The 1,089,596-nt window shown below is 42.6% G+C and overlaps 5 protein-coding genes, 1 long non-coding RNA gene and 1 pseudogene across 13 annotated transcripts; 5 read left to right on the top strand and 2 right to left on the bottom strand.

The window, feature by feature from the left end:
- Window positions 1-4,558: 4,558 nt before the first annotated feature.
- On the bottom strand, window positions 4,559-4,951 carry LOC121277737 (putative histone H2B type 2-D). The gene has a single exon (XM_041187373.1). It carries the CDS (start codon window positions 4,949-4,951, stop codon window positions 4,559-4,561), a length of 393 nt encoding a protein of 130 aa, XP_041043307.1.
- Window positions 4,952-46,478: 41,527 nt separating this feature from the next.
- disc1 (DISC1 scaffold protein) lies at window positions 46,479-238,793 on the top strand. Of its 4 annotated transcripts, none has more exons than XR_005943131.1 (14): window positions 46,479-46,741; window positions 80,028-81,085; window positions 88,194-88,263; window positions 98,611-98,749; window positions 100,754-100,871; window positions 113,917-114,149; window positions 115,590-115,644; window positions 125,706-125,808; window positions 138,931-139,119; window positions 175,972-176,032; window positions 182,182-182,440; window positions 190,211-190,255; window positions 216,534-216,664; window positions 231,448-231,528. XR_005943131.1 is itself a non-coding variant. In XM_041188755.1 (14 exons), exons 1-14 carry the CDS (start codon window positions 46,633-46,635, stop codon window positions 234,645-234,647), a joined length of 2,682 nt encoding a protein of 893 aa, XP_041044689.1. In that variant the 5' UTR covers window positions 46,479-46,632; the 3' UTR covers window positions 234,648-238,793. The 4 variants fall into 4 exon arrangements, 3 of the variants coding, with proteins under 3 accessions (XP_041044689.1, XP_041044691.1, XP_041044690.1); XM_041188755.1 differs by lacking the exon at window positions 216,534-216,664 and adding an exon at window positions 234,526-238,793 and having other exon boundaries at window positions 231,448-231,568; XM_041188757.1 differs by lacking the exons at window positions 138,931-139,119; window positions 216,534-216,664 and adding an exon at window positions 234,526-238,793 and having other exon boundaries at window positions 231,448-231,568.
- Window positions 238,794-318,546: 79,753 nt separating this feature from the next.
- LOC121277854 (signal-induced proliferation-associated 1-like protein 2) lies at window positions 318,547-966,126 on the bottom strand. Of its 2 annotated transcripts, none has more exons than XM_041187562.1 (23): window positions 965,925-966,126; window positions 868,654-868,815; window positions 773,723-775,625; window positions 744,096-744,229; window positions 729,917-730,105; window positions 691,146-691,320; window positions 689,245-689,348; window positions 657,863-658,020; window positions 637,771-638,347; window positions 571,645-571,919; window positions 519,558-519,815; window positions 489,730-489,882; window positions 481,785-481,891; window positions 459,549-459,646; window positions 457,029-457,426; window positions 450,217-450,441; window positions 429,526-429,688; window positions 401,197-401,416; window positions 382,526-382,657; window positions 366,049-366,172; window positions 330,561-330,620; window positions 321,016-321,097; window positions 318,547-319,600 (listed from the first exon to the last, which is right to left on the bottom strand). In XM_041187562.1, the coding sequence occupies exons 3-23, from the start codon at window positions 775,230-775,232 to the stop codon at window positions 319,454-319,456; spliced, it is 5,289 nt and encodes a 1,762-aa protein (XP_041043496.1). In that variant the 5' UTR covers window positions 775,233-775,625; window positions 868,654-868,815; window positions 965,925-966,126; the 3' UTR covers window positions 318,547-319,453. The 2 variants fall into 2 exon arrangements, with proteins under 2 accessions (XP_041043496.1, XP_041043497.1); XM_041187563.1 differs by having other exon boundaries at window positions 868,664-868,815.
- Window positions 903,155-927,613, top strand: LOC121277856. 2 transcript variants are annotated; one of them, XR_005942988.1, is made up of 3 exons: window positions 903,155-903,210; window positions 917,752-917,886; window positions 927,201-927,613. It is a non-coding gene; the product is annotated as an uncharacterized LOC121277856 (long non-coding RNA). The 2 variants fall into 2 exon arrangements; XR_005942989.1 differs by lacking the exon at window positions 927,201-927,613 and adding an exon at window positions 924,826-924,957.
- LOC121277855 lies at window positions 905,146-905,722 on the top strand (annotated as a pseudogene).
- A 315-nt stretch (window positions 966,127-966,441) lies between the features above and the next one.
- Window positions 966,442-971,462, top strand: map10 (microtubule associated protein 10). Its single transcript, XM_041188583.1, has one exon. It carries the CDS (start codon window positions 966,603-966,605, stop codon window positions 969,348-969,350), a length of 2,748 nt encoding a protein of 915 aa, XP_041044517.1. The 5' UTR covers window positions 966,442-966,602; the 3' UTR covers window positions 969,351-971,462.
- Window positions 971,463-1,059,514: 88,052 nt separating this feature from the next.
- Window positions 1,059,515-1,066,802, top strand: ntpcr (nucleoside-triphosphatase, cancer-related). Of its 3 annotated transcripts, none has more exons than XM_041188739.1 (5): window positions 1,059,515-1,059,631; window positions 1,062,090-1,062,252; window positions 1,062,346-1,062,451; window positions 1,063,646-1,063,855; window positions 1,064,095-1,066,802. In XM_041188739.1, exons 1-5 carry the CDS (start codon window positions 1,059,598-1,059,600, stop codon window positions 1,064,173-1,064,175), a joined length of 594 nt encoding a protein of 197 aa, XP_041044673.1. In that variant the 5' UTR covers window positions 1,059,515-1,059,597; the 3' UTR covers window positions 1,064,176-1,066,802. The 3 variants fall into 3 exon arrangements, with proteins under 3 accessions (XP_041044673.1, XP_041044675.1, XP_041044674.1); XM_041188740.1 differs by lacking the exon at window positions 1,059,515-1,059,631 and adding an exon at window positions 1,060,954-1,061,164; XM_041188741.1 differs by lacking the exon at window positions 1,063,646-1,063,855.
- Window positions 1,066,803-1,089,596: the final 22,794 nt, after the last annotated feature.

Below are 1,089,596 nucleotides of genomic sequence, written 5' to 3'. Positions count from 1 at the left end.
TCCACAGATGCTGTCAGACTTGCTGAGTTTTTCAGCACTTTTTCTTCTTTCTACAATGTAGATTGCGATGAGGCAATAAGGGACTAGCTGGCAGTCAACAACCTAACAAGCACAAATTTCCACATAGCCATCTTAACATCTCACAAAGCTCTGTACTTTCAGATAATGGACAGATGCTACCAGTATGTGCAGAGCTGTCAATTCAGTAGAGAGGTTGGGGGTTAAATAAAATGTGATTTTACCAAAAAACGTTTCTAAAAAAAAAATTTTATTGCAGATGTTAAACTCCACAGTATCAATGGGTACTGTTCCTTATGTGCCATGCAGCAGCTGTAAGTAGGCCGAAAATGTTCTTTCAACATTAGCAGTTAATACTGGAAGCTAAACATTTTTTTAGCAGTGCAGAGAGACCGTTTTACCTATGCCTCCCATCCAGTTAGGTATTAAAATCCTCTGAATGGCAGTGGTCATGGTGCCACTTGAAATCTCTCACCCTCAGTAGTTTAGGGATTATAATCATAGTATATAGATTTGTTTGAAGTACAGTGTACATATTTTTTTTATTATTGGCAATCCCTCACTAACGAGTATGATTATCTTCCATGGGTCTGAAGATGGCTGAGGCTGATTCGGGATCTACAAACTTTATAGCATGTTGGGCAATTGTTGTCATGTGGAATGTCTGGTTGTGTATTATCATTTTGGGTGATAGCATGATCTATTTACCACTTTGCTTTTCCTCTTCACTTTGTTGTCGCTCGGTCTCAAAGTGCTAGGATCCTTCCAGCAGACTCTGCCGCCATCTGGTTCAATCCAAGGTGATGGTCTCCCAGCGATTGTTTTAGATAAAGTCTGGGAAAATGACTACACAATCAGTTCTGAAACTTTAACACTGCTGTAGTTTCTGAACTGCCTTGTCTTTAAGATTGCTACAAAGCAGCCAGCACAAGAAACTGCAGAAGCAGGTTTAAGATCCTGTAAGACTTTTTCAAAGTCTTTATCAGCTTCTCAAAGTAAACCAGTTTTATTGTGTGCCCAGATTCAAATATAGCCTTCTGTCCAGCAGAGACAGCAGGAGGATAATCTGGGTAATTTGCATTTATCAGAAATTCAGTGTAATTTGTGCAGTACAGATTGGCACAAGAATGACTCCTTGGTCTGTGAACTCAAGCAGTGGCACCGCAAAAACTTTGTCAATATTTTTATTAATGCTACACCAAAACCATTGGACCATATGCATGCAAGGTGCTAAAGGCTTAAACATGCAAGTGTTTGCCAAGTGCTGTGTGCAATTTCTACCTACACCTATGGGCTATTAACAGAAGAATTGTATTCAACCACAATCTGTAACCTCATGACCCAGCATATCCCTCACTCTATCATTACCATCAAGACTAATTTAATGAAGAAGGATATGCCTAGTGTTACTCCTGGCATGCAGGAGCAACACCAAGCATACCTAAAAATGTGTCAACCTGGTGAAGCAAAAAACAGGGCAACTTCCATGCCAAACAGTGGAAGCAGCATGTGATAAACAGACCTAAGCAATCCCACAACCGATGGATCAGAGCTCTGCAATCGTATCACATCCGGTTGTGAATGGTGGTGGACAATTAAATAACCGCTGGGAGGAGCAGTCCCCATAAATATCTCCATCCTCAATGATGGGGGAGCCCATCACATCAGTGCAAAAGACAAAGCTGAAGCATTTGCAACCATCTTAAGCCAGAAGTGCTGAGTGGATGATTAATCTCAGCTTCCTTCTGGGGACCCAGCATCACAGATGCCAGTCTTCAGCTAATTTGATTCATTGATTCACCCCACGTAATATCAAGAAATGGCTGAAGGCACCAGATACAGTAAAGGCCATGGACTATGATAATATCCTGGCAGTAATACCGAAGTCTTGTGCTCCAGAACTAGCTGTGCCCATAGCTAAGCTTTTCCAGTACAACTACAACACTGGCATTCACCCAAAAATGTGGAACATTGCCTAGGTATGTCCAGTCTACAAAAAGCTGGACAAATCCATTACCACCCCATCAGTCTACTCTTTGTATTGTGTGTTTGTTTGATGTCTCAATGATAACATCTTGAGGCTTGTATGTTTAAACATGAACCATTTATTGTTAATCTCTATGTATGTACAGATCGCAGTTAATGGCATGCATAGTGCTGCTACCAACTGTTAGCAATTGTCACCAGCTGCTTCTAAAATGTTCTGAGTCATACCTTGTGACTCTATACATCATGCAGTGGGTGGTGCTGTTCTCCAGTCACACATTAACCCTTGCTTTGCCGTGCACCTTAACATCACAACGGCATGCAGGCACATACAGTATCATAAATCATCTCCCTTCTCAAAAGAAAACTTTCCTCCCTTCCAACAGGGTGTAACTATTTACAGTACAATCTTTACTTGCTATCCCTTCTCCCCTGCCTCAAGTCTGACTTTATAAATCCAAATGGTTGAGGCTTCACAGTTCTTTCACATCTTTTTCACGTTTGGAGGAATGGTAGTAGTACTTGTTTTCTGATGCTTGTTATCTCTATTTGATTCACTTTTTGCGCTTTGAGTTGCGTTTCTCTTTATTAACAAACCATCTGCTTTTCTCGGACACCGTGGGTTTGTCCTGCTCCTTCCAAACAGAACTCCATTCATTTCTAGAATGGACTCGAGTTTTCTTTTCAGAACTGCAGCAGTTCAAGGAGGCAGCTCAAGGGCAATTAGGGATGGGCAATAAATACTGGCCTAGTCAGTGACGACTACACCCCATGAATGAATTTTTTAAAAATTCCATTTACTTGAATATCGTCTCCCTCGCTCAGGGGTCTTGAGAGCAGAGGTGCAGGGTAGTGAAGAGGTGAACGATAATCAAAGTGTGACAGGAAGGGGCAGAAAATATAAGCAGAAGAGTGCAGCAGAAATAGAAAATAGGAGCAGGAGTAGGCCATTCGGCCCTTTGAGCCTGCTGCACCATTCATCATGATCATGGCTGATCATTCTAACTCAATACCCTGCTCCTGCTTTCTCCCCATATCCTTTGATCCCTTTCACCTCAAGAGCTATATCTAACTCCTTGAAAACATACAATGTTTTGGCCTCAACTACTTTCTGTGGTAGCGAATTCCACAGGCTCACCAATCTCTGGGTGAAGATATTTTTCCTCACCTCAGTCCTAAATGGTCTACCCCGTATCCTCAGATTGTGACCCCTGGTTCTGGATTCCCCCACTATCGGGAACATCCTTCCTGCATCTACCCTCTCTAGCCCTGTTAGAATTTTATAGGTTTCTATGAGATTCCCCCTCATTCTTCTGAACTCCAGCAAATATAATTCTAAACGACTCAATCTCTCCTCGTATGTCAGTCCAGCCATCCCAGGAATCAGTCTGGTAAACCTTCGTTGCACTCCCTCTATAGCAAGAACATCCTTCCTCAGATAAGGAGACCAAAACTGCATGCAATAATCCAAGTCTGGTCTCACCAAGGCCCTGTATGATTGCAGCAAGACATCCCTGCTCCTGTACTCGATTAGAACCAGAATGAGTAATAATGGTAAAAAGTCAAAGCTTAAGGCTCTTTATCTGAATGCACACAGCATTTGTAACCATAGAAAAGTTACAGCACAGAAGGAGGCCATTTGGCCCATCTTGTCCATGCCAGCCTGAGGACACCCAGGTGCCCTTTCTCATCCCACCTTCCTGCACCCAGCCCATAGCCCTGCAGCTTGCAGCACTTAAGGTGTAGATCCAGGTACTTTTTAAAAGAGTTTAGAGTTTCTGCCTCTACCACCAACTTGGGCAGCAAATTCCAGACACCCACTACCCTCTGTAAAAAACAGTTCTTCCTCATGTCCCCCCTACATCTTCTGCCACTTATCTTGAATCTATGTCCCCTGGTTCTAGAATTCTCCACCAAGGGAAACAATTTTATCCTGTCCACTATACCTATTCCCCTCATAGTCACCTCTCACCCTTCTTTGTTCTAAGGAAAATAACCCCAACCTATCCAACCTTGCCACCCTTTGTTAGATAATATCACCACCTTCAACACCTCTTTGTCCTTTTGTCTGTGACATCTTTTGGTTATCTCCACCTATCACTGGCCCTCTATCCAGCTCTTCTTGTCCCACCCACCCCTTAAACCAGCTTATATTTCACCCCTTTTCTATTTTTCCTTAGTTCTGTTGAAGAGTCATGCGGACTCAAAACGTTAACTGTGCTCCTCTCCACAGATGCTGCCAGACCTGCTGAGTAGATTTCCAGCATCCACAGTTTTTTGCTTTTAACCCAACCTATCCAATTTCTCCTCGTAGCTACAATTTTCTAACCCTGGCAACATTCTTGTAAACCTCCTCTGCACTCTCTCCAGAGCTATTACGTCTTTCCTGTAATGTGGTGACTAGAACTGCACACAATATTCCAGTTGTGGTCTCACCAGTGTTTTATACAATTCCAACATTATATCCTTACTTTTATATTCTATACCTATGCCAATGAAGGAGTAACAAGATAGATGAGTTAACGGCACAAATAGAAATAAATGAATTTGTTTTTCAGTCCATTGTGGGGTTTTTACTTGGAGCTGGTTTACTTGGTAACCACCTTTGTCCCTTCTGACACGGCATGCTTGGCCAGTTCCCCAGGCAGCAGCAGGCACATGGCAGTCTGGAGCTCCCAGGAGCTGATGGTGCTGCACTTGTTGTAATGGGCCAGGCAGGAAGCCTCACCCACAAGTGCTTGAAAATATTGTTCATGAATGAGTTCATGATGCTCATGGCCTTAGAGGAGATGCCAGTGTCATGGTGAACCTGCTTCATCACTTTGTAGATGTAAAAGGAGTAACTCTCTTTCCTCAATCTTCGCCGCTTCTTGCCGCCCTTTGCTGACAGTTTCTTTAAGGCTTTCTTGGCTCCCTTCTTGGGAACTGGTTTCTTCTCATCAACCATCTTCAGTTTCAGACACAGAAACTTGATAGCTATTACAGAGATGTGGTTGCAGGGTGACCAAGACTGGGAACTCAACATTCAAGTCTCTTCAACATTCCAGAAAAATAGGCAAAAAGGAAAAGGAGGTGACGTAGCTTTTTTAATAAAGGAAAAGTATCAGTGCAGTGGTGAGTAATGAAAAAGGTGCAATAGATTATGAAGTGGAATTGGTTTGGGTGGAAATAAGGAATAGCAAGGGGAAGAGGTCACCGTTGGGAGTTGTCTATAGGCCTCCAAAGAGTTGCCTCACTACAGGACAAAGTATAAATCGGAAAATAATGGAGGCATGCAAGAAGGGTGCTACAATGGTCACAGGTGATTTTAATTTGCATGTTGACTGGACAAATCAGATTGGCAGGGGTAACATAGAAAATGAATTTGTAGGGTGCATCAAGGATTGTTTCTTAGAGCAATACGTTGCAGAAACTATCCGATGACAGGCTACTTGAGATCTAGAAATGTGTATTGAGATGGGATTAATAAGAGATATTGTAGTTAAGGATCCTCTTGGGGGTAGCAATTCCAACATGGTAGAATTTCAAATTCAGTTCGAGGGCAAGCAATTAGGGTCTCAAGTCAGTGTCCATGGTTAACAAAGATGGTCAAGGAGAGTATCCAATCAAAAACTAAGGCATACGAAGCGGCGAAAACTTGTGGTAGGCCAGAGGATTTGGAATTTTTTTTTTTTTAGGAACCAGCAGTGGATGACTAAGAAGCTAATAAAGAGAGAGAAAGTTGATTACGAAAGCAAATTGGCAAGATATAAAAAAACAAAAAGCAAGAGATTCTAAAGGTATATAAAAAGAGTGGCTAAGGTGAGCATGGGACCTTTGGAGGATGCAACTGGAGGACTGATAACAGAGAACAGATAATTTAAACCAGTATTTTGCATTGGTCTTCACCATAGAGGACAATATATAAACATCCCAACGATATCAGATAAGCAAAGAGCTAATGGGAGGAAAGATCTTGTAACAGTCTCTATCACGCGGGACAAAGCATTTGACAAACTAATAGGACCAAAGGCAGATAAGTCGCCAGGACCTGATGGCCTGCATCCAAGGGGTTTGAAGGAATGGCCGCAGAGATAGTGGAGACATTGGTCGAAATATTCCAGAACTCACTGGATTCCAGAAAGGTCCCAGCGGATTGGAAAACCACTAATGTGATACCCCTTTTCAAGAAGGGAGGGAGACAAAAAGCTGGAAACTACAGGCTAGTCAGCCTAACATCTGTTGTTAAGAAAATGCTAGAGTCCATTATTAAGGAAGAAATAGCAGGACTTTTAGAAAAATTTTAGTGCAATCAAACAGAATCAACATGGTTTTGTAAAAGTAAAATCATGTTTGACAAATTTGCTAGAATTCTTTGAGAATATAGCAAGCTGAGTTGATAAAAGGGAACTGGTAGATGTAGTGTATTTAGATTTCCAGAAGGCATTCGATAAGGTGCCACATAAAAGTTTTTGCACAAGAGCTCATGGTATTCGGGGTAATGTATTAGCCTGGATTGAGGATTAGTTAACACACAGAAGACAGAGTCGGGATTAATGGGTCTTTTTCAGGTTGGAAAGACGTAACTAGTGAAATGTCACAAGGATCAGTTCTAGGGCCTCAATTGTTTATTTTCTATACTAATGACTTGGATGAGGGGGCAGAGTGTAATGTATCCAAATTTGCTGATGATACAAAAATAGGTGGGATGGCATGTAGTGATGAGGACATAAAGAATCTGAGAGGGTATATAGATAGGTTGAGTGAGTGGGCAAAAAACTTGGCAGATGGAGTTTAATATAGGAAAGTGAGAGTTCATGCACTTTGGTAGGAAGAATCAAAATGCAGACTATTAATTAAACGGAGAGACTCCAAAAAAGTGCAGCACAGAGGGATCTGGATGTTCTTGTGCATGAAACACAAAAAATTAGCATGCAGGTGCAGCAAGTAATTAAGAAGGCAAATGGAATTTTGGCCTGTATTGCTAGGGGGTTGGAGTTTAAAAATAGGGAAGTCTTGTTACAACTGTACAGGGTGTAGGTGATGCTGCACCTGGAGTACTGTGTACAGTTTGGGGTCCCTGTTTTGAAGAAAGAATATACTGGTATTGAAGGCAGTTCAAAAGAGATTCACTAGGCTGATTCCTGGGATGAAGGAGTTGACTTATCAAGAATGGCTAAACAGATTAGGCCTTTAAGAATGAAGGGTGATCTAATTAAAACATACAATATTCTGAGGATGCTTGATGGGGTAGATGTTGAGAAGATGTTTCCACTAGTGGGGGAATCTAGAACTAGGGGACATGTTACAGAATAAGAGGATGCTCATGTAAAACTGAGATGCGAAGGAATTTCTTCTCTCAGAGGGTAGTAAATGTCTGGAATTCTCTACCCCAGAGAGTTGTGGAGGCTAGGTCACAAAGTTTTTAAAGAGGAGGTAGATAGATTTTTGAAATATTGAGGAGTTGAGGGCTATGAGGAGCTGGCACATAAGAGGAGTTGAGGCCTCAGTCAGATCAGCCATGTTCTTATTGAATGGTGGTGCAGGCTTGAGGGGCCGAACAGCCTACTCCTGGTCCTATTTCTTATGGTCTTTTGGTGACCTTGCTCTGCAGTCTCTGTTGTCCTCAGCATTTTATTAGGGATGCGCTAGTCTTTCTTCTAGGGTCTGCACTCTCTACAATTTGGGAGTTTAAAATATCTGTCAATGCCTTTTAATATCTCACCAAATGTTGTTGAGTATTGATCTATACGTTGGGTGTGGAGTACTTCACCAGCAAATGAACCAAAGATGAACAAAAACTTATCAACTTGTACTTCTTCTGATCCCCAATTTAATGCTATATGTCTCCTGTAAACTAAAAATTGTCTTCTCCAAGACTCCTACTTCCAAGTCTGGTTTAGCCTTTTCCTTAGTAAAAATACATCTGACTCTTCTAATTTGCTGTTCATGCCCTTTTTTTCTCCTTGTAGTTTACCACTTTAAACAAAGTTGTCCCTTCAAGGCAGTCTGTGCAGTAACCATTTTTAAACTCAGGCTGTCTCTGCAGTTGCCTTTTTTTGTTGTTAGGTTCCTGCACTTTTCCGGTTTTGGCAGGTATCTTGGCAATCATGGGCCTTCTTTTTTAAAAAACTTTTTAATCTGAGGCATTTCTTTTCTGTGCAATTGTTTCCCTTGTTTTTTTTTACCTCTGCAGGTCCTTTCCCCTTTGAATGTCCTGCGCTTCAAGAGTTTCAGCAGGCGCGTGCATTTTATTTTAATGCCACGAGCTGTCAACACTGCAGGGTTTTTTTTTAAAACTCCTGAATGACAGCAATTCTTCTTTCTTTAGTGAAAACCTTTACTTTTCCTGACAAAAAGGGTTCCCTGTCTCAAACTCTGCAGGCTTTTTACTGTGCCCTGCAGGTTTCTCTCTTGACTCTGCCAGCCGATATTTTCTTTTTAAACAGGTCTTTTTTTAAACTTGCAGCTGTCTTCCAGCTTCTCTATGGATATGCTGAGCCATGGGACTATTCTATAATGTAAGTACAGCTTTTTCGTATTTATGCTCACCGTCTTGTGAACGAACTAGGTCCTTTGACGTTGCATCAATCAGGGTCTTGCAAATTTTTAGTTTACAGGAGACATATAGCATTAAATTGGGGATCAGAAGAAGTACAAGTTGATAAGTTTTTGTTCATCTTTGGTTCATTTGCTGGTGAAGTACTCCACACCCAATGTATAGCAACACCCAACGTATCATCTGGTGGTATAACTAAGTGTCTTAGCTCAGCATCCCTCAGAGTCTTGCAAGAGTTTTATGGTATTGCTCACCTGTCTTGTGATCAGACCAGTTTTTTCCCCGCACCACTCAAGAGGTCTCGCAATGGACTCTGTTGGGTTCCCCAACTTAAGTCTGTAGAGAAGCTTCTTCAACTGTTGCTTTAATTTTTCTCTTTAAGCACATTTCTTAGGCTTCAGCTGTTTTTAGTTTTTCATATCTTGGAATACTGTTCTGTGTTCATCGTTTAAAACACCACTTTATCACCGCTGATCACCATGTTGTATTATTGGCTCATTTGATGTCTCAATGATCAGATCTTGAGACTTGTATGTTTAAACATGAACCATTTATTGTTAATCTTTAACTACGTACAGATCCCAGTTAATGGCATGCATGGTGCTGCTACCAACTGCCACCAGAATGTTCTGAGTCTAATACCATGTAACTCTATACATCATACAGTGGGTGGTGCTATTTTTCAGTCATACGTTAACCCTTGCTCTGCCGAGGACCTTTATATCACAATGGCATGCAGGCACAAACAACATCATACAACACTCTCGATCAGCAGCAAAACGATGGAAGGTGTTGTTGACAGTGCTATAAAGTGGCACTGACTTAGCAATAACCTGCTCACTGATGCTCAGTTTGGATTCCGCCAGGACCACTCAGGTCATTACAGCCTTAGTCCAAGCATGGACAAAGGCCAAATTCAAGAGGTGAGGCGAGTGACTTCCCTTAACATCAAGGCAACATTTGACCAAATGTGGCATCGAGGATCCTTAACAAAATTGAAGACAATGGGGATCAGGAGGAAATGCCTCCAGTGGTTGGAGTAATACATAGCATAAAAGATGATGGTTGTTGGGGGCCAATCATCCTGCCGAAGTGTCCTCAGCTCAACCATCTTCAACTGCTTTATCAGCGACCTTCCCTACATCGGAACTTTAGAAGTGGGGATGTTCTCTGATGATTGGTACCATTTGTGACACCTCAGATACTGAAGTAGAAAGTATCCATATGCAGCAAGACCTGAATAACATCCATGGTGGAGTTGATAAGTGGCAAGTAACATTCATGTCACACAAGTGCTGGGCAATGACCTTCTCCAAGACAGAATCTAACCATCTCCCCATGACATTCAATGGCACTACCATCACCTGAACTCCCAACCATCAGCATCTTTACCTTTGACCAGAAGCTGAACTGGACCAGCCATTTAAATATGGCTACAAGAGCACGTCAGAGGCTGGGAATTCTGCAGCGAGTAACTCACCTCCTGACTCCCCAAAGCCAGTCCGCCATTTACAAAGGCAAATCAGGAGCCTGGATGAGTGTAGCTCCAACAACACTCAAGGAGCTTGACACCATCCAGGATAAGCCAGCCCACTTAATTGGCACCCCATCCATCACCTTAAACATTCACTGCCTCTACCACCAACACAGTGGCAGCAGTATACACCATATATAAGATGCAATGCAGCAACTCACCAAGCCTCCTTGGAAAGATCCTTCTAAACCTGCGACCACTACCTCTTAGAAGAGCAAGAGCAGCAGATGCATGGAACACCACCACCTGCAGTCCCCCTCCAAGCCACACGCCATTCCGACTTGGAACTATATCACCATTCATTCACTGTCACTGGATGAAAATCCTGGAACGCCTTCATAACAGCACTGTGGATACACCTGTGCCACATGACTGCAATGGTTCAAGGCAGCAGCTCACCAACGCCATAAGGGCAATTAGGGAAAGGCAATAAATGCTGCACTTTCAAAGCAATTTGTATAGCACCTTTAACATAATGAAACGTCTCAAAGAACATCGTAAAACAAAATATTGCACCCAGCCACATAAGGAGATTAGGACAAATAGCCAAAAACCTGGTCAAAGAGGTAGGATTTAAGTGTCCTAAAGGAGGAAAGTGAGGTAGAGAGGAGGAGAGATATAGGAAGCGAAATCCAGAGCTTGGGGCATAGGCAACTGAAGGCACAGCCAAAAGGTACAAAGGTGGAGCAATTATGATTGGCAATGCACAAGAAGCCAGAATAAAGCAGCACAGCTATCTTGAAGGGTTTTGGAGTTGGAAGAGGTTACAGAGATAGGGATGCTCACATCACAAGAAAAATTAAAAAATGTTCACTATTTTGGTTTAATTTCTCTTCTGCAGCTGGAAGGAAAAAAGTTTTCAGTATCTTAAGATTGCAAGTAAAAGCCTGGGATTGCTAACCCGGATGCCAATGAGGGGATTCTCATGACCCTGAGCTACTACAGGCCATGGCCCAATATGCAGCTGTCCAAAAGGAAATGGATTTACAAACACAAGTGATAGATGTTGTCCCTATGTTCTATGGGTGCCCTCTTGTGGTAGATTGACACTAAACTTTTCAGTATAAGAAATAAGTCAGAGTTTCACATTTGCTTACCATTAATAGAAACAGTCACGGCTTTAGGTTTTTATGTTTGGTATTTACTTAAGTGCAGTGTCGCCAACTACTTCATAGGTCTGAGGCTGGGAATTCTGCAGCAAATAACTCACCTCCCGACTCCCCAAAGCCTCTCCACCGTCTAACAAAACACAAGTCAGGAATGTCATGGAATACTCTCTCTACTTGTCTGGATAAGTGGGACCCCAACAACACTCTCAAAGTTTGGTACAATCCAGGATAAAGCAGCCTGACTGATTGGCACTCCACCCACAAACATTCACTCCCTCCACCACTGGCACACAATGGTAGCAGGATGCACCATATAAAGTCACCAAGCCTCCTTCGACAGCACCTTCCAAACCTGCAACCACAACCACCTAGAATGACAAGGTTAGCCAACATATTGGAATACCACCTCCAAGTTCCCCTCCAAGCCACATATCATCTTGACTTGGAACTTTTTATTTTAATATTCATTTATGAGATGTGGGCATCACTGGCTAGGCCAGCATTTATTGCCCATCCCCAACTGCCCTTAGGAAGGTGGTGGTGAGCTGCTTTCTTGAACCACTGCAGTCAATGTGGTGTAGGTATCCCACATTGCTGTTAGGAAGGGAGTTTCAGGATTTTCACCCAGCGATATAATTCCAAGTCAGGATGGTGAATGGCTTTGGAGGGGAACTTCCAGGTGGTAGTATTCCCATGTGCCTGCTGTCTTTGTCCTCCTTGATGGTGGTGGTCCTGGGTTTGGATGGTGCTATCCAAGGGGCCTTGGTGAGTTATTGTTGTTCCTTCACTGTTACTGGATCAATGAAACCTGGAACTCTCTTTTAAGAGCACTGTAGGTGTACCTAGACCACATGGATGCAGCAGTTTAAGAAAGCAGCTCACTACCACCTACTCAAGGGCAAATAGTGATGGGCAACAAATTCTGATCTTGCCAGTGATATTCATATCCCAGGAAAGAATTTTTTTAAAAACTAAGTTGACTCCGTGATCCCTATGATCTGGAGCATTCTGTATCCCTCCCAATATAAAGATAAACAATAGCGAGAGCAAGAACCCTGACTGTAAACACCAGCTACTGGAATCTGTTGTATGCCGCGATACAACTTCTCGCTCTTCAAAGGTAGACCGACTACAGACTCTCTTTGGCTGAGACTTAGGCTCTAAAACAACAGACTAAAAATGTTAGGACACATGTAGTCCTAAAAGTTGAAGGCTGGGTAAGATATGTACATGTTAATCAGACTCCTTAAACATGCTGGAATTGTGAACAGTGAACCAAAGTTTGTGCTATAGGCAGAATATGCTCCATAAAGTTGGAATGTACTGTGGTTGGGGGAGGTGATGGCATAATGGTATTGTCACTGCTCTAGCATTCCAGAGATGAACAATAATGCTCTGGGGGCCTGGGTTTAAATCCCACAGCAAATAGTGAAATTTGAATTCAATAAAAAGCTGGAATTAAAAATCTAATGATGACCATAATACCATTGCCGATTGTCATGAAAACCCATCTGGTTCACTAATGTCCCTTTCGGAAGGGATATCTGCCGTCCTTTCCTGATCTGGCCTACACGTGACTCCAGACCCCCAGCAATGTGGTTGACTCTTAAATTTGGCAATTCGGAATGTGCTCTTAGTTCCTGGCCAGCAACACCAACATCTCATGAACAAATAAATAATATTTAACGCATTAGGTTATAAACCCAATGTCGTCACATTACAAAGCTGTTACGTACTCAGAGTACGGTATCCACCCAGTTGTGATAAAGGAGGGTGTGGATCTTAAGGTTCAGGTATTTTTCAGATGTAGTGACACCAGAAGATTTTGTCCTGGAATCTGCTCTCCCTTTAAAGCATTCCACATCCTTCCCTTTTAAAATCCCCAGAAAATGCTGGCAAGTGCCATAAATATCCTACAACAGTATTGAAACTCTTAACTGAAGGCAGCTCTGCATTTATTTGAAGATACCTAGGCTTGCCTGCCCTCCCATTTATGAAGCAGCCATGAATTCCTAGAGCGCCTGATATATCATTAGTGTTTACTGCACAACGATTAGAGTTCCATTTCACACTGCTACATTTTCTGCTGACTCTAAATCTGCATAGAAAACAATGGTGGATAATGTGGATCTTGTACAAGGTCTTGGTTAGGCTGCAGTCAGTGTTGTATACAATTTTGGGCACAATATGGGAAAGGTGTAAGCAATGAGAAAGATGCAGTTAAGATTCATTAGAATGACTTCCTCTTATTGTGAAGTCAATGACAGGGAGTCATCAAATTAAACTTTTTAAGGAGGACAAAGAAGATTGTAGGAACATGGAACACTTTGCCACAGCAAAACAGAGACAATTACATCTTTTCAAGGAAAATTGCATGAATAATTGAAACAGAGGAAAATACAGGATTATGGAGGGAGTAGGGCAGTGGAAATTGGATTGGATTGCTCTAGCAAAGGAATGGTAGAGAAATGATGAGTGGAATAGATTAAATCATAGGTGATAAATACAATTCTATAGACATTACTCAGAATGAAAGCTTACAATCATGAAGGGAATCTTGAGAAGTTAAGGCTTTTTCACCAGAACTGAGGTTAAAAGGTGACCTAATAAGAGGTCTTCAGGATGTTGAAAGATTATATTAAAGATTATATGGTGATAGATATTTTCTCTTGGTCAGCAAGATAGTAGCAAGGGCACATTTATTTAACAGAATCAAAGTTTAGAAAAAAATTAAACAGGAATCAGTTCTGGGACCTCAACTGTTTACAATTCATATAAATGACCTGGATGAAGGGATTGAAGGGATGGTTGCCAAATTTGCTGATGACATAAAGATAGGTAGAAAAGTAAGTTGTGTAGAGGAAATAAGGAGGCGACAAACAGATATAGATAGGTTAAGTGAGTTGGCAAAGATCTGACAAAGATGGAGTATAATGTGGGAAAAGAGAAGCATATTATCTAAATGGTGAGAGATTGAAGAACTGTAAGGTGTAGAGGGATCTGGGTGTCCTAGTGCATGAATTACAAAAGGCTAGTATGCAAGTAAGCAAGTAACTAGGACAGCTAATAGAATGTTATCATTCATTGCAAGGGGAATAGAATACAAAAGTAACAAGGTTATGCTTCAGTTGTACAGGACACTACTGAGACCACATTTGGAGTACTGTGTACAATACTGGTCACCTTATTTAAGGAAAGATGTAAATGCATTGGAAGCAGTTCAGAGATTTACCAGACTCATACCTGGAATGGGTGGGTTCTCTTATGAGGAAAGGTTGGGCAGGCTAAGCTTGTATCTGCTGGAGTTTAGAAGAGTAAGAGGCAACTTGATTGAACCATATAAGATCCTGAGGGGTCATGACAGGGTGGATGTGGAAGAATCTAGAACTAGGCGTCACTGTTTAAAAATAAGGAGCCACCCATTTAAAACAGAGATAAGGCAAATTTTTTTTTAGAGGGTCATGAGTCTTCGGAACTCTCTTCCTGAAAAGGCAGTGGAAGTAGAGTCTTTGAATATTTTTGAGACAGAGGTGGATAGATTCTTGGTAAGCAAGGGAGTGATAGGTTATCGGCGGTAGATGGGATGCAGATTTCAGGTTACCATCATATCAGCCATGATCTTATTAAAGGCAGAGCAGGCTTGAGGGGCTGAATGGCCTACTCCTGCTCCTTGTTCATATATTCATATTTATACAGTGCATTTCAGAAGAACATCTCAAAACAGTTCAATGAGCTAGTCAATCGAATGGCCTCCTTCTGAACTGTAGCAATCCTACTATGGTAAAATGCAGCAGTGAAGAATGGTTAGTATGTGGAATTTTCTTTTATAAACTGTTACTGATTTAGAGTCTATAGATGCTCAAGCAGCAGAATATTAAAAAGGGTCAACAGTGGTTCACGTGGAAACAAAAACACATATAGCCTGTATATTATAAACTCTTGATTCTAACTAGCAGTAAAAATTAAGACTCAAATTGAAGTGCTAATTAACAATTCATTTTGAGGAAATATGCTTAGATTCTTTTTTTGAGCACTTTATTCCTTTTTTACTGCCTAGTGCTGCTTTCAAGGCTATTTATACCAACTGCTAGGATGTAACTGAGAGGGGCATGGGTGATCACTCTTCCTCTTCCCATTGAGGAAGCAGCTGACTTCCTCCCAGTAACACAGCTGTGAGAAAGAATTCAACAGCATGAGAAATTGAGGACAGGAAACCGACATGATACTGGCACCATATCTGATTTTGTACATGCACTGTCACCATACCACTTTGATGATTAAACAAAATATATCTGTAGCTGGACACATTAAAAATGAGGACTGTGGTAAAAATTTAGCACCAGAATTTAAAGTAAAAAGTACAGTTCTTTTCAATTAATTACCAGATGTACACATCTTATGTAAAAAAAAAGTATACTTTTTGGAAAGACGACAATATACTGTATATACTTGTGTAAAAGTTGAATTTGAGACCAACATTTAAGGTCAAAAGTTATGGGGTTGACTTTTACTTGAGGGGTGTTATGGCACAGCCGATGGTAAATGCTGAGTTGTTCAAATCCCAGAGGGAAACTTGAAACAACTAATTCTGCAATGTGTATAAATTTTGGGATGAGTTCCTTGAATTCCGTAGTAACAAGACACCAAGTCTTACAGGTTTCTTACCAAGTTAAATTAAACCTTTATTAACAGAAAAAATGATATTAAATACATACATAGATCTACAAATTACTACGATAATTTCTAAATCCTCTAATTAATCTAACTCCCAGTTACTATTGCCTTAACAAAAGTGTAAGACACAGTTTTTTAAGAGACCCAGGCAAAGAAACATGATACCCTGAACAATCTAATTCAAAGTGAGCGTTCTTAACTTCAGTTCATTGTAGACAGCAGCTGGAGGCGTAGATGATGAAGGCTTTTCACACTTGTTAGATCTTAAAATGCCTACCCTTACACACAGCCTTTGCACCTTCATACATATTTTCACCTTTGAATGCAAATTATCATTGTTTCACTATGTCTTTGGACTTTATCTCTTTAATAATAAAATCCATCATAGTACTAATTTTACCAGTAATCTTTGGGAAAAATAAACACAGTTTCTGAACTTCACCTGGCTGGGTGACCATTTCACTCCCTCCTTTGGAAACAATCTAGTCTGGTTTATTTAAAAATACAAATACAAGTGCTATTACGCCTTACATTCTAAACTTCCCTCAAGTTTACGTACTTAGCGTTCCAAACCTGGCTCGTCTTCAGAAACATTAAAGACTTCAGCTGCCTTTAATCCAATTAAGTCCCTCACACACATACAGACACAGATACCACTATGTTACAATAAATTCCATAACATTATTATATCTTCCTGACAGGGGTTGGCATGGGTGCTTTATTTGGACCTCACTGAAATCCAAAAAACACCATTGCAATGGAATAAAGTACAAAACCAACAGTAAATAATTCATATGAACTAACTTTTTTTTTAAAAAAGGTCTTTCACAGCATGTGGGCAATGTTGGCTAGGCCAGAATTTTTATTGTCCATCCTGAATTGCCCTCGAGGAGGTGGTGGTGAACAACCTTCTTGAACCCTGCAGTCCATGTGGTGAAGGTACACCCACAGTGCTGTTAGAGAAGGAGTTCCAGGATTTTGACCCAGCAGCAGTGAAGGAACAGTGATATAGTTCAAAGTCAGGATGGTAAGCGGTTCTGAGGGGAACTGCAGGTGGTGATGTTTACACACATCTGCTGACCTTGTCCTTCTAACTGATAGAGGTGGCAGGTTTGGAAAGTGCTGGTCAAAGGAGCCTTGGTGAGTTGCTGCAGTGCATCTTGTAGATGGTATACACTGCTGCCACAGTGCATTGGCGGTGGGAGTGGGTTTGGAAGTGGTGACAATCAAGCAGGCTGCTTTGTCCTGGATGGTGTTGAGCTTCTTGAGTGTTGTTGGAGCTGCACTCATCCAGGCAAGTGGAGAGTATTCCATAATACTCCTAACCTGTGCCTTGTTAACGGTGGCCAGGCTTTAGGGAATCAGGAGGGGAGTTGCTCGCCACAGAATTCCCAGTCTCTGACTAGAAATTGAACTGGCCCAGCTATATAAATACTGTGACTACAAGAGCAGGTCAATGGTAACCCCCAGGATGTTGACAGCAGGGAATTCAGCAATGGTAATGCCATTGAATGTCGAGGGGAGATGGTTGGATTCTCTCTATTTGGGGATGGTCATTGCCTGGCACTTCCGTGGCGTAAATGATACTTGCCACTTAGCAGCCCAAGCCTGAACGTGGTCCAGGTTTTGCTGTATATAGGCACGGACTGCTTCAGTATCAGAGGAGCTGTGAATGGTGCTATCAGTGAACATCCTCACTTCTGACCTTATGATGGTGGGAATGTCATTGACAAAGCAGCTGAAGGTGATTGGGCCTAGTACACGAGGCCATTTTATAACATTACAAACTATATGCATTTCATCCAACACAATATAAATATAACAAACTAACTACAACACTTTGCTTTGAAAGCCTTCAAAATCACTCTCAACACCATCAAATCACTGAGCAATTAATCCCAATTGACTGGCTGTATAACATTGTATGAATCTTCTTTGTCTTCATCATCATCAGTAGTTACTTCAGCATTTTCATTGCACAAAGTAATCATCCAGCACATTCTATATTCCACATTTTAGAAAATGAATTTTTGACAATATTGAGATCAAGTTCATTCAACGCATCTACATCGACACAATATTGCTAGTGAGGGCGCGCAAATATTTCCTCCCTTAGTGAATGTCTTTTCCCTTCCAAAACCCAATTGTTCCACATCACTCAGATATAGTTTTTGAGAGGATTATCTATACACACATTCAAGGGCTGAACAAACACTAAAACCGCTGAGAATAGCTGCCAAGTCAATGTTGATTGATCTCACATCACTGGTTACATCATCAACAAGGTGGGATTACAACATGTCGCAGACAAGCAAACTTTTTTTCTTTGCATAGTCTTCCTGGTCTCAAACTCCACACTTCTTGGATCCACTTCTTGCAACTGCCTTCCTCCATCCAGCCTTTCTTGCAAACATGGATGACAATGCCTTTCTGAAATTTCTCTTTGGGAAGAGTTTTTCTACTTGAATATCACTGTTGGCTATAAGTTTGTGCCATCACTGTGAATTGGGTCTTCTCATGGCCAGCCATCTATACAAGAAAAGTTTTTTCACCAGTCTTCATAATGGTCTTATTTGCAAACACATTGAAGTTCATCGGTGTTTTGTTCATTCCATGCGGCCAACTGATACGCATTCTTCTCTTGATGTTGGATGACAAAATTGATGGAATTTGGTGAGTTTGTCAAGCTCAGGTGGCGGATGCTCTGAAATTTTCATTTTCTGATGGAGTACTAAATTGTGCCTTTTCATGAATTTTATGGCCACTTGTCATTGGCCTTGACTTCTTTCTTTACTTCTCTGAGGGTGTAAAGGTAGATGGCTCTACGGGTGACAATACAATATGACCATTTTGCCAGTGCTCATTCTGCCATTTTTTTCTCCAGTTTAAAATCAAGCTGCGTACTTGCTATTCTTTTTCAAAGGCATCTTAACAGATCATATGATTTACGTTAGTCAGGTTGATTGGCTCGGAGATTGCACTAGAACAGACAAGGGAAAATCTAAAAGTTCCCTTCCGTGCTTTTAAGTAACAAAATTAATAATTAGTGGTAAGTAATTAATAATCACGACGTGATTTCAATACAAGAGCAAAAGAACTAAGAATAGGAATAGACCATATGATCCATTGAGCCTACTCTGCCATTCAATACAATCATGGCTGATCTCAAGCTTTAATTCCACTTTTCCACCTATCCCTCAATTCCCTGAGGGACCAAAAATCTGCCCATCCACTTTGGCAGGAAAAATAGAAAAGCAGTATTGTACTTAAATGGAGAGAGATTGCAGAACTTGAGGTACAGAGGGATCTGGATTCCCTGGTACATGGATCACAAAAAGTTAGTATGCAGGTGCAGCAAGTGATTAGGGAGGCAAATTGAAAGTTGGCATTTATTGCAAGGGGAATGGAATATAAAAGTAGAAATGTTTTGCTACAGTTGTACAGGGCTTTGGTGAGATCACATTTGGAACACTGTGTACAGTTTTGGTCTCATTATTTGAAAAGTGATACAATGATGTTAGAACCAGTTCAGAGAAGGGTTCACTCAATTTATTTCTTGGACGAAGGACATATCTTATGGAGAAAGATTGAACAGGTTGGACCTATACCCATTAGAGTTGAGAAGAATGAGAAGCATATTGAAGCTTATAAGATGCTGAGGGGGCTTGATAGGGTTATCCAGTCCAAAGATAAAGAAGAAAGTCCCCAAGAATCCAGGGGAGTGGATCAAGAGAAAGTCCCAAGTAGAACAGGAACCTGGAAAAGGTCCTGTTAGGTGAAGTTAAGAGTGAGGAGCAGAGAAAGGCTTCAAGCTGCTGGAAGCAGAGTCAAAGCGATATAAAGGCTATTGAGAAGGCAGAAGATCCAAAGAGGCAATTGAAGGTCTGTAACTCTTTGCTATGGGCATGTGAAGTAGTGGTGTACAGTTGACAGCTGAGTCAGTGAGAGGGAGTGCGTGGAAGAAAGTTTGAAAGCATGTCGTGACCCGGGGTAGAGGAAATTCGGAAGGAGAGTGAGAAACCCTTGTGAACCCTTGCAGAAGGCATCTGAGATAAAGCATCTGTTTTGGAGAAGATTCCAAGGCGAGTTCTTAGAAAGTGGAGATTGGAAACCCTTGTGTGAAAGACTTCAGTGAGACTGGTTGGCTTACGGTCTAACAAGCATTTGGAGGGGGGGGGGGGGGAAGGTGGTGTGTGCAGAGGAGGAGTTGAGGAGAGATCTATAGCATTTGTCTGGGGCGGCATCTGTCACTTGGTTTCAGAGTGTAGTGTGTCTGACCACAGGTTGCCAATTGGTTTCCAAAACAAAAACAGAATTACCTGGAAAAACTCAGCAGGTCTGGCAGCATCGGCGGAGAAGAACAAAGTTGACGTTTCGAGTCCTCATGACCCTTCTTTGCCAATTGGTTTACATGGACTGTGCTTACTGTGAACATTAGAGTGTAAGATAGCTTTTGTAACTTGTGTTATGCTTACAAATCTGTATATATCTGTAAAGGTATAGTTGTGGGTGAAGGAGTATTGCAACATAGTTTATCTTTTCTTGCTGATTAAATGTTTAATTCTTTCATTATAAGTTCATCAGCTGACTCCTGTGACTGTTCAGTAGCTACTCTCCACGTATCTAAACAAACAAGTTAGGATCTATCAAGCCAGGTTCGTTGAGATCAGGCTTGTCCAGTTGTAACATCAGCTGGGATCGTTATAGGAGGATGTCTCCTCTTGTGGGAGAAACTAAAACTAAGGACACAATTTAAAGCATAAGAGTTCTCAATTTCAAGAGGGAGATGAGAAGAACTTTTTCCTCGAGTGTCATTATTCTGTGGGGTTTTTTCCCCCAGAAAACAGTGGAGGCTGGGCCATTGAATTTATTCAAGGAAGAGTTAGACAGATTTTTGATAGACAAGGGAGTCAAGGGTAATGGGGCGGGCAGACAGGAAAGTGGAGTTGCGACCACCACCAGATCAACCATAATCTTATCGAATGGTGCAGCAGGTTTGGAGGCCGATTGGCCTTCTCCTGCTCCTAAGTACTATTTGCCCAGCTTTAAATGTATCCAATGATGGAGCAACAGAATCTCAAAAATTCATAACGCTTTCAGTGAAGTAATTGCTACTTATCTTAGCCCTAAACGATCGGCCCCTTCTTCTGAGACTCCACCCTGATGTTTTAGATTACCTGACCAGCGGAAACAATTTCTCAGCATCTACCCTATCAAGTCCTTTCAGAATTTTGTAGATTTAAATGAGATCGCCTCTTATTCTTCTAAACTCCAGAGAATATAGACCCAATTTACTCAGCCTCATCATAAGACAACCCTCATCCCAAGGAATAATCTAGTGAACATTTGCTGTACTGCCTCCAATACAAGTTTTTGTTATGATCCTGGACCAAATCCCCCAAAGTTTCAGTTAGAGACCAGTAACCTTTTGTTTAAAGTAGACAAAATTTGAGGTTCAAGACACTTGCTAAGAGCTACAAGATTCCATGGTTTTTGAACAAACAAAATAAACTTTACAACTGAAGGTCAGAAAGATAAAACAATTTACTATATCTATCTTATATTCTAATATTCATGGTGAATAGGAGGTACATGTGAATTAACAGGCAAACTGTGGTCGAACACACTACATTCACAATAAATGCCAAACGCGACCAAGGCAGATCTCACAGATTTTTCAGCAAACCATGCATATGTCAGTAACACTGAACCAAATCTTATTGAAACTCTGTCTCTCTCACAAGGGATTCCAGTCTTCACCTTCAAATATCTAGCCTTGGAATTAACTCCAAAACCCAGATTGCCTCAATGACGACTCACCTTGTAGGGTTTCAATCTCATCTCCTGAAACTCTGTTCCCCTGGATTCCCGAGTCTGCACTCCAGCACCAACTCAACTGCAACTTTTTAAAAAAATATTCATTCATGGGATGTGGGTATCAACGGCTAGGCCAGAATTTGTTGCCCATCCCCAATTGCCCTTGAGAAGGTGATGGTGAGCCTCTTTCTTGAACCGTTGCAGTCCATGTGGTGTAGGTACACCCAGTGCTGTTAGGGAGGGAGTTCCAGGATTTTGACCCAGTGACAGTGAAGGAACGGTGATACATTTCCAAGTCAGGTTGGCAAGTGGCTTGGAGGGGAACTTCCAGGTGGTAGTATTCCCATGTGGCTGCTGCCCTTGACCTTCTAGATGGTGGTAGTCGTGGGTTTGGAAGGTGCTATCTATGTGGCCTTGGCAAGTTCCAGCACTGCATCTTGTAGATGGTACACATTGCTGCCTCTGTGCGTCAGTGGTGGAGGGAGTGAAAGTTTATTGATGGGATTCCAATCAATTGGGCTGTTTTGTCCTGGATGGTGTCAAGCTTCTTGAGTGTTGTTGGAGCTGCAGTCATCCAGGCAAGTGGAGAGTACTCATTTACACTCCTGACTTATGCCTTATAGATGGTGGACAGGCTTTGGGGAGTAGGGAGGTGAGTTACTCACCACAACATTCCAAGCCTCTAACCTGTTCTTGTAGCCACAGTATTTATATGGTTAGTCCAGTCTAGTTCCTGGTCATTAGTAACCCCCAGGATATTGATAGTGGAGCACTCAGCAATGGTAATGCCAGTGAACGTCAAGGGTGATGGTTAGATTTTCTCTTGTTGGAGCACTTGTATGGCACGAATGTTGTCAGCCCAAGCCTGGATATTGTCCACTGGATACTGACTACTTCAGTATCTGAGGAGTAACAAATGGTGCTGAACATTGTGCAATCATCAGCAAACATCCCACCTCTGACATTATAATGGAAGGAAGGTCATTGATGAATCAGCTGAAGATGGTTGGGCCTAGGACACTACCCTAAGGAGCTCCTGCACTGATGTCCTGTGTTAGGGACTAAAGATAGTTTAAATAAGTTATGTTTGTGCTTTGGGTGTTTAGAATGAGTTTTAGCTTTAAGTTTAATTTGTATTTCTGTACTTGTGTGTTAAGAAAGGGAGAACTTGAGTTTGAGTTTCACTTTAAAAGGTGCCTGCATTTCAGTGAGGTTTATGACTCTTGAAGGGGAGTTAAAACAAACACAAGGTAGAAAAAATCTGCTGTTGCTTAGCAACAGAGGTCCAGAGAGAGGGACCCCACACAGACACAAAGAAGCAATTTGAGTTCAGTTGTCATTCTGCTCTCAGTTGAAGGAGGCAGTTTAAGTCTCTCTCTAGCTGACATACTAGCAGACTCCTGGGAAAATAAGTCTAAGAATCTTAGATGAATTGCTCTAAAGTTAAAGTAACAGTGAATGTCAATTGAGTTCTGGATCTCAAGGGAGGTATGAAATTGTCAGCAATCTATCGGGAGAGTGAACTGCAGGGAGCAGGTCCTAAAAAGAGAAAGGCCCAAGAAGCCCTTTAAGTTAAGTCCAAGGACAAGGACCAGAATCTGGAAAAGGTCCTGTTAAGTGAAGTTAAGAATGAGGGGCAGAAAAAGGCTCCAAGCCGAAAGAGAAGAAAGCTGCAGGGCGAAGACAAAGCAAAATAGGCTTGTGAGAAGCCAGAAGATCCAAGGAGACAGCTGAAGGTTGTAACTCTTTATCATGGGCATGTGAAGCAGTGGTGTTCTATTGGCACAGTGAGCATTTGAGAGACACTGTGTGGAAGAAAGCTTGAATGCATGTGGCGATCCAGGGGACAGGAACATCGGAAGGAGAGTTCAAAACCCTGGAGGTGGGCCCTTGTGGAAGTCATCGAGAGAAAGCGTCGCATGGGAGAAGATTCCAAAGCGAGCTCTTCGAGTGTGGAAATTAGAAACCCTCATGTGAAAGACAGAGTTCAATGAGACTGGTTGGTAGGGGGAGTTAATGAGGGCCCATAGCATCTGTTTGGGGTGGCATCTGTCACTTGGTTTCAGAGTGTGGTGTGTCTGACCACAGGTTGCCTATTGGTTTCCATGGACTGTGACCTTACTGTGAGCGTTAGAGTATAAAATAGCTTTTGTAACTTGTGTTATCCTTACGAATCTGTATATGTCTGTAAAGGGTTATGGGTGAAGGAGTATTGTAATATAGTTAATTTTTCTTGTTTAATAAATATCCTATTCTTTTGTTAAAAGTTCATCAGCTGACTCCTGTGACTCTGTTCAATAGCCGCCCTCCATGTTTCTAAACAAAAAAAAAGGTTGGTATCTGTCAAGCTGGTTCCACCATGGGATTTCACTTGTCCATTAGTAACATCAGCTGGGATAATAACATCTGGAACTGAGATGATTAGCCTCCAACAACCACAACCATCTTCCTTTATGCTACATATGACTCCAACCAGTGGAGAGCTTCCCCCCGATTCCCATCGACTCCAGTTTCACTAGGGCACCTTGATGCCACACTTGGTCAAATGCTGCCTTGATGTCAAGGGCAGTCACTCTCATCTCACTTCAGGAATTCAGCTCTTTTGTCCATGTTTGAATCAAGGCTATAATGAGGTCAGGAGCTGATTGGCCCTGGCAGAACCCAAACTGAGCATTAGTGAGCAGGGTATTGCTAAACAAATGTCGTTTGATAGCACTGTTGATGACCCCTTCCATTGCATTACTGATTATCGAGAGTAGGCTGATGGGGTGGTAATTGGTCGGGTTAGATTTGTCCTGCTTTTCACGTATAGGACTTACCTGGGCAATTTTCCACATTGCTGGATAGATGCCAGTGTTGCAGTTTGGCTAGGGGTGCAGCAAATTCTGGGGCACAAGTCTTCAGTACTATTGTCAGAATATTGTCAGGGCCCATAGCCTTTGCAGTATCCAATGCCTTCAACCATTTCTTGATATCACATGGAATGAATTGAATTGGCATCTGTGATGCTGGGGACCTCCGGAGGAGGCAGAGATGGATCATCCACTCCGCACTTCTGGTTGAAAGTTGTTGCAAATGCTTCTGCCTTATCTCTTGCAATGATGTGCTTGGGCTCCCCCAACATTGAGGATGGGAATATTTTTGGAGCCTCCTCCTCCAGTTAATTATTTAAATGTCCACCACCATTCACAACTGGATGTGGCAGGACTACAGAGGTTAGATCTGATCCATTGTTGTAGAATTGTTTAGCTTTATCTATCACTTACTGCTTATACTGTTTGGCATGCAAGTAGTCCTGTGTTGTAACTTCACCAGGTTGACACCTCATTTTTAGGTATGTCTGGTGCTGCTTCTGACGTGCCCTCCTGCACTCTTCATTGAACGAGGGTTGATTCCCTGGCTTGTGGTCATGATAGAGTGGGGGATTAGCCAGGCCATGAGGTTACATATTCTGGTTAAGTACAATTCTGCTGCTGCTGCTGATAGCCCACAGCACCTCTTGGATGCCCAGTCTTGAGCTGCTAGATCCGTTCAAAATCTATCCCATTTAGCACGATGGAAGGTATCCTCAATATGAAGCCGGGACTTCGTCTCCATAAGGACTGTGCGGTGGTCACTCCTACCGATACTGTCATGGGCAGATGCATCTGCAGCAGGCAGGTTGACGAGGATGAGGTCAAGCATGTTTTTCCCTCGTTGGTTCCCTCAGCACCTGCACAAACCCAGTTTAGCAGCTATGTCCTTTAGGACTTGATCAGTTCGGTCTGTATTGGTGGTGCTGAGTCACTCTTGATGATAGACATTGAAGTCCCCCAACCTTGCCACCCTCAGTGCTTCTTCCAAGTAATGTTCAACATGCTGATTCATCAGCTGGTAGTGGGGGGTATTTGCGGTACGTGGTAATCAGCAGGAGGTATCCTTGTCCATGTTTAACCTAATGCCATGAGACTTCAAGGGGTCCGGATTCAATGTTGAGGACACCCAGGGCAATTCCCACCTGACTGTATTCCACTGTGCCACCGTCTCTGTTGGGTCTGCCCTGGTGGTGGGACAGGACATGCCCAGGGATGGTGGTGGTGGTGTCTGGGAAATTGTCTGTAAGGTAAGTTTCTGTGAGTCTGACTTTGTCAGGCTGTTGCTCAACTAGTCTGAGCGACAGCTCTCCCATTTTTGGCACTAGCCCCCACATGGTAGTAAGGAGGACTTTGCAAGGTTGACAGAGCTGAATCTGTTGTTGTCGATGCCAGGAAGTCTGTTTGGTTCCATTTCTTTTAGACTTTTTAGCAGATTGATACAATTGAGTGGCTTGCTAGGCCATTTCAGAGGGCAGGTAAGAGTCAACCACATTGCTGTGGGTCTGGCATCACATATAGGCCAGACTAATTAAAGACAGCAGATTTCCTTCCCTAAAGGATATTAGTGAACCAGATGGGTTTTCTTTTAATGACAATCGACAACAGTTTCATGTTCATCATTAGACTTCTAATTTCAGATTTTTATTGAATTTAAATTTCACCATCTGCCATGGTGGGATTTGAATCCAGGTCCCCAGAGCATTACCCTGGGTTTCTGGATTACTAGTCCAGTACCAAATCACCACACCACAGCCTCCCCTGCTCTTCTGCCACGCTGACCAGAACACCACTGCTCCAAAAGATTACCTTTGCCCTAAAGGACCACAGCACAGAGTCACCAACCTTTTGCTGTCTTCACCAAACTCTAGGGCTTCTCCCAAACGTGCACTACTTAAGCCTGCCAACCATAGCACTTTCACTACTTCAATCCTCTTTCCTTGCTCCTCCTTCCAGTGGCTCCTTTCCTGGTTTTCATCCTCTCTTTCTCTCTGGGACTTTTCCCTGTCCTCTTTCCTTGGGTTCCCTCTTTGGGACTTCTCCCTGTCCCAGGAGTCCCCTCTCTGAATAAAACTGACTGACCTTTGAACTGATAGGGTGACCAATCAAAACACTCCAACTGCTCTTGTTACATTTGATCCTGCCCTAAGGTTACAATCTCAAGGTGTTAGCTTACAAAACACACAGGGACCAAAAAAAAAAATTGATTTCATGACAATATCCTTCTTTAAATATGGAGACCAAAACTGCACGCGTTATTCAAGATGCAGTCTCAAAGCCCTGTACAATTGTGGCAAGTCTTTATTCCTGTACTCCAATCCCCTTGTAATAAAGGCCAACTGCCATTTGCCTTCCTAATTGCTTGCTGTACCTGCATGCTAAATTTCTGCATTCTTTATATAAACACATCTAAGTTTCTCTGAACACCAACAATTACAAGTTTCACATCATTCAAAAAACATACTGCTTTTCTAATCTCATGCGCAAAGTGAATAATTTTGCACTTCCCTACATTATACTTCTTCTGCCACTTTGTCACCCACTTGCTTTGCAGACCCGGTGTCCTACTCACAGCTTACATTTCAACATAGCTTTGCATCATCAGCAAACTTAGAGACATTACTCTGTTTCTTCGTCTAAGTCATCAACATAGATTGTAAATAGCTGAGGCCCCAAAACTGAAAATTGCGGCACTCCATGAGTCACAGCCTGGCAACTTGGAAATACACAGTCTATGCCTACTATTTGCTCCCTGTTCATTAACCAATTCTCTATCCATGCTAATATCTTAACTCACCCTACAACTCCATGAGCCCTTGCCTTGCCTATTAACCTTTTGTGTGGCTTTTTATGGAACACTTTTTGGAAATCCATGGTATTTGGTATGCATATCATTTGGTATGCATATACTGGTTCCTCTTTATCTACCTTACCAGTTACATCCTCAGAAACGTAATAATTTTGTCAAATAAGACTTCCCTTTTGTAAAACCATGTTGACTTGTCCTAATCATGCTTTGCTTTTCTAAATGCATTGTTAAGTGTTCATTAATAATAGTCCAGAATGTCAGGCTAACTGGCCTGTAGCTCCCTATCTCTCTCCCTCCTTTCTTGAAAAGAAGTGTTACATTTACCAACTTCCAAGCTAATGGTGCTTGAATCTAAGGAATTTTGTGAAATCATAGCTAGCACATCCACTATCTCTGCAGTTATTTCTTTTCGAATCCTAGGATGTTGGCCATCAGGTCCTTGGAATTTGTTGGATTTTAGTCCCTTGAGTTTCTCCAGTGCATTTTCTCTGCTTATATTGATTACCTTAATTTCCTCACTCTTCTTAGCACTTAGGTTATCCTTTATTTCTGGTATGTAACTTATATCTTCTACTGTGAAGACAAACACAAGTATTTGTTCAATGACTGTCATTTCTTTATCCCCTTGATAATTTCTTCAGTTTCTGCTTCCAAGGGACAAACATTTACCTAGCTACTCTTCTTTTATATACATGTAAAAGCTCTTACAATCTGTTTTATATTCCTGTATAGTTAACTATCATTCTATTTTTTCTCTTTTTTTTTCAAACCTTTTGTTGGTTTCTAAAACACTCCCAATCCTCAGACTAGCTACTGTTCTTTGCAACATAAGCCCCTTCTTTTAATCTAATACTATCCTTAACTTCTTGAGTGGGCTGTGGATGGGTCTTTTTGCTGAGTTTTTGTTTTTTAATGAAATGTACCTTTGTTGAACATTTTGAATTGTTTCCTTAAATATTACCCAGTGTTTATTTACTGTCATGCCTTTTAGTCTATTTACCCAATCAATCTTAGCCAGTTCTCCCCTCACACCTATGTAATTAGCTTTTTTTCCATTTAAGCAGCTGCAGACAGCTGCAGCTACAGAGGTAGGGACAATTCAAAAACCCAAAGAGAAAAGTCAAGGTAACGGAACAGTGTAATGATACGGGGGTGGGAGATAGAGTTTAACAATAATTGTGCAAAATCAAGTAAGGTCCATGCAGGGAATAGCAGTAAAAAAAATTAATTTAAAGATTCTTGATCTGAATGTGTGAAGCATCCACAATAAGGTAGGTGAGTTAGTGGCACAAATAGAGGTAAATAGTTTAGATTTAATCACCATTACAGAGACATGGTTACAGGGTGATTAAGGTTTGGAAATAAATTTTCTGGGGTATGCATATTTCAGAAACACAGACAGAATGTAAAGGAGGAGGGGTAGCCCTGTAGTAAAGGATGACACAAGGACATTAATGAGAAAGGATCTGACCTCAGAAGATCACCAAGTCCCATCAATACGGGTGGAATTTAGGAATAGCAAATGTCAAAAATTGCTGCTGGAAGTAACTTATAGGCCCCCTATGTAGATATACCTTTACACGGAGCATTAAACAAGAAATTATTGGAGCTTGTAACAAAGGCAATATAATAGTTGTGGGGGACTTTAATCTTCACGTAGACTGAGGGAAGAAGCAAATTGGCAAACATGGTCTGGAAGATATATTTGTAGAATGTTTTTTTGACAGTTTCCTAGAGCAATACATAGTGAAAATGACTAGGGATGAATCTATTTTCATATTGTGTAATGAGGTAGGGTTAATTAGTAATGACATAGTAAAAGACCAACTAGGAAATAGTGATCATAATACAATTGAATTCCATGTTCAGTTTGAAAGTGAAATACTCCAATCACAGTGCCCCTGCAATTGAGGCCAGCCAGAAACATCGCAGCTTGCTCTGTACTCCATCCATTGTGACAAAGAAAGGCTTCCTGTTCCAGAAATTGAAGGCAATGCTGATGAGAGGAAGGTTATCCCTCCCAACAAGTGGAGAAGGATGGGTAGGGAGAACAGGATGCAGAACAAATCAGCCAGAAGAAAGAGGAAACGTATGCTGCCAGTGAATAAAAATTAATCTCCCAAATAAAGTCCTAGTTACACGATTGGCCAGGCCACTGGTCCCAGCCTGATTTAAGGAACCCATCCAACAGAATAGCTCCCTCTCCCCTGAATACTGATGTCAGTGCTCAATGAATCAAAACCCCTCCCTTCCCACACCACTCTCTAATCTGCTTGACCCTACACCAATTGGTGTGTGGCTCAGGTAACAATCCAGAGACGATTATTTTTGATGTTCTGCATTTTAATTTGGACCCTAGCCCCTCAAACTCTCTCAGCAAAAAATAGTTCCTGGTTCTCAGTCAGGGATTGAGGCTCACTAAATGCTTGTTTTCCATACCTGCCTGACTCGCAGTCATACCCTCCTATCCCTGACCATTGACCAACTCTAAAGTTCTGCCTAACCTAAGGAGGTGAGGCTGCCTCCTGGAACAAAGAGTCCAGGTAACTCTCCCCCTCCCTGATGCCCTGCAATGTCTGCAACTCAAACTCCAGCTCAGCAACCCTGAACTGAAATTGCTTAAGATACAGACCTTACTGTTTATGGTTGTCCAGTGCTGCAGTGCATTCCACAGATTCCCACATGTTGCAATCATGGCACACTACCATCCCTGCCATGTCTGTCTAACTTTATTTAATTAGTCAATTAGTTATGACTTTACACAGATAATGGAATAGAAGGTTACAATTTCCTAGCTTGGGAGACAAACAAAGACTCACCTGCTGCCGGAGGCTGAAAAAAAGTAGAAAAAGGAGCAAATTTTTCCCCCTCTGCACTGAATTCCCATATGTACCAAATTCCCATTTTATCAGTCTACTTCGCATTGAGGTGTCACCTCCATCTATGCAGACCCTTACTCCCTGAAGAACTAGGGTCAACCTATACATGAAAAATTATGAAAGTATGAAAAATCATTTTTAAGCTAGGCATCATGGGTTGACTTTTACTCCAGTATATATAGTAATTCAGCATACAATGGATACTAATACTGTAAATACAGCTACAACTTTTGGACCACGAGAAAACAAATTTGTATTTATATACAGTAGCACTATGCCACATTGACAGGATGTTCCAAAGCATTTCATAAATAATGAATTTCTTTAAAACATAGCTACTGTCCTTACGCAGATAAATGTGGCAGACAATGTGTGACCAGCAGAATTCCAAAAAGCAGCAATGAAATAAATCACAAGTTAATCTGTTTCAGTGATGCTTGAGTTAGGAAATATTGCGAGAACTTCTTGGGATATTTTACATTCACTGGAATAGGCAGATTGGGTCTTAGTTTAACATCTCATCTGAAAGACAGCATTTCTGATAATGCAATACTCCCACCAATACAGCAGGAGTACACCATTAATGGGGATAGCCTAAAAGATGTGGGTGAGGGACTGGGATTTCAATGGAAAATGGCCGTAAACCATCAGTACTTTGTATATCAGTGATGAAAAAGGGAAACTAAACCTTGTGATGTATAGCTCAAGAAATAACACATTAGTCCCAATACACAATATGTAGGTGGCTAAACAAAGTACTAGTTTTCCTTTTTCCTGAGTGTTATGTACAATTCTAGGCACCATACCAAAGAGGCAACATCCTGGCCTTCATGGGGAAACATTGTTGAGAAATAGGATTGGACACCTGAGCTATGAAGAAAGTTCAAAGGTATTGGGAATGGTTTACATTGGTTAATGGATGCTGAAGATCCTTAAGGTAATAAATAATGACCAAAAGAGTTGTTTAATACTAGCCCAAACTCCAGGACACATGGGCATGGATTCAATTTTAGATGAAAAAGCATGAATAAATAGTTAAGGTCTAGCTACACATAGAGAATGGTGAATATGCGGAATAGACTATACAGAGAGACAAGGCCAAGTAGAGGATGTTATCAGTTGTTCCATTCCTATAAGTTTTTTTATTTATGCTGAAAATGTCAACAAAATCCTTATGTTACCAGTAGTGGATTGTGGTACTGTTCTATTGCTAGCTGTGATGACAATTTTTGCCCATTGGTAGTCACCAGTTCTCAATTTTATCATTACATTGCCTTTCCATGTATGCATCAAGATCTCAGCTATTTATGCTGCAAATTCTAACTTACTTTGCTTCTTCATTTACAAACATTCAACTCTCACTTTAAATAGTACATTCTTATGACATCTTTGCTTTTTTTGCCCTTGAATATAAATTTGTCAGCTGTGTCAAAAGTATTCTAACCCTAATGACTGAACAAAATAAGATGTTATACAGTGCAGAGCACAAGTTCTAGTGCAATTACTTACCTTGGTGACTGTCTTGGTGTCACTGAATTTCTTCTGCACCTCTGGTGCTTCTCCTAGGTTCTGGCCTTCTCCCGTGCCAAGCCGCTGAAGTTGCTGGCCTGAGTAATTGGTCTTGGCAAATCAACAGTCCATCTACAAATCAGGGAGGCGGTGGCGTATGACATTGTCACTGAACTGGTAATCCAAAAACCCAGGGTAATGCTCTGGGGATCCAGGTTCAACAAAAAACTGGAATTAAAAGTCTAATGGTAAGTGTGAAACCACTGTCTTGTCACAAAAACCCATCTGGTTCACTAATACACTACATGTGACTCCAAATTCACAGTAATGTGGTTGACTCTTAAATACCCTCTGAAATGGCCTAGCAAGCCGCTCAGTTGTGTCAAACCACTAAAAAGTCAATAAAAAGGAACGAAGCCAGACGGACCACTGGCATCAACCTAGGCACTGGTAAACCCAGCCCTGCAAAGTTTTCCTTACTAACATCTTTGGACATGTGCCAAAATTGGGAGAACTGTCTCACGTGCAAGTCATACTCAAGGAATCATACCTTACAGATCATGTTCCAGACACCACCTACATCGCCATCACCATCCCTAGGTACGTCCTGTCCCACCGCCAGAAAAGAGGTAGCAGCACAGTGATATATGATTGGGAGGGAATTGCCCTGGGAGTCCTCAACATCGACTCTGGTCCCCATGAAGTCTCATAGCATCAGTTCATCATTGGCAGGGAAACCTCCTGATTACCATGAACTACTCCCGACACCCTCCATCCCCCCTCAGATGATAAGAACTCCTCCATATTGAACACCACTTGGAGGAAGCACTGAGGGTGGCAAGGGCACAGAACGTACTCTGGGTGGGGGACTTCAATGTCCAGGGTGGTTCAGTAGCACCATCACACCGAACTTACCGAATCCTAAAGGACATAGCTGCTAGACTGGGTCTGTGGCAAGTGGTGAGGGAACCAACAAGAAGGAAAAACAGACTTGACCTCATCCTCACCAACCTGCCTGCCACAGATGCATCTGTCCATGACAGTATCGGAGGAGTGACCACTGCGCAGTCCTTCACACAAAGGATGCCTTCCATCATGTTATGTGGCACTACCACCGTGCTAAATGAGATAGATTTCGAACAGATCTAGCAACTCGAAACTGGGCATCTGTGAAGCGTTATGGGCCATCAGCAGCAGAATTGTACTCAACCATAATATGTAACCTCATGGCATAGCCAGCCTGGCATATCCCCCACTCTACCATTACCACCAAGCCAGGGGATCATCCCTGGTTCAGTGAAGAGTGCAGGAGGGCATGCCAGGAGCAGCACCAGGCATACCTAAAAATAAGATATCAACCTGGTGAAGCAACAACACAGGACTACTTGCGTGTCAAACAGCGTAAGCAGCAAGTGATAGACAGAGTTAAACAATTCCACAACCAACAGATCTGATCTAAGCTCTGTAGTCCTGCCACATCCAGTTGTGAATGGTGGTGGACAATTAAACAACTCACTGGAGGAGGAGGCTCCACAAATATCCCCATCCTCAATGATGGGGGAGCCCAGCACATCAATGCAAAAGATAAGGCTGAAGCATTCACAACAACATTCAGCCAGAAGTGCCGAGTGGATGATCCATCTTGGCCTCCTCCAGAGGTCCCCATGTCATGGAGGTATAATAGTTTTCATACTTTTGGGGTTTATTGTAAAGTAGGTTTATGGGGGTAAATAGCTCTGCCTGTATGTGATTTAATTACATTTGGAGTCAAGTAGACCGCAAGTTTTGCCCCATCAAAAGAAGCTAGGTGCTTGATATGCTAATAAGTAGGTGTGAAGGGAATTTGTATTTTTAGATAGATGAAGGGAGATTTGGATTTTAAAGGGATCCCAGTCTTTTTACAAATAGCCAGATATGCAAGGCTAAGGAATGTGTTTATTTTTCCCAAGGATTACTGATAATATATAGTGGCAACATGAACGTTTTGTTATGAGGGAGGTACAGTTTCAAAGATGTACAAAACAATAGAATTTACATATTAAGAAGAGAGAAACATATATAAAAGAAGAATAAGGCTGTGTGTCACGGGAAGGCATTGTGAGATTTAACAGAAGTTTGTGAAATAACCTTCAGTATTTGTGCATAAGTCTGCTGTCCACTGAAACTGAAGCTGGAGAAAACCCATTTGAAATTCCATTGTCAAAGGTATTGTGCTAATTTGCTGGATCTGTTTAAAATCTAAAATCTATTTTTGGACCATTGCCTTAAAGGGGGTTTAACAGGGAGTCAGGTGAATTAGGAATTTTAGGAGTTATTGTAGTAGTAGTTTATAGTCCTAAGTGTGCAAAATCTTTTCTTTCATTAATAAATATTTTAATTTAGTTTTTAAAAAAAATCTCTAAAAGTCTTAGTAGACTTATTACTTCTGAATTCTGACACGCATCTCAAAATAAATACAAATTGCAAAGCTGCTGTGATAGCTCAATCAAGTTTCCTCATGGATTTGGTCCACCTAGCACATATCATCTGCTGTGTGATAACACCCCATCACAGATGTCAGGCATCAGCCAATTAGATTCACTCCACATGATATCAAGCAATGGCTGAAGGCCATGGATACGGAAAGGCTATGGGCCCTGACAATATTCTGGCAATAGTACTGAAGACTTGTACTCCAGAACTTTACACACCCCTAGGCAAGCTGTCCAGTACAGCTACAACACTGGCATCTACCTGGCAATGTGGAAATTTGCCCAGGTATGTCCAGTACACAAAAAGCAGGACAAATCCAACCTAGCCAATTACCGCCTCATCAGTCTACTCTCAACCATAAGTAAAGTGATGGAAGGGGTCATCAACAGTGCTATCAAGTGGCACTTGCTTAGAAATAATCTGCTCACTGATGCACAGTTTGGGTTTCACCAGAGTCACTCAGCTTCTAACATCATTACATCCTTGGTTCAAACATGGACAAAAGAGCTGAACTCCTGAGGTGAGGTGAGAGTGACTGCCCTTGACATCAAGGCAGCATTTGACTAAGTGTGGCATCATGAAGCCCTAACAAAACTGGAGTCAATGGGACTCAGGAGGAAAACTCTGCTAGTTGGAGTCATAACTAGCACAAAGGAAGATGGTTGTGGTTGTTGGAGGTCAATCATCTCAGTTCCAGGACATCACTGCAGGTGTTCCTCAGGGTAGTGTCCTAGGCTCAAAAACCTTCAGCTGCTTCATCCTTCCATTCCATCATAAGGTCAGAAGTGGGGATGTTCACTGATGATTTCACAATGTTCAGCACCATTTGCGACGCTGCAGATACTGAAGCAGTCCATGTCCAAATGCAGCAAGACCTGGATAATATCCAGGCTTGGGGTGACAACTGGCCAATAACAATCATACCACACAAGTGCCAGGCTTTGACCATCTCCAACAAGAGAGAACATCACCATCGCTCTTTGACATTCAATGGCAATAACATCACTGAATCCCTCACCATCAACATCCTGGGGATTACCATTGGCCACAAACTGAACTCGACTAGCCACATAAATACTGTGACTACAAGAGCAGGTCAGAGGTTAGGAATTCTGTAATGAGTAGCTCACCTCCTGACTCCCCAAATCAGGAGTGTGATTGAATACGCTCCACTTACCTGGATGAGTGCGGCTCCAACAACACTCAAGGAGCTTGACATCATCCAAGACAAAGCAGTCCACATCATTGGCACCCCTTCTACAAACGTTCACCCCCTCTACCACCAACGAACAGTGGCATTATCTACAAGATGCACTGCAGGAACTCACCAAGACTCCTTAGGCAGCACATTCCAAACACATGACTGCTACCATCTAGAAGAACAAGGGCAGCAGATGCATGGGAACACCTGTAAGTTCCCCTCCAAACCACTCATCGTCCTGACTTGAAAATATATCGTCACTCCTTCACCGTTGCTGGGTCAAAATCATAGAACTCCCTCCCTAACAAGCATTGTGGATGCATCTACACCACAGGGACTGCAGCAGTGCAAGAAGGCAGCTCACCACAATCATCTCAGGGGCAATTAGGGATGGGCAATAAATGCTGGTCTAGCCAGTGACACCAACATCCCGTAAATGAATTTTAAAAAGAGCAGATGAAGTGTGACCTTTAAATTTTGCATTTTTCGTGCAAAGTAAGAGCCATGATATCTCCTGTTCCTCTCTAACTATTTCAGCAGCTACAGCAGTTTTTAATCAGAATTAAGAAAGAACTTGCCTTAATATATAGTGGAATCAAAGCACATCAAAATCAATGTGACTTTTGATGTAGTCACTACAGTTATTTAGGATGAAAGATGGAAAACATTACATTGTCAGATAATAACCTGCATTTATACAGAGGCTTTAACATAGAAAAACATCCAAAGCAACTCTGAAGAATGTCACTGAGCCAAAAGCAGCACACTTCAGGACAGGTGACCAAAATCTTGGTAAATGAGGTAGGTTTTAAAGAATATCTTAAAGGACGAGATAATTCAGAGCTTTAGAGCTTATATGGCTGAAGTGTTGGCTATCAATAGTGGAGCAAAGGAAGTAAACTATGTATAAGAGGCAAGAACAGAGATCTTGGGAGTGTCGTAAGAAGCTACAGAGATAGAGAGAGGGCGAAGCCATGTAAATACTTGAACATGAGGATGAGTATTGTAAAATTGAGATGTTCAGGGACCACGATCCTTTATATGTCAGCGAGAACAAGGATGATGGATGAATAGAGCTTGGTGGAAGTTGAGCATTGGAGCAGAGTTCATGGTGGGTGGCCAATGGGAGACTAGCCAGGAGAGCATTGGAATGGTTGAGTCATGAGCTAACAAAAACATTAATGAAGGTTCCATTAATGGAGAGATGGTGTGAGGAGGAGGGTTTCAGATTTCTGGGACATTGGGGCTGGTTCTGGGGGAGGTGGGACCAGTACAAACTGGATGGGTTACACCTGGGCAGGACCGGGACTGGTGTCCTGGGGGAATATTTGCTAGAACGGTTGGGGAGGGTTTAAACTAAAATGGCTGGGGATGGGAACCTATGCAATGAGTCAGAGGAGGGGGAAATCAAGGACAAGAACAAAAGACAGAAAGGGGAATAAGAAAAGTGATAGGCAGAGAAATCAAGGGCAAGAATCAAACAGGGCCTCGGTGAAAAATAGTGGGAACAGGACAAGTAATGTTAAAAAGACAAGCCTTAAGGCTTTGTGCCTTAATGCGAGCAGCATTCGCAATAAGGTGGATGAATTAACCTCACAAATAGATATAGATGGGTATGATATATGGGATTATGGAGACATGGCTGCAGGGTGACCAGGGATGGGAACTGAATATCCAGGGGTATTCAGTTTTTAGGAAGGACAGACAAAAAGGAAAAGGTGGAGTTGCATTGCTGGTTAAAAAGGAAATTAATGCAATAATGAGGGAAGATATTAGCTCCGACGATGTGGAATCTGTATGGGTAGAGCTGAGAAACACTAAGGAGCAAAAAACATTACTGGGGGTTGTATATAGACCCCCAAACTGTGGTGGTGATGTTGGGAATGGCATTAAACGGGAAATTAGAGACACATGCAATAAAGGAACATCTGTATTTATGGGTGAGTTTAATCTGCATATAGCTTGGGCAAATCAAATTAGTAACAATATCATAGAGGAGGAATTCCTGGAGTGTATACGGGATGGTTTTCTGGACCAATACGTTGAGGAACCAACTAGAGAGCAGGCCACCCGGGACTGGGTATTGTGGAATGAGAAAGGAATAATTGGCAATCTAGTTGTGCGAGGCCCCTTGGGGATGAGCAACCATGATATGATAGAATTCTTCATCAAGATGGAGAGTGACATAGTTGATTCTGAGACTAGGGTCCTAAATCTTAATAAAGGAAACTACGATGGTATGAAGCGCGAGTTGGCTGCAATGGATTGGGAAACGTTACTTAAAGGGATGACAGTGGATAGGCAATGGCAAACGTTCAAAGAGCAAATGGGTGAACTGCAACAATTGTTTATTCCAAAACAAAAACAGAATTACCTGGAAAAACTCAGCAGGTCTGGCAGCATCGGCGGAGAAGAAAAGAGTTGACGTTTCGAGTCCTCATGACCCTTCGACAGAACTTGAGTTCAAGTCCAAGAAAGAGTTGAAATATAAGCTGGTTTAAGGTGTGTGTGTGGGGGGCGGAGAGATAGAGAGACAGAGAGGTGGAGGGGGGTGCGGCGGTGTGGTTGTAGGGACAAACAAGCAGTGATAGAAGCAGATCATCAAAAGATGTCAACGACAATAGTACAATAGAACACAAAGGTGTTAAAGCTGGTGATATTATCTAAACGAATGTGCTAATTAAAAATGGATGGTAGGGCACTCAAGGTATAGCTCTAGTGGGGGTTTTTTTTTTATAATGGAAATAGGTGGGAAAAGGAAAATCTTTATAATTTATTGGAAAAAAAAAGGAAGGGGGAAACAGAAAGGGGGTGGGGATGGGGGAGGGAGCTCACGACCTAAAGTTGTTGAATTCAATATTCAGTCCGGAAGGCTGTAAAGTCCCTAGTCGGAAGATGAGGTGTTGTTCCTCCAGTTTGCGTTGGGCTTCACTGGAACAATGCAGCAAGCCAAGGACAGACATGTGGGCAAGAGAGCAGGGTGGAGTGTTAAAATGGCAAGCGACAGGGAGGTTTGGGTCATTCTTGCGGACAGACCGCAGGTGTTCTGCAAAGCGGTCGCCCAGTTTACGTTTGGTCTCTCCAATGTAGGAGACCACATTGGGAGCAACGAATGCAGTAGACTAAGTTGGGGGAAATGCAAGTGAAATGCTGCTTCACTTGAAAGGAGTGTTTGGGTCCTTGGACAGTGAGGAGAGAGGAAGTGAAGGGGCAGGTGTTGCATCTTTTGCATGGGCATGGGGTGGTGCCATAGGAGGGGGTTGAGGTGTAGGGGGTGATGGAGGAGTGGACCAGGGTGTCCCGGAGGGAGCGATCCCTACGGAATGCCGATAAGGGGGGTGAAGGGAAGTTGTGTTTGGTGGTGGCATCATGCTGGAGTTGGCGGAAATGGTGGAGGATGATCCTTTGAATGCGGAGGCTGGTGGGGTGATGTGAGGACAAGGGGGACCCTATCATGTTTCTGGGAGGGAGGAGAAGGCGTGAGGGCGGATGCGCGGGAGATGGGCCGGACACGGTTGAGGGCCCTGTCAACGACCGTGGGTGGAAAACCTCGGTTAAGGAAGAAGGAGGACATGTCAGAGGAACTGTTTTTGAATGTAGCATCATTGGAACAGATGCGACGGAGGCGAAGGAACTGAGAGAATGGGATGGAGTCCTTACAGGAAGTGGGGTGTGAGGAGCTGTAGTCGAGATAGCTGTGGGAGTCGGTGGGTTTGTAATGGATATTGGTGGACAGTCTATCACCGGAGATTGAGACAGAGAGGTCAAGGAAGGGAAGGGAAGTGTCAGAGATGGACCACGTGAAAATGATGGAGGGGTGGAGATTGGAAGCAAAATTAATAAATTTTTCCAAGTCCCGATGAGAGCATGAAGCGGCACCGAAGTAATCATCGATGTACCGGAGAAAGAGTTGTGGAAGGGGGCCGGAGTAGGACTGCAACAAGGAATGTTCCACATACCCCATAAAGAGACAGGCATAGCTGGGGCTCATGCGGGTACCCGTAGCCACACCTTTTATTTGGAGGAAGTGAGAGGAGTTGAAGGAGAAATTGTTCAGCGTGAGAACAAGTTCAGCCAGACGGAGGAGAGTAGTGGTGGATGGGGATTGTTCGGGCCTCTGTTCGAGGAAGAAGCTAAGGGCCCTCAGACCATCCTGGTGGGGGATGGAGGTGTAGAGGGATTGGACGTCCATGGTGAAGAGGAAGCGGTTGGGGCCAGGGAACTGGAAATTGTTGATGTGACATAAGGTGTCAGAGGAATCACGGATGTAGGTGGGAAGGGACTGGACAAGGGGAGAGAGAAGGGAGTCAAGATAACGAGAAATGAGTTCTGTGGGGCAGGAGCAAGCTGAGACGATCGGTCTACCGGGGCAGTTCTGTTTGTGGATCTTGGGTAGGAGATAGAAGCGGGCCGTCCGAGGTTGGGCGACTATCAGGTTGGAAGCTGTGGGAGGGAGATCCCCAGAGGAGATGAGGTCAGTGACAGTCCTGGAAACAATGGCTTGATTTCAGTGGTGGGGTCATGGTCCAGGGAGAGGTAGGAGGAAGTGTCTGCGAGTTGACGCTCAGCCTCCGCGAGGTAGAGGTCAGTGCACCAGACAACAACAGCACCACCCTTGTCAGCGGGTTTGATGACAATGTCAGGGTTGGACCTGAGAGAATGGAGTGCAGTAAGTTCAGAGAGAGACAGGTTAGAATGGGTGAGAGGAGCAGAGAAATTGAGACGACTAATGTCGCGCCGACAGTTCTCAATGAAAAGATCGAGAGAAGGTAAGAATCCAGAGGGAGGGGTCCAGGTGGAGGGAGAATATTGGAGATGGGTAAAAGGATCCATTGAACTGGGAGAGGACTCCTGCCCAAAGAAGTGAGCCCGGAGACGAAGACGGCGGAAGAAGAGTTCAGTATCATGCCGAGCCCGAAATTCATTGAGGTGAGGGCGTAAGGGTATGGAACTAAGTCCTTTGCTGAGCACTGAACGTTCAGCATCGGAGAGGGGAAGGTCAGGGGGTATAGTGAATACACGGCTGGGGTTGGGATTGGAAGAAAGGGTGGGGACGGAGGGACAGGCAGGGGTGGAGGGTCCTAGATGGGTGTTGGTGTCGATGAGTTGTTGGAGCTTGCGTTCCTTAGCACTTGAGAGAAAGAGAAAAAGTTTCTTGTTGAGGCGTCGGATGAGCTGAAGGATAAAATGAAACTGGGGGCATGAGCAGCTTTGAAAAAGGGTACGGCGGTGCTGCTGGAGGGAGTGGTCGAGTGTGTTCATATGGCGGCGCATGGCACTGAGTGTGGATTTCAGAATGTGACGGGAACAGAAGTCCGAGAAACGTTTTATGTCCCGGAGATACCTGTAATCCTGGGTGGGTTCGAAACATGAGGGGTGGAATTTCAGTTGAAATCCACGTGGGGTAAGTCGGAGATGGAGACAGTCACTGAGAAAGGAGATATGGCTGTGAAAGCGGGTTTTAGTAAACACCTTGTCAAACACTAGGAGGGAAATGGAAAGGAAGGAAGGTGAGCAAGACAACAGAGAGATACGGAAATCTTGTCGCAGAGAGGAACAGAACTTCTTCAAGGAGGTAGGCATTTCTTGAAGAGCAGTGGCAGTCAATTAAACACAGAGATAAAAACAAAAAACGAAAAAACTGCGGATGCTGGAAATCCAAAACAAAAACAGAATTACCTGGAAAAACTCAGCAGGTCTGGCAGCATCGGCGGAGAAGAAAAGAGTTGACGTTTCGAGTCCTCATGACCCTTCGACAGAATTTGAGTTCGAGTCCAAGAAAGAGTTGAAATATAAGCTGGTTTAAGGTGTGTGTGGGGGACGGAGAGATAGAGAGACAGAGAGGTGGAGGGGGGGGGTGTGGTTGTAGGGACAAACAAGCAGTGATAGAAGCAGATCATCAAAAGATGTCAACGACAATAGTACAATAGAACACATAGGTGTTAAAGCTGGTGATATTATCTAAACGAATGTGCTAATTAAAAATGGATGGTAGGGCACTCAAGGTATAGCTCTAGTGGGGTTTTTTTTTATAATGGAAATAGGTGGGAAAAGGAAAATCTTTATAATTTATTGGAAAAAAAAGGAAGGGGGAAACAGAAAGGGGGTGGGGATGGGGGAGGGAGCTCAAGACCTAAAGTTGTTGAATTCAATATTCAGTCCGGAAGGCTGTAAAGTCCCTAGTCGGAAGATGAGGTGTTGTTCCTCCAGTTTGCGTTGGGCTTCACTGGAACAATGCAGCAAGCCAAGGACAGACATGTGGGCAAGAGAGCAGGGTGGAGTGTTAAAATGGCAAGCGACAGGGAAGTTTGGGTCATTCTTGCGGACAGACCGCAGGTGTTCTGCAAAGCGGTCGCCCAGTTTACGTTTGGTCTCTCCAATGTAGAGGAGACCACATTGGGAGCAACGAATGCAGTAGACTAAGTTGGGGGAAATGCAAGTGAAATGCTGCTTCACTTGAAAGGAGTGTTTGGGTCCTTGGACGGTGAGGAGAGAGGAAGTGAAGGGGCAGGTGTTGCATCTTTTGCGTGGGCATGGGGTGGTGACATAGGAGGGGATTATAAAAAAAAAACCCACTAGAGCTATACCTTGAGTGCCCTACCATCCATTTTTAATTAGCACATTCGTTTAGATAATATCACCAACTTTAACACCTATGTGTTCTATTGTACTATTGTCGTTGACATCTTTTGATGATCTGCTTCTATCACTGCTTGTTTGTCCCTACAACCACACCGCCCCCCCCTCCACCTCTCTGTCTCTCTATCTCTCCGCCCCCCACACACACCTTAAACCAGCTTATATTTCAACTCTTTCTTGGACTCAAACTCAAGTTCTGTCGAAGGGTCATGAGGACTCGAAACGTCAACTCTTTTCTTCTCCGCCGATGCTGCCAGACCTGCTGAGTTTTTCCAGGTAATTCTGTTTTTGTTTTGGATTTCCAGCATCCGCAGTTTTTTCGTTTTTTGTTTTTATCTCAATTGTTTATTCCTGTCTGGCACAAAAGTAAAATAGGAAAGATGGCCAAGCCATGGCTTACAAGGGAAATTAGAGATAGTAAAAAGATAAATACAAAAAAATGCAGATGCTGGAAATCCAAAACAAAAACAGAATTACCTGGAAAAACTCAGCAGGTCTGGCAGCATCGGCGGAGAAGAAAAGAGTTGACATTTCGAGTCCTCATGAGCCTTCAACAGAACTGAGAACCAGTTCTGCTGAAGGGTCATGAGGACTCGAAACGTCAACTCTTTTCTTCTCCGCCGATGCTGCCAGACCTGCTGAGTTTTTCCAGGTAATTCTGTTTAAATTAGAGATAGTATTTGATCCGAATAAGAGGCATACAAATTGGCCAGCAAAAACAACAGACCTGAGGATTGGGAGCACTTTCGAATTCAGCAAAGGAGCACCAAGGGATTTATTAAGAAGGAGAATATAGAGTACGAGTGTAAGCTTGCAGGGAACATATAAACTGACTGTAAAAGGTTCTAGAGGTATGTGAAGAGAAAAAGATTGGTGAAGACAAATGTAGGTCCCTTACAGTCAGAAACAGGGGAATTTACAATGGGGAACAAAGAAGTGGCTGACCAACTAAATACATACTTTGGTTCTGTCTTCACAAAGGAGGACACAAATAACATACCAGAAATGTTGGGGAAGACAAGGTTTAGTGAGAGGGAGGAACTGAAAGAAATCAGTATAAGTAGGGAAATGGTGTTGGAGAAATTGATGGGATTGAAGGCCAATAAATCTCCCCAGGGCCTGATAATCCACATCCCAGAGTACTTCAGGAAGTGGCCCTAGAAACAGTGGATGCATTAGTGTCATCTTCCAAGATTCTATAGACCCTGGAGCAGTTCCTACAGATTGGAGGGTAGCTAATGTAACCGCACTATTTAAAAAAGGAGGTAGAGAGAAACCAGGGAATTATAGACCAGTCAGCCTGACGTTGGTAGTGGGGAAAATTCTAGAGTCCATTATAAAAGATTTAATAGCTGAGCACTTGGAAAACAGTGGCAGAATCAGAAAGTCAGCATGGATTTATGAAAGAGAAATCATGCTTGACAAATCTACTGGAATTTTTCGAGAATGTAGCTAGTAAAGTTGATGAGGGGGAGCCAGTGGATGTGGTTTATTGGGACTTTCAGAAGGCTTTTGACAAAGTCCCAAATAAGAGATTAGTGTGTAAAATTAAAGTGTATTGAGATGGATAGAAAACTGGTTGGCAGACAGGAAACAAAGAGTAGGAATAAACCTGTCTTTTTCCAAATGGCAGGCAGTGACAAGTGGGGTACCGCAGGGATCGGTGCTGGGACCCCAGCTATTCACAATATAAATTAATGATTTAGATGAGGGAACTAAATGTAATATCTCCAAATTTGCAAATGACACAAAGCTGGGTGGGAGGGCGAGCTATGAGGAGGATGCAGAGATGCTTCAGTGTGATTTGGACAAGCTGAGTGAGTGGGCAAATGCATTGCAGATGCAGTATAGTGTGGATAAATGTGAGGTTATCCACTTTGGTAGCAAAAACAGGAAGGCAGATTAACTGAATGGCTATAAATTGAGAGAGGGAAATGTGCAAAGAGATCTGGGTGTCCTCGTACACCAGTCACTGAAGGTGAGCATGCAGGTGCAGCAGGTGGTAAAGAAGGCAAATGGTATGTTGGCCTTCATAGAGAAAGGATTCGAGTACAGGAGCAGGGTTGTCTTGCTGCAATTATACAGGGCCTTGGTGAGACCACACCTGGAATATTGTGTGCAGTTTTGGTCTCCTTATCTTAGGATGTTCTTGCTATAGAGGGAGTGCAGCAAAGGTTTACCAGACTGATTCCTGGGGTGGCAGCACTGACATATGAGGAGAGATTGAGTTGGTTAGGATTATATTCGCTGGAGTTCAAAAGACTAAGGGGGGATCTCATAGAAACCTATAAAATTCTAACAGGACTAGACAGGGTAGATGCAGGAAGGATGTTCCTGATGGTGGGGGAGTCCAGGACCAGGGGTCACAGTCTGAGGATACGGGGTAGACCATTTAGGACTGAAATGAGGAGAAATTTCTTCACTCAGAGAGTGGTGAGCCTGTGGAATTCGCTACCACAGAAAGTAGTTGAGGCCAAAACATTGTATGTTTTCAAGGAGTTAGATATAGCTCTTGGGGTGAAAGGGATCAAAGGATATCGGGAGAAAACGGGAGCAGGCTATTGAGTTGGATGATCAGCCGTGATCATAATGAATGGCGGAGCAGGCTCAAAGGGCCAAATGGCCTACTCCTGCTCCTATTTTCTATGTTTCAGCAGTAAACAAACTTGGGCAAGAGCGCAATGGGTGGTCTTAGTGTTAGAGGGGATATGGGGTCAGAAGCCCAGCTGAAGTTCAAGAAGCTTGCCAGAGTTGTACAAGATCTTGTTCAGCCTGAAGCATTAGCCAGGGAGGGGAATTGAACCAATGGCGAGGGAACAGAATGGGAAAGTGTTCCACCAGGCTAACGCTTGAGCTCCCAATTATAGTATAGGGCACTGGAAATCAGTTGGATGGCCAATGGATTAAAGGATCATGGAATCTTAGAGCAACAGAAAAAAAAGAGGACATTCAGATAACCGTGTCTATGTGTTGCTTAATGAAATATCCATCCAATTAGTTCCACTCCCCTATTCTTTCCTGAAAGCCTTGTAAATATCAGTTAGTCATACAGGACTTGAACATTGCTGGGAAAAAAGAGACATGTTGTTGAAGCTTTTCATCTTGCACTCATCAGAGCAATTGCAAGAATGCCAAATTTGAAAGGGAACAATTTATGCAGCATGAGATAAGGGGCACTGACTGATTGGCAAGTCAGCTCTGACTGATTGCGATGTTGCCATGGCAAATGCACCAGAGAGCTTTGCCCCCCTCCCCGCCCCTGTCGCTGTTTTTGTTTATTCAAAAAAGGTGCAATGTCTGGACATACTCCTTTTGCCTGCAGAGGACAGGTCCCTGCATATGAATATATCGAGCTTCTCGCAAGCGCAAGTGAGCTACATTGCAAGTGGACTGATATTTTAAATTGGTTATTAGTGTAATTCTTAGCAGACTCAGGATTGTTCAGTAAATTCTGTCCAATTGTGGAATCACATCTAACATTCAACATTACGTTCCAAGTTTTGCAAAGTTGGGCTGGTTGAGTAGGGCGAGTACTCTGTCTATTGTGAACAGTCAAAGGAACATGCTGTTTGACAGGATCTGCCGTCGTTGGGACATATGGCCTATGTACCTGGCATCGCACTGGCACATAAATTCATATACATTACTGATTTGTCAGGTAGGTAGAATGCCATTTTAGCTTGATAGCATCAGGTTAGTGGAAAACACCACTTGTGTTGACAATACATAGTATCAGCATGAAACAGCTAACTTCACCTGTTGCTCAAATTGTTTGTAAACTTGTTCAAATTTTTAAATTCGTTATTTTAGTATTTATTCAATTCCCATTTGAGAGATAGTATCGAACCTACCTACACCATCCTTTCAGAGACTCACTAAGCAAAAACCACATTGTTCAATCAATATATTCAGGTTAAAGTAATGATGAGATTTATTTGTCAATAGGGTAATATATAATCCAATTGCTATTTGAAGGGTGAATAATGAATAAAAACGGAGCAGTACAAAATGCTCAAAATTATTCAGAACAAATAAAAACAAAAAATGTTGGAAACATTCAACACGAGAAGCAGCACTTGTGAAGAGAGAGAAAGAATTAATGCTTCAGGTTGATGACCTTTCATCAAAAGTGTTATAGAAAACAAATCTGGCGTATTTAAATCTAAAAGTTAATAACTGGTTTTCTGAAGCTTTAACAATAAAGCCGTGATTACATTTTTTTTTAAAAAAAGCTCAGACTGATTCCCTCACTTCCCTAAACCTCTGGAAGGAACGGACTCCTTGGTGCAGGAGGCTGAGAGGACTCCATATCGCTGTCTCCGTTCGTCAGTGCAGCGCTCGAGGGTTTCGGCAGTCGGTAGAGTCACGCGGCGGGCGAGGGTCGGGCGGGCACAACGCGCAACAATCAAATCTAACGAACAGCATCGCGCGGACAGAGCGCGCGACCGTCAAATCGAATGGACAACAGTGCGCGGGGGAAACCGTTAGAGTGGAACGGACAGAACGCGCACGAATTGGAATTGAACGAAACTGCGGCGCGCGGGAGCGAGGTTACCGGATGCTCTTAGTCCGCGGCTTGGCCGTTTCAATTGAGGATGTTCGCTGGGATGGACGTTATCCCCAAATCGTCGGCCTTCGCCTATCGGCCGAGATCCGCCTCCAGCAGCGATCCTGGGCCTCGGGAGCAACACCCGCAGAAAAGAGGTATAGTTGATAATAGAGACCGGGCTCTGATGCTGTCGGTCGTTTTTTTTAATGTACTTAAGAACGCGCTTAACGTTGGATATCCGTGTGTGTGGCCCGGTAACGCTCTTTTCTCCCCTTTAACCACACCCAATTCTTGTCCAGTCTCTGCATCAGGCTCCCGAGGACGAGATGCGTTAGGACCTGGTCTTTATCCACATCAAATAGGTGATTTCCCCCACCCTTACCCTGCGGGTGCAGACTAATTGCAAACGACCGTCTCAAAAATTTGTTTAAAATGAGCCGGCTTGGTCCAACCCACGGCTTCAACTGGGACCTTCTGGTCTTTACAATTCAGCTACTTGCTACATAAATTCACTACGCCATCGGGGGATGGGGGAAACCATTCCGTATTTTAGCAGAGATCAGTGCTTAACTTTTCAAGAAGATAATTTTCTCTATTAATATAAACGCGCACGTACTCGGGGCTGTATTTTCTTACTTTTGCTATTATGATTCCCATTTACCTTTTACACCTGCCACTTCTTTTATTGCTTCTATATTTCATTAATTTTTGAAATAACAGAATTGTATAATTTCCTTAACTTTCACGTATTATGTAGTTGGTAGTATGATGAACCAGGTTAGTCTAGTATGGTAGTTGGTGGCAATACTTATGGAATTGGTTAGTTATATGGGTGTTAATATTTCCACCTGTAATATTTTTATTGTAGTGCCATTAAACAATATTTCATTAACTATTATGTAATTATTTGCATTATGACACTCATTGCAGAACTTGTTTCAAAGTGAACTGTGTTATGACACAGCGGTTGGTCAAGACCGAGTTGTTTAAATCTGAGAGAGAAAATTGAACTGTCATAAACTTTATTTTCAATTGGTATGTTTGAGATAGTCTGAATTCCAGAATAAGACCACCAGGCCTTGAGGGTTTTTATATAAAACTAAATTAACCATTTATTAATTTAGCAACAAATTAAACACATACACCTGTCTACAAATTATTATGATAACTTTTAAACAACTCCTCAAATTAATCACTCCCAGGTAAATCTTTACCAAGGCAACAGTGACTTATAGACTTTAAACAGACACCAGGCAAAGCACTTTTGATCTTACGAATTCAAAATGAGGTTCCTTACAATTTGATTCCTTTGCAGACACAGCTGTTGGTTTATAGGCTGGTTAAGATCTTAAATGCCTCTGTCTTGCACACACAAACTCCTTTCTGTTTATACCTAGCTTCCCCTTTGAATGTAAATTTTCTTTAGTATCCTAGGCTTTTAATGTCACATTTCCTAACAATAACATTTTCATCCCACTAACTTTATTAGTAATATAAACACATTATTTGGCATCTCCCAGCTAGGAACAAGATTTCACCCATTCATGAATGTTTTTTCAACAAATGCAAATGTGCACTTAACCTTTTATCCTCCTTACTGTTTACCCAATTAACATCTCAAACTATTACACATCAAAACACCCAGCTGGCTTTATTCCAGTTAAGACACACACACACATAGACACATAGACCACTAAACTCTATTTAAAAAAATAATTTCCAATAACATTATAGACATTAATCTCTTCATGACAACTGTAATAAATAGATCATATTGTCGCTGATAAGTTGCCACAATGCCAAAAAATACATGAAAGGTCATAGATGGTGCAGTTTTATATTCCGCATGATAATTGAACCATCTGTGATTAGTGTTTTACAGTTAATGGATTTAAGTAGTTTAAGCACTTATGCAAACAAAGAAATATAGCATCTGTAGTCTCCTGTACCTGCCACATGACCTCATTTCCAAAGTAATTTGGTGCATTGATTGACTTGATAACTGAAATAGCACTTTTTAGAAGTTTGCCTTCCATTGAATGCTCTCACTCGTTTTGTATGAATTACTTTGTAGAATGCTGACTGTGATAACTACAGATGGTCATATAAGAATCATCTTAAAACCATGGTCTTTTCAGTAACTTCTTCTCCATGTATCCTTAAAGCCAACTGAACCAGTTATTATTTTGGCATGATGCATGATTGGCAAGTTCCCAATCTTGAAACAGCTGCTAACTTTTACCACTTCCTCCAAGAAATTACTGGAACTAAAACTGGAAGCCATCCCTGCTGACTGGAAGTAGCTTTAGGAATTGGATTTTTCTTTGACTCAGCCTAAAGCCTGCTTTTTTGGTCCCTTCCTACTTGTCATCCACATGCTTCCCTTTGGCGACATCGTCCAAGAACCACAACGTCAGTTTCACATGTAAGCTGATGACACAAAGAAACAAAAACATCCAGCTCTACCTCACCACCACTTCTTTCGATGCCTCAATGTCTCTAAGTTGTTGAACTGATTGTCCAACATCCAGTACTAGATGAACAGAAATTTCCTCCAACAAATATTGGGAAGACCAAAGCCATTGCCTTTGGATCCCAGCGCCAAAGACACCGAACCCAACCCTCTCCCTAGCAACTGCCTGAGGGAGGCTGAACCAAGGTTCATAATCTTAGCGTCATATCTGACCCTGAGATGAGCTTCAAACATATAGCCGTACCATCACTAAGACAACCTATTTTCACCTCCATAACATCACCCAACTCCACCCCTGCCTCAGCTTATTTGCTGCTGAAACCGTCATTCATGCCTTTGTTACCTCTAGATTTGACTATTCTAACATACTCCTGGTCAACTTCCCATGTACTATTCTCCATAAATTTCAGGTCTACCAAACACTGCAGCCCATGGTCAGACTTGCACCAAGTGCTTTCCACCCTTCATTTCTGTTCGTGCTGACCTAATTGAATCTCATTTAAGCAACACCTCAATTTCAAAATGCTTATCTTGGCTTTCAAATCTCTCCACAGCACCTCCCATCCCTACTTCTGTAATCTCCTCCAGTCCCACAGCCCTCCATGATATCTATGCTTCTTTTGTTCTGGCCTCACGAGCAACTCCGATTTTAATCATTCGGTCATTGGTGGCCATGCTGTTACAAATACGAGGTTTTATGGGATTGTTATGTTTTAGGACTGTGTAGGGTAATTTAGGGAAAAATGGAGAACTGAAGAGGGTCATGTCCATTTCCTATGTTCCTATATCATGTGACCTCTTCTGAATTCTGCTAACAGCAAGACTGGGTGCTTGGCTGTGAAATGTTAAAGAGGGGCCCAAATTGTTTTACTGGGAAGAAGGTGCAAGGTGGTCATGGCTGTGAACAATGACCAAAGCATCTGTGCCGATGGCGGATTGACTGTTAATCTCCAATGTCCTATGAAGGTGCTTTGTAAACAGTTATATTTGAAACTATCTATTTAGTTTCAAGATAGAATTTATTTGGGAGTCTAAAGGATAGCTAATTAGCATTTCTATATGAATACAAGGCCAGTGTGATCCACATTGTTATGGCGATGGGCTTTGAGCGGGCAAGAGTCCATGGAAAGCCATTGCAGGGATGGGTTACAGGCTTTCCTAAAAATATCACTGAACCTCACAGACAGGTTCAAACTCCAAGAATCCAAGAGAGAAAGAGCCAAGAGATGGGGGAAGCAACTCTCTTTGTTCACAATGTGGGATGGATCGTGCTCAGATTGAAAAGACCAAAGTAGTGAGGGTTTAAACAAAGCTGGAAGATTTTCCTAGCTTTGGCTAAAGGGAAGGATCTCGGGGTAACCCGCATTGTGAAAGTCAGTTCAAGAAATAGAGGTTACCTGGCTGGAAGAGGGAAAAGGAGCTAAGAATCATTTTGCACTGCTTCCTGGAGAATGAATTGTCCACTTAAGGGCCAGAGTAAGGAATAACCATCGAGGGAGATTTTTGGTAGATTTAAATGTTAAATGGGATCTTTTCTGTAGTTTAGGATAGAAGTTGCCTATTGAAATAAGGCGGGATTTTCTGGTCCCACTGAAAGTCGATGGACTTTTGGCTGGGCTGCTGCATCCACCAGGCCGAGGCTGGAAAATCCTGGCAATAGTGTTTAATGAATGTTGCCTTTAGTTTGTGTGTTACAGCAAAAGTTTTAACCCCTGAAACTTTGTCATGAAGTTCTAATAAGTTGCCCACTGGGAATTTAAATTTCTTTTTAAAAGTTATCAGTCTCTGTGGGAATGTGAAAGTTCCTTCAGCTGCCTAGGCTCTCAGCTCTGGAATTCCCTCCTTAAATCCCCCTCTCTGCCTCTCTTCCTTTCGTCAGCTCTTTTTTTTCTTTAAGACACTCCTTAAAACCTCTGTCTTTGACCAAGCTTTTGGTCCCCTGTCTTGATATCTCCTCATGTGGCTCGTTGTCAAATTTTACTTTTAAAATGCCCTGTGAAATACTTTGGGGCATTTTATTATCTTAAAGGTGCTATAAAAATACAAATTGTTGATGGATGTATGAAAGGAGGGAAATTAAAAGGGATGGTTATCTCATAGTTCTTGTTATGCAACTTCAAGCATAGAATGGCGTTGACTGAGATTTGGCTGCAGGCCAGCTGACATTAGTACTTGATGAGAAAACTATGATTTTATCCTCTTAACAGATCTCTCAAATTTCAAATAACCATTAATAAATTGTTCATGGCATGTGAAGGAATGGTTTGTATACAAGTTACTGCAACTAGATGGGACAGCTCTTTCAAAGAGCCAACAGGCACTAAGGGCTGACTGTGCCTGTGCTCTAAGACTACTTTTCTTGCCACTTCTTTTATACCTATTTTTTCCTTTTTGCATCCCTCGTTCCTGTGATAATTGTTCCATAAATGCTGGTTGTCCTTTAGGTTCCTTGTTCAAAAGGATGTCGTTCATATGTGACCCTGTACTGAGACAGTCAATATCAGCAGGTAGGTTTATTGTGGGGCCTTGCCCAACATGTACACATGCATTTTCAACAGGGGTTGCTGTATAATGATCAGGGACTGGAACTGAGTTTATTTGCATGGAGACCATTTGCAGTATTTCTTTCATTACTTAAGTAAGGTTAGCTAACTGAGTGTAGTCTGGGGTTTGAACTCAAGACATTCATTGGCTTACGCTTAGGTACTGTTGATAAATGTCAGTTTTTTTGAAAAATTGAAATTGCAAAAAAAACTGCACAGAGCATTTTGAGCGCAATATGCCTTAAACACCCATATAAATCTAGAAGATACTTTTGCTTTTTTAAAGTTTAAGTGTAATCAGAAAGCAAAATAGATTTCTGTGATTGGGCCGGTAAAAGGAAACTGGTTTTCCCATAAGCTGACAGCAATGAGAATGAAAATATCCTTTCAAATATTGTATGTTTGAGAACAGCAGTCTTATTTAGAATGAATAATCATTGGATTCTAAATTATGCATTGTAGTTTAAGAATAGAATTACAATTTGAAATTCAAAATCATACTGAGAGTTTAAGGCACTTACTATGATAGCGATACAGTGGTGCTCTGAAAATTAGAACTTAGAATTGCCTACTGCTATTGACCCAGTTGAAGCACAAAAATTATGAGAGAATCAAATCTTTTTCTTTAGAAAAATGTAAGGGAAGTAATCTGTACTCTTGGAAAATCATATATATGATATAGGATTAGTGTTAGTATAACTGAGATGTTTTCACAAGAAAGTGCTGCTTTGCTACTTAAAAATTAGTGCTTTAGATTTGTAAGTGTGTTATTTACATTTTCTTATAAGTATCCATTTTTGAACAGGGCAGTTACTTTTGACCTGTTAATCTCTGGACAAGTACATTCATTTTCGAATTTAAATATTGTATAATCTTTCCAAAGACTGTAATTGTAGATTAAAGAGATGCATCATTGTGTTGTGATTTTCAGTTTCCTGTGGAGCAGCAATTCCCAACAGTAAACTTTGACACAATAGCAAAACATTTACAAATAATTAAAGTGTGAGCACCAAAAGAAGCATCAAAAACAAAAAGATTATATTTTTTCAGTTTTATACTGATAAAATCATTAAACTAAAAACTCTGAACTAAAAACATGTTTATATAGGTGGCCACCAGCAGCATCGTTTATGATGGTGGGAAAGAGCACCAAGCAGGGGCACTGATCGGCCCTCTGGGCCCCCCCTGCAGGAGCAATGTCTTTGACAAACTGAGGGGTGGACCCAGATGCCATGAGGTGAGGGAGGAAGCAGCAAGGACAAGTTCAGGACTTGAGTAGCAGTGTGCCAGAAGCTAAGGCCATGAGTAGAGAAGCTTGAAGCCCCTGAGGGTGGCTAAAGAGCCAGGAAGGGGAATTGGAGACCTAGTCAGTCTGACTAGCAGCACCCTTAAGTCTGAGAAGCGTCAGAGAGAGAGAGAGAGAGAGAGACAGAGTGCGAAGGACTGCAGCCAGGAGCTAGAGCAGCAGATCAAGCCTGGCGAGTCATTGCATTGAGGAGCAGAGGCCGCGAATAGGGCAGAGATCTGGAGATTTGGCCGTGAATAATCTCTGTACATAGTTTGTTCCTCGAGATTAAGCTTTCCCTTGAGTTTATACAGTTCTGATGTCAGTGGAATAAAGGAGCCTTATTTTTTAATCTTTGTGCAGTCCATGTGTTTAAATCACACACAATGTAATTTAGGATGAGGTTTCTTTTGTATCATTGAGGGATCTGCTATTTTTGCTACAACCAGATGAGGATGTAGAATGGTTACAACGTAGGCAATTTGACCTGTTCTTCTGTGCCAGCTCTCTGCAAAAGCAACTCAGCTAATCCCGCTCCCCTGACATTTCCCCAAAGCTCTGCAATTTTTTTCTCTTCAGATAATTATCCAGTTCCCTTTTGAAAACTATGATTGTATCATACTTCCAGGTAATGCATTCCAGATTCTAACCCCTCACTGCGTAAAAAGGTTTTTCCTCAAGTCACCTTTGATTTAATGTGAATGGCAAAAGAATCAGTGTCCTCTGGTTTTCAACCCTTCCACCAATGCAAACAGTTTCTCCTTATTTACTCTGTACAGATCTTTAATGATTTTAAACACCCCTATCAAATCTCCTGTCAACCTTCTCTTCACTAAGGAGAGCATATCCGGCTTCACCAATCTATCCACCTAATTGATGTGTCTCATTCCTGGAACTATTCTCATAATGCTGGTACATCGTTCTTAAACTGTTGTGCCAGAATTGTACTCAATACTCAAGTTGAAACCAAAACAGTATTTTATAAGATTCACCATAACTTCCTTGCTTTTGTACTCTATCCCTCTATTTATAAAGCTCAGGATCCTGTATGCCTCTATTTATAAAGCTCAGAATCCTGTGTGCCTTATTAACTGCTTTCTTAACCTAATATGTTACCTTCAATGATTTGTGTACATATACCCCCAGGTCCATCTGCTCCTGCACATACTTTAGAATTGTATACTTTATCATATATGATCGCTTCTCATTCTTCTGACCAAAATGTACCGCTTCACACTTCCTTGCATTAAATTTCATCTGCCATTTGTCTGCCTGTTCCACCAGGCTATCTATATCCTTTTGAAGTCCATCACTTTTCTCCTCATAGTTCCAATACTTCCAAGTTTGTCATCTGCAAATTTTGAAACTGTGCCCTGTGTACCTAAGTCTAAGTCAGGAAAAGTAGTGGTCCTAGTAACTGATTCTGGGGAACCCCACTGAAAACCTTTCCCCAGTCCAAAATGCAATCATTCACCACTGCTGTCTGTCCCTGTCACTCAGCCAACTCCATATCCATGTTGCTACTTTCCCTTTTATTCCAAGGGCTTCAACTCTTCTGGCAAGTTTATTATGTGGCACTTTGTCAAGTGCCTTTTGGAAGTCCATGTACTTCATACTAACTGCTTTACCCTCCTCTATCCTCTCTGTTACGTCTTCAACATCTCTTCTTCATTAATTTTTAGCCCATCCAGTATCTCAATGACCTCCTCTTTCACTGTGATCTTTTTTCAGCATCATCTTCCTTGATAAAGACAAATACAAAGTTTCCTTTTAGTACTTCAACTATGCCCTCTGTCTCTAGATGTAGATCCCCATTTTTGATCCCTAATCAGCCCCACCCCTCCTTACTTGCCTTTTACAATTAAATGCTTATGGAAAACTTTTGGATTCTCTCATATGTTAGCTGCCAATCTCCATACTCTTTTTGCCTCTCTGATTACCCATTTCACTTCGCCTCTAAAATTTTTATATTCAATCTGGTTCTCATCTATATTATCAACCTGATATGACATATGCTCCTCTTTTTCTGTTTCACCTTGCTCTTGATATCTCTTGTCACCCAGGGACCTCTGGCTTTGTTTGCCCTATCTATCCCCCTTGTGGAAATGTACCTTGACTGTACCTGAATCATCTCCTCTTTAAAGGTAGCCCATTGTTCCATTACAATTTTGCCTGCCAATCTTTGATTCCAACTTACAAGGGTTGGATCTTTTCTCACCCCACTGAAATTGGTCCCCCTCTAATATTTTTACCTTAGGGGGTGCGCCTTGTCTTTATCCATGGCTAACCTAAACCATATGATACAAATACATTCAGTGCTTCACCCCTCCAGGACATTATCTCTCTCCAGCACTTAATATTCTTCTTACTCATTAGAGCAAGCCCTCCTCCATTCTTCCTTTCCTCATTTTTCCTGAACACCTTGGGCCAGATTTTTGCAGAGTTGAACTGATTCCTGAGGCCCATAAAAATGGTAGACTGAACCTAATTCGAAATTCCCAACCTCAATCCTGGCGCAAGCAGTTCGAGGAGCGAGTAAACTCCCTGCATTTCTGACCTGTTCGGTTCCATTGTGTGGTTAGACATCTCAGACCACCCTATAATTTTCGTGGAGTCTGGTCAGCTTCTTGAGGACTTGTGGTTTTCGGCCCCTCAGAGGGGTTGTGAACCATAGTCTGGATTCGGGAACCTTTTGAAAGATATGTTTAAAAGGTTTTACTCATGCCTCCCATGCCCTCTCTATGCCCACTCACCCAGTATGCAGCAGCCTCAGTTTTAGGTGTTATTGAAAAATCAGTACCCTGATAGTGCAGCTATCCCTTAGCACTGCATACTTGGAAGATGTGTTCAAGTTTCTGGAGTGGAGCTTGCACCTGTGGTCTTGTGGCTCAGATAGAGAAAGCTACACGTGAGCCAAACTAAAGCACTCCAGGCCTGGATTATGTGCTCACATTTTTGGAGTGGAGCTTGAACCCATTGTCTTGTGACTCAAAATTGAGAATGCTATGACTGAACCAAAGTTGAAATTGAAACTGAGTTATACCATTTTTATGCAAAATTCCAACAATGCTATAACAGCACTGCTACTGCAGGACCAGAAGAGCCAGCTGAGGATTTAAAAGGGAGAGAAGAGCCCAAAGAGGATTGCAAAAATTTTTTTGGCCTCAGCGACTTTTCTTTCAACGGTTTCAGGAAATAGCAGGGAGAGAGGTGGAGAGCAGCAAAATTGTCTAGAAAGCCAGGTTCCATCCCTGCAGCAATTTGTTTGCATTGGCAAGGAAGATGAGGCTGGTGGTACTCCTGGCACAGTAGGGAGAAAGCAATGGTGCTTGGGGAAAGAAAGTTGTAGTCTAGTTGACAACTTGATTTTACCCTTTTTTCCGTTATTATCTAATACATGGCTTTCTGATGGTGATTCCTAAAATTCGCTTTTTTGATCACTGCACTCCTTTAGCACCTTCCCCACTGATTCTTTAAAATCTTGCTTGTTTATCTTCTGTCTAAACCCTTCTGTCCATTTTCTGCCTCTGCACTGAGTAAATGCTTACTGTTAGCATTGAATAATTCAAAATTTCCTCCAGCTGAACGTAGGGAAAACTTTAGTTTGATGCTTTGGTTTCTGTCAACTCCTCCATGCCTCTGTCTGTAGCTCCGTCAACCATCTCTCACTGCCATTTCAGGCTAAGCCTGCAATATGGAAACTCATTGTGTAGCTGGATGTGACGATGTTGCTATGTTCCTTCCTCACATCTGTTCCACCACCAGGATGACTGCTTCCCATGTGTCCAAGATTGCTGACTTCTTTATCTACCTCTCCTCCATCACCCCCAGTGGAGTAGCCTTACTCCATGCTTCTATCACCCGGAAGTCTGATGTCCCTAATGCTTGTCTAGCCAGACTTGGCACTTCCACCCTACGCAAATATTAATTAATTTAAGAAAGCTGATGTCTCTGTCCTAAGCCACTGAAAGCCATAAACTTAAAACAGCAACAAGTTGAATTAATGTAGCAGTGTTAAGGTCGTAAAACACATAGGTATTAACAAGCATCTTAAAAGAGCAGAGAAATGTTGAGAGGCTTGGGAAAGGAATTCCAAAATCTGGGGCCCAGACATCTGAAGGCATGATCACTAATAGTGGAGTAATTAAAATTGGGGTGTGTAAGAGACCAGAATTAGAGGAACACAGAGATCTCAGATAGATGTAGGGCTGAGGGAGGCTATGGAGGGATTTGAAAACAAGGATGAGAATTTTAAAATCAAGGCACTACTGACTAGAAGCTAATGCAGAATGGAACTTGGTGTGAGTTAGGATATGAGCATCAGAATTTTGAATGACGTTACGCTTATACAGAGCGAAAGATGAGAGACTGGCCAAGAGAGCATTAAAACAGTCAAGCTTAGAGGTAACAAAGCAGTAGATTAGGGCTTCAGGAGCAGATGACCTGAGGAAAGGGTGGACACAGGCATTGTTACATAGGTGGATGTAGGCAGTCTAAGTGATGGAGTGAATATGTGGTCAAAAGTTCAGCTCCAGGTCAAATGGTATGCCATGGTTGCGAACAACCTGGTTCAACCTCAGACAGCTGGTTGGAGAGGGATGAAGTCAGTAGCTAAAGAATGGAGTTTGTGGCAGAGCCCGAAGACAAGCCTTCAGCCTTCCTAACATTTAGTTAGGGAAAATTAATGCTCATCTAGGACCAGATGTTGAACAAGCAGTGTGAAAGGTCAAAGACAGTGGAGGGACTTCAAGAGAGTTGATGGTGACGTAGATCTGTGTTTTGTTTACATATGGAACATGACATTGTGCTTGCGATGATGTCGCTAAGAGACAGCAGGTGGCTGAGAAATAGAAGGGGACTAAGGATAGATCCTTGGGGGTCTTCACAGGTAATAATGAAGCGAGAAGAGAAGCATTTGCAGGTGATTCTCTGGTGTCCACTGGAAACAGGCAAGGACAGTCCCACCCTGTTGGACAGTGGGGGAGAGGAGAAGTATTGGAGGAAGATGATCTGGTCAACCGTGTCAGAGACTGCAGACAGGTCGATTAAGATGAGAAAGGATAGTTTACCATAGTCACTGTCATATTGGGCATCAACCTTGACTTTGATAAGGGCTATTTCAGTATAGTGGCAGAAATGGAAGCCTGATTTGGAGGGGTTCAAGCATTGAGTTTCAAAAAAGGAAGGTGGAAATTTGGGGAGGGACAACACATTCAAGGGCTTTCGAGAGGAAAGGGAGGTTGGAGATAGTTCGCAAGGATGTGGGGTCAAGGGTGTGTTTTCTGAGGTGGTGGTAATTTGAGAGGTTTTGAAGAAAGGGATGGTGCAATTGATTTGAAAGGGATGGGGCAATACCTGAGAAGATGGAACCATTAACATAATCAGCTGGGTGGTCATTAGTTTGGTGGGAAGAGAGATGGGGGAGGAGGATGTGGATTTCATGAGGGGATGAGGGAGATGGAGAGGAACTAGAAAAAGATGTGTTCAGTGCTAGGACATGGAGGTACCTCAGGGAAAGTTTTGCTTGGTTGGCTGGGGGAGGGAGAGAAGCCACAGAGGCAGCTGAATGAATGTTTGAATTTTAGCAACAAAGTCCAGGAACAACTTGCACTCGTTGAAAGTGAAATTGGAGGAAGTAGGAGAGAGAAGTTTAAGAAAATGGTTTGTAATGGAGAAGAGAAGCCGGGTTATCTTTGCATTCAGGATGATTCTAGAATTGTCTTGGCAGGAGAAAGCAGGACCAAATAGTGCTTTATGTTCCAGCCAGCTCATGAAATAATAGCTAAACTAGTTGTCTACTGTAAATGCTGAAGTCTACATCCCTTGGACTTAAGGGGATGAGGACCTTACCAAGGAATGGGCACCAGTGTGAAAGAGTAATCTCTTTGGGGACAAACACATCAGAAATAGAAATAAAGGTGTGATTGAGCATATCAGTAGTGACAGAAATGTCATGGAGGGTCTAAGGCTAGACAGTTGAAAATGCCCTTGTGGGACCTGGGGAGAGCTTTTTCCAAGGGTGGACACAAGGATGTGGGATTGGTAGGGGGAAGGGGACTGCGAGTGGAGAGGGATACAAGACAGCGATCAGAGAATCGGAAACTGACTTACCTCATACACAGTGAGATTACTGGAGAAGCTGTATGAGACGGTAAGATGAGGGGGTGACTGTGAATATGTTGTGAAGTTTATAAGGACAGAGATAAAGCGAGGATAGAAGGGCTGTAAGTTGGGGGATAGAGCATGATGAGTTGAGATTGAGGTTGAAATCACATGATGAGGAATCACTCAGTGCAGAGGCTGGGACAGAAGCAATGAGGATATGTCAGTCAGAAACTTGGGTGTGTTAGATGAGTGGGTTTAAAGGAGAGATAATTGGTGAGAACCAGCTGAGGTGCTCAAAGGAGGAGAAGGTGCCAGAGCAGTAGGGGGACAAGACCAAGGTTTGATTTGGTGATAAGGACCATACCACCACCATAGCAATTTAGATGGGAAAAGTGGAGGAAGGTATAGCAAGTCGTGAAACCTTCCCCTTTAATGAAGTTATCATCACCTGTTAACCAGGTTTCCATTAAGGCTGTGATGTTGATGCAGTCATCCACAATAAGCTGCTGGGTAGCAAGATCTTTTTCACAAATGGTCATAGTGGAGGACGGTGCGAGAGCGACAGTGATAACGGATCCACTGGCAGTGTCCACAAGCTAAGAACTGGGAGGAGTGAGTGGGATGGGAAGTTGATTGGCAAGATTAGCTCCCAGTGGGCTGTCATGAAAATATAACAATTCTCATAATATTATTGTGTTTTATTGTAAAGGTAGGTTAATAGTGGGGTTTGAATTAGTTTGTGTGTGTGTGTTTGTGGGGGGGGGGGATTTAATTGAATTGGAAACAGCTGGTCAGGATGCTTTGAGTCATCAACAAGAAGCTTGATTTGAAATGCTAAATACGTAAACATGGCTAAAGTTTTAGAATGTGAGGTGTAAGGAAAATGTGCATTTTCAGATAAATTAGGGAAGTTTGAATTTCAAAGAGATGGTAGGATGTTACAACTAGCTAGAAGAAGCTAAGCCAAACAGTGTGTTTATTTTTTCTAAAGGTTACTGATTATGTGAACACTATGCAAAGATTTATATTATGAGAAAGGTAAAGTTCCAAAGACATATTGGAACAATGAAATTTTTATTAAAAAGGGCGAAACATATATAAAGGAGATGAGGCTATGTGTCAGAGGAGAAGGCACTCTGAGATCTAACAAGTGTAAAAAGCCTCCAGCCTCTGTGCATCAAGTTGCTGTTTACAGGAACCGAAGCTGAGAAAACTCACTTTGAATTCTCCTATCCAGAGTATTGTGTTACTTTGCCTGGGTCTGTTTAAATCTGTGGTCTGTAAGCTCTGCGCTCCCCAGTGCCGGATTTGGGGGGGTACCCCAAAGGTGCGCTGGGGAACCCCTCTGGCAAGTTCCCAGGCAAGGATTTGCATGGCAATTGCCCAGAAGTGCTAACTTCCTCTGGACAATTGCGCTGCACTAGGAACCTTCCAAAAATGCGATTTAAATTGCAAACTTCAATGGTTCTGCCAGGGTTATACCAATAGTTACCTAGAAGAATTAAAACCTCTTCTAACTTCTGGGTAACGATTATAAAGACCCAGACCGACCCCATAGGACTCACCCATCCTGCACCCCCCCCCCCCCCCCCCCCCCCCCCCCCCCCAAGCCTCTGACAACCCCACCTACAACACACTCCACCTCGGACCCTGACCTCTGGACCTGAGGTCTGGGCCCCCCACCCTGAGGTTCGGGACACCCGCCCCTCCCTGAATATGGGACATGACCTCCTCCTCACCCCCCCCCAACCCACCCCCAATCTCAGGACACCCCCAACACCCAAATCTTATCTACTTACCTTAGACACTTACCTTTCCCTGGCCTGTCAATTTCCCTGACCCTGTAAACTTACCTGCTTTATGGCAGCAAGTGCTGTAAAAAAGGGGGCGAGGCCTCCTTGAATATGCCGGATCTAGACTTCTCTGGGGCTTGCGAGGATCCTTTTGTTGCAAGTGGCTCCAGCGAACAGAAGTGGCCACACAATTTTCAACACCAGGTGAGTGTGCATTTATTTCTTCTAATTTCTGTGGGCCATCACTTTCCGATGCGAGTCGGAAGTTACGGCCCTATTTGTTTTTACTGTTGCCTTAACGGAGGTGTAACTGGGAGCCAGATTAATTGGGTGTTTTAGGAGTTAATATAGTAGTTATTTTAGTAGTATGTGCTTGAAATCTTTTCCTTTGTTAATAAACGTTTAACTTCATTTTCTAAAAAGCTTTGAAGTAATGGTAGTCTTATTACTTCTGAATTCAGGGCACACGTCTCGAAATACAATACAAATTGCAAAACAGTTGTGACCACGTGATCAGGTTTTCCTCATGGACTTGATCCCCTGGCACATAAATTGGGGGCTCCTTGTGGGATATATTTGAAATTCCTTGATTGGTTTAGAGTTGGTGAATATTAAGGTTACGAGTACAAGAAGCACTTTGAACTCAGGTGTTGGTGTAATAAATTTTTAAAGTGGTGCGACTACAAAATATGGCTGTAATCATGCCTAAACCTTTTTTGGAAGTAGATAATATAAATCTAATTAGGTTACAAAAAGTATGTAAGGGTAAATTAACAGAGTTGGTGGATAAGTTGCAGTTGAGGTTACCTGTAGTGGCAAAGAAAACAGACATAGTTGGAGTACTAGCACAGCATTTGAAGTTGGAAGTGATACCAGCCACTAGAGAGTCACAGCTGGAGGTAATGAGACTTCAGTTAGAAATGAAGAGGCTTGAATTTGAACAAGCCAAGGAACTGAAAAAAAACTTGAATTGGAGGCAAACAAAAAGGAAAAAGAACTGGAAATGAAAAATAACTGGAACTAGAGACAGCAGAAAAAAAGAAGGAAAGAGAAAGGGCGTTCCAGAGGGAACTGGCAAAAAAGGCAGGAGAAAAAAAAAGACGAGAAAGAATTTGAGATGGTGAAGTTAGAAAAGGAAGGAGAATGGAGGAAAGAGACAGAGTACCTGCTTAAAAAAAGCTGGATTTTAAAAAAGGGACATCAGATGCTGAGGAAAGTTCTGATGATGAGAAAACCTTCAACCTAAAACCTAGCGGGGCAATGTTTAAATTTGTGCAAGCTCTTCCGAAGCTTGAGGCAAGAGATGTGGAGGTGTTCTTTATTTCATTTGAGAAGATAGCTAAAAAGATGAAATGGCCACAGAAAAACTGGACATTGTTGCTACAATCTAGGTTGGTGAGTAGAACACATGAGGTTTATGCTTCACTGTCAGAATGATATGTCAGTGGACTATGATGTGGTAAAAAGACTATTTTGAGTGCATATGAATTGGATACAACAGAGGGCGGTAGTGAGAAGTGACTGAGAAGTATTCTGGGAGAAGTCAGCGCAGTTACCGCAACTCAGAAGGGGATCGAGGAGAAGGGCCCTTGCACTCAACAGGAGGAAGAGCATCCAACATAGGGCGGTAGTGAGAAGTGACTGAGAAGTATTCTGGGACATATCACCGCAATTCAGAAGGGGATCAAGGAGGACCCACTGTCAAAGAACGGAATAGCCCCAAATATTACATTGCTGTAGTGTTTCCATCCCTCCCTCCCTCCTCAAACCAATAAAAGAGAGAGAGAGGCAGTACCTTCAGGAGTGCACCAAACCTGCGAGGGACACTCTTCTGAAAGTGGATTTTTAAAAAAGCAGCTGATTAGCGAGTAAATCTGGGTGAGTTTTTTTTCAAATCTATTAAAGTAATTCATTGCTTAATACTGAGGTAAGAGCTAAAAAAAAAAGAGTAGTACTGTACAAGTATAATTAGTCAAGAAACGAGGTTCCTAGCTAACATAAATAAGGCCCCGAGCTAGTGTATTTTTTAAGGGCGTAACTAGCTTAATCGAGGGATGTCATGGCAGGAGAACTCAGACCTGTGATATGCTCCTCCTGCAGGATGTGGGAAATGAAGCACCCATGGTGACCATGTGTGCGGAAGGTGTGTCCAAATGCAGCTTCCAGCTAACCGGATTTCGGAGCTGGAGCTGTGGGTGGACTCATTGTGGAGCATCTGTGATGCTGAGCAAGTCGTGGATAGCATGTTTAGCGAGGTGCTCACATTGCAGGTGAAGATTACACAGGCAGAAAGGGAATGGCTGCCCATCAGGAATAGTAAAAGACTCAGGAAGGTCGTGCAGGAGTCCCCTGTGGTCATCCTCCTCTCTAACAGATTTGGATTCTGTTGGGAGGGATGGCCTCTCAGGAGAAAGCAGCAACAGCCAAGTTCATGACACCGTGGGTGGCTCTGCTGCTCAGAGGGGCGGGAGGAAAACAAGTGGCAGAGCTATAGTGATGGGGGAACAGACAGATGCTTCTGTGGCCGCAAACGTGAATCAAGGATGGTATGTTGCCTCCCTGGTGCCAAGGTCCAGGATGTCACGGAGCGGCTGCTGGAAATTCTGGGGAGGGAAGGTAAGCAACCAGTGGTCGTGGTACACATTGGTACCAACGACATAGGTAAACTAAGGGATGAGGACCTGCAAGCTCAGTACAGGAAGTTAGGAGATAAATTAAAATGCAGGACCTCAAATATAGTAATCTCAGGATTACTCTCAGTTCCACGTGCTAGCGAGAGCAGGAATAAGAGGATAGATCAAATGAACACGTGGCTGGAGAGATGGTGTAGCCGGGAGGGATTCAGATTCTTGAGGCACTGGGACTGGTTCTGGGGAAGATGGGACCTGTACAAACCAGACAGGCTGCACCCAGCCAGAGCTGGGACCAGTGTCCTTGCGGGGGCTTTTGCTAGTTTTGTTGGGGAGTATTTAAACTAGTGTGGCAGGTGGATAGGATCCCAGGAGTAGGATCAGATCGGTCAGATTCAGATCAGAAAAATGGAGGTAGAACATTAGCTAGGGACGTTGTGATAGACATGGAATTACAGGAGAAGCAAAGTTCACAAAGTGTCAGCAAGGGAAATTGACGGTTAAACTGTTTATACTTCAATGCAAGGAATATTACAAACAAGGTAGATGAGTTAAGGGTACAGGTAGACACGTGGCAGCAGGATGTCAATGCTATAGCAGAGACCTGGCCAAAGGAGGGACAAAACTGGTGACTTAATATCCCTGGTTATAGAGTCTTCAGACACAATAGAGTAGGAGATAAAAAAGAAGAGGGTCAGCACTAATGGTTAAAGAATCAATTCTAGTTGTGAGAAGGGATGATATACTAAATGGGTCAACAAACAAGGCTTTATGGATTGAGCTTAGAAATAAAAAAGGAGCAGTCACACTACTGGGAGCATACTACAGACCCCCAAATAGTGAAAGGGAGATAGAAAAACAAACATGTAGGCAAATTTCTCCTTGTAAGAGCAAGAGGGCAATAATAGGAGACTTCAACTATCCTAATATCGACTGGGATTCAAACAATATAAGGGGCACTGAGGGAGAAAAATTCATGCAGTGTGTCCAGGAAAGTTTTTTCAACCAATTAGTGACAAACCCAACGAGAGGAAATGCAATTCTAGACCTGGTCTTGGGGAAAAAAGAAGGGCAAGTGGGTGAAGTGACAGTTGGTGACCATATCGGGGACAGTGATCACAATTCAGTTGGATTTAGCATTACCATGGAAAAGGACAGAGATAAGGTAGAAGTAAAAGTCTTGAACTGGGGAAGGCAAATTTTGCAGAAATGAGAAGGGACTTGGCTGAGGTGGACTGAACAGCACTGCTAGAGGATAAAACAGTGGAAAACCAGTGGGAAGCACTAAAAAATGAAATCCTAATTGTACAAAGTAGACATGTTCCCTACAAAAATAAGAGTGGTACTGCCAAATCGAGACCCCCCTGGTTGTCTAGAGGAATACAGTGGAAGATCAAACAGAAAAAGAAAGCGTACAATAAGCACAAAGAACTAAGCCCTGCAGATAGCCTAGATGAATATAGGAAGTGCAGGGACGAAGTAATAAAGGAAAAAAGGAAACCAAAGAGAGGGCGTGAAAAAAGAATACCAAGTAAAGTTAAAGATAAACCAAAGATGTTTTACCAATACATTAATGCTAAAAGGTTAGTTAAGGAAAAAGTGGGACCTATCAGAGATGAAGATGGAAACTTGTGTGTAGATGCAGAGGCTGTGGGAAGGGTTTTGAATGAATATTTTGTCTCCACGTTTACAAAGGAAAGGGAGGATGTAGATATAGTAGTCCAGGAGGAATACTGTGAGATATTGGACAGGATAGTCATAAAGAGAGAGGAAGTACTCAAAGGGTTGAAATCCTTATGTTGATAAGTCACCAGGGCCAGATGGATTGTTTCCGAGGCTGCTAAAGGAAGTCGGGACGGAGATAGCAGATGGTCTGAGGATGATTTTCCAATCTTCACTAGATACGGGTAGGTACTGGAGAAATGCAAACATAGTTCCATTGTTTAAAAAGGGATCAAAGGAAATGCCAGACAATTATAGGCCAGTTAGTCTTACATCGGTGGTGAGCAAATTAATAGAATCAATTCTGAGAGATAGGATTAACTGTCGTGTGAAAAGGCATGGGCTAGTCAGGGATGGTCAGCATGGATTTGTTAAAGGAAGGCCTTGCCTCACAAATTAGATTGAATTCTTTGAGGAAGTGACAAGATGGGTTGATGAAGTTAGTGCAGTGGATGTTGTGTACATGGATTTTAGCAAGGCATTTGAGAAGGTCCCACATGGCAGATTGGTCAGGAAAGTAAAAGCCCATGGGATTCAGGGTAATGTGGCAAACTGGATAAAAGGTTGGCTTTGCAACAGGAAACAAAGGGTAATGGTCGATGGATGCCCTTGCAAATGGAAAGTTGTCTCAAGTGGTGCTCCACAGGGCTCGGTGTTGGGACCCTTACTGTTTGTGTTATATATCAAAGATTTGGACGTGAACATGGGTGGCACGATTGGGAAATTTGCAGATGACACAAAGGTTAGTCAAGTAATGGATAGTGTAGAGGATAGCCATAATCTCCAAAACCATATGGATGAGTTGGTGAAGTGGGCGGTAAAGTGGCAGGTGGATTTTAACATAGGGAAGTGTGAGGTCATACATTTAGGGAGGTCAGTTACAGGGATTATACAATAAATTGGAATATTCTAAGAGGGGAAGATGAAGTGAGAGATCTTGGCGTACAAGTACACAGGTCCATGAAGGCAGCAGTTCAAGTAGACAAGATTGTAAAGAAGGCATATGGAATGCTGTCCTTCATTGGCAGAGGTATAGAATATAAAAGTAAGGATATAATGTTGGAATTGTATAAAACAAACACTTGTGAGTCCATAACTGGAATATTGTGTGCAGTTCTGGTCACCACATTACAGGAAAGACGAAAAAGCTCTGGAGAGAGTGCAGAAGGGGTTTATTAGAATGTTGCCAGGGTTAGAAAAAAGTAGCTACGAGGAGAGATTGGATAGGTTGGGGTTATTTTCCTTAGAACAAAGAAGGCTGAGATGTGACTTGATTGAGGTGTACAACATTATGAGGGGAATGGATAGAGTGGACAGGATAAAATTGTTTCCCTTGGTGGGGAATTCTAGAACCAGGGGACATAGAATCTAGATAAGTGGTAGAAGGTGTAGGGGGGACATGAGGAAGAACTTTTTTATGCAGAGAGTAGTGGGTGTCTGGAATTCGCTGCCCAAGTTGGTGGTGGAGGCAGAAGCTCTAAACTCTTTTATAAAAGTACCTGGATCTGCACCTTAAGTGCTATAAGCTGCAGGGCTATGGGCCGGGTGCAGGAAGGTGGGATTGGAAAGGGCACCTGGGTGTCCTCGGGCTGGCATGGACGAGATGGACCAAATAGCCTCCTGTGCTGTAACTTTTCTATGGTTCTATGGCTCCTGAGGCATACAGGCAGAAATTTAGGAATACGAGAAAACAGCCTGGTTTAAGGGGGGCTGGGACAAGTAGAGCTGGATAAAGGACCATTGATAGCTGGAGATAGACAAAAGGACAAAGAGGTGTTGAAGGTGGTGATATTATCTAAGGAATGTGCTACTAGCTGACATTGGTAGAAAGCAGGACTAGCAAGGTACAGATAGCCCTAGTGGGGGTGGGGTGGGGGGAAGGGATCGAAATAGGCTAAAAGGTAGAGATAAAACAATGGATGGAAGTACATTTAAAAATAATGGAAATAGGTGGGAAAAGAAAAATCTATATAAATTATTGGAAAAAAAGTGGGGGGGAGAATCAGAAAGGGGGTGGGGATGGAGGAGAGAGTTCATGATCTAAAATTGTTGAACTCAACATTCAGTCCGGAAGGCTGTAAAGTGCCTAGTCGGAAGATGAGGTGCTGTTCCTCCAGTTTGCATTGAGCTTCACTAGAACATTGCAGCAGGCCAAGGACGGACATGTGGGCATGAGAGCAGGGTGGAGTGTTGAAATGGCAAGCGACAGGGAGGTCTGGGTAAAGCTTGCGGACAGACCGAAACTGTTCCGCAAAGCGGTCACCCAGTCTGCGTTTGGTGTCTCCAATGTAGGGGAAACCGCATTGGAAGCAGCGAATGCAGTAGACTAAATTGAGGGAAGTGCAAGTGAAATGCTGCTTCACTTCAAAGGAGTGTTTGGGCCCTTGGATGGTGAGGAGAAGGGCAGTAAAGGAGCAGGTTGCATGGGAAGGTGCCGTGGGAGGGGGTTGAGGTGTAGGGGGTGATGAGGAGTGGACCAGGGCGTCCTGGAGGGAATGATCTGTTTTTTTTTATAAGATTCACAAGAAAGAATGCAGGTGAGGTATTTAGCTCAAGGAAGTTCATAGAGTTACAGAAAAAGGATTCACAAATAAGACAGTACATCAAACAGCTTACTCGGTAACAGAGGCAGAATGTATTCCAGATGTTATTACCTTAAGGTCAATGTGTTAATGAGAAAGTGGTGGCCGTATTATGTTTCAGCAGATGAAAGCTGGAGGGAAGTACATCCGTTTGTTATACCATTTGGATATAGAAGTTAGATCTTGAGAGTAGTTTCTGAATTTTGATTTACCAATTTCTGATGAGTCAATTTCAGTGGTCCCCTCACCTCATGACCATAAACTAGTTCAAAAGGACTAAAAGCATTTGGTGCATTAGGAGCACCACTCATAGCAAATAACAAGAATTGAATTCCCCCATCTCAATCCTGTGGATAATCCTGACTGTACGCCCTTATCATAGGGCGGGATTTTCCACACCCGCCCACCTCCGGGATCTTCCAGTCCTTCCCGGGATGGGGTCGGAAAATTCCGGCCATGGTTTTTAAAGTTTGATGCCAACTTTCCAAAGCCCCTTGTGACTCAGGATGGTAAGCTGTTGACTTCAACTGTTTTATTCCCAAACTCTTCATTACTCCCTTAAACCGCTGTGACATGAAATTTGAACCCTGATCTGCTTGTATTTCTTTAGATAAACCATATCCTGTTTAAAAAAATAATAATTTAGTCAACTCTTCCACAATTTTCTTTGTTGTAATATTTCTCAAAGGTATTGTTTCAGGAAACCTGGTAGACACATCCATTATTGTCAATAAGTACTGATTTCCCCTTTGAGTCTTAGGGAAGGGTCCCTCACAACCAATTATGACCCTATTAAAAGGTTCTTCAAATGCTGAAATGGGAATTAAAGGCTGAATCACTGCTTGTGATTTCCTTATCACCTGACATGTGTGTTATGTTTTACAGAATTTGACTACAACACTATGCAATCCAGGCCAATAAAAATGTTTTTGTATTTTCGCCCGTGCTTTTGTAATTCGTAAATGTCCCCTCATTGGAATTTCATGAGCTATCCTCAGAATCTCATTTCTATATCCAAATGGTATTCTAATCTGATGCACCTCCCTCCAGCTTTCATTTGCTGAAGCATGATAAGGCCTCCATTTTCACATTAGAACATTACCATTAACATTCTGGGATACATTTTGTCTCTGTTTCTGAGTAAGCTGTCTGATATAACTGTTTTATTTGTGAATCTTTTTTCTGTAAATCTAACAACTGCCTTGAGTTAACACCTTAGTGGCATTGTCTTCCAGTATTTCTTCCTGAACAACCTTATCAAACACAGTGCCCAGCTAATTGACTTCCACACCATTTCACTGCCATTGAACTTCCAGTTCTTCTTGTTTCAACCTATGAGTCTGTGATCTTGTTATCACACAATTTGGAAACAATCTAGAATGCTCTCTCTGCGACACTTCTTCTGTTGAAAACACTTCTACAGGCTTCTGAACTACCATATGCATCAAATGCATCTGTGATCTAGCTATATCATTTCCCAAAATAAATTAAGCCTCTGCAATGGTCAATTTTTCCACTACTCCAACAATCGCCGCACCTGTTTTCCACTTACTCTTCAAATTTACCTTCCACAATGAAATAGGTTTGGCATCTCCTGTTGTCACCTGTCCCTGCAATACTTCCTCTGAATAACAAATATCACTATCCCTCAACATTAAGGATTGACTAGCCTCTATGTGTCTTAAAATTTTAACATACTTACCTACTCCACCCTGTACACATGCAAAAACTTTCGCTTCACACACGAATCTTAAAACATTTCTGCAACCTGCTCCTCAGAATTCTCTTGGATAAATTGTGAACACGTTCCCACTTCTTTACCTATCACCGATTCGTCCTGTTTTAACTGTAAATAAACCACCGGTTTTTCCTGTACCTGAACCTCAGAACCACGGTACTTTTACTTCCAGTACTTTTCTACACCCCAAAATTCCAACAGATTTTCCCTGCAGTTTCCAACACACTGACTTCGCGTATCCAACTTTATTACAATGAAGACACCTCGATTTTTGAGTGTCACTTCTACCTTCCGCAACTTCCTTTTTATTTTGAGAAAAAACTCCCTGGGAATTTCCATCCACTCCTCTTCCCTGACTACCCACCTTACTTTCACCTTCCCGCTTTCTATCCTTCTCTGATTTAAAAGGGTGATGAGAAAAAGGTTTAGATCTGTGAAATAACTCATAATCATAAGCTATCTCTGTTGCTTGTCTTCCCGTTTGAACCATATGTTCCTCCACATGAGTTCTCACTACTGAAGGAAGAGAATCTTTAAATTCTTCCAAAAGTATTATCTCCCTAAGAGCTGCATATGTCATCTCCATCTTTAATGCCCATATCCACTGGTCAAAATTACTTTGTTTTACTCCCTCAAACTCAACATAAGTTTGCCTAGGCTGTTTTCTGATATTCCTAAATTTCTGCCTGTATGCCTCAGGAACTAACTCATAAGCACTCTTTTTTACCACATAATTTACTGACGTTTCTTCTGACAGTGAGGCATAAACCTCATGTGCTCCAGCCACCAACCCAGGTTGTAACAATAATGTGGCCATTTCATCTGTTTAGCTATTCTCTCAAATGAAATAAAGAATGCTTCAACATCCCTTTCCTCCAACTTTGGAAGAGTACAAATCTAAACATCTCCCCACTGGGTTTTAAGTTAAAGATATTTTCATCATCAAAACTTTCTTCAGAATTTGAGATCTCTTTTTAACTTCCAGCCTTTTAAACTGGTATTCCCTTTCTCATTCATGCTCTCTTTTCCTTGCCTCTCTTTCCTTATCCTTCTCTCTTGTCTGGAATTCCAGTTTTCTTTCTTTCTCCTGCCTTTCCGCTTGCTCTCTTTGAAATGTCCTTTTCCCTTTCTTGTCCTTTCTCTTTTCCTGCTCTTCCTTTTTCTGCTGCCTCTTCCAATTTTTTCATTTCCTCTGTTTTTTCAAGTTCAAGCTTATTTATTTCTCACTGAAGTCACACTATCTCCAGCTGTGACTCACTAGTGTCAGGTAGCACTTCCAACTTTAAATGCTGTGCTATACCTTCAATTATGTCTGCTTTCTTTGCTGCTGCAGGTGATCCCAATTGTAACTTATCCGCCAATTCCATTAACTTAACTTTAATTACCTTTTGTAAACCAGGCAAAGCTATAACTTGTCTTGACTTGACAAGTCTTACTAACTGCCAGAGCCATATTGCAGTGTCACCACTTCAATAAAAAAAACTCTCACCAATTCCTGAATTCAAAGTGCTTCTCATATTCATAACCTTAAGATTCACCAACTCCAAAACAATCAAGGAACCTCAAATATATCCTGCAAAGAGCCCCCAATTTCTGTTACGGCAGGCAGATGGTAAATGCCAAGCTGCCCAAATCCCAGAAAGAAACTTGAAGCAGCTGCCACAACTATTTGCAATTTATACTTATTTCCAGGTGCTGGCTTTGAATTCAGTAAAAAGAAGGCCACTAAGTCTTATAAGTTTCTTACAAAACTAAATTAAACCTTTATTAATAGAAGAAATTATTTTAAGCACATACACAGATCTACAAATTACTGCTGATAACTTCTAAATCCCCTAATTACTCTAAACCCCAGTTACACCTCCATTATGGCAACAGTGACACAGATTTTAAAAGACCCAGGCAGAGTAACACACAATACCCTGAACAGTCAAATTCAAACTGAGTTTTTCTCAGCTTCAATTCCTTGTAGACAGCAGCTTGAGGCTTTTCACACTTGTGTTCGATCTTAGAATTCCTGCCCTTACACACAGCCTTCTTTTCTTTATACATATTTTCCCTTCTGAATGCAAATTCCCATTGTTTCACTGTCTTTGGACTTTACCTCTCTAATAATAAAATCTATCATAGTACTAATTTTACCAGTAATCATTGGGAAAAATAAACACACTGGCCAGAATTTTCCGGCTGACATGTGGGTGGTGGAGCCCACACGTCAGCACTTAAAATGTCGTGTGAGCGTGCCGACATCAGCGTGCGGCATCGCAATATTTCGGTCGGCAGGCACGCTCAGCAGCCGGGTGCCTGCCGTTAATTGAAGGCCTCATTAAGGCCCTTAACTTGCCTATTGTCCTGGATTTTGAAAGGCCCGTGCGAACTTCGGGTTGGAGCATGGGCCCAATGGGCAGGCGGGTAGGAGATTTTTTAAGAAACCTCATGCAATGTCGGGATATGTGGACTCAGAGGGGTTGTTCATGCTTTACACAAAGTTTTAATTGCTGAAAGTGTTTAAAAGTTGCCTGTGAGATTGTTAGCAGTTCTCATCAATTTCCAAGAGCCTCTTGTGTACTTTGAAACCAGTCTGCAGACAGTAATTTTTCTCGGGCCTGCAGCTTTCCAGAGGCCTCCATTTAGCCTGGGGGTATGGGTTCTGACCTCTCCACTGGAGGCAGCTCCCCTGAGGAGGAAGGGAGGGATAGAATAAGGAGGCGGCCAGAACTGGACAATCAGCCTCCAGGGGAGCCAGCTTTGGGAGGCCAGGCACAGGCACAAGGGGCGCAGGGTCAAGAGGTTGTGCAAGGGGCTGCAGAAGACCCAACTATCCTGCTGCCAGGGTGTACAGGCGGCGAAGCAGCTACCTCAGTATGACTGAGGTGCAGTGCCGAAGGAGGCTCCGACTCTCAAGGGAGACAGTCATCTATACCTGTCAGATGATTGGCCCTGAGATCTCCCCTAACTGTGTGGGTGGACACCCCATGCCAGCGGCTCTGAAGCTCACATTTGCCCTCCACTTCTATGCCTTTGGCTCCATCCAGGGCTTGTTGGGTGATCTTTGCGGTGTTTCCCAATCAGCTGTCCACACTTGTGTCAAGCAGGTTACAGACGCTCTGTTCAGACGGGTATCCACCTTCATCCACTTCCGCTGTGACCAGGCAAGGCAGGCACAGTGAACCAGAGGCTTCGCAGCCATTGCTGGCTTCCCCTGCATCCAGGGTGCTATAGATTGCACACGTGGCCACCAATGTGCCAGCAGGTGAGCCCGCTGTCTTTGTCAACAGGAAGGGCTTCCACTCCATGAACGTGCAGATAGTGTGTGATCACAGGATGCAGATTTTACAAGTCTGTGCAAGGTTCCTAGGCAGCACCCGTGACGCCTACATCCTCGGACACTCCCAGGTGCCGGGGCTTTTCAGTACTCCAGCTTGGCTGGATGGTTGGCTGGTGAGTGACAAGGCCTATCCCCTGCGAAGGTGGCTCATGACGCCATCCAAGAACAGAAGCTGAGCAGTGGTACAATAGGAGCCAGGGCACCACTAGGACTGTGGTGGAGAGAGCAATCGATCTTCTCAAGATGCGCTTCCGTTGCGTGGACTGCTCAGGGGGTGCACTCCAGTACCCCCCAGATCGTGTCTCTCTCATAGTGGTAGTCTGCTGCGCCCTGCACAGTCTTGCGCTGGAAAGGGAGGATGCAGTTGATGATGAAGACCTTGATGCCCTGGATGTGGCTGCACATGATGAATCCAGCAGTGCCTCAGAGGATGAGGAAACTCAGGGTGATGATGAGGGGCAGAACAATGACCCGCAATTACACCAAGGAGGCAGGGACACCTGGGACAATTTAATTCAAAGAACCTTCAGCTATCTCCACACAGACGGATCAGCAGGAACAGCATTGCCTGGCACTTCCACACATGGCACTTAGGTGCCACATCTTCCACCTGTTCAGCTGCAACTAACGGCTTAGTACAGAAACAACAATGTCCACTCAAACACTCATGATAAATATGTAAAAAATAAAATTCACCACAAACAAAAGACCCTCAGCCATGGTAACAAAGGTGGACTTTATTCTGTCCAAAAGAAAAGCAAACAACACTCCATTGCAATAAGAAAAATTTGGGTCCCTATTCTAAGGGCAACACAAAATCACCAGTGACATACCCGTGGAGTGCCTAAGGTGCCTTATGCTTACATTCTCAGGTGCTACGTCTAGGTGCCGCCCCATCACTCAGAGTGGCTTGAGAGACACCTGACTCTGCTGTCCTATTGGCCTTGATGACCTTGGCGGGCGTTCTCTGGCCTGTGGAGCCTGTGATGGCTCCGCCTGGGAGGGAGTGGCCAGTTCCTGAACTGGCACCTCCCCAGTTGTCACAGCCTCAACGGAAGAAATGTTGACTGGCAGAGGGGTGGAGGAGCTGCTGCCCTCATCTGGAGCGCCCTGAGAGGAGCTTGCAGCGATGACAGGCAGCTGCTGTGCTGACGTGAGGTTCCTTTCGATTTCCCTGCTCACCGCAGATGCATGGGTACTGAGTGCCGAGGCTTGGTGCCCACAACATCTCCCATATTGGGAATGACCACCCGTGGCCAGTACCACTGTGAGGGCTTGCAGGTCAGAGCATATCCCAATCATAAAGTGTTCCATTCAATTGAAGCCCCTCTCTGAGAGTTGCCAATCTCTCATTGGAGGAAGCCTAAAGCTCTTCCCTGAGGGTCAAACCTTCACTCTGCCTGGACTCCTCCGTCGCAGAGACCAACTGAAGCATTCCCTCAAGCAACCATGCCAGATGCAAACTCACTTCCTGCCACCTGTCCTGCAGCTGCTGCATTGGGGCCAATTGCAGAGGCACGTCGTCAGTGCCGGACTCAGCATGTGCCTCGTCCCTTGCATCCCTCCGGCTGCTGGCGCCATCAGCACTCTCTGCCCCTACCATCTCCTCCAGCAATTGTGATGTGCCCTCTCCACTGTGACCCGGGACACTAGCCGACGGTAAAGTCTCCACCGAGGTCTGCACTGGTGCCTGGCTGAAATGATGTGCCGCAAGTATCACATGTTGGCCTTCAGATGTGGAGGGGGGACTGCAGTGCCGAGGTGCGGCTTGCTTTAGTGGTGATGCTAAAATTAACAACAAGGACACTGTATCAGTTAGCGTACATTCAGTTCAACCTTTCATCCCTTTCCCCCCCAGCCATATAAGTCGCTCACCCTTCAAGACCCTAAGGAGACGATCATTGGTGAGGTGGGAAAGAGTCAAGAGGAGCCCCAACCATTAAACACACATGCAGACAGGCTGGTCAGGTGGCCTCAGGAATGCCACATGGCATGTTATGTACCATAGGAGTGGGGAGAGTGCAGTGGTACCTGACCTGGATGCATTCTGGCCTGGATAGTTGCGGAGCTGAGGAAACATCACAAATAGTTGTGACATTTGCCGTGGATCACAGGAGATTAAAAGGTCACATTATTGGCCTTCATTCCGTTAGGAGGGGCGTAGACCGGGTGGGCAGAAGGCAACATTTCCCCTTGGCGCAGGGATGAGTAATGTGGTGGTATTTATTTAAGTTGAGTGCCATGAGGTTCACAGCTGAGGTGCTGAGGACCTTTTGGACAAAGTAATGTGGGGTGCACTGGCTGAAAGGGGTGCTGGAGGTCCCAAACCCCCTAAGATGCAGTAACTCTTTGGCTGTGCAGCAGTGATCCAATTGCATGTTAGCCCATGGTGATAGTGGTCACAAATGGGATAAGGTGACTTTGGAAGGTGGTGGAGATACGAATCCTCAAGGGGACGAGGGTCCCTTCTTTATGACCCACACGTCAGAATGTCTCAGTCTTTGAATGAGCATTGTTTCAGCATTAACGATTGCAGCAACCATCAATGGTTTGATGGTGGGCAGACAGAGTGGATGGGACTATGGCCCTCAAATACCTGGCCGCTGGACTCCAGCCTCACCGCCCTGGCCTCCTGCCTCCTGCCCAGCTTCACGGCCTGTTCTTCAACAGTTGTGAGGCGCTGGAGGAGAGCGCGCCCACCTCCAGTCCTCCGGTGCTCCCAGGCATTGTGGTGACTTTTTGCCTGCAAAACAGAGAAGAGGATTTATTGGGGCTGTTCGCTCATATACTCTGCATGCCACACTCCAACCACAGTGGCCCATCTGAGGCCTCCAGCAGCTCCTGTCCACACTACTGGTGATTAGTCCTCAGAAGATAGTATGGCTGGTCCCAACCTCCTCCCCCAGCGGCCACCTTGGACACATTCGGTATCTATCACTTTGAATAGCACACGGGTCTTAGTGCCCATGGCAAGGAGGCGCAACTAGGTGCAATGCTGATGCCACTTGGCCAGAAGACCTTGAGGCACCCCTTGCACCGCCTCATTACCATCAATATGACATGTATTGGAGTTCTGATTATGTCTAGCGGCCTCCCCTACAGGTTTCCCTCAGACTACTCAAATGCCACAAACACCAACATATGCTGCAGGGAGAACCCTTCTTTACCTCAACCACTAAGGCTGATGTAAGCATGGTCAGTAACCATTTGCCCACCCAGCGTCTGCCAAATGCCCTATGCAGTAATGACAGCAAGACGTGGGGGGGCTCAAAGGCTAAGGCTGCCTTCTGGGTCAAATGGCCAAGACCGACGTGGTACTCACCAGTCCAGAGTGCAGCAAATCATTGAATCTTTTTCTGCACTGGGTGCCAGTGCACCGCACATCATCATGGGCATTGACAGCATCACCCACTCCTCCCACGCCTGGCTGGTGACATGGGGGGCCTCCCTCCTCCCATCCTCCGGATACAGCATGGATAGACACCTCTTGGACAGCAAGGTATACATCTGAAAATCGGGGGGGGCACAGTGGCCCCTTGCTGGCCTCTCCCACAGCCTGCCCCCCCCTCCTCCTGCTCCTGTCCGATCAGTCCTGCCTCACTCTCTCCATGAGTGGCCATAGTGCACTGTCCCAAGCAGGCTTCCTGGCCGCTTTTTATACAGGCTGCCGGTTCCCCATTGGAACCAGCAGTCTGAGGCCAGCCCCCCGCCCCGGCGACTATTTTCCCGTTCTCCACGGGAGTCGCTTACCCACTGGGCGGGCCTTAATTGGCCCGCTCACGGAAAATGGCGGTGCAGCCCGTTTCTCCAGCGGCAATCGACCGCCTCCGCCCGACCGACAAATGGAAAATTCTGCCCACTGTTTTTTAACTTCTCCTGGCTAGGTATAACATTCCACTTCCTCTTTTGAATTCAAATTGGTCTGGTTTATTTAAAAATGCAAATGTTCCCTTTACACCTTACATTCTAAAACATCTCCCATGTTTACCTACTTAACATTTCAAACCTAATTTATCTTCTGATACAGGCAGCTGGTCTGAAGGCTTTGGTGTGATTCAGTTAAGTCGCGCGCGCACACATTTATATAGACACATACCCCAATATTACTCTACAATAAATTCCAATAACATTATGAAAATTGTTTTATCTTCCTGACAGAGAGTAGGATGGGATAGTTATGTTTGCTACTTGTAAGGAGGTAGCATGAATATATTGATAGGCCCTTCAGAGGATGCTAAGAGAGGCACTGAAGGAAGCTGCAGGCTTACCTAAGAGGGAGTCAAGTCTTGGCTAGCGGCAGAAGAGTAGCAAGGTTAAATAGCGCTGAAGGGCTGGGTAGGGATATGTGAGAGCAGAGTGTCTTAGAGAAGAGAAATGAAAGGAGGCATAATAGGAAAGAGAAACCCAGGGGGGATGAAGGAAAAAAAAATGGGCTGGCTGCGGTGGTGGTGAAGGGAAATAGAAGTGATGGGCTCAGATCTGGAGCAGCAGCCAGAACCCATATGCAACTGGACACGAAACTGAAGTTACATAGGTTATGTAGCTAGTCCAAAAGATAGTTCTGATGAAAAATTATTGACTTGAAATGCTCACTTTGTTCCTCTTTCCACAGATGCTGCCTGACCTGCTGAATATTGCAAGGGCAGAATTTTCCGACAGCGGGATTTTACTTTCACGCTGTCGTTAAATGGAATTTATAACAGCCCGCCACATTTTACGGCCCCGTCCCCGCCAAAATGGGGCCGTAAAATTCTGCCCCAAGTATTTGCTGTTTTTTATTTCAAATTTCCAGAATCTGCAATATTTAGCTTTTATAAGAATAGAATAGATATGTCATGGTTATAAATAGAAAGTAGAGTGAAAACTATAGGAGGAAAAATCCAAAGTTAAAGTCAGAGGCATCATGGTGGAATAAAGTTCATGGAGGTAGGGTGGAATCAGTTTTGAGTATCAAAGAACTGATGTCCAGGTCAGAGATAGGTATGGAGGACAAATAAATCCAGAAGTTAGTTGAAGGGTAGATTATCAGATGACACATTTCTGTAGGTATTTCCCTAGAGCAGTTTGTGGGTCAGATAAATGATGATGCAATTGGAGGTCACTAAAATTCAGAAGCGGCGAGTAAATAGGCTTTGGCCCAAGAGTAAATTTCTACACACTGTAGCAATGTAAAGCTGATAAGTCAGCAGGATAATCATATGCTCAGCAGGCACAATATCACTGTGGGATGAGCTGTAGGCTAGGAAAGATTAGCTTCAAATTTAAACATCTGAATACAACATCAGTCACATCAGTTAAGTCGTCCAGTGGAGCAGTGTAGCCTTGAGATCTAGGGAAATCCTGAAATGTGAAAGTCAAATTTGAGAAAAGATCCAATGATCACTGATGAAAACAAAGATCAGGCATAGTGAGGGGTGGGCAGTGGGCTCAGTAAATTTAAATTTGCAACTTGAACTTGTGGTTATGCCTAAACACACTCACTATTAGTGCTAGGGAAGCTTAAAAAGCAGAAGAGAGGTGATTGGGGAAGTAAGGGCAAAGGATGGTAATGGATAGCCAAATTGCATAGTAGAGGAGCTCCTGACGGTACTGCCAGCCCAGGAGCCATCTTGAAATGGCAAATTATGAGGAGCCATTCTTCCACTTATGAACTGTGGCACTCTGTGTTGCAGAGTAAAGCCCTTCATACCTATGGGACAAAGTGTGAAAGTGGGAGAATGGCACGTGAAGGTCACTTTTTGAGACAAGAATTATAAAATCTAAGAAAAGTAAAATTAAACATGAAGGACAGAAGTAATCCAAATGTGATCAATGTAACTTGATAAGGTGCCACGTCAAAGGTTATTGTGGAAAATAAAAGCTTATGGTGTAGGGGGTAATATATTAGCATGGATAGAAGATTGGCTGGCTGCAGAAAACAGAATATGCATAAATGGGTCTTTTTCTGTTTGGCAGAACGTGACAAGTGGAATCCTACAGAGGTCTGTGCAGGGGCCTCAACTTTTTACATTGTATATCAATGACTTAGATGCAGGAAAGAAGGTATGGTAGCTAAATTTGCAGATGACACCAAGATAGGTAGCAAAATATGTTGTGAAGGGGACATAGGATGGATATGAATAGGTTGAGTGGGCAAAAATCTAGCAGATGGAGTATAATGTGGGAAAATGTGAAGTTGTTCACTTTGGCAGGAAGAATAAAAATACAGAATATTACTTAAATGAAGAACAGCTGCAGAATTCCGAGGTACAGAGGGATCCATGTGTTCTATTGCATGAGTCACGATAAGTTAGTATGCAGGTACAGCAAGAATTGAGAAGGCTAATGGAATGCTATAATTTATTACGAGAGGAATTGAACTTAAAAGTAAGGATGTTATGCTTCAGTTGTATAGGGCATTGGTGAGACCGCATCTCAAACATTGTGTGCAGTTTTGGTCTCCTTATTTAAGGAAGGATGTAAACACGTTGGAGGTGGTTCAGAGGAGGATTACTTGATTCAGAGGAGGATTATTAGATTGATACCTGGAATGAGCGGATTGTTTTATGAGGAAAGGTTGGATGGTCTAGGCTTGTTTCCACTGGAGTTTAGAAGAGTGAGGGGTGACTTGATTGAAGTATATAAGATCCTGAATAGTATTGACAAGTAGATGTGGAAAGGATGTTTCCTCTTCTGAGTGAATCCAGAACTGGGGGCACTGTTTTAAAATTCGGGGTTGCCCTTTTAGGACCGAGATGAGGAGAAATTTTTTCTGAGGGCTATGCGACTTTGGAACTCTCTGCTTTAGAAGGTGGTGGAGTTGGGGTTATTGAATATTTGTAAGGTGGAGGTAGATAGATTGTTGTTAGGCAAGGGAAATAAAGGTTATCGAGGGTAGGTGGGAATATGGAATTCAAAACACAAACAGATCAGCCATGATCTTATTGAATGGTGGAGCAGGCTGAAGGGGTCGAATGACCTACTTCTGCTATTTTGTATGTTCATAACTTGTATCAGTAATGTTTGTGATTTACACAATCTGTGACACATGGGTTATTTTCTGTAATTTACGTATACTTGTGTGCAAATATTGTTAGAGCACTTGCCTACCAATCAAAATAAACCACAATCCGTAGAGATTGTGTTCTTTATCTTGTTGTTTGTGGTCAATATTAATTGAAGAACCAAATTTGAGAGCAATTATTCAACTAGGGATCTGAATTACTTTTTTTTAAAAATTGTATTCATTTCTATTTTTTTCAGATCATTGTATTTCAATATTGACTGGAGTCAGTTCTTGCAAAAAGAAACTTTCAAAGAGACCAGGGTACATGAGGAAAGATGTTGAACAAACGTTACATCACCCTCCTCTTGTCGGTGTCCACTTTGTATCACAACATGTCGAAAATGAAAGAAAGACTTGTACCGACTTGTCTTTTAATAATAATAAACTGGAGGGATACTGTTTAAATAATCGTAAGCATCTAAGGGAAGACAAATTTGCAGAACAGCAAATTACAGTTTCAAATCACTTAACTGCTGGAAGTCCTGTAGTTGCAGCTTTTCAGCCAGCTATGACCATGTCAGAAAGCATTCGGTGTTCTGATTCTAACTGTCAGGGGACTGACGGTTGTGATGGCTCCTGTCACACTGGAATTAATACTTGCTCCAAGCATTTGCCAATAGGCTGTCTACAGAAGCAGGATGCTTGCCTCACACAGTGTGAAAAGGACAAGGATAATGATGTAAGCAAGCCACAAGCTGTTACCAGTCCAAATAAACGAGTGGATTGTGAAAATTTGCAAAAACTGCAGCCTTGGGACAAAGATGAAGAAATAAATTCAGCTAATGCCTTCATTTCCAGCTTCAGTTTCATACAAATGTCATTAAATTGTCACAGTATTAATTCTGACAGTAAAGAACTACAGCAGAATGGATTTGTTTCAACTTTACAGCTTCCCCAAACTGAACTACATTTGAAACAGTATCATGTTAATACTTTAGCAACAAATCAGTTCTGTCCCAAACCTTTAAGGGACAATGTTGAGATTCCTTGTTTGCACGTGTGTCAAAGTGTTGACATTAAATGTGGCACAAACACAGAATCGAAGGACAGGCCTCAGGTTTATGACTCACTCTCACTAGATGCAGAGTTTCCATTTCTGTGTTCAACTGATTCTTCTGATTACTCTTCTGGTTCATCTGTAACTTCAGGGTATGAGAGTAGCATCACGGCTTTTGACCAGAAATGTAATTCCTTATTGAGGAGGTATGAATTGATTCTTCAAGATTGCCTGCTTGAAAACAGAATGACATTAAAGGCTAGTATTATCACAGTATTCTAAATAGTTAATGTTCATCTTGCATGCTTCATTATGTCTTAAATGCAGTGGTAAGCTCTGAAACAAAATTTATGTAGACTGAATTATGAATTCAACAATGTCCTTCCCTTAAAGCAAGAACATCTTTTACAACTCTCATGCCATTTTAAATGGTAACTTACTAGAATTTTCTAAAACTTCTGAAACTGTTTGCAAAGTTTCAGCTGAAATAAAATTTTCCATATTTTTAAAGAAAAGATTAAAATATGGCCAGGCATTATTAATGTTAATAAGTAGATGTAAAAATATTGTTTCAACTTGTGAAATCAATATTCAAAAATTGAGTGACTGCCATTTACCTGCAACCTCAGAGTTGAAGCAATCCAGTGACTATCTGAAAAAAATGTTACTCTAGGGCTGTAGGTTCTTAATGATCTTTGTTATGAGATAGCTGATTGTTTTGTTGCTTGTTAAATGAATTTTGTCTTACATTTTGAGATCCTTATTTTGGTACACAGTTTGTCATGTCCTACAAAATGAAAGTGAGTATCACTTATTATTACTTAGTCTGAAACACTAAAGGAGGCTGTCAGATGTTATCATTACTTCCCACTTGAGTCACCTGTGATTAATAGTTTTTAGGGAATCTGTTCTGTAACAACCCTGTATAAAACTTGTGAAATATTTCCTGTGGTTTTTCTTTTATTAGTTCATGGGATGTGGTCTGGAGTCACATGTAGGTCAGACCAGGTAAGGACGGCAGATTTCTTTCCCTAAAGGACATTAGTGAACCATATGGTTCGTGGTCATCGTTAGACATTTAATTACAGGTTTTTATTGAATTCAAATTTCACTGTCTGCCGTGGTGGAATTCGAACCCCAGTCTCTGCCATCGCTAGGAAACATGCTGTCCCCAAATTTAGCAATGCCTCCTTCGAGCACCTACTGGACACAGTGGAGGCCTGCCATGATGTCTTCTATCCCTGCTCTGGAGGAAGATCAAACAAGGTCACCGATCCAGCATGGGAGGCAGTGGTAGTCAGTGCCAATGCACTCCAAAAGAGGACAGCCACCTAGTGCTGAACGAGGATGAATGATCTTCTTTGTTCCACCAAAGTAAGTCACTCTTCTCATCACCCTCAACTCTCACACTCACAAACCCATCACACATCCACAAGGATCTCACTCACTGCCAGCTCAAGGGTCATCACCACTCTCTCTCTCACACATACCTTCATCTGCCCTGCAGATCGTGTCTTCACCCCATCCATGGCACCACTCAGCACCCACACATGCCAGGCATCCTTCTCATCTGGCCTCGCAGATGTCCTGCTTACACTCTTCATCTGACTTCATACAGGACAAGCTGGCACACAACGAAAGGAAGAGGTCCCAGGCTGCTGGGGAAATGCCTGACATCAAGGCCTTGAAAGACTTTGAAAATAGAGCAGCTCAGCTGGCTGTCAAGGATGTGGACCATTCATGTGCTGGCGGTGAGGTCAGCCATGCTTGACCAAGTGTGGACCCAGCATTGTAACATCCATCAGACGACCATGCTGTGAATGATGTTTCCTGTTTCACAGGCCCCTGCCATACACTAACTATTTCTCCTTTCTTTCGCAGGCAATATGGTAAGCAGGCGAGAGGGCCTATGAGCCAGATTTTCGACTCTAGCTCTGAGGACACCACGGAAGAGGAATCTGCAGGCATCAAGATTGAAGTCCCATCACAGTGCTCATCCACACCCTCCACCAGCGCAGAGACACACCTTGGTTGGACCTAGTTCTAGAGTAGCCTCAGGGCCACAATCTGGTGGGGGCATCCCACTGTCTGACCTGTAGCAGATGGAGGCAGGGACATCCCAGGGTCTTGGAGGAGTACTGGAGATCAGGAATTTGCCGAGTCCGACTCAGATGAAGAGCCTCTGAACACGGTCTTATCTCAGTTGCTGGGGCTGCAACGACAAGCCCAGGAACATTGAGAAGGGATGTCTGCTGTATTCCTCAGATTGCAAGGCATGATGAAGGATTCCATCCGCCTTCAGGCTGAGGTGATAGCACCAGCATGTCAACACACCGAGGTCAACACTGGTAGGGTTGTGGCCACTGGACATTAGTTCTGCACTACTGCAGGAGCTGCACTCCATCGCTGAGGCACTTGCTGACATCCATCAGCGTCAATGCGAGAGGTGGTGTCGGGCATCTTGAGTTCGTTCCAGTTGCCCCTTCCTCTCAAGGAGTCAGCCAGGAGCCCTCAGGCACCCATAAGGAGGAGGATCAGCAGGTGCACAGTCCAGGGCCATCCACCCAGGCGACTGCAGTGTGTCTGGACCATCTGAATCCCCTTTTCCTCATGGCTCCAGCTTCACAGGCAGAGGAGGGCAGCACTGCCACACAGCAGGACCCCAAAAGCACGTGGGCGCTCTCCAGGTCTTGACCCTCCAGAGGACGCCCACCAAGGTCATCACAGACAACAGGGTGTAGCAGTCAGCAGGCCGCCTCCACCACTGTGGATGTTGGGAATGGACCAAGCGGCAGGGTTAGAAAGGTCAAGAAGATGTAACTCTTTTGAGTCAACACTCCCACGAATGTCTCCTTGACTATGGCTCCTTATGATGATGAGCAGTGTTTGTGTCAATCAGATGTGAAATCTTGATTCCTGCATAAAATGAAGGCAAGTGTCACAGCCCAGGGCCTCTTCCCAGAGCAGTGTGTAAACTTCTGAGCATAGTGATTGTCCAGTTTCAAAATCACTCTCTAGATCAGTGATCCCTGCACCTCGATGTGGCTTGTATTTGCTGCAAGAATCATGTACCCAAGCGTCACAGAGCTCTGTGATGTTTTCTGTGTGCTCTCAGCACCTTAGAAGCAGGACTGCCCCTCCATCTCATCAGCATTGCTGACAGGTGAAGGTGTAATGCTGAAGGGAACAGGTGATGAAGCTTGCCAAAGGATCAAGTGCCGTTAAAGTCCATCTGCCCGCTTTATCTCAGCAGCGTCTCCATGACATGACCCTCTTCATGCCCTCAGCCAGACAGGTGTCAGATGTTCCCAGATGCAATGTGAAGATCTCAGGACTGTTCACACTGCATCCCCCTGGAATCTTGTGGCAAAGAGGGCCTCGCGACCACGCCTGCCTCGTCTGGCCAATGCAATGGCCTCATTGCATGAATCCTCGCCTTTCAGGGTCTCCTTACCCTCACCCCCTTTGACTTCTTCCTCATTGGAGGAGATGTGCAACTCTTCCATCTCATCGTCCAGGTCCCCCCCCCCCACCCCCCTTTGTGTCGCCAGATTGTGTAGCAGGTAGCAAGTCATGAAAATGCGTGACATACTCTGGGGAGCATCCTGGAGTGCTCCACCAGATCTTTCAAGGCACCGGAACCTCATTTTCAGGATCTGGGTTGTGGCATGAGCCTCGTTACACCTTCTCTCAGCAGGAGTCTGAGGCTGCCTCATTGGCGTCATCAGTCATGTTCTTTGCAAGTAGCCCTCATCCCCAAGGAGCCAGCCCTGCAGCTTGTGTTGTCCCTGGAAGATTTTTTTATTCATTCATGGGATGTAGGCATCACTAGCTAGACCAGCATTTATTGCCCATACCTAATTGCCCTTGTAAAGGTGGTGGTGAGCTGCCTTCTTGAAACGCTGCAGTCCATGTGCTGAAGGTACACCCACACTGCTGTTAGGAAGTGAGTTCCATGATTTTGACCCAGCCACACTAAAGGAGCATCGATATATTTCCAAGTCAGGGTGGTGAGTGGCTTGGAGGGGAACTTCCAGGTGGTGGTGCTCCCATATGTCTGCTACCCTTGTCAACCCAGATGGTAGCAGCCATATATCCTGCAAAGAGCCCCCAATTTCTGTTATGGCAGGCAGATGGTAAATGCCAAGCTGCCCAAATCCTGGAGAGAAACTTGATGCAGCTGTCACAACTATTTGCAATTTGTACTTATTTTGAGATGATGATAGTGGAGGATTCAGCAATGATAATGCCATTGAATGTCAAGGAGCGACAGTTAGATTCTCTCTTGTTGGAGATGGTCATTGCCGGGCACTTGTGTGGCACGAATGTTACTTGTCACTTGTCGGCTCAAGCCTGGATTTTGTCCAGGTCTTGCTGCATTTGGACATGGACTGCTTCAGTTTCTGAGGAGTTGCAAATGGTGCTGAACATTGTGCAATCATCAGCGAACATCCCACTTCTGAGCTTATGATGGAAGGAAGGGCATTGATGAAGCAGCTGAAGATGGTTGAGCCTAGGGCACCACCCTGAGGAACACCTGCAGTGATGTCTCAGAACTGAGATGACTGACCTTCAATAGCCACAAACATCTTCCTTTGTGCTAGGTATGACTCCAACCAACAGAGTTTTCCCCGATTCCCATTGACTTCTGTTTTGCCAGGGCTCCGTGATGCCACAAATGCTGCCTTGATGTCAAGGACAGTCACTCTCATGTCACCTCGGGAGTTCTGCTCTTTAGTCCATGTTTGAACCAAGGCTGTAATGAGGTCAGGAGCTGAGTGACCCTGCAGAGCCCAAACTGAACGTCAGTGAGCCTGGAAGGAGCCACTGCAGTAGAAATTGAATGCGGCAGTCACTTTCACTGCCACTGGCAGTGTATGCCCTCGAAGTCCCCGTGGTGCCAAATCCTGCAGAATGTGGCATTTGTGAATGACCAACTTCCTTGAATGTGAGCAGTCGTCGGAGACACTGGTTCTCACTCATCTGCAGCTGTCTATAGACCCTGAGTCTATAGACTGGAGTTGATCCTCTGTGAGCAGAGGAGGCCCGACACCCCCCCCGGTCTTGAGGGTTCTGCTGCTCCATTTGGTGAGCCAGGTGCCTTTGTTGTAGTCTTCTCCCCCTTCTCTCATGTCTATAAGCAATGAGGCAGACAGCGCCATCACCAGGCTCTATCTTCCTGATGGTTTCCTTACTGCAGTATCAAAGAGAGATGCGAGGGTCAGCAATTGTCTTCTAAGGACCACTGTTGGTCAAGGCCTCGCCTGCGGTTGCGTCTCAAGGCCTCTTTACGCATGCCAGAGTGTCCGGGCCACCATGTGACTGTCCAGTGTTTAATGCGCATGATGATTGACCAAAACACCACCACCCCACACGACCATGTGGCGACAGCTTCGGCCACTCGACTGCATCCTGAACTCTCATGCCAGGCTCAGGTATTGTCTTAACCTGCACTCCCAAGGCTTTGCGCTTTGCTTGGACCATGAGAGTGACTTTTCAATGTCTACTTAAATATAATGCAAGGGTTTAGGAGCGCATCCCTCCTTTCCCAAGGACATCCTTAAGCTTGCCCAGTGGTTATGCAGCAGCATAGCACTTATTCGATTTTGAAGTCTGCACATGAGGGGTTAAAAGCAGAGGAGCAATCATTGGCACTGTGAGGAATTAGTGCTACTTGAGTGGACACATTTGCTTGACTAGCCTGACTCCAAGCATGTCAATTGATCTAAAGCTAAAGGGTCTTAGCTGTGGAAGAGTGCTCGTCTTTGACATGTTTTTCCATTTGCCTGGCTATTTTCTTAAATGCCCCCCCCCCCCCCCCCCCCCCGCATGTGTTCGTGTGCAACCTTCAGTCCGTGCTCCATTACCCCTGCCCGCATGTAGCCCTTGCCCCAAGCTTCTAATCTCTCTGGCACTGTAGCCCTTGCCCCGAGGTTCCCTTCTCTCCCTTCTTTCCGGCACTGTTGCCCTTGCCACAGCACCACAAAGAAGCCGCTGTGGAGACTTGCCTATGAACCCCCTCTGAATCTGTGGAGCTGCTTCTGTGCATTGGGATCCTCGCAAGTGCTGCACTAAGTTGTGTGCACTCACCTCTGAGTTCCCCTCGAAGTTCAGGTCTCCAGGTGCATGCCTTTTAAAGGCAGTTGTAAATCATGCTGTTCTAAAATCACACCAATGTGGCATTTAAGTTTGATGTGGCGGGGTGATTCTGATGTGTGGTCACAATGAGATGCAAGTGTATTCATATTAAGTTCCAGACTTTCAACAGCAGTATATGTGGCCCACCATGGATAGGGGGAGGGGACAATCCCTTCCTGGATTTATGTCGCTGGGGGAACGCAGCTAGGGCCTTCTCTCAAGATTTTCTGATCTCACCACCGAAAACCCCCATCCCAATTGGGCATGGAAATTTCCAGCCAATGTTGTCTTAATATCAATCTACTGAAGCACATTCAATGGATAAATATTTAGGTTTAAGTTGACTTCTTCAGTCAATGGCAGCTCTCCATTCCTAAATACACATTGAAAATTATGCATCCTTTCCGGTTTCTGATATTTGGTTACACTGTCTACTGCTCTTTTAAAAAGGGATCACCTCATTTGCTAGAATCATATTGCTCCTGTTATTATATCTAATTTTGATTGTTTCAGAGAGATCTCCAGGTTATAGGTCTGCAAAAAGCAGAAACCAGCTCAAGTCAGGTAGAAAATTAAACATTAACATGGAGGTGTGATGGGGAATACTCCAGTAAAGAAGTAGTGGTTGAACAATGCTTTGTGCTGGCTCACATCACTCAGACAGTGATGCTATCCAATTTCTTGGAGGCATGATGAGGGCACTTTACATACCAGTGTGCTGCCCTCACATACATTGGGTAAAATCTGTGCAGAACCAAATTATCTGAATTGACTCAGCTACTTTTCTACTTCATCCATAAGTAGATCTGACACTGATGTCATGGAAATCTTGTTGAACTTTCTGCATGACACCTTTTTGAGGAGCAAAGTTGATTGTGACTAGCTGGCATAGTCAACAACTGGCACTAAAGGAAGGAATATTTTGTGTATGTGCAATGTGTAAGAAATAATAAATATGTTTACAAAGTTGTGTGTTTACGCTTATTTCTTATCCATCTATGTGTGTATTATATGTCATCCGGTGTCAGGAAGCAGATCCTGCACAAACCATACCTTTTTGTTATAAAAGATCTGCAGAATTCCGTACAGGTTGAATATTGGTTATAGTGAAATTCACCATTTTCAAAGAATTCATTTTGGAAATGTTCAAATGTGTCTGTATGTTCCATTTTAAATATGTTTCTGTTCTAGTTTTTACCTTTTAGACTTTTTCTGTTTTAATCTGTAGCTTCAATCTTTGATCTTAAAACTGAAGAATCTTCAGAAGAAGGCTATACAGGACGATGATTATGAGAAAGGTGAGCACTGTTGGATTTTGCTATGATTGTTAATTGCATTATTCTAAAATATTATATTAGCCAGGGAATTATGTTCCTTTTGAGAACATGAGCTGAATTTCCTCATAATGCATAGGACTGAAAAGTTATATGTCCCATTGTGTTGATGTGTAAATGGGCTGTGAATATGATAGTGAAATGGGATATGTGCCTTTTTATTTACTCATGGGGTTGGGCATTGTTGGCAAGGCCAACATTTGTTGCCAATCTCTTAAGAACAGTTGAAAGTTAACCACATTGCTGTGGACCTGGAGTCACATAGAGGCCAGATCTGGTAGGAACAGCAGATTTCCTTCCCTAAAGAACATTAGTGAACCAGATTTTTTTTTTCTGACAATTCATAATAGTTCATGGTCACTATTACTGAGACTAGCTTTCAGTACCAGAATTTTTAAAATTAATTGTATTTATTAATTGAAGTTAAATTCCACCAGCTGCCATTTGAAACCATGCCCGCAGAGCATCAGCCTGGGCCTCTGGATTATTAGCCCAGTGACATTACCACTACACCACCATCTTCCTGGATGCTCCACAAGGCAAATTGCTGATTTTAACCTCCAGTGAGTGGAAGTTGGGGCTTTCTGTTTGTCTTTAATTACATTTTAGTTTCTCCCTCATTTTATTGTCGGTTGCTTTCTTGAAATTATATGTTTTGGTTCTGGCCTTAACTATCTCTGTTTGTCAGATTTCACATTTGACTTTTTTAATTTATTCATGGGCTTTGCTAGCTGGGCCAGCATTTATTGCCCATCCCTAGTTGCCCTTGAGAAAGTGGTGCAGAGTTGCTGCTTTGAACCGCTGAAGTCCCTGTGGTGTAGGTACACCCACAGTGCTATAAGGGAGGGAGTTCTAGGATTTTGTCCCAACAACAGTGAAGTAATGGCAATATATTTCCAAATCAGGATGGTGTGTGGTTTGGAGGGGAACTTCCAGGTGATGGCATTCCCATTTATCTACTGCCCTTGTTTTTCTAGATGGTAGTGGTTGTGGGTTTGGAAGGTGCAGCCTAAGGAGCCTTGGTGAATTCCTGCAATGTATCTTGTAGATGGTGCACACTGCTGCTACTGTGTGTCGTTGGTGGAGGGAGTGAATGTTTGTGGGTGTGGTGCCTATCAAGTGGGCTGGATGGTGTCAAGCTTCTTGAGCGTTGTGGGAGCTGCACTCATCCAGGCAAGTGGAGAGTATTCTATCACATTCCTGCCTTGCATGTTGTAGATGGTGGACAGGCTTTGGGGAGTCAGGAAGTGAGTTACTTGTCGCATGATTCCTATCCTCTGACCTGTTCTTGTAGCCATAGTATTTATATGGCTAACCCAGTTCTGGTCAATGGTAACCTCAGGATGTTGATAGTGTAGGATTCAGTGACAGTAGTGCCACTGAACCTCAGTGGATGATGGTTGGATTCTCTCTTGTTGGAGATGGTCGTTGTCTGGCACTTGTGTGGTGTGAATGTTACTTGCCACTTGTCAGCCCAAGCCTGGATATTGTCCAGGTCTTGCTACATTTAGACATGGACTGCTTCAGTATCTGAGGAGTCACAAATGGTGCTGAACATTGTGCAATCATGGAGCTGAGATGACTGGCCTCCAGCAACCACAACCATCTTATTTTGTGCTAGGTGTGACTCCAACCAGTGGAGAGTTTTCCCCCTGATTCCCATTAACTCCAGCTTTTCTAGGGTTCCTTGATGCCACACTTGGTCAAGTGCTGCTGATGTCAAGGCCAGTTACTCACCTCACCTGGGGAGTTCAGCTCTTTTGTCCATTTTAGCTCCTGACTCATTACAGCCTTGCTTCTGAGTGGCCCTCATGGAACGCAAACTGGGTGTTAGTGAGCAGGTTATTGTTAAGCAAGTGCTGCTTGATAGCACTGTTGATGACCCTTTTCATTACTTTACTGATGATCAAGAGTAGATGTGGGGCAGTAATTGGCCAGGTTGGATTTGTCCTGCTTTTTGTATCCAGGATATACCTGGGCAATTCTTCACGTTGCCAGGTAGATGCCAATGTTGTAGCTGTACTGGAACAGCTTGGCTGGGGGCATGGCAAGTTCTGGAGCACAAGTCTTCAGTACTATTGCCAGGACCCCATAGCCTTTGCAGTATCCAGTGCATTCAGCTGTTTCTTGATATCACGTGGAGTGAAGCGAATTGGATGATGATTACCCATCTTAATAAATTCTGTTATGCTGAGTTGTGAGTATCTTCCTGATTGCTGCTGGAACTCATTCTAGATGTGAACTTTCCCAACGGAGTCCATTATATTGCATCTGGAAGCAGTTTTATGCCAAATTTACTAGTTCAATTTATGTCTCAACACTTCCATTTGCCATTCCACTTAATATTGAATTGTTTGAGGTCACCTATTGTTACAAAGTTATTAGCTGTACATTCTCTTGTAACCTGTAAAATACTGTTGGCTTGCTTCATTTGTCCTGGATGCATGTAGCAAAATCCAATTGTTAACTTAGTCCTGTGACAATTTCTTTTAGATCCAGATGAACTATTTAATTTGTTTTTCTTCCCCTAAAATATTTTCAGTTTTCATGATATCGAGATTATCTTGCGTAATCTTGAATGTTATGTCTTATTTTTCCTGTCATTTGCATCCTTCAGAACAACCTATATTCATGAAAATTCCTGACTCCAATCTTCTGAGTTAAACCACGTTTGAATAATCATTTGCAATGTATGCTTTCGGTTCCAACATTTTATTTCTAAGACATTTAATTGTTGATTAAAGATATTAATTTATATCTTGGGATTTTTCTCTTGGATCCCCAGTTTTTGCCTCTTCCCACCCACTGACTGGTTTCCACATCATTCCTGCCAGGTTCAGCACGGAGTCAGCATCCCCACATATAAATGAGGTCCAGGAGTTAAAATTGCCTGAGCCTCACAGAATCTCTCAGTGCAGAAGAGGCCCTTCGGCCCATCGGGTCTGCACCAACATATGAGAAACACCTGACCTACCTACCTCATCCCATTTACCAGCACTTGGCCCATAGCCTTGAATCTTATGACGTGCCAAGTGAACATCTAGGTACTTTTTAAAGGATGTGAGGCAACCCGCCTCCACCACCCTCCCAGGCAGCGCATTCCAGACCGTCACCACCCTCTGGGTAAAAAAGTTTTTTCTCACATCCTCCCCAAACCTCCTGCCCCTCACTTTAAATTCATGTCCCCTCCTGACTGACCCTTCAACTAACGGGAACAGCTGCTCCCTAGCCACCCTGTCCATGCCCCTCATAATCTTTTACACCGCGATCAGGTCACCCCTCAGTCTTCTCTGTTCCAATGAAAACAACCAAGTCTATCCAACCTCTCTTCATAACTTAAATGTTTCATCCTAGGCAACACCCTGGTGAATCTCCTCAGCACCCCCTCCAGTGCAATCACATCCTTCCTATAATGTGGCGACCAGAACTGCACACAGTACTCCAGCTGTGGCCTCACCAAGGTTCTATACAACTCCAACATGACCTCCCTACTTTTGTAATCTATGCCTCAATTGATAAAGGCAAGTGTCCCATATGCCTTTTTCACCACCCCACTAATATGCCCCTTTGCCTTCAGAGATCAATGGACACACACGCCAAGGTCCTTTTGTTCCTCAGAACTACCTAGTGTCATGCCGTTCATTGAATACTTCCTTGTCAAATTACTCCTTTCAAAGTGTATCACCTCACACTTTTCAGGGTTAAATTTCATCTGCCACTTATCTGCCCATTTGACCATCCCGTCTATATCTTCCTGTAGCCCAAGGCACTCAACCTCACTGTTAACCACCCGGCCAATCTTTGTGTCATCCACAAACTTACTAATCTTACCCCCCACATAGTCATCTATGCTATTTATATAAATGACGAGTAATAGGGGACCCAGCACAGATCCCTGTGGTATGCCACAGGACACTGGCTTCCAGTCACTAAAACATCCTTCTGTCATCACCTTCTGTCTCCTACAACAAAGCCAATTTTGAATCCAAGTTACCCTGTATCCCATGTGCATTTGCCTTCTTTATAAGTCTCCCATGTGGGACCTTGTCAAAGGCGTTGCTGAAATCCATATAAATTACATCAAATGCACTCCATCATCTACACACCTGGTCACCTCTTCAAATGCCCACATGTCCGTCCTTGGCCTGCTGCATTGTTCCAGGGAAGCTCAGTGCAAACTGGAGGAACAGCACCTCATCTTCCAACTAGGCACTTTCCAGCCTTCCGGACTGAATATTGAGTTCAACAATTTTAAATCATGAACCATCTCCTCCATCCCCACCCCCTTTCCGATTTTCCTCCCCTTTTTTTCCAATATTTTATATAGATTTTTCTTTTCCCACCTATTTCCATTATTTTTAAATGTATTTCCATCCATTGTTTTACCTCTACCTTTTAGTCTTTTGCGAATCCTTCACCCCACCGCACCCCCACCTATTTGTACCTTGCTCGTCCTGCTTTCTACCCTTAATTAGCACATTCCTTAGATAATATCACCACCTTCAACACCTCTTTGTCCTTTTGACTGTGACATCTTTTGGTTATCTCCATCTATCACTGGCCCTCTATCCAGCTCTACTTGCCCCCCCCCCCGCAAAACCAGCTTACATTTCACCTTGCTTCTATTTTTACTTAGGTCTGTTGAAGGGTCATTCGGACTCAAAACGTTAACTTCTCTGCAGAAGCTGCCAGACCTGCTGAGTTTTTCCAGGTGTTTTTGTTTTTGTTTTGGATTTCCACAGTTTTTTGCTTTTATCCATGCTGACTATCCCTGATCAAAGCTTGCCTCTCCAAGTGGATATAGATTGTCTTTCAGAATTTTCTCCAATAGTTTCCTTACCACTGACGTGAGACTCACTGACCTGTAGTTCCCTGGCATTTCTGTACAACCCTTGTTAAATAATGGAACCACGTTATTCGAGTCTGAATGACCCTTCAACAGAACTAAGTAAAAATAGAATAATGGTGAAATATAAGCTGGTTGGGGGGGGGGGGGGGCGGCACGGGTGGAAACAAGAAGAACTGGATAGAGGGCCAGTGATAGGTGGAGATAACCAAAAGATGTCACAGATAAAAGGACAAAGAGCTGTTGAAGGTGGTGGTATTATCTAAAGGAAAGTGCTAATTAAGGGTAGAAAGCAGGACGAACAAGGTACAGATAGCTCTAGTGGGGGTGGGGTGGGGGGAAGGGATCGAAATAGGCTAAATTCCAGCATCCACAGATTTTTTCTTTTAACCACATTAGCTGTTCTCCAGTCCTCTGGCACCTCCCCTGTGGCCAGAGAGGAATTAAAAATTTGGGTCAGAGCCCCTGCAATCTGCTCCCTTGTCTCCCTCAGCAGTCTGGGACACAAATGATCTGGACCTGGAGATTTGTCCACTTTTAACCCTGCCAACACCTCCAATACCTTGTCACTCCCTATATCAATTTGCTCAAGAACCTCGCAGACTCTCTCCCAGAGTTCGATACCTTCATCCTCATTCTCTTGGGTGAAGGCGGATGTGAAGTATTCATTCAACACTCTAGCGATGTCATCTGGCTCCACCCATAGATTTGCTCCATGGTCCCTTATGGGCCCTTCTGTTTTCCTGGTTATCCTCTTCCCATTGGTATACTTATAGAATATCTTGGGATTTTCCCTACTTTTACCAGCCAGAGCTTTCTCATATCCCCTCTTTGCTCTCCTAATTGCTTTCTTAAGCTCCACCCTGCACTTTCTGTACTCCACTAATGCCTCCGTTGATTTGCTTCCCTTGTACCTGCTAAAAGCCTCTCTTTTCCTTCTCATCGTAACCTGAATATCTCTGGTCATCCATGGTTCTCTGGGCTTGTTACTCCTTCCTATCACCCTAAAGGGAACATGTTGAGCCTGTACCCTCCCCATTTCCTTTTTGAATGCTCCCTCACTGCTCCTCTGTATATTTCCCCACAAGTAGCTGTTCCAAGTCTACCTTGGCCAGATCCTGCCTTATTTTACTAAACTCCACTCTCCCCCAATCCAAATCATTTTCTTGCAACTTGTCTATTTCTTTGTCCATAACAAACTTAAACTGTACGCGACATTAGTCGTCTTAATTTCTCTGCTCCTCTCACCCATTCTAATCTCTCTCTCTCTGAACTTGCTGCACTCCATTCTCTCAGGTCCAACCCTGACATTGTCATCAAACCTGCTGACAAGGGTGGTGCTGTTGTCATCTGGTGCGCTGACCTCTACCTCACGGAGGCTGAGCGTCAACTTGCAGACACTTCCTCCTACCTCTCCCTGGACCATGACCCCACCACTGAACATCAAGCCATTGTTTCCAGGACTGTCACTGATCTCATCTCCTCAGGGGATCTTCCTCCCACAGCTTCCAACCTGATAGTCGCCCAACCTCGGACGGCCCGCTTCTATCTCCTACCCAAAATCCACAAACAGAACTGCCCCGGTAGACCGATCGTCTCAGCTTGCTCCTGCCCCACAGAACTCATTTCTCGTTATCTTGACTCCCTTCTCTCTCCCCTTGTCCAGTCCCTTCCCACCTACATCCGTGATTCCTCTGACACCTTACGTCACATCAACAATTTCCAGTTCCCTGGCCCCAACCGCTTCCTCTTCACCATGGACGTCCAATCCCTCTACACCTCCATCCCCCACCAGGATGGTCTGAGGGCCCTTAGCTTCTTCCTCGAACAAAGGCCCGAACAATCCCCATCCACCACTACTCTCCTCCGTCTGGCTGAACTTGTTCTCACACTGAACAATTTCTCCTTCAACTCCTCTCACTTCCTTCAAATAAAAGGTGTAGCTATGGGTACCCGCATGGGCCCCAGCTATGCCTGTCTCTTTATGGGGTATGTGGAACATTCCTTGTTGCAGTCCTACTCTGGCCCCCTTCCACAACTCTTTCTCAGGTACATCGATGATTACTTCGGTGGTGCTTCAGGCTCTCGTCGGGACTTGGAAAAATTTATTAATTTTGCTTCCAATCTCCACCCCTCCATCATTTTCACGTGGTCCATCTCTGACACTTCCCTTCCCTTCCTTGACCTCTCTGGTGATAGACTGTCCACCAATATCCATTACAAACCCGACTCCCACAGCTACCTCGACTACAGCTCCTCACACCCCGCTTCCTGTAAGGACTCCATCCCATTCTCTCAATTCCTTCGCCTCCGTCGCATCTGTTCCGATGATGCTACCTTCAAAAACAGTTCCTCTGACATGTCCTCCTTCTTCCTTAACCGAGGTTTTCCACCTACGGTCGTTGACAGAGCCCTCAACCGTGTCCGGCCCATCTCCCACGCATCCGCCCTCACGCCTTCTCCTCCCTCCCAGAAACATGATAGGGTCCCCCTTGTCCTCACTTATCACCTCACCAGCCTCCGCATTCAAAGGATCATCCTCCGCCATTTCCGCCAACTCCAGCATGATGCCACCACCAAACGCATTTTCCCTTCACCCCCCCCTATCGGCATTCCGTAGGGATCGCTCCCTCCGGGACACCCTGGTCCACTCCTCCATCACCCCCTACTCCTCAACCCCCTCCTATGGCACCACCCCTTGCCCACGCAAAAGATGCAACACCTGCCCCTTCACTTCCTCTCTCCTCACTGTCCAAGGGCCCAAACACTCTTTTCAAGTGAAGCAGCATTTCACTTGCATCTCCCCCAACTTAGTCTACTGCATTCGTTGCTCCCAATGTGGTCTCCTCTACATTGGAGAGACCAAACGTAAACTGGGCGACCGATTTGCAGAACACCTGCGGTCTGTCCGCAAGAATGACCCAAACCTCCCTGTCGCTTGCCATTTTAACACTCCACCCTGCTCTCTTGCCCACATGTCTGTCCTTGGCTTGCTGCATTGTTCCAGTGAAGCCCAACGCAAACCGGAGAAACAACACCTCATCTTCCGACTAGGCACTTTACAGCCTTCCAGACTGAATATTGAATTCAACAACTTTAGGTCTTGAGCTCCCCCCTCCATCCCCACCCCCCTTTCTGTTTCCCCCTTCCTTTTGTCTTTTTCCAATAAATTATATAGATTTTTCTTTTCCCACCTATTTCCATTATTTTTAAATATTTTAAATCTTTTATGCTCCCCCCACCCCCACTAGAGCTATACCTTGAGTGCCCTACCATCCATTCTTAATTAGCACATTCGTTTAGATAATATCACCAACTTTAACACCTATGTGTTCTTTTGTTCTATTGTGGGTGACATCTTTTGATGATCTGCTTCTATCACTGCTTTTGCCTACAACCACACCACCCCCCTCCACTTCTCTCTCTCTCTCTGTTTTCCACCCCCCCCCCCCCCTCCCCGCCAACACCTTAAACCAGCTTATATTTCAACTCTTTCTTGGACTCGAACTCAAGTTCTGTCGAAGGGTCATGAGGACTCGAAACGTCAACTCTTTTCTTCTCTGCTGATGCTGCCAGACCTGCTGAGTTTTTCCAGGTAATTCTGTTTTTGTTTTGGATTTCCAGCATCCGCAGTTTTTTTGTTTTTGTTTTAAACTGTACCATGTTGTGGTCACTATCACTAAAATGCTCCCCTACCACCACCTCAGCCTCCTGTACAGCTTCATTCCCCAGAATTAGGTCCAGCACTGCGCCGTTCCCTTGTTGGACCCTCTACATATTGACTGAAAAAGTTCTCCTGTACACATTTCAGGAAATCCACTCCATCCATGCCCTTAATACTATTTCTATCCCAATTAATGTTGGGGGTTGAAATCACCTAATATAATTACCCTATTGTTATTGTTTTTACACACCTCTGCAAATTGTGTACATATTTGCTCTTGAATTTCCTGCTGACTATCTGGGGGTCTATAATAAACACTTAACAATGTGGCTGCACCTGTTTTATTCCTAAGCTCTACCCACAAAGCATCATTCGATGCCCCTTCCAAGATATCATCTCTTCTTAGTGCAGTAACTGACTCTTTAAATAATAATCAATGCCTCCTCTTTTACCCCCTCCCCTGTCTCGCCTGAAGATTCTATACCCTGGAATGTTGAGCTGCCAATCCTGCCCTCCCCCCTCAACCACATCTCAGTGATGACTACTTTATCACAATTCCACGTATCAATCCTCACCCTTAACTCATCCATTTTACCTGTAATACTCCTGGCTTTAAAGTAGAGGCCATCCAGCTTTTGCCTTACTCTCTTGAACCTTAATGCAGCTGTACTCCCTCTGACTTGATTGTTTTATTGTATTATGATGTGTCCCTATTCTGCTAATATTCTGTGTCCCCTCCTCCTGCCGAATTAGTTTAACCTCCTCCCAACAGCACTAGCAAACCCCACCCCAAGGATGTTAGTCCCACTCTGGTTCAGATGTCGACCGTCCTGCTTGTACAAGTCCCACCTTCCCCAGAAACCTTCCAAGTGATCCAGGAATCTAAAATGCTCCCTCCTGCACCAACTCTTAAGCCACATATTAATTTGCGTTATTCTCCTATTTCTGAGCTCGCTAGCACGTGGCACTGGGAGTATTCTAGAGATTATACCCTGAGAGGTCTTACTTTTTAGTCTACTACCTAACTCTCTGAATTTGTGATGCAAGACCTCATCCCTCTTTCTACCTATGTCATTGGTACCAACATGACCTCTGCCTTATCACCCTCCCCCTTCAGGATGCCCTGCAGCTGTTCTGTGACATCATGACGATGTAGTCATGTAAATTTGTCTCTCATGTAGCACAAACCCTCTTCAGTTAAAATGAGGCTTCTGAGTGGACACATCCTAGTTCATTCACATTCTCACTTGGATCACCTGGTGACTTATGCAGTTGGGGAAATATCATACTCAACTAAAAATGCTGTGATCATATAATGCACACCAATTAAAGTTATCAACAAAGGGCACACAAATGGCACAGAAAGCAACTGTTAATTTGACCTGCCGTGACAATCACTTTGCCGGCTTCATTCTATTTCTCTGTTTTGTTTTGAGATCTCTCTAATTTTTGGTTGAAGACTCTGCACTACAGTTGGTTATGGCACTGGAATCCTGCATCTCCAATACTGCACTGAATTATCTGTGCTTAGCTTTAGATAGTTTTTCTGCTAAATTTGCTTTTCCACTGCTATTCTATATATAGTTAATTATTTTTAGCCTAAACTAAAACTTCTTCGGAACTATGCTGTGCAAGTATGTCTTATTTGCTTTTGATAATTTGCAATCTGACAAACAATTGTGCTGTGGATCAATTTTAAACCTTAAGTCTCATTCTCATGTTGTAAATAAACTTAGTTTTCATTTTTGAAGTATAGCAATTGTGTCAACAGTTTTTAAATTATAATTTGTTTTTGTTGTAGCTGACAAGTTCAACAAGAAATTAGCAGAATTGAAAAGGGAGAAGAGTTCCTTAAAGTTCCAGCTGCCTTCCTACCATCCTTGTATTGCAAGATTTCTGCAAGAAGTTAAACTTCAAGCACAAGTTGTTGAGCACCATAAGTATGCACGTTATTTTAATAATCTGAATATAAATAAAACTGAAAAGAAAAGCCAGTGTATGTAAAGAAAGAAGGAAATGTTGACAGATTTAGATATGAACATAAATTTAAAGAAGAAATTAATTATACATAGCATATATATATGCTGTGATCATATAATGCACACTGATTAAAGTTAGCAACAAAGGGCACACAAAGTATATAGATATATATAGATATACATATATAGCCACTATTGGGATCTAAAGGTGGGAACTCCCTCTCCTCTGGATTTCACTAGTGACAGCAATTATAGTGTCTCTGAATCCCAGAGCAGTTCCATTGTAAGCTGTAGGGTATTCTGACCTTTGCCATTTCTAGCCAGTAGCTGGGGTCTGGAACGGCCACACTGATGTCCTTTCATGTCCTGAGGTTCGAAAGTACATAAATCAAGTTAGCACCACTTCTATACTATAAGTGATGGGAACTATATATGCATCCCAACCGGCACATAGGTTTAAACTTTGTGTGGCCTCTGAGGCTCTTTAATATGCACCAAAGCAGCTCATAAAAACAAAAAACTTAGAGACCCATGGTTTAACTAAAGATCGCCAGGTTCTGAGAGAGAGTTGAATAATAAGAATTTTATGTTGTGCCTTTCATGAGCTCAGGTTATCTTAAAGTACTAAACAATGAAGTACTTTTGAAGTAAAAACAGGAAATGCTACAAATACTCAGCAGGTCTGGCTATATCTGTGGAGAGAGAAACAAAGTTAACCTTTCAGATTTGTGACCTTTCATCAGAACACTTTTGTGTATTTCTCAAATGCAGCCACTAGCATAATGCAGGAAGCACAGTAGCCAGTAAGGTTCCACAATTTGGTATAATTACCAGATAATTTGTTTTAAATTGTCGGCTGAGGGATAAATATTGGCCCAGACACTGGGGTTAACCCCCCTGCTTTTCAAAATGATGGAATGGGATCTTTTGTATCTACCTGAAAGGTTATACTCATTAGAATTACTTGAATTTTTTTAATCGCAATGCATGTGTCTTGATGGAATCCTAGCTGTAGATACATGAAAATTGTACATTTAGATTTTAATCGTTTCCCTGTGCTATGATTTCAGTTTCCCCTCTAATTTCCCAGTGGATCTTGTTCAGCCCACAAATTTTGGCAATCCAACCGACAAAGTTTTGGCAACAGACTTCTATTTTTACTACTCTCTGATTTTTCTTGTTTGAATTTTGTGAATCAAGATGTTTATAAAGAGCTATTCTTAATGCTGTTGTCCCTTTTTTGGGTAAAATCCTAAAAATGATCTGGTAACAGCACCTTACAATATAAGTAAATTAATATAGATGGTAAATTTATAATTTACATATGATCCACTGATCCAAGTTACATTCACTCACTCACTTTTCCAGAACCACTTCATCCAATTCAGGATCGTGGGGAGTCGGAGCTGGGCACTAGGTGAGGTACACCCAGAACGGGACACCAGTCCTTCAAGGGCACACGCTCACATGCACACACACTGACACACAATTTACCGTAGCCAATCCACCTAAACAGCATGCCTTTGGAGGGTGGGAGGAAACCGGAGCACCCGGAGGAAACCCACACAGACACAGGGAGAATGTGCAAACTCCATACAGACAGACTTCTGAGGTCAGGATCGAATCCGGGTCCCTGGCAGCAGCACTAAACACTGCGCCACCCTGCTGCTCCCAAGTTACACGTTAGACATGAAAATAAAAAGCTTGGACTCTCTCGCTTTAGTTTAACTTATCCTTATCTTATTAAAGTTTTTCTAATGTCCTGAAAACCTTCATGGGTGAAATCTGTTGAAACTGTATCAAAGGCAAAAACGAAAGAAATTAGGCAATAGCTAACAGCATTGGTTCTTGAATAGAAATCCTGTTTTCTAATATAAAAGCTTTTGGATTTTGGACATGCTAGTGTTTCATGTACGAAGAATATACATTTCAATACTTTGTAACTTTTTGTAAACGTCTGTTTAGCAATGCAGGTAGTTTACTGCAAAGTGTAGAAGATAAATATTCAGATTCAAATCCTGATAATCTACAGATATCATGGTCAAGGAGAAAACAGCTTATCCTAGACAAACAACAATTACAGGTATGTGATGAGTTGTACACACTTATACAGTCAATATCCTTTTTAATTTTAATATTATCATTGAAGTAAATTATATGGTTAATTCATTGGTTCCTGTAGAACATCTTTGAAACTTAAATTTATGAAAAGGTTATATACACATTCGTGAAAATATAATTTATCAAATTGAAATAATTTGTGAAAATGGAGCTCTCTGTATGTGCGGTTGAGAGCCAACCACCTGAACTTCTTGTTGCTCTTGCCTAAGTATTCACTAAATGACTCCACATTTGAATTACACTGTAAAGTTTCTATCTGTGCGAAATAAAAGCAACAACTTGCATTTATATAGCACCTTTAACCTAGTTAAATGATCTAAGGCACTTCATAGGAGCTAGTGTAGGTCGGTGACCTCAGGGTTGCTGGGTGAATTGAATTTAGTGTGAGTTAAGATACAGGTAGTTAAAGGCATAAAGGTCTCAGCAGAAGATGGGTTGAAGCAGGGGCAGAGTTGGGCAATGTTACAGAGTTGATAGTTTTGGTCATGGAATGGATATGTGGAGCTCAGAAGCTCATCTCGGTCAGAAACAACACCAACATTGTGAAAGGTCTGATCCAGCTTCAGACAGTTGCCTAGGTGAGGGATGGAGCTGGTGGCTAAGGAATAGAATTTTTGGCAGGAACCTAAGGGAATTGCTTCAGCCTGCTCAGTATTTAGTCTGAGGAAATTCCTGCTCAATCAGTATTATGTTGAACAAACAGTATGAAGAATTCAACATAATGGAGGAGTCAAGAGAGATGGTGCTGAGGTACAGCTGGGTGTCATCAGTATACATGCAGAATATGACATTGCAAAGGAGCAAAATGTAGATTAGTAATAGGAGGGTCCAAGGATCGGTTCTTGGGGGAATCAGAGGTAACACTGTAGGAGAGGGAAGGAAGGCTGTTGCAAGTGCCTCCGATTGGATAGGTAAGCATGGAACTGGGCTAATGGAGTGCCACCCAGCTGGACAAGGGAGGAGCAGCACTGGAGGAAGATGGTATGGTCAACCGTGTCTCAGGCAGAGAGGGAAGGGGATGTTACTTTTAACATTCTTAACCTCCAGTGGCAGTTGAGTGTTTTTCTTTGGTCGCTAAGCTAGGAAACTGTAACTTGCTTTATTATTACTTTATTTATTTACTGAATTTGTAATTAATTAACTAATCAAATAAATAAGGTTAGATGGACATGGCAGGGCAGGCTGTGTGTCATAACTACGGCATTTGGGAGCTGGGGAGAACATTGCAATCCCAGCCAACTATATCTGTGGTGTTTGCATTTGAGAAACTTTGGCAAAGAGTGGTTGAGTTGGAGTCTGAGCGGCAGACATTACAGGGCATCAGGGAGAGTTACATAAACCCTTTGTTCCAGGAGGCAGTCACAATCCCTCGTTAAGTAGGACTTTAGAAGTGGTCAATGTGATCAAGGACAGGAGGATGTGACTACAAGTTAGGCAGATTTGGGGATGTAGGGATGGAGGAGTGTCAGCCCTTGACTTTGGCTGACAGTTATCAGGTAATTCCTTTCTGTATGGATGAGAACAAGGGCTGCTGGATGGATGGACAAACTGGCCAAAGCACAATCATTCAGGAAGCAATTCAAGTGAGGGGAGTGGAAAAAAATATACTGGTGATAGGAGTCTGTGCAGTCGGGAATAGATACTATTCTCTGCAACCAGGACTGGGAGTTCATGGGCAAATTGACTTAAGGTAAGTAAGATCAGAGTTGAATGCATGACTCAGACTGGTTTGGGAGAAATGGGTTTTGATTCATGGGACACTGGCACCAGTACTGGGAAAAGTGGAAGCTGTACCATTGGGATGGACTCTACTTGAACCACACTGGGACCAGTGTCCTGGAAAATCATATAACTGGGGCTGCAGAGAGAGATTTAAATTACATAGTTGGGGGAAGGGTTCATGTGAGGGGAGATTTGGAAAGTTCATGAGAAAGGACAAGTTAATAGTGCAGGTTAGCGATACAGGTAACAATAACCAGAGAGTGATGAGAAGAGACTGAGCATACAAGAATAAGAGTTCACCAGCAATGGGATCAGAGTCCAAAAAAAGTAAAAAGACAGAATTAAAGACTCTTTGTCTGAGTGCATGCAGCATTCTAAACAAGATGGATGAATTGATAGCACACATATACATAATGGGTATGATATGATGATGAGTTTGCAAAGTAACCAAAGCTAGGAACTGAATGTTCAAAGATATTTGACATTTTGGAAGGATAGGAAGAAAGGATAAGGAAGTAGGATAGCTCTGTTAAAGGATGAGATCAGTAAAGCAGTGAGAAATGATCTTGACTCAGAAGATCAAGATGTAGAATCATTTTGGGTGGAGATAAATAACAAGGGGAAAAAGTCACCAGTGGAGTAGTTGAGAGGCCCCCTAATAGTAGTTGCACAATAGGACATATTATAAATCAAGAAATAATGGAGGCTTATAAGAAAGGTACTGCAATAATCATGGGCGATTTTAACCTTCATGCAGATTGGATGAATTAAATGTGCAAAGTTAGCTTGGTGGATGAGTTCATAGTGTATTTAGGAGTTTCTCAGAACAATACACTCTGGAACCAAGCAAGGAACAGACCATTTTAGACCTGGTCATTTGTAATCAGCCAAGATTAATTAATAATTTCATAGTAAAGGATCCTTGAGGAAAGAATAATTTATAACATGTTAGAATTTTATATTCCGTTTGTTATGAAGTTGTAGGTGATATGTGCCAGGCGGACCAAATCCACAAGGAAAACTTGGCCATGCTATCACAACAGCTTTTCAATTTGTGTTTATTATGAGAAGATTTGTGCACCGAATTCAGAGGTAATGAGTCCACTAACACCTTTAGAGATTTTAAAAACTAAAACAAAACATTTATTAACAAAAGAAAAGATTTCAAGCACATATATAAGGTATCAGTTACTTAATACTATAACAAATTCCAAAATTCCTAATTAACCTGACTTCCAGCTACACACCCCCTTTAAGGTAACAGTCCAAAATAGATTTTAAATTTAAAGAGCAAGCCAACAAGTTTACTACAGCACCCACTTGACAGTGGAATTCCAAAGGCTTTCCTCCACCTTTGGTTACAGAACACAGCAGATTTCTGCAAAAGTGGCTGGAGGCTTCCCCAGGGCTGTTTTACATGGTCCTCTTAGATTTTACATGGCCCCTCACATAACCTTCCATTCCTCCCTGTATGTGTTTCGCTCTCTTTAATCTGTATATTCCACTGTTCTATATGTCTTTGGAACTTTACTTTTCCCATAATATAAAAATCTTTCATGGTGCTAATATGGTCAATACCTATGAGAAAAATAAATATACTGCTTGGCCTTGCTTATCTTGTTAGTTGTAAACATCCTATCATCCCTTTGAAACCTAAACAACCCCGTCACTTATCTAAAAATGCAACTTTCTTTCACACCCTACATGCTAGGCCCTCACCCATTTTTACTCACCAGCATTCCAAATGCCTTTTACCCCTAACTTCTTTTGATAATTTCAAACTTGCAATCTACCTGACTCTAATTCAATTAAATCAGCTACACAGACAACCCTCCATGCTTACACCCATAAACCTATTTGCAATAAACTACAATAATATAATGAAAAAAAATGTTAGTTTCATGACAAGTTTGAGGGTACGACACTTGGATCTTAAACTTAAACAAAAGGCAACCACAAAGGTATGAAGACAGAGTTAGCTAGACTGGGAAAATAGCTTAAAAAGGAAGATGGTAGATACCTATCTCAAATGTCTGCCATTATTTCGTAACTCTCAACAAAAGTTATATTCTATTGAGAAAGAATCTTCAAGAAGGCTTCACCATCTGTGGCTAACTAAGGAAGTTAAGGATGGTATCAGATTGAAAGAAAAGGGGTACAATTCTGCAAAGATGGGTGGTAGGTCAGAAGATTAGGAACATTTTAGAAACCAGCAAAGAATGACATAAAAATGATAGAGGGAGAAATTAGAATGAGAGTAACTAGCAAGAGAAAAAAAGGCAGTAAAAGCTTCTACAAGTTTATAAAAAGGAAGAGACTGGGACATTCATAATGGGAAACAATGAAATGGCAGAAACTTTGAACAAGTATTTTGAATCTGTCCCCTCAGTATAAGACACAAAAGGCCTCCCAATAATAATAGAAAATCAAGCTGGCAAAAGGGAGGCAGGAACATAAAACAGTCACAATCCCTAGAGAAAAAGTACTAGGAAAACTAATGGGACTGAAGGCTGACAAGTCCCTTGGACCTGATGGCCTGCATTCTAGGGTCCTAAAAGAAGTGGATGCAAAGATAGTAGATGCATTGGTTGTGATCTTCCAAAATTCCTTAGATTCTGGAGAGGTCCAAGAGGATTGGAAAACTTCAAGAAAGGAGGGAGACAGAAGCAGGAAACTGTGGCCAGTTAACCTAAAATCTGTCATTGGAAAAATGATAGAATCTATTATTAAGGAAATAGTAACAGCACATTTGGAAAATCATAATACAATCAAGAAGAGTCAGCATGGTTTTATGAAAAGGAAATTTTGTTTGATATATTTATTAGTACACTTTGAGGATGTAACAACAGGATGGATAAAGAGGAACCAGTAGATATATCGTATTTGGATTTCCCAAATGGCACTCGATAAGATGCCACATAAAAGATTACTGCACAAAATAAGAGCTCATGATGTTGGGGTGATATATTAGCATGGATGGAGGATTGACTAACAAGAAAGACAGGAATCAAGATAAATGGGTCATTTTTCAGGTTGGCAAACTGTTAACTAGTGGGGCACCACAGGAATCAATGCTGGGGCCTCAACTATTTACAATCTATACTAATGACTTGAATGAAGAGACAGAGGGCGGAATCATCCCAGATTTACACTAAGTGAGGTAGTGGGCAGTAAAAGGACGTTTTACCCCCAGTCCGCAATGGTGGCTTTTTGCTCTGTGTTGTCCCATTCCCGCCTTATTAATTGTGCAGCCACAGGAAACATGCCGTCTTGCTGGCGGGCGTCCTCCAAGTTGCCTGCTACACCTTTACCTTGCTGCTTCCTCACGCAGGGTGCCATATTTAAACAGCAGCTGCGCGAACACTTCTCAATGCTTGCAGCCCAGGAGGGCACTGGTGAAGACATGGACTCAAAATCCAAGAAGAGTGCAGCCCCCTGATTCAGTGACGCATCCTTGGGACACTTTGTGGACACTGTGGAGGCCCGCCATGATGTCCTCTAGGCCCTGCTCTGGCTGCAGGAGGCCAATCAGTCTCACCACTCTGGCTTGGGAGGCGGTGACAGAGGTGGTCGGTGCCAATGCTGCACAGAAGAGGTTGGCCATCCAGCAAAGAAAATGGATGAATGACCTCATCTGTGCCACCAGGGTAAGGCAATCATCTCATCACTCTAAACTCTCACATTCACAAGGCCATCACACATTCACTGGCATTGCACTCCCAGCTCAACAACATCACCACTCACTCTCTCACATCACCATCTGGCCTCAAGTCCTCTAGAGACTGCTTCCTCAGCCCTCACCATCTTGAGGCCACTTGCACGGATCAACATGTGCTCCCCTTTCCCCAGTACAGCCCTCACCCTGCAGCCTCTTCCTTTGCCTGAGGCCACTTCACCTAGTGGGTGTAGTGCTGCCTGTGAAGTCCGACGCTAATGACTGAGTGCTGCCTGAAGAAAGGTAGGTAAACAAACCTCCAAGTCCCAAGTGAAACATGTCAGTGTGCAATCATGCTGACATGCCTGGATGATTCTGGCAAGTGGGGATTATAATTAGATGCAAATGTATTAAAATGATGTTCCTGACATCCAGTGGTGGGAAACACAGCCTGCCATTGACTGGCAGAGCGGACAATTGCAAACTGGTTTCACGATGATGTAAAACCAATTTTTGGCCTTCTTGCCATATTGTCCACTCATGCCTGTCATGATGCCCGATGCCAATGGGGGTGGAAAATTCCAGAGTGAGTCTGTAGTAGCCACATTTGCTGACTAAACAAAGATAGGAAGGAAAGCTAATTGTGAAGAAGATGCAAAGAGTCTGATAAGGGAAATAGACTAGTTAAGTGAGTGGAATAGAAATGGAGGGCAATTGCAGAATGTTGCGGTACAGGGAAATCTGGGTGTGCTCATACATGAATCACAAACAAGTTAGCATGCAGATACAGCAAGTAATTAAGAATGCTGGCCTTTATTGCAAGGGGGATGGAGTATAAAAGTTGGTAAGTCTTGCTACAGCTGTATAAGATATTAACAAGACCACACCTAGAGCACTGACTACATCATTACTTGCATTGGAGGCAGCTCGGAGAAGGTTCACTTGGTTGATTCCTGGGACAATGGAGTGGTCTTATGAGGAACAATTGAGCAGGTTGGGCCTTTTTCATTGGAGTTCAGAAGAATGAGAGGGTTCTTACTGAAACATAAAAGATTCTGAGGAGGCTTGACAGAGTAGATCCTGAGAGGATGTTTCCCCTCGTGGGGGAATCTGGAACTAGGAGACACGGTTTCAAAATTAAAGGTCTCCCATTTAAGATGGAGTTGAGGAGAATTTTCTTTGAGGGGGTCATGAATCTTTTGAAAGGGTCATTAACCTTTTGAATCCTCTTCCCCAGAGAGCAGTGGAGACTAGGTAATAAATTGAAGGCTGTGTTAGACAGATTTTTGATCTATGAGCGGGTCCAGGGTTAGTGGGGTCAGGCAGGCAAGTGGAGTTCAGGCCACAATCAGATCAGCCATAATCTTATTGAATGGCAAGGCAGGCTTGAGGACCAAATGGCCTACTGCTCCTATTTGTAATGATCTTTATGCTCCAAATGTTGTGTTGCTTGCCCAGTGCCAGAGTTAAAGACACCTTCTGATGAACTTGGAGTGGGAGGGGGGAGGATCCAGTTGTTGTAGCCCAAGTAGGATCCAATGACATATATGACCAATTACGAATGATGTTTTGCTGAGAGATTTTTAAGAGTTTGGGGCTAAATTAAAAAGCAGAATCCCCAAGTGGGTAATCTTTGAATTGTTACAAGACTTAGGTGCCAGTTGGCATGGGGATAAAAAGGTTAGAAGGTTAATTGTGTGGCTGAAGGAATGGTGTGAGAGGCATGGATTTTGCTTCATGGGTTATTGGTATCACTACTGGGAAAAGAAGGAACTGTTCCACTGGGACAATCACCACTGAGCATGATTGAGTATCCACAGCTGTCTGTGGTAGAGACTTCCAAAGCTTCACAATTATTCGAATGAAGAAGTTTCTCCTCATTTCAGTCCTAAATAGCCAGATCCTTATTCTGATGCTGTGACCCCATGTTCAAGATTCCCTTTAAGAATTGTATATGGTTCAATTAGATCATTTCTCATTCTAAACTACTAGAAATATAGGCCTGGTCTACTCAATCTCTCCTCATAGGACAATTCCCTTAGCTCAGGAACCAGTCTAGTGAGCCTTATTTGCAATTCCTCTAGGCCATGTATGTCCTTTCTTGGGTAGACAGACTAAAGCTGCACATAGTACTACAAGTGACCTCAGCAATGCCCTGTATGATTGTAGTAAGACTTCTTTACTCTCACACTCTATATTCCCTTTGTAACAAAAGATAACCTACCATTTGCCTTTCTAATTGTTTGGTGAATCTGCATATTTACTCTGTGCTTTGTGTACAAAGACAGCCAGGTCTCTCTGAATGCAAATACTTTCCAAAGTTACTGGTTAAAAATATTCTTTTATATTTTTCCTACCAAAGTGGAGGTAACTTCACTCTTTGTCACATTGTATTCTATCTGCCATTTTCTTGCCTACTCACATAATTTGTCTATTATCACTCTGCAACCTCTTTGTGTTTACCTCATTGCTTACTTTCCCACCTAACTTTGTATCGTCAGCAAAACTTGGATATGTTATATTCTGTCCCCTCATCTAAATCATTAATATAGATTGTAAATAGCTGATGCCCAAGTACTGATCCTTGAGGTACCCTGCCAGTTACACAGTAATATGATTTAGCAGAGTCAACATAGATATATGAAAGGGAAATGGTGTTTGACAAATCTGTTAAGTTGTGAGGATGTGACTAGGAGAATGGATAAGGGGGAACCATTGGGTTTAGCGTATTTGGATTTTCAAAAAAATATTCGATAAGGTGCCACACAAGAGGTTATTTCACAAAATTAGGGCTCATGGGATGGGTGTAATATATTAGCATAGATGGAGGGTTAGTTATTGGACAAAAGTCAAAGTAGGAATAAACAAGACACTTTCAGGTTGGCAGGCTATAGCTAGTGGGGTATCTTAAGGATCAGTACTTGGGCCTCAGCTATTTACAAGCACTATAAATGACTTAGGTGATGGGACTAAGTGTAATGTATCCAATTTTACTGATGATCCAAAGTAAGGTGGGAAAGTAAGCATTAAGGAGGATGCAAAGAGGCCTTAGAGGGATAAAGACAGGTCGGCTCGGCAGGCACATTTGGCAGATGGAATACAATGTGGCAAAGAGTGAAGTAATCCACATGGTAGGAAAAATATAAAAGGAGAATATTTTTAAATGGTGAGAGACTGGAAAGCGTTTGCATTCAGAGGGACTTGGGTGTCCTTGGACATGAATCACATAATGTTAAATTGCAGATTCAGCAAGCAATTAGGAAAGCTAAATGATATGTTAGCTTTTGATACAAAGGAGTTAGAGTAAAGGAGTAAAGAAGTCTTACAATAATTATACAGGGTATTGGTGAGGCCACATCTGGAATACTGTGTGCTGTTTTGGTTTTATTACCTACAGAAGGATATACATGCCGTATAGGGAGTGCAGGAGGTTCATGACTGCTTCTGAAGGGATTGTCCTATGAGGAGAGATTGAGTAGACTAGGCCTTTATCCTCAGGAGTTTAGAAGAATGAGAGATGATCTAATTGAAAATTCTTAAGGTGCTTGACAGGGTGGATGCTGAGAAAATGTTTACCCTGGCTAGGGAATCTTGAACACAAGGTCTCAGTCTCAGAATTGGGAGTCAGCCATTCATCACTGAGATGAGGACAAACTTGTTCACTCAGAAGGGTTGTGAATCCTTGAATTTTTTATCCTAGAGAGCCATGAATGCTCAAGCATTGAGTTTATTCACGATAGATTTTTGAATACTAAGGGAATGAAGGGATATGAGGAGAGTGTGGGAAGGTGGAGTTGAGGCAGATGATCAACTATGATCTTGTTGAATGACAAAGCCAGCTCAAAGGGCTAATGGCTTACTCTAGCTCCTATTCTGTTATTGTGATGGATTGAGAAGGATGAGGAGGAATAGTTTACTGTGGCCATTCACATAGGATGTCATTTATGATTTTGATATAGCTAGGTTAACTGAGTGGGTAAAAAGGTGACAGATGGAGTATAAAGTAAGGACATGTGAAGTCATTCCCTTTGGCAATAAGAATTTTAAAAAGCAGAATATTTTTTAAAAAGGATGAAACTTTTTAATGTTCACGTTCAGAGAGACTTGAGTGTACTCGTGCAAGGACACAAGTTAGCAAGTAGGTACAGCAAGCAAGGCAAGTGGTATGTTGGCGTTTATTGCAAGGGGATTAGAGTTCAACAATAAGGAAGGCTTGCTACAATTGTCCAACACTTTAGTGAGATCACACCTGGAGTATTGTGTGCAGTTTTGGTCTCTGTATCTAAGGAAGGATATACTTGCTTTGGAGGTGGTACAGCAAAAGTTCTCAAGATTCTGAAGGGGCCTGAAAAGGTAGATACAGAGGTTGGCATGCATTTTCACAAGAGTTGGGCCAACTTTGGAAGCATTTAAAAAATGGCAGGTGGGACATGGATGCAGAATTTCCACCCCTATTTCTGGCAATTCTATTTTTACCGATGGGGATGGTGGGTGAATCACAAGGCAGGAAACCCAGACTCAGCAAGGCCATTTGAAATTCAAACAGATCCCCTTTTGTTTTGCTGTGCCAAGGGCATTAACGTGCAGTATGGGAACCACGATTTTTATGGAGGAGTCATGCTTGTGAAGGGTGGATTTAAAAACAAAAAAAACACAGGCTGCAGCAAAGTAAAAAAAACTGCTTCAGTGCATTGATTGAAAAGCCATCTGGTGTAGCTTAGAAGAAAACCACAAACCACCTGTTCCTGCCATTTCAATAGATTTCATTGTTGACAAGAGTTGTTAATAGAGTAGAATCTGTTATGAATGCTTGGCTGAGTTTCAAAATCACCAAAACCACAACTGCCCCCCCCAGACTCTTGCTGAGATGACATCACGTTTTGATTAACATTTTTAAGAGGTTATTAAAGGATTAGTTGTTTTTGATGTGATTACTGAATAGAAATTTGTTTTTACAACAGATTGACCACTTGAGGGGATTTAAATTCTTTGATTGGTTTAATGAGTGAGAGATGTTTTTCCCATGTCAAGTGTGTGAGAGTGAAGCTCCCTTAGATTGTTAGTTGAATTTCCTTTTCATCTCCACATGCTCCAGAGCTCTGTCCATTGTGAATGCTGGTTGAGTGGCTATGGAGGGGATATGAGGGAGCAAATGGGTGGCATGGGGGTAGATGGAGGGACAATGGCTAGAGGGCCTAAACAGCCTTTTACACAACTAGGCTGAAGTCTCGGAGCACAAGTTGGGTCTTCTAAGCAGCCTGCCTTGGCACTCGCCTGTGGCAGGCTCGACTCTGTTCTGCCCCACCTCCCTGGAATGAAAATATGGCGGGCAGGGGCACATTTAAAAGAGACTGGTCTGCTGAGTCAGGAAATTTCCCAACTCGAGCTTTCTGCCTCGATGGCGAAAATCTGGCCTGTTGGTTTAGATTAAGGGGGTACAGCTTATGATTGTTTAGAATTCTCTCTGTGAAGCTTGTGGATACTCTAATGTTTAATATGTTTAAGGCTTAAGCCAGACAGATCTTTTGCCTCTTGGGGAATCAACGGGTATGGGAAGCAGGCAGCAAAGTGGAGTAGAGGGAGAAGATCAACTATGCATATTTTGAATGGTGGAGTAGGCTTGAGGGGCTGTTTGGTCTGTTCTTGCTCCTATTATGTTTCAATGCTGTGACTGGAGCAGAAGCCTGATTGAAAGTTTTGAAGCATGGGGCAGGATCTTCCCCCCCCCACCTTTTGGGGGGGTTTTGCGGGAGGTTCCTGATCGGCGCTCCCAATTGGGGGTGCGCCACCATTTTACATGGGTGGGCCAATTAAGGCCCGCCCAGCATGACATCTGCCAGGAAGTGCTGTGCACTCCCTGTGCGGGGAGGTGGGGGGGGCGGGGGTGGGGGGGGATTCTCTAGCCGGGAGTGTGCTGTTTTGCACATGTGTGCGAAAGAGCACACAGATTTATCTGAGGCAAAGTGCTACCTCAGGGAGCTCAGCTCAGGTTTGAAACCTTAACTAAAGATGAGAAAAAAAATTACTGACATGTCCCCTCATGTGCCACTGTCACATGATGTGGGACATGTCAATTTCTTTTATTTAGAAATTGCATACAAATTTTAATAACCTCATGAAATCTCATTCCACCCGTGCATGAGGTTTCATGTTTTTTCAGAAGCCTGGGCTCCCGGCCTACCCGCCAACCTTAAGGTTGGACGGGCAGGTCCATTAATCCCTTTAGTTACTTTTTTAATGGCTTTAATAGGCCTTTGACAGTTCGGGCGTGCAGCCAGTTTAGCGGGCGCGCAGCCAATTCGGCTGTGCACCTGCCGAGCTGAAAATCTAAATGATGCGGGGTGACGTCGGGACACACGCCCGATGTCACCCCATGTCATTTTACACATTGGCAAGTGGGCCCCACCCTCCATTTGCTGACTGGAAGATGCAGCCCATGGTGTTCTAGGATTGCTGTGTTGAAATTGGGAACAACCACATATTCGAGGAGTTTGGAGAGAAAAGGGAGATTGGAGAGGGGGACTGTAGTTTGCAAGGAGAGAAGGGTCAAGGATGGATATTTTGAGAAGAGAGGTGATGACAGCAGATTTGAAGGAGGAAGAGAATGGGAGGGGAAGTGATAAAGATTGCTGTGCTTAGACTTAGTGAAGAAGAAGCCCGTAAGCTCCATATAGTCATTGTTGCTGTTGAGTATGAAGGAACCAGGGGAGAGGGATTTATAAGATGGTTTGTAGTGGAGAAGAAAAGTCAGGGGTTATCTTTGCTGTTAAGGATGATTCTGGAATGGCAACTGGTATTGGCAGGATAGGGCAGGACCTGATAGTGCTTGATGTGGTTCAGTCAGATTTGGTGGCAAATGGCTGAACCAGTTGTCTGCTACAAATGTTCTAGTCTGCATCCCTTGGAGGATCAACCAGGGTTGAGAGTATTGGTTTTAATGGGGACGAGGGCATTAGGTTGATAGCTACAAAAATGTTCTGAATGAAGGGCCAATGGCTGGAATAGTTGGGAATTTGAGAGTGCAGTTTTAATGACTTGGGGAGAGATTTTTCCCAGAAGAAGGAAGGAGTTTGGAACGGGAGAGGGGAATATTGGTGGCGAGGGATACAAGAAAGTAATCAGAAATGGCCTTAGCTGTGATTGACACAATGGGGATAGCAAGGCACATGACTGCTTTACATGGACAAAACTTTGCAGTGTAATTGGACTATAATTCTGTCAGGATGTACTTTTATGGAGCGATTATATTATGCACTTTGTATCAATGCAAAATTTGGTTTTGCCTCAATGTTAATATACATCCTGAATAATTTCTTGTTCGGTTTTCAAACTATTTTAAACTTAGTTCTGCTTAGCTCAACATAGTAGTTGCTCCACTAATCAAGCAATCAATGTGTTTTGATTTTTCTTCCATAATATTTCCCTTCCTCTTCTTACAGTAATAGTTCCAGTCACACTCTAGCACATGAAAAGATGAAATTACTGTGAACAAATTGTGTTCTAATTTTCAGGTAGTCTAATGGAGCAATACTTATTAAGTTCTGCCATACTTATAAGGATGCAGCTTTGTAATGAAGTTTGTATTTGAGTTACTTAATTAATTAAATAATGTATTTAATTACAAAAATAGGAAGAAATCACTGATCTTAAGGAACGACTGGCAGTATTGGAAGCTAAAGACCATCAGCTGAGTATAGAAATAGAAGAAGAAAGCAGACTCATACACTCATATGATTGTGAGCTTCCTTCTTTATCAACTCTATCGGCTATTGAGTTACAAGATCTGAGTAAGATATTGGAGGATGTTATGCCATTACGAAATAAAATCTTCTTCAATGCAGAGCTTCCTGAAGATATAAAGAGGTAAAAGAATATTTAGATATTACTTGACAGTCAAACTGGCCTTGTAATACAATAGATGATTTAAAGAAAATCTTATATAAGTAGTGTAATGACTCAGGAATATCCCAAAACACTTCTCATACAATTAATTATTTTGAATTGCTAATTTATATATGGCAACCAGTTTGTGCACAGCAAAGATCCACACACAACAGAGGTAAACATCCTAATTAATCTACCTTTGGTGATATTAGTTGATGGAGAATTGTTGCTTAGGACCCTGGGGGAATTTCCTTCCAACTGAACCATTGAACATGCATACAGGGCCTGATCTTAACACCTCATTTGAAAGAAGCATTTCTTCACATAAAGGGTAATGAAAAGCAGGAACTCTTTGTTGCAAAAAGCTGTTGAGGTTAAGTGAATTGAAAATTTCAAAACTGGTAGTTGAAGGGTGATTGACTTCCAATAAAGTGTTTTTCTTGTCCCGCGGAGTCATTAAATGGAATCTCATTATGTTGGTTGGATGATCTCACCTGGTTTTGGATAAGTAAATGTATGAAAAGGCATATGCAGTTATAGACCAGATTTTCATGTATAGATTGAAGTTTATTTTGACTAGTAATATAATGAGCTTAGTCGCAATTGTAAAGAATTCATGGAACAGAACATTGTCTCTTCCACCATCATCTGGTGCACTACTATTTCATGATGTTTGTTATTTCCAGACCATGTTGTTAATTGTATTCCCCTGCAACTTTTGTCACTACCTCCCTTTGGGATGGACTTCGTCTTGCTGCGCAACTAAATTTTTAAAAACAAGTGGCAAAGTATTTGGGGTAGACCAAATGGAGATCAATTTCTATTTCAACTGTTAAGCTTAGAGGTATGTGCAAAATGAAAGGAATATACATAAAGTTGGTTTTTGAAAAATAGCTTTGTTGCCAGGATTCATTTATGTTTTTTTCTCGGGGCCACATTAGTTTTAAGGTAGTTTGTTGCTCTTAGCAATGCTAACCAATATATGTTTTTGTGATAAGACGTGACTATCATATTTCCCTTGCAGATGTATGTGCAAAGTCGGGTGTTGCTGGTCTAATTTTGCATACATACATAAAAACAGGATTTTTCTGACTCTGAGAGCAAATGAGCTACTACTGATTAGATATTAGTTTACTTCTGACATAGCACTACCCATTTTTCTAAAGAGGAATGGCTTCCCTTATTAAATTTCATACAAAAGGTTTAAGATCTTAAACCTGTGCACATGACTATATCTTCCTTCTCTCTTTACACCTCTCCCCAAAAAAATTAGGATTTTTTGGTTGTAATTGTATTTTTTTCTAATGACAAATAGTGTTGGTTCAGGAAGCACTGGGATCAAGGAGCATGTTACAGGTTCACATGGCTGAAAAATGATTGAAATACTGTAAATTGTAATTGCAAAAACATGTTTTTTAGGCTTCAAAAGAAAGAACAATCACTAAATATGGCTATTAAGACAGCTACTACCAAGGTAAGCCCAATATTTAAAAAAAAAACTCTCAGCATATAATTTTAGTGCCCGCCCCTCACTAATCACTATTGAATACCAAGTTATAAAACTGTCCTTTTTGCAAGTTTTTCCTTGTTTGCATTATTTCGTATTATTTAACACGTGCATCCACAAGAATGATGTTGAAGAAAAATGGGAAATAAATTACGTATTTGGATAAATAGTATAGAGAAATATAATTGTTGCACCTGCTGGCAAGGCCAGCATTTGTTGCCTATCCCTAATTACCCTTGAATTATCTGGCTTGCTAGGCCACTTCAAAGGGCAGTTGTTGTAGGTCTGGAGCATATGTAGGCCAGACCAGGTAAAGATAGCAGATTTTCTTTCCTAAAGGACATTAGTGAACCAGATGGGTTTTTACAACAATCGATGGAAGTTGTCATGGTCACCATCACAGATTAGCTTTCAGTTCCAGATTTTATTAATTGAATTTAAATTCCACCAGCTGCTGTGGTGGGATTTGAACCCATGCCCTGAGAACATTAGCCTGGTTCTCTGAATTTCTAGCCCAGTGATGTTACCACTGGGACTTGAAATTCTAAGTTATAGGAGAAATTTGCAGAATTGAATATTTTCTCATTGGAGAAAGGATAGTGAAAGGGGAATTGATGATAAATGTCAGATGCGCCTGTGGGGACCAGGCCGGAGAATGTGGAGTTGGGGAAAGTGCCTCATCTCTCCCGGTACCATTTTAAATTGTCCGTTGACCTTCTTTGTTAGAAGGCTGAGAAAGAAAAAGCCTTTAAATAAAACTTCAGGAATCCAAGCCAAGTTTAAGTGTGGACCAAACCCATCCTCCAAATGGGCCCCTCCAGATCAGGCAAATTGATATACCTTTTGTTGACCGCTTGCTTTCCAAAAATTAACATGTTTGTTCCCAGTAAGCATTTTCTGTAGAGATTCCCTTTGTGTCCACACGTGTTACATTTATGATTACCTGTAGGCGCTGTAACAAAGTTTTGTCCATTTCAAGCATATTTTTCTATCACAGGAAATTGTAACTCTGTAATTACATATTTAAAAGCTTGGTTTAATTCTCTCTGATGGCCTTCAATAGAGTACTGAGGAGATTTACCAGAATGGTATCAGGGATGAGGATCTCCAGTTATATGAGGGAATAGAGAGGCAGGAATTTTACTCCTTACAGCAGAGAAGGTAAAGGGGAGAGTTATTAAACATTTCAGAATCATGGAGGGCTTTGATAGAGAAAATGTTTCCACTGGCAGGAAGATCGATAGCCAAAGGGAACAGATTTAATGTAATTCTCAAAGTAATGAGAGAGGCTCTGAGGAAAATAGTATTTGCTCAGCAGCACATTGTTATGATCTGGATTGTACTGCCTGAAAAAACTGAAGAAATTCAATAACAACTTTTAAAAGTTTGGATATAGGCTTGAAAAGGAAACAAATTGCAGGGCTTTGGGAAATGAGCAGGGGAGTGAGACTAATTATGTAACTCTTTCAAAGAATTAGCACAGGCTGAATAATTTACTTTCTCAAGTCTCAATGTGACAGCCATTTTGGTAAAGGTATGCAGAAAGTACTAAATTTTCTATTTTTGTTCTGATCTCAAGTTGCTTCATTTAATTACTTTCAACCAGAACTTCTAACAGTTGTTAAAACTGCTATCAAATATGATTTTGAAAAGCAAAAAACTATGGATGGTAGAAATTGGAAATAAAAATATAAAATGTTGGGTACTCGGGTTTGGCAGCATCTGTGGAAAGAGAAACAGAGTTAATGTTTCAGGTCGATAACATTTAATCAGAACTGGGAAAAGTTAGAAATGTAATAGGTTTTAAGCACGTGATAAATGGGAAAAGGAAGACAAGGGAGGTCTGTTGTAGAGTGGAAGACAGGAGAAATTTAATGTCTGAATGGGCCAGCCTATCCAGCATGGCCCACATCCCATTAACAAATTAAAAAAGAGTTAGTCTTACAGGGCCAAAGGGAATGGTGATGGGGCAAGAAAAGAAACAGAAGACGTGCCAGGGCAGGTGTGCTGCTGTCTGAAAACAAAAATGAGAGAAAAACTGAAATGTGCAAAGAAAAGGAAACAGAATTGGGGAGTGGTGGGGAGCAAGGGGCAGAGATTACAGTCTGAAATTGTTGAACTCAGAGTTGAGTCTGGAAGGCTGTAAAGTGCCCATTCGAAAATGAGGAGCTGTTCTGGAGTTTACATTGAGCTGCACTGGAAGAATGCAGTAGGTCAAGGACTGAGATGTCGGCTTAAGAACAAGGTGGAGAATTAAAATGGCAAGCCACCAGAAGCTCAGGTTCATGCTTGCACACTGAACGGAGGTGTTCTGTGAAACATTCACCCAATCTATGTTTGCTCCGCCCCATTGTAGAGGAGACAACATTGTGAGCAGTGCATACAAAATTCTAAGTTGAAAGAAGTACAGGTAAATCACTGGTTCACCTGGTGTGTGTGTTTGGGACCTTAGATGGTGAGGAGAGAGAGGGTAAACGAACAGATGTTACATCTGCACTTGCTTAGAAAGGTGCTGTGGGAAGAGGACAGAATGTCGGGTGATAGAGAAGTGGACCAGCGTATCACAGAGGGAACGGTCCCTTCGGAATGCTGAGAGGGGAGCGGGAGATGTCTGGTGGTAGCAATATTTTTTAAAAATTCATTTATTGGATGTAGGCTTCTCTGGCTAGGTCAGCATTTATTGCCCATCCCTAATTGCCCTTGAGAAGGTGCTGGTAAGCTGCCTTCTTGAACCACAGCAGTCCCTGTGGTGTAGGTGCACCCACAGTGGTGTTAGGGAGGGAGTTCCAGGATTTTGACCCAGCGACAGCGAAGGAACCGCAATATATTTCCAAGTCAGGATGGTGAGTAGCTTGGAGGAGAACTTCCAGGTGGTGTGTTCCCTTGTACCTGCTGCCCATGTCCTTCTAGATGGTGGTGGTTGTGGGTTTGGAAGGTGCTGCCTAAGGAGCCTTGGTGAGTTTCTACAGTGCATCTTGTATATGGTACACTGCTGTCACTGTTCATCAGTAATGGAAGGAGTGAATGTTTGTGGAAGGGGTGCCAATCAAGTGGGTTGCTTTGTCCTGGATAATGTCAAACTTCTTGAGTGCTGTTGGAGCTGCACTCATCCAGACTAGTGGAGAGTATTCCATCACACTCCTGATTTATGCCTTGTAGATGGTGGGGCTTTGGGGAGTCCAGGAGGTGAGTTACTCACCACAGGATTCCTAGCCTTTGACCTGCTGCTGTAGCCACAGTATTTATATGGCTAGTCCAGTTCAGTTTCTGGGTTGATGGTAACCCACCCAGGATGTTGATAGTGGGGGATTCAGTGATGGTAACGCCATTGAATGTCAAGGGGCAATGGTTAGATTCTCTCGTTGGAGATGGTCATTGCTTGGCATTTTTGTGGCACGAATGTTACTTGCCACTTGTCAGCCCAAGCCTGTATATTTTCAAAGTCTTGCTGCATTTGGATATGGACTGCTTCAGTATCTGAAGAGTCACAAATGCTGCTGAACATTGTGCAGTCATTAGCAAACATCTCCACTTCTGACCTTGTGATGGCAGGAAGATCATTGTTGAAGCAGCTGAAGATGGTTGGGCCTAGGACACTACCCTGAGGAGCTCCTGCAAGATGTCCTAGAACTGAGATGATTGATCTCCAACAACCACAACCATCTTCCTTTGTGCTAGGTTTGACTCCAACCAGCGGAGAGTACCCCCGCCCTCACCACCACAGATTCCCATTGACAGCAGTTTTGCTAGGGCTCCTTGATGCCACACTCAGTCAAATGTTGCCTTGATGTTGGAGGTGGCGGAAATGGCAGAAGATGATCTTTTGGTGGGATGGAAGGTGAGGACAAGGAGAACCCTACTGCAGCTCTGAGGGGGAGGAGAAGAGAGTAGAAATGCAGGAAATGGGTCAGACAGGGTTGAAGGCCCTGTAAACTATGATAGGAGGAATCCTTGGTTGAGGAAAAAAGACTTATTAGAGGTGCTGGTATGGAGGGTGGCATCATTTGAACAGATGTGATGGAGATGGAGAAATTTGGAGAATGAAGTGGAATCCTTGCAAGGATGTAGGGTGTGAGGAACTGTAGTCGAAGTAGCTATGGGAGTTAGGAGTTAGAATGAATATTTGTAGATAGCCTATCCCAAGAAATGGAGACAGTGAAGTCAAGGGAGGAAAGAGTTGGAGATGTGAAGGTGAGAGATGGGTGAAATTGGAAGCAAAGATGAAGAAGCTTTCCAGTTCAGGGTGATAGCAGGAACTGGCACCAATATAGTCATCAATGTACAGGAAAAAGAATTGGGTGATAGAGCTCGAGTAGGGCTGGAATAAGGGATGTTCCATATATCTCAAAGACAAGCATAGCTAGGACCTACAGCAACACTCTCTATTTGGAGGGAGTGAGATAAGTTAAGAGAAGTTGGTCAGTTAGAGAACATGAGTATTTCTGAAAGAAGAGACATGTCTCAGCTTTTCGTCTTGCACTGTTCAGGACGCTTCACAAGATTACCAATATAAGGGGAAACAACAATTTATACTGTATGTGAAGGTAGTGCTGATTGCTTGGCAAGTGAACTCTGGTAGAGGCATTGCCATGGAGAAGGCACCAGCATTGTTTGACTATGCAGGAAATGGGTCAGAATGTTGCAGTAGCAACGTGTGTGGTGTTCGCCACTAATAGGATGCTGCCGTCAAGCCAAAAAGACCTTCTGCCTATCTCACAAATGAGTAACATGGTATATGAATTTCAATGCCAGTGTGATGCTAGGTATGTGGGCAATATGTTCCAAAGACTGGCAGACTGTATCAAACAGCATGTCCCAACTGCTGTTCGCAACGGGCAAGGTACAGACCATACCCAACCAGCCCATGCTTGCAAAACTCAAAACGCAGTGTCCAACATTAGATGTGATTACACAGTTAGATAACATTTGTTAAATAATCCTCAGTGTTCTAAGAATTACACTGACAACCAATTTAAGATGGTCAGTCAGACTCCCTATGTGGTGTATTTGTGTGTACTGAAAGCTACATATATTAATACACAGGGCCCTGTTCTATGCAGACAGAAAGAACGTATGCACATATTGTGCTTGTTTCAGCTGAACAAAATAAGTAACAACCATTCATTGACTCATTCCTCAGGGCAATACCTTGACCAATCAGGGACAAGCTGCCTGGTTTAAATTTCAAACAATGCTTGGCATTGTCAGTCGCCATCACTGGTGCATTCTCCATGGCAACGTCCTTACTAATCAGAGTCCACTTGCCAACCAATCAGCACTCTCTTCACATACAGTATTGTTTCCCCTTTATATTGGTAATCTTGCAAAGTGTCCTGATTTGTGCAAGACATAAAGCTTAGACTTGTCTCTTCTTTCAGCAGTACTCAAGTTCTGTACTATCAAACGATCAAATGAGAGAACAAGTTCAGCCAGTTGGAGGAGGGCAGTAGTTGGTGGAAACTGGTTGAGCCTCAGTCGAAGGAATAAGTGGAGAGCCATCAAACTGTCTTGGGGAGGGATGGAGGTGTAGAGAGATCGGACATCCATAATGAAGAGAAGATGGTCAGTGTCAGGAATTTGGAAATTGTCAGAAGTCAAGAGGGTGTCAGAAAAGTCACAAATATAGGTGAGGGAGAGACTGGACAAGGGAAGAAAAAATAGTCAAGACAGGAAGAAATCAGTTCAATGGGGCGGGAACACACCGAGATGATAGATCTACTAGGACAGTCCACTTTGTGGATTTTGGGAAGAAGGTAGAAGCGGGCTGTTTGGGGTTGGGTGGCTGAGATAGGAAGCCATGGAGGGAAGATTTCCAGAGGAGATAAAGTCAGTGAATGTCCTACAAACAATGGCTTGTTGTTTGGTGGAGGGGTCATGGTCAAGAGGGAGGTAGGAGGAAGCGTCAGAGTGTTGGCATTCGGCCTCTGCTAGGTAGAGGTCGATACGCCAGGCAACAACAGCACCCCCTTTGTCAGCAGATTTGATAATGATGTTAGCGTTAGATCTGAGTGGCAAGTTCAGAGGACTCCAGGTTGGAGTGAACGAGGGAAGCAGAGAAATTGAGATGGCCAATGTCACACTGGCAGTTCTCGATGAAAAGATCAAGACGATAAGAGGCCAGAGGAAGGGGTCCAGGTGAAGAGAGAATACTGGAGACATGAGAAAGGGTCCACTGAGCATGGAGAAGACTCCTGGCCAAAGGAGTAGGCGAGAAGGTGAAAGTGACAAGAACTCAACACGAGGGAGGGACAGGATTGGCAGCTCAACGTTCCAGGATATAGAATCTTCAGGCAAGACGGGAGTGGCTAAAAGAGGAGAAGGCATTGCATTATTAGTTAAGGAGTCAGCTACTGCAGTAAGGAGAGATGATATCTTGGAGGGAGCAACGAATGAAGCTTTGTGGGTAGAGCCTAGGAATAAAAAAGGGGCAGCCACATTGTTAGGTGTTTATTATAGACCCCCAGATAGTCAGCGGGAAATTGAGGGGCAAATATGTGCACAATTTGCGGAGGTGTGTAAAAACAATAACAAAAGGGTAATTATATTAGGTGATTTCAACTTTCCCAACATTAATTGGGATAGACATAGTGTTAAGGGCTTTGATGGAGTGGACTTCTTGAAATGTGTACTGGAGAACTTTTTAGGTCAATATGCAAAGGGTCCAACAAGGGACGGCGCAGTGCTGGACCTAATTCTGGTGAATGAAGCCGGACAGGTGGCTGAGGTGGTGGTGGGGGAGAATTTGAGTGATAGCGACCACAACATGGCACAGTTTAAATTTGTTATGGACAAAGAAATAGACAAGTTGCAAAAAAATGTTTTGGATTGGGGGAGAGTGGTTTTTACTAAAATAAAGCAGGATCTGGCCAAGGTAGACTGGCCAGCTACTTGTGGGGAAACATACAGAAGAGCAGTGGGGGAGCATTCAGAAAGAAAATGGGGAGGGTACAGTCTCCACATGTTCCCTTTAGGGTGATAGGAAGGAGTAACAAGCCCAGAGAACCATGGATGACCAGAGATATTCAGGTAATGATGAGAAGGAAAAGAGAGGCTTTTAGCAAGTACAAGGGAAGCAAATCAGTGGAGGCATTAGTGGAGTACAGAAAGTGCAGGGTGGAGCTTAAGAAAGCAATTATGAGAGCAAAGAGGGGAAATGAGAAAGCTCTGGCTGGTAAAAGTAGGGAAAATCCCAAGATATTCTATTAGTATATCAATAGGAAGAGGATAACCAGGGAAAGAGTAGGGCCCATAAGGGACCAAGGGGGCAATCTATGGGTGGAGCCAGAGGACATCGCTAGAGTGTTGAACCAATACTTCACATCCATCTTCACCCAAGAGAATGAGGATGAAGGTATCGAACCTGGGGAGTGACAAAGTATTGGAGGTGTTGGCAGGCTTAAAAGCAGACAACACTCCAGATCCTGATCCAAATTTTTAATGCTCTCTGGCCACGGGGGAGGTGCCAGAGGACTGGAGAACAGCTAATGTGGTTCCGCTATTTAAGAAAGGTTGTAGAGATACAGGCCAGTGAGTCTCATGTCAGTGGTAGGGAAACTATTGGAGAAAATTCTGAAGGAGAGAATCTATCTCCACTTGGAGAGGCAAGGTTTGATCAGGGATAGTCAGCATCGCTTTGTCAGAGGGAGATTAGGCCTAACAAATTTGATTGAATTTTTTGAGGAGGTGACCAGGTGTCTAGGCGAGTGTAGTGCAGTTGATGTAGTATATATGGATTTCAGCAAAGCCTTTGACAAGGTCCCACATGGGAAACTTATAAAGAAGGCAAATGCACATGGGATACAGGGTAATTTGATAAGGTGGATTCAAAATTGGCTTAGTTGTAGGAGACAGAAGGTGATGACAGAAGGCTGCTTTAGTGACTGGAAGCCAGTGTCCAGTGGCATACCACAGGGATCTGTGCTGGGTCCCCTATTATTTGTCATTTATATAAACGACATAGATGACTATGTGGGGGGTAGGATTAGTAAGTTTGCAGATGACACAAAGATTGGCCGGGTGGTTCATAGTGAGATTGAGTGTCTTGGGCTACAGGAAGATATAGACGGGATGGTCAAATGGGCAGATAAGTGGCAGATGAAATTTAACCCTGAAAAGGGTAAAGCGATACACTTTGGAAGGAGTAATTTGACAAGGAAGTATTCAATGAACGGCATGACACTAGGGAGTTCTGAGGAGCAAAGGGACCTTGGCTTGTGGTCCATAGATCTCTGAAGGCAGAGGGGCATGTTAGTGGGGTGGTGAAAAAGGCATATGGGACACTTGCCTTTATCAATTGAGGCATAGATTACAAAAGTAGGGAGGTCATGTTGGAGTTGTATAGAACCTTGGTGAGGCCACAGCTGGAGTACTGTGTGCAGTTCTGGTCGCCACATTATAGGAAGGATGTGATTGCACTGGAGGGGATGCAGAGCAGATTCACCAGGATGTTGCCTAGGATGAAACATTTACGTTATGAAGAGAGGTTGGCTAGACTTGGGTTGTTTTCTTTGGAGCAGAGAAGACTGTGGGGGCGATCTGATTGAGGTGTACAAGATTGAGGGGCATGGACAGGCTGGATAGGGAACAGCTGTTCCCGTTAGTTGAAGGGTCAGTCAGGAGGGGACCCAAGTTCAAGATGAGGGGCAGGAGGTTTAGGGGGGGGGGGATGTGAGGAAAAACTTTTTTACCCAGAGGTTGGTGACGGTCTGGAATGCACTGCCTGGGAAGGTGGTGGAGGTGGGTTGCCTCACATCCTTTAAAAAGTGCCTGGATGAGCACTTTGCGCGTCATCACATTCAAGGCTGTTGGCCAAGTGCTGGTAAATGGGATTAGGTAGGTCAGGTGTTTCTCACATGTTGGTGCAGACTCGATGGGCCAAAGGGCCTCTTCTGCACTGTGTGATTCTGTGATCATGCAGAACTCAGAATTCATTAAGGTGTGGTGGAAGGGGATAAAGCTGAGTCCTTTGCTAAGAATAGATAATTTAGCATCAGAAAGAGGTTAGAGGGTGCTGTGAATACATGGCGAGAGGTGAGATTAGAAAAAGGGATGGGGTCAGAGGGAAGTGAAGGGGAAGAAAGATCTGGAGGGGAGTTGGTATCCATGAGTTGTTAGAACTTGCAATCCTTAACACCTGAAAGGAAAATATGGTTGTTCTGCCCCACCCCTACTACCCCAAATTTAATACCAGTTTGATTCAAACCTGGTGATATATCCAGCTACAATGGCATAAAATGAAGGTATAAATGCTCCTAACCTTTAAGAATCTGTAATGGCACTTATTAACATATTTAAATCAAATTTCTGCAGTATAATTGGAAACCTCATTTAAATTTAACAGTTACTGACCAGGTTTCCCACAGCTTGGACCCAGCAATAAAAGTGAGATGGAGGTGACAGGCTTAAGGCAGCAAATGCCTTTTATAACATTCTTTGTGGGCCAAAGAGGAGCAGGAGTACTCTCCCTACCTCTTACAGGAAGCCTTTAGACTTGCCTTTGCTGGTTGCAGCGCCTCTCTCCCTGTCACGTTCAATAAGCTCCCCTGTCTGTTCCCCCACTAACCAAAAGCCTTTGTCTCTCCCTCCCCAATTGCCACTCTCTTCCAGCCCTACCCCACCAAGCCCTGATCTCTCACTCACTCCCTCCTGACTTTCTTTTTAATTAGATTTTGGTGTAGGCATTGCTGCTAAGGCTAGTGTTTATTACCCTTGGAAAAGTGGTGAGCTACCTTCCAGAATACAATTGAGTGTCTTGCTAGGCTATTTCAGAGGACAGTTATGAAACAACCACGTTATGTTGGTATCGAGTCACATATAGGCCAAACTGGGTATGGATGGCAGATTTCTTTCCTTAAAGTATAATAGTAAACCAGATAATGTTTTACAACAATCTGGTAGTTTCATGGTCACCATTACTTTTAATAGGTTTTTATTCTGAACTTTACAGTTTGCAGATCATATTTTGTACTTTCTACAACCTTCTAACTGCATATTAGTTTTAATAAACAGTTATATTTTTATACATTTAGGTATTCAGCAGCCAAAAATTATGCAGCAATCTGAGAAAGAAAGTGAGCAACATTGAAACACAACTTCCAACTCTATTAGAAGCCAAAATGTTAGCAATATCAGGTAAGTTGTGTGTAACGTAATCAAAGTAATGGGGATTAAATTTCCTCAAAGCAGCCTAAGCAATGTGGTGGAAGATCCATATTAAAGCTAGGCAGACATGAATTAATGCTCTACCTGATTACCACTTCTACTTGAGATAAAAAATCATTAAGTCATTAAGATAGCGGAATGGATAATTATTCTTTGGTTGAAATGGTTGGAAAGCCAACGAATGGCTGCTAGGGACCTGCACTCAATGGACTCCTCACTGGTTTAACTGATGTACTTAATGGCTAGTCCTTGGACTGGAAATAAGTCAGACTTTAGGTAAAAGCAAAATACTGCGGATGCTGGAGATCTGAAATAAAAACTAAAGAACTGGAAAAACTCAGCTGGTCTGGCAGCATCTTCGGACTTGAGGTTGATGATTTTCTAGGTAATTAAGAAAGCAAAAAACACAAAACTGTTTCAGAGAGATAGTGAGGAAAAATAATACAAGAGGAACAAAGGTCTATTCTGGAAGAAGAGCGCTAATCAGTCTCTGAAAAGTAACTGATTCAAAAACTGTGTTGTGGCATGTTAAAAGTGATGGTATTGTATGCTTTGATTTTTTACATGCTATGGCAAGGATTGTGGAATAAATTAAAAATTTGGATTTACTACTCTATTCTTTCATGCAATCCATCAAATAAACAAGTCTTTTCATGTGCTGTGCAATTTATTAATTTAACATGAGACTGTTATGGCCCTGGGCCCACACCATTGTGTGGCTGGATGTTGGGCTGTAAAGATAAGTTTCTGATCATAAGGGAAGCAAGTTTCAATTAAAGCAGAAAAAGATGATGCTGAACTTAAAAGAATACATAGATCAGACTGGAAAAGTGCAACAGTGGATCATCCATCCAATTGGAAAAACTTGCAAGTGACTGGCACTTTAAAACACTTTTGAAATGGTGTTGTGTGTCATTCTCCTTTCTCATTCTTGGTATTCTTCGCACTGTTTATAAGTACCGGTATGTCAAATCAGCACTATCTTTCACCAAGGGATCATTTTTTTTTCATTCAATCAGGGCATTGTTGACTAGGCCAGCATTTATTGCCCATCCCTAATTGCCTTTGAGAAGGTAGTGATGAGCTGCTGCCTTGAACCGTTGCAGTCCATATGGTGTAGGTACACCCATACTGCTGATAGGGAGTGAGTTCCAGGATTTTGACCCAGTGACAGAAGCAACAGTGATACGTTTCCAATTCTGGATGGTGAGTGGCTTGGAGGGGAATGACTAGATGGTGGTGTTCCCATGTATCTGCTGCCCTTGTTCTTCTAGATGGTAGCAATTGTGGGTTTGGAAGGTGCTGTCTAAGGAGCCTTGGTGAGTTCCTGCAGTGCAACTTGTAGATGGTACACACTGCTGCTACTGTGCGTCAGTGGTGGAGGGAGTGAATGTTGTAGATGGGATGCCAATCAAGCGGGCTGCTTTGTCCTGGATGGTATGAAGCTTCTTGAGTGTTGTTGGAGCTGCACTCATCCAGGCAAGTGGAGGGTATTCCATCACAGTCCTGACTTCTGCTTTGTAGTTGGTGGACAGGCTTTGGGGAGTCAGGGGATCAGTCACTTGCCTTGGATTCTGAGCCTCTGACCTGCTTTTGTAGCCACAGTATTTATATGGCTAGTCCAGTTCAGTTTCTGGTCAATGGTAACCCCCAGGATGTTGATAGTGGGGGGATTCAGCGATGGTAATGTCATTGAATGTCAAGGGATGATGGTTAGTTTCTCTCATTAGAGATGGTCCTTGCCTAGCACTCGTGTGGCATGAATGTTACTTGCCACTTGTCAGCCCAAGTTTGGATATTGTCTAGGTCTTGCTGCATCTGGATATGCTTCAGTATCTGAGGAGTCATGAATGGTGCTGAACATTGTGCAATCATCAGCAAACATCCCCACTTCTGACCTTATGATGGAAGGAAGGTTATTGATGAAGCAGCTGAAGATGGTTGGACCCAGGAAACTACCCTGACGAACACCTGCAGTGATGTCTTGGAACTGAGATGATTGGCCTGCAAAAACCACAACTGTCTTCCTTTTGTGCTAGGTGTGACTCCAACCAGCGGAGAGTTTTCCCCCCGATTCCCATTGACTCCAGTTTTGTTAGGGCTCCTTGATGCCACACACTGTCAAATGCTGCCTTGATGTCAAGGGAAGTCACTCTCACTTCACCTCTGGAGTTAGCTCTTTTGTCCATGGTTGAACCAAGGCTGTAATGAGGTCAGGCTGTAAGTGGTCATTGTGGAACCCAAAGTGAATGTCAGTGAACAGGTTATTGTTAAGCAAGTGCTGCTTGACAGCACTGTAGTTGACCTCTCCCATCACTTTACTGATGATCGAGAGTAGACTGATGGGGCGGTAATTGGCCAGGTTGGATTTATCCTGCTTTTTGTGTACAGGCATATCTGGGCAATTTTCCACATTGCTGGGTAGGTGCCAGTGTAGTAGCTGTGATGCTGGGACATCTGGAGGAGGCCAAAATGGATCGTGCACTCAGCACTTCTGGCTGGAGTTTTCTGCAAATGCTTCAGCCTTACCTTTTGCATTGATGTTTTGGGCTCCTCCATTGTTAAGGATGGGGACATTTGTGGAGTTTCCTCCTCCAGTGAGTTGTTTAATTGTTCACCACCATTCACGACTGGATGCGGCAGGACTGCAGAGCTTAGACCTGATCCATTGCATGTGGAATCATTTAGCTCTGTTGGGAGGACATTTTGTTTATGAAATTACACTAATAGAACAAGAAAATAAAGCTTTTACAACATATTAAACATTGGCTATTTTAATCTATAACATTTTATCTACGATCTATTGTCACTTTCTCTATATTATGGTCCAGGATAATATCATAAATTCACCTCCTGACAGGATACCATCAATGTATGCTGTATTTGTTTTTAAACAAATGATTTATAATGCCATTTTTACAACTTTGCCTATGGAACTTACTGTTCTTTTGTTTGGTTTCTTCATTGTTAGTTAGCTTGTTTCATTTTTAAAAAAAGTTTGTTGTGACGTGGCAGATAATGTGTGGAAGATGGGCCAAATTCACGAGGGAAACTTGATCGCGCTATCACAACAGTTTTGTAATTTGTATTTATTACGAGATGTGTGTACTGAATTCAGAAGTAATAAGTCCACCAGGACCTCGAGATTTTATTAACAAAAATAAAAGATGTCAAGCATATACGTAAGACTACAATTACTACTATAATAACTTGTAACATTTCTAATTAACCTGAATCCCAGTTACATTCCCTTTTAAGGCACCGGTCCAAAAATAGATTTAAAACAAACTCAGCAAGTTAACACGGTACCCTGGACAGTCAAATTCCAAATGGCTTTTTTCCAACTTCAGCTTCATAAGACAGCAGACTTATGCATAATTGCTGGAGGCTTCATTAAGGCTATTTTACACTCCTGTTAAATCTTACATGGCCTTCTGCCTCATAGCCTTTCATTCTCCTTTATTTATATATATATATATATATATATATATATCAATTATGTAAATTCTATTGTTCAATATGTCTTTGAAACTGCATCTTCCTCATAATATTGGCAACATTAAAGTTTTTATATTATCAGTAACCTTTGGGGAAAAAATAAACACATTCCTTAGCCTTGCTTATCTGGCTAGTTGTAAAGAGACTGAGGTCCCTTTGAAATCCAAATCTCCCTTCATTTATCTAAAAATGCAAATTCCCTTCACCTTACATGCTAAGCCAGCATCCATGTTTACTCATTAGCATGTCAAGCACCTAGCTTCTTTTGATGATTTAAAGCTTGCAGCCTGCTTGACTACAAAACGTAATTAAACCACACACCAATCCAACTCTACTTACCCCCATAAACCTACTTAACAATAAACCAGAGAAATATCATGAAAATTAAGTTCGTTTCATGACATTCTTAAAAATAAGTTGGATAATACAATTTGCCATGTCGATGTCACACGGTAACAAAAGCTTTATCTATTTTATTAATTTCATTCAAAGTTTCATTGTATTAAATGGTGTAAAGGGCAAGAATAGAAAGAGCTCCTCTGTGTGATTCCCACCTCAACTGCAACAACCTTCGCTTGGGGGATATGGTGGAGTAGTGGTAATGTCACTGGACTAGTAATCCAGAGGCCCAGGTTAATGTTCTGGGGACATGCATCCACCTGGTGGAATTTAAATTCAATTAATAAAATCTGGAATTGAAAGCTAGTCTCATTGATGACTATGAAACTATCATCAAATTGTTGTAAAAACCCATCTGGTTCACTGAAGTCCTTTAGGGGAGGAAATTTGCCAACCTTACCTGTTCTGGCCTACATGTGACTCTAGCTCCACAGCAATGTGGCTAATTCTTAACTGCCGTCTGAAATGGCAGTTCAAAGGCAATTCGGGACAGGAAACAAATGCCAGCAATCCCTTGAAAGAATGAAAAAAAAATTGCTTCGTACTAACCAAATATAGCAACCCTTTAAAGCCACCTGTTTAAGAAGTACTGTTTGAGGAAACTTTGAATTCAAAATGGATGTTGACACAAATGGATTTGAAAACTGCTCCCATCCTCATCACATCAGAGGAGACAATTGGTGTGACCCAATTCACATTGAAATTGCTAAACAATGATGGTCATCGATACATCAGTGGTATGGATCAAGGAGAATTACCTGAGACTCGCCTTTTGTCCACTCATGTCCAGATTGGGCTGTCTCTTGTTCATGGTTTGTCCACGTTGTGTGCCCCTAGATGTTCACCAGTTTGTTTGTGGCCTTCCAACCATTGGACACTGGAGTGCATAGTTGACAGTGGAGTAATGTTACTTAATTTGATAAATTTCCTTCCTCTTGTGTGATTTGGATGTTTATTAATTGTGCCACTGTAAAAGGGGACAGATTTGTTGGATCTTTTTGTTTAATGACACTGGGATGCCACTATGTATCTGAGGGATCAATTAAAAGAGTTAGTGAGAAGCCCTCAATTAATGTCAGGCAGGGCCAGTTGAAGTGACAGTGTCCAGCCCCAAAGCACTTGTTTGTTTAGAGAGATAAGGGCTAAATTAAACCCATTTAATCACTTTGGTGCCTTATTTGAGGGAATCTTGTTAACTCCAACAGTTGTATATAGGGGAAGAATGAGTCTGAAGCTGGTCTTTTACCTCAGGCTGTTTTATTCTTCAGCCAGCTCAGAGTGATGGACTCCCAGTTCCTTTTGCCCCTGGAATGTTACAGCTGCACCCATTTATGGGCAGGCCAATGCCCATCACCTGTTTTAACAATGCAGTTGCCATACAATGTAATTGCCGATTAACAAGATGGTTGTTACTGGACCTTGACAATGTAATTGAAGATACATTGACAGATACCCCCTCTTTTTCTTTTGAATTTTTCAAAATCTTTAACATTTTTTCAAATCAAACAGTAGGAAATAAAGTCATGTATTTTCACATTATCATAGAATCACAGTGCAGAAGAGGCCCTTTGGCTCATCAAGTCTGCACTGACATAGATCCTACATTTCCTTTAACATATATATAAACAATTACAAAGCACTAAAAAACATCGGTTTTCTATTTTGTCATTGTAGCATTAGACACCTCTCTTCCAATACATTTAGTAGTTTCTTGGAGCAGGCATTTCTTTTCATAAAACAGACTGATCATCGGTGACTTGTGTCAACCCATTGTACTTGGAGACCCCCTTCTCTCAAAATTTCTTTTATGCTAGTTAGGTTTATTCTTAGCTTTTTTTTAGTGATACTTTTTGTTGAATGAACTTTATCCCAAAGAGACTGGTTACCAACACAGCATTCTATAGGCTAACTTTTTTCATATTGCCCCTTTTACAGTATTTCTCTCAGTATATTGGAAAAGTAGACCCTCATGTCTATCGCTTCTAATGCCAGTGTTTCAGCAGTTAAGGTGTCTTTCACTACCCTTTATATTTTCTTGGCTTTCCAAGCCTGCGGGCAACATTTATCATTCTTTCCCACCAAGAATATGATAAACTCTGCTGTGCTAGAATATCAATCTGGAAGATTGGCATGTGAAGCATTGCTAAAAATGACAAACCTCATATCTTCCGGTTCACCCAAGTGAAGTTTGAGTGTGCATCTCTCTGAATTTAATTTCTTTAATGTTTTAACTTCCTCAGCTGTAGCATGTTTCATCATTGTACTCAGCTCCAACGCATCATAATTTGTGTCAAGTCTAGTCTGAGTGCATAGTCAGTTCAACTGCTCAACCAAACTCCTCACTTGGTCTGTTTCTTCCTTGGATGCAAGATCTTCTTTTTGGGAGGATGTGACCTAATTTTTTGTGATGCGATTGACATTAACCAAATAAGATTGTTGATTCAATGGCACTCCTGACTTATTCTGCTTAATATCTAAACCTATGTATTTAAAGGCTCCTTAACTATGACTTCCAATCTTGAACTCCTTTATTTTTTTGATTAACCATTGCTCAAATTCTGCAAAACTGCCCCACAGACAATCAACATGCATGATAATGATTCCTGCTAGTTTCTCCTTGTGATGCCAGTAGAACATCGCAGGGTCTGCCCTTAAAATGAATGCACCCGTTTTCAACAAGACAGACCTCACGGAAAAATACCACACCCTTAACACATCATTCAACCCATAAATACACTTATTCAATTTTCACAGTTTTCCTTCGATATAGTCAGCTTCTTTTCCTTCTTTCCTTTGAAATTTTCACCCTATGAAAACGGAGCCTTTATATCAATCGATTTGCACTCCTAGGAACAAGACACTAAAACAGCTTAAAAAAAAACTTCAAGCTCACACCTTTCAGTAGGGGAGTCCACCCTTATACCCTGATCCCCAAGTCTTCCTTCAAAACTTTGGACTACTAGTCTCGCTTTAGTCTCTTGTTATGATCCCCAGCTGAATTTACCACTGGACAAGCCTGGTCCCAGGGTGGAACTCAGCTTGATAGATCCTAACTTTTATTTGTTTGTTTAGATATGTGGAGAGGGGCAAATGAACAGAGTCACAAACATTCATTCCCTCCACCACCAACGCACAGTAGCAGCAGTGTGTACCATCTACAAAATGCACTGCAGGAATTCACCAAGGCTGCTTAGACAGCACCTTCCAAACCCACAACCACTACCATCTAGAAGGACAAGGGCAGCAGATGGATGGAAACACCACCACCTAAAAGTTCCCCCCAAGTCACTCTCCACCCTGACTTGGAAATATATCTCCATTCCTTCACTGTTGCTGGGTGAAAATTTTGGAACTCCCTAACAGAACCGTGGGTGTACCCACACCACATGGACTGCAGTGGCTCAAGAAGGCAGCTCACCACCACCTTCTCAAGGGTAGCTAGGGTTGGGCAATAAATGCTGGCCCAGCCAGCAAAGCCCACATCCCATGAATTTTTTTTTTAATTCTGTTTTTGTTCAACTTTCCAAGAGCTCACCTTAGAATCTTCTCCCAAACTGATGCTTTCTCTCAGAAGCCTTCTGCAAGAGTTCATCTCCAGAGTTTCGAACTCTCCTTCCGATGTTCCTCTTCCGTGGGTCACCACATGCATTCAAACTTTCTTCCACACATGCACTCTCACCGATGCAGCTGTCAACAGTTCAACACTGCTTCACATGCCCATAACAAAGAGTTATAGACCTTCAGTTGCCTCTTTGAACCTTTTGACTTCAAGCTTTTATATCACTTTGACTTTGCTTCCTGCAGCTTGGAGCTTTAAGCTTGAAGCCTTTCTCTGCCCTTCACTTTTCACTTAATAGGTCCTTTTCCAGGTTCCTGTCCTTCCTTGGACTAGAAGGTCTGCTTGACACATACTCCTGTTCCACTCCCCTGGATTCTTGGGGACTTTCTTTAGCTTGGGACTGGTTATGTGACCCTTTGCTCCCATCTCTCCCCGGCAGCTACTTTCAACCAACTTTAGCTTGGAACTGGCCACTTGAGCCTTCTAGGCTGCTTCTGCCTGGCAGCTATCTTCAAAACTGAACTCAAAAACTGCTGTTTATAGTTTCTTCTGTGTGTCTCTGTGGGAGGGAGCTGCCTCTCTCTACCCCTGTTGCTAGGCTTTGCTTAACTTCTCTTAGTTGTAAACTCTCATTAGAAATACAGGCACCTTTTGGTAAAACTAAAACTCAACTTAACCTTTTCTTAACACAGATACAGAAATACAAATCAAACTTAAGCTTAAACTCATTCCTTACACCCACAAATACCAATATAGCTTACTTAAACTATTTCTATTTCCTAACACTTGTATGTGTCATCAGGAAGTACCTTTTCCATATATATCTACCTGTCCAATGAGGTTGGCTGTCCCATGTCAAGTACTTCAGTCTATACCCCAAATTCTTTTCAACTTTCCAACTCTTTGGTTTTTTTTTTTATCAGCTTGTTTTCCAATTTATTAGCAGCTACTAAAACCTCTCAATCATAAGGGCTTCTACTTCTATTGACATTCCTAGCTTGTTCTGTGGTCCTTGTTCTTATCAAGCTACGACCTCTACTTGCATTCCTCTCTCTGGACTATTGTTATATGATCTTTCCTGCATGCAAGCGGAATCCCTTTCGCAAGTCCGTGATCTTTTCCTGGGCCAATTTCTGCTCTGCTGTCAGAACTCATACTGCGCTTTTTGGGCTTCCACATCTTTACCTCAGTTTTCCAATCCATGATCTTATCTCCTATCTTTCATCCTGCACGCTTCACCAATATTTGTATTTACCAGTGGCCTTTCCTGCTCTCCCTAGGATGGTAGCATCCCTCCGCACACTGGACCATTCTGGCATGTATGTTAACTTTGTTCCTACTTTGGGTAGTTGCCCTTTTCGACGAATACCCTTACCCTGTGCTTTGTTACTTTGGTCATAGTCAATCGACCCTCTATCTGCTGTAGTCTGCCCCTCATAACTGCCCAAAGTGTGAATTGAAGTGCACAGTGCCTCCTCACTTTCTATTTCCTGTTCAGAACCTGTAAAAGGTATAGTCAGCGCCAATTAACCTCGAAGAATGTACCATAACCATTTGATTCCCCTGTTGTACAATCACTACTTTCCTATCACTGCCTATCACTTTACCAGGGCCTTTTCACTTTTTCTGCCCTTCTCTTTCATAATATACCATGTCTCCTTGTCTAAACTGTATTCCCGATGGTCTTGTGCGGTGCTGTAAAGCTTGCCAGATTTTTTCTGAAAGCTCAGTTTTAACGAAAGCTTTTCTGTCTGCATGTAAAGCATTCAGATGAACAGAGAAAGTAGAGCTAATGCTAGTCCCTTCTAAAGCAGGAGGAGCATCTGATAGCACCAAAGGCAATGTCAGACCCCTTCCATACACCAACTGGTATGGACTGCACCCCCCCCCCCCAGCGCCTTTTGCAATCTGGATGATTGGCCAATATTTTATGCAACATGTCACCTATCACTGCATGATTTCTCTCGCATGGACCAGTACTGCCACAATGTGCATAACTATGATATTCAAATTTTCACACATCTCAAAATTCCTCATTTGCAAATTCCCCACCATTATGTGTCAGGAATTTCATTGGTATTCCTAATCCTGTTCCCACCTATTTCGACAATGGTTCTTTTGTCCTTACCATGTATTACAGTGGATAGGCTAAATCTGCTTGCCATATCTATGAAGTGTAGCAAAAATATACCCTATCCTTGTCCCATTGCCACTGCATCATTAAATTCCCTGGCTAGTGGCAAGCTCACAACAGGACGTGGCGGTATCTTTCGATGTTTAATACAAATTTCACATTGAGCCGTGATTAGCTCAATCCTTTATCAACTAATCTAGCATCTTGCAGTTTTTGTGGCGCCAGATGTGCAAACTATCTGTGCAACTTCCAAATAATCTTTTTGTCCACCAAAGTCTTATTCCCAGAAGTTAACAAAACATCATTTAAAATTTTGATGAGAAATATCTGGCTTCCTCAGTGGTAGGCAGTAATGGCCTGACCAAGTAAAACGTAGATCCACGTTTTTCCCAAACTCAACCGCTCTATCATTCTTCATGTCTAGCGTCATCCGAGCCTTTTTCATCGCATAGTGATTTAAGAATAAAGGTATCTTGCTGGAGAACACATCAGTAGTGATGAACAGACTGATCCCTGCTATCCTGCAATGGAGGACTACCCTTTTGGAAGACGTTAGTGTATCGTCTCCAAACCTGAAGCAGGTAAAGCTTTCATATTCCCTGACCTTCCGCCAGTCTGCCTCATCAAGAGACTCCAGGTAGCAGTTAAGCCAATCCATCTCACACACCGTGGAATGCAACCTCAGTCCAGAATTTCACAGTTGAATGAATCAAACATAAAGATACTCATCACTGGATTAAAATTCCTAGGGACCAATACAAATTCCATCATGGCAGTCACCATCATTTCAGCCTCAGAAGAGTTCGTCTCATGGCTTACTTCAAAAACACTTCTTTCGCTGTGGGCGATTCATCGCGATAACTATGGAATCAACCGATAACACCAATTACCATTCCCCGTGTATTTTTCAGGTTCAAATGCCTGTGATCACTGTCTCAGATCCACTTTTTGTCTCGACTCTCAAATTGGCTAACAGTACGACTATTTTCAGATCGCCTGTCCGTAATCCTGTCTTTGCACTGGAATCTTTGGCTAATATTTGGTCGATCCTGAAATTTGGCCACCATCTTTCGTTTCACGGCATAGTTGTTTGTTTGTATTTGCTAAGAAAGTGGCCGGGAACAACTGTTTACCCAGATATATTTTTAGATCAGCAGCCGTTTGGTCTAGGAGAGAGTCTTTCCCAAGAAATTGAACCCCTGTCAATACTAAAAGTCTATCGACATGAGAGATGATTAACTTAAATGCCAATACAGACTCTGGGATTTCAAGTTCACGTCTCTTCAATTTTGTATACCATTTATCAAGCTCCATAATATATTCCTCCATGGACTGATTATCTGTTTTCTTAAATTTATCAAAGGTTGACCATGTTTCACATGCTTCCAATATGTCATCCTTTTTGTAAAACTTATCCAAAAACTGTAACAGAAGGTCCAATCCCTCTTCGTGATCCAAATCATCCACGTTCCATTCTGAAAATACTTTACTCCTAAGCCATACCTTGCTTCTTTCGGGCTAATGAAGTAACCCATGTCCACATCTCAAACTTCAGTATTCCATTGCTGATATGGTTCTGTCTCTGAAAAAATTGTTGGATAGTCAATGCCTGAAATTTTGCATCGTCCTTCTGCCATTCTGTAACTTAAGTTGTCAGTAGCAGTATGCTTTTTCCTGCAGAGGATGAAGACAAAAAAACTTATTTTACAGCAACCAGTCACCAAAGCATAATGCTCATCCTCTACTACCATGTTAACTCCAAAAATTGTTTACAAGGGAAAAATGAATCTGAAGCTGGCCTTTTACTTCAAGTAAGTTTATTCTTCAGCCAACTCAACAGAATGAAGATCCTTTTCCCCCTGGAATGTTACAGCTGTACCCATTTATGGATGAGCCAATGCCCATTACTTGTTTTAACAATACAATTGTCTTAACAATGTAATTGCTATACAGTGTCATTGCCTGTCAACAAGATGGTTGTTATTGGACCTTGACAATGTAATTGCTGATACATTAACAAATTTCCCTCTAAAAGTTTGACCCCGCCCCCTCTCTACCAGCCTAGTGATGTCTATTCCCAAGATGATACCTGTGGATGTAGGCGGTCTCAGATTCCCACTGTGTAATACGGTAGTGGATCTCCACATCTCAGGATTGTCATCCCAGACCTTCAACTCTTGTGGAATGTCTGGTTACTAAGTGTGTTAACCTCAAAGGATTTCCGTGAAGTATCTACTCAGCAGAAGGTTATGAGTAAAGAGGTTAACTGCTTCAGTGTCTTGATTTGAAACCTCCTAACCAGAATAACCGCAATTGTCCTCTCTACTGGAGTTGGTATGCTCCCTTGTTGGTAACACCTCAGGTGACCACCCCTGAGATAGTTGTGCTGCAATAAAGTGAGTAAGAGTAAGGGACTGCAGTGGTTCAAGAAGGTAACTCACTACCACCTTCTCAAGAGCAATTAGGAATGCACAATAAATGCTGGTCTAGCCAGTGATGTGCACATCCCGTAAATGAATTTTAAAAAAGGAGACTTCTGGAATAAGTGGAGATGGAGGAGAAAAAAACCTTATATTTTTATCTAGCATTTTCTTAGGACCTCAAAGTACTTTACAGCCAATGAAGTACTTTTGAAGTGTAGTCATTGTTGTCATGTAGGAAACATGGCAGCCAATTTGTACACAGCAAGCTCTGATGAACAACTGTGTGATAATAGCCGGAGAGTCTGTTTTAATGATGATGAGGGATAAATATTGGCCATGATACAGGGGAGAACCCTGCTGCTTATCTTAAAAATAGTGTCACGGCATCTTTTGCATACGCCTGAGAGCACGGACAGGACTTTGGTTTAACACCCCATTGGAAAGATGGCATCTCTGACAGCGCAGAATTCCCTCATCACTGCAGTAGAGTCTCTGCCTAGAATTTAGTGCTCAAGTCTCTGGAGTGTGACTTGAACTCATCATCCTCTGACTTTGGGGTGAGAGTGTTACCAGCTAAGCCACTTTGATACCTCTGATGATCAGATCATGATATCAACCTGTTATGATGTGGCAGGTGATATGTGATAGGCAGACCAAATCCATAAGGGAAACTTGGCTACGCTATCACGATGGTTTTGTAATTTGTAGTTATTACGAGAAGATATGTGCACTGAATTCAGAAGTAATGAGTCCACTAACAACATTAGAGATTTTTAAAATTGAACTAAAACATTTATTAACATTTTAGTCACTCCACTATTAGCGCTATATTCCTTCAGCTGCCTAGGTCCTAAGCCTTGGAATTCCCTCTCTAAACCTCTCCACCTATACTTGTTATTTTTATCTTTTAAGGTACACTTTAAAACCTACCTCTTTGACAAAGCTTTTTGTCACCTGCCCTAATAACACCTTAAGTAGCTTAAGGTCAAAATTTTGTTGATAATACTCCTGGGAAATTCTGATACATTAAAGTTGCAATATAATACAATTTGCAATACAAGTTGTTGGTGTTTCTGCAGGGCACGAATTCTCCACGGCTAAGGACCTTGCTGAGGAGATCAAATCTTTGACTTCTGAGAAAACTAGGTTTGAAGAACTTATCAGTGACCTGCAGGATTTAAGTATTAAGAATTCTCAGCAAGTTGAAGCTATCAGGGAACATTATAGCAGTCTGAGGACTGAAGTGGAGCAGGAAGAAGATTTATTTGGTAAGTTCCCATTGCTTGCTGATGGGTACATTAATATGCTGCATAACTTGCCAAACTCTTGTAATTGTAATATTTAGCCAAGTGGACATAAAATGTAATAATTTTTTTTAAGATGGGCTAAATATTACTCATGCAGTTGATTTTATTTTACAATAATAACTTATTTTTGTAACATTCATAGCAAAAAAACAAGATAGTCAACAAGTTAGTAGGCTAAATACTCTCTTAGGTGCAAAAGATGTTTTTGAAATTGGGCAGCCCCTTATTAAAAGAGAATTTTCTTTCTTTAAATCTGCCAATATCACAGACTGAGCTTTGCCATATGTTTCTTGACCTCTGGCTTTTTCTCTATTAAGGGATTGGCCATATGAGGGACTGACTACTGCCCTCCTAGGTTGTTCATTGGCAGCTATCCCATGCTGCCTTCAATTGAATGCGCTACCCTAACGTAATAGGTGTGAATATTTGCTGAAACATTAAACTAAATTCCATTGCCTCTGCCAATCAACAAAGAAGTCAAGAACTCCAAACTACTTCCTGGTTTGGGCCACAGTAACTGGCAGAGGCTTTCACTTCCCTTTGAGGATCACCCATTGGGCCTGTCAGTGCCTGGAGAAATGGAACTGGCATTCACCGTGCATGCTCCATCTTTTTGAATTTGTAATTGGGATCCTAACACAGGTGTAGTAGGATCTTGATTTCCCAAACAGTCTGCTGCCAGTTTTGCAAATGACTGTGGGCAATCATTTAAAGGCCTGCCTAAAACTTGATTCAGGTTGATAGGTATGTGACATTCCCAGCAAACTTTCAGCTGCAAGTCCCTCGTTTGTAGCCGCTAAACAATTGAGCAGAGTTTCTCAGTGAGAGAAGAGGACAGAAATAAATAAGAAGAATTATGGGGAGAAGGGGATTTGAGGGTCAGGAACAGAAGAGAGATGATGAGAACATAAAAGAATCAGAAAGCAATGAGAATAACTGTTCTCCAGCTTAGTCCATACTCGGTCTTGGAAGATCCACTGTGTAGGATAACATCAATCATTTAGGGCTTTCATACAATGGTTATAGAATTCAATTACTGAAGCACCAGTAAAAATCCCAGAAAAGCCATCTAATAAAAATGGATTTGCTTTGATTCACAAATCAGTGGCCTTCGTGTTATCTTCTGTGAGGCATAAGCACCCCTATTATAAAATAGTCTAATTCATAGACATTTGCTGGTGTAAAAGCAAATTCCTTAGATCAGTTTAGTACAAAAATTGATTTAATTCCCCCACTGCAATTTTTAGCACACCATTTTAAATGTTAATGTAAATTTCTGTCTGCATTATTATAGTGCAGATGCTATCCCATTTATGTTAAATGAATAAACTGTTAAAATAGCCTCTATAGGATTGTACTGAAACATTAAATGTTGGCTAAAAATAATGCAGAGAAGGAATTAAACTTCAAATTCAGAGACGTAGCATTATGACAGAATTTTCAAAATGTTACATAGGCTGTTGGGTTGACATTAAGACTCTTAACAGATGATCTAATATAAATTAAAAGCAAAATAGTAGAAAGAGCAACCAGCCCAGGTAATCAGAAATAGTATAGAGATTTCAATATTGTAAGAAATCGCTCGAAATTCCAGCAGCACAAAGATGCTATCAGAAGGCCAGTGAGGAAAACAAATCTTTGGTTTGGGTTATTTAAATATCTGGAACAGGTGCCTATGTGAGTTATGACACTATAAACCACTTGCCCTTGGAACTAGAAGAATACGGAGGCATTTGGCTTCTTTGTAGCAGGAGGAGTCTAGCACAGGCTGAAAGGATTGGATGACACAATTGCTTCCTTGATGGTAATAGGCCCGCAGTTCAAATGGTAGTCTCTCTAGGAGTGATTGCAATTTGAATTTGTAATTGTCAGGCCTAAGTATGGTCCAGAATGGCAAGTGCACTGGCCTTTACAGAGGTGAATGTAGTGAGATTTTTAGGAACTCCCAGATGCCTCCAAAAAAAGAATTCTGAATGGGTAGCGCTGGAAGAAGCATCTGCCCCTCTCAATCTGATATTAATGTGGCTCTGAGGACGGGCTGGAAACATAATGGAAATAGATTCTGCTTCAATTTCTAGTCCATCTACTCTTAAGTCATCTTTCAGCTCCAGAATGAACAGAAGTTCTAGGTTAGTGTACTTTCTTTATAAACTAATGTGAATAAACCAGTTCCCATCCACCACCACCCTTTTCTGGCTGGCTGAGCTTGATCTCACTCTGCACAGCTTCTCTTTCAACTCTACTCACTTCCTCAAAATAAAAGGTGTTGCTATGGGTATTTACATGGGTCCTAGCTATGTCTCCCTTTCTGTGGGAAATGTGGAACATTTATTATTCAGTCCTACTTGAGGCCCTGTCCCATATCTCTTTTTCTGGTTCATTGATGACTGTATAAGTGCCGCCTCCTGTTCTCGCCATGAACTGGAAAATTTCATTGACTTTGTTTTCAATTTCCACACTTCTCTCACCCTCACCTGATCCGTCTCTTCATTCCTCACTTCCCTTTCTCGACTTCTCAGTCTCCATTTCAGGAGATTGACGTTTTAACTAGTATTCATTACAAAACAAAAATAAAAATACCTGGAAAAACTCAGCAGGTCTGACAGCATCTGCGGAGAGGAACACAGTTTAATGTTTTGAGTCTGTATGACTCTTCAATAGAACTAATGAAAAATAGAAGAGAGGTGAAATATAAGCTGGTTTAAGAGCGGGGGTGGGACAGGTAGAGCTGGATAGAGGGCTAGTGATAGGTGGAGATAACCAAAAGATGTCATAGACAAAAGGACAAAGAGGTGGTGATATTATCTAAGGAATGTGATAATAGGTGACATTAAGGGTAGAAAGCAGGACAAGCAAGGTAAAGATAGCCCTAGAGGGGGTGGGTGGGGTGGAAGGGGATCGAAATAGGCTAAAAGGTAGAGATAAAACAATGGATGGAAATGCATTTAAAAATAATGGAAATAGGTGGGAAAAGAAAAATCTATATAAATTATTGGAAAAAAGGAGGATCGGAAAGGGGGTGGAGATGGAAGAGAGTGTTCATGATCTAAAGTTGTAGAACTCAATATTCAGTCCGGAAGGCTATAAAGTGCCTAGTCGGAAGATGAGGTGCTGTTCCTCCAGTTTGCATTGAGCTTCACTCTACATTGGAGAGACCAAACACAGACTGGGTGACCGCTTTGCGGGGAATACCTTCGGTCTGTCTGCAAGCATGACCCAGACCTCCCTGTCGCTTGCCATTTCAACACTCTACCCTGCTCTCATGCCCACATGTCCATCCTTGGCCTGCTGCATTGTTCCAGTGAAGCTCAATGCAAACTGGAGGAACAGCACCTTATCTTCTGACTAGGCACTTTACAGCCTTCCGGACTGAATACTGAGTTCAACAATTTTAGATCATGAGATCTCTCCTCCATCCCCACCCCCTTTCCGATCCTCCTTTTTTCCAATAATTTATATAGATTTTTCTTTTCCCACCTATTTCCATTATTTTTAAATGTATTTCCATCCATTGTTTTATCTCTATCTTTTAGCCTATTTTGATCCCTTCCCCCCACCCCACCCCCTCTAGGGCTATCTTTACCTTGCTTGTCCTTGCTTTCTACCCTTAATGTCACCTATTATCACATTCCTTAGATAATATCACCACCTTCAACACCTCTTTGTCCTTTTGTCTATGACATCTTTTGGTTATCTCCACCTATCACTGGCCCTCTATCCAGCTCTACCTATCCCACCCCCCCTTAAACCAGCTTATATTTCACCTCTTTTCTATTTTTCCTTGGTTCTGTTGAAGAGTCATATGGACTCGAAACATTAACTGTGTTCCTCTCCGCAGATGCTGTCAGACCTGCTGAGTTTTCCTAGGTATTTTTGCTTTTGTTTTGGATTTCCAGCATCCGCAGTTTTTTGCTTTTATCTTAGTATTCATTACAACTCTGCTTCCTGTAATCCAGCCCATACTCCCAGTTTCTCCATTTCTGTTGCATCTGTTCTGATGATGTAACATTCCACAATAGTGCTTCTACTGTCATCCTTTTTCCTCAACTGACGATCCCCACTTAGCATGTTTGAGGCGGCCTTCCACTGTGTTCAATCCATTTCTGCTCTCACCCCTTCCCTTCCCTCGTCCATAGACATGATAGGGTTCCCCTCGTCCTCACATTTGATCCCACCAGCCTTCACATTCAACGGATCATCCTCTGCCATTTTCACCAGCTCTAGCATGATGCCACAACCAAACACCACCTTCCCCTACTTTCCTCTTTCAGCATTCCGAAATGACCAGTCCCTGTGAGGCACCCTGATCCACACCTAGGTCACCCCTATCACCCCTCCCTTATGGCACTTTTCTGTGCAAGTGCAGGAGATGCAACACCTGTCCTATCACCTCCGCCCAACTCCACATTCAAGGCCCCAAAGACTCCTTCCAAGTGAATCAGCCATTTACTTGTACTTTTTTCAATTTAGTATACAATATTCTCTGTTTGCGATGTTGCCTCCCCTACAGTGGGGAGATCAAATGGGCTTTGGGGAACACCTCCGTTCAGTCAAAAAGCATGACCCCAAGCTTCCTGTCGCTTGTCATTTTAATTCTCCAACCCCAGTCTGACTTTTCTGTTCATGGCCTGCTAACAGTGTTCAGTGAAGCTCAACAAAAGCTTGAGGAACAGCACATCAGCACTCTATAGCCTTCTGGACTCACAACTTTATATCGTAACCTCTGCCTCTATCTTGTTTGATGTGCTTTTTGAGTTTTTTTTGTTAGCTTGTTTCTTTCTATATCTCCACATTGTATTCGGGTGGATGCTATATAACCATTCACACCTCACCTTTGTTTCTTTACTATACCCATTACCACTCTCTTTGGCTTTTGCATCATGAATTCTTTTGTTAGTTAATCTCTCCTACCTTCCATCCTATCACAGACCGTCCCTTTTGTTTTCCTTTCCCCTGCCCCCTTCTACTGACATAAAAACTCGTGCGTTTCTCTCTTTCTTCAGTTCTGATGAAAGGTCCTTGACCTGAAACAGTGCCTCTATTTCTCTCCGCAAGTGCTGCCTGACCTGCTGAGTATTTCCAGCATTTTTGTTTTTATTTCAGATTTCCAGCATCTGCAGCATTTTGCTTTTGTATTTATGAATAAATTTCTGTCTGTATAATAACAACATTTTAGTCATGTGTTCTTAATAAAGATTGTGAAAGTGAAAATTTCCTAGTATTTTTATAGACTTAAAAATGTGTGTGTGCATGTGTTTACTGAGGGATACCCTTGCTATACCATCAAATATTGTGTTACCAATTTGTTTTTGGAATTGTATGGTCATAGATTTCAGCAAAGTTGAGATCAGAAGAAGCCATATTGGACTTGAAACATTAACTCTGTTTCTCTCTCCACAGATGCTGCCAGACCTCCTAAGTTTTTCCAGCATTTTTAATTTTTATTTAAGCAAAGTTATACTTGGATAGATCAATATTCTTGCTTTCTGTCAGCCTTAATCTTGGGGATAATTACCGTATCATGAAATTAATTAATGTTTAATTATAAAATTCACAAGATCAGTTTTTGACCGAGCATTAATCACAAGAGGGTGCTATTGAAGAATTATACAATCCTAACAGAGTTCTGTTAGTAGCACTGAAAACACCTGCTCATACCAAAGCTTTGATAGCCTGATCTCTAGTCACCTTGTTCAATAGCAACCACCCCCCCCCCCCCCCCCCCCCCCCCCCCCCCCCGCCACCCCCCCAGCACTCCCCAACCCCTTCTGCTCTCTGCCACCTTGATCAATATCCTGCCCTTACTGCTCTCTGGTTATCCTTTTCAGTGGCTGGCCCCTCCTGCTACCTAGCCACCTTGTCCAGTGACTTGCCACTTTTGCTCTCTGAGCACCATGTTTTGATCAGTGGCCTGCCACCTCTGTTGCTTGGGCACCTTGTTCAGTGGTCTGTTCACCTTGGCTCTCTGGCATCTTGCTCAGTATCCTGTTTTTTACTCCTCCCATCATTTCCTTGAATCCCCATCCCAGGCTTCTGGCTGAGAAGTTTATAATGCTCGATAGTCTAGAAAATGGAGTATGGGAAGAAATAAAGTAGTGCAGGAATAAGCCAGGGGGACTGAGATAAAGATGGAAGGAAGAGGAAGGAGAGAAATGACAGAGAAATGATGGAGGAAATAGAAAAATAAGTGGAGACGAGGCAAAACAGAAGCAGGACAAACAAAAACAGTGGAGTGAAGAAAAGAAAGAATTATTTGCATTTTATATAACTCTTTTCATGACCACCAAAGCTCTCAAGGCACTTTACAGCCAATTAAGTACTTTTGAAGTGTAATCACTATTGTGTGCAGGAGAGAGAAACAGAAGTAAAGGTTAATATAGAGTAAAAAAAGTGACAGTGGGGACAGAAAGAGACTCTTTCTATTGGTGAAGCCCAGCCCCAGAAATTTAGAATTGGTAGTGCTTGGCCCAAAAAAGCCTACAGAACTATTTTTTTTACAGTATTCATGGTCAAGGATGAACACATTCATATGAGCTGTGTGCAAAGGGTGAACTTAAAAATACATGTATCGGACCCCTTATCTAGTGTCCCAAAATCCCTAAGGACCCCAAAACCAGCTACCTTCGAAGTTGGCGCCCTAGGTAGCAATTTGAATAAAACCTTTTTATTCTCTATATTTCATACTTTATGTATTATAAGTACATGCTAGGTCCAAGACCCAAAATCCGTAAAACCCCCAAATCTGGTACATGTTCAGTCCAGAGCTTCCCGGATACGAGTTCTGGTACCTATATTATCATAAAAAGCACTTTGCTTCAGTATTGTGTTCCAACCATATACTGAGTAAAAATCCTGGAACTCTTACCAGACAACACAGGGGAATGCCAATGTTCAAAAAGAAGGCTCATCTCTACCTTCTTGAGCAGCTAGGGATGGGCAATAAATGCCAGCCTTGCCAGTGGTGCCCACATCCTGAGAAAGAATAAAACAAGTACCCATTTCAGTATGCTCACGGTTGGCACAAAAATGCAATGTTTATTGCTCAGTTGGCTTCATGTTGCCCACCCCCTTTCATTGTTTTCCTAAATTAGAATGTTTCTTTTTATAATAAGATAGGCCTTTGAGCCTTATCCTGAGCATTCATTTACATACTCCAGTGCACCAAACTACAAACCAAGGCAAAAGCATTTATGTCTAGATTTCTTGACTGGAGTGCCAGTATCTATAGGGATATCACTCTCTATAGTTAAGTTTTCTGAAAATTCATTTGAAAACTGCTTCCTTTAAAAAGTTATGTATATTGATACCAACTTTCAATCCCACTTAGGCGAGATCATCTTATCTGTACATGGACAGGCAATAGGCGCCTAAGATGTTACCCTGTAAGATTTTAATCACAGAATTGTTACAGCACAGAAGGAGGCCATTCAGCCCACTTTGTCTGCATCACTCTCCTAATGAGCAATTCCCGAAGTGCCATTCTCCCACCTTCTCCCTGTTACCCTGTACAGTCTTTCTTTTCAGTTAACAGTCTAATTCCTTTTTGTTACAACTGCAGCCGATGTTATTCACTCAGCAAGCCAAATCCCAGAGGGAAACTTGTCTTGCAGATCATAACATTTTTTTGTTTTGTATTTTGAAAACGAGGGGAAAATTACTGATCCCAGAAGCATAGAATACCAGTAACACTTATAGGATGTTAAAATTAAAAGATTTATTAACAAGAAGAAAAAAAACTTAAACACGAGTAAAACTGCACAGTTGAAACAGTGTTACAAAACATTCCCCAAAAAACCCATTTGGTCAGAACACAATTTAACTATTTGGCATTACTCCATTATAGATTTTTAACCATAAAAATCCAGTAATATTACCCAAGGTAAAAACTGCTGCTTTAATAAAGTATACCACACGACTTCTCACTTTCTTTCACTCTGCTGTAGAAATATGAAGAAACAGACTGCTTTCTGAAAACAAAGATTTCTCTGCCTTGAAATTAGATGGCTGCTTCAAATTCACAACTTCTCTTGGCACAGAACTGGTCTCAGGATATTTCCCCCACAGAGCCACTTCAACAAAATTAAACATCTCCCTTAAATATCTTTCTTTCCCTTTCATCCTCGGCTCCATGGTCCTAAGCACCTCTTTTCTTTCATGTCTTCCTATTGCCTCCACTTTTGAGTCAAAGTCAAGTCAAATAAAATTTAACAAGCTTCCCTTGTTTACTCCTGAAACCTTTGTAAGTTTGCGCTCGCTCCAATGCCTTCACATTCTTTCTAAAATGCAGTGGCCAGAACTGGACCCAGACTCCAGCTGAGGCCGAGCTAGTGTCTAATACAAGTTCAACGTAACCTTCCTTGCTCTTGTACTGTACGTCCCTATTGAGTTCCTTAAACTCCCTTTGAAATTTAGCAGCTAAAAAGCCCTTAACTATCACTTATTGCAAATCTTAAAACCCAACCTATTTACTTGGAATTTCAACTTCACCATAGCTTCTCATTACAAATGCATGCATCTAGCACCTTTACCTTTCATCTCTTAGTTCCCACAGACAAGCTGCCTTTATAAATGTTTTCCCCCAATTAAATTATCCATGGAGACAGATGGAGACGCACACACAGCCTTCTTTGCAGAATACCACCATATTCTGCAAAGATATTAAAATAACAACATCTATCTTCACACTTTTGAATGCTTCGATTGAACCTGCCTCCGCCAGATTCTCAGGCAGTGAGTTCCAGACCTTAACCAGTCACTGCATGAAAAAGTTTTTTCTCATATTGCTTTTGCTTCTCTTGCCAATTACTTAAACCTGTGTCCTCTCATTCTTGATCCTTTGATGACTGTGAGCAGTTCCATCTATCTACTCTGTCCAGATCCCTCATGATTTTAAATATCTCTATAAACGCTCCTCTCAACCTTATTTTCTATGAGGTAAACAGTCCTTACTTCTCCAATCTATCTTCATTACTGAAGTTGCTCATCTCTGGAACCATTCTCATGAATCTTTTTTGCACTCGCTCCAATGCCTTCACGCTCTTTCTAAAGTGCAGCGCCCAGAACTGGACCCATACTTCAGCTGAGGCCAAACTAGTGTCTTATACAAAGAGATAAAAACAAAAAAACTGCGGATGCTGGAAATCCAAAACAAAAACAGAATTACCTGGAAAAACTCAGCAGGTCTGGCAGGTCATGAGGACTCGAAACGTCAACTCTTTTCTTCTCCGCCGATGCTGCCAGACCTGCTGAGTTTTTCCAGGTAATTCTGTTTTTGTTTTAGTGTCTTATACAAGTTCAACAAGTCCCTTGCTCTTGTACTTTATGTCCCAATTAATAAAGCCTAGAATGCTGTATGCTTTATTATCTGCTCTCTCAACCTGTCCTGTCACGTGCAATGACTTATGCACATATATACCCAGGTCCCTCTACTCCTGCACCCCCTTTAGAATTATGCCCTTTATTTTATATTGTCTCTCCATGTTTTCCTACCAAAATGAATCACTTCACATTTCTTCACTTTGAATTTCATCTGCCACCTGTCTACCCATTCTACCAACTTGGCTATATCGTTTTGAAGTTCTACACTATCCTCCTCATAGTTCACAATGCTTCCAAGTTTCATATCGTTCACAAGCTTTGAAATTTTGCCCTGTACAACAAGGTCTAGGTCATTAGTATATATGAGGAAAAGCAAGGATCCCTGGGGAACTCCACTACAAACTTTCTTCCAGCCTGAAAAACATCACTTAACTACTATTCTCTGTTTCCTGTCACTCAGCCAATTTTGTATCCATATTGCTACTGCCCTTTTTATTCCATGAGCTATAACTTTGCTCACGCGTCTGTTGTGTGGCACTGTGTCAAATGCCTTTTGGAAGTCCATGTACACTGCATCAACAGCATTGCCCTCATTAAAAGACTCCAGCAAATTAGTTAAACACTATTTTCCCTTCGGAAATCCATGCTGGCTTTCCTTAATTAATCCACATTTGCCCATGCGACTATTAATTTTGTCCCAAATTATTGCAGGGCTTGTCTTTACATCCTTTTTTCAACAAGAATGTAATGGTTGCAATTCTCCAGTCCCCTGGCACCACCTCTGAGTCTAAGGAAGACTGAAAAATTATGGTCAGTGCCTCCGCAATTTCCACTGTCACTTCCCTCAGTACCCTTGTTTGCATCTCATCCTGTCCTGCTGCCTCAGCAATTTTAAGTATGTACAGTCTATCCAATACCTCTTCCTTATCAATTTTAAACTCTTCTGGTGCCTGAATTACCTCCTCTTTCACCATGGCTTGAATGGCATCTTCTTCCTTGGTAAAGACAGATGCAAAGTATTAATTTAATACCTCAGCTATGCTTTCTGCCTACATGCATAAATCCCCTTTTTGGTCCCTAATCAGCCCTCAGCCTCCTTTTGCTGCCCTTTTACCATCCATATGCCTGCACAAGACTTTGGGATTCCCTTTTATGTTGGTTGCCAGTCTCTTCTTATTTACTTTTTTACCTCCCCTCTGAACCTTCTGTATTCAGCCTGGTTCTCAATTGTGTTTCCTTTCTTACATCTGTCATAAGCACACTTTTTCTTCTTTATCTTAATTTCTATCTCTTTTGTCATCCAGGAAGCTCTGGTTTTGTTGCCCTGTCTTTGTCCTTCCCTTTCCCTTGACTGTGCCTGAACTGTCTCTCTATTGTTCAGCTACGGTTTTTCTGCCAACCTTTGACTCCAATTAATTCGGCCCAGATCTGTTCTTAACACATTGAAGTTGGCTTTGCCCCAGTAAATTAGTTGTACTTTGGATTCTTCTTTGTCCTTTTCCATAGTCAGCCGAATCCTTATTATACAATGATCACTGTCCCCTAAATGTTCTACTGACACTTGTTTCACTTGGCCCACCTCATTCCCAAGAACCAGGTCCAGCAGTGTCTCCTTTCTCATTAGACAGGAAACACACAGCTGTTGAAAATTTTCCTAAACATTCTCTCGGAACTCTTTCCTCTCTCTTTCCCCCTACAATACCACTAACCCAGTCTATATTCGGGTAATTAAAGCCGCCCATTATAACTACACTATAATTTTTGCACCTCTTTGTAATTTCCTTGCAAATTCGTTCCTCTACTTCCCACTTGATGGTGGCCTATAGATTACACTGAGTAATGTAATTGCACTTTTTTTTGTTCCTTAGCTGTAGCCAAATCAATTCTGTGCTTGACCCCTCTGAGACATCTTGTTTCTCCAGCATTGCAATGCTGTTCTTAATCAATACCGCTACCTTGTCCCTTTTCTTCCCTCCCTTTCTTTCCTGGATACCTTGTATCCAGGAGTATTTAACTCCCAGTTCTACCATTCTTTGAGCCAGATCCCTGTTATAGCCACAACATTGTATTTCTATAACGTTTTTATAATACTTAGCTCCATATCCAGTTATCTATTTACTAGAGAATTGTCTTACCCTCTTTATCCAATCAAAACTTTATAACTTTAAAAGTCTCTATTAATTCTTTTACCTTCCAGTGCAAATAGTTCCAGTGTCTCAGGTCTCTCCTCATAGATATGGTTCATCATCCTGGCTAATCTACAATGTATACTTTTCATGGCTTTGATGCCCTTTATCCAATGGGATGGCTAAAAATGTACAAATTACTGTAGCATAGCAAATTGCTTTGTACAAATTTATGATAATACCACTTTGCCTCTTTACTCTGTGTCCCTGTTATTTTAAATTTGTTCATGGGATGTGGCGTTGATGGCTAGGCCAGCATTTATTGCCCATCCCTAACTGCCCTTGAGAAGGTGATGGTGAACCACCTTCTTGAACTGCTGCAGGCCGTGTGGTGGAGGTACACCCTGTTAGGATGGGAGTTCCAAGATTTTGATCCAGCGACGATGAAGGAATAGCGACGTAGTTCCAAGTTAGGATCATGTGCGACTTGGAGGGGAACTTGTAGGTGGTGGTGTTCCTGTGCATTTTCTGCCCTTGCTCTTCGAGGTGGTAGAGGTCGCAGGTTTGGAAGATCCTGTCAAAAGAGCCTTGATAATTTGCTGCAGTGCATCTTATAGATGGCACACACTGCTGCTACAGTGTGACGTTGGTGAAGCAAATGAATGTTTAAGGTGGTGGGTGGGATGCCAATCAAGCGGACTGCTTGGTCCGAAATAGTGTCAAGCTTCTTGCGTGTTGTGGGAGCTGCACTCGTCCAGGCCGTGGAGAGTATTCCATCACACCTAATTTGAGCCTTGTAGCTGGTGGACCCAAGATGGTGATGGAGGAGACTGGGACATTAACTGAAGTTTAGGATCTGCTGAGTACGACTATGGCTATTGCAGGACTACTAGAATCAAGCAAGGGAGTGGGACTGACTGGATTGCTCTGTGGGGAGCCGGCATAAATACAATGGGCTGACTGGCCTTCACCTGTGCAGTAATCACCTGGACCACAGTGGTTCAAGAAGGCAGCTCACCACCACCTTCTCAAGGGCAATTAGGGATGGACAATAAATGCTGGCCTAGCCAACAACACCCACGTCCCATCAATAAATTTCGAAAAAATGACTCTAGTCAGGCTGTTGCTGAGTGTGGCAGACAGCTCTCCCAATTTTTGCACATGGCCCCAGATGTTATTGAGAGGGACATTGCAGGGTTGATGAGCAGTGTGTGCCTTTGTCATTTCAGTGCCTAGGTCGATGCCAATGGTCTGTCCGGTTTTGTTCTTAGTTGACCTTTCTATATTGGTTAGATACAACTAAGATGCATGCTATGGTATTTCAGAGGGCAGTTGAGAATTGACCACATTACTGTGGGTCCAGAGTCACAAGTAAGCCAGACCAAGTAAGAATGTCGAATTTCCTTTCTGGCAGGACATTAGGGAGCCATATAGAGTTTTCCGAGAACTGGTTGGTTCATGATCGTTACTACAGAGAGTAGCTTTTGATTCCAGATTTATTAATTAATTGTATTTAAATTCCCCCAGCTGCTGTGGTGGGATTTGAATTTGTGTCTATGTTACTTGTCCAGTAACATTACTGTTATTCTACCATTCCCCACAAATCTGAAATCTCTAATGCTAATGGCCTTTTCTATGGTTTGATTTACATTTCCTCACTAGCACTGTGCCAGCAGGTTAAACACCTTCTAGAGCAGAGGTTCTCAACTGGTTATTGCTGAAAACAAAAGCTCATGGTATAAGGGTAACATATTGGCATGGTTAGAAGTTTGGCTGGCTAACAGGAAACAGAGAGTTGGCATAAATGGATTCTTTTCAGGTTGGCAAGATGTAACGAGTGATGTGCCACAGGAATCAGTGCTGGGACCTCAAATGTTTACAATTTATATAAAACTCTTGGATGAAGGGATCGTTGCCAAATTTGCTGATGACACAAAGATAGATAGGAAAGTAAGTTGTGAAGAGGACATTAGGAGGTTACACAAAGATATAGATAGGTTAAGTGAGTGGGCAAAGATTTGGCAAATGGAGTATAATGTGGGAAAATGTGAAATTGTCCATTTTGGCAGGAAGAATAAAAGAGAAATATATTATCTAAATGGTGAGAGATTGCAGAGCTCTGAGGTGCAGAGTGATCTGGGTGTCCTAATGCATGAATCACAAAAGGTTAGAATGCAAAAACAGCAAGTAATTAGGAAAGCTAATAGAATGTTATCATTTATTGTTAGGGAAATTGAATACAAAAGTAGGGTGGTTATGCTTCAGTTGTACAGGGCACTAGTGAGAGCACATTTGGAGTACTGCATACAATATTGGTCACCTTACTTTTTAATTTTTATTTTATTCAGCGTATGTGGGCTTCACTGGCTGGGCCAGCATGTATTGCCCATCCCTAGTTGCCATTGAGAAGGTGGTGGTGACTGCCTTCTTGAACTGCTGCAGTCCATGTGGTGTAGGTATACCCATAGTGCTGCTAAGAAGGGAGTTCCATGATTTTGATTCCCAAGTCAAGATGGTGAGTGACTTGGACGGGAACTTCTAGACGATGGTGTTCCATCTATCTGCTGCCCTTGTCCACCTAGATGTACAGGTTGTGGGTGTGGAAGGTGCTGTCTAAGGAGTTTTGGTGAATTCCTGCATGCATCTTTTACACAGTACACACTGCTGCTACTGTGCATTAGTGATGGAGGGAGTGAATGTTTGTGGAGGTGGTGCCAATTAAGGACGGATGTAAATGCATTGGAAGCAGTTCAGAGGAGGTTTACCGGACTAATACCTGAAATGGTTGGGTTGTCTTATGAGGAAAAGTTGGGCAGATTAGGTTTGTATCTGCTGAAGTTTAGAAGAGTGAAAGGCGACTTGATTGAAACATATAAGATCCTGAGGGGCCTTAACAGGGTGGATGTGGAGAGGATGTTTCCTCTTGTGGAAGAATCTAGAACTAGGGGTCATTGTTCAAACATAAGGAGTCGCCCATTTAAAACGGATGAGGCAAAATGTTTTCATTGAAGGTCGTGAGACTTTGAAACTCTCTTCCTGAAAAGACGGTGGAAGCAAAACCTTTGAATGTTTTTAAGGTAGAGCTGGATAGATTCTTGGTAAGCAAGGTTATCAGGGGTAGGTGGGAGGCAGATTTCTGTTTACTATCAGATCAGCCACAATCTTATTAAATTAGCAGGCTCGAGGGGCTGAATGGCCTACTCTTGCTCTTTATTTGTATGTTCATAACTGGTGGCCCACAAGGTTTCAAGGAGTCCGCTAAATCATATTTTTTTGAAAATGTGTCAGGTTGACCTGCTATTGCTTTATATTCATACAAACATACCAAATAGGAGCAGAAATACGCCATTCGGCCCCTTGAGCCTGCTGCGCCATTCAGTAAAGTCATGGCTGATCTGTTTGTTTTGAGTTCCACATTCTCATCTACCCCTGATAACCTTAAATTCTTGTTTGGCAAGGGAATCTATCTATCTCTGTCTTAAAAATATTCAGTGACCCCGCCTCCACCACCTTCTGAGACAGAGTTCCAAAGTCACACAATCCTCTGAGGGAAAAAAATTCTCCTCACATCTGTCCTATAAGATGTCCCCTACTTTTAAAACAGTACCTCCTAGTTCTGCACTCACCATGTCCATTCTGTCAAGACCATTCAGGATCTTATATACTTCAATCAAGTCACTCTTCTAAACTCCAGTGGAAACAAGCCCAGCCTGCCCAACCTGTCCTCATAAGACAACCCACTCATTCCAGGCATCAGTCTAGTAAAACTCCTCCAATGCATTTACATCCTTCTTTAAATAAGGGGACCAAAACTGTGTACAGTATTCTGGATGTAGTCTCACCAATGCCCTGTTTAACTGAAGCATACCATCCTTACTTTTATGTTCAATTCCTCTTGTAATAAAGGATAGCGTTCCATTAGTCATCTTGATTACATGCTGTACCTGCATACTAACTTTTTGTGACTCATGCACGAGAACACCTAGATCCCTTTGCACCTCAGAATTCTGCAGTCGTTCTCCGTTTAAGTAATATTGTGTTTTTATTCTTCCTACCAAAGTGAACAACTTCACATTTTCCCACAATATACTCCATCTACCAGATTTTTGACAACTCATTCAACTTATCTATTTCAGCCTGCATGCTCCATATGTCGCCTTCACATCATATTTTCCTACCTATCTATGTTGTCTGCAAATTTAGCTACCATGCCTTCACTCCCCTCATCTAAGTCACTGATGTAAATTGTAAAATGGTGAGGCCCAGCACAGACTGCTGTGGGACTCCACTCGTTACATCCTGCCAATCAGACAAAGACCTGAAAAAAAGTATTGCGGACTCGAAACGTTAACTCTGTTTTTCTCTCCACAGATGCTGTTGGACCTGCTGAGTTTTTCCAGCATTTTCTGTTTTTGTTTCAGATTTCTAGCATCCGCAGTACTTTGCTTTTATCTTAGCCAAAGACCCATTTATGCTTACCCTTTGTTTTCTGCCAGTGAGCCAGTCTTCTATCCAGGACAATATGTTACCCCCTACACTATAAACTTTTATTTTCTCCAATAACCTTTGATGTGGCACCTTATCAAATGCTTTCTGGAAATCCAAGTACAGTTCATCTACAGGCTCTCCTCTATCTACTGCACATGTTACTCCTTCAAAAAGCTAATAAATTGGTTAAAGATGATTTCCCTTTCATAAAATTATGCTGACTTTTCCTGATTACCTGGAGCTTTTCTAAGTGCCCAGCTATAACCTCTTTAATGATTGACTCTAACACCTTCCCCGTGACAGACATCAAACTAATGATGATGACCGGGGGCTATTACTGTTCATGACGCAGTTTCCTAGAACCAATTATCTTTCTGTGGTTTAAAGGAATGACAATCCACCTGTCAAGGGTGAAGGTCTTAGACAGATTGTGTGAGTGTGATATATGTATATGTAACATATAAATAAAATATATTTTTATATATAATGTGTTAAAAGAGACAAGGAGCTCCTTTCATGCTGGGGCAGCCTTCTGCTCGTGTGACTCAATGTTGCTGGGCCAGCTGCGCCTTTGCCGTTCAGCACCCTGTGACCCTGAGAGAGACTTCAGGGAGTAGTGAATGTTATTCTTGTAACTAGACTATTAAATGAAATGATTCATTTCTGAATGTGTCAGAGTGCTGCAAAGGGAATCACTGAACACTACTCTTGACACATGCCAAAATGATCGTTTTTGCAACATTTTTCATTTTAATCCTACACATGAAATGATTTGCCAGTCAGCCGGTGTAATGTGGTAGTGAGTTGTTTGCCTTTAACTAGGATTGCAATGCTAGGGGTATTGATTTTGTGGGGACAGTATGACAGAGATTGGAGTGTGACTTGTGATCTCTCTGGATTTGCAACTAATGTAAAAATACCTGAAAGTGTGGCATCATGTTTCTTGATATAATCAGGATTGATTCTTGGTTAAATAAACAACAAGATAAAAATACTAAACTATAATTTTCTGTCCACTCAAATGGTCAATCTTACTTTTGTATTGTCCCATTTAATTCGCAAGTATTAACATTGGCTTGGTTTTTGTGATAGTAATGATAATGCAACTATTAACTATCCTCTGAAACTGTTAAAAACTTCTGCACTCCACACATGTGGAGTTAACTGCAAAATCCTGAAGTTGCTGTCAGTGATTCTATGCCTCTCCATAGAGTGCTCTGTTGTGAAGTACCCACAGACTGCAATCAAGTAGAAATTATTGAACTTCAGAGATCTTGCCCTGCCACTTTATTTATCTCACTGTAAAAACCCTTGAAAAAGTTACATCGTGTTGAATCATGTGTAGCTGTTTTTTAAAAGCACACTAAGTTCAAAGTTATTGCTGAACAACTTCTGAAAAACTCATTTTATATTTCTGGAATGCCAAATTTCTCATGATAAAATGCCTTTTTTAAAGTTTGTTTGTGATATTTCAGCTTCTTCCTTAATTTCCAACTATGTTCCCAATTTATTTTACTCTGTGTAAAAATTTTAATTTAAATGAACAATAATCAGTGCGTTCTATTTCCAGGTTTGCTATCTGTAAGATTTCTTCTTCGGCTGCTTACATAGAAACATAGGGGAGAATTTTCTCCCCGTCGGGTGGGCCAATGAAGGCCCGCCCAGCGTGATGTGCGCCCGGTAGCGCTCAGCACTACCTGTGCGGGCGGGGAGAGGAGGGAGAGTCGGGGCCTGTGCTCTTTCAGGACGATGCACAGAGCTGCCTCAGGGAGATTAAGTTCAGTTTCAAAGTTCAAAATAAAGTGAAAAATCATTTACACGTCCCCTCATGTGACAGCATCATATGAACTGGGACATATTCATCAAATTTTTGAAAAATATTTATTAATTTAATAAACCCTTCATGAAACCTCATCCCGCCCGTGGATGAGGTTTCATGAAAAATGCGAAGGCCGCCTGGGCTCATCACCTGCCCATCAATCTTAAGGTTGGATGGATAACTCTGTCAATTGGCTAAATTAGTTAATTAATGGCCTTAACAGGCCTTTCACAGTTCAGCGGGCGCGCAGCTGACTCCGGTGCGTGTCCGCCAAATAGAACATCGGGGTGACATCAGGACACACGTTCAACATCACTGTACATCATTTTACACTTTAGTGTGTCAGCCCATAGAAACTAAAAGCAGGAGTAGGCCATTCAGCCCTTCGAGCCTGCTCAGCCATTCAATATGATCATGGCTGATCCTCTATCTCAACGCCATATTCTAGCTTTCTCTCCATACCCCTCGATGCCCCGTATATTCAAAAATTTATCGATTTCTTTCTTGAATATACTCAGTGACCCAGCCTCCACAGCCTTCTGTGGCAGAGAACTTCACAGGTTGACCACCCTCTGAGTGAAGAAATTTTCCTCATCTCAGTCCTAAATGGCCTGCCCCATATCCTGAGACTTTGGCCTCTGGTTCTAGACTCCCCAACCAGGGGAAACATATCTCCCTGCATCCAGTCTGTCTAGCCCTGTTAGAATTTTATACATTTCAATCAGATCCCCTCTCTTTCTTCTAAACTCAGGCCCAGTTGAACCAATCTCTCCTCATACGACAGTCCTGACGTCCCCGGTATCAGCCTAGTGAACATTCGCTGTGCTCCCTCTATGGCAAGTATATCCTTTCTTAGGTAGGGAGACCAAAACTGCACACAATATTCCAGGTGTGTCTCACTAAAGCCCAGTATAACTGCAGTAAGACATCCCTACTTCTGAACTCAAATCCTCTTGCAATGAAGGCCAACATACCATTTGCTTTCCTAATTGCTTGCTGCATCTGCCTATTTACTTTCATTGACTGGTGTACAAGGACAACCAGATACCTTTATACATCCACGTTTCCCAATATATCACCATTTAAATAATACTCTGCCTTTCTGTTTTTCACACCAAAGCGTTTAACTTCACCTTTATGCACTGCATCTGTCTTTTGTTTGCCCACACACACAACTTGTCTAAATTGCCCTGAAGCCTACTCACAACTTACAACTCTTCTGCCATTCCTTTGTTCCGCATTATAATTTCCCCCATTTATGACTGTAAGAGACCTACATTGGTCTTCACTAACCTTTTTCTCTTCACATATTTATAGAAGCTTTTACAGTCAGTTTTTATGTTCCTTGCAAGTTTAGTCTCATACTCCATTTTTTCCCTTCTTGATCAATCTTTTTGTCCACTTTTGCTGAATTCTAAACTGCTCCGAATCCTCAGGCTTGCTGCTTTTTCTGGCAATTTTATGTGTCTCCTCTTTGGATATAATACTAACCCTAATTTCTTTTGTAAGCCATGGTTGAGCCACCTTTCCTGTTTTATTTTTGCGCCAGGCAGGAATGAATAATTGTTGTAATTCATGCACACATTCTTTAAATATTAGCCATTGCCTATCCACAGTCAGCCCTTAAAGTAAGGGTACCCAATCCATCATTGCCAACTCATGCCTCATACCCTCATAGTTCCCTTTGTTTAGATTCAGGACCCTAGTTTCGGATTCAACTTCTTCACTTTCCATCCTAATGAACAATTCTGTCATTTTATGGTCACTCTTCCCCAAGGGACCCTGCACAACAAGATTGTTAATTAACCCTTTCTCATTGCACAATACCTTGTCTAGAATAGCCTGCTGTTTAGTTGATTCCTCAGCATATTAGTCTAAAAAACCATCACGTACGCACTTCAGCAACTCCTCCTCTCCAGTATTCTTGCTAGTATCAGAGATTAATCACACCAAGGCATCATTAATACGTAGAAACCCCATTTATTACTTGTGCACAAGGGAGAACAATACATTGAGAGCTATTGTACCATCTCATAGCAGAATACACACCGACTTGTTAAAAGCATTTTTACCGCCAATCGGTAAATTTTGCACAAACCTATCTGCTTATTTGCGTAAGTTAACTGATCGATCCATATAGTAGTAAATATTTGTTCCCAGCTCACCAGATGTTGTGCTTACGTAAATGCTTATCACGATTCCGATTACATTCGGCCTGAGAAAGAACAAAATGGAATGTCTCAGGGCTCATCCTACAACTGTGGTCAGACAAGATGGTATTGTTTCTCAAGGTTGCAGTATTTTTCTCTTACGCCTAGGCATATAATTCAACTTCTAACTTCTCCATGAACCCTTTTAGCACTAAATGGTTTCCTTATAGTTGTCTAGGCCACCACACTTGTTTGGTTTGACTAATCTATATGTAGATTAAAGTCACCAATGATTATAGTTGTACCCTTATTGCATGTGTCTCTAATTTCCTGCTTAATGCCTTCCCATACATCTCCATTACTATTTGGTGGCCGAAAGACAACCCCCACCAACTTTTTCTGCCCTTTGGTGTTTCCTGTCTCCACCCAAACAAATTCCACATCATGATTTTCTGAGCCAGTATCCTTCCTCACTATTACATTGATTTCCTCCTTTACTAACAATGCTACCCCACCTCCTTTCCCTATTTACCTGCCCTTCCTAAATATTGAATACCCCTGGATGTTCCCATCCTTGGTCACCCTGCAGCCGCGTCTCTGTAATTGCAACTATATCATAACCGTTTATATCTATTTGTGCTGTTTATTCATCTACCTTATTGTGAATGCTCTGTGTATTAAGAGACAATGCCTTTAGACTTGTCTTTTTAACCTTGTTAGTCTTCTTAGCTTTATTTCGCACTAAGACCCCATTTGTTTTTCACCTTTGTTTTTTCTGCCTTCCGCTTTTGCTTCTTACTTTTCTGTCTTTTGTTTCTATCCTTGTTTCCCCCTCCTCTGTCTCCCAGCTCAGGTTCCCATGCCCCTGCCATTCTAGTTTAAACCCTCTCTGACCGCACTAGCAAATACCCCCTTGAGGACATTGGTCCCGGTCCTACCCAGATGCAACCCATCCTTTTTGCACTGGTCCCACCTTCCCCAGAACCAGTCCCAATATCCCAGAAATCTGAATCCCTACCCCCCTACACCATTTCTTCAGCCACATATTCATCTGATATACTCTGTTATTTCTACTCTCACTAGCACGTGGCATTGGTAGTAATCCTGAGATTAGTACCTTTGAGGTCCTACTTTTTAAATTTATGCTCTAACACCCTATATTCAGTTTGTAGGACTTATCCCTTTTTTTACCCATGTGGTTGGTACCAACATGTACTATGACCACTGGATGTTCACCCTCCTCCTTCAGAATAGCTTGGCCTAAATAGCCAAGTGGTTATGGTACTGGGTTTGTAACCCCAAGATCAAGAGTTCAAATCTCACAATGGCAAACTATGAAACAATGTAACTTCATCTGTATAAACAGATGGAAACGGGTTTGTACTCGAAAGAGTTATAAAGAAAGGCTCCTCCTTCAGAATGCCTTGCAGCCTCTCCGATATGTCCTTGACCCTGGTACCAGGGAGGCAACATACCATCATGGAGTCTCTTTTGCGGCTGCAGAAACACCTGTCTGTTGCTTTTACTATGAAATCCCCTATCATTATAGCCCCGCCGCTCTTCTTTCTCCCCTCTTGTGCAGCAGAGCCACCCGTGTGCCATAGACTTAGCTCCTGCTGCTTTCCCCTGAGAAGTCGTCTCCCCCAGCAGCATCCAGAATGGTATATCTGTTAGAGCGTGGGACAGCCACAGGGGACTCCTGTACTAACTGCTTTCCTCTACTCTGCCTGGTGGTCACCCATTCCCTTTCTGCCTGTTCAGTCTTTACCTGCAGTGTGGCCATCTCACTGAATGTGCTCTCCACGATAATCTCAGCATCGCAGATGCTGCACATTGAATCCACCCGCAGCTCCAGCTCTGAAATGCAGATAGCCAGTAGCTGCAGCTGGACGCACTTCCTGCACACATGGTCACCAGGGAAACCGGAAGTGTCCATGACTTCCCACATAGCACAGGAGCATATCATGGGTGCGAGCTCTGCTGCCATGACTTCCCTTTGGATTAAGCTCGTTAGTTACTCCCTTTAGAGAATGCTAATTATGCTAAGAGCCTTACTCTACTCCAAACACTCCCACTGCAGTCCAAAGTCCTCACCTTATTTTGTTTAAGCTAATGGACTGCAGCAGTTTAATTAATAGAATAAGTAGAAGCACTCACCTGACCCTACTTACCAATCAGCTGCCTCCCCTGTGTCACCTAACATTTTGAATCGTGATGTCCTCTTGCCATTTTCAGCCCCGAGTCTCCCTGGAACTCTCACTCTGTCCTCATGCCACTTTCAGCCCCGGGTCCAGCTCCCGCTCTTTTTAAATCCCTGCTCTGACTCCCAGCTCCCGCTCTTTTTATATTTTACCTTGATGTCATTACAATTGCTGGTACCTGGAGATCTCCTTTCCATATTCCCTCACCACATTCAAACTGATGTTGAGAAAGGGGAAATCCCCACTACAGAGCTTTCTAGACGTTTGTGGGCATTTTTCTTCAAGTTCAGCGGCATGTGCTCTCGCTGACCTAAAAATCCGGGCTGTTGAAAGTGGAGATGTTTGGTTTCATGGGTTTAGTGATTCAGCTAGTTTTCAAACATGGGAACTGGAATCCCAATTCATTATTGTGAGACTACCACAAAGTGTGGATATGTAAATATTTATTTCATTGGGAAAGAAGTTTCAATAGTCTTATGGTAATTGATGACCATTTTAAAGGTGAAGTTTAGAACATGCATAAAGTACCGGGTTTATCTTAACAAAACTGATGCAGTTAAGTTTACAAAGACTAGTAAATTTACTAAACATTAGTTGCTTCCTTGTCATATTTCCAGTGAATAAACATGACCACCAAGAACTTTGTCAAACATTTTAACACAGCTTCTTGCTTCTGAAACAGATTTGTAGGTAAAACTTGTAAATTTTAGGTATTTGTAACCATATGGATGATAAATATAGTTAAAATGACTGTGCTGCAAGTTAATTACTCCTCTCCAACATGTATAACTTGGCCTTAACATGCTAGAATTCATCAAATCTTTACATAAAAATATATTATTTGGAAATAAACTCTATTTAAAAATAAAGCCAGGTATTTAGATATAATGTTGCTGGAGATTTAGGTGTCTGGCATTAGGAATGTCTGGAACTATCAATAAATAATGCCACTATTTTGGTGTTTCTAAGTTATAACATTTGTATTTTATTGAGCTATTTGGTGGGCTAGGTTTCTGGAAATTTGTACCAAAATCATATTATAAATCCCTTTATAAATGCATTCATGATATTGATATATGCAACACAGAGGGTCTCTTTCTTACAGGTGATCATGTTTAAAGGATGATACTATTTGTACTCAGGCTGTACGTAAAATCATTGAGCACAGAAGGAAGTCAATTGGCCCATCATGTCTGCATCGGCTCTCTGTTTAATTGTATAACTAATTTTTAAACTGATAAATGACTTATTTTTTGCCATAGTGGAATTTTTATAACATGGGAGGGGAGCCTCAGAATTCCTTAAAACTTTTGTGTATGACAAAATTTAGAGAGCTGCTCGACATGTTTAAAGCTCTGAGCTCAAGCACTCAGAGATATCTTCCCTAAATATGGTAATTGTGGATACATAAAGCATCCAGACGATCCCATATCACAACGACCACACATTGCAGGTTTCAGCTGTCCCCCCCAAAAGAACGGAACTGTTTTTCTTTAAAAGTCTAATAGTGTCAAAAATGAGTGATTTAACCCCTCAAATATAATTTTAGACTAACTACACTTAAAATCTAAACTGTTTTTTCTGATTTTTTGCACCTCACTGGGCTCTCGCCAGTATGCACAAATTTATTTTGTTTCAATTCATACAACAGGCAGACTGCCACAAGAAAAAGCAACTAATTACACCACTTATGTAATCAGCTAAATAATCTCAAAGGAATGGCTGAACAATATGCTGTGACAAGTCTATATCATTCACACAGTTGATTAAAAACTAAGGATTTGACAATGGATACAGTGTGTGGTCGCGCTGCCCAGGTTTTTAACTGACAACTTTATACTGCAATGGGGTTATCCGTGCAGGAATAGGCTTAATTTCCTGTTGAAGCAATCAGGTGTTTGTTCAGTGGAAGTCATCCAGACAGAACATGTTTTATAATATCTCCTCAACTCTGAAATAGTTTCAGCAGCTATAATAACAAAAAACTGCAGATGCTGGAAATCCAAAACCAGAACAGAAATAGCTGGAAAAACTCAGCAGGTCTGGCAGCATCGGCAGAGAAGAACTTCTGTTGAAGGGTCATGAGGACTCGAAACGTCAACTTTGTTCTTTTCTGCCGATGCTGCCAGACCTGCTGAGTTTTCCCAGGTATTTCTGTTTCTGTTTTAATTTCAGCAACTCCTCCTTGTTTTGAAATTCAACTCAGTTTGAATCAACACAGTGATTTTGTGTGATCTTTTCTCTCCAGGTTTTATTGGGTATCGTCACCTGATAAGTGGCTCCATGCAAAGTGTTTGACAACACAATCTATCCACTTATTTGTAGCCCCTTCTTCCGATCCTAATTTGGTTCTGCATAAATTAATTTACCTTTACTTTCCATCTCTGTTCTTGTAATTTAGCATTTTCTTTGTAGAAAGCTGCACTGCTGATGGTTCTATTTTTGCTAAGTAACTTAGAAAATTTCCAAAGTTTGTCCTCAGATTTTGTTCTAAGTTTCTGTCCAAAGCAGTTTCTTAATTCCTGCTTCCATTGAATATTGTAATTCATTGTTTTATCTGCATAATTCCTGAGTTAGCTGCAGTTTTCTCACTGCTTTGATGGTTATAAAACCTTGCCATTCTGTATAAATTATAGCAGTTCTTCCAGCACTAAAATACAAGAAGACATGAGCAGGTTTGTAGAGTGCGTGGATAAATGGCAAATGACATTCAGTATAACGAAATGTAAAGGTGGTTCATTTTGGTCGGAAAAATAAGGAAGCCACTTATTTCTTGGAGGTAAGAACTAAATGGGATAGAACAGCAAAGAGACCTGGTAAGAGAATTATGTAAATCATTTAAAGTAGGAACACAAGCTGGTAAGGCTATAAATTTTGCCAAATATTGGGCTTCATTTCTAGAGGAATAAAATACAAAAGCTGAGGATAACGTTAACGTTTATATAGATCCATAACTAGAGAATACTTGGAGTAGTTCTAATCTCTGCACTACAAAAGGGATATTGAAGCACGGGAGAAAATTCAGAAAAGATTTATATAATGTCAGCAGAATTGGGAGGATGCATATGTTAAGAAGGATTGGTAAGGCTTGGGTACTTTACTCTCAAAGGGAAAACTAAGAGAAGACCTGGCAAAGATCTTTAAAATTATAATGGAGTTTGATGGCATTAATGAAGAAACTATTTCCACTTGTAGATGAGACCAGAACAAGGGGGCATAAATATAGAATAGACATCAACAGAGGAAATAAATAACTTAGGACTTTATTTACATAGAGTGGTAAGAATATGGAATACACTGCCACATGGAATGGCTGGGACCAAATAGCATTCCTTTATTTAAAGGGAGGCTTGATACACACATATGGGAGAAAGAAATAGCCCCTCTGGGTGATAGTATCATAGGACGAGGTAATTAGAGTTGGTTGATTGGGGAGTGGCAGTAATGTGGATTACATGCATCAACATGGACTATTTGGACCACATGGGTTGACTCTATTGTAGATTCTATGTAATTTTACCCTCGCCTCTGACCTAGAGAAATCGTTGACTAGCCACAGGTTCAACCATGGTGACACTATTTTACATGCACACACTCAATACAGATAAATGTACTGCACTTATAGATGCTTGTTAATTAAATGTACATTACAACAATGACTACACTTCAAAAGTACTTTTGGACATCGTGAAGTTGAGAGGTGCTTTATAAGTCCAAGACTTTTTCTTTTAACTATCACCACTCAGTAACCGAGGAAGTGAAACACTCGATGATTAATAAAACACTCGCACAATCTGTGCCTCATCCGATTTGCCAACAGATACTAAGGCAGGTTAAAATACACTACAAAAACCATGTGAATATGAATTGAAATCACGCCCAATGATGGTAGTATCTATTGCATTTTTAATTAATAACCAGAAATGCAATTAGCCACATGTGGCTGGTGGATAATATATTGGGCAGTGCTGGTCTTGTTAACTGTATGTGGCTCATTACCAATGTCTTGAGTCAGGCCATTTCCAAGCACAAACTGCCTTAATATACAAGGGATTGTATTTCCATGCTGCCACTTGGGATATTCTGCAAGACTTATTGCTGCTTTTAGGGACTAATATTTGACAGCATCTGTAAAACTACTGCATGTAATTGACACTTTTTTTTTCAAAACACTATTGCTTAAATTTAAGCAATGGTATGAAACAATAATATTTTTGGCAAATTTAGCTGCCGAAGTAAGACTCACTCTTGGTCCTTTGTAATGGTACTGCTTGGTCTGTGTTCTGGGGTGGCTGGAGGGTACCAGGTATGAAGGGAACATTAATAATATGAAATGACTGTCTCGATTCTTCTGTGTGAGGTGTTCTCTACGTATCAAATTGTTCTAAAATGGCTTGGTCCATTTTTGAGAGAGTATGCTTATTGGTGGTGCACCCCTACTGACCATCCAACCTTCCTTCCTGGTTGCCCCCTATTGCACATGGTAGTTAATATTGTTAATGGTTCTTTCTCCTCAGGTACTGTCCTTCCCTCTTCAAATCTGCCATTGTGATCCTTCCTCAAAAAACAGACCTATGACCTATGACCCTGCCCTCCAACTATCCTTGCAAACCACCATCTCACCTCCAACCTCGCTCTTCTTTCCAGGGTCTTTAAACATACTATCACCTCCCAAATCTGGTCCCATCTACCCCAGAACTCCATGTTTGTATCCATCCAACGAGGTTTCTGCCCTGTTATGCCGCTGAATGAAACTGCCCTTATCAAAGTCACAAATGACACCATTTGTGACCTGTGACCATGGTAAACTATCCTTCCTTATCCTTCTCAATCTCACTGCAGCTTTTGACATGATTAACCACACTATCCTCCTTCAATGCCTATCCTCCAATATCCAGCCTGGTGGGACTTGCCTTGCCTGGTTCCATTCTTATCTATCCAATCATAGCCAGAGAAGCATGTGCAGTGGCTTTACTTCCCAGTCCCATGCCATTACCTCTGGAGTCCCCAAAATTCTATCATTGGCCCCATCCTATTTTTCACCTACAGGCTGCTCATTGGCGAGATCATTTATAAAAACATTGGGTTTTATAAGTAGGCTGGTAACATCTAGCTCATCTAACCACCAGCTCTCCTGAGCTCTCATCCATCCTTGTTATTTAAAGACCTGGCTATTCCAATTCTCACCTAGCCAGCCTCCGATCTTCCACAACCATAAATGTGAACTTCTTGCATTCTAATTCGTGGCAATTCCTTTTCACCCATCATCCCAATGCTCACTGATCTACATTGTCCCCTGGTCCAGCAACATCTCAATATTAAAATTTTCATCTTTGTTTTCAAATCCCTCCATAGCCTCAACCCTCCCTACCTTTGTACATCCTAAAACCCTATAAGCCTGCACACCACCAATTATGGCCCCTTGCATTATTCTGATTTTAACTACTTCAACATTGGCGAATATACCTTCAGCTACTTGAAACCAAAGCTCTGGGATTCCCTCCCATAAACCTCCCTGTGAATTGCATATTGGTTGGGTATTACTGTAATTGTGTTCAGATTGTGATGAATCCGTGGTTTCAGAGCTTGTACTTTTTGAGATGGACCCTAATTGAAAGGGGAAAATGAAAAGGAAACAAAGAAAGTAAACTGATCCTCCCAGGTTCTAAAAACATGAAAACAAACTGAGATTAGAAACCAAAACTTCTGGGAAAACTGTTTCAAACATATAAAAGGACAAAAATCAATCAAAGCTCAGTAGATGATAAGGAGTCCACTGATGCAGTACAGGCAGAATGAAGAAGACAGGGACTAGATCCGGAGCTGAGAATAAGGAGATAGAGTTGCTGCAAATGTTTACATTACTTGGAGAAAATATTGGTGGATCTACACCATCCAATTTGCCGTAAGCAGAGTGGAGGAGGTTCCGCAGGCATGTGCCATTTTTTTGGTGAAGGCCATGCCCATGGAACTCGGGTTGGTTGTGAGCTGCTGTCAGCTGGAGTTCAGGCTACATCCTGGAAGAAGAGGAGCTGAAATCCTTGGTAAGAAAGACAAGAGTTTTGAAGAACTTTGTGACTGAGTTTGATGACCTATAGTCATTAGAGTAAACTGCTGAGCCAGTTCGTAAGATCTGTCTTTGTTGTATCTGCCATATAATGTGTAATTTATTGCATATAATTGACAGCAATTTGCCTGTTAATTTACATTTAACTTATGTTGATTCTGGGTTTTAGAGTATAGGAGGGCACCTAAGATAGTATTTGGTGTCACTGGTCTTTAACTGGGGATTTGATTGGAGTTTTGTGATATGCAATGCGCACTTCTAAGTATAAGTATGTAAGTGTACAAAGAATAGGCTCTAGTGTTCTATCCTTCATCGCCTGGATATCCGAGTTCTAACACACTGAACTGCGGTAGTCCGTGTGGTGTAGCAACACATGCAGTGCTGTAAGGGAGGGAATTTCAGAATTTTGATCCAATGATGATGTAGGAACGGCAATATATTTTCAAGTCAGGATGGTGTGTGATTCTGAGGGGAACTTGCAGGTGGTGGTATGTCTCCTGCCCTTGTTCTTCTAGGTGGTAGAGGTTGTGGGTTTGGAAGGTGCTGCCAAAGGAGCTGTACACTTTGTAGATGGTACACAGCTGTCATTTTGCCTCAGTGATGGAAGGAGTGAATGTTTAAGGTGGTGGATGGGTTGATGATCAAGATGGCTGTTTTGTCTTGGATGTGTTGAGCTTCTTGAGTGTTGTTGGAGCTGCACTCCTTCAGAGAAGCAGACAATATTCCATCACACTCCTGACTTGTGCCTTGTAGATGGTGGAAAGGCTTTAGGGAGTCAGGAGGTGATTTACTTACTGCAGAAAACATAGCCTTCGACCTGCTTTTGTTGTAGCCACAGTATTTCTGTTGCTGGTCAATAGTGATGCCAGGATGTTGATGGTGACTCAGTGATGGTAATGCCATTGAATGTCAAGGGGGGGGATGGTTAGATTCTCTCTTGTTGGAGATGGTCATTGCCTGACACTCATGTGGTGTGAATGTTAATTGCCACTTATCAGCTCAAGCCTGAATGTTATCCAGATCTTGCTGCATTGTGCAAGGACTACTTCATTATCCGAGGGGATATTAATATCTCCTTATGATAAATGGCCGTGACCTGAAACGTTAACTCTGTTTCTCTCTCCACAGATGCTGCCAGACCTGCTGTGTAGTTCTAAAATTTTCTGCATTTATTTAATATCTCCTTCTATGGCTGTGTCAAATTTTTGTTTGGTAGCATTTCTATGGAATGCTTTGGGCACATCCTGCTGTATTAAAGATGCTGTATAAATATAAGTTGTTGTAGACTAAATGTTTGGTGAATGAGTCAATAGGGATATACTTAATTGTGTTGCTGTGTAATTGATATGCGCTATGGATCAGTGTGCTGAAATATATTCTGCTTACTTATAATATCGACCATTCTATTAATTAGACACACCACTGTACAATTACAACAAGCCTTTTTATTTATTCTCTTTCACAGAGCTTTGCATCATCTCGTTTGTTCTCATTATCTCTTTCTCCAAAACCTTGAAAGGTGTGGTCAATGCTTGTTCCATTGTCTCTTAAATGCAATTTGAAATGTTTTAGGAACAACTCCCAAGATATTACTAACAATATAGTTATGAGCATCTATTCTTGAGCATTGCTAAAATAACAAAAACTAAGAGTATGGGCTAACTGCTCCTACTTAACTATAAATTAACTTAGAAATTTCAAGATAATTTGCTTTAAGCTACAATAAAATCAATAAATCCCAGTTTCACTCTTTGCGCATCCTTACTAACTCACAGAATTAACAATTTTCAGCCTATGAAGTTCAGGGGAAAGACTAAACTGACACCTTGGGTGGAACTTAATGCCCTCCCTGTGGGAGGTTTGGTGGGGGGGGGAGGCATTTAATCAGGCAGGTGGGTGGTGGTGGGAACTCCGCCACCTCCCTGCCTCCACCCCGATTAACTCTGTGGCGGGAAGGCTCGTGGACAGCTTTCCCATCATGCACCAACTGAGACCCTTAAGTGGGAAATTAAAACTCACTGAATGGCCTCATCCTGCTGCCGCTGATATTAACCCAGTGGCGGATGAGGTCTCCCTATTTGGGGAGCATGACAAGCAAACTCACAAGGTTGCTTGTAGCCTGGGGCAGGGGGCATTGGTGGTGGGTGGAGGCACCCTTGTTCAAAGGGACTGGGTGCCTGATTGAGGAACCCACCATCGGGAAGGGAGTCCCACTAAAAGCTACTCCCTGTCCTTGCTGCTGAACCTCTTCCACCATCTCCCGTTTGTGGAGTGAGATCCAGCGATAGCACTAGGCCTCAGGTTAGTGTCGTACCGTCAACAGCCACTACCTGTTCAGTTGCGCTGCCGTTCAATAGAGCTACTGGCCTTTGATTGGTCAGCAGCTCTTGGTGGGTGGGACCTGCACCCCCAGGCTTCTTGATCCCGGAGAAGGCCTGCTGCTATTCAGTTAAGTGCCTGAGGGGCACTTAATTCGGTATGCCTTCCCTAAAAGAGATGACATGGGGCTCCCGCTAGCTCTTCAGTTGGCAGGTGAGATCCCTGTCTCCTCCACTAAATACTGCCCCTTAAGTCCAATTTTTTTGCTGTATTTCCACTTATACATTTTGAACATTTGGTTTTGGTTACCTTTTAAGTGCCCTACCAGATGTAGCTGGCACCATGCCTTTAGCTCTTTAGCTTTTGGGCATCAGAAGGTGAGTTACTCGCTGCAGAATAACCACCTCTGATCTGCTCTTGTAGCTACAGAATTTATGTGGCTGGGTCCAGTTAAGTTCCTGGTCAATATTGATGATGGGATTTCATTGATAATGTCATTTAATGTCAAGGATAGATGGTTAGATTCTCTCATGCTAGAGATGGTCATTACCTATTTTTTGTGTGCCACAACTTGCTACTTAACAGCCCAAATTTGAATGTTGTCTAGGTCTTCCTGCATAATTTGTAACAAAGATAACAACTTGACAGTTAAAGTCAACTAAATTGTAATATGTCTTCTTGTGAAATGGTTTATATCTTTAACCTTATTAGTTTATTTGTAGGATTTCTAACTGAGCTACATTTCATTAATTTTAAAGTAAATTATGCAACGTGTTTGTTCCATCATTACAGTATCTGAACTAAGTCATACATAACTAGTCAGCTCAGAGTGACAGGAATCCTGTGGGTTAAAAATTAACTCCATTGTGTTTGTAACCTCATTATCCTGTTTGATCCTGAGCTAAGTTTCCAACCTCATATTCTCTTCATCAAGAAGTCCACCTATGCCCAAATGCATAAAACACCTGTCTCCACCCATCTATCATTGAAACCCGTAACAATGCAATTGTCACCACCAAACACAACTATTACAATGAAGTTCTGGACATTCTCCCATCCTCTATCATCCATAAATGTCAGTTCTAAAACTGTACTTCCTATGTCTTATTTCACACCATATCCCACTCACCCATCACTCCTGTCCTCACTGGACCTACACTGGCTCCTGTTTCCCCACATCTCCAATTTAAAATCCTCATCTTCGTATAATTTATCTGTCCCTCATAGAGAGGCCATGGTTTCAGAACTTTTAATTCACTAGGAAGGCAATGATATAGCTTTGCAACATGCTGCAGGAGGGCCTGTAGCCATGCTTTTAAGCATGGCACTAATGGTAGCAGTCAAACTAGCAATGGTCTTGCATGTTTTTGTCTTGGATTCTTTCCCGAGGATCAGTGAGAATATCAGTCAGTCTGAAGTGCATTGCATAAAAAAGATGACTGATGCCTTAAGAAACAACTTACTACAGTTTTCAAGAGAATATAGACCACGAGCTAAATTTCTATTGAATGACAACATTCTTAAAATACGTTGGGTTAATTGATGGCACAATTAATGGCCTTCTTGGACATGCTATATACATGAACTGCAACTTACTCATGAATGGTCCTTCTGGGCATCTTTCTATGCAAATGTGTTGTGTAGATGTAAGTGGCCTTTTTGATGGGGAAGATATTGGATTGGAAGCTCAGGGTCAAATAGGATAACAGCATTGCAAGTATGGAGTTAAGTTTTAACTCCTAGGATTCGAATCTCTCTGACTTGGCCAATTTTACATATTTTCATTCACACACTAACCATGGGATAATAGTTTTATTTACTTTAATATAAACAAATTAGATGTTTGTTTTCCAAGTAATCCTTGTGGAAAGAGCCTGTGGTGTGGCCAGTAGCAGAATTTCTCTGAGGTGGTTCTGTCTGCGAAGGAAGCTACATATGTTAATACATAGGGCCGTGTTCTTTGCAGACAGAAAGAACATGTACATAAACTACGCCTGCTTCAGCTAAACCAAATAAGTGAGTTATTTGCTGACTCATTCCTCAGGGAAATGCCTTGACCAATCCTGGTCAAACTGCCTGCTTTAAATTTCAAGCAATTGGCAGTTAACTGTCAATCACCATCAGTGGTGCATTCTCCATGGCAACACCACTTGCCAACCAATCAGCCCTCTCTCCACATACAGTTTAATTGTTGTTTTCTTTGCAAGTGTCTTGTTGAGCGCAAGACAAAAAGCTTTAGACATGTCTCTTTTTTCAGCAATATTCAAGTTCTGTACAGCCAAATGACTATTTGCATTATGAATATGTAAAAATTAGAAACCGGAAGAGATTTACAGGTTCATCCAGTTTCTTCCCATATAGTTTTGATGCCTCATGCTTTACAACACTGGGACTCCCACCCAGAGACATGTAACCTCTTGGGAGAGGCAAAGAACAGTTAAAACCCAGGCCAATTAGGGGAACAAAACCTGTAAAAATTCTCTTTAATTAGTACCAATAAGTGCTGAAACCGCTGAGTTACGTTCCCTAGTGACTCCAGTTATCTTGTGTACACAAAGTATCCTTCTGTTAAAAATCTGAGTTCTGGCAATGAACTTGACCTCATACAGTTTGGATGGAGGCGATTATGCTTTCCAATCACATGCTTCCAGTTCTCCCTGAACTAACTCCACTTATTCCTGCACGCTTGTGCTCTGTGCATTACCTATTATGCTCACAAGCTGGCGGTCCAAATCAGACAGATGTCTGCTGGTGCTGGTAGAGTGAAATTGAGTGATAAAATATTGGGAGAATCAGTTTCTGAGGCCTTGCTACAACTTCTGCAATAATGTAAGGACACAAAATGCAGTGTTAGGAGCATGCCATTACTCCAGCACATAGGGGTCCCCTATGTTACTGCCAAATTCATCTTTCCCTCACCTTTAACATTTTGACGGGAACGTTTCCTCTGCAAAACCCTGGTCCACTTTTCAGTCACCCTCATCACCCTGTCGCCTTCCCACAGAACATTCCCATTGAAATGCAAGAGATGCAACACCTGCCCTTTACTTCCCTTTCTCCCACCGTCAAGGGCCCCAAACTCCTTCCAAATAAAACAACAAATTATTTGTTGTTCCTTCAATTTAGATCGCTATATTTATTGCTCACAAAGTTGTCTCTTGTACTGGGGACACAAACACTAATTGGGTGATCGGTTTGCTGAACACCTCCATTCAGACCACAACTGTAACCTTGAGCTTCAAGTCTCTTTCCATTTCACAGAATCAGAGTGCAGAAGAGGCCCTTCGGCCCATCGAGTCTGCGCCGACACTTGAGAAACACCTGACCTACCTACCTAATCCCATTTACCTGCACTTGGCCCATAGCCTTGAATGTTATGACATGCCAAGTGCTCATCCAGGTACTTCGTTTAAAGGATGTGAGGCAACCTGCCTCCCCCACCCTCCCAGGCAGTGCATTCTTGACCGTCACCACCCTCTGGGTAAAAAAGTTTTTCCTCACAACCTCCCTAAACCTCCTGCTCCTCACCTTGAACTTATGTCCCCTTGTGACTGACCCTACAACTAAGGGGAACAGCTGCTCCCTATCCACCCTGTCCATGCCCCTCATAATCTTGTACACCTCGATCAGGTCGCCCCTCAGTCTTCTCTGCTCCAATGAAAACAACCCAAGTCTTTCCAACCTCTCTTCATAACTTAAATGTTTCATGCCAGGCAACATCCTGGTGAATCTCCTCTGCACCCCCTCCGGTGCAATCACATCCTTCCTATAATGTGGCAACCAGAACTGCACACAGTACTCCAGCTGTGGCCTCCCAAGGTTTTATACAACTCCAACATGATATCCCTACTTTTGTAATCTGTGCCTCAATTGATAAAGGCAAGTGTTCCATATGCCTTTTTCACCACCCCACTAACATGCCCCTCCACCTTCAGAGATCTATGGACACACACGCCAAGGTCCCATTGTTCCTCAGAACTTCCTAGTGTCGTGCTGTTCATTGAATACTTCCTTGTCAAATTACTCCTTCCAAAGTGTATCACCTCACTTTTCGGGGCTAAATTCCATCTGCCACTTATCTGCCCATTTGACCATCCCATCTATATCTTCCTGTAGCCCAAGACACTCAATCTCACTGTGAACCACCCAGCCAATCTTTGTCTCATCCGCAAACTTACTAATCCTACCCCCCACACCTATGTCATTTATATAAATGACAAATAATAGGGGACCCAGCACAGATCCCTGTGGTATGCCAATGGACACTGACTTCCAGTCACTAAAGCATCCTTCTGTCATCACCCTCTGTCTCCTACAGTTATGCCAATTTTGAATCCACATTATCAAATTACCCTGTATCCCATGTGCATTTGCCTTCTTTATAAGTCTCCCATGTTTTACTTGCTCTCTGGCTTCTCTGTTCTTAATCTCTTGGTCTGTTCCAATGAAGCTCAATGGAAGCTTGAAAAACATCTTTCGATTAGGCACCGTACAATCTTCAGACTCAGCATTAAGTTTAACAATTTTAGATTATAACCATCTCTCCACTTTCAGATACCAGGCAGAAGTAATAGTTCTGATGCTGCTATTTACAGCTCCTCTAGCTATCTTTTGTTTCTTTACTCGTCCCATTACCATATTCTTTTGCATTGTACCATCACTCCTGCCCTCCGCCCTATTACAGACCTTCCCTTTTGCTCTTTGTTCCCCTCCTCCCTTTTCTCTGCCTCTATACTTGCTTAAAAACTGTCACACTCCTTAACTTTTTCTGGTTCTGTTGAAAGAATCACAGAATAGTAATAGTACAGAATGAAGCCATTCGACCCACCGGGTAGGACTTTGAGTTCGGCATGCGGGCGCAGTGGGGCCCGGGAGCAGCCAGGAAATGGACCACCGCCTGCAGTCACCCTGACTGCGATTTCACGCTGGCTGGCCAATTAACGGCCAGCCAGTGTGAAAGGCACACTGAAATGCTCAGCGTTGCCGGGGTGGGGCGGGAGGAGGACGACTGCTGATGTCAGTGCGGGCGCGGGGGAGCATTCTCAGAAAGCTCCCTGAAGACAGAGAGCTGCATCAGGGAGCTGAAGAATTCTAAACCCATGAATAAAGATTTTCAAATGCTGATAAAAATGTCCACGCATCAGGATCAGACACCTGAACGTAAATGATGTAAATTCTGTCCATATTTTTATCTCTTTTTAATTAATACCGGAAACCTCAGCCCACCCTTGGATGAGGTTTCCTCAAAAAAGCAAAGGCCGCCTGGCCGATTCGCACGCCCACCAGCCGTAATGTTGTACAGGCAAAGAAAATCACTGTTGATAACTACGTTAATGAACTTAATAAGCCTCTTAATTATCAGCGGATGCGCTGCCATCTCTCATCGACCGCACTATCGTATGAGTGCGTGATGACATCATCATGCGCTATTTCAAACTCAAGCGGGTCGAGTGCGCACCCGCATGCCGAGCAAAAAATTCTGCCCATTGTGTCTGTGCCTGCTCAATGCAAGAGCAACTCACCTATTGACCTGAAATGTTAACTTCTTTTCTCTTTCCACAGATGCTGCCTGACCTGCTGAGTCTTTCCAGCATTTGCTGTCCTTAACTTTATTGGCAAGCAGTCTTTGCCAAACAGCCATAATGGAGCCGCTGGTGTATGCAAGGTTGTGTGTCAGTGATGGTGTGACTAAATAGAATGCAGTCTATGGGGGCGGTTAAGTGCTGTATCAATTTTGAGCTGCTGTCATTCTGCTTGCTTCTCCATTTCCTGCTTTCTTTCCGAAAGTCCCAGTCCTGAATTTAGCCAATTCACTTCTTGAATGTGGTCCTTCGGTTGTAAACATCTACCTGTGGGATCTTCATTGATTCATTTTTCTATAGAACCAAGATGAGCAGGAGTCCTGGTGATCCTGTTTGTGGAGTCACAAGAAGCATCAACAGCTTGTCCCAAATATATAGATGAAACCGAGGCTAGATTTCAAACTTGCCTCAGGCCTCAGTCTATATGGATGTAGCTGCTCTTGCAATGCAAAGTTTGGGTCCAGAAGCAGACCCCCTCTAATTTCTACCCCTACATAATCAATAATTGTATACAATTACAAAATATGCAAGAAGTGCAATTATTTTTCTGGCTGAGAGTCACAGATTGCCAAAAAGAGTACAGCCTTTAACTTTTTATTTATAATTATCTTGCAGTTGAAAAGTGATTCATAAAATTACTACTGAATGTAGAAAATGGCCAACATTTACAAATGTTTTATATTATTATGTTCACCCAGACAACTATTAAATATTGATGGTTCATATTTTGCTTTCATTTACAGAGAATAACCTAAAGGAAAATGTTTTTAAATATATGGAAGTCCTAGAAGACAAATTACGTAGGTAAGGCTTTTTGTTGGATATTTAAATAACAGGCTGCAGAATTTGGGATTTTGATTTATGCACATCTTTATTCTTCTAATCTACAATTGTGCATTTATTACATCTTTACAATACAATTGCAATTACCAGTAATTGTAATTTCTATTAATGCATGGTTGATTTGAGAAAACTGAAGTTTTTAAAGCAGAATTGTAAAAGAATATAGTTCCACTACAAGATTGTAAATATTGAATTCTAGTTTCAATATTTCATAATGCTAGTACATTTTTCACTCGCGAAATGCCTGTATCATACAAGAACATAAAAGTTAGGAGCAGGAGGAGACCATTCAGCCCCTGGTGCCTGCTCTACCATTCAATAAGATCTTGGCTGATCTGATTGTGGCCTCAGCTCTGCTTTCCTGTCTGTCTCCTCATAACCATTGATTCCTTTGTTGATCAAAAATCTATTTAATTCTGTCTTGAATATATTCAATGACCTAGCCTCCACTGCCCTCTGGGGAAGATAATTCCAGTCTAATGACTATTTGAGAAAAAAACTGTCTCCTTATCTCCGTTTTAAATGCGAGTGTGTCCCCCAGTTGTAGACATCCCCACCCAGCAGCCCCCATCTTCTCCCTCTGCCCCCAACAAGGGGAAGCATTTTCTCAACATCTTCTCTGTCAAGTTCCCTCAGGATCTTGTAAGTTTCAATAAAATCACCTCTCATTCTTTAAACTCCAATGGGCATAAGCCTCACCTGCTCAACTTTTCCTTATAAGATGACCCCTTCAACATTAGTCAAGTGAACCTCCTTTGAAATGCCTCAAATGCAGTTGTATCCTTTCTCAAGTAAGGAGACCAAAACTGTATACAGTAATCCAGATGCAGCCTAACCCTGTTCAGCTGCAGTAAATCTTCTCTACATTTATACTCAACTCCCCTTACAATTAATGGGAACATTAATTTGCCTCCCTAATCACCTGCTGTACCTGCATACTTTTTAATTCATTTATGGGATGTGGGCATAGCTGACCAGGCCAGCATTTATTGCCCATCCCTAATTGCCCTTGAAAAGGTGATGGTGAGCTGCCTTCTTGAACTGCTGCAGTCCACACCCACAGTGCTGTTAGTTCCAGGATTTTGACCCAGAAACAGTGACGGAACGGTGATATATTTCCAAGTCAGGATGGTGAGTGGCTTGGTGGGGACCTTCCAGGTGGTGTTGTTCCCATGTATCTGCTGCCCTTGTCCTTCTAGATGATAGTGGTCATGGATTTGGAAGGTGCTGTCTAAGGAGCCTTGGTGAGTTTCTGCAGTGCATCTTGTAGATGGTACACACTGCTGCCCCTGTGTGTCAGTGGTGAAGGGAGTGGATGTTTCTGGAAGGGGTACCAATCAAGCGGGCTGCTTTGTTCTGGATGATGTCAAGCTTCTTGAGTGTTGTTGGAGCTGCACTCATCCAGGCAAGTAGAGAGTATCCCATCACACCCCTGACTTGTGTCTTGTAGATGGTGAAACTGCTTTGGAGAGTCAGGAGGTGAGGTACTCATCGCAGGATTCCTAGCCTCTGACCTGCTCTTGTAACCACAGTCTTTAAATGCCTAGTCCTGTTCAGTTTCTTATCAATGGTAACCCCCAGGTTGATAGTGGGGGGACTCAGCGATGGTAATGCTACTGAATGTCATGGGGAGATGGTCATTGCCTGGCACTTGCGTGGTGCGAATGTTAGTTGCCACTTGTCAACTCAAGCCTGGATATTGTCCAGGTCTTCCTGCATTTGGACATGGACTGTTCCTACTAACTGATACTAACATATTTTGATTCATCTAGCAGGACACCAAGATCCCTCTGCACTGTCAAGTTCTGCAGTCTTCTACAGTGAAGACAAACATAAATTGCCTGTTCAATGCTTCTGCCCTTTCCTTGTTTCCCATTATTAATTCCCCAGTCTTGCCCTCTAAGGGACTAACATTCATTTTAATTACCCTTTGCCTTTCTAGAAACTCTTAGTATCTGTTTTTATATTTGAGCTAGCTTTCTCTCAGACACATTTTTCTCTCATTATTAGTCATTCTTTGGTTTCTAAAATCTGTCCAACGTTTAGACCTACCACTAATCTTCTCAATTTTGTATGCTTTTTCTTTCAATTTGATACTATCCATAACTCCCTTAGTTAGCCACAGATGGTGCATCCTTCTCATGAGTCTTTCTTTCTCAATGGGATATATCTGCGGACAGTTATGAAATATCTCCTTCAATATCTACCACATAGTTTCTCTACTATCCTACCTTTTAACATATTTTCCCAGTTCACTTTAGCCAACTCTGTCCTCATATCTTTGTAATTGCCTTTATTTAAGCTTAAAACACTAGTCTTAGACCCACCCTTCTTGCCCTCAAACTTAATGTGAAATTCTATCATGTTATATATGAGGCTTCTTTACTATGAAGTCGTTACTTAATGCTGTCTCATTGCACATTAGCAGGTCTAAAATAGCCTGTCCCCGGTTGACACTAGAATGCCCTGCTCGTAAGAAATTGTCCCAAATACACTCTATGGGGAGAATTTTCTCCCTGTCGGGGGCCAGAGTGGGCACAGGCAGATGCGCAGCCGATCACCGCCTGCGATTAGCTACACGCTGCCAATTTACATGGCGGGCCAATTAAGGCCCACCTAGTGTGATGTGCACCCAGAAGCACTGAGTGCTCCATGTGCGGGCGGGGCGGGGGGGGTGGTAGGCTGAGTCGGGGCCTGCGCCCTTTCACGCATGCACGCGAAAGAGCGCAGAAATCTCCCTGAGACACAGAGCTGCCTCAGGAAGTTTAATTTCATTTTGAAAAATTTAAATAAAGAGAAAAAAAAAATTTCAGACATGTCCCCTCATGTGACAGTGTCACATGAGCTGGGACATGTCAGTGACTTTTAATTAAAAAATTTATTTGATTTATAAATCCTTTATGAAACCTCATCCCACCCGTGGATTAGGTTTCATGATAAATGCGAAGGCCGCCTGGGCTCTTCGCTTGCCCGCCAACCTTAAGGTTGGATGGGCAGCTCCATTAATTATTTTAATTAGTTTTTAAATGGTCTTAATAGGCCTTTGACAGTTCGGCGGGTGTGCAGCCGACTCTGGTGCATGCCTGCCAAACTGAAGATTGGAATGACGCGTGGTGACATCAAGAGATACGCCCACTGTCACCGCGCGTCATTTTATACGTTGGCAAGCGGGGCCCACTCCCGCTCGCCGACAAGAAGATTCAAGCCTATGAACTAATCTTCCAGGCTACTTTTGCCAAACATGATTTGCCCAATCTAAATGAAGATTAAAATCATCCATGATTATTGGAATACCTTTCTTACAAGCCCTCATTATTTCTTCCTGTATACACCATCCTACAGCATAGCTGCTGTTAGGGGGCCTATAAACTACTCCCACAAGTGACTTCTTATGTTTGATGCTACTTATCTCCACCCAAACTGATATCACATCTTGATCTTCTGAACCAAGGTCATCTCTCACTACTGTCCTAATGGTATGCTTAATTAAAAGAGTCATCCCACCACCCTTTCCTAGCTTCCTGTCCTTCCAAAATGTCAAATATCCTTGAACATTTAGGTCCCAGCCCTGGTCACCTTGCAACTATGTCTCTGAAATGGCTATCAGGTCATACATGTTTATTTCTATTTATGTTATCAATTCATCTGTTTTGTTATGAATTCAGCGCCCATTCAGATACTGAATTCTGTCTTTAATTCTATCTTTTTACCATGCTTGCAAACTCTGGCTTATCTGCTGATGAACTCATAAATTTATATGCTCTGTCCTTTCCTGTCATAATCTGATTAGCATTACCCATATCGCTCCCCTGGAGTACCTCTTTTCCCCTCTGTACCAGGAATTCCCACATCAGCCAAATTCCTGACTTCGCACTCAGTTTACATCGCATTCCGATGTCGTCTCCTCCCCGTGCAGTTTGCAAATTATTTGCTTTTATAGAGTACTGATGACTCACTTCAAATTATAATGCTAGCTTCAGCTTCCTGTTACAATAACTAACACCTATTAAGGGCAACCACTTTCAGCTGATTGATGGATAACTCCCCCTGCCAGGCTGCTCGCTATTAACTAGGCTACTTAACTAACTTTGCAGTTTGAAACTTCTATGTCAAAATCTGACTCTTAATCTAAATTTAAACTTGAGAAAAACTTAACCAGAAATTCCCACGTGAACGAAATTCATTGCTCACAGGAAGTGAGATGATATATGAAAGTAAAAGCAAAATATTGTGAATGCTGGAAATCTGAAATAAAAACAGAAAATGCTGGACACACTCAGGTCAGTCAATACTTTTGGAGAGAGAAACAAGAGTTCAGGTTTTAGGTTGATGATCATTCATCAGGACAATTTCAGATGATGCACTGTTTCAGATGTTCTAGTACGGCATCCTTGGACTGGGGAAAAAATAAGTGGTATCTCTTAGCAACAGAATATTTTGCACAGTGTTATTTTGCAGCTAAACTCAATTTCTGTTTATGATTAACTCTCCTTTGAAGGATAAAAAGTCTCTCTGACTGCTGGAAATAAAGACAGCTTGAGGAGATCCGTGTTTAATTGTTTTTTGATGAAGGAAGTTTCTAGATTGGAAGCTGCATGTATGTTTCTTCCCAAAGAGAGGAAAAACACAGCATGAAATGACTGCCTCTTTTTCTCTTTTTAAAATACTTCTGATAATTGATACCTTGTTTTCGTGCACATTGACTTTTTCAAAACATTTGACTTCTCACATTTAAATATAACTTGTCATTGAACTGTTTCTACTATGATTTATTTCTCCACTTTGAAATGTAAGTCAAAACATGCGTTTTTTTTCTCTGAACTATAAATATTTCAGGAGTTATATTTAGTGCTGTTGGCTGTCTGCTCACAAATCACAGTAAACATTTGATGTGACAATATAATATGAAAATACTGGATTTGGATTACAATAGGAGATATCACATTGATTATATAAAAAGGAAATACAAAAATGTTTCATTAGCCAAATAAAATGTGTATGACAGATCACTATTTCATATTATAGTTTCTTTAACCAGGGATTAGAGCCAGACCTTTCAGGAGTGACGTTGGGTAACACTTCTACAAGCAAAGGATGAAATAAGTTTGGGAATGCAGTTGATGTCAGTCATTAATTTTAATTCTGAGATTAATTGATTTTTGTTAACCAAAGGGTATTAAGGTATATGGGGCAAAGGCAGGAGTTTGGTCACAGATCAGCCATGGTCTCATTGAATGATGGAATAGGCTGGAGGAGTTCTTATGTTTGTGTTTAAAAATGCAAATAATACTGATGTGTTATTTGATTAACATTCTTAAAATGCATGATTCAGTGCAAAACTACTGGATCATTTAAGCTAAGCAAACTAACTGAATAGCAGAACATTTTTTTATATCTTGAGGTATATCATTATATAGCAAAAAACCAGTATGGGACCTCTCAGCTCTTCGTGTAACAACCGTAAACTTAGAAATGTTTTGCATTAACTTGATTTTTAACACATTTCCTAATCTCAGCAAGTTTTGTCTGATTCCATTGAAGCTCTAGAGGGTATTTTGTGACAAGCATTCATCAAATTAAGACAGAACATTTTAAGAATGTTTAAAATGAAATAAAACAATTGTAGACCACATTGAAGAAAGTTAGTGGAACACATATTTGCTTTCACATCAAAATTACTTTTACACTAAGATTATCTAGTCATTTCGCTCATTGCTGATTGCAGGATATTGTTGAATAGAAAATGGATACCTTCTTTGCCTACATAACTGCACTCATAGGGATGCATTTCATATGAAGCACCTTGTCTTGATTGTGAGAGATTTAATTAGATGCAAGTCAAAATAGTTGTTATAACCTTATACCAGGGTATAAGCATTTCCAATTGCAGTTATTTGGATACTTCATTTTGTGATGCAATATTTTAAAATGGCTTAATGGTAGATTTTTAAAAATGCAATTGTATTAATTTTTTAAACTGATTAAATGTACACGAATATACTTTGAATAACAGTTTAAACAATATCATCTGAACTTCAACAGTAGATCACTTGTGATGTAAATGGCAGCTTTTACAGGACACCTGTAACTTTCCTTGGCTCTTGTTTCAGTTATGGAAGCCAGCTGCTTGAGAAAGTGTGGGAAGCAGACTTAGAGGCCTGTCAACTCTTTGTCAGAGGTTTACAGCTTAAAGAGGGGAGTTATCGTGCCTCTAAAAAGGAAGAGTTTCAAGCAGATGAAGAGAATGAGGCCATAGAAGTTACATGTGCAGAGGTTAAGGACACAAAGGACCATGCCTTTCCAAGTAAACAAGATTGGTGTGCAATACGGTGTTCTGTTATGGACCAAAAAGAAACTGATCCATCTGAGGTAACCATTACATTCTGTATTCCACATATAGTGTTTTGACAATGGTTACCAGTGCAATGCTGTTAGAATATTTTTTATCTGTCACTTAATCTACTTGTGAGATTTGCATTTTTAAGTAGATAAATTAATTGAATGATTTTTAAAACAAAAGAAACCCAATGACATTTGTGGTGTAATTTGATGGAAGCAGCAGGATAATCTTCCATGTGAGTACTATATTGGTACACTTGCTTTCTGTTAGTTACATTTATTCCAATTCTAGCTATCATTAAACTGCCTTTTTTAGGTGTAGTTTTGATATTTCAGTAGTTTTTCCATTAAGGAGGACCATCAAATTTTTAAGTGGAAAAGAAGAAGACATGTTCAGGTAAAGAATCCACATAGAAAGGGGTCTATCGATTTGCACATTGAAACAAGACATTTCACCACTAGCTTGTTATTGACATTCTGAACAAACTTTTGATTTCATCTAGCTGAAAGATAAGCATCTGTACTGTATATGTGCAGACAGGATCGAAGGCACAAGTGATGAAAAGATGTGGGAGTTAAGTTTGTGTACATGTACTGTCGGAAAGTTGAATGGAAATAGCTCAGTAATTGGCCAATGAAAAATGTAAATCTATATCTGAGGCAAAGGAAAATAATCTGAAAATTAAATAGCTCAAATCAAAAAACAGAAGCAGAAAATGTTGGTGATATGTGATCAGTAACATCTGGAAATGGAAGATGCCTGGGTGTATTATTATTCATATATGTGAGTTTTGGGAAGCAGAAATTTAGGAAAACATCATGGAGAGTAAAATGGGGAAGACCAGAAAACGTTAGAGATACATAGTACATGCATGTATAAATGGAAACTGTTTGGGTACATAACTTTCAACAGAACCCAGAGGAAAATTATGTCATGGGGAGCTGGTAGTATTGGTATAGTCACTGAACTAGTAATCCAGAGATCCTGGGGACTGGGGTTCAAATCCCACCACAGCATATGGTGGAATTTAAATTCAATAAAAATCTGGAATTAGAAGTATAATGATGACCATGAAACCATCGTCGATTGTCATAAAAACCCACCTGGTTCACAAATGTCCTTTAGGGAAGGAAATCTGCTCTCCCTACCGTCTGGCGTATATGTGATTAGCAAGCCACTCGGTTGTATCAACCCACTAAAAAGCCAATAAGGCAATGAAACCGGATAGATCAACCGGCATCAACCCAGGCAACAGAAACAACAACAAACTCAGCCCTGTTGACCTTACAAAGCCCTCCTTACTAACATGTGGGGACTTGTTCCAAAATTGGGAGAGCTGTCTCACAAACTAGTCAAGCAATACCCTGACTTAGTCATACTCATGAACTCCCACCTTAGAGATAATGTCCCAGACACCACCAGCACCATACCTGGGCATGTTCTGTCCCATCAGCAGGCAAGACCCAGCAGAGGTGGTGGCACAGTGGTACACAGTTGGGAGGAGTTGCCCTGGGAGTCCTCAGCATCAAACCCGGACCAGATGAAGTCTCGCGGCATCAGGTCAAACATGGACAAGGAAATCTCCTGCTGATTACCATGTGCCACCCCTCAGCTGATGAATCGGTAGTCCTCCATGGTTGAACACCGCTTGGAGGAAATACTGAGAGTGGCAAGGGTGCAGAATGTACTCTGGGTGGGGTATTTCAATGCCCTTCATCAAGAATGGTTCAGTAACACCAGTACAGACCAAGCTGGCCAAGTCCTAAAGGATTTAGCTGCTAGATTGGGTCTCCAGCAGGTGGTGAGGGAACCAACAAGAGGGAAAATCATACTTGACCTCATCCTCACCAACCTGCCTGCCGCAGATACATCTGTCCATGACAGTATCAGTAGGAGTGACCACCGCACAATCCTTGTGGAGATGAATTCCGTCTTCACATTGAGGATATCCTCCATTGTATTGTGTGGCACTACCACTGCGCTAAATGGGACAAGTTTCAAACAGATCTAGCAACTCAAGACTGCACATCCATGAGGCACTGTGGGCCATCAGCAGCAGCAGAATTGTACTCAACCACAATCTGTAACCTCATGATATGGCATATCCCTCACTCTACAATTACCACCAAACCAAAGGATAAAACCTGGCTCAATAAAGAGTGCAGGAGGGCATACTGACAGCAGCACCAGGCATACCTAAAAATGAGGTGTCAACCTGGTGAAGCTACAACACAGGACTACTTGCATTCCAAACAGCATAAACAGCAAGTGATAGACAGAACTAAGCGACTCCACAACCAACGGATCAGATCTAAGCTCTGCGGTCATGCCACATCCAGTCGTGAATGGTGGTGGACAATTAAATAATTCACTGAAGGAGGAGGCTCCACAAATAACCCCCGTCTTCAATGATGGAGGAGCCCAGCACATCAGTGCAAAAGATAACGCTGAAACATTTGCAACAATCTTCAGACAGAAGTGCTGAGTGGATGATCCATCTCAGCCTCTTCTGGAGGTCCCCAGCATCACAGATGCCAGTCTTCAGCCAATTCGATTCATTCCATATGATACCAAGAAACAGCTGAAGCTGGATACTACAACGGCTATGGGTTCTGACAACATTCAGGCAGTAGTACTGAAGACTTGAGCTCTAGAACTTGCCACGCCCCTAGTCAAGCTGTGCCCATACAGCTACAATATGGGCATCCACCCAGCAATGTAGCAATTTGCCCAGATATGTCATGTACACAGAAAACAGGACAAGTCCAACCCGGCAATTACTGTCCCATGAGTCTACTCTCGATCATCAGTAAAGTGATGTAAGTAGTCATCAAAAGTGCTATCAAGCAGCACTTGCTTAGCAATAAGCTGCTTTCTGAAGCTCACTTTGGGTTCCACATGGACCACTCAGCCTCTGACCTCATTACAGCCTTGGTTCAAACATGGGCGAAACGGCTGAACTCCAGAGGTGAGAATGACTGTCCTTGATGTCAAAGGCAGCATTTGATCGAGTGTGGCATCAGGGAAACTAGCAAAACTGGAGCCAATGGGAATCCAGGGAAAACTCTCCATTAGTTGGAGTCATACCTAGCACAAAGGAAGATAGTTGTGGTTGTTGGAGGTCAATCATCTCAGTTCCAGGACATCACTGCAGGAGTTCCTCAGGGTAGTGTCCTAGGCCCATCCATCTTCTGCAGCTTCATCAATGACCTTTTTTCCATCATAAGATCAGAAGTGGGGATGTTCACTGATGATTGCACAATGTTCAGCACCATTCACAACTCCTCAAATACTGATGTCCAAATGCTGCAGGACCTTGACAATATCCAGGCTTGGGCTGATAAGTGGCAAGTAACATTCATGCTGCTCAAGTGCCAGGCAATGACCATCTCCAACAAGAGAGAATCTAATCCTTGGCCTTTGTCATTCAATGGCTTTACCATATCACTGAATCTCCCACTATCCTGGGGGTTAGCATTTACCAGGAGCCGAGCTGGACTAGCCATGAAAATACTGTGGCAATGAGATCAGGTCAGAGGCTAGGAATCCTGTGGGGAGTAACACACCACCTGACTCCCCAAAGCCCATCCACCATCTACAAAGCACAAGTCAGGAATGTGATGGAATACCCTCCACTTGCCTAGATGAATGCAGATCCAACAGCATTCAAGAAGCTTGACACCATCCAGGACAAAGTAGCCCGCTTGCTTGGCACCCCATCCACAAACATTCACTACCAATGCACAGTGGCAGCAGTGTATACCTTCTCCAAATGATGCATTGCAAGAACTCACTAAGCCTCCTTAGACAGCACCTTCCAAACCCAAAATCACTACCATCTAGAAGACAAGGGCAGCAGACACATGTGAACATCATTACCTGGAGGTTCTCCTTCAAGCCACTCATCATCCTGACTTGGAAGTACATCACAGCTCCTTCACTGTCACTGGGCCAAAACCCTAGAGCTCCCTCCCAAACAGCACTATAGATGTACCTATACCACGTGGACTGCAGTGGTTCAAGAAGGCAGCTCACCACCACCTCCTCAAGGACAGTTAGGGATGGGCAATAAATGCTGGCCTAACCTGCGACGTCCACACTCCATGAATGAATAAAAACAGATTAGTAGAATTTAAATGAGGAAAAAAGAATAATTGCACTTACTCCCAGGTTTCATTATTCATGTGTGAATTTTGGGAAGTGGTAATTTAGGAAAACATCATGAGTAAATGGGGAAGACCAAAAAAAGTAGCAATGTAGAATTCACTATTATTCTTTTCTTAGTCTACATCTTTATAGTAATAGAGTTACGCATATTTTATAAAGAGGAATAAGGTGCAACAGCTGACTTGATGTTCTAAAACCAGTATCTAAAAACATCTCTTCCCATAATGATTTGCATATGCTCTATCCCCTTAACTTATTTTCTTTATTTGCTCATGGGATGTGGGTGTCACTGGCTAGGCCAGCATTTTTTGCCCATCCCTAGTTGCCCTTGTTCAGAGGGCATTTAAGAATCATTCACTCATATAAAGTCATTGAACATGATTACAGTACATTTCAGGCAAAGCCATATAGAATATTAATTTTTATCAAGATACACTGAACACTTTGGGTTCAAATGGAGTTTTGGAAAAACAGAACTTATCATTGCTGTTGTTGTGTTAAGATAGGTTGTGTGCTATGTTTGACAACAGTTCTTTCTCTTCCTTCTGCTGACTTAACTAATAGCCTGCCTCATATTACATACTATTGCATGCCAGTTTTCAATGTATATTCTGCATGGAGATCAGCAGCTTTGTAACTGAACCTTATTTTGACTCTTCTTTCCAACATATTTAGTCGTTTGTGGTAAATACCTGAAGCTTACTTTTTAATTTCCATACCTCTTTCTATGCCCTGCATGGTGTGCAGTGCTCCCTTTATGTCCCTATGAAGGAGAGGCTGACCTTCCCAGTCACCTACTAGATTCCAAGTCAGTGAAGGTGAGAAACTGCAAAAGGTAACTCTACTGCCACCTAGTATTTCTGTAGTAACCAGTTGGGTGCTGTATCAATCTTTAACAGACATTGAATGTAATATTTCTCATACGTGTATATATATTTTTGTTACTTTATTCCTTATTCTCAGGAATAAATCTGCGATCCGGCACTTCCAGTGGAGAAACCATGCTTGAAGGGAGCATGGATTGGATATGGGTCTAGGATAGCATAGCCTTGATTCCCGAACTTATGCTTGCTCTTGGTGTGATTCCCCGCTGGCGGCACGAGATCATAGAATTACGCCTCATAGGAAATAGCACATGCAATGCATGCTAACACTCTTTTGTGTGTTGTTATGTACGTATAATTTATAACTGTGTAGTTGCAGTATGTGTTCTAACAACTGTTACAAGGTACAGGTACTCATTTAATTGAATAATAAATCTTTGGATTGACAGCCTAAATAATTTTTATATACTTTATAGCTCAATCTGTTTTTGTCAGTTATTATGGAAATTTCTGAGGTTATAAGGCAGTAAGAATATATATTAAAAAGGATATAAACTAAGTATGAGCAACAGTATTTATTAACTAGCTAGGTTTACCTGATGTGAACTATATTGTTCAAAGTAATACAAAAGAATCTTGCTGAAAAGAGAGATGTTGCTGAAGCTTTTCATCTTGCACTCATCAAAACAAATGCAAGAATGCCACATTTCAAATGATCAGACCGATTTATACTTGAAGAGAAAAAAGTGCTGATTGGCTATCAAGCCAACTCTGATTGGCGGAGGTGCTGCCTTGGAGGAAGCAGCTGGAAAATATAGGCTCTCCAAGCTCCTGAGTAATTCAAAAAAGGTGCAAGGCTGGAACAGATCCCTTTTGTTTGCAGAGAACAGGTCCTTGTATCTGACTGTATGTCAGTTCTAGCAAGCGTAAATGAGCCATGTTAAGAGCTTGACTATTTATCTTAAATTGATTGTTAGTGCAGCTATTGGTGCACTCAGGTTTGTTTAACAAGTGCTGCCTAATCACAGAATCACATCTAACAATGGATATTTTGTTTTGGGCTTTCAAAGCATGAACTGATTGAGTACAGGTCTGTACTCTGCTTATCATGCAAAACCAAAGGAACAAGTTTGATCAGTCAGTCAACAGTTGGGACATATGGCCTACGTTCTTGGCGTCAGCGCCATGGCAACGCCTCATCCAAGCAGAGTTAACTTGGCAACCAATCAGCACCCTTTTCTCCTGTAGTATAAATTGCTGTGATCTTTTGAAATTTGGCATTCTTATGTTTGTCCTGATGAGTGCAAGAGAAATAACTTTGTCAACATATCTCTTTTCAGCAATATTCAAGTTCTGTACTACCAAGTGACAAAAGAATCTCTAGTTAATCAAGTCAAGAAATAGATGGCTGATCGTAGCCATGACACATTGTTATTACAATTAAGACACATTTCTTTCTTGGAAAAATTATAAAATATGGATACTTTATTGTTTTTTAATAAATATATTAGATAATTATAAAATGGAAAGCCACACCCTTCAAGAACAAACTAATGTGCATATTGTTATGCCTAAAATTTAGAACCATTTAGGGAGTGAAATTGGCCTTGATAACACAAAATGTGTGAAAATGAAGTAGCAGTTTGTTTTACGCCATGCCTGCTTTTTAAAAAAGTCGGGAAATAAAATGGATTGCTAATACACTATTGGCCATTTTGTGCTTCTGTCCAAAACCACCTTAGTGTTAACTAGTGAACTAGTTTAACATATTTAGCAAACAAATTGTAGTCTCAGAACCCTGCATAATTCAAAGAAAAGTAAATGGTTAATCCTGAAACTAGGAAAGTGTCATAAAATAGTGGGTGACAAATTGAAGGGTGGTTTTATGGAGGTCTTATACCATAATTCTGAATAATTCTTATTGCAAGTTATTTGTCTGTTTGATTTGCTGCATACAGTTTTTTGTGTAACGTCTCCAGTATGCATTTACTGTTGCTGCAGTATTGTAAAGTACACATTTATGTTTGCCATTATCTCCACCCTTCATAAAAGCTTAGCTTTCTTTCATTTGGGGACAGGAGACAGAAAAATGATGTTGATTTTTATCATGATGACATTGAATGTAAGTAACACTGATGCAACTAATGTAATTCTATTCTGTCCAAGCAACAAAACAAGGTCTATTAAACTTACTTTTAGGAGAGTGGCCCTTTTAAATAAATGCTCATTCAATGCTTCTGAAATAAGGAGTTTTGAAGCCCACAGTGCCCATATCTACCTTTTGCTGTCCTCCATAATTCTCCAATGGGACAACATGCTCTTGGAACACCCTTCCACCTGTATATTGCCATACTTAACTGTCTTGTGTTCAGTAACTTTCATTACATTGTTATCCCATTATAGTGAAAGAAAAGATAGTAGAAAAACTTTTGTGTTGTCCTAATGCCTTCTAGAAAGCATTATTAGTAGTTACATTTATCATTAAATCACATTGGTAGTTTTCTCTGTGGTACATAGAATGGGGTTTAGTAGGATCCTGAGTCTTATATTCATGCCTGAAACCTTCCCAACCAACAATTTTGTAACTTGACATTGAGACATTTCTTTGTGATATTCACTGTTGAAGTTATATCTCTTACGTAGTTACATAGATAAACTTAAAATTTCCTTTGCAAATTACTTTCACTTAGATTTGGTACCCTTGTTTCTTATTTATTAATACTACTGGTGTGTGCTTTTTAGATTATAATTGATGTAAACTTCTTGCACCATCTACATATTTAACTGGCATTTATATTCATTTCTTAGGTATCAATTAAGTGTTCTTTTAACATCAAGGATACACAGTCAGAGGTGAGTGTTTACAAGTTCATTCTGTAGCTTGTGGTGTGGCACAAATAGAAGAGGAAAAGGCCCATTTTCTAATGTGCATTCTGAAGGCATAGAATGCAATATTTAAAGAGCTGCGCTATGCTGTTTTCCTAACAATCCCAAAGTTCTATTCTTGTTGATTACACGTAAATTTTGGTGTTAGGTTTATGCTTCTTTGTGATGATTTGAAGTTATTGTCAGTGATTATCCAAATGGAATCCCTTGTCTGTCATGGTCCTAGGAATAATTCCTGCCTGGACACAGCATCAGTGATACATAGGGCTCAAGGATAGGAATCTAGAGACTGCTGCTAAAGAAACCTTCCCCCGCAGTCAGGTATCTGATTAAGAAGTAGGCAATCAGGGCAAGAAAGACTTCCTACCCTGCCTTGCCTATCTTTTTTAAGAAAAAATTTAAATCATTTACCTTTTGTCTCTTCTGGGCCTGTTTTGCTTCCTTAGCGAGGCCACCAGCATGCACTGACATTGCAGCATAAAAATTAAAATAGCATTGTGGTCTGAGGTCATCAGGGCTCAACCATTGCATTTTAATGAAGTGTTTGCTTGGCTGCGGTAAAGGGCTACCTGCCTCCTAAAAGCCGAGAGTTAAAGTACTGCCTACTGTGATTCTTGTGTCAAAGCTTTAGGGCAAGAGTCGGCCTCTATTTTAACCTATGCACACCTCATTCTCATAAGGAATGGGAGAGTTAAAATCAGCCCTTGAGTATTTTCTATATGTTATTTTAAACATTAAATATTGCTGTTGACCATTATTTTTGCCCTCCTTAAAGAAAACATTTAAGACATTGAATGCTGAAGTTGGCTCACTCTGGCTTTCGGGTGCAGCAACCATGATTCATGGCCTGTCCATGCTGGTTCCATTGCAGGTGGTCAGCATATAAAGTTCCTGCTGGCACCTTGTCACCATGATTGAAGTGCAAAGCTGAGCATCTGTCATGCTGCTAACTGGCTGGCTGTGTAATGCAGTTGGGGGGGTACAAAAGAATGTGCAAAGCTAGTACATGTACCAGCTAACCTTCAGCTTTTAAAGTCTGTCTGCCCCTCTTAAAGGAAAGCTGCATAATTGAACTGAAGGCTGACAAGAAAGAACTTTGAAACATTGAAGGTCAAGACAATAGCCACATCAGGCAAGCAAGAGGCCTTCAAGATTTAATGACGCTACAATGAAGGCACTCGTGACCTAGAAGAGTCCAGAAGAAAGGCCGTGTATCTGGGAGGAGCAAGGGGATCCTCACATAGCAGCTTCTGAAGCGAGTGGGAGCACTTGACAAAGGCAGTGAATGTCTTGGCTTAGTTTTGAGGACCTGGCAGCAGTGCTGCAAGCGGTATAATGATATTGGATACAATGGTCAAGGCTAGTGAATGTATCCTGAAATGACATCACATATGCACCACGCCACCAACCTCTGCAATTACTCAGTGCACCACATTCCATCTCTCATGCAGCAGTACTCACTAACACTCAGAATTCATGCCTTACTTTCACATACTCTGCTTCATCCACACACACCTTCCAGCTATGCCTGCTTCACACACATCTCTCATTGTCTCACATATTTAGATTTGGCAGGAATATTATCCAAAGTGCAGCACAAGAACCAACATTCTGCCCCCTCTCGCAGGAGAAGGTAGCCTATTACATCACTGAGACTCAAAAGCAGGAGAGCAGGCACCACTCCATCCCCTGAATCTCCTCAAGGAGATGGTCCTTAGAATCATGGTACTGGCATCAACAAGCCATGGCATCAGTGCTGCTGAGTCCAACCAAGCTGATGGCAAGTGACTGCCTTATGCCCATTTCAACTTGCTCCTCACTCTCATCCTGAGATGTGGAATGAAGTGAGAACTGCAGGCTGTGACCATCAACCTTCTTCCCTCCCCACCCCATTCTCCTCACCTCTTCCTCTTCTGCTATGCTTTCAAGTATCTTAGAACTTCCAATTAGACAGCCTCAGTGTAGGAAGGAAGAAAAGGAAGATCAACCCCATGACAATTATGAAGAGGCACTGTCACTTAATATCACAATCCCAGCTCAGATACTAGCACTATGTCTACCTGATAGGTTAGACTGGTGTCAGGATTTTCGCATGGTGAGTAACCAGGCACAAGTGGTCTGCAGCCAGGCCAGGGGGAAAGGGTAACTTGTATGCCAGCTCCCCAGCAGTTGCTGACGGGTCCTACTACAGGGTCTCAAATGAGGATTTCATTGGGATAGCCTATAGAAGAAGGGTGCTTGGTGCATTGCCAGGCCTGTCAGATGGCCTTCTGTCATTGTCAAGGAACATGGAAGATTCCGGCTCCAGTATGGCAGAGAGCATCACGCAGAGCTTGGAGTTTATTTTTTCCACCATGGAAGTGGTGTCCAATTCATGATTACACGAGTAGAGCCAGCTTTGATAGAGTGTCTGGTGACCACTGATCAGTGCCCCCTGCAGCACAGGGGGAAGCCATGCAAGCTCAGGCTGAAGTCATGAGATCCATTCTTGGTGCCATGCCAGCTCAGTTTGCTGCTATGCAGGCTTAGCCTTCTGCCATCATTGTTGCAGATCTCAGTGTTCAAATGGACAAGAAGACTCTCAACAGTCCAGCAATCTGCCGTCCTTGCTAGGATTGTGGAGGTGCCTTCTTTAGGAGTAGAGCAATGAAGTCATGAAGGATGAATGTGCTAACCTGTCTCAGGATGACAGCTTTTGTGCTCTCACTACCACCACTCTGCTAGTGCCTTGTTGTTGCTCCTAAGCCAGCTAGTCGAGAAGATGCTGTTAAAGGAGGGCACTCAAGGGCATCATGCAAGGTCATCTGCAGTATCTCCCACTAAAAGGGATTGCTCAAAGGTGAATAGTTAATTTTTGTTTGTATAATTAGCTGTGGTGATGGATAAAGATATGTGAAGTCTTTTGTTATGGGCTTTTATTGTTGGATGGTGGCCAGGGGAATGCTGTGATGAGGTTTGGGAAGTTGTCTCAGTGAATGCAGAGCCTCAAAATCTGCTCCCTCTCAACCCATTCAGTTAGTCAGGTCCAGTATACTTACATCCTCCTCTTCCTCCTCTCAAGATGGCCTCCAGATCCCAGAGGTAATGGTTGTGCCCGCCTAATGATGATGTGGAGGACGCTGACCATCACAAAATTCAAGGCCCTTACTAGCTATACTGCAGTACTTCTCCCTAGCAGTCAAGGCAGTGGAACCCTTGATGGATGGAGCCTTTTATCGAGAACCTTCATCCTCCGCACTCCCCAAAGCTTGCCCTTCTTCCTCCTCCACTCCATGTACTAGTCGCGTTGCAGACCAGGAGGCACTTCAACTGCCCCATACTTCCTTTGCCCTCCCTGACTGTAAGCACCAACTGCCGAACTCCAACAATCAAGCACATTGCTTCCACAAATTTAGCCTTAGCAAAGGTAAGTTAACAGCACCTCACCTATAACTTGTTGAGTGTCCCTTTAAACCTCACTGATGCAGAGCACATCTTGCAGCTTAGAGTTCTTTGTTTGCAAAGTCACACACAAACTCATGGCCTGGACCTGTATGATTGAAATTAAGTACTTTGGTATTGCATTAGCCAAGTATGGCTGTGTGACGTCAGAATAGCACTCCTTCACAGACTTCCAATACATAGTGGATACGCCCACCGTGGTTGTCCTTCTCGAGAGATGGGCCATGCACGAAGCAGCTCGCCATGCTGTGGGCCCCAGCAAAATACTGCTAGGCCTCTGTCAGAGATAAGAGTTACATTTCATGGGACACTGGCACCAGTATTGGAAAAAAAAACTGTACTGTTGGGATGAACTCCACCTGAAACAGGCTTGAACCAGGCCCTAGCTGAAAGGATAAATAGGACAGTAACAAGGATTTAAACTAGTAAATATGGAGGGACAGGGGGGATCAGATGGAAAAAGTAGTATGAATAATAGTTTAAAACAAAACAAAAGGGAAGAGAGTAGATTAACAGTCAGAAATTGTGCTTCAGACAATATAGTTTAAGGGGAAACTAAAAGATGTGAAATGATTAAACCAGGGGAGAGAAATAAAAAACATGTATGTAAAACATTAGAGCCAGTGGACAGATTAGGGTGCATGACCCAAGCAACTGTTCTTTATATAAACACAAATTCAACTTGGAGGGTATAACATGGTAGCCATTATTGTTATGACACAGCCGTTGGTAAAGGCTGAGAAGGAAACTTGAACAACTGTCATAACCTATATCTTCAATTGGTATGTTTGAGATGCAGCTCTGAATTCAGGAATAAGACCACCGAGCCTCACGAAGTTTTTTTTACATAAAACTAGATTAAACATTTATTAATTCAACAACAAATTAAACACATACACATGCCGACAAATTACTACCATAATAACTTTTAAACAAATGCCCAAATTAATCACTCCCAGGTATATCTTTACCAGGGCAACAATAACCCATAAACTTTAAACAGACACCAGGCAAAGCACATTTGACCTTACAAACTCAAAATAAAGTTCCTTGCAATTTGGTTCCTTTGCAGACACAGTTGTAGGCTTACACGCTGGTTAGATCTTAAATGCCTCTGACTTGCACTCACAAACTCCTTTCTGTTTATACCTAGCTTTCCCTTTGAATGTAAATTTTCCATTGTTTCATTAGGCTTTTAATGTCATGTTGTCTAACAATAACATTTTTATCCCACTAATTTTATTAGTAATATAAACACATTGCTTGGTGTATCCCAACCAGATGCAAGATTTTATCCATTCTTTTGAACTTGTTTGTTCAATAAATGCAAATTTACACTTTATCTTCTCCTCCTTAGGTTTATCTAAGTAACATCTCAAAACCACTATGCATCAAAGCACGCAGACTAGCTAGCTTTAATCCAATTAAGACACACACACAGACACTACTAAACTTTTTTTTTAAAAATAATTTCCAGTAACATTATAGACATTAATATTTCTTCATGACAATTACTGAGATATGGCTGCAAGATGGGCAGAACTGAGAACTAAGCATACCAGGTTATCACAGAATCAAAGAATTGTTACAGAACAGAAGAGGCCACTTGGCTTGTCCTGTCTGCACCAATGCCATTCCCCTGCCTTCTCCCTGTAACCCTGCACATTCTTCCTTTTCAGATAATAATCTCACTCCCTCTTAAATGCCTCAATTGAACCTGCCTTTATCACACTCACAGGCAGCGCATTCCAGATCTTGACCACTCGCTGCATGAAAAAGCTTCTCCTCATAGCTCCATTGCTTCTTTTGCCCATTACCTTAAATCAGTGCTCTCTCATTCTCGATCCTTCCAGTGGGAATTTTTTCCTAAATACTCTGTCCATGCAGACCACTCATGTTTTTGAATACATCAGCAAATCTCTTCTCAACCATCTCTTCTCTAAGGAAAACAAACCCAACTTTTCCAATCTATCAACGTAACTGAAGTTACTCATCCCTGGGACCAATCTCGTGAATCGTTTCTGCTAATGCCTTCACATTTTTCCTAAAGTGTTGTGCCCAGAACTGGATGCAATATTTTAGTTGAGACCAAAGCAATGTTTTATACAAGTTTAACATAGCCACCTTGCTCTGGTGCTCTATGCCCCTATTAATAAAACCCAGGATACTGTATGCTTTATTAACCTCACTCTCAACTTGTCCTGCCCCTTCAATGACTTACGCATATGTACACCAGGTCCCTCATCTGATCCTGCACCCCCTTTAGAATATCTTTCTCTTTGCTCTTCCTACCAAAATGAATCACTTAACAGTTGAATATCATCTGCCACTTGTCTGCCCATTCCACCAATTTTTCTGTGTCCTTTTGAAGTTGTAGACTATCATGGTTCACAATGCTTCCAAGTTTTGCAACATCAGAAAATTTTGAAATTGTGTGCTCTACACCAAGGTCTAGGACATCAATATATGTCAGGCAGAGCAAGGGTCCCAACGCTGATCCTGGGGAGCTCTATTACAACCTTTCCTCCAGGTTGATAAACATCCATTAACCACTACTCTGTTTCCTGTCACTCAGCCAATTTCCTATCCATGGTGCCACTGTCCCTTTTATTCCATGAGCTATAACTTTACTCACAAGTATATTGTGCGGCACTTTACTAAATGCCTTCTGCAATTCCATGAACACCACATCAACAGCATTACCCTCATCAACCCTCATCAAAAAACTCCAAGTTAGTTAAACACTATTTTCCCTTAAGAAATCCATGCTGGCTTTCTTTAATTAACCCACATTTACCCATATGATAATTAATTTTGTCCCAAGTTATTGTTTCTAGAGGTTTCCCAACCACCGAAGTTAAACTGACTTGCTAGGCTTGTCTTCACATATTTTCTGAACAAGTGTGTAACGTTTGCAATTCTCCAGTTCTCTGGCACCACCCCTGAATCTAAGGAAGGCTGGAAAGTCATGGCCAGTGCCTCCGCAATTTCCGCTGTCACTTTCCTCAGTATTCTGGGATACATGTCATTCGGTCCTGGTGCCTTATCAATTTTCAGTATGGAAAGTCTATCCAGTACTCCCTTAAAGGTATTTTAAACCTTTCAAGTGTCAGAATTATCTCCTCTTTCCTCATGACCTGCCCAGCATCTTGTTCCTTGCTATAAATAGATAGCCAAGGAAACCTCCTGCTGATTACCAGGTACTGTTCCCCCCCTCAGCTGATGAATCAGTACTCCTCCATGTTGAACACCACTTGGAGGAAGCACTGAGGGTGGCAAGGGTGCAGGATCTACCCTGGGTGGGACATTTCAATGTTCATCACCAAGAGTAGCACGGCACAGACCTAGTTGGCCGAGTCCTACAGGACATAACTGCTAGGATGGGTCTGCAGCAGGTGGTGAGGGAACCAAGAGGAGGGAAAAACAGTCTTGACCTCTCATCCTAACCAACTTGCCTGTAGCAGATGCATCTATTCATGACAATATCGGTAGGAGTGACCACCGCACAGTCCTTGTGGAGACTAAGTCCCGCCTTCACATTGAGGAACACCTTCCGTCGTGTTGTGTGGCCACGCTAAATGGGATAGATTTCGAACAGATCGAGCAACTCAAGGCTGGGTATCCATGAGGCGCTGTGAGCCATCAGCAGCAGCAGAATTGTAATCTGTAATCTCATGGCCCAGCATATCCCCCACTCTATCATTACCACCAAGCCAGGGAATCAGCCCTGGTTCAATGAAGAGTGCAGGAAGGCATGCCAAGGGCAGCACCAGGCATACCTAAAAATGAGTGTTAGTCCTACAACACAAGAGTACTTGCATGCCAAACAGCATAAGCAGCAAGTGATAGACAGAGCTAAGCAATTCCACAACCAACGGATCGGATCTAAGCTCTGCAGTTGTGCTATATCCAGGTGTGAATGGTGGTGGACAATTAAATAATTCAGTGGAGGAGGAGGCTCCACAAGTATCCCCATCCTCAATGATGGAGGAGCCCAGCACTTCAGTGCATAAGGTAAGGCTGAAGCATTTGCAACAATCTTCAGTCAGAAGTGCTGAGTGGATGATTCATGTCGGCCTCCTCTGGAGGTCCCTAGCATCACAGATGCCAGTCTTCAGCCAATTTGATTCACTCCACATGATATCAAGAAATGGCTGAAGGCACTGTGTACTGCAAAGGCTATGGGCCCTGACAATATTCCAGCAATAGTACTGAAAACTTATGCTCCAGAACTTGCCGTGCCCCTGGCCAAGCTATTCCATTACAGCTACAACACTGGCATCTACCAGGCAATGTGGAAAATTGCCCAGGTATGTCCTATTCACATGAAGGAGGACCAGTCCAACCCAGCCAATTACCACCTCATCAGCCTACTCTCGATTATCAGTAAAGTGATGGAAGGGGTCATCGTCAGTGCTATCAAGTGGCACTTTCTTAGCAATAACATGCTCACTGACACTCAATTTGGGTACTGCCAGGGCCACTCAATTCCTGACTTCATTACAGCCTTGGTTCAAACATGGACAAAACAGCTGAACTCCAGAGGTGAGGTGAGAATCACTGCCCTTTACATCAAGGAGGCATTTGACTCAGTGTGGCATGAAGGAGCCCTAGCAAAACTGGAGTCATTGGGAATCAGGGGAAACTCCACTGGCTGGAGTCATACCTAGCACAAAGGAAGATGGTTGTGGTTGTTGGAGGTCAAACATTTCAGTTCCAGGACATCACTGCAGGAGTTCCTTAGGGTAGTGTCCTAGGCCCAACCATCTTCAGCTGTTTCATCAATAACCTTCCATCATAAGATCAAAAGTGGGGATGTTTGCTGATGATTGCACAATGATCAGCATTATTCATCATTCCCCAAATACTGAAGCAGTCCATGTCCAAATGCAGCAAGACCTGGACAATATCCAGGCTTGGGCTGACGAGTGGCAAGTAACATTTGTGCCACAGAAGTGCCAGGTAATGACCATCTCCAACAAGAGAGAATCTAATCATCGCCCCTTGACATTCAGTGGCATTACCATCACTGAATTCCCCCAGTATCAGCATCCTGGGGGTTACCATCGGCCAGAAACTGAATTGGACTAGCCTTATAAATACTGTGTCTACAAGAGCAGGGCAGAGGCTAGGAATCCTGCGGCAGGTAACTCACCTCTCAACTCCCCATAGTCCACCATCTACAAAGCACAAGTCAAGAGTGTGATGGAATACTTTCCACTTACCTCGATGAGTGCAGCTCCAACAACACTCAAGCTTGACACCATCCAGGACAAAGCAGCATGCTTGATTGGCAATCCTCCCACAAACATGCATTCCCTCCACTAGCGGCGAACAAGATGCACTGCAGAAACTCACAGGGCTCCTAAGGCAGCACCTTCCAAACCCACAAACCCTATCATTTAGAAGGACAAGGGCAGCAGATAGATGGGAATACCACCACCTGGAAGTTCCCCTCCAAGCCACTCACCATCCTGACTTGGAAATATATCACTGTTCCTTCACTATTGCTGAGTCAAAATCCTGTAACTCCCTCCCTAATAGCACTGTGGGTGTACCACAGGGACTCTAGCGGTTCAAGAAGACAGCCCACCAGCACCTTCTCAACGGCAGTTAGGGATGGGCAATAAGTGCTAGCCTAGCCAGTGATGATCACATCCCAGAAATGAATAATAGAAAAAAAATTATATCTCTGCCTTGCCTCTACGCCGAAATCCCCTTTATTGGTCCCTAATTGCTCCACTCCTTCTTGTACCACTGTTTTACTATTTATATGCCTATCAAAGACTTTAGAATTCCCTTTTATGTTAGCTGCTGGTCTCTTTACTTCTCTTTGCCTTTATACTTCCTCTCTGAAACTTCTGTGTTTGGCCTGGTTCCTGGTTGTATTGTCCACCTGACATCTGTTATAAGCACAATTTTTCTTCTTTGTCTTAATCTCTATTTCTCTTGTCATCCAGTGAGCTCTATATTTGTTTGCCCTACCTTTCTCGTTTGTGGGAATATACCTTGCCTGTGCTCAAACTATCTCCTTTACAGGCAGCCCATTGACCAGATGCTGTTTTGTCTGCCAGCATTTGATTCTGATTTCCACAGCGTTATCACAGCACAGAAGGAGGCCATTGCCCCTATCAAGTCCATGCTAGCTCTCTGTAGAGCAATCCAGTATCCAGTCACTCTCATCCCCCCCCACCACCCCGATTCCTGTAGCCTTCAGATGCCTATTCACCTTCCTTTTGAAGTTACCAATTGTCTCCTTCTCAGCCAGCAACTTCCAAGTCTGTTATATGTTGGGAATAACTTATAAAGAGAGACAGACACCTAGATGGCTAGCTTACATGTTTGATCTGGGCCAGACACATTGTCACCCCAATGAAATTGGCTTTCGCCCAGTTAATTATACTTACTCTGGATTGTTCCTTGTTCTTTTCCAGAGCCAACCTAAATCTTATGATACAATGATCACTGTCCCCTTATAAGGTTTACAGAAAAGATAGGGAAAGTGGTAGAGGGGAGGAGTAGCTTTAGTGATTAAGGATGAAATAACTTCCATGGTAAAAGGATATAATAAGAAATGAGCAGTAGAGAGTTTGAGTAGAATTAAGCATTTATTATCAGTTCAATGTATTGTTTGAAAGGGAGAAATTCAAAACAGCTGCTGAGGTTCTAGATTTAGATATGGCTAATTTCAGACATGGAATGAGAGAAACTGTCCACAGTCAACTGGGAAAAGCTGTTTATGGGTAAAATGACAGAAGATCAATGGGAGGTGTTCAAAAAGAGTTTGATATGATAGAAGTTTATGCCCCAAAGGGGCAAGGGACAGGTTGAGGTATTAAATGAATACTTTGCCAAAGAAACAGCTATTGATGACTCAAGAGGTAAAGAAAATCTGTAACTAGGTACATTTCAACAAGAGGGAAAAGTCGAGGAATCAAAGCCAGGGCACCTTGGATTACAAGGGAGATAGGAAAAAAGAGGATGTATGATGCATGACTGATGAATTCTTCAAGTGAGAACCAGAATACAATAAGTTGAGAGAGGAAGTGTAGAGGAAAATAAGACTGGCAAAGAGAGAATATGAGAATAAAATTGTCATTAACATAAAAAGGAACCCAAAACTCATCCATTGGGATCTAAATGGAAAGCAGGCAGTAAGAGGCAGGGTGGATCCTGTTAGAGACAAAGAGGATGATATATGCTTAGAAACACAGAGTAAGGCTGGAATTGTTAATAAGCACTCTCTATCAGTGTTTATTAAGTAAGAAGATGCTGACAAAATATCAGTAGAAACGGAAATGTTAGAGGTAATGAATGGAGTAAAAACTGATATGCAGGATGTACTGGAACGGTTGGTTATACTTAGAGTTGATAATTATTCTGGTCCAGGTGGCTTGCATCCTCAGTAGCTAAAGGAAAAGGGAATGGAGATAATGGAAGGGATTGCCATTATTTTCCAATCTTCCTTAGATATAAGGGAGATGCCAGAGGATTGGAAAGTGGCAAATGTGACACCTGTTCAAGAAAAAATGTAAGGGCATTCCTCGTAGCAACAGGCTGGTCAGTTTAACATCTGTGGTTCAGTAAGGTTTTATAAACAATAATTAGGGTAAAGCTGACCAGGCACTTGAAGAGGTTTGCATTAATTAAAGAGAGCCAGGATGGATTTGTAAAAGATAGATCATTTTTCACAAATTTAATTGAATTTATTTATAAAGGACAGAGAATGTTGATGAAGGGAATGCAGTGGATGTTGTCTGTATGGATTTTAAGAAAGCATTTGACAAAGTACTACACTCTAGACTGGTTACCAAAACTGATGCTCATTGGATAGGATGGTGTCAACTTGGATAAAATATTGGCTTGAGGACAGAAAACAGCAAGTCATGGTAAATGGTTATTTTTCAGAGCAGAGAATGGTAGACCATGTTGTTCTTCAAGGTTCACTGTTATGACCACTGTTTTTTGATATATGTAAATTACTTGGATATTGGAATACTTAATAAAATTTCAAAATTTACCAATGATACCAAACTTGGAGGTATGACAGATAGTGAGGATGGTACCAAATCACCTGCAATAGGAGGACATTGATGGCAAGGGAATAAGTAGAGTTATAGAATGAGGACCTAAAAAAAGTGGTTAAACATAAAATGAGAGAAAATCATATTAAAAATAAGTTAAAATATCTGTATAGTAACGCACACACAGGCCCAAAATTTTGCAAAGCCACAAGGGCTCTGAGCCTTATCCAAAATGGTGTCAGAGCCCAAAAAAGAAGTCCCGCCCTTTCCAGCACCCACCATATTCACCGGGGAAGGTGGAGGAGTGGACAGGGTTGGGACGTATTTCGTACACCTGATGTTCAGAGGCAGTGGCACATTTATAAGTGCAACTGCCTTCAAACAGGAGTAATTTTGGTCACCTAGTTTTCTGAAACACAACTCGAGGGCTTTACAAATTTGATTGAAAGTTATGTGGAGAGGTCAGGTACCCTTTGGGAGAGGTCATGTATTCCTTTAGGATTGTTAAGAGTAGACATGAATATGCATAAAAAGTGGGTGAGGTCTGTAGAACTGTCAAGTCGTCATTTAAATCTCCTGCCCTTTAAATTTAGAAAAACACAGCTAGCCTGCATTTGGAGAAAAAAAACCAATGCTTGCATTTTCAATAGATGTTTGATGACATAAACCTGAGTGCTATTATTATATTATTTCTGCTTGACTGCTTCCACAACCTATCATTATCAAAGTGGGGAACCTGTAAGTTCACAGTTTGATTGACAGCTCCAAGTGGTATAGAGAGATTAGATATCTTTGATGTTGGACTATGAATACAAATGTTTATTTTTAATAAGTGATTTAAGTGCTTGAGGAAATTAAATGTATTGAATGGGCTTTTATCAATGAGTTTTTTTAAATATAACGCCTGTGATAGATACTTAGAACTATTTTATTTCATCTTACCATGGCTCCTGAGGTCTGACCATGGTGGATACTGGGTGAGTTGGCATGGAGAGTGTAGGGCATAGGGTGGGGGGCATGGATAGGCATGAGTTGATACTGAATTGGTATAGGGGCTATAAAGGGCCATGGGGATGGGTAGAGAGGCATAGGTTGGCATGGAGGGTATGGGGTGGGTATGGGGCATAGGTTAGCATGGAGGGTGTGAGAGGCCATGGGGATGGGTGGGGGAGCATAAAGTGGCAAGAGTTGGCATGGATGGGGTATGAGGAGTTGGGTGTGAGAGCTATAGGCTGTTTTTTATTATACTGTTATTATTACAATTTGGACAAAGTCCCAGAGCACCAAGGTGTGTCTTTTAAACAGCCTGCTTCTGCACACAGCAGCCCTTGTGGCTGCCTCCAAACTGTTTCCAGGGGCGTTGGCCTGACTTCAGTTAGCTAGCGTCCCCCCAGAATGAAAATCTGGTGGCTGGGGGCAGTTTATCCAAAGTTGGGTTTGTGGAATGGGAAAATTTCCCAACTCTGTGCACCTGACTTGGGAGAAAAAATTAGGGCCACAGTGTCTAAATAAAACAGGGGAGCTGGAGGCAATCATGCATTGGGAGGAACCAAACATTGTAGTGATTACTGGGAGAGACTACAGAAAAATCAGGACTGGAAGTTCAACATTGCAGGATATAACATATTTAGAAAAGATAGGGAAGGTGGAGTAGCAATATTATTCAGGGTAACATAATAGTAGTAGAAAAAATAAATGCAGCTATCAGCAAGACAGGAATGGAATCCATATGGATAAAAATGAAAGACAATAAAGTATCCATCGCACTAATAGGTGTAGTCTACAGATTACCTAATAGTGGAAGGGCAGTGGAGGAAGAAATATGCAGAGAAATTAAGAAGTTGAATAAAAAACATGGAATAATAATCATGGGGGATTTCAACTGCCCTGATACTAATTGGACAAAATAATTAGGTAAAGTGGATAAGGGAATTGAGTTCCTACAGGTTCCTTTCTAACCCAATATGTAAAAAGCTCAACAAGCGAAGATTTGTATTTGAATCTAGCAACAGGGAATGAATCAGAGCAGATAAAAAAGGGGAATACCTAGGAAACAGGGGCCATATATAATTTGCTTTAAGATGATAATAGAGAAGGACATAAGTATGACAAAAATCTAGTTACTAGATAGGAGAAAAGCTGATTTTTGAGCCTGTGAATAGAATTTCGGAAAATAAAATGGGCAACTATATTGGCAAATAAGTAAAATAACAATGTGAAACATTTAAAATTCTGTTCAACAGAGTGCTGGAAAAATAAATTCTGCCATAAGGAAAGACTAAACTAAACACTAGGGGAACTCCATGGATGAATAAGGACATCAGGGAACAGCTGAAGGTTAGGTTCAATACATAGATTAAGTACATAGCCAGCAGAGAAGTACAGGATAAGAGAGAATACAAAGAGATTAGGAGAGAAGTAAAAAAAGGTAGATGGACAAGTATGAAATTAATTTATCAAGGAAAGTAAAACAAAATAGTAATATATTCCACAGGTATATGATGAGAATTGGATCATTAAGGGATAGCCAGGATAATACTGCAGATAATGATAGAAAGATGCAGAAGTAGTAATTATTTTGCTTTGCTATTTACAAGCGAGATGGAACATGTAGACATGACATTGAAGGATGAGATGAGCAATGAGATAAGTTCATTTAAAATTATAAAATAATAAAGAACAAACTAAAACTCAATGAGGATAAAACCCCTGGTCCAGATGGATTTTAAAAGAATCGAGGAAAGAGATAGCAGAGGCATCACTACTCATATTTAATAATTTGTTAGAAAAAATTTTTGGTGGCAGAGTACTGGTGGATAGCTAGTGTAATTCCTGTATTTCAGAAGAGGGACAGAACATGTCCAGGGAATTATAGACCAGTCAATTTAACATTAGCGGTCAGAAAAATAATGGAATCCTTATTAAAGGAGAGAGTAGAAGAACATCTAGAAATGAGGATTATAGTAATAAATAGTCAGCATGGATTTCAAAAGGGGAGATCTTGCTGCTTCAACCTTATTGAATTTTTTGAAGAGCTAACAAGGAGAGCAGACAATGGTAATGTAATTTATCTGGACTTTCAAAAGGCTTTTGATATGGTGCCCCACAATAGACTAATGAATGAGGTCAGAGAATGTGGAGTCAGGGACGTGTGGAAGAAAGGATTGCTAACTGGCTTCAAGACAGAAAGCAGAGAGTGGGAGTAAAGGGTAGTTATTCAGAGTGGCAGAAGGTGGGAAATGGTGTTCACAATTTACATTAACAATGTGGACTTTGGAATCAAAACACAATTTCTAAATTTATGGATTGCACCAAATTGGGTTGGGAGAATTGTCAATACTCGGAGGATTGCAACAGATTGCAGGAGGTCATTACTTAATTGCAGAATGGACAAATAATTGGCAAATGAAGTTCAATACAGATAAATGTGAGGTACAATTTGGTATAAAGAATAGGGAGGTCTCTTATTACTTGTCATATAGAGGTTTTAACTAATTTTTAGAAGGATTTGCTCTTTTTAGACTCCAATTCTTTAACTCCATTTATTCCCTTGCCATCCGTGTCCTCCCTTATTTCATTTCCTATGTTCGCCTGCCCTGTTCTGTTTACATTTAGGCTGCCTACATTTTTTGTACATCCCTCCCTTCCTCTTACTGGCTTAAAGCCTTTTGCCACCTCCCTACGAATCCTTTTCGGCAGGACACTCATCACATCCTGGTTCAGATGGAGCCCATCCCATTGGTGCAACTCCTCCCTGTCCCAAAACTGTTGCCAGTGTCCCATCAAAAAGAACCCTCTTTCCCACCCCAGATGCCACATCTTAATTCTCCTGATCTGTCTGCGCCTATGTCAATCTGCTTGAGCAATAATCCAGAAATTGTTACCTTCGAAGTCTTGCTTTTTAATTTAGAGCCTAACTCCTGATACTCTTTCAGTAGGTCCTCTTCCTATGTTGTTTGTCCCATCATGGACCATGACAACTGGGTTTACCCTCTCCCTTTCCAGGTTCCTCTCCAGCCATTGTGAGATATCCCTTACCCTGGCACCTGGTAGGCAACGCTGCCTTCGGGATTCTCGTTCTTGGCTGCAGTGGACACTATCTGTCCCCTTAATTAAAGAGTCTTCTTAGATCATGGAATAGAAAGACACATATCCAGATTTGTCAATGATGCAAAGATAGGCAGGATTATGGAGTGCTGAAGGAAGTATAAAATTACAAAAGAGTTATCAAAAGATTAAGTGAATGGGAAAATCCGTGGCAAATGCATTTCAATGTAGCCAAACTTGAGGTCATCCACTTCGGACCTAAACCTAATAGAAAGGGGTTATTTCTGAATGGTGCAAAACGAGTAACAGTGAAGATCCAAAAAGACTTGGGTGTTCAGATACATAGATCATTAACATGTCATGAACAGGTACAGAAAATAATCAAAATAATCTAATGGTATGCTGGTTTTTATATCTAGAGGACTGGAATACAAGGTGATGGAAATCAAGTTTCAGCTATACAAAGCTGTGGTTAAATTACTCCTGGAGTACTGAGCACTGTTTTGGGCAACACATCTTGGGAAAAGATGTATTGATCTTGAAAGGGAGTGTATCATAGGTTTACTAGAATGATACCTGGAGTCTAAGGGTTAAATTACAAGGAGAGAGGGGGGAACAGAAAGGATTTTGTTTTATTCATTCATGGGATGTGGGCATTTTTGGCTAGGCCACCATTTATTGCCCATCCATAATTGCCCTTGAGAAGGTGGCTGTGAGCTGTCTTCATAAACTGCTGCAGTCTATGTGGTGTAGGTACACCCACAGTGCTGTTAGGGAGGGAGTTCAAGGATTTTGACTCAGCAACAGTGAAGGAACAGCAACATATTTGCAAGTCGGGATGGTGAGTGGCTTGAAGGGCAACTTCCAGGTGGTGGTCCCATCTGTCTGCTGCCCTTGTCCTTGTAGATGATAGTGATTGTGGATTTAGAAGGTTGTGTCAAAGGAGGCTTTGTGAGTTCCTGCAGTTCATCTTGTAGATGGTACACACTACTGCCATTGTGTTGGTAGTGGAGGGAATGCATGTTTGTGGAAGGCTGCCAATCAGCAGGCTGCTTTTTCCTGGATGCTGTCAAGCTAAGATAGATAACTAATTCTCCTGGTTGTGGAGTTTAGGACAAAGGGGCATAGTTTTAATTTGAGCCAGACCTTTCAGAAGTGAAATTAGGAAAAACTTCTACACGCAAAGGGTGCTGGAAATTTAGAACCCCTTTTATAGACTCCTGCTATACCTGCACCATTCTAAAGGTAAGCATGCCTCATCTCACCAGACAAATTGGCTTTCACTGTTTCAGTCAGTATAAAGTCCCTGCCTCAGCCCCTGATCCCAGTGCATCAAGGTTTTGTTCTTTTTCCAACTTATTTTGCTGAACTCCTTCTTGGGTTCTGTTTAGCCTCTGACAGAATGGCCTAGGGAATTCAGCCCCATGCTTCTCGTAGCTTACACTGTCTTTCTTAGTGTGATATTAGACCACATTTTAATTTTACAGATATTTTCTGGCCTGTTGATCGCTCTAAGCTGTGCGATTGCATAGCAACCCATAATTCCCTACGCAGGCCATGCACAAATGGCCCCCTTTAAATTACTGCATGTGAGCACCTTTGCAAAACATGAAAAGGGGCCAGGCACTTAAACAAATTGCCTCTGCGCTCCACAAAAATATTAGAGAAAGCAATGCTTTTGATCCTTTGATTGTAGTAGAAGTCTCATTCTAGTCAAAGCCAAAAAAACTAGGAAGTAGAACTTAAGTTGTAGTTTATGGAACCTCAAACTAATAAAAATAAGAGTTAATTAGCCTGTTAGTTATGGGAATATGTTTGGCAGTTGTACCATACCAGCATCTTCAGGAAATTATATAGCTTCTAACAATCCTAAATGAAAAGTTATAACATCATAGGAGAAATTTTATCCTGAAGGAGTGTGAGTATTTGTGTGTGAGGTTAAAAATGGCAAAAATGCAAGTGCGTCTAGAAATTGGCTCCAACCCATCAACTTCCAAGTTTAACTCAAGTGTGTTAAGTTGCTTGCATGCACTTAAATTTAATATGACATGCACAGACTTCCAGGGCTTCCTGAAACTCTCCAGTGAAAGCAAGGTAAGAACTGAACAGCAATAGAGAGATTGATCAAAATTCAAGGAAATGCTGCAATAAATGTTCAATACTCACAGCTGCTTTCTTACCTACCCGTGGGCAAGATATTGTTCAAAATTCCTCTGCTGACAGTTCATTTTCTTGCAGGTTTTCTGAACTACATCAGATAGAGGGGCACCTTGGCTGCCTTAAATTGGACCTCAGACGAGGAGCAATATGACTAAGCATCAATGTCAGCTTACTGTTGATTGACCAGCAGTAAACATTACAAGGGGCCAACAGCAGCCTGTTGTTGGGAGTCTGCAGCTGAGCAGTACCCACAACATAGGCAGAGGCTGTGTCAGAACAGTGATACTTTAGGAGGCTCAGGTTGTCACGTTAGTTGGTAGCAGGGATCTGCAACATTTTGGAAGAAGACCTGCTCGCTGCTGGACTTGGTGACCAGGCATTACCAGTGCCTGTCAAAGTGACCAAAGTTCCCTTTAAGGTGCACGCAACCTGGTCTCACAGCAATCTTAAAGGGACTATACAATGTAACAAATGAGCTACACACAGCAAAGAAAAATTAGAGGGAACATTGGCACCTTTTTGCCTCCAGATCCTTCCAAGGCTCTGCTGGAGACATAATCAGGATCTCACAGTCAGCGACCCACAAATGCATTATGACAGATGACCGATGAGTTGTTTGCCAGGGCTGGCCATATATGAACTTTGCTTGCAAAGACACCAGTCAGTATGCGTGGACGCTTGGGTTTGTGACTCTGGCTGGCATCCCTCATGTGCAAGACATAATTATTGCACACACATGGCTCCCTGAGCACTCCATATCAACCAGAAGTATTTTGTAAACCACAAGGACTTACACTCCATCAGTGTGCAGCTGATGAGCAACCACAAAAATATATTTCTGAAGTTGTGTGCAAGCTTCTAAAGGAGCTGCCGTGATCCTGTGGCAGCCGAAGCTCCCTGTTGACTTTGGATTTGGGGGGGCATGCACACTTCATGGTAGACTCATTCGAATATATCCAAGCTGTAAGTGGTTTCATCGTCTTCTGTGGTCCTCTCATGACTGAAGAGTCTGATGCAGGATCAGGATGGACGTCTACGGAACTGGAAGTTTATATTCTCATTATTGTGCTTCAGGACTCCTGCTGCTGCACCATCTCTGGCCTTCCGCTGGACATATCGGATTTTGCAGGTTTGGTGTAGATGGTTCTCCAAACTTGCTGAGCCAAATTTCAGTGCTTGCCTCCATGTGTGCTAGCTGGCTAAAGTGTTTTCCAGGAGAGATGGTGTACAATCAGAAGTTTGCAAGGTTCTTTTTAGGGTATCCTTAGATTATTTGTATAAAATCAAACAGAATGATACAATGAGCAATACCATTGCATTCTTGTCTGAGACAATTTGTGCAGGTGACCGAAATCCAATTGAATTCATTCAGTAAAATTGACCAATTATAAGTTACAACCAGCTTAATTCAAGATGAAGTAATGGTCATTGAAGGGTTAAAAGTCTAAGGCTTTGAGGGGCTTGTCACTAGCCAAGTAGCGGAAACTCCCAAGGCAGAATTTGTCAAAAGCACTGTCGAAGAAGTGATGCAAGAGGGTTACAGTTCTTCGAACTGATTACCTGGTTGAAGGCCTATCTAGTATTGATAAGTATACCTTTTCCGTTTCAATAAGCTTCTTTTAATTTAACATCTGAGAATTCTGTCTTGCCTTTTGTCTAAAGTCTTGTTCAAACTAAAACAATTTATTAAGTCATTTGTAAATCGCTGGTAAATTGGGTTGATTGCAATTAAGTTGCTGGTAACAAAATTAAGTGTTTTTAAATTTAAAATAATACTTTTTTAACGTGCCCTTATATTGTTTGTACTGACACCTTGGTGTCGTCTGCCCTGAGACTGTTCCCCATAGATGACCTGCTTGGGGATTTTGTAATCGTTCATGTGAGAGAGATGGCTTGCCCGTCTTAAGCTGGATTTTCTGGAGGGTGTGATGTTGAGCCCAGCATGATAGAGGACCTCGCTGTTTGTGATTTTGCCCTGCCATCAAATGATCATGATGGACCTTGGATGTCTTTGGTGGAAGCATTCCAGTGCTTTAATATGGCACCTATAGCAGACCCCAGATTCTGTGCCATACAACAGAGTGGTAAAGGCAAAAGCTTGGTAGAATTTGCATTTAGTCTTCAGCTTACTGTCATGCTGTTTCCAGACACAAACATGGAGTCAGCCACAGGCGGAGCTTCCTTTCTGGATGCATGCAGTGATATCTTCTTCAATAGTGGCAGCCCTAGCGAGAACACTACCAAGATATGATGATTTCTTGAAACTGATGCCACCTACGATTATATAAATCTGCTGCTTCATTATGTGTGCCTGGTGCTGGCAGATTCATAACCTTGGTCTTGGTGATGCCCACTTGAAACTTAGCTGTTGACACTGTCAGAAACCCAACCAGCGAATGCTGTTTGACCAAATTTGTGACTAAATAAGCCATCAGCATGCTGAAGATGTGCTTCAGTTGCTTAGAGACATCTGGAGGCCCCCTTCATTACGAACCCCTTATGGTGTCCAGGATGGCCCTGGTAAGCTGCACTGCACAACATTGGGCAACAGCAATTTTCGGACCTGGAAAAGGAACAAGATGTAGAGTGCAGACAACTAAGAGGAAAGTTATGAGGGCAATGCAGCTTAGTTATTTGCATTGTTACCAGGAATGTCCTTACTAATGCAAGGTTCACTTGGTTGCACCAGTGGACTGATGTCAGAACCTATTTTTCTGCCCTCTTTCCCCCATGCAACAAACAAAACTGAGTGCAAGCAACCAATCACCCGTTGCACACACTCCCCCTTTGGTCCCTGTCAACTAATGCCTTCCCATTCATCAAACAAGTTAAAAAAACAACTTGCCACCCAGTAACTAAGAGCGGAATCGACCATGCCCATGGCTTCAGGCATACTCAGCTACGTGAACAGACAATATGGCGAGAAGGCCAAAAATCTGTTTCATGACATCGTGAAACCAGCTTGTGATTGTCCACTCGTCTCATTGATGGGCTGTGATTCCCACCTTCCGATGTCAGGAACCTCATTGTAATACATTTGTATATCACTAGAAGGCTAGCCTGCCAGAATCATGCTCCCATGCTAGATCGTTCACGTTGACGTGATGGCACGCCGGTGCAGAACGTCTTAACAAATGTGACATGCAGAAGTCGGGACTTACTGCCAGGGCCTCGAACACCCAGCAGAAGATATGCTGGAGCCTGACAGCAATGACACACTGCAGGAATGTACATGGTATGCTGGGTGTATTCTCATGGACATGGTTCTGCTGCGAATTGGCCATGGAAGTTGAAAAGTCACCAGAAGCATGGTATAATGCTCACCCAGCTAACTTTCTGTGTCACCTCCAGCCATGCCGCCTTTGTGGCAACAGCCGGCCCCTTCCTTTGTGGAGGAACAGTATCCCTCTCTGGATCCTCACTGCACCGAACAGTACACCCTCATACTAAACTGAGGCTGAACACTTGACTCCTGTATCCATCATGAAACTTCTGTCCCTCTGCCAATTTCTTTAAAGTACGTCTTTGATTTGGCCCTTTAAATACTGAAGTTGAGATTGTGTCATGTGGATCCTTATCATGCCAACAATTGGGCAATCGATGCTATACTTGGAAGTAAAATGAGGATGAACTGCTTGCTTTAAAATGCATAAACCAACATATTGAATTTACTTTGGGGCTTTCCATGTGATCTTCAAATCCTCCCACCCCACCTGGCTGCTTCCAAACTGCCTCCAAATTAATAATGAGACCATTAGACTTGATTTCCTTTCACCTGCTTTACCTTTCCTAGGGTACAATCATCCCAGATTTGCATTAAGTGAGGTACTAGGTGGAAATAGGATGTTTTATCCACTGACTGCAATGGCAGATTTTCGCACCATATCATCCCATTCCATCACCATTCATTATGCATTCCTGGGAAACATACCAGGTTGCTGGCGAGACATTCTCTTATTCGCCTGTCCAGCCATAACCTCAGGAATTCAGTAAACTGGGCGCCATATTTAAAGGCCACCTCTGCAAAGAGCTAGCACTCTTCAAGGGATAGGAAGCTGCTGGGAACTGGTGGCTGCCAAAGGGAGGAGACATGCTGCCCCCAGATTTAGCGATGCCTCCCTCGAATACCTACTGGACGCAGTGGAAGCCCGCTGCAATGTCCTCCATCCCTGCTCTGGGCGAAGGCCAGCAAACAAGGTCACCAATCCTGCATGGGAGGCAGTGGCAGTGGTGGTCAGTGCCAACGCCCTGTGAAAGAGGATAACCACCCAGTGCCAGAAGAGGATGCATGACCTCCTCCATTCCACCAGCATAGGTCACTCTTCTCACCACTCTCAACTCACACATTCACAAACCCATCACATGTCCACAGGGATCCCACTTACTGCCAGTTCAAGGGACATCACCATTCACACATCCTCACACACCTTCATCTGCCCTGTGGATTGTGTCCTCATCCTGTCCATGGCACCACTCAGCACCCACACATGCCAGGCATTCTTCTCATCGGGCCTGACAGGCATCCTGCTTACACTCGCTCCATCTGTCTTCATGCAGGACAAGGTGGCACACAACAAAAGGGAGAGGTTGCAGACTGGTGGAGGAACGCCTGAAATCAAGGTCCTCACGGACTTTGAAAATAGTCATAAAGCTGGCCGGCGACAATCTGGACCTAGTTGGCAGTGCTCAAACAAGTGAAGATCCAGCAGGGCAATACCCATCTGTGAGCGACTTCCCCTGTTCCACAGTCCCCTGCCATGCACTAATTATTTCTCCTTGCTTTCACAGGCACATCTGGGAAACAGCCAAGGGGGTCCATGATCCAGTTCCTCGACTCAAGCAATGAAGAAACCTCAGACGAAGAATCTGATGATACTCTAATTGAAGACCCGTCACAGCGCTCACCCACACCCTGCACCAGCGCAGAGACATGCACTTCAGTGGAACCGAGCTTTAGAGAAGTGTCAGGGTCACAATCTGATGAATGCACTGCACTGACCCACAGCAGGCGGCGGCAGGGACTTCCCAGGTTTCTGGCATTCGGAGCATTGCTGATGACCAGTAATCTCCTGAGTCCGAGTCAGATGATGAGCCTCTGGACTCGGTCATACCTCAGTTGCTGGAGCTGTAAAGGCAAGCTCAGGAACATCAGGAAGGGATGTCTGTTGCACTCCTCAGATTGCAAGGCACGATGAATGATCCGTCTACCTTCAGTCTGAGTTGATAGCGCTGCCATGCCAATGTACCGAGGTTAGCTCTGGTAGAATGGCGGCTGCTATGGAGAACTTGGTCGAGGACATTGGTCCTGCACTGCTTTATGGGCTGACCTCCATCACAGATGCCATAGTTGGCCTCTAACAATGTCAGTGCGAGAGGGGAGTGGGGCAGCTCGATCTCAGTCCAGCTTCCACCTCCTTAAGGAGTTAGCCAGGGGCCCTTGGACACCCATAGGCAGGGGGATCAATAGCTGCACGCCCCAGGGCCATCCACCCAGGTGACTCTGGGAGTTTCCAGCCCATCTGAATCCCCTCTTTCTGTGACCCCAGCAGCTCCAGCTCCAAAGGTTGGGCAGGGTACCGCTGCCACACAGCAGGACCCCGAAAGAAGACCAGGTCCTTCCAGGTCTCGGCTCTTCAGAGGACACCTGTCAAGGTCATCACAGACAAGGTATTGCAGTTAGCTGGTTGCCTCCACCTCCGCTGTGGATGTCAGGGATAGCACCAAGATGTAGCGGCAGGGTTAGGCAGGTTAAGAAGATGTAGTTCCACAGCCTGGGCATGAGTGTTAATAATTTGTATATAATGTTCACAATTGTAAATAAACTGCCAAGAATGTCTCCATGCCAATGGCTCCTTGTTCTGATGAGCAGTGCTCGTGTCATTCAGATGTGAAACCTCGGCCCTGCAAAAGATAGAGGCAGCTGTCTCAGTCCAGGGCCTCTTCCCTGTGCTTTGTACAACCTTTGCAGCACACTGATGATGTGCCTGCACAGTCACTAGATACATAAGTCATGCCTGCACCTTGATGGGGCTTATCATTGCTGCCAGAATGTCCTGGGCTGGCAGTACAGAGTTCCGTCATTCTCTCTGTGTGCTCTCAGCACCTTTGATGTGCAGCTTGCCCCCTAATTCATCAGCATCTGTGTCCAGTGACAATGTGGTCCTGAAGGGTTCAGTTCATGAAGGATGCCATAGGATGAGGAGAAGTTAAAGTTCCGCCACTGCATCTCTGTGACATAGCACTGTTCACAGAGTGCAAGTGATCTACCATCAGCCAGACAGGAGCCAAACATTCACAGATGCAGTGTGAAGATCTATGGTGTCTCCTCGCTGCATGTCGTCACCTTCTTCCACAAATCTGGCAGCTATGAGGGCCTACCGAGTGCACCTGCCTCATTGCCATCATCCTCACCCTTGAGGACCTCCTCACCTTTATCTACGTTGACGTAATCCTCATCAGAGGAGACTTGCAGCTCCTCAGCCAGCTCCTGTCCCCATTACAACACCAAGTTGTGAAGGACATAGCAGGTGACGACAATGTGTGACACCCCCTCTGTGGACTGTATTGCAGGGCTTCACCAGACCGGTCCAGGCACTGGAACCTCATTATCAATATTCCAAAGGTTTGCTCCACCAAAGTGCAAGTTGCGGCATGAGCCTCATTGTACCTTCTCTGTGCTGCAGTCTGAGGCCGCCACCTCCTCTGCGAGTAGCCCTTGTCTCTGAGAAGCCAACCCTGCAGCTTTTCTGGACCATGGAAGACGTCAGGGATCTGAGACCTACTAAGCATGTAGAAGTCGTGAACACTCCTTGGGAATCGAGTGCAGACCTGCAGGATGCATTTGTGGTGGTTGCACACCAGCTGAACATTCAGCTAGTGGAAGCCCTTGCAGTTGACGTAGTTGACCACTTGTTGCCACAGAGATCTGAGCACCACATGATGGCACCCTGTACCTGTGGGAAACCTGAGATCTGGGCAAATCCCAGCGCCCTTGCTTCCTGACGAAATGCACAAAGTTGTATATCTTCGCAAACATGGCATCCGTGACCTCCTGGATGCATTTGTGTATGGAGGCTTGCAATATCCCACAGAGGTCACCTGTGGACCCTGAAAGGAGCCACTGGTGTAAAAATTGAGCGCCATGGTCACTTTCACGGTCACTGGCAATGGATGCCGTCCATGTCCCCGTGATGCCAAATCCTGCAGCAGATGGCAGATGTGACTGACCAGTTCCCTGGACATGCGCAGTTTTTGGCGACACTGGTTCTTAGTCATTTGCAGGGATGACGAGTGCCGTCTATAGACCCTGGGTCTAACTAGGTGCCGATCAGTGACATATTGCCATGGCTCTTCAGTGACGTATGCAGGAGTTCCAGCCACCTCATTTCTTGAGGGTGCTGCTCCTCCCTCCAGCCAGGTGGCTCCATCACTCTTCTCTTTTGTATCTGCTCCCTGGAAGCCTTGAATTACAGCTAGGTCATCAGGCCCCATACTTCTGATGTTGTACTCCTGCAGGATGAAAGAGAGAGACAAGTGGGTTAGCATGGGTATACTAAGAACCCATCTTGGTTAAGTCTGAAGGGCCCTTAGTGCATCCCGGAGAGTGCTGGCCACCACTTGGATGGCTGGAGTTTAGTGCGCTGCACGGTTGCTCAAAATCCCACCCACCTCTGCCCCAATCCATCTGACCGATTGGCGGCAGCTTCACTCATTAGACTGCATGATGTGCTCTCACCTCAGGCGCAGGCATTCTCTTAACCCACACTGCAAGGCTGCACTGTTAGCTTGAACCATGGGAGAGACTGGCCCAAACCTGAATGATGACATTGCAAGGGGCTGAGAGAACCTCCATCAGTGACTGCTCCATGGCCAACTTTCGCAAAGAGATTGTACAACTTGCCCAGCCGTCCAATTGTTCTGCATTCCTCTAAAACGCTCATTAGTTGGCAGCGTGTGTTGCTTGAGTGGGCAGATAAACTAGAGGCCCAACTGCAAGCATGTCAATGTGGCTGGACCTGAACTGTCTCAGCTGTGGAGAAATGGTCACCTTATACAAGGTTTCCCTAATGCATGGCCGCTTCCCTCCCCACCACACCCATACGTGCTCATGCATTATCATCAGAATGGGCTTCCTTGCCGCCCCCCCCCAACTTGCTTCAGACTTTGTGGAGCCCTTGCACCCCCAACTCACCTCACAGCATGCTGCCTTGCATTCCCCCCCCTCCTCCACACCTTCCCCAACTCACCCCAACCGCAGTGCAGCCCTTGCCCCAGCACCACACTGTCAGCCAGCTGGGAAAAAGCAACTTGCCTGTGCCCTCAATTGAATGCATGGCACCTCAACCTTGAAGTTCAACGGGCAACCTTCGTGAACACTGTACAATGTTAGTGTGCACTCACCTCCAAGTTCCCCTCAAAGTTTAGCTCGCCAGGTGCACGTCTTTTAAATGCTGTTGTGATGCATGTTGGCATGCAGTTATGCCTAGATGATCCAGCATGGGGGGATGATTCCAGCAAGCAGGGCTTGTAATGATATGCAGATGTATTAAAATAAAGTTCCTGACGTCTGGCAGTAGGAAACGTGGCCCACCATTGAGGGGCAGAGTGATCGATCGCAAACTGGTGTCACCATGATGTGAAACTGATTTTTGGCCTTCCCACAATATTGTCTGCTCGTGCCCGCCATGATGCCCGATGCCAACAGGTATGGAAAATTCCAGCCCTAATCTTTGTTCTACATGCTTTATCTTATACTAGTTGATCTCCCTGTCTGTCATTAGTCTTTCTCAGCTAGACTGACTTTCTCAGGTTTAAAATAAAGTTGATAGCTTTAAAATGGAACTCAAGTTTAAAAACTTATATTTACCTTGTCTTGGTATAATTTATAGAAGCAATGGGTATAAACTGCAAAAAGACACAAACACAAATTGACATTTTTAATGAAAAATATAAATACATTTTGTTTCAAGAATAATTATTTACAATTTCTAGATATAAGCAGAAAACGAAGATGGTGCAGTCACTTTTTTTAATTCCTTACTAAAGAAAGTTTTAAAAATTCATTTTACAGCTTGTTTCTGGTATACCTTATATGCCAGCTTTGCAAATTGTAGAATTTTTGACAGATAAAAGCCCAAAAGTTAATGGCTTATAAAAAGCAAATCCATTAAAAGACACTTTTGCTATGCTGTTAAGGGAATATTGTAGCTTACAAACAAGCTCTATTAAGCATTCAGTTTTGGAAGTAAAAATGAGCATTTGAATGTGAAATTTTGCCTGAATAAAGCTGTTGACATCCATTTGTCGGCTGCTTGTTAAATGTTTAGGATAAAACAGAAAAACTCAGGAGCCTTTTCCATAATAAGGAAAGAAAGTGTGCAGCTTATACAGTGTGAGAATTATCCTGATACATGCTCTAAAATCCTGTGCTCTGAACATACCAAGACTGCAAAATTAAAAGAATTGCAGGAGAGTGATAGCTGTGGGAACTGTCAACTGGAAGCCTAACTTTATGAGAAATTTGAGTCCTTGAAATAAAAATTTTAGTAAAAGTTTTATAAGTCACAAATTACAATTCTGTATTGTGAAAACAATTTTTTTTCTTAATTATTTTGGAAATTAGAAATTTTAGTTGCTTAGAGAATAATGATGAAGGAAAGGAATTGGGAATTGTTTTGAATGGTTCAATTGATTTTTCTTCTATTATTGTAATTTTTCCTGACTACCTGAGATCTAGTATCGTGCAATAGGGCAGGTATAATTAGTAATCTCTTCGTAAAAGATCCTTTGGGGCAAAGGTGATCATCATACAGTTTAATTCCATTTTAAGTTTGAAAATGATGTATTCCAGTTCCAAACAAAAATCTTAAACTTAGACAAAGCTAATTACATATTCCATTTTGGAGGTTGATGAGGGCGCTGGTTCCTCCAGGGAGTGCGGACAGAGCCAAGCTCCTGGCACCACAAGCAGCAATAGTAATAGGGGATTCTATAGTCAGGGGGACAGATAGGTGCTACTGTGGCCATCAACATGACTCCAGGATAGTGTGTTGCCTTCCTGGTGTCAGGATCCAGGATGTCACTGAACGGCTGCAGGGCATCCTGAAGGGGGAGGGTGATAAGACAGAGGTCATGGTACTTCTTGGTACCAATGACATAGGTAGAAAGAGGGATGAGGTCTTGCATCAAGAATTCAGGGAGTTAGGCAGTAGACTAAAAAGCAAGACCTCTCGGGTTGTAATCTCTGGATTACTCCCAGTGCCACGTGCTAGCGAGCTCAGAAATAGAAGAATAGGGCAGATTAATACGTGGTTTAAGAGTTGGTGCAGAAGGGAGGGTTTTAGATTCCTGGATCACTGGACTGTTTCTGGGGAAAGTGGGACCTGTACAAGCGGAACGGTCTACATCTGAACCAGAACAGGACTAAGATCCTTGCGGGTGGGTTTGCTAGTGCTGTTGGGAGGAGTTTAAACTAATTCGGCAGGGGGAGGGGACACAGAATGTTAGCAGAATAGGGACACATTATAATACAATAAAACAATCAAGTCAGAGGGAGTACAGCTGCATTAAGTTTCAAGGGAGTAAGGCAAGGCTGGGTGACCTCTACTTTAATGCCAGGAGTATTACAGATAAAACGGATAAGTTAAAGGTGAGGATTGACACGTGGAATTGTGATATAGTAGCCATCACTGAGACATGGTTGAGGGAGGGGCAGGATAGGAAGCTCAACATTCCAGGATATAGAATCTTCAGGCGAGGCAGGGGAGGGGGTAGAAGAGGAGGAGGCATTGCATTATTATTTAAGGAGTCAGCTACTGCAGTAAGGAGAGATGATATCTTGGAGGGGGCATCGAATGAAGCTTTCTGGGTAGAGCTTAGGAATAAAAAAGGGGCAGCCACATTGTTAGGTGTTTATTGTAGACCCCCAGATAGTCAGCGGGAAATTGGGGAGCAAATATGTGCACAATTTGAGGAGATGTGTAAAAACAATAACAATAGGGTAAGCATATTAGGTGATTTCAACTTTCCCAACATTAATTGGGATAGACATAGTGTTAAGGGCTTGGATGGAGTGGATTTCTTGAAATGTGTACAGAAGAACTTTTTAGGTCAATATGCAGAGGGTACAACAAGGGACGGCACAGTGCTGGACCCAATCCTGGGGAAGGAAGCCGGACAGGTGGCTGAGGTGGTGGTGGGGGAGCATTTTAGTGATAGCGACCACAACATGGTACAATTTAAAAACAAAAAAACTGCGGATGCTGGAAATCCAAAACAAAAACAGAATTACCTGGAAAAACTCAGCAGGTCTGGCAGCATCGGCGGAGAAGAAAAGAGTTGACGTTTCGAGTCCTCATGACCCTTCAACAGAACTGTTGAAGGATCATGAGGACTCGAAACGTCAAATCTTTTCTTCTCCGCCGATGCTGCCAGACCTGCTGAGTTTTTCCAGGTAATGGTACAATTTAAGATTGTTATGGACAAAGAAATAGACAAGTTGCAATAAAATGTTTTGGATTGGGGGAGAGTGGATTTTAGTAAAATAAGGCAGGATCTGGCCAAGGTAGACTTGGAACAGCTACTTGTGGGAAAATCTACAGAGGAGCAGTGGATGGCATTCAAAAAGGAAATGGGGAGGGTACAGGCTCAACATGTTCCCTTTAGGGTGATAGAAAAGAGTAACAAGCCCAGAGAACCATGGATGACCAGAGATATTCAGGTTACGATGAGAAGGAAAAGAGAAGCTTTTAGCAGGTGCAAGGGAAGCAAATCAGCAGAGGTATTAATGGAGTCTAGAAAGTGCAGGGTGGAGCTTAAGAAAGCAATTAGGAGAGCAAGGAGGGGATATGAGAAAGCTCTGGCTGGTAAAAGTGGGGAAAATCCCAAGATATTCTATAAGTATATCAATGGGAAGAGGATAACCAGGGAAACAGTAGGATCCACAAGGGACCAAGGGGGCAACTATGGGTGGAGCCAGAGCACATCGCTAGAGTGTTGAACCAATACTTCACATCCATCTTCACCCAAGAGAATGAGGATGAAGGTGTCGAACCTGGGAAGAGAGACTGCGAGGTTCTTGAGCAAATTGATATAGGGAGTGACAAGGTATTGGAGGTGTTGGCAGGCTTAAAAGTGGACAACTCTCCAGGTCCAGATCATTTGTGTCCCAGACTGCTGAGGGAGGCAAGGGAGGAGATTGCAGGGGCTCTGACCCAAATTTTTAGTTCCTCTCTGGCCACGGGGGAGGTGCCAGAGGACTGGAGAACAGCTAATGTGGTTCTGTTATTTAAGGAAGGTTGTAGAGATAAGCCAGGGAGCTACAGGCCAGTGAGTTACACGTCAATGGTAGGGAAACTATTGGAGAAAATTCTGAAGGAGAGAATCTATCTCCACTTGGAGAGGCAAGGTTTGATCAGGGATAGCCAGCATAGCTTTGTCAGAGGGAGGTCATGTCTAACAAATTTGATTGAATTTTTTGAGGAGGTGACCAGGTGTGTAGATGAGTGTAGTGCAGTTAATATAGTTTATATGGATTTCAGCAAAGCCTTTGACAAGGTCCCACATGGGAGACTTATAAAGAAGGCAAATGCACATAGGATGCAGGGTAATTTGATGAGGTAGATTCAAAATTGGCTTAGTTATAGAAGACAGAGGGTGATGACAGAACGATGCTTTAGTGACTGGAAGCCATGTCCAGTGGCGTACCACGGAGATCTGTGCTGGGTCCCCTATTATTTGTCATTTATATAAACGACGTAGATAACTATGTAAGGGGTAGGATTAGTAAGTTTGCAGATGACACAAAGATTGGCTGGGTGGTTCACAGTGAGGTTGAGTGTCTTGGGCTACAGGAAGATATAGATGGGATGGTCAAATGGGCAGGTAAGTGGCAGATGAAATTTAACCCTGAAAAGTGTAAAGTGATTCACTTTGGAAGGAGTAATTTGACAAGGAAGTATTCAATTAACGGCATGACACTAGGAAGTTCTGAGGAACAAAGGGACCTTGGCGTGTGTGTCCATAGATCTCTGAAGGTGGAGGGCCATGTTAGTGGGGTGGTGAAAAAAGCATGTGGGACTTTTGCCTCTATCAATCGAGGCATAGATTACAAAAGTATGGAGGTCACGTTGGAGATGTATAGAACCTTGATGAGGCCACGGCTGGAGTACTGTGTGCAGTTCTGGTCACCACATTATAGGAAGGATGTGATTGCACTGGAGGGGATACAGAGGAGATTCACCAGGACATTGCCTGGGATGAAACATTTAAGTTATGAAGAGAGGTTGGAAAGAGTTGGGTTGTTTTCATTGGAGCAGAGAAGACTGAGGGGAGACCTGATCGAGGTGTACAAGATTATGAGGGGCATGGACAGGGTGGATAGGGAGCAGCTGTTCCCTTTGATTGAAGGGTCAGTCACGAGGGGAAATAAGTTCAAAGTGAGGGGCAGGAGGTTTAGGGGGGATGTGAGGAAAAATCTTTTTACCCAGAGGGTGGTGACGGTCTGGAATGCACTGCCTGGGGTGGGTGGTGGAGGCGGGTTGCTTCGCATCCTTTAAAAAGTACCTGGATGAGCACTTGGCACATCATAACATTCAAGGCTATGGGCCAATAACTGATAAATGGGATTAGGTAGGTCAGGTGTTTCTCAGATGTCGGTGCAGACTCAATGGGCCAAAGGGCTTCTTCTGCACTGTGTGATTGTGTGATTTTGTGATGAGAGGAGATATGGTTAAGGCTGTTGGGGTAAATATTTACCACCATACCTTTCAGTCTAAATAGTGGGAAACATTTTTAAAAAATTAAAATGCTCAACAAAAAAAATTCAATTAAAAAACAAAAGCTGAGCAAGAAAGATCTATCCATCTTACTAGAAAAGTTAATGATTCTATTAGATTAAAAAAGGAGACTTATAATATTGCAAAGAATAGTAATAAGCCTGAGAATTGAGAGTGTTTTAGAAGCCAGCAAAAGGTGACAAAAAATTGATAAAAAGCTTTAAAAAAAATGAGAGTAAACTAGCTAGGAATATAAAAATAGATTGTAAAAGTTTTACAAGTATGTGAAAAGACTAGCTAAAGTGATTGTTGGTCTGTTAGAGGCAGAGACAAGAGCAATAATCATGGGAAATGAGGAAATTAGAGACGTTAAGCAAATATTTTGTGTCTGTCATCACAGTGGAAGACATAAATTACATACCAGAAATAGATGGTAATTAAGGAGCTAGTCAGAGTGAGAAGCGTAATGTAGAGGAAGAGGAAAAAGTATTGTAGAAACTTAAGGGACTAAAGCCAACAATTAAATCCCCAGGGCCTAATGGTGCCATCCAAGGATCCTAAAAGAGATAAGCTGCAGAGATAGCGGATGCACTGGTTATGTTTTTCCAAAATTCTGCAGATTCTAGAAAATTGGAAGTTAGAAAATGTAACTCAGCTATTCAAGACAGGTGGGAGGAAGGAAATGGAACTACAGGCTCCATTAGCCACTTAGCCTGTTATCAATCATTGGGAAAATGCTGGAATTAAGGATATCTTTAACAACACATTTGGAAAATTCACAGTAAGATCAGACAAAGTCAACATATCGTAGATGTCAGTGTTTAATTCAACCTTTGAAGCCTTCAAAAAACTTTCCAAACCTGGGGTTAACTTGTACATCAAGTATAAAATGTGAACCTACTCTTCCTAATTTGTATGTTCGTACGAACTGTGCATGTGGTTGATCGTCATTTTGAAATGTAAGAAAAAAACACTTAATATAGCACAGTTTATTGAATAAATAAGTACAAAGATACCTTTAACTACAGTGAAAGCATTTTAAAACCCATAAAATTCACTGCCTTTGGCATCTGACGCAGAGTTCATCAAATGCATTCTGAGTCACTTTGGCTATGGCATCATCGTATGGATCAGATGTGGCGCTTTCGCTTTCAGAATAATTCCTTCACAATAAATCATCTTTTCTCTTTCCATGGATATTCCACATTTTTTGAACAATCTGATGAGAGCTTGTGCATTAATAATTTCCTACGAGTTGATGACAAAACCAAACAAAACATCAAGCGGGTCAATGTGCATATTTCCACTCTTTGTGAAGGTTTATTTCTCCATCGCCTATCCAGCTATTCCATTCAGCGCGACATAATCCTTCAATGACTTTTGAGGCATACATCCAAAGGTTGAAGTACGGATGTTAGACCCCCATTATAACTGCAATGTGGAAGTTATTTCTTTGCAGGCACCTCTTATCTCATCAGTTACGTGGAATCTGAACAGTAATAAATTGCATTCTTTACATAGGCCACCAGGGCACATATTTTATACATTATCAGTCGATAACTTCACTCCATCCTCATCCACTCATGGTCATGCACAAAGCTCCTGTGGGGAACTTGATTTTTTTGGCATGCTTTTATGAAAATTACCATTCATTTTGTTCATCGACCATGTGGGCTAGTACCACTGTGAATCTTGTCTTTTCATGTCCTGTGGTTTTCACGACAACTATTTTCAAACCTTTCCACTCCACAGTTCGGTTGCTGGGCACATTGAAATTCATGGGTGTTTCATCCATGTTGCCAATGTGGTATAATGGCTACTCGTGTTTTTGCCGCTGGCTGATGATAAATTGCTGCAAACTGATTATCTTTGCTGGACTCGGGGTTTGATTTGGTCCACTTAAGTGTGTATATATGTGTTACATTCCTGGTGATGATAAAATCATTCTAACGATTTTTGAGGACCAATTCCAATGCATGCTTCTCAAGATAAGGCCAATGGCTGGTCCCTGTTCTCATGATGCATCTGGTCTTGGTCATCTTCTTCAGGGCAGATTCTTAAATCTTCCATTTTTGCACCAACTTTTCACTAACACCGAATTGCCTTGCTGCAGCACAATTATTTGACGAGTTAGCAAGTGTTACGACTTTTAGTTTGAAAACAGCTTCATATTTTATTTTTTTCATCATTCACTACCGAGGGTCTGCTCTGAGTGGACGTGTCTTAAACTCCTGCACATCTTTACAACTATTGCCTGTTTGATCCCTTATAAGGTAAGTAAAACATGCATTTGCAGAGCAAAAAATTGAGGCTGACTACTAATGCGAGTAAAGCATGTGGCTGAGAAGGCGGGTGGGGGTGGGGTCAACTTTTTGACCAAGGCCCGAATTTTCCATCCCCGTTGGTGTCTGGTCCCATGGCAGGCTTGAGCGGACCATGTGGTGGAAAGGCCAAAAATCAGTTTCACAGTGTCGTGAAACCAGTTTGCACTCATCCACTCCACCCGTCAATGGCGGGCCATGTTTCCCGCTGCCTGGCATCGGGAATGTCATTTAATAGATCTGTATATATTTATAATCCCTGCCTGCTGGAAACATTCCCCCACGTTAGATCATCTGGACACGCGTTTCACAACTGTACCTAAGCGAGATGCACCTGGCAAGCTGCACTTCACTCAGAACTTCAAGGTTTGTTTGCCTACCTTGCTTCAGGCAGCACTCCTGGTCATCTGTGCCAGGCTTTGTAGGCAGCGCCACATCACCTTTAGGGGGGCTCACAGGCAGGTCTCCACCTACCACACTAGCCATAATGCGGGGGTGGCTTTTCAACGGCTGCAAGGCTAGGGCTTGTTTGGGGAAGGGGGAGAAGCAGCCTCAGGCAAGGGAAGAGGTTGCAGGGCGAAGGCTGTACGAGGTGAAGGGAGGGGCGTGAGAGTCTCGCTTAGGTTCGGAGCCATACTCTGGGCATAACAGGAGAACTATGATAAGTAACGTGTCAAAACAACAATTTTATTGAATATTGAATAATAATTGTATAGTATGACAACTATAATTTTTTTTAAAGTTAGAAGAAAGATAACTTTATTGAAAGGGAAAAGCACTTTATTTATATATATATATATATATATATATATATATAATCTCTCTCAAAAGCAAAGAAGAAAGATAGATTTTTCTAAAGCACAAAGAATAACCCCAATTTGGTCTGTTCCACAACAGCTTCCTAAAATGGATAACCCCAACTTAGTCTGTTCCATGACAGCACCCTAAATTGGCACATGCATTACCATTTCCTTGGTACATACATTACCAAGTTGCTGAGTAACCTATGGGTGGCTACTACGGTCAGTCACTCTGTTCCTGGTCCTTCCTCCCATCTTCAGTGGTGACCATTCCACTAAGGCTGCAGTAGCAAATCGTTAAAGCAGTGTCCCTCTAAGATAAATTTCTGGCTGCATTCCAGCCTTCTGAGGCCTGGTTCAGATATTCTCAAAACAAGTCTCAGTTCTTATCAATTCTCCTCACAGGCACTGCAAGGCCATGCAGATCGCAATATCCAAGTTGTTGACGCAACTTTTGATGGTGTCTTCTCATTCTGTCATCCTTCAAGTGTTGTGTTCATCAATCAGACTTCACCTGATGACCATGCTAGGTGACCACCCCATATAAGGTTAATCATCCAGGCCTGTAGTCCAAGGGTCACTGAATGTAGTAAGGAAAAGGACTTCTGATAAACAAAAGACAACTTATTTTAATATTCCAGCTTGAAAAATGGAAAACAAAGATGTGGTCTAAATACCAGTTGTGCATAGCCAGTATGAAAAAAATACGAGGTCTGGGAAAACAGGTCACTACTGATTATTATTGATTAACCAAAGTAGAGTCATAGCTGGATTAAGATCAATACCTACCAAGTAAGATTTAATACAAAGTAACTTTAAGTACTCATAAGCTTAAAATCGAGAGCAAAGCAGAAATACAAATCAAAAATACAAATTTGCAAAAATTAGTGGCTGCAGGCCTATGGGATATATGTGGGGACACATGTTGATCTATGCAAGTTGCCTCAAGATGGAGTGGGCTGAGGAAGCAGTCTCCAGAGGAGCTGAGGCCAGATAGAGAAGTGAGGGTGAGTGGTGAGTGAGCTTGAGCTGGCAGTGAGTGAGATGCCAGTGAATGTGCGATGGCCTTGTAAGCATGTGAGTTTAGAATGGTGAGATGGTTGCCTTACCCTGTCAATATGGATGAGATCATTCATCCTCTTTCTGCACTGGTTGGCCAACCTCTTCTGTGCGCTGTTGGCATTGACCACCACTGCCACCGCTTCCCAAGCCAGAGTGCTGAGATTGCTGGACCTCCTGCGGCCAGAGCCGCATCATGATGCAGACGCATCATGAGGACATCATGATGGTCCTCCAAAAGGCATTCCAGTGACAGGTCACTGAACTCTTCCTGACTTTCAGTGCCATGTCTTCACTGCAGCAATCCTGGGCTGCAAGCATTGAGAACTGTGCACACAGTTAAATTTTAAATATGGCACCCGGCGTGAGGAAATTATGTGGTAACAGTATGGCGGGTGATTCAGAGGCCGCCTGCCAGCAGGATAGCATGTTTCCTGTGACTGCATAATTAATGAGGTGGGAAGAGGACAATATGGTGTGAAAAGCTGTCATTGTGGCCAACAGGTAAAACGTCATTTTTTCCGCCTGCTACTGCATTGGGGCGAAATCGTCCTTGATTTGCACTAAGTATATGATTTTCAAGGCCAGAAAAATGGAGTTGTCTTGTATGTTGGGTTGACTTTACCTGTTTTGGCCTACACATGACTCCAGACCCACAGCAATGTGATTGATTCTTAAATGCCCTCTGAAATGGGCTAGCAAGCACTCAGTTGTAACAAACCGCTACAAAGTTACAAAGAAGGAATGAAACCGGATGGACCACCCCGTATCGACCTATGCATCAGAAACAACAATGGCAATCTCAGTCCTATCAACCCTGCAAAGTCATCCTTACTATCATCTGGGGGCTAGTGCCAAAATTGGGAGAGCTGTCTCACAGGTCAAGCAACAGCCTGACATCGTCATCCTCACAGAATCATACGTTACAGATAATGTCCCAGGCACCACAATCACCATCCCTGGGTATGACCTGTCCCATCGGCAGGACATACCCAGCAGAGGTGGTGGCACAGTGGTATACAGTTGGGAGGGAGTTGCCCTGGGAGTCCCCAAAATCTACTCTAGACCCCATGAAGTCTCATGGCATCAGGTCAAACATGGGAAAGGAAACCTGCTGATTACCACGTACCGCCCTCCCTCAGCTGATGAATCAGTACTCCTCCATGTTGAGCACCACTTGGAGGAAGCACTGTGGGTGGCAAGGGCGCAGGTTGTACTCCGGGTGGGGAACTTCAATGTCCATCACCAAGAGTTGCTCAGTAGCACCACTACTGACTGAGCTGGCTGTGTCCTAATGGACATAGCTGCTAGACTGGGTCAGCGGCAGGTGGTGAGGGAACCAAAAAGAGGGAAAATCATACTTGACCGCATCCTCACCAACCTACCTGCCACAGATGCATCTATCCATGACAGTATCAGTAGGAGTAATGATCTCCACAGTTATTGTGAGACAAAGTGCTGGCTTCACATTGAGGATACCCTCCATCATGTGTGGCAGTACCACTATGCTAATTGGGATAGAACAGATCTAGCAACTCGACTGGGCATCCGTGAGGTGCTGTGGGCCATCAGCAGCATCAGAGTTGTACTCAAACATAATCTACAACCTCATGGCCCGGCATATCCCCCACTCTACCATTACTATCAAGCCAGGGGATCAATGCTAGTTCAATGAAGAGTGCAGGAGAGCATGCCAGGAGCAGCACCAGGCATACCTAAAAATGAGGTGTCAACTTGGTGAAGCTATAACACAGGACTACTTGCATGCCAAACAGCATAAACAGCAAGTGACAGACAGGGCTAAGCGATCCCACAACCAACGGATCAGATCTAAGCTCTGTAGAGCTGCCACATGCAGTTGTGAATGGTGGTGGACAATTAAACAACTCATTGGAGGAGGAGGCTCCACAAATGTTTCCAACCTCAATGATGGAGGAGCCCAGCACATCAGTGCAAGAGATAAAGCTGAAGCATTTGCTGCAACCTTCAGCCAGAAGTGCTCAGTGGATGATCCATCTCAGCGTCCTCCGGAGGTCCCCAGCATCACAGATGCCAGTCTTCAGTCAATTCGATTCACTCCACATGATATCAGAAACGGCTGAAGGCTATGACCATGACAATATTCCAGAATAGTACTGAAGACTTGTGCACCAGAACTTGTGCCTCTAGCCAAGCTGTTCCAGTACAGCTACAACACTGGCATTTATTGCCTAGAAAAATTGCCCAGATATGTCGTGTACACAAAAAGCAGGACAAATCCAACCAGGCCAATTACTGCCCCATCAGTCTACTTTCCATCATCAGTAATGAAAGGGGTCATCAACAATACTATCAAGCGGCACTTGCTTAGCAATGACCTGCTCACTGACGCCCAGTTTGGAACCTGCCAGGGCCACTCAGCTCCTGACTTCATTACAGCCTTGGTTCAAAACGTGGACAAAAAAACTGAACTCCAGAGGTGAGTTGAGAGTGACTGACCTTGACATCAAGGGAGCATTTGACAGAGTGTGGCATCAAGGAGCCCCAGCAAAACTGGAATCAGTGGGAATCGGGGGAAACTCTCCACTGGTTGGAGTCATACCTAGCACAAAGGAAGATGGTTGTGGTTGTTGGAGATCAGTCATCTCAGCTCCAGGACATCACTGCAGGAGTTCCTCGGTAATGTCCTCAGCCCAACCATCTTCAGCTGCTTTATCAATGACCTTCCTTTCATCATAAGGTCAGAAGTGGGAATGTTTGCTATTGATTGCACAATGTTCAGCACCATTCGCAACTCTTCAGATACTGAAGCAGTCCATGTCCAAATGCAGCAAGACCTGGACAATGTCCAGGCTTGGGCTGACAAGTAACATACGCGCCACACAAGTGTCAGGCAATGACCATTTCCAACAGAGAGAACCCAACCATCGCTCCTTGATGTTCAATGGCATTACCATCATTGGATCCCCCACTGTTAACATCCTGAGGGTTACCATTGACCAGAAACTGAATCGTACTAGCCATATAAATACTGTGGCTACAAGAGGAGGTCAGAGGCTAGGAATAGTGCGAAGAGTAACCCACTTTCTGACTCCCCAAAGCCTATCCACCATCTACAAGGCACAAGTCAGGAGTGTGATGGAATACTCCCCACTTGCCTGGATGAGTGTAGCTCCCACAACACTCAAGAAGCTTGACCCCATCCAGCTCAAAGCAGCCCACTCAATTGGCACCACATCCACAAACATTCACTCCCTCCACCACCAGCGCACATTAGCAGTAGTGTGTACCATCTACAAGGTGTACTGCAGGAATTCACCAAGGCTCCTTTGACCTTCCAAACTTCCGACCACTACCATCTAGAAGGACAAGGGCAGCAGATAGATGGGAAAGCCACCACCTAGAAGTTCCCCTCCAAGTCACTTACTATCCTGAGTTGGAAATATATTGCTGTTCCATCACTGTCGCTGGGTCAAAATCCTGGAACTCTCTACCAGCACTGTAGGTGTACCCACACCACGGACTGCAGCGGTTCAAGAAGGCAGCTCACCACCGCCTTCTCAAGGGAAATTAGAGATGGGCAATAAATGCTCGCACAGCCAGCAAAGTCCATATCCCATGAATGAATTTAAAAAAAAACTTTTTAATCCGATCTACAGGGTTAGCTGCTGAAGCCATGTCTGGATGTTTGGGAGACTGCTATTTTCAGTGCCTCTATTCTGGTGTGTACTCTTTGGTGTGCAATGAGAAGACAGCAATGAAAAACAGTCAGGCATGCAGTTGGGCATTGTGCTTCCCCAGGCAGGAGTCCAAGAAGCATGCAAAAAGATAGTTCTCATGAATCTATCCATCGGCAGTGAAAGCATTTTAAAGAGGGTGTGCAAGGGTATGAATCTATTCCACTTGAGTGTGCAGTTGATTAGGGCGAAGGTGGATGTGTGCACTCCAGACGTGGCATTGTGAACCACTGAAATAGGTAGGGAGAGAACTCAATTATCTTGGCAAACATCTTAAGAATACCAATTTATTTCATTTTAGGAAGGCTGTCGTCTTAATTTGAGAAACTGGTTTCACCTCTCTGCCACAAATTTAAATGCTGTCCTGAGCATAGTGCCCCTCACAGTCGGGAATGGAATGCTTTTTTGCCCGCGCTTCCTTCAATGTTACTTCCAGACTTGTTTCACTAAAGGGAGATCTCCTGCCTCCAAACTGAACTGTCTGTCTTGAGATTAATTTTAAGCACTTGCTGCATTTTGTACTACAGTAACAAAACTTTTTGAAACACAAGAGGGGGTGAGTGTACATATTTAAGGATCTGCATTAATGCTTTTGACCCTCTTAGAGGAAATCCAAATACCCACCAACCTCTACATTATGCCAATAACCATACCTCATAAAACCCAGCGGAGCAAACTGTGGTGTATAGAATGCCTTCTGCTGATGGTGTGCTGCAAGTGCATTTCCACAGCCTTTAAGTACATGCAAGATGTTATGAAAACTGAACAACTATCAAGGTTTCCCAGAATATGAACTTCTAGCATGGCCTGTCCTATAAGAGCAATGACTAACCCAAGCCAGATAAATATGTAGCCTGAGCCAGTCCTGTAGAACTAACTCGTGGCTACACAATGAGAGGTTCTGGCTGAGCACTGGGGCTCAGGTTGTCTGCCTGTCCTGTTTATTGAATTCTTAGTCTAGACTGATGAGAATATTACTTCAGAGGCAGCCAAACATAGGGGGAATGAAAATTTAATGCATTAAAATGGAGAAAAAATAATACAATCAATAGTTATATTACTAATTCTATTTGGTTTTAAATTTTGGACTTTGTTCAATGCAACAATTTGTAGAACTAAAAATTGCTTGTAATATTATGACAAGCTCTTTAATTATTATGCCGTAATCCGTCAATATATTGACAGTACTTTCAAGACTGAAATTAACATTTAGCGTAAAGGTATCAATGGATGTGGATCAAAGGCAGGTAGATGGAGTTGATGGGGGGTCTGTGCTCGAGCTGAATGGCCTCCTATTCCTATGTTCCTATATTCATGTAATATAAAATTGAAATAATATGAAAAACCATGGAATTCTTCTAAAGTTAAAGGACATCTTATAAGTATAAGGGCCTGATTTCTAGCTAATGAAGCTGTTTAAGAACAACCATTGAAAAATAAATAATTTTCCTGTCCAACTTTGCATCATCATTTGCTAAATCATACATATGCTTTGGGCTGTAAATGCACATAACTACCTTGAATTCACTATCTAAAATACATTCATGGTTACGTACAGGACAATCTAATCCCAAATCTTAACTGATGTTAATCTTGATCCTTCATGCTGTCAGCCTGAATTACTTATGTAAGGGGACTATCCATGGAATCAAATAGTAGTCGTTTAAACAAAATGCTACAGAACATTAGAAATCATTTTGTTCAAATTACATGGAGTTATGTAACTAGGATATTTTTGATACTGTACAAGATAAAAATGCAATACTACTTTGAATGTAATACAATTGACAAGACTATGGCTTTTGTGTTTTTGTAGGTTGCCTATAAGGGTTCTGCTGTGGACATAGGAGAACAGTGTGAAATAATTAGTGACAGGCTGCTATGTTTGGAAGGCCAGCTGCAAATGGCAATAAACAATCATGACGACAGTCTTTCTCATATCCTTTAACTTTGGAATCATAGAATTTGAAGTTGGTTTTGCTGCAAGTATTTATCAGCCTTTATGGGGAAACATATGTGTAAGATTACAAAATCTTTTACTATGATAATTAGCCCTAAAATGATCCTTCATAGATTCATGGAAATTTGTTCAAATAGAATTTATTCTATTGCAGACTACTTTTCATGTGATTGAAAGTTAGTAATTGTGAAAGCAACCTAAAAATCAATTATATGAATGTTTTAATTAATCACAAGTAGCTTAAAATATTTTAATTACTATCAAAACTACTGCAACGTTTCAATCAAATGATCACTTAGAACAACGTAGTGTGCTAGATAACAAGTCTTCTTTCTAAGCTAACACACTAATTTTCAACATCCCTCCTCTGGCACTCCACACAATACCAACTAAGCAGCTCCCTCACTTCTGACTTTGGCAACCTCCAAGCGACTGACATTTCAACATCTGAAGGTCTGAGGTCTGCAAACTAGGGTGCACCTGAGACATTGCTGGTTTTGTCTTTCATCACAAAATCTAGCTTAACCATATTGAGCAATACTGCACCTCTCTCTCCACAGCCAAATAGTTTTAATATTGGCTGCATTTGTTGCCATTGCTTTGCATGCGCAGTTGTAGTGTTTTACTCCGTTACATCATTGCAAGTGACAGATTAGGCAGCAGTTAGGAGCAAAGATGGCGCTGCTTAAATCATCATGGCTGTGGTTTAGATGGTGTCATTTAATAATCCCTTGGAGAGTCATGCACAGAAGAACCTTACACGCTGACATTCTCAGCAATGGATTCAATTGATCACTCTCTGGATCACTCTCTGCAATAACAGCACATTGCAACTATTAAGAATAGTTAGTAGTAATTTTCAATGAGATGCTTCGAATGACGTTTGGCATCCTGTGTCTGTGCGTTTAAAAAATAGGCTTTGTTTATTTAGTGGTGTTTTGTTACTTCCACGCTTATTCAATTGCTAGAATCATATATCATGGGCAGCATGGTGTAAAAGAAAATATTTGATTTTTGATTGCAGAATTTACTAACACTCACATAATCTGTTTGTTTCTTGACAAATAATAGTAGTCTAAGATTGGGGGTACTGGCAAGCTGGGTGCAGAGTGACATTACTGGAATTCTGTGCTTCTGCAGACCAGTGTGCATGCACAGATGGGTTTTGACAACCATCTTCCATTGGCAGGAGATGGTATTTAATATTGTAGGGTCACCCTGAAAGCTCAGAAGAATCACAACTTTTTTTCCCACAGCAAAATAGTTCCTCAAATCCCCTCACATGGTCTCACTCTCCATGCAACAACAACTACAAGGATTTCATCAACCATCTCAAAAATTGTGAATATCAGTTCCGCTGTGTCAGCTACCACCATTTCTCACATAGTTGACCATACAATCTTGCTCTTGCCTCTTCATCATGGTCCCTCCACTGTGGGACTGGCCTAGCATGGACTGCTGTACAAAGAAGCCAGCACATTCCTCCTCCTCCCCCAGTCGTGATCCCATCTAGATTCACCATTGGCCAGTGTTTTCTTATTTACATGTTGCTTTGATGACATCATCCACAAGCATCAATTAGCTTCCAAACAAACTCTTCATAATGCCCAGCCTTTGTTCTCCACCACCTCCTTCGACCCCACAATTGCACCAGTTCTGGCAGCCTGTGTCTAAAATTAAGTTTTGAAGGAATGGTAGAAAGATCTAGCCATCACTTTCAACTTCCTTGCCACTGGATGTAACTAATGGGGTGCTGCAAGGATCAGTGCTCAGGCCTAAATCCATATTAATGACTTCGAAGAAGAGACTGAGGGTAATGTATCCAAATTTGTTGAACAAAGGAAAATGGAAATGTAAGCTGTGGGGAGAACACAAAGAGGCTGAAAAGACACAGAACCAGGTTAAGTGAATGGACAACAAGGAAGTATAATGTGGGGGAATGTGAAATTAATCACTTTGGGAGTAATAATTGAAAAGCAGAATATTTTTTAAGAGGCATGAAACTTTTAAATGTTGATGTGCAGAGACTGAAGTAGGCTCAAAGGGTCAAATAGCCTACTTCTGCTCCCATTTTTTATGCTCTTAACTTATTATCCAAGACTCTGCCATCCATATCCTATCCCACACCATGTTCTGCTTACCCAATCACTTCAGTGCTCACCAACCTGGTTCCTGTTCCTCGAACACTTCATATAAAAATTCTCATCTTCATGACCACACTCCTTTTTCTACAGCATCTGCCCCGACCCAGAAAAATCTTTCCATTTCCCTGATTCTAGTTTCCCTTCACCTTATTATTGCAGGCTTTGCTTTCAGCCACTTCAGCCCTACATTCTGAAATTTCCTCCCTAAACCTTTCAACTTCTCCACCTTCCTCTCCTTTTTGAAACCTACCTTTTTTGAGCAAACCTTTGGTCACCTCTCCTAATATCACCTTCACCTATATCAAAATTTTCCTTGTGTTTTGGTGAAGCAGCTTGGAAGTTCCTTTTACACTATGCAAGTTCTTAATTTTTATATCACTTTCTGGGACAGTATTATTTACCTAATCCTCAACAATGTAGAACTCCTTTAGGGTAGCAAGCTAGAGAAGATTTTTTCCTGACATTTTTTGTATGCTGTTAATTACACAATTACTAAACAACGGAGGTGTTTAAAAGATGTTGCTGACATGAAGTGAGTTTGGCTGATTGGTGAGTTTCTCTATGATGTTAACCAATTTGATAAAGTAGAATGAGCCAATATTAAGATTAAAAGTATTTGAGAGTTTAGGGTGGGAATTATTTAATCACAAAATATTTAGAATTAATTTGAAAATGCAGTCATTTTGGCTGTCTCCAGCTGGCACTTTTGTAGTCATTTCAGTTCAGTTAATAACTCCAGTGGAAAATAACTGCTAATCATCTCCGTGTTTCATCCTTAATAACAGCCCACAGTATCTACAGAGAGAAATCCAGATGGTGAAAGAAACACTGCAGGCAATGTTGAAACAGCTTTTGCCCTTAGGAAAGGAAGAAAAAGAAGAGTTAGGAGATTTTGTATTCAACAGCTGGTGACTGAAAAAGCAATTACTTCAAGGCTTAATACATCTGATGTTGGCTTATAATATTCCACATGAAGACACTTTTGTTAACTCTGTAATGTCTTAGCAAACCCCAAATTCAATAATTACAGTTATAAAAATACAATATTTAGTTATTATAAAGCACTTAATTTAGTTTTCAAAAATTCAAGGGCCAGAATTTGAATTTAATGCCTTACATCAATAATTGTTTCTAGTATCAGCTTTAACCAAGTAAGATCTTTCTAATTGGCATTCTCAAATACTACAGACAATGTTTAGAAAATTCAAGTCTAATGTACAACTTTCGATGTTTTATATAACAAACAATTGGAGCAGTTTCAAAAATTTCTGCTGTTCTAAAAGGTAAACCTGCAATATTTTACTTTACTAAATTATTCTTAATATTTTCTGAATGCCTGTTTTCATCAAAACAATTAAAGAAGAATTAGGCATTTTTTACTGAGCGCAGCTACATCATCACTTAGTTCAACATAAACAAGTTTCCTCAATCAGCTTTCTTATTCATACAGCACCATTTTAAATTTCGTTTATTACATTCAAGACTACACACAAAAAACATAAACAAAACATCTTAGCTTTCTTCTTGCAAGATCGCAAGAGATAGCTCCCTAGTTTTGCAGTAGAAGGTAGGAGGTGGTCCAGCTGGTGCCGTAAAAATGCTTCATGATACATATATTCATAATATCTACTAAAGTAGCCCCAGGATTCATACCCCTTTTTCCTTACAGTACTGTTGGACACAACTTAACATGAATACTCTCATAATTGAGCCCAACATTGGGACCATATTATAATGCCTACATATATCAAGGAGACACCGGTTGGACTTTTACAACAGCCTGAGGAAAAAAAAAAATTCAAGATAAGTTTGTTTCATAAAGGCTAACAGTTCAAGTTCTGATGCACACTTATTGGCCACAAAGGGTACTTCCACCTGCTGCACAAAGGACAGACTCCATTCCCATTATTTTATAAGGATGATTCACTTTTAATCTGGATTTAAGGAAAATTTGCTATTTCTGATAGAAGCAAAAGTTAAGAGTACCTCAAGTAGTCCAGGCAGTGTCCAGAATACTGGCTGTTGTCGAAGCTTCATATTCTCTACATCAACTTTGGATGGTATTTCCCAAGTTCATTGTTAAAGCAAAAATTAACAGAGAAAGCTGCTGTTCTTGGGGCTACCAGCTGTAACAAAATGCCTCTGGGTAATACCAGTTGTGTGTTTGATACATACATAGATGACTGATTCATTCAAGCTGCCTCATAAATCACCAGATAGCAATTCAACATATCCGGACTACGTTTAGGAGGTGGAAGTCTTAGATTGAGTCAGCTCAGGATCTAATTTTCTTGGGTGCATTTTTCTAAATATTCTCCCTTCGTCTGAATTGTTTTTAGACCCTTTGCTAAAAGATAATTGTCCAGAATTTCCCTGGAATATCTGCCAAGCTCTCACCTTAACTCAGGCAAAAGACCAGTGGAACTCACCAGAAAATGGCAGGGCATCTAGTTGCGCTGGGTCCCTCTCATTTCCAGACTTTACTGAACGGCATTGGAAAGGACAGAAACACCTTTTACCCCTAACAAAGCCAATAATGTTGAGGGCAACCCTGGGCATTGGAACTCCCTATGCCAGAAATTAGCAAGTCATTGTTCAGTCTGGGCTCATTATGGGACTACAAGGCAATTCACTGAAGGATTTGAAGTGTCTCAGGCTCCTGATGAGGGGTATATGGGCCCTAGCAGGGAAATCAAGCTAAACGGATGCTGAATGAGAAACTTCAAAACCTGGGCAAAATGTCCCATCCCCCCACCCAACCTCGTCAAATTTTCTTAACTGCATGGGGCAGACAGGCACTATTAGAAATGTACCAGCTAGCCTCATGCAAATTAGATGCCCTCCCACTGACGCTGCAAACGCTAGTTGGATTAGAGTTGGAAGGAACTGATGAGCGTAATTCCAACATGTAAGGTGGGATAATGGCCTGTGGATTTTGGGGGCTAATATCTTCAACAGTGACTTCATTGTCAGTGCCTGAGATTGCTACAGTTGGTAGCAGCTATCGTTGTCTACATAAGACAGCAATTTTTGAACATCCTTGCGTAGTGATTATCCATGCCGTAGAGAATAATGGTCAATGAACATCCAGCAGAAGATTGAACTGGTAATTCCAAGATCAGAAAGAAGTTTCTATACTATTTACAGTTGTCAGATTCCACTGATTCTGCCCAGGTACTTGGAGGTCGAATGTAGTAGTTCTGGCAGGCACTTTTCTCCTCATGGTCATGGGGAATGGAAATTAATTGTGATGTTCTGCTTTTGTTCACTTATTCAGAACTGACAGAAGGTGCCTTACTATAAGAAATCTTTATTGACATTATGTATCTAAAATGTTGTTTATTTCAGTAGCACTTCCAGTAAATATTATATAGACCTTTGCAGATGAAACAGACATAAGTACTTTGTTCACTTTGCGTCAGTTCAGACTTTTACACATGACATGATGACGACGCTAATAAAGGAACACGAGCTGATCGGAAGACATACAGAAGAGACAAGGCACAGAAAAGATTTACAGAAATCATTTCAAAGTATCAGAAGAAGTCACATCTTTTGTTGCAGATGCCACATGAAGAAAAGTTAAAGCCATGCAGTGGAGAAAATGAGTTAAGTACAGTATGGGAGAGAAGTAGTTTTAGGAATGGGCTAAACTTTCCTCCCATTGGTGGATTAGTAGTGTAGTGGGAACACTGTCCATCCATGTAAATCCTTCGCTCACCTATTGCACCTTATTTGCTAGGCATAGTGGGTTTAGAGCATCAGTGCCATTCCCATTAGGTTTACTGCTGCTCAGTGGAAAGGAAATGCAGTTCTGCTGTAGCCCGTTAAACTGCAGCAGCATTTGATAAAGGACGAGAGCTGTTTACAACTTCAGATGATCCAGGTACGAAGTAATTTTGAAGTGTAGGCACTGTTGTAATATAGGAAATGCAGCAGTCAATTTATACACCCATAAACAGCAATGAAATAATGACCAGGTAATCTGTTTTAGTATTGGTTGAGGAATAAAATATTGGGCAGGACACCAAAAAGAGAACTCCCCTGCTTTGCTTTAGATGGTCCTCCAGGATCTTTTGGGTTCGCCTAAGAGGCATCTCAGTTTAACATCTCATCTGAAAGAAGACACCAACAGTGCAGCACTCCCTCAGTACTCCACTGGAGTGTCAGCCTAAATTTTGTGCTCAAGCCCTTGAAGTGATTCTTGAACCCACTACCTTCTGATTCGAGCGAGAGCGCTACCCACTGAACCACAGCTTACGCTTGAGGGCTTCCAGGTTTCTGAACATATCCATGATGGTTCATTCTACCAGAAGTGATAACCATAAAAGCAAGACTATGGTCACTCACAGTTGGAGGCAGATCGTGCAGTCAGTGTGAAGGGAGCTGGTAGAAACAGCTCAGCCTGCACCATCCAAAGAACTGCTACATAGTGCCAGAAGAGGGTAATGACCTCACATGGTGGGGAAAGGGGGGTGGGGGGAACATTTGTGCCAATACAGACTTTCTACTAAAATAGCCTTCACTCACTTGCTCAGGGAGATTAGGGATAGACAATAAATGCTGCCTTTGCCAGCCTTGTCTACATCCATGAATGTATAGAAATTATTAAACCGTGATTGTTTCTTGGTCCACTATAAATGCCAGAAATGTTAAATACTTTGTCAGTAAAATCAAATATATGCATATTTTAATCTTTACTTTATAATAAACTATAAGAATGACATAATGTCATAACTGCTAATAAATGCAAATATAAAAGTTACTACCACTATCTGTCACATTTATAATCCATTGAAAATGTGTTTTCTAACCCTTAATGATAGGTAGGCAGCTCAAGAATAAACACAAATTAATACTTGTTTTTTGTACTTGGGGTGGGCAGTTTTTTAACGTTTTGGATAAATGGTTAAATTTATATATTATAATACATATTTACAACTCTTACTATGCAATTAATTAATTAAACACAAGGAATTCCTGGACTACAGGAAGTTGTTCTCTATATGTAAGTGTTTTTATATACCATTAAGAACATAAAATAAACTGCAAGAACTGCAAGAAGAGTTTGAGTAATTTATTATTAAATATGGATCTTAAAATATCTGCTTAAGTTCCTGGTTGATTAGAAATCTTGTGTTGCTTAATTTGCCATTAAAGCTTTGAAGTCAGGTTTTGTCCTCTGAATTTGGCTGCTTCGCTTTGTGCACAAGAATCTGATTGTTATGGGATGGTACAAGGCACCACAGAGAGAAGAGGGTGGTATTTTGGAAAAAAAAGGAACATAAAAAAAACAGGAAGAACAGACTTTTTTTAAAATAACTTTATAACAACTTTAGACTCAAACCCTAATTCCACCCAAGATAGAAAATTGTTATTAATTTTACTCACCTCATGCTTTGGAAATATAATTCAGATTGTTCACATTCAACTTCTGCATATAGTAAGATATTCCCTGTCAGCCATGAAGAAAATTACCAGGAACCTTCCCTCATGTTTTTTTTAGACAGATGTAGTGATTTAATTTGCTTTTTTATAATCTAGATATAGATTTACTGAGATTATTTTTCAATTCTCTTCTCTAATCAATAGTAACACCCTGCTGTTCTCAAGGCATAACTCTGACTCTGACACTTACTGCCCTTCCTCCCCCAAAATTGCAGTCTCACTTTCAGCCATTTTGATGTTTCTATTACAAGTTGACACTCCCGGTTGTGACTGAAATCCCCATACCTAAGATTTGTTCATCGTTAACAACTTGATTTGCTCCATTATGAACAACTTGATTTGCTCCATTATGAACATTAATATAAGACAGATTTAGGCAACTTGAGGCCTGTTAGTTTTAAATAAGTAATAGGAGAGATATTTGGAGTCATTAATGATGCAATATATGCTGGTTAGACAAAGGTGGTCATATCAGGAACTCCTAAAATGGCTTAAAAAAAAAAGTCCTGTCTTACTAACTTGACTGTATTGTTAGACAAAGTCACCAAGATAGTGGATCAGGGAAACCCAGTAGACATTGGGAATCAGGGAGACCCACTAGACTTCTAAAAAGCTTTTGAAAAGAGGCTTGTCCACAAGATCAAAGCCTTTGTATTAATGACAATATACTGTGCTGGATTGGGAACTGGCTGGAAGGTTGTAGGAGAGAAGTGAATGCAAATGGATTTGGATCTGCTTGGAGATCAATCACCAGTGGTCTCCCTAAAGAATTGATGCCAGTTCATTCCGCTTTACTATTTTTATTAACGATCTAGATGAAGGTGTTGAAGGAATGATCTGAAAATTTGCAGATGATACTGATACATGTGCCAGAACATGCATTGTAGACTTCCAAGGTTGATCTGGATGTGCTGTGGCATTGGGCTTCTGATTGGCAATTTATGTTGAATTAAGTGCAGTGTTATGCACATGTACAGGGCAAATGTTGATAAAACATATTCCCTTCAGGGAAAATACTAAAGGAAAAGAAAAGAGATATGGGTGTTTTAGTGTCTAGTTCTCTAAAGGTTCATCACCAATACAATGAAGCAATAACTAGAACAAATAGGGTGCTAGGATGTATTTATAAAATGATTGTTTATAAGACATAACATGCTATTTTTGTAGTATAAGGGTCTGGCATATATAGGGTTGATGTGGAACTGAGTACAGTAGCACCAACAGTGATGTAAGAGAACTCATGACATGCACCTAGAGGGCAGTTTAGTGTTGGACAGAGCCACACGTACAGGCAAGCATGGAGACAGCTCCTAGCTTTAACCTTTTACTGTGTATTTGCATATAGTTCTTGTAGTTAATAAATACAAACAGTGAATCTACATATAGTTAACCTACTTAAGACTACAAGAACTTCATTAAGACCTAATGAGCAGTATCCAACACCCTACAACGTAGTGGCAGTGAATGGAACAACTCAAAACCTCATAGAGACTTAAGAAAATTTAAATCCCCAAAAATTGAAGGAAAAAAAAATCAAAGAAACATTCTGACCTGAAGAAAAGCTCAAGAACCGAAAGTGCAGAAGGAAATCGCCAGAGAAAATCTCTAAAGAAAGGCTTCGAAGCTGAAGGCAGAAATTAAATTCCTCACTGCAGCAGAAGACTCTACTTGGCTGCGTGGAACACCAGCTTCAATACCTAGAGTGTGCAGAGTCAGCAAACCTAGCAGGCGTAATCTAAAACTTTTAAATTCCGGGATACAGCAAGCCCTGAGAAACTTTTAAACAGTTCAATGGTCAGAAATTGCCATTTATAAACTCAGTCAGCAAAACCAGATTCCCGAGTTGGCATCAGAACACTTGGCATCCAAGTGCACTCCAAAGGAGGATTAATTCAGAAGAATCACGACTAAAGAGTCAGCTTTAAAAACCAGCAAAGGCTAGGATTCGACACTTTCGTGACCCTAAAGCGTAGCGCTGAAATGGAGAAGATTGCAGCTTGTTGATCCAGGTAGCCATTATTTGAAATTTTTTCAAAGCTAAGCACAAGTGCCATTGCAGCAGGAGCCCACCAAAACTGGAAAGCATGGGAAAACCCTTTGGGCGGAATCATCCCAGATTTGCATAAGTGGGTAGTGGGCGGGAAAAAGAATGTTTTACCCACCAGCTGCATTGGCAGCTTTTCACACTGTATCGGCCCAATCCCACCTCATTAATCATGCATTCCCAGGTAACACATGGTTTCCCTAGCGGGCAGCCTCTGATGCACCTGCCACACCGTCACCTTGCTGCTTCCTCATGCTGGGTGCCATATTTAAAGTGCAGCCACACATACACCTCTCAGCCCAGGACTCCCACACAGAAAACATGGCCCTCAAAGGCAAGAAGACTGCAGCCGCTTAATTCAGTGAAGCATCTCTGGAATGCCTTTTTAATGCTGTGAAGGCCCACCGTAATGTCCTCTACCCCCACTCTGGCCGTAGGAGGGGCAGCAACATCACCAATCCGGCTTGAGACGTGGTGGCAGTGATGGTCAGTGTAAACTCCCTGCAAAAGAGGACAGTTACCCAGTGCCGAAAGAGGATGAATGATCTCCTCCATTCTGCTAGGATAAGTCACCCTTCCCATCACTCACAACTCACAAATCCATCACACATCCACAGGCATCTCGATCACTGCCAGTTCAAGGGACATCACCATTCATTCTCTCACACACACATCTTCATTGTCCTCATCCCATCCATCGCACCACTCACCACCAAAACATGCCAGGCATCCTTCTCATCTGACCTGGCAGGTGTCCTGCTTATACTCTTTCCATCTGATTTCATGCAGGACAAGCTGACACACAATAAAAAGGGGAGAGGTCACAGACTGGTGGAGGAATGCCTATAATCAAACTCCTTACAGATTTTGGGGAAAAAAAAGTCTTACAGCTGGTCAACGAAGGCCTGGTCCATTCCTGTGCTGATGGTGAGATTGGCAGTGGTCAAGGATCCAGCATTGCAACATCCATCAGACAACCATCCTGTGAGCAATGTGTCCTGTTTCTCAGGCCATTGCCATGCATTAATTATCTTTCCTTGCTTTTGCAGGCACTTCTGGAAAACAGCCGAGGGAGTCCACAACCCAGGTCCTTGCCTCAAGCCCTGAAGACACTTCAGAAGAGGAATCTGCTGAAATGCTTATTGAAGGCCCGTCACAGCGTTCACCCACACCCTCCATCAGCGGAGCAACACACATCTCGGTGGGACCAAGCTTTAGAGTAGTCTTGGGGTCACATGCTGGTGAGCAAATCACACTCTGATCCACAGCAGGCAGAGGCAGGGACTTCCCAGGTTTGCGGCACTCAGAGGCCTGCTGGAGACAAGAAATCTGCTGAGTCCAAGTCAGATGACGAACCTCTGGACTCGGTCATACCTCAGTTGCTGGAGCTGCAAAGGCAAGCTCAAGAACATCAGGAAGGGATGTCTGCTGCACTCTTCAGGCTGCAAGGCATGATGGAGGAGTCCTTCAGTCTGAGGTGATAGCGCCAGAATGTCAACATACCAAGGTCAACACTGATAGGATGGCCTGGACCATGGAAACCTTGGTCCAGAACGTCACTCCTGCACTGTGGGCTGAAATCCATCACTGACGCTATAGTTGGCCTTCAATAGTGTCAACGCTTGAGGGGTGCGGGCCAGCTCGATCTCACTCCAGCTTCCCCTTCTCCTCAAGGTGTCAGCCAGGGGCCCTCAGGTAGCTATAGGGAGGGGGACCAGCAAGTGCACATCCCAGGGCCATCCACCCAGGTGACTCTGGAAGTGTCCAACCCAGCCGAATCCCCTCTGTGACCCTAGCAGCTCCAGCTCCACAGGCCTAGGAGTGTGCCACTGCCACACAGGACCCTGGGAGCAGGCCGGGCCTTCCAGGTCTCAGCCCTCCAGAGGATACCCATCAAGGTCATCACAGAGAACATGGCAGGGAGCAGGCTGCCTCCACCTCTGCTGTGGATGTCAGGGGAGCACCAAGATGTAGTGGCAGGGTTAGGAAGGTTAAGAAGATGTAACTATTTTGTCACAAACCAACTAAACTAAATTAATAAAATCAGGGACAAAGTAAAAGGCAGTGTCAAGAAGATATAATAGTGTCTATAATGCTATTGGAAGTTATTTTAAAATAGAGTTCTAGTTGTGTGCACACGCATGTGTGCACACGTGTCTGTCTGTGTCTTATCTGGATTAAAGCCAGCTGGCCTAGAGGCTTTGATGTATAGAAGAGAAGTAGGTTTGAAATGGTAATTAGGTAAACATAGGGAAGTTACAAGGTGAAGTATAAAAGGGGACAATTTGCATTTTTAAATAAACCATTCAAAAGAATGGGTGAAATATTACAAAAAAAGGAAAAAGCTGGAAAATCTCAGCAGGTCATACAGCATCTGTGGAAAGAAAAACAGAGTTAACATTGAGTCCGTATGACTGTTCTTCAGAGCAGTTACACCTAGCCAGAAGAAGCCAAACAATGTGTTTACTTTTCCAAAGCTTACTAATAAAATTGGTGCTATGAAAGGGGTTTTATTGTCAGAAGAGGTAATGTTCAAAAAACCTAGTGATACAATAAGAATTTGCATTCAAAGAGGAAAATTATGTATAAAGGAAGAGAAGGCTGTTGGTAAAAAGGGAGTGGGATTCTAAGATTTAATGCCTCCAACCTGTAAACCTTAAGCCACTATCTGCAAGGACCCAGAGCTGAAAAAAAACTCATTTTGAATGCGACTGTCCAAAGTGTGCTTTGCCAGGTGTCTGTTTAAATCTATACGTTTTATTGTTGCCTTAATGGAGGTGTAAGTGAGAGTCAGATTAATTAGGGGATTTTTTTTTTTTTACAAGTTATTGTCGTAGTAATTTGTAGACATATGTATGTGCTTACAATCTTTTAATTAATAAATGTTTAATTTAGAATTATAAAAACCTCTCGAGACTCAATGGTTTTCTTACAACTGAATTCAAACCCTGCACCTCAAAACATACAAATTGCTAAAATTGGTTATGACAGTTAGAACATAAGAACTAGGAGCAGGAGTAGGCAATTCAGTCCCTTGAGCCTGCCTCGCCGTTCAATACGATCATGGCTGATCTCATTTCAGCCTCAGCTTCAATTTCCCATCCTCTCTCTATAACCTTTCAACCTGGTACTAATTAAAAATGTGTCTATCTCCTCTTTAAATATATTCAGCATCCCAGCATCCACTGCACTCTGAGGTAGCGAATTCCACAGATTCACGATCCTTTGAGAAAAAAAATTCCTACTCATCTGATTTAAATGTACCACCCCTTAGCCTAAAACTGTGGCTTCATGTTTCCCCCCTGGGCTTTGAACAACTCAGCATTCACCATTGGCTGTGTCATAATTGCAGCCCCTTAAAGGGATACCGCAAAAACAAAAGACAAAATTTCAAGGAACCTTACAACATCAAACCAAAATGTGATTAAAAAGGTGTCTATAAAGCACCTAAGTCTCCACAGTACCCACCAAGTGCAGAAGGCCTTGACGGTGCCGGTGGACACCATATGCTCCCTTTCCAGGGACACCCGGCTGCGAAAGTAGCTGCGGAAGAGGGTCAGACAGTCAGACGGACAAGCCCCCTCAATCGCCTGCTGCTTGGACCCCCTTGCACAGCCTGGACATGGGTGTTAATCACTTGTAAATAACATCAACTTTGTTAATAAACTCCCAAGAATGTCTCCTTGTTCTGATGAGCAGTGTTTATGTTGCTCAGATGTGAAAGCTTGGTCCTTGCACAAGATAAAGGCAGGTGTCTCAGTCCAGGGCCTCCTCCCTGTGCTTTGTGCAACCTTCCCAGCACACTAATGGAGCACCTTCACTGTCACTGCTCACATCAGTCATGCACCTCGATGGGGCTTATCATTGCTGACAGAATGTCCTTGGCCAGCAGCACAGAGTCCATCATTCCCTGTGTGCTGCCAGCACCTTTGAGGTGCAACTGGCCCCCCCATCTCATCAGCACTTGTGTCCGGTGACAGTGTGGTCCTGATGGGTTCAGCTCACAAAGGATTCCATAGGATCAGGACAAGTTAAAGTTTTCCCATTGCATTTCCATGACATGACACTGTTCACGGAGCATAAGCAAGGTGCCATCAGCCAGGCAGGAGTCAAACATTCACATAAGCTATGTGAGGATCCATGGAGTGTCCCCACTGCATGTCATCATCATTCTCCTGGAATGTAGGGAGTATGGGCATCTGGTCCATTTCCATGACAGGAGCCTTAGCACAGAGGTTATTTGCGCTGCCATCAGCCAAACAGGAGTCAAATGTTCACAGATGCAATGTGAGGCTCCAAGATATCTCCTCACTGCACTTCTTCATCCTCCACAAATCTAGCAGCCTCCGGAGCACTCCTGCCTCGTTTAACCAGTGTGATGACCTCATCGCCATTATCCTCACCTTTTAGAACTTCCTCACTCTCATCCCCGTCGACATTCTCCTCTTCAGAGGAGACATGCAACTCCTCCAGCTCCTCTCCCCCTTGCAACACCAGGTTGTGAAGGGTGCATCAGGTGACGATGATACATGAGACCCTCTGTGTGCAGGGCTCCATCAGAACAGTCCAGGCACCGGAACCTCATTTTCAACATTGCAATAGTTTGCTCCAAGCTGCGAGTTGCAGCATGAGCCTTGTTGTACCTTCTCTCTGCTGCACTTTGAGGCTGCTGCACAGGTGTCATCAACCACATCCTCTGCGGGTAGTCCTTGTACCCGAGGAGCCAACCCTGCAGTCTCTGTGGACCCTGGAAAATGCCAAGGGTCTGAGACATACTGAGAATGTAGGAGTATTGGACAATCCCTGGGCAGGATGTGCAGACCTGCAGAATGTGTTTGTGGTGGTCACACACCAGCTCAACATTCAGCAAGTGGAAACCCTTGCAGCTGACATGGTTGACCACTTGTTGCCAGGGAGATCTGAGCACCACGAGTACAGGCACCCTGCACCTGTGGGAAACCTGAGATCTGGACAAATCACAGCGCTCTTACATCCTGCCTTTCCTGATCTTGTGCAAATTAGCTGTGTGCCTTCGCAAAGATGGTGTCCTTGACCTCATGGATGCATTTGTACGTGGAGGCTTGCAATATCCCACAAAGATCACCTGTGGAGCCCTGAAAGGAGCCACTGGTGTAAAAATTGAGTGCCATGGTCACTTTCACAGCCACTGTCAGTGGATGCCCTCCATGTCCTCGTGGCACCAAATCCTGCAATGGGTGGCAGGTGTGACCGACCAGTTCCTTGGGCAAGCATAGTCTTCAGCGACAACAGTTTCTGGTCACCTGCAGGAATGACAAGCAACATCTATAGACCTTGGGTCTAGCAAGGCGCCAACCAACAACAGCTTGCTGTGGCTCTTCAGCGGCATGTGCAAAGCCCCAGCTGCCCTTTCCTCCTGAGGGTGCTGCTTCTCCCTCTGCATAGCCAGTCGTCTCCCCTCTCTGTAAGCCATGAGGCATACAGCTAGATCACCAGGCTTCATGCACCTTATGTCCTCTTCCTGCAGGATGAAAGAGAGAAACGCATAGGTTAGCATGGGTGTACTAAGAACCTCTCTTGGTTAAGTCTGATGGCCCCTCAACACATCCCAGATAGTGCTGGCTTGGATGGCCAGAGTTTAGTGTGCTGCATGGCTGCCCAAAACCCCTTTGACCTGCTCTCGTAGCCACAGTATTTATATGGCTAGTTCAGTTCAGTTTCTGGTCAATGGTAACCCCAAGGCTGTTGATACCAGGGGATTCAGCAATGGTGATACCATTGTACAGTTTTGGTCCCCGTATTTAAGAAAGGATGTACTGGCATTGGAGGCAGTTCAAAAGAGATTCACTAGGCTGATTCCTGGGATGAAGGGGTTGACTTATCAAGAAAGACTAAACAGGTTAGGCCTTTATTCATTAGACTTTAGAAGTATGAGGGGTGATCATATTGAAATGTACAAGATTCTGAGGGGGCTTGACAGGTTGGATGTCGAGATGATGTTTCTGCTAGTGGGGAAATCTCAAACTAGGGGATATAGTTACAGAATAAAGGGACACTCATTTAAAACTGAGATGTGAAGGAATTTCTTCTCTGAAGGTAGTGAATGTCTGGAATTCTCTACCTCAGATAGTTGTGGAGGCTAGATCACTGGAAGTATTTAAAAGAGGAGGTAGAAAGATTTTTGAAATATCAGGGAGTTGAGGGCTATGAGGAGCCGGCATGAAAGAGGGGTTGAGGCTTGGGGCAGGTCAGCCATGATCTTATTGAATGGGGCAGGGCAGGCTTGAGGGGCCGAATGGCTTACTCCTGCCCCTATTTCTTTTGTTCTTATTGAATGTCAAGGAGCGATGGCTAGACTCCCTGTTCACCAGAGATGGTCATTGCCTGGCACTTGTGTGGCATGAATGTTACTTGCCACTCATCAACCCAAGCCCGGATATTGTCCAGGCCCTGCTGCATTTGGACACAGATTGCCTCAGTATCTGAGCAGTCACGAATGGTGCTCCACACTGTGCAATTATCAGCAAACATCCCCGTTTCTGACCTTATGATGGAAGGAAGGTCATTGATGAAGCAACTGAAGATGGGTGGGCCTAGGGCACTATCCTGAGGAACTCTTGCTGTGATGTCCTGGAACTGAGATGGTTGACTTCCAACAACCACAACCATCTTCCTTTGTGCTAGGTATGACTCCAACCAGCAGAGAGTTTCCCCCTGATTCCCATCGACTCCAGTTTTTCTACGGCTCCCTGATGCTACACTTGGTTAACTGCTGCCCATGTCAAGGGCAGTCATTCTCACCTCACCTCTGGAGTTCAGCTTTTTGCCCATGTTTGAACCAAGGCTGCAATGAGAAGAACCCAAACTGGGCTGCAGTGAGCAGATTATTGCTAAAAGCACTGTTGATGACCTATTCCATCACTTTACTGATGATCGAGAGTAGACTGATGGGGCGATAACTGGCCAGGTTGGATTTATCCTGCTTTGTGTGTACATGACATACCTGGACAATTTGACATTGCCCAGTAGATACCAATGTTGTAGCTGTACTAGAACAGCTTGGCTATGGCCATGGCAAGTTCTGGAGACAGCACCTAGCTTGAACCATTTACTGTATATTTGCACATAGTTCTTGTAGTTAATAAATACATACAGTTAACCTACTTAAGACTATGAGGGCTTTATTAAGACCTCCCAAACAGTATCCTACACCTTACAACAATTTTGTCCTTGTATTGACTTTGGTTAGTCTTTAGAGTACCACGTTCAGTTTTGGTCTCCATATATTGGATAAGATTAAGATTTTGGAAAGGGTTCAGAAGAGTAATGCAAGGTCAGTGACTAGTTTAAAACATCTTAGTTATCAAGATAGGCTCAAAGAGGTGGACTTTACACTTTCAGGAAGCTTAGACTTAGGGGAATTTGACAGAGGTTTATAAAATGGTGAAGGGAATAGATTGTGTGTGTGACAGTTTTAACTCAATAGTTTAGGGAAGACTAGAGCTCATAACCTCAAATTATGTAAGGTTGCAACGAAGTTACATGTTAGGAGGTGGTTCTTTTCTCAGAGAACAGAGGACCTAATGAAATAGGCTGCTGGCTCATACAGCAGATGATTTGCTGAATTCCTTCAAATGATAGCAGGAGTGGTTTATGGCTAGAGTAGAGATCACCTCATACAAAAGGTTGGCACTGCATAGACTTATCAGGGCCAAAGCGATCTGGACTAGTTTTAATTATCTAAAGTATCACAGAGGAATTTTTCAAATTTTTCTTCCCCAATTGGCTTAGGTTTTTATTTGATTTTATATTTCTCCCAGGAATTTACATGGCTTCAGGTGGGGTGTATATGTTGTTGTGCTCAAGGCATTGCAGCTCTGTAGTACCGGCTGGATTTCAAGTGGATCATTTTCTGCCCACCATTGTGCATATATTTGTCTGTTTATTTTTTCTCTCGCTACTTGTTCCTAGACAGTCCACCACATTTATATGGCAACGTATGACTAAAGGCTAAACATTCATCCATGTATTACATTTATCCTCCGGACAAAGTCATTGCTGGTACGTGGCATAAATTAACATGAGAATTTTTTCAGCCGCAAGTGCATTCCATGACTTCCTTTCTTCTATTCAGCTTTCCCACTCTGTAAATTCTAAATTAATTTTCACAAATCACAACAGGGTTTTTAAAATTTACCATTTCTCTTTTTTTAAAAAAATGTTTCTTGCTCAAAATTACTTGTTCCTGTTGTCAAAAGGTCTTTTAGTTGACTCATTGCATCATACCATACTTAAGTTAAAAAAGGTTTAGGCATCCTCAAATAATTTAAACAGCTTTAATTTAGCTTAATTAACCTTATAGATAACATTGAAATAAAGCTTGGAGCACATCATCTGACGTGTTTGGGTGCTTCTTCCTGTAGAGGCATCTACGACATAACATGCACCAAACCAACCACATTTTTGCTCATTAGTATTAAAATGCAGTTGCAAACTACTCTTGATAATATAATTATCAAGATATAATTTTTAATAAGGTCCAATATAGAAGGGAAGATAAAAAAGGATTAGAAAGGCTATGAAGAACTATGAAGGAAGGCTGTAAAGGAACAGAAGTAAATTGTAAGGGATTATGTAAGCACATTTAGAGTAAAAACATAGTTAAAGAAAGGATAGGGCTGATTCAAGATCAATAATTTGGATATGGGTTAGAGCATGGTGTGTCCAAATTTACAGATGCTACTATTGTAGGAGACAAATTCTAAAAACTAAAAAGGAGGTTGTAAGAGGATTCAATAAGATGATGTAATGAACAGAACAGTAGCAAATAGATTCCAATGTCTGTAAATGTGGTGTGTTTTGGTAAAAAATAAAAGTAATAATTATATTTTGGCTTTGTCAAAACAGCAGAAAAAATTGCAGCTTCAGGTTCACAAGACAAAGTAGCATCCCAAGTGAACAGAATTACCTGGAAAAACTCAGCAGGTCTGGCAGCATCGGCAGAGAAGAAAAGAGTTGACGTTTCGAGTCCTCATGACCCTTCGACAGTTCTGTCGAAGCGTCATGAGGACTCGAAACATCAACTCTTTTCTTCTCTGCCGATGCTGCCAGACCTGCTGAGTTTTTCCAGGTAATTCTGTTTTTGTTTTGGATTTCCAGCATCCGCAGTTTTTTTTGTTTTTAGCATCCCAAGTGGATCAGGCCATACAAAAAGCTGATCAAATACTGGGCTTTATGGCAGGAGTTATAGACTGTTAAAGATGTAATGTTGAATCTATATAAAACCTTAAGATAATTACCACTATATACAGTACTGCATGCATTTTTGATCTGCACGCTGCAGAAAGGGTGTTGAGGCAGTAGAGAGTTTACAACACAGATTTATTCGGATCCTGCCGAGCATGATAGAATACAAATATTGAAGAAGGGCTTGAGATATTTTTGTTGTTGAAATATTTTTATTAAGATGTGATTTGATAATGTTTAAAATTATAATAGGATGGAATAGAGTAGATAGACACAGACTGTTTCCAATGATTAAGGAGTCTAGAAAAGGGAATAATAGATTTAAGATTAAGTGTATGAAATTTAGAACTGAGAGCAGGACAGACTATTTACACAGAAGGTTGTGATGCTGAGGAATGAACAATAGACCTTTGGATCAATTTTAACTCCCAGCATATTTCTAGATGAGAGACAGTTTCCTGCTAACACACAGCAACACAAGGCCACATCAATTTTAAGCCTGGGCCTCATTATCATGCCACTGGTCCACTTCCTGGCTGGAAAGGGTTGAGGTCATGCAGTTTCAGCACTTTCAGGAGCTCGGGAGAAAGTCAAAGCCTAGGACTTCGAAGGTAGTAATGTCTGGCTTACTCCCAGTGTCACACTTTAGTGAGTTCAGGAACAATAGGATAAGACAGGTTAATGTGTGGCTGGACAAATGGTGCAGGAGGGAAGACTTCAAATTCTTGGGGTTTGAAGACCAGTATTTGGGCAAGAAAGACTTGTACAAGCTGGATGGGTAGCATTTCAACACAACAGGCACCAATGCCCTAATGAGAAAATTAACAAGTGGAAAAAATTAATTAGTGCTCTGGCAGAGGGTTTCAACTAATTTGGTAGTGGGACATGCACCATGATGAAATAGCACAGAGGAGACATAAGTGCACAGAGGACTGAGAGAGATGAACAGGGTACGGTCACCTAGTTATTATGTTACTGAACCAGTAATCTAGAGGCCTAGCCTAATGATAGGGAGACCTGAGTCCAAATACCACTAAGCAGCTGGGGAATTTAATTTTGTTAATTAAGTAAAGCTGGAATAAAAATCTAATACCAGTAATGATAACCATGAAAGTATTAGTTTGTCATAAAAATGCACCTAGTTCACTAATACTGGTCTTCAGGGAAGGAAACCTTAAACAAGCATTTCTGCAACCACTGACATGAGTCCTGCATGGTATGTTGCCTCCTTTGTGCCAGGGTAATGGACATCACTGAGAAGGTGCAGATCATTTTTGAGGAGAGGAATAGCTAGAAGTCATGGTCAATATGGGAACCAATGATGTAGGAAGGGAAAGGGTTGAGGTTCTGCAGTCTGATTTTCACCCCAGCTCCTGAAACTTGAAAAGCAGGAACTCAAAGTTAGTAGTATCTGGATTACTCCCAGAGCCACATTCTAGAGAGCACCTTACCCAGTCTAGCCTATACATGACTAGGCCCACAGCAATGTGGTCAACTCTCAAGTGCACTCTGAAATGGCCTAGCAAACCAGACATAGAAAATACAAAAAATGAACAGGAGTAGATCATTCGGCCCCTTGAGTCTGCTCCGCCATTCAATAAGATCATGGCTGATGATCTTGTGTTTCTACTTCCACATTCCTATCTAACCCTGATAACCTTTGATTCCTTTGCCTAACAAGAATCCATCTACCTCTGCCTTAAAAATATTCAACGGCGCCCCCCCTCCATCACCTTCTGAGGTTGTACAACCCCGAGAGAAAAAAAATTCTCCTCATCTGTGTCCTAAAAAGGCGATCCCTCATTTTAAAACAGTGCCCCCTAGTTCTGGACTCACCCACAAGAGGAAACATCCTTTTGAAGTCCACCTTGCCAAGGCTGTTCAGGATCTTGTGTACTTCAATCAAATCACCCCTAACTCTTCTAAACTGCAGTGGAAACAAGCCCAGTCTGTCTAATTTTTCCTCATAAGACAGCCCACTCATTCCATGTGTCATTTTAGTAAACCTCCTTTGAACCACCTCCAATGCATTTACAATGTTCCTTAAACAAGGAGATCAAAGCTTCACACAGTATTTGAGATGTGGTCTCACCAATGCCCTGTATATCTTAAGCATAATATCCTTACTTTTATGTTCAATCCCTCTCGTAATAAGGATAGCATTCCATTAACCTTAATTACTTGCTGTACCTGCATACTAACGTTTTGTGACTCATGTACGAGAACACATAGACCCCTCTGCACCTCAGAACTGTGCAGCCGTTCTCCATTTAAGTAATATTCTGCTTTTTTGTTCTTCCTGCCAAAGTGAACAACTTCACATTTTCCCACATTAAACTCCATTTGCCAAATCTTTGCTCACTCAACCTATCTATATCCATCTGCAATCTCCTCATGTCCTCTCCACAACATACTTGCCTATCTTTGTGTCATCTGCACTTGTAATCATTTCGCTACCATGGCTTCATCTCCTCATCTAAGTCATTGATGTAAATCATAAAAAGTTGAGGCACCTGTACAGACCCCTGTGGGATGCCACTTGTCACATCCTGCTAATCAGAAAAAGACCTATTTATGCATACTCCCTGCTTTCTGCCAGCCAGCTAATCTTCTTTCCATGCTAATATGTTCCCCACTACACATGCACTTTTATTTTCTGTAATAATCTTTGATGTGGCACCTTATCAAATGTCTTCTGGAAATCCAAGTACAGTACATCTACAGGCTCCCCATTATCTACTGTGCATGTTAGTCCTTCAAAAAAAAACTCCAATAAATTGGTTAAACATGATTTTCCTTTCATAAAACCATGCTGACTCTTCCCAATTGCCTTGAGTTCATTTGTAACAAACCATTTTTATATATTTTTTAAAATCCAGTAAGAATAAACCCAGACATCAACTTAGGCACCAGACATTCAAAAGCACGCCCAGCCTAGTCAACCCTGCAAAGTCCTCCTCACTGGGTACTTGTGCCAAAATTGGAAGAACTGTCCCACAGGCTAGTCAAGCAACAGCCATCATCATACTCGCAGGATCATATATTTCAGCCATCGTCACAAACTACATCCTCACCATTCCTGGATATGTTTTGACCCACTGGCAGAACAGACCCACCAGAGGTGGTGGTACTGTGGTATACAGTCAAGAATGAGCAGCCTGGGTGTCCTCAACAATTGACTGTGACCCCTAAGAACATCAAGTCAAACATGAGCAAGGAAACCTTCTGCTGATTACCACTTACCACTCTATATTGATAATCAGTAGTTCCCCAGGTTGAACACGACTTGGAAAAAGCATGGAGGATAGCAAGGACACAGAATGTACTCTGAATAACATCAGTGTCCATCACCTAGAGTGTCTCAATGTCACACCGCTGACAGAGTTAGCAAAGCCCGAAGGACATATCTGCCAGACTGGCCATGTGGCAGATGGTGAGAGAACCAACCTGAGGTAGAACCTACTTGATCGCACCCTCATCAATCTACCTGTCACAATGCATCTATCCACATCTATCCATGACAGTACTGGTAAGTGATACCTTCACACCCTGAGAACACCTTCCAACACTTTGTGTGGCATCATCCTAAATGTCACAATTTTAGCAAGCTAGCAGCTCAAAACTGTGCATCCACAAGGTGCAGTGTGCCATCAGCAGGCAGAATTGTATTTACCACAAACCTCTTAGCTCAGCATATCCTGCACTCCACTTTACAATAAAGCCAGGAGACCAAACCTGCTTCAATGAGAAGTATAGGAGCCATGCCACAAGCAGCACCAGGCCTACCTAAAAATGAGATGCAAACCTAATGAAGTTAAGAATACATAACTAAACACATGCCAAAGAGCACAAGTGGCATACTATAAACAGAGCCAAGTGATCCCAAAACCAACGGATCAGGTCAAAGCTCTACAAACCTGCCAAAGCCAGTTGTGAATGGGTGGCAGACAATTAAACTACTAATGGGAGGAGGAGGCCACATAAAGATGCCCATCTTCAATGATGGCAGAGCCCAGCAATTAAGTGTAAAAGGAGAGGCTGAAATGTTTGTAACCATCCAGAAGTCCAGAATGGATGATCCATCTCAACCTCCTCCTGAGGTCCACACCATCTAGGTGCCAGTCTTCAGGCGATTTGATTCACTTCATGTAATATCAAGAAACTGTTGAGGCCACTGTATACAGTCTGAACGTAATGCTGAAGACTTAAACACCAAAATTGACCATGCCTCAGCCAGGCTGTCCCAGTACAGCTACAAAAAGGCATCTACCCTACAAAGAGAAAATTTCCCAGATATATCCTGTCCAGAAAAAGCAGGACAAATGCAATGTGGCAAACTTCTGTCCCATCAGTCTGCTCTCAATAACCTGCATAGTGATGGAAGAAGTCAAGCAGCACTTACTCACCAATAATCTGCTCACCAATGCTAAGTTTTGGTTCTGTAATGACCACTCAGCTCTACACCCCATTACAGCCTTGGTCCAAATGTGGGAAAAGGAGCTGAACTCCAGAGGTGAGGAGAGAGCAACTGTCCTTGACATCAAGGCAGTATTTAACTGAGTGTGGAATTAAAAAGTGCTAGTAAAATTGAAGTCAATGTAAGCCGGTGTGAAAACCTTACACTGATTAGGATCATACCTAGCACAAAGGAAGATAGTTAGAGGCCAATCATCTCAACTGCAGGATATTGTCCTGAGGAACTCCTGCAGCAGTGTGGTAGTCTTTATCTGCTTCTTCACAGACCTTTCCTCCAATGTAAGATCAGAAGTGAGGATGTTTACTGATGATTGTACAAAATTCAGTCTGCTTAACTCCTCAGATAATGAAACAGTCTATGCTCACAGGCAGCAAGACCTGGACAACTTTCAGCATAGGGATGTTAAATGGTGATTAATAAGTATGCCACACAAGTACCAGACAATGACCATTTCCAACAAGAGAAAGTCTAACCACTGCCCCTTGACATTCCACAGCATTACCATCACCAAATCCCCTACCATCAACATCCTGGAGGTCACCATTGACTAGAAACCTAACTGGACCAGTCATATAAATACTGTAGCTACAAGAACAGCTCCGAGGCTAGGTATTTTACAATGAGCAATTGACTCCCTGACTTCTTAATCCTTTCCACTATCTAGTCAGGAGTGGAATGGAATGTTAATTGTTTATTAATTATATGTTTAATTGTAAACAGGTGAAGGAGTTTCACTTGTGCACTTATATAAAAAAATAAATAGGAATGAACTCTAATCTGTGGTGGTTAGATTAGTGGGTGTATATTTGTAATGTGTACCTCTGTAAATAAAAAGATCATAAAAATGTATAACGATTAGGCTCTTGGTTTGTCCTTTATTGCTAGGCTTCACGGATGAAAACATGGTAGTACAGAATGGTGAAAGATTGGAAACTTGAAACAAGTTTCAGACATAAGACTAAAATCCCGGTGGCCATTGTGGAAAATGGCAGAAAGCAAGTTTAAATTCTCAGTCTATGATTATGTTCTGATGTTCTCAGAGTCTGAACCATATGACTAGTAGAAGAATAAAGTATATATGTGTATGTGAGCTATGAATCGATGAAATAGGAAACATGACATGGCCTTGGCATTGCTGCTTCCTACAAGAAGTAAGGTATTTTGAGTTGGATGCTCATAAGTCAGATAGTGTTGAAGGTTTGATCTTCTATTAGGGTTCCTGGATGAAATCTAAAAGAAAGACAATCTGTTAAATGCCTATGAGGCACCGTCAAAATTTGATACATCTTTGGATAACAGATGGTTATTTAATGGAAGAATATATCATGGACCTTAACAGATTGTATTAGTATGATCATTTCAATTACTGCATTGTGCCAAGGTATCTTGCCTGGTCAGGCAACTGATTCTAACTGGTGTTCATCTGTTAGAGATGGAGACCCTGTTGGATCAAATGTCTGCTGCCTTAAAAAAAGTCCTGGGGAAACAGTCATTTCCTTCAGCCTTCATGAACAAATGAGACATTCTGCAGTGACACAAAGAATAAAAGGCTTGTGATTACCAATTTTGAAATAGTCTAGATACTGGGTGTGGGTGTCAATACAATGGAAGATTTAAAGACATACAGAATGAGAATGAAGGCACCTTTAGTAAATAAAAACAAAAAAACTGTGGATGCTGGAAATCCAAAGTAAAAACAGAATTACCTGGAAAAACTAGCAGGTCTGGCAGCATCGGCGGAGAAGAAAAGAGTTGACATTTCGAGTCCTCATGACCCTTCGACAGAACTTGAGTTCGAATCCAAGAAAGAGTTGAAATATAAGTTGGTTTAAGGTGTATGTGTGTGGGTCGGGGGGGAGGGGGGTGGTGGGTGGGTGCGGGGGGTGGGGGGGCGGGGAGCGGAGAGAGAGAGAGAAGTGGAGGGGGGTGGTGTGGTTGTAGGCAAAAGCAGTGATAGAAGCAGATCATCAAAAGATGTCACAAACAACAGGACAAAAGAACACATAGGTGTTAAAGTTGGTGATATTATCTAAACGAATGTGCTAATTAAGAATGGATGGTAGGGCACTCAAGGTATAGCTCTAGTTGGGGTGGAGGGAGCATAAAAGATTTTAAAATATTTAAAAATAATGGAAATAGGTGGGAAAAGAAAAATCTATATAATTTATTGGAAAAAAAAAAGGAAGGGGGAAACAGAAAGGGGGTGGGGATGGAGGAGGGAGCTCAAGACCTAAAGTTGTTGAATTCAATATTCAGTCCAGAAGGTTGTAAAGTGCCTAGTCGGAAGATGAGGTGTTGTTCCTCCAGTTTGCGTTGGGCTTCACTGGAACAATGCAGCAAGCCAAGGACAGACATGTGGGCAAGAGAGCAGGGTGGAGTGTTAAAATGGCAAGCGACAGGGAGGTTTGGGTCATTCTTGCGGACAGACCGCAGGTGTTCTGCAAAGCGGTCGCCCAGTTTACGTTTGGTCTCTCCAATGTAGAGGAAACCACATTGGGAGCAACGAATGCAGTAGACTAAGTTGGGGGAAATGCAAGTGAAATGCTGCTTCTCTTGAAAAGAGTGTTAGGGCCCTTGGACAGTGAGGAGAGAGGAAGTGAAGGGGCAGGTGTTGCATCTTTTGCATGGGCATGGGGTGGTGCCATAGGAGGGGGTTGAGGAGTAGGGGGTGATGGAGGAGTGGACCAGGGTGTCCCGGAGGGAGCGATCCCTACGGAATGCCGATAGGGACGGTGAAGGGAAGATGTGTTTGGTGGTGGCATCACGCTGGAGTTGGCGGAAATGGCGGAGGATGATCCTTTGAATGCGGAGGCTGGTGGGGTGATAAGTGAGGACAAGGGGGACCCTATCATGTTTTTGGGAGGGAGGAGAAGGCGTGAGGGCGGATGCGCGGGAGATGGGCCGGACACGGTTGAGGGCCCTGTCAAAGACCGTGGGTGGAAAACCTCGGTTAAGGAAGAAGACGTCACATGAGGGGGACATGTTAAGGATTTTTTTTTTATTTTTAACATTTTTAAAAGTGTCAGCGATCTCCCTGAGGCAGCACTTAGCCTCAGGGAGATGTACGCATGCGCGAAAGAGCAAATAAGGAGAAACTGTTTCCGGTCTTAATTGGCCCACGTAAAATGGTGGCGGGGCCCACTTATCCAGCGGGGATCGGCTCCCCACCCACCAGAGATTGGGTCGGGCCCACCCACCCACCTGCCCGGCAGGCAGAAAATTCTGCCCAGTATGTTCAGTTCTGGGCTCCACACTTCAGAATAGATGTCATGGTCTTTGAGACAGTACAGAAAGGATTTATTGAATGGTACCAGGGATGAGACACTTCAGTTATGTGGTGAGATGGGAGTAGTTTAGCCTGTTCTCAGAATAGAGAAGCTTAAGAGGAGATTTGATACAAGTATTCAAAATAAAGAAGACTTTTAATAGAGCAAATAAGGAGAAACTGTTTCCGGTGGCAGACAGATCAGTGATCAGAGCACAAATATTTCAAGTGATTTGTAAAAGAATCAGAAGCAACATGAGGAAACTTTTTTTTTGACACTGTGTTATTGTGACCAGTAGAGCACTGCCTCATAGGGTGGTGAAATGAGATTCAATAGTAACATTCAAAAGGGTATTGGATAAGTACTTGAAGAGGGAAAATTACAGGGCTGTGGGGGAAAAGCATGGGTGGTGGGACTAATTGGGTAACTCTTTCAAAAGGCTAGCATAGGCACAACAGGCCGAATTACCACCTTCCGTGCTGGATGTTCAATGATTCTCTAACATGGCAAGATTGGCAATTTAGTAGAATCATGGAGCATGAGAAGTAGTTTACATCCTATCTGTAGCAGGGCATTGGCAGCGGGTGGTGATGTTGGGGGAGAGCACCATGCAGGGGAACTGGCTGGCCCCTTTGGACCCCTCCTTGCAAGGAGCAGGGTCTTTAACAAGCTGAGGGCTGGAACCAGCTATGAGGAGAAGGAGAAAACAGCAAGGCCTAATATAGAGCTGTGTGGCAGGTGCCTAGGGTTGCTTGCAGCCCCTGAGGATGGCTAAAGAACCAGGAAAAGAATTGGAAATCTAGTTAGACTGACTGGCAGCACCCCTGAATCTGAGAAGCCTCATGTGAGAGGCAGAGCAGGACTGCAGCCAGGAGTTGGGGGGCAGAACAAGCCTGGTGATGGCTGCGTTGAGGAGCCAAGTTCCCTACTAGGACAGAGATCTGAAGCTTTGGCAGCGAATCTTCTCTGTAAATAGTTTGTTTCTTGGAGTTACACTTTCCCTTGAAAGTTTAAACAGTGTTGATGCTAGTGGAATAAACAAAATTTGTTTTATAACCTTCGTGTAGTCAGCATGCTTAAATCCCACGTTATGTCTTGATGCCAGAAGTGGGATTCCACAGTACAAGTATCAGGTCATAGTGGTTAAAATGGAAAGGCGTCTGGCTGAGATCAAGTGATGGTGAAAGAATTGAAACTGGCCCTGTCAGTGAGGGAGGCTGAAGTAGCTGCAGCTCTAACAGAGGTGCAGGTTTTGCAATATGAAGCTGAAAGTTGAAATAATGACCATAAAGTGGATTCTAGTATGTCCTCCTTTAACATAGCAGGCGAAGGACAGAATGTCCCATCACAGATCACAGATTCTACCTGCTGACAGGTAGGAAGCTGGTCAGATTTGGGGGAAGATCAGAGATGTCCAACAACCTGCCAGCCCAGGACTGGATCGAAGATTCACAGCTAGTATGGCATCCAGGAGCCTCAACATGAGGGAGTAGGCAGGGTTTGTGATGGAAAATATCTGTAAAAAAAGCTCTCTGGAAAATACTGGGGAGAGGTGCAGATGTTAAAAGAAGTCCACGGTGGATCTATGGTCCTGCCACAGGTTTTTGGGAACAACGGTAGCCTGTCACAGCTGCACCAGAAGTTTTGCATACGAGTAAGCCAAAGGAGAGGAGTTGGTCTCTGTATCCCTGAAGCTGGAGAAGTTGTTTGACTGCATCATTCTCCTGGATCCCTCCTTCAGATTGACCAGGGATGTTCAGCTGAAATGTCAACTAACTGAAGTGGTGAGGGATGAGGATGTACAGAGGGAGTTGAGGACAGTGACAAACACCAACTGTCCTCTTTTGACACCCGAGTTCACATAAACTAGATTGTGGGGAAGACTGGACTCCTAAGGCTAAGAAAGAAGCCACCATCAGGGAGGTGACTGACAGAAGGGCGGGGATTTAGACCTCTTGTCATTGGGAAAATGCTAGAGGCCATTATTAAGGAAGAAATAGCAGGACATTTAGAAAAGCTTAACACAATTAAACAGTCAACATGGTTTTGTGAAAGGGAAATCATGTTTGACAAATTTGCTAGAGTTCTTTGAGGATATAGCGAGCAGAGTTGAAAAAAGGGAACCAGGAGATGTAGTGTATTTGGATTTCCAGAAGGCATTCGATAAGGTGCCACATAAAAGGTGATTGCACAAGATAAGAGCTCATGGTATTGGGGTAATGTATTAGCATGGATTGAGGATTGGTTAACAAGCAGAAGACAGAGAGTTTGGATTAATAGGACTTTTTCAAGTTGGAAAGACGTAATTAGTGGAGTGCCACAAGGATCAGTCCTAGGGCATCAATTATTTATTTTCTATACTAATGACTTGGAGGAGGGGGCAGAGTGTAATGTATCCAAATTTGCTGATGATACAAAAATAGGTGGGAGAGTGTGTTGTGATGAGGACATAAGGAATCTGCAAGGGGATATTGTCAGATCGAGTGAGTGGGCAAAAACTTGGCTGATGGAGTTTAATGTAGGAATTTGTGAGGTCATGCACTCTGGTAGGAAAAACCAAAAGGAAGATTATTATTTAAATGGAGAGAGACTCCAAAAAGTGCAGCACAGAGGGATCTGGGTGTTCTTGTGCATGAAGGTGCAGCAAGTAATTAAGAAGGCAAATGGAATTTTGGCCTGTATTGCTAGGGGGTTAGAGTTTAAAAATAGGGAAGTCTTGTTACAATTATATAGGGTGTTGGTGTGGCTGCACCTGGAGCACTGTGTACAGTTTGGTCCCCGTATTTAAGAAAGGATATACTGGCATTGGCGGCAGTTCAAAAGAGATTCACTAGGTTGATTCCTGGGATGAAGGGATTGACTTATCAAGAATGGCTAAACAGGTTACACCTTTATTCATTAGACTTTAGAAGAATGAGGGGTGATCTTATTGAAACGTACAAGATTCTGAGGGGGCTTGACAGGTTAGATATTGAGAAGATGTTTCCACTAGTGGTGGAATCTTGAACTAGGGCACATAGTTAAGGAATAAGGGGACACTCATTTAAAACTGAGATGTGAAGGAATTTCTTCTCTCAGAGGGTAGTGAATGTCTGGAATTCTCTACCCCAGAGAGTTGCAGAGGCTAGATCACTGAAAATATTTAAAGAGGAGGTAGAAAGATTTTTGAAATATCGGGGCGTTGAGGGCTTTAAGGGGCTGGCATGAAATAGGAGTTGAGGCCTGGGGCAGATCAGCCATTATCTTATTGAATGGCAGTGAAGTCTTGATGGGCCAAATGGCCCACTGCTGCTCCTATTTCTTATGTTCTTCTGCTGAAGAGGCAGGCGGAACAGATTGCATAGCAAGCACAAATCCAATCTTTGCTGTCCTATCTCTACAACAAGCCTTGCATCTGAGCACATCCAAGGGATACTCCAAAGAGGTGCTGGAATTATAACAGGGCTGTGCACTTCCAACGATACTGCCCTCAACAACCACAAACACCAGACGTCAGGCATGGCGACCTCATCCAGCACAATTCCATTCCTTGTCACTCACCAGAGAAGACACAGGTCTGGCAAAGGAAATAGAAATGCTGAGGCCCTAAGCAGGAAGATTGAACATGAAAAGCAGTCAGTTTAGAGAGGATTATGGTTGATGTCATGCACATGCCTCAAGCAAATGGCAGCCTTCACATCCTAATCATCTGTGGAATCAAGGCAGGGAATCATCAAAGTATCACTGAGATCCAAATCCGATCCAGAAAGGTAGAGCCACGTTCAGTTTTACCTTTGCCATCCATCTCTAAAGAGGACCTCAAGCAGCTTCAACTGGTCGATGAAGACATCGGTAGATTTCGCTTCTACTGGAAGACTAAACATCCACTGACCCAACGCTGCATAATGAAGGAGCCCAAACAGACACGTAAACTACTGAGGTGCTGGAAGAGGATCAGGGAGGAGGGTGGAGTTCTCTATCGGCTGGTTCATGACAATGGGCGAGGGGTGAAACAACTTAATCTGCCCGGCAGTCTCCAGCACCAAGTGTTGACCATGTTTCATGATCAGGCAGGACACTGAGTGTCAGAAGAAGGCAGCTGCACTGATAAGAAAGTAATGTTACTAGCCAGGGATAGCTGCTGTTTATTGCCGAGTACTGCCAGAACTGAGAGGTACTTTGGCTATAATAGGGAAGCAGCTTGAAACCAGTGGTCACACCCATGATGTTAGACCTGTAGCTAGAGGGCAGCCTCCAGAAGATCGTTTCCAGAGGGGAGCTGCTCGATACCAAAAGTCTGGTTGATGATATGGGGGCAAGCAGTCCACTTAACAGTGTAGTGGAACTTGAAGCACCAGCCATTGGTGACATGAGTGAAGACGAGTTAGACAGTGATGGTGAATCCCGGAATGTGTGTGTTAGGGATTTCTGGGGGTGCATCCAATGTGAAGAGGCCAGTGCTGGAAGGAGATGTTAGGGAGGGAGGCTGCAACTGGGGTAATCAGTGCTGCTGATCATATGGTCCCTGGAGATGTGACTGATCTAGCTTCCTATGTGACTGAACCATCACAGAGCCTGGATAATATTGGAAGTGCCAGATCAGAGGAGGGGCTGCGAAGGATATCATCCCAACCCGTACCATTTGCTCAGACTGGTGATGCACGAAGGGAATGTTGCCATTAATGTGGCCTTGAATATGCTAGCTGTTGTAGCTCAATCAAACCTGTTGATCACACAATTGTTCAGTAGACACTCACCATGTGATATGTCCAGTTGCCGAATTGGCAACTCTCAAGCAGAGAGAAGTGTAGCAGGGCCTTCAGTGGATGTTGGAGAAGATACCTAGCAGGAGAACTGGTCAGCGCCTTGCAGGGAGCAGGGTCTTTGACATACCTGAGGGGTGAAGCCCGAAGCCATGAGATGAGGGAGAACGCAGAAAGGACTAATCCAGGGCAATGTGGCAGGATCCTAGGGCAGCTTGCACCCATTGAGTGTGGCTAAGGAGCCAGGTAGTGAATTGGAAACCTAGTCAGACAAACTGGCAGTTTCCTGGGACGTTTAAATATTGTTTTATGACCTTCATGCAGCCTTTATGCTTAATTCCCATATTACATATCAGCCTGTAGTACCAGGCTAACAGGATTTATCTTCATCATCACCAGTAAGCTTTGGGTGGTTTTGTGTCTGTAAACTTCAGAGACCCTAGTTGAAATCTATCTTTTATCTATGTGCCCTATCTTAGAACACAACAGTTCATTTAAAACTTGGTTGGAAGTGGTGGGCCTACCAGTAATCCTGAGACCAGCTATTGCCCTTAGTGGTCATCTGACTTCAGGTATTGCTCCAACGCCCATTAAATTCTCATGACAAAGCATCTATCTCCAAGCTATGCAATAATAATTATGTTGTGGTGAGTAACGCATGTTGCACATTTCCTGAAAAAACAAATCTGTATTTCCAATAAATGGAATTCAACCATTAGGTAAATGTACATTACTCTCATGAAACTGTAGCAGCTCTTGGGATCATGATGTGACTTTTTTGGGCCAGTGATGAAAACAAAAATGAAGGTGGCAGATATTTTAATTCAGTAAAGTATTGAAATAAATACAAAAATAATGGGCCAAATCTTCCAGTCTCCAGATTGTCGGAGACCGGACTTACAACTGAAGATGCGCATCGGGACCTGTGGAAGTTCTGATGTGCAGACCTCTGTGGGAATTCCCTGGGAAGTTTAACCTTCCAATGGGCAATTTCCCCTGCTCCCCATGACCCTCCACAAATGTCTCCAACTTTGTCCGAAGTCTCTGACTCTCAGTTCCAGTGTACCTTACGTGGATAGTCACTCAGGGAATGTTAGACAGGTTAAAACTTAGTCTAACATCTGGGTAACTACAAAGTGTGACATCACAGACAAACAGATAAGTGATTGGTTGGTGAATACTCTGCTCATTTATCTTCAAAACTTGTATAATTTATTAGTAATTGTAAGGTTTTATTAGTTGTAGTAAGGTTTACTAGCAATAGTAAAGGTATTGGAAGTAGCAGTGTATATTAATTAGAAATAAATTCAAAATAAATGAATTTACACTTAATAAAGATGGCAGGGGAGGTTGTGTATTGTGGCCACAGAATATGGGTGCTCCTGAATGCCAGTTTGATTCAGGGCAAACACATCTGCAGTAAGTGTCTGTGGCTTGAGGAGTTTCAGCTTAGTCATTGAGCTGGAGGCCAAGCTACAGACACTACAATGCATCATGGAGGAGGAAAGTTACCTGGACACTTTGTACAATGAGGCAGTGACACCCTTTAGGATAGGGTCTTCTGATCTGGTCAGTGGTCTGGGCCAGAAGGGCGCGACTGTAAGTGAGGTAGGTATGGGAACCCAGAATGGGGAGGTGGAGGAGCCTCAGCCTTTGCATTGTCCAACAGGTTTTAGGTTCGTGCAACTTGTAAGGATGAAAGCGAAAGCTGCAATGTGGAGGAGCAAATTGACCACGGCACCATGGTATAGGAACCATTCAAATGGTGGTAGGGGAATGTAGTAGGAGTAGGGGACAATATAATCAGGGCAATAGACACAGTTCTCTGTAGCCAAGAGCAGGAATCCAGATGGCTGTGTTGCTCGCCTGCTTCCAGTGTTTGGGACATCTTCTCCGGGCTGGAGAGGAACTTGTAGTAGGAGGGGGAGGATCCAATGGTTGTGGTCCAGTAGGTACCAACAATATGGGTAGAACTAGGAAAGAAGTTCTGCTGAGGTAGTATGAGCAGCTAGGGGCTAAATTAAATTAAAAAACAAAACCTCAAAATCTCTCTGGATTATTACCTGAACCACAAGCAAATTGGCATAGGGTAAATCAGATTAGAATGTTAAATGCGTAGCTCAAAGATTGATGTGGGAAAAAATGGTTTTTGATTTTTAATTCATAGGGCACTGGGGAAAGTGGGAGCTGTACTGTTGAGATGGTCCTCACCTGAACCATGTTGAGACGAGTGTTCTGGCAAGTCATATAACTAGGGCAGTAGAGAGGGCTTTAAACTAAATAGTGTGGGTGAGGAATTAAGTTTAGGAAGATGTGATAAATAGAGATGACAAGGCAAAAGAGCAAGGTAGAAATAAAGGAAATGATCAGTGTGGCAGGAAGTAACAAAAGTGTACAAACCTAAGAGTGCACCAGTAGATAAGGCTAGAAGTTACAAAAATAATAAAAAGACAGACTAGAAGTGTTGTGTCTGAATGCACGTAGCAATCGTAACAAAATGGGTGAATTGACAGTGCGAATAGTAATAAGAATGTATGATCTGATAGCCAATATAGAAATATGGCTGTAGGATGACAAAGCCTGGGGTCTGAATATTCAAGGGTACATGACATTTAAGAAGGACAGAAAGTTAGGCAAAGGTGGAGGAGTAGCTCTGTGAATTAAAGATGACATTGGTACAATAAAGAGTGAAGACCATAGTTCTAAAGATCAAGATGTAGAATCAGTTTGGGTAGAGGTGAGAAATAGTAAAGGTAAGAAGTCACTTGTGGGAGTGGTTTATAGGCCCCCTAAATGTAACCACATTGTAGGACAGGGTATACAGGAAGAAATAATGGGGGCATATGAGATAGGTACAGTGATAATTATGGGTGATTACAATGTAGATATAGATTGGACGAATCAGATAGGCAATGGTACCCTGGATGTGAGTTCATAGTGTTTTTGGGACAGTTTCTTCAAGCAGCACCTTTTAGCATCAACAAGAGAGCAGGCTATACTAGATTTGGTAATATGTAATGAAACAGAATTATTTAATGGCCTCATCGTGAAGGCAGTGGTAGGTAGCAATGATCATAAAATGATTTAATTTCACATTCAGTTTGAGGGGGAGAGGACTGGATCTAAGACTAGTGTTTTAAACTTAAATAAGGGCAGCTATGAGGGCATGAAGACGGAGCTGGCTAAAGTGAACTGGGAAATTAGGTTAAGGGTCAATGGAGATGCAATGGCAAACATTTAAGGAGATATTTCAGAATACTCAGAAAAGATACATTCCACTGAGAAAGAAAGATGCTAAGGGAAGGATGCATCATCTGCGCTAAGTAAGCAAGTTAAAGATAGGATCAAATCGAAAGAAAAAGTGTGTAATTCCACAAAGATGAGTGGAAAGTCAGAAGATTGGGCAGAATATAAAGAACAGCAAAGAATGACTAAAAGATTAATAAGGGGGGGGGTGGAATTAGAATGCAAGAGAAAACTAGCGAGAAATATAAAAACAGATAGTAAGAGTTTGAACAGGTATTTGAATGGCAAAAAAGTAAGTGAAGTGAGCATTGATCCTCTAGAGAGAGAGTCTGGAGAATTCATAATTGAAAATAAGGAAATGGTGGATGAATTGAATGGATATTTTGCATCTGTCTTCACTGTAGAGGATACAAATAACGTTCTAAAATTAATTGTGAATCAGGAGGTGAAAGGGAGGGAGGAAGTTAAAACAATTACAATCACCAGGGAAAGAGTACTAAGAAAATTATTAGAACTAAAAGCTCATAAATCCCCAGGTCCTGATGGGCTTCATAGATCCTAACTTTTATTTTTTATTAAGATATGTGGAGAGTGGCTACTGAACACAGTCACAGGAGTCATAGAGTCAGAGAGGTCTACATCACAGAAAAAGGCCCTTTGGCCCATCAAGTCTGGGCTGGTCAAACAAGTACCTAACTATTCTAATCCCATTTTCCAGCACTAGACAATAGCCTTGTATGCCATGGCATCCCAAGTGCACATCCAAATACTTCTTAAATGTTATAAGGGTTTCGGCCTCTATCACCCTTTCAGGCAGTGAGTTCCAGATTCCCACCACCCTCTGGGTGAAAAAATTCTTCCTCACATTCCCTCTAAACCTCCTGCCCCTTACCTTAAATCTGTGCCCTCTGGTTATTGATCCCGCCATCAAGGGGAAAAGTTCCTTCCTGTCTACCCTATCTGTACCCCTCATAATGTCAGCTGATGAACTTTCAACAAAAGAATAAAACATATATTAAATGAGAAAAATGAACTATATTATAATACTCCTTCACTATATGTTTGTAGATGTATCAGATTTGTAAGGATAGCACAAGCTACAAAAGCTATCCTATACTCTAATATTCATAGTAAGTAAACCTGCAAACCTATAAGCAATCTGTGGTCAGACACAGCACACTCTGAAACAAAGTGCCAGATACTACCCCAAACAAATGCTATGGATTCCTCATCAACTCCCCCCAGACACTTGTGACACCGCCGGCCAACTGGTCTCACTGTACTCCATCTTTCACACGAGGGCTTCCAGTCTCCAATCTCGAAGAACTCACTCTGGAATCTTCTCCCAAATAATGCTTTCTCTCAAATGCCTTCCACAAGGGTCAACCTCCAGTGTTTCAAACTCTCCTTCCGATGTTCCTCTGTTCTGGGTCGTCACATCATTCAAACTTCCTTCTACACACTTTCTCTCTCAAATGCTCAACCATGCCAACAGAACACCACTGCTTCACATGCCCATAGTAAAGAGTTACAGACCTTCAGCTCTCTCCTTAGATCTTCTAGCTTCTTGCTTTAAATCTGCTTCCTGCAGCTTTCTTCTCTTTAAGCCTGAAGCTTGGAATTTTCTCTCTGCTCCTTACTTTCACTTCCACAAATCAGAACTTCTTCCAGATTTCTGTCCTTGTCCTTTGTCTAGACTGGCCTCTTGGGACGTGTCCAATTCCATTCTTTGGCTTGGGACCTTTCGATTCTTTGGAAAATCTACTCTATCTGCAGTTCTTTCTCCTAATATCCAGTCTCTCTGGAATCCTGGCTTCAACTTCAGTTTGGGACTTGCCATCTGTCCCTCTGCTGTCCAGTCTCTCTGGCAGCTGCTTCCAATTGAAATCAAGATGCTTCTTCTGTTTGTGTGGGTGGGGCCTCCCTCTCTGGATCCCTGTTGCTAGGCAAGTTCCTTTTGTACTCTTGTGTTTGTTTTACTCCCGTTCAAGAGTAATAAAACTCATTAGAAATGCAGATCGCCAAACAGAGCTTTAGACCTCACGCCTCCACTCAAAAATGAAACTAGATCCCAGGTTTCAACTTTTAACCCACAAATAGAAAAAAATATATAAATTGAACTTAAACTTAAAGTTGTATCTTATTAACACACACAAGTACAAATATCGCTTACTTAAACTATCTCTATTCCCTAACAACAGTTAACACTTTAATTCCTATAGTTAAAAGTTATATTCTAAAACATGTGAAAAGAAACTAGATATTTGCAATGTGTTAGTTTCCATTTTTAATTTTAAGAACAATAGCTTCAATTGCCATGGAGACCAATTTTCCACAGGGTGAGTTCTCATAATATGATATTGTTGTCCCAAGAACAAGAAACTTGGCCATTCAAATTCATAACAACTAAGTTTACCTCTCTCAAATGGCTAAACACCCAGTTAACCATTAAAGTCAAGACCATTAATTTAGCTGTGACATATTGGGAACTGATATTGAGAAGAGTAACAAATCTCCAAAGGCCTAAGTGTAATTCAAACTGTTTTTGATATGCAGTCTATTCCTGAGCTTCAGAGTTTTTTGTGCACTGAAGAAATTAAATCATCCAAAAATTTCAGTTAAGCAATGTGAATAGCACAGATAAGTGGAAAAATAATGCTGAAATATTGAATGAACAGATAATTTGAATTAAGTAACTTAGAATTGAAGAATAGACTGAATTTACACCTCTGTGTTTGAACATCCATTAACTGATATGTAACTTGGCAATTGAGTGGAACCTACATGGGAATTGCCAGGGAAGTGTCAACTTCCGATGAGGAATTCCCCTGCTCACTGGGACCCTCCACAAATGTCTTTGACTCTAAGTTAGAGTTGGAGACTTTGGATGCACCTGATGTTCTTACCCAGGTGGTTACACAATGTCCAGGGTCACAGGGAAAACGCAGGCGATTGGCACTAAATTAAAATGCTCAGAGAGCAGGTGCAGACACGATGGGCCGAATGGCCTCCTTCTACACCATAACAATCCTGTGGTTCTGTGATTTTGTTATCCAGAAAATGTTTGACAAATTAAAACCTAGTCTAATCCCTGGGTAACTATACAATTAACACCCCCAACCACTCACAAGAACACCCCGATTGCTCTCCTGACCCAACCCGACTAGCCCTCTGACCAGCCAACCACCACCTGACCCCCCCTACCACCATTCTGACCACATGACTACCCACCCCCCCCCCGACCACTGAACTGCCTCCTTGACCAGACCTGATCTGACCAACCCAGACCACCCGACTAACCCCCGACTACCTGACTAGCCTCCTGACCAGACCTGACTAACCCCCAACCATCCAACTGTTCCCCCGACCACTCGATTACTCCCCTGACTACCTCTTCCACTGGACCCCATTACCCCCCTGACCCATCTCGACTACCCTCCCAACCTGACTGTAATACGTGTCCTATAATATGTGCAAAGTCATGGATGTTACTGGTGTCCTAGTTGACCACAGGTGCAAGAAGTGCTGCCAGCCACAGAAACTTGCACTCCGCTCCGGGTTTCAGAGCTTGAGCAGCAGCTGCAGTCACTGTGGTGCATCCGCGAAGCTGTGAGCTACATGGATAACATGTTCAGAGAGGTGGCTTAAGGGGCTGGAGACAGAGAGGAAATGGGTGACCACCAAGCTGTCCAAGAAAAGTAGGCAGGTAGTGTGGGAGTCCCCTGGGGCCCCGCTCACAAATCGGTTTTCCATTTTGGAAGCTGATGAGGAAGCCCGTTCCTCAGAAGGGAGCAGTCAGAGCCAAGTTTGTAGCACCATGAGTGGCTCCGTTGTACAAGAGGGCAGAAAGAAGAAAGGAAGAGCTATAGTGAAAGGGGATTCATTGGTTAGGGGAACAGACAGAATTTTTGTGGCTACAGACGTGTCTCCAGGATGGTATGTTGCCTGGTGCCAGGGTTAAGGATGTCACAGAGCAGCTGCAGGACATTCTTCTGAGGGAGGGTGATCAGCCAAAGGTTGCGGTCCACATTGGTACCAATGACTTAGGTTGGAAGGGGGATGTAGTCCTTCAATCAGAATTTAGGGAGCTAGGTAGAAAATTAACAAGCAAGACCTCAAATGTAATCATCTCTGGATTATCCCCAATGCCACATGCCAGAGAGTACAGAAATAGGAGGATAAGGCAGATGAATACATGGCTAGAAAGATGGTGTAGGAGGGAGGGCTTTAGATTCCTTGGACATTGGGACTGGCTCTGGGGGAGATGGCACCTGAACAAACTGGACGGGTTGCACCTGAACAGAACTGGGACTGATTTCCTCATGGAATGTTTTGCTAGTGCAGTTGAGAGGGCTTTAAACTAACTCAGCGGGGGAGTGGGAACCAAGAGAAAATATCAGGAATACCAGGGTGCACAAAATACTGGGAGGGATAGATAGCACTAGTATAGAGAATTGTAAGTTAATAGGTAAACTCAGGACAAGAAAGAAAGTAACAAAATCTAAATCAAGGTTACTATGCATATATGTGAATGCATGGAGTATAGTAAATAAGATTGGGGAGTTACAGGTGCAAATTGTCACATGGAAATATGATGTTGTGCTGATAACAGAGACCTGGCTTAAGGAAGGGCAGGACTGGGTATTAAATATTTCCGGGTACAAGGTTTTCAGAAGAGATAGGAAAGGGGGAGGGTGGTGGTATTGGTTAAGGACAGTATTGTAGTGCTGGAGAAATAGGATATCCCAGAAGGGTCAAGGACAGAATCAATTTGGCTAGAGCTAAGGAACAAAAAAGGTGCAATTACATTGTTTGGTGTAATCTACAGACTGACAAATAATGAGAAAGACGTAGAAGAACAAATCTACAGGGAAATTACAGACAGATGCAAGCATTATAGAGTAGTTATAATGAGAGACTTTAATTACCCAAATGTAGACTGGGACAGTGGTGGTGTAAAGGGTGAGAGGGGTAAAAATTCCTAGGTTGTATTCAGGAGAATTTTCTATAGCAGTTTGTGTCCAATCCAACAAGAAAAGACACACTGTTGGACCTGGTTCTTGGAAATGAGGTGGGCCAGGTAGACCAAGTGTCAGTGGGGGTACATTTAGGAGACGGTAATCATTGTACTGTACATTTTAGGATGATGATAGAAAAGGACGATAGGCAATCCAGAGTAAAAATAATTAACTTGTCAAGAAACGACTTTGATGGGGCAAGAACAGAGCTGGGCCAGGTAGACTGGAAATAAAGATTGGCAGGAAAAACTGTAGCTGAACAAAAGAATTGATTCGGATAGAGTCAAGGTATATTCCATCGAAAGGGAAAGGTAAGGCAAACAAATCCAGAGCTCCCTGGATGAAAAAGGAGAATGAAATTAAGATAAAGAAGAAAAAGCATGCTTATGACAGATGTCAGGTAGAAAATACAATTGAGAACCAAGAGGAATACAGGAGGTTCAGAGGGGAGGTGCAAAAGCACATTAGAGAAGTGAAGAGGAATTATGAGAAAAGACTGGCAGCCAACATATAGGGGAATCCCAAAGTCTTCTATAGGCATATAAAGAGTAAAAGGGTGGTAAAAGGAGGAGTAGGGCCGATTAGGGACCTAAAAGGGAATTTACACATGGATGCAGGAGCCAAGGCTGAGGTATCAAATGAATAATTTGCATCTTTCTTTACCAAGGAGGTAGATGCTAACCAGGCAATGGTGACAGACGAGGAAACCCTGCCACTAGAAGGGTTCAAAATTGACAAGGAGGAAGTGTTGAATAGACTGTCAGTACTTAAAGTTGACAAGGTACCGAGACTGGGTGAGATGCATCCAAGGCTCTTGAAGGAAATAAGAGTAGAAATTGCAAGGGTACTGGCCATAATCTTTCAGTCTTCCCTGGACTCAGGGGTGATGCCAGAGGACTGGATAATTGCAAACATTACGCCCATGTTCAAAAAGGGTTGTAAGGATAGGGCCAGCAATTACAGACCAGTCAGTTTAACTTCAGTGGAGGGCAAGATTCTAGAAACAATTATTCAGGATAGAATTAATAGTCACATGGAAAAATATGGGTTGATAAGGAAGAGCCAGCATGGATTTCTAAAGAGGAAATCATGTTTAACTAACTTGCTGGACTTTTTTGAAGAGGTAACAGAAAAGGTCGATGAGAGAAATGCTATTGATGTAATTATAGATGGACATTCAAAAAGCATTTGACACAGTGCCACAAAACAGACTTGTGAGGAAAGCTATCGGCCATACTGAGGAAATATGTGTCCAGGTCCATTCCTCATCCAAAGGAAGCTGCACCCAGACCAATTTCATTTATGGAAGAGGTGAAGCAAAATCCATGGGCATTGTAGCACAATGATCATTAAATGTAAGTGTATCTCATTACGTGCAGATGGGAAGCATTAGGCCATGACAATCTTAACCTTCACCTTTCAGGAAAAAGGAGCACACAATTCCCACAAGAGGGGTCCATGTCCAAATGCAGCAAGACCTGGACAATATCCAAGCTTCGGCTGGCAAGTGGCAAGTGGCAAGTAACATATGCGCCCACAAGTGCCAGGCAATGACCATGCCCTACAAGAGAGAATCTAACCATTGCCCCTTGACATTCAATGGCATTACCATCACTGACTCCCCCACTATCAATATCCTGAGGGTTACTATTGACCAGAAATTGAACTAGAATAGCCATATAAATACAATGGCTACAAGAGCAGGTCAAAAGCTAGGAATTCTGCAGCAAGTAACTCACCTCCTGACACCCTAAAGCCTGTCCACCATGTACAAGGCACAAGTCAGGAGTGTGATGGTATACTCTCCACTTGCCTGGAAGAGTATAGCTCCAATACTCAAGATATTTGACACTCAAGACACTAGGACAAAGTAGTCCGCTTGATTGGCACCCCATCCACAAACATTCATTCCCTCCACAACTGACGCACAGTAGCAGCATCTACAGATGTGTACCATCTACAAGATGCACTGCAGGAATTCACCAAGACTCCTTCGACAGCACCTTTCAAACCCAGGACCGCTACCATGTAGAAGAAGGGCAGCAGGTAGATGGGAACACCACCACCTGGAAGTTCCCCTCCAAGCCACACACCATTCTGACTTGGAAATATATCGTCGTTCCTTCAGTTGCTGGGTCAAAATCCTAGAACTCCCTCCCTAACAGCACTGTGGGTGTACCTACATCACATGGACTGCAGCAGTTCAAGAAGGCAGCTCACCAACACCTTCTCAAGGGCAATTAGGGATGAGCAATAAATGCTGGGCTAGCCAGCGAAGCCTACATTCTGTGAGTGAATTTTTAAAAACGCCGGTCTCCGGGGGGTGCTCCCTGAAGGCTGCAGAAGGGCTTCTCACACTCACCTTGGTGTTTTCTTTTCTAGGTCAGAGGGGTGGGGGGCCCTCTCCTATATAGCTCATCCTTCTTAACTTTCCAATGCATATAGGAATGATTTGGAAAGGGTGTGCCTGCATTTCCAGGCCGATGGGTGAGATCGTAGCTGCCTGCTGTGACAGTTACACCCTGGTCTGTGAGGATTCTCTGCTCGTCCAAGTGCATGAGCTGGCTGGAGAGTAAGCAGTTTTTAAATTCTTGTAACAATACCAATTCATAAAACTCCTCTTATTTACATAAGATTCTTAGGGACCTTACCCATCAGTTGAATGTGATTTACTTCAGCTATCTGAACTCAATGTAGGTTTGTGTGGGCTTCTTACAAGCATTCCGGAATAGCTAACGATATGTTTCCAGGATTAAGTAACAGGGACTAAGGATGGCAGCCTTGGTCTGCTCATAATTCATGGACACATCAGGAGGCAGCATGAAGTAGACCTCTTGGGCTCTCCCTGACAGCTGCCCTTGAATTAAATATGTCCAGATATCCGATGGCCATTTTAGCTGTCCTGCTACTTTCCCAAAAGTGGCAAAAAAATGACTCCACATCATTCTCTTCAAATTTGGGAATGAATCGACATACTGGGGGACTTCAGAGTGGTTCTGGGTTAGAGAGATAGGGGGTGCTACTGGGTAGAGAGAGATTTTCCTTTGCAGCTTCCAGCTGTCTGGTCCCTCTCTCCCTCTAAGATGCTAGCTCCATTTCACATTTTCAGAGCTGGAAATCTTCTCTCTCCCTTTCCCATTCACTTTCCTTCTCCTGAAACTCCAGCTGCACTTTGAGCTTTCTCAGCCCGAATTTGGCCAGGCGAGGGGATTTGGAGTCATGGTTGAGCTTTCCTCTAAATGATCTATCGGTGACGTGAGATGCAAGTGTTCTACCAACAACTCGATCAGTTCACTTCTCTTCACTTTACTGGGCAATTTTAACTGTACCCTCCCCTAGCCACAGTTTTCGGTTGCTCTGTGCTAAGGGATACTAATGTTTCATCATTCAAATTTCCTTGTTTGACCCACATCTGGCCATCAAACATTGCCATTTTGTTAGTGTTAGGGAAAGCGAATTTGCTGTGGTAACTTACTTGTGTTTTAAAATTTGTTCCAGCCATCAAGGTTTCCTCTTTGTTTTCAGTTGGCTCTTTTATATCAGATTTAGCTTATGTCTTACTAGGTTTCTGGTCAAATTCAATTGGGTGATTCCGGACAGGCCCCCAATTTCTGTTACCAGCAGGAAGGGGGGTTAAGTCGAACAGCACTAATTGCTCCTCTAACCACCCACCATATACAGGAAGATGTTTTTGATTTGCTTCCCCCTTTATAAGTGGCAAAGTATATGCCAACCCCTCGGTTTTGGTGTGATCCAATTTTCTATTAATAATCCAACAGCAAACCCGGGGTAGGATGAACTCAAAGGATTGGTTTATTTTCACGCGCTCAAAACACAGGAGGAAGGTCTTAACGTTGCCTCCTTTGAATTCATACAGTAAAAGAGGGGTAGAGAAAAGAAAGAATTACAGTGCAGCGACCACAGAGAAAAGAAATATTGTTTCATATGGGTTCCAGAGTCCAGAATCAAAATCCAATGGTGTATTCCTTCACAGAGGTTGGTGAGCTGTAACTGATTCACTTCAGCAGTGGTATTAACTTCACATGATGAGATGGGCATGCAGAGATGAATCAGCCTTGAAGGCAATGGTATAGACATCCAGCAGAAGCAGTGCACTTGGGGGCAGGTGTCCAACTTGGGCCAGAGCTCCTTGTCTGTGAGGCTGCTAGTCAGATGGTAAAAAGGCAGACTGAAACTTTGCAGTTCATCAAGGCAATATCACTGGTTCCGCAAGTCAGAGATCCATGTCACGTGACTCCCGCCTTTCCACACTCTCTTTAACACGGCATGTGTATCCCTCATCAGGGTCCCCAAAATTGTTGAATGTCTCAATCATTTGGAATTGAAAGGAATGTTGAGGGAACCTTTGTCTTAGCAGATGAGCAGACTGCTGTTGGCTATCCTCAGTTATGAAAATGCAGATGGCCTTCATATAGCTCTCTTTGAATTTGGTCTGTGCAACCCACAAGGATGGGGGGAGGGTCATCACTGGCTCTTCAGAGATAACGAGGTACGACTTTCTCTGATACTGTCAGGTAGCTTCTTTTGTTCGGGATCACAGACAGACATAGATTCAGCCATTTTAGGTCTTTGTTCAGTTAGAAATTTTTAGAGATAGCAATAAGCATATCTCTATATTCTATTTTTTAAAATGCAACATGAGGCCTTAGTCCCTCACAGTGCACTAGATGGCAGCCAAGTCTATCAATTGAATGCTGTATGCTGGGTGGAGCTATTTGTCATTTTGTTTAGCTGCACTTTTTTGAGCTTATAATCATCTCTGGTTCTATCTAGATTTTTCACAAAATACATTTCTAATTGAACCTGCTCAATTCATTTCATTTTTGAAAAATCAGCTGGGAAAAATGGAGTGCTAGCATAACTCAAAAATTATATATCATCTTGGAAATTGTAATGTCTAGCATTTGCAACAGAAGAGGATATTGCACCCATAATGATCACATCAATGTGTGTCTCAAAATCTTGCACACATTTTAAGAGGCTTTTATTAACATTGCTATTTAATGTTTACTTTTGGATTAATGTAACCACTAGCTAAACCCACTTTATTGACTTACAGTACAGCATCTTGCATGTTTTTAATGTGAAGATTCCAATAACTGTTCTATTTATAATCTAAAACAATATTTAGATTTTTTTGTTTTCTTTTAACACTATTTCAGGTTCCTTAAAGCGCTTCCTTGCCTCAACAAACATTTACAGTGAATAGAAGTTGAACAAAAATAACGAAGGATGACTCTTCCCTGTTTTATTTCTTCTTGTGGAGAGCAACTCATTACCTAGTCACTCAAGTGAAGACCAGTAATCCACATTCTAATTCAAAACTGCACACTCCCACCTGAGTAACAGGAATTCCCCCCCCACCCCACCACCCATCACACCCATTGTCCACTCCCACCTTGGTGCCTTTGCCTCCTCACTCCCACTGTTAATTCCCACCTCAGTGACATCCTCCCTCAAATACCCTCACTTTCACTGTTTCCTTGCCTGAAAGCCTGGAACTCCCTTCTGGACAGCACTGTAGATGTACCTGCACCAGAGGGACTGCAGCAATTCAGGAAAATGCCTCACCACCACATTCTCAAGGGCAATTAGGGACGGGAAACAAATGCAGGCCTTGCCAGCGACACCCACTTCCCATGAAGGAATAACAATAATTTTTTTTAGTGGACAGTGCTCAGAACTCTGTTTTTTTTCCTTATTTACTTATATTATCACTTAAACACACCAGCTACTTATTTTAGAAATTACAAACAATGAATTCTTACCTACTGTGCCTGCCAAATTCTGAGACTAACTGATATTTTGTTATTCTTGCCTGCACTCTTTTTAGTGAGAATATATTACTGTTCCCATGCCTGATACCTCATCAGAATAATTCTACATTTTCTTCTCCCATAGACTTACTATTCAAAGCAGTGGTTAACTCCTGTTGTTATAGAAATCTCACCTCAATTTCAGTCAGTAGAATGAGATTGCAAAACAATTGCAGATGAGGAAGGCCATTCAACCCATTTAAAGTCTTCCATACAGAGAGATCCTCACATTCCCCATTTTAGCATCTAGTTGTTTCTTAAATGACTTCAAGAATTTTTACCTCCACTGCTCTATCTGAGTTTGTTGCACACACTGATCGTTGGGTGAAGAAGCATTTCATGATATCAGTCCTAAAATTACCTTTTTCTCGCTTGAACCTGTGTGCCTTTTTTGCTTCCTATTCCTGCATTTTAAAGTCATATTCTGAACAAAAATTTTTATACCTTAAACAATCCTGTATTCTGTATAAGATCACCACTCAAGTACCCCCTTTCTATGCTGGAAACCTTAGTTGCTCCGATCTATCCTCATAACTCAAACTCCTAACATTGGAGCATCAGCCTTGTGGCTTTCTCCCTGTACTGCCTCCAGCCACAAAATTCATAGGCTTATAAATACCCAACAAGCAACTGTAAGCTCTGCATCTATTTTGGTGACAACACCAGCTGAACATGGATGCTCTATAATGATCTGCAAGAGGGTGTGGTAATGGTGATTTTCACTGTCTGTGTGGTGGACTTGCCCTGCACCAGATCCTGAAAGTTAAACTGTGCTGTTGACATAACACTGGTGACACAGGCATCAACACTAGGGGAAGTAAGTAGTTTGCTCATGAATGACCTAGACCTTGGAATTCTACCTCCAGACCTGGAACCTCTGCACTAACCCAGAGAAGAGAATTGTGTCAGTGTTCCATCTGAACAACAACAAAGCTGACAGGAAAGAACTCAACTTTTCCTTCTATGGAAGGCAACTTACCCATTACCCTGACCCACCTGAATTGAATCCTTACCTATCAAACTTTGCCTTGTCAACACAAACCAAATGGCAGATCACCCTCCGACATTCCAGCCATCCCAGCTTCATGCCACCACCAAACATATCTTCCCCTCCCCTAGCTGTCAGCATTCCAAAGAGACTGTTTCCTCCGCAATATCCTGATCAATTCCTCTATCACCCCAACATCCCGTACCCTTCCCATGGCACCTACCTATGCAAACGCAGGAGATGTAACTCCTGACCTTTTAGCTCCTCTCTCCTCACAGTCCAAGGCTGCGAATATTCTTTCCAAGTGATACAGTGGTTTCCATGTACTTCTTTGAATATAGTACATTGTATTTGCTGCTCACAATCCTGTCCCCTCTACACAGGGGAAACCAAACACAGATTGGGCAACCGCTTTGTGGGACACCTCCATTTAGCCCATAAACATGACCCTAATCTTGCTGTGGCTTGTCATTTTAATTCTCCTCCTTGCTGTCGCACAGACATCTCCAACCTCAGCCTGCTGTACTGTTCCAGTGACGTTCTACGCAAGCTTGAGGAACAGCACCTCATCTTTCAAATAGGCATTTTACAACCTTCTGGACTTAGCATTGTGTTCAACAATTTCAGACTGTGAGCTCTCTCCCAATTTTATTTCTGTTTTTTTTCTTCCCATGTGCTGGTCTTAATCTTGTTTTTCATATTTTTGCTTTTGGACACAGCTGTTCATTACTCTGCCAGTCCTACCCACTTTGGACAAATCTTGTGTTTCTTTTACCACAACCATTACCACACCCTTTGCCTTTTGTACGATGAAATCTTTTGTCAATTAATCTCTCCCACCCTCCAACCTATCACAGCTTTCCCTTTTGTTCTTCCTCCTCCACTGCTCCTATTCATTTGCTTAAAACCTGTTACATTCCTACATCACCCTGCAGTCCTGAAGAAAGATCCTTGACCTGAAATGTTTAATCTGTTTCTATCTCCACAGATGCTGCAAGTCCTGCTGAGTATTTCCAGTATGTTCTGTTTCTTTCAGATTTCCAGCATCGGCAATATTTTATTTTTGCATTAAGTATGTGTGTTGCCTATTTTTCTTAGCCAGGTGCAGCACTTTACACCGTCTGCATTAATTTCAGCCCTCATTGTTCTGTGCACTCACATATTTTGTAATTTCTGAGCTTCACCTTTCCATCCTGTTGTTCTTCCTACTTTGGTATTGTCTGCAGATGTGACCAGATTGCATTGAGTTTCTCAATCCAAGTCAGTGATATTAATTCAAAACAGTAGTGGTCCCAACTGAGGACTGAGGAACCCCACTTACTGGGCATAATTTAATGGAACCCACTAGAGTGGGCATGATGGCAGGGGTACTGGGAGGATTGGGCGAGTGAACCCTCATCCAATTCCTGGTGCTGGGAAAACTGTACCTAATTTAGTGGAGGGATCAGGAAGGGCCTGACACACGAATCCATGCACTGGCAGCGGGATATCAATTAGGCTCATTAATGAGCCACTTAAAGCCAATTATCCCTGAGCCCATGAGGATTTAATAATGGCTCACACAGGTATTCTGTGCCTCTCAAAGGCCCCCAGCAGACCTTGTCAGGTTCGCCAGTGGCCTACCAGGACGATCCTTCATTGACAGGCTCTTAGCTTCCGACATGGATTGGGAGGGGGGAACTACTGAAAGCCAATCCCTGCCCTTGCATCTGACTCCTTTGCCCTCTCCCTGCAATCTCAATCCTGCCCCACTCACCTGCCTCCAGGAACCCTGCATTGATCCCTGATGAAGGTCTCAGAGAATAACTGGCAGCAACCACTGCTCCCGGTGAAACTGCAGGCAATGGAGAATTGCCAGCCTCTGATTGGTTAGTAGCTATTGGGGTGGGATTTTCTGGGGCTTTGACTGTGTGTCAGGCCCAATACTGGCTAGTTAAGTGCCTGGTTCTGTCTGGGCCTCCAAGACTTAATTGATGTGGGGCCACCACCGATTCCCCAACCATGTTGGGGGCAGTGGGGGGTGGTGGTCACAGGAACTAAATTCCATCCAATGTTTCCTCCCCACCACCACTCAGTACTTCCCTCACACCCAGTGCTCCCCTTACTTAGTACTTCACCCCAGCACCCCCCAGTACTTTCCCTCCACTCACTACTCACCCACTACTTTGCCCAGCTCACTACTTAACTCCCACACGCCATTTCCTCCCCAGTCAATGCATTCCCTCCCTCGCTCACTACTTTCTCTCCCACTTATAACTTCCTCTCTCCACTCTCTCCTTTTTCTCCTACTTGATACTTGCCCCAACTCAGTACTTTCCCCCCCACCCACTATTTGGCTCCCCATCCAGTCAGCACTCCTCCCTCCTAATCAGTATTCCCCTGACTCAGTACATCCCACCTCCAATCAACTTCTCCTGCACTATTTCATTCCCCTCTCACCTTACCCCAATCACTCCATTTCCCACAATCACTACTTCCCCACTTAGTACTTTTCCGCCACTCAGCACTCCTTCCAACACTCATTACTAAGTCTCCAGATGGGTAACTTGGATCTAACACAGAGGCCAATCTCCAGTTAAGGATGTTAACAGATTACCACACCTGAACCAGAGTAGATTCTTAACAGTTTCAGGTTGATTTGCTTATTATAATATTGTACTTCATCCATGACAGTCACATCTTAACACTGTATTTTATTCAGTTTACAAAATTCGAATCACTTTAGCAGTGACTCCTTATGTCAGCTTAGTGAGCCGGTATGCCACTTGTTTGGTCCCTGGCCTGTGCTGAGTTAACAGGCCTGTCTATTAGCCTCAATGATCTTGGATTAGGCAGAAGGGGTGGCTGCTGAAATGTGTATGGAGATTGGTTTCAGTTGTTGCACCTTACAGCTTATTAACCAAAAGGAGAAACTGACTTTTAAAAAGGCCACCCTGCAGGCGGCTTAGACAAGCAGAGGATGGGAATCCATCCCTCAGTGGGAGGAAGTCCTGCCCTCGAGAGCTGCCAGCCAATCTGATTGCCCAGCAGCTCCAGCAGTGCCAACAGCACCAGAACTCAGTAGTGAGTTCCCACGTTGAAGAGAGCAATGGATCCTGGAATTAGGTAAATCTCGGATTTTTGGGAGGGGCATGGTGGGGGGAATTGGGCACCCTGGGGAGGGAGGTGGGGAAAATGGAGGGCAAAAACTCTGAAATGCACAGAAGGCCCAAAGATTATCCACGAGGTCAAGACTGGAAGCCCAAGGGACACACGGCCATGCTTCCTGGGTGAAGTCAAAGATCTTGGTTTCTCATTTTGGGGTGTGGACATTTCAGTCAATGGCCGTTTAACAAATTTTAAATTTGACACAGGAGCCATCGTAACAGTCCTGTTGGGCAAAGACCCAGAAGCTGATGTCATCCACAACACCCTGATACAGGGTAGGAGGCTTAAATCTCGCAGTGAAAAGCCACCCTGTAGATGACACTGAGATACTTTGCTGATCTGCAAAGCCTGTGTTGAACTTAATCTGCTACAGAGGATTGACGAGGTCAGCCAGCAAGAGCTTAGCTCCAACTACAAAAATGAGTTCCCTAAACTTTTCACAGGACTGGGGTGACAGAAAAACACATGGAGCATGCTAAGAGAGGATGCCAAATCAGTGTGCCTATTCACACCCTATAAGATCCCTCACTTACTCGTGAAGCAGGTACAAACATGGGAGTCATCTCCCCAGTCACACAACCAACTGCATAGTGCTCCGGGATGGTCCCACTCCCAAAACCAAACAGGCCCATCCATATCTGTGTCAACAGCTCAATAAAGCCATAGGCAGTGAAATACATCCAATGTCCTCAGTGGGCAAAAGCCTGACTAAACTTCCAAAGTACATGGCATTTTCAAAATTGGATGCAAAAAGCAGTTTTGGCAAACCCCTCTTGACGAAGAGTCCAGTCTGCTAACAATACTTATTACCCATGTCAGCCGATTCTGTTTTAACTGCCTGCCATTTGGAATCACGTCGGTGCCAGAAATATTCAAACATACAATGTCAGCTATTTTGCAGGGCCTTCAGGAGGTCATTTGCCACATGGACGATATTTTGGCTCACAGTGCAATGTTGGATGAGCATGATAAGAGGCTCACAGCAGTCTTAGACTGCCTGCAGGAAGCAGGGCTGACACTGAATGACTAAATGTTAATTATCGAAAACATCAATTTGGTTCCTGGGTCATATTGTCAGCAATAAAGACATCACAGCAGACCCGCAAAAACCCAAGGCTATCAGCAAATTCCCAACCCCATCCTCATTTCCAGACCTCCAGTGATTCTTGGGGATGGTAAACCAGCTGGCAATATTTTTACTGGATTTGGCACTGATCACAGCACACTTGAGGCATTTGCATAAGAAAGACCATGTGTGGTGCTGGGACTCACATCAAAAGCAGGCATTCACTCGCATCAAGGCAATGCTGCTCTCCATGGATATTCTGGCCCACTACCACTCAGCTCTGCCCACCACCACAGCAATGGATGCTTCGCCCACAGACCTGGGAGTGGTCCTGTTCCAGGAACAGCTGGATGGAAGTTGCTGACTTGTGTACTACACGTTCAGAGGGCTGTCGAGCATGGAGACAACGTATGCCATTATAGGAAAGGAGTCATGTGGGCATGCGAGAAGTTTTCAGACTATATCAATGGCCTCAATGTTCCAATCAAAATGGACCACAAGCCACTAGTCTCCCTACTGGATGAGCAGGAGCTAGCAAAGGTGCCTCCCAGAATCCAGAGGGTTTGCCTGCGCATCAAGGGGTTCGCCAATGAGATGGTATATGCCCAAGGTAAAAACCAGACATCAGCAGACATGCTTGCAAGGGCCACAGTGGACCTCATGAAAAAACAGGATGTCAATCTCATCAAATAACTGGAAGTGTACTCCCAATTGACAAGGAGACACCTGCCAGAGATCACAAGTCAACTCCAATCCGACAGGAGGATAATGCACCATGAGTAGTAAGCCCACATCCATAGATACTGCCAACAAGGATGGGGGGCTCAGCAGAGACCAAATAGAAGGACCATGAAAACCTGATTGGAACAATAAAAACACTTTATGATTATAGATGGCCCCCTGGTTTACAATAAACAGCAGTCATCCCACTCTCCCTGCATCAGAGCATGGGCCTAATCTCCTGTCTGGTGGCCAGACATTTCCAATGTGATTGAAAACACTGTTGCAAATTGCCAGGTATGTGCATTGCACAGGCAGGACCAAAGAGAGTCCGTCATCCCCACACAATTCTCTACCAGGCCATGGGAGAGGCTGAGCGTTGACCTGTTAGGTTTCAACAGCAAATCATTCCTTATAGTGGTGGGTTACTTCTCCAGATGGGTTGAGGTGAAGCAACTATATATGACTACTACTGCAGCAGTAATTAAGGCACTAAGAGAGATGTTTGTGAGCCATGGCATCCTGGACGAGATTATGTCCAATAATGGCCCACAAATTTCAAATGGGTACTTTGCGTACCTTCGCTACCACATCCGGCTTCCACCACTGATCCATGCAGTCAAAGGTCTCCTACAAAAAAGAACTGGGACTTCCCCACAACACTGCTCACATACCTTTACAATGCAGCCTGTCCCTATCCGAACTCATCTTGGGCAGGAAACTCCACATATGACTCCCAATCCTGCCAAAAAAACTCATACCAGGGTTGGTAACCAAGGATTACCAGGACATCCAAGCAAGACAGCAGTCTTAACAGCAGAAACAAGCTTCTGCCTACAACAGAATGTACTGCACCAGACACTTGCCACAATTACAGAGAGATGATAAAGTCTGGATTAAAAAGCTCGAGAGAGAAGGTACGGGCATTAGAAAGGATGAGGATCAACCCCACTCCTCTTTGCTTGGTACCACAGAGGGCACAGTCAGGAGAAACAGGAGGAGTCCCCTCCTCATCCCTAGACTGCCCGTCCCCGATGTGCAATGGGTAGATATCGAGGAATGTACCCAGATGCCAGAACAATCTCCAAACCTACAGGAAGAACCAGCAGTGACAGAGCCTACCACTCCTCCGACAGTAGAGTGAATGAGATATGAAAGGGTTATAATGTCTCCAGACTGCCTGAACCTTTGAATTCAAGGACTTGAAGGGGGGAGATGGGGTACTGATAATCTAGTAATGACAATATAAAAGAATGATTGTAATAATAATGTAAGACATAAGGTAAATTATATTCACTGAACATGCATTGGATAAAGACTTGGCGGAGATGTAGTATCAAGGTCTGGCACTTATAGGGTTAATGTGGGACTGAGTACAGTACCCCCCCACACATTGATGTAAGAGAACACATGACAACCCCCCCACATGTTGATGTAAGAGAACATATGACCCACACCCAGGGTCAGTTGACTGTTGGACAGAGCCGTGTGTACCGGCAAGCATGGAGACCTTGTACTCTTTACTGTATATGTGTAAATATTCTAAGAGTCATAAAGATGTACAGTTAACCTACATATAACTACGAAGACTTCAGACCTACTAAACTCTAACCAACACCCTACAACATAGTTGAGAGTGCTCTCCTTTTTGGGTGTCTCTCCAGGTACTGTTATCATAGGAAAGTGGATGCTTTAAGGGTACAGAGATTATTGAACCAGGCAGGATGGGTAGTTGATAAGCAGATCTTTCTTGATCCCGAAATCTGCTCACGAAGAATTTTGTTGAAAGTTGAATGTCTGAAGACCCTTGTCTCAGCAGTACTGCTGATTGTGTTCAGGGAAAAGGCTACAATCCCTCAGATGCAGGACAAATCAGTCCCTGAACTTGTTTGTGCCCTTCTCTGTAAGAACTTTTAACAAATATATGGATGAGGGTATGCACTCATGGTGGGATCCACTGACTGATTTATTTTAATGCATTGGAATAGTTTTTAAATACACATTTAATCAAGGTTAGTCCTCCGTGATAGAATAATTTTCTTTCTTTTTATTGTTATTGTTCATTTATATGTAATTTTTTAATGATCGAACCATGTACCCGAAATGAATTTCTTTATGGACAATAAAGTGAAATTGAATTGTCCCATTTCAAAATAGTGCCATGAAATCATTTACATTCATCTCTGAGAGTCACAGGGCCTTGGACTCATCTAAAATACAGTGCCTCGGACAGTGCGGAGTTCCTTCGCTACTACATTGGAGTGTTAGCCTGGATTGCTGTGCTCAAATCTTTGAACCCATACCTTCTGACTGAGACATAAGTGTGCTACCCACTGAACTACAGACAACCTATGCATTTATGTCTAAACTCACAAATGAACAAAGGCACTTGGATGAGATTACTACTGGCCATAGATGTGTTCCTGCAATATGAATCACAAAGTGGCAGGTGGACAGAAAAAAAATCCCTCTAATTTCTTCACTTTTTTAACATTAAATTTCAAATCCAATTGCTGTTCATTATAACTGTGTCACTCACCAGAGCCCAAAGTGACCAACTCTGGTATGGGGTCCATTAGAGTGGGGAATGGGGGTACTGCCAAGGCTTCGAGAGTGGGTGGGGAGGTTGTGCCAGCGTTGTGAGAGGGCAAAAATGCTCATGATTTAAAGCTCTGAACTAGGGCATGTGAGTGTGGGCTCAAATGCAGGACAATCCCATGAAATAAGGGATGGTTGGTCATCCTGCCAGGGCCTCTGAGATAATACACCAGTGTTTTCCCTCAAATCTAAAAAACCCTAAACCTTTTTAAAAAATCACAGCCTTCAATGCAACACATTATTTGTGTGGCACCCAAGTAAGTAATATCTGGATATAGTATATTCTGTACAAAGGGTAAAGCCTGTGCCAGTAAGTACAAATTGTCCCTAAACAATTAATACTTCCTATTATTGTGCCCAGAGGTTTTATCATGTGTGTTGCTGTTTATACCTGCTCTGGTCTCCAAGCATTCCAGTATCCCTTGTTGCTTCTAGGATGAGGCATGATTGAGGAATAAGGGTAAGATGGACAAAACTCCACCTCAGCTACTAGCTTCAAGAAGTCAACATGCAGTTCAGTAAATAGGTTGTAGTGGCAGGCAGTGTGAGACCTAGAACTCATTAACACTGAGGGATTTAAGTACCAAGAGGCTTCTTAGAATGCCAAGATTGACTTACTCTTCAAATATTACTCTGTATAAGAACGCAGAGGAACACGAGAAGTACACAATAAAATCCAAAACAAAGTAAGATATCTTTATTAATATCTTCCTAATAGCTTCATTGATTTGAAAGAGCAAGAAGTGCCTTAAATATTTTACTTGCTGTCTTTGGGCTTGCATTTATCTTGGTCTGATGTACCCCAAATGTTGCACAGCACTGAATCATGGCTTGATAGGATTAAGACTTAGGGCACAGCATAACATGAAACAGCAGGAACAGGAATCTGAACAATACAAGGCAATATATTTCTGCTCCTTTATCAGGCTATGCACTGTGTCAGACTATCCTTATCAGCAGTTTTGGACTAGCCATTTTTCTTCCCACACTCCGTTAGTCCTGAGGACAGGGTCAAGGACTGCAGTTTATCATGACTGCATGTGCTTTTTAAAGAACTGATGCCCTGAAGCGCATATATTTTAATAGGTGCAACACAGGATGCGATTCAGCGTTTTCACAAAATCCTACAATAATTTTCCTTATACATGCTCAGTGGGTTGAGGGACAGCTGTGTTGGAGATTGCAGTCAATTAATCTTTTTTGCAATTAAATGTAATGATTTAAAATGTATACCTTGCTGTGGAGGACTCTAATCTGTAAAACAATTCGGAATAACTAAGGTGACAATTGGAGAAAATTAAAAGGGAAAAATGATGCACTGAGTAAAGTGCATTATAATTAAAGTGGCAAGATTTGTAATTATCCTATTGGGCAGCATTGCAGAACTATCTATTGTATGTACCCAGCAGGAAAAGTCAGTAGAGTTGGTGGTAAACAAGCACAGTACACTGCAGCCTTCAGACCATTCATGTCTGTCATCAAAGAACATTGCAGAATTTATTCTGCCAAAAGTAGATATTTGTGTGTGTATATAATACATGTAGAATAACTTCACGATCCAGGATTGAAGTAAAGCTGTTCCCAGTGAAAATAATTCATTGAGTGAGGAGGAGCAAAACTGAACTTAAAGATCATTCCTACATGATCATTAATTTAAAGAGACTAAGTCAAAACTAAGAGCTAGTACTCAGCACACTGAAACACAGTGTCAAAAATTCTCACAGAAAGCTGCAAATGTTCTAAATATAGAAAGATTCTCAAATTTTTCACTTACTTGCAATTTCCCCTGCTGGAAATATATTTTGTTTCATTTCTTATGTTGCAAAACATACATCTAATCTCAAGTTCCCATTGACCCACTCCTCATCATGAACTATAATTAGGACAAGGGCTGTTGTCCTCGCAATGTGTCAACTACAACCCTATGAATTTTCTACACTATTGAACATGAGCAAGTACAAAACCAGAAAGGACTCCGTCATCCAACTGTCTGGTCCCAAAAGTGAACTCCTAATGAATACTCTACTATATCTTTACCTTTTGATTTGGTATCCATTTAGAAACACTTCTTTGTTTGGTTCTACATAGTCTGCTTTCCATGTATGTTTTGCACTGATGTAATTAAATTATTTTCCCCTTTCTGTTTCTTTGTTTATTTTTTCTACCCTCTCTATCCCATTCTTTGCCTTTCTGTTTCCATGCTACTGTGCAAATTACAAGAAAAAGCAATTTCATCCAGCTCGCTCCACCATCTTGTGGGGACGCAGATGTAGAGTTATTGGATGTCCATAATGAAAAGGAGATGGGTAGGACAAGGAGTCATGTGAAGTGGGAAGAGACTTCCCACTTCAAGTGGGAAGAGGAGAAAAAAAGCCAAGATAGGAAGAAATCAGTTCTGTGAGGCAAGAACAGGCTGAAACAATAGGCCTACTAAGGCATTCCTGCTTGTGGATGTTGGAAAGGATGCCACCAACAAACATGTCTTCTCCTCACACCCTCCCCTTTCAGCCTTCCAAAGGAACCGTTTCCTCTGCAACAACCTGGTCCACTCCTCAGTCATCTCTCACAGTCCTTCCCCTTCCCAAGGCCACATTCCATACAAGTGCAGGGGGTGCAGCACCTGCTTTTTAACCTCTTCCCTTCTCATTGTTCAGGGCCCCACCACTCTTTCTAGGTGAAATGCTGATTTACTTGTACTTCTTTCAATTTAATATACTATATTCTATATTAGAGAGACGAAACACAAGTTGGGTGACTACTTTGTGAAACACCTCAGTTCAGTGCGTAAGTATGACCCTGAGCTTCCAGTTGTCTGTCATTTTACTTCTACCTGACTCTCACGCTTATGTTTTTATCCTCGACCTCCTCCACCATTTGAATGAAGTACAACAGAAATTTGAGAAGCAGCATCTCATCTTTTCAATTAGGCACGTTACAGCCTTCTGGACTCAACATTGAGTTCAACAATTTCAGATCATAACCTCTGCTCCCATTTTTTTCAGTCGGCAGCTGTTGGCGATGATTCTGCTATTCCCATTTACACCTCCTCCACAACCATCTTTTGATTCTTTAATTGTCACATTAACATCTCCTTATGCCTTTCATCAGTTAATCCGTTCTGCTTTACACCCCATCGCAGACCTTCTCTTTTGTTCTTCCCTACTCCCCCACTTTCCCTACAGCCATACTTAAAATCTGCTATGTCTCTGAGGTCATTGATCTGGAACCTTGGGTCCGATTTTAATTCTGTGAAAGTGGATGGGTTTTGAATGACCTAAAATATTGCCCTTAATCCTGTTTCTCTCTTCACAAATGTTGCCTAACCTGCTGAGTGTTTCCACCATTTCATGTTTATAATGCAGGTATTGGTCTCAAACAGGTGACACTAAGGGTTCCAGCTTAGCAGTATCCACTTATATTGTAGATATTGGTCTCAGATGGATACACTAGGGGTTCCAGCCCATCAGTAGCCCTCTATACAGCTGATATTGGTCTCAGACAATTAACAATAAGGGTTCCAGCCCATCTGTACCTGTTTATAAAACAAAAACAAAAATACCTGGAAAAACTCAACAAGTCTGGCAGCATCTGCAGTCCGAATGACCCTTCAACAAAACTAAGTAAAAATAGAAGAGAGGTGAAATATAAGCTAGTTTAAGGGAGGGGGGGATAAGTAGAGCTGGATAGAGGGCCAATGATAGGTGGAGATGACCAAAAGATGTCACAGACAAAAGGACAAAGAGATGTTGAAGGTGGTGATATTATCCAAGGAATGTGCTAATTAAGGGTAGAAAGCTGGACGAGCAGATAGTCCTAGTGGGGGTGGGGTGGGGTGGGGTGAAGGAATCAAAAAAGGCTAAAAGGTAGAGATAAAACAATATCTGGAAATACATTTAAAAATAAAGGAAGTAGGTGGGAAAAGAAAAATCTATATAAATTATTGGAAAAAAGGTGGGGGGGGGGGGGGGGGAATCGGAAAGGGGGTGGGGATGGAAGAGAGAGTTCATGATCTAAAATTGTTGAACTCAATATTAAGTCCGGAAGGCTGTAAAGCGCCTAGTCGGAAGATGAGGTGCTGTTCCTCCAGTTTGCGTTGAGCTTCATTGGAACAATGCAGTAAGCCGAGGACGGACATGTGGGCATGAGAGAAGGGTGGAGTGTTGAAATGGCAAACGAAAGGGAGATCTGGGTAATGCTTGCGGACAGACCGAAGGTGTTCTGCAAGGCGGTCACTCAGTCTACATTTGGTCTCTCCAATGTAGAGGAAACTGCATTGGGAGTAAATTGAGGGAAGTGCAAGTGAAATGCTGCTTCACTTGAAAGGAGTGTTTGGGCCCTTGGACGGTGAGGAGAGGGGAAGTAAAGGGGCATGTGTTGCACCTTCTGCAGTTGCATAGGAAGGTGCCATGAGAGGGGGTTGAGGTGTAAGGGGTGATGGAGGAATGGACCAGGGTGTCCCAGAGGGAATGATCCCTGCGGAATGCCGCGGGGGGTGAAGGGAAGTTGTGTTTGGTGGTGGCATCATGCTGGAGTTGGCAGAAATGGTGGAGGATGATCTTTTGAATGCGGAGGATGGTGGGGTGATAAGTGAAGACAAGGGGGACCCTATCATGTTTCTGGGAGGGAGAAGAAGGTGTGAGGGCAGATGTGCGAGAGATGGGCCGGACACGGTTGACACATTGGAGAGACCAAACGCAGACTGGGTGACCACTTTGCAGAACACCTTCGGTCTGTCTGCAAGCATTACCCAGACCTCCCTGTCGCTTGCCATTTCAACACTCCACCCTGCTCTCATGCCCACATGTCTGTCCTTGGCTTGCTGCATTGTTCCAGTGAAGCTCAATGCAAGCTGGAGGAACAGCACCTCATCTTCCAAGTAGGCACTTTATAGCCTTCTGGACTGAATATTGAATTCAACAATTTTAGATCATGAACTCTCTCCACCATCCCCATTTCCTTTCCAATTCCACCCCCTTTTTTTCCATTAATTTATATAGAATTTTCTTTTCCCATCTACTTCCTTTATTATTAAATGTATTTCCATCCATTGTTTTACCTCTACCTTTTAGCCTTTTTTGATTCCTTCACCCCATCCCAGCCCCACTAGGGCTATCTGTACCTTGCTCATCCTGCTTTCTAGCCTTAATTAGCACATTCCTTAGATAATATCACCACCTTCAACACCTCTTTGTCCTTTTGTCTGTGACATCTTTTGGTTATCTCCACCTATCACTGGCCCTCTATCCAGCTCTACTTGTCCCACCACCACCCACCACCGCCCCCCGCCCCCCCTCTTTAAACCAGCTTATATTTCACCTCTCTTCTATTTTTACTTAGTTTTGTTGAAGGGTCATTCGGACTCGAAATGTTAACTGTGCTCCTCTCCGCAAATGCTGCCAGACCTGCTGAGTTTTTCCAGGTATTTTTGTTTTTGTTTTGGATTTCCAGCATCCCCAGTTTTTTTCTTTTATCACTTGTACCTGTTTATACATTGTTCCCATTTCACTGCCCAGGAGAGTTCTATGTCTATGTATATAACTGAAAACACACAGCTCCTGTCACAGGGGCCAGAGAACTTGGCCTCTCGCTCTAAGCATTTAAATCAGCCTTGGGTAGTTTAAATTTTATGCTTTCATCCCACACCTTGCAGCACGGGACTGACTTCTCTGTGATGTCTCACAGAACTTGGGCTGGGCTCCAGCATTATATTAGGTTTGACCATTGTAGTTGGGTGAAACAGGATCAGAGTGTTGAAGATAATTGGACCAGGATATACGGTGTAATTCACTCTCCATTCTGACATTATTATCTCATTATAAACCCCTATGTCCACATTTATAATGGTCTGTACGTTACAAGGTCTCACTGCTTAGCATCCAAAGTGCTCTTATAAACACACCCTTAATCAGTTGACCACTGTTTTCTTTACAGGCTTTGAAACATCATCCATCAATTGACTTATCTACTGCTGACAACTGCGGGGGCACGTGCTGTTGTGAAAAGATAGTATTCTCATTCCCACTGAGTTGGTGCATCCTTTGCTTATCAATAATGTATAAAAACTCTTAGCTCTCAAATTCCTTCTGGCCTCCTGACATAACTTTGGCAGGAGACTAGTGGAAACCCCAGGGAATTCGTGCAAAGCCCATTTTTAGCTGTTTTCATGATGTTCTGCTGATCTCACACTGCAGTAATGTCAGGCGACCAAGAGATTTCCATTTTGTCTGCACTCACTTCCTATTAACTTTTCCCATTATAAATTCCTGTGTCCAGTTTTACGATGGAAATTGTGCGTGCAAACTTATCACACTGTCATTATGTACTCCCTCCCTCACCTCCAGGGGAGACACTGCAAACCCGGTACTGGAAGGAAGGTCAAAAGGACAACTTTATAGAGACAGTTACTAATATAGCTATAGGCTTAGGGATATATAAAGAATATATAACAACAATAATAGGACAGAATGGGGGCTAAATTAAATCTGTTTACATCATCCTATTATCCCCCATCTTCCAACCTTACACTGAGCACAATTTATTTCAATAACATTTATTTTCCAATTTTCCTACCCACTTTGCTCCCTTAAATCATTTCAAATACTATTTCCTTTCCTTTATACTGATATCCTTTCATTGTAATGGTCACAGTGCACACATTTGAAGGGAGATACTGGGCCTGGTACAAGTGCAAGTAATATAGGGAACTACAGCTAAGAGCTGTGAAAGATCTGTAAAAGTGTGGCCCTGCATAAAATATCTAAGAGAGGAAATGAGAAACAGCATGATAAACAAGGACACTTCTTTATTTCACAATCGACATACAAATGCCATATTTTAGCTCAAACATGGTGCAAAATTTAGCCATTGGGCAGTAATAATCTTCTGAAGCATGTTAGAGCAAAGTGACATACAATATGCCTGCAAGCAGCTTCTACTAAAATATAATGATAGCAGTGTCACCACCATCACCGACAAATCCAAATTTCAGGACACAAAGAATCTGCAGCGTGCCAGTTCACATATCAGTAAAGAACGTATCATGTCCACTCTCAATGCACTGAATACCTGCGCTCAATTCCACAGAAATAAAAAATGTAATATAAAGATGAAATGAAAATAATAAACCAAGTATATGGCACTGTCTGTTCCAGTTCCAGTACTGTCCATTAAAACTGTCCTATCAGAAGAAAAGTAAATAGAGATGGATACAGACCCTGAAATTAGATCAGTAGCATTAAAACACTTTAATGGGTTTGTCTGAAATTCCTCCCTGCACTATTTATTTGAGGAACTAACCCATTTGAAACAATTCTGATGGGTTAAAAACTTCCATTAAAATAACAAAGCAGAAAATATTGTGTTCATACACTAGTATTTCACTGTGTAGTTTGTTTAGAAAGGGGAAATTCAAGAAGCAGAAATTGTCAAAAAAAAAAACTAGATTGGTTCCAGGGATAAGGATTACAGTAATACAGAAAAATTTAAGAAGCTGGGGTTGATCTTCTTAGAGCGGAGAAGGCTAAGAGGAGGCTTGATAGAGATGTTTAAGATCATGAAGTGTTTAGATAGAGTAAATAAAGAGAAACTATTTCCAATGGTTGATAGTTGATAATCAGAAGGCACAGATTTAAAGCCATTGGCAAAGAACCAGAGGCAACAAGAAGAAAAATATTTTTATGCAGTGAGTGGTTAGGATATGGAATGCATTACCTGAATTATTTTTTGTTCATGGGATGTGGGCATCACTGGCTAGGCCAGCGTTTGTAGCCCATCTGTAATTGCCCTTGTTCAGAGGGCATTTACAAACCAACCATATTGCTGTGGGTCAGGAGTCACATATAGGCCAGACCAGGTAAGGATATAGATGAAGAACATTAGTGAACCAGATGGGCTTTTACAACAATTTCACAGTCATCATCAGACTTTTAGCCAATTCAAATTTCATCATTTTTCATGGTGGGGTTTGAACCTGGGCCTCTAGAATACTAATCGAGTGACAATGCCACTATGCCTTTTTCATTATAACCTACAAAAGAGGATGTTCCAAAGTGTTTTATGCCCAATGCAGCACTTTTGAAATTGTTACTCTTGTAATGCAGGGAACATGGTAATCTATTTGCTCATAGCAAGCTTTCATAAACAAAATGTGATAAATGACCAAATAACCTGTTTAGGTGTTGATTGAGCAAGAATTATTGGCCAGGACACTTGAACTCCCCTGCTCTTCCAATAGTGCCATGGGATCTTTTATACCTACCTGAGAGGGCTGTCAGGACCTTGGTTTAACAACTTATCTGAAAGGTGGCACCTCCAATCTCCAGCTCTCCAGCTCTCCCTCAGTTCTGCACTGGCACTGCCATGTCAGCCTAGATTTGGTGCCTCAAGCTTTGGGACTTGAACCTGCAAAGATGTGATTTTAAAACTTACGTATAATTATCTTCCAGGATATTGAGCCAACAAAATACCCCCAACCATCAACATGAAGATGATGCCACTGATAAAGACTTGGAATAATCAAAACAAGCTTTTGCTTCACAATGGCTAATAAATAGATATCACATCTCGGCAATTTTTAAAAATTCCTTACGTTTTGAAAACAACTTACTAATAAACTCCACCAAAAGTCACATTGCTCTTAATTACTCAGAGACACTAAGTTGACATCCTAAAGTGGATAAATGAAGAGTCTGAAAATTTAAACTGTACTGATCTTGTTCTAGTTAAAGTGAGGCAGACCCAAAAAGCAATCGAAGAAGTAAAGAACTGCTAGGAAGAACAGCTGACCGCTGACCTATTTCTTAGGAAAAGACCCTTTAATGACATTGATTTCACTCTTGAATGGTGAATGAAGGTATGAGGCCCAATGCAGTGTCCTTATAAGCTCCTATAAGCTTTATATCATGCTGCTGATGGTGATGATAATGTGGGGCTCTGACACTGACCAGTCTATAAGAAGCCAGAGATGGGACATGGGCGCTTGCTGCTGTAAAATAAACAATTTTAAACAATTGGTAAAAGCTCACTCAATTCATTGGACTGCATCTGGTTGCTGAAGTTCCAATTAATGTACTTAATTCAAATTAATTTTCTACAGATTTTTTTTTCTTACCCAAACAGTAGTCTATTCATTCCATGTTTAAAGTAGATTGAATCTGCAGTGCAGTAAAAAAAAACAGAAAGGGAGATTGTAACTCCCTCTGCCTGGAAGAAATGGGACATAGCAGCATTAAAATTTAGGTCACTGATTTAGTTAGCAAAGCATATATGGAATCTTGGCTTCATAAATAGCAGTATTGAGTGCAAAAGCAGGGAAGTTATGCTGAACATTTATAAAGCTCTGGTTAGACCACAGCTAGTATATTGCTTCCAGTTCTGGTCACCACATTTTAGGAAGAGTGTGAGGGTCCTTGAGAGGGTATTAGAATTGTTCCAGGGATGGGGGATTTTAGCTATAAGGCTAGATTGGAGAAGCTGGGGTTGTTCCCCTTGGAGCAAAGGAGGTTGAGGGGAGATTTCTTAGAGATGTACAAGATTATAACAGACCTAGATAAGGTGGACAAGGAAAAGCTGCTGGGAGAACATTTTTACACAGTGAGCAATAATGACCTGGAACTCACTGCCTATGTAGTTGGTGGAAGCTGAGATGATGAATGATTTCAAAAGGAAATTGGATGGGTACTTGAGGGAAATAAACTTGCAGAGGTAGAGGGGGGAGGAATGCAACTAACTGGATTGCTCTACAGAGAGCCAGCATGGACTAGATGGAGTAAATGGCATTCCTCTGTGCCATAATGATTCTATAGCCCATTTGTTCCTGTTCCATTTTCATTTTATCCCAGGCATTCCACTGGTCAGCCCAAACACCAGTTTGGATCAAGTGGGAGCCTCAGTAACCTATGCAAATCAAGTTTTTATAGCATACCAAGGATCTCAATGCAATTATCACAGTCTGCTAGGAAGAATGTGCACTGTGAACATTCCATTCAGGGAAACCTGGTGTGGAGGAGGAAGAGATCCCATGAAGATAAATCTAAGATCACTGGGAATAGATTTCCTCCCCCAGCATCTCAATTCAAATACATGATGGCATCCATCCATCCTGGGAGATGATGGACTATGCCCAGGGTGTATGTCACTCGGCTGTTGAGGTGGATTTGTGAGTGGCAGTCCCTTCTGCAGTTGGCACAGATGAATAGCATTGGCCAGTGGTCGCCTGATGTTTCTTCCTTCTAATGGGCTCTCTTTTCTGCCACCTGGTCATTCATTTTCTCCTCTGCTTTTTCTGCACCCTTCCTGACTACTTGTCTTCAGGCACTGTGGTCAGTAGCGAGGACTTCCCATGCATTGATTCCAATCCTAGTCAACTTGATGTCCCATTTGCAGACATCCTTGTATCGCAGACGTGGATGATCTGTTGGTCTTGTGCCAATAGCAAGCTTGCCATACAGCATGTCTTTGAGGATGTGGCCATCAACAACTTGGCTCATGTGGCCCTGCCAATGGAATAACTCACGAGCACAAACATGCTGGGGATCCCTGCATGCTGGTGTACTTCTGTATTCAGCCCTCTGTCTTGCCAGGAGATGCCCAATATTCATCTGAGGCAGCAGAGGTGGAAGCTGTTCAGCATCTTGTCCCTGCCTCACTACTGTAAAGGAGGGTGCTAAGAACACAAACCTGGTACACACGAGGTTATTTTTGGTTAGTTTGCTGTTGGTCCTTGCTCCACTTCTCAGCTTTGACATGATAGCTGTGGCCTTGGTATTCCTGGTAATGATTTTAGCATCAAAGGACTGGTTGCTGGTAATTGTTGATCCAAGGTATGCAGAGCTGTTGATGATCCCCAGAGTGAGGTTGTCAATGTTGCTGGAAGATGGAGTCTGTAAATCCTGCCCCATAACTTTGGTCTTCCTAATGCTGGGTATCAGTCCAAACTCCTTGTAGGCCCAGGATCTACAAGCTGTTGCAAGTCAATGTCAGTCCAGGATACCAGTGTGGTGTCATTAGCAAACAGCATTTCACAGACTGGGACATTAAACACTTTGGTCTTGGCACACATCTTGCCAAGTTGAGCAGCTTACCATCAGCTCTGGCATGCACATAGACAGTCTCATTTGAAACGGTGAAAGTGTATAATAGCCGCATAGAGAAAAATATGCCAAAGACAGTTGGCATCAGGATGCAGCCCTGCTTTACCACGCTACTGATCTTGAAAGCATCTGATGTTGCTCTAATGTAAGTGTCAAAAGTTCATGTTTCCCTTGGAAAGAAGAAATTATGTCCTGGAGTTCAGGTGGCAGCCTATTTGCTGCAGCCATTTTATGAGTCGTCTCTGCTGACAAGATCAAAGGCCTTGGTGATGTCAATGAGGGCAATGCAGAGTGGTCTGTGCTGTTTACAGCACTTCACCTGTAACTGTCAAAGTGAGAAAATCATGTCAACTATTGATCTGCCACCTCACTGAAACTCTGGGTCAATGTGAGACATCAGAGTCTGCAATCTGGTCAGAGCAACACAAGAAAAAGACTTCCCATGATACTTAATAAGGAGATAACTGCTAATTGTTGCAGTCACTGTGATCCCCGTTGTTTTTGCACAGGGCCATTCATCTCCTGACCTCATTACAGCCTTGGTTCAAACATGGACAAAAAAGCTGAACTCCCAAGGTGAGGTGAGAGTGACTGCCCTTGACATTAAGGCAGCATTTGACCAAGTATGGCATCAAGGAGCCCTACCAAAACTGGAATCAATGGGATTCAGGGGAAAAATTCTCCGCTGGTTGGAGTAATACCTAGCACAAAGGAAGATGGTTACGATTGTTGGAGGTCAGTCATCTCAGCTCCAGGACATCACTGCAGGAGTTCCTCAGGGTAGTGTCCTAGGCCTAATCATCTTCAGTTGCTTCATCAATGACCTTCTTTCCATCATAAGGTCAGAAGTGAGGATGTTCACTAATGATTGCACAATGTTCAGCACCATTCACGACTCCTCAGATACTGAAGCATGTCCAAATGCAGCAGACCTGGACAGTATCCAGGCTTGGGCTGACAAGTGGCAAGTAACATTCACATCACACAAGTGCCAGGCAATGGCCATCTCCAACAAGAGAGAATGTAACCATCACCCCTTGACATTCAATGGCATTACCATCACTGAATCCCCGACTATCAACATCCTGGGGTTACCATTGAGCAGAAACTGAACTGGACTAGCCATATAAATACTGTGGCTACAAGAGCTGGTCAGAGGCTAAGAATCCTGTGGTGAGTAACTCACCTCCTGACTCCCCAAAGCCTGTCCACCATCTACAAAGCACAAGTCAGGAGTGTGATTGAATAATCTCGCTTGCCTGGATGAATTCAGCGCTAACAACATTCAGAAAGCTTGATACCGTCCAGGACAAAGCAGCTGCTTGATTGGCATCACATCCACAAACATTCACTCCCTCCACCATCAACTCACAGTAGCAGCAGTGTGTACCATCTACAAGTTGCACTGCAGGAACTCACCAAGACTCCTTGGACAGCACTTTTCAAAGCCACGACTGCTACCATCTAGAAGGACAAGGGCAGCAGACACATGGGAACACCACCAGCTGGAAATTCCCCTCCAAATCACTCATCATCCTGACTTGGAAATATATCACCGTTCCTTCACTGCCACTGGGTCAAAATCCTGGAACTCCCTCCCTTATAGCACTGTGGGTGTACCTACACCACATGGACAGCAGTGGTTCAAGAAGGCAGCTCACCACCACCTTCTCAAGGGCAACTAGAGATGCTTGCCTAGCTAGCGAAGCCCACATCCTGTAAAAATGAAATATTCAACAATACTTTTGTTGTGGCTCCTGAAGCTGTTGATTTTTAGGACCCTAAACCCTTTGCCTGACGTTCTTTATGTGCTTCCCTGGCTGGCTTCCCACCTTGCACCCTGCATAAACTTCAGCTCATCCAAAACTCCACTGCATGTATCGTGATTTGCACCAGGTCTCATTCACCCATTACCCTGTACTCACTCCTGCATTAGCTTCAGGTCTGACAACACCATAATTTTAATGTTCTGCTCCTTATTTCAAATCCCTCCATAGCTCTGAAATTCCCTCCTTATATGTCTATGTGTCTCTGCTTCTCTTTCCACCTTTATTAAAATCTCAATAAAATTTCCTTGGCCAAGCTTTTTTGTCACTGTGCTCATATTTCTTTATGTGATTTGGTATTAGATTTTGTCTGATAATGCTGCTGTGAAGTGTCTTGGTTAAAGGTGCTGTAAAAATGCAAGCTATTGTTGTTATTTCTCTCGATGAAAGGCATTCAGACATATTATAATCTGTAGTTTAATTGTTGGATTGGTTTGGATCCCCTCTGTAGATGTGAACATGAATCATTCTAAGTACGTGGACCACAGAATGGATGCTACAGTGAAAGTGCCTCATAAAACATCTCTCCAACACTTGCCTGTTGGCTTACCTGAGGCCCCTCCCCGTGGCTTTTCTTGGAGCCTATGGCTTTACCCATGGCTTGTGACATTTCCAGGGGCTTGTTAGTTTACTGGGGCCTGTTGGTTTACCTAGGCAACAGATTCTATTCTGTTATAGAATCAGAGCATGGTTTCAGTTGGCTGGATGACTAGAGTGTGGTGCAGAATGACTCAAGCCACCTGGGTTCAATCCCTGTACAGGCTGTGGTAGTTCATGGAGGCCAGTCTTCTTGCCTTTCCTCATGCTTGATGTGGAGATGTGCCTACCATAAAACCACTTGTCTCTCTCTAATGGAGGATTCCGTGGATTCTGGATAACGACCAGAATGCTTACAGCACAGGAGGCCATTTGTCCCATTGTGTCTGTGCTGGCTCTCTAAGAGCAATTCACCTTGTGTCACTTCCCTGTGGCCCTGTAAATTTTTCCTCTTCAGACAATTCTCTTTTGAAAGCCACAGTTGAATTTGCCTCCAGCAAACTCTCAGGCAGTTTCCAGATCCTAATCATTCGCTGTGTAAAAACATTTTTCCTCATATTGTTATTGCTTCTTTTGCCATTAAATCAGTGTTCTCTGGTTCTTGATCCTTCCACCAATGGGAACAGTTTCTCCCTGTCTACTCTGTTCAGAGCCCACATGATTTTGAATATCTCTTTCAAACATCTCAGCCTTCCCTTCTCCAAGGACAACAGTCCCAGCTTCTTTCCAATATATCTATGTACCTGAAGTTCCTCATCTCTGGAACCATTCTTGCAAATATTTTCTGCACCATCTCCAATGCCTTCATATCTTCCCTAAAGTGTGGTACCCAGAACTGGATCTAATACTTCAGTTGAGGCCGAACCTGTGTTTCATACAGGTTTATCATACCTTCCTTTCTTTTGCACTCCATGCCCCTATTTATAAACCCCAGGATCTCATCTGCTTTTTTAACTACACCCTCAAGCTTCCCTGCCTCCTTCAATGATTTGTGCACAAATACCCTCAGGTTCTTCTGCTCCTGCACCCCATTTAGAATTGTACCCCTTATTTAACATTGTTTCCTCCTGTTCTTCCTACCAAAATTAATCACTTCACACTTCTGTTTTAAGTAATTTCATAAATGATTTATCTGCTCATTCCATCAGCTTGTTTATTTCCTTTTAAAGCTTAACAGCTCAGCAGCAAAGTCCTTTTCACAGCTGACAATTCTCCCAAGTTTTGTGTCATCTGCAAATTTTGAAATTGTGTGTTGAAATTTAAATTTTGAAATTGAGTATTTAATGAATTGTGTTCAGGTGGTGGGCATTAACTGGGTATTCACTTGTGCTCCTATATACAGGGGCAGACTGAAACTGAGGTTGTATCTCTATAAATAAAGCTTATAAAATGTTTAAAGATTGGTACCAGTTCTTTCCTTCACTGCCAGCCTTTCCAGAGGAGAACGGGCCTGTTGGTAGGGTGACCATTTGTCTTAAACCAGTCCAGTTTTTAGCCGATCTGTCCAGCATCACCAGATGCCTTTCTTTCCGGTATACCAGGGTTAGGGTCATTCATAGAGGCATATAAACATTTCATTTTGCAAAATAAAATGTGTGTAAACGACAATGACTAGTCAGGAATAGACTGCAATTCAGTTATTCTCATCAATGCTTTTCACTTGGAATTAAGCCATTATATTCACAAACAGAAGTGGTTCTGGTGCATTTTTTAGTTTCAAGCTTGTGAATGCAAGCCCCTGATGATGGCATCTCTGTGCACGATGATGTCATCTCCACGTACAGTGATATCATCTCTGTGCACGATGATGTCATTCCCATGTACAGTGATTTCACCTTCATGTACGATGATGTCACCTCAATGTACAGTGATGCCATCTCCATGCACAATGATGTCATCTCCATGTACAGTGATGTCATCTCCGTGCATGATGATGTCATCTACGTGATGTCTTTTGCCCTGTGCTGAAGCACTGCTCGTCTGCCGGATGTGATGTCCAGTATTCTTGACCTCTGACGGTGGTCAGTCTGCATGTTACAGGATGTTATTGAGTTGATTTTCCAGGCAACTTTTCCTGATGGACACATTTAACTTTATTTACAGGACAGCAGCAGCAACTAATATGTGCATCAAACTCTATAACTAAAGAACTCCTCCCACTCTGCTAACCCATTGGTTTAAATAGATCATGTGATCTTACTGCACAGGATTATTCTTAAAGCTACCATCCTATGTTTATCAAAACTATAATTACTACATTCTTCCACCTTTAACTTTTCTGTACATTTTGTATTTATAAGGATTTTTATCTCATGACATTAATTTATTGACATAGGTCATGAAATTACAAGTTTAGTCTTTCAAGTGGTGTCCTGATCCGTGTGGAATGTCGCAGCTCCACAACTTCAGATTCTTTTACAGGAACCGTATTCTCTGGAACTGCATTAACATCAGGTACCTCATTAGTTACATGCAGTTCAGTGTCTTCCACTCTGACAGAGACATCGGGCATGTCAATCCTTGGTTGAGTAATTTCAACAGGAACAACAGGTTCTGCAATGTTTACAGGTGGAACATCATTTTGTTGGGATATCTCTCTTCTTCTTAAATGATCCACATGCTTATGGGTGATCCGGCCCTCCACTTTCATGTAGTATGACAATGGTCTGGTCGCAGAGCTTACTTTACCAGGTAACCACTTCGGTCCTCCAACAAAATTCTTTCCATATATTGCTTCTCCAACAGTAAATTGTAGCTCACGACTATGCAAACTATGAGTCGTTTTTTGACTCCCTTGACCATTCTCCACCTTCCCCTCCAATTGGGGAATAACAGGCTTGGTCATGTTCGAAGCTGGTGTCTCATCAGTAATTCCATAGGTGTTGCTCCTGTCATAGTGTGGAGTAGGGGCAGTTGTTCTGTAGTGAAATAGGAAATGAACAAGTTTAGTTTCCAATGATTCACCTGTTAACTTTTTCATTCCAGCCTTAAAAGTTTGTACTACTCGTTCTGCCAGACCATTAGATGGCGGATGGTACGGTGCAGTCTTCATGTGTTTGATGCTATTGAGGCTGACAAATTGTTGAAACTCAGCACTCGTAAATGTAGTACGATTATCTGAGATGATTATCTCTGGCAATCCATGGATGGCGAAGCTTTGGAGTAGTTTTTCTATAGTAGTGCCTGTTGTTGGCGACTTTAGCTCATAAATATCTAACCATTTGGAATGAGCATCTATAATCAGTAGAAATATGGTTCCAAGGAAAGGACCAATGTAATCTTTGTGCAATCTCACCCAGGGTCTACCAGGCCACTCCCAACTTTTGTAGCTGTTGACATTACACATACCGTTTTACCACCTTTTCAATGTCGCCGTCCATCCCGGCCACCAAAGATAATTTCGTCTTCTATGAAGCTATCGTCTTCATTCCTGAGATTCCTGGATGGGCACTGTGTTGCTCTACTAAGAGTGGTTCCCTTCCTTGTGAAGGAACTACTACTCGTTCACCGCATAATGGAATACCATCTTGACTGCTCACCTTGTCTTTGGTTGAAAAATGGCTTCAATTCATCAGAGACTAGTTCCTGGGACCAACCATGTAACACTCGAGATAGGACTGGATCACAATTCATCCAGTTCCTTATCTACCTGGCACAGACTGATAAGAAATCTAGGAAATTCATCATTAATATGAGTTGTTGGGGAATTGGGACGTGGCCATTGTTCTCTTGCAAAGGAAGGCAACTTAGGGCATTGACATTGGCTATCTGAATCCCTGGCCTATGTACAAAGGTGTATTCATATGCTGCCAAAATTAGAGGCCATCTTTGTTTTCATGCAGAAGCTAAGGGAGGGATAGCCTTTTCCTCGCTAAACAGACCCAAAAGTGATTTAAGTTCAGAGACGTTTCTTAGGTGCAGGTGCCTCCCTGGTTGCTTTAACCTTTTCTACAACAGGGTGTAACCCTTGGGCATCTATCCAGTGGCCCAAATATATGACTTAATTTCCCTGAAAAGTGCATTTTTCCTTCTTTAGGCGCACTCCAACTTCTAAAATTCATTTCAGGACTTCCTCTAGGTTAGTCAAGTGTTCCTTTCCTGTGAATCCCATTATCAGTACATCGTCCAGGTAGACCACAAATTGAGGCAGTCCTTGGAGCAAGCTCTACATCGTCCTCTGAAGAATGGCACACTCTGAGGAAACACCGAAGCACAGGCATGTGTACCGATATAACCCTTTGTGGGTATTTATGATCACAAATTCTCGGGAGGCATCATCCAGTTCCAGCTGCTGATGTGCATGACTCATGTCAAGCTTTGTACACATTGTCCCTCCTGCTAGTTTGACATAGAGGTCTTCAATCTTGGGAATAGGGTACCTGTCCAATTTGGCTGCTTTGTTGACCATTAGTTTATAGTACCCACAGATCTGGATTGGCTGATCTAGTTTAAGGACAGAGATTATGGGTCCTGCCAATCTGAGAACTGAACTGCTTTTATGACATCCAGCCTCTCTAATCAGTTCAGCTCAGCGTCAACCTTCTCTCTCAGGGCGTATGGCATCAGCCTTGCTTTCAAGAAGCAAGGAGTTGCTTCTGGACCCATGTAAATCTTGGCTTGTAGGCCTTAGATTTTTCCCAGTTCATCCTTGAAGATGGTGTCATTTTTTTTAGCAGCTCTGCTCACAACTGGAAGATTTTGGACCAGTTTAATTTAATTTCTTTCAACCAATCATGACCAAGAAGGCTTGGTCCTTCACCTTCAACCACCATCACTGGTAGCTGTGCTGACTGGTGTCCATAATGAACAGTTGCTCTGGTGATATTTTTTAATCTGGATTTCTTCGCCTGTGTACATTTTCAACTTGGCAGATGTTTGTTCCAAATTTAATTGTTGAGCACCTTTATTTGAATATCCAAAAGTGTGCTCTCCTATTACAGTGGTAGAAGCACTTTTACCTACTTCCATTTTTAAGGCTTTACCATTCACTTGCACTGTGACAATAATTGGCTCTGTCTTCCCAACTTTCATGTTGAATAATGAATAAATGTCAGAATTGGTTGTTTCTGACTCTTCCACATTATATACTTCATTGGACTTCGATTGTTGCCTGCAAGCTTGTTTGAATCTCACTTTGCAATATTTCAACCTGTGTCCACTTCTGTGACAAAAATAACACTCTGCCTTTTTAAATTGCCAATTGTTAGGAGTATGAATGTTTCTACGTTGATAAAAATTAGATTTTGACTTTGCTGCTAAGCTGTTTCTTCTAAATGTACTTGCTTCGTGGCGGAGTCCAGGTTTATCGTGCCATTTCCAGCTGACTGTTCCCGCCCAACTAGGAGAATGGTGCCATTTTGTACTCCTTAAATCACTTGTGAATCCTTTATAGTGCTTTCCATCATGAGCTCTATTTCTAACACTTTCTTACAATTAAGATCCACTTCAGCCAGCAATCTTCGCTGAATAGCATCCTCCTGCATGTCACATACTAAACAATCCCTGAGCATGTCATTCAGGGTTTCACCGAAATCACAATATTCCATTAGTTGCTTTAATTTCACCATGTAGGTAGCAATGGTCTCCCCTGGGACTCTATTCTGTGATTTGAACCTGAACCTCTGCATTGTGACTGAGGGCTTGGGTTGAAAATGTCCCTTAATGAGCTCTACCAATTTACTGAACGTCTTTGAATCTGGGGTACTGGGGCCGTCAAGCTTCGAATTAAACTGTAGGTCTTGCTCCCACAAATACCCAGGAGAATCACTCTCCTCTTTTCCTCCCCCATGATTTTGTTGGTTTGAAAGTAGAACGCCAGACATTCTATATATTGAGACCAGTTGTCTATGGCTGGCTCAAAGGGATTGATTGTGCCAAACCGTGGCATCTCAGATGAGTATATCTTCCTTTTGTTTTTAATGAACTTAGATACTCACAATCGCTGGGTGAGCGTCAGTACCAGATCTGATTTATCCCCAAGGCTAGTTTGTTATAGAATTGATTTTCCAGGCAACTTTTCTTGGTGGACAGATTTAACTTTATTTACAAGACAGCAGCAGCGACTACATATGTGCATCAAACTCTATTGGCAGAATTTTCTGCCTGTCAGGCAGGCGGGCCAGATCCAATCTCCGGCAGGTGGAGAGCCGATCCCCGCTGGAGAAGTGGGCCACGCTGCCATGTTATGTGGACGGGCCAATTAAGGCCTGGCCAGTGTGACGTCCAGCGGGAAGCGCTATGCGCTCCCTGTGTGGGCAGGGGGGGGGGGGGGTTTCCCCAAAAGCGAGAGTGCGCTCTTTCGCGCATGCGGACGAAAGAACACACATCTCCCTGAGGCTAAGTGCTGCCTCAGGGAGATCGCTTCCACATTGAAAAAGATTAAAAATAGAAAAAAATTCCCTAGCGTGTCCCCCTCATGACATGAGATGGGACATGTTCATAATTTACACTATAAATTTATTAAACATTTTAAAACCCTGCATGAAACCTCATCCCACCGGTGGATGAAGTTTCACGTTTTTTCTATTCCCCGCCGGGGCTCCTGGCCCACCCGCCAACCTTAAGACTGGACAGGCAGGTCCTTCAATTGTTTAAATGATCCTGTCAATGGCCTCAATTGGCCATTGACAGTTCGGCGGGCCCGCAGCTGATTTTGCTGCGCCCCCACCTTCCTGAAAATTTAAATGGGCCAGGATGACATCAAGGGTTCCACCTGATGTCATCCCACGTCATTTTACACGTCGGAGAGCGGGCCCCGCCCCTTCTCGCCGATGGAAAAATTCTGCGCTATAACTAAAGAAGATCTCCTCCTAGAGGTTCCCTGTGCTGCAACCCATTAGTTTACACAGGTCATGTGATCCTATAACAGGATTATTCTGAAAGCTACAGACGTACATTTATCAAAATTATAATAACTACACGGGGCTTCTGGCTTTTCCCATGCCCTAAGTCCTTAACCGGGCCTTGTTGGTTTACTTGGGGTCTGTTGATTTACCTGGGGCCTGTGGCTTTGCTCAATGCCTACGGGTTTACCTAGGTGTTCTGAGTTTACCTGGAGCTTGATGGTCTACCCTGGATCTGTGGCTTTATTCAGGGTCTGTGGTTTATTTAAGGTTAACAAAAACAAAAATAGCTGGAAAAACTCAGCAGGTCTGACAGCATCTGCGGAGAGGAACACAGTTAACGATTTGAGTCTGTATGACTCTTCATCAGAACCTTCTCTTCATGAGGTTGTTGCTTTACTTGTTGCTTTACACAGGGACTGTGACTTTACTCTGGCCCATGGGTTTAACTAGGGCCTGTTTTTACCCTGTACCTTTTGTTGGTTCCTGTTGTCTTTGCCTGTGTTATTACTATTACCTTTGTTAATGTTCGTATGGTTTCATGTCTGGATTAAAATTTGATAGTCAAGTGAAGCATTTCAAGCATTTCTATGAAACTGTCTAAGATTTTGTGCCAATCTGCAAACAGTGAGTCACAAAATACATTGCTTTTAATATTTATGAAGGACTACATGAGTAGATTTGAAAGGTTGTAAAGGGATCAGGAGGTGTTGGATCAGAGGCTGTGCTGATTTATTGGCTGTGATGTTCGAAATGTGGAGCTGAAATAGAAAAATATTTAGGATGTGCAATTTTAGTGTATGCACGAAATGCAGTTAAAGAGCAAATGTCTCCCTAATGTTTGCCTTTGGGTGTTTTGGCAGAAAGATTGTTTACAATCTCTGAATTTTTTGTACGGTGTTAGTTCCGTTGGAGATCAGGGCACATCACACAGGGTCTTCCCTCCTCTCAAAGACAGAACTCTGATGGTGGGGTGGTGGGATGGTGGAGAGAGTTGTCAGGGGAGGGGTCGAGTGGCTACTGTACAGTGTCCCGCAGTCTCGCCCTTCCCTTCTCCTTCCCCAGTATCAGGAACTCTGGCACAAGTGCATTTTCATAAAATTACTCATGGAATATTTTAAAAATGATCAGATGAAAGTGGACTCAGACACTCAATTTTAAATTTAAAAATGAATAAAGCTTGCCTTTTTGCCCACCTGTGCACATGGCCTCATACAGTTTTAGCCCTTAGTCTATGCTGAGTTAGCCATTCTGACCGACAGAAACACTACTATTAACCTCAGGGACCCTGGGCTAGGAGCAGTGAAATCACTCTGAAGTCCTGTTCTTGATTGTAAAATGATTGGTACTAGCAAATGCATATGTGATAGGGTGGGGATTGGACTTAGCTGTGATGCCCCCAGCAGTTAGGTAGCCTACCAATGAATGAAAGAATGAGTGCCCAGATAGAGGCTCTGAAACTATTCACCTGGAGAGGATGAGGTGGAACAGTCTTGTGGGTCTAAATAGCCTAACCTTGTTGCTATGTTTTTAATATTAATTTCTGCACAGTCCTGTGAGCAACTGAACAACAACAGCTTATATTTATATAGCACATTAAATGAGACATCCCAATGTGCTTCACGAGAACATTATAAAACAAAATATTACATGGAAGGCACATAAGACAATATTAGGTCAGACGACCAAATGCTTGGTCAAAGAGATAGGTTTTAAGGAACGTCTGAAAGGAAGAAAGCGAGTTAGACAGGCAGAGAGTGGTAGGAAGGAAATGCAAAGGCCTGGGGCCTAGGCAACTGAAGGCATGGCTGCCAATGGTGGCGCAATTATAAATTGAAAATGCGCAAGAGGTCAGAATTAGAGGCGTGCAGATATCTTGGAGGGTTGTGGGGCTGGAGGAAATTTCAAAGATACGGAAGGGCAAGGCTGTGGGGGGGGTTTTGAAAACAAGAATCATAATTTTAAAGTCAAGATATTGCTGAACCGTGTAAGTCAGGAAGCATAGGGGGTGATAAGGGAATGGGACTTGTTGTAAGTTAAGACACGTGCAGCAGAGGTTTGGATGACCTTAAGTTTATGGAGAGTAGAACTTGGGAGACCACCAGGAGTGTATTGGACTAGATGAGTATAGAGGTAACGTAAGCATGAATGAACTGAGACAGGAGCAAAGTCAGGCATTACAGAGGCAGTCCTGTGATGGCATGAATATGAGGTCCGAAGCTCATCTTGGGATCAAATATGACATCAAATTGAAGAAAAAAGATCATAGGGGAATTTTTTTCTCAATGCTGAATGCCGTGCTGACATAGGATGCAATGCAACACCAACCCGCGTGCTCTAAACTGTCAAACCACGTGATGGGGAGCAGTTACTTGGTTGTTAAGTCCTGGGTAATGAAGCTTCCATTATTGACTGATTGTTCTCCCTCCTCTTTCTCATCTAGATGTTGCTCCTCGGTGACATGATCTGAAAACGCAGTGCCAGTCTCTAGATATATGCTGACAACACCGAGCTCTACCTCACTGACACCCTTCATAACTCCTCCAATGTCTATAAATTGTCAGACTGCTTGTCTGACATCCAGTGTAGGAGGAACAGAATTTCCTCCAACAAAATGTTGGGAAAGCCAAAACCATTAGCTTTAGTCCCCACCATAAATTCCATTCCCTAGCCACTGGCTCTATCCCCTTTCCTGGCAGCTGTTTGAGGCTTAACCAGACTGTTCACAACCTGGTGTCATATTTGATCTCAAGATGAGCTTCCGACCATATATTTGTGTCATCATTAAGACCATTTATTTCTACCTCTGCAAGATTGGGAAATCCAGACTTGCTGCAACTGATCTGCTGCTGAAACCCTCTTTCAAGCCTTTGTTACCTCCAGGCTATCCAATACAATTCTGACTGGCTGCTTATGTTCTACCCTCCTTAAACTTGAAGTCATCCAAAATTCTGCTACCCATGTCCTAACTCACACCACGTCCTGCTCACCCATCACTCCAGTGCTCCTTGTTAAGCAATGCCTTGATTTTAAAATTCTCATCCTTGTTTTCAAATCCCTCCATAGCCTTGCACCTCCCTATATGTGTAATCTGTTCCACCCTCCCCAACAACCCTCCAAGATATCTGCGCTCCACTAATTCTGGCCTCTTGAGCATCCCTGGTTTTAATCGCCCCACAACTAGTGGCCATGCTTTTAGTTCTGAAGGCACTAAGCTCTGGAATTTCCTCCCTAAACCTCACTGTCTCTCTACTTCTCCTTCCTCCTTTTGGATGCTCCTTTATTTCTACCACTTTGAACAAGCTTTAGGTCACTTTCCTTAATATCACTTTATGTGGCTTGGGGTCAAATTTTGTTTGATAACACTTTATTACTTTAAAGGAGCTATATAAATGCAAGTTATTTTGATTACCTCAAGAATTGACATGTCATGTGATCAATGGCAAGGCAGTTCGGGTGAGAGCTCAAAGGATAAAACCTCCTGGAATATGGTCCAACTCTGGCAACTCCAGAATAGAGGGAGCTTTACCCTGCAATAACTGAACAATGCTTGATCTGGGAGTGCTTGATGCCAACTCTTGAGTGTCCAAAACAATGGCACAAACACCCACTTATCCTTGAAAAGCAAAATTTCACAAAAGAAGGAAGCTCAACCAAAGAAGTCAGTTGTCACCAAGTGAGTCTGAGACACCCCAAAGACTGTTCGGTTCCACTTCTTCCACTATGCACCTGTTGAAACAATAGAGCTGGTCAGAAGCTATATTTGGAGCTTCCTATAAGTGGATTCCTCAGGTGGTCATATTCAAGAATTGGTTATGGGCAAGAGGTAAACCAGTAATATAAAGTTATTAGGTTGTCTGGGAACTGGTTAGGCTGTGTCATTACCATTAAATGTACTTTCAGGCTCGTATCATGTTATTGGGGAAAGGGCATTTAGTTGATATTAACCATCGATCCCAAACAGAGCAGATTTGTTTTACCAGTAAATAAAGTTGTTCCAATCTAAAGTTACACTCTCACGACATCACTCTTCTAGTTAGCCCTTTAGGTAACACACGGGTTGAGGTGTAGCGAGTAAAGAATTGGAGTAAAAATAAAAATAGAATGGCGTTGATAAGGAGCAATTATGTGTGTCGGACTACAGAAACTGGTTAAATGCCACCGATTCTGAGCTTTTAATTGTATTATTAATGATCTGAATGAGGGGATTAACATCACTGGTGGGTCTAAATTCTGGAGGAATGAGCTAAGATCCAGATAGGAGCTTTCCTCCTCCTGCAAGTTCATTCATCGTAAATTCCCTTCTGAACTCGAACTGAGGTAAGCAAAGTTACAATACATTAAATTTCTCATCCTTAAATTTAAATCCCTTCCTAGTCTTTCCCTTCCTTATCTCTGTAACCTCCTCCGTAATCTGGCAACCGCCCAGTCCACCTCCCTAAGCACTGTTTCTTTAAGTTTAACCTCTTGAGCATTCATCCTCCCTTTGTACTACCATTGGTGGCTATGCCTTCATCTCCTGACCCATTACCTCTGGAATCTCCTCCCTAAAACCTTCATTTCCCCAGCTCTCCTTTAAAACCCTCCTTAACACCCTCACTTTGGCAAAGCCCATAGTCACTCTTCCTAATATCTCCTATGTTGGCTTGGTGTTCATTTCTATTTACAGTTTTGTGAAGCACCTTGGAATGTATGGTTAACATTAAAACTGCTAAACTGAAAGCAAGTTGTTGTAACCGATGAATCTTTGATAGTAACACTGCCAAGTGATCAGGCAGGTGATTTAGTGTGTGACGCAGAGGAAGGAATCCCAAAGATACAGGTCAAACTTAGAAACTTAGGAACAGGAATTAGCCACAACATCTTGACCCTCTCCCATCATTCAATGAGTTTATGGATGATCTATATCGCAACTCCTTTTACCCTCTTTTGCTCCATATCACTTGATAGCCTTTATCTAACAAAAATCCACCAATCTGGCTCTTGAAATTTTCAATTGACCCCAGCATTCACAGCTTTCTGTGAGAAGAGACTTCCAGATTTCCAGTACCCCTTGTATGAAAAAGTGCTTCTTGATTTCACTCCTAAAAGGCCTGGCTCTAATTTTAAGATTAAGCCCACTTGTTCCGGATTTCCCCACAGAGGAAATAGCTTGTAAGTATCTATCAGATTTAAAAATAAGCCAAGGAAAGAAATACAATGGATGGGTGACTCTTATTCAATGTTCTGAACAATGTGCCATAGGAGCACCAGGATATGGAGTTGGCCCTGTCACACCTCTTATGGTGAGTTTCTTTGTCTCAGAGAATTATGAACGATGTTTATGTTGATCCTCCATTGCTCCTTTTTGTCTCTCCATATGGGTTTCTCTAGGTCTCACCCCATCTGCTATTGATCACACTGCTATACCAATAGCAACATTGCCACACAGTAGCTGCATGTAGAAACAGACATCTATCACAAATGGCATCAATGCCCCTTCCAGCTTTCCCACATACCACTCCTTATTTTTATCCAGATTAATCCGAGGATCCAGCTGGAACCCAAATCTTAAGCAAATGTTGGGCCAGTGGTACTTAGTTCCACCCCACTCCTTTAGGGAACTTGCAGTTTGAACCTCTGTGTTATGGGCCGAGAAAGATGGCTGCACCCGAAATAGATACACAGATTGTCCAGACACAGCACTATGTGTCAGAGGGTTGGGCAACTCCGGACACAAATATTGACTTTGAGCTGTACTTGTCCCAAAGTATCGCAGCGTAAATATTCACTATAGGAAAGTTGTTCAGAAATAAGGGTTGTGCTGTTCTCAAAATCATTGCTGTAGCCCCAAGTGGAATTTTGACGAGCAAAGGATAAACTAAAGAATGTATTCATGCTTAACAAAGTAAAAGAATCAAGTCCTAGCCCTGATAATTCTGCTCATCACTTCCAGCTTGTGTTCCAACTTGCGGTTCAAGATATATTTGTTCCTACAATCTGCTCCCCACCCTAACCACACCCTCCCCCCATCTCCCTTTTCAAATTCTCAACTTTATTTTCAATTTCCTCTATGGCCTTGTCCCTCCCTTTCTCAGAGGGTCATCGACCTGAAACATTAACTCAGTTTCTCTCCACAGATGCTGCCTGACCTGCTGAGCATTTCCAGCATTTTCTGGTTTAATTTCTAATATCTCCTTCTTTGGCCCAGTGTCTGTTTTTTTCTTGGCAACTTTGCGAAGCCCATTAGGTTTTCCCCATGTTGAAAGTGCTATATAAATTGAAGGGACTGATTTGGATGGATGAGAAATTTCCATCTTTTGGCAGAATTCTGACTTCTTAAATTCTGGAATTCCCTCTTTTGTAATATTTTTCTGACATCCGTGTCCGTATTTAAGCAGAGATTGTATTTGAAATATATTGCGCTTTAAACATATTAAAAAGAACACAATATGATTCTGAGTTTCTGAATGTAACAACAGAAAGGGAATAAATAGATTTGCTACTGATTCTGGCAGAACCAGTGGTGTAGTGCTGTCGGAGCTGTGCCCTGGCACCTCCACTTGGCAGCTCTAGGAAGCCGTCACTCTCCCCAAAGAGCTCTGCGAGGCTGCAACTTCCAACTAGAACAAACCCATGACTGAGTCCTCCCAAAGCCCCGGTTCTCAGTTTCCCCCCACATCGAACATCCCGCCGCCCCCCCCCGTCCCCCCACTCACCCCCAATCCCCTTGAACAGGTCCCTCTGACTCCCCTCAAGCAGCCCCAATTCCCTCCAAGCCAGTGGAACTTGTCACCACTGTCCCAGCAAGCTACAGCCTTTCTGAGGGCGCTTATGCATGTAAATGCAGGGAACCAGCTGGCACATGCTCAGTTTATCTTTAGTGTTCCTTCCATTGGAGAACAGTCCTGCACGGACGTGCATAAGAAAATGCCTTAAAGGGGCCAAATGGTGCAAAACTAGAAGTCAGGTGACCTGAGCAGGAACACCATTATGGAGGAGGTGGCCCACGTAGTAAGGGGGGGGCAGGAGAAAAGGTCCCAAAACTTCAAATAAAGTTAATGAAAGCTCAAAGTGAAAGAAAGAGCTGCAAAGGGAGCAGACTTGAAGCAAAGTGAGCTTGAACGAAGCCGTGAAGATCAGAGGAGGGTGACTACTTACTGCGGGCCTTTGGAGCAGTGGTGTTCTGCCTGACAGCTGAAGGTCTGAAAGTGTGCTTGGAAGGTGAAGTTTGAGTGTGTGTGCAGATGCAGAGGCAATTGATGAGACTGAACAATATGTCAAAACTACTTTCCGTTTCAGGTGCTGCTGCATTGCCTGCCAGTCGTTGCCTCATTAGCGTCGGTGTACTTTTTCTCCCCCTGACACCTGATTCTCGATGCCTTGGTTAACAACTTGTAAAATAAAACAGCCTAAAATCCACTGACCTCTCAGTACTCACTGCCATCCTGAGGGGAGAAAGGCCTCAGTTAGAATTGCTAACAGCTGCCCACAGGAAACAAGACAATTTCTAAAACCTCCAAGCCCAAGAGCCTGCTGTACACGTAATTGGGGAATAAACAAACAAACCTTCAAAACCACCTGATAGCAAAACAATGACTACGAAACAAAGAAAGCATAAGCTCCTTTTGTAAAGAAAGTGAAGAAAGTAAAGGACACTCAAACACTGTCCCACCAAGTGACGATGGAGGGGAGAGCTCCAGTGCTGTAGCTGCCTGAGAGTCAAAATTGAACATCTGAAACTGAGCTTGATATAGTGGCAGGTCTGTGTCCCTGTGCAGATGTGTGGACAGAGGAAATGTGGAAGAGGAAAGAAGAGACATATCCTTGGTTAGACTATAAGGATGAAAAACTTGGGTGTATAGTGTTTGTGAATATTAGTAGCTTATCACTTTTCATATCTAAGGGATTGAGGCTTTTGAATGAATGGCGTTTGCACCAACTGACATACAATAGACCCAGCCAGAGTGCATGTTTAAAATCTCTCAGAAAAAAAATTGTGGAACACAAACTATTGAAGGCTCACATCACTGCGCAACAAATCACTGAAAAAGCAGAGGAAGAAATTCTTGGGAAAAATTGTGGCAACCTTAATGCATCTCATCTAAAGGTGACTTGTGCAGTTTTCTGCTCTGCATACTGCGTGACTCAAAACAATAGACCTTACTCTGACCACTTTGGTTTGCTGGAACTTCAAAGTGCAAATGGTATTGACACAGGAATTAGGTTAGGAAATTATTGACCACACAGCTACCCAAATGAGGAAGAAAATTTGCCAGCATAACAAAATAATCAAGAGTAAAATTTTGATTCTTATTGATGAATCTAAAAGCCTAAGGACCAAAACCGCTCTAGTAGTTTACCTGAAATGTGAAAGTGATAAGAAGGATGATCCATCCTTCATGTTTTAAGATCTGATTGAACTTACAGATCAAAAAGCTGGTACAATAGTTAAGCATCTTTTTGAATGTCTTGCAAAACATGGTTTTGAAGACCTCTACCTGAAGCAGCATCTTGTAGCGCTTATTAGTGATGGAGCAAGTGTTATGCTGGGCACCAAATCAGGTGTAGCTCACAGGCTTATGGAGCAATATCATATGTCATTATTTGACATTGCCTGAACCATAGATTAGAACTTGCAGTGGGTGATTCAGTGACAGAACTGAGTGGCGTGAACCATTCCCACACCTTTATGGACAAATTATAGTCTGTGTATAACAGATCACCTCTCAATTAGAGGTAACTGGTCGAATGTGCTGTTGATATAGAACAACAAATTTCCAAAATAGGCTGCATTTTAAGCAGTTCAGCCTCGGCAGCCCAACTCAGTTAAGCATCTCGATCAACCAATTACATGCTCTTGATAAAGACTACTGGTCAGCTGAAATTCCACCAGGTTGTGGAGAATTGGCAATAGCTTCGCTCTGCAAGTGTTTTAAGTTGTCATCTACTTCTGTGATCAATGCATTTAGAGGTTATGTGGAGCAAGCTGGACAATGCTTTTCCCCAGTGTTTGCGACCGTTACTAAATTCCAAGCAGCGCTGCAGAATATGAGTGAGGATTCGATCAAATGAACTTAATTATAACACTCAAGAATTCTCATAAGCCGGGTATCAGCACTCATGTTTGTCAGACAGCATGGACCACTCCCTCCTGATACATTGGGATCCAACACCATACGTCACAACCTGGCTGCGATGACACCGATCAGCAGAGAACTTGAAGACAAGACCAGCCTCTCCCTCTGGCACAAGTGTGGAAACAGACTTGTGGGAATTATTGTGAAGTGTTGGTTGCTGAAATTCAAGAAGTGTCATGGTATCAAGTTTTTGAAAGTTTGTGGTGATAAAGCCATGACGTACTAGAAAATCTATTGGTGAGTTTGCTATGCTAGCTTCAGACGAAAGCCTCTTGCCTGAAAAAATTTACAATGCTGATGAAATGATTGTGTTCTGGCAATACGCCCCTAGGAAAACACTAGCAATGGCTGAGGAGAGTGCACCAATGGGTGTTAAGGATGCTAAAGATAGGTTGAAATAAGAAATAGAAAATGCTGCAAAACCTCAGCAGGTTTGGTAGCGCCTGTGGAGAGAGAAACAGAGTTAATGTTTTGAGTCTGTATGACATTTTTTCAGAGTTATAGTCACACAGACTTGAAATGTTAACTCTGTTTCTCTCTCCACAGGTGCTACCAAACCTGCTGAGTTTTTCCAGCATTTTCTGTTTTTAATTTCAGATTTCCAGCATCCAAATTATTTTGCTTTTATCTAAGGATAGGTTGACTGTCCTTGGTTGTGCCAATGAGGCTGCCACACACAAATGTAAGTTGGCTGTAATCGGGAGAAGCAAATGCCCCAGGAGCTTCAAGTGTATTCAGACATTACCTGTTCACTATTATGCCAATAAGAGCAATAGGAGAGCCTGGGTAACCAGAAATATGTTTTCTGATTGGTTTCATAACCACTTTGTACCAGAGGTATGTGTGCATTGTCAGGTAGCAGGATCTGAAGAGAACTGTAAAATCATGTTGTTCCTGGACAATTTTTAAGTAATCCCCCTGCCAATTCTTGGTGAAGAACAATGTTTTCGCTGTTTACTCCCCCACTGGAAGAACTATTCAAGAGTGCCTCCCAGCAGAGTACTTCGACACTGAACCTTCTCCAACAATCAGAATCGCAGGTGGTGCCACAGGTTGCAACTTATTATAGATACTCTGCATTTATTATTCAGTGATACATCTTACTTGTCCACCATTTTATTAACTTGACTATAGCTAGCCTGGGCTTAGGCTATTGAAATGTAAGTGGGCTTAGTCCTATACATGGTACCTGAAAACCAAAACTATCTGAAATCCAAAACCTGATTTGCCCTGAGGATTTTAGATAATGGATACTTGACCTGTAAAATGCTGCACAATGAAATTCTAGCTACTCTAAAGGCTAATGTTTCAAAATAAAATGCCTACTGGCATTAACATTTTGCACGTAAAAACATAGTTCACTGATCTTTGGGGACTCAAAAAATTAATACATAGGAAAATAATGTAATAATAGATTTAGAAATGATATGGCAACACATTTTCTTAGAGCTCCGGAACCTCAAAATTTCCCACTACACCACTGGGCAGAAGGGAATATGTGTGTGTGTGTGCGTGAGAGGTGTGCCTGCCCCTGGCTACCTGTGTAATATAGTAATGGTTCTGGAACTATGTTTGTGTTTCTCCCACTTGAAACACTGAACTGCAGATGCCCCATAATTATAGGACCTTTACAATGAGAGAAGTGAGACTTGCTTTCATGCTTGCTTTAGGCAGCCTGTTCTCAGGAGTGTGTATGTGGTAGTGATTACATCGCAATGGAATGCACAGAGGCACAATTCTGCTTCCTCAGGAATTTTTATAATTGCTCTTTTGGTCCAAAATTTTCTACTGACATTGAAAATCTAATCTCCTTCAAAATCCCAATTTAGCTAAACTGGTGTCTAGGGGATACAGAGCAAGAAAAGAAAATCATTTCATCTCCATTTAGTTTGTGATAAAAGTGCAATTAAATCATTGGTTGATTGCCTTGACTGCAGTGTTGGGTTGTCTATTTAGCTTGGAGCATGAGTAAGGGAAATTAAATCGTAATGTTGAGGTATTTTGGGTTCTAGCAATGTGAATGGCAATTACATAGCTAATGTATATACTAGTTTTATAGCATTGGCACTGTACAGAACCAAGCTAGGTATAAGGCAGTGTAATGATCATCCACAATCCAATTGAATGACAGAATATGGATAAGAGACTGGCCTCCTCCCCTTCTAATGTTCATTGGAAGAGTTTGGAGTATGAATGAACCTGTTGTGGTATTTGATGATGTAGGGAAAGTCAGCACAGATTTTAAAGCCAGTATCAGTTTTTGATTAACCAGCAAGAAAAGCCCCTGTTCTATATTTGTTCCTGTTTAGCTTTAGAAGCCTCCTCCACAAGGCAACCTAATGTGTTGGTGTGGGAGCTCATTTAACTGCTGAAGTTGGCAACTTAGATCACTAGCACTGTCAGGGAAGTGTATCATATCTATTCACCGTTTGCAAGATGGGAAAACTATTTAATGAACACTTTCTGCTTCAGAAAGGTTTTGTCAATCATTCTGTATGGCATGGGACACACATGTTCAGTGTGTAAGTATGACCATAAGCTTCCGGTTGCTTGTCATTTTCATTGTGTGCCCTACTTCCATTCTGATCTCTGTCTTCAGCTTCCTACACTTCTTCTTAAGCTCAGTATAATGACTAGGAACAATGCCTCATCTTTCAATTAAGCACTTTAAAATCTTCCAGCTTCAAAATTAAGTTCAATTACTTCAGATCATAAACACTGCTTCCATCTTTTCCAGATAGCAGGTTCTGATGATTCTGCTGTTGCCATTTTCAGCACCTCTAGACCCATCTTTTGTTTCTTCATTACCATTCCTTTTGCCTTGCACCATCATCCCTTTTTGTCATTTAATTACTCCTGCTTTCCACCCTATCATAGACCTTCCTTTTGATCTTTTTCCTCATTGGTTGAAGTGCATCCCATCTCCCTGGTCCCAATCCTTTTTATTTCAAAGGGATTCCCATTTTTCTCACACAATGCTGCCAGCCATGGTTCACATGGTTCCTTCATTCCTCTGCTAAACTTTCCACATTCCTAAATACTGGGAGTTTATTCTGCATATTTTAACTACCAGTTTTCAGCCAATCCTCACACATGTGACTCTGAAGGCCCCTATACTATTTCTCTTTATGTCACACACCTCGATTAACAAAGGGGATTAAAACTGAATCCTTTGCTGTTGTTACAGCTCTCAGTCTGGTCTTTGTGCTCTGGGAAAATAAGCAAGCTTACCCGGATCTAAGGCCAACAGTGTTCTTGAACTAGCTGAGAGTAACTTTGCTGTTGTTTGTCTATCTGGCATCTATTCTAGTTACATAGCTTAAGAGAACAGCTCCCTCTCACTAACTCATTTGATAGCACAATCGATGACTTACTGTTTGGAAGATCAGAAGTCTCATCCTACACTCTGCACGCATTGGTGTATTATTGCACAGTATCATATTAATAAAGTGATTATATAACCCTAGAAATGAGACATAAGATGAACAGAGACAAAAGGTACTCCTTCCAGGTCATGACCTCTTACTGGAAATATAAAAATACTGGAAAAATAAAAGATTGAGCAACTAGCTTTATGTCCTACATTTATTAAAAAAGCAACTGTATGTCACATTTCAAATGAAGTAGTTTAAAAAGAACACATTTCTCAAAGCATACAAACCAAGGAATATTATATATATATATACTAGCAGCATCCAAATGTTAGATTTACTACAAACCATGACAGTCTTTGTACTGACAAACTACAGACAACACAATTTACAGCAAATTCTGTTTTTCATAGTGCAGATAAACAAAAATGAATAAATTTAACAATTTAAGGTTAAATAATTTTAAATAACTGTTAAATACAAGACACTTTTCATTAAGAGCTTCTGTACAAAGATAAACAAATTTGGCATTGTACAAATGGCTTGCCGGCTCACTGTGTGCACACACTATTAACAAAGGTGCACCATTGATCCTACAGCCTTAAATGAACTATACAAAAATCAGTGAAATCGTAGATTAATTAGTGAGCCATTCAAAAGGCAAGTGTAGCATTAAACATCAGAACACTGCTTGTTTTAGGCACCAATGTTTATTCCTGCAAATGAACATTCCCCTAAAGTAATTGTATCTAAACCTGCTCCATCATACTAGTGCTAAATTCCAAACAAAGCCCTGCGGGTATCACTAAAGTCTTATTGCTATGACACTGCGACAATGAAAAGAAACTAATTACAAAAAGTAGAGCACCTTTTACATTGAACTTACTGTCTCATGATTCTATTTTACAATACAAGAGGCTACGAGGCTCTGAGCAAGTTCAGCCGCTGGGTTTAACTGTATTCTTGTCACTGGTGTGTTCCAGTGAACAGAATCAGACACATAAATATAGCTACAACACCTATACCTATTTCTGAACAGATTAGTATAACATTCTAGGAATTAATTAATTTTTCAGCTAGTGTTTTTATCATGGTCCTCAGTGTCTGTATATCAGGATTTCTTGTCGATGGTATTGAAAAACCATTCAGTAAATTTCCTTAACTGTGCAGCAGCAGTCTGGGACTCCACTTGAAGCCGCAAGTTATCGTGTCGCAGGTGGTGAACCTCAGCCTGGAGCATCGCCTTGTCTTCCTTTTCCTACTCAGAAAAGTATTACATGAAAGAAAACAAACTGTACTGTTAGCTTTGCTGCATCCAATGGGACTTTGCCATCTTAGGTCTTATCCAATGTGATTTGGTAACATGGGGCAGGATTTATAGGATGGCCCGAAGATTTGGTGGACATCGCAACTGATACTGGCGGCCGTGCAGCCATATAATGCTCCAAGGAGAGTTAATTGGCTGGAGGCAGGACTTCTGCCCCTCAGTCAGGTGGAAGTCCTGCCTCAGAGAGCTGCTGGCCAATCTTATTGGTCGGCAGCTGTCTAGTCCCAGCAGCACCAGAAGCTGCAGTGGACAGGACTGTGTCCACAAGCAATTCCCAGAGTCTAAGCCCTGGGAGTCCAGACCAGGTAAGTGTGGGGGTCCCAGTGCGGAGTGGGGAGGTGAGGCCTGGGCGGGTGGGCAGAGACTGGGGGTGTTGGGGGAGAAGCCAGGAGGGGGCAGACCTTATGGGGTTGGGGGAGTCTGATGTTGATAAGAGGCCATTGATGTACAAGCTTCCCTCCACCAATTCCCTTTTAGTTAAGGTTTAATCTTGCTGGTGCTGGTTGACATCTTACGAATTGATAACTGTATTTTCAATTTTGCAAAACCTTTCCTTCCCAAATACTTGATACACCATATGTGTATAAGTAGCAGACTATGTGTACAGGGAGAGAGAAGGGGGGAGGGATGAGGAGGGTGTGGAGGGCAAAAGGAGGGAGGGTCAGAGAGGATCAAGGGGGTACAGAGAAATAGAGGGCTCAGGGCTACAGAGTGAGGAAGGTTCAAGGGGCTACAGAGGGAGGGACAGTTGAAGAGGGAGAATGAAGGGATGGAGGGACAAGAGAGGTGCAGAGGGAGAGAGGAACACGGGGTGCGAAGGGAGAGAATGAGTGGGTACAGAGGGAGGGGGGATAGACAGATGGTGAGGATAGGGAGGGATAGAGGGGATACAAAGGGAAGGACGGTGGGGCGAATGAAGGGAGGAAGGGATGGAGAGGAGTGCAGAAGAAGGAACGGGCAAAAGGGTATGGAGGGAGGGAAGTATGAATGGGTGCGGAGGGAAGGATGGACTAGGGGGTAAGGAGGGAGCGAGGGACTAGTGGGTTACGGAGGAAGGGAAGGACAAAGGGGTTGTGGAGGGAGAAAAGAGGTTGTGGATGGGGGTTGAGACAAAGGGAGCACAGACGCAGGGAGGGGTAATGGGGTATAGAGAAAGAGACAGAGTGAGGTACGGAGGGAGGGAGGGTTGAGGGTTAATGGGGGAAGAGATGGAGTGATGTATGGAGGGAGGGAGGGACGAGTGGGTATGGGTGGGGGAGGAGATGTATAAAGGAAGGGTGGATTTATAGTGCAAAGGGGCTATAGTTTTAATACTATTATATCATTTTGCATGTTGAAAACAATACCTTTCGTAGGTCATCCTGAAGCTGAATGAGAATAGTCTCCAGCTGATTCACTTTTCCAGTGATTGTGTTCGCACTATTTCCCCTAAATGAAATAACCAGAGGCAAAAAAAATCAGTGTTGGGCACTTCACAAACATTAGCTGATCATTTCATCAACTGTATCTTATATTTATATGTTGCCTTTAATATACCGAAATGTCCCTAGGCACTTTACAGGAACACGGTAAAACAAAAGGATGATATTCGAGCCACACAAGGAGATAGTAGGTCACCAGATTGAAAGCATAGTCAAAGAGGTGTGTTTTAAGGAGCAAAGCGAGGTAGATAAGGCAGAGAAGTGTAGAGAGTGAATTCTGGAGCTTGGGGCTTTGGCAACTGAAGGCATGGCCGCAAAGGGTGGAGCAATTAGAACTGGGGATGCTTAAGAGGCCAGAATTAGAGGAGCAAAGGTATCTCAGAGGATTTTTAAAATTATTCATCTATGGGGTATGGGTGTCACTGGCATTTATTGCCCAGCCTAGTTGTCCTTGAGAAGGTGGTGGTGAGCTGTCTTCTTGAACTGCTGCAGTCCATGTGATGTAGGTACGCCCACAGTGCTGTTAGGGAGGGAGTTCCAGGATTTTGACCCAGCGACAGTGAAAGAGTGGCGATATATTTCCAAGTCAGGATGGTGAGTGGCTTGGAGGGGAATTTCCAGGTGGTGGTGTTCCCATCTATCTGCTGGCCTTGTTCGGCTAGATGGTAGCGGTCGTGGGTTTGGAAGATGCCGTCGTGAGGCCGGAGGAGATTATTGAGACATGGAGATACAAGGTCATGGAGGGATTTGAAAACAAGGATGAGAACTTTAAAATCAAGACATTGCATGACCGAAAGCCAATATAGGCCGTTGAGCCCAGGGGTGATAGGGGAATGGGACTTGCTGGAAATTAAGATATGGGCAACAGATTTTATGGAGAATAGAATGTAGGAGAGCAGCCAGGAGTCCATTGGAATAGTTGAGTCTAGAGGTAGCGAAGGCACGAATGAGGGTTTCAGTAGCAGATGAGCAGAGACAGGAGTGAAGTCGGGTGACATTACGGAGGTTGAAACAGGAAGTCTTTATGATGGTGCAAATATGAGGTCATCTCAGGATCTCAGTGACACCAAGATTACAAAGAGACTGGCTTAATCCCAGACTGTTGCCAGGGAGAGGGATGGAATTGGTAGCTAGGGAATGGAGTTTGGAGCTGGGACCGAAAACAATGGCTTCAGTCTTCCAAATATTTAATTGGAGGAAATTTCTTCTCATCCAGCACTGGATGTCAGATAAGCAATAAGATAATTTAGTCCCAGCTATGCCTGTTTCTTTATGGGGTATGTGGAACATTCCTTGTTCCAGTCCTACTCCGGCCCCCTTCCACAACTCTTTCTCCGGTACATTGATGATTACTTCGGTGCTGCTTCATGCTCTCGTCGGGACTTGGAAAAATTTATTAATTTTGCTTCCAATCTCCACCCCTCCATCATTTTCAATGGTCCATATCTGACACTTCCTTTCCCTTCCTTGACCTCTCTGTCTCAATCTCTGGTGATAGACTGTCCACCAATATTCATTACAAGCCCACCGACTCTCATAGCTACCTCGACTACAGCTCCTCACACCCCGCTTCCTGTAAGGACTCCATTCCATTCTCTCAGTTCATTCGCCTCTGTCGCATCTGTTCTGATGATGCTACCTTCAAAAACAGTTCCTCTGACATGTCCTCCTTCTTCCTTAACCGAGGTTTTCCACCCATGGTCATTGACAGGGCCCTCAACCGTGTCTGGCCCATCTCCTGCGCATCCGCCCTCATGCCTTCTCCTCCCTCCCCTGGTCCTCACTTATCACCCCACCAACCTCCGCATTCAAAGGATCATCCTCCGCCATTTCCGCCAACTCCAGCATGATGCCACCACCAAACACACCTTCCCTTCACCACCTCCCGGCGGCATTCCGCAAGGGATCGTTCCTTCCGGGACACCCTGGTCCACTCCTCCATTACCCCCTACTCCTCAACCCCCACCTATGGCACCTCCCCATGCCCACGCAAAAGATGTAACACCTGCCCCTTCACTTCCTCTCTCCTCACCGTCCAAGGGCCCAAACACTCCTTTCAAATGAAGCAGCATTTCACTAGCATTTCCCCCAACTTAGTCTACTGCATTCGTTGCTCCCAATGCAGTCTCCCCTACATTGGAGAGACCAAACGTAAACTGGGCGACCGCTTGACAGAACACCTGCGGTCTGTCCGCAAGAATGACCCAAACCTCCCTGTCGCTTGCCATTTTAACACTCCATCCTGCTCTCTTGCCCATATGTCTGTCCTTGGCTTGCTGCATTGTTCCAGTGAAGCCCAACGCAAACTAGAGGAACAGCACCTCACCTTCCGACTAGGCACTTTACAGCCTTCCAGACTGAATATTGAATTCAACAACTTTAGATCTTGAACTCCCTCCTCCATCCCCATCCCCTTTCTGTTTCTTCCCCCTCCCTTTTGTTTTTTCCAATAATTTATATAGATTTTTCTTTTCCCACCTATTTCCATTATTTTTAAATCTTTTATGCCCTGCTAGCCTTTCCACCCCACCCCCACTAGAGCTATACCTTGAGTGCCCTACCATCCATTCTTAATTAGCACATTCATTTAGATAATATCACTACCTTCAACACCTCTGTGTTCTTTTGTTCTTTTGTCTGTGACATCTTTTGATTATCTGCTTCTATCACTGCTTGCTTGTCCCTACAACCACACCACCATCCCCCCACTTCTCCCCCAACTGCCCCCCCCTCCCCCCTCACCTTAAACCAGCTTATATTTCACCCCTTTCCTAAGATTCACTCAGTTTTGTTGAAGGGTCATGAGGACTCGAAAGGTCAACTCTTTTCTTCTCCACTGATGCTGCCAGACCTGCTGAGCTTTTCCAGGTAATTCTGTTTTTGTTTAAGATAATTTAGTAACTATCGAAGAGCCGAGAGAGGAGGTAGTGAGATAAAGCAGGTGTCATCAGCGAACAATGTGAAAACTAACACTGCTTTCAGAAGTTCTAGCCTAGAGACAGCATGTAGATGAGAAATAGAAGGAGGCCAAGGGTAGATCCTTGGGGGACATCAGAGGTAATGGTGTGGGGGCAGGAAGATAAGCTATTGCAAGTGATTCTCTGGCTCTGATTAGATAGATAAGAATGGAAGCAGGTGAGGGCAGTCCCACCCAGCTGGACGATAGTGGAGGGACTTTGGAGGAGGATGGTGTGTTTACCCATGTCAAAGGCTGCAGACAGGTCAAAAAAGGATGGAATGTTTTCTTTTTCTACACTCACATAGAATGTCATTTGTGGCTTTGATAAGAACTATTTTGGTACTGTGGGTGGTGAGGTGGGGGCGGAAATTTTATTGGAGGAATTTAAACATGGAGTCGCAGAAAGATGGGAGCGGATTTGGGAGGCGAAAACACATTCGAGGACTTTGGAGAGGAAAAGGAGGAGGATTGAAATGAATGGTATTTTGCATGGATGGAGGGAGTCAAAGCTTGTTTTTTTGAGGATGATAGATTTAAAGGAGAGAGGAACAGCAACTGAAGAGAGAGAACCATTTACATTATCAGCTAACATGGGGACCAGAAGGGGTGGTTGGGTGATCAGCAGTTTAGTGGGAATAGGATAGAGGGAACAGGACGTGGGGTCTCATAGACAAGATGAGCTCAGATGTAGCATAGGGAGGAGGAGTTTTAAAGGAAGTTTGGCTAGGTGGGCTAGTGGAAAGGAGTGACACCACAGAGGCAGCTGATTGAATTGTCTCAATCTTAGTGACAAAGAAGTCCATGAGCTCCTCGTGCTTGTTGTTTGAGGTGAGGGTGGAGCTGACAGGGGAGATGGATTTAAGAAGACAATTTGCTGCAGATAAAGGAAGATGGGGATTATCTTTGCATTCCAGGATGATCCGGTACAGTTTTAACTGGTCCAGCTAGATCTGGTGGTGGATGGCTAAGCCAGTTGTCTGCCATATCTTTCAAGTCTGCATTGCTTAGGAAGAAGAGAAGAGGGAACGTTTAGGGTAAGAGAGAGTAATGGTTTTATTGGTGACTACGACATCAAGGTTGGGGGAGAAAGGGCGCTGTTGATTAAATCAGTAGCTGTAGAAATGTTGTGGTGAATGGAGGGCAAAAAGATAACTGGAATTTTGAAAGAGTGGGGAGGCAGCGATGTAGCGGTATTGGCACTGGACTGGTAATCCAGAGACCCAGGGGAATGCTCTGGGGACCAGGGTTCAAATCCCACCACAGCAGATATCAATAATAATTAAAAGTCTAATGATGACCACAAAACCATTGTCGATTATCATAAAAACCCATCTGGTTCACTAATGTCCTTTAGGGAAGGAAATTTGCTGTCCTTACCTGGTCTGACCTACATGTGACTCCAGATCCACAGTAACGTGGTTGACTCTTAAATGACTCTTAAATCTGAAGCGGCCTTGCAAGCCACTCAGTTGTATAAAACCACTAAAAAGTCAATAAAAAGGAATGAAACCGGACAGACCACCCAGCATCAGCACCAGAAACAACGGCAAACCCAGCCTTGTCGACCCTGCAAAGTCCTCCTTACTAACATCTGGTGGCTTGTGGAAAAATTGGGAGATCTGTCTCAGCTAGATAAGCAACAGCCTGACATAGTCATACTCATGGAATCATACCTTGTAGATCATGTCCCAGACATCATCATTACTATCCCTGTCCTACCGCAGGACAGACCCAGCAGGATGGTATATAGTCGGGAGGGAGTTGCCCTGGGAGTCCTAACATTGACCCGGCCCTCAAGAAGTCTCATGGCATCAAACATGGGCAAGGAAATCTCCTGCTGATTACCTCCCTTAGCTGATAAATCAGTGCTCCTCCACGCTGAACACCAGTTTTAGGTTGGCAAGGACGCAGAATGTACTCTGGGTGGGGGCTTCAATGTCCATCACCAAGAGTGGCTCAGTAACACCACCACAGACCACGCTGGCCGAGTCTTAAAGGACATGGCTCTAGACTGGGTCTGCAGCAGGTGGTGAGGGAACCAAGAAGGAAAAACCTCATTTAACCTCATCCTCACCAACTTGCCTACCGCAAAAGGATATGTCCATGACAGTATCGGTAGGAGTGACCACCGCACAGTTGTTGTGGAGATGAAGTCCCATCTTCACATTGAAGATACCCTCCATCGTGTTGTGTGGCACTACCAGTGTGCTAAATGCGATAGATTTCAAACAGATCTAGCAACTACACTGTTCCCATCTTCACATTGAGGATACCTTCCATCATGTTGTGTGGCACTACCACCATGCTAAATGGGATAGATTTCGAACAGATCTAGCAATGATGCCGAGGGCCATCAGCAGCAGCAGAATCGTATTCAACTATAATCTGTAACCTCATAGTCCGGCATATCCCTCACTCTACCCGTACCATCAACCCTGGTTCAATGAAGAGTGCAGGAAGGTATGCCAGGAGCAGTATCAGGCATACCCAAAAATGATGTGTCAACCTGGTGCAGCTACAACAAGGACTACTTGCATGTCAAGCAGCAGAAGCAGTAAGTAATAGACAGAGCTAAGCGATTTCACAACTAACAGATCAGATCTAAGCTCTACATTCCTGCCACATCCAGTCATGAATGGTGGTGAATAATTAAACAACTCACTGGAGGACGAGGCTCCACAAATATCCTGATCCTCAATGATCAGTACAAAAGATAAGGCTGAAACACTCGCAACAATCTTCAGCCAGGAGTGCCGAGTGGATGATCCATCTCAGCCTCCTCCTGAGGTCCCCAGAATCAGAGCTCTCAATAAAATAATAAAAAATTTTCCAGGCACAAGAGGTTGTGGTTTGGCTAAGTGGGTGCTTAGGGTTCTGTGATTGGGTTAAGAGGGAAGACTCATGGGAACCAAGGTTGTTTGAGAACAGAGGTCCTATTGAGGGAATATGGAGAGGTAAGGAGATGAGTGATGCCTGTGTGAACATTTGGAGACAAACAGATTAGGTGGATTAATGTTTAGCTCAATACATGGGGTAGCAGTTCTTCTTCCACTGAGACCCCTCTGGGGATGGGGTACAGGAAGAGAGAAGGCTGCACCATCAAGATGGCCTTCAGCTTGGCTGAAATAACAGTCAAGCAAATGGGAGAGAAAACAGGATTGTGGAGCCATTACTAGGCATCAGTTAGGGTTATACAGCAAGACAAATTGCTCAAAGATCATAGAAAGGTTACAGCATAGAAGGCCATCCAGCCCATCATGTCCATGCTGGCGCTCTGCAAGAGCAACTTAACTAGTCCCACTCCCTCATCTTTTCCCTGTAGCCTTGCAAACTTTTTATCTTCAAATAATTATCCAATTCTCCTTCAACTTCCTTGACTGAATCTGCCTCCACTACGTTCTCAGGCAGTGCATTCCAGATCTTAGCCATTCTCTGTGTAAAAATGCTTTTCTGCCATTGCTTCTTTTGCTAAACACCTTAAATTGGTGTCCTCTGATTCTCGATCCTTTCGCTAAGCTTCTCCTTATCCACTCTGTCTGGACCCCTTACGATTTTGAGTATCTCTTCAAATCCCCTCTTAATTTTCCCTTCTTTAAAGACAGCAGACCCGGCTTCACCAATCTATCTATGTAATTTTGAATTTTTTCTGCACTCTCTAATGCCTTCACTTCTTTTCCAAAGTAAGGTATCCAGAACTGGATGCAATACTCCAGTTAAGTCCGAGCCAATGTTTTATAGGAGTTTGCTGCTTTTGTACACTCAGCCCCTATTTATAAAGCCCGGGATCATGTGTGCTTTATTAAGAGCTTTCTCAGCTGTCCTGTCAGCTTCAATGATTTGTGCCATCTCCCTTTGTTCCTGTACCGTCTTTAGAATTGTACGCTTTACTTTACGTCTCTCCTCTTTCTTCCTACCAAAATAAATCACTTCACTCTTCATTGCATCAAATTTCATTTGCCACTTGTCCACCCATTCCACCAGCCTGTCTTTGTCCTCTTGAAGTTTATCGCTATCCTCCTCAGTTCACAACAATTCCAATTTTTTGTCATTTGCAAGTTTTGAAATTGTGCTCTGTACACCGAAGTCTAGGTCATTAATTTTTTTTCTTAATTCTTTCTTGAGATGTGGGCATCGCTGGCAAGGCCAGCGTTTGCTGCCCAACCCCAGTTGTCCTTGAACTGAGTCGCTCACTGGCCATTTCAGAGGGCAGTTAATTGCTGTGGATCTGGAGTCATATGTAGTCCATACTGGCTCAGGACAGCAGATTTCCTTTTCTAAAGGACATTAGTGAACCAGATGGTTTTTACAACAATTGATGATAGTTGTCATGGTCACCATTAATGAAGCTAGCTTTATATTCCAGATTTATTCATTGAATTTAAATTCCACCAGCTGCCGTGGTGGGATTAAACCAACGTCCTGAGCCTCTGGATTGCTGTGGCATTACCACCACACCACCATCTCCTCAAGAAAAGCAGGGTTCCTAACACCAATCCCTGGGGAGCCCCAGTACACACCTTTCCCCCATCTGATGCATGTATAAGAATGATAGGAACAAAGAAATAAAGTGGATTAGCCAGATCCGATGGTGAATAGGAGCAAGTATAATGGGAGTTTCTGAACTTACTAAAAAGATAATGATGAACAGGGAACAGAGTGGAGGCTGTGTGTGTTTCATGAAAGAGAGAAGAAAAAGCAGGAAAGGTGTTGTTGCAGTCTATTGAGGGAATAAGACGACAAGTTTAAGTGTGTTGTTACTTTCAATGGTAGTGTGGGTGGTTTTTTTAAAAATTCTTTCACAGCATGTGGGCATCACTAGCTATTCAGCATTTGTTGCCCATCCCTAAGTGCCCTTGAGAAGGTGGTGGTAAGCAGCCTTCTTAAACCGCTGCAATCCATCTGGTATAGGTACACCCACAATGCTGATCGGAAGGGAGTTCCAGGATTTTGACTCAGGGGCAGTGATGGAACAGTGATATATTTCCAAGTCAGGATGGTGTGTGGCTTGGAGGGGAACCTGCAGGTGGTGGTGTTCCCATGCACCTGCTGCCCTTGTCTTTCTAGGTGGTAAAGATCACAGTGCATCCTATAGATGGTACGTACTGCTGCCACTGTGCATCAGTGGTGGAGGGAGTGAATGTTGAAGTTGGTGGATGGGGTGCCAATCAATTGGGCTGCTTTGCCCTGGATGGTGTCAAGCTTTGAGTGTTGCTGCAGCTGCACTAATCAAGGCAAGTAGACAGTATTCCATCACACTCCTCCTGACTTGTGCCTTGTAGATGGTGGACAGGCTTTGAGGAGTCAGGAGGTGAATTACTCACCACAGAATTCCCAGCCTCTGATCTGCTCTTGTAGCCAGAGTATTTATATGGCTGATTCAGTTCAGTTTAAGGTCAATAGCCCTCAGGATATTGATAGTGGGAAATTCAGCAATAATATTGAATGGGCACCTGTGTGATGTGAATGTTACTTGTAGTTATCAGATTAATCCTGAATGCTGTCCAGGCCTTGCTGCATATTGACACGAACTGCTTCAGTATCTAGGTCAGAAGAAAGTGAAGAGGTAGAATTGCCTAGTCATTATTTTGTGAGGGGTGCAATGTCTGAACAAAAGGAGCAGCATAATGGAGAAGGAATAGCTTGGAAATCCAATATCACAAAAGAAAGAAATGCTCAAACATGGCCACCTGACATCTTAAACTGCTTTACTTCCATTGAAATATTTTTGAATTGAAGTCACTGTTGTGATGTAGGAAATCCAGCAGTATGTGCACAGCAAGCTCCCACAAACAGCAATGAGATAATGACCAGATAATGTTTTGTTATGTTTTTTGAGGGATAAATATTGGCCAGGACATTGGAGATGACTCGCCTGCTCCTCATTGTAATAGTACCATATGATGTTTTACATCCAGCTTAGAGAGCAGAAGGGGCCTCCATCCAACATGTCATCCAAAAGACGGCACCTCCAATAGTATTCCCTCGGTAGTGCACTGGACTGTCAGCTTAGAATTTTGTGCTCAAGACTCTGGGTGGGACCTGAACCTACGATCTTTTGACTTAGAAAAGTGCTGCCAACTGAGCATGGCTGGCACAAGGGAGACATAATAGGAAGGTTTCGGAAACTGAAGATAAACAAGGCTGTAGGCTCTGGCAGTTTCCATCTCAAGGAATTAACTGAGCAATCTGCAAATCCCCTCACCAATTTCTTTGAAAGCTCACTGGGATCCCGTAACATCCCAAAGGATTGGAAATTAGTAAATGTGTTGCATTTAAAAAGAGCAAGCGGGAAATCTCAAAGTAAGGATCTGTGAGCATTACTTTGATTGTAGAAAGCATTTTGAAACGTTAATGAAGGGATAGTACAAGAATTTATCTGGAATGATAAGGTTTGACTAAAGAGATTTTGTATGGATTCAGACAGAGCAGGTGACTCATTTGAGCTGATTCATTTACTGGATTTATTTCAAAGGTTTTCAGATCGGAAGGTGATGTACAGGGTGTTGTCTACCTGGATTTCAGGAAAGAATCTGATATGATCTCATGTAACATTGATCCCCAAGGTGTGTGCCTGTTGGGAAAGATAGCAAAATATTAGACTGGATTGATATAGTGTTAGAATAATATCTCTCAAGACTGAAGTTTTCTTTTACAACATGGAAGGATTTGGCATGATCTGGCCATGCAGATGCTAACCTGGGATTTTTTTTAAAGAACGTCATAAGTTCACCTTGGAACTGTAGCTAGAAATGGTACTTGAGAAGGAGTTGTTTTGTTTGTGTTGAGATGCAAAGTATTTTAATGAATGAAGCCAGGAGACAAAAAAGGCATTCACATGGAAGAGAGAAAAAAAAGACTTAAGTTGTGAACCTGCTTGTTTTGATGGCAGTTTAGTTGGAGACAAGCTGAGGAAAGAAGGCTCCCTCTCTCTACCTTGCTTAAAATTGTGTGTGGCTATCAACCTGTAGCCAGAGAACCCTCATCTGAGTGTAACCAGTCTGCATTTGAACCTGCACAGCTGAACCAGTTGGTGGGAACTTCCAGGCATCTACCGGGTCTTCACACGGGAGAACTCCAGGTCGAGACCCTGCAGACTTTATCCTTTATTTTATAATACCCATCCTCCAAAGCCAATCTCTGCAGAGAGAGACTCTATTTGTTTGTCCTTTGTTTGTCTGTGTGCGCTGGGGAATTCTTTAGGAAGAGGTAGATAGTCGTACTTCCCGATTACAATAGTGTGATAACCAGTACTTGCAACTTGTTAAAAGAAGTTTTGTTTTAAAATAAATTAATCATTCTGAGTTTTTGAAAGAAGCCTGGTCAGAGTCTCTTTTCTTCCAGGTACTAGAGGTAAAGGTAAATAAATGGCCGTTTTGGTGAGAAAATTAAATATTTAAATTAATGGTATGGCCTGCAGAGTAGAGGGGCTTGATAATTCGTGCTCTCCTCCCATCCTGGTGTAACAACAGCAACTGAAAGCTGCATAACCACAGATGAAGGTGATTGGAAAATGGTTGCCAGTGGATTCCCAGGGATTGATGTTCAGGCCTCTGTTTACATTTATAACCGGCTTGAAGGATGAAATATTATCTAAAATGTTGTGGATGAAATAAGTTTGGGTGCAGCAGACCAACATGTGATAATCCTTGAGAGGGATCTGAACAGACAAAGTCAATGGGTAGAGAGATTCTGGAGGGTGTAGAAAGTGAAGGAAGTGAGAATGTGGAATACCAATAAAATGGTAACATGATCAAGGTGAAGCAGGAAAGAGCACTAAGGAGTTCGGTCCATTAATATTCACTAATGTCCTTGAGGGAAGGAAATCTGCCGTCTTTACCTGGTCTGACCTACACGTGACTCCAGGCCCACATCAACGTGGTTGACTCTTAACTGCCTCTGAAATGGCCTAGTAAGCAACTCAGTTGTATCAAATCACTACAGAAAAGTCAAAAAGGAATAAAGCTGGATGGACAACTCGGCATCAACCTCAGCACCAACAGCAGACCATATCCAGTCGACCTTGCAATGTCCTCCTTCCTAAAGTCTGGAGGCTCGTGCCAAAGTTGGGAGAACTGTCCCACAGACAATTCAAGTTACAGCCTGACATAGTCACATTCACCAAATCATATCTTATAGCCAATGTCCTGACACTTCCATCACCATTCCTGGGTGTGTTCTGTCCCACAGCGGGACAGACCCAGTAGGGGCGGTGGGAGCACAGTACCATACAGTTGGGAAGGAGTTGCCCTGGGAATCTTCTGTATTGACTCTGGGCCCTATGAAGTTGGACCCCATGAAGTCTGATGGCATCAAGTCATGGAATCATATAAAATTTAGGGCACAGGAGGCAGCCATTTGGCCTATCGTGTCTGTGCTGGTTGAAATAAATGAGCCATCCAGCCAAATTTCTTTCCAGCATTTGGTTTGTACCTTGCAGGTTACAGGTTAAAATGTTAAATGTTACAGGTCAAACATGGGCAAGGAAACCTACTATTAATTAACATCTACTGTCCCCCCCCCCCAGATGATGAATTGGTACTCCTCCATGTTGAACACCACTTGGAAGAAGCACTGAGGATAGCAAGGGCACAGAATATACTCTGAGTGGGGACTTCAATGCCCATTACCAAGAGTGGTTCAGTAGCGCCACCAGTGACAAAGCTGACTGAGTCATGAAGGAAGTATCTGCCACTCTGGACTTGTGGCAGGTGATGTAGAAACCAATAAGAGGGAAAAACCTACTTGACCTCGCCTTGACCAATCTACCTGTCGCAGATGCACGTCCCATTTTATACTGAGGATACCATCCATCGTGTTGTATGGCAATATCATCGTGCTAAATGGGTTAGATTCAGAACAGATCTAGCAGCTAAAATCTGGGAATCCATGAGGCACTGTGGGCCATCATCAGCAGCAGAATTGTATTCAATCACTATCTGTAACCACATGGCCTGGCATATCCCACAGTACCTCAATCCAGGATATTAACCCTGGTTCAAAAAGGAGTGCAGAAGGCCTGGAGCAGCAACAGGCATACCTAAAAATCAGGTGCCAGCCTGGTGAAGCTATAAGACGGGATTACTTGCATGCCAAACAATGGAAGCAACTTGCAATAAAATGAGCTAAGCGATCCCATAACCAGCAGAACAGATCAGAGCTCCGCAGTCCTGCCACATCCAGTCATGAATGTGGCGGACAATTAAGCAACAAACAGGAGGAGGCGACTCTACAAATGACCATATCTTCAATGATGGGGGAGCCGAGTACATCAGTGCAAAAGACAAGGCTGAAGCGCTTGCAACCATCTTCGGCTAGAAGTGCCAAGTGCATGACCATCTCAGCCTCCTCCTCAGTTCCCCATCATCATAGAGGTCAGTTTTCAGCCAATTCAACTCACTGCACATGATATAAAGAAAAGGCTGAAGGCACAGGATACTGCAAAGGTTATGGGCCCTGTCAACATCCTGGCTGTAACACTGAAGACTTGTGCTCCAGAACTAGCCATGGGCTTAGCCAAGTAGAGCTACAACACTGGCATCTACCTGGCAATGTGAAAATTGCCCAGTTCTATCAATTACCGCTCTATAGGTTTACTTTTGATCATCAGCAAAGCGATGGAAGATGTTGTCAACATTGCTACCAAGTGGCACTTGCACAGCAATAAGTTGTTCACTAATGCTCAGTTTGGGTTCTGCCAGGGGCACTTGGCTGCTGATCTTATTACAGCCTTGGTCTAAACATGGACAAAAGAGCTGAACTCCAGAGGTGAAGTGAGAGTGACTGCCCTTGACATCAAGGCAGCATTTGACCAAATGTAGCATCAAGAATCCCTTGCAAAACAGTAGTCAGTGGGAACCAGAGGAAAACTCAACACTGGAGTCATACCTTGCACAAAGGAAGATGGTTGTGGTTATTCGAGGCCAATCATTTCAGCACTGGACAATGCTGCAGGAGTTCCTTGGGGCAGTATACTCGGCACGATCATCTTCAGCTGCTTTATCAATGACCTTCCTTCCATCATAAGGTCAGAAGTGGGGATGTACACTGATAATTGTAGTGTTCAGTACCATTCACAACGCCTCAGATACTGAAGCTGTCATTGCCCATATGCAGCAAGACCTGGACAACATTCAGGCTTAAGCTGAGAAGCGGCAAGTAACATTCCTGCCATACAAGTGCCAAGAAATAACTGTCTCCAACAAGAGAGAATCTAACTCTCTCCCCTTGACATTCAATGAATTTATCATTGCTGAATTCCCCACCATCAACATCCTGTCTACCATTAACCAGAAACTTTTTTGGACTAGCTATATAAATACTCTGGCTACAAGAGCAGATCAGAGGTTGGGAATCCTGCATCTCCTGACTTGCCAAAGCCTGTCCACCATCTACAAGACACAAATCAAGAATGTGCTGGAATATTTTCCAATTGTTTGGATGAGTGCAGCTCCAACAGTACTCATAAATCTCAATACCATCCAGGACAAAGCAGCCTGCCTGATCGGCACCCTGTCTACTACCTTAAACATTCACTGTCTCTACTACCGATGCAAAGTGGCAGCTGAGATTACCATATACAAGATTCACTGCAGCAACTTACCAAGTTGCTCCTTCAACAGCACCTTCCAAACTCGTGACTTCTATCACCTCGAAGAACAAGTGCAGTAGACACATGGGAACACCACCACCTGCAAGTTCCCCTCCAAGCCACACACCACCCTGACTTTGAAATATATCATTGTTCCTTCATTGTTGCTGGATCAAAATCCTGGAACCCCCTTCCTAATAGTACTGTAGGTATACCTACACCAGATGGACAGCAGGGGTTCAAGACAGTGGCTCACCAGCACCTTCTCAAGGGCAATTGGGGATGAGCAACAAATGTTGGTCTTGCAAGCAACACTCACATCCCATGTAAGAATGGAAGAAAGCCTTCGGCTTGGTGTGGGCAAGAAAGTGTTTGGATATAAAGCTCGGGTATGACAAGTCAAAGCAAGTGTTCATTTCTGGTTTCTGTATATCATAAAGGGTTCAAGTTATTAGGAGAGTCGGGTAGTATGGATTTAAAAGGTTAAAATGTAGAGTGCTGACTCCGGTGAAATAATAAACAGGCTCAAAAGGGGCCAGAAATTTCTGTCTGCATCATCATGCTGACAAGGCAGATTCTAACTGTATTCTATGAATATATGCTACTGCCTGCTGCTAAACGTAATTAAAAAGATCCGGAGACCTGGGAATGTAAAGATAAGGGGAACCTGCTTGCTTCAGTTTAATGAGCATAGATAACAGAATGATAGAATGTTGACTCAGTTTCACCCATATCAAAAGATATTGAATCATGCACACTGTAGCTCAGAAATATAAAGGTATATGTGAACCAGAGGTGATTAGGTCATGCTGCCAGGCTGGATGTGTCATAAAAGGGCATTTTGATAAGAAACCAAGGTATATAAATCAAACATTCTGTATCGAGGATTTGGATTTGACCTGCAAGATTGAGATCAAGAACCATAATTCAAATAACATTTTATGTTATGAATATTTATGAAGTTATGAATATTTAACTTTATTTGTGATCATACCTTCATCAATTGAACTCACACAATCTAGTCAGCTAATTAAAAGGGGAAAGGATATGGTGTTATTACTGGAAAATGTTTAAAGATAGAGGAAAAAGGAAATGGAGTTACTGCAGAAGAATGGATAAAATCATAAGAGGGTAATGGGTTATAGAAGGGAGTAAAAGACAATGAACCGGTTGGATTTTTAATTAAACCCCAGAAGCTTCTATGGAAGTCTTGATGCACAGGCATAGGCTGTAATTGCCCAGGAAGTTAAAGCTTCTGATGGGCTGATTTCTGCTGCCTGGGACCCTATGTGAAAGTCTGCACGTCTGAGCTTAGGGCAGAGACTTGGGCCAGATATGAAGGACTTACCTGCATACTTACCCTGTAAATATTAGATAGTTTAATACCTGGTTTAATTCAATGATCAGCCAGCATAACTTCACTGAGCACCACAACCAACCCCCCAAAATCACCCCTCTGAGCCGACCCAACTACCACCCCCTGACCATCCGACTACTCCCTGGCCAGCTGACTACCAGCCTGACCACCTGATTAACCCCCACACGACAAAACCACCCCCCCTCCGACTTACCTATCAAATCACCTTACTCACTTACCCACCTGCCCACTCACTCATTCATTCACTTACTCACCCACCCATTCACTAACATTCACTTACTGAAAGACTTGAGCCGGGATTTTTCATGCCTGCCGGCATTGGGTGTGTTCGGTGGCATTAGTGGACAATATGGTGAGAAGGCCAAAAAACGGTTTCACAACGTCGTGAAACCAGTCTGCCACCGCCCACTCTGCCCGCCAATGACCACGTTCTCCACCATCAGGAAACTCATTGTAATACATCAGCATATCATTATGAAACTAGCCCACCAGACTCATCCCCAACTGGATCGTCCGCCCTGTTGACGTGTTTCACAACAGCATATATAAGGCATGTACCTGGCAGACTGCACTTTGCTCAGGACTTTGAGGTTTGTTTGCCTACCTTGCTTCAGTCAGCACTCGCAGTCATCAGTGCCAGGCTTCACAGACAGCGCCACATCACTTTTAGTGGGGCTCACTGGCAGGTCTCTATCTACCAGATCATCCATATGTGGGTGGTTTTTCGATGGCTGTGGGGCAAGGTCTTGATTGGGCAAGGGGGTGAAGTGGCCTCAGGCAAGGAAAGAGGCTGCAGGACAAGGGCTGTACTGGGGAAGGAGGGTATGTCCCAGGGTATGTGTGGGGGCACATGTTGATTTGTGCAAGTGGCCTCAAGATGGTGAGGGCTGAGGAGGCAGTCTGCAGACGAGATGAGGTCAGATGGACATGTGAGGGTGTGTGTGTGTGAGAATGGGTGGTGATGTCCCTTGGGCTGGCAGTGAGTGAGATGCCAGTGAATGTGTGATGGGTTTGAGTGCGTGAGTTTAGAGTGATGAGATGGTTGCTATACCCTGGCTGCACAGATGAGATCATTCATCCTCTGTCTGCATCGGATGGCCAACCTCTTCTGTGCAGCATTGGCACTGATCACCACTACCAAGCCAGCGTGGTAATGTAGCTGCCCTCCTGTGGCCAGATTGGGGGTAGAGGACATCACAGCAGCCTCCACGGCGTCCAAAAGGCGCTTGAGGGCTGCAGTCTTTTTGTCTTTCGGGGCCACTTCCCCTTTGCTGCAGTCCTGGTCTGGAAGCACTGAGTGTGGCTGTACTTTAAATATGGCGACTGGCGTGATGAAGTGGTGGTGATGGCGTGGTGGGCAAATGAGAGCCCGTCTGCCATGGAAACGGCCTGTTTCCCAGGAATGCATAAGTAATGCAGTGGGTTTGGGATGATGTGGTGTGAAAACCCACCATCACGACCAGCAGGTAAAACGTCATTTTATTCGCCTGTCACCACACTTAGTGCAAACCTAGAATGATTCCACCCTTGGACTTTAAAAACTCAACCTGAATACAGCAGGTATTGTCGTGAAAAGGGGGTATGTCCCTCCCTTCTTCCATCTCTTCTTGCGTACGACAATATTCTTCCGAGGATGGCTGCGCTGACCCTTTGATGTTTCAACCGGGATCTGAAGATATGGCTGAAAAATCGTAAAAGGGTCAGTTCGCAGAAATCTTCGTGGGCAATGTGCCCAGCATCAACGCTGACTGGAAAATCTGGGCCTATTTTTTAATACCTCTTTGCAGAATTTAATCAAAATTGTCATGAATTATCAGTTAAGATTCCCATATGTAAGGCAGTAACCCCGAGTTTTTATTAAATAAAATCAATTCAGATAAATTTTAGGAGTAAAAAATAATTTGGCAATGGAACATTCTGCTTTTATGTAAAGAAACTTTTAACATATTGTTGCTATTTGGAGCAAACTTATCTTAAATGAGCTGCTAATGAGAACAGATGGCAATACTTTTGCCTCACTTGGGAGTTTAAGAGGAATCACATTACCCAAAACAAACGTAAAGTCATCAATTTCACAGCTCCTGCTGGCAGAATGCAGAATTTAAGAGATTCCAATCAATCCTGTTTAATCTATATTTATTTATAGTGACTGGAACCTAATACTATGCACTGCTGTGTCAGCAAGACCAATGCAAGAGGTACACACATTCCCAGAGACACAGTCAAAGTCACACACATACAGACATGCAGACAATAGTTCAGAATAATGTGATCTTGACTATTCTGAAGACTATAAATCCCTTTTGGGTTAATACAATTACATTTGACAAGGCTTGTAGCTAGTTGGCTGCCTGTGATGTAGAAAAATGCAGAGTGCTTCCAGTCAAAGGGAACACAACTCAGTTCCTTTACTGGGAACAATAAAAAAAATGTACTGCTGTAACAAAACCAGGTTCAGCCAGGCATCCAAGGTCAACCGTTACACATTACACCATCTGCTCTTACTCTTAAGTCTCCTGATTTGTTTGAAAAGCCTATCTGTGCGGCTGCTGCTGTAACCATGGCTGCCCATATTACGAGTCACACTCAAGACACTCCTATTGATTTTTCAAGTCTCAAAGCATCTTGCAATAGTTTGATCATTTCATCTCATGCTGCCAAAGCTGGGCCAATTGATCAGGAGGAACAGGATTTCTTTTTCAAAAAAACATTTTAAACAGAAATAGTGGAAATCAAAACTGTTGCAGGAATTTAAATGCATGTGTATGAGTGCAATGATGCTGAAGCTTTTATTTAAGGAACATCAGACTGAAAATATCCCAAGATACGCAACCATTCACAGCCACATGGAATCCAAAATCCTAGCTAATGTCTCAGCAAATGAGCCTACGCACAGCAGAGGGAGGAATAGTAAACCGAGCAAATAAACCACATCGCAATTGGCCAGTGCTTAAACAACAAAATATTTTACATTTTTTAGAATGCTCCCCATTTGAACTCGCGAGGCAGTGGAAGTGAATTATTGCATTTGTATTTAGTCTGCCTTGGGAACTGCTCATCAAAACTGGTTTTAATTGGTACAGAGTGGGGCGCATAGGGAGGACCCCGCTACACCAGGTAAGTAGCAATTAAAATGCATACATTATTTTATGAAACAAATCTAATTTATCTTACTGATTTGACGAATTCCCATGTTGAATGACCCATATTTTCAGTATTAAGCTGTTTACAGTTGTCTAGTTTTGAAAAGACTGAAGATAGATCTTTCTTACAGCAGTTCTAGTTAATCTTTTTAATATCGTGATTTCAGCCCCATTGTCACTACAGAGCTGACACATTGAAATTTAGTATTACTCTTATTTCCATAACACAACGTATTTTACTATTACAGTTATCTGAAGGAGTCCTCGAGTTTTGCCAAAGCGGATCAAGGGGGACAACCTCCAGTGGCTGGTGTAGCACCTGACATCAAGGTTGGTGAGCAAAATCACTGCAGCCCTAGGACATGACTGTAGGAGTTCCTCAGAGGGTAGTATCTTTGGCCAAACCATAGTCAATTTCTTTATTAATGATCTTCCTTCTCTTTGTAGAAAGTCAGGACCGAGGTTTCCTGATGATTCTACAGTAACTTTCCAATAAATTAAGCAGGATCTGCATAACAACCAGATTGGGGCTGACAAGTGTCAAATAATATTCACATTATATAAATGCCAGGTCATGATCATCAAAAATAAGAGGCTCAACTACTTCCTCCTGTCAATTGCAGTACCATCATCGGGGGTTCCCATCAACATTGTGAAGACCATTGGTCCAATGATACTGGTCATTCATATCAACCAAGAGTGGGCATGTATTAATTATGGTTTTGTTATATGTTAGACTGTAACTTAAACAATAGTCTTGTGATGTAAGGTCACATGATCTGCATAAACCAATGTGTTAGCAGTGCGGGCTACCTCTACAGTCAGTGTTGAGATGGAGTTGAAAGCACATGTGTAGTTGTTGCTGGTTGTATTGTAAATAAACCTAATGTTTGCACTTAGAAAGTTGTCTGCAGATCAAATAGGCGACTTGGCCACACTACAACAGGGCAGAGGCTGGGTATCCTGGTGGCTTATCTCACCCTCAAAGTCTTTCCATTCTCTATTAGGTTCAAGTTGGAGGTGTGATGAAATACTCACCGCTATCCTGGGTGGGTGCAGCTACAACTATACTTGAATATTACACCACCACCCAGGACAGAGCTGTTCACTTCAAGTTGCCCCTGCTGTTGAACTTAATATTCACCCACACTGGAACACTGTGGCTGCAGTGTGTACTGTCTATAGGATTCACTGTAGCATCTTGCCAAGATTATATCCACACCACCTACCTTACCTCACTTGTGACCTCTACCAGCATAAGAGCAAAAAATCCAAGTTCTGTCCAAGTGACACATCATCTTGACTTGCACATAGCGCTACTCCTTCATTTGAGTTGAGTTAAAATCTTGGAATTCCCTGCGTAACTTTACAGTAGTGCAATTAGCATGTAGACTGGAGCAGTTCACTTGAAGGCCCACCACCAACTTCGCAGGTTAACAAGGATGGACAATAATACATCATGGTAGCATCACCCGCATCTCAATAATAAATAAAAATCAAGCGTCTTAATGTTTATTTTTGATGAAAAGCATCAATAGTTTCCAAATAACAGATTTGATTAGTTCATTCTTTTCCACTGTCTAGATAGGGACTTTAGTAGCTTTTGACCCTTGGCTATTCAAATAGTCTAATATTTAAGTGAACAACAGTTTATTCTCATTTTTATTTACTTTGCGGAAACACATAGGATTTTAAACCATGTTGTTATGTCAGCTGGAAGTTTTCTTCCTTATTGTCTACAAGAAGATGCTGGTGTCAGACTATCTGTAGGATAATGGCTGTGCAGGATTTAGCCCAGGTGCTTTGCTTGGCAGGTTAACCAGCAATATCCTAAACTGATCTGTTTATATCAAGGTATTAATTGGATATCTAAATAAACTGGTGATTGGTATCCAATTCACTTGGTGCCATAGCATAGGTGTCTTTGCTACTGGTTTTGATTGACAGTCAGAGGCTGCCTTGATATCTATGAACACCATTTTTGATTGGTAGTGTTATATAATTGTGAAGGACAGCTTTTGATCTTTGTACTAGATTGGATATTAAAAGGAAAGAGATGTATATTCAGACTGGAGGCCCAATAATCTTATTTTTCTGGATCCCTAGGTGGATTAGGGGCTTGATGAGACATTCCTCATATTCATTTCTCACAGAGCATTTTCAGCACATACTTATGATTAAAAATAACACACTCACTGGCAGTGGTGGTGACTTGGCTGGATACTGAGCCAGTAAGGAGTTAAAGTGAGGAAGAGAGAGGCAGCACAGAGACTCACCAGCAACAGTATATCTAGGTATATAGTGAACACAGTGACTGATGAGTTAAATAGGGGTTGAAGTTGGAACAGAGGCAACCCAAAAACTCTCAGGCAGTAGTGGACCTGGTGGAGACTACGTGCAGGAGTTAAAACAGGGCTGAGAACCTCCAGTGAAATCACCAGCAGCAAAAGCAACATTTGAAAAACAGCTATAGTGATGCCACAACCAGGGAAGGAGCTGATGCGTGAATGGCTGCTAAGTGTTTCCAGTTAATAGCCTAGAAAGTAGAGGCAAGGCAGGGAGTCTTAGCCCCTCGGAATGCATATCCTATGCCACGTGGGAAATCTTGGGACAGTGACACATATGCAGGAAGTTAGAACTGTTCGAGATCTGGATTTCGGAACTTGAGTAGCGGCTAGAGCTACCGCAGAGCATCCCCGAGGCTGAGAAATTCATGGTTTCATGTTTCTGGAGGTTGTCACACTGCAGCTTAAAAATTTCTTAGAGTCATATCTGGCACAGAATTGGGCAATTCAGCCCTTTGTGTCAATGCTGGATATCCATTGTGCAGTCCAGTCAGTCCCTTGCTCTAATTCTATAGCCTGCAAATTTATTTCAGTCAAGTTCCCATCCAATTTCCTTTTGAAGTCATTGATCATCTCCACTACCTTTGAGGGCAGTGAGTTTCAGGTCATTACCACACGCTGCATTAAAAAAGGTCTTCTTCACATTCTTCCTATACCTCTTGCCCAAGACCTTAAATCTGTGTCTCACAATTCTTATATCATCAGCTGATGGGAACAGCTTTTCCTTGCCTACTTTATCTAAATCTGTCATAATTTTGGTACACTTCTATAAAATCTCCCCTCAATCTTTTTTGCTTTAAGGAGAACAACCTCAGCTTCTCAGACCTAACCTTGTAGCTAAAATCCCGTGTCCCTGGAATATTCTGGTAAATCTCCTCTGCACCCTTTCAAAGATACTTCCTAACGTGTGGGAGCCAAAACTGGATGCAATACTCTAACTGTGGCCTAACCAGAGCTTTATAAATGTTCAGCATAATTTTCCCACTTTTGTGCTAAATGCCTCTGCTTATGAAGCCCACGATATGCTTTGCTAATCACTCAATATGTCCTGCCACCTTCAAAGATCGATGCACATGCACCCCAGGCCCCAGGTCCTCTGTTCCTGCACACTCTTTAGAACTGTGTCAGTGACTCTATATTGCTTCTCCCTACCCCTTCTGCCAAAATGCATCACCTTACACTTATAAATGTTGAATTCTATCAGCCACTTGCCTGCCCATACTGCTAGACTATCTACATTCTGTTGCATTTGATTAGCATCATCCTCACTGTTTGCCACTCCCCCAAATTTGGTATCACTAACAAATTTCAAAATTCTACTCTATTCCAATATCCAAGTCATTTATTGATAGTAAAAAAAGTAGTGGTCCTAGCACTAACCCACAGGGAGCATCACTGTCTACCATCTACTAGTCTGAATTTACCATGACTTGCTGTTTTCTGTCCTTAAGCCAATTTTAAAATCTCAGCTGACAATGACCCTCCTATTCCAGAAGCCTCTATTTTGTTTATCAGCCTTTTATGTGGCACTTTATCAAATGTTTTCTTAATATCCACACAGACAATATCCACTGCATTCCCTTCATCAACGTTCTCAAGTACTTAAACAAAAAATTCCATTAGTCAAACACGATCTGCTTTTTATAAATCCATGCTTAATTAACTTCAACCTCTCTAAGTGCCAGTTAATTTTTTCCCGATTATTGTTTCTAAAACCTTACTGACCACTGATGTTAAATTAACTGAGCTACAGTTGCTGGGACAACCTTTCTTGAATAAGGGTGTCACATTTGCCTCTCCAATCCTCTGGCACCTCCCCCATATCCAGGAAAGGTTAGAAGATTATGGTAAGTCCTTCAGCTATCTTCACCCCTATTTCCTTTAGCCACCTGGGACGCAAGCCATCCAGACCAGGTCTACTCCAAGCATAGCCAGCCTTTCCAGTACCTCCTCCATTTCGATTTTCACACTATCCATTGCCTCCCCTATCTCCAGTTCTACCAATATTGTGTCAAATTCCTCTTCCTTAGTAAACACGATACAAAGAACTCAATTATTCTAACCTTGCCCTGCGCCTTTAAGCATATATAGTTACTCTTTGTCCCGAATAGCAGCCATTCCACCTTTTACTATCCACTTACGATTTACATGCTGGTAGAAGATTTTTGAGTTCACTTTTATGTTGACTGCCGTTCCATCTCATACTCTCTCTTTGTTAGTTTTATTTTCTTGTTCACCTCCCCTCTCACCCTATTGTACTAGATCTGATTCTCGCTTGAAGAATTTGCCTGACATGCATCATTTTCTCTATTTCCCTTGTGATCCAAGGAGCCCAGGTTTTGGTATCCCTATCTTTTGTCCTTGACGGAATGTACCTAGCTTGTACCTGAAGCATCTCTTCCTTAAAGGTCATCCATTGTTCTGTTAAGTTTATCCCGTCAGTTTTCGGTTCCATTTTACCCAGGTTAGATTTCTTCTCATCCCTTAGCAATTCACCCTTTTCCAGTTTAGATTTTCTACTTTAGATTGTTCCTTGCTCTTCTATCTACTAATCTAAACCTTATGATACGATGATCACTGTTATCCAAGTGTTCCCCCAGAGACAGTTAGTCTACTTGGCCCATCTCATTCCCCTGTATGACATGCAGCAATGCCTCCCTTCTAGCTGATCCAAGAACATACTGATCAAGGAAGCTCTCCTGAATACATTTTAGAAATTCCTCCCCATCCTTACCCTTTACTCTAACACCATCCCAGTAGATATTTGGGCATTAAAGTCCCTCAATATCACCACTTGTTCTTGCACATCTTTGTGATTTCCTTGCACTATTCAGAGACCAGTAGCATGATCATAACTGTTTTGCTTCTCAACTCTAATCAAATGGATTCTGCCCTTGCCCATTCAAGGACATCCCCTCTTTCCAACACTGCAGTGCCTTCCCTAATAAGTACTGCCACCTCACGTCCACTTTTTCCTTCCTTATCTTTTCTTTATATCTGAATACTTTATATCCTTGAACATTAAGCAGCCATTCCACACCATTTTTAAGCCACATTTCCATTATTACCACAAGATATTTCCACACAGCTGTTTGTGCTTGTAGCTCACCGACCATACACTATTTGTTTACACATATGCGCATGAATCCTGTCTTTGCATTTCTCTCAGTCTACTCCTACCTAATATGGAAATACTTGCTTCTCTAGCACTGTTTTAAAACTCTCACTTTATACATCTTATTCCTCCTTTTTACTTTTCTTTCATTCTTTAATGGGGTATAGGATGTTGCTGGCTAGGCCAGATATATTGACCATCCCTAATTGCCCTTGAGAAGGTGGTGGTGAGTTACCTTCTTGAACCGCTGCAGTCTATGTGATGTAGGTACTCCCACAGTGCTGTTAAGAACGGAGTTCCAGGATATTAATCCAGCCATAGTGAAGGAGTGGTGATACAGTTCCAAGTCAGGATGGTGCATGGCGTGGAGGGAACTTGCAGGTGGTGGTGTTCCCATGTACCTGCTGCCCTTGTCCTTTGAGGTGGTAGAGGTCATGGGTTTGGAAGATGCTGTTGAAGGAGCCTCGGTGAGTTGTTGCAGTGAATCTTGTAGATGATACAAACCACTGCCACTGTTAGTGAGTGGTGGAAGGAGTGCAAATCAAGCGGGCTGCTTTGGCTTGGATTGTACTGAGCTTCATGCGTACTATTGGAGCTGCACTCATCCAGCCAAGTGGAGGGTATTCCATCATACACCTGACTTGAACCTTGTAGATGGTGGTCAGGCTTTGGGAAATCAGGAGGTGAATTACTCTCCACAGAATTCCCAGCCTCTAACCTGCTCTTGTGGCCACAGTATTAATGTGACTGGTCCAGTTCAGTTTCTGGCTAATGGTGACCCCCAGGATATTGATAGAGGGGGATTCAGTGATGGCAATGCCATTGAATGTCAAGGGGAGATGGTTAGATTCTCTCTTGTTGGAGATGGTCATTGCCTGGCACTTGTATAAAGCGAATATTACTTGTTGCTTATCAGCCCTAGCATCTGAAGAGTTGTGAATGCTGCTGAACATTGTGCAATTATCAGCGAACATCCCCACTCTGACTTTATGATGGAGGGAAGGTCATTGATGAAGCAGCTGAAGATGGTTAGGCCTAGGACACTACCCTGAGGAACACCTGCAGCAACGTCATGAAATTGAGATAATTGGCCTTCAACAACCACAACCATTTTACTTTGTGCTAGGTATGACTCCAACCAGTGAAGAGTTTTCCTGCTGATTCCCATTGACTCCAGTTTTTCTAGGGCTCCTTGGTGCCACACTTGGCCAAATGCTGCCATGATGTCAAGGGCAGTCATTCTCACCTTACCCCTTGAGTTCAGCTCTTTCATGCATGTTTGAACCAAACCTGTAATGAGGTCAGGAGCTGAGCGGCCTGGCGGAATCCTAACTGAGCATCAGTGAGCAGGTTATTGCTGAGTGAGTGCTGTTTGATAGCACCGTCGATGACTCCTTCCATCACTTTGCTGATGATTGAGAGTAGACTTCTGCATTTCCTGCTTCTGTTTACTCTTCCCTTGGCCATCCATCTACTATCCTGAACACTTACTGCCACCTCCTGGAATGTATGTTGTAGGAAACAATGATCCTTCCTCGATGCTCCGCAGTGACTCCAGTTGCCCCTCAAGCTTGGAAATCCTGAGTTTGAGCTGAAGCAGCTGGATGCTCTTCCTACACATATGGTCTTCCAAGACAGAGAAGTCCCACGTGGCATAAGAATTGCCAGCAACAAGTCTCAGATTCCGATCCGTAATGTGAAAAAAAGCTCTTTTATCACATTTTTAACTATCTAGTTAGTGCCTTGTTTAAACTTTTATTTTGAATTAATGCCTGTAGACCTGCTTTGTGCTTACACTCTTATTTGCTGACTTACTGTTACAATTACCCTGATTGAAATCTTTAATTTCCCAGCTCCTTAGACTAACTTCTTAACTACGCAGAAAGGGAAACAAAGCTACAATACTCACCAGCCAACCAACTCACGGCCTTCCTGTGGTGTCACAGATTTTTTTTATTTCTCGCTTTTTCAAACTCGAATGTGTCCTGGTTCACTACTGCATCTGACTCTTTTTCTTGTTAAGTGCAGGCAGAGAGTAAATGAAGGACCAGGCAGACAGGACAGTGAACACATCTCACTCTTCCATTGGTATTCAGTTTTGCATACTGATGAAAGTGATGGTGCTGCAGGGGAATGCAGGCAGAGCCAAGTCCATGGGACCATGGCTCAGCTGAATGGGTGCAGGGCTGGGGATGGAGTGGGGGAAGAGGAAGGAGAGAAAACCACCTAACGGTAGGGAATTTGATAGTAAGGAGAACAGACAGACTCTTCTGTGGCTGTAGATATGATCCAAGGACTGTCTGACGGAGCAGGGTGAACAGCCAGAGATCGTGGTCTATATCGGCACCAATGACACAGGTAGAAAGAGGGATGAGGTTCTGCAGGTGGCGTTTAGGAAGCTTGGAGAGAGATTGAAAAGTAGGTCCTCAAAGGTAGTAACCTCCAGATTACTCCTGGTGCAATATGCTAGTGAGTACAGAAATGGGAAGATAGGGCTGATGATGAATACGTGACTGCAGAGATGGTGCAGGAGGGAGGGCTTTAGATTTCTGAGGGATTGGGACCGCTTCTGGGGGAGATGAGACTTGTAGAAGCTGGATGGGTTTCACCTCAAAAGAGCTAGGACCAATATCCTCACAGGGAGTTTTGTCAGTGCTGTTGAGGAGGGCATAAATTGGTTTTGCAAGGGAATGGGAACCTGAAAGTAAATTCAAAAAGGAGAGAAGAAAAGTTGGAAATTGAAGGCAGAAAATTAGCTAAGCGTGTTTGGGAGGCAGAGGAAGCAAAGGCTAGGAAATAAACAACAAGGAAGTTCGGCAGTGCTAAATGGTATATGCAAGAACTCTGTGGAATAAGGGAGATGAGCTGAGAGCACAGGTTAACTTGTGAGAGTATGGTATTTTAGCTATTACTGAGACATGGCTGAAAGGAGGGCAGGAACAGCAGCTCAACATTTCTGGTTACAGGATTTTCAGATGAGATAGACAGGGGGATAAAAAAGGAGGTGGGATCGCAACATTGATTAGATAAACAATTATAGCTGTGAGGAGGTTGATATGGTAGAAGAACACAAAAGGGGCAATCACACTGTTGGGAGTTTACTACAGGCCCCAAACTATCAGAGGGAGATAGGAAATATGTAGGCAAATCTCTGAGAAGTTCAAAAACCACTGGGCAGTAATAGTGGGAGATTTCAGCTAGAATTAGTATCAAGGGGCAGAAGGAGTAAAATTCTTCAAAGTGTAAGGGGAACTTTTTTAGTCAATAAGTAGCAAGCCCAACATGAGATAGGACAGTTCTGGACTTAGTTCCAAAGTGAGCTGGGCGGGAAGGAGGGGCAGCCGATCGGGAAACTTTTGGTGGAAATGATCATATTCCAGTTAGATTTAGGGTAGTTATGGAAAAGGACAAAGATAGACCAGGAATAGAAATTCTCAATTGGGGAAAAGCTAACTTTACGAAGCTGAGATGTGATTTAGCTAAAGTGGACTGGAAACAGATGCTTGAAGCTAAAGCAGTGCCAGATCAGTCAGTAGGAGGCATTCAAGGAAGAGATGGTGAGGGTTCAGAGCAAGTGTTTTCCCTTAAAAAAAAGGGTGGGACTAACAAGTCCAGAGCCCCCTGGATTTCAAGGGTCTTAAAGAAGAGGATAAAGAAAAATAAAGGGAAGTTTATGACAGATACCAAGGGCTCAGTAGTGCAGAAAACCTAGTGGGGGGGGGGGGGGATAAAAAGTGGAAGGGTGAAATTAAAAAGGAAATTAGGAAAGTAAAAAGAGGGCATGAAAAACATCAACAAGTAAAATCAAGGAAAACCTAAAGTTTTTTTTTAATAAATTCATAAATAGAAAGAGAATAACTAAAGAAAGAGTAGGGCCTATTAGGGACCATAAGATCTGTGTGCAGGTGGAGGACACTGGTATGGTTTTTAATGAATACATTAAGTCTGTTTTCACAAAAGGGAGGGTTGATATACACATTGCAATCAGGGAGGAATATACTTGATGGGTGTTTTTGTGACTGGAAGGCTGTTTCCATTGGGCTTCCGCAGGACTCAGTGCTAGGTCCCATGCTTTTTGTGGCATCTATCAATGTTGAATGTTGGGGGTATGATTAAGAAGTTTGCAGATGATTCAAAAATTGGCCATATGGTTGATAATGAAGAAGAAAGCTGCAGACTGAAGGAACATATCAATGGGCTTGTCAGGTGGGCAGTGGTAAATGGAGGTCAATCTAGAGAAGTGTGAGCTTATGCATTTGGGGAAGGCTAACCATGGGAATACACGCTCAATGGTAGGATACTGAGAACAGAGGGCCCTTGAACTGCATTTCCACAGATCTCTGAAGGTGGCTGGACAGATAGATAAGGTGGGCAAGAAGGCATATGGGATGCTTGCCTTTATTAGCTGAGGCATAGAATACGTGAGTTGGGAGATTATGCTGGAACTGTATAAAACACTATTTAGGCTACTGCTGGAGTAGTGTATGGAGTCCTGGTCACCACACAATAGGAAAAATGTGATTGCACCAGAGTAGGTACAGAGAAGATTTATGAGGATGTTGCCTGGACTGGAAAATTTTAGTTGTGAAGAAAAATTGGATAACCTAGAATATTTTTTCTTTGGAAAAGAGGAGACTGAGGAGAGAAGTGTTTGAAGTATATGAAATTATGAGGGGTCCAGATAGAATGGACGGAGAGATCCTATTCCCCTTGGTTAAGGGGTCCGTAGCCAAGGGGCATAGATTTAGGGTAAGAGGCAGGAAACTTGTGGGGATTTGAGGGCAAATTTTTTCATCCAGAGGTATTTGGGGATCCGGAACTCTCTATCTGAAAGAGTAGGGGAGGCAGAAACCTTCATTACTACAAAAAGTAATTGGATATGCACTTGAAGTGCTGCAACCTACAAGATTACAGACCAAGAGCTGGAAATTGGAATTAGGCTAGATGGCTATTTGTCAGCTGGCATGGGCACAATGGGCCAAATGGCCTTCTTCCATGCTGTAACTTTCTATGATTCTATGAAAACAATTACCAAGACAATATGATCAAGAAAGGAACATGAAATTAGTGATTGCAAACTTGTGCCCTACCAGTTTTGATCTTCCTGTTCCAGGGACCAAAGCAGTTGAGCTGCTCTGTCCTGTATTTAGAATCATTTGCAAGGCATAAGAATCAACAGCAAACCCAATAACTGCATTATGGCCGAGGCAAACGTGGATCTCAGATCTACTGAATATTGAGCATCGACCAAACCAAATGCAACGAGTTTTTTCATCGCAGGTGAACTTGTTTTTTAATCAAACAAATTGTGCTCAAGAGCGTTCATCTGATATCTCTAGTCATCAGGGGACAATCCTCCACGTCAAGTATCATACAGCAAGATTCAGAATAAAGCTTGCTCTACTCTGACTTTAGAAAAGCAGACCCTACAGCACCAGTCTGTCATCCACCTCCCTTCCCTGCCTAAATAAGCTCCAAAAATGATGAATGCAGGCAAGCTAAATCCAGTGTGAAGGACACGGTCTAAAGGGTAACTAAGTTATTTCTGTTAAAACAGATCATATGAAATATCTTTTTTACAAGTACAGTTAGTGAGAGAGTAGCTGATATCTTATGTAACTTTTTATGGCAAGTCAGATGATTCACTGCTCTGTAACTTCACAATTGTGCCAAATAATGAACGATTTTCTACGCTGCTGTTAAGCTGCATTTTTAAAAAAACTTGCATAAAGTCTCTTTATGACTGCATTTCTGATAATAAAGACATTATGAGGTCAATTGGATATTCAAAGTTTTGGTTTGCAAATTGTCAGGTGTTTTTGTTTCTGCCTCCGGTTAGAATAACCAACATCAAACTTCTGTTAAAATATATTTTTGACATTTTGAAGCATGATGTGTGACATGTGACAGACTCAAAACGTTGTGGGCGTTTTTAAAATTCATTTTATGCAATGTGGGCATCGCTGGTTAGTCCAGCATTTATTGCCCATCCCTAATTGCCCTTGCAAAGGTGACAGTGAGCTGCCTTCTTGAACCGCTGCAGTCCATGTGGTGTAGGTACAGGGAGGGAGTTCCAGGATTTTGACCCAGCAACAGTGAAGGAACGGTGATATATTTCCAAGTCAGGATGGTGAGTGGCTTGGAGGGGAACTTCCAGGTGGTGGTGTTCCCATGTATCTGCTGTTCTTGTCATTCTAGATGGTGGTGGTCATGGGTTTGGAAGGTGCTGTCTAAGGAGCCATGGTGAGCTCCTGCAGTACATCTTGTAGATGGTACACAATGCTGCTACTATGTGTTGGTGGTAGAGGGAATGAATGTTTGTGGATGGAGTGCCAATCAAGCAGGTTGCTTTGTTCTGGATGGTGTCGAGCTTCTTGAGTGTTGTTGGAGCTGCATTCATCCAGGCAAGTGGAGAGTATTCCAACACGCTCTTGACTTGTGCCTTGTAGATGGTGGACAGGCTTTGGGGATCAGGTGGTGAGTTACTCGCTGCAGAATTCCTAACCTCTGACCTACTCTTTCAGCCACAGTATTTATATGGCTAGTCCAGTTCAGTTTCTGGTCAATGGTATCCCCCAGGATGTTGATATTGGGGGATTCAGTGATGGTAATGCCATTGAATGTCAAGGGGCGAGGGTTACGTTCTCTCTTGTTGGAGATCGCCATTGCCTGGCACGTGTGGGCGTGAATGTTACTTGCCACTTGTCAGCCCAAGCCTGGATATTGTCCAGGTCTTGCTGCATTTGGACATGGACTACATCAGTATCTGAGGGGTCGTGAATGGCTCTGAACATTGTGTAATCATCAGCAAATATCTCTACTTCTGACCTTATGATGGAAGGAAGGTCATCGATGAAGCAGCTGAAGATGGTTGGGCCTAGGACACTACTCTGAGGAGCTCATGCAAACTTTGAGGAACTCTTGCTCTCAACAAGAGCAAGAGAGAGGAATGAGCATAGAATTATAAAAAAATTACATTGGAATGCATCATTATCAACTGCTTCCACAGTCTCCCTAGGATCCTAATCTAGGGTGACTACTCACTCACAGTATAAGAAATTGGGGCAGGAGTAGGCCATTCAGCCCCTCAAACTTGCTCTGTTATTTAATAAGATCTTGCTGATCTGACTATGGCCTTAACTCCACTTTCCTGTCTATTCTCCATTGCCCTTGACTCCCCTGCCAACCAAAATTCTGTTTAACTCAGTCTTGAATATCTCTGCTGGTTGGAGTCACAACTAGCCCACAGGAAGATGGTTGTGATTGTTGGAGATCAATCAAATCAGTCCCAATACATCACTGCAGGAGTTCCTCAGGGTACTATCTGAAGCCCAACTATCTTCAGATACTTCATCAATCACCTTCCCTCCATCATAACGTCAGAAGTGGGGATGTTCATTGATGATTGCACAGTGTTCAGCACCACTTGCGACTCTTCAGGTACTGAAGCAGTCTGTGCCCATATGCAGCAAGACCTGGATAACATTTAGCCTTGGGCTGATAGGTGTCAAGTAACATTCCTGCCACACAAGTGCCAGGCAATGATCATCTCCGACAAGAGAGAATCTACTCTTGACATTCAATGACATTACCATCTCTGAATCCCCCAATATCAACATCCTGGGGGTTACCGTTGGCCAGAAACTGAACTGGACCAGCCATATAAATACTGGGGCTACACAAGCAAGTCAGAGGCTGGGAATTCTGCAGTGAATAACTTATTTCCCGACTCCCCAAAGCCTGTCCACCATCTACAAAGCACAAGCTAGGAGTGTAATGGAATACTCAACACTGCAACAACTCACCAAGGCTCCTTCAACAGCACCTTCCAATCCCGGAACGTCTAGGACAAGGACAGCAGATGCATGGCAACACTTGGAAGTTCCCCTCCGAGCCACACACCATCCTGACTTGGAACGATACAGCTGTCCCTTCACTGTCTCTGGAGTCAAAATTCTGGAATTCTCTTCCTAACCACGTGGTATCTATACCACATGGACTGTAGAGGTTCAAGAAGGTGGCTCAAAACTACCTTCTCAAGGACAATTAGGGGTGGGCAATAAATGCTAGCTAATGACACCCATATCCTGCGGACAAATAAAAAAAAACTCAATGATCCAGCCTCCACTGCTCGCTGGGGAAGAGAATTCCAAACAATAATGACTACTTAACCCATTTATATCCCTTTGCAGACTCTTTGTATCTTCCTCACAATTTGCTTTCCTACCTACCTTCATGCCATCAGCAAATTTAGCTACAATAGTCGCCCTCTTCACCCAAATCATTAATATAGATCATAAATAGTTGAGGCCCCACCAACGATCCCTATGGCACTCCACTAGTTACAGTTTGCCATCCTAAAACGGCCCCATTTATCTTGACTCTCTGTTTCCTGTTAGTTAAGCAGTCTTCTATCCATGTTAGTATATCATAACCAACATCATAACCTCCTATTTTGTGTAGTAACCTTTTATGTTGCACCTTACCAAATGCCTTTTGGAAATCCAAATAAATGATATCTACTGGTTTTCCTTTATCCAACCTGCTTGTTACATCCTTACAGAACCCTAATAAATCCACCAAAATATTGTTTCCTCAAATTAATTTTGAATTTCAAGTGCAGGGCATGTCCTCTGATCCCACTGTTCTGGACAACAGTGAAAGAGCTTATCATTTTTAAAATTAATTTACGGGATGTGATCTACATTATCTAGTCCCTCTAGACTTCTAAAAACAAAAACCATATCACCTATCAACCTTCTCTTTTCCAGTGAGACTCTACTCATTTTACATCATTGCTCCTCATAATTCAATCACTTCAGCACCTCAACAGAATAGATATATTGTGAAGATTCCAAGGGTCCAGTTCTAACATAGGCTTCAGATGACATCTACACATTGTTCAAGCTGAGGTCCCTATTGAAATGAAATGTGTGATTCGCTGAAAGGACAATAGAGCAGCATTCGCCAGAATGCAAACCTGAAATATATCTTGATGAAGTCCACTATAGATTTCACATTAAATCTATATGTATAAGCTATTTACTGAATTAAGGCTGAAAGAAATTAGATCAAAAGCTATGCGAGTTACTTAGGGCAGAATTTTCTGTGCCTGTTGCTGGTGGGCATGATAGGTGGCACAAGTGGACAATATGGCACAATCAGTTTCACGATGGCGGGAAGGCAGGTCATGATTGTCTGCTCAGCCAGCCAACAGCAAGCCATGTTTCCCGCCATCGTTCGTCGAGAACCTCATTGTAATACATCAGCATATCATGATCAGGCCATCCTGCCAGGCTCCTGCACCTCCACTGGATCATCTGTCCATGTCGTCGGGAAAGCACGCCGATGTGTTTCACACCATGACGTGCACTTGGCGGCCTTCACTTTGAGTGAACTGGAGGTGAGCGCACAGCAACGTTCTGCAGAGCTTGCCAGGGTCGCCTGTTGCTTTGCAGACTTCAGGGTGCTGGGGGGGTTGGAGTTAAGTGCCACCCTGCCCAACTGGTGGTGGGGGGATAAGGGGGCAAGTGCAGCCCTGCCTCTGAGGTGACTTTTGTGGGTGAGGGGAGCATGGGGCAAGCGCAGCCTTGCTGTTGAGGCGACTTGTGGGGTGGGGTGGGGGTGGGGGCAAGTGCAGCCTTGCTGTTGAGGAGACTGGTGACGGGGGGGGGGGGCATGGTGGGCAAGGGCAGCCCTGCCGTTGAATATAGCGCACAAGCATTCGGGATGGGGGTAGGGTGGGCAAGGGAAGTGGCCGCATATTCGGGAAATCTGTAGAAAGTGACCTTAACTGAGACAGTTCAGGTGCAGCCACATTGATATGATTGGATCTGACAGCATCTATAGAGAGAAAAACAAGTTGATGTTTTGAGCCTGTATGACCATTCTTCAGAGCTACAGAGAAGTAGAAATGTGATGACATTTATACTGTTTAAGGTGGGTGGAGCAGGTGAAGCTGGATGGAAGGCCAGTGCTAGGTGGGGGCAAAGGGGAGATTGACAAAGATGTCATGAACAAATGGGCAAAGGGAGTGTTAATTGTAGCGGTAAGAGCTAAAGAAGGAGCTGACAGTGGCAAAGGTAAGAAAGCAGAATGTGACAATAGCAGAACAGGGGTAAGCACTCCGAAAAGAATAACATGAACAAATAACAGATGGCCCTTGTGGGGGTAGCGGGCGGTGGTGGTAAAAAGAAAAGGGACTGAAAATGAGATAAAAAGGGGGACAAAAAGGGGGATAAAACAGTGAATAAATAAATAAAAATGACTAAAAATAAAAATGACTAAAAAGAAAAATAAGTAGATAAAAAATAAAAATGAATTTTGAAAAAAAAAGGAATAAAAAAGGGGTGCGGATAGAAGAGAGTTCACGGTCTGAAGTTTTTGAACTCAATATTAAGTCTGGAAGGCTGTAAAGTGCCTAATCGGAAGATGTGGTGCTGTTCCTCCAATTTGTGTTAAAGATGAGTCATACGGACTCGAAACATTAACTCTGTAACTCTCTTCACAGATGCTGTCGGACCTGCTTGGTTTTTCCAGCATTTTCTGTTTTTATTTCAGATTTCCAACGTCCGCAGTATTTTGCTTTTATCTTGATATGATTGAGGTTGTGCTCCTAGCTTATCTGCCCACTCAAGCAATGCAGAGGCATCAAAGTGCCACCAAGTTTTGCAGAACTCCCCCACCCCCCAGCATTGACTGTAGATTCAAGAGCACTTTAGTGGACTGCAGAGCAGTTGGACTGTACATGTTGTACAATCTCCTCACTAAAGCTGGCCATGTAGCAGTCACTGCTGGAGGCGCCCACAGCCTCTTGCAAGTCAGCATCCCGGCTTGGACCAGTCTCCCCCATGGTTCACGCTAAAAGGGCAGCCATGCAGCGCCATTAATCTCTGGCCATCCACGTGGTGGCCAGCACTCTCCGGGAAGTGTTAAGGGGCCATGACACTTAACCAGGCAGGTTCTTAGCACACCCATGCTAACCACGTGTCTCTCTCTTTCATCCTGCAGGAGGAGCATGGAGCCTGGTGAACTAGCTTGTATTCCTGATGGCCTACAGAGCGAAGAAGACGGAGGGGAGAGCAACTGAGGTTCCTGGCTGTGCAGAGGTGGACCAGCAACCTCAGGAAAAAGGGGCAGCTGGGGCTTACACTGCCCAAGTGCCACAGCAAGCTGTCACTGGTCGGCGCCTTGTGACACAAAGAGTCTATAGATGCCGCCTTTCAATCTTGCAGATTACCGAGAATCAATGTCGCTGAAGACTGCGCATGTCTAAGGAACTGATCATTCACGTCTGCCATTTACTGTAGCATCTAGCGCCATGGGGGACATCCGCTGCCAGTGGCTGTGAAAGTGACCATGATGCTCAATTTCTATGCCAGTGGCTCCTTTCAGGGCTCCACAGGTGACCTCTATGGGATCTCTCAAGCCTCTACCCACAAATGCATCCATGAGGTCAAAGATGCCATCTTCACGAGGGCATACAACTTTGTGCATTTTGCCCGGGACCAGGACAGGATGTAAGAGCACCTGAGTTCGCCCAGATCTTGGGTTTCCCACAGGTGCAGGGTGCGACTGACTGCACTCATGTGGTGCTCAGATCTCCGTCACAACACATGGACTTCAGCAAGGCTGAATGTGCAGCTGGTGTGCGACAACTAGAAACGCATCCTGCAGGTGTGCGCACAGTTTCCAGGGAGTGTGCATGATGCTTATATCCTCAGTCGGTCACAGATCCCTGGAGTCTCCCAGGATCCACAGAGGCTGCAAGGATGGCTCCTCAAGGACAAGGGCTACCCGCAGAGGCTGTGGCTGATGACACCTACACGACAGCCTCAGAATGCAGCAGAGCAATAATGAGGTTCATGCTGCAGCTCGCAACTTGGTGGAGCAGACCAGCTGGATGCTGAAGATGAGGTTCCAGTGCCTGGATCGGTCTGGTGGAGCCCTGCAATACAGTCCACAGAGGCTGTCACGCGTCGTCATTGTCTGCTGCGCCCTTTACAACCTGGCGCTCCAACGGGGAGATGAGCTGGCTGAGGTGGAGATGGAGGAGCTGCATGTCTCCTCTGATGAGGAGGACGCCGACAGGGATGAGGCTGAGGAGGTCCTCGGAGGCGACGATGATGGGGATGAGGCCCTTGCACTGGCTAGACGAGGCCCTCAGAGCTGCTAGATTTGTGAAGGATGATGCAGTGAGGTGACCCCATAGATCCTCACATCGCATTTGTGAACATTTGACTCCAGTCTGATTTATGGCAGCACATATACCCTCTGTGAGAATGCTCCTGTCATGGACACTCAGTGAAGGCCCTAATAGTCACTCGATTGCAGGAGGATGATGACGACATTTATTGAGGACACTCCATAAATCTTCACACAGCCTCTGAGAATGTCTGACTCTTGTCTGGCCAAAGGCAGCTCACTTGCGCTCTGTGATCAGGGTCATATCATAGAGACGCTGCCACGAAACTTTAGAAGCATCTGATGCTTTGTCCACCTCTAGCACTTGAGCCTTTCAGGAGATGGAGCACAACACAGCATCAGTAGCTACAGGTGCTGTAGAGATGGGGGCCAGCCCCTCCATAAAGGTGCTGAGAGCACACAGAGAGAATGAGAGAACTCAGTGGCACCTGCCCACTACATTCTAGCAGCCATGACAAGCACCACCAAGGTGCAGGCATCAGTAATGTCTCCAGAGAGTGTGAGACATTACATTCCCATCACTTTGTTCTGAAGGCTGCACAGAGCACAGGGAAGAGGCCCTTGACTGAGACACCTGTCTTTATCTTGTGCAGGAATGTTTCACATCTGAGTGACTAGAACACTACTCATCAGAAAATCAAGCCATAGGCAGGGAGACATTTTTGGGAGTTTATTGACAATAGTGAACAGTACATACAAGTGATTAACACCCGAGCAACTAATTCTTCACAAGGAGGACTTCCTCATGAACCTGCTCCTGGGCCTGGCCAAGTTGGCCATTAACGGGTCCAGGCAGCGGGCGATCGAGGGGGTCGTCCAACCTGACTGTCTGCCCCTCTTCCGCGGCTACGTTCACGGCCGAGTGTCCCTGGAGAGGGAGCACACGGTGTCTGCTGGCACCATCGAGGCCTTCCGTGCCCGGTGGGCACAGCGGGAACTGGGGTGTTTTATTGACCCCTTTAAACACATTTTGATTTGATGTGTGTAAGTTTCCTTTGAATTTTGTCTTTAGATTTGCTGTTCCTTAATTTTGTCCCTCGTTTTGTTAATTTAGTTTAATTGTTTGACTCCGAAAGAGTTAATTCTCTTTAACTATCCTAACCCTGGAACTACGTCTTGGTGCTCGCCGGACAACCACAGCAGAGGGGGAGGCAGCCTGCTGACTGCGATGCCCTGTGTGTGATGACTTTGGCGGGTGTCCTCTGGAGGAACAAGACTTGGATGGCCCTGGCCTGCTTTCAGGGTACTGCTATGTGGCAGTGGCACCTTCCTCAGCCTGTGGAGCTGGAGCCATTGAGGTCACAGGGAGAGGGGAGTCAGATGGGCTGGATGCTCTCGGAGTCACCTGGGTGGGTCACCCCAAAGTGTGCACCTACAGATCCTCTTCCCTATGGGTGCCCGGGAGCCCCAGTCTGACTCCTTGAGGAGCATGGGTAGCTGGAGTGAGATCGAGCTGCCCGGCACCCCTCTCGTATACACACTGTTGGAAGCCAACTATGACATCAGCGATGGAGTTGGGTCCACACAGCAGTGCAGGAGCGAAGTCCTGGACCAAGGTCTCCACAATGGCCGCTTTCCTACCAATGTTGACTTCGGTATGCCAGCACTATCACCTCAGAGTGAAGGTGGCGGACTCCTCCATCGTGCCTTGCAATCTGAAGAGTGCAGCGGATGTTCCCGAGCTTGCCTTTGCAGCTCCAGCAATGACTGAGTCCAGGGCTCATCATCTGACTCGGACACAGCAAATTTCTGGCCTCCAGCAGTTCTCCGAGTGCCGGACACCTGGGAAGTGCCTGCTGCAGCTTGCAGTGGATCAGACAGTACGATGTGCTCACCAGATTGTGATCATAGGGCTACTCTAAAGCTAGGGCCCACCGAATTATGTGTCTCTGTGCTGGTGGCGGGTGTGGGTGAGCGCTGTGACGGGACGTCAGGGAGGTGCCTTCAGATTCCTCTTCAGAGGTTTCTTCGGAGCTTGATTGGAGGCCCTGGGTCATGGACTGTATCGGCTGTTAGGCAGATGTGCCTGTGAAAGCAAAGAGAGATAATTAGTACATGGCAGTGGCCTGTGAAAGAGGACACATCACTTGCGGCATGATTGTCTGATGGATGTTGCACTGCTGGATCCTCACTTGGTAGAGTATCGCCGACCTCACCGTCAGCACAGGACCGGTCAGGATCCTCACCAGCCAGCTGGATGGCTCTGTTTTTAAAGTCCGTGACGACCTTGATGTCAGGCATTCTCCACCAGTCTGAGATCTCTCAGCCTTGTTGTGTGCCAGCTTGTCCTGCATGGATAGAGATGGAGGATGTGTAAGCAAGATGCCTGCCAGGCCAGATGACAAGTATGCCTGACATGTGTGGGTGTTGAGTGGTCCCACGAACAGGATGAGGACAATGATGGTGAGTGTGAGAGAGTGAATGGTAATGTCCCTTGAACCGACAGTGAGTAAGGGCCCTGTGGAAGTGTGATGGATTTGTCAGTGTGTGAGTTGAGTGATAAGATGAGTGACTTACCCTGGCGGAACAGAGGAGATCATTCATCCTCCTGTGGCACTGGGTGACTGTCCTCTTGCAGGGCATTGGCACTGACCACTGCTGCTACCACCTCCCAAGCCGGGTTAGTGCTGTTGCTGTCCACCCTGCAGCAAAAGTGGTGATAGAGGACATTCCGGTGGGCCTCCGCAGCATCCAAAAGTTGCTCGAGAGACATGTTGCTGAACCTGGGGGCTGCAATCTTCTTCAGTTTCAGGGCCATGTCTTCCAGGCAGCAGTGGTGAGCTGGAAGCTCTGAGATGTGTGCTTGTGGCTGGACATGGCACCTGGCGTGAAGAAGCGGCGGGGTGATGGTGGGCAGGCGAATGACAGCCCGCCTGCCATGGAAACGGTATGTTTCCCAGGAGTGCATAAATAATGAGGCAGATTCAGGATGATACAGCATGAAAACCCACTATCACAGCTGGCGGGTAAAATGTTTTAGTGCACTTTTAGTGCAAATTTGGGAAATTCCGCTCTGAATGGTAACTGTAAACTCAGCCGTAAACTTACCATGACCTATTCAACTACTGCACAAAGACATCTGTCGATACATTTCAATGTTAAAAGCACAACTGTCTGATACTATCGTGAGATGTATTATTGAGATCACAAAACCAACATAGCAGCCAAAGATCAGTAAGATTTGGCATAATGCCTCCCTCATTTCTGACTTCTAATGAATCCCTCTGTGTTGGGTTAATGCCAAGCAGCAGTCAGGTCACTGAAGACTATGAGTTTGGGTATATGATAGAGACTGTAGACATCATTAAACAGGAGAGAACTGCATAGATGACAACCTGGAAAGCTTGCAAATGCCAACCAACAGTTTCAAACACAGCCTTATAAATAGAATAATACATGCCGTCAGGTTGAAAGTGCAGTGGCGCATGGGCTTGTTACAGGTGACACTTCTAGTATACCCCCTGCATTTCCCCACTTGTACAGCACAAAATTGTGGAAAATTTGCATGGATTTTTTTCTTGTTATTTTTTAAACAGAGGAATTGCAGAATATTTTACATCTGTTGCTATGTCTGATTGTTAAACAGTTTTAAAACTGTTTATATAGTTGTCACATTGACACAAGGCACACCTCCCCTCAATTTATAGAATTACACATCAGATATTTCACAACTCCAACCCACAACATGGAACAGCTTTCCAATCCCTTGCAATAGAAATTGGAAGGAGGGCCAGGAGCAGGGCCGCAGGAGAGGGGTCAGGAACTGCAGCATTACCAGTCTATGAATGCAGAGAAGTGGACACTACTCTGAAAATCTCACTGTATGAAATGCAGATGGTTGTCAGATATGAAACTGTTCATGATAATGGATGTTATGAATACTGATGCTTATAATTAAAGTGATGTACCTTATATTTTAAGCTTGGTCAGATTTGTAAAGGTCATATTTATCTCCACAAGCCATGCTTTGCCATTGAGAACGTCCATGAGGGGACAGGGCATTTAACCAGTGGTAATCAGCACCATTACAAAGTGCACTTTCTGGTAGGATGGCCAAAAATTAACAAAATACATTCTGACAGTGGCTGCTGTATCTGAGCAATAGGCATGTGTCAGATTGAGATCCACAAACAGAAGAACAGAGATATGCCATTCAGTCTCTTCAGCCTGCTCTGCCATTCAATTAGTTCATTACTGATCTGTTCCTCCATTTGCTTACATTTGACCTGGTGATGTCCTTACCTAGCAAAAATCTCAGTCTTGAAAATTCCAACTGATCCCTAGCATCACAACCTTTTTTGGGAGAATATTTCAGATTTCCACCATTATTTGTGTGAAAAAGTGCATTCTGATTTCACTCCTGAATGACCTAGCTTTAATTTTTTTGCTCTCATGTTCTGGATTCCCCTATCAGAGGAAATGGCTTCCCTGTAACCAAATACCCTGATTCAATCACCCCTCAACTATCTAAACTTAAGGGAATATAAACCAAGTTTATGCAACTTGTCCTCATAATTAAATTACTTACTATGCTTTCCAGCTGAAAATCTGGATATACAACTCTCGATTCCTTCATCCCAGTCATAAATGGAAAACTGAGGTTACAGTATAGATCCTTGGTGAACACCATCTGTCACTTCTCGCCAACGTTTCTCTTATGCCTAATGCAAAAGTAAAATACTGTGGATGTTGGAAATTCTAATGAAAGGGTATCAATCTAAAATATCAACTCCTTTTCCCTCTCTGCAGATGCTACTAAATCTAAGTATTTACAGTACTTTCTGTTTTTATTTTTATTATGCATGCTGTCAACCATATACCAACCCAAAAGGTTGCCTCAATTCCCCACACTTTTATTTTGGCAAATATTCTTTTGTTCAGAACCTCAGGCATCAACCCTGCTCAGTGGTACCATACAAACCTAAGCTAGAAAGACTGACTGTTCAGTGCAGCACTGAGGGAGCGCTGCACTGTTGAAGGTGTCATCTTTTGGATGTGACATTAAACCTCTCGGGTGACATAAAAGATCCCCTGACACTATTTCAAAGAGCAGGACAGTTCTCCTTGGTGTCCTGGCCAGTATTTATCCCACAACATCACTAAAAACAGATTATCCATTCATTATCTCATTGCTGTTTGCGGGAATTTGCTCTCTGCAGATTGACTGTCTCATAACTCCACATTACAACAGTGACTATAATTTATTGGCTACAAAGTGCTTTAGGATGTCCCGAGATTTTGAAAAGCATCATACAAGAGGTCTTTCTTCGATGTAGGTGATGTTCTATAATAAGCAGATGGTACAGTAATCAATGTTACACATTGTTTAAATCTATTTTCTTGCTGTGATTTGCTATGTGTAATTTTTCTAAAGTCTTGAAGTAATATTTGTATCACCTATTACCAGGTTTTCAAATTTACACCAACAGACATGAGCTGTAATCTCAGATAAATATTATTCCAATATGCAAGCCCCTTGTGGCTCTTGAGAATCATAAAGTAACATTTCAGTTGTTCTACAGCAGCAAAAATAAAAGCAAGCATTACTGGGAAAAATACACTCTTGGGGCTGAATTTTTCGCTGAGTGCGCAGGCATGTGCCCGACCCGCTCGAGTGTAAAATGATGCACGAGTGTCCTGACGTCATCACGCACTCATGTGGTTTCAGTTGGCTGGCGCGTGTGGGAGTCAATAGTGCGCCTGCTGACAATTAACAGGCCTATTAAGGCCATTAAAGTATTAATTAAATTAAATTTTTTGCTGCCTGTCCAACCTTATGGTTGGCGGGCAGGCAAATTAGCCAGGCGGCCTTTGGATTTTTTATGAAACCTCATCCATGGAAGGGTTGAGGTTTCCAACAAGAATTAAAAATTTAAAAACGTTGAAACGTCATTTATAACATGTCCCTGCTCATGTGACAGAGTCACATGAGGGGACGTACTTTTAACATTTGTAAGTTTTTTATTTTTGATTTTAAAATTCTTCAGCTCCCTGAAGCAGCTCTGTGCCTCAGGGAGCTTTCATTGCGAGCACGTGTGCAAACTTCTGCACTCGCCCTCTTCCCGCCCTGGCAGCGCTCAGCGTTGTAGTGTGCGTTTCACTATGGCTAGCCGTTAATAGGCCAGCGAGCGTGAAATCGATATCGGGATCCGATCGCGGGCAGTGGTTGGCTTTGTGACCGCCCCCATGCCTGCCTGCCCATCGAGATAAAAATCTTGCCCTTAACATGTGTTTAACATGAATGATGAGATCCAGGACACTGAATGACGCCCAACACCGCAGTCCAAGGCCATTAACTGCTAAATAAATCCAATGTGATGTTGAGATAAAACGTTACATTACTTACTGGAGCTATGACATTTCTCATTTGAGAAAGTTGACTCATAAGTAAGATAATTCCCATATGGTGCAAAAACAGGGGGGGAGGGGCACTGATTTAGGGAAACTGCAATAAAACAGATCAGATGACTTCTCTCCTTGCACGAGCCCACATCTCCCCCACCCTGCACCCACCTCACCAAAATAAAACAAATTCTCTTCCCCAAAAGGAAATGGATGCTGAGTTAATCCAAGACTGAGGGGGATAGATTTTTTTAGGTAGGTAAATGGAGTTGAGGTACAAGTCAGACACGATCTAGTTTAATGACAGAACAGCTCAAAGGCCTGAATGGCCTCCCCCTTTTCCTGTATAGGTCAGATCAGGTCAAAGGCAAAGAAGTTATGTTGGTGGAAATTGATTTCTTTCTAGGGATGAGCAACACACAAGCACAGGTATTAAATGTTGCCCCTCATTTGTTCAATCTCCTTGTAAAAGCAGAAGTTTACCAAAGCAGTACTGTGGCAGCATTCTAACAGCCCACATCTTGTAATTGATTTGGAGCACAGCAATCCACAGCAAATGGAATCTGTGCTGCCAAGTCAAGATGATGATGCTCGGTAAAAGCATACATACTGGCGCAGATTTTAGATGGGCTTGAGAAGGACTCGCTGCATATCACCACAACAGATCCCTTACTGCGAGTAATACAAGGAGCTACGATTGACAAATCATTTTGCATTGCATTGACTTTGCTAATTACCTAGATTGGCAACACCCTTGTGTTCTGTCTACAAAAGAGGCTTGTATAATATTCACATTATTTAAGTGACCCTTCCTTCTGATGGGAAAAGTGAAATGGCAGTAAAATGTTGACACTATACTCAGGCTACAGACACAGCAGACAAAGCACTTCCATTTGGTATTACCAGACTTCAAAATGGATACTGTCTAGGTGGCAGGAATGTTCCTGATGAAGGGCCTTATCAAATTTTGCACTTGAGACAACTGGTGAGTCAGTAGGAGGCCAGGTGAACAGAAGTGCCTGATTTGATTTTGGGCGTGAGAATGGATAATGGCAGAGTCAATCATGCCAGAATGCTTTAGTGATCTGAAATAAGCTTTCTTAAATTATCTTTGCATGATCCATATTAATGGAGGATGTTGGAAGGGAATTCCAATGGCACAATACAGTTACGTTGCATTTTTTGCATTAACCCTTGTTGTTAAATGGCTAGCGAAAAAAATGTCCACCAGGTTATGATTGTTCTAGGTCATTATTGGATACCCAACTGAGAATGAGTTCTTGCATTGTACATATTGAATGATTCATGCACTGGCTGAGCAAGCACCATTTCCAATCCATGGTGGGTTGGTGGGGGGGGGGAAGAGAGTCTTGGAAACACTTTAAATCAGAGTGCTTGTTATCATCATCCTGCTCTTCTGCCTCAAATGCATGAGTTAGAGCAGGAATTACATATAAACAAGGCATACAATAAATACAGCAAAATTATACCGTAGGAAACTATGCAAAATCTAAAAAGTATATAAATGGGAGTGATTCTTTGGTGTAAGGCAGAATATGAAAGACGACTGATGGTCACAATAAGGATTAATAGGTTAAATATATTAGTAATAAAATGAGTGGAATCATTCAGAGATGATTAAGTAAATTTAAAATGAATGGTTGGGAATAGCAAGATGTGAATAAGTATATTGCCTCAGTCTTTATGGAGGAGGAATGGAGTGAGAAGAGAGGAAGGCATGGAAGTGATGCAGCTGCACATAAACATTTAAAAGAATTTTACTTAATTCATTATCTTTGTCATGTCAATTTTCCTGATAATACATTGTCCCTCATACAGTGCAACGCACCACTGCCATAAAACAATAAATTCTGTAACTTATTGTGAGCAACCATGTGCAATCTGCTAACGTTATACATACTTCATGTCACATTTTAGACATCACATGCTATCTAATGTGAATATCTATACTGAACTTATAAAAAAGTAGCATAAAAGGAACAATGTCAGTCATTTTCAAAGTGCAGAAGAATTCTTTAGGATATGGGGATATCCAGAGCCATAACATCTGCATATGCTTCTGGCAAAAAGATCCAGGATCTGTCTCCAAACTGAAGAACAATTAACCTTTGAATGATGGCATCCAATGCTAATTTAGGAATTAAACCTTATTAGTTTTAATAAGACAGGCAGACCAGCTCTGCCCTGATGACTTAACATCACCATGGTGCCCCTGACCACCAACGAAGAATGAAAGGATCAGTTAGTGATTGTTTAGACATCAGTCTATGCTTTAATACACAAAATGCTTAGGTATAAAGAGGAAGTGTTGTACAAATCATTGTTGCACTTCCTAACCCAAAGATACACTTGTTCACCAGTTAATGTAAATCAGTGCAATGTAGTCAGGGGAGAAAAGTGCAATTGAACTGTGGCTGTAACTTAGAATCAAGGCAGGGAGGTACTGCTGAGCCAGTGCTGCATCAGAGAGGTACACCGATGGTCACTGTCAGGTTGATGCATGGACTGAACTACATTTTTAACAAGAGGAAGAATTATAATAGCTGAAGACAATGAGCTATCGGATGGAGGTGCCCAATGTCATATATAAAAAAAAATCAGGATACAGAGCACAATTAATGTCAACACTCAAATCATAGACACACATGCCAGACAAATAAATTGTGAACAACAAAGGTTAAAAGGCTGCAACTCCTTGCCCTTTCAACGTACCAGTTTGTACTTCATGAACTGTTATAACCATTTCTTTGCTCCATTACACTGCACACTTGGTAATTTAACTTGAACCATCCTGAGCTTTGTGTGCACTTTACAGTAAGGTCACTGTGATAGCCTATGAAAGGAAACCTCGAGTTATACCTACCCTGTATCATCAGAGTGATCTTTCCTGTCTGCTTGGCCAATGTGCAGAGATAATTCCTCAGCACCATCCATGCTCTGCCCTGACCGCATGTCGTTCAGTGTGCAAAAGGAGGTCACTCTCTGATCTGTGGGTACAGAAATGAAGATGGTTACCATGCAGTGCAGGACATCACATTCAAAGAGTGACAAAAGGCTGTGGTGCTACAGCAGTTCAGTCAGGGTCACCAGAAAACCTCACATTCAGCATTATCTCCCCTCATTTGGTTAATGCCAAAGGCAGGTTTGTGACATTCATAAAGTATTCAATTCAAATCACTCCCAGGACTGAGATTTTTGCAACACCGCTACAAGGGAAAGCAGTAGACATCAAACCCTCAAAAGCTTACTTGCTTTTTGACAGTTACATCCAGAGGCTAGCCACATGTCTATACATATCAAAGATAACAGATAAATTCATTTTGATTAGCTGTTTCTAATTGGAGTGGTAGGATGTTCTTACCTAGGCCTCCAAAAACCAGCAGAATCCAAAGAGACATTTTAAGCACACTGTCCTTTTACTTCATCTTAGCTACATCATGCAAATATGCAAAGGATCACAAAACGAGTACCACTTTCACATCACTGCAACTATAAAACCACAACAGTCACCTTGGTGGCAAGTGTGATGGTGAACAGACCCAAGATCTTCAACAGAGTCAAAGCCTGATATTAAAATTGAAACAGCCTTTTAACCTTTCCCATGGTATCCACAGGCTTCTGATTACACTCTGGAGCATTCCAGCATATAGAAATCAAAGTACAACAGCATTCCCAATAAAGAGCTCAACAACTTTGCAATAAGCAGCCCTGAAGATCACTCAATTACTCCTAGATCAGCAGGTCTCAGAAACAGCAAATGGGGTTGCAAGCTTTGAGACTAAACTCTGCACTAGCACTGAGGTCCAGGTGGGGTCCGGTCCTGCTCTTGCCCTGCTTGTCTTTCAGTCTCCCTCTCTGGCTTCACTGAGTCTTGAAGCCTGACCCCAATCATGAATCCGGCAACTTTGCCTCTGCTGCTGAGCTGCAGCCTGCTTGGGCCCAACCCCATCACCCTGGTGCCACGGAACAATCTGGGCTCCAATATCAGCCACCTCAAGCCTGATTTATCCCAATTTTGTTGATTTAGTTTAATTGGTTTCATTTAAAAGATTATCAGCCACCTCAAGACCCTCAACCCTTGCTTCTACTGCTCCCTGGCCAAGGTCCTTGAGCTGGAGCGGTTCAGATGAGGTAATAATTGGTGAGTACACAAAGTAATATTTTTACAAAGTACTTTAAAAACACAGATTTTCAAATTTATGTATTATACATTGATCTATGATACGTGAACTTTAATAATTATATATTGAATGTTATTATGCTGCTTTATTGCTGTTTTGTTTTTGTTGACGTCTGGGGTCATCTTAATTTTCAAGAATTAAAATGATCTCAAATTGGAAAATAGTTTGGAAGAGCTGACCTAGAGGCCGATAGACCTGAACTAACTAACAAATTATCAGCGAGTTGGAAAGTGTAAACAGGTGAAAGTATTATCGCACAGCCCACTGAAATCATACATTCAACAACTCTGTCTAAAGAAAAATGACAGGACTCACTTAAAAAAAAATTACACAAAAATGGTTACAGTATTGCTGAAAAAAAAACCATGTGGTCTAAGCTTTTCGTCTTGTACTCATTGGGCAGAATTTTCCCATTGGCGATTTGGGGGCGGGGCCCGCTCGCCGACGGGAAAATGACATGGGATGACGTCAGGAGAACCCCTGCGAAATCAGCTGTCCGCTTGCCGACCTGTCAATGGCCAATTAAGGCCATTGTCAGCATAATTAAGCTTGTTAAATGCCCTGCCCGTCCAACCTTGAGGTTGGCGGGCAGGCCAGGAGCCCCAGCGGGCTTCTGATAATACATGAAACCTCATCCACTGGCAGGATGAGGTTTCATGTCCGTTTTTAAAAACTTCAATAAAGTTTATGTGCTTCTTATTAACATGTCCCATCTCGTGTGACATTGTCACATGAGGGGGACATGTTAATAATTTTAATATTTTTCTATTTTTAAAGATTTTTATACTGTCAGTAATCTCCCTGAGACAGCACTTAGTCTCAGGGAGATGTGCGCACTTTGACAGATTGGGAATCCCTCCACCCCCTGCACAGGAAGCAGTTTAACTGTTTCCTGGTGCATTCTCCATGGCAATACTTCTACCAGAATGCCCTTCCCAACCAATCAGCACCCTCTTCTCATGCAGTATAAATTGCTGTTCCCTTTAGATTTTGTACTCTTGCTACTCTGTCCTGATGAGTGCAAGATGAAAAGCTTCAATGCATGTCTCTTTTTTCAGCAATACTCAAGTTGTGTACTACCTAGCAATTTAAAATGATTCTACTTTGGAAACTTCCTTCTGTCTGTTAGAAACTTCTAATGGTTAGTATGTACAGTTCAAAAAATCTCTGGGAAATCTAGCCACGTTACATTTGACCTCAAGTGCCTAACTTTACTAACATTCTCTCCACTGACCTCCTGAGCTCCTGCCTACATCCCACTGACCTCCTGGGTTCCCTCCTTTAGTCTCCCAACTGACCTGTCAATCACCCTCTTACAGTCTCCCCACTGACCTCCTGAGCTGTACCCTCCATTTCATCATCACTTTGGCTCTCTTTTCCTCTCCAATGTATGAAATTTAGAATCATGGTCCTCATTTACAAACCACCTTGCTCCACCCTGCCTCTATAACATCCTCCCAGTAGAGCCCTCAAACCCACCCATAGTCTTGCTCCACCTTGCCTTTACAAGATCCTCTTACCACAGCCCTTAAATTCATCCATGGCCTTGCTCCACACCGCTTCTACAACTTTTTCCTTCCCTAGCCCTCAAACCCACCCACAATCTTGCTCCATCCTGTCTTTGTCACTTCTAGTCCTTTATCCCTGTCTTTTCAACTCCTTACTCCAACCTCCCATGCATCACCCCCTCCACCCCTCAGTAGCAGAGTTGTTGGTGATCTGTACTGTTGCTTCTCAAGGCTCTCCGCATGCTTCTTTTAAAAAGCCTACTCTGTCTATCCTTTCGACCATGTTTCAGTCATTACTTAACAACCATACCACTACTCAGAATTCATTTCTTTGCAATGGTATTTATTCCGGAAAAAAGTTGTATAAATGTAAGCAATGTTGTTGTACTTAGCATAGGAACTGGAGTAGGCCATCTGGCCTCTCAAACCTGTTCTATTGCCATTCATTAAGATCATGGCTGATCTGCAACCTAACTCCATAAACCCATCTTTGCCCCATATCTTTCAATACCTATGGATGACAAAAATCTATCAATCACAGCTTTAAAATTAACAATTAATCTTGCATTAATTGTTGTTTACAGAAGAGAATTCCAAACATCTACTCCCCTTTGTGTGTAGAAGTGTTTCCTAATTTCACTACTGAAAGGTCTGACCACTACTTTTAGACTATGCCCCCTAATTCTAGACTCCTCCAAACAACAGAAATAGTTTAACTCTATCTACCCTATATTATTGCTGAAAAAAGAGACAATGCTGTCAAAGCTTTTTGTTTTGCACTCATCAGGGCAGATTAGCAAGAATATCAAATATAAACGGAACAACAATTTTATACTGCATGAGAAGAGGGTGCTGACTGGTTGGCAAGAGGACTGATTGGTAGAGGCATTGCCATGGAGAATGTACTAGGTAACAGTTAACTGCCAAGCTTTTATTCAAATTCAAACCAGACAGGTCAACTCTGATTGGTCAAGGCATTCCCATGGGGAATGAATCAGGGAATGGCTGTACCCTAAGCTTTTGTTTAGTTGAGAAAGGTGCAATGCGTGGACGTGCTCTTTCTGTTTGCAAAGGATAGGATGTCTATGAATATATGTAGCTTCTAGTGTTTGTAAGTGAGCCTCACTGTGTGCCTGACTGATGATCTTAAATTTGTTGCCTGTATAATTCTTAGCACAATCAGGAATAGTTTAGCAAATGCTGTCCAATTGCAAAATCACATCTAATGTTGGACACCATGATCTGAGTTTTGCAAGCATGGACTGGTTGAGTACAGCCAGTACTTTGCTTGTTGTGAACAGCTGAAGGGATGTACCCATTTCATTTGTTCTATTCAATAAGTTTAAAACTTGGATCAAATCACTAAATCCCTAGTTTGTTTAATATTTCCTTGTAATTTAACCCTTGGTTTAACCCAGGTAAACTATACTGCAAGGCCAATGTATCCTTCCTAAGATGTGGTGCTCAGAACTGTTCACAGTATTCCAGGTGTGGTCTAACCAGAGCTTTGTATAACTCTATCCCCTTGTATTCTATTGCTCTAGATATAAAGATAAGCATTACCATTAGCTAGCTGATTGTTTACTGTACCTCTTCATGTCATTTTAATGATCCAAGTACTTGTATCCCCTAGTAGTTTTGGACCTCCACTGTTTCTAGTTTTTGAGCAGTTAGAAAGCACTTTGTTCTATCCTTTTTAGATCCAAAGTGGACGACCTTCAAGAAATTAATTGAGGAGTTGTATTCAACGACAGTGAATAGGATGTGGTTTTAGCTTGCTGGAGTTCTATGCTTTGATCTGAATTACCTAGGAGTTTATCTAGAGTCTCTTTATGTAGCAGAATGCACGAGGATTTTATATTCAAAATCAGATGTGTTTATATGGATTGCAAATATAAACTCCACTGTCCTGACACATTCCAACAGGCACAAATGCATTTTAATATTTGCAGCCAAAAATAATTACCAGAATGATTAATCAGAATATATTAATACAGAAAATTTTCTAAAATTAAAAGCTTTTATGGTATGAAACACAGTGATAAGAAGAGGAATTTAGGACCAACACGCAATAAAAATGCTTCAACCAGCTGGAAACGGGCTAAATTAATCTAGATTTCTTTTTTCAAAAACAGAAGGATTTCTCTTCACCCCATCTTTGATGTGGTAACAGAAGTAGAATGTATAGCAAAATGTTTAACAGTAAAATAAAACTGCAGCTTAATGCACAGAATGGCAAAGAAGGGGTCAGATGTCACATTCCGCAAGGCTATGCCTGCGAGAGAGGATGATAGAATAACTATAAGATACACAAAATAAAGTAGGGAATAGGAGAAATTATTTTTGGCACAACATGCAATAGCCTCGATAGGACTAAATAGTGAAATAATAAACCGCCAAACCTACAAAAAGCAGCCATCACCACATCAAATAGTCCAGTTCCTTGTCAGACACTTGCATCTCTTCAGAAAGAAGACAATAGTTTGATATTTTGCGCTGATTTGAATAAACTAGTTTAAAGGTTGCATTTGTTAGCCAGAGGCTATTTACAATGCCAGTGTTAAGTGTATTGTTTCAAACAGAATTAAATTCCTTTTAATATTCATTGAAAGAAGGCAATCCAACTTTGGTACACAGTTAATATACTTCTCAGCGATCTGAAGTGAATTGATGCTTTCTCTGGGCAAAATTAATGGAACAAATATTATTTCCTAAATTGTCAAATGGAATCAGTGTTTAGTTTTAAAATTAATTATAGTCAGGAATATTTTGAAAATAAAATTGGCCCCAAGCAAGCAAAAACAAACCAGTTGCGCATTCCTGATCACTATCCAGTTGGAAGTGCATTATCTGATGCCATTGAGAGCAGAATCAGGTTTGGTTTTGCTGCCTCTCACGGTCAAACAGCCTCTAGACAATCACCATAAATAAAGAATACCATCTGGGCAAGTACCAGAGAACTGCCAGTAACAGTAGAACTGTAGTAAATGTACCCACTATCAGCAGAGAATGGGAGAAAGTCGATATTTAAAAAAGGTACCCATGATTTTCAAGGCCTTCAAAGTTTTGTTGCAGCTACAGCTTATGTGGTTAGTGATTGTTTATCAATTCCCAACATCAAGAGACTAAAAGGACAGTATCCATATCATCTGGGAGCTCTGAACTGAGTTTATGTTTCAGCAAATGAAATCTAGCAGAAAATTTCACACCACATTAGAGAGGAATTCCATTTTTTGTTACCTTCAAGACCTATCAAGAAAGAGATGTAAACAAAATTTGTGCACATACTACACAAAAGAGCAACACACAAAGAGCAACAGAATGAACCACTGAGCAGCTTGAAGTACAGTCTATTATTCGTTCTTAATCTGTTCTTCAAGTTTCTTTTCAGGCCTCGCAAGAAAAAAAATTCGATAATGGGAATGTGGGCGTCGCATAATCAGTATTTATTGCCCATCCTTAGTTGTAAAAGAGCCAGAGATGATGAGCTGCCTTTTTGAAACACTGCATTTCATGTGGTGAAGGTACTCCTACAGTACCATTACATAAGGAGGTCAAGGATTTTGACCCAACCCAATGATGAAGAGTGAATGGTAAGTTATTTCCAAGTCAGGAAGTGTGTGACTTGGGAGGACCATTTGGAATTGGTGGTGTTCCTATGCACCTGTTGCCCATGTCCTTCTAAGTGGTAGAGGTCATGGGTCGCAGTGCAGCCATAGTGCACAAGTAGTGGAGTGAATGTTTAAGGTGGTGGATGGGGTGCCAATCAAGTGCGCTGCTTTGTCCTGGATAGTGTCATGCTTTTTGAGTTATAGAGTTATTCAGCCTCCTGAGTCCCATGCCAGCTCTCTGTAGAGCAATCCAGTCAGTCTCATTCTTCCTCTTCATCCATCTAACTCTTCAAGTTTATTTCCCTCAAATGCCCATCCAATTTTCTTTTGAAATCATTGATCATCTCCACTTCCATATCCTTGTAGGCAGCCAGTTTCAGGTCATTACCACTTGCTGCATGTACCCCATGTATCTCCTGTCCAAAATCTTTGTACCATCAGCTAATGCGAACAGCTTTTGCTTATGTTCCTTAACTAAACCTGTCATAATCTTGAAGATCTCCATCAAATCTTCCATCAAACTCCTTTGTTCTAAGAAGAACAACTCCAGCTTCTACACCCTAACCTTGTAGCTGGTCAATGGAATCAAGCATTTTGTTCTCCCTGGGCAACTCTTCATGTCAAATAGCGATATACAAGGTATCTCATCAATGGGACAAAGATACGAATGCTGCTTTTCCACAGCAAACACAGCTGACTCCTCAAAAAAAACACAAAGACTTCATACGCTTTGGCAGTAAATTCTAATAGTGTACCAATTTCCCAGACCTCATCTTCCAATGGATTACTTGGTGCTAGAATGGCTTCTTTCTCATAAGCTGAGCCAATCCAGGTCCAGAAGGTCTTTTTGCATCTGCTGCAATGCCTTCTGGGTCCACATCCTCCAGCCTAGCTTCAAAAAGAATTGAGAGATCCACAGTCTCAAATTCCGCCCAGGGTCTAGTGGATGGTGTCTCTGTGATGGAGAGTGAACCACCGCTCAATGAATAACCTCACCAGCTGCTGTAGGATGAATATCCAATGGTTTTACACATGACTTTGGAAATTCTTCCATGAAAGGTATCCAGTTGTCCTATAGTAGGTCATCATCTGCTTTTTCCAGAGTGTCCAGTTGTATACAGACATCTCCATTCATTAAAAATATGTTTTGATTGTAGACAACATAGAGGGTCTCAACACACTGTCACCCTTTGTAGTGAAGGGTGGTGGTTATCTGACCTCTTACTGGACACTTCATGCTAACTGGACCTTGTAATTTAATGTTTGATGGATAGAGGGATACTGTTTGGAGCCTGTCCAGGTGATCAGCTAGTATCGCAACGCCAACTCTGGTGTCAATTTTAAAGCCTTTAACTGCCACTGTAACTAGCCAATAGTCTCGATAGTGACCATTTACTTCTCCTAGGAACTGTGTAATTTTGTGTTTGTCATCTTTTCCAATTTCTAGAATAGTTTGCATTTCATAAATGTTCTCCTATCTTCTTCTTCTATTGAAATTGTTAGATTACAGAACCATGAAGTGTCCTGCCTTTCCATTTCGGTCACTCTCTGCGCCCCATGCTTAGCAATCTTGAGGTTGTTTCTTTGTGCCACAGTGTAAGCGCCTCAAGATGGCTGCTGCAGGGTTTTCTGCCCTTTTGTCTGTTTTGGCGGGCTTTTGAGTAGGTGGGGTTGCTGCCCTTGGGCCTACCTAACTAAGTCATCTAAAGCCTCATTATGTTGACGGATTATAGCCTGACTTAGCTCTCTGAGTTTAGCCTGCCCAGCGTACTGAACTGTTTGATAGGGTGTGAGGTCATCTTTCATACGTATAAAATCTGGCAGCTATTCATTGCAGACACTGACAACAATGCAGCTGTGAATGGCCTCATCTTTCAATGCACCTTACCCACAAGAATAGGCTAAGCGATATAGGTCGGTATAAAACAATTCGACGGATTCCCGTGGTCTTTAGGATCTCTGATTAAATTGTGTCGTTCGATCATGAGGTTTTGTTTTGAGGTTTGCAGAGGTCTCTTCTATCCCGTCTCAAGATGATATTGTCAGCGACAGGTCCCACGGCATAAAGGAATGAACTAACCTGGTGCTTCTGCTCTTTGGCATGCAAACCCAATGCTGCCTGATAACTTAGGAAGTGTTTCTTCTACAAGTCCCAATGTTGGTCTCTCTGTGGGCCTGTAGTCTCTCGAGGTTTTCAAAAGGCTGCAGAAAGGGCACTGACTGCTTAATTGGTGCTGGCATCGCTACTGATTCTCAATGTACTCCTCACCAAGGTTTTCAAATTCCCACTACTATCAGGTCTTCTTATCAATGATATTGTTAAGGTTTGTTAATGCCAATTACATTATTATGGTTTGTTAATGTCAATTACATTGTTAAGGGAAACAGGTGCTAGGTATTTGAACACATATAAATAGGAGATAGTTGGACACTGGGTGTATCTGAGGACTATTGACACTGAAGTCAATAAACCCTCTCAGCAAAAATTAAGTGTCTTAGTTTGGACTTAATCAACAGTGTGGACCCTAGTAACATTGGTGGCAGAGGATGGTTGGCCTAAAGGTGAAGATTCAAAACTAAGATGCCTTTTCAGATGGAAGATAGTAATTGGAGTTATTTTGGAGAAGAATGGCAGAAACCAAGTGTAAATTATCAGGGTATGATTTTCCACTGTTGCTTTGTGAAGCAGAACCTTATGACCAATGGAAAAATGAAGTAGATACGTGGACAAGGATTATGTTCTTACCAAAGGAAAAGCAAGGTATGGCCTTGGCACTTCCTATTCCCATCAGAAGCAGGATCAGGTACAAAGCGTTTTCAGAGCTAAAGGTTCATCAATTGGACACTGAGGAAGGATTGGATAAACTCTTTAAATTTATGGGCAAAATTTATAAGAAAGATGATCTGTTAAATGCATATGAGGTACTGTCAGACTTTGATAAATTTAAAAGGATATTCCAGAGAAGAATATAATCATGCAACTTAACAGGTTATATACACGATTGCAGAAATTCTATCTGGAGATCCCTAATTCAGTACTCGCTTTCAAATTGTTGGATTGTGCTAATTATCAAACATTGATAGGCTTCTGGTTTTGACAGGAGTTCGATTCTCAGGAAGAGATATGCTTCTGGAATAGATGTCTGAAGCTTTTAAAAAAATTCTGGGGAAACATTCATTTCCAGCCACTTTCATGGCACCAATGGAACATTCAGTGGTAACACAGAAGATGGAGCATTTTGAAACTATTTAGATATGTGCAAACATCAATATGAAAGAAGAATCGCAAACAAAAGAATTAAGGATAGAGACCCTTTTGATAGCTCTAACAGACAATAGGAATTGGGTACCTATGGCAGGAGAATGAAAATCAGGAATAACAGGAATGGTAAACATTTGCTTCATATATGACTTGGAATATCATTATGCGATGAATTGTCTGAAATAACAGGACTTTTGAAATGACACATGACAAGGAAGGATTGGAGGATTGGAAGGGGAAGATGACGATACTGATCAGTCAGAAGCTTTAGTCTGGTAACGGGTACTCTAGTTGCGGACTCATTCAATTGTGCTGTGTTAGAAATGGGTGCAAGTCCACAGTATGTGGAGTGGATCGGTTAAAGTGTTACCTGGATACTCTAAATAGCAAAGACTGAAGTAAGCTTAAGGAATATGAAAGTTCCACTTACTTCAGGCTCGGAGATGATTAACACATTCAAGTCACTAAAGAGAGTGGTGATTGTGTATAAAAATAGCCTGGATAAACCATTTTATTGGGACAGATGTAGTATCCAGTGAAATCTCTTACTGTTGAGCAAGTCATCTATGAAAAGGGCTCAAGTGAAATTAGATATGGAACACGATAAAGCCATTGTTTTTGGGAAATCTGTAAATTAACGTTTACGCAATCAGTGCATTATTGTATCCCCTTAACAAGATCTAACATTTCCAATCACGATATTAAAGGATTGTTGGTGACATCGGGGGTAAAAGTTTAAAGGAAAAAAGACAAATTGTTTTGAAACTACATTGGCAGTTTGCCCATCCACCATATCATAAGTTAAAAATTCTACTAAAGGATGCAGGTGTAATGGATGATGAATATACTAAACTTAACTTGAAGGTATGGGATAAGGACAAAAACATTTTTCTCTTACACTTCATAGACATGGCTACTAGATTCGGTCTGTCAACAGTAATACATAGTAAAGACAAAAGGTAATTGTGGAAAAGATAATGGAAAGGATCTGGACTGGGTGCACCAGTTAAATTCCTAACTGACAATGGGGGTGGAATTTGCCAATGATGCAATTAAAAGTATATGTGAAAATATGAACATTGTAGTAATGAACAGAGTAACAAAGTCCCTTTAGTAATGGGGCTTATGAAAGAAATCACATTAATTGATGAAATGCTTAACAAAATCATAGCTGACCACTGATCTGTAAACTGACATCTGCCCTGGCATAGGCAGTCCATGCGAATAATTCGCTTTTAATGGTTGGGGGCTACAGTCCCTATCAATTAATTTATGGGGAAAATCCAAAAATACCTTCAGTGATGTGGGATCATCCCTTGGCCTTGGAGGGAACCATGGTTATTTCAAGTTTTTCCTGAGCACCTGAATGCCCGGCATGCAGGGAGAAAGGCACTTATCAAGGGTGAGATTTCAGAGAAAATTCTGCGAGCTTTACAGTACTGCATAAGGCCATCAGAAATAAATTTTAATCCAGGTACATGGTATAGTACAAAAGAGAAGGGCAGAAAGACTGGAAAGGCTCAGGTAAGGTTAAAGGCTGTGATGGCAAAAAAAACAATTTTACAACAAGGCAATCAAACTGTTAGGGTACATTCCTTGAAGCTAATTGGCATTGATTACACATTTACAGAATCTGAACAGGTAACAAAGTGAAGAGGCAGCATGGACTTCACACACACATATGTTGGGCAATTACGAGGTGCAGATTATGGCAGATAAAGGGATGACTGGATATGAACAAAGTGGTACTGAAGCACAGGATATGGCTACTTATCCCAAAGGACAACTATCCAAATTTGGCACTGGAGTAACGTAGGAGCCAGTGAATGGAGGGATGCCACCATTATAGGGAGAGCAGGAAAAGCCACCAGCAAATATAAACATTGGCTGAATAGGCAAGAAGAGGGGCAAAAAGAGGTAGAGATATGGAAGGCCAGAAAATGCAGCGTGTGTTCTGAAAGTGGACTGGGAAGAGATCACGGACTTGTGAAAGGGACTCTGATCATAGGAGGGAGAGATCATGTAGCAATAATCCAGAAGGAGATAGGAGGGCAAGTAGACAAGAACAAGGACCATAGAACAAGCTACATATGCCATTAGAAGTAGAAACCCTCATGATCAAGAAGTTTTGGTGGCTACTAACAAATTATAAGTTGATAAAGGATGCCAAACAAAGAGTTGGAAAGAATTTGGTGTATACACTGAAATGCCAGGCAGAGACATCCAGCCTTATCACACTGGTGGATATGCATAGAAAAGGTACTTCCTGATGGCACATATAAGGCTAAAGCTAGACTATTGGCTTGGGGTTTCAAAGAAAGACTTGTTGATCAAGATGTCAGAGTGGACTCCCCTACTGCAGGAAAAATAAGCTTGAAGATTTTATAAGCTCTTTGAGCAAAATATTCCTGGGAATGTAAATTGATTGACAGAAAAGCTGCATTTTTGCAGGCTGAGAAATTTCAAATGCAATGTTTTTAAAACCACTGAAAGAAGCTGTGGAAATTAAACAAATCTGCTTATGGGTTGAATGATGCGCCAAGGGTATGGTATTTCTCAGTTAGGTCTGCCCTGCTGAAAAAGGGTTTTATTCAGCTAAAGGTAGACCAGCAACGTTCTATTGGTATCACAAGGAGAAAATAGCAGGCATCTTTATAATGCACATTCGACGTTCATTCGAAAGGGGTGTTGCTGAAAAAAGGTTGAGGATTGATCTTGCTAGCATAAAGGAAATGTTGGAAAGAAGAGATTTCCAAAATAAAATGGGTGCATGCAAGTCACCAATTGTCAGCCTGTCTTATGAAGAGAGGTGCTTTCTCCAAGAAATTATTAGATGTACTGGAAGAGGGATGCCTTGTGTCACAATGAAAATATGAGGATCAGTATTTTCTTTGATTGCTTTGTAATTATTTATATATGGCAAAGAAGAAAGAAAAAAGTTTTGCTTAATAAAAGGGGGAGTGGATATGGGATCTGGTGGCTGGTTGTATTATAATGTGAGACAAAAAGATGAAAAAAATATCATTTTGTTTCTTTTCGATTAGTTTGAAAGATTGCTCGTGTTTTCAAAAGTTTTAATTTAAAGAAAAGAGGAAATCTGTCATTGTCTTGTCAATTACATTGTTGAGGGAAACAGGGTATTTGAAACAGGGAATGGGTATTTGAGCACACCCTTTTAAAGGGGATAGTTGGGACACTAGGTGTGAGGAGTGTTGATATTGAACATATTCATTAAACTCTATCAGTAAGGGAAGATTCTGGGCAGAATTTTGCCCTCTGATGGCATGCGGGCTCCACCGGCTTGGCAGTGGTTGGACAGCCGACCCCCGCCACTGAAACGGGGCCCGCCGCTATTTTAAATGGGTGGGCCAATTATGGTCTGCCCAGTGGCATCCCTGACATGAAGCGCTATGCGCTTCTTGTGCGGTGAGGTGGAGGGAGGGATTCCCTAGCTGTCAAAGTGCGCTGTTTTGCATGCCTGTCTCAGGGAGAATAGAGTCAATGGAAAAAAGTTTTAAAAATTATTAACATGTCCTGACAGCTGTCTTATTCTACAGCCAATGTCTGTATCTTTCTTTCTTGCCTGTATCAGTTAGATATCCCTGAGGAAAGCATATTCTCAAAGTCATCCATTATAATGCTCACCCAACAGCTGACCCTTACGTTTCAAACTTTTTTTTTGGCAAGGTCATTTTGTTTCTTTTGATTATTTATAATGTATATGTTCCAAAGTGGAAAGAAAACCATGTTAGAAAGTGAATGTAAAAGGTGCTCACTTAAGTTTGTTTTTCAATTGTGTACTGCAAAACAAGCTGCAGTATATTATTCATCTAGGGCAACAAGCAAAACTTTAGGTAACCAGTGTTGTCATCTATTTCTTACACTGATATAATCTTGAAATTTCTTTTGCCTTGAATTGAGTCACTAAAAACTTATAAACACATTTTATATTAGAGCCTGGAAAAGCATTGGGTCAGATGCATTGTTGTTGATTAATTTCTCCTGCTGAGTCATTCACTTAACCTATATAAGCTCCTTTTCAGCTCCTGCCTTGTGAATGGCAATAGCTAAGAGAAAACAATGTATAATCAACGGGAAGTTCCAACCCTTTACTGAGCCAGGCACATTTGAGAGATATGCTGCCAACCGTCAAGGATTGCCCTGGAATTGACAGAAATTCTACTGCAAGCAACGCAAGGAGAAAAATAATAGTGGCATTAATAAAAGTAATTTATTTTTATTATCTTAGATCACTGTTGTTTAGTACTTAGAAAAACATTGAATATTGGGGATAAAGGTTGTTTAATTTGGTGTGGCTTGAGTCATGTGCTGAAACCTCCAGGAATACATTCAGTCAAAGTTGGCTACTCCATTAAGAAATGCTGGAAGAGATGAATTTCACTAGATGACTCAACAAACTGACCCGAAAGTTAAATGTGAGATGGTGCATTTTGGTAGGAAGAATAAGTAGGCCTGCTTGGAAAATAAGAATCTAAATGTAATGGAGGAGCAACGAGATCATTAAAGTGCAGATACATAAATCCTTAAACAAACAGATTGAGTAGCTCAAAACATGGCATTCATGAGGTGCTGTGGGCCATCAGCAGCAGCAGAATCGTATTCAACCACAATCTGCAACCTCACAGCCTGGCATATCTCCCACTCCATCATTACCATCAAGTTTGGGGACCTGGTTCAATGAAGAGTGGAGGAGGGCATGTCACGAGCAGCACCAGGCATACCTAAAAATGAGGTAGCAACCCCAGTGTAGTTACAGCACAGGATCACTTGCATGTCAAACAAAATAAGCAGCACGCAATAGACACAGCTAAGCGATCCCACAACCAACAGATTCGATCAATGATCAGTCCTAACACATCCAGGCATGAATGGTGGTGAACAATAAAACAATTAACTGGAGGGGGAGGCTTGACAAATATCCCTGTCCTCAGTGAAGGAGTCCAGCACATCAAAGTAAAAGACAAGGTTGAAGCATTTGCAACAATCTTCAGTCAGATGGGCCAATTGGATGATCCAGCTCAGCCCTCTCCTGAGGACCCGAGCATCACAGATGCCAGTCTTCGTCCAATTCGATTCACTTCACGTGATATCAAGAAACAGCTGAAGGTATTGAATAATGAAAGGCTATTGGCTCTGACAACATTCCAGCAATAGTGCTGAAGACTTGTGCTCCAGGATTAGCCATGCCCCTAGCCAAGCTGTTCCAGTACAGCTACAACACTGGCATCTACCTGTCAATGTGTAAAATTGCCCAGGTGTGTCTTGTCCACAAGAAGCAGGATGAATCCAACCCAGCCAATAACTGCCCCATCATTATACTCTCGATCATCAGCAAAGTGATGGAAGGGGTCGTCGACAGTGCCATCAAGCAGCACTTGTCGAGCAATAACATGGTCACTGGCACTCAGTTTGGGTTCCAGCAGGGGCACTTGGCTCCTGACCTCATTACAGCCTTGGTCCAAACATGGACAAAAGAGCTGAACTCCAGAGGTGAGGTACGAGTGATTGCCCTTGACCTCAAGGCAGCATTTGACAAAGTGTGGCATAAAGGAGCCCTAGCTAAATAGCAAAACTGAAGTCAATGAGAATCAGAGAAAACTCCCCACTGGTTGGAGTCATACCTAGCCTAGATGAAGATGGTTGTGGCTTTTGGAAGCCATTCACCTGAATCCTAGGTCAGAGTTTCAGGAGATCCTCAGGATAGTGTCCTAGGCCCAACCATCTTCAGCTGCTTCATTAATGACCTTCCCTCCATCATAAGGTCTGAATTAGGAATGTTTGATGATTGCACAATGTTCAGCACCATTCCTGATGCTTCAGATACTGAAGCAGCCTGTGCCCTTGTGTAGCAAGATCTACACAACATTCAAGCATGGCTGATAAGTGGCAAGTAACATACATGCCACACAAGTGCCAGGCAATGATCATCTCCAATAAGAGAGAACCTAACCATTTCCCCTTGACAGTCAATGGCATTACCGTTGCTGAATCTCCCACTATCAACATCCTGGGGGGGTTACCATTGACCAAAAGCTGAACTGTACTAACCATACATATACTGTGGCTACAAGAGCAGGTCAGAAACTGGGAATTCTGCAGGTAACTCACCTCTAAGCTTGTCCACTATCTGCAAGGTACAAATCAGCAGTGTTTTGGAATACCCTTCACCTGTCTCGATGAGTGCAGCTCCAACAACACAAGAAGCTTGACATGATCCAGGACAGAGCAGCCTGCTTTATTGGCATACCATCCACATTAAACATTCTCTCCCTCCACTCGGGTGCACAGTCTACAAGATGCACTGCAGCAACTCACCAAGGCTCCTTCGATGCAATGTCATGAGATTGGAATTCAAACTGAAGACCCCTAGTTGAGACTTTAGTATTCAAGAACCACAGGCTTCTGCCCCAGAACATCCGTGCAAGTATTTTGCATTTGAAATCAGTTTGCTACACTGGCTTGTCATGTTCTAACTCAATCCTCTAATTTAAAAGCTGTGGTAATGTACTGCAAAAACCTGCAGTATGAGTCTGAGTTATGTCTGTATTCCTGGAAACACAAACAATTTGCACATAATTCAAATGGTACCTTCTAATCTGGACTTCATATCCTTTACATGTAAAGTTCACCCAACATTTATCCACTACAATTTGTAAAATAACAAATCTGTTTAGGCTAGCATATCATGAATGTCTTGGGCTGCATTAAAGACACAACTGTTTCCACAGAAAGATACACAGGTGGCTTTTTTCTTTACCTTCAAATGCTCGTGCAGCATCTACAAGGTTCGACCAGTCTAAGCCTGAAGCAGTATCTGGAAGAGGCATCAAGCCAGGATCAGTGAACCTTGACTTATCCACTAAAGATCCATCAGAGAACCAGAATTCAGCTGTAAGGAGAAAAATGTTATTCCATTATATTATGCAGGCAATTTGAAATCTCAAATTTTCAAGATTTTAATCACCTCTGAGATTTGATCTTTTCTGTTTTACAGGCGCATTTCCTGGTGATAGTGACAGTCAGTGGACTCCCACCAACAAATCACGTCCCTGGAGCAGAAATAGTTCGCTGCACCACTCTATTTGAACAATGGGCATATCACAACTTGTTTTACTGTATGCTTCAGGGTATGTCATTGCTCATTTATAATCCATTATTTTAAATAAAGTTGATATTATTTTGTCAGTAAAAATTTATTCCGTCACAGTGCCTCGCAGATGACATGGAGCAAAACTCTACTGTTTAGCATGGTTGACTCTTTACTGATTTTTGAACTGACCCAGCAAGCACTCAGAAGGCTCCCTACCACTTTCTCAGGGCAGATAAATACCAGCTTTGCCAGCAATGCCCAAATCTCTAGAATGAAAAAAAAAACACAGTACACAAACAAGGGCTTGCTCCATGTTGCAGGGTTATTGATGGTGGAAGTACCACTGCTGCTGAAATGTTTCAAGGTCTGGCCCAGGAGAGATTTTGATATGAAATCATACTTGGGATTCCAAGGGTAAATTGATAGTATTTACATTTTAACTTGTTAACACTATATAACAAGGGGATATTTTATTAACCTCTCCCAAGAGGACATAAAGGAGACACCCAGATGGTTAGTCACATTAGTTTGAGACAATGCACAAGTCACTGGCATATTCCAACTTGAGGTCTTTGCCTTCTTGTCGTCTTATGATTCTGGGCCAAAGCCCCAAGTTCTTGGTATGATTCGTAAGCGACCAGTAACTTTTTGATTAAGTAGACGAAGTTTGGGATTTAAGACACTTGCCTGGAGAATAAAGCTAAAAGGTTTCACAGGTTTTGAACAGACAAAAAATATAAGCTTTACTGTACGAGGTCAGAATGATAAAACAATTTACAATATCTATCTTATACCTCGGAGTTAATATGATGTACATGTGAATTAACATGCAAACTGGTTGAAAATGCCACATTGCACAATAAATGGCAGACGTAACCAAGACAAAGTCCATGGATTTCTCAACAACCCGCTGTTGTGACCATGGCAGGTGTTAATTGCTAAGCAAAATCCCAGAGGGAAACCTGGCTTATGGGCCATGCCCTTTTTTTTGTATTCTGAAAATGAGAAGAAAGTGTAATGATCTCAGCAGCAAGAAGTCCAGTAATACTTTTTGGACTTTAAAAAAAAAAGTAAAAGTTTTATTAACAAGAAGAATAGAAAAGTTGAGCACACAAGATTATAATTATATAGTTAAAATTAGCCTTACAAAACATTCCCCCAAAAGACTCCCTACTTGGTCAGGTTCACAAGTAAACATCTACCAGGCAACACTCCTTTATAGATGTTTAACTACAAATATCCAGTAATATTATCCAAGACAAACTGCTGTAGTTTTAATAAAGGCATACCACACAATCTCTTAAACTCTCTTCCCCTCTAATGTGAAAATCCAAGAATTCAGAACAAGAATGCTTTTTGTCGCCCAATACTTTTCTGGCTTGACTGGATGGCTGAATCAAATTGCATCTTTCCCTCAGCCTCAAGCTGTTTCCAGGAGATCTTCTTCACACAGCCAACAGCCAACCACTGAGCTCTCCACAGTAACTCTAAAATACCTTTCCTCCCTTTCATCTCAGGTTCCAATGTTCTCACACTTCTTTGAAACGCAAATTCTTTCAAATATGAAATCTTTCACATTTCTATTTTGTCTCTGCTTTCAGGTCAATAAAATGTAATATAATCTCTTTTGTTTACCCATGGAACCCCTGTAAGATGCAAAAGTGTATCTTGTCATCTCTGGCTTCTCTTTGTTATTCAAATGAACTCTCAACTTATCTAAATTTGCAAATGTTAGATCCAACCTTTTTACTTGTACCTCAAACCCACCATAATATCATCACAAATGCAAACCTAATGCCTCTATCCTTTCATGTCTTACTTCCCAGACAACCTGTCTCTAGTAACTTGAATGAGTTCTCATCCAACGCCTCAACAAGAAACTTTGTCTCTTTCTTTCAGGTGCAAAGGAACGCAAGCTCCAACAACTCATTGACACCAACACCCATCCAGGACCCTCCATCCCTGCCTGTCCCACTGTCCCCGTCCCAGCCCCGGCCATGTATTCACTATACATGACCTTCCCCTCTCCGACGCTGAACATTCAGTGCTCAGCAAAGGACTTAGTTTCATACCCTTACACCCCCATCTCAATGAATTTCGGGCTCGGCACGATGCTGAAATCTTCTTCCGCCGCCTTCATCTCCGTGCTCACTTCTTTGGGCAGGAATCCTCTCCCCGTTCAATGGATCCTTTTACCCACCTCCAATATGCTCCCTCCACCTGGACCCCTTCTTCTGGATTCTTACCTTCTCTTGATCTTTTCATTGAGAACTATCGGTGTGACATTAATCATCTCAATTTCTCTGCTCTTCTCACCCACTCTAACCTGTCTCTCTCTGCACTCCATTCTCTCAGGTCCAAGCCTGACATTGTCATCAAACCTGCTGACAAGGGTCGTGCTGTTGTTGTGTGGTGCACTGACCTCTACCTCGCAAAGACTGAGTGTCAACTCGCAGACACTTCCTCCTACCTGCCCCTGGACCACGACCCCACCACTGAACATCAAGCCATTGTTCCAGGACTGTTACTAACCTCATCCCCTCTGGAGGTCTTCCTTCCACAGCTTCCTACCTCATAGTCTCCCAACCTCAGACGGCCCGCTTCTACCTCCTGCCCAAAATCCACAAACAGGACTGTCCCGGCAGACCGATCGTGTAAGCCTGTTCCTGCCCCACGGAACTCATTTCTTGTTATCTTGACTCCATTCTCTCTCCCTTTGTCCAGTCCCTTCCCACCTACATCCGTGATTCCTCTGACACCCTACATCATATTAACAATTTCCAGTTCCCTGGCCCCAAACCCCTCCTCTTCACCATGGACATCCAATCCCTCTACACCTCCATCCACCACTGGGATGGTCTGATGGCTCTCTGCTTCTTCCTCAAACAGAGGCCCGAACAATCCCCATCCACCACTTCCCTCACCCGTCTGGGTGAACTTGTTCTCACACTGAACAATTTCTCCTTAAATTCCTCTCACTTCCTCCAAATAAAGGATGTGGCTATGGGTACCTGCATGGGCCTCAGTTATGCCTGTCTCTTTATTGGGTATGTGGAACATTCCTTGTTCCAGAACCAATCTGGCCCCCTCCCACAACTCTTTCTCCGGTACATTGATGATTACTTCGGTGCTGCTTCATGCTCTCATCTGGACCTGGAAAAATTTATTAATTTTGCTTCCCATTTCCACCCCTCCATCATTTTCACACGGTCCATCTCTGACACTTCCCTTCCATTCCTTGGCCTCTCTGTCTCAATTTCTGGTGCTAGACTGTCCACCAATATCCATTACAAGCCTACCGACTCCCACAGCTCCTCACACCCGGCTTCCTGCAAGGACTCCATCCCATTCTCTCAGTTCCTTTGCCTCCGTCGCATCTGTTCTGATGATGCCACTTTCAAAAACAGTTCCTTTGACATGTCTTCCTTCTTCCTTAACCAAGGTTTTCCACCCACAGTGGTTGACAGGACCCTCATCTATGTCCGGCCCATCTCCCACACTTCCGCCCTCACACCTTCCTCTGTCTCCCAGAAACATGATAGGGTCCCCCTTGTCCTCACTTATCATCCCACCAGTCTCCGCAACAAAGGATCATCCTCTGCCATTTCCGCAAACTCCAGCATGATGGCACCAAACACATCTTCCCTTCACTTCACTCCACCACCCCCCCCCACCCCGTGGCATTCTGCCCTCCGGGACACCCTGGTCCACTCCTCCATCACCCCCTACACCTCAACCTCATCCCATGGCACCTTCCCATGCAACCACAGAAGGTGCCATACCTACTCCTTTACTTCCCCTCTCCTCACCGTCCAAGGGCCCAAACACTCCTTTCAAGTAAAGCAGCATTTCACTCGCACTTCCCTCAATTTAGTCTACTGCATTCATTGCTCCCAATGCGGTTTCCTCTACATTGGAGAGACCAAACGCAGACTGGGTGACCGCTTTGCAAAACACCTTCGGTCTGTCCGCAGGCATTGCCCAGACCTCCCTGTCGCTTCCCATTTCAACACTCTACCCTGCTCTCATGCCCACATGTCCGTCCTTGGCCTGCTGCATTGTTCCAGTGAAGCTCAACACAAACTGGAGGAACAGCACCTCATCTTCTGACTAGGCACTTTACAGCCTTCCGGACTGAATATTGAGTTCAACAATTTTAGATCATGAACTCTCTCCTCCATCCCCACTCCCTTTCCGATACCCCCCCTTTTTTGCCAATAATTTATATAGATTTTTCTTTTCCCACCTATTTCCATTATTTTTAAATATATTTCCATCCATTGTTTTATCTCTACCTTTTAGCCTTTTTCGATTCCTTCACCCCACCCCACCCCGACTAGGGCTATCTGTACCTTGCTTGTCCTGCTTTCTACCCTTAATTAGCACATTCTTTAGATAATATCACCACCTTCAACACCTCTTTGTCCTTTTGTCTGTGACATCTTTTGATTATCTCCAACTATCACTGGCCCTCTATCCAGCTCTACTTGTCCCACCCCACCTTAAACCAGCTTATATTTCACCTCTCTTCTATTTTTACTTAGTTCTGTTGAAAGGGTCATTTGGACTCGAAATGTTAACTGTGCTCCTCTCCGCAGATGCTGCCAGACCTGCTGAGATTTTCCAGGTATTTTTGTTTTTGTTTTGGATTTCCAGCATCCGTAGTTTTTTGCTTTTATCTAGAAACTCGTCCCCAATTTAATCAAATCATTCATATACACACACATAGCCTTCTTCACAGAATAACACAATATTCCCCCAAAATATTAAAAAAATAACATCCATTCTCACACCCATGCAGATGTCAGTAAACACTATGGCTGGGATTTTCTGTGCCCACTAGGGTTGGGCGTTTTTGGTGGCATAAGCAGACAGGTCGACTTCACGGCACGAAACCAGTTTGCGGTCGTCTGCTCAGCCTGCCGACGGCGGGCTGTAAGCATCTTTTTATTTCTGTTGGACTGTTGTTAGGAGCATATCTTATTATTTTCTGTTGGGATGTGTATTTTAAAATTACAATAGCTGTAGTTTAAAGGACACCTCCACTGGGACAGGATGAGAGATATATACAACGCTGCAGTCCATGAACAGTGTGCGCCATGAAAGACAGGATGGTGCTGGAAAGGAGTTCTGGAACAAGGGAGCTGCCTGACAACAGCATTTTAATTGGCTCCTGACCAGGTGCCCATGGTTTTGTGAGGGCAGTGCAGAAAGCTCCTAGCCTGAAAGGAACAAGACTTAAAACCTCCTTCTCCTGTGTGTGGAAGATTCCAGTAATTCCACAGCAGAAATCTCCTGGTCTACAAAGAGAAAACATCTGAAAATCTCTCTTCCTCATATCTCTATAACCTGCTCTCTCACTGAGAAAGCCCCTGTAAAAAGGAAAAGGGGAAAACCACTGTCAGAGACATTGCAAAGCAAGTTCTCAACCAGTGAACTTAATACTGAAAGTGCTGGAAGGCGACCTAGTATCATCAAGAAGATCTGAAAGGAATTTGGAAGACATCGATCAAAATCAACCGATCGAATCCTATACTCCAGATTGGTGCTATGGAAGTGTTTTACCCCACTCTTAAAATCCATGTTTTGTGTGCCTTAATGTATCGTGTGTGTGCGTGTGGATGTATCATGTGTATTTGTGGATTTAAGAAAGGGGTAGAGTTTAAGTTATAGTGTTAGAAGTTAACAGTTCATATTTCTTTTGCCGTTAGCTAAAGGCAATTTGTTCAATAAACAGTTATTTACTTATTAAGTTTACAAACTTGGTGCTCATATTCTGTTAACCTAAATTAAACAGTTAGGTAGAATTGGGGCAATCTGGTGATTTGGTCAAACTTTTCACATTTGTCGCGGCTCAGGGAACAGTGGGGCTTGATATTACAGCACACTATCCCCAGTGAGTCGTGACAACAGCATGAAACCAGTTAGCGATGGTCCGCTCAGCCCACCAATGGTGGGCCATGGTTTCCCACCATTGGACGTCAGGTACCTCACTGTAATACATCTGCATATCATTATTAGGCTTGGCTGCCAGAATCGTCCCCCGCTCTGCTGGATGGTCTGCCCATGTCGGCGGGAAAGCATGACGTGCTTCACAACAGCATATAGATGGCATGAACTTGGCGGGCTTTGAGGGTAACTCGGTGGTGAGTACACAGTAACATTGCACAGCGCTCACCAGGGTCACCTGTTGACAGCGCTCACCAGGGTCACCTGTTGGACTTCAAGCTTTAGGTGCGTTTGCGGAGGGCAATGACAGCCCTGCAGTTGAATGTAGCGCACAAGCATTCAAGGTGGGGGGGAAGGGTGGGTGAGGGAAGCAGCCACACATTAGGGACACCTTATATAAAATGACCATTCCTCTGCAATTGGGCCAGTTCAGGTGCAGCCACTGATATGATTAGACAGGCTTCTAGTCATCTGCCCACTCAAGCAATGCAGAGGCATCAAAGTGTCACCAAGTGCTCCAGAGCTTTTCACCCCTTGATCACAGACTGCAACGTAATAAGCATTTTAGCGGACTGCATAACAGTTGGACGACTGCGCACATTGTACAATCTCCTTGCTAAAGCTCGCCATGGAGCAGTCACTGGTGGAGACGCTAACAGCCCTTCACAATGTCAGCATCCTGGTTTGGACCAGTCTCCCTTATGGTTCAAGCTAACAGTGCTGTGTGAGCTGAGAGCACAGCATGAAGTCCAATGGGCAAAGCTGCCACCAATTGGTCGGGTGGAATGGGGTGGGGCTGGTCGGGTTTTTGGGCAGCCATGCAGCGCATTAATCTCTGGCCATCCAAGTGGTGGACAGCACTTTCCGCAATGCACTAAGGGGCCTTCACACTAAACCAGGACACGTCCTTAGTACATCCATGCTAACCCACGTGTCTCTCTCTTTCATCCTGCAGGAGTACATCAGGGTCATGAAGCCTGGTGAACCCATTGTGTGCCTCATGGCGTACAAAGAGTGAAGACAAAGTTGGAGAGAGCGACTGAGGCGCCTGGCTGCACAGAGGGAGGAGCAGCACCCTTAGGAAGAAGTGGCGGCTGGGGCTCCCGCTCGCACCACTGAAGAGGCACAGCGAGCAATCGCAGGCCAGCGCCGAGTGATACACAGGGTCTATAGGTGCCGCTTTTCATTCCTGCAGAGGACCGAGATGGCTGAAGACTGCACATGTCTAGGGAACTGGTCACTCACATCTGCCACCTGCTGCAGGATTTGGCATCATGGGGGCATGGAAGGCATCCACTGCCAGTGGTTGTGAAAGTTACAGTGGTGCTCAATTTCTATGCTAGTGGTTTCTTTCAGGGCTCCACAGGTGACCTCTGTGGGATATCACGAGCCTCCACCCACAAATACATCCATGCGGTCACAGATGCCATTTTCATGAGAACACACAAGTTTGTGCATTTCAACCGGGACCAGGGCAGCCAGGATGCAAGAGTGATCGGATTTGCCCAGATCTTGGGTTTCCCACAGATGCATGGTGCCATCGACTGCACTAATGTGGCGCACAGATCTCGGTCACAACATGCAGTCAACTACATAAACCGAAAGGGATTCCATTTGCTGAATGTGCAGCTGTTGTGCGACCACCAGAAACGCATCTTGCAGATCTGCGCACGGTTTCCAGGGAGTGTGCACGACTCCTACATTCTCAGTCGGTGACAGATTCCTGACATATTCCAGCGTCCACAGAAGCTGCAGGGATGGCTCCTTGGGGACAAGGGCTACCTGCAGAGGACGTGGCTGATGGCATCCGTGCGGCGGCCTCAGACTGCAGCCGAGTGACGGTATAATGAGACTCATACTGCAACTCGTAACTTGGTGGAGCAAACCCTTGGGATGTTGAAGATGAGGTTCTGGTGCCTGGACTGTTCTGGTAGAGCCTTGCAATACAGTCCACAGAGGGTGTCAAGCTTCATTGTTGCCTGCTGTACCCTTTACAACCTGGTGCAACAGGGACAGAAGCCAGTTAATGAAGAGATGGAGGAGCTGGATGAGGAGGACGCCCATGGGGATGAGGGTGAGGAGGTCCTCAAAGCTGGCAATGACGGGGATGAGGCTCTCGCACTGGCCAGATGAGGCAGGCACACTCAGGAGGCCCTCATAGCTACTAGTTTTGTGGAGGATGATGACGACATGCAGTGAGGAGACCCCAAAGCTCCTCACATAGCATCTGTGAATGTTTGACTCCAGTCCGGCTCATGGCAGTCTGTGATAATGTTCCTGTCATGAAGACGCAGTGGTGGCCCTCATTGTCGCTTGATTGCAGGAGAATGATGATGACTAGCAGTGACGACACTCCTCAGATTTTCACATTGCCTCTGAGAATGTCTGGCTCCTGTCTGGCATGTTGTGGTACCAGCTGGTCACTTTGACCCCTCCCACGGAGCTTGTCACAGAGAATGCTCGTTGATTTCTTCTGGGACAAAAGGCTGCTGCTGATGATTTGAGTCTCCCGCTTAGGGAAGGCAGTCAGGCACTGGTGTGCTTAGGCATCCAGGTGGCGAATTTCCACCTTCAGGCCCTGCAGCGATACCTTTACGTAGAGCCTCCGCTGAGGTGGTGTGCCCTGGCGATGTATTTTTTCCGCCAGGTGCATGGCCTGAATTATGAAGTGCAGCTCCTGTTGCCCTTCTTTTACCAGGATCTGATCAAAGTCTGGAACATGGTGGTCTCGCGCCGCAGCTCTCCGCTGTCAGGAGTAGCAGCTATTGTCAGAGAGCCACTGCTTAGGAATTCGCGCATCCACCACTTTTGGTGACTGGTGGAGAGGAGGGCTGTGGCTGCTGGGGTGACCAGGATTGGGGATATGCTGGGTGGCAGAGGAATGGGCTAGATGCTCCTGCAGGAGTTGGCACATCGTGCACCGGCAGATGTCCAGCTCACAGCCAATGCCATCAAAGACCTCAGGACGGTCATGCTCAGCCCCGACATCATACTTGGTCTCAAGGTGGCGCAGGTGCACGGTGGTCTATTGTCCAAGCGTACCCCTGTTTGGATGGAATTCCACATTAGGCCCAAGCCCCGTACCCTCCCTTGGGAGCTCCCTTGGGAGCCTGAGCCCTGGAACCTGGGTCACCTCGTGGAAATGACCTCTGTGGCCTTTAGCATTGCATGGAGGGGTTTCCTATATGGGATGCTGCTGTACACCCTTCACCTCTTCACCCTTGCCTGCTGCCTGGATACGCCCTGGCGTGCCTTGTTGCCTTCCGGTGGTGGAGGACCCCAGTGGAGGGTTCTCTGCCAAGGAGTTCTCCTCTTTAAATTTAGAACCTGGGTGGAGGGTGTTGCATACAGCAGACCCATACAACTGTAGGATGTGTTGGTTCACGGAATCTCAAGATGCCTGCATCTTCTGCAGCCTTGTGGATTCTGTTCACCATGCATATATAGGATGTTGCAGGCCGCATGCCCTGTTTAGTTATTTGAAGAACCTTTTGCAGTTGTTTTGTTCGCACTTCAGTCCCACGCTCCTGATATATGGGTACCAGGTATGGAGGGTGGCTGGGGGGATGGAGGACCTCCTCGTGAATCTGCTACCGGGCCTGGACAAGTTAGCCATCAACAGGTCCAGGTAGCGGGTGATAAAGGGGGTCATCTGACCTGACTGTCTGCCCATCTTCCGCGGCTACGTTCATGGCTGGTGACCCTGGAGAGGGAGCACGTGGTGTCCACCAGCACCATCGAGGCCTTCCGTGCGCGGTGGGCACTGCAGGGACTGGGGTGCTTAAAAAACCCTTTTAATCACATTTTGATCCAGTAAGGTTCCTTTGCGGTTTGTTTTTTCTTTTGCAGTATCCCTTTAAGGGGCTGCCTTTTACATTGTCATTGATTTTGTTAATTTAGTTTATTTGTTTGTAATGAAAAAGTTACATCTCCTTAACTTTCTAAACCCTGCCGCTCGTCTTGGTGCTCTCCAGACATCCACAGTGGAGGTGGAGGCAGCCTGCTGATTGCTATGCCCCATTGTCTGTTATGACCTTGGTGGGCATCCGCTGGAGAGCCAAGATCTGGAGGGCCCTGGCCTGCTTTTGTGGTCCTGTTATGTGGCAGTGGCACCCTCCTCAGCCTGTGGAGCTGGAGCTGCTGAGATCACAGGAAGAGGGAACTCAGATGGGTCGGTCAATCCTGGAGTCACCTGGATGAATGGCCCTGGTGGAGACACCTGCTGAACCTCATCCCTATGGGTGCCCAAAGGCCCCAGGCTGACTCCTTGAGCAGAAGGGGTAGCTGGAGTGAGATCAAACTGCTCCACACCTCTCTTGTGAACACACAGTTGGAAGCCAACTACGGCATCAGCAATGGAGTTGAACCCACGTAGCAGTGCAACAGTGACGTCCTGGACCAAGGTCTCCACGGCGGCTGCCACCCTACCAGTGTTAACCTCAGTGTGTTGGCATGCTGGCACTATTACCTCAGCTTGAAGGCAGCCAGACTCCTCCATCGTGCCTTGCAATCTGAGGAGTGCAGCGGACATCCTTTCCTGATGTTCCCGAGCTTGCCTTTGCAGCTCCAGCAACTGTGACATGACTGAGTCCAGAGGCTCGTCATCTGACTCAGACTCAGTAAATTCCTGGCCTCCAGTAATCCTCTGAGTGCCGGACACCTGGGGAGTCTCTGCCATCATCTGTTGGGGATCTGACAGTGCGATGTGCTCACTACTTTGATCTCGAGGCTATTGTAAAGTTAGGTCCCACCCAAGTGTGTGTCTCTGTGCTGGTGGAGGGTGTGGGTGAGCGTTGTGATAAGATTGCAAGGAGGATGTCATCAGATTTCTCTCCAGAAGTTTCTTCAGGGCTTGATTGGAGTCCCTGGGTCCCTGGCAGAACAGAGATCTTTCATCCACTTGCGGCACTGGGTGGTTCCCCTCTTTTGAAGGGCATTGGCACTGACCACAGCTGCCGCCACCTCCCAAGCCTGGTTGGTCATGCTGCTGCACATCCTTCGGCCAGAGGACATTGCGGCAGGGCTCCACCGCATCTAAAAGGTGTTCCAGTGATGCGTCGCTAAACCTGGGTGCTGCAGTCCTTTTGCCTTTCGTGGACATCTTCCCTGCAGCAGTCGTGGGCTGGAAGCACTGAGACGTGAGCGTGTGGCTGGACTTTGAATATGGCGCCCGGTGTGCTGAGGGGGTGATGTGATGGTGTGGCGGGTGAATGAGAGACCTCCTGCCATGGAAGCGGCGTAATTCCTGGGAATGCATAAATAATGTGGCGGGTTTGGGATGATACGGTGTGAAAACCCACCATAGCGGCCGGTGGTTACAACGTCATTTTACCCACCTGCTACTGCACTTGGTGCAAATCTGGGACGAGTCCGTCCAATAAGTCAACCAATCCTGTTAAAAGTAGGGGTGGAGGACATCGGGCCTCCATGGCATCCAACAGGCGCTCGAGAGCTGCAGTCTTTTTGCCTTTGGGGCTGTGTGTTCATTGCTGTAGTCCTAGGCTGGAAGCACTGAGCACGGCTGTATTTTAAATGTGGTGCCTGACGTGATGAAGTGGCGAGGTGATGACATGGCAGGCGAATGAGAGCCCGTCCGCCAAAGAAACTGCATGTTTCCTGGAAATGCAGGAATGTGGCGGGTTTGGAACAATACAATGTGAAAATTTGCCATCACAGCTGGTGGGCACAACGTCGTTTTAATCGCCTACTACCGTACTTAGTGCAAACCTGGGACGATTCCACCCAGAGTCTCGGAGACAGGATTGAAACCCTGAAAGGTGTGCAGTCAGTGACGCTGTCCGAGTTGCAGCGACTTTGAGAGAATTGTCTCTCTCATGACGGATTCTAGTGTTCACCTTTGAAAATTTTGCCTTGGAATTCTCTCAAAGTCGCTGCAACTCGGACAGCATCACTGACTGCACACCTTTCAGGGTTTCAATCTTGTCTCCGAGACTCTGGGTGGAATCGTCCCAGGTTTGCACTAAGTACGGTAGTAGGTGATTAAAACGACGTTGTGCCCACCAGCTGTGATGGCAAATTTTCACATTGTATTGTTCCAAACCCGCCACATTCCTGCATTTCCGGGAAACATGCAGTTTCTATGGCGGACGGGCTCTCATTCGCCTGCCATGTTATCACCTTGCCACTTCATCACGCCAGACACCACATTTAAAATACAGCTGTGCTCAGTGCTTCCAGCCTAGGACTACAGCAATGAACACATAGTCCCAAAGGCAAAAAGACTGCAGCTCTCGAGCGTCTGGATGCCGTGGAGGCCCGATGTCCTCCACCCCTACTTTGGCTGCAGGAGGAGCAGCTACATTACCACTCTGGCTCGGTAGTCAATGGCAGTGGTGATCAGTGCTGCACAGAAGAGGTTGGCCATCCAATGCAGATAGAGGAGGAATTATCTCATCTGTGCAGCCAGGGTATGGCAACCATCTCATCACTCTAAACTCACACACTCTAGCCCATCATACATTCAATGGCATCTCATTCGTGGCCAGCTCAAGGGACATCACCACCCATTCTCACACAAATACCCTCACATGTCCATCTGGCCTCATCTCCTCTAGAGACCGCCTCTTTAGCCCTCACCATCTTGAGGCCACTTGCACAGATCAACATGTGACCTCACACACACCCTGGGATACCCTCCTTCCCTAGTACATCTCTCGTCCTGCAACTTCTTCCCTTGCCTGAGGCCACTTCTCCCTCTTCCCCAAGCGAGATCTTGCTCTGCAGCTGTTGAGAAGCCAACCACACAGAGATCTACCCGTGAGCCCTCCATAAAGGTGATGTGGTGCTGTCTGTGAAGCCTGCCACTGAATAAACAAATCTTGAAGTCCTGAGCGAAGTGCAACCCGCCATGTGCACACTTTATATATGCTGTTGTGAAACACATCAGAAGGTTTTCCCGCTGACGTGGGCGGATGATCCAGCAGGGGGTGGGGAAGTGGGGTGGGATGAGTCTGGCAGGCTGGCCTCATAATGATGTGCTGATGTATTACAATGAGGTTCCTAACATCTGATGGTGGCAAGCGGAACGGACGATCGCAAACTGGTTTCACGACATCATAAAACCAATTTTTGGCATTCTCGTCATATTGTCCACTCGTGCCACTGAACACATCTGACGCCAGCGGGCACGGAAAATCCCAGTCTCTGTTTCTCTGAATTCTTGAGTCTGTACTCCAGCACCAATTCATAAGCACGGCTTTAGCACTTCGGCTGTGCCAAGCAGAATACTATTGTTCTGAGTCCTCTTCGATTGCCAAGACTTCTCCTGAGCCTTTTTGGATTGCCAGGGCTTCTCCTGAGTTCCCTTCAATTTAAAGTCTGCCAACAGCACCCTTTTTCTGCTGGCAGCCTCTTTCACTACTCCTCTTTCATTTTAACTTAAATGGGATCTTGCTCTGTCCCCTTCCTGTGGCTTCCTTTGAGGCCTCTTCCTGTCCCACGTCTGGAACTCTTCTCCATTATGGCACTTTGCACCTGGGTCCCATGGCCCCATTTTCACACCATTTTCCTTTTGCGTGGCTGCACTGGGCCCGTCCTTGGCTCCAAGAATTACAAAAAGACTGGACTGCGCAGGCGCCGCCTGCACCTGGCCCACACATGCGCGGAACTCGAGGCTCTGCCTGATGGACCATATGGTGAAGGTGCTAATTCTAATTCTACATAGCAATTTTTGACAAAACTGAGTAGCTTGCAAGGGAAATTAAGAATCAACCATATTGGTGTGGGACTGAGTCACATATAGGCCCAGAGTGGATAAGGATGGCAGGTTACCCTCTTTCAACAACGTTAATTAATTAGCTGGGTTTCTAATGATGGTCCAATATTTTACAGTAACTTTCACTGGTAGCAGCTTTTTATTTCCAGACCTTTAGTTCAAATTCTCAAATGCTGTGGTGAGATTCAAATTGGTATTCTCTGGATTATTAGTGCAAGATTCATTAGTCCAACATTCATTCATTCATCCAAGGAACATTACCACATCCATTGTTGATGAACTATGGGAATATCTAATACAAATTTAAAAATTGTTTCTATCTGTCATTTGGGAGTCTGGACCATGATCCTAGCATTCCAAGACACCTGGGAATGGAGACAAAGATGATGAAGAGCTTAAGCCGTCTTCTTTTGATTTACGATGCCATTTCAACCTCGAGGAACTTTATGACCATGTGTCTGTATTATCTACATAAGCACGGGTCTATCTTTTTGATGTTTGAAAGATAATACTGGCTCACACAATTCTTTGCACTATCCTTTGGAATTAAATGTGATACTTAAAAGGATATCTTAAATAACAAGCTTTTTGTTATCAGATGTTATTTGTAGCTTGGTAGTTAGGTCACATGAAGAGATTCTAAGTCTTGTATAGTTTAACAGTAAGAGTTTATTAATTACATATATACAGTATAAGGTCTAAGTTAGGAGCTGTCTCCATGCTTTCCTCTACGCATATCTCTGTCCAGTCCAAGGCAGCCCTCTAGACTTGGGTCATGTGTTCCTTTACCCAGTCCCACATTAACCCTTTCTATACTTTTTCGCTCATTCTGTCAACACATTCATCAGGAACTGGCAGTTGAAAAAAAGTGCCTGACAGGGACCGCTGAAGGTTAAAGAAAGTATTCTGGCTTTTGCCTATTACTCCACATAATAGAACTTGTCTTATAAGTGAAATAACATAAGTTGAGCAGCAACAAAATGAATTACTACTGGTTAAGAACATAAGAAATCGGAACAGGAGTAGATTATACGTCCCCTCGAGCCTGCTCCACCATTCAATATGACTTGATCATTGGCCTTAACTCCAGTTTCCCTTAATTTCCTGAGAAGCCAAAAATCTCTCTATCTCAGTCTTAAATATATTCAACGATGGAGCATTCACAATCCTCTGGGGTAGAGAATTCCAAAGATTCACAACCCTTGAGTGAAGAAATTTCTTCTCATCTCAGTCCTAAATGATTAGCACCTTGTTCTAAGACAGTAACTTCCACATTCTAGATTCCCTAGCCAGATGAAATAGCCTCTCAGTATCCACTCTGTCAAGTCCCTTCAGAATCCAGTATGTTTCAGTGGGATCACTTCTCATTCTTCTAAACTCCAGAGTGTTTATGTCCAATTTTTTCAGCCTCTCATCATAGGACAACCCTTTCATCCCAGGAGCCAATCTAGTGAACCTTTGAGCACCACCTCTGATACAAGCATATCCTTCCTTAAATATGGAGAGCAAAACTGCGCATAGTACTCCAGGCGTGGTCTCACCAAAGCACTGCACAATTGTAGCAAGAGTTCTTTATTCCTTTACTCCAAATTCCCTTGCAATAAAGACAGATTTCCATTTGTCTTTCTAATTACCTTCGCCACTGAAGGTGGGTGGAAGTAGTGTTTTCGTCCCTGTCTAATAATCTGTCTGCAAACAATATATCTCAAAACTAATGGACAGGTTTCAACTCAGTACACAGATAGAGTATGGCGCAAGGAAGAACTGACTAGTTTTTGGCGAAGATGCAGGTCAGGGCCCTGGAATTTTAAAAAAGAATCCGTTCACATTGGGAAATGGGGCGTATTGACTTTTTTTTTAGAATGTTGTGGGTTGTTCTATTTAGAACGTTGTTGATTGATTTAGAATGTTGTCGATTCTCTCAGCTATTGTGGTAGAATTTGTCGCAGTTGTCAAAATGTGAGCAGAGTTTTCACAGCAAGTTGTTGGATGTTGATTGGCCTGAAGCCACCTCAGTGGGATGGAAGCTTATAATAAAAATATTTCTTTTTTCAGTTTTGTCATTATAAAGTATCAACCAGGCAGGGAAAAGCCTCAAGGAAGGAATGTGTAATTGTAATGTTGGAGGTCTGCATTCTGATTGCCCTCTTCACTTGTTGCTTGCTGTACCTGCATGTTAACTTTCTGTGTTCCCTGTATAAGTACACCAAAGTTCCCCCAAACATCAATATTTGCAAGTTTCACGCCTCTTAAAACATATTCTACTTTTCTATTCTTACCAAAGTGAATAACCTTATACTTATCTATATTATATGTCACCTTGTTGTGCAATTACTTATCTGTCTGTATTTCTTTGCAGCTTCTTTATGTCTGCATCACAACTTACATTCCCAATTAGTTTTGCATTGTTAGCAAACTTGGGTTTATTACTCTTGATTTATTTGTCTCCCAGCACTGATCCTTGTGATCCTCCACTTGTCACAGCCTTCCATCTTGAAAATGGCACCTTTACCCCTACTCTCTGTTTCTTGTCCATTAACAAATTCTCTACCCATACTAATATATTACCCCCAACTCCATGAGTCTATATCTTGTGTACTAACCTTTTGCCTTTTGGAAATCTAAGTATACTACATTTATTGGTTCCCTTTATCTACCCTACTTGTTACATGCCCAAAAACGTAATAATAAACTTGTCAAACATGATTTCCTGTTGTAAAACTATGTTGACTTTGTTTGATTAGAGCATGATTTTCTAAGTGCATTGTTAAGATTGAGTTAGAGATTAAAGCGTTTTTCCAAAAAAATTTTATAAATTATTCAGTCACACCTGCACCAATTCCAGCCACTGGCGGGATCGGAAAAATCCAGCCATTGTTTAGTCCTATAAGTTTGTGCAATACTTTTTCCCTGCTGATATTGAATACTGTAACTCTTCCTCACTCTATTTAGCTCCTTGGTTACCCTCTATTCCTGGTATGTAACTTGTGTCTTTCATTGTGAAGATGGACACAAAATATTTGTTCAATATCTCCGCCATTTCCATATTCCCCATGATAATTTCTGCTGTAGCTGGCTCCAAAGGACCAACGTTTACATTAGGTACTATGTTGCTTTTTTATAAGTTTTTTGTATAATTTTTCATTAAAAAGTTTTTATAATCTGTTTTTACATTCCTGGCTAGTTTATTGTCATTCTATTTTTTTCCCTTTTTATCAACTTCCTGGTGACCTTTAGTTGTTTCCAAAACACTCCCAATCCTCAGGCTTACTATTATTCCTTGCCAATGTTGTAAGTATCTTCTTTAAACACATTTAATCATCAAAATGGAGTTCTTGGCACATTGGTGCATCACATTAGATCACTAGAACTGGAATAATGGTGGCAAACTGGTACTCCTTCTGTGTATTGCCACAAAAGGTCAACCAAGGAAGTTAAGGAAAGCATTAACTTCCTTGGTTAATCTTTTGTGGCAATACACAGGAGTCCAGACCAAATGATATCTTCAGGTAGAGCAATGTTAGAGAATTGGATTAGGCATAATTCGATCCCTATTTTAAAAAGCATATGTTCTTTTAAAAAAAAGGCTCTGCCATCAGTATTGGTGCTTCAGTGTCATCACTAGTGAAAGGGTGCAATTACAGCCTGACAAGTTTACATTGGAAGTTTACATTATAAATGTGGATCTAGGAATTTATAATTTAAATATAAAGATAAGAGAAATGTCTTTATATGTACCAGAGTGCCACCATTATTACAGTTCTAGTGATCTAATGAGACACACCAATGTGCCAAGAATTCTATTTTGATGATTAAATGTGTTGCACCGATGTGACATCATTAGCCCAGTTTCATTCTCTAAAATGTGTCTTTTTGGAATTCAAATTAGCAGAGACCAGGAAACATTGTGCTCAAAGAAGATAAAATGGAAACGGACAGAAAGCCTAATTTCTTCCCCACTGCTCTCCAAACGATTCCTTAGTAGCTATTCTCTCTGAACTGTACTTCAGTCTGTTTCACCTGGATTTTAATAAAACAATTATAATTTAAACATTTAGCTCAGTGTGTTGAAAAGTTTCACTCTAACTGCACTGGTTACTGTTGTGGTTTAACACAAGGTATTTTTAGCATACCTTTGATTTTCTCCACTTTTTTTGCAATATATATGTTTGCCAAAGTGAATTGCTAGGTACTGTGAATCATGCTGCAACAGTCAGGAGATTCTCACAGAAAACTATTAGGTAACATATTTGGAAACCAGAAAGAGAATTGCAGTTTCAACAAATTTCATACCCAATCTGAAAGGAGTTGCAACTACTGATCAAACATAGAAGCAAGAGGCTCCAAGTAATGGGACAGAGTGCCAGCTTGGAAATAGAACAAGATCAGCTTGGCCCATCAGAAGTCATCTGAAAATCTCTCAAAGTTCATAATAAATACACTTTTTTTGCAGTTCAAAAATACTGTTGGTATTTGCTCTATGCACACATCTTCAATTGCCTGGAACTCCCTGTGATAGTTGCAGTAAATTTAGATTAATTACTGTTTTAATGAGTATCCATCCACCACTGAAAAATGCCCACAGCTGGGGAAACATGACCTTACAATTTACATTCTATGATTAGCAGAGGGATAAATGTTGCTGTTTACTTACTTCGCAGGCCAGTGGCGCAGGGGCTGAGTGAAGCACGTGGGGGCAGAGTGCAGTGGTATGGTGGGGTGGTACTGAATAGGATGTCATTTGGCAGTGCCTGTTCAAGCATTGAACTTCGGGAGCTGTTGTATGAAGAACCTCGTCGATTACTGCATATGCTTTCATCAGACAGTGTGCGATACAAGGACTTCCTTGGCGACAAGTTCCCAGAAACAGAAATCTTCACAAAATGGAAAAGAGAAGACAGCAGCATTAAATACAGCCAACATTCTTGAACTGTATGAATGACACCCAAGCATTGGATTTGGAGTGTAAAAGAGTGTTGTATAATTTTGATTACATTAAAAAAGGTTACTTTATACAAAGTTCTTTGAAGTTATACAGCAGCTCTAATGCTCGAATCTGCATTGATAGCCTTTGATGAAAGTGTTGAATTATGCTGATGTATAGTTTGCCCAGGTTAAGGGTCAGATCCCTCACTTTCATCTTGGGAATAGAAGGCTGTGTGTTCAAGACCACTCCAGAGCCAGGATCATGTAACTCATGCTGACACTTGAGTGCAGTAGGATATCAACAGTGTGGGACATCATAACAAGTCGTCACCGGATGTCCAAAATGCACACATTCCAGTGATGCCCACCCAACCCACCTTCTTCAACTTTTCCCAATCCAGGGGTACTGAGACCAACTGCAGAATTTCTACTGCTATCCTGAATTGTGAGGCAGTGGAATGTATTTCCAGAGTTAGTGATTGAAGCAGAGACCATGTCAACATTTAGGAATGGAATGGAAAGATGATGGAGGGAAAGGAGAATAAAGGGATATGAGAACATGGCAGTTACATCTGATAAGGACTACTTCTCATGTGGAAGGTAAACAACAGCATGGACTGGCTCTTTATTGCAATTGCCATATCATTCTGTGAGCTTTGTGATACTCGAGGGATTGAAGCTGGTGACCAGTCTGGATGGAAGTTACCAATCAAGCCACCAGGGACTGTTCATGGCATTGGATTGAAAGTAAAACTGAATATATTGCTTTAGTTACAATCTCATTCACTTATCTTTGGTTAACATTCACAATGTGGACGTTTTCAAATTTTTTAAGCATGCAGAGAGCCTGGAAAAATGTTCAAATTTTTCTTCCTTTCCCCACCTCTTTCCTTGACTGTGTACACACTTAAAAAACTGTTAAATCTCTAACATCTTACAGTTGACAAAAGATCGTTTTCCTGAAATGTTAATTTTGTTTCTTTGTCCATAAACATTGCCAGACCTGCAGAGTATTGCCAGGATTTTCTATTTCTATTTAACATTTATAGGGTTACATCTCCCCCAAATCTTCCAGAAGATTATAGGTTAACAATGACCAGCAAATATGCACTTTCCAAGTATCTTATGATGGCTGTATGTAGCAATGCACCACATCATTAAATGGAACTGTCAGCCTTCAAGTTATTTTGCAATACATGAAGTGCAAGGTAATCTCCACTGACATCTGAAATTTGGAAGGGGTGGGGTAGAGTGGAGCAGAGAGGGGAGGTGGTTGACGTGTGCTGATCGACAGATTGCCTACATATCCTGAGAAATGCTCAGCTTAATTTCTTATAACAGATTTTGAGTACCTAATTTTACATTGCACACTTGCTGAAATCTTGGTAAAAATCAAATAAAAAGACTTTTAAAATCTAATGACAGTGATTGCTCCCAGGAAAATATGAGGGCAGCAGTCCTGGCAGTATTTATTAAAAATCATCCTTTGCCCTGCTTGATTTTAATATGAAATGACTTTATTTTAATATCATGTCTTGCTGCATTGATTAACAAAATGTGATGTGCAGCCTCATTTCGATAACAAAACATCAAAGATTTTGGAACAGGAAAGGAAAGCTGTGTCAGCACTGGCTGTGGGTGCTCTAAAACAGTCCACGCCCACCCTTACTTCCTTTTGCATGTTTAATTAGGTACTGCCTTTTTACGTTCTCATATTATGCCTTTATCCCTTGTTAGGATCTAATCCTTCCCAAGAACCAGTTGGGTTTTCTCAACAACCCTCAACACAATTCTCCCCAATTTTGTCACTGGCTAATGGAAACTATATTTCATTCAGCTCGCTGTATCCCCCCAGTCCTGCCACCGCCAGCTGCTCATCTGTTAGCTCCATTAACTGACAATACACATTCCCAGCCATAGAAATAGCCTTCACTGAAGGCACTAATAGGACAATTTGCTCTCTTGTGTTACTAAGCCAATCCCAGTATTTTGGCAATATGTGCCAGAATAAGCTAATGATATGTTAGCCTTTATCACAAGAGAATTTGAGTACAGGAGTAGTGAAATCCTGCTTCAATTCTATAGAACATTGGTTAGACTGTACCTGGAGTACTCTGTTCAGTTTTGGTCCCCTTTATCTTAGGAAGGATATTATTGTCATAGAGGGAGTGCAACAAAGGTTCACCAGATAAAAACAAAAAACTGCAGATGCTGGAAATCCAAAACAAAAACAGAATTACCTGGAAAAATTCAGCAGGTCTGGCAGCATCGGTGGAGAAGAAAAGAGTTGACGTTTCGAGTCCTCATGACCCTTCAACAGAACTAGGTGAATCCAAGGAAGGGGTGAAATATAAGCTGGTTTAAGGTGGTGGTGGGGGAGGTGGGGGGGGGGGTTGGGTGGGGGGAGAGAAGTGGAGGGGGTGGTGTGGTTGTAGGGACAAGCAAGCAGTGATAGAAGTCAGATCATCAAAAGATGTCACAGACAACAGAACAAAAGAACACATAGGTGTTGAAAAAAAACAAAAAAACTGCGGATGCTGGAAATCCAAAACAAAAACAGAATTACCTGGAAAAACTCAGCAGGTCTGGCAGCATCGGCGGAGAAGAAAAGAGTTGACGTTTCGAGTCCTCATGACCCTTCGACAGAACTGTTCTGTCGAAGGGTCATGAGGACTCGAAACGTCAACACATAGGTGTTGAAGTTGGTGAAATTATCTAAACGAATGTGCTAATTAAGAATGGATGGTAGGGCACTCAATGTATAGCTCTAGTGGGGGTAGGGGGAGCATAAAAGATTTAAAAATATTTAAAAATAATGGAAATAGATGGGAAAAGAAAAATCTATATAATTTATTGGAAAAAACAAAAGGAAGGGAGAAGAAACAGAAAGGGGGTGGGGATGGAGGAGGTAGTTCAACACCTAAAGTTATTGAATTCAATATTCAGTCCGGAAGGCTGTAAAGTCCCTAGTCGGAAGATGAGGTGTTGTTCCTCCAGTTTGCGTTGGGCTTCACTGGAACAATGCAGCAAGCCAAGGACAGACATGTGGGCAAGAGAGCAGGGTGGAGTGTTAAAATGGCAAGCGACAGGCAGGTTTGGGTCATTCTTGTGGACAGACTGCAGGTGTTGTGCAAAGCGGTCGCCCAGTTTACGTTTGGTCTCTCCATTGGGAGCAACGAATACAGTAGACTAAGTTGGGGAAAATGCAAGTGAAATGCTGCTTCACTTGAAAGGAGTGTTTGGGCCCTTGGACGGTGAGGAGAGGGAAGTGAAGGGGCAGGTGTTACATCTTTTGCGTGGGCATAGGGTGGTGAGGGTTGAGGAGTAGGGGTGATGGAGGAGTGGAGCAGGGTGTCCCAGAGGGAACGATCCCTACGGAATGCCGACAGGGGGGTGAAGGGAAGATGTGTTTGGTGGTGGCATCATGCTGGAGTTGGCGAAAATGGCAAAGGATGATCCTTTGAATGTGGAGGCTGGTGGGGTGATAAGTGATCTCCACCCTCCATCAAGCAGTTATTGTTGTTGACATCTTTTGATGATCTGCTTCTATCACTGCTTGTTTGTCCCTACAACCACACCCCCACTCCACTTCTCTCTCTCTCTCCGCCCCCCACACACACCTTAAACCAGCTTATATTTCAACTCTTTCTTGGACTCGAACTCAAGCTCTGTCGAAGGGTCATGAGGACTCGAAACGTCAACTCTTTTCTTCTCCGCCGATGCTGCCAGACCTGCTGAGTTTTTCCAGGTAATTCTGTTTCTGTTTTTGTTTTGAATATCCATTACAAGCCTACCGACTCCCACAGCTACCTTGACTCCAGCTCCTCACACCCCGCTTCCTGTAAGGACTCCATCCCATTCTCTCAGTTCCTTCGCCTCCGTCACATCTGTTCGATGATGCTACCTTCAAAAACAGTTCCTCTGACATGTCCTCCTCCCTCCTTAACCGAGGTTTTCCACCCACGGTCGTTGACAGGGCCCTCAACCGTGTCCGGCCCATCTCCCGCGCATCCACCCTCACGCCTTCTCCTCCCTCCCAGAAACATGATAGGGCCCCCCTTGTCCTCACTTATCACCCCACCAGCTTCCACATTCAAAGGATCATCCACCGCCATTTCCGCCAACTCCAGCATGATGCCACCACCAAACACATCTTCCCTTCACCCACCCTGTCGGCATTCCGTAGGGATCGTTCCCTCTGGGACACCCTGGTCCACTCCTCCATCACCCCCCACCTATGGCACCACCCCATACCCACGCAGAAGATGTAACACCTGCCCCTTCACTTCCTCCCTCCTCACCGTCCAAGGGCCCAAACACTCCTTTCAAGTGAAGCAGCATTTCACTTGCATTTCCCCCAACTTAGTCTACTGTATTTGTTGCTCCCAATGTGGTCTCCTCTACATTGGAGAGACCAAACGTAAACTGGGCAACCGCTTTGCAGAACACCTGCGGTCTGTCCGCAAGAATGACCCAAACCTCCCTGTCGCTTGCCATTTTAACACTCCTTGCCCACATGTCTGTCCTTGGCTTGCTGCATTGTTCCAGTGAAGCCCAACGCAAACTGGAGGAACAACACCTCACTTCCGACTAGGCACTTTACAGCCTTCCGGACTGAATATTGAATTCAATAACTTTAGGTGTTGAACTACCTCCTCCATCCCCACCCCCTTTCTGTTTCTTCCCCCTTCCTTTTGTTTTTTCTAATAAATTATATAGATTTTTCTTTTCCCACCTATTTCCATTATTTTTAAATATTTTTAAATCTTTTATGCTCCCCCCACCCCCACTAGAGCTATACATTGAGTGCCCTACCATCCATTCTTAATTAGCACATTCGTTTAGATAATTTCACCAACTTCAACACCTATGTGTTCTTTTGTTCTGTTGTCTGTGACATCTTTTGATGATCTGCTTCTATCACTGCTTGCTTGTCCCTACAACCACACCACCCCCCTCCACTTCTCTCCCCCCACTCAAACCGCAGCCCCCCCACACCTTAAACTAGCTTATATTTCACCCCTTCCTTGGATTCACCTAGTTCTGTTGAAGGGTCATGAGGACTCGAAACGTCAACTCTTTTCTTCTCCGCCAATGCTGCCAGACCTGCTGAGTTTTTCCAGGTAATTCTGTTTTTGTAAAGGTTCACCAGACTTGTTCCTGGGATGGCAGGACTGTCCTTACGAAGAGAGATTAGGGAAACTGGGCTTGTATTCTCTAGGGTTTCGAACAATGAGAGGTGATCTCATTGAAACATACAAATTACTTAAAGGGATAGACAGAGTTGATACAGGTAAGATGTTTCCCCTGGTTGGGGAGTCTAGAACCAGGGTACAGAATTTCAAAATAAGGGGGAAGCCATTTAGGACCAAGATGAGGAGAATTTTTTTATTCAGAGGGTTGTAAATCTTTGGAATTCTCCACCCCAGAAGGCTGTTGAAGCTCAGGGTTAGACTTCTAAACCCTTGACGAATTTCAGAGATATGGGGATGGTATGGAAAAAAGGCATTGAAGTGGATGATCAATCATGATCGTATTGAATGGCGGAGGAAGCTAAAGGAGCTGACTGGCCCACTCTTGTTCCTATGTCTGTAAAACACAAGAGTGTTCCACCCACCCCCCTCCCCCCACCCCCCACCCCCCCACCTCCCCACCGCCCCCCAATAGTTTGTGTCCCACAGCTTTGCCTTTGAAGGCAGCACTATCCAGATAAACAAGGCAGGGGAAGGTGGCATCTGAGGCCAGTTGCCCCACCTTGCAAGGCAGGTCCATTTCCTGCCCCTCTCACAAATTCAAGTTGAATGGCTGCTACGACTTCTGCTGGAAGCTAGGACTTCTTATTTTATTCTGCCTGTGAACGGATTGAGAACTCAGTGCAAACTAGCAATGCACTGCTGCCGTGTATAGACATTCCTGACGCAGTGGAGAGTCATGAAGGAGACTTCCACTTTGTATGGAAGGTCGATTTCAAATTATATTAGTCACTGCATATTTGTTCTGATGTTGGTAAATCTGCTACAAGGTATAAATTGGAAAAACTCAGCACACAGGGGTTATGTTGGAGAACAGCAATATTGGAAACTGGTTTGTAATTAAAGTGAGATATGAGAGAAAGTTACTAAGTCTACTGTCTCTATTTTATAATTTTGTCATGTGTGTGTGCTGATGCAGGGTGAATGGAGTTTACAGAACATATTGTTCATATAATTAAGACACAGAGGCTACAAGTGTGGCAATGCAGTTGATGACATGAGATTCTGCGGTGGAATCATAAACCACTTGAGCTCCACTTATGCAGATTATCAATAGATGATTAAAACAGCAAGTTTATCATAGGGTGGGATCTACTCTTTATCAGGAATTTATTTTTACTGGCAAAAAAAGTGATCAAACCTCAAAATAGAATTAACAATAGATGTTCCTGATTGAGGTTTCAGGTAATTTAGTTGTGGGTGAATATAAGACAATAACAATTATAGTACAGGGGTCCATTCAACTAGTTACTCAAGTTATGTACTCTAATTCCATTTACTATTCTTTCCCAGTATCCTTTTATATTTTGCCTTTTTAAAATAATTATTCTATTTTATTGCCTTTATAGCCATGTGGTAAAACACTCCAAGTCTTAATAATTTTGAGTAAAGAAATATTTCCCAGCTTGCCCCTTTGTTTTTACTGATAATAATTTGTGTTCCCTTGTTATCAATTCACTAACCATCAAACACTAAAAAAATCCTCTAAAAATCTTTCTTAATTCTGAACATTTTTATATATGTGTGTATGGATTAGGAGCCGGCCACTCGGCCCCTTGAGCCTGCTCTGCTATTCAAAAAGATAAGGCTGATCTGATTGTAATATCAACGCCACATTCCCACCCAGACCTGATAACCTTCCCCTTGTTTATCAAGAGTCTACCTAGCTCTGCCTTAAAAATATTCAAAGACTTTGTTTCCACTGCCTTTTGAGGAAGAGAGTTCCAAAGACTCACGATTCTCAGAGAAAAAAATTCTCCTCATCTGTGTCTTAAATGGGCAACCTCTTATTTTTAAACAGTGACCTCTGGTTCAAGATTCTCCCACAAGAGGAAACATCCTTTCTACATCCACCTGGTCAAGACCCCTCAGGATTTTATATGTTTCAATGAAGTTGCCTCTTACTCTTCTAAGCTCCAGCGGATACAAGCCTAGCTTGTCCAAACTTTTCTCATAAGATAACATTCCAGGTATTAGTCTCATAAACCTCCTCTGAACCACTTCCAATGCAGATACATCCTTCCTTAAGTAAGGAGACCAATACAGTACGCAGTACTCCAGATGTGGTCTCACCAATGCCCTGTATAACTGAAGCACAATCTCCCTTTTGTATTCAGCTCGTCTCAAAATAAGTGATAACATTCCATTAGCTTTTCTAATTACGTGCTGTACCTGCATACTAACCTTTTTGTGATTCATGCACTAATGACACCCAGGCCCCTCTGCATCTCAGAGCTCTGCAATCTCTCACCATTTCAATAATATGCTTCTTTTTATTCTTCCTGCCAAAATGAGCAATTTTACATTTGTCCATCCCATACTCTATTTGTCAGATCTTTGCACATTCAGTTAACCTATCTATATCCCTATGTAGCCTCCTTATGTCCTCTTCACAGCTTACTTTTCTACCTACCTTTGTATCATCAAAAAATTTGGCAACCATATCTTCAATCCCTTCACTCAAGTCATTTATATAAATTGTAAGAAGTTGAGGCTCGAGCACTGATCTCATTACATCTTGCGAACCAGAAAATGACCCATTTATGCCTACTCTCTGATTCCTGTTAGCTACCCAATCCTCTATCCACGTCAAATCATTACCCTCCACACCATGAGATTTTATTTTCCGCAATGACCTTTCTTCTGACACCTTATCAAATGCCTTTTGGAAATCTAAGCACTGATTCCCCTTTATCCACATTGCCTGTTACGTCTTCAAAGAACTCCAATAAATTAGTTAAACATGATTTCCCTCTCACAAAACCATGTTGACTCTACCTGAAGACCTTAAATTTAACTAAGTGTCCAGCTATAATGTTTTTAAAATAGCTTCCAACATTTTCCCTCTGACAGATGTTAAGCTAACTGGCTTGTAGTTTCCTGCTTTGTGTCTCTCTCCCTTTTTGAATAAAGTAGTTACATTCACTATTTCCTAATCTAATGGAACCTTCCCCAAATTTAGGGAATTCTGGTAATTTAAAACCAACACATCAGCTATCTCCTTAGCCACTTCTTTTAAGACTCTAGGATGAAGTCCATCAGGACCCAGGAATTCGTCAGCTTGCAACTCCAACAATTTGCAAATTTCTATTTCCCTGGTGATTGTAATTTTCCTGAGTTCCTCCCTCCCTTCCAATTCCTCATTTACAGCTATTTCTGGGATGTTATTTGCATCCTCTATAGTGAAGACCAATGCAAAATACCTGTTCAATTCATCTGTCATCTTCTCATTTTCTATTATTAACTCTCCAGACTCACTTTCTATAAGACCAACGCTTTATTAGATTTTTATTAGAGGTTTTATTAAATCTCCTTTACCATCTCATTCCAGTAAAAAATAAAGTACAGTAACAATGCAACCGCAATGCTTCTTTGTGTTAAGGGGTATTCTTGAAGTTAGCAGTTCAAGGGTACAGGTACAGTATCTCAAATCCAGCTATATGTGAAAAGGCAATATCCGAAAACTGGACATTTTTTAAGCTGCTATGTATGAATTGTAATTATTATTAGATGAGTAGGAGACGACGGTGGCAGAGTGGTATTGTCACTGGACTAGAAATCCAGAGACCCAGGGTAATGATCTGGGGACCTGGGTTCAAAAATTCAAAATCAATAAAAATCTGGAATTAGAAGTTGTAAAAACCCATCCTTTAGGAAGGAAATCTGGCCTACAGAGCCACAGCAATGTGACTTTTAGCATGTGACTAGCAAGCCAGGAAACCTCCCGCAGATTACCACTGACCCCACCCACCACCTCCCAACTCTCAGCTGATGAATCAGTATTCTTCCATGAGGAAGCACTGTGGATGGCAAGGGTGCAGAATGAGGGACTTCAATGTCCGTCACCAAAAGTTGTCCGGGTCCTAAAGCACATAGCTACTAGACTGGGTATGCGGCAGGTGGTGAGGGAACCAAAAAGAGGTTAAAACATACTTGACCTCATCCTTACCTGCCTGCCGCAGATGCATCTGTCCATGATAGTATCAGTAGGAGTTACCACCACACAGCCCTTGAGGAGACGAAGTCCCATCTTCACACTGAAGATACCCTCCATTGTGTTGCGTGCCAAATGGGATAGGTTTAGAACAGATATAGCAGCTCAAGACTGGGCATCTGTGAGGCACTCTGGGCCACCAGCAGCAGCAGAAATGTACTTAGCCACAATCTGTAACCTCATGTCCCGACATATCCCCCACTCTACCATTACCAAAAAGCCAGGGGATCAACCCTGGTTCAATGAAAAGTGAGGAGGGCATGCCAGGAGCAGCACCAGGCATACCTAAAAATAAGCTTCCCACAGCTTCCAACCTGATAGTCGCCCAACGTCGGATGGCCCGCTCCTACCTCCCACCCAAAATCCACAAACAGCACTGTCCGGTAGACCGATCGTGTCAGCTTGCTCCTGCCCCATGGAACTCATTTCTCGTTATCTTGACTCCCTTCTCTCTCCCCTTGTCCAGTCCCTTCCCACTTACATCCGTGATTCCTCTGACACCTTACGTCACATCAACAATTTCCAGTTCCCTGGCCCCAACCGCTTCCTCTTCACCATGGACATCTGAGGGCCCTTAGCTTCTTCCTCGAACAGAGGCCCGAACAATCCCCATCCACCACTACTCTCCTCCGTCTGGATGAACTTGTTCACACACTGAACAATTTCTCCTTCAACTCCTCTCACTTCCTCCAAATAAAAGGTGTGGCTATGGGTACCTGCATGGGCCCCAACCATGCCTGTCTCTTTGTGGGGTATGTGGAACATTCCTTGTTCCAGTCCTACTCCGGCCCCCTTCCACAACTCTTTCTCCGGTACATTGATGATTACTTCGGTGCTGCTTCGTGCTCTCGTCGGGACTTGGAAAAATTTATTAATTTTGCTTCCAATCTCCACCCCTCCATCATTTTCACGTGGTCCATCTCTGACACTTCCCTTCCCTTCCTTGACCTCTCTGTCTCAATCTCTGGTGATAGACTGTCCACCAATATCCGTTACAAGCATACCGACTTCCACAGCTACCTCGACTACAGCTCCATACACCCCGCTTCCTGTAAGGACTCCATCCCATTCTCTCAGTTTCTTTGCCTCTGTCGCATCTGTTCTGATGATGCTACCTTCAAAAACAGTTCCTCTGACATGACCTCCTTCTTCCTTCACCGAGGTTTTCCACCCACGGTCATTGACAGGGCCCTCAACCGTGTCCGGCCCATCTCCCGCGCATCCACCCTCACCCCTTCTCCTCCCTCCCAGAAACATGATAGGGTCCCCCTTGTCCTCACTTATCACCCCACCAGCCTCCACATTCAAAGGATCATCCTCCGCCATTTCCGCCAACTCTAGCATGATGCCACCACCAAACACATCTTCCCTTCACCCCACCCCCGTCGGCATTCCATAGGGATCGTTCCCTCCGGGACACCCTGGTCCACTCCTCCATCACCCCCTACTCCTCAACCCCTACCAATGGCACCTCCCCATGCCCACGCAAAAGATGTAACACCTGCCCCTTCACTTCCTCTCTCCTCACCGTCCAAGGGCCCAAACACTCCTTTCAAGTGAAGCAGCATTTCACTTGCATTTCCCCCAACTTAGTCTACTGTATTTGTTGCTCCCAATGCGGTCTCCTCTACATTGGAGAGACCAAACGTAAACTGGGCGACCGCTTGGCAGAACACCTGTAGTCTGTCCGCAAGAATGACCCAAACCTCCCTGTCGCTTGCCATTTTAACACTCCACCCTGCTCTCTTGCCCACATGTCTGTCCTTGGCTTGCTGCATTGTTCCAGTGAAGCCCAACGCAAACTGGAGGAACAGCACCTCATCTTCCGACTAGGCACTTTACAGCCTTTCGGACTGAATATTGAATTCAACAACTTTAGGTCTTGACCTCCCTCCTCCATCCTCACCCCCTTTCTGTTTCTTCCCCCTTCCTTTTGTTTTTTCCAATAATTTATATAGATTTTTCTTTTCCCACCTATTGCCATTATTTTTAAATCTTTTATGCCCCCCGACCCTCACTAGAGCTATACCTTGAGTGCCCTGCCATCCATTCTTAATTAGCACATTCGTTTAGACAATATCACCAACTCCAACACCTGTGTTCTTTTGTCTGTGACATCTTTTGATGATCTGCTCCTATCACTGCTTGCTTGTCCCTACAACCACAACCACCCCCCCCACATCTCTCCCCACACCCAACTCCCGCCCCCACCCCCCCCACCACCCCACCCCCCACACACATATACACAAACCTAAACCAGCTTATATTTCATCCCTTTCCTTGCATTCACCTAGTTCTGTTGAAGGGTCATGAGGACTTGAAGCGTCAACTCTTTTCTTCTCCGCCGATGCTGCCAGACCTGCTGAGTTTTTCCAGATAATTCTGTTTTTGTTTTGGATTTCCAGCATCCGCAGTTTTTTGTTTTTATACCTAAAAATAAGGTGTCAACCCAGAGAAGCTACAACAGAGGACCTCCTGCGTGCCAAAGAGCATAAGCAGCAAGTGACAGACAAACCTACACGATTCCACAAACCAACAGATCAGATCTAAGCTCTGTAGTCCTGCCATAACTAATCTTAAAGGGTGGTGGACAATTAAGGAAGTCACTGGAAGAGGAAGCTCCACAAATATCCCCATCCTCAGTGATGGGGGAGCCCAGTACATCAGTGCAAAAGATAAGGCTGCAGCATTTGCAACAATCTTGAGCCAGAAGTATCGAGTAATTATCCATCTTGGACTCCTCTGAAGGTCCCCAGCACCACAGACTCCTTAGACAGCACCTTCCAAACCCATGATTGCTACCATCTAGAACAACAAGGGCAGCAGTCACATTGGAACACCACCACCTGCAAGTTCGCCTCCAAGCCATTCACCAACCTGACTTGGAAATATATCACGATTCCTTCACTGTTGCTGGGTCAAAATCCTGGAACTCCCTTCCTAACAGCACTGTGGGTATACCTATATCATATGGACTGCAACAGTTCAAGAAGGCAGCTCACCATCACCTTCTCAAGGGCAATTAGGTATGGGCAATAAATGCTGGCCTAGCCAATGATGTCCACCTCCTGTAAATGAACTAAAAAAAAGTAAAATAACTTACGCTCTTGCTCAGCTAGGTGCTGCTCTGGCATGGTGGCATGTCGAATAGTTGTTGGCTTCATGTGCCCATCTTTTCCCACGCTCTGAGTGGTCCAAGCAACCCTTGAACCAACCCCGTACTACCTGACCTGAAAACTGGCAGGATCCGAAACTCGGCATGGGCTTGGTTCCAAGTTTGTCAGTTTTGAGACATTGTACTTATATAGCATTCTCACAAAAATCCAAATTAAAGCATTGCCTAAATGAGACAATATTAATGGCAGGATTAAGCTCAAATACGTGGATTTATTTGTTCCAATCATATGAAATATTTTATTTCACAAAAACACTTTCATACAATGCACAGATTTGGAGCTGAGGGGCACATTTCCACACACCCCACCCCCCCACTTATATGACTATATTGTAAAGCTAGCGAACATTGCTGTTCACTGAAGCACCAGCAAATTCTGCTGTAGAGCAGAGTAATAGAAATTTCACACACTGTCAAATTCTGAATCTTTTCAGAGGACCATTAACAGAAACATGGACCGAGATTTTCCGGACCATTCCCATAGGGCAACCTCGCTCCTTATGAGATGTAGAGACACAAAGGTGTTGAAAAGAAACTCTCATTACTGTTCTTAGACAAGTTTCCTCATAATCTCCTAGACTTCAGAAGGTGACAGAATAAATACCAGTCTGTGGTTTAGGCCACAAGCTTAAAGAATAGGTTTAATAACATTAGAGGGCTAAGAATGCAGCAAAGATAATTCTATTCTGAGAAAATCTGCAGTTTTATGGCATATAGGATTATAACTATGACTTCACAGATCCAGAAAGTAACAAGTATAAATATATATAAATGCTACAGCTCCAAGCAAAACTGCACCAGAGATGAAGCCCATTGATGGCAAGATTATCTGGGAACAGTGGCCTAACTTCTCAATAAGATTCCTGCCCCTCTGTCTCGGAAAGACCAGTGTCCTGTGAAGATTTTTAAAAATTCTTTCATGGGAGGTGGATGTCACTGGCTAGACCACCATTTATTGCCCATCCCTAATTGCATTAAAGAAGGTGATGGTGAGCCACCTTATTGAACCCCTGCAGTCCGTGTGGTGTAGGCACACCCACTGTGCTGTTAGGAAGGGAGTTCCAGGATCTTGACTGAGTGACAGTGAAGGAATGGCGATGCAGTTCCAAGTCAGGATGGTGTGTGGCTTGGAGGGGAACTTGCAGGTGGTAGTGTTCCCATACATCTGCTGACCTTGTCTCTTTAGGTGGTAGAGGTCACAAGTTTGGAAGGTGCTGTTGAAAAAGCCTTGGTGAATTGTTACAGTGCATCTTGTATATGTTACACACTGCTGTCACTGTGTGTCAGTGGTGGAGAGAGTAAAAATTGAAGGTGGTAGATGGGGAGCCAATCAAGCAGGCTGCTTTGTCCTGGATGGTGTCAAACATCTTGAGTGTTATTGCAGCTGTAGTCGTCCAGATAAGTGGAGAGGATTCCATCATACTCTTGACTTGTGCCTTATAATTGCTGGAAAGGCTTTGAGGAGTCAGGAGGTGTAGAGTTCCCAGCCTCCAATCTGCTCTTGTAGCCGCAGTATTATTATGGCTAGTTCAGTTCAGTTTCTGGGCAATGGTAACCCCCAAGATGTTGATAATAGTGGATTCAGCAATGGTAATTTCATTGAATGTCAAGGGGAGATGCTTGGATTCTCTCTTGTTGGAGATGGTCATTGGCTAGCAATTTTGTGGCGTGATTGCAACTTGCCACTTATCAGCCCAAGCCTTAGTGTTGTCCAGATCTTGCTGCATATGGGTATGCACTGCTTCACTGAGGAGTCGTGAATGGTGAACATTGTAATGTAATTGTCTGAAACATCCCCACTTTTGACCTCTAATGGAGGGAAGATCATTGATAAAGCAGCTTGGACTGCTGAAGAGGTTTGGGCCTAGGAGACTACCCTAAGGAACTCCTGCTGATGTCCGGGGACTGAGATGATTGATCTCCAAAACCACAACCACCTTCCTCTGTGCTAGGTGTGACTCCATTGAGTGGGGAGTTTCCCCCCTTATTCCCACTGAGTCAAGTTTTGTTAAGGCTCTTTGACGCCACACTCAGTCAAATGCTATCTTGATGTCAGGGCAGTCACTCTCAAGTTACCTCTGCAGTTCAACTCTTTTGTCCATGTTTGGACCAAGGCTGCATTGAGGTCAGGAGCTGAATGGCTCTGGCAGAACCCAAACTGAGCGTCAGTGAACAGGTTATTGCTGAATAAGTGCCGCTTGATAGCACTGTCCACGATACCTTCCATCACTTTGAGGATGATCAAGAGTCGACTGATGGGGCGGTAACTAGTGGGTTAGATTTGTCCTGCTTTTTATGGACAGGACATACCTGGGCAGTTATCCACATTGCCAGCTAGATCCCAGTACTGTAGTTGTTCTGGAACAGCTTGGCTAGGGGCATGGCTAAATCTGGAGCATAAAAATTCAGTACTATTGCCAGAATGCTATCAGGACCCATAGCCTCTGCTGTATCCAGTTTCTTGATATTACTTGGAATGAATCAAATTGGCTGAAAACTGGCATCTGTAATGCTGGGGACATCAGGGGGAGGCTGAGATGGATCATCCACTCAGCACTGCTAGCTGAAGAAGGTGGCAAATGCTTCAGCCTTGTCTTTTGCACTGATGTGCTGGACCCCCCATCATTGTGGATGGGGATATTTATGGAGTCTTTTTCTCCTGTTAGTTGTTTGATTGTCCACCACCATTCAATATATGGCAGGACTGCAGAGCTGAAATCCAATCCATTGGTTGAGAGATTGCTTAGCTTCATCTATTGCATGCTGTTTCCGCTGTTTGGCATGTAAGTTATCCTGTGTTGTAACTTCACCAGATTGACACCTCATTTTTAGGTACGCTGATCCTGGCATGCCCTCACTGCACTCTTCATTGAACCTGGGTTAATCCCCTGGCTTGATGGCAAAGTAGAGCATGGGAAATGCTGGGCCATTACAGATTGTGGTTGTATACAATTCTGCTGGTGTTGCTGGCCAGAAGCACCTCATGGATGCCCAGTTTTGAGTCACTAGATCTGTTTGAAATCTATCCCATTTAGTACAATGGAGGGTATCCTTGATGTGAAGATGGGACTTTGTCTCCACAAGGATTGTGCAGTGTTTGCTCCTACCAATACTGCCATGGACAGATACATCTATGACAGGTAGATTGATGAGGACGAGGTCAAGTAGAGTTTTTCTCTCTTGTTGGCTTCCTCACCACTTGCTGCAGACCCAGTCTAGCAGCTATGTCTTTAGGACTTGGCCAGCTCAGTCAGTATATAATTTTTTGAAGAATGACGTGAGTTTTATGATATGTGATTTTAGCGTTCCTCGAGTTCCAGAATCCTTCACATCCCCAATTTTGATTGTTTCATCATTGGCAGCCATGCCTTCAGCTCTTGGCTGCGGATTCTATTCCTAAAACTACATCTCAGCCTCTCTCTCTTATGGGATGCTCCTCAAAACCTATCTCATCTCTCCTAATATATCCTTCAGTGACTCTGAGCGAAATTTTGTTTGAAAACACTCCTGTGAAGTGCATTGTGACTTTTTACTATGTTGCGACACTATAAATGAAAAGATTTGTTTTAATCCACAGTTAAACAGTGGGAAAACACATTAAATTAATCTGATATTTATAGTTAAAATCAATGACCCTTGGGCAAAATTTTTAGCTCGGCGGGTGGCCGTGTGCCCAACTGAGTATAAAATGACACATGATATTTCATTTGGTGGGTGCATGCCGGAGTCGACAATGAAAAGGCCTATTAAGGCGATTAAATTATCAATTAATTTAAATTTTTCACTGCCCGTCCAACCTTACGGTTGGCGGGCAGGTGAAAAGACCAAACGGCTTTTGCATTTTTTAGGAAACCTCATCCATGGGCGGGATGAGGTTTCCTGAAGCAAATGAAAATAAAATACAAACTTTAAAACTTAATAAATAACATGACTCTGCTCACGTCACATGAGGTGACATGTTTCATTAAATTTTTATTTTCTTTATTTTGTTTTTATACCTCTTCATCTCCCTGAGGCAGCTCTTAGCCTCAGGTAGATTATGAAGCGGGCATCACGCGCATGCGCGAAGTTTGCCATCGCCTCACTCGTACCCCTCCCCCTGCCTGCACAGGCAGCGCTGCCGCTCGCGTTTCAAGCTGGGCGTGCCTTAATTAGCCTGCCAGCATGAAACTGCCTTCTGGTGCAGTGGGCTTCCTGACTGACCCCACCGAGCCTGCTGGACATGGGTGAAGTTCTACCCATTGAAACTTTATTCAGTCATCTTTAGGTTAAGATGCATTAGAAGATTAGAATAAATAAGATGGAACAGCCTTAGAGTACAAATATATTCAGACTGGGTAATGCTGAAAAAAGTCAAATTTAACTGAATGCATGATGATGGAAACTTCTACAGAATCTGCCTGCTGACAATAAACTGCTGTCCAAAGATTATAATTCCATGCAGCTTGCAAAAAGGGATAAAAATTGTGTGCAGGTCAGAGAGGGTGAGTGAGAAAATTCCATAGGGATGACAAGAGGCCAGGATCTCAAGATGAGCACCAAATAAAGTGATGGAAGGGGTCAACAGCACTATCACTTGCTTAGTAATAACATGCTCACTGACGCTCAGTTTGGGTTCTGCCAGGACCACACAGCTCCTGACCTCATTACAGCATTGGTCCAAATAATGACAAAAGAACTGAACTGCAGACATTAGGTGAGAGTGACTGTCCTTGACATCAAAGCAGCATTTGACCGTGTGTGGCATCAAGGAGCCCTAGCAAAATTGGAGTCAATTGGGATCAGGGGGAAAACTCTCTGCTGGTTGGAGTCATATCTAGCACAAAGGAAGATGGTTGTTGGAGGTCAGTCATCTCAGTTCCAGGACATCACTGCAGGAGTTCCTCCTAGTAGTGTCCTAAGCCCAACCATCTTCAGCTGTTCATCAATGGCCTTCCTTCCATTATAAGGTCAGAAGTGGGAATGTTCGCTGAAGATTGTACAATGTTCAGCACCCATTCATGACAACTCACATACTGAAGCATGAAGCAGTCCATGATCAAATGCAGCGAGACTTGGACAATTTCCAGACTTGGGCTGACAAGTGGCAAGTACCATTTGCGCCACACAAGTGCCAGGCAATGAACATCACAAACAAGAAAGAGTCTAAGCATTGCCTCTTGACATTCAATGGCATTACCATCACCAAATCCCCCATTATGACATCTTGTTGCCGGGTCAAAATCCTGGAACTCCCTCCCTAACAGCACCGTGGGTGTACCTAGAGCACATGGACAGCAGCGGTTTAAGAAGGCAGCACATCACCACCTTCTCAAGGGCACTTAGGGATGGGCAAAAATGCAGGCCTTGCCAGCAACACCTACATCACATGAATGAATGAGTGATTATGCAGCGCTTTTGCATGGTTAGCAGGATGAAGAATACTTTACCACAAGTGGTGTTTGATGCTAATTTGATCTTTGCATTTAAACAGAAAGATATGGGATGAATATAGGAAAATGGGACTGTGTAAAATCAGCTACCAAGAGCTTAAATTCAGTGCAGGCAAAAAAGGATGAATGGCCTCTCTTATTGTGCTAAGATATCTGTTTCTATGAATCATAGCATTAATTTCAGTTTCTGAAAATAATGCTAGAATTAAATGATTTTCTTTATTTAAAATAATGTTCTACCCAAAACATGAAACACATGTGGCACATGAAGAAACTAATGTGTTACACTGGATTTTTTTACTGCAGTCAGAATAAACAATTTTTGGTTTTCGATGGAAGCGTGTTGAATTTTTGTGATATGTTCAAAGCTGATTGTCTACTTCCAATTATGTGTATTTATTATAGAAAACACACAGTGAGTAATAAGAAATTAAACATTGGGTGAGTATGTGAAGAAGAGCAAGGTTGTTGTTCCTCTTTGTATGTAATTGTGTTCAGTGATTGTTAAAGGTCTAACAGGAAAAGCCATTAAATTGTCTCCACATGGAACGTAAATGGTGCAGGCTACAGGATCAAGTGATTAAGATGTGTCTGCTGAAGATAACAACCATCTCAATTCCCCAGTGTCATCACCTCTCCAAAACTCAAGCATGGCATACTTCATGAGTGAACAGCTTTTAATTTTTTTTGGTTCATCCTTTTTATAGTGTAGCTCCCGCTCTTGTGTGTTTCAGTTTCACTACTGAAGATATAGCTTAAGTGCTAGTTCAGGAGTGGTGCTGAAAATGATTCTACAGCCAGAATTTTACATTCGGCGTGCAGGCGCATGCCCGACGTGCCAGAACATAAAATGATGCGCGATAGCGTTCGTCCCGACGTCACCGTGCACCGTATTGCATTCGGTGGGCGCGTGCCAGAGTTGGCTGCACGTCCGCTGATAATTGAAAGGCCTATTAAGGCCATTAAGACCTAATTAACCTGAATTTTACGCTACCCGACCAACTTTACAGTTGGCGGGCAGGCAAAAAGACCAAGCGGCCTTAATATTTTTTAGGAAACCTCATCCACGAGCAGGATGAGGTTTCCTAAAGGTCTTACAAATTAAATAGAAACTTTCTTTTGTCATTAAAAAAAGTCCCATCTCATGTGACACAGTCACATGAGGGGACATGTTTCATTAAATTTTTAACGTCATTATTAATTTTTTTAATAGGCACTTCAATCTTCCTGAGGCAGCTCCGTGCCTCAGGGAGATTGAAGTGCTCTTTCGCGCCCATGTGCAAACTGCGCGCTAGACCTGGCTCTCTCTCCTTCCCCTGCTCGCACAGGCAATGCTCAGCGCTACCGCTCATGATCCATGTCTTAATTGGCCCACCCACGTGATATCGCGGTGCGGAGCCGATCGTGGGCGGCCACCCGCTGAGCCTGCACGCCGAATGTAAAATTCTGACCAATGAAATGCAGAATTGGTCTCAGCTAGATTGAGCTGTTCAAACCTGCCTGAGCAGCTTCCCCTGTCAGAGTGCTGAAGGAAATTGGGTTTATTATATGCCTATTTGCTTGTATACTGAATAGCTCTCTGGTGACTAGGTGTAGCTGTGGCTTAGTGGTAGCATTACCCCTTCTGAATTGGAAGTTGTGGGTTCAAGCCCCAGCCAGACTACAACACAAAATCTAGGGTGTCCTGGCCAAGATTTATTCCTCAACCAAGACCTAAAACTGATTATCTGGTCATTATTCCATTGCTGTTTGTGGAAACTTGTGCACACACTGGCTGCAACTTTTCCTACATTACAATATTGTCTATCCTTCAAAAGTATTTCATTGGCTGCAAATTGCTTTGTTATGTCTCAAAGTTAAGAAAAGTGCTACATAAATGCAAGGTCCTTCTTTGCGCTGCTTCCAACTGGAGAAAATCTCAAATGAACCCAATATTCAAGGGAGAAAAAAAATTCAGACTTTGGAAATTATAAGCTTTGTTTGTTAGCTGCCAGTTTGAAGGAAGGTGCAGAAATCCATTATAAAGGATATGAGACAGTTAATGGAGAATCTCAACATGGCTTTACTACGTGGAGTGTACGCTTGAATATCCAGTTGAGTTCTTTGTCAAAGTATCAAACTAGTGGATGATGCCTATTCTGTAGAGGTGTGTATCTTAATTTCCAGACAGCCTTTGATAGACTGGCACATAGATGTGAATTGGAGCAGGTTGTGTTATATAGTATTGACAGTCAGCTGGATAGGCAGATGGCTGTAAACATATAGGCAAATGGCCATTGTCAAAGGTAACAGATGTCCATGGGGCTAGCTCATGAGTGGACTCTTGCAGGATTCTGTATTGAGGCTATTGCTGTTCATCATTATTAAAGAATAAAGATATAAATGTGTTGGGTATACATAAGTAATATGTATATACTATACAACCATGCTAATACTTGAAACATGTCCACAGGGTAGTCCTAGTGACAAGTGATGTGAATCTGTCTAGTCTCATCTGCATTCATGTCGGGAGAACCTGATATAAATCATTATGATTGTTATTTTAAGCGCATGTTTTTCATAGTTGTCTGCATGAAGGTACTTTAAAAATTAAATAATTAATTCTGGATAGGGTTGATGCATTTTGAGGCAGTAATGGAAATATATCACTGTTCCTTCACTGTCACTGGGTCAAAATCATGGAACTCCCTTCCTAACAGCAATGTGGATGTACCTACACCCCATGGACTGCAGCAGTTCAAGAAGGCAGCTCACCACCACCCACCACCTCCTCAAGGGCAAGTAGGGATGGGCAATAAATGCTGGCCCAGGCAGCGAAATCCACATCCTGTAAATGAATAAAAAAAAGTTCAGAATTACCCACTAAAGGCAATGGAGCAGGAGAGAAATCTGGAGGTCGTAGTGGATATGAAGGACCACAGCAATGTAACTAGGATATAGGGGGGAAAAATAGGGTTTTAAGATTGTATTGGTAGAAAATATAATCTAAAATTAGGCATAGTCTAATTAGGCTGTACAAAGCTTTAGCATAGTTGCAGCTGGGAGAATTGTCTCTCATTTGAGTCCTCACATATGGTAAGTTTAGAAATCCTGGAGAAGGTCGGTAGAAAGGTGCCCAAAATTAGCTACAGGTCCTCAGATTGGATATATCAGGACAGGTTCAAGGGGTTATGCATTATCTTTGGAGAAATACAGTCTTGGACGGGATATGATTGAGGATTGGAGAGAAGGTGACAAAGTCTCAAGTCTTCTGACTGGCCGACAGTTTTGAAGAAGATAGATTTATTCTATTTATGTACATAAATATGTTGGGTATACATCAGTAATATGTATATACTCTATATCCATGCTAATACTTGAAACATATCCACAGGGTAGTCCCAGTGACAAGTGAGTTGGTCTGTCTAGTCTCATCTGCATTCACCTCAGGGGGGACCTGATATAAATCATTATGATTGTTATTGTAAGTGCATGTCTTTCATAGCTGTCTGTATGTGTGCACTTTAAAAATTAAATAAGGAATCCTGCACAGGGTTGATTTTCCATCCTTAAAATATGGAGATGGACTTTGATGGTACAGGGAGGCTGCAGAACCTTATAAGTACAAGTGCAATACCGATGATTTCCATTTTTGGGCCAAGGTGCATGCTGGGCAGAAATAGCTACTCAGAATATTGTCATTTCATTTATTACATATTACTATTACATGCCCTTACTAGCATCAAGTCCAGTTCAACCGTCACCCCTGTGCTCACTGACTCATGTTGGCATCTAGTCAAGAAATGACTCGCATTTTAAAATTCTCATCCTTGTTTTTGTGTCTCTCCAAGGCCTTGCCCTTCCCGAACTGCATAATCTCCTCTGGTCTCACAACCCCCTGACGTATCTGTATTTATCTAATCATGGTTCTTTACCTTTTTGACAATGAGCAGTTTCTCTTTAACTACTCTGTCTAGACCTCAGATAATTTTGAACATGTCTATCAAAAAATCTCTCAGCCTTCTCTTTTCCAAAGAGAACAACCCTAGCTTCTCCAACCTACCCATGTAACAGATATCTCTCATTATGAGGAGGCAGTGGCATGTTGTTATACTAATTCTGGTGAACTAGTAATCCAGAATTTGAACTCAGTTTCGAATCCCAGCATGGCAGATGGTGGAATTTGAATTCAGTAAATATCTGGAATTAAAAGTCTAATCTTGACCATGAAACCATTGTCAATTGTTGTAAAAACTCTTCTGGTTCACTAGTGTCCTTTAGAGAAGGAAATCTGCTGATCCTACCTGGTCTGGCCTACATGTGACTCCAGACCCACAGCAATGTGGTTGGCTCTGAAAAGGCCTCTGAAAATGGCACAGCAAGCCACTCAGCTGCATCAATACGCTAAAAAGTCTAAACGGAATGAAACCAAACAATCCACCAGGCATCAACCCAGGCACCAGAAGTGAAAATGGCAAACTCAATCCCATCGACCCAGCAAAGTCCTCCTTATTAACATCTGGGGGCTTGTGCCAAAATTGGGAGAGCTGTCTCACAGACTAGTCAAGCAAAAGCCTGACATAGTCATACTCATGGAATCACACCTTATGGACAATGTACCTGACACCAGCATCACCATCCCTGGATATGTCCTGTCCCATCAGTAGGACAGACGCAGCAGGGCTGGCAGCACAGGGTATTCAGTTGGGAGGGAGTTGCCCTCAGAGTTCTCAACATTGACTCCAAACCTTATAAAGTCTCATGGTGCTGGGTCAAACACGGGCAAGGAAGCTTCCTGCTGATTACCATGTACCGCCCTCCCTTAGCTGATGAATCAGTGCTCCTCCATGTTGAACACCATGTTGAAGAAGCATCGAGAGCGGCAAGGGCACAGAATGTACTCTGGGTGGAGGACATCAATGTCCAATACCAAGAGGGCTCAGTAGCCCCACTACCGACCGAGTTGGCTGAGTCCTAAAGGACACTGCTGCTAGGCTGGGTCTGCGGCAGGTGGTGAGGGAGCCAACAAGAGGGAAAAACATATTTGACCTCATCCTCACCAACTTGGCTGTCGCAAATGCATCTGTCCATGACAGTATCAATAGGAGTGATCACTACACAGTCCTTGTGGAGACAAAGTCCCGTCTGCACATTGAGGAAACCCTCCACCGTGTTGTGTGGCACTACCACACTGCTAAATGAGATAGATTTCCATCAGACCTAGCAACTCAAGACAGGGCAACCGTGAGGCACTGTGGGCCATCAGCACAATCTGTAACATCATGGCCCAGCATATCGCTCACTCTATCTTACCTTCAAGCCAGGAGATCAATCCTGGCTCGAGGTAGAGTGTAGGAGGGTATGCCAGGAGCAACACCAGGCATACCTAAAAATGAGGTATCAACCTGCTGAAGCTACAACACAGGACTACTTGCATGTCAAACAGCATAAGGAGCAAGCAATGGACAGACCCAAGCAACTCCACAACCAACAGGTCAGATCTAAGCTTTGCAGTCCTGCCACATCCGGTTGTGAATGGTGGTGGACAATTAAACAACTTACTGGAGGAGGAGGCTCCACAAATATCCCCATCCTCAATGATGGGGGGAACACAGCACTTCAGTACAAAAAGTAAGGCTAAATCATTTGCAACAATGTTCAGCCAGAAGTGCTGAGCGGATGATCCATCTCGACCTCCTCCCAAGGTATCCAGCATCACAGACACCAGTCTTCAGTCAATTCAATTCACTCCAAGTGATATCAAGAAATGGCTGAAGGCACTGGATACTGCAAAGGCTACGGGCCCTGACAAGATTCTGGCAATAGTACTGAAGACCTGTGCTCCAGAACTTGTTGTGCCCCTAACCAAACTGTTCCAGTACAACCGCAACACTGGCAGATACCTGGCTATGTGGAAAATTGCCCAGGTATGTCCTGTACACAAAATGCAGGACAATCCAACCTGGCCAATTACCGCCTTACCAGTCTACTCTCAATCATCTATAAAGTGATGAAAGTGGGTCAGCAACTGTGCTATCAAGCGGCATTTGCTTAACAATAACCTGCTCACTGATGGTCAGTTTGAGTTCCGCCAGGGTCAGTTAGCTCCTGACCTCATTACAGCATTGGTTCCAACATGGACAAAAGAGCTAAACTTCTGAGGTAAGGTGAGAGTGGCTGCCCTTGACATCAAGGCAGCATTTGACCAAGTGTGGCATCAAGAAACCTTAGCAAAACTGGAGTCAATGGAAATCAGGGGGCAAGCTCTCTGCTGGTTGGAATCATATCTAGCACAAAGGAAGATGTTGTGGTTGTTGAAGGCTAATCATCTCAGTTCCTGGACATCACTGCAGGAGTTCCTCAGGGTGGTATCCTAGGCCCGACCATCTTCAGCTGTTTCCTGAATGACCTTCCTACCATCATTAGAAGTGGGGATGTTCGCTGATAATTACACAATGTTCAACACCATTCGCGACTCCTCAGATACTGAAGCAGTCTAAGTCCAAATGCAGCAAGACCCGGACAATATCCTGGCTTGGGCTGACAATTGGCAAGTAACATTTGAGCTACACCAAGCGCCAGGCAATGACCATCTCCAACAAGAGAGAATCTAAGCATCGCCCCATGACATTCAATGGCATTACCATCACTGAATCCTCTACTATCAACATCTGGGGTTTACCATTGACCAGAAACTGGACTGGACTAGTGATATAAATACTGCGGCTACAAGAGCAGGTCAGAGGCCAGGAATCGTGTGGCAAGTAAGTCATCTTCTGACTCCCCAAAGCCTGTCTACCATCTACAAGACACAAGTCAAGAGTATGATAGAGTGCAGCTCCAACAACACTCAAGGAGCTTGACACCATCCAGGACAAAGCAGCCCGCTTGATTGACACCCCATCTGCAAACATTCACTCCCTCCACCACCGAAGCACAGTGGCAGCAGTGTGTACCACCTACAAGATGCACTGCGGGAACTCACAAAGCCTCCTTAGGCAGCACCTTCCAAACCCATGATTGCTGCCACCTAGAAGGACAAAGGCAGCAGATAGATGGAAACATCACCAGCTGTAAGTTCCCCTCCAAGCCACTCACCATCCTGACTTGGAAATATACTGCCATCCCCTCACTGTTGCTGGGTCAAAATCCCGGAATTCCCTCCCGAACAGCACAGTGGGTGTACCTACACCACATGAACTGCAGCGGTTCAAGAGGCAGGTCACCACCACCCATTCAAGGGCAATTAGGGATGGGCAATAAGTGCTGGCCTAACCAGCGATGCCCACATCCCATGAATCAATTTTTAAAAAATCCCTGGAACTATTCTCATGAATCTTTCTTCACCTTCTCTAAAGCTTTCACATCCTTCCTGATTTGAGTGCCTAGAACTGGATACAATTTTAAGCGAGGTCGGACCAATGTTTCATAAAAGGTTCATTACCCATCCTTGGGGAAGAATTTTCTGGTCGGTGAGCAGGACGTGTAAAATGACATGTGGTGATGTCGGGTGGGTGTCCTGACGTCACTGCGCGTCATTTAGATTTTCAGTTCGGCGGGCGGGCAGCTGATTTGGCTGCACGTCCGCCGAACTGTCAAAGGCCTATTAAGGCCTGTTAAAAACTAATTAAAATAGTTAAATGAGCTGCCGGTCCAACTTTAATATTGTTGGGCAGGCGAAGACCCCAGGCGGCCTTCGCATTTTTCATGGAACCTCATCCACGGGCAGGATGAGGCTTCATGAAGTGTTTAAAAATTCAATAAAAATGATTTTAAAAGATTCACTGACATGTCCCAGCTTATGTGACACTGTCACATGAGGGGACCTATTTTAAAAGTTTTTAATTACTTTATTCATATGTTTAAAAGTTAAACAAATCTCCCTGAGGCACCTCTGTGCCTCAGGGAGATTTCTGCGCTCTTTCGCACGCATGCGCAGGCCCGGACTCAGGGAATCCCTCCCCAACCCCCTGCCCACACAGGGAGTGCTCAGCGCTTCCGGGCGAGTGTCACGCTGAGCGGGCCTTAACTGATCCGTTTGGGGGTGCCAATTGGGTTCGCGCCCGCTCCTGCCCACCACCGCACAACCACCACCCCCAACCCGATGGGGAGAAAATTCAGCCCTTGGTGTTTTTTTTTATTGTATCTGTCCATTTACAAAGCCCAGGAACCCGTTCCTTTTAAACCATTTTCTCAACCAGTTCTGCCACCTTCAACAATTTATGCACATATACCCTCAGGTTTTGCTATTCCTGCGCCCGTTTTAGAATTAACCCTTTTTTTATTTTGCCTCTCCTAGTTTTTCCTACAAAAATACACCACTTCACACCTTTCTGCATTAAATTTCATCTGCCACATATGTGTCCATTCTACCAAGCTGTCTGTGTCCTCTTAAAATCTATCACTATCCTCCTCACAGTTCTCAATACACCCAAGTTTGGTCTCATCTGCAAATTTTGAAATAGTGACCTTCACACTCAAGTCTAGGTATCTAATATATAATCACATAAAGCAGTGATCCTAGTATCGACCCCTGAGGAACCCCACTGTATGCCTTCCCCAGTTCACCACTACTTTTGGTTTCCTGTCACTCAGCCAACTTCACATCCATGCTGCCACTGTCCCTTTTATTCCACTGGCCTCAACTTTGCTGGGATGCCTATTACATGGCACTTTATCTAAAGCCTCTTGGAAACTCTGTCATTCTATGTACACTCTATCAATTGCATTAGCCTCATCGACCCTCTCTATTATCTAACCAAAAATTTCATCTGGGAATGACAGCACAGGGACATATAATGCAGAAAATAATTTCAAATCTCACTTTTATTAATATTAGGATGAGAAAGTTGTTCCAGTTCTGATGATAGTCTAAGCCTGAAACATTAACTGTTTCTCTCTCTACAGATTCTGCCTGACCTGCTGAGTATTTCCAGGTTTTTCTGTTTAATTTTTAGTATGTGAATAGCCTTCCTAGACAACAAAATCTCTTGTGCTTTCATGATGTAGAGCACAGGATGGAGACTGTGGAACTATTCTATGAAAATGAATGAAATGGGAGGCACGCAAATTTAATGTAGTTACATAATACAGTTGCAATGTAGTCATCTAATTGTTTATTCAGCACCTTTTATTAGTCAGCAGCCTTTCTACTTAGCACTTCAAAAAAAAAAATTATAAGTTAAAACTGCTGCCTGAATCCTAACTTGCAAGCATTCCTGTTCAGCAATTACCCCTGGCGTCCTTTGACCTACACTGGCTCCTGGTCCAACAATGCCCAATTTTAAAACTCTCATCCTTGTGTTTAAATTCCTCTATGCCTCTTTCCATTCCTTTTTCTATAATGCCCTTCAACTTACAACCCTTCGAGATATCTGCACTCCTTTAATTTTGGCATGTGTATCCCCCACTCCTTTCATCCCACTGTGCATTCAACTTTTAGGCCCTAAGCTATAAAATCACTTCCCTAAATCACTCCACCTCTCTCTCTCCCTTTAAGCTGCTCCTTCAAACCTATCTCTTCGATCAAGCTTTTAGTCACCTGTTTAAATATTTCCTATGTGGCTCAACCCTTTTATCTTTTGTCTTAGTTCACTCCTACAACGTGCCTTGGGACATTTAACTATGTTAAAGGCATTACTTAAATGCAAGTTGTTGCTAAACTGCCCTACTTATACAATCTGTTGTTTTTGCTTGTTTATAATTTGCAGTTCTTGAAAGCTTTCCTTGTAAACTGCTTCACAGAATACAGATGGGAGAAGCACAGCAGGGAAGCCGCAGACCTGACAGGCGTTGGGTAGGAAGTAAGTTTGTACAGCAATTCATCCCCCTTCAACATACACAAGACATCTGACTGTAGTCATACTGGTCAACATAATAATTGTAATTTTTAGTAAGTAGTAAACTATACTTAGTACACAGACATGTTAAAAATAAGTCAAAATAGATTGCCATTCTAGATGCTCATGCAGTGCATGTCATGAATCTAACAGAAAGAGCTGCCATCCATATTGTGCAGCTGATTGTTCTGAAGTACTGGGCATGCTAGTATATTTGGAGTGCAGTCAGAATGCTTCTCTGGGGGTGTTTGTGTAAAAGAACACTCACTGCTTTACCTAGCATTGTTCAGAATTTTGCTCTGTCAGTTAGAGTTTTGTTAAAAATATCAGTGGATGTGTCTCATGAATTAACCCTGACAGGTGCACAGACCACAGAGATGGCTAACCTTCCTCCTTCTCTGCTCCAAAGGAGGGCTGTCTGGTAGCATCAGCTTCAGAAACTCCTCTTTGGTAAAGGTTTGCTGGGGTTTACTGACAGAGTTCAGGTCCTGTGATGAAGCCTGATGTTGGCTGGAACTGGATATTTCTGTGACTTCGCCATATAGTCTCCTAAAGAGAGAAAAGGTGACATGAGTATTTGGTGAATAAAAGCATTTAAATGGAGCTTTATACTTGTGCCCGGTAATTGCGGCTTTTGAATGAAGTCATCCACAAATACAAGTACTATGTTCTGTCAAGTGAAAGTCAAACTTTTAGCATTCAATATGAATGTTTTGAAAATGAGGTGATTGCACTTTCCAAAATTAACCAGCATTTATTTCAATGTTAAGTTGTTTTTTAAAAAGTTCAGCAATATTCTTGCATATTACGCATCTTTTTTAAACAACAATAACTTGCTTTTTATATCATATTTTTAATGCGAGGTACTTCACAGAAGTGTTAGAAAGCAAAATTTGACACTGAGCCACAGGAGGTGGATAGTGAAGTCGATTTAAAGGAACGTCTTAAAAGAGAAGAGAGTGAGAGATCGTTTGGAAGAGGTCACAGTGGTTAGGAGGGGTGAGGCCATAGGGGGGATTTGAAAACAAGGATAAGAATTTCAAAATTGAGGTATTGCCTGACTGGGAGCTAACAAAGGTCAGCAAGCACAGGGGTAATGGGTGGATGAGACTGGGTGTGAGTTAGGATACAGGCAGCAGAATTTTGAAGCTAAATTATATGCAGGGTTTAAGGTGGGAAGTCAACCAGGAAAACACTGAAACAGTCAAGTCTAGAGATAACAAAGAATTGGATCAGGGTTTCAGCAGCAGATGAGCTTAGGCAGGGTTGGAATCAGATGATGTTTTTGGTCTTGGTGAAGGAATGGATATGTGTTCGAAAATTCACCTAGATCAAATATGATACTAAGGTTGTGAACAGTCCAGCTCAGCCTCAAACCAGAGGGAGGAATGGAATAGGTGGCTATGGAACAGAGGTGACAGATCCTGGGAGTGGCATAAACACAGGACAGTGTGGAGTGATTGATCCCTGGGGCTGGAGTCAGGGATTCAGGACAGTGTGAGGTGACTGACCCCAGTGGGGGGGATAGGGATAAGAGACACGAGACTCCACACCCTGGAGTAATTTATGGTGCCCTCCCTCACCCACCAGAGCACCTTCCACTGTGAAACATTGCATCATTGCAGAATACCCACTTCTGTGATGGGCTAGCCATAGTTTTCAGCAATGCCACAGGATCATACCTTGCACCAAAACTGGGGCAGAAATACAGATTGCATCAATAGAAATCATAATATTTCATGTAATAAACAGAATTTGTCACTGTGAATTGGTGCCTAATCAAGAAGTCTTCATATTTCAAATCACACATATACTTAACTATATGATACATAAAAATACAAGACATGAACTTGTAAAGAAAAACAGAAATAAAAAATATGGGTCACAGCTAGTTTCCAATATTCACAGAATGGAGGTGCTGGTTAGCTTGGTTGATTAACATTTGGTTCCGATGAACACCAACAGAGCGGGTTCGACTTCCGTTCTGGCTGTGGCAGACTCGAGACATGCCGCCTTGCCCTAACCCTCATAGTGGAATGCAATAGCAAACCACCACTGACAAAGTCCACCAAGAAAACGGCTCAGAAAGAAGCATCAGCAGACAATGAGCCAAAGACCTGCCTTTTGGGTACAGCACACATGAAGGAATAAGTATTCACAGAATAAATGTAGAAATTGTTAATTGGTTACATTTATAGTTTTGATCAAAAATACAGACCCTGAAAATTAATTTATTTTAAAAACATTTCAAAATTCTGTAGAATTGTCCTTTTTCTAGATATTCTATGTCATGTAAAGGGCAATGACTTGAAATTATTAGGTGCTTAGGAAAGAGTATGAATGCTTAACATTCTAAATTACTTTGAATGATATTTTAGCACGGCCATTTAAACCATTTATTTTAAAATGCTGGACTAAAGGACTCAATACAAATGCTTTTTGGTCTGAACTGTGTATATCTCTGTGCAGCCAGCTTTTATTCAATGCCTTTTTATAATTAACGAATGGAAACCTTGTCATTTAGCATATCAACATAAACTCCAACAGTTTGCTTATAATGTAATAAAAATGCGTTAAGCACCCAGATGCTAATCTTCGCACATTGCAACTTCAAGGGCACTGTTTTTAAGAAGATGCTTTACAATTTTGGTGTTTGAAAAAAATGCTTGTAAAGTTCTCCTTAAAGGGTTATGTTAGATACATGTAGAATCACTTATAATTGCAATCCATTACTCCCATATATTGTTCAAAGTGAGGTTTTGTGAGTTACATACTGAAGCGTTAAAATCTACAGACTTTATACAATCTACAATACAAGTCAACCAAGATTTTCCAGAACATTATTTACTTCAGCATATTATATTCATAGAAATCTAAAATGAGAAATTAAATATTTAAAAAATATATACATTGCCTTTGTGGATATTTAGTTTTTGAATCAGTTACAAGCACTGTGGCCTGAATTTTCGCTCCCGGACATTTACTTACTCTGCAAATCCGACCCAGGAGATTTTTGTTCCAGGGTGGCGGGGTTCTCTGGAAGTTGGGCTGGGTGACCCCGGAATGAGTGCAGAGGCTGCCGAGTGTGGAGATGGGCTGGGCTGAAGGCCTGCCTCGGTCTAGCACTTTATCAAAGATTTTTAAAAATGTATTAAAACAAAAATACAACTACCATGCCAACTCGCCCACTATGCACCATGGATGGACCTCAGGAGCCATGCTGAGATTAAATAAAACAAAGTTCTAAGTATCTATTCCAGATATTTTTTAAAAACTAATTCATAAAAGCCCATTCACTACATTTACATTCCTTTAACTACATAAGAACAAACATTCAATTCAAGTGCTTAATCCGTATAAAAACAAGCACTGGAATTGATAATCCCACTTCAAAAAGTCAACCACTGGGAGCTGTCAATCAAACTGAAATGGAAGACACCCCAATGTGATAATGGAAAGTTGTGGAATCAGTCATGCAGCACAAATCCAATAACGATAACCCTCAGGCTTATATCAATAGACAAAGTGAAATAACAAGCAATGATGTTTTTTAAAGATTCCACCATTTTTTCAAAAAGATCTAAACAGCAGGAGTTTTACATGTTTTGACAGCTTGGCAGTTCCTCTTGACAGCTCTCTTGAAAATTCCAATGAGCTTATGCACTTTTAAGGTACATTTATGTCCACTTTTAACAATACTAAACCTCTATCAAAGGGCACCTTATTCTCCCAAAGAGCACCATACCTCTCCCAAAGGATACCTGACCTCCCTCAAAGGTGCCCCTGGACCATATCCAAAGGGATACCACTCTACCTCTCCAAAAAGGTACCCCGCTTTTCCAAAGGACTCCACAAAGTTTAGATCTGCTCCTACCAGCTCTTATCTGTGTGTGCTGTGTTTCACACACCTAGGCGGAATCGTCCCAGATTTATACTAAGTGCAGTAGCAGGTGGGTAAAATGACACTCTACCCACCAGCTGTAATGGCGACTTCTCACACCATTTTGTCCCAAACCCACCACATTAATTATGCATTCCCGGGAAACACATCGTTTCGATGGTGAGCGGGCTGTCATTTGCCTGCCACGTCATCACCTTGCCGCTTCCTCATGTCAGGCGGCATATTTAAAGTGCAGCCGTGCGCACATCTCTGTGCTTCCAGCCCACAACTGCTGCACGGAAGACATGGCCCCAAAAGGCTGAAACCCGCAGGTTTAATGATGCAGCCCTCGAGTCGCTGTGGAGGGCCACCGTGATGTCCTCTATCCCCACTCTGGCTGCAGGATGGGCAGCAACATCATCAATCTGGCTTGGGAATCAGTGGCAGAGGTGGTCAGTGCTAACGCACTGCAAAAGAGGACAGCCACCCAGGACTGATGAATGATCCTCGTTCCACCAGGGTTTGTCACTTTTCTCAATACTCACACACTCACAAACCCATCACACATCCACAGTGAGTGAGGGACCTCACTCACTGCTATTTCAAGGGACATCACCATTCACTCTCTCATACACGCCTTCATTGTCCTCATCCCATCCATGGGGTCACTCACCACCCACATGTGCCAGGCATATTTATCATCTGGCCTGGCAGGCGTCCTGCTTACATTCTTTCCATCTCTATTCATGCAGGACAAGCTGGCACACAATAAGAGGTTGCAGGCTGATAGAGGAATGCCTGAAATCAAGGTTCTCACGGATTTTGAAAACAGAGCTATCCATCTAGCCGGCGAGGATCTGGACCATTCCTGCGCTGAGGGTGAGGTTGGCACTGCTCTACCAAGTGAAGAATCAACAGTGCAATATCCACCAGACAACCAGGCTGTGAATGATGTATCCTGTTTCACAGGCCACTGCAATGCAGTAATTATCTCTCCTTGCTTTCACAGGCACATCTGGAAAATAGACGAAGCAGTGCACAACCCAGGGCCACCAATCAGGTCCCAAAGAAACCTCTGAAGAGGAATCTGAAGGGACCCTCTTCAGCCAGCTTCTATCCCAGGTTATAAAGGGCGCAACAGGTGACGATGATACTCTCTGTGGACTATATTGCAGGACTCCACCAAACTGGTCCAAGCACCAGAACTTCATTTTCAGCATCCCGATGGTTTGCTCCACCAAGGTGTGAGTTGCAGCATAAGCCTTGTTATACCTTCACTCTGTTGCAGTCTGAGGCTGCTGCACGGGTGTTATTAGCCATGTCCTTTGCGGTAGCCCTCATCCGCGAGGAGCCATCCCTGCAGCCGCTGTGGGCCCTGGAAGACATCAGGCATCTGTGACTGACTGAGAATGTAGGAGTCCTGGACCCTTTCTGCAAACAGTGCACAGACTTGCAGGATGTGTTTGTGGTGGTTGCACACCAGGTGAACACTCAGTGAATGCAAGCCCTTGCAGTTGACATAGTTGACCGTGTGTTGCAACAGAGATCTGAGCGCCACATGAGTGCAGTCGACGGCACCTTGCACCTGTGGGAGTATATACCCACAAACAAGCGCATTGAAAATGGATTTGAACCTTGCTCTGTCGGTAAAAGGTATATGTGTTACCCACTGCACCACATACTCATCTCTTTCCCCCCATCCAACATTTTGGCTTTTAAAAGATCTGATTACTGACATTCTTATGGTAATGCATGGACACTAAAGTCAAATCTCAAAGTAAAACCTGAATCTGTCAGGGAGTTACTTCAAGCTGCCATAAAGCAGGAGATGAATAAAATCACTCAGGAAAGTCAGGCTGTACTCTGTGAATTACAAGAAACATGAAATATTCTTGGTTGTGACCATTTTGCAAAATAAGCTTAATTCAAACTACAGAAACAGCAGGTAACCTTATTTCCTCTCGCCTAGGAAACCCTTATTATTGTAGAGATTTGGATATGAAGAAAATGAAGGCTGCATATTTGATAGAATGGAATGCCTTCCTTGTCAGATGTATTTACACCAAAAGGAGTGTAGTGGCTCAAGGTGGTTGCTCTCCACCTCTTTTCCAAGGGCAACTAAGGATGGGAAATCAATGTTTGCCTTGCCAGTGATGCCCATATCCCATGAATTATTTGTCTGAAAATAGGAACTTTCACAATTAGGTATTGAAAAAGTGCAATAAACCAGTGAGTCTGACAAGTGTGAGCAAGGAAGAGTGTTACTGCAAACAAAAGGGTATAATTGACAATCAGGCTTAACATTTTGATCTCACTCTTGCAATGCTGTCAGTGCAAAATTCTCCAATCAGAATGCTTTACATCCTTGATCAGGATGTAAAGGTCAGACATTTTAAAACAAGTCTGCCTTGGATATCAGTTCAATGGGACGTATTTCGATGGTACAATATTGGAGTCTGGTATATTTATTATTTGTATAATGCATGTGCCATTATGAAGATTCATGCAGTAAAAACCTGGAAAGAGAAAATTAAATTAACCCATCAGTCATATTATGCCAAACTCCGAGTGGATGAGAACAGGACCCCAATATGCTAGGGACTAAGTACATAGATTGGGGAATGATATGATATGGTAGATGGTAATTGCCAGGCTAACCAAATCCCAAAGGGAAACTTGGTCAAGCTATCAGAACAATTTTGCAATTTGTATTCATTACAAGAAGGTATGTACATTAAAATCAGAAGTAGATAGTCCACTACTACCTTTGGAGATTTTAAAGATTAAATTAAAACATTTATTAACAAAAGAAAAGGAAAAGTTACACACACAAGATTACAGTTACTGAGTTAGACTTAATATTATAACAGTTCCCAAAAGCGTTCTACTTAACTAGGCTCCAAACTACACACCCCTTTCAGATAACAGTCTGAATAGATTCTTAATCTATAAAATATCCAGCAATATTACCACAAGCACCCACTGATGCTACGAGGGAGGTATTTCACAGCTTCTCTCTCCCTCTCACACGACAATGGAACTCTAAGGCTTTCAACAAAACCCTGCACTCTGGACCAAACCAGCACTTCTCTGGGGTGGCCAGAGGCTGCTTTTTCACAGGTCTATTTCACACAGTCCCCCTCTCAAAATCTCACAGGGCCACTCACCATACAGCTTTCCATCTTTCTTTAAATATATTTTTTCCCTTTTGATCTGTAAATCCCATTGTTTCAGTCTTGCCTTGAAAGTTACTATTCCCAGATTATAAAAATCTTTCATATTGTTCTTATGGCCAGCACTTTTGAGAAAAATAAACTTAATAGCTTTGCCTTATTTATCTTGCCAGTTGTAAAACATTTTTTGTCCCTTTGAAAATCAAATAACCTCGCAACTTATCTACAAAATGCAAATTCCATTCACACCTGTATCAGAAAAAAAATGATATTCCTTTACAGGGAGAAAATAACATTTGGAATGAGACAAAAGAGGAACTAATTTTCATCAATTTACAACCCTATAAATATATGGAATTTACGCTTTATCTGTTTCTGCATGATTATACTTATTAATCATAAACTTATCATTTTTACATAGGAACAGGAGGAGATCATTGAGCCTCCTATCACTGAATTAAATCATGGTTGTCTGTATATTAACTTCATTTACTCACCTTTGCTACATATCCTCAATGCCCTAACAATAAAAATCTATCAAACTCAGCCTTGAAAATTTCACTTGGCCCCCAGTGGCCCTAACTAACAGCACTATGGATGTACCTACAGCACACAGCCTGCAGCAGTTCAAGAAGGTGGCTCACCACCACCTTATCAGGGGCAATTAGGGATGGGCAATAAATGCTGGTCTTGTCAGTGACACCCTGTAAGATTTTGATAATGTTATATTTCTAGAGGTTTTGTATAGGGTGAATGAATGTTTATGAATTTTAAGCTAGCCACTTTTTCAATAGTTCAGTTTGAATTTGTCAGACAATTAACAATCAAAGTAATTGGGGAACAGGAAGGCAGTACTTGTAAGAAACCACACTTAAATGTAGTTTATGACTTCAATGGTGCCTCAGGCCTGAATTCAAGGAGCTGTCTGCTTTCAAGGAATAGTTAAAAGGTGAGTTCAATGACTTGAACTGAGGATGCACTTTATTTTTAAACAAACCGTGCATTGCTTTAATTGATTTGCACTAGTAGGAAATCTTTATTTTCTGACATCATGGTGTGAAGTGTTTTTAACATTTGTTCTTAATGGTTTTAGCATTTGTAGGGGTCAGTTAGAGTAAATTCACGTGAATGTTTATGAATAGGTGTGCTATTAGCAACAGGATGTGACATTGTTTAGTCATTGGTAATCTGTGTCTAAAGGATGCAGTTTGTTCGCAATGAAATGTAAACTTCTAGAGTCTAAGGAAATAAGAGATAGAGTTCTTTCTCAGTTTATGACCCATGAAGCAGGGGCTGCAAAGGTGGGGTGACACTCATCTATAACCAATGAAAAGGGGTAATTTGGATGATTTCCAAAAAAGGGAGGAGGAACGAGGGATAAAAGTTGGCAAATTACTATCTTTGCTGGCACAGTTTTACCATCGTTTCAATGGTATACCTTCTTCTGAGACACAGTTCATCATTACTTCTGAGTCAGAAGAAAATGAACTTTGGCTGTGCTGTCAGCATTCAAGTAATCCTAGGCCTTTGAAGGATAAAATACTTCCAGGCTGTCTTCACTGCTTCCTGTTAAGTATATTTTACATCTTACTTAATAAGTTCTGCTTAATTCAAAAATACTGGTTGTTCGTACTTTGTTGGGTCCAGCACAACTGAGGGCCTCTTTGTTATGGATTAAACATTTGTAACTTGTAATTTATTTAAGAGGGTTTTATACGTCGAGACCCCTAAATCTTACAGTTTAATGTTGGCCTTGTTAGCGATACTCCACATCCTGCGAATGAACGAAAAACAAGTGAAGAGGGCACTCAGCAGAATGCATACCTTTGCCAGTGTTAACTCAATGTTATTACAGAATCTTAACGACACAGAAGGAAGCCATTCAGCCCATCGTGTCTGCACCTGCTCTCTAAATGAGCATTATGAGCTAATGCCATTGCCCTGCATTTTCCCTGTACCCCTGCACATTGTTTCTATTCAAATAATCATCTAATGCCCTCTTGAATGCCTTGATCGAACCTGCTTCCACCACACTTCCAAGCAGTGCATTCCAGACCCAAACCGGTTATTGTGTGAAAAAGTATTTTCTCACGTCACATTTGCTTCTTCTGCAAATCACTTTAAATCCGTGCCCTCTCGTTCTTGATCCTCTTACGTGTGGAAACAGCTTTTCCCTATCTACGCTGTCCAGCCCCCCTCAAGATTTTGAAAACTTCTATCAAGTCTCCTCTCAGCCTTCTCCTCTCCAAAGAAAACAGTCTCAATTTCTCTAATCTATCCTCATAGCTGAAGTTTCTCATCCCTGGGACCATTCTTGTAAACCTCTTCTGCACTCTCCCCAATGTGTTCACATCCTTCTATAATATGGTGTCCAAAACTGGACACAATATTCCAGCTGAGGTCTAATAAGGGTTTTATATAAATTCAGCATAACTCCCTGGTCTTGTACTCTATGCCCCTATTAATAAAGCCTATATACTTTATTAACTGCTCTCTCCACCTGTCCTGCCACCTTCAATGATCTATATAAAATTCCACCAGCTGCTCTAGTGGGATCTGAACCCATATCTGCAGAGCATTAATCTGGATTACTATTCCATTGACATTACCACTACACCACCATCTTCCCCAATTACACAGCTCTTCCTTCAAGCTTTTCCCTGACCGGTTGATGCTCTGTAACTACAAAGCTGAAGAAAGAAGTCTTTTTACTAAAAGCTTCCATCTCATTGAGGAGGCTTCAGGCCAATCCATCTCCAACAATCTGCTCTGAATACTCTATACTCACATTTCGATAGCTATGACAAATTTCACCACAGCAGCTGAGACAATCCACAACACTTTAAAACAATAACAACATTTGAAATAATACAACACATAACATTCTAAAAAAATGTCAGTTCGCCCTATGTCTCAATGTTAACGGGTTCTTTTAAAAATTCCAGGGCTGGAACCTTCCGTTCTGGAGTCTAATTTCGGTGGCAGGCACAGAAGCGAGAATTATTTCCATTGGGGTGGGATGGCTGACCACGCGCAATCTTGCACTCAGCTCATTACATATACACCTGCGAGGAGCTCACTGAATTTTGCGATGGAGCAGGCAGGAAGTCACTGCCCCTGCTGTTACCTCGTAGGGTTGAAGGTCCGGGCACCATGTTTAAAGGGCACCTGGACAATCATTCACTCATTGTAAGCCAGGAGTTCCAAATTCTGCCAAGACCAGGTTGTTGCAGGCCAGACAACGTGCAGCCCCAGGGTTCAGTGAAGCCTTCCTGGAAATTCTCCTCCAGGCTGTCTAGGAGTGACGGGAGGTGCTGTTTCCCAGAGATGGCAGCAGGAGGCCCTCCCACTTGACCGTGGCAGCCTGGGCAGATGTGGCAGCAGAGGTTAGCACCCATGGGGCCCACCAAAGAATCACCCAGCAGTGTAGGAAGCAGATGAACGATCTACTGTGCTCTGCCAGGGTAAGTAGCACCATCTGCTCACTGCACAGTGACACTCATAAGGGCAACAGGCAGTGTAAGTATGTGAGTGCACAGGGATGTCAGGGGGTTTGAGTTGCAGGACTCAGCAGCAGAAGGGACGTATACACTGAATGTATGCCAGTCAATTTGTGCTCTCAATCTTCTATCAGTTGCAGGACATCTTGCTTGTTAATCACTTACTGGGGAGGGCTCAGTGGCTACCTAGGCATGCATGCTCCTAAACTGCTCATGCATCCATTAGGATGACACTCAATCTTTCTGCCTGTCTGCAGTACAAAAATGCCCACAAGAGGGGGCGGACCAAGACAGGAGGTGGATTTCTGGACATTTGAGTCCTCACCCCTTTCGAGGAGCAGGCTGCCAAGCTAACTGAGTAGGAGGAAGGCCATATCTGTGTAGAAGGTGAGATAGAACTCCCCCAGGAAGCCAGTGAGAATGCCTCCAGTCTGCAGCTGTCAGATGTGTCCACAGAGTAACACAGTGCCTTAATTAAGGAGCCTGCTTTTGCATCCACTAAATCTTTATTTTCTCCATTCCAGGTACCAGTAAGAAAGAGACCAGCCACAGCTCCATCTCCAACCCATCTTTCAGGAGGATGTCTCAGAAGCTTCAAAGGGTGCACCGTCACGACGCTCACCTGCACCCTCCACCAGCGCAGAGACATTCACCTCGGTAGGTGCACGTTCTACAGTAGGCCCGGGGTCACAACCTGGTGAGCGTATCACTGACAGGGGTCCACAGATGGTGGAGGAAGTGACAGCTGAGGTCTCTGAAACTCGACGGCCTGGCCCCTGCTCAGCCCCATGCAGATGACAAGCCTCTGGACTCGGCCATAAGAGACCTGATGGAGATGAGGAGACAAGCAGGGGAACATCAGGCAGAGATGCCAGAGGCGCAGACTGGACTGAAGGCTGGAGGAGCCCGTCCAGATTCTGATTGCTGTTGTGGCGCCGGCACCCAAGCTCTTGACTGCCTCCATGGAAAGAGTGGCGGCCTCCTTGGAGACCCAGGTCCAGCAGAACACACAGTGGCTACCAAATTTGTGCTCGGACCTTCACTGCATCGCTCTAGCCATGGGTGCATTGCAGCTGGGTAACAGGGCAATGGGGCACCTCGACCTCCCTCCAGGTGCCCCTTCTCTTCAAGGAGTCAGGGAGGTACCATTGGGCACCCGCAGTGTGGAGAGCACCAGCCAGGCACCCCAGTGGCTTTATCCTAGAGCACTCCAAGGGTGCCCTGCTGCTCCACCTGCACCCCCCCAACTCCTTGCCAGTGACTCCATTGCCTTCAACAGGCCAGGACAAAGAGGGTGCACCTGAACCTGAGCAGTAGACCCTTAGCAGGCAGGAGCTTTCTAGGCCTTGAGCCACCAGAGGACATCTGCCAAAATCATCACAGTCAACAGGGCATAGCAGTCAGCAGGCCGCCTCTACCTCAGCCTGTCGAGGTTGCAACTATCTGTAGTAATATTAAAAGAAAGATAAAAACGTTTTGAAGGCACACATGTGGCACAGGTGTACAACCATTGTATATACTTTTGGCACTAGTAAATATACGATTACTTGCTAGTTTGGAAGTGTCCTGGATTCCATCTTACTGCTAGTTGCTTCAATGGTCATGGACATTTAAAGGTGTGGAATTTAGGCCCCCATCAGAGTCTGATAATTAATGCCAATAGATTCTGTTGTCTCACATTATCAACAGAATGATTACTCAATAATTCCACAAGTGCACAATTAAGCACTGGCCATCTTTTGGGAGTTTGAGGCCTCGGCCAGTATTGTGCAAGCCATTACTTAAAGCTCACCCTCTGAAAATGATGTCTATGCAGAGTGTTCAGCAAGGTCATTGCAGCTCCTGCTGTTGTTGCCCTGCTGTGAGATGTGGATGGATGCAAGGAGTACTCAAGGGGAGTTAAACATGCTTTGTGAATGTCAAGGAATACTGTAGATGCAGTTTCAGGGTTGAGGGAGTGGAGTGCTATGCTATCTTCTTAACAGTAGAAAAGCAGAGGCTTCCCTACATGTTTGGGCAAAGCTGTGGTGGGCAGGTCCAATTGTTACCGGCCATCATTGGTGATAGGGGTAGATGGTGGAGTAGTGGTAATGTCACTACACTGATAATCCAGAGGCCCAGGTTAATGTTCTGGGGCAGAGGGGTTCAAACCCCACCACTGCAGCAGCTTGAATTTGAATTCAAGTAATAATTGAAAAGCTAGTCTCATAATGGTAATCATGAAAGCATCGTTGATTGTTGTAAAAAACCCACCTGGTTCACTAATGCCATCCTTATGCGTGACTCCAGGCCCACAGCAATGTGGTAGACTCTTAACTGGCCTCTGAAATGGTGCGGCATGCACTCTGTTCAAGGGCAATTAGGGACTGGCAACAAATGCTGGCCGTGTCAGCGACAACCACACCCCATGAAAGAATAAATAAATTTGACATTTTGAGCTAACATGGAGGTGAAGGCTGCAAGTAAAGTGGTAATGGGGAAATTAGCCTTGACTGCAAAGGGACTGAATGCAGGATTAAAGAGATGTGTGTGTGCTGTTGACTGGAGCCTTTGTGAGACCTCACATTAAGATTTGTTTGGCCTTATCAAGGGCTGCAGTAGACCTCGCATAAAGGGTTTGCAATCAAAGTGCACTGGACCTCATTGAAGGACCGGAGTCTTAGTCCATGAGGTGAGAGAGTAGAATGGCCCTGTGTGCTGGACTGTAACCTCAAAACTTCTTGGCATGATAAAGATGTTAAGGTATATGGGTTTACTGTGGGCAAGTGGCGATCGAGGTGCAGGAACACAACCTTCCCTGATCAATCTGCATGGCGGAGCGATCGAGGAGCCAAATGCTATTCTCATGGCTGTTCCTCCCTATGCACCTGTATATCTGGTTCTGCCTGAATGAGCTCTCTGCAAGTTCTGCCCCACTTTGGGAGCAGGTGTGACATGAGTGCATCCCTGCCAAGGTAAGATTTCATATTGCTTCCAGTTTGCCATGCACACAGACTTTGTGAGGGCATGGGAAAAATCAGATTTCTACTTACAGGTGCCTGAGGTCGTGGGAGAATGGAGTGCTTTGCTAATGTGCGCATTTAGTGCCAGGGCTCTGTATATCAGCAGTTTGGCTCATGCAAGGAATCAAACCACCAACAGGGGAAATGTTAAGTAGTGCAATTTAATTCAGCTATCATAGATCAAGATACATTAGAGCAAAGTATAATGTCTATTAACAAAAAGGAACTGGGGCCTGCCAGTCAGCAGACGATAGAAAACCAAATGCTAAATGAAATGCCCCCGCAGCTTACTCTACCTGGAATCTGTTAGCTATCAGATTTTCACGGACCTGTCTGCCTCGTTGTACTCTTGCAATGGCCTCTGCATGTTTCTCCACGGTATCCTGGCCCTTGTCATCACCGTCCCCTTCAAAGTCCTCATTGTCGAAGGAGACATCTCGGTCCTCCATGTCTCTCTTAGCCAAGACATACCCCCTTTGTTGCGCGAGGTTGTGCAGGGCACAGCAGACAATGATGACTTGGGACACTTTCTGTCATGAGTTTTGGAGAGTCCCATTGCGTGGTCCAAACATCTGAACCTCATCTTTAGGGGGCCGATCGTCTGCTCAATCGTGGACTTGTGGAAACGTATTGAACCTCTGCTCAGCAGCATTATGTGGATGGCAAACTGGCGTCATCAGACAGGTCTTCTGGGGATATCCTTTGTCCCCCCAAGGAGCCAGCCCTGGCAATTGCTGAGATCCTTCAAAAACTTGTGGCACCTGGGAGTGGGTCAGAATGTAGGCATCGTGAGAGCTCCCTGGGAACCGAGCACAAACATGCAGGATTTGTCTTCTGTGATCACAAATCAGCTGCACATTTCAAGAGTGGAAACCTTTCCTATTGACGAATGTGACTGGCTGTTGCCAGGGAGCTCTCAATGCCAATGTGTGCAGTCAATAGACCCTTGCGCGATTGCTGCAAAAACTGTACTATTTTAAACCTTAGGAACGGAATAGATCTTAACCACTCACCAGGTACTTGCCAGATATTCACCAAACAGATAGCTTCTTCCCCTGTAGTAGAGCAAGAACTAGTGCCTACAGGGCGAAAAGGTTTGAAAAAGCAAAGGAGCACCTCCCTCCCCTCCTCACCAAGTTCCCTCAACTTGCCAAACTCGGAGCACTCCATTGAAGTCGCACTCCAGTGCCAGGTCACAATGAAATGTGTGAAAATAAAGGCACTAGCTGAGCCCAGGTACAGAAGAATACAGTTCAAGCTAATTTCCTTAATTAACTATCTATAGCTGCTCCCCAGTGGATAGATTCTATATCCCTGCTTGTGCTCCTGGATGAGATTTAGAATTTAAACAGTAGTTGCAGTTAAATGCTAAATACAAAGAATATTAGATACTCAGAAAGTGATTTAAGGTTCCACCACCTTACCAAACTCCCAGCACTCCAATGAGGTCGCAATCCAGATGATCAAAGAATGATCAAATTGAGGTGTTTAAGATGATTGAAGGATTGGGTAAAGAGAGAGAAACTATTTCTTCTGGTAGGGGTGGCCAGAACAAGGGACATAACCTCAAAATTGGAGCTGAGTCATTCAGGGGTGATGTCAGGAAGCACTTCTTCGCACAAAGGCTATTGGAAATCTGGAACTCTCTCTCCTCCAAAATGTTGTTGAGGCTGGGAGTCAATTGAAAGTTTTAAAGCTGAGAATGACAGATTTTAGTTCAGCAAGGGTTATGGAACATGGGAAATGGAATTAAGCTATAAGTCAGCCATGACCTAACTGAATGGAACAGGTTCGAGGGTTGAAATGGTCTACAACTGTTCCCATGTTCGCACCGTAAATTTTTGAACAAAGAGATGCTTCATATTCAGTGCCATCACCAACCAGAATCAAATTTGGCTGACTGTTAACTGTTCTTCCATAATTATATCAAATAACAAGGATGGTGAGACTACAAACAGTAAAACACCATTTTAAGCAGTATAAAAGATATCTTACGCATGTCACTCCCTATTTAAAAAAAGCATTCTGACAACTTTAAGGTGCTGATAATATTCACAGTCCCTCTCATTAATGTTACTCCAGTTGTTCTTGGGTGCTGCTTCCCATGCCAATGTTTCTAAAATGTAGGTTGCAGATGTCATATTTGGCATCGCAAGCTTCCCCTCCTCTGAGGCAGCAATGGTGACTGTGGAGAGGAGAGGAGAAGACCCAGTCTAGAGGCTCTGGTGGGACACCTCTGGACCAACTGAATCGAGACCAAACGCAGACTGGGTGACCGCTTTGTGGAACACCTTCGGTCTGTCCGCAAGCATGACCCAGACCTCCCTGTCGCTTGCCATTTCAACACATCACCCTGCTCTCATGTCCTTGGCCTGCTGCAATGTTCCAGTGAAGCTCAACGCAAACTGGAGGAACAGCACCTCATCTTCCGATTAGGCATTTTGCAGCCTTCCAGACTTAACACTGAGTTCAACAACTTCAGATCATGAACTCTCTCCTCCATCCCCAACCCCTCTCCGATCCCTCTTTTCCCAATTATTTATATATATATATTTTTTAAAAAAATATTTTTTTTCTTTTCCCACCTATTTCTATTATTTTTAAATGTATTTCCATTCATTGTTTTATCTCCACCTTTTAGCCCATTTCGATTCCCTCCCCCTACCCCACCCCCACTAGAGCTATCTGTGACTTGCTCGTCCTGCTTTCTACCCTTAATGTTACCATTAGCACATTCCTTAGATAATATCACCAATGTCAACACCCCTTTGTCCTTTCGTCTATGACATGTTTGGCAATTTCTTCTTTGCCTCCACCTATCACTGGCCCTCTATCCAGCTCTACCTGTCCCACCCCCCTCAACCAGCTTATATTTCATCTCATTTCTATTTTACCTTAGTTCTGATGAAGAGTCATACGGACTTGAAATGTTAACTGTATTCCTGCTGAGTTTTTCCAGCTATTTTTGTTTTTGTTTTTGAGCAAGAACTACATAGTTGGAAAGAATTTGGTGTATATAGGGGACAACCAGCTCTATCCATAGATGGATATGCAGGGAAAAGGTGCTTCCTGATGGGACTTACAAAGCTAAAACCTGGCGAGTGGCATGAGGGTTTGAAGAAAAATTGGGTGACCAGGATATAAGAATAGATTTACCCACAGCAGGAAAAGCTATTCTGAAGATCTTTTTGGCTCTGTTAGCTACAAATGCTTGGGAATGTAAGCCAATTGATATTAAAGCTGACTTTTGGCAGGCACACCATCTTGAAACGGAAGTTTTTTTCTGTCCACCGAAAGAGGCGACAAGCACAGAAGGGACGCTCTGGAAGCTAAATAAATGTGTATACGGTTTAAATGACACCTCCAGAGTTTGGTATTTCTCAGTGAGGTCAGTTTTATTGGGCTGTCTTCAGTTGGAAGCAGACCCGGCAATGTTTTACTGGCACCATGGAAGGAAACTTACAGGCATCTTTATGACACATGTAGCTGATTTTTGTTTTGTGGGGAGGCAGTAGCTAATTTGAAACTGTTGTCATTAATAGGCTCAGAACAGAGCTCAAAATTGGATGTCAGGCTTCTGGTACATTTAAATACATTGGACTGGAAATCAGGTAGAGTGGATCACATGGTATTTTACATCTACTTAGAGAATAGCAATCCCATTGCAATTAGTCGTGGTAAGGCCTCCCAGAAAGATACAGCAGCTTCTGAAACAGATCAAGAGGAACTCAGAAGTCTAATTGGGCAATTCAATTGGCTAAGCAAACAAGGCAGGATGTCAGTTTTGATGTTTTGGAATTGAACATTAAAATGAATGATCCCAAGGTTGAAGAAATCATTTGAGCAAGCAAAACATTGACAAAATTAAAAATGGAACAGTGTGTTTTGAAATTTTCATCTTTGGGTGATCTTAGAAAAATGAAACTGATTGTGTTTAGTGATATGTCTTGTGCAAATCTATGTGATGGATTTTTGAGTCGGGAGGATTTATAATATTTCTCATTGGGAGGGGGAAAGGTAAATGTTGCCCTTTGGCATGGGAATTTAAAAATATACAAAGTGTTGTAAAAAGTACGTTGGTGGTGGAGACTCTCACCCTTGTTGAGGCGGTAGATATGCATTCTTTATATCAAAGATGCTGGCAGAAATTTTAAATGGAAAAGGGTATTCTGGAAAGGTACCTAATGAATATCTTATGGACGATAAGTTACTTTGGAAGAATGATCACTCTATGAAAATAAATTGTGAATTAACATTGCAAGCTTAAACCAGATGGTAAAGAATAAAGAGGTTGCCAAGGTCAAATGGATTGATAGCAGCTACCAAATGCTTCACGAAAAGAGGATTGAGCTCCAAAGAGGTATTGGAGATCCTCAAAGGGAGACGTCTTTTCCTTTGAGAAGAGAAAAAGGAATATTATTTTGTGTGGACATTTCTATACATACGTTTGTTTTAAGAAGGGGGAATAAGGTGGATTTATTGAATGAAGAAAGATATATATTGATGTTGTGCTATGGAAGAAGATCCATCTTTCTTATTTTTGTGATTATTTACACTTTTTAAGAAAAAGGGAATCTGTTGGGGAAAGAAACAGTTAACTCACAGGCTGTTAAATGATAATTAGCATTTGAACTTAAGTACCCATTTGGATGTAGAAAAGGGAAAACACCTGGGGTGGAGGGTGTTGCATGCAGCAGTCCTGTACAACTTTATGTTGTGTTGGTTCATGGATTCCCTGGACAACTTTGTTTTTGTGGTCTTGTGGAGTCTGTGGACCACATGTATGTAGGGTGTTGTAGGCTGCACTCTGTTTTCAATTTCTTGAAAAATCCTTTACTCTTGTTTTGTTTACACTTCAGTCCCACACTCCTGATCTACAGGCACCCAGGGTGGAGGAAAGCAGGAAGGGAGGAGGACCTCCTTGTGAACCTGCTCCCGGGCTTGGCCAAATTGGCCACCAACAGGTCCAGGCAGCAGGCAATCGAGAGGGTCATCTGGTCTGACTGTCTGCCCCTCTTCCATGGCTACATTCGTGGTTGGGTGTCCCTGGAGAGGGAACACGCAGTGTCTGCCGGCACCATCTGTGCTCAGTGGGCACCATGGGGACTGGGGTGCTTTATTAACCCCTTAATCACATTTTGATTTGATGTTGTAAATTTCCTTTGTGATTTGTTTTTCTTTTGCAGTATACCTTTAAGGGGCTGCCTCTTACTTTGTCCTTTGTTTTCTTTAATTTAGTTTAATTGCTTTCAATCAAAAGAGTAAAAGGGAAAACAGGTGAGACAAGTTCTCTCCATAGAGTTTTATGTACCAGGAATAAAACTCTATCTGAAGGAGTCAGTTTTGGTCTCGGTCTTTATTGCCAAACAGCCAATGGAGCATAACAGCAATGGCCAGCAAGCGTAACTGTTTTGTTTTTGCTGGCATCTGGGGCCACATTAATTTTCAACTGTTAAAATGGGGTCACGTTGGAAAATGGTTTGGGAAACATTGTTCTATATACTCTGGGAGTAATGTGGTCCTAAAGCTTTACCAGTGCTGCTGAATGCAGCCACCAGAAGGCATGCAGGAGCAACCTGTTTTGATTCAGTCTCTGCCCATCCAGCTTCTCAGTGAGGAGTGCTTCATCCTCAGCTGAGCCATTAAAGGAAGGACCAGATGAAGTCGCATGTCTTGTAGGCATCTGCACTAGCAGACTGCAGCTTGCACGTGTGTCCATCAGTACTGTTAGATTTTCATTAATTTTCATAAGTTTATCAATATTGGCCTCATTTGTCAGTTTACAAGCATTTCTACAGGTCAGATCTATACCTGGGACATAACTCGTTCTACATCATTATTTAACTTGATTATATCTTGGATATTCAATTCTACAAAACGTTTTTTTCTGTGGAGAGCGAAACAGTGGGCCGGATTTAACACTCTCCTTCCAGCAGGTTTGAAGGCAGGGGGCACCTTACATTAAGCAAGTGGACTGCCCGCCACCTACCTGCCTGTTCCTGCCTCCGTTGCAATTATACCAGTGGCGTTGGGCAGCCCGCCTGTCCGTGGGCCAATTGATCCCCCTAAGTGGGCAATTAATGCATTTAACCAGCAGCAGGAGAGGCCCACACCAAATGGCCAGCCTGGCAGGTTTTCCTGCACGGGATGGTGGTGGGAAGTGGTTATCCCTCCTTAACTGGCCCCTGGGGCCCATTCAAAGTGTTACCTCCCCAGGTTACCCTCCCCACCCTCCCCCATGGCCTCTCAAACCCCGGCCCCACACCCTTCACCAACCCCCAAACACATACAAAGTTCAAATCCATTGCAGGTTGTGGTACACAGCACCCTGTATAATTCAGTCCAGAGCTGACTTAATTTTGCTTTTCACTCCACAGATGCTACAGATCAGCTGAGTATTTTCAAATATGTTCTGTTTTTAATTTGCTTTTGTTTTATTTCCAGTGGACTCAATATTAATGAAAACTACAACTAAACAATGTGAAATTGTTCAGCATCACGTTTGCAAGTTTGAGAACTTTTAACAGTTTCTTCATCTTTGACAGATGCTAAGCTTGGAAAACAAAGACTATTTAAAGTAATTTATTTCACAATAGGATTAAATCAGAGAATGGCTGCAATATTTGGAGGCCATTTGGCTCATTGTATACCTGCTGGCTCTCTGCAAGAGCAACCCACGTAGTCCTACAGTCCTGCCTTTTCTCCCTTGACTTGCAAATTTTTTCTCATCAGATAGCTATCCAATTTCCTTTTGAAAACCATGGTAAAACCTGTCTCCACCACACTCTCAACCATTTCATATCCTAACCATTTGCCGTGTAATAAAATTTTTCCTCAAACTGCCTCTGATTTTTTTTTAACCAATCACTTTAAAATCAGTATCCTCTGGTACTCAATCTTTCCACCAATGGGAACAGTTTCTCTCTCTCTATTCTGTCCAGACCCCTCATGATTTTGAATACTTCTATCAAATCTCCTTTCAACCTTCTCTTCTCCAAGTAAAACAACTCCAGCTTCTCCAATCTGAAACCATAACTGAAATCCTTCATCTCCTGAAATTCTCATAAATCTTCACCCTCTCTAAATCCTTCATATCCATCCTAAAGTCTGATGCTCAAATTGGACACCGTACTTAAGTTGAGGTCCAACTACTATTTCTTAAAGGTTCACCGCAACTTTCTTGTTTTTGTACTTTATGCCTCTATTTATAAACCCAGGATCCCATATGCCTCATTGACCGCTTTCTCAAATTGTCTGCCATCTTCAATGATTGTGCATATATACACCAGTTCCCTCTGCTCCTGGACCACCTTTAGAATTGCATCTTTTATTTTAAATTGTTGTTCCTCATACATTTTGGTAGGAAGAATCACTTTATACTTTTCTGCATTCAAGTTCATTTTACTAAAGCTTTAAAACCATCACAATAGGGAATTACATTTACAATTTTCAAAGTATATAATCACCAGACTTTAAATGAATAGGCAATGCTAACAGCATTCCTTTCAATTGGATCACTGACCTTCTGCAATCTTCCATCTCCGACTCCTCGGGAGTGGGGCTTCCATCCAGCTTCTTCCAACCAATGACGTATTTGTTAATGGCACCCTGGCGATGGTAGGATCCGGACAGTGACCCTAGGACTTGTTGAGGGTTGTTCTGGGACACTATGTAGACTTTGGAGGCATCAAGTGATCCACTGGTTTTAGAAACACGTGGTGAGGGACTTCCTGAATGATGTGAACCACTAATGAAACAGAAGTTTGGGGAAGGGATGGAAGAGAGCATTCACACAGTTAACAATTCCAACTGTCTCCTCCAGAGCTCTTATTATTTAACGGGGATTAATTATTTCTGCCCATTGCTTGCTTAAAGTCAGATTTGTAACTAACAATTGTATTGCAAGACATTTACAAACATCAGCATAAGTGTCATTTGGAACAGATAATACCACAGTAATGAGGCAGCTTTTAAAAGCAAAACATCCCAAAAGGGAAAGTTTTGGACAGATATGAGGAAACTTTTCCTGCAAAATGAGATGGAATTGATTTTAATTCATTGAGTTTAAAAAAAAGTCAAAATACCTGGAATGATTTGAGAAGCAGCTGGTTGTGAGATGGAGAGTTATAGATTAAGTTAGATGGATGAGTAGGGAGGGAATGAATGGTTTCCTCATCCATAGTTATTGGCAAGAATTTTTACTACGTTGGGTGGGCGGGTGCCCAACTCTAATGTGTGTAAAATGACACGTAATGATGTCAGGCAAGCGTCCTAATGTCATTGCGCACTCGCGCGATATTTCAGTTGGTTGGTGCGTCCACTGAAGTCGGCAGCATGCCCACCGACAATTAAGAGACCCATTAAGGCCATTAAAGTACCAATTAAATGTAATTTTTTGCTGCCTGTCCAACTTTGCGGTACGAAGTTTCCAACAGCAATTAAAAATAAAATAAAAATTTTAACTTTTCATTAATAACATTTCCTTGCTCACATGACAGAGTCTCATGAGGGGACATGTTTTGTAACATTTTTAAAATCTTTATTTGTGATTTTTTTATGCAGCATACGTTTCATGCTGGGTGGGCCTTAATTGGCCCGCCCAGCGTGAAATCGCGGTCATGGCTTGATTGCGGGCAGTGGTCGGCTTCCTAACCACTCCCACCCACCCCTGCCGAACCTGCCCAACGGTATGTTAGGAACCTTTCGATCACACTGCAGGGAATTGGGAAAGGGTGAAGCAATGATGCCCATTCATTGAAGACCAATCCCGCAGGGTGGCACTAACCCCTTGTTCGCAGCGTGGATTCCCCAGAGTAATAATGAACTCCGTAGCAATTGGGCAAGGCAAGCTCCAGAAGCCTGTTAGAAAGTTGGCACGGGACGGTTCATTGAAGAGAAGCCTCAGGTCCTTTTCAAATAATCACATTTCCTGAATGAACTTTTACCCTCATGTTTATTCCCAGGAATGTAGTATTAGAGTGCAGTAAATGAGGCTCCCAGCACTTGGGCTGAAAGAAGCACAGCTAAGTGCCTGGCCAAACCGATGTCATAGCTTTCGGTCATGTGGAGTGGGTGGGGGGAAGCACCCTGCATTGGCCATCATTTCAGGGGTGAGTACTCTCCCCGACACAGGAATGAAGACCTTGAACCCACATTCACTGTCAGAAAGCGGACCTTTGGAGACTCTGACACTTGGCTGTTTCTCATTGATACTGCAGAGAAGAGAAAATCAGAAAGATGGAGGCTGGATTTATCGCTGCCTGCATTATCACTTACAGGCAGGAGAGAAGAAGGAGAAGATTGTGATGGAGGAGTCAGGATTGCCAAAGGGAGGATCAAGACCAAAAGCCAGCAGGGCCACTTCTGGATGCAGGGGATGAGACTGAATGGCCTTCATCTCTGCCATAATCATCTGTACTGCAGTGGTTCAAGAAGGCAACTCACCACCTTCTCAAGGGCAATTAGGGATGGGCAATAAACGCTGGCCTAGCCAGGGACGCAGACAGCCCATGAATGAATAATAAAATACTTCAGCTTCAGTTTGTCCTCACCCATATCCCACTGCTCAACATTATCACACACACACACAGCACCCCCCCGCCCCCCCACCCCATGTTATTTAAAGCAACCATGTGCTCTTCTAGAGCTTGTTCACAGCCTGCATTGGCTGCCAGGAAAAACCATTTGCAACTAGCATCAGTTACATTGATGAGTGCTCAGGTGAGGGGACGCACAGCGCTACATCCCTAGTTTGTGATGAGAGCCATGTCCCTACAAGACACACTGCAGGGTGAGAGATGTTTAGAGTTGGAAGTTTGAGCACCAAGATTATAATGTGGCTGAGAGGGGCCGAGCTTCATCACCCTGAGGTGGCAAAAAGCCCTCACTTATTGGTGAGTTTAGCAGATGTACACTCAAAGTCAAACGCAGTTGGCTGACAGCAGCACACACAAGCTCTTAGTATGGGCTCATGGCATGAAAACCCTGCCGAGAGACAGAGTACATGGATTTTCATGATATATGACGCTTTTCCACATATGAACACGTTTCCTTAGATACTGCACCTTCACCTTTCAAGAATGCAGACAAGATTGGAGAACACCTCTGCCTCAATGTTGCACAGCCAAGAATAAAGATGACATGATCCTGCAAAGCATGTGAATGAGGTTCATTCCACAAGCACACTTAACATTAAGATTGAGACATCACTGATGTCTAGAATGATGTCCAAAAGGGACACACCCTGTGGTGATATGGAAGCACACTACATAGACGGCAGGCCCATGATAGCAACATGTGCGATAAATGTGGGGATGGATCATGGCATCACACCTGATTGATAGTAACACAGCTCATCACAAAAAGGTGGCATACACAAGAGATGTGAAATGGTTGCAAATCTATTTAAAGTTGTGCACATTATACACATATTGTGAACACCCGTGCCATCTTTTTAACATTCCTAACCCTACTGCTATGTCTTGATGTTTCCCCAACGACCACAGCGGAGGTGGAGGCAGCCTGCTGAACACGTCCTGTTGTCTGTGAAGAACTTGGTAGGCATTCGCTGGATGGCCGAGACCTGGAGGGCCCCAGCCTGCTTTGGGTGCCCTGCTGAGGGGCAGGTTCACTCTCCTTGGCCTGTGGAGCTGGACGTGATGGGATCACAGGAACAGAGGATTTAAATTGGCCGGAGAGTCCCAGAGTCACCTGGCTGGATGGCCCCGGGGTGTGCAGCTGCAGGTCCTCTTCCCTATGGATTCCCGAAGGTCCCTTGGCTGACTCCTTGAGGAGAAGGGGAAGCTGGAGTGAGATCTAGGTACCATGCCACTCTCTCACATAGCCACTGTTGAATGCCACCAAAGGCTACAGCAGTAGAGTGCTGCTCCTGTAGCAGTGCTGCTCCTGTAGCAGTGCAGGACCGGTGCCCCGGACTAAGGTCTCCATGGCGACTGCCAAGCTGACAGTGTTGACCTCAGTACATTGGCATGTCGGTGCTATCACCCCAGACTGAAGGTGAATAGGCTTCTCCATCGTACATTGCAATCTGAGGGATGCAGCTGACATCCCTTCCATAAATTCCCTTGACAGTCAGTGCAGCTCCAGCGACTGATTTAGGGCCAAGTCTTGAGGCTCGTCATCTGACTTGGACTCAGCACAATCATGGCCTCCAGCAATCCTCCGAGTGCTGGTGACCTCAGATGTCCCTGCCTCCGCCTGCTATGGACCAGATTGTGTGCTATGCTCACCAAATTGTGACCCCGAGCCTGCTCTAGAATTAGGTCCCACTGAGGTATGTGTCTCTGCGCTGGTGGAGGGTGTGGGTGAGCGCTGTGATGGGTCATCTATGTTGCTTTCCTTTAGTTCCTCACCTAAGATGTACTTGGAGGTGGAGATGGGGCTTGCAGATGCCTTTGCGGACTTTCCAGAGGTGTGTGAGAGAGATAGGAAAGATAATTAGTGCATGACAGGTGACTCTATAACAAGACAAAGCACTCACAGTATAGTTGTCTGTGGGATGGGCTGGTACAGGATCCTCACTTGTGTTTGTTGTCAACCTTGCCGTTGGTGCAGGCATGGTCAATGTCCTCACTGGCCAGCTCGGTGGCACGAGTCTTGAACTCTGTGAGGACCTCTATGTCAGGCATTCCACCCCTGGTCTGGGACCGCTCCCTTTTATTGTCTGCAAGCTTGTCCTGCATAAAGATGGAGAGTGAGCAAGACGCATGCCAGAGCAGGCGATAAGGATGTCTGGCATGTGTGGGAGATGAGGGAGCCATGGATGGGATGGGGACATGATCTCCAGAGTAGATGAGTCCAGATGGATATGTGAGGATATGTGAGAGAGTGAGTGGTGATGTCCCTTGAGCTGGCAGTGATTGAGATGCCATTGAATGTGTAAATGGGCTTGTGAGTGAGAGTTGAGAGTGATGAGATGGTTGACTTACCCTTGCAAAGTGGACAAAATCATTCATCCTCTTCCTGCACTGGGCGACTGACCTCCTGGATCCCACTGGCATTGACCAGCACTGCTAACACCTCCCAAGCCAGATTGGTCACCTTACTGGACCTCCTGCAGCCACAGTGGGGATGGAGGACATGGTGGTGGGCCTCGACTGTGTCCAGCTGGTGCTCCAGAGGGGCATCACTGTATTTGGCTCCTGCAGTCTTCTTGGGTTTCGGGGCCATGTCTTCAGCAGAGCAGTTCTGAGCTGCCAACATTGAGAAGGCTATGCGTGACTGCACTTTAGAAACATAGAAAATAGGAGCAGGAGTAGGTCATTTGGCCCTTCGAGCCTGCTCTGCCATTCAATTTGATCATGGCTGACCCTCTATCTCACCGCTGTACTGCTCCCATACCCCTTGACTCCTTTAGAGTCCAGAAATCTATTTCCTTCTTAAATATATTTAGTGACTTGGCCTCCAAACCCTTCTATGGTAGAGAATTCCATAGATTCAGCACCCTCTGAGTGAAGAAGTTTCTCCTCATCTCAGTCCTAAATGGTCTACCCCATATCCTAAGGCTGTGACTGTTTGTTCTAGGCCCCCCCAGCCAGAGGAAACCTCATCCCTGCGTCCAGTCTGTCCATCCCTGTCAGAATTTTATGTTTCAATGAGATCTGCACTCATTCTTCTAAACTCCAGTGAATACAGGCCTAGTCAGCCCAATCTTTCCTCATACGATAATCCTGCCATACCAGGAATCAGTCTGGTGAACCTTTGCTGCGCTCCCTCTATGGCAAGTATATCCTTTCTTAGGTAAGGAAACCAAAACTGCACACAATACTCCAGATGTGGTCTCACCAACACCCTGTACAGCTGCAGTAAGACATCCTTGCTCCTGTACTCAAGTCCTCTTGCAATGAAGGCCAACATACCATTTGCCTTCTTAATTGCTTGCTGCACCTGCATGTTGGCTTTCGGTGATTGGTATACGAGGACACCCAGGTCCTTTAGTACATCAACATTTCCCAATCTATCACCATTTAAATAATACTCTGTCATTCTGTTTTCCTACCAAAGGGGCGCCTGAAGCGAGGAACCAATAAGCTGACGGAGGGGCAGGAGAATCAGAGCCCGCCCACCAGTGACCTGGCGTGTTTCCCATGTGCGCATAATTAATGAGGCGAGGAGGGGATGATATAGTGCAAAACGCGCCATTGTGGCTAGCGGGTAGAACACTTTTTCACGCCCACTCCTGCACTTAGTGCAATGGTGGGAAAATCCCACCCAATTTCATAAATTGATGAGTATTACTTTATGTAGACAGAGTCATAAACTGAAAGTATTAATTCACTTTGACAGTACAGCATACATTCAAGTATTAAAGCCTGTTCAGACATTTGACCAGATTGGTAGGAGTGTCGGTAACCAGAGGACATAGATTTTACATAATTGGCAAAACAATTAGGTAGATAAAAAATTTTTTCCCTCTTTTATATAGCAAGTTATGATATGGAAGTTATGGTATGGAATGCACTGCCCGAAAGGGTGGTGGAAGCAGATTCCATGGTAAATTTCAGGAGAGAACTGGAAATATACTTGAAAAGAAAAAAAGCACTGAGCTGTGGGAAAAGAGCATGGAAATGAGACTAATTGCATAGTTTTTCACAATGCTTGTACAGACATGCTGGATTGAACAACCTCCTGTGCTGCAAGATTCTATAAGGAAAGAATGCCGACTGTAAATCTTGAAGAGCTTTTCCTATAGATTAAGCAGTGCATTATTCCTGGCAATGCTACCCCCAAGTGTCTTCATAAAATCAAGATATTTAGGCAAGTAAATCTGTACATAAAAATATTTTTCTTGGTGTATTTCAGAGAGGACTAAACTTTTTATAGAGGGTTGTTGGTGTATGGAATGCATACCACAGTGAGTCGTTGAGGCAAAGACCATTGCATCTTTTAAGGGAGAATTGGATAAATATTTGAAGCAAATGTTCACAGTTAAAGGGAGAAAGTGGGATTAGTGCTGGATTTCTCTAGCAAACACCAGCACAGAAGTGATAGACCAAATGGCCTCCTTATGGTTTGTAAATCTCTCTAGTTCTCAATGTTTACTACAAGGTTAGGTTATGCACTACAGATTGGGCTCCTACAGAATCCCGGAAGATAGCTCTTTTGAAAAATATCCTCAACTATCAGTACCATCAGCAAATTAATGCAGTTCAAGTAGTTAAGTGCACGTTTCTGGTGCAGACATTATACTTGTTTCCTGTCTTGATCAAAGATGCCCATTTAAGTGCTCTGTTTTGTAATGATCATTTAATCTTATATAAATACGCATGATGTAGACATGTTAAGTTAATTAGCTGAACTAGGAACTCTTCATACCTGGAATGCGACGAGATCTCACTGAGATCACCAGTACTTCCTTGGGTGGCAAGGCTGGCGGAAATTGCAGCAGCATAGTTGTGAACGGTGTACAATTTTGCTTGTCCATCTTCAGGCCCTCCATCTTCAGAATGATCCACCCACTGCACCATCTGCTCCACTCTGCTTTGCACTGCTGACCTGTTGCCAGTCAAATGAACTGTGCCCATCAATGGTGGTGGAATACATGGAGCCGTGTCGATCCCACTGTCTGTGGAGGCCCCCTTAATGTATGTCAATCCCAGCAATTCTGGATCCATTAAGTCACCAGAACCAAATTGTTTATCATCACTATTGCTGGATGCATTACTGGACAGAGTATTACTGCTGGAATGACTTGAGCAATTGTTATCTGCAATCTAGAGACGAGGAAAAAGGATACACAACCCAAGAATACTAATTACTTCCTGGTGCATTTATGTATTTAAACACATTCATTTAACAACAATTATTGTTTTACCCTAAAAGCCCATTGTACCAGCACCAAATCTGAGTTGTGTTTATAGGATAAGATTAATAACACATTTTAATTTTCCCATTGGCACTTACGTTAAAGACAAATCAAAACACAAATGCAGAATTGCTAATGATTGTATTCTTTGACTCTGGGGCAGTAGGTTATGAAAATACACTACAATGTAACCTTATAAAAACCAACTCATACTGTATTTATAACTATTGGCCTTGAAAACACATGTCTAAGCCCAAGAGGAACCCAAGTGCCTTTACTTTCTCCTGGTACAGACTACGCACATGTTCATTTAGAAAATACTGCCTTAAAATGGAAGTAAATACCAGAGAATATGTGCTAATAAACATACTTCAATTGCTTTCCCAACCCAATTTCACAAATGGATCTCTCATCACCAAATGCTATAATTGCATTAATTGACACAATTACCTTTGACACAAAAGGTGTGAGAGATTGATAGAGCTTCTCTTTGTCAGCACTATTTCTTTCAGTGAGCTCTAATGAGAAAGTGAAGCCGCTTATGGTAATTTTGTTAATTAAATTGAAAATGATTGGGGAAAAATGCCTTATGGCTGGGGTAGAACAAACATCCAATTTGCTCAACATTTATTTTTGTTTCTGAAGCAATCAATTTCAAACACAATTACAAAGAGCACAGCAATATTTACTTAATTAACAGAAGGATTGTTCTCGTAAGAATGTGATGCGACCATCAGAAACAATTTAGCTTGGCCTAAATATCCAAGTGGTTATGGTACTGGGTTTGTAACCCCAAGATCAAGAGTTCAAATCTCACGGTGGCAAACTATGAAACAGTGTAACTTCATCTGAAACAGATGGAAACGGGTTTATACTCGAAAGAGTTACAGGTGATACACAACACCAGCTGATCAGAAACGATTTAAAGAAAGAGCAGTTTCACAACTTTGCTGTGCAGAGCGACCAGAGCAATTCTCCCCAAGTTTACTCCTCCAATGCAAACATTGCTGTAACCAAGAGTAGGCACCAAAAGTGGTAAGACAAGTCAAATGTTAATTGTGGGACGCTGCATCAAGTTTAAAAAGATAATAATTTTCTTGCAGCTCACACAACTATACCTAATGGCTCAGTTATACTGTAGTATTTGTAAAATACCAGAGTAGTTGAAGTCACACAGTTGATGTTGCTTTTTGGTAAGTCATCTAACATGGGCAGGGACAGTAGAGGAGTTTGAGTGGGGCACCAAACCATTACGTGGCAGCTGTCCTCAATGAGGGCCAGAACCCACTCCCATCATTGTGTTTTTCTTTACCAAACTTTAACTGTCATATATGCAAGGATGGTATGCAATTACAGGACAAGTAATTGGAGCTATGCAGAGTGTATAGTTACAGTTCAGATAAATGGAGCTCCATGCAGTTACAGCTACATTTCAGTTATATGGAACCCTGCACAATGTTTTGAACTCCATGCTACCTGACACAGCAGTGCAGAGCTGCCTTCAGATCTCAGTGCTGCCAGCTCCACACGCAGGTAGGGTGTCAAAGCACTCCTTACGATGCAGGAGTAGATTATCAATAAGGGATCTAGTTAACCAATTTTTTATACGAAATATTACAACCTTTACAAGTACAAGGATTTATTAACTTGGGTCTGCATACACTCATTGTGCAGTAGTTGTGCAGAACTACTGTGCAGAATTTAACAGTAGAAACGCTGACCAAATAGTTATGTGATACCACCAGGCTGAACCAGTATGGTGAGGGCTTGTAACTTGACATTCTTCCTCCTCTCTGGTTTAATGAACCCTGTGATGACTCTTCCCCATCCTGAGCCTTCAATTCCATTCCTCAAGAGATGTGCAGTGTGATGTACGAGAGTCACACAGCATTCCTAGCAGGCAATACTTACTCAGTGGCCCCTCACAGGCAGTGACAGCTCAACAGATGTGGGGGAGGTTACTGCAAGTAGAAACATATAGCAAACACAAACATGCTGATGACATTTCTTTGAAGGCTGCTGAATCTTACATGTAAAATCTTATTTGGAGATTCTTTGCCTATGGTTTCCCTTTGTAGTCCTTTGTAAGAACTCAGCATCTTTGTTGATGGGACATGCCATCTTGCTTCTAAAAGAGAAAAACATTTTTTAAAACAATGTACATTGGTGACCATTTTTGATCAGCAATTAAAAGGAAGATGAGATTACTGGCAAGATTTCAAATTTATATTTTGGCCATTATTGCTTTCAATTATTTTCCTCATATTGTTTTCAATTTGATCCCACAGAGAGGTGGTGGTATTGTCACTGGACTAGTACTCCAGAGACCTAGGGTAATGCTCTGGGTCCCGGGTTCGAATCCCACAATGGCAGATGGTGAAATTTGAATTCAATTAAAAAAAATTGGATTTAAAAGTCTAATGATGATCATGAAACCATTGTCAATTGTTGTAAAAACCCATCCTTACCTAGATTGGCCTACATGTGACTCCAGACCCACAGCAATGTGGTTGACTCTTAAATGCCCTCTGAAATGGCCTAGTAAGCCACTCAGTTCTCAAGGGATGGGTAAAAAATGCTGGACCAGCTAACAATGCCCTTATCCCATGAACGAATGAAAAACAACTACCAACAATCCAGAAAATGGAGACTATCATGTAGTCAACTGGAAAGAAATGTTGCGTTTGTTACTGGTTCCACTTAAGGATGATAAACTTTATAGAAGGTTTTTTTTTAACTGCTTAGGTTAGTACTTCATGGACATTGTCAAGTCTGCTAAGGACACTAGTGCACTTTATCTTTCCCCTCTCCCAAATTCTTTTGGTTGCTGGCACTTATTCAAAGTTTTTCTCCCTTCTCAGCAGGAAGCAGAACTACTCCCATAGGCAAATGTGGCTCCCTGCCACAGCCAGCTGTTTATTACAGGCTTGAATCTCTTGGAAGCCTCCCCATTAACAGAGAAAGCCCTGACCCAACCTGTTTGCAAATGGATGGGTGTTTATTGCATAGCTGTGTTGGATGAGGGGAAAAAGAGAACACACCACTGTGTGGATTTGTTGGCCTGTCAATAATGATGGTCTCTCACGATTGCTTTGTCTTTTACCCACCATCAATTTAAGAATATTCAAGGTTCACAAACAAATGCAGCCTACGACACTGCCAGGAGCAGTTCCTCATCTTGCATTTCTGCAATATCTTCTTGAAACTTGTTCTGTCCATTTCCATCTTCATTTGCCAGTTTCACCAAAGGCCAAGGCTCATCTTTCTGACTCTTGTACTTCCGATATCTCTTGTGTGCATCACTCTAAACATTGAACCCTCCACAACTGTCAAATCTTTTGTCAAGCAAAATCAAATTTACCTAACTCCTAATTTCCTCTTTGCTGAAATCACTATTCGTGAAAACTGTACTGATCACCATGTGCTACAGCTCCGCTTCTCTTCTACTCAAAAAAGTATTAGTCTGCAGAGTGCAATGTGCTGAGGCTTCTGCTAGCAGTAGGGAATGCAGGAGGATACGTTAATCTGGGGGATTCTTCCATATGACTCCAGTATCTTGCTCAGTGTCAGCAATATCAATGCTTTTTGCCAATAATTTTGCATATTTTCCATACCAGAATTTCAACCGCATCTGCTTCAGGTGAAGCAAACACCCAACAAGGCCATCCACATTCAAGTTAGGCTTTTTCCATACAGGGTAATAGAGTAATTTCTGAATATGCTTATTTACAGTTTAATAACATCAATGTAACAAAGAAACATTGTCTGCCTTTGTTATATAAAAGTTAAAATGAACAAAACAATATTAAACATTATACACTAGAGAACTGATCGTCTATGAAGCTCTGATATCCCTAAAAGTGGTTGAACAAACTCCAACTCACTTAGAGCTCCACCTTTCAATTCACCCAAAACTCAACTGCCTACATGTTATCTTGTACTATCATCCCTCTTCCCATAGACTTCTACTGTTTCCTATCCTTCAACACATTGATTTTAAAAGATTTATTCTCCACAGGTTCTTTCATGTTTTTGCCATCCTACCACGCATCTTGCACTCTCTACTCTTCAGAGTCCAAACTAAAGGGGTCTCTAGTCCCCCACAACTGTGTGGATGACACAGTTTTCTAATTCCCTCTGCTTCGCTGCATCTCTCCCTGCACCTAAACTTATTCTTTCTCTACTTTCAATCACATACTCTACTTCTTCTCCTAATTCTTCTCCAGTTCCCCTTAATAGATAATGGATCTGCTAGAGATATTTTACTGTCTTACAGTTGCTTGTGTTTGGACTGTTATTGTTCTTGTTGTTGAGTGAATGGGCGCTGTCGAGCAGTGTGCCAGAGTATTCTTTCAGCATTTCAAATATCCCTTTGTTGAGCTCTTTAGAATCAGAGAAACATGTAGAAAGCCATTCAACCCACTGTGCTAGTGCCAGCACAGTGAAAGACCAAATCAATTATTCTCACTCTTTCCCTGTAGCCTGCAAGTTCTTCCACCTTAAGTATTTATCCGATTTCCTTTTTAAAGTTGCGACTGATTCTGCTTCCATCACTCTTTCAAGCAATGCATTTCAAATCATAACTTGCTGCATAAAAAATATTCACTCATGTCACCTCTGGTAGTTCTGCCAATTACCTTAAATCTGTGACCTCTAGTTACCAACACTTCTGCCAATGGAAGCAGTTTCACCTTATTTACTCAAAAAGCTTTTGATGTTGAAAAACATGATCAAATCTTTCCTTAACCTTCTCTGCTCTAAGGGCAACAACCCCAGTTTCTCTGTGTAACTGAAATGTTTCAGACCTGGTACGGTTCTAGAACCCTCTCCAAGGCCTTTATATCATTCTTAAAATATGGTGTCCACAATACTTCAGCTGCAGCTTAATCAGTGTTTTATAAAAGTTTAGCAGAATGCTTTTTGTAATCTATGGGCAGGATATTGCGCACGTTGGGTGGGCATGCGCTCAACCCGAACAAACGTAAAATGATGCGTGATATTTCAGTCGGCAGGCGTGCATGGGAATTGGCAGCGCACTTGCCAACAATGAACAAGTCTATTAAGGCCATTAAGGATCTAATTAACTGAAATTTTTTGCTGCTTGTCCAATTTTACAGTCGGGATGAGGTTTCCATCAGTGATTTAAAAAAAAACAATTCAAACTAATTTCTAATAAAGTCACATGAGGGGACATGTTATTAACATTTTTAACCTCTTTATTTTTCAATTTCAAAATTCTTCAGCTCCCTGAGGCAGCTCTGTGCCTCTGGGAACTTTAAATGTGTGCACCCCAGCACATGCACACACTTTCGTGCTCGCACTCCTCCCACCACCACTCCAGCAGCACTGAGCGCTGCAGCACGCGTTTCACACTGGCTGGCCGTTAATTGGCCAGCCCGTGTGAAACTGCGGTCGTAGCCCGGTCGCAGGCGCGGTCGGCTTCCCGACTGCTCCCAGGCCCGCCTGACCACTAGAAAATCCTGGCCTACATCTCTATTTTTAAAACTATGGATTTCCTATATCCTTTTAGTTGCCTTTTCAAACTGTCCTGCCATCTTCAAAGACTTGTGTAGATATAGCCAGGTCTCTCTGTTCCAGCACCTCCTTTAAAATTGTACCATTTCATCTATATTGTCTCTCCTCATTCTTTCTAACAAAACGAATCACTTCACACCACTCTATATTGTTTTCCATCTGCCACGTCTGCATATTTCACCAGTCTATGTCCTTCTGAAGCCTGTTACTATTGCCCTCACCGTTTACTGCATTTCCAAGTTTTGCGCAAATTTTGAAATTATGCCCTGTATAAGAATATAAGAAATAGGAACAAGGGTAGACCACACACTCTGTTGAGCCGGGTTCACCATTGAATACTAGCATGGCTGATCTTCTGATGCAACACCACTTTCCTGCTACTTTCCATATCCCTGACTTCCCTGAGACACCAATATCTCATCCTTATATATACTCAACGATGGAACATCCACAATCCTCTGAGGTAGACAATTCCAAGGATTCACAACATTATGAATAAGAAATTTCTCCTTATCTCAGTCCTAAGTCATCGGTCCCTTATTCTGAGACCTTGACTCCATGTTCTGGATTCCCTAGCCTCAGAAACTACCTCCCAGTCTTTAACCTTTTGAACCCCTTCAAGTTCTTCAATGTTTCTATGAGATCACCTCTTATTCTTCTAAACTCCAGAGAATATAGGTTCAATTTACTCAGCCTCTCATCGTACGATTAGCCACACATCTGAGGAACCAATGTAGTGAACCTAAGCTGCACCACCCCAAAACAAGTATATCCTTCCCTAGATATGGTGACCAAAACTGTGCACAGTACTCCTGGTGTGGTCTCACCAAAGCAATATGCCATTTGCCTTCCTAATTGCTTGACGTACCTAATTGCTTGCCTTCTGTGATCCTTGTATGACTACACCCACATCTCAATGAACATCAATATTTGGAACTTGCAACCCTTTAAAAAATTCTGCATTTCTATTCTCTCTACCAAAGTGAATAACTTCATACTTCCGTATATATTATACTCCATCTGACACCTGTTGCCTACTCACTTAACATGTCTATCTCCTTGCTGCCTTTGAGTTCTCCTCACAGCTAACATTCCCACCTAATTTTGCATCAACAGCAAACTTGCTACTGTTATGATCACAGCCGGTGCTAATTGGTGTACAAACCCAAATCCTAGAGGGAAATTTGGCTTGCGGGCCACAAGTTTTTTAAAAAATTCTGATAAGGAGAAGACTACATGCCAATCTCAGCAGTAAGATGTCCAGTAACACTTTTGGGTTTTTAAAAAGTAAAAGTTGTATTGACAAGAAAGAAAAGAACACTTAAGCACACAAGGTTACAGTTATACAATTATGGTTAGTCTTACAAAGCATTCCCCCAAATCTCTCTACTTAGCCAAACCCACAAGTAAAAACATTCCAGGCAACGCTCCTTTATAGATATTTAAATATGAAATCCAGTAATATTACACAAGACAAACTGCCATAGCTTCAATAAAGGTGTACCACATGACCTTTACCCTCTTCCACTCCACAGTGGAATTCACTTCAGGATAAAACTGCTTGCTGCAGCCCAAGACTTCCAAACAGCTCAGACAGCTTCAGCTAACCCCAGCTTAACAGCGATTTTTCTATCTCCCCAGTTAACAGGTAAAAGCAATGATCCACAGTAACTCTAACATACCTTTTTTCCCATTTCAGCTCACTCTCATTGTTCTCACACCCCTTTGAAACACAAACCCTTTCAAATATAAGATCTTTCATGTTTCCATCTTGTCTTTGCTTTTAGGTCAATAAAAATACAATATCCCCGCTATTATTTACCTACGTACTCCTGCAAGATGCAAACATTTTCCTTGCTACCTCTGACTCCCCTTCGAAATTCAAATGACCTCTCAACTAATCTAAAAATGCAAAATGTTAGATCTAACCTATTTACTTCTACCTCAACTTAAAATCTTCATCCTTTTCATGTTTCCAAACACCCAGACAACCTGAATTCTATCAACTCTGCCCAGCTTAATTAAATGACACGCGCACACACACACTGCCACCCCCGCCCCCAGCCTTCCTTACAGAATAACACAATGGGCTGTAACTTCCAACTAGCACCAAAAAGCGCTGATCCGCAGAAGTTAGAAGAAATAAATACCTACTTACCTAGTCTCGAAAATTACATTGCCATTTCCATTCGCTGGAGCTGCTTGGGGCCTGCATCGAACTCCTTGCAGGCCCCAGCGAAATCTAGCTCCATCGTATTCAAGGAGGCCAGGTCCCCTTGTTTACAGCACTTGCTGCAGTAAAGCAGGTAAGTTTAAAGGGCCAGGGAAATTGACAGGCCAGGGGAAGGTAAGCATATAGACTTTGGGGGCTGGGGATCTCTGGGAGTGTCCGGGGTGGGGTCAGAAGTCTTGGGGGGGGGGGGGGGGGGGGGGGGGGGGGGGGGGGGGCGGATGGTCGGTCGGTCAGAGGTTTGTGGGGGCAGTGTTCGGAAGTCCGTGGAGGGTGGGGGTATCAGGGATCAGGGGCAGTTGGGGTGTCAGGGATCAGAGGGTGTCGGAACTCGGGGGGTGGGGGGGGGCCATTGCAGGTCCAAGATCAGTGGGGTTGGGGGAGCCCGAGGTTGGTGTGGGGGTCAAAGACTTGGGGGTCAGAGGTAAGGAGGGGAGGTCATGTGGGGGGTCCGACATTGGGCTAGTAGGGTCCAAGGTTGGAAGGGTCCAAGATCGGGGAAGAGATCGGTCATAGGTCCGGGGGAATCTTGGGGGGGTCAGAGGCCGAGTCCAGAGCGGATGGATGGCAGTCAGAGTTCCGGGGCTGTCGGAGGTCGTGGGAGTTGGTCTGGGTTTATAGAATAGTTACTCGGAAGTTAGAAGAAATTTTAATTAACCTAAATCTTTCTGAATATCCAATGGTATAACCCTGGCTGAGCCACCTGAAGTTTGTGATTTAAACTGCATTTTCAGATGGTTCCCAGCGCAGTGCAGAGGAAGTTAGCACTACTGAGCAATTGCCATGCAAACCCTTACCTGGGAACTTCCCAGAGGGATTCCCAGCAGATCTTTGGGGTACCCCCCCCCAAAACCAATGCTAGGGAGCTCAGAGGTTATGGGCTGATAATCCATTTCTAACATTTGTATGACAGATATTAAGCTAACTGCCCTGTAGTTTCCTGCTTTCTGTCTCCCTCCCTTTTTGAATAAAAGAGTTACATTTGCTATTTTCCAATCTAATGGCACCTTCCCCGAATCTAGGAACTTTCGGAAAATTAAAACCAATGCATCAACTATCTCACTAGCCACTTCTTTCAAGACCCTAGGATGAAGTCCGTCAGGACTTGGGGATTTGTCAGCCTGCAGCTCCAACAATTTGTTCAATATCACTTCCCTGGTGATTTTCCTGAGTTCTTCCCTCCCTTCCAATTCCTGATTTACAGCTATGTCTGGGATGTTATTTGTATCCCCCATAGTGAAGACTGATGCAAAATACCTATTTCAATTCATCCTTATTTTCCATTATTAATTCCCTAGATTCACTTTCTATAGGACCAGCCTTCACTTTGTTAACTCTTTTTTATTTAATATCTATAGAAACTCTTAGTATGTTTTTATATTTTTAGCTAGCTTCCCCTCATACTCTTATTTTTTTCCCTCCTTATTAATCTTTTAGTCTTCCTTTGCTGATCTTTATATTCTGCCCAGTTTTCTGACTTGCCACCCATCCCTGCACAATTACATGCTTTTTCTTAAAATTTGATATTTTCTTTAACTTTTTAGTTCACCACAGATGGCGAATCCCCCCTTGGAATTTTTCTTTCTTGTTGGAATGCATCTATTCTGAGTATTCTGAAATATCCCTTTAAATGCCGGCCACCGCATCTCTATTAACCTCATTTGCTAGTTCATTTTCACTAGTTATGACTTCATGCCCTTATAATTGCCCTTATTTAAGTTTAAAGTAATAGTCTTAGATCTACTCCTCTCACCCTCAAACTGAATGTAAAATTCAATCATATTATGATCGCTGCTACCTAGGGCCGTTTTCCCTATGTGATCATTAACTAATCCTGTCTCGTTGCACAATACTAGATCTAGTATACTCTGTTCTCTGGTTGGCTCCAGAATGTGCTATTCTAAGATACTATCCATGAAACACTCTAAGAACTCCTCGTCTCGGCTCCTTTTCCCATCTGATTTATCTAGTCTTTAAGTAGATTAAAAACCCCGATAACTATTGCCGTCCATTTCCAACAAACTCCCATTATTTCTTCCTTTATACTCTCCCCTATGATGCAGTTATTGTTAGGAGGCCTGTACATCACTCCTAGAAGTAACTTCTTGCCTTGATCCTTTCTCATCTCTACCCAAACTGTTTCTACATCCTGGTTTCCTGAACTTAGGTCATCCCTCTCTGTTATACTAATACCATCATTAACTAACAGAGCCACCTCATCAACATTTCCTAGCTTCCTGTCCTTCCTAAATGTTATGTACCCTTCAATATTAATGTCCCAATCTATGTCATCCTGTAGCCATTTCTCTGAAATGACTATCAGATGGTACTTATTTATTTCTATTTGCACTCTCAGTTCACCTGTTTTGTTAGGAATGCTATGTGCATTCAGAAACAAGGCATTTAATTTTGTCCTTTTATTATTTTTACAACCTCTAGCCTTACCTGCTAATGTACCTTTAGCTTTGTACTCTCTATCCTTTCCTGTTATTTCCCATTTTAATACCTTTCTTTCTTGCCTTATCTCTTCTCTTTGACTTACCAAATCTTCCCAGTTTTGATCCCTTGCCTGTTTAATTTAAAACCTTCTCTACTTCTCTAATTATGCGGCTCGCTAGAACACCGGCCCCAGCATGGTTCAGGTGTAGACTGTCCTAACAGTACAGATCCCACTTTCTCTAATACTGGTGCCAGTGTTCCATAAACCGGAACCCACTTCTCCCACACCAGTCTTTGAGTCATGCATTCATTTCTCTAATCTTATTTACTTTATGACAATTTGCACATGGCTCAGGTAATAATCCAGAGATTATTACCGCTGATGTTCTGCTTCTTAATTTGGTGCCTAGCTCCTCATGGTGTGTATGCAGAACTTCTTTCTTAGTTCTACCCATATTGTTGGTACCTACATGGACCTCGACGACTGGATCCTCCCCCTCCCACTGCAAGTTCTTCTCCAACCCTGAACAGATGTCCCGAACCCTGGCAACCAGCAGGCAACTCAACCTTCTGGATTCTAGCTCTTTGCTGCAGAGAACATTGTTAATCCCCCTTACTATACTGTCCCCTACTACCACTACATTCCTTTTTGCTCCCCCCATTTGAATGGCTCAGTGTATTGTGAGTCTTTGGAACTCTTCCTCAAAAGGTGGTAGAAGCAGAATCTTTGAATATTTTTAAGGCAGAGCTAGATAGATTCTTGATTAATAAGGGGGTGAAAGGTTATTGGGGGTAGGCAGGAATGTGGGGTTGAGGTTACATTCAGATCAGCCATGGTCTTATTGAATGGTGAAGCAGGCTCAAGGGGCTGAGTGGCCAATTCCTGCCCCTAATTTGTATGTTTCCTGTACCACAGTGACATGGTCAGTCAGCACATGCATCCTGCAGCCCCCACTCTCATCCAAACAAGCTGAAAGAACCTCAAACTTGTTGGACAAAAGCAAAGGCTAAAGCTCCTGCACTCCTGCCCTCTGGGTCCCCTTACCTGCATCACTCGCAGTTACACTCTTATGTCTCTGACCACTGTGCTGACCCTCTTCTTTCTTGAATAGCAGTGTTAGGCTATCTTCTATTCTCCCTGGATTCTAGAATATAGGGAGTTTTGGAAAACCTGTACACTCAAGTCCAGGTCATTAAAATACATCAAAAAGAGCCAAAGTCCTAACACTGACCTGTGGTATGTCCCATTTTGCTATGATCTTGCCCACTCATTTAACCTCTCGAAATCGTTTCATAGTGTCTATGCATCCTCTTTACAGTTTAGTTCCCTATCTATCTTTGTATTGTCAGCAAACATGGATACATTGCGAGCAGTCCTCTCAACTAGGTCATTGAATAGCTTGTAAATAGCTGAGGCCCAAGCATGGATCCTTGCGGTACCATACTAATTAATCCTGCCAACCTGAAAATAACCTGTTTATTCCTCTTCTGTTTGTTATCCATTAACAAATCCTCCATCCATTCCAATACATAACCCCCCAGCAATTCCATGGGTCCTAATTTTGTGTAATAGCATCTCGTGTGGCATTGTATTGAATGCTTTAAAAAAAAATCAAAATAGACCATATCCACCTATTTCCTCCCCATCTCCCCTGTTAATTACAACCTGAATAAACAATAGAATCCAGGGAATTCTGGAAGATTAAAACCAGTGCATACATGAAAAGTGACATGTAGCAATGGTATCTCCATGGCTGCCACTTAGTTAAACCCTAGGATGCAAGTCATGAGATCCAAGGGATTGTTGACTTTTAGACCCCAAAATAACATGGGGCAGAACTTTACGGCGGAACGGGGCCGTAAAATGCGGTGAGCCATTATAAACCCCATTGACTTCAGTGGGAACGTAAAATCCCACTGCTGTAAAATTCTGCCCATGGTTACCATTCAGGCAAAGTGGCTACAGGGTGGACAGGTCAGGGATTGAACCCATCCTTTGAGATTATTAGCACCATACGCCAACCATTGAACCACAGGGTGGAGCATCTTAAGAAAGATCCAGAGGAAGCATTTAATAACAGCAAAACAGCCCAAGGAATGCAGTGACAGCTCTGAAACAATAGGTGAAGAATCTGAAAAGTGACATCTTCAGTAATACTGAGGAAGGAGTGCAGGAGCCTGAGGAATAAAACCTAAGCACTCAGTTATTTATTCATGCTTTAATATTTAACAGCACAGTGGATTAAGACATTATTATACTTAAAAATTAATACGCAGGCAGCAAGATCTAAAACCAAATGATCAGTTTTAAGTAAATAGTTTTGTATAGCCTATTACACCTAAGAAATAGGAATAATAGAAACCAAATTAAGTTCATTTGATAACCATAATTTAGTGGTAAATTTGAATAAGCACTGGAGATAAATAAGTAACTGCTGTAAAATAAAGAAATAAATATAGAGGAGATAATGGCAGCACAGGCAGTGCGTCCGGGCTACAGTATCTGGGAACGCAAGGATGTTCTAAATAAACATTCCTTTGGGAAATATCCAAATCAAGACACTACGGCTCAGTTGTTGAGCTGGAACATGAATTAGGGACACTCTGACACATAAGGGAGGGGCAATATCTGGATTATTTATTCCAGAACATAGTCACACCAGTAGGGACATAGGTATACGAACAGTGTGCTACTGACAATCAGCAGGATAAACAGAAACTTAGTGGAGGCAAGGAAGAATAAAATGCAGTAACTAGTTCTTCCCAACAAGGAAGATGTTCTTGCTACTTATGGGCCTATCTAAGGTATCACGGAGCAGGAGGCAGTCTGGCCTTATCGTAGTTGTGAGGTATTTGAAATAAGGTAAGAGATAGTACCAAGCTTATGTAGTGCTAGGAAAAGTGGAAATCAAATGACCTGGGAAACCTCTTAAAAAAAAACAAAGAGATATAAAGAAAAGTTATAAGGGGTGCAAAAAAAATGTATGAACAAAATCTTGCAAGAGATATCAAGTAAAAGGTTTTATAAAAACATTAAGAGAAAGTGTGGGCAGGGGAAATGTGAGTCCATTAAAGATAGATGCAGGTGATACTATAAATGGATGGAAAGGAAATGGCAGGCATTAAATTAATATATGTATCAGTTTCACAGTAAACGGAGAGGACTAAATAACTTAAAGAGGGAAACTTAAAACAAGTTAAAAAATGATAATGGGGCTTCAGCAAAATCTTCAGGAGCTGATGGTTTCCACCCATTGGTATTAGAAGAATACAATAGGGAAATTGAATATGTGTTGGTCATAACTTGCCGAAGTTCTCTAGATTCTGGAATCGTGCCTTCAGCTTGGAAAACCATAAATGTGACTCCAACTGACTATAACTATAGACGTATCTTCACTTTTGTCCAAACAGGTCACTAACTGTAAATGTAAGGTAGGCATCCACATTCTAACAAATTCAGATCCAATTGGATCTTTCAGTGAAGCTATTCATCACATGAATTTATAATTTGGTGCTCAAAGCTGAATTCACTCCGATTAAACACTTACAGCTTGGATTTTATAAAAACAATGACCTTGACAGAGAAATGAACGGCCTTCTCAAATTCAAATTTTCTAACATTAAAAAGTTTTCATCTGAGAAATTAAACCGTATGATCATCATAAACTGTAAAATTGATTCATTCTACATTTGAACAATTAAACATCATTAAAAATTGTGTTATTTTAATGTTTTTGCAGATGGTGCATTAAATTACTAAATGATTGCGTAAATGAGCTTGGTGTTCAATTTCAAAGTCTGAAATTCTGGAATATTAAAACATTTCCCCCTCAGTCCACAGCTATGGTCTGACAAGACTGCAGCTTCCATTTAATAGGAATACAGAATCACAGGTGGCATTTGTTTCCAAGTGCCTGGTCACAGAACAGTTGGACAAAACTTGCACTCAGTTTCCCAACTGGTGCGTTCTTCTCTCAGTCCATGGGAGCTTATGAGCGGGCAAGTTTCCACAGGCTGCCCTATCACATTTTTGAACTACCATGACATCCGGGTCAGTTGGGGAATAGTGCTCATAAATATACAGTATAAAAGTAGAAGAGAAAATCAATTTTAAATAATTTACTGAGGGGCTGATTGAATAAAATTTGTAGTTATAGAGCACTTGTCACTCAATCATCTCAAATAAAATCAATTACTATGATATGTTTTCTTACATAATGCAGGAACCATTCTGTACAGTGTAGGAACCCATAAACAGCAATGTGGGATTGCTCTTTTAATTGGATTCTTTTGTTCAGAAATAGCATTGGTCAGGACCCCTAGATTACACATACCCTTCTTCAATTAGTCCCATCAAATTTCTAATCTCCATATAAACCACTGGAGCAGACCCTTGGTCTAATGGTTCATTTGAAGAGCAGTACCTTCCTCATTGCAGCACACGCTCAAAAACTTTTTTATACAGTGGCTGTAATGTAGTAAAATTTCTCAATTTCTCAATGCTTTATAGGAGCATTACCAAATAAAATTTGACATGGAGACACATAAGGAGATTAGAGTAGATGACCAAAAGTTTGGTAAAATAAGGTAGGTTTTAAGGAGAGTCTAAAAGGATGTAAGAGAGGTAGAGAGGTTTAGGGATGCAATTCCAGAGCTTAGGGTCTTGGCAGTCAATGGTGGAACGATTAAAAAGAGTGCACAAGAGTAATACAATAAAATTCAGAATTGGAGGATTTCAGAGCCCTTGGTGTTGAAGGCTGGAGGAGATTACAGAGAGAGGCAGGGCAAGACTCGGGGGGGAAGTTGAAAACAAAGACGAGAATTTAAAACTGAGGTGTTGCTTTACCAGGAGCCAATGTATGTTAACGAGCACAGGGTTGAAGGGTGAACAGAGCTTGGTGAGCATTAGAATGCAGCAGCAGGGTTTTGTGTAACTTCAAGTGTACAGAGGGTAGAAAGTGGGATGGTATTGGAATAGTCAAGTTTAGAAGTAACAAGGACATAGGTGAGGGTTTCAGCAACAACTAGGTGAGACAAGGACAGAATTGGGTGATGTTACAAAGGTGGAAGCATACAGTCCTGAGCGATGGTGCGGGTATGTGGTTGGAAGCTCATCTTGGGGTCAAATATAACGCTAAGGTTGCTAACAATCTGATTCAGCCCTAGCCAGTTGTCAGGGGGTGAGGGATGGAGTTGGCGTCTAGGGAATGGAGTTTGTCATGGAGATCAATGAGGATGGCTTCGGCTTTCCTAACATTTTGTTGGTGGAAACTTCTGCTCATCCAGGAATACATATAAGGAGGAATAATAAGCAAGATTTCAGCGAGGAGAGCTGGGCTGTAAACAACGAGACTTCAACAAGGAGAGCAGGGTATAAAGAGTGAGACTTCAGCAAGGGGAGCAGGGTACAAAGAGCCAGACTTCAACAAGGAGAGCGGTGTATAAGGGGCGGGACTTAGCGAGCAGAGTGGGGCATAAAGAACGAAACTTGAGCGAGGAGAATGGGGTATAAAGAACGAGACTTCAACAGGAAGAGCGAGAAACAAAGAGTGAGACTTCAGCAAGGAGGGCAGGGCACAAAGAGCAAGACTTTAGGGAGGAAAGCAATGTATAAAGAACAAGACTTCAATGAGAAGAGTGGGGCTGTAAGGAGAGGGACTTCAGCAAGGGGTGCAGGGTATAAAGAACACTGTTTCAGTTTATAGTGCACAAGAAAGCCATAAGTCAATTGGTTGGTGAGTAACTGCTACCCAGAAGAAAAAAATAGCTGTAACCGGATCACATCCTAACCAGAATAGCCGGTGTGGTCAACCAGAAGCCAACCAGAAAGCATTTCGCCTCCAATATTGTCAGCCGACTTTAGGGTATGTCTAGTTCTGATTTACAGCGAGCTTGCACTGAGGACTGGCTGAAGATGAGCATTGCTCGAGTCCCGATAGGGTCACACTGGGATTCTGATGTGTCCCCATAGCTCTGAAATAAATGCGAATTTTGGGCATCTGAACAATCTGAACAATTCTCGTCATTGGGAATAGTACTGGTGACAAGGGCTACTCAACACTGGGAAAGCAGCCAGCCAGAGACCAGCACTGCTGCCTAATGTTACTGAAAGCTGGTCAAAATGGAGAGTCGGGACAAAATCGATGGAGAGGAAGAGGAGGAGGTGGAAGCGGCGGAGAGGAAGAGGCTGATGTTGAGGTGGCGGAGAAGAGGAGATGAAGGTGGCGGAGCCCTCAGCACTCGCCGAAATGTCGCTTGATGGGCCTGCTGCATGTGTATCCTCACTCATTCTCTCTCCCTCGCACACTCACTTGCAATCACCCTCACCCACTCAACCCCTCCCTCGCACTCACAGCATTGCTCACCCACTCAACTCATCCTTTCAGCCTCACTCACACTCGGGGGTGTGATTGATAAGAGGCCTGAGGCCTACTGGCACCTGAACACAGGCGCTCATCAATGGGCGCAGGGAGAAGTAGATAGTGCGGGGGGAAGCCTGGAGAGCCAGGGAAAGCGCGACAAGAGGTACGTGGAGCAGCTCAGGGAAAAACACAGGGGGCAGCAGGGGAGAAGCATGTGGCGAACCCAGGAGAAGTGCAGGGATTAGCCGGTGGAGAGCTGGCCAGAGAAGTTGCAGAGCCGGCAAGTTTGGGAGTGCGGTGGCCAGCGGAGGGGGAGAGGCCTGAACAGCCGGGGAGAAGCAGGCAAGAGCTAGGGGAAAACATGGGGGCGTCAACAATGCAGGGAGATCTGGAGAGAAGCTGGGGGAGAGGCAGGACCAAGCAGAAAGAGCTGGTAACTGGGGGAGACACGGAGAGAAGCTGGGGTTCAACAAGGAGTTCAGTATTTGCTTTAATTCAATTTGATTAATGTGCTCCCTGATGCAATATGGCACTGATCACAGAAGCCTCCTGTTTCCATTGGAGGAAGCTCATTGCCTCACTGAGATTTTGGCGCCTGTTCCTGACTCCGTCCCAAATCTCAAAACCGGAGGTCCCACTCCTGTGTAATGCTGATTAGTCAGATCTCGGCAAAGCTGAAATCTGATTGGCCATTGCGAATGGCACTCAGCAGGGGTGGGTAGTTTGAATCTGCAGCCTGCAGAAGCCAGCCACATGGTGTCTGCCCTGGGAGAGAGATGAGAGAGAGAGAGAAGAGAGAGAGAGCACGAGAGAGTGCACAAGAGAGATTTCAGCGATCAATAATCTGTAAAATTTTGAAGGTATGTATTGCTGGCCAGTTATAAAACCCATTTTTTATTTGCTTTTCACAAATTTTTCATAAATTTGTAGAGAAATATACTGAGGAAGTATTGAGGGAGTTTGAAATTTCGAGACAGTGCTGCATTAGTGTGCAATTAGAAAGTCTTTTATCGTTACTGGATTTGATCTATGTTTTTCTCTGTTCTTTGAACACCCGGAATCTAGCTATGGGACTCAGCCTGCATGGCCAGATTCATAAAGTCCCATCAGGAATGTCTACTGTTGCTCTTGACTCCCTTGATGTGAAAACACACATGGGAAAATTGCAAAATTGGGCAGAAAGTGGCATGGCTGAGGAAAGGGAGGGTAGCCCTACAGCAGATGATGGAGGAGGAGGGGACAGCCATACACCACAGGGTGGGGGTAATCGACACACAAAACATAGAGCTGGAAAAAACACTCGAAGAATCAGGTAACTTGTCTATCTATATATCCCTTCCTCTACTCTCAAAACAGCATCAGGTGGGAGAATGGCATTAATGATTTTCCAGCATTGAAGTTCGAAAGGCAGCAACCAGATGCACAGCAACAGTAAGGTCAAGCCACCGCCAAATGCTTGTGGCACCTGGAAACACAGCCGCAGACCTCTGCAACTCAAGTGATGGCAACGCAATTAATCTTAAATGATTCTCATCATCTGGGGCTTAACTGCATGCATAATACGAGAGCACTGACAGCAATGTGAGCCTTAACAGAATATGTGATTTTTACCTAGATTTTTTTAAGATGTGTAATAACTCTCTGCCCTTATTTCACTTACAGGTTTAATTGCTGGGTCGGGTCGAGATCCAGGAGCAGCTGTGGAACTCAGTTCATGGCCAGCAGACAAAATTGTAAAGTCCCTGGCTGTTAGCACATTTAATTCAAAATTAATTAAGAAAATAATTAATTCATTACTTAATTAAGATACAATAAAGATAGCAGGGGAGGTGATGTGCTGCACCTGTAGGATGTGGGTGCTCCTGGATGCCAGTGTTATCCAGCAGAAACACATCTGCAATAAGTGTCTGCGGCTTGAAAAGCTTCTGCTCATAGTCAATGAGCTGCAGACTGAGCTGTGGACACTGCAACACAACAGGGAGGAGGAATGTTACCTGGACACTTAATTCCAGTAGGTGGTTACACCCGTTAGGATAGGGCCTTCTGATTTGGTCAGGAGCAGGCGGGTGTGACTGCAAGTGAGGCAGGTAAGGGATCAAGAAGGTAGAAGTGGAGCCGCCTCAGCCCTTGCAATTGTCCATCAGGTTTGAGGCCCGTGCAACCTGTATGGAGGAGCGTGGGGATTACAGGGTCGATGCGCAAAGTAACCAGGGCATTATGGTGAAGGAAGCCATTCAAGCAGGGGGGAAACTAACAGGAATGTAGTGATACTAGGGGGCAGTATAGTGAGGGGGATAGACACAGTCCTCTGCAGCCAAGAGCATGAGTCCTGAAGGCTGTGCTGCCCGCCCGGTGCCAGGGTTCAGGACATCTGCTCTGGGCTGTAGAGGAACTTGCAATGGGAGGGGGAGGATCCAGTGGTTGTAGTCCATGTAGATACCAATAACATATGTAGGAAAGAGGTTCTGCTTAGAGAGTATGAGCAGGTAGGGGCTAAATTAAAAGGCAGAACCTCAAAGGTAATATACCTGAGCAATGTATAAATTGCTGGAGGGTAAATTATAATTATAGAGTTAAATGCGTGGCTCAAAGATTGGTGTAGGAGAAATGGGTTTCAATTCCTGGGGCATTAGCAACTTGGAGGAAGTAGGAGCTGTACCGATTATACATACAAACTCTGTCTTAAAAATATTCAAAGATCCTGTTTCCACTGTCTATTGAGGAAGAAATGTCCATGGACTCATGACGCTCAGAGAAAAAAAAATCTCCTCATCTCTGTCTTAAATGAGCTTTGCAGATCTTTGCCCACTCACTTAACCTATCTATATCAGTCTGTAGCCTGTGGAGACCTTTGGAACAGTCTTTACATGGGGCCAGTGTTCTGGTGAGCCATATAGCTAGGGCAGTAGAGAACGTTTTAAACTAAATAGTGGGGTTGAGGATAGATGTGATAACCAGAGAGAGAGAGGAGAAGGTAAGAGAGCAGGATAGCAATAAGTGAAATGGGTATCAGAGTGAGGCAGGAAAAGGCAGGGCATAGAAACATAAGAGTGCGCAAGCAGCAAATGCCATGGATTGCAAAAATAATAGAACAGAATTAAAGGTACTCTATCTGGATGCAGATAGCATTTGCAACAAGGTAGATGAATTGATGGCACAAAAAAAGTAAATAGATATGACCTAATTGCCATTACAGAGATGTGGCTGCAGGGTGACAAGATTGGGAACTAAAAGTTCAAGGGTATTTGGCATTTAGGAACGATAGGCAATAAGGAAAAGGAGATGGTGTTGCACTGTTAATAAAGGATGGGACCAGTACATTTGAGAGAAAGGATCTTAGATTGGAAGATCAGGATGTAGAATTAGTTTGAGTGGAGCTAAGAGGCAGTAAACTTTGGTAGGAGTTGTTTACAGACCACCAAACAGTAATGGTAATGTAGGGCACAGTATAAATCAGGAAATTAGAGGTGCATGTAACAAGGATAACACAGTAATCACGGGGGACTTTAATCTACAATTAGGCTGGATAAACCTAATTAGCACTAATGCTGAGGAGGACGGATTCCTGGAGTATATACACAATGGGCAGAATTTTGCCCTCGGATGGCTCAGCGGCGGGTGGGCAGCTGACTCCCACCGCCGAACCGGGGCCCACTGCCATTTTGAGTGGGCGGGCCAATTAAGGCCCACCCAGCAGGCTGCCCGACGGGAAGCGCTATGCGCTTCCTGTGCAGGGGGGGAGGGATTCCCCAACTGTCAAAGTGCACTCTTTCACGCATGCGCGCGAAAGTGCGCACATCTCCCTGAGACTAAGAGCTATCTCAGGGAGATTACTGACAGTCTAAAAAACTTTAAAAATAGAAAAATTAAAAAATTATTAACATGTCCCCCTCATGTGACAATGTCACATGAGATTGGACATGTTAATAAGAAGCACAGAAACTTTATTAAAGTTTTTAAAAACAGAGATGAAACCTCATCCCACCAGCGGATGAGGTTTCATGTTTTTTCTCCTTTCTGCTGGGGCTCCTGGCCTGCCCGCCAACCTTAAGGTTGGACGGGCAGGGTCTTCAATTATCTTAATTATCCTGTCAATGGCCTCAATTGGCCATTGACAGGTTGGTGGGTGGACAGCTGATTTTGCTGTCCGCCTGCCTTCCTAAAGATTTAAATGGACCGGGATAATGTCGGGGGAAACCCCGACATCATCCCGCGTCATTTTCGCGTCGGCGAGCGTGCCCCGCCCCCAACTTGCGGATGGGAAAATTCTGGCCAATGATTTTCTAGATCAGTATGTTGAGGAACCAGCTAGAGAATGGGCTATTTTAGATCTAATATTGTGCAACAAGAAACGGCTAATAAATAACCTTGTTGTAAAGGAACCTTTAGGGAAGAATGATCATAATATGGTGGAATTTTACATGAAGTTTGAAAATGCTAGAGTTCAACCTGAAACTACCGTCTTTAATCTAAATAAAGGGAACTATGAAGGTATAAGGGGCAAGTTGGCTGAAGCAGACTGGGGAACTATGTTAAAAAGTATGATGGTGGACAGGCAATGGCTAGCATTTAAAGAATTAATATATGGTTTGCAACAAATTTATACTCATTTAAGGCACAAAAAGCCAGCAGGAAAAGTAATCCAATCATGGCTAACAAGAGAAGTTAAAGATTCTATTAGGTCAAAGGAAGAGGCATAGAAAATTGCCAAAAAGAAGTAGTAAGCTGAGGATTGGAAGCATTTTAAAATTCAGCAAAGGAGAACCAAGAAACTGATAACAAAAGAGAAAATAGGATATGTAAGTAAACCAGCAAGGAATATAAAAATGGACCGTAAAAGCTATGTAAAAAGGAAAAGATTAATAAATACAAATGTGTGCCCATTACAGGCAGAGAATGGAGAATTTATAATGGATAATAAGAAAATGGTAGAGAATCTAAACAAATACTTTTCATATGTCTTCACGGAGGAAGATACAAAAAAAACCTCCCTGAAATATTGGGTAGCCAAGGGACTAGTGAGATTGAGGACCTGAAAGAAACTAGTGTTGGTAAAAATGTAGAGCTAGAGAAATTAATGGGACTGAAAGTCGATAAATCCCCTGGACCTGATGGTCTACATCTCAAAGCATTGAACGGGGTGGCTGTAGAGATAGTGGATGCATTGGTGATCATCTTTCAAAATTCTATAGATTCTTGAACGATGCCTGCAGATTGGAAGTAGCAAATGTAACCCCAATATTTAAGAAAAGATGGAGAAAGAAAACAGGTAACTGCAGATCTGTTAGCCTGACATCGGTTGTAGGGAAAATGCTAGAATCTATTATAAAGTATCTGATAACTGGGCACTTGAAAATAATGATAGGATTGGGCAAGATCAACATGGATTTATGAAAGGGAAATCATGTTTGACAAACCTGTTGGAGTTTTTGAGGATGTTACCAGTAGGATAGATAAGGGAGAACCAGTAGATGTAATATTTTTGGATTTTTAGAAGGCTTTCAATAAAGTCCCAACAACAGGTTAGTAAGCAAAATTAGAGCACATGGGATTGGGGGTAATATACTGGCATGGATTGAGGATTGGTTAACCAACAGAAATTAGAGAGTAGGAAGAACGGATCATTCTCAGGTTGGCATGCTGTGAGTGGGATACCATAAGGATCAGTGCTTGGGCCCCAACTATTTACAATCTATATCAATGATTTGGATGTGGGGGCCATATGTAATACTTCCAAGTTTGCTGATTGCACAAAACTTGGTGGGAATGTGAGTTGTGAGAAGGATGCAAAGAGGCTTCAAGGGAATTTCGACAGGCTAAGTGAGTGGGCAAGGACATGGCAGATGGAATATAATGTGGAAAAATGTGAAGTTATCCACTTTGGTAGGAAAAACAGAAATGCTAGGCTGAATTTTGTTGTTGGCGAGTAGGGGCGGGACCTGCTCGCCGACACGCAAAATGACGCAGGATGATGTCCGACCCATTTAAATCTTCAGGAAGGTGGTGGGGGGGGCACAGCGAAATCAGCCAATGGAGGCCATTGACAGGATCATTAAAACAATTAAAGGACCTGCCTGTCCAACCTTAAGGCTGGTGGGCAGGCCAGGAGCCCCGGCGGGCTTCTGAAAAAACTTGAAACCTCAACTACCAGTGGGATGAGGTTTCATGTAGGGTTTAAAAAGGTGTAATAAAGTTTCTGTGCTTCTTATAAACATGTCCCATCTCGTGTGACATTGTCACATGAGGGGGACATGTTAAGGATTTTTTCTTTCTATTTTTAATGTTTATACAGCTGTCATCGATCTACCTGAGGCAGCACTTAACCTCAGGGAGATGTGTGCTCTTTTATGCGCATGCGCGAAAGAGCGCACTCTCGCATTTGGGGAATCCCCGCCCCCCCCCCCCACCCCCCACCACCCCCGCACACACAGGAAGCGCATAGCACTTCCTGCTAGGTGTCATGCTGGGTGGGCCTTAATTGGCCCACCCACTCAAAATGGCTGCGGGGCCCGCTTCTCCGGCAGGGATCGGCTCCCTGGCTGCCGGAGATTGGGTTGGGCATGTCCGCCCAATGGGCAGAAAATTCTGCCCTCTGAGTATTTATTAAATGGGGAGAGATTAGGAAATGTTGATGTTCAAAGGGACTGGACGTTCTTGTTCCTAAGTCACTGAAAGCTAACATGAAGGTGCGGCAAGCAATTATGAAGTCAAATGGTACATTAGCCTTTATTGCAAGGAGATTTGAGTACAGGAGTAAGGAAGTCTTGCTGCAGTTGTGTAGAGCCTTGATGAGACCACAACTGGAGTACTGTGTGTAGTTTTGGTCTCCTTACCTAAGGTAGGATATCCTGGCCATAGAAGAGTGCAATGAAGGTTCACCAGGCTAATCCCTGGGATGGCAGGATTGTCCTATGAGGAGAGATTGAGGGGACTGGGCCTGTATTCTCCAGAGTTTAGAAGAATTACAGATGATTACACAGAAGTGTACAAAATTGACAGGGTAGTTGCAGGAAAGAAGTTTCCCCTGGTGGGGGGTTCTCGAACCAGGGGACATAGTCTCAGAATAAGAGGTAGACCATTTACAACTGAGATAAAGAGAAATTTCTTCAGCCAGGTGGTGGTAAATCTTTGGAATTCTCTACCCTAGAAGGCTGTGGAAGCTCAGTTATTGAGTATGTTCAAAGCAGAGGTTGATAAGATTTCTGGGTACCAATGTCATCAAAGGATATGGGGATAGTGCAGGAAGATGGCATTGAGGTAAAAGGTCAGACGTGATCTAGTTGAATGGTGGAGCAGGCTCGAGGGGTCAAATGGCCTACTCCTGCTCTTATACTGACAATTTGAAGGCAGTGGGGTCAAGAGAGGTACTGATGAGGTACAATTGGGTTCATCAGTGTACATGTGGAAATAGGCACTGTGTTTTTAATGCTGTTGCCTCAGTGCTACACCACAGTGTAAATTTAGATTGACTGCAAACTCCTGACTCAGAGATGGAAGGGCTTAACTGAATCATTATATAATGTATGGTAACATTATTTACTTGCCATGATTTAGTCTTGTATGAGTTAAAACATTGAAAGCTTGAATTATCGAGCAAGACATATGTTGAATTTGTTGTAACTGTAACATAATAATCAGCCATACTTTTAAATTAATAAATTATTCCAATTTAACAAACTGATTCCAAATGTAAAACTTACCAACACTTCGGGTCCTCTCCAATGTGCCATCTCTTTCTCTTGGTTCATCATACTCTGTCAGAACACTGGTTGAACCTTGATGATCGTGCAAAACAGGGGATTGGCACCTTTTAATAATAAGTAGGTTATATTTAATATCAGCAGGATGCAGGCTCATCCGATGAAGAGACACACAATTTCTGATAGTTGCTGACAACAATCTAAGAAAGGTAAGTAGCTGATCTAAATCCATCTTATACTTCAGGACTAAATAGGTACAAAGCCAATGTTGTCCATCGCATTGCCTATGGAGATTTTGATTGTAGCAACAAACAAATTTGCATTTATATACCATCCCATCAATTCCTCAAAATTTCCTGAAGCACTTCATGATCAATACATTAGATTTGAAGGAAAATCATCAGTTATGTTAGCAAACGAGACAGTCAATTTACACACAGTAAATCCCGACAAACAGCAAATTGCAATGACTAAGTAGTTAAATTGTTTTGATGCTGTTGGCCAAGGGATAAACAGGACTTTGGAAGAACTCCCTAATCATCCTGAACAGACATACAAGGCTTGTGGTTAACATTACAACAGAAAGATGGCACCAACAAAAAAATCTTTTCTGGTGTTCTGAATCTGAAGTCAGAGTCAAATTTCAGTCAGCCATCCGCATAATATGCTATCATTCATTACCTGCTTAACAACAGTGGTTATACTACAAAATGTGAAAACTGTCTGTGACATGTTTTGGGACATACCGGGGCAACTATATACATAAGTGTAAGTTGGAAAAACTCAGCAGGTCTGGCAGCATCGGCGGAGAAGAAAAGAGTTGACGTTTCGAGTCCTCATGACCTTTCGACAGAACTTCTGTCGAAGGGTCATGAGGACTCGAAACGTCAACTCTTTTCTTCTCTGCTGATGCTGCCAGACCTGCTGAGTTTTTCCAGGTAATTCTGTTTTTGTTTTGGATTTCCAGCATCCGCAGTTTTTTTGTTTTTATATAAATGTAAGTTGTTGTTCTTTATTAATTATTGAGAGTGTTATGCATTAGTGGAGTGTTTGTTATTAAGTAATCATCTCGTCATCCACTAGGGCACTGAGCAGTACTCCAGCTGAATGCTGTCAATTTGAAACAGGCCTGATGTGGAGATTGTCATAGAAATAAATAAATGACGATATAATTGCCTCATGCCATAAATGGGCTTTTCAGTATAAACAAAGACAGCTGCAGCAAACATTTAGGACACTTATACAATATAAAGATTCTACTTAGAACTTTGGAATCCAAAAAAAAATTTGTCACACGTAAATGCTGTAAAGGACTCCTCACTTACAGTAACTTATTTTTTAGGAAAATCATCTCAGAAAAATTTCATGCCTTACTTTGCGTTTGACTCGAACTAGCAAGTTAATGCTCCCAGCCTGACCCTGTATTTATAACTTTGAAGAGTAAGCCAGCACTTCCTTTATTCTTTATCTTGCTTCATTTAAATTACTAGATAATGGAAAGTTTTAATGGAAAACGTGATTCTGAATTGTCAGGAATACAACTGTATTTCTTGGCCTTCACTATAAAAATACACACTCCAATCAGATTTGCAGAAAAGGATTGCTCTCCCAAATTATATGCACATATCTATTTAAATAAATGCAAATTTTACTTATCTATTCACTTACAGGAAATATGAAATCTCTTATTTTTCTGGAATCCCCCAACACCCTCTTTCCCTCCCTCACCCCTTCTCTCCTCCCCTCACCCACCCTCCCTCAAACCCTCTCACTCTCCCCCTTCGCACCCTCACTCCACTTGCACCCTCTCACCCCCTTCGCATCCTCTCGCTCCCCATACCATCGCACTCTTCCCTCCTCCCTCAAACCCTCTCCCCCTCATATCTTCTCTCCCTCAAACTGTCTCATTCTCCCCATCTCCCTCAGTTTGTCTCTCCTTTGCATTCTCTCTGCCCTTCGCACCTCTCGCCCTCCTCGTATCCTCTATCCCCCTTGCACCCTCTCCCCCTCACTCCGTCAATCACACATCTCCTCCCTCAAACTCTCCCTACCCCCACACACACACACTCTCCACCCACCCCACACACACAGAACAGCCCCCAGCCCCCACACACTCTCCCCCCTGCCCCCCACACACAGAATCCCCCCAGCCCCCACACACATTCTCCCCCCCGTCCCCACTCACACATTCTCCCCCCACCTCCACACACTCTCCCCCCCCACATACACACATACTCTGCCGCCCACACACACACACTCTCACCCCCCCACACACACTCTCCCTCCCCCCCACACACACACTCTCCCTCCCCCCCACCAACACACACACTCTCCTTCCCCACACACACACACACACACACTCTCCCCCCCACACACACACTCACCCCCCCCACACACACCCTCCCTCCCCCCCCACACACACACTCTCCCTCCCCACACACACACACTCTCCCTCCCCACACACACACACACTCTCCCTCCCCACCAACACACACACTCTCCCTCCCCACACACACACACTCTCCCTCCCCACACACACACACACACACACACACACACTCTCCCTGCCCACCAACACACACTCTCCCTACCCCCCCCACACACACTCTCCCTCCCCCCCACACACACACATACACTCTCCCTCCCCACACACACACACACTCTCCCTCCCCACCAACACACACACTCTCCCTCCCCACACACACACACACATACTCTCCCTACACCCCCCACACACACTTTCCCTCCCCCCCCACACACACACTTTCCCTCCCCCCACCAACACACACACACACACACACTCTCTCCCTCCCCACACACACACACACTCTCCCTCCCCACACACACACACACACACACTCTCCCTCCCCACCAACACACACACTCTCCCTCCCCACCAACACACACACTCTCCCTCCCCACACACACAGACACACACACACACACACTCTCCCTCCCCACCAACACACACACTCTCCCTCCCCACACACACACACACACACACACACACACACACACTCTCCCTCCCCACATACACACACTCTCCCCACCCCGCACACACACACTCTTCCTCCCCACATACACACACTCTCCCCACCCCGCACACACACACTCTTCCCACACCACACACACACACTCTTCCCACCCCACACACACACTCTCCCTCTCCACACACACACACTCTCCCTCCCCACACACACACACTCTCCCTCCCCACACACACACACTCTCCCTCCCCACACACACACACTCCTCCCACCCCACACACTCTCCCTCTCCACACACACACACTCTTCCCACCCCACACACACACAATCTCCCTCCCCACACACACACACACTCTCCCTCCCCACACACACACACACTCTTCCCACCCCACACACACACACTCTTCCCACCCCACACACACACACTCTTCCCACCCCACACACACACACTCTTCCCACCCCACACACACACACTCTTCCCACCCCACACACACACACTCTTCCCACCCCACACACACACACACTCTTCCCACCCCACACACACACACTCTTCCCACCCCACACACACACTCTTCCCACCCCACACACACACACTCTTCCCACCCCACACACACACACTCTCCCTCCCCACACACACACACTCTCCCTCCCCACACACACACACACTCTTCCCACCCCACACACACACACTCTCCCTCCCCACACACACACACTCTCCCTCCCCACACACACACACTCTTCCCACCCCTCACACACACTCTCCCTCCCCACACACACATACTCTCCCTCCCCACACACACACTCTCCCTCCCCCCCACACACACTCTCCCTCCCCCCCACACACTTTCCCTCCCCCCCGACACACACACACACTGCCTCCACACACACACACACTCTCCCCCCGACATACACACTCTCCCTCACCCCCCAACACACACTCTCCCTCCCCCCACACACACACACACACTCTCCCTCTCCACACACACACACTCTTCCTCCCCACACACACACACTCTCCCTCCCCACACACACACACTCTCCCTCCCCACATACACACACTCTCCCCACCCCGCACACACACACTCTTCCCACCCCACACACACACACTCTTCCCACCCCACACACTCTCCCTCTCCACACACACACACTCTTCCCACCCCACACACTCTCCCTCTCCACACACACACACTCTTCCCACTCCACACACACACAATCTCCCTCCCCACACACACACACACTCTCCCTCCCCACACACACACACACTCTTCCCACCCCACACACACACTCTTCCCACCCCACACACACACACTCTTCCCACCCCACACACACATACTCTTCCCACCCCACACACACATACTCTCCCTCCCCACACACACACACTCTCCCTCCCCACACACATACACACTCTTCCCACCCCACACACACACTCTCCCTCCCCACACACACACACTCTCCCTCCCCCCCCCACACACACACACACTCTCCCTCCCCACACACACACACTCTTCCCACCCCACACACACACACTCTTCCCACCCCACACACACACACTCTTCCCACCCCACACACACACACTCTTCCCACCCCACACACACATTCTCCCTCTCCACACACACACACTCTCCCTCCCCACACACACACAATCTCCCTCCCCACACACACACACTCTCCCTCCCCACACACACACACACACTCTTCCCACCCCACACACACACACTCTCCCTCCCCACACACACACACTCTCCCTCCCCACACACACACACTCTTCCCACCCCTCACACGCACTCTCCCTCCCCACACACACACATACTCTCCCTCCCCACACACACACTCTCCCTCCCCCGCACACACTTTCCCTCCCCCCCGACACACACACACTGCCTCCACACACACACACACTCTCCCCCCGACATACACACTCTCCCTCCCCCCCTGCACACACACACTCTCCCTCCCCCCACACACACACACACACTCTCCCTCTCCACACACACACACTCTTCCTCCCCACACACACACACTCTCCCTCCCCACACACACACACTCTCCCTCCCCACATACACACACTCTCCCCACCCCGCACACACACACTCTTCCCACCCCACACACACACACTCTTCCCACCCCACACACACACACTCTTCCCACCCCACACACACACTCTCCCTCTCCACACACACACACTCTCCCTCCCCACACACACACACTCTCCCTCCCCACACACACACACTCTTCCCACCCCACACACTCTCCCTCTCCACACACACACACTCTTCCCACCCCACACACACACAATCTCCCACCCCACACACACACACTCTCCCCACCCCCCACACACACACTCTCCCCACACACACACACTCTCCCCACTCCACACACACACATTCCCTCCACCCCCCCACACACACACACGCACACACACTCTCTCTCCCCACACACACACTCTCCCCACCCCCCACACACACACTCTCCCCTCCACACACACACTCTCCCCCCCCACACACTCTCAACCCCCCCCACTCTCTCATCTCCCCCAACACACTCAACCCCCCAAACACACACTCCCCCCCCAACACACACACACACTCCCTCCCACACACACACACACACTCCCTCCCACACACACACACACACACTCCCTCCCACACACACACACACACTCCCTCCCACACACACACACACACTCCCTCCCACACACACACACATTCCCTCCCACACACACACACATTCCCTCCCACACACACACACACACACACACACACTCCCTCCCACACACACACACTCTCCCTCCCACACACACACACTCTCCCTCCCACACACACACACTCCCTCCCACACAGACACACACACACATTCCCTCCCACACACACACACATTCCCTCCCACACACACACACACACTCCCTCCCACACTCCCTCCCACACACACACACTCCCTCCCACACTCCCTCCCACACACACACACTCCCTCCCACACACACACACACACACACACACACACATTCCCTCCCACACCCACACACACACACACACATTCCCTCCCACACACACACACACACACATTCCCTCCCACACACACACACACATTCCCTCCCACACACACACACACACACACTCCCTCCCACACACACACACACTCTTACTCTCCCCTCCTCCTTCAAACTCTCTCCCTCTAGCACCCTCACCCTCTCTCTTCACCTCAAACTAACTCACTCTCCCCTCATCCCTCAAAGCCTCTCCCTCACATCCTCTCCCTGACACCCTCTTCCCCCTCATGTGCTCTCCCCACCCCTCACGCGCTCTCCCTCCCACTTACACTTGTCGGCTCCCTACTCCTGGGTTCCCCGGCCCTCAGCTCCCTGTTCCTGGGTTCCCCGGCCCTCAGCTTCCTGCTCCTGGGTTCCCCGGCCCTCAGCTTCCTGCTCCTAGGTTCCCCGGCCCTCAGCTTCCTGCTTCTGGGCTCCCCAGTCCTCAGCTCCCCACCTCTGGGCTCCACGGGCCCGAGCGCACTGCAGCCGGTGTCTGTTGTTCCTCAAGTCACTGATTGTTTCTATCCCACTTTTGCTGTTGATAGGCTCAATAGTGAGTCTATGGAGGAGCAGCTTCATGCAGAATCTCCTATTAAAACTTACCTGTTTGACTGGGATTTTGAACAGTGGCTCCGGGGGGGGCTGCATAGAGGGGCTTCGCGGGCCACATCCAGCCTGTGGGCCGTACATTGGGCAAGCCTCTTCTCTAGTTAGTTTTGGTTAAAGCCTGTTGACAAAGCTCCAGTGCCCTGCACTTTTGGTACAGCTTGGGAAAGGATTGTGCCATGAATCAGAAAATATTAGTACAGAGAATACTTGGCTCAGCTTGAAGCAGCTATTACGTTCATGTAAAATTAACTTTGCTGAGACACATTTGATTCACCATCACCCACTTTTCCTTTGGACAAACTTTTCTGCAGTACAAATTATTTTAAAATGCTGTAATTTTAACACTTCCTTAGTCGAGGAATTTCATGAGATTAGAGATTTCTGTTGGTGATAATAGCAAATAAACATTTAACAGGTTTGTAACATTCTTCTGCTATTGTTATGCAAACTTTAATCCATTTTTTAGATGGATTACCGCCTTAAATAAAATTACACTGTGTGTTAGATCTACTAAATTCACCAGAAATACATTCTAGCTGATACAAAATTTGACACCTCCTCATTTTCAATTTACAGCAACAATACAGTCTGCAGAGCAAAAATAAAAAAAAAAATACCTGGATAAACTCAGCAGGACTGGCAGCATCTGCGGAGAGGAACAGTTAACATTTCAATTCCGTATGACTCTTCAACAGAACTAAGTAAAAATAGAAGAGAGGTGAAATATAAGCTGGTTTAAGGTGGGGGGATGGGGGGGGGTGAGACAGGTAGAGCTGGATAGAGGGCCAGTGATAGGTGGAAATAACCAAAAGATGTCATAGACAAAAGGACAAAGAGGTGTTGAAGGTGGTGATATTATCTAAGGAATGTGCTAATTAAGGGTAGAAAGCAGGACAAGCAAGGTACAGATAGCCCTAGTGGGGGTTCTGCTTTCTACCCTTAATTAGCACATTCCTTAGATAATATCACCACCTTCAACACCTCTTTGTCCTTTTGTCTATGACATCTTTTGGTTATCTCCACCTATCACTGGCCCTCTATCTAGCTCTACCTGCCTCACCCCCCCCACCCCCCACCTTATATTTCACCTCTCTTCTATTTTTACTTAGTTCTGTTGAAGAGTCATACGGACTCGAAACGTTAACTGTGTTCCTCTCCGCAGATGCTGCCAGTCCTGCTGAGTTTTTCCGGGTATCTTTGTTTTTATTTTTGTTTTGGATTTCCAGCATCCACAGATTTTTGCTTTTATCTTACAGTCTGCAGAGTATCTGGGTGGCTGATATCAACCCTCTGTAAGTGTACGCCTGAAAGCACACCATACCCATCATATCCAGACTGCTGTCTCCAATGACTGCTGCCACTGGGTCCTGGGTCACTCGAAGATGACTGGTTGCTGGGGGAGTTTCTGTAATGCTGACTTGCATCACCAACATTGGATTGGGAGAGTTGAGCATTTTCCACATCTTGCATAGTCCTGTATGCAACAGGAAAACAAAACCCATTAGCTTTCAGCTTTTGATTAAAAAGACTATTTATTGAAAGTGATGCTCATTGCCCACTTTTTGGTTCCATCAGTTTCCACTCTACCCCCAGCCCCTTGAATCCCCCATCAATCAAGGTGAACCCTTCCAGTAACAGCACAGCTCCAATGGCTGATTGAAATGGAAGGAAATAGGTTTCCAACACTGGTTTGTTGCAGTTCACCACATTTTGGCATTACTGAAGAAGTCATTGCTTAACTTTGTTGTGTGCCTGCAGTCACAGAAGACTTGTCCCACATACTACTGAGGCAGTTGAGAAATTACCAGTGAAGTTCATTAGCATCATTCTAACTTAAAAATATTTTTGAATTTTTGGGAAGCTATGGATTTACCTCTGGAATTCTTCTGTTCCATTGATTATAGGAAGAGGATGATGAAGATATGGAGAAGGACAAGAGAGAGTCAGCATCATATATGCCATTAAACACCCATGCTGGAGGTGCAAAGGCCAAAGATGTCACTATTGGAATTCTCACACAATCAGTCAGAGACAAGGCCACTAAAGAGAATGAGTTGGTGTTTGAGGAAGAAACCCACGAGGAATCTCTGAAGTTCAAGGATTTGTCTCGAACTCCTGCTTTATAGTTAGTGCAGGAAATGTGCATGAGAAAAAGAAAAAAGCTTGGGAAACCACCGTGCAAGATCCCAGTCAGTCAGAGGAAAAGCCATTGGATGAATCTATGCCATCATTATGTAGACTCATTGGCAGGAAAATAGGTTTAGTTAGCAACAAACTTAGTTATTGCAGGGAGAGAAAAGGTGTTAGACATAAGGGAAAAAAATTAAGCTTCTTGGCAGTGGTTTTAAATTTAAATTGCCACCAGAAGCAATTCTTGCCCTCAGAATTGTAGCCCATACTTTCGGAGATACTGCGCCTATAGAAGTAACAGTTCTTAATTTTTTATACTGTTGGGTCATTCCAGGCAGCCTCAGAGGAGTTCAGTGACATTAATCACAACTGACTATGCATCACTGCATCAAACAGGTCACAGCTGTCATCTTTGGTCAAGCATTAAATTTTTACCACTTTTAATGGGCCAAGTAAATTAGAGAATTAATAAATTCAACTTTTACCAAGTGTAAGATTTTCCCAAGACTAAGATGTCATCAATGGAACACATGTGGCTGCAAAGGTACCATATAAGCACCCTCAACTATATAAATGGAGATGGTATCCTCTCACTTAGTGCTCAGGTGCTATATGAATTCTATTGCAGGCACTGTCTCTCAAATCTGGCTATCTGAAAAGTGGACATTTTTATAAATTGCCATGGGTCAAACTTACTGGGACTATTCAGTGAGGTGCTTCATTGGCGAGGTGGCATGCCAGACTAGTTATCAGCTTTGCACACTGGTTTTTTCCCAAGCTCTGAGTGACCCTTTATCTGACTCCACCTGGCTTGGCCCAATCAACCCAACACAGTCCCAACAGCTAATAAAACGCATAAGTCTTGATAGTGATAGTAATACACTGCTCTTGGTTTGACTATTAGCCAATGAGAACTATTCCATGTACTGTGCTTGAAAGAGCTGATAGGTCATGTTTCCACACATACAGGAAGCTGCAGTTCTCTGGCAGCTTCACTAGCACACTCATACTTTGAATCCAGCATAGCCTGCAAGGTGGAGTTACTTACCTTATTATTTAATTTATTTTTCAAATGTTATTTCTTCACTATTATGTATTCGGTTTTCAATCTTAAATAAAAATAAATATATTCACTTAATTTCATGTGTCTCCTATTAATTGAATTAAGGCTCTGATTATTTCTCCGAAAACCAGTAAGATCCAAAATCTGTATGGACTTGGTCCCGAGGTTGCAGGTTCTGAGATGCTGTACCTATACATAATTATACTTGGAAATGCTTTCCATTCTGGAAGCTGCCACAAGGCATTTGCTCTTCAGCATCCACCACACTTGCATACATTTCTACAACAGTGACTACATGTCAAATATTATCATTAATTGTAAAGCACTTTGGGACATCTTAAGGCCATGAAAGGTACTGTTTAAATTAAAATTTTTCTTTTTTCTCTTGTTAATTCAGAGGGAGGAATGTGTCCAGATGGTTGCTGGGAGACCAGTGATAACTGAAGCAACTTTGGTTGATGACATTGTTGCATCATCAAGGTCAGTCGAAGCAACAGGTTTAGTGAAACAGTGGGGAGGTGCAGGCATTATCATGGACCAGACAGTGAGGATGCTGAATTACAGTGCTATTTCAAGTGCCTCAATGGTTCTTGAGTTGGCCTCCGGTACAGTCAGCGAGGCCCTGGGGTGGGCCTTTGGTACAGCCAGCAAGGCCCTGGGGCGGGCCTTTGGTACAGCCAGCAAGGCCCTGGGGCAGGCCTCTGGTACAGCTAGCAAGGCCCTGGGACTGGCCTCCGGTACAGCCAACGAGGCTCTGGGACAGGCCTCCGGTACAGCCAGCGAGGCCCTGGGACAGGCCTCCGGTACAGCCAGCGAGGCCCTGGGACAGAACTCCGGTACAGCCAGCGAGGCCCTGGGAGGGTGGGGGGCCCTCTGGTACAGCCAGCAAGGCCCTGGGGCAGGCCTCTGGTACAGCTAGCAAGGCCCTGGGGCAGGCCTTTGGTACAGCCCAAGAAGCCTTCTGGATAGGCCTCTGGTACAGCCCAGAGAGGGTATTTCTGGTAATGGCATGCTCCAGTGGCATGTTACAAGCTTCACAACTCAAAAAGAATTGATCCTTCCTTCGGCTGCTGAAGAGGAGTGCAAAGAGAGCCCTTGATTTCTGGAGCATGAAGATCTCCCCCATGAGGGAGAGGAGGTAAACTTCATCAAAGACTAGGCGTTAAGCAGGTCATAACCTGAAAACATCACTGAGTGGGCTGCCCCTTGCAATTACACACTGCCTTAACATCCTAAAATCCATTCCTCAAGCTGATTTTTACATACACCCGGTGGGCATGTTTCCTGTTTGGGGGAGGGGACACATAAAATTAGTAGGTGCCCATCCCACTATCTTCCCGCCCAATCCTGAGCCCACCCCCATAATACAAGGAGTGGTGGGCGCTGAAATCTGCAGCCCGCCCACCATGTTGAAATGGTCAATTAAGCTTGTTATCAAGCCTATTGATCCTAATAATACGCTGCTCACGCCATAATACATTTGGTATGGGTAGCAGGATGGGAGTGGGAAGCTCGATTTTTAGCCTCAAATGATTAAAGGGCGGGAAGGTGGACGGCGTGAAAATCTCTCCTTGGGGGCTGCCCTTTGCCGATCACGGGGCTGCCCCCACCTTAGGCTGAATCCTGCACCTCCCTCCCACTTCCCCACCAGCTCCCTCTCTTAAATCCACCATCTTTCCCCCACTGCCTCTCTCCCTAGCACTCCCAAGCCCCACCCCAACCCCCTCCCTGGCCCAAGACCTGGACTTACCTGCTCAGGGAATCCTAGGCCCAGAGCTCCTCTCATTAGTTGCAGTCCCGGCAGCTGCCACTGACACCTCACTGGTCCTGCCGGGACTGATGGAGCTGTGGCCAATCTGATTGGCTGACAACTCCAGAGGGTGGGACCTCTGCCCCAATGAGGGGCAGAAGTCCCACTCAGCCCTTGTTAATGAGCCCCACAGCACTTTATTACCTACGGCTGTTCGGCGTGGAGCTGGTCGGCTTCACGCTGACATGATCATGGTTTCTGGGTGGGGGAACGTATTTATTCTGCCCCTCATGTCATTAATTCTTTCATTAATCAGGACAATGGCTCTTAGCCAGGACATGGGTGGAGAAAATGGGCTATGATCTTCAACAATGATAGAGCCATTCCGCAGGACAAGAGTCAATGCATTTAGGGGAGGATGGAAGAAACAGAGTGCTAAGAGAGAAAACTAAAGGAGCACGAGCTTCCTGAAAAAATGACACAATAACATAAATGACTTTGAACTGAATCAATGTCACCGTAAAATGGCATCACTACACCCTGTTTTTCTCACCAAATAAAAATAATTTTTAAAAATGCATCATCATTAATAGGCAGGATATTCTGAAGGTCAAAATTAATTACGACCCATGTCTAATTAATTAGATTCTGATAAATAAAGTTAAAATTAAATAAAGAGGGATAGTAACACAAAAGGCTTCCTATCTTTTTAATTAAATTAAAATCTGAGATATACAGATAATAAGAGTTAAGTAAAATATTTGAGTTAAGTTATCTATAAATAAAGTGACATCAGCACAAGGGAAGCAAATGATTGGTGAGTAGCTGGTGAGTGTTCGTTCAAGTTTATTTCTCTAAATTTTGTTAATAGAGTAATAAATAGGGGTATGACAGGGCATCTCAGTCTAGTGCAATGCACATGCTGTTTCATGTGAGAACAACAGGATTAATTTCATCCCTTTCCTATTTCTACTTCATTCTGTTGAAGGGTCATGAGGACTCAAAACGTCAACTTTGCTCTTCTCCGTCGATGCTGCCAGACCTGCTGAGTTTTTCCAGGTATTTCTGTTTTTGTTTTGGATTTCCAGCATCTACAGTTTTTTGTTTTTAATTTCTCAGGTCCTGTACAACCACAAGTGCAGGAAGTGTCATCAGCTGGAGGAGCTTGAGTTCTGGATCTTGAGCAGCAGTTTGCATCATTGCAGTGTATCTGTAAGGTTAACAGCTACGTGGATAACATATTTCTGGAGTTAGTCATGACACAGTCCAAGTGTGAGCAGTCAAAGGGAACAAGTGAACTTCAGTTAAGGAGAACCAGGTAGGTAGTGCAAGAGTCCAGAGTGAATCTAGCTCCCTAAATGGTTTTAGGTTCTGAATACTGGTGAGAGTAATGGTTCCTCTAGGGAGTGCAGCCAGAGCCAAGTCCACAGCGCAGGTGGCCCAGCTGTATGGAAAGGTGGTGGTTGTGGGGTTTGGGAGGGTGGAAAAGGAGGAAGACTGGAAAAGCAACAATGATAAGGGGTCCTAAAGTTAAGGGAACAGACAAGTATTTCCATAGCTGCAGGCATGATTCTAGGTTGGTAAGTTGCCATGGTACACAATGTCACTGAGCAACTGCAGCAAGTTCTAAGGAGGGAGGGTGGACAGTCAGATGTTGTGGTTCATATTGGTACCAACGACATAGGTAGAAAGAGTGATGTGGACCTGCAGGCAGATTTTAGGAAACTAGGAAAGAGACTAACAAGTAGAACTTCAAAAGGTAGTAATCTCCAGATTATTCTCAATGCCATACACTTGTGAGCATGTTGTAGACCGGAGCTCTGAATGGTGATGGTAGGGGTTCCATTTTCTTTCCATCACATAGCTGATCTCTCCCACTCTTACCACCTGCCATTGATGTGTGCTGGAAGGATTAACAAGTTGAAACTCAACCGGTTTGGCCACGTTTTGCTCATACTTTCCTTGGTCACTTGGTCATAAAGTCCTGCAGTGGGACTTGAACCTGGAGCTTCTGGCTCAGAGGCAAGGACGTTACCCACTGAATATAAGACCTCTCAGAAGTTTGGTGTACCTAGTGAAAAACTGGCAATTCAATAAATACAAAGTATATTGCTTGAAATATAAGTACAGCCTATCAGACAAATGAAAATACCCTTCCGGCTTCAATATGTTGATCACAGATGTGCTCTATAACTGTAGTAAGTACAGGTCACAAGCTGGTCATGCACAACTGAGAACAATTAGGTCACATTAAAAAAATACTTCTAACGCACATCTGTGCAGTTTCCCATAGACAAAACAATGGGAATGCTTGTAGAAAGGAAATGCATCAGGTTCTGCATGGATTAGTGGTTGCACCTGCATGTGTGCTGCTACTGATTTCAATGGAAGCACTAAGTATTGACACAAGCCCCTCTATAGGTTCACGAACCAAATAATCCTCTTTACTGAACACATTATAACATATGATAAAATTAACTTTTTCAACACTTTCACCCTCGTCTTTAAATTTCTCCCACATTATATAAAATTCTCCATCAGGTACAATCAGGCCCAGTCTGAGATTTAGCAAAGGACGGGGATGCAATCAATGGTGAGGATATGGACCCCAGGATGTATCTTTCACCAATTCCTTTCCTCCTTCCTAAATAAAAATTCAGCAGTTTCTTTTAATAGCGTGGGCAATATCAGGCACGAGTCTGTGCCCTTTTAATTTCAGACCCGCACTGCAGTATATTTCACACAAAGTGAAACTGCATTCAATATAAAATAAGCTGAGGAGGTGTAATGAAATATGACTGTACAGGACAGCGTTGTCAAAGGCTGAGACAGAAACTTGCCATCTGCATGCGCTCAGAACATTGGATGGTGCAGCTCTCCAACACTACAATCTTATCCATCTCTAATTGATAGAAGTTAGGCAACACTCTCACCTCTGAATCAGGAGGTTTTGGGTTCAAGCCCCATTCCAGAGAATTGAGCACAAAAATATAGGGTGACATTCCAATGCAATATGGAGGGAGTCCTGCCTTTTCGGAGGTATTGTCTTCGGGGTGTGACATTAAATAGGGACCCCATTTACTTTCACAGGTGGATGCAAAAGATCCCATGGCACTATTTTGAAAGAAGCAAGGGAGTTCTCCCCCGTGTCTTGGCCAACATTCATCAAGATTGCCATAAAACAGATTATCTGGACATTATCACATTGCCGTTTATTGGAGCTTGCTGTGCTTCCAACAGTACAATAGTGACCACATTACATAAGTACTTCACTGGCTGCAAAGTGCTCTGGAACGTCCTGATGTTGTGAAAGTCACAATATAAATGCAGATCATTCTTTCTTTAATATAAACAATTCAGTTCCTAATGCTGTTACAATACTCTGAATGTGTTGGCTGTAGTTGCATACTGCATAACTGCAGGGTTAAGGATAAAACAGGCAGAAACCATCTATGTTTTTGGGGTTTGTTGCCAACAATTGCCAATTGCTGCTTTGTTGGTTGGGCTGTGAAATGCTGCTCAGGCTCAACTGTCTTCAATCTAGCTCATTGGTTAGCTTGCCATTTCTAATATACGCAAATTATCATGGACAAATATTTATAATTAGTAATACAGAAAGAAATACAGCAGCTAGTTTTGAAATCAGATACATATGGATAAAACTCAGCTGTTTTGAAAATAACATTTCTGCAAGCATTTCATATACACAATTAAATTATTTCTTCACCTCCAAAAGAAACAAATTCCACGCCTGCCTTGCAGCAGATGGTCTAATCCTATTAATAGAAAAAGTAAATTACATCTCTCTGTATCACTGATCAGACAAATTCAGAATTCCAATAATGAAACCTGATACACATTGCTTTAGGCAAGAGACCTTTGGAATGCTAATGGCCCTGGAGAACTGATGTAACCTAAAGCATTGGTGGAACTTTCAAGGTCAAAATAGGAATAAATGATTAAAATAGTCAATGTATTACTGCTTTGATCCTGTAAACCACCGCGGTTGTCAGGGAATGGCTAATCCTTGCGTTTCGGGGCTGGTCTGTGTGATAAGAAGGAGGTGTGTCTGAATGAGCAATTGACATATTTCTTCCAAACTCACTTTCTGTTACTGTTATACAACCATGATGCTGTGGCAAAGCATAAGGAAGGGAGGGAGGGAAGAAGTAAGACTTATTTTTAAGCCACTTTTCATGACCTCTGAAAGTCCTAAAGCATTTTACAGCCAATTAAGTATTTTTGAAGTGTAGTCGCTGCCATACTGAGGGAAGTGCAACAGCCAATTTGTGTACGTAAGATCCCACAAACAGCAATGAGATGATAACTAGATAATCTGCTTTTTCTTTTAGTGGTGTTAAGTCGAGGGATAAGTACTGGCCAGAACATCAGGGAGAACTCACATGCTCTTCTGCGAAATAGTGCTGTGGGATCTTTTATGCCCACTGGAGGGAACAGTCAGGTCCTGATTTAATGCCTCATCCAAAACACAATACCTCAGATAGTATAGCATTTTCTCAGCATTGCAATGGGAATGTCAGCCTGAATTATGTGCTCAAATCTCTGTAGTGGGAAATCTAAGGGAAGAAAAATGAAATGGGAGCCCTTCCTAGACCACTGATAATGAGTGGCTAGAGAAGATGATGTAAAAATGGGTGAAAATAAACTTGTTGATGATTCTGGCAATTACTGGAAAAAATTGCACTTCCATAAAAGTAAAATATGCAGATACTAAAAATCTGAAATGAAATCAGCAACATGGCAAATACTCAGTAAGTCAGGCAGCATCAGTGGATAGAGAAAGGGGCTGGATTTTCACAGAGTCGAGCCGACCCTGGAGGCCTTTAAAATGGTGGACGGAACCTGGATGCGCCCCCACTTCCAGCAGATCCCACTTTGCTGGCAGGGGCAAGCAGGTGGGGCTTGAATCACACAGACAGGAAGCCTGAACTCAGCAGGGCCATTTGAAATGAGTGCCCAGTTTAAACAGACTCAATTTTTGCTATTCTGACATCCTTAACCTGCAGGGTGGGAACCATGATTTTATTGAGGAGGTATCAATTCCCTTGAAAGGCAGATAAGATCTGTTTACAAGTGGTTTAAGTCCCCAGCCCTTTAAAAATGAAAAAAAGACTGCAGCTTTAAGTAAAGAATAAAAAACAACCATTTGCTGCTGAGATGCACTGATTGACAGGACATCTGGTGTAACTTAGAAAAAGCCATTAGCCATCTGTTCCTGCAGTTTCAATATACTTATTGTTGACATTTTCCAAGGCTTGTTATTAAAGCTGAAGCCATTATGAATGCTTGGTTGAGTTTCAAATTTTCCAAACCACATAGCTCAGCAGGGGCTGAGTTCACAGTTTAATTGATAGTTTTAAGAAGCTGTTAGAGAGTTAGCTGTATTTGATGTGGTTAGTGAGTAGTTTGTTTGTTTTTACATCAAATTGACTACTTGAAGAAATTTAAATGTTTTGAATGTGTTCCGTGAATGAGTGTTTTTCTTCAGTATCAAGTGTGTATGACTGAAAGCTCTCAGGTTGTTGGAAGTTTAATTTTTTTCCATCTCCACATGGTTCCTGAGGTGTGTCCATTGTGGATACTGAGCGAGTGGTTATGGAAGTGGCATGGTGGGGTGGGGGGTGGTTGTGGAGATCTGAGGGGTATGGGGTGCAAGGGGATGTGTGGGGGTGAGGAGTGAGTGTTTGATGGCCCAACAGCCTTTAATAGATCTGGGCCAAAGTCTCAGAGAACCAAGATGTGCCTTCTAACCAGCTGCCTCGGCACTCATCTGCCTCTGTGGCCCCCTCTGAACAGCCTCTGGGGACAGTGGGCCCAACTGCATCCTGCCCCTGCCTCCCCTAGAATGAAAATAGGACAGGCCAGGGTCTTTTAAAGAAGACAGGTCGACCAAGTTGGGAAATTTCTCGACCAAGCTTCCTGCCTCCAGCCCAACATTTCAGTTTGATGACCTGAATTCTGATGAAAGGTCATAAATCTGAAATAGAACTGTTTCTCTCTACTAAAGGGCTACCTGACATGGTGGGCATTTCGAGCATTTTTGTTTTTATTATACTTTGGTGTTAGTTTCAAATAAACCAGTTTTTAAGAGTTAAACATTAGATTCTCAAAGCAGCCTCTAATTAATCTGATCCTATGATGCATATTTGAAGCTTGTCACTGCTTTAGTCAGATGTAGTTTTACAACATTATGCTCCTTTCATACCTGTTTCTGAGAGACAGTAATTACAGCAATGGTCATGAATAGTGAGGAGACGATTTTTGGATGCCAAACTTACTTCTCTATTTTCTAAGTGTCTCTCCCTCATGCTCATTCTCACAAATGTATACGTAACAAGTACTGAAAAGTAAAATATTCCTTCCTTTAAAAGATCTCATCCCACTAATGTACTGTTTCTCCCAAGCTTAAATACTAATAACTTCAATGCACTCCCATGTCATACTGTTTTCAATATATCTGTTGCTAATTTTCCTGTTTCGCTTTAAATTCTTTGCAGGTAACAAGATTTTTAAAAATCCATTAAAAAACATGCATCATTTTCATAGATCTGCAGTTACTGGTGGACCATCATTGCTAGAATTGGTGTCAGTCCTGGTCCTTGTAGTAAGACTCTCACCTAAGTCAGAAGTTGCGGATTCAAGCCCTGCTCCATAAACTTGAACATATAACCTAGATAGCAATTCAGTACTGAGGGAGTGCTGCACTGTCAGAGGTGCTGTCCATTAGGTAAGATGTTAAACCATGGCTCCATTTGCCATTATTGTGTGTCCTGGTCAATATGTAATCCTCAACCAACATCACTAAAAATAAAATCTGGTCACTATTGCATTGCACTCCTCTGTCACTATTGCATTGAACTCCCCCTTAATTTTAGCATAGCTTAAAATACTTCTACTACCTTGGTGGCATTTGTTACAATCCCCTCTCCTGCTATTTCATAGTCTCCACCAGCCTTCTCCCTCCTTCCAGAAAGATCAACAGTGAACAGTCTGTAAACAAAAACAGAATTACCTGGAAAAACTCTGCAGGTCTGGCAGCATCAACGGAGAAGAAAAGAGTTGACGTTTCGAGTCCTCATGACCCTTCGACAGAACTAGGTGAATCTCAGGAAGGGGTGAAATATAAGCTGGTTTAAGGTGGTGTGGGGAAAGGTGGCGGGGGGGAGAGAAGTGGAGGGGAGTGTGTGGTTGTAGGCAAAAGCAGTGATAGAAGCAGATCATCAAAAGATGTCACAGACAAAAGAACACATAGGTGTCGAAGTTGGTGATATTATCGAAACGAATGTGCTAATTAAGAATGGATGGTAGGGCACTCAAGGTATAGCTCTAGTGGGGGTGGGGGAGCATAAAAGATTTAAAAATATTTAAAAATAATGGAAATAGGTGGGAAAAAGAAAAATCTATATAATTTATTGGAAAAAAACAAAAGGAAGGGGGAAGAAACAGAAAGGAGGTGGGGATGGAGGTGGGAATTCAAGACCTAAAATTGTTGAATTCAATATTCAGTCCGGAAGGCTGTAAAGTGCCTAGTCGGAAGATGAGGTGCTGTTCCTCCAGTTTGCGTTGGGCTTCACTGGAACAATGCAGCAAGCCAAGGACAGACATGTGGGCAAGAGAGCAGGGTGGAGTGTTGAAATGGCAAGCGACAGGGAGGTTTGGGTCATTCTTGCGGACAGACCGCAGGTGTTCTGCAAAGCGGTCGCCCAGTTTACGTTTGGTCTCTCCAATGTAGAGGAGACCGCATTGGGAGCAACGAATGCAGTAGACTAAGTTGGGGGAAATGCAAGTGAAATGTTGCTTCACTTGAAAGGAGTGTTTGGGCCCTTGGACGGTGAGGAGAGAGGAAGTGAAGGGGCAGGTGTTACATCTTTTGTGTAGGCATGAGGTGGTGCCATAGGTGGGGGTTGGGGAGTAGGGGGTGATGGAGGAGTGGACCAGGGTGTCCCGGAGGGAACCATCCCTACGGAATGCTGACAGTGGGGGTGAAGGGAAGATGTGTTTGGTAGTGGCATCATGCTGGAGTTGGCGGAAATGGCGGAGGATGATCCTTTGAATGCGGAGGCTGGTGGGGTGATAAGTGAGGACAAGGGGGGCCCTATCATGTTTCTGGGAGGGAGGAGAAGGCGTGAGGGCGGATGCGCGGGAGATGGGCCGGACACGGTTGAGGGCCCTGTCAACGACCGTGGGTGGAAAACCTCGGTTAAGGAAGAAGGAGGACATGTCAGAGGAAGTGTTTTTGAAGGTAGCATCATCAGAACAGATGCGACGGAGGCGAAGGAACTGAGAGAATGGGATGGAGTCCTTACAGGAAGCGGGGTGTGAGGAGCTGTAGTCAAGGTAGCTGTGGGAGTCGGTAGGCTTGTAATGGATATTGGTGGACAGTCTATCACCAGAGATTGAGACAGAGAGGTCAAGGAAGGGAAGGGAAGTGTCAGAGATGGACCACGTGAAAATGATGGAGGGGTGGAGATTGGAAGCAAAATTAATAAATTTTTCCAAGTCCCGACGAGAGCATGAAGCAGCACCAAAGTAATCATCGATGTACCGGAGGAAGAGTTGTGGAAGGGGGCCGCAGTAGGACTGCAACAAGGAATGTTCCACATACCCCATAAAGAGACAGGCATAGCTGGGGCCCATGCGGGTACCCATAGCCACACCTTTTATTTGGAGGAAGTGAGAGGAGTTGAAGGAGAAATTGTTCAGTGTGAGAACAAGTTCAGCCAGACGGAGGAGAGTATTGGTGGATGGGGATTGTTCGGGCCTCTGTTCGAGGAAGAAGCTAAGGGCCCTCAGACCATCCTGGTGGGGGATGGAGGTGTAGAGGGATTGGACGTCCATGGTGAAGAGGAAGCGGTTGGGGCCAGGGAACTGGAAATTGTTGATGTGACGTAAGGTGTCAGAGGAATCACAGATGTAGGTAGGAAGGGACTGGACAAGGGGAGAGAGAAGGGAGTCAAGATAACGAGAAATGAGTTCTGTGGGGCAGGAGCAAGCTGACACGATCGGTCTACCGGGACAGTTCTGTTTGTGGATTTTGGGTAGGAGGTAGAAGCAGGCCGTCCGAGGTTGGGTGGCTATCAGGTTGACTATCAGTGAACAGTCTGTGTTGGGAAGAAGGTTTGCAGAGATCCATCCTATGGTGCAATGTATTAATCAAAGCACCATGTTATAATGCTAGGTTGTCTCACTATTAACAGCTTTCGGTTGGCTCCCCAGTCTCACCTGGGTATTTTCCTCCTCATTTTCTTTGTGATATGTGTTCAGCACACATTTGAAACTTTGATTTGTAAAACTCAGAGTTAAAGAAATATTTCCATTATCCCTAAACCTCTTCCCTGTCAATAACTTGCCTTCCTTTTCATCTTTAATAACCTCTATAAGTGCTGCTTGTGGCTATTGTTGTGAAGCAATGAAAAGAAAAGATTGATTTCTATTTTGAAGACACATCTATAAATTATTTATAAAGCTTCTCCATGTTTAAATTCTGGATATTCCTACTGTGCTTTGAACATTTCCCATTAACTTATAGTCATTGAAATAACATTACTAGATAAATATTTCCCACAAACAACAGAAAATATTTATTTAATCAACACATTCCTATTAAACCCATTATATTGTGTCTTAATATCAAAACAAGGATAGTAGGTTCTCTTTGTTCAGTAGAATAACTAACCCAGCACATCCCTAACCTGTCAACCTCACTCTGCCTTTAGGTTGGGATGAGTGGGAGGTGGAAAATTGATTCAGGCTGCAGTTTGCTGCAAGTGCCCAGTGTGGATTTCCTTAGGTCATTCAGCAAACTGGTGTACGAGACTGAGAAGCATTTAGCTCTACTCTCCTTTCACCATTGATTTTCTTCCTACACATGCTTTTGGCAGATTGTTGGTGGCAGAATCCAAATATTAGCTACTCCATCGTATCCTGGAAATGTGAAACTGCTTGCTTCACTGCTTTGATGCAGAATTTCAATCACTTTCATTAAATCTTTTTTAAGAGTTTTATTTAAGAGGTTATATTATTGTTTTAACCACTTTTAGTCATTTTTGCTGATCTAAAAATGATCAAGATTGTTGGTCTTCCTAATTGGAAAATGAGTATTTTGTTCCCAACGTAGATACAAACTTTGAATGCTGGCTGTCTGCCTATAGCTGGGGAGAGCAAGAGCTCTCTGTGCAGTTTCTAATTGAGTTCTCCATCTCTGTAAGCATCACTGATGTCCACAGGGTTCATAACCTTACCAGTACAAAGAGAATAATTATCAAGTGTAGCTCAGGGCTTCTTTGTCAGTAGGGGTGTGTATAAGAAGAGGCACAGGTAAAAAGGAGAAATAAATCATAAATTAATTAGGTTGTTTTAGAAATAAAGCACAATCAATAAAGATCAGTTTAAAATACGGTTCAGCATCTCCAATTTTATTTTCTCAGTGGAATTAATTTGATAGTATGTCTGCATTTGTGTCAATGTTTTTTTAAATTCTATCATGGGATGTGATGTAGGTGTTACTGGTAAGGCCAGCATTTGTTGTCCATCGTCAATTGCCCTTGAGAAGGTGGTGGTGAACTGCCTTCTTGAACCGCTGCAGTCCATTTGGTGCAGGTACACCCACAATGTTATCAGGGAGTTTTAGGACTCTAATCCAGCAATAGTGAGGGTGTAGCAATATAGTTCCAAGTCAGGATGGTGTGTGGTGTGGAGGATGGTGATGTTCCAATGTGTTTACTGCTCTTGTCCTCCTACATGGTAGAGGTCGCGGGTTTGGAAGGTGCTTTTCAAGGGGGCTAGGCGGTTCCTTACGTACTCCCAGAGTACTTAAGGAAGTAGCCATAGAAATAGTGGATGCATTGTTGGTCATCTTCCGAGATTCTACAGACTCTGGAACAATTCCTACAGATTAGCGGGTAGCTAATGTAACCCCACTATTTAAAAAGGGAGGTAGAGAGAAAACAGAGAATTATAGACCAGTCAGCTTGAAGTCGGTAGTGGGGAAAATTCTAGATAAAAACAAAAAACTGCAGATGCTGGAAATCCAAAACAAAAACAGAATTACCTGGAAAAACTCAGCAGGTCTGGCAGCATCGGCAGAGAAGATAAGAGTTGATGTTTCGAGTCCTCATGACCCTTCAACAAAACTGAGTGAATCTTAGGAAAGGGGTGAAATATAAGCTGGTTTAAGGTGGGGGGGGTGTGGGGGGAGAGTTGGGGGAGAAGTGAGGGGGTAGTGGTGTGGTTGTAGGGACAAGCAAGCAGTGATAGGAGCAGATAATCAAAAGATGTCACAGACAAAAGAACACAGAGGTGTTGAAGGTAGTGCTAATTAAGAATGGATGGTAGGGCACTCAAGGTATAGCTCTAGTGGGGGTGGGGTGGAAAGGCTAGCAGGGCATAAAAGATTTAAAAATAATGGAAATAGGTGGGAAAAGAAAAATCTATATAAATTATTGGAAAAAACAAAAGGAAGGGGGAAGAAACAGAAAGGGGGTGGGGATGGAGGAGGGAGGTCAAGATCTAAAGTTGTTGAATTCAATATTCAGTCCGGAAGGCTGTAAAGTGCCTAGTCGGAAGATGAGGTGCTGTTCCTCCAGTTTGCGTTGGGCTTCACTGGAACAATGCAGCAAGCCAAGGACAGACATGTGGGCAAGAGAGCAGAGTGGAGTGTTAAAATGGCAAGCGACAGGGAGGTTTGGGTCATTCTTGCCGACAGACTACAGGTGTTCTGCCAAGCGGTCGCCCAGTTTACATTTGGTCTTTCCAATGTAGAAGAGACCGCATTGGGAGCAATGAATGCAGTAGACTAAGTTGGGGGAAATGCAAGTGAAATGCTGCTTCACTTGAAAGGAGTGTTTGGGTCCTTGGACGGTGAGGAGAGAGGAAGTGAAGGGGCAGGTGTTACATCTTTTGCGTGGGCATGGGGTGGTGCCATAGGAGGGGGTTCGGGAGTAGGGGGTGATGGAGGAGTGGACCAGGGTGTCCCGGAGGGAACGATCCCTACGGAATGCCGCCGGGGGGGTGGTGAAGGGAAGATGTGTTTGGTGGTGGCATCATGCTGGAGTTGGCGGAAATGGCGGAGGATGGTCCTTTGAATGCGGAGGTTGGTGAGGTGATAAGTGAGGACAAGGGGGACCCTATCATGTTTCTGGGAGGGAGGAGAAGGCGTGAGGGCGGATGCGCGGGAGATGGGCCGGACACGGTTGAGGGCCCTGTCAACGACCGTGGGTGGAAAACCTCGGTTAAGGAAGAAGGAGGACATGTCAGAGGAAGTGTTTTTGAAGGTAGCATCATCAGAACAGATGCGACAGAGGCGAAGGAACTGAGAGAATGGGATGGAGTCCTTACAGGAAGCGGGGTGTGAGGAGCTGTAGTCAAGGTAGCTGTGGGAGTCGGTAGGCTTGTAATGGATATTGGTGGACAGTCTATCACCAGAGATTGAGACAGAGAGGTCAAGGAAGGGAAGGGAAGTGTCAGAGATGACCATGTGTAAATGATGGAAGGGTGGAGACTGGAAGCAAAATTAATAAATTTTTCCAAGTCCCGACAAGAGCATGAAGCAGCACCAAAGTAATCATCGATGTACCGAAGAAAGAGTTGTGGGAGGGGGCCGGAGTAGGACTGGAACAAGGAATATTCCACGTACCCCATAAAGAGACAGGCATAGCTGGGGCCCATGCGGGTACCCATAGCCACACCTTTTATTTGGAGGAAGTGAGAGGAGTTGAAGGAGAAATTGTTCAGTGTGAGAACAAGTTCAGCCAGATGGAGGAGAGTAGTGGTGGATGGGGATTGTTCGGGCCTCTGTTCGAGTACGAATCTAAGGGCCCTCAGACCATCCTGGTGGGGGATGGAGGTGTAGAGGGATTGGACGTCCATGGTGAAGAGGAAGTGGTTGGGGCCAGGGAAAATTCTAGAGTCCGTTATGAAAGATTTAATAGCTGAGCACTTGGAAAAAAGTGGCAGAATGGGACAGTCAGCATGGATTTATGAAAGGGAAATCATGCTTGACAAATCTACTGGAATTTTTCGAGAATGTTAGTAATAGAGTTGATGAGGGGGAGCCAGTGAACGTGGTTTATTTGGACTTTCAGAAGGCTTTTGACAAAGTCCCACATAAGAGATTAGCGTGTACAATTAAAGCGCATGGGATTGGTGGTAGTGTATTGGGATGGCTAGAAAACTGGTTGGCAGACAGGAAACAAAGAGTAGGAATAAACCGGTCTTTTTCCGAATGGCAGGCAGTGACTAGTGGGGTACCGCAGGGATCGGTGCTGGGACCCCAGCTATTCACAATGTATATTAATGATTTAGATGAGGGAACTAAATGTGATATCTCCAAATTTGCAGATGACAATAAAGCTGGGTGGGCGGGTGAGCTGTGACGAGGATGCAGAGATGCTTCAGCGTGATTTGGACAAGCTGAGTGAGTGGGCAAATGCATGGCAGGTGCAGTATAATGTGGATAAATGCGAGGTTATCCACCTTGGTAGCAAAAACAGGAAGGCAGATTATTATCTGAATGGCTATAAATTGAGAGAGGGAAATGTGCAACGAGACCCGAGTGTCCTCATACTCCAGTCACTGAAGGTAAGCATGCAGGTGCAGCAGGCGGGACTGACATATGAGGACAGATTGAGTCGGTTAGGATTATATTTGCTGGAGTTCAGGGGGAATCTCATAGAAACCTATAAAATTCTAACAAAACTAGACAGGGTAGATGCTGGAAGTATGTTCCCGATGGTGGGGGAATCCAGAACCGGGGTCACAGTCTGAGGATACGGGGTAGGCCATTTAGGACTGAGACGAGGAGAAATTTTTTCACCCAGAGAGTGGTGAGCCTGTGGAATTCACTACCACAGAAAGTAGTGGAGGCCAAAACATTGTATGTTTTCAAAAAGGAGTTAGATATAGCTTTTGGGGCGAAAAGGATCAAAGGATATGGGGAGAAAACGGGAGCAGGTTATTGAGTTGGATGATCAGCCATGATCGTAATGAATGGCGGAGCAGGCTCAAAGGGCCAAATGGCCCTTTTTCTATGTTGGTGAGTTACTGCAATGCATCTTGCAGATGTTACATATTGCTGCCATTGTGCGTAGATGGTGGAGGGAGTGAATGTTTAAGGTGATGGATGGGGTGCTGATCATGCAACCTGCTTTGTCCTGGGTGGTCTTGAGCTTCTCGAGTACCACTGGAGCTGCACTCATCCAGGCAAGTGGAGGGTGCTCCATCACATTCCTGATTTGTGCCTTGTAGATAGTGGAGAGACTCCATGTAAACACTGGTACATTCCAGGAGACCTGACAAATACTCATTTGCTCTCAGGAACCTTCTTTAATACTGACATACTGGTGACCTTTGGGATTCAGGGTATCAAAGTCAATTAGTTCTACAAACAGACAAACGGGGTGGGGGCAGGGGGTGTGGGGGTGGTAGTGATGGCGTAGTGGTACTGTCACAGTAACCCAAAGACCCAGGGTAATGCTCTGGGGTCCCAGGTTCAAATCCCACCAGTGCAGACATGGAAATTGAATTCAATAAAAAATCTGGAATTAAAAGTCTAATGATGGCCATGAAACCATTGTCAACTGTTGTAAAAACCCATCTGGTTCACTAATACCCTTAGGGAAGGAATACCTGGTCTGGCCTACATGTGACTCCACATGTTGACTCTTAAATGCCCTCTGAAATGGCCTAGCAAGCCACTCAGTTGTATCAAGCTGCTACAAAGTCTCAAGAAGGAACAAAACCAGACAGACCACCTTGCATCACTCTAGGCACCAGAAATGACAATGGAAAACTCAGCCCTGTCGACCCTGTAAAGTCCTCCTTACTAACATTTCAGGCTTGTGCCAACATTGGGAGAGCTGCCACACGGACTAGTCAAGCAACAGCCTGACATAGTCATCCTTATGGAATCATACCTTACAGATAAAGTCCCAGACACTACCATCACAACTGGCAGGACAGACCCAGCAGAGGTGGCGACACAGTGGTATACAGTTGGGAGGAAGTTGGCCTGGAGTCCTCAACATCTACTCCAGACCCCATGAAGTCTCATTACATCAGGTCAAACATGGGAGGAAGCAATGAGGGTGACAAGGGTGCAGAACATACTCTGGATGGGGGACAATGTTCATCAACAAGAGTGGCTTTGTAGCACCACTACTGATCGAGCTGGCCAAGTCCTAAAGGACCTAGCTGGTAGACTGGGTCTGCTGCAGGGGGGCGAGGGAACCAGCAAGACAGAAAAACATACTTGACTTTATCCTCACCAACTTGCCTGCCACAGATGCATCTGTCTAGGACAGCATTGGTAGGATTGACACCGCACGTCCTTGTGGAGTCGAAGTCCCACCTTCACATTGAGGATACCCTCCATCGTGATGTGTGGCACTGCTAAATGGAATTTAATCCAATGCAAATGGAATTTAATCCGGATAATTGTGAGGTGATGCATTGGGCAGGACAAACAAGGCACCGGAGTACACAATGAATGGTAGGACCCTAGGAAGTACTGAGGATCAGGGGGACCTTGGTCTGCATGTCCACCGGTCCCTTAAGGTAGCAGGACAGGTAGATAAGGTGGTTAAGAAGGCATATGGGATACTTGCCTTTATTAGCCGAGGCATAGAATATAAGAGCAGGGAGGTTATGCTGGAATTGTATAAAACGCTGGTTAGGCCACAGCTAAAGTATTGCATGCAGTTCTGGAATCTGCATTACAGGAAGGAAGTGATTACACTAGAGAGAGTGCAGAGGAGTTTTACCAGGATGCTGCCTGGGCTGGAGAGTTTTGGTTATGAGGAGAGATTGGATAGACTGGGGTTATTTTCCCTGGAGCAGAGGAGATTGAGGGGGGACATGATTTAGGGGCATAGATAAGGTAGACAGGAAGGAACTTTTCCCCTTGGTGGAGAGATCTATAACCAGGAGGCATAGAGGGGCAGGAGGTTTAGAGGGGATGTGAGGAAGAATTTTTTCACCCAGAGGGTTGTGGGAATCTGGAACTCACTGCCTGAAACGGTGGTAAAGGCAGAAACCCTCATAACATTTAAGAAGTATTTGGACGTGCACTTGCAATGCCATGGCATACAAAGCTATGGGGCATAGTGCTGGAAAATGGGATTGGAATAGTTAGGTACTTGTTTGACTGGCACAGACTCAATGGGCTGAAGGGCCTTTTTCTGTGCTGTAGACCTCTATGACTCTATAAATGGGATAGATTTCGAACAGATCTAATAACTCAAGACTGGGCATCCATGAGATGCTGTGGGCCATCAGTGGCAGCAGAACTGTACTCAACCACAATCTATAACCTCATGCCTGGCATATCCCCCACTCTACAATTACCACCAAACCAGGGGTTCAACCCTGGTTCAGTGAAGAGTGCAGGAGGGCATGCCAAGAGCAGCACCAGGCATACCTAAAAATGAGATGTCAAGCTGGTGCACCAGGACTACTTGCATGCCAAACAGCATAATCAGCAAGTGATAGATAGAGCTAAATGATCCCACATCCAACAGATCAGATCTAAGCTCTGCAGTCCTGCCACATCCAGTTGTGAATGGTGGTGGGCAATTAAATAACTCATTGGAGGAGGGGGCCTCCACAAATATCCCCATCCTCAATGATGGGGGAGCCGAGCACATCAGTGCAAAAGATAAGGCTGAAGCATTTGCTACAATCTTTAGCCAGAAGTACCAAGTGGATGATCCATCTCGGCCTCCTGAGGAGGGATCCAGCATCACAGATGCCAGTCTTCAGCCAATTCGATTCACTCCAAATGGTATCAAGAAACGGCTGAAGTCACTGGATTCTGCAAAGATGATACTGAAGACCTGTGCTCCAGAACTTGACACACCCCTAGCCAAGCTGTTCAAGTAAAGCTACAACACTGGGATCTATTGGGCTATGTGGAAAATTGCCCCAGGTATGTCCTGCACACAAAAAATTCAAATCCAACCCAGCCAATTATTGCCTCATCAATCTGCTCACGACCATCATTAAAGTGATGGAAGGGGTCATCAACAGTGCTATCTAGTGGCACTTGCTTTGCAATAACCTGCTCACTGATGCTCAATTTGGGTTCCGCCAGGGTTACCCAGCTCCTGACCTCATTAAAGCCTTGGTTCAAATATGGGAAAAAGAGCTGAACTCCCGAGGTGAGGTGAAAGTGATTGCGCTTGACATGATGGAATACTCCCCACTTGCCTGGATGAGTGCAACACTCCCACAACACTCAAGAAGCTTGAAGCCGTCCAGGACAAAGCAGCCCACTTGATTGGCACCAGATCCACAAACGTTCACTCCCTCCACCACTGACGCACAGTAGCAGCAGTGTCTACCATCTATAAGATGTGCTGCAGGAATTCTCTAAGGTTCCAATGACATTGCTAGAACTAGGAACAAGTTCTGCTGAAAGAATTTGAACAGTTAGGAGATAAATTAAAAAGCAGAACCTCCAAGGTAATAAACTCGGGATTACTACCTGAGCCACGGGCAAACTGGCATATGGTAAAAATAGTCAACAAGTTAAATGCATGGCTCAAAGGTTGGTTGGGAGGATTGGGTTTCATGGGGCATTAGCATCAATACTGGGGTAGAAGGGAACTGATCCGGTGGGACAGGCTTCACTTGAACCATGCTGGGACCAGTGTCCTGGCGAACTGAATAACTGGGGCTGTGGAGAGTGCTTTAAACTAAATACCCAGGGGGGGGAGGAGGGCTGGTTCTGGAAAGCGGATACATAGGCTTATGTAGCAAAAGGATATGGCAGCCTTGCAGGGCAGCTGTTTAGCTAATGGTTCCAGAGTGTGACAGGAAAGGACTGAGTATACATACATAAAAAAACAGCAGCAAATAGGTTCAAAGCGGGAAAAAAATGGCAAAAAGGCAAAATTAGTGGCTCTTTACTTAAATGCACGTAGTATTCGGAACAAAATAAATGATTTAATAGCACAAATAGAGGTTAATGGGTATGATCTTATAGTCATTATGAAGACGTGGTTACAAGGAGATCAAAACTGGGAACTAAATATTCAGGGGTATGTAATTTTTCAAAACAACAAGCAGGAAGGAAAGGGTGGTGAGGTAGCTTTGTTAGTATGAGATGGAATAAGTACGATAGCAAGAAAGGATCTTGGATCGGGAGATGAAGAATCCATATGGGTGGAGGTAAGAAATAATAAGGGGAATAAGACACTGGTGGGAGTAGTCTCTAGGCCCCGGCACAGTAGCTATACTGTAGAACAGAGAATGAATCAGAAGATAATGAGGGCATGTAAAAAAGGCAATATAATAATCATGGGTGACTTTAATCTTCATGTAGATTGGCAGAGGTAGCCATGAGCAAGAATTCATAGATTGTATTTGGGACAGTTACCTAGAACAATAGGGAGAATTTTCCGGTTGGTGAGCAGGGGTGGGGCCCGCTTGCTGACGTGTAAAATGGTGAGTGGTGACGTTGGGCCGGCATCCTGACGTCACTGCAAGTCATTTAGATTTTCAGTTCGGTGGGCAACGAGCTAGCTGTGCGCCCGCCAAACTGTCAAAGGCTTATTGGCGAAGAGCCCAGGCGGCCTTTGCAATTTTCATGGAACCTCATCCACAGGCGGGATGAGGTTTCATGAAGTGTTTATAATTTAAATACATTTTTAAATTAACATTCCTTGACATGTTCCAGCTCGTGTGACACTTTCAATTCTTTATTTAAATGTTTGAATGTTAAACAAACTTCCCTGAGGCACAGAGGTGCCTCAGTGAGATTTCTGTGCTCTTTCACGCGCAAGCCTGGACTCAGAGAATCCCCACTCTGCCCACACAGGGAGTGCTCAGCACTTCCGGGCGAGCGTCACACTGGTCAGGCCTTAATTGGCCCGACCACATAAAATGGCAGCATACACCTGATCGGGGGCACCGATCAGGTTCATGCTCGCTCCCGCCCACCTCCACACAACTCCCCCCGCCATCCGACTGGGGGAAAATTCAGCCCAGTATGTTGTGAATCCAACCAGGGATCAGGCTATTTTGGATCTGGTAATGTGTAATGAGGAAGGTATAATAAATGATTCCAGAGTAAAAGATACCCTAGGAAACAATGACCATAATATGGTAGAATTTAGCATTCAGTTTGAGAGTGAGAAACTTGGGTCAGAAACAACTGTGCTAAACTTAAATAAGGGTAATTATAAAGGAATAAAGACAGAGTTGGCTGAAGTGGACTGGGATAGGAATTTAGCAGAAAAAACGATTGATGAACAATTAAGAAAATAGTTCATGACTCGCAACAAAGATATATCCCAGTGAGGAAGAAGGATTCAAGGAAGGGGATAAACCAACCATGATTAACCAAGGAAGTTAAGGATAGTATCAAATTAAAAGAAAAGACATACAATGTGGTAAAGATTAGTGGTAAGGCAGAGGATTGGGAAAGTTTTTAAAAATCAACAAAGGATGACCAAAAAAAAATAAAGAGGGAGAAAATAAACTTTGAGGATATACTAGCAAGTAACATAAAAATGGTCAGTAAGAGCTTCTTTAAACATATGAAAAGGAAGAGAGAGACCAAAATGAAAATAGGCCCCTTACAGAGTTAGGCTGGGGAAATAACAATGGGGAACCAGGAAATGGCAGGGGAGTTGAATAAATACTTTGCTTCAGTTTTCACGGTAGAAGACACTAATAGCTTTGCAATACTAAATAATCAAGGGGCAAAAGAGCAGGAGGGAATAAATACAATAACTATCACTAGAGAAAAGGTACTAGGGAAACTAATGGGGTTAAAAGTCAATAAGTCCCCTGGACCTGATGGGTTGCATCCTAGGATATTAAAGGAAGTAGCTAGCAAGATAGTGGATACACTGGTAGTAATCTTCCAAAAATCCTTAGATTCTGGAAAAGTCCCAGAGAATTGGAAAACTACCAATGTAACACCCTTATTCAAAAAGGGAGGGAGACAAAAAACAGGTAACTATAGGCCAGTTAGCTCAACATCTGTCATTGAGGAAATGTTAGAGTCTATAATAAAGGATGTAATAACAGAGCATTTAGAAATACATAATCTAATTAAGCAGTCTCAGCATGGCTTCATGAAGGGGAAATCATGCCTGATAAATTTATTAAAATTTTTTGAGGAGGTAGCAAGCAGGATAGATAAAGGGGAACCATTGGATGTAATATATTTTGATTTCCGAAAGTTGTTCAATAAGGTACCGCATGGAGGCTACTTAATAGGATAAGAGCCCATGGTGTTGGGGGTAAGCATGGACAGAGCATTGGCTAACTGATGGAAGACAGAGAGTTGGGATAAGGGGGCATTTTCAGGATGGCAACCTGTAACTAGTCACAGAGATCAGTGCCAGGGCCTCAATTATTTACAATATATATTAATGACTTAGATGAGGGAAGTTAATGTACTATCGCCAAGGTTGTGATGATACAAAAATAGGTAGGAAGGCAAGTGGTGAGGATGACACAAGGAGTCTACAGAGGGATATAGACAGATTAAATGAATGGGCAAAAACTTGACAGATGGAATATAATGTGGGAAAATGTGAGGTTATGCACTTTGGCAGGAAGAATAGAGGAGATGAATATTATTTAAATGGAGAAAAGCTGCAGAAGGCTGCAGCACAGAAGGATCTGGGAGCCCCTGTGCATGAATCCCAAAAAGCTAACATACAAGTTCAACAAGTAATAAGGAAGGCAAATGGAATGTTGGCCTGTATTTCAAAGGGAATGGAATATAAAAATAGGGAAGTCATGCTAAAACTATACAAGGCACTAGTTAGACCACACCTAGAATACTGTGAACAGTTTTGGTTCCTTATATAAGGAAAGATATACTGGCATTGGAGGCAGTCCAGAGAAGGTTCACTAGGTTGATTCTGGGTATGGAGGGATTTTCTTATGAGGAGAGGTTGAGTAGGTTGGGCCTGTACTCATTGGAGTTTAGAAGAATGAGAGGTGATCTTACTGAAACATATAAGATTCTTAGGGGGCTTGACAGTGTAGATGCTGAGAGTTGTTTCCCCTTGTGGGCGAGTCTAGGACCAGAGGGCATAATTTCAGAGTAAGGGATCGCCCATTTAAAACTGAGATGAGGAGGAATTTCTTTTCTCAGAGGGTAGTTAATCTGTGGAATTCTTTACTGCAAAGGGCTGTAGAACTGGGTCGTTAAGTATATTCAAGTTGGAGATAGACAGGTTTTTAATCAGTAAGGGAATCAAGGGTTAAAGGGAAAAGGCAGGAAAGTGGAGTTGAGGATTCTCAGATCACCATGATCTCATTGAATGGCGGAGCCGACCCGATGAGCTGAATGGCCTACGTCTGCTCCAACATCTTATGGTCCTTAGACAGCACCTTCCAAACCCAGGACCACTATCATCTAGAAGGACAAGGGCAGCAGATAGATGGGAACACCATCACATGGAAATTCCCCTCCAAGTCATTCACCATCCTAACTTGGAAATTTATTGCCATTCCTTCACTGTGGCTGGGTCAAAATCCTGGAACTCCCTCCCTAACAGCACTGTGGGTGTACCTACACAACAGGGACACCAGTGGTTCAAGAAAGCAGCTCACCAGCACCTTGTCAAGGGCAACTAGGGATGGGCAATAATGGTCACCTAGCCAGCAAAGCCCACATCCTGTGAATGAAGCAAAAAGACATACGAACAAGGAGCACGAGAAGGCCATTCAGCCCCTCGAGCCTGCTCCACCATTTAATAAGATCATGGCTTTTCAGGAAGAGAGTTCCAAAGACTCACGACCCCGAGTGAAAAAATTTCGCCTCATCTGTTTTAAATGGGCGACCTGTTAATTTTAAATAGTGACCCCTAGTTCTAGATTCTTCCACAAGAGGAAACATCCTCTCCACATTCACCCTGTCAAATCCCCTCAGGATCTTATATGTTTCAATCAAGTCACCTCTTGCTCTTCTAAACTGCAGCAGATCGAAGCCAAGCCTGTCCAACCTTTCCTCATAAGACAGCCCACCCATTCCAGGTATTAGTCTGGTAAACCTTCTCTGAATTGCTTCCAACACATTTACATCCTTCCTTAAAGAAGGTGACCAATACTGTACACAGTATTCCAAATGTGGTTTCACTAGTGCCCTGTACAACTGAAGCAAACCTCCCTACTCTTGTATTCAATTCCCCTCGCAATAAATGATAACATTCTATTAGCTTTCCTAATTACTTGCTGTACTTGCATAATAGCTTTTTATGAATCATGTACTAGGGCAACCAGATCCATCTGCACCTCAGGGTTCTGCAATCTCTCACCATTTAGATAACATGCTTCTCTTTTATTCTTCCTGCCAAAATGGAAAATTTCACATTTTCCCAAATTATACTCCATCTGCCAGATCTTTGCCCAATCACTTAACCTATCTATATCTTTTTGTATCCTCCTTATGTCCTCTTCACAACTTACTTTCCTACCTATCTTTGTGTCATCAGCAAATTTGGCAACCCTCCTTTCATTCAAGTCATTTATATAAATTGTAAACAGTTGCGGTCCCAGCACTGATTCCATGAGGCATGTCACTCATTACATCTTGCCAACTTGTAAAAGACCCAGTTATGCCTACTCTCTGCTTCCTATTAGTCAGCCAATCTTCTATCCATGCCAATATATTACGCCCTATACCAGTAGCTTTTATTTTCCACAATAACCTTTGATGTGGCATTTTATCAAATGCCTTCTGGAAATCTAAGTACTGTACATCCACCTTTATCCACAGCACTTGTTACTTCCTCAAAGAACTCCAATAGGTTGGTTAAATATGATTTCCCTTTCACTAAACCATGTTAACTCTGCCTGATGATCTTGAGCTTATCCAAGTGCCCACTATAACTTCTTTAATAATAGCTTCTAACATTTTTCCTACCACAGACGTTAAGCTAACTGGCCTGTAGTTTCCCGCTATCTGTCCGCTCCCTTTTTGAATAATGGAGTTACATTTGCTATCTTCCAATCTAATGGGACCTTCCCCGAATCTAGAGTGTTTTGGAAAATTAAAACCAATGCATCAACTATCTCACTAGGCACTTCTTTTAAGTCCCTAGGATAAAGTCCATCAAGATCCGGGCTCTTGTTAGCTGCAGCTCCAATAATTTCTCAGTACCACTTCTCTAGTGATCGTAATCTTCCTGACTTCTTTCTCCACTTCTATTTCCTGGTTTATAGCTGCTTCTGGGGTGGTACTTGTATCGTCTATTGTGAAAACTGATGCAAAATACCTGTTCAATTCATCTGCCATTTCTTTGTTTTCTGTTATCAATTCTCCAGACTCACTTTCTTTAGGATCAACATTCACTTTGTTAACTTTTCTTTTTTTAAATATTATAAGAACTCTTACTATCTGTTTTTATATTTCTGGCTAGCTTTCTCTCATACTTTAATGTTTCCCTCTTATTAGGCTTTTAGTCATTCTTTGCTGTTTCTTATATTCTGTCATATCTTCTGGCCTCCCATCTATCTTTGCACATTTATCATTTTTCTTTAAGTTTGATACTACCTTTAACCTTTCTAGTTAACCATGGATGGTGTGTCCGTACCTTGGACTTTTTCTTACTCATTGGAATGTATCTATTCTGTGCATTCTGAAATACCCTTTTAAAATGGTAGCCACTGCATCTCTATTCACCTATTCCTTAATCTAATTTGCCAATTAAACTTAGCCAGCTCAGCTTTCAGGCCCTCATGATTGCCCTTATTTAAGTTTAAAAACTTAGTCTCAGACCCACTCCTCTCTCCCTCAAACTGAATGTAAAATTCAATCATATTATGTATGCTGCTACCTAGGGGAGCCTTCACTATGAGATCATTAATTACTTCCATCTCATTGCACAATACCAGGTCTAGTATAGCCTGCTCTCTGGTTGGCTCCAGAACATGCTGTTCTCAGAAACTATCCTGAAAACATTCAATGTACTCCTAATCTAGGCTATCTTTGCCCATCTGACTTTTCTAATCTAAATGTAAATTAAAATCTCCCATGATTATCGCCGTGCCTTTCTGACAAGCTCCAATGATTTCTTCCTTTATGCTCAACCCTCCCATGTGGTTACTGTCAGGGGTCCTGTACGCAACTCTCACTATAACTTGAGTATTGCTGAAAAAAAGAGAGATTTTTTGCCAAAGCTTTTCGTCTTGCACTCAACAGGACAATTTGCAAGAAAATATCAATGTCAGGGGAAACAACATGTTTGTACTGTATGAGAAGAGAGTGCTGATTGGTTGGCAAGTGGACGCAGTGGAGTGGACAACCGATCCAATTCCCAGCCCAACCCTGGGCGAGCTCCCCAGCAGTGGGAACGCATTCCATGTGGCTCCCCACTATTTTCCCGGCTCCCCAACCCCCAAGCCTGGGAAAACTTGCACTTATCTAGCACCTCATCCCAAAGTGTTTCAAAGCCAATGAAATACTTCTGCAATGTAATCACTGTTGGAATATGGGAAAACAAAGTAGTCAATTTGCACAATGCAAGATTCCACAAACAGCTGTGAAGCGGGGGGTCGGCTCTTTGGGGGCTGTGCCACCTTTTATTTTGAAGCTGTTGATCATCTTTTGCTCATTTTTCTAGATTGACAGCAGATGTGCTGGTGCGCAATTATTTCTTCCTTTATGCTCAACCCTCCCATGTGGTTACTGTTAGAGGGCCTGTACACAACTCTCGCTATAACTTGAGTAATGTTGAACCTTCAACTGAGCCTTTGGTCGCATCCAAATTTCTTCTTCCTCGTGAAGTCTACTTTTATAATACCCATTTGCAAAGTGCCTTGGAAGGTAATTTTTGTATCTTACAGGTGCTATGTAAATACAAGGTATTGCTATTGAGGGACACTATTATTAAAACCTTCGTCCACCAAAATTCTCATCTTCAGGTTGTTTGGTAGCTGCTTATACATTTGCTCTTTGGTGTGTTGCATTTCAACCAGCTCTCTCCCATCAATTGATGCTCTGCTCTAGCACAGGGATATTTAACTGACAGCTTTCCCTCTTAACTTCAGCCAACAGCTTGGGGTCAACAGCCTTTGCTGTTGCTTTTAAATCTCTCCATGCATCCGCCCTGTTGTACTGCCTGATGCTAAATCAACCGTGGGGATCTGGATTCTTCACAAAAAATGGACTTTTCAACATTGCAGTGCTGGAGGAACAGAACAGTCAGTAACTAATGTGAGAGCACATCTGCCATCAATCTAGAAAAATGAGTAAAAGATAATCAGCAGCTTCAAAATAAAAAGTGACACAGCCCCAAAAAGCTGACCCCCCCACCCCCCCGCCTCACAGCTGTTTGTGGAATCTTGCTTTGTGCAAATTGACTACTTTGTTTTTCCATATTCCAACAGTGACTACATTGCAGAAGTATTTCATTGGCTTTGAAACACTTTGGGATGAGGTGCTATATAAATTCAAGTTCCTTATTTTTGGTTTCAACACTGCTCTCGCTGCTAAAAGCAGACTATTGTATGTGGTAGTCTGAAACTTCTGTTCTCATGAGAATACCTGCCTCCAGTACACAGTGGCAGAAATCATTCTTGTAGCAGTTTTGAAAGAGAGAGGTGTTCAGTCCACTACCAACTGGAAGCAGATAGCTGCTCGGAGGTGGGGTGGGAAAGAGAAGACGGAGCATTGAGGATGGAGGTCTGGCTCACAGTGAAACTTGTCAGCCCAAAACACTAAATTGCCAGTTGGCATGTATGGTACTGATACAGTTAAATGTGCCCTCACATCTTACCATTCCCTGACTAATAGCATATACATTGCTTGTCTTAGACAGAAATGTACACATCATTCTATGAGTTAAATATTTACACTTGTAGGCTCACTTAACAAGCACATTCATAAATGAAAATATGAAATACCTGAGAACACTTTAATATCATCAATGGACTATGAAGAGCTAAATACACCATCAGTGCAATTGCTGTCAAAGATTTACCAATGCTACCCCTTAAGCTGCACTGCAGTTAGACAATACACAGCTGTCTTTTGTTCAGACAGTGCTCAATTCAGTTTATAAGCTTAGGAGGCAGGTTGCATTAAATCTGCCCTCAAAGCAGTATTCACGCTTTGGAGTTGCATACAATTAGGAAGTGAGATTTATTCGCAGCCCCTTGGAGTTGATGGTGGATTTCAGAGGTAAAATTTCAGCAGCATAATAGAAATTAAGAAGAGTATTACCTCACACCATCTGGCAGTTTTCTGTCAAAAGATGTACTGCGAGGAATAGCTGCACGGACCTGCTGCAACATTTGCTGTGATTGAAGCCTGTCGGCACCTCCTTGTATCGGGGAGCATCGGGAGAGTGGCTGCCCCGCTGGCGTGGCCACTCGGTGCCAGGTAGTGTTTCTTCTGAAGGGGGTTTTGAATTCACAAGGAGTGCCTTCATTGTCCACTTTATATTCCACCATTGGTATCCTGTACAGCTCTGAGCAGCCTCTGCCCAAAAAGAATATTTGGTTTGTTAAACTGAGAGTGCAATAACCTTAAATGCAGGACCCAAGTTTTGACACATGAAAAATATCAGAGGCAAATAATTAAATATAAAGTACAGTTGACATTGTTGCCCAATAGGGGTGACCTTGGTTTTCATGATTAAAGCAGCCCTTCTCTCTACCCCTGCCAGATGCAGCTCACTGATTTGACTGTACTGCAGGGACCAATGATGCAAGCAGATTTAATCTTCTTAATAATGCACAATAAACCCAAGGCATCTAGTTCGGCAGATACAACATCACTCCTTACAGAGTTTCTGCCAATATGACAGTTGAAAATAACTCTACATGTGCTAGAAGTACTGCTATACAACAGATCTGAACACTAGCTGTGCAATCTATGAATGAAGTTAGGCTTATTTTATAATTTACATTTGCAGTCACAGTGAGATAGGCACATGGTGGGCAGTGGGGGAAGGGGGGCTGGGGAAGGAGTTAAAGCTACCATATGTGATACATGTATGGCAGTACTTAAGCTGAAGTATATGAGTATATGATAGCTGCTTCAGAATTATATTTCCAGCACATGCAAAGTAGCACTGAAGATACTTTCCATCTGAAAATAGCACCCTCTCGCACAATGTGTGTCAGTTAGTTAGATTAGTAGTACCCCTGACAACATGTGTGTCAGAGTTGGAGGGACTTGCTTCTGGAGCATGGTTCTATTTCAGCAGTATAGTCTGTGCTCTCATACCAACAGGCCTTGCCTTCGTTCTTGGAGTCTATAAACCAGTCAGGTTCAGCAAAAGTGGGGCAGCAGGTCGGGGACAGGGAGAAATCATTTTCAACCCCCGCCTCTACCTCGGCAGATATGAATAGATCCCACTGACAAGTGATGAAAGATCAAGTTACCAAACTGTGATTACTGAAGCTTAAGAGGTCTTTTTCTGAAATCAAACTATTCAAACATGTGTTATACACAAACATAGAGCGTGGAAGGCAATTCTGAAGTGGCAGCTGTGCAAAAGGAAAATGAACCCAACTGTTAGTAAAGAAGTGCCAGCCTGCTTTGTAAACACTATGTTTCCACAAAAACCCTTGTCCATGGTGTAAAACTGCACAACAGGATAATTGCATGCGTATTTTGTATGTAACAAACCACAAACCTCTGGTCCAAAATGGAAACAGACAGCCTCATAATGTCTGACTTCATGGAATGAAACAGCATAGATGGCTATTTGGTCCATCATCCCTGTGCTGGCTCTTTGAACCAACAACCCAATTAGTCCAACTTCCCTGCTCTTCCCCACAGCCCTTTACATTTTTGTTTCCTTTTCAAGTATTTATCTAGTTCTCTTCCACAATAAAACAAAATGTTCACTTTTCTGGATAGTTGATGGATAGCAATAGCTCAGCTAGTACATAATTAAAGAGTGAGCTGAGAAATATTGTATAGCTTTAAGGTGAGAGATGGAGAAACGGAAATGAGTTCAACAGCTCCTTTACACCAAACGCAAGGGAACTTGATGGGTTTCAGGGAATTACATAGGAATTTAAATGCATACAAGAGGATGCTCAACTGAACCAGTTTGTACAGGTGTATACCCTTTACTTTACCATGACCAATCAATCCTGCATGTCCTTCAATCCCCTTTCCTCAACCATTTTTCTATCCCTGTTTTTAATGCAGGCATGGTCATTTCTTTAATTATTAACTCGAGTAGTGCACCCCACAGAATCACAGCCCTCTTTGTAAAAGTTTCTCCTGTTCTCTGCTTTAAATCTCTCGTGTGCCAGAACTGAGATTTGAACTTGCCTAGTTATTTATCTATGACCCTTCAATCACTGGTAACAGTCTATTTCTACCTATTCTGTGTCATCTGTTTATAACATTAAACATCTCGACTAAATCACTCTATAATTTTGTGTGGTCCATTGTAAATAGTTCCAAATTAAAAACAGAAAATGCTGGAAATACTTAACAGGTTTGGCAGCATCTGTGGAGCGAGAAACCCAGTTAACATTTTAGGTTGGTGACCCTTCAGGATTGGGAATGCTTAGAGATTTAACAGTTTTAAAGCCAGGAAGGGTAAGGGTGGAAGGGAGATAAAAACAAGTGGGAACATCTGTGATAGAGAAATTAAGTAATAAAAGGGATGATAGTGCAAAGCAAAAAGATGTCCAATCTATTCACACCACCATCCCCCACCTGGGCAGTCTGAAGATTCTCCAATTCTTCCTTGAATGGAAGTTCAACTAATCTCCACCAGCCATCACCCTCCACTATCTGGCTGAAAAAATTCTCCCATTGGACAATGTCTCCTTTAACTCCACTCACTTTCTCCAAATAAAAGGGTTTGCTTTGGGAACCTGTATGAGTGCTAACCATGCCTGTCTTTTTATGGGATGTGTCATAGTATCTTAACAGTGTAGAAGGAGGCCATTTGGCCTATCGAGTCTGCACTGGCTCTCTGAAAGAGCATTCCACGTAGTCCGACTCCCCTGCCTTATCGCCATAACCTTGCACATTCTCTCTCTTCTTGAATACCTCGATTGAACCTGCCTCCACTATCCTCTCAGGGAGTTTGTTCCAGACATCAACCATCCTCAGGGTGAAAACATTTATCCACACATCACATTTACTCCTTTTGTCAATTATTTTGAATCTGTGCCCTTCTTGATGTTCTTTTGAGTGGGGACAGTTTCTCACTAATTACCCTGTCCATACCCCTCAGGATCTTGAATACCTCTATCAAGTCTCCTCTCAGCCTTCTTTTCTCAAAGGAAAACAGTCCCAACCTCTCCAATCTATCCTCATAGCTACAGTTTTTCATCTGGTAATCATTCTTGTGAATCTCCTCTGTACTGTCTCCAATGCCTCCACATCCTTCCTCAAGTATGACACCCAGAACTGGACGCAGTACTCCAGATGAGGCCTAACTAGTGTCTTATACAAGTTCAACATGACCTCCTTACTGTTGTACTCAATTCCTCTATTAATAAAGCCTAAGATACTGTATGCTTTATTAGCTGCTCTCTCAACTTGCCTTGCCATCTTCAATGACCTATGTACGTATACACCAAGGTCCCTCTGTTCCTGCAGCTCCTTTAGAGGCTCTCCCTTTATTTTATTCCATCTCAGCATATCTTTCCTGTCAAAACAAATCATCTCACACTTCTCTGCATTGAACTTCATCTGCCACTTGTCTGCCCAATCCACCAACATATCTACGTCCTTTTGAAGTTTAAGACTATCCCCATCACAGTTTACAACATTTCCACATCGTCTGCAAATTAAATGGCTAACATTTAAAGAACTACTACATAGTTTACATTAAAAATATATTCCTTTAATGCTCAAAAGGCTAGCAAGGAAAGTGTTCCAACAGTGGCTAATATAATAAATCAAGGACAGAATTTTTCATGCTGTGGGCAGGCATGAGCCGGACCCGAATGGGAGTAAAATTATGGCAACGATGGCAGGAGAACGTCTCGACGTCATCACGCACTTGTGTGATATTTCGCTCAGCAGGCACGTGCAGGTGCTGGAACGGCACCAGCCATTAATTAACAGGACACTTAAGGCCCTTAACAGTCCAATTGACTGTGATCTTTCCTTGCCCCTGCAATTTTTCGCTTGTCGCACGAGCAAAACGGGCAGGTGGCCAGCTGCCATTTTCACAAAACTCATCCACGGGCAGGATAAAAAGGGTCAGCAGCAATACCAGTGTGAGTAGTGAGCAGTTTTGGAGATAGTTTGCAGCTGGTTGCTTACTGGTACTTGGCAGCTTCATCTCTGTTCGAGGCTTCATTCTTAGCATTTCCAGGCCTCATTTCATATATGGCACATTCTATGTTCCAGTGCAACTCAGGTTCCCTCCCTCACTTCTTTTTCAGTACACTGACTGTATCAGTGCTGTGCCCTGCCTTGAACTGGAAAATTTCATCAACTTTACTTCCAATTTCAACCCTTCTCTCCCCATCATATGGTTGATCTCCAGCTATTCCATTCCATCCCTCAATTTCTCAGTCTCCAATTCTGGGGATAGGCTATTAACCAATATTCACTATAAACCCGCTGACTTCCACAGCTATCTTGACTACACTTCCTCATAATTGCTTTTTGTAAAGATTCTCTTCTGTTTTCCCAGTTTCTCAATCTCAGTTGCATCTGTTCTGACAATGCAACCTTCCATACCAGAGCTCCCAATATGTCATCCTTTTTTCTTAACCGAGGACTCCCCTGTGTCCTTTCCATTTCCCACACTTCTGCTTTCAATCCTCCCACTCCTCTCCCAGAACGATGTTAAGATTCCCCTTGTTCACACCTTGTTCACCGCACTAGCCTCTGCATTGAACAGATCATCCTCTGCCAATTCCGCTGTCTCCAAAGTGATGCTACCACTAAACACATCTTTCCCTCTCCATTCAGCCTTCTGCAAACGGAGTGTAGCTGACTAAATGAGTAAACACTTGAAGTTTGGTGAGAAGGGAGCTTTAAGTGTTAATTTTGCTCTTAAAATATAATCTAGTCTGTAATTAGCAGTAACTGGAAAGTACTGTGTAAGCAGGCTAAATTCTTTCTTTCATGCAGTTTAGACAGGGTAAACTCACTCTCAGCTGTAGGAGCTGAGTAGTTAATTAGCTAATTGGTTGAATCTGGTTACTGTAGCCCTAGCTCAATTTACTATAAATTCAGGGTTCTTTAGTGCATCCTTGGCAAATGGAGTGCAGGTGATTAACTGAGTAAAGATTTGGAGTTTTAGCAAGAGTGGAATTTGGGGAAGGAGTTAGTTCCCCTTTCTATCTTTCTCACTCCATGGAAATTGATTCTTGCCCTAATACAGGGAAAGGAGTTGGCTGTTTGGTGAGTATCTGGTAAGTTATTCTATCCCCAAGGTTTAAAATAGTACAAAATTTGGTGGTATTGTTATCAAATATATAAGAAATCAACATTAAAGAAGTGATTAATATGATTAAGTCATTATTTAAAGCACATTAAGGATGGCAGGATAGGTTATGTGTCAAGGCTGCAGTGCGCGGGAGATCCCGGATAACATTGTGATCCAGGGCAAACATGTCTGCAGTAAGTGTTTACAGCTTGAGGAACTTTGGCTCAGAGTCTTTGAGCTGGAGGCTGAGCTGCAGGCTCTGCAACACATCAGTTACCTGGATGCTTTATACCAGGAAGCAGTCACACCACTTAGAATGGAGGTCTTCTGATTTGATCAGTGGCAAGAGATTGGAGGATGTGACTGTGAGTAAGGCAGGTAATATAACCCAGAGGGCAGGAATGCAGGATTGTGCCTCTGCAATTGTCCAACAGGTCTGAGGTTCTCTCAGCTTGTTTGGATGAAAGTATGGGCTGCAGGGTGGATAAGCAAGTTGACCATGGCACCATGGTACAAGGAGCCATCCAATTGGGTGGAATACAATGGATTGTATTGGTAGAAGGGGTCAGTATAGTAAGGGGGATTGACACTCTGTAGCAGAGTGAGAGTCCAGACTGCTTTGCTTTGTTGCCTGCCTGGTGCCAGGGTTTGGGACATGTCCTCAGGGCTGGAGAGAAACTTGCAGTGGGAGGGGGAGGATCCAGTGGTCATGATCCATGTTGATGAGGAAGGAGGCTCTGTGTAGTCAGTATGATGAGCTAGCACCAAATTGAGAAAAAGAACCTCAAAAGATAATCTCTGGATTATTATCTGAGCCATGTGCAAATTGCTGTAGGACAAACAAGATTAAAGAAATGAATGTGTGGCTCAAAGGCTGGTGTGGGAGAAGTGGGTTCTGGTTTGTGGGGCACTGGCACCAGTATTTGGGAAAGTGGGATCTGCACCATTGGGATATTCTACACCTGAACTGTGCTGGGGCTGGTGTCCTCATGAGCCACCTAGCTGGGGAAGTAGAGGGGTTTAAACTGAATAGTAGGGGCAAGGGATCGAATATGGAAGGATGTAGCAAACCAAAGAGTAGAGACAAGACAGAAAGGTATTAATATGGGAGATGATAAACAGATTGACAGGGCCAGAGAATATAATACTAAGAGTAAATCAGCAGATAAAGCTAGCTGCTACAGAAATAATAGAAGGACAAAACCAAAGGCTCTATGTCTAAATGCACATAGCATTCAAAAGAAAACAGATGAACTGATTGTACTTATTTTATTTGTGCTATCTGATAGCCATTACAGAGACATGGCTACAGGATGACATAGATTGGGTCCTGAATATTGAAGGGTATGTGGCATTTAGGAAGGACAGTAAGTTAGGAATAGGTGGAGGGGTGGCTCTGTTAATTAATGATGGTATTAGCACATAGAGAAGGATGGCCTAAGTTCAGGAAGCCAAGATGTAGTAAAGGCAAGAACTCACCTGTGGGAGTGGTGCACAGGCCCCTTGAATGTAAATACACAATATGACAGAGTATAAAAGAAGAGATAATGGGAGCTTGCCAGAAAGGTACAGCAATAATCATAAGGGATTTTAATCTACATATGGACTGGAAAAATCCGATGAGCAAAGGTAGCATAGATGTGGAGTTCATAGAATGTTTTCAGGATAGTTTCTTAGAATGCCATGTTCTGGAGCCAACCAGAGAGCAGGCTATGCTAGACCTGGTACTGAGCAACGAATTAGGATTAGTTGATAAAAGCAAAATACTGTGGATGCTGAAAATCTAAAACAAAAATTGCTGGAAAAACTCAGCAGGTCTGACAGCATCGGTGGAGAGAAAGACAGAGTTAACATTTTGAGTCCATATGACTCTTCAGAACTAAAGAGAAGTAGAAATGTGGTGAAATATATACTGTATAAGGGGGGGAGGGTGGTGTGGGACAGATGTAGCTGGATAGAAAGCTGGTGATAGGTGCAGGCAAAGGAGAGATTGCATAAGATGTCATAAACAAAAGGTCGTAGGGGTGTTGATGGTGGTGATACTGGCTAAAGAGGTGCTAATGGTGACATTGAGAGTAGAAAGCAGGATGAGCTAGTGATAGATGGCCCTGGTGGGGTGGGGGAGGGGGTGGTGTGGGAGAAAAGATCAAAATAGGCTAAAAGGTGGGAATAAAACAATGAATGGGAACAAATTTTAAAAATAATAGAAATAGGTGGGGGGGAAAATGTGTGTGTGTGTGTATATATAAAAATAAATATTTGAAGAAAAAAATGGGTGAGGAAGGAGAGTTCATGATCTGAAGTTGTTGAACTCAATGTTAGGCACTTCACAGTATTCTGGACTTAATCAGAAGATGAAGTGCTGTTCCTCCAGTTTGATTTGAGCTTCACTGGAACATTGCAGCAGGCCAAAGATGGACATGGGAACAGGATGGTGTGTTGAAATGGCAAGCGACAAGGTCAGGCTTGCGGACAGACCGATGGTGTTCCACAAAGCGGTCACCCAGTCTGCATTTGGTTTCTCCAATGTAGAGGAGACCGCTTTGCATTAACTGATAACCACCTAGTGAAGGCATACCTAGGTAGCAGTGATCATAATATGATTGAATTTCACATTCATTTTAAAGGAGAAACGAATGCATCCAAGACCAGTGTTTTAAACCAAAGGGCAATTATGAGGGCATGAATGCAGAACTAGCTAAAGTGAACTGGCAAATGAGGTTGAAGGATATGTCAATATAAGTTCAGTGGCAGACATTTAAAAGAATATTTCTGAATACACAGCATATGTACATTCCAATGAGAGAGAAAAATTCTAAGAGAAGGGCCCACCATCTGTGGTTAACTAAAAAACTTAGTATCAAACTTTAAGAAAAAGCATAATTATGTAAATACGGGTGGTAGGTCAGAAGATTAAACTTAAATAAGAAATGAGTTAAGAAAGTGAGCATTGTCTTACGGAATGTGTTTGGGGAATTGATAATGGAAAGTAGGGAGATGGTGGATGAATTAAATAGGTATTTTGCTTTGGTCTTCACTAGAAGACACAAGTAACATCCTGGAAATAGCTGTAAATCAGGAAATGGAAGGGAGGGAGGAACTTGGAGAAAATTACCATCACAATGGAAGTAGTGTTGAGCAAATTGTTGCGCTATGGACTGACCAATCTCCAGGTCCAGATGGACTTCACCCTAAGGTCTTGAAAGAAGTGGCCAGTGAGATAGTTGATGTGTTGGTTTTAATTTTCCAAAATTTCTTAGATTCAGTGAAGATGTTATTAGATTGGAAAATAACAAATATAACTCCTTTTATTCAAAAAGGGAGGGTGAGAGAGACAGAAAGCAGGAAACTATAGACCAGTTAGCCTAACATCTGTCATAGGGAAAATGTTAGAAACTATTAAAGATGTTATAGGGTGCTTAGTAAAATTCAAGGCAATCAGGCAGAGTCAACATGGTTTCCTAAAAGGGAAATCATGTTTTACCAATTTATTGGAGTACTTTAAAGGAGTACATGTGCTGTGGATAAAGGGGAACCAGTGGATGTAGTGCACTTAGATTTCCAGAAGGAAAGTGCCATATCAAAAGTTATTGCAGGAAATAAAAGCTCATAGTGTAGGTGGTAGCATATTGACATGGATAGAGCATTGGTTAACTAACAGATGACATAAATGGGTCTTTTTCTGGTTGGCAGGATGTGATGAGTGGTGTGCCACAGGGATCAGTGCTGGGACCTCTACTTTTTACAATTTAGATAAATGACTTTGATGAAGGGACCAAAGGAATGGTGGCTAAATTGGCTGACCACAAAGATAGGCAGGAAAATAAATTGTGATGAGGATGTAAGGTGGCTGCAAGGTGATATGGATAGGTTAAGTGAGTGGACAAAGATCTGGAAAACAGAGTATAATGTGGCAAATTTGAAATCATCCCTTTTGGCAGGAAGAATAAAAAAGTGATTACCTAAATGGTGAGAGATTGCAGAGCTTGGAGATTCAGAAGGATCTGGGTGTCCAAGTGCATGAATCACAAAAGGTCAGTATGCAGGTACAGCAGGTAATTCAGAAAGCTAATAGAATGTTATCATTTATTGTGAGGGGAATGGATCACAAAAGTGGGGAGGTTATGCTTCAGTTGTACAGGGCCTTGGTGAGACCACATCTGGAGTACTGTACACAGTGCTGGTCTCTTTATTTAAAGAAAGATGTAAATGTATTAGCAGTTCAGAGACAGCTTACTGGACTAATACCAGGAATAGGTGTGTTGTCTTATGAGGAAAGGCTGGACAGGTTAGGTTTGTATCTGCTGTAATTTAGAAGAATAAGAGGTAACTGAGGGGTCTTGACAGCATGGATGTGGAGAGGATGTTTCCTCTTGTGGAAGAATCTAGAACTAGGGGTCACTGTTTGAAAATAAGGGGTCGCTCATTTAAGACAGATGATGAGAACATTTTTCTCTGAGGATCAAGAGTCTTTGGAATTGTCTTCCTCAAAAGGCAGTGGAAGCAGAGTCTTTGATTATTTTTAAGGCAGAGCTAGATAGATTCTTGATTAACAAGGAGGTGAAAGGTTATTGAGGGTAGGCAGGAATGTGGAGTTGAGGTTACATTCAGATCAGCCATGATGCTATTTAATGGTGGAGCAGGCTTGAGGGGCCTACTCCTGCTCCTAATTTGTATGTTCATTTGCCATACTGGTCCATCCCTGAATCACCCCCCCCCCCACCAACACTCCCCTTCCTATTCCTGTACAGAAGATGCAACAGGTGCCTTCTTAGCTCGCCACTTCTCATTGTCCAAAGCCCAACTACTCCTTCCAGGTGAAACATTGATTTACTTGTGCTTGTTTCAATTTAATACAATATATTTGCTGCTCACAATGTGGCCTCCTTTACACTGGGAAGACCAAATATATATTGGCCGATTGGATTGCAGAACATCTCCATTCAGTTCACAAGCATGCTTCTGAGTTTCTGCTCACCTATCATTTTAATTCCATCATTCTGAACTTTGTCCTCAGCTGCCTATACTCTTCCAATGAAACCCAACATAAGCTCAAGGACATCATGTCAACTTTCAACTACACACTCTACAGCCTTCCAAACTTAGAGTTCATTAATTTCAGATCATAACCACTGTGCTTTTTTTTCCCTGACAGCAGCTGTTGGTGGCAATTCTACTTTTCCATTTACTCCTCTTCTAGATAGATCTTTTGTTTCTTTACTTGTCCATTAGTACCTTATTTTGCCTTCACCACCATCCCTTTTATCATTTAAACTGTTCCATCTTCCACCCTATCACAGACCTTCTTGCACTGGGGGAACCCCTCTTGGAACTTCAAAGGTTCAGGGTTTTCACAGCAATTGCCCAGAAGTGCAAATTTCCTCTGGGCAATTGTCCTGTTCTGGGAACTATCTGAAAATGCAACTTAAATCAAACTTTGGATGGTTCTAGCTGCATTAAACAAACAGTTACTCAGAAAAGGTTAGACCTCCTGCCAACCCCAGCAGGCCCTCCCCTCAAATCTTGTGTACTTGGAACGAAAGTCTGCGGGTTCTGTGATGTTTTTAAATACCACTGTATTACCATCACATTCATACTTGTTTTTAAAAAAAAAGTTTTGTCAAAACCGTGTTGTGCCCTTAAGACAATTTTACCAGAAGTCTTGTTTCCAGTCCATCACTGATGTAGATTTTGGAAAAGTGTGGCAATTTGGCATGTTTTTTATTAGTATATTTTGCCCTCTTTCAACAAGTGAGATGGCAACAACAAAAGCTCCATTTCATAAAGTCTTATAAAAAAATTCTCCTATTTATTAGCTACTAAGTCAATCAGCAGCAACAAGCACATGACCACATCTTATAGCAATAGGCAACACAAAGTGAACATTTACTTCGTAATTTATTTACCATGTAAATGAAATCAGAAGTAAATTGCTGCCAGGAAATAAATACTAAAGATTATTCTGTGTAATATTGGAGCCTGGTATTAGCTTGCTTCTGTGGTAGAACACTTGCCTGAATCAGAAGGTCATGGGTTCAAATCCTGCTCCGTGACCAACCTAGAACCTAGGTAACACTCCAATACTGAGGGAGTGCTGCACTGTTGGAGGTGCCTTCTTTTGAATGAGACATTGAGGAACTCTCTGCCTGCTTAAGTGGATGTGAATGATCCCATGACACTATTTGAAGAGGAATTTTCCTCAGTACCCTGACCAATATTTCTTCCTCAATCAAAACTACTAAATACAAGATTATCTGCTCACTTATTGCTACTTGTGGGATCTTGCCGAATGAAAATTGGCTGCAATGTTTGCCTAGAGATCTAAACTAACCATGCTTCAACAAGTGACTCATAGGTTGTGAAGCAGTTTGAGGTATCCTGAGGCAATGAAAGGCACTATATAAATGCAAGTTAATTTTTTCTTTCCATTGGTTTGCACTCGTATGCTGATTCAAATAACCTGGACATTTGCTTTGGATCTAAACAAAGCAGTGATTCAGGCAGTTTTAGGTTGTTTTATAAAATGATTTCTATAACCTAAAAGTACACCTGTCAATTAACAGAAAAATAATCTTGACAGCCAAGGATCAGCAATATTTTCCAAGAAGTCTTTCAATGGCTCCTGCACAAGGGTAAATCCTAACATTTTCAAACTTCTCAAATGTGTAATCAAAGAAAGAAAAAGTTAGTTTTTAAATATCTGGACAATCCACTGGAACTGGTTCAGCCCTGATACAACTGGATCTTGGTGGATAGACCATTGCTGGTAAAGAATTTGGTCAATTCCCTCACCACTGTTCTGGCAAATATAGTTCTCAGGGGAACCGCCTCTGGGAAACGGATAGTTGCGTCCATGATGGTAAAGATATACCTGTGGCCCCCTTTTGTTTTGGGTAGGGGCCCCACAAAGTCCACTAACACCTTGTTGAATGGTTCCCCCCAAAATCCAGCACAGGAATCATAAGTGGTCATATTTCAGGTTGAGGTTTTCCCACAACCTGGCAGATGTGGCAGGTTCTGCAAAACCTTATGTTCCCTGTGGAGGTGTGGCCAGTAGAAATGCCGGCAGATGCTGGCTTGGGTTTTGGGCATATTGACATGCCCAGCCATCAGAATTTCATAAGCTAGCCACAAGATTTCCCTATGGTACCTTGGCAGCACCTGGTGGATCACTGTCCACTCCTCATTTGCAGGTCTGAGGGGGTCTCCATTTCCTCGTCAGCAGCTCATTTTTAATGTAGTAGCATTCAGGGACTGCTTCTGCCTCAGCCTCATTGTGAGCAATCTAAGCTAATGTTTTATTACTGTGGGTCAGTTTGCTGGGCTGCTACCAAGAAAGACATATTTATCACCTCTTTAGGGTCTTCTAGACTCCTGAAAAAGGTTTCAGGTAACCAGACTGGAGGGTCTTCTGTATGTAGTGCCACTTCAGCTTCCTCTGTTGGAGCTTGTCAGGCCATAGACTGGTTTGCTACACAGTCAGGGAAAATGCCAGGCACTTTCTCCTGCAGCTGTTCAGGCTCCTTGCCCTCAAGGGGCTTCTCTGAGACCACTGGAGATGCTATTACCTTTGATCCTGCCAGGTCATGGCCAAGGAGCAGGTTGACCCCATCCACAGGTGAACTGGGGATGACTCCCACAGTCACTGGCTCTGATACTATGTCCCATATCAAATCTACCCAGTATAGGAGAATGAGCATGTACCCTCCTTCAATCCCTTTTACCAGCACCTTGGCACTTATGGCACTCTCTGGTCAGAAGGTCAAGCCTTTTCCCAGTAGTAGAGTCTGGCTGGCCCCTGTATCTCTCAGTATCATTACAGGCTTACTCCACTCACCCTGAAGAAATGTGGCCATCCTTTTAGATATAAAATCCCAGTAACCCTCGGTGATTCATTTAATCTCATCCACACACTCAGGAATGCCCCTACAGGGATTCGCAGCCGGGCCAGAGCCACAGCCTGCTCTGCTCTGCGACTAACTCCTGTTCTCTGCATGGGGGGTAAGTGCCCTCAAATCCCAATGGTTTTTCACGTAGCCTCCAGCAGTTGGCCCAGATGTGCCCTACCTTTTGGCAGTTAAAACACAGGTTTCTTGGCTTCACTTTTCATCTCTGCACCATTCTTTCTGTTCTGAGGGACCCCAGAATTTCTCACTCCCATGGGTGTTCAGTTTCCTATCACTCTTTTTCTCCCCCCCCACCCCAACCTCTATCTCTTCCAGTTGGTTGGGGTTACTAGGGGAGGATCTCTTCTGGAACAAGGGTTTGTGGATCAACTCATAACTGTTGGCTGGTGTGGTTGCCTGCCTGGCCCCTGTGGCTTCCTGCTCCTCCAAGTGTGTTGGAAAGGGTAGGAAGTTTTTAATCTCAAGGAGAATTATTTCATGGAGGTTTTCATAAGTGGCTTATGTTTTAAGTGCCCTCACTTATTGGTTAAAAGCAAGTTGCTTAAGCCTTTCAAATACCACGTACGTCTGCTCAGGCTTTTTCCTGAGGGTACAGAATTTCTGATGTACACCTCCGGCACTAACTGGTATTCACTTAAAATAGCCCTTTTTACTGCCTCATAGACAGTGACGCTTTCCTGAGGGGGGGTAAATCTCACGAGCCTTCCCTGAAAGCTTACTCTGCAGACTGGCCACTTTAACTGCTGTGCTAACTACTTGAAAAATATAAGGTGGCTTCCACCTCTGCCCCATCAAACTTGGGGATTAGTTGAGCAAACTGGGTTGCCTCAATCCTCTAGTCTGAGCTAGTGGTGTCTTCAAGGGACCCAATGGGAAGCCTGCTCCTCAGTTCAACATGTTCTAGTTGAAACTCCCTTTTCTTTCTCTTCCGTTCATGCCCTTTCCTGAAATTCCATTTCCTTTTCTCTCCTGAAATTCTATTTCCACTTCTCCCTACTGCTATGTTGTCCGTTTCATCGTCCTCAATTTCCTAGTAGACCATTGGCCACCCCTTTTTAAGATTTCAGGTTTTCTGGCTTTCAGCTGAAATTCTAATCCAAAACGAAAACAGAATTACCTGGAAAAACTCAGCAGGTCTGGCAGCATCGGCGGGGAAGAAAAGAGTTGACATTTCGAGTCCTCATGACTCTTCGACAGAACTGAGTTCTGTCGAAGAGTCATGAGGACTCGAAACGTCAACTCTTTTCTTCCCCGCCGATGCTGCCAGACCTGCTGAGTTTTTCCAGGTAATTCTGTTTTCGTTTTGGATTTCCAGCATCTGCAGTTTTTTTTGTTCTAATCTTAAATGCCTTGCTAACTCTTAACTGTTTGAGGGACAGAACTTTTAGGTCCTCAACTGTAACTGCTTCTGGTTCTACTTGAAAGGTACTGGCATTAAAAGTGGACATTTTAATGCTTCAGTAGTATAGATTCAAGAAAGTCACTTTGCAGTTTCTAAAAAAAAAATTGATTTCAAAAGGACAATTTACTTTCCCCACTCTAATTCACTCTTTTTTTCGTCTAAGGGGAAAAAATATTCCGGAGTCTGAGCCTCCAGTTTATTCAAATCACAGATGAGCACTGCAATTTGTTATGACCCACCCCCAGGCAAGGTTCCCCAAAGTTGTTGATCCAGGCGAGATGCCTCAATTTGTCACCGTCTGTCTGGGATACCCCCAAATTGTTAAGCCCTGGGTGAGGAGGGATCAACTGGCTCCGTGTCTTTATTCAGCACACCATCTCTCTGTTGGTCGCAACAATTTTTAATCTGAAAAAGATCCCTTTCATGGATACCTTTTTCCCAGGCCCAATCATTCTGGTTTTGAAGAAGCCAATTTGATCAGACTTTCTTGAGTTAAAGTTAAGAGTAAGTTTATTAACTACTAAAGGCAAGAAAGGATAAAACACCTGCATATGCAGTCATACAGGCTAGAAGAGAATTTTGCTTGAAGTAAGTGAATATATATGCATATTTAAAAAAGGTACATGGAATAGTCCTTGACTTATGGGGAGTAGGTGATTGAACCATTGCGATCCGAGCTTCAAGTAGAATTGACTCCAGTAGACGAATAGCTGGTTTCGAGGTTCAGGTAGAGTTGAATTCGGTAGGGAGAGGGATCAGGATACCTGCATAATGGCGATTTGCAGGGGTACTCTGTGGCTGTTGCTTTTGAGTCAAACATCCAGCACTTGTGCTCTCTCAGAACACCCACCAACAGACAGACACCAGGGCAGCTTTTCAGCTCACTTTTAACCCCTTCTTTGTATATTCCAAGTGGTAAGCAAATTCACAAATCTGTCTGGGCATTGATCACAGGATTTCTTGATGAGATGATACTCATCTCCTATTATGTCCCATTAATTGCTCTGTCTGGTAGAAACAGTTTCTGGATGTCTTTATAAGTATCTTGTCTAGTAACAGTGTGGGGTTCCATTACCTCTTAAGGAGTCACCTTGCAGCATTCCAGCAGTGGCTTGTGTGCATTTTTTAAAAAAAAAACTCAGGTCTTTTAAAGTCCAGTATTTCCAGATGCAATTCAGTTTTTTTTTCATTGTCATTACACTTGTAATAAAGGACAACATTCCATTCACTTTCCTAATCACTTGCTGTACTTGCATACCGCCTTTACCTGATTTACCAGGACACCCAGATCCCCCCCCCACCGTACCTCAGAGTTCTATAATCTCTCTCCATTTAAATAATATGCTGCTTTTCTAGTCCTCCTGCCAAAATGGACAAGTTCATCTTTTCCTACATTATACTCCATCTGTTAAATTTTGCTCACATATTTAGCCTATGGCCCTTTGCAGATTCCTTATGTCCTCTTCACAAATTACTTTCCTGCCTATCTTTTTGTCATCAGCAAATTTAGCAACCATATATTCAGTCCCTTCATCCAAGTCATTGATATAAATTGTAAATAGTTGAGGCCCCAGCACTGATCCCTGTTGCACTTGGCTCATCACATCTTGCCAACCTGAATATGACCCATTTATACCTACTCTCTGCTTAAAACAATGTCATCAGAATTTATTGTAAAATAGGGGTGTGTGTGGTGTGTCTCTCTCTCTGAAGGCTTTGATATGGTAGATGGTGAGCTCAGTTTGAAAGTTAAGTAAGTAAACATAGGTGTCAAGGGAACATTTGTATTTTTAAATAAACCAGACCAAATTATTTTGAAATGTGTCATCTAGCCAGCTGAAGTTCAGAAACAGTGGCCAGAATTTTGACCTTGATGGGAGGGCGAGCAGCCGAACTCTGCTGCCAAAATGGGACTGGCCGCCATTTTGACTGGGCAGGCCACCCAATGGGAAGTGCTATGTGCTTCCTGTGCGGGAGGCAGAGGGAGTCCCCATCTGTCAAAGTGCGCTCTTTCACACGTGTGCAAAAGAGCGTACTGCTCCCTGAGACTAAGTGCTGTCTCAGGGAGAGTGCTGAATGTTTAAGAAGCTTTAAAAATAGAGAAAGGAGAACATTAACATATCCCCCTTGTGTAACACTGTCACACAAGATGGGATATGTTAATAAATGAATGAAACTTTGATAAACTTTTTAAAAACTGGGATGAAACCTCATCCTGCCAGTGGATGAGGTTTTATCTTTTTCAGAAGCCCGCTGGGGCTCCTGGCCTGCCTGCCAATCTTAAGGTTGGACGGGCAGGTCTTTCAATGAGCTTAATGATCCTGTCAATAGCCTCAATTGGCCATTGACAGGTCAGCAGGTGAACAGTTGATTTTGCTGTCTACCTGCCTTCCTAAAAATTTAAATGGACCAGGAAGACGTCGGGGGTTCCTCCCACATTTTCCTGTCAGCGAATGGGCCCTGCCCCTAAATCGCTGATGGGGAAACTTCTGGCCAGTGTGTTCATTTCTCCCAAAGATTACTGGTAAAATGGGTACAATGCTGAATTTTTATGATCAAAAAGGTAACAGCCAAAGACACAGTGAAACAATGGAAATTTGCATTCAAAGGGGAAAATATGTATAAAGGAGCAAAAGGCGTGTGTAATGGTAGGCATTTTAAGGTCAACCAAGTATGAAAAGACTTCATCTATTCCTCAAGCTGCTGTCTTCAAAGAACTGAAGTTAAGGAAACTCTCTTTGAATTTGACTGGTTCAGTGGATTGTGTCTCTGTGCCTGGGTCTTTTAAAATCTGTCTCACTGTTGCCTTAATGAAAGTGTAACTGGCAGTCAGATTGATTAGGGGATTGACATATGTATGTGCTTAAAATTATTTCTCTTATTAAATGCTTAATCTAATTTTGTAAAAACCTATAAGACTCGGTGGTCTTATTGCTACTGAATTCAAGGCACGCATCTTGAAATTTATTCAAATTGCAAAACATGTAACAGTTGTTTCAAGTTTCCCTTTGAATTTTGAACAGCTCAGCATTTACCATCAGCATTGCCATAACATAGCTGGGGGCTCTTTGTGAGATATATTTGAATTCCTTGATTGGTTTGGAGTTGGTGAATCTTAAGGTTACAAGTACAAGAGCCACTTTGAATTCAGGAGTTGGTGTGAGGTTTTCTTTAATTGGTGAGACTGCAATATGTCTTTGGCAGTTGCTCAGGCTTGTCTGAGTTGAAGTTATAACTTTGGCTGGTTTACAAAAGGCAACCAGAAGTTAAGTTAATGGAAGTGGCAGATAAATTACAATTGGGGTTACCTGCAGGGACTAAGAAAGCAGATATAATTGAAGGTATAGCACAGCATTTCAAGTTGGAAGTGATATCTAACATTAGTCTCACTACCTCCAGCTGTGGCTTACTACAGTTAGAAATGAAGAGGCTTGAATTTGAACAAGCTAAGGAACTGATAGAACTTGAATTGGAGGCAAACAAAAAGGGGAAAAAAAAATAGAAATGTAAAAACTGGAACTAGAGGCAGAAGAAAAAGGAAGTGCATTTCAAAGGGAACAGGCAGAAAGGTAGGAGCGAGAAAAAACGGGAAAGGGAATTAGAAATGACAAGGTTAGAAAAGGAGGAAAGAGAATTCCAGATTAAAATGCAGGCAGTTAAAAAGAGATGACAATAGGTGAGGAAGGACTTATTTCCAGATCAGGGGAGATGTTGAAGTTTGTACAAGCTCTTCCAAAGTTTGAGGAATGAAATGTGGAAGTGTTCTTTATTTCATTTAAGATAGCTAAACAAATGAAATGGCCACAGGAAAACTGGACATTGTTATTACAATCCAGGTTGGAGGGTAGAGCACATGAGGTTTATGCTTCACTGTCAGGAGAAATGTTGGTGAACTATGATGTGGTTTAAAAAAAAAAAGATTGGTTTGAGTGCATGAGAGCTGCTTCTTGAGGCATACAGGCAGAAATTTAGGAATATGAGAGAGCCTGGGCAAACTTATATGGAGTTTGAAAGAGTAAAACAAAGTAATTTTGACTGGCGGATACTGGCATTAAACATAGAAACAACATATGCAGCTCTTAGAGAAGTAATTCTTTTGGAAGAATTTGAAGATTCAATTCCTTCGGTAGTGGGAACTCATGTGGAGGAACAGGGTTCAAATGGTAAGACAAGCAGCAGAAATAACTGATGATTGAGTTAGTTCATAGAGCTAAACCATTTTTTGTCACTTTTAAATCAAAAGGACAAAGTGGGAAGGTGAAAGTAAGATGTATCGTCAGAGGACGGAAGGAGTAGGTGGAAATTCACAAGTTCTTTTATCAGAATAAAAAGATAGGTGTGAGGGTAGAAGTCATTTTCAAAAATTGTTTTCATTGTAATAACATTGAACATGCGAAACCTGTGTGCTGGAAATTGTAGGAAAAATCTGTTGCAATTATAGGGATGCAGAAAAGTTCTGGAAACAAAAATACTGTGGGCTCTGAGGTTCAGGCACAGGAAAAAACGGAGAATCAGTGAGGGGTAAAGATGTGGGAATGTGTTCACAATTTGCCCAAGAGCAGATTTCAGAAATGTTTAGCGTGTGTGCGTGTGTGAAGTCTTTCCATGTGTACAGGGTGGAATAGGTAATGTTGTTAAAATATTGAGACACGGGCTAGTCAATCCTTAATGTTGTGGGATAGTGACATTTGTTGTTCAGAAGGAGTATTGCAGGAATGGGTGATAATAAATTTGGTTTATGGAGATGCTATACCTATTCCATTGTGGAAGGTAAATTTAGAGTAAGTGGAAAACAAGTGAGGTGATTGTTGGAGTACTGGAAAAATTGTCCATTGCAGGGGTTCAATTCATTCTGGGTAATGATATAGTTGGATCACAAATGTGGGTGATGCCTGTGGTAGTTGCATAGCCTGTAGTTTTCAACAGAAGTGTTGCAGAGAGCATCCTGAATTGTTTCCAGATTATGTTAACAGATCACAGGCTCATAGGTTGAAACAAGAACAGGAAGTTCAAAGCCAGGGAGAAGGCATGGAAATCCAAGTAGCTGACACTCTGAGGTTGTTCAGGGAAGAAAGGCTAGAGGACAATTCAGCTGAAGTGTTTAACTCAAGGTGGTTAGTGCAGTTACAGGAAAAAGATTTGCAAATGAAACATTTTTTTTAAAGACAGTTTACTCAAACAGAGGCAAAATGTTTTCCAGAATTTTATTACCCTAACGGTAATGTTTTAATGAGAAAATGGAGGCCTTATCAAGCTTCAGCAAACGAAAGCTGGAGGGAGGTGCATCAAACTGTAATACCATTTGGATATAGGAATGAGATTGAGGATAGCTCATGAAATTCCAATGGGGGAACATTTATGAATTAGAAAGACACAGGCGAAGATACAAAAACATTATTATTGGCCTGGGTTGCATAGGGGTGCAGTCAGATTCTGTACACCATATCACACATGTCGGGTGATATCAAGAGCCTAGTAAAAGGTTCTTCAAAAGGTAGAAATTAGAATTAAAGGTGCTGGCTTAATCACTGCTTGTGGTTTCCCTATTGAAGAACCTTTTACTAGGCTCTTGACAGATTTTGTGTAGGAACCTGCCCTAAGACTAAAATTGGAAATCAGTACTTACTGCCAATAATGCATGTGTCTAACAGGTTTCCTGAAGCAATACCTTTGAGAAACATTACAATAAAGAAAATTGTGGAAGAGTTGACTAAATTTTTTAAAGATATGGTTTACCTAAAGAAATACAATCAGATCAGGGTTCAAATTTCAGGTCACAGCTATTTAAGGAAGTCAAAAACAGTTTGGGAATAAAACAGATGAAGTCAACAGCTCATCATCCTGAGTCACAGGGGACTTTGGAAGATGGCATCAAACTCTTAAAAACTATGATGAGAGCATATAGTCAGAATTATCCACAGGATTGGGATAGGGGAAATTCCATTCTTGTTGTTTGCTATTAGGGACACTGCTAATGCAAACTTGCAAAACAAGTTGTGGCAGTATTTCAAGTCTCCCTTTGGGATTTGAACAACTCAACATTTACCATGGCTGTATCATAACAATGCTAATATGTTACCCCCTAAACTATGAGCTTTTTTTTAAACTTAGTAGCCTCTTATGTAGCACCTTGTCAAATGCCTTATGGAAATCTAAGAACAGCACATCCACAGGTTCCCCTTTATCCACATTGCCTGTTACTTCCTCAAAGAACTCCTCCAATAAATTAGTAACACATGATTGCCCTTTCTCAAATCCATGTTCACTCTGCCTGGTTGCATTGAGATTTTCTGCTATAGCCTCCTTAATAAGTAGGTTCCAGCAATTTCCCTATGACAGATGTTAAGCTACTGGGCTTGTAGTTTCCTAATTTGTCTCACTCCCTTTTTTTGAGTAGAGGAGTCACATTTGTTGTTTTCCAATCTGATGGGACCTTTCCAGAAGCTAGAAAATTTTGGAAAATTAAAACGAAAGCATCTAATATCTTAAGTCACTTCTTTTAAGACCTTAGGGTGAAGTCCATCAGGACCTGGGGACTTATCAGATTTTAGTTCTAATAATTTTTCTCTCTCCCCTTTCCCCTGGTGATTGTAATTGTTTGAAGTTCCTCCTTCCTTTTCATCTCCTGATTCACAATTATTTCCGGGGTGGTGTTTGTATCCTCCACAGTGAAGACAGACACAAAATCTCTCTTCAATTCATCTGCCATTTCCTTATTTTCCATTATTAATTTCATATTCTCATTCTCTAGAGGACCAATGCTCACTTCACTTATTCTTTTCTTTTTTAAGTACCTATAGAAACTCTTACTATCTGCTTTCATATTTATAGCTAGCTTTCTCTTGAATTCTAATTCCTCCCTTATTTATCTTCTAGTCATTCTTCGCTATTCTTTAGATTCTGTTCAATCTTCTGACCTGCCACACATCTTTGCAGAATTATATGCTTTTCCTTTCAATTTGATACTCTTTTACTTCCTTAGTTAGCCACAAATGGTATATCCTTCCCTTAGAGTCTTTTTTATTCATTAGAATGTATCTTTTCTGAGTATTCTGAAATATCTCCCTAAAATGTCTGCCACTGCATCTCTGCTGACCTTTCCCTTAACCTAATTTCACAGTTCACTTCAGCCAGCTCTGTCTTCGTGCCCTCATTTAAGTTTAAAACACTAGTCTTAGATCCACTCCTCTCTCCCTCAAACCGAATGTGAAATTCGATCATATTGTGATCACTGCTACCTAGGGGCACCTTCACTGAGGCCATTAATTAATCCCGTCTCATTGCACATTACCATATCTAGTATAGCCTGCTGTCTGGCTAGAACGTGCTGCTTGAAGAAACTGCCCTGAAAATGCTTTATGAACTCATCATGCAGGCTACCTTTGCCAATCTGATTCATCCAATATATAAGTAGATTAAAATCATGCATTATTATCACCTGTACCTTTCTCTCAAACCCCTATTATTTTTTCCTGTATATCCCATCCTACAGTGTGGGTACCTGTTAGGGAGCCTATAAACAACTCTGACAAGTGGCTTCTTACCTTTACTATTTCTTGCCTCTACCCAAACTGATTCTACATCTTGATCTCCAGAACTAAGGTCATCTCTCTCTATTGTATCAATGTCATCAAAATTAGCAGAGTTACCCCTCCACTTTTTCCTAGCTTCCTGTCTCCAGGTCCTCTTTTCGCACATTCTAGGTGGTGGTTCCTGCCTCTGGGTCCTCTTTTTGCCCATTCTGAGCCACAGATTACAAAACTAATGCAATCGAAGAGACCAAGAACTATTTGCCCTAACCCCCACATTGTATAGTGGCTCTGTACAATATATATATGTGAATAAAACCTCTGGGGAATGCAAAACAAAAAAATCTAATGTGGAGTATTTTTGTTGCAATGTGGTCTTCCTAAGGCTCAGTGATTCATTGTACCACAATGTATGGCACTGAGTCACTTTGGTTCTAAAGGTCTCAGACTCAGTCCCTTTTTTTGCACAGTTAATTCATCTCTTTCAGGACAATAGGACCACTGTCTGGCCCAATAGCCTCAGCTAATGGGCAAGGAAGTACTTGAGCTCTTGCTCCAGTTTGCTATTCAGGAACCCCTTTGGGTATTTGGATGTTAGTTACCACACTGCCCCATCCCTTCCCACCCCTACCATTTCATGGCCAAACAACTCAACAATTATTGCTTGGCCAATGCAAAGAATGATAATTCGGACAAGGTGCTGATGGATTGCATTTTTCCATTCATTCATGTGATATGAGTAGTCACTGGCAAGGCTGGCAATTATTGCCCATTCCTAGTTGCCCTTGAGAATGGTAAGGGTGGTATATGACTTGGAGGTGGTGATTTTCCCATGTGCTTGCTGCCCATTTCTTTCTAGGTAGTAGAGGTCACAGGTTTGGTAGATGCTGTAAAAGCACACTTGATGAACTTCTGCAGTGCATCTTGTAGATGGTACATGGTGTGCCAGTCACGGAGTGAGTAAATGTTTAAAGTTGTGGATCGATGTTGTTTTTTTCTTGATGCTGTCGAGCTTCTTGAGTGCTGTTGGAGCTGCGATCATCCTGATCAGTGGAGGGTATTCCATCATGCTCCTAACTTGTGCCTTGTGGATGATGAGTCAGGAATGAGTCATTTGTCACAGAATACCCAGTTTCAGAGCTGTTCTTGGAGCCACAGTATTTGAGGTTGGTCCAGTTACGTTTATGGTAAATGGTGACACCCGCAGGATGGTGGTAGTGGGGATTTGATGATGGTAATGCTGTTGAATGTCAAGGTCAGGTGATTAGACACTCTCTCATTGGAGATGGTTATTGCCTGCCACTTGTGTAAATGTTAAATGCCACTTATCAGCCCAACCCTGAGTTTTGTCCATTTCTTGCTTCATACAGGCATGGGTCTGATTCATTGTCTGAAGAATTGTAAATGGAACTGAATGCTGTGCAATCCTCAGCAAACATTTTTTTAATGCAGCAAGTGGTTAGGATCTGGAATGCACTGCCTGTGTGTGTGGTGGTGGCACATTTGTAGCTTTCAAATGGAATTGGATAATTATCTGAAGTAAAAAAAAAAAAATTGCAGCACTATGGGGAAATGGCAGGGGAGTGGGATTAGCTGAGCTGCTGTTAAAGAACTGGCATAGACATGATGGGTCAAATGGCTACCTTCTATACTGTAATCGTTCTATGATTCAATCCCCACTTCTGACCTTTCTGATGGAGGCAAGATCTTTGATGAAGCAATTGAAGATGGTTCCTAGGACAGTGCCCTGGAGAAACCCCTTCAGTGATATCATGGGGCTGAGATGATTGGCTTCCAACGACCACAACTATTTTCCTTTACACTAGTTAGGCCTATAGCCAATGGAGTGTTCCCCCAATTCCAATAGACTAATTTTACTAGGGCTCCTTGAAGTCACACTTGGTCAAATGCTGCCTTGATGTCAAGGGTAGTTACACTCGCTACACTCTGGAATTCAGCTTTGTTCTGTTTGGACCTAGGCTGTAATGAAGTTTGGAGCCAAGTGGCCCTGGTGGAATCCAAACTGAACATCAGTCAGCTACTTATTGGTAAATGCTGTTTTATAGGACTTTTAATGATCCTTTCCATCACTTTACTGATGATTAAGAGAAGGCTGATGGGACAGTAATTGGCTAGATTGCATTTATCTTGCCCTTTGCCAACAGAACATACCTGGGAAATTTTCCACACTGTTGGTAAATGAGTGTTGTAGCTGTACTGGAATAGCTTGGCTAAAGGTGTGGCTAGTTCTGCAGCACAAGTCTTCAGCACTGCAGTTGGCATGCTGTCAGGGCCCATACCTTTTGCTGTATTCAGTGCACTCGTCACTTCTGATTTTCGTGTGGAGTGAATCAAATTGGCTGAAGATTGGTTTAGATCATCTGCTTGGCACATTTTGGCTAAAGATGGTTGCAAATGTCTCAGCCATGTCTTTTGCACTGACATGCTGAGTCCTTCATCACTGAGAATGGGAGTGTTTGTGGAGCCTCCTCCTTCAGTTAGTTGTTTCATTCTCCACCACTCTTCAACTAGATGTGACAGCACTGCAGAGCTTTGATCTGATCTATTCATTGTGGGATTACTTAGCTGTCAATTGGATGCTGTTTCTGTTGTTTACCATGCAGGTGGTCCTGTATTCTAGGTTCACTTTGGCACCTCATTTTCAGATATGTCTGGTGCTCCTCATGGCATGCTCTTCTATATTCATTGAACTAGGGTTGATCCCTGTTTGGTGGTATTGGTAGTGTGAAGGATATGTCAGGCCATGTGGTTACAGACTGGTGGAGTACAGTTCTGCCACTGTTGATGCTGAGGCTCACAGCACTTCACGGGTGTCCACTTTTGAACTGCTGGATCTGTTCTGAATTGATCCCATTTAATAGGTGAACATACAAAGTAGGAGCAGAAATAGGCCATTTGTCCCCTCAAGCATATTCTGCCATTCAATAAGATCATGGCTGATCTGTTTTGTGTTTTGAATTCCATATTCCCATCAACCCCCGATAACCTTTTGATTCGCTTGCCTAACAAGAATTTAGTTACCTTCACCTTAAATATTCAATGGCCCTGTCTTCTGAGGTGAAAAGTTCCAAAGTCACACAACACCGTGAAAAACTTTCTCCTCATCTCTGTCCTAAAAGGGTGACTCCTAATTTTAAAACCGTGCTGATGATAGTGGTACAATGATGGGTATCCTCAGTGTGAAGAAGGGACTTTGCCTCCACAAGTTACTCCTAGTACTATCAGGGATAGATGCATCTGCGACAGGTAGATTGATAAGGATAAAGTTAAGTAAGCTTATCACTCTTGGTTCCCTCACCACCTACTGCAAGCCCAATTTGGCATCTATGTCCTTCAGTTTAGTTTAATGGTCCTAATAATGACCCTTGAGGAATACCACTGTAAACAAGCTTCCCTCCAATTTGGAAAAACAACTGTTCGCTGCTGATATCTACTTTCTGTCCCTTAGCCAAATTGGCTCAGTCAGGAGGGGGTGGCCCTGGGTATCCTTATAATTGACATCAGATCCCATGAAGTTTCATGGCATGTCAAACATGGGGAAGGAAGCCTCTGCTAATTAGTACTCCACTCTCCCTCACCTAATGAATTGGTGCTACCTGAGGGTAGCGAGGGCTTACAATGTAGTCTGGGTGGGGGGTTTCAAAGTCCATCACCAAGAGTGGCTCAGTAGCAACACTAATGTATACTCATAACCTGGATTTGGATATACAAAGCATAATTTCAAAGTTTGCAGATGATATGAAACTCAAATGTAATGGAGTGAGGAGGATAGTAACAGATTTCAGGAGGACAAAGACTGGGGACTGACAGATACATGGCAGGTGAAATTTAATGCAGAGACATGTGAAATGATTCACTATGGTAGAAAGATTGGAAGAGAAACAATATAAACTAAATGGTACAATTTTGAAGGGGTGCAGGAACAGAGATCTGGATCTGTACATTCACAAGTTCTTGAAGGTAGTTGGACAAGATGAGAAGGCTGTTGAAAAGACATGAGGTCTACTGGGCTTTATAAACAGTGTAAAAAGCAAGGAAGTTATACTAAAATGTTTTTTTTAAAAAAACTGGTTGGCTCTGGCTGGGGTATTATGTCTATTTTGGGGCACTTCTGAGAGGAAATGGGAATTTCAGAGTGGGTGCACAGGGTGGGATGACTGGGCTCAAGATCTCAGGATTTGCTGCAGCCTGTTTCCTAAGGGTGAATGAATCCCTGGGTCATCATTTACATTTGGGGTACCAGCTTTGTGCCCACAATTCCATATTGAAATAAAAACACAAGTAAGTCATTCAGGCCCTCCAGTCACCCCATCATTTAAGATCATGGCTGATCTTTATCTTGGCTCCATCTACCTGCCTTCCATGATCCTTAACACCCTTAGCTAACAAAAGTCTGTCAATCTCCATCTTGAAAGCTCCAAATCATCCCCAACCTCCAATGTCTTTTGGAGGAGAGTTTGTGTTGTACAACCCTTTGTGTAGCTTAGATCTAATTTTAAGATTATGTCCCCTTCGCTCTTAACTATCACCCCATAATCTTCTAAATTCAAGGAATTAAAATCCTAGTTTACACAACCTGCCCTCTTAATTTAACTTTTGAAATCTCCATCATTCTGAAATACTGGAAGGATGCCTGTTTGCAGGGATCATCCCATCAGTCTCACTACTTTTAGAATCATCATGATGGAATGGGGTAGGCACAAGAACAATAATTGGCTCCTATTCCCAAATACCAGCCACTTCTACTCCAGCCTGTCAGGTCCAAGAACTTCAGGGCTTTGGTTTCTGAGACTGCAGTTTTAAAATAGAAGTTTTACTGTGTTTACATTTATTTAAAAAAAATATTTTGAGCAATTTAATCATAATTGATTGACTGGGTCATGCTGCTTTAGGTGGAGTACTCTCAGTATACACAAAGTCAGCAGTGAGTTTTAGAATGCTGCAATGAAACATTTTTCTGGTCTTTTTAGTTCCAACAATGTAGATGTTTTGCTGTGTGCACAGGATTCCAATTTTTAAAATTTTATAATAAGATGTGTTAGACATGATTGAAAAGGGAATTCTCAATTTTTTGGATTCATTTTTGCTAGAAGAAAAAACATAAACTTTGTCATACTTCTGAACTGACAGCTCTTAGCAGTGGCTGTTTGACCAAGGTATGTGGTTAAAATTGTTGAACTGGAAAACAGAGCACACAATATATTTAGACAATCTAATTACCTGATCAGCTCAGATTCCTACCAATCATGTTGAAATGGCTATGAAATAGTATTTAATTGATAATAGTTCTGTTTGAAGATAAATCAGCAAACTAGATGGGTTAGTCTCTGCAATTTCTCTGATCTAAATCAGACATGGCATTCGGCACACATCGACCCAACACCTGTTTCAGAAGTTAATGCCTTCAATGTGAAGGCTTAGACACGTTTCTAGACCTCATTTATGAAAATGCTATATTGCTTGCATTGCTAAAATAGAACTCATTGATTTGTGGTGAGGATTCAACGAGATGGATGGATGCTTTTGGCCAAATTGACTCAAAGTTCTTTGATCATTCCACTGCATGCCCACACATACGGAAACACAATACTTAGTGGAGAACAAAGCACTGGGAATGGATACTCATGCACTGATGACACCCAACTCTACCTCTCTGTCACTGCTCTAAGCCCCTCTGCTATCTCTAAATTGTCAGACTGCTTGCCTGATGTCCGGTACTAGATAAGCAGAAATTCTCTTCAATTAAATATTGGGAAGAATGAGCCTACCACAAACTCCATCCCTCTCCCTTATAACTGTTTGAGGCTGAAAATGATTGCAACTTTGGCATCTTATTTGACAGAGGTGAGCTTTCAACCACATATCTGTACCACCACCAAGACTACCTATTTCCACCTCTGTAACATCACATGACTCTGCCTCAACTCATTTGCTGCTGGAATCCTGATCCATGCCTTTTGTACTCTTGATTTGACTATTTCAATGCGCCTCCAGCCAGCCTCCCACACTTTAACCACCATAAACTTAAGGTCATTGAAAACTCTGTGTTCTAACTTGCACCAAATGTCACTCACCCATTATCCCTGCATTTATTGATTTACATTGGTTCTGTTAAACAATACCTCTATTTTAAAATTATCATCCTTGTTTTTAAATCCCTCCAAGATTTCATCCCTCCCTATCTCTGCACACACCATAATCCTCTGAGATACCTGCATTTCTCTAATTTTGTCCTCTTGAGCATTTGAAATTTTAATTGCTCTGCCATGGATATAGTGCCTTCAGCTGCCTCAGCCCTAAGCTCTGGGACTCACTTCTTAAACCCCTTCATTTCTCTAACTCACTTTCTTCCTTTTAAGACATTCCTTAAAACCTACCTTTGACAAAGCTTTCGGCTACCTGCCCTAATACCTCATGTGGCTCAGTATTTTAGAATGCTCCTGTGAAGTACCTTAGGAGGTTACATTAAAGGCACTACATATATCCCATATAGGAGGGCTCAGCTAATGAGCAGAAACCTACATATATATACTGGAACTCAGCACAATATAAAATGCTACACATTTTAAAAAAGCACAAAGATAGATATTTGAAATTAAGTAAATGTGACCTAACAGTTGTTATGAATCACAGCACTTCATTTATAAGTGAGTAAAACCCATTGTAGACAAGGACAATCCTACTCATTAGTGCTGGAATTCCTGGTAACCTCAGATTCATGGGGCCTATTTTGTTTCTTCTGTGACAATACAACTCAGGATAGAACCTCCTGTATTATGGAGCAATGAACTGTGTGCAGGTACCCTGCAGCTGCAAAACACTCAAGTAGCTCAACAGCATCAGGGACAGAGCAATCTGCAACATCCCAACAATATCCTCACATCAATAGTGGCTGCAGTCCATGCAATCCATAGGATGTACTGCAGGTATTCACTAAGGTTACTTTGACATTATTTCACAACCTCTACCTCCAATAAAGATGAGAACAGCAAGATCATGGATACACCATCAGCTCCAAGTTTTCCCCTGACATAAATGCCATCCTAATTTAGGCACATTTTGTCCTTCACTGTTACTGGGCGATTATCTGAAATTCCCCAATTGTAGGAGCACCATCACCACTAAATGACTCAAGAAAGCAGACAGTTACCATCATCTTAGGGTAACTAGGAATGGGCAATAAACGTGTCATCCAGACCCCAAGAATAAATCGAAGACTTTTTGTCTATAAAATGTTACTTCCTGTTTTTGCTTGATGATAGAAATGTCTTATGTAAACTTGTCATTTTGCATTTGCACAATTTGGCCCCTAAGTGGCTTGTGAAGCAAATCTTTGAAAAGCTTCTTACAACTTTGACACCATCTTGTTTTTCTGCTTACTGCTAAATAAGCTTCCAAACAAGTCATATTTTTGTACATTAAATTCTGCTCTTTGGAAAAAATGCTAGCTGAGCCTCATGGGGAATCAAAACTAAATGTGGTTCTCATGGCAAGTTTTAAAGGATGAAAGAATACATCTCTATAATCATTACAGGCAGGAGGGTGTAATTACAGCAAGTGTACTTAGTTTTAAAATTTTAGAATGATTGAAGTTGAACAGGAAGCAAGTTTAGTGAAGAATTAATTTTTTTTAAAGCTATAATTGTCTTAAATTTAAATAACCACTTGTGGCCTTTTAAGTATTTATTTGAAGATATTACTCTTCACCTTTTAATTTTTCAGCACACAGGCTGTCCTTTTCCATCTCCCTGTGGCTAATTTTATGATCAATTACTGTTCCCATGGTTTTATACTCTGGACTGCTCTCATAACTTCACTACCAAAGCAGGCTTGTCACAAATTTACGGAATAGCAGTAGCTCAGACGGACTTGTAAGAAGTAGTTTTCCCATTCGTTTGCTTGTGCACCCTGCGGCAACTGCTTTATTAATTTATTCCAGCCTGCTGCTGTATTCCTTTATTGATATGTTGGTTTCTGTACTTTGCTGTTAATTTATTCATGCATTACTTTGCCCGTACTAATTCACTCCTGGCTGCGTCTGTATTAATTTATTAGTGCTCACTTCTTTATGAATTTAATTCACTGAAGCCTGCTCCTCCATTCACATATTGATATCCTCCTACCTACTGCTCTTCGAATACATTCATTCATTGGAGGCCAATTCTCCATTCATTTTTTTTTTTAAAAATCCACTCGTCTGCTTAGGTGTGCAGTGAGTGCTTTTCCCTGACCATCTCTCACAACCGGTTTTAAAGATTTTGGCAATTTTCAATATTTTAGTGCAGGTAGAGGCCATTTATACCTGTGATAATGCAAGCTCCACATCTGAGTCAATTAGCTGAATCACATTTTCCTTTTCTTTCCCAAAAGATTATCATTTTTGCACCAAGTGTTTTAATTTCCACTTAAATATCATGGTCCAGTCTGATTCAATAGCCACAAAGGAATTCTAAATTCTAATTACTTTTGTGTGAACAAAGATCTTCTAAACTTGTCCTTTTAATGTAAATAACTTGTATTTATAGAATACCTTTTTCACATCCTCAGGATGTTCTGCAGCCAATTAGTTACTTTTGAAGTGTAGTCAGTTGTTTTGAAGAAAAAATGGCAACCAATTTGCATACAGCAAGATCCCACAAATAGAACTGAGATGAATGATCAGTTAATTTGTTTTGCAGATCTTAGTTGAGGGATAAATATTGGCCATTACACCAAAAGCATTTGCCACCTCTTCAAATAGAACTATAGAATATTTTACATCCACTAAAACAGTCAGATGGGGCCTTTCTTTGGAAGAGAGGAAGACATCCAGGAGGTCCTGCTTCATCTACAGAAGTTGTGTAATGAACAGTCTTCTAATCTCTCTGAACCATTAAGAGACTTAATGCATTTACCTCATTGCAGTCACCAGAAGCAAAACTTTAATTAAGTTAATTGGCCAGATTTGACTGGAGTGCAATAAAAATGCTCTGATAGGCAAGTATCAATACATTGCTGTAGATTCTCTTAAATTAAGAAGCAGTTCACTAAAGGAAACTCCACAGCTAAACACTGTTTTGACATCACTAATATTTGATACCCTGCACTTCCCTGAGGAGAATGAAGCATTATCCTTGCACTACTGTAACCGGGCAGAATAAACACTGTGTATTTTCAAGCCACAAAAGTTAAATAGACATAAAATGAATTAAGCTACAGGGTTTACCTTTTCTTCCTCTGGATACACAGCACTACACATAATTCCCTTTCACATTATGGGTTTTTTCTGAACACAGCAACAATTTCCTCCACAGTCAATCAGTTGATTAATGAAAGAGTTTTAAATTCTGTGTAACCAAAGGGAACCTTCGCGATGCTATAATTCCATTTTGTAAACAGTGTTGCCAAGGAAAAATGTCTCACAGTAACTGGGATTGTGTTTCTCAGCTCTGGGATCAATTCACATGCAATAATAACTGAGCCCCTTATGTACATTCATTTAGCAAATGCTTTGCTGCTAGATCACTATTTAGCACTGATGGTTGATGTGTTTATAATTCATCATGTCTGAAGTCAGCGCTCTCAGACTTGAGATGCAAGTGCTATGTATGAATCATTGAGACCATAAGCAGCAGATGCATACACAGGCATGCAGAAAATATGATGGAGGACAGTCATAAATCTAAGATTCTAAACTAAGGGAACATTTATTTTTAAAAAAGACCAGCTACTTATTTGGCATTTATCTCAACAATGAACCTGTGAGAACAGTCACCAATACTGAAGGAGTATTTCCAGTTGACGGGATAGTACAGTTGGGTTAGTACAGAGCAGTGATTATTTAAAGGACACTCAATATCATGTTTTCTTTTCTCATCAAAGGAAATTCATACAATTTATCAGTCAGAAAACTTTAAGTTATTCATTCCAACTATTTGAATGTTTGCACAGATTGGATAATGGGAAATTCTGTGAATGGTAGAATGCACAGGTGTCATTGAAAGTTCTCCCTGAAATTCTTAACTATTGAGGTAAAAGGGAATTAAACCAATGGACACATTTAATCACTATTACCAAATGTGTCATTCAAAAACAATCATATTTTAAACCAATTTCAATTAATGAGAAGAAAATACGGATAATTAGTTGAAGAATTTTGAGTGATTCAACTGGCTAATCAACAAACCATGATGGTATGAATTAACATGGGAAACAAACTGGAAAGGCAGGCATACCGATTTACAATTGGAAGGGTAAGCACAAAAGTGTTGGGGGAAACATTCCCAATTGGGCTATTGCTTTGCGGAACACCACAAGCATAACCCTTAGCTTCCTCTTGCTTGAAGTTTTAATTTTCTATAACATTCCTACTCTAAGCTCTCTATCCTTAGCCTCCTACATTGTTCCAATGAATCTAACAGAAGCTTGATTATTCAAGCTTTCATCTTTTAATTAGGCACTTGATTCTACATTAAATTCAATAATTCCAGATCATAACCACAATTCCAATTTTTTTTTAATAGGAGATGATGGTAATGATTCTGCTGTTCATCTGATCTCTTCTACCTTCCACCCTATGACAGACCTTCCCTTTGGTTTGCCATTGTCTCCCATTTGTCTCCCTTTGTAATTACTTAACTCTTGTTATACCTCTAACTTTTTCCAGTTCTGATGAAGGATCACAGACCTGAAACGTTAACTTTGCTTCCCTTTCCACTGATGTTGCTTGACCCAAGTATTTCGAGCATTTTCTGTAAATATTTCAGATTCCAGCATCTGCTAACTTACAATGTATGCATGCATTTACACTTATATAGAATGTATATAAGTAGACCATTTGGCAGAACAGGTCTGTGCCAGCGTTTGCATTGGAATTATAGAATGGTTAGCTACTCAGGTAGCCCCTGCCTTTTCCCCGTAGCCCTGAAAGTATTTTCTCTTTAGAGAGTTTCCAATTCTCTTTTGAAAGTCATGATTAAATCTGCCTCACACACACAGGCAGTCCCCTCCAAATCCTAACCACATGCTATGTTAAAAAACTTTCCTCACATCTCTGGCCTCTTTTGCGAATCACCTTAAATCTGTCCCCTCTGGTTCTTGACCCTTCTGCCAGTGGGAACAGTTTCTTCCTATCTACTCCGCTTAGACCCCTAATGATTTTGAACACCTCTAGAGAACAAAGGCTGAGAGGAGATTTGATTTTAAAACAAGAACCCCAGCATTGCCTATCTGTCCTTGTAACTCATCCCCAGAACTATTCTCGTAAATCTTTACTGCACCTTCACCGAAACTTTCACACTTGGGTGCAAAACTCTAGTTGAGGCTGAACCAGCCTTTCATAAAGGGTCATCACAACTTCCTCTGCTTTTGTACTCAATGCATCTATTTAAAAAGCCCAGGAACACTTGTATTATTAGCCACTTTCTCAACTTGTCCTGACACCTTCATCAATTTGTGCAAATAGACCTCCAGGTTCCTCTGCTCCTGAACCTTCTTCAGAATTGTATCCTTTACTTTTACACTGCCTTTGCTTTTTCTCATTCTTCTGAGGAAAATGCATCACTTCTTTGCATAAAATTTCACCTGCCAAGTATCCGTCCGTTCCACCAGCTTTCCTATATCCTCTTGATTCTTACGACTATCCTCCTCGCTGTTCACAATACTTCTAAGCTTTGTGTCCCCTGAAAATTTTGAAATTGTGTCCGGCACACCCAAGTCTAGGTCATATCAAGAAAAGCAGTGGTCCTAAGAGCCAACCCGGCGAACACCATGATGTATCTTCCTCCATCCAAAAAACAATCAGTTACCTCTACTGTTTCCTGCCACTTCACCAACTTTGAATCGATGTTACCACTGTTCCTTTTAATCCATGGGCTTCCACTTTATTGACAAGTCTATTACGTGGCACTTTATTAAACTCTTTTGGAAGTCCCCGTACACCATTATCCTCATCAAACCCCTGTTACTTCATCAAAAAACTCAATCAAATTAGTTAAAAACATGATTTTCCCTTAACAAATCCATGCTGGCTTCCCTTAATTAATCCAAGTGGCAATTAATTTTGTCCCGAATTATTGTTTCTAAAAGATTTCCCACCATTTGAGGTTAAACTGACTGGCCTGTAGTTGCTGGGTCTATCCTTATACTTTTTTTAGAACAAGGGTGTTACATTTGCGATTTTTAATTCCTCTGGTACCATCCACGTATCAAAGGAGGATTGAAAGATTATGGCCATAGCGTCCATAATTTTCACCCTTACTTCGTGCAGTATCCTTGGATGCACCTCATCTGGTTTTGGAGATTTTTCAAGTTTAGCCAGCCTTTCTAATATTTCTTTATCAGATTTTTATCCCCTTCTGTGTCTCAACTACCTCTTTCACCAAGACTTCAGCAGCACCTTCTTCCATGGTAAAGCCAGATGCAAAGTAATTGTTTCCTATCTCAGCCGTGCCCTCTGCCTCTATACTTAAATCCCTTTTGGTCCCAAATTTATTTGAAGACTTTTGACTGCTAACCTTTAAGACTCTCTCTTTGATTCTTATGTACTTTTTCACTTTCCCTCTGAAATTTTTATATTCAGCCTGGTTCTCACTTGTATTATCCACTTTACATCTATCATATGCACCCTTTTTCTGCATCATATTACTTCCTATCCCTTTCATCGGTCAGTGAACTCTGGATTTGTTTGTCCTGTCATTTTTTCTTGTGGGAACACACCTTGACTGTATCGGGACTATTGTCTTTGAAGGCAACTAATTGACCGTTACGGTTTTGCCTGCCAATCTTGGATTCCAAGTTACCTGGGATAGATTCATACTCCATACATTGAAATTGGTCATTTCCCAATTAATTATTTTTGCTCTAGATTGCTCCTTGTCCTTTTCCAGAGCTCACTTTAATCCAATGATACTATGATCACTATGTTCCCCTGGCAACACTTGATCCACTTATCTTCCCTCATTCCCTCAGACCAGATCCAGCATTGCCTCCTTCCTCATTAGACTGGAAATATACTGATGTAGAAATTCTCCTTAATACGCTTTAGAAACGTTTCCTCTTCTCTGTCCTTTACAGCATTACTGCCCCGGTCTATATGAGGATAATTATAACAACTCTGCAGGTTTTTTTGCGGGTGTCAAAGGGTTAGGAAGAACTGGCATGATGAACAGAGTAGAAATCCTCTTCATCCACAATAAGTCGCATATCGTCAACATCTCAAATAGCCTCAGTTAATCAAACTCCTACTGTCTGGCTTCACATGCTGATCCCTGTTTAGAACTATGGACAGAGGTGTGAAGGTAAGTGCCCAGTGCCTCAAAACCAGATAACTTCAGGCAGGTAGGGCTCATCAGACTTGGTTGGTAGCCTATCTAAGCAGAGGAAAACTCTGATTTTAAACCCCCAGCTATAGGTCAAATAGTAAAGTCTGCAGCTGACAGTGTGGAAGAACACAGACGGTGACACAGACTCAATGGCGATATAAAAAGGGCAGGTGAGGCTCTCCAGTTTGCTTAGCAGCTCATCTAGGAGAAGGACAATTCCAAAATTAAAACCTGCATCCTTTCAGCTGCTGCACTTGTGGCACATGTTGCACCAGCATTAGCTGCTTTAGACGAATGGGAGTGGCTCTGCACAAACCTCACACGCTTAATTATACTCAATGTGCAGGTTGTTCAGCAAATCAAATCAACCAACATTTCAGATTATCAAGCACTGTGGTGATTGGGAAGTGATGATGGGGACAGGAAGAAGATGCTACTGGCAGTCTTCAGTCACAACCTGGCATGAAGATAGTCTCAGGGTGATGGTCACTCTCCGCATATCGGGGCAAATGTAGAGCTTGTATCTTCTTAAGGCAACAGAGCAGACCTTTTAAAGATATAGCGCTGCTCTCTCCAATGTAGGGAGGGAGAAGAAAAGGAACCTTAAATACAGACCGTGTTCCCTGCAATGCCACTTTATTTCATGGGATGCGAGTATCACTGGCAAGGTCGCCAATCATCACATTCGGAACATAAGGAAACCTCAAATTCAAAGTACTACCAGATGACACAGTTCAGGGAACGTCACAACACTTTTAAACAATAATACAAGACCAGACTGTAAAACAGCCCTCACAGTTAAAACACAGAGCAACTATGTCAAAATTGTACCTGGCCAAAGTTAAACAAGGGCCCAGAACTTCTGATCTCCGGATGGTGGTACCCCAAAGGTACACCCCATGATGCACTGGGGGACCCCTCGGAAGTCCCCAGGCACTGACTACGTGGGAATTGCCCAGAAAGTTTGGACTTCTGATGGACAATTCTCCTGCACTGGAGCCCTCCAGAACTCTGAGTTAAAGTCGGAAACTTTGGATGGTTCCGACTCACTTACCCAGGAAAAGTTAGAAGGATTAAAACCAGTTTTAACTCACCCACCCATGTTACCCATCTTCCATCCTACCCCCTCACCTACCCACTTGCCACTCTAGCTGCCTCACCTTACATATCTACCTTCTCTCCGAAGCTTCTCAAAGTAGTTTTGGGACCTTTAAACTTACTGGAATATGGCAGCTAGTGCTGTAAAAGGAGAGCTTGACTGGCTTGGCTTCCCTGATGCTCCTGCCCTATGAAGGAAGGACTCCCAGATCAAGTATGCTCTGCGTTTCTGCAGAGGCCTGGTTTGGAGGTCTGGGCGAGAAATACGGAGCTCTGGTACAAGGTAAATAAGTACGAGCGGAGTGGCCATCTGACAGACTCCTCAGGAGATTTGTCCCAAGGTTTACGGAGGAGTTGCATCTTGAGGAAATAGGCATAAACTACACATTTTACTCTATTGGCAAATCCAAGGACCAGCCTCGACAGTCAGATGCGACTTTGTCATTAGATCTGACTAAGTTTGACTCACTTCCTAAGTAGCACTTCAAAAAGTCTTGCTAAAAACCATTGGCACCATCAATGACGCATCATAGACAAGGTCAAAGAGGCATTCTACTATGATCTCAGCAGGATCATCAAAGGAGTACCACACCGGAAAAACTTTCAATGCCCATGTTGGTACTGATAATACATGGGAGGAGAGTACTGGGACACCATGGCTTTGTTTAGTAAACTCCAACAACCAAATTCTTCTTTCTAAATGAAATGACTTTGACCTCACTGTCACAAACACAATCTTTTAACAAACTGAAAACAACATGGATGCACCCTAAATCTAAACATTGGCATGTGTTAGACTACATTATTATACGACAGAGACCTCAAGGTTGTTTGCTCGACCCACTGCCTTAGAGGTGCTGAATGCTGGTCAGACCACCAGCTTGTCAGGAGCATCACTGCCTTAAAGATAATACCTAAAGCGGAACACAGTATCAAACCACAAAGGAAACTTCACATAACTATTGTAAAAGAGCCAAGAGACAGGAATATGAACAAAAATTAGTCACAGAGCTTGCTGGTATCCCAGAAGATAATACAGACATTGAAGAAGTTAAGGGATGTCACTTATAGCACAGCATATGTGGTCCTTGGATTTGTCAAATGGAAGCACCAAAATTAGTTCAACAAGAATGACCAAGATTTAGCAAAGCCACTAGATGATGTGCACAATGCGCACAGATACTACATGTCTGACAAAAAATCACCAGCAAGAAAGGCCAGGTACCATCAAGCAAAACACACATTGCAGGCCAAACTAAGAGAGATGTAGAACCAATGGTGGGAGAATAAGGCTTCAGGAAGCTGCTGAAAAGCATGACCTAAAGGCCCTCCATTAAGGTCTCCTATTTGTCTATAGGCCCAAAATCAACATCCTTTAAGCAGACGCAGTCAGCTCCTAAAGTACAGGCATGAGATTTGTTGTCATTAGGCAGAGCACTTAATCTCCAAAACCAATAACCCACAATGTCTGATGACATCTTTGAATCGGTTCCATAGCTTCATGCCCTGGACAAGCTTGCCCTCAAGTCATCTCAAATCGAAGACACCAAGGCTATAAAAGCAACTAACTGTATTTACTCCAACCCCCCACTGCAATAAAGGTCGACATGCCATTTGCCTTCCTAATTGCTTGCTGTACCTGTATGCTAATTTTCTGCATCCCTTGTATGAGCACACCAAAGTCTCTCTGAATATCAACATATACAAGTTTCACACCTTTTAGAAAATATTCTGGTTTTCTATTCTTATGACCAAAGTGAATAACTTCACACTTCCTGACATTATACTCCAGCTGCCACCTTGTTGCCCACTCAGTTAACCTGTTCATATCACTTTGCAGCCTCTCTGTGTCCTCCCCACAGCTTACTGCTCCACCTAGCTTTGTATCATAAGCAAACTTAGATACATTACTCTGTCTCTTTGTTTAAGTCATTAATATATATTGTAAATAGCTGAGGCCCCAGCACTGATCCTTGTGGCACTCTCATTACGCACAGTCTACCAACTTGAAAATGTCCCGCTTATGCCCACTCTTTGCTTCCCGTCAGTTATCCAATTCTCTATCCATGCTAATATATTACCTTCAACTCCATGAGCCCTTATCTTGCCTAGTAACCTCTTGTGTGGCTCCTTATTGAATGCCTTTTGGAAATCCAGGCTTACTACATATCAACTGGTTCCCCATTATCTTCTCTACAAGTTAATCCTCAAAAAATCTCTAAATTAGTTGAACAGGATTTCCCTTTTATAAAACCATGTTGACTTGTTCTAACCATACTATATTTTTCCAAATGCAGTGTTAAGACTTCCTTAATAATAGCTTCCAACTCTTTCTCAACGACTGATTTTATGCTGATTTTTGATAGCTAGGGAATGGAGTTTGGAGTGGGGACCAAAAACAATGGCTTCAGTCTTCCCAATATTTAATTGGGGGAAATTTCTGTTCATCCAGTATTAGATGTCGGATAAGCAGTCTGATAATTTAGCAATGTGGAGGAGTCGAGAGGGGTGATGAGGAGGTGGAGCTGGGTGTCGTCAGTGTACATGTGAAAACTAATGCTGTGCCTTCAGAGGGGCAACATGTAGATGAGAAATAAGATTAATTCTTGGGGGACACCAGAGGTAACTGTGGGAGCAGGATAAGAAGCCATTTCAAATGATTCTCTGGCCACGATTAGAAAGAGAAGAATGGAAAAAACACATCTAACCCAGCTGGATGACAGCTATAAGGAGGATATAATCATTTTTATTATGTTATTAGAATTTATTGTAGAGTGATAGTGGGGTCTGTGTGTGTGTGTATGTGTGTGTGAGAGATTTAATTTAATTAAAGGCAGCTGGTCTGAAGGCTTTGATGTAATGGAAGATAAGCTAGGTTTGAAATGTTAAGTAGGTAAACATAGATGTAAAGGGAACATTTACATTTTTAAATAAACCAAACTAGATTGATTTCAAAGAGAGGGAGTGAAATATTACACCTAGCCAGGAGAAGTTAAGAAACAGCGCATTTATTTTTCCCAACAATTACTAGTAAAATTGTTATAATGAGATTTTTATTATTATTACAAAGGTAAAGTTCAAAGTGCAAAATATGGATAAAGGCAAGCAGGCTGTGTGCAAGGGAAGACATTCTAATTCTAAAACATGTGTGAAAAGCATTCAGCATCCATGCCTCAAGCTGCTGTCCACAAAGAACTGAAGTTAAAAAAGCTCACTTTGAATTGGGTTGTCAGGGTATCTTGTTTCTTTGCCTGGGTCTTTTAAAATCTGTATGTCTTACTGTTGCCTTAATGAAAGTGTAACAGAGCTAGATTAATTAGAGGATTTAGAAGTTATCATAGTAGTAATTTGTAGATCTGTGTGTGTACTTATCATTTCTTCTATTAATAAAGGTTTAATTAAGTTTTCTAAGAAACCTGTAAGACTCAGTGGTCTTATTACAACTGAATTCAAGGCACGCATCTTGAAATTTATACAAATTGCAAAGCAGTTGTGGCAGATGTTTCAAGTTTCCCTTTGGGACTTGAGCATTGGCTGTGCCATAACACAGTGGAGAGGCTTTGGATGAGGATGGTGTGATCAACTGTGTCAAACCTCCAGACAGGTCAAGAAGGATAAAGAGGGAAAGTTTACCTTTGCCACAGTTACAAAAGATGTCATTTATGAAAAACATCCTTCCATCTGACTTTATGATGGGAGGAAGGTCACTGATTAAGCAGCTGAAAATAGTTCGGCCTAGGACACCATCCGGAAGAACACCTTCAGAGATGTGTTGGGGCTGAGATGATTGGCCTCCAACAACCTTCTTCCTTTGTGCTACATATGTCTCCATCTATTGGAGAGTTTCCCCAGATTCCAATTGACTTCAATTGTGCAAGTGCTCCTTAATGTCACACTTTGTCAAATGCTGCCTTGATGTTAAGGGCAGTCACTATAACCTCACTTCTGGAATTAAGCTCTTTCATCCATGTTTGGACCAAAGTTGCAATGAGGTCTTTCTTTCTTATTAAGGAAGTCCTAACAATGCACTTAGAAAATCATTATATGTATGATCAGATAAAGTCAACATGATTTTAAAGGAAAATTGTGTTTGACAAAGTTAAAGTTTTTTGAGGATCTAACTAGTAGGGTAGATAAAGGGGAATCAGTAGATGTAGTATATAAATACTAGTTTGGTAGTACGGAGCCTGAGTATTGTTGAAAAAACACGTCATGTTGTTGAAGCTTTTGCACTCGTCAGGACAATTCACAGGAATACCAAATGTAAAGGGAACAACAATTTATACTGCATGAGAAGAGAGTATTGATTGGTTGGCAAGTGGACTCTGATTGATAGAGATGTTGCCATGGAGAATGCACCATATTACTGATGACAGCGTGGCCTAAATAGCCAAGTGGTTATGGTACTGGGTTTGTAACCCCAAGATCAAGAGTTCAAATCTCACAATGGCAAACTATGAAACAATATTACTGATGACTGACAGTTAACTGCTAGGCTTTGTTTAAATTCAAACCAGGCAGGTCGACTCTGGTTAAGGCATTGGGAATGAACCAGAGAATGGCTGTCGCCTGATTTGTTTAGTTGAAAAAGACACAATGGATGTACATGTTCTTACAGTCTGCAAAGGGCAGGGCCCTGGGTATTAATATATGTAGCTTCTTGTACACAAAAGTGAGCCACACTGCAAGCCCGACTGATAATTTTAATTTGGTTGTCAGTATAATTCTCAGCACACTCAAATGTTGTCCAATTGTGGAATCACATCTAATGTTGGTCACTTTGTTCTGAGTTTTGCAAGCATGGGCTGGTTGGGTATGATCAGTGCCTTGTCTGTTGTGAACAGCCAAAGGGGCATGCTGCTTGATATTGACCCGCCAATCTTTGGGATGTATGGCATATATACCTAACATCACACCGGCACTGAAATTCATATACTCATTTGTGTGATAGGTATAACATCCTTTTGGCTTGGCGGCAGCGTCCTGTAAGTGGCAAACACCACTCGTGTTACTACTACATGGTAGCAGCATGAAATGGCTAGCCTCACCTGTTGCTCAAATTTTTGAAATACCTTACCCTTCTAGCGTAATTGGAGGTAGACTTTTCAGGATCAAAAGTGGCCTTAGGCCCATTTATGAGTTTGCGCAATACACAATGAGCATATTTAAGACTGAGATTGACAGATTTTTGATCTCTCAGGGAAACAAGGGATACGGGGAGTAAGCACCAATGTGCAGTTGAGGTAGAAGATCAGCCAGCGTCATAATGAATGGCAGAGCAGGCTAAAAATCAAATGGTCTACTCCTGCTCCTACTTCTTATGTTTCCCATTCTCTCTGTATGCCCCACGCTGACTCACAACTTCTTACAGTCCTTCTCTCTCCATATGCATTAGATGTTCCTTTACTGATTTTTCTACATATAAGCCCTTGGAAGTCTAATGTGCATTTTTAGAGACGAGATGGTCAATGGAATGGGGTACTTTAGAGGTGCTGCAGCAAATGTGGGTGGGACAAGCAAAGAACTTGGAGGGAGTCGGCATAGGTGAGGAAACCACAGCCTGAAAAGGAGGAAGGGGGTGCTATCCATCTGGAAGAAATCATGAGAAAGCCCCTGCCCTGTTCTCCCCACCTGACTGAATTTCAACCCTGATATAAACAGGGAGTGAACTGTGAAAAACAATACAGAAATGCAATCCAGTGATGACAACACAGCCACAGCAATCTGCAAAGGGTCAGTGTCACATTCCCCTTTCTCTTTCAATCCCTGACACCAACTCTGTTACCTCAGTACAAACAATGGAATTTTTTTTTAAACTTTAAAAGTAAATACAATTTTGCTGATTTTTTTCTTTGTCAGCCTTAATTAAGATTGCTACATCATCAAAACATTCTGATAGTTTTAGCCTCTGCTCTCTGGGGATAAAGTATACTCTACGGCACTCCAGCCTCATTAGAAGACGTAAATGTCTACTCATTAGTTCCTTACACACAATATTTTTAGGACAAACATTACCTCTTTCTAACACGAATTTTGTGAAGCAATTTTTAATTTATCACACATGACCAGATCCCACAGAACTCGCATTGGATACCTCTTTGGTAATGATCTCATGTTGTTAAATATTTAACAAAACCACTTCTAATAACCTTGCTTGACTCTTTGGTTTCTCTTAGATTTATGCCTTGACTTCGTAATATAACTGCCAAAATACCATACACTATACATTTGTCACTTCTCTATGAGCAAGTTACAGGCACAATTGGAAGAAACAACCCAGTTATAGAGAAAACAGATATTCACTGTTTTGTTGGTGGTTTGGTCATCATAATACATTAAACTCTCATGCTAAAAGACTCCACAAAACTCCACAATCCCAGATGGGAAATAAACTTATATTGGCAAATGAACAATATTGTCAGCTTGTGGATATTGGAGTGAAGTTCTGCAGTCAATATATCACTATCGAGGTTTATAGCATGGAAGGAGGCCATTTGGCCCTTCATGTCTATGCCAACTCTTTGCTAGAGCAATCCAAAATTGATACAATTTCTTCACGAACATCCCATAGCCTTGTGTATTTCTCTGCTTCAAATATTCTCCCTTAAAAGATGCAGAGGTTGTCTTAACTATGACTTGTGGCAAAATATTCCATGCTTCAACAAATCTCTTTTGTAAAGAAGTTTGCTAACATCTCTCCTCACTCTCAATTTCAAATTATCATTGAGAACCTCTCATCACTGACTACCCAATCACAGGCAATCAAGTCCGTCACTACGCTACAGAATTTTAGAAGCGTCTTAATTTTGAAGGGGTTGGAAGAACACAGCCACCTTTGGGTGATTCTGCATAAATTTTTGAAGGTAGCAGGATAGGTTAACAAAACAGTTAATAAGGTATACTGGATCCCAGACTTTATATAAATAGAGCCATTAAGTTGTACTGAACCTCTGTAAAACTTTAATTTGCCCCCAGCTGGAGTAGTGTGTCTAATTCTGGACACATCTTAGAAAGGATGTGAAGGTTTTGGAGAGGGGACAAAAGAGATTTACCAGAATCGTTTCAAGGATGAAGGATTACAGTGATGTGGATAGACTGGAGAAGCTGAGGATGTTTTCCTGTGAGCAGGGAAGTTTGAGGGGACAGTTGATAGAGCTGGTCATTACTGTACACTTATCTACATTAAATTATCTTTGCCATCTGACTGTCCATTCCACTAACCTGTCTATTGTGTTGTTAAAATCTTTTTTACCTCACTGTTTGCTTTTCTGTCTTCTGGAATTTAAGATTGTGTATTGGATACCCTGGGGCAAATCTATACATACAGTGGGCAAAGCAGCATGATCCAGCATGAAGCCTTGGTGTGCAGCATTTTCAAACATTTGCCTGAGCAACAATATATAGTCATGTAATAGACATATGTTATATTATATCCACCCATACATCTACCTATCTATAATATATGTGTATGGTGTGAACTTCCTATTCTCAATAACCTTTTGTGTGTCATGAAACGCTACTACTTCTAGTTTAAAACCAGAAAATGCTGGAAAAACTCAGCAGGTCTGACGGCATCTACGGAGAGAGAAACATTTTGAGTCTGTATGACCCTTCTTCAGAGCTGGATTTTTTGAAGAAGTAATATGCTTTTAACTACTTCTAGTTTGTCTTGTTTACTGTTGATCCCAAGCCAAGGAAACACTGAATAGACATCAAGTGTGTGGTTTAAGAACCATAGCAGTGTTAACTGCATGAAAGAACAATGGGATGGACATGCTGTTTATGGAATATGGGCATGGGCATTTATAAATGTATTAGACACTCTTTTGATTCCTTGTCTATCTCACTGTGTCACTTAAATTGCAGAACCAGATTTGTTCATTCTTACTGTTTCAACAGATTCAAACTATTTAGAGCAGTAAGCAGTTTGCATCCGTTGTTCTTGCAGGGCCTTGCTGAGTGGCAAATTGTGGATGGTATATTTTCTTTTAAACAGGAAGCCAAATATGACAATGCATGGAACATTTTAATTTAGGAGACAACCAAGGTTGAATAACATTACGATCTTGCTGGCACATTACCGCACATGTCAATAAGCCTAAATCCACTTTTCATCACCCATTTTGCTGAAGCTCAGCACATCACAAGCAACAACCATGGAATTCAAATTAATTAACCAGGTTTTGAAGCAGATGGCCATTTAAAAAAATCACTAAACTAGTTAAGAGGGAATTACTCCGAATTAAACTGTCTCATGAGCAATCAAGAAGGAAAATTATGTCATGCACCTGGAGTCACAGCCTGAAGTCCTGTCATATCCAAAATCACAAACAAGTACAAATTCACAAATTCCACCCTGACTAGGCATGCCAAAAAAGTAAGATTTCATTCATTAAGACCCTTGCACAATAAGACCAAATACAAAGGCTGGTGATGAGCTTGATGAAGGAATTGCTGCATCCAGAAGCTTCCATGAGAAGAGGAGCAATATTCTGCTCACGACATCAAATACTTAGCACCTTTAACATAATGAAGCATTGCAAGGTGCTTCACAGGATCATTATGAAACAATGCATGATCCTGACCCACATAAGGAGGAGGAGTTAAGTCAGATGATCAAAATCTTGGTCAAAGAGGTCAGTTTTAAGAGGGGTGGGAGGGAGGTGGTGGCATAATGGTATTATCACTAGACTGGTAATCCAGAGTAATACTCTGCCCAGCATGGCAGGTTGTGGAATTTTAATTCAATAAAAATCTGGAATTAAAAGTCTAATGATTACCATTGTCAATTGCTGTAAAAACCCATCTGGTTCACTTATGTCCTTTAGGGAAAGAAACCTGCCATCCTTACCCGGTTTAGCTTGCGTGTGACTCCAGACCAACAGAAAAGTTGTTGACTCTGGCCCTCTGACATAGCCAAGCAAGCCATTCAGTGGTATCAAACCACTAGGGGAGGCGATGGTGTAGTGATATTGCTGCTGGACTAGTAATCCAGAGACCCAGGGACTCTGGGGACCTGGGTTCAAATCCCGCCACAAGTAGATGGTGGAATTTGAAATCAATAAAAATTCTGGAATTAAAAGTCTAATGATATCCATGAAACTGTTGTCAACTGTAAAAACCCATCTGTTTTACAAAACTAATGTGCTTTAGGGAAGGGAATCTGCTGTCCTTACCTGGCCTACATGTGACTCCAGACGCCAAATATGTGGTTGGCTCTTCAATGCCCTCTGAACAAGGGCAATTAGGAATGGGCAATAAATGCTGGCCACGCCAGTGACACCCATATCCCATGAATGAATAATAAGAAAAAACAAAGGCCTAAAAGGAACGAAACTGGATGGACCCATTGACCGAGGCACCGGAAACAACAATGTCAAACTCAGCCCTGTCGACTCTGCAAAGTCCTCCTTACTAACATCTGGGCGCTTGTGCAAAATTGGGACAGCTGTCTCACAGAATAGTCAAGCAACAGCCTGACACAGTCATACTCACAGAGTTGTACCTGACAGATAACGTAACTGACAGATAATGTCCCAGACACCACAGTCGGGAGGGAATTGCCCTGGGAGTCCTCAACATCGACTCCGGACCACGAAGTCTCATGGCATCAAATGAGGGCAAGGTAACATCCTGCTGATTATCACGTACAGTCCCCCAAATGGGTTTTCTGACAATCAACAATGGGTTTTTTTTGGTCATTAGACTTTTAATTATTGGTGAATTAAAATTCCACCATCTGCCACGACGGGATTCAAACCAGAGTTCCCAGAGCATTCGAACCTGAGTCTGCAGAGCATTATCCTGGATCTCTGGATTACCAGTCCACTGACAATACCATTACACCACCACCTCCCTCCATAAAAATTACCTCTTTGACCAATCTTTTGACCAACTGACCTAACTTCTCTTTATGTGGTTTAGTATCATACATTGTTTCATAATGCTCCTGATGAATCAACATTCCTCCATGTTGAACATCACTTGGAAGAAGCACTGAGGGTGGCAAAAGTGCAGAAAGTACATTGGGTGGGGGACTTCAATGTCTATCACCAAGAGTGGCTCCATAGCACCAGTATAGACGGAGTTGGTCAAATCCTAAATGACATAGCAGCTAGGCTGAGCCTGCGGCAGGTGATGAGGGAACTATCAAGAGGGAAAAACATACCTGATTTCGTCCTCACCAATTGACCTGTTGTAGATGCATCTGCCCATAACAGTATTGGTAGGATTGACCACCACACAGTTCTTGTGGAAACAAAATCCTGTCTTCACAGTGAGGATATCTTCCATCGTGTTGTGTGGCTCTACCATCATGCTAAATGGGATAGATTTCAAACAGATCAAGCAACTCAAGGCTGCCCATCCGTGAGGCACTGTGGGCCATCAGCAGCAACAGAATTGTACTCAACCACAATCTGTAACCTCATGACCCAAAATATCCCCCACTCTACCATTACTATCATGCCAGGGGATCAACGCTGGTTCAATGAAGAGTGTAGGAGGGGATGCCAGGAGCAGCACCAGGCATACCTACAAATGAGATATCAACCTGGTGAAGCTAAACAATGTACTACTTACGTGTCAAACAGCATAAGCAGCAGGTGATAGACAGGGCTAAGCGATTTCACAACCATTGGATCAAATCTAAGCCATATCCAGCCATGAATGGATGTAGTCAATTAAAAAACTCACTGGAGGAGTAGGGACCACAAATATCCCCATCCTCAATGACGGGGTAGCCCAGCACATCGGTGCAAAAGGTAAGGCTGAAGCATTTGCAACAATCTTCAGCTGGAAGTACCAAGTGGATGATCCCCACCTCATAGATGCCAGCCAATTTGATTCACTCCACATGATATTGAGTAACAGCTGAAGGCACTGGATACTGCAAAGGCTATGGGCCTTAACAATATTCCAGCAATAGTACTGAAGAAATGTGCCTCACAACTTGCCGTGACCCTAGCCAAGCTGTTCCAGTACAGCTATAACACCAGCACCTACCCAGCAATGTGGAAAATTGCCCAGATACGTCCTGTACACAAAAAGCAGCATAAATCCAAATAGGCTAATTATCGTCCCATCAGTCTACCCTCCATGTGTGAAGCAATGGAAAGGGTCAATAACAGTGCTATCCAGCGGCACTTGCTTAGCAATAACCTTCTCACTGATGCTCAGTTTGGGTTCCGCAATGGCCACTCAGCTCCTGACCTCATTACAGTCTTGGTTCAAACATGGACAAAAGAGCTGAACTCCAGATGTGAGGTGAGAATGACTGCCCATGACATCAAGGCAGCGTTTGACCAAGTGTAGCATCAAGGAGCTCTCGCAAAAGTGGGATCAATGGGAATTTGGGGAAAACTCTCCACTGGTTGGAGCCATACCTAGCACAAAGGAAGATGGTTGTTGGAGATCAATCATCTCAGTTCCAGGACATCACTGTAGGGGTTCCTCAGGGTATGCCCTAGGCCCAACCGTCTTCAGCTGTTTCATCAATGACCTTCCTTCTATCATAAGGCCAGAAGTGGAGATGTTCACTGATGATTGCACAATGTTCAGCATCATTCATGACTCCTCAGATGCTAGAACAGTCCACGTCCAAATGCAGAAAGACCTGGACAATATCCAGGCTTGGGATGACAAATGGCAAGTAACATTGGTGCCACACAAGTGTCAGGCAATGACCATTTCCAACAAGTGAGATTCTCACCATCACTCCTTGACACTCAATGGCATTACCATCGCTGAATCCCCCACTATCAACAACTTGGGGGTTACCATTGACCAGAAACTGAACAGGACTTGCTATGTAAATACTGTGGCTACAAGAGCTTGTCAGAGGCTAGGAATCCTGCAGCGAATAACTCACCTCCTGACTCCCCAAAGCCTGTCCACCATCTACAAGTCACAAATCAGGAGTGTGCTGGAATACTCTCCACTTGTCTGGATGAGTGCAGCTCCACCAATTTAGAAGCTTGACACCATCCTGGACAAAGCAGCCCATTTGATTGGCACTCCTTCCACAAACATTCATTCCCTCCACCAGTGATGCACCCTGGCAGCAGTGTGTACCATACACAAGATGCACTGCAGGAACTCACCAAGCATCCTTGGACAGCACCTTCCAAACCAATGGCCATTACTATTTAGAAGGAGAAGGACAACAGACACATGGGAATACCACCACTTGGAAGATCCACTCCAAGCCACTCACCACCCTGACTTGGAAATATACTGCCGTTCCTTTACAGTAGCTGGATAAAATCCTGGAACTCCCTCTGTAATAGCCATGTGGGTGTGCCTACACCACATGGACTGCAGCGGGTCAAGGAGGCAGCTTGCTACCACCTTTTCAAGGGCAATTAGGGATGGGCAATAAATGCTGGCCCAGCCAGCAATGCCTTGGTGAATACCAGAGTTAATGTGTGCAAACAGGAAGAGAAGCCATTGCAAGTAGTTCTCTGGCTAGGATTAGATAGATAAGAATGGAACCACGTGAGGGAGTCCCATCCAGCTGGACAGCAGAAAGGTGTTGGAGGAGAAAGGTGTTATCAACCATATTGAAGGCTACAGGCAGGTCAAGAAGGATGAAGAGGGAATGTTTACCTTTGTCACGGTCACATATCGTGCCATTTGTGGCTTTGATAAGAGCTGTTTCAGAACAGGGCAGGGCAGAAACCTGATTAGGGGGATTCAAAGATGGCGTCCCGGGAAAGATGGGAACAAATCTGGGAGCTGACAATATGCTCAAAGACTTTGGAGAGGAAAGGGAGATTGGAGAGAGGATGATAGTTTGCAAGGACAGTGGGGTCAAGGGTTGGTTGTTTTTTTAAGGAGAGGGGTGATGAAGGCAGATTCTCAAGAGCAATTAGGGATGGGTTCCCATCTTTCCTGGGGCACCACCTTTGAATCCCCCCAATCAGGTTTCTGCCCTGCCTTGTACTGAAATGAATAAAAAAGATTTAAAAGAAAGAGGGACAACACCTTAAGAGAACTGTCTAAACTACTGGCTAACATGGGGGTCAGGAGGGGTAATTCGATGATCAGCAGTTTAGTAGGAAAATGATCAAGGGATAAAGAGTTGGATCTAAGGAATAAGTTAAGCTCAGAGAGGTCATGAGGGGAGATAGGAGAGAAAATAGAGAAAGATGACAGTTCAGTACAAGGGTAAGGGGGGAACATTAAAATAAGTGTGGCCAGTTGGGCTAGTGAAAGGGAAGGTCATGGCAAAGGCAGCTGATTGGATTGTCTTGATCTTAGTGACAAAATAAGTCTATGAGCTCCTTGCGCTTGCTGTTGCTGAGGGTGGCAGGGTCAAGCGAGACAGGTTTATGAAGATGATTTTCAGTGGAGAAAAGAAGCCAGGGGTTATCTTTGCATTCCAGGGGGATCCTGGAATAGTGAACAGTTTTACATGGCAGCAGGACCTGATAGTGTTTTCAATGGTCCAGTCAGATCTGGCGGTGGATGGCTAAACAACTCGTCTGCCATATTCTTTCAAGTCTGCATCCCTTGGACTTAAGGGAGCAGAGATGAGGGTCGTACCAGGGCTAACAGTCAGGGTGAGAGAGAGTAATGCTTTTATTGGGGACTATGACATCAAAGGTGGAGGTAAGGGTGCAACTGAATAAATTGTGAACTATAGAAACGTTCTGCCAAAATGAGGGTCAAAGGCTAGATGGTTGGGATTTTCAAAGAGCAGTTGTAAGTGAATTGGGATAGTATTTTTTCAGGGATGGAGACAGAAAGAGGTAGGGTTCAAGCATGGAAGGGGGATGTGGGTGATGAGTGATATAAGGAAGTGAATAGAGATGGCCTTAACTGTATTTGATACGATGGGACTAGCAAGACACGGGATGGGAAGGTCTAGGGGGGTGGGGGATGGCAGTGAATATGGGTGGAGAGTTTACATGGGGAGAGAAATTTAGGAAGGGTAAGAGGACAGCGAACTCAGAGAGGAGAGAACATGATGAATTGAGATGGAGGTTGAAAACACCAAGGGAGGAAAATAGTGAAAATATCTCCATGATAAAATTTTTACTGTACTTGGGAGGGTGGTAGAGAACGATGATTTTGAAAGACACTTGAGAGGGGTGGAACAAGTTGAGATGATCAAAGGAAGAGTCGGGGTGAGGCCAAGTGTGATGTGGAGAGAAGGCCCACATCATCAACAATACAGATAAGGCATCTCTCTTCATTTCCTTATATTACTCACCATCCACATCTTGATGGCCAAACGGTGGGAGATGTAGCCAAGTAAGGAGGCTTTAATAAGAGGGGGAGGTATCATTACCCCTCGGCTAGGTTCATGTTAAAGCCATGATGTTGATGTAATCATCCACAATAAGATCATCGATCTCAAGGGCCTTGTTCACAAATGAACAATCTTTTGGAGGGAGATGCATAGAGGGGTGATGAAAGCGGATCCATTGGCAGAGTCCACAGGGGTCAGCAGTGGGAAGGGTGAGTTGGACTGGAAAAAGATTGGCAAGGTTAATCCCCAACAGGAACACTGGGTGGGAAAGTCGACAAGAGTGGGATGGGACAATTATGGCTGCTGTTCATAATTATGTGCCTTGACGCCGGTCGGAGGATGCCAGAAAGGCACAGAAGGGAACTAAGGAGTCAAGCCTTGGACAGCGGCAAGAGAGCAGGAAAGTAGGGGAATATGGAAAGGTTGGGGTAGGGAATTGAGAGGACAGAGTGCCTGAAAATGGAGAAGTGAACAGTGGCATGACAACAGAAGAGAATCTAGGAGGGTTAAAGAGAAAAGGACTTAAAAAGAAAGAGCAAAAGTGGAAATGGATTGATGGGCTCAGGTTCAGAGCAGCAGTCAAAACACGCGTGAGAATGGATGCAGCAAAACCTCAAGTTACATAGGTCTAGTTACATAAAAATTAAGATACATAAAAACTTATGCTGATTTGTAATCTTTATGATGATCTCCTTAAAGCAGGGCATGTTGTTTCTACCAAAGCTTTATTTTTTTAATGGTTGGAGGAGGCTGGAGGCAGAGAGGTGGCGGAATGGAAGAACTGAGAAAAATATGTTCCGAAGCTTGGGGTTGAAATTACACCACAGACCACCAGGAAATTCATCAATATTACCCCACTTCCACCAACCCAACTGCCAGCTGAGACAGGAGAACCCATGCTATGCTTCAATATGTTATTTAATCGTGAACCAGTAGCTGGCAACTTTAACACCTTTACAACCAATCTCATTCAAGCTTGCATCAATTGAGATAAACAAGGGCTTTGAACACAAAAAGCATGCAGCTCTTTCCTTCCAATTGCTGTCTTTTGTAAACAAAACAGATTTTGTTACAGGGGTGTTATTGCCTTGGTAATTTGTTTAAGGCAGGCTCAATCCCAGCAACAGGATTTTTTTAAAGTAAAAATTATGCCAGTCATGGGTAATTTGCACTGCTGCAGCAAAAAGTTTTAGAGCATTTCCCAGTTTTATTTGGTCACTTTTTAAAAAACATTATGTTTCATTAAAACGAAGATAAAATTTATTGCTAGCAGATGGCAAAGACATCACTGCACTTTCCTGCAGTTTATGAGCAGGATAAAGATACTCTCAACACTTTAGCTATTGTCCAAATCCCTTTAAAGCACCTGTCAAAAGACATACACCATAAATCATTAGACAACATGTCACAAAAAGACCAAGTTCTTTACCTTCTGGGTGATCCATCTTCATGTGGCTGAATAATCACCACTTTCACTGTCACGGATGTTCGTAACAGATCTATCATCTGCTCATGGGTCAAGGTTGCCACAGCTACTTTGCAAATCTCAACGAGACGACTCCCTTGCCTCAGGCCAGCTTTCCACGCATAGCCAAATGGTTCAACATCTGCCACAATACCTTCAAAGTTAACGTGGAATCCTAGCTGTCCAAGGCCATTCCTTCTCAGAGTCATTTCTGTTGTTTCACAGCCTCTGGTCACTAACTGGATAAGAAGAATCACATTATTAAGTAATTTAATCATTTTTACAAATGTAAAGAGATAACTCAGTCAGTTCACCTGAGCTCATTTACTATCTTCAAAATTATTGATAGTATACACTATCCTCAGAAGGGTGAAATGCGATCATCTTTGTAACTCAGAAATGGCCTCTAATGTGACTATCCTGATATAGCCTATACCTCACAACTGTGTACACGACAAAGTATGTTTCTGTATGCCAACTGCTCTCTCAAATTCTCCAAGTTTAATGTGATTCACATTCATACCCTTCAAAATAACAGACAACATCTACCTCAGAGGGAACAAATAAGGAATTTGATTTGATTGAGAATGATTGATTTCCAAAATTCTTCTCCCAGATCAATTGTCTGGCATTTCCAAATATAAGCTACAATAGGCCAGATTTTCAAAGTTTCTTACAATTACAATGTCATTTATCTATTACTCTCACATATCTAGGGTTCCCAACTTTGATTGGATCTTATTACGATTGGCTTCATCGCGTGACTCCCCATCTTCAACTACCGCACCCCCATTGTTGGTTACCTGCTAAGTTAGCCAATAATGGTGGAAACAATACCTACAATCCTCTAGCTCCTGAAACTGCTTTATCTACCACATGGTTTTACTGAAGTATTGCATCCTGGATGCACTGCAAGCCTGCTGTTTGTGAATTGGGCCATAGTGAAAGAAGTGAAAAAATTGTCCATGTAATTTCTCTCCAGGTTTGCTGGAGTACCTAGAGCATTATTCCTTAATTCCAGAAGGCTCCAGGACGAATCAGAAGCCTTGGCAAGCCTGCATTTATCCTATGAAAATCTTCCAGTTATAACTATTAATTTCCATTGCAGTTTTTTTCTGTAGGATTGAGTAACAAGTACACAACCTTCATATTCAGGCACACAGAAGGAGGTTAAAATTAGTCAAAAAGTTGATCTTGGAATTTAGTTCGTTTTTCCAGGAACTGATGCAGAGCTTCCCTAATGAGTTTCTGGAACACTAAGCGGTTTCTTCTTAACGTGGGGTTTCTTGGTTGCAAACACTATTCCTTGCCAGAATGGAGATGATTTGATAATTCCCTTATCAATCACTCCTGGGGACCGCACTGCTGTCAGTGGCTGGGATTGATTTTGTGCTCTTAATTTGTATTATGTAACCATTCCCCACTCAGTCCCAACCTGCTTCCAGCTCACTGGCTGACATTGCGATAATCACACTTCTTAAATCCATGGAGGCTACCATAATTATTCTGGCTATTTGGATTATTTCTACACCAAATTACAAGCACCAATTTGTGGATGCCTTAAACATGGGTAAAAACATTGATTATTAACTGAAAAAAAACAACAAAGCAAACACTGCGTTATTTCATCTGTAAACTGCATTTTATAATTTTTTTTAAAACTAGGAATATGAAACAAAAAAATCACAGCAGAGGCTTAAAACAGAAATTTCACCAAAAGTTTGCTACAGTAAGAAAGAAATTATTAACTGAGTTGAAGAACATACTCAAAGATTTACTTTAATTTGGTTATGATGTATATTGTATTTATTAAATTTAATTCCAGAAGGAGACAAGAATAATGACAGACCAAAAAACAAAGGTTGAGAAATAGCTTCATGGATACTGTGGAACAGAATAGGATAGGTAACAGCAAATAGATTAAAAAGGCAAGTATCAAATCCTCTGCGCAAAGCTCTTCATATCACACAGCAGTACAGGAAATCAGCAAAGGTCATGGAAATTGACAGGAAAACATGCAACTTGGAGGTTTCAGTTTCAAAGCTGCATTTATTTTTGCAATTGAAACACATTTATTTCTGACATTATTATATAGCTATATAAATAACATGTATAAAAAGAAATAAAGTAAAAAAATGTTTTTAACAGTTTGAAACTGAATATTAAATTTAGGCATGAAATCAGCCATGAAATGTTACAAATATCTTCACCTTGTTTTTTTTTTAATTCATTCACGGGATATGGGCTTCACTGGCCGAGCCAGCATTTATTGCCCATCCCTAGTTGCCCTTGAGAAGGTGGTGGTGAGCTGCCTTCTTGAACTGCTGCAGTCCATGTGGTAGATACATCCACAGTGCTGTTAGGAAGGGGGTTCCAGGATTTTGACCCAGCAACAGTGAAGGAACTGCGATATATTTCCAAGTCAGGACGGCGAGTGACTTGGAGGGGAACTTCCAGGTGGTGGCGTTCCCATCTATCTGCTGCCCTTGTCTTTCTAGATGGCAGTGGTCGTGGGTTTGGAAGGTGCTGTCGAAGGAGCCTTGGTGAATTCCTGCAGTGCATCTTGTAAATGGTGCACACTGCTGCTACTGTGCATCGGTGGTGGAAGGAGTGAATGTTTGTGGATGTGGTGCCAATCAAGTGGGTTGCTTTGTCCTGGATGGTGTTAAGCTTCTCGAGTGTTGTTGGAGCTGCATTCTTCCAGGCTAGTGGGGGAGTATTCAATCACATTCCTGACTTGGTCCTTGTAGATGGTGGACAGGCCTTGGGGAGTCAAGTGGTGAATTACTCATCGCATGATTCCCAGCCTCTGACACTGCTCTTGTAGCCACAGTATTTATATGGCTAGGCCAGTTCAGTTTCTGGTCAATGGTAACCCCCAGGATGTCGATAGTGGGGGATTCAGTGATTGTAATGCCATTGAATATCAAGGAGTGATGGTTGGATTCTCTCTTGTTGGAGATGGTCATTGCCTGACACTTGTGGGGCATGAATGTTACTTACCACTTGTCAGCCCAAGCCTGGATATTGTCCAGGTCTTGCTGCATTTGGACATGGACTGCTTCAGTTTCTGAGGAGTTGCAAATGATGCTGAACATTGTGAACTCCTCTGCTCTTCTTCGAATAGTGCCATGGGATCTTTTACACCCACTTGAAAGGATAGATGGCCCCTTGATTTATTTCCTCATTCCTAACATGCCCTCTGACAACACTGGAGTGTTAGCATAGATTAAGTGTTTAAATCTGGAACAATCCCCACTTCTGACCTTATGATGGAAGGAAGGTCATTGATGAAGCAGCTGAAGATGTCCCTTTGTCCTAGATAGGGTTTCCTGAGGTTTGAGTAAAAATTATGTTCTCAGGTCCTTAAAGTATAAAGCTCCAAACAAATGCCAGAATTTCCCAAAGCACGAACAATAAATGTGAGTGGCACTTTCATAGACAACAACTTCAAGGATGCATTTAAAGCTGTCCCTTTATTCCCAAACTAAATTGTCAGTTGTAGCTCTGTGGTAGCATTCTGGCCTCTGACATAGACAGCCATAGATTCAGGCCCCATTCCAGATTTAAACACAATCTATGCTAACACTCCAGTGTTGTCAGAGGGTATGTTAGGAATGAGGAAATAAATCAAGGGGCCATCTATCCTCTCAAGTGGCTGTAAAAGATCCCATGGCACTATTCGAAGAAGAGCAGAGGAGTTCCCATGATGCCCTGACCAATATTTCTCCCCTCACAAAAAGCTATTCAAAAGATGAAGAACAACAAGGTCTGTAGTCCAACCAAGAGTCCTGCAGTGATCTATAAAGCTGGGGGTTAAGAACTCTTGCTCAATTTCTCAGACTTTTTACCAAATGTACCTCTGGGCACTGGAGAATTTCCACCAGCAATGTCTCTGCAGGATACTCAAGTCAAACATAGGACACAGGGCTAGAGCAGGAACAGGCAACTTGGCCGCCCCGAACCTGCTCCACTAAGACAAGATCACAGCTGATCTGGTTGTGGTCTCAACTCTACTTTCCTGTCTGTTCCCCTCCCCACCCCTGCCCCCCATAACCCTTGACTCCCTTGTCTATCTAACTCAGCCTTGAATAAATTCAATAACCCAGCCTCCACAGCTTTCTAGGGAAGAGAATTCCACAGACTAATGACCCTCAGAGAAAAAATTTGTCCATCTCCGTCTTAGAAGAGAGACCTCTTATTAAGATAGTCAAATGGGAAGACAGGTGAACAAACTGCACTATCCTCACCAAAGCCAATTCCTCCAGCATTGCAATCATGACCACGCAAAATCAACTCCATTCATCTGGACACATGCCAAATAATTGGCTTCTGAAGAAGATCCTTTTATCACAACTTAAGGATAGCAAGGTGGACAGAGAAAAAGTTTCAAGGGCATTGAAGTTCTCACTTAAAATGGGACAAATTAACATTGGTGCACAGGAGGAACTTGCCACAAACAGTATCAGGTAACAGCACCCTATCCAACACAGTTGAAAGCTGACTGCATAAACTCTGCTGCAGAGAAGCGATGAAAGAGGAAGAAGAGGGAGCAGAACCCTGGCTTGAGAACCCCTTCCCTCAGGGTAGCTCTCTGTCCTCTCTTGGACCAAAGACGGTGGCTCCAGGATTAGCATGCTGAATTACCTGAAGGTAGGCAAATCATGAACCTGGCAGACGTCCTCCTCATTTTAAGGGACTGATGACTACATTTTTCTTCTCAACCAATAACACTAAAACAGATTATTGGTTATTTATCTCATTCAAACCATGGGATGTCAAGATAAGCAGGCGCTTATCTGAGTGAGAGAGATGAGATGGGGTGGGGCCATCTGTTAGAATCTATTTGGATTTCCAATCAGAAGCTGTATGTAGAAGAAAGCTATTTTGTTTGCTGAATCAGAGAATCAACAGGAATCTTCAAAGTTACAGAATTTTGTAAAATTAGCAGCAGTGCTTTTGTGGGATCTTGTTGTGTGCAACTTGGCTGCTATGTTGCCTTACAAAAATGACTATACTTTCATAAGTACTTCAATGACTTTTGGATGTCCTGAGGTTGTGAAAGACCCCATATAAATGCATGTTATTTCTTTGTTTCGATATAACACAGTATTGGACAGATAGGTGTTGTGTACAAATATAGCACACTGCATACGTGTCCAGTTCTCTTTTAATCATATAAAATTCTGTTACTTAAAGACAATTCTTGATTTTCCGAACGAACAAACAAAATACTTATCTCCTACATACAGCATTGATATATCTGATGTAGAAAATACACTCTCTCACAGCTGGCCTCATCATAGGCACAGTGGTTTAAATTTTAACATACAATACAGCCCACCCCGCCCAGCTCACATTAGACTACACTCAACCAACTACGCTCTAGGCTTAGACTACATGTCAACAATGTTACAGAAGGTTAACTGCTGGATTAGAATAAATGTTAAAACTCCTTTTAATCTTCAAAATGAATTTGACTGATTTCACAGTTAAATCCCGAGAGGTGTGATTCATTTACCATCTCACAGATAAAGCAACATTTCAGGACATTGTGCTGTATTTTATGATGCACCTGAATTATACTTCTGTGGCGTTCATAATATCTATGTGGTGCCTGGGGGTTGTGTCATAGATAGAAATCAGCGAGTGGTTCAGAATCAGGAAATGATGAAACTTGATAATCATCCTTGCCCTATGAGTTCAGAGCAGAACTCTGTGATAAATGTTTCACCAGTACATTGGAGAAATTTTAAATTTTGTTAATTCATTTTCTTCTATTTTTAGACTTCTCATCAACTCTCACCAAGGTTAAATGTAACAAACTCTACTAATGGCTTCTCTATAACCAACCTTTAAGAGGTACAAAAGTACAGTGTAACTCGACTTGGACTTAGAGATCCTGCGAGCTCCATGGGATCTCCAGTATATGCATTAGCAAAATGGTTGTGCCTCCATGAAATATGAGTTGCTGCATGTTGTAAAGAAATGCTTTCAATGTAGCTGAAACAAAGAGTGTGGGATGCAAGTGTTGTAATGAACTTCTTTCTCCCTCTCGGTTTTTTTGCAATGTGCGTTAGCCATCTATAGATAGGCAGGGCACTTGCTAACCAGAAGCTTCCTAGTATGCCAGTGGGAAAGAGGTCACAGGTTGATTCACCAGTTGATTTTCCCTTCTCTCTTTGGGAGAGCATTTTGTTTTTGATCAACTCTACAGTACTATCTACAATATGCCTTTTGCTGTATCACTTTAGTTAAAAGCAACCAATTCCTTTAATGAAGGAGCAACTTCAAATTGTGGGACAAATTAGGAGTGAAATTAATTGGATTTGAAGATGTGAAAACATCATTCAAAAAAACTCAGGAGATTCTTAAAAACACTAGACTGGCTTGGTGTTTAAGGTGCTGATTCTGAAAGCCAGGTCACAATTATGTCAGAAACAAAGAGCAGAGGAAATGGCATTTAAAAATAAAAGCTTCTTTGACCATTCAACCCTCAAAACATTTCCTAAATGATAAACAGCTAAATTAGTAGAGTTTTGGAGAAAGCTTTGGCACCCAGTAAGAGAAAGGGTGTGTCTTCACTTTGTTGACAATTGTTTATGGGAAATAGTAAATCATTTATAAGGAGACAACTCATTTGAAACCATCTTCAGCTGCTCTGTCAAAGAGTACAGGAAGGCTGTGTAGGATTGGGTGGAACAGCGCACCACTGTCAGTAGCAATCAACTGCAATCAGGTGATCAACACAAGACTGCCGACTGTAGCAGACATAACAAGTGCTGCAGGTTTCTTTTGTTAAACAGGATGACGGGAAGAATGGTTTGACAAATCAAGTTACCTGAATTTTTATTTCAATGGGTAGACTTAAGAAAGGCATCATTATGCCTTAGTTAAAAGCCAAATACTGGGGATGCAGGAAATCTGAAACCTGAAGGGTCATATGGACTCGAATCATTAACCCTGTTTCTCTCTCCACGGATGCTGTCAAACTTGCTGAGTTTTTCCAGCTTTTTCTGTTTTAAATATTATTGTCTTAGTTTTTGTTTAGGCAGAGGAGTAGACTACGTTCAGAAGAAAAAGCGGCACCATTGCGGAAATCAAGACAACTCAAGATTAGTTTATGGAAAAGTTTGAATAAGTTTATTCAGTAGAATAAGTGACTAATTGTAAATCACTAAATATACATGCAATGAATAAACTACAAGAGAAAGATGCCTAAAGAACCAGGAACAAAAGACAATCACAGAAGGGTTATAGGCTGCAGGCACAGCTTAGGTATCATTCACAAGATAAATATGGATAAAGGTGGCCCTGCAGCCCATTTTAGTTTGTTGTTCCAAAAATCGTTCCCATTCCAGCATCAAATTGGTTCTTAAACAATGGTTGGTTTTTACCTCGATCCAAGTGTTCAATCGTGCTCACATTCTGCTGTTGCTTGATCCAAACCATTTATTTTTCCACCAGTAACTCTCTCTTTAAAGCCCTCTCCCCAACAAGTGCAAAGAGCTCATGTACAACTGCCTCTACCATTCTCTCTCTTCTCCATGCTTGCCAAAGTGAACCTCTCCCCAGGCTCTCCTGAACCTCTCTAGTTTCTCTCCTATTTCCCCTCATTCTTTTTCATAGTTCATCTAGGTCCTGCTCCCTTGGTCCATTCCCTTGAAACTGATCATCCATTCCTAGCTCCCGTACTAGCTTGTTTTGTAAATGGTTCCCTCTTCTCAGGGACTGCTCTCAACCTCCCCAAAAAAACCCACCCTCTCATCATTGCAAACTACTACTCAATGTCTAACCATCCTTTCCTTTTTAAAAGTCCTGAAATGTGTTGCTGTCTCCCAAGCCAGTCCCATCTTTTCTGCAAATCCATTTAAACTTCTCAATCAGTTTTCCCCCAAAATGATCCTTGTCAAAGTTCTAAATGACACCCTATGTGACTGTGACCGTGGAACACTATTCCATCTTGCCCTTCTCAGCTTTTCTGTAGTCTTTGACATCATGCTTTTTATTAATTGTTCATAATGGGACTGTCTTTGTTTCATTTCACTCCTACTTATCCAATCATAGCCAAAGCATCTCCAGCAATGGCTTCTCTTCCCAACCTTGGATTGGCCCAGCCTTGGTCCACTCCTCCTTCTCAACCTTATGCCACCATTTGGCGACATTGTCTAAAGAAATGGCAACAGGTTCCACACATACAGTAATGATTGCACAGCTCTAACTCTCCACCACTTCTCTCAATCCCTCCAATGCCCTGGTATTATCAGACTATTTGTCTGATATCCAGCATTGGGTAAGCCACAATTAAAACATCAGGAAGACCAAAGCCATGTCTGCGGTCCCTGCTACAAACTCCATACCTTTGCCATCAATTCCAAGCCATTCCTCAACCACTGTATACAGTTGAAGCGGTTGGTTGACAACTTCGTTGTCCTATTTGATCCTGAGCTAAGCTTCCAACTTCAAATACTCTCCATCACAAATAACACCAACTTCTGCTTTGGTAACATCGACAGCCTTTGCCTTGGGAGATAATATAGTCTTAATTTTCCAAAACATCCTAGATTTGGGGAAGGTCCCATTAGATTGGAAGATAGCAAATGTAGCTCCCTCATTCAAAATGGGAGGGAGACAGAAAGCGGAAAACTACAGGCCAGTTAGCTTAATATCTGCTGTAGGGAAAATGTTAGAAGCTATGATTAAAGGCGTTATAGCAGGACACTTGGATAAGCTCCTTGAGGAAGTAACATGTGCTATGGATAAAGGGGAACTGGTAGATGTACTGTACTTAGATTTCCAGAAGGCATTTGATAAAGTGCCACATCAAGGTTATTGCAGAAAATAAAAGCTCATGGTATAGGGGGTAACATATTGACATGGATAGAAGATTGCCTGGCTAACAGGAAGCAGAAAGTAGGCATAAATGGGTCTTTTTCAGCATTTCACTTGCACTTCACTCAAATTACTCTACTGCATTCGTTGCCCCCAATGCAGTTTCCTCTACATTGGAGAGACCAAACACAGACTGGGTGACCGCTTTACAGAACATCTTTGGTCTGTCCGCAAGCATTACCCAGACCTCCCTGTCGCTTGCCATTTCAACACTCCACCCTGCTCTCATGCCCACATGTCTGTCCTTGGCTTGCTGCATTGTTCCAGTGAAGCTCAACGCAAACTGGAGGAACAGCACCTCATCTTCCGCCTAGGCACTTTACAGCCTTCCAGACTGAATATTGAGTTCAACAATTTTAGACCATGAACTCTCTCCCCCATCCCTGCCCCCTCAACGTTTCTTCCCCCTCCTTTTTGTTTTTTCCAATAATTTATAAAGATTTTTCTTTTCCCACCTATTTTCATTATTTTTAAATGTACTTCCACCCATTGTTTATCTCTACCTTTTAGCCCTTTTAGTATTCCTTCACTACACCCCCACTAGAGCTATCTGTACCTGGTTTGTCCTGCTTTCTACCCTTAATTAGCACATTCCTTTTGATAATATCACCACCTTCAACACCTCTTTGTCCTTTTGTCTGTGACATCTTTTGGTTATCTCCACCTATTACTGGCTTCTTGTCCCAACAACCCACCCCAGTCCCCCCTTAACCCAGCTTATATTTCACCCCTTTCCTATTTTTCCTTAGTTCTGTTGAAGGGTAATGAGGACTCGAAACGTCAACTGTGCTCTTCTCTGCTGATGCTGCCAGACCTGCTGAGTTTTTCCAGGGAGGAAAGTAAGTTGTGAAAAGACATAAGGAGGCTGCAAGAAGATATGGATAGGTTAAGTGAGTGGACAAAGATCTAGCAGATGGAGTATAATTTGGGAAAATGTGAAATTGTTCATATTAGCATATTATATAAATGGTGAGAGATTGCAGAACTCTGAGGTGCAGGAGGATATGGGTGTCCTACAGCATGGATTATAAAAGGCTAATATGCAGGTACAGCAAGTAATTCAGAAAGCTAATAGAATGTTATCATTTATTGCAAGGGGAATTGAATACAAAAGTAGGGAGGTTATAGTTCAGTTATAGAGCACTAGTGAGACCACATCTGGAGTACTGTGTACAGTATTGGTCACCTTATTTAAGGAAGGATGTAAATGCGTTGGATACAGTTCAGAGAAGGTTTACCAGACCAATACCTGGATTGGGCGGGTTGTCTTATGAGGAAAGGTTGAACAGACTAGGCTTATACCCGCTGGAGTTTGGAAGAGTAAGAGGTGACTTGATTGAAACATACAAGACCCTGAGGGGATTTGACAGGGTGGATGTGGAGAGGATGTTTCCTCTTGCAGGAAAATCTAGAACAAGAGGTCAATGTTTTAAAATAACAGGTTAAACATTTAACATTTAAAATGGAGGTGAGGAAATTTTTTTCTCTCAGAGGGTCATGAGCTTTGGATCTCTCTTCCTGAAAAGGCAGTGGAATCAGAGTCTTTGAATATTTTTAAGGCAGAGGTGGATAGGTTCTTGATAAGCAAGCGGGTGATAGGTTATTCGGTTTGCAGGATGCAGATTTGAGGTTACTATCAGATCAGCCATCATCTTATTAGATGGTGGAGCAGGCTCAAGGGGCTGAATGGTCTATTCCTGCTCCTTGTTCGTATAATAATTAGGGAAATAGCTAAGGGCAACAAGATGGAAAAAGCAAACAGCAACAATCAGGAACAAGAGGGAAAAGAAATAAAAGACAAGGATTACAGAGGGCTAAGAGAGAAAACAGGCGCAGCCAGCATCTAATCAGTAGGTTGGAATGGAAGTCAACAGCTACAAACATAGCCATTGAAAGGGCAGACCAGGTTAAGAATTTGGCGGCCACACAAATGGGCATTTATAGGTCAGGCTAGGTCAGGTTAGCAGCTATTCAAGGGCAGATTAAGTTAGACACATGCCATTCATTCAACAGACCTGTAGCCATTCAGAATTCACGGAACAGAAATGCATGGTTTGGTTGTCGATTTGCAAAGCACAAGAGAGTTAGATCAGGGAGAATGATAAAATTTCAGCATCAGCCACTGAACATTCCCATCCCCAATTAATTATGAAAGGTAAAAATGTTTAAATATAATTAAATTAGAAAAATTATTAATAGAGCAGAGTTTGTGTGTTTCTTTGACTATTCCAACACTTTTGGCCAGCTTCCCATTTTGTGCTATAAACTTGAGCTCATCCAGAACTCTGCTACCTCTATCCTATCTCACACTAAGTCCAGTTCAACCATCACCCATGCTTGCTGATTTACGTTGGCTCCCAGCAACAGCTTGATTTCAAAACACTCATCTTTATTTTCAAAACCCTCCATGGCCTCGCCCCTCCCTATCTCTGTAACCTCCTGCAGCCCTACAACCCACTGTCATTTCTGCAGTCCTAGAATTCTGGCCCCTTGGGCATCCGCGACTTGCAGCCATGCCTTCATCAGCTTAGGACCAAAGTTGTGGAATTTCCTCTTTAAATTTCTCCGCCTCTCCATCTCCATTAAATTCATCCTTAAAACCTATCTCTCTGGCAAAGCTCTCATCTGAATATCTCCTTATGTGCCTCAGTGTCAACTTTTGATTGATAACATTCCTTTGAAGCACCATGGGATATTTTACTATGTTAAAGGTGCTATATAAATCTAAGTAGTAGTTGCTGTTGTTTGCATCACCAGAAACCACCTGGGATGGGGGAAAACTGATCATAACAGTGTCACCAATTATGGTGTACCTGCATAGGAAATTGAGACACCACAGCATCAATAGTGGAGGGGAGACTGCAAATCACTGCAACACTTAAAATGGCAAATTTTAACTGGAGATGTTGATGTAGAAAATCATAACGGGAAAAGTTGACTTTAAAAAGTGTGACCCAAAGTCATGACAACAGAATGGATTGCTAGCTGGCTTCAAGGCAGAAAACAGAAAGTGGGAATAAAGGGGAGTTATTCAGAATGATAGAAGGTGGGAAGAGGTTTTCCACAAAGATCAGTGCTGGGACCACTGCTGTTCACAAGTTACATCAACGATTTGGACTTTGAAATCAAAAACGATTTCTAAATTGCAGATGACACCAAATTATGGGGAGATAGCCAATACTGAGGAAGACTGCAACAAATTACAGGAGTATATTAATAAACCTGAAGAATGGGCAAAAAATTGGCAAATGACGTTCAACATAGATAGTGAGGTAGTACATTTTGGTAGGAAATATAAGGAGGTCACATAACTTGCAAGGTGCAAATCTCGGTAAAATAGAGGAACAAAAGGGATCATAGTACAAATACATCAACCAATGAAAGTTGCGCCACAGGTTAGCAAGGCCATTTGAAAAAAACAAATGAAGCACTAGGCTTTATTTCCAGATATATGGAGGTTATGCTAAACCAATGTCAAATCTTGGTTACACCACACTTAAGAGTACTGTGTGCTCATCTGGTCATCATATTATAAAAAGGGTATAGAGGCACTGGAGAAGGTTTACAAGGATGATACCAGAAATGCGTGGATATACACATCAGGTAAGGATTGACAGGCTGGGTCTCTTTTCTCTTGAAAAAAGGCAGCTGAGGGGTGACCTAATAGAGGCCTTTGAAATTATGAAAGGTTTTGATATGGTGGATAGAGAGAAAATGTTTCTTCTTGTGGGGAAGAGCAAAAATAGAGGCCATCAATTGTCAACAAGAAATTCAAGAGGAAATTCAGCAGAAGTTTCTTTACTTAAACAGTGGTAAGAACATGGAACTCACTGCCACAGGGAGTGTTGAAGTGAATAATATAGATGTATTTAAGGTGAAGTTAGACATGCATTTGAGGAAGAGAGGAATAGAAGGTTACATTGGTAGATTTAAATGAGAAAATACTCAAGTGGAGCATAAACACCTGCATTAACTGGTTAGCCAAATGGCCTGTTTTTGTGCTGTATATCTCATGTTATCCTATGTAAACAGGAGATAAAGATGGTAGAGAGGAAGTATGCACCCTCCACGAGAGTTTAAATATAACACACGTGCTGAGAAACCACATAACCTACTAGAGGACCACACTATTGCTATGGTGAGATACAGGTTCAAACACCCCCTCGACTTTTCTTCTGATCTCAAGTCATACCATGGTGGGAAGAAATATCATCCTCAAAAGTCACCTTTTGAGCTACTTTCAGGCACATCTGGAAGACAGCGGCAATGATAAGAAGCCAGGGAGGAGATCAATCAACTGCAGTTGGCTTGTGGCCAAATGAACTCCAAAGTACATGATGAGATATTTCAGTCTCAAATACCAAAAAAGACAGTTGTGAGTAGGAATCTAAGTGCTATTTTGTCTATTGCTTGTACACATTTAAACAGTGTTAGAACCATAAGGAAGGTTCCAGCAGCTTTCACAACAGAACAGGTTTTATTTACTCCATTTTCTATAGGGTAGATTGCAGCTTATGATCAAAGTTAGTGACCTGGCAGTAACACTGATGCACTGTTGGTACAGTCTCACACCAATTGGAATCCTAGTTGCCTGCAACCAACAGCTTTAGGATCAACGCCTTGGATTTGTTTTCAATTACTTGTTTGATAAGCTAAACTAAACTTCAAGAAAAGTCAATGTTAAGCCCATGGGATTCATTGAAAAATATCTCTGGTTTAAAATTAGCCAAACAGATTTTGTTTCAATTGCACTGTGAGCATTCTGTAAAGATTAACCTTCATAAATTTTTGCTGTAATGCAAGCGAGTATATGTAGAACCATTGCAAACACAAATATCTTCATGAATTGTTACCTATCTCACTGCATATGTACTAAGTCAGTTTGTCTGCAGTCCATTCTGTGTATGTGATTAATATTCCATTGCTTATAGGCTCCTGCACTGAACAGCTTTCATATTTAAACAAAAATTTTAATTCAATGTCAATGGCAGGACTCTAGTAAGCAAAAGAACACTGAAGGGATGAAATGTGAGTAGTACTTCTGCAGCTTTCATGCTGTTGCCTGCCCAGAATCAATGGCAGTGCAAGGCAGGATCACACACTAGCTAATTCATGTACTGCATGCTTCTGTTATTTTACAGCAGAAAATTAGATTTTCAAATGGCTGTTTATGCCAGCTTGATTCACTGTTGCCTTGGATTGAAGCAAAGCACATTGAACCTTTAACTTTGGCAACCTTCATGTCAATCACAACCTAAGCCTACAGCTATAATGTAAACTGGGCAAAAAGATTAATATTGGAATTCTCCATCCAAGTTCTAGCTCCAGAAGGGAACAGAAACAAAATTATCCAACTGGCAGAAGCTTACAGAATGCCAAAATGTTGGATAAATGGCCATTTATAGATTGCAAAGTAGAAATGCAGTGAAGCAGAATCTGACTGGTTGGAATCTCTTTCATTCATTTTCTGATAGACTCGCACTGCATGAAAAGGTGACATCAGAAAAAAAAAACACACCCGGCAGCTGCTGTAATACCAGAGAGATAAAGGGTTCTTCACTTATCTGACAGAGCCCGATGTTGCCATAGTTACCACACTTACACTTGATAGACAGTCATCTCGAGAAAAGATTGAGCTGTCAGAAAAGTGTGACCCAGGGGGCACTGTGCAAAACAGACAACTATCACTTCTGAAGCCCAGGGCCTCATCCTAAATTACACTGTAGTAAAATTATAATTAACAAAGATAAGAATTATGTTAATATCGGCACTACAGAGCTGTACCGACACTTTGGTGAGCAGTGGGGATGAAAGTGTTCAGACTGGCAGTAATACCAGGGGATGAGCTAGAAACAGTGCAGCAGCTCAGAGGAGGCAAGGGCATAATGTGGAACTGAGAAATTGGCGGTCAGGGACAGCATAGGCTCTGTATATGCACAAGCATCAAATGGCTTGCTGAACAGTTCAAATACTGATCAGCCTTTTCGCTGCAATGTTTGTTACTAAGGCCTGTTCTGATCTGAACCATTTGCATAGCTTCTCAAGCTTCACCACATAGATATTTGAGTATTGCTGCAAAAAGAAACATGTCTAAGCTTTTCATCTTGCACTCATAAGGATACTCAAGAATACCAATATAGGGGATAAACAACAATTTACACTGCATGTGAAGAAAGTGCTGCTTGGTTGGCAAGTGACATTGTCATTGGAGAATTCACCACTGATGGTGACTGACAGTTGTCTGCTATGCATTGTTTGAAATTTAAACCAGGCAACTTGGGCCTCACACACACACACACCCTTCCTCAGACCCTCTTCCCCCCACCGCCCATGGATTTCTGACCAAACCACCCCCCACCCCACCCCTCCCCCCCGCCCCCCCCAACACACACCTCCATCCCCCAAATCCTACCCACTTATTTTCTCCCTGGCCTGTTAAACTTACCTCCTTTATGGCAGCAAATGCCATAAAAAAGGGGTTTGTCCTCCTTGAATCTACTCGAGCTATACTTTGCTGGGGGCGGGGACTCCTGCATGGAGTCTTTCAATGCAGGCTCCAACCAGCTCCAGCGAATAGAAGTGTCAACTTGTGACACTTGTGAAGTTGGGGATTGTTTTCACTGCGGCTGAGAAGATCAAAATTGAGGTGTTCAAGATTACAATAAGGTACGTATAGTGTTTCCATTCGTTGGCAAAACAGTAATATGACCTATCTCGCCACAAAAATAATTAAATAGTGAATTAGAAAAAAATTCTAAAGGGGATAATCAGAATGTGGAATTCTCTGTCACAATCAGTGGTCAAAGCAGAGCCCTGCAATCCTGTTAAATGCTTTGGACCAGAAAAATATTCAATAATAGCAGGTAAGCAGGAGAGTGGGATTAGGTTAGATGGCTCAGGTGGAGAGAAAACACTGGCCAAGGCTGGATGGGATGAGGGGTCCATTTCTGTGCTATAACAGCCAGAGACTCTAGGGAACTTCTAAAAAAACCTGGCAAACAAACCAATATACTCACAGATTCAAGTGTGTAGTTCACTCACTAAACAGTCTCTGTACTGTACAGGGGTAATGTGATGACTGTGCTAACAATTGGAATGTTACAAGAACTGATATAAGATTATGAGGAGCATAGACAGGGTGGATATGAAGACACTTTTTTTATTAGTAGAAAGTGCAATAACCAGGTGTCATAGATTTAAGATAAGATGTAGAAGACTAAGAAGGGAGTGGAGGAGAATTTTTTTCACCCAGAGAATGGTGGGAGTCTGGAATACACAGCCTGGAAGCGTGGTTGAATCAGAAAGCCTTGTAACATTTAAGTAGTATTTAGATTTTCTCCAGGGCTATGGGCCAAGTGCTGGAAAATGGGATTAGCGTAGTCAGATCTTTGTTGACCGGCATGGACACAATGGGCCGAATGACCTCCTTCTGTGCTGTGAATGTCTATGAGAACTTTTATTTACATACATCTTTAATGTAATTAAACATTCCAAGGAGCTTCACAGTAGCATTATAAAATAAAGCATGACACATAAGGAGATACTAGGATTAAAAAGGTAGGTTTCTTGGAGCGTCTTAAAGCAGGAAAGCAAGGAAGACAGGTGTAGGGACGGTATTCTAGAGCTTAATTTAATCATAAAGCAGTATTTTATCTGAGGATTTTCTGCATCAAATCTTAAAACTTTTTGTCTAGCTTTATTAAGAGGGAACTGTGCTTTGAGAGTTTCACGTGTTTCTCCAATTACACTTGTTCCTTTATCACAGCGGGATTCTTCTCTCGTAGTGAGCACTTCGTTCCATCATCAAATCTATGCTATTGCAGCTGAAAACAAGATCTCCCTCCCACAGTTTCAGAAGTCAGTTACCTCATCAACTGAACTGGCAGAACAAAAGTTAAATGCATTCTGTTAGGGGCAGCTACTTTATATTGCTCTTAAGAGCCAGAAGAAAATCAGATTCAAGTCTGTTGAAGGGTCATGAGGACTCGAAACGTCAACTCTTTTCTTCCCTGCCTATGCTGCCAGACCTGCTGAGTTTTTCCAGATAATTCTGTTTTTGTTCAAGTCAACAGTGGATGGGAACCTCTCATGTGTTCAAGTTAATGATTTGTGATCAAGTCCACCAAGTAGGGAAGATGATGGTGAGAGCTATTGTGAGAAATACTGGAATTTCCTGCCAGCACAATCAGGCTTCTGCACAGACCCTTGTTAAACTCTACCCTTTGGACCATTACACTTTGAATGAGAGGGTAATTTATAAAAATGCATAATTTACTGTTTCAAGTTAAATCACCACTGCAGATACAAACTGCATGATGGCCTTTGACATAGAAACAGTAAAGAAAAATTGTAATTGCTTTATGTAGAATAAAGGACTAACATCAGAAGTACACATGATGCTCATATAATAATGATGTCAGATCACACAACTGAGAAGTAAGAGATCTCAAAGGAGGAGAAGTTCCAACCTCGTGTAGACATCCAGAAGTCTAAGTACTTGCTGGAAGAGTAATCGTTTTGAGAAACTACAGACATAAGCAGCATACTTTGGGAGAATAGACAATTCCAAAAACTCCCATCTAGACCCTGACCACAAAACGAAACACAAAAAATGTGTTGGGGAATCTGCAACTGTTTTTGAAAAATGTTTGAACAGGACTTGTACAAATTTGCATTAATTGTAAAGGGATCCATTATAATATTTTGATAATAAGAAATACTGGTCCATGTGACCTGGTGACTCTTGACCTTTCAGGTACCAACAGGAAGTTAAAATATAGAGGTCACATGGTTAAAAGACAAAGAAGAAAGAGAGGAGCTAGAGCGAGGGGAGGCGGTCAGCAAGCTGAGAGGTGAGAAGGTCCCAGAAAGAAGTGCAACATTATATAGAAGATTTCACAAGCGGAAACCCTGTTTACATGGAAGCTGCTACCTGCGGAGAATTGGCTAAGCCCTTGAAGGAAAGCACCTGGAATTCTGCCCGAGGAAGATCAGTGCTTACAAGAACTGTGTGGCTGAAATTGGTTCCTTTCAGAGTAGATAGCCTAAAAGATCCATAAGATCTATCTTGTTGTTTCTGCCATTCCATGTGTAATTTATAGTTTGTACTGACCATGATTTACCTGTTAACTTAAATGCTTAAGTTACAGTAATTCAGATTTGGATTCAAATAAAAGTTGTAAAAAGTGAAATCTTGTTTGGCAATTTCTTCATTTTGGGGTTGTTCAGTAAATTTGGGTTCTAGATCCTCAGGGATCATAACAACTGGTAAAACGTAAGCTCAAATTTGATGTCAGCAAGCATTTCTCTGCAAACCCTGAAATGGTCCTTTGGGTAGGGTGGCAAAGGAAGGTAAATACTGTGATGGTTGATGGAGAGAAGAATCCAAAATTACTATAGAAGGATGGGCCAAATGCTGCCTTCATCTGGACTAAACTTTGTCTCCCCCATAATTAGAATATACTATTTAAGGTTGCTTCACAAGAATCAATGCTTGTTTCAACACATAGGACAGTCAGCCTCTCTACACCAATAACATTAAATAGCTGAACACTGCATAAAGAGACAAATTAATGAAACTTTTCTTTAAAAAGCGTTATATACAAAATCCTCATTATGAGTAATTATTTACCCAAGGTCACTGAATTGTCAATTTTTCTGTAAACCATTGTGCCCATCATTTATTCTACAACCCAAAAAGGACAAATATTTACTTTCTCTGTAATCAATTTTTTTCTCAATAGACACTTGAGCAAGTTTAAGTCCCATCCATAAACATTCCTGTGCACAAGCTCATTTGTCACTTTATCCATCAAACTGTAGAAGCCATGTCTCAGCTAAAAGGTATCAGCACCATTGTAATTCTGTTTAAAAAGAGCAGAACTATTCTTTAACTATTTGACATTATTTTTACTCTACAGCAGAGAAACTACTTGGCAAGAAAGGATTTCAAGGGTATAATTTGCTCTCAGATGCGGAGAGCAAATCAGCAACCAATGTAATTTTATTTTTGCAATTGATGCCATCATTTTAAATGCTCATTTAGACTCAAACCTTCTAATTCCTCTGTGACCTTTTATTCTCCATGTAATATCATAGTGCTTTGTAATTGGCATCAACAGCCCATTGCATGTAATGAGATAGGGAAGCTTTTATTCACCGACTCTTCCTCTGCTAATGTATTTCAAGATATCTGAAATCTTGTAGTTAACTTGTCAATGTCAACACCAACATATATGTAGCACGAAGTATACGACTCAGGCATTGAGAATGAGTGACATCTAATCTAGGTAATCTTTTCCTATTTGTCTGCTAAGGTTAACAAGTTGAACCATTCTTATGAAAGGTCATCGACCTGAAACATTAACCCTGTTTCTCTATCCAAAGATGTGGCCTGACCTGTTGGATGTCTCCAGCATTTTCTGCTTTTATTTCCGTAGAATCATTACTCAGTTTTCCAATGTAGCAAGATTAACTGATCAAAGAACACTACAGCACATTGCGTACAGTGCAGTCCATGTAGGGGGATGTAAATATGATGGGGATAAAGACTTGTGGGGAGATGGAGAGTATAGGTTAACACCAGAGGTATACATGATGTTGATGTGATAAAGATGTCAGATCACATGACAGGAGAGATCGATCTTGAAGTGGATAGAAGCTCTTATCTCCTGTGGAGGTCCAAATGTGCAAAAGCATAATATAAATTAATAGTTCTGGTAAAAATGACTATGGACTCCAGCAGCATAATTTTGGGAACTAGACAATTCCCAAACCCTGTCTAAACCTCTACCGCACAAGAAAACAATTTACTTCAGATCCAACTTTCCAATTGAGCATTCCACCTGTATTTGTGTTGTTAATCTGCAAACTTTCCCTTCAATCCAAAAATGCAGATAAACAAAATGTGTCAGGAAGTATACATCTGAATGATGCAGATTTAGTACCCCAAATATAAACAGCACAAATAGCTTAGTGAGAATGGGATCCAAAAATTAAACTCTCTCATGATCAGAGGATTTGCAATCCAACAGCCTTTCAGTATGCCACTTACATTTCACATTATCCAGAAATTCAAACTGACAAAGGAAAAAAGGATCTGCCAGTTTCTGCACTAATACAAGAAGCTAAAAAGCTTGATTTAAAATATGTTTTATTTCAGAAAAATGTTTCACCACTTCACAACAAGCTATATCTATATAATGCCTTTAACATAATGAAACACAACAAAGCATGTCATAGGAATAAAATATGACACTGAGCCGCAAAAGGAGATATTAGCTCAGATGAGCAAAACCTTAGTCAAAGGTAGATTTTAAAGAGTATCTTAAAGGGGGAAAGCAAGGTAGAAAGCTGGCAAGGAGTAGGGAGTGAATTCCAGTGCTCTGGACCTAGACACAGTGCAGGAAGGGCCACCAATGCGATGTTCATATTCCAAAGACAAGTTAAAAAAAAATCTCCAAGTGTAACTTTTCTCCCCCGCATGTACATCATTTCACAGGCTGAATTCACATACAATCTGGAAGTTCAGGCACGGTACTGAGGCAGTTGACTACAGCTGATTTCAGCGAGTCTTGTTTATTATAACTGCATAGAGAATCAAATGGAGAAAACTGATTGCTAACAAATCCTACATCAATCTTAACTCGCATCATCTCATCATTGAGCCAAGGAAATACTCAACAGGCCAACAACATATATTGGAAGAGAAAAAAAGACAAGAAACTGGCACCATTTGGAATGGCTCCTTACCAACTATACACAGTTTTTATGTAAGGCTAACACTGATCAGCTCTCTCACCTTATCTTCTCACGGGCATTGTCAAGGTTGTAAGCTTGGTCCTTGGGTGCTGGCTACCCTCCAGAGTATCTCACCAATACGGGCATCCTTCAAATGGATTGTGAGCATCAAATGGGTATTTGAACAGTGGGGTAGGTTACACTTTGGGAATTTTGAACAGAAGGGTTGTGGTACAATTTATTCTGAAATAAAACTTTTAAAGTTGAATTCAGCTCTCAAGTCAGATTTGCATGATAGTCACGTGCTAAAAATGTGGATCATAATTCAGAATGAAGAATCTATCCAGATTGCTTAAAACAATGGATGTTTGTTTAAAAATTTAACACGCTAAAGACTGGAAAATCTTATCCTCTTCAATTTTACAGTGACTAGTTTTGAGATGCTGACGACACCTGGGGCAGGAGAAATTTCAGCTCCTTCTTTTCCAGGATTTACCTAGCCTACAGCAGCGCACAACCAACCCAAGTTCCACGGCTGCAGTCTTCAACAAAAGTGGCACACATTTTCAGAAAGCTTTCCATAAAGTTCCACATAAGAGGTTACACAATGGATTGAGAATTGGTTAGCAGACAGGAAAGAGAGAGTAGGAATAATTGGGTCTTTTTCGTAGTGGCAGGCGGTGACTAGCGGGATACTGCAAGGATCAGTGCTTGGGCCCCAGCTATTCACAATATATATCAATGATTTGAATGGGGGGACTAAATGTAATATTTCCAAGTTTGCTGATCATGTGAAACTTGGTGGGAATATGAGCGATGAGGAGGGTATTAAGAAGCTTCAAGTCGATTTAAACAGGTTGAGTGAGTGGGCAAATACATGGCAAATGCAGGATAGTGTGGATAAGTGTGAAGTTATCCACTTTGGTAGGAAAACAGAATGACAGAATATTAATTAAATGGTGATGGATTGGGAAATGTTGATGTACAAAGGGACTTGGGTGCCCTTGTACACCAATCACTAAAAGCAAGGATGCAGATGCAGCAAGCAGTTAAGAAGGCAAATGGTATGTTGGCCTTCATTGTGAGAGGGCTTGAGTGCAAGAGCAAGGATAACTTATTGTAGCTGTACAGGGCCTTGGTGAGACCACACCTGGTGTATTGTGTGCAGTTTTGGTCTCCTCACCTGAGAAAGAATATACTTGCATAGAGGGAGTGCAGTGAAGGCTCACCAAACTGATTCCTGGGATGGCAGGATTGTCGTATGAGGACAGATTGTGCCAACTATGTCTGTATTCACTGCAGCTTAGAAAAGTGAGAGGGGATCTCACTGAAATGTATAAAATTCTGACAAGGCTGGACAGACTGGATGCAGGGATGACATTTCCTCTGACTGTGGGGTCTAAATCAAGGGGTCAGTCTTAGAATACGGGGTAGACCATTTAGGACTGAGATGAAGAGAGACTTCTTCACTCAGGGGATGGTGAACCTATAGAATTCTCTACCACAGAAGGCCGTGGAGGCCAAGTCACTGAATATATTTAAGAAGGAAATAGATTTTTGGAATCTAAAGGCATCGAGGGGTATGGGAAGAGCGTGGGAGTACAGCATTGAGATAAAGGATCAGCCATGATCATATTGAATAGTGGAGCAGGCTCGAAGGGCTGAACGACCTACTCCTGTTCCTATTTTCTATGTTTCTACATCTGCAGAACCTCCTCAACTCTGCTTACAACCGTTTGGAGGGTGTAGATCCAACCAATGTTATCTTCAAGTAAGAAAACAGCTGCAACAACTGTATATTTGCCTCCTCTCAGTTTCTGGATCTAGCCTCTGTCTTCTTCAGCCTGCCTGTGCTGCACCACTTATATCATCAACTGACCTCTGATGGCTCTGTGTCTTTTTTGTATGGTATCCACTAGTTTCAGGCTACCCAGAAGTTCTGTTTTCCAATCTCAGTTTCAGTCTTACTTTCCTTGGAAAATGGAAGGGTCAGTTTTCTTTCTCAGTTTCCCTTTTCAATTAGGATGTGCCTTAAAAATACAGGCTTGGAAATGTCAGATTCCATCAAAAGTGTCAGATTTTGTTTAATAATGTTGCCGTGGAGCATCCTAGGACATTTACTATGTTAAAGTTGCTATATAAATTGTTGTTGTTGCAATAAGGTGAGGAAACTTGAGATTTACTACAACTGTTACTCTATACATTTATCTCCAGGTTCAAATAAATCGGCTTGATGATTCGTATATGTCCTCGCTTCCTTGTCTCGCTGAAGCGACAACCCACCTGGCAAGAGTTAGTAGAGGTTCACATGGACTCAAGTATGAGGTTTTGGTATCCAATGTATATAAAAAGGGAGCTTCCTTGTTACAGCTCTGAGTCATTTTTAAATTTGTCTTTAGGGCGTTGACGTTTCTGTATTTACACAGCATCCTTAACTCTCAAAAGAGCAACCTGGGGGGCCACTTCAGAGAGCATGAAAAATGAACCATTAACAGACGCCTTAAAAGACATGACAGTTACCCTGTATTTGTAAGAGACTGACAACTATTATATCTCAACAGAGATGAAATCTGGCAGTGTTAAGACAGTCACTGGAACTGACTTGGCATCACATTTGATGCCACTCCAATGTCTAGTCAATGTGAAAAGCAGTTCCTAGTGCCGTAGGTGGACATTGAGCTCAAGGGGACCCAGTGGAAGAGCCCCATTAGTAATGTGCAGGCATTGCCTGCTGTGACTTCTCGCCTCACCAACGAAAGTCAGCAATGTGCTTCTGGTAACCACTGATCAATCTGTATATGTTGTCCTCTGATCCACAGCCAAGATCTCATTATTCACAGTTCCTTTTCAGCACCACAGTAAGGGAGTGATGCATTGTCAGAAGTGTGTTGTGCATTAAACAGAGGCCCTCTCTGCCTGCTCTGGTAGATAGAAAACATCGCATGGCACTCTAATTTTTGAAGGTGTCCTGGCCAACATTTAGCCATCAAACAACATCACCAAAACAGATTATCTGGTCATTCGTCCATTTGCTTTTTACTGGATCTTACTGGGCAAGAACGGGATTTGTTTGCTTTAAAGCACTTTATAAGCAATTCTTACATTACAGAGATTACAATTTAAAAGTGATTATTGACTGATTAAACTTAATTGATTGTAAAGCGCTTTGGACATCCCAAGGTTGTGAAAAGTACTGTAAAAGTCTTTTTTCTTTCATTGCCTGTGCAACACTTTGGAACATGCTGAGAAAGTTAATGATATGCAAATTAAGCATGTTGTTCTTTCTAAGTTCACATTGAGAACTTTGAGCAGTACGTGTGAACCTTGCAGGCACGCAGCTCCCCACTGGTTGCAGATCCATTCAGAAGTACAGAATGAGCAAGATTCAGTACCCCGGAGGCTGGTACATATTGATGCACCCTTTCAAAATGGCATAATTATGATGCAGTTAGTTAACCTACAAGAACCAGCACTCTGCATAAGATTGTCAATAATGTATTTCTGCCATTTTTTTTCAACCTATAATTCAGAAATGGATTTGTTTCGAGCAAGTTACCACTCTTTTCCTATATATGTGATGCTGCTTTTATGTTGAGCATTAATTGAAGTTCCTTTAATTGTATTTGGAAAAGCTGTAGTACCTAAACCACTCGAATGATTTAGATTAGATTAAACCTTCATATTGTAATTACTGACTGTAATAGCCCTGAGCAATAAAACTGATTAGGTCTGTTAGACTGTTAGAGAGGTACCAAATGCTCTCCAGTGAATTTGAGAAAAAAAACAAGAATTTCCATTTATATCGCGTCTTTCACATCCTCAGGAAATCCCAAGTACTTCAGAGTCAATGAAGCACTTTTTCAAGTGTAGTCACTGCAGGAAATGCAGCAGCCAAAATTGCACACAGTATAATTCCAATAACAGTAAAGAGATATGACCAGATAATTTGTTTTTGGGATGTTGGTTGAGATATAAATATTGGCCAGGACATTGGGAGAACTTCTCTTCCAATAGTGGCTCTTCTTCCAGCAGTGCCATTCAGTCCGCCTGAGGAGTCAGACTTGACTTTAGTTTAACTTTGCATCCAAAATACAGCGCCTCTGACAGTGCTGTGTTTCTCAGTCCCACACGGAAATGCCAGCTGGATTAAGCACTCAAGTCCATGGAACATGATAGCAAACTTTCTGTGAAATAAAAGATTCTATGCATCATTTATAAGGCCCTAATGCAGTTTGGTCCACGAGGACAGTGAATTCAGAGGAAGACACAGCATGATGAATTGGGATGTAAGTTGAAATCACCAAGGATGAGATGTTGTTCAGTGGACAGGCTGACGGAGGAAAGCAATGTAGATGTCTCAGTGACAAAATTTTTATCGCACTTGGAGGCAGTAGAGAATGCTGATTTTGAAAGGTGAGAGGGGTGTAAGGAGGTGAGTTGCTCAAAGAGGGAGAAAGTGCCAAAGGAGTAGGAATCAGGCCAAGGTGTGATTCAATAATAAGCACCACACTACCACTATGACAGCCTGACAAGGCAAGTGATAGAAGATGTTGCCAGGCAGGGAGGCTTCATTAAGAGGAAAGGTGTCATCACCCCTAAGTCAGTTTTCTGTTAATGCCATGAAGTTGATGCAATCATCCACAATAACATCATGGATAGCAAGGGAATGGACATTCTGGAGAAAGGTAGCAAGAGTTGATCCAGTGACAAAATCTAAAGGGTTAGCAATGGGAGGGGTGACTTGATCAGTAAGAAATGATTAGTAAGATTAGTCCCAAGCAGGTGCACTGGGCGGGAAGATCGATGGGAGAGTAGGCTGGGACAATTGGGGTTGCTGCTTGTAACGAGCTAGTGACAAGTGCCTCAATAGGCCTTTCAAAGGATGCTGAGAGAGGTGTGGAAGGAAGCTGTAGGCTTATCTAAGAGGGAGTCAAGTCTGGGACAGCAGCAAGAGTGCAGGAAGGTTGAGGAGTATTAAAGGTTTTGGGTAGTGTGGTACTCTGAGGTGCAATACACCTTTAAGAGAATGTGAGCAGATTGACCACATGACTGTATAACCCAATAGCTCAGGTTACAATGTTAAGGGTAGTTTTAGACTAGGGTCTGGTTGGAGAAGCACACATCATGTTAGTGTTCTGTTATCTATGTAAATAAACTGTATGTGCTTCTTCATCTTATATCGGTCTCTGCGTCTGCAGTATTTTGTAACCAAATCACCAGCCCTTGATAGGCATGCAACCGTGCTCGTGATGCAAAGTGACCCAATGGTAGAACATAACAACTGGCGACAACGCAAAACAAAATCAGTTGATGGCACCAAGGAAAACCGCAAACACTCAACGGAAGTGAATCAGTGTGCCTTGCAGGCCAATTGTAAGTACAGTCCTCACCATAGTCATTGAAGTTATCTCCGTCCAGTGTGCCACAATTAAGCCACATAGAACTGTTTGATCAGACCACTGATGACTGGTCACATTACAACGAACGCTCGCATTTTTCTTTTGGGCCGATAACATATCAGGGGAGGAGAAGAAGTGGACGATCATCTTATGGACATGTAGCAATAAAACATACGGTCTAATTCGAATTCTAATGATACCCAACGCCCCAGATTCCAAGAGCTTTGATGAGTTGGTGAATCTTGTGAAAAGCCACTTTCAGCCGAAACCCTCGGTAACCACACAGCATTTTAAATTCAATTCAAGGTCTCATGCCCCTGAAGAGACAGTCACTTGCTATGTAGCAGCCTTAAAACAACTGACAGAGCACAGAGTTTGGGACGTTAATTAATGACATGTTAAGAGGCCGATTAGTATGTGGGGTTAATGAAGACGCCATTCAAGAAAGGCTGTTGTCAGAAATGAATTTATACTTCAGCAAGGCGCTGGAGTTGGCACTCGCAATGGAGAGCACAGTCAGGGATTCAGAAATAATCAAGGGAGCACAAAATGGCACCATCGTTCGCATAGGGAGGGAGACATCGGTTAGAAATGGAGCGGAAGCGCAGGGCTCTGTGGAAAGGTGGGAAACAGCCACCATTAACAGACCAGCAAAAAGCAATGGTTTAACAGATAAAACCCACATTAATAATGGTAGAATTGGAACCAGACAGCCTATAAACAAACGACAATTTAAAAGAACCAAGAGTTTCTACTGCATCGCAATGGGCATATTATGCGATATTGTAAAGGCAGATTGAGACAAAATTTCAAACAAAAAGGCAGAAATCGTGAAATTCACATATTAGAGGAACCAGAAGAAACAAAGTCAGATACTTACTCGCTACACAGCTTAAAAATGGACAAAACAGAGCCAATTTACGTGACTGTGGAAGTCGACGGAAAACCCATCCAAATGGAGGCGGATACAGGGGTATCCACGACAGTTATAGGGGAACATCCGTGCAAATACCTAGATGGTGGAGGTCACTCACTAAAGCTAGAAAACTCAGATGCTGAATTAAGGACGTATACTGGCGAAGACAAATGAGCAAGAGGTATATGCAAGGTTCTAGTACAATACGGAAGCCAATCTGCCAATCTGCCCTAATGATGATAGCAGGCAGAGGACCAAGTCTCCTTGCAAGAAACTGGTTAAGAGAGATCAATATTGAGAGATTAATGAGATCTCAATCAGAAGCAGGAAATGTTTGGAAAAAGGAACATGTAAAGACTCAATAAAAGGAACTTGCAGAGCTGATGCTTCAGGACAGAGTTCGAGTTGAAGTCAGTCACCTCCAAAAAGAAAAAGAAAACCTGCTGATGGACTTTTGCATGTTGCAAGATTCCCCCAGATCCCAATTTGTACCACTAAAAAGGTATGAGGAAGAACAGGAAGAATTCAGCATTCCTCTGGTCGAGATAAAGAATCAATTAGCCAAGAAAGCATAACAACACTTCATTCTCCAGGAAACAACTAACAAATATAAAAAGGAAATGGAAGACCGGAAGAATCAGCTACATGGAAGCCAAGAAGCTTTCAAAATAGAGATCCCTGAGCTTTCAAAGGAGATGACAGATGAGGAAATGTTGGAAGACTCAACAACTGAATTCACTCAAGTTGAGTTCATAACTGAGCCTAGTCTGGCCAACACAGAAATTGAAAAGAAAGCTGAAATTGAAGTCAGCGCTGCCAAGAAGAAAACCCAACAAAAGAGAGACATAGAAAGAAAAAGCAGAATTTCTAACAAGGCCCTGAAATTTTTTTTACACAACAGGCAGTTGATCATTCAGTGTTGACTTTAGCCTCACCCAACATCCTGATTTTCAGAACCTGCCTGATGGTTGCCCTTCATATTGTTGAATTTGGAGAGGAGGGGCAGCAGGAGCGCAGACGATGGGGCCCAAAAAAGAGTGAAAACATTCCCGCTGCAGTCTACACCACAGATAGAAGGAACCCCCCCTTGCTTTGAAAGTATCTGTAGGATCTGTTTAGCCTGAGATTGTCGAAGAGACAAACTTACAGGTTCCTACTGGAGATCCCAGTGGACAGGTAACTTCTGAGAGGGGTGCCTCAGGGAAACCATTCGAGGTCTTAGAACTATGACAGTCAACACGTTTGAAGAAGCCTCCAGAGAGACTGAATTTGTAAATAGCCTGCCTATTTATGTAAATAATTAATATATTGTAAAGATTGTAAATTGTACTTTCAAGTAAAGGGGGAGGGATGTGGTAATCTGAGGCGCATTAAGAGAATGTGAGCAGATTGACCATGTGACTGACCCAATTGCTGTATAGCGGAGGCTACAGTTAAGGGTAGTTTTAGAGTAAGGTCTGGTTGGAGAAGCACACATCATGTTAGTGCTGTTATTTGTGTAAGCAAACAGGAAGTGCTTCATCTAATACTGGTCTCTGCTTCTGCAGTATATTGTCATCAACTCACCAGCCGTTAGATAGGTGTGCAATCACGTTCATGAGCAAAGCGACCCAACGGTAGAACATAACAGGTAGAGAATTGGCAGAGCATCGAGAGTGATGTGAAAGGAAGCATGATGATAGAGGAGAGGGGTAAAGAGAAAGCGAGTTAAAAAAAAACAGAAGTGGAAATAAATCGATGGCCTTCAGTCCAGGGCAGCAGCCAAAATGGGCATGCAAATGAACTTAGATAAATCTCAAGTTACATAGGCCTGGTTACATAAAAAATAGGATATGTAAAGACCTGATAGTAAACAGGAAATAGGGAATAAACAGGAGATAATAGAAAGGATAAAAGCAAAAAACTGCGGATGCTGGAAATCTGAAACAAGAACAAAAATACCTGGAAAAACTCAGCAGGTCTGACAGCTTCTGTGGAAAGGAATACACTAAACTCGCTTTCACAGCCATATTTCCTTCCTCAATGACTGTAGCTAATATTACCACTGTTAACATCTCTTTGTCCTTTTGTCTATGACATCTTTTGGCAATTTCCACCTATCACTGTCCCTCTATCCAGCTCTAGCTGTTCCACCCTCCCCCTTAAACCAGCTTATATTTCACCTCTTTTCTATTTTTCCTTAGTTCTGGTGAAGAGTGATTCGGACTCAAAACGTTAACTGTATTCCTCTCTGCATAATAGAAAGGAGTCCAGAGTTAAAGTCACATCATCAGTGGATTAAAATGACAATATCAGCCAAATAATCACCAGCTATCTATATTCCGCACAATAGTACAAAGTTTGCTGATCAAACACAGCCATTCCAATTCTGAACTTTGCATCATTTTAATGTATTCTCAGAATATTGCTTTAGAACATTCCAAATTTGTAATCACATGAAACCGGAGATTTTAATTCTAAAGCAAGTTCTGTGATTTGCACCAAGGCAATTGAGCTATTTGGGTTTCATGGAGAAGTTTCTGCAGTTATGTTTTAAATGTCTCTCCTGGAGAGCTGCAAGATTTCTTTCACCAACTCAACATCATACTCCTCCAGAGGGAGGGGGCTACATAAAAATATGCACACACCAGCAGTTGCTGCAGGCTACAACAGTAACCAGACACCTCCAGAAAAAGCCTTGCCCGATTAACCACCCACCCACCCCCCACACTTCCAGTCCATTCCTGCCAAATCTGATCTTAAAATGTGTCAAAGGTCTGGTCTAAATATGTGCAACCATGAAAATTGATTCATGTTGTGGAGCTGGTGAGAGGAGTTTAGTTTTATGAGCCTCCTGGAAAAGACACATTTGCCTGTGTGTTCCTGTGAATACCATGAGAAAAAAAGTACAACTGGAACAAGCTGAAGGAGTTAATCACTTTTGGTATCCCCCTCTCAGTCCCAGCCATGGGTGCAAGTAGCAGGCTCGTTCACCTAATTTTTTGCATTTATATTTGAATGCATGAGGCTGTAACCCTTGCATTTTCATGGCATCTTGCACTGCAGAAATTTAGCTTTCTAAAATGGGACAAACTTCTAAACAAGAGCCTCAAGTTGATAATAATAGAAAATGCTATTTTTGCCATTGAACCTGAAACATTGGGTAGGATTTTGAGTTGGAATCCTGATATCAGGGTCTATTGGGGGTTCCAAATCCACAGTAGGGGACAGTTTCCCAGCAGTGAATTTTGCTGAATTGGCCAATTAGTGACCAGAGGGCACGCTCGCTGTCTAATTAAGGACAGCGGGCAGGCTCTTGAAGCTGGAGGGCCAAGAGGACACCCTCCAGCTCAGAAGAAGCAGTCGGCCTCTAATAATTGGCCTTAATAGGCCATTAACTCACCTTAATTGGCTTCTTGCTACTTGTGAGTGGACAGTCATTCCCACTCCAATCCTGCCTTTGGGAAAAGAGCCCAGAGATGAGAAAGTGTTGGCAAACTGGCAAAATTCCGCCCATTAACTCTGTTTCTCTCCCCACAGGTGCTGCCAGACCTGAATATTTCCAGCATTTTCTGCAATTATTTAGATTTCCAGCAGCCGCAGTATTTTCATTCTTCTTCTCAAGTTGATAACCAGGCACAAATAATTTTTAGTATGTGGCTAAATAATAAAATATAAAACAAAAAGATGTGATGCCCTTTCCCTGCAACCTTTTAAATTGTTCTCTCCACCTTCCCTTAAAGGCTAGTGTGAATTCTACTTTCTGCAGTGTTTCTGCATGACATTCATCTACTAAGACCCCTCTGCATTATGTTTCTCTTAACCTCTCACTTTGCTCTTAAGCCCATGGCTTCTACTAACAGACAATGGCTTTTCCTGGGATATGTTTCCCAATAAACATTAGAAAAAATGCAATTGGTGTATTATGGTTAATTTTCAACTAAATGCTTTTAGCATTGCTAAAAAAGAGACATTATCTAAGCTTTTTGTCTTGCAATCATAAGGACACTCACAAGAATATCAATATAAGGGGGAAAAACAACAATTTATGCTGTATGTGAAGAGTGCTGATTGGTTGGCAAGTGGCATTGTCATGGAGAATGCACCACTGATGGTGATTGACAGTTAACTGCCAAGCATTGTTGAAATTTAAACCAGGCAGCTTGGCCCCGATTGGCCAAGGCATTACCGTGAAGAACGAGTCAGCGAATGGGTGTCACTTATTTTGTTTAGCTGAAACAGGCGCAATGTATATACATAGAGATTAAAACAAAAAATTGCGGATGCTGGAAATCCAAAACAAAAACAGAATTACCTGGAAAAACTCAGCAGGTCTGGCAGCATTGGCGGAGAAGAAAAGAGTTGAAGTTTCGAGTCCTCATGACCCTTCAACAGAACTGAGTAATATTAGGAGAAGGGTGAAATATAAGCTGGTTTAAGGGGGTGGGGGGGAGAAGTTGGGGGGGGTGGTGTGGTTGTAGGGACAAGCAAGCAGTGATAGGAGCAGATAATCAAAAGATGTCACAGACAAAAGAACAAAGAGGTGTTGAAGGTGGTGATATTATCTAAACGAATGTGCTAATTAAGAATGGATGGCAGGACTCACAAGGTACAGCTCTAGTGGGGGTTGGGTGGAAAGACTAACAGGGCATAAAAGGTATAGATTTAAAAATAATGGAAATAGGTGAGAAAAGAAAAATCTATATAAATTATTGGAAAAAACAAAAGGAAGGGGGAAGAAACGGAAAGGGGGTGGGGATGGAGGAGGGAGTTCAAGGTCTAAAGTTGTTGAATTCAATATTCAGTCCAGAAGACCCACCCCCTTTCCATTTCTTTCCCCTTCCTTTTGTTTTTTCCAATAATTTATATAGATTTTTCTTTTCCCACCTATTTCCATTATTTTTAAATCTATACCTTTTATGCCCTGTTAGTCTTTCCATCCCACCCCCACTAGAGCTGTAACTTGTGTGTCCTGCCATCTTTTCTTAATTAGCGCATTCATTTAGATAATATCACCACCTTCAACACCTCTTTGTTCTTTTGTCTGTGACATCTTTTGATTATCTGCTCCTATCACTGCTTGCTTTTGCTACAACCACACTCCCCACCCCCACTTCTCTCCCCCTACCCCCCCACCTTAAACCAGCTTATATTTCACCCCTTTCCTAATATTACGCAGTTCTGTTGAAGGGTCATGAGGACTCGAAACGTCAACTCTTTTCTTCTCCGCCGATGCTGCCAGACCTGCTGAGTTTTTCCAGGTAATTCTGTTTATGCAATGTATGTACATGTTATTTCTGTCTGCAAAGAACAGGGCCCTGTTTTGCAAGCATGGGCTGGTTGGGTACGGTCTGTACCTGTTGTGAACAGCAGTTGGGACATGCTGTTTGATACGATCTGCCAGTTTTTGGGACGTATGGCCTAGCATCAAACTGGCACTGAAATTAATATACCACATTTGTGTGATAGGCAGAACATCAGTTCGCAATGGGCAGGGGTACAGACCGTATCCAACCAGTATGTGCTTGCAAAACTCAAAATATATTGTCCAACATTAGACATGATTCTGCGATTGGACAACATTTGCTAAATAATCCGCAATGTGCTAAGAATACGCTGACAACCAATTTAAGATTGTCAGTCAGGCTCACAATGTGGCACATTTGTGTGTACTGGAAGGTACATATATTAATACACAGGGCCCTGTTCTTTGCAGAGAGAAAGAACATGTACATGTTTCTTTCCTCTTTGATCGTAAACCCATGGCTTCTACTGACAGACAATGGTTTTTCCTGGGATATGTTTCCCAATAAACATTAGAAAAAATGCAATTGGTATATTATGGTTAATTTTCAACTAAATGCCTTTAGTATTGCTGAAAAAAGAGACATGTCTTTAGCTGTTTCAGCTAAACAAAATAAGTAACAGCCATTCGCTGACTCGTTCCTCAGGGCAATGCCTAGACCAATCATGGTCAAACTTCCTGGTTTAAATTTCAACAATACTTGGCAGTTAACTGTCAGTCACCATCAATGGTGCATTCTCCATTGCAAAGCCACTTGCCAACCAATCAGCACTCTCTTCACATACAGTATAAATTTTTGTTTTCCCCCTTATATTGGTATTCTTGCGAGTGTCCTGATGAGTGCAAGATGAAAAGCTTAGACGTCTCTTTTCTCAGCAATACTCAAGTTCTGTACTACCAAACCATTATTTAAGGGCTTTTAATAATTACTTTTATACTTAATAATAGATAAGTTTTAACCTTAAAATCCTAGAAAGAGCATTTCTGGTTTCTTCTCTCCCCCCCTCCTTGCAAATTGCACTTGCTTTTGCTCCCAAATCTACTCGATGCTCTAGTTTCTCCACCACCCCCCACCCCCCCCAACAGCCTTCCTCCTCCCACTAACTCTTCCTCCCTTAACTGTCACAACTGGCTTCTCTGCTCCACACTACCGCACAACCCCCTCCCTCCATAACACAACTCCCCAGGTACTCCTGCTGAAATCTTTTCCACCACCCAACCCCACAACTGCTACTGCTTTGGGCTTCTGTTCTTTCTGCTCTCCTGCATACCACTATGTGCCCTCAGATTTCTGATTCTAGCATATTCTGTCCTTCTATCCCAGAAGTACCATTCTAACTTCCCTTCCAACTCCAAGATTGTTTTTAACATTGCACCCAAACTTTTACTTGCTGTTTTTAACCACATTATACCTGGTTTTGTAAGAATGTCCATTCTCCCTGCCATGAAGCTCTTAATGTACATAATATTATTGGAAATTATTTTTTAAATAACGGTTTAGTCTATGGGGGTGTCTTAATTGGAATAAAGGCAGCTAGTCTGGGTACTTTGATGTATATTAGTTTTGAGAGATAAGAGAGGTAGAGTGCACTTGCATTTTGTTGAATAGAGCATTCAAGAAAGCGAGTGAAATCTGGCACCTAGCTAGCAGAGATCAAGCAATGTTTATATTACTAATAAATTTGGTACTATGAAAGGGGTTTTATTCTTAGAAGGAGGTGGAGTTCAAAGGGGCTGGTGATGCCATGAGAATTTACATTCAATGAGATGTGCTGGGCATAACCGATATCAGTTTTGTGTGTGCAGGGCAGAGGCAATGTAAGATCAAAGCCTGTAAGCCTACCATCTGTAAAGGAAGCAAAGTGAAAGGAACCTCATTTTGAATTTGTAAGGTGAAAATGCTTTGCCTGGTGTCTGCTTAAAGTCTATGGGTTGCTGCTGCCTTAATGGAGATTAGTTTGGGAATTTGTTAAAAGTTATGAAAGTAGTAATTTGTAGCCATGTGTATATATTTAACTTGTGTAAATTAATAAATGTTTAATGTATTTTGATATAAAACTTCTCGAGAACTGGTGGCCTGATTCTTGAATTTAGAGTTGCATCTCAAACATACTTAAAAACATAGGTTATGACAGTTGTTTAAAGTTTCCCTCTAGGATTTTTAAATATCTCAGCTTTACCAACTGGTAGGTCATAACACTCCCCCTCACAATGCACAACACCATCAAACACAGTTATGGGGCCAGTAGCTAAGAGCTCAGGAGCACCACTTGGGCAAGTGGCCTGGGTCCATGAAACTGGACCTGTCCCCAAAATGCTAACTGCTCAATGTCAAATATGAATGGCCAGTTTGTAAAGAAAATAAAGAGCCTGTTTTTTTATATAGTGCCTTTTACATTCTCAGGATGTTCCAAAGCCCTTCGCAGCTATTGAAATGTGTTTTAATGCTCTCAATATAGTTTTTACTTGAAGGTCTCAAGTCAATTTCAAAAATCTGAAGCTTTGGCTAGATATATATAAAAATTTCAAAACCACATTAACAATGAGCTTACAGTATTTAGGGCAGATATTTTCATTTATTTATGGAAACTTATGTTTGTAAAAGACTATATACATCAGTCAACTCTAATAGAGCACTTCAAGTACAATTTTGGAGACCACATCAGGAAGTTGCGCTCCCCGCCATAATTTTCTATCCATTAATATTAAAAAGCAGAATGTTTATGCTTAAATTATTTAAGGCAAGAACAATAAAATGATTGGTTGATTGGGAAAGTGGAATAGGGGTACCAGCCATACAGAAGCTTTGTGTCTGATCATTTGAAAGGGGGCATTTTGGATCCCATTTCCGTTTCCCGTTTCTGGAGTGTTCAACTTCCATCCCTGCAATATTGACAGATCCCAGCAATTACTAATGCTTCAAAATCCCCCACACTGAGTCCTCTTTGATGCCAGGACCTATCCTCATTAGATGCGCTCCATTCCTGAATCCACATTGCAGTGTTCAGATGCTTCCAGAACTCACTCCCTAATCGCAGAATCATCCAATGCTGAGAACTCCCTCTCCAATATTTCCAGATCATAGAATTCCTCTGCCAGTGATGAACTTCACAAAGTTTTCTCATTTTTCTCTGGTTATTTACAGCCATCAGGATAATTAACAGTGGGACAAACTGTGTATGTTTTTGAAATGAATATATTATTTCACTTTGTCTATTTATACTGCTTATTTGCATATATGAAGGTAAGAATCAACAGCAGGAAAAGTCCACCAGATTAATGACATCTGTCCTTCTTTGATATACAAGTCCCCCAAATTGCTTTCCTACTATATCTCTTAGCCCCATATCAATCCAGAAACATATTGATAAATATCTTGAATCTAACCAACACAATCTACTTCAAGGACTTCCCCTGGTAACGTATGCCACAAGTCCATTGCTCTTTGATGAAAATGTTCTGCCTGCTTCGATTCTTACCCCGGATTTCCACATTTCTAATTTGTATCCCCTGGGATTGCAGCCTGTCATCATAGTGAATATTATGGAAATTACTTTCATAACTTTGAAGCCTCAGTTAGATCAGCTGGAAGTCTCCAGTTTCAGAAAGGAAATTTCCTTAAGCTTTCCTCATAACTTAAATTCCTGGTGATCAGAATCCTCATTGTCCAACTCTATAACCTCTCAGAGGCAATAAGAAACGAAAGCAGAAAAAAAGATTAATTCAGCTTAAAAAAAAAGTACAAGAACATCACAAGTCAAACTGATCCACAAGAACAAGTATTAACTTTCTCAGGATGGACACTATTCATACTTAGCCAGACTGCTTTCACACTAAAATATGCGCGAAAATCAACAACTTGTATTTGAGGACTCCAAATGAATTTTACTTTATGATTAATAGTACTAATTTATAACACTCCAAAGCCTAGCCTGTTTTCAAATTCCTCCTGTCCTGTGCCCATCCCCTCCCTATCTCGGTTATCTCCTCTATCCCCACAACCATCTGAAATATCTGCACTCCTCTGGTCTTTTGAGCATCCCCGATTTTAATCATTCCACCGTTGGTGGCCGCACCTTCAGTTGCCTAGGCTCTAAGCTCTGGAATACCCTCCCTTCACCTCTACAATTTCTTCCTTTAAGACACATACTCCTTAAAACTTGCCTCTTTCCTTTTGGTCATCTGACCTAATATCTCCTTATGTAGTTTGGTGTCATACTTTGTTTTGAAATTTTGTCAAGCACCTTGGGACGTTTCATTACATTAAAGGTGCTATATAAGTTGTTTTATTGATGATTCTTAGAAAAATTTACACAGGAAAGTGTTTGTGCTGTGTAGCTGTGCTGGAAGTGAAGACATAGTCATTTGAGGAATAGAGTGCTAAAAATATTGGAAGGAAGGAAAAAGTGAGAATTAATCACAATGCGAAATAAGTGTAGCTGTTAATTGTAGGCTTCAGAATACTATACATCCGGCATCATTCCTACTGAGCAATTAAAATCATACTATTGTCATAACTTAGTTTTCTCACTTCAGATAATTGGGTGGCTTGAAGCATAAAATAGGCAGACGTTGCAACCTGCTTAAAAACACATCCATCCCAACATTGTCCAGTGGCAAAGATGTGTACAGGGAGGTGAACAGAGAACCACCTGCCTGAAACAGGCTGCACTTAAAGATATTTTGGGACTGTGTTTGTCAATTACAACAATTCCTGTCTTTCTCCTGGTGTGGGGCTTCCAACTTAAATGACCCCTATTTGAAATGGATATTTGAGACTTTGGAAAGGACACAGCAGTAAAGGGAAAGTCTACTTTAACCATTTATTAACCAACTGTTCTAATTTCTACCTGATCATCTGACCAATACTTATCCCTCATCCAACACGACAAATTGATGATCTGAGCATTATTTCATGGCTGTGTGTAGGATCTTGTTGTGCGCAAAATTATCTGCATTTCCTACAATACAATGATGAGATTTCAAGAGTACCTCATTGACTATGAAACACTTTGTGACATCCTGAAATGGTGAAAGGTGCTATACAAATGCAAGTCTGTCTTTCCAACCACAGAATAATCAACACCTGAGTAGCTTTTCCAGGTTGCATAGAGGAGGAGAAAGATTGGAAATTATTCAGGGAGGTAATCAGATGTTATACTGGGTTTTTTTTTAAATAAAGGATATGTCAAATGGGCTTCTTAATCTGTATAATGTTGGTAACTGCATGAAAAAGTTCCTTTATAAATCAGCATTCTGAGCATTTGTACAACTTGCTGTCAAGCTAATTCTTAGATCATTTTCAGAAACATTCCGTAAATGACCGTTGGCTTCATTCATAGTCCTTGCAACTACAACAAAACAGTAAAATTACTCATAAAACAGAAGTATCTGAAACAGTATTTTATGGGTACCATCAATTTTTGCTCCACATGTCTGGACAACTATATGTGCAGAAAGTGTTGTCAGCTGGAGGATTTCCAGTACCATGTTTTGGAGCTTGAGCAGCAGCTGATGTCACAGTGGCACATCCACGAGAATAAGTTTTGTGGATAGCACACTTATGGATGTGGTCACCTCACAGTTTAAGGGTATGCAGGCCAAGAGTGAATGGGTGACCGCCAAGCAGTCAAGAAGGACCAGGCACGTAGTGCAAGAGTCACCTGTGTGCATCGCATTCTCCAACCTGTGCAGCTATCCCTTGTTTAGTGCATTAGATGTGTTCCTTAAAAATGACGTGTAAAATGAAAATGCACTAAATGAAAATAACTTTGCCATAAGAAAACATGTAAAAAGTTTGGTTTATGTTCTTGCCCAGGACATAGCACTGACTTTCTCCCTGTTTAAGGCAACTGCATTGGACACAGCAAGTGCTAGCTAAAAAAAAACCCAAATGTCAACTGAACCAACTCAGCACAGCAGAAGCTGCCAGAATTCTTCCTTAGAAAGGCAGGTACGCGCTTACAGGACCAAGGGTGGTTCCGACAGCTTCGGCTAGCTGACAGTCTGTACCTGATCTGGAAGCGCTTCTTTGAATCGGGGAACTGAGCTATCATTTGGCTTCTGCAGGACTCACACTGGTGGTGGATACTGGCCTGGGCCTGAGCGGCTTTCCTGAGTACCCACACTGAGCTGGCCTTACCAGTTCTCAGCCCCTCCTCACTGGCACCACCCAGATGCACTTCGACAACTTGGGTGTCCTGCACTACTTCGAGAGCATGGCTGGGCACTGAGCCAAGGTCCTGTCCTGGGCGTGGTGACTGGGCTGAGTGAGCGGGAGGTCAGCAGGGGACCGGAGCCCAGCTAGAAGGTTGGGGGGATACAGACCAAATGCCTTGCGGGCCAGAAAACTACTAGAGGACGGGGATATCATCAGCCTTGGTGGGGGGGGGCGGGCACTGGCAGCCCACTGTGCATTGCACAAAAATTCAGGTACAGTAGTTGCGAAAGCTTTGAAGCTGAAACAAATTTTGGCACGCTTCTTAATGAATATGCAGTCATAACATATTAGCTGTGTTAAATCAAAAATAGAGTTTGTTCCCTGTTTTAAAACCACTGTAAAATGAATTATTAGAACACACTCTAAATGGGGGGGGCGGTTTCTGTATTTCATTGTGAATCCTGGTGAGAGTGGTGGTTCTTCAGTGGTATGCAGCTGAACCCTAGACCATAGCACCAAGGATAGCTCAGCTGTACAGGGCAGAGGAAAATTGGAAAAGCAATAGTGACAGGCTTTTTTGTGGCTGCAAATATGATTCCAGGATGTTGCCTCCATGGTGCCAAATTCAAGGATGTCACTGAATGGCTGCACAGCCCTCAGAAGGGAGGGCGAACAGCCAGTGGCTGTGATTCAGATCAGTACCAGCAACATAGGTTAAAGAAAGGGATGACGTCCTGCCAGATGAGTTTAGGGGGCAAGGGAAGAAACTAACATGCAGGATCTCAAAGATAATAATCAGCGTATTACTCCTAGTATTATGTGCTAGTGTGTATAGAAGTAGGAGGAAACAGATGAACGTCTGTCGAGAGAGATGGTGCAGGACGGAAGGTTTTATATTCCTGGGACATCCGAACTAGCTCTGGGAGAGATGGGACCTGTAAAGACTGGATGAGTTGCACTTGAACTGAGCTGGGGCCAATGTCCTAATGGGGAAATTTGCTAGTATTATTGGGGAGGGTTTAAACTAACTTGGCAGGGGTATGGGAACCAGGAGGCAAAATTAAGAGAGGAAAACCAAAGTGCTCAGAGAATTGGGAAAAACATAAGACACTACAGTAGGAAACAGTAAGGCATAAGGTGGGCTCAGAGTAAGAGGCAATGTAATAAGGTCTAAATTAGGTTTACTGTGCATATCTGTAAATGCCCAGAGTATGGATTGGTAAGCTGCAGGTGCAGATAGCACATGGAACTATGATGTTGTGAAGATAATGGAGACCTAGCATAGAAATAGGCAGGAGTGGGTACTGAATATTCCTGGATGTGAAGTGTTCAGGAAAGAAAGGGAAGGAAAGAGAGGAGGAGCAGCAGTTGTATTGATTAAGGAGAACATTATAATGCTGGAGAGAGAGGATGTCCCAAAGGAAACAAGGACAAATCTATTTGGTATAGCTAAGAGACAATACAGATACCATTACATTGCTGGATGTATTCGATAGTCCATCAACTAGTGGGAAAGATATAGAGGAACAAATTTACAAGGAAATTACAGAGAGGCACAAGGATTATGAAGTAGTAACAATGGGCAGAATTTTCGGTTTGACGTGTGGTGGGGGGGGGGGGGGGGGGGGGGGGGGGGGGCAGGCCCCACACGTCAGTGCATAAAATGACGCACGGTGCTGTCAGGCAAGCATCCTGACGTCAGTGTGCCATCACAATATTTCTCTGGGCAGGCGCGATGAAGTTCAATGTGTGCCCGCCATTAATTAACGGGCTAGTTAAGGCCCTTAATTTGTCAATTGATGGCGATTTTTAGGCGCCCATGCGATCTTCGGGTCAGTGCACAGGTGCAAAGGGCAGGCTGGTAACAGACTTTTCTATTAACCTCATCCACAGGCGGGATAAGAGGGCTCAGTGGAGTCGTCAATCTGCTCTATGGAGTATTTATTGGAGAAAGTATTTTAAACTTGCCTGTGTGATCTGTAGCAGTTCAGAATGAATTTCGCAGCTTTCTGTGTACTTTGAACCTTCAGCTCAGCACTCTGCAGTCAGTAATCGTTATTGGACCTGCAGCTTTCCAGAGGCCTCCCCTTAGCCTGCATATGGGTTCTGACATGTCCACTGGAGGCAGCTCCTCTGAGGAGGAGTGGAGGGCTAGAATGAGGAGGAGGCCAGGAGTGGACGTTCAGCCTCCAGGGGAGCCACCTTTGGGAGTACAGGTGATGGCACAAGGGGCGCAGGGCCAAGAGGTAGTCCAAGGTGGAATGGGCCGCAGAAGACGCCATTATTCTGCTGCCGGGATATACAGGCGGTGAAGCAACTACATCAATATGACTGAGGTGCAGTGTCAAAGGAGGCTCCAATTGTCAAGGGGGACAGTCAACTACATCTGTCGGATGATTGGCCCTGAGATCTCTCCTAACTGTGTGGGTGGACACCCCATGCCAGTGGCTCTGAAGGTCACAGTTGCCCTCAACTTCTATGCCTCTGGCTCCTTCCAGGGCTTGGTGGGTGACCTTTGCAGTGTCTCCCAATCAGCTGTCCACACTTGTGTCAAGCAAGTCACAAATGCTCTATTCAGGTGTGTATTGACCTTCATCCACTTCCGGTGGGACCAGGCCAGCCGGACACATCGAGCCAGAAGCTTCGCGGCCATTGCTGGCTTCCCCTGTGTCCAGAATGCAATCAACTGCACATATGTCGCCATCAAGGAGCCAGCAGGTGACAGGAAGGGATTCCACTCCATGAACGTGCAAATAGTGTGTGGTCACATGGTGCCGATTCTACAAGTCCATGCAAGCTCCCAGGCAGCTCCCACGATGCCTACATCCTCAAGCATTCCCAGATGCCGAGGCTCTTCAGTGCTCCGGCTCGGCTGGATGGATAGCTGCTGGGTGACAAGTGCTATCACCCTCCAAATGTGGCTCATGATGACTCTCTGCCATCCAATATCAGAAGCTGAGCAGCAGTACAATAGCAGCCACGCCTCCACGAGGACTGTGGTGGAGAGAGCCATTGGTCTTCTCAAGATGCGCTTCTGGTGCCTGGACCGCTTAGGGGGCACGCTCCAGTAACTCCCAGATCAGGTGTCGCTGATAGTGGTTGCATGCTGCGCTCTCCACAATCTTGCGCTGGTAAGTGGGGATGCAGTGGACGATGAAGATGTTGACGCCGTGTCTGCGGCTGCACACGATGAGTCCAGCACTGATTCTGAGGATGAACAAGCACAGGGGAATGCTGAGGGGCTAGACGCTGACTCGGGACACCAAGGAGCCAGGGACACCCGGGGGCTTTAATCCAACGAACCTTCAGCTAGCTCCACACAAATGGATCAGCAGGATCAGCCTTGCCTGGCACTTCCATACTCGGCACCTAAGTGCTAAATCTGCCAGGTCATCAGCAGGAACTAACGGCTTTGGGTATAAACTTAAATGTCCAAACAAACATTCATGACATTTATCTTAAACATACACATGCAGAACAAAGGAGCCACCCTCAGCTCTGGTAACACATCTGATTTTTATTTTAAACATCAGATGTTCTCACAATTCCAAATCAAAACGTCAAGCAAGCAGAAAAAAATTATAAGGACCTAAACTCGGGCTAACACAAAAGCACCAGTGAGAAACCCGTGGTGTGCCTAAGGTGCCTTATGCTTTCGTTTATGGGTGCTACGTCTTGGTGTTGCCCCTTGCTCAGAATGGTATCTGAGACAGCCTGCTGACTCTGCTGTCCTGTTGGCCTCGATGACCTTGGCAGTCGTCCTCTGGCCCGTGGAGCCTGTGCTGGGCCTGTCTGGGAGGGATCTGCCAGGTCCACAGCTGGCATCTCAGTTGTCGCAGCCTCACCCGATGAAGCGGTCACTGGGAGAGGGTCAGGGCAGCTGGTGCCCTCATCTGGAGCACCGTGAGAGGAGCCCACAGATACAACAGACAGCTCCTGCACCGACGTGAGGTCGCCTCAGACCTCCCTGCTCCTATGGATGGATGGGAAACGAGCTGGGAAGCTTGAAGCCCACACCATCTCCCAGATTGGCACTGACCAGCTGTGGCCACTGGCACTGTGAGGGCTTGCCGGTCCAAGCGTAACCCCAGAACCTGATTGTTCTCCTGGAGGTGCCTGTCCACGAGAGTCGCCACTCTCTCCATGCAGGAAACATGACGCTCTGCCATGAGGCTCATTGCATCAGTGCTGCTCTGCGTGGACTCCTCCACCATGGACACAAAGCGAAGCACAGCCTCATGTATCACTCCCAGATGCTCCCGCACACCCGGCCGCATTTCCTGCAGCTGCTGCGTCGTGGACGACTCCAGAGGCACATCATCACGCACTGACAGAGCATGAGCCTGGTCCCCTGCAGTCCTCCGACCGCTGGCACCATCGGCACTCTGTCTCTGCCAGCTTCTCCAGCAAATGTGAAGTGCCCTCTCCACTGTGTCCTGGGAAATTAGCAGATGTTCCAATGCCCGAGGTGCTAGTATCTGCTCTGGTGCCTGCCTCGCAGAAATGTGTGAGGGCCCTCAGGTGTGAAAGGGGGCATCAGCAGTTCCTCCTGCCAGCCATGCTCTGATGACACTGAAATGAACAACAAGGACAGTGGATCGGTTAGCATGCATACAGTGACACACTTCATCCCTTTCCCCCTGGTTCATTATGCGCTCAACCTTCCAGAACCAATGGACACGAACACTGGTGGGGTGGCAAATATTGAGGAGGATAGTCTTACATTACAAGTGGATATAGACCGGCTGATCAGATGGGCTGATGAACGCCAAATGGAATGTAATGTGGATAAGTGTGAGGTCATGTACTTGGGCAGGACAAACAAGGCACAGGAATATACAATGAATAATAGGACCGTGGAAAGTAACGAGGATCAGAGGGATCTTGGTGTGCATGTTGACTGGTCCATTAAGGGAACCGGACAGGTACATAAGGTGTTTAAGAAGACAAATGCCATAGTTGCCTTTATTAGCCGAGGCATAGAATATAGGAGCAGTGAGGTAATGTTCGAAGTGCAGAAAACACTGCCTAGGCCACAGCTTTAGTTCTGCATGCAGTTCTAAAATGCACTTCACGGGAGGAATGTGATTGGAGTGGAGCGAGTGCAGAGGATGTTTACCAGGATGTTGCCTGGCCTGGAGAGTTTGACTTATGAAGAGAGATAGCTTGGACTGGGGTTATTTCCTCTGGGGCAGAGGAGATGACATGATTGAGGGGTATAAACTTATGAGGGGCCATAGATAGGGTCGACAAGAAGGAACTTTTTCCCTTAGTGGAGGGATCAATAACCAGGGGGCATAGATTTAAGGTAAGGGGCATAAGGTTTACAGGGAATTGATGAGCAACTTTTGCACACAGAGGGTATTGGGAATGTGGAACTCACTGCCTGAAAGGGTGGTAGGTGCAGAAACCCTCCTAACATGTAATAATTATTTGGATGTGCAGTTGCGATGCCATGGTATACAAGGCCATGGGCATAGTGCTGGGAAATGGGATTAGTAGATTTAGGACATGTTTGACCCACACATTCTCGAAGGGCTGAAGGACCTTTGTCTATGATCCACACCTCTGACTCTATCACTCTGTGACCAAGCAATGCTGCAACAATAACAAATTAGACAATCATCAGTGCTGTGGATGTTGGGAGGACGTTGAGGATCTAACTGTTGGCCTCAAATACCTGGCTGTTCCACCCCAGCCTCACCGACACCAGTTGACCTGGGTGCATGGCGCCTCTAAAGCTCCAGGGCCTCCTGTTCGAAATGCCTTAGCATGAGGAGGTGAGCCTGGCCGCCTCCAGTCCGCAAATGCTCGCAGGCATGGTGAGCATTTTTCTCCCGAAAAACAGAGAAGGTCATTCATTGCAGCTATTTGCACATGGACTCTGCATGCGCACACCACACCCCAACCACAGTGGCCCATATCAGGCCTCCAGTGCCTCCTCTCCCCACTACTGCTGATCATTCAAACAAAGATAGTACGCCTGCTCCCAACCCCCTCAACGGGCACCTTGGACACATTCTGCGCACATCACTTTAGGAAACACACGGTCTTTGCTCCCATAGCAAGGAAGCGCAACTACGTGCAGCGTGGAGGGGAGCAGATGGTTTTTGGCCACAACACTTTGAGGCTCCCCTTCCACCATATTCCTGTGATTAGGACATGTGTTGGAGTTCTGAGTATACACATAGCTGCATCTCCTGCAAGTTGCCCCCAGATTGGCATGTGCGACTAAGAGCAACACATGGCACGGGGGAAGAACTCATCTCCTCATGAACCACTCAGGCTGATCTAAGCATGGGCACTATCTGCTTGCCTACCCAGTGTAGGCAAAATGCCTAGCATGATTCAATGAAGTCATGACAGTAAGACTTGGGGGGTGGTGGGGGGGTGTGTGTGTGTGTGTGTGTGTGTGTGTGTCCTCAAAGGCTAAGGCTATCTGCTGGGTTAAATGCCCAATGCCAACATGGTACTCACCCTTCCAGAGCGCAACAAATCATTGAAGCACTTACAGCACTGGATCCAAGTGTGCTGCACCACATCACAGGAGCTCACCACCTTCGCCACCTCCTCCTAGGCACATTTGGTCATGTGAGGGGGCCTCCTCCTCCCACGCTGGGGGACCAACACCTTTCGCCGTGGTGCCACCTCCTTGAGGAGGGCAGCAAGGCATTCATCTGAAAAGTAGGGGGCGCTATGGCCCCCCCGCTGGCCTACCCTGCTCCTGTGGCAGACCCTGCAGCCTGACCTGCTCCTCTGCCCTTCCCTCCAGCCTGGCCTGCTCAGCGACCCCCTGTGGCATGACCTCAGATTGGCCATTGTGAGCAACCTACAGGAGGCTGCCAGGCCTTCCTTTAAACAGACTGCTGGGTCGCCATTGGACCCGGCGGTATGTGCATGCCCACCGCAGCCCGCACACTTCTGCTATCCACGGGAGTCGACAAAAATGCTGGTCGGGCCTTAATTGGCCCGCCCACGTAAAAAACACAGATCGGGTCCACGCCTGCCCGTGCCCACTCCGGCTCCGCCCGACCGACAGGCAGAAAATTCTGCCCAATAACTCTGTTTCTCTCTCCACAGATACTGCCAGTCCTGCTGAGTATTTGAAGCATTTAATATTTTTTATTTTAGATTTCTAGCATTTGCAATACTTTGCTTTAGTAAAATTACATTATAGCCACTTTCAATAAATTTAATAAAAGAGCTGAGAAGTGTCATACTCAGTGTCAAGGACAACTAACAAGAACATCTTCAAATGGACTTGCCTTGCTTGGAGCCAAGAATAGTTTATATGGATCATTACATGATTATTTTCCTTTTATTTAAAATGCCAAGCATATTAAAAAAGATATTTCAAATAACTTGTTAGGCAGATTTTGTCCACAATTTATTGTGCCTATCTCAGACTGGCACATGTTTAAGAAAGCAGACATTTAAAAGCTGTTACATTTTTAACATGACATTAAAGCTAGTTCAAGCCCCAGAACATCACATTGCATGGAGTTCAATATAAAGACACAGGTCCATTGTGTGGAGATCAGTGTAATTAATATGCACATCGCATGGAGATCAGTGCAATGATATTGCAGTTTCTTGATATGTCCTCTTGGCTGAGGTTGAACAGTCTCCTGACGTGCACTCTAGGCCTGTACGTGCAGTACAGAAGTGGAAAAATGTGGGGCTAAAGTAATATTATCAGCATAATTCAGGCGGAATAGGCCAAAACAAGGCAAAAGATCTGGGAATTTTAAATTCAAGGGAGTTAGGCCCAAAACCTCTTATATTTATGCTTTTCACAATCCAGGTTCAAGATTCAGTTTGCCCAAATCAGGCCCTGCCCACAAAAGTGGTCACTTTCCTGGGTTGACATGGTTCTGGTTTGGAAAAGCTCTTCAAATTGCACTTAGTTTTTAGACACACCACAATAATAGGCACATGTTAAAAGTTTTTGATATCAGAAGTTATTTTATTTACTGGCTAACATACACCAATGAAACTCTTAAATGTTTCATATTTTCAGGAACTTTTAGTGATTTTAATTGATTACTCAAAGGTAGACACTTATTGAAAGTGTTTACTTTTAGTGATAAACCCATTTTCATCTATAGTAATAGAACTGCATGAGGCTACCACTCTTAAATGGATCAAGAACAAAAAAATGAAAAGAACAAAAAGAAATAATTATATTCTACTAGGATGCTCGACTACATTGGTTCAGAAAAATGTTATGTTCATTGTTATGCAAAGAAATTTTAGGAGAACCTTGAATTGTAACCTTACCAGCGCAATGCCAAGTACATTTTGGACACAATTACCCAATTGCGCTCAAAGCAGCAACTCTATCCCATTGTCTTTAGTGCACATTAGTGAGCTTGCCGACTTCTGCACTCTAACTTTCCAAAAACAAATAAAAAGCATTTCATAAAAATGTTAAAAAGCCAATTGTTTACTCAAAAATGGCTCAATTTTTAAAACTGAAGGCACATAACAAAAATAAAGCAATAACTGACTAAGAAAATTGCATTCTGGATAAATAACTCCTGATTTCCTTTCTAACCTTCAAAAAATAAATCATGATCACAGCTGTTGCCTCTCACAACAGCTCATATCAGAAAACTGCACTTTGTAATGCTGTCATCACTTGCCTGAAATAAAGCTTTGCGAATTGTTCAGCTTGTACACTGGGAAATGTTGTTAACTGCACATGTTCAAAATGCACAGGTGCGATTCAGAAATCACTAACCATAGTGGTAAAATTATCCAAAGCTCAGGCCCAGGGCTTTCTAGTGGTGGGTTAATTGGACCACAACATCATTTTGTAAACTGTGTAAACTGGAACAAGTGAGACAAGTTAAAGCAGAATGACTTATTTAAAATTTGATCATGGGATGTGAGCATCCCTAATTGCCCTAGAGGAGATAGCGGTGAGCTGCCTTCTTGAATCGCTGCAATCCATGTGGTGTAGATACATTCACAATGCTGTTAGGTAGGCAATTCCAGGATTTTAACCCTGCGACTTGGAAGGGAACTTGCAGGTAGTGGTGTTCCCACTCACCTGCTGGCCTTGTTCTTTTAGGGGTAGAAGTCACAGGTTTGGAAGATATTGTTAAAGAAGCCTTGGCAAGTTTCTGCAGTTTATTTTGCAAATAGTAAACACTGCAGCCACAGTGTGTAAGTGGTGAAAGAAGTGAATGTTTAAGGTGGTGGATGAGGTGCCAATCAAGTGGGTTATTTTCTCCAGTATGGTGTCAAACTTCTGGAGTGTTTTTGGAGCAGCACTATTTTGAGCTAGTAATGAGTATTCCATCACATTCTTGACTTGTCCGTTATAAATGACGGAAAGGTTTTGGGGACTGAAGATGGCAGAAATGTCAAGGAAGTGAGAGCTAGGATCGTAACGGGAAATGTGCCATTTAATAGAAGTGGGTATTGGCTGGACAACCAAATGGAGAATTGAAGAAATAATTAGTGAAGAATCAAGCATGATGCTGAAATGTGGGCCCTAAGTGTAGAGGAGGCCAGGCTCTCATGAGAGCTTTTGAGGTGTGGCCTTGAGAAAGTAAAGCCAAGTTAAGACAAGTGATGAGGAGGTCTGAAAAATGAAAGAAATGAATAGTTGTACTTATGTAGTGCTTTTCATGATCACTGGATGATTCAAAGCACCTTACAGCCAATGGTATATTTTTGAAGCGTGGTCACTGTGGTATTGTAAGAAATGCAGCACCTAATTCGCACACAGCAAATTCCCACAGATAATCTCTTATACTGATCTTCATTTAGGGATAAATATTGGCAGGACATTGGGGATAAGTCCCCTGCTTTTCTTCGGAATGGTGCCATGGGATCTTTTAAATCCATCCAAGCAGGCAGAGATGGATGTCCTGGTTTAACATCTCATCTGAAAAATGGCACTTCCAACAGTTCAGCACTCCCTTAGTACCGCACAGGATTTTTTGATTTTTTGTGTTCAAGCAGTAAAAGTGGGAATTGAACCTGGAAAGTGTGACTCATAGCAAGATTACGTGCTTTTCTGTTTGTGGCTCTGGATGCAAACAAAAATTGTGCGCACTTGAGGTACGTTTGCTAATTTAAAATCCGGCTTCTAGGTGAAAACGTCTATTGTTGGAATCTAGTGTACAAATGAAAATAAACAGGGCTTTTAAATGTACATTGGTCTTACCATTGTGCATTGTACAGTAAAGTTAGAGGGAATAGAGGATTCTGGTTGGAATACTGTGACAAACAAGCCTTCATTCAGTTATTTTTAAGAAAATGAGGCAGAAATGTCATTGAACCAAAAGTCTGCGGGTCATACATGCTGTCTTCAATAATTGGGTGTCTTAATAGGGTTGCCAACTCTAGCTGCACATATTCCAGGAGATGACATCACATGACTCCTATCTTCAACTTCTCATCTCCCAGACTCCTGCCATTGGTCATCCAGCATGTCAATCATCACAGTGCCCTGCCTTCCCAAAGCTTTTCAATGGTCCTGGTTTTGACTCCAGAAAATCTGGTCACCCTAACAAGGTCCACACAGACAAAACTAACACAGCTGTCAATTCTTGTGTATTTGATATGCATTGTGATGAAATTCTGAAAAGGGAAAAAACACAATACTTCCTACAAGAATCCTTTTTCTCCTCTTCCTGATACTTGGGCAATGATATTGTTGTAGCTCGTTATGGGATGTGTCATGAAACTATCATATTTTTCATAGTGTTATTGTGGAATATTGTAAAGTAGGCCTATGTGTGTATGGTTGTGCATGTGGCTGATTTAATTAAATTAAAGAAGGATAGACTGCAAGGTTTAAAGTATTAGAAGAGTTGGGTATAAAAGGGCATTTTAAATGCCAATGGACAAGCTAAAGAAAGGGGAGCTTGCATTTTTAGATAAGGGGAAAAGTTGTTGGATTTTCAAAGAGACATGATAAGACATGACAAGATAAATAGGGCAAGGTTATTACATTGATTTTTTCCAAAAAGTGATGACCATAATGACAACACTAAAGCTTTTATTATGGGAGAAGTAAATTCCAAAGGCATGGGGGCACAATGGGATTTACAAATCAAAGAAGGAGAAATATACTTAAAGAAGGATGGAAGGCTGTGTGGGAGGGTGGCCGTGTGAGATTTGAAAGGTACACCGTGTGAAACAGACTTGGGGAAAAGCCTCTAGTCACTTTGCAGAAGTCTGCTCTTCCAGTAGCCAAAGTTGTGTTAAATGCCTTTGGGATTCCACTGTTGAGTGGGTGCTTGTGGTAACCTTGCTGGATTGTCCCTATAAATTTAAAATCTATCTTAGACTGTTGCCTTAAAGGGGTGTGTAGTTGAGAGTCTGGTTAATTAGGAATTTTGGGAATTATTATAATAAGTAACGGTGTAACTGTAATCTTGTGTATGTGTTTTATTCTTTCTTTTGTTAATAAATGTTATAACTTAATTTTTTAAACCTCTAAAGGTGTTAGTGGACTCATTACTTTGGAATTCAGTGCACAAACTTTCTCGGAATAAAAACAAATTGCAAAACCGTGTGATAGCATGGCTAAGTCTCCCTTGTGGATTTGGTCAGCCTGGCAAATACCACCTGCCGTATCATAACAGACGTGTGCACTGTTTTTCGTACATGTTTTGATAAACTAATGTAATCTGTCCTCTTTTTGTTGTTTGGCTGAGAAAGAAGTGGCTGACCTCAATATTCTTACGTTCAAATTAAAAGATTTTCTTTGCTTTCCAAAGAGTATTTTTCACTGTTAACATTCTTAACACAACAGAGTTTTCACTCTGTGTCTATTAGAGACACAACCGAATCTTCGGTAAAGCCCACCACCTGCATACAATTAATATACAACTAACATAGATCCATCAGGGTTCGAATAGGTGTGGTAGGTGTGAACTGTAGTATAAAGGGTTAATAGCTGTCATGCTAATAGGTGATATACATCATCAGTGATATCAGATCATGTGTCTCTAGAGCTCAGAGAGAGATGCATCTGGAAAGAGCTTCGTGCTTATCTAACCCTGTACATAGTTGTATATGGTTAATAATTGTCTGGAATTTCCAGGATGCCTTGTTTTTCAGTAGTCTCTGTTAAAACACCTTGGGGTCATTTCTGATGATAAAATTCATGATGGCAGCGGTAAACTAACCAAATCACAAGAATCCCGATGAAACTGCCGGTGGCAGGAAAGTGAAAGCCATCGAGAATACTTTAACGAGGGACCAACTGCAGTAAAGAGTCAGAAGGAAAACAGTCAACAGAGTCCCAAGACCGTCGAGTAAAGTAACAGACAATAATGAAAAAATCCTACCTTTACCCGACTCCTTCAACCATGTGAAAAGCCCTGACCAAGCAACACACTGGAAAAACTGGCGTTGCAGGTTCAACGGGTTTGGGACCATTTCAGGGTTAGCTCAGAAGCCTTATAAAGAGGTCTGCACAGTCCCCTATTCCATTGGCAGCAGTGCAGATAACATTTTAGTAACAGAGGGTGTTAACGAGGGCACAGCAACCTATAAAGAAGTTATTAAGGCCTTCGATTGGTATTTAAGTCTTTGGAGGTATATTATTATTGACCAGGTGAAGTTTATTCACCACTCTCAGGAATCTGAAGCATTGATTTTTTCAGTAATGACCGGTGTTGTTTGGCTGATACAGGTCGAATACCATTTATCCAAAATCCTCAGAGTCAATTGCATTTTGGATTTCAGGTAATTTTGGTTTTCAGATACCGCATGTAAACTGACATTACAATAGCCTAAACCTCGGCTAGCCATAGTCTAAAGTAAATAAAATGTCTAGAAAAGCAAGATGTATCACTGAATAATAAACACAGGGTGCCCCAATAAGTTTCTTTTTGACATGTTCATCACAAAAATCGCAAGGTAAACAGTGCAGACAAACAACTAGACTTCCCGCACTCAAAGTCAATGAGTGTTTTTAAACCTCGATAAGTGCAGTTTTTGGACGTATTCGGTTTTTGGATTAGGATAAAGGATACTCAACCTGTAGTTACAAATATCGGGCTCTAAAGGACAAACTCATCGAGACCATAATGTGGTGGCGTCTTTAATGAAGGCTTATCAGACTCTCTGCAGTCCAGAGAAGAGCTAACATTATCCAAGGCAGTTCAATTCGCAGACAAGTTGAGTTATGGAAGCAGTACTAAGTTTTCATCCAGGGTGATCAAGAACTTATGTGGTGTCAGATTACTGACTCAGTCCAGTTTGTGAGCAATAGGGGGTACCAATGCATCTAAAAGCAGACCTAGAACAAAGAGAAGGCTGCATTATCCAGTACTCCCGTTGTGGTGTGAAAAATCCGCATAGGCGTGAAAACTGACCTGCCATACATGTAGAAAGTCATGCCTGCCAGAGGCAGGGTCATTTTAAATCAGTGGGCTGCAACTGGAAATCTCCAACTGAAAACCTTAAAGAGAGACCAATCAGTTCAAACAGTATCTAGGAAATAGAAGATACGGAGGAACATGAAGTGTCTTTCTTGGATGAAGTTGCAAACTCAAGGAGACCTTTTGGACCACAGATATCATAGTCAATGGCCACAAATCCAATTTTAAGTTGAACATGGGTACAGAACTTTCATTCTTTCTTACACCATACAGTGGCTGAAACCTGGGTTTCTCCAACCATCTATGACTCAACTACAGGATCCGGGGGCAATCCATTCGAGGTGCAAGGGCAGATGACTGCCACACTTCGTTATAAGGGAAGAGAAATTACAGAAATTCTCTGTTATCCCAAATCAGCAGTGTTCATTACTAAGACAGAGACCCGGCTCAGATTTGCAATTTCTTTACAAGGTAGAACAGCTGAAAAATCAGGGCAAACCAGATAAGTTCAAGAGGGAATTTCCGAAAATAATTTCGGGTGCGGGGAAACTCCAAGCGGCTTACCACATTAACCTTAAAGCCAAATGCCAAGCCGGTGTGTTTATTTATCCTACAAAAGGTCCCCCATCCTCTCTTGAAAAAGGTGAGGCAAGAGATTGACTCCATGCTACACCAGAGGGTGATAATGCCAGTAACACAACTCAATTCTTGGTGCTCAGGCATGGTACCTGTACCAAAGCCTAATGGTTCGCTTCACACTTGTGTGAACATTACACATTTGAACATGGCTGTAGAACCATGGCACATGGCACAAGAAAGCTTGGTGAAGGAGCTCAGTATTCACTAAACAAATGGCAATAGCAGTTTCTGCCAGTTCCCATTAAATGAGGAGTCAAAATTGCTAATGACATTTATCACGCCCTTTGGCTGGTACTGCTTTAACCGCCTACCATTCGGAATTGCCTCAGAGTACCATGACTGACATTTTGGAAGGGTTGGATGGAGTTATCTGCAATAACGATATTCTCATTCATGGATCCACCATTTTGGAGCACGATGCCAGGGTGCAAAAACTGCTACAAGTTTACAGGCCATGGGCCTTACATTTAGTCATAAATGCAAGTTCTCTAAAACCACTATCAACTTCTTAGGCTATATTGTTCTGATGTCCAGCAGTTCCTCAGAAAACAGCAGCCCCTTACCGTCACAGAACTTCAACATTTTATGGGCATGGTTAATCAGATGGGAAAGCTCCTGCCCAATCTTGTACATAGCAATGACCGGCTAGGCCAACTCCTGAAGCAGGACCAGGTCTGGTACTGGGATGAACACCAGCAGAGGGTATTTAGCACTATCAAGGGCATCCTCATGTCCACGGAAACACTGGCCCATTGCGACCCAGACCTACACACCATAATTGCAGCCGATGCATTGTCCCTTGTCCCAGGGGCCGTGTTGTTCCAAATTCAGCATGACGGCTCTCGCAGGCCAATATATTATGCCTCCAAATCACTGACAGAAACAGATCAGTGCTGTCATTGAAGAGGAGGCCCTGATGGTCACATGGTCTTGCAAAAAGTTTTCAGATTATGTCCTGGGACCCAATTTCACCATCCAGACTGATCATAAGCCATTAGTCACCCTGCTTAACACAAAAGAATTAGCGTCGATGCCACTGGCGTTCAAAAGTTTCGATTATGGCTCATGAGGTTTGACGCCACTACAGAATACATCCAGGGTAATCACCAAACCACAGCTGATGCTTTGTCCTGCATCCCTGTAGGTGTGCCTGCACAGAACAATGTACATTTTGCTGAGTGTGTGGGGTCCTATGTCTCCTCGTCTGCCAAGTCCCTTCCAGTTACCATCCATAAACTAGAAGAAATTCGATTGGCCCAGAAAGCTGAAGCTGAATGTGCAAAGATATGGAGTACTGTACCATTGGATGGCCTGCATGTGCTCCTAGCGATTGTACTCTGAAGCAGTATTTTGAAGTGTCGTCACCTTAGTCTCATGGAGACTTATTAGTCTACAATGACCAAATTGTCTTTTCCAGGGTCCTCGGAGTAGACATTCTCCAACAGTTACACCAGGGACACCTGGGTATCACAAAGTGCAGGGCTAGGGCCCACAATTCAGTCTGGTAGCCGGGCATCTCCAAAGCAACTGGAAACATGAATTCCAATTGTACTACTTGTGCCATCCATAGACAAGACCACAAGGAACCACTGATGGCTTCCTCCTTCCCATCCTGGCCATTGAAATGCCTCAGGGTGGAGCCTTTTGTTTTCAAAAATAAAACCTCTCATTGACGTGGATTATTACTCTTGGTGGATTGAGGTCAAACGGCTACACGGGTCTACACATGGCATCCCTGATTTGGCTGTCTCCAATAACAGCCTGCAGTTCACTAATGACTGCTTCAAACACTTCAGGGAGACATACGGCTTTGTCTATATCACCAGCTCACCCAGGTACCCACAGGCCAATGATGAGGCCCGTCATGAAGATGAACTACAGCTTCACCAACCACCTATGAGCATACTGAATATTTTAAGTTTGAAAAGAAACCAAGGTACTGCTGGCTGATACCGTAAAGTGACTGCTTTCTGGAAATTTTTTTGTGGATCATAATGACAGACCTGTCCTCAGAACATGGAATTTCACACCTGAAGAGGTATCAAGGCTCAAATGAAACACAGACATCTGAAAGAAAGGTTAACTAGAAAGGTTAAAGATAGTATCAAATTTAAAGAAAGAGTATATAATTAGGTAAACATAGGTGGAAGGCCAAAAGATTGGACAGAATATAAGGGACAGCAAAGAACAACTAGAAGATTAATGATGGGGGAAAAATTAGAGCACGAGAGAAAGCTAGCCAGAAATATTAAAATGGATAGTAAAAGTTTCTATAAATATTTTTTAAAAAAGGTAACAAAGTGAGAGCTGGTCTTATAGAAAGTGAGCCTGGAGAATTGATAATGGAAAACAAGGAAATGGCGATGAGTTGAACAGTTATTTTGCATCAGTCTTCACTCTAGAGGATACAAGTAACATCCTAGAAGCAGCTAGAAAATCAGGAAACAGAAGGCAGGGAGGAAGTCAGGAAAATTACGATCACCAGAGAAGTGGTACAGAATAAATTGTTGGAGCTGCAGGCTGACAAGTGCCCAGGTCCTGATGGACTTCAACCTCCGCTCTTAAAAGAAATGACTAGTGAGATAATTGATGCATTGACTTCAATTTTCTGAAACTCCCTAGATTCGGGGAAGGTCCCATTAGATTGGAAGATAGCAAATGTAACTCCCTTATTAAAAAAGAGAGACACAGAAAGTGGGAAACTACAGGCCAGTTAACTTAACATCTGTCATAGGGAAAATGTTAGAAGCTATTAGTAAAGGAGTTATAGCAGGGCACTTGGATAAGTTCAATGTAATCAGACAGAGTCAATGTGGTTTTGTGAAAGGAAAATCATATTTAACCAACTTATTGGAGTTCTTTGAGGAAGTAACATGTACTGTGGATAAAGGGAACTGGTAGGTGTACTGTATTTAGATTTCCAGAAGTCATCTGATAAAATGCCTATCAAAGGTTATTGCGGAAAATAAAAGCTCATGGTATGGGGTAACATATTGGCATAGACAGAAGATTGGCTAGCTAACAGGAAGCAGAGACTAGGCATAAATGGGTCTTTTTCAGGCTGGCAAGGTGTAATGAGTAGTCTGTGACAGGGATCAGTGCTGGAACCTCAACTGTTTATAATCTATATTAATGATTTGGATGAAGGGATGGATGGGATGGTTGCCAAATTTGCTGATGACACAAAGATAGGTAGGAAAGTAAGTTGTGCAGAGGACATAAGGATGCTACAAAAAGATAGAGGTAAGTTAAGTGAATGAGCAATCTGGCAAATGGAGTATAACGTGGAAAAATGTGAAATTGTCCATTTTGGCAGGAAGAATAAAAATGGTGAGAAATTGCAGAGCTCAGATGCAGAGGGATCTGGGTGTCTTAGTGAATGAATCGCAAAAGGCTAGTGTGCAGGTTTGGCAAGTAATAAGGAAAGCTAACAGAATGTTATCATTTATTGCGAGGGGAATTGAATACAAAAGTAGGGAGGTTATGCTTCAGTTATACAAAGCATTAGTGAGATCACATCTTGAGTACCGTGCATAGTATTGGTCACCTTATTTAAGGATGTAAATGTGTTGGAAGCAGTCCAGATAAGGTTTACCAGAATGATACATGGAATGGGTGGGTTGTCTTATGAGGAAAGGTCAGACAAGCTAGGCTTGTATCCGCTGGAGTTTAGGAGAGTAAGAGGTGACTTGATTGAAACATATAGATCCTGAGGGGTCTTGAGAGGGTGGATGTGCAGAGGATGTTTCCTCTGCTGGGAGGATCCTCTTTGTGGGAAACTAGGGTTACTGTTTAAAAATAACAGGTCACCCATTTAAAATGGAGATGAGACAAAATTTTCTCTTAGAGGGTAGTGAGTCTTTGGAACTCTCTTCCTCAAAAGACAGTGGAAGCAGAGTCTTTGAATATTTTTAAGGCAGAGGTGGATGGATTCTTGGTAAGCAAGCGGGTGATAGGGTATCGGGGGTAGGCAGAATGCTAGTTTTGAGGTTACTATGAGATCAACCATGATCTTATTAAATGTCAGAGCAGGCTTGAGAGGCTGAAAGTCCTACTCCTGCTTCTTGGTCGTATGTATCAGAAATCCAAAAACCGATCTCCTGTCGATTCATATCTCAGAATGTGTAAAAAAGTTCTGAGTTGAAAGCAAAACGGACTGTGGATGCAAAGCATGCCTATTTCCCTCTTCTAGGAATACACAGAGAAAATAGGTTAAAACTAGCTGAAGACCAGCAAGTAGGAGAACAGAAAAACAAAGAAGCAAGAAGGACGCCTCTCTCTCTCTCTCTCTCTGAAAACAAGTACCTTTAAGAAAAACCAAGAGAAGCAAGAAACAAGACAGCCTTCCAGGAACACTGCTGAAGGAGGATCTATATCTCTCTCTTCCTGGAGAAATGTGTTGTAACAGGGTTTCTTCTTCAGTAGAGTGCAAAACTGAATCAAGCCAACTAGTGTCTCCAACAGACTGCGAAACTGCCAAAATCAGCTTCTGAGTTCTACTGAAATCATCTAACAGCTGCAACATACCACTATCTATGCTTCACAGACAAGCCAAGGATTGATTCGTATATTCTTTTTAACTTGCGTTTGGACTCTTAATTTCTTCATTTCTGATGTGTGGTTATGTGCACATGTGCACACATGTGTGCATGTGCGTGTTTTTGTGTGTGTGTGTGTGTGTGTGTGTGTGTGTGTGTGTGTGGCGTCTTTATTATTTTTCCTCAAATTTTGCTAACTAATAAACTTACTCTTTCTTTGACTCAAGAAAACCTGGTTGAATTGGCTCCTGGTAAAAAGTAAATATATTTGCATTGGGAAAAGGTATCCGTGGAAAAAGAATTTTAAACAAACCTTTGTTGTAACCAAAACAAAAACAGAATTACCTGGAAAAACTCAGCAGGTCTGGCAGCATCGGCGGAGAAGAAAAGAGTTGACGTTTCGAGTCCTCATGACCCTTTTCTTCTCCGCCGATGCTGCCAGACCTGCTGAGTTTTTCCAGGTAATTCTGTTTTTGTTTTGGATTTCCAGCATCCGCAGTTTTTTTGTTTTTATCTTTGTTGTAACCAACCAAGGAGGTTGGAAATTAGGGGAATCAACTCATTTCTCCTCACCCAGTCATAACAGGTTGAAAGAGGGATCCGCACTGTCAAATCCTTGTTGAAGAGAAATGACAATGCAAGGTTACCAGTCTAAGTCACTGCAGAATGGTCTGACTTTATCAGAACTCTTAGTGGGTAGGAGATTATGCACACAGCTCCTGATTCTCCCACATTCCCTTCAATCATATCTCAAGGCAACAAAACAAGAAAGGTGCGTGAAAAAGAGCACCAGTACCGGTCACAACAGACCCTGACATACAACTGCCGCCACAAAGCATAGGAACTACCAACACTTTCACCAAGGGAGTCTGTTTGGGTCTGAGACCAGAACCAGCCCAGCCAAGTTTAGAATCAGTCCATTCATCCACTCTCCTATCTTGTGCACAGTGACCACAATGTCCCCTAGGGAACAGATCTGCATCGATATCCACCAGCATGCAGCCTCTACAGGATTGGATCGGCCGCCCAGATGTCTGAGAAGACAAGCCAGACAACTTACTAGATGGTTTATTGGCTGCTGCACAAGAACGTTGTGCTCCTAACCCTCTCCCAAAGGAAACAAGAACATGATCCGGCAGACAAGTCAAACCACCTATGGTTTTTCCCTGTGATTCAGGGATGGTGACTGTGAACTGGGCGGGGTGGGGGGGGTGGATGTTGATGGTTTGGATGGAGAAGTAAGATGTGTAAATAACTAATGAGTAGTTTTAAAGAGTAGAATGAGACACTTTGGGGAAGATGTAGTATTAAGGGTTAATAGCTACAATGCTAATAACTGATATACATCATCATTGATTTCAGATCAAGTGTCTCCAGAACTCTGAGAGATACCTCGGGAAGGAGCCTTGTGCTTATCTATTTCTGTAAATAGTTCTGTTTGTAGTTCATAAATGGAGGAAGCTCCTGATGCCTTGTTTACAGTAGCCTCTGTTAAGCACACCCTGGGGCCGTTTCTGATGATACTTCATGAGCAAGTGGCGATGGGGTTGAGGGGGGGAGATGGGTTAGGGAGTTCCCGGGGTGGGAGGGGGAGTACGTAGAGGGTGTGTTAGAGAATTACAGAGGAGGTAGGGTGGGGAAGGAGGAGGTGGGCCCATGCCGGCCCTTTGAAAGACTGGTAGATAAGTTCCATCTCCTCCTAGCAACGAATAGCAAAAGTAAGAAATAACTAATCCGGCATGGACATTATAGGCTGATTGGCCTCGTCCTGTGCTGTATAGTCTATGGCATCTGATTGTATCTGAGGAGGACAGGTGGCCTGTTCACAATGTTCACAACAATCACAGCATTCAAAATGGTTATAAAAACAAAAAACTGTGGATGCTGGAAATCCAAAACAAAAACAGAATTACCTGGAAAAACTCAGCATGTCTGGCAGCATTTTTGAATTCAACAACTTTAGGTCTTGAGCTCCCTCCTGCATCCCCACCCCCTTTCTGTTTCTTCCCCCTTCCTTTTGTTTTTCCAATAATTTATATAGATTTTTCTTTTCCCACCTATTTCCATTATTTTTAAATCTTTTATGCCCCCCACCCCCACTAGAGCTATACCTTGAGTGCCCTACCATCAATTCTTAATTAGCACATTCGTTTAGATAATATCACCAACTTCAACACCTCTGTGTTCTTTTGTCTGTAACATCTTTTGATGATCTGCTCCTATCACTGCTTGCTTGTCCCTACAACCACACCCCCCCCTCCACTTCTCTTCCCCCCACCCCCCCCACCAACCACCAACCACCACCTTAAACCAGCTTATATTTCACCCCTCTCCTTGGATTCACCTAGTTCTGTTGAAGGGTCATGAAGACTCGAAACGACAACTCTTTTCTTTTCCGCCGATGCTGCCAGACCTGCTGAGTTTTTCCAGGTAATTCTGTTTTTGTCTCAAAATGGTTCACATTTATGTCCTGCAATAACGCTCAGAAAATTTATTTTACTTTTGCTATTCACCACTCATATTGCACAAAACCTGTGTACGCACACAATTCCTCCAAATTTCCAGGCCAATCACAATGCAGCAATATTCCACTTACACCCTCAATTTATTAAACCCCAATAAAATACAATATTGCAAAACAAAAACATGAAACACTTCATAGAAACAAAAAACAGTTACCTGCAAATACAGCATCCCCATTCCAGTAGCTCCAATGACTATTCTTTACCTCACACACAGTTATGATTCCAGATATACCCTGCCCCATGGCAGACAGGGCCACACCCACTTATAATTGACTAAGTCTAGTTTACAGCTTTAAACGTCTCTTGACATTGCAGACGACGTATGCATAGGAAAGCAAGAAGCGCACAAACACACTGCCAACTCTGCCTCTGTCCATCTGGCCCTTTGCAACCTCCTGCTTGATTCCTTCAACAGCTCTGATCTCAGGGAAAGTACACAGCTGCCTACCATTGAAAAAATGGGAAGCAGTTGGCAAGGGACAAAACTGAGAAAGCACTGTACAGCAGTAAGAGAAACAGTGAGGGAGGAAGGAGAGGGGACCAGAGAGGCAGAGTGTAGCCAACAAAAGAATAAAGCACAAACCAGGAAGCTCAAAAAGCAGTTTTCCCAATACAAAACAGGGAGCGCACACAGCATTTCCCTGCATTGGCACTGTCTCGGCACAAATCTCCATACAGATGCAACTCACACTGGCTGGCCACAACTGCCAGGGTATATCAAAGGTAAAAATGTAATTTTAAGTATATCAAAGGCTGAACATAATTCTGGATAAGTAGGGCAGAGCTTAAACAAGAAGAGTGGACCTGGAAGTTCTGCTATTCAAAAATAAACCCAAATCATTTCTCTGTTCCTTGAAACTTTCATAAATTCATTGTGAAATGCTTTCTCACTGAAACTTTTTCATTTTGGTGACATATTCTATCTAAGCAGGCATGATGATGATGAAACATCCTTCTTTTATGCTTTCTCCAGGTCTCCGCCTAACTCCAACTCTGCTGTGGTGGGAGCTGAGGTCCAGAGCACGTGCTAGAGCCACCTGCTAAATCACAAGAGTTACCAAGGCTGGCTGCAACACTGATTTGCATTTTCCTTGGGCAAAATGCCTGCACTGGGTTTGGCACCTCTATCATGAAGCCGGTCGCTGATCAGAGATGTACTTTAAATTGCAGGTATCATCTCCTGTCCTACTTTAACAGATTAGTTTTGTATTAACACAAATATTTTAAAAATTGGAGTTAACTTGTTTAGTTTGTAAGATTCTGTGATGCAACATATAGAATACACAACTTTTTGGCATTCATTTTATTTTAAAGCATCTGGAGTAAATCTGAAATGTTACTTTTATCGTAATACTAAATATTATATCTGAATTCGTTGAATTATTCTACAATAATAACAACAATTCTAAACATATTCCACAATCCGCTTTGGCAGCTGTCATTACATACAAGATAATGCACCTCTCTCATAACTATGTAAGGGCGCATTTTCAGTGAAATGCTAATTTATTACATATGCTTAAATTCATCACAACTGGTTTGTTTCTGTACCTTTTCATTTAAATTGAGATTACCTTCCCCTACCCGGCCTCCACCAGCACAAGCCCGATCATGGCTGAGCAAATTCACCAGCAAACCCACTTCGAAGTGTTCTGTTCATGCAGTTTTCCTCTTCTGTTCATGTTACCATTTGGATTACAGTCCTGTCATGCTGATTCTCCCTCTCTCCCAAAGCTCACAGAAATGCTAGAAGCAAATTTTGTCTATAAGCTGCTTTTCCAGTGTATTCCCAAGTATTCCATCCTTTTATGTTCTGGTTGTGTTGGCATCACTGACTAACATCTACGTACCACCAACGTTTCTTGTGAACGTGGTTAGCAACGTGATAACGACCAGATAATCTGTTTTTTTGTGATGCTGTTTGAAGATAGATATTGGTCTGGGCATCAAAACAGTGCCATGGGATCTTTCCTACCACTCTGTCTTAGGTCTTTCCTAGTTTAAATGCACACTTCCTTTCTCTCACACACGCTGTGACACCTTTTAACCTCACTGGAAACTGCACTGAATAGCGTTGTTGCATCGAACAGCATGTTACCAATCACATTACTGTTATCTCCTACTACTGGCTGCCTGCTAAAAATATTTGATGTATGTTGTAACTTAAAACAAGACTTTATTAAATATCCATTTAATAGAGATACAAATCGGGCACATGATTTGATGGTTCTGATTAAACAAAAGATTAAACAAAAATGTCTGGCTATGCAAGTCATTCATTCAAGCTTCTGGGTTTGGTGGTCTAACACCAGCTGGTCACTGCATCCAATAACATACCTTCCATTTAGGACACACAAGCCATTTACAAAAAGTGTTTCTGTATCCTGTATTTCTGTATATGAAAGAGATTCTCAAACTACAGCGTTGGAACAACTGCAGCTTTTGAGCCAGGGCGACCCCATCCTACTTGGGCTTATATTTTCTTCACTGGTATACTCTGTTTACATTTTGTAGGTCTTGAGTTTTAGAAGGGGCTGTTCTTTGCACTGTACCTCATTAGTTGAGTAAAACACCACAGTCTGTTAAGTGTTAGCAGCTGAAGACATCTGCAAGCTTTTGGGGCATGGGCTTAAAACTTTGCATGTGGCCCCACAGATTCTGCTATACAACTAGGTATCCACAACAAAACTTGTATTAGCCGTATTGTATCTCCACATTCTTCCCAGCCACAAGACTGCACGTGTATTGGCACCATCATACTATGTGGTAAGATCAGCAGCATTACAGGATTCAAACAGAAACTGGTAGCAAAGTAGAGCAGATGGTCCACTGTTTGTGCATCATTGCTATCACTGTGACTCCATTCCTGCCTCAATACTTTTGAACAATCAGTGTGCTAAACTCAGTTTCCTTTTAGTTGGCTGCTTAATCATAAAAAATATCATTGAATAATACAGGATAGGAAGCTGCCATTCGGTCCATTGTGCCTGTACCTGTCTCGGCTCTTTGGTAAAGCTATCCAATTAATTCCACTCCCCTGCTCTTTTCCCATAGCCCTGTAAACATTTTCCTTCAAATATTTATCCACTTCCCTTTTGAACGTTACTATTGAATTTCCTTCCACCAAGTACATGATGGATCCGTTTTTCTTGCCAATTTGTGGAAAAGGTTCAGGCAGTCAGAGATTTCTTTTCTTGTCAAAACATAGACTCTGAATGTAAAAAAGCAAATAAAATCAGGATAGCTAATCTTGTAATTGAAGTTAGCTTCTAAGTTTTGCTTGCAGCCTGTTTCAGGGTGATCACTACCAATAGAGTTAATGAAAACTATACATGAGAGTAATAAAAATGTAATGCTAAACAGAACATTTTTCTGTGGGAGTAAAGTGGATAAAAGAAGATCCCTTCTCAGCTGCTGGTTACTCTTAATTTAACACTGCTTACTTCATATAATTGAATAACTCATTGTTACCACTAAATTCTCGATCACTTTGTGTTGTTATTTATATCACTTAATACTGGATAATTCAAATATTTTTACAGCACAAACCGAATTACAAGTAGGTTGTAGGTGCGTTGCTCAGCTCAGTTTCTGGCACCATCTTCTTTCCCTATCCAAGCCCACCCACCTCCACAGCTGGAACTTTCTCAAGATTTAATTACTTGATGTCTTCCCTTCCTCTACCTTCCACAAATTAAACTTGTTTAAAACTCTAAAGCACATATCCTACTTTTCATTAAGTGTGCTCATCCATTACTTTCTCCACCCTAAGTTGATTTCCCATTCTCAATACGTGCAATTCAAAATTGATGTTCTTGTTTTTAAATCACTCTATGGCTTTACTCCACACTACATCTGCAATTTTCACCAACTCTATAACTGCTCTCCTAGTCACTAGAGATTCATTCCCATTCTCTTAACCCACGTCATTCCCTCTTACTTTTAGTGAACCACCTGGGTCCCATCGTCTGAAATTTCTTTTCTAAAATTTCCTTTTACCAAATTTTTGGTCACCTATTCTAACCTTTTCCATTCTGACTCAGGTGATGGCCGCTTTCCTTAAACACATCTGTGAAGCACCATGGAATGCTGTTTGCACTGAAGGTGCAAGATAAATGCAATCTGTCTTTGTTGTATGACATCTCAAATATTGAGCTGTAACAATTCCACAGTAAAAGTACATTACAAGTGTGAACTGCTAGTATAGAGATTGAAAGTTTAAGAGAAAAAAAAAGTCAAAGTTTGAGACTCAAGTTTCAGAAATGCACGAGGACTTGTTAAACATACTGATTTGCAACAGGTCCAACTGTCAGTGCTCAGCAGGAAACAGTTTGGCCTTTTTAAAAATGGTCCTCAATTGAAATAAATCAGAAAACAGAAAGAGGAGATTACAGTGTTTCCCTCAGCGAAGAATGGTTTAACTGGCTGCCAGAAATTGTCACATAAATGCTTTTCCCAATAGTAACTACACAGAAAATACTCCCCTGGATCTATCTGCAATGCATATTGTCTCAGCCAATTAGAGGTTCCATAGCATCACCAATCAATCTTTACAGACCCAAATCTCCATTAGTTATAGAATCACCCATCTGAGCCATAAAGGCTAAATTTTTATAAACATGGATTCCATTTCCAGAACAAGAATCTGAAGGTGGAGAAAGTGTGAAAGAAGTTTCTCAAAATGTTAAAAGTTGAAAAGTCAAATTGAAAGACAGCATATTATTTAGTAAGGAGCAGCTTTAAAATAATAAAAACACAATGGGCAAAAAGGCAAAGTTTACAAATTTTGGGCCTGAAGTAGTCTGAGTGACTCATGTTCAGGAGTGCACCCGTACTACCCCATAATAATATACATTAGCATAACCCAGTGTTATATTAATAAAACCCCTTCTGATTGGAGCTGGCTATCATGTTTTTCACACACGCTCTCACACACTTCTCTAAATTTTCAATAAGTGGACTGATGACAATTTAGCAAGGTAAGGCCAGATACAAATCGGTAAGCTAGTTTATTTTACAGACAGGAAGTAATGGTACAAGATTTGATAATACACATGCAGCAAGAGCCGACACGCAGCACTGATTCACTTATTCCCACTATCTCATGTCCTCCCACCCTGCAGTCAAGCATCTCTTTGCAAAGACAAAACAAAAACAAAGAGGAAAACTTTTCTAATTTCGAAAAAGCTTGGGGAAATTTCCCTCCGGTTGCTGCAGGCAATCAAACTCATAAATGACTCTGGCTAACCTTCATCCACTTCCTGCAACTTGAGCTGTTCTACATTTGCAGAAACACACCCATGTACCTTTTAGAGAGTTCATATTTATTACATGTTTTGGTAATGTATCTAGATGTAAATCTCTCTGAAAATAAATACTTCCTGCCATCCAAACCAACTGCCCCTAGTTCTCCTAATCCTATTCAGCTCAAATAATCCATCATGGAGCTGATGCCCATGCAGAACTGCTTTCATTAATTACTACTCTGCTGCTTTACTTTGATCACTGACCTATCACAGCTCCCTCTGTCACCACCACATGCTGCTGTAAAATATTTTTCCTGTACATTACAAATTCTTTCTGAAAACTACTACTTCTGCTATTTTTCCCCTCTAGCTGAAATCTTTAACATCCAAAGTAAGTTTCGAAATAAAATCTAATAATTTTTTTCTACACATGATTGAACATATCCGCTGAATTGTTTTTCAAGTCTTATATCATCTTCAGTAAAGCTTTAGCCTCTCAAAAGTCAGGGTTTGACCAGAGCTCTGGCTGGTAGATTGTGTAGGCTGAGTATGTGGAGTGTTCCCAATTTCCCAGGTTGCTTCAGTATCATTTAGGCAGCTGAACAGTTGAATATTTTTCATTAGCTATTATTTGCACAATCTTTTTTTCCAAAATTGTTGGAGAGGGGAGAAGAGAGTGAGATAAATAAGGAAAAGAAATAAAGAAAGAGAGAGAAAAAGTAAGATACTACAGCACAAGGATACAACAAAAAGGGTTAGAATTAAGGAGGAAGAGAAGAGTTAAAGTAGCCTTTCCAATTCCACCATCTCCATAAAGCTCAAAAAGGTTTTGGAAAAACATTTATCCAACCCTTTTACAGGTTGTTCTCCTAACGGTTGTTGTTCCATCTCTGAAATAATGATAGTGTTTGCAAGAGCTAGCCCAGAGAGTATATTCTGACAGCAGTTAAGGCCACGAAGGACAAGAGGTTAGGGTGCAGAGATCAACAGGCCATGTAGTGATTGAAATCAGCATCTGCAATCATTGGCTTTTTGTAATTAACATGAATTTGTGTAGCAAATGCCACCAAGGTTCAAGATTGTGCACTATCGTTTAATCCATTGAGTACAACATGCCTCTTCTCTGATGTGCATTTTCTATCACAATATTTGTGGAGAAAATTCTAAGCTAAAAGCAAAGCTTCTAAACTAAGGAACATTTCTAGATTAATAACTTTCCTAAAATAAGTTAAATTATTGCAAATCAACTCTATGTTTTATATTTACATTGAATTATACCTTAGCACTCAGAGGATTACAAGAGGAAAGGGCACCAAGGCTGACACAGATTTAGGATCTAAACTTATTGCACAGAAGTTAATCATACTAAAATTAATAGCAATAAAAATATTTTGTCTTACCTCAAGCCTCTGTACTATTTCCCTGATATCATCTGCACAGCTTTCCATGGCAGATAGCAGAATGCATTCACCTCTTTCATAAAATATCTTTATGGTCATTAATCCAGAGGTCCAGCCAATGACATCCCTGCATGAGCAATTAAACACTACATTTTTGGAGTCTTGCTCCACAAGTACAATGAATTCATTCGAGATTCCGAGGAGACATTCAATATCATTAGATTGGCCAAAGTCCCGAGTAATAACATTCCACACAATAGCTCCAAAACTGTACAGCTGCGCATCCTTCCGGGGCTTTGATTTTTCCTTTTTCTTTGCCCCAAGTGTGATGAAGCTGAATTTCACTGAAGAGTCAACTGTAGCCGTGGTTACAAAGTTTTCTGCCAAATCCTTCAAGTACTCCTGCCTTGTCCTGGTGGCCATTGCCCGGAACTTCTCAGATTTGTGCGCTGCATTTTCTGCATTGATAACTTTGGCAAGAAGAAAGTCCCTGAATACTGCTGATTTGGGAAAGGTGACTCCTTTGGGAATAGGTGGGCCAAATGGTGGCACATCTTTAGACCTGGAGACAGCCACACTGTTTAAAGAGATGGCAAATTAGATTTGTAAACATATTTTCAAATTACAGCAAGTATTGTTTGACATTATATGAAAGAGGGCAGAAAAAATACAAATAACTGACATGATATCGCTATACATTCAAGACCCTGATCCTGAGGCACATTTATCCACCAAGCAACCAGCAAATCAGTACTTTAAGAGTTTGCCCATTGGTCTCTTGATTCCCATTTTTCTGCTCAACATATCCCTTACAAGATGCGTCTTGACTTTCAAACTCCATCTTCCTATATGTGGCTAAAATACTTCTGCAAATATTTTCATTGCTGTGTACAATCTACTTTTTATTCTTCTACCCCTTTTAATGGAGGTCTAGTGGCACAATGAGTTGCCTGCCTCAGAACCAGAAGCTCTGGGTTCAAGTCCCACCCCAGGACTTGATGGCCAAGGAAGGTGCATTCATAACGTGGCCAAACAGGTTAATTATCAACCTGTAAATCATTCCAACACACATCAATGGTAGATGGTAAGAGCAGGAGAATTCCTGGTCAGCCATATGGTAAAAGAAAGTTGAAGCCTCTCCCATCACTTTCCACAGTTCCAGACTACAAAATGTATGTAAAAGCACATGTTGCCACAACAACTCTCACTCCCTGAATGATCTGTAACACACCACCTTTTACTATTCTCATTGGTCATCAATGGATTTTTGTTTCTGAAAATGACTCCCAGAGTTTCCAAGATAAATTTGGTGCTTCGTGTTGTTATTTTCTCTTTTATCTTCTTGGGGTTTAACTTCCTTTCACTCAAAACAACTTGAAAAAATCAATTATTCTTTAGCTTTATTTTACTGTTTCTCGCTTAATACTCTCTAAGGCTTTGTGCTATTTAACTGTTGTTGGAGCAAGTGGTGAGTATTTCATCAACTGTGCACCATGTGATGGGTTATTTTATGCCTTAGTCTTCCATTACAATAACAAACTTAACCATAAAATGATTACTAAAATTGCGATTTTTATCTATTTGGAGATCACTGGTCAGTTCTGGTAGAGTCCAAAATTATCACTACCTTTAACAAATGGATCAGCAGATCACAATCTACTGCTACCTTTTGCAAATTTTGACCAATTATTAATCTAGTAACTAATATCAATAGTTACCTATAATCTTACTTCACCTCTTAAATTAATATTCATTCAACTTTAGGTTTCATCTCATCCAATTACTGCTGGCAGCCTAGTTTCACAACACAGTCAGCAGCAAGGCCAGATGGGCACTGGGTTGCTAAATAAACAATGCTGATTGACAGGCAGAATTGCTGATGGGACCCAAGCATAATGCTGCCATTTCTTGCATGAAATATTACTGTGGTAATATTTACAGAATAGCTAGTCACTAAAAAATAAACCACTCTTCAAACTCACCTATCAATGAAATGGGGAAGGGAGAAATGTCTGTATTATAAACAATAAAGAAACATGAGATTAATTAGCAACACTCATGTTTCAGGACTCTCTGATCAAATTTCATTTGTTTCCTGTCTTTTAAATTCTCCTACCTGTTCTCCCCAGTAGTTTTTCCTTCTCCTGAAGGCACCAAGTCTGACAGTCACAACTCTGCTGCCTCCCTACAGTCCCTATTTCATAAGCAAGTCAGACTGCAAGTATTAACAGGCTATTCATCCACACAGTGCATCACAGCTAAGCTCATTTTTTTTAAAATTCATTTGTAGGGTATAGGGTGTTAATGGCAAGGTCAGCAATTATTGCCTATCCCTAATTGCCCTTCAAACGGAAGTGGTGGGTTGTCTTCTTGAGTCACTGCGGTCCATGTGCTGAAGGTACCAGTGTTGTTAGGTAAAGAGTTCCACAATTTTGTTGAAGAAGGAGCAATGATATATGTTCAAGACAGGATGGTGTGTATCTTGGAGGTGATTATTTTCCTATGTCACAGCTTTGGGAAGTGCTGCCTTGGCAACTTGCATGACTTGCATCTTATACAGGGTACACACTGCAGCCACGATATGCTGTGGTGGAGCGAGTGAAAGTTTAAAGTGGTGGATGGAGTGTCAATTAAGAAGGTTGCTTTGTTCGGGATGGTATTGAGCTACTTGAGTGCTGTTGGATCAAGTGGTGAGTATTTCATCCTAGCATCCCCTGCACACAATAAAAAAAATCCCTGTTCCAGCTTAGTAAGAATGGAAACCCTGCCAACAAAATTATACTAAGTTTTAATAAGTTGAATGGGGCACAGTTTCAGAAAAATAATATTCGGCATTTTTTTAAAAAAACTATGGCAATCACAATTGAACCCACTGCTCTACTGGCCAACAAATGATGAGCAACAATGCAACCAGTTCAGCATATAATCACAGGCATTTCCAGTGATGTCAATTAGGGCCCACAATGGGGTTAAATTGAACTTCTGGTAATGTATCAGAACACATAACCAAATGATTTTTTCACCATTAGCAGTGATGTTATGTTGTTACTGCAACATGAATAATGGCCCATTCTTTCTAAGTGGACTGTGCTCTTTCAGCAGCTGAGACATTAGTTTTAAAGATCACTTAATTTAGCATTAAGTCAATGACCACTGAAAACAAAGAAAACAATGCTCTGCAACTAAGTTATTAGGTTTTAGCTTGGCCAAAATTAATTTCCAAGCAGGCAAACTAGATGTTGGTTAACAAGGTCCATTAGTAGAATATAGATAACAGAAATTAAAAATGCCTTCAGTACCCTGATCAAATCGCACATCATTTACACATGCAAAGCACCATGATCTGAAGACTAATTTGGCACTCAGTTCCCCTTATGTGCAGGGAAGGAGAGCATTTTTCTCTGCACTACTGTACTGTAATTGTGAAATTGTAAATGGGCTTATGATTTTGTTGCACATAACACACAGGAAAACTATCTCCTTGGTAAATTCTACTATGAACTGTAATAGGTACAGAGCAGGGAGGCCATTTGGCCCATTGCAATCGATGTTCATAGAAACTTGCAATCCCCATCATCTGAGCATCTAAATGCCTTTTGAATTACTACTTGAATTTTGCTTCTCTGACCCCAATGAGAAGACCGTTCTAGGTCTTGAGCATTCTTGACATAAAGAAATGCCAATCAAATCAGTCCTGAACTTTCCTTTTATCTGTTGGTACCTATGCTGTTTTGTCTTGTTCTGCAATCATGGCTTAATTTGAAACTAAGGATCAAGTGAATAGTTCTCTTTCATTTGATGGATGATGATGGATTTGCCTGTTGCTTTGAGGGATGAGCGTTCAGAAAGAGAGAAAAAAAAGGTTAACGTTTAGGTTGATGCCATGTGTGATGTTAGGCCTAGTCTTAATATGCTGATTGCAAATATTGCACTTAAGTTAGTGTTGGAGAGATATATGGAGGCATTGGTTTTGTGCCATGCTCACTTATCCTAAAGGCACTTGACTCTGTTCTCCTCAAATGTCGAAATTGTTTGATGACAGAGACTTCTACATTTGGGTCTGTCCAAAGTTATTTTTTTCCTATGTACTGGGATCCAGCTTGCAAGCTCTGAAGTTGGCTTTCAGATTGTATTTATGTCGGAGTTTGAGACGTCCTGTGGTGCCAGTTCCCATGCTCTTCGGGCTGTAGATTATTTGGTATACGGGAATCCTACATGTGCAACACATAACCAACCCAGTGAAGCTGAGTTCTGATGAGCATGCTATCAATGCCAGGTATACAGCAACTTGCAAGAACCTCAATGTTGGGGATTTTGTCCTGCCTCGTGATGTTGCAAGCAGATCTCAGAGCAAAGATGGAATGCTTCTAGTTGCTTTATGTGATGCTGACAGGTTGTCCAAGTCTCGCACCAATAGGGATTTTACATTCCCGCTGTCATCAATGGGATTTATAATGGCTCATCACATTTTACCGCCCCGTCCCCGCCAAAACAGGGCCATAAAATTCTGCCCATAAAGAAGTAATGTAAGAACTACTGCCTGGTAGACTTTGATCTTTGTTCTGAGGCGACCTCCATGCTCTTTCCAAAGTCTGTGAGTAAGCCTGCCCAACGCTGAGCTTCCTTCTGCCAGGCAATGGTTGATTTTGTCATCTAGGATAGTGTTACCAGAGAGGATACTCCCAAAATAGCAGAATTTCTGTACTGGGCAGAGGGATGTGTCGTTGATAATGGAACAGGGTTTTGGGAGTAGGTGACCAGGGGTGGGTTGATACAAGATCTTGGTCTTCTTCGGACTTATTGTCAGGCCAAAGCGTTCTGAGGCTACGTCAAAGTGATCAACAAGCAGCTGAACGTCCTCCAGAGTATGTGCTATGAGAGTGCAATTGTCCGTGGACAAGAATTCCCCCAGTCACTGTTTAGTAATTTTTTTGCAAGCCTTGAACTTTTGCAAGTTGAAAAGATTGCCACCTGTCCTGAATTGAATGTGCACTCCTATGTCAAGGTCTTTGAGTGTGTACTAGAGCATAGCCAAGAAGTATATGGCAAACAGGACTGGAGCCAATTCACAGCCTTGTTTGGTGCCATTAATGACAGGAAAGACATCCGATGATGTACTACTTGGCATCATGCCGTTGTGAAACAAGTGAATGACACTGATCATCTTTCCATGAAAGCCATATTTGTACAGAACCTTCCAGAGGCCTGTATCAAAAGCCTTGGTCAGATCAACCAACACCATATAGAGGTTCTTATTCTGTTCACGGGACTTCTCTTGAATTTGACATGCTGCAAAGATCTTGTCCACTGTTCCTTGTCCAACACAGAAGCCACACTGTGATTATGGGAAACGGGGCAATGAGGTGAATGACAATCCAATCAAGAATAACCCTTGTAAGGATTTTTCCTGCTGTTGTAAGAAGTGATATTCTATGGTGATTGTCATAGATGGACTTGCTTCCTTTCTGGTTTGTAAAGATGAGTTATGGGGGCATTCTTGCAATCTTGTGGCACAGTGCCCTGATTCCAGATTAGGCAGAAGAGACTAGTGAATGTTCTAATCATGCAAATCCCTTCAAATTTGAATGCTTCAGGTGGGGTGCCATCGGCTCCTGGCAACATGCCCATAAAAAGCTGCTTTTGTGGCTTTTGCCTGAAAAAGATCAAGAGCAAGCTTAGTTTGGCCTGCAGATTGTGTTTCGTGCAATGGCATCTGGTGCTTCTTGCTGGTGATTTCTTATCAGGTCTATAAGATCTGTGAGCATTGTACACTTTGTCCTGAAACTTGCTTACATCTTGGTCATTGCTGTTGAACAAGTCTTGGTGCCTACATTTTAATGAATCCTAGGGCCCCAGATGCAGCACAGTAAGTAAATCCTTCAACTTTTTCCAAGAATCTTCAATGGTAATATTGTCCTCTAGGATATCAGCAATTCCAATGGTTAAATTCTGTTCCAGTTATTGTCTCGTGGCCATGTCTTCAAGAAGTTATATCAAGCTTCAAAGGGGTTCTAAGGGTTAGGAAGGAACAGGATGGTGAAGAGAATTGAGATGCTTTTCATCCACAAAATTTTCCATATGGTCAGTGACTCAAATAGCCTCTCCTAAACAAACTCCCACTGCCTGGCTTCATTTGCTGATCCCTGTTTAGAACTGTGGGCAGAGGTGTGAAGGTGCATGTTTGGCACCTCTAAACCAGGCCTTTGGTAGGGCTCGTCAGCCTCAATTGACAGTGTACCTAGGAAAAGGTAACTATGATTTCAAAACCCCTGCTATGGATTAACTGATAAGGTATACGTGAGCAGACAGTGCGGAAGATCACAAATAGTGTCAATGAATTGGACGCAATGTCAAGGATAACTGAGGCTCTCCAGTCTGCTCAGCAGCTCATGTAGGGGAAGGACAACTTCAAAATCAAACCTGCATCCTTTCAGCTGCTATGCTTGTGGCACACATTGCACCAGCGTTACGCCACGGTGTAAGAGGACGTGTGGAGAGGAGATTACGTCAAAATGAGACATGGAGAGTGTGTGTAGTTGGGAATCTGGGTCATGTGGGAATTTAGTGCAGAGAGCAAAGAAGCACTCCTTTTTCTACTTTTTTTCCCAGCCTCCTGTAGTTGGTAACATTTCTTCCTTTGTTTCCAAGCTAGGCAAGTGTAACTTTCTATTATTTTATCTGTGTAAATTATTTATTTAATTAGTCAATTAGTTCATAAGATGGAAAGGAATTACAAGGCTGGTGGCGTGCTGTCACTGTAGTATGTGGGAATCTGTGGAATGCATTGAAACTGCAGACAACCACATCTGCAGTAAGTGTCTGCAACTTAGGCAACTTCGGCTTAGACCTGCTGAGCTGAAGTCTGAATTGCAGGGCATCAAGTAGCGGGAAGCGTTACCTGGACACTTTGTTCCAGGTGACAGTCACACCCCATAGGTTCAGCAGAACTTTAGAGTTGGTCAATGGTCAGGGACAGGAGGGTGTGACCATGAGTCAGGAAGGTATGGGGAACCAGCATGTAGTGATGGAAGAGCCTCAGCCCCTGACTTTGACCAACAGGAAGAGGAGAAGGGTGGCCGGATGGACGAGCAAACTGACCACGGCACCATTCAAGTGGGGAGAGTGAAAAGGAATGTAGTTATAGGGGACAGTATAATCAGGGGGATAGATACTGTTCTCTGCTCCAAAGGTTATGCTGCCTGCGCAGCTCCGGGGCTAAGGATATCGCCTTGGGGCTAGAGATTAACTTGGAGTGGGTGGGAGAGGATCCAGTTGTTGAGGTTCACATGGCAACCAACAACATAGGTAGAACCAGGAATGATGTTCCTTTAAGAAAATTTGAGGAGTCAAAGTCCAAATTAAAATGCAGAGCCATCAAAGGTAATCCTTACTGGACTGTTACCCGAACCATTGGCATAGGGTCAAGCAGATCAGAGAATTACATGCATGGCTCAAGGGGGTTTCAATTCATGGAAGAGAATTGATACACAGGGAAGAGTGAGCTATGATGTTGGGATGCGCTCCCCTTGAACAAGGCTGGAACAAGTGTCCTGGCCAATTGTAAAACTAGGGCTGTGGTCAGGGCTTGAAACTAACGGGGTGGTCGGGAGTGGTGGCTGGGGGGGCGGGGGGGGTTGTTGACAGGGATTCTGGTGAAGGGAGATTTAGAAATCAAAAAGAGAGAAGTTGAGGTATCAGAACAGTATAACAATGTGGGTAAAGACAAGCACAGTGGGACAGAGAGTTAACAAAAGTGGTAATGTGGTGAATAAATTCATGGCAGGGAATAGAAGTAAAAAAATGAAATTAAAGGTTTTTTTTTAACCTGAATGCATGAAGCATCTGCAATAAGATAGATGAACTAGAAGCACAAAATAGAGAGAAATGATTTAGATCTAATTGCCATTACAGAAACATGGTTACAAGGTGATCAAGTTTGGGAAATAAATATTCCAGTGTATACAATATTTCGGAAAGACAGACAGAATGGCAAAGGAGGAGAGTTAGCTCTGATAGTAAAGTATGCTGTAGTAAAAGATCCACTGGGAAGTAGTGACCATAATACCATTGAATTCTGTTCTAAGCTTGAAAGTGACATACTCCAATTGCAAACAAGAATCTTAAACTTAAACAAAAGGCATTGCATAGGTATGTGAAAGAACTGACTAAGATTAATTGGGTAAATAGAGTGAAAGGTATGGAGGTAAATGAACAATGAGAAATTTTTAATGAAACATTTCAAAATGTGCAACAAAAATACATTCCAGTGGAAAACAAAAACTCAGCAAGAAAGACCCATCTGTGGCTCACTCAAAGTTAAGGGAAATTAAAAGAAGAGGCTTATAATGTTGCAAAAAACAGTAGCAAATCTGAGGATTGGGTGTGTTTTAGAAACCAAAAAATTGATTTAAAGGGAAAAAATAGAAACAAGAGTAGATAAACCAGAAATATAAAAAAAATTGTAAGAGGTATTATAAGTGTATAAAAAGGAAGAGAGTAGCTAAAGTAAGTGTTGGCCCCTTAGAAGCAGAGACTAGGTAAATTATCATGGTGAATGAGGAAATGGCGGAGGCATTGAATAAATATTTTGTGCCTGTCTTCACAGTAAAAGCTACAAGTTTCATACCAGAAATAGATGGTAATCTAGGGGCTAAAAAGAGTGAATAAATTAAGGAAATTAATATCAGCAGAGGAAAAAGTATTCGAGGAACTTAAGGGACTAAATTCCGACAAATCCCTGGGACCTCTAAAATAGATATCTGCAGAGATAATGGATGTGTTAGTTATAATTTTCCAAAATTCCTTACATTTGGGAACTGTTCCATTAGATTGGAAGTTGGCAAATGTTACACTGCTTTTCAAGAAAAGAGGGAGAGAGAAAACAATGTTAACTGATATTTGGCCAGTTAGCCTAATATTAGTTGTTGGGAAAATGCTGGAATCTATTACTAAGGAAGTCTTAACAATGCACTTAGAAAAGTATAGTATGATTAGAACAAGTCAACATGGTTTTAATAAAGGAAAATCCTGTTTGAAAAATTTATTAGAGTTTTTTTGAGGATGTAACTGGTAGGATAAGTAATGGAATATAGCATACCTGGAAATATTCCTGAAAAGGGCAATTTCAGTAAGGTGCCACATAAAAGGTTAGTAGGCAAGATAAGGGCTCATGGAGTTGGGAGTAATATGTTAGCGTGAATTGAGGATTTGTTAATGGATTGAAAGTAGAGAGTGGGCAAAAACGGGGGTTTTCAAGTTGTATGCAGCGAATAGTGGTGTGCTGCAAGGATCAGTGCTGGGGCCTCAGCTATTTACAATCTATATTAATGACATAGATGAAGAGGCAGAGAGTAATGTATCAAATTTTGCTGATGATACCAAGCTAGGTGAGCAGGTAAGTTTTGGGGAGGACACAGAGGTTGCAAAGACAGGTTTAGACAGGTTAAGTGAGTGGGCAACAAGATGGTGGAAGGGATACGATGTAGGGAAATGTGAAGTTATTCACATTGGTCACGACAAAAGAAAAGCAGAATATTTTTCAAAAGCTGTGAAACTTGAGTGTGCTGATGTCCTAAGAGACGTGCGTGTACTGTACAAGGAACGCAAAAAGTTAGCATACCGCAAACAGTTAGGAAGGCAAATGGTTTGTTGGTTTTTATTACAAGGGCATTGGAGTACAAGAATAAAGAAAGAAGTTTTGCTATAATTGTACAAGGTTTGGTGAGAACACATCTGATATAGTGTGCGCAGTTTTGGTCCACATTTAAGAAAGGATATACTTGCATTGGAGGCAGTACAGTGAAGGTTCACTAAATTCATCCCTGGGAAGAAAGGGTTGTCTTATAATGAGAGACTAAGTAAATTGGGCTTATATTCTCTGGAGTTAAGAAGAATAAGAGGCAATCTCATTAAAACCTACAAAATTCTGAAGGGGCTTGATAGAGTAGAAGCTGACAGCATGAGAACTGGTTGGGGAGTCTAAAACACAGGATAAGGGGCCGATCATTTAGGGCTGATATGAAGAGAAATTACTTCACTCAAAGAGTTGTGAGTCTTTGGAATTCTCTACTCCAGGACTTGTGGATGCTCCATTGTTGAATACATTTAAGGCTGGGTTAGCAGAATTTTGATGTCCCATGGAATTAAGGGATACAAGGAGCAGATGAGAAAATAGATTTGAAGCCCAAGATCAGCCACGATCATAATGAATGTCGGAAGCAGGCTCGAAGGACCATATGGTCTACTACTCCTCCTCCTTTTTGTGCATTTAGCTGCCTTGGATGAGGTAGTGGGAGAGGCTCTGCACAAACCCCACCACTCACTAAAATATGCTTAACATGCAGGTTGTTCAGCAAGCTGTCATCAACCAAAATACCAGGCATACCAAGCTCTGTGGTGATGGGGAAGTGACAATGTGGGCAGGTAGAGGATGCTACCGGCAGTCTTCAGTCATAACCCTGCACACAGATGACCTCAGGATAACGGTCGCTCTCCACAGATTGGGGAAGATGTGATGTTCATATCCTCCTTAGGTGACAATGCAGACCATTTCAGGTACAGCTCTACTCTCCCTAATCTGGGGAAGGGGAAAAAAAGAACCCTAAACACACAACCTGCCCTCCCAGGAAAACCACTCCTGGCTGGTAATTCTTTTTCTATTTGTTCTTGGGATGTGGGTGTTGCTAGCTAAGCCAGCATTTATTGCTCATCCTTAACTGTGCTTGCGGAGGGCATCCATTTAACGCAGTTGAAATGTAAAGAACAAGACTATTAGTCATTGTACGAAACTTGGTTCATGGAATGTCAGATTACTGCTAGACAACAGTATGAGACCAGAACGTAGAACAGCCCTCATAGCCAGAATGCTGAGCAGGTACAACATTGACATAGCCACCCGAAGCAAAACAAGGCTCACTGAGGAGTCTCAACTTGAGAGGTTTGTACAGGGTACACATTCTACTAGACTGGCAAGTCCAAGGACCTGCCTGATTATCAGGTGTGGGCTTTGCCATTCGATCTGAACTGGCACGCAAGCTTGACTTGCTTCTTATGGGGATAAGCAATCGACTCATAGTTTTCACTTAAGTCTTGCCACTAACCAGCATGCAACAATCATTAGCACATATGCTCCAACAATGACACATACAGAGGAGGTCAAAGAATCATTCTATGATGACCTTAGCAAATTAATTAGAGTACCAGCTCACCAGGACAAACCCTTATTCTTCATGGTTTCAATGCCTGAGCGGGAACAGGCTGTAGTGCACAGAGAGGACTCCTAGGATAAGAATATACGAACACAAACAAGGAGCAAGAGTAGGCCATTCGGCCCCTCAAGTCTGCTCCACCATTTACTAAGATCTTGGCTGAGTCAATAGTAGCCTCAATTCTGAAACCTGCCTACCTCCCAATAACATTTCACCCCCTTGCTTACCAAGAATCTAAGCACCGCTGCCTTAAAAATATTCAAAGATACTGCTTCCACCCCCTGTTCAGGAAGAGATACCACAGCATTAGCAGAGCAAACCCCAATGGCCAGCTCCTTCTCTCTAAGTGCCGAGAGTTTGACCTCGCTATCACAAATGTAGTCTTCCATCAAGCAGATAAACTGAAAACAACATGAGCACCCCAGAACCAAACAACGGCACATATTGGACTATGTTATTATGCAACAGGGAGATCTCAAGGAAGTGCACTCTTATCCATTCCCTTAGAGGTGCAGAATGGTCTGACTATCAGCTTGTCAGGAGTATTGTGTCTTTGAAGATAAAATCTAAGGCACTTCAGCACAGAGCCAAGCCACAAAGGAAACTTGAGGTAGCTGTTCTCTTTCATTTAATTACCTCCTTTCAAAAGCGGGTCCTTTGATTCTGTGGATCAGTTCCGTGGCTCTTCTCTGTACCACTTTTAGGGTTTTAATAGTTCCAAGTCACGCTGACCAAAACTCAAGGTACCACTGACCAGAGCATTAGCCTTGCCTCAGGCTTGTACCCGCAGATTCACTGATGCCATACTCAAAGGACTGTAGATCGAAAATCTAGTTTTGTCATCCTGTAATCAACCTTCCCTTCAAGTGCAATTCCCCACAGAACATGGAATTTACCTGTATTCTGTTGACTTGGCAATATAAAGTCCAGCATCTGACTGTTGCTCTAGAATGACTGGATATGGTCAGGATTTAGCCTACCCTTATTTCCAAAGCGCTTTCACCTGATCTCCAAGATTGTTCAACACCACCATTGAAATAAAATTCAATTAAGCATGCTCAGTGCTCCTCTTCGTCCAATGTACAAATGCTTATTTTTACATCAGTATTAAATGCCAACTACCATTGTTCTGCTAACTTGCAAATATCATCTTAATTCTTCTAGGCTGCCTCAGCATTACTCTACTGAGTCTGTACTCATCTGTGAATTTAGCCAATTTACATTGAGTTTCTGAATCCAGATCATTTGCATAAATCAGAAAGAACAGCACTAATCAAGAGCACACTGCTCAGCACTTCTTCCAGCACTAATCCTTTGGCACTCTATTGGAATTCACTATTCAACAGATCTTTCTGTTGGCACATAATTTATCTCTTTCTAGGATATGTCAGTCTTCTAGAATTAATTTTGGTCCCTTCATACTATTTACTTGTAGTCAGCTTGTTTGGAAAGTTTATCTTATTCCATGGAGTCTACTTCCTTACTCTCCTAGGTGTCTAACATACAGAGCTGTTCCATACCCTTTGCTTTTTGAGATCAAAATTACACCATTGCTCCTAAATGCCACAACAATGAGTTCATTGACCTTGTTGTGAATGTTTTCTAGCACTCATCTTTATGCTCTATTTACCCTCTCTGCAAGGATGATTGCATCCAAACTAATTGTCATTCATTGCATAAAAACAGCTTCACTCTGATCCAGAACTTGACTCCATGTCCTAGGGATCTAAAACTCCTCCTTCTGTTTTACCTTTAGCCACACTTATGTATCTAATGTTTCCACAGAGGTCATACAATTATAGTGGTGATGTGTTACAGATCACTCAGGAAGCCTTAGTTGCTGTGGTAAGATGCACTTTTACGTGCATGTTGTAGTCTGGAGCTTTAGATAGTGATGGTAGAGGCTCTAACTTTCTTTCCATCACATGGTTGACGAGGAATCTCTCCCACTCTTACCACCTGTCAGAGATGTGTAATGGGAGGATCTGCAGATTGATAAACAACCTGTTTGGCCCCATTATGAATGCACCTTCCTTGGCCATCAAGACCTGGGGTGGGACTTGAACCTGGAGCTCCTGGCTCAGAAGCAGGGACACCACCCACTGTGCCAGTGGAGCACCTCATTTATTGTATAATCCTGCAATTGCCAGATGCTGCACTTCAAGACATTTATTCAAGACTAAGTTAGATAGATTTTTGATAGGCAAAAGGAGTCAAGGGTTATGGGGTCAGACAGAAAAGTTGAGTTGAGACCACAACCAGATCAGCCAGATCTTACTGAATGACGGAACAGGCTTGAAGTGCCGAATGTTTTTTTTTTAATTCTTTAGCAGGATGTGTGAGAGTCATAGAGGTCCACTGCACAGAAAAAGGCCCTTCAGCCCATCGAGTCTGCGCCAGTCAAACAAGTACCTAACAATTCTGATCCCATTTTCCAGCACGAGGCCCATAGCCTTCTATGCCATGGCATCGCAAGTGCACATCCAAATATTTCTTAACTGTAATGAGGGTTTCTGCCTCTACCACCTTTTCAGGCAGCGAGTTCCAGATTCCCACCACCCTCTGGGTGAAAAAATTCTTCCTCATACCCCCTCTAAACCTCCTGTCCCTTACCTTAAATCTACGCCCCCTGGGTATTGATTCCTCCATCAAGGGGAAAAGTTCCTTCCTGTCGACCCTATCTATGCCTCTCAATTTTATACGCCTCAATCATGTCCCGCTTTAATCTCCTCTGCTCCAAGGAAAATAACCCCAGTCTATCCAATCTCTCCTCATAACTTAAACTCTCTAGCGCAGGCAACATCCTGGTAAATCTGCGGACAGGAATACAGTTAACGCTTCGAGTCCGTATGACTCTTCAACAGAACTAAGGAAAAATAGAAGAGAGGTGAAATATAAGCTGGTTTAAGGGGGGGGTGGGACAGGCAGAGCTGGATAGAGAGCCAGTGATAGGTGGAGATTACCAAAAGATGTCATAGAGGAAAGGACAAAGAGGTTTTGACGGTGGTGATATTAGCTAAGAAATGTGCTAATAGGTGACATTAAGGGTAGAAAGCAGGACGAGCAAGGTACAGATAGCCCTAGTCAGGGGTGGGGTGGGGGGAAGGGATCAAAATAGGCTAAAAGGTAGAGATAAAACAATGGATGGAAATACATTTAAAAATAATGGAAATAGGTGGTAAAAGAAAAATCTATATAAATTATTGAAAAAAAGGGGGATTGGAAAGGGGGTAGGGATGGAGGACAGAGTTCATGATCTAAAGTTGTTGAATTCAATATTCAGTCTGGAAGGCTGTAAAGTGCCTAGTTGGAAGATGAGGTGCTGTTCCTCCAGTTTGCGTTGAGCTTCACTGGAACATTGCAGCAGGCCAAGGACGGACAGGCGGGCATGAGAGCAGGGTGGTGTGTTGAAATGGCAAGCGACAGGGAGGTCTGGGTCATGCTTGCAGACAGACTGAAGGTGTTCTGTAAAGCGGTCACCCAGTCTGCGTTTGGTCTCTCCAATATAGAGGAAACCGCATTGGGAGGAGCGAATACAGTAGACTAAATTGAGGGAAGTGCAAGCGAAATGCTGCTTCACTTGAAAGGAGTGTTTGGGCCCTTGGACGGTGAGGAGGGGGGAAGTAAAGGGGCAGGTGTTGCACCCTCTGTGGTTGCATGGGAAGGTGCCATGGGAGGGAGTTGAGGTGTAGGGGGTGATGGAGGAGTGGACCAAGGTGTCCCAGAGGGAACGGTCCCTGCGGAATGCCTCCGGGGGGGGGGGGGGGGGGGGGGGGGGGGGGGTGAAGGGAAGATGTGTTTGGTGGTGGCATCATGCTGGAGTTGGCGGAAATGGCAGAGGACGATCCTTTGAATGCGGAGGCTGGTGGGGTGATAAGTGAGGACAAGGGGGATCCTATCATGTTTCTGGGAGGCTGAGGAAGGTGTGAGGGCAGATGCGTCGGAGATAGGCCGGCCACGGTTGAGGGTCCTGTCAACCACCATGGGTGGAAAACCTCATTTAAGAAAGACATGTCAGAGGAACTGTTTTTGAAAGTGGCATCATCAGAACAGATGCGACGGAGGCGAAGGAACTGAGAGAATGGGATGGAGTCCCTACAGGAAGCGGAGTGTGAGGAGCTGTAGTCAATGTAGCTGTGGGAGACGGTAGGCTTGTAATGAATATTGGTGGACAGTCTATCATCAGAAATTGAGACAGAGAGGTCAAGGAAGGGAAGGGAAATGTCAGTGATGAACCATGTGAAAATGATGGAAGGGCGGAAATTGGAAGCAAAATTAATAAATTTTTCCAGGTCCGGACGAGGGCATGAAGTGGCATCAAAGCACTCATCGATGTACCGGAGTAAGAGTTGTGGGAGGGGGCCAGAGTAGGACCGGAACAAGGAATGTTCCATATGCCCTATAAAGAGACAGGCATAACTGGGGCCCATGCGGGTACCCATAGCCACACCTTTTATTTGGAGGAAGTGAGAGGAGTTTAAGGAGAAATTGTTCAGTGAGAGAACAAGTTCAGCCAGATGGAGGAGAATAGTGGTGGATGGGGATTTTCGGGCCTCTGTTCGAGGAAGAAGCGGAGAGCCATCAGACCATCCTGGTGGGGGATGGAGGTGCAGAGGGATTGGACATCCATGGTGAACAGGAGGGGGTTGGGGCCAGGGAACTGGAAATTGTTGATATGATGTAGGGTGTCAGAGGAATCGTGGATGTAGGTGGGAAGGGACTGGACAAGGGGAGAAAGAATGGAGTCAAGATAGCAAGAAATGAGTTCCGTGGGGCAGGAACAGGCTGACACGATCGGTCTGCCAGGACAGTCCTGTTTGTGGATTTTCGGTAGGAGGTAGAAGCGGGCTATCTGATGTTGGGAGACTATAAGGTTGGAAGCTGTGGAAGGAAGATCTCCAGAGGAGATGAGGTCAGTGACAGTCCTGGAAACAATGGCTTGATGTTCAGTGGTGGGGTCATGGTCCAGGGGGAGGTAGGAGGAAGTGTCTGCGAGTTGACGCACAGCCTCTACGAGGTAGAGGTCAGTGCACCAGACAACAACAGCACCACCCTTGTCAGCAGGTTTGATGACAATGTCGGGTCTGGACCTGAGAGAACGGAGTGCAGCAAGTTCAGAGACAGTCAGGTTAGAGTGGGTGAGAGGAGTAGAGAAATTGAGACGACTGATGTCACGCCGACAGTTCCTGCTGAGTTTTTCCAGGTGTTTTTATTTTTGTTTTTGTTTTAGATTTCCAGCATCCGCAGTATTTTGCTTTTAACCTGGTAAATCTCCTCTGCACTCTCTCTAGTGCAATCACATCCTTCCTATAATGCGGATTCCAGAACTGCACGCAATACTCTAGCTGTGGTCTAACCAGTGTTTTATACAGTTCCAGCATAACCTCCCTGCTCTTACATTCTATGCCTCAGCTAACAAAGGCAAGTATCCCATATGCCTTTTTAACCACCTTATCTACCTGCCCCGCTACTTCCCAGGGTCCTATCATTCATCGTGTATTCAGGTGCCTTGTTTGTCCTGCCCGAGTGCATCACTTCACACTTATCCAGATTAAATTCCATTCGTCACTGACCAGCCCATCTGACCAGCCCGTCTATATCCTCCTGTAATCTAAGGCTATCCTCCTCACTATTTACCACCCCACCAATTTTCATGTCATCCATGAACTTACTGACCAACCCTCCTCCAATGAAGTCTAAATCATTTATATATACCACAAACAGCAAGGGACCCAACACCGATCCCTATGGAACCCCGATGGACACAGGCATCCAGTCACAAAAAACACCCCATGACCATTGGCCTCTGCTTCCTGTCACTCAGCCAATTCTGGATCCAATTTGCCAAATTGCCTTGGATCCCACGGGCTCTTACCTTCGTTATCAGCTTCCCATGTGCGACCTTATCAAAAACCTTGCTGATGTCCAAGGAGACTACGTCAAATGCATTACCCTCATCTACACACCTGGTCACCTCTTCGAAAAATTCAATCAAACTGCTCAGACATGACCTCCCCTTAACAAAACCACGCTGACTGTCCTTGATTAATCCCTGCCTCTCCAAGTGTAGATTAATTCTGTCCCTCAGAATTGCTTCCAATAGTTTCCCCACCACTGAGGTTAGACTGAATGGCCTATAGTTCCCTGGTTTATCCCTTCGACACTTCTTGAATAACAGTACCACAATGGCTGTCCTCCAGTCCTCTGGCATCTCTCCTGTGGCCAGAGAGGTATTGAAAATTATTGCCAGCGCCCCTGCTATCTCCTCCCTTGCCTCACTCAACAGCCTGGGATATATTTCATCATGGCCTGGAGATTTATCTATTTTTAAGCCTACCAGGCCACTTAGAACCTCCTCCGTTTCTATGCTAATTTCTTCAATTATATCACAGACCTTCTGCCTGATTTCCATACCCACGTCGTCCCTCTCACTTGTGAATACCGACACAAAGTATTCATTTAGAACCCTACCTACGTCTTCCGGCTCCACACACAAATTACCACTATGGTCCTTAATGGGCCCTACTCTTTCTGTAGTTATCCTCTTACTCTTAATGTACTTGTTGGTCCCACCCTTTATCTTTACTGGAATATGCTGGCCCTGTACTCTCCCTATTTCTTCTCGAATGAGTCCTACTGCTTTGACGCAGATTTACCTAAAAGTAGCTGCTCCCATTCTACTCTGGCCAAATCATATTTGATCTTATTAAAATCAGCCTTCCCCCAATTCAGAACTCCGATTTCTGGCCCATTCTTGTTCTTTTCCATAACAATCTTGAATCTAACAGAGTTATGATCACTATCTGCAAAATGCCCCTCCACTGATACTTTTACCACTTGCCCGACTTCATTCCCTAAAATTAAGTCCAGAGCCACCCCCTCTCTTGTAGGGCCTTCCACGTACTGGCTTAAAAAGCTCTCCTGGATGCATTTTAAGAATTCCGCTCCCTCTAAACCTATCACACTATGACTAACCCAGTTAATATTGGGGAAGTTGAAATCCCTCACTATTACTACCCTATTATTTTTACACTTCTCTGAAATTTGCCTATATATCTGCTCTTCTATTGCTCTCTGACTGTTTGGGGGCCTCCCAGTACACTCCCAGCATTGTGATTGCTCATTTTTTGTTTTTAAGTTCTGTCGATATGGCTTCATTTGAGGAGCCTTCTAAGATATCATCCCTCCTTACTGCTGCAATTGATTCCTTGATCAATATTGCAATACCCCCTCCTCTTTTACATCCTTCCCTGTCTCGCCTGAAGACCCTATATCCTGGAATATTGAGCTGCCAATCCTGCCCCTCTCTCAACCATATCTCTGTGACAGCAATGACATCATACTTCCATGTGTTAATTTGTGCCCTCAACTCATCGAGGTCAGCATTTATTGCCCATCCCTAATTGCCCTTGAGAAGGTCTTGGCGAGTTGCCTTCTTGAACTACTGCAGTCCATGCGGTGTAGCTACACCCACAGTGCTGTTAGGGAGGGGTTCCAGGATGTTGACCCAATGACAGTGAAGGAATGGCGATATAGTTCCAAGTCAGGATGGTGTGTGGCTTAGAGGGGAACTTGCAGGGGGCGGTGTTCCCATGCATCTGCTGCCTTTGTCTTTTTAGGTGGTAGTAGTTGCAGTTTTGGAATGGCCTACTTCTGTTCCTAAGTCTTATATTCTTACATCCATTCGATTTCTAGTCATTGACTCCTACACAGTTCATACATTCGGTTCGTTTTCCTTCCTTTTCCATTTATCACTCAAATATATCTGCCACAATGGAGGCCAGCCTTTGACAACTCAAACAAAATATAGGACATGCTATTAGCTCAAGCTGTAAAATATTGGAGATCTAATCACAGAATTACATTGCATAGTATTTGTTGCATAGAAACAGGCCATTTGGCCCAACTGTTCAGTGCCGGTGCTTATGATTCACACAAGTTCCTCACACCTCAGTTCAACTCACGCTATCAACATATCCCTCTATTCCTCCCTATAGACATGTTTGTCTAGCTTCCCCTTAAATACATCCATTCTATTCCTCTCAACAACTCCTTGTAGTGAGTTCCATGTTCTCACCATTCTGGTAAAGCAGTTTCTCCTGAATTCCCTATTGAACCTATTAGTGACCACCTTACTCATGGCCCCTAGTTTTCGTCTACCACAAGTGGAAACATCTTCTGTATGTCTACTCGATCAAACCTCCATCAGGTCGTCCCTCAGCCTACTCCTTTCTAGAAAAAGACTCAGCCTGTTCAGTCACTTCTGAGAGACAATTCCTCTCAGTTCCATTATTACTCTAATAAATTATTTTTGCACCTCCTCCAATCCTTTTATATCTTTTTGTAATATGGAGATCAGAAAAGTGCTATGTATGAATCTATAGTGATTTGCTCAACTCTAAATGCTGTTTAAACACACCCCCCACCCCCAATCTCTCATTACAAAATGCTAAGCAGTGCTTGGGCCAGCTTGACTGATAAAGTTTTAAAGAAATAAAAACTGTAAAGGCAGGATCTATCACACTAAGCAAATAAAATGCAGCTCATCAACTCAACGAGTTATGACGTAGTAATGATGATGGATGTAGAGAAGTCTGCAGTCAAGATCATTTTGCTCATGGCTGAAAAAGAAAACACAATGATGTGATTCAGAAGAAACACTTAATGAAATGGGGTGTGTTGTGCTCATAGGGCAGTGACACAGCTAATTTCTTGAGGTGTCAGCTGATCATGAAGCAGCATTTGCAGCCTAATACAAACTTGCAACTTCAAGACGATGTGCAGGAGTAAAAGTTCCACTGGGGAAAAATACAGATGGTGTAAGAAGAGTTTACAACACTTCAATAAGAGATCCAAAAATAACCACATGGATGTTGAGTGCTTACCTGTAGCAGACATTCTCTGTACATGGATTATGAACTCTGACAATGACAAAAACATGTTGGAAGTGGGATCTGATGTTTCTGGGAGTGAAAGGAAGTGCTCCAGGCTCTTGAAAGACAATTGTGACTATGTCATTTCCTATATGTCTCTTCCTTAAGAGCTAGGGGAGTACAGAAACAGAAGTCTAGTTAGCCAGGTTTGAACTACAGATTTAGTGCTGCCTACAACTACTGCATCCAGTTAATATTTTCTTCAAAATTCTCCAAATGTGGTTAATGCTTAAAAAATTAATTCATTCTTTTCATAGGTAAATAAATCAGTTAATATCCTCGTTATTTTTAGTGACACTTCTTTCCAACTAGTAAATCACAAATTGTAAATGTGTCACTCATTGGTGAAGATGATTTTATCGTTTAACACTCCAATGTGCTGCTTTGGGTGTAATGTTAAACTCAGCCCCTCTGCCCTCTCTTATGCAGTCTGCTGTGCTGGTTTTCAGTTGTATGTTGTCACTTCGGATAGTCAGGACTTTTAGAACAGTCAACTTTTCATAGTTTTGTTGGTTAACACTTATGGGAAAGGTACCCCACATAAAAAGGAAGCATTTTACAGAAATACAACTTCAAGTAAATACATCAATATCTACATGGTAATTACCACTTGCAAGAGAACGCTGAAGCAACTGAAGTACATTCATACACAAATTCATACACACGGGAATCTGTCAACTTCAGCCTTTTATTGGATTAAGTGAGTGTACCCAGTATCTTCTAACATTATATACTCCAGTTACTTCTGGTATTCAGGGAATGGTCTGTTCTGTAATGTGACCTACATTTATAACTAAACAGGAGGAGGCCTAGAAAAAAAAAGGAAGGCAAATCACCTTTGAATTTGATCATTTGAATGCAGCATTAGTTAAAAATATGTAAATTTATCACTTGAATTGTAAATACAATAAAGTTTTGAGATACCATCCAAGGAACTTAGTTGATTAATTTTTTCAGCCTTCGGGCAAAGTGGTACATCAAGCACATTATGTTATGCTGCGTGCGGTCTTTCAGAATGAGCTTAGGGAACTCAAGGGATGTAAATCTTATGCATGACAACTTGCTCTATCAACTAATCATAACTAAGTATTGGCCATGACTTTGGTTAGATCCAAAACTCATAGCCAACAGCCCACCTTGGAATAAGCACCACATTGGTTGTGCCATTGCAGGGATTTGGGGTTTGGCTTATGTCCTTTCTTTTTTTTATTCTTTCATGGGGCTGGGGGTCACTGGCTGGACCAGCATTTATTGCCCATCCTTAATTATCTTTGAGAAGGTGGTGGTGAGATGCCTTCTTGAACCGCTGCAGGCCATGTGGTGTAGGTACACCCACAGTGCTGTTAGGGAGTTCCAGGGTTTTGACCCAGTGACAGTGAAGGAACGGGGATATAGTTCCAGATCAGAATGGTATGTGGCTTGGAGGGGAACTTGCAGGTAGGGTAGTGTTCCCATGCATATGCTGCCCTTGTCCTTCGAGGTGGTAGAGGTCATAGGAAGATGCTATAGAAAGATCCTTGGTGAGTTTCCAAGTTCATAGCTTTCAAATCCTGATCAATGAGGCATTAAGCATTGGTAAGAATACACACCAATAATGCAGCAATTTTGCTGAATAAATTCATACCGTTTCATAACTAATTTTAATTCAGTTAATTTACTTAACCATTTGCAACCCAGTGCTTTCATGGAGGACTCAAGTGTACTGAGTGGGGTCTGACCTAGATTAATTGTAAGTTGTCCCTGTGCAGATTGAGTTTAAGCATTTTTTCTCTGACATCTTATAGCTTCATGGATGGATTAAGTTTGACGTTTGATTGTCAAACAACCACCACTACATAACAATGTTCGATCACCAAAGATCATAAAATTATGACCCTATGGATGTCCATAATTTACAATTCTTTAGAGATGGGGAGAATTAGGTTTATTGTTCCTAATATTTCATGGGGTCTGTACACTTTCCACACTCATCACCATGACATATGATGCATTTTTCTCCTGTGAGGGAATAAGGCTCCCTCCAGCTGTTTCATTACTGAAACCACTAGATAATTTTTCAATGAAACACTGACTGTGGACACAAATAAAGAAAACTGAGAATTTGGATAAGAGTTACAAAAATAGAGCAATTTAGGAAAGGTATGCTATTTTCACACCACTACATAAACCTGTTATTTCACACAGCTATGCATGTTTTTCATGTCCACTGTTTAGTTAAAATGAACAGTATGTAATAAATACAGCCTCAAACTTATGCTCTTTTTCTTAACTAAAACGATTACAGAAGAGCTCATTCTTACTCATTGAACTGGTGGAAATTAATTTAGGTGGGAAGAGAAATGGGATACAATAAAATTTTAACTAAAAACAGAAAATGCTGGAAGAATTCAGAGCTCTGATGAAGAGTCATACTGACTCAAAACGTTAACTCTGTTTCTCTCTCCACGGATGCTGCCAGACCTACTGAGTCTTTCCTGCATTTTTTGTTTTTATTTCAGATTTCTAGCATCTGCAGTATTTTGCTGTTATTTTAATAAAGCTTTCCTGAACTTTTGTGAATATCAGGTTACAATAGTTTGCTTTCAAATAAATTAGCAGGGTTCTACCCCTGGTCAATGATATCATTACTTATTTCTAGCATTATCTATGTCTTTGTGTTTTTCTCCATGGCTCTGAGCTATGTACTCTACTTGCATTAAACATACATAAGTGTTTTGGTAAAACTTGGACATGTATTTTCTCTTTACATATTCTGGCTATTATGCTCAGTATTTATCACTTTTGCTGCTTTTGTTCCAGACCTCTAGGTAAGGCAATTAACCATAGCCCAAAAAGAACCATGGGTGTCTCTCTCCATTAGAGAGAAACAATTGGTTAGGGTCTTGAGGGGCATCACTCCACAAGCATGACGCAAGGCAAGAAGACAGGCCTCCATGAACTACCAGTTGCATTTGCAGTTTTTTGTGAACTTTTGTGAACACTTGCTCATGACAGAGATCTTTAAACACATCTCCTGTGCTCATGCCACAGGATCATATTCCGGAAGTACCTTCACACTCTACATATTTACCTCAGTTGTTTTCTGTACCCTATTTCAGCTATGGATTCAAGGCCACATTCCACTTTGACAGTTCACCATCGCCTGCACAATGTAAATTTCTAAGCCCATATTAACAACTGCTGCTATCAAGGTGGCCAATTCACCATTCTAACGTTCATTTTGAGATATAAAGCCTGAAAGATATCCTAAGATACATATCTCTGGCTTTATGGAGATCAGTTCCATGATCTATGCAAACATTTCCAATACATCTTGCTAAAATATAATTTTGCCTACCCTCAAAGCACAGATTGAAGAGGCTGTACTACATCTCTAGCATTATTGTTTTTGGCATGTCCCACCTGAAACAAACTCTAAGGGTACGAGGTATTCATTACAGTATTTTTACCAGAATGAAATAAAAATGAAAGGCGCTGTAGTCCCAGAGGACCATAGGCTGCTCTCTCATCAGAGAGGGACAACTGGTGGTGAGTTTATCCTGAGGGTCACCGCACCTCAAGCGAGGGGCAAGGTTGAGAAGGTGGGGACGTCATAAATGACCTCAGGAATTGAACCCGCTCTGTTGGCGACATGCTGTATCACAAACCAGTTGTCCAGCCAACTGAGCTAACTGACCCCCCTTATTTTTAATTAATCTTAATAAGACAACACTGAAGGCAGAGTAGGTGCTGAGCTAATTTATCTGCTATCCAGATCTCCCAGTTAATTCTACCTTTGGCTATTACTTCATTCTCCTGAGGCTTCCTAAAGTTTAGCCACAATGCATATCACAGCAGGTAAAATCATGGAAATGACAGCATGAAAGGAAGCCATTAAGTCCATTGAACCTGTCAAGAATGGATTTATTTACCCATATCCCATTTCCTTTTCTGTTCCCAACATTCTTCTGTACTCTTCCTTTTCAAATACTTATCCAATTCCATTTTAAATATTGTTGGATGTCATTTTGTGTTCTAATCATGGAATGCTACAGCTCACAAGTCATTCAGGCAATCATAGCTCTACCAAAGAGTTGGTACGGGTATCTCATTAACCCCACTCCCCTTCTTTCTCCATTGTCCAGTCATATTTTTCCCTTCAAGTACTCATCTTTTTAATGTCACTATTGCTTCCAACACCCTTTCAGGCATTGCACCCCAGATCACAAGCTCGTTGTATAAAAAATGACATCTCTGGTTCTTTTGCCAATTACCTTAAATCTATGCCCTCTGGGCTATTGACTGTTTTGCCACTGAAAACAGTTTCCCCTTATTTAACCTATCAAAACCTTTCAAGATTTTGAACATCACTACCAAATCACCCCATATAACCTCTCTCTATAACAACCTCAGCTACTCTGGTCCCTCATCCCTGATACCATTCTAGTAAATCACATTTGCAGTCTCTCCAAAGCCTTGACATCCTTCTTAAACACAGAGCCCAGAATCAAACACAACGGTCTTGCAGAGGGCGAACTTGTGTTTTATAAGATTTAACATAATGTCCTTACTTTTGCACTCTATCCCTTTATTAATATATAATTTACTAAAGAGGAAAAATTTGCAGGGCTATATGGAAAAGACAGGGGAATGGCACTAGGTGAATTGTTCTTGCCAAGAGCTGGCACAGTTGTGACAAGTCAAATGCCTTCTCTGTGATGTAACCCTATAATTCTATTGAAGCCAAAAATCCTCTGTGCTCTTTGCTTAAATCAAGTTTCTCAACTTGCCCTGTCACCCTGGAGGAATTATGTACAAATACCCCCAGGTCTCTACTCTTTCACATTTATTAAAATTGCATCACAGTTTATACTACCTCTCCTCACTGTCATTATAAGGGTCGCCTGTTGGAGTTCAAGCTCGAGGGGTGCTGAGGGCAGCCGTGCCATTGAGGTGACTTGTGAGGTGGATGGGGGAACAAGGGGAGCCCTGCCATTGAGGCAACTTATTGGGGGGAGGGGGCAAGCACAGCCCTGCCGTTGAGGCGACTTGTGGAGGTGGGAGCCAAGGGCTTGCTATTGAATATAGCGCACAAGCATTCGGGGTGGGGGTAGGGTGGGTGAGGGAAGTGGCCACACATTAGGGAAGCCTGTATAAAAAGTGACCATTCCTCTGCAACTCAGGCAGTTCATGTGCAGCCACATTGATATGATTGGAGTCGAGGTTCTACTTATTTGCCCACTCAAGCAATGCAGAGGCATCAAACACTCCAAAGCTTTTCCCTGCCCATCGGCACATACTGCAAAATCATGAGCACTTTATTGGAAGGCAGAACAGCTGGACAACTGCACAAGTTGATCACTCTCCTCACTAAAGCTGACCATGGAGCAGTCACTGCTGGAGGCGCTCACAGCCCCTTGCAATGTCAGCAACCTGGTTTGGACCAGTCTCCCCATGATTCAAGCTAACAAGGCAGTGACTGAAGCTCCTGGTTAGGAGAATGCTTGCGCCTCAGCTGAGAGCACAGCATACAATCCAATGGCCAAATCTGCCGCCTATCGGTTAGGTGGGCTGGGGCAGAACTCGTGGGGCTTCGGGTAGCTATGCAGCGCACTGATCTCTGGCCATCCAAGTGCTGGCCAGCACTCTCCGGGAATCGTTAAGGGCCTTCATACTTAACCAGGATAGGATCTTAGTACACCCATGCTAACCATGTGTATCCTTCTGTCATCCTGCAGGAGTATAACATTGGGATCATGGAGCCTGGTTAACTAGCTGTATGCCTGATAGCCTACGGAGTGCAGAGACAACGGAGGAAAGAGTGACTGAAGCTCCTGGCTGTGCAGAGGCAGGAGCAGAAACCTCGGGGAAAAAGGGGCGGCTGGGGCTCTCGCACACGCCACCGAACAACCAAAGCAAGATGTCGCAAGCTGGCACCGAGCAACACCCAGGGTCTTTACACGCTGCCTTTTCAATCCTGGAGATGACCGAGAACTAGTGTTACTGAAGACTGTGCGTATCTAGGGAAATGGTCATTCACATCTGCCAGCTACTGCAGGATTTGGCGCCATGGGGGCATAGAGGGCATCCACTGACAGTGGCCATGAAAGTGACAGCGGCGCTCAATTTTTATGCCAGTGGCTCCTTTCAGGGCTCCACAGGTGACCTCTGTGGGATCTCACAAGCCTCCACCCAAAAATGCATCCACGAGGTCACGGATGCCATCTTCGCAAGGGCACACAACTTTGTGCATTTCGCCCGGGACCAGGATAGCCAGGGTGCAAGAGCAACTGAATTTGCCCAGATCTCAGGTTTCCCACAGGTGCAGGGGGCAATCAACTGCACTCATGTGGCGCTCAGATCTCCGTTGCAAAACACAGTGGACTACATCAACCGCAAGGGGTTCCATTAGCTGAATGTGCAGCTGGTGTGCGCCCACCAGAAACGCATCTGCAGGTGTGCGCACAGTTTCCAGGGAGAGTGCACGACACCTACATCCTCAGTCAGTCATGGATCCCTGGAGTCTTCCTGGATCCACAGAAGCTGTGGGGATGGCTCCTCGGGGACCAGGGCTACCCTCCGAGGCCATGGCTGATGACACCAATGCAGCAGCATCAAACTGCTGCAGAGCGATGGTATAACGAGGCTCATGCTGCAGCTCATAACTGGGATGCTGAAGATGAGGTTCCGATGCCTGGACTGGTCTGGTGGAGGCCTGCAATATATTCCGCAGAGGGTGTCATGCATTGTCATCGCCTGCTGCACCCTTCACTACCTGGTGCTGCAATGAGGACACAAGCTGGTTGAGAAGGAGATAGAGGAGCTGGAAGTCTCCATCTCTGGAGGACACTGACGGGAATGAGGGTGAGGAGGTCCTCAGAGGTGATGATGATGTGGATGAGGCCCTCGCACCGGCCAGACAAGGCAGGTACGTTTGGGAGGCCCTCACAGCTGCTAGATTTGTGGAGGACGATGACGACAGGTGACCCCATAGATGCTCACATCGCATCTGTGAACTTTTGACTGCAGTCTGACAGCATGAATACCCTCTGTGAGAATGCTCCTTTCATGGAGACGCAGTGGAGGCCCGAACAGTTACTCGATTGCGGGAGGCTGATGATGACATGCAGTGAGGATACTCCATAAATCTTCACATAGCCTCTGAGAATGTCTGGCTCCTGTCTGGCCGAGGGAAGATCACTTGCGCTCTGTGATGAGGGTCATATCATAGAGACGCAGCCATGAAACTTTAGAAGCCTCAGATCCTTTGTCCGCCTTCAGCACCTGAGCCCTTCAGGAGCATAGCATCGCTGGTCACAGATGATGAAAAGATGGGGGTCAAGGTGCTGAGAGCACACCAAGAGAATGAGAGAACTCTGTGGAGCCTGCCCACTACATTCTGGCAGCAATGTCAAGCACTGCTGAGGTGCAGGCATCAGCAATGTTTCCAAGGGGTATGAGGCCAGACCATCACTTTGGTCTGAAGGCTGCACAGAGCACAGGGAGGAGGCCCTGGACTGAGACACCTGACTTTATCTTCTGCAGAAAGATTTCACATCTGAGTGACACGAACACTGCTCATCAGCACAAGGAGCCATAGGCAAGGAGACATTCTTGGAAGTTTATTGACAATAGTGAACAGTATGTACAAGTGATTAACACCTGTGCCCAGGCTGTGCAACTAATTCCCCTTAACTTTCCTAACCCTGCCGCTACATCTTGGTACTCTCCGGACATCCACATCGGAGGTGGAGATAGCCTACTGACTGCAACGCTGTTTGTGTGATGACTTTGGCGGGCGTCCTCTGGAGGGCTAAGACTTGGAGGGCCCTGGCCTGCTTTCGGGGTCCTGCTGTGTGGCAGTGGCACCCTCCTTGGCCTGTGGAGCTGGAGCTGCTGAGGTCACAGGAAGAGGGGAGTCGGATGGGCCGGACACTCTCGGACTCACCTGGATGGATGGACCTGGAGTGTGCACCTGCTGATCCTTCTCCTTATGGGCGCCCTGGGACCCCGGGTTGACTCCTTGAGGAGCAGGGATAGCTGGAGTGAGATTGAGCTGCCCAGCATCTCTCACACGTACACATTGTTGGAGGCCAACTATGGCATCAGCAATGGAGTTGAGCCCACGCGACAGTGCGGGAGCAAAGTCCTGGACAAACATCTCCTTAGCGGCCGCCATCCTACCAGCATTGACGTCGGTGCATTGGCACGCCAGCGCAATCACCTCAGAGTGAAGGCGGACGGGCTCCTCCATTGTGCCTTGCAATCTGAGGAGTGCAGCGGACATCCCTACCTGAAGTTCCTGAGCTTGCCTTTGCAGCTCTGGCAACTGCAACATGACCGAGTCCAGAGGCTCATCATCTGACTCGGACTCACCAAATTTCTGGCCTCCAGCAGTCCTCAGAGTAGTGGACACCATGGAGGTCCCTGCCGCCGTCTGCCATGGTTCAGACAGTGTGATGTGCTCACCAGATTGTGATTCTGAGGCTATTCTAAAGCTAGGTCCCACTAAGGTATGTGTTTCTGGAGTGTGTGGGTGAGCGCTGTGATGGAACTTCAAGGGGGGTGCCTCCAGATTCCTCTTCAGAGGTTTCTTCGTGGCTTGATTGGAGGGCCTGGTTCATGGACTCCATCCGTTGTTTTCCAGATGTGCCTGCGGAAGAAGGGACAGATAATTAGTGCATGGCAGTGGCCTGTGAAACAGGGCATATTACTCACAGCATGGTTGCCTTATGTATGTCGCACTGCTGGACCCTCACTTGGACCCTCACCCGACCTCGACGTCAGCACAGGACCGGTCCAGGTCGTTGCCGGCCAGGTGGATGGCTCTGTTTTGAAAGTCCGTGAGGACCTTGATTTCAGGCATTCCGCCACCGGTCAGCAACCTCTCCCTCTTGAGTGCCAGCTTATCCTGCATGAATGGCAGAGAAAGTGTAAGCAGGACGCCTGCCAGGTCAGATGAGGATGGTCGGTGGTCCCATGGACAGGATGGGGATAATGCCAGTGAGTGTGAGAGAATGAATGGTGATGTCCCTTGAACTGGCAGCGAGTGAGATCATTGTGGATGTCTGATGGGTTTGTAAGCGTGAGAGTTGAAAGTGATGAGAAAAGAGTGACTTACCCTGGTGGAACGGAGATGATCATTCAACCTCTTGCAAAACTGGTTGGCTATCTTTTGAAGGGTGTTGGCACTAGCCACCGATGCCACAGTCTCCCAAGCTGGGTTGGTGCTGTTGTTGCCCATTCTGCAGCCAGAGGAGGGATAGAGGGCATTCTGGTGGGCCTCCACAGCATCCAAAAGGCGTTCGAAGGACATGTCACTGAAACCGGGGGCAGTCTTCTTCAGTTTCAGGGCCATGTCTTCTGTGCAGCCGTGCTAGTCTGGAAGCACCGAGGTGTACGTTTGCCACTGGACATTAAATATGGCGCCTGGCGTGACGAAGTGGCAGGAGGGGCAAAGGAGAGCCCACTCACCATGGAAATCATGTTTCCTGGGAGTGCATAAATAATCTGGCGGATTTGGGATGATACGGCGTGAAAACCCACCATCATGGCCAGCGGGTAAAACGTCATTTTACCCGCCTGCTACTGCACTTAGTGCAAATCTGGGAAATTTTCATCCTATGTATCTGCACTCATTTTTTTCTTTCTCTACTTGTAAAAATCTTACCATTTTGCATATAATTCCTTTTCCCAAATATACTATTTTACATTTCCCTGTATTGCATTGACTCTACCATTTTACTGTCCATTCCATCAACCTGTCAATGTCCTTCCTTGTCATCAACCTTCGGTTCTATACCTCTTTTGTCTATGTTCAAATTTATTTATTTAAATGACAAATAAAATTGATCTGAGCAAAGATTCCTGGGGTACATAACTGTCAGTTTGAAAAACATCATCAAGCCCTACTCTCTACCTTTGTCCCGTTGCCATCCCTATATTCTTTTTAACACGTGCCTTAATTTGCATAAGATTTTTGTTTGGCACTTCATTGAATACCTTCTGAAAGTTCACACATACAATGCACCATATTCTCTTTATCCTCACTTACTAATTTCCTTGAATAATGCAATTAGTTAAGCATGACACGTTTTACAAATTCGAGTGGACTGCTGCTAAGTTTGCTAATTTTGTCCTGTACTCATTTATCAATCACCGTGGTAAGATTACTATAAAAAGGGACAAGAGCTACAATCTCATGGAACAGCATAACATCCAAGCCACGTACCTTTCTGAGTTGGATGTATATTGTTAATCCTTCATCGTCGCTAGATCAACTTCCTGCTTATAGGGGACAACACACTATTACCTTCTCAGGGCAACTAGTAATGAATAATGAGTAATAAATGTGGCCTCATCACTGCCATCCTTAATCCTGAGAATAAACAGTGCATGACAAATATTGGCCTCTTACCATTCCTGTGTTACATTTGTCATCCTCCAATGCTTTGGTACAATTCCAGTTTCCAAAAGACTTTGGAAAATTAAGCTTTGTGCCTCTGCTCTGTTTTCTCCATTAGCCTTCTGTATTCTGGGGTACACATCATACTAATTGGACATGGTGAACTTTCTATTTTCAACAACATTTGATTTTATTTTAAACATTACCCTTCTGAATATCTACGATCAGTCAGTCTCTTCCACACTTTCCGTCAAGTATTCCGACAGCCCACATTCATCATTCTTTGTAAAAGCTTAAGCATATCTGTCATTCCCTCAGTCAAGTACAATAAGGCTCTATTCATTGAAGTGATCCCAATCCTACATGCTTGTAAAAGCCCTTGTTGGTTTCATTTATGTTGGTCATTAATATTTTTCTTATACTTCCTCTAATCTTGCTTCATGTTTTGCATTTTTTATATATTTCTGAACATCTGTCCAATCTTCTTCATTTACCTCTTATTCAATTTTCATTTTTTCCTTGCATTTCTCACATGCAGATAACTGAGCAAGTCACAATGTATATTTTTCATCTGAATTGAGTGGCTTGATTTCTCGCTCAGAATATCAGCCTTTGAGGCAAATGAGCAAAAGTTTGCAATATTTGTACTGAAATATACAGGAACAGAATTCTTAATGCAGCTGGATTTTAAACTTGTACTGAGGCCAAATTAAAGGAATCACTACCAGCTAAAGTTAAGCAAAATGCTTCACTTTGATCACAGTCATAAACTTGTCATGGAGTTCCGCAGGATTCAGTATGGATCAGCATACTTTAAGATAATGAGTACCAACGAGGGCCATCTGTAACCGAGAAGATTAGGGGGTCAACTGAAATACAGGTCTACTTAAGCAATACCAAATTATCCTGTCTCAGATGTGCATGATTGGCAGAATGAATACTAATTTGCTAAAAAGTTTTAGATTCTTCTAGGAAGGTAAGATACTTAGCATAAGTTGGTTGGGAGTTAAAAGGGGAGTTTGTTAGCTGAAGATAATGTATTGGTTCACAGAAGCTGAAGCGGAGAAAACAATTGTGTAATAATATCGAGAAGCTTTAATGTGCCTAACAAATATTATGGCAAGCACATTTGTTTTAAAATAGGAAATGGATTTTAGTTGCAATGAGAGACCTCACTACAAAATATTGAGGCAAGTTGCAAGTCTATCATGAACAAATGGCTGTTTTTTCCTTTGATGGGATATGGGTGTCACTGACAAGGCCAGCATTTGTGATCGATTCCTAATTACCCTCGAGTGGCTTGTCATGCCATTTCAAAGGGCAGTTAAGGGATCTGGGTGTCCTTGTACGCCTGTCAATGAAAGTAAACAGGCAGGTGCAGCAAGCAATTAGGAAGGCAAATGGTATGTTGGCCTTCATTGCAAGACAATTTGAGTTGAGAAGTAGGGATGTCTTACTGCAGCTATACAGGGCCATGGTGAGATCACACCTGCAGTATTGCATGCAGTTTTAGTCTCCCTACCTGAGAAAGGATATACTTACCATAGAAGGAGTGCAGCAAAGGTTCACTAGGCTGATACTAGGGGATGGCAGGGCTGTTGAATGAGAGATTGGTTCAACTGGGCCTGTATCACTAGAGTTTTGAAGAATGAGAGGGGATTTGATTGAAACTTATAAAATTCTAGCAAGGCTAGACAGACTAGATGCAAGGAGGATATTTCCCCTGGTTTGGGAGTCTAGAACCAGGGGCCACAACCTCAGTATACAAGGCAGATCATTTAGGACTGAGGTGAGGAAAAATTTCTTCATTCAGAGGGTGATCAACCTGTGGAATTCTCTACCACAGAAGGCTGTGGAGGCTGGGTCACTGAGTATATTCAAGAAATCGATAAATTTTTGGATATTAGGGGCATCAATGGGTATGGAGAGAAAGCAGGAATATGGTGTTGAGATAGAGGCTCAGCCGTGATCATATTGAATGGTGGAGCAGGCTCGAAAGGCCGAATGGCCTACTCCTGCTCCTAGTTTCTATGTAATCTATGTAATCAACCATATGGTGTGGGTCTGGAGTCACATATAGACCAGGCCAGGTAAGGATGGCAGATTTCCTTCCCTAAAGGAATTGAGTGAAACAGATGGGTTTTTAATGGCAATCTATGATTATTTCATGGTCAACCTTATTGAGATCAGCTTTCAATTCCAGTTTTTTTAATGAGTAGAATTTAAATTCCACCAACTGCCATGGTGAGATTTTAACCCATGTCCTCACAACATTAACCTGAGTTTCAGGATTACTGGTCCAGTGACATTACCACTACACCACCATCTCCAAGTTGTAAGCAACTGCCAACATTATAATATTTTGCAAAACAAACATCAATATTTCAGTGGTGGACACAGGAAAAATGATGTAGGAAGAGAAGTAAAGCCCAACTCTAACAATTTTAAAGGCAGAGCAAAATTGCCCATGTAGAAGGAAATGTTTTCAAATGGGATAAAATTGTGGCAAATCAAACATTGACTACTTTTAAATTCTGCATTGGCAATACGTGAAAAAGCTGCAGCTTGCTTAGATTCTGAGAAGCCACTTATAAAGACAGTTTCCAGCTTCACTGCAAAGAATATAAAGAAACAATTATCTTTATATAGCACTTTTCACAACCTCAGAATGTTTCAAAGTCCTTAAAGGCAATTAAATAATTTTGAAGTACAGTAACTGCTGTAATGAAATGCAGCAGCACCTTGCATACATCAAGATCCCACAAACAGCAATGGGATAATTCATAGGCAAACTGTTTTAGTAATGTTGGTTGAGGGGTAAGTACTGGTTAGGATACCAGGGAGAATGCCCCTGCTCTTTCTCCAACAGTGACATTGGGTCTCTTCAGCCCACCTGTGGGTAGGCAGGGCCTCAGTTTAAAGTTCCATTCAAAAAAAACCGAAAGACAACACCTCTGACAGTGTAGCACTCCCTCAGTACTGCATTAGAATGTTGGCAAGATATCATGCTCAAGTCTCTGCACTTGAACCCAAGACATGATTCAGTGCTGAGCTAACTAAGCCAAGGCTGAAACAATGGAGCATAAAGGTCCATTCAGTAGTTTGCCAAACCTCATCAAATGAGCCAACTATGATCTTAAATTTCAGGATTAGGATCTCTGCATTAGATCTGTAACACTCTATTACAATGGGGAAGTAGAACTTCATAATTGTCTACATGACTTATAGAAGAGGCTGATATACATTCATCCAAATGCCCTGGGCTGGCAAAAAAAAAAAAATTATCTGGGTTGAATCTGATATTGAAGCAATCATCTGTTAGATGTCAGTTGAAGAGCACGTGGGAGGTTTCCACTCCTACTAGATACCTTCTAGGTGTCCTTTGTATGAAGCCTATGGACAATTAACAGTTGAAATAGATGGAGGATTTTGCTTCCCCTTCCCCATTCCATTTCTCCCACCACCCCACCCCAAACCCAGCTTTTGACAGCAGAAGCAGTAGCAACAAATACGTCAAACAAATCAACGCTGAATGGTTTAAGATTTTAGGCAATTGAGCTTTCATAAACAAAGCAATGGTTTGAAATGCTGTATAACTTATGTGTTATTGCTGGTATCGCAAAAACATTTTTCAGTAGCACTAAAGAAAAATACTGAGCAGTTCATTTAATTAATTATTTTCTCTCAGATACATTTCCGTTTTGTTTGAATAATATTTCACTAGTTTTTCCAATTAGAAATAGCACATATGACTTGGTCAACTTTATTGAATATAAAGAAACTAATTCAAAATGCTTGTCACAGTTGCACAAATCTCTCTTTCTTGCTAACTATCCTAGTGTACAAGTTTGGCATTGTGAGTGAGCTAAAGCTCAACTAGAATTTCAGCTCAACTTCCCTAACCTTGAAACACCAGAGTGCACAGGGTATGTAGCATTGGATGGTATATTGTTCAGTTTCAGTTAACACAATGGGCTTAATTTTCAATTCAGGGTCAGGAGTCCGACTGGATAACTTCCAAGTCCCAACATGGCGCCGCATCTGCATCATTTACGTGACACAATCTTCAAATGCAAATGCCCTAATTGGGCTGGAACCGAGCTCAGCGCCCAATTAGTGTCACTGAGCATTACCAGGAAGCGGGAACTGCCTGCAGAGCATGAATGTCAAAGGCAGATGCAGCCGTGATGGGGCCTCTGAGGGCGAGCAGCCTCAATACACACAAAAGTATGTACTTGATCTGGCACAAGATTCCCCAGAATTTTCCACCATTAACTTCCGCCGCTTAGACCCTGTGCACTAATGTACACCAGACTGTTCAGGTTTGGCAATTCACAAATTGAAAATTGCCTTCCTGCCCTTCCAGCCCATTAACAAGTTCCTTAAGGAGCTTCACAGGCCATTAATTGGAGGCAAGTGTGCTCCCCGTCCTGCCCTCCCTTTGAAAGTTGCTGCCAACCTCCGGGAATGTGATTTTCAAACACATCCATTCTCGCCTCCAGTGACAATCAAAAATCTAGCCCGATGTATTTCCCATATAAGCCAACTGTCTCAGTTTTAATGAAACATTACCAACATTTGCTGATGAAAATCTGCAGGGATTTAAAATTGCTATTTGTCTCACGAGCCACTATAGCAACATCATGTGACTTCTGTAATATCAGATAGTCAAATGAAGATGGAGTTTTGACATACTCGACACTTTTTAATAGATTACTAACATTAGTTCCCATCAGGGCTTTGTTAACTCAATCATTTAGTGGGATGCAGTGTTAATAAAGAGAACCCCATTTACAGGAAACTCGATTGCCACCCACCACAATGCTAGTTTCATCCTACCATTACTAAAAGGCAGGAGTAACACAGAAATGAGATCTGCAGCAAACTTAAGGAAAGGTCCTCGAATGAGTAGTGCTGGCAGCTTAGTAGTGATGCAGCGCAGTGAACACAATTCGACTGAGTTTTCCTCAAGCTGCTCCGCACCCTGCGACCAAGAGACAATACTCTGTGGCTGCTGATTGTGATGCCACCATGTGCGTCTTTGCCCCTTGAGTTCCGTGATTTCCACAGACTTATTTTTAAAATAAATATGAGTAAGTTCATACATGGAATCACATCCAGTAGAAGCTCTGTCAGAAGCTGAAAAGAAAGGCAGGAACGTACAGCTAACCTTGAAAAGAACAAATGTGATGTTCCAGTTAGAATCAAATTAATAATTGATAAAAGACCAAAATTGTGAATGCAGGGTTAAATTACAGGGGGAAGAACTGAATCCTGTAACATATTGATTTTTTAAGCAATTGCAAGCCTTCCAAGGTAGATTATTTTTGACTTACGGACAAATTTACAAGTGACTCCAAATAACTGGAAATTACACCAAATGAAATTTTCAAAAATGTCAAACATTTTCTGAGGATGCGGCACTGATTCCTATAATGACACTAGGATTCAGCGGGTTAAATTACAGGCTGCGAGTTGCATAAACTTGGTTTGTATTCACTTTGAGTTTAGAAGGTTGATCTGATCGAGTTATTTAAATTGTTAGAAGGATTCAATAGGGTAGATATAGGAAAAATATTTCCTTTGTTGGAGAAATCAAGAACGAGGGAAAATTAAGGCAGGCTATTTAGGAGGCCATATTCTCTCATAAAGGTTAGTAGAAATCTGGAAGCCTTACCCATGAAAAAGGCTGTGGCTGTTGGGAGAATTGGAACTTTCAAGACAGATCAATAGGTTTTTGTTAGGCAAAGATATCAAGGGATATGGAGCGAAGGTAGGTAAATGGAATTTTGGTGCAGGATAAGAGGATCAAGGTATGGAGAACCAAGTGGGTAGATGGAATTAAGTTACAGATCAAACATGATTATATTGAATGGTGGAGCAGGACTGAAGAGCTGAATGGCCTCCCTCATCCTGTTCCTATATTCCTATGAAAGTCAATGAAGACAGGAATGGAAGATACCTATATTAGCTACAGACACAGACAATAAGAAATAATAAAAAAATAATTTGAACAGAATCTTTCTATTGCATGGAGGAATAGTAAGAGATTGGTCACATTACTGGAAATATGGTCAAACACCAGCAAACAGTAGAAAATAAATTGAGCGGCGAAATCTGTAGATAAATTAGATGCATGTTTCAAGAGAGACATCATTGTAGAACACTTTAATTATCCAAAATTGATTGGAGTAGGAAAAATGTTTGTGGTGGAAAGGGGAGGTTTTTCTTGGCAGTGTGTTCAGGCCGTTTTCCTCAGTCAATATGTTGCTATTCCCAACAAGGAAGGAAGCACTGCATGAACTGCATTTGGGTAACGAGGCAGGGAAAGTAGGTAAGCTTTGAAATTTAAAGGTATGTAAGAAAGTCAGGATTGTAGAGAATGCTCAAATACCACAGGCAGACCTGGGTATGTGAGGATTGGGATTGAGCTTTGGAAAATGTAGTGTCATGCACATGGGCAGATCAAATGCTAACCATACATAACTCTAAAGGGAAAAGCATTAAAGTCAGTGGTGAAGGAGAGAGATGAGTGTTTTAGTGCATAGATCTCTGAAAAGATTTTTGACTAATGCTAAGAAGTGATCGCCAAAGCCACAAAGTGATAGCCAAAGTGAACAGAGTTTAAGAAGTATTTACCAGGTTATTACTATTTTCCCCCTCTACCAGACCTTAGTTAGACCACAAATAGAATACAGTGTGCAATTTTGGTCTTCTCACATGGGGGGAAAATTGAAGCTTTGGAAAGGGCGCAGAGGAGGGACACAAGCTTAATTCCAGCTTTCAAATTCTAGTTAAGCAGATAGGCTCAAAAAGCCGGATCTCTATATTTTAAAATGTGTAGACTCAGGGATAACTTGATTGAGGTTTATTAAAATAAAATTAAGCAAGCAGAGATCCAAGTTGAATGTTCATCCCTTCTTGGAGACCAGTTGACCTCTGAAACAGATAGCCCCCTTGCGCAGTGGATGCCAACTCGCTGGATTCCTTCAAGTGGAGCCCGACCTGTTTCTGGTTGGAGCAGAGATCATTTTCTACAAGCGATTGGTACCTGGTAACGTGAATCAGGATAAGTGTGATCTCCTGGACTAGTTTCCATCACCTAAAAGGATTGAAGAGGACGTTTCCAGGCTGTTTTTCTCTATTTGGATGTGATTTAAATGTTTTTTGTCTCATCCAGATCACTTGGCTCCAGATGGAATGGAGAGCAAAGCACAAAGCATCAAAACTGTGTGGGGCAGAATGGATAGACAAGTAAATCTTTTCCTGTTTGCCATTGTTCATGTATTCAAACGAATCTGATATGGGTAAATTCCAGTGATCACAATTTAGTTGGGGGTCAGTGTAAGAACAGAACGGAAAATATAAATCAGTGACAGGGTATTTGGCTAGGGGAAAAAAAAAACAAACAACAATAAGGTGAACAGAGACCTTGCCCACATTAAATGTAAGCAAAAAGTGGCAAATAGAATTGCGAACCAACAATATTTAAACAGGATAAAAACAAAAAAACTGTGGATGCTGGAAATCCAAAACAAAAACAAAAACAGAATTACCTGGAAAAACTCAGCAGGTCTGGCAGCATCGGCGGAGAAGAAAAGAGTTGACGTTTCGAGTCCTCATGACCCTTCGACAGAACTTGAGTTCGAGTCCAAGAAAGAGTTGAAATATATGCTGGTTTAAGGTGTGTGTGTGGGGGGCGGAGAGAAAGAGAGAGAGAGAAGTGGAGTGGGGGTGTGGTTGTAGGGACAAACAAGCAGTGATAGAAGATCATCAAAAGATGTCAACAACAATAGTACAAAAGAACACATAGGTGTTAAAGTTAAAGTTGGTGATATTATCTAAACGAATGTGCTAATTAAGAATGGATGGTAGGGCACTAAAGGTATAGCTCTAGTGGGGGTGGGGAGAGCATAAAAGATTTTTTAAAAAATTTAAAAAAAAAAAAAAATTTTTTTAAAAAAATAATGGAAATAGGTGGGAAAAGGAAAATCTTTATAATTTATTGGGGAAAAAAAGGGAAGGGGGAAACAGAAAGGGGGTGGGGATGGGGGAGGCCGCTCACGACCTAAAGTTGTTGAATTCAATATTCAGTCCGGAAGGCTGTAAAGTGCCTAGTCGGAAGATGAGGTGTTGTTCCTCCAGTTTGCGTTGGGCTTCACTGGAACAATGCAGCAAGCCAAGGACAGACATGTGGGCAAGAGAGCAGGGTGGAATGTTAAAATGGCAAGCGACAGGGAGTTTGGGTCATTCCTGCAGACAGACTGCAGGTGTTCTGCAAAGCGGTCGCCCAGTTTACGTTTGGTCTCTCCAATGTAGAGGAGACCACATTGGGAGCAACAAATGCAGTAGATTAAGTTGGGGGAAATGCAAGTGAAATGCTGCTTCACTTGAAAGGAGTGTTTGGTCCTTGGACGGTGAGGAGAGAGGAAGTGATTGGGCAGGTGTTGCATCTTTTGCGTGGGCATGGGGTGGTGCCATAGGAGGGGGTTGAGGAGTAGGGGGTGATGGAGGAGTGGACCAGGGTGTCCCGGAGGGAGCGATCCCTATGGAATGCCGATAGGGGGGGTGAAGGGAAGATGTGTTTGGTGGTGGCATCATGCTGGAGTTGGCGGAAATGGCGGAGGATGGTCCTTTGAATGCGGAGGCTGGTGGGGTGATAAGTGAGGACAAGGGGGACCCTATCGTGTTTCTGGGAGGGAGGAGAAGGCGTGAGGGCAGATGCGCGGGAGATGGGCCGGACACGGTTGAGGGCCCTGTCAACGACCGTGGGTGGAAAACCTCGGTTAAGGAAGAAGGAGGACATGTCAGAGGAACTGTTTTTGAAGGTAGCATCATCGGAACAGATGCGACGGAGGCGAAGGAACTGAGAGAATGGGAGGGAGTCCTTACAGGAAGCGGGGTGTGAGGAGCTGTAGTCGAGATAGCTGTGGGAGTCGGTGAGTTTGTAATGGATATTGGTGGACAGTCTATCACCAGAGATTGAGACAGAGAGGTCAAGGAAGGGAAGGGAAGTGTCAGAGATGGACCACGTGAAAATGATGGAGGGGTGGAGATTGGAAGCAAAATTAATAAATTTTTCCAAGTCCCGACGAGAGCATAAAGCGGCACCGAAGTAATCATCGATGTACCGGAGAAAGAGTTGTGGAAGGGGGCCGGAGTAGGACTGCAACAAGGAATGTTCCACATACCCCATAAAGAGATAGGCATAGCTGGGGCCCATGCGGGTACCCATTGCCACACTTTTTATTTGGAGGAAGTGAGAGGAGTTGAAGGAGAAATTGTTCAGCGTGAGAACAAGTTCAGCCAGACGGAGGAGAGTAGTGGTGGATGGGGATTGTTCGGGCCTCTGTTCGAGGAAGAAGCTAAGGGCCCTCAGACCATCCTGGTGGGGGATGGAGGTGTAGAGGGATTGGACGTCCATGGTGAAGAGGAAGCGGTTGGGGCCAACTGGAAATTGTTGATGTGACATAAGGTGTCAGAGGAATCATGGATGTAGGTGGGAAGGGACTGGACAAGGGGAGAGAGAAGGGAGTCAAGATAACGAGAAATGAGTTCTGTGGGGCAGGAACAAGCTGAGACGATCGGTCTACCGGGGCAGTTCTGTTTGTGGATTTTGGGTAGGAGATAGAAGCGGGCCGTCCGAGGTTGGGAGACTCTCAGGTTGGAAGCTGTGGGAGGGAGATCTCCAGAGGAGATGAGGTCAGTGACAGTCCTGGAAACAATGGCTTGATGTTCAGTGGTGGGGTCATGGTCCAGGGAGAGGTAGGAGGAAGTGTCTGCGAGTTGACGCTCAGCCTCCGCGAGGTAGAGGTCAGTGCGTCAGACAACAACAGCACCACCCTTGTCAGCGGGTTTGATGACAATGTCAGGGTTGGACCTGAGAGAATGGAGTGCAGTAAGTTCAGAGAGAGACAGGTTAGAATGGGTGAGAGGAGCAGAGAAATTGAGACGACTAATGTCGCGCCGACAGTTCTCAATGAAAAGATCAAGAGAAGGTAAGAATCCAGAGGGAGGGGTCCAGGTGGAGGGAGAATATTGGAGATGGGTAAAAGGATCCGTTGAACTGGGAGAGGACTCCTGCCCAAAGAAGTGAGCCCGGAGACGAAGACGGCGGAAGAAGAGTTCAGCATCATGCCGAGCCCGAAATTCATTGAGGTGAGGGCGTAAGGGTATGAAACTAAGTCCTTTGCTGAGCACTGAACGTTCAGCATCGGAGAGGGGAAGGTCAGGGGGTATAGTGAATACACGGCTGGGGTTGGGATTGGAAGAAAGGGTGGGGACGGAGGGACAGGCAGGGGTGGAGGGTCCTAGATGGGTGTTGGTGTCGATGAGTTGTTGCAGCTTGCGTTCCTTAGCACTTGAGAGAAAAAGTTTCTTGTTGAGGCGTCGGATGAGCCGAAGGATAAAATGAAACTGGGGGCACGCGCAGCTTTGATAAAGGGTACGGCGGTGCTGCTGGAGGGAGAGGTCGAGTGTGTTCATATGGCGGCGCATGGCACTGAGTGTGGATTTCAGAATGTGACGGGAACAGCAGTCCGAGAAACGTTTTATGTCCCGGAGATACCTGTAATCCTAGGTGGGTTCGAAACATGAGGGGTGGAATTTCAGTTGAAATCCACGTGGGGTAAGTCGGAGACGGAGACAGTCACTGAGAAAGGAGATATGGCTGTGAAAGCGGGTTTTAGTAAACACCTTGTCAAACACCAGGAGGGAAATGGAAAGCAAGGAAGGTGAGCAGGGCAAAAGAGAGGAACGGAAATCTTGTCGCAGAAAAGAACAGAACTTCTTCAAGGAGGTAGGCATTTCTTGAAGAGCAGTGGCAGTCAATTAAACACAGAGATAAAAACAAAAAACTGCGGATGCTGGAAATCCAAAACAAAAACAAAAACAGAATTACCTGGAAAAACTCAGCAAGTCTGGCAGCACGGCGGAGAAGATAAGAGTTGACGTTTCGAGTCCTCATGACCCTTCGACAGAACTTGAGTTCGAGTCCAAGAAAGAGTTGAAATATAAGCTGGTTTAAGGTGTGTGTGTGGGGGGCGGAGAGAAAGAGAGAGAGAGAAGTGGAGTGGGGGTGTGGTTGTAGGGACAAACAAGCAGTGATAGAAGCAGATCATCAAAAGATGTCAACAACAATAGTACAAAAGAACACATAGGTGTTAAAGTTAAAGTTGGTGATATTATCTAAACAAATGTGCTAATTAAGAATGGATGGTAGGGCACTCAAGGTATAGCTCTAGTGGGGGTGGGGAGAGCATAAAAGATTTTTAAAAAAAAAATTTTTTTTTTAATTTTTAAAAATTTTTTTTTTTAATTTTTTTAAAAAATAATGGAAATAGGTGGGAAAAGGAAAATCTTTATAATTTATTGGAAAAAAAAAGGAAGGGGGAAACAGAAAGGGGGTGGGGATGGGGGAGGGAGCTCACGACCTAAAGTTGTTGAATTCAATATTCAGTCCGGAAGGCTGTAAAGTGCCTAGTCGGAAGATGAGGTGTTGTTCCTCCAGTTTGCCTTGGGCTTCACTGGAACAATGCAGCAAGCCAAGGACAGACATGTGGGCAAGAGAGCAGAGTGGAGTGTTAAAATGGCAAGCGACAGGGAGGTTTGGGTCATTCTTGCAGACAGACCGCAGGTGTTCTGCAAAGCGGTCGCCCAGTTTACGTTTGGTCTCTCCAATGTAGAGGAGACCACATTGGGAGCAACGAATGCAGTAGACTAAGTTGGGGGAAATGCAAGTGAAATGCTGCTTCACTTGAAAGGAGTGTTTGGGTCCTTGGACGGTGAGGAGAGAGGAAGTGAAGGGGCAGGTGTTGCATCTTTTGCGTGGGCATGGGGTGGTGCCATAGGAGGGGGTTGAGGAGTAGGGGGTGATGGAGGAGTGGACCAGGGTGTCCCGGAGGGAGCGATCCCTACGGAATGCCGATGGGGGGGTGAAGGGAAGATGTGTTTGGTGGTGGCATCATGCTGGAGTTGGCGGAAACGGCGGAGGCTGGTGGGGTGATAAGTGAGGACCTACAACCACACCCCCACTCCATTTCTCTCTCTCTCTCTCTCTCTCCCCGCCCCCCACACACACACCTTAAACCAGCTTATATTTCAACTCTTTCTTGGACTCGAACTCAAGTTCTGTCGAAGGGTCATGAGGACTCGAAACGTCAACTCTTTTCTTCTCCGCCGATGCTGCCAGACCTGCTGAGTTTTTCCAGGTAATTCTGTTTTTGATATTTAAACAGGAGTTTGAAGTAGTACACATCAAATGCATCCCACAAAGGAAAATGGGAGCGTAATTGAAGGCTAGAGATCAAATCAAATTGAAAAAACATTTAGTAACAACAGAACTGGCGCTAAAGGGAGAGCTAGGAAAAATATAATTAATAGTGAAAAGTTATAAAAGGGAGATTAGAAAGGCTGTGACAGTAAATTAGTAAAAATGGTTTTCTCCAAACTATAGAGTTAATGGACTAGATTTTTGTTGCGCTGAGGAGGCGGGCAGGCGGGCCAGAAAGTTGCTGGAGAGTGGCATTCTGTTTGTTGGCATCTTCCCACCTCTGGGCCATTTTGCAAATAGGTGGTGAGGGGATGACAGTTGCAGCTGCCAAGCAGCTGGTAATCACACTCTCTCGATGTTGACTGGAACTTTCCAGTAGGCATGCAAGCCCCTACTGAGGCTGAAACTCAGCCAATGAATGGAGGTGGCCTGTTGGCAGCAGATCATTAAAGATAAGCCTCTCTGCAGTCACGATAACCATAGGGTCACAGCTGCAGCCACAGGTTGCTCTTTAGAGTGGTTTCCCTTGGACCATGACAGCCTGACAACTGTGGCTACTTTATAACTTAATTTATAATAAAACAACAATCAGGCATTTAAATGGCAGAGGTGGGCCTTCCCTGGGATCAAAGACCCTGGGGGCGGAATTTCAGCCTGCCAAGAGCGGTTGGTCAATCAGAGGGCAACAGGTGTTTATTGCTCAGTAGCACCACAGAGACGGGGGTGACTGCTGCCAATTATGTATCCACCGGAGGCCCACGATTGCCAAGGGACCTAGACCATGATAGAGCGCTGGTGGGAAGGGGATTGTGATAGGTTGGCAACAAATGCAGGGAGTGGCGCTGAGTAGGCCTTCTCTTCCCAATGTTGGGCCCCTCAGTCAGGCACCAAGTACCTTTGAACCCATCCTTCCTTCCCTACCCACCGGAAGCCGGCACACAAGCCCAACACGGTTCACTTTTTGGGCTTCCCACATGAAGGAAGGATCCTCCACCCATCGCTGGGTGAATACCCCTTACGTGGGTCCCCACCCACTACCCTCCTGCCCAACTAAATGCCCCCCGCCATCAAACTCACCACAGGGAAGCTATTAAGTTCCATCCATAGAAACGGAAAAATGTCAAGATGCAGATGTAGAAGTGTAACTGCACTCTGAAAATCTATATGATTTGTTTTTCTTATTGAACAGTGATATCCCATAGAGAAGGACGTCTACTTTTTCCCTCCACTAATTTTTCTTTCCTTCAGGCTTTTGCTGGATCATTTTACCCAAAGTAAACTGATTGTTTTGAATGTTTTAGGGAAAATCTTTAAATTTATAAAACATAATTTAAATAGTGGCCTCCTCTTATGTCACGACACATCCTCCCCTTAAATCACATCACAGCGAAAAGCTACTTAATTTGCATCGTATGAACATACGAATTAGGAGAAGTAGGCCACTTGGCCCCTCAAGCCTGCTCCGTGCTTCATTAAGATCATGGCTCAACTGATTATAACCTCAACTCCATATTACTACCTACCCCTGATAACCTTCCCCCCTCCCTTGCTTATCAAGAATCTACCTAGCTCTGCGTTAAAAATATTCAAAGGCTCTGTTTCCACTGTCTTTTGAGGAAGAGTTCCAAAGACTCACGACTCTCAAGAGAAAAAAATTCTCCTCATCTGTGTCTTAAATGGGTGGCCTCTTATTTTTAAACAATGACTTTTAGTTCTAGATTCTCCCACAAGAGGAAACATCTTTTCCACAGCCACCATGTCAAGATCCCTCAGGATCTTATATGCTCCAATCAAGTTACCACTTACACTTCTGAACTCCAGTGGATACAAGCCCAGCTTCTCCAACCTTCCTCATAAGACAATCCACCCATTCCAGGTATTAGTGTAGTAAACCTTCTCTGAACTGCTTTCAACACATTAATATCCTTCCTTATATAAGGAGACCAATACTGTACACAGTACTCCAGATGTGGTTGCACAAAAAAGCCCTATATAACTGAAGCATAACCTCCCTACTTTTGTATTCAATTCCCTTCACAATAAATGATAACATTCTATTAGCTTTCTTAATTACTTGCTGTTCCTGCATACTAACCTTTTGCAATTCATGGACTAGGACACCCAGATCTCTCACCATTTGGATAATATACTTATTTTTTATTCTTCTTGCCAAAATAGACTATTTTACATTTTCCCACATTATACTCCATTTGTCCGATCTTTGCCCACTCACGTAACCTATCCAAATCTCTTTGTAGCCTCCTTTTGTCCTCTTCACATCTTACTTTCCTACCTATCTTTGTATCATCAGCAAATTTAGGAACCATACCTTCGATCCCTTCATCCAAGTCATTAATATAAATTGTAAAAGACTGTGTACTTTAAGTAAAAAATACAAATACTGGTTAAGAAGCGGAAGCAAAAAGTTCAGCATTGTACCAATAAAAGATACAATGCAATTTTTCTCTGTATTTACATTAAATCTATTTCAGTTAACCTCATCCATATCATATTGCTATATTCGAGGGTCAAAATCCTGGAACTCCCTTCCCAACAGCACAGTGAGTGCTCTTACAACACATGGGGCAGAATTTCACGGCCCCGTTTCGGTGGCAGCTGGGCCGTAAAATGCGAACGAGCTGTTCAGAAGTCCACTGACTTCAGCGGGACCGGAAAATTCTGCCCATGGACCACAGCAGTTCAAGAAGATGGCTCACCACCACCTATTCAAGGGCAATTAGGGATGGGCAATAAATGCTGGCCTAGCCAATGATGCCCACATCCCATGAATGATCAAAAAGGTTCATCATCTGTGTCCAAGCAGTCAAAGATTCTAATTGCTACAAATGTAAAAATTTGATGGCAAAGCTTGACTTTGATCAGAATTTTCAATTATTGACAGCAGATCGACCAGCAATACCTATTTATTAATCAGCTGATTAACTATAATTTTGTGGCTGGTAGTATCCAATTAACCATACTTGTTGAGTTACTTTTGGAGCCTATTAAATGACAATGCAAAACTGACATAAAATAATTTTACCTCCTCAACATTGCTAGGCTTTTTTTTGATGCTTTTTTTCCTCTGCATAATTATCAGCAAAAACTGATGTGCATCAGGAACTATGATAATGGACATAGAAACTTGCATTAATTAGGGAATGAGGAACACAATATTGCTCGAAACCAGATGTATGGGATTAACTTGGCTGAAGCTAAGTTATAAACAATTCCTTGTGCTATCATATAATGGGAGGTGCAGGTTTAGTTATGGCACATTAAAATTAATATACTTGGGTTTTCTCCCTGCTTTTTTGTGTTCAAGGATGTTAATACTTTCAAGTGCCCAGTGTTAGCATTAAGCACAGACAGATGCAGAGCTCCCCCTACTCTGCCTTAATGAGCTTCAACTCAACCTCAAAAAGAACTCATTATTGCACCAGTCTCACATTTGTTCCCCTGTCTTATACCAGCTTCTCTGAACAAGGTTGCTAATTAGGACCAAAATAAGGATGAGGTTTGCTCTGTGGGCCCATGTCCAATAACAACAGAACTAAGGTTGTCTAAACTCACTCATTTCATATAGGACTCTTCAAACTAACAGAGGGGCTTAGTATTTGTAGCCCATTAGTCTTGGCTGGATTTCAATTTTAATGAGATACCTGGTGAGAAATCAGAACCAATTGGCTCAGAACCAATTCACCCACTGTGGTAGATGGTGAAACTGGTCGGCTCCACATTAACAAGAAAAAGGGCTTGCATTTCTATAGCATCTTACACACCCTTAGGGCATCAAAGGGCCTTACAACTGATGCAGTACTTTGTGAAGTGAAATCACTGTTGTAATGGACTTCAGAGCACAGCTGCTGACTGAACAGGCAGCCTGGCTCACTAATGGAACCTGCAAGAATAAACTGGTCACTAGGGTTCTTCCTCTCATCTCCAGATAATCCTATAAATTGAACTAACTGATATAGAGAATGATCCTAGCTAAACAAGCAGCACAAAACTTGCCAGCATTTTGCATAACTGTATCTAGTCAAACTGAGCAGTATACATGGGCACCCTTAGCTCTTTGGACCAATAAGTGCATTGTGCACTCCATAGAGGGCAAACTAAATCTTACAGGCATGGATTTCTCAGTAGCTTGATGTGGAAGCCCAACTGTGTGCTTCTCCACGTCAATCACCCAGCTTCAGCTGGAAGAGGCTCAAACCTGTGAATCCAAAGTTATGAAGAAACATCTGAACTGTTACACTAAAAGATTTTCAGCTTCAATCCATTTGTATAATTACCTCCGAATAGAGGTCCAACAGCATGCCTGGTTATCCGACTAACATGCTGTGACATTACTTTAATGGGCAATTGTCACACAGAAAAATAAAGCAATTACATTGATTGACAAGATAGTGATTTTAAATAAGCATAAATTATATCTTTAAAATTGAATAGTTCAAGCTTAGAGGGGCTTCTAATGACTTGTCTGGCCAGTATCATTGGGTCTTGAAGCTTGCAAGGTTATCTGGAGCTGTGTGGAAAGAATCCTGGCCACCAGTTCTGTCAGTGATCCAGGCTTGACTGGCCAATCATTCCCATGATTGTAGTGTAATCGAGGATCTGCTCAGCTGTTTACTGAGACAGCCTCAAAGGCTTGACTTAGTTTGAAAACATATTCATTCTGAATTGCACATTTTGTATTCACTAAAAATCATAGCTATGTCAACAAGAAGATAATGTCACAGCAAGGGGGCGGGGGGGGGGGGGGGCAAGTGCTACTACACATGAGGCAACAGAAAACATTTAAATAAAATGGAGGGATGATTGTTCCCATGGTAAGTGCTACAAAGTAGCTTACAAATTGCCTGCAAACCCTTTCAGTCAGGTAAATCCATCAGTTTAATCAGCTCACAACTAACTTAGTTTCAGTTTCAACGTAACCCAACACATTATTCTGAACGATGTTACTAAATAAAGGAATTGGTGTGAATGCACTTCATTTTCCTCCTACTGATGTCCTCAAACAGACAGGCTGTTCGGCAGCATTCACACACTGTACATCTATCAATGCCAAAGAAACAAACAGAAAATTGATTTCAATCATTTCTGAAAGTAGCCCACAAAAGGAATTTTAATAACAATTCCTTCCTGACCCACATACACTTCTACATCAAAGGCAATTTAAATTAAAACAAGAAAAAATTATCACATGAAATTCATTTGACAAACTGATGAGAGAGACTTTTTAAGTCCCCAAACCTTTACCTTCCATCATCATGGCATCGGATTTAACAGGTATCCAAAACTGGCAATAAAAGCACTGTGAAAAATATAGAGCTAGAAAATCTCTGCAAGCTGACAACCTGCTGAACCACTGCACAACAATGACTTGCATTTAAATGGTGCCCTTAATGTAGTAAAACATCGCAAAGCACTTCAAAGGTGCATTATCAGACAAAATTTGACCCCAAGACACAGCAGAAGATATCAGAGCAGATGGTCAAAAAGCTTGGTCAAAGAGGTAGGTTTTAAGGAGCATCCTAAAGGAGGAGAGAGATAGAGCAGATTTCAGGGCCTTGTTAGCTGACGACAGAGTCACCAATGGTGGAGCAATGGCAATTAGGGATGCCCAAGAGACCAGATTGGAGGAGCACAGAGACCTCGTAAGGTTGTACATACAAGCTAACACTTCCACACACTCAGTTCCTAGCCAGTTGGACCTCAACCAATGAGGATCCAATGAGCAAAGAGCAATACTGGCAAAGTCCAAGGACCAGACTTCATACCTGCTGTTAACAAATAAACAAAGTGGATATAAAAAGCAAAATTAAATGGAAGACAAGGGATGAATCAGGAATCGCTATTGTGAACTTTAGCATAGATCATGTGCGCAATGGTCTGAAAGATGCTCTTAACTGAATTAAAATTAATAGATCAGCATGTATTAATAATACAACAGTTTCTAATTCCAGATTTTATTAGGAATGCTCAAAAGGTTTGATAAATTTTTCGTGCATTTTGCATTGACATTACAAAGCACTGTGCAATGCTGCATCTGTCATGTGTGCTCTGCCTGAAGTCAGGTCCTTGGCTTATTGTCTGCTGATGCTTCATTCTGAACCATTTTGTTAGCAGTTTTTTGTTGGTGGCTGTTCGTCATTACCTTCCACTCTCAGGGGCAGGGCAAGGAGGCAGGTCCCAGTCTACCTCAGCTGGAATGGGAATTGAACCCGCACCATTGGCATTATTCTGAACCACTAGCCAACTGAGCTAACTGGCCCCCTGCAATGTTGCATACTGTTCCTAAGGGTGAGATTCTTCCAGTATGTTTATTTGCTGCTTATTAGGTAACGCTTATGAGATAAGTGTTTAATTAAAAGGTGCATCTGTTAGAATACTGCTACCATGACCACACTTACACACATATCTGCTTTGTTTACCTTTGTATTAACCTATACCTTGCAGGTGCAAATAACATTAGGGAAGCAGAAGATGGGAATTAGAAAAGAGGTAACGGGTAAAATAGTTAATTAAGTTAAGTTAAAAGAGCAGCAGAAATAAAAGAACAGCAGAGGCAGTCACGTTCCCATTGGGAACAAAGACTAGGTGCCACAATTAAAATATAAGAAGTAAGAGAGGATTGGTGTCCTGGTTCAAGAAAGGATGAAGTGTGTCTTTAGCCAGAATCATTAGGCCATCAAGGTCAGTGCGAAAGATTCCCCTTTGTATTACCACAGTACACTGATAACAACTTTAGCAGTAGGAAAACAAGTAATGTCAAGGGTTATTAGACAGAAATCCGAGCAAAGCTTGTCTATATGCTATCCCTATAATTAGACAATAAGGTGTTGGAAGCAAGTCAATGATTGGTCAAGTGAAATTTAGTGGTTTTGTATTATAGAAAGGGGGATTGGTGCTCCTTACAGAAGAAACGCTCAAGAGTATAAGCCAGGGGATGCTGCCAAGGCTGTTGGAAGATGAACTCAGGCTCAGGCACTTGTTTTTGTTTAACCAAATAAACTAAATTAACAAAAAAATTGGGGTTAAATTAAAAAGCACCATTAAGGCAAACTGCAAAAACAAAGACAAACTTTAAAGGAAATGTACAAACTTGTTACTGCGCCTATCACCCAAGGCATAAATAGGGTAATAAAACTCTTAATTGTACCTAGTAAACTACTGCTCGACATTGTAATATAGCAAGTCCTGTATATACTGAATAAAGCTTAATCTCTGCCACCAATATGGGTCAAAATCGAAACATTGGCTATTAAGATTTATCAAAAAAGAAACCTAACATGACTGGACTATATACAGTGCATTATGTTTTTCAGGCAAATTCTCTCTGCATGTCCTCTCCTCCATGTATTGGCACCTGCTGAGTAACAAGCTTTAATGGGACCAGATCCTTGTCAAAGGTGCGGCTCCTTTTCTCAGCACAGTGAATAAGAGCAGCGGTTCTCCAACTGTGGTCCATGGGCCTGTGGGTCCAGCGACTTTCCAGGAGGTCCATGACACAGGCCCAGCCTTCCCAATGGATGACTGCCCCATGTGCCATGGTCTTGAGTAGTCAAATGAGTGGTGGCTGGAGGAGAATTCGCCTCTTTCCCCCTACTCCCATATGGTAAACTCTTTGGGTTCCTGCTCAGTCAGCCCTGCCCCAGCCTCCTCTAATGTTCCCTCTGGGCTCCTACCAAGGATAGATTGGCTCTCTGAGAAGCAGGCATATCCATCTCACTGTTATCTATGTAAATACTAGTTTTCTTAAAAGTATTATTGAAGTACTCCTCACATGCAACACCTTAGTGAGTGCAATATATCTGATACTTTAGTTAAAGGAGTCTGTGATTACTAATCCATTTGAAAAAGAGTTCTTCAACCAAAAAACTTCGACAGTCACTGAGTTTGAGGATACTGGAGCCAAGCCCCTTGCCCTACCCCAACTCATGCACTCCAAAGCCAAGATGACTAGGTAGTCATCAAGAGCAGCTAAATATTTTGCTCTCCCTAGCTTAGAGGCAGGGCAGGGCAGCATATCTTAAAATCATCCCAACTGAAACCAGCTAACTCAACACAGACCAAGAAGCAAATCTGAGCTCTTTCAGTTTGGATGGTTTAATGATATGTTGGTTTGATCAACTTAGCCATTTGGGGAGCCACAACCCTTTGTTTTAAAATTCACACTGAATCAATTGTACCACTTAAAATTTGATTACATATTCTTGCAGCAGACCTGAATTACAGAGCAGTGCTTGGAATCAGACAGAACACACTATGAGGGATTTGAGTATTTCGGGTCTAACACTACAGAGTGCATAGTTTGTCTAGAATGTGGATACTAAACTACTTAAATCTATAACACTGCATGGAAAATAACAAGGTTAGAACACTTTGTTAAACTGAATTGGTTACAAATGTGGATGTTGTAAAAACTGGGGTCAATTTTTAATACTAACTTTTGTACCAACCAAAATTTAATAATGAAAAAGGCACACCACAATTTACTACATCCACAAAGAGGGAAACAAGGCAAATTTGCACTAGATCCAGGCTCTTGTTATAATTCAGGAGAACTGTGTGACTTGGTGTGCTCGGTGAAACATGGAAATCAATTCAAGTTTTCTGCATAAAATTATTGATCTTCTCTAGTGACACAACATTTGACTTCAGTGCCTCATGTACCTGTTGCCTGTTGTTGGGTGTGTATGGAAGCATAGTTGACACATGGAACATGATTTCATAATCCTTGTATGTAGTATATAGAGAATGAGTTCCTGTGGAGTCAGCTGAAACATAAAAATAAAGCATGATGTACAAACATTTGGAGGAGAAAAGCAATTACACGCAATAGTTACTTTTCCAAAGAACACTTTTGGGGCAGGGGTGAATGATCAAGAAGATGAGGGATGGCAGTACTGGGGAGTGGCAATGTTTCCATTTCCAGGCCAAGTATAACACAAGCAGAAAGTAAATAAATCACCTTTAATTTTCACCCAAAAATGTTAATGAACCTGACCAACTGAAGAAACCAAGTATGCTGTTGGACAGTTCTCACACCAGTCACTATGCTTATGACCCAAGTATGATTGTCACTTTTCCCCAAATGCTGTGGATTGCTATGCTGCCAACAAGAAACTGGTTCAACCACAAAAAACCAATTAATTCGATGCAAGGCCCTTATAAAGTTCCTAGAGATACAAGAACAGTGTGCTAACCCATTGAGATTCCCAGCAAGCTTCAACCTGTAGGAAGCTGTTTCAGAATTAATTTGTAGCTATATTTATTTCATTAATTCATTAAACCAAGCCTATTTATAAAACAAATTGATTAAAAAAAACTCCACAAAATGTGAAACCTGCTGTTTCTTGATCAAATCACGAAGGGGCTGTTCAGAGTAGATAGGGAGAAACTGTTCCCACTGGTAAAAGGATCGAGAACGAGAGGGCACAGGTTTAAAGTGTCTTACAAAAAAAGCAAATGCGATATGTGAAAATCTTTTTCACACAGCGAGTGGTTCAGGTCTGGAATGCACTGCCTAGAGGCAGGTTCAATTGAGGCATTTAAGAGGGCATTAGGTGATTATTTAAATAGAAGAAATGTGCAGGGTTATGGCGAAAAGCGGGAGAATGGCAATGACTCATAATGCTCATTCCAAAAGCCGGTGCAGGCATGATGGGCCTAATGGCCTCCTTCTGAACAATAACACTTCTGTGATTTACTTTGAATTGTGCCCGTTTCCCTAATCAAAAGGGTGAGAAGCATACTTTAGTATTACTCCATGACTGAAGAAGTCAAGGAACTCTTAAAACTCCCAGGCATTATCAACAGCACAAGAAACCAACTCAGAAGCTGCTCCTCTTTCCCTACCCCACCTTGGCTGATAACCCACTTAAAGAAACCCAATTCCAGCCATTCTGCAAATATTAGCATGCTGAACACCTTCTCCACTAATTTCCATTGATATTGAATTCCCACCACGGGATACGTCACACCCACCTGTTAGGTCAGGTCCGCCAACAACACTCCCCATTAGTTATTAATCAACAAGGAATTGCCACTAAAAACTTCAAAATAATCAAAAGAGTAGCAACAGGTAAATGACATGCAAATAATTTCCTTGGTAACATACGATTATGGGGCAATTTACCATAGTTTAAAGGAATTCTAAAACTGCAAATAATGCTAAATCTAGTGCTGTAAAACTAAGCATTGTATATCTGATTGTAAATCAGATCTGACCTAAAATATCATAGGTAAGAGAGAGCTAGACAGTGTTAGATAAATTGATATAAATACAAAGTACTTCCCTCTTAATTTTAATTGAGGCTATACAGCAAACTGCCCCTCCCTGCTGTGGATTGTTGATAAATTCTTCTTGCTTACACAGGCAGATGCTGAACTTGTAAGGTGCTACAAAATCAGTTCACTCCCATCACACTTCAGCAACAGCTGATGCCATCACAAACCAGAATTTCTGAGTGGCATGAAAAGATCAGCTTTTGCCTGCCAGCTTTCTCAACCAGAGGAAGAAGAACACAGGAGGATCATTTAAGGGATCAAAAAAGGGATATGTAATGGCTTACTTTTGTTATCCAATTGTGCTCTGTACTTGCTGAAGCCCTTTAGTCGCACCCTGTGGCCAAGGAGATCGAGGAACTCTTCGAACACTGGGCCTCCTGTCTCATTATTGTACATCTCTTCTTCAGTGCTTTGGCCTGCTTTACAATAAAGGACTCCAACTTTATGCTGGAAGCTTAGCTGAAACAAAAGTAATAATTTTAACAAACCACATAATTTCAGGATTGTTAAATTTGTTTACATAAAAACTCTGCTGTCCCATAATTTAAAATTTTATTTTCTCCGAATTCCACAAGTGAATCCTGTAACATTGAGAGGCAACCGATCCACGTTCAAGTTTCCAATCTATTCAAACACATCCACCACTCCTGACCTAAACTTGTTACTAGGGGTGTGTGAAAAGAAGGAACAAAAAACATACATTTATAATATACCATCTTTCAGGACATCAGCACAGCCACTTTTGAAGGGTACTCACTGTTGTAATGTAGGAAACACAGCAGACAATTTGGTCACATAGCAAGGTCCCACCAACAACACGATAACAATAATGTGTTTTAGTGATGTTGAAGAATATACATTGGCCAGGGCATCAGGGAAAACTCCCAGCTTTTCTTCAAATAGTGCCATGGGATCTTTTACGCCCACTTGAGAACACTGAATATTACATCCAAAAAATGGCACGTCTGACAGTGCAGCACTCCCACAGTATTGCAAAGGAATATGATTTTTGTGCTCAAGTCTCTGGAATGAGGCTTGAATTCACAATCCTCTGTTTCAGAGGAGAGAGTGCTATCCAATTCCCACTAAGCCATGGCTAATACTTCAGCGCAAATTGCCTTAAATTCCTTGCACAAAATGCCTGATTCTGATATCCTCATCCAAAGTCAACAGTCACAGGGCGGTGAACTTTGGAGAGATTCCATTCCACTGTGCAGCATATTAGCTCACAAACATATTGCCCAACCGAGATTATTTCCATCCTCTATTGAAGAAGAATTGGGCTTACGGAATCTCTTCCAAGCGGAATGGATGAATTTCAATAACTCAATCATGTGCAACCACAATCAATAATGGATTATATCCGAATGAATATTTACCATATATAACTTTATTCTGATAAAAGAAAATTTGTTACTGATTCATCCATTTTGATGGACTACATTGTAACAAACTTCCCCAGGGTGTTGGCTGCAGTTGGAAGAACCATTACAGCTACTTGATCATTCCTAACAGATTTCAGTTTATTTCTAGTCCTGAGTTTTTGTAGCCCAATGAAATAATTGAAGCTTGTGTATGTATCTGTTGATGAGCTACCCTTGTTCGTACTTGTGATCGAATGTTAAGAAGTCACCCACATCTTAAGCATACTGTAGTCAGCTGAGGATGTAGACTGGAGCAGGAGAGATTGTGGACATGACCTGATAGCTGGACAATAAAGCTCATCTTATCTAGTCTCGAGTGTAGACATAGATCTTATTTGTGGAATTCCTACGTGTTAGTCACTGTATCCATGATTATATACAGTCTCATGCTAAAATTCTGCAAATTAGAGCTATAGCGTTGACTAGCAGGCAGTAACATCTGATTTGCACAGTGAGGGCAAACTGCAGCTAGAACTGAGCTCTGTAAATCACACATGCATATGGAGCTCTGCTCCCAACCCTACCAGAAAGTTTAGACATCGTTTGTGGCCAATAGAATTCACTTGTGCTCATTTGATATCATTTGCGCTCAGAAGCAATCATTTAGCTATTATTTAACATTGCACCTTTGTTCACTGATGATTGCACAACGTTCAGCACCATCAACAACTCCTGATACTGAAGCAGTCCATGTCCAAATGCAGCAAGACACGGATAATAAATATCCAGGCTTGGGCTGACAAGTGGCAAGTAACATTCACGCCACACAAATGCCAGACAATGATCATCTTCAACAAGAGATTGCCCCTGACATTCAATGGCATTACCATCATTTAATCCCCCACTATCAACATCTTTGGGTTACCATTGGCCAGAAACTGAATTCAGCCAGCCATATACTGTGGCTACAAGAGCAGGTCAGAGGCTAGGAATCCTGCGGTAACTAGCTCACCTCCTGACTCTCCAAAGTCTGTACACCATCTACAAGGCACAAGTCAGGAGTGTGATGGAATACTCTCTGCTTGCTTGGATAAGTGCAGCTCCAACAACACTCAAGAAGCTAACACCATCCAGGACAAAGTAGCCTACTTGGTTGGCACTCCATCCACAAACATTCACTCCCTTCACCACCAATGAACAGGGACAGCAGTGTGTACCATCTACAAATTGCTCTGCAGAAACTCACCAATGCTCTTTAGGCAGTACCTTCCAAACCCACGACCACTACCATCTAGAAGGACAAGGGCAGCAGATAGGTGGGAACATCACCACCTGGAAGTTCCCCTCCAAACCACTCACTATCCTGACTTGGAAATATATTGCCATTCCTTCACTGTCGCTGGGTTAAAATCCTGCAACTCCCTCCCTAACAGCACTGTGAGAGTGTACACCACATGGACTGCAGCGGTTCAAGAAGGCAGCTCACTACCACCTTCTCAAGGGCAATAACTGCTGGCCTAGCTAGTGACACCCACATCCTATAAATGAATACAAAAAAGTAACGATCAACTGACATTGTCATAAATTGCCACCAAACCACTGCATTCAAACATTTGCGATCAGCACAATTACTTACCTCAAGGATTCTGACACCAAAAACAATCATAATGACTCCTCCCCCACTGTACCCCTGCTTCCCCCACCCCCCCTCCTTCCCCCACCCCCACCTTCCCCATCCCACCCCATCCCCCACCACCCTCTCCACCCCACCCACCCCCCCACTTCCCTCCTCACCCCACTCCATCCCACCTCCCTTCTCACCCCACCCGCCCCACTTTTCCCCCACCCCACTTTTCCCCCACCCCACCTCTCCTTAAACAATCATTCCCTCTAAGGTCACCAAAAGCACTATAGAAATGCCAGTCTTTATTTCTGCAAAAGGCTCCACTGAGCACCTTACAACAACAACAACTTGCATTTATTTTAGCATCCTTATCCTAATAAAGTGTCCCAATGGTATACAGGTAGGTAATCACACAATGGACACCATGCAAAATAAAGGAACTGTAGAAGGAGTGACTAAACATTTGGTCAAAGGGATGGGTTTCACCGAGGCCCATAAACATCACTCCGCTGCTTGCTTCACTTGAATGGCATCTTGCACTTAGCCTCTCTTATTTTTAAGAACGTGCTGGATTTTCACATCTATTTCCCAATCAACTCACTGCAGAGAGTTAAGTCTGGTAAAAGGACTTTTTAACAACACAATAATCATTAATGCAACTTCTCTAATTCAGAAAGATAACCATTTGAATTGTTAAATATCAATCTGCATGTAGTAAATTATTATTAAAGGAATTTAAAAATACCAAATGTTGATTTTTTTCCCTTATTTTTCCTTTCTCAATCCACTCTATTTTCCACCCTTTGTTTCTCTTTCTGTACTGATTTGACTCAAATTCATCCGATTTCCTTCTCCATTGTTCCTTTTCATTTTACAATCCTTTAACCCACTGGTTAAGGAGATGGTGAACGATGGGCCAACAATCTATGATCTCAGTTGTACTATTTTCAGCACACACTTCCAGCAAGGTACAGCCTAAAAGAAATTGTGCTGAAGGGTGCAGGAGATAGCTTAAGAGTGCAAACTGAGAATGCCCCACCCCAACATGATCTAGCTCAATATCTTCAGGTTCAATTAAAATACTGAAAAACAAAGCACCCTGTTCACTTAACAAAAATCTGTAATATATGATCCCAATAGAATAAAATTATGCAACTTTCTGTGATGAATCTCAGCTGGTAAAGTTCCTTTTTAAATTTTTTTTAAAATTGTAATTGATTACTCTGTCAGGTGAAGGCAATTATTCGATGATTAACTACACAAAATTAAAACCTTTTGATTTAAATTTATTTCTACACAGGCTTTTCTGCAACTTCCTCAGAATCAAAACATAATTCTTAGTAGTTTTGAAAACTGCTAAAATTAAAAGCCTATGCATCTATGCATTATGCAGTAATTACTGAACATGTACAAGGATTAATAATTGTCAAAAAAGAAAATGTTGCTCAAAGCATGGAATTTTTAAAAATTACAAAGGAGTAAACAGGAAATGTACTTTAAGGGTAAACAATATTACTGTTTAATGGCAAAGCTTTCATAACCCATGTCAGTAATTTTAAAGCACTATGAACATTTATAAATCTATTTACAGTTAAGAGTATTCATAAGACACATGTAAGTTCCAAAATGGGTTAAAACTGCATTAAATTTTCACAAAGCTTAGACTTCAAATGAAATATTCGAGTTTTTTAAGCATTGCTCACTTTATATGCTTCAATTGCCTGTCTGAGCCTTTGAACTATCAAACACTAAGTAACCTTGCCCTTAGGATAAAACCATATAAGTTGTAAGTTAATGTGCAACAAACTGTATGTTCAAATTCATGAAGATCTATTCTGACCATTAATCATTAAGGAATGAGTGAAAAAGTCCAATGACTCTACTGGTTCCAGGTTATCACTAAAAACTAAAAAAAAAGCTGTTTATTACAGCAGAAAAAGGCTACACTCATCATAAATAAATGCGACAATTAGTGTTTGCTGTTTCCATCATTAATGAAGGCAAACTGCACACACCCTGGTCAAAGAATCTGATTCAACTGAGACAATGGGAAATTGTTCATGCCATGTCAAAGCGTTCAACCACGGAAAGCTGTTACAGGTCTAGCTCCCTCACCAGCACTTATTCATTACTGGACAGTTTCCATAAGCAGACTTTGTGAACAGGTGCTGTGTGCATGGGATAGCACACCCTGTCTTAACTATTAATGCTTCTAATCATTATTTTATTCACTACAGAACATGTGGGATGCCTGCCATATTCCCCATCACTTCCAAACATAGAAACTATATCTCCAGATCAATATGTACAGATTCAGATGATTTGGTCAAATTTATTCTCAGCCAAAAGAACATAATAGGGCAGAATTTTCCCCCCATTGGGGGGGGAGCACGTTCAGGAGCGGGCGCGTGCAGGTGCACCTCCGATCAGGGGCGCGCCGCCATTTTACGTGGGCAGGCCAATTAAGGCCCGCCCAGCTTGACGTCCGCCAGGAAGGACAATGGTGCTCCCTGTGTGTGTGTGTGTGTGTGTGTGTGTGTGTGTGTGTGTGTTTGTGGGGAGGGGGGATTCCGTAAGTCAAGAGTGCACTCTTTCGTGCATGTGCGCGAAAGAGTGCACTCGTCTCCCTCAGGGAGATCAGTGCCAAATTCAAAAATGTTAAAAATAGAAAATAAAATTTCCCTGACATGTCCCCTCATGTGACACTGTCACATGAGTTGAGACATGTCCATCACTTTTAGTTGAACTTTTATTAAGTTTTTAAAAAGCTATATGAAACCTCAGCCCGCCAGTGGATGAGGTTTCATGCTTTCTCTGAAGCCCGTCAGGGCTCCCGGCCTGCTCACCAATTTTAGGTTGGACAGGAAGGTCCTTTAACTACTGCAATAACTTTTTAAAATGGCCTCAATAGGCCATTGACAGGTCGGCGGGCGCACAACTGATTCGGCTGCGCCCCTGCCGAACTGAAAATTGAAGTGACGTGGGGTGACTTCGGGAGTTCTGCCTGACGTCATCCCGTGTCATCTTACACGTCGCTGTGCGGGTCCCGCCACCTCCCCACCACGCTGATCTAGAAATCCTGCCCAAAGGTGCAAGAAAGGCAGAATATACTGGAAAGTGCAATAGCCAGACTTACAAAACAAATATATAAACATAAGATACATAAAATAAATCAATATTTGTGGGGCCAGTTAGCTGTTTTCTGGGTGGCTAGACTGAGGTGCAGAATAATGCCAACAGCATGGGTTTAATCCCCATATCGGCTGAGGTAGTTCTTGGGGCCTGCTTCCTCTCTCGCCTTGCCCCATAGTGATTTCATTGCCTAAGCAATAATTAACAAACCTTAGTTGCTACAACTCTTGGAGGATGCTACATGAAGGCAGAGTCAACTACTTAAAAAATAGGAGGAACTAATCTAAAATCCTTGCTGTTCTTTGGAACAGACTCCAGTGATAAGTTACCTGGGAGATGATTCCTCATGATACCCCTATTAGCTGCCTTACACAATAGAGGAAAAACATGGAACTAAAGATTCCAAGGAAGTTTTCAGGTTTTAAAAGCATCCATCCCTTTGAAAGCAGGCCCTTTGAAGATTGTTCTTACTCAGTCATCACAACAAACCATGCATTAATCACCCAGGAAATCGAGCAACATTACAGTGATGTGGCGCTTCCTAGAAAAGTGGTTTGATACCCAGTTGTGATGGCCATGTGCTTTTGGGGGGGGGAGGTGCAGAAACATCTATATCTTATTTTGGTCCCTTTAAGAGCTAGGATTTGATTTCTGGTTTAAAAAGAACAGCTGGGTGCCAGTAAATGATCATGTGACCACTTTGCCTGGGTGCCGAACAATAGGAAAAAAGGCTCAACAGATTAATTATAGGAGTGAGTAAGTTCCTAGGACTGGTTCTCTTTACCAGCAAAAAACTGTGGATGCTGGAAATCCAAAACAAAAACAGAATTACCTGGAAAAACTCAGCAGGCCCGGCAGCATCCTTCTGTGGAAGGGTGATGAGGACTCGAAACATCAACTCTTTTCTTCTCCGCCGATGCTGCCGGGCCTGCTGAGTTTTTCCAGGTAATTCTCTTTACCAGCAGTTTAGTGTGGGAGTTTAGAGCAAGCTGGAGTGAAGGAAATGTCACTATCATCAGAATTTGGATTAAGTTCTGGGTGTTGGCTAAAGGGTTAAAACTCTTGTTAACTGAAGGACTCCACTAAGCGAATTTATTTTCTGGTACAGGTAGAATACTTCAAATCTGGCTACTCGAAAGCTAGCAATGTCTGAAAGTCGGACATTTTTTTCCGAATTCTCCAAATGGCTTAGCGAACCTTGACCCCACCCAACGCAGCTTGGACTAAGCTGCATAGGAGTACCTTTTTGCAGCTGGCCCAAGTCAGTTCAAAGAAAGTTAAAGAGTACTGCACAACCTTGTATGAATAAAAAGACAAATAGTTTTCAGTTACAACCACAGGATAGAGTATTATTAACATCATTTCAGTATGATTGATCTTACATCAACTCTTTTCTTCTCTGCCGATACTGCCAGACCTGCTGAGTTTTTCCAGGTAATTCTGTTTTTGTTTTAGAGTATTATTAACATCATTTCAGTTTGACTGATCTTATCTCATGAGGTAGGGAAGTGTAGCAGACATGAAAGAGTTATTAAATCCAATGCCCGAGAAGTGAACTAATATCAGTAGCAACTTGACCATTCACCTAAAGTGCTTTGCAATCACGCCATTTGCTTTTCCCATGTCCACTATTCCCTGATTAAGCAGTTCTGATTTTTATCCATAAACCAGCAAGTTCTAAAATTCAACATGGTCATGGTCCCGAAGCTGCCAGATGTGAGGTGCTCTACCTGTAAAGCCAAGCTAAAGAAAGAAAGAAAGAGAGAGAGAGAGTTGGTGTTTTAAATACAAAACTCCATAGTTCAAGAATATTAGAACCAGGAGAGTTCTGACTTAGGATGCCAGAGACACTTATGTTGAATGGGGAATTTGCAATCTTAAGAAGGGTGGAGAAAATTTGAAGGGACAACCCTGCCAGAAGTAAACAGATGGCCCAAGAAATCTCAGCACATATACAGATCATTGACACAGTACGCAGACTAAGCAATTAATCCTCCAAGTTTTGACAAGTATCTGATTTGAGGGTTTTGGAGTTTAAGTTTTGGTTGTAGAAAGGAAGTGGAGTTAAGACATTAGATGTGGGGTACAAGTATCTATGTTCATTGTATTTTTATTATATTTAACGTAGCTGACTATTTAAGATAGAGTGTAGTTTATAGTTCATGTTCTTTGATTTTGTGTAGTAAAATTATTTTGTTTAAACCGTGAGCTTTGTGGCTTCATTCCTTTAGTGAATATCTAGGTTTTCTGAAACTAAAAAAAAACTAAAAACTTTACAGGTTTCTACTGAGATCATAACACAATAAGTATTGGCATTATTTTGAAGGCAGCCATCACCAAGAGGATTCCACATAGAACAATGTGAAGATCCCTGTGGACACAAACAATGGAATTGGGCAGCCCGTTATGTATAGAAGATAATTTGAGACATTTCTTGTTAAATAAATAGTCTAAGTCTGATTGCATGCAGCCAAGAAAGTCCTAAGCAAGCACTTGGATTCCCAAGGCAGCTGACATCTCTCCCTCTAGACATCTCCAATGTTTCTCACACCCTCCATTCCTTCTTTCATTCAGAAGGATTTTTGCCTATTCATGCCTTGCTAGGTTTTTCCCCAGTGTCCTCTTACTTTGTGCAAAGCACATGCTGTCCTTCTATAGATAAAAAAAAGACTGGGTGACCGCTTTGCAGAACACCTTCAGTCTGTCCGCAAGCATTACCCAGACCTCCCTGTCACTTGCCATTTCAACACTCCACCCTGCTCTCATGCCCACATGTCCGTCCTTGGCTTGCTGCATTGTTCCAATGAAGCTCAACGCAAACTGTAGGAACAGCACCTCATCTTCCGACTAGGCACTTTACAGCCTTCCGGACTGAATATTGAGTCCAACAATTTTAGATCATGAACTCTCTCCCCAACCCCTTTCCGATTTCCCCCCCTTTTATCCCCCCAATAATTTATATAGATTTTTCTTTTCCTACCTATTTCCATTATTTTTAAATGTATTTCCATCCATTGTTTTATCTCTACCTTTTAGCCTTTTTTGATTCCTTCACCCCACCCCCACTGGGGCTATCTGTACCTTGCTTGTCCTGCTTTCTACCCTTAATTAGCACATTCCTTAGATAATATCGCTACCAACACCTCTTTGTCCTTTTGTCTGTGACATCTTTTGGTTATCTCCACATATCAGTGGCCCTCTATCCAGCTCTATTTGTTCCTCCACCCCCCCCCCCCCCCCCCCCCCCCCCCCACCCACCACCTTAAACCAGCTTATATTTCACCTCTCTTCTATTTTTACTTAGTTCTGTTGAAGGGTCATTCGGACTCGAAATGTTAACTGTGTTCCTCTCTGCAGATGCTGCCAGACCTGCTGAGTTTTTCCAGGTATTTTTGTTTTTGTTTTGCTGTCCTTCTATGCTGATTTAGGATTGGATCAGACTGGCTTCCTACTATTTGCTGTTTGTCACCTGCACAATGCATACCTGGCTCTTGCATGTCCAAAATTCTCCCAGCACCTTCCCCAATAAATCCTGGTCTGATCTGCACTATTTAGTAGTGAACCAGCAATTCTGTTCTCCCAGCACAGGACCACCAAGATAGGGTAGGTGGTGATTGGGGATGAAGACTTGAAGCCTAGGGCCAGAGTACAAATCAGAAAGGCACAGCCCTAGAGTGGAAGACAAAGATAGGGCACTGTTTCCAGAGGCAGCCTAGACCTGTGAGGGAGGCCAGAAAAAGGCAAGCAAAAACATTTAAAAACATTTGAGGGGACAAGTAAAATAAAGATTTTTAAAATTATTTGCTGAAAAAATTGAAGGTCAGATATAGAATGAATCTGGTCTTCTCACACGAGTGTCACTAGTGCGTGAAAAGCCTGCAACTGCAAAATAACTGGCAACTGTTTACATGGACATTTCCAATATTACTGTTCTTTTAATGACTAAATCAACACTGACAATTTGAAGAAGTGTGACTTACAGTGACAACAGGAAGTAAATTTAGGGAAAACAAGTGCATGCTATGCAGAAGACATGTAATAATGTATCATCACATTCCCACCTTGGTAGGGAAGAGGCTTGTGCACTCCAACGATCCCTTGAGCGAAGCTGTTGGGAGCTCCTTACTCCTGGTAGGGCTACCCATGGTGGCAAAGTCAGGGGGAGGTGCTGGACAACGTGCGGTCCAAAAAGTCCTCATGGGCAGAGCAGGCAAAGAAAGACAGTGCATCTCACCAGCTGGAAAGGTGGAAGGTGGTTCCAGTCATCATGATTCGGCACGTTGCTGAAATCTCACCACCAACCCCATCAAGATTATGTGGACAATGACGGTGCCCAAAATCCCCACGTTAGCCAGGCTTCTACCAGGGTCCATTTGCCAAGTCCTGTGGCAATGGCAAATTGGTGAAGGGAACATGGCTGTGAACCTGGGAGTCCCTCATCAAGAAATTGTGCACAAGTTACAGATAACGTGAAGGTCATTGGACACTTTTGCTGGGACAGAAGTATCTTTGTGCAATAGCATCTGTGACTCTTTAGGATACCCTCTGCTCACCACAAATGGGGACAGAGTTAGAAAAGGTGCCCTAAAAATAGGGTGTCTCACTTTCTCCTGGCTGGAGAACCACATCTTGCGAGATGATTATCTTTGTGGTCAAAAGAAAGGAAACTTTAAAATTTGCAACTTGGAATGTTTGATCAGTTGCTTGATAGAACAGAACTTGAATATTGCTGAAAAGGGAGATACGTTGCCAAAACTTTTCATCATACACACATCAGAATTTCAAATTTCAAACAATCACAAGTTTGTCTGGCAAGTCAACTCTGATTTACTGAGGTGTTGCCATGGAGAAAGCAATGGAGCTTGAGTCGAGCTTGTAATGTGGTTCATTAATGCTTGCTAGAAGCGACATACATTCATATGCAGGGACCTGTTCGCTGTAAACAAAAGGAATATGTTCAAGCCTTGCACCTTTTTTGAATTACCCGGGAGCTTGGAGACCTTTAGCTCCCCGTTGCTTTCTGATTGGCCTAGACCAATCAAAATTGACTTGCCAAACAATCAGCACCCTTAGCTCCTGTAGTATAAATTGTTATGATCTTCTGAAATTTGGTATTCTTGTGTTTGTCCTGATGTGTGCAAGATGAAAAGCTTTGGCAACATGTCTGTTTTCAGCAATGTTAGAACACTCATGGATAATCTCAAGCGTGCCTTTCCGAAGAGAACTATCAAAACCCCAAATTGACATTCTTGCCCTCAGCAAGACCTGCCTGCCCGGGGAGGGGCAGCTAAAGGAACAAACAGTGGATGTACCTTTGATTGGAAAGGAAAAACTGACAGAGACTCTTGCATCCACGGATTTGGTTTTGCCATCTGAAACGGGGTCTTGGATGCACTGTCAGAGCTCTCCAATTGTACAAACTAAAGGCTCATGATACGTCATCTACAGCTCAGCCATAATTAATATGCCACCGTCATCAGTGTTTATGCCCTGACACTTGGCTCCAATGAAGATGTTAAGCAGAAGTTCTATTCTGACCTTACTGCCATCCCAAAAGGAGGAAAGATCATCCTTCTGGGGCACTTTAATGCCAGAGTTGGACATGACACCGATGTCAGGAGCAGAACCACTGGAAAATACTGGGTAGGGAAAGCCAATGCAAATGGCATCCTCCTGCTGACAAAGTGTGGTCATCATGGCTTCATGAGAACAAACACCCTGTCCCACCGTAAGGACAAATGCAAAACTGCATGGAGACATCCAAGATCAAATTACTGGCACCTCCTGGAGTCTTCATTGTTCAGGTCAAAGATCTAAGTGATGTTTATATCCCTTGAACCACGCAGGGGGCTGATGCCTGCTAGACAGTTCATAGGCTTGTTCAATCAGTAATGAACATTCACCAAGCGCCATGACATCACAAGGCTCAAAGTCCAAGAGAGAGAAGATTAATGTCTTAGCCTTAATGCAACCCAACCAAAGGGGAGAATTCCAGGTGCAGCTCACGATCAATCTGGAAAATCTTCACACATCCAACTCAATCCCAGAACAGTGGGGTCAAATAAAATCAGCTGTACTAGACTCCTATGCCCAGACCATTGGCTTTGACCATCATTGTCACCAGGACTGGTTTGTGAAAAACAATTTTGGAATATGTGACCTTCTACAACAAAAATGAGCAGCCTTCCCTGGCAGAACAACCCAAGGTTACAAGTCAAGAAGGCAGCATATCAACAGTCAAGGCTAATGCCCAAAGACAAATTCAGAAGATAAAGGACATGTGGTGGGAAGAGAAAGCCTGAGAGTTCCAACAATATGCCGATCATTATGACATGAGAAGCTCTTTTGAAGACACTAGGACCATTTTAGGCCGTCAAATGGACAAAATCCCCTTCACTCACAGGATGGTGTTCTTCTTCCTAAAGATGACAATGCCTTCCATCAACACTAGAAAGAACATTTAACAACTCTCAACCATGCACCCAGAGTGGCAGCTGACATTTTGCAGGCTGTTTCCCCATACTGTGATAGAATCCATAGGTGAACCACCATTGATGGGAGAGCTGCAACAAGCAATCAAAAGGATGGAAAACAACAAAGCCTGCGGCCCCAATGGCATTCCAGCTGAGGTCTTCTACTCACATCAAGACTCATCCTACAGATTTTGGAGGAAAAAGAACTCTCTCCCGACTTCAGGAATATGACAATTGTGACCATCTTCAAGAAAGGAGATAAATCATGATGCGGAAACTATCGAGATTTTCCCTCTTGTCCATAGCAGGGAAATCCTGACAAGCATTCTCCTGAAGCGCTTTAGGAAAGCTAATAGAATGTTATCATTGATTGTGAGGGGAATTGAATACAAAAGTAGGGAGGTTATGCTTCAGTTATACAGAGAATTGGTGAGGCCACGTCGGGAGTACTGTGTACAATATTGGTTTCCTTATTTAAGCATGTAAATGTATTGGAAGTAGTTCAGAGAAAGTTTACTAACACTGGAAAGGGCTGTTTGTCTTAGCGGGAAAGGATGAACAAGCTAGGCTTATATCCACTGGAGTTCAGGCTTATATCCACTGGAGTTCAGAAGAGTAAGAGGCGACTTGATTGAAATATATAAGGTCCTGATATAAGGTCCTGAGGTGTCTTGACAAGGTCAGTGTGGACAGGATGTTTCCTCTTGTGGGAGAATCTAGTATTAGGGACTGCTGTTTTAAAATAAGGTGTCGTCTTATGAGGGGAAATTTTTTCTCTCAGAGGGTTGAGAGTTTTTGAAACTCTCTTCCTCAAAAGGCAGTGGAAGCAGAGTCTTTGAATATTTTTAAAGCAGAGGCAGATGGATTCTTCAAAAGCAAGGGGGTGATAGGTTATCGGGGTAGACAGGAATATGGAGGTGAGGTTGAAATCAGATCAGTCATGATCTTATTGAATGGTGGAACAGGCTCAAAGGCCCTGTGGTCTACTCCTGCTCCTAATTTGTATGTATGGAGATAAGAAATAGCAAAGGAAAGAAGTCGCTTGTACTTAGAGTAGTTTATATGCCCCAACGACAGTTACACTGTAGGACAGTGAATACATTAAGAAATAATGGTGGCTTGTAAGAAAGGTACTTCAACAATCGAGGGCAATTTTAATCTTCATATAGATTGGACAAATCAAATTGGCAAAAGTAGATTGGAAGATGAGTTCATTGGGAGTATGAGATAATTTATTAGAGCAATATGTTCTAAAGCCATCCAGGGAACAAGCTATTTTATATTTGGAACAAAAACAGAATTACCTGGAAAAACTCAGCAGGTCTGGCAGCATCGGCGGAGAAGAAAAGAGTTGACGTTTCGAGTCCTCATGACCCTTCGACAGAACTGGAGTTCGAGTCCAAGAAAGAGTTGAAATATAAGCTGGTTTAAGGTATGTGTGTGGGGGGCGGAGAGATAGAGAGACAAAGAGGTGGAGGGGGGGGGTGTGGTTGTAGGGACAAACAAGCAGTGATAGAAGCAGATCATCAAAAGATGTCAACGACAATAGTACAATAGAACACATAGGTGTTAAAATTAAAGTTGGTGATATTATCTAAACAAATGTGCTAATTAAGAATGGATGGTAGGGCACTCAAGGTATAGCTCTAGTGGGGGTTTTTTTTTATATAATGGAAATAGGTGGGAAAAGGAAAATCTTTATAATTTATTGGAAAAAAAAAGGGAAGGGGGAAACAGAAAGGGGGTGGGGATGGGGGAGGGAGCTTACGACCTAAAGTTGTTGAATTCAATATTCAGTCCGGAAGGCTGTAAAGTCCCTAGTCGGAAGATGAGGTGTTGTTCCTCCAGTTTGCGTTGGGCTTCACTGGAACAATGCAGCAAGCCAAGGACAGACATGTAGGCAAGAGAGCAGGGCGGAGTGTTGAAATGGCAAGCGACAGGGAGGTTTGAGTCATTCTTGCGGACAGACCGCAGGTGTTCTGCAAAGCGGTCGCCCAGTTTACGTTTGGTCTCTCCAATGTAGAGGAGACCACATTGGGAGCAACGAATGCAGTAGACTAAGTTGGGGGAAATGCAAGTGAAATGCTGCTTCACTTGAAAGGAGTGTTTGGGTCCTTGGACGGTGAGAAGAAAGGAAGTGAAGGGGCAGGTGTTGCATCTTTTGCATGGGCATGGGGTGGTGCCATAGGAGGGGGTTGAGGAGTAGGGGGTGATGGAGGAGTGGACCAGGGTGTCCCGGAGGGAACGATCCCTATGGAATGCCGATAACGGGGGTGAAGGGAAGATGTGTTAGGCGGCGGCATCATGCTGGAGTTGGCGGAAATGGCGGAGGATGATCCTTTGAATGCGGAGGCTGGTGGGGTGATAAGTGAGGACAAGGGGGACCCTATCATGTTTCTGGGAGGGAGGAGAAGGCGTGAGGGCGGATGCGCGGGAGATGGGCCGGACACGGTTGAGGGCCCTGTCAACGACCGTGGGTGGAAAACCTCGGTTAAGGAAGAAGGAGGACATGTCAGAGGAACTGTTTTTGAATGTAGCATCATCGGAACAAATGCGACGGAGGCGAAGGAACTGAGAGAATGGGATGGAGTCCTTACAGGAAGCGGGGTGTGAGGAGCTGTAGTCGAGATAGCTGTGGGAGTCGGTGGGTTTGTAATGGATATTGGTGGACAGTCTATCACCAGAGATTGAGACAGAGAGGTCAAGGAAGGGAAGGGAAGTGTCAGAGATGGACCACGTGAAAATGATGGAGGGGTGGAGATTGGAAGCAAAATTAATAAATTTTTCCAAGTCCTGACGAGAGCATGAAGCGGCACCGAAGTAATCATCGATGTACCGGAGAAAGAGTTGTGGAAGGGGGCCGGAGTAGGACTGCAACAAGGAATGTTCCACATACCCCATAAAGAGACAGGCATAGCTGGGGCCCATGCGGGTACCCATAGCCACACCTTTTATTTGGAGGAAGTGAGAGGAGTTGAAGGAGAAATTGTTCAGCGTGAGAACAAGTTCAGCCAGACGGAGGAGAGTAGTGGTGGATGGGGATTGTTCGGGCCTCTGTTCGAGGAAGAAGCTAAGGGCCCTCAGACCATCCTGGTGGGGGATGGAGGTGTAGAGGGATTGGACGTCCATGGTGAAGAGGAAGCGGTTGGGGCCAGGGAACTGGAAATTGTTGATGTGATGTAAGGTGTCAGAGGAATCACGGATGTAGGTGGGAAGGGACTGGACAAGGGGAGAGAGAAGGGAGTCAAGATAACGAGAAATGAGTTCTGTGGGGCAGGAACAAGCTGAGATGATCGGTCTACCGGGGCAGTTCTGTTTGTGGATTTTGGGTAGGAGATAGAAGCGGGCCGTCCAAGGTTGGGAGACTATCAGGTTGGAAGCTGTGGGAGGGAGATCTCCAGAGGAGATGAGGTCAGTGACAGTCCTGGAAACAATGGCTTGATGTTCAGTGGTGGGGTCATGGTCCAGGGAGAGGTAGGAGGAAGTGTCTGCGAGTTGACGCTCAGCCTCCGCGAGGTAGAGGTCAGTGCGTCAGACAACAACAGCACCACCCTTGTATTCGGGTTTGATGACAATGTCAGGGTTGGACCTGAGAGAATGGAGTGCAGTAAGTTCAGAGAGAGACAGGTTAGAATGGGTGAGAGGAGCAGAGAAATTGAGACGACTAATGTCGCGCCGACAGTTCTCAATGAAAAGATCAAGAGAAGGTAAGAATCCAGAGGGAGGGGTCCAGGTGGAGGGAGAATATTGGAGATGGGTAAAAGGATCCGTTGAACTGGGAGAGGACTCCTGCCCAAAGAAGTGAGCCCGGAGACGAAGACGGCGGAAGAAGAGTTCAGCATCATGCCGAGCCCGAAATTCATTGAGGTGAGGGCGTAAGGGTATGAAACTAAGTCCTTTGCTGAGCACTGAATGTTCAGCATCGGAGAGGGGAAGGTCAGGGGGTATAGTGAATACACGGCTGGGGTTGGGATTGGAAGAAAGGGTGGGGACGGAGGAACAGGCAGGAGTGGAGGGTCCTAGATGGGTGTTGGTGTCGATGAGTTGTTGCAGCTTGCGTTCCTTAGCACTTGAGAGAAAGAGAAAAAGTTTCTTGTTGAGGCGTCGGATGAGCCGAAGGATAAAATGAAACTGGGGGCACGCGCAGCTTTGATAAAGGGTACGGCGGTGCTGCTGGAGGGAGAGGTCGAGTGTGTTCATATGGCGGCGCATGGCACTGAGTGTGGATTTCAGAATGTGACGGGAACAGCAGTCCGAGAAACGTTTTATGTCCCGGAGATACCTGTAATCCTGGGTGGGTTCGAAACATGAGGGGTGGAATTTCAGTTGAAATCCACGTGGGGTAAGTCGGAGACGGAGACAGTCACTGAGAAAGGAGATATGACTGTGAAAGCGGGTTTTAGTAAACACCTTGTCAAACACTAGGAGGGAAATGGAAAGCAAGGAAGGTGAGCAAGACAACAGAGAGATACGGAAATCTTGTCGCAGAGAGGAACAGAACTTCTTCAAGGAGGTAGGCATTTCTTGAAGAGCAGTGGCAGTCAATTAAACACAGAGATAAAAACAAAAAAACTGCGGATGCTGGAATCCCAGCATCAAAAGATGTCAACGACAATAGTACAATAGAACACATAGGTGTTAAAATTAAAGTTGTATTTTATATTTGGTACTGTGTAATGAGACAGGATTAATTAATGACCTCATAATAAAGGAAACACCATTCACGGCTTACTAAGGAAGTTAAGGATCATACCAAATTGAAAGAAAACGCATACAATACTGCGAAGGTTATTAGTAGGTCAGAAGATTGGACAAATTTTAGAAACCAGAAAAGGATGACTAAAAAAAATGAAGGAGGAATTAGAGTATGAGAGAAGGCTAACTAAAAATATAAAAACAAAAGTAAGAGTTAGTATATAAAAAAGAAAAAGTTAGCTAAAATGAGTATTGGTCCCTTAAAAAGGGTGAGACTAGGGAATTAATAATGGAAACAAGGAAATGGCAGAAGCACTGAACAGAATCAGTCTTCACTGTGGAAGACTCAAAAAGCATCCCAAGAATATTTGGAAATCAAGAGGGGAAAGGGAGGGAGGAACTTTAAACAATCACTATCACTAGGCAAATGTACTGGAAAACTATGAGGACTAAAGGCTATCAAGTACCCTAGACCTCAGAACCAACATCCCACAGCCTTGAAAGAAATGGCTGCAGAGATAGTGGGTGCATTAGTTATAATGTTCCTAAATTCCTTGGATTCTGGGAAAATGTGAATGCGTCCACTTTGGCAGGAAGATTAGAAGAGCAGAATATTATTCAAATGGAGAAAGAGTGCAGAATGCTGAGGTACAGAGGGATCTGAGTGTCCTGGTATATGAATCAAAAAGAGCTAACATGTAGATATAACACGTGATTGGTAAGACAAATGGAACATTGGCTTTTACAGCAAGGGTATTTGCAGCATAAGTAGGGAAGTCTTGCTGCAGCTCCCCAGAGCCTTATTGAGACCACATTTGGACCATTGCGGACAGTTTTGATCTCCTTACATAAGGAAGGATATAACTGTATTTGAAACAGTTCAGAGAAGGTTCACTCAACTGATACCTGAGGCCAAAGGGTAGGGAAGGTTGAGCAGATTAGGCCTATACTCATTGGAGTTTAAAAGAATGAGAGGTGATTAATTGAAACATAAAAGATTCTGAGGGGACCTGCGTGGGTGGTGGGACGGTGTTTCTTCTTATGGGGAATCTAAAACTGAGGACACAGTTTGAAAATAAGGTGTCTCCCATTTAATACAGAGATGGGGAGGATTTTTTTTCTCGCAGAGAGTCATTAGACTTTCGAATAATTCTTCCCCAGAGGCCCAATGGAGGCTGGGTCATTGAATATATTCAAGACTAAGTTAGACAGATTTTTGATTGACAAGGGAGTCAAGCATTATGTGGGCAGGCAGGTAAGTGGAGTTAAAGCCACAATCAGATCAGCCATGATCTTATTGAATGGTGGAGAGGGCTCAAGGAGCTGAATGGCCTTCTCCTGTTCCTACTTCTTCGGACCTTATGATCTCGCAACAGCCAAGATTCTTCTGTAGTGTGATGACAGTATCACTTGACTATCTCTCAGCCCTTTTACAGGGCAATGATATTCTTGGCCTTGCTATTTCCTCTGATCTCAGATAGAACCCACAAATCTCCAGCCATGCAAAATCTACTGCCAAGAAGAACAATCCCCTCTTTTGTGCCACCCACTTCTCTTTCAACAACTCTGAGCACTCCATAATGCCCGAACCCACCCACGAAGACTCTTCCTTGACTGAGCAGAAGAAACCTTTTGTTGCCAGTAAGTGATACTACCCAATGGCACATGATGTTTTGACGTCTCCTTCCTTGTTGACTGCAAATTCACCATTCTACACTCCCTTCCTTGCATCCTCACTGCACTGAAATTAAGACTCATCAAGCTCAAACCCATCCCTTTCCAGAATCTAGAATTCTAGTATTTCACGCTATTTACCCTCTCTTATTATTTATAGGCTTTTTACTCCAAGCTTGGCATCACTCTAACCATTCCTCGGATTTGTCATGTTTTAATCCTTACCCATTCCAAACTCAATAGCATCTGCAAAAATAAGTCATAATTGAAATATACATACTCAAGACATCTCCTCTCTGATTGGGCCCTAACCCAGTTGGCTTTTTCCCCCCATCACCCCACAGAAGTAGGCTTAAAGCAAATATAAAAAAAAATACTTTATTCACTTCTTCTTGGAATGTGGGTAATTCCAGCCACACAGCATTTACTGTCCATTCTTGGTTGCCTTGACGATATTCAGAGGAAATCACATAGTGTGGAACTTTAAGTCACTTGTAAGCCAAAACAGATAAGGAATCCAAGTTCCTTCTCCTGAAGGATGTTAGTGAGTAAGCTGGTTGAATAACAATCCAGCAGCTTTCATAGTCATTTTGCTAGCCAACAAATTACCAGATTTAGTGAATTCCGTTAAATAACTTGTTACAATGGGCAACAATCACAGTCGTTTATCGTATTCAGCTACTTGTAAGCAAAGACGGTCTACCCTGTTTGTCAGATTAAGGTAACCTTGCTAAAGCTGTGGATTTCAAGAGATCCAATGAAAATACTTGGCTTTTGTTGGCTCTCATTTTTACAATAAGTCATTCTACTGATGAGGCCAACCAAGCAAGAAATATCCTTGCATGAAAAAAGCTGAACAGATGGCTTTTAAAATTAAAATTCTATCCCCTTGGACAGTCTTCCCCATTTGGGTGTTGGCAACTATCAGCTCCCATCAAACAATGAGATGGCCAATTCTCCCTTGAACTGAGTGCAGCTAGATCTGAAAGGGGTTTGCCCGGCAGCTGATGCAGTAGTCTGATGTTTGAGCGCATGGAGGCAGTGGCAGGCATCAACTTGGAATCCATTACAGCTGATGCCAGAGGACTGGCATTTGAAATTCCAGACAGTTCAGCCATGCAAAGTTGAGGAAGTGACTCAAAGTGTGACTGAACACAGATGCCCCAAAGGAGAATGAACCCTAAAGAGCATTCCTCGACTGGTAAAGCTTGCTAATATTGCAACGTTCGTCCAACTGCTGTTAAACAATGTTTTCACTTTACAGTAATCTATGATGTGAAATGAACTTCATCTTAAATGATCCAGATCCCACAGCTCTTCAGATGCAGTAGATTGTACTAACCCTGCTGTAAGCAATTTCCAAAAGGACTATATTTCTCATTAAAATTATCAATAAAATATTTTTTTTCCATTATTTAAAACAACAATTTTATAAACTCCAATATTAACATGGATGCAAATGTATGACTTAAATACAAACAGCAAAATTCTCATTATGCTAAACTTAATTAAAAATATAACCATTTTTCTGACCAATTTTCTATTTACTGGATAAACATGATGGACTGCTCTTTGGTGAACTATTCCTGTGAGCCTTGCATCTGGTTGAATTAAATCAGTATGAATACAGCCATTCAGCAAATGAACAGGATAGAGATTATGCAAGGCAAATAAATCTCCATACTTATAATGCATAGACAGCTGTGAATTATTTATTAGACTTTGAACCGTTCAGCTTTTTGTTCTGCTCGGTTGAACAACGGCCTGTCTTTTGAGCAAATTTCAGGCATGAGATGCAATAGTGGTTTTCTACTCAACCACTAAAGTTTAATGACATCATTAAATCTGTTCCAAGTATTTAATTGTCTTCAGAATATGTCACACCCTTTTCTTCCTTGTGAAATTCCCCAATACCTTAATCATACCTAGAGACAGGTTAATCAGTCATTGCTGGCACATAATGCTGTTGTCATGGTAACACTAATTCTATCCACAAGGCAACAGTTCTTCATTTTATCATTTCAGGTCAAGGTTTTCAGAATCAATGTGTCATTATAATATTTACATCAGCTTACCCCCCCGCACCCCCCCCCCCCCCCCCCCCCCCCCCCCCCCCAACGCCCAAGTTAACTGACTTGAGCTATCCATGTTTCCCTAACGAAACTGTACTGAAGAATGGGTCACTTTGAAGAATTTAGCAGAAACAGCTGTGAATGAGCTCAATGGTGTGCTAATTCACTACAATGGAAGTTCAAAAGATAATCAACTGCAGTGGAGTATTATTCAGTGGCTTGACCAGCAAAAAAAGAGATTCTAAGCCTAAATTGTACTTCTGGCAGTCTTACACTGTGCAAAAAGCTATTGAAACCAATGCTGTCCAGTGCAATAGCTACTACCACATGTGACTAATTGGCCTTCTATTTGGTAAATGAAAAATAGATACGCTATTGAGCATGAGATCTCAATAGTCATATTCACAGAGCATATGCGTGCGTATTTTAACCTTTTCGTCCATTTCTTAGTAAAATGGTAAGTTGAAAAGCAAAGCGTGCAAGTGCTTTTTTGATGGTTGTGCTTTATGTTCATAGTTACTGAATGATGGTGTTAAGTAAAGATACACACGAAATATATTTATCTGCACTGTGCGTAGTGCATTTTCTATTGAAATTAATGGATGTGGTTAAAACTGTGTCCACATAATCAAACCTGTGGCTAGCCATTTCTATGTACAACAATGATCTAAACTCAACTCTGTTGGTTGGATGGTCACTTAAGCCCAGCCACATTTCTTCAAGAAATCCTACTTTGGCTTAGTGGAAAACAGGCCACTGACTATTTTAGGAGTCAGCTAACAATTTGTACACACTCCTGGAATGGCTTTTTAGGTTGCAGGGGGATACTTCCAAGAAAGGAAGGCTATTCCACAGCGATTCATTTGACTGGGAGCTCTAGCAGTTCTGTATGGAGTTCCTCAGGGAGACTCAAGATATATAATTAGACATATCCATGAAACATGACTGCCTGGGCATCAGCCAGTTTTACATGCATTAACAGAATGGAGAAATAGTCCATATCTACTATTTCAATAATATTGTATATCTCAATTATTTGGAGTATCCTAGCCATGCCTGCTGGTTACTTTTTATTTAATATGCTCACATGCAACTATTCCAAGTTGTGGATTAATCTGGAAGTAACATCATCCTCTTTTTTGCTTCCTCTGAAGCTAGAGTACACTACAGACAACAATGGATATTTTTAGTGGTCACTGCATGCTTATGGTATTAATCTCCTGTCACCAGCTCAAGGGGAGATTGACTCCGGTTTTTCCAAACAGATTTTGTGGGAGGCCACAAATGAAGTGGAACAGGCAAACCAGAAAACACACACATAGGAAGTTTTTTTTATTCCTTCTTGGGGCGTGAGCATCACTGGCAAAGCTAACATTTATTGCCCATCCCTAACTGTCCTTGAGAAGGTGGTGGTGAGCTGCCTTTTTCAAATGCTCCATTCCATATGGTTTAGGTACACTCACAGTGCTGCTCGGGAGGGAATTCCATAATTTTGAGTCTGTGACATTGAAGGAATGGTGATAGTGCTAAGTCAGGGTGGTGTGTGACTTGGAGAGGAACTTGCAGCTGGTGATGTTCCTATGCATCTGCTGCCTTTGTCCTTCTAGGTTATAGAGATCATGGGATTGGAAGGAGCCTTGCAAATTGCTGCAGTGGATCTTGTAGATGGTACACTGGTGGTGAAGAGAGCTAATATTTAAGGTGACGGATGGAGTGCCAAATAAGCAGGCTGCTTTGTGTTGAATGGTATCAAGTTTCTTGAATGTTAGTGGAACTGTACACATCCAGGCAAACGGAGAAGTGTTCCAATAAGATTGGAATTGCAATTTACAGTGTCAGGGTGGCTCTGGAGGGTTCTTATTAAGCTATTTGATATACAGTGAGGTTTAACCCTGAGGTATTAAAAATGAGAATCACAGCAAATGCTTCTACTCCACTAGATCCTGCTTCAGATAATCTCATGGGTGAAGATATCATTGCAGTTCCCTTACATTGGAGTATTTGGAGGAAGTAAGGAGCTTTCGAACTACGTGCTTCTAGATTTGCTTTAAAACCAGATCCAGATTTGCTTTAGAACCAGACAACTTCTTCGGAAAAAGCTGGATCATTTGCCCGCAGTGATCAGAGTAATAAGAGAATGCAGTTTAAGAATGTTAGTGCAAAGAACCAGACCATGACAAACTAGAGTGTTATCCTTGCCTGCTTCCACCTCCATGACATTGCCCAATCTCTCCCTGCCTCAGTTCATCTGCTGCTAATATCCCCATCCATGCCTTTGTTACCTCTTGACTTGATTTTTCCTATGTGCTCCTAGCCAGCTTCCGTAAACTTGAGGTTATCCAAAATTCTGCTTTCCATATTATGGCTGACACTGAGTCCTGTTCACCCATCATCACACTTGTGTTTGCTGACCTACACTGGCTCCAGCTTAAACAATGCTTTCATTTTAAAACTCTCATCCTACTTTCAAATTCCTCCATGGCCTCATCCCTTCTGATCCCTTTCTTCTTCCAGCTCTACAACTCTGAGTTCTCTGCTCACTTCTAATTCTTGCCTCTAGTACATACCTGATTTGCACCACCTCACCTTGGTGGTTGTGCCTTCGGCTGTCTAAATCATAAACTCTGGAATTTCTTCTCCAAAACTTCTGCATCCCTCTTTCCTTCTGGAAAATGCTCCTTGAAACATACCTCTTTGAGCAAGCTTCTAGTCACCTGCTTTAATATTTCCTTATGTAGTTTAGTGTAATATTTTGTTTGATAACACATTATGGGACATTTTACTGCCTTAAAGGCACTATATTAATACAATATTTTTCTGCCTGAATCCCTCAGTGAGTGACTTAGAATTTGTGTGTTTACGTTCGATTTGGACCACAAGCCTAATTCCAATTGACCCTCATTGAGTAGAGGTGCCCTCGGCAAAGATATCTCAGCCTCAAGGATTGTGTTTTAACATCTTACACCTCTCCTGTTGTGTCCTTCGGGAGAGATGTAAATAAGCTTTAGACTCATCAAAGTTGTCTCTGGTGGAAAATAAACATTTTTGTTGAGCATCAACTGCTTGAAGATCCTCAGTAAGGATGCAAACCATTTTCTTGCATGCACTACAGGAGGTTGCAATTATAAATGTTGCAATTATAAATCACTGTTTTTTCAAGATAAATAAAATACTTGGTAAAGTGAAAGTATATACATAAGAAAATAACTATTCAAGATACAAACAACAGGAAGGATATCTAAAGATTAGAATTAACAATCAACTCTTAAAGCAAAAAGAACCAACAGTTACATATTGAAACAGCAGCTTTGGAAAAATATCAAAATTTCCAAAGGGACCAGTGCACCAGATTTTTCTTTTTGTTTTTATCTTCATGCATGGAAAGGACGAACAAATGAAGAAACTTCTTTCTCCTTAAATACATAGACATTTAAATTGATGTTCTACTGCTGCACTGGTAATAGGGCACACTTGGATTTCTTTGAGTGGGCAAGTTAAGCCAGGAATACAATTTAAGTTAGCTATTCAGGATGCATTCACGTTATAATCAATTAGGCCATTTCATCTCAGAGTACCGTTTAAGTTGTTGTATGAATGCTGCCTGAATATTTGGTTAGCATCTGACCAGACACCAGAGAAAAGCCAAAATAATCAGGCGGAGTCAACATGATTTTATGAAAGAGAACTCATGTTTGACAAATCTATTCAAGTTTTTTGAGGTTGTAACTAGTAGGGTAGATTTAATCAACCAGAGAATGTAGTACATTTGGATTTTCAAAAGGCATTCAGTAAAGGTGACACATGAAAGGTTGTTGCACAACATAAAGACTCATGGGGTTAGGGTAGTATACAAGCATGGATAGAGGACTAGTTTAAGGACAGAAAACAGTAGAAATAAGCAGGTAATTTTTAAGGTGTTACCAGTGGGCTGTCACAATGGTCATACTGGGCCCTCAGCTGTTTGACATCTAGATTAATGACTGAGTTGAAGGGAGCAAATGTAATGGGTAACCATTTTTGCTGACGATATGAAACTAGTGGGAAAGTAAGCTGTGAGGACACAAAGGGCTGAATTTAGTTGTTAGCTTGCCGACTCTATTATTGGGTTGAATTCCAGGTCAGGAACCCAGAAGAGCGAGTGGCAGGGCATTGGGCTCAATCTTCCTAGAGGCAGCCAATTAAGAAGCTGTTTCAGGAAGCATTGCACAATAGGGTGTGAGCAGGCACTGTACCCAGAAGGGTCAATCAGAGGCGCCAGAGAAGGGTGGTTGGCAGTTGTGAAAGGATCAAAGTGAGCACAGGTTTAAAGTAATTGGTTAAAAAAAAATAACTTTTTTTTAAATCATTCATTGGATGTGGGCTTCACTAACTGGATCAGCATTTATTGGCCATCCCTAGTTGCCCTTGAGAAGGTAGTAGTGAGCTGCCTTCTTGTACCACTGCAGTCCATGTGGTGTAGGTACACCCACAGTGCTGTTAGGGAGGGAGTTCCAGGGATTTGACCCAGCGGCTGTGAAGGAACAGCGATATATTTCAAAGTCAAGATGGTGAGTGACTTGGAGGGGAACTTCTAGGTGGTGGTGTTCCCATCTATCTGCTGGCCTTGTCCTCTGAGATGGCAGTGGTCGTGGGTTTGGAAGGTGCTGTCGAAGGAGCCTTGGTGAATTCCTGCAGTGCATCTTGTTGATGGAACACACTGCTGTTACTGTGCGTCGGTAGTGGAGGGAGTGAATGTTTGTGGATGTGGTGCCAGTTAAGCGGGATGCTTTGTCCTGGACAGTGTCCAGCTTCTTCAGTGTTGTAAGAGCTGCACTCATCCAGGCAAGTGGGGAGTATTCCATCACATTCCTGACGTGTGCCTTGCAGACGGTGGACAGGCTTTGGGGAGTCAGGAGGTGGGTTACTTGTCATACGAATCCTAGCCTCTGACCTGCTCTTGTAGCCACAGTATTTTTATGGCAAGTCCAGTTCAGTTTCTGGTCAATGGCAACCCCATGATGTTGACAGTGGGGGATTCAGTGATGGTAATGCCCCTTGACATTCATTGGCAATGGTTAGATTCTCTCTTGTTGGAGGTGCTCATTGCCTGGCACTTGTGTAGCACAAATATTACTTGCCACTTGTCAGCCCAATCCTGAATATTGTCCAGGTCTTGCTGCATTTGGACATGGGCTGCTTCGGTATCTGAGGAGTTGCAAATGGTGCTGAACATCGTGCAACCATCAGCGAACATTCCCATTTGACCTTATGATGAAAGGAAAGTCATTTATGAAGCAGCTGAAGTTTGTCGGGCCGAAGACACTAGCATGAGGAACTCCTGCAGTGATGTCCTGGAGGTGAGATAACTGACATCCAACAACCACAGCTATCTTCCTTTATGCTAGGTATGACTCCAGCCTGTGGAGAGTTTTCCCCCTGATTCCCATTGACTCCAGTTTTGCTAGGGCTCCTTGATGCTACACTCGGTCAAATGCGGCCTTGATGTCAAGGGCAGTCACTCTCACCTCGGGAGTTCAGCTCTTTTGTCCATGTTTGAACCAAGGCTGTATTGAGGTCAGGAGCTAAATGGCCCTGGCGGAACCCAAACAGGGCGTGACACAAGGAAAAATCTTTTCACGCAGCAAGTTGTTAAGGTCTGGAATGCACGGCCTGAGAGTGGTGGAGGCAGGTTGAATTGAAGCATTCAAAAGGGAATTAGCAGAGGTAGATAAATTCTTGACTAACAAGGCAGCCAAAGGATATCAAGGGTAGGCAGGAATGTGGAGGCCACAATCAGAACAGCTTTGATCTTATTGAATGGCAGAGCAGGCTCGGGGACCAAATAACCTACTCCTGCTCCTAATTCGTATGGTTGAATGTTCATTCAGAAAGCTGGTGCAGACATAATGGGCCAAATGGACTCCTTCTGCGCTGTAACAATTCTGTGAATCTGTAAGAATAGTGTGCATTGCTCAGGTGAATGGAGAAGAAGGGGGTTCCACACAATGGTTGATGGCCAACCTCAACTCCACGTTCCCAACTATCCTCATGTCCCTTGATTCACTTAGAGTTCAAAAATATATCAAACTCAGCCTTGAATATGTTCAGTGACTGAGCATCCACAGTCCTCTGGGACAAGAGTTTCAAAGATTTACAACCATCTGAGTGAATAAATGTCTCCTCACCTCGGTCCTAAATGGCTGATCCCTTATCCTGAAATTATGCCCCTCGCTCTGCATTCTCTAGTTAAGACAAACAGTCTCTCAGCATCCACCCTGTCAAGCCCTCTCAGAGTCTTATATGTTTCACTACGATCACCTCTCATTCTTCTAATCTCCTGAGAATATATGCCCATTCTACTAAATCTCTCCTTATAGGACAACTGTGTTGTCCCAGAAATCAAGCTAGTGAACCTTTGCTACTCTGTCTCTAAGGCATGTAAATCTTTCCTTGGGTATGGAGGCCAAAATTATACACAGAACACACGCTGTGGTCTCACCAAAGCCCTGTATAATTGCAACAATACTTCCTTACTCTTATACTGCAAGCACCACTGATGCTGAAACCAAAAGACAAATCTTATCTGGTGGATCTGTCCCAAGGGAAAATGCTTCCACTTGAAAGCATTTACCTGTGGATGTGCTGAATGAAACCTATACACTCATTTAAAGATAGGAGGTCTTGCTGCTGAGTAGGTAAGTGTCCCTGCTGAGCCAGAAGCTCAATGTTCAAGTCCCACTCCAGGACTTGTCGCCCTTGGAAGGAGCGTTCTTGACATGGTTCAAACAGGCTGATAGTCAACCTGCTAATCCTTCCAATACTTACCCATTAATCCCTAAAGGAATAAAAGTGTGATACAAAAAATACATTTAAAGATAACTCTGCATATTCATTTCATGATGCTCTGATGTCCCTTTGCGCTCTCACCTCCTTCGAGCAGATGAGTTGCAGACACAGCGGGGAGCTGTGTGGACCTCCAGCAAACTGCCATTGCTCGAGGTAAATACTAGTTAGTTGGTGCTATGGTGCCCTTAATTAGCTTCTATCTGTTACAAAAAGCAGCACGAGGCGGGAAAACATTGGGGTGCCGGCCTGATGCACTTTACAAGGCTTTAGTGAGACCACATCTGGAGTTCTGTGTTCAACTTTTGTCTCCACATTCAATGAAGGATAAACCATAGATCATGGTGTACAAGTTGGACTGATATATAAGGCAACCCCATTTTTTGGCACCAAAAATTGTGTTTTGCATATACTCTGCATATAAATCGACCCACCCCTTTTAGCTACAAAATGCTATACTTGCATTAGTAGTCAGCCTCAATTTTTCACCCCAGGAATGCTCCTTTTACTTATCTTATACTGTAAGTCAGAACATGGAATCAAACAGGTGATACACCCTGTGCTGTGCAAAAGATTCACAGGTGTTTAAGATACACCCACACAGAGCAGACCGCTCATGGCATGGCAAGTGACAAACAAAAATGGATCCTCCGGCAAAACAAATGAAGTACAAAGCTGCTTTCAAGCAGAAAGTTGTAATAGTTTCCAACTCGTCAAATAGCTGTGCTGCAACGAGGGAATTTGGTGTTGGTGGGAAAAACAGGTGCGAGAGTGGAAGAAGGAACCCGTCCTGAAGAAGATGGCAAAGAGCAAGTGTGTTATGAGAACAAGGACCAGCCACTAGTCTGATCGTGAGAAGCATGTATCCGATGGAGCCTTGAAAATCATCAGAATGGTTACCTCATCACCAGAAATGCAATGCGTATAAAGGCACTTAAGTGGAACAAATCAAAACTTGAGTTTAGCAAAATTTCAGAAGGTGTAGCCACTTTATGGAACAAAACAATCTAAAGCATTGCAGCAGAAGACCAAGATTGCTCAGAGACTGCCAAAACACCTCGGCGCCAAAATTACAAGTTTCCAGCAATTTATCATCAGACAGCCGGAAAAACACAAGTATCCATTAAGTCACATCAGCAACATGGATGAAACGCCTATGAATTTCAATATGCCCAGCAGCCAAACTTTGGAGTGGAAAGGTTCAAAAATCATTCTAGTGAAAACAACAGGTCATGAGAAGACAACAGTTACAGTGGTACTAGCCTGCATGGTCAAGTGAACGAAACTAAAGCTTATGGTAATTTTCAAATGTAAGACCATGCCGAACATCAAGTTCCCTGCAGGAGCCTTTGTGCATGCCTAAGAAAATGATTGGGTGGTTGAGGATACAGTAAGGATATGGTTCAATAATGTGTGGAATATGCATCCCGATGTGTGCCTAGGTAAAGAATGCAGCTTATTAGGGTGGGACATATTCAGATCCCATATAACTGATGAGATCAAGAGGTGTCTGCGAGGAAATTACACACACATTGCAGATAAACCAGGAAGTCTGCAATCATAGTTCAATTTTTGGATGCATGCCTCAACAAGCCATTCAAGGATCATGTTCACACCAAATGAAACAGGTGGATGGTTGATGGAGAAAAATCCTTCACAAAGAGTGGAAATGTGTGTGCTGCCCCACTTGATGTTTCTACAGTTTCATTACCAAATCGTCGGATGCTGTTAGTGCACCAAGTCTCATCAGATCATTCAAAAAAATGCGGAATATCCAATTCAATGAATGGAGAGAAAGATTATTTATTGTGGAGGAATAATTCTGAAAGCAAAAATGCCACATCTGATCCAGAGTGGGATCCTTACGATGATGCCATTGTAAAAGTGACTCAGACTGAATTTGGTGAACTCTTTGCATCAGATGCCAAAGACAATAGCTTTGAAGGTTTTGAAATGCTTTGATTGTGGTTAAAAGTATCTTTGTACAATTAATTCATTAAATAAACTCTGCCATATTAACTTAATATGAATTACTGGTGTTTTTTCACATTTCAAAATGGCGATCACCACACCAACATCAGTGGTTTGCAATTTATACTTGCTGTGTAAGCTGACCCCCATTTTTGGAAGGATGTTTGGAGGCTTCAAAGTTATGCACCACGATCTATGGTACTCATCTTAGAGATGGTACAATGAGAGTTAGTAGATTGATGAGGAGAGATTGAGTAGAATGGGCCTATACTTTTCTGAAGTTTAGAAGGAAGAGAGTTTATCTGATTGGAACATTTAAAATTCTGAGAGGACTGGACAGGATAGATTGAGAGGCTGACTGGAGAGACTAGAACACGAGGAGCAGTCTCAGCTTAAGGCGTCAGCCATTTAGGACTGAAATGAGGAGAAACTTCTTCACTCAAACGGTTCTGAATCTTTGAAATTCTCCATCCCAGAGGGTTGTGGATGCTCAGTCGCTGAATACATTCAATGAGCTCTAAGGAAATCGAGTGATAAGAGGATCGAACAGGGAAGTGGAGTTGATGTTGAAGGTCAGCCATGATTTGACTGAATGGCACAGAGAGCTCTAGTGGTCAGAGTCTAATCCTGCCCGTACTTCATATGTTCTAAGCCCTGGAGGAGGTGGTCTCTGCTCAAGTTAGTTCAGACCTTGCTTTCAGACATTTAGCATCGGTGCAAAACTGAAACTGCTTTACACCAACACTCAACTTGTCTCAACGCCAATCAACTGCTGAAACCATGCCTTGTCAGCCCCAAACAACAAAACTCCAATGCTCTTCTAGACAGTCTCCCATCCTCTACCTTTCCTAAATGTATCTCATCCACAACTTTACTACTTGTGTCCTATATTGCACCAAGTCCCACTCACCCATCACCCTGACCCTTCTTAACCTACACAGACTCCACTACTCCAGAATCAATTTGAGGACCATCTGCTCAGATGCCTCTGTTACTTTCCTTGTTTTCCCTTGAACACTAAGCTAAACACCCAAAGTTATCCCCACCCCTACCCTAAACCCACACATTTCTCTCGTTTCTTTCCCCAACTCCATTTAAGCCCTATCTGAACTCATCTTAAGACTCACCACCCTTGGCCCTATTTCCACTAAGCTGCTGACCATGCAACTTCCCTTCTTGACCCCCATGTTAACTGATATTGTAAATGTGTTATGCCCACGTCTTATGACTGTGAACTTATAAAGATGATGAACATTTTTACTTTTAAAAGGCAGCATGGAATATGGACAATTCACTTTGACAAACAGGACTCCAGAAGAGGTCAGGTGACCTTCTTTTGTGACTCCTGTTCAGACAGGCATTACTCACATCTGGGCATGTCTCTAGGAAGTCATTAAATTGAAAATGATACTCCATTGAAGAGACACGAGAGGACAACAGGTCGCTTGTGAAGTTAACAGTTACTATTGTCTACATGTTTAAAGAAACTGAGATACAAAAGTCACTCAGACTTGGTGTTTGAAAAACCACAAAGATGGGTATGAAGAAAACCGCTTTATCACAAGAAAGTTCAAATGGCCGACAATCATTCCCTATTGCGTAAACTGTGGTCACATGACTTCTTGGACTCTCCTAACGATATCAGTGCATGTGACCTTTTTTTTTATAATCGCCTTTCTTGAGTGTATGCATGCCTTGTGTGATTGAGAGTGAGTATTGTTGCAATTACATTGAGAAAATAACATTTCTTCTTTCTTTTTATTTAAAACTATAAGAAAACCTGTCTTGTGTCTGTCCTTAAAAGTCACAGCATGAAAAAGGTTAAAACACTTCTCCAAAATACGTTTTGTTACAGTTAGTCATGAGATGGGAAAAGGGGGGAAAATACCCACATCTCTCCCCCATCCATAAAAAATGGGTCTCCCGTCCTCAGAATTTTGACTCTTGAAGCATATGTCCTGGTAATCTGCTACCCCAGCTACAGCCTCCCTTTTTTCTTCAATGTCCTTGAACGTGATGTCTCAACACATGCCATGTTTCCTGCTTTATATGTTGAATATTTCCCATCAGGTTACAGTCCCCACCACAGCACTAAATGGTCCTAACCAAAGTCATAGATGATGCTTTCTGAGACTGTGACCTTGGTGCATTTTATTTCCTCAACCTCTCTGCAGCCCTTAACATTGTCAACCACACTAGCCTCCTGTAAACTATTCTTCACCATTGTCCAGGTGACTGAGGCTGTCCTCCCTTGGCTCCATGCTTACCTATCCAACCATACCAAGCACCTCTAGCAATGGTTTGGATTCCTGTCCGCAGATTGAACTACCCTTGCACCACTCCAACTCAGTATCTCACCCCCTTCTGCCTCATGGCTATATCAACCATAGGGATGGTTGTCAACGTACACGCGTCTTCAAGGAAAAAAGCATGGCAGAGAGGTCGTGAGCTTCCAACGTATTTCCGCCTCCATAACAGTGCCCAACTTTGCCCTGTCTCAGCTCATCTGCTGCTGAAACCTTTGTTCATGTCTTCATTACTTCTAGACTCAACTATTCCAACATAGTCCTAGGGGTCTCCCACATACGTAGACCTGAGGTCATCCAAAACACAGCTGCCCCTGTCTTAACTTGTAGCAAGTCCTATTTCCCCCATCACCCCTGTGCGCATCGACTCCCAGTCAAGCAACGTCTTGACTTTAAAATCTCATCCTTGTTTTAAAATTCCTTCATGGCCTTTCCCCTCTCTATCTCTGGAATCTGCTCCATCTCCACAACCCTCTAAGATATCTGTGCTCCTTTATTTCTGGCTCTTATGCATTCCCAACTATAATTGTTCTACTATTGATGACTATTTTCCTCAGTTGCCAAGCCCTAACTCTGGAATTCCCTCCCTACATCTCTCTATCTCACTTGTTTCCTTTAAGATGCTCCTTAAAACCTACCTCTTTGACTAAATTTGTGTGATTCGGTGTCATACATTTGTCTTATAATGCTTCTGTGAAATATCTTGGGATATTTCATTACATTAAATGTGCTATATAAAGAAAAGTTGTTGTTGTGGGAAGACTGTATGGCAAATGACCTGAACAATAGTTGCTTGGCTCTGAAGAAGCTCTGAAAAGATAATGTGCTTCCAATGCAAAAAACTCAGAACAAAAATAAACCATCTTTAATCTTTGGATTATGAATTCGTCTCATCACTGTTGGGTGGTTATGGCATATTAAAAAACATTGCAATGCCTGCCCACATGCTTTGTACATTTAGCACATCCAATGATGTCAAAAAATTAATTTTTTGCAAATTTTAGCATTTAAATGCACTTAATTTTCATGAGTTGTTTGTTTTTACTGATCCTAGTAAACTTAATTTAAAATTCTGGACTGATCTTGGAAAAAGCTCGTGTATAACTGTAGTAGCACAAAGCAAGAATTATGATTCTCGACAATTTTTAAAAGTTCATCTAGAGTTTTGACTTAATAGCAATAATTTATAATAGCAATTTTAAAGGGAAATTCATGTACTACATGATGCTTAAGGAAAAACAGAGTTCGACTTCCTTCTGTTAATAAACCAGATGCAATTTCAAAACCTCCTCCTTTCTCTACTAGATTACAAATACTTCATGGTTTGGTAGAATTCCAACATGATGCTCCAGAGCATCATCAGACACAGAATCTTCTGCAGTAAAGCTATGCAACAAAATCGCAAATAATTTTTACAAAGTATAATTAAATACAGCTATATCACACCATAAAATTCAAAAAGAGCTGTTCACAAATTGATGTACTTGTATAGTCACATCTTACTTATCCACTTTAAAGAGTTCCCTGTCAAACCACTGCAAATAGAAAACAATTGTAAATTAAAACAAAATGACCTATATAGTAAAATCAAAATATTGCGGATGCTGGAAACCTGAAACAAAAATAGAAAATGTTGGAAAAACTCAGCAGGTCTGATAGCATCTGCAGGGATAGAACCAGAGTTAATGTTCTGAGTCCGTATGACCCTTCTTCAGAAGGGTCTGAAGAGGGGTCATACAGACTCGAAACATTAACGACCTCTATGGTAATTGTTTTAAAACCTTCAGAGACATTGTTCAATGGCCTCATCCAAGGGCAGATCCAAAAGATGACTCTTCATCAGAACTCCAGAAACTGTTGGAAATACTGATCAGAAGAGTAATCAACCTGAAATGTTAACTCTGTTTCACTCTCCGTAGATGCTGCCTGACCTGCTCAGCATTTTCTGTTTTTATTTCTAGCATCGGAAGCATTTTGCTCATCTTCCATAAGATTCAGGCCAGGTTCCATTCCAGGAATCAAACTGGACATCTTCAATAGGAAAATGGAAGTACCTACTCCCCCCATGACACTTCAGAGCTTCTGCAGAAAACATGAACTAGAATGGCCACTGAACAACCGGCACTTGATTGGGAACTGAGAATGCAGGACCTGAAAGGCTACATAAATGTTATGGGTCGAGGGAGGGAACAGGGAAGTCACTTCTGTTATCCTGTGAAACTAGGCTCTTGGTTTTTCAAATGGGCACTCTGAATTGTACTTGGCAGCTTTCATTTTGTTCTGAAGCATGTCAGTATCTCCCTCTTTATGACAAAGAAATAGCTGGATATAGTTCAAACAATTTATGATCAGGTGTTTTCATGTTATTCAGGCACCCAACAACATATTCAAAAAACAGGAAACCAAAAGTCACAGGCATACAACATAAAAATAAATCTGCATCTATCTAATTTGTATTACATTAACTAATGCACACACATTAAAGCTTCCTAATCTAAGTGGCACATTTTTCTTTAATTTGCAATGCTACTTTCTAATATTTTGCCTTTCACTTCCTGGTTGTTTCCTCATGTTTGAGGAATAAAGCATATTTTAAGCAAAAATAATACATTTGTTTTGAACATTTGCTGATGGATATTGAGTAGAGCATGTCCTTAACCATACCATCAGGAGGCCAAACCAATCCATTCGTTTAGGTCTACATTTTCAGTGATCGAGACGTAAAAAGTTTTAACCAATTTGGCTTTTCCTTTCTTCTCGGAATACTTCTGTAACCTTACTGAGTGTAACTAAAGGCTCTGCTTTAGCACAAGAAGATCATGAATTATTTTGTTATTATGATTGAGACCATCCAGTCAGCCGCCTCTGCCACTTTCCTCCATTCCCCAAACTCATTGGGCAGAACTTCCTGTAAGGCTCCCACCTGCCCTAGCTCTGAACTTGCCTCTTTCTCTATTTTTTTTGTCTATCTCCTTCAAGACTACTCTGAGCTTATCTTGTTCATGAGACCTACCTTCTGCCCTCTGGACCGTATTCTTACTAAACGTCTGACCATCCATCATCCCTTCCTGGCTCCCATGTTAGCTGGTATTTTAACAATTCTCTCTCCTCAGGTTTTGTGCTGTCACCACTTCCCTCATCCCTTCCACTGTCTCAAAGTTTTCAGATTGCTTACCTGACATCCAGTATTTGATGAGCAGAAATTTCTTCGATTTAAATATTGGCAAGGCTGAAGCCATTGTCATTAGTTACTGCCACAAACTCCGCTCCCTTGCCATCAACTCCATTCCTCTGCCCGGCAACCTCAGTTTAATTTCGAGATAAGCTTCTGGCCACATATCCACGCCATCACTAAGTCCGCCTATTTTCACCTCTGTAACTTCGCCCGACTCTGCTCCTGCCTCGTTACCTCCAAACTTGACTATTCCAACACACTCTTGGCTGGCTTTCTATATTCTACCTTCTGGAAATTTGAGATCATCCAAAACTCTGCTGCCCGTGTCTTAATCTACACCAAATTCCGTTCACTCATCACCACATGTGCTCAATGACGTACATTGACTACAGTCAAGTAACATCTTGATTTTAAAATTCTTATCCTTGTTTTCAACTGCCTCCATGGCCTGGACCTTCCCTATTCCTGTAATCTCCTCCAGCCCCACAATCCTCCAAGGAATCTGCACTCCTCAAATTTTGATCTCTTGAGCACCCCTGATTTTGATCATTCCAACACTCCATCATTGAATAAAAGAACATAAGAAATAGGAGGAGTAGGCCATTTGACCCCTCAAGCCGGCTCCACCATTCAATAAGATCGTGGCTAATCTGATTGTGGTGTTAACTCTACTTTCCTGTCTGTCCCTATAACCCTCAACTCCCCTAGTCAACCAAAAATCTGTGCAACTCAGCCTTGAATATATTCAATGACCCAGGCTTTACTGCTCACTGAGGAAGAGAATTCCAAACACTTGCAACCCTCAGAGAAAATTCCTCCTTCTCTACCTTAAATGGGAAACCCCTTATTTTGAAACAGTGCCCCCTAGTTCTAGATTCCCCCACAAGGGGAAACATCCTCTCAACATCTAACCTGTCAAGCTCCCTCAGAATCTTTTATGTTTTAATAAGATCACCTCTAGGCTCAACCTTTCCTCATAAGACAACCCCTTCATCCCAGGAACCAGCCAAGTGAACCTTCTCTGAACTGCTTCCAATGTAAGTATGCCCCTCCTTCAGTACGGTGACCAAAACAGTACACAGTGCTCTAGGTGTGGTCTCACCAATGCCCTACACAACTGTAGCAAGACTTCACTACTTTTATACTCCATCCCCTTTGCAATAAAAGCCAACATTCCATTTGCTTTTCTAATTACTTGCTGTACCTGCATTCTGACTTTTTCTGATCCATGTACAAGGAATCCCAGGTCCCTCTGTACCCCAGAGTTCTGCAGTCTTTCTCCATTTAAATAATAATCTGCTTTCCTGTTATTCCTGCCAAAGTGGGACAACCTCATATCTTCCCACATTATACTCCATCTGCCAAATTTTTCAGCCACTACCTTAAACCATCTATATCCCTTTGTAGACTCTTTGTAGCCACCTCAACTTGCTTTCCTGCCTATCTTTGTATCATCAGCAAATTTAGTTACCATAGATTCAGTTTCTTCATCCAAGTCATTAATATAGATTGTAAATAATTGAAGCCCCAGCACTGATCCCTGTGGTACTCTACCAGTTACAATTTGCTACCCTGAAAATGACACACTCATCCAGACTCTGTTTCCTGTTAGTTAGGCAATCCTCTATATACTCATATATAAACCCCAACACCATAAGCTCTTATCTTGTGTAGTAACCTTTTACGTGGCATCTTATCCAATCCTTTTTAAAACTATTTCTACTGGTTCCTCTTTATCCACCCTACTAGTTCCATTTCCAAAAAACCCTAATGAATTTGTCAATCCTAATCTCCTTTTCCAAAATCCACGTTGACTCTGGCTGACTGTATTATAATATTCTAAATGTTCTGGTACTAGCTCTTCAATAATGGATTCTAGCATATTCCCACTGGCAGGTGTTAGGTTAATTGGCCTATGATTTTCTGCTTTCTGTCTCCCTCATTTCTTGGTGTTACATTTGCACTTTTCCAATCCACTGGGGCTTTTCCATGTTGGAATGTTGGAAAATTACAACCAATGCATCCAGTATCTCTGCAGTCACTTCTTTTAAGTCCCTGGGATGCAGGCCATTAGGTCCAAATACTTGCCAGCCTCAAGTCCCAGAAGTATTCACATTATTTTTTCTCTAGTGGTAGTTTTAAGTTCCTCCCTTCCTTTTGCCTCTTGATATTATACCATTTTTTGGGATGCTTTTGTGTCTTCTGCTGTGAAGACAAATACAAAATCCTCATGCAAAGCCTCTGCCATTTTCTCATTTGCAATTACTAATTCCCCTGTCTCACCCTCTAAGGGGCCAATGCTCACTTTAGCTACTATTTTCCTGCTTATGTACTTGTAAAAGCTTTTACTGTCTATTTTATATTTCTTGCTAGTTTTCTCTCATACTCAAGTTTCTCCCTCTTTACTACGTCATCCTTTGCTGTTTCTAGAACTTTCCCAATCTTCTGACCTACCACTAATTTTTGCAGCTTATACACCTTTTCTTTCAATTTGGTGCCACCCTTAACTTTCTTAGTTTGCCAGGGATGGTGTATCCTTCCCATAAAGCCTTTATTCCTCAACGGAATATATCTTTGTTGAAAGTTATGAAATATCTCCTTAAATGCCTGCCACTGCCTCTCTACTTTAAACCTATTATCCCAGTCCACTTCAGTCAGATCTGTCTTCACACCCTTGTAATTGTCTTTATTTAAGTTTAAGACACTAGTTATGAACCCACAATTCTCACTCTCAAATTGAATGTGAAATTCTATTATGTTATGATCCCTCTTCCCTACAGGATCCTTTACTATGGGGTTTTTAATTAATCTTGTCTCATTACACATTACCAGGGCCAAAATAGCCTGGTCCCTGGTAGGTTCCAGAATGTATTGTGCTTAAGAACTGTCCCAAATACATTCCATGAACTCAAGCTAATTTGCCAATTTGATTTGTCCGGTCGATGTTAAGAAGTGAAGTCACGCATGATTACTGCGGTACCTTTCTTGCAAGCCCCCGTTATTTCTTGATGTATACTCTGTCCTACTTTGTAGCTGCTATAAGGGAGCGTATACACTACTCCCTGCAATAACTTCTTTCCTTCGCTATTTCTTATCTCCACCCAAACTGATTCTACATCTTGATCTTCTGAACCAAGTTCATTTCTCACTTGTACTGATCTCACCCTTTATTAAGAACTACTCCACCTCCTTTTCCTTTCCTCCTGTCCTTCCAAAATGTGAAATGCCCTTGAATATTCAAGTCCCAGCCTTGGTCACCTTACAAACACGTCTCTGTAAAGGCTATCATAATCATACTCATTTATTTCCATTTATGCTATCAATTCATCCATGCTGCGAGAGCATGCTGATAAAGAGAAATTGGTGACTGTGTTTTCAATGCCTAGACCTAAGCTCCTGAATCACATCCTTAAATCTCTCTGCCTCTCCACTTTGATTTTCTCCTTTAAGATATCTCTTAAAGCCTACCTCTTTGAACAAGCTTTTGGTTATATGCCCTAATATCTTTTTATGTGGCCCAGTGTCACATTGTGTTTTGTAAGGCCTAGTTGAAGCACCTTGGGACATTTTATTACATTGAAAACAGTCACACAAGTTATCCCTGTTGCTTAAACAGTACAATAAGTTCTCACTATAAGACCTTTTCTCGATTTATGTCACCATTTTAGATTTTGTGTCGTCTGCAATAAGTTTGAGCCAATCAGGCGTTCCGTATAATTTATATAGATACATAGCGTGAAAACTTACCCCTTGCTCATCAAGTTTCAGCAGCTGTTCCAATACTTTGGGAGAGTTTGAAGCCACCCTAAGGCACTGGATATTCACCTCAGGAATCACATACTCCAGCACCTCCTTCATAGGCAAACCTCGAGCTGTACCATGTCGAGCTGTGGATGGCACAGCGTCTTCTAGCACGGCTCCTCTGAGAGTGAAAAGCTGAAACAGGAGGGAAAAAAGTGTTTCAAGTTAAGAATTAAATCTTTTTCTGACTATACAAGCATTAAATGAATATGCACCGCTTTGTGAAATTAATCAATGCAATTCACTTTGCAAATTTAAAACTTAAATCAACACTGGCTTTTTTTATTTATTCGTTTACAGGATTTTAAAAAATTCTTTCACAGGATGTGGGTTTTGCTGGCTGGCCCAGCATTTATTTCCCATCCCTAGTTGCCCTTGAGAAGGTGGTGGTGAGCTGCCTTCTAGAACCGCTGCAGTCCATGTGGTTTAGGTACACTCACAGTGCTATTAGGAAGGGAGTTGCAGGGTTTTGGCCCAGCGACAATGAAGGAACAGCAATATATTCCCAAGTCAGGATGGTGAGTGACTTGGAACGGAAGTTCCAGGTGGTGGTGTTCCCATCTATCTACTGCCCTTGTCCTCCTAGATGGTAGTGGTCGTGGGTTAGAAACGTGCTGTCTAAGGAGCCTTGGTGCATCTTGTAGATGGCACACATTGCTGCTACTGTGCGTCGGTGGTGGAAGGAGTGAATGTTTGTGGATATGGTGCCAATCAAGCAGGCTGCTTTATCCTGGAGGGTGTCAAACTTCTTGGGTGTTCTGGGAGCTGCACTCATCCAGGCAAATGGGGAGTATTCCATCACACTCATGACCTGTGCGTTGTAGGTAGTAGACAGGCTTTGGGGAGGCAGGAGGTGGGTTACTCCTCACAGGATTCCTAGCCTCTGATCTGTTCTTGTAGCTACAGTACTTCTATGGCTAGTCCAGTTCAGGTTCTGGTCAATGGTAACCCCCAGCATGTTGATATTAGGGGATTCAGTGATGGTAATGCCATTGAACGTCAATGGGCAATGGTTAGATTCTCTCTTGTTGGAGGTGGTCATTGCCTGGTACTTGTGTGGCACGAATGTTACTTGCCACTTGTCAGCCCAAGCATGGATATTGTCCAGGTCTTGCTGCATTTGGACATGGGGTGCTTCAGCATGAGGTGTCACGAATGGTGCAATGGAGCATTGTGCAATCATCAGTGAGTATCCCCACTTCTGACCTTATGATGGAAGGAAGGTCATTGATGAAGCAGCTGAAGATGGTTGGGCCGAGAACACTACCCTGAGGAACTCCTGCAGTTATGGCCTGGAACTAAGATGACTGACCACCAACAACCACAATCATCTTCCTTTGTGCTAGGTATGACTCCAACCAGTGGAGAGTTTTCCCCAATTCCTATTGATTCCAGATCTGTTAAGGCTCCTTGATGACACACTCGGTCAAATGAAGCCTTGATGCCAATGGCAGTCACTCACACCTCACCTCAGGAGTTCAGCTTTTCTGTCTATGTTTGAACCAAGGCTATGATGAGGTCAGGAGCTGAGTGGGCCTGGCAGAACTCAAACTAGGCGTCAGTGAGCAGGTTATTGCTAAACAAGTACCGCTTGATAGCACTGTTGATGACTCCTTCCATTTCTTTACTGATGATCGAGAGTAGACTGATGGGGCGGTAATTGGCCAGGTTGGATTTATCCTGTTTTTTGTGTACAGAACATACCTGGGCAATTTTCCACATAGCCAGGTAGATGCCAGTGTTGTAGCTGTACTGGAACAGCTTGGCTAGGGGCGCGGCAAGTTCTGGAGCGCAAGTCTTCAGTACTATTGCCGGAATATTGTCAGGGTCATAGCCTTTGCAATATCCAGTGCCTTCAGCTGTTTCTTGATATCATGTGGAGTGAATTGAATTGGCTGAAGACTGGCATCCATGATGCTGAGGACCTCTGGAGGGGGCCGAAATGGATCATCCACTCGACATTTCTGACTGAAGATTGTTGCAAATGCTTTAGCCTTATCTTTTGCCCTTCCACCACCTGGAAATTCCCCTCCATCATTGAGGATGGGGATATTTGTGCAGCCACCTCCTCCAGTAAGCTGTTTAATTGATGTGGCCATCAGATGACTAGGCCAGCGTTTATTACCCACTTCTATACTATCACTTGGTTCAATTTTCTACAGTAAATAGTTTGCAAAGGACAAATTTAATTCATTTTAACAAAATAGCTTTGCTCATAATAGTAAACCTGATACAGTATGGAAAACATACATTTGCAGCATGAATTACATTAACAAACTTTTCCTCACTTCAAAAACAGGTATTGTTGAAAATTTACAATACTGATTTTTTTTTTAATTTGTTCACAAGATGTGGGCATCGCTGGCCAGGCCAGCATTTATTGCCCATGACAAGCGATTGGCTTGCTAGGCATTTCAGAATTAACCACATTGCTGTGGGTCTGGAGTCACATGTAGGCCAGACCAGGTAAGGACAGCAGGTTTCCTTCCCTAAAGGACATTAGTGAATCAGATGGGTTTTTTCAACAGTTGACAATGGTTTCATGGTCATCAGACTTTTAATTCCAGATTTTTTATTGGATTCAAATTTCACCACCTGCCATCACGGGATTCAAGCCTGGGTCGCCAGAGAATTACCCTGGGTCTCTGGAGTACTAGTCCAATGACAATACCACTACGCCACCGCCTCCCCATATGCTAATACTAATAATCCTTCACTGTCACTGGGTCAAAATCCTGGAACCCCTTTCCAAACAGCATTGTGGGTGTACCTACACCACATTGGCTGCAGTAATTCAAGAACGTGGTTTACCAGCACCTTCTGAAGGGCAATTAGGGATGGGCAATAAATGTTGGCCTAGCCAGTGATGCCCACATCTTGAGAAAGCATTTAAAAAATCAGAGAGTATTGTGACAGAGTGCTGGAGTAGCATTCTCCAGATGAGTTATTTTTTGGCCTTTTCTACACCTCTCCCCATTATAACCCAGAGCATAGATGGAGGACTATCATCTAAAAACTGACTTTCTGCTAGTGGGATCCGAGATAAATCCCATTGCTACATGTTCTCCGTTGGAGCAGTCCCAAACTAATCGAACTGCCCCAAGCTCTCTGCCGGAACAACCGTAAAACTAATCCCATTCCCATATGCTCTCTGCTGGAGCAATCCCACTGCCATATGTTCTCTGCTAGAACAATCCCAGACTAATTTGCACTGCCCTGTGCTCTCTGTTAAAGCAGTTCCAGACTAGCCTTAATACAGGTGCTGTTTCCTGGAGGAATCCCAGAGTAATCTCACTACCCCATGCTCTTACTAGAGCAATCCAAGACTAATCCTGCTACCAGGTGCTCTCTGCTGGAGTAACATCAGACTAATCTCACTATCTGGTGTTAATGACTGGTTGATTATGCTGTTAAAGATATACAGGTGACAGGCATTGCTTGATTAAGGACTGAGAGTACATATAAAGAAACTCTGCTGGGACACTTGGTTAGCAGTTAGACTTTACTGCTGCATCCTGTGAATAAACCTATCAAGGAAAAGATCTGTGTCTTGTTTCACACTTCACCATCTGGCTCTCTGGGGGAGCAATCCCAGACTAATTCCACTGGCTGGTGCTCTGTCACTATATTTCAGTTTCTTCCTTTGTTACAAATCTTTGCCTACTCTTCCCTTAAAAGATGCAATGCTCTCTGCCTCAACTACTCCCCATATGAAAGCATTCCATGCTCGAACAAGGCAAGGACATTTCTGCTAACTTCTCTCTCCAGTCTCTTAGCGGCAGTTTAATACAGGTAGAACTTTGTCACTGACGTACTCTTCATTCTATTTCACGACCATTCACCTCCCTCTTTTCCTCCTCTCCTGATTTATAATTTATTTATTTTTAAATTGAGTAACTTTTACCTTTTTGGTTTAGTCCTTACAGGTTCTGTCAGTTTTACTATTTCAGTAGATAGCGTAAGAAATTAATGAAGAGTGACTGATGCTTTCAAATGAATAACCGTGAAAATAAAATCATAGCAGGCAGTACTAGAGAGACACAGGGGCAGAAACCAGTCTGAACATGCAGTTGAAAAAAATCACAAGGGCAATAGGGAAGCAGGGATGGGGATGCGTGGTCGGAAGATCTAAGAACATGAGAACATAAGAAATAAGAGCAGACTCTTCAAGTCTGTCCCGTCATTCAAGAAAATTATGGATGACCTTCTGCTTCAGCTACACCTTTCCATACTATCCTCATATCCCTCAATTCCCTGAGCATCCAAAACTCTATTGATCTCAGATTTAAATGTACTCAACCACTGAGCATCTACACCTCTCTGGAATAGGTTCACAACCCTTTTAGTGAAGACATTTCTCATCTGTTTTAAAAGGGTAAACCCCTTATTCTGACTCTCCGGGCAGACTCTCCCAGCATCTGACCTGTCAAGCCCCTGAGGACTTTTATGTTTCAATGAGGTCACTTATCATTCTTCTAAACTTTAGGGAAGAAAAGCTCATCACTCAATCTCTTGTCATAGGACAAGCTACTCATTCCAGGATCTAAGTGTAAAAAAATGTCATTTATTTTGGATTTGCATTTTAGATTTCAATCGCTTCATTTAAAATAAATTGTACAGGAATGCTACACAAGGTCCAGAAGGATTTCCATAGAGGGTGAAAAAAAATCCCAAACCAATCTGCATTTATATAGGACCTTTAACATATTAAAGCATGATAAGACACTACACAGACAAGAATTGACACCAAGTCACATAAGGAGATATTGGGGTAGACAACCAACAACTTGGTCAAAGGCATAGGACAGAATTATCCCAGATTTGCACTAAGTGCAGTAGCAGGCAGGAAAAAGAACGTTTTACTTGGCTGATCTGAGAAGTAGAGACATGCCCGTGATCTCCCCTAAAAGTGATGTGGTGTTGTCTGCAAAGCCTGGTGCTGATGACTGTGAGTGCTGCCTGAAGCAAGGTAGGCAAACCTCAAAAACCCAAGTGAAGTGCAGCTCGCCAGGCGCACACCCTTTATGTATAGTTGTGAAACATGTCGGCTGCCTTGCTTGGATGATCCAGTGTGGGATGATGATTCCGGCGAGCTGGGCTTGTAATGATATGCTGATGTATTACAATGAAGATCCCAATGTCCGACGGCATGAAATGCAGCCCGCCATCAAGAGGCAGAGCAGATGATTGTAAACTGGTTTCATGACGTTATGAAACCAATTTTTGACCTTCTTGGAATATTGTCCGCTCACACCACCAAACATGCCTACCGCCAATGGGCACAGAAAATTCTGCCCATAGATTTCAAGGACATCATAAAGGAGTCATGGAGAAAGAGAGGCAGAGGGGTTTAGGGAGGTAATTAGAGCTTACTGCCTAAGCACCTGAAGGCACTAGTGGAAAGATCAAAAATCAGGGATGCACAAAAGATCAGAATTGGGGGAACACAGATCTAAAGGTTGGAAGGCTGAAGGAGGTAACAGAGATAGGAAGGGGAGAGGCCACTGAGGAATTTTAAAACAAGGATGAGAATTTTAAAATCAACGTGTTGCTTACCCAGGAGACAATGTAGGTCAGTGAGCACAGGGTGTTGGGTGAACAGGGCTTGGTGCAGATAAGTTTGCAGACAACAGAGTTCTGGATGGCCTCAAGTTAACACGAGGGTAGAATGTGGGAGCCTGGTCAGAAGTGCATTGGAATGGTTCAGTCTAGAGGGAACAAAGGCTTGAATGAGGGCATCAGCAGCAGATAGTTGAGGCAGGGGCTGAAGTTGGAGGTGCTATGGAGATGAAAGTAGGTGGTCTTAGTGATGGCATGGATATTTGGTTGAAAGCTCATCTTGGGGTCAAATATGACAGGTTGTGAACAGTCTGATTCTACCTCAGACAGTTACTAGGGAGAGAAGTGATGTCAGTTTCTAGGGCAAAAAACTTGTAGTGGGGATCAAAGGCAATAGCATTGGCATTCCTAATATTCAACTGGAAGAAATTTCTGCTCATCCAGTACTGGTTGTCGAAAAGCTGCCTGATGGTTTAGTAACAGTGGAAAAGTTGAGAGGGGTGTTGGTGAGGTAGAGCTGGGTGTTCTCAGCATACTTGTGAACACTGGTGCTACATTTGTCACACTGCCAAATGATCTTAGTGTAGGTTTAGATTAGCTATGGAAAAGGACAAGGAGCAATTTACAGTAAAAATACTTAATTGAAGAGGGTATTTAATGGGTTTAGAATGGACCTTTCCTGGGTAAAATGGAATGAAAGATTAGCAGGCAAAACCATAATGGTAACGAGCTGCCTTTAAAGAGGAGCTGGTTCAGGTACAGTTGACGTACATTCCCATGAGGGGGAAAGGTAGAGATCTATGAATGATGAAAGAGATAGAGAGTAAGATGAAGCACTAACAAAAGGGCATATGACAGATATTAGGTTGATAATACAACTAAGAACCAGGCTGACTATAGAAAGTTCAGAGGGACATTGAAAAGGAAAAAAGAGAGGAAAAGAGAGGGTACGAGAAGAGACTGACATCTAAAATACAGAGGAATCCAAAAGTCTTCTAAAGGCACATAAATAGTAAAAGGCTAGTAAGATGAGGGGTGGGATGATGAGGGACCATAAAGGGTATTTATGCATGGATGCAGAGGGTATGGCTTAAGATGTTAGATAAGTACTTTACACCTGTTTCCTAAAAAAGCTTCTGCAAAAATCATAGTGAAGGAGGAGGTAGTTGAAGCACTAGATGGGCTAAAAATTAATAAAGAGGTGGCATTAGAAAGGCTGGTTGTACTTCAAGTTGATAAGTTACCAGGAGCAGATGCATGCACCCAAAGGTGCTGAGGAAAGTAAGGGCAGAAACTGCGAGGGTACTGGCCATAATTTTCCAGTCCCTCTAGCTCATCCGGTTCCAGAGAATGGTAATAGCAAAAATAAATTTAAGTTATGAGCATAGATTGGAAGATCTGAGGTTGTTCTCCCTAGAGAAGAGAAAGTAGAGGAGATTTAATAGAGGTGTTCAACATCACGAGGAGTCTAAACAGAGTATATAGAGAGAAACTGTTCCCTTTGGCAGATGTATTGAGAACCGGGGGGCAGATTTAAGGTGATAGGTAAAAGAACTAAAGGCAACATGAGAAAACATTTTTTAATGTAGCAAATGATTACGAATGTACTGTCTGACAGGGTGGTGGAGGCAGACTCAAGTGTGGCTTTTTTTAAAGGAATTGGATAAGCGCCTGAAGATGAAACTTTTGCAGGGTTACAGGAAAAGCGGGGGAATGGGACAAGCTGAATTGCTCTTGCAGGGAGCTGGAGTGGATTTGGAACTCCCTCCCTAACAGCACTGTGGGTGTACGTACACCACAAGGACTGCAGCAGTTCAAGGCAGCAGCTCACCAGCACCTACTCAAGGGACACAGCTGGGGATGGGCAATTAATGCTGGCCTAGCCAGTGACACTCACATCTCATGAATGAATAAAAAAAAACATTTGACCAACTGATTGTCCTCTTTCTCTGCTGTAAACATTCTATGATTCTATGGGGTTGCATGCAGATGAGAAATAAGAAGGGGCTGAAGGTAGATCCTTGGAGGATATCAAAGGTAATGGCAGTGGAACAGAAAGAGTTAAAACACTTTGCTGGTGCTCCAAACTGCAGTTGCTTACTCTAGATCAGACCAGAGAATACTTGATGCTGATACTGGGTTTGGGGGGGGTGGGGGGTGGCGGCGGCAGGGAGAGGTTGCCCTGCCAGTACTCTGGTTCCCTCAAGAGGTAGTCTGGCATGTGCACAACGATTGGGATATCTTGCTATTTTTAATCATCAAAATTTATATGTGGTTGTTCTCAGCTTAATCATCTGACTCTACGTTACTGAATAGAACTTGCTACTCATCCAGGGGTCGGTCTGCTGCCAGAGAATGGCTAGAGGGATTTGTTCACCTCAGGAAATCTAGAACACACCAGGATCTCCTTGCATAGGAATGCAGGACCAGGGACTGGCCATTCAGCCCCTTTAACCTGGTCTGCCATTCAATGAGCTCATATTTGATCTATATCCTAACACTATTTGCCCGCTTGGCTCCATATCTCTTAAAATCTATCGATCGCAGGTTTAAAATTATTAAATAAGCCAGCAGCTACTGTTTTTGTGTGGAAGTGTGTTCTTCACTTTTGTCACCTTTTGCATTCTTCTGATTGGTCCTACTATGATTTAAAAGTTATGCTTCCTGGTTCTACATCCTCACCAGCAGAAAATGTTCTCTCTCGATTTACCCTATCACTTCCTTTCAAAATCCTAAAAAAAAACTCAATCAAATCAGTTAACTTTCTATACTCCATGGAATACAAGCCTAGTTTATATCATCTCTCCTCATAATTTGTAAAAATTCTGGTGAATTTGCACTTCCTCCAAGGCCACTATTTCTGAAGAAGTGTGGTGCCCAGAGTTGTGCAGGTCTCTTGGCAGAATGGTAGAGGCATAAGTCACAATTGTTGCAAATGAAATGATGAGAAGGGACATTTTGAAACCCTTCCGTGACACAAATCTACCCATCTCAGTCTAGATTATTTCAATTAACCCTGAGCATCCACAGTCTTTTTTTTTGAAGGAGAGGGGGCAGGGGAGGGAAAGAGTTCTAGATTTCCACTAAGATAAAAGCAAAATACTGCAGATTTTGGATATCTGAAACAAAAACAGAAAATGCTGGAAAATTTCTGCCTGAAGAAGGGTCATCTGGACTCGAAACATTAACTCTGTTTCTCTTTCCACAGATGCTGCCAGACCTGAGTTTTTGTAGCATTTTCTGTTTTTGTTCCAGATTTCCACCATTGCTTAAAAAATAATGCTTCCCAGTTTCATTCCTAAATGGTCAAGGGCTCAAACACAGACTAAAATATAGCCTCAGTTTCTCTTCCCCAACATTCAGTACTCTTCCCCAAGATTTTTCTCACATTCACAGCTAGTACATAAACAGACCTAGCCCTTTATGAATCAAAGCCCGAGAATTTATTCTCTTCCATGTAACAGTTAACTTCTAATAGCTGTGAATCATTTATTGAAAAATGTGCAGGATGCCAATCTTGTTCTCCTGTCATTTCAGAAGATGGAAAAATAATAGTTGCACACATTTATTTACAGGTAAAAGAATATACAGAAGCAATAAGACTAGGAACAAAATAATACAACATAATATAACACAATATTTAAATATTTACATTGGTTTGAGTGTTTAAACAAAGAAAGACAAAAGTCCAAGACCACTGCACAATTATGCTGAATAAACTTGGGAGCATAAAAACGGATATTATTTTTCTTAGAAGTCTATACTGGCACATAATTACAGGAAGGACATAATAGCTCTGGAGAGAGGGCAGAGGAGGTTTACAAGAATGTTGCCAGGGTTAGAAAAGTGTAGCTATGAGGAGAGATTGGATAGGTTGGGGTTATTTTCCTTAGAACAAAGGAGGCTGAGAGGTGACTTGATTGAGGTGTATAAAATTATGAGGGGAATAGATAGAGTGGACAGGATAAAATTGTTTCCCTTGGTGGAGAATTCTAGAACCAGGGGACATAGATTCAAGATAGGTGACAGAAGGTATAGGGGGGACATGAGGAAGAACTTTTTTACGCAGAGGGTAGTGGGTGTAGGGAATTCGCTGCCCAAATTGGTGGTAGAGGCAGAAACTCTAAACTCTTTTAAAAAGTACCTGGATCTGCACCTTAAGTGCTGTAAGATGCAGAGCTATGGGCTGGGTGCAGGAAGGTGAGATTAGAAAGGGCACCTGGGTGTCCTTGGGCTGGCATGGAAAAGATGGGCTGAATGGCCTCCTTCTGTGCTGTAACTTTTCTACAGTTCTATAATTGTGGTTCAGCATATATAGAACCAAAGACCCAGGAAGCTATCAGAATTATATGCATGACTATTTTTGATATAAAACCAGCGTTTTGAAAATGTGTTCCTAAATGCATATTATAACAAACAAGTCAATAGAATTCAGCAAATAAGTGTCTTTTCAAAGCTTTCTCAGCTTACCAATTGCATTGGGTCTCAAAACCAGGAATTAGGAAATACTCTTCATTGTATAATGTGGGGTGTAAATAACAGATTTTATTAGATCAGAAGAGCTATCTCATCATGAGTGAGATGTAGTGACTCCGAGCAACAGAGAATCTTTTTTGAGTGTGATGGAATACTCCCCACTTGCTGGATGAATGCAGCTCCAGTAACACTCGAGAACCTTGACTCCATCCAGAACAAAGTATTTCGCTTGATTGGCACCCATCCTCCATAATAAATATTGACTCCCTACATCACTGGCACTCAGTGGCAGCTGTGTGTACCATCTACAAGGTACACTGCTGCAATATGCCAAGGCTCCTCTGACAGCACCTTCTGAATCAACAACCTCTACCACCCAGAAGAACTAGGGCAGCAGGCACATGGGAACTCCACCAGCTGCAAGTTCCCCTCCAAGTCACATCATCCTGACATAGAAATATAGTGCCATTTCTTCACTGTCTCAAAGTCACTGTCAATATCCTGAAACTCCCTCCTCAACAGCATTGTGAGTGTTCCTACAGCACAGGGGCTGCAGCGGTTCAGGAAGGCAACTCACCACCATCTTCTCTAGGGCAGTTAGAAATGAACAATAAATTCTGGCCTTGCCAGCTAGGACCACAGCCCATGAATGAACATTAAAAAAAACTCCACTTGAGAATCTACCATCACTTGACATCTCTAAACATACGGAAACATAAATTTTTCCACAACCTTAAGACAAAAGCTTTGGTGTGGCATTTCTGCTCAAATTTTTGTCAGCAGAATTCGATCAAAATTGGTGTAATCAGCACACAAGATGGTATAGTTTTAAATGCAAAATACGTTCAGAGCACAGAATCACCATGGTCATTTCTGTTGGTTTTAAACACACTGTGATGGAACCAGATGCTGCTCACAAAACTGGCCATTCCCCAGGGTGAGTTAAACAACACTGGGAGCTTTCACTAACTGTGCTGGAATTTTTGGGTCAGGGACATGAATAGATATGTTGTAAAAGATTCTGAATTATTTTTGTAAATTTTACTACAGGACTGACTATTTTACCCCAATGTTACTGTAAAATGTTGCATGTTTTTTAAGAAGTCATTTTCAGTATTTCAAATTCAGGTTATTCACAGGTAGTGGACTGACACTGATTTAAAATGTTCTTTTTTTGTGATAAACCCCTTTTAAGTTGTATGAATCAAATTTTACCAAGTTACCATTCATAAATATATTAAGGAATGGTTTTTAAAGCAAAACATTTTTTTTAAAATATGTTTTAAAACACTGCTAGGTTGTACTAGTTCATGGCAGATTCTGTGTTCAGGAGAGAAAAATATTTTAAAACTGGTACAGTTTTCGATGCAACTTGTGCCAAAGTTACCAACTGTGCCCAAAGCAGAACCTCAATCATCAATGCCTCCTTCTGATAAACTCAGAAAGAAAAATTTCATTGTACGCTCATTCCTCCAATGCACAACTTTTTTCTTTTTGCCTCTTCAATTAGATTCAGCATTCATCACTGAAATTGCAGGACAATCAGTACAAAGGAACTGCCAGAATATCATGCAAGCACCTCTACACTTAGTACATTTGTAGGATAAAATCTGGATATGCCTTTCAGTCTTCTGTATAAAGGAGAATTAGCCACATTTTGGCCCCAAAGGACATCCTCGTCTTAAAGAGCACAATTTGATCTATATATGACTAGTATTACTCCTCAGCCAAATACAACAGTGAAGATTCAGAGAAGCTAATGGCCATCCTTTTCCAATGTTGGAGTGGACTCAACTCAGTTGCAAGCATCTTGCTCCACAATAGATATGGGGTAACTGACTATCCATACTGGCAATGTTTATAAATAAGTTCAATTAAATTACGTTAAGTTCGAAATCAATTGCAACCTTTTGCTGTATCTAACCAGTGGAAGTGGACCCCACCACAAAGGGCTAACCAAAAGAACAGAGCTAGATATTCAATGAATACAATCCAATCTCAATTTTTTTTAAACTGTAATGTCAACTTAGCTTAGTGGTAGCACTGCCACTTTAGTATTAACAAAATATAATGCATATTCAAATATTTCTTCAAAACAATAATTTGCAGAATTACACACTTTACGCACACATAAAAAATGTCATCCCAGCTTTAACAGAGGCTTAGAAGGAGTAACTAAGACCACTGTCTTCAATGTCAATGATGTAAGCACAAAAGCAAGTTACATGGTTAGTTGGTTATTTTCCTAACTGATGCACATATGCAAAGAGAGAAAAACACCAGCTGATTTATTTGTAAAAAGCATCAGAAGCTTTCAAGAAAAAATGCTTTCGTGGAGTAAAACACAAGTGTATTTGTTTGGAGAATCAGTGCCCTGACCTTCACTTTGATGAGAACAAAATTCATTGAGAGTGGGGGCTGTGGGCCACGGAATATGGAAACTTAGCAGGAAAAACTAGCTTTTTTAGCTTGTCTCCAGAGACTAATTTATGGGACTGACAGATTATTGCTGAATAGGAATCTTGCTATCATTATTCATGCAGAAAATGTTTTGGTTAATTAAAAATCTTTTGATCACAGGAACAAGCATTGCTAAGTCAAATTAACTGATTTCTTTAGGACATCTTTAGTACAGAATACTAATTATGTTACAAAGCTATTAAAATAATGTTGACTAACACAGCGTAATGTTAAAGTACCAGCACTCGTGGCTACAGGAGCTAAATCCAAAACCCGGTCAGGATTCTGATTTGCAATGCAGTTTCCTATATGAGGTATGTTTGTCAGTCTTTAAGCTGCTCTCTAGGGAAGAAGGAAAAGCACAGAATTCAATTCCTTCAAATAATATGCTCATGTGGATTAAGACGGAAGGAAAGGAATAATAAGACCTTCACTAGGGTAACGATTTAGAATTCTGGTCAAGTTCCAAGCGAATGCAGGGCAGCTAGACTATGGCAGTGAAAAGATTAATCAGTCAAACCCAGGTACCTCATACTGTGCATCAATGTTAGTTCCAATTCATAAGGAGTTGCAGCAAGCAAGTGTACTGGGTAGGGCTGGTGATCAAGCTGTAGGTTAGGACGTAATTTGTATGTTGGCTGAAGATCTAGAACTTTTCTTATCATCAGATCTGGTAACGGGATGGTCAAAAGTAGCTGTGTTGGCCCCAGGACTGAGCATATTTCAAACTCATGATAGCAGTGATTTTTTTTTTATCACTTGGATATATGCTTCATGGAAGAACTGAAACTTGAAGTGTCCTTTGAAATTGGAAATTCAACCTTGGACACTTACTATCAGACTAGATTTATTGCAAATTAAAATGGCCATAATGGCCCTTTTGACAAGTTTGGAGTTCGATTCACACTTCTGAAAGTCTTAATGTCCAAAGGTAATGCAAATAAACATCAACCAACTGGGAAGGGCACTCAACACCAATCTTGAAACTAGCACAGACTACATATAGATCAAAGGAAAATCAACCATAGCCAGTTAGAAGTAAACATTTATGGATTCAAAGCAAACTATACAAAGCAAACCAACCCAATTCCAACTTCATCAGTGGGTACAAAATGGACACAATTCGACAATCAAGATAATAAAATTGGTAACTATTTGAAAGAACTTCAACTGAAAACTCAAAAGGACCATCCAGTTGACTTTTGAAAAGTTTTCAGGCTGCATGGACAATGTATTAAAAGCTTCACTTTTTCAGCATGAAGAACACCAAAATTGGTTACAAAATACATTTTTCTACTGAACATCAAATGAAACTGCTGCTGTTTCTGGGTGATAAAAACTGGATAAGAACAAGACCTCATCACCAATAGAATGTGTGATGCTCAATTCTCGAATAACCAGAACTTGAACACAAATCTTTTCAGAAGGTGAAATTCCTCCACCTTGCTAGCACAACAGCAAAGCCCAATTGTATATAAAGGCTGAATATACGAGGAAGGATAATTAATATGCAGGAGTGATCCCTGGCAGGAATTTCAATTCAGGCTTTAGCCTAAATTTTAAACATTCCACAGACAATGTGTAGCAAACCTGTTTCTTAAATGAACTAGCAACAGAATTAGGATCCCACCTCACTGGTCCGGAAAGCTATACGGTAGTTGTACTGTGGCCCATCTTTCTCCTTTGATTCATCTAGCTTCTCCCTCCGGATGCTGACAGCCACAGGTCCCAGACTTTCATCAGTTCCAAAGTAATTTTGATGCTCTGTAGAAGATGTGGGTTGTGAGAGAGGCAGACAAAAAAATAGTAAGTGTGTGAGTACATGAGCAACTTAACGTGCCTCAAATAAACAGTTAATAACTCTCGGCTGGGGAAGCATCATTCAAACTTTGCAGCTATTTGATAGCAATAATCTATCTTATTCATTATCACGTAGTTTTCTCAAATAAAGCTTACAGTGCCTGAGGAACAGGAATTTAAATTAAGATTCATACATTTTTTATACTTTAATTTTAGTTTAGGTTCCCCTGGTTGATGGTTGTTGTAATCAACATTTTATACACCTTTTCTGGTGAACGGAAGGAAAAGAATATGCATTCATAGAGTACCTTTCACAACCTCAGAACCAAAGTGCTTTACAGCTAATTAAATACATTGTCACTGCTATAACGTAGGAAATGCAGAAGCCAATTTGTGCACAACAAGGCCCATAATCAGCAATATGATGATGACCAGGTCATTTATAGTGATGTTGGCTGAGGAATAAATATTGCCCAGGACACTGAGGAGCGTTTCCTTGCTCCTCTTCCAATAGCGCCATGGGGTCTTTTATGTCCTGAGAGTGAAGCCAGGGCAATGGTTTAACATCTCAGCCAAAGGTCGATATTTCTGACAATGCAACACTCCCTCAGTAATATACTAGAATGTTACCCAGAGCGAGAGTTGGGAACTGGAGTGGAGCTGAGAAGAAGGGAGAACAGTGGGGAGATGATATATTGAAGCCCAAGCTTGGGGCCTATCACTTACCTTGAGCTAGAGTCAGGAGCTGGAGCAGACCGGGCCATGCTTGAGTTCAAAAAAGTGAGAAAAAAAGAACAAACCATGATAGCAGGTGAAGACTGCAGGTTGATTGGCTGGTGAGTATTGGAGATAGGGAAACACGGCTACAAAGTTAGGGAGTTAGTCTAAGGAGTGAGGAAATTAAAATTTTCCATTTTTTTGAGATAATAACTGTTAAGTAAATAAGACATTGCAGTTACCTTCCCAATATTTATTTTTTTCAGGAAAGATAGGAAAGGGAGAGGTGGCACTATTGTTTAAGGAGAACATTGCAGTACTGGAGAGAGCGAATATCTCACAGGACTCAAGGACATCATCTATTTTGCTACAGGGAAGGAACAAAAAAGGTGCAATTACATTGTTTGGTGTAGTCTATAGGCCACCAACTATTGGGAAATATGTAGAGAACAAATTTGCAAGGAAATTACAGAGATGCACTAGAATTATAGAGCAGTCATAATAGGGATTTTAAATATAGACTGGGATAATAGTACTGTAAAAGGATAATAGTAGTGAAAAAGGCAGAGAGAGGCAAGTGTTATGAGAAGAGACTGACAGCTAACATAAAAGGGAATCCCAAGGTCTTCAAAGGCATATAAATAGTAAAAGGATGGAAAAAGGAATGGGACCAATTAGGGACCAAAAAGGGGTTTTACACATGGAGGTAGTAAGTGAAAAGTAAATTAATACTTAACATTTGTCTTCACTAAGGAAGAAGATGTTGCCCAAGTCATGGTGAAAGCGGAAGTAGTTCAGACACTTGAAAGGTTTAAAATTGATAAGGAGGTGGCATTGGGTAGACTGTCTATACTTAAAGTTGGTAGGTCACCAGGACCGGATGAGATGCATCCAAGGACACTGAGAGAAGCAAGAGTGGAAATTGCAAGTGGCCAAAGTTTAACGATCTTCCTTAAATTGAGGTATGGTGCCAGAGGACTGGAGAATGGCAAATGTTACACCCATGTTCAAAAAAAAGTGTAAAGATTAGCCCAGCAACTATAGGCCAGTTAGTCTAACCTCGATGGTGAAGTGTTTAGAAATGATAATTTGGGACAAAATTAATAGTCACTTAAGCCACTGTGGGTTAATTAATGGAGTCCAGCATGGATTTCTTAAGGGCAAATCATGTTTAAATAACTTGCTTGAGTTTTTATGATGAGGTAACAGAGAGCTTTGATGAGGGTAATGCTGTTGATGTGACGTACATGGACTTACAAATGGCATTTGATAAAGTACTGCACAACAGACTTGTGAACAAGGTTACAGCTCATGAAACCAAAGGCAACATGGATACAAAATTGGCTGAGTGACAAGAAACTGGTCACGATGAATGTTTTTTTTCCAGACTGAAGGAAGGTTTATAGTGTTCCCCAGAGATTGGTGTTAGGACCCCTGTTTTTCCTGATATATAGTAAAGATGTAGAGGGAACAATTTCAAAATGTGCAGATGATACAAAATCCTGTGGTACTGTGAGGAGGATAGTATGGAACTTCAGAAGGATATAGACAAGTTGGTGGAACAGGCGGACAAATGGCAGGTGCAATTTAATGCCGAGAAGTGTGAAATGAGATATTTTGGTAGTGAAATGCGGAGAGACAATATAAAATAAAGGGTACAATGCTAAAGGGGGTTCAGGAGCAGAGGGATTTGGGTGTATATGTGCACAAATCAATGAAGGTGGCAGGACAGGTTAAGAGAGCAGTTATAAAGCATACAGCATCCTGGCTTTATTAATAGGGACATGGAGGACAAAAGAAAGGAAATTATGTTAAACCTGTATAAAACACTGGTTTGGCCTCAAGTGGAGTATTGCATACAGTTCTGGTACCACACTTTAGAAAAGATATAAAGGCATTAGAGAAGGTTCACAAGAATGATTCCAGGGATGAGGATGATTGGCAAATGAAGCAATGGCAACATGAGGAAAAACATTTTTTTCACAGCAAGTGGTTAGGATTTGGAATGCATTGCCTGAAAGTGTGGTGAGGCAGGTTAAATCGAGGCATTCAAAGGGGAATTGGATTATTATCTGAAAAGAAAAAGGTGCATTGCTTCTTCAGAGAGGCAGCATAGACACAATAGGCTGAATTGGCCTTCCTCTGTGCTGCAGCCTTACTATGATTCTAATGTCAACATAGGTTTTGGAGTTGGACTTGAACCAACAATCCTCTGCCTCCAAGGCGAGCCACAGTTGACACTTGTAGATGGAGAAAGCCCTCCAATCTGACACTGTGTAAACCATCTCCTGCAATTGTCTCATGGAGACAATATACAGCACCAAAAAAAAATTAATGAGCATACCCTGATGCTACTTTAAGCTTTTCTTTGACACAACCATGAACAAAATGAGTTAGCCCAATCCTCATTTTCTTGAAATACTGAGTTCCCAAAAGAATGGTATAGTTATTCTTCACTTAATTCTTCAAATAATATCAATATTTTACTCATAAATGTCCAGAAACATTTTTCTTTTTGATGTCACATTTTTCAGACGGCATCTTTGTGCTAATAAAACATCAACTTTATGTATCTGTTTGCTAAATTAATGGTGAGTATATTCTGCATTAGGGTTGTGTTGCTTCTTTGTAATCTCGGTTTGCAGGGAACTACCCCATATTATGCTGGTCACATAAGGTTGGATCAGCACATTATTGCTATCAAACTAGCAACCGTTCTTCTTTCACATTATACCATAAAAACTTGCCCATATGGCATGAATTCTCAGGGTTTATTGTAGTACCTTAACTTACACATCATCCCTCAGACCACTAATGGCACAAGGCAAGTACAGTTTCCTAAAATAAACTCTTATTATTTTAGCAGTCACTATGAATTACATTAATAGCGATGAAAGCACTTGATCTGCTTCAAAGACTTGGGAAATTCATTAGCAGATACATTTCATCAATTATTTTGTCTTGGTGAATTACAATTACATTATGTATAGAGCAGATACAAAATTTACAGATACATTTAGGAAATGCAACCTCAATTTGATTAATAATTACAAGCTAATAGATTTCTCAGCTTAACACAGGATCTAGAATGTGTTCTTCATTTTCCAACCCAATACTTCAGCAACAAAGCTCACGTGAACATGGTATGCTATTCGCCCAACAAAATTAACGAGAATGGGTTCCACTCCTGTTTAAACTTGGTATTGCAACTGATCCCCATTGTACCTTGCATGATAGCCCACCTGTAAGGCCACTATATTTATTTTATAGTAAAATAAAAAAGAATAAGACATGCATTTGTATAGTGCTTTTCATGACCACTGGAAGTCTCAAAGCGCTTTACAGCCAATGAAGCACTTTTGAAGTGTAATCACACGGCAGCCAATTTGCACGCAGCAAGCTCCCAAGAACAGCAATGTGATAATGGCCAGATCTATTTTGTGATGTTGTTTGAGGGGTAAGTATTGGCCAGAATATTGGGCATAACGCCCCTGCTCGTCTTCAAATCAGTGCCACAGGACCTTATATATTCGCCTAAGCAGGTAGTTGGGACCTCAGTTTCATGGCTTTTGAAAAGACAGAACCTCCGATTGTGCAGAACTCCTTCAGTGCTACACTGTAGTGTCTGCCTGGATTTTCCTGGAATGAGGCTTGAACCCAAAACTTTGTGACTCAGAGGTGAGTGCCACCAGCTGAGAGACAGCTGACACCACATTGGTCACTGCAGCAGTCACAATATACTCTTAAGTCCCTAGGAGTTTTGAACAGTCGCTGCTCTTCCCCCTCCTCCCCATTACGTTATGAAGCCATCCTTGCTGGATTTGTAAATACTGAAGTTTAAGACTCTGCAAGGCTGCACAAAGAACTCAAGTCTGAAGACAATAGGCCAGTTGGACATTGCATAAGTACAATCTATCTTTCTGATGCTAAGCTCTGCATTGAATAACTAAATTCTCCAGAACAGAGGACACCCATAAGGAAGTTTTGACAAGCAGGGAAATAGATTATTGTGGATTGTTCCATGATATAGTTGGTGGGGTTTCAGATAGTGCATTTATTATGGGTCAGGAAGAAGGTTGGGCTTTCTTTCGCTCAATGGGGAGGCGGTGGCGTGGTGGTATTGTCACTGGTCAATGGTCTGGTATTCTACAAGCCCAGGATAATGCTCTGGTAAAATTTAAATTCAATAAAAATCTAGAATTGAAAGTCTGACGATGACCATGAAACCATTGCTGATTGTCGTAAAAACCCATCTGGTTCACTTATGTCTTTTAGGGAAGGATATCTGTTGTCCTTACCCGGTCTGACTTATATGTGACTCCAGAAACACAGCAATGTGGTTGGCTCTTAAAATGCCCTCTGAACAAGGGTAATTAGGGATGTGCTGGCATTGCCAATGATGCCCACATCCCATGAACGAATAAAAAAAAATATGATCACTGCCTGCATTTATGCAAAGATGGTCTTCTTCTTGTGTTGAAATTTCTGTAATTACATGAGCTCTTTTGACTCACACCTACATGATATGATTAAACCTGCAACCGCAGGACATCCGCAAAGATTTCAATACTTAAATTTTACAATTTCTAACTGAAATAACATCATAAAGTATTTTTTTATATTTTGTTTTAAAGCTGTATACCAGGTTAATGTGTTATGTATCAGCTGTTAACTTATGTTTATAGTATACGCTAATGTAGAAAAACATCCCAAAGCCCTTCAAAGGTGGAAGCAAAAAGATATATACCAAGCCAAAGGAGGAGATATGACGAAGGGTGACCATTCTTTTGGTTGAAAAAGTGGGTTTTAGGCAGAGTTTTAAAGGAGGAAAGGTTGGTGGATAGAAAAAAGGGTTCATGGGGAAAAATGTTCCCCGTCGGGGGGGGGGGGGGGAAGTGCAGGAGCAGGCGCAGGCAGGCGGGCACTCGATCGGCAGCGCGCACAGCCATTTTATGTGGGCGGGCCAATTAAGGCCCACCCAGTGTGACATCTGCCAGGAAGCGCTATGTGCTCCCTGTGCGGGCGGGGGGGATTCTCTCAGCCTGATCTCCCTGAGGCTAAGTGCTGCATCAGGGATTGGCTCCAAATTTAAAAATGTTAGAGGCAAAAACAAAATTTCCTTTACATGTCCCCTCATGTGACACTATCACATGAATTGGGACATGTCCACCACTTTTAGTGAAACCTTTATTAAATAATTAAAAACCCTCATGAAACCTCATCCCACCCGTGGATGAGGTTTCATGCTTTTTCTTAAGCCCGCCAGGGCTCCCGGCCTGCCTGTCAACCCTAAGGTTGGATGGGCAGGTCCATTAATTATATTAAGTACTTTTTAAATGGCCTCAATAGGCTGTTGACAGGTCGATGGGGGCACAGCTGATTCAGCAGTGCCCCCACCGACCTGAAAATGGAAATGACACAGGGTGACGTCAGCAGTTCCACCCGGCATCATCCCGCGTCACTTTACGCGTCGGTGAGCAGACCCCGCCTCTGCTCGCCAACCGGAAGATCCTGCCCATGGAGTTTGTGGCCTCAATAGCCAAAGGTACAACCGCCAATAGTGAGGTGGGATGGTGGGGTTTGGTTGAGACCATTTTGATGCTGTGGATGGGGCAGAAGCCTGATTACAGAAATTTAAATAGGGAGATAGGGAAGGATGGGAACCAATTTGAAAAGTGACAAGACTTTGAAGAACTTGGATTGAAAATGGGGCAGTATCTTGCAAGAAGAGAGGGAACAAGACTAGGTTTTTTGGCAGGAGGAGAATGATGGTGCTTTTTAATTGGACGGAGACAGGACCTAAGGAAAGGGAACCATTTACAAAGTCAGCTATCATGGAGGCCAAGAAAAGAAATTTAGTGGCCAGCTGTTTAGTGAGAATTTGGTCAAGGGAACAGGAGATTGAGCTCATGGGCAAGAGAAGCTTGCAGAGATCATGAGATAACATCAGAGATAAACAGAAGAGAGGAATATGGCTGGGATTTTTCTAAGGCAGCAAGGGTTCCTCCACTGAAGCCAAAAGCAGGGTGACCTCACTTTGGCAGCAGTAGGAACCCAGAGTCACATTTTACAGGTGGCAGCAATTAAGTGGCTGCTGCCGGGCCTATTGTCCAATTAAGGAAGGCAGCCCTCGACCAATAGCTGCTGGCCCAATCAAAGAGCCCCTGGCAGCTCAACAGTGCCACCAGGCCTAGTGGTCACTGATGGGGATGCACCTAGGAAAAGGGTACACATCGATGAGTGCAGTGGGTCTACAAAACAGACAAGCAACGAAACATTAATATTATGGGAACAAAGGACAGAGAGGCTATGTGGCTCAACACAAGCTTTAAAGGCCAACAGCATGTGGGGAACTTGGAAGTTTTAGCAGCACTGTTGGCAGTGGCTTTTTAATCCAATCACTTCACTTCCATCTGATCCAGATTTCCTGACTTAATGGAGTGACTGCGTAATGACCGGGTCAATGGTGATGACGCAAAGAAGGGCAAGAAGATGGTTGACTAATTGCAGAGTACTCATCCTCTACCCTGCTCTTGTAGAAAGAGTTGATATTGCTGGTCCAGTTAAGCTCCTGTGCAATGGTGATTCTCCCCTTGCAACCCAACACGCCACCACCACTTGCACACCACGCCCCACCCTCACACCTCTATTTTGACGGATGGTGAGGTCTCAGATGGTGCATTTGTTAAAGGTCAGGAAGGCAGCTGGGCTTTCTTTCAGTTAATATGATTACTGTCTGCATTTATGCATTGTGAATGTTACCTGCTACATGTCAGCCCAAGCTTGGATGTTGTCCAGGTCCTGCTGTAAGCTGATAGACACTGTGTCACTTACCAAGGATAGCCAATGAAATGAAGATTATAAATGAATTACAGAAAATGTACAACACAGAACTAGGCCATTTAGTCCAACTGATCTACGCCAGTGTTTATACTCCACATGAGCCTCCTTCTTCCCATCTTCATCTCACTCTATTCACATATTCTTCTATTCCTTTCTCCCTCATACATATATCCAGCTTCCCCTTAAATGTATCCATGTGGTTTGTCTCAATTATTCCTTAAAATAATAAATTCCACATTCTCACCACTTGAAAGAATTACATTCATTTCTGAATAGAAACGTAATTGAGGGAAATGGAGAGAAGCAAGTAGGGTTGATCACTGGAAAAGGAACAGGTTTGTTGGCCCTAATAATCCTTTCTTTTGTTCTAATGTAAAAAAATCAGTACAACTGAGCCATAAAAACGGAACAGAAATGAGCAATGCCATATACTGATCCACTCAAGTCATGTTCTCATGCAGCAATCAATTGTTGCCACTCCGTAGTGCTAGCAAGCAGTAAGAACATATGAATTAGGAGCAGTAGTAGGCGACTCAGCTCTTTAAGCCTGTTCTGCCATTCAATAAGATCATGGCGGATCTGATTGTAATTCCCAACCCGCCTCTCCTCAATAACCTTTCATCCCCTTGTTAATCAAGAATCTATCTAGCTCTGCTTTAAAATATTCAAAGACCTTGCTTCCACTGTTTTTTGAGGAAGAGAGAGTTCCAAAGGCTCATGAGCCTCAGAAAAAAAATTCTCCTCACCTGTCTTAAATGAGCAACCCTTATTTTTTACTGTGACTCCTAGTTGTAGATTCTCCCACAAGAGGGAACATCCTCTCCACATCCGTTCTGTCAAGGCCCCTCAGGATCTTAAAGGTTTTGATCACGACACCTCTTACTCTTCTAAACTCCAGTGGATACAAGCCCAACCTGTCCAACTTTTCTTCATAGGACAACCCGCCCATTCCTGCTACTAGCCTAGTAAACCCTTCTCTGAAGTGCTTCGAACACATTTACATCTTTCCTTAAATAAGGGGGCCAATGCTGTACACAGTACTCGAGATATGGTCTCACCAGTGCCCTATACAACTGTAGCATAACCTCCCTACTTTTGTATTCAATTCCCCTTGCAAAAAATGATGACATTCTATTAGCATTCCTAATTACTTGCTGTACCTGAATACTAGCCTTTTGTGATTCATGCACTAGGGCACCCAGATCCCTCTAAATTTCAGAGCTCTGTAATCTCTCACCATTTAGATAATATGCTTCTTTTTTATTCTTTCAGCCAAACTGGGCAATTTCATATTTGCCCACATTATACTCCATTTGCCAGGTCTTTGCCCACATTTAACCTATGTCACTTTGTAGACTCCTTATGCCCTCTTCACAACTTACTTGCCTACCTAGCTTTGTGTCATCAGCAAATTTAACAACCATACCTTCGGTCTCTTCATCCAAGTCATTTAAATAAATTGTAAGAAGTTGAGGTCCCAGCACTGATCTCTGTGGCACACCCCTCATTACATCCCGCCAACCAGAAAAAAAACAATTTATGGGTGTCCTCTCTTTCCTGTTAGCTAGCCAATCTTCTATCCATGTCAATATATTACCCCCTGAACCATGACCTTTTATTTTCTGCAATTACCTTTGATGTGACACCTTATCAAATGCCTTCTGGAAATCTAAGTGCAACATATCCACCTTTTTCCCTTTATCCACAGCACATGTGACTCCTTCAAAGAACTCCAATAAATCAACTAAACATGATTTCTTCTTCACAAAACCATGCTGACTGCCTGATTTTTCCAAGTGCCTGCTATAACATCTTTACCAATAGCTTCTAACATTTTCCCAAGAAAGATTTCAAGCTAACTGGTCTGCAGTTTCCTGCTTTCTGTCTCCCCTCTTTTTGAATAAAGGAGTTACATTTATTTTCCAATCTAATGGAACCTTCCCTGAATCTAGGGAACTTTGGAAAATTAAAACCAACGCATCAACTATCTCACTAGCCACTTGTTTCAAGACCCAAGGATGAAGTCCATCAGGACCTAGGGATTTGTCAGCTCATGGCTCCAACAATTTTCTCAACACCACTTCTCCAGTGATTGTAATAAACTTGAGTTCCTTTCTCCCTTCCAGTTCCTGATTTACAGCTATTTCTGGGGTGTTACTCATATCCTCTATAGTGAAAACCAATGCAAAATACCTGTTCAATTCATCTGCCATCCCCTTAATTTCTATCATTAATTCCCCAGGCTCATTTTCTATAGGACCAATGCTCATTAGCTCTTTTCTTATTTAAACATCTATAGAAACTCTTACTATCTGTCCTTATATTACTAGTTAACTTCCTCTCGTACTCTAATTTTTCCCTCCTTATTAATCATTTTGTCATTCTTTGCTGTTCTTTATATTCTGTCCAATCTTCTGACCTGCCCACCCATCTCTGTGCAATCTTTAAGTTTGACGCTGTCCTTAACTTTTTTAGTTAACCGCAGATGGTGAGTTCTTCCCTTGGAAGTTTTCTTTCTCATTGGAATGTGGGATGTATCTATTCTGTGCATTCTGAAATATCTCTTTAAAAGTCTGCATCTCTATGGACCTATCCCTTAGCCTCATTTGCCAGTTCACTCTAGCTAGCTCTGCTTCCATGCCCTCATAATTGCCCTTATTTAAGTTTAAAATAGTAGTCCTGGACTCACTCTTCTCTCCCTCAAACTGAATGTAAAATTCAATCATATCATGATCGCTGCTGCCTAGGGGTTCCTTCACTATGAGGTTATCACTTAATCCCATGTCATTGCACAGTACCAGGTCTAGTATAGCCTGCTCTCCGGTTGGCGCCTGAATGTGCTGTTTTAAGAAACTATCCCGAAAATACTTAATGAACTCATCTAGGCTACCTTTGCCCATTGATTTTTCTAGTCTATATGTAGATTAAAATCCCCATGATTATCGCTGTACCTTTCTGACAAGCTCCCATTACCTCTTCCTTTATACTCTGTCCTACCATGTAGTTACATTAGGGGGTCTATACACCATTCCCAAAGTGACTTTTTGCCTTTATTGTTTCTCATCTCAACCCAAACTGCTTCTACATTCTGATTTCCTGAACTTGGGTCATCCCCCCCTAAGGCGCTAAATAACCATCATTAATTAACAGAGCCACCTCTCCATCTTTTCCTACCTTCCTGTCCTTCTTAAATGTCACATACCCATCAACATTCAGGACCCAATCTATGTCATCCTGCAGCCATGTCTCTATAACGGCTATCAGATCGTACTTATTTATTTCTGTTTGCGCTATCAGTTCATCTGTTTTGTTTCAAATGCTACTTGAATTTAGATAAAGAGCCCAATCTATGCACATATCACCAAAATGGAATCTAAATGGTTCAATTTTTAGTCCTTATCAGGTAAGTTGATCTCAGTTGGAAGGCCTAAGGGAAATGTAATTGAACTCATCAGCTCTGGGTTAGAGAAGGGAAAAGCAGCCAAGGCTTACATATCTAACTGCTATTGGCAGCCCTAACAGGAATTGCTGGTGTGGGTGCTGGAAGAGGACAGGATACGGAGTTGGCTGCTATGCCTACCTTGAATAGCCTGCAAGTACTCCTCAAAGTTCACACATGGACAACCACCATTTAGGCAATGTTCCCGAGAGCAACCATGGAATCATATTCAAGCAATGGGGCAATAACTTCAGCAAGCAGCAGAAATTGATGGAGGGGGGAAAAGGAATAGATTTAATCCATTAGGACATGTCGAACTAACAATACGTTTACCAAGATTCAAGTGCACATGCATTAGAGATTTAGACCCTCATTGTAATATTACATGTTTATAACATTTCAGCAATGATTTCAAATCATTAGAGTGAGCTTAGAGTGACACTAAGATATTCTAGGCTCAATAACTTCTCTTAACTATAGTACTGGAATATTTGTGTTTGTAACAATTTGGCCTGAATTTCTATCCAAGTTATCAGGTGTGTGTGTCAAACCATAGCTGAGCTGGACTCCATAGTCCTATGCTACAACTACATAATTTTATTATTGTTAATCAACTTCTAAATTTTAATTTGTGCTTCCCAGATTTGGATATGATTTTATATAGCATTTGGGTTATTGTTTCAGTGCTAAAGCTATAAACTAATTTATTTTACCTAAGCAGGGCTGAACAAAATACTACACACAGAACTACAAGACTGAGTACTTGGGCAGCGTATTGGAGTAAGGTCAGTGCTTGTGGGAATCATACCTCAGTTATTGTCAGTGATGTCAATAGGGAAGGGCAGAAAATTAACTAATAAACTGCTTGTGCACTACACTGGGGTGATTCAAAATTCTGGGTGTTCTGGCACTAAGATGTTCCAAATCCTAAAACACTGCCACAAAAAAAAACCATCATTGGGACTGCTGTTACTTCTGTTAATTAGTCTACAGCTACCATTTTAATCAATAAGCAGAAGCAGACATCTAATCAATGAGCAACATGCAGACAGTCAGACCCACTTCCAGCAACACACTGAAATAAGAACACTTTTGTTATCAATGCCTGGAACTGCACATCATTTGTAAAGTATTTTTTATCTGGTATTTTTCTAAACTAAAATAACCAAACTATTAATAGTTGACATAATGACATCTCATTCAATCATATCACTATTTTCCTCCATTTCCTAATTTGATAACTGGCTTTAATAAGCATTGATGTCCTTTCAAAATTCATCTTTTAAAGCATTCAGCGGGGAACAGAATGAAATGAATCATATTCTGAAAAAAGTCAATTTAATGCAGCATTTATTTGCATAATTAAACATCTATTTGTGGCATTACCATCCTGCTCTCTAATAACTTGTGCACTCCTGCAGTGGCTGCCAAGTAATATGTTGCAATTTCAAGATTAGCCTGAACCAAACAATGACCACTACACAGGTTTGTGGGTTTTAATGTTGTGGAATTTTGCATTCCTTAATCTGAAACACATTAATACTTTGCTCTCATCTATGTACACCATTAGGATTCTTACTTTAGAACTTTTTTCTGGGAGCTAATGTTTTCTTTAAATATTACAAATGCCATTTTCTTGCTTTAATATTTAATTCATTAATGCAGTTTCAATGCCTCCTCCCAAACTCCTGTCTAAAGCCGCAGTGCATTTCTACAACATGCAATGCTTTTGCAGTTTTTCTACTTTTCAAAGGACAATGGTCAACACACATGCATATTTGACGTTTTTGTCAATTAAACCAGTAAGAATTATCTATAAGTTTATGTAACAAGTACCATTCATTTTTTTGACACACTATTCTTATGTCAGTAAGATTGCTACTGTGGTCCTGCACTGCTGTTTTTCAATCTGTTTCATCCCTGTGTACAAGCTGCCAACTGTGATGGGGTGAGGTTGGGGGTGGGGAAAATTCTGCCACATGCAGTACAATATCCTTGGAAATGCCCTTCTGGTTGAAACCAGCTGCTATCATTTACTGAGAACAAAATCACACTAGCAGTAATACATCCTAAACAGTGATTGCAAACATTCATTCTAGCCAATTGTCATTGCCCAATGTGATAAAAATCGGACCTCAGGAGGATAAAAGGGAGAACAGTACATATAAAAAGCAGTACTTGATCATACAACTAAATATCTAACAAAATACATAGCCCTGAAATGTAAAGCACATCATGTCAATGGGAGAAATCAAGTTTGCAAATCTTTAGCATGGTGACCTATCTTTTTGAGAAAAAAAGGATGTCCTATTTCAGCATTTCATGAGAATTCTTAACAGGTGAAGTATCTTAAAATAGGCAAAAAGAAAAATTTATTACAAATTGGAACTAATGAAAAAATAAGAGAATGTATGCTTTCTTATATTTACAGCAATTGAAAAACAGTTCCGATTTGACCCTCATTTGCTCAGATATTTAGTTAGGATGAAAGAAATAAGTTACATTTCAAGTTCTTAATTTAACTTTCATTATAAAAACTCACACTCTAAACAGATAGGAAGGCCAGTTAGCTTTGCTCTTCACATTCTAGAGAGATATTTATTTGCATACATGAGCAATAAGAAAAAACTTGCAGTTAAAAAGGAAAATACAATTTGTTTTCCACTGCACTGCTTAATGTGTGTGAAATACACAAACATAGAAAATAGGAGCAAGGCCCTTCGAGCCTGCTCCACCATTCATTATGATCATGGCTGATCATCCAACTCAATAGCCTGCTCCCGCTTTCTCCCCATATTCTTTGATCCCTTTCACCCCAAGAGCTATGTCTAACTCCTTCTTGAAAACATACAATGTTTTGGCCTCCACTACTTTCTATGGTAGTGAATTTCACAGTCTCACCACTCTCTGGGTGAAGAAATTTCTCCTCATCTCAGTCCTAAATGTTCTACCCTGTATCCTCAAACTGTGACCCCTGGTTCTGGACTCTCGCACCATCGGGAACATCCTTCCTGCGTCTACCTTGCCTAGTTCTGTTAGAATTTTATAGGTTTCTATGAGATCCCCCCTCGTTCTTCTGAACTCCGGCGAATATAATCCTAATCAACTCAATCTCTCCTCATTTGTCAGTCCCGCCATCCCAGGAATCAGTCTGGTAAACCTTCGCTGCACTGCCTCTATAACAAGAACATCCTTCCTCAGATAAGGAGACCAAAATTGCACACAATATTCCAAGTGTGGTCTCACCAAGGCCCTGTATAATTGCAGCAAAATATCCCTGTTCCTGTACTCAAATCCTCTGTCTATGAAGGCCAATATACCATTTTGCCTTCTTTACCACCTGCTGCACCTGCATGCTTACCTTCAATGACTGGTGCACGAGGACACCAAGGTCTTGTTGCACATTCCCCTCACTCAATTTATAGCCATTCAGATAATAATCTGCCTTCCTGTTTTTGCTACCAAAGTGGATAACCTCACATTTATCCATTATATTGCACCTGCCATGCATTTGCCCACTCACTCAGCTTGTCCAAATCACCCTGAAGCATCTCTGCATCCTCCTCACAGCTCACCCAGCTTTGTGTCAACTGCAAATTTGGAGATATTACATTTAGTTCCCTCATCTAAGTCATTAATATATATTGTGAAAAGCTGGGGTCCCAGCACTGATCCCTGCGGTACCCCAATAGTCAATGCCTGCCAATTGGAAAAAGACCCGTTTATTCCTACTCTTTGTTTCCTGTCTGCCAACCAGTTTTCTGTCTATTGTGAGCAATAGAAATTGATTCTCAATGTCCAGATAGGAGCTGTACTTGTAGGGAGCATGTTCCCTTGATTGAGATTACAGAAAAAGATAGTTACGTTTTAAAATGAGTCCTTTAACTTAAGGTGAAATGTATGTTCTGAATGAGGGACGGCGATCATAGCTACTCTTGCCAAGAAGACAGGTCCATGTGATCTATAACCAAATACCTACTGAAAATCAAGCGACAGGTTTCACAACTGGGAGAGCCATTTTTCTGGACAAAGAGACACACAGGCACAGGTTCATGGAGAGAGAGAAACAACTGCTGCTGTGAAGAGCAAAGGAAAAAGACTGTTTTTTGTGTTAGCCACCAAGTAGGATGCTGTGACTTGTGGGGATCTAAGGAAAATGGAGTTTCCAGAATAGGCCCTGCTGTTGGAAGTGGGTAGGGGATACTCAGAGGATTGAGTGAAATAATTTTCAAAGGGCACTGAAAGGCTCACCCTGGTTTGGCAGGGAGGAGGAAGCCAGCTGTAAAGCCAGGAGAAACTTGGAACTTAATCTTCAAGGCTACATATCTGCTGGAAGTGTGGCATAAAGTAAAAACATGTGAAAAAGTATTTCAGGTGTCTTAGTTATACGAACATATGAATTAGGAGCAGGTGTAGGCCATTCAGCCCCTTGAGCCTGGTCTGCCATTTGATAAGATCACGACTGATCTGATTGTGGCCTCCACCCTACTTTCCTGTCTACACCCTATATCCTTTGATTCCCTTGTTAGTCAAGAATCTATCGAACTCAGCCTTAAAAATATTCAATGACCCTGCCTCCACTGCTCTCTGGGGAAGAAAATTCCACAGGCTAAAAACCCTCAGAGAAAAATATTCTCCTCAGTCTTAAATAGGAGAGCCCTTATATTTAAACTGTGTTCCTAGTTCTAGTCTCTCCCACAAGGGGAAACATCCTTTCAGCATCCACTCTGCCAAGTCCCCAAAGTGGGTATAGGCCCAACCTGTCCTCATAAGATAACCTCTTCATCCCAGGAATCAGTTGAGTGAACCTTCTCTGAATTGCTTCTCATACAATTATATCTTTTTTCAAATAAGTTAGACCAAATCTGTCCACAGTATTCCAGATGCAGTCTCACCAAAGCCTTGTACAACAGCAGCAAAATTTCCCTACCTAATTTTTCATTCCCCTTGCAATAAATGATAACTTTCCATTTGCCTCCCTAATCACTTGCTATACCTGCATACTAACCAGATGTGATTCATGTAATAGATCACGCAGATCCTTCTGTACCAGAGTTCTGCAGTCTCTCTCCTTTTAAATAAAATATTGCTTTTTGATTCTCCCTGCCAAAGCGGACATGTTCACATTTTCTCACATTATACTCCACCTGCCAAATTTTTGTCCACTCACTTAACCAGTTAGTTAATGGGGAAGTACTTTTTTTTTTGCTTTGGTGTGTTAGTTGTCTGTTAAATAATATTTAGTAAATGTTGATTTTAGTTTGTTTGTTTGTTACAGTTAAAGTCTTAAAACTTGAAATCTTGTCCTTCGGCCATTCCCATAGGTCACTGAGGAATTTGTCTCTTTTTAAAAGTCATCAGACTCTTCGGGGATTAACCTTAGAGCATCCCAAACACTTAACTAGTTAAATACTTCTGAAGTTTAGTCACTGCTGCAAGGTAGGAAATGCAGTATCCAGTTTGTGCACAACATGCACCCATAAGCAGCGTCATGATAATTACCAGATAACTGGTGATGGTGATATGGAGGGAAGCCCATTTACCATGGATTAATTTTTCACAAGGTTCTTATTATATCACTGCTTGTTTGTCCCTACAACCAACCCAACCCCCTCCACTTCTCTCTCTCTCTCTCCCCCGCCCCCACACACCTTAAACCAGCTTATATTTCAACTCTTTCTTGGACTCACTCAAGTTCTGTCGAAGGGTCATGAGGACTCGAAACGTCAACTCTTTTCTTCTCCGCCGATGCTGCCAGACCTGCTGAGTTTTTCCAGGTAATTCTGTTTTTGTTTCTTATTATAAATGTTGGCTTTATTTGTACTTAGGGTTTTGATTCCCATTCATTTGGGTCAATTATGATTTGGTGAAAATGAAAAATATTGCATAAGAGCCAATCAATAACGAGTCTCATGACTGAAATATGACTGATGGGAAATGTGTGCTGGATGTACCATCTTAACCACACTACAAACAGATCTCCTCTGACATTGCTCACAGCTAATGAATAAACCACGTTAGAAAAACAAGAGTGCTGAGCTATGTACTGGACAAATGATCACTGATTTATGCTGACTTAAGAAGTGAAATTCACTAGACCTGAAATACATGGATTATACATTTCTTGGGCCCATCATAATGAACTATTGGGGAGGGAAAACTGAAAAGCCTACAGTTTATTTTAAATTCTATTTGGAGCTCAGAAGATACAACAGTATCAAGATAACATTTATTTCTATCCATCAAAGAACCCCTGTGAATTTTAAAAGAGTAGATTTAAAAATATCTGGATAATGCTTCTGCATTATGCTAATGCTTATAATGCATAACCACAATGACATAGCTGAGCACTACTTCCAGGTCAGAAAGTATCGATCAAACTCAACTTGTTACTTGAGGAGATGACAGCAAATGATTCGAGGGGTCCATGAAACAACCATTCAACACTAACAGCCAGCCTGGCGTTATGACATATCTGAATATATAACCCAGTTGCCCTGTGCCTTCAGTACAATGGTCACAAGGCTCAGTACTATTAGACATTCTTGCAATAGTCACTCCAAGTCATCAGCAGCATCAACTACCACTTCACTTAGGCTGAAGTCCTACTGATGCCTAAGCTGTGCCTTCTTTTATCTAGGAACCTAAATACAAATTCCAGTACAGTTCTGTTGCAGGGAATTCAGGCTGAAGCCCAGTCTCCACACACTACACAATTCCCTACAAAGGAATGGGAGAGGTGGCTCTTGCTCAGCAGCCTAAAAGCATAAAATGCATAGAGGTAGAACTGATATTACATTCAGGATTATGAATATGAGTTAGATTGCCCAATTAGTAGCAAATTATGTGTAGCTCTGTGCTACAGGCAGTTGTCAAATATGGACTGAGTCCGTCTGTTCTCAAATAAGTGCAGGACCCATAACTAACAAAAAATACTTCTCATTCCATTAGTGAGAGTCAGGCAATTAACCAATCTTCGAAACTATTTGATATGACATCAGTTTACCCTTCACAGGATTTTACTATAATGCTAAAACAATCAAGAATTTCTTGCACTAGTTACAACATAAAAGCTTTCAGGTTATTTTTCAGGTTTTTTTTTAAGGTCAGCGTTGAAATTTCTAAGTAACAGTACGCAGTTTGATGAAAATTACTACCCAAGCAAAACTTGATTTGGTCTTAGTTTGACCAAGCCCCAAACATTAATTCTTACACAATATCATATTTTACTCACTCCATCATATTTCATCTAGAGTCATAGAATGGTTACAGCAGAGGCTATTCAGCCTGTCATGTCCATGCCAACTCCCTGCAAGAGCAAATCAGCTAGTCCCACTCCCAGCCCTGCCCCTTTGGCTGCACAAATTTTTAATTCGCTTCAGGTGCTTGTCCAATTCCATTTTCAAAGCTACGAATTGAATCTACCTTCATCACAGTCTCGGGTAGGGCATTCTAGATCATAACCACTCAGTGTAAAAGGTTTTTCCTCATTTTGTCATTGGTTTGTTTTGCCATTCACCACATATCAGCATTTTCTGTTTCTCCACTCTTCTGTCAATGCCAACAGTTTCTATCTATTCTGTCTAGACCCCTCGTGATTTTGGACAGCTTTGTCAAATCTCCTGCCAATTTTCTTTCTAAGGAGAACGACTACAGTTTCTCCAATCTAGTCACATATCTATAGTTCCTCACTTAAATCTTTTCTTTTTTATATATATTCGTTCATGGGGTCATCATTGGCTAGGCCAGCATTTATTGCCCATCGCTAATTGCCCTTGAGAACTGAGTGGCTTGCTGGACCACATTATGTGGATCTAGAGGCCAGAAGAGGTAAGGACAGCAGATTTCCTTCCCTTATGGACATTAGTGAACTAGATGTGTTTTTAATGACAATGGTTTCATGTTCATCATTAGACTTTTAATTCCAGATATTTTTTATTGAATTCAAATTTCACTATCTGCTGCAATGGGATTCGAGCACTAGCCTGGGTCTCTGGATTGCTAGTCCAGTGACAATACCACTACACCACCGCTGCCCCTTCTGCACCCTCTCTAATGCCTTTACATCCTTCCTAAAGTGTGGTGCCCAGGACACAATACTTCAGTTGAAGCTGAACCATTGTTTTATAAAGGTTCATCATAATTAACTTACTTTTGTATTCCATGGCCAAAATTTTCCGTTTGGTGGGCGGGCAGAGCTGGAGCGGCCATGCTGCCATTTTGCACGGGTGGGCCAATTAAGGCCTGCCCAGCGCATTTCCGACTCCTGTGAATAGCGGGAGTGTGCAGGCTGCGGCGGGCATGTACATACCGCCGGGTCCAATGGCAACCCGGCAGTCTGTTTAAATGAAGGCCTGGCAGCCTCCTGTAGATTGCTCACAATGGCCACGTCGAGATCACACCACAGGGAGTCTGCTGAGCAGGGCAGGCTGCAGGGAAGGCCCCCACTTTTCTGATGATTGCCTTGCTGCCCTCCTCAAGGATGTGGCAGCATGGCGGGAGGTGCTGGTCCCCCAGGATGGGAGGAGGAGGCACCCCCACATGACCAAACGTGCCTGGGAGGTGGTCACGGAGGTGGTGAGCTCCAGCGACATGATGCAGCGCACCTGGATTCAGTGCCATAATCGCTTCAACGATTTGTTGCCTTCTGGAAGGGTGAGTACCATTTTGGCATTGGGAATTTAGCCTTAGCCTTTGAGCAACCGCCCCCACCCCCCCAAGTCTTACTGTCGAGACTGCATTGAATCCATGTTGGGCATTTCTGGCATGCTGGGTGGGCAAGCAGAGAGTGCCCATGTTTACATCAGCCTGAGCGGTTCATGAGGAGATGAGTTCTCCCCCCCACCATGTGTTGCTCTTAGTCACACATGACTAGTCTGAGGGCAACCTGCAGGAGATGCAGCTAGGCGCATAATCAGAACTCCAACGCATGTCCTATTCACGGTGATGAGATTGTGGAAGGGGAGCCTCAAGGTCTCGTAGTCAAGAGCCACCTGGTGCCCTCGGTGCTGCATGTAGCTGCGCCTCCTTGCTCTGGGAGCAAAGACCGTGTGTTTCCTAAATTAATGGACGCAGAATGTGTCCAAAGTGGCCGTTGAGGGAGTATGGGAGCAGGCGTACTATCTTTGTGTGACTGATCAGCAATAGAGGGGAAAGGAGGCACTGGAGGCCTGATATGGGCCACTGTGGTTGGGGTGTGGCGTGCGCATGCAGAGTCCATGTGCGATTAGCCACAATGAATGGTCTCTGTTTTTCAGGAGAAAAATGCTCACAATGTGTCTGAGCGTTCGAGGACCGGAGTGGGCCAGGCCCAGCTCATGATTTTAAGCCACTTCAAGCAGGAAGCCCTGGAGCTTGAGAGGCGCCATGTGCCCAGGTCCACTGGTGTCAGTGAGGCTGGGGTGGAACAGCCAGGTATTTGAGGTCAACAGTGACATCTGCTCTGTTTTCCCACCATCCATAGCACTGATGATTGTTTGATTTGTCATTGTTGCAACATTGCTTATTCACAGCCTGATAGAGTCAGAGGTGTGGGTCATAGACAAAGGTCCCTCAGCCCTTCGAAGATGCGCATGTCAAGCACCTTCCAAAGTCGCCTTATCCCATTTCCAACCACCATCCCCATGGGCTTGTATGCCATGGCATTGCAACTGCACATCCAAATACTTATTATATGTTAGAAGAGTTTCTGTATCCACCACCCTTTCAGGCAGTGCATCCCACATTACTGTGTGCAAAAGTTGCTCATCACATCACCTGTCAATCTCATGCCCCTTACCTTAAATCAATGCCACCAGGTAACTCATCCCTCCGCCAAGGGGAAAAGTTCCTTTCTGTTGACCCTATTTATGCCTCTCATCATGTTATAAAGCTCAATAATGTCACCCCTCAATCTCCTCTGCTCCAAGGGAAATAACCGCAGCCTATGCTATATCTCCTCATAGCTCCTCTCCAGCCCAGCCAGCATCCTGGTCAATGACCTCTGCACTCTCTCCACTCCAATCACACCCCTCCCATGAAGGCAGATCACAACTGCAGAACTATAGCTGTGACCTAGGCAGCGTTTTCTGCACTTGTAATATGACCTCACTGTTCCTATACTCTATTCCTCGGCTAATAAAGGCAAGTGTGGCATTTACCTTCTTAAACACCTTATGCACCTGTCCCACTACCTTAACGGGCCTGTCGATCTACCCAGCAAGGTCCCTCTGATCCTCCTTACTTTCCATGGTCCTACCATTCCTCATGTATTCCTGTACCTTGTTTCTCCTGCCCAAGTGCATCACCTCACACTTATCCACATTACATTCCATTTGGCATTCCTTAAGCTATCTGACCAACACATCTGTATCTGCCAGTGATGTTAGGGTCTCCTTCTGGCTATTTGCCACCCCACCAATATTCATCTCCATAGGTTCTGGAAGGTTGAGCGCATAATGAGCCAGGGGGAAAGGGATGAAGTGTGTCACTGTGTGCACGCTAACTGATCCACTGTCCTTGTCGTTCATTTCAGCATCATCAGAGCCTATATGCCATGAGGAATTCCAGATGCCCCCTCTCACACCTGAGGGCCCTCAACAGTCACCTGCGTCACACCATTTCTGCGAGGCAGATACAAGCACATCGGTGGGCACTGCAACATCGGCTAGTGTCTTGGGGCACAGTGGAGAGGGCACTTCACAATCGCTGGAGGAGCTGGCAGATTCAGAGAGTGCCGATGGCGCCAGCAGTCAGAGTATTGCAGGGGAACAGGCACATGCTGAGTCAGGGCATGATGATGTGCCTCTGGAGTTGGCCGTAACGCAGTAGCTGCACAAAGTGCAGCTGGGTGTGCGGGCGCATCTGGGAGTGATACATGAGACTGTGCTTCGCTTGGTGTCCATGGTGGAGGAGTCCACACGGAGCATCAGTGATGCAGTGAGTTTCATGGCAGAGCGCATGCTTCCTCCATGGAGAGAGTGGTGACTCTCGTGGAGAGGGGCTTCCAGGAGAACAAGCAGCTTCTCCTGGGGTTACACTAGGACCTGCAAGCCCTCACAGTGCCAGTGGCCACAGCTGGTTAGTGCCAATCTGGGAGATGATGTGGGCTTCAAGCTTCCCAGCTCGTTGCCCATCCATCCACGATGAGGAGGGAGTCCGGGGTGACCTCACGTCAGCAAAGCAGCTGCCTGCCACATCTGCAGGCTCCTCTCATGGCGCTCTGGATGAGGGTAACAGCTGCTCCGCCCCTCTCCCAGTGACCACTTCATCGGGTGAGGCTGCAACAATTGGGGAAATACCAGCTGTGGAACTGGCCATTCCCTCCCAGGCAGGGCCAGCACAGGCTCCACGGGCCAGAGGAAGGCCGCCAAGGTTATCGAGGCCAACAGGATAGCAGAGTCAGCAGGCTGTCTCTGATGCCACTCTGAGCGATGGGGCGGCACCAAGATGTACCACCCATAAACAAAAGCATAAGGCACTTTAGGCACACCACAGGTTTCTCACTGGTGCTTTTGTATTGGCCCAAGATTAGGGAGTTATTATTTGTTTATGGTTGAAAACGTTTTGGTTTGACCTTGCGTGACTTTATGATGGTGAAAATTAAAACTAGATGTATTACCATGGCCAAGGCTGGCTCCTTTGTTCTGCATTTGTATGTTTTACATACATGTCATGGGCGTTTGAGTGGACATTGAAGTTTATGTCCAAAGCCCTTAGTTGCAGCTGATGAAGTGTCAGATGTAACACTTAAGTGCCAAGTATGGAAGCACCAGGCAAGGCTGATCTCCTGATCCATTTGTGTGGATCTAGCTGAAGATTCGTTGGGTTAAAGTCTCCTGGGTGTCCTGCCTCCTTGGTGTAGTTCTGGGTCAGCGTCTAGCCCCTCAGCATTCCCCTGTGCTTCCTCTTCCTCAGAATCAGAGCTGGATTCTTCATGTGCAGCTGCATCCACTGCGTCAACATCTTGATCGTCCACTGCGCCCGCCCACCCCTCCCCTTTCCAGAGCAAGATTGTGGAGAGCACAGCTGCTACCACTATTACCGAGACACCATCTGGGGGGTACTGGAGTGCGCCCCCTGAGCGGTCTAGGCATCGGAAGCACATCTTGAGAAGACCGATGGCTCTCTCCACCAAAGCCCTTGTAGAGGCATGGAACCTATTGTAGCGCTGCTCAGCTTCTGATATTGGATGGCGGAGAGATGTCATGAGCCACCTTCTGAGGGGATAGCCCTTGTACCCAGCAGCCATCCATCAAGCCGAGCCGGGGCACTAAAAAGCCCCAGCACCTGGGAGCGTCTGAGGACGTAGGCGTCATGGGAGCTGCCCGGGTACCTGGCACAGACTTGTAGAATCAGCATCCTGTGATCACACACTATCTGCACGTTCATGGAGTGGAAGCCCTTCCTGTTGTCGAAGGCACCAGGCTCACCTGCTGACTCCTTGATGGCCACATGTGTGCAGTCTATTGCACCCTAGACGCAGGGGAAGCCAACAATGGCCGCAAAGCCTCTGGCTCACTATGCCTGACTTGCCTGGTCACAGCGGAAGTGGATGGAAGGTCAATGCCCATCTGAACAGAGTGTCTGTAACCTGCTTGGCACAAGTGTGGACAGCTGATTGGGAGGCACCACAAAGATCACCCACCGACCCCTGGAAGGAGCCAGAGGCATAGATGTTGAGGGCAATTGTGACCTTCAGAGCCGTTGGCATGGGGTGTCCACCCACACAATTAGGGGAGATCTCAGGGCCAATCATCTGACAGATGTAGTTGACTGACTTCCTTGATAGTCAGAGCCTCCTTCGGCACTGCACCTCAGTCATATTGAGGTAGCTGCTTCGCCGCCTGTATACCCTGGCAACAGGATAGTGGCATCTTCTGCAGCCCCTTCCACCTTGGGCAACCTCTTGGCCCTGCACCCATTGTGCCTGCGCCTGTACTCCCAAAGGTGGCTCCCCTGGAGGATGATAGTGCACTCCTGGCCTCCTCCTCATTCTAGCCCTCCCTTCCTCCTCAGAGGAGCTACCTCCAGTGGACATGTCAGAACCCATATGCAGGCTAAAGGAGGCGTCCGGAAAGTTGCAGGCCAGATAATGATTACTGACTGCAGAGTGCTGAACTGAAGGTTCAAAGTACACAGAAAGCTGCTGGAATTCGTTTTGAACTGCTACAGATCATACAGACAAGTTTAAAAAACTTTCTGCAATAAATTCTCACAGACCAGATTGACAACCCCACTGAGCCCTCTTATTCCTCCCATGGATGAGTTTTGTTAAAAAGTCTCTGAACTGCCTGCCCGTGTGCTGACCCAAAAGATCGCAGGGGGCCTGGAAATTGGCATCAATTGCCGAGTTAAGGGCTTTAACTAGTCTGTTAATTAATAGAGGGCGTGCGTCGAGCTTCATAGCACCCGCCCAACGAAATATCGCGATGGCTTGCGGTGACGTTGGGACACTTGCCCAACGTCACCGTGCTGCATTTTACATGCTGATATGCGGGGCCCTGCCCTCCCGCACGTCAAGCACAAAATTCTGCCCCATGCTTCTATTTATAAAACTCAGGATCTCAGAAGCCTTATTAGCCAATTTCTCAAGTTGCCCTGAGAGCTTCAATGATTTGTGCACATAAAACCCTAGGTCTTTTCTGTTCCTGCACCCCTTTAGAAATTCACCCTTTATTTTATATACTGAAACAATCTGAGAATTGCTGAATCCCTCACCATCACCATCCTGGGGTTAAAATTGACCAGAAACTTAACTGGCCCAACCATATAAATATTGTGGCTACGAAACAGCAGAAATCTCATTATTTCTGAAGAGGTGCTAATGCCCCTGTGACTGCAGAGATCAAATCCCAAGGAGTTGTACAAAGACCATTTACATTTCTAAGGCCAGACTCCTGGCTAACAGAGACGACCCGTCCGCAAGGTGAAAGGACCAGGAAATCTCTGTTGAATTTATTAATGGTTGAAACATTAACCATATCAAAAATCCAGACCAGGAATTTACATCCTTTGTCCAAATCAAGGTAAAGAAGTGGGAGTCATGTCACATGATCCCCACCACCACCCCTTTTGTACCAGTGCCTACAAGACTAAATCATCTCTATGTACCTATCCTATCGGGGAAGTCATCTCTACTGGAAAAATCCAGCATCAGTCTTCCCCCTGCTGATTCTGTGAAAGAATACACCATTAGACTTTGATTCTGATCTCTGGACTCATGTGAAACAATCATTCTTATTTTCTCTGTGGTCTTTGCCCTGTACCTCGTTTTTCTCCTTATCCCTCTTTTATTGTATGAGTGTACCAAGGACTATGTAGCGACATCCCCTCCCGTGTTTTGAGTCTATTTAAAATAAACTAACCTGTTTAGTTCACCCTATCTCAAGTTTGCTGTGGGGTTATTAAGAGAGAATTGGATCACATCAAAATTGAGAGGCTGATAAAATAGCCACCACTTATAAAAGGGGGAAAGCAAAAATCAAAAACACCTTTCTGTTTACAGAAGGTGGTGAGAGGAGAAATCAGAGCTGTTTAAATTAAACCCCTCTTCTTGTCCATAACACACTACAGCAACTTGCCAAAACTCCTTCTACAGCACCTTCCAAACACGCAACCTCTATCACGTGGAAGGATAAGGGAAGCTGTAGCATGGGAACACCACCACTTGCAAGTTTCCCTCCAAGCCACACACCATCCTGACTTGGCACTACATCGCCATTCCTTCACTGTCGTGGGACAAGATTCTGGAATTCCCTTCCCTAACAGCACTGTGGGGGTGTCTACATAACAAGGCCTAAGAAGTGCTAAGAAGGCAGCTCACCACTGCCTTTCAAGGGCAATTAAGGATGGGCAATGAGTGTTGGTCTTGTCTGGGATATTCAATTCCCATGAACAAATTAAAAAATTGCCTCTCCTCATTCTTCCTAGCAAAATGAATCGCTTCACACTTGTCTGCATTAAATTTCACCTGCCACATGCCTGCGCACTTCATCAGCCTGCCTTTTGAAGGTGATCACTATCCTCTGTGTGGCTCATAATACTTCCAAGTTTTGTATCTTCTGCAAATGATGAAATTGTGCCCTGTAACTAAAGTCCAAGTCATTGTTGTAGATCAAAAAAGCAGTAACGCTAGTTCACAACCCTGCAGAAACCCACTGTATATGTTCCTCCAGTCCAAAAAAACAACTGTTCACTACTACTCTGTTTCCTGTCACTCAGCCAACTTCGTATGTGTGCTGCCACTGCCCCTTTTATTCCCTGAGCTTCAACTTTGCTGACAAGCCTATTATGCAGCAGATTATCAAACGCCTTTTGGAAATCTGCATAAACCACATCAACTGCATTACCCTCATCAACCTGCTCTGCTACCTCATCAAAAATCTCATTCAAATTAAATATGATTTGCCTTTAACAAATCAGTGTTGACTTTCCTTGATTAATCCTACCTTGTCTAAACGACTGTTAACTTTTTCCCTGATTATTATTTCTAAAAGCTTTTCCACCACCGAGGTTAAACTAAGAAGCCTGCAGTTGCTGGGTTTATCCTTACATCCTTTTTTGAACAAGGGTGTAACATATGCAAATCTCCAGTTCTTTGGCACTACCCTGGTATCTGAGAAGGATTGGAAAATTATGGCCAGTCCAGTACCTCTGCAACTTCCTCCCTTAGTACCCTTGGATGCATCTCATTCAGTCCTGGTGACTTATCAACTTTAAGTGTAGCCAGCCTTTCTAATGCCTCCTTTATCAATTTATAGCCCATCTGGTGTCTTAGTTGCCCCCTCTTTCACAATGACTTTGGCAGCATCTTCTTCCTCAAGACAGATACAAAGTACTCATTTAGTACCTCAGCCATGCCCTCTATCTCCATATGTAGATCTCTTTTTTGGTCCCCAATCTGTCCTACTTCTCTTTCCACCATTTTATTATTTTTATTCCTAAAGATGACTTTTGGATTCCTATTTATGTTAGCTGTCTCTTCTCATACCCTTCGTTGTTCATAATTTTTTTCATGTTCACTCTGAACCCTCTACATTCAATGTATAGATCTATCTTTATATAACGTACCTACATTTAAAGATTAACAATATTAATTACAATGTTAACCTTCTGTATATTAACCTCACCTCCTGTTATCACATTTTTATTTTTGAACATTCAAAGGACACCATAAGTGAAAAAAAATCTTATGTGAACATTTTATAATGGGAAAACTGTCAATCCTTCAATCTCACAAATTGTTGAAAAACCAGTGACATCATTCAATACTTTTTGAAAAAATACCTCAAGTCTGAAACAAAAACGCTTTTAAAATGACATTTTTACAATAACAATTTTTGAACATTGTATTTTTTGTTTGTGTAAGAAATTTGTTAATAAACATAGTTTAAGTTCACAAATTCAATCATGCTTAGTTTCTTTATAATAAACCTTAAAACCTGAACAGGCTGAGAATGGAGCAACACAGCTGAAAGGGCTATGTGTAAACAGGGTTTGCAGATGGGTTGGAGAGGGCGGACAGGCATGACTATGATAGGGAGTTAGGATCTGAAAGAGGGTAAAGCTGCTTAGGTCCAATTCTGCTGAAAATTTTAAAATCCAAGCAATTTCTGCTCCACCCACCCCAATTCTGCTAGACACTCTGTCTCTCCTACATCACATTCCCCCACTTAAACTCCTCTCCCAATCCAGCTGGATCCTTTTTTTTTTAATTTCATCATGTCCGTTAATAAGTTGTAGGAGTACCTTTTTATGCTCATAAAACCTTGTAGACCAGTTTCTCATTGATCAGAGAACGGTTCCCGGATGTTGTACCTTTCTCAATACATCACAAAAGCTCCCTGCAAGCCATATTGTTCCCTGAACTACGGACCCTTTCCCAATGACTCCAAGATCCTAGGGTGCCCCGTAAGAGTGTGGATCATTAGCAGCACTACCACTTCAGTAGGTTGTGAATGTGAAGCCCACCCCCAGAGGCTTGAGCACAAAATTTAGGCTGACGCTTTTAGTGTAGTACTGAGGGAGTGTTTCACTTTCAGAGGGGCTATCGTTTGGATGACGTGTTAAATAGAGGCCCCATCTACCCTCTCAGGTGAATTTGAAAGATTCTATTGGAAGAGCAGGCAATTCTCTTTGGATTCCTGGTCCAATATTTATCTCTCAGCCCACATCACTTAAACATGTTACTTGGTCATTATCTCATTGTTGTTTGCAGGGTCTTGCTGTGCACAAATTACCTAGGCTGCCAGTGATTACATTTTAAAAGTACTTAATTGACTGTAAGGTGCTTTTGAATGCCATGTGGCTGTGAAAAGGATTTTTATAACGCAAGTCCTTCTTTCAAGATACTTCTAGACCCTAACCCCTCTCAAGTGTCAGAACCTAGACTGCTCCCAGTGATGGCGAATTGTCCCTCAAAGGTTACCTGGCATAACACTCCCATTTGTATAAAACTTCCGAGTTACCATATCTAAAAAGGGGTAAACATTTCTTTTGTCATCATTTCATTGAATCACTCAACATATATTTACCGAAAAATTTTCATCCTTCATTTCTTTCCCCCCAAAATTATTAATTGTAATTTTCACATTCACCACCTTTAATCTAGTAGAGTAGATGGCCTGCTTACTTGTACATCCTAGTTAAATCAATGGGCTGAAAATGGGGTGGATTCTACAATAGCAAGCAATCTGCTCTGCCAGATATTTCTAACCCTATTTCAAAAGCGTTTTCAAATTAGTGAGCAATTCCATACCAGGCCCACTGCTCTACTTCCAATTAGCTCTGAAACATTTTTTAATCAGCTATTCATTCCCAGGGATTGGCATTGCTATTTTATCTTTTGCAATTTTTTTGTTAGAAAATCTATTTTCAATCTGACACAAGAGTCTTTATCATTCATTCAATTTTTCAGACAAAAAAGGAGTAGTCCATTTATTTCCTTGAATTCTGCCAATCAGGTCATGGTTGATCTGTACCTCAATGCAGTTACCTACCTTTGCTCCATAATCATTGACCAACTCACCAAACAGAAATTTATCAATCTGTCTTGAAAGTTTCAAATGGCTCCTAGCATCCATAATCTTTAGGGAGAGGTGAAAGAGGGTTTCAGACTTCCAATAGCCTTTGTGTGAAAAACTGCTTCCTGATTTCGCTACTGAATAACCTGGCTCTAACTTTAAGATAGCGCTCTTTGAAGACATACACTGAAGACCAAAGAAATATACAAACACACAAAGAGAAGCAGAGAACATGGACTATAAACATACAGAGTGAAAGAGTCAGAGTAACAAGATAGAGTCTCCAAGTCAGAAAGACAGAGTGGAAGACATTAGAGCCAAGACAGAAGTAGTAAAAAGTGGAACAAACAATCACAGCTGCAGGATGTGAATTTGAACCTTCTGCTGAGAAATACCACAAAAATATCGACTAATATAAAACTGAAGATCAAGACTTACTTAAAACACCCAGCTTACCTTTCCCATAAAAGTATTTTCGATAATAGTATGCTCCAAGATCAATGTGTTCTATGATATATCGCTTCACTTTCTCTCGATGGATTGCTTGGTTCTCTCTTGGTACCTCTAATACTGACACACCTGCATTAGTGCAATGAGAACTGAGTGAGGACTCAAAGGAGCAACTTTCACTGCAGGTAAATGAACAGGAGTTAGCCCTGGAAAGTGCAATGCGTCTCTCCCCTTCCCCTCCAATCTCATTCCTGAAATACGGGCATGCCAAGGTCAAGTTATTGCTTTTCCCATCTCCCTCATCAGAATCCAAATTCTCCTTTGAATTTAGTTCCTCTTTGCTGCCTGTTGGAGACTCACAGTTTGCAGGATAGCCTCCTGGGATTGGATGCTGCGAAGCTGCAGAAGCACCAGTGGTTGTGTTTTTTCTTTGCCCTACATTAGCCCTATTTGCCATCGCTTCATTTACATTAAACAAAATGCTCTGGACATCATAGTGTGCAAAACATTTATGGCACATCCATAATTGGTTGCTTTTCTCCAGTCTGCTCTCTTCCTGCTCGAAAGAGAACTTTAAAGCCTCATGTTCACTTTTTGCAGTTCTCAATTTTCTAAAAAGAGATGCCTCTATTGTTTCAGGTTTCAACCTCCGTTTGAATGACTTGTCTCTATCTTTGCAAAAAAAAAGTGGGCTATCCACATAATCAAATCCAGAAATTCTGACAAATTCAGCTCGAGAAATCTGAGTTGCTGCTTGTAAGCTGGGCGACATTCCAGAATCACAGCGCAACAGATCACTAAGCCCAAGTGGGCCAGGGCTCCTCTGGTCCTCACTTTCACTTCTGTACCCTCTAAGCATGGCAAAGAAACTGTCACTAGTTATTCCCTGGCGATCAATTGAAGAAGTGCTTCCATATTCACGATGAAGAGCAGCACCTGTATTTGGATTTACTGCATTCTGATCAAGAACATCTTCAGAATCTATATCACTGATAGTAACATCACTGTTGCTCCTCTGTCTTATTGGGTGAAGTCCCCTCTGTGGGGATCTGGTGAAGAGGTCTCCGAAAACATATCTTGCATCTGAAAAATCCAAATCTTCAGTAATATCTGGGTTTTCCTCAGACAGACCTTCAATGCTTTGGTCATTCTGTCCATTTTGACTAGCTCTCATCATGGATACACTATCATAACTGGCTAATGACCTACTATCCCATGTCATTAGGTTACTATTTGCTCCCTCTTTTAGAAATTCTTTCTTTGGTGGCCATTCAGAGATTCTTGCCCTCACACCCATCTTTGGCATGGCAGGTGTTCCATTAACCTGACTGCTATTGTCAGATTTGCAAGGCGTACCAGAAGCAATGGGAGGTCCCATGTTACCATTAATGACTTTGTATTTTCTAGCAAAGAAATCATCAGACTGCATACTTCCAGCAGACTCTGTGGAGAATCCTGAAGCACCACTGGAATGAAGTTGTTCTTCGTGTACTAGCTTTTTGTCACTCATATCCATTCAGGGAACAAGCAACCATTCTTAATTAAAGGTGACCAAGTCCGCTTCATTACATTATGGTCAATTTTGTGAAGTATTAACAATATACCCAGGTTGGAACGAATTCCATTTACAAAAGAAAGCTAGCTTTAATTGTTGCAACAGTTTGATAAAAAAAAATTGAATTCAGTGCATCATCTTCAAATTCAAATTATTTGAACAGCAGCTAGATGGATCAATAAAACTTGCAGTCAGAGCTGTGCATCCTGTGCCCCTCTTACGTCTGTGCTCACTTCTTCATACTGCATGTCACTTATTGCCATCAATACCTTCGGTGGGCCAGCAGCTCAAAGCAAAGATGGTCTACACGACAGATGCTTCAGTAAGTTTCAGAGATGGACTTTGGTTAAGGATCTACAGGGGCAAAAACAAGCAAATAAAGCTGCAATTAGTGCAACTGCATTGGATACCAAAATCTGTTCAAGAATTTAAACTAAGAAAAATAACTAGCATTTCATAGAACGTTGGAAACTGAATTAAGACTTATATAGACTACAATTCAATGACAATAATTTTTTTTTATTCGTTCATGGGATATTGGTGCTGTTGGCTAGGCGAGCATTTATTGCCCACCTCTAATTGCCCTCAAGGTGTTGGTGAACTGCCTTCTTGAACCACTGCAGTCCATATTCCTTATAGACTTTCTAGCAATCATGATATAACTGACTGGTTTGCTAGGCCATTTCAGAGGGCATTTAAGAGTCAACCACATTGCTGTGGGTCTGGAGTCACATGTAGGCCAGACCAGGTAAGGACAACCGATTTCCTTCCCTCAAGGACATTAGTGAACCAGCTGGGTTTTTACAAAAATCAACAATGGTTTCATGGCCATCATTAGCCTTTTAATTCCACATTATTTTTTGAACTCAAATTCCACCATCTGCCATGGTGGGATTTGAACCCAGGTCTCTAGTAAAATGAAAAAGTTTCAGTTTTCATAAATAAATAGTTCAAATGTATAAAATATACAAATCACCATAAATGGCCAAATATCAGTGCAAGGAATTTTTTAAAAATCAGAAGTAGATATTCACTGAAGAACAGTGGAAATCGACACAAAAATAAAAATACCTGGAAAAACTCAGCAGATCTGGCAGCATCGGCGGAGAGGAACACAGTTCTGTTGAAGAGTCATGCGGACTCGAAACGTTAACTGTGTTCCTCTCCGCAAATGCTGCCAGACCTGCTGAGTTTTTCCAGGTATTTTTATTTTTGTTTTAGATTTCCAGCATCTGCAGTTTTCTGATTTTACCTTAGTGGAATTCAGCATTTCCTTTTGCTATGCCATCTCCATACTGAACTGCAATATTATTATTTGACTTAAAAAATATTTACAACAAACCTGCCAAATACTTCATTAATTTAATAAAGTCTTACTGAATGACTGAACACACTAGATCTTTACATTCAACTTTAAACTAACACTTTCAGAATATTTGCATTCGTCATTTGCTGAGACAGTGTGAACCCTCCAGTTTGATATTAATGTTTCAAAGCTTGTATTGTCAGCACACTAATATAACCTCCCAACTGCAATCTTCTGATATATATACACTTTCACAACTCCATCACTAATGGAGAGCGTACAGTTTATGTCATATCCCTTCTTGTGTAATGTTTTCATTATTGTAACACATTGACAAAGACTGCATAAGTCTGCTACATATTTTTTTCATTTCACATATGTACACTATTTTAAGGTACTGCTTAAGAAAAAAGGTATTATGTTTAAGGAAAATGTAGATCCCATTAAATGCTTTATAGTTGCAGTGAATTATCAAATGAATATGTGAACAAAGGTAACAGAAACACATGCTACTAACATCTAGGCTTTACTTTTCTCTTTCATTGGTCCTCTTCCTCAGCAGTTTGCTTCAGCAATGCCAATGGGTATGGAAAAGCCAAATCCTCACGAATATTGTGTCAATGCTATTTCACATTCAAGGGCAGGCAACATTTTAGTGCAGTATAAATTGATATTGATTACTTAATTGAATTCATAATTCCAAAATCACCTTTAAAAAGCAGGGTGTGGTGCATTACAATATTTATTCCAAATATAAAATAAGCCCCAAGTATGAAGTCTAATCAATTATACTACAGGTTACACACAATGTGAAAATAGCATATAGTTACTCTTAAATATGAAATTCGTACAAATGTGAAAGGAACAGAAAAGGGTTTTTTAAAAAAACAGGAAATGGAATACATTAGTCATTAGCTCAATTTGTGGGTAAACTACATATAAATATATGCACAAAATTCCACATCTTCACATACCTCCAGCCAACTTTTTACATCATCAATCCTTATGTCTACATTTATAACATAACCTACAATGTCAGACTATAATTACACCCTCTCAGCAGTAAAGGCACTGCAGCACTATCACCGGTGGGAGGATGTAATTAGAGCATGATAATTTCACATAAGTTCTTACGCCCATAAGAACCTTCCTATGATGGAAATATAAAAATTGGGACAGATGACTTTAAAATGGAACTGAATTATACCTGTACAACCTTCCCCAATTGCCAACCTCCACCCTTTCATCCTGCTCAACTTGAAGAGTATAACTAGGCTTAGCTCCCCAGATGCAACATCATGACAGGCTGATGAGTAATATTTATAAGTTTTGCATGTAACTCACACTTCCTGTAAATTGCACACTTGCTGTAATCCTTTTACTATCACATGTTGATAATAGAGCTATTGTTTTAAACATAGCAACTTCTGATTCAAGAGAAACAACATGAGAAAAACATATTACTGGGTGACTTATTAGTGCAAGTGGTTCATTGTTCAACTCAGCCAAAAGTACTGATATTTCCAGGTGCTCAACAGCAACTGTCACCACCCTCAGTTTGGCAAGTTTTGTCAGTTTTCCACCAGGCCATCACACTAAACTAGAAACAAATATCCCAGAAACAATTTTCACGTGGATTGTATATTGGGTGGGCATTGGTGTGTTATTCACTTCATTTACCTGATGACGTATATGAAAGATCCACTCAATTTCATGGACAGGCCTCATTTACATTGACAGGCAAGCTAGCTGGCAATCTAATCCCACTGCTTAGTCAGCTGGCTGTGGAAGAGTGAACTGGGGAAGAGATATATCGAGGGAGAGAGAGGAATCCCTCAAGATGTTCCTCCAAAGCACTGGTTATTGTGTTGCTGTACAGATCACGTTAAACTCAATGAACAACTGCTTCTTGTAGAAGAAAATCCACTGTCCAGTTTAGCAAAATAAGCAATTTCCAATCTGTTGTCCTCTTGCTTTTTAAATTTCCTGCTATGCAGTAATCCAAGGAGACATAGATATCAACAAATCATATCACATGGCTCAGTAACTCCAGCTGTACCACAGTATCTTTGTGGCAATGCCTGGAGAATTGGTGTGCGGCAGAAACTTATTTTTAATCCCAAATGTTCCTTGTGAAAAACACATTTATTATTCCATTTTGTGAGTTATCTAGATATATTTCGGCCACTCAGCTACAGCAAGAAAATGCCATCAGGCAAACATTTGTCATGCCAAGCCACTGTCTTATACCTTCAATCAAAATGCATTAAGTCTTAAATGGACTCATGTAAAACGTCATGATTGGTGTCAAATGTCAAAAAATGCCATATTATACTCCCTTATGCTATTTGAGTACTACTTTTGCACCAAAAAAATCTGTTCACTTGCCTCATGAGTTTGATGACAAGATCTACTTCTACAGTCTCCCTAACAATCACAGCCCATTCATCACCTCCCATGTGAAGTATTTAAGGCAACACTGTGTATTCACTCTTCTGCGCTGAAGTCTACATCTCTTGTTAAAACAACTTATTAGCAGTTAGTTTACCTAAAGCTCTTGAAAGCTTAAAAAATGAAGAGGAAATGAATGCTATGATAGGCTAGAAACTCAGTGGCATTTCACCTCTATGACCTGGGCTCAATTAAGCCCAGACTGATCAGATGAGAGTCTTCGCTGTTGGCTCCAAGAGTCCAATGTGAGCTTGGACTGGTCCATTCCCGTTCCTGGTAGCATGGGCTTATCATATAAATATTACCCTATTCAGTATTAAATGGCAATCTCACTCAAAGGTCACATGATGAGAAAAAAAATGTTGCTTTCCTGCAGTGCAGACATTTTTTCTAAGGTAGGTTGCTGAGGCAGAGTTCAGGGAGCTTTACTCTGCATCTGTCTCTGCAATGGCTGATGTTGACACACTTTGTCCAAAATGGGAAGAGTTCCTTTGCCACAGTGCTCAGCGAGCACAGTAATTTTTTAAAAAACAGGAACATTCCTTTTTCTCCAGTGCAACAATCCCCAGCTTGTTTATTCTCCCCTCAAAGTTTGAGTACATAATGTGCCATTATCACTTTAGCTTACCCTTTGAAATTCTCATTTTCTACAACTAGAGAAAAACCCACTTTCTTGTTCAACATGCTCTCTGTAAAAAGAATAACTCAATTTTACTATAATTGAATTGGGGAGACAGATGTCATTACGAATGATATACCACCCCCAAAGCCTCCTCCACCTGTGATGGATCAAAGCAGAGTGTAAGGAAAGAAAATGAAAAAAGGAGTCTTCCTGAGGAAGCTACTTTACTGCCAGCTTAATTCTTCTTTGTACCAATGCCACTAGCTTGTTTTAAAAGAAAAAATACCCAATTCAAACCACATAACAACTCGTGTTTTAAAAAAGTGACCTACCTATTAGCACTTGTCAGCTGAGCAGTCTGTTAATACAGCAGAAGTCCATAGAATCAGTGCACATATTGCTCAAAAGCAATTTACTTCGCAGCCCGGCCACAGGATGCATTAATATACCTCAGAGTACATAGAGACAGCAGCTAAATGCATAATCTTTCTTAGCCTTGAGCCAATAATAGCTCTACAGTTTGCCATTGTGACAGGAATCTTTCATGAAACTCAGGCCTAGGCGTTTGATTACACATTCCTTTGTGCTGTTGAATGATTCAAAAAAAGTCTTCTTTAAGAAGCTGCTGTACTGAATGAGCCCCATTCTACATAAACCCCATGCTCTGGCCATTTCATCCAGCTTTGACTGAAATGCTGCCGGTTCTGAGAAAATTGGAAAATGTGCTAACTACTAAGCAATTTCAACTGACACAGCATATGTTATCATTGAATGGTAACACCACAGAAGAAGGCCATTTGATCCATTGTATCCCTGTCACCTCTCCGTAAGAACTACTTAGCTAGTCCCACTTCCATGCCCTTGCCCTATAGTTCGGCAAATGTTTTCTCTACAGCTAATGATCCAATTTCTGTCTGAAAGCCATAATTAAATCTGCCTCCATCACATTCTCAGGAAATCATTCCATTTCCTGACCACTCACTGCATAAAGATTCTCCTCATGTCATTGCTAGTTCTTTTTCCAACTACCTTAAATCAGTGGCCTCTGGTTCTCGATCGTTCTGCCAATGGAAACAGCTTCTCCTCGTCTCCTCTGTCCAGACACCTCATGGTTTGGAACACCTCTATTGAATCTCCTCTCAACCTTCTCTACTCTGTAGGAGAATAACCCCAGGGTCACCAATCTACCTTCCTAAAACCTAAGTCTTTTACCCTCAGAACTATTCTCGGAAATTTTTTCTGCACTCTCTCTAAAGCCTTCACATCCTTGCTAAAAGTGCGGTGCCCAGAATTGGACATAATGCTCCACTGTTTTATAAAGGTTCATCATAACTTCCATGCTTTTCTATTTTGTTTCTTTTTATAAAGTCCAGGATTCCATATACCTTATTAACCACTTTCTCAACCAGCTCTGCCACCTTCAACGATTTGTGCACACACACACCCAGTCCCTCTGCTTCTGCACCCCCTTTAGAATCATACCCTTTATTTTATGCTTCTCCTCACTCTTCCTTTCAAAATGTATCTCTTCACAACCACTACATTAGATTTCATCTGCCACATGTCCACCCATTCACTAGCCTGTCTATGCCCTGTTGAAATCTCTCTAATTGTCCTCACAGTTCACAATAGTTTCAAGTCTTGTGTCATCTGCAGATTTTTAAACCTCACTTTGTACCTTCTTCCAGTTGGATCAGGTGAAATCTACGGTATCTTTAATGAAGCTCATGAGACATTTTACTGCATGAGAAAATATAGGACTATACATCACATTGACTTTCAAGAGTTGAACAGGTTTTGAGGAGTCCTGCCAAAAGGAATTCCTCTTATTAAATTGGCAGACGACCACACATTTTTACCAAATTTCTAGGATGTCAACTGTCTGTGATCAGGCGACAAGAAAAGTAATTCTTTCAAATAATGATACCTCCATGTTCAGTTCCTCGTTCAGATGGAACACACATTTTTCAGCATGCCCTGATGCTGTTCCCCATCAGGAAATTTTAAATAAACCACATCTCACATTAGTATTGTCATTTAACACTATTCTCAAACATTGCCATCTTGTTATTTGAAACAAACTATTTGCGCTGTGGGATTTTTTGCAGCAACCCATTCGATCTGCTTTTTTTGGAGATCTGTTGCGCTTGAAACGTCATGTTGCCATGAAAACTAGTGGTAATATGATTATTTTAAATGCCATGAAACATCGCTTCATTTCTTCTGGCTCGAGTTTCATAAGTTGAAATGGGAACTTACCACCAAAGTAAGAAAGTATCCATGGATGGGTGAAAGCCTGTACTGTAACATACTAGAAAGATTTATAGGAACCAAACCTTGACAGAAAAATAGAACAAAAAACAGATCATTCAGCCCAACTGGTCTAAGCCAGTGTTCATACTCCACGATAAGCAGTTTAGTACATAGTTGGAGGTTCCTCCTTCTGCCTTACCCAATAGATTGCACTGTCAAAGCAGAGGACATGGTGCTTCCATAATGGAGTGCTCGACTCCTAGATAACGAAGGACAAAAGTATATGGCAGGGATAGTTAAAGCTGAGGCTACAAAGCTAGAGATCATCAAGGAGAATAAAAAGAACAAACTTGCATTTATACAGAACCTTTTGCAAGCTCAGGACACCCAAAGAGCTTCCCAGCCAATGAAGTACTTTTGAAGTGTAGTCACTTGTAATGTAGAAAAATGAGCCAATAACGGGCTTCAGTTAGCAATTATCACAATGGTGTGATGGAAGGAAACTGCCTTTGTAGATAACGGGAACTTTCGATCACGTGATCAGACAACAAGTTAAACCATTCATATCAGCAGTGACTGGGATTCACTGAAAGCATATTTGAATGATCCACATAACAAAAAAAGAATGTTGCCTCCACCCCAGGATAGAGAGAATTGCATATGGATCATAAAGTGCTAATTTGGTTAAAGCACTATTAAAGGATCAGGTTAAAACTTTATTTTAATACTAACGTTGGAATTAGAGCAATGCATAATGCAAAGAAATTGCTGGCGTCACAGGAACATGACAAAAACTAGGAAAACAACTGATGAAGTTAGGAGGGTGGAAAGGGTAGTGTTTGGAGAATCAGTCATCAGAAGGAAGGCATGAAGCATAAATGGAACTTTTGCACTCAACCCTCTGAGATTTTCTGTCCCTTAAAATGAATGTGTAAATTTTTAGGCCTGTTATATTATTCGTAAAGAGCTCGGACCCAATTGTTATGAGAATGTACACCAAGGGGACCACATTTACTGCTGCACTACAGTCAAGTGATGAGCAACAATGCACCAGTCCGCAAGCAACATGAAGAGCTAGGAGTTTCTGCAAACTTTCCTTATCTGCCTGAACTTTCCGTATTAGCTCTTTCCTTTTCTGTCAAGAGCTCTGCGTGTAACTTTCAATGTTGGCCTTGAGAATTTCAATATCTGACTGCAACCCATTCATTTGGTTTTGCATATTATCACAGAATCACAGTGCAGAAGAGGCCCTTCGGCCCATCAAGTCTGCACTGACATGTGAGAAACACCTGACCTACCTACCTAATCCCATTTAGCAGCACTTGGCCCATAACCTTGAACGTTATGACATGCCAAGTGCTCATCCAGGTACTTTTTAAAGGATGTGAGGCAACCCGCCTCCACCACCCTCCAAGGCAGTGGATTCCAGACTGTCACCACCCTCTGGGTAAAAACGTTTTTCCTCACATACCCCTTAAACCTCTTGCCCCTCAACATGAATTTACGTCCCCTCGTGACTGACCAACTAAGGGGAACAGCTGCTCCCTATCCACCCTGTCCATGTCCCTCATAATCTTGTACACCTCGATCAGGTCACTCCTCAGTCTTCTCTGCTCCAACGAAAACAACCTAAGTCTATCCAACCTGCTAAAAGCCTCTCTTTTCCTTCTCATCATAACCTGAATATCTCTGGTCATCCATAGTTCTCTGGGCTGGTTACTCCTTCCTATCACCCTAGAGGGAACATGTTGAGCCTGTACCCTCCCCATTTCCTTTTTGAATGCCCCCCACTGCTCCTCTGTAGATTTCCCCACAAATAGCTGTTCCCAGTCTACCTTGGCCAGATCCTGCCTTATTTTACTAAAATCCACTCTCCTCCAATCCAAAACATTTTTTTGCAACTTGTCTATTTCTTTGTCCATAACAAACTTAAATTGTACCATGTTGGTGGTTGCTATCACTAAAATGCTCCCCCACCACCACCTCAGCCACCTGTCCGGCTTCATTCCTCAGGATTAGGTCCAGCACTGCGCCATCCCTTGTTGGACCCTCTACATATTGACCTAAAAAGTTCTCCTGTACACATTTCAAGAAATCCACTGCATCCAAGCCCTTAACACTATGTCTATCCCAATTAATGTCGGGAAACTTGAAATCACCTAATACAATTACCCTGTTGTTATTGTTTCATTAAATCTCACAATGATGGAATTTACCCAATCTGTAGGCTCTGACTCTGGCAATCATATTCTTGCTTCTGACCAGAGGGTACTTTTTAATGGGTATACTACCTTCAGTGACATCGCCGTCATTTCATGGTTTACTGAGATAAGCTGCAGCTCTTCAGAATTGCTCAACCCCTGCATAGCAGAACCATCTGCTTCAGTATGTTATGGCACAGCCGGTGGTAAATGCTGAGTTTTTCAAATCCCAAAGGGAAACTTGAAACAACTGCCACAACTTGTTTTGCGATTTGTATTAATTTTGAGATGCATGTCCTGAATTCAGTTGTAATAAGACCACCAAGACTTATTGGTTTTTACAGAACTAAACATTTATTAATAGAAGAAATGACTTTAAATACATATATCTACAAATTACTACAATGATAATTTCTAAATCCCCTAATCAATCTAACTCCCAGTTACAATTTCTTAAAGGCAACAGTAAGACTCGTAGAATTTAAAAGTCCTAGGCAAAGAAACATAATACCCTGAACAAGTCAACTTCCAAGTGAGTTTTCTTAACTTCAATTCTTTGAAGACAGCAGCTTGAGGCACAGATGCTAAAGGATTTTACACATACCTGTAAGATCTTAAAAATGCCTTCCCCTACACACAGCCCTTAATCCTTTTTTATACATTTCTTTCTCTTTGAATGCAAGTATCCATTGTTTCACTATGTCTTTGGACTTTATCTCCCTGATAATAAAACTCTTTCATAGCACTAAGTTTCACCAGTGATCTCTGGGAAATAAACACACTGTTTCTAAACTTAACCTCACTAGGTGACACATTTCACCCCTTTGAAAACAATCTAGTCTGGTTTATTTCAAAATGCAAATGTTCCCTTGCCACCTATGTTTCTAAACTTCCCCCATGCTTATCTAATTAAAATTTCAAACCTAACCTCTCCTTAGATCTAATCACCCAGACTAGCTGCCTCTATTTCAATTAAATCTCATACACACAGAGACACATCCCACTATTACACTATTTTACAATATAAGTTACAATAACATTATACCTGCTTGACATCCCCATCCGTATTGAAAAATGAACCATCATAATTTTTTTAAATAACTTCATTTTATTAACACATCTTATACTATCTCCTATACTTACGGATATACTTACACTATTACATTACCAGATACATGCATTAACATAAAAATATATATACAAATCCTGCGCATCAACAGAAATCATTTCAGTTCAATGTCCAGGTTTTTAGATGTCCAATTTTCCCTATTAAGCTTCAAACTCTTGATAAAGCATCTGTAATAAGGTTCTCCCGTCGAGCAACATGTATAATCTGTAGATTAAATGGTTGCAGTAATAAACTCCATCTGAGTAGCCTTGCACTTCTGTCTCAAAATTTGTCTAGAAACTTTAAAGGATAGTGGTGTGTATAGACAATTGTCTCTGATGAATTGACTGCCACATAGATTTCAAAATGCTGTAATGCTAACACCAAACCCAACGTCTCCTTTTCGCTCATTGAATATCCTCTCTGTTGTGCATTCAAACTCCGTGAAAAATACCCTAATGGTTTTTCAATTCCAGTGCATTCTTCTCGTAACAGTTCAGCCCCAATGCCTATGTCACTTGCGTCAACGGCCAACTTAAATTGCTTGGAGTAGTTTGGTACTTTCAAAACTAATGTCATAGTTAATATAGTTTTCAAACTGTCAAATGCCTTCTGATGCTCCTGCATCCATTGAAACTTCTTGTTCTTTTTAATAGTTCAGTCAGTAGAGCAACCACACTGCTAAAATTTGGTACAAATTTCCAATAAAACCCACTCATGCTCAGAAATCTCAAAACTTCTCATTTTGTTGTAGGCACTCAGAAATCCACAGCAGCTTTGACTTTCACATCTCTCGGAGCCACCTTACCATGTCCAATAGTATGGCCTAGGTATGTAAATTGCGCTTTCACAAATTCACTTTTAGCCAAGTTCATCACCAAATTAGCTTCTTGTAATTGAGTAAATAATTGTTCCAGATACTATAAATGGTCCACCCACGTAGGACTGAAAATTACCAAGTAATCAATATAAACAGCACAATTGCTCAGACCTGCAATTACTTTGTTCATCAGTCTTTGAAATGTCACAAGTGCATTCTTCATTCCAAATGGCATCACTTTAAACTGATATAGTCCATTTGACATCATAAAAGCTAATATCTCCTTTGCTCTCTCCGATAACGGTACTTGCCAATAACATCCTTTTAGCAAGTCAACCTTTGTGATAAATTTTGATTACCCCACTTTCTCCAACAGTGGTATAGGATATGAATCCGCTTTTGCCACCACATTCACCTTTCGATAGTCCACACACAGTTTTTGTGTTCCATCCATTTTTGGTACCAGTACAATAGGCGAACTCCAGTTACTGCACCTAGACTCAATGATATCATTTTGAAGCATAAAGTCAAATTCTCTCTGTACTTATGATAACGTTGCTGGATTTAATCTACAAGGATATTGCCTCAGTGAAGATGCAACTTCTACAGACACATCATGCATAGCTAAATCTGTCTTCCCCAATTTATTTCCACAAATAGCCTTGTGTGCATGCAATCGCTTTTCCAAATCACTTTGACACTTGTCTGGAAGACAACACAATATTACATTTAAATTTTCAAGTACCCGCTCATTGCCCAAGTTGATTAGAGGGAAATCAATTTCAGAATCCTGCATTTCAACTTTTTCTTCCATTAGCTACTATCACCAACACCCCCTTTTGGTCCTCTTCCTTGTCCAAATACTTTTTAAGCATATTTACATAACATGCCCTCTGCTTTTTTCTTCTATCTGGAGGATTTGTTAAGTAATTTACTTCGCTCAATTTCTTTTCAATCCTGTAAGGCCCACTAAACTTTGCCTTTGATAAATCACACAGTACTGGTAACAGACCTAGCACTTTCTCTCCAGCAATAGAATTCCAAGCTGTAGCCTTCCTGTCTGCTTTCCCTTTCTTCACTGGTTGTGATATCTTTAAATGTTCCCTAGTCAACTCACATGCTCTGTCTAATTTCTTCTGAGGTTTGATACATAATCCAGTAAAGTAGTTTCTGAATTTTAACCCATCAATTTTTCATAAATCAATTTCAGTGGTCTGCTTACCTCATAACCATAGACTAGTTCGAATGAATAAAACCAGTTGACGCATTAGGAGCATCGCTAATAGCAAAAAGCAAGAATGGAAGTCCCCTATCCAAATCCTGTGGATAATCTTGACTGTATGCTTCTGCCTGTATGCTCTCATCATAGTTTTTAAGAGTTTGATGCCATCTTTCCAAAGCCCCTTGTGACTCTGTATGATAAGTTGTTGACTTAAATTGTTTTATCCCCAAATTGTTCATTACTTCCTTAAATAGCTGTGACATAAAAGATGAACGCTGGTCTGATCGTATTTCATTAGGTAAACCATTTCTTGTAAATAATTTAGTTAACTCCTCCACAATCTTCTGTTGTAATGTTTCTGAAAGGTATTGCTTCAGGAAATCTGGCAGACACATCCATTATTGCCAGCAAATGCTGATTTCCACTTTTAGTCTGGGGTGGGGGGGGTCCAAACAATCAATCATGACCCCAGGAAAAGGTTCTTCAAATGCTGGAATTGGAATTAGAGGTGCCGGCTTAATCACTGCTTGTGGTTTCCCTGATACGTGTGATATGTTCTACAGAATTTGGCTACATCCCTATGCAATCCAAGCCAATAAAAATGTTTCTGTATCTTTGCCTGTATCTTTCTCATTCGTAAATATCACCCCATTGGAGTTTCATGAGCTATCCTCAAATCTCGTTTCTATACCCTAGTGGGATAACAATTTGATGTACCTCCCTCCAGCTTTCATTTGCTAAAACATGATACAGCCTCCATTTTCTCATTAAAATATTACCCTTAAGGTAATAACATTCTGGAATACATTTTGCCTCTGTTTCCAAGTAAGCTGTCTGATATAAATGTTGCATTTGCAAATCTTTTTTCTGTAACTCTGCTAACTTCCTTGAGTTAAACACTTCAGCTGAATTGTCCTCTGCTCTGTCTTCCTGAAAAATGTTATCAAACAGTGTCAGCTAATTGGATTTCAACAGCTTCTTCCTGCCTTGGAACTGCCTGTCCTTCCCGTTTTTCTTGTTTCAACCTATGAGCCTGCGATCTCATTATCAAGCAATTTGGAAACAATCCAGGATGCTCTCTCTGCAACATTTTTATTGAAGACATTGTTACAGGCTGCTCAACTACAATAGGCATCACCCAAATTTGTGATCCAGCTATATCATTGCCCAGAATAAGTTGAATGGGAAACTTTTGCACCACTCCAACAGTCATTTGCCTGTTTTCCACTTACTGTTTAAATTTACCTTCCACAATGGAATAGGTTTAGCATCTCTGTGAACCCCACTTATTATCACCTGTTCCTGCAATACTCCCTCTGAGCAACAAATGTCACCATGGCACAACATTAAAGATTGACCAGCCCGTGTCTCTTAAAATTTTAACAGCTTTACCTACTCCACCCTGTACACATGGAAAGACTTTCCCTTAACACACAAAATCTCTAAACATTCCTGCAACCTGCCCCTCTTGGGTAAATTGTGAACACATTCCCACTTCTTTACCTATCACTGATTCTTCCTGTTTTACCTGTACACAAGCCACTGGTTTTTCCTATGCCTGAACCTTAGGACCCACAGTACTCTTACTTCCAGAACTTTTCTGCACCTTTATAATTCCAACAGATTTTCCCTGCAACTTCCAGCATACTGACTTTGTGTGTCCAATTTTATTACAAAGAAAGCACCTCAATTTTCGAATGTCACTTCTACACTTAGAACCATCCCTTTATTGAGAAAAAAATTTGCTGGGAATTTCCACGTATTCTGCCTCTTCCCTGACTACCCACATTCCCACTTTCTATCATTTTCTGATTTGAAAGGGTGACAAAAAAAGGTTTAGCTCTATGAATTAACTCATAATCATCAGCCATCTCTGCTGCTTGTCTTACCATTTGAACCCTCTGTTCCTCCACATGAATTCTCACTACTGAATGAATTGAATCTTTAAATTCCTCCAAAAGAATTACTTCTCTAAGAGCTGCATATGTTGTCTCTCTTCTTAATGCCTGTACCCACCAGTCAAAATTACTTTGTTTTACAGTTTCAAATTCAATATAAGTTTGCCCAGGCTGTTTTCTCATATTCCTAAATTTCTGCCCGTATGTCTCAGGAACCAACCCATATGCACTCAAAAAAGCCTTTAAGGCATCATAATCCACCATTTCTTCTGACAGGGAAGCACATACCTCATGCACTCTACCCACCAACTTGGATTGTAACAACAATGTCCAGTTTTCCTGTGGCCATTTCATCTATTTAGCTATCTTCTCAAATGAAATAAGGAATGTTTCAACATAATTTTTCTCAAACATTGGAAGAGCTTGTACAAATTTAAGCATCTCCTCACTGGGTTTTAAGTTAAAGGTTTTTTCATCATCAGAGCTTTCTTCAGAACCTGAGGTCTCTTGTTTTTAAACTTCCAGCCTCTTAAGCCGATATTTTCTATCTCTTTCCTTAATTCTCTCTACCATTGCTAACTTTCCCCTCAGGAGATCAAGTTTTTGCATTTCCATTTCTTTTTGAAATAATCTCTCTTTTTCCCTTTCTTTTTCTGCCGCCTCTAGTTCCAGTTTTTCTTTTCCAATTCTTTTTCATTTGCCTCCAATTCAAGTTTTCTCAGTTTCTTTGCTTATCCAAACTCAAGCCTCTTCATTTCCAACCGAAATCTCACTACATCCAGCTGTGACTCGCTAATGCCAGATATCACTTCCAACTTCAAATGTTGTGCTATACCTTCAATTATATCTGCTTTCCTAGCTCTCGCAGGTAACCCAAATTATATTCACCAATTCCAGTGAATTAACTTTAGTTACCTTTTGTAAACCAGCCAAAGTTAGAACTTCAACTCCCAGACAAGTTTGAGCAACTGCCAAAGCCATATTGCAGTCTCAGCTCTACAAAAAACCTCACCCCAACTCCTGCATTCAAAGTGCTTCTCGTACTCATACCTTAAGATTCACCAACTTCAAAAAAATCAAGGAACTTCAAATATATCCTGCAAAGAGCCCCCAGTGTGTTATGGCACAGCCGGTGGTAAATGCTGAGTTTTTCAAATCCCAAAGGGAAAACTTGAAACAACTGCCACAACTTGTTTTGCGATTTGTATTAATTTTGAGATGCATGTCCTGAACTCAGTTGTAATAAGACCACCAAGACTTATTGGTTTTTACAAAACTAGATTAAACATTTATTAATAGAAGAAATGACTTTAAATACATACATATTTCTAAAAATTATCACTAAATCCCCTAATCGATCTAACTCCCAGTTACACTTTCGTTAAGGCAATAGTAAGACACGTAGATTTTAAAAGACCCAGGCAAAGAAACATGATACCCTGAACAAGTCGACTTCCAAGTGAGTTTTCTTAACTTCAATTCTTTGAAGACAGCACAGATGCTAAAGGCTTTTACACATACTTGTAAGATCTTGAAAATGCCTTCCTCTACATACAGCCCTTACTCCTTCTTTATACATATCTTTCTCTTGGAATACAAGTACCCATTGTTTCACTATGTCTTTGGACTTTATCTCCCTGATAATAAAACATCTCATAGCACTAAGTTTCACCAGTAATCTCTGGGAAAAATAAACACACTGTTTCTAAACTTCACCTCACTAGGTGACACATTTCACCCCTTTGAAAACAATCTAGTCTGGTTTATTTCAAGATGCAAATGTTCCCTTGCCACCTATGTTTCTAAACTTCCCCATGTTAATTAGATAAACATTTCAAAACCTAACTGCTCTTCTTAGATCAAAACACCCAGACTAGCTATCTCTAATTCATTTAAATCACTCTCTCACACACAGAAACACACACACACAGTGGCCCCCCCTTCCCCGCAACCTCCCCCCACTATTATTCTACTTTACAATCTTCTTGATAAGTGATGTACAATATACAGTTAACATCTCCCTCTTTGTGTGCCCCCCTAACTGTAGAATCTCAGTTCCCCTGTATGCCATTAGCAGAATATTGCTCAGTTTCAGATTGTCTTTCCTTGGGTAACCATTTTCTTTCAGGTTTTCTGGAAAAATCTTCTGGTATAGTCCGAGTCGGATGGTGTTACTCTGTGTTCCGATATCAACCTTCAGCTTCATATTTATGGTTATGGATTTATTTCTCATGGTCTTCCTCATCTGAATGGTTGTATGAATTTCTTTTCTCGGGGTCATGTTGAATCCAGCCATTTCATGCAGTTGTAATGTTCCTATGTCTGTTGTGTTCTCAAACTCATCATCACCTTCCAGGATATGGGTGTTCTGGTTTCTTTTCCTTCTCATTCATCCTAGTGTTCTGCTGCTGGCAGCTCGTTTACCATCTTTTTTCCTTGTTCTGCATATCTTTTCCCAGTGATTGGTTTTCCACAAGCTCTACAATTTGATCCATATGTCTGTGAACTCGTGACTGTTCACACCTCCTGCACATTTTTCTGTCTAGCGTGCATTTTTTTTTGCTGTTTCACTGCATCAATCCTGCTGCCTTTCTCTTGACTTAACTAAAGGCTAGTAGTTTGAGTAGTCAGCATCTTCATCTGTCTTCTCGTGGATTCATGTGCTCTGCTAGCATCTACAGCCTGTGATACTGAGAGTTTGTCTTTTCGAATCAGGTCTCTTTGTACGTCAGGATGTGCAAAGCTCCAAATGAGCTGATCTATCAGCCTCTCAGCTGCTTCTTTGAATTTACATTTTATGGCTACATTTTTCAATCTTATTAAGAAATTGTCAACAGGCTCACGTGGTTCTTGCCTCAGGCTTTGAAATTCATATCGGTGGATCCGATGGTTTGACTTTGTGCTGAATTTTTCAAAAATTTTGGCTGGGTTTTTTTTTACTGTCATCCTCACTCATTCCCCCAGATGCTAAACAAATTTAACCCTTTCTCTCCTGCCCATAAAAGGGTATAGCTGACACTTTCCTCTTCACTCATGCTTTTTAGAAGGCTATTGAGTGTTAGTCTGCAATTTTGTTTAAACTTCTCAAAAATGCCTCTACCATATCACCAGTTTCCCCGATTCATTATGGGCCATAAGCTGTGTGTTTGTTGCTATGACAGTGGCCATTTCAGTTTCACACAATTCACTTAATTTTTTTTCTCTCTGGAACTAATTCAGGTTGATTTTTCTCAATCTGATTCAACATTAAATCCATTAAAAATGTTTACCTGATTCACAGATACTTGCTGCCACGTTTTGTATTCTTGTTCTTAGAAGTTTGAAATAATCACACTTTTAGACTCAAAATGCTATGTATTTCTTAAACCCTCTTTGTGGCTGGTGGACTGATACATTGTTGCTTGGCCCCTGACTGCAGTACAGCAAAAAGATGTAACACCCTGTATGTAAATTCTCATAACAAGTTGTTCCTAGCTCTTTACAAATAATATAACAATATGAAAAGGCCATCAAGCACAGGTATGGAATGTAAGAAGAGATGGAGCAAGGCTATGTTTGCAATGGTTGAATGATGGCAATAATCTGCATCACTGCATACGCAGAAAGGAAGAAAAAACAGCATGAGTGGGAATTATTGAATTACCAGTTGAGGACAATTAAATGAGTACTTGATGGGGCAAGTGGACAATTATAGTTGTGCTATAAATTGCAGTTAAAAATTCAAGGGTCAATTTTACATACAATTGAAGCAGATGAAGAATCAAATCATAAGTTAGCTAAAGGATTAGGAAATGGTAGATGTGCTAAATGGTTTCGTCACATCAATCTTCACAATGAAGTCTGTGGGTGAATTGCAGATTTAGTCAAATCAACCCATAATGTATGTACAGGTCAGTAATTTTCTAATTTTTTGAACTGTCAAATTGTACTTCGTCAAACATGATGTTCATGAGCTTAACAATTAGGGAATTTTAAAATATCACTATAATGTCAGAAGTGAATAGTATTCACCTAGAGTACTAACCTGACCAGCTGTAGCCTCATAAGCTACAAATGTACCCATTAGAATTAGACTATAATCAAGTTTTCTTTTACACAAGGAAAGGGACAGCATATTCCAAAGACATGCAGTAAATTGGAGTTTGCCCAGATTGCCTGAGCTGGAATTTTAAAATCCATTGCGGGGGGATTTTATAGAGGCTGCAAGAGCGGGAAATGTGTACTTAATTAGATGGGATGCAAAATTTCAATTTTCCAATGGCGGATTGAGTTGAAAGGATAAAGTCAACAGTGTGTTTGCAGCGTGTCACGTTCATACTTGTAATACATTTGCATACCATGAATACTCATTAGCGGAAAGCTTTATCTTAGTCCTAATTCAAGATAAAGCTAACGGAGCACAAAAATCTTGTGGCGCCCAGTTCATGGTCGTTTAAGTGTGGCATGCAACAGTTGGCTTTGTGAAGTTGTGTAAGGTCAGTGATTTTCCCTGTTTAACTCTACGACTCAAGGGAGGGAAGCAGGAGAATGGTACCTTGCTTGGAGGCTCGGGACTGTCAAGGGTGAGTCAGTGGTGAAAGGGTTATGGCATAGAGTTGGGGTGCATGGAGGAGTGAAAGAGGAATCCAGGGGAGGACAGAGGGTGGGGTCGGGGGCATGGCAGAGAGTGAAGTGGGAAGGGCCTGATATCTTGGGTGTGGTGGGGGAGTTGGTGGGGATAGTCAGTCAAGGTAAGAAAATGAGGGGCATAAAGGGCAGTATCAGTACTGTCCAAGTGTATGTTCATCTCAGTGTTGGCTGGCAGAGTCCTTACAGGGCAATGTGTTCACCTACATTTCAATTATCCCCGCTGAGAGTGATCTCAGACAATATAACATTCCCACCACACAAGTGCCAGGAAATAACCATCTCCAAAAAGAGAGAATCCAACAATTTTCTCTTGACATTCAATGGCATTACCATCACTGAATCCACCACTACCAACATCCTGAAGGTTGACCAGAAACTGAACTGGGCCAGCCATATAAATACCGTGGCTGCAACAGCAAGTCAGTGACAGGGAATTCTGCAGAGAATCGTTCACCTCCTGACTCCCCACAGCATGTCCACTTTCCACAAGACACAGGTCAGGAGTGTGATGGGATACTCTTCATTTGCCTGGATGAGTGCAGCTCCAACAGCACAAGTAGCTCAACAACATCCAGGACAAAGCAGCCTGCTTGACTGGCATCTCATCCACCACCTTCAATGTCCACTCCCTCCACCACTGACGCACAATGGCAGCAGTGTGTACCATCTACAAGGTGCACTACAGAATCACACCAAACATCTTCCAAATCCGCAACTTCTACCACCTAGAAGGACAAAAGCAGCAGATGCATGGGAACACCATCACCTGCAAGTTCCCCTTCAATCCACACACCATCCTGACTTGGAACTATCACCATTCCTTCATTGTCACTAAGTTCAAATCCAGGAATTCTCTCCCTAACAGCACTGTGGATGTACCTATGCCACATGGCCTGCAGTGGTTCAAGAAGGCGGTTCATTATCACCTTCTCAAGGGCAATTAGGGATGGGTAATAAAAATGCTGGCCTAGCCAGTGGTGCCCATGCTCCAATTAAAGAATTTTTTTTAAAAAGTCCTTCACAGTGCATAGAAGAGAGAGCCAGCTGAACCTGCAAGGTCAGCCATGTCCTAGAGGGGCGAGTGCAATACTTGACACTAACATGGACATTCAATAAAGAGTGAATAAAAGAAGCACAACATTATTTCTTCTACAGCAAAGGAAATGTCCCTAACTCCCCTGTAACCATCAATGCGTGCCAACCATGAAGCATGCCAGTACCTTTAGTTGTCTGACCAAACTAGTTTCAGCAAATAACAATGATGCACACATGATAAAGTGAAACCAATGTAATGTGAAATATTTACAAGTGAAATTTAATTTAGAAAAAACATCCATACCACCTTTGTCCTCTCAAGTCTTATGCTAATGACAATGTAGTTGAGCAGGAAAGTTGTGGCCATGATGTAGAACCTCCCTGTTTGACTAGGAGGTTCTTTTATAGCCCACCCATTCCAGCTGCATTGTCAACTGGTAGTAGGTTTCACCAATATGTATATATATATAGGTTCATATTCATTCTTGATTCACAAGTGAGTTAAAGGGTATGGGGCGGGAGGGGGGCAGAGACAGGAAAGTGGAGTTGAAGCCACAATCTAATCACCCATGATGTTATCAAATGGCAGAACAGACTCAAGGGGCCGAATGGCCTACTCCTGCTCCTAACTCATATATTTGTATGTTCATATTGAATAGCTTCCCCATCATTGAATCGCACGTGCTTTCCATGCACACCTCCAGCACTTATGAGCTTTAATTGTAAATGCATGGGAAATGGAAAGAGAGAGCATAAGTGGCACACAGTTCCAGTTACAACATTGGAACGGCATGCTGTTGACAAAATCTCAGCCAAAATATTTCTGTAATGTTGAAAAGTTTTCCTCCAACTCCCCTTGCCCACTCAACAATAAGATGGTGGCCTGCTTAATCTATTTGAAGTCACAATGGTGCCTTTAAGTATAATTCGATAAATAGGGTATCATTGTGTACAATCTCAAAGATTTCAAGCTGTTGCAAAAAACTCACTATTCCTGACACCAAGGATTCACATCTTATTCCATTCCATTGCACAGCAAGCTGGGAAGGTTAGGTATGAGGATGCTGGAGAAAATTTTGCTTCAACGTCCAAGAGCAGGTATGACAGTCCGAATCCTTATCTTACATATTTAAGTGACAGGGTGGAAGGGGCAGAGCAAATTACACACACTCACAGATACTGAAGGTGATCTATGTTCTTACAACAGGAAGGTGGTATTTGCACTTTTAAAGTCAGAACCCAACTTAGGTTCAGTAGCTGAAAGAATTAACAAATTGACTTCCATAATTGAGGCATGTAGGCATGTTAATTGTACTTGCTGCTGAAGTTATATACTTACAATCGCATACATTTGTGAAATAAAGCAGTTTGCTGAAACTGTCTGTCCCTACAGAAGGCTTTTCGACATACATTTTTCTTACATTTATTTGGAGCTTTTCACTACCTCAGGACATTCCAAAGCATTTCATAGCTAATTAAGCACTTTTGAAGTGTGGTCACTGTTGTAATGTAGGAACGTGGCAGCCAATTTGCACACAAGCTCCCTCAAACAGCAATATGATAATAACCGGATCGTACATTTTTGTGATGTTGCTCATAGCCAGAACATTGGGAAAAGCTCCCCTAGACTTCTTTGAATAATGCTATGGGATCCTTTACATCAAACAACTTGTATTTATATAGTGCCTTTAAAGTAGTAATATGTCCCAAGGCATTTCATAGGTGTGTTATCTAAAAAGAAACTTGACACCAAGCTACAAAGAGATATTGGCCCAGATCTTCCAGTCAACAGCAGAGTGGGAGCGGCAACTACTGGCTGTAACATAAATTGCTCACATACCTTTTTATGCTGGAGCTTTAGGACCTTCCAGTCCTGACTCCAGTTTGAATCCACTAATGAACAGAATTGGGAGGCCTAGTGGCGAATGTAACAACAGCAGAACCTTTTCATCATGCACTGAAGACACACTCTAAGATCTGTCTTCAATCATTGACTTAAGAGTTTTTAAGTGTCTCTGCTACCCACAACACTGCACAGTCTCCTCCATCAACCCCCAGACAACGCACACCTGCTTCTCAGCCCCCTGTACAATGCTCATCCCCTCCCTACAGCCACCCCCACACACTTACGCATTCCCTCCCTTCCCGATCTCCTAACCCCACTGACAATGCTGACTCTTCTGACATTAGCCATATTGGAGACATGGATTCATGAAGGCGAGAGGGGATGCGGCAGGAGAGTGAGCAACGTTCTGTAAGGGGAGGGGTGAACATTGTCGGGGTGCGGGAGGGAGTACGGACCAGGGTGGGGCAGAGGGCAGGTGAGCATTGTCAAAGGGGAACAATGTCGGGGTTGAATGCTGTTAGGGGGAGGGGTTGAACACTGTCAGGAGAAGGTAGCCTGAGCAGCGTCGGAACAAAGGTGCAGAGCTGGGTCTGGACAGGCGTGCTGAGCTGTGTCAGGATAGTGGAGTAATATCAGGGTTGCCATGGTGCTGGACCACTTTGACACTTGAGCTGCACTCCTGAACAGGCTTTAGGCCTGGAAGGAAAAGCTCTATGTAAATCCCTGTTAAAAACAGGTTAAGTATAGGGCCAACAGCCCAAGTCTGCATGAAATTGGCCATCTCATTCCACTGTCATAACGAATCATGCAGCTATCCTGGCAGGGTAAAAGCAGCGATTGGAAGTTTAAACTTCCCACATGAGCGCTGTGCATGTGTGCTCATCAGGACTTGCTCAGGGTCCCGAGGTGCATCAGCAACTTAACTATCAAAAGATTCTGGCCAAGATGGCAGATGACCAAGAGTTTGGTCAAAGAGAAAACCTTTAACACGTTTCTGAAAAACTGAGGGAGGTGGAGAGGTTTAGAGAGGAAATTCCAGAGCTTACCGACTTGACAGCTGAAGGCACAGCCCTCATGGAGAACTGATTAAATTCAGGGATTCTGATAGAACAGACGGGGCTGAATACTTCAGTAGCAGGTACACTGAGGAAAGGTTCTATGTTATGACTTTTGGATCTCATCTTCATTTATTCAGATATTGATCTCTTTAAGGGAGTGGTGGGAGATGCTGTCCCAGATTAAATATTTTATACAAACATCTGAAAATTGTGACAACTGCAAAACAGCTCAGGAGAAAGTTCTATTGTAAAAAGTATGAAAAGAGTATACTCCTAGTATTTCAAACAAATAAGCAATCCCTCTGAAATAAATGAAGCATAACATACTGTCAACAACTCTTTGTCCTTTTGTCTATGGCAATCTCCACCTATCACTGGCCCTCTATCCAGAGCTCTACCTGTCCCATCCCCCCCTTAAACCAGCTTATATTTCGCCTCTTTTCTATTTTTCCTTAGTTCTGACGAAGAGTCATTCAGACTCGAAACATTAACTGTATTTCTCTCTGCAGATGTTGTCAGACCTGCTGAGTTTTTCCAGATATTTTTGTTTTTGTTCATAATATAACATTTGATGTTTTAAACACGTGATTCTTTTTCTGACCATTTTATGAATCTGTTGTAATAGTGCTGGAGGAGTACAATGATATATTAAGATTTTTGGCCTGGCTGTGCAATTTGGTCTTGGTCTCTCTGCCTCAGTAGATCAGGGAGTCCTGCCTACTAATAGCCATGCTAGTTGAGATCTCTGTACCGTCTGCTTAGAGTAGGTCATTGTTAATCTGTCTCCTACTTAAGTGGTTTTGAAGACAATTAGTACAACACTGAGTGAATCTGAAAGAAAAGACAGCAGACTGCTTGTTAATTCTCTGGATCTCAGCAAAGAACTATTATTATTCATTAGAACTGGGTTTGGGATATGTCCCACAGGTGATTTAGTCACATGCTTCTAATGTGGAGAATATTTGTGTCTCAATTACTTTTCCCTTGTGCTAGCATCTACAAATTTGTTGAAAAGGGAAAATTGCAATTTATCATTTCAAGTTATAAGTAAATAAATCCAGTAATACATTTAAATCAGGTTTACAGAGATCAACCATCTGAAAAGTTAATTTCCTTTCTTAAACTTAACATTATTGTTATTGTTTAATGGCAATGGTTTAGTGCTGAGCCATTTGATTTAATTTTTTTCAGATTTATGATTCAAACCTTTCCAGAAGGCAATTTATATATGACTGGAAGTTTGTAACTGGTCTCAAAGACATCAAGGTGCATTCTCCCAAAAAATAATGTACAGTAAAATAGGAGAAATATTAACAAAGAGGAAGATCAGCCAGAATGAAACGTAGGTCAGAGCGACACATGGAATAAGATAAGCTGGTCAAATGCTGGAGATAAGAAGCAACTGAAAGAGTACAACCTAGGCACATGCAGGATTACCTGCATTTTGAAGTTACTTCAAAGCACTTCCCGCTAAAATTGTGCATTCCACAGCTGTAGGAGGGGAGGCGGTGACGTAGTAGTATTGTCACCAGACTAGTAATCCAGAGACCCAGGATAAGGCTCTAGGAACCCAGGTTCGAATCGCAACACAGCAGATGGTGGAATTTCAATTCAATAAAACTCTGGAATTAAAAGTTTAATGATGACCATGATTGTCATAAAAATCCATCTGGTTCACTAATGTCCTTTAGGGAAAGAAACCTACAGTCCTTACCTGGTCTGACCTACATGTGACTCCAGACCCACAGCAATGTGGTTGGCCCTCTGAAATGACCTAGCAAGCCACACAGTGGTATCAAACTACTAAGAAGTCTAAAAGGAAAAAAACCTGACGATCAGACAAAATCGACTAGACCCTGGAAACGACAACGACAAACTCAACCCTGTCGACCCTGCAAAGTCCTCCTTACTAACATATGGGGGCTTGTGCCAAAATTGGCAGAGCTGCCTCACAGAACATTCAAGCAACAGCCTGACAGTCATTGTCACAGAATCATACCTTACAGATAATATCCCTGACACCGCCATCACCATCCCTGGGTATGTCCTGTCCCACCAGCAGGACTGATGCTCTGGGCACCCGGGTTCACAACCATGGTAAATAGTGGAATTTGAATTCAATAAAAATATGGAAATAAGTGCCTGATGATGATCATGAAACAATTGCTGATTGTCTTAAAAACCCATCTGATTCACTAATGTCCTTTAGGGAAGGAAATCTGCTGTCCTTACCCAGTCTGGCCTAAATGTGCCTCCAGAACCACAGCAATGTGGGTCACTATTAAAAAATGCCCTCTGAACAAGGGCAAAAAGGAATGGGCAATAAATGCTGCCCTAACCAACGACACCCAGGTCCCATGACCGAATGAAAAAATGGTCAAACATCGGCAAGGAAACCTCCTACTGATGACTACATACCGTCACCTTTCCTCAGCTGATGAATCATTACTCCTCCATGTTGAAAACAACTAGGAGGAAGAGCTGAGGGTGGGAAGGGCACAGGATGTACTCTGGGGGACTTCAATGTCCATCGCCAAGAGTGGCTCAGTAGTCCCAGGGCAGACCAAGCTGGCCAAGTCCTAAAGGACATTGCTGCTAGACTGAGTCTGAAGCAGGTGGTGAGGGAACCAACAAGAAGGAAAAATATACTTGATCTCATCCTCACCAACTACCTGCCACAGATACATCTGTCCATGGTAGTATCAGTAGGAGTAACCACCTCAGTCCTCTGGATATGAAGTCCCACCTTCACATTGAGGATACCCTCCATCATGTTGTGTGGCATTACCACTAAGCTAAATGGAATAGGTTTCAAACAGATCTAGCAACTCAAGACTAGGCATCCATGAGGTGCAGTAGGCCATCAACAGCAGTAGAATTGTACTTGACCACAATCTGTAACTTCATGGCCCGGCATATCCCCCATTCTACCATTACCACCAAGCCAGGGGATCAACCCTGGTTCAATGAAGAGTGCAGGAGGGCATGCCAGGAGCAGCACCAGGCATACCTAAAAATGAAGTGTCAACCTCGTGAAGCTACAGCACAGGTCTACTTTCATGCCAAACAGCAGAGGCAGCAATCAACAGACAGAACTAAGTGATCCCACAGCCAACGGATCAGATCTAAGCTCTGCAATCCTGTCACATCCAGCTGTGAATGGTGATAGACAATTAAACAATTCACTGCAGGAGGAAGCTCCACAAATATCCCATCCTCAATGATGGGAGAGCCCAGCACATTAGTGCAAAAGATAAGGCTGAAGCATTTGCTACAATCTTCAGCCAGAGTGCCAAGTGGATTATTCATCTCAGTCTCCTTCAGAGGTTCCCAGCATCACAGATGCCAGTCTTCAGCCAATTCGATTCACTCCACGTGATATCAAGAAACAGCTGAAGGCACTGGATATTGCAAAGACTATAGGCCCTGACAATATTCCGGCAGTAGTGCTGAAGACTTATGCTCCAGAACTTGCCGCACCCCTAGCCAAGCTGTTCCAGTACAACTTCAACACTGGCATCTACCTGGCTATGTGGAAAATTGCCCAGGTATATCCTGTACACAAAAAGCAGAACAAATTCAACCCGGCCAATTTCCGCCCCATCAGTCTACTCTCGATCATCATTAAAGTAATTGAAGGAGTCATCAACAGTGCTATCAAGTAGTACTTGCCTAGCAATAAAAGGAAAATCTGCGGATGCTGGAAATCCAAAACAAAAACAAAAATACCGATCTGTTGGAGGGTCATTCGGACTCGAAACGTTAACCGTGCTCCTCTCCGCAGATGCTGCCAGACCTGCTGAGTTTTTCCAGGTATTTTTGTTTTTGTCTTGCCTAGCAATAACCTGCTCACTGACGCTCAATTTGGGTTCCGCCAGGGCCACTCAGCTCCTGACCTGATTATGGCATTTGTTCAAACATGGGCCAAAGAGCTGGACTCCAAAAGTGAGGTGAGTGTAACTGCCCTTGACATCAATGCAGCATTTGACCGAGTGTGGCATCAAGGAGCCCTAGCAAAACTGGAGTCAATGAAAATCAGGGAGAAAACTCTCCACTGGTTGGAGTCACACCTAGAACAAAGGAAGATGGTTGTGGTTGTTGGAGGTCAATCATCTCAGTTCCAGGATATCACTGCAGGAGTTCCTCAGGGTACTGTCCTAGGCCCAACCATTTTCAGCTGCTTCATCAGCGACCTTCTTTCCATCATAAGGTCAGAGGTAGGGAACGTTCGCTGATGATTGCACAATGTTGAGCACCATGCACGACTCTTCAGATACTGAAGCAGTCCATGTCCAAATGCAGAAAGACCTGGGCAATATCCAGGCTTGGGCTGACAAGTGCCAGGCAATAATCATCTCCAACAAGAGAGAACCAACCACCATCCCTTGACATTCAATGGCATTACCATCACTGAATTCCCACTATCAATGTCCTGGGTGTTACCATTGATCAGAAACTGAACTGGACTAGCCATATAAATACTGTGGCTACAAGCGCAGGTCAGAGGCCTGGAATCTTGCAGCAATTAACTCCCCTCCTGACTCCCCAAACCCTGTCCATCATCGACAAGGCACAATTCAGGAGTGTAATGGAATACTCTCCACTTGCCTGGAAGAGTGCAGCTCCAACAACAGTCAAGCAGCTTAACACCATCCGGGACAAAGCAGCTTGATTGGCACCCCATCACCCACTTTCAATATCCACTTTCTCCACCACCAGCATACAGTGACAGCAGTGTGTACCAACTACAATATGCATTTCAGGAACTCACCAAGCCTCCTTCAACAGCATCTTCCAAACCCATGACCACTATCATCATGGAGGATAAGGGCAGCAGACTCATGGGAACATCATCACCTGGAAGTTCCCCTCCAAACCACTCACCATCCTGACTTGGAAATATATCACTGTTCCTTCACTGTCGCTGGGTTAAAATCCTGGAACTCCCTCCCTAATAGCACTGTGGGTGTACCTACACCACATGGATTGCAGTGGTTCAAGAAGGCAGCTCACCACCACCTTTTCAAGTACCATTAGGGTTGGGGAATAAATGCTGGCCTAGCCAGTGAAGCCCACATACCATAAATGAATTTTAAAAAATAACTATCTCAACATTTACATTGATAAATAGTTCGGTAGCTGCTTAAAAATCCCAAAGATAACTGCTACAGGAGCCCATGTGGTTACGATTTCAGTTACAGCTGACAAATCCTAAATCAGGCATTTCTGAACCATACATTCCTAAAATGTTTTATGATAAAATGGCAAAAACATGCCCCTAGTGTGTCTCAAGCATGCCTGTGCCAATATGATGTCCTCCAAATTAGTGAGTGTAGAACTCTGAGTCAGCCCCAGATAGAAGGTTTTGTGTTGTATGTGCTAGCCACAATGGTCTTTACCAATCTTGTGTACTCCTACCTTCCTAGGATCAATGAAAAAATAAGTATGATTCCATTTCGCATTTTTAGGGGCTCCTAAAATATTTATTATCAAAAATACTGGGGGACAGCCATCTATTGCAAAATCCAGTAAACCACAAATCTGGGATTGTCAGTTATTATAATATCTTACTGGGGAACTGCTGAAGATAATGTTCGTGGAATGTTATCATTGCTCATATATAGATGTTGAGACCATAAGTCGCCATATATTATTTTGAAGCATTAATGGACTGGAATTTTTATGAATTACATATGTAAATTCAGAGATTCTTCCGTTTTATTTAAGAGAATTTCTTGCGATAGAAAATTATACCGATACCCAGCTATGTGGGAAAATGATTAATACAGGGAGATGACATCAAAAATGGACCAATTAAGTGAAAGAGCTAGGAATAATGGAAGAAATGTAATATGACACACCTTGTTTTTTTTTAGTCATTCATGAAATGTGAACATCACTCACAAAGCTGGTATTTATTGCCCATACCTTGTTGCCCAGCTGAAGGGTGGTGGTGAGCCACCTTCTTAAACCTCTGCAGTTAGTGTGGTGAAAGTATTCCCATAGTGTCGTTAGGTAGACGGTCCCAGGGCTTTGACCCAGCAACAATGAAGGATGCCAAGTCAGGATGGTGTCTGACTTGGAGGGCAACTCTGAGATGGTGACTTTTCCATGTATCTGCTGCCCTTGTCCTTATAGACAGTCAAGGCCCCAGTCTGGGAGGAATTGGCAAAGAAACCTTGGCAAGTTGCTGCAGTGCATCTTACAGATGGAACACTCTGCAGTCACATTGACCTGGTGGTGGAAGAAGTGAATGCTCAAGATGATGGATGGGGTGCTGATTAAGCAGGTTGCTTTGTTCTGGATCATATCGCTATCGCATCCAGTGAAGCTCAACGCAAGCTCAAGGAACAGCACCTCATCTTCTGATTAGGAACTTTACAGCCTTCTGGACTCAAATTTGAGTTCAACAACTTCAGACCATGAATTCTGTCCTGCATTTTGATTCACTTATTTTTGCCAATTGCCAGTCTGCTCTCATGTTCCTGCTTTCAGCTGTTCATTTTTCTGCCATTAACACTCACTTTGGTCCAATGCTTTATTTCTTTACTACCATATCACTCCCTTTTCCTTTAGTTCCATGGCATCTTAATTCTTTCATCTCTCCCGTTCTCTAACCTATCCCAGACCTTCGCTTTAGTTTTACCTTCCAATTCTCTCTTACAACAACAATAAAACCCATCACATTTGTACATCCCCTCAGTTTCGTAGAAGAGTCATGTTTGATTCAAAACATTAACTCTGTTTCTCTCGCTACAGGTGCTGCCAGACCTGCTGAGCTTTTCCAGCACCTAGTTTTTATTTCAGATTTCTAGCATCTGCAGAATGTTGCTTTTATTTTATGCTATCTTATCCTTGTCAGCCTGAAGAGTTACTGGTGGTTAGCAAGTTCTTACCAGGCATACACATGTAAACTTAGCAGCAATAATAGAAGTATGAACCCTTGCTTAAGTTTACTCTCTCCCTAGCACAAGATACCAAGGCTAAGCCAGCATAGAACAGGCATTTAATTTGAGAACCTCTGGCATCCATGACTCAGTTGCACGCTTGGCTTTACTAATCAGGCCTGATGCAATGCCCAATTCAGATGGCACAGGAACCAACAACACTAACAGTTTAAAGAAAGGAGAGAAATCAGGAGCTAAGTGAGTAGCTGGCATCATGGTGAGAGAACAACAGCATCTTCATAAATAACTGGGAACCCCACTAAAATAAAAATATGTGGGACAAGGGGGATGGGAATTTCAACCTACAACTTATATTTATTTAACGCCTTTAATGTAATGAAACGTCCATAGAAGCCTCATAGCAGCATTATAAAATAAAAGTAGGACACTGAGCCACAAAGGAGATATTAGGTCAGATGACCAGAGGCTTGGTCAAAGAAGTAAGTTTTAAGATGTGTCTTAAAGAAGGAAGTCAAGGTTGAAAGGTAAGGAGGTGTAGATAGGGAATTCCAGAGTTGGGGCCTAGACAATTGAAGCCACTGGTGCAGCACTTATCATTGGGACTGTACAAGAGCCCAAAATTAGAGACGCACAGGTAACTAAGAGGGCTGTGAAGTTGGAGGAGATTATAGAGATAGGGCAGGACAAGGCCATGGAAGGATTTGAAAACAAGGAAAATAATTTTAAAATCAAGGTGTTACTTGACTGGGAGCCAATATAAATCAGCAAGCACAGGGGTGCTGAGCAGGATAAATACATTCCCAAAGCTAATGACCTTCAAGCTAAGCAAACAAATTAAAAGTAGATAAAAAGAAGACATTGAAATGTACAAATCTTGCTGACAGAAAAGAGAAGTGGCCCACTGGGGTGAATAAATAAGATTGCAGAAACTTGTTAAAAGGTTGATCTAAGAGACACATACCTGTAAAATTAACCTTACAGCTGAAACCAAGCATAACAGCAAAAATTATTTCAGTACCAAAACAGCAATGACACAATCAGAAGAGCTGAAAACCATAAACAAGGCAAAAGGACTTCAAACTGAGGATGATTATAAAATAGTAAATAGTCTGAATGAATACTACAACTATTCTCAAGAGAAAGTATCTGTAACATACTACCCCCAAACAAAGATATCCCAAGTGAAATCATTTACTTGGTTATAAAGGAGATGGAAGTCCTAGTCAAACTAATCAGTCCCAAAACAATTGAATTCCCAGGGATAGATGATATTTATCCCAGGCCACTGAAGATACTAGAAAAGAGAACTGATGATCATTCTGAGAGTTAGTTGGCACTGGGGAAGATGTTTGAAGCAGGCTAATATGGTGTCCATATTCAAGAAGAGTGATAAACCAGGTAAGATTCTACAGACTCATCAGTCTTACTTCCATTCCATGCAAAACAATGGACTTTATTAGCAGGACTCAACCCAATGACCAACTGTACAATAACAAATCTAGTTAACAGCAGTTATCACAGATCCACAAAGAGGAATGACCCTGCATGACCAACATTTTTGAGCCTTTTTTGAAGGACTGACAATCCAAGGGGAGCCCTTTGAAATGATGCATCTTGACTTCCAACCAACATGAGTTTTTCCAGGTAATTCCTTTTACCCATCTGTTTTTGTTTTGGATGATAAAACTCCGCTTGAAAGATTAATTAAATTCAAAAACTATGGAGATTCAACATAAAATTTGGAAGTGGATAAGAAACAGGTTGAAGGTTAAGAAACAAGTACTTGTTTGAATAGTCATGTAAGAATTGGGGAGGGGAGATCAAAAGGTTTTGTATGAAAGCTGTCAAAATAGCTAAGGATGAAGCTGAAAGCAGTCCAAGGGTGTTAATGAATGATGTGGGAAATAAAGGGTTAATACAATTAATATGGGTTGTAATCATGAAAGCTGTCTCTTATTGTACTTTTCCACTGTTATCCTCATCCTAGGAAAACAATGGCAGATGTGGTGCCACTATAGCCGATAACCCCGAGCTGTTTTCGAGTTGTGTTTGTTTTCCTCACGTTCTGCACTTTCCCACTAAACTTGCAGATAAAACATCCTGGCCAACTGCAACTGTATTGTGTTTAAATTTACGTTACTGTAAGTGCTCTTTGAGATGCTTCGGTTCGCTGAAGCATTCCCCTTCTTGCTTGCAATAAAGATTCCCCATCTCTAACTAACTCTGGACTCAGAGTGGCATTTGTCCCACAACAACTTGGCGTCACGAACAGGATCCACTGACGGCTCCGATTAAAGGAAAGTTTCTGTGGACAGCAACCTAGGTAAGTATTTTTTATATTATATCACCTGTGTTTAGTTAGGTCTGGCTGCCTGCTGGGACCTCCTTCAAACCTCAGGGAGCCCGAACATTTGAACGGAGTCAGAGTGGTTGACAGTAAGAGCCAAGGAAAAAGGTAAAGGATGATAAAGTGAGGTAACATAAAGTTAATAAAGTGAGACAATATTGCATGGAGTATCGCCAATTACTGACAGGCAGCCGGGAGAGGGAGGCTTAGCAGGTGCCCCTCTTGGCAACAGCTGACATACAGGCTGGGGGCTGGGGAGGGTGCTTGGGTGCCCCTCCAAGGTGAAGAGCCACGCAACTGTGTTAGACACCCTGACCCCAGGACAGGCAGGTGGGAATATTTAACAAGTGCCCCCAAAGGTGAAGAACCTTGTGCATAGGTTTGGGGACCCAGGAGAAGGTTGCAAGAACTAGATACCTCGAAGCCAGTCGCACCATAGACCTTAAACTGAAAGTATGGCAGGGCACCAATGGGCCCATCACAGAAGATAACACCTTTAATAATAGCTTCTAACATTTTCCCTATGACAGATGTTAGGCTAACTGGTCTATAGTTTCCTGCTTTCTGTCTCCTTCCCTTTTTAAATAAAGGAGTTACGTTTGCTATTTTCCAATCTAATGGAACCTTCCCCAAATCTAGGGAATTTTGGAAAATTAAAACCAACGCATCAACTATCTCACTAGCCGTTTCTTTAAGACCTTAAGGTGAAGTCAATCCGGACCTGGGGACTTGTCAGCCCACAGGCCCAACAACTTGCTCAATACTGCTTCCCTGGTGATTGTAATTTTCCGGAATTCCTTCCTCTCTTCCATTTCCTCATTTACAGCTATTTCTGGGGTTTAACTTATGTCCTCCATAGTGAAGACCAAAGCAAAATACCTGTTTAATTCATCCGCCATCTCCTTACTTTTCATTACCAATTCCCCAGACACACTTTTTAAAGGACCAACGCTCACTTTGTTAACTCTTTTCTTATTGAAATGTCTATCGAAACTCTTGCTCTGTCTTTATATTACTAGCTAGCTTTCTCTCATACTTTAATTTTTCCCTCCTTAATCTTTTTGTCATTCTTTGCTGTTGTTTATATTCTGTCCAATCTTCTGACCTGTCACCCGTCTTTGCCTAATTATATGCCTTTTCTTTAAGTCTGATGCTATCTTTAACTTTTTTAGTTAACTACAGATAGAGGGCCCTCCCCTTGGAATTTGTCATTCTCTTTGGAATGTATCTATTCTGTGTATTCTGAAGTGTCCCTTTAAATATCTGCCACTGAACCTGTATTGACTTATCCATTAAACTCATTTGCCCATTCCCTTTACCTAGCTCCACTTTCACACCCTCACAATTGCCCTTATTTAAATTGGATGCACTGATTTCTCAAAATGAATGCAAAATTCAATCATATTATGATTGCTACAACCTAGGGGTGCCTTCACAATGAGGTTATCAATTAATCCTCTCTCATTGCTCAATACCAGGTCTAGTATACCCTGCTCTCTGGTTGGCTCCAGAACATGCTGTTCTAAGAAACTATCGCGAAAACATTCTATGAACTCCTCATCTAGGCTACCTTTGCCAATTTGATTTTTCTAGTCTTTTTGTAGATTAAAATCCCCCATGATTATTGCCATACCTTTCCGACAAGCTCTTATTATCCCTTCTTGTTTATTCTGTCCTTCCGTATAGTTACGATTTGACCACTCCCACAAATGAGTTCTTGCCCTTATCATTACTCATCTCAACACTAACTGGTTTCCTGAACTTAGGTCATTCCTCTTTAATGTGCTAATACAATCATTAATGTGCTAATGCCATCATTAGTTAACAGAGCCACCCCTCCACCTTTTCCTAACTTCCTGTCCTTCCGAAATATCACATACCCTTCAATATTCAGATCCCAATCTATGTCATCATACAGCCATGTCTCTGTAATGGCTATCAGATCGTACTTATTTATTTCTATTTGTGCTATCAGTTCATCTGTTTTGTTTTGTATGCTATGTGCATTTAGATACAGTGCCTTTAGTCTTGTCTTTTTATTATTTTTGTAGCATCTAGCCTTATCTGATGTACTCTTAGATTTGTACACTCTGTCCCTTCCTGTCACGGTGTGTTTATCGTTTCCCTTTTTTTTACCTTTCTCTCTTGCCTCGTCTCTACTCTTTGGTTTACCACATCCTCCCAAATTTGATCTCTTGCCCCCACAATTCAATGCAAAATACTCTCTACTTCCCTAGTTATGCAGCTCGCAAGGGCAGTTCAGCTGTAGACCATCCCAATGGTACAGTTCCCACTTTCCCCAATACTGGTGCCAGTGCCCCACAAACCCAAACCCACATCTCCCACACCAGTCTTTGAGCCATGCATTCATTTTTCTAATCTTATTTGTCCTATGCCAATTTGCACCTGACTCAGGTAATAATACAGAGATTATGACCTTGGAGGTTCTGCTTTTTAATTTGGTGCCTAGTTCCTCATACTGACTATGCTGAGCCTCCTTCCTTGTCCTGCCTGTGTCGTTGGTACCAACATGGACTACGACCACTTGATCCTTCCCCCTCCCACTGTGTGTTCCTCTCCAGCCCTGAGCAAACATCCTGAATCCTGGCACCAGGCAAGGCAACACAGCTGTCTGGGCTCTCGCTCCTTGCTACAGAGAACAGTGTCAATCCCCCTCACTATACTGTCCCCTACTACTACTATACTACTACTACATTCCTTTGTGCTTCCCCCACTTGAATGGCTTCCTGTACCACAGTGCCATGGTCAGTCAGTTCATCCACCCTGCAGCCCCTACTCTCATCCAAACAAGCTGAAAGAACCTCTAACCTGTTGGACAATTGCAGAGGCTGACACTCCTGCCCTTTGGATTCCCTTAACTGCCTCTGCTACAGTCACACCCTCCTGTCCCCAACCACCTTCCAAATCTGAAGGTCCTATCCTAGCGGGTGTGACTGCCTCCTGGTACAAAGCATCCAGGTAACTTTCCCCCGCCCTGGTGTGTCGCAGTGTCTGCAGTTCAGCCTCCAGCTCAGTGACTCTGAGCCGAAGCTCCTCAAACCGCAGACATTTACTACAGACGTATTTGCCCTGGATAAGACTGGTATCCAGGAGCTCCCACATGCTGTAGCCATGACACATCACCTGTCCTGCCATACTTATATTCTTTAATTACTTATTTTATGCAATTATTTATTTTCTTTTATAAATTTATTAATCTTATCACAAATTCCTGTACTATTTTAAACCTTAGGAACCTTACCAGATACTCATCAAACTTCCCTTGTAGCAGAGCAAGAACCAGTTCCTACAGGGTGAGAGAGTTAAGAAAAGCAAAGGAGCACCTCCCTCCCCTCCACACCAAATACCACACTCCATTGAGGTCGCACACTCAGTGCTGGTCATACTGAGAATGTCTGAATTTATATGTTCTAAACAAAGGGACCAGCTGAGTCTCAGTCTCTGGGGGTTATTGTCTCCGGGTCTTCTTTTCACTTGCTCTTCAACATGAGTAGAATAACTTGAATGGAATAAATCCCAACCTTAAAAGACAATTGTGGCGATCATCCAGAATCAGTTGCTTGGGCAGAACACAAGTTGCAGCTATTGATCAGTGATTACTAAATTCATATAGCTCCTGGAGTAAGGAACCTTCCTGCTCTTCAGCAGAGAGCTTGATTTGCTTGATTAGCCCTGCCCAAGCCTAAACATAAAACAGTAAATTTAAGTTAAATGCTAAATTGCAAGTAAGCAGTATTAGATTTTATAAAAGAAATTAACCCTTAAAACTTAAATTTTCACTCCCTTACTCACCAAACTCGCTATAATTCCATGTTGTACCTGCTGCACTCCGTCAATACTGAACAGTTTTATTTCGCAAAAATGATTTGTATTTATTATTGGTACGGACAGGGTGAGAAAGAACTGCCAAAATCTTGTGTTCCCTACCCTACTGTCCGTAAACGGTATGGTTTTTGAAAAGGCAGATTTGTGTGTTTCTGAATTCTCGGGTGTGTGGACAATTTGAATAAGCTTCGTGTAAGTTTAAATAAGAGGATTATTTATTCATGCATTTATCTCAAAAATCTAGCACCATGTCACTCACTCACACAGTCAAACACCCACACATGCACGATCACAAGGAAAGTACAGTTAAAGAGAATAGTGCACTTTTGCAAGTTATAAACAAAAGAATAGTTTGTAATTCACGTGATTGGCTTGTCTTGGAAAATATGCATGGCAAGCCTGATGAAGATGTCATCTATATCTCTGAAGCGTAATCTAGGTGAATTCAGTAGCCAATGTCATACACCAGAGTCACTGCAGGATTCTCTCAAGGAGTTGGACTTTCTGCAGGTCAAAAGGTTATTTACTTATGGTCTCATTACCAGGTTGGTTTGTTGTATTGGTGGACTCAAAAAGGAGACTTTACGATGTTACAGTCTCCAGTTCTTCAGGCATAGGTGTTGCTGCTGTCTTTTGCAGGCAGCACTTAAAGATTAAATAGGGAGACCAGCATGGCTGACTTATCATGTAGCTTCTCAGTCCCCCTTTCCAAATATGATGTTAGGCTTAGCCACAACTTAGATTACTGCTTCCAGATGTTCACCCTGAGCGGGGTGGTTGAGACAATCACTGGTTTCAGAACTACCTATTCAAGTCAGGAAATACCTTTTGAATGGTCTCAGGAGATGGGTAGTGACACTTCTTAGTCTAGAATGTGCCTGCTTGTCCTTTCAAGACTATGTGGCAGTTTTGAATCCACAGACCAAGTTAGATGACCCTCAGTAGCCACCTTTTGCATCATTTAATGTCCATGTTTAAAAGAAAAGTCAGTTCCAGAAGATTCCACACTGAGTACAGTTCATGTTTTAAAAGTTAGGAATAGGACATGTCTTTACTGGGCATGACAGTGTTATCATATCTCAAAGCGTTTCACATACTGTGAATTACTTGAGGTTCAGTGACTGTGTTAGAGACAAACATGCAACCATTTTGCATTTACTAAGATCTGAAACAAGTGTTGAACGACTTGCATTTTTATAGTGCTTTATGTGACCTTAGGAGATCCCAAAATGTTTTACAGTCAATTAAATACTTTGGACGTGTAGTCACTGTTATGATGAAGGAAAAGTAATGAGGTAAATGACCAATTTATTTAGGAGAACTTGGACTAGGAAACCTAAGCTCAAACTTAGAACCAGATCTTTCAGGAGTGAAATTAGAAAGCACTCTTACACACACACACACACAAAGGATTGCAACTTTCTTCCGTACACAGCAATTGATGCTAAATCAATGTCAATGCCAGAACAATTGTTAAATTTAAATCTGAGAATGAGATCCAAAATGCAGCAAAAAGGGTGGTAACTGCCTGGTTAAAAACTTTCAACTTTGTGCATACGTTCACAGAAGGCGTGCTTAGGGTGCTGACTTTTTGTGCACAGAAATGTGTGTCGGTTATTTTGAAAACAAAATTTGTTGCTATAGTTTATGCCTCTTGTTTTGTTGTGCCAACTTAAACTCTGTGGTGTCTAGGAAATTAATGTTTTCCTGTTGTGTTATGGCTTCAAATTTAACGGATGGGTAATGATTATTGAGGATATTGACAAATTCTTCCAATGCTGCTTCAGTGCCAAATACCTCATATGTCAGCACAAATACAATAGGTAATTTTACCATGTGACTGCATCACCGAATAAAGAAGGTAGTGAGAATGAATAAGGAGCCCCTGAAATCCAAAAAGGAGCACCTGAAAATCAAAAAGTAGTCCTGGAGAAAATCTCACGAAGAATCCTCAAAAAAAATATTTTGACCTCTGTGATTTGCCTAGTCCAGTTCAGCTGTGGTGTAGGTTTCTTAAAGCATCAGTTCCAGAGAATTCTATGCACCAGGCATGTTTGAATGAAAGGGGCAGTGCAAAGACTGCAGCATCCAGACAGGACTGGATAGAAGCATATGTCTGACGACAATACAAGCAGGTCTGTAAAACATCAGCCAGGTGCTCATTATTCTACCTTCAATATTTTAAAGAGGAAGTTTGTGTGCTCTGTGAGCTACAAGTGTTTCTTATGAAATCCAAACAGTTGTTAACTATAATTGAGTAATTGCATTGAAACAAAATAGCCCAAATAGGCTGGACATTTGAAATTCTGTTTATAATTAGCTTTTTTCTGTTTTTTCCCAAAAAGGAAGATACTTCCTGAAGGTAACACATGACATAGAACGTAATAGGACCATTACTCAGAAAACTAGTCGAATGTCTGCTGTCCAGTTGTTCCACAATACTGCCCCTCCTGGCACCACCCCCCCCACTCCCCACACACACACCCACACACACACACACACACACACACACACACACAAAGCCCACACTGTTGGCACACTGGTATAGAACCCATACCCATCCGATATATTTTTATCAGCAAATGTTTGAAGCAGGTTGCAATCCAATCATGAAGTGAGCAATACAAAATTACAACCACCTGACCACAACAATCTCTCTCAAATGACAGTTCTTTTCACAACATCTCTTTTGCATACCTCTAAAACTCTGGTCAACTTGCCAGGAAATATGCTTGACTGGTACAAGCATGGGCTCCTCCCTCACCTACAGTGGTGGAATGTTTCTTTAGGAAAATAAGTCAACTGTTTTCTGTACAAGGAGATGTTATAGTCAACCAAAAATGGATTTTTCTCCTCTTTCCACAAGTGAGGCTGTGTCACGGTGAGTTATGATCCACTTTAGGAGTAGAAATAATAATAATAAAATTTCTGTAACCTGCTTGCTTTTTCAGTATTGTTTCAGTAGATTTTTTTGACATTTGAAAAATTTAAGGCAAAACATAACATATAATGACTTCTCTACCTCTTCTATCCCTTTAAATCGCATCTTAAATATATCTTTCCCCAAGTTTTTAGTCATCTATCTTAAATATCTCTATGCAGCTTAGTGTCAAACTTTGCTCTATAATGCTCTAGTGAAGCACCTTGGAACATTTATATTAATGGTGTTGAAAGCATTTTATAAATGCAGATTGTTACTGGCATGCTGAGGGTTACCATTGACCAGAAACTGAACTGGACTAGCCATTTAAATACTGTGTCTACAATAGCAGGCCAGAGGATAGGAATCTTGGGATGAGTAACTCACCTCCTGACTCCCTAAAGCCTGTCCATCATCTACAAGGCACAAGTCAGGAATGTGATGGAATATTCTCCACTTGCCTGGGTGAGTGCAACTCCAACAACACTCAAGAAGCTTGACACCGTTCAGGACAATTCAGTCCACTTGATTGGCAGCACATCCATAAACACTCACTCCCTCCACCACCAACGAACAGTGGCCACAGTGTGTGTACCAACAAGATGCACTGCAGGAACTCACTAAGGCTCCTTGGAGAGCACCTTCCAACTCATGCCCACTACCCTCTAGAAGGACAAGGGCAGCAGATACATGGGAACACCACCACCTGCAAATTCCCCTCCAAGTTCCATTCACCATCCTGACTTGGAAATATATCGCCGTTCCTTCACTTTTGCTAGGTCAATATCCTGGAACTCCCTTCGTAGCAGCACTGAGGGTATACCTACACCACATGAACTGCAGCAGTTCAAGAAAACAGCTCAGCATTATCTTCTCAAGGGAAAATAGAGGACAGAGCATTTAAAAATACATAATCTAACCAAGCAGAGTCAGCATGGCTTCATGAAGGGGAAATCATGCCTAACAAGATTATTAGAATTCTTTGAGGAAGTAACAAGCAGGATAGATAAAGGGGAACCATTAGATGTAATATATTTGGATTGTAATATATTTGGATTTCCAAAAGGCATTTGATCAGGTACCACACGCAAGGCTACTTAATAAGAGCCCATGGAGTTAGGGGTAGTATATTAGCATGGATAGAGGATTGGCTAACGAATAGAAGATAGAGAGTTGGGATAAGGGGGTCATTTTCGGGATGGCAGCCTGTAAGTAGAGTGCCAAAGGGATCGGTGCTGGGGCCTCAATTATTTACAATATATAATGACTTAGATGAGGGAAATTAATGTACTATCGCCAAGTTTGCAGATGACACAAAAATAGGTAGGAAGGCAAGTGGTGAGGTTGATACAAGGAGTCTACAGAGGGATATAGACAGGTTAATGAGTGGGGAAAAAAATGGGCAGATGGAATATAATGTGGGAAAATGAGGTTATGCACTTTGGCAGGGAGGGTAGAAGAGCTGAATATTATTTAAATGGAGAAAGACTGCAGGAAGCTGCATCACAGAGGGATTTGGGAGTCCCAAAAAGCTAACATACATTTTCAACAGGTAATAGGGAAGGCAAATGGAATGCTGTCCTTTATTTCACTTTAGTTTCTGAAATGTGGTTGCAGTGCAATATTGTATTTCCATTCTGTAGCATACATTGTAAAAGTTTCCCCTTCTGGTAAACATGGGAATTTCTGTGAAAACTGTCAGAGAACCAAAATCAAAACTAAATAAAGGTTTGTTGAAGGAGTTGAACAGCTATAAAAGTACAAAAGCTATAAAAACCAGAAAGTTTGAAACACAGTAAATGGATCCAAAGAAGATCAATAGAAAGATACAGTTAATACTTCATAAAACAGCATGAATATTTTTCATTAAAACTGTCCCTTCTGGCCACTTAATGTTTTGGACTTTTCTTATGAATACCTCATTTTCCTATCATGTGATTTGAAACTGTTGGACACAATTCCACAGCAGTAATGAGATACAGTCATCTCAAAGCAAAACTCAAAGTAGAAATGCAAAATACAAATGCATGGGCAAATACTGAAACAAGATTTTCAGACATAAGCCCATAGCATAATAACATAGCATGGGATTGGAAAAGCCCCAGGAAAAAAAGCAGCAAAGGAAGGTTTGGCCAAATCAGAACATCAGTAATCACCCTGGAAAAAAATTATCCGATCAGCATTAGAAATATAATTCTTTGACACTCTGGAAAGCACTTCGACTTAATATAAATTAATTATTTAAGGGCTGGGAAAACAATCAGACCAGAGTTCCTTTAAGGGGGAGGTCATTGTCTTCAGTCCCCTCTCCAAACTCCATTCCCTAGTTGCCAACTCCATCCTCTTCCTGGCAACTGTCCGAGGCTAAACCAGGCCATTTGTAATCTTGGTATCATATTTGATCTCGAGATGAACTTCTGATCACATGTCCACACCATCACTAAGACCTACGATTTCCACTACCATAACATCACCCATCTTCACCCCTGCCTCAGTTCATCTTTTGCTGAAGCCCTCATTCGTGCCTTTGCTACCTCTAGATTTGGATGAAGGGATCAAACATATGGTTACTAAATTTAACAATGACACCAAGATAGGTAGGAAAGTAAGTTGTGAAGAGGAGATACAGAGTCTACAAAGGAATATAGAAAGGTAAATGAGTGGGCAAAAAATTTGGCAGATGAAGTAAATGTGGGAAAATGTGAACTTGTCCACTTTGGCAGGAAGAATAGAAAAGCAGAATACAGTACTACTTAAATGGAGAGAAATTGCAGAATTCGGTGATACAGAGGGATCTGGGTGTACCGGTACATGAGTCACAAAAAATTAGTAGGCAAGAACAGGAAGTGATTAGGAAGCCAAATGGAATGTTGGCATTTATTGCAAGGGGAATGGAATATAAAAGAGAGTTTTTCTGCAGCTGTACAGGGCCTTGGTGACACTACATCTGGAATACGGTGCACAGTTTTGGTCTGCTTACTTGAAAAAATATATAATTACATTAGAAGCAGTTCAGAGAAGGTTCACTCGACTCAAGGGTGGGATGAGGAGCTTGTGAAGAAAGGTTGGGCAGGTTGGGTCTATAGCCATTGGAATTCAGAAGAATGAGAGGTGATCTGAGGGGATTTAATGGGGTAGGTACCGGGAGGATGTTTCCACTTGTGGGAGAGACTAGAACCAGGGGACACAGTTTAAGAATAGGAGGTCCACCGTTTAAGAAGGAGATGAAGAAAAAAATTTTCTCTCAAAGGGTAGTTAGCATGTGGAATTCTCTTCCCCAGAAAGCAATGGAAGCTGGGTCACTGAATTTATTCAAGGCTGAGCTAGACAGATTTTTGATAGACAAGGGAGTCAAGGGTTGCGGGGGGCAGGTGGCATAATGGAGTTGAGACACAACCAGATCAGCCATGATCTTATTGAATGGTGAAGCAGGTTCACAGAATCACAGTCTCTCAGTGCAGAAGAGGCCCTTCGGCCCATCGAGTCTGCACCGACATGTGAGAAACACCTGACCTACCTAATCTCATTTACCAGCACCTGGCCCATAGCCTTGAATATTATGACGTGCCAAGTGCTCATCTAGGTATTTTTTAAAGGATGTGAGGCAACACGCCTCCACCACCCTCCTGGGCAGCACATTCCAGATCGTCACCACCCTCTGGGTAAAAAAAGTTTTTCCTCACATCCCCCCTAAACCTCCTGCCCCTCACCTTGAACTTATGTCCCCTCGTGATTGTCCCTTCAACTAAGGGGAACAACTGCTCCCTATCCACTCTGTCCGTGCCCCTCAACCTGGTACACCTCGATCAGGTCGCCCCTCAGTCTTCTCTGCTCCAGCGAAAACAACCCAAGTCTATCCAACCTCTCTTCATAACTTAAGTGTCATCCCAGGCAACATCCTGGTGAATCTCCTCTGCACCCCCTCCAGTGCAATCACATCCTTCCTATAACGTGGCGACCAGAACTGCACACAGTACTCCAGCTGTGGCCTCACCAAGGTTCTATACAACTCCAACATGATCTCCCTACTTTTCTAATCTATGCCTCGATTTATAAAAGCAAGCGTCCTATATGCCTTTTTCACCACCCCACTGACATGCCCCTCCGCCTTCAGAGATCTATGGAACACACGCCAAGGTCCCTTTGTCCTCAGAACTTCCTAGTGTCATGCCGTTCATTGAATACTTCCTTGTCAAATTACTCCTTCCAAAATGTATCACCTCACACTTTTCAGGGTTAAATTCCATCTGCCACTTATCGGCCTATTTGACCATCCCGTCTATATCTTCCTGTAGCCCAAGACACTCAAGCTCACTGTTAACCACCCGACCAATCTTTGTGTCATCCGCAAACTTACTAATCCTACCCCCCACATAGTCATCTATGTCATTTATATAAATGACGAATAATAGGGGACCCAGCACAGATCCCTGTGGTACGCCACTGGACACTGGTTTCCTGTCACTAAAGCAGCCTTCTATCATCACCCTCTGTCTCCTACAACTAAGCCAATTTTGAATCCACCTTATCAAATTACCCTGTATCCCACCAAAGGCTCAAAAGGCTGAATGGCCTAATCCTGCTCCTTAGTCCCTTGTCCCGAGGTTTGACTATTCCAATGCATGCCTGGTTGGTTTCCAACATACCCTGTAACTATTTTTTTAAAAAAAAGAATGTGGGCAAGTTGTTTAAGTGCGGAGCTCATTGAACGTCTTTGCGCAGCCATGCACACACAATAACTTAAAGGGGCCAATTTTGTGGCCTGTGGAGCAACTTTCGCGCTGCTGCATACTCATACAGCCACAAAGCTTAGAGGGAACATTGCTGATATCCCACATTCTACCCTCCCTAACTTGAAATCATCCAAAACTCTGCTGCCTTTGTCCTTACTCGCACCAAGTCCAGTTAACCCATCACCCTGTCCTCGCTATCCTATATTGGCTCCTGTTCAAGCAACATCTTGATTTTAAAATTCTCATCCTTGTTTTCAAATCCCTCCATAGCCTCACTCCTCCATATATCTGTAATCTTCTCCATTCCTAGAACACTCATATCTGTGCTCAGCTACTTCTGGCCTCTTGAGCATCTCCAGTTCCACTACTGGTGACCATGCCTTCAGCAGTCTAGGCCCTAAGTTCTAGAACCTTTTCCCTAAACTTCTTTTTTCTTCCTTTAAGATACCTCTTGAAAACAACTCCTTGGCCAAACACCCTTATATTGCTATGAGTGGCTTGATGTCTGCTTTTGCTTTATAACGATCCTATGAAGCACCGTGGGACTTTTTAAATCAGTAAAGGTGCTATAAAAGTTTTTGCTGATATTGTTTTTCAAGAGTACCCAAACCCCTAGAGGAAATGTGAGAGATTATAATCAGAGTAGACACTAAAACTATTAAAATTTGATTGCCAGATTAATGTGTACTTACAAAGAGAGAGAAAAAAATTAACATTAGACATTTTGATTCATTTATTTTGCCAGACAATCATACGAATTGCATACCAATAACCAAATAAAGGTAGTTAATACAATTTCAAAAGGGATAGCAAGATCCTGGCTGACCAATCCACTTTTCTTTATTATAAATGACAGCCCACTTTGGCATTGCTGAGCTTTAATAATATGCTAAATTTTCTTCAACTAAATTCCACAGGCAAGGTTTCTAAACAGATTTAAGGCCATGAACATTTGAGTAAAATTTGGGACGTGGATAAGGAATTGGCCAAAAGGAGTAAAGCAGCTAATTAGAAAAATGTAATTGGACTGGAGTGATGCAAGAACCTAGAAACAGGTGGAAGCCATTTAGTTACTCAAGCTGTTCCACCATTCAATAAGACCATGGCTAAACCACAACCTAACTCCATATACATACCTTTGCCCCAAACCCCTTAACACCTTTGGATAACAAAAATTTACCAATCTCAGATTTAAAATTAATTGATCTAGCATCAATTGCCATTTGTAGGACAGTCCTAAATTTCCACCACCCTTTGTGTGTAGAAGCATTTCCAAAATTCATTCCTGGCAGGTCTGGCTCTAATTTTTAGACTATGCCTCAGTCCTAGACATCCCAACCAGAAATAGTTTCTTTCCATCTACCCTATCTATTCTAGTTAATATCTAGAAAACTTTGATTGTGTCACCCTTTAACCTTCTAAATTCCAGGGACTACAATTCGAGTTTGTGTAATCTCTTGTCCTAATTTATCTCTTGGAGGCTAGGTATCACTATAGTAAATCCACGCTGCACTTCCTATATGGCGAATACATCCTTCCTAAGATGTATTACCCAGAACTGCTCACAGTACTCAAGGTGTGTTTTACCAGGGGCCTTGTATAGTGAAACATTACTTCTACAGCTTGCATTCTAGTTCTCTAGATATAAAGACCAGCATTCCATTAATCTTTTGGTTAGTTATTATATAGGTAGGAAACTAAATTGTGAAGAGGGCGTAAGGAGGCTACAAAGTGATATAGATAAGTTAAATGAGCGGGCAAAGATCTGGCAAATGGAGTATTATGTGGGCAAATGTGAAATTGTTCATTTTGGCAGGAAAAATAAAAAAGATTATCTAAATGATGAGATTCAGAGGGGTCTGGGTATCCTAGTGCATGAATCACAAAACGCTAGTTTGCAGGTACAGCAGATAATTAGGAAAGCTAACAGAACGTTATCATTTATTGTGAGGGGAATTGATTACAAAAGTAGGGAGGTTCTGCTTCAGTTGTACAGGGCATTGGTGAGATTACATCTGGGGTACTGTGTACAGTATTGGTCTCCTTATTTACAGAAAGATGTAAATACATTAGCAGATCAGAGAAGGTTTACTAGACTAACACCAATAACAGCCGGATTGTCTTATGAGGGAAGGCTGGACAGGTTGGGCTTGTGTCCACTGGAATTTAGAAGAGTAAGAGGCGACTTAATTTAAACCTTTAAGATCCTGAGGGGTCTTGATAGGGTGGATGTGGTGAGGATGTTTCCTCTTGTGGGAGCATCCAGAACCAGGGGTCACTGTTTAAAAATATGGGGTTGCTCATTTAAGATAGAGATGAGGAGAAATTTTTTCTCTGAGGCTTGAGTGTCTTTGGAACTCTCTTCCTGAAAAGGCAGTGGAAGCAGAGTCTTTGAATACTTTTTAAGACAGAGCTAGATAGATTCTTGATTAACAAGGGGGTGAAAGGTTATCGGGGGTAGGCAGGAATGTGGGGCTGAAGTTACATTCAGATCAGCCATGATCTTACTGAATGGTGTAACAGGCTCGAGTGGTTGAGTGGCCTACTCCTGCTCCTAATTCGTATGTTCATAACTGCTCATGACATTCTACATACATGGAGCCTCAAGTGTCTTTGGGCCTCCATTGCTTGTATCTTTTCACAATTTAGAATGTCACCTATTCTATGCTTTTTAGGTCCAAAGTGGATAAGCTCATATTTGCCGATATTGAAATCCATTTGCCACAGTTTTTTGCCCAGCCTACAAATCTGAAAGCACAAGCTGAAACTGTAGTGCTGCCCAAGTCCTGTAGTCCGTTGCAACCACTAAAACACAAATGTAAGGGCTATGAGGCTAATTACTATCTTGCATCAGAGAACTGAGTTTCTAAGTAAAGTTAGCAAACTTAGCATCTTCATCCACAAAAAAATATGGTGAATTGGGAGCGGGGTTGGTGGCGGGGATTAGATTTGATACAGGTTACTAAGTGGATCAGAAAACGTAAAACTATGGTGGTATTTTAAGACCAACTAGGATTGATGAGCAAGGTAACAAAGCTTAAAAATAACTGGTAATTGGGCAAGTTCAGTAATGATGTCAAGTTACATTTCCTTAGATAGTATGTTTAGTTTCTGAAATGATCTCCTCAATAGGGCAGGAGGCAAAAACTCTATAGTCTTTCAAGAAGCACTGCAATATGCTATAGCAGGATAAACTAGACAGTTATCTTTCCTCATCTTAGACACACAAACACAGATGACAAGCAATGGCTTTAATTTACTATCGCATTTGACTACTGTGCTCAGTTCAGATATTTAAAATGGCTACTCATCTGAAGGAAAGCACTATGGAAACAAGAGTCGACAGAAAGGGGATGTATAATAATGCAAGAAAATACTTGAACGCTGAAAATTAATGCGACAAAATATGATAACAGGTCAAAGATTTTTCAGACCAATGAACAAAATTTATACCTCAAGGCATCACAATATTAATTGTTGAGATTGTATTTTGCTGCAGATTTGACTATAACAGTTAAAGCTTCTCACAGGTAATAATCATCAAGGTACAGTACAAGGCTCAGGAAGCCAAGACATTTACAAATCACAGAATCGTTACAGTGCAGAAGGAAGTCATTCGGCTCATCAAGTCATCACTGGCTCTCTGAAAGAGCATTCCACCTCGTCCCACTCCCCTGCCTTATCCTTGTAACCCTGCACATTTTCTCTTTTCAGACAGCAATCCAATTCCCTTTTGAACACCTCAATCGAACCTGCCTCCACCACCTTCTCAGGAAGTTTGTTCCAGAGACCCTCTGGGTGAAAATTTTTTTCCTCACATTTACTCCTTTTGCAAATTATTTTGACTCTGTGCCTTCTAGTTCTTGATGCTCCCTTGAGTGGGAACAGTTTCTCACTACTTATCCTGTCCGTACCCCTCAGGATCTTGAATACCTCTATCCAGTCTCCTCTCAGCCTTCTTTTCTACAAGGAAAACAGCCCCAACCTCTCCAATCTATCCTCATAGTTACAGTTCTTCATCTGGTAATCATTCTTGTGAATCTCCTCTGTACTGTCTCCAATGCTTTCACATCCTTCCACCCAGAACTGGACGCAGTATTTGAGATGAGGACTAACTAGTGTCATATACAAGTTCAGCATGACCTCCTTACTCTTGTACTCAATGCCCCTATTAATCAAGCCTAAGATATTATATGCTTTATTAACTGCTCTCAAATTGCCCTGCCAACTTCAATGATCTATGTACATGCACAACGAGATCCGTCTGTTTCTGCAACTCCTCTAGAGTTTCTCCCTTTATTTTATACTGTCTCTCCATATTCTTCCTGCCAAAATGAATCACCTCACGCTTCTCTGCACTGAACTTCATCTACCACTTGTCTGCCCAATCCACCAATATGTCTATGTCCTTTTGAAGTTCAAGACTATTCTCATCATAGATGATAACGTTTCCAATCTTCATATCATCTGCAAATCTTGAAATCATGCCCTGAACACCAGAATCTAGGTCATTAATATGTATCAGGAACAGCAAGGGTCCCAACACTGACCCCTGGGGAACTCCACTAAAAACTTTCCTCTATTCTGAAAAACCACCATTTTATCACTACTCTGTTTCCTGTCACTCAGCCAATTGCTTATCCAAATGTCTACTTTTCCTTCTATTCCATGGGCTAGAATTTTTCTCAAGTTTGTTGTTTGGCACTGTGTCAAATGCCTTTTGAAAATCCATATATACCACATCAACAGCATTGCCCTTATCGATCTTCTCTGTTACTCCTCAAAAACTCCAGCAAGTTAGTTAAATATGATTTTCCCCTAAATGAATCCATGATGACTTTACTTAATTATCCTGCACTTGTCTAAGTGACTATTGATTTAGTCCTGAACTATAGTTTCCAAAGGTTTCCCTAACACTGATTTCAAACTGACTGGGCTGTAGTACCAGCTTTACCTTTGCGCCCCTTTTTGAACAAGGGTGTAACATTCACAACTCTCCAGCCCTATGGCACCACCCCCATGCCTAAGAAGACTGGAAGATTATCACTAGTGCCTCTGCAATTTCCACTCTCACTTCCCTCAGTACCCTTGGATGCATCTCATCCAGTCCTGGTACCTTACTTATTTTAAGTAAAGATAGCCTTTCTAACACCTCCTCCTTCTCAATTGTAAATTCTTCAAGTGTAGCAGTTGCCTCCTCCCTCACCTCTGTCTGAGTAGCATCTTATTCCTTTGTAAAGACAAATGCAAAGTGTTCGTTTAACACATCTGCTATTTCTCCTGTCTCCACGTGCAAGTCCTCTTTTTTTATCCCTAATCAACCCTAGTCTTTCTTTTACCATCCTTTTATTATTATACAGAAGACCTTGGGACTCCTTTTTATGTTAGCTGCCAGTGTTCTCTCCTTGCTTTTCTTATTAGTTTTTTCACTTCCCCTCTGGTCCTTCTATATTCAGCTTGATTTTCCATTGTATTTTCCACCTGACATTTGTCGTTATTTTTCTGGTTCAGTTACGGGATGTGGGCGTCGCTGGTGAGGCCATCATTTGATGCCCATCCCTAATTGCCCTTGAGAAGGTGGTGGTAAGCTGCCTTCTTGAACCGTTGCAGTCCCTGTGATGTAGGTACACCCACAGTGCTGTTAGGGAGAGAGTTCCAGAATTCTGACCCAGCGACAGTGAAGGAACGGCAATATATTTCCAAGTCAGGATGGTGAATGGCTTGAAGGGGAACTTCCAGGTGATGGTGTTCCCATGTATCTGCTGCCTTTGTCCTACGAGGTGGTAGCGATCATGGGTTTGGAAGGTGCTGCCTAAGGAACCTTGGTGAGTTTCTGCAGTACATCTTGTAAATGGTCCACACTGCTGCTACTGTTCACCGGTGGTGGAGGGAGTGAATTTTTGTGCAAGGGGTGCCAATAGAGCGGACTGCCTCCTTTTCATCTTCACCCACATCCTCCCCTCTTCAGAAAGCATATAGTCCATAGGGGGTCCTCCCAATGCCACTCTAAGGTCAAACAATGGAGGCCTATGTTTAAACAGAATGAGAAAAAACCCATTTTCAGCGAAACACTCCTCCTTCTATTCCAGGTGACCCATAGGAAATTGAACGGTTACCCTCACAGCAGAGTACCAGTGTATGTATGTCAATTTCTATCTCAGTATCACCACTGCAGAATTTCTGGACAATATTACAGATGGGGCTGTATTTAATTGAACATTGAACATGCATTGCCAACTATTTTCCAGTGACACGAACTACAGATATACTGATATAGGCAGCAAGCAGTACAATAAAAGGCTCTCAGCCCCTCATCACCGCATGGTACCAATGACAGAGAGAGTAAAAGTACTCCCTAATTGTACTAAAAAAAAGTACCTCCTGCATAGCTTTGTTTTAATAGCTAACTTCCTGTTTGATGCTTACTATTTCAGTCTCTGCTCGCACCCAGAAATGAGTTGGTAGTTTGTTATGAGCAACCCCTTAGGTGTCAAATTCAGAAAAAATAGCATCAACCAAATACTTAAACAAACACCTGGCAGAGATTAAGTATCTGGCTTGGCTAACTCCAGATCAAATTCCACACCAGTCTGAACATTAGCTCCCACATTAACTCTAAAAAACATGCAGACAACCTTGTCACATCAACAGAACAGTTAAAAATGATAGCAGAGATTTGAAATGGCAGGTTTCCACATGGGAACAAGATAGGTTAATGTGATTAGGATATTCACTTACGAAAAGGATAAAAACCAACAAAGACTGAATTTTGACAGAGGGCAGTATGGTCTGTTGTATTATAACTTTGATGTATTTGTATGTAGTTCTGACTGGCTTCCCAAACATGGCTACCCTGTGGATAGAATACATTTAACATACTCTGAGAAACAAAATGCTCTTTTTTTAAAACAGAGGAAATAAACATATCTTTAGTGTATAGAACATATCACCACACAGTTGAAGTTATTTAACTTCTGGCATTGCCTATAACTGTGAAACAGTGATGTTGAATTATGCAGCTCCTGTGTCCTAAAGCAAGGTTTATTTTTGCATAAAAAAAATCTTTCAGAAAAAATTCTGAACCACGAACAGCGGTTGGACAATGAGAGCCATTAGATGAAAAGCAAAGAGATTTAATATAAACACTGATATCAAGTCCAGCTCAGAAACCACAAAACAGTTCAGTTTGAAGAGATTTTAGGAACGACATGCATTCCCAGTACTTGTCTCCATATTCCTACAGCACTTCAAACTACTATTTGAACAAGGGATTACCCAAGAGACCATTGGTCAGAAACTTCCATTTGCACTTCTATCTCAGTTTCTGCTCCTTTTAACAGCACTGCCGAAAACAGCAAGTAAACCATCGCCTACCACTGACAAGTGACTTTGTATGGTTTAGAAACATTTAGCAGGATTGAAACAGATACAAATGAAGCCTCACAGATCTTGCCTTTGTGTGGAATTAAAATCATTGGACCACGTGAGAAAATACAATAGGTGACAGCTGAAATCGCCACATGCAAATGGAACATCCCCGGGGAAGAATGTGCTATCAACTACTCCACTGCAGCTGTTAAAACACAAGTGGGGGAGGGTGTGTGCTATTGGTGGGCGAAATAACCTACTTTTATTCAGGCAAGCTACCAAAGCTTTGTACTGTTGTCAAGTAGCTATTTGAAAATAAACCAAGCACTTCAACCAATGCAGATTTCAAGCACCTTACTACTCAAAAACTCTACTGATGTTACAAGACATGTTGAACAGCAGTATTTGAAAATAAAGAATATTCATAAATATAACAGATTACTTAGTTCACTGGGATATGATAGATGAAAGCCTTTTTTATGCAACTGCTTATCAAAGGGATGAGATTGCACAATAAACAGAGCTCAACAATAAAGTAGGTTTATTCTCATTTCCTATTCTAACTCCTGTAATTGGTACTGTCCCAGTGCAGTGGTAATGGAATAGCATGACTAACTCATGCTGAAAAAAGAGGTGCGCCAATGCAAAGTAATAGGCAGACGCCCAGAGAGATAAAAGGGCAGATTCTGCTAGCCATACTGATCCGTGGCTCATTCACAGGATCAGGCATAGGCCACAGCTAATACTTGCATTGATAAGATAAAAGCAAAAAACTGCAGATGCTGGAAATCCAAAACAAAAATAAAAATAACTGGAAAAACTCAGCAGGTCTGACAACATCTGCGGAGAGAAACATAGTTAACGTTTCGAGTCCGTATGACTCTTCAACAGAACTAAGGGAAAAGAGGTGAAATATAAGCTGGTTTAAGGTTGGGAGGGGGCGGGGGGCTGAGGCAGAGCTGGATAGAGGGCCAGTGATAGGTGGAGATAGTCAAAAGATGTCATAGACAAAAGGGTTTGGCTAAGAGGTGTTGAAGGTGGGGATATTATCTAAGGAATGTGCTAATAGGTGACATTAAGGGTAGAAAGCAGGACGAGCAAGGCACAGATAGTCGTAGTGGGGATGGGGTGGGGGGAAGGGATCGAAATAGGCTAAAAGGTAGAGATAAAACTATGGATGGAAATATATTTAAAAAATGGAAATAGGTGGGAAAAGAAAAATCTATATAAATTATTGGAAAAAAGGGGAATCGGAAAGGGGGTGGGGATGGAGGAGAGAGTTCATGATCTAAAATTGTTGAACTCAATATTCAGTCCGGAAGTAAAGTGCCTAGTTGGAAGATGAGGTGCTGTTCCTCCAGATTGCGTTGAGCTTCACTAGAACAATGCAGCAAGCCAAGGACGGACATGTGGGCATGAGAGGAGAGTGGAGTGTTGAAATGGCAAGCGACAGGGAGGTCTGGGTAATGCTTGCGGACAGACCGAAGGTGTTCTGCAAAGCGGTCACCCAGTCTGTGTTTGGTCTCTCCAACGTAGAGGAAACCGCATTGGGAGCAGCGAATGCAGTAGACTAAATTGAGCGAAGTGCAAGCTTTTCCCACCTACTTCCATTACTTTTAAATGTAATTCCATCCATTATCTTATCTCTACCTTGTAGCCAATTTCGATCCCTCACTGCCGCCGCTGCCCCCACAGCCCCCCCACACCCCCCCTCCCCCCCAACCGCCTATCTGTATCTTGCTCGTCCTGCTTTCTACCCATAATGTCACCTATTAGCACATTCCTTAGATAATATCACTACCTTCAACACCTCTCTGTCCTTTTGTCTATGACATCTTTTGGCTATCTCCACCTATTACTGGCCCTCTATCCAGCTCTACCTGTCCTACCACCCCCAAACCAGCTTATATTTCACCTCCTTTCTATTTTTCCTTAGTTCTGTTGAAGAGTCATACAGACTCGAAACGTTAACTGTGTTCCTCTCCGCAGACGTTGTCAGACCTGCTGAGTTTTTCCAGGTATTTTTATTTTTATTTACATTGATAAATTAGTTGAATTCCCAATAGCTTCTGGTGTGAATCAATGCAGTGAGACATCTATAATGTTCTGGACAAGAAATACATTTTGTGGCTGTCCCAATACCCCAAAGCTGAGGAATTCAGCACAGATAAGAACTCTAACCTGGGCTTTTTCTGGTCTGCACTGTAACATGCACATATTTACCAGTAAGTCATTGGAGAGCAGTTGTCAAATTTTACAACACTGATAAAGTTTATGTCCATATTGTTCCAATTTAGAAATTATCCACTATGAGGAAGTAGCATTACAAATGGGCCACAAAATTACATACATGGAAACAGGTCATCTAGTGCAACCAGTACTAGTCAGCGATTGACCCCAAACAATTCAAATTCAAATGGAGGCAAACTTATAAAAAGAAAAAAATGCAGAAAAAGAACCCAGGGTTGCCTGGGCTTGAGAAGATTACAAGTTCAGTTGGGGTGGGCGGAGGCAGTGGAATGGTGAGGAGAGGGGTCCATATGCTGCATTTTCTACTTTAAGGCATTTATTCAAAATCATTTTGCACCAGTGTGGGCCCACCATGAAAACTTGGTAAGTTAGGACAGATAAATAATAGGCGCTTATTATTTTTTGGTACAGCATCCTTCAACAATCCCAGGGAGATGCTACATTCAAGTTATTCTCATCAATGATTAATAATTCAATCATTCTCCACAGGACCAGTTCAGGGCAGGCTGGTATTAAGGGTGGGAGATACAGTTAAATTGAGAATAAGAACAGCCAGAAGAGACCGCAGGAAGGTCAAAGTACACACATGAAATGGAATACCGCAATTACAATAAAAATAGAAAACTTTATTTTGCATCAGTACTCCCTATTTTGGTTATTTTGCTGTTCCAATCAGTCTTTCATTTTACATTCTCATCTCCCACTATATTTTTACTTTGCCTGCTAAAATAAAAAGACTTTAACCTTTGCCTCTTTCGTTCTCATTCGTCAGTTTAATTTTATATTTTCTCTCACTTTCATAGAGTCCACTCAATTTTTCCTGTTTGCGTTCATTCATTCTTTTTTTTGGGACACCATTTTGCACAGAAAGCAGAAGTTGCATCATTTGCAGCTATTCCGGCAACAGCAGAAATTTGGTTTGTCTTGTAACTGATTCATCAAAGCAGCTCAAACACATTCCAGCTTTCAGATTTAAAGTAGCATGAATGTCGCACAAAGGTGGCTACCAAATTGATAAATAAAATGTGCATGCGTCTTCAAGGCTGGTTTGATGGAAATGAAAGGGGATGAGGAAGCGAGGAATGAGTGAGTAAAATGAAAACAGTAACAGTAACTTTTCTCTCCAAACCCCTAATCAAAGAACAATGGGGAAAAGTCCGGGCATGACAGAAGGAGATAGTAAATGTGCATTGTAAAGCAGAGGGAAATTATCCAGACAGCAAAAAAGTTTATAAATTATCTTCAGATAATATTTTATGTTTTCCCAAAGAGAAAAACATTTGTCTGAAACTTAATTGAATTTTCAACTGCAAATTAAATCACAGGGAAAACATTACAAACTATTTTGGGTGGAGAGTCATTCCGCCCATCTTAATTCATTCAGAGAGATCTTAGTCTCCCCATTTGCAGCGTTAACCGAATCCACGGTTTTCGCCTCCACTATACTCTCGAGAAGTCCTTCCACCTATTGATCACTCTCTGAATGAACAACTTCCTGATAGCTGCAGTAAATGTACTTTTATTAGTTTCAATCTATGTCATGACATCTTGCTCCCTATTAAGTACTACTCTAGATTTACTATCCCAGTTAATTATCCTGCAGTACAAGTTCATTTCTCAGGGATCTTATTTCCAGATAGAAAAGTACAAGTCTCTAATCTTTCATCATTACTCAGACCATGGACACTGGGTGGGGAGGATGGTGGTGGAAGTCAGCAGCACGGCTCTCTCTGGACTGCCTCCAAAACTTGTTTCCCTTATGTTTCAGTGATCAGGTTGGACACAGTACTCAAGGTGCAACGATCAGAGCACTAAAATTTAATTGCAGCTTCCCTAGCCTGTTCTGTTTTAGCTATATGGTTCAAAGATGGTATTGCTGCTCTGCATGTTGGTTGGATATGTTGAGCATGGAGTCAACCAAGATGCCTCTATTACTTCCAACTTCAGCCATTGCTGTTAGCTTGAGCAGTCAATGGCTTAAGTGAGATTACAAACTAAAACATCCTCAGAATCCAGAGACTAAGCTATCCCCTCATCCGTCATTCCTTATGATTATTTTAGGTTGTTTTTTCCTCTCCAATCTACTTTATCCTTCAAGTTTGTATATTTTGCAGTTGAGACCTATTATGACACATGCTCACAATGGAGCAGTCTTATTGCAGGGTACAAAGAAGTGTATTTTTTGGTAATAAACCTTGCATGATTTAATTGTCACTGTAGAATAAATGACAATATTACCTTTCATTAAACAAAAATAGTAGTAATAATTACCTATAGTGCAATAATTTAAAAGATTAATTCATACTACACAATATATGATTTTTAAAGTATTTTCATATTAAACCATGAAAAACATTCTAACTTTTCATTCCCCTGTCCTTGGGGTTGGGATCTTTTCTCTAGAAAAAAGACAAGGGTGATTTGATAGAGGTCATGAATATTATGAATGGTTTGATAAGGTACATGTCTCTGGTTGATGTGATATGGCAAATATGCCAGCATAGTGGGTGGTGTATAGCAGTTAATTTTCTTGTCACCTCTCGCTTTCAGCTCTCACCACTGACTAGCAGTACAAGTATTGCAAAAAAGAGAGCCGAGTGCATAAGCCTTTCTCTGCCAGTACACAGCCTCTCCATCAGCAAGCTCTATGCAGTGCCTTTCCGTGGCAACATACATTAATTGAGTACCTCACGGTCCTGGGCTAAACTACAGGGGGCTCGGGGAGGACTGGCCCCTAGACATGTCACATGCACCAGACTCCCAGCCAAGGGTAAACAGCCTCACTGCCTTGTGGGCGTCTTGGGAGAAAAGGCAGCTAAGGGAATAAGCCCTGACAGAAAATCTAGAGTGGAGTTCCATAGGCGGTTGCACCTCATTTATCAGGCAGCTTTCCAGCAACTCCTACAGCTGAGCTGGTACTAAACAATTTTGGTTTTATCATCTCCTTTGGATAATACTATCAATGTCAAGGGGAGGTCCTGATGCTTGGGCAAATCAGGTGCCCGTACTACATTCCCAGACTTGCACCCTGGACAGGACACTCCAGCTTTGTGTTTTAATGTTGGCACAACACGGGAGGCAACCCTTAATGGTGCCCTTGCTCAATTGGCATCAAGTATAATGGCGGGAGAGATCACTATATCTCATATGGATCACCTGCCCCAAGCTGAGCAGAGCCCAGTAGGTTAGGTACTGTCCTGCCATCCCCTGCTTGCTTCAATGCACGCTTGAAGCATAGAGAGTCATCTCTTGATAGAACTTCTGCAAGTTGATGACACACACAAGACAGCTGTGATCGACAAAGAACTTATAAGGTTTAATGTGGACATTGAGTGAGCCTAATTGCTTACGCGCAGCAAAGTGAATCCCTTAAAGAGAAACACTATATGGCCTTCTGGCAGGGGAAAGCCCAAGGGATGAGCATAGTGTGTTTCGCAGTAAAAAAAACACACTACTTGCAATGACTGAACCCCTCCACAGAAGGTTCAGAGAGTTTCTTACTCTTCGCTCATCAAAAAGCGTGGGTCCAGTTAATCTCGTGTGCATCCATGCTTCAGCAGTCATCCCTACTCCTGATGCTCCCATCAGCAGAACTCCCAACTCCAAGGGACTGCACCTCCTAGAGGACTTCAATGAAAAGGTGGGTACCAACTACACAGATTGGTCAATATGCAAACAGCACCAGGGAATTGGCAACATGAACAAAAATGAACAGAGATTGCTGGAGCTTTGCTGTTATCCTGGTCTCTGTGATAAACAGCTACTTCAAAACCAAGCGATACATCAAGGTGAACTGGCAACATCCAAGATCATGCCACTAGCAACAGCTAGATCTTATCACCAGAAGGGCCACCCTCAGTGTCCTCATCACTCGTAGCTATCACAGCACTGATTGTGACACTGACCACTCCCTGGTATATAGCAAGGCCAGACTTCAGCCAAGGAAGCTATACAACTCCAAGAAGAATGGTCATCATCAGATCAACATTTGCATACCACTGACCCAGGAAGGAGCCAGGAGTTCCTCAACATCCTCAATCAGGCTCTTTGCACTCTGGCTTAGGGCATTACTATCTAAAAGTAGATGCGCACCTACATTTATAACTCGGCTTTCACTGCATAAGATTAGAGAAATGCTGACTGGTTTGAGGTTTACTGGGCTGAAATGGAGGCAGTTACTTGGCAGTTGGCAAGTTACCAACAGGACAGCCATCTTGAACTACAAGTCCCCGGCTAAAAAAAACTTCAGAGCTGTCAGAATCAAGTCTTAACAGAGTGCTTGGCACTGCGCCATCAATACTGGCTGAAACTCTGCAACAGCATACAATCTACTGCTGAATCTGAGAATGTTAAAGCGATTTATGAAGGAATTAAGAAAGCAATGCATCCAGCAGCAACCAAATCAGCTCCCTTGAAGACAAAGACAGGGGTGATTACTGAACCTAGCAAGCAGATGTAAAAGGTAGCTAGTGCATTACCTCAAGCTCTATGCAACAGAGAATGTTGTGAATGAAGAAGATTTCAGTGCCGTTCTCGACTTTCCAGTCTTGGTGAAGTTGGACAACAAGCCCATGACCATAGAGCTTAACAAGGCCAATGACCACCTCGCCAGTGGTAAAGCCCCAAGTGATGATATTCCACCTGAAATCATCAGAAGTGGTAAAGTGGCACTGCTGCAGCATCTACATGGACTCTTATGCCTCTGTTGGAAGAAAAGATCTGTTCCTCAAGACATGCGTTACGCAAACATAGTCACCTTGTACAAAAACAAAGGGGATTGCAGTGACTGCAGCCATTACTGAGGTGTCTCCTTGTTAAATATTGTGAGAAAGGTCTTTGCTCGCGTTGCTCTGACCAGATTACATGCAGACCATAGCATTACAAATCTATCCTGAGTCTCAGTGCAGCTTCGAAGCTGGTAGATCGACGGTTGACATGATTTTCTCACTTCAGCAGTTACAACAAAAGTGCCGAGAACAGCACAGATCATTGTACATTGACTTCGTAGACCTCACCAAAGCCTTTGATCTCGTTATCAGAGACAGACTCTTCAACTGCTATGGAAAATAAGCTACCCGTCCAGGCTAAAGATAAAGGCAAAATACTGCAGATGCTGGAAATCTGAAACAACAAAAAATGCTGGGAAAACTCATCAGGTCTGACAGCATCTGTGGAGAGAAAAGGGGAGTTGACAGCATTTGTGGAGAGAAAGGCAGAGTTAACGTTTCGAGTCCTTATGACTCTTCATCAGAGCTAAAGAGAAGTAGAAATGTGGTGAAATTTATACTGTTTAAGGGGGGTTGGAACAGGTGAAGCTGGTTAGAAGGCCATTGATAGGTGGAGGCAAAGGAGAGATTGCAAAAGATGTCATAAACAAAATGGCAAAGGGGTGTTAATGGTGGTGGTACTGGCTAAAGAAGGTGCTAATGGTGACATTAAGAGGAGAAAGCAGAATGTGATAATAGCTGGACCAGGATAAGCACTCTGGAAAGAACAACATGAGCAAGTGACATATGGCCCTAGTGGGGGTGCAGTTGGCCATAGGGGGAACAACGGTGTTGGGAAAAAAGATCGGAAAAAGGCTAAAAGGTGGAGATAAAACAATGAATAAAAATGGAAATAAATTTTAAAAATAATAATAATAAAAATAAATGGAAAAAAATTCAAATTAAAAAATAAAAACGGATATTGAAAAAATGGGATCAAAAAGGGGTAAGGATGGAGGACAGAATTCATGCTCTGAAGTCGTTGAACTCAATGTTAAGCCCGGAAGGCTGTAAAGTGCCTAATCAGAAGATGAGTTGCTGTTCCTCTAGTTTGTGTTGAGCTTCATTGGAACATTGCAGCAAGCCAAGGACAGACATGTGGGCATGAGAGCAGGATAGCGTGTTGAAATGGCAAGCAACAGGAAGGTCTGTGTCATGCTTGCAGACAGACCAAAGGTATTCCACAAAGCAGTCACCCAGTCTGTGTTTGGTCTCTCCCTCATGGGCTTTTGGGCATTATTTCTTTTTCTCACAAAAACATGCACAGTTCCATCAGTCAATGGAACAACATCAGATGCTTTCAAGATCAGCAGTGGGGTAAAACAGAGCTGCATCCTGGTGCCTTCTCTCTTTGGCATATGTTTCTCCATGCTGCTATTGTGTACTTCCAGTGACTCAAATGAGGATGTCTACCTTCATGTCAGTGCTGATGGCAAATTGTTCAACTCGGCTAGACTGTGTGCCAAGACAAAGTGGGTAAAATTCTAGTCTGCGAGTTGCTGTTTGCTGATGACCCAGCAATGGCATTCCATACAGAAGTTTCAGCATTGTAGCTCGATTCTCCCAAGACTGCAAGGAGTTTGGACTAGCAATCAGCATCAGGAAGACCAAGGTTATGGACCAGGACATAGAGAAAATCCACCTTTCATCAACATCGACAACCTCACTTCGAAGGTCGTTGACAGTTTCATACCTTGAATCAATAATCACCAGCAACCTTTCCCTTGATGCTGAAGTCAACACCAGAATTGCTAAGCCACATCTGTCATGCCACAGTTGAGAAGTCAAGGGCAGAGCAAACTAATTGGAAATACAAAGCTCCAGCTTGTGTTCTTAGCACCCTCCTTTACAGTAACGAAGCATGGGCGACTTATGCAAGCTAAGAAAAGTAGCTGGAGAGCTTCCACCTCTGCTGTCTCAGACAAACACTGGGCATCTCCTGGCAAGACAGAGCACCGAATATGAAAATAAACAAGCGTGCAGAGTTCCCCAGCCTCCTTGTTTGCCCTCGAGGCAGCGGCAACTCTGTTGGCTGGGTCACATGCACTGAATAGGTGATGGCTGCATTCCCAAAGACATGTTCTACAGCAAGCTTGCTATTAGCATGAGACCAATAGGTTACCAATGCCTGCAATACAAGGACATCCGCAAGCAAGGCCTTAGGTTGACCGGGATCGGAGTCGATGCATGGGAAGTTCTTGCTGGTGACTGGAGTGCCTGGACACAAGCAGTCAGGAAGGATGTGGAAAAAGCAAGGGGCAAAAGAAACAACCAGATGGCAGAAAAGAGAGCCCAGTGGAAGGAAAAAAAACATCAGTCAACCTCAGGCCAATGGTATTCATCTGTGACAGTTGTGGAACGGACTGCCACTCACAAATCAGCCTCTACAGTCACAACTAACAATGTTCCGTCCAAAAGTGACATACACCCCAGGTGCAGTCCATCATCCCCCAAGACGGACAGATGCCTACAACTATTGCTGATAAAGTAGAATAGGTGTTTCCACTTGTGGGTGAAGTCCAAAACTAGGGGCCATAGATATAAGAACATTACTAATAAAGCCAACAAAGGAACCCAGGAGAAAATTCTCCACTCAGTGGTGAAAATCTGGAACTTGCTGCCACATGACAAACAAGGTGATTGACAAATGCATTTAAGGGGAAGCTGGATAAACACGAGGGAGAAAGGAATAGAACATATGCTCGTAGGGTGGGAAAAGGCTCGTGTGAAGCATAAAACACTGCCAAGAGGTCAATTGGAGTGAATGGTTTGTTTCAGAGCTGCAAAGTCTATGTAATCTATGTTAAAAAAAATAACTGTAGCTGCTTGAAATCTAAAACAAAAACAGAAAATGCTCAAAACAACCAGCATCTGATCAGAGAGCAGACAAGTTGATGTTTCAGGTGTGGAACTTGGAACATATTGCAGATGAACATCATTTAAAATGATAAGTAAACAGAACAAACCCTAGAGGATTTTTTCCCATCCCATTCTATTTTTTTAAAGGTTGTTCATGTGTAACATCTTCTAGTCCTAATGAAGGGTACACATCTGAGCCATCAACTTGCCTGATGCCTCTTATTAACTTGGCTGGATGTGAAATGGTAATTGTATAAAGTATGCAAAATATTTAAAAATCATAGCACTGCCCCTTTTTAAACTGGCAGTGAAAATTCAATCTACAACTTCTAGCTGAAAAACTGAAACTGCGGTATTGGCAGCTCTTTTGCCGATGCGGCAAAAGAAACGAAGGTCAAGAAAGACACCAGCAATTTAGCTGATATAGTACGTAAACTGTCCATCACCGAACTACCTTCCCAATCCCAATAGAAGGCTCAAAAATGTACAATTACAAACACTAATATTGTAATATAAAAAATCTGTGCTCACAAACATCATTATTTGAAAGACACAAAGCCCTACTGCAAATATTGCTAATTCTTTAATTCGCAGAGACTCATTTTTTGGGGGGCATGACTCCTTACTCAGCCACTGGGACAAAGACAATTAGTTGAAGAGGTGTCTACTGCCTGACACAGATCCATTCACTGTTCTTTATTGAGCCTGTCTGTCCCTGCAAGTAATGTTACTCCAGCAGCTAAAAGGGGATGGACAACATGGAAGTAGCAGGTCAGGGAAAGGCTAGAAAATTAAGATTATAGAAAATTAGAGATTTTACTTATGCTCTTTCTTTCAAAGAAATCTGGAGTTAAGGGAACACTTTGAACAGAACTGTTATTTCCCTTTTAAGCAAAAGTTCGAAATTAAGATCACCTTAAATTGCTGTCGAAAATTGACAAGATCACATTCACTGTGTTAACTTACCTATGTCAAAATTAATGGAATATTAATGCAAACAATGTAATCTGTTCAATGTAAATGTTTAAAACAACCCACATTTTTTAAACACAGGTAATGACTACTATTCATGAATCAGCGTGTACACCACCCCAATCCTATATCGACATTCATTATTCCACAAAACTATTGTTAATATATTTAAATGTAGTGCCACCTGGCAGAATTTAAGCATTCATCCATGATCAGATTAGCCGATATTCATAAATCCTCAATTCTACAGGTTAATTCTTTTATACTGTGCATTTTACCATTAAAAAAATGCCAGTACACTTTACAAACAGATGAAAAGAAATGAACAAGCAAGGAAGATTAGGAGGGGTGACCAAAAGACATGTTTTACAACTTTTAAATGGTGCACAGAGTGGAAAGGCAGAAACATTTCAGGTAGAAGTTTCAGAGAATGGGGCAAGGCAGCTGAAGGGTTGATCAGTAATGCAGGAGTAGAGACCAGTGTTACAGACAGGAGGGGGAAGGGGCTAATTTAAATGGCACTAGTTTTTCCTCTCGTCACCCATCCGTAAACAGAAAGGGATTTTGATTTGTCTCCCTCTTTATAAGTGGTGGCGTATTTCCCAACCCCTCAGTTTTGATGTGATCAACTTTCTATTAATAACCCTACAGCAAGCTTCAGGTAGGATGAACTCAAAGGGATAGTTTATTTGCACACACTCAAAATGCGAAAGAAGGTTTGCGACATCTCCTCGTGTTCAAATAGTAAAGAGAGGGATAGAGAAAAGAAACATTTACAATATAGAGCCCACAGAGAAAATAAATATTGTTTCACGTGGGTTCCAGAATCCAGGATCAAAGTCCAATGAGGTATTCCTTCACAGTGGTTGGTGGGCTGAAAACCAAGGCTGGATAATTCACTTTTCCAGTGCTGTTGACTTCACATTATGACATAGGCATGCTGAGATGAATCAATCTTGTAGGTGATGGTACAGGCATCCAGCAGAAGCAAAGTAGATGGGGCCAGGTGTCCAACCTGGGCCAGAGCTCCTTTGGTGCGGACTGCTAGTCAGAAGTTAAACAGTGGACTGAGAATTTGCAGTTCAGAAACGCAATATTACTCACTCCACAAGCCAGAAGCCTATGTCACATGACTCCCATCTCTCCACCATCTTTAACAAAGGATGTGCATTCATCATCTGGATTCCAATGACTGGTAAATGTCTCATCCATTAGCAAATGAAAGGAAGATTGCGGGGCCTTTGTCTTAGCAGGCAATCCATCTCCTTCTGGCCAGTCTGGGTTATTAAATGCAGATGGCCTTTGTATAACTCTCTTTGAAGTTGGGCTGTATAGCCCACAGCGGGTCGTTAATGGCTCTGTGGAGATAGTGAGGTGTGAATTTTCCGATAACTGCCAAGTGTCAAATACAGGCACAGTTTCAGCCATTTTAAAAGGTCTTTAGTCAGTTTAAAAAATCTCAGAAATAGCGATGAGCATATATATATATATATATATATATATATGTATTTCCTAAAAAAATTGCAGTGTGAGGTCTTAGTCCCTCACACAAGCATGAGGCTAAAATCAGAGAAACGCAGCATTTGGGTGATGGATATATGGTTGGAAAAAATTGCAGAAATGTGCTGTGAGGTCTGAGGGACTTATACACAAGGATTTTAAACTTATTGATGTTGATTAACAATGGATTTCCATTTCTGTAAGAATACAAGGAATAGGTTAGCATTTTTTTTTAAACAGGGCACAATAAACAATAAAAGTGGCTAAATTTTGAACAGGTTGATGTTTATTGAGTGAGTGAGTGAGTGAGTGAAAAATCTTTTAATAATGGGAAAGAGGTATAGATGGAGGTGGGCAGTGTTGTCGAGGTGGTAGTTTTGAAGCACTGGATGTGGGGTTTAAAGTTCAGTTCAGGTTAGAAGAGAGCATCAAGATTTCAAAACAATTGATTCAGCCCAAGCATGGTTGGAAAATGAACACATTTCCTGAACACATTTCAGAAATTCCTGCCCCTTCTTACCCTTTACTCTAACATTATCCCAGTCAACATTTGGATAATTAAAATCGCTTAGCATCACCACTCTATATTTCTTGCACATCTCACATCCATAGTTGGGAACCTTGCTCCACTCTGTTTCAAACGCACTTCCTTTTCTATCTGTTATTTGAAGAATATCCTCAAGTTATTTACAACTGTATTTTCTAAATTTCACTTGCTCCGCCTTAGGGCCTCCATTCACCATGATATTTCAGCAGTCAGTCGGCTTAATCATTCCCTTATCTCCACCACTGATATCCTTGACCCCAGCAAAACCCTTATTTCCCTCTGGTACAGGTTTCATTTTAGTCCTCTCAGGTCACAGGAGTGCAGGCTTGAGCATATCTGACATAGGTTAATAGACTAGTCTTAGCAACTGTATTTTCTAAATTTCACTTGCTCCGCCTTAGGGCCTCCATTCACCATGATATTTCAGCAGTCAGTCGGCTTAATCATTCCCTTATCTCCACCACTGATATCCTTGACCCCAGCAAAACCCTTATTTCCCTCTGGTACAGGTTTCATTTTAGTCCTCTCAGGTCACAGGAGTGCAGGCTTGAGCATATCTGACATAGGTTAATAGACTAGTCTTAGCAGCTGTTGCTGGTTCACATCAAGTGCCATTGGACCTCACTCTCCTTTGTCTGAACCACCCACTATTTTGGATACAGGTTTCAGACCATCCCATTCATTTGTCTTTGGTACCCTCTGACTCTGAATGGAGTCAGTGGTAAGCGAGCAGATTTTGAGACATGGGTTGATGATGAAGTTATTGTGATTTACAAAATCCTTGATGTCTGAAAAGCGCCTGACAGAATTGGACATGCTCTGGGTATAATCAGGTAAGCAAAGGTGGAACCAAGCAAGGGAAGTCACACACACCTAATTACTGGCATTGTCAGCTGTGTCAAAGGTGTTGCAACTGTCACAGTTAGAGTAATTCACTGTTGACTTTCAGTAGGATTATTTAGTGCTGTTGAAGAGATAGACTGGAGACAACCAAACATGGAACTGTGGGAATGATGGGCATGGACTTGGGAAGTGACAACACGTTCAAGCACTGTGGAGAGGAGGTTGGCAATGAAGTGGTCATTTGCAAGTATAGCAGGGCTAAAGGTTATTTTTTTCAGAAAGGGGTTATGTTAAGTGTTTTGAAAGGTGGGGGCAGTACCTGAGAGGAGGGAACCATTTACAAGTCAAGCTAGCATGGAGAACATGGAGGTAAATTGTGTAGTGAGCAGTTTAGTGGAAATGGGGTCATGTGAGCAGGAGATGGGTTTCACCATGAAATAAGCTTGGAGACAAGAATCGATAGGTTTTTGTAAGGGTTGCAAAGGGTACGGAGCAAAGGCAGGCAAATTAAGTCCAGCTGCCAAACAGCTAGGATTTAACTGAATGGCAGAACAAGTTCAAAGGGTAGAATGGCCTACACCTATTGTTAAAAAGTCATCCAACTCCAAACAGGGAGGTCCTAATCTGTTTAGAAACAAGACAAGTTGTACACCTGGCAATCATAACTCAATGGGAGTCAAACATGTGCACATGTTCAATTGGCATCAATCAAAAGACTCAATAAACAATTGCAGCTTTAAGGCATTTGCTGCAGCTTTTACATTAAATCCCAAACAAAGATCACTTATTTAATTGCAGTTAGGATTCAGTAGCATGGGGGTAATGTGCTTAGGAAATTGATTGCTTGAAAAACGAAATTAAGTGGCACAATCCATGGTGTGTTATCACTTGGTGTGTTTTGCTGTTTTGTTTATTGCACTTATTCTATATTTGGAACATTTTAAGTCATGTTACAACTCTGCTGACATGTCAGACATAGTGGCTCAGTTAGATTTAACAACAGGAGCTTTTACTGAAGCAGCAGTTACAAAGCTCATTGTTCATCTTCAAGCTAATGTAGCCAATAAACTGTTGGCAGCCAAATAATTCTCCTGTGAAACATTTTATACAAATGACAACTTCTTTGAAGTGAATATCATTGGTGCTCAAGGAAATAATTCCATCAAAGTGCAAGTAGATGGAGCCATGGAAAAGGTAAACATTTATTAACTGGGGCATCAAGTACAAGAGTAAAGAATTGATAAACTTACACAAAACATTCAACAGGCCACAAGCACAGGTTTGGATGTCTCATTACAGAGAGCCTATTAAAGTGTACAATCATCAAAATGATATCAAGAATGGAGAACTATAGTTATGAACGAGACTTGGGATATTGGCACTATTTCCAATGGAATAGAGAAGGCAAAGAAGAGATTTGATAGGATTTAAAAAGTGCAAAGGAATTTCGATCAAAAGAATGTTGGAAGATTATTTCCTTCAGTTAACAAATCGGTAACAATGGGTCATCGATTTTAAATGGTCACAAAGGGGCTAGGAAAAATTTCTTTTACGCAAATGATTGGACTGCTTTAGTACAGGGAGTGGTTAATTCACAGACCATTGCATTTTTAAGATGAAATAGGAACTGAGCAATATGACTATGAGAAGAGGCCAGGGTTAGTTTTGTATTGCTCCAGCAAAGAGCTGTGGAGACACAAAAGCCAAATGGCACCCTTCCATGCTGTAAACTTCTATGTCTATTGGCTCTACACTGGTAGCAGTTGGGCCATAATGACTCTATTTAATTATCATTTAACTGACTGATGTACATATAAATTTGAAATAAATTATTGTACTTTACTCACTCCCGTTGTTTAATTTTGATATCCTTTGAAGCCTGGATTCAGTAATGATTTACTTACATTTAGTATTTCTACTATCACCAGCCGGAATTTTAACTGTGGTGTGCCGTCCCCAACAGTGGAACAGGAAGGGGACGCCACTTCTGCTTTCTTTTTACCACTTCCAATACACTGTACTGGTGGCATGCATGGAAGATATGTGCAGCAGAAGTTTTTCTAGTGGTGACAATGCAGCAGGCTTCCACTCCTCATTGCCTTTGACCCCACTCCACACACATCCACGCTCACCACTCCCCAACCACCTCCCCCCACCCCAAATGACAACCTTTGCCGGTCCCGAGCCTCTATGCGAGCTGCCATTTTTCTGCTCCCCTCCCTTGTGCTGCAGAATTCTACAAGGAAAACTGCTGACCTCAGACAACTCCACAAAGGCAACATAAGAATAGGTTTCAAAAAGACATGTCAAAAACCAAAATACAATCTGGACAATAAAAGTCTGGTTTATGAGTGAATGGATATTCTGGGAGGAAATAGGGAGAGAGGCAGCAATTGCTAATCTGCTGGCAAAGTTCAAAGAGTCAGTGGTGGATGTAATGAGTAGCATGAGAAGGGAATTGGCAACTACAGCTCCCACAGGGTGCTCTTAGCAGTACGGCTGTTGGGAAGGGAGAATGTTGAGATTGTTGCTTACAAGAAGGCAGTAATAAGTGCCTCTACAGGACCAATGGAAAATGTCTAAAGTGGAAAAGAGAGAAACTGTGCACTTATCTAAGGAGCATTCAAGCCTGAGACAACAGGAGTAGAGGGAAAAGAGATAGTGATAGGCTGGGGTAGATAGTAAGTAGGATGCAAAGTACCTGACAGGACGCAAAAGTACAAAAGTGACTGAATGTCAGTGGTTTTAATAAATTGCTTCGTTTAGTCTTCCATTGGTTTGCAGCTTTCCCTTTCCATGTGGATGCTACAATACCTTAAATAATTTTTAAGTTAAATAATTTTTATTCTTTGAAAACAGTACCCGAAAAGCTGCAGCTGACTAGGTACCAGAGATACTGCAGAACTCAGCAAGGTCCTTAACTACTCATAGTAACACTGCCCAAAATGAAACATTAATCTTGTGTTGAGAATATGGGAGTATTTCTATGGGCTACTTATACCACTCTTTCCTTTGTGTTTCAGGAATCCATCCTCAGTTGGTGCTATTTATTTCTGAAAGTGTATCACAGCATACCTTTCCTCCTTACATGCTGTCAGGGTTATTTACTGTGGACACTAAAGTTTTCTTTGGAAGTATGTCTCTGAACAATTTCTAAATTCTTCAAAGAAAATCCTGGCTGCCTTTGGGGCTCAATTAGTAGAAATTCATACAGCTGATCTATAATCCAACTCCTTCCATCCTTGGCTGGACAAAAAGACCAACTGCTAATAATTAGCATATGTAAAGGAAAGGTCTAGACCATAACATTCAGCTTTTCTGCTTTATATAAATGAATCAATTGATTGTTCTGAAAAAGGCCAGGCTCCTGCTCCTAGACAAGCCAAAAAAAAAATCAAATGACAGGGGCCATGTGGGGCACAGACTGCAAGTAAAAGCTGGAATCTACTTGGAAGTTATAAATGAGGGTTGGCATTGCAAATATCATTTTAAGTTAATCCCAGGAACCTTCATCTTGCAAAGGTTAAAAGGTGAACATATTCTGTCTTCTCCTGTATAAATTCATGAATAATTACTCCTTCATTGATCCTTTCTGATAGTCGGCTGGATTTCAAGTGGATGGTAATTAAACCTGCACAAGATCAGAAAAGTAAAAATATAGCATTTGTTTACTTCTTTATGTCATTGAGAAGTGCAATAATAATGCCTGGCAATAAGTGTAAGTACAACAAAATTCTGACCAAAAGGTGCACCATGCAGGTTCTCTCATGATTGAAAAAACGTTTTTAGAACCCAGAAATGCAATACATTTCCACAACAAAAAATCCATCAAAACATTTCCATTACAAGAAATGCTGATAGCTTCATATACACCCTCTGCTGAAGCGCCTAACATCTGCATTGTCAGCATGTTTGAATTTTTAGTCAGATTCTTATTAGTGATGAGGCAGGTCGGTAGATGGTACACTGCACACATATTTAACATTTACAAATTGCACACTTCAAATATTCTCACACAATTCTGTGTAAAACTTTCTTTCATTCATTCATGTGGGATCTGCCTGAAGGCAAATCCTTTGGCTCATTGTCTGCTGATGCTTTGTCCTGAGCTGTTTTCTTGACAATATTTCAGTGGTGATTTGCCATTGCCTTCCACTTACTGGGGCAGGGCGATGTGGCAGGCTCCAAGTCTACCTCAGCCAGAATGGAAATTGAACTATGCTATTGGCGTTATTCCAACCACACACTAGCCATTTAGCCACCTGAGCTAACTGGCCTTCAATAAAACATCGTTGGAGAGAATGAATCTTGGTAAATCTTTTTTAGTTCTCCCAAGTTGCATTAAAATCTCCAAACATCATCCTTTTGCAAGATTTTACAGAACAAATTATGGTACACAACGTCAGTCAATTGAACTGTTTATGCAAAAAAAACACATAGGGCAAAATTTTTAGCTCGGTGGGCGGGCACGCACCCGACCCACTCAAGCATAAAATGATGCACGTTGACGTTGGCCAAGCATGCCAATGTCAACACGCAGTCGCGTGATAGTTCGGTCAGCGGGCACGCGCCAGAGTCAGCAGCATGCCTGCCAACAATTAAAAGACCTGTTAAGTCCATCAAAGAATCTATTAACTTAAATTTTTTGCTGCCCGCCCAACCTTACGGTTGGCAGGCAGGCAAAAAGACCAAGCAGCCTTTGCATTTTTTGGAAACAGGATGAGGTTTCCAAAAGCAAATTAAAATAAAATAAAAGTTTTAAATTTAATTAATCACATGACCCTGATCATGTGACAAAGTCTGCCTCAGGGAGATGAAGAGTTATTAAAAAAAATGCTTTAAATATAATAAAACATGTCCCCTCACGTGACTCTTACATTTTTAAGATCTTTATTTTTATTTCAAAAACTGTTCATCTCCCTGAGGCAGCTCTGTGCCTCAGGGAGATTTTCAAACGCTCACTCGCACGCATGCGCAAAGTTTGCACTTGCTCCGCTCCGCCTTAATTGGCCCACCAGCATGAAATCGCAGTCTGGCCCGATCGCGGGTCAGCTTCCTGACTGCCCCAGCCCACCCCCACCCAATGTGGGTTAAATTCTGCCCATAGTGGGAAGATACTTTCACAAGATGCTTTTCACATCACAAAAGTTCAACTAAGTGCAGATGCTATTATTCTACTGCCAGCTGCACTGCACTCCTAAATATAAACAGTGGGAACCTATGGCCTGCACAGTCCCAGGGAATTTGCAGATCTACAAATCTGTCCGGTTAAGTCATCCTGCTCTAGCTTAGCAAACTGAGAGAGCCATGTAAGTTTACAATAAGAACAGAAAATGTTGGAAATACTCAGCAGGTCAAACAGCATCTGTGAAGAGTTAACAGGATTAACATTTCAGGTTGGTACCTTCTGTCAGATCTTTATGTTTGCACTTTTAATGATGGGTTTGTAATGCTGCAAAACCAAATACATGTCTGCTTTATTAACTTGTGAGCCATGAATGGTTTCAAACAGTAAATTCAGCCTTGCTTATTTTTTCTCAAAGAACAGATTTCTTTGTGACACCTGACGTAAAGTTGAATGAGTCACTGTACTGAAAGGCCACTGATTGAACCGCTGGGCAACTTCTTGCATACATTATACTTAATCTCCTGATTCCTGATAAGAAGGCTGCAAACACATAGCAGCTGACTAGAAAGCAATACTGGGGTGAAGGCCAGGAGCAGGTCACCTAGCTTTGCCTGTACTGCTGACCCTTCCCTAAAGAAAACCTGAGTCTAAAAGGTTGGTGTCTGAGACTGTTACAAAAGTATGTTAACTTTTTTTTTAAATGAACACACAGGTATGAAATTCTAGAAAGGTAATATAAAACTCAGGGTTCGGATATCATTAATAGAAACTTTAATCTTGATGTTTAGGATGTCATATGAAATAATTAGATTACAATTTCAGACGAGCTCTCTGATATCCAAGATTCTTACTCACATTTCCTGATCACTTGTCACGTGGTTAATGGGCAATCTGGGAGGTCAAAAGCATCATGGTGATGTTTGGTTGAAAACCTGGCCTGTTACTTAAGGCCATCAATCAAGTACTTCCTCAGCAGAACTGATCTAAATAGATACACCCTCATTTCAGTTAGCTGATAATTCCTATTGCTGATAAAATTTCTCCGTACAGCAGCTGCTTGGTTCCTCCTGATGTAAGGTGAGGTTATCTCAGGTTCTGGAAAACAATTTCTTTCCCTTTTCATCAGCTTTACTTAAAAAAGACATTCAGCATTGGTCTGTTGATGCTTCATAAACATAATGCCAAATCCGAAGATAAAGGTAGGTAGTGAAGAGCAGAACTAACTGGAAGAAACATAAATTTGAATTCATATTTTTGACATTTGACATTCAAATGAATCACCAAGAGAATGGCACTGGATGGCCATTGAGATACAGGATGCCAGTTTCCAGCACTGCATAGAAAATGGATAACAAAAAGATGCTGGGAATTGTCATGAAGATGCAGCTAAAGTTGAAAGACTCAACTGGAAACCACAGTTGCTTTGGCAACAGACACTTGCTATGCAAAGCAGCAAAAACACATGCTACCTCTCAGTACAGATTAACTCCCAGCACTGCATGTGAATATTTATTATGGATGTGCCATATGGACAGCATTAATTGCTGCTAAAACAAATTCTTGCTCCATTTTCTTCTAATAAGCCTGGAAAATCTATTTTGAAGATTGAAGTTGCCAGTGGCATTGAATCATCCCAGTTTGCTTAACTTTGTGAACCAAGCTAAATCAAGCAAGTTTTGAAATATATCAATAGGACCCCTGTCCCGAAAGATTACCCTCTTCCATACATCAACACTATGATTAGAAGAGTCCCTGGTATAATCATTTTTTTAAAAATGCTGTGAAACTTTAAATTTTTCAATTCCTATTTAATTAGTTTACCAACCTCTAGCAATCAAAATGATCATGACACAGGAAACAAAACCGGATTACTAGTTAACAGTTTGTGATAATGACCCAGTCCCACAGCTTATTTCCAGTATTTTCTGTTTTTATTTAAGATTTGCAATTTTTCCTTTTTATTTTACAAAACAACTGAAAATTAGCTCAGATTTTTATTTTTAAGAACCTGGAAACTACATAAAATGAAGGTATTTTATTCCTAGTTGTTTTCCTCCCCCGTTTGTTGCCACCAAAGGATGGAGTCTGGACACTGGACCTCCAACAGAGAAGGGAACAAAACACCCATGGTGCAGAATACCAGTTTTCAACAAAAATAGTGGTTTTCCTGCGCATAGAAATACTATTGAACCATTTCAAAGTTACATACATACACCGCACCAATATCTCCCCGTAGGTCCCGTGCACACACCCCAACCCTCCACAGATAGGCACACTGACCTCTCCACAGGTGGACACACAGACACCATCCCACAATAAATAGGCGTGCACACAACCCACAGGCAGGTGTGTACACACAACATCTGGGCCCTCCACAGGCATATACACACATGCACATTCTTCCATATGCATTCGCACACACACACCCACATCCCCATCCCACCTTTCCCCCCAACTCCTTACAGCAGGTACATATATACACAAACACACCCCACCCTAGAGACAGACGACGTATGCATCTCCTAGGCCCACTGAAGAACCAGCCTCTGGAAATAAAGCAGAAAGTCCCAGAAGCAGAAGATGACCTGTACAAGAAGAAACGTCTTCCATACAATGATTATTATTTTTCAGAATTTTTCCATTTAAAACAATTTAAATAGTGAATTAACCTGTTATCCTTACCACAATGCAGTAAGTTCTAATTGCCCTAACAGGTGAGTTGACATTATAGTCAATTATAAGTTTGTCCTATCCATATATTTTAACTTGTTCCTAGAATGTGGGTACCACTGATAAAGCTGCATTTAATCGCCCAGTCCAAGTTGCACTGAGTAGGCAGTGATGGACCTTTTCTTCACATCATCTCAGACTTTATGATGGTGCTCCTACAACAGTATTAGTTAGGGAACTCCAGATATTGACCCAGCAACAATGAAGTGGCAGCAATATGTGTTCAAGTCATGACAGATGTCCAACTAGGTGATGGTGTTCTCAAAAAATGATTTTGCCCTGTTTGGCGGTTAGGTGACATATCAAATCCTGTACAGCAATAAGAGTTAGCAGGTTATAACATTTTCAGTGCAAACATTTTAAAACAAAGCATAAAGATTAATGCAAGTCAAGAAGTGAGTGATCAAAGTTCAAAAAGGACAAACGCAAGATGTGGGCACAATGGCAACCAAAACAGTATCATGATCATGCTTATATGACGAAGCAAACATAAGTAACAAAAGACACCCAGCAGATAAAGGTGCAAAATTCTTTTCATGCAGTAATGCATTTCATCATCTAAAGACTGGCATTAGCTTTAATGCTGGAATTATCAGGCCAGAGAAGATAACCAGTTAATAAACATGCTAGCTAGAATAACTAGACTTAGCATTTTGCCCAGTGACACCTGTAGAACCTAGATTTCGATGGATATACATTCACACACCAGGCCTGACTACGTACTTCAACACAGCTCTTTGCCAATTGGTCAGTAACAATATTGATTCAAATCATGTAACTGATCAGTTTTGTCTTAATCTAATTTTCCCCCTTCCTCTCCAAAATGAAGCATAGCAATATGTCCAGTCCCTAACCAAAAGACAACCTCTAGGATTTAGTTAACCTTCCAGTTAGAATCAGTCACTCAAGCCTCCAACCCAGTTTCAAAATAGAATGTTTAATCCTTTGCACTGAGGCTACAACCAGTTACAAATATTGGGTGATAATCACATTTGCATAATTAATAGCACAAATGATTTATCATTTACAATTGCTACGAATGACTATCTACTTGAACTTACAGGGGGCTAAAAAAATTACACAAATTAAGGCACATTTTAGCAATAGATTTCAAACACTTCTTCACTGAGTAAACATTCTTTGTGCATCACACAAAACCCTCTCAGTACAGGACTTGTATTTTTCATTCTAGCTGTAGGAATCGTCATATTTCTACATTCTGAGGCTCACATACAGAAAAGTTCACCACGACAAAAGACCATGTGATAACTATCGTACTTTAGAAATTTACTAAAATAGCAATAATCTAAGTATTTTGCCTCAAAGATTTAAACTATGCAATTGGCTTTTTAGCAGATAAACTTGTAACAGACTCACCAAATCCTTCATTAAAACTACACAAAGTGCTTCAAAAAATAATCCAAAAAAAAGGTGAAAAACATAACCTCTTTGAAAATATTTTAGCTGGGGAGTAAGTTATCTTACTTTTCTTGGAAAGAACTCCTAGCAGAATTCAGCAAATAGCTCATCATATTGGAATCAACTAAAGGCCCATTTAGTCGTACATAATGAGTGTATCCATCACTGGGAGGATCAAAGAATCTGGTGATTGCGCAGAAATGCTTTCATTCTCTGCAGATCTCTAAAGTTTCTTGAGCAGGAAAGCTTGAGTTAATATTCTACGCCTCGTGTGCAGCTATGATTAATATACTGGAAACGTAGGACAAGACAAATCTGTCAAGAATATAGAATAATCATCTTAGCAATAAACCACATTATTGCTAGACTGTTAACATAGGGCTGAGAAATAGGCTAGCCAGACATTAACGGATGATTAATTTTCCTCCCTTTCCAGCTATTCATCTTTCTCCTACTCACTTGAGTTTTTTTAATAAACTACAGCTTGAGTCAGAGGCGAGTCAGCACTCTGCAGGTTTCTTTAGTACACAAGCAATTCATAGACTCTCCACAGCAATGTCAACAGCGCAAATGAAACTCTCAACTTATAACCACAGCTAAAATCTGTCAGTGCAAGCTGGAAAACAGCAGAACCAACCCCTCTGTATCAGTACAAACAAGGTGTACTGCAGAAAGCAAAAAAAGCAGCTTAACATCCACCTTTCTCGACATGTGCAATGTCTATTAGGCTCACTCCAAGGGCGGAATCATCCCAGAGGAATCATCCCAGATTTGCACTAAGTGTGGGTAAAATGACATTTTACCCACCGGCCGCAATGGTGGCTTTTCACGCTCACGAGGTGATCGTACCAAACCTGCCAAGAAACATGGTTTTTCTACGGCAGGCGGGCTCTCATTCGTCCGCCACGCCATCATCACACCGCTTCATCATGCCGGGCGCCATATATAAAGTCTCCGCCTCCAGGTCTCTGCCCTTCAGAGGACACTCACCAAGGCCATCACAGACAGGGCATAGCAATGAGCAAGCTGCCTCCGCCTCGACCTCCACTATGGATGTCAGAGAGCAACAAGACTTAGCAGCAGGATTAGGAATTTAAGATGTAACTCTTTCTAGTACAAACACGTTTCCATCTGTTTCAGATGAAGTTACATTGTTTCATAGTTTGCCATTGTGAAATTTGAACTCTTGATAATCTTTTAAATGAAAACCAAATCAACAAAATTGGGATAAATCAGGCACAGCCCCTAATTCAGGTCAGCTGTAAAACCAAGAGCAAAGTTTAAAGGAAACTTACAAACTTTAAATCAAAATGTGATTAAAGGGGTCAACAAAACACCCCAGTCCCCGCGGTGCCCACCGAGCACGGAAGGCCTCGAGAGTGCCAGCAGACACCACGTGCTCCTTCTCCAGGGACATCCAGCCGCGAACGTAGCCGCGGAAGAGGGATAAACAATCGGGCGGGACTCCCCCGTCGATTGCCCGCTGCCTGGACCTGGTAATGGCCAACTTGGCCAGGCCCAGGAGCAGGTTCACGAGGAGGTCCTCCTCCTTCCCGACCCCCTTCCGCACCAGGTGCCCATAGATCAAGAGCGTGGGGCTGAAGTGCAAACAAAACATCAATAAAAGGTTTTTCAAATAACTAAAAAGGGAGTGCAGCCTACCACACCCTATATATGCATGGTCCACGGACTCCACAAGACCGCAAAAAGGGCATGTGTCCTGAGAGTCCGTGAACCTATGCATCCTACGATTATAAGGGACTGCTGCATGCAACACCCTCCAACTCAGGTCCCCGATAGAAAGGGGAGGACAACTCCGTAGAGGGCCTCCCATCGGGGGCCTCCACCGCCGGACGGCAACAAGGCACGCCAGGGCGTGTCCGGGCGGCGGATAAGGGCGAGAAAATGGAAGGTGTGCAGCAGCAGTCCGTACAAAAAGCTCCTCTTTGCCGTGCCAAAAGGCACAGAGGGCATGTCCGCGAGGCGGCTCATATTGCGGGGCACCAGCACCCGAGGGAGGGTTCGGGGCTTGGGGCCAATGTGGAATTCCGTCCGAACAGAGGAACGCTCAGACGGAAGACCACCGCGCACCTGGGCCACCTCAAGACCTAAAATTACATCGGGTCCGAGCACGACCGTTCTCAGGTCTTGGATGGCATCGGCTGCGACCTGGACACTCACAGACGCGCGACGCGCCAACTCCTAAGGGAGCATCCAGCCTAGTCCTCCGCCACCCAGCACGTCCCCGATCCTGGTCACCCCTGCGGCCACAGCCCTCCTCTCCGCCAACACTGAAAGGGACGGAGGGGCGGATTCCTGAGCAGCGGCTCTCTGACGATAGCCGCCACTACTGACGGGGGAGAGCTGCGTCGCGAGGCGACCATATTCCAGACTTTGATCAGGTCCTGGTAAAAGACGGGCAACGCCTGCAAGGAGCCACCGAGGCCCCTCTGTTCTAGGAACAGGAGCTGCACGTCATAATTCAGGCCGTGCACCTGACGGAAGAAATACGTCGTCAGGGCACACCATCTAGGAGGAGGCTCAACGTAGAGGTAGCGCTGCAGGGTCTGAAGGCGGAAAGTCGCCACCTGTGTGCGTAGGCACACTAGCGCCTGACCACCCTCCCTAAGCGGGAGACTCAGAACCTCAGCAGCGACCCAGTGCAATCTTTTGTCCCAGAAGAAGTCGACTAACAATTTCTGGATTCTTGTGACAAAGTCCAGGGGAGGGGTCAAAGCGACCAGCCGATACCACAACATGGCGGCGATCAGCTGGTTTATGACCAGAACTCGACCTCGGTAAGATAGCACTCGGAAGAAGTTGTAACTCTTTCGAGTACAAACCCGGTTCCATCTGTTTCAGATGAAGTTACACTGTTTCACAGTTTGCCATTGTGAGATTTGAACTCTTGATCTTGGGGTTACAAACCCAGTACCATAACCACTTGGCTATTTAGGTAGTTGCACAGCCTGGGCACGGGTGTTAATCACTTGTACATACTGTTCACTATTGTCAATAAACTCCCAAGAATGTCTCCCTGCCTATGGCTCCTTGTTCTGGTGAGCAGTGTCCTCGTCACTCAGAAGTGAAACCTTTCTGCACAAGGTAAAAGCAGGTGTCTCAGACCAGGGCCTCTTCCCTGTGCTTTGTGCAGCCTTCAGACCAAAGTGATGGTGTGGCCTCACACTCCCTGGACACATTACTGATGCCTGCACCTCGATGGTGCTTGTCATTGCTGCCACACTGTAATGGGCAGGTGTCACAAAGTTCCGTCATTCTCTCTGTGTGCTCTCAGCACCTTTAAGGTGGGGCTGGCTTCCATCTCTTCAACATCTGTGACCTGTGATGCTATGCTCCTGAGCGGCTCAGGTGCTGAAAGCAAAGGGTCAGATGCTTTTAAAGTTTCATGGCTGCGTCTCCATGATATGACCCTGATCACAGGGTGTAAGCGAGCTGCCCTTGACCAATCAGGAGTCAGACATTCTCAGAGACTATGTGAAGATCTATGGAGAGTCCTCACTGCATGTCGTCATCATACTTCTCAAATCTAGCAGCTATGAGGGCCTCCCGAGCGCACCTGGCTCATCTGGCCAGTGCGAGGGCTTCGTCGCCTTCATCACCATTGATATCCTTCTCATCAGAGGAGACCTCCAGCTCATCAGTCATCTCCTCAGCCATCTCCTGTCCCTGTTGCGCCAGGTTATAAAGAGCGCAGCAGGTGATGACTATGCGTGACACTCCCTGGACTATATTGCAGGGCTCCACCAGACCAGTCCAGGCACCGGAACTTCATTTTCAGCATCCCAATGGTTTGCTCCACCAAGTTGTGAGTTGCAGCATGAGCCTCATTATACCATCACTTTGCTGCAGTCTGAGGCTGCTGCATAGGTGTCATCAGCCATGTCCTCTGCGCATAGCCCTAATTGCCGAGGAGCCAACCCTGCAGCCTCTGTGGACTCTGGAAGGTGTCAGGGATCTGTGACCGACTGAGAATGTAGGCGTCATGCAAACTCCCTGGAAACCGTGTGCAGATCTGCAGTATGAGTTTGCGTGGTCACACACCAGCGACACTTTCAGCAAATGGAATCCCTTGTGGTTGACACAGGTGACTGCATGTTGTGACAGAGATCTGAGCGCCACGATGGCACCCTGCACCTGTGGGAAACTGGAGATCTGGGCAAATTCAATCATTCTTGTATTCTGGCTCTCCTGGTCTTGGGCAAAGTACACAAAGTTTTGCGCCCTCGCAAAGGTGGCATCCATGACCTCACAGATGCATTTGTGGGTGGAGGCTTGCGAAAATCCATAAAGGTCACCTGTGAAATCCTGAAAAAGGAGCCATTGGCATAGAAATTGAGTGGTGTTGTCACTTTCACGGCCACAGGCTGTGGATGCCCTCCATGTCCACAAGGCATCAAATCCTGCAGTAGCTGGCGGATATGGCCAACCAGTTACCTAAACATGCACAGTCTTCAGCAACACTGGTTGTCGGTCATCTGCAGGAATGAAAGGCAGCTTCTATAGACCCGGGGTCTAGCTCGGTGCCAACCACAGTAGCTCGCTGTAGCTCTTGGTGCCGTGCGTGGGAGCCCTAGCCACCCCTTCTTCCTGTGGGTGCAATTCCTCCCACTGCGCAGCCAGGCACTTCAAGTCACTCTCTTCTCCATCATCTTTGCTCTCTGTATGCTACAGGGCATACAGCTAGTTCAACAGGCTCCATGATCCTGATGTACTCCTCCGGCAGGATGAAAGAGAGAGACACGTGGTTTAGCACAGGTATAACTAAGAACCTCTCTTGGTTAAGTCTGAAGGCCCCTTAACGCATCCCGGAGAGTGCTGGCCACCACTCGGATGGTCAGGGGTTAGTGCGCTGCATGGCTGCCTGAAACCCCAACTTCTTCCACCCCAGTCCACCTGACTGATTGGCAGCAACTTTGCTCATTGGACTGCACACTGTGCTCTCAGCTCAGGCATTCTCCTAACCCACACTGCAAAGCTGCACTGTTAGCTTGAACCATGGGGGAGACTGGTCCAAATCGGGGTGGTGACATTGCAAGGGGCTGTGAGCGCCTCCACTAGTGACTGATCCATGGCCAGCTTTAGCAAGAAGACTGTACAATGTGCCGTCATCCAACTGTTCTGCAGTCTACTAAAATGATCATTTTAGCTCTGAAGCACCTGGTGGCACTTTGATGTTTCTGCATTGTTTGAGTGGGCAGATAAGCTAGGCCTGACTCCAATCATATCAATGTGGCTGCGCCTGAACTGTCTCAGCTGCAGAGGAATGGTCACTTTATATAAGGTGTTCCTAATGCGTGGCTGCTTCCCTCACCCACCATCCCACACGTGCTTGCGCTCTACCTTCAACCGCAGGGCAGCTTTTGAAACCTCACCCCACCGACGTGCCTCAACCTTGAAATCCAAAAGGGGTGGTGATGAGCCCAGCAGGCTGGCCTTATAATGATATGCTGTATTACAATAAGGTTCCCGATGTCCAGTGGTGGAAAACGCGACCCATTGATGGGCTGAGCGGACGATCGCAAACTGGTTTCATGATGTCATGAAACCGATTTTTGGCCTTCTCACCATATTGTCCACTCATGCCACTGAACACACCCGACGCCAGTGGGCATGGAAAATTCCACTGCAAGCCTCTTTGCTCAAAATGAACGCAAAGATCAGAACTCTCCAGCAGGACAGGCAGTCTGTTGTAAGCGAAGGAAAATATCGGGGAAAGCTTGATCCTACAGTTCTACCTTTTAAAAAAATTGTAGGGTTTTCAATTTGAGTGGGTTTTCTCAACTGGCAAGAATATATAAGAATGTTTATCATATGATGGTCTTCTTTATTGCTTTATCCTGGAGCATTTTATGGAGAAAAAAGACTTCACTGCAGACAAACTGTCCTTTTTAACATTGCATACCCGGACATTGATGGATAGGACAGAGGGCCGTTGCAGTAACAGATGACCCATTTATATTACGTCATTAAAATGAATAGTACAAACTATCCTTCAGACAAACAACTTATCATTATACAACATAACATGGTGAAAAATAACAAAACTTCATGAGGATAGGAGAGGTAAAGAGAGACCCAAAATTATTTAATCAATTACCCATCAATAAGCAGGTTATTATGTAATACTAAACAAAGTCTAAACATATGGAACCTATGTGCAGAAGCTGGTATCTGAAAGGCTAAATTACGAATTCCTAATTGAAATTTAGCCAAACTGTCAAAATAAATATTACTCTTAGCTTTTTAAAGCCTACCATATGTTAAATCTTAGTTCCATGCATTAGCTTTGGAGAACATCCCCATCCCTTCCCACCCACCAACACCACCCACGCCCCCCCAACCAATCTGCCTTTTCCAACCGAAGTATACCAGGCAATTGCGACAAAATAATTCACAATAGAAATCCATGGTGCTTTTTACCTATGATGCAGTAAACTGGAGGCATTTTCTTGTGTAGTTCAGGGCAGCCCTGGAAATCCCTATAATGTTGGGTTCTTGTCGTCAAGTATAGTTTCTGATCCTTCCCCACTGTGGATGGAAAATATACATAAAAGAGGCAAGCAATCCAGATGACTGATACAACTGATAGGGAGCTAACGACATTATAGGTTTGCTCGCCACTTCCTGTTGCAGTCAATGCAAAGCATGGAGAAGGACAACTACTGAAAGCATACATGGAACTTCTTTAAAAAGTTTGTGTTACCTTGCATATTAAAAACCATGCACTCACTCCAGCTTGAGTGCCTGCCCCCAATCTTGTCCAGACACAGTGGGCTAGGTTTTATGCACCCCGACTGGCAGGATTGAAGGCAGGGGTCACAGGTACTCTAGCGGGTATCTTTCCTGTCCATCTGACTTATTTAAAATTTTACCATGGTGGGGGGAGAGAGACAGGTGAGATGTCAGTCAGCCCACCCACCCTTGGATCTAATGAGGCCATTAACAAGCCAACTAATGGCCACTTAAAGCCTCATTCCGCTCCTGCTGGTATTTTATCCATGGCTGGGGAGGCCCGTGCCATGCAGAAACACTGCATGGGCTGGAGTCAGGCAAGGGTGCGAACATTGGAGGCATCCTTCCACTTTTACCCTCCAACCTGGCCTCTTGAACCCAGCACCACGACATCATCCTGCCGCAGCCCCTAACCCCAGACTTGCCCAAGAGTCCAGGCTCATCAGCACTGTGCTCCTGACAACGCTGCTGGGACTAGAGCTGCCAGCCTATCTGATTGGCTAGCAGCTCACAAGGCAGGGTTTCCTCCCAAGAAAGGTGTGGAACTCTCATCTTAAGGCGATTAACACCACTCCCAGCAATACATTGCTATGGATAGCCGAAGGGAATCATGGCAGGTTATCCCCAACTTTTTAGCCAGGCATGGTTTCCTTTAAAATAAAAGCAAAAAAACTACAGATGCTGGAAATCCAAAACAAAAACAAAAATACCTGTAAAAACTCAGCAGGTCTGGCAGCATCTGTGGAGAGGAACACAGTTAACATTTCGAGTCCCTTCAACAGAACTAAGTAAAAATAGAAGAGAGGTGAAATATAAGCTGGTTTAAGGGGGGGGGGGGGGGGGGGGGGGGGGGGGGGGGCAGACAAGTAGAGCTGGATAGAGGGCCAGTGATAGGTGGAGATAACCAAAAGATGTCACAGACAAAAGGACAAAGAGTTGTTGAAGGTATTGATACTATCTGAGGAATATGCTATTTAAGGGTAGAAAGCAGGACAAGCAAGGTATAGATAGCCCTAGTTGGGGTGGGGTGAAGGAATCAAAAAAGGCTAAACGGTTGGGATAAAACAATGGATGGAAATACATTTAAAAATATTGGAAGTAGGTACGAAAAGAAAAATCTATATAAATTATTGGGGGAAAAAGGGGAGGGGGAAATCGGAAAGGGGGTGGGGATGGAGGAGAGAGTTCATGATCTAAAATTGTTGAACTCAATATTCAGAACGGAAGGCTGTAAAGTGCCTAGTCAGAAGATGAGGTGTTGTTCCCCCAGTTTGCGTTGAGCTTCACTGGAACAATGCAGCAAGCCAAGGACGGATATGCGGGCATGAGAGCAGGGTGGAGTGTTGAAATGGCAAGTGGCAGGGAGGTCTGGGTAATGCTTGCGGACAGATTGAAGGTGTTCCGCAAAGCGGTCACCCAGTCTGCGTTGTGATCTCTCCAATGTAGAGGAAACCTCATTGGGAGCAACGAATGCAGTAAATTAAATTGAGGGAAGTGCAAGTGAAATGCTGCTTCACTTGAAAGGAGTATTTGGGCCCTTGGACGGTGAGGAGAGGGGTAAGTAAAGGGACAGGTGTTGCACCTTCTGCGGTTGCATGGGAAGGTGCCGTGGGAGGGGGATGAGGTGTAGGGAGTGATGGAGGAGTGGACCAGGGTGTCCCAGAGGGAACAGTCCCTGCGGAATGCCGCAGGGGGGGCTGAAGGGAAGATGTGTTTGGTGGTGGCATCATGCTGGAGCTGGCAGAAATGGCAGAGGATGATCCTTTGAATGCGGAGGCTGGTGGGGTGATAAGGTGAGGACAAGGGGGACCCTATCGTGTTTCGGGGAGGGAGAAGGTGGTGTGAGGGCGGATGCGCAGGAGATGGGCCAGACACGGTTGAGGGTCCTGTCAACCACCGTGGGTGGAAAATCTCGGTTAAGGAAGAAGGAGGACATGTCAGAGGAACTGTTTTTGAAAGTGACATCATCAGAACAGTTGCGACGGAGGCGAAGGAACTGAGAGAATGGGATGGAGTCCTTACAGGAAGTGGGGTGTGAGGAGCTGTAGTCGAGGTAGCTGTGGGAGTCAGTAGGCTTGTAATGGATATTGGTTGACAGTCTATCACCAAAAATTGAGAGACACATCAAGGAAGGGAAGGGAAGTGTCAGAGATGTACCATGTGAAAATGATGGAGGGGTGGAGATTGGAAGCAAAATTAATAAAAATTTTTCCAGGTCCAGACGAGAGCATGAAGCAGCACCGAAGTAATCAAAGAGTTGTGGGAGGGCTCTTTCTCCGATACATCGATGATTACTTTGGTGCTGCTTCATGCTCTCGTCGGGTCCTGGAAAAATTTATTAATTTTGCTTCCAATCTCCACCCCTCCATCATTTTCACGTGGTCCATCTCTGACACTTCCCTTCCCTTCCTTGGCCTGTCTCAATTTCTGGTGATAGACTGTCCACCAATATCCATTACAAGCCTACCGACTCCCACAGCTACCTCGACTACAGCTCCTCACGCCCTGCTTCCTGTAAGGGCTCCATCCCATTCTCTCAGTTCCTTCGCCTCTGTCACATCTGTTCTGATGATGCTACTTTCAAAAACTGTTCCTCTGACATGTCCTCCTTCTTCCTTAACCGTGGTTTTCCACCCATGGTGGTTGACAGGGCCCTCAACCGTGTCCGGCCCATCTCCCGCGCATCCGCCCTCACACTTCTCCTCCCTCCCAGAAACATGATAGGGTCCCCCTTGTCCTCACTTATCACACTACTAGCCTCCTCATTCAAAGGATCATCCTCTGCCATTTCCACCAACTCCAGCATGATGCCACCACCAAACACATCTACACACACAGGGATCGTTCCCTCCAGGACACCCTGGTCCACTCCTCCATATTTCACCTCTCTTCTATTTTTACTTAGTTCTGTGGAAGGATCATTCAGACTCGAAACGTTAGCTGTGTTCCACTCCGCAGATGCTGCCAGACCTGCTGAGATTTTCCAGGTATTTATGGTGTCTTTTAAAATCCAGCCCAGAGTTTCTCTTATGCTTATTACCTCTGTGTCTTAGTTGTCGTATAAATTTTTTTTTTTAAATATTCTGCAGTCACTTTTAGATGTGTTAGTATTGGTTCAGGTCAGAGCTCCAGTTCACCCCAACAGAAAACACATCTGCCCAAGGCAGGCACACATACCGGCCGAGACCACAGTTAGTGCATGCATGGAACTTTAATAACAAGACTCAAACCAAGTGAAAGGAATGTAGGTGAGCAAGAGGAAGATTTACAAACAAAGGTGAGAAAGAGAAAGTGGGAAAAAAAGAGGAAAAAAGCCAGCAACGTATGAATGAGAGATACTGTCGTTTTTCCTCTCATCATATGCTTTTCCTCCTCAATGGCAGAAGAAAGCTGTTAACAGTTTAGGTTTGGCACAGATACTTTTTCAGAATCAGTGATATCAGTAGATCCCTTGAGCATTACGTGCTCTACTTTTACAGGACATAATTCACACTTTTATATATCTATTGGCACAAATACATAACCAAGGGTTATGACAGTAGCATCATTTTGTGACCTGGATAAAATCCCCATGTATTTTGCAAGCGTATTTCTTCAACCTCTTCAAAGGTTTCAGAGTTAATATTAGATGAGGCGAGGCTTTATTCAAAGTGCTTTATTCCAGTGAATAAAGTTCACTCATTTCCATCAATACAACTCATCTTTGTGTAATAAAAATGAATATGTTACACTATCTTTATCTTGTTTGACTTCAATAAACCAACCTCACCTGATTTTTTGAGCCTGCCCTTTTTGAGACCTTTTTGTCTAAGTGATTCTACGTTGCAAAAGATAGGCTTTTATTTAGTGTCTGGCATACTGCTTTTATTCCCAACTATGAACAGTCAAAGAGGTCAAAAATCTTCCAACACAATAGGTGTGAGACATTTATACATTACAGATCCATCCTAGAGTGCAGACAGAGCCTTGAATTTGTTATCTTAAAAGCAATGCCTCCAACATTGCAACACTCACTCAAAAATCCATTGAAGGGGCAGTCTTGATTATGTGTTCAAGTCTCTGGAATGGGACTTGAACCCAGAATCTTCTAACTCAGGAGGTAAAAGTGCTACCCACTAGGGTGCACTGACACCTACAATGGTACAACTCCAAAAGTGAATATTGCAGCTAAGAGGCATTATTTCAATCAACATGCACAGGACATTGATGATTTTACAATGGAGCAGCCTTGACAGAATCATTCGTGTCGTATTAATTTACAGGCATGACAGGTTAACTTATCAGTTAGTTGGGGGGGGAAATAAACATTATACCTTGTATTTATGAAATTTTATCACTTTCAGTTGACAAGACCATAACAGATGAAGCTGCCTTTGGTAATGTCAAAAGTTTTGCTGAAAGAGGTTCATTGGCAGATATTAATTCAAACAAACACTGGTACTTTTATTCACAACAAGGTGGTATCACAAAAAGGACGATAAACCATTAACAAGCACGCAATATTTCCACTTTGGGTCTGACAAATAGTGTCTTACATCCTAAGAAAACCACACGTTATGGCAATCAGCACACTTTGCTGAAGTCTGATCATCTTCACACGCAGGAAATTAAGTAACTGAAATAGGTATTGCTAAAAATAGAGACATGTCGAAGCTTTTCATTTTGCACTCATCAGGACACCACAAGAATACCAATATAAGGGGAAAACAACAATTTATACTCTATGTGGTAAGAGTGCTGATGGGTTGGCAAGTGGACTCTGATTGGTAGAGATGTTGCCATTGAGAATGCACCAGTGATGGTGATGACAGTTAACTGTAAAGCATTGTTTGAAATTTAAAACAGACAGCTTGACCCCGATTGGTCAAGGTATTGCCCTGAAGAATGAGCCAGCAAATAGGTGTCACTTATTTTGTTTAGCTGAAACAGGTTCAATGCGTGTACATGTTCTTTCTGTCTGCAAAGAACAGGGCCCTGTGTATTAATATATGTAGCTTCCAGTACACACAAACACGTGACACTGTGAGCCTCACTGACAGTCTTAAATTGGTTGTCAGTATAATTCTTGGCACACTGAGGATTATTTAGCAAATGTTGTCCAATCACGGAATCACATCTAATTCTGGACACTGTGTTTTGAGTTTTGCAAGCATGGGTTGGTTGGGTACGATCTACCCATTGCAAAGTGGCTGGGACATGCTGCTTGTTACAATCTGCCAGTCTTTGGCGTGTACAGCTACATGCCTAGCACTACACTGGCACTGAAATTCATATACTACAATGCTCATTTGTGTGATAGGCAGAATGTTTTTTGGCTTGACAGCAGCATTCTATTAGTGGCAAATACCACACATCTTACTACTGCATAGAAGCAGCATGAAACACCTAGCTTCACCTGTTGCTCAAATTTTAGACATACATTACCCTGGAAGGTCCAAGGTGACACTGGACACTTTTCAGGGCCGAATGTGATGGTCTTAGGCCCGTTCATGAGTTTGAGTGATATACAGCGTGAAATGATCTGATCAGGGTCGCCATTATCCTGCAGGATGCCTTTGATGTGCCCTATTTCAGTATTAAGCTTGCATAATGAGCAAATGGTTCAGGCCCTCTTTACAACCTTGCCAAGAAGACCAATCTTATAGCATGTGGAGCTGTAAGAATCCCAATGCTTATATTGATCAGTGAAGGTAGGCTTACAGTAGACCATGGTAGAAAATCCCCTGGAAGATTTCTCAACCAGTATGTCGAGAAAGGCAAGTTCATTTGACTGCTCCATTACAAAGGTGAATTTGAGCGCAGGATGGAGCCCATTAAGACATGTAAGGAAATTATTACATGCAACTGTGGATTTAAATATAGCAAACATATCATCCACATATTGGAAGTATGCAAGGGTAAGAGGTTAGATGTCATTCCACTGAAGACATGTTTCTCATGGAGCCCACCAAAGATGTTTGCGAGAACTGGGCCAAGAGGAGATCCCATGGCAACACCATCAATGTGGGCATACATGGTGTCATTGAAACTGAACTCAATCGCACGAGTTGCCGAGTTCATAAGTTCATCTATGTGGGCATACATGGTGTCATTGAAACTGAACTCAATTGCGCGAGTTGCCAAGTTCATAAGTTCAATCAACACAGATTCACGCAATGGTGGCAGGTCTAGATCGTCATGATATAGTATTGCAGCGCAAATATCTATGGCTTCCTTAAGTGGAACATTGGTGAATAGGCTAGCAATATCAAATGAGCACATGGACACAGCATTGCTATCGATATGCAAGTCCTGTATGGACTTGACAAATGTGAAGGAGTCCTTCACTGTGTATCTTAATTGGGTTCCATGAGAAACGTGTCTTCGAAGGGATGACACCTAACCTCCTAACCCTTGCATATTTCTGATATGTCGATGATACGTTTGCTATATTTAATTTTGCAGCTGCATGTAATAACTTCCTTGCACATTTTAATGGGCTCCATCCTGTTCTCAAATTCACCTTTGAAATGGAGTAGTCAAATGAACTTCCCTTCCATTACGTACTACTTGAGAAATCTGCCTGGGGATTCTCTACCATGATCTCCACAAGCTTTTCATCACTGGTCTGTACACGTATTGGATTCTTACAGCTCCACACGCTATAAGATTGGTCTTAGCACCAACCTTGTAAATAGGTCCCAAGTCCTTTGCTCACCATGCAAGCTTATTGCTGAAATAGGGCGCATCAAAGGCATCCTGCAGGATAATAGCGACCTTGATCAGCCCATTTCACGCTGTATATCACGCAAGTTCATGAATGGACCTAAGGCCATCAGTTTCTGCCCTGAAAAATGCCCAGTCTACCTCAGATTACCCTGGAAGGGCAAGGTATCTCAAAATGTTGAGCTAGATGTTAAATGCCGCTACAATGCAGCAACAATACGAATGGTATTCAACACTAATATGATGCTGCTGTCAAGCCTTAAAGACGTTCTGCCTATGAGTTTTGTAGTATATGAATTTCAATGCCAGTGTGATGCTAAGTATGTAGGCCATATGTCCCAAAGGCTAGCGGATTATATCAAACAGCATGTCCCAGCCGCTGCTCACAACAGGCAAAGTACAGAACGTACCCAACCATGCTTACAAAACTCAAAACAGTGTCCAATATTAGATGCGATTCCCTGATTGGACAACATTTGCTAAATAATCCCGAGTGTGCGAAGAATTATGCTGACAACCAATTTAAGAATTTCAGTTGGACTCGCAGCGTGGTGCATTTGCGTGTACTGGAAGCTTGTAAATTAATACACAGGGCCCTGATCTTTGCAGACAGAAAGAACATGTACAGACATTGCACGTGTTTAAGCTGAATAAAATAAGTGACAGCCATTCGCTGATTCATTCCTCAGGGCAATGCCTTGACCAATCAGGGTCAAGCTGCCTGGTTTAAATTTCAAACCACGCTTGGCAATTAACCACCAGTCACCATCATTGGTGCATTCTTCATGGCAACACCTTTACCAATCAGAGTCCACTTGCCAACCAATCTTCATACAGTATAAATTGTTGTTTTCGCCTTATATTGGTATTCTTGCGAAGTGTCCTGATAAATGCAAGGCGAAAAGCTTTGACGTCTCTTTTTTCTGCAATACGCAATTTCTGTACTACCAAACACCTAACTGAAATGACTGTTACCCCAAGTGAAAGCACTAAGTCTTCACAATTTGCATGCAGCAAAGGGAAACTGCTGGAAATGTCAATTTTCAGGTGCTTTCAAAGGAAATGTTCTCGCAATGTAACATACAGGTTTGCCATAATGTTGGCCTAGCCTACATCCCATGAATGAGTAAAAAAAAATCAATCCATGCAAAGATATTTCTTCTGGTTTAAGGTTTCTGCTTCAATAGGTTTCACCTTAAGCACAATAACATTATTCAATTTGACTTTATACATTAGATTGGACATTGCAACATGCACACTTTAACACAAGTGGACTTTTATACCTGAACTCCGAACCTTATATCTGTTCTCCACTCAAAACTTCTAGAGTGAATAAAATCTTTCTACAACACTAACTTGTGTAATGCACTTTAATAGGCATTAAGAATGCAACCAAGACAGCCATAATTGAAAGTTTGGTTACACTAATAAAAATTAAAAGCCTGCACAAACATTAAGCCAGCGCAACAAGTGTTTGCTTTCATCAGCTAAGTATAATGATTATAGTCGGACTGAAAAACAAAGAGAATCCTAAATAATTGTTCAGAGAAAACCAGGTGGTATTTGTACATATATCAACCTTCACAATCTTAAATGGGGTTTTTGTGATGGTATCACACTTTTTTTTTGAAAATGCAACTCGCTGCCTAAAAGAAATTCTCATCTTGCCTCTGGTCTTTTGTTAATTTCTTTAAATTTGTTTTCCCTGGTTACTAATCTTTCTGTTAGTGGAAACAGTTTCTGCTTATTTACACCATCAAAGCCATTTAATATTTTGAACACATCTTTCATACCAACCTTAACCTTCTCTGCATGAAAAAAAAATAATCCCACCTTCTCCACATATCTGAAGACCCTCATCACTGGTACAATTTTGGTAAACCTCCTCAGCATCTTTTCCAAGGTCTTGACATCTTTCCTAAAGTGGTGGCGCCTTGAACTGGACACAGTGCTCCAGCATGCAGGCATTATAGAGTAGTTATAATGGGGGACTTTAATTACCCAAGTGTAGACTGGGGCAATGACAGCGTAAAAGGCAGAGGGGGCAAAAGTTCCTAGATTGCGCTCAGGAGAATTTTCTACAGCAGTATGTGTCCAGTCCAACAAGAAGAGACACATAGTTGGACCCGGCTCTTGGAAATGAGGTGGGCCAAGTAGATCAAGTGTCAGTGGGGAGAACATTTAGGAGACAGCAATCATTGTATTATATGCTTTAGGATGATGATAGAAAAGGATGATAGGCAACCCAGAGTAAGAATAATTAACTGGGCGAGTGCCAACTTTGATGGGGGCAAGAGCGGAGCTGGGCCAAATAGACTGGAATGAAAGACTGGCAGGAAAAACTGTAGCTGAACAATGGGCTACCTTCAAAAAAGAATTGGTTCGGGCACAGTCAAGGTATATTCCATCGAAAAGGAAAGGTAGGACAAACAAATCCAGAGCTCCTTGGATCAAAAACAAGATTGAAATTAAGTTAAAGAAGAAAAAGTACGCTTATGACAGCTGTCAGGTAGAAAATACAACTGAGAATCAAGAGGAATACAGGAGGTTCAGAGGGGAGGTGAAAAAGCATAGTAGAGAAGCAAAGAGGGATTGAGAGAAAAGACTGGCAGCCAACATAAAGGGGAATCCCAAAGTCTGAGGCATATAAATAGTAAAAGGGTGGTAAAAGGAAAAATAGGACCGATCAGGGACCTAAAAGGGAATTTACACATGGACGAAGGGGCTATGGCTGAGGTATTAAATGAATACTTTGCATCCTTCTTTACCAAGGAGGAAGGATGTGCTGGCCATGGAGAGGGTCCAGAGGAGGTTTACGAGAATGATCCCAGGAATGAAAGGCTTAAAATATATGAGGAACGTTTGAGGACTTTGAGTCTATACTCGATGGAGTTTAGAAGGATGAGGGGGGATCTGATTGAAACTTACAGAACACTGAAAGGCCTGGAAAGAGTGGAAGTGGGGAAGATGTTTCCATTAGTAGGAGAGACGTCCTATGTCTTCTGGTCTTATGCTAATCAGGACATGATGAGGACGAGGAAACTCTATCACTAGAAGGGTTCAAAATTGATAAAGAGGAAGTGTTGAATAGACTGTCAGTGATTAAAGTTGACAAGGCACCAGGTCCAAATGAGATGCATCCAACAATATTGAAGGAAGTGAGAGTAGAAATTGCAGGGGCACTGGCCATAATTTTTCAGTCTTCCCTACACTCTGAGGTGGTGCCAGAGGACTGGAGAATTGCAAACATTACGCCCTTGTTCAAAAAAAGATTGTATGGATAAGCCCAGCAATTAAAGGCCAGTCAGTTTAACTTCAGTGGCAGGCAAGATTCTAGAAACAATTATTTGGGACAGAATTAGTAGTCACATGGAAAAATATGGGTTGATAAGGAAGAGCCAGCATGGATTTCTAATGGATAAATTGTGATTAACTAACTTGGACTTTTTTGAAGAGGTAACAAAAAAGCTCGATGAGGGTAATGCTCTTGATGTGGCGTACATGGACTTTGAAAAGGTATTTGACACACAACAGACTTGTGAGAAAAGCTTTCGCTCATGGAATAAAAGGGACAGTAGCAGCGTGGATACAAAATTGGCTGAAAAATAGGAAGCAGAGAGTAATGGTCAATGTATATATTTTGGACTGGAGAAAGGTTTGTAGTGGAGTTCCCTAGGGGTTGGTATTGGGACCCTTGCTTTTCCTGATATATATTAATGATCTAGGTCTTGGTGGGCAGGGGACAATTTCAAGGTTTGCAGATGATACGAAGCTTGGGAGCGTTGTGAACTGCGAGGAGGATAGTGTGGAACTTCAAGAGGACATAGACAAGTTGGTGGAGTGGGCAGAGAGGTGGCAAATGAAGTTCACTGTGGAGAAGTGAGAGGTGATGTATTTTGGTAGGAAGAACATAGACGGACAATATAAAATAAGGGGTGAAATTTTAAAGGGGGTGCAGGAGCAGAAAGACTTGGGTGTATATGTGCATAGGTCATTGAAGGTGGCAGGACAGGTGGAGAGAGCAGTTAATAAAGCATATAGTATCCTGGGCTTTATTAATAGGGCCAAGAGTGCAAGGGCAGGGAGGTTATGCTGAATATTAGACCTCAGCTGGAATATTATGTACAGTTCTGGACACCATATTATAGGAAGGATGAGAACACATTGGAGGGAGTGCAGAAGATGTTTACGAGAATGATTCCCAGGATGAGAAATTTCAGCTATGAGGATAGATTGGAGAGGTTGGGGCTATTCTCCTTGGAGGGAGGGAGGAGATTTCTGTGGTGTAGACCTCTATGACTCTATTTGACAGAGATGTTCAAGATCATGAAGGGGCTAGACAGAGTAGATAGGGAGAAGTTATTCCCACTCGTAAAAGGATCAAAGACAAGGTAGCACAGATTTAAAGTGATTTGCAAAAGAAGCAAGTGTTAAGTAAAAAAAAATTTCTTCACACAAGTGGTTCAGGTCTGGAATGCAATGCCTGGAAGTGTAGTGGAGGCAAGTTCAATCGAGGCGCTTGAATAGAAACAGGTACGGAGAAAAGGCAGGGCAGTGGCACTAGGTCATAATGCTCATTTGGAGAGCTGGTTCAGACATAATGGGCCAAATGGCCTCCTTCTGTACCATTAAGATTCTGAGGCCTAACTAGTGACTTATAAAGGTTTAGAATAACTTCCTTGCTTTCGTACTCTGTACCTCTATTTATAAAGCCAAGGATCCCTTAACAGCCATATGAACTTTGTCTTGCCAGCTTCAAAGTCTTATGTGAACACCCAGGTTTCTTTGCTCTTGTATCCCAAAAGTACACTATTTAGTATTTATAGTTTCTCCTCACGATTCCTCCCAAAATGCATAATTTCACAACTCTCACATTAAATTTCATCTGTTGTGTGTCTATCTGCCTGTTTCACCAGTCTATACCCCCCTGAAGTCTGCTACTATCCTCCGTACTCCGTACACATTTCCAAGCTCGATGCCACTTGCAAATTTTAGTATTATGCCCTATATAACCAAGTTCAGGTAATTAATATATATCAGAAAAAGCAGTGATTCTAATAGTGATCCCAGGGCAATACCGCCATATACTTCTTTCCAGTCTGGAAAATAACAGTTCGTCACTGCTCTCCACTTTCTGTCTCATTGCCAATTTTGTATTCACACTGCCACCATCTCTTTAACTGCCTTTGGCTTTAATTTTGCTAACATGTAATATTTTATTGAACATCTGTCCACCATCTACAAGGTACAAGTTAGGAGTGCGATGGAATACTCTCCACCTGCCTGGAGGAGTGCAGCTCCCACAACACTCAAGAAGCTTGACACCATTCAGGACAAAGCAGCTCACTTGAATTGCACCCCATCCACAATCTTAAACATTCAGTCCCTCCACACCGACGCACAGTAGCAGCAGTGTGTACCATCTATAAGATGCACTGCAGGAATTCACCAAGGCTCCTTAGACAGCACCTCCCTAACCCTCAACCACTACCATCTGGAAGGACAAGAGCAGCAGATAGATGGGTTCACCACCACGTGGAAGCTCCCCTCCAAGTCACTTGCCGTCGTGACTTGAAAATATATTGCTATTCCTTCACTGTGACAGGGTCAAAATCCTGGAACTCCCTTCCTAACAGCACCATGGGTGTACCTACACCACATGGACTGCAACAATTCAAGAAAGCAGCTTATCACACCTCAAGGGCATCTAGGGATGGGCAATAAATGATGGCCCAGCCAGAGATGCCCACATCCTGTGAGTGAATAAAAAAAAAATTAAGGGTGGCATATAAATACAAGCTGTTTTTATTATTGATCTCTACCAAAAGCCTAGAATAGGTTCTTATGTGGAGCATATTGAACATGATATTCGCTGACAGAGCAAGACGTAAATTAACCATACTGCGCTATTTCAACCTATTCATAAACCAAAAGGGGTGCACTGGGTCTTTTGAATTTATTCCTGGTGACTGTTGTGAAACAATTACAATGGTGTAATGGTACAGGAAATGATTCAAACTATTTGTTTCACAGCTGAGTACAAAAATGAACAACTTCCTAATTTTTGATTCAATAGAGAAAGAAACCTGAACAAACTGAATTCAGATGATGTATCTCAGTTTGACTCCCAAGATATTGCTGAATTCATTTGACAGAAAATAATTAAACATCAATGCTCATTAGTGCATACTTTTTGTGCAAAAGATAAAGTAAGACTTTACAAATCATGTTTCAGGGAACTTTCCTGTGGCTCCCCAGGCTACATGAGCAAGGAAGAAGAATGTTGGTCGTTTAGATCAGCTGTTCCAGTACACATTTCCCATGGTTTCAGCTACTTACAGGGTCTTACCCACTTGCTGAAGATCTGAAATCACACTTGCACTGCTCAAACTTCACCTCCTACTGCCCGATGTCAAAGCAATGTTGGTCTTAGTCACAGAGAAGTTGGTGGCACAAATCATTACAACCTCATGATATGTGGTAGCAGCAATTGCACAAGACCTGCAAGGAGAGGAAAATCGTAAGATTACATCAAAATTTTACATTTTTCTACTTGGTGTACTAAAGCACATTGCAAAGTTGTTACTGAAAAGGGTTTTTTTTAAAGCTACCATAGATATGTAATGCTCCAGCACTCTAGAGCCAAAGCAGATGCTTCCCTTTTTAATGAAACTTCAGCTGATAATTTTCTCAGGCACATGTGCAGTTGGAATAATTTGAGGAATAGATGCCCACGGCCGAGAGGTCAAGTTTAAAATACATGCCAAAAGATAATCCACTAAGGAAATAAGAAAAAAGGGAATACATATTCATGAATGGCAACATTTTTTTTTAAAAGGACTATGTAAAATTGATTAACAACTTGCATTTATTTAGCATCTTTAACAAAGTAAAATGTCTCAAGGCACTTCACAAGAGCATAATCAAAATTTCATACCAAACAAATTCAGGGGATGTTAGGACAAGTGACTGAGAGCTGGGTCAGAGAGGTAGAGCTAAGGAGTGAATTAAAGGAGGAGAGAAGTTTATGGAGGAATTCCAGATCCTGAGGTCCAAGCAGCTGAAGGCACAAACGTGCAGTGATTAATATCAGAGATGCACAAGCGACCAAAACTGGAGCAGCGCCGAGTTCTTGGAGGGTTTGAAGAGATTACAGACAGGGAAGGGGAAGGTTAAGGAAGGATTTGAACACAGGTGTTTCAACTGAAATTCTGCCCTCCAACCTTAGTTTCAGAGAGTAGCAATGGCCTCAGCTTCCCTGCATTTCCCCTCCAAAGGAGGTTCTGCCATAAAGCAACTGGTAGCAAACATCAGAGTAAGCTTCGACATTCACAAAGTAGCTGAAGGAAGCAAACACAAACTGTCCCCAGATGTCAATGATATTCTACTAAACGTAACTAACCACACCTCCAAGCCCCCAACCTACTTCATTTACAACATCGTCCAAAAGATCCAAGAGTTCAACCAACTCTCATGTTACGAGCAGAAATTCCCCAAACACAAAGGTACGGTTCCTTCTGTAAAATATTCTTAAACCTATCAGGCATGCTCAACTACTAACCCATCTCCTCAATTTCACAAATTACAACTTGTTCAGAATGCTATGACTCTCAGTCTCTCTTGCACATGGCTGACCTGTACTCCAACTCCATTTCCCCATCTTCTCTCCATCTCCATTTATACACTCAACTAACAAATTAACTATAAATCTCAGCCCTAGATCGGTTCAAGTGACCCAACATCCATTATGTCAGGGAACTTAATGTGCTCTCCCCAGTTCCTTATTCCCAAAGACAGTGTTTTCTCTGGGAACATAGCTCCTTATAACAATGTATGCAAGTAGTTATTGACATTTATCTTCGTAAATTAATGATCTGACAAGAGTAAAACAAATGGAAGGGACTGTGATAAATTACAAAACAACATTAATAAACTTGCAGAGTGGGTGTCAAATTGGCAAATTAATTTCAATGTAGCTAAGTGTGAGTTGGCGCATTTTGAAATAAAGAATAGGGAAGCAACAACATATTCCTTGAATGTAATAGTCTAAGTGAGGTAGAGAATGAGAGGAGGCTTGTGTGGAGCATAAACATGACCTGAAAAGGGTCACAGAGTCATTTACGGCACAGAAGGAACCTGCTCAATCCCTGTAGCACTTCAGATTTAAGGTAAGTGGGAACATACTTGTTCTGATCCCTCTTTATATAACACTGATTTATCTTCAAGTAACTATTTTCATTCTACTTTAGCTAAAGCTTCAGCAAATTGGCTTTTCCCCAAATGGCTACTTTTATTTGGTTCTAGCTTCATCCTTTCCCATAATTCCCTAATTCTAACTGAATTATGATCACCCAAGTTCTCCCCAACTGATAGCCCTTCCACCTGCCCAGCTTCATTCACTGCAACTAAACAACTCTCACTGCCACATTGTTTTTTTGCATTTCTCAGCCTGCATATTTGATATTCTATCTCCGTCTGACTATTTGGGATCAAAAGTACACTCCCGACAATGTGAAAGTTTATTTTCTTCGTCTTCATTTCAACTTAAATGGCTTTATTCCTTCTAATTCATCATACATCCTCACTGCTATGATTATCTCTTTAATTGATATTGCAAACACCTTCCTTTTTACCCTCCTCTCTATCTCATCTGAAAACCAGTAACCATGAATTTTGAACTGCATTTTCTGTCCTTCAAGCCATATTTCAGTGATAACAATGTCATACTTCCAAGTGTTTATCTGCGCCCTCAACTCATCAACCTTATTCGCTAGACTTCCTGCATTGATATGTATCACTAAACAACTCAATGGCTAGACTTAGTTTCCTCAGCCTTCCATTGTCATTTAATTTCTGCCTTCTACTTTTATTTTTCCTTCTCTTCCTTCTGAACCTAAGTTCCGGTTCCCAGCCACCTGCCAAGCTAGCTTAATCCGTTCCTGACAGTGTTAGCAAACCTCACCACTAAGATACTGACCCTGACTCTATTCGGTTGCAACCTGTTCAGCATGAACAGGCCCCACCTACACCAGAATCACTCCTAATGCTACAGGAATTGGTATGAAAATCAAACTTACCTTGGTGTGGAGGTCACTAACTTCAACTTCTGACAGACCTTGGAGAGTTTGTGCACTTGCAGATTGGGAGCAGGCAAGATGGTGACAGAGAGATAATGTCACTTGACTGGTAACCCAGAGGCCCAGACTAATGTTCTGGTGACAAATGTTCAAATGCCACCATGACAGCTGGTGGAATTTAAATTCAATTAATAATCTGGAATTTAAAAACTAATCTCAGTAATGGTGACCATGAAGCCATTGCCAACTGTTGTAAAAACCTATCTGGTTCATTAATATCCTTTAGGGAAGGAAATTTGCCGTCCTTACCTGGTCTAGCCAACATGTGACTCCAGACTCTCAGCGATGTGGTTCACTCTTAACTGCCTCTGAAATCATGTGCTCATGGGCAATTAGGGATGGACAACAAATGCTTGCCAGAGACACTCACATCCCATTAAAGAATAAATTACATGCACAATTTTACATTTTCACATTTTGTGCGCTCAGCGCGCCTGTGCAAGGAGGAAAATGACACGAAAACCCAGGTCTGGAGTGGAGTGGCATCAAGAAGAAGAGTCCCAGGTAGTGGACAGGGAGAGGGGATAGGGAGAGGTCCCATGGGAGAAGGGATAGAGAGAGGTCCCAAGAAGGGTCAGGGACAGGAAGGGATCCAAATTCAGTTAAAAAGAGAGGAGCTGGCAAAAAAGGCTACAAACAGGAAAAAAACTGCAGGTAGCAGGCTTTGTGAAGAGGGCATCCAAGGGTTGGTGACTCCGTGCTGCAGGCCGTTCGGGCAAAGATGCTCCTTTGAAGCAGTAGTGATCTATTCGGCACAGCCGAAGAGCTAAGCTGTGTTTTTTTTTTGAACTGGTGCTGGAGTGCATATTCAGGAATCCAGGGGAATGGGATCTCGGGAGATGAGAATGAAACTCTGCAAGGTGGGCTGTTGTTGAGGCCACCCCAGTTGGAGTGACTTTTGGAGATAATTCTGAGGTTAGATCTTTGAAGTTGAAGACTGGAATCCCTCGTGAAAGGGAGATGGAGGGCAGAACTTTGCCGTCGGCGAGCAGGGGCTGGGGCCCACTCACTGACACGCAAAATGACGCAGGATGATGTTGGGCAGAACCCCCGACGTCATCCTAGCCCATTTAAATTTGCAGGAAAGCAGACCTGCAGCAAAATCAGCATCCGCCGACCTGTCAATGGCCAATTGAAGCCATTGACAGGGTCAATTATACAGGCCAGGAGCCCCGGTGGCAAATAGACAAATCATGAATCCTCATCCAGCGGCAGGAATGAGGTAAAAACAAAAAAACTGCGGATGCTGGAAATCCAAAACAAAAACAGAATTACCTGGAAAAACTCAGCAGGTCTGGCAGCATCAGCGGAGAAGAAAAGAGTTGACGTTTTGAGTCCTCATGTCCCTTCGACAGAACTTGAGTTCGAGTCCAAGAAAGAGTTCAAAGTTATCATGTAAATTATGAACATGTCCCAGCTGTCACATGAGGGGGACATGTTAAGGATTTTTTTTTTTCTATTTTTCATAGTGTAAGTGATCTCCTGAGGCAGCACTTAGCCCCAGGGAGATATGATCTCTTTCGTGAGTGTGCGCGAAAGAGCACACTCTCGCTTTTGGGAAATCCCCCCCCCGCCTGCACAGGGAGCGCCTAGTGCTTCCCGCCGGACGTCATGCTGGGCGAGCCTTAATTGGCCTACCCATATAAAATGGTGGTGGGGCCCGCTTCTCCGGAAGGGATCGGCTCCTGGCCCGCCAGAGACTGGGTCGGGCCCGTCCGCCTAACAGGCAGAAAATTCTGCCCAGAGTTTCAGTGAGATTGGTTGACTCACGCAGTGTTACTGACGTCTGGGTGGGTTATTGAGAAATCTGTGGACTCTCTTTTGGTTGCATTAGGTATTTATTGTGCAGAGCGTAGCATTTGACCACAGTTTGGCTATTAATTTACACGTACATCATATTAATCCTGAACATTAGAGTATAAGGTAGGTGTTGTAAAATAGTTTCATGTTTCTGAACTTGTACAGTAAAGTTTATTTTTGTTTGTTCACAGCCTAGGTAGGGTATCTTATGGCTTTCCGCCGATGCTGCCAGACCTGCTGAGTTTTTCCAGGTAATTCTGTTTTTGTTTTGGATTTCCAGCATCCACAGTTTTTTTGTTTTTATCTCTGTGTTTAATTGACTGCCACTGCTCTTCAAGAAATGTCTACCTCCTTGAAGAAGTTCTGTTCGTCTCTGCGACAAGATTTCCGTATCTCTCTTTTGCCTTGTTCACCTTCATTGCTTTCCATTTCTCTCCTGGTGCTTGACAAGGTGTTTACTAAAACCCGCTTTCACAGTCATATCTCCTTTTTCAGTGACTGTCTCCGACTCCGAATTACCCCACGTGGATTTCAACTGAAATTCCACCCCTCATGTTTCGAACCCAGCTAGGATTACAGGTATCTCCGGGACATAAAATGTTTCTCGGACTGCTGTTCCCGTCGTATCCTGAGATCCACACTCAGTGCCATGCGCCGCCATATGAACACACTCGACCTCTCCCTCCAGCAGCACCGCCGTACCCTTTTTCAAAGCTGCACGTGCCCCCAGTTTCATTTTATTCTTCGGCTCATCCGACGCCTCAACAAGAAACTTTTTCTCTTTCTCTCAAGTGCTAAGGAACGCAAGCTCCAACAACTCATCGACACCAACACCCATCTAGGACCCTCCACCCCTGCCTGTCCCTCCGTCCCCACACCATCTTCCAATCCCAGCCCCAGCCGTGTATTCACTATACCCCCTGACCTTCCCCTCTCCGATGCTGAACGTTCAGTGCTCAGCAAAGGACTTAGTTTCATACCCCTACGCCCTCACCTTAATGAATTTCGGGCTCGGCACGATGCTGAACTCTTCTTCCGCCGTCGTCTCCGGGCTCACTTCTTTGGGCAGGAGTCCTCTCCCCGTTCAACGGATCCTTTCACCCACCTCCAATATTCTCCCTCCACCTGGACCTCTCCCTTTGGATTCTTACTTTCTCTTGATCTTTTCATTGAGAACTGTCGGCACGACATTAGTCCTCTCAATTTCTCTGCTCCTCTCACCCATTCTAATCTCTCACTCGCTGAACTTACTGCACTCCATTCTCTCAGGTCCAGCCCTGACATCGTCATCAAACCCACTGACAAGGGTGGTGCTGCTGTTGTCTGGCGCACTGACCTCTACCTCACAGAGGCTGAGCGTCAACTCGCAGACACTTCCTCCTATCCCTCCCTGGACCATGACCCCACCACTGAACATCAAGCCATTGTTTCCAGGACTGTCACTGACTTCATCTCCTCTGGGGATCTTCCTCCCACAGCTTCCAACCTGATAGTCGCCCAACCTCGGACGGCCCGCTTCTACCTCCTACCCAGAATCCACAAACAGAACTGTCCCGGTAGACCGATCGTGTCAGCTTGCTCCTGCCCCACAGAACTCATTTCTCGTTATCTTGACTCCCTTCTCTCTCCCCTTGTCCAGTCCCTTCCCACCTACATCCATGATTCCTCTGACACCTTACGTCACATCAACAATTTCCAGTTCCCTGGCCCCAACTGCTTCCTCTTCACCATGGACGTCCAATCCCTCTACACCTCCATCCCCCACCAGGATGGTCTGAGGGCCCTTAGCTTCTTCCTCGAACAGAGGCCTGAACAATCCCCATCCACCACTACTCTCCTCCGTCTGGCTGAACTTGTTCTCACGCTGAACAATTTCTCCTTCAATTCCTCTCACTTCCTCCAAATAAAAGGTGTGGCTATGGGTACCCGCATGGGCCCCAGCTATGCCTATCTCTTTATGGGGTATGTGGAACATTCCTTGTTCCAGTCCTACTCCGGGCCCCTTCCACAACTCTTTCTCCGGTACATCGATAATTACTTCGGTGCTGCTTCGTGCTCTCATCGGGACTTGGAAAAATTTATTAATTTTGCTTCCAATCTCCACCCCTCCATCATTTTCACGTGGTCCATCTCTGATACTTCCCTTCCCTTCCTTGACCTCGCTGTCTCAATCTCTGGTGATAGACTGTCCACCAATATCCATTACAAGCCTACCAACTCCCACAGCTACCTTGACTACAGCTCCTCACACTCCGCTTCCTGTAAGGACTCCATCCCATTCTCTCAATTCCTTCGCCTCCATCGCATCTGTTCCAATGATGCTACATTCAAAAACAGTTCCTCTGACATGTCCTCCTTCTTCCTTAACCGAGGTTTTCCACCCACGGTCGTTGACAGGGCCACCTGGACCGTGTCCGGCCCATCTCCCGCGCATCTACCCTCACGCCTTCTCCTCCCTCCCAGAAACATGATAGGGTCCCCCTTGTCCTCACTTATCACCCCACCAGCCTCCGCATTCAAAGGATCATCCTCCGCCATTTCCACCAACTCCAGCATGATGCCATCACCAAACACATCTTCCCTTCACCCCCACTGTCGGCATTCCGTAGGAATCGTTCCCTCCAGGAAACCCTGGTCCACTCCTCCATCACCCCCTACTCCTCAACCCCCTCCTATGGCACCACCCCATGCCCATGCAAAAGATGTAACATCTGCCCCTTCACTTCCTCGCTCCTCACCGTCCAAGGGCCCAAACACTCCTTTCAAGTGAAGCAACATTTAAATTGCATTTCCCCCAACTTAGTCTACTGCATTTGTTGCTCCCAATGCGGTCTCCTCTACATTGGAGAGACCAAACGTAAACTGGGCAACCGCTTTGCAGAACACCTGCAGTCTGTCCGCAAGAATGACCTAAACCTCCCTGTCACTTGCCATTTTAACACTCCACCCTGCTCTCTTGCCCACAAGTCTGTCCTTGGCCTGCTGCATTGTTCCAGTGAAGCCCAAGGCAAACTGGAGGAACAACACCTCATCTTCCGACTAGGCACTTTACAGCCTTCCGGACTGAATATTGAATTCAACAACTTTGGGTCTTGACCTCCCTCCTCCATCCCCACCCCCTTTCTGTTTCTTCCCCCTTCCTTTTGTTTTTTTCCAATAAATTATATAGATTTTTCTTTTTCCCACCTATTTTCATTATTTTTAAATATTTTTAAATCTTTTATGCTCTCCCACCCCCACTAGAGCTATACCTTGAGTGCCCTACCATCCATTCTTAATTAGTGCATTCGTTTAGATAATATCATCAACTTCGACACCTATGTGTTCTTTTGTTCTGCTGTCTGTGACATCTTTTGATGATCTGCTTCTATCACTGCTTGTTTGTCCCTACAACCACAGCACCCCCCTCCACTTCTCTCCCCCCACCCAACACCCCCCTCCCCCACCACCACCTTAAACCAGCTTATATTTCACCCCTTCCTTGGATTCACCTAGTTCTGTCGAAGGGTCATGAGGACTCGAAACGTCAACTCTTTTCTTCTCCGCCGATGCTGCTAGACCTGCTGAGTTTTTCCAGGTAATTCTGTTTTTGTTTTGGATTTCCAGCATCTACAGTTTTTTTGTTTTTATCTTATGGCTTTGTTCACTGAGCAAGTGTCTTGAATCTCAAACTTTGACTACTTTAAACAAAATATTATTGGTCCCTAACCAAATCTTACCAACAATTAGGGGTCTGGCCTAGGATCATAACAAAATCTAAAGCCTTCCCTCCCACACAATCTTTCCAGTCACACATTCAACTGGTCTATCCTCTTTTTATCTGTACTCACCAATATGTGGCACTGGGTGTAGCTTAGAGATTGCTACCTTTAGCTTAACTCATTCCCCAGCTCCCTGAAACCTGTGTAAAATCTTATCCCTCTTTCTACCTAGGAATTAATAACGATAAGGACCATGATTTCTGACTATTCATCCTCCCATAACAGAGCGCTCTGTAGCTGCTCAGTGAAATTCTTGATTATACACAATTCTGGATTCACGTTTGCAGCTGCAAAAGCACCGGTCTGTTCCCCTAACTACAGAATCCCCTATCACTATTGATTTCATGACCTTTCTCCTCACTATGCACAGTTTAACGACCCATAGTCCTGTGGCCTTGGCTCTGACTGTATTCCCCATTGAAAGTATCATTCTCGCTAGCGTTCAGCACTGAATACAGTTAGAGAGCGAGATGTGCTCAAGAGATTTCTGCACTACCACCTTGACTTCTGGGTGGTACAGCGAAAGAGAAATGTCCTAGAGTTCCCACATGGAGCAGGATATGCACTTACAGGACTTAGATGCATGCCATGCCTCTATTTATTAGATTATTAACCCACTTAACACAATTAAAGCTCAAGACTTCCTTAAGCATACTTAAAACTTAGAAATTTAAAAATTGCCAATCGTCAACTTTATGAGACTATTAAATACATTTCTTGTATTGACCCACTTAGTTTAACAGAGCAGTTTCAGTCATGAAAATGATTTTGATGAGATCAACCACCATAAAAAGATCATCCATGGTTATGGAGAAATGGAGTGGAGCAATGATAGCTGATCCATAGTACAGGGAATCAGCACAGGGAGGTTTTGTATTAGATGAGGAAAAGATTGGCAAGATTATTCCCAATGGGCATGCTGGGTGTCGAGACAAGATTATTCCCATTGGATGCACTGGTGGCAAAAGTAGGATCGAGCAGTTGCATTATTGCTCAAAAGGATGCAGTAATGTGTGCATCGATGGGATGCTCTAAGGATGCCAAGAGGGGCACAGAGAGAAGTTGGAGGTTTATGTAAGAGGTAGGCAAGTCTTGTATGAGAATGGGAGATTAGGAATACTGACGGTTGCTGAAGGGTTGAGGAAGTGATTTGGGAAGACGGTACCATAGGCGAAGAGAGAAAAACAGGAGACAGAGATCTGGAAAGGGTAAAGAGAAAAGTATGTAAAAAGTGGCAGAATAGAGTGAAACAGAAAGTGATGCGTTCAGAACTGGGGCGGCAGCCAAAATAAGGACATAAATGGGAACAGTTCCAATATGCAGGAATGTCTGTGACCCAGATCCCAGCACAATTTTAAACATTTGACTCATTTAGGTTGAAACATTAAATTTCAGTGAAATTTAACTCCATCACCTAATTCATCCCTCAATATATTGAAAATGCCACAGAAATGTATTTTTTTCAACACATTCCTGGGATGCCAGCCTTACTGGTACAGCTATCATTTGTTGCTCATGAGAAGGTTGTGGTGAGTCACCTTACTAAATGGCTGTAGTACATCAAATGTAGGTACACCTAGGGTGCTGTTTAGAAGGGAGTGCCAGGTTTTTGACCAGTGACAGGAAAGGAATGGTAATATAGCCCCAAATCAGAATGTGTATCTATTGGCAAGAAAATTGCAGGTGGTGGTGCTCACATGCATCTGCTGCCCTTGCCCTTCTCAGTGGTAGACGCTGGTGTTTTGGATGGTGCTTCCTTGAGAACATACAAATTAGGAGCAAAAGTAGGTCATTTGGCCCCTTGAGCCTGTTCTGCAATTCAATAAGATCATGGTTGGTCTGATCATGGCTACAACTCCCCATTCCTGCCTACCCCCAATAACCTTTGACGCCCTTGTTAGTCAAGAATCTATCTACCTCTGCCTTAGAAATATTCCAAGACCCTGCCTCCAATAATCTCTGGGGAAGAGTTCCAAAGATTCACGACCCTCAGAGAAAAAAAATTCTCCTCATCTCAGTCTTAAATAGGATAACCCATATTTTTAAACCATGTCCCCTAGTTCTAGTCTCTCCCACAAGGGGAAACATTCTTTCAGCATCCAGCCTGTCAAGTTCCCTCAGGATCTTATATGTTTTTATTGTATTTAAACTCCAATAGATACAGGCCCAACCTGTCCAACCTTCCCTCATAAGATAACTGTACCCACACCCACACCCACAGCCCCCTTCCCCCCGCCACCCCAGATATCAGTTGAGTTCTCTGAACTGCTTCTAAAAGCATTTATATCCTTTGTTAAATAAGGAGACCAAATCTATACACAGTACTCCAGCTGTGGTCTCACCAACACCTTATACAACTGCGGCAAAATATTACGACTTATATATTACATTCCCCTTACGATAAACAACAACATTCCATTTGCCTTCCTAATCACTTGCTGAACCTGCACGCTCACTTTCTGGGATTCATATACACGGACACACAGATCCCCCTGTATCTTACAGTTATACAATCTCTCTCCATTTCAATAATACTCTACTTTTATATGCTTCCTGCCAAAGTGAACAAGTTCACATTTTTCCACATTATACTGCATTTGACAAATTTTTGCCCACTCACTTAACCTGTCTACATCGCTTTTCAGACTCCTTATGTCCTCTTCACAACTTACTTTCCTACCTATCTTTGTATCATCAGCAAATTTAGCAACCATACATTCGGTCCCTTCATTCAAGACATTGATATAAATTGTTAATAGTTGAGGTCCTGTCACTGATCCCTGTGGCATTCCACTCAACACATCTTACCAACCTGAAAATGACCAATTTATGCCTACTCTCTGCTTCCTGTTAGCTAACCAATCCTCTATCCACTGCTGCAATGCATCTTGTAGATGGTAACACTGCTGCAACTGTAAACTGGTGATGGAAAGATGTGAATATTTAAGGTGGTGGTTGGGGTGCCGATCAAGTGGGCTGCTATGTCCTGGATGGTGTTGAGCTTCTTGAGTGTTACTGGAGTACGTAGCAAGTAGTCTATCACACTCCTGACTTGTGACTTGTTGATGGTGGACAGGCTTTGGTGACGCAGAATGAGAGTTACTCAATGCAGAATTTTAAGTCTCTGAAGTGTTCTTGTAGGCACAGTATTTTATATAGCTGGTCTGGTTAAGTTTCTGATTAATGGTCATCCCTAGAATATCGGGAATTCAGTGATGGGAATGCCACTGAACATAAGGAGGGGTGGTTAGATTCTCTCTTGTTGGAGATGGTCGCTGCCTGAAACTTGAGTGATGCAAATGTTAATTAGTCTTAAATGTTGTCCAGTACTTGTTGCATGAAGGCACAGACTGTTTCAGTATCTGAGTAGTTATTATCAGCGAGAATTCCCACTTCCAGGCATATCATGAAGGGAAAATTATTGATTAAACAGTTGAAGATGGTCAGGCCCTGGACACTACCCTGAGTAACTCCTGCAGCAATGTCACTGGGTTGAGATGATTAACCTCCAACAGCCACAGACATCTTCCTTTGTGCTAGGTGTGACTCCAACCAATAGAGAGTTTTCCCACTGATTCCCATTGACTCCAATTTTGCTAGAGTTCCTCAATGCCATATTTGGTCAAATTCTGCTCAACGCCAAGGGCCATCTCACCTCTGGAGCTCAGTTTCTTTGTCTATGTTTGGATGGAATGAGATCTAGAGACAGCTGGCCTGGCGGAGCCCAAACTGAGCATCAGCAAGCAGGTTGTTGCTAAACATGTGCTGCTTGATAGCACAGTCGATAAAATCTTTCATCACTTTGAGAGTTGACCGATGGGGTGGCAACTGGCTGTAATGGATTTGGTCTGCTTTTTGTAAACCTGGGTATACCAGGGCAGTTGGGCCAAATAGCCTTTTTCCTGTGCTGTAAATTCTAGACAATATACAGACTACAGGACAGCAGCACCTGCTTGCATCAAGTAGCAACAGTGCTTTGCACAGGGGTCCGCACTCTCCAGTAAGTACGTCCAGGAGGATGTTGGATCTTCTGGGCTGTCAAGAATGGTCGTGGCACTCTCTCAATCTGTCATTATCCAGCATGGTTACGTGGCATACCCCTCAATCTTCTTAAAGGAAAACAGTGGAACAGCATGAGGAACTTTACACAATATTGGAGAATTTTCTGACAAGCTATCTTTACAATTGTGAAGCTGTTGTCAGGTATATTCTTGGGGTCAACACAAGAGCAGGAGCAGGTTTCCACAAGCCTCTTTAGACATAGATGGTAAGAAAAGGATATGTAACCTTGGGGCCGGAAATCACAACAAGTACAGTGCGCTAACATTTATTCTACTTCCAACAAGTTGCATTTAAAGCACCTTTAACGTAAAAAATATCCCAAGGCAATTCACAAGAGCTTTACAGACTCTGCAAGCCATATAAGAACAAATTTGGTTACAGAGGTAGGTTTAAAGCAGCATTTCAGCAAAGAGCTTAGCAAAAGAATTCCAGGTATTTTAAGTTAAGCCTCTTAGACAAGAAAAACGAAGATTGAAAGGGAAAAAAGTACAAACAAAAAATATGATAAACAATTTTTTTTATACTTTTATTCCACGAGCGCTGTAAGTAGACAACAAAGAAAAACAGCAGACAAGCACCATCTGGTCTGAGATCAAAGCAGCTACTGAAAGCCATCAGTTCTGAACAGAATTTGTGTTGTATTTCTTTCATAGCTTGCAGCTAAATTAACAAATTTTAAATATACCCACACTTTCTTCTCCTTCCTATAGCTTAAACACTGACAGTTTCCACTTAAACCACAACAGTGAAATGTTAACCATCCAATGCAATAAACTGTAAAAACAGTGCTGGCACTAAGATGAGCAGAGCTAACCTATAAACCTGAAATCCCTTGTCCTGACTTATAGTATCACTGCTGAAGGTCAATATTACAAAATAAACATGGTGTTTCTCATGCTTTATAAATGAGATCAGGTTAATATGCCAAAAATAGTTACAAAAATTCTGTAAACTCTTGCACTGTTGAAGCATTGTCTGTACATTTATTAGCATTACATTTTCAACTGTGTTATTATGGGGGTTTACAACTTTAGCTGTTATTCCAATTAGAAAAAAGGTCAAAAACAAAAACAGAATTACCTGGAAAAACTCAGCAGGTCTGGCAGTTTTGGATTTCCAGCATCCGCAGTTTTTTTGTTTTTATTTAGAAAAAAGGTCAGCTCATCCCTTTTTGAGTCCAATGACAGTGTCTCTCTGGGGATGTAAAATGCAGCAGCCCTTTGTGCTACTGCTGAACACTACAGTCTGTTTCCAGACATAGCCACTGGGCTCATACAGTTTAGGCTGAGTACTAAGTTTCTTGGTCCTGCATCATAAAATAGAAATTTCAGAAGCAGTACTTACTTCTTTTTATTCATTCACGGGATGTGGGCTTCGCTGGCTTGGCCAACATTTATTGCCCATCCCTAGTTGCGCTTGAAAAGGTGATGGTGAGCTGCCTTCTTGAACCGCTGCAGTCCATGTGGTGTATGTACACCCACAGTGTTGTTAGGAAGGGAGTTCCAGGATTTTGACCCAGTCACAGTGAAGGAACAGCAATATATTTTCAAGTCACGATGGCGAGCGATTTGGAGGGGAACTTCCTAGTGATGGTGTTCCCATCTATCTGCTGCCCTTGTCCTTCTAGGTGATAGTGGTCGTGGGTTAGGAAGGTGCTGTCAAAGGAGCCTTGGTGAGTTCCTGCAGTGCATCTTATAGAAGGTACATACTGCTGCTACTGTGCATCGGTGGTGGAGGGAGTGAATGTTTGTGGATTGGATGCTAATCAAGTGGGCTGCATTGTCCTAGACAGTGTCAAGCCTCTTAAATGTTGCAGGAGCTGCGCTCATCCAGGCAAGTGGGGACTTTCCATCACACTCCTGACTTGTGGACAGGCTTTGTGGAGTCAGGAAGTGAGTTACTCGATGCACAATTCCTAGTTTCTGACCTGCTCTTGTAGCCACAGTATTTATATGGCTAGTCTAGTTCAGTTTCTGGTAACCCCACTGCATGTTGATAGTAGGGCAATGGTTAGATTCTCTCTTGTTGGAGTTGCCCATTGCCTGGCATTTGTGAGACACGAATGTTACTTGCCACTAGTCAACCCAAGCCTGAATATTGTACAGTTCTTGCTATAGTTGGATATGGACTGCTTCAGTATCTGAGGAGTCACGAATGGTGCTGAACATTGCAATCATCAGTGAACATCCCCACTTCTGACGTTATAATGGAAGGAGGGTCATTGATGAAGCAGCTGAAGATGGTTGGGCCGAGGACACTACCCTGAGGAACTACTGCAGAGATGTCCTGGAGCTGAGATGGCTGACCTCCAACAGCCACAACCATCTTCCTTTGCGCTAGGTATGACTCCAACCAATAGAGAGTTTTCCCCCTGATTCTCATTGACTCATTTTGCTAGGGCTCTTGAGCCACTTGGTCAAGTGTGGCCTTGATGTTAAGGGCATTCACTCTCACTTCAGCAGTTCAGCTCTTTTGTCCATGTTCGAACCAAGGCTGTAATGAGGTCAGGAGCTGAGTGGCCCTGACGGATCCCAAACTGGGCATCAGTGAGCAGGTTATTGCTAAGCAAGTGCCACTTGATAGCACTGTTGATGACCCCTTCCATTACTTTACTGATGATCGTGGGTAGACTGATGAGGTGGTAATTGGCCAGTTTGGATTTGTCCTGCTTTTTGTGTACTGCATAACACAAACATCTAACCAGCTCTTCTGACAAATTTTCTAGATTGCACCAAGAAAAAGAAACCATCAATGCTATCCTTTCAAGCTCCCTACAAAGTACTTATAGCACAGAAACAGGTAATTCAGCCCAACTGCATCTATGATCTACAGAACTCTCCTCCAACCCTTCTCCAACCCTTCTGCGTCTAATCCTATCAACACATCCTTCTATTCTTTTCTCCCTGATGTGCTTACTTAAATTCCTCTTGAATGCATTTATGCAATTCACCTAAAACCACTGCTTGTGGTAGCATGTTCCACACCCTAACCGTTCCTCGGTAAATAAGTTACTCCTGAGTTCCTTACTGGATTGATTAATGATGATTTTATATTTATGGCTCCTAGTTCTGGTCTAGCTGCAATATCTTCTCTATGTCTACCTTATCAAACCATTTCATAATCTAGAAGACCTCCATGACATCATCTCTCAGTCTTCTGTTTCCTTGAGAAAAGAGCCCCAGCCTGTTCAATCTATCTTACACCGACACATAGGTGTGTGAAACTCAATTCTCTTGTCTGGGTTATACACTCACACTGGTCAGCTTGTGCTGTGTCACTTCATTGTAATACATTCCTCATTCACAGGAGTGTGGGATCGATTTCAATTGCTGTAATTTGCCTTCATTGACCTGAATAGCACTAAGCATACAATCCGTTAACAATATATTCTAAAGTCTGTTTTTTTTTTAAAAAGCATCAACCAAAAATTAAGCATATTTGATGGACTGAATTAAATAAAGTAAACAAAAGAATCTAACAAACTAGGTAATCATTTGTAGGATAGGACAGTCATTTTTAGACAAAATGTTTTAAAGTTAGTTAGTGAGGTAATGGCTTAACAATGTTGCACTTGTGTCCCAATTTAAAAAAAGACAGATGCAAGAGAAATGGACTGATGCCAAATAATTCAAATGAGATCAGTAGTCATTGTATAACAGGCATTGCACAATTTCTGCATGCATCAGATGATGAAGCAAACCTGTGCAGCACACTGTTCAATCATATTTACATTATGAATTCAGAAGTTACTCTGATAAAGTCCATTTGACGACAACTATTCAAGAATTCATTAGCGGCTGGAATAATAAATTATAGCTGCTTTTCTGCCTATTCATAAATACTGGATTGGCTACTGAAGATAAGTTAGCTATAACCCTTGCTATTGTGGTCATTTAAATTCATGAATCAGGAAATTAATCTGCTCAGCTGAATCCACTTTCACTCGTCGCTGGCACACACCAGCAATTACAGCATCAGTGCCAATTACAGCATCAGTGCATTCAGTGGAATGCTGAATGAATACATCCACATTAGATCAAAACCAGATTAATGCATACTCATGGCGTACTGATTCAAGTAACGGCTAGCAATTTAATTAAAATCCCGTTTGTTAAAATGTTATATAAATTTACATATCATGTGAACTTTACAGTCAAGTTTTTCAAAGTACAAGGTTCTTTTAGGTGTTGAAAACCTTAGAGGAAGGGGATTCTCTATTTAAGAACTCCAGGAGCTGGAGTAGGCCATTCGGCCCCTTGAGCCTGCTCCACCATTCAATAAGATCATGGCTGATCTTACTGTGGCCTCAACTCAACTTTCCTGACTGCCCTCTACAATCCGTAACTCCCTTGTAGATAAATCTACCTAACTCAGCCTTGAATATATTTAATGATCCAGCCTCCACTGCTGTCTGGGGTAGAGAATTCCAGAGATTAACAACCCTCAGAGAAGAAATTCCTCCTCATCTCCATCTTAAATGGGAGACCCCTTGTTCTGAAATTATGCCCCCAAGTTCTAGGACTCCCCACTGATGGAAACATCCTCTCAGCATCTACCCTTTTAAACCCTCTCAGAATCTTACATGTTTCATTAAGATCACCTCTCATTCTTGCCCAACCTATTCAAGATTGCATCATAAGACAATCCCTTCATCACAGGAATCAACCTAGTGAACCTTGTCTGAATTGCTTCCAAGTATCTCCCTCTCTTCAGGTACCATGCCCTAACAGGGCATTGGCGACCATGGACCTTCAGGTTAATTTTGCTCTAGTGGCATGGGTCATTTTCGTTGTTGGTATATTCATCCAGTTTGCGAGCCTCTTTAGAAAGATCATTCTTGGTCTAATTCGATCTCTTTTACCATCAATCTTTCCCATCAGCATCAGACTTTCTAAATCATAATTTCTTACTTTGTGTGCAGGAAATTCTAACTGTCCCTTCCTGATCTTGATCAGCAGGTTCTTTTGGTCTCAGATTTTACTAGCACCCCTTCATTGGTAATGTGACTTGTCCAAGATATCTTCATGATTTGCCCCGAAAACCACAATTCTGCAGCCTCAATTCTTCTCTGTATTGTTTCACTGATCGTCCAACACTCGCTTCCGTATGTCAAATTGGTAATGTAGCAGTATTCTAGGATTCTCAGCTTTCTTTTCATGGCTAATTTTGAATTGATCACAATCTTTTTCATTTTTTGAAATGCATCTTTGGCCATTCCAATTCTTCATCTTATTTCTCGGTCGCACTTTCAGTCCGATGTTAACATACTTCATAGGTAACAAAATTTGTCTACTTGTGTGATCCTTTCAGTCTTCACTGCAATCTTACATTCTGGCATGACTTTCTTTTTGGTCACTACTAGACATTTTGTTTTCTTACAATTTATGTTCAGCCTTTTCTTCTCACTTTCATTCACTACTCTGTATAAAATCTTTTGCAGTTCTCTTCAGCGTCGGCAATAAGAACGCCATCATCGGTGTATCTTATGCTATTAAAATTGTAACATCAACGAAAAGTCAGGAAGGTCTTCAATCTCTCTAAGAATATTTTCACTATACAAACTGAATAAATCAGGGACGAAAACACACCCCTGTCTAAGCCCTTTTTTAATCTTCACAAAATCACTTGGATCGTTCTCAACTTTCACAGCTGCAGTTTGTTCCCAATAAAGATTTATCACTCTAAGGTCCTTGTCATCAAGGTCAAGAGACTCCAACATGCTCATGAGTTCTTCAAGTTTCACTTCATCAAATGCCTTATTATAATCAATAAAACACATAAATACATCTTTCTTCATCACTATAGCTCTTTCTAATAGCATACATACCATAAAGGTAGCATTTCTCATTCCTCCATCTTCTACAAAACCACGTGGAAGAGCTGAAACTTCTGGCTTTACCTTGCTCCTGGCACCAATCATCAATAATCAAAGAAGGATCTTGGTAATGTGACTCATCAGACTGATAGTGCGATAGAGTCCACATTCAATTACTCCGGACTTTTTAGGAAGCTCAATAAATATTAATTTACTGAGGTCTACTGGGATTTTTGTAAACTTCAAAACAGATGAGAGTCAGTTTGTCTATTTCAAAGTGTTCTAAACTTTTAATCTGTTTAGTGACTATTTCACCACTTGTATTTCATCTTATGCATTGCTGTTCTTACTTAGTCTTTCAGGATCTTTGGACAAACCATGTTTTTCTTAATTGTTATTTTTTCCTACTTGTTTGTTGTCCTCAAATAAGTCTTGTATGTATTCAGTCAATTGTGTAAGCAATTGGTCCCTCTCCATCATAACTTCCCCATGTTTCCCTTTGATGCATCTACCAGGTGTACACTCAACCTTTCCTGTGACTTCCCTAATGTCTTGATGCATTGTTCTTCAGACTCTTTTTATATCTATCTATTCCTTAACAATTTTGGTGTAACTATTTTGCCTTCTCTTCAACACATTGTTTGATTCTTTTATCCAATTTCTGATATTTCCAATGATCTATTTGTTTCATCTTCCTTCTGTATGCCATCAGGTCCAATATTTCATCTATCATCCATTTTTGTTTCTCTTTTCTTTAATTGGAATGGTGCTATTTGATGATTCCAACATTAATGCTTTGACATTCCCGATATCGAATGGTTTCCTTGGTCTTCAACCTGCTGAAAATGGTTTTAAACTTCTACCTTAATTTTTTTTTTAAATTGTGCTCTCTGTATTGAGTAGTTAATAATCTAACCTGTTTAATGTTGTTTTTTTTCACAACTTCCTCAGCTTTTTGATGATACAAACTACAGGTACATGGTCACTTCAGCAGTCAGTGCCCAGGTGGGTATTTGCTGGTTGAACTGCGTTTTGGAATCTGCTGGTTACTGTCACATAGTCAATTTAATTTAGAATAACCTGACCATTTGCTGTACACCTATCACCCCACATTTCCTCTCTTTCATTGGGATCACCCAGGGCATGAGGTCCAACTATATTAGCTTTCCTGATGGAACCTATTTTTGCATTTAGAATGCCCATTACAAAAATCACCTCATTTGTTTTACATTGATGTTTGGCATTAACCAGGTCTTCACAGAAGTGATCAATATCCTCTTCTTCACTGTCAAATGTTGGTGCATAGACTTGGATGATGGTAAGATTGAAAGTGTTCTTAAATAGGCAACAGCTTGGTAGTGGCCGTTAACTGTCAATTAACTGAAAGCAGTTGGTTCAATTTGTGTTGATTAGTGCAGCCTGAAGCTAAACCAGCTAATGACTCATCAGAGGGTCTATAAAAGAGACAGGCTTTTCAAACTGCACAATCAGTAAGGGGTTTGTGAGGAGACAGGTGACTACACCTGAGTAGAACAGAGCCCAAGTGAGTAGCAAATTAGGTTCACATGGGAATTTGGTGCACCGGGGAAAAAGGTGTGGTATATATAGGAATTATTCTGAGTTAATAAGAAAGTAATTAAATTAAGCCAACTAAACAACATTAGAGAGCCCATAAAGCAGCAGGAGTTCAGAGAGAAAGAAAGAGAGAGAGATTCCATAACATATTGGAGAGAGCGAGTGGGAATTACAGATAAAATCTATAAGTTGCATCACAGGAGTCCCGTAAGTTAATTCATTGGTAAGTGAAGGCCTTTCCAGACTCGGCACTGAGAAGAGAATTGGTGAGTGACAAGTGAGTTATGAAATTATACCATTCTATAGTAAACACCTTACATAAGATTTAAGGTATGTCAGTGCAGTTTGGCTATGTGGGCTGTGCATCCTGGGAGATGTGGGAAGTCATGCAGGCACAAAGTACCCTCAATGATGACATCTGCAGTAAGTGTCACCACGGAGATAACATGTTTAGAGAGGTGGTCACACTGCAGCTAAGAAGTACACAGGCAGATAGGGAATGGGTGACCAGAGTGCCTCAGAGAAGCAGACAAGTAGTGCAGGAACCCCCCGAGGCTAACTCGCTCTCCAACTGTTTTTGCATTTTGGATACCGGTGAGTGAGCAGGTTCTTTAGAGGACTCTAGCAAGAGCCAAGTTGGTGGCACCACAAGTGGCTCAGCTGTACAGTAGGGGTGAAGGAAGAGTGGAAGTGCTGCAGTGGTAGGGGATTCCATAGTTAGGGGAGCAGACAGGTGTTTCTGCGGCCTTAGACAGGATGGTATGATGCATCCCTAGTGCATCAGAGACATCACAGAGGAGCTGCAGAATACTCTTTTGGGGCAGGGTGAACAGCCAGAAGTCATCGTCCACATCAGAACCAATGATATAGGTAGGAAAAGGAGTGAGGTCCTGAAAGCAGATTTTAGGGAGTTAGGAAGGGAATTAAAACAGAACAGTAACCATCAGATTACACCCAGTGCCACGTGCTAGTGAGCATAAGAATAGGAAGATTGAGCAATTCAACACGTGGCTGGAGAAGTGGAGTAGGAGAGAGGGCTTTACATTTGAGGTATTGGGACCGGTTCTGGGGCAAGTGGGACCTGTACAAGGAGGACAGGTTACATGTTAACAGGACTAGGACTAACATCCTTGTGGGGAGGTTTGCTAGTGTTGTTGGGGAGAGTTTAAACTAGATTGGCAGGGGATGGAAGGGAAATTCAGAGTGTAGAAGAGAGGTGGCATTACATCATTACTCCTAATGAACGAAAACAGCCTTCCTGTTTTTGTTCATTAGGAGTAATGATGTAATGCCAGGGGCCATTAAAGATGGCACTACAGTATGGGAGGGAGAGGATGTTCCAGAGGAGTCAAGGACAGAATCTCTCTGGCTAGAGGTAAGGAATGAAAAAGGTGCAATAACATTTATAGGTGTAGTATACAGACCGACGAGTGTAAGGGATGTAGAGAAACAAATCTGAAAAGAAATTACAGAGAGGTGCAAGAATCATAGAGTAATTATAATGGATGGCTTCACTTATCCAAATATAGACTGGGATAGGAATAGTTCAAAGGGGCAAGGGGGGGTGGTGGGGCAAGAGTTTGTGGGTTGTGTTCAAGATAATTTTCTGCAGCAGTATGTTTCCGGTCCAATGAGAGGAAAGGCAATGTTGTACCTGGTTCTAGGGAATGAGTTGGGCCAAGTGGATCAAATATCAGTGGGAGAGCATTTAAGGGACAGTGACCATTGTATCATAAGGTTTATGTCGGCCATGGAAAGCGACAAAGAACAATCCAGAACAGGGATTGAAGGAAAGCTAACTTCAGTGGGATGAGAATGCTTCTGGGTCGTGCGAGTTAGAATCAAATGTTGGCAGAAAAAAGTGGCTGAACAATGGGCTACCTTCAAAGAAAAAGTAATGTAGGGAATATCAAGATATATTCCCTTGAAGGGGAGAAGTAGGACGAATAAATCCAGAGCACCCTGGATGATGAGAGAGATAAAGGTGAAGATGAAAAGGAAGAAGTGCATGTGCAACAGATGTCAGGTAGAAAATACAATGGAAAAGCATGCTGACTATAGAAAGACCAGAAGGGAATTGAAAAAACTAATAAGAAAAGCAAGGAGAGAGCATGAAAAGAGACTGTAAGGTAATATAGAAGGGAATCCTGAGGTCTTCTTTAAGCATATAAATAATATAAGAGTGGTAAAAGAAAGAGTAGAGCTGATTAGGGATAAAAAAAAGGGGCCTTGCACATGGAAGCAGGAGAAATAGCAGAGGTACTAAATGAGTACTTTGCATCTGGCTTTACAAAGGAAGAAGATGCTACCCAGGCTGAGATGAGAGAGGAGGTACCTGGCACGCTAGAGAAAACTACAACTGAGAAGGAGGGGGTGTTAGAGAGGCTATCTTTACTTAAAATTGATAAGGTACTAGGACCAGATGAGATGCAGTCAAGGGTGCTGAGGGAAGTGAATTGCAGAGGCATGAGTGATAATCTTCCAGTCTTCCTTAGACTGGTGATGCCAGAAGACTGAAGAATTGCAATTGTTGCACCCTTGTTCAAAAAGGGGTGCAAGGATAAAGGCAGCAACCACAGATCAATCAGTTTGATTTCTGTGATAGGGAAACTTCTGGAAACTATAATTCAGGACAAAATCAATAGTCACTTAGACAAGTACAGGATAATTATGGATAGCCAGCATGGATTCATTAAAAGAAAACCATGTTTAACTAACTTGGAGTTTTTTTTTGAGGAGGTAACATAGAAGATTGATAAGGGCAATGCTATTGATGTGGTATATATGGATTTTCAAAAGGCATTTGATACAGCACCACACAACAGACTTGTGAGCAAAATTCTAGCTCGTTGAATAGAAGGGAAAATAGGCACTTGGATAAGCAATTGGCTCAGTGACAAGAAACAGTAGTGATAAATGGCTGTTTTTAGATTGGAGGAAGGCTTTTAGTGGGTTTCCCCAGGGGTCAGTGTTGGGACCCTTGCTCTTCCTGGTATATGTTAATGACCTAGGCTGTGGATTTCAAGATTTGCCGATGATGCAATGATTGGAAACATTGTCAACTGTGATGAGAATATCCTTGAACTCCAAAAGGACATAGGCATGTTGGTGGATTGGGCAGGCAAGTGGCAGATAAAGTTCAATGCAGAGAAATGAGGTGATTAATTTTGGCAGGAAGAATATGGATACACAGCATAAAATAAAGGGAGAAACTCTAAAGGAGGTGCAGCAACAGGGACCTTGGTATTTCCGTATATAAGTCATTGAAGTTGGCAGGGCATGTTGAGAAAGCAGTTAATAAAGAATATGGTATCTTTGGCTTCATTAATAGGGACATTGAGTACAAGAGTAAGGAGGTCATGTTGAGCTTGTAAAAGACACTAGTTAGGCCTAATCTGAAATAATGCATCCAGTTCTGGGTGATGTACTTGAGGAAGGATGTGAAGGCATTGGAGAGGGCACAGAGGAGATTCATAAGAATGATTCCTGGGATGAAGAACTGTAGCTATGAGGATAGATTGGAGAGGTTGAGATTGTTTTCCTTGGGGAAAAGAAGGCTGAGAGGAGACTTGATAGAGGTATTCAAGATCCAGAGAGGTACGGACAAGGTAAATAGTGAGAAACCGTTCCCACTCAAGGGAGCATCAAGAACTAGAAGGTATAGATTCAAAACAATTGGCAAAAGGAGTAAAAGTGATGACAGGAAAACATTTTTGTCCAAAGGGTGGTTGGAGTCCGGAATGAACTTCCTAAGAGGGTGGTAGAGGCAAGTTTGATCGAGGTATTCAAAAAGGAATTGGATGGCTACTGGAAAAGAACGTATGTGCAAAGTTATGGGGATAAGGCAGAGGAGTGGGACTAGGTAGATTGCTCTTTCAGAGAGCCAGTGCAGACTCAAAGGGCCGAATGGCCTACTTCTGCACTGTAGCGGTTGTGATTCTGTGCGGGTTCAGATTTTAATTGCCTTTATTTAAGTTTAAGACATTGGTTTCAGACTAAGTTTCTAACACTCAAACTGATTGCCAATCTCTACCATGTTATAATCACTGTTGCCTGGAAGTCAATAATTAATCCTATCTCATTACACATTACCAGGTCTACAATAGCCTGTTCCCTGATTGGTTCCAAAATGTATTCTTCTAAGAAACTGTCCCAAATACAGTCGATGAACTCATCCTCAAGGCTTCCTTTGCCAATTTGAATTGTCCAATCTATATGAAGATTAAAATTGCCCACGCTAATTGCAGTACCTTTCTCACAAGCCCCCATTATTTCTTCATTTCTACTCTGTTTCTACAGTGTAGCTACTGTCAGAGTGCGTATAAACTACTCCCACCAGTGATTTCTTTCCCATGCTATTTTTTATTTCCACACAAATTAATTCTACATCTTGATTTTCCGAGCCAAGATCATTTCTCATGACTGCACTGATCTCAACCTTTATTAACAGAGCTCCTCCACCTCCTTTTCCTTTCTTCCTATCTTTTTGAAATGTCAAATACCTTTGAACATTCAGTTCCCAACCTTGGTCACCTTGCAATCATGTTTCAGTAATGGCCATCATGTCATACCCATTTATTTCTATTTGCGCTATCAATTAATTTACCTGCGTGCATTCAGATAAACAGCCTTTAATTCTGTCTTTTAATTATTTTTCCCTATAATCTATTTTGCTCGTTTACCCTTACTTTGTATGCTCTGTCCCTTCCTGATTATTATCATTACCCTCATCACCACTCTGTCTTATTGCCTTGTCTTTTCTCGCTTTCTTTTCAACTTTCTAAATGTCTCCTCACATGAACCCTCTCCTCCATGATTCTGTTTAAAGCCCCCTCACTATCAATTTCCTAGAGGCAGTGATACACATGGTGCACCATTCCATAGGTACAAACAGCTCTCTGCCATCTTTCACAAGCAACCAGTCTCCATGAGAGAGGCTGCTGCGTTAGTGTTAACTGGTAATTAAGCAATAAGTGGCAACAGACTTGAGCCCAATATGGTTCTCACTAAAAACCCATATAAAAGATGACAAAGTACAGAAATCAAGAACCCTAGACTATTTTTTCATCCTCCTGAGCACCCCTAGCACAGCAAAACATCCCATGGTGTTTCACAGGAGTGTTATCAAACAAAATTTGACACTTAACCACATAAGGAAACGTTTGCACACGTGACCTAAAGCCTTGTCAAAGAGGTTGTTTTTAAGGAGCACCTTAAAGGAGGGGAGTCATAGAATCATAGCGTTTTACAGCACAGAAATGGGCCCTTCAGCCCATCATGTCTGTGCCAGCCATCAAGCACCTATCTATTCTAATCCCATTTTCTAGCACTTGGCCCGTAGCCCTGTATGCTATGGCATTTCAAGTGCTCATTTAAATTCTTATTAAATGTTGTGAGGGTTCCTGCCTCTACCACCCCCTCAGGCAGTGTGCTCCAGATTCCAACCACCCTCTGGGTGAAAACATTTTTCCTCAAATCTCCTCTAAACCTCCTGCCCCTTATCTTAAATCTATGCCCCATGGTTATTGACACCTCTGCTAAGGAGAAAAGTTTCTTCTCATCTCCCTATCCATGACTCTCATAATTTTGTTTACCTCTATCAGGTCCCCCTTCAGCCTTCGCTGCTCTAAGGAAAACAACTCTAGCTTATCCAGTCTCTCTTCATAGCTGAAACGCTCTAGCCCAGGCAACATCCTGTTGAATCCCTCTGCACCTTCTCCAGTGCAATCACTTCCAAGTGTGGTGACCAGAACTGCACACTACTCCAGCTGTGGTCTAACTAGCATTTTATACAGCTCCAACATAACCTCCCTGCTCTTACATTCTATGCCTCGGCTAATAAAGGCAAGTATCCATATGCCTTCTTAACCACCTTATCTACCTGTGCTGCTGCCTTCAGGGATCTATGGACATGTACACCAAGGTCCCTCTGATCCTCTGTACTTTCTAGGGTCCTACCATTCATTGTGTATTCCCTTGCCATGTTATTCCTCCCAAAATGCATCACCTCACACTTCTCAGGATTAAATTCCATTTGCCATGGCTATGCCTATCTTACCAGCCCATCTATATCATCCAACCATCTATAGCGTTCCTCCTCACTATTTACGACACCACCAATTTTCGTGTCATCTGCGAACTTACTGATCATACCTCCTATATTCATGTCTAAATCATTAATGTACATAACAAACAGCAAGGGTCCCAGCACTGATTCATGGGGTATACCACTTGTCACAGGCTTCCAATCACAAGAACAACCTTCAACCATCACCTCTGAAAAGATTTAGGGAGGGAACACTAGATCTTAGGGCCTATGCAGTTGAAGGCATGCCACCTATAGGGAGGCAATTCAAATCAGGGCTGCATCAGAACCCAGCATTGTAGAAGCACAGTTATTTCAGAGGGTTTTAGGGCTGGAGGAGGGTAGAGAGATAGGGAGAGGTGAGGCCATGAAGGGATTTGAATTCAAATTTGTTTTAATGGCTGAGAGTACCTTGAGGATTCAGTTTATGCTCATTACTTAATGGTAAGAATGAAAAGATGAAATTCTGATGAAATGGAATGGTTATAACACTGGAGATTTTTGCGTGTCTTTATTGTCTTTTGGACCAGGAGTAGTCAATATCCAGGCCTGGGCTAATAAATGGCAAGTAATATTTGCACCAACAAGTGTCAGGCAATGACCATCTTCAACAAGAGAGAATCCGATCATTGCCCCTTGACATCCAATGGCATTACCATCGCTGAACCTCCATTACCAACATCCTGGAGGGGGGGGGTTACCATTGACCAGAAACTGAACGGGACTAGCTGTATAAATACTGCGGCTACAATAGCAGGTCAGAGGCTAGGAATCCTACAGCGAGTAACTCACCTCCTGGCTCGCCAAAGTCTGTTCACCATCTACAAGGCAACAAGTCAGGATTGTAATGGAATACTCCCCACTTGTCTGGATGGCTGCTGTGCCAACAACACTCAAGAAGCTTGACAACATCCAGCAGCCCACTTGATTGGCACACTTTCCACAAACATTCATTCCCTCCACCACCAATGCACAGTGGCAGTGTATGCCATCTACAAGATGTACTGCAGAAACTCACCAAGGCTCCTTAGGCAGCACCTTCCAAACCCACAACCACTACCACCTAGAAGGACAAGGGCAACAGATACATGGGAACACCACCTGCCAGTTGCCTTCCAGGCCACACAGCATCCTGACTTGGAACTATATTACCATTCCTTAATTGTTGCTGAGTCAAAAGACTGCAACTCCAAGTCTTTAACAGCACTGTGGATGTACCAACTCCACAAGAATGCTGTGGTTCAAGAAGGCAGCCCATCACCACCAGCTCAATGGTCAACAAATGCTGGCTGATCTTGCTAATGATGCTCACAATCCACAAATGAATGAAAAAAAAGATAATTTATGTATAATCAAAATAATATGCCCTCAGTACAAATTTAAATACGTTACAGGCCAGAAAAAATGACAGCATAATAACAAGCATATTAGTTGCTGAAGCATGGAATATTTTGCCATGGGGAATAGTTCAGGAAGAGGTTATTACATTTTTTTAAGAGAACAGTAGAAAAATATTTGACGTGGAGGAAAATATAGGGTTATGGATCGACAACAGGGCAGCGAAATAAGTTTTGGATTGGTCTAGCAAAAATATATCCACCTAATACTCTCCTTCTGTTCTGAAAACTTCTATAGCTTTATACAATTAAAGGAATAATCCTTTAACTAGAATAAAACAATTGGATACATCCAAACATAAAAGGAATAAATACCCAATAAATTTTTAAAGAAAAAGAAAGACTTTGCACTTTGCAACAAATTTTTGCATTTTTATAGCTCTGTTCACAACCACCAGACATCTCAAAGTGCATTACAGCCAATTATGTCGTTCATGAAGTGAAATCACTGTTGTAAGGTGGGAAATACAGGAGCCAACATGCGCACAGCAAACTCACACAAACAGAAATGGGGTAATTACCAGACAATCTATTTTTGAGACAATGATTGAGGGGTAAGCATTGGCCAGCACAGCTGAGATAATTCCCCTGCTCCTCTTCGAAATCTTTTACATTAAACTGAACAAGCAGATGGGGTAGTGGCTGAACATTTCATCTGAAAGGTGGCACTTCTGACAATGTAGTGTTCCATCATTACTGTATTCGAGGGTCAGCCTTGATTTAGGAACTAGATATATTTTAAGTTTAATTTGTGTTCCTGCATTGGTCTATTAAGAAAGGGTGGGGAAACTTTTGGTTTCACTTTAAAAGATGCCTGCATTCTAATGAGGTTTTATGACTCTTGAAGGCAACTTAAAAGAAACACAAGGTAGAAAAAACTGTGCTGTTGCCTAGCAATAGGAGTTCCGAGAAAGGGGCACACAGACAGAGAAAAACAGAAAAATATTTCAAGTTCAGTTGAAAGGGATTGCCAGGAGAAGCTGCAAAGGAAAGGGGCAGATAGCAAGCCCCAAACTAAAGAAGAAGCCAAAACCAGAGAGTGGAACAGCAGAAAGGCCCCAAGAAGACCTTCTAGTCAAGGGAGAACAGGAATCTGCAAAAGGTCCTGTTAAGTGAAGAGTGAGGAGCAGAGGAAGACCCCAAGCTTAAAGGGAAAAAGCTGCAGGATTCAGACTTAAAGCAAAAATAGGCTTGTGAAAAGCCAGAACATTCAAGGAGAGAGCCAAAGGTTGGTGACTCCTTACTGTGGGCATGTAAAGCAGTGGCGTTCTGCTGGCACAGCTGAGTATCAGAGAGAGAGGCACTCGGAAGGCAAGCCTTGAATGCACATGGCACCCAGGGGAGAGGAACATCGGAAGGGGAGTTCGAAACTCTGGGGGTGGACCCTTGTGGAAGGCGTCCGAGAAAAAGCATTGTTTGGGAGAAGATTCCAAAGCGAGCTCTGCGCGAGTGGAGATTGGAAACCCTTATGTGAAAGACAGAGTTCAGTGAGACCGGTTGGCTCAAGGTGTGACAAAGGTCTGGGGGGTAAGTTGATGGGAGATCAATTGCACCTGTTTGGGGTGGCATCTATCCCTTGGTTTCAGAGTGTGGTGTGTCTGACCACAGGTTTACATGGACTGTGTACTTACTGTGAACATTAGAGTATAAGATAGCTTTTACAACTTGTGTTATCCTTACAAATCTGTGTATATCTGTAAAGGTGTCTGGGTGAAGCAGCATTGTAATATAGTTCATCTTTTCTTGTTTAATAAATGTTTTATCCTTTTATTAAAAGTTCATCAGCTGACTCCTGTTCAGTAGCCACTCTCCACATTTCTAAACAAAAAATAAAGGTTAGGATCTATCAAGCTGGGTTCCACCCTGGGATCCAACTTGTCCAGTAGTAACATCAGCTATGATCATAACACCCTGGATTGTTCAAACCAGGAAGCTTGTGACTCAGGGGTGAGGGTGCCAGAAAGAGTCAATAACAAGTCTGTAAGTTTCAGATAACCAACACAAGGTTCAGCTACACTAATGTATTGCAATACCATTATATTGAACGTTAAAACTGTTGAAGAAATTATGCATATGGTTTCTAAAGTCTCACCAATTAATACGACCCCCTTTCATTTAAATTAATGCATTTAAAAATTTAAAAATAACTAATACTATAAAAACTGTAAATGGTGAACTCTTTCAACAATCTCATGCTTTACTAGATTGCTGAAAACATTCCACTGCATGACAATACTTTGCTACAATAATTACACTAATAACACACTGCATAGGTGGTTTGTTAGACACGCAGTAAATATAATTCTTGTAGGCATTCAAATGAAAGTAATAATATACATGAATAATGTATATGTCCAATACAAGCAAGGTATGAGAATTTTAAATTTTACAGCCATCAACAGTTATGTCTGGTGCTGACTGAAACATAAACTCTATGTTGGAGACACTGATCTGGAGACAAAAGTTTTTAGCAGTACTTAAGAATTTGCCATAGTTTGGATGTATTCCTCATTTTGGGCAGCTAGGAAACAGTCATCTGCCTACTCTGATTACTGAATGTAAATTTGGTGGAGGCATGCAGTCTGGGGAAATGTAAGAGTTTCCCTGAAAATTGCAGCAAAGAACAGAATGAAGAGTAGGGGAGCCACTACGCATCCTTGCTTTACAGCACAGTGCTCCTCAAAGGCATTAGACATCTCACCGCAGGCAGAAACACTTCCAAACATGTCATCATGTAGTAGGCGGAGGAGTTTGACAAACATGTTCTGATATTTTAGTTTGGAGAGCAAGTATCACAGACCAGATAGACTCTCACTGTCAAAGACATCCATTAATCATAACTTGATTGTATGATCTCTAGGGATACCACTATTGATAAAGATATCATGCATTCACCCAGCAAGAAAGAGCAGGAGAAGAGTAGGGCTTAAAGAGCGGCGGAGGGATTGAGACTTCACTTCGAGCGAGAGAGAGAGAGAAGAGCGGGGTTAGCCACTGCCAGTCTGTGGGTTCAGAGCTCAAGTTTGGAAAGAAAGATCAAGGTGTGACATCACAGGGAGGCAGACTGGTGATTGATCAGTGAATATTTCCTATTTATCTTGTCTAAACTAGGGAATTTCAATCAGTGTGAGTAGAACATTAATTGAAATAAGAAGAACATAAACACAGACAGGACTAGAGGTACTAATTAAAATTTAATTACTAAATTAACTAATTCATTGAAACACTATAGACGTCAGGGCAGGTGATGTGTTGCAACTGCAGTATATGGGTACTGGTGGAAACCAGTGCGATCCAAGGCTAACATGTCTGCAGTGCTGAGATATGATGTGCATATATTTTTAAGGGTGCATCTCTTAAACTGTTAATTATTACCACCTTAACAGGGTTTGTAAAAATTCATTCATGGGGCGTGGACATTACTGGTTAGGCCAGCATTTGTTGCCCATCCCTAACTGCACTCAAGAACTTGGTGTGAACTGCCTTCTTGAACCACTGCAGTCCATGTGGTGTAGGTACACCCACAGTGCCATTAGGAAGTTCCAAGATTTTGACCCAGCGACAGTGAAAGAACAGCAACATATTTCCAAATCAGGGTAGTGAATAGCTTGAAGTGGAATCTCCAGGTACTGGTATTCCCATGTGTCTGCTGCCCTTGTCCATCTAGGTGGTAGCGGTCATGGGTTTGGAAGGTGCTATCGAAGGAGGGTTGGTGAATGCCTGCAGTGCATCTTGTACATGGTACACACTGCTGCCACTATGTGTCAGGGATGGTGGGAGTGAATGTTTGTGAATGGGGTGCCAATCAAGTGGGCTGCTTTGTCCTAGATGGTGTCCAGCTTCTTGAGTGTTGTTGGAGCTGCACTCATCCAAGCAAGCAAAGAGTATTCCATCACACTCATGACTTGTGTCTTGTGGATGGTGGACAGACTTTGGGGAGTTAGGAGGGGAATTACTCATTGTAGGGTTCCTAGTTTCTGATCTGCTCTTGTAGCCACAGTATTTATATGGCTAGTCCAGTTCGGTTTTGGTCAATGGTAACCCCCAGGATGTTGATAGTGGGGGATTCAGTGATAGTAATGCCATTGAACATCAAGGAGCAATGGATAGATTTTCTTGTTGGAGATGGTCATTGCCTGGCACTTGTAGCGCAAATATTACTTGCCACTTGTCAGCCCAAACATCTGAGGAGTCATGAATGCTGTTGAACATTGTGCAATCATCAGCAAACATTCCCACTTCTGGCCTTTGGGATGGTCATTGATGAAGCATTTGAAGATGGTTGGGCCTAGGACACTACCCTGAGGAACCTTTGCTGTGATGTCCTATAACTGAGATGTTTGACCTCCAACAACCACAACCATTTTCCTTTGTGTTAAGTATGACTCCAACCAGCAGAGTTATCCCCCCATCAATTTCCATTGACTCCAGCTTTGTTAGGGCTCCCTAATGCCCCATTCAGTCAAATGCTGCCTTGATGTCAAGGGCAGTCACTCTCACATCACCTCGTATTCAGCTTGTTTGTCCACGTTTGAACCAAGGTTGTAATGAGGCCAGGAGCTGAGTAACCCTAGCGAAACCTGAACTGAACATCAGTGAGTGGGTTGTTGTTAAGCAGGTGCCGCTTGATAGCACTGTTGATGACCTCTTCCATCACTTTACTGATGATAGAGTGTAGACCAATGAAGCGGTAATTGGCCGGGTTGGATTTATCCTGCTTTTTGTGTACAGGACATACCTGGGCAACTTTCCACATTGTCAGGTAGATGTCAGTGTTGTAGCTGTACTGGAACAGGGGCACGGCAAGTTCTGGAACACAAGTTTTCAATACTATTGCCGGAATATTGTCATGGCCATCGCCTTGACAGTATCCAGTGCCTTCAGCCTTTTCTTGATGTCACATGCAGCAAATCGAATTGGCTGAAGAGTGGTTTCTGTGATGCTGGGGACCTCTGGAGGAGGCCGAGATAGTTCGGCATTTCTGGCTGAAGATTGTTGTAAATGCTTCAGCCTTAACTATTGCACTAGTGTGTTGGGCTCCCCCATCACCTGAGGATGGGGATATTTGTGGAGCCTCCTCCTCCGGTTAGTTGTTTAATTGTCTACCACCATTCTTGGCCAGATGTGACAGAACTAAAGAGCTTAGATCTGATCCATTGGTTGTGGAATTGCTTAGCCCTGTCTATCACTTGCTGCTTATGCTGTTTGGCATGCAAATATTCTTGTGTTGTAGCTTCACCAGGTTGACACTTCATTTTTAGGTATGCCTGGTGCTGCTCCTGGCATGCCCTCCTGCACTCTTCATTGAACCAGGGTTGATCCATGGCTTGCTGGTAATTGCAGTGTGGGATATACCAGGCCACAAGGTTACAGATTGTGGTTGAGTACAATTCTCCTGCCGTTGGTGGCCCACAGTGCCTCATTGTTGCCTAGTCTTGAGTTGCTATATCAGTTTGCAATCTCTCCCAATTAGCATGTTGGTAGTGCCACACAACACAATGGAGGGTATCCTCAATGTGAAGACGGGACTTTGTCTCCACAAGGACTTTACGGTGGTAACTCCTACCAATACTGTCATGGACAGATGCATCTGCGGCAGGCAGATTGGTGAGGATGAGATGAAGTATGTTTTTCCTTCTTTTCCCTCACTACCTGTCACAGATCCAGTCTAGCAGCTAGGTGCTTTAGGACTCAGCCAGCTCAGTCTGTAGTGGTGTTACTGAGCCACTCGGTGATGGACATTGAAGTCTCCCACCCAGAATACATTCTGCACCCTTGTTACCCTCATTGCTTCTTTCAAGTGGTTTTCAACATTAAGCAGTACTGATTCATCAGCTGAGGGGGGAAGGTACTGGTAATCAGCAGGAGTTTTCCTTGCCCATGTTTGACATGATGCCATGAAACTTCATGGGGTCCAAAGTCTATGTTGAGGACTCGGCGTCAGGGACATTATCTGTAATGATTTTGTGACAATGACTATGTCAGGCTGCTGCGTGAACATTCTGAGAGGCAGCTCTCTCAAGTTTGGCACAAGCCCCCAGATGTTAGTAAAGAGGACATTCCAGGGTCGACAGGGCTGAATTTGCCATTGTCGTTTCCAGTGCCTAGGTCGATGTCGGATGGTCCATCTGGTTTCATTCATTGTTGACTTGTCTTTAGCAGTTTGAAACAACTGAGGCCAAACTGAGGTTTGTGAGGCATTTCAGGGGGTATATAAGAGTCAACCACATTGCTGTGGGTCTGGAGTCACATGTAGACCAGACCAGGTAAGGATGGCAGATTTCCTTCTCTAAAGAACATTAGTGAACCAGATGAGTTTTTATGACAATCGACAATGGTTTCATTATCATCACTGGACTTTTAATTCCAAATATTTATTAAATCCAAATTCCACTATCTGCCATGGTGTGATTCCAACCTTTGGTCTCCAGAGCATTATCCTGGGTCTCTGGATTACTAGTCCAGTGACAAAAAACACTAGGCCACCACATCCCCTAAATGATATCTTATAGTAGTCCCATATCTTGTAGGCGATCTATCAGCAGCAGGTCTCGGAGTAAGATGTGTGCATAATAGTTTCCCAGTTAACCCTCTCTGTATATAGTCTTATCTTCAAATAAAAAAAAACATTATTGCTTTGCAAATTCTTGTGTATTATTGCTATGCTTAGATTGAAGAATAGAATGTAACATGGTGAATATTTGAGTAAGCAGAATACAAGCCTCAAACCTTCAAACGCTGAAAAGAAAACAACTGGTGTGAAAGTGAGACAAGTATAAGCCTCATTGTGTGAAAGTGATTCTGCAGCTCTAGGAATCTTACACACACCATGTCATTGTTCTGGGATAACACCTTGCTCCAACCAGCAGGCATCTGGTCTTGGTAAGAATCTTCAAATCTGGGAGAACTTAATTTGTAAAAGTCTAAGCAGGAAGAGAAGTCAAACAGCAGGCTGCAGATAATCTCGCCTTAAACAGAACTCATTGGGCAGAATTTTGTCCTCGGATGGCGTACAGGCCCCACCGGCTCGGCAGCAGGCGGACAGCCGACCCCCGCCACCGAAACGGAGTCCGCTGCCATTTTGAGTGGGCAGGCCAATTAAGACCCACCCAGCAGCCTGCCCAACAGGAAGCGCTATGTCCTTCCTGTGCGGGGGTGGCGGGGGGGGATTCCCCATCTGTCAAAGTGCGCTCTTTTGCACATGCGCGCAGAAGAGCACACTGCTCCCTGAGGCAAAGTCCTGTCTCAGGGAGATTCGTGACAGGTAAGCAAAGTCTAAAAATAGATAAATATTGAAATTATTAACATGTCCCCCTCATGTGACAAGGTCACACAAAATGGGACATGTTAATAATAAACACAAAATTTAAAATGTTTAAAAAACGGACATGAAACTTCATCCCGCCAGTGGATGAAGTTTCATGAATAATCTGGAGCCCGCTGGGGCACCTGGCCTGCCCACCAGCCTTAAGCTTGGACAGGCAGGTCTTTATAATTAATTATCTTAATGAGCCTGTCAATGGCCTCAATTGGCCACTGACAGGTCGGTGGGCAGACAGCTGATTTCGCTGTCCGCCCACCTTCCTAAAAATTTAAAGGGACCAGGATGACATCCCGGTCCCAACACCATCCCGTGTCATTTCGCCTCGGCGAGATGGCCCCGCCCCCAAATCGCCGAGGGGAAAATCCTGCCCATTGCTGCTGAAGCTAACTACTGCAGGGTGGGCTGGGAAGAATGTATTCGGTAACAGCTGCTAGCAGCCTGAAGAGGCCTGTGAAAAGGCTTTTTTACTGTTTAATTTCACATCAGAAGCTCTCCAAAATCACTTTTGTGGGAAGAGCTTAGAGTTAAACTGGGAAAAAATCAGGAAGAGTTCAAAAGTGCCACCATTGCAGTCAAGCATTAACATCTAACCAGCTGCAACGGTGGCCACTAAAGGTACTGAAACTCAATTTTAAATTAACCTCAGCATAGCTGGCAAAAGTTCCAGATAACAGTAAAAAGCTCAAAGATGACCACAAAATTTCCACTCAATTTGAAGGTCACATATCTCCTATCTGAAATTACTTTGATCCGATAATGTGTCGAGCTGTGTTTTCTAGACTTCAATATTTGCAAACCAGACAAGCTAGCCATTAAAATTAACACCGCTGCAGGCAACAAAGACTTCCACAGATTGAATACATCAGGTCTGTCTGACGACCATCTGAAAAATCCAGAAAAAAATATGGTCAACAGTCAAAGATCAATTACGAGTGAATCTCAGCTTCAGAATTCACCTTTGGGAATTTATGTCCTTTTAGGCAACAACCGACAGAGGCCACTGACCAATTCACAGGTAGATGCTGAGGCAAGGGATGTGGGCTTCATGGCAGCAGAACTAGCCAACAGAGTAATCAAGCTTGTGATAGCACCAACAGAAGCATTCCAAAAAGGCCTCTTGGACCAACCCAAAGATTACACACATTGGGAGTACAACTGCAAAATGGACACAATTATGAAGCCATACTAATGGGTTGAAAGACCCTACAGGTTATGCATAAATCATCCACCATTGGCATGATACCTAATACAGGCAAGCCTAGCAAGCAATGTGGGCAGTGTAGCCTAAATAATGCACCCAGAAATTGCCCAGCTTTCAAAGGTATACGTAATGCATGTGGTGCCAGAGGACACTGGAAGTGTCAATGCAGAAAGCATAGGCCAAAACAAGTGGTTTGACATCATGAGAAGCCACAACCAGAAGCCAGACAGGTACCGCATTCTAAACAGCCAAGAACGTGCACCAAGCAGCATCAAGACAAGATCCACAAATGTCTAGCCAAACAACACAGTAAAATGAGGATAACCAAAACATCCAACACTCAAAGTGAGCCAACATTCAGCATGCTGAACATCAAAGAATCTATTGGCATAGTGGTATCAACAGAAGTCTTTGCCACCATCCAGATTATATGCCCACAGATGAAGGGTCAGCGCAACCTATATACTAAACTGGATACTGCTGCAGGTGGGGAGGCGGTGGCATTGTTGCTAGGCTAGTAATCCAGAAACCCAGGGTAATGCTCTGGGGACCGGGGTTCGAAGCACCCCACGGCAGATGGTGGAATTTAAATTCAATAAAAATCTGGAATTAAAAGTCTAATGATGACCATGAAGCCATTGCCAATTGTTGTAAAAGCCCATCTGGTTCACTAATGAACTTAAGGGCTTTCCGCCGAGCTCCGCCATCTTGCAGTAAGGGTTCAAGATGACGAACACCAGGGGTAAGAGAAGGGGGACCCGATATATGTTCGCAAGGCCTTTCCGGAAACATGGGCCTGTTCCTCTTTCTACTTATTTCCGTATCTGCGGGAAAGGCGACATTGTTGACATTAAGGGCACAGGCACTGTACAAAAGGGTATGCCCCACAAATGTTACCACGGCAAGACTGGAAGAATTTATAATGTTACACAGCATGCTGTAGGTATAATTATCAACAAACAAGTCAAGGGCAAGATCCTTGCCAAAAGAATCAATGTGCGTATTGAGCACATCAAGCATTCAAAAAGCAGGGACAGCTTTCTGCAGCGTGTGAAAACAAATGAAGAAGCAAAGAGAGCTGAAGGAGAAGGGGACCTGGGTTGAGCTGAAACGCCAGCCTGCTGAGCCCAGAAAGGCACGCTTCGTACGAACCAAGGCAAACAAGCCGCAGTTGCTAGAACCAATTCCGTATGAGTTCATGGCATAACTTTGATACCAAATTAAATAAATTTACTGTGTCTAAAAAAAAAATGAACTTTAGGGAAGGAATCTGCCGTATTTACCTGGTCTGGCCTACATGTGACTCCAGACCCACAGCAAGGTGGTTGACTCTTAAATGCCCTTTGAACAGGGTGATTAGGGATGGGCAATAAATCACATCTCATGAATGAATTTTTAAAAAATCCTTCCACTTTGCATAACGAAGTGCAAATCCTCACAGAAGTAGCAAGCGATAATTCAACCAACAACTGCCAAACTCACCACATACAATGACTCAGATTCCATCCCTGCCACACACTACACTCAAACATCACTACAAAATCGCAACCTGGTCACCCTTCAAGTCGTGAACACCGCAGGTCCAGTGACTGCAGGCCTACCGACGTGCAAGGACCTCTCCTTGGTCACAATTCATGGTATCATCAAGACAATGGCAAAGGCCAGAGACACAAGAAGCACCATCGGAGACCCTGTGCTTACACTGGGAGAAGACCACCTAACTCTGCAACAGGCTACACAATACTGTTTGAATGAATACGTAGACCTATTCTGAACTCGCAAACATCATATTGCGGAACCAATGCAGAACTGCTATTCAGCAGATAAGTGCAGATAAACCTCCCCAGTCATCACTCATCCATACTCCCAGGAGTACGTGATGCACTACTGGGTAAGGTCAAAGATGCCCATGACCAGCATGTGGTAACGAATTACCCAACCTGAACATCTGACAAAGTTTGAGTACAACACACAACTGATAGCACCTGGATTGCAGCAGAAATAGTCAGCATATGCCCAGAACCAAAATCATAACAAGAACAAACACCAAATGGCATAGCAGTGCCACAAAACAGATGCCAACTCAGGACAATGCCACAACCAGAAACAACGAGTAACCCTATTGCGATTTCAGCATGTTCTAAGGTGCAACATAAATAAAGCATCCCTAAGCAGCATTCTGAAATCATACAGCAGCCTTCAGCAAAAATCAACACAACTAAGGCTGGGCATATAAGCAAACTGCTGATATGTTTCAGAGACTTGTAAATTTATTGCTCTGTGTCAAAGTACATTCTGACACAATGTTCTTCTCTGAGTTGTCATGTAAAGAGTTTAAAAATAAAAACAAAAAACTGCAGATGCTGGAAATCCAAAACAAAAACAGAATTATCTGGAAAAACTCAGCAGGTCTGGCAGCATCGGTGGAGAAGTAAAGAGTTTGTTTTTTAAGAGTAAATTTTTAGTTAGAAAAAAGGGTGTTGTGATATGCTGTGCATTCATCTTTAAGAATGCATATCTTAAACTGCTGTTAATCATCACCACTTCGACAGGGTATGACGTAGTAGTCCCATGATGTGGAATCAGTCTACCAGCAGCAGGGCTAGGAGTGAGATGTGTATATAAGTCAGCCAGTTAACTCTATCTGTATATAGTCTCATCTTCAAATAAAGAATCCACATTGTTGTTTCACTAATCCTTCTGTATGATTGCTACATTTATGTTGAAGAAAGGAAGAACGTAACATGCAGTATCTGTGACTCGAGGAACTTTGGCTCAGAGTTAATGAGCTGGAGTCTGAGGTTTAGACTCTGTAATGCATCAGGGATGGGGAAATTGCCTGGAAACTTTCCTCCAGGAAGTAGTTACACCCCTTAGGTTATGGTCTTTTGATTTAGTCCATGGCCAGGGACAGGCGGGTGTTACTGCGAGTGAGGCAGGTATGGGTGTGGAAAACGTGGAGGAGCCTCAGGCTTCGCAATTGTCCAACAGGTTAAAGGTTCTTGCAGCCTGTATGGACGAAAACAGGTGCTGCAGGGTGGATGTGCAAAGTGAACATGGCATCGTAGTACAGGAAGCTATTCAACCAGGGGGAGTTATAGGAATATAGTGATAGTAGGGGAAAGTATAGTCAGGGGGATAGACACAGTTCTCTGTAGCCAAGAGAGAGTGTCCAGAGGGCTGTGTTTCCTGGCCAGTGCCAGGGTTCAGGTCATCTACTCTGGGCTACACAGAAACTTGCAGTGGGACAGAGAGAATCCAGTTGACGTGGTCCACATAGGTACCAATGACATAGACAGGACTAGGGAAGAGGTTCTGCCCCTAAAGTATGAGCAGCTAGGGGCCAAATTAAAAGGCAGAACTCAAAAGGTAATAATCTCTGAATTGTGGCCTGAGCCATGAGCAAATTGGCATAAGGTAAATAAGATCAAAGAGTTGAATGCGATGCTCATAGATTGACATGGCAGAAATGGGGCATTGGCACCATTACTGGGAAAGTGGGATGGTATTCACATGAATTGTGCTGGGACTAGTGTCCTGGCAAATCATATAACTAGGGCAGTAGAGAGGGTTTTAAACTAAATAGTGGCGATGAGGAAAGATGTGATTAAAGGAAGAGGATAAGGCAAGAGAGAAATGCAACAATAACAGTAATGATAATCAGAGCATGGCAGGAAGAGGCAGTGTACGAACATAAGAGTGCACCAGCAGGTAAGGCTAGAGGCTGCAAAAATAGTTAGAAAATAGAATTACAGGCTCTGTATCTGAATGTGCGTAGCATTCGTAACAAAATGGATGAATTGTCAGCTAAAAGAGAAATAGATATGCCTGATCTGATAGTAATTACAGAGTCTTGACTGCAAAATGACGAAGACTGGGACCTGAATATTCAAAGGTACATGACATTTGGGAAGGACAGGGAGCTAGGAAAAGATGGTGGAGTAGCTCTGTTAATTAAGGATGACATTAGTACAATAGTGAGAGATAACCTTAGTTCTAAAGTTCAAGATGTAGAATCAGTTTGGGTAGAGATAACAAATAGCAAAAATAAGAAGTCCCTTTGGGAGAAGATTATAGGTCCTCTATAGGGCAGGGCATTCAGGAAGAAATAATTGGGGCTTGTGAGAAAGGTATGGCAATAATCATGGGCGATTTTAATCTACATATAGATTGGATGAATCAGATTGGCAAAAGCAGTTTGAAAGATGAGATCATGGAGTGTTTTCAGTACAGTTTCTTAGAGTAGCACATTCTAAAGCAGGCTATTCTAGACCTGGTAATGTGCAATGCGACAGGATTAATTAAAGATCTCATGATAAAGGCACCTCTACATAGCAGTGGTCATAACACAATTGAATTTTGCAATCAGTTTGAGGGAAGGAAGAGTGGGTTGAACTCTAGAGTCTTAAACTTAAAGGCAATTAAGAGAATGAAGACAGAGCTGGCTAAAGTGAACTGGGAAATTAGGTTAAGGGATAGGTCAGAAGAGATGCATTGGCAGACATTTAAGGACATATTTCATAACACTCAACAATATATTCAAGTGAAGAAAACAAGCTTCTTGGGGAAGTGGCTAACTAAGAATGTTAAAGATAGTATCAAATTGAAATAAAAATCTGTACAATTCCAAGAAGATTAGGGGCAGGTCAGAAGATTGGACAGAATATATAAAAAGAACAGCAAACAACGGCTAAAAGAATAATGACGGAGAAATTAGAGCATGAGTGAAAGCTAGCTAGAAATATAAAAAGAGTGTAAAAGTTTCTACAGGTATTTAAAAAGGAAAAGAGTAACTAAAGTGAGTGCTGGTCCCCTGGAGAGGTACTCTGGGGAATTAATAATGGAAACTAACAAAATGGTGGATGCATTGAACAGATGTTTTGTCTGTCTTCACTGTAGAGGATTTTTTAAAATTACTTCATTCACGGGACGTGGGCTTCGCTGACTGTGCCAGCAATTATTGCCCTTCCCAGTTGACCTTGAGAAGATGGTGGTGAGCTGCCTTCTTGAACCGCTGCAGTCCCTGTGGTACACCTGCAATGCTGTTAGGGAGTTCCAGGATTTTGACCCAGTCACAGTGAAGGAACTGCGATATATTTCCAAATCAGGATGGTGAGTTACTTGGAGGGGAACCTCCAGCCGTTGGTGTTCCCATTTATCTGCTGCCCTTGTCCTTCTAGGTGGTAAGGTTAGAAAGGTGCTGTTGAAGGACCCTTGGTGAATTCCTGCAGTGCATCTTGTAGATGGTACACACTGCTGCTACTGTGCGTCAGTGGTGGAGGGAGTGAATATTTATCGATGTGGTGCCAATCAAGCAGACTGCTTTGTCCTGGACGTTGTCAAGCTTTTTCAGTGTTGCGCAAGCTGCACTCATCCAGGCAAGTGGGGAGTATTCAATCACGCTCCTGACTGATGCCTTGTAGATGGTGGACAGGCTTTGGGGAGTTAGGAGGTGAGTTACTCATCACACGATTCCTAGCCTCTGACCTGCTCTTGTAGCCACAGTATTTATATGGCTAGTCCAGTTTAGTTTCTGGTCAATGGTAACAACCAGGATGTTGACAGTGGGGGATTCACTGTTGGTAATTCCATTGAACATCAACGGGCAATGGTTGGGTTCTCTCTTGTTGGAGATGGTCATTGCCTGACACTTGTGTGGCGAATGTTACTCGCCACTTGTCAGCCCAAGCCTGGATATTGTCCAGGTCTTGCTGCATTTGGACATGAACTGTTTCAATATCTGAGGAGTCATGAATGATGCTGAACATTGTGCAATCATCAGCGAACATCCCCACTTCTGACCTTATTAGGGAAGGACAGTCATTGATGAAGCAGCTGAAGATGGTTGGGCCTAGGACACTACCCTGAGGAACTCCTGCAGTTATGTCCTGGAGCTGAGATGACTGACCTCCAACAACCACAACCATCTTCCTTTGTGCTAAGTATGACTCCAATCAGCAGAGAGCTTTCCCCATTTCCCATTGATTCCAGTTTTGCTAGGGATACAAATAACAGCTCAGAAATATAAGTAAATCAAGAGATGAAAGGGAGAGAGGAACGCAAACAATTACAATCACCATGGAAAGGGTACTGAGGAAATTATTAGAACTAAAATATGACAAGTTCCCAGGTCCTGATGGATCCTAGGGCATGAAAGGAGGTGGCTGCTCAGATAGTCGATGCAATGGTTTTAATGTTCTAAAATTCCCTAGATCCTGAAAAGGTCCCATCAGATTGGAAAATAGTGGATGTAAATCCTCTATTCAAGAAAGGGGGGAAACAGAAAGCAGGAAACTACAGGCCAGTTAGCCTAACATCTGTCATGGGGAAAATGCTGAAATCTATTATTAAGGATGTTACAATAGGGCACTTAGAAAATCTTAATGCAATCAAGCAGAATCAACATGGTTCTATGAAATGGAAATAGTGTTTAATTAATAAATTAACCAGAGTTCTTTGAGGAACAGTCAGGGGGCTAAGACCTCATGCTCTATATTTTTATAATATTCTCATTCCTAATATTAATTATTTTAAAATTGGACAATGACCTTTTAAAATGCCTGAAGCTACGTCTGGCATGACCCTGAACAGAAGGAGCAATTGGCAGTGTCAAAGAAGCCTCGTTATCTCTGAAGAGATCCTAATGGCCCCTCATGGGCTGCAGAGGCCAAATTCAAAGAGAACTACATGGAGACCATCTATATTTCATAAGCCAGGCCTGGTCAACCAGAGCCAATTCATCTGCTAGAGTAAAGGACCCCACAATCCCCCTTTGAGACTTAAAGGTTGGAACATGAACAATCTCAGCACACCAAAGGGATACACACCCTTAGTTAAAGCAAAAGTCGAGAGGTGGGAGTCATGTAATATGACCCAACCCTCCCACACACCCCACCCCTCCTCCTCCCCAGCTGGTGGAACCAGTAATATTGCCTTGTGGAGCCGCAAAGCTCAGTCTGCCACTTTTCCCATCTTCCAATCAGCAGCACAGAAAAGGGGCTCTTTCCAGGTTTGAGTGTCTGGCCCCATCTATAGCGTTTCAACTGGAATTTCTACACTATCACCTACAAGATTGATCCACCTCTGTGGGCCTATCTTATTGTGGAAGTCAACTCTACTGGAAAAGTGAATTATCCAGCTTCAGTTCAACCTGCCAACCTCTGTGAAAGAATACCTCATTGCACTTTATTCTGAACTCTGGACACCGGTGAAACAATAATTGTTTTTTGCTGTGGTCTTTGCCCTGCAAATCTTTCTTTCTTCAGCTCTTTTTACTGTATGAGTGCACAGGGGACTACGTAGTAAACTCCGGCCCCGACTCTATATTTTCAGTGTGTGCAAATAAACTAACCCTTTGAGTTCACTGTGGGCCATTAGTAGAAAAATGGATCATACCAAAATTGTGGGTTAGAGAAGTATGCCAACGCTTATAAAGGAGAAACAAGTCAAAACACCTTTCTGATTAAGGATGGGGGAATTAGAAGAAAAAAATCAGGGCTGTTTAAATTAAAACCTTTTCCATCCGTAACAGAAGTAACAAGCAACATGGATAAAGAGGAACCAGTAAATGTGCTTTTACTTGGATTTCCGGAAGGCATTTGACAAGCTAACACATCAAATATTACTGTACAAAATAAGGGCTCACGGTGTAGGTAGTAACATATCAGCATGGAGAGGATTGGTTAGCTAACAGGAAACAGACAGTATGGATAAATGGGTCATTTTCAGTTGGCAAGATGTAATGAGTAGGGTGCCACAGGGATCAGTGCTAGGGCCTCAACTATTTACAATCAACGACTTGGATGAAGGGACCGAATGTACAATTGCTAAATTTGCTGATGACACAAAGATACTTAGGAAAGTAAGTTGTGAAGAGGACATAAGGAGTCTGCAAAGGGACTTAGATAGTGAGTGGGCAAAAAATTGGCAGATGGGGTATAATGTGGGAAAATTTGATCTTGTCCACTTTGACAGGAAGAAAAGAGCAATATATTATTTAAATGGAGAGGGATCGCAGAACTCTGAGTTATAGGGGGATCTGCAAGTCCTGGTACATGAATCACAACCAGTTAGTAAGCAGGTACGGCAAGTGATTAAGAAGGCAAATGGAATGTTGTCATTTATTGCAAGGGAAATGGAATAAAAAAGTAGGCATGTTTTGCTGCAGTTGTACAGGGCATTGGTGAGACCACATCTGGAGTACTGAATACAGTTTTGGTCTCCTTATTTAAGAAAGCACATAACTGCACTAAAAACAGTGCAAAGAAGGTTCACTCTATTCCGCTTCCTCATAAGATAACCCTTCATCTTAGGTTGGACAGGCTGGGCCTATATCCATTGGAGTTTGGAAGAATGAGAGGTGAGCTTACTGAAACATCTAAGATCCTGAAGGGACTTGACAGGGTGGATGCTGAAAGGATGTTTCCCCTTGTGGGAGAGACTAGAACTAGGGGACACAATTTAAATTTAAAAATAAGGGATCTGCCATTTAAGACGGAGATGAGAATTTTATTTTCTCTGAGGGTCATTAGTCTGTGGAATTCTTTTCCCCAGAGAACAGTGAGGCAGGGTCATTGAATATTTTTAAGGCTGCGTTAGGGAGTCAAAGGGTGTAAGGGGTACGTAGGAAATTTGAGGCCACAATCAGATCAGCCATGATCTTATGAAATGGCGGAGTAGGCTCAAAGGGCAAAATGGTCTACCGCTGCTCCTTATTCCTATGTTCACCAATTCTATGATCATGTCTGGAAGCAGCATGGCATTAAGCTGAAGACTAAAATCGAACTCTACCGGGCCATTATCTTTATCACTCTGCTGTCCAGAGCAGAATCCTAGATCTGCTTTCGGTGCCACATCAAAGCTTTGGAACGCTTCCACCAAAGACACCCGAGGTCCATCATGAGAATTCAATAGCATAATGGAGTATGTTAGAGCAAGTCCCATCGAGGGTTAACTGTTAATAGCCTGTGATGTCATGGAAGGAAGTGACATACACTCATTTGATCCAAGACTCTTGGAGAGTAATAGTGTGATTAAAGATTTGTGGTCTGTTTCTATCGTAATATGAAAACCTAATACATAGTTATCAAATTTCTTGCATGCCGACATAGCTGTTAATGCTTCTTTTTTAATTACTGTGCATCTCTTCTCTGTATCTGTTAATGACCATGATGCATAATACTCGTTGGCATTTTCCATATCTTTGTACCTGAAAAAGTACTGTTCCCAATCCTGTAGAGGATGCGTCCTCTACTCTCAACTATCCCACCACAAACCAGTGTCCACAGAAGGCGTTGAATCCTTGAAAGCACCCCTAGCTGATGCATATTACGGGATTCCGAACGACCTGCTGATTTTCACATGCATCACAAATGTCTTACCACATTGCGTGACCTTAAGACCAACCTGGACATACACATCAGTAAACCAAAAAAAGGGACGGGAATAGTCATCCTTAACAAGCCATTTTATATCAATAAAATGCACACTATTCTTAATGATGGGTCCAAATTCGTTTCCACTGGACCTGCCGTTCAACATGACCAGACAGCCTAGCTCGAAAGTAAGCTTAAAAAAAATGCTTGTGTAAGAATGATGAGCAGCCACGTGATGTATATGACAGGGTTCATCCTCATGGCTCATTGAGTCCATGTATGTATGGCTGCCCAAAACACACAAAAGTTATCTCATCTATGACCAGTTCTGCACAGCATGAATTGGCCAAGTGGGTGGGCAAATTGTTACAACTAGTTTTGAGCAAGTTTTCCAGATTTATGGTGAAGGACTCCTTCATATTTGTGAAGGCCATACAGGACTTGGATACAGCATTGCTAACAATATGCATGTGCTCATTTGACATTACTAGCCTATTCACCAAGAAAGCCAGGGGTAGACTGAGCACTTTCAGGGCCAAAAGTTCCACTTAAGAAAGCCATAAATATTTGTGCTGCAGCACTTTATCATGGAGATCTAGACTTGCCACCATTGAGTGAATCAGTATTCATTGAGCTTATGAACTCGGTAACTCATGCAGTTGAATTCAGCTTTAATGACACCATGTATGCCCAAATAGATGGTGTTGCCATGGGATCCCCTCTAGGCCCAGCACTGGACAAACATCTTTGTTGGGTTCCATGAGAAACATGCCTTTGATGGAATGACACCTAACCACCTATCTCTTGCATATTTCCAATATGTGGGCATATGTTTGCCATAATAAAATCTGCAGACGCATGTAATAATTTCCTTGCATGCCTTAATGGGCTCCATCCTGCACTCAAATTTACCTTTGAAATGGAGCAGTCAAATGAACTCCCCTTTCTTGATGTACTAGTTGAGAAATCTGCCAGGGGTTCTCTAGCATGGTTTACCACAAGCCTACCTTCACTGGTCAATACACGCGTTGGCACTCTTACAGTTCCATGTGCTACAAGGTTTGCCTCATTGGCAGCCTTATAAATAAGGCCCAAGTCATTTGCTCATCATGCAAGCTTGATGCTGAAATTGGGTGCATCAAAGACATACTGCGGGATAATGGCTACTCTGATCAGATCATTTCATACGTACAAACTCATGAACAGGCCTCAGGCCGTCACTTTCGGACCCGAGAAGTGCCCAGTCTACCTCAGATTACCCTGGAAGGGTAAGGTATCTCAAAATTTGAGCAACAGGTGAAGCTGGCTGTTTCACGTTTTCGCGATTAACAGGATGTTGCCATCAAGCCAAAAAGATGTTCTGTCTATCACATAAATAAGTAACGTGGTGTATGAATTTCAGTGCCAGTGTGATGCTAGGTATGTAGGCTGTACATCCCAAAGACTAACAGGCAGATCATATCAAACAGCATTTCCCTTCCACTGTTCGCAATGGACAATGTACAGACCGTACCCAACCAGCCCATGCTTGCAAAGCTCAAAACAGTGTCCAACAACAGATGTAATTCCGTGGTTGGACAACATTTCCTAAATAAACCTCAGTGTGCTACAAATTACACCTACAGCCAATTTAAGATCGTCGGCTAGGCTCGCAGTGTGGTGCATGTGCGCATACTGGAAGCTACATATGTTAATACAGGGCCCTGTTCTTTGCAGACAGAAAGAACATGTACACAGATTGCACATGTTCCAGCTAAACAAAGTAAGTGACAGCCATTCGCTGATTCATTCCTCAGAGCAATGTCTTGACCAGAGTCCAGCTGCCTGGTTCAAATTTCAAACAATGCTTGGCAGTTAAATGTCCCCATCCACTGATGCACTCTCCATGGCAATATCTCTACCACAGGTTAGTTGCCAATCAGCACTCTCTTTTCATACTGTATAGATTTGTTGTTTCCCCTGGCATTGATATTTTCTTGTGAATTGCCCTGATGAGTGCAAGACAAAAAGCTTTGACAAAAAAAAGTCCTTTTTTTTTTTCAGCAATACATATTCTTACAGAATTGTTTGGCTTCAGAAGCCAGAGCACCAACTCATTGGCTCTTTCATACATGAAGCAATTCCTTGTCTTACCACTGAGTCAATCTCTTTCTTTACCTTTGGAAGTAACAGACGTGGAAGCTTTCTGGCTACATATAAGCATATTGGTTTTGTTTCTGAGCTTGGTGTTATATGATATGTTGTCAATTCTGTAAACAACTTTGGGAATTCTGCTCTAAAGTCTCCTGAGTGACCATTCTTTATTTTTTCTATTCTGTGAATTAGATTCAATTCCATACGTGGCTTTCTACTTAACAGCAAACAACTCTGATCTTCATTTACGTACAGTACTTCAGTAATTACTTCCTCTGTACTTCAAAGTCACTGTTAGTTCTCCCAGAACCATCCGTTCTGTTCCTCCAGGTCCGTATAGCTTTTTGCAGGATGGTTGAAGCACTCTGTTATTTAACGATGATTCAGCATCTGAAAGAACTGAAACTGCTGCTCCAACAGTCTAGTAACCTTTTATCAGTATCTCTGCACTCCGATAATTTCTGCTTAATTCTTTAATTTCTCCTTTAAGAAGGGTATCTCAACATCTTGTGAATTTTCTACTTCATGCACTCTGTTTCCATTTAAAATTTCCTCTCAAGTGTTCTATCCATTTTTCCTACTACGAAATACCGCCTGAAAATGTGCCATGTGTTTACACCAATGGCACTGCACGTCTTTGGCGGGACAATTCCCACACCTATGTCTTTCTCTGCCGCAGCAACAACACCTAATCTAGTTTGGGCTGCCTCCATTAATTGCTTTTCTTGTTGCACGTGTCTCCTTCTCTCTATTATCCCAATTTTCCAATTTTTATGTCCAACAAATTCAATTGTATCTGTACTTTGGGATTTGGGCTGTCCTTCTCTCCTCCGACTACTGATTGGTTTTGCCTCCTGGTCTCAGCTTGTCTACTTAACTGAATCACTTTCACCAGCATCAAGTCATCTCAGCACTGCAAATTATCTTACAATGCATCATCCACTACTCCAACAACTATCCTGTCACAAATTAATTCCTCTTTCAGATTATCATTCTCATATAGAACCTTGGTGAGGCCACAGCTGGAGTACTGTGTGCAGTTCTGGTCACCAAATTATAGGAAGGATGTGATTGCACTGGAGGGGGTGCAGAGGAGATTCACCAGGATGTTGCCTGGGATGAAACATTTAAGTTATGAAGAGAGGTTGGATAGACTTGGGTTATTTTTGTTGGAGCAGAGAAGACTGAGGAGCGAGGTGTACAAGATTATGAGGGGCATGGACAGGGTGGATAGGGAGCAGCTGTTCCCCTTAGTTGAAGGGTCGGTCACAAGGGGACATATGTTCAAGGTGAGGGCAGGAGGTTTAGTGGAGGGGATGAGAGGAAAAACTTTTTTACCCAGAGAGTGGTGACGGTCTAGAATACACTGCCTGGGAGGGTGATGGAGGCGAGCTGCCTCACATCCTTTAAAAAGTACCTGGATGAGCACTTGGCACGTCATAACATTCAAGGCTATGGGCCAAGTGCTGGTAAATGGGATTAGTTAGGTAGGTCAGGTGTTTCTCACATGTCAGTGCAGACTCGATGGGCTGAAGGGCCTCTTCTGCACTGTCTGATTCAATCTTCTGCTAATTGGTACAAGTTAATAAATGCTTTGATGTTTTCCCCGTGTCTCCAGGTGCATTTATTGAATTTTGCAAATTTCACACTGGTGTGCTTGCAGAGGTTGAAATAGGTCTCCAACATATCAATAACCTCAGCATATGTGGCTTTAACCTCATCAATCCTCAGGGTAACTAGGATATCATCTGAACATTCTCCTATTGTGTACAGAAGTGTGCTGACCTGTTCACAGCCTGGCTTCGCTGCGAGAGCCAATGCGGTGCAATCAAGTGAATCTCCTGAGATATTTCAGCCATGCTTCAGCCTGATTTAGGCCTGCAACTGTCCTGAAGTGCTCCAGTAGAGGTAAAGATTTTTCTATCACCATCTTTTTTTTTACTGTTGCCTACCATAGTTATTGCATTGTTAGGTTGGAGTATTTTCATTACATTTTCAAAGGCTGCTGGCTATAAAACACTCCAACTTTATTGTAACATATTTAGAGTTATTAAAACACCCTTTATACTAGCTTCTGATCAGGCTTACTCTCCTGGAGTCTCAGATCATATTAGTGTATGTCACCTCTTTCCATGATATCACAGAGTGTTACAATTAACCCCTGATGGGACCTGGTCAAACATACTCCATTATATTACACTGCAGGCTACATACAAATATAATACTGGTTGAAAATTCTGAAATATTTTTGCTATTGTAAACCCATCATTATCAAATGACCAGCCTCAATAATTGTGTAATTAACCCATAAAAGTAGTCATAAGCCAATTTTGACTTAATTGTAATTCAGAACCCCTTAAAGCACCAATTTCCACCTGCCTCCCATTCAAATCATAATCTTATTAATTCACCAGGAATGTCAAATTCAATCAATAACTTTGTTTCACCTGTTTAAATCTGACATGATTGGTTTGAAACAGTCTGATCCGAATTCTACTCTCTCTCAGAATAAACCTATAAAGTCCTTTCTAAATCAAATAGATGAAAACAGCGATATTCTAACTGGAAGCAAGTTTGGTATTCAGCAGAGCTGAAGGACTCAGCGTCACCAAATACTCCTGACACTCAAGCCAGAGTCCACGACCTACACATAATTGCTTGGAGAACCTTGTCCTGCACAATTCCAGGACAATCAATCCCATCTCTGAAGCCTAACATTAAAAAAAGGTAAAGGTTAACATCCTGAACACAATGAACAGCTTTATAAAACTCATTTTCCTTCCTGTGGTACAGTAAATATCCTGTAAACATGCCCAATTCCCACTCGCTCTAACAAATCACTTCATGTTACAAACAGGAAGAGCTCAGCAATGAAAATATTTGCCTCCACATTTTAGTGGCCAAAGACAGGACTCCATATCCTGATTTGCAGGTGGCTTCAATGTATCACAGATCAAGGAGTTCAATAGTCACAATGCTCACAGTGAACACATTTCCTGACTGCATGTAGCACCAGCCATCTTTAGCTGTTGTGCAAATTATGCTATTAGGCATTGCTTTTGAAAGAGAAAAAGCCAATTCCTTCTTTCCACTTGCCTACAACCAAAAACATACACCACACCTCTGATGATCCTCTGAGTCAGTTATACTACTTTAAAATGACAGATCTGTTCCATCATAAAGCGCACAACATATTATAACAGTTGATCTGTTTTTTTCTTAAAAGGAATTCTCTTATTCTCTCACTTTCGAATTCTGTCTTCTCACTGTTCTTTCTGGCTCTTCATCTCTCTATGACCAACATATTCTTTTGCATGGGTGTCTATCTTTTTTGGTTTCCAGCTTCCTCTTTCTGTGAGAAACCTCTCTCTTTTATATGTTCTTAATGTCAGTATGATTGTCACACATATTCCTTAATAGAGGTCTCAATATTTAACTTTTTTAACTCATTAATTCAAATCACATTGTGCTCCAGGCTCTTGATGCAGGAGTTGGTCTCTCTACTACTCCTTTCTACAGTTTTCACACTCTACTCCAAGCTTGAATGGTTTTAGCAAGCCTGATAAGCTTTTACATTAATGTATATTACTTTTTTTTGCTGCTCTTTCATGTGGTACTATTTTATTCAAAACACATTATCTAACAAAATGGCTATAAAATTATTTCAATGTTATAAGCAGCCACTGGAGTTATATTTAATTTATATTTATATATATTCTTTAGTCCCAAATGATCTTATGGAGTTTCAAGTAGACATCTTGCTGCTCAGACCCAAAGTCATATTTTAAACATTAAATTATTTCTGCTGATCCTCTCTCCAAAAATAAGAAGTTTAAATATGTCTAATTACAGCCCTCATTTCCAGTGAGGGTTTGAGTTTAAGCAATATTTTACTGGACTAATAATCAAGAGAATGCAAGTTAAATCCTGCCATGGCAGCTTGAGAATTCAGTTCTTGAAAAATCTAGAAATAAAAAAAGATGCTAACACCAAAACATGGCCCCAAAGAGGTCAGATTGTTGTAAAAAAAAAACACAACTTGGTCACTAAAGACCTACCATCCTTGCTTGTTTTGGCCTATGTGACTCCAATCCAACACTACTGTAGTTTATTCTTAATTGCCTACCATGCTGCTCAGTTGCAGAAAACCTCCCCAAAGTGTGCACCTTCACCAGATGTTCAAGAGAACATCCCTCCAACACCACTCAGAGCAACAATGCATGGACAATAAAGGCCAACTTTGCCTGCAATAGCCACATTCCGAGAATGATTTAACTTTTGCTTATTCAGAGTCACAAAGGGAAATTGTAAAGCAAAATCAAATAAAACTGGCTATGAAGCAAATTCATGTTATTTTGCTCAGTTAAATGGATGTCAAATTGATAGAAACGACAGTGGGTGAGCAGAAGTTTCCTCCAACCAAATAATCGGGGAGACAGAAACCATCTTCTTCTATCCCTGTCATAAACAATGCTCCATAGCCACTGACTCCATCCGTCACCCAAGTAACTGTCTAAGACTGAACAAGACTGTTCACAACCTCAGTGTCAAATATGACGCCGACCACACAGCTGTGCCATCACTAAGATTGCCTTTTTCTAACTGCTTAATATCGTATAACTCTGCTGCTGTCTCAGTTCATTTGCATCTGAAACTCTCATTCATGCCTTTGTTACCCCTGGTGTTGATTGTTCCAACACATGCCTGACCAGCCTCCTTTGTTCTACCCTCCATAAACTTGAGCTTATCCAAAACTCTGCTGCTCATGCTAACTCACACCAACTCCCATTTTCCAATCTCCCCTGTGCTTGCTAAGGTACATTGGTTGAACAACATCTTAATTTTAAAATCCTCAGCCTTGTTTTCAAGTCTCTCCAAGGCCTCTTCCCTTCCCATCTCTGCACCTCCTCCACCTAGCCCTATAATCCTCTGAGACAGATGCATGCCTCCAATACTAGCACCTTGAGCATCCCAGGTTTTAAGCATTCCACCACTGGCAACCATGCCTTCAGCTGCCAAGGTCTTAAGTTCTGGAATTCCCTCCTTAAATCTCTCCAGCTCTCTTTCCTCCTTTAAGATACTCCTTGAAAAACCTGCTGCTTCGACCAATATTTTGGGCATGTATCCTAACATCTCTTCCTTTGCCTCAGTGTCAAATATTGTTTGATTAATGCTCCTGCAAACTGCCTTGGGACATTTTACAACATTAAAAGGTGTTAGATAAATACAAACTGTTGTTGTCTGCAGGATAACTACAACATAATACAACGGTAATGTTCAAATTGTCAACTTAAATTGTACACAATTGTGCATATTTTATTCCCAAAACAAAAAAATTAGAGGCATCTAGATCTGATATTTATGCAGTCACTCAGTAGCAGTGAATGATAAATATAAGACAATAAAACCTACTTTCAATACTGAGGTATGCACAGCACTATAATTCAGCCACGATTTCAATTCTGACCAACACCTGTACTTCACATTTCCAGCATCCACAGTATTTTGCTTTTATCAACACCTGTACAATGCCAGTCAAATTAAAAGCGCAAATCTGTATTTATATTCTGCAGCTCTACATAGCTCCTCCGTCCTTTACAGGAGTGTCTGCTTTCCTCACAGCGTTAAAAATTCTCTGCAGTAAGTTTCTAACACATCCTAGAGTTTCAGTGGTGTCCAGTGGAGTTATATTCCACACATGTGCCAAGCCCATGTGGTATGAGAATTCTCTGAAGGTGTCAGTCTTGCCTCAGTGAATCAGAAGTTCGTGAGTTCAAGTCCCACTCCAAAGACATGAACACAAAATCTGGGCTAGCACTTCAGGGCAATACTTGTTGCACTGTTGGAGGGCCCATCTTTTAGATGAGACATTCAACATTAAACATGTCTCACATGGACAAAAATATCCCAAGGCACTCGTGCAGGGAAGTTCATCTGGTATCCTAGCCAGCATTCACCCTTGATCCAACATCACTGAAACAGATCAGTTGGTCATTACCAGATTGCTGTTTATGGGAGCTTACTGTGTGCAAATTGGCCTCTATTTTTCCTACATTACAATAATTTCCTATGTTACGCTTCAACAGTATTTAATTAGGTGTGAAGCACTTTGACATCGCGTGGGCTTAAGTGCTTTCCAGAGATAACCAAGAATAGAATTCTGTGTACTGCACATGTGTGCAATTTAAAAGTCAAAATTATGGGAAAAACAGAGTTCCTGCTCCATGCAACCAAGGACACAGGACAGTGGCCTCAGATACAAGACGATCATGTAAAATAGGGGACATTTGATCTATTGTAAGAAAGCTAATCTACCATGGCACAATCAACTTACGAAACGCAAGGCTGTCACCAACAGAATCAAAGGCAATGTTCAACTGAAAAGTCCATTACATTCCTCAATATGTTTCTCCAAGAAGTCTCCTCAAGTGTTAATTAGCTGGAAAGGTTGTGACTACAGTAAGGTACAAGAATGAGTGGAAACCATTTACTCAAACCTTTTTTGGTGTTCATCCATCAGGTCAATCATACAACTGATAAATGTCTTTCAGCTGTCACTTTCAATACAATAGGTGGAAAGACAGGAGGCATGCACAACATTACTCCCAAAGACGCTATTAAATGCATGTTCTGATTTTGCAAGGTCACTTAACGTTCAAGCAACAACAACAGTTTCCAACATCCTGAGTCTTTCTACACAGGAGATATCACTCTTCAACCCATGAGAACTAAGTATCCCTCTACTGTATGGTATAGGTTTTCAAACTGTGCAGTCAGATTCTAGAGTTCATAAAGCGATCCTGAGTTTTCCTGGGTTTAGTTAGTACAACTACATAATTAGTTATAATTTTTGTTTTATGTATTTTTTAGCTGTAATTAATTTATAAATTACTGAAGGGTCATGTGTGAGCCGAGGATGAGATTTATTTTCTAGAAAAATCTCAGAGCATTCACACAAATACAGATTTTTGACATGAGTGAACATTCCAGCTTTTTAAGAGCCATTTATAAGCCAAAAAAATCTCCAGGAATGGTTATAACTATTCAAACTATAGCTTTAAAAATGGTTGTAAGAACTTAAATATATAATACATTACAATATGGCAAAGAAAATGGTAGAAAGATTTCAGAAACTTGCTTCACATATCCATCTAGTGGTCATGGTTTGCAACAACATTGTGACAGTTCACAAAACTGTATGAGAAAAGTTAACATTGCAATTTACAATGGCATAGAAGCGCGACTAAAAATTGTCACACAGGAAATAATGTTTGCGGACAGGAAGCACACACTATGCAAGACGGACATCTTCCGTGAAAATTGGAGAGGAAAATCAAACAAATGTATTAAGCTATTATTGTTAAAAGAAAGGATAATGTCTTTTATTACCTCAGGACATTGGCTTTATAGATAATTAAGTACTTTTGAATGTAGTCATGATATAACATAGGGAATGCAGCAACAACATTGCACACAGCAAGCTTCCACAAATAGCAATGTGATCATTTTTTTAATTCTTTCACAAGATGTAGGCATTTACTGCCCTTGAGAATGTAGTGGTGAGCCGCCTTCTTGAATTGCTGCAGTCCATGTGGTGTCGGTACACCCACAGTGCTGGGAGGGAGTTCTGGGATTTTGACCCATGGCTAAATAATCCTTTAAGTGATGTTGATTAAGGTATAAATATTTGCCAGGACACCAGGCTAAAGTCCTCTTCTTCAAATAGTGCCATTAGATCTTTTACATTCATCTGCAAGGAAAAGCAAAGCCTTGGTTTCATGTCTCATCCATAAACATCATCTCGAACGGAACAGCACACCCTCAGTGCTGCACTGGAGTGTCAGCCTGGATTGTGTATTCAAGTCCATACTACTCTTCAAGATCTATCAAAAAGATTTATTTTTGCTGGAAATAAAAATAAAGTGCATTAAACATGTATTTCAGGAAGAGGCAGACAGATGAATTTTGAATTCTCACATGACAGACTGCCAACAGTCTTGGTTTGCAACCGTAATGGAATACAAAATTTTGTCTACGCTCATTGCCAATCACATCAAGTCTGCTCTGGAGCTGGTATCCACCTTGATCAAACCTGCAGTGTATCCAACAAGATGATCTCGGAGAGACTTGCGCTACTCAAGGATATGGTCACCTATGTGCAGGACAGTTGGGTGAATAGCTGCCTCATAAGCTTGGACCAGGAGAAGGCATTTGACAGAATATCACACATCCACATGATGGAAATGCTCTCCAAAATGGGGTTTGGGGGGAAATCTGCAGACTGCTCTACACAAATCTCAATAACACATCTTCAACCAATGGGTGGGAATCGGAAAGTTTTCTAACCAATTATAGGGTCAGACTGGGCTATCCTCTCTCCCATCTTGTATCAAACCTTTTGCTGAGTCCATTGGGAAGAATATGGATATAGGAGAGGCGACAATCCCAGGCAGTGGAGGTGTTCAGTGTAGTGTAAGGGTTAACAGAATGAATATGCTAATATATGACATATATGATGATGTATCACTGACATCAGTCAGTAACATGTTTGTCTCGAGACAGAGAGAGAGAGAGAGAAAGACAGTCAAAGGGAAGATAGGTCATGCATATCACTAACTAAGAACCATGCCAATGGTTCAGATCAGAAGAATCATCCAAAACACTCAGGTCAAAGCCTCCCTGTACATGGATGATGCCATCTTCTGCTCGGACCCACTGTAGGTTCAGACTGATGAGCATCTGGGACCAGATCAAACTAGTATCAGGTTGCAAAGTAAATCATATCAAGAGCATGGCCATATTCTTTGAGACTGAGGCCGTCTGATCTTTTATCCCCTTCATCATCAGGTCTGACTATCCGAAGGTGATGAGGATATGTTTTGGAGGGGCCAGGACATACGACTAAAACTGAGAGGAGCATATAGCCATGGTGGAACAGAAACTGGGCATGTGGGAGCAATACCCCCTCTCCATTGCAGGCAAGAATCTGATGTTCAGGTGCAAGGCGTCTCGGTGTTGCTCTACATGGTGCAGATCTGGCCTATGCTCCACTCCTATACCTTGACAGTCAGCCAAGCCATTTCCAACTTTATATGGTGATCAAAAAGGGACTATTTCCACAGGAACACAATGTACAAACCTCCAAATAAAGGGGGGGAAATCATATCCAACATCACTCTCATCCTCACAGCCACCTTTGTGTACAGCAGCATCAAGCTGTGCACAGACTCTCAGTATACAAACATCAAGTGTCACTATGTTCTGAGGTTCTATCTGCCCCCAGAGTTGCGAAGGATAGGCCCAGCCACGTTGCCGCTGAATGCTCATTCATTTGTACTCTGCCATACCACCTGTCCCTCATAAAAAAGTTTGTGCAGAATAACACCTGATCACAAGTCCATCAGGCAGTTGTCCACATGTAACATCCTCAAGACCCTGTGGGAAAAGGAGACAGTCGATCCTATCGGATGGTTGCCTAAGCAGACAAAGCATGAATGCCTCATCACCAGAACTTTCAAACAAGCACCAAGGTCATAATCTCCCCCTGGCCTCTTATCCTCTTTAGATCTTTTCATTAAGAACTGCTGGCATGACATAGGCAGTTCAAATTCTCTACTCCCCACACTCATTCCAACCTCTCCCTCTGAACTGGATCTCAGGTCCAATCCTAACATCAAACCTGCTGTTGTTGTTTGGCACACTGAGCTCTACCCAGCAGAGGCTGAACTCCAGCTCTCCGACACTGCTTCCTGCAACCCTAGGACTATGACTCCACTACCGAACATCAAGCCATTGTGTCCACAACTGTCAGTGATCTCATCTCCTCTGGAGATCTCTCCTCTACGCCTGCAACCTCAGTCCCCCAACCCCGAACAGCCCAGCTCTACCACCTTCCCGAAATCCATAAACAGGACTATCCTTGTTGACCCATTATTTCAGCCTGTTCCTCCCCAATGAACTTATTTTTTCCTATCTTAACTCTTTTTTTCACCCCCTTGTTTTTTTTTCACCCCTTGTCCAGTCACTTCCTAATTGCATGTGCAACTCTTCCAATGCCTACATCACTTCAACAGTTACCAGTTTGTTTCCTGGCCCTACACATCTCCTCTTCAACATAGGCAACCAATCTCTCTACAACTCCATTCCCCATCAGGACAGTCTGAGAGGTTTCTGCTTCTTCCTTGAACAGAGGCAAACCAGACCCTCCACCATCACCCTCCTCCACCTGGCTGAATCAGTTCTCACATTGAAAAACTTCTCCTTCAACCCCACTCACTTCCTCCAAATAAAAAGGTTTTTCTATGGAAACCCACATGGGTCCCATCTATGCCTGCTTTTTTGGGTGATATGACTATTCCAGCCCAACTCAGGCAGGGAGATGGGGGGGTCTCTCTCTCTCTCTCATCTCTTTTTCTGCTACATTAATGACTGTATTGGTGCTGCTTCCTGCTCTCACCACAAATTGGAAAATTTCATCGACTTGGTTTCCAATTTCCACCCATCTCTCACCTTCACCTAGTCCATCTCTGACCATTCCCTTACTTTCCCTGACTTCCCTATCTCCATTTCTGGAGATCTCTTTGCACTGGAAGACCAGTAAGTTTTGGACAACTCAAAGAGCATCGTTCATCAAGTTGATGGCTTTCCAGCATCAGTTGGATATTAAGCCAGGAATGCTCCAGAAAACTTCTTGCAGAAAAGCAAAACATTTTTAAAACTTTCATTTTAGAAACTGCAGCAACAGTGTGAGAAACCGTGCCTTCCAAATGGTCTAGTTTCTTCAGTTAAATTCCGATTTGACTTCCAATTGGTCTAGTTTATTCGTGTTGACAACCCCCAATCCCAGTGAAAAAAAGCAGATTTCTTTAAGGAAATCCTAATGAAACTGAAGAATGGGTTCCTGACAGCCATCTTATAAAGCTGACCTCTGACATATGTACAGAAGTCCATTCCAAATCTTCATTACTATGCTCAGAATTTCCAAACATCAACTCTAAATTTTCCCCTTACTATTGTGAACGAGTGTCCTCCCCGCTCTTACAGTTTTTTTTTTCCCTAGATTCGCTTTCTCCATATTTTTAATGTGTTGGATACCTTCACATTCCCACTCAGTTCTTTGCAATCAAAACTTCAGAAGAACTGCACCATCGTTTTACAAGTTTAGTACAAGTTTGACAATTGTACATTATCAACTTTTTGATTTTATCTTTACTACCCTTTAGGTACTATCCAAATTCACTTGTCCAAAGACATTCATCTCCTGAAATTTGTACAACTTGCTTGAAAATTGTCCCTGTGAAGATTCAAGTTTAATTAGACGCATGCAGGAGACTCAAATCCCTGGGGAAAAGAAAGTACCAGAGACAGTTAGTTTACAACTGCATCAATGGAAGGAAGATGAGGGAGAGATCAGCAATATTCGGAGGATTTTGTTTATCAAAACACTGGACACCTCCTACTATTAATTTACTGTGTATTACTCGCAGACATCTGGAAGCAAGTCAACTACAACCTACTCAGCTCAGAAATGGTTTATGTGGATTTATTTAAAGCTATGAGGTGGGGGAAAGAAGAATAAAAGAGATGCAATGATGTAGAGGTTCAAACTTTGGAGGTACAGGTTGTTAAAGGTATAAAGAGCATTGTTGAGTGTTCAAATGATATAAAACACAACAGATAAAATCCATTATTGTACACTTTTTTTGTGCAACAGCATTTTTAAGCCCTGTGGCTGGCTCAGTTGGTAGCATTCTCGCCTCTGACCCAGGTTCTGGGTTCAATTCCCACTTCAGCACTTGAGAACAAAAATCAAGCATTCCACTTCAGTACTGATGCAGCATTGTACTGTCGGAGGTGCCATTTTTCTAATGAGATGTAAAGAGGTATGGGATAAAGTGCGGCACAACAGACTTGTGAGCTAAGTTACAGGTTGTGAAATAAAAGGGGCAGGAGCAACACGGATGCAAAATTGAGAGTAAACAGAGGGTAGCAGTTAACAGGTTTTTTTGGACTGGGGAAAGGTTTATATTGGAGTTCCCCAGGGTTTGGTGTGAGGACCCCTGTTCTTCCTGATAAATATTAATGACCTAGACCTAGGTGTACAGGGCACATTTTCAAAATTCGCAGATGATATAAAACTTGGAAGCATTGTGAACTGTGACGAAGATAGTGTAGAACTTCAAAAGGATAGATTAGTGAAATGGGCAGATTAAATTTAATGCAGAGAAGTGTGGTGTGATTCATTTTGATAGGAAGAACACAGAGAAACAATATAAAGTAAAGGGTACAATTCTAAAGGGGGTGCAGGAGCAGAACGGCCTGGGTGAATGTGTGCATAAATCATTGAAGGATGCAGGACAGATTGAGAGTGCAGTTAATAAAGCATATGGCATCCTGGGCTTTAAAAATAGGGGCATAGAGTACAAAAGAAAGCAAGTTGTTAAACCTGTATAAAACATTGGTTCAGCTTCGTGTCCAGTTCTGGGCGCCATACTTTTGGAAGGATTTGAAGGCATTAGAAAGGGTGCAGAAAAGATTCACACGATTGGTTCCAGGGATGAGGAACTTCAGTTACATTGAAAGATTGGAGAAACTGAGACTGTTCTCCTTGGAGAAGAGAAGGATGAGAGGAGGCTTGATAGAAGTATTCAAAATTATGAAGGGTTTGGGCAGAGTAGATAGGGAGAAACTACTCCCATTGGTGGAAGAATCAAGAACCAGAGGGCACTAATTTAAGGTAATTGTCAAAAGAAGCAATGGCAACATGAGGAATTTTTTTCCCCACGCAGTGAGTGTTTAGGATCTGGACTGCATTGCTTGGGGAGTGTGGGGGTGGCAGGTACAATTGATGCATTCAAAAGGGAATTAGGTCATTATCAGAAAAGGAAAAATGTACAGGACTACAGAGAGAAGTCGCTTGGCCTAAATAGCCAAGTGGTTATGGTACTGGGTTTGTAACCCCAAGATCAAGAGTTCAAATCTCACAATGGCAAACTATGAAACAATGTAACTTCATCTGAATAGGAACAAATGGAAATGTGTTTGTACTCGAAAGAGTTACAGGGAGAAGTCAGGAGAGTAGCACTAGGTGAATTGTTCCTTCAGTGAGCCTGCACAGACATGACAGACAGAATGGCCTCCTTCTGTACTGTAACCATTCTGCAATTCTAAAACTGAGGCCTCATCTGCTCTCTCAGGAAATTGTGAAAAGATTGCAAGGCACTATTCCTCAGTCTCCTAGCCAATATTTATGCTTGGCCTAAATAGCCAAGTGGTTATGGTACTGGGCTTGCAACCCCAAGATCAAGAGTTCAAATCTCACAATGGCAAACTATGAAACAATGTAACTTCATCTGAATAGGAACAAATGGAAATGTGTTTGTACTCGAAAGAGTTACAGGGAGAAGTCAGGAGAGTAGCTTGGCCTGAATAGCCAAGTGGTTATGGTACTGGGTTTGTAACCCCAAGATCAAGAGTTCAAATCTCACAATGGCAAACTATGAAACAATGTAACTTCATCTGAAACAGATGGAAACAGGTTTACTCAAAAGAGTATCAAGAGTTCAAATCTCACAATGGCAAACTATGAAACAATGTAACTTCATCTGAAACAGATGGAAATGGGTTTGTACTTGAAAGAGTTACAGGGAGAAGTCGCTTGGCCTAAATAGCCAAGTGGTTATGGTACTGGATTTGTAACCCCAAGATCAAGAGTTCAAATTTAAAAGATTATCAAGAGTTTAATTTAAAAGATTATCAAGAGTTCAAATCTCACAATGGCGAACTATGAAACAATGTAACTTCATCTGAAACAGATGGAAATGGGTTTGTACTTGAAAGAGTTACAGGGAGAAGTCGCTTGGCCTAAATAGCCAAGTGGTTATGGTACTGGGTTTGTAACCCCAAGATCAAGAGTTCAAATTTAAAAGATTATCAAGAGTTTAATTTAAAAGATTATCAAGAGTTCAAATCTCACAATGGCGAACTATGAAACAATGTAACTTCATCTGAAACAGATGGAAACGGGTTGGTACTCGAAAGAGTTAGAGGGAGAAGTCGCTTGGCCTAAATAGCCAAGTGGTTATGGTACTGGGCTTGTAACCCCAAGATCAAGAGTTCAAATCCTCACAATGGCAAACTATGAAACAATGTAACTTCATCTGAAACAGATGGAAATGGGTTTGTACTCGAAAGAGTTACAGGCTTACTTATCGCTGCCGGATGTCCCTGGAGAGGGAGCACGCGGTGTCTGCTGGCACTCTCGAGGCCTTCCATGCTCGGTGGGCACCGCGGGGACTGGGGTGTTTTGTTGACCCCTTTAATCACATTTTGATTTAAAGCTTGTAAGGTTCCTTTAAATTTTTGTCCTTGGTTTTACAGCTGACCTGAATTGGGGCTGTGCCTGATTTATCCCGATTTTGTTGATTTGGTCTTCATTTAAAAGATTATCAAGAGTTCAAATCTCACAATGGCAAACTATGAAACAATGTAACTTCATCTGAATAGGAACAGATGGAAACGTGTTTGTACTCGAAAGAGTTACAGGGAGAAGTCAGGAGAGTAGCACTAGGTGAATTGTTCCTTCAGTGAGCCTGCACAGACATGACAGACAGAATGGCCTCCTTCTGTACTGTAACCATTCTAAAATTCTAAACTGAGGCCTCATCTGCTCTCTCAGGAAATTGTGAAAAGATTGCAAGGCACTATTCCCCAGTCTCCTAGCCAATATTTATCCCTCAATCCCAAATACAGATTATCTGGTAATTATCACATTGCTACTTGCGAGAGCTTGCTGTACATGAATTGGCTACCAGGCTTCCTGCCTTATAACAGTGGCTACAGTTCAAAAGTACTTCATTGGGTGTCAAGTACTTATATTTTTTTCTTTTCATAGAATTACATTGAACCACATTCCCTGAACCACATTCTTATTCCAAAAACATGAATGAAAGCACTGTGCTTGTTCAGTACTTTTCCTTTGACATCATTTTTTTTCTTATAGTGACCCATTCAAGTTGAACAGTAAAGCTTTAAAGAACCATCATGAAAATAGTCTCTTACAGAACATGAATTTGACCTTTAAGAACTGTCAGAGTAGAGAATGGAGCACTTATATTGTATGAGAAACTGTCAAAATTCAAGTCTCTCTCATTCAGTTATATCCAAACTTAATGTAACATCCTTTGGAACTATAGACAATGACACCCCAATCATATGAGCTGTTGACCTGACAATAATTCGATCATTCGTTCAGGAACCGGAATCTAAAACATGAATGAACAAATCAAACCAGTCATTACATAGTGCACTGGAATTCTGGCTGGTGTGCAAGCGTGTATGCACATATACACATACAGTGTTTCCCTACATCACAACAATAACTATTTTAAAAATAGCAAAGTAAAATAACTTTGGGGTGTTCAGAGGTCATGAAAGGCTCTAAAGCAGTGGCTTTCATCCTTTTTTTAGTTAAGGAACCCTATAATATATTGTTCAATTCTGTGGAACCCCAAGCTCCCAACCCAAACAAAGCAAAATTATACTGTAACGTCACATATTTGTAATGTTACCATTATGGATTGTACATTGCCAATATATCATAATTATTTCATTTTAGTTTTTTCCACTAAGTTTTTAAAAGTTCTACTGCATTTGGTACAATCTTCAAATAACCTGAAAATTGCATAGAACCTTTGGGTTCCGGGGAACCCCGGTTGAAAAACATTGCTCTATAGAAATGCTAGATCTTTGAGTGACATTACGTTTCCATTGTAAACAACGATGAGTCAAAAGACTCATCCAAAAGTGATAACTGCTACTTGAAAGGGTAGTTAAATGTTAATTAAAATGTAATGGCCCATTTATGACCACTAGTTAGTGAACTATACATCTCTTTAGCAGCCTTCCCTCTCATGAGACGATGGTTTGTGACTTGGTGGTCAACTTTGTTAAGCAATGCCTGGTGTATGATACGCACAACCACTGCTCTGCGCTAGTGGTGGAGCGAGTGAATGTCTAAGGAGGTGGATGGGATGCCAATCAAGCAGGTTGCTTAGTCTGGAATGGTGTCAAGCTTCTTGAGTGTTTTTAGAGCTGCGCTCATCCAGGCAAGTAGAGAATATTCCATCATGCTCCTAACTTCTGCTTTGCTTTGGGGAATCAGGGGATGAGTTATTTGCCACAGAACTTCCAGCCTCTAACCTGCTCTCGTAGCCACAATGTGTGTGGCTGGTCCAGATCAGTTTCTGGTCAATAGTAATCTAAAGGATGTTAATGGTGGAGGATTCTGTAATGGTAATGCCGTTAAATATCAAGCTGGAAATTGTTCAACCTTTTCTCCTGCCCAGCGTATGTTGTCCAAGTCTCACTACTATAGAAAAATGCACTGAGGACACATGCTTGGTAGACTAGCAGCTTGGCATTCTCGGTCAGGCTTGTTCCACAATCTTACTCAGCTTGGACTAACATGCAGTTTTTGCAATGCATGTGTTGATTTCAGCATCAACTGAAATTGCTAGTGATTGTGGAGCCTAGATATGTGAAGCTATCAATAACCTCCGGAATCATACTGCCAATGCCGATACATGGTGGTATGGCAACATCCTGAACCATGACATTTGTCTTTCTTATGCTGATGGTCAAACCAAATTCTTCACAGACAGACAGTCTGCCCATTTGCTGCTGAAGGTGTTCCTCAACATGGAATGCTAGTGCGCATCCACATAGAGCAAATCTCTGATGAGGACTTGGCGTACTTTAGAATATTATACATAAGCAATTTTTAAAGGTGTCTCATTCCACTGGTCTTGGTAGTTTCTATACTCTGTAGTCACTCACTCATTCAGTAGTTCATTTATGCTGTTAACTCTCTTAAGACAATTAAGGTTTTTTTCAATTTAACTTTTAAAGTCTTTTCAAAACAAACAAAAAATCCTTATAAAGACAATTCAAGTGGCCCATTCCTAAATCAAAGAATTTTTAAATGGCACTTAAAGTTCCTTTCATTATTTTCTCTTTTGATCATTTTCCACGAGAAGATCAATGTCATATTGCGGATAACTATTTGTTCAATATTCACTGGTGACACCATCCTTCAAGAGTTCTATGCTAATTTCAGAATGCATCTCACATTACATCAACATTACACAATTATTATGCAAACTCACTCCAAATCCAGAGTCACAGTCTGACCCGAAACCAGAAAGGAGCAAGACTACCTGGAGGCAGGGTCAAGTGCAGCCTTAACCTTTATTTACATTATATCAACAATAAATTTTGTGAAGTGAAAATCACTTCAGTCCAACAGTAGAGTTGTTATGTGAATATAACCATGGTTACTTTCCTCCTTTTAGTAGAAGTGAACATAAATAACTCACAACAAAAACAAAAATACCTGGAAAAACTCAGCAGGTCTGACAGCATCTGCGGAGAGGAACACAGTTAACGTTTTGAGTCTGTATGACTCTTCAACAGAACTAAGGAAAAATAGAAAAGGAGAAATGTAAGCTGGGGGCGGGGGGGGGGGGGGGGGGGGGGGGGGGGGAGGAGGAGGACGGACCAGGTAAAGCTGGATAGAGGGCCAGTGATAGGTGGAGATAGCCAAAAGATGTCATAGACAAAAGGACAAAGAGGTGTTGAAGCTGGTGATATCATCTAAGGAATGTGATAATAAAGGTACAGATAGCCCTAGTGGGGATGGGGTGGGGGGAAGAGATCGAAATAGGCTAAAAGGCAGAGATAAAACAATGGATGGAAGTTCATTTAAAAATAATGGAAATAGGTGGGAAAAGAAAAATCTATATAAATTATTGGAAAAAAGGGGGATATTTTATGGGCTGCAAAAATCAGCCAATGGTTTCCCTGATAGCAATGCAGCAACCCCAGCTGGAAACAGGCTTGTGGAAATATCAGGAGAAGATAGGATTTGTCTCAGTTATAAAAACATAAAATACTGGGGAAATCTCAATAGGTCTGCCAGCATCTGTGGAGAAAGAGTTAACATTTTGAGTCCATAAGACTCTTCAGAGCCCTGTTTTCTGCAGGCCAGCTAATCTTCTAACCACTCTAATATGTTACCCCTACATTATGAGCTTTTATTTTCCGCAATAATCTTTGATGTGGCACCTTATCAAATGCCTTTTAGAAATCCAAGTACAGCACATCTACAGGCTCCCCTTTATCCACAGTGCATGTTATTCCTTCAAAGAGCTCCAATAAATTGGTTAAACATGATTTCCTTTTCACAAAATTATGCTGACTCTTCCTGATTACCTTACGTTTCTCTAAGGGCCCAGCTATAACCTCCTTAATGATCAATTCTAACACCTTCCCCACGACAGATTTCAAGTCAACTGGCCTATAGTTTCCCATTTTCTGCCTCCCTCCCTTCTTGAATAGGGGGGTTATATTTGCTATTTTCCAGTCTGATGGAACCATTCCATAATATAGGGAATTTTGGAAAATTAACACCAATGGATCTACTACCTACTTAGCCACCCCTTTCAAGACCCTAGGATGAAGTGCATCAGGATCTGGAGAACTGTCAGCCCGCCCAGCTCTATCAGTTTGCTCAGTACCACTTCCCTAGTGATTGTAATTTCACTAAGTTCCCCCCTCCCTTCCATCTCCTGATTTACAGCTATCACTGGAGTGCTTTTTGTATCCTCTATCTTGAAGAGAGAAGCAAAATATTTGTTCATTTCATCTGCCATTTCCGTATTATCTACAATTAACTCCCCATCCTCACTCTCTATAGGGCCAACACTCACTATACGTACTCTTTTCATGGTTAAATACCTGTAGAAGCTCTTGCTATCTATTTTTACATTTCTAGCTAGCCTCCTCACACACTAATTTCTTATTCATGTCATTCTCTACCATTCTGACCTATCATCTGACCTGCCACTCATCTTTGCACAGTTATATGTATTTTCCTTTACTTCTTTAGTTCACCACGGATGGTGGGTCCTCCCCTAGAATTCTGAGTATTCTGAAATATCCGCTTAAATGTCTGCCAATGTTTCTCTATTGATCTATCCCCTAGCCTAGTATCCCAGTTCACTTCAGCTAGTTCAGTTTTCATGACCTTTTAGTTACCCTTATTTAAGTTTAAAATACTAGTCTTAGATTCACTCTTCTCCCTTTCAAACTGGGTGTAAAATGCAATGATATTGTGGTCGCTGCTACCTAGTGGTGCCTTCACTCGGAGGTCATTAATTAATCCTGTCACATTACAAATACCAAGTCTAATATAACCTGCTCTCTGGTTTGTTCCAGAATGTGTTGCTCCAAGAAACGCTTGAAAGCATTCTATGAACTCCTCACCCAGGCTACTACTGCCGATTCGATTTTTCTGCTTTATATGTAGATTAAAATCACCCATGATTATTGCTGTCCTTTTATCACAAGCATCCAAGATTTCTTCTTGTATACTTTGTCCTAAATTATGGTTACTGTTAGAGGGCCTGTAGACCACTCCCATTTCTTTCCCATACTACTCATCTCCACCCAAACCCATTCTACATCCTGATCTCCTAAACCATGGTCATCTCTAACTATCGCACCAACGCCATCCTTAAGCAACAGTGCTACCCTCCATCTTTACCTAGCTTCTTATTCTTCTTGAATGTCATATACCCCTCAACTGTCAGGACCCAATCCTTGCCATCCTGCAGCCACATCTCTGAAGTAAATAATTATGATCTGATAGCCATTACAATGTGCACTATCAATTCACTTACTTTGTTATGAATGCAATGCGCATTCAGATTGAGAGCCTTTATGTTTGCCTTTTTGTTATCTTTGTAACATCTAGTCTTGACTATTGGTGTATTCTTGGGTTTTATCTCTCTGCCCCTTCCTGCTATTCCATGACCCTGATTTCCCATATTACTATTATGGTCACCTGCCTTGAATCTACCCCCTGATTTGCCACATCTATCGAAGCTTGTCCCCCCCACCCCCCCCCAGTTTAGTTTAAAGTCCTCTCTACTTCCCTAGTTATGCGATTCACAAGAACACTCATCCCAGCACAGGTCAGGTGTAGTCCATCCCAGCAGGGCAGCACCCCACAAACCAGAACCCACTTCTCCTAGTCTTTGAGCTAAGCATTCATATCTCTAATATTATTTGCCCTATACCAATTTGCACATGGCTCAGATAATAATCCAGAGGTTATTACCTTTCAGGTTCTGCTTCTTAATTTGATCCTTGCTTCTCAACTGACTATGTAGCATGACTATGCAGCCTTGTCCTAACTGTCTCATTGGTACCTATATGGGCCATGACAACTGAATCCACCCCCCTTTCCTGGATTATTCTCCATTATTGGGTTTTAAAATATATATTTATAACATATTTTTAATATGTGGGTTATATCAAGGACTCAGATCCTTTAAGGCCTGGAATGTGTTCTGGAGAATTCTTGGAAACTTTAACTACTACCTTAATATGCTTGCTTTATAATAATCCAAAAACTGAACATTGTGCTATATGTCCTTTAAAACATATATATTACGGTGTATACTCATGTCAAGATCTAATTTTTGCATCTAATCTTTTAGGTCAAAAGTCAGAGGGTTGACTTTTACTGAGGTAATGTTTTTGAGGGGTTGACAAGCATGCTTTGATTTGGGCCCAAAAAATTCAGTCGCAATGGAATAAAGTAAAAAGCAACACCAAAGAATTCATATTCATAATTCTCTAACACTTTATTTTATAACATTATGAACTATATACATTTCACCCAACACAATATAAATATATACCATAATCAATTATGCTGGAATTCTTCGAAAATCATTTTGATTGTTATGTGAATCATCGAACCTGGTTTTATAACATCATATGGATCTTCCTCATTTTCATCATCATCACCACCAACATCATCAGTAACTTGGGCATCATCAATCCACAAGTCCTCTGTATCATAGAACATTTGATATTCCACATATTAGAAATTATTTTTTGATAATATTGGGATCAACTTCATTCCACATATTTATGGCGCATTGACACAATGTTGCTAGTGAGGATGCTCACATATTTCCGGTGAATGTTTTATCACTTCCAACATCCAACTGTCCCACATCTTTTGAATACTGTCCTTGAGGTTTATTTCTATACACATCCAAGGATTGAAACAACACTGTAAAGCCACTGGGGATAATTGCTACATTGGTGTTGGTTGATCTCACATCACAGCCTACATCATTGACAAGGCAACTCTTTTTTCTGTGGTCCTCCTGGTCTCAAATTCCATAATGTTTTGATCTTTGATTTCTTTGATTTCTTGCAATAATTTTTTTTGTCTGTTCACGGGATGTGTCGTCGCTGGCTAGGTCAGCGTTCCCAATTGTCCTCGAGAAGGTGCTGGTGAGCTGCCCTCTTGAAATGCTGCAATCCATGTTGTGTAGGTACATGCACAGTACTGTTAGAAAAGGAACCTCCATCCTTCCAGCCTATCACATGAACATGGTTGACAACACCTTCCTCAAATGTCTCATTTTTGGGGGGGGGGGGGGTGGAGTTTTTTACTTGAATGTCACCATTGGTTTAATTTTGTGCCATCCCCTATACAAGATAAATTCAGTTGTCTTTATAAGGATGGCTTTCTTACCAATCTTGGTTAACAGTCTTGTGATCTGGCATGTCAAACATCAGCTTTCATCCATATTTCCAATGCAGGCCAATCAATGTGTGTTCTTCTCTCGACGAAGGATGACAAAATGGGGAATTTGATGATTTTAGCAATAGTACTGAAGACTTGTGCTCTAGAGCTTGCCATTCCCCTAGCCAAGCTGTTCCAATACAGCTACAACACTGGCATCTCTCCAACTATGTGGATAAGTGCCCCAGGTATGTCCTATACACACAAAGCGGGACAAATCCAACCCAGCCAATTACCGCTCCATCATCAGTAAAGTAATGGAAGGGTTCATCAACAGTGCTATCAAGTAGAATTTACTTAGCAATAACCTGCTCACTGACACACTGTTTGGGTTCTGCCAGGGTCACTCAGCTTCTGACCTCATTACAGCCTTGGTTTAAATATGGACAAAAGGGTGAACTCCAGAGGTGAGGTGAGAGTGACTGCCCTTGACATCAAAACAGCATTTGACTGACTGTGGCATCAAGGAGCCCTAGCAAAATTGGAGTCAATTGGGAATCAGAGGAAAACTCTCCACTAGTTGGAGTCATGCCTAGCACGAAGAGAGATGGATGTGGGTGTTGGAGGTCAATCATCTCAGTTCCAGGACATCACTGCAGGAGTTCCTCAGGGTAGTGTCCTAGGCCCAACTATCTTCAGCTGCTTCATCGATGACCTTCCTTCCATCATAAGATCAGAAGTGAGTATGTTCGCTGATGATTGCACAATGTTCAGCACCATTCACAACTCCTCAGATACTGAAGCAGTTCATGTCGACCTTATTGCTGCATTTGGACAAATCAACAGTGCAAATAAATGTAAATGGGTACAATAAGATTGCAATTATGGAGACATGACTGCAGGGTGACCAAGGCTGGGAACAGAATGTCCAAGTGTATTCAATGTTTAGGACACACAGGCAAAAAGGAAAAGGAGGTGGCGTGATGTTAGTTAAGGATGAAATCGATGCAATAGTGAGAAAGAATATTGGCTCATAAAATCTAAATGCAGAATCATTCTGGGTGGAGCCAAGAAGCAACAAGGGGTGGAAAACATTAATGGGAGTTGTCTATAGGCCTCCAAACATTAGTGGTAAGGTAGGGGATGGCATTAAACAGGAAATTAGAGATGCATGTAACAAGGGTGCTATAGTAATCACATATTAATCTACATATAGACTGGGCAAACCAAATTAGCAATAATACTGTGGCAGATGAATTCCTGGAGTGTGTACGAGATGGTTTTTTAGACCAGCACATCGAAGAACCAACTAAGGAACAGGCTATCCCAGATTTGGTATTGTGCAATGAGATGGGGTTAATTAATAATCTTGTGCGAAGTCCTTTAGGGAACAGTGACCATAACGTGATGAAATTCTTCAATAGGAAGAATAGTGAAGTACTCCAATCCAAAATTAGGGTCCCGAATCTAAACAAAGGAAACTATGAAAACATGAGGGGTAAGTTGGCTACGATAAGTTGGGGACTCCATTAAAATGTATGACGGTGGATAGGCAATGGCTAATATTTAAGGAATGAATGTGCGCATTGCAACAGTTATACATTCCTTTCTGGCACAAAAGCACAACAGGAAAAGTGACCCAACCATGGCTAACAAAAGAAATTAAAGGATAGTATTAGATCCGAAGAGGAGTCATATAAAGTTGCTAGAAAAAGTAGCAAACCTGAGGATTGGGAGCAGCTTAGAATTCAGCAAAGGTGGGCCAAAAGATTGGTTAAGAGGAGAAAAATTAAGAGTATGGGAGTAAACTTGCAAGGAACATAAAAGCGGACTGTAAAAGCCTCTATAAATATGTAAAAAGAAAAAGATTAAAGACAAATGTAGGGACCTTACAGTCGGAAACAGGAGAACTTATAATAGAGAACAAGAAAATGGCAGAGCAATTAAACAACTACTTTAGTTCTGTCTTCACTGAGGAAGACACAAATAACTTCCCAGAAATACTGGGGAATCAAGGGGCTAGTGAGAAGGAGGAATTGAAGGAAATTAGTATTACTAAAAAAAAAGTACTGGAGAAATTAATGGGACTGAAAGCCAATAAATCCCCAGGGCCTGATAATATACATCCCAGGTTACTAAAGGAGGCAGCCATGGATATAGTGTATGCATTGGTTGGCATCTTCCAAATTTCTATAGATTTTGGAACAGTCCTGGCAGAATGGTGGTTGACAAATGTAACCCCACTATTTAAAAAAGGATGGAGGGAGAAAACAGGGAATTACAGACCAGTTAGCCTAATGTCAGTCATAGGGAAAATACTAGAGTCTATTATAAAGGACATGATAACAGATTACTTAGAAATTATCAACCGGGTTAGGCAGTCAAGATGAATTTATGAAAGGGAAATCATGTTTGACAAATCTACTGGAGTTTTTTTTGAGGACATAACTAGCAGATCAGCTTTTGATAAAGTTCCACATAATAGGTTAGTGTACAAAATTAAAGCACATTGGATTGGGGGTAATATATTGGCATGTATTGAGAATTAGTTAAAAGACAGGAAACAGAGAGTAGGAATAAATGGCTCTTTTTCAGAGTGGCAGACGATGACTATTGGAGTGCCACAGGCATCAGTTCTTGGGTCCCAGCTATTCACAACATATATCAATGATTTGGATAAGGGAACTAAATGTAATATTTCAAAGTTTGTTGACAACACAAAACTAGGTGGGAATGTGAGTAGTGAGGGGGATGTTAAGAGGCTTCAAGGCGATTTAGACAAGTTGGGTGAGTGGGCAAATACATGGCAGATGCAGTATAACATGGATAAGTGTGAAGTTATCCACCTTGGAAGGAAAAACAGAATGGCAAAGTATTATTTAAATGGTGATGGATTGGGAAATGTTGATGTACAAAGGGATGAATGTCCTTACACTAGTCATTGAAAGCAAGCAGGTAGGTGCAGCAAGCAGGTAGGAAGAAAAGTAGTATCTTGGCCTTTATTGCAAGAGAATTTGCAAGGATGTCTTACTGCAGCTGTACAGGGCCTTGGTGAGACCACACCTGGAGTACTGTGAGCAGTTTTGGTCTCCTTACCCAAGAAAAGATCTACTTGCCATAGAGGGAATGCAGCAAAGGTTCACCAGACTAATTCCTGGGATGACAGGATTGTCGTCATATGAGGAGCAATTGGGTTGACTAACCTGAATTCACCGGAGTTTAGAAGGATGAGACGGGATCTCATTGAAACATATAAAATTGTGACAGGGCAGGACAGGCTGGATGCAGGGATGATGTTTCCTCTGGCCGGGGGTTCCACAAGAAGGGGTCACAGTCTCAGGATATGGTGCAGGCAATTTAGGACTGAGTTGAGGAGAAATTTCTTCAAAGGATGGTGAACAAGTGGAATTCTCTACCACAGAAGGCTGTGGAGGCCAAGTCACTGAATATATTTAAGAAGGAAATAGATTTCTAGACTCAAAGCGTCAAGGGGTATGGGGAGAGAGTGGGAGTTTGTCATTGAGATACAGGATCAATCATGACATATTGAAAGGCGAAGCGGGCTCAAAGGGCCAAATGACCTATTCCAGATCCAAGTTTCTATGTTTCATATTTATCTCATGCTAATTCTGAATGTTAGAGTATAAAATGGATATTGCAAATTGTTTTTTTTTTTACTTTGTATAGCAAAGTTTCTTTAGTTTGTTTAAAACTGTGGAATCTTGAGGCTTTATTCTCCTAGTGGGTGCCTGGGATTTCAAACTTTGTGTACTATAAACAAAAATTTACTAGTCCCTAAACAGATCATAACAAATCTCATATCCTCAACGTCACTATGACCACTAATTTCCACCTTGGTAATGTCACTAATCTCCACCCTTGCCTCACCTCACCTCACTTCTTCCTGAAACCCTCATCTGTGTCTTTGTTACCTCTAGATGGTCACAGCCGGTTTGCCATCTTTCACTCTCCAAAGTTCAACTGTCCATCTCTTAACCCACACCACATCTTTTTCAACAATCACCCCAATGCTCTCTAATCTGGTTCTGAGTCCACCAGCACCTCAATTTTAAAATTTTCAGCTTTGTATTTTCTTTTTGCCATAGTTCTGACCACATGGGAACACCTAGCTGACACTGCTGTGCATCAAGACTAGGAAGGAGTTGACCTGTAGTGTCCAAATAACTAATACCTGGAAAGTCTAAAATATATTATTTGGTTTGAAGTCAGAAAATTCCCTCAGGCATGATTCATACCTGCCACTGACATGAACTCTTCAAGCTCTCTATTTAAATGCGAGATGCAACCGGGTTCTTACCTTAATTCATCATCACACTTCTGAGTTAAGTCAGAGCTCATGCAGATTGTCATGCAGCTAGAACTGAAACTAGTTTTACTTTAACATATCATGCAGTAAATATACATTATCATACATTAAAGATACATTATCGTGGCCAGGAAACAGAAATAAGCCAGCTCAGAAATAGTAGAGTCTGGGTCTGGGGATAGAACTGGGACAGCAAAGGGAAAAAGGAATCAAGAGGCCAGGTGATTCAAGAATGGGAAGCAGTGACTTGGGGAATCAAATATACCAAATCCCATATCCAACTTCCCATGTACAGATAGTATAACTGTTACATGGTTAACATTCAAACAGGTTCCTGAAAATCAAATAAGATGGCAGGAAACATATTAATTGAAATGTATATTTTTAAAACTCATTGGTTTTTCAATTTCATTGTCTTAATTTCAGAAGATATTCAAGCTTAAGCATGTCACTTCAGAACAGAGGAATTATGTACTCAAAGTGCTGGCCACTGCTCTTTAATTCCTTCCTCCTCCTTCAGGTACCATGCCCTGTTGGATTGGTCCATGGTTAAGCTTGGCAAAGTACTGCAGTGGTTTGCCATTGCCTTCTGCAGTATGGCTGACCAGGAACCTCTCCACCTTTACCATCTGCCATCAGACATATTGGAAGGATTTACAGACTGATAATCAACTTGTTTGGCCATGTTATGAACACACCTCCCGTGGCTATCAAGTTCTGAACTGAGACTTGAACCCGGAGCTTGGGCCCCAAAGATAGAGATGCTACCCACTGCACCACAAGACTTCCAACTCTGTAATCTACCCATCTCAAATAAGAAGTAAGTACCACAAGCCCTGCAATATTGAAACTGAACACAGCTGACAGAAGTTGAATATTTTCATAATGCACGTCTATGGAACAAGTGTTTTACAGATTGACTTCTCTGGAACATGACAGCTTTATACGTATGTAGCTCAGAAAAGGCTGGGCACTTGTAGGGCAAGCAGTGTCCAACATGATCCATAGAACACAAAGTACGTTAACTGGTTTATGGTTAAATGTGAAATTTGGACCACAGGTTCCCAAAATCACAAACTTTGTCCCAAAGTCCTCAAAGTTGCTTCCCCACCCCACTGGAAAATAAGAATTATAACATAAAAATTCAAGTCTTTCAGGGGTGGAATTTACACATTAGGCACACAGGCGGGCTCAAATATGAACAATAAGAAAATGTGACAATCATAAAATAACTCAGCAATTTAGTTGGTTCTCTGAGATTTATAATACATCACCACCAATCAGGGTGCACCAACTGCCATGAATTAAATTAAATTATTCAACATTCAATCTTTTTTATGTTTCCTTATTTGATAAAATGTGTAACAAATTACCATAAAAGATAAATCATTTGCAAGATGTTTAAGCTTACCCAAAAATCGGTGGTCATTGCAAGGCCACTCGGTCCCCCAAGCCTGCTCTGCCATTCAACAAGATTGTGGCTGATCTGATTGCGGCTTGAACGCCATTTTCCCACCTACTAGCGATACCCTTTCACTTCCTTGTTAGTCAAGAATCTATCTACCTCTGCCTTAAAAATATCCAATGACCCTGTCACTGCCACTCTCTGGGGAAGAGAGTTCCACAGACTCATTACCCTCAAAAAATTTCTCCTCATCTCCGTCTAAAATGGGAGACTCCTTATTTTTAAACTGTGCTCCCTAGTTCTATCTCTCCCACAAAGGGAAACATCCGTTCAGCATCCAGCCTGTCAAGTCCCCTCAGGATCTTATATGTTTCAATAAGATCAACCCTTATTCTTCCAAACTCCAGTGGATATAGGGCCATTCTGTCCAACCTTTCTTCATAAGATAACCCCCCTCATCCCAGGAACCTGTCAAGTGAACCATCTCTGAACTGTTTCTAATGCAATTGTGTCTATTCTTAAGTGAGAAGATCAAAGCTGTACACAATACTCTAAATGTGGTCTCAGCAATGCCCTGTGCAACTGTAGCAAAACATCCCTACTTTCATATTCTGTGCCCCTTGCAATAAAGGGCAACATTCCATTTGCCTTCCGAATGACTTGCTGTATCTGCATATTTACTTGTTCTGATTCATGTGTTAGGAACTAGAAATAGTTTAAGTAAGTTATATTTGTATTTGTGGGTGTCAAGAATAAGTTTTAGCTTTAATTTTAAGTTTAATTTGTGTTTCTGTATTTATGCCTCAAGACAGGGGGGGAGCTTGAGTTTTAGTTTCACTTTAAAAGATACCTGCATTTTAAATGAGGCCTTACTACTCTTGAAGGGAAGTTAAAACAAACACAAGGTAGAAAAACTGGGCTATTGTCTAGCAACAGGAAGCCACACTGAGACACAGGGAGAAACAGAACAGCAATTTTTTAGTTCAGTTGGAAGCCAGGAACCAGGAGAGGCTGGACACAGCAGAGGGAACTGCAGAGAGAGCAGATTTCCCAAAAGAACCAGAAGGTCCCAAATCCAAGGAGGGAGTAGAAAGGAGAAAGGCCCCAAAAAGGCCTTCTAGTCAAAGGAAAAGAACAAGAATCTGGAAAGGGTTCCATTCAATGGAAATGAAAGCAAGGAGCAGAGTAAGGCTCCCAACTTAAAGGGGGAAAGCTGCAGGACACAGACTTAAAGCAAAATAGGCTTGCGAGAAGCCAGAAGATCCAAGGAGACAACCGAACATTTGTAACTCTTTACCATAGGCATGTGAAGCAGTGGTGTTCTGTTGGCACAGCTGAGCATTTAAGAGACAGTGCGTGGAAGGCAAAGCTTGAATACACATGGCGATCCGAGGGAGAGGAACATCAGAAGTAGAGTTCAAAACCTTGGAGGTGGACCCTTGTGGAAGCCGTCCAAGAGAAATCATAATTTAGGAGATGATTCCTAAGTGGGTTCGTTGAGTGTGGAAATTGGAAACCCTCGTGTGAAAGACGGAGTTCAATGTGACCAGTTGGCTCATGGCATGACAAGCTTCTAGGGGAGTTGATGAGAGTTATCTGCTGGCTCACTCTTTTTGTACAGTCCGTCCCTTCCTGCCACACTTTGATACCATTTCCCTTATTGTTAACCTGCTCTATTGCCTTGTCTTCTCTCTTTAACCGCCCTGGATGCTTCCTACTTTTTGTGCCAAACGGTTCTCAAGCCCACCCTCTGCTAAATACATCACTACCCAGTCTTAAATTACTCACTGCCCACTCCCTCCCTCACTCCAGCCACAGGAGTCCCACATGCCATAACCCCCAAAGCAATCGTACATTGCACCAGACCCCAAAAGTATAGTATATTGCTGGTCCCCGCCCCTAACACATTCCATGGCAGATACACTACTCTGGACTCCAACAAAGTATACTTAAAAACTGGCCATATTATGTATAAGGAAAAGGCAAATAATGCAGCAGAAGCAAAATTGAAGAGTGATATTAAGAAATGGATATAAACTCAACAGATAGAGGTATAAAGAAAAGTGTCAGCTAAAGGCACCCCCTCTTCTTCAGCTTCTTCTCTCCCCCTCTCACACCACCCTCTTCCTCCCTCCCCATCTCATTCACACTCACCCTTTCTCCCTTCTCCCTCTTTCATACACACACTCTCCTTCCCTCCTCCTCTTTCACACGCAACCTCTCTCCCTCCCTCTGCCTCACACCACCATCCCTCCCTCCCCCCCCTCCACTTCCCACACACCCACTCTCCCTCCCTCCCCCTCTCTCACACCACGCTCTCCATCTCCCTCCCTCTCTTTCACACGGACCCCTTCTCCTTCCCTTCCCCTCTCACACCACCCTCTCCCTCCCTTCCTTCCCGTATTTCACACACACCCTCCCTTCCTCCCCTGCCTCACACCACCTTCTCTCCCCCCTCTCTTTCACATGCACTCTCTCTCCCTCCCCCTCTCTTTTACATATGCCCTCTCTCCTTCCCTCCCTCTCTCTCCCTCCCTCTCTTTCATACGCATCCCCCCTCTCTGCCATGCATCCTCTCTCCCTCCCTCCCCGTCTCACACCACACTCTTTGCCTCCTTTCCTCCCGCTTTCACATGCACGCTCTCCCTCTATCACACAAACCCCCTCTCCTTCCCTGCCCCTCTCTCACACATCCCCTCTCCTTCCCCCCTCTCTTTCACTCACACCCTCTCTTTCACACATACCCTCTCTCCCTCCCTCCCCCTCTCTTTCACATGCACCCTCTTTCTCTTCCTCCCCCTCTCTTTCATATGCACCCTGTGTCCCTCCCTCCCTCTCTCTACTCCCCAAGACCCCACAGCACCTCCTCTCCTCGAGCTCCATAGCATCATCTTTCCCTGGGTCCCATTGCACTTTCTCTCCCCCCAGCCCAGCAGTCTCTCTCTCTCCCCCAGCACCTTCTCTCTTTTTTCCCCTGCTGAAATCCTCTCTTTCTCTCCCCAGCAAACTTAACACTGCCAGTGATCGCTGTTTGTCCAATCAGAGGCTCTTCTTCTCCCACACCTGTTGCTGATAGGTTCAGTGAGCCCATCAGCAGCAAACGTGGGAGAGTAATGACCTGTGGTTGGAGCAGCTACCCATTGCAAAATCTTCGACTTCACTTACCCATACAATCAGCATTTTGAACAGTGGCTCCGGGGGCCACATAGAATGGCTTTGGGGGCCACAATCCGGCCCACAGGCTGGACAAGCCTGCGTTAAACACACCACACAGTTGGAAACCCAAATTTTAAGGAAAATATCTGTATTCATTTATCTTTCTAGCTTCTCAGTGATGGTCCTATTGAAGACTTTTTTTTAAATATCCATTGATATGTCTTTTAACCCTTACTTCTCTCCATCTCCTCCCAATATCACATGATCTTTTGCAACTAATAGGTCAGAGGACAAAAGAGTTAAAGACAACTGAAAAAAAATCAACAGAAAGGAACAATGAGATTGAATATACTGGGGGAGAAAAGGTTGATATAAAATGTAAGGTTTGAAACTCCATAATACTATACTTCATTCACCAATTCCAAGCTCATAAAAAACATCCTAACTTTCTTCTTCCAGTTAGCACATTTCAAAATCACGTAATAAAAATCTTTACAGAAACTTAACAGATATTTTTTGAAGAATATTTCTCATGCCCACACAACTTGTGCAGACCTATCTGGGAAGCCTTCATCCCATCTCACTCCACCCCTATCTTACCCAGTCTCACTTACATGTGACTCCAGTCTCATAAACTGTGGTTGGCTCTTAAGGCAAGCTACTTAGTTATAAAGCAAATCACTTCTGGCAACTAGGGAAAGACAATAAGTGCAGAGAATCTTTTTAAAAATTTTAACACAAGATAAAACTGCCAATACTGAAGAATATTAAACACTTCATTTCTATTTAAATATTTCTACTTAAAATAGAGAACTGTTAAAGCATTAGCTTTGAAAATATCCTCTAGTTCTAAACTCAAAAGAAAATCTCAAAGCAACAGATCTTTAAAAAACCCAAGTGTAAGAAGCTTGGCATCTGAAGATCCGTTAAATTTTCAGATTTTTGGAGTCCTTGGCATAAGTTCCAGTTCATTGTCATTTTTTTGAAATAGTCATATGTCTTTTGTGTGCTCCTACCGACTATCCAGTCGAGAGAGATGAAGCAGACTATGTTTAATGCACCTTTTCTAGCCCCTTCCGCAACAAAGAGTGAGCAGAGTGGATCCTAAAGAGGGCTGCTCAGTCACAGTTACAGTTGTTGAAAGGCATCCCTGCCTCATCAGAGTACTAGGACACCATCTTGTAACTGCCGCCTCCATGCCAGATGACTCGAAGCTTCCAGACAACACAATCCTGCTCTCATCACCATTTGCTGGTCGCTGAAGTGCTTGGAACGTGTGCTCAGAAAGAAAAAAAATGGTCACGCACAGGCATTTTAAGAGTGGAGAAACCATTGCACACCAGCTTCCACACACGTGTCTTGACAGAAAGAAACCTTGATCCAGTGGCAAGGAAACTAAGACAATTGGTTCTGCTGCAGCCACCAGAACAGCCTTTGAGATTTTCCAGATGGCACATCTTCCTCTGCCTGTACTCCTCATTCATGTTTACTACAATAAGTCAAACACTAACTGTGCCAAATTATGAATTAAGCAAGTTTATGCCTATTTTAATTCATGTTAAATATGTTAGGTATTGATACTTAAGTATAAGATTCATCAACAGGTGTGATTGTGTAGTGGGTGACAAGCAAGCAGGTTAATAGATACATTAAACTACATTTGAGTTTACTGCATCAGTATTTTCACAAAATCACTGCAATCTATTTAGCATCTGACACTTAGGGCATGGAACAATCTAATGCACGTTGCAACGATCTAATGCACGTTGCAGTTCTATTCCATTGTGAATTAAAATGAATCAAAAGCATGTATTTTGTTGCAAATAGTGTTGACCCAAATCAAATACACTTGTGATGCTGCTGAGGCTCTGTCCATAATTATAACAAAAGCCTGTTTTTCTCTCTTTGGGTCTGAATTCAGCTCTGTTTTCTGAGATTTCACATTTTTCCAGGCTTACCCTTTCAAAATTCACACGAAATCTGGGCTCATCGATGCTTCTTTTGGGAGCTTGCAAATATACAGCTCATCAATGTCATTCAATGCCAGTTTGTGTACACAAGTCATGCTTCAACTTTCCAATGATTGTTTTTTCCCCCCACAAGTGGTTCACACCACACACTTTGACATTTCACTCCCACTTGCAGGCCTAGAATCTCTTGTTTCCAGAACTTAATTCTCTTCAATTCCTGCCAGGCACTTAATAGCATTTTTTTTGGTCTTCCATAACCTACTTAACCTAGACTTTTTTCTACTTTGTATCTTCGTTCACTCCCTAAACCTTTGAGAGTATTTCTCCTTGCCTTGAGATTTATGCAAGCCTTCTTTTAAAAAAAATGTGCCTTAACAAATTGTAATTAATAATGGATTTCAGCTATTGTACTTATTTTGTGTTTTTATAAATCGTCACTCCCATATTTTAAAGCAGCAGAACATCACCTCACACCTCATTTTAAATTTAAAATGTCAGGTAAATTTATAGATGAGCAAGTACATAATAATACTTGACAGCAGTCATCCTTCCACCCGCCTCCCTAAATAGACAAAAATAATAAAAGCGCAACTTTAAAAATCCTTCTTCAAATATTTTTAAATAATGAGATTTCTTTCCAAACATTTTGTGCCACTGAGGGAGCTAATTAAGGAGAAAAAGTGCAGGAATGTGGGGAAAGAGCAGGGGAATGGGACTAACAGGGCTGCTCTTCGAAATAGATGGCACAGATCCAAGAATGGCCTTTTTCTGTGCTGGATCATTCTATAATTCTCATCTGAACCATTTCTTGAAAATCCACATTAATCTTTCTCCTTCAGGGGTTTCAAATTGATCAGTTCCTTCTGAGCCTTTCCACTGGATTATTCATATTAAGCAGAACATCTCTCTTACATCCAAGAAGTGTGTTACTGAGGCTTTCTGAATTTTGAATATCTGACCATTCAATGTTAAAAAAAACACTATGGACGATATACAATTGAACTAGTCCCAACATTAGGTTTGAATTACGGCTCTTACTTCATTCTTGAACCCTAAAATTTCATTTAAAAAAAACTGCATGTGTATTGTTCCACAAATGCAGTCAATCATTAAACCAACACAGGACTACAATAATCTCATTTCTGTCACACCCCCATTTGCGCTCTTTGCTTCTGTCCACAGAGTCCAAATCCTTTACCTTCCTTTAACTGCTTTGACATACTCTGCTAATGCATACAACAATCTATCTATCCTATATTTGTCCAATATATAGCCCATAGGCTGAATGCAACCCGCAAAGCCCCTCCATGTGGCCCTCGGAACTAGTTTCCAAAATGCCGGTCAAACAGGTAAGTTTGAATGGAGGATTCTGCAGGGAGCTGCTTCTCCAATCACAGGAAGTTTCTCTACCATGTTTGCTGCTGATAGGCTCACTGAGCCCATCAATAGAAAATTTGGGAGAGAAACAAACTGTGATTGGAGGGGCAGCAATGAGTTCAGGGCCTGGGAAGCAGAGGTTCTGAGGAGCGTGGACAAGACAGCGGGGCCCAGGCATCCCAGAGAGCAGGGCCCAGGCAGTAAGGCAGCTGGAGTAAGGCTCAAGCAAGTTTGAGTGGGGCCCAGGCGGGCTCAAGCGGAGCATGAACAGTGCTCAAAGGCATCTGAGAAAGTGAGTGACTGGAGTCTGGAGCGGGGTGAAAGAGCACACACGGGGGACACGAAAGTGCACATCAGAGCAGCACGAGAGAGAGAGAAATAAAGAGTCCGAGGGGAGAGGGAGACAGAGTGTGTGAGGGGAATGTATGTGTGGGCACTATGTGTGTCCATAAGTCTGGCTCACTCCCAGCATCAGGGTTCTCATTCACCCTCACACACCATCAAGCACTCTTAACCCCTCTCACAGCGGGTAAGGGTGAGTGAGCGAGCACTCAGACTAGGAGTGAGCCGGACACACACTCATCCTATTATTACTCATTGTTTTTTTGCTCAGCATGATGTTTCTTTTCATACCTCAGTTTTATTTTGAACTTCATGTTTATTGTTGTACCAAAGGTTTTCATTCCGAAATTTGCTCATCAGCCCTCGAGCGAGGAAAATTTTGAAATCTGGCCCCCCCATGAGAAAAGATTGGACAAGCCTAATCTTTCCGTTACCCCCAAATGCCACCCCAGCATCTTGTCTTACAAAATATCATACTATAACTACAATACTATTATTCCATGGTGCAAAGTCTGCAGTCTTAATATGTACCTTTTACAGCAAGATGTTGCATGTAGAACATACAAGCTTCTCACAGCCACAGGCATTGCTAGAACTAAAAGACAGATATATTGGTCTATCAAGTTGAATTACAACCTAGCTCCCAACATTTGTACTGTTACGGAAGTTTCCTTATAACAGGGAGATTTGTAATATTTGTATACAGACTGGCAGTCTATTGAAACAAGAGTTAATAGCATGAAACACCAGGAGATGATTCACAGATTCTAGACTCCCAGAATCAGACACAAAAGACCAACCTTAAAATGCCTAGAGACTACTAGCCAGAAATGGGGTAATTATCTCTTGAAACCGCTTTGATGTAAAACCATTTCTTTTGAAAGAGCCAAGCAAATAAAATGTCAACAGCCCTCACACCTGAGTAGTTAATGTTCTTTAACAGTTAGGTTTCCTTTTGGCAATTTCTCTTCCGTTTTTTTCATATATGACCACAACCAGAAATTATATGTGTGACAAACGGAGCCTCCATCAGTATTCTCAACCCTGTATCAAAGGGAGCCTTTATCAGCTAATTGACAGTCACCAATTCCGCTTGCTTCAAGTATTTCTCTCTGATCCACCATTTTGTACCTTTACACTCCATTTTAAACAATTGCTGCTTTAAATGACAAAACCAAAGAGCAAAATCTCCAGTGTTAACACCACCCCTCCCAGTGGGGAGGAGTCCTCCCCACTGGCTGCTATTACTCCCAAATCTTTCTATAAACCATACTGTTTGTGTTTTATTCAGCTCCTGGCACCTCCACCTAGTCCATTCCACAAATCAAGCCCCAACCCTCCTTCCCAGCCTCAGATGCCTCTCAGAATCACAGAGTGCAGAACAGGCCCTTCGGCCCAGCAAGTCTGCACTGACGCATGAGAAACACTGACCTACCTACCTAATCCCATTTACCAGCACTTGGCCCATAGCCTTGAATGTTATGACGTGCCAAGTGCTCATCCAGGTACTTTTTAAAGGATGTGAGGCAACCGCCTGCACCACCCTCCCAGGCAGTGCATTCCAGACCGCCACCATCCTCAGGGTAAAAATGTTTTTCCTCACGTCCCCCCTAAACCTCCTGCCCTTCACCTTGAACATATGTTCCCTTGTAACTGACCCTTCAACTAAGGGAAACGGCTGCTCCCTATCCACCCTGTCCATGCCCCTCATAATCTTGTACACCTCGATCAGGTCGCCCCTCAGTCTTCTTTGCTCCAACGAAAACAACCCAAGTCTATCCAACCTCTCTTCATAACTTAAATGTTTCATCCCAGGCAACATCCTGGTGAATCTCCTCTGCACCCCCTCCAGTGCATTCACATCCATCCTATTATGTGATGACCAGAACTGCACACAGTACTCCAGCTGTGGCCTCACCAAGGTTCTGTACAACTCCAACATGACCTCCCTACTTTTGTAATCCATGCCTCGATTGATAACGGCAAGTGTCCCATATGCCTTTTTCACCACCCGACTAACATGCCCCTCCACCTTCAGAGATCTTCTCTCACATTTCCTTCTGATATCCGAGGCAGTCTGTCTCTAACCAATTCACATGTTCATCTATGGCCCAGTATATGCTCAATACAATTTTTCAGAAAGAAAATAAACCAATGCATTGGGATTCATACAGAGAAGAAACTTAAAAGGAACAGTAAGAAGGAACAATGAGAAAAGTATGTAGAGTCATATAGACAAAATGATAAGAGTTGGCACAAATAGAAAGAGGACACAAAGAATAAACCACGGGACAGGAAAGAAACAGCTGCAAGAAAAGGAACATTAGAAATTGGCTAATATAATTGTATATTGTGTGTTACTATGTTTTTAATATGCACCAATTTAAAAAGTTGTATTTGCACAGCAGCTTTCACATTCTCCAGATGTCTCAATGTGCTTTACAGTCAATGAGTTAAATGTGGGGGAGAACTCAGCAGCTGCTGCTGCAGGCACCAGTCCCTAGCCTGGAGAAATGGGGAGCGCTAGCAGCAGGAAGACCATCTAGCTGCAAAACCACCCACCAAATCCGAAAATGATGGTTGATACAAATGGAGATGGAGAAGGGGTATCAACCAGCATTATGGCGACCCAGTATAACATAGCAAAAAGCTGAAAGGGAGAGAAGAAATTAGTTAAATATGGGCGAGCACCTTGGGCGTAACAGCCATGATAAAATAAAATGTAACTGTCTAAATAGAAAGGGGTGAAGTCAGTAGAAATACAAGGATAATAGCTAACAGCATAGATTAATGGAATTTTTTTTTAAAGTTTATTACAAAATAGGGTGAATATACACCTTCAAATAATAAATTCTGCTTTAAGTTTTGTAACTGAAATAATAAATTGGAAAGCATATTACTGTGTATAGGGGTGATAGAGTCATGGCAGTGGGTGGGGTGGGGCATGAATTGCCATGGATGGGGTATAGGGAGTGGGGAGGGGGAGAGAGAAGAGATGTGTGAGAGCTAGAGAGTCTAATATTTCACAAAACAACTGGGCACAAAGTTCCAGAGAACCAAGGCTTTTACACAGCCCGCCTTGGCAATCGGTGGCACCTGTGGCCTCCTTCAATGTACTCCCAGGGCAGCAGGTCCAACTCTATCCTGTCCACCACTCCCCCCAACAGAATGAAAATCGTGCCATTCAGGGCACTCCACCCCCCACCAAGGAGAAATTTCCCAACACAAGTTACCTACCATAGGAGCAAAAATCCAGCCCATTGTCTCACTGTTTACAAAGGAAGATGATATTGTGGAGGAGGTAAATTCTAAATTGATTAAAAATTAGATGAGAGCTATTATAATAAAATTGTTAATTAAGATAAAGAAACATAAAGTGATGGAATATATCCAATGATCCAGAGGGAGCTCAGAGAAGAAACAGCACAGGCTCTAGAAATTATATTTCAGGGATCAATGAACAGTGGATTTGTGCCAGAGGATTGGAAAGTGGCCAATGTAATACTCCCTTTTCAAAAAGGTAGGCAGAGCTAAGCCAGATAATTGCAGGCCAGTTAGTTTACCATCTGCAGTAGGGAAAATTTTAATTAAAGATGGAATTACTAAATAACTTAATGACGAGACAATAATTTGAAGCAGCCAGTATTGAATTCAAAGGAAGGTATTGCTTGACGAACCCTTAGAGCTGCTTGGGAAGGTGACAGGTATGGTGAATAGAAACTTGTTTTAATACACAGAGGATTGAGGGGCTGTGGAATCCACTACCAGAGGCAGCCACTGAGGCAGCCACTGAAGCAGAGACTATTCAAAAATAGTCAGATAGATGGGCGAAGGGGAATAATGGAATTTGAAAAGGCACACCGATTAGGACAGATTACTGCTGCAGTGGAGGACAAACACCAACATGTACTGGCTGGACTGAAGAACCTGCTTCAAATGTTGGTATTGCTACATAATTATTTTTTCAAATATAGTCACTTTTACAATATATGCAAATACAGTTGCCACCAAGGTCCAGCCAGCAGTAATGAGATGAATGACCAATCAAACCATGTTTGAAGGCTAAATGTTGGCCAAGGGACTCACATACTATAATCGATATATTCTATACATTATACGGTATCAGAAACCTGTCATTATAAAATGGAAAATCCTCCAACAATCATCGTATTGTCTTTAGTTTTCCAGAACTCCATGATATATTGTACATGTTGAACAAGCAGTACTCCAAGTTAGTCAACATCTCTGTAAGATACAAGTATAACTGAGTTCCTGCATAAATTCCTCTTTTCAGGAAAGTGGACTGGTGTGAAACTAGTCTGTCAAATACAAGATTTTCCCCTAACAAATAAGCCACACACATACCATACAATAAAATATTTGTTCAAAATGCCCACAAGGACTGAGAAAATCATACTGGCATGGACCAGTTGAGCCAAATGGCCTGCTTCTGTACTGTGCTCTATGTGAAAATTAATATGATCAATACTTATCACCAGGATTCAACTTATGCCATCTGAAAGGGAATTTAACAATCTATGGTACAAATATTGCCTGTATTAAAATGCAGCACTAAGGGAAAGAAAGGTTTGCATTTATATAGCAACTTCTGTTGTGTTTTCTTAATTTCTAGTGATAGCTACTACTTTGCACAAGGCACTGACCATTCAAGACAGGATCAGTAACACTATAAAATGGATTCTTTATTCAAGGGTGGTTCTGCATGTACACACAGGTCTTCACTGCGCAGGAACCTTCTTCAGAATGCTAACATATAGAAGTCACATGGTTTATTACATCACATGCCTTACGTTGCTGTACATTAGAAATATAACCACACCTCTTGAAGGTATGCCACAACACCTTCTATAACCATTGAGCATCTCAAAGCACTTTACAGCCAAGTAAGTACTTTTGAAGTGTATTCACTGTTGTAGTGCAGGAAACGTAGCAGCCCATGAGCGCACAGCTAGCTCCCACAAATATGCGATAATGACCATATAATCTGTTTTTGTGATCCTGATTAAGAAATAAATATTGGGAGAGCATTGGGTAATTCTGTTCTTCTTCAAAATAGCTCCATGGGTTCTTTTACATTCATCACATTGTCATCCAAAAGATAGCACCAAGAGTACAGCACTCCCTCAGTACTGCACTGGAGTGTCAGCCTTGAGTTTTGCACTCAAGTCCTAGAGTGGAACTTGAACCCACAACATTCAGACTCAGACAAGTGTGTCACCAACTGAGCCACAGCTGACACAGAGCAAAAAACTGTATATTTGTTTTGCTATTGCTTTCTGCAATGCTGTGGAACGCCTGAATATAGAAACTTTGGACACCGAAAACCACATGGAAGAGAGTCAAAAAAGTGTGTTTATCTGGTCATTGTGAACTATGATTACCTTAGTTAAGATAGATATGATGTGAAAACGTAACACAATGCACAGTACCAGATTGTTGCTGCTTTATCCTGTACTGAAATGTCTTGGTATAATTACACTATGTTCTGATTCTGGCCTCTTGTGCATTCCAATTTTAATTGCTCCACCATTGGTGGCTGTGCCTTCAGTTGACTACGCTGCCCAAGCTCTGGAATACCTCCCTACACTTCTCCACCTCAATTTCCTCATTTAAGATACTCTTTAGAACCTACTACCTCTTTGATCAAGCTTTTGGTCATCTGACCGACCATCTCCTTATGTGGCTCAATGTCATAATTTGTATTATAGTGCACTTGTGAAGGGCCTTGAGATTTTCATTACATTAAAAGATAAGTTGTGGTATGTGAATACTTAGCTCTACGACTGAATGTTCAACAAAAACTGAGCTCAAGCAACTTTTAAACTGGGTTCCCAAAAAATCAAATTATAGCCTTCTCATCCCTTCTCCAATTATCTGTAGAAAATAGCACTACAGCAAATCTTTTATTCATCTAGCACATCTCAACACTACTATGAATATTCAAATCTTTATTACCACAGTCAACATTTGTTCACTTATACAAAATCAAAATTGCACAATGCAATAATTGTCTCTAACCCTGAACACACATCTCACATTCTCCCAAGATTTAGTTGCAGCCCTAATATTAATGTATATATTCAAGTATTGGTTGACCTAGTGTAAATGTTGGCCCCAAAATCTTGGCCAAAAAAAATCAGTCATTTTTCATATATCTCATGTATAAACCCACTCCCAACTTTTAGCCATTATTCCAAACTCTATGTTCTTAACACCTGCTCACCGCTGAAGTCAAACTCACCCTGGTTCAAACCTACTCATTGAAAGAATCATAGCACATCAGTGAAAAAAACGTGTTTATCTGGTCATTGTGAACTGTGATTATCTTAGTAAAGGTAGATATGATGTGAAAATGTAACACAATGCACAGTACCAGATTGTTGCTGCTTTTATCCTGTACACAAATGTCTTGGTATAATTACACTATGTTCTGATTCTGGCCTCTTGTGCTGCTCAGCTCTTTGTATCTGCATAAGTGAACACGTGCTGTCAAGGTTACCACCTCATTGCCTCACTGGTGTGCACTGTGTTCCCACCAATCCTGCCCTCTAGTATGGCTACGTGCTATCAAGAAGGAATGGCATATACACAGCCCAGTTCAAGTTTAAATTAGCTGAAAATGCAGAGCAAATAATTATGAAGCAGCTAGGAAATTCAAGATAATGTAGAAGATTGGAGGAAGCTCTTTGCACAACTTAGGTTCCTTTTGCACTACTTCTGGGGGCGGTGTTGGCACAAACAGTCTCCGACCTGGCAACTCTACCAGAGCAAGACAATGGGAGAGGGTGGATTTCCACCCCTCAAAACTATTATTCCTGTAAAAGTCAACCCTCTACTTTTTGGCTAAAATTTTAGTTTTAGGAACTTGACTCTTACACGGGTATATAAATAATTTTTCAACAGAACACCCTTCAGCCAACTTACTGATGCCCAATAGTGCTCTGTAGTGCCTGTTGCGCTGTGCTACATGACTCACACTAGGATATTACCTGCACGTTTCCCTCTACTTGGATAGATGCACAATATCACATGATTGAATACACAGCACAAGATTAGTTACACCACAGAATACTGGAATATGTACTGTATCCTAGGGGATCTCCTGTGATGCTACTCATGCAAACCGTATAATATGCTGCTGTGTATCATAATGCAGTTAATATAATGTTTTGCAGCGTGTATTATTCAGCTGCTAAACTGGTTTATGCTTCCGTGGTTTTTGAAGCCAAAATGCATCTATTGTTTTATGTAAATATAACCTGAGCTCAAAGCTTAACTCTCATTTCATCAGGAAACTTCGCAGACCAGGATGTGACTGACTGTCACTTTCAGGTTACAGTTTAAAAACACAATATTTTAAGATTGTTTTTACACATCAGAGTGTGACTTTGTTTCTAATACATTTTATACTGGCATATCTGCTATGCCATATTGTTGATATGTTGTTTTATATTGTCAGGAGTGTCACATTATGTAATGCCCAAAGTATTAGTTTGCTGGCACAGTGGACCTGTATGTTTTCCAGCCTAATTATGAAGTAAAGACCTCTACCTGCTGCAGCTGGATAAATAAATCCATGTAAAAAGATGACTTCAGAGTTCTCAACATGAACAAATGAAAGTACATGTATTACAACCCTATCTCTGAAGTAAAAAAATAACACTTGTAAATATATTTTTTTGTGGAGCAATACCTCAAAAGGGCTTCTAAAATCCATGCTTTAGCATGTTTGGAAATCATTTGAAAAACAGGCCCAAATAACGTTACAGCCCAACGAAAGACAGACCATATTATTTAACAGGTTAGTTTAGAGAAGAATACTGACTCATGCTGTGTGATTCTCCAATCAGCAGTCTTTTGAGAACTGCAGGCACAATTATTTATCTTCAGCTGAGAATGTAATAGTTTTGGAGAAAGTATCAACTCTAACCCTAGGGTTTCCAAAGCAGCAGAGATCTCTGGCTCCCTGACGAACAAGACAATTTTATAGTTGTATAATAAATATATATTTATATTATAAGTATGAAATATGTAATCGTTAAGAGTGAAATAAATTGCAGACAGGGTGATTTTGGGAACAAAAGCTGATAGGATTTGACTGAGACTTCAAATCAAAGCCAAATAAATAGTTCAATCCAAAAATAATGTTTCTAAATCTTTTGAATCTGCAAGTGATTTTTTTTTCCTGCTGTTAGGTTGGGCTGTTAACATAGTTTAACATGCCACAAGGCAAGTACTTTGATCAGCAATTTCTGGTGAATCTAGTCAGGACCAAAATAAAACTGGCAGCTTTTGTTGTTGCTTGGGCAACAGACATTAACATGACGAGCAACTAATGTTGGCTTTATAATACCTATCTGGGTTATATAATTATTATGGTTCCTAATAACTATTTTGGAAACAGAATCAACAGTAGGTTTTTGTTATAGAAATGGGTTAAGCTCTGCAGTCACCTTATGAGTGCTTGGAGAATGCTGTAGGCAATTGAAACTTTAGGAACTTAGGTTATGTTTACCTATATAAACTTCTCTTTCGGGGGATCAAAGAGATGCTGCAACAAGGTCAGCACTCTGCATACTGCAAGCTTCTAGAATCATAGAATGTTACAGCAAAAAAAAGCCACTCAGCTCATTGTGTCTGTGATGGCCTTTTGAAGCAGCAACTCATCTAGTGCCACTCCCCTACCTTTTCCCCAAATGCTGCAAATATTTTTCGCTTTTCAAATAATGATCCAATGCCTTTCTGAAGGACTCAATCGACCCTACCTCCACTACACACTCAGGCAGTGCATTCCAGATCCTAAACACTCACTGCATGAAAAAGTTTTTCATGTCATTATTGCTTCCTTTGTTAATTACCTTACATCCTTGGTGCTGACCCTTCCACCAGTGGGAATTGTTTCTGCCCATCTACTCCATCCAGGCACCTGGTGATTTTGAATATCTCTATCTAAGCCTCCTCACAACCTTCTCTTCTCCAAAGAGAACAGTCCCAACTTCTCCAATCTTTCTATGTGACTGAGGTTTTCTGCATCACAATTTACTCCAACAACGGAAACAGGTAACTGCCTTGTGGTACCTTACAAAAATGGCAAAATTTCCCCACTCGTGTATTCCCACTTTAGTCTAGAATATCTTTATTACATTTGACTATGCTTTTCAATTGAAGCAAAATGTTGACATTATTTAGCAAATCATAACCAGGGGGGAGGGTACTGTTTAGCCCAAAATCAAGTCTAAATCAAACCCAATTTCAACCTTACACAATTTGAAGTACTTAAATTTTTTTTGTTCTTAGCCTCTTCCTTCATATATAGTAAAAAATCTTCATAACAACAACTTGCTTTTATAGAGCATCTTCAATGTAGTAAACATTCCAAGGCACGTCACATGTACGTTCTTAGATAAAATTTCACACTTGGCCATTTAAAGAGATCTTAGTACAGTTGACCAAAAGATAGTTTCAAAAATCACGCCTAAAAGTAATCTTTCAACTTTTAGTAGGAATGTCAATTCAAAAATCTATCACTGAAAGAATCAAAAGGTTAGGTATAAAGGAAGTTAAATTTGATATTGAGTGTATCACCATTTAGAAAAAGCACAAGTTGGTGTACTGCATTTGATGATGCCCTACTAAATTTTAGACAGGCAGTTAAATGCAAGTTTCATTTTCTATAACAGTCTATTTTACAAAAATAAACATTATTCTACTGGTCATGATCAGCAAAACTATTGCCATAACCCAAATTAGAAATAAATCATAAAAGCACTGCTGTATGGGTCATTGCATTTTGCTGTATTCAACATTTTTTGATTATACAACAGCAAGAAGTACCAGTGGTTGAATTTTTGCTTCAAGCATTGACTTTGTGTTCAGCACCAGCTGAATTGGTGCGTTGTGCAGAATTTAGTGCTGTATCTGGCATCCATAAATTAAATACCCTCAAGCAACAGAGCCACCAAACGTTTCTCCCTCCTACTCCCTACCAATTACCATTTTAAAAAGGCTAAATTCTGCAACACCCCAGGAAGAGGACAAATACTTCAGTGGATCTGCACATACTAAAACGTGTACCACTAAGTAAAATGCAGCAAGACTATTTTGTTACAATCCGCCCATGACATAAATTTCTATTAAAATAAGACTCTGAATCAGCAAAACTAACTGCAAAGCCAAATGCTGTTCCAGTGGTAACAGAGACATACAAAATTCCTCTGAGTGCTACAGCATGAGCCATGGCCAGAGCATTTGCAAACCCTCTAGTGCTCCCCTCCCCCATTCAAATAACACACCAGACACAAAACAGTGAAGGTATCACTGAGGCTGCTAGTTCTCACTTGGGAAAAGCTCAGTTCCTTCCGAACGTTTAACTCATCAGCATAAAATTAGCACAATCAGCACATCGCATCGCCCTGAAACCCAAATAGGGATGACCTCACATGCAGTAGCCCTCAAATGATTTTCCACGATCCTAAACAACTGGTGTCACAGACCAGCAATATGAACCCTCAGCTTCACAATTATTATCCCTGTGGCCTCAGATCAAGTTGGTTGTCATACAATGAATCCTTATTTAAATCCATTGAGAGCAGCTTGGAATGAAATAAACGAACAGGATGAGTATAAAGTTCTCAACAGCAATGTTACATTTTTCCCCATTGCTTCACAAGGCCCAGCCTTCAGGTCTTACCTAGGGATTAGATGTTCTTCAGTATTTCAAGCAGGCTATCATTCATTTTAGCCTGCTATGTAAGCGAAACAACCTGAATTCCAAGCTCTAAAATGTACTGCGCAAGAATTTTGATCTGACAGAAAAGTGTAGAAAGAATTGTAATATATTTGCATCAAAATGATTTCTTAGTTTTTTCAAGAAAAGACTACATTAATTTTATGAATGGGGATAAGAAGAGCTGTTATTTAAATATCACGATCAGCTACAGTAGCTGAAAGTAATTAAAACAATGTTTTACTTTGTAATATCTGAACACTTCTGCTATGGACAACAAAAATTGCACAAAGGGAGAAAAGCATAGCTCAAAGCGGCGGCACATTATATGTTTTCCGAAGTTACTTTGAAACTGTTTGAAATGTGATGTTAGAATGATCACATCACCATTTGCTGCTCCAACACTGACTTTTCACAATTCTTTTAGTTCAATTTGCACAAATGTCAGAGTTCACGTTATTCCAGATTTACTTTGAATACAATTAGTTACAATGCTTCAGTCACTGCTTAAACCCTATATTAAAAAAAGGATATAATTTATCCAGAAAGTAGGTACTGTAAAACCAGAGTGTTGGAGAAAATTAGGTATAAGAGCCATTTACAAATGTTACCAGATTTTTATACACATGATAAATTTAGCTCTACCTTTGTCACAAGATGAACCTTTCACTTCTGCAATTAAGCCTTAATTTTTAAAAAAGGGAAATTCTTAATTACAGAAAACTGTTGCCTGTAGAATTCCACTTTAACAAGCTAAACTGTAAAATTTTAGTCATAAGTTTCATTAGCGTGTGGGTTAATTAAGGAAAGGCAGCAAGAATTTGATAAAGGCAAATTGTGTTTAACTAACTTGCTTTAGTTTTTTGATGAGGTAACAGACAATTGGTGAAGGTCATGCAACTGATGGGGTGTACATGGACTTCCAAAAGGCATTTGATAAAGTGTCACATAACAGGTATCAACAAAATTTAAGTCCATGAAATAAAAGGCCCAGTGGCAGCATGGATACAAAGTTGGCTAAACAAACAGGAAGCAAGGTGGTAAGCTGTTTATTGGACTAGAGGGCAGTATATAGTGGGGTTCCCCAAGGGTCAGTATTAGGACTACTGCTTTTCTTGATACATATTAAATGCCTATACTTTAGTGTAGAGGGCACAATTTGAAAATTTGCAGATGACACAAAACTTGAAAGTATTGTGAACTGTGATGAGGGACTTAGACAGGGTAGTGGAATGGGTGGACAAGTGGCAGATAAAATTCAATGTCAAGTAATTTATTTTCATAGGAAGAGTGAGGAGAGGCAATATAAAATAACAGCTACAATTCTAAAGGGAGTACAGGAGCAGTGGGACCTGGAGATATATCTGCACAAATTGCTGAAGGTGGCAGGGCAGGTTGAGAAAGCAGTTAATAAAGCATTCTGGATCCTGGGCTTTATAAATAGGGTATGGAGTACAAGACTAAGGAAGCTATGATAAACCTGTATAAAACCTGCCTTAACTGGGGTATTGGGTCCAATTCTGGGCGCCATACTTTAGCAAGGATGTGCAGGTATTAGAGTAAGTGCAGAAAAGATTCACAAAAATGGTTCCAAGAATGAGAAACGTCAGCTAAGTTGATAGGTTAGAGAAGTTGGAGTTGTGTTCCTTGAAGAAAAGATTAAGGAGTGATTTGATAGAGGGTTTTTTAAATCATGAGGAGCCTGGACAGATAGGGAGATATAGATGCTGCCACTGTGCATCTGTGGAGGACACAGTGAATGTTTAAGGTGGTGGATGGAGGGCCAATCAATCAGGCAGGCTGCTTTGTCCTGGATGGTGTTGAGTTTCTCAGGTACAGTTGGAGCTGCACTCATCCAAGCAACTGGCGAGTAATCCATCACACTCCTGACTTGTTCCTTGTTGATGGTGGACAGGCTTTAGGAAGTCAAGACCTGAAGCAAAAAGATTTGGAGGGCTACAGGTAAAAGTTAGGGAGTGGGACTAGGTGAGTTGCTTGCCAGAAAGCTAGCACAGACACAATAGGCTGAATAATCTCCTTCTGTGCTGCATCCATTCTATGATTCTATAATAACCACACCTCCAAAATGTGTATCATGGTAGCACTGTACTCCCTGAAGCATTCCTTGATTTGCTAGATGACAAAAAAAATCACTGCTGATTTAAGTTACAACACTCTGTAAAGTGTCACTATCCTGTATTTAACAAGGAAGGTCATATTCATTACTGCTTTGTAGTACAACAAATGTTAGGACTAAACAGCCAAAGAATATCCAAAGCCCGTTTAGTGCAGCCTTGCCACTCGAACTTGCAGCCCGTTTGGGTGAATAGTATGTCAACACAATTAGGCTACTAGATCACTTTTGCTTTGCCAAGGTTTCAAAGTCTACGGTTAATATTATCCGGGGGAAGATAAAGAAGGCTGACACAATCCAGTCTTTCTGCTGCATCATACTACACATCCAGTTGAACATCGTCAAAATTTTAGCTGTTCTTAGAAATTAATCAAATGTTAATGATCATAGTATACAAAAATAACCAAAAGAAAGACACCTATTGCTGCCAGATTAAAGAATTTATGTCATAGGACAAGATGCATTTACTCTACCCATAGCACAGCTGCCATCATTAGCAACACCATTTCAAAGCATGATATTCAATTCCTTCCATTCACTGAAGACTGGAAATAATCAACCGTTGCCCTGACAACTTCTAAGTCTGAAGACTGAACTTACTTAAGGCCAGTAGAACATGAAGGATAACCTCTTCCCCTTCAGCAATGACCAATTTTTCAACAGCTGCTGCACTGACATAAAAAAAGCATTGTAAGGTAGAACCTACTTCAGACACTATATCAAAAGAAAAGGTCACAATGATTGTTGAAAAAAATAACTGCAAATAGAATCAGTTTTATAGAAAACATATCTTCATTTCAATATTCTAGTGTCCTAACAGATTTGTTACAGCTAGACTTTCATTCAAAATCTTGTCCATATTTTAGTAATTCTACATAAGTTTTCCCCAGATGGGCAATTTACCATTACAGATTAATGAAATGTTAAAGTGGATAAATTGTGCCAAATACTTTGGTTTGGGCTATAATATATAGTCACTCTGACCAATAACCTGTTAAATGATGCACTTTCCCAAAGTAAGCAAAAGCTTATCTTTCAAAAGCTATCTTTTAATTTTCGAGTTATATAGCCATTAGTTCCTGCTCAATCAGACTTACTGAAAACACAATGTCAAACAGCATCATATATGTAAACCACATTGCCAGAGGTGTGAACTACTCAACTGCATGTAATGGTTTTACCCTAAAGCATTGGATCAGTTTGTCATATGACAAAAAGCATTCAAAAAATTGTTAAATACTAAATAAAAAGTAATACTTAAATATTGTTTTTAACGTACAAATGTTGTAAATATTATGTCTAATTTACTACCACTTTATCCCAAAAGGTAATCACATCAAGGAACAAGGCCGTTAACCCATAACCTTCTGTAAAGGCAAAAAAAACCTACAAGGTTACTATGACAAACGTTGCCACTAGGACTGTACTGCATTAAACGCCAAATTTTGCAGAAATTGTAATTATATCAGGCATATGTTGTGCATACTCGGTACACTGTTGAACTGAATTGACCTGAAAATATTTATTAAAAATACACTGTAACACAATTAGCTAAATAAACAATGAATGTGATCGATTAAATTGGTCATGGTCAGCGACAGTGTAATCATTACTAGCTTGGGAGGGATTGTTTGGTTGCAGATAATGCAATAAGTTACCTAATGGGTCCTAATAAAACACATATTTGAAAGATGATATATGATATTAATATTTTCCTAGAATCAGCTACTACAGATAAAGGGAGCATTGATCAACAAAAAGAAATCCCGTCGCAATGTCCGTTTTTCTATATGATTTCATGGCTTGTAATAAAACATTTTTAAATTGACGCTAATCGATTAGCTTGCAGCCCACAGTCAACTAGAAGTATTAATCATAGTCGTGCTGTGTTTTTAGTTGTACTTGTCAACAGTGCACTAAAAGGTGCAGAAACAGTAAACCACTAAATAAAATAATATCCATGTGGGAAGTATTCTAGTGCAGATTCAACTCAAAAAATCCGACCGTGTTGTAATCCAAAGCCATCTAGCGGACAAAGCCAGGAGGCAGGGAAAAATACAGCAATCAAACCTATTTGTCAGAAAAATATATCAATCGATGCCCTCAACTTCCAGAAAAAAACAAGGCAATGCGCAATTGGAATCTCAGTAGGGCACCAGTCTTACACGCGATCTTCTTAAACACAAGTCACTTCAAGTTTCGATCGCTTGAATAGTCTTAATCCCAGGTCCGGTAGGTTTTGCAGGCTTTCGGTTTGGAAAGTGAGTAGCAGCTACGCGGGAAATAAGGAACTGTGGAACAAACCCTTTTGTTTCAATAAGAGGGAAAACATACATAAATAAATTGGACCGCCTGGTCTTCTGGCCGTACTGATAGCAGCACCTGTCCCCAAAACCAGACGGCGCTAGGAAAAGGTCCCGTTATTCCTGCCCTGTCTCCCGATCCAGAATACAACTGCCTTCGAAAGGAAGGATTGTTGTCCTGCGTTAGGAGAAGGGGGGAGACATTTCTGAGGAATGTGCGTTCTGCTTGGGTTTTTTTTCTGAATGGGGTTTAAGGGGATGTTGTGCTGCTTTGGGAAAGGCAGGAAGAGAAGAGTATTTTTGGGGGCGCCGGAGGCGTGAACAGATAAAAGCCTTAACCCCGGGCGAGGGAGGAGGCCAGGTAGCTGCCGGCGCGAACTCCCTCACCACTAACAGCATCAGACCGTGCCCACACCTCGACACAAACCAAGCTACCACCAAGTTAGTAGAGCAAAAGCTGGGCTCCAACACCCACGATCCTGCTCTCCGTGGTAAAGAGGACAGTGACTTGTCAACAAGCCGACGCTTCACATCTCCCTCAGCACCCACCACCCCCCCCCCCCCCCCCCCCCCCTTACCTGGAGGCGCTGCGCCAAGGACAGGAGCCGAACATGTAAGCAGGAGATCTTTCATTTAGTCCGAGTCTATCCCACCGCATACAACCGCCAACCGATCCTGATTCTGCTGCCTCTCCACTAAGCTCTCGGCCTCCGATCTCAACACCACCTCCCACGACCAGTAGGCTGGGAAAGTTTTCACATTCTCCCGCACCTCAACCCAACCTGACGCCCAATGTCCCGCCCCTTGCCCGCCGGCGTTACGCTCGTTCCATTGGCCATCCGCCACCATCCCGCCCTCCTCACGTCACCGGGGCCCAGCGGCACGGCTCTCAATTGGTCGGATCAAATATCACTGGATGGCACCGCCTCCTCCCTCCTGCTATTAATTGCAGAAGGGAGCAGAAGCCCAACAGTACGACGGGAGTTGTAGTTTAGGGGGCCCTTCCCCTGGAGAAGTTGTAAATTCAGCTGGCCTGGAAACGAACTACAACTCCCAGAGGTCAATGCACAATTTAAATAACCCAACATCATACCGCGATAGTTTCTGAGGCGGCGTTACCAAGGTTTCGGCAGCGAAGCTTTTGTAAGGACGAAGTTTGCTGTTGGGTTTTCGGTGACTGGGTAACGGGGGAGGGAAGAGGGAGAAAAGGAGGGCGGGGTGAGCCTTCCGCCATTCGCCCTTTATGACCATTAAGTATGATTGCAGTCAACGCCCCTACCACAGAGACGCTCTTTTCCCTGGAGCTGCTGGTGGATTACGTGCAACTCGAGCCTAGGCCTTGGACTCGCCCCGGACCAGGCCCCTCTCTGGCGGTGGCTTTCAGGCTTCTGGACTTTCCGACTTTACTAGTCCATCAAACTGAACCGGAGCGAGTGGAATGCATGCGTCGGAGCTGGGAGTGCAGTAAGGCTAACGCGGTCTCCGAACAGCCGCCGAGTGCCACTGACATCCAGTTCGGCAAAGGGAAATCCTGCTTGTTCAAGATCAGTCTGGCCTCCCTGCACAGCCATTTGAGTAACACCCCGCTGTACGCCATGCTGCTGGACGTCTTCCCTCGAGTGCCCAAGTTACTGGGCAGTTGCCTGATTTCGCTGGCAGATGCGGTGGAGAAAATCAGACGAGATGTTGAGGAGCAAGGCACTGAAATGCATTCCGTGCGTGGAAACAAGAGTCTGTACGGTCTGTATAACCTCATGGGTGGAAAGATCGGCCACATTTCGGTAGGATACAGGCTCCTGAGTTTGGGGGCGGGTTTGTTGCCCCACATTCCAGAGAGCCAGGTCCTGAAAGTTGGAATGGGAGACACGAAGGAATTTCCACGTAAACCTGTGGAAGCGCCTGTTTTATCCAAGGGGGCACGTGTCCCGGAACAGGTCGAGCAAGAGAACGAGAAGGCCGCGCATCAAGTTACCAGGAAAACTCCATCTCACTCTGCAACCAGTCCCGATCTGCAGCTCGGTGACCGGGTTCTCGTCCAGCAGGTCCAAATGAGCGAGAATGAAGTACCTGTTGTCATCTCGCTGTCAAAGGAGAAAAAACGTAAACCAGACAAACTGGCGAAACTGGCACACATGGAACACCAAGTGAGACTCTGGAGAATAGAAACTGAACAAAGTGTGGATATGGGTGTCGATAACGTTTTTTGTCCGCCCCCAATGTACTACAACCAGTCAACTTGTGGACCCGGAAAAAAATTGACGGACATACACAGAATAGTGCAACCCGCGACAGACTCTGCCCTCGATGAACTAGATCCTGATAAAAGCGGTGAATCGTTCGGAATGAACCAGAATTTAAGTTATTCCAGGCTGTTTGGAAGTAAGTCAGAAACGACATCCAGGTTAAAGACTCAAGTACGGAAAAGACTCCCGCAGATTGATCCAAGTAGTATCAGGCAGTTGCCTTTACTCAATGCGCTTCTGATAGAGCTTTCTCTGCTACATGACCAGGTTCCTCAGAAGATTCCTCTTACCATTCATCCTCAACTTGCTTGGCTTTACAATGGATTGGAGAATGACTCACCTAAATTTCACAAACTAACAGCATCAGAGTGCCCGAGATCTACCAGTTCAAATTTTAAGAAACATAAAGAGAGATTTCAAAAGCACCCAATATCCCCAAGACTTTTTGAAAAAGAAAATACCACAAAACAAATCAAGACAAAGAAAGACTCAGAACATCCAAAGAAGAAGCTGATGTATGGATTAACACATACATTGCGATTAAGGCTACAGCAGACAAACCCAGATGTGTTGATATTGCATGAACAAAGAGAGCTGTTGAGAAAAAGACAGCTGAAAGAGAGAAAGACTACTGGAACATGCTATAAAGGCAAAGAGGAAAGAGGTTCTTCAACACTTGAAGATGATCAGCATCTTCCTGGAAAAAACTTTTCTTTGCAAAGTGGCTGTTTTGAAGAAAACATTGAAACATTGATTCAAAACAGTATTGAACTTGACTCCCCTCATTCCTCAAAGGTTCTAAGGAATAGAAATGTTAGAGAGAGAGACAACTTTGTAGCAACCTCTGAACTGGAAAGCGCCACTAGTAAAGGGCAGTTGTGTGTTCAAACTCTGGAACTGTTAAATCATTGTATAGAGGTGCCTGATTCACAAAAGTTGAATAAGAAAACAAATGACAGGATACTTTCTGAAAAAGATGTAAAGGTCAGTTTGCCTAAAATATTCAATCAGGATTCTGACCAAAGTGCCAATGAGACACATAATGAAGTAGTGGACATGCTTCAGTCTTCAGGAATGAATCCTGGCTTTACAATTGATGCAACAGTAGAAGACAGTGATGCACAGATCTCTTCTAATACCTACAATGGTAGTCCTGACCCCAAGTATTCTGAGGACTTCACAAGTCCTGAAGCAACAGGATTCTCGGATAATTTTACCAGTCCTGAACCTACAAGCAAGTATACAGATACTGATGGCCAGGGAGCAGCTCAAAGTGAGAGGGAAGATGATTCAGTTCCACTACCAACACCATCTGAGCGATCTCCAATTCGATCTTTAAGAGGAACATACATTGTAAAAAGTCGCCATCAGAGAGTGGCGGCCTCAAATCTATCTGATGCAAGCAGCTCAACAGAGGGAAATCTACTCAAAAATATACTGAACCCAACAAACAAAGAAGAAAACAAGAAACACTTTGAGTCAACTGCTCTGCAGGGTTCTAGGTTAGACAATCCAGTCAGTTCTGTCCCCCGACTTTCAAGTTCAACAACTGGATGCATATCTATAGAGGGAATCCAGTCTTTGCAGACATCTCAAGTGAGTTCCTATGAACCATCCAGTGTGTCTGACCTCGCTAGCCTTGAAATTAACACAACAGATATTCAAAAAGATCTGGGTGAATTGGACACAATGGGAATTGTCAATGAGTGTAGACACATTTCTGAACTAATAGCCAACAAGCTTCCTGGATACACTTTATAATGCTATTACTGTATCTATCAAGCTAATTTGTTGATTGTGCTTAGCTTCCTAAGACTTATAATTCATTACATTTTCTTTGACCCATGAGTAAACTTTATCTGCACATTGCCATTTTATAATACACATGACAAAGTGGGTGTGTAAAGAGATATGTGGTTTTAGTCCCCTACCTGAAAGTGTTCTGCTTCTTAAGCTTTTTGAATCATTAGGAACAGTGAACAATACTCTCCTTTAATTCTTCTCCTCCATTGTCCAGTTTAGATGCCTTCCATCTTCATTTTTCTATCTTTCCAACTGTAAACTAAGCAATCTCTACCAGCATCTCTTTCCAACCCTAGAAAGACATCATTAACTCCCCTCCTTCCTTTTCCTCCTCTATGTGCTGCCCTTAAAAGCATCATCTGTTGGATCAGGCTCTATATGTAATAAAAACAAAATGCTGGAAATATTTAGGTCAGGCAGCTGATGAAAGGTCATCAACCTGAAACATTAACTCTGTTTGTCACGCCATAGCTACCTGACCTGAGTGTTTATAGCATCTTCTGCTTTTATTTCAGATTTCTAGCATCTGCAGTATTTTGCCTGACAACATCCAGTTCAAGCTGTCCAACACTTCTCAACTATTTTGGAAGATTGCTTGTTTGGCAGCACTTTAGATAAGTTAAATATTAGGAAGAACAAAGCCATTATCTTTGCACACCCATACAATTGCCACGGACTCTTCCGCCATCCCAGCCACTGTCTCTCTTGAACCAAACTCCAGTGTCGCATTTGACCCCCAAGCTCAGCTCCTGACCTTCATATCATCTTCACACACCGTCTGCTTCCATCTCTTTCTGCTTCTAGCTCAGTTTATCTGGTATGCTGAACTCTCATTCTTTTTCATGCTTCCAGACTTGACTATTCCGATGTTTCCTTGGTCGGTCACCCATATTCTCCACCACCCTCTATAAACTGCAACTCATACGTAGAACCCTGTTCAGTGTAGTGTCCCACTTGTGCATTACCCTGGTTCTTACAGGCCTACGTTGGCTCCCAAATCCTATATTTTAAAATTTCTTCTCTGATTTTATTTTCTTGCGTACCATCCACCTCACTTCATCACACCACTAGTAGCTGTATCTTCAGTCACAGGCACTCCTTACTTCCTATAGAGAGATATTATCCATTTGGCTTCTAAGGCTAACCAACTCCATTGGCAATTATTACTAAAGGTAAAAGAAGGTGTAAGTAACTTAGAGCAGTTCAATTTTAATAGATTGAGGGAATGATCATAAACATGTATGGAAATAAGTTTTGAGGATGTGAACCAAAAACGCAAATGTTTATAAGTACAAAAGTTAGCTCCTATAAAGGGAAAAGGAATAACAAAATGCTGGAAATACTTAACAGGGCTGGCAGCATCTGTGGAGAAAGAAACAAAGTTAATGTTTCATGCCTGTGACCTTTCATCAGAAAAGTTACTTTGAAGTATAATTGTGTTTTGTTGAAAAGTTACAGCCAAAACATTAATTATTCATCAAGATACAATTAGATCTGAAACATTAACTTGCCTTTTTCTTTACAGATGCTGACTTACCTGGTTTATATTTTCTGCATTTATTTTGCTTTCAGATTTCCAGAATTTGTAGTTTTATTTTGTTTCAGGATATCATGGTGTAAGTAATTCCTTTTTGTCATAGTGAAGTCTGACCTAGAAAGTGCAATATCACAATTTTTGAATATCCAACAAATGATAACTTAGGATGCTACAAACTGTGACCAAAATCTAACAATAATCTGAAACAATCAAGTAACGGGAATTTTTTTAAAACATCATTTTGGCTACAACAAATCAGAACACAGCCAAATTTTCAATTTAAATGAAAACAATTGGACTATTAAATCACAACTTTTGAAATTTTTTATCACCTGTCTTTTTTTTCCTCAAACCATCAACGAAATAAAGGTAAGGAAATAACATACATTAACACAGCACCTTTTATTACTTCAAGATATCCCAAAGTGCTTTACTGTGAATTGTAGTCATTGTTGTAATGTACAGAAATGCAGCATTCAATTTTCACACAGGTCTCACAAACAGCAAGGAAATAAATGACCAGATTATCTGTTTGTGATGTTGGTTGATGGATAAATGATGGCCAGGACATCAGGAGAACTTCCTTGCTCATCTTTAACTGTGCCATAGGATACTTGATATCCATCTGAGAGGATGGATAGAACATCATCTCAGCCCAAAGACAGTACACAACTCCCTCAGTACAGCACTCTCATTTCAGACTAAATTATGTGCTCAAATATGTGGAGTGGAGGTTCAGCTAATGACCTTGTAATTCAGAGATGTGTTTGCTACCACTGAGTACCAAGGCTGACAACTGAGAAATTCAGTTTATACATAACTAGTTAAAAAAAGAATTATCAAGCTGCCAAAATCTAGTTTTGTCCCCTTAGGTCAAACATCTGTCAAGTGACTGGATGTTGAGTATATCAGCTACACTGAATTGACGAGCACTGCTCCTGGTCACCTGGCCCTATTCACAGCGCATGCTGATATGCTCCAGCTCACCATTCAAGATACTTCCTTCACCTATCTGGATCTATTCTAAGCTGTAGTTTCTGCTCACCTGTCTTTCCTGCCCTTTCGAATTGTTCTTGGCCTAGTAAGGCTTTAAATACACTTATACTGTCAACAATACAGTGTGAGCATATCTAGCACTAAAAGCCACCCTAAGCTGGCAAGCACCCTGAGAGGCAGGAATGAGTTTGGAAGATGAGGCTTGAAAATAGAATTTAATTGTCCAAAATACTGGTCAAAATGCCATGAAATAAACATGGAATTTGACTTGTTCAGTCACTGTAAATCAATGGCTGTTATATACATCACATGCTGTACAGCATAACACCAGGACTATTATGATGCAGTCAATGGTAAAATATCATGTTATCATGTTGTTCAAATCCCAGTGGGAAACTTGAAACAACTGTCATAATCCATTTTTGCAATTTGTAATTTCAGGATGCAGACTTTGAATTCAGTAGGAATAAGACCACCGAGTTGCATTTTTATATGAAACTAAATTAAACATTTATTAATTTAACAACAAATTAAACAGACACATGGCTACAAATTACTACTATTATAACTCTGACAAATCCCCAAGTTAATCATCTCCAGGTAAATCTCCAATAAGGCAGCAGTAACCCGTAGACTAAATAGACACCAGGTAAAGCACATTTGACCTTACGAATTCCAATTGAGGTTCTTTTGCAAGTTGGTTGGAGGCATACAGGCTGGTTAGGTCTTAAATGCCCCACCTTACTCAAACTCCTTTATATACCTAGCTTTTCCTTTGAATGTAAACTTTCCATTGTATCAATAGGTCTTTTGAACTTAAGCTCTTCTAACAATGAAACCCCTTTCATAGCACCAATCTTATTAGTAAGCTGAAAAAATAAACACATTGGCTTCTTCTAGCTAGGTGCAAGATTTTCCCTGCAGTCTTGAATGGGTTATTCAACAAATGCAAATGAACACTTTACTGTTCTCCTTATTGTTCACCCAATTAATATTTCAAAACTACTATACATCAAAGCACCCTGAATAGCTTTCATCCAATTAAGACACACACACTTAGACCAAAACCTCCATTAAAATTCTATTTTAAAAAATAATTTCCAATAACATTATACACGTTAATATCTTCATGACACAGCACACACTCTGATACGCCATGAGCACTGAGGGTAGCAAAGACCCAAAATGTACTCTAGGTGGGAACTTCATTCATCAACACAATTGGCTCGGTATCACCACTACTGACCAAGCTGGCTAAGTCCTGAAGTATTAGGGGGAGGTGGTAATCCAGAGGTCCTGGTTAATGCTCAGGGGACACTGGTTCAAATCTCCCCGCCCTCATGGCAGCTGATTGAATTTTAAATTCAATTAATAAATCTGGAATTGAAAAAACGGGTCTCAGTAGGAAACCTTTGTTGTAAAAAAAACATCTGGTTTGCTAATGTCCCTTAGGGAAGGAAATCAGCAGCCCTTACCTGGTCAGGCCTACATGTGACTCCAGACCCACAAGCAATGTGGTTGACTCTTACGTGCTCTCTGAAAGGGTCTAGCGAGCCACTCGGTTGTACCAAGCCACTACAAAGCCTAAAAGGAATGAAACCGGACAGACCGCCTGGCATCGATCTAGACACCAGAAATGATAACGACAGTCCCAGTACTGTTGAACCTGCAAAGTCCTCCTTACTAACATCTGGGGGCTTGTGCCAAAATTGGGAGAGCTATTCCACAGAATAGTCGAGCAACAATAAATTCTCAGAATCATACCTTACAGACAATGTCCCAGACACAACCACCACCATCCACCCGAGGTGGTGGCACACTGGTATATAGTCAGAAGGGAGTAGCCCTGGGAGTCCTCAATAAAGTATAAAGTAAACAGAGAGCCTGGAAAGGAGGTGCAGGAACAGAGGGACCTTGGTGTATACGTACATAGGTCATTGAAGATGGCCGGGCGTGTTGAGAGAGCAGTTAATAAAGTATATAGTATCTTAGGCTTTATTAATAGGTGCATTGAGTACAAGAGTAAGGAGGTCATGTTGAATTTGTATAAGAGACTACTTAGGCCTCATCTGGAGTACAGCATCCAGTTCTGGGCCCCATACTTGAAGGAATTGAAGGTATTGGAGAAAGTACAGAGGAGATTCACAAGAATGATTCCCAGGATGAAGAACTGTAGCTATGAGGATAGGTTGGAGAGGTTGGGACTGTTTTCCTAGGAGCAAGGAAGGCTGAGGGGCGACGATTGAGGTATTCAAGATCCTTAGGGGTATGGACAGGGTAAATAGGAACTGTTCCCACTCAAGAGAACATCAAGAACTAGAGGGCACAGATTCAAAATGATTGACAAAAGGAATAAATGATGTAAGAGCAAAATTTTTCACCTAAAGGGTGATTGGAGTCTGGAACGAACTTCCTGAAATAGTGGTGGAGGCAGCTTCGATCAATGTACTCAAAAGGAAATTGGATTGCTAACTTAAAAGAGAGAATGTGCAAGATTATGGGGATGAGGCAGGGAAGTGGGAAGATGTGGAATGCTCTTTCAGAGACCCAGTTTAGACTCAATGGGCTGAATGGCCTCCTGCACTGTAAAGATACTGTGATACAGTGACTCCGAACTTCATGGCATCAGGTCACACGTGGGCAAGAAAACCTCCTGCTGGTTACTACCTACTGCACCCCCTCAACTGACGAATCTGCTCCTCCATATTGAACACCACTTGGAGGAAGCACTGAGGGTGGTTAGGGCACAGGATGTATTCCGCGTGGGGGACTTCGATGTCCATTATCAAGAGTGGCTCAGTAGCACCAGAACTGACCAAGCTGCTCAAGTCCTAAGGGGCGTGGTTGCTAGACTGTGCTGCAGGCGGTGAGAGAATCAATTTTTTTATTTATTCATGGTATCTGGGTGTCGCTGGCTAGGCCAGCCTTTATTGCCCAGCCCTAATTGCCCTTGAGAAGGTGGTGGTGAGCTACCTTCTTGAACTGCAGTACATGTGGAGTAGGTACACCCACAGTGCTCAACAAGAGGGAAAGGCTGACTTGATGTCATTCTCACCGACCTGCCTATCACAGATGAATCTGTCCATGACCATATCGGTAGGAGTGACTACCGCACTGTCCTTGTGGAGACCAAGTCCCATCTTCATATTGAAGATACCCTTCCTTCGTGTTGCATGGAGCTACCATGGTGCTAAATGGGATAGATTTCGAACAGAACTCAAAACTGAACATCCGTGAGGCACTATGGGCCATCAGCAGCAGCAGAATTGTATAAATCCACAATCAGTAACCTCATGGTCCAGCATATACCCCGCTCTACCATTATCATCAAGCCTGGTTCAATGAAGAGTGCAGGAGGGCATGCCAGGAGTATGACCAGGCAGACTTAAAAATGAGGTATCAATCTGGCGAAGCTGCAACATAGGAATACTTGCAGTATCAAAAACATAAGCAGCATGCAATAGACAGCTAAGCTCTACAGTTTTTCCACAATCAGTTGTGAATGGTGGTGGACAATTAAACAACTCACTGGAGCAGGAGGCTCCATAAATATCCCCTTCTTCAATATTGGGGGAGTCCAACACATCCGTGCAAAAGACGAGGCTGAAGCATTTGCAGCCATCTTCAGCCAGAAGCACCTAGTGGATCATCCATTTTGGCGTCCTCCGGAGGTCCATAGATGCCAGTCTTCACCCAATTCAATTCACTGCACGTGATATCAAGTAGGCACTGGATACTGCAAAGGCTATGGACCCTGACAATATCCCGGCGAAAGTATTGAAGGCTTGTGCCCCAGAACTAGCTGTGCCCCGAGTCAAGTTGTTCCAGTACATCTACAACACTGGCATCTACTCGACAATGTGAAAAATCACCCAGGTGTGTCCTGTACACAACAAAAAGCAGGACAATTCCAACCCAGCCAATTACCATCATATCAGTCTACTCTCGATCATCAGCAAAGTGATGGAAGAGGTCTACGATAGTGCTATCAAGTGTCATTTAGCTCAGAACTAACCTGCTAACTGACACTCAGTTTGGGATCTGCCTGGGCCACTCAGCTCCTGACTTAATTATAGCCTTGGTCCAAACATGGACAAAAGAGCTGAACTCAAGAGGTGAGGTGAGAGTGACTGTCCTTGACATCAAGACAGAATTTGACTGCATATGGCATTGAGGGACCCTAGCAAAACTCGAGTCCATGGGAATAAGTCAGGGGGGAAATTCTCCACTAGTTAGAGTCATGTGATTGAACAATGTTCAGCACCATTCACAGCTCCTCAGATATTGAAGCAGTCCATGTCCATATGCAGCAAGACCTGGACAATATTCAGGCTTGCTACACAAGTGCCTAGCAATGGCTATCTCCAACAAGAGAGAATCCAACCATTTCCCCTTGACATTCAATGGCATTACTGGTGCTGATTCGACCACTATCAACATTCTGGAGGTTACCATTGAACAGAAACTGAAATGGAACAGCCAGATAAATATTGTGGCTACAAAAGCAGGTCACCGGTTGGGAATTCTGCAGCGAGTAGCTCACCTCCTTACTCCCTAAAGCTTGTCCACCATCCACACGGCGCAAGTCAGGAGTGTGATGGAATACTCTCCACTTGCCTGGATGAACATAGCTCCAACAACACTTAAAGCTTGACAGCATTTAGAACAAAGCAGCCAGGTTGATTGGCACCCCCTCAACCACCATTTGCTACTTCCAGCATCACAGCAGAGTGGCAGCAGTGTGTACAACCTACCAGGGACAGGGACAGAAATCATGGGCCCTGGTGCTTCTCCTGTTTCCTCCCCTTCATATCCTTCAGGTGCCCAGAATTGCATAGCCACAGTGGAGTCGAACTGTTTCATAAAGATTTAGCAAAACTTATTGGCTTTTGTACTCAATGCCTCTTTTTATAGAGTCCATTGAAAGCTCATGTTTTAGTATGCTACACTTTATAACCACAGCTTTATCAGACACACACCACTTGGTCGTTCATATTATGCAACCAGCTTTGCTTCTTTGAACCTGGTCCTTTGCAATATCCAGATAGCGACATCCAAAAGACTTGAACCTCACAAGCACTGCAAACAACAATTGTATGTATAAATTAGAATCTTGAACTAACAGTGACATATTCTATTGAACCGTGACTCCTGGTTTCACTTACAAGGTTAAAAATGATAAAACATTGCAGTAAATTTGCTGCAAGTGAATTGTTTGATGCTATGTGCTATTTCTAGCCACACAATTGGGCTTTGTTAACAGAAAAATTACACTTTGCTTTGAGTGATTAATATTTTTTCATTTTGAATCAAAACCAACCACACTTACAAATGCCCAGCATGGAACATATAATCTCCAAAAGGTCCAAGTACTGCAGATGCTGGAAATCTGAAATATAAGCAGAAAATGCTGGAAACACTCAACAGGCTTGGCAGCATCTGTGGAGAGAGAAACAGAATCAAAGCTTCAGGTCCGCAGTCTGCATTAGTTCTGATGAACGGTCACTGACCTTGTTTCTCTCTACACAGATGCCACCAGGTATGCTGAGCATTTCCAACACTTTCTGTTTTGATTGGAGTAGAAATAACCCTTTCTACAGTCCCCCAAAAAGCAGTCAGTCTTCTTGTGAGCCTCTCATTCTCTTTCAGCAAGAAATCCAGCAAAATTTGGTTTGTCACAACATTAAACATGACTTTCAAAACAAAGTTAAGGTATAAAGAAAAATCAATGTCAAAGCAATACATTGATAATTTTTTAAAATGAGTAATTAATAAAAATGACCATCAAAAAGTGCAAGCAGCACAGCTGACTAATAAAACCTTTTTTGCTTAAGAAACAAAGCTAGAGAGAGACCGCTTAGATACCAGTCCTGGTCACCAGGGAATGGGGAGGGGACAGGGGCTGAGCTAAGAAATTGGGTTTAACTAACACCAACCTTGCATTCTCCCCTGGTGACGCACACTCTGAGATGGCCTCTGTGGAATTCATATGAAAATTGGGGTCAGAAATGGGCTACCTTTCAGCCTTGATTTTCCTCTCCCCACCCGGTGTATGGATAGGTTTTATGAATGGAGGACGAGAAGGGTGTACGACCCCACACCGAGCAGCTTGTGTGTGTGACTGGTTCACCCCAGTCTTAGGGCTTTCACACTCTAACTCACACACACACACACACACACTCTCTCGCTCACACTCGCACCCACATGCAATTGTGCACTTGCTCTCGCCATCGAGGGAGGACTTATCAAGGTTGGGAGGGGACATAGAACCCTTAGAAGAACACATTCTGAACCAGAGCTATTCACAATATATATAAATGACTTGGATGAGGAAACCAAATACAATATTTCCAAGTTTGCTGACGACACAAAACTGGGCAGAGTTGTGAGGAGGATGCAAGGAGGCTTCAGGGTGATTTAAACAAGTTATGTGTGGGGGCAGATGCAGTATAACGTGGGTAAATGTGAAAAATGTGAAGTTATATGCATTGGTGTGAAAAACAAAAAGTCAGTACTATTTAAATGGTATATTGGGAAATATGGATGTACAAAGGGATCTGGGTGTCCTTGTACACCAGTCAATGAAAGTAAACAGGCATGTGTAGCAAGTAATTAGGAAGGTAAATAATATGTTGGCCTTCATTGCAAGAGAATTTGAGTTCAGATGTAGGGATGTCTTACTGCAGTTATATAAGGCCTTGGTGAGACCACACCTGGAGTATTGCATGTAGTTTTGGTCTCCCTACCTAAGAAAGGATATACTTGCCATAGAGGTAGTGCAGCAAAGATTCACTAGGCTGATACCAGGGATGGCAGGACTGTCGTATGAGGAGAGATTAGTTTGACAGGGCCTGTATTCACTAGAGTTTAGAAGAATGAGAGGGAATCTGATTTAAACGTGTAAAATTCTAACAGGGCTAGACAGACTAGATGCAGGGAGGATGTTTCCCCTGATTGAGGAGTCTAGAACCAAGTGCCACAGTCTCAGGATATGGGGCAGGCCATTTAGGACTGAGATGAGGAAACATTTCTCCAATCTGAGAATGGTCGATCTGTGGAATTCTCTACCACAGAAGGCTGTGGAGGCCGGGTCACTGAGTATATTCAAGAAATAAATTGATAGTTTTTTGGATATTAGGGGCATCAAGGGGTATGGATAGAAATGGCAATATGGTGTTGAGAGAGAGGATCAGCCATGATCATATAGAATGGTGGAGCAGGCTCAAAGGGCCAAATGACCTACTCCTGCTCCTAGTTTCTCAATTCTTTTCAATGAATGCAACTGGTTTAGCCAACCATCGCCAGATCTGGCTGGACCTCTTAAAACACTACTAGGTCCTACTCTTGTCTGCTAAAGCTGCTCACTATTCTAGGATCATCTTGGAATGCAAAGATAACTCCTGACTTCTTGAATGCAAACCATCTTCTTAAACATCTTTCCCCTGTTGCTTCCACCCTCACCACCAATAATTGTGAGGAGACTTCTTTGCCACTAAGATTAAGACAATCCAACTCACTGCCTCTGCTGTGCCTCCCCACCCCCCCGCGCCACACCACACACACACACACACACACACAGCCACACACCCCCCCCCCCCCCCCCCCCCCCCCCCCCCGCCCTGCCCACAACACCTCCCTGCCTTCCACTAGCCCAACTGGTCAAACCTGTAATGCTCCCGCTGCCCTAGCTCTGAATACACATCTTTCTCTTGTTTCTGTCCTAACTCCCAATATGACTTCTCTGAACTCATCTTGCACATGAGACCTACCTCCTATTTCCTCAATCCTATTCTCAAGAAACTGCAGATCACCCAACTTCCCCTCCAGCTCCTCATGTTAGCCATTATTGTAAACATATCTCTCTCTTCAGGTGTTGTCCTCTCTCCTTTAAATCTACCATCATCATCCTTCTCAAAAAAAATCCTTGACCCCACTGTCCTTGCAAACTACTGTCCCATCTCCAATCTCCCTTTCCCCTCCAAAGTCCTTGAATGTGTTGTCGCCTTCCAAATCCACACCCATCTTTCTTGAACTCTATGTTTGAATCCCTCCACTCAGTTTTCCACCCCATTATAGTATCAAAACAGCTCTTATCAAAGTCACAAATGATATCCAATGTGACTGTGACAAAGGAAAATTTTCCCTCTTCATTCTTGTCCACTTGTCTACAGCCTTTGATATGGTTGACCTCCTCCAATGCCTTTTCTTTGTTTTCCAGCTGATTCCATTCTTATCTATGTAATCATAGCCAGAGAGTCACTTGCAATGGCTTCCCACCACCACACATTACCACTGGTAAGGATCTATTCTTGGCCCCCTCAGTGACATCATCTGAAAGCAAAGCATTGGTTTAAAAATGTATTGCACACATCCGGCTGGACCTCACTACCTTACAAAATTATCAGACTGTTTTCCTAAAATCCAATACTAGTTGAGCAGAAATTTATTCCAATTAAATATTGGGAAGACTAAAACCATTGTTATCAGCCCCTATTCCAAGATCCATTCCCTGGCTATCAACTCCATCCCTTTCCTTGGCAACAGTCTGGGACTAAGCCAGTCAGTTCACAACATTGCTAGAGTGACTGCCCTTGATATCAAGGCAGCATTTGACTAAATATGGCATCAAGGAGCCCTAGCAAAACTGGAATCAATGGAAATAAGGGGGGAAACTCTCCACTGGTTGGAGTCATACCTAGCACAAGCGTTGCTGGTTGTGATGGTTGGAGGTCAATCATCTCAGTTCCAGGACATCCCTGCAAGAGTTCCTCAGGGTAGTGTTCTAGGCCCAACCTTCTTCAGCTGCTTTGTCAATGACCTTCCTTCCATCATAAGATCAGAAGTGGGGATGTTCACTGATTATTGCACAATGTCAGCACCATTCATGACTGCTCAGACAATGAAACAGTCCATGTCCAAATGCAGCAAGATCTGAACAATATCCAGGCTTCGGCTGACAAGTGGCAATTAACTTTCACGCCACACAAGTGCCAGGCAATGACCATCTCCAACAAGAGAGAATCTAACCATTGCCCCTTGACATTCAATGGCATTACCATTGCTGGATCCCCCATGATCAACATCCTGGGGGGTTACCATCGACCAGAAACTGAACCGGACAAGACATATAAACATTGTGGCTACAAGAGCAGGTCAGAGGCTAGGAATACTGCGGTAAGTAACCTACCTCCTGACTCTGCAAAGCCTGTCCGCCATCTACAAGGGACAAGTCAGGTGTGTGATGGAAAACTCTCCACTTGCCTGGACGAGTGCAGGTCCAACAACACTCAAGCTTGACACCATCCAGGACAAAGCAGCCCGCTTGATTGGCATCCCATCCACAAACATTCACTCCCTCACCACCGACAAACAATGGTAGCAGTGTGTACCATCTACAAGAGGCACTGCAGAAACTCACCAAAACTCCTTATGCAACACCTTCCAAACCCGCAACCGCTACCATCTGGAAAGCCAAGGGCAGCAGACACATGGGAACTCCACCACCTGGAAGTTCCCCTCCTAGCCACTCGCCACCCTGACTTGGAAATATATCGCCATTCCTTCACGGTCGTTGGGTCAAAATTCTGGAATTCTCTCCTTAACAGCACTGCGGGCGTACCTACATCAGAGAGACTGCAATGGTTAAAGAAGGCAGCTCACCACTGCCTTCTCAAGGGCAATTAGGGATGAGCAATAAATGCTGGCTACAAGAGGAGGCCAGAGCCTGGGAATTCTGCGAGCAACTCATGTCTTGACTCCCCAAAGCCTGTCAACCATCTACAAGGTGCAAGTAGGAATGTGATGGATGACAGCTGCTCCAACAACACTAAAGAAGCTCAACATCATCTATGACAAAACAGCTTGTTTAATTGGCACCCCATCCACCACCTTAAACATTCACTCCCTCCATTGCTGGTCAACATGGCAGCAGTGTGTACCATCCATAAGATGCACTGCAGAAACTCGCCAAGATGCTTTCAACAGCACCGTCCAAACTTATGACCTCTATCATCTAGACGAATAGCAACAGTTGCATGCAAACACTACCACCTTCAAATTCCCCTCCAAGTCACCCACTATCCTGACCTCAAAATATCTCGCTGTTCCTTCATCACATTTGGTCAAAATCCTGGAACTAACCAAATGGCACCTACACCACATGGATTGTAGGAGTTCAGGCAGGTGGTTCACCACCACCTTCTCAAGAGAATTCAGTGATGGGCAATAAGTGGACTTGACAGCAATGCCCACATCAATGAATGACTAAAAGAAATTACAGGAGATCCATTGATGTAGGGTTAGCACACATTTATGGTCTCAATCGTACTTCAACTTCCAAACATTTTAAAAATAAAGACAGTCACATAGAATGTACAGTCACCCAGTTATTGAAAATATCTAACCCTGCCAATCATCTTAAAATATAAAAATACAGGGTTCTGACCTGCAGCTTGACACATCGGTGTTGGGGGAGGGGGACTTTATGCAGCCTGAAAGAATGGGAAACGTGGGTGACTTAATTGAACGGGACCCAAAATTTTATTTCCCAATGTTGTTTCGAGATGCAGAGATTAAGTCAGCGGCCTGATTGTGACGTGTTGGGCCTCACAAGTCCCATGGCAGGTTCCTATTTGTAATACGTTTGAATGCCATGAATACTCATTAAATTGAAAGATTTTTAAATTATATCCTACCTTCAGAATTAAATCCGTGGTGCATGAGAATTTTGTTGCACTCAGTTCACATTTGTTTAAAGGTGATGTGCACCAGTCGGCTTTCTGCAGTTATGTCTAAGGTCAGCGCTTTTCCTTGATGAACTTTGTAGCACATAGGAAGGGAGCAGGAGAATGGCAGCTTGCATAAAGGTTCGGGACAGGAAAGGACATGTTGGTTGTCAGGGAGATGGGAGTTAAAATGTTTGGGTTCAGGTGCATGGAGGTACCAAGGTTGAAAGGGTTCAGTGTCCTAGTGTAGTGGTACTGTGAGTGGGGCAGGGGGGAAGTTATAGGCAGTGAAAGTGAGGTGAATGAGGGGCAAAGGGCGGGGTTGGTGCTGTCAACATTGGGTTGACTGTGGTTCAAACTGAAGCTGCTGGATGGCTAAGGTTACAACTATGGATTAGTCAGATTCAGGAGGGAGGATGGGTTCAGTGTCATGGTCAGGTATTCAAAGGTCTTGTAGGATGGAGCATGGGAGCAGACGAAAACAATAAAGCTCCTGTTGGAAGGGTTTAGAGTCAGAATGGGCATCTTGACAAGATCTGATATAGACACGGGGAGAGTGATCAGATGTCCAGGTCAATGGCGATAGGGTCCAGGGTAATGGGGCGAGTTTCAAGGGTTACAGAGAAAAGGCAAAAGGTTATGTTGGGTGGGTCAAGGGTAATGGGGGCAAGAGTAAAAGTAACAGGAGGAGGGTGGAAGGTACAGGATTAAGTTTTGAGGGTAACATGCACCATTGTCTGTGACTCACTGCAAACGCATGTTGGGATGCAAGGATTGCAGATTGAAGTGGGAGGAGGCCAGTATTGGGTGGGTGGAGCTTTGAACATGGACAATGTGAAGACTTAAGGTTCTCATTGCTCATTAGTTCTTCTGGTGAGAACTATGGACAAACAGATTCTCTTCTCAATGTCTGCCCTCTTAACACAGTTCAATTGCTGGAATATCCATGGGTCTCATTCACCCTGTTTCGGCAACCTCGGGAGCAGGAGAGGATTCAATAAAGGAGAGTTCTCGTCAGTTAACAACAGAGGCTGCAATTCCAACAGCGGGCAGCACCAGAGGGAGCGGCTGGTCAGAATACAGCCATCCAGGGAAGTCATCGTAGACAAGAACTAACTACCTTCAGATGTTGGAGACTACCAAGAATTTCCTGGGAAATGGTCACTGGGATATGTAAGATCATTTAGCAAAACCTGCAGCAATGTGGATTTGTTGGGAACCCCATGTCACTGGCCCTCAAGGTTGCTGCAGCGCCCAATTTCTTCACCAGCAGTGGATTCCAGGATGAAATGGGTGACATATGTGACATACACAGGCACATAAAGGAGGTGACTAGTGCCCTCTTCCATCATGCCAATGATTTCATCCACTTCTCCACAATTGATGACAGCCAAGCAGCAGGGTCAGTGGTCTTCAAGGACATTGCTCATTTCCCTAGGGTGCAAGGGGTCATCAACTGCATTCATTGCAATTAGAGTTCCCTTGGACCAGCCAGGTGCATTTGTGAATCGCAAAGGACTTCACCCCTTGAACATGCAACTGTCTGCAACCACATAGGTCATATAGGTCTGCCCTCATTTTCCAGGGACCTATCACGACACTCACAGCTCTTGGAGATTTTCGAAGCCCCAGACCAGGTTGACACCCAGGATCCTGGGTGACAAGGGCTATCCACTGCGGACATGGTTGATGACACCAGAGAGGCATCCCTAGATCGCAGCTGAGCCTACATCTTAAGCCATCTCCCACTGATGAGAACAAAACTGGAAACTCACATGAACATTCAATAAAGATTGCATGGAAACACAAAACATCTTCAACAATAAAGTCAATGTTCCTATCTCCTCTGGAACCATCAGAGTGTGCCAACCATGAGGTGTGCCATTAAATTTAGTTCTCATGCTATGGAAGTCCTCAAATATTATGATTATGTGCACATGAATATAGCAAAAACAGCATATTGTGAATGTATTTACAAGTGAAATATATTTGTAAAAGTCACCTGTGCCACCTTTGTGCTCATAATGTTTTAAGCTTACATTTCCAGGAACTATATCTATGTGCAACCCCAAGATCAGCAGCTGAGATGGAGGCACAGTGCTGCCATGTTGCCTTGGATGACCATGTCAGGTGTCCGGGATGTCCCAGGCCTTGAGGGTTCCTGCTTGCTGGGGGGTTTTCCTGCACTAGTGCAGGGGCATCCGCCTCAGCCCAACCTACTGGGGTCAGCAGTGGAAGGAATGAGGAGATGCCACTAAACCTGGGGTGTCCTGAGAGAAAGGTCCTGGAGCAGTTGGCATGTGATCCTCCTCCATCGCAGTGCACTCTGGCACCTTCCTGTCTCCCTGATTGGAAGGATTTATGAAGAGAGCTTTGTTCCCCCTCTCATCTAACCACTGCTGTATGGAGCCCATGGCTTGGGTGATGAAATGTAGGTCCAAGTGCATTTGAGGCAAAAGCTAGATCTGATTTTCCATGGTGGTGGCCACCCTCTCCATGGAGGAAGCCATGCAATCACATGCCCGGGACATGGCAGAATTCATGTCCAGCATGGACTCTCAATATTCCTTGCAAATCTGTGCATAATCCTTAACATCTCTGCCATATTTTTCCCTAACTCTTGCTGCATGTCAAGTAGGCTTCTTGTAGCCACATCCAGAGACCTGTCATTGATGTAAGGCTCAGTAGTCCCAGCAGTCCTCCAATTGCCTGGGGACCCACCTGTCACAGCCTCGTTCAGCTTCTGGGATGTCTCCTGAATCTAAACATTAGCCTTCCACAGACAATGTGAGAGTAACTGCACTGGTGAAATCTGATGAGGCAGGTGATGGAAAATCCTCTGGGGCATTGGCTTTGTCATCTCCAGAGGTTGAGTCTTCTGGCTTAGTGATGTTGTGGGGTCTTGACTTTTCATGGACTTAACCTGTAGTGGAGAACAAACAGAACCACATTAAGAACCATAACTGTATGAGCACTTCACATTTTATCACATTCCTCCTGTATGCAATTTGTCACCACCAGGCTGGTTGCCTCTTCCTCCTTATGCCTGGTGGGTCCAGCCTCACCATCTATGACAGATGTCCCTCCCTCTTCCCCAGAGATCTCAATCGCCTCCTCCTCAGCTGGAGTGAGCAGCTTTAGGTCTGCCACTCCACCCCCTCACTGTCTCCCTCACAATATGGGTCTGCTTTCCCTGCATGACAAAATGCTGTTAGTTACATGTCAGACTCCTAACCCCTTGTCTGCATGCATCCCCATTACACATACTGATCTGTCAGTCGCACATTATATTCAAGCATGTACAAAAACCAAACTTCCACATGTTTTGACCTCAATTGCCATGAGACAATAAGGTCGATCACACATTCACTCTTCTGGCATAACTGCCCACTCACATATAGACATTATTGAGTACTCCATGAGAGACTCCATGTGAAGACGCAATGCTGGCACTTATCCTGGTGGATCGGAGTAGGTCGTTGACCCATTTCCTGCATTGAATCCTGGTTTGGTTTATTGCCCATGGGTTGCTCACCTCTGCAACTTCCGTCCAGGCCACCTTGGTCAGGTGGGAGCGCCTTCTGATGCCATCTGTGGAAGAGAGTACCTCCCTCTGTTATGATGCAGCAAATGACGTGTGCCAGGTGGATCAAGTCCATGAGGGAAACAACAGTTTTGCAATTTGTATTTTATTTTGAGATGTGTGCCCTGAGTTCAGAAGTAATAAGTCAACCACGGCTTCAGAGATTTTTAGAGGACTAAATTAAACATTTATTAACAAAAGAAAAGATTTCAAGCACATACATAGGTCTACAAATTACTACTATAATAACTTCTAAAACCCCTAATTAATCTGGCTTCCAGTTAAGGCAACAGTAAACAAAAAAATAGATTTTAAATAGATTCCAGCCAGTTTACACAATACCCTGGACAGTATAATTCAAAGTGGCTTTTTCCAGCTTCAGTTTCTGTAGACAGCAGCTTAATGCACAACTACTAGAGGCTTTACACACTTCTGGTAGATCTTACAATGCCTTCTTAACACATAGCCTCATCTCCTTTATACATGTATTTCCCTTTTAATGCAAATTCCATTGTTCCCATTGGCAGAATTTCCCCCCCATTGGGGGGAAGTTTAGAAGCGGGTGCATGAAGTTACGCCTCCAATCGGTACCCCCGACCGGGGGCGGGCCGCCATTTTACGTGGGTGGGCCAATTAAGGCCCGCCCAGCATGACATCTGCAAGGAAGCGCTATGTGCTCCCTGTGCGGGCAGGAGGGAGATTCCCTGAGCTGAGAGTGCACTCCCGCGCATGCACATGAAAAAGTGCACTCAACTCCCTAAGACTAAGTGCTGCCTCAGGGAGATGGGCTCCTGTGTGAAAAAACTTTAAAAACAGAACAGATAAATTCCCTTGACATGTCCCCTCATGTGATACTGTCACATGAGTTGGAACATGTCCATCACTTTCATTGATACTTTTATTAAAAATTTTAAAACCTACATGAAACCTCATGTCGCCCATGGATGAGGTTTCATGTTTTTTCTGAAACCCACCAGGGCTCCTGGCCTGCCCGCCAACCTTAGGTTTGGACGGACAGGTCCATTAATCACTTTAACTACCTAGTCAATGACCTCAGTTGGCCATTGACAGGTCGGCGGGTACTCAGCCGATTCTGCTGAGCCCTGCCGACCTGAAAAGTGAAATGAGGTGGGGTGATGTTGGGAGCTCCACCCAAAGTCATCCCGCGTCATTTTACACGTTAGTGAGCAGGCCCCGCCCCCCACTCGTTGACTGGGAAATCCTGGCCCAAATGTCTTTGGAACTTTACTTTTCTCATAATATAAAGCATTGCATGGTGCTAATATTATCAGTAACCTTTGAGAAAAATAAACTCATTGCTTGGCCTAGCTTCTCTGATGTAACATCCTACCATCTCTTTGAAATTGAAACTGCCCTGATTTATCTAAAAATGCAAATTCTCCTCAGCTCAGTCTAAAACTTCAGCCATGTTTACATATTTAGCATTTCCAATCTAACTTCTGTCTCCAATTCAATTAAATCCCACACACATACACGCAGAATCTATCCAAACTCCACTATTAACCTTTTACAATAAATCACAATAATATTATGAGAATTATTACACTTTCATGACACCCACCTTTCCCTGACAGCCTCAAGGAGAACCTGTAAGGAGGCATTGTTGAACCGTGGGGTGGCTTTTGGCAAGGCACAGACATAACAGCAATAGACTTCTTGGAGGGGATTGACAGCGAAGTGAGGGTTGAGATTGAAGAAACAGTAATAAGGGGGGTATGATGGGGGGGGAAAGGTTGTAGAGGGGAGGTGGCTGAGGGTTCAAAAGAAGCTGACAGGATTCTTGGGCTCTGAAGGAGCACTGAAACATTCTGGCAACGATGCAGAGTCTCTCTGTTTGACCAGAAGGCTCGTCTATAGCCTGACCATGGTTACAGCATTGTTGCCTGACAGCAGGTTTCACCAATGAAAAGCTTCCCCTGTGGAATCATATGTGTCTTCCATGCATGTTGCTGGCATTTTAAAATTCATTTATAATAACATGGGAAACAGTAAAATGCAAGAGAGCGAGAGTGACGCACACTTCCATTTCTGCCATCAGGAATGGCATGCCACAGTTAAAGTTCTGTCCATCAGTTCAACTCTGATCTCATCCAATGTTTCCATAACATCAATTAAACTATGTAACTTTAATAGGGCACAGCTTGACCTTCACAGAAGACAAATAAATGATGGATTATATGGTGTATGTATCTGTCCTTATAAAATAACATCATCTGGCTTACATATGAACATAAGAATTAGGAGAAAGAGCAGGCCATTCGGCCCCTTGTGCCTGCTCTGCTATTCAATAAGATCATGGCTGATCTGATTGTAACCTCAACTCTACATTCCCACCTACCCCTGATAACCTTTCAACCACTTGCTTACCATGAATCTAGCTATCTAGCTCTGCCTTAAAAATATTCCAAGACTCTGCTTCCAGCACCTTTTGAGAAAGAGAGTTCCAAAGACTTGCTACCCTCTGAGAGAAAAAAAAATTCTCTTTGGTCTTAAATGGGCGACTCCTTATTTTTAAACACTGACTAGATTCTCCCACAGAGAAAACATACTTCCCACATCCACCCTGTCAAGATGCCTTAAGGTCTTATAAGTTTCAATCAAGTTGCTCCTTTCTCTTCTAAACTCTAGCACATACAAGCCTAGCCTGTCCAAACTTTCATCATAAGACAGCCCTCCCATTCCAGGTATTAGTCTAGTAAACCTTCTCTGAACTGCTTCTGAAATTCATTTACATCCTTCCTTAAATAAGGAGACCAATACCTTAGACAGTACTCCAGATGTGATGTCACTAATGCGCTGTATAACTGAAGCATAACCTCTCTACTCTTGCTTTCAATTTCCCTCACAATAAACGATAATGTTTTATTAGCTTTCCTGATGACTTGCTGTACCTGCATACTAACCTTTTGCGATTCCTGCATTAATGGCACCGAGATCGCTGTGCATCTCAGAGCTCTGCAATCTCTCACCATTTAGATAACATGCTTCTTTTTTATTCTTCCTGCCAAAATAGACAATTTCATATTTCCCCACGTACTTTGCCCACTCACGTAACCTATCTATATCGCTTTGTAGCCTCCTTATGTCCTCTTCACAATTTACTTTCCCACCTATATTTTTATCATCAGCAAATTTAGCAACCATTTCTTCGGTTCCTTTATCCAAATCATTTATATAAATTGTAAAAGTTGAGGCCCCAGCACTGATCCCTGTGGCACACCACTTGTTACATCTTGCCAACCAGAAAATGATCCATTTATGCCTACTCTGTGTTTCCTGTTAGCTAGCTAATCTTCTATCCATGCCAATATGTTACCCACTACATCATGAGCTTTTATTTTCCGCAATAACCTTTGATTTGGCACCTTATCAGATGCCTCTGGAAACCTAAGTGCAGTACATCCACCCGTTCTCCTTTATCCACAGCACATTTTACTTCTTCAAAGAATTCCAATAAGTTGGTTAAATATGATTTCCCTCTCACAATACCATGTTGAAACTGCCTGATGACCTTGAATTTATCTAACTGCCCCGCTATATCAGCTTTAATAATAGCTTCTAACATCTTCCCTATGATAGACGTTAAGTTAACTGGCCTGTAGTTTCTAGCTTTCTGTCTCCCTCCCTTTTTAAATAAAGGAGTTGCATTCACTATTTTGCAATCTAATGGAACCTTCCCAAATCTGGCATTAACAATCTCAATAACCATTTCTTTTAAGGTCCTAGGATGAAGTCCATCAAGACTCAGAATTCAGCATGAACTAGTATGAACAATGCCACAAGAGAACTACTTAAACACTATCAAGTGTAATGTAGAAATTTGTTAGTGCTCTCAGTTTCTGTGTCTGCTCCAAAACATAAATCATTTCAAGAATATTGCAGGATTCTCATTAGATGCAAAGTGGTTAGTACAGCTATCCTCTAATGGAACACCATACTCCATTCCCCAAACAGCCTACAATTAACAGCCCAGGAGATCAACTAGAATGCCTTTTTATTGTTCCCTTCAAAGGACTTAGCTGTAAAGCAAATCCATATGCTTCTAACATCTCTTATCCATGTGAAACTAGGATCCCACTTTTATGAGGGATTGCCATTTGAAGTGGTGGTAATGATATGTGGCATGTTGTAATCTGTGAAGTTTAGAAAGAATTGTCTTATTAGGCTTAGCATCTAGCCTCAGTTAGGCTGTAACATGGTCATATGAAACTATTAGTAGCCTATATATTTTGTCCTTGTCATATTTGCATGCCACTGCACTTCATGGTTGCCTCAGAGGTATTAGTAGTTAGTGCAGATGAGGTTAGCATCAATTTCCCAAGGCAAATATTTGTATTCTTCTATCCTCACCAAATAATCCCAGTGCCGTGGATTGCTGGCAGCTAAGTGGGCATTCACAGGCATGAACCTGTTTTGATGGTCACAAATTACCTGCACTCTGATGCAGTGGAAATATTTAAGATTCATGAAGGCAATGGGATTGTGGTGGAGGGGTCTGGAGGACCACATGGGTGCTATTAATTAGTTAATTAATTAATTATGTAATGGTATAAGGGGTATCATGCTATGTCATAAATGTGCACAAGCCAATTAGAATAAAACGTGTTTCAGGCAGAGCTCCTTAAATCCACTGAAAGTTTGCAAGCAGTGCAGCACTGGCAGAGATCCAATGAAATGGACCTATGTCTGATTTTTTGACCCTTCCAAAACCCATTCTGCTCTCGCAGCATCAGAGACTACTGTAAAATTTCCTCTGATGAGTGATTATTTCCAAGTTTAAAATGACTAGAGTCATCATGGTAGGAAAATCCTATGCATTCCATACTTCCCTTCATCCATTTAAAAAATAAGTCATTGACAATACTTAGTGCATCCCAAATTCAGCATTGCAGCTCTGACTTCATTGTTTTATAATTTAGCAATGTAAGCAATAATAACAACTTGCATTTGTTTATGCCTTTAAATAGTAAGATATCCCAACCCATTGCACAGGAGCGAGTGGACAAAATTTGAAACCAAGTTGCATAAGGAGGTATTAAGGCAGGTGACAAAAAGCTTAGTCAGAGAGATAGGTTTTAAAGAGTATCCTAAAGAAGGAAAGAGAAATGGAAAGGTTTAGCGTGATCAGACCAGGGCCTAGGCAACTGAAAGCATGGCCACCAATGGCACAGCAATGAAAATTGGGGTTAGGAAGGAATGCCATGGATGTATTTGAAAACAAAGATGAGAATTGAAGAACTTAATCAGTCCTAGAAACAATGTTTGGATTGCTCAATATATCATTATATAGAGCAGCAATTATTACCTATCTGCCGCCCCATCATGAGTCAAACGTCCACTGACAGTGGTTCAAGTAAAGGATTGGTGCCACTGGTAAACAGGCTCCCTCTCTTCCTGCTTGACAAAATGGTCAAAACTCAGTATGAAACAAATAGTTTGATTCTTCCCTTTCAAGTATGGTCCCTGAGACTGTCTGCCTCGAAACATTGCTCCTTAATGATTTGTAATGCACTCATGATTTATAAAATCCTGGAGAAAGAAAAACTTCCACTTATATAGTGGCCAGAATTCTCCCACCTGGGACTAAGTCCCATGGCAGGGGCAAGGGCGGGGAGTGTTTCCTCCTACAGAGGCTGTCAGGAAGTCATGTGATGTCTGGCCTTATCAATTATGCAGTCATGGGCTTCCCAATGTTTCGTGTGGCAGGGTGGGCTGGATGGCTTGCACCCCGCCATCATATCTGGGTCCCATTTTTAAAAGGCATCTGGACATCACTGACCCACCATTGACTTTCTGAAGAAAGATGGACCTCCTGAAGAAAGAAGCTCAACCTCCAGGAACACTCTCAAGCTAGAAGATAGACCTCTTGGAAGACACTGAAGCTGGAAGATCCACCTGATAAATGCTCCAACCACCCACTGTTAACTCTAGGGTCCACAGTCGCTGGAGGTCTCCATCCCAAACTCCAGAGGCAGCCCCAGCCTTCTTCAGGTAAGTCCCAATAGGTACACACCACAATGGTCCATACATGTTCTGGGCCAGTGTGATTTCTTGCTGGTGGCACAGGCGATCGAGCTTTGTGCGGGGATGGGGGGTTCAGGCCTTCATCAGCATCCCATTAGTGGGATGCAAATTAGTTTCACGAGGCCTCTGATGGGAATTGCGAAGTACCATGGTGGCTGGGAGGGGAAGATCCTGCTGTCATTTTACGCTGGCATGAAACCAATTTTTGAACCTATCGTTGCATTCTCCCCCCCTGCCTGCCATTAAACCCACCATGGTGGGGTGTGGGGGGCATGGGAGAATTCCACCGGTGTCTTTCACAACCTCTGGACATCACAAAGTACTGTACAGCCAATTAAGCACATTAGAAGTGTAGATACTATCATAATCAGCCCAATGTGAACCTGTGCTTGGATTATGTAACATTCAGTAAGGTCAAGAAAATTGGATAGGATATGGAACAATAAGACAAAGATCTATTTTTGTCCACCAGTATCATTCTTGACACTCATCAGTTGTGGAAAATGAACTTGCACACAAGACAAAAAACTTGTTCAGACAGTTTAGCAACATTCCAAGGCCAAGTACAGTTCGGGTCACATTAAGGCTGGAATTTTCCACCCCCATTGGGATTGGGCATCATGGAGGACGTGAGCGGACAATATGGTGAGAACGCCAAAAATCGGTTTTACACCATTGTGAAACCAGTTTGTGATCATCTGTTCCGCTGTCCAATGTTGGGAACCTAATTTCAACCCATTTGCATCTCATCATCTTGCCCGCCTGCAGGAATCATCCCCTCACAATGAATTTACCTCCCACATTGGCGTGGCCTCAGAACAGCGTGATTCACAACAGCATTTAAAAGGCGTGCACCTGGCAAGCTGAACTTCAAGGGGAACTCAGAGGTGAGTGCACACTAACGTAGCGCAGTGCTCGCAAGGGTCGCCCGTTCGACTTCAAGGAAGAGGCACCGTGCATTTAGGTGAGTGCACAGGCAAGTCACTTTTTCCCGACTGGCCAACTGTGTGCTGCCAGGGCAAGGGTTGCAATGCAGTTGGGATTAGGTTGGGGGGGCCAAGGCAGCACAGAGGGTAGTGCACAACCACGTGCGGAGGGGAGGGGGTTGGGTGGGGAGGGAAGCAGCCATGGGAAACCTTGCATAAAGTGAGCATTCTTCCGTAGCTGACAAAGTTCAGGCCAGCTACATTGACATGCTTGGAGTTGGGTCTCTAGCTTATCTGCCCACTCAAGCAACACAGAGGCATGAAAGTGCCACCAAATGCTGCTGACCCTTGCACCCCTCGGGCACAGACTGAAAATTAATAAGCATTTTGGGGGGCTGCAGAACAATTGGACAACTGGGCAAATTGTAAAATCTCTTTGCAAAAGCTGGCCTGGAGCAGTCACCGGTCGAGGTGCTCACAGCCGCTCACAATGTCTTCATTAAGTTTTGGACCAGTCTCCCCACCAGTTCAAGCTAACAGTGCACCTTGCAGGGCAGGTTAGGAGAATGCCTGCACCTGAACTTAGAGCACAGTATGCAGCCCACTGGGCGAATCTGCCACCAATCGGCCGGGTGGAGTGGGAAGGAAGTGGGTGGGGTTTCTGGCGGCCATGCAGCGCACTAAATTCTGGCCATCCAAGTGGTGGCCAGCCCTTTCGGTATGCGTTAAGGAGCCTTGAGATGGAGCTGGAGCCGCACACGTAACCATGAGAGGTCCCAAGGAGGCCAGTGCTAACCAGAGAGACCAGTCTCTCTTGTTCATCTTGCAGCAGGAGTACATCAGGAGCATGGAGTGAACCTAGCTGTATGCTTCATGGCTTACAGGAAGTGGAGGTGATGGAGAAAAGAGTGATGGAGGTGCCTGGCTGGGCAGAGGGAGGAGCAGCAACCCCAAGAAGGAGGTCACCTGGAGCTCCTGTGCACGCTGTTGAAGAGCCACAGTGGGCTGTTGCAGGTCGGTGCCTAGCTGGAACCAAGTTATACAGACGGCGCTTGTCATTCATGGAGATGATTGAGAACCAGTGTTGCCAAAGACTGTGCATGTCCAGGAAACTGGTCATATATATGTCACCTGCTGCAGGATTTGGCACCACGGGGACTGGGAGGGCATCCACTACCAGTGGCCATGAAAATGACCGCATTGCTCAATTTTTACACCAATGGCTCCTTCCTGGGTTCCACAAGTGACTTCTGTGGGATCTTGCAAGCCACCACACACAAGTGTATCTAGGAGGTCATAGATGACATGTTCGTGAAGGCACACAACTTTGTGTATTTTGCCCAGGATCAAGAAAGCCAGGAAGCAAGAGCGCTGGGATTTGCACAGATCTCAGGTCTTCTACAGGTGCGGGGAGTCATTGACTGAGCTCACATGGTGCTTAGATCTCCATGGCAACAAGGAGTCAACTACGTCAACCACAAGGCCTTCGACTCGCTGAATGTTCAGCTGGTCTGTGACCACCACAAATGGATCCTACAAGTCTGCACACGATTCCCAGGGAGTGTCCATGATTCCTACATTCTCAGTAGGTCTCAGATCCTTGATGTGTTCCAGGGTCCACAGAGGCTGCAAGGTTGGTTTCTCAGGGACAAGGGTATGTAGCTGATGACGCCCATGTGGCAGCCTCAGATTGCAGCAGAGAGAAGGTACAACAAGGTTCATGCTGCAACTCGCACTTTAGTAGAGAAAACCATTGGGATGTTGAAAATGAGGTTCCAGTGCCTGGACCAGTCTGGTGGAGCCCTGCTATACAGTCCCCAGAGGGTGTCACACATCATCGTCACCCACTGCGTCCTTCACAACCTGGTGCTGTGAATGGGAGAGGAGCTGGTTGAGGAGGAGATGGAGAAGCTGTATGTCTCCTCCGATGGGAGGATGTCGACAGGGGTGAGGGTGATGAGTTCCTCAAAGGCAAGGATGACATTAATAGGGCCATTGCATCGTCCAGATGAGGCAGGCGCACTCGGTAGGCCCTCATAGCCATTAGATTCATGGAGAATGATGATGGTATGCAGTAAGGAGACTCCAAAGATCTTCACATTGCAACTGTTAATGTTTGACTCCTGTCTAGTTGATGGCAACGCACATATCCTCTGTGATATGACTCCTGTCATGGAGATGCAACAGATGCCCATAGCCCCTACATTCCAGAAGGATGATGAAGACATGCAGTGGGGACACTCCACAGATCCTCACGTACTTTATGCGAATGTCTGATTTCTGTCTGGCTGATGGCAGATCACTGATGCTCTGTGAACAGGGCCATATCATGGAGATGCACAGGGGAAACTTTAATTTCTCCTGGTCCAATGGCAGCCTTCGTGAGCTGAACTCATCAGGACCACACTGTCACCAGACACAGATGCTGATGAGATGTGGGGCAAGCTGCACCTCAAAGGTGCTGAGAACACACAGGGAAAATGATGGAACTTTGTGCTGCCAGCCCAGGACATTCTGGCAGCAATGTTAAGCCCCATCAAGGTGCAGGCATGACTGATGTATCCAGTGACTGTAAAGGCACATCAGTATGCTGGGAAGGTTGCACAAAGCACAGGGAGGAGGCCCTGGACTGAGGCACCTGCCTTTATCTTGTGCAGGAACCAAGCTTTCACTTCAGACTAACACGAACACTGCTCATCTTAACAAAGAGCATAGACAGGGTGACATTGTTGGGAGTTTATTTACAATAGTCAACATTATGTACAAGGGGTTAACGCCCGTGCTCATGCGGTGAAACTAATTTTTCTTACTCTTCCTAAACCTGCTGCTATGTCTTGGTGCTTCCCTGACATCCACAGCGGAGGTAGAGTCAGTCTGCTAACTGCTATGCCCTATCTGACCTTGATGGGCATCCTCTGGAGGGCCAAGACCTGGAGGTCCCTGGCCTACTTTTGGAGTCTTGCTATGTGGTAGTGGCATCCTCCTCAGCCTTTGGAGCTGGAGCTGCTGGGTTCATAGGAAGAGAGGATTTAGATGTGCCAGAGACTCTCAGATGGCCCCGGTGTGTGCACCTGCTAATCCTCCTCCCTATGGGTGCCCAAGAGCCCCTGGCTGACCCCTTGAGGAGAAGGGGAAGCTGGAGTGAGATTGAGCTGCCCTGCTCTCCCCTCGCATTGACACTGTTGGAGGCCAACTATGGCATCAGCAATGGAGTTCAGCCGCACAGCAGTATGGGACCGATAGCCTGGACCAAGGTCTCCATTGCGGCTGCCATCCTACCAATGTTGACCTTGGTCCATTGGCATGCTGGCGCTATCACCTCAGAATGAAGGCAGACGGATTCCTCCATTGTGCTTTACAATCAGAAGAGTGAAGGGGAAATCCCTTCCTGATGTTCCTGAGCTTGCCTTTGCAGCTCCAGCAACTGAGGTACGGCTGAGTCCACAGGCTCCTTATCTGAGTCGGATTCAGCAGATCTCTAACCTCCAGCAGTCCTCCGAGCCTCCACCTGTGGTGGATCAGACAGTGCGATGTGCTCACCAGATTGTGACCCCGAGGCTTCTTCGGAACTAGGTCCTGCTGAGGTGTATGTCTCTGCACTGGTGGAGGGTGTGGGTGCGCACTGTGATGGGTCTTCACTAAGGATGTCATCAGATTCTTCTTCTGAGGTGTCTTCAGGGCTTGAGTCGAGGACCTGAGTCATGAATCCCCTCAGCTGCTTCCCTGATGAGCTTGCGAAAGCAAGGAGAGATATTTGTGCATGGCGGAACAGGGGAACTGACTCACAGCATAGTTGTCTGATGAATGTTGCAATGCTGAATCCTCACTTGTTGAGCAGCGCTGTCCTCACCATCAGCACAGGAATGGTCTAGATCGCTGCCGGCCAGCTGGATGACTCTATTTGCAAAGCCTGTTTGGATCTTAATGTTAGGCATTCCTCAACCACTCTGCAACCTCTCCCTTTTGTTGTTTGCCAGCTTGTCCTGCATGAATACATATGGAGCGAATGTAAGCAGAACACTAGCCAGACCAGATGATAAAGATGCCTGGCATATGTGGGTGGTGAGTGGTGCCATGGATGAGATGAGGACATGATCAACAGGGCAGATGAAGGTGTGTGTGGGAGGGTGAATGGTGTTGTCCCTTGAGCTGGCAGTTAGTGAGATCTCTGTGAATGTGTGATGGGCTTGTGAGTGTGAGAGTTGAGACTGATGAGAAGAATGACTTACCCTGCCGGAATGGAGGAGATAATTCACCCTCTTTTGGCACTGGGTGGCAGTCCTCTTTTGTAGGGCATTGGCGCTGACCACTGCTGCCACCGCCTCCCATGCTGGATTTGCCACCTTGCTTGCTGGTCTTCACGCAGACCAGGGGTAGAGGACTTCGCAACAGGCCTCCACTGCGTCCAGTAGTCGCTCAAGGGAGGTGTCGCTAAATTTGGGGGCAGCATGTTTCCTCCCTTTGGTAGCCACGACTTTGCAGCAGTTTCCGATCCCATAGAGAGTGCTAGCTCTGTGCAGGGGCCCTTTAAATATGGTACCCAGATTACTGAAAGCCTGAGGTGATGGTGGGGTGGGCAAATCAGAGGCCACCCCATCAGTGTTCCAGCATGTTTCCCGGGAATGCATTATTAATGAGGTGGGACACGCCAGGAATGGAACGATATGATGCGAAAAGCTGCCATTGCAGCCAATGGATAAAAGTCTTTTTTTCCAGCTGCTACCTCACTTAGTGCAAATCTGTGACGATTCCACCCTAAGTATGATAACAGGCCCTAACCTGTTAAAAGCTGCATGTAGCCACTCACAGTAGTGTGTTAATGAGCCAATATGGTTCAAACATTTTATTGGAGGAGTTCATAGTTTAGAACTTAAATTCTGAAGGTTTGTGATGGATTTACAAAATGTTTATAATACTCATAGGATGTACTTCAGGTTTGAATGTGTTATCTATCAGTTTCCTGCTGCAATATAGGAGTTTCTCTGAATGCTGTCAAATGAGAGTTTCTTATAGTCATTTGGTGGAACAGAACTTGAGTATTGTTGAAAAAAGAGACTTGTCAAAGCTTTTTGTCTTGCACTCATGAGGACACGTCGCAAGAATACCAATATATAAGGGGAAAACAACAATTTATACTGTATGTGAAGAGGGTGCTGATTGGTTGGCAAGTAGACTCTAATTGGTAGAGGATTTTCCTGTACTAATATTTGAAATTTAAATTCTTATTCTTGATGTTATGATGTATAACATATTTACACTTTAGTACAGCATATACATGTGGTTAAATAAAAACTTGATACGATGAATTCCTATTTTAGCTCACTTAAAGCTATTCCAAGATTAAACGTATTTCATGACAGCTTACATTATACCAAAAATAGAGTAAGAAATATGCTGCAATTATCATTGTTATTTTTAAGTTGCAAAAGCAAACACCAATGATTACTTAATATTTTTTTCAATAAACGGATGCAGGTTCCTGTGAAATGTGATAGTAATTGCCAGATGTGTCCATTGCTATTATAGTCCCAGAAATGTCACCCTAATTCACAGCAGAAATTTCAAATGTGCCATGGAAGACACCTGACATGTGATAATACATTTTTTTCTAATGGTCCATCACCTTCAGTTTATTGTACATATACTGTAGATTTTCTGTGTGGCTGATTACCTGAATGACTGGTGTGAAGGCACAAATAGAAACTCATTTTAAAAGAGCAAACTGCACAACAATACTTATACAATGTGATAAGGTGTAGAATATTCAACAAATATTCCATTTTTGGCATTATGCAATCATTCAAGATTTTTCAGGATATGTGGTTTCAAAACATAGAACATCTAGTGATGTTCTTAGTAAATCAGTGTGACCCCAAATGTTTACTTCAGTTGATTAAAACAGCTTTGAAAAGGCTGGATTTTTTTTTTTTTACTTGTAGCTTAACATTGAAAATAAATTAGTAGGATCATTTTATTGTTTAGTGTAATAGTAATGTTGACTGTCATTCTTTGTCTCATCCCCAAGTTAGCTCTTCCTTACCAGTGGTAGTAGCATAGTGGTATTGTCACTGGACTAGTACTCCTGATACCCAGGGTATTCCTCTGGGGATATGGGTTCTAATCCCACTACTGCAGATGGTGAAATTTGAATTTAATAAAAAATCTGGAATTAAAAGTCTAATGATGACCATGAAACAATTGTTGTAAAAACCCATCTGATTCACTAATGTCCTTTAGGGAAGGAAATCTTACCAGGTCTGGCCTACATGTGACTCCTGACCCACCAGCAATGTGGTTGACTCTGAAATGGCCCAGCAAGCCACTGAGTTCTCAAGGGCAATTAGGGATGGGAAATAAATGCTGGCCCAGCAGTGACATCCACATCCCATGAATGAATTAAAAAAAAACTACCTTCCTTGATTGTGAGCACAGAATGGAGATGTGTCCAAAATCAGCATCACTTGACTTCAAGAGATGTTTTTGCGTGATGAAAGAAAGAATTCTTCCTCAGGTGATTTTAATACCCTTTCTCAACATCCAGTTGAAACTGGCAAATATAGTCCTAAAGGGTGACAGTTGTTTTATATATAGCAAGAGTGGAGAGCAATAATCATAGGGTCTTCTCAGCTGAAATGGAGATGTCAAAGTACCAATGCCCATTGATCCTCCAATCAAGATGGCACCATGTTGCAGTTCTCCATTGTCTCACCAGCCCATCTAGCATGCATATTGACTAAGTGATGATTGAATGTACTGACATGTTCTCTTCCTCCTGCAAATGCTTCATCCGCAAGAGGCTCCTGGGATCCCAAGGACCCCCCCCCTTTAACCCCAGAGGAAGACACACTCACACCTACACCCGGGTCACACCCCCTCTCTGAACCAGGTACCAGCGTAGAGACTAGCATGTCGGTGGGCTTATGTTCATCGGCTCCTATGATAGTGCATAGTGCAGAGGACACAGTACACTCGCATGAGGAGCTGGCAGAGGCAGCGTGCCCTGGGCGCCGGCAGTTGGAGAACTGCTGGAGACCAGGAACATGTCGAGTCCAAGGGAGATGATGAGCCTCTGGAGTCATCAATCAGGTGGCAGATGCTGGATGTCCAGCTGGATGCATGAGGAAATCTGGTGGCGATCTCTGAGGGTCTGCGTGCCATGATCTGTGTAATGGATGAGTCCATGCGGAGCATGAACACTGTGTTGACCCTGAGCACTGAGTGCACAGTGTCCTCTATTGAGATAGTGGCGACTCTCATGGAGAGGCAGGTTGAGGAACAGAATCAGGTGTTCCTGGGGTTGCACTCAGACCTGAAAGCCCTCACACAGACAATGACCTCATGAGGTCACTGCCAGTGTAAAAAATGAAAGAGGCACCTAGTCTCCCTGCTAGATGCCCATCCATCAATGTTGAGCAAGGAGGTTCAAATGAACCTCATGCTGGCAGGTGAGCTGAACATTGTCTCTGAGGGCTCCTCTCAGGGTGCTATGGAGGAGGGCAGCAGCTCCTCCATCCCTCTGCCAGTGATCGACGCATCTGATGGGGCTGTGATGACTGATGAGTGCCCAGCCATGTCGCTGGTCACAGTCTCCCAGGCAGAGCCTGCTCAGGCCCCGTCAGCCACATGACGACCACTAAGATCAACAGGGCCGATAGCACAGCACGGTCAGCAATCTATCTCCAATGCCACTGTCAGCAAGTTGGGTGGAGTGGGGGTGGGGGGGTGGGGAGGAGGGCACCAAGAAGTAGCACTCACAAGCATAAGTTTAAGGCACTGTGAGCACAGGATGGGCTTATTACGGGTGACCTTCTTTCATTTCATCATTGTTATGTATTGCTTTTGTGTGACAGTAGCAACAAAATTATGTTATGTGGCTTTTTCGTAACTCTGGAAAGGACATAAATCGAGATTTTGTTTCAATGTCCTGAGTGTCTTTCATGTTTCCGAAAGTAGCAGACCTCATCAGTGCATTAGGATAGATGGCAGGGGCAGCAAACTTTATTACAGAGGTTGTGAAGCGACATTGGGGTCATGGGATTTCCTCCTCAGAAATGTGAGTGAAGGAGCCGGTGCCCTTGCAATGAGAACGAAGCCATGCCTTGGCAGCCTAGCTGAAGGTGTGTTGAATCAAGGCTTCCCTGGTGGGCTGAAGGTTCATTAAGTCTGCCTCCATGTCCTCACCCTATGCCTGCCCAGGCTCCTCATCAGATCCATCAGTAGAGTCTTCCTCTGAGGCCTATGGAGCGGCATTGCTATCCTCATGCTCCAGTGGGTCCCCTTTTGCCAGTGCCAGATTGTGCACAGTGCAGCAGACAACGACAACAAGCAACACATGCTCCGGAGGTTATTGCAGGGCACCGCCTGATCAGTCCAGGCAGTGGAACCTCATCTTCAGACCAATGGTCCATTCAACCATTGCCCTTGTGGAGACATGACTCCTATTGTACATCTCTTCCACCTCTGTCCTTGGGTGCTGGAGTGGCATCATGAGCCACCTTTTTAAGGGATATCCTTTGTTATCCAGCAGCCAACCATCCAGCCGAGCTAGAGCCACAAACAGCTTTGGCACTGGGGAGTGTTGCAAGATGTATGCATCATAGGAGCTTCCAGGGTACCTTGCACAGACTTGCAGAATTTGGTCTTATGGTCGCATACTGTCTGCATGTTCATGGAGTGGTAACCATTTCTATTCACGAAGGCACCCAGTGGACCCGCTGGTGCCTTGATAGTCACGTGGAGGGGAGCCCAGCAATAACTGCTCTAGCTTGCTCAGTGTGCCTGACTTGTTCTGTCCAGTAATGAATGAATGTGAGGACACGTCTGAACAGAGCATCAGTGATGAACCTGACAAAATTGTGGATAGCTGATTGAGATACTCCACACAGATCCCCCACTGACCCCTGAAAAGATCCATAAGTAAAAGAATTGAGGGCTACCTGTGACCTTCAAGCCACTGGCATTGGGTGCCCACCCATACAGTCGGAGGTGATCTCGGACCAATTATCTGGCATATTGATGTTATGGTGTCCCTAGAGAGGCGGAGCCTCCTGCGGCACTGGATCTAAGACATGTTGAGGTAGCTGGATTGTTGCCTGTACACTCTGGCAGCAGGATACTGGCATCTTCTGCGGTGCCTTCCACCTTGCTCTCCCTGCTGGCCCTGCTCCACGTGTGCCAGCGCCTCTCCTTCCACAGGTCTGTCCCTGCGATGCTGCCTGCAGACACCTGTCCGCCTCTCTCTTCTGCCCCTCTCTTCCTTCTCAGAGGAGATCCCCCCCAGCAGAGTACACAATCCCCATCTGCTGAAATGCAGATGGCATTGTCCGTGCACTGAAGGCTGCACTTGGCAGGAATGCTCCAAGACAGTTCACAAAACAAAAGGTTCTTCGAAACAAAACTAACAAAACGAAAACTTCAGAAGAAACTACAGGAAAAAGTCTGAAATCTCAGCAAACAAGCAGCAGCAAACTTTTACCTGAAGTAACAATTCACATAGGCAATGCTTTGGATGGGAAAAATGAAAAAATGAGTTGGTCGCCCGCCCAGGCTGCCTATGCGACGAGCACAACATTGCACGGGAAATGTAAAATTTAATTCAATTGACCTCTTAATTGCCTTTCATTTGCTGATTCATTATTGGTGGATGTGCTTCCGAAGCCCATGTGCACCTGCTGACTGTCACATGCCCGACGTCTTCTCACAATATTTTATGCTCTTCCAGTTCGGGTCTGCACCTGCTACTAGCACTTAAAATCCTGGCCCCGGAGTCCAGAAACAGATAAGTATGGGGATCTCAGGGCATGGAGGGGAGGTGAGGCCCGACAGGGTGGGTAGAGGGGAGGAGAGAGCAGCCCCAGGAGGCTTGTGAGGAAAGGCCTCATAATGTTGAAAGGAGGCCATTAATGGAGGCCGTCCACACCCTCCTTCCTGCCTGAGACCTGTGCAGTGTCACTTTCCAGGATCCGCCTCTGTTCCTGAGCTCTTCCTGCCAAAATTGAGGCTGGGCAGGAAATAGCCCTTAATTGGTCACTACTTGGCCAATTAGGAGCCTAAATTGGAGCAAGAGCAAGCCAGCTAGCCAGCCTATGCCTCGCAGACAGGTTAGGATGGGAAGGAAGCCGGTGGGAAGGAACTCCATGGAATCTTACAGGTCCCTCCTGCCTGCAGACCCACCATCGGAGAACATGAAATTCTGCCCAGAGGGTGCGGCGGAGGGTGCGTTGATGAGTGATGTGGAAAGGGCCAGCATCCTGGGTGTGGTGCAGGGCTGCTGGGGACAGTCAGTCAAGGTAAGAAAATGAGAGGCTGGATGAAGGGTGATGTCAGTACTGTTCACATGTGGGTCCAACTCAGGGTGTTGGCTGGAAGAGTACTTTCAGGGTTTTGAGTTCACCTACAACATTTCAATTAGCCCCACTGAGAATGATCTTGGAAAATCTCCTTTACAATGCATAGAAGGGAGGGTCAGCTGAGCCTGCAAGTTCGACCATGTCCCACAGGGAGGTGAGTACAACACTGGACACTAACATGAACATTCAGTAAAAAGTAGATGCAAAAACATATTGTTTCTTCTACAATAAGGAAATGTCCCTAACCCAACATGGAGATGGAGCACAGCAGAGAAGCAGAGAGAGAAGAAGGAGGAGGGCTTCAATATAAGGCTGTGCTCACTTAGGTTATTCATGGAACACTACCTCCATCTCAGCCAGGAGCAATATCTGAGGTGGCCACGTTTCACAAAAGAGGTGGTCACTGAACTGTGCCACTTCCTCCAACCTGACTAGCAGCTGCAGAGTAGTGCGAGGACGATGCTGTCAGTAACCATCAACACCACTGTAGCCCTCAATATCTATGCCTCAGCATCCTTCCAGGCCGGAGCAGACAACATCACCAACATCTCACAATTCACCGTGTATTGCTGCATGAGGAAGGTCATAGAGATCCTGTACACAAGAAGATGGGACTTGATAGTTTTCTCTGACTATAAAGAAACAGGAAGAGCAAGCTGGTGGCTTTGCTAGGGTACTGGAGTTCCCAATTGTGCAAAGAGCCCTTGGCTGCTCAGGCATCACTCTGCAGGCATCACACCTCAACATGGAGGTACACTGGAACCGCACAACACACCACTCTCTTAAAGAGCAGTTGATGTTGTGACCATGCATAGAGCATCATGTTGGTAAATGCCCACTATCCTGGCAACAGCCATAATGTTCTTATCCTGTGCTAATCAACTGCTCTGACCATATTCAAACCATCAAGAAGGAACAGAGAGTGGCTTGTTGACAAGACTACCTGGTCTACATGTGGCTCATGGTGCCACTCCACCCCCCAATTTGACATGGACAGGGCATATACAATGAGAGCCATGTTGTCACCAGAAATGTTATGAAATAAACCATTATTATCCTACAACAACAGTTCCACCATCTGGATTGTTCATGGGGAGCTTACAATACTCATCAAAGTATGTCTTCAAATTCATAGTAGTCTATTGAGTGCTACACATCTGGCTGTCATGAGGGCACAGCCTTTGCCAGCAGGCCTCTGGTGAAGAGCTCTGGAGGAAGAAGAGGAGGAGGAGAAAAGTGGAGGTTTCAGGGACCCCACCACTTGGATAGGGTGCTGTGCACATCTAATCAGACTTTGGTTTCCCTAAAATCATCCCTAAATCACCGCCGCTCCACAATTCCCCTCATTTCCATCCCTCTGCCAAAGCCCAACACAGTGTCCTCTTGACTAAATCCTGAAATAAAAGACAGCCCAAAAAAAAAATTCCATGTCAACTTTATCCAATATTTCCATATGGTATTTTCAAAACAAATAGGTTACAGACTGGATGCATTCATAATATTTCTGTCTCATAGAATCACAGAATGATTACAGCACAGGAGGAGGCCATTGAGTCTTCAGTGTCTATGCTGGCTTTCTGGAAGAGCAACTCACCTAGTCCCACTCCCCTGCCTTTTTCCCCAGCCCTACAAATTTTCTTTCTTCTATTAATTGTCAAATTCTCTTTTGAAGACCTCGATTGAATCTGCCTCCGCCACGTTCTCAGGCAATGCATTCCAGGACATAACCACTCACCGCATAAAAAAATTTTCCTCACATCGCCATTCTTTTGCCAATCATCTTAAAACAGTGTCATCTGGTACTCGGTCCTTCCACCAATGGGAATAGTTTCTTCCAATTTACTCTCTCTAGACCCCTCATCATTTTGAGCATCTTTATCAAATCTCCTTCTAATCATCTCTTCTCCAAAGAGAATAGCTTCAGTTTCTCCAACCTTTCCACTTAACTGAAGTTCCTCACCTCTGGAAGCATTCTTGTGAATCTTTTTTGCACTTTCTTTCATGCCTTCACATCCTTCTGAAACTGTGGTGCCCAGAGCTGGGCACAATACTCCAGTTGAGTCCAAACTAGTGTTTTATGCAGGTTTATCATAACTTCCTTGCTTTTGTACTCTACGTTCCTATTTATAAAACCCGAGAACCCATATGTTTTGCTAATCACTTTCTCAACCTGCCCTTCAATGATTGTGCACATATACCATCAGGTCCCTCTGCTCCTGTGCTTTCTTTAGCCTTTCTTTCACATTGCCTCTCCTCATTATACCTACCAAAATGAATCAATTATCGCTACTCTGTAGACGTTGTCAGGCCTGCTGAATATTTCCAGCATTTTCCATTTTGTTTCAGATTTCCAGCACCTATAATATTTTGCTTTTGAATTACTCACCTTAGTGTTTGTCTTCAGATGCTTTTGCCTGGCCTAGTGCTCCTATGCAGTGTTACTCCAGTGGTTACAGCATGGCTGGTGGAAGGCTGCTGACTTTCAGTGGGGAATACAGCAGATGGCCTGGTAGGACTCCATTAAGCAACTCTGCACCTTGAGGGTCCAGCTTCGGACTGCACCACCTCAGCATGGACAGCAGTTCTCTGGCAGGCATCAGCTAGGGCACTGGTGGAGCATGTGTTGGGAATATAAATGTTGTCCTCCTGAGATAGGACTGCAGGTTCGTGCACCATGCAGCCACTGTCACTCCCCCAGGGCAATGCCTCCAAAATCCTAGTGATCTGTTGGAGCACAGATTGCTGGGCCGCTGTGGGAGCCTGCATGCTCCTTTGAGTATTGGTATCTTCAGCCATGATGGCAGCAGTCTGAGTCTGCATGGCATCAAGCATCAACAGGAAAAATGGGGAAAATAGTAGAGGAGTAGCCATAATGATTAAGGATGAAATCACTTCAATGACAAGAGAGGATATAATGGGAGTTAAGCAGACAGTGTAGACTTTATGGGTAGAATTAAGAACTAAAAAAGGATTTAAGATTGTATTGGGTGCTGTGTATAGGCCCCCTGGTCGTAGCTGTGAAGTGATAGATTATGTAAGTGCTGCAGTTAGACAAATATGTAGCATTGCGATTTCTGCACCCAAAAACCTGCACTACTGAACTTTTAACCCTCTTTGTAAAGAACTTCATCCTAAATTCTTTATTTTTCCCTTTTGATGGTCATCTTATACTTACGACCACCTGTTCTGGATTCTGCCACATGTGGAAACACTTTCACTACATCCACTCTTTCATAATTTTAAAGACCTTTATCAGGTCTGTTCATTAGATTTCTCTTTTCCAGAATGCGTACCAGTCTCAATCTTTCCTGATAGTTGCATCCTCTCAGTTCTGGTAACATCCTTAAAAATGATTTCTTCACATTTTTAATGTGAAAATATTAATAATACCATAGAATAAAAGGGCAGAAAATGTGACTGAACGTCTGAGAAACCATTATAGTTGCATCCTTTAGAGAACAGACAACATGTTGAAGGCTTGCCATTTATACATAATATTGATTTGAAAATAATCAGGGTAGGTTAAAAATCAACTCTAGTGACAGAAGGGGAAAACAATCTTTTATTTCAAAAAATATGACACGTAAATTAAGTGTGCAGTTCGTAATATAAATTCAATCTACATTTGTGTTTCTTCATGATAATTTGAACTAGTAGCTGTAAAATAAAAGAAAGTCAGAAATTGATGAAAAAGTAGATGAGAAAGATAAAGAAAAAGAGGAGAGGATAGAAAAAGGTACAAAATTAATTTTATACTGTAGACAGTCCTCTTCAACAGCGAGGCAAGAAAGAGCCACATATTCACTGTTTGCTTGCATTGCACTGAAAATGATTAAGGAAGAGCTCCAAACATACATTATCACTACAAACCTTACACCACCAATACAATCCTTTTCACAGTTACTAATAAATATGACTCAGCTACTTTGGATTCAAGAAACTTGTGATTCAGAGCAGTTGCATGAACATTAACAGGGCAGTGAAAATGGACAACTTTCCTCTATGGCATAGAAACATAGAAACTAGGAGCAGGAGTAGGCCATTCGGTCCTTTGAGCCTGCTCTGCCATTCAATATGAGCATGGCTGATCCTCTATCTTAACGCCACATTCTCACTTTCTCTTCATACTCCTTGATGCACCAAATATCCAAAAATTTATCAATATTTTTCTTGAATATACTCAGTGACCCGACTTCCACAACATTCTGTGGTAGAGAATTCCACAGGTTGACCACCCTCTGAGTGAAGAAAGCTTTCCTCATCTCAGTCCTTAATGGCCTGCCCCATATCCCAAGACTGTAGCCCCCAGTTCTAGACTCTGCAACCAGGGGAACCATCCTCCCGCATCTAGTCCGTTTAGTCCTGTTAGAAGTTTATACCTTTCAATCAGAGCCTCTCTCATTCTTCTAAACTCTAGTGAATACAGGCCCAGTCAAACCAATCTCTCCTCATAGGACAGTCCTGCCATCCCCAGTATCAGCCAAGTGAACCTTTGCTACACTTCCTTTATGGCAAGTATATCCTTTCTTAGGTAGGAAGACCAAAACTACATGCAATACTCCAGATGTGGTCTCACCAAGGCCCTGTAAAACTGCAGTAAGACATCCCTACTTTTGAACTCAAATCGTCTTACAATGAAGACCAACATACCATTTGCCTTCCTAGTTGCTTGCTGCACCTGCCCATTTACTTTCATTGACTGGTGTACAAGGACATCCAGGTCCCTTTGTACATCCACATTTCCCAATATATCATCATTTAAATAATATTCTGCCTTTCTGTTTTTCACACCAAAACGTATAACTTCACATTTATCCACGTTTACTGCATCTGCCATGTGTTTGCCCACACACACAACTTGTCTAAATCACCCTGAAGCCTCCTTGCATCCTCCTCACAACTCACAACCCTGCCCAGTTTTGTGTCATCAGCAAACTTGGAACTATTGCATTTGGTTCTCTCATCCAAGTCATTTATATATATCATGAGCAGCTGGGGCCAAGCACCGATTCCCTGTGACACCACGAGTCACCGCCTGCCACCCGGAAAAAGACCCATTTATTCCCACTCTCTGTTCCTGGTCCGTCAACCAATTCTCAATCCGTGCCAGTATATTACCCCCAATCTCATGTGCTTTAATTTTGCCCACTAGCCTCTTATGTGGGACCTTATCAAAAGCCTACTTGAAATCCAAACTGCCACACCCACTGGTTCTCTCTTACCTATTCTACTAGTTACATCCTCAAAAAACTCAGTAGATTAGTTAAGCATGATTTGCCTTTCATAAATCCATGCTGACTTTGTCTAATCCCGTTAATGCTTCCCAAGTGTTCTGTTACCACATCTTTTATAATAGACTCTAGCATTTTTACCACTACTGATGTTAGGCTAACTGGTCTGTAATTCTCTGTTTTTTCTCTGCCTCTTTTTTTTAAATAGTGAGGTTACATTTGCCACCCTCCAATCTGTAGGAACTGCTCCAGAGTCTATGGAATTTTGGAAGATGACCACCAATGCATCCAATATTTTTAGGGCCACTTCCTTTATTACCCTGGGGATTTTTCAGCCTTTAACCCCATTAATTTCTCTAGCACCATGTTTTTACTAATACTGATTTTCTTCAATTCCTCCCTCTCACTAGACCCTTGGGGGAGAATTTTCATGTCGGCGTGTGGGGGCGGGGCCTGCACGCAGAGCATAAAATGATGCGTGGTGATGTTGGGCGTGCACCCCGAAGTCACTGCGCGTCATTCCAATCTTCCGTTTGGCGGGCGTGGGTCAGAGGCAGCTGCACGCCTGCCGAACTGTCAAAGGCCTGTTAAGGCTATTTAAAAACCAGTTAACGTAGTTATGAATGCTGCCCATCCAACCTTAAGGTTGGCGGGCAGGCGAAGAGCCCAAGCAGCCTTCGCATTTTTCATGAAACCTCATCCATTGGCGGGATGAGGTTTCATGAAGGTTTTATTAAATTAATCAATACATTTTGCTCAATTCATAAACGTATCCCAGCTCATGTGACACTGTCACATGAGGGACACATATGAATAATTTTTATCTCTCTTTATTTCAAACTTTAAATATGAACTTAATCTCCCTGAGACAGCTCCATGCCTCAGAGATTCCTGTGCTCTTTCATGTGTATGCGCAGGCCCTGACTCTCCCTCCTCCCCCCACCTGCACAGGTAGCACTGAGAGCTTCTGGGTGCATGTCACGCTGGGCGGGCCTTAATTGGCCTGCCCACATAAAATGGTGGTGCGCAGCCGATCGCGGGCAGTGATTGGCTCTGCACCTGCCCTTGCCCGCTCCCAACCAGCCTGCCTGACAGGGAGAAAATTCTTCCCTTGGTTTTCTAACATTTCTGAGAAATATATTGTGTCCTCTTTTGTGAAGATAGTACCAAAATATGTGTTCAGTTCTTCTGCCATTTATTTGTTCCCCATTATAATTTCCCCTGTCTCTGACTGTAATGGACCTACATTTGTATTTGTTAATCTTCTTCTCTTCACATATTTACAGAAGCTTTTACAATCAGTTCCTTGCAAATTTACTCTCATACTCCATTTTCCCCTTCTTGATGGCCCATGACAGGTACAGTTTGCCAGTTTTCTCTGACAGGGATTATGACAAAATCACAAATGGAAATCTCCACTACCTATTTTTGAGCATATTATGATACCATGGCATGGATTTTCAATCTGGAGTTATGAACCCGATCATTTCCGGGTTTCAATCCTGCATTGCCTCAACTTCATTGACACAACACAATTTTCAAATATAAAGGGCCTAATTGGCCCAGGGGTGAGTTTGGCATCCAATGGCAGCACCGGGAGTAAGCTGGAGGCAGAACTCATTTGAAAAGGCGAGCTGCAGCCATGACTGGACTTGCTATTCACTGATCAGATGGAGAAGTAGGATGCTGAAAGTGCCAGTGCTGGCACAAGCAGGCATGTATGGATGACACCAAGGTTCTCCGATGCCTCCTTTGAGGCTTTAACTGACTGATAGGCAACTGACACCCAGGTGACAGGTCTCAAACTCATGCTGCAGCATGCATACGATCTAAGTTGACTCAGTGTCCATAGTTTTCCTTAACTCTATCAGTTCTATCAGTTGCATCAGTGAGGCATCTGCCACCCTCACATATGGGGCACAATTGAAAAGCGGGCATCACAGAGAAGCGCAATCTCTCATGTGAATATCATGCTGGAATGGATGAGGAAGAGGAGACTACGCATAAAGCTTTCCTGTTAGCCTGTAGAAGAAGAGAGCCCACAACACCAGGGAAATGTCTCAAATAGGTGGTAATGTGGTGATCTTCCAAACTCTGACTCCAATGGAGGAGGGGGCACTGAACATCACAAAGGTGCCATACCAACAGGCCATGGGCAATAGTAAGACAGGAAGCTGTGAAGAGCAGGGTTATTTGATAGCTGTCCCTTCAGTTGAACAGCAGGGAGCAAACTCCTGCCCAATGCATGCTGTGATTCTTCAACCATTGTCATCTAGGGGGTTGGTTGTGTTGAGGCAACTGCTGAGTAGCTCAAGTCCTCATCACCTTCTTGTCTTTCCCAAAGGACCAGTAGTGGAGGGGGAGTAGAGTGTCTCAGCACCGTCATCACTAGCCTTCTCAGAAGGAGGAGATATCACAGAGCCAGCATCATCACATCATTCCTCTGCACCATCCACCAGCGCAGACAAGTTGGGCCTCAATCAAGATTAGAACGAGGAGCACTAGGTGAGCAACACATCAAGAGTGAGCAGGAGAAGAAGAGTGAGGCAGAGTCAGCTGTGCATAGTCCCCTTCGAAGGATGGAGAGCGACACAACCATGCATGCTCTGCTGAGCCTCAGGTGTCACAAATGAGAAGGTTTTTCTGGAGCATCAGAGGCAGATGAGTTCCCAATTGTCAGAGATTCTTGAGGCATGCGGAGCCATGGGCAGATAGCAGAGCAGACCAAGCAGCGCTTTTGCACCATTACGGTGAGAGATTGCCAAGCTCTGAGATTCAGAGGGATCTGGAACTTTTTCAGGTTGGCAGGATATGACGAGTGGTGTGCCACAGGGATCAGTGCTGCAGCCTCAACTTTTTACAATTTATATAAATTACTTGAATGAAGGGACCAAAGAAATGGTGGCTAAATTTGCTGACAACACAAAGATAGATAGGAAAGTAAATTGTGAAGAGGATGTAAGGAGGCTACAAAGTGACATAGATAGGTTAAGTGAGTGGGCAAAGATCTGGCAAATGGAGTATAATGTGGGAAAATATGAAATTGTTCATTTTGGCAGGAAGAATAAGAAAGAAGCTTATTATCTAAATGGTGAGAGATTGCAGAGCACTGAGATTCAGAGGGATCTTGGTGTCCTAGTGCATGAATTACAAAAGGTTAGTATGCAGGTACTGCATTTGGAAAGCTAATAGAATGTTATCATTTATTGTGAGGGGAATTGATTACAAAAGTAGGGAGGCTATGCTTCAGTTATCAGTTATACAGGGCACTGGTGGGACCACATCTGGAGTACTGTATGCAGTATTGGTCTCCTTATTTAAAGAAAGATGTAAATGTGCAGAAGCAGTTCAGAGAAGGTTTACTAGACTAATATCAGGAATGGGTGGATTGTCTTATGAGGAAAGGCTGGACAGATTAGACTTGTATCCATTGGAATTTAGAAATGTAGGAGGCGACTTAATTGAAACCTTTAAAATCCTGAAGGATCTTGTCAGGGCAGATGTGGAGAGGATGTTTTCTCTTGTGGGGGAATCTAGAATTAGGGGTCACTGTTTAAAAATAAGGCGTCGCTCATTTAAGACATCAATGAGGAGAATTTTTTTCTCTCAGAGGGTTGCGAGTCTTTGGAACTCTTCCTCAAAAGGCAGTGGAAGCAGAGTCTTTTGAATATTTTTAAGACAGAGCTAGATATTCTCTTGATTAACAAGGGGCTGAAAGGTTATCGGGAGTAGGCAGCAATGTGGGGTTGAGGTTATATTCAGATCAGCCATGATCTTATTGAAAAGCAGAGTGGTCAACCTCTTGGAGAGCCATAAGCAGCATCACTCTGAATAGATGCAGGAGCAGCACGCTGATATGCACAGAGAAAGTAAGATTCTGTAGCATGGACTGCTCAATGTCAAGAAGAAATGCTTGGACTGGATGCTAACTGTGTTCTAGCCGGTGGCCTCATCCAGCATGCTTGGGTGCCTTGAGCTCCCACAGGCAAGAAGGTAAGCCATGAGCATCTCAGGTGGATGCAGAGACAGTGGAGCAGGCTACACAACCTCAACCACAGTGAGAGCATCCTGTAGAAGCAGGTATTAATGTAAAGTGACAGGTAGTTGCACTTAGATAAAAGCAAAATACAACAGATGCTGGAAATCTGAAATAAAAACAAAAAGTGCTGAAGAAGAGTCATATGGACTCAAAACATTAACTCTGTTTCTTTCTCCACAGATGCTGTCAGTTTTCCCAGCATTGCCTGTTTTATTTTAGTTAGTTGCCCCTTATGGGTCACCTGGGTGATGTTTTCTCAGTTTGTTTGTTCATTTACTTTTTCAGGTAATAATAATTGCTTATGTTATCATATAGAGTTGTGTGTTATTAAGGCTTATTAAGGAAAATGAATTTCAGGGTGGGGGGCTAGGATGGCGATGGGGGGGCCTGGGTGTGCTGTGGTTCCATGGCCTGTGGTGTGGGAGAATGTTGCAGGAGAGGTCCTATTCTCAATGTTTTTCAGTGGCAATGGAATTCTTCAGATGTGTGCACTTGCCGGATGATTTCTCTTTCTAATGAAAGGTGAGTTAGAGTGTCATCTGTCATAAGGGCTGAGAGGTGCTGAGGTGAAACGTTGCTGAATTAGTATGGCCCTGATCGCCAAGAAGCCTGGGATTGCCTCAATAGTCTTCCCCCAATTCCCTTAGTTCTGGGCACCTCTGGAATGCCGCTTCATCCTCCCCTTCCTCTTAAATCCATCCTCCTCCAAGGAAGAGTAGTGTTTCAGGTCTTCCTCTTCATCCAGCTTCAGGCATCTTTGCATAGTCATGCTGTGCAGCACGAGACAGACAATCATAGTATGAGACAACCTGGCTGGTTCATATTAGAGGGCACCACCCAATGGGTCAAGGCAATGGGCATGCATCTTCAAGATGCCAATGATGTGTTCAATGCAGCTTTGTTTTAGGTGATAGCTCTGGTTGTAGTGCCTCTCTCCATCCATGCCTCAGTGCTGGATGCACATCAGGAACCACCCCCTCAGAAAATAATCCCCAACAGCCACCTATCTGGATGTCAGCTGAAGAGGTGCGGCACCTGAATCGACTTCTTCTCCTTCTTTTGGCTTCTCCCAATTTACTTGGGGTCACCTCAATGCTGGTCAACACCATTTTCCATCTCCTCCTGTCAGTCACCCATGCCTCTTCCAATCCTGCTGCATTTATGCATCTCGTCACCCCATCTTTCCATCTGATGTTAAATTGTGCTCTTCTTCTTCCTAGTGGTCCCGTGCCAACTACTCACCATATTTGCTCTCTCTTTCCGCAACAGGTGACCATACATTTCAACCCTTTATCGGCTACTTTCTTTGATGCTTCCACAATCTTCGCTGACTCCCTGATGTATTGGTTCCTGATCCTGTCCTTATTCATCACCCCACACACCCATCTCAACACCTGCATCTCATTAGTATCCAGTCACTGTTCCTCTCTTTTTCATGTTGCCCAAGTTTCTGCACTATATAGCAAGACTGGTCTCACAACTGTCCTGTAGATATCTCCTTTCAGAATCAGCGATACTTTTCTATCACATAATAGTACAGCACTTGGGAAACCCAAAGGAAAAAGGAATCACGACAGCTTTCTGGGAACCATGAATAGAGCTACATGCATGATGTGCTTCCTTTGGTCACATATCAGCTGGACATTCAATGAGTGGGAGCCTACTCTATTCAGGAATCGAGCTGGCTGATCTGTCAGTGCCTTGATGGCTATGTGGGTGCAATTGATGACTCCTAGACCTGGGGAATACATTGATGGCGGCAACCCTCAATGCCCTCTATCCTGCACTGGCCCAGCTGTCTCAAAATGGATGTAGTCCCCTGGAATAGGGCATCTGTGACCTGCCTGATGCCATGATGAGCCACCAACTGCCAGATGTCACCCAGCTCCGCAGCTGATCGCCGGAGGCTGATGGTAGGGGATTGCCATGGGGGCCATGAGGCCTCAGGTCATTTTGGACCAGAGCACAAATGTCTCCTATGGCACGGGCGCTTTGTCATTTTCCTGTGGCTGACTCTTTGGCTAGACACCCAATATCTTTGGTATCATCTTCTTCAAATTATAAACCCTTGCTGTGCTCTGCTGACCTCCTCCTCACCAGGAAGATGAATCTACTGAAGCTCCACCTGCTATTCTGTCCAATACCAGAGTAGCCTGCCCCCAGACCACCTCCCTCAGGTGGCACTCGTTCATTCACTAGGGCTTATTCTAACAACCTGTGCTTTCCAAGTGATGCAAGCAAACTGAACCTTTCAAGATTCCAACAACTCACTGCTCACAAATGCAAGTCTCGCAGTTCCAGTGGTGGCAACTCTGTGCCCCAGGTTGAACAGGTGAGAACATTATTCTCCACTTCTTAAGTATGTTGACCAGTGCATCCATTAGCTCTCATGGCTCCCCACTGTGTTCACAATAGCTGCACCCCAATGTGTCTCAGACAATGCATTTCCCCCTGCCTGCTCATTAAAAATTGAAAACTGCTCTTCTGAAGCCTTTTAATGAGCTCAGCATCGAGCTCAACAACCGCCTAATTGGAGTGGTACAGGTTTCCTCTAAACCTCCAACCCTACCATCCCTTTGAAAATCACTGGGTTCCAGAGGTTTTGAGATCCAGTGACTTCTGGGAACACGATTTTCAATGTTCATCCGCACCCCTGCTCATCCCCACCAGTAATTAGAAATCCAGGCTCATGTCTCTGTAGAATTTTCTTTTAAAGTTTGATATACTCGATGTTTCTGCTCTGTGTAAAAATACAAAAGGAGCACATTATAAAAATAATGCATATTGTGTCAGTTCCTTGAATCAAATAGTAAAAGGTTAGCTCTTGAAAAACAGGAATGCAAATGTGGATGAAAACCTCGCCTGAGCCACTATTTTACTGGTCTCTTGCACTCTCAGTGTTTCATTGGGAAAACATTCATGGTTGCAGTATAAAATCATTAATTAGATTTGCTGTACAATCAGTTCCTGAAGCTACTTGCCTCTGGTGCTGAGTACTGTGTTCTGATTGATGTTTTGATTGTATTCTGCATTAGCTGAATAATTATGGTTATAAAATTGTGAAAATCATTGTTAAACCAATGTATCTTCATCACCAAACTGAACTGCAGTTTCACCATAATAATAAGGGAAAAAAAACTCTATAAATGACAAGTGGACCAGCAGTTTAAGCAAAAAAGTGGCAGATATCCAGCTGGAGGTTTGAGTCCCAGCTGTTAGATGGAATGCTTCATATGAGTGAATGATCCCACCTCAGTTTTTGCCTTTCGGGTAAGGGAAGTGGCTAGAAATTGACTGATTATCTCAATTTGCACTGCAATTATAGAGCAAAGGTAGTTCTGGCAATGTCTGGAACATTGACTGCCCTATCTGCTTAGTCAGAGTCAGGACAGGAAATTGGACTGGGAGTAAGTGGCACCTCGAAGGGAAAAATCTGTGGAGGGAAGTGCAATAAAAAGTCCATTACAAATGTCAAAATGTGAATGATTAATGATCGGCTGAAATACAAAAAAAAATGAATGACATATACTGTGAAATGTTATCAACTGAGAAAAGTAAATGTGAATCCATGTGGTTATAAGCAACCATAGAAAAAAGTCATAACCAAATGAAATGCAGTAATTAACTGATTTCTGAGTAGTGTATATAAACTCATCTCTCTAAAACATTTAAGTATAGTGTATTTATACAAGTATTTAAATATAAGCTCAAAACCACCCAGATATATTTTTGGGAAGTCAAGGTTAGTGATTGAGGGAGGGACCATAACAATATAAAAGAATAGGTTAGATAATGAAGAAAAGGTGGATAAAGCGATATGAGAACAGAGCAGGGACATGGAACTAAGACTACTGATACAGAATGATTGGATCAATAGCTTGCTTCTGTGTTATAAGACTGGATTTTATCATTCATCTGAAGGCCTGACGACAGGGTCATACCTGGGTTGCCCAGCCGCATGGCGGGTGGCAAGACTTCCTCACTGATCTTACTACATAGAGTCAATGAACAGCTGGTAGGCAGGGATGCCAGCCAATTACAGGTGGTGGGTGGGAGGTAATGCTGGTTGATCACTGGAAGGCACCATTTTTAAAGGCACTCAGACACAGGGTCTATTATGAACCTATAATAATTTACATAGTAAGTATTATTGTGGGTTATTGTAAAGTAAGTTTATAGGGGTATCGATGATTCTGTCTGAAAAAAATATTTAAAAAATATAAAAACAAACAGAAGCTTCTACAGGTATATAAAAAGAGAGTAGCTAAAGTGAGCATGGGGCCCTTGGAGGATGCAACTGGAGAATTGATAACAGGGAACAGGAAATGGCAGATAATTTAAACCAATATTTTGCATCAGTCTTCATGGTGGAGGATACTATAAACATCCCAAAGATATCAGATAAGCAAGGAGCTAATGGGAGTAAGCATGAAGCATTTGACAAAACTAATGGGACTAAAGACAAACTAATGGGACTAAAGGCAAACAAGTCACCAGGACCTGATAGCCTGCATCCAAAGGTTTTAAATGAAGTGACTGCACTGGATTCCAGGAGGGTCTCAGTGGAATGGAAAACTGCTAATGTGACACCCCTGTTCAAGAAAGGAGAGGGACACAAAGCAGGAAACTATAGGCCAGTCAGCCTAATATCTGTCGTTGGGAAAATGCTAGAGTCCATTATTAAGGAAGAAATAGCAGGACATTTAGAAAAGCTTAACACAATCAAACAGAATCAACATGCTTTTGTGAAAGGGAAATCATGTTTGATGAATTTGCTAGAGCTCTCTGAGGATATAACAAATAGAGTTGATAATGGGGAACCAGGAGATGCAGTGTATTTGGATTTCTAGAAGGCATTGACAAGGTGCCACATAAAGGGTTATTGCACAAGATAGGCGCTTATGATATTGGGGTAATGTATTAGCATGGATTGAGGATTGGTTACCACACAGAAGACAGAGAATTGGGATTAATGGGTCTTTTTCAGGTTGGAAAGACGTAACTAGTGGAGTGCCACAAGGATCAGTCCTAGGGCCTTAATTATTTACTATCGATATTAATGACTTGGAGGAGGGGGCAGAGTAATGTATTCAACTTTGCTGATGATACATAAATAGATGGGAGGGCATGTTGTAATGAGGACAAAGGGAATCTACAAGGGGATATAGATAGGTTGAGTGAGTGGGCAAAAACTTTGCAAATGGAGATTAATGTAGGAACATGTGAGGTCATGCACTTTGATAGAAAAAATCAAAAGGCAGACCATTGTTTTAATGGTGAGAAACTCCAAAAAAGTGTGGCACAGAGGGATCTGGGTGTTCTTGTGCATGAAACACAAAGTTAGTGTGCAGGTGCAGCAAGTAATTAAGAAGGCAAATGGAATTTTGGCCTGTATTGCTAGGGGGTTGGAGTTTAAAAATAGGGAAGCTTTGTTACAACTGTACAGGATGTTGGTGATGCCGCACCTGGAGTATTGTGTACAGTTTTGGTCCCTGTAATAAGAAAGGATATACTGGCATTGGAGGCATTTCAAAAGAGGTTCACTAGGCTGATTCCTGGGATGAAGGGGTTGACTTATCAAGAATGGCTAAACAGTTTAGGCCTTTATTCATTAGAGTTTAGAAGAATGAGGGGGTGATCTTATTGAAATGTACAAAATTCTGAAGGAGCTTGACAGGGTAGATTTGATAAGATGTTTCCACTAGTGGGGACTAGGGGGCATAGTTACAGAATAAGGGGACACTCATGTAAAACTGAGATGCGAAGGAATTTCTTCTCTCAGAGGGTAGTGAATGTCTGGAATTCTCTACCCCAGAGGATTGTGGAGGTTAGATCACTGAAAATATTTAAAGAGGAGTTAGATAGATTTTTCAAACATCGGGGAGTCGAGGCCGATTTGGAACTGGCATGAAAGTGGAGTTGATGAATGGGGCAGATGATCTTATTGAATGGCGGGGCAGGCTTGAGAGGCCAAATGGCCCACTCCTGCTCCTATTTCTTATGTTCTTATGTCTGTGTTTGATTTAATTGAGTTGGAGTCAGCTAGCCTGCAAACTTGAAATTATCAAAAGGAGTTAGGTGTAGAAGGGTACTTAAAATGCTAATGAGTAAACATGAATGAGGTCTTAGCACATATGGTATGAAGGAAATTTGCATTTTTAGATAGGTGAAGGAATTGTTTGGATTTCAAACGGATAGTAGGATGTTTACAATTGGTGAGATAAGCATGGCCAAGCAGTGTGTTTAATTTTCCCAAAAGGAAAGAGGTCACGTTGGCAACATGAAAGATTTTTATATTATGGGAAAAGTAAATTTACAAAGACATATGGAACAATGGAATTCACAGATTAAAGAGTGAGAAATATATATAAAGAAGGAAGGAAGGTGATGTTGGGGGCCCATGTAAGAGCTAACAGGAGTATATGAAACAACCTTGATGAAGCCTCCGGCCATTTTTGCAAAAGCCTACTGTGTCCAGTAACCAAAGGTTGGAGAAAAGTGGGTGCTGTGGTAACTTGTTGGCTTGCTTTTTAAATTTAAAATCTATTTTGGACTGTTGCCTTAAAGGGGGTGTGTAGTTATGAGTTAGGTTGATTAAGAATTTTAGGATTTGTTATAGTATTAAGTAACTGTAATCTTTCTATGTGTTTGAAATCTTTTCTTTTCTTAATAAATATTTTAATATAATTTTTAAAATCGCAAGGTCTTAGTGGAATCATCACTTCTCAATTCAATGCACACATCTTCTTGTAGTAAATACAAATTGCAAAACCATTATGATAGCATGGCCAAGTTTCCCTTGTAGATTTGGACCGCCTGGCACACATCACCTGCCATGTCATAACAGGTCCCTTGGAAGGAGCGCTGAGCGAGGAAGCCTGTGGAGGAATGGCTGCAACATAAGGAAAGTTTGCTACAAGACGTAGCTGGATGCCTCTCTAGAGGTGCTCCTGCAGGGAGCAAACAAATAGGTAAAGGTGCTGTTTGCATCTGACAGGAGGAGGCCACTAAGCCTCACAAAGCATGGCAGGATATAACCAAGCAAGTCAGTAGCTGTAGGGTAGAATTTGGGACTGGTGCAGGAAGAGATTCAATGAACTGGTGTGATCCAAAAAGGTGAGTGGCATTCATAATTGCAAATTGGCAGCCTAGCATGAATGGAAGGACGGCCATGAATTGTGAAGTCTGGTGGTTGACTTATGTATGGGGCATGACTATTGTTATGACTGATGCAGTTGGTAAAGCGGAGTTATTTTTTAAAATCCCAGACAGAAACTTTAAACAACTGTCATAATCAATAATTTTAAGTGTTATAAAAGCAAAAAACTGCTGGATGCTGGAAATCCAAAACAAAAACAAAAATACCTGGAAAAACTCAGCAGGTCTGGCAGCATCTGCAGAGAGGAACACAGTTAATGTTTTAAGTCCGAATGACCCTTCAACAGAAGTGTTATGTTTGAGATGCGACTCTAAACTCAGGAATCAGGCCACTAGTTTGAGGCTTTACATTAAACTAAATTAAACATTCTATTAATTTACACTAGCTAAAATATATGTACACATGGCTACAAATTACTATCATAACTTTTAACAAATTCCCAAACTAATCTCCATTAAGGCAACAGCAACCCATAGAACTAACCAAAACACCAGGCAAAGCACTTTCACCTTACGAATTCAAAATGAGGTTCTTTCGACTGTGGAGCCAGTTGGAGGCTCACAGTTGCCTTTTGATCTTACATTGCCTCTGCTTGCACACCTGAAAACTACTGAAGTTATACCTACCAGCCCCATTGAATGTTAATTTTCATTGTATCAACAACCTCTTTGAACTTTACCTTTTAACAATGAAACCCCATTCATAGTACCAATTTTATTAGTAATATAAATATATTGCTTGGTATCTGCTAGCAAGGCATCAATTTTCACCCCACTTCTTGAATGCTCTATTCAAAAAATGCAAATGCATGCTATCTTTCTGTTTACATCTCAAACTAGTACATCAAAGCACCCAGACTAGCTGGCTTCAATTCAATTAAGACATACCCGCAAACTAAGCCTCTGTTTTAAAAGGAAAATATTTTCCAAAATATTATAGACATTAATAGCCTCATGACACTGTGCATCACTCTCCACAGGCAATCAGGGAAGGACATATGGGCCATGAAAGAGCTGAGCAACAGCAATCTGAAAGCAATTGTAGCTGCTCCCAAGACGTTTCAATCACAAAAAACATATCGTCTTCCCCATTGAAGGTAACAAGAATGCCACATGCTGACCCAATGAGTGGGGTGGCCACGACACAGATGCAGATGGCCCCGAATGTTTCAGGCTGCTTGGGGTTCAGGCACCAGAGGACTCACACCATGGCCATTTTATGCACCAGTGCAAGAAAAGCGTAAGACTGCCCCCACCTCAACATCCAGGTACAGAAAGAGCACTACACAGAAGCACCCATAAGCAAGCGTATAAATGCACTAACTAGCACTAGGGTTTCACAGGATGTTGCTTCTTTGCTCAGTGCAGTACCCTTAAGGGGTTGATGAGAGTTAGAGGTGTTCTAATGCACTGATTAACAGCTCATTATTTATTTTTGCACCAGTGGGCACTGACCAGATGTGAATGCAATTAGATGGACAGTGTGTAAATGTGATCACCAACGTTGATAGAGGGCCTTGATGCCATCTACAAAAGGCCAATGGCCTGCTCAGTGGTGGTTCTTATAGTGACATGGCAGTGGTTGCATTGTCTTCTGCCTAAGTGTTGGGGTTGCATACACGTCTCAGCCATGTCCTCAGCATCCTTGTTCTCCAAGTTCCAGCCATGAAGGAATTTGGGTGATGTGAAGAGCTGAGGCACTTGCAACTGTCTAAGAATTAACACATCATAGCAACTTTCCAAGAACTTCCCGCACACCAGCATCTGCTTATGGTGGTCGCAGATGACTTGAACATTCAGCAAATGAAAACCTTCATGTTCACAAAGGCATCTGGCTGCACTGAGGGAGCCTTGATGCCACAAGTGCAGTTTATCATTCCCTGACCCTGAGGGAATCCAGAAGCCAATTGCCCTCGTGGCCACTGGCCTGATCGGAGATAAACCTGATGTATTAGCTAGCCTGACAATACATGACATCCGTCCCTGCTTTATGCAGCAATGGTCCATTGACTGAGAAATGCCACATGTATTTCCAGCCGATCTTTGGAATAAACCCCAGGTGAAAATTTGAGTGCCACCGTCACCTTCACCACAACAGACAAATGGGTGTCCCAGTGCTATCCCAATGGTCCAACTAATGCACTTAGCCTTGCCTCCAGTCGCTCAACGGACCTGGGAGACAGCCTTCCACTAGCAGCCCTTCACTCTGGCCTCACCCTGTGCACTACCTTCAAACTTGCAAACCCCTGCTTGTCACATGGCTTGCCTGTTCCAACACATAGCTGCAAGCAATAGTTGTCACTTCTCTCACCTGCTTCTGAGCTCTTAGCTCTTTTGAGATGGTGAGTACTGACACTCTGTGCAATCCATGTCCTTCATAAAATCCCAAATCACTAGGAAAATCACTATTAATTGGCTGATTAATAGTTTTAATTGCCTGTCCACCACCATTCAGTGTAAGGCTGATCTGTCTGGCTGTCCTCATCTGGGAAGTTTGGTCGCAGACAGGAAAACATCAGGGGCAGAATTTTGCCCTTGGTGTGCGGGGTCAGCGGGAGCGGGCGGGGGTGGTTGGGAAGCCGACTGCCGCCCGCAAAATCGACAGCACACCACAATTTCATGCAGGCGGGCCAATTAAGGCCTGCCCAGCATGATATGCAAGCGGCAGTGCTGAGCGCCGCCTGTGCAAGCAGGAGGAGGAAAGTGAACAGGCCTAGCGCAAACATCACGAGATCGCTGAGTAATCTCCCTTAGTCACGGAGCTGCCTCAGGGAGGTGAAGAAGTTATTGAAAAAATTAACAAACAACAGAAAAATGTAATAAAATATGTCCCATCATGTGACTGTCACATGAGCAGGGACATGTTTTTAATTAAAAAATAAAGTTTATATTTTATTTGTATTTGCTTTTGGAAACCTCATCCCGCCCATGGATGAGGTTCCCAAAAAAATGCAAAGGCCACTTGGCCTTTTCGCCTGCCTGTCAACTGGTAGGTTGAATGGGCAGTGAAAAATTAAAGTTAATTGATAATTTAATGGCCTTAATAGGCCTTTTAATTGTCAGCTGGTGAGAACGAGGATGTAAGCTCGAGAGGACATGAGCCTGAAGGAGATGTGAGGGTGTGTGTGAGAGTTAGTGGTGTTGTCCCTTGAGGTGTGAAATCCCTGTGGATGTGTGATAGGTTTGTGAGCGTGTGAGTTGAGAGTGATGAGAAGAGTGAGTTACCCTGGTGGAACAGATGAGACCATTCATCATATAGTGGCACTGGGTGGCTGTCCTCTTTTGCAGGGCATTGGCATTGACCACTGCTGCCACCACCCCCTAAGCCTGGTTGGTAATGCTGCTGCCCATCATGTGGCCAGATCAGGGGTAAAGGACATTGCAGCAGGCCTCCACTGCATCCAACAGGCATTCCAGTGACATGTCGCTAAATCTGGGATCTGCAGTCTTCTTGCCTTCTGTGGATATCTTCCCTGCAGTAGTTGTGGCCTGGAAGCACTGAGATGTGCGTGCACAGCTGAACTTTAAATATGGCGCCCAGCGTGATGAAGCAATGAGGTGTTGGCGGGCGGCAAGACAGCTTGCCATGGAAACGGTGTGTTTCCCAGGAATGCATAAATAATGTGGCAGGTTTGGGATGATACAGTGTGAAAACCCGCCTTTGTGGACTGGCAGGTAAAAGGTTATTTTACCCGCCCACTACTACGCTTAGTGCAAACCTGGGACGATTCTGCCTGGTATGTCTGATATTGCAACGTTCCCTCAGTAGCTGGTTTTACTGATATGTTCACTGGTGAATCACTGCATAACAAAAAAAAAAGCCACAACCCTTAATTTAGGCTAGGAACACAAGGAAAAGGACAAAGCAATGCTAGGGAAGTCATGATTTAAACAAAGAATTTGAGGGTCCTCCTTGCTAAGTGGTTAGTTTTGCCATTAGATATTGTCCAAAAAAGAAATTTAATGCCAACAACGACTGAATCCATGAAAGGGACAGCACAACATTTTTTAGATTTTCTTATTTTTCAAGGAGAACAGTGTGACAAATAGAATCTGCTTTGACTGTTACTCTATGGCTGGAATTTTCTCTGAATTGCACTAAGTGCAGTGGCGGGCATGAAAAAAAATATTTTTCCCACCAGCCACAATGGTGGGTTTTTGCATCATATCATCTGCTTCCCACTAATTAATTATGCAGTCACAGGAAACATGCTGTATCGCTGGCAGACAGCCTCAGAATTGCCCGCCATGCTGTTACCTCATTGTTTCCACACTCCGAGCGCCATACCTAAATTGCATTCACGCACACAGTTCTCAATGCCCGTAGCCCAGGACAGCTCGAGTGAAGACATAGCCCTAAAAGCTAAGAAGAGTTCAGTGACCTGTCACTGGAATGCTATTTGGAGACCTGCCGTGAGGTCCTCTACCTGTGTTCTGTCCACAGGAGGTCCAGCAATCTCACCACTCTGGTTTGGGAGGCAATGGCAGTGGCGGTCAGTGCCAACGCTGCACAGAAGAGGTTGGCCAGTGCAAAAGGACGATGAATGATCTCATCCGTGCCGCCAGGGTAAGGCAACCATCTCATCACTCTAAACTCACACATTCAGTTAAGTGATGGGAAGGATCATCAACAGTGCTATCAAGCGGCACTTGCTTAGCAATAATGTGCTCATTGACACTCAGTTTGGGTTCTGCAAGGGCTATTCAGCTCCAGACCTCATTGGTTCAAACATGGACAAAAAATCTAAACTCGAGGTAAGGTGAGAGTGACTGTACTTGACATCAAGGCAGTATTTGACCGAGTGTGGCATCAAGGAACCCTAGCAAAACTGGAGTTAATGGGAATGAGGGGAAAAACTCTGGACTGGTTGGAGTCATACCTAGCACAAAGGAAAATGGTTGTGGTTTTTGGAACTCCATAATCTCAGTTCCAGGACATCACTGCAGGAGTCATAGAGTCATAGAGGTCTACAGAAAAAGGCCCTTCAGCCCATCGAGTCTGCGTCAGTCAAACAAGTACCTAACTATTCTAATCCCATTTTCCAGCACTAGGCCCATAGCCTTGTATGCCATGGCATTGCAAGTGCACATCCAAATACTTCTTAAATGTTATGAGGGTTTCTGTCTCTACCACCCTTTTAGGCAATGAGTTCCAGATTCCCACTACCCTCTGGGTGAAAAAATTCTTCCTCACATCCCCTCTAAACCTCCTGCCCCTTACCTTAAATCTATGCCCCCGGTTATTGATCCCTCCAGCATGGGGAAAAGCTCCTTCCAATCTACCCTATCTATGCCCCTCATAATTTTATACGCCTCAATCATGTCCCCCCTCAATCTCCTCTGCTGCAGGGAAAATAAACCCAGTCTATCCAATCTCGCCTCATAACTAAAACTCTCCAGCTCAGGCAACATCCTGGTAAATCTACTCAGCACTCTCTCTAGTGCAATCACATCCTTCCTATGATGCGGATTCCAGAACTGCATGCAATACTGTAGCTGTGGCCTAACCATTGTTTTTTAAACAGTTCCAGCATAACCACCCTGCTCTTATATTCTAAGCCTCGGCTAATAAAGGCAAGTATCCCATAGGCCTTCTTAACCACCTTATCTACCTGTCCCGCAACCTTAAGTGGACACGCACACCAAGGTCCCTCTGATCCTCGATACTTCCCAGGGTCCTACCATTCATCGTGTATTCCCGTGCCTTGTTTGTCCTGCTCAAGTGCATCACTTCACACTTATCTAGATTAAATTCCTTTTGCCACTGATAGCCCATCTGACCAGCCTGTCTATATCCTCCTGTAGTCTAAGGCTACCCTCCTCACTATTTACCACCCCACCAATTTTCGTGTCATTCGCGAACTTACTGATCAACCCTCCTACAATCTAGTCTAAATCGTTTATATATACCACAAACAGCAAGGGACCCAACACTGATCCCTGTGGAACCCCACTGGACACAAGCATTCAGTCACAAAAACACCCCTCGACCATCATCCTCTGCTTCCTGCCCCTCAGCCAATTCTGGATCCAATTTGCCAAATTGCCTTGGATCCTATGGGTCCTTACCCTCATTATCAGTCTCCCATGCAGGACCTTATCAAAAACCTTGCTGAAGTCCAAGGAAACTACGTCAAATGCATTGCCCTCATCTACACACCTGGTCACCTCTTCGAAAAATGTAATCAAATTGGTCAGACATGACCTCCCCTTAACAAAACCATGCTGACTGTCCTTTATTAATCCCTGCCTCTCCAAGTGTAGATTAATTCTGTCCCTCAGAATTGCTTCCAATAGTTTCCCCACCACTGAGGTTAGACTGATTGGCCTGTAGTTCCCTGATTTATCCCTTCCTCCCTTCTTGAATAACAGTACCACATTTGCTGTCCTCCAGTCCTCTGGCACCTCTCCTGTGGCCAGAGAGGTATTGAACATTATTGCCAGTGCCCTTGCTATCTCCTCCCTTGCCTCACTCAACAGTCTGGGATACATTTCATTTGAGCCTGTGGATTTATCTACTTTTAAGCCTGCCAGACCACTTAGAACCTCCTCCCTTTCTATGCTAATTTCTTCAATTATATCACAGTCCTTCTGCCTGATTTCCATAACCACGTTGTCCCTCTCACTTGTGAAGACCGACACAAAGTATTCATTTAGAACCCTACCCATGTCTTCCGGCTCCACACACAAATTACCACTATGGTCCTTAATGGGCCCTACTCTTTCCCTAGTTATCCCCTTACTCTTAATCATGATGCTCAAGGTAGTGTCCTAGGCCTAACCATCTTCAGCAGATTCATCAATGACCTTCCTTTCATCATAAGGTCAGAAATGGGGATGTTCGCTGATGATTGCACAATGTTCAGCACCATTCACAACTTCTCAGTTACTGAAGCGGTCCAAATGCAGCAAGACCTAGAAAATATCCAAACTTGGGCTGATAAGTGGCAAGCAACATTCATGCCATACAAGTGCCAGGCATTGGCCATCTCCAACAAGAGAGAATCTAACCAGCGTCCCTTGACATTCAAAGGCATTACCTTCGCTGAATCCCCCAATATCAACATCCTAAGAGTTACCATTGACCAGAAACTGAATTGGACTAGCCATATAAATACTGTGGCCACAAGTGCAGATTATAGGCTAGGAATCCTATGGTAAGTAACTCACCTCCTGACTCCCCCAAAGCCTGTCCACCATCTACAAGGCACAAGTCTGGAGTGTGTTGGAATACTCTCAACTTGACTGGATGAGTGAAGCTCCAACAACACTCAAGAATCTTGACATCTTCCAAGACAAAGCAGCTTGCATGATTGGCACCCGATCCACAAACATTCACACCCTCCACCACCAATGCACTGTAGAAGCAATGTGTACCATTTACAAGATGCACTGCAGGAACTCAGCAAGACTGCTTAGACAGCACCTTCCAAACCCATGACCACTATCATCTGAAAGGACAAGGGCAGCAAACACATGGGAACACCACCACCTGGAAGTTCCCCTCCAAGCCACTCAGCATCCTGATTTGGAAATATATTGCTGTTCCTTCACTGTCGCTGGGTTAAAATCTTGGAATTCCCTCCCTAACAGCACTTTGGGTGTAGCTACACCATAGACTGCAGTGGTTCAAGAAGGCACTCACTATAACTTTCCCACAGGCAATTAGGGATGCAATATATGCTGGCCTACCCAGTGATGCCCACATCCTGTGAATGAGAAAAATAAAATCACAAGGCCATCACACATTCACTGGCATCTCACTCACTGCCAGCTCACTCTCTCACACATACCATCACATCTCCATCCGGCCTCATCACCTCCGGAGACTGCCTCCATGCCTCTTACCATCTTGAGGCCACTTAAACAGATTAAGTTGTGCCTCCAAACACACCCTGGGATACACCCCTTCCCCAAGCAAGCCCTAGCCTTGGAACCATTGAAAAGCCACCCCTGCCTTACGGCTGGTCTGGTAGGTACAGACCTGCTGGTGAGCCCTCCTAAAAGCAAAGTGGTGCTGCCTGCGAAGCCTTGCACTGGCGACCACGAGTGCTGCCCGAAGCAAGGTAGGCAAATGAACCTTGAAGTCCTGAGCAAAGTACAGGTCGCCAGGTGCACGTTACTTATGCGGCGTTGTGTGTGCAATCCCCCTATTGAAAGGTGGAGCAGACAACTGCAAAGTAGTTTTACAATGACGTGAAACCAATTTTTGCGATCTCACAATATTTTCCGCTCCCACCCACTATGACACCCACCACAAATGGAAGTGGAAAATCCTGGCTTATGTTTACTCGCTGTCTGTAAAATAAAGCAGCTTAATAATTCAAAAAGATTGGAGAAGTGCTTGTGAGAGGACATGCAAAAAAACATAATTTCTAGTTCAGATCATAATCCTGAGCATAAGATGCTTGAAGTGTATAGTGATCAGTACTGCTGTACCTGAAAAATGGAGCATGGCAGACCTGACATTTATAAGTGTTCATGCATTGAATTGCTGTTTGAATGCAGTGATCTTGTACAATATAAATTGTGATTTAGTAGTAAGCTCCATTCTTAAAGGTAGGAGGGTGATGTTATACTTCCCACTTGCCTATATGCGTGCAGCTCCAACAACACTCCAACAACACTCAAGAATCTCAATATTATCCAGGACAAGGCAGCCTGCTTGATCAGCAGACCGCCCACTGCCTTAAACATTCACTCCTTCCACCACTGACATATGGTGGCAGCAATGTATACGTCTCCAAAATGCACTGCAGCAACTTGCCAAGGCTCTTTCAAAAGCTTCTTCCAAACCCAGTACCTATACCATCTAGAATGACAAGAACAGCAGACACATGGGGCAGGATCTTTGGGTCATCAGGCGGGCACAAGAGCGGCCGGGAAACAGTCCGCTGCTGTAATCGACCCCCAACTACGATTTCACATGTTCCTACCCAAAATCCACAAACGGAACTGTCCCGGTAGACCGATCGTGTCAGCTTGCTCCTGCCCCACAGAACTCATTTCTCGTTATCTTGACTCCCTTCTCTCTCCCCTTGTCCAGTCCCTTCCCACCTACATCCTTGATTCCTCTGACGCCTTACATCACATCAACAATTTCCAGTTCCCTGGCCCCAACCACTTCCTCTTCACCATGGACGTCCAATCCCTCTACACCTCCATCCCCCACCAGGATGGTCTGAGGGCCCTTAGCTTCTTCCTCGAACAGAGGCCTGAACAATCCCCATCCACCACTACTCTCCTCCATCTGGCTGAACTTGTTCTCACACTGAATAATTTCTCCTTCAACTCCTCTCACTTCCTCCAAATAAAAGGTGTGGCTATGGGTACCCGTATGGGCCCCAGCTATGCCTGTCTTTTTATGGGGTATGTGGAACATTCCTTGTTCCAGTCCTACTCCGGCCCCCTTCCACAACTCTTTCTGGTACATCGATGATTACTTCGGTGCTGCTTCATGCTCTTGTCGGGACTTGGAAAAATTTATTAATTTTGCTTCCAATCTCCACCCCTCCATCATTTTCACGTGGTCCATCTCTGATACTTCCCTTCCCTTCCTTGACCTCTCTGTCTCAATCTCTGGTGATAGACTGCCCACCAATATCCATTACAAGCCTACTGATTCCCACAGCTACCTCGACTACAGCTCCCCACATCCCGCTTCCTGTAAGGACTCCATCCCATTCTCTCAGTTCCTTCACCTCCGTCGCATCTGTTCTGATGATGCTACCTTCAAAAACAGTTGCTCTGACATGTCCTCCTTCTTCCTTCACCGTGTCCGGCCCATCTCCCGTGCATCCACCCTCACGCCTTCTCCTCCCTCCCAGAAACATGATAGGGTCCCCCTAGTCCTCACTTATCACCCCACCAGCCTCCGCATTCAAAGAATCATCCTCCGCCATTTCCGCCAACTCCAGCATGATGCCACCACCAAACACATCTTCCCTTCACCCCCCCCTGTTGGCATTGCGTAGGGATCTTTCCCTCCGGGACACCCTGGTCCACTCCTCCATCACCCCCTACTCCTCAACCCCCACCTATGGCACCTCCCCATGCCCACGCAAAAGATGTAACACCTGCTCCTTCACTTCCTCTCTCCTCACCGTCCAAGGGCCCAAACACTCCTTTCAAGTGAAGCAGCATTTCACTTGCATTTCCCCCAACTTAGTCTACTGTATTTGTTGCTCCCAATGCGGTCTCCTCTACATTGGAGAGACCAAACGTAAACTGGGCGACCGCTTTGCAGAACACCTGCGGTCTGTCCGCAAGAATGACCCAAATCTCCATGTCGCTTGCCATTTTAACACTCCACCCTGCTCTCTTGCCCACAAGTCTGTCCTTGGCCTGCTGCATTGTTCCAGTGAAGCCCAACGCAAACTGGAGGAACAGCACCTCATCTTCCAACTAGGCATTTTACAGCCTTCCGGACTGAATATTGAATTCAACAACTTTAGGTCTTGAGCTCCCTCCTCTATCCCCACCCCCTTTCTGTTTCTTCCCCCTTCCTTTTGTTTTTTTCCAATAATTTATGTAGATTTTTCTTTTCCCACCTATTTCCATTATTTTTAAATCTTTTATGCTCCCTCACCTCCACTAGAGCTATACCTTGAGTGCCCTACCATCCATTCTTAATTAGCACATTCATTTAGATAATATCACCAACACCTCTGTGTTCTTTTGTTCTTTTGTCTGTGACATCTTTTGTTGATCTGCTCCTCTCACTGCTTGCTTGTCCCTACAACAACACCCCCCCCTCCACTTGTCTCCCCCCCCACCTTAAACCAGCTTATATTTCACCCCTCTCCTTGTAAAGAAAAATCAGTTCTGTTGAAGGGTCATGAGGACTCGAAACATCAATTATTTTCTTCTCCGCCGATGCTGCCAGACCTGCTGAGTTTTTCCAGGTAATTCTGTTTTTGTTTTACGATTTCACATGGGCTGGCCAAGGAGGAGTGTGAGCACAAAAGTCTGCACGTGCACGGGGGAGCGTGCACTGACAGCTCCCTGAAGGCAGAGGGCTGCCTCAGGGAGCTGAAGAATTGTAAAAACAAGAATAAAGATTTTGAAAGTGTGAAGAAAATGTCCCCACATAGGACGTGCTCACACGAACGTAAACGTAATAAAAATTATGTCAAAACATTTTTATTTTTTTAAATTAATGTTGGAAACCTCATCCCACTCATGGATGAGGTTCTCCAAAAACTCCAAAGGCTGCCTGGCCGATTTGCCTCCCGCCAATCGTCAGGTTGAATGGGCAACAAAAAAGAGCTTTTAATTAATTGACTAATGGCCTTGATAGGCCCCTTAATTGTTGGCGGGTGTGCTGCTGACTCTTGCGCGTGCACGCCAACCAAAATATCACGAGTGCGCGATGACATCAGGATGCTCACCCGACATCATCATGGGCTATTTTACACCCGATCAGGTCAGGTGCATGCCCGCCCACAAGACATAAAATCCTGCCCATGGGACCAGCACCTCCAAGTTCACCTCCAAGTAACATACCAACCTGACTTGGAACTATCACAGTTCCTTCACTGTGACTGGGTGAAAATCCTGGAACTCCTTCCATAACAGTACTGTGGGTGTATCTACACCACATGGATTGCAGCAGTTAAAGGAAGGTCACTCACCACCACCTTATCAAGGGCAATTAATGCTGGCCTTGTCAGCAATGCTCACATCCCGTGAATTAATAAAAATTTCTAACAATTCTAACTATTTATAAAAATTGTTGTCTGAGAGTAAAAACTAGGTTATCAATTTTGAAATATGTCAAAAAGACATTGACTCCATGTAGTTCAACTGGTCTATCATTTTCATCTGTTTTTTTAATCAGCAAATTTAAAGTAGTTGGTAAGAAAATTAACATAACCAGCTTTGTAAATAACTCTGCCAACTGCATTTGTTAGTGATACTTTATTGTGCTTGGTTAATATGCAATAATCGTTCAGTACCGTACACAGTTTTAATGCACTACAAATGGAGTATCTTGGGGGTGCACAGGTGTGCTATTATCACTGTGCAAAATCCACTTCTTTCAGCCAATTTCAATCTAATTTATTGGGGACCAATAACTTTTGATAAAATGAATAGGCATCAAATTTTAATCTTAGTTAAGTATCCCAAAAATGCAAATATCTAAATGAAGCTTTCATGGCAGCAGTCAACTTTTTTCCAAATTACTTGTAATTTACTGTTACCAGCTGGTGAACAGCTCACATCATACCTAGGCAAAGAGCCATTACTTCTGGGAGGAATAAGAGAGATCTTCCTCTCTAATTTCAATTATTAGCTCCCCGGCCACCTTTTCAAGATAGCTGATAATTGTAACTCTCTCAGAAACACCATGACCTCTGATCTAACTTATTCCCTGTGGTTTTACCTATTAATAGAGAAATTATATAAAGCTGGTTGTCTCTGAGGATGCATCTTTTGTATGTCACTGAAGGCAGTCTCGAAGAGAGTGTAAAGTATTTAAAACCACTCCATATCTCTTCCACTTTGAATGTTATGTTGACAATTAGAAAATTGCACATCTGTTATTTGCTCTTTAGAGTGGAATACTCAGTGTTAATAATTGATAGGTAACCATTTCATTTTAAAGCCTGAATAACCCAAAGGATTTAAAAAAGATCTAAGATGCCTGGACACATAAGAATTCGCCACCACAAGGAATAGTTTAGATGAGTAGCATAAATGCATTCAAGGGAAGCTCTATGAACATGCTGGAGAAAAGGAGGAGTGTCAGCTGATGAGGTTAGATGAAGGATTGGGGGAGGCATGAATGGAGAATAAAACAAAAACAGAATTACCTGGAAAAACTCAGCAGGTTTGGCAGCATCGGCAGAGAAGAACAAAGTTGACGTTTCGAGTCCTCATGACCCTTCAACAGAACAGTTCTGTTGAAGGATCATGAGGGCTCGAAACGTCAACTTTGTTCTTCTCTGCTGATGCTGCCAGACCTGCTGAGTTTTTCCAGGTAATTCTGTTTTTGTTTTGGATTTCCAGCATCCGCAGTTTTTTGTTTTTTTATATATATATATATATGAATGGAGAATAACTGCTTGCACAGGCCAGATGGACTGAATGACCTGTTTCTGAGCTGTAAACTCAGTGTCATGTGAGTTAAGTGCGTAACATGAAGAAATTAAGTTAAAGATTTGGAAAACCATCACTAAACAAGGAAAAAGAAAATCTGCATAAATCTATTTGCTTCAACTAGTAAGGGATTTGTGCTATCAATCAGTAATACCTTATCCAACAGCTCATACTGTTCACATATAGTACTTTTTAGTAATATACCAAAATGTGAAATGGCGGAGAAAACTTTGTCATGAAAAATCAGTCACTACAAAGGAATTCTTCCACACTTTCAAGGGTTCTCTGTAAAGATATGAATTGTGTTAATGAAAAAGAGTTACTGAAAAAGCAAACTGTTGGAAAGTATCCATAGCAACCAGAGACTTCAAGTTGTGCTAAACATTCAAGATCAGAGTCAAAGCAAAATGGCAGATCATTCATGAGCATTAAGGATTCTGTGTAGATTATCTTTCACAAGTGGATGTATTTGTCTCTCAACTTAGACAACACAGGATACTGCTTAGAGAACACCCATCTGTTGTAAATGGTTCGATACTACAAGTGACTCTAACCCCATAATCAAGAGAGGAATAACACATCAGCTGGGAACACTGGCTGGATTCATTAGTTTAATAGACGTTCATCAGAGGTGGTGGTTGTATTTTATCTTTATAACTCAACTTTTTCTTCAATGTTTAAGTCAAAACATTTATCTATGATTTATTATTTTTATACCATGGCATAAACGGTAGCAAGGATTGCTTGTGTGTTAACATAAAGGGGCTAACAAAACATTTCCCGCATCACACCACGAAGGAACAAAATATGGTATTGGAGTTAATCAGCAAGATTTCATCTGAACGTGAAATTGAACTGATCACTTTACTATGATAGTTATAACAATTCAGAATCCCAGTCATTGTCACTGGTATGTTATGCTGTCTCTGTGTTCACGTTAGGCACTGAGTTAGGCCAGTCAGAATAACTGAGACAGACACACAACGGCCATAAGATTATAGGAACAGGAGGAGGCCATTCAGCTCATCAAGCCTGCTCCGCCATTTAATACGATCATGGCTGATTGAACACTTCAGTGCCTTTTACCCACACTATCCCCATAACCCTTTACATTATCAGAAATCTATCAATTTCTACTTTAAACATACTCAATGACTGAGTTTCCACAGCCCTCTGGGGTAGAGAATTCCAAAGATTCACAGCCCTCTGAGTAAATAAATTTCTCCTCATCTCGGTCCTAAGTGGCTTCCCCCTTATTTTGAAATTGTGTCCCCTGGTTCTAGACTTCCCACCCAGGGGAAGAATCTTATCTGCATCTACCCTGTCTATTTCTTTAAGTATTTTGTCGGTTTCAATGAGATCACCTCTCATTCTTCGAAACTCTAGAGAATACAGGCCCAGTTTCCCCAATCTCTCTTCATAAGACAGTCCTGCCATCCCTGGAACAAGTCTAGTGAACCTTCATCGCACTCCGTCCATAAGAGAACCAAAACTGCACATAGCACTCCAGGTACGGTCTAACCAAGCTTCACACAATTGAAGCAACACTTCACTACTCCTGTACTCAAATCCTCTTGTGATAAAGGCTAACATTCCATTAGCCTTCCTAATTGCCTGATGCATCTGCATGTTAGCTTTTAGTGACTTATGCACGAGGACATCCTGGGCCCTTTATACATTAACACTTTCTAATCTCTTAACCATTTAGGAAATTCTGTGCACACCTGTTTCTTCTACCAAAGTGGATAACCTCACATTTTTCCACATTATATTCCATCTGCCATGTTCTTGCCTACTCACTAAGTCTGTCCAAATCCTCCTGTAGCTACTTTAACTCTTCCTAATAACGCACTAGCCTAGCTTTGTATCATCCATGAACTTGAAAATATTACATTTGGTCTCCACATCCAAGACATTGATATATATTGTGGACAGCTGGGGCCCAAGTGCTGATCCTTGCGGTACCCCACTAGTCACAGCCTGCCAATGCGAGAATGACCGGTTTATTCCTACTCTCTGTTTTCTGCCTGTTAACCAGTCCTTAATCCATGCCAGTATATTGCCTCCTATCCCATGTGCTTTTATTTTGCTAATCAACCTCTTGTGGGAGACTTTATCAAAAGCCTTCTGAAAATTCAAGTATACTATGTCCATCGACTCTCCTTTATCAATTTTGTTAGTAACATCCTCAAAAAACTCCAACAAGTCCATCAAACATGATTTCCCATTCACAAATCCATGCTGACTTTGGTTATCATGATTATCCAAGTATCCATTTATCACATCCTTTATAATAGATTCTAGCATTTTCCCTACTATTGATGTAAGGCTAAAAGGTCTGTAGTTCGTGGTTATCACTCTCCCTCCCTTCTTAAATAGCGAGGTGAAATATGATGCCTTCCAGTCTTCAGGAACCATTTCAGAATCTACAGAATTTTGGGAAATGATCACCAATGCATCCACTATCTCTATAGCAACCTCTTTCAACACTCTGGGATGCAGAATATCAGGTCCCGGGACTTATCAACTTTCAATCCCGTTAATTTCTCCAATACAACCTTCTTACTTAAACTACTTTCCTTCAACTCCTCATTCTTAGTCCCTTGGGTCTCTAAATTTGGGAGATTTCCTGTACCCTCCTCAGTGAAAATAGACACAAAGTAATCACTTAGCTTCTCTGCCATGTCCCTGTTCCCCATTATGAATTCTCCTGACTCTGCCTATAATGGACCCACATTTGTCTTTGCCAAACGCTTCCTTTTTACATACCGAGAGAAGCTTTTACAATATGTTTTTTGCTATATTCATATTCTATTCTCCCTTTCTTACCAGTTTCTTGGTCTTCCTTTGCTTTATTCTAAAAACCACCCAATCCGCAGGTTTACTACTACTTTTGGCAACATTATAAGCCTTTTTCTTTTAATCTTATACAATCCTTAACTTCATTTGTCAGCCATGGTTGGCTGACTTTTTTGGGGTTTTTGCAGTTTGAAGGAATGTACAGGTGCTGTGAGCTATGTAATAGTTCTTTGAAAACTATCCATTGCCTATGTACAGTCAGACCTTTTAATGTATTTCCCCAATCTGCCTCAACCAATTTGCCCCTCATGCCTTCATAATTTCCTTTATTCAACTTTAACACACTTGCTTCAGAGTGAACTACCTCACTTTCAAACATAATGTAAAATTCTATCATATTGCAGTCACTCATCCCTAAAGGCTCTTTTACAACCTTATTAATTAGCCCTTTATCATTACATAATACTAGATCTAAAATAGCCTGTTCTCTAGTCAGCTCCTCAACATACTGCTCTAGAAAACCACCCCTAACACACTCCAGGAACTCGTCTTCCACAGCATTAGTGCTCAATTGGTTTACCCAGTCTATATGCAGATTGAAGTCACCCATGTTTACTGTATTGCCCATGCTACATGCTTCTCTCATCTCCTGATTAATAGAATGCTCCACATTACCACTATTGTTTGGTGGCCGATAAACAACTCCAACCAATATCTGCTGCCCTTTGCTGTTTCTTAGCTCCATCCAAACATTGTTCTTCAATCCGAGCTCCTCCCTTACTAATACACTGATCCCATTCCTTATTATCAGCACAACTCCACCTTCTTTCCTTTCTTGTCTGAAGTTCCTAAATGTGGAATAACCTTCAATATTCAGTTCCCAGTCTTGGTCACCATGCAGCCATGTTTCCATAATGGCAATTATATTATACCCATTTACCTCTATTTGTGCCTTTAAATCATCTACCTTATTGCAAATGTTGCGCATATTCAGGTAGAGTGCCCTTAACTTTGTCCTTTTGACATCATTCCACATTCGAAGCATACTCAATGCTCTGCTTTGTTTCTCCTGCCTTCTGGTCTTACTACTACTTCCTGTTACCAATTTTACTTTCTTCCAATTTGGGCTACCCCTCAAGTTCCCACCCCACTGACAAGCTAGTTTAAACCCACACCAGCAGCACTAGCAAATCTTTCTGTGAGTCTATCAGTCCCAGTCCTGTTAAGACGTAACCTGTCCAGCTTGTGCAGGTCGGTCCCACCTACCTAGAACCAGTCCCATTGCCTCAGAAATCTGATGCCCTCCCTCCTACACCAGTTCTCTAGCCATATATTTAATTGATCTATCCTCCTTTTCCTATGCTCATTAGCACGTGGCACTGGGAGTAATCCTGTGATTACTGCTCTTGAGGTCCTGCTTTTTAATTTCCTTCCTAGCTTCATGAAATCTGCTTTCAGGACCTTATCCCTCTTCCTACCTATGCCGTTGGTACCAATGTGGACCATGACTTCTGGCTGATCCCCCTTCCCCCGAAGGATGTCCTGCAGCCACTCCGTGACATCCTTGACCCTGGCACCAGGGAGGAAACACACCATCCTGGAGTCATGGTGACTGCCGCAAAACACCTGTCTGATCCCCTGACTATGGAATATCCTATCACTATTGCCCTTCCATTCTTACTACCACCCCCCCCCCCCCCCCAACCCCCGCACCCGCCCCACCCCTGTACAGCTGAGCCACCCGTGGTGCCACAGGCTTGGTTCTGGCCCCTGAGGAACCATCAGCATCCAAAATGGTAAACCAATTAACAAGCTGGATAAACTCTGGGGTCTCATGCACCATCTGCCTGGTTCTCTTAGACTGCCTGGCGGACACCCATTCCCTCTCTGGCTGCATGCCTCTGACCTGCGGTGTGACCACCTCCTAAATGTGCTATCCACATAGTCCTCTACCTTGCAGATGCAGGACAGTGACTCCAGCCACTGCTCAAGTTCCAAAACCCGGAGCACAAACTTGTGCAGCTGGTAACACTTCCTACAGATGTGTTTGTCAGGGACACGTGGTGCATCCATGACTTCACACATACTGCAGGGTGTACGTTCCACTCAGCCGAGCTGACCTGCCTTCCCGTAACTCTAAAACTATTTACTACACTTAGAGTAAGTAGAATGAGTCGAATAAATTACTAGTAACAACTTTACTGCACTTATGCTAACTTTATCTTACTTTGGTTTACTTCTTTGCTTTATTTCACTTTGACTTGATTTAACTTTACTTCCCTATTCCAAGTGTTCCTTACTGAAATCCAAGTAGCTACTTCTTTATAAATGATACATTTTTCTAGTTTTAAGCTATTTAAACACACTCCCTAACAGCAGCTTCTCAACAACCAATGAACATACAGTTTTCCTGTGATGTTGCTCCTGGATTTTTTTTTCAAACTCAGCCCACTACCCAAATAGAGGTGTCCCTCACAGGTCCAGCTGGCTTCGCCCCTGGAAAGTGGGTGAAGGCCCCAAGCTTCGCCCTCTATTTATCCGCTGCCTGAGTAGAGGTGTCCCTCACAGGTCCAGCTGTCTCTGCTACCGGAAGGTGAGTGAAGGCCCTGAGTCTCACCCTCTAATTATCCGCTGCTTGAGTAGAGGTGTCTCTCACAGGTCCGGCTATCTCTGCTCCTGGAACGTTAGGAAATAGGAACAAGAGTAGGCCATTCTAGACCATGGCTGATCTGCCTCAATGCCATTTTCTTGCACTGACCTCATTTCCCTTGATATCTTTAATATCTATAAATCTATTGATCTCAGTCTTGAATGTTCTCAATGACTGAGTCTCCATACATAAAGAGCTTAAAATATACCAGCGAATAATTACAACAGCAGTAACCTAAGTAAAGCACTCACTGAAGTGAAAATGGCATAATCTTCAATCTGGGATGCTCTTTTAGCAAATAATGATAATCGGTCAATAATAGAATCCCTAAAAATGGACCTCACCCAGAAGTTATAGCAATACCCTGGATGCAATAATGAAGGCATCAGAACTTGAAGAGAGCTTCTGGACTGGGTCAGAAATTGATTCAGAGGATGCAAAGTGTAATTGTAGAGTGGCACCAGAATGGAAAAAGTGATCAGCAAGGCATCTCAAGAACTAGTCCTAGAGCTATTACTGTTTACAATGTATATTAGCAATGTGGAAGTGTGGCCAGGAATTAAATAATCCAGGTATACTGATGAAATAAAATTGGGGATGAGTGCAAATAACAAGGAACAATTAGACCAGGTACAGAAAGGTCTGGATAGATTCGAAGATTGATCAGACAATGGCAAAAGTTTCATTTAAATTTAAGAAATTTAAGGAGGTGAGACTGGGAAAGAGTAATAAACATTAGGAATAAAAGATTAAAGATATTAGACTAGAGGACACACAGCTCAGGAGGGGAATCTGGAGTGCTGGTGACTGGCTCAGTGAAGCCATCAATGTAATGTACAACAAAAATTAAGAAAACAAAGAAGGACTTATGATATTGTGGCCAGATTAAATATAAAGCCCAGAAAGCAATAGTGAGTTTGCATAGGGCAATAGTTCAACCTCAGCTGGAACATTGGGCGGAATTCTCTGTGCCCACCGACAGTGGGTGTGATAGGTGGCTTGCAGGGACAATATGGCGCGATTGGTTTCATGATGGTGGAAAGGCAGGTTGCAATCACCCGCTCAGCCTGCTGACGGCAGGCCGCATTTCCCACCAATGGTCGTCGGGGAGCTCATTGTAACACATCAGCATTAAAAGGCCATCCCACCAGGCTCTTGGACCCCCGCTGGATCGTCCGTCCACATCGGCAGGAAAGCATGTCGACGTGTTTCACAACAGCACACAAGCGATGTGCACTTAGTGGCCTTCACTTTGGGGGAAGTGGAGGTGAGTGAACAGCATCGTTCTGTAGAACTCGCCAGGGTCGCCTGTTACTTTGCAGGTTTCAGGGGCACCGGGGGCCAGGGTGAAGTGCTGACCTGCCACAGAGTGGGGGGGTTGCTGTCTAGGAGCAACTACTAGCCAGCCTCGGAGGTGACTGTCGTTGGGGGAGGGGGGGGGGTTGCAACTGCTGCCCTGGCAGTGGATCCCGCACACAAGAAATTGAGGTGGGGGGTTAGGGTACACGAGGGAAGTGGCCGTGCACTAGGGACACTTGTATAAACTGACCATTCCTCTGCAACTGAGACAGTTCAGGCGCAGCCACAGTGATATAATTGGGGTCAGGCTCCTAGAATGCCTACCCACGCAAGCCATGTAGGCACCAAAGTGCCACCCGGTGCTCCTAACCTCTTCCCCCCACCCCCCCCACCTGCCACCCCCGGCAGACTGTGAGTCTGCAACCACTTTACTGGACTGCGGAGCAGCTGGGCTGCACAAGTTGTACAATCTCCTCGCCAACACTGGCCATGTACATGTAGCAGTCACTGCTGGAGGCGCTCACAGCCCCTTGCAATCTCAGCATCCCGGTTAGGAGCAGTCTCCTCCATTCACAGGCTGATGCCATGCAGCGCACTCATCTATGGTCATCCGAGAGGTGGCCAGCACTCTCCGGGAAGCATTAAGGGGCCATCACACAAGGCCAGAAAAGGTGCTAAATACAACCATGCTAACCACATGTCTCTCTTTTTCATGCCACATCAGGAGCATTAAGTCTGGTGACCTAGCTGTATGCCTAATGACCTACAGAGAGGGGAGAAGATGGAGGAGAGAACGACTCAGGCTCTCAGCCGTGCAAATGCAGGAGCAGCAACCTCAGGAAGAAGGGGCTGCTAGGACTCCCGCACATGCTGCCTAGGAGCGACAGCCAGCCATGGCTGGTCGGTACCTAGCAACACCCAGGGTCTACAGATGCTGCCTGTCATTCCTGCAGATGACCAAGAACCAGTATCGCCAACAACTGTCAATGTCTAGGTACCTGGTCGTTCACATCTGCCACTTACTGCAAGACTTGGCGCTGAGGGGACATGGAGAGCATCCACTGCCAGTGGCTGTGAAAGTGACAGCAGCACTCAATTTCTATGCCAGGGGCTCCTTTCAGGGCCCCACAGGTGACCTCTGTGGGATATCAAAAGCCACCACCCAAAAATGCATCCATGAGGTCACAGATGCCATCTTCAAGGGCACACAGCTTTGTGCATTTCGCCTGGGACTGTGAAAGCCAGGATGCAAGAGCCATTGGATTCTCCCAGATCTCAGGATTCCCATAGGTGCAGGGTGCGATTGACTGCACCCATGTGGTGCTCAGGTCTCCCTTGCTACACATGGTGGGCTACATCAACCGCAAGGGCTTCCACTCACTGAATGTGCAACTGGGTGTGCGACTACCAGAAATGCATCCTGCAGGTGTGCGCATGGTTGCCAGGGAGTGTGCACGATGTCTACATCCTCAGTCGGTCACAGATCCCTGGAGTCTCCCAGGGTCCACAGAAGCTGCAGGGATGGCTCCTCGTGGACAAGGGCTACCCGCAGAGGCCGTGGCTGATGACACCCATGCGGCAGCCTCAGACTGCAGCAGAGCGACTGTATAATGAGGCTCATGCTGCAGCTCGCAACTTGGTGGACCAACCCATCTGGTGCCTGGAGCGGTCTGGTGAAGCCTTGCAATACAGTCCACAGATGGTGTCACGCATTGTCATCATCTACTGTGCTTTTTACAACCTGGCACTGCAACGGGGAGGCAAGCTGGCTGAGGAGGAGAGGGAGGAGCTGCATGTATCCTCCAACGAGGAGGACACCAACCCCGATGAAGCCGAGGAGGTCCTCAGAGGTGACAATTACGGGATGAGGCCCTCATAGCTGCTAGATTTGTGAAGGATGACAATGACATGCAGTGAGGTGACCCCATAGATCCCATTTGTGAACACTTGTCTCCAGTTTGGCTTATGGCAGCAGCAATACCCTCTGTGAGAATGCTCCTGTCATGGAGATGCTGTGGAGGCCCTAATAGTCACTCGATTGCAGGAGGTTGATGACAACATGCAGTGAGGGCACTCCATAAATCTTCACACAGCCTCTGAGAATGTCTGACTCCTGTCTGGCTGAGGGTAGCTCACTGGTGCTCTGTGATCAGGGTCGTAGATGTTCTGATGCTTTGTCTGCCTTCAGCACCTGAGCCCTTCAGGAACTGGAACACAGCATCAGTGGTCATAGATGCTGAAGAGAAGGGGGCCAGCCACTCCATAAAGGTGCTGAGAGCACATCGAGAGAATGAGAGAACCCTGAGGTGCCTGCCCCCTACATTCTGGCAGCAATGACAAGCACCGCCAAAGTGCAGGCATCAGTAATGTTTCCAGGGAGTGTGTGGCTGGACCATCACTTTGGTCTGAAGGCTGCACAGAGCACAGGGAAGAGACCCTGGACTGAGACACCTGCCTTTATGTTGTGCAGAAAGGTTTCACATCTGAGTGACAAGAACGCTGCTCAACAGAACAAGGAGCCATAGGCAGGGAGACATGCTTGGGAGTTTATTGACAATAATGAACATTATGTACAAGTGATTAACACCCATGCCCAGGCTGTGCAACTAATTCTCATTAACTTTCATAACCCTGCCTCTACGTCTTGTTGCTCCCTGGACATCCACACGGAGGTAGAAGCAGCATGCTGACTGCAACGCCATGTCTGTGATGACTTTGGCGGGTGTCCTCTGAAGGGCCAAGACTTGGAGGTCCCTGGCCTGCTTTCAGGGTCATGCTGTGTGGCAGTGGCACCCTCCTCGGCCTGTGGAGCTGGAGCTGCTGAGGTCACAGGAAGGGGGAAGTTGGATTGGCTGGACACACTTGGACTTGACTGGATGGATGGGCCCAGAGCATGCACCTGCTGATCCTCCTCCCTATCGGTGCCCGGGGGCCCCAGGCTGACTCCTTGAGGAGCAGGGGTAGCTGGAGTGAGATCGAGCTGCCTGGCACCCCTCTCGCATACACACTGTTGGAAGCCAACTATGGCATTAACAATGGAGGCGAGCCCACGCAGCAGTGCAGCAGCAAAGTCCTGGACCAAGGTCTCAATGATGGCTGCCACCCTACCTGTGTTGTCCTCAGTACATTGGCATGCCAGCGCTATCATCTCAGCCTGAAAGCAAACGGACTCCTCCATTGTGCCTTGCAATCTGAAGAGTGCAGTGGACATCCCTTCCTGATGTTCCCAAGTTTGCCTTTGCAGCTCCAGCTACTGTGACATGACCGAGTTCAGAGGCTCATCATCTAACATGGACTCAGCAACGTTCAGGCCTCCAGCAGTCCTCCGAGTGCCAGACACCTGGAAGGTCCCTGCCGCCACCTGCAGGAGATCAGGTAGTGCAATGTGCTAACCAGATTGTGATCCCGGAGCTACTCTAAAGCTAGGTCCCACTGAGATCTGTGTCTTTGCACTGGTGGAGGGTGTGGGCGAGCGCTGTGACGGGACTTCAGGGAGGGCGCCTCCAGGTTCCTCTCCAGAGGTTTCTTTGGGGCTTGATTGGAGACCCTGGGTCATGGACTCTGTCGTCTGTTTGGCAGGTGTGACTGCAAAATCAAGGAGAAATAATTAGTGCATGGCAGTGGCCTCTGAAACAGGACACATCACTCACAGCATGGTTGTCTGATGGATGTTGCACTGCTGGATCCTCACTTGGTAGAGCAATGCCAACCAGTACATGAGGACCTTGATTTCCGGCCTTCCGCTACCGGCCTACCTTTCTCTCTCTCAATGTGTGCCAGCTTGTCCTGCATGGATAGAGATGGAGAAAGAGTAAGCAAGATGACTGCCAGGCCAGATGATAAGTATGCTTGGCCTGTGTGGGTGGTGAGTGGTCCCATGGATGAGATGAGGACAATGACCGTGTGTGTGAGAGAGTGAATAGTGATGTCCCTTGAACTGGCAGTGTGAGGGCCCTGTGGATGTGTGATGGGTTTGTGAATGTGTGAGTTGAGAATGATGAGAAGAATGACTTACGCTGGCAGAATGAAGGAGATCATTCATCCTATTGTGGCACTGGGTGGCCGTCCTCTTCTGAAGGGTGTTGGCGTTGACCACCGCTGCCACTGCCTCCCAAGCTGGACTGGTCACATTGCTGCCCATCCAGCAGATAGAGCAGGGGTAGAGGACATCCCTGTGGGCATCCACAGCACCCAGCAATCGCTCGAGGGACCTGTCGTTGAAGCGGGTACTGCAGTCTGTTTTCCTTTGCTGGCCATGTCTTCCATGCAGCAGTGGTGAGCTGGAGGCAATGAGTGCTGTGCTTGTGGCTGGACCTTAAACATGGCGACCAGCATGATGCAGCAGCGGGGTGATACCCAATGGATGAACGAAAGCCCACCCGCTATGGAAATGGCCTGTTTTCCAGGAGTGCATAAATAATAAAACGTCATTTTACCCAACCACTACCACACTTAGTGCAAATCTGGGAAAATTCCAACCATTGTGTACAATTCACGTCACTGTACCACATGGAAGACTTACATTCTAAAGTACCTTCACAGTCAACAATTTACTTCTTTGAATTCTAGTAGCTACTGGTATTACATGGCACCCAATTTGTGCAAAGGTCTCAAAAACAGAAGTGGTAAATGACCAGTTAACATAGAAATAACAGCTGGGAAACAAGTTATTTGATCCAACCAGTCCATAATCTTATTTACCCATCATCCAAACAAACAGTCCTAATCACATTTACTCTCATTGTTCCCATATCCTTTCAACCCCCTATGCATCTAAGCTAAACTTGAATGTTAATGCAGTTTCTGCCTCAACTCTTAACCTTGGAAGTGAATTCCACAGCCACACAACTCTTTGATAAAGAGGTTTCCCTTATTCCCTGTTCTAAATTTAATCTTGCATCTATGGCCCCTCATTCAAGGTCCCTCATTTACTGAGAACAATCTACTTCTCTGTCCTTTCCTATTTTGAAATGTTTATTGTATTATATTGCTTTAATGAAAAAGGCTCCAATTTTTAAATTTGTTTTTTTTTGCATTTAAAGTTCCTCATACCAAACTGCATCCCAGTGAATCTGAGTTATTTGACATTTCCGTAAGGTTGGAAGAAAGGAAGTGGAGGTGGTAACTCAGTTAATGAAGGATGAGATCAGAACAGTAGTGAGAAGTGATTTTGATATGGAACATCAAGATGTAGAATTGGTTTGCGTGGAAATAAGAAATAGCAGGGGAAAGAAGTCTCTGGTCAGGGTAGTTTATAGGCCCCCTAACAGTAGCTACACTGTAAGATGGTAGAAATCAAGAAATAACAGAGGCTTGTAGAAAAGGTTCTGAAATAATCATGGGCAATTTTAATCTTCATATAGATTGGACAAAACAAATTGGCAAAGATAGCCTTGAGAATAAGTTCATAGAAAGTATTTGGGACAGTAATTTTGGAACTAACCAGGGAACAGTCTATTTTACACCTGGAAATGTGTAATAAGACAGGATTAATTTATGAGCTCATAGCAAAGGATCCTCTAGGCAAGAATAATCATAGCATAGTAGAATTGCACATTCAGTTTGAGAGTGAGAAACTTAATCTGAAACTAATGTCTTAAACTTAAATAAAGGCAATTACAAAATGTATGTAGACAGTTTGGTTACACTGAACTGGCAAATAGGTTAAAAGGTAAGATGATAGAGAAGCAGTGGCAGACATTTAAGAATATATTTCATTACTCTCAACAAATGAATATTCCATTGAGAAAAAAGGACCATGGGAGGATGCACCATCCATGGTTAACTAAGGAAGTTAAGGATGGTACCAAATTGAAAGAAAAGGTATACAATGTTGCAAAGATTAGTGGTAGGCCAGAAAATTGGGAAAATTTTAGAAACCAACAAAGGATTACTAAAAAATAAAGAGGAAGAAACTAGAAAATAAGACTAAAATAGCACAAAATATAAAAACAGACAGTAAGAGCTTCTACAAGTATATAAAATGTAAGCGAGCAGTTAAAGTGAGAATTGGTCCCTTAGAGGATGAGACTGGGGAATTAATAACGGGAAACAGAAGCTTTGAACAAGTATTTTGTATCTGTCTTCAAGTAGAAGATACAAAACGCATCCCAATAATAGGATAAAATCAAGGGCAAAAGGGAGGGAGGAATTAAAACAAACACTATCACTAGAGAAAAGGTACTGGAAAACTAATGGGACTAAAGGCTGACATGTCCCCTGGACCCGGTGGCCTGCAGCCCAGGGTCGTAAAAGAAATGGCTGCAGAGACAGTGGATGCCTTGTTTGTAATTTTCCGAAATTCCTTAGATTCTGGAAAGGTCCCAGTGAATTAGAAAACTGCAAATGTAACATCTCTATACAAGAAAGGGGGGCAACAGAAAGCTAGTTAGCCTAACATCTGTCATTGGGAAAATGCTAGAATTCATTATTAAGGAGGTAATAGCAGTGCATTTAGAAAATCATAATACAATCAGGCAGAATCAACATAATTTTATGAAAGGGAAATCATGTTCAACAAATTTATCAGAGGTCTTTGAGAATGTAACAAGTAGGGTGGATAAAGGGAAACCAGTATATGTAGTGCATTTGGATTTCCAAATGCATTCAATGAGATGCCACATGAAAGATTACTACACAAGATATGAGTTCATGGTGTTGGGGCAATATATTAGCATAATTGAGTATTGGCTAATGAACAGGAAACAGATAGTCAGGATCAGTGAGTCATTTTCAGGTTGACAAACTTTAATTAGTGGGGTGCCACAGGGATCAGTGCTGGGCCTCAACTGCTTACAATCTATACTAATGATTTGGATGAAGAGCCTGAGCGTACAATATTGTTGTAAAATTTGCTGATGATACAAAGGTGGGTAGGAAAGCAAGTTGTGAGAAGGCACAAAAAGTCTGCAAATGGATATAGATAGGTTAAGTGAGTGGGTAAAAATTTGGCAGATGGAGTAAATGTGGGAAAATGTGAGGTTGCCCACTTTGGTGGGAAAAATAGAAAAGCAGAATATTATCTAAATGAAGAGACTGCAGAATGCTGAGGTACAAAGGGATCTGGGTATCGTTGAACATGAATCATAAGAAGCTAGCATGCAGGTACAGCAAGTAATCGGGAAGGCAAATCGAATGTTAGTTTTTATTGCAAGGGGATGGGGTACAAATGTAGGAAGTCTTACTACAGGGCATTGGTGAGACCACACCTAGAGTACTACCTACAGTTTTGGTCTCCTTACTTAAGGGGGATATGCTTGCATTGGAGGCAGCTTAGAGAAGGTTCACTACACTGATTCCTGGGGTGAAGGGCTTGTCTTACACGGAAAGGTTGAGCGATTGGACTGTCTCTTTGTTGGAGTTGAGAACAAGGAGAGATGATCTCATTCAAACATAAGATTTTGATGGGCTTGACAGGGTAGCTGCTGAGAGAAATTTTCCCCTTGTGGGGGAAACTTGAACTAAAGAACACTGTTTCAAAGTAAGGGGTCTCCATTTAAGAGATGAGGAGGAATTTCTTCCCTCAAAGGGTCATTAGTCTTTGGAATTCTCTACCCCAGGCAACAGTGGAGGCTGGATCATTGAATATATTCAAGGCCGATTTACAGATGTTTTGATCTATAAAGGGAATCAAGGGTTATGGTGGAAAGTGGAGTTAACACAGTCATGCTCTTATTGAATAGCAAAGCAGGCTGGAGAGGCCTAAAGGCCTTCTTTAGCTCCTATGTCTTATGTTCTTGTCCTGCACCCTCTGTAATAACACATGGATCCCAAGCCAGATAGTGAAGTATGAACTAGACACATCATTTTCTTGATAATTGGCTTAGTTACAGTAAGCAACATGTTATGGCATAGTGGATGGCAAATGCTGAGCTACTTAAATCCCAGAGGGAAACTTGAAGACAGCTACTGCAACTGTTTTGCAACTTGTATTTTTATTTCAAGATGCGTCCCTTGAATACAGTAGTTTTAAGTCCACTGAATCTTAGTGGTTTCTTACAAAAGTAAGTTAAACGTTTATTAATAAAAGAAAAAAGATTTTAAGCACATACATAGGTCTACAAATTACTATGATGATGACTCCTAAAACCCCTAATTAATCTGACTCCCAGTTACACCTCCATTAAGGCAAAAGTAAAAACAAATAAATTTCAACAGACCCAGGCAAAGCACACAATACCCTGGACAGTGATATTCACAATGTGTTTTCTTAGCTTCGGTTCCTGTGGACAGCAACTTGATACCTGGAGGCTGGAGGTTTTTCCACACTTATTAGATCTTAGAATGCCTTCCTTCTTTATACATGTGTCTCCCTTTTTAATGTAAATGTCATCATTCCAATTAGTCTTTACAACTTTACTTTTTCCATATTATAAATCTTCCATAGTACTATATTATCTGTAACCTTGGGAAAAATAAACACACTGTTTGACTTGGCTTCATATGGCTAGGTATAATATCTCATGATCTCCTTGAAATTCAAACTACTCTGGTTTATCTAAAAATGCATATGTTCCTCATACCTCACAATCTAAAACTTCTGTCATGTTTACGTATTTAGTATTTCAAACCTAACTTCCCTGCTGATCACTCAAAAGGTCCAGACTAGCAGTCTCTAATTCAATTAAATCCCCCCACACAGAAACTAATCCAAACCCCACGATTTATAATAAATCACAATATTATGAAAATTATAATATTTTCATAACAAATATTATATCCCTGCCTCCTACCCAGTACCCCAGCAATCTCTCTTTATAACTCAGGCAAACCAACTAATCAGATAAGCCAATTAAATAAAGAACCGCCTCTTAACAGGGCAAGTCTCTCTTCATACCCTTTTGGCTGGAAAAGAAATTAGGGGCATTCTCTGTTTATACTCTTTTGAGTATACCAATAAAAATGGAACAATTAACAAAATAACCAATTAAACAAGCAGAGTCTCTCATTGTACACTTTTGAGTACACCAGTAAATAAGACTTAGCAATTAAATTAACTAATTAAACCTAATTAGCCAAATAACTCTTAAAGAGGCACTGTAACAAAAGACAAATCTTAAAAAAAACTTAACAAATTAAATTAAAATGACATTTTGGAAGCTGATAATGCACCCCAGCCCCACAATGCTCACTGGTCACAGAAGGCCTTAATTGTGCAAGTGGACACTATGTATTCTCTCTCCAAGGACACCCAGCCATGAACATAGCTATGGAAGAGGGGCGGGCAATCAGGCCGGATGACCTCCTTGACCATCTGTTGCCTGAACCTGTTATTGGCCAGCTTGGCCAGGAGAGTATCTCTTTATACTCCTTTGCAGATCAGTAAGACAAACTTAATAAATTTAAAAATTGAAGGAAGCCATTTAAGCCAATTGATAGCCCCTAAAGGGCACTGTAACTAAATAAAATATTTACAAGAACTTTAACCAAATTAAATTAGAATGACATTTTGGGGAGTCTTTCTTTATACTTTTTTGAGTAATAACAATAAAAAGATGGGTAAGTTAATTAAAAAAATCAAATTAAAGTGATAGCCCTTAAAGAAGAACTGTAACAAAAGACAAACATCTTAAAGGAAATTTATGAAATCAACTTAAAATGTCATTTTGGGGGCCAATGATGCACTCAGCCCCCGTGGCGCCCACCAATTTATACTCATTTGAACAGAAACAATAAACAGGTGGACAAATTAACAAATCAAATTAAAGTGATAGACCTTAGTCTCTCTTTATATCAGGGCTTGCTCTTTAATCAAGTTTCCTTCACCAATGATGATTGGCCCTGCTTCTGCAATAATGCGAGTCTTGGGATGTACTACTGTTCTAGGACCAATTGTTACATCACCCTTGATTTCACTTCCAACACAGGCAACAGTTCCAGCTGCAATTTTAACACTTTCCTGGATCGGTTTTCCCGTCACAATCTCCATCTTGTCAGTGCTGTAATTACTTAATTAAACAATGCCCTTCACCTGTGTATCAAAGCAATATAATTAACATACCATTAACATCCGAGGCCTCAACACCCTTCCTACTGTGTGGAGCTAAATACTGCACATAGTACTACAATTGAGATCTTACCAAGGTTTTATATAGGATATACTTAGCAGGTCTGGCAAATCTGTGGAGAAACAGTTTGTTTATTGAACCCTGTTTGTTTCTCTCTCCACAGATGCTGCTAAGTTTGCTGAATATTTCCAGCATTTCTGTTGTTATTTCAGATTTCCAGTATCCTGTATAATGTTTTATATAGACTCATCATGTGCTTTTTTTATATTCTATACCTTGTGATAAATTCAAGAGTCCTTAAACTTTTTTACAGTCTTATCATCCTTGATACTTAGTAAGATTTCCCTCCATAGTCTTCCACGAGAGAATTTTCACAGGAAGTGGACAATGAATGCAGTTGATGGTCACATTAATTTAAAATATTCAATAGATTTTCCTTAAATTAATCCTTAGGCAGCATGGATATTAAGGTTTGTGGAAGATTATTCCAGTCCTTAATTGTTCTTGGGGGAAAAAGGAGTTGGCAAAGGAAGCATGTTGGAGTACATACATTTGGAGCTGTTGGTTATGAACTCTTCAAGCCTGGTCACGTTTAGGCTTGATGTACTGCTTAGAAATATTTAATTGTCAATTCAAAATTTTATAGGGGCGTTTCAACCTTTGGTTCTGGAGACTATGCCAGCCTAGCAATGTCACCAACTGGGAGATACTAGTATCTCGCAAGTAATTGCTTGTAATTAAAAAAGTTGCCCAGGATTGAACTTTCTCAAGGGGTGTAAAGTTTTTAACAGAATATGGAGCCAAATGGCTATGCCATACTCCAGATGTGGTCGAGCTAGTGGATGGTGCAGCATTTCTTTTACTGTAGTTGAAGAGAGATAGAAGTTCCACTTCATGAACCCAAGCATTTTTGATGCCTTGAAGGCTGCTTGTTGTCTTTGCACATTCCACTTTAAATTATTTTGGATATGGATTCCTAAGTAATGGCATTCTTAAGTAATTTCAAGGGGGAATCATGCATTGTGTAGTTGGTTACTGATGGACATCAAGTGTTGCTGAATTGCATGATGTTGCATTTCTCTATGTTGAATTTCATTCCCCATATGTTGGGGCACATTGCTTAAGACTGGTTTCCAGTTTGAGGCTTCCCCATTCACTGTGACTCTTTGTTGGTGTTTGGTAATATACGTTCTTAACCATTGCTTAGTATTTCCTCAAGCTCCATAATGATCTAGTTTGTCCAGTAGCTCTGCATGTGATACACAGTTGAACACCTTGGAAAAATCTAAAATAGCTAGATTGGTGGTATGCAATTGTCACAATTATAGGTCAGATCAGGGATGTTAAGGATGAGCTGTGATTCTGTTGAACTCGCTTTACAAAAGGCATGCTGTTAGTCGATAAGGTTACTCTGCCCTTGAAGATGTCTCATTAACTGACAATCAATAATGTGTTCTAGTAATTTACAGCAAACAATAGAAAGCAAAGTAGGTCAGTAGTTTGCTTGGTAGGTAGGGGGTCCTTTCTTGTAAATTGTAGAGATGTTAGTTCATAGCCAGTTGATGGATAGTTCTCCTGTGTTTATGGATTGTTAAAAAATATACTGTATCATTAGTGCAAACTCACTTGCTGCAGTTTAAGTGCATGGTTTGGGACGTCATCAGGACCATAAGCTTGGATCAATGTTATGGGGGTTTCTCAACACTTTTTATTGTAAATATAACATCAGGCATGTTCTTGTAGGACTGCCCTTGTACTACAGGTTCATACTCGGATGCTCTGATTCCTTCCTTGAAGATGTCCTAGAACTGCAAGCTTCAGGTTTCAGCTTTTTGCTTGTCATCCAGTAGTAACTTATCCCTACATGCAGAATTGTTATTCCAGTATTGTCTTTCCTTTTTGATTTAATATACCTCCAAAATTTCCTGTGGTTTTCTATTCTGGCAATTCAACTTTGTATTTACATTTGGCATATAAAATCTCCTTGCTGACTACAGTTTGGAACTGTTTAAGCTTAATCCAGTCTTCCTCTTTCTTCAAAGGATCACATTTGACCAAGAATGTTTAATATGGGTATATAGTTTCTCCTTCAAGCAGGAGATAGCCTGTAAAGAATGGAGTACATCTCTTTCCAGAATAGATTTTGTGAGGAGCAGGGAGATTTACAAGATGACTTACACATTTGGTAAACACCTTCTAGTACTTGTCCACTGAGTTGGTCTCGGGAGAGTTGTTGAAAAACTCTTTTGTCATCTCTGCAGCTTGGCTCTTAAAGGCGTCAATATTAATACCCTCCTACTGCAGCGCTTTCCCTGGTGGTTTTCAGTGCAGTGGTGCCTTGACACAGCTCACCCAATAATACTGAGTGGTCACATAGTCTGGATTAGTGCCTGAGAGATCTCAAAACAGGATGTGTAATAAAAAGAAGATCCAACATATTTTCAGTTCTGTTGGTGTGGCTCATGGTAGTAAAGTTGACATTTGCAATAACAATATATATTTATTAATTTTTCCTGAAGTGGTTTATTGTACACTGGGGCCCATCTTGATTCCAAGGAAAATTGGGGATATTAAAATCCTCATTTAATATGATGGAGGGTGATGATGTTATATTATAAAGAGTCTCTCAGGTGGTTTCCTGATCCAGGTGGAATGTCGTAGCTCCACGACTTTAGAATCTCTTACTGAATCTTCATTTTCTGGAACCACAGCAACATCAGGTACCTCCTTAGGCACAACCAGTTCAGTGTTATCCGCTCCAACAGAGACATCTGCCAAGTCTATCCTTGGTTGATCAATCACAACGGGGACCACAGGTTCTACCGAGGTTACAGGTAGAACATCAGCTTGTTACGGTATCTCCCTTCTTCTCAAATGAACCACATGTTTTCGGGTGATCTGGTCCTCCACTTCTACATCGTATGACAATGGTCCGGTCACAGAAACTATTACACCAGGTAACCAACTCGATCCACCACCGAAATTTCGTACAAAGACTGTTTCACCAACAGTAACTTCTTGCTCTCAACTATGCAGATCATGAGTCACTTTTTGATTCCCTTGACTGTTCTCTACCTTCCCCTCCAAATTGGGAAGTACCAGGCTTAATCTCGTATGAAGGTGGCACTTCATAAGTAATTCTGTAGGTGTTGAACCTGTAGTAGTGTGGGGGTCGTTCTATAGTGAAACAGGAAACATGAAAGTTTAGTTTCCAATGATCCTCCCAATAAGGTTTTCATCCCAATTTTAAAAGTTTGTACTGCTCTCTCAGCCAATCCATTAGACAACGGATGATATGGTGCTATCTTTACGTGTTTGATACCATTTAGGCTCATGAATCTTTGAAATTGATCACTAGTGAATGAAGTACCATTGTTTGAGGCAACGACTTCTGGCAATCCATGTATAGAAAAATTTTGGCGTGACTCAGATCTAATTTAGTGTAAGTTCTCCCTCCTGCTGATTTGGCATACAGATCCTCGATACTTGTCCAACTTGACAGCCTTGTTTACTGTTAACTTATAATCTCCACAGAAACGGATGCTCTGATCCAGTTTCAAGACAAGGACTATGGGTGCTGCCCATTCCGAAAATTGTACTGGCTGGATAATACCCAGCTTCTCTAAACAGTTTAATTCGGTGTCAATCTTCTCTCTCAGGGGATGAGGATTAGGCTTGGCTTTAAAAAAACTTCAGAGTCAACATAGATCTTAGCCTGCAGGCTCTTGATTTTCCCCAGTTTCTCTCGATAGACCTTGTCATATTAAACTAAAAATTAAATTAAATGAAACAGGTCTGAAATTTTCCAGCTGAGAGCTGGAGGACTGCCAGAGCTGCTAAATTTCTTTTAACCAATCACGACCTTGGTCCTCCACTTTCCACTACAATCACAGGGAGCTGTGCTGTCTGGTACTTGTAATAAACAGGTAATAATAATACCTTTCACTTGCATGGCTTCACCAGTATACATTTTCAATTTGGCTGAAGTCTGCTCCAAATTCAATAGTTGAGTACCCTTGTTTAAATATTTGAATGTATGCTCCCCCACTACAGTGGTTGATGCACCGCTATCCACTTCCATAATCAAAGGTTTTCCATTGACCTGCAGAGTAACAGTGATTGGCTCTGTTTTCCCTACTTTCACATTAAATAGAGAATAAACATCGGAATTAGCAGTTTCTGGTTCTTCCATACCATGTACTTCCATCAGTTTAGTTTGCTGCCTGGGAGTCTGTCTTAATCCTGCTTTACTTTGCTTCAGTATGTGCCCTTCTTTACAATAATAATGGCACTCCATCTCTTTAAAACGGAAAGTTTCAGGGATAGGGTTACTTCCACATCGATAAGAATTCATTTTCAGATTTGCTGCTGAGCTGTCTCCTGTATATTTTTAAAATTTTCGGATAGCAGGGACTGTTTCCTTCTTTGTGGCTGACTCCCTGGTTTTCACACCATGCCCGGTGGTCTGTTCCCGCTCCACTGGAAAACGGTGCCATTTTGCACACCATGTAAGGCCTGCAAATACCACTTGGCGCTTTCCATCGCAAGCGCTATTTCCAATACTCTTTTAAAATTGATATTTACTTCAGAAAATAACCATCATTGAATGCCATCATCGTGCACACCACAGACCAATTGATCCCTTAACATATTGTTTAGGGTCTCCCCAAAGTCACAATGTTCAGTTAGCTGTTTTAAGTTCATTACGTATGTTGCTATGTTCTCCCCCGGGGCTCTTACTCTCAAATTAAATTTGTACCTCTGCATGATTATGGACGGTTTGGATTGAAAATGACCCTTTACGAGGTCTACCAATTCACTGAAGGTCTTCGAATCAGGAGCGTTTGGAGCCATCAAACTACAGAATAAATTATAAATTTTACTCCCACAGATGCTTAGGAGAATTGCTTTCCCTTTTCCCTCCTTTACTTTATTTGCTTGGTAAAAGAAACCGAGGCATTCTATATATTGACTCCAATCTCCTGTGGATAAGTCGAAGTGGTCGATCTTGCCAAAAAGTGGCATACCTGGTGAATATATTTTCCCTTTCTTCTGTTTAAAACAAGATACTCACATTCACTGGGTGAGGGACAGCACCAGAACCAATTTATCCTCATCAACAGTTGTTATGGATTTGATTTTCCAGACAGGTTTCTCATAGGAAACAGCAAATTTTATTTACAGGGCTACAGCAGCAGTTACATTCTTCCACCAAGAACGACAACTAGACAAACACTCCACCCCTAAGGTTCCCCGCACTTAGGGCTGATTTGTTCACACTGTCACATGACACTACACAGTACAATAAGTCTTAAAGCTATAGTCACTACATTCCTTAAAGCTACAGTTACTACAATTATAATTGTAGTATCTTACCAAAAAGTGGCAAGTCAAGAGAAAAAGATATTAGAAAATTAGAGAAAAATGTCATAAGAGATCAGGTTAATTATCCAAAGATAGATTGGAGTAAAAGATACATCAGTGGCAAAGAAGGAGATGAGGTCCCACATTGTGTCCAGGGCTGCTTCCTAGCACAATATGTTAGTAGCGCAACACTAATGAGACATAGCGAGACCTTGTCCTAGGAAATGAAATGGGCCAGCGGGCAATATAAGAGTATGGAGAAGGATATGGCAATGGGAAGGAAAAGGTACATGAGAAGGAGGATAATCAATTAGATAAGAAAACTATAGATAAAAAGGAGCACAGCATCAAAATTTACAAATGACACAAAAAAATACAAAACATGATAAGGCGTACTTAGAACTTCCAAAAGTTGTTTGATAGGGTTCCATATTAAAGGCTACTAGTTAAGTTCAAATCTGGTGCATTCAAGAAAAAAAAAACATAGGAACGGGTACAAAATGGGCATGACATTTTAATCCACTAAAAACCCACTGAAACTTGTTAGAATAGGAATGTTGGAGTGTGAATGGAGATATCGGCTGGGGTACCCCAGGGTCAAAGTTGGGACTACTACTATTTCTAGTTTACATCAATGACTTGACTAGAAACTCAATGCAAATTGGCCAAGTTTGCAGACAGTACCAAACTAGAAGGAGCAAAAAATGCAAGGTGGGAATTCTGAAATTAAAATTACATTTGGGCTTGTTGGGGGGTGGAGGGCAGTTACCATTGTTAAGACTTCAGGTCAAGCATGGGCAAGGAAACCTGCTGATTGCCATCTATCACTGATGAACCAGTACACAGCAATGTTGCACACCACTAGGAAAGGCATTAAGTGTACAGAACATATTTTGGGTGGAGAGCTTCAATGTCCATCACAGAGAGTGAGACAGATGAAGGTGATCACTTGGCCAATCCTAGCTCACCAACGGACAGATAATAGCTCCTACTTATTTGTTTCTTAACTTATCCAATACTCCGATACTTTACAGGAAGTCCATTTTAGGAGTGGACTATTCTTTATGGGCCCACTTTTAACTCTGTGCAAGCAGATGGATTTTTAGTGGATTAAAATCTCATCCCAAAGCAGGATCAACTTCATATCATCAGTCCAAAATCTGTCTTTTAATACAGTAATTTGATCCTGTGTCCTCTTGTCCTACTTGCATTCTTTAGTAATTTCCTACACTATTTACTATTTTTGAAGTTGATTCCTGTGTTTCCCAGATTTTATTTCTCATGTCTAAAAACTGGGAGAAATAAAAAAAAACCTCACTAAGTTCCAGGTAAGGGCCAAGAGGAAAAGACAGGGGTGTGGCATTAGGTGAGTTGCTCTTTCAGAGAGCTGGCATGGACACAATGGGCCAAATGGCTTTCTTTGCTGTAACCATTCTATGAGATTTGGAGAAAATAAATAATACTGTGATGGGTTTATATGGAATGTTGCCATAAGTTAAGAAATGAAACAAATAGTTAAAGTCATGGCTAAGCGAAATTACAAACTGGATTTCTATGAAATTCAGCGTTGCCACAGGTAAACGACTCACTGAGCACCTAGCACTCCCAGAATCAGCCAGTTTGAGGAAAAGAATTATTAGGACAAAAGAGTGTAGCAGATTCAATGGGTAAAATGAAGTTTAATTTTTTATATTTATTTTAAAACTTTAAGGTCAGCCCAACTGTAAGTGAGAGCTTAAGTCTTTCTGGCTAAGTGTTTTTTTTAAATTCACTTTCAGTACCAATAAGTGTATCTCAGAAGATTTCATCTAAATAAATAAGGAACTCCTTTTTCTATGAGGCTTCACTTGTGATTACTGCATAGTTTTTGCTGTGTGGAACAGTGAAGAATACATGTGTCTTAAAGAAATAATGTAAAGTTTTGAGTTTGTCACAGTAAGACCTTATCTGAACAGCAGCTGAATGTAAAATACTAAATTTTTTTTATTCATTCACAGGATGTGGGCTTCACTGGCTAGGCCAGCATTTATTGCCCATCCCTAATTGCCCTTGAGAAGGTGGTGGTGAGCTGTCTTCTTGAACCACTGCGGTACCTCTAGCTATAATTTTGTGATTTGGAAGTTTTAACACACCAAAGACCATTAAACTTCTTAATGAAGTCACTATAACATTAGTCTTCAAAGACCAAATGGCTACCGTATCAATTTATAGTTATGGGCACAAAGGCTTAATGCCAAAGTGTTCTAAGAATTTAATTTGGACAGTCTAGCAAGAGTGTACTCCCTCAATATAAGGAATCCACATTATAGGAAGGATGTGATTGCACTAGAGAGACCGCAGAAGAGATTTACCAGGATGTTGCCTGGGCTGGAGAGTTTTAGTTATGAGGAGAGATTGGATAAACTGGGGTTATTTTCCCTGCAGCAGAGGAGATTGAGGAGAGACATGATTGAGGTGTATAAAATTATGAGGGGCATAGATAGGGTAGACAGGAAGGAACTTTTCCCCTTGATGGAGGGATCAATAACCAGGGGGCATAGGTTTAAGGTAAGGGGCAGGAGGTTTAGAGAGGATGAGGAAGAATTTTTTCACCCAGAGGGTGGTGGGAACCTGGAACTCACTGCCTGAAAAGGTGGTAGAGGCAGAAACTCTCATAATATTTAAGAAGTATTTGGATGTGCACTTGCAATGCCATGGCATACAAGGCTATGGGCCTAGTGCTGGAAAATGGGATTAGAATAGTTATGTACTTGTCTGAGCAGCAGACTCGATGGGCCCATTCTGTGCTGTAGACCTCCATGACTCGCTGGCCTTTTTAGGCCTTTAAAATCCAGCTTTTTAGGATTGAAGAGGTAAGAATTTATAATTTGTGTTGAACTCTCTTCAAGGCCAATATATTCTTCTGGAGAGTCTTCTGCTTTGTGGCTCCTCTCTGCAGTGTGTCATGTGTTTGAACATCTCTCTTCTGTTCTAAGAAACCAGAAGTGGACACAGTGTAGTTTGACCACAGTGCTGTAGAGTTTGAACATGGTTTCCTCTGACTTGCTTTTTTGGATATGTGTAGTTCAACATCCAATTGCTTTTGCTGACATTGGTTGGATATGTTTGGTGTCAAGTCCACAAGAGACTTCTTGGTCTCATCCTTAGCTAATTCAATACCATCCTTGGATTACATAGGCCACCTATTTTGCCCTTCAACATGTAGCAGTTTACACTTGCAATTTGGATCTGCCTCACTCCATCCCAATAGCTCCTCAGCATCTACAAGATATCATCTATAACCGCGTTATAGCTGCGTTCGTTGCTCCCAGTGCAGTTTCCTCTACATTAGAGAGACCAAACGCAGACCTTCGGTCTGTCTGCAAGCATGGCCCAGACTTCCCTGTCGCTTGCCATTTCAAAACTCCACCCTGCTCTCATGCCCACATGTCCGTCCTTGGCCTGCTGCATTGTTCCAGTGAGGCTTGGCACAGACTGGAGAAGCAGCACCTCATTTTCCGACTAGGCACTTTACAGTCTTCCGGACTGAATATTGAGTTCAACAATTTTAGATCATGAACTCTCTCCTCCATCCCCACCCCCATTCCGATCCCCCCCTTTTTTCCCAATAATTTATATAGATTTTTCTTTTCCCACCTGTTTCCACTATTTTTAAATGTATTTCCATCCATTGTTTTATCTCTACCTTTTAGCCTATTTTGATTCCTTCACCCCACCCCGACTAGGGCTATCTGTACCTTGCTCGTCCTGCTTTCTACTTTAATTAGCACATTCTTTAGATAATATCACCACCTTCAACACCTCTTTGTCCTTTTGTCTCTGACATCTTTTGGTTATTTCCACCTATCACTGGCCCTCTATCCAGCTCTACTTGTCCCACCCACCTGCCCCCCCCCCCAAACCAGCTTATATTTCACCTCTTTTCTATTTTTACTTAGTTCTGTTGAAGAGTCATACGAACTCGAAACGTTAATTGTGCTCCTCTCCGCAGAATCGGTCAGACTTGCTGAGTTTTTCCAGGTATTTTTGTTTTGGATTTCCAGCAACCGCAGTTTTTTTGTTTTTATCATCTATAACGGTCATCCATTTGCATTAACGTTTTTGAGCCTAGATCATTGTTAGAGGGAATACGGAAAGGAAAAATACTTAATAAGTGAGAAAAGGATTGAGAACTTGCATGTTTAATTGTCGGCTTCCACCAACATGGCGGTCTTTAGAGCACACACGGACTTCCAGCCGTTGCAGGAGTCCGGTGACGTCGCGCATCGGGTGCGCAAGGGCCCCGGGGGTCAGCTGACGGCGCGCAGCGAGTGCGTATGGGCTCTAGAGGGAGCGTGGGTTATCTAACGGCGTGGGTTGCGCAGGCGCATTAGTCTGCGGGAAAAGGTCAGACAGAGATGGGGAGACATGTATTTTTGACGGGCCCTCCAGGTAGTATCAGCCAAGGTTTATTTAGCGGTATTGACGTGTGTGAAAAAAACAACAAAGTAGCAGCGCAAACGGTTATCAAATATGGCCAGGGAAAAGACTGTAATGTTTACTCGGAAAGCACGATCTGAAATCAGGATCTTTTTGCATTCTCTCCCCTTCCTATTTGTGAGATCATTTTGTGTGTAAATTGGCTGCTGTGAATTACATATGACTACAGTTCAGAAATACTTAAACGAATAATGAATGCGGTCGTTTTATTGATAGATTAATTAAGAATAAGCTTTTTAACCGCCCTCTCCCGCAAACTAAAAATGCAGCATAGTAAACATTCACTGTCCAAGGGGGATGCAGTTCCATTGTATGATAGAGACACCAGAAATCCACCATGTCATGTCTCATTATTAGCCTCTAATGTGGAATTAGGCCATTAGAAACAGACCGTGAGACAAGCCCAGCTTCATAAGGGCACAATCAATTGCCTCCCTTGTAACCCCATAAAAAGGGGGGGAACGTTTCTTGACCAGCCCTAAGTGGTTCCATTAACTGGAAAGGCGTTGTGACACTAGGACAACTGGGAAGTCTTGCTACTGGAAGCATAAATGTCATTGCCAATCACCTGGAGACAATAGAATCCATCACAATGAGCCTATGCAAGGTGACAAATGTGACATTTTAAAAAGCCAATCAATACTATAACTTTTTTTTCAAAATACATAGGAACCACAATGAATAAAAACTCCTCCCTGGTCTTTCCATTGTTTAACTTATAAGTGTATTTTTGTTGAAACATAATTTGAATCTTGCTTATTTAAATTTAAGATCAGACCTTTAAGTTGTGAAATAGAATAATGAAATTTTAGAGTGTTTATAACACTGGATCCCTGTAATAGAGAGCAAGAAGTTGTGAGTACAGTAATACCTGTTGTATCTCTGTTTCTCCAGGGAAACTGGATTTACTATTCTTGAGGGGGGAGGCTAGGTTGGCACTGAGAAATCTTGACTTCTTTGCAACTCTATTTCCAAAATAGAAAGTGTTCTGTGATAAAAGCTAGCTACATTTACACAAGACAGTTCTCATAAATTGTTTCATTGCAGCAGGCACAATTATTCCCCCAGCTGTACTTTAAAAATAAGTTGTAAAAACTGCAATTAAATACAAAGGAATACCATATATGTGTTTGCTAATGTTGCCCATATTACTTCTAGGCTTTGGTCAGTAGCTGTGAAGAATCCAGCAGGGAAAAACATCTGTCTGGGTGAGGCATTAAAGCCATTGTATCAATAGGTTGAGTTGTGAACATATGACGACAGAAAATGTTCTATGTTTTTAAAAAATGTACTATATATTATATACTATATAAAAACATACACATGGGGAGTCATGACCAAACACAAAGATGCTCGGTACCATAAATACAACAACAACTGACATTTGAATAGCACCTTTAATGTAGTAAACCATCCCAAGGCACTTTACAGGAAGATAATCAATCAAAATTGTACACCAAGCCAAAGGAGGAGGTACTAGGACAGGTGAGCAAAAGCTTGGTCAACGAATAGGTCTGTTGTACTCTCGAATATAAACAGCTGGGTACTTAAGTGCCCTGGATTTCTTCAGAACATGCAGTAACAAAATACATAGCAAGATTCAAAACATCAATAAAAAGCTATTGCTAAAATGTTGAAGGCACCATTTTGTAGTTGTGATTTAACCTGGTGCTGTATTAAAACAGTACCAGCAGTCTTGAGTCCTGTAGTTCATGTTTGATCTATTGGTCATTCAATTGTTTCATCTTACTTTATGGAGCATAGGAGATAGATGTATGTAATAAAGTGCAAGCATGGGTGAACTTTTCGGTTTTAATTAGAGGAATGTCAGCTTTCAGAATTTTACAAGGAATTTTATTACTTGAATTCAGCATCCCTTTAAATGTGCCTTTTGATGGAAATGAATGAAAGTTTTTCTTCCATTAAGTTTAAAGATTGTGTTATCCGACAATGTATGGTGGACTGGACAGTGAAAATGTTTTTGCATTTTTAAATAATTGTGATTTTTCTTCAGTAAAAACAATTAGCTAGCAATTCAAGAGATTGTTCATTATTGTTACTCAAAGCCCGAACCAGAAGTTGTCATAACTATGCCCACATTATATTTAGTGTTCTTAATAAATGGGCTTTCACATGATAAATTCCTTGCATCTCTAGAGCCATTGAAGGAGATGCTGAGTGGAGGGGTGGCACTTTCCTGAGAAAGGAGAAGGAAAAGCTACTTAATTGTAGAGTGACATTTCTGGGCCAGGGATATTGCTTGGAGAGAGGGAAACCTAAAGAATGGGGAGTGTCTAAAAGTTTAATGCATGTGGTTCTCTTTACTGAAATAAAATTAACATGAAATAGACTAAAGTTACACTAGCCAATCCTATTTATCACTTAAAGAAATTGTTTCATATTTTTCTAGGTATTGGTAAAACAACCTTAATCCACAAAATGATAGATGTGTTGAAGTCTTCTGGGGTTCCTGTTGATGGATTTTACACTGAAGAAGTCAGAAAAAATGGAAGAAGAATAGGATTTGATGTTGTTACGGTGTCTGGTAAGCGAGGAACTTTGTCCAGAATTAGGTACAAATTATTTCAGTTCCTCAAGCCTATTAAAATATTATTTCAAAATAATGAGTTTAGCAGTTTTTAAAAATGATATTTTCCTACTCCTAGCAATGATTCTGGTACTCTGAACAGTAGGCGCTGTGAATATAGAGTTGGTCAGTATGCAGTGGATCTTCCATCATTTGAATGCCTGGTCCTGCCGCTCCTCAGAGAAGTAGGTGAATTATGCTTTTGAAAGATACACTAGTCCTGTTTGTTGTTCATCTGTTATAACTATGGTTGTAGACAATTTTACATAAGGGACTTGCTATAATTATGGAAATTCAAATTTAAATATGTTATGATGTGGCAGGTGATGTGTGCCAGGCAGACAAAATCCACAAGGGAAACTTGGCCACATCATCACAACGGTTTTGCAATTTGTATTTATTACAAGAAGATTTGTGCACTGAATTCAGAGGTAATGAATCCACTAACACCTTTAGAGATTTTAAAAACTATAAAACAAAATATTTATTAACAAAAGATTTCAAGCACATACATAAGATTACAGTTACTTAATACTATAACAAATTCCAAAATTCCTAATTAACCTGATTCCCAACTACACACCCCTTTAAGACAACAGTTAAATAGATTTTAAATTTAAATAATCAAGCCAGCAAGTTTACCACAGCACCCACTCGACAGTGGAATTCCAAAGGCTTTCCTCCACCTTTGGCTACTGGATACAGCAGACTTCTGGAAATGTGGCTGGAGACATCCCCAAGGCTGTTTTGCACACTTCTTTTAGAACTTACATGCCCCCCGCCCCCACAACATAAGATTCCATTCCTCCTTATTTATGTTTTCTCTCGTTTTAATCTGTAAATTCCATTGTTCTGTGTGTCTTTGGAAATTTACTTTTACCATAATATAAAAATCTTTCATGTTGCCAATATGGTCAGTATCTTTGGGAAAAATAAACATACTGCTTGGCCCTGCTTATCTTGTCCGTTGTAAACATCCTATCATCCCTTTGGAACCTAAACAGCTCTTCAGTTATCTAAAAATGCAAATTTCCTTCACATTTCCTTATTTGTTAAGCCCTTGTCCATGTTTAATCATTATTATTTCAACTGCCTTTTACCCTTAACTTCTTTCAATAATTTCAAGCTTGCAGTCTGACTCCAATTCAATTAAATCATACACAGACCCATCTACTCTCTCACCCTTAAACCTACTTTACAATAAACCACAATAATATAATGAAAAAATTTTAATTTCATGACAAGTAGAAGAAATTAATGACTGGTTGTGATAACGGAGAAAATACAGCCCAAAAATATGAACCTTATGATGCCATTAGAGAAATCAATAGGTTAATAGGGTCACACTCTAATTAGTTTCTGTCCTTTAATGCTTGTAGGTTAATGACGGAGATGGCATGGAGAAAAAGGTGTATGTGATAGATGAGATAGGGAAAATGGAGCTCTTCAGTGAACCCTTTATCCAGTCTGTACGTCAAATCCTAGACGGAGTTGGTGCCACCGTACTCGGGACTATTCCTGTCCCTAAGGGAAAACCTTTAGGACTTGTGGAAGAAATCAGAAGCAGAAGGGATGTTAAAATCTTTAATGTAAGAACCTGAATATTGACGTTTGCAACTTGAGTAGGCACTGCTAATTTACTCAAAAGCATTTTTAAATGGTAAAATATTTATGAGCTTTTAGGATTGCACTTCAACACTTGAGCATACAACTACCAAATAATCTTGAGGTAATAAGAACTTCCCATCTACCTTCCTCCAATATTCCCTAGTTTTGAGATGGCTTTGATTATAATAACTATTAACAAATAATTACATTTGTTTTCCAGATTACAAAGGATAATAGGAATAGTATTGTACAAGAGATTGTCACATCAGTGCAAGACTGCAGAAAGTTAAAAGGAAGCTGATTCAAACTGGATGATGACAGGAGAATATGCCATGAGCTGTGCAGATTTCTGTTTGGGGTTTATATTCTTTATGTGCTTTAGATTTTTTTGGCCTCCACACAGCTGCTCCTACAACTTCCAGTGTGCTAAAGTAATACTTTGTTCTTGTATATAAAAGTGGCTATTTGGATTCAAGCTTTTTTCCCAATTTATGCACGTTCTTTAAGTAGTGGTTGGATGCTTACTGGAGCATGTGCTCATTTATTTTGGCGATCTGAACCACATGGAAGCAACAGTCAAGTAATATTAAAGTTTATTAAGAACAAATGTGGGAAATCTTACTTGTCCTCAAAAGTGAACTGATTTAGAATTAAGATATTTTAAATATATAAGCACATTTGAGAGAGTGCCATCCCCTAACTTGCCACACAAACAGCTTTACTGCAGTCCCTGGGAAAATTGAGTTTTGTTTTGTTGGAAAAATTCAATATCAAATATTAAAATTACAAAAGAGAGATACAAATACTGTTTGAATTCAGCCCTGTTTTAAAAAAGCTATAGCCATCCAATCCTGCCTATGTTAGTAAATTCCAGGAAGTGACGTGTTATTGATCAAAATAGTACCTGGTCTGTCTAATACACTGTTTATTTAATCTTCACTATGGCATGCTTTGTTGATGTTGTTCCGCTGTTAATCAATTAACACTCAGATAGTCATGCAGCAGAGTCAAGAGTGAACCAAAGATGTTCAAATGTTCTAAAAATGTTGATATGTGTGTGTGTATAGATATTTATAAATTCAGTTCCAAATCTACATTATCACCTATATTTAATGGAAAATGCAGTATATTGCACCCACTGAGAGTTTTCTATAGATTTCTTTTGTTTTGGCAACTACCTTACTGTTAGTAAACACTAAATTAAACAAAAATTAGATTGCTCATGTAGTCTGACAATCTGGCTGATGCGGCTAGAACCGGGGACACAGTCTCAGAATAAAGGGCAGGCCATTTAAGACTGAGGAGGAATTTCTTCACTCAGAGGGTGGTGAATCCTTGGAATTTTCTACCCCAGAGGGCTGTGGAAGCTTAATCATTGAGTATGTTCAAGATAGAAAATGATAGATTTCTGAATACTAATGACATCAAGGGATGTGGGGATAGCATGAGAAAGCGGCGTTGAAGTAGATGATCAGCCATGATCTAATCGAATGGCGGAGCAGGCTATAGGGGCCAAATGGCCTACTCCTGCTCCGATGTTGCCTCTGAACTGCATGTAACTTCAGAATACCTTGACAGTATTCCAAAAGTGATAGTATTGGATCTGACACTATACATTTGGATATTGGAACATCATAAAACAAAGATACAATTGCATTAGAAGCAGTTTAGAGAAGGTGCAGTTGACTGATTCCTGGGGTGATGGGGTTATCTTATGAGGAAAGGTTGTGCAGGTTGGGCCTACACTCATTGGAGTTTAGAAAAATGAGAGGTGATCTTATTGAAACATATAAGAGGGGACTTAACAGAGTGTATGCTGAGAGGATGTTTCTCTTGTGGCAGAATCTAGAACAAGGGGACACAGTTTAAAAATTAGGGGTCTCCTATTTAAGACTGAGATGAGGGGAAATTTTTTCTCTGTGTCATTAGTCTAGAATTCTCTTCCCTAGAGAGCAGTGGAGACTGGGTTATTGAATACATAGAAGGCTAAGTTAGATTTTTGATTGACAAAGGAGTCAGAGGTTATGGTAGGCAGACAGGAAAACGGAATTGAGGCCACAATCAGATCAGCCATGATCTTATTGAATGGCCTACTCCTGCTCCTAATTTTTGTGATCTTGTACATCCAGCCCCCACTCCCATGGGCTACATATAAAGTTTCAATCCATACTCCCATTACATTGCTCATTCCTCAAACAATGGATATTAAAAGGTATTGGTGTTCTAATTTGGAATTTATCCACAAATGAAACAGCAACATTAAAAGTCACCCCTTCCAAACCTCCAACCCAGAGAGGTTCATATAAATCAGAGGCAAGCATAATCTGCAGATGTTCCTGATGTCCTAACCTTAGCAGTGCTGTAATCTTTTTAAACCTGTAAACTAGCTGCATCCTGTCCTTTGCTCATTTTGACCAGATGTTATTGCTCACCTTTGCTGCTGGTGGGAATTGTGATTCTGGGCATAGAATGGTTGATTATGACGTAAAGAAAGAAAGACTTTTATGTAGCACTTTTCATGACCACTAGATACCGCAAAGCGCTTTATGCCAATGATGTTTTTAATATAGTCACAATTGTAATGTTGGGAAAAAGAAATAACAAACTTCCACCAACCAATGACCTTGGCAGGTCTGTAATGAATTCCTAAGGTCATAAAGCCTTGCAGACCTCAGCGGGTGATTACACTCAACAAAATCTTAAATGTTGATGACGGGCTTGCCTTTTTAATTCTTTGCAGTAAATGGGTGCCAAACTCCAACGGCACAAGGTATTGAAAAGATTTGAATACATGTGTACCTCCACTCAAAATTGCTTACTGCTTCCATGTGCAAGTTGTTATTACCTAACCTTTGTTTTAGCTCAATTTCATTTTTTTCTAGAAACAACTTTGGACATACTGGATAGCTATAAAACCATCTCATTTTATTTGGGTATGAAGTTCTGTTCTTGTATATTATGCATTGCTTGGTTCCAACACGAAGCTTTCACCTCCAGAGTTTTTTGAGATACGTCACAATTTTCTTCTACCACAGAATTTTCTCAGTTCAAGATACCCATCTTCTTCCCTTATCCCCCCACCACCCGAAAAAAAATCACTTGTGGAGAGTTCAAGAAAGAAACTCAAGGTGAAATGAAGCCCAATAGCAGATCCTAGAATCCAAATGTTATTTGTGCTTTCCCTAAAGACATTCCTAAAAGTTTTCAATTTTCTACTGCCCTGTTTAAATCACCTTCATACCAACCACCCACCAAAAATATATTGATGGATTCAGCATGGAACATTATCCAACCACCTAGGACGGGTGGAAATCTGCCAGTAATCTCTTGGTTTTAAATCTGTAAACCACCTGCATCCTGTCCTTTGCTCATTTTGACCAGATGTCAGTGCTCACCTTTGCTGCTGGTGGGAATTGTGCTTCTGGGCATAGCATGGTTGATTCTGCCTGTACCCTCATGCTGCTCTCTGCCCCTGCCCTGCCACACTCAACAGCAATTGTTTCAGCAAGGAAAATCCAGGTCTGAAAGTTCTGAAGTCTGGAAACTAATATTGCCAAGAGAAGTAGATGAATTTTTATGATGTTTCTTTTATTGACACACCTAAATTAGCGGACAGAGGAATGTCATATGGACCAGTCCTTTGTCACTTCCAGCCTTAAGGCCCAGAACTTCCAATCTGGGTCAAAATCCCTGTTTCTGACCCAGATCAGACAAAAGGTTACTTATTTTCCTTCCTACAATTTTTCAGGCCTGTCTTCTGGTGGAGGGTCCTTCCAAACACATGTTTGCAGTGCAGCAATCCTCACAGGGAGTAGCGGAGAGAATAACTAGAAGCCACATCCTGTTTTCATGGCTGTAGCTGCCATATTCCAGTAAGTTGTGTTTAAATGTCCCAAACTCACTTTGAGAATTGCTGAAATAAAGACATTGAAGCTTTTCATCTTGCACTCTTCAGGACACCACAAGAGCAGGGGAAAGCTTCCACTTGCAACGTGAATGTCTTGCAGAGTTGTGAGGCCTTATGACCAACCTGGATATACACATCAGTAACCCTGACAAAGGGACAGGAATAAGCATCCTAAGTAAGCGTGACTATATCAGCAAAGTGCATGCCATCCTTAATGATGGGTCCAAATTTGTATCCATTGGACCTGCCACTCAACATGACCAGACAGCCTTGCTCTAAAGTAAGCTAAAAAAAACACCAGCTGGACTTGTGGAAGAGCAACGAGCTGCCACTTTTTTATATAACAGGGTTCGTCCTCATGGCTCACCGTGTCTGCGGATGGGTTTCCTAAGACGCAAAAGTGATGTCCCTTTACGCCCTATCTTATCTATGACTGGTTCTACACAACATGAATTAGCCAAATGGTTGAGTGAATTGTTACAATTAGTTTGAGCAAATTTTCCATGTACAAGGTGAAGACCATACCAGACTTGCATATCAATATGCAATGCTGTGTCCATGTGCTTATTTGACATTGCTAGCCTATTCACCAATGTTCCACTTAAGGAAGTCATAGATATTTGCACTGCAGCACTAAACCATGCTGATCTAAACCTGAATCAGTATATATTGAACTTACGAACTCAGCAATTCACGCAGTTGAGTTCAGTTTTAATGACGCCATGTATGCAGGAATAGATGGTGTTACCATGGGTTCCCCTCTAGGTCCAGTTCCTGCAAACATCTTTGTTGGGTTCCTTGAGAAACTGGCTTCAATGGAATGAAACCTAATCTCCTACCCCTCACATATTTCTGATGTGTGACGTTTGCTGTATTTAAATCCGCAGCTGGATGTAATAATTCCCTTATATGTCTTAATTGTCTCCATCCTGTTCTCATATTCACCTTTGAAATGAAGCAGTCGAATGAACTCCCCTTGACGAATTAGTTGAGAAATCTGCCGGGTGTTCTCTACCATGGTCTACCACAAGCCAACCTTCACCGGTCAGTATGCACGTTGGGATTCCTGCAGTTTCACATGCTATAAAATTGGTCTTTTTGGCAACCTGTAAATAGGGCCTGAGCCATTTGCTCACCATGCAAGCTTGATGCTGAAATAGGGCACATCAACGGCATCCTGCAGGACAAAGGCTACCTTAATCAGATCATTTCACTGTATATCATGCAAACTCATGAACGGGCCTAAGGCCATCACTTTCAGCCTTGAAAGGTGCCCAGTCTACCTCAGATTACCCTGAAAGGGCAAGGCATCTGAAACATTTGTGCAAAAATGTGAAGCTAGTCGTTCCACGCTGCTACAACACAAGTGGTATTCGCCACTAACAGGATGCTGCTGTCAAGCAAAAAGACATTCTGTCTTTCCTCCAAATGAGGAATGTGGTATATGAATTTCAGTGCTAGTGTGATGCTAGGAATGTAGGCCGTATATTGCAAAGACTGGCAGATTGTATCAAATAGCATGCCCTAACCGCTGTTCACAATGGGCAAGACTGTACCCAACCAGCCCATTTTTGCAAAACTCAAAACACAGTGTCTAACATTTGATGTGATTCTGCGATTGGACAACATTGGCTAAATAATCCCCAGCATATAAAGAATTACTCTGACAACCAATTTAAGACTGTCAGTCAGGCTCGCAGTGTGGCGCATTTGCGTGTACTGGAGGCTACATATATTAATACACAGGGCCCTGTTCTTTGCAGACAGAAAAAACATGCACACACATTATACCTGTTTCAGCTAAACAAAATAAGTAACAGCTATTCGCTGACTCATTCCTCAGGGCAATGCCTTGACCAATCTGGGTCAAGTTGCGTGGTTTAAATTTCAAACAATGCTTGACAGTCAACTATCACTAACTTGACAGTCACTATCACTAGTGCATTCTCCACGGCAATGCCTCTACCAGTCAGAGCCCACTTGCAAACGAATCAGGACTCTCTTCATATAATACAAATGTTGCCTTATATTGGTATTCTTGTGAAGTGTCCTGATGAGTGCAAGACGGAAGTTTTCAACATGTCTCTTTTTCACTTTGAGAAGCTACGGAAAGGTGTTTAAGGTAAAAGTAAAATACTGTGGATGCTGGAAATCTGAAATAAAAACAGAAAATGCTGGCAAAACTCAGCAGGTCTGGCAACATCTGTGGAGAGAGTAACAGAGTTAATGTTTCCAGTTCGTATGAATTTCTTCAGAGCTCTGAAGGTGTTAGATAAGTGGGTGAGGGGGTAGGGTGGCAGGAGGATGGGTATAGGGGTCGGGTGTAGTCGGGAAGGGGGAACTAAGGGGTAGACAGGGGTTCGGGGAGGGAATCAAGGAGGCAGTATAGTTACCCAGGAGTTAAAACTGGTTTTAGTCATTCCAGCTTTTTCTGGATAACTATTCAGGTAAGTAAGTTGGAACCATCCAAAGTCTCCACTCTAACTCAGATTTGCAGATCTTTTTGGATGGTTCCAGATTCAGGGGAATTGCCCATGGAAAGTCCAAACTTCCCAGTCAATACCTGCATAGTCAGTGAGTCCAGACTTCTGAGTGGTCCGCTAGTGTATATTAGGGGTACCTCCAGGTTACGACCATCTGGAGATCGGAAGTCTATGCCTTAGATTTTTTACTTTTGGTCTTCCTGCACTAATTTTGGAACTGGTTTGATCCTGTTCTCCCTGATATATTTTAGCAAAGCAAACAGATTATAAATTTAATAGACTGCATATAAGCATCACAAAACATCATTAAAATAGCATTACAGTATTTTGGATTTATGCTATTCAACTTAAATTCACTATTTTCATAATGGCATGCTAGAGCTGAACTCCAGATTCTTGGAGTCAAAAAGTATCATGAATGAAATATGATGTAACTTAGAAGAAAAATGTCCTATTATATGCCAGATTGGCTCTGAACTAAATGATACTCACTTGGACCTAAGTGAGTTTATGCTAGTAGCTAAAATAGGGTCACCAGCTGTCAAGGAACCTGGGAAGACCTGTCATTGAAGTGCATGAATGGTACTCTTAAAGCTCCCTTAGCAGAAAGCTTGAAATACATGGAAAGAGCCAGAGGCTATTGGAAAGAATCAGGGTAAATATAGCAGGGAGGCAGTAAGTGCTCGGTCTGAAACTGGATGCCTGCTTACACTGAGATAAAAACAAAAAAACTGCGGATGCTGGAAATCCAAAACAAAAATAAAAACAGAATTACCTGGAAAAACTCAGCAAAAAAAAACTCAGAAAGAGTTGAAATATAAGCTGGTTATATAACCAGCTTATATTTCAACTCTTTCTTGGACTCGAACTCAAGTTCTGTCGAAGGGTCATGAGGACTCGAAACGTCAACCCTTTTCTTCTTCACCGATGCTGCCAGACCTGCTGAGTTTTTCCAGGTAATTCTGTTTTTATTTTTGCCTGCTTACACTGTTGGGGGTTACAATATCAGCAGCTTATCAGTGATAGTGGTCTACATCACAATGAACAGATGTCAGAGACAACAGGAAACAATCTATCTTGGTGCAGTGAATCAAAATGATTTGTTGGTTTTAACTTGAATTCCTTGTGGTGGAAGTTAAGGCTGAATGCTTGCATAAATGAGTTAGGATCACCGTTTGTTTTATGCTGGTGGTAATCAGGCGTTTTAAGGGCTAAAATCTGCAATAGCATCTGAATTTAAGTCATTCCAGAAAAGCATTAGATTTAAAAGACATTGGGCGGAATCGTTCCAGATTTGCACTAAGTGGGGTAGTGGGCACGTAAAACGACGATTTACCCACCGACTGCGATGGCGGGTTTTCACACTATATCATCCCAAACCCACCACATTATTTTTCGCTCAGGAAAGACGTCATTTCCATGGCAGGCAGACTCTCATTCACCTGCCTGCCATCACCTCGCTGCTTCATCATGCCTGGCGCCATATTTAAAATCCAGCCACAAGCACACACCTCTGTGCTTCCAGACCACCACTGCTGCACAGAAGACATGGCCCTGAAACTGAAGAAGGCTGCAGCCCCCAGGTTCAGTGACACGCCCCTCAAGCACCTTTTGGATGCCATGGAGGCCTGGAAGGATGTCCTCTACCCCAGCTCTGGCCGCAGGATGGGCCGCAACAGCACTAACCCAGCTTAGGAGGTGCTGGCATCAGTGGTCAGTGCCAGCGCCCTTCAAAAGAGGACAGCTACCCAGTGATACAAGAGGATGAACGATCTCCTCTATTCCACCAGGGTTAGTCACTCTTCTCAATACTCTCAACTCACACATTCACAAACCCATCACACATCCACAGGGTCCTCATTCACTGCCAACTCAAGGGACATCACCATTCACTCTCTCACACTCACCATCATTGTCCTCATCCCATTCAGTAGAGAGATACACAAATAGCTGGGACCTAGCTTTAGAGTAGCTCTGGGATCACAATCTGGTGAGCACATTGCACTGTCTGATCCACAGCAGGTGGAGGCAGGGACTTCCCAGGTTTCTGACACTCAGAGGACTGCTGGAGGCCAGACCTTTGCTGAGTCCAAGTCAGATATGAGCCTCTGGACTCAGTTGCAGTTGCTGGAGCTGCAAAGGCAAGCTCGGGCACATCAGGACGCCCACTGTATTCCTCAGATTGCAAGGCTCAATGGAGGAGTCCGGCTGCCTTCAGTCTGAGGTGATAGCGCCAGCATGCCAATGCACCAAGGTCGGCACTGGTAGGATGGCAGCCGCCATGGAGACCTTGGTCCAGGATGTCGCTCCTGCACTGTTGCATGGGCTCAACTTCATCACTGATGCCATAGTTGGCCTCCAGCAGTGTGTACACGAGAGGGCTACCAGACAGCTCGATCTCACTCCAGCTACCCCTGCTCCTCAAGGAGTCAGCCTGGGGCCCCAGGCACCCATAGGGAGGAGGACCATCGGGTGCACACTCTGGGCCCATCCATCAAGGTAACTCAGAGTGTTGGCCCATCTGACTCCCCTCTTCCTGTGATCTCTACAGCTGCAGCTCCACAGGCCAAGGAGGGTGCCACTACCACACAGCATGACCCTGAAAGGCTAGGGCCCTCCAAGTCTCAGCTTTCCAGAGGACGCCCTCCAAAGTCATCTCAGACAAGACATCGCAGTCAGCAGACTGTCTCCACCTCCACTGTGGATGTCCGGGGAGCACCAAGATGTAGCTAAAGAGTTGGGAAAGTTAAGGAGAATTAGTTGCACAGCCTGGGCATGGGTGTTCACTATTGTCAATAAACTCCCAAGCATGTCTCCCTGCCTATGGCTCCTTGTTCTGGTGAGCAGTGTTCTTGTCAGTCAGATGTGAAACCTTTCTGTACAAGATAAAAGACAGGTGTCTCAGTCCAGGGTCTCTTCCCTGTGCTCTGTGCAGCCTTCAGACCAAAGTGATGGTCCAGCCTCACACTCCCTGGACACATTACTGATGCCTGCACCTCAGCAGTGCTGGCCATTGCTGCCAGAATGTAGTGGACAGGCGCCACAGCGTTCACTCATTCTCTCAATGTGCTCTCAGCACCTTTATGGAGTGGCTGGCCCCCATCACACCAGCATCTGTGATCACTGCTGTGATCTGGCTCCTGAAAGGCTCAGGTGCTCAAGGTGGACAAAGAATCAGATGCTTCTAAAGTTGCATAGCTGCGTCTAAATGAGACGGCAGAACACAAGCGATCTGTCTCATAGACGTCAACAGCACAGAAGGAGGCCATTCGGCCCATCGTGTCTGCGCCAGTCAACAAAGATCTGACTACACTAATACTACTTTCCAGCGCTTGATTCATTACCCTGGAGGCTGGACAGAAGTCCTTGTCTGGAGTCCTTGGCCAGACAGGAGTCAGACATTCTCAGAGGCTATGTGAAGATTAATAGAGTGTCCTCAATGGATGTCATCATCATCTTCCTGCAATCAAGCGACTATTAGGACCTCCACTGTGTCTCCATGACAGAAGCATTCTCACAGAGGGTATTTGCGCTGCCATAAGCCAGACTGGAGTCAAATGTTCACAGATGCGATGCGAGGAACCAAAGGGTCACCTTCCTGCATGTTGTCATCATCCTTCATAAATCTAGCAGCAATGAGGGCCTCCTGAGCATGTCTACCTTCTCTAGCCAGTGCAACGGCCTCATCTCCATCATCGTCTCCTCCAAGGACCTCCTTACCCTCATCCCCATCGGCGTCCTCTTCATCAGAGGAAACTTGCAGCTCCTCCATCTCCTCCTAAGCCAGCTCGTCTCCCCGTTGCAGCACAGCAGACAATGACAATGTGTGACACCCTCTGTGGACTGTATTGCAGGGCTCCACCAGACTGGTCCAGGCACCGGAACCTCATCTTCAACATCCCAATGGTCTGGTAATCAAGTTGCGAGATGCTGCATGAGCCTCATTATACTGTCACTCTGCTGCAGTCCGAGGCTGCCACACGGGTGTCATCAGCCATGGCCTCTGCGGGTAGCCCTTGTCTCCGAGGAGCCATCCCTGCAGCTTTTTGTGGACCCTGGAAGACCCCAGGGATCTGTGACTGACTAAGGAAGTAGGCATCATGCACACTCCCTGGAAACCATGCGCAGACCTGCAGGCTGTGTTTCTGGTGGTTGCACACCAGCTGCACATTCAGTGAATGGAACTCCTTGCGGTTGGTGAAGTCTATGTGTTGTGACGGAGACCTGAGCACCACGAGTGCAGTCGATGGCACCCTGCACCTGTGGGAAACCCGAGATCTGGGTGAATCTAATCGCTCTGGTATCCTGGCTGTCCTGGTCCCGGGCAAAATGCACAAAGTTGTGTACCCTTGCAAAGATGGCATCCATACCTCATGGATGCATTTTTGGGTGGAGGCATGTGATATCCCACAGAGGTCACCTGTGGAGCCCTGAAAGAAGCCACTGGAGTAGAAATTAAGCACCGTGGTCACTTTCACAGCCAATGGCAGTGGATGTCCTCCATGTCCCCATGGTGCCAAATCCTGAAATAGCTGGCAGATATGAGCAACCAGTTCCATAGACATGAGCAGTCTTCCCTGACACTGGTCCTCAGTCACCTGCAGGAATGAAAGGCAGCATCTGTAGACCCTGGGTGTCCCTAGGCACCAGGCTGTGATGGCTTGCTGTAGCTCTTCGGCAGCGTGTGCGTGAGCCCCAGCCGCCCCCTCTTCCTGACGTTGCTGCTCCTGCCTCTGCACAGTCAGGAGCCTCAGTTGCTTTCTTCTCCATTTTCTTTGCACTCTGTAGGCCATCAGGCATACAACGAGTTCACCAGGCTCCACAGTCCTGATGTACTCCTCCTGCAGGATTAAAGAGAGCGACATGTGGTTAGCATGGGTGTGCTAAGAACCTGTTCTGGTTAATTGTGATGCCCCCTTAATGCTTCTCAGAGTGTGCTGGCCATCACTTGGATGGCCAGAGATTAATGCGCTGCATGGCTGCCCTGTTAGCTTGAGCCATGGGGGAGACTGGTCCAAACCGGGATGCTGACATTGTAAGGGGCTGTGAGCATTTCCAGCAGTGACTGCTCCATGGCCAGCTTTAGCGAGGAGATTGTACAACATGTGCAGTCGTCCAACTGTTCTGCAATCCACTAAAATGCTCATGAATATGCAGTCTGTGCTGGGGGTAGGGGGGGAACCTCTGGGGAACTTGGTGACACTTTGATGCCTCTGTGTTGCTCGAGTGAGCAGATAAGGTAGGATCCCAACCCCAATCATATCAACGTGGCTGCGCCTGAAATATCTCAATTGCAGAGGAACGGCCACTTCCCTCGCCCACCCTGCTCTACCCTCAACCCCGAATGCGTGTGTGCTATATTCAATGGCAGGGCTGCCCTTAGCCCCCCCCCCCCCAAACTAGTCAGCTCAACAACAGGGCTGCCCTTAACCACACCCCCGGCACCAGTCACCTCAACGGCAGGGCTGCCCTTGCCTTCCCCCACCCAACCCTGGCCAGGAGTCACCTCAACAACAAGGCTATCAACTGGAAAGCATGCCGACATAGAAGGACAATCCAGCAGGGGCCGGGGGGTGGGGGGGGACAATTCCGGCGCTTTGAGTGAATGAATGTGAACTGGTTTACTGCTGTCATAAAACCGGTCGCGCCTTGTCTGCTCATGCCACCGATCACGCCCGATGCCAGTGGGCACAGAAAATTCCACCCAATGAATCACCAATCCCACTACCAAACAATTGCTCTTATTTCAGAGTGAGTTTTAAACAAAACACTGTCCAAGAAAGAATATCTTTAAAAATGGTGTGAAGATAAATGTAATTTTATTTAATCCTCACCACTTGGGTGCAGATGTGGACTTCGAGGTTTGCTAGTCCAACACAGGTCCACCACCTCCCCCCTCCACATTTAAATTCAGGCAATTAGTCAATATCCGGTATATTGACATTGTCAACTGAAAAACTACATCTTGTATTTAAGCATTCTTAGATTATGTGAACATGCATATCCATGTAGAGATTGAATCACCTGCCATTACTAACCATTGACCAGATTAAGTTCAAACTCAAAAACAGAATTACCTGGAAAAACTCAGCAGGTCTGGCAGCATCGGCGGAGAAGAAAAGAGTTGACGTTTCGAGTCCTCATGACCCTTCGACAGAATTTGAGTTCGAGTCCAAGAAAGAGTTGAAATATAAGCTGGTTTAAGGTGTGTGTGTGGGGGGGCAGAGAGATAGAGAGACAGAGAGGTGGAGGGGGGTGGGTGTGGTTGTAGGGACAAACAAGCAGTGATAGAAGCAGATCATCAAAAGATGTCAACGACAATAGTACAATAGAACACATAGGTGTTAAAGTTAAAGTTGGTGATATTATCTAAACGAATGTGCTAATTAAGAATGGATGGTAGGGCACTCAAGGTATAGCTCTAGTGGGGTTTTTTATTTTTTTTTATAATGGAAATAGGTGGGAAAAGGAAAATCTTTATAATTTATTGGAAAAAAAAGGAAGGGGGTAACAGAAAGGGGGTGGGGATGGAGGAGGGAGCTCATGACCTAAAGTTGTTGAATTCAATATTCAGTCCGGAAGGCTGTAAAGTCCCTAGTCGGAAGATGAGGTGTTGTTCCTCCAGTTTGTGTTGGGCTTCACTGGAACAATGCAGCAAGCCAAGGACAGACATGTGGGCAAGAGAGCAGGGTTTCTCCGCCGATGCTGCCAGACCTGCTGAGTTTTTCCAGGTAATTCTGTTTTTGTTTAGGGTGGAGTGTTAAAATGGCAAGCGACAGGGAGGTTTGGGTCATTCTTGCGGACAGACCGCAGGTGTTCTGCAAAGCGGTCGCCCAGTTTACGTTTGGTCTCTCCAATGTAGAGGAGACCACATTGGGAGCAACGAATGCAGTAGACTAAGTTGGGGGAAATGCAAGTGAAATGCTGCTTCACTTGAAAGGAGTGTTTGGGTCCTTGGACGGTGAGGAGAGAGGAAGTGAAGGAGCAGGTGTTGCATCTTTTGCGTGGGCATGGGGTGGTGCCATAGGAGGGGGTTGAGGAGTAGTGGGTGATGGAGGAATGGACCAGGGTGTCCCGGAGGGAGCGATCCCTACGGAATGCCGATAGGGGGGGGTGAAGGGAAGATGTGTTTGGTGGTGGCATCGTACTGGAGTTGGCGGAAATGGCGGAGGATGATCCTTTGAAAGCGGAGGCTGGTGGGGTGATAAGTGAGGACAAGGGGGACCCTATCATGTTTCTGGGAGGGAGGAGAAGGCGTGAGGGCGGATGCGCGGGAGATGGGCCGGACACGATTGAGGGCCCTGTCAACGACCGTGGGTGGAAAACCTTGGTGAAGGAAGAAGGACGACATGTCAGAGGAACTGTTTTTGAATGTAGCATCATCGGAACAGATGCGACGGAGGCGAAGGAACTGAGAGAATGGGATGGAGTCCTTACAGGAAGCGGGGTGTGAGGAGCTGTAGTCGAGATAGCTGTGGGAGTCGGTGGGTTTGTAATGGATATTGGTGGACAGTCTTTCACCAGAGATTGAGACAGAGAGGTCAAGGAAGGGAAGGGAAGTGTCAGAGATGGACCACGTGAAAATGATGGAGGGGTGGTTTTCATTTTCACGTGGTCCAACCCATGCCCACGCAAAAGATGCAACACCTGCCCCTTCACTTCCTCTCTCCTCACCGTCCAAGGACCCAAACACTCCTTTCAAGTGAAGCAGCATTTCACTTGCATTTCCCCCAACTTAGTCTACTGCATTCGTTGCTCCCAATGTGGTCTCCTCTACATTGGAGAGACCAAACGTAAACTGGGCGACCGCTTTGCAGAACACCTGCGGTCTGTCCGCAAGAATGACCCAAACCTCCCTGTCGCTTGCCATTTTAACACTCCACCCTGCTCTCTTGCCCACATGTCTGTCCTTGGCTTGCTGCACTGTTCCAGTGAAGCCCAACGCAAACTGGAGGAACAACACCTCATCTTCCGACTAGGGACTTTACAGCCTTCCGGACTGAATATTGAATCCAACAACTTTAGGTCGTGAGCTCCCTCCCCCATCCCCACCCCCTTTCTGTTTCCCCCTTCCTTTTTTTTTCCAATAAATTATAAAGATTTTCCTTTTCCCACCTATTTCCATTATAAAAAAAAAATAAAAAAAAATAAAAAACCCCACTAGAGCTATACCTTGAGTGCCCTACCATCCATTCTTAATTAGCACATTCGTTTAGATAATATCACCAACTTTAACTTTAACACCTATGTGTTCTATTGTACTATTGTCATTGACATCTTTTGATGATCTGCTTCTATCACTGCTTGTTTGTCCCTACAACCACACCCACCCCCCTCCACCTCTCTGTCTCTCTATCTCTCCGCCCCCCCACACACACACCTTAAACCAGCTTATATTTCAACTCTTTCTTGGACTCGAATTCAAGTTCTGTCGAAGGGTCATGAGGACTCGAAACGTCAACTCTTTTCTTCTCTGCTGATGCTGCCAGACCTGCTGAGTTTTTCCAGGTAATTCTGTTTTTGTTTTGGATTTCCAGCATCCGCAGTTTTTTTGTTTTTATCTCTAAGTTCAAACTCACCTGTAAACTCAAGACCAGAATCTTTTTGGCTCAAAGGGCAGATAATGAAACCCTTCTGTTATGTATGATGCATTAAAATTGCCTTGTTTACCTCCATAAATTATAGCCGCCACTGTGGTGTTCAAATATAATCAATAAAACTTGCAGCAAACAAGGTAAAAATTTCAGTGTTTAATTTTCTGAAGTAATATAAAGATTCCATACTGCATCATGCATAGCAAATTTAATCTGTGTTCATAAAATTCCAAGACAACTGAGTTAACATAACAAATATATACTGTATTTTAAGTTAGTGGAAATAAGATCTAGACCTGATATTTATAGTGCATATTCCCATGTTGATCACGGGTATAAAGATCGCACAAACGTGCATGTGGTTCAATAATATATTCTCAGTCCAATGATGTTGTATAATTAAATTTACACTGTTTAATGCTTAAAACAAGTTACATTCCATTATATTCCATAACTTGATCCAATAATATCCTAAAACCTTCAGTTTTTACCTAAACTAACAGGGCTATAAGTTCATAAGTATTATTTAGTAATTCTCAACAGGCAACCTCATGCAGTTATATTTAATGCAGGAATCTGAGTAGCCCAAAGCATAATTCATCTTTTCCTCCGTGCATCGTCAATATGAAGCAGAAAATTCTGAACTCTTGGTTTTACATTGACTTGCTATATGCCCATAAATCTGTGCTTGAAAAATAAAAATAAATGTCAATTTTTATAAACCTTTTAAAACTTCATTTCAGTAATTTAAATAAATAATTAACTGTTGAAGTGATTTACATTGTTTCCAAGAACCAAAACACACTTCATGCAGAATGCAACATTCAATACAAAAAAAGCATAATTATGAATCATTCAAAACAGTGCACAGTACAAGCAGTCCTAATGTAAGGCAGCAAGAAAAAAGTACTGTGGACAATTAGTGCCCTTCACTGGTATTGTATCTTCCTACAGGAAAGCACAATTTCTGCAATAACCCAACATGATTTCGACCAACCAGTTAAAAAGAACTGATAACAACATGGTCATCAATTTAAGAAGATGTGCAAGTCGGTGAAAAGGGTGTTTCTACGGAAAAAATCAACCTCAGTTACTAGTCACCTTTTCTGTTATGGTGTTTATATTACAGCACAAACTGACATATTCAAAATTCCTAAACAGGTGGATAACTATTTCTGAACCTCAGAACAGATTGTTCACACTTGCACATTCTCTCAAATGGCCAGATTTTCTTACCTACTTTGCATTGCTATTTGACCGTATATGGTCCAAAAGGCTGAAAGATTTTGAGATAATTGGAGAGTGGCAACTCAGGCTCAGATTTCAACAGGAGTTCTAATCTTGTGCTAAAAAGAATATTAGTACATTGTGTATCACTAAAAATAAATAGAAAGCTTAGGAGGAAGTTAAATGGGAAATTATTTTCTGGAAACAAATGATTTGTTTGCATCTTGCAAACCGATTCTAGATATCGAAACATTTAAGCTGTTAAGTGAAGTGGTTTGAAATATTGAATTTGTTCACCAGCAGATGATATCCTTCCTCTTCCACTTTACAGCGCATGTTACAAGGGTAACTTCATGGTTCTCTGCAGCTGTACAATACAATTTTGCCTCATAAATGAGACTGATGTCAATTTTTATTAGGCAAGACCCTGTGAAAAGATGAATTGCATTGCTATTTTTGTATGATTATGCTTCCATGAAGTGCCTTGGGACGTTTTTCTATGTTAAAAGCACGATATAAATGCAAGTTGTTTTCATAGAAACGGGAGTAGGAACAGCAGGCAAAGGAATTTGTTCATGAATTAACTATTAGAAATGGTCACACTGGAAGGCAAAGTGGAAATTGCAGAAAGGGGGCAAGTTAAATGGAAAATCAACAAATGGTGTTCAGTGTACCCTCTATCCACTAGCTGAAATAATGCAGGGTCGGAGGGTCTGGCCCAGTTAGTTGTTCCAATGGCCAGGCATTCATAGGGTTTACAGCAGAAATAGATCACTTGGTCTATTGTATTTGTGTCAGTGCTAGCTCTATTTTTTTATTCATTCATGGGATGTAGGATTCGCTGGCTTGGCCAGCATTTATTGCCCATCCCTAGTTGCCCTTGAGAAGGCTGTCATGAAGCTATTAGTGTATATAATATTTTGGAAAATATTTTTCTTTTAAAGTAGAGGCTTGTCTGCGGGTGTATCTTAATTGGATTAAAACCAGCTAGTCTGGGTGCTTTTATATGTACTAGTTTTGATGTGTAAGAGAGATAGCGTGCATTTGCATTTTTTGAATAGAGCATTCAAGAAAGGTGAAAAATTGATGCCTTTCTAGCAGATACCAAGCCATATGTTTATATTACAAATAAAATTGGTATTTGAAAAAGGTTTCATTGTTAAAAGGTGGAGTTCAAAGAGGCTGAGGAGGCAATGAGAATTTGAATTCAAACAGTGGTGGTAGGTATAACTTCAGTAATTTTCGGGTATGCAGGCAGAGGTAATGTAAGATTAAAAGGCAGCTGCAAGCCTCCAATTGGATCCACAGTGAAAGGAACCTCATTTTGAATGCGTAAGGTGAAAATGCTTTGCCTGGTGTTTGGTTACGTCTATGTTGCTGTTGCCTTAATAGAGATAAATTTGGGAATTTGTTAAAAGTTATGATAGTAGTACTTTGTAGCCATGTGTATATATATTTTTAACCTGCGTAAATTAATAAAATGTTTCAATTAGTTTAATTAAAACCTCAAGAACTAATGGTCTGATTCCTGAATTTAGAGTCGCATCTCAAACATAACACTTAAAATTATAGGTTATGATGGTTGTTTAAAGTTTCCCTCTGAATTTTTCAATAACTGTGCCTTACCAACTGCATTGGTCATAACAAGGTGGTAGGGAGCTGCCTTCTTGAACCACTGCAGTCCATGCGATGTGGGTACACCCACAGTGTTGTTCAGAAGTGAGTCCCAGGATTTTGACCCAGCTGACTCTAACTGAAGCTACCTATTCAATCTTGTCTCCCTGCACTTTCCTTATATTCTTTTAAAATATTTACCTAGTTCTCTTTTTAATTATAATGTTGTTTCTAAATATCCACTGGTGATAAAGCATTTCATGTTCTGGTAGCTTTCAATTTCTCCTTCATTCTTCTGGTGATATTCCTCAGTCAATGACGCCTTATTACCAACCAATGGAAGCACTCTCTCACTGGCTTATCTTCTCAAATAAAAACAGAAAGTGCTGGAAAAACATTGAAACAAAGAAGTTCCAAAGAAGAGTCATAATGGACTCAAAATGTTAACTCTGTTTCTCTCTCCACACATGCTACCAAACCTACTGAGGGTTTCCAGCACTTTCCGTTTTCATTTCAGATCTTTAACATTTGCAGTACTTTGCTTTTACTTATCTTCTCAAAACTTATTATAAAATTTGAAAATCTCTATTAGATCCCCTTAAGCTTCCTGTTCCAGCCAACAATCCCAATTTTTCAAGCCTTTCATCATAACAGTAACATCTCAGTCTTGGTATTTTTCTACTGAACCGGCAGAGGATCCTTTCCACAGTTCCAGTAGCTATCCTATAATTGTGAAGTCAAAATGCACATAATACTCCAACTGTACCTAACCGCTATCATAGAATAGAATCATACAGCACTGCCTTTTGGCTCTTCATGCCTATGCCAGTCCCTTAAAAGAGTTATCCAATTAGATCCACTACCCCACTCTTTCCCCATAGCTTTGTAAATGTTTTCATTTCAAATATATATCCAATATGGTGTCAGCTGTGGCTCAGTGGATAGCACTTTTGCCTCTGAGTCAGATGTTATGGGTTGAAGCCTCACTCCAGGGACTTGAGCACAAATATCTAGTCTGACAATTCAATTCAAATTTATTGTCCATTTGGAAATTTTTTGCGAGTACAAAAATCCCATGTCACTGAAGTGCAATACTGATGGGATATGGCATTGTTGAAGATGCCATCTTTCAGAGGAGATGTTGAACCAAGTCTGCATTCTCAGGTGTTCATAAAAGATCCTATGGCATTATTTTGAAGAAGAGGAGGGAAGTTATCCCCATTGTCCTGGCTCCCTCAATCAACATTATCAAAATACAAAATGGGCCATAACTTCTGAGCTCCAGGGAAGTGTAACTGGGGGGTACCCCAAAGATGTGCTGGAAGTTCCCAGGTAAGGATTGCATGGTAATTGCCCAGGAAGAGCAACTTGGGCAATGCCCTGCACTGAGAAGCACCTGAAAATGTGATTTAAGTCACAAACCTCAGACGGTCCCAAGTGTTTTACATCAATAGTTAATCAGGAAAAGTTAGAAAATTAAAACAGCTTGTAGCTACTGGGTAATGATTGTACAAGCCTGCACCGATCTCCCACAGGGGTCCCCCTACACCTTTGAACTCCCATTAGACTCCCACACCCCCCATCCCCTCAGCTACGCCCCCCTGCAGGTCACCCCAGCCCCTGACTAGCTCCCACCCAGGGGACTCCCCTACCCCCAGACAGGAACTTTCTGCACCCCACCCCATGGGACTCACCCCAACCCCCACAGGATTCCCCCCAACTACCCTCTACCCCCAGGCCCAATCCAACCTCTCCCCCCTGTCCGCCCCACCTGTCTGCCCCTTGTTCCCCACCCTCTGCACGCTCCACTGACCCGGTGCTGTAAAAAAGGGTTGTGGCCTTCTTGCCTCCAATTCAGCAGCAGGTTCAACTGAAGGCCTCAGGAACGCACTGCACTGCACAGTTCTCGCCTGGCCTGAGTCGGAAAGTAGGGCAAGACAGGATCGAAAAGAATAGAAGGTAAAAAAGTAGGAGTGGAGTGGCAATCCAACTGATTGTGAATCCACAGAAGTTCAGGCTCATTATCTGATCATCATCACATTGCTGTTTGTGGGAGCCTGCTGTGTGCAAATTGGCTGCTGCCTTTTCTACCTTGAAACAGTGACTACAATTCAAATTTACTTAATTGGCTGTAAAGCACTTTAACACGTCCTGAAAACATGAAAGGCATGATATAACTGTAAGGCTTTCTTTATTTCCTTTTTAAAGGTACTATTGAAACTGCTTCTATCTTTACAGACAGTGAATTCCAGCTCATGACAATTCTCTACATAAAAAAATTTATCATCTCTTCCCTTGGTTCTTGTAACAATATTCTTAAATCTGTGCCCTCTGGCTACTGACCCTCCTGCCACTAGAAGCAGTTTCTCCCTAAATACTCGATCAAAACCCTTCATCATTTTAAACAATTCTATTAGATCAAACCTTATTCTTCACTGCTCTAATAATAATAATTCCAGATAGTCTAGTCATTCTGCATAACTGGAATTCCTCATCCCTGAGAAAATTCAGGTAAATCTCTTCCTTCTTCCTAAAGTGTAGTGCCCAGAATTGTACACATTACTCCAGCTGAAACCTAAGCAGTGATTTATAAAGGTTTAGCGTACCTTCCTTGCTTTTCCAGCATATGCCAATGTTCCTGTATGCTTTTTTATTAAATGACTTAATATCTGGTAGTAATTTGATACCTCACTTCTGTTTTTATGTTCAATACCCCTATGTATTTAAAAAAAGTCATATTTGCATTTTATGTGCTTTGTTACTTGCAATCCTATTTTTAAGATATATATATATATATATATAAAATGTGTATTGTATATATATAACCCTACCTCTCTCTGTATAGCTATTCTAAAAGTCTTGCCACTTAAGATGTACTTCCTTTCATTTTTCCTGAAACGTATGCTTCACATTTCTTTGTATTAAACTGTATCTACCACCAGCTGGCCGCTCTACTAATCTGTCCTTATCCTTCAATTTTCCTCACTTCTTGCCATGCAGCAACTTTTAATATCATCCATAAGTAGAAAATACAATTTCTGGGACACAGCACTACCCACCAAAACAAAATGCCAATTTGTCCTTATACTATGTTTTCTATTCTCCAGCTGTTCCTCCATCTGTGTCATTATATTCCCTTTAACATTGTGTCCCACAATATTTGTAACAAGTCAAATGTGAAATTTGCTGCATTTTTTAAATAGGTAACAGAAAGGATTGATAAGGGTAATGGTGTTGATGAGGTGTACATGGATTTCCAAAAGACATTTGATAAAGTGCCATACAACAGACTTGTGAGCAAAGTTAGAGGCTCATTGAAAAAAAGGGACAGTTGCAACATGGATACAAAATTGGCTGAGTGATAGGAAACAGATTATTGGTTAATGGATCTTTTTTGAACTGGAGGAACATGTATAGTGTAGTTCCCCAGGAGTAGGTGTTAGTACTCTTCCTGATACATATTAATGACCTAGACCTTGGTGTGGAGGGTACAATTTCAAAATTCATGGACGATACAAAACTTGGAAGTATTGTGAACTGTGAGGACGATGGTGTAGAACTTCAAAAGGACATAGATAAGTTGGTGGAATGGCAGAAGAAATTTAATGCAGAGAAGTGTTAAGTGTAGGAAGAACGCGGAGAGACAGTGTAAATTAAAGAGTCCAATTCAATTCTAAAGGGAGTGCAGGAGCAGAGGGGCCTGGGTGTATATGTGCATCATTGAAGGTGGCAAGAGAAGTTGAGAGGGCAGTTAATAAAGAACACGGTATCCTGGGCTTTATCAATAGAGGCATAGGAGTATAAAAGAAAGGAAGTTATGTTAAACCTGTATAACCTATGTAAAACACTGGTTTGGCCTCAACTAGAGTATTGTGTTCAGTTCTTCGGGAAGAATGTGGAGACATTAGAGACGACGGAGAAAAGATTCATGAGAATGGTTCTAGCAATGGGAGATTTGGTAGAGGTGTTCAAAATCATGAGGGCTCTGGACAGAGTAAAAGAGAGAAACTATTTAATTGGTGGGAGGATTAAGAACCAGAGGGCACAGGTTTAAGGTAATTGGCAAAAGAAGTAATGGTGACATGAGGAAAAACTTTTTCATGCAGCGAGTGGTTAGGATCTGGAATGTGCTACCTGAGAATGTGACGGAGGCAGGGTCAATTGAGGTTTTCAAAAGGGAACTGAATCATTATCGGAACAAGGAACAATTGCAGGGCTATGGGGAAAAGGCAGAGGAGTGGCATTAGGTGAATTGCTCCTTCAGGGGGCCAGCACAAACATGACAGGCCGACTAGCCCCCTGTGCTGTAACTATTCTATGGTTATTTGAATCTCTTCTGAAAATCTATATATACAATATTCCCATGTATTTGCTTTATAGAATTATGAAATCATAGAATGGTTAAAGCATAGGAGGCCTTTGGGCTCATCACCTCTGTACCGGCACTTTCATAACAACTCAGCTAAACCCACTCCAATGCCTTTTCCCAATGGCCTTGCAAATCTTTTCTCTGCAGATAACTGTCAAGCCACAATTGAGTCTGCCTCCAGCACACTCTCAGATAGCACATTCCAGATCCTAAATCGCTGTGTAAAAAAGCTCTTCCTCATGTTGGCTCTGGTTCTTTTGCCAATCACTTTAATTCGGTGTTCTCTGGTTCTCGGTCCTTCCACAAATGGGAGCAGTTTCTCTCTATCTACTTTGTTCAGACTGCTCATGATTTTGAACAGCTCTATCAAATCTCCTCTCAATTTTTTCTTCTGGAAGGAGAACAACCCTAACTTCTCCAACCTATCTACATGACTGAAGTCCCTCATCCCTGGAACCAAATCTCAAATCGTTTCTGTGCCCTCTCCAATGCCTTTGCATCTTTCATAAAGTGTGGTGCTAGAATTGAACTCAATACTCCAATTGAGGCTGAACCAGTGTTTTATAAAGGTTTACCATAACTTCCCTGCTTTTGTAACTTCATGTCTCTTCATAAAGCCCAGGATTCCTTATGACTTATTAACCACTTTCTCAATCTGCCCTGTCATCTTCAATAATTTGCACTTAAACCCCCAATTTCCTCTGCTCTTGCACCCCCTTTAGAATTGTATCCTTTATTTTATCTTGCTTTTCTTCATTCTTCTTACCAAAATGTATCACTTCACCCTTCCCTGCATTAAAGTTCTTCTACCACATCTGCCCATTCCACCAGCCTGTTGATGCCCTCTTGAAGTCTATCACTAATCTCCTCACAATTTACAATACTTCCAAGTTGTGTCATCAGCAAATTTTGAAATTGTGCCCTGCACGCCCAAGTCTAGGTCATAAATATAGATCAAGAAAAGCAGTGGTCCTAATACCTACCCCTGAGAACCCCATTATATACCATCCTCCAGTCTGAGAAACAATCATTCATCAGTATCCTCTCTTTCCTGTCACTTAGCCAATTTCTTATCTATACTGTAATTGACCCTTTTATTCCATGGTCTTCCTTTTACTGACAAGCCTGTTATGCAGCACTTTATCAAATGCCTTTTACGTTCATTCTGTCATTTCTTTAAAAATTCAAGTATGACCTATTCTTTACAAATCCACACTGATTGTTCCTGATTAACCCATATCTTTCTGAAATTTGCTCATTAATTTCAAACCATATTATGGACTCAAGATTTGCCCACAGTTGAGGTAGAACTAATTGCCAGGCAATTTCTGACTTTATTTTTGAAGAGATGAATATTTGCCACTTTCCACGCCTTTAATACAATACCCATTTAGCCTATCTGCTGTCTCCTCCCTAACCTCCTCCACCACTTAGGATCCAGATCATCAGAGCATGGTGACTTTTCTAAGCTTCAAATCACTGATTTAGTTCATGAATATTTATCTCCACACTGTGCTCCTACAGTCCCACTTTGATCTCAATCTGTTTAAAAAGATACAAAGTATTTAATAAGCATCTTTGCCATTCCCTCATTGTTTCAGAATGTCACACATGACAAAGTATTGAATGGTGCTGACTCAGATGTTGATCTTAAATTGTCTTGTTGGAAATTCAAAACCAAATCATCCAAGTTACATTTTTATTTCTTGTCTGTATTACGGGAACATAGGGAGAGGAGTAGGTTATTTAGCCCCTCAAGCCTGTTCTGCCATTCAATGAGATCATGATTGACCTGTGACCTAACTCCATATACCTGTACCCAGCCTTGCCCTGTTCCCCATTTGGTTAACAAAAATCTACCAATCTCAGAATTTAAAATTAGCATTTAAAATCAACTGCCATTTGCAGAAAAGAGTCCCAAACCTCTACCACCTTTTGCATGAAGTGTTTCCTGACTTCACTCCTGAAAGGCTTGGCTCTAATTTATAGACTATGTCCCCTAGTCCTCGGATCCCCCAAACTAGTCATTTCTCTCTAGCTATCCTATCAGTTCCCCTTAATATCTGGAAAACTTCGGTCAGGTTACCCTTTAGCTTCTAAATTCCAGAGGGCATAAGTTTGTGCAATCTCTCCTTGTAGTTTAACCCTTGGATCTGGTAAATCTACACTGCATTCCCTGCAAGGACAAGATAAATTCCTGAGATGTGGTGCCCAGAAATGTTCACAGTACTCCAGGTGTGGTCTAACTAGTGCTTCGTATAACTGTAGCATAATCTCTACCCCCTGTATTCTGGTCCTCTAGATACAAAACCCAAATTCCAATATTTTCTGTACTTATCTACATTTTAACTATGTACATGGATCCCTAACTTTTTTTGAACCTCCATTTTTGCAATTTAGAAAATATTATGTTGTGTCTTCCTTTTCATTCGCTCCCTGTCTCTGTCTATCTTTCTTCTATTCATTGCCTTGAAATTTAAACACAACAATGCTATAAAACTTAACAGTGGGAGTTCAGCGTACACATTGTTTACAGGTTTTGCATCATTCCTAAAACCTGAGCAATTGGGAATACCAAGAGTATTTACAATCCACCCATTGTGGCATCACTTAACTTACTTATTGACTTTTCTTGACATTTTCAACCCTGTTGTTGTGCATCTTAGTCCCTCACTCTAGGCTTCACTAAATAAAAAAGATACCATTGTCATGTCCTGTGCATCATTATCTGTCTCAAAATTCACTGTCAACATTGGAGTACTTTGAGTATTTTAGCCATTAGACAGCTTCATGCACGAGCTTCCACATCTGGGATGGCATTGGTCTGGACTCTCAAAGCTGACTGCTGGTAGTAATGCAAGGGCTTCTTTCAAAGCATATTTTAAACACATGAGAAATCCATCAAAGACTGCAGTAAATAACCATCTAGTAAAATAAATAAAGGTATCAGGAAATATGGTGTGAGGTGAATGCGTGTAAGCCTGTGTATAAGGAGCTGCCTTTGTTAAGTTAGCACAGATTTTCATTATTACCACTTCTACCTTTTTAAGTGTTCACTTTTGCCTTGTTTCTACCCTGCCATCAATACACAGACATTAGGGTAAATTTAGCACACAACAAGTTTGACAGCTGGAGCTCAGCTCTGAACATGGATGCTAAAACAGTCATAAAAGTATTGGAACTTCCTGCTCCTTCCCTCCAACCAGTTCTCCCTGTTTGATTTAACTATGGGGATTCAATCAAACTTCTTCCCTGTTCTTCCACAATCCTGGCTTGTGATAATACTTCAAAATCTTTCCATTCTTTGAGTTCTCCAACACCAGACGTGGAAGGATTAAATATTCACTTTATAATTTTACAAAGCATTTACAGGTCCGAAACAGGTCTTCAGCCCAACTGATCTGTGCTGGTATTTATGCATGCACCTTTTTCCCCTACCCCTCACTGTCAGCTCACTCCATCAACATATCCATTTATTCCTTTCTTCCTCATGTGCATTTAGCTTGTCCTTAAAAGCATCAAAGCTAT

Source organism: Carcharodon carcharias, chromosome 5 (assembly GCF_017639515.1).
Source record: "Carcharodon carcharias isolate sCarCar2 chromosome 5, sCarCar2.pri, whole genome shotgun sequence".
NCBI lineage: Eukaryota > Metazoa > Chordata > Chondrichthyes > Lamniformes > Lamnidae > Carcharodon > Carcharodon carcharias.
The sequence above is the reverse complement of the archived record's forward strand: the minus strand, read 5'-3'. Positions and strand labels throughout refer to the sequence as shown.

Coding starts and splice junctions, on each gene's coding strand:
- LOC121277737 (XM_041187373.1), bottom strand. CDS start 4,951: ATGGTTGATGAGAAGAAACCAGTTCCCAAGAAGGGAGCCAAGAAAGCC.
- disc1 (XM_041188755.1), top strand. CDS start 46,633: ATGTTCGCTGGGATGGACGTTATCCCCAAATCGTCGGCCTTCGCCTAT. Junction 88,264..98,610: donor GGACGATGATTATGAGAAAG/GTGAGCACTGTT, acceptor TTTTTGTTGTAG/CTGACAAGTTCAACAAGAAA. Junction 182,441..190,210: donor AAGAAACTGATCCATCTGAG/GTAACCATTACA, acceptor TTCATTTCTTAG/GTATCAATTAAGTGTTCTTT.
- LOC121277854 (XM_041187562.1), bottom strand. CDS start 775,232: ATGGATATGAGTGACAAAAAGCTAGTACACGAAGAACAACTTCATTCC. Junction 691,321..729,916: donor TGAAACTTGATGAGCAAGGG/GTAAGTTTTCAC, acceptor CTTTTGTTTCAG/CTAAGCTTCCAGCATAAAGT. Junction 401,417..429,525: donor TGGAGCAGAGAAGGAGGAAG/GTTAGCCATCTC, acceptor CATTTTGTGAAG/ATTTCTGTTTCTGGGAACTT.
- map10 (XM_041188583.1), top strand. CDS start 966,603: ATGATTGCAGTCAACGCCCCTACCACAGAGACGCTCTTTTCCCTGGAG.
- ntpcr (XM_041188739.1), top strand. CDS start 1,059,598: ATGGGGAGACATGTATTTTTGACGGGCCCTCCAG. Junction 1,062,253..1,062,345: donor GGAACTTTGTCCAGAATTAG/GTACAAATTATT, acceptor TCCTACTCCTAG/CAATGATTCTGGTACTCTGA. Junction 1,063,856..1,064,094: donor GGGATGTTAAAATCTTTAAT/GTAAGAACCTGA, acceptor TTTGTTTTCCAG/ATTACAAAGGATAATAGGAA.